Raw genomic sequence first — 1,153,433 nt, 5'->3', positions numbered from 1 at the left:
CTGCTCACACTGTCTCTCTCTCAAAAATAAATAATCATTAAAAAAAAATTTTTAAGAATACTACAGGATTAAGTTTACTCATATCATTTGAGTTCTTTTAGAATGCACATATACATATATACAAAATGTATAACATTAACTCAGTGATTGAAAGTGGTCTCTGTAGGGGCGCCTGGGTGGCGCAGTCGGTTAAGCGTCCGACTTCAGCCAGGTCACGATCTCGCGTTCCGTGAGTTCGAGCCCCGCGTCGGGCTCTGGGCTGATGGCTCAGAGCCTGGAGCCTGTTTCCGATTCTGTGTCTCCCTCTCTCTCTGCCCCTCCCCCGTTCATGCTCTGTCTCTCTCTGTCCCAAAAATAAATAAACGTTGAAAAAAAAAATTTAAAAAAAAAAAAAAAAAAAAAAAAAAAGAAAGTGGTCTCTGTAGATACTTTTTCAGAAACACAGTTATGATCTGGTTTATGTAAGCCAGTGTTGTTTTTTCTTTTGTTTGTTTGTTTGTTTGTTTGTTTGTTTGTTTTTTCACTATTCTTAGAGCCAGGAATTTTAAAAATAAGTCCTAATGCCAAGTTTCCTGGGACTGATTTTTCTTTTTTACTCTGAGGCTATACTGTGGAACATATTGAAGGATCACATTTTGTTAAACTATTCACTCTGCTTTCTTCCTTCTATAATTAAATCTGGTTTATTTCATTTAAGGATAGAAGTTTATTCTGAGAGGTCATGCATACATCTACCCCAAAATAAGATTTAAACCTTTCATCTTTAGTCAGGGTCAAAGCACAAAGCTTTAAGTAATATGAATTTTATTAAATGATGATTAACTTGAAAATATTTATTTTAAATCAAGAAGCGTTTTACAGAGAGAATATTAATGGCCATTAGTGTCACACATTTAAATGCTTTTATCTGAGTTAAAATTTTGCTAACCATAGCTTTACTGGTTTTGTGACTAAGAGATTGGAGCTAAAACTAATTATTTGACAAGCATAAAGAGAAGTTCAATGGGGCATTTAAGAGGAAAAGCAATGTAAACACAAGACAATTCTGTTACAAACTTTTAGGAGTGCCATTAGTTAATTCATTCAAAAACCATTGTTGGTGGTGTTTTGTCTGCCTACCTAACACTCAAAAGTGGGCTGGCCTCATGTGGTCGCAGGTAAGTATGTAAAACCAGAGCTGGAAGAAAATATAAATGCAGTAATGGAAGTGCAAAGAAGACAATGTTGTTTTCTTTAAGTCTTGACAAATGAGTTGGCATTTACCATGTGCAGTGCAGGAATGGACACCCAAGGTCTACAAAGGGCATATACGAGGCCACAAAAGAGTGAAGAAACTTTGGGTTCCAGATTTAAGGGGAATTTCAGAGCATCTGGAATGCAGGGATTAAGAATGGCAGTGTTGGGAGATGAGAATAGAGGACTTGTGTAGGGCCCACAAAGGAGTATGACTTTTATACTTACGGGTAAGAGGGATCCTGTGGAGGTATGCATATGGTAAATTGTAGTTGGGTCTAAATTTATTCAGATTTGCTCAGATCTGTGGTGGAGGGAAGGACAAGAAAACAGCTTTTTCATTCCCTATGAATCTTCATTCTAGCTGATGACAAAAGAATAAAAACGTGCCAGTTAAGAATAATTTGGTTTCTTCTGGCTTAAAAATGCCACACTTTTGAACCAATTCAAGTTTAAACTCCCTATAAGAGCTGATTCTCATCTTTAGAAGTCTCTTCTCTGCCTCCTCAGTTCTGGGTTTGCCCCTGGGAGCAAGACCCTGGAGCTTTTCAAGAAGGCAGGAAGACACGTCTCTAGTTAGCATGCTTTCTTCTGAGTGCTTGCCAACCTCCATGAGATTATTGTACTGATGTGAACTGAAGTGCGGAAGCTTCTGGTCTTTTGGGGTACCATGCCACTGACTATCTCATCCCAACCTGCACTACACCTATTTTTACCTGTGCCCTCTAAACTTTCACATACCCCCACTGGGACAGATGGGAACTTCTTGGTCTCTTGCAACCACATTCTGACCATGGGTAACTGGGAAGACTATACCAGTCTATTGGTCTCAATACTTTCCTCCAGCATCCCAGTCCAATGTTTGACAAGGGCATTCTTCATGAGACTTGCAGTCTCTCCAAGCATACTCAGGAAGGAAGGGCACTAGTTCCAGCTTTCCATCATTCCTCAAAATCTATGTGAGTTGTCCTAGAATTTTCACATCACATTAGTTGCAACCATAAGGTAGGAACTTGGACATTCATATCGCAGTTCCTGCCCTTCTCTTCTCTCCAGGTGGTTTTCCAAGCAGTGTGGTATGAAATGTAGAGTCAATATGCCAGTGTCAGAAGTTGACTTATCTTCTTTTTCTCAGTAAAACAGACTGGATAGTCATTCATTTAAGTGAATTATGAGGTTCAACTAACAGTAAGTAAGACAGCAATTGATGCCTATAAGAAGGTAAAATTTTATGATGCTATTTGGTCTGGCTGGACAAAAAGTGTGTAAAGGCTAGGGCACCTGAGTGGCTCAGTCCGTTAAGCATCTGACTCTTGATTTCAGTGTAGGTCATGATTTCGTGGTTCATGGATTCGAGACCCACGCCAGGCTCTATGCTGACAGCACAGATCCTGATTGAGATTCTCTCTCTCTCTCTCTCTCTCTCTCTCTCTCTCTCTCTCTCTCTCCTTCCCTCTGTCTGTCCCTCCCCAGCTCTCTATCTCTAAATAAATACATAAACTTTTTTAAAAAAAAGTGTGTAAAGGCCAAATCATTAAGAGATATTTCTGAATCGGGGCACCTAGGTGGCTCAGTTGGTTGAGCATCCGACTTCAGCTCAGGTCATGACCTCACAGTTTGTGAGTTCAAGCCCTGCATTAGGCTCTGTGCTGATGGCTTGGAGCCTGGAGCCTGCTTCAGATTCTGTGTCTCCCTCTCTCTCTGCCCCTCCCCCACTCACATTCTGCCTTTCTCTGTCTCAAAAATAAAATAAACATTTAAAAAAAACTTTTTTAAAGAGAGATTTCTGAATCTAGAAAACCCTTTCATCTCTCAACAAAGCCAAGTTTCAAATAAAAGAAGTCTCTTTTTCAAATGAAAAAGTCCAGTGATTTAAGAGCTCATAAATACTCTCCTAATTACAGGAAGATACTAGGAAGTATCTAGCTGGGAAGGGAATGGTAGCCTTAGATGGGATTTGTTAATAAAGCAACAGAGATGATGGGCCCAAACTAAGACATGCACAGCAGAGCTAAGGAGAAAGGCAAAATCTGATACTTAGAAGGTGGAATCAACAGGAATTGGTGACCAAACAGATGTAAAAATGCAAGGCAAAAGGCAAACTGAGGATTAGCTGAAGGTTTCTATTTTCAACAATCTTGTGTGTAACAATGCCACCAGTCTTATTAATAAGGTACACAAAACTGATGGATGGATTGGGGAAAAAGAGGTAAGGTAGGTTTAAGTTAAGTGTGGTTATAGTTGAAGCTCTGGCACTTAAAATTAACCAATAAAAACATATGTTGAATGAATGAACAAGTGTATCGCAGAGATCTGAAACACATAGTCAACATACCAATGTGAAAGTTGGCTTCTCTCTCTGCTCCAAGTAAAACAGAATGCAAACCTTTCATTTAAGTGAATTATGGGGCTACTCTAAAGTGAAACAGCAATCTATGTCTATAAAAAAAGCAACAAAATATATGCAGACATTTCCAAAAGCTAGAACATGGACTATTAAATGCAAATTACTTTGCCTTTTATATTGCATCCTAACATTTACTTAAGAAATGCTTCATAGAGAGTTATCAAAAATAAAACTAAATAATAGGCTTTCTTTTCCTCTATCGTTCATATTAATAATTCACCCAAAAGGCCTAAACACCCAAATCATTATAATTTAAAGCAGTTCATTATAACCTGCCAACAAATTTAGAATAAGAGCCTAAAATCTAACAATGAAAGTGGGAATGAGTTAACACTAAGTAGGAAACCAAAATAAATTAACAGTAAGCTTCTATTTAGTCCTTTTTTGAAAATATAGGGCTAACATGACAGGGACCTGAAGCAAGAGAGTTAAGATGAAAACAGCAATATCACACAGGGAAAAAAATCCACAGTATTTCTCTCCTGCCTGACAGTTTAGTCCCATCATTCATTTCATATCCCCAGGACTCATTAATGAATGAAATAGAGATACCCAAAGGATACAGTAAAATTCTTCAGCAGAAATTAAATAGAGAAAATGACAAGTTATGGAGCCCATGTTCTTTTAAGTGCTGCGTTAGGATTTCTGGTGCCACACTGGACACAGCTGGCCTTGTAATTTCAAAAATCACTTTAAGAAAGTCATAGGTTAAAAATCAAGTTTTGAATTCATGTTTTAATTCTCTCATACCTACCCATTACCAGAAATAATGAAGGGTTAAGTATATCTGATATATTTTCACAAAATCATGAATCAAGGAATTAGATAAGAGAAGTCTGAATTTATACTATAATTGATTCTACTGTCTATCACAGCTTAAAAGAATGTGGCTGTTTCCAAAAGTAGCTAGTATGTAGTTTGTATTTTGAAAAGCCTTGGGGAAGGCAAATTAGAATCAACAGAGTCTAAGTAACAGCAATGGCTTGCTCTACCAAAGGCACAGCTCAGGCTGTTGCCTGATGAGCCAGGAAGATACTGTGGTAGTGTCCTAAAGCTGTTATATAACAAATTGCCACAAGCTAGATGGCTGAACACAATAAAAAGGTATTTCATTTCAGTTCTGGAGGCCAGAAGTCTGAAATCAAGACGTCAGCCGGGTTGCTTCCCTCTGGAGGCTCCATGAGCCTCACCTCTGGCTTCTATGCCTCACCATTCCATGCCTCACCTCCAGCTTCTGGTGGCTGGCAGCAATCTCTGGTGTTCTGTGGCTGGTAGACACATCACTCCAATCTCTGCTCCCCTTCCACATAATCTTCTCTGTGTTCTTTTTCTGCCTCTTACAAGGACACTGCCATTGAATTTCGGGTCTACTCTAATCCACTATGATCTCATCTCAATCTTTACCTTAATTATATCTGCAAAGATACTATTTCTGAGATTCTGGATGAATGCACATTTTAGGGGGACACTATTCAACCCACAACTGCTGCTTACCAGAAAGTAAAGACAAGGCCAATCAAAGAAACTAAAAGTACCGATAGAGACACTATTAACAATTTCAAGTCAGCAAATTAGCATCACCAAAATAGGTAAGCACCAGGACTTCCATATCAAACCCCTTCTATAAGTAGAAGTAGGAGTAGAAATCTTTTTTTTTTTTTAATTTTTTTTTCAACGTTTATTTATTTTTGGGACAGAGAGAGACAGAGCATGAATGGGGGAGGGGCAGAGAGAGAGGGAGACACAGAATCGGAAACAGGCTCCAGGCTCTGAGCCATCAGCCTAGAGCCTGACGCGGGGCTCGGACTCACGGACCGCGAGATCGTGACCTGGCTGAAGTCGAACGCTTAACCGACTGCGCCACCCAGGCGCCCCAGGAGTAGAAATCTAAGTAGAGCTAGAGTTAGAGCTAGAGCTAGAGCTAGGAATAGAGGTAGGAGTAGTACATTAAATAGACCACTGGAACCAAGATGACTTAAATCCTGATGAAATGATGCAGAGACAAAAGATTGAAGGGAAAGATACCATAACCAGTTCAAACTGAACAAGTGCACATATTAGGAAAAAGAGGATTTTTTTTTCAAATTTCTCTGGCATAGCTTGGTCTATTTCTTTATGCAAATAAGAAAATTGATATTAAAATTATAATTTGTTTCATTATTACATAGACATACACCCACTGTTTTCCCAGATATTATTATTTGTTTCATTTCTAAAACTTTGCATACCTAAATCTCTCTGTGTGGTATCTTCAGGTTCCACAAATTGATAAGTATAAGCTGCTATTCATAAAAGAAAACTTTGGAAACTTCGCAGATCCAGTTGGAATTTGACTCTAGACTATTATTTTGTGTACTAGCTTGAGACTTCTTTCTACCTGCTTGAGGATGCCATAATTTTATAACCTTAATGTCCTTTAAGAGATGCAGTTATTCAACTAATATTTGTTAAACATTTACCTTCTATGCGACACAGTTCTAGGAAGTAGGGATATATACCAGTGACCAAGATAAATGAATCCTCTGTGCTCAAACTGTTTATTCTAAGTAGAATAAACATGTAAACAACTAAATAAATCTAGATAATGGAAAATGCTATAAGGAAATATGACAGGGTAATGGAAGAAAAACTGTAGTGTGCAAATATCTGGAGAAAAAGCATTATAGACACCGAGCACAAGTGCAAGGTCCTAAAGGGGGAGACAGCTGATGAGCTCTGCATAGCAAATCCCCCACAGAGAAGGCTGAAGGCATTCAGGCAAGCTTGTCACCAAGTTCAGAGAAATCAGTCTATTCAGAAGTGAAAATAAAACTGGTTTCATGGAGGAGCTGGGTTGGCATCATGAACTCCCAAGAGAAAGAAAGAGATGCACTGGTCCACAGGCTCACCGGGGATAGAAGAAATCAAAACCACTAAAACATTAAAATGACTCAAAGCTTCAAGTCTAGCAAGTGTTGCTATAGTCTGATACTTGGTTAAAAGACACATAACTCCCTGGGAGAAACTGCTTCTGTGATTCAGGCCAAGCTTCTATAAGAAAGAATCCCCTATTACAATGGATTAAATTAGAATCTTTCTCAACAACAGCCCAGAGGTGAACATTTCAGAAAAAAAAAATGGAGGAATTCTACCGTCCTTAACATGCCTTCCATCTTTGGGTGTGAGGTGACAGTTCTGGTTATCACTACTTCCCAGGCAAAAAGAAGTGAGGGGGGGAAAAAAGGAATGGAAAGCAACCAGAAAAACAGAAATAGAGCAAATCTCTCTCAATCCCATCTCATCCAAAAAGTAGTCACATGATAAACATCAAGGTGCAAGAGGCTAAGAAATGTAATTTCTTGCTAGGTGGATTTTTGCTAGGATCAAATAGATATTGGAGGGCATTATCAGTTTCTGACACAAATTAGGAAAGAAAATCTGTGAAAGAGGTATGACTACAGAGAACACTAGTAAGTAATGACCACCACATGCAGTCATGTGGATCACTAAGATATTGCTGGGATGATCTGTTACCCACAGTGAATTGGGAGCAAAGGCCTATTCATATATTGGAAGGAATCCCCAAACCCAAGAGTAGAACTCAGCAGAGCTGTGTTTCTAAGCACTCAAGACATGGATGTTAAGCCAGAGACTAACTGTGGTTATTATTTTTGTTAATTTCTGTGCCCTCCAGACTGAAGAGAATGTTCTGGGGAATATCACTGATATCAACTAAAATTGTCATAACTGTACATATATACAAATACCCCCTGTCTGTGTGAAAATAGTTCCTGAGTATACATTACTAGTGCTTAGGTATTGGTTTCAGATAGAGAGGGATGTTAAAAAAGCTAAATCTATTGGTTACTAAGCTTTACATAGGGAGAGATCGGACAGCAAAGGATATAAATAATTGCATTATCAGATACCATATTATAAGTTCGGCTGCTTTCATATTTGAGAGTTTTTCACCATATGAGTTTCTTTTCTGGCATGATTTTTATTATATTTTCCATTTTAGTATATTTTTAGTAACTTTTTTCTAGTCAGTTTCCATTGATCCAAGTAAAATTACCTATTTCCTCGGGGCGCCTGGGTGGCACAGTCGGTTAAGCGTCCAACTTCAGCCGGGTCACGGTCTCGCGGTTCGTGAGTTCGAGCCCCGTGTCAGGCTCTGGGCTGATGGCTCAGAGCCTGGAGACTGTTTCCGATTCTGTGTCTCCCTCTCTCTCTGCCCCTCCCCTGTTCATGCTCTGTCTCTCTCTGTCCCAAAAATAAATAAACGTTGAAAAAAAAAATTTTTTAAATAAAAAAAATAAAAAAAAAAATTACCTATTTCCTGTTAATCCATTGCTCTAAACTGTCAAGAAAGGATTTCCCTGAAAATTCTTGTGTTTAGACACATGACTTACAGATTGCCTCAGGATGATCTATACAATATTTTTTTCTTTATAATTGTTATCAAGCATTTATAAAGCAGCCAGTTTATATTATATACTTGTACGCATTTTGTGAACCTGTGGCATATTCCTTGAAAAATCGATCTTCCCCTAAGTCATTTGATTTAGTTGAAGAGGTTCAAAATGGTATATAGCCAACAAGTGTCCCTCCCACCTCAGCACCCTAAGGACTGGCTCCAGCAAGAGGCAACACAGGTGAGATGAAGGAAGAGAGCCAGTCTACAACCAATTTTGTTTGAGTTATACATAATTATTCCTGGGATATGAGAGTGGTCTCACATAGTGCTTAGGTAGGAATTTAATCTAATTTACTACTAAAATACTAAGAAAATTTAAATGGCTCCCTATGTTAGTTATCAAGGAATGACAATGACCCTGGTGATTGAGATAAGGAGATGCTGAAGGAGGAAGCTCTACCACTGGCTGGGCCAGCCACTCTCTCTCTTCCCCATCCTATACTTGCCTTCTCCAAGTTCCCTGTGAACCCACTGGTTTCCCTGTCAGATAAAGAAGGACTTTCTCACATCCTGATTCAGTCTTGACTAAGGTAAGCCGTACCTAAGTTGCACTACTTAAATAATTTTATATGTATTTAAAACTCTGTACCCCCTATTTATTCCTTTAAAAACATACAGTGAGCACCTGCTATACACCAAGCTCTATTCTAGGCACAAGAGAGGCAGCAATGAGAAGACAGGGAAGGTGTCTTCACTGATAGAATTTCCATTTTATGGTTTTGCTCTCTGAATGATCTTTACTGTAGCCTAAACCTGAAGTGCTAACCCTTGCCTTCCCACATGGATTCCCAAATATCAGCTGAAATTTTTCCACTTGAGCACAGGAACTCATTTTGATAACAGGACCTATATGTTTGAGCTCCCAACCAAGACCCATACTTCATAGGATAATCCCCTAGCTTTCATCTCTACTCTAAGGTTGTACTCTAATAAATCTATTTTCCAATTCTTTCCTACAACTTGAATCCCACCTAACTCATGCCAGTTTCCTGAGTTAAAATCCAGAGACATTTTATTAACTCCAAATGGTCCAAAGTTTGGGACTGGGTGTCCACCAATATTTGGCCCATCTAGTCTTTGAACGTCACATTACTAGGTCCCTATTTTTATACATAAATCACTAGTTGGGACCCACCAATACCTCATATAGGAGTTGTGAATGCTGACTATTTTCCTGACCATTCCTAGAGATTGTTAAGTCCTCATGGATTCTATGCCTTGCCTATTTGGTTGAACATCTTCCTTTGTTTCCCATATTGGGACAAACATCCCTGTTCCTACCCTAGTTTATGTTGTTAATTCATACATGTCTGTGTTATCAAGAAGAAAATTGTGGACACAACTATAGCGACAGAAACCCCTGCACCTGTCTCCCAATCCCTTCAAGGATATAGGATTATGGGGCGCCTGGGTGGCGCAGTCGGTTAAGCGTCGGACTTCAGCCAGGTCACGATCTCGTGGTCCGTGAGTTCGAGCCCCGCGTCAGGCTCTGGGCTGATGGCTCAGAGCCTGGAGCCTGTTTCCGATTCTGTGTCTCCCTCTCTCTCTGCCCCTCCCCCGTTCATGCTCTGTCTCTCTCTGTCCCAAAAATAAATAAACGTTGAAAAAAAAAATTAAAAAAAAAAAGGATATAGATTATGCACTATTTGTAAATTGTCATCCCAGGTTTATTACCACACAATGGAATGGAAATCTTTCCAATTGTGACTGATGTAAACACTATAAGTTTCTCTGGACCTTAGCTCTGTTATAATAGCAATCATTCTGGAAACACCATACTCAAAATTAATGTGCTGCTACATTGGTCTAAAGGCCACTAAAAGTAGCATTTGGTCATGAGCTAGTATTTTATTCAAATCCAACATGTTAGAAAAACACCACACATCAAAAAAATTAACCTTAAAGCAAAATATTTTAATTTAATTATATTGTCCTTTGCTCTGTGTTTTTATCTATAAGCGCATTGCTAACTGATGCCATAACTTATTTCAGCTCTTTCCTTAGTAAAGTGTAACATATCCATCATGCTGAAACACTTAAGTTACAGGCAGTTTACTCACATTAGATCTCATTAGCAATTACACTAGTGTTCAAAATACATTACCTCATTTGTCTCATAGCCCTTATAGTTTTTTACATAATGAATTAGACCAATTAGTCCCACATGACAGAAGGAAATCTTAAATAACACTGTCCTTACTTTAAGACAAGCTTGACTGAAGTGCAATGAAAGAAACTATAAAATTAATTTGTTTTGTAAAATGGATAGCAAAAAGAATTAGATAACCAAACTTCAAGCTAAATGTTTGGTAGGGGTTAGGCATGAGAGAGAGAGAGAGAGAGAGAGAAGTAGCAAAAGAAAAGACAATGCCTCACTCAGTTTTTTGCAAGACATAAATTCATTATTTGCATAGCTAAGAGCCATGTTTAAATGTCCAAACTAACTTGCTTATAGACTTTTCAATTGAGACTATTATTGTCCTATGGGAAAAAAAAACTTGCTGATTGTAATCAGCCAAGAAATTTACAGCTATTGCACCAATCAATAGCTAGAGATTTTTGGAAGCACAAAGTTAGCTTTCTATCCACATGTTCATTTTACCAATACAAGTTGTTTCTTATTGTCCCTGATACTTCCTTCAAATGACTCTTTTCAACATCAAATTCAATTTCCTTTCCACTGTTAGTATCTCTTTCTTCAAACTTCAGACAGAATCATAAAACACACAGAGTTGATAGGTGTTACCTAAACAAGAGTGCATCTTAACCTGAGAAAGCAGATTCCCAGCATGCCATCTATGTACCCCCTGACCCTATAAGGAGACTGTGCCTTATTAGTCATCAGCATGGCAATTATCTGTTTTCTTTGTAGATCATAATTGCTTTCCTCACTGTTCGATCAAGGACTGTCATGCAATGAAATGACTGTGGACTGGTTAACTAGTTGGAAGTGCCCCCAGTCTTCCATTTATGGACATAATAAATTGTATCACCCAAGGAGTCAACAGAAGATACAAATCTGGTAGCAAATCAGTTCCTAAAAATATGCCCAGGAACCTAGAGGCAAAATCTGACCCAATCATTCTTCTTTAATCAAGGTGACTCTTAATACACTATGCTTTTTTTAATGTCCTAGTAGTTAAAGATAATTTAGAACTGAAGGGGGGAGTGAAATAAAGTTTCTGGGTCAATAGGGAAACAGGTTTTCAGAGAAATCTCACACTATAAAATGAATTTTCCTTCTCCTTCTAAACCAAGTATCCTCTTCAAAGGATGTGTACATTAGAGAAAATAAATCACCAAGACAGTAGAATTAGAGTCTTTTGAACACGCCTGATTGGAAAGCTCATTTTCCTCTTCCTACCATCTCTCCTGCTTTTACAAAAATATTTCACACACAAAATGTTATCTACTAGACTTCACTACCGCATGTGCCTTATGTTCAAATTACATCTTTTAAACTGGCACAGTTTTTTTTTTTTTTAATTAGGCTTTTGAAAATGCTTATTGCTGGCAGTTTGGAAAATATTGACTCTGGTATTTGTCATTCAGAGTTGAACTCAGAGAGTCAAGAACTTTCCAAGTTAACTTTTCTTTTGCTCAACTCCCACAGTTCCACAAAAGTTCTCATTATACCTGGTGGGCAACTCAGGGATCTTGTGCAGCTGAGTTAGGACAAAATAGAAATGCTAATTCAGAATTTGCATCCTTAAGAGACCTTCAATATTGCCTTAAAAGCTCAAAAATGACCCAATTTTACCAAATGAAAAATGCAGTATGTCCTCTACACAGGTGGTTGGAAACTCATTTCAAATTTGTCTTTATTAATGAACTCCTGATATTCAGCTCTTTGCTAGTCACATTTGGAAATCCCTAAAATTACATGAAATAGATCTTTTCTAGAAGACTTTGCAGTCTATATAGGGAAGCCACTTATGCATGCAAAACAAATTAAAAATTATATCAGAAATTATAACCTAAGGTGACAATTGACACTAATAAGAAAAGATTAAATTGAGACAAAGAAGACGGGAAAATGGCACTGATTATCCTTAACATGGGAAATGCCGGAAAGGATTTGGCTATTTGGATATGGTTCAGGGATCCCATATGTTCTCTCAAGAGAATTTTTAACTTTGCCTAATTGATCTCCAAGCAGAATTCAGTCCTTCTCATGTTTAAGAGCATCCCTGGCACAAAGAGGCCTGTGGCTCCCATCTGCCCTCAATAAGCAACTCACACTATGTGGCCCAGAGTCTTTGCACAATGAGGCTCTCCTGAAGAAGCAGGCAGAGTATGCTTTCTGCCAGCCAGAATCCAGTGGTCATTAGAAACAGTGAATCAGAATTATTACTCTCAAACTTTAAGTTTATTTATTTATTTTGAGAGAGGCAGAGACAATGTGAGTGGCAGAGGGGCAGAGAGAGAGGGAGAGAGAGAATCTCAAGCAAGCTCCATACTGTCAGCACAGAGCCTGATGCAGGGCTTGAACTCACAAAACCATGGGATCATGACCTGAGCGAAAACCAAGAGCCAGACACTTAACCAACTGAGCCACCCAAGTGCCCCTCAAACTTTTTCTAATATTTATCCCATTAATTTTTTTAATTATAAAGTCCCATTGGCTTTTTTGCTTTCTCTGATAGCAATCAAAAGCAAAATAATGCAGACAAGTCCCCAATGATTGCTCAAATATGTGATATGCCTATGTGGTATCTCAGCATTACCTTGTACACTTAGGACAAGTCAGAGAATTCATTTCAAGTCCTGTGATTTATTAAGATGTTATAGTGTAAGTACCCTCTCCTTTCATTTCCAAGACCAGTGGATTTGCAGTGACAGATCTATGTTATTTGGGTTTCATTATCATGAATCTAGGTCTCCACAATGACATATATAGCCTATATCCAGGGGAAGACTGTTCCTCTAACCTAACCTAGACAAGAATAACAGCAATAATAATATTGGGCATTTATTGCATAATTCTTATGTGTTAATTTCTGCACCATGAAATTTATATGTAATTGTTCATTTAATCTTCAAAATCATGCTGTAAACTCACTCTTCTACCTCTATTTTATGGATAGGAACCAAGGCTCATAGAGTTTAAATGACTTACTCAAGGCCACTTAAAGTAGTTGCACAAGAGATTTCTAATTCATTTCTGGTGCTGGGGCTGGCATCACTGTCGTTCATTGTTGGAGGATGAAAACCAAGTTTTGCTTCTTCTTTTTCTCACAAAAGGGTTCCTGTCCATTTTTTTGTCTGTCAGAGAGTCCCATAAGACACTTTAAAGGAGAATGTTGCTTCTGCTCCATAAACTCTGAAGACTATGGAAAGGCCTCCTTCAGAATCATAAAATCTTAAAGTTGAAAGAAACCTTAAATATTAACTAGACCCAAAGTCAAAGCTTTTAAAAATGTCCTTAACATCAACCAATTCCTTATCAGCAGAACATAATTAGAAGTGATAAACCTAATTTTAAGTCTAGGTGGTGATTCTTTTCATGTTAACCTCACATAGCTGCCATGTGACTTTAAACAATTGTCTCCCTCAATTACTTAGAATAGTATAGATGTTACAAAGATGTTGTACCAAATAAATTCCAAAATTTCTGAGGCTCAACATGTTCATCATTAATGTTAGTCTAGGGTGGGCATATCTGGATAGCAAGTGGCTTTTCTCCACAGGGTGACTGAGGAAACAAGGCTTCTTTGGATCTCATGGTTTCACCTTCCTCTGAGATCTCAGCATCCTCTGCTTCTAGCCAGTGGAAGGGGAAATGAGGTGGACAAGACATTCTAGTGTATTCAAGTACAAGTGACATCTATTTTTTTCTCACATTCCATTGTTAAAAACTGGTAACATGGCTGCACCTGGATGTAAAGGATGGGAAATGTATTCCCTGTTGGGTATATGCTTCCAAGCAAAAACACCACTCACTGGAAGGGAGATCATATTTTTTGGTGGACAGTTCACTATCTTTGCCACATGCCTTCTAAATAGTAAGTTCCAGTTTCAAACATCCGCTGGTGAGTTGAAGTTGGAAGACTGTCCTAAACTTCAAAACTTGAGTTTAGTGGATTATACTATTTTCCTGACACTTTGCTTCCTACCTTAAAAGAATCATACATCCATGCCCATTGTCATGAGCCTGTATGAACTATTTCCCATTATAGGCAAAGACAACATCCCCACACATTGATGTTCAGCATGGTGAAATGATTGGCTTTGGCCAATGAATGAAGATGAAAGTGATAGGTGCCAGTTCTATGATAAGACCTTAAGAAAATTTATTTGTCTGTTCATCTCCTTGTTTCCCTGCCACCCCAGGTGAGAACATGCCACAAGTTGTCACTCTTTCCGGAACAAGGAGTTATGTGGAACAAACCTGAATCCAACCTACAATCTAAAACCAAGCCCAGCTGATTTCAGCCAAACCCTACAAAATCTGTAAAATAAATAAATAAATAAATAAATAAATAAATAAATAAATAAGTATGTATGTATGTATGTTAAAAAATAAAAGTGACTATTTGTTTTGTAAACCATGAAGGTTTGTAGCTTTGTTTGTTATGCAGCATTACCCCGGGAATAGTTGACTAACACAATGAGATTTGATCATTCTATAAGTAATTAACCATTGGCCTTCTAGGAAGGACTCTGTGGGCAGTGATAAGCTTGGATCTTAAAGAAACCAAAGATTTGACCCCCCAAAAAAGTGTTTTCCATTGATGTGCCTAGAAGACTTTCATTTTTCCTAAGAATTCCAGAAAAAGTACTTTATTTAATCTTTAATCATCAGGGGAGAGTAGTTCCTCTTCAGGAATAAGCCCAAAAATCCATACAGAAGAGGTAGATACACCAATATCAGAACCCACTTTTTAGGCCAAGGTGCCACTACAGACATTCATTCCTCAAGCCAGTGGGGTACAACTATGAAAAAATAAAACTTCCCGAGACTTAGTGTTCCTATCAAAATCCCTAGCCTCTTGAGCCATGTATACATAAGCTATAACAATATAGAATTTTTGCTTTCATTTCTCACAGAAACATTTTCACATACATAAAGATTCGGTCTGTAGCAATGTGTTTACCTAATCCAACTGATTCAAAGAATAATAAAACATCTTTTGTCTCCCCAAAAGCTGAATTGTTACATCCCAGAATGGGCTCTAGGTTATAGCTGAAGATGACAAGGGGACTGGAGCACTATCTTCCTAGGTATTTGGGTGTCAAAAGAGATGAAAGTAGAACTTGACAACTTTGGGTGGTAGAAATGTGGGGCTATCTGGCTCCTGGAAAGCTTTTATCAGCATAACAAAATATTAGAGTTAGGACTCAGGCCCATTTCATGTCCAAGGACTTCGTTCTAGGAGGAGAAGTCACAGCTGCCTCTTTACCCTTCAATCTTCATTTAAGGAGGGTATGGCCCTCACATAGGACATGTGACTTGGTTTTCATCACTGTGCCCCAGGGATAAGACCTGATGCAAGACAGGCTGACACACGTATTACTCACTGTGAAGTAATTCATAAGAAATCTTTCTCTGATCCCTAGAATTTCATATGCACATTCAGGATAAAATTAAAAAAGATGGATATTAAAAACCAAACACTAAACTAAAGAGTGAAAAATGACCTTTGCCTCTTTTATAATTTTTAATTACTTTAAAGTCATCTGATTTTGGCCTTGTTTTCAGGGTAACTAATACTAAGTATGTGCCCTGTTTTGGTCTGAAGAGTCCTGAATAGGAGACAAGTATAGACTGGACATGAACTGAATCTCATATCTCAACAGCCAGCAAGGAACTAAAGCATCCTGCTAGCAACCACTGTATGAGCTTATAAGCAGATCCTTCAGCCATGGTCAACACATCAGATGACTGCTCCCTGACCCCCACCAACAAGTTAAATCTTAAGAGAGATCCTGAGCTAGAACTACCCAGCTAGGCCACTCCAGGACGCCTACACCTCTTGTGTGAAATAATACACACTTACTGTTTTTAACTGCCAGGTTTTGGGGTAGCTGACTAGATAACTAGTACACACATGTAAAACATTTTTGTGGAGTATAATCAGACCTCAATAAACGTTAACTTTCTACTAATCAATAATACTATGTTACTTATCTCCTAATCAGGATACTTTATCCCCTGCACCCTCTCCCTTAGCCCCCACATACCATTTCAGAAGTCCTTAAAAGCAAAGAGAGAGTATATCAGAGGCAATATTTTAAAAGGTAATGACCCAGAATATTCCAAACTAACAAAAGAGACCACACCATAGATCCAAGAAGCCCAAGATATTCCAGCAAGCTAAATAAAAATGGTATTCATATCTATACATATCACGGCAAGACTACAGAAGGCTGAAGTGAAATAAAAAGTCTCAAAAGCATCCAGAGAATAAAAAAACATCTTCTAAAATGTCATCACTTAACTGCTGACTTGTTCTGAAGCACCAATGTAAACCATAAGAGAACGGAATGATATCTGTATTCTGTCCACCGAGAATTCTATACCAACTGAAAATATCTTTCAAGAATGCAAGCAAAATTAAAGACATTTTCAGACAAACAAAATACTGAGAGAGCAAACTACCAGCACATTTAAACTAAAGGAAATTCTAGGGGTGCCTGGATGGCTCAAGTCAGTTAAGTGACCGACCCTTGATATCTGCTCAGGTCATGATCTCACAGTTCCTGAGATCAAGCCCTGCACAGGGCTCACACAGGACATGGAGCCTGCTTGGGATTCTCTCTCTCCCTCTTCCCCTCCCCTGCTAGCACTCTCTCTCTCCCTAAATAAACAAACAAATAAATAAATAGGAATTCTAATGGGTATACTTCAAGTACAAGGAAATCTGGCTTAGATGTGGGTTCTGAGAAACAAGGACTGAAAAGAAAACAAAAAGTTGTAGTATTTAGGAAACCTTTAAAAAATAACTAAATAAATGTCTTCTGTGGATAAAAGAGAATTAAAATACACAACAGTTATGTAGAAGTTGGGAGGGAATAAACAAAATTAAAGTAGTGTAAGTTGTTGTGTTTTATCCACAATTGCATTTAGACATTAGAAAGTTAAGAAGGGATATCATAATTTCCAGAGTAATCACTCAAAAAAGAAAAGTGCATACATTTTGAAATATTATGGGTAGAAGTAGAAATATAAAGAATCACTTCAAAAGAAAGCCAGGAAGCAGACAAAACATTCAATAAGTATGATAAATGGAGAGCACAAAATAAAATGTTGGATTTCAACCTTATATATAGGCAATTATATGAAATACAAATGCATTAACTGTTCTAGTTAAGAGGCTGATTTTCACACTGGGGAAAAATACTGCAATCTAATTATATGCCCTTTATAAAAGACAAATCTAAGACGTAAAATCTATAAAACGTGAAAATAAAAAGATGAAAAATATAGAACACAAACACCATTCAAAAAGAAAACTTGTATAGCTATATAAATATTTTAAAATGGACATTAAGGCAAAAGACTGTTAGAAATAGAAAGGCCCAATATATATAGATAAAAAGAATTGTATTCATCTTGAAGATACAATAATTTTTACTTTGTGGGCACCTAATACCATAGTTACCAAAATGTATAAAGCTAAAGAAAAAATCTCAAATATAAAAAGGCAAATACACATTCATGATGGTTGATTTTAACATTTTTATCAATGACTGATAAAATAGGGGAAAAACCTTTAATGGGTATATTTAGAACACTGCACCTAACAACTGCATTATGCATATCTTTTTTAAGCACACATGGAACATTTACAAAACTTGAGCATAAACTGGGTCACAGGGTTAAGTCCCAACGGCTTTCAAAGGATTATAATAACACATAGTATGTTCTCTGGTCAAAGTGGAATTACTCTAGAATAAAAGACAACGACCTTAAACATGAAAATATACGGAAATAAACTTCTAACTGTCCCATAAGTCAAAGAAGAAATCATGACAGAATTTAGGAAGTATTCTAAACTGAATGATAATGTATTACAACTTAAACTTGAGGTGATGCAGTCAAAGCAGTATTTAGAAGAAAAAAATGTTGATTACATGTGTTTATTAATTTTAAAAATGTCTCAAAATTAATATAGTAAACATCCATACAAAAAGTTAAAAGAAATCCAACAAAAGTAGAATGAAGGAGATAAAGAAATAAAAATAAGATAAAAATTAATAGAATAGGCAAACAAACATGTAATAGATAAGATAAAGAAATCTAAGTTGGTTCTTTGAAAACATTAAAGAAAGCACAAATAACCATTACCAGGAAAGAAAAAGGAGACACCACTTTATATCCTGCAAATTTCTTTTTCCTTCTTTTTTTTGTGACAGATCAGTGCTTACTTTTATTTTTTTCCTTGACTTACACATTTTATTTATTTTATTTTTTTAAGTAAATATACCTTATTGCAAATTTATTTTTAAAAGAAGCTATTGTAAACAGTTGTAAGTCAATAGATTTGAGAATCAAGTGCTCGCTTCGGCAGCACATATACTAAAATTGGAACGATACAGAGAAGATTAGCATGGCCCCTGCGCAAGGATGACACGCAAAAAAAAAAAAAAAAAAGAAGAAGAAGAAGAAAGAAAAAGAAAATCAAGGTGAAATGGATAATTATACAGAAAAAAATAATTTTGCAAAATAGACTTAAAAAATAGAAAATATCAATAGTTATATAATTATTAAAGACACTGAATCAGTACTCAAAAATCTTTCCACAAAGAAAACTTTAAGCTATGATTACTTCTCTGGCAATTTCTATCAGACATTCAAACAGCAATAATTCCAATGCGGCCCAAATTCATCTAGAAAATAGGAGGTGGAGAATGAAACACTTTGCCAACCTCATTAGGTTAGTATAATCTTGATAACAAAGCCTGCACAGAAAATAGGAGAAAAATATTTACAAGCCAAACTCACTCATGAACATAAATCCAAACACACTAAATACAATAGTAGCAAATAAAACCCAGCCTATATAACACAGATAAAATAGATTAATGCATTGTGACTGGGCCAGATTTATTCAAAGAATTTAAGTTTGATTTAACATTTGAAAACCAATCAAAGTAATTTACCACATTAACAGATGCATCTCAATAGATGCAGTAAACAATTGACAAAATAAAAAAAATTTTAATATTTGCAACTAGATATTTAAAAATGGTGACTAGGAATCAGTCTTTGAGAAAAAAAATAGATATAACTTTATCAAGAGATATTAAAGAAGATCTAAATATATCAGGAAATAAATCATCTTTAGGGGTTGGAAAAAATCAGTATTATAAAAATGTGCATTGTCCGCACATTGATCTTTAGATTCAGTGTGATGGCAATTAAAATTTCAGCTATTTAAAAAAAAAATTCATTTCAATATAGTTGGCACACAATGTTACGTTAGTTTCAGGTATAAAACATAGTGATTCCACTTCTCTATGCATTATGCTATGCTCACCACAAGTGTACCTACCCTCTGTCACCATACAACACTATTACAATATCATTGAAATTTCAGCCATTTTTAAAGTTTTCTTTGCCAAAAAAGAAGAAATGACTATTAAATTTATATTCCAAAAAGAGTCAAGAGGAGTCAAGACAACAGTTGAATAAGAAAAACAAATTTGGAAAACTTACCCAACTAAATATCAAGATTCATTACAAACATAGTGTAACATTGACGCAAATAGAGAAAAACAGGTAAATGAAACAAGATAAAAAGCCCAGAAACACATGTATGGACACTTGCTTCATAAGAGGAATATTAGTGGTAAGGAGTGTGGAAGAGGAAACTTTTAAACAAATAGCAATGAAACAATTTGATGTCTGTATGGGAAAAAAATTAAATTAGACCATGAAGTCAGGCCATACACACAAATTAATTCCAGGTGGATTAGGGTTCTAAACATTAAAAAAAAGACTACTAAGATTTTATATGATAATAGAGGAGACTATCTACTTAACTTCACAGTACGGAAAAATTACCTAAGCAAGTCACAAAACGCACTACTATGAAAGACAAGACTGACAAAGTTACTACATTAAACTAAGAACTTCTGTTCATCAGAAGATATCACAAAGAGAGAGAATAGGTAATAAAGAGTGGAAGAAAACACTCACAGCAAGAGTCATATTCTAAGTACTCACACACACGATTTTGAAATGGGCAAAAGACTAAAAAAAAAAGACACACTTAAAAGAAAAGGAGATCTAAATGGCTAATAAACATAAAAAAGAACTTGACCTCACTGGTAATCTGGGAAACACAAGCTAAAACAACAACAGTGAACTAATACTATATGCCCACAGATTCTTAGGTATTTACTCTAGAGAAACTCTGGCTCATGTTCAAAAATGTTCATAAAAACATTATTCTCAGGAACACCAAATTTAAAGTACCTATATATGCACTAGCAATAGAATGGATAAATAATTATGGCACACTGGAATGCAGTATTAGGAACTACCTGAAAGCAGTAAAAATAAATAAAACTAAGGCTACACACAACATGGATAGATCTCATAAATATAAAATTGAGTAAAGAGGAAGACACAGTAGGATTCAGATTCACTTATTTAATCTAATAAAGTTAAAAATACATAAAAGCAAACTATATCTACTTTAAGTAAAGCATGAACATACTTTCACTTAGCTTCATTTATACATACATATGTGATAAAAATATGAAGAAAAACACAGAAATAATTATCATATAACTCAGAGTGAGTAGTCATTATCTTCAGGGAAAAAAAATTCCTTTTTTTAAATATTTATTTTTGAGAGACAGAGAGAGAGGTAGAATGAGCAGAGAGGGGCAGAGAGAGAGAGAGAGAGAGAGAGAGAGACAGAATCTGAAGCAGGCTCCAGGCTCTGAGCTGTCAGCACAGAGCCTGACATGGGGCTCTAACTCACCAACCACCAGAACATGACCTAAGCGAAAGTTGGATGCTCAACCAGGGACCCCAGGAAAAAAAATAGTTCTTAATAATAATGAAGAATAGGGGATATTTTTGGTCTTGGTAGTGTTATATTTCTTGACCTTGGCCATGGAAACATGCATGTTCACTTTCTATTATTTATTAAACCATTAATCTATGGTTCACACATTAGTCTGTATATTTACTTCACAAGAAAATGTTTTTAAAACTTATATGAAAAATAAGCACACTGTTCTGTGCTTCTTTGTTTTTTTCCCCCCAGCGTGTCAATCGTAAAAGCTATTCTATTATCTTTAAAATTTCCATATGGGATGGTGTCTATGTAATCTATAACATGCCAGTGGATTTCTTACAGAGACAAGAAAAGAGATTAAAGTAATGATTGTATCAACAGATTCATCCAGGCACTAAAAATGTATTTGTAAAACCCCATATACTCTTTGGATAAGTAATCATGATTTTGCAGCATTTTAAGTTTCCTCTGAGGTAATTCAGTGATGTGGAACCGAATCATTAGCCAGTTCTTCAATGTGTAACTTCTCTTACCTGTGAAGAGAGGCAGAAAATGAAGTGTTTGGAGTAGAACAGAAAATTCTCGTTAGCTGAATGTTGAGAGAATGACACAAGTGGCTATTTCTGAGATTCAAATATCTCTTAAAGAAGTCTCGAGGGATGTGGCAGTCCCTACTTCTCGCAAGGTTGATGACTATTACCTGGAGATCTTTAATAAGCACAGCTGGTGAGCAATGGGACATAGAAGTGTAAAGAGGCACAGAGATAATTACAAGAACAGATACACTTAGGGACATTCCTCTCCTGCCCCTGTTTAAAACCGTCTTTTCATCACACTTGTAACTACCTTTTCTGTTAGCACATCCTGACCTCTCACTAAATACTGACCTCTCTTTCACCTGTCCTTCCAGCAGTCAAGATGATGATGAAGAGCTGAGGAAGAGAGGGATGTCAAGTGGCATCAACCAAAGATTTCTGATTCCAGCAAAGATAGAGTAACAGGGACCACAATTACCCTGTTCAACAACGGGAAAACAGGACAAAATGTGTGAAACAATGGTTTCACACAGCAGTCTACAGGGAGTGGAAGACCATGATCCCTGAGAGAAATGAAACCATAAGGCGAGCCCTGCCATGTCCCCAGCTTACCACCTAGAAAGTGTCCAGGCCACAGCACAGAGTGGAGGGATACAGGGTTCAGCTGTCACATGAATTGTAGAGACAGATTATAGCCAAGGCAGCGGGCATTGCAGGGCAAAGTAAGAGGGAGGAGGAAGCTGGACAAAGACAAAGCTTTGCAAATCTGCAGAAGGGTTACTCTAAGACTTTGGCTGAACACTGTTTTGTATGTGTATGAGAAAACGTATTGAGGCCAGGAAGGATACACCAATATGTAGAATTTACACAAGGTTAGGAATAGTTTTGTTCTCACCTGCCGGAGTGATAAGACATGGGGTATTGGGTAGAACACTTCAAAAGTATTACCTTAGTAATGGAGCTAAATTAGCACCAGACCAAAGGCTGCTCAGGATCTGCCCTATAACACCTTAAAGGGAAGCCTCAAAATGATCCAACTGAGTCCATGCAAATTATCTGCACACCAGAACAAACACCATCACTATTTAGAGGAATTAATAAAATCCACCAGCCAATAGTGTAGAATTCACAACGTATGTCATCCAATCAAAATTCTCATTGTCTGGCATCCAAAGAATAGCAGTACTCTTTGAATATTCCCATACATGCAAAGAAGCAGGAAAGATCTGATCCATTACCAGAAATCAACCAATAAAAATAGACACAGAAATCAAAGATATGATAAAACCAGCAGACATTGATGTCAAATTACTGCTATAAATACACTCCAAATGTTAGAGAAGATAGAAGAAAACATAAATATGATGAGGAGAGAAATAAAAGATATTTTTAAAAGACAGGTGAAATTTCTAAAGATGTAAAATGCAGTATCAGACATGAAAAATACAAAGATATGATAAAACCAGCAGACATTAATGTCAAATTACTGCTATAAATACACTCCAAATGTTAGAGAAGATAGAAGAAAACATAAATAGGATGAGGAGAGAAATAAAAGATATTTTTAAAAGACAAGTGAAATTTCTAAAGATGTAAAATGCAGTATCAGACATGAAAAATACACTGGATAGAGTTGCTGAAAGATCAGATACTGCAGTAGAAAAGATCAATGAACTTGAAAGCATAGCGATGGCAACTCTTCCAAAATGAAGCTGTAAAAAGGAAAAAAAAATACTTAAAAACTGAACACAGTATCAGGGACCTATGGGACAAACATCAAGCAGTCTAAAGTCTGAAATGGAAGTCACAGGAGGCAGATAATATTTGAAGAAATAATAGCTGAAAAATTCTCAAATTTATGAAATTTCTAAATCTATTCATCTGAGAATCTTAAGCCACAAGCAAAGTCAATCTAATGATTTAAATGTTAAACCAAAGAAAGGTGAACATTTATATAACACAGGGACTAAGAAATACATTTTTAAGAAATATTCAAAGTCACATATAAGTAAGGAAAAAAATAAGATTTGCCTCAGTATATTACAAAATAATACAACAATGTTTACATGGTAAAATATCCCCCCTAAAACAATGAGATTAATAAATTGCAGAGAATAGTTCTACTCATTGTGAGAGAAAATATCCTTAATGAAATGTCTTCGCTAGTGTTTTTTAAATATTTTTTTAATGCTTATTTATTTTAGAGAGAGAGAGAGAGAGACAGAGCATGAGCAGGGGAGGGGCAGAGGGAAAGGGAGACACAGAATCTGAAGCAGACTCCAGGCTCTGAGCTGTCAGCACAGAGCCCAATGCGGGGCTCAAGCCAATGGCTGAATGCAAGTGTGTGGACATAAATACTGCAGCTTCCTTGATTCCTGTGGGAGACAACTCTGAATTGTGATCTGCTCTGTGGCCAGAGTCCCCTATTAGAGTCCCACTATTACAGGGAATAGTCAGCCTATTCCCTCAGACATCCCCAGTCTTCTTAACACACAAGCAAAACCATTTCTGGAAGCCCGGATACAGTCCATCAGCAAAGACAGACATGCTTTGGTTGTTGGGATTAAAAGCGTACTCAAAGCCAGGGTCTACAAAAATAGGAAAGACACTGAGGGTATGCTGGTGGGGCACCAATGTTTTCTACTAAAGTTCTTTTTTTTTTTAATTTTTTTAATGTCTATTTATTTTTGAGAGAGAGAGAATGCAAGCAGGGGAGGGGAACAGAGAGAGGGAGATACAGAATCTGAAGCAGGCTCCAGGATCTGAGCTGTCAGCATAGAGTCTGACTCAGGGCTCAAACCCACAAACCATGAGATCATAACTTGAGCTGAAGTCGGAGGCTTATCCAACTGAGCCACCCCGGCACCCCTCTGCTAAAGTGTTCTTTAAGCAAAACGAAAATGAAAAGATTCTCAGGAAAAAAAGCAACTCACAAAAACAAATGGAAATAATCAATGAACCTAACAAAATATGTTGATCCTCAGGAATATTCAAATAAGTATAATTTAAAAAATAAGGAAATAACATGTTATGCTGATCCAACAGGAAAATTTTAAGACTGGTTATATTCTTATCAAATGGGAGAAGAGATATTCTTATTGAATGCTGGTAGTACTAGAACATGAGTTGAAGTAAACTTAGAGCAGGTAATCTAGAAACACTTCTTAAATTACACACTCCATCAAACCAGCAGTCCCACTTTTCAGATCTTGTCCAAAGGAAGTAATTGTACATGTGGTTAAAGATATGTACTCAAAAAGAATATTATTTATAATAGGAAAAAGAGGAGAAGAACCTGAATTTCTCAATTTAGAAATTTCTTTTTAAAAATTAAAATCCATCTATATAAAAAAAATTAATGCAACTATTAAAATGATGGTATCAATTTGGATTTGTTTTTAGAAAATGGCATTAACTAATCCTACCATATACATACACACATACACATATATACACATTCACCCTGAGTTTCTTCTAGAATTGTTTCTGGCCCAACTATATTGTGTCTAGTCCATAACCATATTCTCAGTAGTTCCCAAAGTGACTCTGCATCTTTGAAGGAAATTGGCCATTTATTTAATTATAAGACAATTTGAAAAACATCCAAAATGATGTGATACAGAAATGTGCTTATAATTAAATTAATTAAAATTATTATTGTGTTAGGAAATTCAGAACGTCTTTGAAGAAATGGTGATTCAGCAGAAATATTTCTTGGTAATCCTAAATTTCTTCTGCTCTGTGTTAAGTCAAAGTTCTCCAGCAGTTCTCTCATTTTTTTCTCCTGATTTTGATTGATTCTTTGGGCTCACAGCCACTGAACAGACAGCACACAACAGCAGAAAGCTAAGTGCCTCTGCTAACAGACAAGCTCAGTGCTTGCTGAGACAGTCTGGGGCCTCCTTCCAATCCTGTGGACTGGGGCATTGTGAAAACACCCCAGCAGAAGTGCACATTACACCATTTCTTCCCTAAAATGATCATCCGGCAGCTCCTTCAATCACAGCTCTTATGATCTCCTATCAACACCCAAAATCTTTAGTTTAGCAAAGTCCTTTCTAAAGTGAAACACAGGATGTACTGAGCATGCCTGGACATAGTTGGCATCTGACTTTCCTGGACCTACAATATAGTCCAAAGTATATGAATTCTTAGAGCAAGAGTGTCCCTGTCGATTTGTTTTGGATTTATAATTACCTAACATCATCAGGCATTTATATAAACTACTATCAAGTCAAACCTAGCCATGTATTTCATGAAACTGGTTTAAGATATTTATCTCCTATGATATCAATATCACTTTAATTCTTAATTCTATAGGCCAATATATTCACTATTCAGCTATTCGTAATCCTAAATTTCATAAGCAAGCACTCTTTGTTTTCCTCTTAGTACGTATAAAATGGGATGGGATGGGATGGGATGGGATGGGATGGGATGGGATGGGATGGGATGGGATGGGATGGGATGGGATGGTACAGTGTGGTGTGGTGTGATATATTAAATATTGAGACAGGAAAAATTCAGGGACAGGTCTCAGTGGCAAAAGATATTGAAAAAAGAGAAAGAAAGGTATACAGAGGTTTTGAAATGCTGATAGAAAGGAGGGATTCCAAGTTACACATTTGGTCTTTGGAGTACTTGTCATGGGCTCTTAAATCCATATGTATTATTTGTTGGATCTTATAAAAACAATGACTTCTCCTTCCGAAGGAAGGAAGGAAGGAAAGAAAGAAAGAAAGAAAGAGAGGAAGGAAGGAAGGAAGGAAGGAAGGAAGGAAGGAAGGAAAGAAGGAAGGAAGGAAGGAAAAGGAAGGAAGGAAGGAAGGAAGGAAGGAAGGAAGGAAGGAAGGAAGGAGGAAGGGAAAGGGAGGAGAGGGGAGGGGAGTGGAGGGGAGGGGAGGAGAGGAGCAGAGGAAAAGAAAAGAAAAGAGGAAAAGAAAAGAGAAAAGAAAAGGAAAGGAAAGGAGAAAAGAAAAGGGGCGCTTGTGTGGCTCAGTCAGTTGAGCGTCTGACTTCGGCCCAAGTCATGACCTCACGGTCCCTGAGTTTGAGCCCCATGTCAGGCTCTGTGCTGTCAGTTCAGAGCCTGGAGCCTGCTTTGGATTCTGTGTCTCCCTCTCTCTCTGCCCCTCCCCCACTCACACTCTGTCTCTCTATCAAAAAATGAATAAACGTTAAAAAATTTTTAAAGAAAAGCAAGAAAAGAAAGCAGTTTACTTGAAATTATTCAGCTTTTACAATGAAAGCAAAATGTGCCTAAGGCTAAATTTTAACCATAATTTAGTTTTGCAATTTCTAGTACCTTTAGAAAATAGTAACAGGTGGCACCATCTACATATCTATAGAATTAATATATTTCAATAAAATACGTTGTGCAGCATCTCCCAAGACAAAAAATATTATGGTTCTTTGCATGAAGGCCAGTGGAAAGACTTAAGTCAGTTTTCCAGTTTATCATCTAGCTATTTACTAGGTAGCTTAAAGTAAGTTACTTAACCACCCTACGCCTCAGGACGTCAGTCAATGCATCTGTAAGAATGCTGACCTATCTGTAGCAGATCATCAGAGCAACATTTATTAAGTATTTATTATGTGTCAGAAACTGTTCTGACAGCTTTAGATATTTTGATTTATTTAGTCATCATAGTATGTAAGTACCCATTTCACAGGTAAGAATTATGAGACACGGAGAGGTTAAATAATTTGCCCAAGTTCACACATGTAGGAAGTCATAGATCCCAGATTTAAACCCAGTCTGGAGCTTTTATTCACTACACTATCCTGCTTCTTTAGAGGGTAAAAATAGTGCATACCTCAAAGGGTTGCTATGAGAATTAGCAAAGACCTTATAAGGAAAATAGGTGGAAAAATAAGAGTTCAAATATGTACCTACTGTTATTGTTTTAAAAACAGACATCTTTCTGTCTCTAATAGCACATTCCCCACACACCTTTCAAGGCATTTTCAATGCAGCTCAGGGCAGCTTATCATTTTAAAATACTACATCAATTTGAACAGTTTCAAAATGATCATTCATTTCAAATATGTTTTAAGTCTAGTTGTCCCTTGTAACTTGCAGCAGGCACATGTAATAATCCATACAACACACAACTGAGTATCTAAATAGAATTTTCACAAATAGAATTAATTTGAAGTGCATTTGGAGAGTTTAACATTTAAAGAAATCCCAAGATAAATGCTTTCTCAGAAAATAGTTCTTTTGAAACGGAATAATTTACCTCAACCGCCCATGTAAATATATGCTTAGTAATCTTAGGGCAGAGGAAAACTAAAGTGATCTCAAAAGACAAAGGTAGACACATCCTGAGCTATTGGCTACCTGAGGCCACAGAGCCAAGATGGAAGTGACTGTGTCTCATGACCATGATCATTAAGCAAGCAGCCAGCCACCTATTCTACACAAGAGCCTGAAAGAAAAGAAAAATTTGCCATTCAGCTAGTAAGCCAAAGCCATGTGCTTCTGCAAAACGTAAAAATGGAGAGAAAGAGAAGTAAGGAAAGGAAACACAATCCCCTGGTTTTGTCCTGGTGCCCTGCCATTGTGTCGTCTGCTGGCAAGTATGAGGATTTCTTTGCTAAGGAGCTGTCTGAGCCTGGGAGATACTCAAAGGCACACGAAGTGTAACACTGTCTCCTTCACAAAGGAGAGGATTGAAACACTGACCAGCATAACCAATAGGCTTAGTGAGCCAAAGAACAGCATGGACAATGAGCCAGAGAAAAGAAGCCAAGAAGGAAGTTTATGAGTCCCTGAACAAGGCCAATAAATCCTTCAGCACGTGGGTGTCAAGGCCTCAGTCTGTGCACCAGATGCAGCCTGATGGATGGGTTTATCTGTCCCAAAAGGCAAATAGAGATTGTTCTGCCTTTGGCCCCACACATAGGTGAGACAGAACTCTAGTGTCTCCCCTCCCTCTAGCCTTCTTCAAGTGTATTACATGTGTCCCACTCAGTATTTCCATTTCTTTGCCTTCTAGTTTGGGCACTAAAAGAGCAACCTGAGACCCTCCATGTATAAGGAGTATGTTTACTGCCCTTGGACCGCCAGGACATCCCACTCTTGAACTAAATAAAAATTATATATAATATCTCCTTTTATTCGACTCACTGGAAAGAATGATATCTTCTCCTCTTGCTTCTGACAATAGTCAGGATCAATTTAGCACACTTTGGGTCTTCTTCAGCGTTCTTCACAATCACTTATAAAAGATAGCATTCACCAATTCAGACCCACGCAATATTAGAGTGTGACTTAAGCACACTCCCTGTTTGCTCATCCCCAGATAAAAATCAGGGTTGAATGCTGGCCAAGAGGTCCCAGAAGCAAATTATTCATCTTTACCATAGGAGAAGGTTAACCCACAAAGATGTATCTTTATGAACTAGAAAGAGGATTCAATTTAGCTCTGCTTCCAAAGAGGTGAAAGAGGGTCGCATATGGTGGTCTGGATGGATGGAATTAGGGTAGAAGATACAGAGAGGTGTGTAAAGAGGCACTGCCTTGGGAAGCACTGAGCGCCTACCCTTGTGTAGTATAAGTGCCTGACATCAAGCTTTTGGTTGCCAAGGCATGAATTTCAAAAATATCCATCTTGAACAAACATACTTCCAGGTGCATGATACAGCTTCTAGCAAACCAACTAGATAAGAAACAAGGTGGCCCCCACCCATAAATACCCCTTTTTAGAAAGTCCTGTGTAGCCTAGATAACTGCCTACTTGAATGACCCTTCTTCTCCCTTCCCAGTCCCTAATTCCTGCTTTTATGTTTTAAATTCACCGATAGAGCAAACCCATGAAAAAGACATCCTACCCCTGGACACGAATAAAGACAGAGCCCCAGGTCTTGCTCCCTCCCTCTTTCTATAACTGGACCTTGCTGTGTGACTTGGGCATGCAGTGTACCCTCCAGGGCTTGGGGTAATCAGATGGTTGTTGCTGAGGTGAATCCTGAAATCATAAGAACCACAATGGCTGGTCTAGCCACAACTTGAGTTTGGTGGGGGAAATGTCTGTGGGGCTTGCCACAAGTAAATCAAACCCAGGTGAGTGCTCAGGCATTCCTAGCCAATAGCATCACTATTGAGAAGCTGAGACCAACAGAACACCTGGATAATCTGTTGCCAGAAATGTACTAGATGAAGTAGTGTTTTCATCAGACCATGCTATTCTGTCATCTTCCAAATAGACCAAACACCCTGCTGACCTTTGCACTTGCTGGTCCCTATTGCTGGCATCCTCTTCTCTTCTTCTCTAAGACATCTACATATTTTTTCTCCCTCTCTTCATCCATAAACATTTTATGTTTATTTCAAGAATGCAAAGGTAGTTCTTATAAAAAATAATCTATAAATGAAATATACTATGTTGAGAAATTAAGGTAGAAAACACTAAACGATTGGCTTAACAAATACAAAAATTTTTCCACAAAATTCATGATTTAAGATGGAATTATTATAAAAAATAGTGCTATTTTAGTAGGAGGAAATTTCCTTAACCTGATCAATGGCATCAATCAAAAATGTGCAGCACTCAGCTGTCTGTGTCCAAATTAATATTGAGGTCAGACAAAAAACAAGAAAGCCTTCTATTTCAGTTTCTATTTGACATCGTAGTAAATATACTGATGATGTAATAAGACAAGGACAAGCAATAAAAGCATAAAACCTGGGAAGAAAAACAAAAACAGTTGCCTACATAGAAAATTCAAGACTTACAAATAAACTACTAGAGGTTTTAAAGAATAGATCATTCCTATAGTCAATATAAACAAATTTAAATTTTTAAGTGGAAAAAAGAGTCCTTCCATTTATAATAGTAACCAAAACTTTTAGCTACTCTATAATAAACCTAGGAACTGAGGTTTAAGAACTTTATGGAAAAAATTATAAAAATATGAGGAAAATATGAATGATGCACATAAAACTCAATGTGAATACAGCACTCCCACGTGGTAATGAATTAGAAGACAATATTATAAAGATATCAGTTCTCCCCAAACTAATCTATACAGTCAATGTAGTCAATTTAATATGCCTACAGAATTCTTCATGGAACTTGAAATACTAAAGGGCAATATGTCAAGAATAGCTAAGATAGTTTTTTAAAGAAACAAAAGTAGGAAAACTATTTCTAACAGGTATTAAGATGAATTTTGATGCTATTTTGCAATATGACATTGGTGCAAATACATTCACGGTGATTAATAAAATAGAAAGAAGCCCTGTGTATATGGCTATTTGTCAAGCGACAGAACTGGCATTATGCATTTATGAAAAAACTAAAACACACTGCACAAAAAATTTCGCTGAGATAATTGGTTATCTATATGGGAAAGGAGAGAAACACACTTTACACCATAAACAATAACAAATCCCAGCTGAACTAAAATAGATATCAACACTTTGATAATTTTCAAAGAAAATATAGGCATTTGCCTTTACCAAATTGCATAACAAACGGATTTCCTAGACAAGGTGTCAAAATGCTTAATCTGTAAAGGAAACAACTAATATACTGAACTGATTATAAAATTCAAAACTTTTTTCACAAAGACAACATAATCAAAGTTAAAAGATAAATTACAGACTTGGAACAGATATTTGCAATCTATATAACCAATAGATATTATCTAACAATATTTAAAGAACTCTTTCAAGTCAATAAGGAAAAGAAAACAGTAGGAAAACATGCAAAGGATAAGAACAGAAAAGGAATCACAAATGGCCAATAAACATATGAAAAAGGCTTTCAGCCAAATTGGTAATAAAATATAAACAATGAGATGCCATTCACTCCCATTTCACACCCACCAGATTGGTAAAAATGTTAGAGTTGGCAAGGATGTGGAGCAAAGGAAATTCTCACACACTGACATTAGGAGCATGAATTGGCCCAACTGCTTGGAGAGTAATTTGGCAATATCAAGTCAGTCTGTTGGAGTGAATACCCTATAAGCCAGGAATTCTTCTGAGCTTTCATCCTGAGATATTTTTGTGTATTGTATTCAGGGCAATGAGTGTAAAGTGTTCATCTTCTTAATGTTTGTACTTCTCATTGGAAGAAGCAGTTATCTATCAACAAGAGAATAGAATAAATGCATTATGGTGCATGTAGACAATAGCATAGGTTATAGGAGTTAAAATGAGCAAGGACACAGCACTCAATATAATCTGTCAAATATATACACTTCAAAATGTGTTAACGATAAAAGCAGTGTTTGCACACAGTATTTACAAAGTGCCTCGTGTTGCTCTAAGTGCCTTACATGTATTATGTAATTTATACATTTAATTCTCTTTACATTAATATTTAATATTCACCACAAGCCTAAGAGATTGGTACTATTATAATCCCATGTAATGGATGAGGGAACTGAGACATACAAAGGTGAAGTGACTTGTCCAAGGCCACACAGCTCATTAGTCACAAAGGAGTATGCAAATCCAGTCTAGCTCTGAACTTCAGTACTCCACTACTTCTGATTTTTTTTTGATTGTGTAGTATGACACCATTTACACTTATTTGAAAAACAGCAAAATATCCTATAACATTCAAAGATGCACAGATAACGTCATAGAATTACAAAAACATAACTCGTCTTTATATGGTATAATTTATGATAATAATATTTTATACCACAAATCCTGCATCCCCAATGTTTTATTCTATCCTTTACCCTCGATTCAAATCTCTCCCATGTAAAGAAACATGAGGTCATTGGCTGCAACTGAAGACCTCATGATGTACTTCCCGCTCCAGTTCACTCCCTAAGGCAGTGAACAGCTGTGGTCGGGTAAAGCAGTCACTTCCAGCCTCAGTGTCACCGCAGCCATAGTAGAGCAGTCTTTGATATGTCTGCGACTATAGCAGGAAGCGTTTGAAGAGACTAAGAGTGGAGAGAGGTGGGGGTCAAGAAAGGGAAGCGAACACCACCCCTTCTCATATCGCGCTTCAATCCCACCTGTCCCAGCTTTAAATGGGTTTGTGCAGTCAAAACCACCAGTTTGGGCTTCACCACAGGTTCAGCCTACAATGTGGACACTTCAAAGACTTCAAAGGTAGGGGACACAGTACTGTATCTGGAGTGACACCAAAAATGTGGGATTTAGCAAAGCTTTCGGAGGGTGGTTCAAGGGCTTCAAGTGATTTCCACTTAAATACACTGTAAGTGAGTGAACAAAAAAAGAATAAAAAAATAATAGGCCCGAGGAAGGAAAAAAATCTCATTTTTCTTTTTTGTTAATGCTATAGAAATATCAATCCTGAGGGCTTGGTGAGATTTTTTTAAAGCCTGATCCATGAAGCTGAGCCTGACTTTCAGCAGCAAAATTCAGGAGGCTCTACTTTTATGCTTTTCTACCCAGTTCCGTTTTTAAATAATTGATAGGTATAAGAAAGGAAAATTTAATAGGAAACTACTCGATGCCAAATTGTATGCCAGGTGCTTTCATCTGTGTTTTTTATCTCACACTCATAACAACCCTATGGAGTAGTGTAATTGTTTCCCATTTACAAATGAGTAAACTGAGGCTTCAAGTAGCTACACCAACCCGCTCCAAGAAGGCACAGAATTGAATTCAGTCCAACATTTTTGAAGCTGCAAAGTTCACGCCTTTCTACCATGCCATGCAGCTTTATGATAACTGAATGTGAAAATGGTCTGACCTAAATAAGCCAAAAATACAGCAATTACTCCTAGTTAAAACATTCATTTTTAAATTTATATACAAACTAAAAATGCTTGTTGGATCCCCTGAAAAACTCACTAGGGGTAGATATTATTTGATTTTGGTTTCCTGCTATATGCTTAGTGGTTTCATAAGGTTTTAACTAGTGCCCATCAGTAGTAATGGTGTGTATTGCAATGGGGGCTCGGGGGCTCTGAGTCCATTCTCTAAAGGTTTTCTGGCTTCTAGTGTTTGGGTTCTAAACAATTAGGAAAACTGGACATGGCTACGGTAAGAGCCTTTCTAATTGAAAAATATAGGGTTTTTAAAACCAATTTCTCCACAAACTGCCCTGACAAAATGAATATTGTTTAATTTTCATTTTGAATTAAAGACTTGGAAACCTGAGTAATATAGAAGCTAATGATAAACTGAGCTGAGCAGAGGGTCCTCTGAGAGCCATAGCGATGTATTAAAACAAGAATTATTTTGTACACTGTGCTGTACTTCAACATTGGATCCTCAGCAGACTGCAAAATCACTTTCTAGATAATGAAATTATAAAAGAATTTTAATTTCATGTTAGAACTTGTGTTACAAATTATTAGGAAAAGAAACAGGGGAGAACATAATTTTCAAGCAAATTCCTCCCGTGGATCGCCAAACTGGATGGACATTTTGCTGACAAGACTTGCAGAAAGTATTATCAGAGGCAGCAGAAATACTTTAAATTTTCAAACCACAAATTCTGTTGAAGGGCAACATGAATATATTTAAATGTCAAGGACAGTTAAGGGCTGTGATGCAACAGCACTGAAAGGGATTGTTTGCAAAATGAGGCTAGAAGAACATCACACAATGTGGGGTATAGTGGATGCCTTATTAAAAGGGGCCATTTGACAAGGATAAGGCAGTCTTCCCTCAGATTGAGCACACAGGCCTAAACAACCCGAAGATAACATTCATTCAAGTGTTGGGGCTGATTCTGAACAACTATATTCACATGGAGGTACTGAACTATCCCACTCCCCTTCAGAGCTGATTCCCAAACTGCGGCCACTTCCTCTGTATAGACTTGGGATTTGGTCTATATGAAATAACTTCTATATTGAAGCATAGTCAGTTTAGTGAGGCAAAGAGAATTGCCTCAAAAGCCTAAGCCAATAGAGGGCAGCTCTACAGAAAAACTCCATCCTTAAGGACTGGAATTCCTTTTGCCCCCACATCTCAATACCATTGAGGACAGCAGGTGTTCTGGTTTCCTCACACCAGAATGAGGCAGGAAATCCCCTTCTGGTAGGTAGTCAGGATTTCTGCTGGCCCATAGATAGAAATGCCTGCCAAAATCCCAAGCAGATTCCAGACTGTCATAGAAGTCCCCTCCCGCAACAGGGACAAAGGACCATGTTCAGGATGTCAAATATATTTCATCAAAATGTTCTGAGCACTCATTAAATTAAAATAATGTAGGTTACAAATAAACATAACTGCTCAATAAATTATTATTGAAACATCAAAACATCATGAATATATTGAAACATGCCAAATGTTTTGACTGAGGAGAACACACACATGTATATACTGATATATGTGTATGTGTATGGATATACACATATGTACTTTCATATGTATGTATATTAAATTCAGCATAATTTGAAATCTTTGAAAAGCATTTGAGGTGGCAAAGCACTAAGATGGTAAATGAGCTTTCATTGACATAGGTAGATTCAGGCTACAGTTTATTCTTTCAATCATTAGCCTAAAGAGAAACATTAGACAAAATTATGCATAGAATTTTTCTCTAGAAAACAAATTGGCAACTGAATCATCTCATTTTAAAACTGACTTTAAATGCCTTCCATAAATCTGCTCAAAGCTAAAACCTGCCCACTGGGGAAAAAAGTAGAAACATGAAGATAAAACAAGAGTAATACACTTGGTTTCATATTGGGAAATGCATCCAGCTTAGAACCCATGTTTAATTAAATATCAGCAATATAATCACATCTTTTAAATCAGATAGTTTAGGGGCGCCTGGGTGGCGCAGTCGGTTAAGCGTCCGACTTCAGCCAGGTCACGATCTCGCGGTCCCTGAGTTCGAGCCCTGCGTCAGGCTCTGGGCTGATGGCTCGGAGCCTGGAGCCTGTTTCCGATTCTGTGCCTCCCTCTCTCTCTGCCCCTCCCCCGTTCATGCTCTGTCTCTCTCTGTCCCAAAAATAAATAAACGTTGAAAAAAAAAAAAATTAAAAATAAATAAATAAATAAATAAATAAATAAATAAATAAATAAATCAGATAGTTTATTCTAAACTCAATTTCAGCTTCTAACCACCTTTAATGTCTACTCATCTGATGAGCAATGCACTGGAAATTTGCACCCAAAGTGCTTTGGTGGTGAGGAAAGGAACCAGCATGCTCCTCAGCTTTTCTTCCCATGGCTCTGGAGCTGACAGAGGGCAGTGTATCTTAGTGAAAAGTCTCACAGCTCACAAAGAATGAAGAGTAATTCCTATGAAATAGAGGCAAAAGCTGAGCATAGGGTTAAAAGCCGGGCTTTGGAGCCACAGCAATTTCAAGTAGGACCTACGGGACCTCACGCACATTACTTAACCTTTCTAAGGTACAGTTTCCTTGTATCTAGAGTAGAGACAATAGTGCCTACCTCATGGGGCTATGGAAAGAAAATGAAGTGCAAATACTTGTGAATTTCTCAGCTTCATAGCAGCTAGAATATAGTTCACATGCAATTGCTGAGCTCTCTTCTTGCTAATGTTTTAATCATTATCTTAATTATTATATACACATATATTGCAACATACATGCACTTATAGCACCCAGTTAGTTGACTTGTTGAAAAAAAAGCATATGTATTGTAGAGCAATCTTTGAGACCTTGTGTTTCATTTTCACTACATTTTTCCTTTTCCTGGACACAGAATGCCTTTGTGCGTCTTGTGTTATAGAGCTGAGAGCATAAGCTAGCTAAAAACATCCCTTGACCATTCCTTGGCTTTTGGTTTCAAAGCTTCAGCCCAGAGAGGACCTTCTCAAAGATTTTCCAAGATCAAGCAAGAAACTAAAAATGTAGAATCTGTGTCCTTCTCCTCCAGGTGCCCAGGAAGTTCTTAGAACCTGAAAGCAATAGTTTCATGGCACCTCAAGGAAAGCTGGTTCAGGGTTCCCAGGCTCAGCAAAGATACCCAGAACCAAGCTTGGCCTAGAACGAGCAGAACCATCATATTGAGAACCATGAGGATATCAGGTTAAACAACATGGGCTGAAAATTAAGGGGCTCTCCTTAAACATGTTGTTATATATAGAATTCTAGGCTCTCTTATCAACCTACTCAGGAAGGGAGCCCCAGTAATGAATGTGACTAAATTCTCCACCACCTGGGTGTGGTGGGTACTCAGGGTAACACTTGCTCAGTTTTTAGAAAACTAATATGGCATTTCTTACACAGTTGAGTGTACATGTGTGTGTGTATGTACACATATATATGTGTATACGTGTATATATGTGTGTGTATAAATATACAAATATATATATATATATATATTGTGTAAAAAGAAAGAAAAATATTTCTGCACTTTGATACTTCTAACAGATGTCAGGATTCTCAGATACTGAAGTGAAGAGATGACAGTGATAAGGGCTTATCTATTCTCCACAGTATCCATACATACTAGAATTAAACTGATCTAACTTCCAATAAATTTTTCCCCTTCACATTACTGCATTTAAAAATATCATATCTCAGAAGGCTCAGTAAGTCGATTGCTTATTGACTTTCCAGTGGGTCCATATAGTGTAATGAGTCTTTATATCTCTATTTTTAAATTGCTTATTGGATTTTCAAGATTAAACAAAGCATATGAGAAAAATTACAATGTTGGAAATTGGGAGAGTTGGTAAAATGAGTGTATTATTATCCTATCAAAACTATATTTAAACTTTCCAGAATGAATATTAAACACTACAAAGGTTGCTTTTAAAAAGGTTCTTACAACAAGCAGTTCTTTATAAATTGGCTATCTTTTTAAAATTTTAGTTACTACAATATGAACTTCTATACTCATGTAAAAGTCTAATGGTCTTCTCTAGATTAGGTAATAAAGTCAGTTCCCAACTTGAATGAATTTGTGCTATTATATGAGTCATAATGAGACTTTCCCTAAGAATTTAAAAATAGTAGGAAAAAAAATGAGAACTTTTGGCTATGATACAGTGTAATCAGAATATTATTATAGAGGCAAAATGGATAATGACACTCCTCTGTTTGAAATACTTCTGGACACCTGGATGACTCCTGGTTTAAGCATCCAACTCTTGATTTCTGCTCAGATCATGATCTCACAGTTTGTGAGTTTGAGCCCCACAAAGGGCTCTGTGGGCTGACAGCGCATATCCTACTTGGGATACTTCCTCTCTCTCTGCTCCTTCCCTACTTGCTCTCACTCTGTCTCTCAAAATAAATAAATAAAAACTTTTAAATAAATCAATTAAATTAAACACTTCTAAGCTTTCTCATTATACTTAATCTAGAGACCAGTATTTTGGTTTCATTTATTTTTTTTAACGTTTATTTATTCTTGAGAGAGAAACAGAGCGTGCGTGGGGGAGGGGCAGAGAGAGAGGGAGACACAGAATCCAAAGCAGGCTCCAGTCTCTGAGCTGTCAGCACAGAGACAATGCAGGGCTGGAACCCACAAACCGTGAGATCTTGACCTGAGCCAGAGTCGGACACTTAACTGCCTGAGCCACCCAGGCCACTCCAAGACCAGTATTTTGAATACAGCCTGTAAGTTCCAGCACGTCCTTGCCCCTGCTTACCACACCAGCCTCTCCTACTTGTTTTTTTGTCTCAACATGCTCTATTTCCTCAGCTGGAACACCCTTCTCTTGCCACTTGCCTCCCTTACCTAGCTAACGGCTTCCCATTCCTTCTCCTATCCTCTAGATTATTCTGTAGGGCCCTGCACATCTCCATCACACTCATTCTTCAATTGTTTCATGGTTGATTCCTCTAAGAGGTTTATTTATCCCATTGTACTGAGCTCTTGCATTGAGCACCAATGATTCAGAATCACATCTGCTGAAGGATCAACTGACTTTGGATGACACCTCAGCCCAGCTTCCCCATTCCAATAGTAATAAAACGTTCTCTTCCATCATCATAGAGACAATGTGGAGAAAGTTCCCTTCTTGCAATGAGATAAAGGGAATCTCATTCCTTACCATAAGGATTATTCTTGAGTTAAAAGAGGGATTTATTCTTATTTTGCCCATAAATATCAAATACATTTATTTTGGGAAGGTGTTTTGTTTTTTTTTTCCCAACCAGCTTAGATAAACAATAACAATTTATACATCAAATACCAGTATTCAGAATATATAATAGAACACTTACAACATAACAATAAAAAGACAACCCAATTTAAGGTTGGGCAAAGGAATTGGATATTTCTCCAAAGCCTATATGCAAATGGCTAACAAAGAAACATGTGAAAAGATGTTCAACATGATTACTCATTAGGGAAATGCAATTCGAATCTACAATGAGATACCACTTCTCACTCCACTAGAATGGTTACAATTACAAGACAGACAATAACAAGTGTCGTTGAAGATATGGAGCAATTGGAATACTTATACATTGCTGGTAGGAATATAAAGTGGAAAAGCTATTTTGGAAAATAGTTTGTCAGTTTCTCAAAAAGTTAAAATTAGAATTATTATGTGTCATGGGCTGAACCGTGTCCTGAATTGTGTGAATTGAAGCCCTAACTCCCAGGACCTCAAAATGTGACTGCAATTGGATATAGAACCTTTAAAAAAAGTAATTAAGGTACAATGAGATCACATGAGTGGGTCTTAACCAAACATTGCACTGGTGTTCTTATAAGAAAAGGAGATTAGAACACACACACACACACACACACACACACAGGTAGAGAGAGAGAGAGAGAGGTAAAACATAAGGTGACCATGTGAAGATACAGCAAGAAAGTTGCCATCAGGAAACCAAGGAGAGAGACCTCCAAAAAAAAAAAAACCAAACCTGCTGATACCTCAATTTCAGACTTCTGGACTCCAGAACTGTGAAAAATAAAATTGTGTTGTTTAAAAGAATGAAGCAAAAAGAAATAAACCAAAAACAAATCTCTATTAAGATTTAAGAATTTTCCTCCATCTTCCACATCATTTTCTTGATAAAAATTCCCCTTGGAAAATAATAGTACTGAAGGGTGAAAAAGCTTCACCTGAAAGGCTGAGGACAGAGCATAAAGAATATGATAGAAAGCTACGTGGTACCCTAGTATAAAGCTTTTTTTTTTTTTTTTTGGTAACCAAATCATCTTTATAGATATTTTAGAAACAAGGAATCTGCAGAACAAATGGCCCAGAACTTGAATGAACTACATAAATCAGAATATAATCAGTTTTCACTCTACCTGTTTATTGCTTCTGATGAAATTCTCTTGCCAAGTGCTACTAAATTTACCATTAGCTGCCATACATGAAATAAAATGATTTTTAAAATTCCCTAAATAATATTTGAAATGCATTTTAAATATAGGGCCTATTTGGTTAGTGCTCTGTATTCCATTTTATGTATTTATTTTCATAGCTTTCTTTACTTATTTGGCACAGTTTAGTTCAAATTGTAATTGTAAAACCTAAGATAGACAGTGTTTAGGTCACATTTACCCTCGTCTTTTACACTACTCTGTCGTAACCATACAATGAAACTGAAAGAGATGTGGTTTGAGTAGCTGTGAGGATTTCTGTTCATCTGTGCCAAGTTCCACATTATACTTATCTCTTTGCTATCACCCAAATACAGGCTCAGTTCATTAAAAAATGGTCTTTGTGCTACCCGTATGAGTCCATTCTTCTGGCTATATAAAATTGACTCCAAGTTCCCTTTGCCTTTGTCTCAAAGTTTTGTTTTGCTTTGTTTTGTTTCTTTGTATTCTGTAGTTATATTTCTTCTACTGCTCAATGAATGAGGGAAAAAAAAAAAACATAAGAATTCAATTTGTAAATTCTGAGTCTCAGGTCCTCAGGGAGCCTCTATCTCTGCCTCAGATTCTTTGGCCCAGCAATAAAAATTTTCCATGAGGTGGAATTTTTTAGACTGTGTGAAAGGGCCTCCTTTCTCTTAGCCTTAAATTAGAGGATTATAAGAGTCAGGTTAATTTTCATTCAACCTTATCTGTTTGGAGTGGAACAGTTCAAATTTAAAAACCATTTTTCTTTTTACAAGCCTCAAATGAACTACATCTCAATGTGCTCAAGTATAATAAGTCAAAGAAAAGTGACAGTTGATTGTGTCATCTAGCCAAAAAACAGCAGAAGTTTACCTGCTCTGGCTGAGGTCCAAGATTAGGTCGTGTAATATGATGACCCAACGTTATCATGAGAACCAGAACTGCCAGTTTCCTAAATCACAACAACCATGCCTGAGGGGAACAATACCCAACCACATAAGATGGCTTCCTCAGCCTGTGTGGCACAGCTGTTTTCCTGAGACAGCACACAGGATCTTTAGTGAAGAGACTTCCCCATTTCCAATTACTCATGTCAATGAAGCAGTATGCCCTATGGGGGAAACTGCAAAGACGCGTTTTCTTAAGTGGGGATATAATTATGTTTAATAAATATTTTAAATAGATAAAAATGAACATATTCTTTTCAAAAATGCCTACTCTGTGTTCCAAGGACCCAGGTTCAAAAGTGGCAAAGGTTTAATTAGACATGCCTTTTCATTAACAAGTTGGCCTTCTGCAGGAGAGGAGCTCAGGCTGGGTGATTGCCACAGCCCCCATAAAACCAGTCAGAAAATCTGCAGACTTGGTGCCAGGAAATGAAGGATCCCCCCAGAAAAGGAGTTCAAGGAGCACTTATTTCCATCTGTGCTTCAAGCTCAAAAACTCACTGCCAACAAAAGTGGGTGAGGCAGCTGCCATTTTAGTTAACCCATTCCCCTCCTGTAGCTGCTTTTGTAAACAAGCAGTAAGTTGCCCACAAGAAAGAACAGGTCTTCTGAGAGAATCGTTCTCAGGTTTTTTGACCGATGATGAGGAAATGAATTCTTAAGGAGTTTGCTTCTGAACAAAACCTATGTTGGTTTGTATATTTCTAACAGTTCAACCGGCAGCCTAAAAGTCTCACAAGTAGTTCTGAGGAGTGTAGTTCCAAGAATCTGAAGGGTTGAATAAAAGATGTGAGAGAGAAACAGAGGTCGGTATCAGGAGCCAGGCTCACCAAAGAAGCCTCAGTAGATCAATAAGTTACCTAACATAAAAGTAAGATGAAAAAAGGAGTTAGGGACTTTGGACACCAGAGGATGATTAAGCTAATTAAGATAAGATTCAGTGTGTTTAGAAGCTAGCATGTCAAAAAGCATGCAAAAGTTATTTTTGGTTTCTTCTTGCTCCTTGTATTATTTCCATGTTCAATTATGTTTGCTTCATGGATAGGATTTCCTTAGTCATAAGCCATATTTATTAAAATCTGAGAAAATGAGAAGCCTAATTCCAGACCTTGACTACATTGGGTCAGACCTCTTAAAGCAGCACAACATCACCATCTAGTGTCCAAAACCTAAAACTTAAGTCAAATGTCACTGACCTATAAAATCAAACAGGTGCCTAAGGAAGAAACAATTATTCAGATAAGGAAACTGAAATTCAGAGAGCTTAAGTGATTTATTTGCTTTTTATTAGAGTTATGAGAAAACATATCTCTTTACACCCAGCCCAATCCTAGTGATTCAAACTCAATTCACTGACAAGTGAACATAACAGTCATTGAGTATTTATATGTTCTCAATAATATCCTGGAATGTGTTAAAGAGGGGAAATCCTCTTTTATGTCAGTCTTCACCTCTAATCACCAGCTATGCCCTTAGAATATTTAGGTGACAAATGGAACGTTATCAAAAGTGGGCAACCAGTTAAAAGGAACTTATATAAATACAGATGTAATTAAATAAGCATCCAGCTAGTCTTGGAACAGAGTAAAACAATAAGGGCGTTAGGTAAGACCAAGTTATCTCCCAAAAGGCTTTTTGTTTAATAGCCTACAAGATTCAGTATATCAATATCAAAGGAAATGTGCTATTTTACTCACATTTAATATTTTGCTTAGAAGTAAAAAATTTTTTTGAATATTTGTTTACCTTTACCATCTGCTGTATTTCATCTAGGCCTTCAAAATATATCATAATAAGAACTCAGAACAATGGCTATGGTTCTTCCATTAATAACTTCCATTATACTGTGAATTTCCTCCTCTAAATTTTAATACCTCATTTGCCTGATTTGCAAACACCCTACCCCTTATCATGAGCCCATATTTAGTAGTGTATCTTTTTTATCAGTGACCTCAGGAGACTGTGGCTGAGGTCGAAGAAAGGGTGAGAAAGCACTTAGATGGGTTTCTCTTTTCCATCTCATTCATAGATCCGGTGTCAAGTATATTAACTGTAAACCTCCACCTCTGCTCGCACCCAAGACCTTCAACCTCCTTCCTTCTGGCTCCCCCTGGGTTATCAACACCCAGTGTTCAGTACAAATGGTGAAGACAGGTAACAATGCTGGCAATGCTTATGGTGCCTGCTATACTTTTGATTAGCCATGTCTTAGTTGACCACTTAGGACAAAACCCCCTGCCATTAGGGCACTAGCTTAGCTGGAGTCCTGTCAGGGCCTCTCTTGCCCTTCCTGCCCCAATTCCATGCTTGCCGGAGGGTTACAAGGTTTTAATCAAAGGCATAAAGCCAGAATTCTCAAGAAGGGGTAGGGAGTTTATCAGAATCACCTAGGGAGATCTTCCTAATTATAGCCCCCCACACACCTCATCTTTGCCTTATGGAGGGATTGTTTCATAACCATCAGGTATGTTGGGGAGGGAAAAAAGAAGTTGAAACCCACTGGCTTCAAGCAATGAGAGTGGTGAGGTTAATCTTCTTTTGATTCAGATGGAAAATACTTCAAAAGAGGGAAATGAAACCTTGTCTCCTAAGGATGAAACTATAATAAAACCTTAATTAATTTGGACCCCATTAATTCAAAACGTTTGATAATTAGAAAAATGGTTAGGTTAAAGTTTACCTTTCCTCTAGCTGGGGGAAAAGTGGTTGAAGATTACTTTCCTGTACCTAGGAAAAATGAATTTGCTAAGCAAATTAATATTTCCAAAGAGAAAAACATTTAACTGATTGAGAAAGTAGTTTTCAGACAATGCAGGTACATTTAACAGATAAACAAGTGCTATTGTAATTATAAATCACCTCTATCTAGTCATTAGAATAGACTCCCCCAAGGACCTTTTCTAGGCAGCACAGAAGCAATAGAAGTTATATATTTGGGATAATGAAATTAAATTTTTTTCTGGCTTTCCACAAATCTGACTGATCCTCCCTCCAGTTAGGCCAAATTTCTATGGTTTTACTGAATCCCACCTACTAATAACCTCAGAGAGCAACCCTAGCATCTCTTAACTACGTATGTGTTTCAGTCATCAAATGGTATCTACATTATGTTCAGGTCCTTATTACAGCAGAGAGCAAACAGACAATACTTATGAAAAAGTAAAAGTTAAAGGTGGAAGGAACTCAGCTTTGCAATAATATATGTGTGTGTACACAACTGGTTCCACATCAATATTGGTTTAAAAGCATGTATCTTAGTTTTTCCTCAAATGTTTTTAGTTCCATAGCTTGCGAAGAGGTGTTATTTGAGGTGGGAGATAGGGGAAAGGAGAGGGAAAGAAGCCCTGTGATTAAAACATTTTGGGAAATGGTAGTTTAAACAAAGTCAAGAAGGTGCTCTTACTAAAAGACTTCTAAGAACCTTTCTTAAGCCAATGGGCAATGTCTGTTTCCAAGAGTGGTGCAATACTTTCAGAGGGAATCCTTTCTTCACTTAACAACCTAGATTATTATCCCAAAGCTCCATGAACACACTCTTTTGGGAAACACTAAACAGTTGTGTAGCAATTAATGAATATCCTCAGAATACCAATAGTTAACTAAAGATTTTCTGTTGCCTAATTATTTCAACCCAGCAAGCAGAAAAAATAACAAAAACCTATCCCCCATATTATTATATTTATCCACCCTATTTCATTTGAGTTTCTTACAATTGCTGGCTGTACCCTGAGGCTTTATGAACTGAAGTTCCTGTGGTTTGATTTAAAATATTTTAATTAAGTGAAGCTTTCTGCCCTAAGGCTTCCTAAAGCAATTTTCAAAATCTCAGAAACAAACAAACAAACATTATACCAATGGCCTTACCATTGACAAACCACAACCATTTCCAGGTCCTCATTTCTTGCTTTGTTTTACTATGCATAGAATTATTTTTATTATAAATGACAATAAATCACAGATTTAGGCAATGTAATACCAAAGTTATATGCCCTGGGCATGGTGGGAAATACAAAGCTCACTTAAAATACCTTCAGCCACTGGAGAAGTCATTTACTAAACCAGGTTGTTGTGACGGTATCTAACTTAGCCTGGGATCATCAAAACTTTCCTGGTAGAGAATTATTTCTGATTCCCCCCCAAAGTGTTATATATAATGTGGTTTTTGAAGGAATTCAACAAGGATTTGAGGACATACTATAGCAGAGTTTCTCAAAGCGTCATCCCAGGATGAGCAACTTCAGCATCACAGACAACCTAGAAATGAAAATCCTAAAGCATAAGCTTTGAAGTCATATATAACTCAATTTGATGTTACTTAGTCTCTCTAAGCCTTGGTTTCTTACTCATAACATGATTTTTTTAAATAATATTATTTACCTCGAAGTATTGTTTGGGAAAAGGGAAAAATGAGATGATATATGTAAATCACTTTCTGTAGTGTGTGACAGTATTTAGCTTCTAGACAAAACAGTTAAGTGATTTATCAGCCCACTATTTAGGGGGAAAGGAAAGATCTGCTTTAGAGGGAAAACAAACCCTCTATCTTTTCCCTACAAAGCTCATTCTTGAATGGCTAGCTCAGGGCACCCTAATATACTGTGAACCTTTCTCACCTGTGCCCCCAAATTTTGTTCAACATAAGAAATTGGTCTTTGCTACTCGTAGAGATATACTTTTACCACAATGGCTACTGGACAGTACATTTGAGTGAGCTGGTCATGTAGGTTGGTAAGAACAGAACTACAACTTGCTGTGAAAAAGGTAAGAGACGGCATGCCTTTGCCCATGAGAGATCTGGTGTTGACTGGAATCAGGTGAGAAAGTTGGCCTCTGGAGTGAAAGAGAGGGCTATCAGGACAGTGAATGATGCCAAGGGCTGAGGAGCAAGGGGACAGTCTGATAATGTGCATTCACAAGTGTCAGGGGATCTGACCTCTCCACAGGTTATTTCAGTTAATCTTTCTAACACCCCTAGGAGGGAGGTCCTACTCTTCTTCTCCATTTTACAGATGCAGAAGCTGATGATTAGAGTCATTAAGTATTGGGCCCAATGTCATGGAGCCAGTATCCTGTCTGACCTCCCTCTGGCTCCTCACCACATGCCCCACTAGCTCTCAGTCGCTGAGGTGCTATTATGGACACTGTGCCATTATTGTTATACTACAGCAGTGATTGTGTTGAAATTATTGCTGAATTGCTTAGTTTTGTTTTGAGCTTTTCAATTCCTTCAAGTACACTACTAAAATTTCTAATATCCCAAAGTGTGCCAAGAACACAGAACGGATGATAAGCACCAGGGCTAAGTTTTAATGATAAGTTTCTACTCAGGTATTCTGCCCCTGTGCCTTGCCTTTAGAAACCACATTGCAAAGCTTTGGCCTCCTTTGATCCTGTGTCCCACTCAAATGAGTTTCTCTAGAGCAGGTTTAAAGCTCATATTTGTATTCTACAATGAATGACTACAGTGACCCAGAGTCTCATTTCCCATCTTCCCCTTTGGAATTCTCCCTGTGGCTTCTGTTTCCTGCTTCCTCGGTCTGAATTCTTAATTGGCCTTATCTCCCCCTCATCACCTCTGGCCCTGCTGGTAACCAATCCCTCAGGAAGGGCCTCATTGCAATAGTGCAGGGAGTGCTGTCTTTCTATTTGCTGGAATAACCTGGGGACTGCAAGCCTGCGCACCAGGAATCAATTGAACCCACACAGCTTAGCACTTTTGCAGCTTTTCGACCCCCCACCTGCTTTTCCAATATCATCTTATCAGTGCCCTTCTGATCCAATCCATTACATGAAACTGAAGTATACTTCATTTATTAGCTGCTCTTTTAAAATTCTGTTAAGACTTGGGGAACGGAAAGAGGTGAAATGATAAACGCTCAAAAATGGAAATTCTGGTCATTTTGGGAAAGGGGTGTTGAAGTCTAGGTACTTGAGGGGTTTCATTATATACTTCAAAGTAAAATTAACACTATTTCTGGGTTTTATTCATGCCTTTCGAAATACATATCCATGCTGGCAGCATCCCGTCTCTTACTCTTAGTAAACTCGTATTTAAGACTGATTGATCCTCTTATCTTTCACTAAGACTTCTTGGCCTTTGAAGAGCATTTCCTGTGTCATTAAGATTTTCATTTCCAGTTCTTGAAATAGACAACAAACACCACTTTTCTAGTTTTATGGGACAGTTGGGCCCTTGTCATTAGCAAACACTTCAGGTTTCTGAACTGACATTTTGTTCAAGAGGATATCAAAAGAGCTAATTATGCTGCATCTTTTTGTCTTAGAGCTGCTGGCCTTGGTAGAGCAACTCCTGTATTCAGAACTTTGCAAGTTGGGTTAGGTTGTTCTCAGGGCAAAGCAATCCCTATAATACCGGGTCAAGAGTTCATGGTATTGCCTCCTCGGCGTCCATTTTGTATGGCCAAGTGGCCTATGGGAGCCTTAAACTGACACCAGCCCCCATCATGCAAGCCCTAGATAACAGCCTGCGGAGTCACAAGTTAAAGTTCCTGATAGGACTTTCCCAATAGCACTTGTCATCCGCAATGTCCCCCACCTCTCAGGTCCTTTCCCTTATGCTCCCCTTAAAAAAGATCCCCATTAGGTTTACCAAACCCTGGTTTTGTGTGTGTGTGTGTGTGTTTTTTTTTTTTTGGTGTTTTTTTTTTTGTTTTTGTTTTTGTTTTTGTTTTTTTTTGGTTTAAATTGACCAGTCAAGCCTTAGCCCAGAAACCCAAAAGCACAGTACTCCACCCATGGACTTTAATACAGTTATGTGCCCCAGGGCCTCTCTCTCTCTCTACCTGCACTCTGCCTTGACATCCCCATGTAGCTCCTCAAGGCATACCACGGACTTCCTCCAGGTCCTGTAAGTAATAAATTTCTCTATTTCAATTTCTCTTTTGATCTTCTGTTGAACCACGGCTCACCATCTAACACCCTATGCTCCACTTAATAAATGTTAATTTAACAAAGTCATAACATACAGTGACATAATTAGAACAGCCAAGGTCTCTGGGATACTTCTGTGTCTTTATCAAAAATGACCCCAGAATTTATCTGCAAAAACAATACAACGAGAGATAAAGACAAGGTAAAATGTGTGGGGTATTTTCATGTATCTCCCTGTTAAATAAAAGGTGGAAAAGAACAAATTATATTCTCAGAAGAAATGGTTTTTACTCATGCACCTAATTATTTGGTTTCAAAAAACAGCATGCATTGTCAGTTCTAGGAACTTTCTCTGAAGCAACAGAATGGGGGCACTTTGTTTTAGAAGATAATTTGTCTTAATTTTGAAATCCACCTGTGCATCACCACTGGGGATTTAGAGAATGCTAAGCCCCTCCAATTCTTGACCCAGAAGACATACAAGATTTCTTCATCCTGTAGTTAATGTCATAACCTATGTGTTGAAAGCATTTCTGACACTTCTTCTAAAAAGTTAATCACAAAATCCTAGTTTCTCTAGCAAAGCATTAACTGAGACCTCAAACATTTGGCGATTAGGCACCAGCTGCATTTCTGATGTGCCCTCCTGCTGAACCTCCCCCATATATCTTAAAAAGGAAGCCTCCAGCATCTTAATCCTAACTTCATGTCACCATTCAAAAGATTACCAGGTCCAGACTTTCTTCCTAATCTTCAAACACAACAGTGGGTATTTTCTACCTAAGCTGGAGATAGGGAGAGAAAGACAAAGCTCTCCCTCTGTTCACAGCTCAGGCTAATCAAGGTTTCAATCATCCCCAGGCAACTTCCTGGACAAAACCAACCAGATCTTTCATTTCTTTATCTACCATGACCTCAAGATGGCACAAACCAGAGTGCCAGGGATTGTTTTCCTTATGATGCGTGGAATCTTTCCTCTTCATCATATGTTCACAGTGTTCTTGTTAACCAAGAACCCTACTTGATAAGTAGGTGACAGCATTCCTAAGAAAGAAAGAATAGGAAAAACCTCTGGTAGGAAAAATAAAAGCAACAGAAGTTTTAAATGTTAAATTCATGTGCTACATAAAACAAATAACGCAAAATCCATTCAAGGTATGATCCTTCTCCTCCCAGGACTTCTATCTCTGATAGGATATTTTTTTCAATGGTGATTATTATTTTTGTCTTCAGTAAATGTTACCTTATCCCATCAGAGAAAAGTGAAACCCAGGACTTTCAGATGGGAATTTATTATAGATTCACTTTTCATTATGTTTAAATTGATACCTCAGATATATTTATAGCACTGATGATTTCTGTAAAGACAGCAGCAATATAACTGGCCTAAGAATATAAAAGAAGAAAAAATAATCTGTGATTAAATTCACATTCCAAAACTTTCTAGCCGCCATGGGTGAAAAGAAATAGTGGCCTCCTGTTGTGGTGAAAAAGTCCAGAGACACGAGGCAGGCCATGGCAGGCACTTCTTTGTGCTAAAAGTTATGTCAGGATTTAACAGTAAGCTCTGTGGCAACACCAACAGATCTATGAACAACCGCTTTCTCCCAGCTGTTTCAATCTATACCCGCAATCGGCTGTGTATCCTTCGTATGGATTCAGTAATTTCTTTTACAATCTTAATAAGAGTAGCCTGCTAAGGATTTTTAAGTTATTTTAAAAACTCGTTACAACACTGGGGCTCATTCAGAGGGCACCAGCTCCTCATTTCCACTTGTATTGGTTTTTCTTCACTGACCAAGGAGAGTACAGTGAAGTTCACTTATCAGCTAAAGTGGCACAGTTTGGTTGTGTGCCAGTGAATTTGCACCTATTTAACTATGATTCATATATAGCACACCACCTCCTATTAATATTATCTTTCTTGCTTCTGACCAAAAAAAAAAATCCAGAAAAGGACAAAGTATCTATAATTTTGGCCTTTCAAATGTTTGTTCTCATCGACAATTCTTTCACAAAGCAAACAGTATAGTTTTAGAAGAAAGCTTTATTTGTTAGCATATATTCAGTTGTCTTTGCAGAATAGGATCTGGCTACCATCGAGTAACTGTTCTGGGACAATGGTTTTTCATGAGCTCCAAGAAAAGGAAAACACTGTTATCACTTTTGCTTATTATTTCAAAATTTACATGGAATATTTTACTTGAACATTTTTTTCCCATAAGATTCCTTTCTCAGTTGTTCCTTCATTATTTAGCAATTCTCTACCTTGCAAATTGCAAGGAAATATTTGCCAGATTTTCATAGTTAGCATTCAGACATTCTGATGAAAAAACATCACAGTAAGTACTATTTCATATTAAACCATTTGGATTCATATCTGGTAGTATTATTCCTGCTCATCAGTTTATTTCTTATTAAATCAGTTTATTTCTTTAGTCCTGTGTACATAGTATCCATTAAAAATTGTTTATGGATTCATTAATGGGTTGATGAATGCATGCAAGCCCATGATCCATCAAAAGTTAGTTTGACTCTTTTTATAGAATAGGAACCTCCTAGGCTACCACTATTTCTTTTCAAAAAGTCTTTCACTTCCTCAGAGATCTATGTACTAACAGATCTGTATGCTAATATCATCAAAGAAAATATAAACTTTGGATTTAAATCTTAGCTTATCCATTAACTGCTTGTATGATATTGGAAGTAAAAAATAAGAATATTTATATAGTAACGTTGTTCTCAGAGACAGAAATAATTTGCTTTAAATGTCTGCCACACAACAGGCATCCTATATGTTGAATTTAATATTGTTTTTACAATAGAAAAAAAAATCTAAGAAACCCTGAGCACCTTCCACACTCACCAACTAAGTTTATTGCTATCCTCTCTAGATGCCTAAATCAAGGTTTCTGAATCAAGGCAGTAGTACAAGGGTTGACCAGCAGCCTGTGTCATCACCAAGAGAGAGAAATTTATATGATAGCAAGAGGATAATAGTGACCACCAAACCATCCCATCAGATCACCCTCAGCGAGTTTGAATGTAAGACACTGGAGATCAGACGGGGAGTGGAACAAATGTAAATGGCTGTGTGGAGAGAAGGTGGTATGCAGAAGCCAAAACAAGAAGAAAAGTCAGGGATGGGATAGAAGCAGATTGTTTCAGTAGAAGAAGCAAAAAGAAACTGACTCTGGGCAATGAAGGATCAATGGACAAACCCATTCCAAGTGTGGCTTACACAGGTGCAATTGCTCCTCTATAACGTGTTGAGTCTCTTAGAAGTTCAGCAGTGAACAGCCAATTGTTAGCGCTTCTTTATTTCCCATAATATTTATCCCTTGTAAAAAATTTCTTTTACCAGGTTGTCTCTTTGCCTTGTGACCAACCTGAGCATTACTCATGTGGTAATGGGAAGTGGAAGGTAGGAGAAGCCTGGGGGAGGGGTTGACCCATGGTAGAGCACTTCATTTGTTTTTCAGCTCTTTTCTCTTTCCCTTTTTGTCTCTATTCTTTCACTTCTGTTACTCAATTGATCTTAGTGTTGAAAAGGACCTTAAAGGTCACTTAAGCTAATGATCCACAGGGACATTTGCTGTTCAATTCCTACTTGTTAATGTTAATCTTCCTTCCTAACTATACCACAATTTTCCCCTTTGGAAACTCTCCTTCTCTTCCTTTGAGAAGGATGGGGAATCCAAGTGCCCTTATTCCTCTCTCAAGATGCTGAAGGAGTCTCTAAAAAGTCCTCCTATCAGCTTGCACCTCTTCCTTATTCAGCAAGAAGTGGGCACAAATTTTAAGTTCAGTTAATATGATTCTCTCTCCAGAGACTTCACATCTTAAGGAAAGAGACTAAGGTCAGAGGAGCAATTGACATTCTTTCATTTTACCACCTCCTTTCCCTTCATTCACTCTGTTTTAACCACACTCCCTCCTTCTACACTTTTATCGGTTGCTTTTCCATCTCTCTGCTAACTTTTGCCCCAAGGCATCACATGGCTCATTCCATCCAGGTTTCTCGAACCTTCCTCATTATTCTGTTCCATTATTATGCTTCCTTTCAGAAACTGTATTGTTACTATCTTAGTACTTAACACTATTCCATGTGTTGCACATTTATTTATTACTTTAGTATCAGTTTCCTCCACTAACATATAAGCTTCACAAGACTAGGGCCTTTGTTCATTCTCTTAGTATCCCAGTGACTGACTCTTATAGATACTTAAGAAATATTTAAATAAAGCAAGAATTTATTCATTTCTATGTTGATGTCCTGGCCTCCATTGTGGAGTACTTATGCTAACTAGACCTTTTGACTGTACTTTGTTCCAAACCTGGTCCATCAAACTTTCTTATCAATCCCTAGTTCTCGGATACGTTTCCCTCCATAAGTTACTAATTTTGCTTTCAATACATGAACTCCAGTGTACACATTTTTTAATATTTATTTTTTGGGAGAGCACAAGCAGGGAAGGAGCAGACAGAGGGGGACAGAGGATCTGAAGCCAGCTCTGTGCTGACAGGCTGACAGTAGTGAGCCCAATGTGGGGCTTGAACTCATGAACTGCAAGATCATGACCTGAGCCAAAGTTGATCACTCAACCAACTGAGCCGCCCAGGTGCTCCTCCAGTGTATACGCTTCTTAATCAATGTTTGAATTTCTGGTAGCACATGCTTGCTCAACCCTGAGTAGACACCAAAAGAAACTGGAAACTCACCATCCCACAACTTTCCATCTTAGAAAATCCTTTCCTTCTAGTATAGATTCTAGTTCTGCCCTCTAGGGCAAAAGTAAACCAACTTCATACCTCTTCAACTAATAAAGTAAATGAGATTAAAATAATCAACAAGGAGATGGTATGAATGGTCAATATTATTAACCTATGAATAGTTATTTGCATCTCAAAAATGAAGTTCTTAATCCAAAATAATGTATAATTTTTGAATAAACTTTGGATGAGAGGAGAAGTTATCAAGCATAGGCTCTTGTTCTTATTCTATCTGCGGATCTTTTCCCAACATTTGGTATTCCATCTTCTCTCTGTGTTAGAATAACATAAAGAGAGAGACAAAACCCTAAAGAAAAAAGGAAAAAAGAAAGAAGTACCAGAGCAGTGCAAACATGTTTTAGCAATTTCCATCCACACACCCCTCTCCACCTATTCCTCATTATGAATCTGAATATGTGGTATTGTGATGGATTATGTACAGCATCTCACCTATAACATGACAACTTGGCTAAGTGTGACTTTAGTCACCTAACACATACTTATTGAATAAATAAAATATCTTCTACTTCCTAGAAGACTCAAAACTTTGAAATTTTTAAATTAGAAGAGAATGAAGCTTTTTAGCTGAAACATGCCAGATACATAGAAAAATAACCTTATTTCTGAATAAATAAGGCAGTAGACTATGGAATTTGGAACAGAAAAACATAGCCATACAGATCACTGAAAAGTCTCCAAAATGAAATAGGACTAGGTTTTGTATCCTAAAACTGCATTTACATATTCCTTATGTAGTTTGCACCTGGATTATCTTGACATCTGTAATAAAATGGTTTTGACAGCCCATGAGTATGTAGCTACTGTGACAATTTACTAACCTGGAAAGATAAAGGAAAACAAAAAGGTCTATGTTCCTAAGGCCATAGCCATGAGAGAGAACCCCAACGGGGCATGAGTAGTAAATTGTCATCAGAACTCCTCTTTCCTTTCAGAACCAAGCTTCACACTGCTTCACATTCCCCCAGCTCTAGGCATCTCTTACTTAAACTGTGCTCTTCTACCCTGCTTTCTATCAGGCATAAATAATTATTGTTTCTACCATCTCCAGTCCTCTTATTTCCTTCAACAAAATCATACTAATATGGTTTCTTCTATTCAACTGATTGTTAAAACCAATTTTATACAATTATTAGCTAGTCCACTTAGTGACATAATTTTGCTATTTTGTTAACAATGAAAATATGAAAAGTAGCAATATGCAGGTAAAACATTGGACAAAACTTATAAAAAAACAAAACACCAAAACAAAACAAAACTCAAGGCCCCTGGGTGGCTCAGTTGGTTGAGCATCCAACTCTTGATTTTGGTTGAGGTCACAATCCCAGAGTTGTGGGATCAAGCCCTGAATGTGGAGCCTGCTTAAGGTTCTCTCTTTCTCCCCCTCTACCCCTCTCCCACACTCACACACTTTCCCGCTCTCTAAAATTAAATTAAATTAAATTAAATTAAATTAAATTAAATTAAATTAACTTGCTTTCACATGAATATGTCTTTCTCATATCTATACTCTTTTTCTACTTCCATAGCTATGATCTTGTTCTAGCTTTTGTTACCTCTAAATTAGACAACTATCAATTCTAATTTGGCCTCCTAAGTGCCTCTCACTTATAACATCAATATCCTTCAATTCACCTCTTACAACATTAAGCAGTCTTTCTAAACTATAAGTGAAGAATACAAATTCTAGTCCAGGTATGTAGATATAAAATACTACATTTAAAAACACATTTAAACCCCCCTGGGGTGGGGGGGAACATAGGTGGTTCAGTCAGTTAAGTGTTCTACTTGGGCTCAGGTCATGACTTCGTTTGAGCCCAGCATCAGGCTCTGTGCTAACAGCTCAGAGCCTGGAGCCTGCTTCTGATTCTCTGTCCCCCTCTCTGTTTTCTCCTCCCCTGCTTGTGCGCGCGCTCTCGCTCGCTCGCTCTCTCTCTCTCTCTCTCTCTCTCTCAAAAATAAATAAATATTTAAAAAATTTATAAACATCTGAAAACTACAGAATAAGAATTCTCATACTTCAGGATTTAGCAAAAGACACATCAAAACAAGCAAATTTTTAAAAATGAATAAAAAGTTTTGCTGTGGTTTATAGTAGACATAACTAAATAAAGCTGCATCATGCTAATGCTTTTATAGCTATTATAAGATATCATGGTATCTTGTACTCTACAGTCTTAAATTCTAATATTCATATTTTCCACATTGCTATCCAACTTATTTCCCATATAATACAGTGAATTCTTAGAAAATTCATGTCAAAAATTACTTTTCCTTCAAAAAAAAGTCAGTAGCTAGAAAATGATAACAAAATGTTAATTTGTATTTTAATTTTGCACTTTCATTTTGGAGCCTAAATTGTTTTTGGAGCAAAAGTAGCAATATTCCCCCTATACACCAACATTTAAAACAGAATACAGATCAGGAGCTTGTAGTGGTCTTTTCCACCACGTGATAGAGACCTCATTTGAAAATGAAGCCTTCAGCAAGGAAAGCAGAGTCTAGAGAGGCACAGAAACAGAGTCTTGCTTAGATGACCAGAGTAGCAAAATCTAGCTGTGCTTGGAACCAACATCTTGCCAAAACATGTCAGAAAAATCAGTAAATTCAATGTCTCTTAGCAATATGAGTTCAGTTAATAGCATTGCAACCTGAAGACTCAGGACTAATATAGGAATCTATTCTTTATAAAACATGAAGGTGAGAAAGGAAATCCAGAAAAGGAATGAGTGCTCTTCTTCCTATCGAAGCATACTTACTAACATTAAGGATTTGCCAGCCTTTTTTTTGTGGAAGTTGTTAGAGATTCCTGTCATTTCTTCTTCTAATCATTGCACCCTACCCCAATTCCTCTTCTAATAGAACTTTCTAGAGCCTGCTTCCTTATCTTGATGAATGAGCAGTTACAGGGCCCCCTGCCAGTCACAGCTGATTTTACCAGGACTAGGTAATTCACTATGAATATTTAATATCATATTCAAATTGGCCAATCCAATTCTCTTTCTTGAAAAATTAAAATGGTCTAGTCTCTGGTAATGCTTAGACTAAAAGGACATAATTCGTTGTGCACATTTTTGTACATGCTTATTAAAAAATAAATCAAATAAACAAGGAAAAAGCATGTTGCAGTGATAACAAAGAATGAAGCTAAATATCCAATATGCACCAAAAAGACACGGGAAAAAAAAATAACTTCCTTGGCCTCAGACCGCTATCATCCCATATGCTAGCTATAGTCCTCCTAAAGATCTGGCTACATTCAATATATTCTCCCTTTGCAACTTGAGTTAGTTTGAATGGGTTTCAACTACCTGCAGCCAAACAATCTCTGTCTGAAACATAACCCGTCTAGCGTATGTGAATTATTTTGAGATCCTTTAAAGAAAAAGCTAATTCAATTCAAAACATGAATAAACGTGTTCCCAACTTTTAGATTCAATTCATGCTTTAGGCAACCTCATCTTTAAGAAAAATCCCACAAAGGCAAATTCTCTTGCCTATACACTGTTTGCAGGTTGTCCATTTCAAATCCTTCGTTTTTAGCTGTTTGGACATTGATGGAACCCATCAAATGATTCAAAGAGGGAAAATGAAAAGCAGGTATAAGGACCATATTTTTAAAGAATGATCTCAGATGTACTTATGGGTACTTTTCACCAGAGTGATCCTTCTAAAGACCTAAACTGATCATGCCATTCCTGCTTCAAGTCCTCTCATAGTTCTCCATTTCCTTTAGTATAAAATGCAAACTTATAGATGCTTAGTGTCTGCCTACCTCTCAAATCCCATGTCCCACTCAATTCTTCATGTAGACCTTACTAGCACTCCTCAAAGTCTTTCAACACAGTATTCCTGATGCTAGAATAAAACGAACACATCCTTCTGGGGTTTAAGGGCATTGCCAAAAGCTGCTCTTGCAAGCACAAAATGTATATGAAATATTCATGTTGATTGCATAAATCTGTACATTCTATTCAATAATATATACATAGGTGTTTGGGGATGTATTTCCCCAGAACTGGCAATCCATGGTGAGTTTTAAGACTGTCTTATTTGTTTCTCTATCCCTAATGTCTGTTAGAGTGCCCAGCATAGATTAGTTGTTCAATAAATATTTGTCAAATGAGCAAACAATAAACTCTTATTGGATGAATAAAGTTGGATCTGTTCTGTGGCCTTATATACCCTGGCACAGAACTCTGTATGACAGCTTAAGAAGAAGGGCTCTAGTCATTCTGAACTCCTTGCCATCTCCTGACTCTCCAACACACTCTTCAAGATACAATTAATTGTCATCTACTTGGAAGCTTTCCTCCACTACTCAAGGGAAGGTACCTCTGTATTCTGTAAGCACCACTGTTATGAAATTTAGTAGACTTTATTATAGTTATTTGTCTGCTTCACCGTCCTCCCTACAAGACTGGAAACTCCTGGAAGTGATGATTCATGCTTTGCTCCTTCAGTAGCACCAGCACCTGGCCTATGGCAGTCTTGAATGAATGTTATGTTGAAAGAATAAGTGGGTGAATGACCCAGATTACCTGGAATAGATACATGGATGCCATCATTTTAGGTCTTTGCAAGTCACCACTAAATGCAAAAGCCAGCATAGTGAGGAACTGTAAAACCTAGGATAGATCTCCAGCCAAAATATCATTTGTTCCCTCTCCCTTACAAAAACTGAGAAAATGATGAAGTTACGACCACAAATAATTTAAAGGGACACCAGCTTTCTTAATCACACCAAGAACTACTATACCCTACTATTTATTCCACCTCAGTGGACCTTAAAACTAAGTAGTTATGAACTAAAAAAAACAAAAACACCTCTCTTTCCTGATCCTTACCTTCAGCCACATGTCCTATTACTCATAGATGTCCAGTTACCCCTGCCAGAATTCATGCCTGATTGCAAAGAGATTTCAAACTTTATTCTTAGCACAGCTAAGCATTTAAATGTGCTACAAAATTAAACACTAATGAATTTTTCTGACGTCCAAATATGTATCTTTGCTTTAGAAATACCAAAGGGAGAAAACAGAAGTTTATGTAGTGTGGGTCATGGACACATAGAATAAACAGCCAATCTCCAGTGCAGTTTGTACCCTACTCAATGTTCGGAAACCCTTCCAACATTACTGTGTCCTTTATAATCTATAACACTTTGGGGAATCTGAAAATTGTTTTGCTGCCAAAGCATAGAGGGGGAAGGAGAGGCAACATGCCAGCTCCTCTTAAAGCAAGCACAAAAGTGCCATTCTCCCATGCAGCAAAACAATAAGATTAGCTCTTTTATCACTAATTTTTCACTCTCCTTGCCTACTTTGTAAACACGGCATGGATGACTTTGCTCCTTATCAGCTGCAAACTGAATCTGCCTTTGTTGAAGCACAGTCAATCAGCAGGCGTTCTGTGCATACACTCAGTGATATACCCAGCTGAAAAAAGACAGACTTTCATTTTCCCTGGCAATATCAGGGAAAAAAAAAAAAAAAACAGAATGAAAAACAAAAAGAACTCTTCTGTACAGTATAACCTAGAGTTCATTTACTCCGCCAGACAGAATGAGATTAAAAACCAATGAAGGTCAAAGCTATTAACATTTGGATCAGAGGGCACTTTGCCTGTTAGGATCTAGTTAGACTGGGCCTTTGTAATTGCCCAGTTTGTTTCCAACATGTCATGTAAACACTAACATTAGCTAAAGCCTGGGTGGTCTCAGGCTCCACATAGGCAGCTCAAAGGCCAGCTTTATCTTTGATTAGCAACAAAAACATGCAACTCTTTATATACCAATTTGAATAGTCAATGAACCTCTTCATTTTTCCTGGTGCCACTTGGTTGTGACATTTCCAAATGGACCGTAATTTGATTTCCCTTTAGAACCCTTCTGCTGTACATTTTTTTAAGCATGTGATTGACAGCTTCTTTGCACACTAGGCAACTTTGAAGGCCAACACATTAGACTTAACAAAGGATGCCCTTGATCATCAGGAGAGACTAAGGAAATTTGAGTGCTAGTCCAGAAGTTAACCTTTTTTATTAAATTACTGTCAACACACCATGAAGCAGCTTCTTCCTCAAGCTCTGGCAGTAACATCTTTTCCTTTGCTCTTATGTTTCTCCCAAATTGTAGCTAAACTCTGAAAGCATTATCTAGACTAAACTTGTCACTCTCTACTCTTATTGACCTTTCCAAATAAGGTATGGAAAAGTTATATGTAACTTTGAATGAATGTTCAACCCTTCAAAAATAGCTGAGCAATATTTACATTTTTATTAATACTGAGATACGTAAAGGAAGCTTTTCTACCTTTGATACCTTCATTTTCTTCTCTACCCACACATACATAACTTAGTTCTCAAATCCCAAATCCTCCTGAAGCTTTCCCTGGTTATATCCAATGTCAGCGGTCCTCTGATGTTATGAGTGCTTATGTATTAACTGGTATGGTTTACTATTGTTTCTTGTTTATATAAGAGTCTAAAATTATAATTATTTGTTAACTCCCATTTCTCCTGCTAGATTCTGGGCTTATTAAGGTGGCCTTATTAAGGACAAACTCTGTGGTCCATCTTTTTTTATAACCAATATCCAGTGTTTGGGACTAACTTACTTAATGAATGAAGCTTTAGAAGAGTAGAGACCATTTCAAAATGAGTACTACTGTTTTACTCTCAATGGCACTTATGTTATTTAAATGAAGTATACATGGATGTATGTATTGACTATAAGAATGGTGTAACTATTTTTAATAAAATCTTATTTATGCTAACTCATTTGAGACATACAAAAATTCTACAGTCTAATTACCCTCTAGGTATTTTTTTAATTAATCTAATATTATTTGTTTATTGTTCTTACTACCTTGCTTTGGCTAGACCATTTAATTACAATGAGACAAACCCCCAATGAAGCTAGCTTTAAAAATTGGGACTCTCAAAAACTACAGTCCACACTGAGGAAAACTGCAAAGTCAGGCATCTACCCCTGTTTCTGTCTTCACTTCTGCTTCTCAAGTATTCCATGTTCTACTCCACTTTTACATGGTACACCACTGTCACCTCAACATTGTAGCTTCAGACCTTGAGTCTATATAATATTTCAGACCCTGAACCCAGAGAAATCTGAATTATTCTATTCATGTCCAAATCCAATTTGGGGGATGGAAAAACTAGTTGGCCCACTTTGATTTATGTTTCTATTTCTAGTCCAATCATTTACAGCAAAAGTCACAGGGAACATACACTACTCCTATCAAGGCTATGAGTGGAATATGTTCTCTGAGAAGGGAATGGAAGAAGGAAAAAATAATAATAACAATAAAAGTCATCTCCATTAACATATTTCTGAACATTTCTAACATGCACAAGAAAATCTGAATTCACTGTTTTATTATGTGTTAATCCAACCAATTTTTATTGATCATTGACTGCTCAAAGTTCTAAGATAGATTTCAGATACCAAGGGGACTTGTAGACTCAGAGCAGAAGACATACATACTTCAGTGGGAAATCAGACTTGGAAATAAATAATTAAAATACATTGTGATGTGATAAAAAGTACTGCCAGGTTTTCAACAAATAGTATTAGAACATTTGGATCTTCATATGCAAAGGAATAAACTTCAACCTAAACTTTGCATTACATATTAAAATGAACTCCAAAAGGATCATAGGCCTAAATAGAAAATGTAGGATTATCAAAGATTTAGACAAAAACAGAAGAAAACCTTCATGAACTGGAGCTAGGCAAAGAAGTCTTATATATGACACCAAAAACATGATCCTAAAAGAAAAAAATGATAAACTGAACTTTTGCTGTGCAGAAGATACTCCTAAGAAAATGAAAATACAAGTTAGAGACTTGGGAATAAATATTTGCAAATTACATGTCCAATAAAGGACTTATATTCAGATCACATCAAGAACTCTCAAAACTTGATAGTAAAAAATAGATTCAATCTTTTAAAAAGGAGGGGCATAAGACTTAAATAGACACTTCACCTAAGAGAATATATGGATCAAAAAAAAAAAAACACGAAAATATGTTTAACATTAGTAGTCACTGAGAATTGCTTAACATTAGATAATCCATTAACGTAAAGATAAAAAAAACACATCATCTCAATTGATGAAAATTATTAATTTAATTTAATACTTCTTCACAACGGAAAATCATAATAAACCAGCATTAGAAGGAAAATCTGGGAGAGTGAGGTCAGCATCATGGCAGGTACATCATGATGAGACATTCCTTTATTCTCTCCCCTTCGATTTACAGCTAATCATATCCATAACCAAAAAAAGCACCTCACCACAATGTACCAGGACACCTGAGAGATCAAACCACCTGTGCCCCTGGGAGTGGGTAGTTGGACCATGGAGGAGATAAGGCAGAGCTGATGGTCACAGAGAAGGCAGGAGCAGGTCCTGCAGCAGGACAGTATGACCTGTCTAGCAAGAGGAGTTGAAGGGTGAAAGTGTGTGTGAGGGTCTGCCTGGCTGTATGTTCTGCAGCTGAAGAGATCTATAGCTCTGTCTGAGAAGACACTGCAGTGAGTGGGGGAGAAAAAGAAAAGGGAAGTAGGCAAAGAAAACTGAAGAAAAGTGTCTCCTGCTATCTGTCCAGGGATTCTGGCAAGAAGACTTCTCATGGACCTCTGTAACCTACATCCCCACACCCTCACACGAGTTTCCCCCTATTAGGTCATGGGCGTACCCAAAGCCTGAGTCACTAAGTATACACTTCCTGCCACTCTATCTTTTTTACTCCACCAACTTTTTTTTTAATAGGAACCTTCCCAACCTTAGCAGCAGTCAGCTGTGGTAAGAGAAAAAAAAAAAAAAAAAAAAAAAAATGCTGCTATAGCACCACATTCCTAAAAGCAAAAGGAAGGCTCCTAATTATCTGGTTGACTATTATAATCAAAATAAACAAATTCTTGCCTAAATAAGAAAAGTGTTCACTACTTCAAATGTGAGAGCAGAGGTAATTTTTATCAAATACAATGAAAAATCACTGTAGTATGGTATCACAAAAAGACAATGACAATTTTCTAGCAACTCAACCAAAGATGTGGAATAATGTAATCTGATAAAGAATTCAAAATAGCTGTTCTGAAGAAATACAGTGAGCTACAAGAAAACTCAGAAAATCAATACACTGATTTCAGGAATAAAATTACAAACAGAAGGAACACTTTACCAAAGAGATTAAAATCGTAAAAGAGAACAAATCAGAAATTCTGGAGTTGAAGAACTCAACAAATGAGATGAAGAAAACATTAGAATGCTTTGGAAATAAAACAGATAAGATGGAAGAAAGAATTAGTGAGCTGGAAGATAGGAATCTAGAAATGATTCGGGTAGAAGAGGAGAGAGAACAAAGATTTTTAAAACTTGAAGAAAGCTTGTGAAAGTTAAGAGACACCACTAGAAAAGTCAACATAAGAATAATGAGTATTGCAGAAGAAGAGAAGAAGAAGAGGACAGAGTTTATTCAAAGAAATAATAGCTTAGAACTTCCCAAATCTGGGGAAGGAAATGTATATATAAGTCCATAATGCTAATAGAACACCTTGTTATCTCAATGAAAAAAGATGTTCTCTATGGCAGAATATATTAAAACTGTCAAAAGTCAATGATAAAGAATTTTAAAGAGCCAGAGGACAAAAGACAGTAACCCACAAAGGTATTCTCATGAGGCTATCAGCAGATTTCTTAACAGAAACTCCACAGGACACAAGAGAGTGAAAGGACATATTCAAAAAATGAAAAGATAAAAATTGCCAGCCAAGAATACTCTATCCAACAAAGTTATCCTTCAGATATGAAGGAGAAAGGAAGAATATCCCAGATAAACAAATCTCAGGAGGTTCATTGCCACTAGACCTGCCTTACAAGAGATATTGAAAGGAGCTCTTCAAGCTGAAACAAAATGATCAAAGCATACAAAACTCTGATTAAGATGCTAAATAGTCAGAACTAGAATACTGCAACTCTTTATTAGAATAGTATATTAAATTCTTAACTATAGCATAAAGGTTAAAGAAAAATAGAATTAAAAATAACAATAGCTTATATAATTTTGTAACAAAACCACAGCATAAAAAGAGATAAATTGTGACATCAAAAAAATAATACAAGAGAAAGAATAAAGAGGTAGGACCTTTATGGTCCAGATAAATTGCTACCATCAGAAAAAAGGTCTATTTTATCTATGAGATGTTTTATGTAAATTTAATGGTAACCACAAAACAAAATCTAGTGCAGAGACATAAAACGTTAAAAAAGAAAGGAGACCAAGCAAATCATTATGGAAAACCACCAACTTACAAAGGTAGACAGAAACAGAAGAAAAAAAATGGAAAAACAAAATAACTAGACTGCAAAAGATAAAATGGCAGTAGTAAAATCTTACATAATCAATAATCACCCTAAATGTAATGGATTAAACTCACCAATCAAAAGGCACACTGATGCCTACTGTTTTCTCAGTAGAACATGGTTAAAATACTAATTCAAATTTCATGATAATATGTCTATTTAAAACTTACTTTTTCATCTTATGTCAGTTTTTAATACATGATTTTTCCCCAGGAATTTCCCCTATTCTGTTTTCAAATTTATTGAAAATAAAATTATGTTTAGTATTCTATTATTATATTTTTATCTCTTCTAGAGTTTTTTAATCCCTCTTCCATTCCATATATATTTATATTTATATTTATTTATATTTGTTTAAATTTAATCTATATCACTCCTGAAAGGCCTAAAGAATATTTTCATATCAGGAAGGTTCACATTCACTTCTTCTTGATATATATACGTATATCTCTTTTTCGTTTTTTACTTTGATCAATCTTGCTAAAGATTTGTGTATCTTATTAGTCTTCAAATGACCAATTTTGGTTTTGTTGTTCCCTACTATGTGCCTTTGTTTTCCATTTCTTTTTTTTAACCTACTTTTATCATTTCTCTCATTCTACTTTCTCTAGGCTTATTCTGGAATTAATTTTCTAACTTCTCACATTGACAACTTGGCTTATTAAGTTTTAGCTGGTTTTTAATTGACTAATATAAGCATTTAAGGCTATAAATATTCCTTGAAACACACTTAGATATACCCAAAAGTTATACAATAAAATATTTTCATTAATATCCAGCTCAAAGTATTAATTTTTGTGTTTTATTTCTTATTTGGATAAATTTTTTAAAAATTGTTCATTAGTTTCATAAGTATAGACTTGCTTATGGGTATCTCTTTTTTGCTGACTTTTAGCTTAATTGCATTTTGATCAGAGAATTTTATCTATGTGATACCAGTTTTTTGAAGTATGTTGAAATTTGCTCTATTGCCTAGTGTATGGTTATTTTTTTTTTTAAGTTCCATGTTTGCTTGAGAAAATACAAATGCTATAATTGCAGTTTCATTAAATCCATCCTGTTAATTGACTTGTTCAAATATTTTATAAATTTACTGAATTTTTGGCCTATTGGTCATGGAGAGATGCTTTTGAAATTCCCTGCTATAATAATGGACTTTTAAGTTTTTGTCTTATATGTTTGGAGGCTCTTTTATTAGGTGCTGTAAGTTTAAAATTCTCAAATCCCTCTGGTGAATTGAACCTTATATTATTGTGTGATTATCCTTTTATTCCTATATATGATTTTGGTGTTTATATCTCCTTTTTCTTTTTCTTTTTTTTTATTTGAGAGAGAGAGAGAGAGAGAGAGGGAGAGAGCACAACAGAAAAAAAGAGAGTCTTAAGCAGGAACCATGCTCAGCACAGAGCCTGACATGGGGTTCAATCCCATGAGCCTGGCATCATGACCTGAGCCAAAATCAAGAGTCAGACACTCAACAGACTGAGCCACCCACACACTCCTATATCCACTATTTCTAATGGTAATTTAGATATCTCAACTTTCTTTTGGTTAATATTTTCTTGGTTTATATTATTTCTCTTACCTCAGGTTTTATGTAATCTTATTTTTAGGAGCATCTCACAAAAAGTATATAGTTCAATATTTTTGTATACCATTTGACAATCTCATATAATTGGTGAGTTTAATGCAATTTATTTATATATTTGAATTTTTTCTATTATCATATATTGAATTTTTGATTTGCCATGACTTTTTACTTCTTCTTTTTTTGGATTCTGTTTTTTATATTTTTCTTATTATATTTTTGCCTTTGCTAATTTGGAATTTATACATACTATTTCTATTCTACTGGTTATGCTTGATATTTTTCCATGATATTTGGAAAAACAAAGTCTATTGTTAATGTACGTTTCTACCCTCCTTCCAAAAATTACTTGGATTTTAGAGTAACATAACTTGATTTAAACCCCTAGATTACATGCTCATATTGTTTATTACTTTAAATAATATCTTTTTTAGTGTTATTATTTTAATTCCAAAAATTATTTCGGATTGTTATTTGTTCTTCTTATTTACTGTTGCTTTAGCAAACTCTGTTTTAGCTATCTGAAAATGTCTTTATTTTACCTTAGCTCTTGGAAGATATTTAGCTGGTTACAGAATTTTAAGGTTCAGAGTTATTTTCTCTAAGTATTTTTATGCATTAGTTCTTTTTTTTTTTTTTCATTGCCCTTTTGCTACTGAAATCTCCTTTAATTCTGCCATTGCTTTGTTAGGAATTTTTCTTTTGTCTCCATTTGTTTTTAACTTCTTTTTGCCTTTATTATTCTGCCTTTTTACACTGTGGTGATCTAGGTGTGGTTTTCTTTTTATCTATCCTTTATTTATACCTAATTGGTATACAGTGTGTTTTATATAAATGCATTTATATCTCTTATTAGACATTATTCCTTCACATATGCACTACCTATTCTCCATTTTTTCTTCTTCAGGAACTCACCAATTAGTTATATGTTAGACCACCTTTGCTCCATTTTTTTTTATTTCTCCTTCCTACTTTTCATTTTCTTGTTTCTCTGTGTTGCATTATGGGTATTTTCTTCTCTCATCTATCTTAGTTGTAATTCTTCCTTAGCTTTCTCTAATCGACTGCTAAACTCATCTATGTTGTTAATACTGATGATTGTAATATTTTTTAGAATGTCTTTTTGGTGATTTCCCAAATTTACCTGATCATGCTTGATATTCATTTACTTCTGGCTCTTTTATTTCAAAATCATCTCTTAGTTCCTAAAATATTTCATAAATAATTATTTCATTACCTGTATCTAATCTTTCAAATATTGGTAGTCTTTGTAATACTAAATCAGTAGTTCCTTTTTCTACTGAATCTGCTGTTAGTGGATTATTTTTCTGTATATTTGGGAATAAAAAAAAATTTTTTTAACATTTATTTATTTTCAAGAGACACAGAGAGAGTGTGAGTGGGGGAGGGTCAGAGAGAGAGAGGGAGATACAGAACCAGAAGCAGGCTCCAGGCTCTGAGCTGCCAGCACAGAGCCCGACATGGGGCTTGAACGCACCAACAGTGAGATCATGACCTGAGCTAAAGTCGGATGCTTAACCGACTGAGCCACTCAGGTGCCCCAAGTATATTTGGAAATTCTTCATGTTAAATTTATATTTGTCTAAATTTAATCTACATAACTCCTGAAAGGCCTGAAGAATATTTTCATATCAGGAAGGTTCACATTAACTTCTTCTTGGTATCTTGGGATACTACCACACTTAAGCCACCTGAGTGAATTGCTCCAATTATGGATTGTTTTGTCTATGAGGTAGCATAAAATCAAATCCCTGACTTACATGAACTGGGATTTGGCAAACAGGATTCTTGGTCATCTTCACAGGCTGGCAGACATTTGGCTTACATCCTTTCCTATATCTATAGGCTCTTTATATGTCCTAGCCCTATGTATGTGTCCCAGGTAGACTCAGCTTCTCCCCACTGCCTTGGCTGAGCCTAAGACTTAGTCCTCTCTCACTTCAAGTGACTACTAATCTCCACAATTCTGGTTTCTTGGTATTAGCTTTTGCCCGTTCCTCATCTGTCCTGGCAGCAGAAACTGCTGCATCAGTGTTTTCCTGCCTGTTTACCTTTAGCTTTTCTTCAGTTTTTCTGGTTGCCATAGATTTTCTTAAACTTTTTTGCAGGCTTGGAAATACATTTTAAGTCATATTTGTTGTAATTTATTCTGACTTTTTTGCGTTAATGCAAGTCTTTATGGAATGCTTTGCCATTGATACTGCCAAAATCAGTTGGGTGAGTTCTTATCACTTTTTAAAATCTATCAAGTCCACTAATATTTTAAACTTTTGCCGATATTCCTTGGGCACTTAAAAACGTGTGCTTTTTTTTGAAGATTCACTGTTTAATATATAATTAGACCCATCCTATTCATTATGATATTTAGGTTTCTTACATCCATACTTTTTGTCTGATGAAATAACATCAGTAAGTTAATATCTCCTACTGTGAATGTTTCTATACATTACTCCTTGAATTTCCTGTCATTTGTGTTTTATTAATGTTGATACTATGTTATTTGTCACATAGATCTTCATTGTAAATTCACCCTTTACAAAATTCCCTTCATGTTTTTTAATGCTTTTTCACCTAAATTTAATGCAATTTAGTATTAAAATTTGAATTTCCCACCCTGATTTTTTTTCTTTTTGGTACTTCCTTACAATGCTTTTGCTCATCCTTTCATATCCAGTTTTTCTTGCTTACTTGGTCTTCCTTGTATGCAGACACAGTTGGATTTTAGTTAACTACACTTAAATCTTTCAGTCTCTAAAAAAATTTTTTTTCCAAGATGATTATTTTTTCCTTTTAGGATTTCCTTACCACTCAGTTTTTTTTTTTTTAAATATGATATAGAGAGGTTACCATGTATTAAAGTTGTATATATACAATATCATCATTTTAAACATACATTTTATCTTTCCCTGTTAACTTAATTGGGAAGAGTCAAATTTAATCTCTTATAAATTCATAGTTTCAGTGAAACAGTCCAGTATCTTCTCTATTTTATTAGATCATATCATGATAGAAAAGCTGAGACTATTGCTCTGAACCACAAGAAAGCAAGATTGCCTTGAGTACAAAAGGTACATCCATGTGGGGCACCTGAGTGGCTCAGTCGGTTAAGCGTCCGACTTCGGCTCAGGTCATGATGTCATGGTCTGTGAGTTCGAGCCCTGTGTCAGCCTCTGTGCTGATAGCTCAGAGCCTGGAGCCTGCTTCAGATTCTGTGTCTCCCTCTCTTTCTGTCCCTCCCCTGCTCATGCCCTGTCTCTCTCTGTCTCAAAAATAAATAGAAACATTAAAAAAAATTTGTTAAAGGTACATCCATGCAATGCACTCATTACATAATAATTAGTAAGTCAATTCAGTGTTACTGATTAAATTGGGACAAATATATTTTGACGTATTTCTTAATTCCAGGTCTTAAATCTTATTTCTGTTTTTGGAATATTTCATTTGTATTATCTGAGGATCTTTCATATAAAAATGTTGCTTTTCTTTCTGATTCTTATAATTTTTATGCCTCTGATTGCTTTTATAATTTTCTGGTGATTCATGGTCTGGTGATTCATCTTTACTCTCTATTATTCTTTGCCTCACCAATATGTTAAGCTTGTTTTATGTTTCTGCCTAGAGAATGCTATATGATTGAGTGTGTTTTCTCATATACTTCCCAAGTCATTTACCCAAAATTTATTTTGACCTTTATTTCAATTCTATAGTTCACAGCCATTGCTTTACTCAAAAAGGAAGATAGAGCTTATGGAATTTATTGACCAAGAAGTAAAACTTTAAATACTGATTAATGAAATTCCTATATTATTTTATTGTTATCTCTTCCCCAAGAATTCAAACATAGTTATTAAGAATGTTTATATATATAAACTATCCAGGATAGTTATTAAGAATGTAAATTATAACTTGGTCAACCCAAGCCTATCAGATCTAACACAGAAACATTGGAAAGATTACTGTATTTTGGAAAACTTCAAAGTCTACTATGAATTATGGCTTCATAGGAGGGTATTTCTAATTTCCATCTACTATCCTTAAACTGAGGAAAAGAAGACAAGGTAAGAGCTAAAAAAAAATATGTCTGATGTTTTCCTAGCCAATGCTTTTTTCCCTATGAAACATAGACATTTTCTTCTTTGAGATTAGAAACATTTTCTAACATATTTTCTGTTAACTTTTAAACTAAGTTGTAGGTTAACAATGAGGGAATTCTGTTTGATCACAGAGTACTCAATATGTAGTCTATATTCAGATTTAATATTTTAAGTCAGACATTAGACCTGAAAGGATCCTTGAATGTCATTTAGCCCAACCTTCTGCACAGTAAATCTGAGGTAAATGACTAATAATAAAGACATGGCTGAGGTTATATTTCTAAAGAAATTTTATAAAGAATAATCATTATGAGTATGTGAGCAAAGATTTAAACACCTAGTTCTCTATTATCTTTTCCAGATCCAGTTTAATTTTCCTATTACACAAAAAGGCCAATGTCAACAGAAATTGTAAGAATAAAGAAAAGAACCATCATCCAAGAAATCTGAGCAGAACTTAAATCCCCCAAACTACTATAGACTTGGATCACATATGTTCTCAGTATTTCCAGGGAGATTGTGCCTAACACATTTCTCTAAAGCTGATAATGGGCATGCGTCCATAGTTTAAAGGAAAAAATTCTGAAATAAATCATGTTATGGGCATTAAGGGCAAACAATATTCTCTTAAAATGAGGCAAAATTTTTAATTCGATTCCTGAATTTCCTCTCAACATGGCCACATGGACTTGCAGCACCATTAGTAAGGCATCATTCTTTCAGATGACAGGAAAATGTTCATTCTGGTGGCCTCTAGGCACCTTAGTTCCCATGTTTCTGTCAGAGGCTGAAGTTGCTTGATGAATTCCAGAAGTTGTACCTAGCAGTCTATATCTATAATACGATAAGAGAAACATACAATGATGGCTATTCATAGTAATGTTGTAAGAGATTCTGTTTTTACCATTTCTGCTGTTAAATTACTAAGTGGTTCTCTACACTTTTTAGATGCCTATGAGTCAAGTACTTCTGCCTTAAATCTTTTTCATTAGAATCATTTTGAAGCAAGTTTTAAAAAGAAAATAGGGACAACAGGAATTTCTATTAATTTTGGAGACTTAGGCAACATTGTGAAATGGATAACTGATTCCTGCCTTTAACATCTGTGACCTAGCTTTATCTTTTTTGTTTGTTTGTTTGGTGTTTTGTGTTACTTTCATCTATCTTCCCCTTATTACTTTCTCTCCCTTTAGAACAGACTTATGTAATATTCTCCCAGGAAACACTTTCACTCCCTCATCCATTAAACATGTTCTTTGAGAAGGATTTGGTAAACCATTTACCCTGAAGTATAAAGGTCAGGTAAGGTTTAGTGTGCCAACCTCCCCTAAAGGCAGTGGTTAAATTAGAATAAGAAAAGCAACATTTCCAGCTAAGTGTAATATAAATGACTAAAGTTCTCATTATGGAATGCTACATATCAGACAAAACCTATATAATTCTTGGAAAAGATAGAGAGGTATTTCAGTACCCCCAGAATACAACTGCTTATTGCTAGATCAACAATATTACTAATAGATAAAAGTTGTATATTAGTATGTGAAAGTGAAGAAATCAACAAAAATGTCCTCTCCAATTCTGAATTTGAAAAAGCAACAACAACAAAAACAAGCTAAGGAATATTATCAGTCTTTGGAATCAAGGTTCAGTCCCACACTTTTTTATTTCTAGAATGAACAGTCTCAAAAATGTCTATAATGGGCTTTGATATGAGGTCAAGAATGAGGCCATACACACTGTTCCCCATTTCTAGCTGTGAATTGTGCTATATATTCACATGTACCTCTTCCCACAGAGGTCTGAGGTGAAGCAGGCTATATTTTGACATGGTACTGTGGGACATAAAACAAGTATGGAAAATATATCCAAAGATATTTAGCTCAATAAATTAGTTCTTCTCTGAACACTCCCTTAAGAAGTGGAAAAATATATACTAAATATGCTTTATGGTCCCAAAACCTTAGTTTACTGACTCTAAATAATAACTATGTGTATTGTTCTTTATGGCACTTTCATACAAGAATGTATAAATAATTTTCAAGCACTAATTCATTAATCCTTGGACACCTAAAGAGGGGCTGGTGGGGAGAAAACTGGGGTTGTGAGAAACGCATGATAAATGTGCTCTCCTGGGGTATTTAAGTTTCCCAGCCCTGATTTCATTTTTGCCTTGAAACATAAAATAGCATATGAGTCCTGCTTCAACTAAAAGTAGGAACAAGAACAGCCCCTTATTGCTAGCTTTAAACAAGTCACTTTGATCCCTGTGTCTGAGCTATGTACACCTCTGAAATAGCAGGATTTTGTAAAATGTGTCCAAATTTCATCAGGCTTTGATGTGTTCAGATGAACTAAATTATTGAAAAAGCATTTGGTCCCTGGAGGTGTTCTCAAATGGGTACCAAAATTTCATCTTAGAATGTGTATGGAAATTACACATACCCATTGTAACATAAAATTATGAGTGGGAAGAGATAGTGAGTACTAAGAAATGATCAATATACACAAATGATAGCATTCCCAAACACCAGCACATGCAGATTACATAATTTTCTCAGCAGGTGAAAAATGAAAATGTGGGGTTCCTTGTTCAAAAAACAAGGGGAAAAAAGCTTCTTTCTTTGGCAGTCTCTTTTTTGACCTACGATTATGGTTTCTATTGGCTATAATGTCTTACTCTCTTGGGCATGTGGATACTCCTATGGAGAGTGTAGACCCTCAGAAGCACTTCAGATCCCTGCCCAGCAATTCAATGTTCAAGGTGCAAGCGAAGACCTAATTCTTCCCACATCCAGGCCCCACCTGGGGCTGAGGGTGGTAGCAGTAGCTAAGCAATGGCAAGGATGCCACCAGGCAATCACCCGTCCTAAAGAGGCAGAAAGGCAAGGCAGGAGCATGCACTGTGAGCCATCTAAGCTCCGGATACAAGCTCTATTTTCTACCAGGCTTGACTTATTAAAACACAACTCCAAAGGTAAAATTATTAAGAATCTCAAGACAGGCCCCACACAACTTTAACTCTGGGTGTAGGGCCACCTTCTGAGCAACTACACTAGTTGCTTGCCCATGAAGCCAGCCCTGCACTAGCAGTAATCAATTAGAAAGCTAAAAGAAAAGGAATCGTATCCCCAACAAAAATAACAACTTTGAATTACTTGCCATTAACACCAAAGGTGTACAAGAGATTTTTACAGAAAAAAATGGTATAATGCTATATTGAAAGACATGAATTAGGACCTGAATATGCAGAGTGATGTATGATATTAATGGATGAAAAGATGACTGTTAAGACATGAAGTCTATAAATTCAGCCAGTCTATAAATTGAAGGCACTACCAACAGGATTTTTATGTATAATTAGGTATACTGATTTTTAAAACTCATATGGAAGAGGAAAGTCTGATAATATCAAAGTTAATTCAGATAAAGAACAAAAAGAGAGAAGGATCTTCCATATCAGATTTCAAGACATAAACTTTTTATTTATGCAGAGAAAGAGCAATAGGTCAATGAAACCAAAACCTATATAGAAACTTGATATATAACAAGGTGGCACTACAATTCAATGGGGATTATGCAACAAATGGTAATGAAACAAAGGGACTTTTATCTACAAAAGTATTAATTTAGAGTCTTATCTCATTCCATACACTAAAACAATTTTATTCAGTAGCTTCTGTCTCTTAGCATATTGGGTTCAGGGCAAAAGCGGACTCTGCTCTCAGTCTGGATGGGTTGTTTGTTTGTTTGTTTGTTTGTTTGTTTGTTTGTTTTTGTGGGGGTTTTTTGATGAACACATGGGATAAGGGACTAGAAGTATCAAGAGAGTACTAGACCAAGAGTCAAGTCACCAAAGCAGGAAAAATAAAAATTTTTCATTGCTATAAGAAAATATACGGAGTAAAGTTATGATATCAGTGTATGAAATGATTTTTTTAAATCAAAACACAAAAACAATTTATAAAGGAAAAATTAAGATTGGCTATTTCAGAATTTAAAACCAGAAAGTTAAGGCAAGACACTGACTGAGGGTAGACATTTACAATGCCTCTAATTGATAAAGGATTGGAATTCAGAAAATATAAAGAATTTATATATATAGATTCAAAATATAAAAACAAACAAAAGAAAAATAAGCAAAGGATAAAAAGAGCCCATAGGCCAATAACTATTTTTAAAAAGATACCCAACCTCACTTCTAAGCAGGGGATGCAAATTAAAACAATGATGAGATGCCATTTCATACCAAAAAGTCAGAAAAAATTAAAAAAGAAAGAAAGAAATAAGAATGTAGGTAGGCAGGAATTCTGTACCCATAGATGTGAGAGTACTTTGGACATCAACTTAATGATATCCAATCAAGCTAAAAATATATACCCCCTATAACATATAAATTCTACTTCTAAGTACATTCCCTATTACAATGTTTTCATATGTGAACTAGGACTCATGTACTGGGATATTTATTGCAGTTTTGATTATAAGAGCAAAAGGTAGAACCTACTTACATATCTCCTTTTACCCTTTTGATGAAGTTTTCTTTATTCAACTTGGTCTCTACTACTATTTTCATGGTGGGATTCAAATTTTTACTCTGCTTACTCAAATTAGAAAAGTCTGTAGTAAATTAATATTTACATTCTCCTACTGAACATCTCAAGGACCTTAGAAGTTTTATTTCTGATCTCCTGGGTTCATCTTCCATGTTATTGTTTTCTGGTATTTCAGGTTTACCTTGTTTATAAATCATCCTGCTATGCTTTTTATTTCTCATATTTCTTTTATAATGTGTTTCCCGTTTCTTTGTTCATCATTGCCTATTGAATCTCACTCTTCCCTTCCTCACCTCTATAACTCTTCACTTTTGGTATATAACTTAATTTCTGGAACTTATGGTTGTAGATGAGAAGTTGTCTACAATTCTAATGATCACTCCCTTCTAAACAATCTACCTTTGGCCACTTTTCTCTTTTGTTTTGTTTTAATGATTTACTGCTTATTTATGATCTATCTAAATGAATAGTTGCTTCTAGGTGTCTTCTTCAGGACTTGATAAGCTCCATTAACTTTAGTAAGGATACATGCCTTCATTCAAGCTGAGAAGTTCTTCAACCATTATGTCTTCAACAATTTCCTCTCCCTCATTTTCTCCAGTACTTCCTCTGAAAACCAGTACAAGAGCTCCAACACCGCACAGTAGATGCCACAACCAAATGGAACACCAGCATATCCATACTGATGTGAGCAGGATATCATCCCTTTGTGGTACTAGGTTTCAGATTCCCTTCAACACATTAGCTCCAGTCTTTACAGAGATCCAATATGGTGTGAACTGTTTGACCTTCAACTATTGCCCACTGCTCTAACTTTACATTTCCTCTCTGCATCTATCATCTGTAAATACCCCACTATTTGTTCCAAGACTATTTATAAAATCAAAATTATTTTAGTATACTTTAATATATGTGTTGGAGGAGGGGAAGAATGTGTCCTTCCACTCACCTAGTCTATTAGAAAGATGTATACCCAAACTTCTAAACTGCACATATCTTAAAAATCAGATGAAAAGGCTAATTAGAATGGAGTGCTATAAGGTATGAATGAATACCTTACATTTATGTAGCTGAGCAAAAGCCTTAACTATACGAATGATCCTCTGAGGAATTTTTTCTGTTTTGTTTCTTGCCATATTAACAGGAGAAAGGGCCAAGAGTCCTCAGGTCACCCTCAGATCACCCTTGGGAGGGTGACCTGCTGATGAAGCATGGAAGGGATCTTCCCCCACTCAGGGTAAATACTTCCTTGCTATTTCCAAGATCTAGCCTCTCAGTTCCTGCAGCTTGTCAAGCCATCAGGCACGCCCTGGGTCTAGCCTGAAAGGGAAGGAGTTACAATTAGATTCACACTGCTTTGGAAGGCTAGGTGGGCCTAGGCCAGGAATGGGCCTCACAGGTCACTGCTGCAGTGTGGACAGCAGTACAGGCAGACACACCACGGGGTAATGCAAGGTGCCCACACGGGTAAGGGCATATCAAGCTGGGTTGTAATTAAAGTTAGGAAATTAACCTGAGTGCTGTATAGTAGCTCATATATATTTTATTAGGGCAATTCTTCCCATTTAAACCAAAGTTTCACTATCTGAACTCAGAAACCTCAAAGATCCAGATAAGGAGGAAGAAGTACAGATCCACAGAGATGAAGTGACTTGCCCCATGTCACATGACCTGGAGTTTATTATTTTTTGCCTCTTTATTTACAGAATAAATACTATGTGACTGAACCTAAGTGCTGTCTCAATCACTACCATAGCTGAACTGCTGTATCTTTAAAGAATGAGGGATAGGCTCTTTCATCCATTTATTCATTTGTTTTTCATACCTTTCTGTTTTCTTCTTGGATATCTACAATATTATTATAATAAGGAAATATGCTATAGGTTGAAAGTTAATTATAAAGAATTGTACATTTACATTGATCTTTTGTACATACAAAAAAAGATATAATAATAGTTTCATTATCATAGAAATGATTTTCCAACAATAAGTCCAGATATCTGGTGTTTTTTAACTTCAAAGTGCAGAGATCATGTCTTAAAAGACCTATGTGTGAGAGAAGAGTAGTTGGCTATTTGTACAGTGTGATCTAAGAGGCAAAAATACTCCTACTGATAGCTAAGCAAGGAGGTGCCATTTCTAACATGGGTACAAGTAACAAGAGAAAGTGGACAAGATACACTAGGCCTCTGTTAAGAAGGACAGAGAGAAGTGGAGAGAAGCAGCATGTTAGCTTCCACTGAAACAGAACCAACAGGATATAGAACTATATATACATATAGATATAGATAGGTGTATATATATATATATATATATATATATATATAAAGACTTAATATAGAAATTGGCTCATGTGATTACAGAGGCCAGGAAGTCCCATTATCTGCTGTCTGAAAGATGGAAAATTAGGAAAGCCAGTACTAGTCCAAAGGCCCACAAATTGGAGGGCTGATGATATAAGCCCCAGTCTGAAGGCTCAAGAAGCAGAAGACAGGAGCTCCAGCTGAAGCAAAGAACAAATTCGCTCTTTCTTTGCCTTTTTGTTCTCTTTTGTTCCTTTGGGCCCTCTGTAGATTAGATGATGCCCACCCACACTGAGGAGGGTGAATCTTCTTTACTCTTGTCTCTTGATTCAAATGCCAATCTCTTCCAGAAACACCTTCACAGATTTACCCAGAAATAATGTTTTATCAGCTACCTGGGCATCCCTTGGCCCAGTCAAGTTCACACATAAAATTAACCATGAAAAGCAGTGCTCAGTGAGACCCTACCATAGGGCAAGAACCGTACTCAGCCCTTTCCTGCTAGCTCACTTAATCCTTACAATAATTTTCCAGTCTGACAGATGGGGCAAGGGGCAACAGGCGGTCTGAGAAGATAATTAACATAACCAGCTCCACACAGAAGGTGCATGACAGAATAAAAGCATAAACTAATGAATGACTAAATCTAAAGCCCCTGCTCTTTCCATCCAGTCCTTAACAGCAACATAAACACACACGCAAACACACTCTTTACTTGCCCAGGAGGCAAAGACAAGTTCTTGGGTTTTCATTTAACTTTCTCACAATATCCAATTATTGTAATTTGGTTTATCAGATAAAAGATAGTCCTATCTTGGAAGACAAAAGGAATCTGACCTCAAAGGAACTAGATGGAAAATAAGTCCTTTTAAATGGAGGGGATGCCGCCAAGAGGCTCAGAGGGCAGAGGTGCCCACAGATGGAGCGAGAGGACTCTAAACACAGGTATTGCCTTTTTTTTCAGTTTGGCATCCGGTCTTTTCTGCACTTGCTACTTGTATCCACTGTTCTCTCCAGCCCCTCCAGCATGCCTAAATCTACCCCTGTACCCCAAGCAGCTTAAACCCCCAGATGCAGAGAAAAATCTTCAAGGCTCACACTTAAAACTCTTTTTCTTTTTCTTTTTTTTTTTAAAGTTCAACAACAAACTCTCAAAAGGAATTTGAGCCTTTTATTTCTTCTTATATGCATTCTTTCTGTTTGGATCATCCCGAGAAATAAAATAAAACAAAATCAAGCCTATTTCATGTTTGGATTTCAGCAAACGGTGAGAATTATTCAAGCCATTTCCTTGTTCTATATAGGGAAATATGTTTTCCATGACATGGTTGGCTGGAACCACATAGGTAAAATAAAATCTTCAAACTACTTCCCTTCAGATCCAGAAATGATGAGCAGTTTGACATCCTGTATCCCCCTGACTGCAAACCAGAAACCTCTCTGTCAGTAGCTATTCTTGCAATATTATACCTCTAATGTTGTGGGAAGTTGTTTGAGGCAAAAGGCAGCTGTAATAATGGGATTGTGTTTCAAAAAAGAGCTGGCTGTAAGGCCATGCTGTAAATGAAAAGCATCGTAAAAGGAACATTACCACTCTTAAAAAACAGTGAGACTGCTCAAATAACTCATTGCAGGCTATTTTTACAGTCCCCTAATTCTGTTTTTAAAATCAAATGCAACTCTAAAAGAATGGCTCACTCCAAGTTGGGGAGAAAGCCAAACCACTTCAGTTTATGGAAAATCTCAACTCTTACCTATTAAAATTCATTCAGTCATTTATCATTCATTCATTCATTCAACAAAGCATGTACTGAACACCAATTATATGTAAAATATTGAATTAGATGGTGAATTACTCAAACAGGGATGATAAAATCTGTACATGCATTACCAATAGAAAGTGTAATAGGATAAATACCCTAAACAAGAGAGAAACAAGGCTGTGGTAGGAGTGAGGAATTGGGAAAAGTTGATGCTGGCTGTGGGAATTCTGGGATGTTTCATGGAGCAAGTGGCATTTAGGCTCAGCCTTGGAGGATGGGGTCAGAGAACACCCTTGACAGAAGAGACTGTGTGAGAAGGCAGAGCAATAAAGTGCACTCAGTAAAAGACAAACAATTCCATTCAACTGGAATATGAACAGAATGTGGGGGGGAAAGCCCAAAAGACAGACTAGGGCACGATCATGAAGATCCCATTATGCTATGGTTAGTTGTATAGCCTATGTCCTGTGAATTTGCTGATCAGAAAGTAGACTAAGAAATTTTAGTTGGATGCTGTGAGTCACCTGCTTTTTAAGGGAAGACTGAAAAGAGAAATATTATATATAGTTTAAGAATAACTACGAAGACATTCTCTTTGATTTGGTTGTTATGATGATCAAAGTCAGCCACTCTAGCAAAGAAATGATCCTCGGCATTTATTCTGTATCCCTCCCTCATTTCCAATTTCATCTTAGTTTTCTTAGTCTTCCTTTCCCTTTATTCTTAGTTCCTTACATAAAAAAATATATTTCACACCACATGTTTTTATTATAAAGCAGTGATTGAGGGGCGCCTGGGTGGCGCAGTCGGTTAAACGTCCGACTTCAGCCAGGTCACGATCTCGCGGTCCGTGAGTTCGAGCCCCGCGTCAGGCTCTGGGCTGATGGCTCAGAGCCTGGAGCCTGTTTCCGATTCTGTGTCTCCCTCTTTCTCTGCCCCTCCCCCGTTCATGCTCTGTCTCTCTCTGTCCCCAAAATAAATAAACGTTGAAAAAAAAATTAAAAAAAAAAATAAATAAAGCAGTGATTGAATAAACAGATGCAACATAGAGATGCAAATGAAGGAGAAAGTAGAGAATGGGAGTGTATGCCTCCAAATGAATCCATTTTCCAGAAGTTATATAAGTCACGCTTTCCAAATATACCATTCTACATATTATTCTCTGACAATCATTGACTAACAAGTTCTATAATTCCTATAGCTAGAAATGTTTTCCATATGTAATTTTATACAGTCCTTGCTCTACAAGCATGAGTGAACACTGCTTTATATATAGCATGTTAAAAAAAAAAAGAGAGAGATTGCTTAACATGGAATTGTTAAGCAGGCAGGCGAAAACATTTTTTACCCAGTATCAAAGAAACAGCCAGATCTGCTTCTGCATTCCAAATATTAGATGACCATTATAGCAATAATGATGATGATGAATATTGAAACATGTGTCCCAGGACATCAATGACCTATGCATTTTCAGATGACTCATTCATATACCCCTAAGTGGGTGAGTATTTTGTTTTCATTAAGGTATAAACCTGAGTATTAAGTATGCAATCCATTAATGTATGCCCCTAATGTTATCTTTTCTTTTTTACCAAAGTATAATTGGTATGAAGCATTGTGTTCGTTTCAGGTGTACAACATAATGATTCAGCATTTGCATCCATTGGAAAATGATCACTACAGTCAACCTAGTTACCATCTGTCACCATACAAAGTTACAAAATCATTTTTTCTTGTGATGGGAACTTTTAATATTTACTTTCTTATCCTCATTCAAATTTGCAATACAATATTATTGACTATAGTCGCCATGATGTATGTTACACCCCAAGGACTTATTTATTTTATAACTGGAAGTTTGTACCTCTTGATCCTCTTCACTCATTTTACCCACCTTCCAAAGCCCCTCCCCTCTGGCAACCAACAATCTGTTTTCTGTATCTATGAGTTCTCTTGTTTTGCTTATTCATTTGTTTTGTTTTTAGATTCCACATATAAGTGGAATCATATATTACATGTCTTTCTCTGTCTGGTTCATTTCACTTAGCAGAATATCCTCAAGGTCTATCTATGTTGTCACTAATGGGAAGATTTCATTCCTTTTTATGGCTGAGTAGTATTCCGTGTGTGTGTGTGTGTGTGTGTGTGTGTGTGTGTGTGTGTGTGTGTGTTTGTATATCACATTTCTTTATCCATGAATGGACACCTAGGTTGTTTTCATATCTCAGTTATTACAAATAATGCTGCAATGAACATAAGGGTGCATTTATCTTTTCAATTACTGTTTTCATTTTCTTCTGGTAAATATGCAGAAATGGAATTATAGATCATATTCTATTTTTTAATTTTTTCAGGAAAATCCATACTTTTTTTTTTTTTTAGAATATTTTAATTTTTTTTTCAACGTTTATTTATTTTTGGGACAGAGAGAGACAGAGCATGAACGGGCGAGAGGCAGAGAGAGAGGGAGACACAGAATCGGAAACAGGCTCCAGGCTCTGAGCCATCAGCCCAGAGCCCGACGCGGGGCTCGAACTCACGGACCGCGAGATCGTGACCTGGCTGAAGTCGGACGCTTAACCGACTGCGCCACCCAGGCGCCCCAACTCCATACTTTTTTAATATAGTTGCTACAACTATTTACATTCCCACCAACAATGCATGAGGATTCCCTTTTCTCCACATTCTCACCAACACATTGTCTTTTTTTTTTTTTTTTTATAATAACCATTCTACCAGGCATGAAGTGATATCTCATTGTGGTTTTGATATGCATTTCCCTGATGATTAGTGTTGTCAGTATCTTTTCATGTGCTCATTGGCCATCTGTATGTCTTCTTTGGAAAAATGTCTATTCAGGTCCTCTACCCATTTTTTAATTAAATTTTTTCTTGTTACTAAGTTATATAAGTTCTTTATATACTTATGATAAGTTAATATCCAATGTGTGATTTGCATATATATATGTGATTTGCATATATATGTGTGGTTTGCATATATTTTCTCCCATTTAGTAGTTTGCCTTTTCCTTCCTTTGATGGATTTCCTCACTTTGCAAAGCTTTTAAGGTTTGATGTAGTCCCATTTGTTTATTTTACCTTTTGTTGCCCTTGACTGTGGAGTCAGATTCAAACTAAAACAAAACAGAACAAAACATACTGATGAAGCTTACTGCCTGTGTTTTCTTTTAGGAGTTTAATGATTTCAGGTATTACATTTAAGTCTTTAATCCATTTTGAATTAAACTTTATGTAAGGTATAAGACAGTAGTCTAGCTTCATTCTTTGGTGTGTGGCTGTACAGTTTTCCCTACACCATTTATTAAACAGACTGTCCTTTCCTCATTGTATATTCTTGCCTCCTTTGTCCTGTATTAATTCACCATAAGCATAGATTTATTTCTGGGTGTCTATTCTGTCCCATTGGCCTATGTGTCTGTTTTTATGCCAATACCATACCATTTTGATTACCATAGCTTTGCAATATAGTTGGAACTCAGAGACTGTTACGCCTCCAGCTTTGCTCTACTTTCTCAAGATGGCTTTTGCTAATCAGGATCTTTTGTTAGGATTCTTTGTTTTATTCTGTGAAAAAATGCCATTTCAATTTTGATAAGGATCACATTGAATCTGTAAATTATTTGGGTAGTATGGCCATTTTAAACTATTAGTTCTTCCAATCCATGAGCACAGAGTATCTTCCCATTTATTTGTGTCTTCTTCAATTCTTTTCATCAATAGTCTTACAGTTTTCTGTGTACAGGTCTTTCATTTTCTTGGTTGTTTATTTGTAGGTATTTTATTCCTTTTTGATGCAATTGTAAGTGCTGTTGTTTTCTTAATTTCTCTTTCTTATAGCTTGATGTTAGCATATAAAAATTCAACAGATTTTTATATATTGATATTTAACCTTAATAAACTTATTTATTAGTTTATTAGTTCTAATACTTTTTTGGTACAATCTTTATAGTTTTCTGTATATAAAATCATGTCATCCATAGGTAACGAGAGTATTCATTCTTCCTTTACAATTTGTATGCTTTTTATTTCTTTTGCCTGCCTAATTGCTCTAGTGAGGGCTTCCAATATTTTGTTGAATACAAGTGGCAAGAGTGGGCATCCTTATCTTATTCCCGATCTTAAAGGAAAAACGTTCAGCTTTTTGCCATTAAGTATAATGTTATCTGTAGGCTTATCAAATATGGACTTTACTACATTGAGGTGTGTTCCATCTATACCCACTCTGATGAGGATTTTTATCATCAATTGGTATTGAATCCTGTCAAATACATTTTCTTCATCTGTTAAGATGATCATATGATTTTTATCCTTTATTGTGTTAATGCCCCCAGTATTTTCTACTCACTCCAACATTGCTCTAGTTGTCAACTAGCGAGTATCAAGGACTGTATCTATGTAATTATATGCATGCTGGGGCAAGTTAAAAGTAAATATCAGACCAATAACTAAATGACTTTCTTAGATCTAGCAAAAACATCATTGTATCCACCTGAAGCAATAAGAATGAATATGAAAAGCAAGAAGAATCAGAGCTGAAATTCCTCTAGTCCTATAAAAATATATGCTCTGTGCATTGGGAAGAGATACTGAATTACACATTCATTGATTGTTTAATCTAATATACAATATCTTACCAGCTATTGAAAAATGCAGTTAATTGTAAAATACATGCCTGAACCCTGGATATGTGGGGGATCATGGGAGAAGTGGAGTGTGACTTCTATACCAGCATACCCAGGTAGCCAAAGCAAATCCCTACTCTTAATATAAACAAATATCTTTGAGAGATTTTCTAGCATTTAGTTTGACCCATATGTATTCTCCAGCCAATACCTCTCACCCCCCAAAAAGTAAGAGAAAACATTAATAAATTCAGGAAGCTTTCAAATTTCCACCTGCATTAACATACCAGAGTATAATAGTTTTGAAACCATTTCTGCTTAATGAACACCCACATTTGCATTTCGAGAGTACCTCAGGGTACAATAAAGTCAATACAGCATAGATAATTCTGAAGACAGCCCTTCTCCCTCTCTAAAAGGTCTTTTAACTATAAAAACCAATTTTAATAAAAGGCATCTGTACTCAAGATCCTCTCTTATATAATATACTTTATCATAACATAAAAGTTTTGGCCTGAAGACCAACTTTAAGGAATTCACAGTAGATTAATATCATTATTAGTCATGACTGTGTACAGAAAATCATGTTCTTCCTCTCTTCCAACATGATGTTAAAACAGAAACTGAATTAAATCTGTAGAATAATTTTAGCTTTCCATATAACCTGGTGACTGCATGAAGAATAGGGTTGAAAATTAAGGCTTTCTCACAACTATTAAAGACACTGCCAAAGGCATTGAAGAAAAAAACCACACAAAGAACATTTTTGGTCAGAAGTAACAGGACTAAGTTACAACACTCTAAACCAAAGTCCAGAAACATTTCTGGTTAAAGCAGGAGATAGAAAAAAACTAGGATCACCCATCTCCACACACCCAAGACCTAGAATGTCAGCACATCTAAAATGATGAAGCTCACAAACAGTAAAAATTCATAAAGCACAGAAACTCATAAAGCACATACTTATATCAGATATATTTAATTTTCACATAAAATTTATAATGCATATTATAAATTTGATTTAATTCATGGTCAGAGCTATTCTCCTATATTTTTAAAAATACCACTTCTTTGGGGAGGCCTTCTGTGACTAGCCTATCCACAAGTAGCTCCCCTCTTCAGTCTTAATTCCCGTAACCTGCTTTACTTTTCCTCATAACACTTATTGCCCACTGAAATTTTTAATATTTTTTTATGTTTACGGCATGTCTTCCAATGACTGGGTCTTTGTAAGTTCCTGAATGGTCCCATCCACAGTGCCTAGAACAATGCCTGACACATAATAGGCACTTACTATATATTTGTTTAGTGAGTGAATGAGTGAATGAATAAATGAAATGAATGAAGAAATGAAATGAATGAAATGAGATCAATAGGAATCTCTCTGTCCTTACCTCCCACTGTGAACTTCTCAACTAGGAGTTCCTCATGAGCAGGTAGTGGAGTGCCTGGTGCCTAAAGAGCATTCAGTAACTCAGTAACTATTTTGGGGAGGGGAGTGCTGTATTGATTTCCTATTGCTGCTGTAATAAATTACCATAAACCCAGTGGCTGAAAACAACAGAAATTTATGATTTTATAATCCAGTAGACCAGAAGTCTGACACAGGCTAAAATTAAGGTGCTGGTCTGGCTACATTCTCTTCTGTAGGCCCTGAGTTGGATCTGGTCCCCGCCTTTTCCAGCTTCTAGAGGCTGTCGGTATCCATTGGCTGGTGGCTCCCATCTTTTTTTCAAAGCCAGCAATGGTAGGTGAAGTCCCTCTCATATTGAATCAATCCAACCCTGTTTCTGTCATCTCTTTCTCTCGTCAGCCTCCCCCATCCACTTTTAGGACACTGGTGATTATTTTAGGCCTGCCTGGGTAATCCAGGATAATCTCCCCATCTCAAAGTCAGCTGATTAGCAATTTAAGTTCCAACTACAACCTTAATTCCCCCTTGCTATGTAACATATATATTCACAGGTTCTGGGGATTAGATATATACACCTTTAGGAGCTAATACTCTACTGGTTTGATGCTTTAGTGAGCCAGGGAGTGAGTGAGTACACCCATGACTCAGTGAGAAGGCTCTTCTAAACAGCACAATGGCTAGGCAAGTTATGTAAAGGTAGCAAGGTTTCCAAAAATGGTCAAAATATTTTTACTTGAAGAGAAGGGACATGGGAAATGCCCGAATCTACTTTTGACCAAAAGACTAATCAGGAAATAGAATGCCAAATGCTTCAGATAAAAGAAGAGACTGGAGGTAGCAAGACCACAGAGGGAACAAAGGTAAAGGCATTTGGGTATTAGGGATAATGGTCTGAATTAGAGAAGAAGGGATAAATATCAGACACCCTTCAGAAAATGACTTTGTGTCAATGAGGAACAAAGAGGACATGAGTCAAATATGTCTACAAGATGATGAGCCTAAGAGATTAATGAAGAAACTGAGAAGTAGGAAGTGGAGCCAGTGTTCAGATATGAAATGCATGAGGTTGAGGTGACAAGATCTCTAGGTAGAAACATTCAGTTTCTATTCATCCAGAGTTTAGGTTTAAATAAGAAGACAGGGCAAGGAACCATCACCTTAGAGTTAGACATGAAAGATATCCCCCAAAAGGTAACGTGACAATAAAGAAGCTTCCCAGACTAACTGCAGCCAGGATCCCCAAGTTTCTTTTACATACAATGAGTGTCACCTGCATTCAGTCTATAGCTCTTCAGTCTATGGTCTATCACCTTGTTCCCTTCCTTAGCTCAGAATGGCTCTCACAGATACCCGAGAGCGATTTTCAATGAGCAGTCAACTATGCTCTGATTTTTAGTGCTCAGCCATGTCTTGGTATTTCTCTGGATTCCAGCCAAGCTCAACTGAGAGTTTGGGTTACTAATTTCTGTTCCTGATATCTGACAGCTGTCACAGATGTTCCTGGGCCCATGTTAAAACTCCTGGTGCTTGAATCCTTGCTGTTTCTCACAGCTGTTGAATGCCCTCTCCTTGACTTCTCTCTAAACTTCCTGGACCTTCTGCCCATTCCTATTTCTGATACTTCATTACTTGGAGTCCAGGTTTTCCCACTATGTACTTGATTCTTTTAATCTCTATCTACTGTGAAATGGAGGTGGATAACCCAGATCTCCAGAATGCATGTAACAAAGCTCCCAGTTGGTATGCAGAAACACATTGATGTGTGCAGCTGGGTTTCAGGTATGCCAAGAAATTCATGTCCTCAGCCCACTCTCCAGTAACCTTCAGACTTTGAGCGGCCTCATCTGGAAAAAACCCCATGTGCTGCACAATTATCATGTACAAGTGTCACAACTGGAAAGTTCCAACCAGAAAGTACACAGATAGTAAATATTGTGGAGGGAATAAAGATGAGAAAGCAGTCAGAGACAGGAAAGAAAGAGCCAGAAAAACATGGAAGCCAAAGGAGAAGGACATTTCAAGAAAGCGGGGAAGCAGCAGTGTCAACTGCAGGAAAGCAGCAAAGAAGAATGAGGAAGGAGAAAAGGCCACTGGGTCTATAATTGTATAAGTTCATTTTTCATGTCAAGCAAACAGTAGATTCAAAAAGGAAGTGTAGGGCTAGAGGGAGCTAGAAAAAAGGTCAACTTGATGCCTGAAGAAGCAAAAGAATGTTAAAAGGTATCAGGAATGCTTTACTAGTAAGTCCTAAAAATATGCCAGAAAATTTAAGGCTATCTTCAACTAGCAATAACATAACTGACAGAAATCATTTACATAACTGAGGCAGCTTATTAAGCCAACCATAACTGTCAACATTTGCTTAAGTATCTCAAAACAAAAAAGAATGAGAGGCAAGAGCTTAAGATAAATGAACATTAATCCAATTCACAATCAAATGGAAATGCCATAAGCCCAAAGAACATTTATGTGTGGAATTTTGTTTCAAGACCCTAAATTTAACAAGCTGAAATTAAGTATCATAGCATTCAACAGTTTGAAGTGAAGAATTTCCTTTTAATGGGATATTTTAATTTCATTCAAAAAAAAATGAAAATAATTACAAAGCATCCTTAACTCACTTAGTCTTCAGAGAAGCAAGTATTTCTTGTGCTATTAAGATAAGCTTTGTAATGGGGTAGAAGGGAAATAGAATTGGCCCTGCACACCCCACTTCCCATCCCTATCCATGCCTTCCGACACAGACCGTTTCTTGCTTGCAAATTGAGGCTTGCTGCTGCAACTGCAACAACAGCCAGGTAAGCACGAGTGAGAAGTAGCATCTTCAAAAAAACAACTAGCTCATATTTGCAACATCCCCCTCAGCACACAAGAGCGTTTCAGGAATCCTCAACACCCCGGTGGCAGTCACTAATGGCAGAACGATAAAGTGGCATTGAGTAAGGGTTTTTGCATTCAGACAGAACTGAGTTCAAAATTGGCTCCAATACTTATGTGTGACCTTGGGCAAATTATTTAACCTCTCCAGATCTAGACTTACCACTCTTAATATCTACCTTACTTGCTCTGAGGATTAATGTATGTAAATGGCTTGTTTACACGGTTATTTGAACTAGTTGCCATCACTCTCCATCACCCTAATCCATTCTCAGCACCCCCCAAACCATTTTCAGCCAGCCTCAGCCAGTCTCCTGCTGGCCTGACCTCTGTCTTCCTCAGCCCCACCCCAGGTGGTATAGGATTCTCAATGCAGCCTCCCATACCCGAGCTCTAGTTCACGTTTCAGCCTAAAGATCTATGGATGTCTGGCTGCCTGGGGAAACTAATAATCAATGAAGACAAAACATCAAGAGAAGGAGAACGGTTAAATGACCTATATAGGAATACCCATTCAACCAGAATTGCTGGGATGGAGTGAATATCACCCAGTGATGAGCAGAGCAGTTTTCAGTTGCCTGAGTAATGGCCAGAAAATTGGTCAATGCAGTCTTTTATTCTTTAGGACACTACTGCCTAAGTTATATCTCCAAAGTCACTGCAGTAAGCAACTGTACAAATGTATTAAAACATCAAAAGTCTGCAATAAATTTGAGAGGGAAAAATCTCCTGATATACATAGGATCCTTCCCATTCAGCTTTGCTTTCCTCTCACCTTAATTCAAACTTTCAAAGAATTGATCTAAGACTTGATTACCTAGAAGCAAAATAATAACATGAAAGAATTTTAATTATTTTTTGTCATCTTCCATATTAAATTTGTTACTGGAAGTCTCATAACTGAAATCGTGAGATATGACAAATAAAACAAATTTTGAGGAATATGTGACTGGGTCAATTCCAATATGGGCTACATAGAGCAAAGCTGCTTTGTTAGGCACGATCCAGCAATGAAACTACACTCTTCGTGAAGGTTAAGGTCTTGCTTATTTTAAGGAAATTTGACAACATATTCTAAAAAAACACCTAAAATAAGAAATAAGTAGCTCAAGTTATAAAAATTGATGGAAGATAATATACTTAGAACCCTATTCCCAAAAGCCCAAACTCTTTTGAATCATTTCAGTAATATAATTAAGAACTCCATTAGCAATAAACTAACACATTCTTGAGTCTGATTAACACTGTTTAAGATATAACCATGACTGATAGCTGTTTGATAACACAAAGGTCTTTCCTAGAGAGAACACGTTATTCTAAAATAGGCTTTTAGATCTTCTAGCAAAGGTGATATCAGGTTCAAAAGATTTATAACTTGGCACATCTTACAAATAAAAATAAAAACAGAATTACAGAAAAGCAAAAAGTCAAAGTTAGGAGGGAGTCTAGAGTTGAACCCCTGCTTTTTATAGAGGAAAAGACTGAGATCTCAAACTTGCCCAAGTAATATAGTCACTTACTGGTAAAAATCACAACTAGTAAGTGATCTACTGGCATCTATTCCAGGCTGTTGGTATGTCATGTTGCTATGACATGGCTCAGGCCAGCATCTGATGGCCCAGGGCGCTACTGAGTCTGTTGACTCAGCCTGTGCAGTCTGTGTAGAGCTGCAGTCATAACTCATTAGTCTATTGAAAGTCTGGCCTGCCATGTCTGTCTGTCAGCATAGACAGTCACTATGACTTTCACACAACTACACTAACCAGTCTATGGCAGAAACCCACCAGCAAAGTCCTCACTGATTAAAATTTTTTCAAGTGTTATACATACCGTTATTTAAAAATCAAATTGTTATGAAGCATGTTATGAAGAAAAGAAAGTTTTCTGCTCCACTCCCCACTCTGAGCTCTACTACCCTTTGGAGTCCCAGTTTAGTCATTGGTGATCATAAATATGTTAAACATCTCTTTCATGATTTCTTAATTATAGACATTAACTTTTGACTCAATACTATTAAAGCTGAGAAAAGCAGCTCAATTATACTTTCTCCTCTTTCCTTCCCCATCAGGCTTTATTCATTATATTATTTTTAGTTCTTCTACTGCTTAACTTTATAACTTTAAATAGTATAGCTTAACTTTATAACTTTAAATAGTATAACTTTAAATAGTATATATTGTTCCATCAACTTTAAGTTATATATCTTAACCTTCCACTATATTAGGTGAAGAAATTAGAGCCCTCCTCGCGCCCTCCATATCTTCCCACCATCCTTCCCCACCTCCTGACGCCTATAGGCTCGACCATTATTTTTGTATTGCCAGGGTTTATAACAGTTGCATTTTGCTCTGTAACTATAATTTAATGTTTAATATTTTGTCTGTAGGTTGATCCTAAAAAGTAAAATCCAATAAAAATAACACTTACAATATTGCAACGATGACTGTTTTTCACTCCAGAATCAAGTCATGTCATTGGACCTGAAGAAAAGGAAATGCACCCCATACATCACTACATCTCAAGGGACGGTGATACAAGTGTAAGCTTTGAAGAGTACCAAGCTCCTCCTGCCTCTGAAGAGTACTACCACTACAGCCCCATTAAAGACACACTTCTTAATCATCATCTGTTTGTGACAAAAAAAAAAAAAAGGCTTTTTACTACTTCAATATGTTTGCATGTTCAGCAAACATGTTAAATTCAGCTAACTGCAGCCAGATCTAGCTGCAGATATTTAAGGCAGTATCTTAGATTTTGCATCAACAAATTAATATTTATAACAAAAAAAACCTTCTCTAACAAAAAGAGCTTTGTATTACACAAAGGGCTTGTAGCTTCAGGTTCAAATTCTGTTTTTGCTAATAAATTGCTGTGAAACTTAATAAATTTATTCCCTGAGCCTCAGTTTCCTCATCTAAAGAAAAATGAGGGTAATGGCATCTATTGCACAGGCACATTGTGAGGATTAAGTATGAGAACATGTGTGAAAAGTACTGCAAATTATAAACTGCTATGCAAATACAGGGTATTGTTGTTATTAATAAGGAGCACAGGGTGCTGCTTCCTGTGAAATTGAAATGCAATGCAGATGCCTAACATCAAATTAAGGCCATTTGGAGATAAAAGAATCAAAATAGTATGTGCACAAATTGGTGTTATATCCCAGAAAGGAATTTAAAACTGCTCAACCAGACATTTAAGAAACCTGCTGCTTTAGATAACTTATTCAGTACATCAATAATTTTATGCAAGACACAGACTCAGCAAGGAGTCTCGTTCGTTCCTGCCAATCATCAAGGACAGTAGCCGTGAGAACTACCAAATGGAGCATTTCATTGGTCAAGTGAGGATAAAATAAAAATGGGTTTTAAGGCGTTGTGTCATGGACCCACACCTGAGTCCAAGTCAGTAGTAAGGAATTAACTCAGATATAATCTCAAGTCTCTTCAAAGAGAATTTTAAAATATCCAGGAACCTGGATTGGTTTAAACACTCTTTAGTGCTGCTCTTTGGACAGTCTTCCCAAATGTTAATAACTACTCCTTTTATCAGTTTCAGCACATACAACACACAATCCTCTAGCGTTATTAGAGTATCATTCAAATTCAAAGGACTATGGAGACCAAAGAGTCCAATCAAATCACCCAAGGGATGTATAAGTGAATCTAGGTCTAGTGTAGAAATTATCCACAGTATAGGTTACTTCATCATATACTACTATGAACCCCAACTACCAAGCAAGGAGAATAGCCCAAGAATATTATTTCCCCATCCTAGGGGGGAGAAAAAGTTTTAACCTAAGGGCTCCACATCCGTGTTCAGAGTTGCTCCTTCTATGTTTGCCTCGTCTTAAGGTTAATACAGACAATCCTGGGGATAGAAATCATTACACAGTTTCTGGGATCTGCTGAGACCAAAATATGCCTGAGAAACACGTGCATGCCAATAAGCCAGTTGCGATCCAATGCAGGATGATGGGACTCATTAGAGCTGCAGACCTGCTGAACTCTGGTCATCTCCACACATATTAAGAGGCTGTTTCTTTTACCCTTTCTGGCAACTGGATTTTTCCTCAGCTGTTGATAAGAAGAATCTCTGTCTTTATTGAGTAGATATTTCCCTCAAGTGTTGCTCTCCTTAATGGCAATTTTACCCTATTATGTGTATTTCCCAGGGAGCCAAAGAATGTTAATGAATGTCAAGCCCACATTTCTCTCAGTGGCTGGATTTCCAAATGTGGTTAGAGCAGTGGACTGCAGCAAGCGCACATGCTAATCAGGCTCCATCTGCACAGGAGGCCGCTTGCAGAAACAGACAATTATTTTGCTCCATGCAGGGCTGCTTGGGGAGGGGGAGCAGCTGCAGAGAAGTAAATTCCCAAGGCTTATGATGATTAGGGGCCCCCCAAAGTACACTTAAGTCTTTGAAATAAACACCAAAAAAAAGTTCCCAAAAAAGCATGAAAAGAAAATCTTACTCTTCGGGTCCCTTCACCATTTATTTCAAAGGATTTTCCATCAGAAGAAATATTTCTCTCCAACTGATTCAGGGACAAGGGCCCAGGCATGGGGAGCTATCCCACTGTGTACTCAGTAGTAGGTAGGTAGGTTTCCCTTTCAACTAAATGAAGAAGTTCTGGAACAGGAGGCGACAGACAATGCTATGCCATTGACACTTGAGAGCAAAGAATATTAAATATCTCTCCTATTGAGTAATCGTTTCTCTACTGTGGTGTGCGCAAGGGGAGAAGTCATAAATGAATTACTGATCATCATAGGAGTGTTGAATTTACAAACTACCAGACATATTCTCTGGTGGTCTCAATTCCACAAATGGACAAATTTATGGCTCTTCAGGCACTGAGAAGCTATCCCAAGTAATCACTTGACATCATTATTTTGAAGATGACTGTGCTTCTCAGGTTTCACTCCAATCCTCAAAATATGCTTTTGGGAGTGGGGCACACACATGAGAACAAAAGCAGAGATCATGAAGGCAATTTAATCACTGAAATGGTTGGAATACCTAAGGAGCTGCCCATTTCACCACATCAATAGACATTTGACCAACACAATAGAGCCATTGTCACATCATCCCTTAACCTTCAGAAATTCTGAATATACTACTCTAGTGTCTCAAGAGGAGCAAGACCAGATCAAGTGACAGAGCTTTAGCTTCAATTTGGACACTTCTCAAAGCCTGGTGTCACATATAGGAGAGCTCATGTAAGGCCAAGATCCTAGGCCATCCTTGGTCAGTGCAGTGACTGCTGGAAAAGCGAGGAAAGAGCTAGAGCAGAAGAGAGGCTGCCCTGAGTTCTAGAGCTTCCAGGGTACCCCAGGGACTCCTGGAACAAGGCAAAATCCCCACAAGGCATGACCCAGGCTTTCGTTATCACTCCAGAAAGGAGTAGCATCCCCAGTCCACTCCACTCTGAACTGCATCTCTGGAGGGGCCCAGAGCCAGAGTAATGGCCCCCCTGTTAGGGCAGAAAGGAAAAGAACAGAGGAGTCTCCTAAAACAGATGGTTACTTGGCACCACCAAACAGAGATTTGTTTCTGAAATCCACTCAGTGTCAGTGAAGACTTACTGGCCAAGGAGCCTGCCAAGCCTTCTCCTGAATGACCATTTAGTAAACTGATGAAATTGGCAGTGTTAGATCGCACCTCCTCTGGAAGAACAGGCCTCATAGCTGCTCACACAGAAAAGCAGATGAAAGGGGGGAAAATCTTCCCACCAACCAGGGAGGAAAAGGAGAGGCTGGAAAGATGACAAATGCCTGTAACCCATGAATTGCCTCATGTGCCTTGAATAGGAATAAAAAGAAATAGAGGTCTGAATCTGTCCTCTACAAAACACGGGGAAAGGAACTCACTTAATATTGTTAAAACATCCATACTACCCAAGCAATCTATAGATTCAATGTGATCCCTATCCAAACTACAGTGACATTTTTCACAGAACTAAAACAAAGAATTTTTATGGAACCACAAAAGATCTCGAATCTTGAGGTCTCAAGCAATCTGGAGAAAGAAGAACAAAGCTAAAGGCATCATGCTCCCTGATTTCAAACTATACTGCAAAGCAATAGTAATCAAAACAGTATGGTTTGGGCATAAAAACAAATCACATAGGCCAATGGAACAGAATAGAGAACCCAGAAAGAAATTTATGCTTATGGTCAGTTAATATATGACAAAGGAGGCAAGAATATACAATGGGGAAAGGACAGTCACCTCAATAAAATGATGTGGGTAAAACTGGACAGCCACAGGCAAAAGAATGAAATTGGACTTACACCATACACCAAATTGAACTCAAAATGGATTAAAGACTTGACTATAATACCTGAAACCATAAAACTCCTAGAGGAAAACACAGGCAGTAAGCTCCTTGACATGGGTCTTGGCAATGATCTTTTAGGTCTGACTTCAAAGGCAGGGGCAACAAAAACTAAAATAAATGAACAGGACTACATAAAACTAAAAAACTTTGCAAAGTGAGAAAATCCATCAACAAAAGGAAAAAGGAAACTTCTAAGTGGGAGAAGATATTTGCAAATAATATATCCAACAATTGGTTAATATCCAAAGTATAACAGAATTCTTACAGCTCAATAACAACAAATTCTGATTAAAAACTGATTAGAGGACCTGATTAGACATTTTTCCAAGGAAGACATACAAATGACCAATGGCACATGAATAGATACCCAACACTACTAATCATCAGGGAAATACAAATCAAAACCAGTGAGGTATCACCTCACTCCTAGTAGAATGGCTATTATCAAAAGGCCAAGAATTAACATGTGTTGGTGAGGATGTGGATATAAGGGAATCCTCATGCATTGTTATGATGTAAATGTAATGTAATATAAATTGGTGCAACCACTACAGTAAACAACATGGAGTTTCCTGAAAAAATTAAAAAATAGAATATGATCTGGCAATTCCATTCTGAGTATTTACCTGAAGAAAATGAAAACAGTAACTTGAAAAGGTATGTGCATACCTCTGTTCATTGCAACATTATTTGCAATAGCCAAGATATGGAAAAAAACCTAAGTGACCATTGATGGATGAATGGATAAAGATGTGGTATATACATATACAATGGAATACTATTCAGCCATAAAAAGGAATGAAATCTTGCCATTAATGACAACATGGATAGACCTCAAGGGTATTATCCTAATTGAAATAAGCCAGAAAGAGAAAGACAAATACTTCAAATATGAAGTCTCTTACACATGGAATCTAAAACACAATTGAACAAACAAAACAAAACTCATAGATACAGAGAAGAGAGTCTTGGTTGCCAGAGGGGCGGAGGGTTGTGGGGCAAGCAGAATGGGTGAAGAGAGTCAAAAGTTACAAACTTTTAGTTATAAAATAAATAAGTCATGGATATAATATACATCTTAGAGACTATAGTCAATAATATTACATTGGAAGCTGCTGAGAATAAATATTGAAAACTCTCAACACAAGAAAAAAAATTGTCACTTTGCATAATGGCAGATGGGAACTAGACTTACTGTGGTGATCATTTCACAATATATACAAATATCAAATCATTCTGTCATACACCTGAAATGAATATAATGTTATATGTCAATTATACTTCAATTTTTAAAAAAGGCAAATCAAGGCAAGGACATGGAGCTCTAACATTGTTCATATACCATTATTTAACTACTGATATATACTCAAAATAAATTAAAAAATAAAGCACATTTGGACTCAGAAACAAAAGGAAATATCATTTCCTAGCAAATGCTACAACCTCAGAGAGGAACATAAGAAGCAAGGGACTGGGTTTTATTTTGCATTAATATATGACATTTTCTGTTTTGTGAAAGTTAAGAGCTATGGTGCTCTTTTATTGTTTAGGTTTTGTGTACGTGTGTGTGTGTGTGTGTGTGTGTGTGTGTGTGTGTGTGTGTTTTACCTTTTTTCTTCATATGCATTATGGTTAGATGTAATGATTGTGAGTAAAGTTAATTCTTAGAAAGGAACAGTCAGTCGTACCTTATACATATTAATAAGTGCTTTCTTTGAGAAGCAATGACAGCCCTTGATACACTTTGACGAAAATGAAAGGGGAAAAAAATCGGCACCACTATTAAGAACACCCCTGAGGTGATAGAGAGCCACATCTTTGATACATCAGCTCTTGGTCTCAATGCACACACTTATTAACTCACCTGTGCACCAAGAATTAGAATGAGCTCCTTCTTTAGACACATATTCTTAACAGCGGTCCCAACAGACATCCTGGAACCAAAAGCAGGGCTTCCATGTGGGCTGGGGTGTAATTTTCTCACAGTCTCACAGTACAGTTTGTACCGACAGCATCTCTCAGCAGATTAGAGACAGGCAGCATGGAAGTGATCGTTAAAAAGCTCGGCAAGGCCAAAAGGGTGGAAAAAATATCTCGGCTCCAAGCAAAATGCTGTGCATTACTAAGAGAAGGGCATGAGGTTGTGCCTTCCAAATTATTGCCTCAAAGATACCAAACTATCTGAAATGGATACACAGGGACAAATGAGTGCCAACTCCAGATATCCACATTTATATGACTACTGTGTCTTTTCCAGAGAGAGACTTGGAGTGCCTTGCAAACACTGTCTCATTAATCCCCTCCAACTCCCTGAGAGGAAGTTGGGTGATAGCAAGTATTATTAGGCCAATGTAGTTAGAGAAGCAGGAGCACAAAGAAACTCAACTATGTGCTAAAAAGGTCTCAAGAACGGAATGCATCTATGCTCAGGTCAAAAGCATCCACCATAGCAGAATTGTAATTTAGAAGAAATACTAAAAAAGAAACGGGATGCAAATTAACCTGTAAGTATTTTAACTTCCTTTTGCTATTTTTCATGAGTATATTAGTCCAGATCCTTGAAATCACAAGACAGTGACACCCACAATGTTGAGAGATGATTGCAGGAATACTGGAAAGAGGGAAGCAGTCTGGGAAACTGCCTTGTCTGCTGTGGGGGCATTAGGAGTCCCAGGGTTTCTGCCTGCAAGAGACCTGCGGATGGAGGCTCAACATCATTCACAACAATCAGCTGGCTCAAGGTCACAGTTTGCTCTTTGTTTGCTTAATAGCCCTGGTGTTTCCTAAAAAAGAATAGTTATAATACTAGCTAACTTCACTGGTTAGCCATTGCTGCATAACAAACCTCCCAACCCTCGGTGCCTAGATGATGATCATTTACTATCACCCATATATCTGCACATTGGCTAAAGTTCAACTGATCTAGGCTGGGTTGTCTGGGCAGCTCTGCTTTAGGCTGCAAAAGTTGGGGTGGCCCACTTCTCATCATGGGTCTAGGGCAGCTCTGCTCCTGTGTCTCTTACCCTCCTTGAAAAGGAGGTTAGCTGGCACATAGTTTTTCCATGGCGGTGATCAAGAGACAAGGTAGAAAAAGACAAGACTTTCAACACTTAGGCTTAGAACTAATTCATAGTCCATTTCACTCAATGTGAGTCATGTGGCCAATCTCAATTTAAGGGGTGGACTGTACAATAACCCCAGTTTGGGGTCAAGGCAGTGTGTGGACACAGAAGGAATAATGAATTGAGGCCAATAATGTCATCTACCTCATTAATATTATCAAATATATATCATGAACCAGTACTATGTTCAGCTTTATCCTGAAATAACTTATTCCCCTAATCCTTAAAACATGCCATGAGATAGGTAACATGCTTATTTTAGAGATAAGAAGACTAAGGCTTAGAGAAGTTTGGAAAGGCATAGATTTCCACCATCTTATAATGGAATGTCTCTTAAGGCAGAGTTCATGCAAAACCCCCTTAGAAGCAGACATCTGAGATAGCTGGTTCCTATGTGGCTGCCTTCAACAGTGCTCAGACCCAGGGGGCAATCAGCTGTCACTGTCATAGTAGGGTTAATACTCTAAAACTATGTGGTTGGAGCCATAGCCACTCTGCAGGAAAGAACCTTTGTAGCTACTATTCTCAGAAGAGGGCTATAATTGGGCTTCATGACCTGTTCAGAAAAATGAAATTCTTTAATGTTTATCAATGTCTGAATAAGCAGCTTCCAACCAAGTTGAAAAAGATATGCTAAGCATCTATAGCCACATTAGGAGGCTTTGACACAGAGTCACCCACAAGGAATCCATCAGGCAAGAGAAGTCCATGCATAAATAGAATAGTCACAAACTAATATGTAACCAAGTACTTAATAAGAATTTCAAGGGTTTAAAATTAAACTGTTTAAACTGAGCACAGCTATTTTCTGCCTTCTCCCACCTTTACCCCAGCTACATGCAATACACACAAGCATAGGCACACAAAGGCACACCCCTCAAGAACAAAGACAAAACTTCTTCCCAGGTTAAAGAAGGGAGTCTGAACTCTGAACTTTCAAAGGTATCAAGAAACATTTATCAGATGGGTCCTATATGCCAAGGAATTTACCTACATTATTTTACTTATCCCTAATAACTTTATGAGATATCTGTGTTCTCATTTAAAAATTTTTTTAATGTTTATTTATTTTTGAGACAGAGAGACACAAAGTGTGAGAAGGGAGGGGCAGAGAGAGAGGGAGGCACAGAATCTGAAGCAGGCATCAGGCTCTGAGCTGTCAGCACAGAACCTGACATGGGGTTTGAACTTGTCAACCACGAGATCATGACTTGAGCTGAAGTTGGACGCTTAACCAACTGAGCCACCCAGGCACCCTGTTTTCATTTTAAAGAACAGTAAACTGAGACTTGAAAGATATAACTTCCCCCGTGGGTCACATCCAGGAAGAGGTGGGGCCAGGATTCACACTCTGATATGTGAGTCTACAAGTTCATGTTCTTTCCAATAGATTGAGTAGCATTGATTATTTGAGATAAGCCATATTTTCAGTTAAACAAGCCTTCAGAAGAAGTCTCTTCAAATGCCAACCTTGTATTGTCCCACCTTGAGGGATGAGAAAAAATTGGGGTCACCCTTAAGTGGAGCTATGTGAAAAGGGACCAACAGCTTCAGCAGCACAAAATATAAGATGAAGAAGGGTTATGATTTGAAGCTGGAAGTGGAGCATGGAATGAGAAGTGGCCACCACAAGAATGTAACTGACCTTCCTTCCCGGTCTCCCCGGTCTGACTAACCCAAAAGTCCTTAGATGTTTGTTTGTTTGTTTGTTTGTTTGTTTGTTTGTTTGTTTTTAATAGCATTATGTCCCCTGCAGCTATATGTGGAACAAGAACTCCAATTATTTTATTTAGACATTTAGCAGGATATTTGGACCCTAAGATACTGAATGACTTGGGTCTATTTGGGTGCCCCTTGGAAATAACTTGAAATTCTTTAAGCCCAGGAGTCTCTGTAATCATCTCAAAAATCTAGGAGATCAAGCCACAATATTCATCCATGTTGATGAACCAGATCACTCCATCTCAAACTTAGCATATTTCCATTCACTTCTCCATCTGTCCTAGAAGTTCAAGAGTAAACCACTATAAAAATCAGTATCTCTTCTAATAACTGGGAAGCTTAAATCAGGGATGTTTAAAGACCTTCGATTTGATGTAAGTTAGCCAGTATAGAGAAAGGTTTGGGGGGTTCAAAAACCTTGATGTCAATCATTGGCTCATTAATAACCCCTCCAAGACAGGAAACAGCAAAGAAAAATGTTGGAAGCAAGAACTGACTCATTCATTCTGCACCACCAGTGTGGCATCACATCAAGGTTTACATATATTAGGGATGTCTGCTCAGAACAAGAAGTAATCCTCACCCTGAAGAAGCTTAAAATCAAGTAGCTTCATTATCATAGCACAAGTTCGTTCATTCTCATGATGGCAGATTCCTTGGCAGTGTCTGAGGGCAACAGCATGAAGTTTCAAAGCCCAGGCCTGAAGCTCTGTGTGTCTCTAAGAATAAGTCTCCCATTAATCTTCACACAGATGATCACTTTCCAGATCTATACTCAATTAAGAAAAAGGCATTAAAACATGAAAATGAGGGGGAAACAACCTTTCACAGCAGTGAAAAGCACTGGGAAAGATGAATGGCAAGAAACAAACTGAAACAGAGAAAATGGGCAACTGCATTTGCAATTCATAAAACTAAAAAGTATCCCCAAAACACCCACTATGAAAAGGCTGTGGCAGATACGAACTTTCAACCTTTAGTTCTCTATTTCATTTTAAAAGCTTAATTGGAAGTTCTAACATGTCTCCACTTAAAAGTAGTCATAAGAAGTATTATTAAAATTCATGGAATCTTTTTAAAGAGTACCGCTTACTTACAGTGACGTGACCGCCGCGGAATGTGATTTGCCGGGCCAGATGCTCCACCTGTGATGGAGGCCGTATCTCCCTTCATACAAGCTCACATACCACTGCTTACATTTTATTTCACTGCTGTTGAACAGGGCCCTTCAACTCACTTAATTAAAGCCTGAGGCACCAAATAATCTATTTTAAAACTAATTCTATAACTAATTTACTTTAAGTAGGTATTATTGAAGAATTCAATCCTTACTTTTAGCAGCTCTTACTTTTTAGTATAATGAACTTTAACACAAATGGTATGGTGCCTAGGAAGGACCCATGACTTGACACTTGTAAGCAGGCACCAAGATTTATCAGCCTGCTATGAAACCATTCCTGATCACGGTCTCCCAAGAAATAAATGAAACGAGTCAGGGGAGGCAGATGCATTTTGTAACTTGCTAAATCCAGCCAAAGCTATGAATGGTTATAAAACCATTAGCAATTACTATCATTTATCATGTTCATTTTACCAAAAAAAAAAAAAAAAAAGGAAATGGTATTGGATGATTACTTATATAGATTTTATGCGCTTAAGTGGGACTGGAAAGAAGAAAAAGAGGATCCCAAAAGGCCCTACAAGTTCTGACAGAAAGCACACTTGGAGGATTCTGATATTAAGAAAGAAATAGTCCCAGATCCAGTATATTGGAATATTTATTTTACCTAAGATTTAACGTCTTATATAGCTGTGGATCAGACTGATAGCAAGATACTTAGCGCTAATATCATATTCATTGAATGAGCCATATCATATAAATACATGTGGAGACTTTCTCAACTTAAAAATAGCAGATACTTTTTGGTTTTTAAAGCCACTACTGGCTCAAAATAAAACTCTTACTTCATAGCCATTATACCTCTTTTCTATGCCCTACAAAAATTTCTAGGAACAGAAAAACGCAATCAAATTTTGAAGAGAAACACAATCTCAAGGTCTAAACTTTCCTAGCACAGAAATCCAGATGACACTTTATTAAATCAGAGAGAGAGCTGTGGAATAGGTACGCTATCCACAATCACTTCCCTAAGTGACTCCCAGTAAGAACTCAGGCAGAATTCAGGGACAATGAGTTAGAGGTTCCGGACACACCTACGAAAGGGTTGGGCTCAAAGAGAGCATTTGGGGAATGATAAAATAGAGTGCAGAGTCCAAGGTATGGGTGTCATATACTCGTGACACTGGTTTCTTTACAGGAAAATTGGAGGAGAGGAATACTGTTTTTCACAGGTGCAAACAAAAATGGCTGTGGGGAGGCCTAAAGCTGATAGGGAACACAGCAGTCTCCAAACAAGGACAGATGAAAATAAAATGATGAGCTCAAGGAAATATGTCAAAAAGACAGGAATAGATTTGATTTAAACAAGGGAGCAAAGGCCACGGCAGATTGGGGGAAAGGTGTTTGTTTACATGCCACAGGAGAACTCAACATTTGCATTTTTTCTATCTTAAAAAACAAAACAAAACAAAACACTACACTGTTACTCATGGAATCTTAAAAAAAAATCAATACTATAGTATTGCAACATTATACATTCCCTGCAGGATCAGCAGAATAGCTTCTGATGCTGTACCTACTCTCCAGGTATGTGGCTAAGAGGAAGTGAATCCTAATAACTAAAGGTACTTCATCAAAAACAATAATAATAATCCTCCTCTACTTAGCAATTGTATGCAGCAATTAATGATGTGATTGGATTTCTCAATATGCTGCAATTGCAAATGTTTGACTCTCTTCTGAATCATTATAATTCTCATATCACATTATCATTCTAGTTTTAAATAACCACTGGGATAATCTTTTCTAGAGAAAAATCCTTTCTTCCTTTTCAATTTATAGATTAAAACAAAGGAATTTGAAGAATTTGTTTTAGCCAGCAACTTTTGAGTGGTGAAGGTTTTTATTATGTTACTGAAGATGGCCTTTTAAAAAGCAACTAGAATTTAAATGGCATAGTTTAAAATCAACCACACAGCCTTGTGAAAAATAAATAAATAAATAACCTCAACTCAAAGTATATTCCAGTCTCCTAAGGGAGAGTATCTTGAAGATTCATTTGGGACAAATTCTGGAATGCTGTTGTTAAGGGTATTATGATTCTCATGTTTCCACCGGGCATGAGCTATAACTCTCCATCAGAGCAACCAGAATAGTTCAAGTGAACCTCTATTGCTGTGTCTAAATAGTTGAAATAAAGAGGAAAGGAAATCCGTATGCTACTTGACCCTGTCAGGCAAAAGAAGATTCATAAGCCTATTATTTTATAAATGCAAGAAAGTGCATAAGAGCATAACTCATCCACCAAATCCCATTTATTAAAGTGAAATCTTTTCTTTATAGATCTTTTGCTCAAAATATTTTTCTTTCAATTTTTATGAATAGTCATTAGTTTTCATATTTTACCATATTGAGATGTATTTGGTGGTAGTTTACTAAACAGCATGATTGATTTCACAGGTGGGGAATGCACATTTGTTAAATGTATTCATGGATTTTTCTCTTCCAAGGAACTATATATTTTCTCTCTGCAGAAAATATACAGAAAATCTCATCACACAGAAAAATCTCTCTTTCTTACTCAACACACATGTTCTCAGTGACTAAAGGATGCCAGAGCTTCTCAGACAGATAAATCTCTGGGATTCAAATGCCTGGTCTCTTCAAAACTAGGTCTGTTTAGGGCTACCAATTAAAATTGCCTTAGAAATGTTAAGGGAAATCTTCTGCATACAGAATGTAATGTTGGAGACCAGGAGCACATCTCTGCTCTGGCATTGCCTACCTATAAAATGAAACCGAAACATGGGAGAACCATATAAAAAAATGAAAATCAGATATTTTCTTCTATTTAAGGAAAATACATCAATATCTCTCAATGAATTAAAGAAACAGGTGCCTATCACCTAAAACAAAATGTAAGCCCAAACTACTTATCCTTGACTCTCTGACAGTACATATAGATACTTATACATTATGGTGTACATTTATATCAGAATTCAATTCCCAATTTTGTGGAATATTAATAAATTATCTCCTCTCCCACCAACTTGCCTATTAAAACAGCTATTTAATTCTGTGTCGTCTGCCTCAGGGGAGGGATATAGTCAGAAGGAAAGAATTCTTTATGGTTTGTTTTCCAGAACCTAAACCCAGTTGAGAGATTATATCAGGTATCAAAACTGGAGGAATATTTCAGCTGGATTGGAGGTAAAAAATAAAAGGTTTGGGGTTCTTGAGGAAGGGGCAAGATCTGAGGAGCCATGTAGGCCAGAACAAGAGATAGTTTGATGGCCCACTCTTCACCACAGGGAGCACCATCCCTCATCAAGGCCCAGAGGCCAGAGGCTATACAGGGTCTTTCCAGCACTAATTGCTAAGGGTGGACCCTCATGAGCAGCCTGCTACCGGTTTGGAACTGCCCAGCAGTAGAGATGCTTCTGTGTGCCCTGGATAGGACTCATCCCATCTCACTCACCCTGAGCAAAGAACCACCAGCTCATAACATCCCATCGCCCTAAGAGAAGGGCATAGAGCTCAAATCCCTAACAGGGTGGGATAGTACACGTATTCTGGAACACTGTGAACAGAGACTGTGGTTATTCACACCCCCTTCACATGTGTTTTGTTTGGGCTACATCAAAATTAGTTTGTAACAAATATTCTAAATTCTAAAGACCACCCCAGAGAATATGCTGCGTTAGGTAAGAACAGTAATTGAGGACTTAACTTTCCACAGATAACCCCAAAGGCACAAAATGCCACGTAAGGAGTAAAGATCACAATTTGGCCGTGTAAGACATCCTTGTAAACAAACACCGTAATCTATCCTGGGCGCATTGCACTAAAGGATAAGAGGAAGAGGACAAAGATACATCCCCAGGTATGCACTGCACACTCTTCGTGCTTCGTCCTCATCACAGATGGACTCACTTTCTCCCTCCCCTCGATGATTTTCTTCAGACCCTAGGGCTTGACTGCTGTGTGACACATGAACCTCTACAGTTCAAAAGCTAAAGCTTCACTAACTGAACATCTCTAAGGCGGGGCGGGGCGGGGTGGGGGGAAGTTGGGGAGGCAGAGAAGGAAATGACTGGAGGATATCATCTTCACATAGGAAATAAAAAACCGTTCCTTTGACTTCACGTTTCAAGATCTAGTCTTCGGAGATTTTGGAGCTCATTCGCGAACACAAATACTCAACTACTGAGAGATGCCATCCACGCAACCAACCATATTGCACACAGTCCATTTGTCTTCCGGTGAGCTCTCCATGCTGGATGATTTCGTTTTCATCATTTTTTATTTTGTAAAGGTTAGATGTTAGATGCTGATAGTGATATTAGAGAGGATGAAGAAATCAATCTTAAAGTCATTCTGAAGCAGAATGACAAAAGCAGTTTGTCAAAGTTGGCCTAGTGAAGTGCCAAGTTTCCTCCAACCTTTAAAGCATTTGGCTAAAAATTACAAATTTATCATAATGCTGATCCAGGCAGCACTGTCTTTGTTAATTCTGAGGAATCTAAGTAAAGGGCAAGACCATTCACTTACTCTCATTCATTTATTTGCTCATTTACTTGTTCATTCATACACTGAGCAGCCACATGTGCTTAGAAGATCCCAGAAAGAGAATGCTTAAGCTGTGGCTTTAAGATTAGGTCTGCGCTTGCCAAGTGGCCAACAGGAAAGGAGGAAGGATTCCAGGCAGAGAGACAAGCATCTGCAAAGGGACAAGTCACAGCAGGGCATGTTGGGAAAACTCCAAGTACTTCAGGATTGATGGGCCAGAGAGTGCCAGGGTTACAGACCTGAGGGAGATGTGGCTGCAAATGACAGCAGGAGCCAGATCAAGAGGAGCCTTTTATGCCATGTGAGGGAATTAGCAGGACCATTGAGGCCATAGTGGGGCAAGATTTGAGACAGAACTGTTAGAAGGTTGCTCCTGACAGTGACAGAAAGAATATTTAGAATCTGACTCTGAAAAATTCCAGCAACAGAATAAATGCTGATTTTGCACTTTACTTCATATCACATGATCATAATTTCAGGCTTCATTCTGGCTCTTAGCTGTATGGGATGTGACTCACCTGGTCCACCCTACAAGTTGTTAACTTGAATGTCAGTGTGGCATCCAAGTCGTACAGAAGCTTCTCCTTAGCAACCAAATCGTCGACTTGAAAACTTATAAAGGCAGCCAAAAAAAGAAAAAAAAAAAAAAAGACGAACTGAGAAAACTCTGAAATGAACCATATAGAGTTTACCAATTAACCTGTGCAAAAGCAAACCACAACTTCTTGCGAATCTAACTACAGTGTAATTCCCAGGACCATCTGTGTGCCTTCCTCAGTAGGGTGGTGGTGAAGTCTCTAGTCAAGTAAAGAATTATAGGACCGAGGGTGTGGGAGGAGGGGGGAAGGTGGGGGGTGGCAAGGGCACCTGGGTGGCTCAGTCAGTTAAGAGTCTGACTCAGTTTCAGTTCAGGTCATGATCTAACTTCTTTGTGGGTTCGAGTCCCTCGTGGGGCTCTGTGCTGGCAGTGCGGAGCCTGCTTGGGATTCTTTCTCTCCTTCTCACCCTGTCCCTCCCCCATTTGTGCTCTCTCTCAAAATAAATAAATAAACTTAAAAAATTACAAGAGTGGAAAGTGTTCCCCTCTCTTTCCAGCGGGTTTCCAGTTCCCAAATGAGAGCCACCTACAGTCTTTTTTGTTTGCAGTGCTGCATGACCGCCTCATTGCCTTCCACATCCAAAGCTCACAGGTACCCCATGTCATCCAGGTGACAGGTCTCTTCCTTGTATTGGTGTGGATGGTAGCAGAGGATACTTGGTCTCTCTGGACAATTGTTCCAATATCTGACATTAAGACACCAAGTTTAAGTCAACTGTATTACTAAAACTTTAACTATTTGTGTTATGTTAATGAAGGGATTTGTGCAAATGTTAGGAAGTCAGGGCACGTGACTCTTGCCCTCAAAGTTCAATATGAAATGTGACTGCTACAAATGCCAAATCCTCTCTTGTGTCTGTGTAGTGAAAAGAGGTCCTAAATGAACCTTTCTGGCTTTTGGAAGGAAGAGAGCAAATTCTATCCTGAGCCCTGACGAAAAGAGTCCTCCTTCCATTACCTTAAAGGCTCCATTATATTTTCTTCTACTGGTGTGCTATTAATTCCCACCACCAACCGCACTACTGAGCTATCTTATGTCCTCTCAGCTTTGTGTTCTGATAACATAGCCTCTGTGTTTCCGGTCTGTAAAATAGAGGAGATAGAATTTACATCTAGCTCCTAGAAAGTAACACCTGAAGCCAAGAATTCCCCTATTCATGGTCAACCTAATTAGACAGTCTGCCACCAGTGTTGGCCATAAAAGACTGCTCTATTACACTCCAATTTCTAAACCTGTCCTCTAATTATTTCACTAGCTGAAAAGCAGAATTAAAGAATGCATGGAGCTAGGACACTGACCCAACCAGTAGATATGTTATAAACTGCTAACAACAAGCACCCAACTTCTCACTATCTGAGCAAAGCAGGCACAACTTTTGGCAGTTTCTTTAAACCTCCTGGAGGAGGGATGTAGGGCAAGCAGAAAGCCTTAATCACAGATGCCAACCCTAGAGATGCATTTGATAGCAAAGTCTTTCCCCTTCATGCATGCATTAGTGTGGCAGCCAGAAGAGAAGCAGATTTTTCCTGTGGGCGGAAACCATATGCTTCTGTGTAACAGCAGAGATAAAAATCAACTCCTCTGTCACAGCCTGCTCCATTCAACTCTCTCTAGCATCCTCATTTCAGAGAAGTTCCCAGGTATGAACTGCCTGCAGACCCTTCTTTACCCTGCTCTTTATGTGAGAGCTTGGTTTTGAAATGGATAGAGGTTGCTGACACATGTCTCAGCTCAGTTTGAAGGATCCATAGAGTGGTTATTTAAATGGGCTGTTGTCCCAGGCTTGTCTGGAATGTCCATAAAGCATATGACAGAATTCTCCATCTCTCCCAAATTCCCTCTTTTCGGTCAGTTACGAAGAGACAAGTTTTTTGTTTTTGTTTTTGTTTTTAAAGAAAATAAATCACACAGCAAAAGCTTTTGTGAGACCTGTCTATGAACTAAGAGTCTGTGCAAAAGCCAGGTAAGGGAAGGCTGTCTCTCTGACAAGCAGTCATTATTTGGAGGAGAATTCATGTCACCAGGCATGAGTTATAAGCTGATGATTGAGAAGCAATGTTCTTGATACAGTTTACTTTTCCTAAAATAAGTGTGCTAATTAACTCAGGGGAAAATTATTTCATATCTTTGATTCAAACTTCAATCCTCCCCCAGTTCATTTTGCTTCAGATTAATTTGCCCGAGGACAAACTCCTTGAAAAACTACCCAAGCAGATTTGAGACAGGTAAAGAGGAATTGTGTATTGGAAGGCAGCCCTTCTCTATTAAAAGTCAGACCTATTTCCTTTTCCTGAGGCAATAGTGATTCCTTCCAAAGTCTTCACAAAGATCTGAGAGAGGGGTCTTCTTCAAATGATTAGGTACGAGACCAAGATATGCTTTTTTAAAAAGTATATTCTATCTTAGGAGTTGCCATGCAAGAAGCCATTCTAAATATCAGCCCATCAAATCTCCCCATGCTTGTGTTTGTATAGCAATATCAATCGTCCTCCCTCTGGACCTTAATTTGTGTCCATCCTTTACATCAAACTAAGGGCAAAGTTTTAAAAAGTTGATTCTCAGGCAAATTATATTGACTTACTGACTTTAAAACCTACAAAATATAAACCTAGGCCATTTCTCTTTTTCTTTCATTTATTCAAAGGATAAATACTGATTCATTAGCCATTTGGGTAGTTCAGGAAAAATGCCTTTTCCTCAAATTAACGAACAAATGGAATAATAATTGATTTTTTGCCTCTCCCCAACCCTCCATCTCCTAAATAACTTGAAATCTATAGCAGAACAACAATATCCCCAGACCCACAATACACACCACTGAGCATGTGAGGGGCAGACTCAGCATGCAAGAACTAAGTACATTTTTCTCCAGGCATGTACCAAACAAAATCGCTAAAAGTAAAGAGTTCTAAATGGAACAAGCTGAAGATTCTAAAGAACAGTGAGCATACAGAATTGTGACAGAGCTAACAGAAGAGTGGAAACCTGCCCCCACTTCACCTTACTGCTCAAACTACCTTCCTTGAACTTCCTGAAATACCTCCATTAAGCATGCATGACCAAATTAGCAAGCCCTTCTAATGGAAAATATTTTTGCAGTGATTTTAATCATTTGGGAATCCTAGAATGCTTTGAGAATCAGATGAAAGCTGTAGGTCCTTTCTACAGAATAAGGCACATCGATCCCCAAACACAGAATCTTGTGTAGAATTTTTAGGGCTTCATAAACCCCAGGCTAAGAAACCCAACTCCAGTGAAATATAATCAGATATTTTCTCTAATATATAACCCAGATGAGCACACTGACAGAGTAGATGGCTGGGGGAGCCAGGGGGGTGGTGTAGGAATAGGCCTATGAGCACAGATGCTAAGGAGTAGTGATGGGAAAAAAGAAAAAGAAACTCTACTTCATACATATGTTTAGAACCAACTCAGAGTATACGTAATGTGCTTTTTAGAAAGTTCTATTGCAGGGACACCTGGGTGGTTCAGTCAGTTAAGCATCCTACTTCAGCTCAGGTCATGATCTCGTGGTTCATGAGTTCAAGCCCTACATCAGGCTCTGTGCTGACAGCTCAGAGCCTGGTCCCTGCCTCAGATTGTGTCTCCCTATCTCTCTGCCCCTCCCCCACTTGTGCTCTGTCTCTCTCAAAAATAAATAAGCATTAAAAAGCATTTTTTTAAGTTGTTGCTTTCCATGCTTACTATGACATTATTTTTATACTTACTTTTTAGATGATGACATTAAGCCAGAGAGTTTTTGCCCAGGCACACTGTGAATCTTTATCAAGCCAGCATTTATATTCCCTGGTTGTTGAGCTAAATCACAAGCCCTCAGTATGTGATCCTATAATCATAGCTGGATGAGGAATATGTGTGAAGTAATTACTGCATGTGCTAACAGTCCATGCCTCTTAACAGGGACTGATTAATTGAGAGGGAAGATGGTGAACATCTTCATTGCACTTCATTTTTCTAACTAGTTTGTCAGATTGGAAGGGCCGTAGTAACAGTGGCTTCATGATGCTGAATTTTATCTCTGCAGAGAGGCTCCTGTGAATACAACAAAATACCATGTTTGTATGTTTTAGGATAAATTACTAAAACAGTCAGAAATCCTGCTCTATTTTCTTATTTTTTCAGACACAAAAAGATTACCTCGAAAGACATTTAAAATCAGAGAGCTTTGGCAAAGCTAAAGGTTCCCGGGAAGTTATGCCCAAGAACTGACATCACAGCATTAACCCTTATCTTTAAACTCAGGTCATTTCTGTTCTCACATTGTCTCAATGTACCAGAAGCCTCTTTTCTTTCCTTTAAAGATTTAGACTTTTAAAAAGAATTTTACAAGTTCAAAGCACAGCGCACTGCAACTCTGCCAACTTGTGATATGTTTCACCTTCCCCCGGCCAGTGGAGACTGAGAACCTTTCAAGACAGAATGAGTTCAATATGTGAAGAGAGAATGAAAGAAAAATCCAAACAGGCTCAGAGCAGCAGAAACCCTCCCTGAGAACTGTTGCTGGGAATTCAGCAGAGAAGGAAATGCATGTGCCGCAAATAGAAACTATACGGAGGAGAAAAACCAAGACTCCGTCTGCCTTGTGAAATTCCAACCCATGTTGATTGGAAGTAAGGCCTGTAGGGAATCCTTGGCCCTGGGATAAATACAGAAAGACAGAAAATTAAGAGAAACCTAAGTAAGATGGGGAGCAATTTTCATGAAATGACAAGCCCTATTTGACTTAGATAGCCATTGAGAAATGGAGACAGTCAAAAGGAATGGATATGTTGAGAGAACGCGATCGAGACACACATGTCAGAGAGGTGTCACATTGATTTAGACAGACTGTAATCTTTTTCCCTTTTTTAAAAAACATTGATAGAGTGGATAGTTTGATATCCACTCTGAAACTATCAATTTAACAGCCACTGAAGCACGGAGTAACGAGATGTCAGAGTTCTCCAGTCAGCCTTCAGGCTTGTTGAAAGTTCTACCCATGAAAGAACTGGAAATTGGAGGGAGGAAGGGACAGATAGGTGTTTTTTTTTAAAAGGAACACAAGAAAGACATCTGAGATTGATATTTTGTGAGGAAGGAAAGTCTAAGAGAAGGAATAGAAAGTCTAGACGTTCTAAACCATAATTAAAGGAGAGGTTAATCAAGACTACATTTGGAGGAGCAAAGTATTCATTTATTCCTCTCTTAGTTGAAACTGTTTTTGTCTATGTATAACTGCACTTGTTGAATTTTATTTGGGATTTAGAATGCTAAAATGCTATAGAATCTGCTTCTCAGACCATAAAGCCATAGACAGTTGGTACAAAGTAGGTTAAATAGCTCCTGAAAATTCTAGAAAAGGCTCTGAAGCAAACCTTGCTATTTCTGCAGACGGACAGCCCCTCATCATCATGTGGCAAATCTCAAATAGAACTGATGCTGCAATCTGGCTCTGCATATACTGCCCAGTGACAGAGCCCTCTGACCACCAGGTTGTGTAGTTATAATCCCAGAGGAATGCTCACAAAGAGAAAGTAAGTGAGAACGAGAGAGAGAGAGAGAGATATCTCAATTTTCCCAGAGAAATATACTACATATACTGATCATAAAATGCCCAGGAAAAAACTGCTTCTTCACTGCCTGGAGATAGCAACAGTCTTGAAAGGTTGAGGTATGGCTGGGGCACTAAACAACTATGATTCTATCACTCTTCTTCAGTTTGCAAATACAGCTGACTTCAATCAGCTCAGTGAGTGCTTTTTCTTGTTTCTATCTTTCAAGAACTATAGATCATAAGAAAAAGATGAGGGAAGTAGATTGCTAGTCTGAGATCTGGTTTTCAATAGCAGCCAGGGTAAGATAGGGTCTAGGGTGGGTCAGATGTGCTTCAGCTCACAACTGCCTCCAGGGGAATACCCTACTAGTTAATGAGCCTCCCCCCCTTAATTGTGCATGGACCTCGTGGGCCAAGACATCATTTTAACACTCCCACCCCTGCAAAATCTTTTCATATTGATACTGGATGGAAGCAGATCTTCTGGACTAACCCAAGGCTCCATGAGGTTTCTATGTCTTCAGGCAACTATAAGCTAATCAAAACAAACAAACAAAGCCTATAGAATATTCTCTTCATTGCATCATCCATATCTTAGGTTTCCCTTATTGACTTGCACTGCAACTGAGTTCCACATCTAGACATTTACCAATCTGATTTCCTCTCCCTCAGGGTCGAAGTGAAACAATTGTGTGTACTGGGTGAGGGGTGCAGGGAGACACAGTGTAGATAAATCCTAGACTAAGAAAGAAAGAACGGCAATTTCCAATTTCTTTATCTTCCTGTACTAGTGACATACACACAAACCAATCTTATGCTTACAACATAACATAAAATTTTTAAAAGAACAGTTCATCATCTTGAGTTTTTCTTTTTCCCCATCCTCATTATCAACACCATGGAACAGTGATATTAGATAGAAGGAGGTGGATCCGAGATACTTAGGAAATTGATTTAATAGGACTTTGAGGCTAACTGGATGCAGGAGGTGGGGGAGAAGGCTAGAATCTAGGGTGACTTCTCGATTTCTGGCTGGGAAATTGTTTGGATGCTGGTACTACTTACAGAGATTAAGATTACTGAAGGGAAATTAAGTATTACTGTGTAACAAAGCACTAGCCTGGTCGCCCAGGGTATATCCGTGAGCAACATATTAATGCCTGCCCTGGTGGGGCTCACAGTCTAGTGGGGGGGGAGACAAACAGTAAACAACAAACCTAAAAAATTGGAATAGTGTAGTAGAGAATGATAAGGGCTATGGAAATAAGAGAAAAGGTAGGAATGAAAGGGGGAGAGGATACTGAGAAGGGATGTGGGGGTTACAATTTTTTTTTGTAATGTTTATTTATTCTTAAAAGAGGGAGAGAGAGAGAGAGTGAGTAGAAGAGGGGCAGAGAGAGAGGGAAACACAGAATCTAAAGCAGGCTCCAGGCCCCAAGCTGTCAGCACAGAGCCCAATGTGGGGCTTGAACCCACGAACCGTGAGATCATGACCTGAGCCGAAGTCGGACGTTTAACCGACTGAGCCACCCAGGCGCCCCAAGGAGGGGGGGGGGGGTTACAATTTTAAATAAAGTGGTCAAATAGGCCTTACTGTTACGGAACCTGGTCTGGATCACCTGGCAGAAGAACCAAGCGGCACTCGGAGATCCTGGAAGACAGGAGGTTTATTTTACACTGGTGGGCTCAAAGGAGATCATTCTCCAGAGGTCTGGGCCAGGAACATTAGCAGAGGGGACAACTTATAGTCTGTTACCTCCGCATTCCTCATTAGTAGTAATTTGGCACACACGGCAAGCAGGGTGGGAAGAAGAACCCGGAAGGGGAGTCTTCAGGCAGGGACTGGAATTCCCCTATCAGTCCTGTCAGCCACTTTATAACGGATTTTTTTTCCCTACCATTACCAAGAAGACGACATTTGATCAAGGATTCCAGAAAGGCGACAGAGTTATCCTTGTGAATCTCTAGGGGAAAGAACATTCCAGGCAGAGGGAGTAGCCAGAGAAAAAGCCCTCAGCGGGTAGCACACCTGGCAGGATTGAGGAATAGCCAGGGGGCGGGGTATTTAACTGGAGCCAAGTGAGTAAAAGAAAGAGTTGTAGGAAGTGGAATCACAGAAGGAATAGGGCTGCAGAGAGGGCAGATCACAAAAAGCCTTGAAAATCCTTGTGGGAACTTGGGCTGTTATTCTGGGTTAAATGGGGAGTCATCATGGGGTTTTATGCAAAAGAGATCTGTTGTATAGTTTAAAACAGATCATTCTGGTTTGCTCTATTGGAAATAGGCTTTAGAGGATAAGAAGAGAAGCAGGGAGTCCAATTAAGAAACTATTAAATAATCCAGGCAAGGGATGATGGTGGCTCAGATCTGAGGTGGTAGTGACCCCTAGTCTTAGAACTGTACCTGGCAAAAGGGCAAAATCAATCTGCAATGCCACTGGGGAATATTAGCATGTAAGACTTACCATACCTATCACCAGTATTCCTCCCCTAGAGACCCTTCCAGCCCAAATGTAGCTCTCTTTTGTGCCTCTTCTGTGTAAACGTAATATCTGGAGTCCTTCATTCCAAGCCCCCAAGTGCCTGGCTTTCTGGACTCACCAGACGACACCAGAGGTCCTTATTTTCCATCCCTTTGCCACTGCTTACCTCTGCCCCAGCCTGCTAAGCTGCACGGTTTATTTCAGACTACTCTTCCACCTTCTGACTCCTTAACTTTCTTTCTTTGCCACAGTATTGCTCACAGTTTCCTGTTGACTCACCTTTTGCTTTCTCTTCACTTTCCCAGGTCTGGGTTAAGCAGGAACTGCATCTTAATCACACTGTGCTTCTCTCCAAGGACTTTCCTGGAGCTGGACCTTATATGCTGTGTCTGTGTGCAGCGATCAGTCTTAGTCAGGGGACGCTTTCCTAGACCTGCTGCTCCCGCTGCAGTTGAGGGTCAGTATGCCAGCATTCATTAATTCTTTCTCTACTTCCTCCCCCATATGTTCCTTTGTCTGCTCTCTTTCTCCTCTCTTGTCTGAAAATGGTCCTGAATTCCCTTTTCCCCCTTTCTTTTTCCTTTCAACCTCTGACAGTTTCTGCTTATTCATGTCTCCAGCCTCAAAAATATATTTGTTAACCTTCATCCTGACCTTTCTTTATGAGGACTTGACTTGCCTATTCATCCACAAGCAATTGCCAAGGAGACTAGATAAGTTAGTGTCTGTATCAAGCTCTTCTGAATGCCTCTTATCAACACCGGGAGTCCTGAAAAATGAGGCAGCACAGAATGCTGCCTCTCTCCACTTAATGGCAGGTGCCCAGTGAATCAGTAATATCATCCCTGTATTCTCACAAGAGGATTAAGAACAATTCAATAATATCTCGTCTAGAACTCTACAATAAGCAATGTCACCTTTCCAGAAAACAGCCACAAAGCAAGAAGAACATAAAGAGATCTCTGAGCGGCCAAAATACGCTACAAAGTCCAGGCACAAAAGCTGAGGCACTTGGCTCATAAGAGCCTTGGCTCACCGGGGATTTTATCATCACCCACTTATGCTTATTTTCCATGTGATTCTGAAGGGTAGAAATCAGATTGCTGTTATTCAGATTGCTAGTTAATTAGAAATAGCAAATTTGAAGATGGGCAGAGACTGCTTGAGGCATAGGGAGATTCAGTGACTCACAAGCTCCGCATGTCTTATTTGCTCTGAGGCCATGTACCTACATCCACCTTCCCTGCTTTGCCTTCCGGGCCCACTAATTTTCACACCTGACCTTAAACTCTATAGGTTAGAGGGAAAATGTTAAATTCCTCCCCCCACTCCTTGTGGTGAACACAGTGTGTCACATATCCCTTTAGGCCAGTCGGGGATCTGTGTACCAGTGCTGAACACTTCACAGCCCGCTATGACTTCCTGCATCCAGTTCTCCACCTGTCCCTTCCAACTCAGTCAGCAGAGACTGGGAATCTACTATAAGCCATCACTGTCAAAAGAACCTTCAGGAAGGTAACAGCATTTGATCCTCACTGTAACCTGCGAGGGAGATATTGTCATCCCTATTTCATAGCAAAAACTGAGGTTCTCTCGCAGAAGAGATAAGGCTGAAACAGTTCTACTGGCTCAAAGCCCATGGTTGTTATGCTATACCATGCTACCCCAACGTACAGCGTAATCTGTCTCCTATCCATACCCTAAACCACTTGATTGTTCCAATTCAGAATACATTTTCTTTATCCTTTTTAGAGGGCAAGGGTATATATTTTTGAAGTTTCCTGGTATTCTGGGTTGGTTATAAAAATGATCCAAATCCAAAGTCTGTGATATAGGTGTTCAAGATTAGATTTCAGTTTTAGGAAAAGGTCCTCAGTGCTGCTGAACTGCAACTTACTTACCTTTAAGCTATTTATATTTAGCAAAGCGTATATTAAGCAAACTCACATTTTTGGTGAGGAATTATTTTCAGATGATTCCCAAATGACACAGCCTAGGGGGGTACAAAGGACATTAGGGTGTGGCTCGCCTCCTTTGCCTGGTTAATGACGCTTGGGGTTTATTCACTAGAGAACTGTCTTTGTATGCTAACAATGATCAAAGTCAGTAAAACACTCAGAGAAAACATTCACTCTACTACCATTGCAGTAACTACCAATTTCACACTTGTATTCAAGGAGTTTTCTCAAAGACGCTCTAATGAGATCAGCTGCTTAAGTTGACAGTAAGCACTAAAAAGCGGTGAGGAAGAGATCTATAGGTGTGCCCCTGCTTTACTAGATTCCTGTGGGTGCACCGCATATCCAGACTTGAGCATTTGTCATAATCCAGTCTAGAAATCACATCCTTGCCGGTTACCCAGTTGGTCAAATTCTACATTCCCCCACCCCCAGCACTCTTTTTATCTTCTACTGTAATGGATAATGCCTCAGCCTCCTGCAAAGTTTATTCTAGTTAAAATCACAATTATTCATATGCCTGTAGAGCAGCTGTTTTCTCCACAATCTGCCCTTAAATCATATCCTCAAAACTATCCTTACCAATTTTTAGGAGAGAGCAAAAGTGTGGCTAGTGGCTTCTCCTTCTCGATGCACACATCATAAATCATGTCTGTTTTGGTTACCAGTACACATGAGGGAAGTTGTACCTTTCTCAGTATGGAAAACTTCCCCAGAGTCTTTAGTAGAAGAGTGGCCAACACAGAGGGGCACTGTGTAATGCAGATGGTGTTTTCTACTGCTTGTAAAGCATAGTGACAAGTCATGCATTTTAAGCCATTCCATAAACTCCAAGGAAATGTTTCCTGATCCAACCAAATAATGGCCATGAATGTTAACTAAAGCCCCTACTTGAGCATAGTAATCATGAAAATGGAAGAGAAAAGACAAAATAATGAAATATAGCAGGATCTTTTATCTTAATAAATACTCATTCATTCATTCAACTAATATTTAAATACTAAGTAATTACTGTGCTCACACCACACCGTCTTGTTAAGAATTGAGTTGGGCCACTGGGCAAAGGAGGAAACACAGATGGATCAGTCATTGTGAAGTAATCATGGTCCAGCCAGGAGCACAGCAACCACACTGGGTATTTCAACAGGGTATTTCTTATAGGGGATCTGTGACACAGTTGTTGGAGGACTCAATAAGCCTTTTAGAGGGAAGACTGAGGTGACATAGAGTTCATAATCATAGGAAGCAGTGCACCCTTGAGCTGGAGAAACACAGGGGAAAACCTAGAAACTAGAGGAGGCCCTCCATGGATCTGGACTCCAACGTCTGAGTAGGGGGCACCACTCAATGGCTGCTCAGGAAACTGGAGGTGGAGCCTCACGGGGCCAGAGTTGAGGCGCCTGAGAAGAAGGCTGGGGGCAGATGTTGCTGCTGCCTCTGCGGGACAGCGTGAGGTGGGTTGTGGAATTTGCAAAGAAGCTGGGGGCTGGAAGCAAGTGCCTGCCCTAGGACGTTACAGTCAGAAACTTCAAGCAAACAGGAAGGAGCATGGCCGTTCTCAGTCACTGCCTTTCAGTCTCTCCTCTCCGCCACTAATGAGGAACCCAACAGGAAACAGCTGATAGAAAGTTGTATGGTTTGCAGAGCATCGGCCCCAGCATCACAGAGCAGAGGAAGAAGGATGAATTTGGAGCTAAGCTTCAATAGCTTAATAACAGGCACACGTGACCCCTGGTGTCAAATCTAATAGAAAAGATAAAACACGTGTGTAAATATAAAGTAAAAATTAATAAATAACCTAACATTTGTATAGAAAATGGGGTAAGTATTCTATAGAGAATGTACTTATTTCCAAGTGAGGAGACTAGGATAAGCTTTAGGGAAAGGCTGGAATTTCACATCAATCTTGAAGCAGGATAAAGTTTAAAATAAGAGAGGATAAAGGAAACTTCAGGCAGAAGATACAGAATGGACAAAGATAGGACGACTGGAAATCACAGAAAACATCAAATTGGGTAGTTGGTTGGGAAAATATTGTTGAGGGCTTTAAGTTCAGACTGAAGAATGTTCTGAATTTTTGTGGATTTTTAAACACTTTGAATACTCGAATACTCTTAAACACTTGACTACCTGAATACTCTGCCAGATTGTTTGACTTCCAGGTGACAGTATTCAAATTTAGTGCAGGAAGTCAGAGCATTTCTTTTCTAGGGTGACAAAAGACCTCAAAATAAGGTAGCTTGTAGGATCTCTCAAAAATCAAATTTGTGACTTTATAATACTCTGTACTGGTCTACTGTACCAAGCTCTCCAGGAGTAGCCAGCAAATTGAAGAAGTGCTAGACATTTCACTAAACTCAGTGTGGTATTTAGACAACTTGGAGTTCATTTTTGGCATGGTCTTTAGGTGGAGACACTCTCCATTTAAATCTCTGCCCAGCTGCTGCATGCACAATGGTTCAAATGACACACCAGCTGTGAAACAGTCATCTGTCATTCCTAAACATGGACAAGAATACTATCAGTTCTGTGAATAAATGTATTTATTTCCAAGTTATGGAAATTAGCACACTGAAGATTTATTTCCTAGTTATGGAAGTTAACACACAGAAGAGTAACTTCATATAATGAGCCATTAGCTACAAATTTTGGACAATGGGGGGAAATGACAGAATCCACGTGGAGCTGAGGTTATTCATTTGAATCCATGGTATTACTCTGTGGTGTGCAGATAAACTGGCTTAGGAGGAGAGGAATAAGAGCCCTGATTTTTTGTAGTGTTTGCTTATTTCTGTGGTGTAAACTCTCCCACGGGGGCCAATTTCAAGCTGTCAACCTGATGTCGCTAACCTCGGAATTGGGAAAAGATGTGCAAAATCAACTCTCCCAAGACAGTATGACCTAGCTCTAGCACTTGCTGGTGGGTGTTAGGTAGAAGAGGAAATGACAAGAGGCAGCCAAATGCAAGAGGCCTAGAAATAAGAATTATAATTTAAGCTAGAGGAAAGGAGAGACACAGATGCAGGAAACAACAGGATTTCCAGAAGTATTGAAAGTCTTTGGAAAAGTGATCATAGGAGAGGAGAAGAGGTGACCAAGAATGACCAGCCATGGTCATCTGCATAGCTCGTGGTCTAGCTTGGTAAATTACATGACCCATTTTATTAAGGATGAGCATTTTACCCTCCCATAGTCCATCCTAATATTTTCTGTAAAGAACTTGGGAAAATAAATTGTATCAGTCAAAACATCTGAGGCTAAGACATGTGAATTTTATATGAGAAATGAGGCATATGCATAGCTTCATTTTTTTATTCTGGAGATCAAATGTTTTCACCATAACTTTGAGAGATGACCCATTTCTTTGTACTGAATAGGTTAATAGTACAAATAAATTTGTTCTATAGTATTTCTGATGTGTGGTGTGACAATCCTATGTAGTCCATTGCTAATGGTCTTGTTCACAAGCCCAAGTAAAATATTTAATTCAGCCATAAAAATGACTACATTAAAAATTGAATTAATAATGATTAAAATTAAGTATTAACCATTCAATTAAATTTAAAAATAAATCCAGGGACTTTTAATTCTCCTTATTGAGAAAAACAAACAGAGTTAATAAGCTTGACAAATATTTAATAAATATTTAACTTCACATTCACATCCTATATGGAGAAGAAAAAAGTAAAATTTGATATCATAGGTTATAAAACTGTCTTGTGGTTCAGCTTTTACAATACCCTTGAGTTGAACTAGAAGGCTGATGGAGAATAAGCTTGTGTTTTCAATCAAAAGAAGGCATATAAATCGGAGTCAGGAGTCAGTGCATATTTTCAAGAAACCAATGAAGTCTAATCATTTAACACAGTTTCTCATTGAAAGCAAAGGATTTGAGTGCTGGCAGATTACTAAACTATGTGCCACACTCTACTTAAACGCAAATGTGTGAGCACACACAGAAAAGACCAGCTAGCAGCTGTGGCTGAGGCTGCAAAGGTAGGGGTTAGCAATCTCGTCCCTGCCTTGAAAACAATGCAGGGTCCAGCCTCATGCTGGAGGATCGCCTTATGCTTATTCTGCCACCTTGTGTGATGCACACATATTACAAGACAAAACATCTCCAAACATTTGTTCTATTAGTTCTTAACATGCTGTTTTTCTTCCTTTAAAAAAAAAATGGTCATATTTTTCCAGGGTTATCTCCACCAAGTTATTTGTGCAGCTGAAGAACAGTGATTTGATTTCTGAGATATTTTTATCTCAGGAGTATTAGCTAATGATGCAAGGGCACAGAGGGTGGCCCACATAAATACATACAAAAACGATAGGTTCCTAAAGATGTGGACATACTCTCTCTGGGCTCAGATGACACTGGGTCCAGGGCATCCCCAAGGGAAGGTGAGGTGGAACATGGGGGAGCATGAAGCTAATTTCAAGTCTCCAGGAAAGTGATTAGTGGGTAACCATCCTTGGCATTATCCCACTTACCCCATTCACCATGGTGTAAGCATTGAGGCCAGCTCACTGAGTTTGCATCTATGCTTAGTAACAGCAGCAGGGATTTGGAAAAAAACATTCCAAATGACTTCCCTGACCCCTCTGATTCAACTTTGGAGGATGGATCTAACAGTCAAACGCTGAGCCACATTTGGAAGTTAGAAGACACCACAGGCTGTGGAGCCCGCCCAGTCAGGGCATGGTTAAATCTCCCAGACCACCCACCGGGGGCAAATCTTTACCAATAGCAGGCCAGCTATCTTTAGACTGGACATGAAAAAAACAAACAAACAAAAAAAAAACTTGTCATTCTCGTCCGTTTGGGGAAGAGAACTGAACCATATACTCCAGTTCCAAAGTAATGTCAAATTTGATTCCTGGCACTACTGAATTCCTGCTTTGCTATCTTAAATACGACCACATAGGAGTAATGGTTATTTAAATTGCAATACTTGCGAACCATTACCATTTTTAATAACATTGCTCTCCCTTTTAAGTGTTGCATTTGCTGTTAAAATTACTCTTTTGATTCTTTTTAAAATTTTTTTTAACATTTATTTATTTTTGAGAGACAGAGCACAAGCAGGGGAGGAGCAGAGAGAGAGGGAGACACAGAATCCAAAGCAGGCTCCAGGCTCCCAGCAGCCAGCACAGAGCCCAATGCAGGGCTCGAACTCACGGACCGCGAGATCATGCCTTGAGCCGAAGTCGGCCACTTAACCGACTGAGCCACCCAGGTGCCTCCTCTTTTGATTCTTATAACCACATCTGAAATCTCATCAGTTGTGAAGGGCAGTTTGCAATGATCGTGATTTGGTGTGTTGTGAACATGAGTGGAAAGTACTTCTCCAGAAGAGAGGGTGCACTGGGGAAAACAAGCCCAGCTCTAGAACCTGTCAGGTCTGGGTCTCAATCCCACCTTGGCCCTTCCCCAAAAAATCTGAGTTCAGTATTAAAGAGAGATAATAGTACCTATGCTGGTAGAGTTTCTGTGTATTAGCAATACTATATACAAAATGCCCAGCACATAGAAGGCACATAGTATGTGGTTATTCCCAATATTATAAATAACATTCAGTCAAGTGTGGTCAAAAGAGGAATTGCAAAGAGAGGGAAAAGAAAGTGGGAGACTTGAAATGTATTATGCCTAAGATTAAATGATGCTGATATGCTCAAATCTCATAACTTTGAGATCACTGAGAAAATAACATTTTTTTCTTTCAATCTTGTTATCATTTATTGACAAGGATTTAACAGGGATGTTATGTTATGCTGTGTTATTTTGTATTATGTTGTGTTATACAGTGCAATGAAGGTCAATTTATGGAATTCCTACTCAAAGTTTAACAGTATCATAACTGAAAGCATCATTTACTGGATATTCATATGACCCTATTGCCAGAGTTGTCTGTGGCAGATCTGGAGCTGCATTATCTGAGAGAGGATGAGGCTATTGCCCAACTTGATAAATCCCATCTTTCAGAATAATTCCACCAAACACATTAAGAAAATGATATAGAAAGAGGTTTTATTATGAGAAAGCAGCAATGAGCCCTCAACCTTATTTATACACCTTAGAAAAAGCATGATAGGGGCGCCTGGGTGGCGCAGTCGGTTAAGCGTCCGACTTCAGCCAGGTCACGATCTTGCGCTCCGTGAGTTCGAGCCCCGCGTCGGGCTCTGGGCTGATGGCTCGGAGCCTGGAGCCTGTTTCCGATTCTGTGTCTCCCTCTCTCTCTGCCCCTCCCCCGTTCATGCTCTGTCTCTCTCTGTCCCAAAAATAAATAAAAAAACGTTGAAAAAAAAAATTTAAAAAAAATAAAAAAAAAAAAAAAAAAGAAAAAGCATGATAGTTTCAACTCATGATCAACCTTATTTATACATAGAAAAAGCATGGTAGTCTCAGCTCATGATGAGCACTGCATTATCTTCATCCAGTTCAGATACCAGACACCACTTGGGCCCAGATCCCCAAGACCCCCAGGACCAGATGCTGCCCATTCCCTTAGGATTGGGTCGCCCAATTAGCTCTCATACCTGGACCTGCTGCAGATTGGGGAAGGAGCCTTTTCTTAGCTTGCTAAGGCAGGGACAGAACTTCCTAAGCATCCTGGTTGACCAGTAGTCACTCCTCCCTACAGCCAACAACATTTCTCACACTCTTTCCTATCATGAGCCCCTTGGGAAAAAGTATCTTCCTCTGGAGGACATTTTCCTTTCGTTCTTGTTTTTTTTTAGGTTTATTTATTTTGACAGAGAGAGAGAGAACGTGCAAGAGAGAAAGAGATTGAAGGAGGGACAGAGAGAGAGGGAGAGAGAGAGAACCCCAAGCTATCAGCACAGAGCCCAATGCAGAGCTTGATCCCATGAACGTGAGATCATGACCTGAGCTGAGATCAAGAAGAGTAAGATGCTTAATCGACTGAGCCACCCCAGTGCCCATTATTATAATACCCCAAGTGAAAATGCCCTTCTCCAGTATTTTAAGAGTCTACAAGTGAAGTGCAGGGGTAAGGTCAGTGTTACTTGCACTCTTCTGCCCTGTGGGAGCCTCTCCCTCAAGGACAAGAACCAGGACTTTGTAGCTGTACCCTACCCTCAGCACGGGACCACGTGCACCATAAAGGGCTGCTCGTGATTATTGCGGGAATAGCCAAATGAATGCACAAACTTCTGTTGGGGACACAGATTTTTAATCACTATCAAGGGTTAAACTTTTCTGTTCAGGAGAGTGTTCTTATTTTGCTTACTCTTCCAGAGTGACATCTAGCAATCTTTTAAACAGTTTCTGCCACCTGCTTCTATATTTGTTATCACCCATTTCTTTTCTGTCAGAAATCTTTGTGTTATATTTAACTGAGATCCTAAAAGAAATTTTAACATCTCCTGATCAGCATCTTTTAATTAGCATATTGAGCTCCCCTGAATGCCAGAGAAAATTGCAGTATTCATCGAAGCTACTAATACTGACAGAATTGGAAAACACTAGAATATTAAAACAACTGGTGCAAATCAAAAATCAATTTCCAGAGAACCCTTACAAGATAGGAAAACAAGAAATAATGACCAGGAAAAATTATTTCTGTTCGCTTGAGAGAAATGTCTGAATCTTCATGCAAAATGATTAATTTTTTAGAAACCCATGAGATTTTAATAATGCATATCTACTAATTTGGTAAAGCATGTAATGACATGTGAAGTGCTGAGGACTTTGACACACTGCAAGTAAGAAAACATGTTATTATTACCAAAAAAAAACCCACAATTTTTTAAGCTAACAAATATTTAAGAGGACAGAAACTAAACAAAACAAAACAAAAACATGAACGGGATTAAGAGTTTAGACCCATTTAAAAAATTGCAGAATCTCAATTGGTTTTGCCTTTAAAAGTGTAATTTAATTGATACTTGTGTTACCATAAGGACATACCTAGCCTGACTTCCATCTCAATAGAAGAAGTGAAATCAGGAAAAAAAAAAAAAAAAATGGGCTGACATTTTAAGGATTTGTACAAATTTAGGAAAGGAACGTCATCCATATAAATATAAATGAACACTAAAACAGGTTACCTATGTTGGAACATCTATTCCTAAACTCATTTAAAGATGGTCTTAGTCAAATAACCTGAAAGTTTCTCCTGGTAACCGTATTTATTGATGACACAGAATTGATTACTATAAGGGACTTCTGCTAATTGTCTGTGAAGTTCAAGAAATGTTGTGATTGGTATGTAATAAAGCAAAAAGACCCCAACAAGAATTTTAATTCTTCTCCCTTGTCTATACTGGGGGAAAAAAAATCATATAATCTGACCATCAAAAAAATGTGCACACCCGGAGGCAATAGAGATTCAAAGGAATTCAGCAAAAGTCTGGACAGCTCTGAACGCTCTTACTTGTTCTGTTTGGCTTCTAGGAGCATCCGTCTTTACTGCACCATTTCTGCATTCCACTTGTCTATCTCACTCTTGTAAGCAAGAAAACAGATCAAAGTATAGAAAAGTTCTTTTCAGGTGCTTGAGAGAGCAAATGTCTGTGTATTTCAAATGATGCCTGCCACAGGAATAAAGAATGCTGAAACACCAGCTATACATGATTGTGCTTCCAAGTCTGAGAATGGTAACCCCCTGGATTAAGACTAAGCCAGCCAGAAAGTTGAGAAGATGGACTCTGAGAAGCACTCGTTATTGGAGAAGAATAGATTTTTTTTCAGACTTATAATCAAGACCAATGGATTGAGACTTGGGACTTATCAGATTTGACAATAACCCTTTATATTGGAACAAAGATTCTGCACATGTCTTACGTGATTCTAGTTAGTGGTTCTCAGAGTATAGACTGGGACTAACAGCATCAAAATCACCCAGCAATTTGTTAGAAATACAAATTCTTGGGCACCATGTTGATCTGCCAGACCAGAAACTCTGGGAGGAAAGCCTAACGATCATTGTTTTAATAAGCCCTCTAGGTGAGTCTAATGCCTGCTAAAGTTTGAGAACCTCTGTTCTAGGGCAATGGCACTCGAGCATTTCTAGAACCATGTTAGTACTCATCCTTAGTCAGAGAATCATAGCACAATAAGTAACCCATTCTAGTCTACTATAAAGAATATTCCAGTTCAGAAATTAGGTGTCATGAAGAACCAAAGGATGCAAGAGAAATGGTTGAAAGGCTGAAACGGATGAAAGGTTCTCTCTGACTTAAAATATTTAAGATGATACAAAAAAAAGTCTCAAAGGGTTGTGACATGATTTACAATTAATACATGATGCTTTTATTATGAAATTTGGGTTTCCATGTCATATAGCTAATTTGTAAGTATGTGACATTGTTAGGTAAATCCTGGAATTAAACAAATGACCTCCTAAAAACTGTAACTGTTTTGGGAAAAGACTACATGCTCTAAATCTTAGCTGTATTGGGGCACCTGGGTGGCTCAGTCAGCTAAGCGTCCCACTTCGGCTCAGGTCATGATCTCACAGTTTGTGGATTCAAGCCCCGCATCAGGCTCTGTGCTGACAGCTCAGAGCCTCGAGACTGTTTCAGATTCTGTGTCTCCCTCTCTCTCTGCCCCTCCCCCACTCGCACTCTGTCTCCCTCTGTCTCAAAAATAAATAAACATTAAAAAAATTTAAATCTTAACTGTATAATCATATAATTTTATCAATTGATACAGAACTTCACTAAATATGAAAGAGCTAACATTTGTTATGTTGTACATTGCCATTGAACGTAGTCGATCATTAACCCTGTTGATTAAAAAGCTATATGTGTTTGTTAAATCAAATACTGACACTAAAAACAAGAGATATGTGTATAGGAAAACAGAGAGAAAAATAGAACATATTCTCTGACCACAACACACTAAAATTAAAAGTAATGGTATTTTTTAATTGAAACTCCATTCACTGAGGAAAAAATAGAGTTATCTTCTTACAAACAACTAGGTCAAGGAAGAACTCAATCTAAGTAAATAGAAGTAATTTTATGTGTGTTTATGATAGAATTTGAAGACTATATGAAGGATGGTTTTAAGTAAAATATACACTATAAGGTATATGTAAAATTTGCTTAGGAGAGTGTGGTTCACTCCGCAGCACCTTATTGAAATAAATTATTTCTTCCAGAGGAGCCCAAACCGGAAAACAATGAAAAGATTGATGAGATGTTCTTTGTGTCCTTTGATGTCCTGGTCAGAGAAAACAAGCTGCCATTTAAACGTAAACCTCAAAATTCCATTTACAACATGGAAGATGGACTCGCCAAGAGGTAATGGTTCACTGGGGAGTGATTCATGTGTGGAGTGATCCATGGTCAGAAGCAAGGTTCCTGTGTTTCTCCTGAGCCACTTAAGCGTTTCCTATTCTCAGACCTCCAAACTTGGGACCACCTGTTTAAATGAACCACATCTTGCTTTAATTCTTTTGATCCATTTGAGACAGCAACTTCAGAATGCTGAGAATAGAGACCATTTCCTCTCCTTTTATTCCCTACCTAAGGTAGTGCCAAGGACTGTCCAGTATAGTCATCTTGCTTACAACCCTCTCTCTGTCAATGGTGAGGGTTTCAATGATCCGAACACTCTGAACTCTGCAGCTGTTAAGACTGGCTTGGCAATAAGCACAGATGCAGATTTTTGTCTGTAGCCTGTAGCTACTACTGGGAGGGAAACTATCAGGCTTTGCTGGTGATTCCAGCAAGGAGTAGAATGAGAGGGGTATGTTCTGACCTCTATAGAGGAGAGAAAACTTTACCTCCAGGCTCTTAGGGTCACTGGCTGTACCTAAAAATTAAACTGACAAAGACAAATTAACATGAGAAAAGCATGCAAATGTATTTAAGGTAAGTTTTCAGTAACCTGGGAGCCATCATAAGGAAATGAAGACCTAACAAAAAATGGTCAGGTCTGAGCATTTTTAATCTAGGCTTGATGAAGAGTGGAAGGTCTTGGTAAAATATGCTAGGACAAAAGATATGAGCTAAGGGTATTGAACTGGGCTAAATTAGTAAGGACTGTTGGTTCTGATTCCTCTCAACATCCCTCTGTCTTCTGAGATAAAGTCGCTCCTTTCCTCCCCATACAGGGAGGGCACCTCTCACCAGAGAGTCTTGCAATCTGCTTGGGGAAAAGCAGGGGGTCAGGGAGTCCTTCTTGCTTGGCTGTTTCTCAAATTCCTCTGCTTAAAATATCCAAGATTCCATACTTTGGGGAGGTGTATCCTAATTCCCTTCACCCTTTTGATTACTTTCCTGGGACAAGTATTGAAGTCTGTGCAGGTACATCCTTTTTAAAAATCTTAAACAGGTTTACAGAACGAGACATTTTTCTCTAACTTGTTTATGGACATATTTGTATGAAAGGAACCAGCAGACAGAATTTCAAAACAAAAGAGCAGTTTAGCTTAATTGTTCAGACTGAAGCCTCTGGGGCCAGACCTACTAGGTTCAATCCTGACTCTCACTGGCCTCTCTGCACCTTACTTTTCCCATCCGTGAAGGGGTGAATAATATCTATAGCACAAGGTCGTTGCAGCATTAATTGGATTAATAGTCACAAAATGCTTAAAGTAATGCTTGGCACATAGTGATTAATTTATCAGTATTTGTTAAATAAATTTAAAGTGGCTTTACACAGACACTTGGAAGGTCTTGGCTATTTCTCTCTGAGCAGGTAAGGAGTCAAACTGTTACATGAGACACAGTGACTTTAGCAGAGCTTCCTTTCAACCAGACATCTTAGCCCTATTAGATCTAGCAGCAAAAATGAGAAAGAAAAGGTAATGCATGGCAGGCACAAATCTCAGGCCCACCTAGGGGATTTTTCCTGAGATCCTCAATAGACCAAATAGTAATACAGTAAAATCCTATTTCGGTATGACAAAATTGTAATAAAAATCGCTAAACTTTATAGAATTCATAGATCTACGCACAGGCAATTTTATGGTCAAGTGTTCTTATCGTTTAAAAAGTAGAAGGGAAAGGGAAAAAATAATCAAATTAATAATTTAGGAAAAGAAGCACAAGTGGCTTCAGAAAACAGACATAATAATAACCAATTCAGAAATTAAAAAAAGAAAAATACTTGAGCTAATAAATTCAAGTATAACTCTGTAAAGAGAAGGGCAGGAGCAGCACAATTAGAAAAATAAAATATAAACTAGCACAGAAAGTATTTGAAAATTATATACTAAGGATAATTATAGGCAAATGAATGAGGTAATCCCAACAAAATAGGCAATTTTCTGAAAGAAAAACATAAATTACCAAACTGACTTAACAACAAAAAGAAAACCTGACAAGAGCAATACTGGGGAAATTATTGATAGGGTTATTAAAGAATATCCCCCATAAAAGCCTTCAGCCCATTAACCAGGGAATTATTTCAAACATTCAAGGAGCAAAGGATTCCCATGTTGAATATAAACAGTTACTGTATTGAAAAAAGATAGGACAGTATTCACATCATTCAGTGGAATGAATATGTATCTGATACCAGAATTTAATGATGTTAACACTAAAATAAAAATCAGAGACCAACTTCACTTAAGACTATAAATGCAAAAATTCTAGGTATTATAAAATACTAACAAAGAGAATTCAAAAAGTATTGAAAAAAAAGTTACCAATTCTAAGTAGTTATTATGCAGGATTTTAAAGAGGGCTCAATCTTGAGGAACTTTTTATTATATCCTATTAGTAGGCTAAATAACAAAAACTAAATTGTTTAATAGACACTTAAAAGACACTTAATACTCATTCCTGTTAATGACATTTTTTAAAAGGAACAAATGGCTACTTCCTTGACATTATTAACAAAATCTCTTCCAAATTAATTGCAACATTATATTTCATGGGGTATATTATAGAATTTTTCCCAAATGGGAGTTACTAAGAAATACCATTCTTTAAAATGTTCTCTAAAATGCAGTTCTAAAAAGAGAGCGGGGGGGGGTGGGGGTGGGGGGTGGGTTGAGGATTCCTTGTCCAAGTAATAGTGGAAAACGCCAAGTTGAATAATGTTTAGACATATTTCCGACTACAGGGCTTCTTGAAAATATTAATATGGTGCTGCCAATTACAAATATCAGTGGACTGTCACCGCTTTTTTTGCTCAGAGCGTAGTCCCTTCAGACCAGTTTGGGAAATGTTTTCCTAGAAAAATTCCTTTACATTCAGATAAATCAAGGATGCCTATTATCCCTATCGCAACTTATATCGGTTTAGAAATTCTGACTGTAAAAGAAGAATGATGCAAAAGCACACAAAATAGTTATGAATATGAAAGACATGTGAAAAATGTAGATTATGTGATATAGTCATTTCACACAATATAATTATCTACAATTATATAATCTATAATAATTCTAGTATGTGTACATTCCTAATAGCAGTAAGACACATAAAGCTTTATGCATGTCCTGGTTGAGAAAAGTGAGCTCTATGAAGAAATATGAAAGTTTATAAAAATAGAAAATATTTTAGTAAATGAACAGACATGAAATATTCCCAGTTGAAAAGGCTGAATATTATAATCAAAATCCCATTTGGATTGGCAGAAACTTAAAGGGATGACCCTTAAAGTTCACCTGAAAAATAAAAAGTGAGATGAGGTTTTCTCAGATGTTGATAGCATGATTTAAATTAGTAAATTCTTGGGGTGCCTGGGTGGCGCAGTCGTTAAGCGTCCGACTTCAGCCAGGTCACGATCTCGCGGTCCGTGAGTTCGAGCCCCGCGTCGGGCTCTGGGCTGATGGCTCAGAGCCTAGAGCCTGTTTCCGATTCTGTGTCTCCCTCTCTCTCTGCCCCTCCCCCGTTCATGCTCTGCCTCTCTCTGTCCCAAAAATAAATAAACGTTGAAAAAAAAAAATTTTTTTTAAATAAATAAATAAATAAATTAGTAAATTCTTTTGGGAAGAAACATGAAAAAGCAGTCAAGAATCCTTAAATAAATCAACCCAGAAATTCCACTTTGGAGTTCTGGCCAAAGAAAATAATAGGAAATCTGGAAGTGTTATACAAGCAAAGATGATCCATATTTCACTATTTATAATGACAAAAATTGGAAAGAGCCTAAGTGATAACAGCTACCATTTCCAGATCACACATTTACTAAGTACATGGCAGATTTTACAGATAGAAAAACTGAGGCTCAGAGAGGAGAAATAACTTGCCTTTGATCACAGAGCAAAAGTGTAGTTGAGTCTGTATCCAAGCCCAATTTCTGTGCAAAGCCCATGCTCACTTTACCATTCTATGCTGTTACTAAAGCTATAAAAACAAGGGACTACTGAAACAGTGTCTCTCATCTATTCTTCAAAGTATTATAACTCTCACAATTAAGATGTGAAGATTTTATAGTAAAATGGACAGTGTTTACAATGTTGTAAAATGTAAAGAAGCTATAAGCATATATGTACACTGAAGAAAGGAGAAAACTCACATGCCCAGAAAAAAAGACTGGAAGAAAACACCAAATTTTGGCAGTTTTCTGCTAGGGTAATGACGTTCTGGACAATATTTAGTCTCCTGTTTCCAATTTGCCGGCAATGCATCATACAAAAGATAAGCTCAAAAGTTCAGAAAGAAACAAGAGCATTTTCACATACAGGGGTGAATTCTGTAAGACAGAAAAAGTGCTGTGTTTAATACAAAGTTTGTTTCACAGCACCTTCCATGTACTTTGCACGTTATGAACTAAATAAATACGTTGTGATTAGATTGAAGCATATCCACATACTACATTTAGCTTTTTGCAAGAAACTGAATGTTCACCAAATGGCATTGGACAAGAAACAAAAAACCTTATCTGATTGAAATTACAAGGGAGATAGGAAAAATACAGTATACATTTTGAAATTTGGCTTCAGCATCATAATCCATTGATTTTATAATGTCCAGATCAACTAAATGCAACAAACACATAATGTGCTATGCGGTATACTGTCTGAAGTTACTTTGGTCATCACCCAAATTTCAGAGAAGAGGTAAGGGACGTAGAGACACTATCAAAGAAAATTGATTTTTTACAGCTAATAACCTGTGCTTGGTGGCAGAACACAGTATCAAAATCACCATTCTGTGTTGAGATAATTTCACCAGCCTTCCCTGCTGTTCCTCTGACACTCCCACAGATCTCCATCTGCCACCAGCCTCCTCCTGCTCCTAGACGTTCAGATGACCACACAAGTAGGGTTCAAAACGTGACCCAGTAATTTGTATTGCATCTTTGATCTTCAGCTCCTTTTCCACTGTGATACAGAGATTAAAGTCTCAGGAAGGGAAAAGTGGTGACATATCTTTCAGGGAAATTGAATTTTTCCTACTAGAGGTAAGAACACTTAAGAGGACACTTTATCCCCAATACAACATTTCTCCTACTTTAGGAAAACAGTTTGGCCTGGAACAGAAGCGATGTACTCTGGATTCAACTCCCAGCTCTCCTCTCTAGCAAAATTATCTATTACCATACGAATAGTCCTCTCTGGGTTAGATGCAATAAGCCCAGCACCATTAAACTCTTGAGAAAGGTCTTAATATCTGGATTAAATTTGCATAAAATGCAGAAGAATTCTTGAACCACAGGCAGCTACTAACAGGACCCTTTAGTATAAGCATCCCTCAGTATTCACAATAAAGAGAGGACACTCAAAGGGCCAAATGAAACGGCATATGGGCTCTTCATGTTTTCTCCATTCTTTATTTAATCCCCCACTCATTGCCATTCACTGCACAGCACTGACCAGGCTGAGATTAAAGAGATATAGGGGGAGATAGTCCCCCATTAGAGAAAGAAAGGCATGCATAGAGTACCATATATACAGACCCATGTACCCCAAATTTCTCACTGAGAAAGGTCAAGACATTTCAGCTGTGTATACTAAGATGGGTGGTACTCAAGGGTTTGTATTTTATCTTTGAAAACAAAATGATTCAACAATTTCAACAGCTAACCAATCAACTTTATGCGTGACACTGGACCAAGCAGTGGGGAAATAAAAATGAGCTTAAATGATGTGGTCACTTTATGGTTTTCAGAATTTGGCTGACAACAAAAACAAAAAAATGAAGTGGAGGTTAGACCAAGAGTCAAGGGAGAAACAATGGACTGGGCAGAAGCCAAGAAGATTTTGAATATATTTTGAATATTTTTTGAAGATTCAGGATTATTATGAGGACATTCTTCCATGATTGTCAAGAGAAATATCCTGATAAAAGGAGGAATCAATAACCAAATTTATTAGTGTAAAGTACTTATTATAGACTTCTGTACTTATTAATATTTCTCAAGTTACTCAAGTAGATAATCATTACTTTTAAGCTTCCTATTCAAATAGTATTTGCATTCTCCTTCTTCCTCTCCTTTCTTCCTCTGCTGATCCATGTGTCTTCCCTCAGTTCGCTCCTTCTGCCCCTAGACCAAGACTACCACTCCCTGAAGCTGACATCTTCCACATGTTGACCTGTTAAGCAGCTCCCATCAAGCATAAGTATCAAATAGACTTAGTCCTCCCAGAAGGTATTGACATCCCAAATTTCCACCAACTCATTATTGACCTCAAGGACAGTAGTCTTTAGAAGTAACCATCCTAAAGCATATGAAATTCAGAGAACTCTGCCATTTAGCCATATTCTCTGAACATCAACCTCTCCATCTCCACACCCAACTTATGAGCTTTGTAAGTGGCTTAAATTGGAAATCATGAACCAGTTGGCTTCTAGAAAAAAATCTATAACCCCAAGATTAGCTCAGTGAGAAGTTGGCATCAAAATCAGAATTCTCCACTGCTCTATCTTCCATTTCATTTTTTTAATTTCTTCATTAATGTCAACATTGTTTCTAAATGAATTGAAAAAACCCTACTCCCCACAAACTATTAATTCAAATTCATATAGAATGTAAAGACTTCCTTTGAAGTCTTCCCAACTTCCTCATTTTTGTTTTTGTCTTTCCTCAAAACCAATGGTACTGGAAGTTAAATTGACTTTTTTTAATTTCAAATCCCAGTACAACTCAAACTGAAGAAAAGAAACTATTAGTACTCAAGTAACCCAGAAGCCACATTTGAAACCAACAGAAAAAGGAAATTACTGTTGTTTGCCTTGTCAAATCTGATTTAATAAGATTTTCCAATACATAAATTAGAGATCATGAAGAGCAAAGGCAGCATGTGAAAGAGATGGATGAGCTTCAAGGTCTGTAATCTGGGCAACACTGGTCTAGAAAATTAAGACAATTTTAAAGGAGCACCAGGAATGGGGTTAAACTTGTTTACAATATAAATATAGATGTAGATATAAATGTATATGCATTCTGCCAATGACCTATATTCTGGAGTTAAAATTGTAATCCAGGAACACTTCCAAATGATCCCTAAAAATAAATGGTAACTTTCATGAGTATTTGTATAATAACTGTGAAGAGAATGAAATGTAATATCTTTGGCAAACTAAGCGGGGATTGTCCCAGCAAAGAAAAATGGCCTCTCTGTGCCTCTTGAGGAGCTCTTGTGTGATTACATATGATTATATATGTGAAAGTAAAGGGTAATATGTAACGTTGTCTCTCAAACCTTGTAATAGGAGCTGCTCTGTTAGAAGATTCTGCGTAACTGGTCCAAAGGTAGCGATAATGTCAGCACAAGAGATAAACAAAGGTGGCTTTAGTCCAGTTAAATGTTTTTGTCCAAAACTCTGCAATCACACTGATGAGAGGATACAGCTTTATTTGTTTTCTCAAAAAGAAAGCATGGATATTACTTTTTCCCCACTTGGGACAAAATGGAAGTGGAATTTGTACACTTTCCATAAGGAATTCCCGACATTTATCTTCTCTTTCTCCATTGGCCATGTTGAGAGCAGGGACTCCGTAGGAAGCATACACCTCCAAGTTTACATGAAGGACTAAGTCAGGCAAAGAAGATGCTTTTAATTAAGAACCAAATGGTACCTGTAATTACCTTCAATGTTATAAATAGGATGAATAGACTGCCTGTGGCTTAAAGCGGAAATCATGAATCAGAGAGATGGTTACCACAAAGTTGATATGAATTTCTGGAGCCATCTAGAGGGGAAAGAAGGAGAATGGGAGGAAGGAACAAAACACCAGACTCATTTTCTGAGCATCATCGCATGACAAGCACTGTGGTACATGCTTTACACATATTATGTGCTGTGATGGCATGCCTCTACAATGCAGTTCCAAAAAGATTGAAAGACCATTCAAGTTTTTAAAAATCAATCTAAATGGAAGAGTATGGTTGCATTAAACTGTAAAAAAAAGTATGGGTGAAAAAGGCACTTCTTTTTTTTTTAAGAATTGGTCAAGGTGACTAGTTAATCTAATATGTATTTGATAGGCCTAGTATTTGGAAAGACATTATTATTATTACTTTTGAGCATGAAAATGTTGCTATTGCAGTCTGGATTTCTGGGAAAGCACAAGCCTTCTAGTTTGAACCTCTACAGAGGCCATTTGAATTAAAGATCATTGCTACCACATGTATGCATTTCACCTTAACTGACAGGTAGGTATGGAAGAAAAACTGCCTATATAAATATTGTCCACCTACATTTTAAAACTAATAAATATCAACAAAAGCAGTGGTTCTCAAACATTAGATTTATAGGGGTCCCTGAGTGTTCATGTACATGTGTACATCAAAAAGTTCTATTGTGGCAGATCTGCGGCGGGGGGGGGGGGGGGGGGGGGTGTACCGGGGGGGGCGTTTTTGCAAACACACCATGTGATTCTGATGTAGATAGCTGGGTCCACACTTTAAGAACACACATCTAGAGTTTAGTGGTTGACATGACAGGATGACACTGGCCATAATTATTCTTATAGCCTGAAGACTGCTTTCCTGATATGGAGTCACCTAGCTTCATGCATTTGTTTGAAATACTGATTGACCCAGTGAAATGAAGGCAGACACAAAGTCCCTGGGAAATACCATCAAGGTTACTAGGTAAGCTGTAATGAAACCCAAGTCATAACAACATAAAATTTGCCTACAGACCCTTCCTACTCATCCCCACTTCAACCTTTCTAACTTTTTCAAAAGAACAGCATCTATATAAACAGCTTTTATGAGAGCCTCCAACTGTGATAAATTATTACTTAGCAATGAACTTGGAATTGCCATGCTCTCTGGGGCTGGTGAGGATTCACGCTATGTCAGGAGGTCGGAAGCTTTCTGCGGCAGCAAGCCACACCTGTACTCACGGTGCATCCTTTCTTGCTTCTTCACTTGGCCGAGACCAGCCGTTCCATAGTATCTTCATTGTTCTTGTTCTTTGTGTTCTGCTTTTCTGGCAGTTTGAAAATCTGTCTCCTAACCCTGCTGATACCTGTGAGCCAAGTAAAAACTTTCATGCTCTACATTTGGCTTTCTTTAGTCCTAAAATTCTACCTCCAAAGTCCCAATTGCACCTTTAAAGACAGGAATAGAAATATCAGGAAGTGCGAACTTCCTGGCAAGCATGTCTGCCACCATTTCAAGAGCCTCCTCCTGCCCTGCTGACTCCTTTCGACAGCGCCAGTCTAGCTTTTCACACTCATGTCTGTGCACTCATGATTCAGTGAGCACGCCCTTCACATCAGCACTAATGGAAAGCAGGCTTGTGCCCTGAGGAGATAATGGACCAGCCCACCTGAAGAAATAAGCCCTCTAAATGCCTGAGGCAAATTGGTACCTGCCCAAGAAACCTCTCAGCAGGTAATGCTGGGGCAGTCCCACCCAGTTAAATCAGACACGGTCCCTGCATTTCTACCCACATTTTTTTCACCATTCTTAAACTTCAGAGAAGTGGAATGCATTCCAGCTAAGCTTATCTGGAAACTCTTGACTTTCATCTTTGTGGAAAGAAAAGGATTTTGAAAAGAAAATTTAAATGAAACTTCAAACCTCATTAACCATCCCTCCAGGGGTAGGCTACTGGCAATGAATCACAAGACTACCCTGCCTAATGGGAAATGTAAGCTGACTCTGGACTTGAAATCTTAGAGCCAACCTGGGCTGTGCAGCCCCTGCTTTAGGTGAGAGGTGCTGGAGCCGACAGCCTGTGAGTGGGTTCCTCTGTTGTATCCAAAAGACACATTTAATGGGCAGGAGGAAAACTTGTTTTTATCACTCTGCCAACTCTTTCTTCAAGATTTATTGGTATTTATCAAGCGTTTCCATTTTATGTAAGTAAAAATGCATTAATGAGGAAATAAAATCTTTCTTCACTTGACTTTCTGCACCGCATGAATTTCTGTGACCTCCAACCTTCCAGTGAATTGCAGCAATGTTGAGGCAGGCCAAAGAGTCAAGAAAACCAAGTCTTGATTAGGTTAAAAAATCAGGCACAGAGATGTAAGGAAGGACAATAACCATATTATAAACGTGCATAGTATTTCTTCGTTTTTTCTTTTCAGAGAAACTTCACATCTATTATCCTTCTCAGTGCAAGCATTACCCTTTCTGCCCTGAAATAGTTTTCGGGTATTAAAGTGCAATTGTAATTGGTTCTATAGGACAGGCTAAAAAGAGCAAACGCCGGTGTGCTGTCTAGTAATATTTCTCTCTTTTAAACCAGATATAACAACAGTCTTCATGGGCTTATTGGGAGAATACACAGCGATAATTCTCCCTTTCTTTCCACAATTACCAGCACCCAGTTTCTGCAACCACAGTTCTCTATCTTCTGTTTTCACCAGCTTGTCCTGCAAACAGCCTATCTTTTCCCAGTCCAACTTCCCAGCTGTGCCCCATGTCCTCTTCATCATCAACATTCACATTGACTTTCCAAACACTTGCTCCCTAACAGTAAATGGCTTTGCTGGATTTTTACAATCATGGCAGACACATGGATTTGGGATAAACAGAATAACTAGAATAATAACTATTACTATTTTTTAAACACTTTGAGTGTGCAAGCTACGTGCCAGGCACTTATAACTACTGGTAAAGTAACCACACATAAAAGCAGGTATGACACACATTTCTTAACTGATAAAACTACAGAGAGGTTCAGTGACTTGCCCAGCTTGATACTGTTGGTAATCAAAAACTGAGAGATTCAAAATCAGGTCTGTTAACAATGCCCATATTCTGAACCATTACACACAGTCTCACAAATGGACAGAGGAGTCCCCCTCTTCTCATTTGCAACAAATCTTCTCTGACTTGACATTACTAGCAAGGAAGAAAACACACATAGCATGGTATTTAACAAGTTTTTGTTTGTTTGTTTTTAACCATGGCCATGATTACCGTGGCTGCTAGTGCTGCTGCTAACACATCTCTTAATCACTCAAATGCTGTTAATGTTTTTGTTAATTTCATGTTTTATAAACAATAATATTCAGTAACACTCTTTTAGCACAATTAAATGTGCCTATGCAAACACTCAACGAATATCTGTTTTAGAGATTCTTAAGAATAATGACTAATATCATTTCTTATTAGTGTTCCATTGATATAAAACTGGTGAACCTTTCCATAGAAAGCATTCATTATAGATGCCTACCATTTGACTTTGACATTTTTACTGCATGCATTTTGTTGCTGTTGTGCTTTGAAAGTTGATTCTCACCCCCCACATCACCCCTACTCTGGTACCCAGACAGTGTTTTGCCCACAGTGGAAGTTTAGCAAATATTTGATTTGACTGGAACCATTAGAGATATATTCATTCTCTAAAACATATAGCAGAGTGAAATAATCTATCCAGTGAGCTGTTAATCTGCTACACTATCAATTAAGGGCACAGCCATCCATAACAGCAACCATTAAAGACTATTAAGTCATTTATCTTAAAGTCTGTAGCAGATTTCTGTTGGCAGACTTGGACAGCTTAAAGCATCTGCAATATGAGTGAATAGGTCAATAATCCATACATTAAATGGTCACTAAGTACTAAAACTCTTAGAAATGATAAGCCACTAGGGCTAAGACAGTTTCATTTATGGATATAAAATTCACTTTCAAAAGTCTCTAGATATTAATTTCCATGATAGACCACTCAAGATGTACTGAGAAAGGCATGTTTACATTCATTTATTCAACAAGTGTGTATGAAGCACCAGCCATAGCAATGGGATACAACTCATGAAAGATACAACAATGCTGTCGTTAAAGAGCTTACCACCTAGTTGAAGTCTTACCTAAAGTCTTACGTGAAGTCTTATAATATTATAACAATTATAAATCCCTACTGTAAATGGACAGCATGGTTGGAATGAAAGCCTATTATATTGAAGGAAGTTAATGTATCATCTGAGCTGAGTTTGGCTTGGTGACAAAGAACCACAAAGACTTTAAGGAGCAAAGGATATAGGGGCACCTGGGTGGCTCACTCGGTTAAGCATCTAACTCTTTTCAGCTCAGGTCATGATCTCACAGTTAGTGAGTTCAAGCCCCACATCAGGCTCTGTGCTGCCAGAACAGAGTCTGCTTAGGCTTCTCTCTCTCCCATCCTCTCTCTCTCTCTTTCAAAATATATAAATATACACTTTAAAAAATTTTTTAAAATGAGCAAAGGATATAGAAACTCACCTGAAATAAGGGAATTACACAGAGCAGTAGAAAATGCATGGTGTCTCCTCACAGTTTCCCAAGACCACTCCAAGTACCCAAAAATGGTGCATAGCTACCAGTGACATTTTACAAGCAAGTTGGGGAAATGTCAGTTCCATATTGCTTAATTTTGCATTGTATCATGGTCCTTTTATACTTAAAGCCTTATATACCTACACAGAAATAATTTGCTATTTAAGGGAACATTTACAGACATCATAACTTTCCCACTTCTCATGCCAATCTCAATATTAGTAAAAATAACCCCTTAGGTGGGGTGATTAATGATCAGTGCATTCATTCCCTTGACTCTGCCTCCAGCTATGTGGCATCTAAGAATGCCTATATCCCCACATTGAGCTGGTTAGTAGCAAGTGTCATTAGAAATTTAAATTAAGAAACTAAGAAAGAATATAGATCAAAAAGATCTGGTGGATAAATGAGTAGAATAGTGAATACAAGAGAGCAGGATTGTGGAATGCTTTGTATTCTTGCAAAGCACAAAGATATGGAAAGTTAAGGTACATACTTATTAAAATCTGACCAAGTATAAAAGAAATTCAGGCAAAGGATGAACTCTGGACTTCTTATTCTAGCAATATGGCAGATAAATATACTAAAAATTCCTTTATAAATGAAACATCTAGAAATACTGGATGAAATATAATGAACACCCTTTGAAATGTTAGCTGAGATCATAAAATATAAAAGAAATACCTAGGGACTGGTGAAAAAAAAGAAAAGATAACTGAAAACCAGTATAGTAATGTAAGGTGAGATTTGGCTTCCTTGGGCATTCGTTCTTATCCATGACCTAATTTCAGGTTTAAATTTGCTTTTAACAACAACCTCTAGGGAAATAGGACCAAAGCACAAACTAGTCCTAATAGCAATAGTACTATTCAGTACTACACTGAATAGTAAGACTCCTTCATGAGGCCTGGACCTTTGAAAAACTACACTCCTACTGAAGAAGTTGACATTATCTGAAAGATAAAGTTAAAGAAATTGCTCCACATGCAACACAAAAAAATATAAATTATGAAAGAGAAATTAAGAGACATGTTGAATAGAATGAGAATCTCCAACATATGTCAAGTTGGATTTCTAGAAGAAAATAATGAGAATGAGAAAGAGGGAATATTTGTGGAAACCATGACTGAGAGTCTCCAAAACTGAATTTGAAGATAAATGAATTCTAAGACTTAATTAATGGCAACAATGGAAAACAAAATACTGACTCTTATGGACTGAATGTTTGTGCTGCCACTTCTGAAATCGTATGTTGAAATCCTAACCCCCAGTGTGATGGTATTTGGAGGTGAGCCCTTTGAAAGATGATTGAGTCATTAGGTCTCACCCCTTCCATCATATGAGGATACAATAAAAAAATAGTCTGCAAGCCAGATGAAGATCCTCACCAGAACTCAACCATACTGTCACCTTGAAGTCACTGAGATTTCCAGACTCCAGAACTATGAGAAATAAATTTCCAACAAAAATTTAAATGTATTATAAGCCATCCAGGCTAAACTCAGACAGTGACATAATAGCACTAAGCATCCAGAGAAAATAACTGTCTGCCCAGAATTGTGTACATAGCTAAAAAGAACAAGAGAAAATTAGAACTGACTAGCAACAGAGTATCATTAAAAGAACTTGTAAAAGACACATTTCAGGAAGAAGAAACATGATATCAGGAGCAAAGTCTGAGATGCTAGGAGTAGTGAATAAAGAATCCAGCAAGTATATGGATGGATCTAAATAGATGATTTAAAACAATTGATTTGAGGGATATAAAACCAGATGAGGACTAAAATTCTGGATAACAATAACATAGAAGATGGGAAGGGTATAATCATGTTTAAAGAATTCTAAAGTTATTTAATGTTCAAGAAGGAAGTAGAGATATTACATTTAAACTTTGGCAAATTAAGTGGCCATATTAAAATTTTATGAGTAATTACTCAAAATAGTGAACTTCCAAAGCAGTGGGGATAAGGAATGAAACAAACAAACAAACAAACAAACAAACACCTCAAAGGATTCAAAAGTGGCAGAAAAAGATAAACTATGAAGCCAAAAGAGGAAACAAATTAAAAATATAAGTAATAATAAATGTAAATGGCCTAACCTGTTCAGTTAATAGGCAGAAATTATATGCATTAAAAAATAAATACAGCTTAAGTCTTTGGACAAAAATCACATAAAACATAGGGATTCAGAAATATTTAAAATAAAAGGCAAGAAAAAAGAATTTATCACTCAAATATCAGCCAGAAGAAAGGTAGATTAATACCAGAAAAAAAAAAATTAAATAAAGAATTTTAGGGATAAGGGAAAGTTACTTTATAATAATAAAAGTTTTGATTCACAAGGAAGATTTATCAATTCTAAATTTATAAGCACCTAATCTTAACATGTATGTATGAGGCAAAAAAATTAGACAAAACCGTAATAAGAAATTGACAATCCACCACAACAATGGAAAATTTTAATATACCTTTCTCAGAAATTGATAGATAAAGCAGACAGAAAATGAGTAAGGTGATAGAAGATTGGAAAAAACTATACACGAGCTTGGTTTAACTGACATACATAGAACTCTGCATACGATAATTCAAAACTAAAGATATTTTATGATAATCAACCACATAATGTGCCAAAAGCAAATCTTACCAAATAATAAAGTCTGTGTTCTCCAGCCACAGTGCAACTAAATTAAAATCAATAGTTATCAATCAATAACTATAGAGACAGAAATCAGATCAGTTATTGCTGGAAGCTAGGGGATAGAAGATTGATCACAAAGAGGCATAAGGGAATTTTGTGGGGTAACGGAAATAAGCTATATTTGATTTGGTAAATGGATTCATGACTGTATGTATTTGTCAAAACTCATCAAACTATACACCTCCTAAAGTGGGTAAATTCTGTTTGGGGTCAATGGTAAAATAGTCCTATTTTGCCATCTTGCTGATGTCACTTTACTCAAAATATCTTTATAATACAAAATAATGGTCTATAATTTTCTCATCTCAGTTATAAACCTAGAAAGAAAAGTAAAATAAATAAATAAATAAATTATTAGCAAACAAATCCAAATACTTTGGTTATTTTTTTGTTTAATCATTGCCAAGTTGGGTTTATTCTGGAAATAGCAGGCTAATGATTTAACACACCCATTTTTGCTATGAACATACATCTTTTGGAACCTTCACTTTTTCTGAGCAGTACTCAAGGAAAACTCTTCCAGAGATTTTTTTTAAATAAAAATCATTATAATTTATGTTTTCTTGTTATAAAATAATATGTTTATTTTAGAACAATTATAAAGTTTAGATAAGTTAATTACACAATAATCTCACCACTCACAGGAAACAATTTAAACTGCTGTATAACCTTCCACATATCTTCCCTGTTTAATTGTTCACCTATTTCCTGCTTAATTTTAACTATTTTTAAAACAAATTTTTTTAATGTTTATTTATTTTTGAAAGAGAGACAGAGAACGAGCGGGGGAGGGGCAGAGAGAGAGGGAGACACAGAATCCAAAGCAGGCTCCAGGCCCTAAGCTGGCAGCACAGAGCCTGATGCTGGGCTCAAACTCATGAACCTCAAGGTCATGACCTGATCCAAAGTCAGAGGCTTAACCGACTGAGCCACCCAGATGCCCTTTAACTACTTTTTAAAAACAAACTCTGAAATGACCCAAATCATCCATTGATTTGGCATCATATATATTTATGCTATATCTACACTTTATCCCTAGAACATAAGAAAATAATCCCATACCAATAATACAGTCACACAGATTCCCATACTCAGAATGTCACTGTCTTGAAATTCTTACTAATTTTATCTCTGAATTTTGTCAAGGAAGGCTGAGACAATGGAGCATGTACTGGGGCCTCCTACCACACTCTGCCTCTTCACCTTCCCAGAAGGGATCCTCAGCTGAATGCTCCCTGCCCCCCACCTAGCAAATGCAGCTGCCCTCTGGCCCCAGCCCTCAGGGAGAGCTGCAGTTGGACAATTAGCACTAAGTTGCAGGATAGGGCACAGGAGAAGTGGGAGAGTCTGCACTTACCCTCCAAGTATCTCTGCGCCTGAGGGAGCACATTAAATAGCAAATTAAAAAATAAGAGCCTGCAAAAGAAAGAAAAATCCATGTTCTTGCTGTCTGAAAAGAGGTCTACATTTTAATATTGTTGTAGACCCCACAAATTATGTAGTCTGTCCTGTTTACCTTATGTACCCACCCTCTGGACACTCTCATGGCCACGTCCGAAGTGCCAGCTATCCTAAATTTTATTTCATGTTCAAACAAGTCAACCTCATGCTTTTCCTTGCTTCTCCACACATCATTCCATCTGCTTCAATATCCCTCCTAGGTAAAAGAATTTTACTCCAACTATTGCCACACCAGGGCTACATGATGTATTCCTGCTGCATACTTGAACAGTGTTGGCTTTTTCCCTGTCCAAGTGTTAATACAATATACTGTAATGGCTTATTTGTCTTTCTTGCTGCTCCTGTTGACTGTAGGCTCTGGGAGGGCAGGAATTGTGGTTGTTTTTTCCCAGACAACCAGAACAGGCTGATGAATGAGCCTTACATTTCTACAGCACGATCTGATTTTCCCAGAACTTGAATCTTTTATCTAATTTCCTCAAACACACACACACACACACACACACACACACACACACACACACCTTCAGTAGGGTTACATCATCGTTTTTACCTTATAGATGAAGTAAAGAAGCTATGGTGAAGTTAAATGATTTGCCTAAGGCCACACAGGCTGTGGCATTATAAAAATAAAAACAAAAACTAACATTTGCTAAGCGCCCAATATAGGCCTGGCTCTGTTAAAAGAACATTCTAAGTATGAAATCACTTCATACTCATCACCATCCTGTTTTGGTAGGTATATGATTAAACTACTTTGTAAGGAGGAGATTGTGAGCCATTAAGTAACTCATCCAAGGCTACAAAACCATTAAGACCTGGAACCAAACTGATGGCTTGCCATTTGGCTACAGAACTGCACTATTTCCCAACATGCCACACTGCCTCTTTCATGGAATTGAACATAAGCTGTAGCTTCTGTTCTCAAAGGGTTAAATCAAGTATAGAAAGAAGATATAAATATACACACTCTGTGACACATATATAATATATGTAGATAATATCTTTTGCCTAAATTAGATCATAGATAGTCAATGCTCTGGAAATGGAGAGGTTTACTCTATTTTGTGCCTGGAACCTCCATGAGTGCAGAGACCACATCTGGCTTGCTCACTATTACATTTCTAGGGCCTCGTAAAAAAAAAAAAATGACATGTAGAAGGAACTTAATAATCATTGGTTGAGTAAATTAAAAGAAACAAAATGCCTGTTACCTCAAGTGCTAGAAAAAAAAAAGCCCACGGAGGAGAGAGAACTTAGGCTACTTTGAAGACTGACAATAACTTGGATAAGTGATGAGATGATAGGAGAGCATTTCAGGTGATGAAAACACAGTGAGAAAAAACACATGAGGACAGAAGCATGCTTGGGTAGGTTGCCAACAGACCAATTGGAAATGAAATGACAGATTCTTTGGGAGGACCAGTAGGAATATAGGTTGAAGAGGTAGTTGGGGCCCAATGATGCAGGGGACATGTCAGAATAAGAAAGTTGGACTTTATTCTCTAGGCTCTGGGGCATCTTTAAGTTTTTTTGAGTACAAGAATAGTGTAATCCAGGGGCATTTTCAAAAGATTAATATGGCAGCTGTATGGGGGATAAATAAAATAGGGATAAGAGTAAATACAGGAAGACAAAGAGATTTTTATAATTGTGAAGGACTGAAGCAACAGGAACCTTAAACATGGGGTTGTGGGGAGAACCGAGCTAAGGAAAGGCTCAGATTTATGAAGCATTATGAAGGAATCGCAGGACTTGATTAATGAACAGCAATGTGCTACTATTTCACTAGGATGTAAACACAATAAAGGGATAGGCAGGGTGAGGAAAGTCAATCCGGAAATTACCAATCATATTTTTAAATTTTTTTTTCAACTTTTTTTTTTTTTTATTTTTTTTATTTATTTTGGGACAGAGAGAGACAGAGCATGAACGGGGGAGGGGCAGAGAGAGAGGGAGACACAGAATGGGAAACAGGCTCCAGGCTCCGAGCCATCAGCCCAGAGCCTGACGCGGGGCTCGAACTCCCGGACCGCGAGATCGTGACCTGGCTGAAGTCGGACGCCTAACCGACTGTGCCACCCAGGCGCCCCACCAATCATATTTTTAAATGTAACAATATTACTAATGAGAAAAAAAATGTTTTAATCTACAAACCCAACCCCTGGCAATAATCTTCTCCTAACTACACATTAGCACATCTTTTCAAATATATCTGTTGGATAGAACACTTCCTTCTCTCCCCAGGAATATCACTATCAGCTGCCTCTGCAAGGAATGCATGAGTCTAAATTATGTTGTTAAGAAGCTGCTGTTAGCTGCTAACAAATCAAATAGGGTGGATGGCCACCTTATTGTACCTCTTTGTCTGTAATTGTAGGTATGATTGCTGCTGTGGTGCTCCAGGTAAATAGCAAACTACAAAATAAAAATGGTCTCTTAATTTAATAGAGAACCAGAGTCCCTTAGTACAAAGATGTCAATCTGATTTTTAGACATTGCAATAAGATACTGTTAGCATAGCAATATGTAATTTGTGAATGATTAGCCTTCTGAATAATAAAAAAAAAAAACAGTGGCAGCCAATGTTATGTTAAATTGCCACCTAATTTTTCGGCAAAATACTTTTAATCTCATTTCAACTTCCTAAGTATATGCCCACATAATATAGATGATGCTAGAATTAGAATTTAACAATGTTATTTTAATTTCTTATTAATTAATGAATGAATGAATTTTGAGAGAGAGAGAGAGAGAGAGAGAATACATGTGTAAGCAAGGGAGGGGCAGAGAGAGGTGGGGAGAGAGAGAGAATCCCAGGCAAGCTCCACACTGTCAGCCAGGAGCCCCAGGTGGGGCTCAAACTCACAAACTGTGAATTCATGACCTAAACTGAAATCGAGTTAGACGCTTACCCAACTGAGCCACCCATCCGCCCCAGTGTTATTCTAATTTCTAATCTGATTTTATTATATTCTAATGGATTTCAATCATATTTCCTTTTAAAATAAATAAGATGGGGCCCACCCACCAGCATGCACATGGATTACAAATACTTAATAAATTACCTTCAATGCACCAACCCTCATACAAACCAAATATTATTTCCACCCCAAAGAAATGCTTTCCACTCCATCCTGAAGACATAGTACCAAAATAATGTGAATATGAAAGCTTACTATTTTAAGGCACTGTTGTGTAAGATTAGAGCATGTGGGGGAGGCTGCAGAAGGAAGAGTTTTAATGGTGTTAATATAAAAGACCTACATAAATATATATATTTAAATACATATATTTAAAATCCTTTAGTTGTCACAACATGGAGAAATTAGCCACCTCAATAAGAGGATGCTGACCTTTGCAAAAAGAGGAAGCATCTTACAGGGAGCTTGGTTTAGAGACACAGAGATGAAGCAACCATTCACAAGTGTAACAAGAATTCAGAGACTGAGCATGTGTCAAAGACAAGACTTATTAATATGCATCCATGTTCTCACCCACCCAATTTTTAAAAATAAATACATAAATCTGTATTCTCCCATTCAGTTTCTCCCCCATCCTAATCTCCTAAGGACTTAAAGTGGTCTCTTTGCCAGACTGGTTATTCTGAGTTACTCTGGAAAGTAGGTATAGCAGAGAAGCTTAAAAGAACCCAGTGCTCAGAAGGGCCCCATGCTTGGCTTAACGCTCTGCTGTAGCCATCTGGAAATTTTAATAATTTTTGAACAAGACCTCACTTTTTCATTTTGCATGGAGTCTTACAAAGTATGTACCTGGTCATAATTGCAGGACCAGGGTCCTGGAGGGTGGAAGATCCATAATCAGCAGCATTTAGCACATGGCACACAAACAAACTAGGTAGGATGATCCACACTCAGCAGATATCAGTGGCCAGCTAGTCAGGTCAAGGGAAATTTCCAGGAAAGCCTCAGAAGACACCAGATAGTGGGTCCCTGAGGCCCTGAGGCCACTTCCACCTTCTACCATGCCTTCCACTATACTCAGAACCCCCTTTGGAAAGTAGGGTGGACCTTTGGTAGGGGAGAAACAACAGTAATAAAGAATTTGAGCTTTTTTTTTTTTTTTTTGAGTTAATGTATTTGAGAGAGAGAAACAGCTCGAGAGAGAGTACAAGCAAGGGAGGGGCAGAGAGAGAGGAAAAGAGAGAATCCCAAGCAGGCTCTGCCCTGTCAGTACAGAGCCCAAAGTGGGGCTGGATTCCACAAACTGTGAGATGATGACCTGAGCCAAAATCAAGAGTTAGAAACTTAACCAACTGAGCCACCCAGGTACCCCAAGAGTTTGAACTTTAAATTAGTTGAAGATTTATCAAAAATATGAAACCAAGATTTCTTTATAAATTTTAAGTTTTCCCATCATTTTCAGGTATAGAGCTCAAAAGCAAAGGAACATCAGTGATAGAAAATAAAATTTTCCTTATTTTTTCCCCATCAAAATCATCATATATAAATTTTGACACTTCTACAGGAAGAAAGTAGTACATGCTCAGAAAATGAGCTATTTCAGGTTCAAGGACTTGCCTCAACACACATGAATTGTTAGAGTAGGCAGTTAGTTAGGTTCTAACAGGATGCCTAGAGATCAGCAAAGAGGAAGTTCATGGCCAACTCTGAGGAAATCACAGGCCTGTCCTGGCAGCACTCCAAAACAAAACCACAAGAAACCAGATCAAACCAGACAGGCCCAAGATGGCTGACAAAGTAGGCCAAAGTTCACATTATTCCTTTATTATACTATATTAACATACTAAAATCTCTTCCCTAAGAGTGCCGCAACAGGAAACCCCTGACCAAATAAGGAATGAAAAGCGTAATCCACACTCCTGAAAGAGACCACCCTGTTTCCAAGAAATGCCTTCCTCAAGTAATGAATAGTCTACCCTTTTGTTAACAACTGCTAATAAAAGGTAGAAACCCAAACCCCAGTGGGTGCTGCTCTCACTTGAGTTCACCCACTCATGTCTTGAGAGAATACTTTCACTTTGATAAACTTTCCTGCTTATGCTGGTCATCCACTGTGCTGTGTCTGTCCTTGAATTCTTTCTCACGGTGAGACCAAGAGCTTCCCACTACATCCTTTGGATGGGCCAGGTAGAGACCTCGGGGTCCAAGACCTCCCCAGTCCCCCTGGTAACAGATTCATATCCATGAATATTTAGGTGTTTATGCCATAGTTTGAGACTCTATTTTGTTAAGCATTCTGAATAAATGATGGTCAGAATACTGGTTTTGGGATTGGGGAGGGATACCGTGTCCTCTTTAAGCAATCATCTGGACATGTAACCCTGAAATAGGTGTGTCTGTAAGGATGCTTGGCAGTAAAATATGACAATCTAGAAAATATGTAAAATATACATTCCAGAGCAGATTTTAGACATATACCAGATGGCTTGTCATTGTTTTTTTTCCCCAGAGTTCCTTATAAAAACATGAAATATTTTGCTTCTCTTTAGATCAAGCCTACTCAAGCACAACAGATGATAGGATTTCCCACTTAAGAAAATGCTTCATTACTTCAAAAAAATATAGATGGCTATAAAATGAAGAGGCAAACTCACTGGTATTACTCTTCCCCATCTGTTTCTCCCTCATGCACACCCTTTCTTCACCAAAAAGTTCCCTCATCAGTTATCCCTTATTTTTAGGTTAGTCCATTTGGTGGCCTCTGCACTCTATTTTACTAAATTAGAAAAGAAGGTCATGGTAAAGAACATGGAAAGCTCTGACAGAAAGCCATCTATCTACAGTTTACTTGGGAGTTCAAGGCCAAGAGTAATTGAGATTGATTTCCCCCAAATGGGTAAGGTGTGTTAAGCCCATAGGGTAGCACTTAGCATATAATAGGTGATCAGAGTGTCAGTCACTTCCATTATTTTGCTCCAATCAGAAAAGGATCATTTTGCCAGCAAGATCTGTGCTGAGACCTCAGTTCTCTCTCTGCTGCCCTTTTGGGGAATCCAACCTGAACCAGACATCTTAAGACAGCTGGTCAAGTATGCCTAAGAATAGCTGGAGCAAGGATTTACTTGAAAAGATCATTTGATTATAAAGCGCTTAGAGTTTGTTGTCATGGTTTTATGGTAAATATCACCTTATATTTTATTAAAGCTTCTCATTTTTGTATCCATATAAAAGCACCATGAAGGCATAGACCATGCCTATTTGGTTCATTATCACATCTCTGCATCTAAGATAACACATAGTAGGCACTTAATATATATGTGTTAAGTGAATAGGCAAATCAAGCAAAATGTAAATGGTGACATTTAAAATCACATAGCCCAATTCCTTTTAGAGTGGCCCAGAGAGTTACCCAAGGTCAATAGAATATGGAGCTAACCCTAAAAGTAATGGATTTCTATGTCCCACTGCACAGATCCCTGAATTATTAGCACTTTCTCCAACTGAAATAACATGCACATAATTTTCTTCCCAATTATTCTGGCTGAGGGATATACAAAAGGTTTCGGTGGGTGGAAGATTTATAGCACAGCTTCTGGGAAAGCCTAGAAGCACCATGGGGCAACTGCAAAAGGTCTTATGGTAATTAAATCAAGAAACCAAGAGACCCCTGGAGGCCTGCACAGTAGGCGCAGGGACTGCCCTCCTGGAGGAAGGCACTTTTGCTGACGTCCATTATATAAAAGATCCTTAGGCAAGCAAGAATGAAAGCAAATATAAGAAAGGAAAAATGCCCAGGGTTTCCTATTGTTTCCAATGTTCTCATACACACCGACCTCTAACATACCCTTCAGCTCCACCGAAATATTTCCCTATTGAAGCTGGGTGGATAATTCACATCCTAAAATTCAGATATACTACAAAAAAAAAAAAAAAATACAACTTCCTTTGTAATCCCTCTAACTGAACTAAATCTCTCGTGAACACCTCCGTTTCATTGGGAATTGGGAGAAGGGGGAAGGTGGAAATAGAAATGATTGAAGAAGTAATTTTAAACTAATGAATTCAATACTTCTCTGTCTTCTATGTTGATTTAAAAGAATTACTTAAAACTTTATTTGGAAAAATACTCAGTCTGCCAAATTTTTCTTATGACACCCCACATTTTTGATGGAAAGATGGCATGTGGGTATAAAGAGTAAATTATTAAGTCCTCAGTATGATGGGGCTGGGGGTAAGCCTAGAACCACAGAGGGTCCTGAGAGTTCTATCACTAGGGCAGCCCTGGGCCATGAGGTCCTGTGTTGTGACCACTGTGGAGGGAGGGAGGAGACACTGTGCTAGAGAAGCAGCTGGAGTCCCTGATCAAAGTTACTCATCTCTGGTTGAGAAGGGCCCCCTGATGCCTGCTGGTCCATTCTACATCTATATGTTTCCCCAATATAGCCCATGGGAACTTTGAAATCTGTATCTCACCCACTGGCTTTGGAAATGGAGAAGTGCCAGATTCATCTTAACCCATAGCTAAATCACATCCTGCCACCAATTGCATCAACTTCAGTCTATTCCTACTCATACAGGTTGGCTGCCTCCCCAGGCTACTCCCAAGGAAATGGGACACTTTCTTTCCCCTTCCCAGTATCAAGAGTGTTCTCTTCTGTTTTCTATTTGGTGAGGACATCCTGAAAGGCCAAATCCCCCTTCTCTACCCTATGGATGTATTTGTTCTAGAAGGTATCTGCCTTTACCTACTGTAGGGAATCATGACTGAGGGGGAATGAAAATACATTGGTTTATATTTCTAAAAATCTATATCCATTTAACTATAATCTCAGAGAGTTCAAAAGGATACAGGTTTTACTCCTATGATTTGGGTCAGACATTGTTCAAAGATGAAGCTACTATATATTAGAAAACTCAAAAATAAGTAACATAATATAACATAGTAAAAAATCTTACTCAATGTAGTACAGTGAACTCTATTTAACATCCTTAAGTCATAACTAAGCCTTGATTTCTTTAACCGTAAAATGTAGATAATAACACCTGCTCTGCCTACTTCACCTGGGTGTAAGGAAAAGAGCTGGAAAGACATAAAGTTTAAAGAAATGAAACTTAGGATAGGAAATCCATAAAACAAGGTTTTATCCTTGAGCCCCAACTCTATGACATAATGGGAATGCACTAAACATACAGCAAGAAAAGCCTGACCAAACATCCTCTGACAGCCTCTGAAGGATCAAGTAGCAATGTCCCATCACACAACATAAAGCTTGCTGGGGTATATAAAGGTGCTATTGTTGAACCAGATTTTATACATATTCTTTCTCTTCTATTCATAGAAAAAGCCACATTTACATGAGTGTGGTTGGAAAGATTTGCTGTAGAGCAGCAATTTTATGGAAACGTGTGTGTGGGAAAGGTTTGATTGAAGTGCATATAGCAATCCTTTAAGACTGATTTAATAGAGAGAAATGCCTGCCAGCATCTGGAGCTCTGCACTGGAGTAGCTCAGAGCCACAGATGCTACAAACATTTCAGGAGCCTTCTGCTGGCTAGAAATTGGCCACATTTTGAATCAAATCATTCTGCCGAGCAGGATTATTCTGTAGTAGTTCTCCCAGCATCTGGAACACTTTGCCAAGAATGAGTGTATTTTTGTGAACCCAAATCCACAGCAAGGTATATGGGGGAGGACCTCCCCCAAAAGATGAGCAGGAAGACAGAAAGGCTGAGAAACACAGGTGGCACAACGTCCAGCCTAGAATGGATCTTCTTCCAGATGCTCAGCTCTGCCTTGTTCCGAGGATTGCTGCAGGGTCTATACACCCTAACCCCAACTTCCATGTATCCAAAGAGTAAACTGACATCTAAAATGTCAGCTATAGGTTTCTGTCATGTTTAGAGAAGCAGAATCCTCTTAAAAATGAGAAAAGTGTGAGAATTTAAAAATAACTCTTCAGTTAGCTGTGGCTTTCTAATACTTTCTAACTCACCAGAACCAGTTGCTCCTGATGAACATAAGCGGTGGCCTGTGCTTCTGGTTCGTGAGCTTCTTTCCCACATATTGCCTTACGTGATCCTCTCAAAAATCCTGGCATAACAGCAATGCAGGCATCACTATCCCAAATGGAGAGAAGGATCCAGAGATAATATGCAGAAAACGTATTTTCCAGGGGTGCCTGGGTGTCTCAGAGTCAGTTACGCCTCCGATGTCGGCTCAGGTCATGATCTCGCTGTCTGTGGGTTCAAGCCCCACATCGGGTTATGGGTTGACAGCTCAGAGCCTGAAGCCTGCTTCAGATTCTGTGTCTGCCTCTCTCTCTCTGCCCCCACCCCGACCCATACTCTCTCTGCAGCTCTCAAAAATGAATGAATATTAAAAAAAAATTTTAAAAGACAGAAAAAAAAGAAAATGTACTCATCTGGCAAGGAGAAGGAAGAGCCATGATGAAAACCCAGATCTTCAAAGTCTCAGATGAATCCCTTTGCCTTTTCCCATGACTTCTCAATCACAGATGTTTTAAAGTTTGTTAAAGAATATGACAGGCAGTTGTGCTTCTTTCAGCTATAATCCTTGCAATTGATAAGTTTTCTTATACTACTTTTAAAAGTTAGATATTTCAGGGGCACCTGGGTGGCTCAGTCAGTTAGGTGTCTGACTTCGGCTCGGGTCATGATCTCACAGTTCATGGGTTTGAGCCCCGCATCTGGATCTATGTTGATGGCTCAGAGCCTGGAGCCTGCTTTGGATTCTGTGTCTCCCTCTCTCTCTTCCCCTCTCCTGCTCGTGCTCTGTGTGTGTGTGTCTCTCTCTCATTCTCTCTCTCTCAAAAAATAAATAAACATTAAAAAAAGAAGTTATATATTTTAAACTGCAAAATCAAGGTTCTCCCCTACCCTATTTCTCTGTTCATATGATTCCTTGCCAACCCCAGGGAAGATGAGCAGCCATCATTTTTCTCCCTGTTTAAAGGGTTCAGAGCTATCAGTTATTTTCATCTCTCCACCCAAGACGCAGGTACAGATACAAATTAGGATGCCAAAATAGTATTGATTAGCTTTTACCAAATAAAATTTGTAATTTATGAAAATATGGAATTCCATCCAACATCTGAAAAGAATAGAAGAAAAAAGAAACGTGTGGGGGGCACCTGGGTGGCTCAGTCGGTTAGGCATCCGACTTCGGCTCAGGTCATGATCTCGCGGTTTGTGTGTTCAAGCACCACTACAACCGGCCAAGGAAACTAAATTAGCTTTAGAAAGTCTTTGGGATGGCACCAGTATAAATGCTTACTTTTCCATCTTCTAGAATTAAATGGAAAACAAAATGCGGACAAGTCTATATTCATTCTAGGCACAAGTCAAAATGTTTAACCCAATTCTGCCAGATACTCAAAGGCCTAGATTGAAGGATGCATAGAAAGTCAAATCATGATTCTCCTTCTGGAAAAGCAGAAGTCATTAAGAAAAGTCAAGAAGACAACCTGAAAGAACTGAACAAGAAGCAGAAGCTGGAGGCAAAAGTCTTACAATGTGTGCATACAATGAAATATTATTCAGCCATAAAGAGAAATACATGCTACACCATGGATGAACTTGAAAACACTATGCTAAGTGAAATGTGCTAAATGCAAAGGGACAAATATTGTCTGATTTCATTTATATGAAATATCTTGAGTAGGAAAACTCATAGAGACATAAAGTAGATTAGAGGTTCCCAGGGGCTGGTGGAGGGTGGGAAAAGAAGGAAAGTGTATTGCCTAATGGGTGTAGAGCTTCTGTTTAGGATGATGAAAAAGTTCTGGAAATACAACAGTGGTGATGTTTGTACAACACTGTGAATGTACTTAATGCCCCAGAATTGTATGTGTAAAAATGGCTAAAATGCCAAATATTATGTTATGCATATTTTACCACAGTAAAAAAAAAAAAGTTGGCAGAGGGGGAAAAAGGATAATTAAATCAATTGGTGAATGGACAAAACATTTAAATAGATATTCAGAAAATATGAAGCCCAAATGGCCAATAAAAATTGGCGTTCTCTTACTCATCAGATTAGAAAACAATAAATAGTCTGACAATCACAAATATTGGAGAGCATGTGGAGCAATAGGAATATTGATACAGTGCTCATGGGAATGTGAATGAGTATTCACCACCTTGAAGAGTAAGTCAGCAATCTAGTATCTAGTAAAGTTGAAGTACATATCCTAGGACCAAGCAATCCTTCTCCTAAGCATGTATCCCAGAGAAATTCTTGCCTATATACACAAAAAGTCATGTGCAGCTGCTCTCACAGCAACTGTCAAAACCTAGAAACAACCTAAATGTCAATCAAAACATCAATGAATAGATTATTTGTGGAATATTCATATAATGGATAACTACATAGTCATGAAAATGAATAAACTAGAATTACACATATTTACATGGGTGAATTTCACAAACATAATGCTGAGCAAAAAAATGGCAAGTTTCAGTAAAATAGACTATCTACATAAAACATTAAAATATGAAAAGCCATACGCCATTTTCCTTCTACATATTTATCATTGCATTCTATGTATTACTGTCTTTAGAAAAAAAATAAGATATAAATGGGAATAATAATTACCAAATTCAAGATAGGGTGACCTCTGATGGGGTGGGGATAAAATGAGAAATGACATTGGAGTTTCAACTTACTGGTAATATTTATTTCTTAAGTTGAGTGATGGATATACAGTTACTCATTATACTATTATTTAGAGATTTTTCTATGTTCTAACAATTCAATATAACTTCTAAAAAAGAAAATTAGGGAGAATCATATACATTTTTAAGCATGCCTTGCCAAAGGTATTGTGAATTATGAATTCAGAACTATCACAGCACATGATCTAGTTCTGGGTAAAACATGCAAAAATGCCTAACACCCAAAGTTCACAAATATCAGGCCATATAACATAAAGATTGAGAAGGGTAGCCCATAAACCCAATAGCCAAGTCCTGGGAAAATAATTCCATAAAACCTTAACAGTAGACATAAGAAATGGAAAGAAAAATATATATTTCATTGCCCCTCAATTCCCTTTCTAATGTTTTGAGTGTTCGTGCCTGATTTATTTTTCCTCATCTAATTTCTTTAAGTGCTTCATTCCCATAAGCCATGTAAAATTTATATTTACAGAAGTAGGGCTCAGATATGACCAAATGAATGATTCACCTTTAAGTATCCATATACGAGGCTGTAGGAACTCTGTCCCCTATTTCCAGAGTTTGACACCCTCATCCTGGGTGAGTTTAAGTATCCTTCACAATACTCTATCCATCTTTCCATGTGCCAAGTAAAGAACCAGGAGTCATTTTCATATTCTCCTTGTTCAACAGTTTCACACCTGCCTGCATGCAATTATTATATGAAAAGTCATACCAACATATGGGAAATGGAAAAGAACACTAGGTGGGTGCCCCTAAGAACTCACAAAATTAGCTACACAGACTTCTATATTAATGTAAATATATCCAATGTCTAATACAAAATCTTTAAGGGCCTTCATCTTCAAGGGAGCAAAAGAGTAGTTTATTCCCTGTTTTACTAACAGGAATAAAACTTGACTAAGTGGCTCAACTCACATCACATGTCAGAACTTGGTAACTTAAGAAAATTATCTCATTTAATATGTGTAACAATTGTATTATTGAATTAAATATTAATAGTGCTATTATCATCACTATTATTATTCTCAGGAGCAGCATCAAAATGGAAAATCAAATTGCATATTTTTAATTCCTGTGCGGTTTCTGGCACATGGTTCCATCTCCATCAATGATATCGTGCCCTTACCCCAGTCCAGAATACAGAAATAAATCCAGTTCTACTCTGCCTCCTTGGCAACAGGAGTCCCCAATAGCCATGTACAGTATCAACTCACCTTATTGAGAAAATGGTCACGAAGGCTTCTCTTCATGTATTTTGAATTTTTCCATCATTGAGAAAATATTCACTATACATAATTGCATGCTTTCTAATACTGCTTTCCTTCAAATTGGATTTTCCCCCCATGGATTTTAAAGCTACTTCCAATAGAGAAAAGTAAAAACAGTTGTAATTTCAGCAATTTGCCATTTTTCTCCTTTTGGGATAGTTTTACTCATTGTATTTGAAGGATAAATAACTAAATGATCTTGAAATATTTAATGTGAAAGAGATGCAAAGACTTTCAACACAAGGAAGCACATCTAATATGCCACAAAAGGTAGCTTAAAAAACAGAACCCCTTTTAGTAGATACATAAACTCCTATTTAACTACCAGCACTCTCCATTTCCTTATTCCTGCCCTATAATGAGCCATTTCATGTTTATTGGTGTTCAACTTAGTTACTCGTGCCACTTAATATAATCCCATATGGTTAAGGCTTTGAGAAGCCCCACACAAAAAAAGTAAATCAAACAAGAAGCAAAAGGATAATGTAACTAAGAGCCAATCTGGAGGTAAAACAGAAAAGTATGTCTTCTCAGACTGCAGAGGTTTAAACATGCCATGAAATTGTATCAAGCTATTGTACTGCTTTTACATAACTTCACATTTCTAAGTACTGCAACAATCCAGAGAGCCACATTTTTTTCCAGTTGGTTTAAGTATTCACCACTCACTAGTCCATCAGGTTTTCCATTGGCCTAAGTCAAGTCACATAAATCAGAGGCATTCCCTACTAAGAATCAAATTTTGAAGACTAGGATTATTTGGGGAACTGTATTATTTTTGTATTATAGATTTATAATGAGGGTGTGATCCCCTCACTCCACATAAGACTTTTTTCTTGAAATAGCAGTTTTAGAACCCATCTCTGCCAAAGGATCCTCATATTGCATTTATTTAGGAAGCTGGTCTTGGCCGAGTCCATGGGCATCAAAAGCTGTGATCATTTACGGTATCAGCTTTCCCAGCTACTAAAAATAAACCCCAGAAAAGGATGGAAAGGATATCACATGTCACTGTGAATACTTACTAAAACAAAGAGACTGGAAAACTCATTTGAGTTTTTAGTAATAAAATATAAGCCTTTTAGTAGACTTTTGCTTTCTGAGCATCACTCTCAGGGCATGATTAATAAAATAATCACCAACACTGACACAGCACTTAATATGTACCAGAAGTTGTTCTAACTGCCTTACATGGATTAAATCATTTGGTTTTCATAACAACTCCTTGAGGTTTATTCTACAATTATCCTCGTTTTACAAATGAGAAAACTGAGACACAGAGAGGTTAAATAATTTGTACAGGGTTACACAGACAATGAGTCATAATGTTAAGAGTCAAACTCAGAAAACCTGACTCCAGAGTCCATAATGTTCACTCTGACCCACTGTGGCACAGCACAATGCTGCATATCAATCAAAATACACCTAAAACATTTAACCAAAACCAAAAGCATGTATTAAATAATTAATCTCTTCATTACCCTTTGGTCATTCCACATTCACTTTTTTTTTCATTCCACACGTATTTATTATGAATCTACTTTGTGCTAGGCATGATCCTAAGAAGTGGGGAGAGAGAAAAAGAAGAAAATAGTTTTAAAAATGCTCAGAGACTACTAGGAAAGAGACAAAAATAAACAGATAAAAGGGAGAGAGAGAAAGAGAGAAGCCGAGAATGCCATGAAATAATATATGTCCAGTGCTAGAACTAAAATGACAAAATATATCTTAACCTTTAAAAAAAAAATTTCTCATCACTGATCTTTCTTGAAAATCAAAATACAGGCTTCCTGTGTCCCACCTCCCACTGCTATCATCTCCAAGAGCCTGAGGTTTATGGCAGTTTACTGTAACATTTTTCTTAGCATTGAGTTAGAATTCCAATATTACCTTTCTAGTTTTTATATTCCCTTTGATATTCTAAAGCCAGTGTGAAAGTTGACTTTAAAAATTCTCCATTGATAGCAAAGTTTGCTATGCTAGCAGCTTCAGACAAGGCAGGTGCCTGAACACGGCACAAATCCAACCACTCCATCATGCCTGACCCAATGTGAGTGAGATCATTAAAATTCATGTGCCGATGCCCCAGTCTTGCAGAATATTTCTTTATAAATCGAGATTGTATAGCTACCGAGCCTCTTCAGAAACCATTTACAGGCTGCACGGAAGTAACTGAAATGACCTGAGCTAAGGAACAGGAAAGACAATTGTCCTGGGAGGGCACAACTGAGTCTGGCTTTTTAGAGTCAACAGACTGATTCTGCTTGAAGTAAAGTTGTGCCTTGTTTCCAACACCCTCCACCTTGGGCTAACTGCTTGAGGCTTCAGCTCAAAGTGAGACCAGAATGACTTCCTTTCTGGAAGGATTAGGCTGCAGCCTGAAGCTTCCTATTCTGATTTTGAAATCTTCACAGTCATTTAGAGGATGGCTTCTTACATCTGTTCTGCTTCCCTACTCCACATGAAGCCCTGGATCTCCCTCCTTACCCTAAGGAGTTGCACCTGTCATGAACTAAATCATTTGACGTCTCTTCCCTAGAATTAAATGCAGCTTCGTTTGCTGTTTGGATTGTATAAATTTTAAACAGGAAGGCAGAACAGCACCTAAGACCAATTGGTTCCTGTCCTCTACTATTGTAGGGGCTTGAGTCATTTGCTCTTCTTTGCCTCAAGTTCCCTTTCTAGCAAATGACAATAATCCCTGTTGATGTCAGTTTATAAGAGACATAACTGGTGTGCATTTTTAAAACTACATTCATTGGCTCTCTCAGTTCCTGAAATGTTTCTTTATGAGTTTCTCCCATAGAATTGGGATCAATTTTCATTTTCTTCTGCTCCATTGCACCCAAGAATCATCAAAAGTTTATGTGGTTTCCTGTAATTTGAAAAGTGATGATCTCGGTGTCTGGGTGGCTCAGTCAGTTAAGCTTCCGGCACTTGGTTTCATCTCAAGTCATGATCTCAAAGTTCATGGGATCGAGCCCAGCATCAGACTCCACACTGGACATGGAGACTGCTTGGAATTCTTTCTCTCCCTTACCCTCTACCCCACCCCACCAAATAAATAAATAAACTTAAAAAAAAAGAGGGGGTCTGATCCAGTGGGCACCTCAACTGACCAGGCATCAGTCCAGTCCTGAGTCCTCATTCCTTTTTAACCTCTGGCTAAGTCAGCTCTTACCTCATCTCCCTCTTTTCTCTCTAGTTTTTCCTATTCATTCACCAAGTATTCATCAATCACCTGTAATCATGACAGATACCAGTTTGCTGTCATTATTACATGCTAGGGAGCAACAGTGCATATGGTCGGTCCTTATCCACAAAGATTTACATTTAAGAGGAAAGATGGGTAAGGGAACTTCCCACCATGGACAGCCTCAGCCTGAAACTGGTTCACAGAGCAATGCTGACTTGAAAGAGAAAATTCTTAAGCAGCTTTGACCTTTCCCCCATGCTCACTCCTAGCCCCAATTTAGGTCATATAGGAGTAAATCTATGTCCCTAAAGGTCAGATCCAGAAAGTAGAGCTAAGTTATTTCTCAAGACCTTCTTGCAGCTAGAAAAGCATGACCCCCACTGACACCTGCTTATGGGAGAGCACTGTTGTGATGTCTTCATTCTTATTCATCAACTTTTTCCAGAGTAATGGAGACCAAGTTGGCCACTGTGTGGCCCAGTTCCCATGATTGTAAGCTTTCAGATAGTCTATTCCCAAAGCCTTTATTCTGATCATTGCCTCAGCTAAGGAAGGGGCTTGGGGTTGCTCACTCCAAGCCTCACCCCAGAGGCTAACTCTGCACCCCCAAACCAAACTCAGCAGAGAAAGCAATGACCGTGCATACAAGGTCATCCTGACCCTGTCAGGGCTTCCAAGATCTACCAACCCCACCATGCCCACTAATACCACTTCTATCACATGTACCCCTGCCTTTCTGCTCTGTTCTCATGTGCACTTGAAGTCACTCTCCCACAATTCCAAGTCCAGGTTGCTTTACTGACACACTATCTAAAGAGTGATAGCTAACACTTCAATTTGGCTTACTATGCACCAGGAACTATTCTATTGTGTGAGTGTGTGTACATGCACATGATTTTCAATCTTCACATGAAAATTTGACCCTAGGAGGGAGGGGCCAAGATGGCGGAACAGCATGGAAGGTTTTTTTGCAACTCTCATCCCTGAAATGCAGCCAGATCAACACTAAACCATCTTGCACACCTCGAAATCTGATTTGAGTATTAACACAACAATTTTCCAACTGGAACCACAGAACTCAGCAGGTACACAACGTGGAAAGGTGAACTGGGCAAGAGAGAAGCCGCAGAGGGCAGAGAGCTATTTTTGCCCTTGGGGAGAGGACGGAGATGGGAGTGGGGGGAGATTATTGGAAAAGAACCCCCTTAAAAAAGCAGCTGGAGAGAACGCGGAGAAGTGGAAATAGCCGCAAGGACTGAACAAAAAAGGGAGAAAGGAGAAAGTTTAAATCCAATTAAGACTCTGTAAACAGGGGGAGCACAGAATCTGAAATTCCACAGCTCAATATGTGGCAGTTCTCTGGTGGGAAGGGCAAATTCCCAGGAGTGGAGAGTGAAGTCAAAAGGGTCCACGGGCCACCTGGGGAGCAGCAGTTCCTCTGCTGGGGAGACATTTGGTAGGGGCTGTGTTGCCATCCCACAGGCAAAGGTCCCAGAAGACCCCAGAGAACAACCACATTTGCTGGTGCTGGAACAATGATGTTAAGGGGGAAGTCTGGCACCAGATGTGTGTTGTGATTTTCCATAAATCCTGAAACGCTACTGCTACAAGATTGTGAGAACATTTTCTGGGATGGGCTGGCACACATCCATAGTCTCTGGGTGTCTGCAGCAGCACAGTCTCATGAATGTTCCTGGGGTTGGGCCAGCACCTGGCCATTGCTCAGTGAGATCCTCCCCCAGAAGGTCTGATTGAATCAAAGCCTCAGTACCTCAGAAGTGAGGGGATAGGAAACACAGCCCCATTTGAGAAAAAACTCAGGGCAGAGGTGCTGCCTGGCAGCCTGACAGTTTGGTCACAGACAATATAGAAGCAGGGAGTGGATGGATGCCTGAGACAAAGGAGGGGTGCTTGATTGCCAGTCGTGGAAAGCACAAGAGTTCTGATACTAGAGACTGGGTAGCTGGGTGATGCCATTTTCACCCCTCCCACAGATGCACATACATGCCTACATGTGCCACAGCAATCCATCCCAGGAAGGTAAGCAGCGCCATCCAGTGAACAGAGCAGCACCATCCAGTGATCCAGAACAATAACCCTGCCCAAATGGGCCAACGTCGCTCTTCAGGAACACCACAAGTCTCTCCACCTGCTTAGTTTACAGACTATTAAGTGCTTCATAGCTTGACTTCTATGGGAAACTAGATGTAATATCAGTGGTATTTCATTCTGTTCGCTGTTCCTTTTATTCAATTTTTTTCTTCTTCTTTTCTTTTTTTATTCTTGAATACAGAAAGAGAAAAAATCTACTTTTATTTTCCATTTTTATTAAAGACTCTTATTTAATTTTTTCTATATTTTTTACTTTTTGTAAATTTTTAAATTCTATTTTACTTTCATCATTTCATTTTATTCTATTTTATTGTATTTAATTTTCTCAAATTTTCTAAATTTTTCCCCTTTTTTCTTTTTTCTTTTCTTTTCTTTCTTATCTTTTTCTTTTTTCTTTAATCTATCAAGTTTCTTTCAACAGTCAGACCAAAACACACCTAGGATCTAGCATCCTTTATTTGATTTCTTTGTGTTGTTTTTATTTTTTAATTTTAATTTTTTTTTACTTTATTAATTCCTTTTATTCCTCCAAAATGAAAAAAAATAGGAATTTACCCCAACAGAAAGAACAGGAAGAAATGATAGCCAGGGTCTTAATCAACACAGATACAAGCAAGATGTCTGAACCAGAATTTAGAATCATGATAATGAGAATACTAGCTGGGGGGCGCCTGGGTGGCTTGGCCGGTTAAGCATCTGACTTTGGCTCAGGTCATGATCTTGCAGTCTATGAGTTCGAGCCCCGCATCAGGCTCTGTACTGACAGCTCAGAGCCTAGAGCCTGTTTCAGATTCTGTGTCTCCCTCTCTCTCTGCCCCTCCCCTGTTCATGCTCTGTCTCTCTGTGTCTCAAAAATAAATAAACGTTAAAAAAATTAAAAAAAAAAAAAAAGAATACTAGCTGGGGTTGAAAATAGATGAGAACCTTTTCTGCAGAGATAAAAGAAGCAAAAGGTAGTCAGGATGAAATAAAAAATGCTATAATTGAGCTGCAATCTCAAATGGTGCCATGGTGGAAAGGCTGGATGAGGTAGAGCAGCGAATCAGCAATATAAAGTAAAAACTTGTGGAGAATAATGAAGCAGAAAAAAAGTGAGACTAAGGCAAAAGAGCACGAAATAAAAATTAGAGAACTCAGTGACTCATTAAAAAGGAATAACATCAGAATCATAGGGTTCCCAGAAGATGAAGAGAGAGAAAAGGGTATAGAAGGGTTATGTGAGCAAATCACAATGGAAAACTTTCATAACCTGGGGGAAAACACAGACATCAAAATCCAGTAAGCACAGAGGACTCCCATTAGATCCTACAAAAATTGACCATCAACAAGGCATATCATAGTCAAATTCACAAAATACTCAAGCAAGGAAAGAATGATGAAAGCACCAAAAGAAAAAAAAGTTCTTAACCTAAAGGGAAGACAGATCAGGTTCGCAGAAGACCTAGCCACAGAAATTTGGCAGGCCAGAAAGGAGTGGCAGGATATATTCAATGTGATAAATCAGAAAAATTTGCAGCCAAAAATTCTTTATCCAGCAGGGCTGTCATTCAAAATAGAAGAGATAAAAAGTTTCCCAGACAAACAAAAATTAAAGGAGTTCATGACCACTAAACCAGCCTTGCAAGAAATTTTAAGGGGGACTCTCTAAGGGGAGAAAAGATGAAAAACAAAACAAAGCAAAGCAAAAGACCAAAAGAAACAAAGACTAGAAAGGACCAGAGAACACTACCAGAAACTCCAATGCTACAGGCAACATAATGGCAATAAATTCATATCTTTTAATACCCTAAATGTCAATGTTCTAAATGCTCCAATCAAAAGACATAGGGTAAGAAAATGGATAAGAAAACAAGATCCATTTCTATGCTGTCTAAGAGACCCATATTAGACCTAAAGGCACCTTCAGATTGCACATAAGGGGATGGAGAACTATTTATCATGCTAATGGTCATCAAAAGAAAGCCGGAGTAGCCATACTTATATAAGACAGTCTAGATTTTCAAATGAAGACTGTAACAAGGGACGAAGAAGGGCATTATATCATAATTAAGGGGTATATCCACCAAGAACACTTAACAATTGTAAACATTTATGCTCCATATGTGAGAGCAACCAAATATATAAATCAATTAATCACAAACATACAGAAACTCATTGATAATAATACCATAATAGTAGGGGACTTAAACACCCCACTTACAACGATGGACAGATCATCTAAACAAAATCAACAAGGAAACAACGGCTTTGAACAACACACTGGACAAGTTGGACTCAATAGATATATTCAGAACATTTCATCCTAAAGCAGAGGAATATACATTCTTCTCCTTTGCACATGGAACATTCTCCAGAATAGATCACATACTGGGACACAAATCAGCCCTCAACATATACAAAAAAAAAAGAGATCATACCGTGCATATTTTCAGACCATAACACTATGAAACTCGATCTCAACTACAAGAAAAGAATTGAAAGATAACAAATACTTGGAGACTAAAGACCATCCTAGTAACAAATGAATGGGCTAACGAAATTAAAAAGTACATGGAAGCCAATGAAAATGATAACGCCACAGCCCAAAACCTCTGGGATGCAGCAAAGGTGGTCATAAGAGGGAAGTATATAGCAATCCAGACCTTCCTAAAGAAGGAAGAAAGGTCTCAGATATACAACCTAACCTTACACTTCAAAGAACTGGAAAAGGAACAGCAAATAAACCCCCTCCCCCCAAAAAATAATTAAATAAATAAATAAAACCCAAAACCAACAGAAGACAGGAAATAATAACAATTAGAGCAGAAATCAATGCTCTCTAAATGAAAAAAACAAAAAAACAAACAAACAACAACAAAAAAACCCCACAGAGGAATAGATCAACAAACCCAGGAGCTGGTTCTTTGAAATAATTAACAAAATTGTTAACCCCCTAGCCAGCTTGATCAAAAATAAAAAGGAGAGGCACCTGGGTGGCTCAGCCATTTAAGCATCTGACTTTGGCTCAGGTCATAATCCCATGGTTTGTGGGTTCGAGCCCCATGTTGGGCTCTGTGCTGACAGCTCCAAGCCTGGATCCTGCTTAGGATTCTGTCTCCCTCCCTCTACCCTCTCCCGCTCATGCTATGTCTCTCTCTGTCCCTCTTTCTCAAAAATAAATAAACATAAAAAAAGACAAGGAAAGGACCCAAATAAATAAAATCAAGAATGAAAGAGGAGAGATCACAACCAACATTGCAGAAATACAAACATTAATGGGAATATTATGAACAATTATATGCCAATAAAATGGGCAATCTGGAGAAATGGAAAAATTCCTAGAAACATATAAACTACCAAAAATGAAACAGAAAGAAATACAAAATTTGAACAGACCCATAACCAGGAAAGAAATTGAATTAGTAATCAAAAATCTCCCAAAAAACACAGGAGTCCAAGGCCAGATGGCTTTCCAGGGGAATTCTACCAAACATTTAAGGAAGAGTTAACACCTATTCTCTTGAAGCTGTTCCAAAAAATAGAAACGGAAGGAAAACTTCCAAACTCTTTCTATGAAGCCAGCATTACCTTGATTCCAAAACCAGACAGAGACCCACTAAAAAGGAGAACTATAGACCAATTTCCCTGAAGAACATGGATGCAAAAATCCTCAACAAGATACTAGTCAACTGGATCCAACAATACATTAAAAAAATTATTCACCACGACCAAGTGGGATTTATACCTGGAATGCAGGGCTCGTTCAATATCTGCAAAACAATCAATGTGATACATCACATCAATAAAAAAAAAAAAAGGACAAGAAGCATATGATCCTCTCAATAGATGCAGAGAAAGCATTTGACAAAATACAGGATCTTTTCTTGATAAAAACCCTCAAGAAAGTAGGGATAGAAGGATTATACCTCAAGATCATAAAAGCCATATATGAAAGATCCACTGCCAATATCACCCTCAGTGGGGAAGAACTGAGAGCTTTCCCCCTAAGGTCAGGAACACGACAGGGATGTCCACTCTTGCCACTGTTATTCCACATAGTATTGGAAGTCTTAGCCTCAGCAATCAGACAACACATAGGAATAAAAAGCATCCAAACTGCCCAGGAGGAAGCCAAACTTTCACTCTTCGCAGATGACATGATACTCTATGTGGAAAATCCAAAAGATTCCACCAAAAACCTGCTAGAACTGATCCATGAATTCAGCAAAGTCGCAGGATATAAAATCAATGCACAGAAATCAGCTGCATTTTTATACACCAATAATGAAGCAACAGAAAGAGAAATGAAGGAATTGATCCCATTTACAACTGCACCAAAGCCCATAAAATACCCAGGAATAAACCTAACCAAAGAGGTGAAAAATCTATACACTGAAAACTATAGAAAGCTTATGAAAGACTGTGAAGGAGACACAAAAAAATGGAAAAATATTCCACACTCCTGGCTTGGAAGAACAAACATTGTTAAAATGTCAATACTACCCAAAGCAATCTACATATTCAATGCAATACCTATGAAAATAACACCAGCATTCTTCACAGAGCTAGAACAAACAATCCTAAAATTTGTATGGAACCAGAAAAGACCTCAAACAGCCAAAGCAATCCTGAAAGAAGAAAATCAAAGCTGGAGGCATCACAATCCCACACTCAAGATGTATTACAAAGCTGTAATCATCAAGACAGTATGGTACTAGCACAAAAACAGACACTCAGATCAATGGAACAGAGAAGCCAGAAATGGACCCACAAACGTATGGCCAACTAACCTTTGACAAAGCAGAAAAGAATATCCAATGGAAGAAAGTCTCCTCAGCAAGTGGTGCTGGGAATACTAGACAGCGACATGTGGAAAAATGAACCTGGACCACTTTCTTATACCACACACAAAATAGACTCAAAATGGATGAAAGACTTAAATGTAAGACAGGAAGCCATCAAAATCCTAGAGGAGAAAGCAGGTAAAAACCTCTTGGACTTCGGCTGCAGCAACTTCTTACTCCACATCTCCAGAGGAAAGGGAAACAAAAGCAAGAATGAACAATTGGGACCTCATCAAAATAAAAAGCTTCTGCACAGCGAAGGAAACAATCAACAAAACTAAAAGGTAACCGATGGAATGGGAGAAGATATTTGCAAATGACATATCAGATAAAGGGTTAGTATCCAAAATCTATAAAAAACTTATCAAACTCAACACCCAAAAAACAAATAATCCAGTGAAAAAATGGGCAAAAAATATGAATAGACACTTCTCCAAAGAAGACAGCCAGATGACTAACAGACACATGAAAAAATGCTCCACATCAATCATCACCAGGAAAATACAAATCAAAACCACCATGAGATACTACTTCACACCTGTCAGAATGGCTAACATTAACAACTCAGGCAAAAACAGATGTTGGTGAGGTTGCGGAGAAAGAGGATCTCTTTTGCACTGCTGGTGGGAAAGCAAACTGGTGCAACCACTCTGGAAAACAGTATGGGGGTTCCTCAACAAATTAAAAATAGAACTACCCTACGACCCAGCAATTGCACTACTAGGCATTTATCCAAGGGATACAGGTGTGCTGTTTGAAGGGGCACATGCACCCCAATGTTTATAACAGCACTATCGACAATAGCTAAAGTATGGAAAGCACTCAAATGTACATCGACAGATGAATGGATAAAGAAGATGTGGTATATATGTGTGTGTGTGTGTGTGTGTGTGTGTGTGTGTGTGTGTGTGTGTGTGTGTGTATATACACATATATGTATATATATACATATATGTGTATATATATATACATATGTATATATATGTGTGTATATATATGTATATATATATACACACACACACAATTGAGTATTACTTGGCAATCATAAAGAATGAAATCTTGCCATTTGTAACTACATGGATGGAGCTAGAGGGTATTATGCTAAATTAGTCAGAGAAAGACAAATATCATATAACTTCACTCATATGAGGAATTTAAGATACAAAACAGGTGAAAATAAGGGAATGGAAGCAAAAATAATATAAAAACAGGGAGGGTACAAAACATAAAGACTCATAGAGAACAAAATAGAGGGTAGTTAGAAGGGTTGTGGGAGGGGGGGATGGTCTAAATGGGTAAGGGGCATTAAGGAATGTACTCCTGAAATCATTGTTGCACCATATGCTAACTAACTTGGATGTAAATTAAACAATGAATAATTTTTTTTAAAAATGACCCTATGAGCTAGGGTCAATTTTTTCTGCCCACTTCATAGATTAAGAAACTGACACATAGAGATCTTAAGTAATTTGCCTAAGGTTATACAGCTAGGAGTGACAGGACCAAGACTTGAAACTAGACTGTCTGCTTCCAGAGTCCACACTCTTAACTTCTATGCTGGGACCCAAACTAACTTTCCAAAAGAACACCACTTATAGAAGATCAAACATCATTACTTCTACAAATTATTTAACAAATCCTTACATAGGGTGCCTGGGTGGCTGAGTCAGTTAAGGGTTCGCCTCTTGATTTCTGCTCAGGACAGGATATCACAGTTTGTGAGTTTGAGCCCCATGTCGGGCTCTGCACTGTCAGTGCAGAGCCTGCTTAAGATTCTCTGTCTCTCTTTTTTTCTGCCTCTCCCCTGCTTGCTATCTCTGTCTCTCAAAATCAATAAACAAACATTTTTGAAAAACCGAATCCTGCATAAACTCATACATGGTTAAGGGGACACAACATTATATTGCTATTTAAATTTTTGCTATGCTCTATTCGAACATGTTTTTAAAGCATGCTCTATGCTCTGAAAAAAAATGATATTGTTCAGGAATACTTCAATAAAATTTATGAACAATTAAGAAAAATGGTTTTAAAGGTCATCATGATGGTCATTATGGTCATTAATGGAATGAGTCAAGATCACTTCTCAGCAAACTGCACCTCCTTCTAGCAGGCACCAAAAATATAATCTTATCAATCACCATACCCAATGAGCTTTTGGTTCCACACTGTAAAATGGAGAGAATGTAAAATGCAAAATGATAAAGAAATGTAAAGAGTATAAAATGATATATGTAAAATGGCAAAGAAATTCTGACCACCTGGTACATTTGTTTTGAGATTCAACAAGACAATGTATATGAAAGCACTGTGTAAACAATTAAACCTTCGTGTAAACATAAGTTTTCATTAAAGACAAAATGACAAGATTTTTTAAATGGAAAATTATTTCTTGCTAATAAGAAAAAAGCCATGACAAGGCTTCATGCGGGCAGACATAGGACCTAAGTTTTTTGTTCTAATATCTTCCAAGATAGAAAATAAAAAAATGCATGGAGAGGAAAAAATAAATTACTTCTGAGCAATCTTGAGAAACAGACTATCAAGGGAAGTGTCAGGAGAATGATTCTTAGGATTAGCAGTCTGTGGAATGTTGGAGAAGGATGGGCCTTCTCTTTTATGATCTTTAGTAGTTTCCTTCTCAAGGTTTCTTTTTGGACTACTAACACTGGACAATAGTGGAAACAAGAGAGACCACTAGCATAAAGTCAAAGAACTTCAAACAAACTAGAATAGTAGGAAGAGGAACACGTTAGTGAAGCTAGTTTAAGATAAACTTCTTGGTGCTCCTGGGTGGCTCAGTCGGTTAAGTGTCCAACTTCGGCTCAGGTCATGATCTCACAGTTCAGGGGTTCCAGCCTCACATTGGGCTTTCTGCACAGAGATGGTTTTTCTGTCCTCCCCCACCCCCCGCCTCTCCCCTGCTCGTGTTATCTCTCTCAAAAATAAGTAAACATTTAAAAACATTTTTTTAATAAAACGATAACTTTCTTGGAAAACCATAATGTTAAAAGTAGAATAACAGGCCAGGATTAAAAACAGTAACATAAGAATTTATATGTTTTAAATATTAGTTTAAATTATGAATGTGCTTCATCAGAAGGTCAACTTTGAGTCTATCTAGCCCATACATCTAGTAGAAAGGAGATAGACTCAATAAGTTTTCATCCCTTAGGGTCTGGATCTGTCAATAGTAAGCCTACTAAATATAAATATGAAAGTTGGAAGGCTTACTTGATGAATACGTCCTGATATACAAGATAGTCTGTTTACCTTTCCCCGTTGCCCAGAGCACACATGAAATAATCATTTCCTAGAGAAATGGCTAGAAAAGGATATTTTAGTGGGGATCACATCTATCATCACTTTATACAAATAACTCAAAGTACAGAACCCACTGAGAGTTGGTTCTTTGTAGGAAAATGCAACAGTCATATAAATTCATTATCACCAGAGGTATTTATAACTTGTCAAAATATCATGAGCACAACACCAAATATGAACAACACAAAATGAGCAGCATTATCTTAACCTTGGCCCATGAGAGTTTACAGTGTAGGTGTTTCTAAATGACAACATGAGATTAATGTGGTATTGGGGAACCTTAATGACAGATTCAGAATGGGTATAAACCATGCAATCAGTGGTATGGTAACTGGCTATAGTAAGTTGAAAAAATTCAGTGAACTGACATAGTCCATTCCTTGAAGTGCCAAATAACAGGGACTAAAAGTAGAATTCAGGAAAAAGAAAAACTGTTATCACCATTGCAAAATCAGTCGAGGTATGCAATCCTCACACAGTAGAGTTTTTACCTTAATTAAATGAGTAAGAAAGCTTTGGATAGACGCATGACGAACACATTCAGTGAGAAGCAACACACTTGCTCTCCTCATTCCCCAGAACAGGGTCTTCGTCCCTCCAACACCCAAACACGCTGTGGTTCTGTTCCTTCCATGGACTTCCTTCTGAACTGAGCACACAATTGAATTAGATCTCACCGTTAGAGAAATTGGTCCCTAGAGAGCAGCTCTAAAATCATCCAAGCAGAAAAGTGAGAAAGCACGTTTTATGGTTTACTGAACGATTCTGAGGCTGTGTATAAACCAAGAGCTGAGCCTGCCGAGTGCGGAGCCCCATCTATGAATTCCACATTAGATCAAGGGGTGATAAATGCTCAGATAAACATTTTTATTTTATGCTCAACAATATATCCTCTCTTCCTCTTATCAGACTCTGTTGACCCAACTTACACAGGGAAGACACAAATTCAGCGAATAATTGTTTACCTCTGCTCACTCAGGCAGGAATGTGCAAAGTTTCCACCCATTTGTCATCCTGGTTACCTTCTCTCCCTCTCCTATTCATCTTGATTTTTCTCTTCCTTTCTATTGATTTTATGAAAGAGCTCTTTTTTTAATTTGTTCTTCATAAATGATATTGACACAACTGTGTTTTGCCATTTTGGCTTACATACTGTACTGTAAACATGTTGTGTGAGGTCGTTCATTTTCTCCCATGGGAAAAGGCTGAATAGGAGCTAGAATAGCACCCTAGGGGTCACCAAAGAATTCTTTCTCTTTGGCAGTCCTTTCAAATATCAGGGACATTTGTATAAAATCATGCCTAACCTCCTTGCTTCTCTTTATACATTTGTAAGCACGAAATTCAGAAGTGACTAGTATTGGGAAAATAGATGAGGTTACATTTCTGATGCAATTTGTGATCACTAAATAAAAAGCTTCATATAAAAATGAGCAATAATAGCATTACCATCAGATTTGTGAATGCCTTCACTGCAGATGTATTTCTCTGCAAGGCTCATAAAAACAAGAAATGAAGTATTTGGGAGATATATGCTTATCATTTAAAGGCAAATTTTTATTTGATATCAAGCATTATCATGAGTTGCCAAACCAAATTATAATTACTGCTACTTGGGAGATGTTTTTAAATGTATCTAGTTGTAAAATCAGTCGAATAAGAAAAAAACAAAATAAAATTAATGTGTAATTGTGGGGGAAGGGGAGTTCCAATATTTATTGTGAAATTAAGAATTATATATCTATATTCAAAGAGCTCCAAAAAATACCTCACTTTTATTGTTTTCAATGTCAGCAATTTGTACTGAGATAAGACTCGGTCTAGAATACTGCATTTTCTTGAAAATACTAAAATCATGCCTCCAATTTTAACTATACATTTTGTATTGTTTTACTTTTTTATTTTCTCACAAAAGATAAAATGAAACAATACCTCACCACTGGTGAAACTCATTCTCTGCTAACTCAAAATTTTCCTACTTCTCAGAGAGAATGCAAACATTGGCCTTTAGGAAATAGTTTCCTTTTCTTCTTTCGGACTCCGCAGAGGGACAGGCTAATTAACAATATATATTTTCCTCTTTAGCTTCTGTTTGAGTCTCTAGGCCTGAGGGCACATTGCATAAAGAAAATTGAAAGTACTTAGATGTAGATTACAGTGCCCAACAGGCCATGTCAGAGGTAACCATGTTCAACCCTACCTTGAGATTTGGACCCAAACTTTGCCCTCAGAGAAGCCAAAGAAAAGATAGCATGTTTAAAAAATATATACAAGCATAGATGTCATTTTCAATCTCATTTAAAATTTATCTTTCAAAGCTTCTCAAACGTTTGGACTTCAGTACGTGACTATATTCATCATTTATTTATCATCCATAATTGGCCTGCTAGAAACAGAACCCTTTCCCAAAGCATCAGATACATGGCTTAGGGGTGGAGGGAATTGTGGGGAAATATTTCTTGAGGCAGGAAATACTCAAGTATTCAAGAAATACTGAAGTTCCTCAAACTCGGCTTATACCATTTCAACACAATTTTTTATTTCTGTGGATGTGGAAAAATTACAAGTTTTCTTTTAGGTCACAAAGAATTCTACATTATTGGAGGGTTTTTAAAAAATTAGAATTGTTTTACTATTATTAACTAATATCATTATTATTAAACACCCACCAGCACTAGATACTCAATCAGGATTCCTGAATTCTATTTTGAAGGTGCTGAAAATACAAAAGCATTTCAAAACTCTAATATTCTTCTAAGTAATCCTAATACCTTACTATTCAATTATTAATTTTAGGGGAAAAAATCACACAAAGCAAGTTTGATTTAAACAATATTTACAGGTAGTCAAGGACTTTTAAAAAAAAATTTTAACGTTTATTCATTATTGGGAGAGAGAGAGAGACGAGCATGAGCAGAGGAGGGGCAGAGAGAGGGGGAGACACAGAATCTGAAGCAGGCTCCAGGCTCTGAGGTGTCAGCACAGAGCCCCACACAGGGCTCGAACTCACAAACCATGAGATCATGACCTGAGCCTACGTCGGATGAACGCCCAACCGACTGAGCCACCCAGGTGCCCCAGTAGTCAAAGACTTCTAAAGGTACCATTTACTTCTGCTGACATACACATGGATATTTGCCCAAATCACCCTCTTCTGAGGAGGACTTAATTGTTCCCCTCCTCCCCCTGCAAAAATAAAAAGTTTATATGTTGAAATTCAAATCCCTAGTACCTCAGAATGTTACTATATTTGGAGATGGGGTCTTTAAAGGGTAATTTAGGTAAAAACAGGGTCATGGGGCGGGGGGGGGGGGGTTCTAATTGAATATGACCACTGTCCTCATAGGAAGAGATTAGGACACAGTCATGCACAGAAGGGAAGAGCATGTGAAGACACAGGAAGAAAACCACCATCTACAAGCCAGGGAGAGAGACCTCAGAATGAATCCAAACTCCTTGACAACTTGATCTTGGACTTGCAGCTTCCAGAACTATGAGGAAACAAATGTCTGTGTTTAAGCCGCCCAATCTGTGGTACTTTGTTATGGCCACTATGGAAAACTAATACATATCCCTTCCTCAGTGACCTTGAAGAGTTACCCAACTTTTCACCAGTGGGTTAGTTTGGCATCCTAAGCAAAGTCCACTTAGCAGTCTGCAAGTGTGCAGTTATGGTCACCAGACCGCCAACATATATCTGAGAACTATCTGCTGACACCGTTCTATCAGAAACTTCAGGATGTGACCATTCTATCCATATCCACCCTATGCTTAACACCATCTCAAAATGCAAGGTGCTATGGCCATGGTACCCTCTCCAGCAGAAGCAGCTTATTGTCCTTCATCTCTGTACTGCCACATAATGGAGAAGCCACCAGGCAGGAGGAAAGAAAGGATTCTTAACTCTCTTCTTTCTCTTTTAACCTAAAATATCAAAGTTTTAGCTCTTAGGCATTTATTTTTCTTCCTTATTTTTAAATGTATTCTTATTTCTTTCTGTTTTTCTTGTTTGGGAGCAGGGGTTGTTGTTTCCCAAAGATTTTTCTTTGGTATCAATTTGAATCCCCTTGAATTACCGTTGAGTTCATGCATTTTCTAATAAAAGGGGTAGAAACTATTCTGAATCTGTTTGCTATTCTTTAGTCCCCTATATGACTCGAGCAAATGTATATTTTTTTTTCTAAAACTAAGCACAGCTCATCATGATGGAATCAAATTTGTTTAATTGCATTCCTTCTCTGAAATTTCTGTTTAAGATGCCATGGTTTACTGGCATCTTTGGATCCTTTTCATCCTGGCCCAAATCTCACTTTCTTGGGCATAAATGGTCCTTTTCATAATTGTTTTTAAATAAAACTTTCTACAAAAGACCAAATTAAAACCAGCTAAACAGCTAGGTACCACACTGGGGAAGGCCTCCCAGTGAGATGGCAGAAAGCCATCTCTACTTAAGGAAGACTGAGATAACTAGGCCTGGAACCCATCACTCCTGGACTCAAAAGTGGCTGTTCAACACAAGAAGTGGTACCTAAGGCCACATTTACAGAAGAGGCCAATTACTGTAAAGCATGTTTAGCTTCCCCAAACACCTAGAAATTCGAATGTGAACTAATTTAAAGCTATTAGCATATCATAGTCTCTTCAGTGTTTCAAACAGTGATAATATCTCAGTTGGAGTGGGAATTTGACTGAGGAATTATCTCTCCCTCAATTAGCATACTTGTGTGAATATTCTGATCAAGCAAAGCATTTTAAATCTGGCCATAAATTTCTTTCACCCTCGGCTCACTAGAGCAGTGGTTAAGTTGGCATAGTGTTCTGTTGCTTTGTTAACCTCCTATGAAGTGTAAATTTAAGAAAAGTTTTGCTTTACTCATCAGTTTCCCGGGTAAAACAGATTGGCCCAACATAGTGTTGAAGTGCAAATTCGTGTGCATTTTGTGAAATAGAAGTTGAGAATTGAGAGTAGCTAGATTCTAGAGGACTCTCAATTCTCAACCTCTGCTTCCACCACTTCTAGTCACTTTCATTGGCCAAATGGCCAAGATCATAAAACATCATCCTTTCCTTTTATGATGGGGCAAGATTCCCAGAATCAGACAAGGCCCTGACCAAATGCAGAAGCTTCCAGAGGTCATTTCATCCCGTTAGGGAATAGAATCCTCCTCTTAGGTCTGAGGAAGATTTCAAACAATGGCATACAGAAGTGGCATTTCTCATTCCGTTGGATGGATGAGGTGCTGGTGGGCAAGGTATTTTAAGTTTTACAAACAAGAACTTCTCTATTTAAATAACATATTTAAATAAAATATTAGCTATATTTTCATTAGAAAAATTATAATTGGCATATTAAGCCTGTAAATTCACAGAATTTTTCTTCAATACTTGTTTATACTATACTTAAGACTTTTTAAAGTCAATTTAAAGAAAGCTATTAAGTGTGATGACACAAGTGGTAAGCAGATAGGACAAACATGGTGAAGGTAATCAGCAAAGGATGAAAATTTGAGAAAGGTAATACCAGAATTCCTTTCCATGGCTTTAGGTAATTATTTTTCCTGGTCCTGAACAGGATAAACAAAAACAAATTCAACCTAGGCACATAATGAAGAAACTGGAATACAGTAAAAACAAAGATAATGTTTTTTAAAGAAATAGATAACCTAGAAAGCAAAGACAGCTCCTAGGGGACTTCCTAATAACAATCATAGAAGTCAGGGTTGGGAGGGAGGGGGACAAAATGTTACAAGAAAATAACCGTCAATTTACTATCACATGACCAGCCAAACTACTATTGAAGAATGAGAACAAAACAAAGACATTTTCAGACTACCAAATTGAGCATAACTGCCATTGGCTGATCCCTACAAAAGAATCTTTTAAAAGATGTACTTCAGGGAGATGAAATTAAATACAGAATGGAAAAGTGAACGAAAAGGAAAGGGGGATAGGAAAGGAAGAATAGTGAGCAAAGAATTGGAAGCACAAGGTAAATCCAAGTATCAGCTCTATCTGGTAATAATGACTGATTCTGAGTTTTTCTAAATTACTTGAAACAGCTACAGGAGAATACAACATGCAAGCTATTCTAGAGGTGATAAGAGCAGCTGAGTTCTAAGGTCTTTATATCATTTGGGAGGAAAGCAGGACACTGACTAATATTTGGCATTACTAAGTTAAAAGCGTGCTAAAAATAAGAGTAGCCATTAAAGAATCAAAATGGCAATAAATAACCTTCAAACCATGAAGGGGCATGGGTGCGGGAGGAGGGAATAGAGAAAACCCCATCATTCTATAGAAAATGAGGAAATGAAGGAAGGATCAGGGAAACCATCAATAGAACCAAAGCAAAATCTAAACCAAACCTTGACATTATGGAAGAGCTACATCCAAAAGCAGATTGCTTATTTCAAAATGCAAATGCTTCCCTGTTCACACACAGCACACCCTGTTGCTGTCATTATTATCACAACCACTTTTTATTGCAGAGATTGCCAGATTTAAGCTGCCAGCATCTAATTAGGGAGCCCGCTCCGTCCACAACCGCAGTTATGAGGCTCACCCACCTCAAGTCCTTATTATCCTGGTTGGTGCTCAGTTTCAGAAAGCACCGGTTTGGAAGAATATAACAAAAACCATTCCCAAAAAAGGAGTTCACATTTATAAGTACACATGGATACACTCCAAACCCCTAGAGCTCATTACACTCTTTTATCTTGATCCTGAGTATGTAACTGTACAGACCCCTGAAGTCAGATCCTCTTCCCAAGTATAATTTAGCTAAGGATTCTGTTACATCCATCTGCAGAAGGAATTTAATTTTTCAGAATGGAAAGTAATAGAGCTCACCCAAAACTGAAATTGCAAGGTTGGAACCTCCCTGCTTCTGAGCATCAGTAGGCATATAAAAAGAATATGATTTATGTCCCTAAACCTAAAATATTCTGAAGCAATTATTTACTTAATATTTTGTTAAATTACCTAGGCTTGCAGTTTTGATTAGGAAAGCAAAAGAGAAGTCTGCAGGTGGCCTGTAAAGCTAATTTTGAAGATAGCTCTGCTAAAGCTCATGCAGTGGTCTTGGAGAATATTAACATAGTGTTACAAACCGCAGTGCCCTCAGGGTGTTCACCTGCCACAGAATTTAATTTATTTTATATCTCATCTAATAGACTGAGTCTCATCCATTAAGTAAATATAATATGGAAATATTGTCTTGTTTCTCTAAAGAGGAAACCAGCGACGACAGGAGATTTATGCTGCAGAATCTTTTGCTCCTCTAATTGGATTCAAATTCAGGCTGTGTTGTGACCTATCCCTCGTTAAGGTGCAGTGTATGGGATACTGCCTGCATGACGCAGGGTCATATGTATTTCTTTAGCACATGTGAGATAAACAAAAGCAAAAATCAAATCAAATAGACACTTTCTGTGATGATTAATTTACCAGTCGAACTTCAGATGTCATCATACAGTTGCCTGACATTCACAGACTAAAAATATTTCCAATCTCTGTACTCCACTTAGGTGTTTGAGGTATTCACCAACCTTGGAAAGGCAAATAGACCCAGCACTCGATAATTCTGAGAAATGTTTCCTATTAGTGGTGACAAAGAAAGAGGCTTGCAGCAATAGGCAACCTTTAAAAATAAAAATAAGAAGTGAGTGAATCAAACATGACATTACAATAGCGAGAAAATTGAATTCATCTGCACATGATAAGGGTGGCTTCATTATTCACAGGTGTCCTGGATGTGCCATGACACTGGAGACTGATGAGGCCACCCCATCTCTGGAGGATAAATTCAACATGCAAGGTATTGTTCTAATATATTCTCAAACTGTTTAGAATGTACTTAACAGATGGCAATGGGATAGTATTTTTATCTTTAGACATTCATAACAAGAAGGAACATAATCTGAAGCAAGACAAACCTGGAATAAGTTTTATACAGACTCACCTTCCCAACTCATTTAACAAAATTAGAACAGTTTCTCGGGAGGAGCAGTTGGAAGCCAGAGGCATTAGGATGCTTTCATAAGTCACCTTGGTAGAAGTGAGTTCTCTACCATCAATAAAATAGCTGAGAAGGTGCTACCCCTAAGTCTTTCTTCCAAACATTTGGAGAAACCATCCAAAGAGCAAATTTCAGCAAAAGTCCACTGACTCATTTAGTTAATTTAAACTTTGTCTACCAGATTTTTTTTTAACTTCTCAAATTCTCTCATGGCAACTAACATATTGTCTTTCTATTCATCTCTTGCCTGACTCCTCCCAAATTATAAATCCAGTTGAATAGATGGCAAATACAAGTATGTACCCACACATCTCCAATTTCTAACATGCTTTTCTGGGCTTTTCTCTCATCTCTTCTTCTGATGACTTAACCACCTGATTTAAGCAAACTTCCTCATTTACAAAAAAAACAACAACCATGATGCCAGTCATATAATGGATTTAAGTTTTGTGTTATGGTAATTTCCCTAAGACAGATTTACCTTAAAGCCTGCTTTCCAAGTGTACAATCTAGAAGTAGCTAAAACAAAGGTGAAAAGCTTCCAGAGGGGAAAAAATGAAATAAACTTAAATGGTATGAGATACTACAACAACTATTGGAGCATTTTTGGAAAAAGTTTTGGACTATGGAGGAAGCTACTTGTCCAAATTGTTGTGAATCATCCAAAATACACAGAATAGTTTCTTTGTTTCTAAATGTTAATGTTTGCACCCTCCTAATTACAGAGGAAATCATTGCAGATGAGGCATCCTTGTCTCTGAGTTAACTGTCCCAAATGAAGGATTGGAGCAGCAGGTTTAATTGAGGTAGGCAAAAGTCAGGATATACTTAATCTTCCAAGAGATGCTGATCTCTGGAGTCCTTATAATTAATATCTCTAAGTAGAAGTGTCTTGTAATAGTTGGTCAGAATTCAACACTTTAAAGCCAAAAATTCTACAAGAGATGGTTTACTTGTGTCCTAACAGTGCTTTTGTTACATCCTGGACTTGAAATAGAGACTCAGATTAGTGGCATGAATCAACTTTAGGCTCATGACCAAAATACTAAGGAGGCCCTTCTTACCTACTGCTAAGTACAAAATAATTACATCAACAAGTTGACACCTCCTCTTTCTCACATCCTCCTTTCTTACTCCCATTCACTTCATACAAGGGCTATTATATTGATATATACAATTAAGTCATTTACTGGGCTCTTTTGTCTGTCCACTATTAATGAAGTACTATACAACATGCAACAAGCGATGTAGAATAATTATGACACCAAAATGCATATCCGATTGCAAAGGTCAAAAAATGCTTTCACGTGCATAATCTCATCTAGCTCTCACAATAACCTTGAAATAACCTAATGTGTTATATTAGTTTGAAAGACAAGGACTTCTAAGGTTTAGAGAAAGATTGTAACTTCCCCAGGTTTGCATAGCTAGTAAACAGCAAATGATTCTTGATTCTAAGCAATGTTTTTTTGATGTTTATTTATTTTGAAAGAGAGAGAGCTTGCACATGCACACACACACACACACACACACACACACACACACACACACATGAGCAGGGGAGGGGTATAGAGAAAGAGAATCCCAAGCAGGATCCCTGCTGCCAGGGCAGAGCCCAACGCAGGGCTCCATACTATAAACCGAGAGATTATGACCTGAGTCAAAATTAAGAGTCAGACGCTCAACCGACTGAGCCACCCAGGTATCCTTGATTCTAAGCAATGTTTTATTTCTTACATGTTTGTTTGTTTCTTTAAGGATGTTCTAATCCAATCAAGATTTGAACTGAAAAACCTGTACATCCACTGGATTTTCTTCTTCCCAGGAAATACAAATGCAAACTCACTCCAAATAAGAGTGACAGAGATGGTGTTCCTGGGAGAAGTGGGAATGACTGGAAGGATGCTCTAGAAGTTCTTTGGAGAAACTAAAGGAACACCAGGAGCCAGCAATGGCAACTGATGGAGGAATGTTAAAAGACAAGCATGCAGCAATGAAGTCTGTATAGTCACCATGCAGAGGAATGAGGGCAAGGTAAAGATATTTACAGCTTGAAACTGGATCTCCTCAAGGAGATCCAGGAATCTCCTCAAGAAGAATATTCCCAAGACCTACAGAAAAATGTTCCTTTCCATGATCAAGGAAATAAGTGTTGCATATTCAGGTTACAACAGTCAGGACCATGCAACAACTTTTTGAGGGGAAAAGGGGACAGTTGGGAACTGAAATATCCAGGGTTTTTGCCTTGCCAAACCAACCCTTCAAGGAAAACCAGAGTGAGTGAACCACAGATATCTCAAGAAAACAAAGATAACTTTATAGAACACAAGTAAAGACTAGGAAGAGGAAATTCACTCAAGGAACTATTTCAGAAAAAGTTGACTATTGCTCGCTTGACCTACTAAAATGAGGTCTCTCTCTTTGGTTCATGATGACATACACAGCCCAAATGGCCACTTGAGACACCTCAAAAGAGTGGCCCTGTGGGCACAGTGACTGAAAAATTCACAAATCTGGGACTCAAACTTAGATCTTAGGACACAAAATGATATTCTTCTCCCTTCTATATCATAATGAAGAAAAGACATGCACATGAAATTACAAAATATTAGCCAAAAGATTAAAGAAAATATTCTCCACTTCCTTTTCCCACTTCCATGTATTTTAGTCTGATAAGGCTGCTACAACATATGAATTTGGGGAGGACACAAACATTCAGTGTATGGTACCATGCAATTTCTCGTTTGGACAATCGTGATTGTCCTCTGATAGGTCATCTTCCCACCATTCCTCCTTGCTCTGATCCATCTGCCACACTGTATCCAGAGTGATCTCTCTAAAACGTGGATCTGATCATGGCATCCCCATCCTCCCCAACACACACACATACCTAAGATGGCTTAATGATTTCCCACTGAATACAGAGTAAAGTCTCAAGTTCTCAGCATAAACATTCCTTGCACCATTGTCATACCAATTTCCCAAACACAGAGCACTTCTAGTGCCTTGTTGATACTGTTTGCTTTGCCTAGAATATTTGCAGCCTCCTCCCTTCTGTCTGCTGTTGCTATCCTCAGGCTCACATTACCTACACAGCCTTTCCTGACCCCATCATCCAGTCCATTTCTTCTACATAAGTAATGTGATTATATTTTTTTAAATAGGTGAAAGAAATGTTATTTCTGGCACCAAAAATTCTTTTAGGAATGGAATTGTATTTCTTTGGGAAAAAGTGTATACTGAAAAAGATCTAGGCTAAAAGGTGAGATGGCAAATGGTCTGGACCCAGAGAGAACTGCTAGGCATCAGACAATGGAAGAAATGAGTGAAGAGTTGTTCTGGTGAAGAGTTGGGAGGTGAGAGTAAAAAAAAAAAAAAAAAAAAAAAGGATGGAGGGTGGGGGATTCTGAAAAAGCAGATTGTTCAATGAGATCCCTCCATGAAGAATAACCTGGAATTATTGGTACCTTCTGCGAAAATGCAAGGAAATCTTAGAATGGGTGAATTTACACTCAAAAACTAACCCAGGAATGAGTCTTTGTGTCCCAGAAAAAGTGGGTAGAGAAAGGAGACATTAATACAGGAGCCATACTATAATAGTGTAGGCCCTGTGAATTTGCAAAAATTTTAGAAGGTTCACATATACTGAGGTCATAAACTTGGAGATATGAAACAATGCTACCTATATCTCTAGAGCCAAGAAGATTCAAGCTCACATCTAAGTTATCCTTCAGTTATGGGCTCTACCTTAGCCTGTCTTTATTATAATTATAATTAATGTCTGGCTCCCATCCTAAATTATGATCTCATATAGGAGCTCATATAGGACAGAGACCCGGGCTTATTAACCCCTGTATTCCCCTATATAGGAATGACAACACAACATTTATGAGTAGAAACTTAAATGTTTGCTGAACTAGATTGAATTGAATTATTGAAGAACATTTTCAAAATATTCAGAGGCTCCATAATAATTCCTTCTGGATGCAATTTTCAAAAATCTGCCAAGGTATGAGTGGGGGGTTGGGAAGAAAAGGAAGGAGGTGGTGTAACTGTGGCAGTGGGGAAGATTAGGAAGAGATATCATTATGGTCAATATGTAATGTGAGGCCAACACACAGCAGATGGGTCCTTAAGAATGTCTTTCATTAACTTTCTCAAACTTAAGACTGATGACATGTTGGATCAGATAATTCTTTGTTGGGGGGCAGGGTAGGGGTCCTATGTATTATGCAGTGTTTAACAGCTACACACTAGTTGCCAGTAACACCAGCCAGTTGTGATGAGTAAATATATCTTCAAACATTGTTGAATGTCCCCTGGAGAGCCATATCACTCCCAAATGAGAATGACTGATCTGAAGTATATATGATTTATAGCACCTACTGAGACACAGAACTGGGTCCCAGCTTCTTAAAGGGAATGGACTAAATGTCACGGAGACTAACAATTTGCCATGAGACATGCAGCTAACTGGTTCACTATACCCTCACTCTTGGGTGGTCAGCCTTACTCTTGATTTCAGCCACTACTCTTCAAGCCCATCTGTGCCTACCTCTGTCCTATCTCCAGCTTGGCAGCCCTGTTGTGGTTAATGTGATCTCCACTGGCTGGCCGGTTTGTCGCATACCTTCTTACAATCACTCATTTCAATGCTTTTAGGTTTTTATCAATTTGTCCTTGATTTTCTAAACATTCTATTCAAAACTGACTATTCAAAAGTCAGTAATAGCTTGACCCAAGGCCTGCCACTCTCCCAGTTCCGCTGCCTTCTCTTGGCTCCCCGCAGCTTCTTCTCTATCTGTGTTTTTATCCTGAATATTACCCTCTGCTTTGAGAAGAAAAGGTCAGCATTAAGTTGCCGTACATGTATCACCACTTGGACCAATTTTTGTGAAATAGGAATCATTGACTCCCACCAAGTACAGCTTCAGGATATACAGTGGCCTTTCCCTTTTGCATCATGGGTTCTCAATATCTACAAACTACCACTGAATGGAAGAGGAACCAATGGTATCAAGGAAAATAATGATAATATTTTGGGGTTATTCCAGAATGTATTTCATTCCAATAAATGTGTGCAACAGCAATACTCTATAATGTAGAATGCTAAATAAATTAACTAAGATTTAAAAAAAAAAATAAAGAAACCAAGACACTATCACTGAAACCACATCAATCACTTTGGAATGGATGACAATGTTTAATGGAAAGAAGGTGGAAGAAGGTAAGAAAATAGGAGACTGAAGTCTCTATCCATTCAGAAATTGAGGTCATTAAAAAAAAAACAACTGCACAACAATAAGCCACTGAATAACTCAAGCATAGTTCACATTATGTATGAATTACAAGTACTCAGGACTCCCCAGAAACTTCTAATTAGAATTAAAAGAATTGACTCTGAAAATGAGTTATGGTAATCGGTTTCTTATAAGAGTTGAGTCCCAGGAAATCAAGAGTTTTAAACTATTAATTGACTCATTTTGTAAGAAAGATATATGTTTAAATCAACTTGGATTTCTCTATCAGCCCTATTTTACACAAAGAGAAGAAAGACTATGGGAGAAGGCTATTGAGCACACAACCCATGACTGACTGGAGATTAAGAAGAATTCAGGATATATTTTACTATTAAAGACCTAAAAAAGAAATATAGCTATTTTTTTTATCAGATGCTGCTTCAGCACAAATGTTTTCCCTCATTTATTTTTCCAATTGCAATAATTGAAAAATATATAAGTGGACTTAGTCTCAAATGTGAAAACATTTTTATCACATTTACAAATACATCCAATCATAACACAAACTACTCCATTCATTCTTCAGTCATTGATTTAACAGATATTTACTGAGGTATACTGTCTACGACCCCATTCAAGCAAATGTTCCAGGCCTAAAGTCCTCACACAAGACACAAACATATTTTATCAGCTGTCTTCCCAAACCCTCACTGAAAGCGATTGGTTAGGAATGGTTGTCTGATACAGGGCAGCCAATCCTAAAGTTGGCCAACACTTTCCCAAAAAAGATAATCAGAAACCATGAGACTGTTCCTCTCAGGAAATTTAAGGAGAATCATAGGAGACTGATGTAGCCCATTTCCAATCCCTGACTGACAAAAAGTAGGCTTCAGTCATAATGCTCAAGTTAGCAATAACCCACTGAAAAGATTAAAAATAATAAAATCCAGAAAATCTCACCCCACTATGGAGTCAAAATTCAGTTTTGATACAAGCACGGATATGTCAGGCCAGCAACTCAATCATCTGCTTTATATGCAAAATCAGGACACCCCCACCCCACCTCCCTCTCCAGTAAGCCTTATGTTAGATGTTTAGATTTGCTGAGGCAATTCTATTTGAATCCGTGTATTCCTGTCAGGCTCCAGTCTGAACTGCTTAAATCCCCCATGTTGCTTACCCTGGAGTTATGAATAGGAAATAAAGGCAAAACGGATGGCACCTAAGCTAGCAGGGAGACTAATGTAAGTAAAACACAGTATTGTACTGTGGAACTTGTAATTGGTTTTAATCATATTTAACATCTGTTTCTCTACTTTAGCATATAATTTAGATGAAGCAGCTTAGAAATCTCAGCAAGAATCCATATTTTACATTTATTGAAAGAGGAGCACTTTCCAAGTGATCAAATTGCTCTCCTAATTCACTCATAATAATGTAGTAATTTGGAAAGTCTTTTTTATTTTCCTCATGAAATGTTCTTAATCAGTGGTCCTAGCTACTAAAGACTTCCCATCTGCTATCCCAGCAATAGCAATGTAAGATTATCGACCCAGCATAACTTCTCAGAATTCTCCCCTCTTTGGCTATGTCTCTCTCTTCATTTGACCTCTAACTTTACCTTGCTGCTGGAACTGCTCATTAGAAAGTCACCAGCTGCCTCCTACTCATCAGACTCAATGCACCACTCTCACTTCTTATCCTCCTTAGCTTCCCAGAGAGATGTAACCCAATCAACTTGGAATTCTCACTTCCATAGTGTCACAGGAATTAATGAATCCTTGTGAATGAGAACTTGGCTCCAGTCCTACTTGTCTGACTATTCTCTGCTTAAGGAGAGCTCCATGACCCTTGGTGCAGTCCAGGCCCACAAATATGTTCTATTTGTCCTTCACAGTGTTTTTAAAAGTATAATTTAATGTGTTATAATCCTATTACTCCCATCGTTATCTAGAGTTATGACTTCTTTTGAAAACTCAGAAGATCCGGCAACACTGGGCCTACTCATCAAAACTGAATCTCAGTGGCCCCATTAAGACACACCCACCTCCTTAGTGCCTTGGTCCCCACCTCATACTCAGTTGGCAAGCATGCTCTGACCTCAGGCTCCCCTTCCTCTTTAAGTTACCTGCCTGACCCTTGTAGGCTCTTCCAACCCCTACTCCCACAATGCCTTCGTCCACACCCTTATACCAACAGTTGACATGTGCTAATGCTCTAGCCTCAGCTTTCATCTTTTCTTTATCTTTTCAGGAATCCTATTACTTTCTATAGCTTCAAAATTCCCTCCTTTGAAATGATGCATAAGTGTATACTTGAATCCTTATCTTTCCTCTAGCTCCATATCCAAATTACTAACTGCAAGTAGTCCCCTCCACTCAGAAGCCTCACTCACAACCTAACTTCAGCATACCCCAAATTGATCTAACCCTGAGCTACTCCATCTTCCTGATCCCAAATTCTTTGTCTGTTATTTCAGTCTCTTCCTCTCAGTCACCTGGGCCACCAACGCCAAAATATCTTGACATTGTCTCCCTTGTTTCCTATAAATCTGATGCTGAGTTAGTAAGGCGCACTTCTGCAAAGCTTCTTGAATGCCTCCCTCTCCCACTGCCACAGTCCAAGCTCATATCATCCTAACATCATTGGCTGTACTCAGCCAGGCCCTGAGCTAGCTACTGAACTCCTGTGTTATTCCCTAGCTGGAATAATGCAGTCTCTCTCTTCCCTCGAATATTACTTGCACCTTCCAATTCATTCTACATGATGTACCAAACTAATTTTCCAAAGCACCCAGTTAACTAATTTTCTGACCCAGTTAAGTCACATTACATATTTTCCCCCGAATGTTAACTAAATGAAGAACTTCCACAATATGGCCTAATCTACTCTCCTATATCCATCTCTTCACTACTCTATAATGCAAGTATTATGTTCCACACAAAATAGGCCTCACTGTTTCTTGCACATGTGTCATAGTCACCCAACTCTTTGTTTTCCCTTACACTATTCTCTCTGCCAGAAACCATTTCCAACCATCTCTTCCCTCTCTGCTCTTTAGACATTTACTGCCTCTTCAAGATCCATGGCAAAATCTACTTTTTCCTTGAAGACATCCTTATGTTAACTTTTCCTTAATTCCCATAATAGTTTAATTATGACATTAGTTTAATACTCAAGGCTCATCCAGGAGTGACCAAAAATCACCTGATTTGGTGTGATATCATTTGAGTTGCATACACTAAAAGACTATCCAAGAGGAGTGAGTTGTTCTACTAGTGAATTAGCCAAGCCTCAGATATCTACAAGGTATTGTCCTCTTTTGATACATAATCTCATTTAAACCACATGAAGCAACAATTTACATTTTATAATTTCTCATTTTACAAATGAAAAAGACAAAGATACTGTCAATTGTAGTGATATTTGGGAATCTAAGGATTTACCAAGCTTCTAAACAATGAGAGATTTACTTTACATCTCTTAAGGCATGAACCTCTTAACTCAGACACCTACAATCATTGTGTTCTTGTCCAATCTATTCTTCTAGATTGAATTTTCTTAGAGCAAACTTTGTGTCTGCCATGACAGCTACCATAATGCCAAGCGCATGGTAGACATTTAATATCTATTAAAATGAATGGGGGGGGGGGTGGGAATCAACTTTTTAGGTCCAGTTTTTTCCTGAAACTTTGAATTTGAAAGAATCATATCAATATCGAAGCATGAAGTATGCAGTTTCAATATAGAATCAAATGACGTTCATTAGTGCTTCTCAGGGAATACAGTGTGAGACATAAGAAGAATCGGTATTGCAGACCACTCACTTCAGGGTAAATGGGTTAAAAGCTTCACAGTGCTCAGAACCCCTCTTGACTCAGCTGATCTAAGGAGTCACTGGGTCAAAAGCCTTCCTGGGACTAAAGCGCTGGTACAGAAAGTTTTCTTTTAGCAGGATCAGCTTAGCCTGAGACTCTCCATTCTTGCTTCCTTCTGTCATGGCACATTTTCTTATTTAAGCTGTTGGCATTTGAAAGGTCCCTCTGAATAATTGATGACTTTCTGGAAATATGCAGAGAGCATTTTGCCAAGAACAGGAGCCCCATTTGGGGAGCTGGTCAGATTAGAAATTCAGTTTCAAGTCCAAATCCCTTTCAACCTGAAAACCTTCTGTCAGCTTGGAAAAGGAAGGCCAGGTCTGGTCAGCACTTGGCAAGGAAAGAGCCATATATAATTAGGAAATATTTTTTAAAGCAACAAATATCACTCATTTCAATGAACAAAAGCAGCTTTGGGAGTTATTGTCACTGCCATTACTCTTTTGTAAAGCATAATCACTGTATATATCGCTACATGGCAAATCTCATGCCTGTACATAAGGCACAAAGAATTAAAGTCGTGGTTCTGTTTAAAAGATTATTTACCCATTGCTGAGAAGGTCCAAATAGATATAATTAAAAATGCTTTTTAATCAATGTATGGGGGAAAAACCACAAGAAGCAAAATGGTTATGACCTCTTTTCTGATGTAGACATTTCTGACACAGAGTAGTAACAAAATGTTCCCTTTGTAGTCTCCAACTTATAATCATAATAGACCTGGTCAGTAAAGGGATCTTTTCTTTGTCAACTGTGAGTTAGGCTACTTGTCTTCAAAACATATGACCAGTTAATTTCCAAATAAAGACAATACTATGACTGCCATGAGATCAAGATTTCTTTTTTTTCTCTTTTCAAGTTTATTTATTTTGAGAGACAGAGAGAAAGAGAAAGAATCCCAAGCAGGCTCCTCACTGTCAGCATGGAGCCTGACAGCGGGGCTCCAACTCATGAACTGTGAGATCATGACCTGAGCCAAAACCAAGAGTCAGAGGCTTAACCAACTGAGCCATCTAGGCGCCCCTAGATCAGGGCTTCCTAACCTTTCCTGGGCCACAGCCCTTTTGAGAGTCTTGTGAGTCTTCTGCATTTCTTCATAGAAATATTCTTAAATGTAGAACATAAAATAAATGGGATTATAAAGGAAAGTAGTTTTATCACAAAGCCATCACATTTTTTAATTTGCAGTATAGTGATCTATGTACACCTTTGCTAATGCATTTAATAATGAGATCTAGTGGATTTGTGTAATACCTACCATCATTTCAAAATAGAAATGAGCACACATGGTATTTCAAGATATGTATTAACAGTAATATATGCAAATACCTTGTGTTGACGTACAAATACTACTCATTGCTATAGTGGTTTGTTGCCTACATTCATAACAGATGTAAATGTGAAATTTTATTTAGAGGTTAGTGAAATTACAGTTGTAAGTTTCTTTCATCCAAGTTCACAACCCTTTGGACTTTATTCTCATTTAAAAAAAAAGAAGAAGCATATCCTTTTAATTACCTTTTAATTAGGTCTGTTGGCTATTGTAAATACCCAATATTGTTAGAAAATTTATACCTACCTTGAGTTAACACATGGTATGTATTTGTCAATTCAGTGGTACTAAATATCATGGAGGGCAAGTGGTGATAGGAGATGTTGCTTGTATGTACAGACCCACAGGTCTATAGATTTTTTCTGTTCATTAGATTAAGTGATGCATATAAATATTTTTATTGCACATTTTCCTGTTAAGGTTTTCATTAACTCCATGGATTCTTATACAATGTTAGGATTATCTGATTTATTTGTTTAGACTGGAGAGCATCTCTTAGCACGCTGTGGCGTCGGGTAAAGGGCTTCTTACAACAAGCAAAGATTGAAACAATCATTTAGCAACCAGCAGGCCTTCTCAAATCACATCTTAGCTATAAGCCCAGGTACAAATCAGTGACTTATTGTGGACAAAGCACCCCATTTTTTAAATAATCTTTTAAAATCATCCATGGGGTGAGATTCTATGCACAACAGAGGTATATATTTTCAATCAATTATTCCAAATATCCATTGAGTACCTGTTTACTAGATATTGAGGAAGTACAAAGAATACAAAATAGACTGCATTCTGTTTTCAGGTTGATAATCTAGATGTAGAAAGATAAACATCTTGGAAATAAAAGACATCATTTTAAAGGTTACAGTCTCACTGATATTGTTTTCCAGTGTCCAATCTTTAGGGGCTATATCTTTACCACATTTATTGCAGGAAAATCAGATTTTATGTAAGAGAGTCATCCTAAAGAGATATTTCAACACTTGCAAAATTTAAGACTAATATCAGTCAATTTTTTAAAGTTTTTTATCCTTTCTAGTCTTGATTTTTTTTAAATTTCAATTCCAGTGTAGTAACATCCAGTGTTATATTAGTTTCAGGTATACGATATAGTGATTCAACAATTCAATACATTACTCAGTGTTCATCATGATAAGTGTACTCTTAATTCCCTTCACCTATCCCTCCATCCATCTCTCCTCTAGTAACCATCAGTTTGTTCTCGATAGTTAAGAATCTATTTTTTGTTTTGTCTCTATTTTTTTCCTTTGTTCATTTCTTTTGTTTCTTAAATTTCACATATGAGTGAAATCATATGGCATTTGTCTTTCACTGACCAACTTATTTTGCTTGGTATTATAGTCTCTAGCTCCATCCATGTTGTTGCAAATGGTAAGATTTCATTCTTTTTATGGCTGAATAATATTCCATTGTGTGTGTGTGTGTATGTGTGTGTGTGTGTGTGTGTGTGTCACATCTTTTTATCTATTGATGGACATTTGGGTTGCTTCTATAATTTGGCCTTTGTAAATAATGCTACAATAAACATAGGGGTGGACATATCCCTTTGAATTAGTGTTTTTGTATTCTTTGGGTAAATATGTAGTAGTGCGATTACTCAATTGTGGAGTAGTCCTATTTTTAATTTTTTGAAACCTCCACAATGTCTTCTACAGTGGCTACACCAATTTGCATTCCCACCAACAGTGTAAGAGGGTTCCTTATCTCCATATCCTCGCCAACATTTGTTTCTTAAGTTTTTGATTTTAGCCATTCCAACAGGTGCAAGGTAATACCTCATTATAGTTTTTTTATTTGCATTTCCCTGATAATGAGTACGATGTTGAGAATCTTTTTATTTGTCTGTCGCCCATCTGGATATCTTCTTTGGAAAAATGTCCATTCTTGTCTTCTGCCCATTTTTTAATTCTCATATGAAAAAATTTAAATAGAGGCTTTTATTCTCAGAGTGAATTCTGCTCTCCTCATCGTAGTCAGGAGCAGGCACACCACAGTGATGTTTATCATACAGCTTTGTCCCCTCAATCTTATCAACTTTTTCCAATTATCCTTGACTTTATATATGACAATTTTAAAGAATTTAAAAGGAAGACTAGTTTGCTGTTCCTTCTTAGTTTACTCAGGATTATCTCTAATATTTCCCAGATTTATTTTTGCTAAATAATAGCATAGTAAAGTGATATTTTATTACTAGTAAATTATGTTGCAAGGTTATCATTTTGGAAGATAGACAAGGGAGGAGGGATATTCATGGCCTTAATGATAACACCACTGCTTGATGAAAATGTAAATAGTGTATTTAATGAGTCTTTATATTATTTCATTTTAATAAAGTAAATTTAAAATAACATATTCCAACACATGGAATAAAGGCATGGCTCATGTTATTCTGACACAGGTGAATTCTTTCTCTTTACCAGCTAAAATGGCAATGCCAAGTAACAACATATACACAGTTTATAATTGACTCAGCTTTGAAACTGTATAATTTTGGCAACTTTTTTAAATTTGAAAGACTTCCTTCATCTCAAAATTTAAAAGTAAAATATTAATATTTTATATTATACTCTTCATATTTACATAATTCACATTCATGTGCTTTGTAATTGAGTTGCAATTTACTGTGTCCAAATCACCATCAAAGTTACTTTTAAGCATTATTGCCCCTGTCCACTTTTAAAATTTTCAGATCGTCAGCCATGGGACTACATTAGGAGCTTACACAGCTTATATAACTTACATAACACTTAAGGCTTGCAAAATAATTTCTCTTATCTTATCTCATTTGGGCATTACAATGGCTGTCTTCAGTAGATAGGAAACTTAAATATATTATTATTTGGACAGACTGAGGCTCATCAAGCTTCATTTCCAGTAAGTAATGCAGTCACAACACAAATATAGAGTTCCTGAGAAATTTCTTGGCAAACCTCAAAGACATCAGGTGAGTAGATACACAATTATCTGTCAGATGAACAAGGAATCAGTGCTCTGATCATCCGAAGAACCACTCTGATACAGTGATCAGGAAAGCTTTACAAAAACAAACAAGCAAAAACAAACAAACAAACAAAAAAAAAAACAAACAAAGAAAAGAAAAAAAATGGTGTTTCAGCTGGTTTTTGAGGGAATTAGGCAGAATTGCTGAAGGACTCAACTTGGCTCAGTGGAGTGGTATGAGAGAGGGAAGAGAGTATTTCAATAGGTCACAGTTTTCAAAGATCATCACTGACAATGCGTCAATGGGATCACAGACTGTGACATAACACAGTGGTAAATAGCAGCTAGGATCACCGGGCAAGAGAAGACAGAGTATCCTTCAACCTCTACAGTGAGAAGGTCTGTCTGTGACATGACACATGGTGTCATAGAATGAGCACTGGTCTTGGAACCAGAAATCCAAAGCTGGTCTAAATTTTGTCTCTGCCATTCAAATATTGTTTTGGAAAAAGCCAAGTCATTTATTTCTGGAATCTTCATTTTCCACATCTGGAACATAATTGTTGCTCTGCTGGTTCACAGGAAATGGATGAGGAAACAGGAAAACACTCTATGAAAGGATTCTAATCTGCTTTATAAATGTGAAGGGGCACATATGAAGAGTGGAGCAGAATGCTAGTTAATGAAGGAGCCTTGTGTGATGGTGGTTTACTTCGGGTAGTTACTAAAGAGCATACAAAAACAAAACGCCCTATTTCCCTGATAAAAATCCCTATTCTTTTTTTAATTATGAAATGAATATATGCTCACTGTGAAATTCAAATATCCCAGAAGTGAATAAAGCAGAAGTGAAATTTCCCCCTTCTCCACCCACCCACTCACTCTCATCCCATTCCCCAGAATAACCATTGCCCTCACTTTGGTGCATACCCTTCATGGGCCAGACATGTTCAGAAGCATAATGATGACAACGGGACAAAGCAGAGATGCCTGTCCTTGGCCCCACCTGAGGAAGGACACACACTCTTCACCCTATCTGGGGTTCTGGGCTGTGAAGCATAATGTCAGCACTCATGCTGACTAGAATCATGCCGAATACCTTGTGTAGCTCTCTGCTGCTTTACTCAGGTAGAACTGGGAATCTCCACTACCTGACGCCACTTCCCACTTGTGACAAAGATGAATGGTTTGCTGTCTTCACTCTGATTAGTGGCCGTTTTAGCCAGCCTGTGGATGTGGCCCTCTTCCCTCAACAGCACTGGCATGTCAGAATCAGAGGAGCCTCTGCAGGCTTGGGGTTACTGCTTGTAAATCAGGCCTGTGCGATTCAATGCAGACAGCAGGACTTCCCAGAGACAATGCAGGCTCATTCTGCCAGGGGTCTTCCCAACTCCTGATTTATAATCACTTCCTGGAAACCAGGTGTAAAATCCAGGTTTGTAAATCAAGTCTTTTTATTTAGGATTTATTGGCATGATTTGAAAATCTGTTTCAAGACTTGTAAATCTATATCTGGATTTGTAAATCCATTTAAGGATATGGAAATTAATTTTTGGACTTACAAAACACTAAAAATAGTTTGGTTACAACTACCATTAGAAAGAAGAAAGACTTATAAATCAATGCAGGCTGGTAAGATTTGCTGGCAGTTTCCATAAATTAAATTCTGGGTTTATTACTTCAGGTGAGGACAGATTTATAAATCCAACTTGCGAATCATCAAAAAAAAAAAAGTGTAAGATTTGTATTCTAACTTGAAATATTACAGAGCAGCACCACTGTTGATACCCTATTGATAAGATGAATAGTCCAAAGTAAAGGTAATAATCTATTCAGATTAGAAGGATTTTACATATGGAACCAATAGTCCTTTGTTGGAAAGCCTATGGGGTAAGTGGTCTATGCTTCTATCTTGCCTGTATTGAGAGATCTGAAGGAGTCTGAGACCATGTACTTACTGGTCATAGCCTGGTGAGAAAATCGCTAGACTGACTCTGAAAGCTCAGGCCACTTTGGCTGTGAACTAGAGATATTTAACAAATGTTCACTCTCCACAATATAAGCCAAACCTCAACACTTTATCTATTAGATAAATAGATTTATATTAGATTTTATACTTCTTGAATAACATTGCCCAAGGAGGCTGGTCACAGTTACCAAGACTGTTATTATAGAGTGGTGATTCTCAACCAAGGCAACCTTTTCCCCCAGGGGACATTTGGCAATATCCGGAGACTTTCTTGGTTGTCATAACTGGGGAAGGATGCTACTGGCATCTAGTGGGTAGAAGCCATGGATGCTGTTAAACATCCTACAATTCACTGAACAGCTACCCACAACAAAGTATCTAGCCAAAATGCGAAAAGTGTGGAGGTTTTAAAAACCTGTCATAGGGAACTATATTTAGCATAAGCCAGTACAGAATGACTCTGTCAAGACGCCTCCAACTCTGGTTCCAGTGATTCTGCCATTCGGGCCAACCCAGAAGCTTTTTTCTTATTTAGTTAACCTAAAAAGAGAATGTGCTCAAAATTCACAATGTAGTAAATATGATAAATCACATTATGAATATGCTCTGCTACCTCAAATTCACCCTAGATTTGATCAACAGGACTTCCATAGAAACTGAAGTTATAGCATTTGGTGAAATTATATTATTTGACCGGAGAGACCCCTTCATTGTATTTGAAAACAAGTATGTGGGTTCGGAAGGGAATGCAAGGCAAGAATTCTTTTCGGCTTTGTTCAACAGTTTTATAAAGCAACCTCATGTAGTGAACTCCCTGGGAGCCTGAGACCCTTTTGATTATATGGTGTTTGGAATAAAATAAAACAAATCCCATGTTCTTTTATTCTGGCCTCAAAATGATTTCTAAATGATCACCTTGGGTGTTCTTTCCCTCTACTTATTTCTGTGTTCTTCCATTTGAATTACTGCTCAGCATCACCTCAGAAGTCAGCTGAATATTGGCCGATTGTAAGAAGACAGTCTCATATTGAGATTATAGCAGCTCTCCTCAGACTTGCCCTATTCATGGGCTCGGCCATTATGAGAACCTAAAGATGGAGACAGGACTCAACATTCAAATGGTGCATTTGAAGCACACGGTGAAGTATATTGTATAAATGCAAATGAACAGAAATATGGTATTGTAAGAGCTGAGCCACTTGTGCAATTAGGAAGGAAATCAAGATTGTAGAGTGCAGCACCCAGCAGAGCACTCAATTCTGTACACGGGGAAAAAAAGTTTAAAGAAACTTGGTGTGGTGACTCGGGTCTTTGGAGAGTTTAAGTCTGGAATGTCTGAGAAATAACCAGGAAATAGGTAACTGTAATCATACCCCTTCTCACCTCCTCCCCTCTACACACATTCCTCCACTAACATACTAAAAATGCACATTATTCCTCTAATTTAGGCAGTGTTTTGTCCCATTTAATGAAACATCTATGGCTCTAATTCAGTATCTTTAAAGTCATTTTTGTCACCATAAGACCATTAAGCATTCCAGGTACACGAAGGCCAGCAAGGTTAGTCTCCCATCAAGCCATCTGGGTTGCTTATATGAGCGTGGTGTATAGACGCAGATTGGAAAGGATCAGGAAAATACTGAATTTCTTGGAATTTCCTCATTCTATGTGAGATAGCAGGAAGCATAAAACATGATGGTTAGAAGCAGTGACCTCATTTTATATTAAATTCATTTATCTAGTAGAAGAATGTATAATAAAGGGGCAGAAGACAGCTTAAGTAAGACTCTAAGAAAAATATTTAAAATAATTGATATTTGGGGGCGCCTGGGTGGCGCAGTCGGTTAAGCGTCCGACTTCAGCCAGGTCACGATCTCGCGGTCCGTGAGTTCGAGCCCCGCGTCAGGCTCTGGGCTGATGGCTCGGAGCCTGAAGCCTGTTTCCGATTCTGTGTCTCCCTCTCTCTCTGCCCCTCCCCCGTTCATGCTCTGTCTCTCTCTGTCCCAAAAATAAATAAACGTTGAAAAAAAAATTAAAAAAAATAATAATAATTGATATTTGTTATCAGAAAACCTACTCCTTCTCTCACTGTTCTCCACTTCTACACAGTAGGATTCCTCAATTGCCTATGATGTGCCATATGGATCAGTCCTCTCTTGAAAACATACAGCCCATGTCTATAATTATTTCAAAACTCTTTTCTCTCCAACCACACCTGGTAGAATTTTTATATATAGCTTTCAGATCCACAATTCATCCAGCAAAGAATCATCCAGCTAACATTAATTGTGAACCTACGTCTTCCCAGACTCTGCTAAGTAAGGGGACACAAAGTGAATAAGCCACCATCTGATACCAAGGCACTCTCATCCTAATGGAGGAAACAGACATGTAAATAAATAATTATAATATATCCCATGTGTATCCCATCTGCCGAAAGGAAGACATTTCAAATTACAGTGGGAGCACAGAGGAAGGTGGTGAAATCTTTAAGAGGTGATGGTGCTTGAGCTAACTCTTAAAAGATGTGTGGTATCTAGTAGGAAATGGAGCAGAGAAGTGGTGAGAAGAACATTATAAATGAGGAAACACCTAGGTAAGACAGAATTTATAAGGAGGCCAAGTTCAGAGTATTCAAAAAATGTAGCATGGCTAGAGCAATGGTTTTAAACCAGGAAGGGGAGCAGGAGAAGAAGATGGTATCAAAACCACCTATATCAAACCACACCTCATGAAGCACAGGGCGGGAGTCTAGGAAACAGGTAAGGGACTCGTGAGAGATAAGTTGCAGAGAAAGGTTGGAAAAGTAGATTGAAACATGACAACTAGATCATCCAAACATTTCGTCACTGCCAAATCCTTAGCAATATGCTTTCTTCTTTGTGTCTTCTTTTATTTTCTGCTAATATACATATCCAGAGGAATATCTTACCATTTGTGTTGGTTTGGTAAGGGATATGGATTTCACAATTGTCTCATGTTCTTATGGCAGCTCATGAAATAGTATCAATTAATGTGGTAAAAAAAAAAAAAGATACAGAGAGAAAAACTAGGGGTCTAGAGAGCTCATAAACCATAAAATTAATTTCAAGATAATTTAATATTGGCTTTATTAGGAAACTTATTTTGTCATCAAGATTTATCAGCCTTCTTAACAATCAGACACAGAGAAGTTAAGGAACATCACTTAAATCACGTCAAACTAGACTGGCTAAATTTACCACCTGAGCATGGAGTTTAGGGGATGATCCCAGGGATATATTAGATATACATACAATATTTCCTCCCATATCTTCAAAGAGAAGTCTTACTTCTTTGTACAAACTTATTTCCAGTTTCTCTTAGTAGGGAAAAAATAATTTCAATTGCCTACCCAAATCTTTCCTGTAAAGTCCTCCTGGTCTTGCTTATATTAAAACCAATAGGAAAGCAAATTTTATATCAGAAACAAATGTATACAAGAAACACAAAGGGGGGTGGGAGCTGATAGATGCCCAGTCTCAGATTTTTCCGGACAGTAACTCCTAAGACCTGAAGCATGTAAATAGGTATTAGTCTCCCCAGGCCCTCTGTGAAGGCTAGAGGGCTCTCCTCAGCCAGTGTCAGCTAAATCCCTCATGTCTGCTCAACAGGAACCTCAGTTTATGAGGGAGGGAAATTATAGATTGAAAAATGTTCTTTTTGTGAAACTCTGGTTGTAATGTTCGGTGAAATGACAAATGAATAGGTTTTTCCTGGCAAACTACAGTAATTAGGCCATTCCTCACTTCTTTATTGGAGGCAGACCTAGATGTTTAATCATCATTATGTGATCATTTAATTTTAGCAAAGTGTTACTATTGGAAAAATTATATATTCACCTTGCCCCCTCCCCTTTTTTAAAGGTGGTGATGAAAGGAAAAACAAAAACTCTAAATTGTTTCTGGAGTTTAGGGAGAAATGGGACACCAATTTTAAATTTTACATAACTTTAGTATATTTTTTCTGATTTTCATAGTAACGTATGGTATTATAATAATATTGTAGAAAATGTGAAAAATATGTAAGATATTAGAAAAAATGACTATAATTACCCACTGTTCCACTTTTCTAAGAAAACCATTGTTGTTAATAGTTTGGTGAATTTCCTTTCAACCTTTTTTCTTTGGGGTTTTATTTTATAATATTCACGAAATAAGATTTAGGCTAGTCTCGGCCACACAGAAGCATGCCAATGAAAGCAGAAAATATGGTTATTTTAAAAGCAATTTTGGAAAACTTAGAAAGCATTTTCATACTAATCACTGACCAGGCATGGCCACAATAAAGAATTAAGTTTTTCTTCTTATCTTTGTGCCTGAAATCAACTTGGGGAAATGAATAAACATACATTAAGAACTTTGAAGGAATAAATATCTTCAAAGAGCTCGAATCTGTAATTTCCCTGAAGAACAGATTTATGATCTAAGCCCATTCTTTTCAACTTAATGCATCGGCCTTTCCATAGGCTGGTAAAAAGCAGTTCAGTAACTGCATCTTCCGTCCTCGGTGATGAGATCTCCTGCAATAGGATCAATAAGACCTGCTTTCATAGAACTTTTTTCTTATCCCATAACCTCAAAAATCATTTTGTGCCACAATGATCACTACAGGGAAGAAAATAAAGAGATGTTGAGTCTATCAAAGTTTTTCATAGCGAGGCTGGTTTACTTCAAACCATCACAGCATGGTGGTTAACGGCTCTGGAACAGCCAAAGGATGGAAGCAGATGGAAAAAAGACACTGAAAGATCCTCTTCTTTCTTTACAGAGACCTTCAAAGTTAAAGGGGCATAAGATTCATATTCCAGGCATTTACTACCTAATTTGGCACTGGGAATTTCAAACTAGGCTTATTTTTTTAAGCCCGCTCTTAACTAAGAGATTTCTGAAATAAGCCCTAATTTAGTATAAATATAGAAATTGTTAATAGATGGGATAAAAAGGAAGATCCAGATACAAATTAGTTTGGAAAACCAGTAAATAAATACATTTATTTTTTGTAGTATTCTTCTGAGTCTTTCCTCTACCACATACACTGTAAGTCTCCCAGAGAGGCCTGTAGTATACAGTATTCCCCAGTTTTGTATTTCCATTTCTCCCCTTCTTTGAGTTCCACAGAACTCATTTTGAAAAATAACTATTTGTATGTTTCTGAGTACCCAGGTAGAGTAGGTCTGTGTTCCAGAGTTGATCCCTTTTAATGTGAATAAAAAGGTAATACTCATAAATACAAAGTCATAATTATAAAAGACTTAGGTGACATGAAACCTTGCAGCATTTATTTGAGAAAATATCTCTAAGCTAGGAATCCCTGGTGTAGGGTCAAGTACTGCAATACCGCTTTTAGGTTTATGACCTTGGACAAATGATTTAACCTTTGTGAATCTTAGTTTCTTCCTCTGTGAAATGGAAGCAAAAGTCTTGTCTATCTCACAGGATTGTTGTGAGGATCAACTGAGAGCTCTTTAGAAAATAGAGATTGTACTAAAAAAAAAGTCTGGGGAGTTATTATAATTCTGACTACTGCCTGCTTTAACACTGAAATAAATGCTCTTTGTTAGACGTTTTCAAATAAGCTATAAAGAAAGGCTCTGTGTATTATTCAGCCAATTCTTTTCTGAACCTCTATTTCTATACCTTTGTTACAAGATAAACTGAGGCACCTTAAAAACTTTGTAGTTTATTTAAGCAAAAATCGATTCAAACTGGGCAGCACCAAAACAGAAGTGGTTAGTGTGCTCCACTAAGAGGAGCCAGGGTAAAGACGTATATAGAAAATGCAGAAACAAAGAAAAGAAATTATGTGACTGCTGTAGTTTAAAGCCTAGTTGGTTGCTTGTGACTGATGTGATTGCATAACCTTGAGGCATTCACAGGCTTAAATTTCGTTTTGCTTACGTAGGCCTCCATGTTATTAAAGCCACCTCAGCCTTCTTGTTTAATTAATTTTACATCTTATGGTGCAGTTTTTTCTAAAATTGTTTTCTGTGTCCTAATCTCATCTTCCATAACAGACTAGAAACTCCTTGAAGGCAGAGTTAGGGTTTGATATTTCCCTTGACTAAGGGATTGTTTGCTGGTATTTTATTAAGATGGAAAAGATTATCAATATAGTTGAAGTTCTCCCATAGAAAGTATGTTCACAGGGGGGGCGCCTGGGTGGCTCAGTCGGTTAAGCGTGCAACTTCAGCTCAGGTCATGATCTCACAGTCTGTGAGTTCGAGCCCTGCATCAGGCAGGCTCTGTGCTAACAGCTCAGAGCCTAGAGTCTGCTTCAGATTCTGTGTCTCCCTCTCTCTCTGCCCCTCCCCTGCTCATGCTCTGTCTCTCCCTTTCTCAAAAATAAATAAAAACATTTTTAAAAAATTTAAAAAAAAGAAAGTATGTTCACAGATGCGGATGGGCATATTTGAAGTCAGAAGATGGAAGACTGATACCCGTAAACTGTTTCTGTTAGGACGATATTTATATATATTACGTATTTAAGCAACAATTCAGTCGAAATGGTCAAGCCACCTAACATGTCAATACAGCATTGAAAGTAGAAAAGCCTTTATGACTGAGATAGTTGATAACAATGATTGTTAAAAAGAAATACTCCTTTCAAACCCAAGAAGCAAATCAAAAGAGGTCAGAGGTAACAAGTGTGAAGCAAGTTGACAGATCTAGTCTCTCCAGATAAATAATGCCTAAGTTAATTCCAAAATAGCTTTATTACATTTTAAATATAATGCCAAGAATTCAAAACCTGTGTTTTTCCCAATTCTATTTGCAGTTAAAGAAAAAGTTCTGCCAGAATGTATCTTAAGGCAAAACTATATTTGAATTTCTTTGCCTTAAATTATAATCTAACACATGCTTTCTACAGACAGTAGGTCATGCTCCCCATTGTTTAAGCCAGTTCTCCTCAAATCTTTCTTGTCAAATGCCCTTAACTAAAAGGCAAGTGTTCTCCTCCCTGGGAACTTGGGAGCTCACCTCTGAAGCAGTGCGACACAATTCGAAATTTTTTGGTCTTATGTTTTATTTATCTTAACATGCAGGAACACTGTTCAACATATTAAGAATACATTTGTGTCTGCTTTAATATAAAATTTATAATTATATTTCTTATCATCAAGGAAACCTGATGTTCCAGGAAGGTGTGTGCTATGTGTATGGTGTGCTTTGCAGTACGACCCGGCATGTGCTGAATATGAGCACCCCAGTAAGGAGCTGAGCCCAGTCTTCAGTTTTAACAATCTCATTAAGTAAGCCTTTTCTTCCGTGATAACCAAAGACATACTGCAACAATAAAAAATATATTTGCCTCCTTAAGAAAGAGAGTATCTGCAATTCACACATGGGTTTCTCTCATGAAATAGTAAAAGAATTTTTTTAAAAATGAAAAACCATAGAGCAGATGAAATGCTATCATGGTGAGGCTAGAGTGTGACTTTATGCTCCAAGCAAAAGTCTATGAGCTTAATGAAGCTAATGTTTCTACAGTGAACTGAGAAAATTTCCTCTTAATGGTTTTCTTCTTATTGTAACTTAAATTCATGTCAAGGATCCTCGCATTTCCCTAAGGACACATGTTCAAGGTTTTGCCTTCAAACTTCATTGATATACAAACCCTCCTAAGCCCCATTGTGGGAATGCAAGCATCATATCTTGGCTTTCAAGAAAAAAGAAATCCTTGTACTATTTGCTCAAGTCTAAAACTGACATAAGATGCTTAGTCCTACAGTATCTGAATATAGTGTATTAAATGCTATTTATAAAAAGTAAAGCTATGCTAATGTGCCTATCTGCCCCCTACTGCTTAGCAGTATTAAAGATTAAAGCCAATTGTTTTGTAAACTGAAGAGGCTGTAATGGTTTCTTGGGAAGTGCTCCTTGTCAGCATTCCAGATAAGGTTGCTATTAAATTTTTGCTGCTATGGATGGCTGGCTTGGGTCATTATACACTTAAATTGAGTTGTTGTCATTGTTATATAATGACATGAAAGAGGCTTTGGCCTATAGCAATGTGGTGTACCTTTTAAAGAATGGATACCACTACCAGATTTATAAGAATGGGTCTGTTCGCATTATAGTACCAAGCTGCTAGGTGTTTCAAAGTGATTTAGATGAAATGTCCAAAGAATTCTCATGTATATCAAAGACAAACAGCTGAGTTTTGCATTAACCTGCTTTCAATAATCATTGAAACTTATTGAGTGATTACAGAATGTAGCCGATTCATGGCTCTTTTTTCTGTCTTGTAATTTAATTATGTCTTTCTCTGAAGTGGGGATAGTCAAGAACCTGGATTTTTCCATAATCCTATAAATTACTTGTTCAGATTAAAGAATAGTCATCCTGATCTCTTCATCCTAAGCATGTTATTTGCCAATCCTCTTACAACCGGAGAAGGCTATACATTATTTTAATTCCTAAATGGGCCAAAAGGTTAGTTTAAAAAAAAAAAAGATGAAGGACGACATCACATTTCTTAGGTTGAAGTATTCTTTCTTTCTAATACAAACAGAAAATTCCAACCACCACTTCTGTAAGGAGAAATATTTTTCTCCCTCTTTTCCCAAATTTGTAACAACCCGGCTCACTAATTATGGAGAAGCAAGTTTGTCGCACTTCAAACATACTTATTTATAAACATTACCTATATATTCAAAGTGTTTTCGCTTTCTCAACTTTTTAAAGGTATAAATAATTCCTTTTTCTTAAACTACATGTATACCAAATAGGAATATAATAATTTTGTTAATGTTTTAATATCAGACACTCAAAAACTGAATTTAAGAACTTAGCAGATGGAAAGATTTATACACAATGCAGATTTGGGCCATCTCCAATTCATGACAATATGAATGGCTTTGTTAAAACTACAAGTCAGCAATATTCAAATGTAAACCGGCATGACAATTTTTTTCATTTATAGCATTCTTGTAAAAAACTGAAAAACTCATGCATTTTGAATTGATCCAATAGCTCAAGAATACCTGAAATTCTAATCATTATCCCTTTTCTGGGTCTTTAGCACTTCACACTCTCTGTTCTGCTTCTCTGGGAGAAACATTTTCCTCTCCAGTGTATCTTTATCTTCATCTGTGTGCTTCAAACTAGAGAGAGCGGACACTCTAATGCTTAGAGAGAGTTTGCTTTATTATGTGGCTCTATTGAGTCTAAAAATGCTACAATCACAAACAGCCCTCTGAAGATGCCTGTATACTCAAACAGATACATGATTTTTTCCCAGCAATGGAAAGCAATTTATGGCTTTTTCTATTGCTCCAGAAGTCCTTCAGAAAAATGGCACTTGCAAGAATAATGTTATAGCATGCAATCAAAGAAGACCTATCTTTAAAGATTAAGTGAGCTGTCCAGCAACCTGTAGCCATGACAACCAATGTTGGTCCATAAGCTCAGAAATGGTAGTGCCATTGGGAGCACATCCCATCAAGTGAATGGCAAATGGAGCACCTGCCTGGGGCATGATGCTGGAGAATGGACATTTGGGGTACAGTGTCCATCTTTGGGAGTACAGCAAGGTGCATCATTCAGGTCTGCTCCAAGACCTTGTGTTGTTTCACCAATTCACCAGAGTAATTCTCTAGAAAAACACACACAGCTCCTGCAATCTAATCCAGTCTGCAGAATTTGGAACTCTGTACAGGGTTAGGAAAATGGGCAAATCCCAGACTTTTGTGTTTGGGGGACTCTTTCCTTACCCTATGTCCCAATTATACCTTTAGAATTTAGGCTCCAAAGTGAATTATTTAGGCTTAGTGTTAAGGTTAGAGTCATAAGTTAGTGTCATAGCAATGAAATTAGTAGCCAAGTGGAGTTTTACACATGAGAAAGCTGCTCTTTGATAGTGGTATCAAGACTATGAAAACTTGGGAATCTGATTCCCATAGATTATTTTATTGCATTTTATTAATCAGCAAGCCCAACTTGAACTAGACACTTAGAAAGGAAATTGTACCAATATGGTTTCTGCTCTCAAGCAAGATACCAATGATGCATTATTTATGAAATGCAGCACAATGTAAAATTAGTTTGTCAGAAAATACTTCTAGAAAAAGATAAGAGCCTATACTGGAATAATAATAAAAATATCAGATACTTATATAACATCTACTGTTCTAAAAATTTTATGAATGTTAATTCATTTAATTCTTACAGCAACAATCTGGGGTAAGTCCTATTATTATCCCCAATTCACAGATAGGGAGGGAAACTGAGACACAGATATGAATAAGGTCTCTCAGCTAGCAGTGGTGAAGCAGAAATTCAAGCTCCAGAGTTTGTGTTCTTAAACCTCTGCTATAAGTAGACTAAGATTGACAAGGAGGTAGAAGAAAAGATGAGACAGGAAAAACGGGAAAAGAGATGATAAAGCCACAGGCCTGGTTAGAATGAAGTCATCCTTATGGGGGACCATAAGAGATGACTGTGAATGGGCAAAAGATTGCCAGTCAATGGAGAATTTTGAATGTACTATTGAGAGTCCTTTGATCAGAACCAGGGGGGAGGGGGGGAAGTTACAGAGAGGGAATGAGGCAAACCATAAGAGACTCTTAAATACTGAGAACAAACTGAGGGTTGATGGGGGGTGGGAGGGAGGGGAAAGTGGGTGATGGGCATTGAGGAGGCACCTGTTGGGATGAGCACTGGGTGTTTTACAGAAACCAGTTTGACAATAAATTTCATAAAATATATATATAAGAGAGTCCTTTGATCAGAAAGCTATTATGGGTCCTTGGGTATGTGGATAAGGTAATGTAAGAAAATATATTTTAGCATGGTAAATTATTATAAAGGAGGCTACTTTAATATAGCCAAAGATACAGACATTTTGTAAAACAATTTAGCTTTACTCTGCAAAGGCAAACATACATATACCCTCTGACTCAGCATTTCCACTTACAGTATAAATCCTAGAGAAACCCTTGCACATGAATATCAGCAGGTACATACAACAATATTTGTCCATAAAGCAAAATGCTTAAAACATAATTAAATGCTTTTTAACAGGAAAATGAAAAACTAAATTGTAGTATATTCACATAATGAAATATTATACAACAATGGAAAATGAATGAACTGCAGCTATACTCAAAAATATAGATGAATCTTAGTAACATTGATTTGAAGCAAAACTAGAAGTCCTCATATAAAATAGAAGGAAGGAAGGAAGGAAGGAAGGAAGGAAGGAAGGAAGGAAGGAAGGAAGGGAGGGAGGGAGGAAGGGAGAGAGGAAGGGCATTCACAATGATCCAGATAGGAAAGGAAAATAAAGGAAAGAATAAGGGGAATATAAGAGTGAAGGAAAGAAAATCAACAAAAAGGCTCTAGGATAATAGTGACAGTGGAAATGGATGTCATGAAATCTTTTGAAATCTTTGAAATGCTTTTGAAATGTTCTGATTCTAGTTCAATCCTCTCTCTACCCTTCCACAATTAGTTTCCTTTAAAAGAATAACTCCTTGATCAAATCTTATGCTTCTATATTGCTTACAATACTGAACTCAGTATGAGGCAAATGGCATTTCCTCAAAAATTATAAAGGAAAATGAATATAATTGAGTGGAAAAGATACCCATATGACAGACAATACAGATGGGCCTCAGAAATGACTGTCTTCTCAGGGTGCCTGGGTGGCTCAGTTGGTTAAGCAACCGACTTCAGCCCAGGTCATTATCTCATGGTTCGTGAGTTTGAGCCCCACATCGGGCTCTGTGCTGACAGCTCAGAGCCTGGAGCCTACTTCTGATTCTGTGTCTCCCTTTCTCTGCACCTCCCCTGCTCATTCTCTGTCTCTCAAAAAATAAATAAACGTTAAAAAAATATTTTTTTAAAAAAAGAAATGACTGTCTTCTCACTCAGAAATCCCTTCTACAACATTTCCTGACATTCTACTTCTGCTTGAATACATTCATTAATGAGAAGATCACTATTTTGAGATACCCTGTTCCACTGTCAAAGAACTGGAATTGCTACACCTTATAAAGATTCCAAATTGAGGACTAGAAGTACTAGATCTCCTCTGTGGAACAATGAAAACCAAGTCTATTCCTTATCCCAGGGCAGCCTTTCAAATGTTAAAGAAAAATATTAAATATTTGTAATTTACCTTTTTCCAAAATAAGCTTTCCTAGGCTTTAATAATGTGGTTTCCAGGCCCTTTACTTCCTGGCACCTTCTCACCCAGTGCTGGCCAGAACAACAGCACTGTCTTTAAAGCACAGTCCCCAGACATGAGCTCAGCTTTCCAGATGAGACCTGACCAATACAGAGTAGAAAGAACTTAATACAACTTGTCCTTAATCTGAAGTCAATACTTTTAAATTTGCCATATGTAAAGAGGTTGGCTTTGGCCTCATGAAGCAAGAAACCAGAGTTTAAGGATTAAAGGCAAAAATCTTTTCTTTTCTCACATGAATCTTTCCAAAGATATAAAAATAACAACATACGATATCTGCAAAGCACTTTAGAGTCCACTAAATGTCTTCATGTACATTATCACATTTAGTGACAGGCAGGTGTTAGTTATCCCCATTTTTCAGATGAAAAAAAACAAGGTCATGGAACAAGTGACAGAGCCAGAACAAGAACTGACTCATTCACACCCTAAGTCCAGCACTCTTTCCATGGTAGCAATGCTGCTTCATATAATCAATCAAATGGGTGACCTCCCTCTAAACAACCAACTAGGAGACAAATTTTACAACAGAGCCCTAATATGGTAATGATTTTTAAATCAATAAGAAAAAGATTGGCAATCTGATAGAACAATAGACAATGAATTCGTCTGGCGGGTTCACAGAAAAAGAAATACAAATAGCCAACAAGCTTAAGATGCTCAGTTTGACTCAGTTTTAGAATGCAAATTAAAACATCAGTAGTCTATCATTTTTCACTAACCAAATGGGCAAAAAAATATTTTAAAAGCTGATAATGCACATACTGGTGACAGTGTGGGAATAATAGAAACTTTTCTGTTGAATGAAAGAAGAAATTAATGCACTGGGAGTGAAAGTGCACTTTGGTACAAATTTTTGAAGGTCAATTTGGCAATAACTATTTAAATTTGAACATATTTGCCCTTTGACCTAGTAATTCCACTTTAAAGACTATGGCCTCAAGGCTTATCTAAGTGTGCAAAAATATTTGTCCAGGATGTTTTTTGTTGAATTACTACATTAGCAAGTCAATGGATACATTCTAAATATCTGTCCTTAAGGGATTATTAAATAAAGCACAGTACATCCATGCAATAGAGCACTGTGTGGCTATTAAAAAAGTGAGGTGTGTCAATTTTTAGCCATGGACACACATCCATGGTGTATTAAGTGAATAAAGGGGATTGCAAAATGATATATAACACGATTCCACTTGTAAAAAAAAACACATATATATGTAGTCATTTATATGTATAACTATTCATGTTGTGAATATACATATCCATACACCTGTTTAATAAAACAAAATGTTTGGAAGGACAGAATACATACCAAATCATCAACAATGACTATTTCTGGAAAATGGAATTCCATAATATAAACGATTGGGAATAACAGAGGACTTCTACATTTCGGGCTTCTTGTATAATATACCATACTCAGGAAGAGTTCTGAAATATTTTGTAATGTCTAGAACATTACAAAAACTAGTATATAATGGGGTTTCCTTTTGTACTAAAAATTTATCAGTCCCATTACTTTTCATTTACTAAGTAACTACTTTTTGTCAGGCATTATACTAAGCACTACACACATCTTATTTAAAATAACTTGCACACTAAAACACGGATGAGTTAAGTATTAACATCCTTCATTACAATAAAAGTGTGGCCCAAACTTCTGATATTATAATCCATTGACTGCATGGGGGGATACACATACTTGGCCAACCGAAATTCTTTCTGACCTGTATCTAATGATGGTAAGAGAAATCAAAATAGCAAAAATTCAGATTTTTAAGGGACCTCAAGAGAGATAAAGTTATCAAGTTCACAATCAATGGATGAAGAGACTTGTGTGTTAATATTTCCATTTCTTTGACATTGAGGCCAAAAGTTGATCCTATGTTTCTAATGTCTTACACGCATCAGATGTTTTAGATTATATGTCACCATTTTCAAAAGGGTCTATGCAGTTGATGAGGTTCTCTGCAAAAAGGAAAGTTCCCTACAGAATTAACTTATTTTTCCATCAATCACCATCTAGAAAACATGCAAGGGACTTTGGATCCTGGAACACAATCAGGGCAAAAATTGTATGTATCAATTTTTGATAAAAACTATTATAGATGAGATAATGTTGGGAGAAGGAGCACAGAGAGAGAGAGAGAGAGAGAGAGAGAGAGAGAGGAAGAACATTTGAAATCATGTGTCTCAACCATTCATTTGTCTTTAAGGAAGAAAATGGGAGGAGTTGGTATCAAGTGAAAGCTCCCTTCAAATACTTAGTAGAGGCTGCCATTTGAAAGGAGAGTTAAATTTTCTTTGTGCCATTCCAAAGTAAACAACTAGAACCAATGGAAGCTAGAGAAAGATAGATTTCAGTTCAATACATGGGTAACTTTGTAATAAAATTGTCCACATGGAATGGACTGCCTCAGGAAGAGGTGAATTCGTCACCTTTTAAAGTTTAAGCACAATTAGAATGAACACTTGGTAGAATGCTATGGTAGACCTTTATGAATTGAATATTTCCTCAAATTAGATGACCTTTATGTTCCTTTGAATGGTTTTTTGCTCACTCATATTCTCTTATATACCATATTTTCTATTCAAAGATAGTAAAACATGTGGGAATCTGTGCATATATCAATCTAAAAATCAAAAGTAGAAAAACAAAGCAGAGAAATAAAAGCCAATGTTTACTGACTGCTTATTTTGTGCCAGGTACTATTTGAAGTCCTTATGTATTAACTCATTTAATGAGTAATTAACTCATGAGTATTAATTCATGAAATGAGGTAGTTCCTAATATGATCTTTATTATACAGATGAAGAAACTGATGTACAGACAGGTTAAGAAACTTGACCGAGGTCACACAGCTACTAAATGGAGGAATCAGGATTCAAGTTTAATCTGTCTGGCTCCAAAGTCCATTTTCTTAACTCTATGCTAGTGACTAAGAGTGATGTTTACTGACTTAAAAACAGCTGAATATTTCATCAGTCAGAAATCTCCATAAAATATACATTCTTTGAAAAACTTTATCATAAGGATGAGTCAGATAAACCTTAAATTATCCAAATAGACACAAAATTCAAATTCAGTTTTATTTTCCAAGTCCCTAAGAACATTTACACAGGCCCACATAAAGAGAATGACTATCACTTCCAAAGTTAGAAGTGTAGTGTCTCCCATGTTTGGTTTAGGGGTGAAATGACAAGAACATGGGCCTGAATGCAGTCTCTCAGTCCTGTCACCAGCACACTGTGAGACAGCGGGTGAGCCACCTGGCCACTCTTTGAATAAGAGCATGGGCCCCCAAAATTCCATTTAACCTGAAAAGACTCCATAAAGCATTTAACTGAGAATTGTTTGAGTAATATATATTTATGGCTTTTGTTTTTTTTTTACCCCGGACCTTCATATTTATTGGGATACTACCTTTCTTAGAGCTGGTAAGAAATATATAGGTCCCCTTCCTCATGATTCATCCTTTCTTCATGATCCATCAAGGTTTATTTTGGAGATCTTAGCTAGAAGTTTCATTTCCCCTATGAAAAAGAGAGATTAATTCACAGAGGTGATTATATTAACAAGGAATAACATGCTATGTAGCCAGTGAAAACACTTTTAAGGTCCAAGAGGAGCAAGACACAAAAGTAATCAACTATATAATCCCATAAATAACTTTAAAATTGCACTACATTACCAAAATTTTATTCATCCCATCAAGCAGACATTATTACCTGCTAGTGTTTCTGTCTTTCTAACATCCCACTTCCTACTTTTCTGGTACACACATTTTGTGTGTGTGTGTGCGTGTGTGTGTGTAACTAACACATTAACAATTCACCATATCAGATCGCACTAAACCAAACAAAACTAAAATTGAAAAAGCAAAAACAAAATGTATTTAATTTCTTATATATACTTTATTGTTCATATTTATGTATAATAGGCCTTGTTACAGATTATTTGAAACAGTTCTCAAGATTACTTCCACTAAAATAGGAATAAGTAAAAAAATCAGGGTGTGGGAAATTATAAATTATGATAGAATATCAAAACCAAAAGAAAGATTAGACTTGCATATATATTCTATGCTATTATTAAAATTGAGCTAAAATTTTGTCTCCAAGCATCTGGGTAGCTTCTAAAAAATGGAGAAAGAAAATCAGATACGTGACTCTCTCTCTCTCTTTCTCTCTTTTTTTTCTTTTTTGTCATGTAAAAAGGAGAATTTAAAGAAGTTCAAAGATTTTTTTTTCCAAAGGCCTTAAAACAAGGGACATTAGGGGATATAAAAGGCAATCTATTTAGTATCACCCCTATCGTATATGCCTAATAGGTTTTAGTTTTTAAAATTTTATTTTGTATAGCATTCCTCAGTGTAAACCAAGACAGAATGTCAAACCGTAACTTAGTGAAAATTATTTTGCAGATGTCGAGGATGGGGAAGGGAGTAGAGGATTAAATTCAGACAGATCTGGCTGCTCACTCTTATGACTACACCTATCTTTTTGAATGGATTCAGCAAGCCTTAATGGCTACTCATGGCAAGACAATCCATCATGACAGCAACCTGACACAAATCCTTATAACCTAAGCAATGCACAGAAGCCTCTGAGAAAAGTTAGTCCTATGGTCTTCACAACGTGAAGATGATGACCTGGGAATCTCACCCTGTGTCCCAGACTAATTGTGAAACCTTCCCTGAAGGCAGAGCTAACTCAGCCTTATGTAATTTCACCCCTAATGACTATCTTCTTCATTTCTATGTCATTTCTCTCATTATAATATCGTTAATAGGAACAGGTGTCTTCACGGCTGTATAAGACAGTCTCAGGCAGCCTTTGATTTATTTGGCTGACTCCGATTTATCTTACTATTGTGATCTCCAAAATATGGACATTTCTCTTTGGCATCTTGTCTTACTGAATGGCCTGTGTTTTTTAAAATCACTGTCTTGTATTTATTTTTATGTACCAAACCTTATATTTCTCTGCTCCAGTTCAGTAGATTTTTTTATCACAAATATGATTCCACATTTTCCAACCTTTTACATATCTTTCTTAATACTTTCTCTTTCACTTTTGTATTTCTACCACAGTCTTCTCTACTGATATTCCCCACTTGAGACAAAAAAATAGAAGTTTTTTCAAAGTTTACTCTATTTTACTTTAGTTTGTGAGTGTTAATTTTATTATTATCTAAGCTTAAATGTAAGATTTTTATAATTTGTATTAATGTATACCATTGGTATATCCCCACCCCACCCACTCAGGTTCTCTGGGAGGCATGGAATGCCCCCAACCCTACAAAGAACTTCAGCATTTAATATGTTTGCATCCAGATCACCCCTTTAAGTTCACCTTGGTGATCAGTGCAGTAAAGAACTACCCAAGTAAGTACTTTCCAGGGCAGAGAGGGCCTCTTGGCATGGGTCTGTCAAGCAGTATTCCCAGAGGCCCTTAAGAACTCCTCAAGCCCCATCTGCTCATTGATCAGTTGTAAAATACATTTACGTGATTGCTCATATGTTAGTTAATGTTTCTTAAGTGAGAAGATCTTTTATTTGTTGGAACATCAAATACAATATTTATTTTTAAAACCTGTTATTAAATCTTCAGTGAAATTTACAATTAACAGCATCTTAGATCCCAGGAAATATGACAGTAGACCTTATACCATTCCTTTAGAAACAGTGAGTTAATAGGACCAGTCATTTATTGAAGCCTTTCCTGGTGCATGACAATTAAACCATACCAACTACTTTATGATGTATGGTCATGCTTCCATATCTCCCAGAAGTCTAATAATTATAAATAACTTCAAAAAATAATAAAAAAGGGGTAGAATACAGCCTCACTTTGTGCCCTTGTGAATTGTTCTCTAGTCTATAGAAGACCATTCGTACCTACATGGATTCTTGACATAATGTTAAGACACCAGGTTTGTACAAGCATTGGTAACTGCAGATGCATATCATCATGACATTTAACTCTGTCCAGACAAGCAAGGACTTGCTCATAGTCCTGTGATTACTGTGAACTTTCTTATTAGGCAATAATAAATATAAGGGTGATAGGAGATTATCCTACAACCTGTTTGTTCCATATATATAGACCTGAAAAATTCAAAAAAAGAAATTCTCATTAAATTTGGATAGGAATGTCCAATAAAATATATACTTTAAGGGATGTAGAATGTTGCCTTTTAAAAGATTACAGAAATTTAAATCCAAACTACTCAAATAGAATCTTGCACATAGAATTTGACAAAGGAACCCTTGAATAGACTTTGAACAATTTTAATGATCAAAAAAAAATTTACCTTGTACATTTTTAAAGCTTATTTATTTATTTTGAGATAGAGAGCATAAGTGGGGGAGGAACAAAAACAGAGAGAGAGAGAGAGAGAGAGAGAGAGAGAGAATCCCAATCAGGCTCCACACTATCAGCACAGGCCCAAGGCAGGGCTTGAACTCACAAACCGTGAGATTATGACCTGAGCTGAAATCAAGAGTCAGATGCTTAACCAACTGAGCCACCCAGGTGCCGTTACCTTGTACTTTTTATTTTATCTTTATTTGTTTAATGTTTATTTATTTTTGAGAGCAGAGAGAGAGACAGAGACAGAATCAGAAACAGGCTGCAGGCTCAGAGCTATCAGCACAGACCCCAACATGGAATCATGAGCCCTGGGAATCACGACCTGAGCTGAAGCCAGACACTAAACCAATTGAGCCACCCAGGTGCCCCTACCTTGTGCTTTTTAAATGGAGCCTTTCAATGAATATTTTTATGGTGGACATAGTAGATGCACTTTGTTACATATTTAAATTATCAAAAAATGCAAAGATAAAACTGCTTTTAAAACATGTCATTCTAGTTAAGGATCATTATAATGCATAATGCATATGTGGCTAATTCAAACTAAATTTCTTTGAATGGAGAATGAGACAGCACAACTGAAGCAAAATTTGAGTTAGTTTATATCTTACAGTATATGTCTTAGGGAAGAAATCACCATCGCAAAACTAAATACAATAAACATTTTTCAAACATTTACCAAATATAAGACACTATGCTAAACATTTTACATAATTTAGGTCATAAAAATCCCTACCAATGCTCCCAAGCAGATATTTTATAATTTCCATTTTACTGTTATTATTCCCATTTTATAGGTGATGAAACTAAAGTTGAAAAAGGAGGTAGTTTGCTCAGCAAATAAGTGAAAAGGCAAAGTTTCAGGCCCATAGGATTTGGTCCCAGAGCCTCTGTCTTGACCACTACACTGTTGAGAACATTGGGCATTCTGCTGGGCAAGTTTTCTATGTAAATCCCCCAAGTTAGGTGTCTCCACAATTCCAGGGTGAATGGAAAACTCTTTCACCTTCAAGACTGGTCCTCTGATTTGCACACATACAGCTCTTTTACATTCTGAAAAGGGAGACTCGTATGTAATCCTGAAACTAAAACTTTTTTCTCCTACTGGATTTAATTCCAAAGATATAATAACTACTATGATTAAATATCTCAGTGGCTTCACATATTTCGATTTAGAATGTCATATGGCTACAGTCCTTAATTCTACTATAAGTGCCCTTCCCTTTCAGGTTAACTGCATGCCAATTAAATACTCTGCACAAAGGCAAGGTGACTCTGGAGGGAAACATGCAATTATGTAGTCTCCAAGTAGTAATTATCTAAAATTAATTGATGTTTTGTGGGAGTTTTGATCATAACAAACAATATTTACAATTGCAATTCAATTCCAAGATATCTTCTTACTCTGCTTAGCCATCTAGCTATCTGTTCAGTCATGTCTTCTCATGTTTGGGAAACATATAGGACTTATGGTACAGTTAAATGAATGTTTTATTAATTCCAAAGGGAGCTCTTTGAACAGGAAAGATATGCCATGGTGTGGAAGAAAGAACACTGTAGAACCCAAGGGTACTTAAGAAAAAACACTGGCCTTCCAAGTGTCCACTTGGGTTAACATTTCTGACTTTCATTGTAAAGTCTACTGTTGTTATTTGTATAACCTCATCAGGAAAATTAAAGATTCATTTCCCACACTTTTCTCCAATCCTCCATCCTCTGTCTGCCATCAAAAGATAAGAGATCTAAGATTCTGTCCCATTTGAACGAGTCAACTCAGCCATTTTTCAAGTCTCTCAGGATAGTGATTTGCTTGTGTTCCCTTTTTCCCACTAAAATAGAAACTTTTGAAAGTGCAGGCTGGGGCTTATTATCAAAGATCCTTTGTAGTTATTAGGCACAAGAAATTTGTGTCTCTGATGCCTATCACATATTTAATAAGAAGACATAATTACTGCAAATGGTCCCCTGCTTGAAACCAGTGACCATTCCTATTACATACTTCTTTTTGAAATAACCATTTGTGTTGAAAACACCACCCAAGGAGCACTTACAGAACACTCACTGGTGACAATGCACCAAGATAAGTGTGTGATCAAATGATACTTGTCTGGGTTTCTGACATTCTCTGCTTTAAGAAGGACAGAGAACATTAACACCAACAGACATGAAAATATATGATGGATAAGCTTATGTTAAATTCCACTCTGAGCTCCGCATTCCTAGGAAACGCTTATTGGGTTTTCATACCCTAGAAAGAAAGTGCATTCATTTAGCATGTTGAGATTGGGTTCAATCTAATTGAGAAAGTTTTCAGTGTTGATGTTTCACTATTGAAGAATCTCCCCCAGCTCTTCCTTCAAAGGGTTGCACCCATTCTGAATCAGAGAGAAAAGCTTTCACCATTATTCTTTGGAGGAAATAGTCTTTGGTTCATACTCCTCTCTCAATCACACCTGTCCTCACTTTCCACATCAGCTTTCTTCACAATCAGTGCATTACTGTTTATTCTCCCTATTCTCTGTCTCTACATCCTCTGACCCCCTTCTCCTACAGGTTTTGAATTTTTTTTTTCAACGTTTATTTATTTTTGGGACAGAGAGAGACAGAGCATGAACGGGGGAGGGGCAGAAAGAGAGGGAGACACAGAATCGGAAACAGGCTCCAGGCTCCGAGCCATCAGCCCATAGCCCGACGCGGGGCTCGAACTCACGGACCGCGAGATCGTGACCTGGCTGAAGTCGGACGCTTAACCGACTGCGCCACCCAGGCGAGTGAAGGAGACCACACTCCCACTCAGAACCCCAGAGCAGGGAAATTACAGAGCTGTCACAGCTCAGCAGTGGGACCACCAAGCACCTTGGAGTCTAAAGAATAAATGGAAATCCAGTACATATTTTAATGAGTCACTGCATTTGACCATGAAATAAATATCTCCCAATGAAAGAAATGGATATCTGTATATGTGAGTAAAGGGTCAGTCATTGCTTCCAGGGTGTCACTTTGGTGAAGGTTAAAGAAATTATACATTAGTGGCTACATTAAATCAATAGATATTTTTAAGCAGGCATTTATACTTCACAATTATTGGAAAGAATGAATGGATGGATAATGTAGAAAAATACCTATCAGCAATAATCTGTAATAAAATTGGTATTCGCAGTAGCCTACAAAACAATAAAAAATTTATTAGAATGCCAGAGATTCTTCATGCAGCCTACCATGCCTCAAACTTTGCTGTGGAACTGCTTATTCTTTAAAGTGAAGGGAGTTGGGGCACCTGGGTGGCTCAGCAGGTTAAGCCTCTGACTTCAGCTCTGATCATGATCTTACTGTTCCTGAGCTCAAGCCCCATGATAGGATCTGCACTGACAGTGTGGAGCCTGCTTAGGATTCTCTCACTCCATCTCCCCCTGTCCCTGCTCCCCCCACCCATAAATAAGTAAACTTTAAAGAAAATAAATAAAGTGAAGGGAGTTGCTGAAGTCTTTGACCTCAGAAATGAAACGTGACAAATAATTGATAATTTCACACATCCAGAAATGTAATAATTAAGTGATTATATATCCATGATTCTCTGGTAAGCATCCTTTCCAGCTGTTGACCTAGTAGTACTTTGAGGATCTGTAACTAATTCCAGAATGATTAGTGTGTGGTCCCTGCATCATAAGTATTCTCCAGTCCTTAAGTTTATAGGGAGAAAGGCTTAGCTGATCCAATATCACCATCCCAGCCTAATACAATCTCTCAAAACTCCCTTGTCTTTGCACAGCACAAATCACTGTTCCTCCCCAGATTGGGTTTGCTAAAACATCCTGAATTCAGACAAATCAGCAAATTCCCTAGAAAGATTTTTTCAAAGGTCTATATGGGGGCTACTAGGAATTTTCAATGAAAAGATACAGATTAAATAGATCAATCGATTGACTAACTGATTGATTAATGTGGTTCTTGCCCCTTCTTCAGGGAAAGAGATCTTGGCTTTAATCATCTAATCTGGTCTTAGAAATCACTTTCAAAAGAAGCCCAAGAAAATCATATTATGTTAAAAAAATTCTATTTTCTTCAAGCACAAATATCAATACTACCATCCCAAGCAAACACATTCAATTTTCCAAAATACTAGTAAAATTTTACCAGTGCTTTGGGTTCTCCTGACCCAACTCAAAGGGAAGATTTGCATAAAAACTAGTCCAAAGTTATAAGTAAAATATTATACATTTTTCTAATGTATTATTAATTAGAAAACTATTAAACATTTCCCATTATTTGATTTCTTTGAACAGTGGAACACACAACCCAGAATTTTGCTTTTCATATTTTTCTTCATAAATGATCTAATTAATATATGTCTCTGGGCAGTATAATTTCATAAACCAACCTCCAAAAAGAAACACCTGCTCTTTTTCCTGAGATCTCAAGAATGCAATCAACATCCACTTTATAAGAATGACGGTATTAATAAATGAAACTACAAAATTGCATCACCCACTGGGAGCAATACATTGCCCTGTGAAGTTATTCTACAAATGAAGAACCAAAGGGCAGTCAGCCTTCAGTGCCAGAGGAGAGTTCTGAGGAGAGCCACATGGAAGAGAAATTCGCAGCCCAAATGGTTATCAGAATTATCTGAAGGACAATGAAAATGTATAAAATCTGAGTACCTCTAGTAGACTCACTGACTCAGATTCTCAAGAGGTTAACCCAGGAATACATAGTTTATAATAGCTGCTCAGTGATCCTGAAGACCTACAGTTAGGGAACCCATTAATCCAGGACAGTGTTTCTCAAAGTGTGGTCCCCAAACAGCAGCATCGACATTAGAATTGTGATTCACTGGGCTTCACCCTAGACCTCCTGAACCCAAACACTGTGGGTAAGGCCCAGAAAGCCACCTGAGCTTTAGCAAGATGACTTAGCAATCACCTTCAGGTGATTAGGATGCAGCTGAAGTTTGAGAACCACTGACGTAGAGAATTTAAATTAAGCCACAACCTAAAAAAAGAACCAAAGTATTTCATCCTTATGTGGTCCTTTTGCAATCTGAAGACAACCTAAAACCAACTAATTTAACTTTCTAGGGATTCTGATAGCAATTATTTTTGGAGGGAGCAAACAGTGTAGGACTGTACTATATATGACTGTGGGAAAGAAAGGACACCTAAAGCTACATTGCCCGTGCTTAGATTTCATGCCCCAAAATAGGCAAATTCTGCATGTGACAGAGAATGTATTGAACATGAGTAATTGGGGAACTTCTGTTTCCTGACATTTGCAGAGACATTTTAAAGAGCTGATAACAATATGTCCTAGGTTAAAGAAATGAACTTAATTTGTTTTATGTATGTGAGTTTTTACCCACTAAACAGTAAAAAATATATATATATTTTTTATGATGCTTTGTGTATTCGTCCTTCCCACTTACTTCTGTTCCTGCAGGTATTATACATCTATCTTCCTAAATGGCACCCCAAATCTTCCTCTCTGACCCTTGTAACTTTGGATATTTCTCTAAGAATCTGAGACTCTAGAGCAGTATTTCTCAATTTATTTTCATTTTCACACCTCTTTTGAAAGAGATATTTTTAAACATGTTTTCCTATCTCATGATATACCACAGATATACTATATAGCTATTTCTGTACTGCATGTATATCTGTGGTTTATCTATAAAAGGAGTAGTACTTTTCTCACCCCTCCCAAGAACTAATTTGCATCACCTTGGGAATAATATCACCCTTGTTGAGCACACACCCTTTATAGTTATAAGTACAATTTGGTTGTGATATGCTAGATGTAAGAGATGTTATATTTATTTCTCAAAATCAAAAAATCAAGAAATCAAAACCATTGATGGTTATTACCTGGGGCACACCCACATTAGAACTGGTACACAATGCTGGAAAACTGCAGGGGGACCTTGGATTTCAGCCCATCATTGCTGACACCGAGATGCTCTTGGCCCTATCGCCTCCAAAGGATTTCAGGGAGCTGGAGCAGGAAGTGTCTCTTCCTTCCCACTGCCTGCCAAAATGCAAGCACAAAGCACTCACACTCCAGCTATTTCTACTGTTGAGTTGAGCTACTTTTCTGCTCCCTTAATCCTATGAGTCACCTCTCTATTAACCCAGCTCCTCCTTCACTGAACCCAGACTTTAAAAAACAAAAGCCGGGGCGCCTGGGTGGCGCAGTCGGTTAAGCGTCCGACTTCAGCCAGGTCACGATCTCGCAGTCCGTGAGTTCGAGCCCCGCGTCAGGCTCTGGGCTGATGGCTCAGAGCCTGGAGCCTGTTTCCGATTCTGTGTCTCCCTCTCTCTCTGCCCCTCCCCCGTTCATGCTCTGTCTCTCTCTGTCCCAAAAATAAATAAACGTTGAAAAAAAAATTTAAAAAAAATAAAAAACAAAAGCCTTTTAATTTGAAACCCTGAATCAAGGCAAACTGAGATCACACATGGCTGCCTTCTGGAGGTAGAAAGAAGAGCGATACATCCCAATCCTGTGGGGTAAAACTACAAGCCAGTTTATTTCTTAATTGCTTTATCCTACTATGTCTAAAGTCTAGATTTATCAGAGGCTGGGCTACAGTTGGTTGCAAGGTACAGTTTTAAATCCTGGAGAGACCTCTTTCCCAGTGGGCAACTTGTTGAAAAAAGTTCTTGTTTCAGACTTAACACCATTTTACATAAACAGCACAAGCTTAGCTTCAGAGAAATAAAGTTTCTAATCCTAGGATCAACAGTGAGTACCTGTGTGGTATACCAATACCTATATTCTATAATTTTCAGTGAGTGCCTTCATCTGTAAACTGAGAAGTATAACAACTATTACAAAGGGTTATGGTGGATATTAAAAGAGAATGCATGATAAATTCTACACAGTACCTGGTATAGGGTAGATGATCAATAAATGGCAGCCTTATCATTATTAGCACTAAGTCAACCAACTGAAATGAAAGTTTTCTCATTCATTGATTCCAAACACCCGATCGGGGAAGTATCAAGGAGTACTGGATAAATAACTTCACCATAAAGTTCTCCCCTCTTTATACAGAGCAGATGGTATTTCTTATAGCTCAAGCTCAAGCCATGATGGGCCAGGAAAAGATCTGACTTAGAAAAGAAAGTGGAGTAGAAACTGGAGTGCCACCCAGGCACAGTCAGTTGAGTGTCTGACTCTTGATGAGTGAGGTTCCATGCTCAGGTCATGATCCCAGGATCGTGGAATCCAACCCCCAGTCGGGCTCCATGCTGAGCATGGAACCTGCTTAAGATCTCCCCACCTCTCTCTCTCTCTCTCTCCCTCTCTCTCTCTCTCTCCCTCTGCCCCTCTCTTCCACTTGTGCTCCCTCTCTCTAAAATTTAAAAAAAAAAAAAAGGTAGAGTAATTCCTGAGTATACAGTGGCGGAAAGGTGAACATGAACTAGGCTGGGTGGGCTGGGAAGTAGGATTAGTCATCTTGGGACTCACATTCATTCCAATCAAACTTCATCTGAGTGCCTGGGTAGCTTCCATCTCCTTCACTGGAGTACAATGTCCTATCAGCTGGAGACACTTGTCCAGTGACATTCTTTTGATCAAGGGATATAATATTGCAAGTTTAGAATTGGCTAATAAGAAAGTTAACTGTGAACACAGTACAAATTGATATTCATCAACAGCTTTTTCTAGGAACATCCCAACTTTTGACTTGCTGTGTTGCTCTCTTATAACTGATTCAGTCAGCAGGGAATAATTAGCAGCCATGCCACACAGGAACAAAGTGTGCAGATTTGAGTTGATGTTGTGCTTAATGAGTCTATTTTAAAAGTTAGAAATCACCCAGCTTCCTGTCAACCTCCACTTATCACTTTCTCATGTAGAGTGTGACAAAAATCAGAACCCATGCAAATGGGGTAATTCAGTCCTGAAATTTGCCATTTGCCTACATGCCCAGGGTCAAGGTTTATACCAAACTAGGAAAGAAAGCAGCTTTTCTTTTTTTATTATATCTACAATGACTACTATGAGGTTAGTGGGAAATAAAGACCAAGAAAAACTATCAGCTGGTCACTTTGATATATTTGAACAGGTCAATAAATGTATGACTATCATCCTGACCACCACATGACTTAGTTCTTACATACAGCAAGAAAAAATTTTAAAAAGAAACTGTCCTACAAATGTTCTACTAATCTGTGAAGTCATTCTAGTTTTGCTCAAGCATTATTGATTGAGAAATATTTTCCCAGTCCACTTTTCTATGACAATCTTTCCCCATTGTCAGACAAAGAAGAAATTTCACATCTGTTCTCACAATTTGTTGCAGAGTGACTCTACTGGGACCCTCTTTTCCAAAGTCCAATGAGTTTTGCACTGTTAGGATGTGGGAGATACAGAAGCGGTGGCATGAGTCATCTGGAATTGACTCTAAAGCAGGTCAGGCTGACTTGCTCTGGGAGACCTCCCACCTGAACAATGGGAAGGTTGAAGTTCCTTTTCTTTCCCTTTTTCTTATTCTCCCTTTATCTTCTGTCACCCTCCTTCCCCACCTAAGCCTATTAAATGCCTACTGCAAATGCCACTCTCCTTTTGAAATCTTATTTTCAGGAAAAATTTTTCCTCATGAAATTAGCAGAAAAATAGAGACTTTTGACAAAATAGCTTCGCTGATTCACAATTTCAAGTATCTTGGATTTGCCACACCCTCTCTATGCACACAGCTATTCCCCCTACCCCTCTTCTTGACACTCTTCTCTCTCTCCCTTATAATCCTTTTTTAAAATGATGTCAGGGGGCGCCTGGGTGGCGCAGTCGGTTAAGCGTCCGACTTCAGCCAGGTCACGATCTCGCGGTCCGCGAGTTCGAGCCCCGCGTCAGGCTCTGGGCTGATGGCTCGGAGCCTGGAGCCTGTTTCCGATTCTGTGTCTCCCTCTCTCTCTGCCCCTCCCCCGTTCATGCTCTGTCTCTGTCTGTCCCATAAATAAATAAAAACGTTGAAAAAAAAATTTAAAAAAAAAAAAAATAAAATGATGTCAGATTAATGTTTCCAGAACACAAGTCTTCATGCCTCGCTATGCTCATAGTAGCGATTCAATCAAGTGTGAGATTTCACCAGTCACTAATAGAAGGCTACTGTAATTTATTTCTCAAATATTAATATATATATTTTAAAAATATTCCTACATTATAATTTCATTTTAGGAATTTAAGTCACAATCACTATATTCTAAATCACATTATCAATGTGATCATAATGAAATCCTCTCTATATATAATCCAGGAGTCACAGATGATATTCTGAAAAACTACACAGAGTCCCAAGACTTAAAGGTCAGCCATCGCACAATATGACTTATCTAAGGGCTTCAGTCTAAATGTCAGACCCTCTACCCAGCCCATAGCAACTAGTCAACCCCCTACGTACTCCCTAACTTGGTCTCACCCCTCTATCTAGGCCTGGCTCTAGCATCTCCTCTCTTGTGCAATCCATTCTCCTGGGATATTTCCACACCCCTGTTCCATCATTTTCTATCAGCTCTATATGATAACAATAATGAAGACCCCTAAAGATTTATTAGTCTGTGCTTTGCAGTACAGCTGTACCTTAAGCTGATTGCTTTTTTGTGCTACAGGAACAGTGTATGGATTAAGCTAAATGCTAATAGATTATTTGGAATATCTACATTTGGAAGCTCCTTCTTGAAGCTTCTATAAATTCTTCAGCCTAAAGTGATGTTTCCTTACCAAAATTTCTGTGTCACTTTTATAAGAACAATGATTTGTTTCTAACCTATCTTATAGAGGTCTCTGTTTGCTTCATGTTTATTATTGATAATCCTTGAACTATATTATAAATTCCTGGTGAGCATGAGTCCTGTCTTTATATCACTTTTATTTTCCATAGCACCTAACAAGTGCTGAGTGCATTAATAAATGTTTGCTTGATCTAGATTTTATCTTGACTGATGTTTCACTTATATACTTTGGATTGGAAATACGTTTTATGATTCTAGAAACACATTTTAGTCTTATAGATTTTTAGTATTATGAAGGGGACTGGTCATAGTACTAATTATTTAGAGGCAACTAATCTCATAGGTCACTGGTATCAACAAAAATAAATTGAAAATATAGTTTACAGTATACATGCATGATTAAGTACCAGCAAGATAACAAAATGTGACAAAGAAATAAGGGATAGAAAAACAACTCTATACAGAAAAAAAAGAAAAAAAAGAAAAAGCAGAGTATCACATAGCAAAGTAAATGAAAATTTGTTGATAAATTTCTCCAATAATAGAAAATTCCTCCTAATAGATGCATTTTTACACATAAAAGAAAAATTATTTGAATGTTTACCAAGAAAAAACAATAATTATTGAGTACTTACTACATGGCAGATACTGCTTTAAGCATTTTACATATAGTAATGCATAAGCCCTATGATTTAAGATTACTGTCTCCTTTTATCAGACGAGGAAACTGAGGCACAAGGAGAAAAAGTAACTTGCCCAAGATCAGAAGGCTTATAAATGATAGAGCTGAAATTTGAACACAGGCTTCCAGCCGTGAGTTCTGTGCTGGTAACTTCTGTGTCTTATGAAAGCAGTAGTTGGCATGCAAAAGACTTTCAGACAGTTTTCTTAAATTTCTTACTCTCTATAATATGTTTTCCTTTGGGGAAGAAGCATTGAAAATCTGAAATTAAAACTAAAGAAATTTCAAATGCGGTCTGTTTACATATACTAAAACCTATTTTCTATAAAAAAAATTAATAACTGACTTGAAAATCACTAGTGGTAAATAAATATGGTAATGAATTTAGGAAATGGTTGAGCCTGGTTCTTACCTGTGAAAATGAGTTTAAATAAAAATATATCCAACAAGTATTCACACCACCAGAGATTTTCTATTATCTCTATTGTAACACAATTCTAAAAATGTTTCTTTAATAATTTATTTTGCAGCTGTATCAAAAGCAGTATTACTTTTCACTCTATGAAAACAGTATGTGAAAGTTGAGCTAAATTTTACTCAAGTGTTTCGATTAAGCTTTTCACAAAAGCCTAGTGGAGGTTCATAACAGAATATGAAACATTTCAATTTATAAAGTGTTTTTCTTATAACTTTAAGTATAAAATTATTTTCATTCAATTTACAGCTTGAAATAGTCAGATGGGCTAACGTTATGCTATAGTAACAAAAAGAATCAGTGGCTTTAAAAAAAACCAACAACAAACTTATTTCTGCCTTATGCTACCTATCTAACTGTATCTACTTCAGACCCTGTCAAATTGGGGGGTAGGAGGGAGAAAAGAAAGGACTCTGTTTACTTTTGTCCTACAAGGATTCACATTGATAAAGCTTCCACCATTTTATAATTCCATCATTTCAAGGCACATAGCCATACCAACCAGAACTTCAATGATCACAAGTGATACCTTGCAGACATTTTCATTTTCATCAATATTAAAAGTTAATATTATCTTAATTAACTCATGAGCCTAAAAAGTTAAATTCTAACATTTCAGTTTTTAAAAGTTACTGTACAAATAAAGGTGAAAGCTGAGTAATCCAGCAATTTTTTAAATTGAAATTAAATTGAAATTGAAATTGAAATTGAAATTGCTTTGTGGAGAAAACTCATCAATTCATTTCACAAATATTTGTATATTCTCCATTTGTGTGGAACTGTTCACACAAGGCTAAAAGCAATTTGAGTTGAGAGAAGATGGCGGCAGAGTAGGAGGACCCTAGGCACACCTCATCCCACAAATACAATTAGATAACTATCAAGTCATCCTAAATACCCACAGAACTCAATCTGAAGACTAGCAGAACACACTCCACAACTGAAGTAGAAAAGTAGCCACATCAAAGAAGGTAGGAGGTATGGAGATGCTTCTTGGGACAGAAACAGATCATGGCTGCTGCAGTGATGAGGGAACTGTGGTCATGGAGAAGAGTGAGATACAGACTAGCATATGGGGAAAGCGAACGCCCTGGATTGGAAAGAGAGGGGGCCCAAATTGCCTGAGTTCTTGCAACCAGTGGAATTTAAAGCCTGGGGTTTTAAAGGTCAGCACTTTGGGCTCCAGAAGAGCTCCAAGGACACTGGGGCTGACCTTTGAGAAAAGGCAGAGCAAACAGCTCAAAGATAGACAGCCTGTTAACAGTGATCTATAGAGCATCTGGAGTGTACCGTGGGGAAGCTAGCTGCTCAATTCAGAGTATGTCCCAGAGAAGCAATGTTCATGGAGGGACCCTTCTGGGAACAAAGAAACTGGCAGGCACCATTTCCCTCTCACACCCCTCAGCACAAGCTTAGGGCCACCTGTGGGAACCAGCACAGCACCCACACTGGCTACCTACCTTACTTACAGCAAGCCCTGCCCCACAATGGTCCAGAAGAACTGCTCTCCCAGTCACATTTGTCTAAGTCCCAGCAAGGTGGGCCACCAAGAAGACTAGCCCAACCCTCTGCCAACAGGAAGGAGTTGTGAAAGGCCTTGTATCCAGCAGCAGTGGTGACAGGCCTTTTTTCACAAGAAGGCCAGAGCACATCTAGTAAAACATGCCACATTCAGTCCAGGGACCAAACACTTCCCACAGTAGGCAAAGAAAGCCTCTGCAGATGAATGGCCTGAAGGATAAAGCAGCCAGAACATAACAACAGAGCACACACTGCACATTTTGGAGACATTTCCCTCAGAAGCACCAGGCACTGGGGAACAAAGGACACTATAGGGACTCTTCATAATACCATTACCCAGAAGAACAAGAGACATAGTCCTAATGCACAAATACAGTTATTGAGAATTAAGCAAAATGAGAAGACAGAGAAATTTGTCCCAGATGAAAGAGCAGGACAAGGCCACAGCCAGAAATCTAAGCAAAGTACATATAAGTTACATGCCTGATATAGAATTAAAAGCAACAATCATAAGGATACTCACTGGACTTCAGAAAAGTGTGGAGGACATCATTGAGATCATGACACAGCAATAAGGAATAACATAGAAGAGATAAAGAGCTCGATAAATGAAATGAGAAACACGATGGAAGAAGCAGGCTAGAAGAAGCAGAGGAACAAATTAATGACCTAGAAGACAAAGTGATGGAAAGTAATCAAGCTGAACAAAAGAGAGAAAAAAGAATTATGCGAAACAAGAATAGACTTAGAGAACTCAGTGACTCCATCAAACATAATAACATTCATATTATGAGTCCCAGAAGAGAGAGAAAAGGAGACAGAAGATTTATTTGAATAAATAATAGCTGAAAACTTCCCTAATCTGGGGAAAAATAGATATCCAGATCCAGGAGGCACAGAAAACACACAGCAAAATCAATAAAAGCAGTTCCACACAAAGACGTATTATAATTAAAATGGCAAAATATAGTGATAAAGAAAAAAAAAGTTAAAAGCAGCAAGACAAAAGAGGACAGTTACATGCAAAGGAAACCTCATGAGCTTATCAATGGATCTTTAAGCAGAAACTTTCCAAACCAGAAGGAATTGGTATGATATATTCAAAATGCTGAGTGGGAAAAACATGTATCCAAGAACAATCTATACAGCAAGGCTGAAATTCAGAATAGACGGAGAGAAAAAGAGATTCCGAGACAAACAAAAACTAAAGGAGTTCATGACCACTAAACCAGCCCTGCAGAAAATACTAAAGGGGATTCTCTGAGTGGAAAGGAAGACCAAAAGAGACAATATTAAGATAGGAAACATAAAAGCAGTAAAAATGAACATTTCTGTAAACAATCAGTCAAGGAACTCACAAAATAAAAGAATATAAAACATGACACCATATGCCTAAAACATGGGAAGGAGAGGAGGAAATAATAGGTTCAAAATTAAACAACCATCAACCTAATACAGATGCTATATGCAGATGTTATATACAACTCTAATGGTAATCACAAATCAAAAACCACTAATAAGTATGGAAAGAATAAAGAAAAAAGAAATCCAAATATATCACTAAAGAATACCAGCAAAGCATGAAAGAGAGAAATACAATAAAGGGTCAGAGAAAATCTTCAGAAACAACCACAAAACAAATAATAAAATGGAGATAAATACATATCTATCAATAATTACTTTGAATGTAAATGGACTAAATGCTCCAGTCAAAAGACACAGAATGACAGAGTGGATAAAAAAACAAGATCTGTCTATAAGTTGCCTACAAGACACTTGATTTACACCTAGAGATACCTGCAGATTGAAAATGAGGGGATGGGGGGTACCTGGGTGACTCGGTTGAGCGTCTGACTCTTGATGTCCGCTCAGGTTGTGACTGTAGGTCAAACTCCACATTGTTTGAGTACAGAGCCTGCCTGGGATTCTCTCTCCCCCTGTCTCCCCTCCCCTGCTCACATGCTCTATCTGTCTCTCAAAATAAATAAATAAAAATTCTTAAAAGTTTAAAAGAAATCAGTCGCATTCGCCAAGAATAATAAGTTGCCTAGGAATAAACCTGACCAAAGAGGTGAAAGACCTGTACTCTGAAAACTATAAAACACTGATGAAAGAAATTGAAGAGGACATAAAGAAATGGAAAGACATTGCATGCTAGTGGATTGGAAGAACAAATATTGTTAAAATGTCTATACTACCCAAACCAAGCTACACATTTAATGCAATCCCTATCAAAATACCAACAGCACTTTTAAAAGAACTAGAACAAACAATCCTAAAATTTGTATGGAGCCAAAAAGGACTCCAAACAGCCAAAGCAATCTTGAAAAAGAAAAGCAAAGCTGGAGGCATCACAATTCTGGACTTCAAGGTGTATTACAAAACTGTAGTGATCAAAACAGTATGGTACCAGCACAAGACATATAGATCAATGGAACAGAATAGAAAAAACAGAAAGAAACCCGCAATCATATGGTCAGTTCATCTTCAACAAAGCAGAAAGAATATCAATAGGAAAAAGACAGTCTTTTCAACAAATGGTGTTGGGAAGATTGGACAGCAACATACAAAAACATGAAACTGGACTACTTTCTTACACCTTTCACAAAAATAAACTCAAAATGGATTAAGGACCTAAATGTGAGACCTTCAACCATAAAAATCCTAGAAGAGAAAACAGGAAATACCTTCTTTGTTTTACACCATAGCAACTTTTTTCTCAATAGGTCTCCTGAGGCAAGGGAAACAAAAGCAAAAATAAACAATTGTAACTACATCAAAATAAAAGCTTCTTCAGAGTGAAGGAAACAATCAACAAAACTAAAAGGTAATGTACTGAATGGTAGAAAATATTTGAAAATGATATATCTGATAAAAGATTAGTATCTAAAATATATAAGAACTTATAAAACTCAATACCCAAAAAGCAAATAATCCAATTAAAACATGGGCAGAAGACATGAACAGACATTTCTCAAATGAAGACATCCAGATGGCCAACAGACACATGAAAAGATGCTCAACTTCACTTATCATTAGGAAAAGGCAAATCAAAACTACAATGATATACCACCTCACACCTGTCAGAATGGCTAAATCACAACACAAGAAACAACAGGCATTGCCAAGGATGTGGAGAAAAAGAATCCTCTTGCACTGTTGGTGGGAATACAAACTAGTGCAGCCACTGTGGAAGATAGTATGGAAGCTCCTCAAAGAGTTAAACAAACAAACAAACAAACAAAACAAAACAAAAACAAACAAACAAACAAACAAAAAACAACTACCCTATGAATCAGCAATCACACTATTGGGTATTTACCCAAAGAATACAAAAACACTAATTCAAAGGGATAAATACACCCCAATATATGTAGCGGCATTATCTACAACAGCCAAGATATGGAAGCAGCCCTAGTGCCCTTTTACTGATGAAGAGATAAAGAAATGGTTTATATACACAATGGAATATTATTCAGCCATAAAAAGAATGAAATTTTGCTATTTGCAAAGACATGGCTGGAGCTAGGGAGTATGATGCTAAGTGAAATAAGTCAGTCCAAGAAAGACAAATACCATATGATGTCATTCATATGTGGAATGTAAGGAACAGACAAACCAGCAAAGGGAAAAAAGAGAGAGAAAGACAAACCAAGAAACAGATTCTTAACTATAGAGAACAAATTGATGGTTACCAGAGGGAGGTGTGTAGGGAGATGGGTGAAATAGGTGATGAGAATTAAGGAGTGCAGTTGTGGTGATGAGCACTGGGTAATTAAAATAAAACTTAAAAATCTATAAAAATTTTAAAAGTTAAAGGTTAAGAGCAATTAAAATTTTTGAGATATCAGACATCTACATCCACAAAGCTTTGAAAATAGGTCAGATAAGATGCCTACATAAAAAAAATTAAACAATGCCTAGTAGATAAATATCCTAAAAAGTGTCAAGAAAATTGTCATATTTGTTTAAAGATGAGAGATATTTGAGTAACAATTTTAAAGCTGGAAAAAAACATATATTTTGGGGTCCAACATCTTTATTTTACAGATGAAGAAAATGAGGCCTGAAAGGTTTCAAAATGACCTGTCCTAAATTACCCACAGTTAGTTAGTTGCTTAGTGTTGTTCAAAGAGTAAACTTATTTGATATAAATGAATACTATACACAAAATAAATGCAAAAAAGGAATGTATCTAGAAGTTGAAGGAGCACTAGGAAAAAGAATATTTGGGAATTAAGTAATTAAATCAAAATTTTATTTGCATTAGAAAAAGATTATTATTGGGGCGCCTGGGTGGCGCAGTCGGTTGGGCGTCCGACTTCAGCCAGGTCACGATCTCGCGGTCCGTGAGTTCGAGCCCCGCGTCAGGCTCTGGGCTGATGGCTCAGAGCCTGGAGCCTGTTTCTGATTCTGTGTCTCCCTCTCTCTCTGCCCCTCCCCCGTTCATGCTCTGTCTCTCTCTGTCCCAAAAATAAATAAACGTTGAAAAAAAAAATTTAAAAAAAAAAGAAAAAGATTATTATTAATTGCCATAACAGAATAAAACATTTACACTTAAAATCAGCACAAGCAAATGTTATGTTAAATGAAACCCTGTATCTTTAAAAGATCCATAATGAAACTGTTCTCATATAAACTATTGTATTATCCCAGAAAGTACTAGCCAAAATCTTTGAAAACTAGAACAGCAATTTAATGCTTAGCCTACTACCTTTTCAAAAAGCCAGAGAGGAAGAGAAAAATCCAAGAATAAAATTACAGCAACTTTATTAATTGCTACTCAAAATGCCAAATTTACATATGTTTAAATAAATCTAAATCGCAAAACTGACCGCTAAGCATTTTTAGACAAGTTTGGAAAATTAATTATGTACTTCATCTTTAAAAAACAACTTAGTATTCCAAGCATTTGCCTCTTTGTCAAAGATAATAAATTTGATTAAACTTATATAAATGACACTGTACTAAACAGGATAATAACTAAAAACATATGGAGAATGGGGTTAGCCTTACCCATTGCATCACTTCCAAATTTAAACATAATACCAAGCATATATGCTTGACTTAGAGACTTTTCTAGCCTTTTAAAGCTGCTGTTCATATAAAGGTCAGTAGGTTGTCTTTTCAAAATAAATCTGTAATCACTACACACTGTCATTGCATATGACCAAAATCATGATGAAAGACCAGAGGCTAAGACTTGGGTACAGGAGCTCAAGGAGTTAGAATGAAACAGGAGATATAAGAATTCAAGCACACAGGCCAAGACCTGTCCCAGCCCCTCAACTGAAACAACCTATTTGACTTTTGGTAGTCATAATCTTGGCCATCTGAGCATTTCTTAATTCACAGTGACTCCCAGCCATGAGCTCACTCTTTCAGAAATAGTAGAAAACCACCATGAAGCCATGGTTCTTAGGTTACCTCATGAATCTTGTTGGTACATTTTATAGGACACCACTATTTATTCTCCACAGCAATGACTTTCAACTTTCCTGCTTTCCCAGCCCACCAAAGCAAGGCAACACTCCAAGTGAAAGAGTAGAATCACTTCAACCAGTTGGTTTTTATGCAGGGAAAATAGGAGGATGTAGATCTAAGAAACACAGCAAAATCTCAGGTTGCTTGCACCTTCAGCATTTCTATTTCCCCACCATGACCATATTGATTGATGAGCACTACTGTAAAGCTTTGCAGTAAAACAATCTGACTAATCAAGTTTGTACTATAAGCCTGTAAGGCTCAATGACATGGAACGACACCTGCTAAAAAGAGAGCCTCACACACCTTTTGTGACAGAGTGTGAATTGTGACAAACTCCTGCCCTTCTTCAGGCCAGAGTGTGCCCCTATCTTGCCTCTCATCCTCCAGCACTCCCCATTACTGCCATCTCTTCCATACACACACATGCAGACACACATGTATTGGGGCACATGCAAACTTCAGTGTTCATAAGGCTTTAAAATTCTCATATTTAATCTTCACCATGACCCCCACATAAGGAAGCTCTTATTGGCCTCACTTAAGAGATCACAAAAGTAAGGTGCAGAGCAGCTCAGAGTTAGAAAAAATTAGGAAAAATTAGAATTAGGAAAAATTAGAATTAGAAAGTGACAAAGTGAGGAGTCAAATTTCCATCTGCCAGATAATGTCCTAAAGCCTGCTTCTACTTCTAGGGTAAAGAGGGAACAAATGGGAGTCCTGGGGATATGAGACAATCACTTCCTATGTAGACCACTGACGTCGATGCTGTCCCTACTTACTCCTAGATGCCAGTATGCTGTATACCCACAAAATTGATTTTAAAGGCAAAGCCACAAATTTTGATTTTATTGTTCACAACTCACCTTAAGATAAAGTCTGAACCATCTCAATCAACCAGGTATCCAAGACTCTCCACAACCCCATTTGAACATATTTTTGCAAGCTTATCTGTCACTGTTATCTGACTGCAATTTCTAGTTCTGCCAAACAGATCTGTTCCCCCTCAGAGCAAACTTTCACTTGGCCAACCCACTCTAGACTAGCCTCTCCTCTATCAGAACTTTCCAAGAAAACTCTCACATGTCCCATTCATTTGGCATTTATTTTAGAATGCCTTGGACTGTACTTTATGAAACAAGCATGTCTTGTCTCTACAGACTGGTGACAGAAATACAGAATGTCATAGCTAGGAGACAATTGAGATATTACCTGGTCCAAAGCCCTCACATTACAGAAAAGTAAAGTGAGCCCACGGTCACACAGATCATATACCTATGATGTTCATTCAAACAATTACTATTTTATTTTACAATTCTAGATACTCTAATTTATTTCATACTAATTTTCAGCCCTACATTTATTATGTCAGTAGGCAAAAACTATAGTGTAATAATTTATGAAAGAACTTGGCTTGGAATCCAATAGCTCTGACTCCTCCTTGGAAACTAGGTCCATGATAATCAGATGAGTATATCCTACAGCAGCCAGCCCAGAGCCTGTACATAGCAGGCATTTATGAATTTATCCCAAGCATTTCCCATTCAAACAAAATGTTATTTATATACGTGACACATGTAGACATGATTTATCAGGCTAGTAATATTCTATAAAAACATCCATCCTTGATTCCTCCCTCTCCTTATACTCCATATCCAAGTGGGTTTTGTTTTAGCTCCAAGATCCATCTGCTTTTCTCCCTCTCCACTTCCATCATCCTAGCCCAGGCCATTATCAATGCTTATCTAGACTACCGAAATAAAAAAAGTCCCGATTGGTCTCCTTTCTTCCACTCTTCCCTCAGTTCCCATTCAATCAGTTCCCCTTATAAGCACATTACCCACACCCCAACCAATTCAGTGGTTTCTCATTTCACTTAGAATAAGATCTAAACTCATTACCATAATGCAAAAACTGTCCCTACATTGTCTCATACCTCATTCTCCATACCCTCCCTACTTGGCTTTCTTTCTGTCCCTCAAACATTCCAGGCTCTATCTTGCTCCAGAGCCTTTCAAATGCTGTTCTTCTCCCTGGCAATGCTCTTCCCTCCCTTCTTTTGGAGCTGTCTCCTCAGGCTTCATGTACCACTTAAATGTCACTTCCTAAAGAAGCCCTCTCCCTGAATCAACCCCCTCACCACCATCATCCCCATCATTCCTATCTCAGCATTCTCTTTCCTTCGTTGCATTTACCACAATTTGTTCTTATTTAGGGCATTTATTTTATGCTTGTGTCTCATCCAGACTGTGAACAAATAAGATCAAGGAATATGCCTACCTTCTTCTAACAGTAGTATCCCTCTACCTGGCATCAGACCTGACCAGAAGAGTCGCTTAATATACATATGTTGAATGAATAAATGTCCTTAAAGATTCACACACAAAAAAACTGTCAATATAAATTCAACTCAGGGGCTACCACAAATAAGATGATATTTTAACACAAAAAGTGCAATGTATCACATGTGTGTTAAGTCATACTGACACTTTTCCTTACTTTCAGAGAAATATGGTAAAAGAGTAAACCTGGATTTCAACAGGGATTTGACTACTTCTCCTTTTGGAGTAAAAAAAAGTCATTAGTATATGCTACCAGTTCCTGAGTTCCTGAGGCTTCCAGGGAGATTCTGATTCAGTGAACAGGGATTGGGACCAGGAATTTGTACTTATAAGATGTACCCCCAGATAATTCCTGTCATCAAAGACATTTAGGGAATTATTGGTCAATTGTTCTCCCTTGGCTGCACATGAAAATCACCTGGAGAGATTTAAAAAAATACTAATATCACGGGCACCTGGGTGGCTCAGTCAGTTAAGCCTCCAACTCTTAGTTTCCACTCAGGTCATGATCTCATGGCTTCGTGGGTTTGAGCCCTCTATCAGACTTGTGCTGGCACTACAGAGCCTGCGTGAGATTCTCTCTGTCTCCCTCTCTTTCCACCCCTCCCCCACTTGCTCTGTCTCAGTCTCTCTCAAAATAAATAAATAAACTTACAATTAATTAATTAATTAAAAATAAAAAGTACTGGGATGCCTGGCTGGCTCAGTCAGTTAAGCATCTGACTTCAGCTCAGGTCATGATCTCACAGTTTGTGGGTTCAGTCCCATGTCAGGCTCTGTGCTGACAGCTCAGAGCCTAGAGCCTGCTTCGGATTCTGTGTCTCCCTCCCTCTTTGCCCCTCCCCCACTTGCACTCTGTCTCTGTCTCTCTCTCTTTCTCAAAAATAAATAAACATTAAAAAAAATTTGTAAATACTAATATCTCAATCTTACTCCAGTGATTCTGACATAATTAGTCTAGGGTAGAGACTGGACATAAGGATTTCTAAAACTTCTTCAGTTGATGTTAATGTGCAGCAAAAGTTGAAAATCACTAGCCCAATGACAACATGATATGGCAGATTTGTAGTAGATTGAATAACCATGCCAAAAAGTTACCAACTAACAGATTGATGCCAAATTGTAAAGAATTTCCTTCTAATGGTAACTACAGACTCTAAGCTTAGTCCTTCATGATCAAGATTTACCGGTGACTTGGATGGAGATAGAGAGGCATACTTAACAGTTTTTTCTATTACATAAAACTTTGAAAACAGTAAATGGTTTGGATAACAAAATTAGAATCTAAAATATTCACCATGTTGAAGTCATAGGACAACAACTGTTCTAAATAAATGACTGCATAAAGGCAAAATGGGGTGACATAGCTCAGCAGAATAATCTGAGAAAGACAAGAATTTTATCTGGCATTGAGTTCAATAGATATCTACAGTACAATGTGGTTACCAAGAATATTGCTTTCCATTAAAATGGCAATATAATAGTTAGCATTAAGGAGGTGGTCACCTTAACTCCATACTGAAATCAGAGGCATCACAGATGAAAAAGGACATAGATAAGACCATGCATTCACAGAAGGGAGCAAAGAAGGTGGCCTACAAAAGAAAAAATACAGACAAGAGGAGGAGCAGAGACATGACTACATATGTCTAAGGGCTGTAATGTAAAACACAAATTGGGTTTATTTTGAAGACACTGAGAACTTAGAACTAAGAACAGAAGCTATAAGACAGATTTAAGCTCCACATGAACAGGAATGTTCTAATGGTAGTGTTTAGAGGTAACATGAGCTATTTGAGAAGCAGTGAATTCCTCATCAATGAGAATCTTCCAGGCCTCAAAGGAAGAAGCCACAGGTAGTCATTTTGAAACTTCCTGTGTGATCCTTCCTTTCTGATCCACTTGCTGCAAAGTGCAGAGTTGATCAGAAAAGTTAACAAACATCAATTGGAGCCTTGAATTTGGTTGTGTTGTATAAAGAGGATCTAGCCAGGGCTGATCTTTTCTTTAAGCCGTCAGCTTCCCCACTTGTTCTTTCCCCTTTGTCTCATGCATTCATTTTTGTTGTTGTTGTTTCAAGCCAAATAATTCCCTATTTCTCTTTTCCTTCTAGTTTCCATAGCCCCCTAAAAGGAAAAGATTTATATCAGTCTTTGAATCCTAACAATACTCAGTAATTTGGCAAAGACAAGTTATAGAATTTATATTTTTATACCGCTTGTTCTAAAGTATGTTCCAACCAAAATATTATTAAAATAATGCATAAATCTCTGTCCTGATGACATACATTTATACTTTTCTCCCTTTCCTCTTCTAGCACAGGGAGATTATTCTGTCAGCTCAGAAATAGTTTACATTTCAAAAAATGTCTTCCCACCTTTTTTACTATATTTGCACCACTGTTCCTGAATGAACATTGGGAATGATCCAATTTGAAAAATCAAACAGGGCCACATATTATTCATCCAGATTAACATAATAAGATCTGGAAAAATCCATTTTTATACAATGAGATATTTATCATGTGCCCACTTTGTCAAGCACACCTTGACTTTGGAACACATCAGAAAAATACACACAGTTCCAGATTCATTAAGCATTTAAAAACTGCTAGTCATTCATTCACTCCAACAAATGCATTCATTAATTGAGCATCTACACAAGCAAGCTCGTTGCTGGTGCCTGAATGGAGTGGAGAGTAAAGGCTGACTGTATCTTTGTTCTCATAAACATAGTTTCTGGGGAAGAAGGACATTAATTAAATAATCACCCCAAAAAAATGATCAATGCTGTAAACTATGGTGAGCTCTTAGAGCAAAAGAAAAATTTAACAAAGTCAGGGATGGCTTTGGGGGAGAAAATGGCCATTAAGGCTAAGTAGACACTTTCAGTATCTCAACATAACTTAAATCTAAGTGAGACACATCCTAAAATGTTAGTCCTTACAAAAGTCTTCTTCTCACTCTGCTGCACATTTTCAGTTTTATTTTACATAGACTATTTATCAGGTTTTAAATTACCTTATATACTCACTATTTACCTTTTAATTTTCTGTCTCCCACTAGAATCTAAGCTTCAAAAAGTCCATTTTTTTCTGTCCGGTTAACCACTATAGCCCCCACCACATACCCAGTAGTTACTCAATAAATAATATTATTGAATATTGTTGAATATTTTAATCTTGCTAGTGTATAAATAGCCATTACTAAGAATGAGAAAACTGGTACACAAAAACTAATAGAGGGGTGCCTGGGTGGCTCAGTCTGTTGAGAGTCCGACTTCGGCTCAAGTCATGATCTTGCGGTTCACGAGTTCAAACCCCGTGTTGGGCTCTGTGCTGACAGCTCAAAGCCTGGAGCCTGCTAAGGATTCTGTCTCTGTCTCTCTCTCTCTCTCTGCCCCCTCCCCAACTTGCACTCTCTCTCTCTCTCTCTCAAAAAGTAAATAAATATTTTTAAAAAAATTTTTTAACTAATAGAAAAGCCATTTGTGACCATTCAGAACAAAAAGAAATATTAATAGTTTGAAGAGGAGATTTTTATTAACATAAATATTTTCTATAACATAAATTTACTCCGGCAACCCAACCTGAAGCTAGAGTTGGAAAAAAAATAGATAAATATCATCCCTGTGGACATCTCCAAAAAGTGTGGTTGTCAACAAGTCTGCAAGTCTCTTAACTTTCCTGTTCCTATGAGGTTGTTCCTGCTACTTAAAGCTTAGTTGAGAGCACAGTGCCCATTAAAGCTACCCACAGAATCCACATTACAGAGGCTCAGCCCCAGCCTCAAAGCCACATGCTTGCTGGGAGATCCCACCTGCCGGGGCAGAAACTTTCACCTATACAACCCTCAGTCCCAGAAAAGGGGACTTTCTCCTCTGGCCAGGCCATGCTTCATAGAGCAAAGAGTCTCTGAGACCCATGGTATATGGGTACCTGCAGTCCAATGTTCTCCTTCCTAGAGAATACTCTGAGCACACAGAAGCTTGAAGCTTTCTGTCCCCACAGCTTTGCACTTGCTGTAAAGACCTGCACAAGACTCTTCAAAGAACTCTGTCCTCCCAAGGGCAGATGGAATCACTATGCCCATTCTTGGACACAAAGACAGCTGTTTGTTGTAAGGAGACTAGGATATAATTATGTGGGGTGCCCACATAATTGCATAAGGCTCTTCAGAGTAAAGGATGGAGCTGTGGGTAGGAAGAGAAAGTGTTCAGACCTCCCTTAGTCCCCTCACTGACTCCATCCTGAGATTGTTATACCGGTCCCTGGTAGTGTAGTAGGCTTTCCTTGTCTTCTCTTCTCATAACAAATGTGACTTAAGTCTTAGGTTTTCTTAAAGCTATTATTGATATACTTCCGAATAGTTCTCAAATTTCTTCACCTCTTCTATGTTCCCATCACTACTGCCCCATTTCTTTTGCCTAAATTACTACTAAATGTCTCTAAATTGTTCTCTCCAAGATCTGCCTATTCTCCATTCTATTCTGCCATTGTGAGCTTTCTATATTTCCTTAAAAATTCTTGGAGAATCTCCAGCACTTTCTGAATAGATGTCAAACTCCTTAGGGTGAACACTTGGGTCTCCAGCCTGCTTCTCTAGTGCCAGCTCTGGTCCCTCACAGGGAAAGGCCCTGTTCTTTTCCACCTCTACTCCTTCCCACATGCAGCCAGCTTGGTCTGCAGCACCTGATCCAGTTACTTAACACTCACTCATCTTCCTGGTCTAATGCAAGGGCCACCACCTTGAGAAGTCTTTTGGAACCTTGATCTGAGTTAAGAGATCCCTCCTCAGGGCTCTCATAGCACTAGAGCACTTTTCTGTCATAGTTCTCTGCTTTAACCTGAAAGGCTAAATCCCTTGAAAGCCAACTCTTTTACTTTTCTATTCCCAATGCCAGACACATTTTTCTAAATATATTTATTAAAATTATTGTAAGTAGTTACACGTAAGACTCAAAAGAGTAAGACTCAGACTTTGAAAATATTTTAAAAATAGAAGATCACTTTCCACTTTTGGTTTGTGAAAGCCATATTCATTATTCCTAGCCTAACATAAAAAGAAGACCTGGAAGGTAAAAATACACAATTTACATAAGTGAGAATACTATTAGTAAACAAACACTGTGAAAAATTTTCATACATGCTAGTAATCAAGAAATGCAAAGTAAAGCAATGTTGAAAAACATTTTTCACATTAGACTAGCCAAAAATATTTCATGACAAAACCTAAGGTTGATTAGAGTGAAATTGTTACATCTTTGTTTCTGGAATTGCAAATCGGTAAAATCTTTTTGGAAAGTAATTCAGCAGTATTTACTTAGAATCCATGAAAATATTCATACCTTTTGACCCAATAATTGGACTCTTGAGATTTAGCCTACTCAATACAAGTTTTTTAAATGGAACAAAATGCTACAAAATATTCAATAATGTATTATGATAGCAAAACACTGAAAACCATATAATCGCCAAAATATGTCTTAATATACACAATTTAGTATAAGATATTTGCAACCTATATAACCAATAAGGAATTCATATTAAAACATGTTTTTAAAATCACACAAATTAATATAACAAGAGACAAAAAGATTTTTGGAAAGGTATAAAATGGACTTTTTCATTGCAAACATGAAAAAATATGAATGGCGAGTAACCACAGAAAGCTGCTCAACTTTACTAGTATTCAAGAAAATGGAATTAAAATCAAAATAAAGTATCACTTACATTCATGTAATTAACAAAAATGAAAAAGTGACAACCAAATGTTGATTGCCCATAATTTATAATCCAGAAATTTTTCTCTTTGGAATGTGTCTAGCCTAGAGAACTTGGAATTATACTAGGACATATTTTCAAAAAGTTTCATAGGAGTACTTTTTGTATGAGCAAAATCCTAGAATAGCCTAAATGTCCATCAACAGCAATATAGATACATAAATTATGGTATATACCACAATGGAATACTATGCAGCAGTGGAAATTAATAAAGTACACTGTACACACAACATAGAGAAATCTAGGATTAAAATGGTAAGTGGATAAACCAAGTCACAGAAAAGTGTATAAAATGTCATTCCATTTATAGAATTTTTTTAATGCACAACTAAATTTATTGGTTAATTACCAGTTAACTTATTGGTAAGGGATATACTCATGTAGAAGAACTATAATGAAAAACAATGAAAAGATAAGCCAACATTCAGAATAATTCCCTTTAGTAGAATAAGAGAAAAGAAATTGGAAGGAGGACATAGGTACTTTACAGGTAAATGAGAGTTTCCATTTCTGTAAGTAGGTTGTTAGCATAAATGTATTTGTTTTATTCTTTACATCCTTCACATATTTTATATATTTTATTATTCAATATTTAATAAGAATTATTTTTTTTAAAGTAGAAGGTCACAAATAACAAATATAGTATAAACCATCCATATAAAACACGGGTATGTTGGTGTAAATGGTAATATGAGATGTAATCAGGGTGAATCAGTTACCAATGATTTAGGAAAAACATATAGGATGACTTATATTTGATTAGAAAGATTGCATCTTCTGTATGATTATGTATAATTTTCATATAGCAGAACAAATTACAAACCTCCCATTTGAAAGAAAAAATGAGGTAGATTCATGGGGTAAAATTGAATTTACCTATATTTTACCTCTGGGATTTTCCCCTGCATTTTCTTTTTGTTGCTTCCCCTTGACAGCCCAATCAATTCAATAGTACTCATTGTCTCAGAGGTCATTCCCCACCCCCAACAAAAAGAAGAAGGAGGAGAAGGAGGAGGAGGAAGAGGAGAAGGAGAAGAGGTCAGAAAGAGAGAAAATACTTGGCCTTTGAGTTTCAAAATGGGCTGTGGGGGAGCCCCCAACAAAGGAAAAGGTTTGAAAATTAAGGCTATTGACTTGCCAGAACAGGGTATTTTGAAACTCACTGAAGCAAGCTGGGTTTAAAATTTATGCAGTTAATAAAAGATGTTAAAAATAGTTGATAAAGTGCCTTGCTATACTTGAAGGAACTCAAATTTCCCCTGTATCCCCAAAAGGGGTACAAAGTAGGTCAGAGGGAGTCTTATAGTTAGGAGCAGGAAAACATAAAGTGATCTACATGGACATAACTCATAGCCAAGGCAGACCCCGACATATCAGCAGATGTAGCCAAGCAGAAAGACACAGTGGATGAGTTACACCTCTGTGGATGCCTAAGGATGCTCTCTGGCCATATACCCTTCCCCACCTAAACACAGAATAACATCAGCTGAAGCTGTAATGTTTACCCTGAGCAGAGGGGGCGACATTACGTTGAGAAGTTACCCTGAGGAGGGTAGGGGAGGTGTGAATTGATTAAGAAATCACTTCAAAAAGCTGCATCTACCTGGAAGTACTCCACAATTTTCAACATTAAGTTAGCAATGAAGAAATAAAGGTATGTTTGTTGCATAAGGGTTAGGAAATGTCAGAATTGCTACATCTTTGTTTTTTGATCCCATCAAAAAAGAAATGAGTGGGTTTACATAACAACATTCTGATCAAACAGTTGGATTTCTTATTGATACTTTGTGTGTTTTTATATTTGTCCTAAAATATTTTATGATAATCACGTTTCTTTGGAGATGGAAGAACATTATAAAGCTAATTCCACTTTGAAAATTTTGTTAAACTATGTAGATTCAATGTTATCACCCAACCCTCCTTCCCATTATCATCTATTCAGAATCTGAATTGCGATACAGGATTTTTTCATCTACATGGAGATAAAATTTTTTAATGAAAGCGTACAATGAAAGGCTATCCAAAAAATTTTAAATAGACTATTCAAGTCAGCCATATTTCCACCAGCTAGAGAAAAACATGATTAACCCTGGTGTAAATCCCTCCCAAGAAGAGTAGTTTTGAGTATAGATTTGGGGAGACAACTATCTTTTATTTTAGTATTAATTTCAAATTATTTTCCTAGAGAAATTTCAAATGTTTCAGAAAAATACTTCAAGTGTAAATATCTAGAAAATCCTTATTATGAGAAAATATACTTTCTTGACATGAATGCTTACTGTTTTGATAAATGATTCAATTTTGTATAAGTTGATTCCCAAGGATAATAATTCATAAGAAATTGTTTATGGTTATAGGAGGAGCCTTGATTATCAGCATATATGACCTAAAATTATTTTTTGAGTTACATTTTCTGACTTTTTTCCTAGACTTTATTTTTTGAAAGAATTTTGCTATGGAATATTTCAAACATATATTAAACAGAATAGCATAAAAAATCTCTATAAGCCATCACTTAGCTTAAATAATTATTGCTTCATGGCCAATCTTATTTCATCTATATCCCCAGGCACTCTCCCTGTCCCTAACTATATTGAAATATTTCAGACATGAAATACTATCTTCTCGATTTTCTAACTTTTTGATAGAGCTCTATCACTTCTAATTTTACTTATTACACTCATAACATTGAAATACTATGTTAAGATAAAAATAAAAAGGATGAGCAAGGAGGCTACCAGTAATTTGAAACAGGAACAAGAAATCTTAAAAATTACTATAAGGAGATATTAGAGATCAATAATAAAATGGTTGAAATTTTATTTTTACTTTTTTTAATTTGAGAGAGAGAGAGAACGTGCACACACGAGTGGGAAAAAGAGGAAGCAGGAGAGAGAGAGAATTTTTTGAGTTTATTTATTTATTTTGAGAGAGAAAGAGAGAAAGAGAGAGAGCACAAGCAAGGGAGGGACACAGAGAGGGGGAGACAGAGAGAGAATCCCAAGCAGGCTCCACACTGTCAGCACAGAGACTGATGCAGGGATGGGAAATCATGACTTGAGCCAAAATCAAGAGTTGGACGCTTAACTGACTGAGCCACCCAGGCTCCCCAAAGGGTTGAAATTTTAAAACATAGTATACATGGGATAAAAAGTATATGATCATAGCTGAAGAACAAGTTAGTGATCTAAAAGATCAAATGAAACACTCTGGCAGAAGGCAATAGGAAAGCAAAAGTAGATTGAAATATAAAAAGATGAGTTGTTAAGTATAGAAGTAGAAGAGTCTTCTTCAGGAACACAGAAAGCCCAGAAGTAGAAGAGGAAAAAAAACAATAATAATTATGTAATTCTTTTTCTATGCCAGGCATTATTCTAAGCACTTATAAGCACAAATGTATTTAAACTTTATGAGAACCTTAAGACGAGATCATTATTGTTCATAGTTTACAAACGAGGAAACTAAGACACAGAGTAGATATTGAGTACTTCACACAGTTAATAAGTGGTACAGGATTTAAAACCTAAATATCTCCGGCTCTAAAACCTGTGATCTTACCCGCTACGATATGCTCCCTCTCATGGAAGAAAGGAAAAATTTCCACAATAATGGTGTTATATTTCCAAAAACTAAGGGAAGATTAAAAACTTCAATTTGAAAAACAGTTATGCAGTGCTTAACAGGACAAATGAAGTCTTCACCTGGGCAGATTACAATAAAATTTTGAAACAGAACAAGAGAAGGCTAAAAGTGTACAAAAAGAAAGAGCAGATCGTTTACATAGGACAAGAACAGATGCAAGAAAATAATGGAACAATATTTTTAAAAGAAGTAAAGAAAAAAAGTATTGATCTAAGAGTTTTATTTCTGGGTAGAAAGTAATTTAAATATGAGAGTATATGAAAGGCATTCTCAAAAGTTTTGTGACATGCAGACACACTTTCAAAACACTCTTGGAGGAATTATTCAACTCTGCTCAATCTCTGGATATATTAAGGTACTCTTGTCCTTAATCAGAAGGAAAAAAGAAGAAGAAAAAAAAACTCTCTAGAGGAAGATAACACCATACAGAGGCTGAAATTATCACACAACATTTCATACTCAACATCTATGAATGAATAAACAAAACGTGGTATAATCATACAATGGAATATTAATTGACCTTATAAAGGATCAAAGTGCTGGCATGTACCACAAAATTGAGGAATCTTGAAAACATGTTAAGTGAAAGATGTCAATTACAAAAGACCACATATTAAATATGATTCCATTTATATGAAATGTGCTGAATAGGCAAATCCATAGAAATAAAAAGTACATTAGAGTTGGCAGGGACTAAGGGAAGGGGTGGGGGTTGGAATGGGAAGTGATTGCTAATAGGATTTCTTTTTGTAGTGATGGAAATGTTCTAAAATTAGTGGTGATAGTTGCACAACTCTGTGAATATAACCAAAATCACTTAGCTGTGGCTGTACATTGTTAAAAGGTGAGTTTTATGGTATGTAAATTATGTCCAAATAAGTTACTATTTTTAAGAATATTAAGAAGCATACTGTCATTCTTTCTCCAGCTTTTTTGAGGTATAATTGACAAAATTGTATGTATTTAAAGTGTACAGTGCAAGGATTTGATATACATATACTTTGTGAAATGACTATCACGATCAGGCTAATTAACACAGTCATCACCTCACATAGTTACTTTCGTGTATATGTGTGGTGAAAACACCTAAGATATACTCTCTTAGTAAATTTTAAGTCTACAACACAGTATTATGAACTATAGTCACTATGTTGACCATTAAATCCTCAGAATTATTCATCACATAACTGAAGGATTTTACCCATTGACCAGCACCATCCCGTCTGCCCCCACACCCCAGCTCCGGTAACCAGCATTTTACTCTTTAAATGGTCTTGTCCTTTTTCCTCTGATTTATTTCATTTAGCATAATGCCCTCAAGGCTTATCCATGTCACAGATGGCAGGATTTCCTTCTTTCTCATAGTTGAATAATCTATTTTATCCATATATAACATCTTTTTTATCCATTCGTCCATCAACGGACACAGGTTGTTTCTATATATTGGCTATGGTGAATTGCTACAATGAACATGGTAGTAAAGGTATCTCTTTCAGATAGTGATTTCATTTCCTTTAGATATACACACAAAAGTGGATCATATGGTACTTCTGTTTTTAACTTTTTGAGAAACCTCCATACTATAAAGGCTGTTATAATTTAGATTCCCATTAATAGTGTATAAGATTTTTCTTTTCTCCACATACTGTCAACACTTGTTATTTCTTGCTTTTTGATAAAAGTCACTCTTAATAGGTTCAAGGTGATATCAAATTGTGGTTTTGATTTTCATTTCTGTCATGATTAGTGACGTGAAGCATTTTTTCACGTATCTGTGAGCCATTTGTACATCTTTGGAAAAAATATATTTTGGTCCTTTGCCCATTTTTAAATCAGGCTAAATGGTTTTGTTTTTTTTTTTTTTTTTTTTTTTTTTTTTTTTTTTTTACTATTGAGTTGTCTAAGTTCCTTAAATATTTTGGATATTAACTCCTTATAGATATATGGCTTACAGATATTTGCATAGGTTTTGCATAGGTAACCTTTGCATAGGTTACCTTTTCATTTTGTTGATTCTTTGGCTATGCAGAAGTTATAGTCCCTATTTTATTTTATTTTATTATTTATTTTTGCTTTTTTTTAATCTGTGTTTTTGTTATAATATCTAAGAAATTATTGCCAACATTAACGTCATGGGGATTTTTCCCTCTATTTCCTTCTAGGAGTTTTACAGTTTCAGGTCTAATAGTTAAGTCATTAAATCCATTTTGAGTTCATTTTTGTGAGGGATATAAGTGTCTGATTTCATTTTTTTGTATGTAGCTTTCCAGTTTTCCCCACATCATTTATTGAAAAGACTTTCCCTTCCCCATTGTGTGTTCTTGGTTCCCTTGTCAAACATTAGTTGACCTTATATGTGTTGGGGGGGAGGGTGGTTATTTCTGGTCTCTCTATTCGGTTCCATTGGTCTACGGTGTCTATTTTTATGATAGTACCATACTATTTTGATTACTATAACTTTGTAAGATAGTTTGAAATCAGGAAGCATAATACCTCCTGCTTTGTTCTTCTTTCTAAAGATTGTTTTGGCTATTCAGGATCTTTTGTGCTTCCATACAAATTTTAGGATTTTTTTTTGTATTCCTGTGAAAAATGTCATTGGAATTTTGATGGGGATTACACTGCATCAGTAGATGGCTTTGGGTAATATGGACATTTTTAATAAAATTAATTCTTCCAATCCATGAACATGAAATATCTTCCCATTTATTTGCATCTTCCTCAATTTCATTCATTATTGTCCTAGAGTTTTCAGTGTACAGGTCCTTCACTTCCTTGGTTAAATTTGTTTCTAAGTGTTTTATTGTTTTTGATACTATTGTAAGTGAAATTGTTTTCTTAATTTCTCTTTCAGATATTTCATTTTTGTGTATAGAAACACAGTTGATTTTTGTATGCTGCTTTTGTATCCTACAAGTTCACTGAATTCATTTATTAGTTCAAAGAGGTGTTTTGGATTTTCTATATAGAAGATCATGTCATTTGCAACCAAAGACAGTTTTACTTCCTCATTTCTGATTTAGATACCATTTATTTCTTTCTTGCCTAATTGCTCTAGCTAGGACTTCCAGTACTATGTTGAATAGAAGTGGCTAGAGTGGGCATCTTTGTCTTGTTCCTGATGTTACAGGAAAAGCTTTCACCTTTCACCATTATGATGTTAGGTGTGAGTTTTTCATATATGCCTTTATTATGCCAAGGTACATTTCTTCTCCACCAGACTTGTTGGAAATTTTTATTATGAAAGGATTTTGAATTTCATCAAATGCTTTTTTTCCACATTTACTGAGGTGACTATATGATTTTATCGTTTATTCTGTTAATGTTCTATATCACATTTGTCGATTTGCATATGTTGAAACAGGGATAAATCCAAGTTGACCATAATACAGAAAAGTTTGAATGTGCTCTTGACTTTAGTTTTCTAGTATTTTGTTGAGACTTTTGCATCTATGTTTGTTAGGGATATTGACCTGTAATTTTTTCTTATACTGTCTGTATTGGGCTTTAGTACAAGGAGAATTCTGGTCTCATAAAAATAGTTTGTTTCCTCCTCTTCTTTTTTGAAAAACTTTGCAAGGGATTATTTTTAATTCCTCTTTAAATGTGCACTAGAATTCACCAGTGAAGCTGTAGGTCCTGGGTTTTTCTTTGTTGGGAGATTTTTAATTACTGATTCAATCTTCCTACCTGTTACTGGTCTGTTCAGAGTCTCTATTTTTTTATGATTCAATCTGGGAAGTTATATATTTCTAGGAATTTATTTTTTTAATTTTTTTTAACGTTTATTCATTTTTGAGAGACAGAGCATGAGTGGGCAAGGGGCAGAGGGAGAGAGGGAGACGAAGAATCCAAAGCAGGCTCCAGGCTCTGAGCTATCAGCACACAGCTCCATGTGGGGGCTGATCCCATGGACCATGAGATCATGACCTGAGCCCAAGTCAGACGCCCAACCCACTGAGCCACCCAGGCACCCAATAGGAATTTATTTCTTCTAGGTTTCCAATAGTTGGTGTATAATTGTTCATAGTAGTCTCTTTATGATCCTTTGTATTTCTGTGGTATCAGTTGTAATGTCTTCTTTTTCATTTCTGAATTTTTTTTTTTTTTGAGTCTTCTTTTTTTTCCTTAGGGTAACTAGAAGTCTGTCAATTTTATTTTATTTTTTTAAACTTGCTCTTAGTTTCATTGGTCTTTTCTTTTTCTGGACTCTAATTTATTTTTGCTCTGATCTTTATTTCCTTCCATGTTCTAACATTGAGCTTAATTTTATCTTTTTCTAGGTCCTTACAGTGTAAAGGTAGGTTGTTTATTTGAGATATTTCTTTTGTCTTAATGTAAGCATTTATCACTATAAACTTCCCTCTTAGAATTGCTCTTATTGAATCCCATAATATTTGGTATGTCTCATTTCCATATTTATTTAAGTTTTTTTTTTAATTTCCTTGTGATTTCTTCTTTGACTCACAGGTAATTCAGGAGTGTGTTGTTTAATTTCCGCATATTTGTGAATTTTCCAGTTTTCTTTCTGCTATTTTTAGTTTCATACAACTGTGGTCGGAAAATATACTTGGTATTATTTAAGTCTTCTTGAATTTGTAAAGATTCATTTCATGACTATAATATGCTCTATCCTAGAGAGTGTTCCATGTGTGCTTGAGAATAATGTGTATTCTCATGCTGTTGAACAGACTGTTCTGTATGTATCTGTTATGTACATTTTGTCTAAAGTATTGTCCAAATCCAATAATTCCTTACTGGTTTTCTGTCTGGATTATCTATCCATTGCTGAAAGTGCAGTATTGAAGTTTCCATTATTACTGTCTGGTATCTATTTATATCTTCAGATCTGTTAGTATCTGCTTAATATATTTAGATGTACCAATGTAGGGTGCATATATATTACAATTGTTATATCCTCTTGATAAGTTGACCCCATTATCATTATATAAGGAATTTCTTTGTCTCTGGTTACAGCTTTTGACCTAAAGTCTATTTTTCTTCTTGATATAAATATCAAGCTCTGGATATAACTATTCCAGCTCTCTTGTGATTTCCATTTGCATGGAATATCTTTTCTCCATCCTTTGAGTCCATGTGTGTTCTTAAAGCTGAAGTGAATATCTTGTAGGCAGCAGCATATAATAAGGTCTTTTTTTTAATATCCATTCAGCCACTGTATATCTTCTGAATGGAGAATTTAATCCATTTATTTACATTAAAGTAATTATTGATACGTAAGGACTTACCAATCCCATCTTATTATTTGTTTTCTGTTTTGCAGTTCTTTTGTTCCTTTCTTCCTCTCATACTATCTTCCTTTGTGAACTGATGACTTTCTATAGTAGTATGATTTGATTCTCCTCTCTTCATCTTTTGTGTATCTACTGTAGGTTTTTGTTTTGTGGTTACCATGAGGCTTACATAAAACATCTTATAGTAAAAACAATCTATTTTACACTGTTAACTTCAATCACATACAAAACTCTACCCTTATGCTACCCTCATGTTTTTCACATTAAAATTTATACCTTCTTATATTGTTCATCCATTAACAAATAATTGTTGCTATAGTTATTTTAATTACTTTTATCCTCTAACATTTAGGCCAGAGTTAAGTGATTAATACACCACCATTTGACAGTATTAGAGAATTCTGATTTTGACTATGTACTTACCTTTTTTACTTTGTTTTATATTTTCATGTTTTTATGTTACTAATTAGTGGTTTTTTTTTTTTTTCATTTCAGCTTGAAGAAATCCCTTTAGCTTTTCTTATAAGGCAGGTATAGTGTTGACAAACATCCTCATTTTTGTTCATCTGGGAAAGTCTTTACCGCTCCTTCATTTTGGAAGGACAAATTTGCCAGATAAAGTATTGTTGGTTGGCAACTTTTTTCCTTTCAGCACTTTAAATATAACATTCCACTCTCTCCTAGCCTGAAGATTTTTGCTGCGAAATTGCTGATAATCTTATGGGGATTCTTTGTATGTAAGAAATATGTTTTTCTCTTCCTGTTTTTAAAACTCTTTGGTTTTGATTTTAGATAGTTTTATTACAATATGTTCTTGGAGAAGATCTATTTTAGTTGAATTTTCTTAAGGACCTATGAGCTTCATGTAGTCTCTCCTCAGAGTTGGGAAGTTCTCAACCATTATTTTTCCCTTTTTGTCCCAGGTTTATTGAAATAAAATTGACATATAACATTGAATTAGTAACCATTATTTCTATAAATAAGCTTTCTGCTCCTTTCTCCTACTCTTCACTTTCTGGGACTCCAATAATGTGCAAATTGTTGCTTTTGATGGTATGATAAATTTCATGTGGGATTTCTTCACTCCTTTTCATTATTTTTTCTTTGGCAAAGAAATATAAGTATACCTCATTTTATTGTGCTTCACTTTATTGCACTTCACATATTTGCACTGAGTAAGTCTATCAGCACCATTTTTCCAACAGCCTTTATTCACTTCATGTCTGGTAATTCTCACAATATTTCAAACTTTTATTTGTTATTATTATTAATATTATTATTGTTGTTATTATATTTATTATGGTGACCTGTGATCAGTGATCTTTGATGTTACTATTGTCATTGTTTTGGGGTACCAGAAATGATGTCCGTATAGGATGGAAAACTTAATTCATAAATGTGTGTGTTCTGACTATTCCACCAATTGGCTAGTCTACCACATCTCTCCCTCTCCTCAGGCTTCTTTATTTCCTTAGACATAGCAATATTGAAATTATGTCAATTAATAAGCCTACAATGCCGTCTAAGTGTTAAAGTGAAAGGAAGGTTCTTATATCTCTCACTTTAAATAAAAAGCTAGGGTTGTTTTAGCTTAGTGAGAAAGGCATGTCAAAAGCCAAGATAGCTAAAAGCTAGGCTTCTTATACCAAAGAGTCAAGTTGTGAATTCAAAGCAAAAAGTTCTTTTAAAGCAAAAAAAAAGTTTATTTATTTTAAGAGAGAGAGCTCACCTGCATACGCACGTGGAGGAGGGGAGAGGAGCAAGAGATCAGGAGGCACAGAATCCCCAGCAGGCTCCATGCTGTCAGCATGGAGCCCAACACAGGGCACAGTACCATGAACATGAACCATGAGATCATGACCTGAGCTGAAATCAAGAGTCAGATGCTTAACTGACTGAGCCAACCAGGTGCCCCAAAAGTTCTTGAAGGAAATTAAAGTGCTACTCCAGTAGGGCGTCTGAGTGGCTCAATCATTTAAACATTCGACTCTTGATGGCAGCTCAGGTCATGATCTCATGGTTCATTAGATGGAGCACAACATCAGGCTCTGTGCTGATAGTGCAGAGCCTGCTTGGGATTCTCTCTCTCCCTGCCCCTCTCCCACTCATTCTCCCTCTCTCTCTCTCTCTCTCTCTCTCTCTCTCTCTCGCTCCCTCTCTCTCAAAATAAATAAACTTTAAAATAAAAGTGCTACTCTGTAAACACAGAACTGAAAAAAGTGAACCAGCCTTATTGCTGATATGGAGAAAGTTTTACTGATCTGGAAGTAGATCAAACCAGCCACAACATACCTTTAAGCCAAAGCCCAATCCAGAGCAAGGCCCTAACTCTCTTTCATTCTATGAAGGCTAAGACAGATGAGAAGGGTTGCACAAGAAAAGTATGAAGCTAGCAGAGATTGGTTCATGAAATTGTAGGAAAGAATCCATGTCCATAATAGAATTGCAAAGTGAAGCAGCATGTGCTGATACAGAAGCTGCAACAAGTTCTCCAAAAGATCTAGCTAAGATAACTAATGAAGCTGGGTACACTAAACAACGGATTTTTCAATGTAGATGAAACAGTCCTCTTTGGAAAAGATGCCATCTAGGATTTTTATAGCTAGAGAGGAGAAGTCAATGCTTGCCTCAAGGCTTTAAACGACAGGCTGACTGTCTCAGCAGGGGCTAATACAGATGGTGATTTGAAGTTGATGTCAATACTTATTTACCATTCTGAAAATCCTAGGGCCCTTGAGAGTTCTGCTAAATCTGTTCTGCCTGTGCTCTATGAAGAGAACAACAAAGCTTGGATGACAGCACATCTGGTTACAACAATGGTTCCCTGCGTATTTTAAGCCTGTTGTTGAGAACTACTGCCAAAAAAAAAATCCTTTCAAAGTATTATTGCTCCTTGACAACGTACCAGGTCACACAACAGCTCTGACAGAGAATGACAACAGGTTAATGTTGTTTTCATGCCTACTAACACATCCATTCCGCAGCACATGGCTAAAGGAGTAATCCTGACTTCTAGGCCTTATTATTTTAGAAATACATTTTGTAAGGCTATAGCTGCCATATATAGTGATTCCTCTGATGGATCTGGGCAAAGTCAAGTGAAACATTCTGGAAAGGATACACCATTCTACATGCCATTAAGAACATTCATGATTCATGGGGAAAGGTCAAAGTATCAACATGAACAGGAGATTGGAAGAAGTTGATTCCAATCCTCATGCATGACTTTGAGGAATTCAAGATTCTAGTGGAGGAAGTAACTACAGATGTGGTGGAAATAGAAAAAGAACTAGAATTAGAACGAGAGCCTAAAGATGTGACTGAATTGCTTCAGTCTCATGATAAAACTTGAATGGATGAGGAGTTGCCTCCTAAGGATGCACAAAGAAAGTAGTTTCTTGGAGTGCTGGAAAAACAGCCTGGGTGGCTCTATTAGTTAAGTGTTCAACTCTTGATTGTAGCTCAGGTCATGATCTCACAGTTCGTGAGTTCAAGCCCCACACTGGGCTCCATGCTGACAGTGCAGAGCCCACTTGGGAGTCTCTCTCCCTCTTTCTCTCTCTGCCCCTCCCCCACTTGCTCATGCACATGTGTGCTCTCTGTCTCAGAAATAAGTAAAACTTTTAAACAAGTAGTTTCTTGAGGTGAAAACCATTCCTATGAAGATGCTGTGACAACAGTTGAAACGACATCAAAGGATTTAGAATATTACATAAACTTAGTTGATAAAGCAGTAGCAGGGTTTGAGAAAATTGAGTTCAGTTTTGAAAGACATTCTACTGTGGGTAAAATGTTATCAAACAGCTTCACATGTTACAGAGAAATCATGCATGAAAAAGAGTCGATCAATGTGGCAATCTTCAATATTTTATTTTAAGAAATTGCACAGCCACCTCAAACTTTAGTGACCACAACCCTGATTAACCAGGAGCCATTAACATTGAGGCAAGACCCACAATCAGCAAAAAGATTATTACTCACTGAAAGCTCAGGTGATGGTTAGCACTTTTTAGCAATAAAGTATTTTTTTAAGTTTATTTACTCATTTTGAGAGAGCAAGAATGGGGAGGGGAAGAGAGAGGGAGAGAGAGAATTCCAAGCAGGGTCCACACTGTCAGGGCAGAGCCTGATGCAGGGCTCAAACTCAACAACCATGAGATCATGACCTGAGTTGAAATCAAGAGTCAGACACTTAACTGACTGAGCCACCCGGGTGCCCCAGCAATAAAGTATTTTTTTAATTAAGGTATATACATTGTTTTTTTTTAGACATAATGCTATTGCATACTTAATATACTGCAATGCAGCATAGACATAACTTTTATATGCACTGGAAAACCAAGAATTTTATTTGACTCTCTTTGTTGTGATATTCACTTTATGGCAGTGGTCTGGAACTTGACCCACAGTATCTCTGAGATACGCCTGCAATTTCAAATAACTGCTCCTCCAGTTCACAGATTCTTTCTTTTGCTTAATCAAATCTATTGCTGATCTTCTCTATTGTACCTTTCATTTCATTCACTGTAGTCTTCAGCTTCAGATTTTCTGTTTGTTTCTTTTTTATGATTTCTATCTCTCAGTTAAATTTGTTATTCTGTTCTTGTGTTGTTTTCCTTTAATTGTCTTTCTGTGTTTTCTTGTAGCTCACCTAGCCTCCTTAAAACAACTATTTTGAATTTTTTATCAGTCAAATCACAGATTTCCCTATCTTTGTGGTCAGTTACTAGAAATTTATTCTGTTCCTTTGGTAGTATCTTGTTTCCTTGATTTTTCATGTGCCTTAAAGTCTGCATCGCTATCTTTGCATTTGAAGTAGCAGTCACCTCCTCCAGTTTTTACTGACCAGCTTCAGAAAAGAAATACCATCTGTCAGTTATGCTGGGAATTCTGAGGATTTTCAACATTCTCTATGGATACACCCACTCCACATTATTCCCTCTTAGAAGATTTTTTTTTAATTGTATGCTTTCTCTCCACCCTGGAAAGACAGGCCAGGTGCTGACAGCCTCCTGTTTGCTTTCCTTAGGGTGGTGCTAAATGCTTAACTTCATGTGCTTTCTCCCAGTCTCACAGAGTCAGCCCTGGTTTCTGTGCATCCTCACTAGCCATCTACAAAGGCTCACAATCACTGCCATTGGGAGCACACACAGGGAACTAGCCACAGGATGGGGGGTGGTGTAGGTGAGGCACGATGAGTATTGGTCATGCCCTGTGGGAGGATACACAGGCAAGGCATTTCCAGTGACCCATGCATGGGCTTCCTGATGGAGTCCACAAAGTGGCTAGTAGGTTCCATGTAACTTTTATACTCTAAGCCCTGGTTGCTGTTCTCCCAGCCCCTCTCTGCTCCTCAGTCACTCAGCTCACTCTAGTATCCTGGAGGGGGCAAGAAAGAAGTGGGCTTTTGGGGCTGCACCCTGCGCACCTAGGGAAATCAGGCATTCACTCCCATTCCCTCACTCTTCCCTGTGGGAAAAATCATGGGTGAGCAGTCTCTCTTGGCACCAAGCTCTGTCACCTTGGAGGAGGGGTGATGCAGGTAAAATGAAACTACTCCTCTTACCTTCTTCAATGGATCCAAATCTTAGATATTTTTGCTCTAGTAGTACACTAGTATTTCTCTACTAGACTCCCAGACTTCCACAAAGCTACTCTTATCCATAGGTGATTGTCAGAATCAGTGTTCTTTGAGGGTAAGATTGCAGGAAACTCTTTTTCCACCATCTTAATGACATCACCCAGAACAACATTACTGTTGATGGCCTGAAATGCAGACAACTCAAACGTCCACAAAATAAAATAAATAGGGTATTATGTAGTAATGAGAAAAAACAAACTGTTTCACATGTAACAACATGAATGATACATTCATAAATGTATCTCATAAAAGATACAATAAGCAGAAGAAGGCTATCAGAAGAGTATATACTGTGATATTAGACTAAGGCAACAATGGTGCCAAAAGTGTGCTCGAACTCCTCCAAAACTAGAAGTTCCACAAAGAGAGTAATCATATCTCATTGGTTTATATCTCTATACCTAGAACCCATTAGTATTCCTGGCACACAACAGCCTCTCAGTAAAAGTTGTTGAATTAATAAATGAATCTCTCTCTCCCTCCTCTACTCCTCCTTTATGCACACATGTGTACAAGTGCATGCATCTTTTGTCTTGCACTTAGAGTTCTCTTGCTCTATTGTGACTAGGTGTGCTTGCTTTGGAAGACCTTGCCTAAGAAAAGCAAAGCAGATCTCAGGAGGCAGCCAGGGAAAATGAGGCATGCAGCCAACTACTCAGACCCACGTGCAGTGTAGGATTAAGCAAAGTGATAGTAAAAGACTCAGGATCACACACTTCAGTCACCAAGAAAACAAAATTAAATAGGAATTTCAAGTTAAATCCTGAGGTGTCATTTAAAATATGATTTTTCCTGAGAGTTCTCTATCCTTTATATTCTTAGGAATTTAGAAGAATTGGTTATAGCTCCAGTAAGTGGGCTGGAAATGCCTTGCCTGTGTATCCTCCCACAGGGCATGACCAATACTCATGCTGCCTGAAGGATCTAGGATCATAGTCATTTCTCTCCAAATAATGGTCCGTTTCTTATATTTGGAGAAAATTGTCTAAAAATGTAACTTGTCTGGTTTTAACTTTAAAACTTTTCCTACGGTTCCAACTAGAGGTTTTGTCTCTACCATCTCCTTTCAAATCTAAGTAGATAGCATTTAGAAAACATGAGCAGTTAGCAAAGAAGCTTAATAAATGCCTCTCAAATTATTTGTGTGAATTTGGCCAAGTCAGTTAAGTACTCCAGACTTGAGTTGTCTCATCTATAAGTTATGTGAATTACATGAAACAACCTCAAGGTCTTTTCACCTAAAATGTGATGATTCAATGATTTAAAAGGCAGAAATTATAAGCTCTAATGAGGTGATATTTTGAGCTTTGCCAAATCACAGGGCTTTTCTCGGTAGCTCCCCTATTACAGCAGAGTGCAACAGTTTTGCTTGATACAACCAACAGGTGTGTAATTAAGCCTGATCTTTCTCCAGCATAGTTCATTTTCCACTGATGGGTCTACAATTAAAACAACTCCCTCCCCAGAGAAGTATACATCAGTGTTATACTTTTCATCTTTAATTACACTGGTTGAAGATGAGTAAATGTGCCCGAGATCCCAACTGGGAGGGAACAGATTCATTAGGTGGTTGTAATATGCCATCCAGTCTACCTTTCAGGTTTCTGTCTCCGTGTAAGGAAGATGGCCTTCAACAAATCTGCTCAAATATCTCAATGATTAAGTCCACCCAAAACTGCCTACCTTTGCACTAGTAATTGATGAATACTAAAGATCTGGACCTTTCAAAGAGGTAAGTACAATGTCAAATCCAGAGGTAATTTACCACTTCAGTGCTTTTTAGTAGAAGGGCCAAAATAGCCTGTTAATACAGAAGAAAAAGGAGTTTCCAAATTTTCACATCCCTTCTTGATCAATCTCTGTTACAGCTCTCTTTTTTTTTTCTCATAGCACTAATACAATCTGACTTCATCTATTCATTTCTTTGTTTACTTTTTATTGTTTGGCTCCCTTTTTTGGAATTTCAGCTCTGTGTGTTTGGGGCTGGACAAGAAAGGTTGGGGGATCTGTTTCATTTAAAACCATATGACCATTTGGAACACAGTGCCTGATCTCTGGCACTCATTAAACATTTATTGACTGAATGAACAAAGCATGAGTTCTGCATATTTCCTTTAAACATACTGGTTGGTGGAGGTTTGGAGGTTTGAGGTAACTGACTTTGAGCCAGTGTGCCAGACTTGGCATTTCTCTGGCATTACAATTCTCTTAAATACTTGGTATGCTTTTGGTCTTTTGATTCCCAATCGATTAAATAATTGAGTATCAAAACCCGTGGATCTGGTTAGTCATATTTATCCAATCTAGAACACAGCCTGGGAATTTTATCCTTTAGTAACAGGTCTAGGTGTCCAGCCCATCCTCTCTGGGCTTATCCTAATGACATCCATCTTGGCTTCTGCCTGGGAGCAGTTTGTCACCAGTGTATTAATTGCCCTGTGCCCTAAGCTACCTCACAGCTATTAGAAGAGAAACTGGTTCTCTTTTTAGGGCAGGGAGGCATAATAGAGACATTCCCTGAAGAGGTCTGGAGAGTCAGATTTTCCCTAAGCCTCAATCTTCCTACTGTTTCCTACCTTCTTGCCTAAACACACCATCCTTACTTTGTGTGATTGTCTTTAATTTGGGGATTTGGTTTAGGATTTTCTAAACCTATAAACCAGACTTTTAAACCATCTTGCATTCTGGGCTGCAGGCCAAAAAGGCCTCTCTTTAGCAAGTTATATTTTTTTCCTTCTCTGCCTTCAGACAGGAGAGTTTCTACTTAGGCTTGTCTCTTTTTGGTAGAACATTACTGAGGCTTAAAAATATAGTCCGTGAAGATCCAGCATCCTGCCACTTTGTTATCAAGCCTCTAATTAATGCTTTAACCTTAGCAAGTACATGGTCTGAGCACCGATATACCAAAGGTGACATTTTAATCATCTGCTTTGCTATTGTATAACATAGCTTTCCATTTCCAACAGCTGAGGTAATATTTAAAAGTGCACCTTTTTTTTAAAAAGTGTTATGGAAGTGTCTTCATTCTCTCCACCAACTCTAAAATAACCTGCCCCCATCATAGGATCATTCATTTGCAACCTTAAATTCTAGAACTCATTTTTATATCAATTAGAGGCTTTTCTAATGTAAGAGAAAATATGACTTGAGAAACAAGCAAAATGTATTTTAATGGGTCACATAACTAAAAAGTCCAGGTTGACTAGCTTGAAGACACCCTTAAATTCAGAAGTATCAAAATGGTGGCCAGCAGTTCTAGGCCTACATCTTCTGAAGTTCAAATCTATGGAAAAGAACCCATGTATGTTTGGCCACTTGATTAAAAGGACTAGCTTTAGGATTACCTTTAACCCAAGCCAACTGGTTTGATTTGGATCATATATCCACCCTTAACTCAACAACTTAGGCAGGGAAATGGCAAGATTTATTGTCCTATGCCCACCAGTATCTGAAAGGCAGAGTCAACTCCATCTGAAGCCAGCATGTAGAGACTGTGAAAGGCAGTTGTTTACCCCAAGGAACTGGAGTAGTAACCCCATAGTTACTAGAATGGCAGAACAGCAACTAAGTCCTCAAGAACCAAAATCTCAGACATCCCTGACAGCAGTGGTTCACAATAAGGAGCTAGTTGGCTCCTTGAGAGATATTTGTCAAAATCTAAAGACACTTTTGATTGTTATAACTTGGGGCAGGGAAGTTAGGGAGGGAGCGGGGAGATAGATGCTATGGACATCCAGTGGTACAAGGCCAGGAATGCTACTAAACATCATATAATCACAGGCTAACACCCTACAATAAAGAATTACACAGCTTAAAATGTCAGTAGTGCCAAGGTTGATGTACCCTGACCTATAGTAACGGAGTTGAAGTATTTCCACTTGATTGCACCAAAAGAAATGGAAATATAGGATGGATCAGGCACAGAATATAAACATACTTAGAAGACACACTACCCAGTCAATTTAGAGGACTAAATGGGAAATTCCCAAACACCAGACATAATATCTAAGACCTATATGCATATATTGTTCACCTTATCTAAACTACATTTCCAAGAAGATGGCTACAATGTATTAGTTTTCCAACCCATAAAATATGTAGCTTCATACATTAATCATTATACTAAAAATAATACTTAAATATTTAAATCAATGGCCTTATGTTTTGTTTTTATTCTCCTCGACTTTCCTGTAGCTTTTAAGATTTTTGACTACTTACTCGTCTCACATGAAATTCTTTTCTCTCTTTGTTAATGTGGCCCTGTATTTCCCACTATGTCCTATCTGCCCTCTCAGATAACTCTTTGACTTTTATGAACCCAAATAATATCTCTAGGTTGAAGACTCACAAATATGTATCACCAGTCCGTATTTCTCTCCCCAGGTCTGGTGCCTTGTTTCTAGGGGTCTATTACAGATATCCTCCTGAGTATCTCCCTGTTATCTCAGATTAAACATTGATAACACCAAAACTTTCATTTTCTAAGGCCATCTTTCATGGCATTTTAAGGCAAATTTCCTCTTAAAATTTTGAATTGTTCAGGCTGTGGCACCATCTTTGACTCCTTCCACTTCAGGCAACTGTCCCAGCAATTGCCCAGTCCTATCAAGTCTTATTTTGTAATATGTCTTGTACCCTTTCCCTCAATTCCAAGCCCCACTGCCACCAACCTATTTTTAGGTCCTTATTCGTTTTTGCTAAGCTGTTGTAGAATCCTCCTCACTGATCTCCTACTCCTTCCTTTGCCAATCTATACTCCACACTGTTGTTAAATTATACTTCTGCACAACTGCTTTGATGATATCAACCACTCTGCTCAAAAGTGGTCAAAGTCTCAACCGCCAATAAGATAAAAGGCAATTATTTAGACCAGAAATCAAAATTCTCGATAATCTGACTTCAGTGTTACTTTTTAATCCTGTTTCCTGCTATTGATCTGTTCAGACTCTTCTCCAAACATAGTGGTTTCCTAACTTTTCTGCATACATCTTCATGATTCTGTTCACACAGTCCTTCCAACCTGTAATACTCTACCCTTTCCTCTCTCCCAAACATACTCTTACCCATTACTTCTCTCCCACTTCTACCCCATGACTGGAACAAATTAGTTACCACCTTCATACTCAGTTACAATCCCTGTTCCTGATCTGCTTATGACTAAAGGCAGAAGTAATTTCACCAAACCTCCTCTTTCCCTCATATTCCACGCTCCACCTCCAAGATCCTCTTGCTGTTTCTCCAAACAGAACAATGCTCACCTACACTTTAAAACTTAGACCCCCAGATCACTTCTAAATGCAGTCCCCAACTTCTATGCCCAGATCTTATAACTGCTTCCCCCCACCACCCCCCCCTCCCGTTTCAAGTTTCCATCCTCTCTGGTACTCTCCAGCCTCTACCCATCCACACACCTCTCCTACTTCCCAGATTATGGAGTTCTGTTACAAATTCTTCCTGATCCCTACTTGGCCATGTCTCTCCTACACATTAAGACACCTTGCTACTTCATCATGATTCTTCCAAAGTCAACTGTTTGCCAGTAATAAGTCTGCCCTTTGAAAACAGCTCAATAGTTGTCAGAATGGACAGCATGTCAGCACCTCCCCTTTAGTCAGCTCTCTAATTCCTATCCTTTTTTTTTTTTAATTTTTTTTTTCAACGTTTATTTATTTTTGGGGGGACAGAGAGAGACAGAGCATGAACGGGGGAGGGGCAGAGAGAGAGGGAGACACAGAATCGGAAACAGGCTCCAGGCTCTGAGCCATCAGCCCAGAGCCTGACGCGGGGCTCGAACTCACGGACTGCGAGATCGTGACCTGGCTGAAGTCGGACGCTTAACCGACTGCGCCACCCAGGCGCCCCTCTAATTCCTATCCTACTCTAATACATGGGTCTAACTCCAGGTGTCAGACCCTCTCTCCTGGACTAGCATGCCCAGTTGCAGGTAACTGATCAGGACCCACTTTGTTCCCAAGATCTCAAGACACCATGGTCTCTGATGTAAACATTGCCCTTCCTTCAAGCCTAAACTGAAACCACACTCTTCTCTCCCAATCACTGTTTAAAGAAACATACCCTGACAAGCCATCCCCAAACTAATGTATTTCCTTCTGTTTTTATACTCCAATACTATGTATGGCATATACAATTTACTTGATAATTAATTATGCACCGCCTTTTGACATCTCTCCTACTATTTCCAGTAGCTATTTGAATCTGAGTTCACTTAACTTTTCACATCTTGACTCATCTATTTCAACTATATGAGGCGTAGTCATTCATAGATGTTAAAAGCATGGCTTGTGAAGCCAGATGACCAGATTTAGTACTGCCTCCATACTAGCTGTGTGATCTCTGATCATGGTTTTTCACGTTTAAAGTGGTAAAATAACAGTCCTGATGTCATAAAGATTAAATAAGCTATGCGTATAAAGTGCTTACGACATGCCACTTGTATTCATTTATATTCAGAAAGTATGTGTTACTTTTAAAATGTTATAGAAGGCAATTTTTCTTTTATCTCAGATAACTAAAGTTTCTCAGACATCCTTGAGGACTCAGTTCCAAAAGAGCATAGGTTAACAGTCTGCAATGGAAACAAGCAAGTAAGTAGTGAATGTGTAGTCACAGAATCCCTATAAATGGCATTGTAAGGCCCTATATTTTGTGCACAAGTTGTTTGCTTTTTGTTCTACTTGCCATTGTCCACTGGTCATGAAAGCCTTAGAAAACCAACTTTTGATCTAGAAAAAAAGGTCAGGGGCCTCCAATCACAGAGCCATAGATTTTGAAATCTTGCCTCTGATTGAATCATGCCTGGAAATGCAAGTATTACTTTATAGAGTTTAGGGTTTTAAAGCTGTCTCTGAGCTGCCAAAAGCAATTCACACAGGGAAGTAGTAACACATCAAAAGTAAAATACCTTCCTTTTTTGATTAATTTTACTGCTTAAAAAAGTTTACTGCATGTTCTTGTAATGTCCTTCAACATATTCATTTGTGGTGGAAAGATATAAGGCTAGATCAAAAAATGCATACGTACCGTGTTTAGCATCATTAAAATTTCCACAGAACTCTGCTCGCAATTTTAGTTACTGAACACCAAGTCCATAATAATTACTCAAATACCCCTTACTCCCTTCTCCATATTTTGAATGTCAGGATTGGTTCAAAAGACAAGCGTAAAGAAGAAAGCAGCATGCATTTTCATTTGTTTTTTGAGTACTATGGATGTTGTGATTTCAACACTCCTCAATATTTGAAGGATGATACAGAATTTCCCAATCAATGGGACCATTAAGCCCATTCAAATTTTTCCCTTTTTTTGTTCCCACTATGTCTTGCAAGAGCAGTGTTCTCTAAAACACCAGTCTAGAAAATACAAAAAGTCAAAAACTTTTCCTAAGACATATTCATGCCTCTAAAACTTACCTTGAAAACACCAGCCAACTTGATATAAAAAGACTTCAGACAATTTGATCATAAGCACTCACTCTCTAAGTTATCAAGGAAGAAAGGTTTAAAGATTTGATTTAAAGAATGTTTTTTTTTTTTTTTACCAGATTGAGGGGTTTTGTTTGTTTGTCTTCCAGGCAACAGAGACTTTGTCTATATGCTTCCCAAGCAAACATTCTATGACTTTTAAAATTTCCATCAGGACCAGCGATTTTCAAAAACTTTCCACCCCAAAACAAGGGAGAGATATGATGTGCTCACATCATTACTAGAGTGTGATTTCCAAGGAATAGAGGAATCCCACCACCACTGTCACCTGCCAGGAAGGGGGTAGGCATATTAGAATACCTGAGGAGTTGGAGCATGTTTGAAGAAATTCAAATGACTCTTGTATATAGTCCCCAGTTGTCACATAGGGGCAGGTGTGGATGAGCCCTCTGTTTTAGTCAATAATCCCTGATGTCTGTTGGTTCATTTTCCCTTCTTCAACAATTTAATGACTAGTGGAGAGTTTCAGCTCTCACAGAATTTGTATACACAAGTAGAAAGCTGGGAAATATGAAGTGTATCTTTCCTGGTACTAAATGAACTTATTTTCAAGTAAACAGGTAACAACTAACAGATAGTTGGAGTTTTTAAATTATTATTATAAAAGTGCAATCTGATAAAAATTTGTGGTGATTGGAATTTCAAAAGCCTGGATAACATAAAACAACTACATTTTAAGACAGCAGTTGAAATAACCACTCACCTTTTCATCCAAGGTGAAAAAACAATTTACTCAAGGGAATAAAAATGGATGCTGATTTTGTTCATCTTTATCACCAGTATAATATACGTGGTAGAGGAAAGTCATTTTTTTAATAAGTAGGCTAATAAACTTTGTAGTTATTTATCAGGCTATTATAATGCAATCCTTTCTATGTATTTCAAATCCCATAAGTTCTTTATTTCTTAATTCCAGAAGGTTGGCAACATAATGGAGCTGAGATGTTTTCTCTGCTACTACATCTCCAGAGTTGAGGCCTCAAACTAGATCACTTTTCCTTTATCTCTATGCAAAGTATAAATTATTAATAACAGAAAACTAATCAACAGTTGTGTAATCTTTTTACATTAATTTCTCTGACTATATAAGGATTCAATAGCCTTAATAAGATTTTCTCTTAATACTACATTTTTCCTAGAAATTTACAACAGAAGCAAATCCCAAGTCAATATTTACAATAATAGATGAAAATGTCAGCATGAGGGATTATCTAGATCTTTCCATGCTTCCCTTAACCAAACTCAATTAATAATAAACTTTATGTCTTATAAAATATACACAGTCTGTCTCAGTGAATAACAGTGAGGGCAGGGGTTTCTCATTGATGAGGTAGTTTGTATAAAAACAATATACACTGCAGGTAAGAACATAACAGCTTGTATATTAAATTTCTATTGTCTGACAGATGTTTCACACTGTAATTTGTTCATTAATTTAAAACTCCAGAACAGCATATAGTCATTACTGTTTCCATTTTTTATTAATATTATTTTAATTCAAAAAATACGTTAACTAGCCCCACTTCACATAGCAGGCAAGTGTTGGAGCTAGTGTTTGAACCCACTACTTTATGAACACATTTGTGAACTAGGATTCTACTTAGAATTTTATTTCCAAAACTAAGTGTTTATTGATTTAAGCTCAGTCGGTTAAGCACCAGACTTCTGCTCAGGTCATGATCTCCTGGTTTAAGAGTTCGAGCCCTGCGGCAGGCTCCGTCCTGACAGCTCAGAGCCTGGAGCCTGCTTCGGATTCTGTGTCCCTCTTTGTTGCTCCCCCACTCATGCTCTGTCTCTGTCTCTCTCTCTCTCAAAAATAAACATTAAATAAATAAATACATAAATACATAAATAAATAATTTTCTTCAAGAGTAACATAGATAGTAGAGCAAATTATTAATTTGCTTATTTTTCTGCTTCACATAGATGTTGATTGGATCTGAGTTTTTAACAATATGCAAACAACTGTGGACTTTGGCATATCTGCTTTGATTTGGAATGTTTATTATGTGACATTTTTACTCGTTAAATTATAGCAAGACTGCTGCTAATAAGACAGTAACTTTTATCATCTATATTTCAAATAGATGACTGCAAAATCCACCTATGACATGATTAAGTATTAATTATTTACGGATAATATTTTTCTGTTCATGGAAGATGCTACATAACAGGGAAGGTAAAAATAGGAAGTTTTATTTCAAATTATGTTCACATTAATAGCATGAGACACTAAAGGCACTTTAGTCTCCTTTCAACTTAACTTGAATAAGTCATATATGCAGCATAGTTACTTCTGAAAAGAAAATGCTTAACTCATAAGAATTTCTTATTTTACATAGCACTGGAACTTAAAACAACTCTAAAAATAATATAGGACTCAAATGGAGCTGGAATATGGCAGCTGAGTAGGAGGACCCTAGGCTTGTCTCACCCAACAAATACAACTAGTTAACTATCAAATCACCCGAAGTATCCCAGAAATCAACTGGAAGGCTGGCAGAACAAAGCACAACTAAAAGTAAAGAAGTCACATCACAGAAGGCAAAAAGTGCTGAGATGCTGCTTGGGAGAGAAACGAATTGTGGCTGCTATGGTGGAGAGGAGGCCACAGTCATGGAGAAGGGCAAGAGACAGACTGGCACTCAGGGGAGCACAAAGAGAAAATGAATCCTCATAGCAGTTGGCTTGGAAAGCAAGAGGGGCTGAATTTTATGAGTTCTGGCAACCAGAGAGGCTTAAAGCCTAGAGTTTTAAAGATCAGTAGGCTTGGCTGGGATATAGCCCAGAGGCACTGGGGCTCTTATTGAAGAGAAAGCAGGGCAAACAGAGCACAGACAAACCTGGGGCACACAATGGGAATGTTAATTGCTCTTCTCAGAGCATGTCCCAGAGAGACAGTGTTCATGGCGAGACCCCCTCCAGGAAAAAAGGAACTAGCATCACCATTTCCCTCCCCCGCCCCTCAGCACTAGCACATTGCCACCTGCAAGAATCAGGACAGTGCTGACGCTACCTAACTTGCTTACACCAAGCCTTGCCTGCCCCTCATTCCAGAACAACTGCTTTTCTCAGTCACACTTGCCTCAGTCCCAGCAGCACGGGTTCCCTCCCCCAGCACACCAGCCCAAACCCCTGTCAACACCAAGTCTCCCCACCCAGAGTTTTGTGGAACCTTGGTTCTAGCAGCAGTGGAGACTGCTGTCATTTCACAAACAGACAAGAACACTTAGTAAAATGTACCACATTCAGGCTAGGGACCAAACACTGCCCACAACAGGCAAAGAGAGTCTCTGCAGATGACTGGCCTGAAGACACAGAAACAGAGCACATGCAGCACACACTGGAGACACCACTGGAAGCTCCAGGTCTTGGGGAACAGGGGACACTACACGGCAGGGCACTATGGAACCTTTTCTTCATAAGGCCATTACCCTCAAGAATAGGAGATGTAGCTGACTCAGAATTCTAACACAGAGAATCAGGCACAGAGATTTAGACAAATGAGAAGACAGAGAAATCTGTCTCAAATGAAAGAACAGAACAAGGCCACAGCCAGAGATCTAAGCAAAACAAATATAAGTAACATGCCTGATAGAGAATTTAAAGTAATGATGATAAAATACTCACTGGACTTGAGGAAAAAGTAGAAGGCATCAGTGAGATCACTAACACAGAAATAATGAAAAACATAGCAGAGATAAAGGGCTCAATAAAAAAAATTTGGAAATATGCTTGATGGAATGAATAGCAGGCTGGAAGAAGCAAAAGAACAAATTAATGACTTAGAAGAACAGAATAATAAAAAATAATCAAGCTTTTATTCAACATGAGTCTGGAAGTTCCTAGCCATAGCAATCAGACAACAAAAAGAAATAAAAGGAATCCAAATCAATAAGAAAGATGTAAACTTTTCACTACGTGCAAATGACATACTATATGTAGAAAACCTGAAAGACTACCTAAAAACTGCTAGAACTGATAAGTGAATTCAGTAAAGTCACAGGATACAAAATCAATCCACAGAAATATTTTTCATGTCTATACACAAATAATGAAGCAGAAGAAAGAGATATTAAGAAAACAATCCCATTTACCATTGCACCAAGAATAACAAGATGCCTAGGAATAAACCTGACCAAAGAGGTGAAAGACCTGTACTCTGAAAACTATAAAACACTGATGAAATAAATTGAAGATGACACAAAGAAATGGAAAGACATTCCATGCTCATGAATTAGAAGAGCAAATATTGTTAAAATGTCTATACTACCTAAACCAATCTACACATTTAATGCAATCCGTAATACCAACAACATTTTTCACAGAGCTAGAACAAACACTCCTAAAATTTGTATAGAACCACAAAAGACCCCAAATAGCCGAAACAATTTTGAAAAAGAAAAGCAAAGCTGGAGGCATCACAATTCTGGGCTTCAAAGTATATTACAAAGCTGTAGTGATCACAACAGTATGGTACTGGCACAAAAACAGACACATAGATCAATGGAACAGAATAGAAAAAACAGAAAGAAACCCACAGTCATATGGTCAGCTAATCTTCAACAAAGCAGAAAGAATATCCAATGGGAAAAAGACAGTCTCTTCAACAAATAGTATTGTGAAAACTGGAGAGCAACATGCAAAATCATGAAACTGGACCACTGTCTTACACTGTATACAAAAATAAATTCAAAATGGATTAAATATCTAAATGTAAGACCTGAAACCATAAAAATCCTAGAAGAAAACACAGACAGTAACTTATTTGACATCGGTCCTAGCAACTTTTTTCTAGGTAGGTCTCCTGAGGCAAGGAAACAAAAGCAAAAATAAACTATTGGGATTTTCAAAATAAAAAGCCTCCACAGGGGTGCCTGGGTGGCTTGGTCAGTTAAACGTCTGACTTTGGCTCAGGTCATGATCTCACAGTCCGTGGGTTCGAGCCCTGCATCAGGCTCTGTGCTGACAGATTCTGGGTCTACCTCTCTCTCTGTCCCTCCCACCTCTCCCTTTCTCCCAAAAATAAATAAACATTAAAAAAACAAAAACAAAAAAAAAGCCTCTGCAAAGTGAAGGAAACTATAACCAAAACTAAAAGATAACCTACAGAATGGGAGAATATTTGCAAAGGACATAGCCAATAAAGGGTTAGATTCCAAAATATATAAAGAACTTATCAAACTCAACACCCAGAAAACAAATAATCCAGTAAAGAAATGGGCAGAAAGCATGAATAGACACTTTTACAAAGAACACATCCAGATAGCCAACAGACACATGAAAAGACGCTCAAGTTCGCATATCATCAGGCAAATGCAAATCAAAACTACAATGAGATATCACCTCACTCCTAGCCAGAGTGGCTAAAATCACAACACAAGCAATAACAGGTGTATGGAGATTCCTCAAAGAGTTCAAAGTATAACTACCCTATGATCCAGCAATCACACTATTGGTTATTTACCCAAAGAATACAAAAGCACTAATTCAAAGGGATACATGCACCCCAATGTTTATAGCAACATTATCTACAATAGCCAAGATATGGAAACATCCCTAGTGTCCATTGATTGATGAACAGATAAAGAAGATGTGGTGTGTGTGTGTATATATATATATATATATATATATATATATATACACACACACATATATATATAATGGAATATTATTCAGCCATAAAAAGGAATAAAATTTTGCTATTTGCAATGACATGGCTGGAGCTAGGGAGTATGATGCTGAGTGAAATAAGTCAGTCAGAGAAAGGACAAATACCATATGATTTCACTCATAAGTGGAATTAAAGAAATAAAACAACAAGCAAAGGGAAAGAAGAGAGAGAGAGAGAGAGAGAGAGAGAGAGAGAAACCAAGAAACAGACTCTTAACAATAGAGAACAAACTGATGATTACCAGAGGAAAGGTCAGTGGGGGTTAAATAGGTGATGGGTATTAAGAAATGCAGTTGTCATGGTGAGCACTGATTGATGTATGAAATTATTGAATCACTATATCATACACCTGAAATTAACGTAACACCGTATGTTAACTAACTGGAATTAAAAACTTAAATAATAATAATAGGAAAAAGAATATAGGACTTGCCAATCAAATTATTTTTACTATTTCACTTTCCTATAAAGAGTTGTATAAATATGATCTATAGGAAAATTTTTTTAATTTAAATTTTAAAGAAATTCTTTGTCAGACCACATCTAATTTACCTTTTGTAATACCCACAGCATGAAAAATATATAACAGCAATGGTGATAATAGCCAACAGTAACTGCCCAGATAGTATATACACCCTAGTCTTATACCAATAATCCCACAGGTAATTACTATTATTATATTCATTGTACACATGAGGAAAAGTGAGACTTTGAGACAGTAACTAACTTGCTCATGGTTATACTGCAAGTAAGTGACAAAGCCAGCATTCAACCCAAATTTATTTGACTCTAACTGTTCATGCTATATCACTTCCAAAGGAATGCTGGCTTCTTCTCTGTCCTAAGGAAGATCACATTCTCTACATAGTCCTGGCCTCTACAAACAAAAGCCTCAAGTTTATTTACCAAGACAAAACTTATGTGTAAACAAAGAGACGAACTTGCTTCAACTTTTTATTTTATTTTATTTTATTTTATTTTATTTTATTGTATTTTATTTTATTTCATAATTTTTTTAGAGAGGGAGTGGGGTGGAGAGATGGAGATAGAGAATCTTAAACAGACTCCCCACACAGTGTGGAGCCCAACATGGGGCTCCATCTCACAAACCATGAGATCATGAGAGATTATGGCCTGAGCCAAAATCAAGAGTCAGACGCTCAACTGACTGAGCCACCCAGGAGCACCAAACTTGGTTCAACTTAAAGTGTTTGATTCCTAATTCAATAAATGCTTAGTAGGATGTCTACAGCTTCCCTAGGCTATCTGCTAGGTGTCTGGGGTGACACAATGGAAAAGGATATGAGCCTGTCATTAAGGGCCTTAGAATCTAATTATAGCATATGCCAGCATCACTCCTGAAACTACAAAGAAGCAGCATCTCTGTGTTTCTGAATCCCCTCTCTCCTCTCTTTTGGATATCCAGCACCAGCTTGCCTCCCCTGAAAAGGCTCTCCCTGACTATATAACTTAGGTTTAACACTGTGGTTTTTTTTTTTCTTTCACCACCACTACCATCTTTATTTGTGGCTGTCAGTATCTTTTTTTTAAAACATTTTTTTTTTCAACGTTTATTTATTTTTGGGACAGAGAGAGACAGATCACGAACGGGGGAGGGGCAGAGAGAGAGGGAGACACAGAATCGGAAACAGGCTCCAGGCTCCGAGCCATCAGCCCAGAGCCCGATGCGGGGCTCGAACTCACGGACAGCGAGATCGTGACCTGGCTGAAGTCGGACGCTTAACCGACTGCGCCACCCAGGCGCCCCTGTGGCTGTCAGTATCAACAGCCACCGTGTAGTATCACTAACAGGGCTCTTAGATTCACTTCCTCCCTCTCCCTACAGTGTAGCCTCAGCCTTTCACTGAAGGGAAGCCACCTATCTCAGCCTCCCTGGTAACAGAAGCCAGAAATGCAGGGTAGTTAATGCCCTAGAATCAAGTTGAAAAAGTAAGAGCAAGAGACAGAAGTGCTCAACTGATAAATTCTTCATCTTCCTTCCTCCAACACTGTCCTGAAGATGACAGGTTTTAAATGGACCCTTCAGAGACACAGCATTATTACCAAGCAGTGTTTCTCATGAAGCTCAGTAATGCACCTCCTCCCACCCAGTCTCCTTTCCCCTGCTCCCTCATTGTGCTGCCTTGGTATTGCACCTCTCTCCACAATAAACACTACCAGTTTCCCCTTAGATGCTTTGCTTTCTAGGAAAGCTGGGCTAAGATAGTTACATATGCTTTTCAGTTACATATTCTATTTAAAAGTTCTGTTCTGTCAGTCATCTCTAGATCAGCATCTCGTCTCAAAAAATGTTTCCCCAGAGCATTAGTATATATAAAATACAGTTGTCTTCAACCTCTCTTTCTTCAGAGTCTCTGTGGGTATTCCCAATTCAAAGGTGAATTTCGGAGTGAAAAGTTTACTCACAACTCATTTAGGCACAAACACTTCTACTGGTCATCACATTTAGATTTATTCCTTTATATAAACATATATTGCTTCAGGATTTCTCTTTAAAAATTTAAATACCTTGGGGTGCCTGGGTGGCTCAATCTGTTAAGAGTCTGACTTTGGCTCAGGTCATGATCTCATGGTTCGTGAGTTCAAACCCCTCATCAGGCTCTGTGCTGATAGCTCAGAGCCTGAAGCCTGCCTGGGATTCTGTTTCTCTTTCTCTTTCCCTCCTCCACTCACACTCTGCCTCTCTCTCTCTCTCTCTCTCTCTCTCTCTCTCTCTCTCTCTCTCAGAAATAAATAAATATTAAACATTTAAAAACTTTTTTAAATATCCATAAACATTTTATTATTCAACGTGGTTCATGTGAATTAAATTATTTGAATAACTGATTATAGTTGATATAATCATTGTGTTACAGCCAGAAAAGTCAAAGGCAAAGAAAGTATGTATGCCTGGGTAACATAAGAGTCCTGGAAAGCTGAAGTTCAGGACAGAAGAAAGGGGTGCAGGGTGCAGGAAGGTGAGATGCACGAATAACAGAGGCAATAACACATGCTTCAAGTTTTACCTAGGGACAAAACCTACATTTACAAAACAATGAGTAGGTTTCATTTCTTCATTCCTAATAACTAGTTTATTCAAAAGACTTCTGTTAGCGGTCTTTAAAACAAGTTCATTACAAACTAAATAGAGATTCACAAAAATGAAACATTTTCTTGTATCTTCATTGCCATATGGAATACTTCACTGACCAAGACCTTCCTGATCTTCACCAGTGAAATGAAGTGTAAAACAGAACTAGAGAGCATTTCTAGAGCAAGGTAAGGAAGAACCTTCTGGAAGAGACATTGGTGCTATGAACAGTCATTAAGTACTTTTGTTCCTGTGCTGTCTATAAATTATAAATCATCATGTGAATAGAACAAAATTTTAGCCCCCATAAATAACAAGGTTATGGGGGCACTTGGGTGGCTTAGTGGGTTGGGCACCCAACTTCGGCTCAGGTCATGATCTCACAGTTCGTGAGTTCAAGCCCCATGTCAGGCCCTGTGCGGACAGCTCAGAGCCTGGAGCCTGCTTCGGATTCTGTGTCTCCCTCTCTCTCTCTGCTCCTCCCCTGCTCACACTCTGTTTCTCGCCCTCAAAAATAAATAAATACTAAAAAAAAAAAAATTTTTTAATAACAAGGTTATGACTAGAGGGCATGGCAGAAATCTGAGAACATGTAGGTGGTGATTCACTTGGCATGACTCACAAAGCACCAATGAGGGCATAAAATTTTTAAAAGATAAATCCCAAAGTGCATCCAATTCGAGATTTCATAGCCACTCACGATAAGCATTTAGTTAATCTTTACTGATTTATTACTCCCATATTATTCCCAAACTAGTTGTGGTATCCAGTATACAAACCAAGAGAAAGCTTTGGTTTTAGCAACCAATTTTTCTTAAAAACAAACAAACAAACAAAAACAAAAACAAAAAAAACTGTGTATTGCTTCTTCTTGAAACAGAACTCCTGAGCCTTTTATTCTTTTTTGTGTAACTTTTTAATTTCCTCATTCACCCTGTTTTAGCTAATCTATATGCTGTCATACTGAGACTACTCATTTCTCTTGGCAAAAGAAGGCTCTTTAACCTCTTGGTCATGGAACAGCTTTCAGGTGATACAGTACTTAACTCTCCTCCAAAATTTCTTCACAACGTTTCCCTAGAAACTGGCCTTCATTAGGTTTAAGGTGTACTTACACACATAACCTGTCTTGACACTGACTGACTTGGCAGCTCATGTGCCTGATTCATAGCCTTTGTGCCTTCTGGAATTTCCTTCTGGATTTCCAGAAAGATTTTTGCTGAGTGTCTTGATTGGAGAGAGAGGGGGTAGTTTTGTTGAGCAGATGTAGAATACATCTGTTTCAGACATAATCATAATGCTTTATGCTTGATTTCCTCCTAACTTTTCAATACACTTTCACATCTACACTCTCATTTAGTGTCTAGTTTGATGTGGGAAAATGGAGGGCAGAGTAGAAAAAATAAAAGAAGAGAAACTTAATGTACCCAAGAGAGGTTTGTTTTACTAGAGTATATGGGAAAGAGAATTGAGACCACAAGGGAACATAAGTAGGCCTGCCATGTGAGAAAATCTACTAGATGACAGGAAATACTTCAATTTATAGATGGAGGACAATGAGGAACAACCTAATTATATCAGAAAGTGTAATCATTCTTATTTAAATGGTATGTTTCAGTTGAAAAGCCCAAAGCCTTTGTTCTATGATACACAGACTAGCATGGATGTTAGGAGCACAGTCTCTGGTCACAAATAAATCAGGGTTTGAGTGCTAACTCCACCTCTTACAAGTTGTTTGCCCTTAACATACACATTAAGGACTTAGTGCATATTAAGTGCTCAATAAACGGTAGCAATTGTTACACAGTAAATACAAATGTTTTAGCAATGTCTTTTCCAAAAGAGCGAAGGAAAAGAATGAGTAGATTATAGCCAGAGCCAAACAAAAATCTCATCATGCAGAGCTTCTCTTTACTAAGTGTCATCAGTTCTGCCTACATCTTCAGCAACTCTCCTTCCTCTTTATGGAAACGAAAATTAAAAGTGACAAAGTAGCTAAATTAATTAGATTATTATAAAATGTCTGTTTATGACCAAGTCTGGATACATGGATATCCTAACTCTACAACTAACTCCACCACTGAGCAGAAAAAGCAGTGATCTGTAGACATAGTTGACCCTTCTCCTCTCAAAAATTGGTGATGAATCCAGAACGGATTATTTAAGTATAGATTACGAATTCATCCTATATGAACTTTCTGTTCTTTCCCCCACTCCTGCTCACCTCCTTCAAAATATACCCATCCTTTTTATTAGATAACTTGATGCTTAATTAGCACTGTATTTGCTAAGAACTGTTCCCTCATGTGCTGAACAACTTGCAGAGTTTTATCAGTACTCAGCAGCAGCTACATGGCTCTATAGACTCCTGCTCAGTCTATCCCTTGGAATTTCCCTTTAGCAAATAAGGTGGAGTATTACGGATTTGTATTATATGTATTAATCATGGTCACTTTTACAAGAAGTTGAGCCTTTATTCATTCAAAAAGACTGCTCCTTGGGGGTCAGAGTGCACAGAAGACAATGCTATGTCTGTGCTTTCTAGCCTGGGGCTCATCTGTGGAATTCAAAGGCTTTTTTTCTCCTTAAACAACTTAGTTACAAATAGAAACAGCCCTGTACTTATCTCATTAAAAGAATCCAGCCTCCAAAGAAACTTTACGTCTCCTCATCCTACAAAGGCAAGCACGGTGCTTGAGTCTGGTTTATAATTAACACTGCCCAAAGACTAAATTGGTCTTCTATTTCCAGATAAAGAAAGCTTACAAAATAGTGTGTAAAATGAGATCAGGCTTAATGCATACATTTCTCTATCTGAAACTGAGTTTAATCATAAGAAGTGAAGTGCCAGATGTAGGGTTAGGATTAAGTTTTCGGTTACTAATTTCAAATATGACTAATTCTATTCCGGGGATGAGGAGGTTGGATTTAAGTAAGCTTAGGACCAATTTTTTTTAATTGCTTCTGAAACAAAATCTTCCTTATAAATTAACATTTGTAATTTTAGCGAGCACAATGTCAGAAGCTAGACTGTAAATTGGCCTGTAATACCAAAAGCTCAGCCTGTAATTTAACAGCTTCCTATTTATTCATATATTTCCAGTGCTCATTTAAAATGTTAATTACAAATAAACAAACAAACAAACAAATAAATAAATGTTAATTATTGTCAGATGCAGTAACAATATGCCCAAGAAACTAATTTCTTGGTTAAATGGAATGGAAGCAAAGAAGTCAACATGACTTAAAAATGCCACTGTTAGAGGCCAAACCAAGGATCCATCTGCCTTAAGGAAAATTCCTGTTAAATATAGATGGGACCACCCTAGAGAAGGTCTTACACTGCTTGTTCCACTGTATCAGTATATGGGTTTTATCAACAAAACCCTTCTAACCATGGATCCCCCTCAACCTCTTCAGTTTGCCTAGTTTTCCAAGCATGGCTTTCTTTCAGACAAAACAACCCTCATTCTCTATGCTATCTTCTGGGAGCTGTCTTTCTCCTCTTACCTCCTCTGACTCTCTCCTCACTTATCTCTTCCCCTACCCCCAGTGCTTGCTGGCTGGCTCCAGGAAGATGCTCTCAAACTTGCCCATTTCCAAGTCCCTGTGCATCACTGGCTGACTATTCTTACCTTCCCTTTCCTATTGGATTCTGTGAACGCTCACAAGTACTCACCTGGGTCATCCTACTTAGCATCCGTGCTCTTCACTACGCGTCTCAAATCTACATTCACAACACCGAGTCAGCACCAGAATCTCATCTGTCCTGCCCAGGTCTGATCCGTTCCTTAGTGCCAGCCAGCATAACACTCCTTAAATTTTAATGTGCGTACAAATCCTCAGGATCTTGTTTACAAAGCATGTTCTGACTCAGTATGTCTGAGATGGAACCTGAGGCTCTGCATTTGTTTGTTTTTTTTTTTTTAACGTTTATTTATTTTTGAGAGACAGAGTGTGCGCACGCCAGCGCAAGTTGGGGAGAGGCAAAGAGAGAGGGAGACACAGAATCCAAAGCAGGCTCCAGGCTCTGAGTTATCAGCACAGAGCCCTATGCGGGGCTGGAACTTAACAAACCGTGAGATCATGACCTGAGCCCACGTCAGAGGCCAAACGGACTGGGCCACCCAGGTGCCCCAAGGCTCTGCATTTCTAACAAGCACTCAGATGATGCTGATGCTAGTACAGAAACCACACTTCGAGTAGCAAGGATTTAGCGTTCAAGACCATGTTAGTATGTAGATCAGACTGCCTCTAATTTTGTCCACTTCTTGAGCCACATACCTCTGGATTTACATGAATCCTTCTCCTTATAAAACAAGTGTAACATTGAGCCTTGGCAGATTTGGCTCCAGTAATTTCAGTTTTCCAAAAGCACACTCAAAATAGCTCACTGTACCCACAAGCACCCTTCAGTCCCTTAACTTGCTCCAAGACTTGTGGAATCTATCACTGCTATAGGGGGAAAAGCTTTTGAAATGGAATTGAACGTGGGGTGCTGCCTGGCATATCAATGAATCCAGTAAGGCTTTTTTTTCTCTTTTCTTATTCACTGAATTTTTTGAGAGGTAAAAACAGACTAGAAATAAAATAAAATTTCCAGGTGCTCTTGCCTCAGCCATTTGCTTCTTATGTATACCTTAAAGTGCTGGCTGCCTCTGAGCCTCAGTTTCTCCAAACATAAAATAGAGGATTTTCCATTCAACTCTGTTAGAGTAAGATTTACAGTCTCTAGTGAAACCTGCTATGGAAAGATGCTATAAAAAATGTAGAATGTTCTTTTGATTGTGGATCACATCTGCACCAAGACCAGAAACATTTCTTTAACAGAAGAAGGACTTAGTGTTCTCCATTCTCCACATTTTTCCCTCTAATGAGGTATGGAACTATGTAGACCATAATGACTACAGCTTAAAGTTTAGGTTCAGTTACTATGTAATCTCATAAATCTCTCTTAGCTATAAGTAACAGCTAGCCTCTCTACTTCCTCTGATATTTTATTTACTCCGTAAATCAGCTCTATTCTTTCCTTTCACACAAAGGAAGCTGGGAACCCCAGCTCTCCCAGGAGTGTAGAGGCAGGCAAGCCACTTGTGTATGCTCCTGATACAGGAACCCCCTGCAGGCGGGCCACCCCTCACCCCCCAGATGCAGGGCATCTAGTCCCATCAATCACTAAGGAATGTTATGCCAGTGGGGATCTGGAAGGTGAGGAAAATACCAGGCTAAAAACTGCAGCTGCCTGAATCTCAGCAGCACAACTAGCCAGAACACAGAATGGAATTACAGAAGTGAAAACATTCGTGAAGTGTGTCTTACTCTCTTTGGCTTTGATTTCAGTTAACTTTAATCACACTAGTGCATGTGTGGACACAATGTGAGTAAACATGTATTTTTCCCTTTTGTGCAGCTTTGCTCCCTCACACAGGACTAGCTGGGATAATTTTCTTTTGCTTCCCCCTTCTCTGGAGCAAGATGCCCAGCAGCTAGGACCAGTGATCTGTTTGATAGAGCTAGTGAGAAGGTTTGATGCCCCTTCATTTGTCTTTCTTCACCCTCTGCCCTGATCCAAGCATTAGATATGGAAAGATATGACATATATAGAATTCTAAGAAGAAAGACTAGACTTTAACCTATTTGTTAGGAACACACAGACAACTTTGATTTCAGTCTATTAATGGAAGGCAAAATTTCTCCTAATCAGTTTAAAGGACTATCTTTTGGGCACCAGTATAATGAAATCCAGTACCCTTTAATTTCTTACAGGTCATTTAGTGTCCAATTTCATAGACTTCAAAGGAAGTTTAATCACACAATGAAGAGAAAGGCCTATAATAAAATGATTTACATGGCTCTCCCTGCAGCAACTATGGGGAGGTGAACAGAGAAGATAAAATGCAGGGAAACAAATTAAAAAGGAAAATTAAAGGGGCGCCTGGGTGGCGCAGTCGGTTAAGCGTCCGACTTCAGCCAGGTCACGATCTCGCGGTCTGTGAGTTCGAACCCCGCGTCGGGCTCTGGGCTGATGGCTCAGAGCCTGGAGCCTGTTTCCGATTCTGTGTCTCCCTCTCTCTCTGCCCCTCCCCCGTTCATGCTCTGTCTCTCTCTGTCCCAAAAATAAATAAACTTTGAAAAAAAAAAAATTTAAAAAAAAAAAAAAAAGGAAAATTAAAGGCGAAGATGAATAATACTAGAGGTCAAAGGGCATTGTGAGGTCAAAGACAAGATAGAATAAGTCTCAAGATCCAAGGGATATGGATTTAGGTTTTGAATGAGAACCAGGATGAGCTTGGAAGTTAGATAAAGGAGCTCAAAATTAAACATCAACAGAAAAAGGAGAAAAGTGATCAATTTTCTTACAACACATTTTTTAGATGCTCTAAGTTTTAAGCAAACTTTGCCTATAGCACTAAAGTCTCCTGGATGGTTTTTGTGTGCATGTGTTTGCACATGATGGTTTCAGAGAAATAAAACTACGATTTTGCCATAAGTTTACTGACTCGTGCTATTCCTACATGGATAATTTCCAAACTGAGATTTTCTAAAGACCAAAACAAATATATGACTGTACTCTGCAAAAAGCATCCCAGATCACTTGCAGTCTACTTAACTCCTACCAAGATAAGAAAATTCCACTGTCTGTCCATATCACACTGAACCTTGATTCACCAGCACCCTCAAAGATGCCATCTTCTCTCTGCTTCTATCTTCTATACTACATAGTACACTATACCATACTGAGTGTACTTTCAAATCTACTAGGATGTATGTTTTCAACTGCCTACATACAAATTGAAGAAAACCCCATTTTGCATTATTGAACTGAGATTTGAACCACTGTGCCAGGCCTTTCTTTTAAAGGTCACAGTTCCATGTCCATTTTATAATCCCAACTTCCTTTGTGCACAGGCCAGTTTAAAAAGGATTTTATGTTTTCCCCACATTTCCTGTGCTAAATGAAGTGCTTCTTATGCAGTCTTTGCACAATTTTTAAAAAAAATTTTTAATATTCATTTATTTTTCAGAGAGACAGGAACAGAGCATGAGCAGGTGAGGGACAGAGAGAGAGGGAAACACAGAATTCCAAGCAGCTCCGGGCTCTGAGCTGTCAGCTCAGAGCCCAACATGGGGCTCGAACTCACAGACCCTAAGATCATGACCTGAGCTGAAGTCGGAAGCCCAACTGACTGAGCCACCCAGGCACCCCATCTATGGATAATTTCTAAGCTCTGGGAACACTTAATCCTCTTTCTTTATGGAAAGGAGGTGAATATAGCTAGTAAGAACACAGATAGAGAACGTCTCATCTGATAGCAGTATTCATTTATCCACATATCCATCAATGGATCTTTTTTCTTTGCTGAGTGTCTCTATAGACACTTGACACTGACAGGTATACAAAAGTAGGGTATGTATTGCAATATAGCTCTAGTAGATGTCACCATTGGAAGAAACTAAGGGAGGAGTATATGAGATTTTGTACTACTTTTTGCAACTTGCTATGAGCCTATAATTATTTCAAAATAAATACAATTGGCTCTTGAACAATTCAAGGGTTTGGGGCACCACCCACTCATGTGGTTGAAAATTCTCATATAACTTTTGACTCTCCCAAAACTTAACTACTTTAACTTACTCTTGACCAGAAGCCTTGCTGATAACATAAACAGTAGATTAACACATATTTTGTATATGTACTATACACTGTATTCTTACAATAAAGCTAGAGAAAAAATGTTATTAAGAAACTCATAAGAAGAGAAAATACATTTACAGTACCGTGCTGTATTCATTTTTTAAAAGTCCACATATAAGTGAACCTGTGCAGTTCAATCCCATGTTGCTCAAGGTTCAGCTATAGTTTTTAAAAATAGGATGACGGGGGCACCTGGGTAGCTCAATTGGTTAAGCGTCCAACTTCAGCTCAGGTCATGATCTCACAGTTCGTGAGTTCGAGCCCCATGTCAGGCTCTGTGCTGACATCTCAGAGCCTGGAGCCTGCTTTAGATTCTGTGTCTTCCTCTCTTTCTGCCTCTCCTTGGCTCATTTTCTCTCAAAAATGAATAATTTTTTTTTAATTTTAAAAAATAAATAAAAATTTTTAAAAATGGATGATAGTTGAATCACTATATTGTACACCTGAAACTAATATTACACTGTATGTTAACTAACTGTAATTTAAATAAAAACTTTAAAAATGTTTTCTAACAATTTTTTAAGAGTATTTACAGCTCCCTCCCCCACAAATAAAAATTAGGGTTACCAATTGCCTAAGACTCTACCCATTTTAGCACTGAAATTCCCATATCCTGGAAAACCCATCAAACCCTACCAAGGCAGGACAATTGATCACCCTATAAAATGAAGTAACCATTGTCTCTGTCTCCAGTGATCTCATATCTAATGAGAACATGATAAATTAGTAGAGGGAGAAAAAAAAACATTGGTCAAGCAAAGTAATATAAGGCACACATGTGATCATGCCCAAATCTTTCACCCATGGTACACATCATTAATAGGTCACAGCCTTCTTTCCTGAGCTCAGATATAGACTCAGAATCCTTCTCAACACAATGCTTTTCCAGAGAGCAACTATTAATGAACTGGAGTTGGCAATAGATTTGAAACTCATTTGCTATCCTTGCAGTATTCCTTCATGACAAATAATTTTTCAGGCATTTTCACTTAATAGACAAGCTTTAAAAAAGCTGTAATTCCCAGGCAATACTCTACCTTTAACTGAAAAAAAAAAAATAGACATATTAAGAGTTGCTATGCAGGGCATTTCATTTCTTCTTCAAGATCCTCTCAATATTGTACAAAGCAACCCAAAATTAGTATAGTCATTTATTATCAATCTTAAAATCACACTTTTGGGGGATAACCTTTAAACTCCAAAGTATTTCTATAAGATATATAAATACAGCCATACTTTTTTTTTCAATGAAAGGGGTGCTAGAGTTTAATGGCACATATTCAGAAAACAAATTTACAAAATAAGTACCCGCTGGCATCTGTGTACTTTTAAGAATAAAACTACCTACAGACTCATATAGATATTGTTTCTGTACTTCATCTTCCTTCTATTCATCTTTCAGGCAAATGAGTGAGCAAATAACATCTACTCCAACTTATTAAATACACTTGTGCTTAATAATAAAATGAAAGCTTTCATTCTGATATATATGTCGTACTCCAGACTGGAATCCACCTCTCTAATATCTGTCAACATTTAACACAGGAGAGCATTAAAAAGGTTTTAGAGTCATACTGGGTTGAGCTCAAAGCCTGTCCCTGTCAGTTTCTAGTTAAGTGATATTACTCTCTTTGGCACTTTGTTTTATCACCTAAAAAATCATTAAGAGTATTCATTGGGTTACTGTACTATTCAATGAGACAGTGTGTATAAAGTACAACATCTATTAAATAATAGCATTCATTTATTTTGTTATACTATTATTACCGCAGTTAATTTCTCTTTTTGTTTTTCAATAACAACTAAAATCAAAACTACTTACATTACTAAGCCATCAAAAATTATTTTTGAATTTTAATTTCTTTTTATTTATTTATATTATAATTAGTTTAGCTATACAATACATCCAGGACTAGTGCTTATATGGCACACAAATATGAATCATTATATTTCAATAAATATTTCTAAATGTCTGCTCAACAGTCAGACTGTGTGTATGCCACTGAAACACTGTTGAGAAGATGTATAGTAGTTCCCATAATTGGACCAAATTAGAAATAAATTCAAATTTTAATAATAGGTAATAGATTTTCCTATTCTAAACTATAAAAGTTTGAATGTAAGCACTTACGTGATTGGGTGCAGCATTTACTTTCTACTTTTAAATCTTTTTGTTAAACAAGCAACAACAATTTCTAAAAAAAAAAAAAAAATGAAATAGTAAAGTATTGGAATTTTTCCCTCTTCATTCTTTACTTTTGTCTAGGACACTGAAGATTTTCCATAAATGCTATTGCCAGCTGGCTGAAAAGCAATTATCATTGTATGAAAACTGTACCACTTATGTATATTTAGTAAATGATATAAATCTAAGTTACTCAATTCATTAAATCACCAAACATTCAGCAGTGTGATGGCAGTGCATATTACAAATAGTGTACTATTTGAACTTGTTTCACTTTGATCTTATAGAATATTTGAATTTATTAACTAATATACATATATTTTTAAACTGAGTTTATATTCCCAATATGCTATTTGGCCTAATTAAAAATCTTGAAATGTGAACTATAGAGAGGTCCTAAAAATAAGATTCAGTCATAAGCCTCTATTATTAATTTAAATATGATCTCAAGTAGTACATACACAAAGGTTACAAGGATAACGCAAATGGAAAGCTTAGTCAATCTGATCATGTAGGCATTAGTTTCCTTCTGACTTGCCCTCCACTTGAAAAGATCAAAGTGAGGCCTGGAATTATCATTGCATTGGTTTCAGTCAACCCAGTTTCACAGCATCCAGTCATCCTGTGTGTGCTATATTCAGTGCAGCTGTTGTTGTGGCTCTTGACATGTTAGACTCACTAATAAGTTATTTTCCAGTCTTTTGGCAAGAATGGAGCTATAAGAGAAATGGCTTGTCTTGATGTGATCCAGCTGGAAGTAAATATGTTCTCCCATTGAAAAATAGGACATTGCCTGGAGGTTGCCAAATTTTGCCTAACTGAGCTCTGGATTAGGACTTGCTAAGGAACCCAATGGTTATACGTGATTAAGAAAATAGAGGGACATAGTGACCCAAGCCCCAGGAAGAGGCTAAAAACTCTTAATTTCAATCCCAGGTTTCCTTGCTAACATGTTTTACAACCTTGAAAACCCACTTAGCCTTTGGCTGTGCTTCCGTAGCTATAAACCTAATTACTTAATATTTATTGAATACTCATAAAGAACTGGTGCCTGCAGAGAACATAAAGGAAAATAAACTAGCTCTGTTACTCCAGTGTTTATTTTATAAGGACCCCATTATCAGTATCTCACAACCTACCACTTTGAAAACACATTCTGTACTAGATTAGATTAAGATCGCTCAAGGGGCGTCTGAGTGGCTCAGTCAGTTGTGTGTCTGACTTCGGCTCAGGTTATGATCTCATGGTTTGCAGGTTCAAACTCCGCAATGGGCTCTGTGCTGACAGCTCAGAGCCTGGAGCCTGCTTTGGATTCTGTGTCTCCTTCTCTCTTTGCCTTTCCCCACTTATACTCTCTCTCTCTCTCTCTCTCTCTCTCTCAAAAATAAATAAACATTAAAAAAAAAACTTAGATTACGATCACTCAATATTTAAAGAATACAGATAGCCCCCTACTTAAGATGGTTTGAATTCTGGTTTTTCAGTTTTACAAAGGTGTAAAAGTGATACACATTCAGCAGAAGCCCTACTTTGAATTTTGATCTTTTCCCAGGCTAGCAGCATGTGGTATTATATTCTCTTGTGATGCTGGGCCGTAGCAGCAAGCTGCAGCTCCCAGTCAGCAACATAATCACAAGGGTAAACCACCAACACACAACCATTTTGTATCCATACAACCGTTCTGTTTTCACCTTCAGTACAGTGTTCAATAAATGACATGAGATATTCAATATTTTATTATAAAATAGGCTATGTGTTCTATGGTTTTGCCCAACTGTAGGCTAAATGTTCTGAGTATGTTTAAGGTAGGCTAGGCTAAGCTACGATGTTTGGTAGGTTAGGTATACTAAAAGTATTTTTGACTTACAATATTTTCAACCTACAATGGGCTTATCAGGATTTAACTCCATCGTAAGAGAAGGAATATGGGTATTCATTAGCAATTTTCAACAAGATGAAAGACAGCAGGTGGAATTAGCTTACATTTTTGACCCAGTGCACAGTTCCAAGTCCTTGGTTCAGAACAAAGGAAGGCTTTAATTCTGATAATAGAATCTACACTATGAAGATGGAACAAGGAAACTGCCAAAATATAGGGGCAGTAGTGAACTTTTATTTCTTTGGCTTTCAGTTAGCTGGGATTTGAAGTTCTTTTGGTTATTTTGTCAAAGACAAGTTTGTGCTAAAGCCAAAGAAAAATAGTGTTCTTTCTCTGTAATGGCCTGGAGAAGGCTCCCTTGTGTTAGAATGCACATCCCATTTTTCTTGACTCATGTCACCAACACACTTGGTCCTAATCTAACAAACTGTTTGCACAGAGAGCACAAGAGTTACTAAGAACTATTTATAATTGCCACTGTGAATGGTCACTAACATTTGCTATATTCAACGTGATACCATGCTGCTGCAGCTTATTCATGGATGTGTATGATTGGTTGGTTTTCCCTAAAGTGAGGAACTGCTTCCAACAGCAAACCATACAGATCAAGATTTTTAAAATAGTTATCCTAGAGTGGGTTTTTTTTTTCTTTTTTGCTTGAAATACTTGTTTCAAAATGAGTTTCCAAGATTATTTATCCTATCAGAAACTATGGAAAAGGTCACATTTGAAGGAGATGACACAAGTTGGAAATCACTTAATCAGCTGGGAGAATCATTTTTACCTATTTTTTTATTCAACATATCAGTACAATAAACAGGAAGTTATTTTTTCTCTCATTTTCTGTGCATGCTTTAAATTTTTAAATTTGCCATATAAAGATGGAAGTGATAAAGATAGGAAACACTTAAAACATCTAAAGCCATCTAACTACTTCTGCCTTCAAAATTATCAGTTTAAGAAGACCATGGGGAAGGGGAAGAAAAAAAAAAGAGGTTAGAGAGGGAGGGAGCCAAAACATAAGAGACTCTTAAAAACTGAGAACAAACTGAGGGTTGACGGGGGGTGGGAGGGAGGGGAAGGTGGGTGACGGGTATTGAGGAGGGCACCTGTTGGGATGAGCAGTGGGTGTTGTATGGAAACCAATTGGACAATAAATTTCATATTTTAAAAAAATTTTTTTAATTATCAGTTTAGTCCCTACTACTTTAAGGTGTATGATTGTTTGTGTCAGAGCTATCCTAAACTTTGCTTTAGTATTATCTATGAAAAAATAATAGTAATAATAGACTGCAAAGTCAGTGCATTTATCCAGGGTCATTAGAGAATAAGTTCTACGCAGATATATTTACTCTCTTAAGAGCCCAAACTTTTACTGAACATTTCACATTTTCATGATGACTTTGTGTTCGCACTGTAAAAATAATTAATTATTGTTCTATGCTTTAATATAGTAGTAACCTCATGACTATTAGATGTGTAGGCCATTTGCCCCTACATTAAATAGCCCCAGGCTGCTTCATAATGGGAGATTCTATAGCATCAGCCTTCTTTACCTTTCACTGTGAGCTGTCATTTTGCAGGATTTGGATTCTCACAGCCTACCTCAAAACAACCTTTGCTTCAAAAGCAGAGATGGGGAAATAAGCAAATTCCTTATAAGTTTGGGCCACCAGCTGGCTTGGAAGAAGGCTTACCAGACAGCATGCTAAATTATAAAACGATGGAACAACAAAACAGAAAATAGTTAGACAAGTGTGCAAATTGTTTTCTGCTGGTAATGTATACCAGCTGTTATTTCCTATCTGATCTTTGTACAAATTTTTTTCTGTACAGATTTGATACTATGATCTTGTCATTACCAGACCTCCTCTGCTTTTTTCTACTTTTACAGTTTACCAATAAGATTTTAAATCCTAACCTATACCTTCAAAGTACTGCCCTATGACATCTGGTAGCCCTATGGGTTAGATTTCCTATTCTAGTCATACAGGTCTTGGATGAAATTGTAACAGTTTCACTGAGATCAAACCTCCATTTTGAGCACTTGTTACAACTGGTAGCCATAGCTTCTAATGTTAAAACTGATCCTTTGCAAACATCATTAGAGAAAATCTCATGATTTATCTATAAGACCCTGCCATAGCAGAGAATTCAATTCTTAGCCTCTCATTTAGTCAAATGAGCCAAGACAGGCTGTCCATGATGAACGTTACCATCACCTCAGTACACAGTATAACAGAGCCAAGGAAATTCCAAACTGCTATTCATCACCCATGTGAGAGAAATACTTTATGACCTTTAAAGTGGGCCTTTGTACATTAATACAGCTCTCTGACAATGCTCAACACATTTACTCATTGTGGATTTGACTCTTGGCTCAATGAGATCTAAAGGAAGTTAACTAAAAACACAGGAGGGCAATTTTTATTGCTTATTTCTTTGGGATCCTAGAGAATTTGCTTAGGAATCCAAGTCATATGACCTGAAGTATTCAAACTGTCACTAACACACACAGTAAGTTCAGAGACTGGCAAAAATTGTACAGACCTCTCAGTTTCCCCCTGGGGGAATCAAATCTGTTTGCCCTACAGCTGTGCAGAGATACATTTTAATAGCAGCACTATTAGTGCTATTAGTGTCTGTTTCATGACTAATTTTACAGGATTATGTGTGACCATTAAATCAATACACTCTCTTGCAGCGTGTGGTACTCACTTCACTTTCAAAAGTTAAAGTTCTTTAAAACTGTATGATTTTTCTCTTACATAATAGCCAGTCAGTTAGAATTGTTAGAATCACTCGCAGACGATTATATTTTATAATGTGTTTTCACAGCGAGCAAAGGCAGAAGTGGAGAAATGAGCCAAAACTCTCCATATATATAAAACACAGAGAAAGCTAATTGAAGAGGTCATATATCCAGAAGCCAAGGTTGCTTCAGAGGGCTTAGATCAGAGCCCATCCTTTGGTCAACTAGGGAATGGGCTCTGTCTTCACCTGGGGTCAGTGTGTGACAGGGGTCAAACCTGAACCTGCAAAGTAGAATAATTATCCATTCAGTTTCTGACTTCACATAGTGAAATGCCCCACTAAAGTATGCCTGGGTAAACTGAAACCATATCCAGGTGCCCACGGTTCTCCTCTGCTGAATACCTTCTTATCCACCTGCTTCTCTCTGCAGCCCTGGACAGACCATGGCACGGACTAGCTCAGCTCCATCTCTTCACTTTCCTGTCAGTTACTCTGTCTCTAAAGAATGGAAAATCTTTCGTTCAACTCTGTCTAACACCCACTCCCCGTTTCCCTGTCCTTTTTCTTCCAAGCAATGTAATTTGAGCTGAAATACAAACAGAGTTGCTCACTCTTTTTTTTTTTTTGCCCCTGCTGCATAAAAACTGAAAGGGGGAAACAAAGACTCACGTGAACTTTGGAGATTAATACTTCTTCTGGTCCCAGCTGTCAGATTTATTTCTTCTTTGTAGCTAAATCGGGTCATTATGCTACAAATCTTTATTCTAGATGAAAGATTTAAATCTCCACAGAATTTGAGGAGTTGGGGGGTGTGTGTGCATAATAAGCCATACATAGTAACTGGCTGTAGTTTTATCTGGATGTTTGTATGGAGGCTGCTATCAAATTCTGATAAACTTTTACTGACCTCTTTCACTTTCCAGAGTCCCTGGGAATCCCAGCAACCCACTACATTGTCCGGGCATTCAGACTTGTGCTCAATTATAAACTCTCTTCACATCTAAGACGTCATGTTTCTACAGAGCTACTTTAAACAATCAAAGAAATTAAAGGATCTTTTGGGTTGCTTTGTAATAATAATGGTAATAAAAAATGTTTCTATAACTCAAGCATTTGTCCTTGACGTGTTCTGAATTATTTCTTCAGAATTAAAAAAAAAGGCAGACATAATGGAAGGCTTAGAGATTCCATTCAGCTGCTTGAAAATCAAAACCAAAGAACAGCAGTGGCAGCAGAAGTCTGAAAAGGCATTAAGTCATCAAAATCGCCATTCAATGGAACAGCTTTGGAACAGATGTCTCACCCATCATCTTTATCCAAAGAACCAGGGAGAGGACATTGAATATATTAATAAGGATAATAAAGTAACCAGCCTTAAGTCAGTGCCCCTTTCATACAGGTATTCTTTAGGCAGACTTGTTAAATGGTCCCAAAGCACCCCTTGTAGTTTGTGGTTCATGTAGCAACCTCTTACTTTCTCAGTGTTTCAGGGGGTAAAAGGATGATGGTGAGCACTGAGCCCTAAATCAGGATACTTACATTGCACCTACAGAAAAAGGGAGAGTAAAAACTTATCCGTAGTCCTGATTAGGCTGAGTAGAACGCACTTCTTTCTGTTCAGGAGCCCCAAGCACAAATCAGGATTCCTGCACAGCCTTCTGTGTTCAGATCTCCAGGAGACAAGGATCATTGTGATTCTATGTGGATAGCACCCTGGAGCTATGCGATGCAGAGGCCCTGGATTTAGGGCCTTTCGAAAATGTTCATTTGCCACGTTTATACTCATGTTTCCTTTCCAACTGCTAGAGAGGTTCTATTTTCAATTGCTTCAAGAACAGTATACTTCTCTGAAGGAGGAAAGGTGGAGCCTGTCAAGGAGCAGGGGGAAATGTTCTTGGGTCAAAGTACTTATGTCAAAAGTCCTGTAAAAGCTGTTGGGATCCTGCCATAAATGTTTGAAATCCTGACTGAGAGAAAGGCTAGAAACTAGGGCTGCCCCTGCTCATAACCTCAAGGCCCCATCTGACAAAATTATCTCTGACCTGGTCCTGTCATAATGTCTGAAATTGCTCCTTCTGAAGACCTCTTCCTTGTTAAGTGCATCTCCTCCAGAAGGTCCCTATTTAAATGCTAATGTTTTGCTCACCCAATATCAGTCATTACTTTATCACATTAGCCTCAAATCACCCTGGGAAAATGGAACTCAGTCAGGTAAGCACAAATGAAAGACAAGGTGAAAGGGATGTTCCAGAACATGTGTGGGGAGCAAAGATGTGAGTGGTGGTGGTTAAACAGAGTATACTGGGGTCATCAGCTAGAGTGACAGGCAATAAACCAGGTACTCCCTCTCAGAAGTGGGGCACACAACAAGCTTCCCAGAGGAGGATGCTAAAAGGTAGATTAGGGGATACTTTAAACAAGCCTTATCTCCTTCATAGTTTTATCTAAAGATGGTCCTAGTTGGGTGTAAGTAATTCCAAAAAACAAAACAGAAGATACTGACTGTAATCTTAGTGAAAGAGATGGTCAGACAGTCCATATGCCTCCAGAAGAAACAACTCAACTGGGAATTTTAAACACGCATTTGGCCCTTGCCATTTAAGATGCTCCACTGCAAATTAGGCCAACTCTATTTGACAGAATGACAGCTATTCCCATAGTGGCTTTGGGATGTTATTTGAAAATCAGATTATTTATTTTTTAAAGGCAACATCTATTGTTAGGCTTGTTTTTCTTTCAGTTAATCTAAATGGGAACATTCTTATCTGCAAGGACACAGATACCTTTTTGTGGGGCTTTCTGCAATATATAAATGTGTTGCATGGTAATGATCTTTCTGGTTAAATTAAGATGTTCTACAAAAGTCTGTATGTACAAACAGCATGGGTTGGATGTAGGAAAGAACTATTCATTGGGTGTCTAAAAGCATAAGATGAACAGCACAAGATGGCACAATATTTGTGCAAACCTATTTTTTGGAACATATTTAAAATCCAACTTGTTTTATTAATTTTTTTTAAATGATGCTTATTCTTAACATGTTCAATGTCTCCCAGAGGGAAAAGCAGTCTGCAAAAAAGCTTTTGATCTTCACTTATTTCAAGCATCTGCGAATTAAAAGACCTGTTGGGGTCTTTTTTCACTCATTTGTTGGCTGAGAGGCACTTTTGTTTTCAAAGGGAAGAAAGATGTTCATTTAAATTTGGAGGAATTTCCTTGAATTTAAGAAATAGCAATGTCTCTATGTAAATAGGAATATGTGACTTCTCAAGTATTTTTCAGTGGTTCTCCACCGGAAGGAAAATTTCAGAATACTCAATCAATAGGGCAGGAATACATGTCCATCAAAGTATGTCTGTGTTAAAGAAAGTATCTTTGCACTTAAGGTATCACCTGCTGACAGTGAGGGAATTTGTTCCTGGGCAGAAGAAAGATGACCTGGTGAGATAAAATTGTGCAGTATTGGTGAAAACAAACTTTTTTGGTCAAGCTGACATGGATTTGAGTTCTAGTTCTAACACTTCTTAATTGAGTTGAAGCTGGAGAAGTCATGTAATCCCTCAGAGCCTCAGTCACATTATCTACAAAATAGGCACAATATTAGTCCTTCTTTCACAAGACTGTTGTTAAACATTAAGATGAGATAATGCCTATAAATAGTAATGAACATACAGTGCACAGTGCCTGGCATGTAACAAGCATCCAGTAAATACAACAATCTGTCACATCATTATTCATCCTTGAAAGTTTCATCTTAGACTAGGTCTGAATCAAGCTCAAGATATGAACACTTTTGGTCAAAACATTTTTGTGCAACGAGGAAGGTTTAAGGTAGGGAATCATTTACCTAGCAACAATACAAGCATTCTCAGATATTAGTGTATACTTTTATAGGTGAGTTCTTATAACCACACATAAAATGTTTGATTTGATCATTGCCCTAAACTCTGGAAAAGAGCTGGGAATACAAACCCTTATACATCAGATCTAGAAAGGAGTCGTCATGTCTTTTTACTAATGGTTGCTCCAGAGGCCTCTGAGATACCTGTGAACTACCTATAAAATGAAGTCACTTTGTCACCAAGAAAGACAGAAACAATTTGAAAAGGTTACTGTCATGTGTGGTTAACATGCTGGGAACATCTCAACAAATAAGGAAATCACTCATTTAGTCTTTCCTCTTCCTACCAAAAGAGACATAATCTCAACATGGTTTGTTGAGCATCAACAAAGAAATGAAAAATCTTTGGTGTTCCTGTTATTCACTCACAAAGTAAGTCAAAGAACAATGCCAAACATACAGAACTCCAATGGTGTTTCTTGTTCAGATCTTATGGATTTTCAGCCATACCAAAATCATAAAGAAAGATCATAAATTCCATCCCCTATAATTATGCATATGATAGAAACAAACAGGTTGCTGAGAGATTACATAATCCACCTGAGGTCAGAAGGTTCATTATGGGCAAAGGTCTATGAGAAGGTTTGGCTCATGAGAGTCTATTCAGGCCTCTTTTCACTACCCACATACACCTTATAAGGAAAACAAGAGTTTTGCATCTTTCCTTACTCCAAAATGTATGAGTCAAAAGGAAGAATTTCATGGGGAATTGCAAATCAGACCAGTCTAGTGAAACCAGCAATTTTATCTAAAGTTTATTAAAACAAATCAAGTCATGCTACCCTATTAAGTTTACCTAGAATTCTCAATATACTATGACCTAATAATAACATAAAGAGTAGGAAACTATTTAAGGAATGAGATAAGCCAGACCACGCAGCATCAGTGATTAATGCACAACTTGAATGTCAGGGAACCTGAGTTTAATTCCACTGATGCACTCAATGTAGGCATTAGCTGGTACACTACAATGTTAATAGCCCTGTTGAAGATATAAAAGTTTTCCCTTAATAAACTCTTAGGCCCCGGGTAAGTTTGATTTTTAACTATAAAACTCTTATAAGTTTTTGTTTAAAAAAATGATTCATTTTAGGTTTTCTCCAGTTAGCCCAGTTCATTCTTCAATCACTTTTGTGAGGTCTACACACACACACACACACACACACACACACACACACACACACACACACACATTCACCCATTCCACCCTCGTTTCTGCCAGGAATTGTATACTGCACTAATTACAATAACAATTCTGCAACAAGGACAGTTATTTGTTTGTTTACAATTCTGATTTGTAGTTAATAAAGAAGGGAGAAGTCAGAAGCCTCTCCAGATAAAATGAAGAACTACTCAGCTACTTCTCAGAGCTGGGAAAGGGTGTCTGTAGGAAGCTGAAGGGAATTGAAACATCAAGCGAGAATTTCCCTGTTCTCATTCAGTCTGAAAACCAATATAGAATTGGAAACCTTGCTTCACGCTTCCTTACCTCAGTACCTGCAAAGCTCACATAGCACCCTATAATTCAAACAGAGAATGAGATGGCCTGGGGGCGTTGTGTGAACGAGTCAGGAGCCAAGCAAGACAGGCTGAATTCAAGCTTCCCTGGTACTGATGACATCCGTTAGCTTCCACTATTTCTGACTTTTCTATGTTTGCTATCTAATTATGTCACATCTTGAAAATGCAGCAAGAGAAAATTCCATTTCAGCTCTAATAATAGAAATGGGTAATATTTACCACTTTAACAGATTGTGCTGTGTTGTGAATGAAGGCTGACTCTTCAGTCACGTTATATAGATGAAGTTGCTTCAGCAATAGTGGAACATATGGGAATTAGAAAACTAAGTAGACTATGGGAGTGATGTGATTTTAAGAAAGTAATTTAATCTAAATCATGGTGTTAAATGGAAATCTTATCCATAAGAAATTGTATGCTGGTAAAGCAACTAAACATCTAAGTAGGGGGAAAAAGGCAATTTTAAAATGTTATTTTAAAGTATATTAGTGGCACTGAATCCTACTCTATTGAAAAATCAGATCATTTGCCCAAACAAAAGCTTAGACTATAAACTTAGTAATAGCAATATGCAGCATTAGTGGAAAATAGAAGCAAATGCCAAGATGTCCTTGAGCCACAGATGAAAACAAAATGACTGAATAAACCATCTGTATAAACCATAACCAATATAGAAGAGAATAAGAAACACTTGATGAAAAATCAAATAATGGTGATGCTTGGGTAGCTCAGTGGGTTAAGCACCCAACTTCAGCTCAGGTCATGATCTCATGGTTCATGAGTTCCAACTCCATGTCTGGATCTCTGCTGACAGCTCAGAGCCTGGAGCCTGCTTTGGATTCTGTGTCTCCCTCTCTCTCTGCCTCACCCCTGCTCATACTCTGTCCCTGTCTCTCTGTCTCAAAAATAGATACACATTTTTTTTTAATTTTTTTTAACGTTTTTATTTATTTTTGAGACAGAGAGAGACAGAGAATGAACAGAGAGAGAGGGAGACACAGAATCAGAAGCAGGCTCCAGGCTCTGAGCCATCAGCCCAGAGCCCGACGCGGGGCTCAAACTCATGGACCATGAGATCGTGACCTGAGCTGAAGTCGGACGCTCAACCGACTGAGCCACCCAGGCGCCCCTAGATACACATTTTTTAAAAAAAATTTTTAAAGATTGAAATAATAATGTCTGAGGAAAAATGATATATATTCTCTATATGGAGTTTCTCTCTATTTTAATTCCACAAATCCCACAATTTCAAATTTCCACCATAATTAAAATGTATTATCCCATCACTGTTCCAATTGGAAGCTACATGTGGACACTCACCCGGAGAAAATTAGGAATGCTTTCAGCATATTGAAAACAATCCATTTTTCCCTGGGTCACAACTAAGGACAGACAAACTAATAAAATCAGCTAGTGAAAATGCAACAGCCTCTGCTGAGGGGGGGTAGGGGTGGGAATGAGCCTAAGAGTGATAAGTGGCAGCCAATCTGTAGCTAATAAACATCTCGAGATACCAGTATACTTCAAGAATTGAGAGAATATTCTAAGAGGAAATGCAATATATTAAGTGTTCTGTGTTAATTAATACTCAACTCTTAGGGCATATAATGGCAAATGGCACTATTGTGTGCCACTATATGCCCTAGCAGTTGAGTGGGGGTTAGCTAGGAAGCATCTGTTTTGCCAAGACTCCCAACTCAATTAAAATAAGCCTTAGGCCACCCTAGCCATCCTCAGCAGTTCTTTTATAAGATATGTGGGGTAAGATAACAGAGGACTGTGGACCTACACTAAAAAGTACCCCCAACTACGCAGCAAAGGCAATCATAAGAGGAAAGTATATAGCAATCCAGGCCTTCCTAAAGAAGAAAGAAAGATCTCAGATACACAACCTAACCTTATGCCTTAAGGAGCTGGAAGAAGAACAGCAAATAAAACCCAAAACCAGCAGAAGACAGGAAATAATAAAGATTAGAGCAGAAATTAATGCTATTGAAACCAAAAAAATAAATAAATAAATAACAATAGAACAGATCAATGAAACCAGAAGCTGGTTCTTTGAAAGAATTAACAAAAGTGATACACAATTGATACAAAATTGATCAATTGATACAATTGATACAAAATTGATCAAGAAGAAAAAGAAAAGAACCCAAATAAATAAAATCAATAATGAAAGAGGAGAGATCACAACCAACACAGCAGAAATAAAAACAGTAATAAGAGAATACTGTGAGCAATTATATGCCAATAAAATGGGCAATCTGGAAGAAATGGACAAATTCCTAGAAACATATACACTACCAAAACTGAAACAGGAAGAAATAGAAAATTTTAACAGACCAATAACCATAAGGAAATCAAATTAGTAATCAAAAATATCCCAAAAAACAAGAGTCCAGGACCAGATGGCTTTCCAGGGTAATTCTACCAAACATTTAAGGAAGAGTGAACACCTATTCTCTTCAAACTGTTCCAAAAAACAGAAATGGAAGGAAAACTTCCTAACTCTTTCTGTGAAGCCAGCATTACCTTGATTCCAAAACCAGACAGAGACCCCACTAAAAAGGAGAACTATAGACCAATTTCCCTGATGAACATGGATGCAAAAATACTCAACAAGATATTAGCCAACAGATCCAACAATACATTAAAAAAATTATTCACCATGACCATGCAGGAATTATGCCTGGGATGCAGGGCTAGTTCAATATCCGCAAAACAATTAACATGATTCATCACATCAATAAAAGAAAGGACAAGAACCATATGATCCTCTCAATAGATGCAGAGAAAGCATTTGACAAAAATACAGCATCCTTTTTTGGTAACAACCCTCAAGAAAGTAGGGATATAAGGAGCATACCTCGAGATCATAAAAGCCATATGTGAACGACCCAACAATAATATCATCCTCAATGGGGAAAAACTGAGAGCTTTCCCCCTAAGGTCAGGAACAAGACAGGGATGTCCACTCTCACCACTGTTATTCAGCCTAGTATTGGAAGTCTTAGCCTCTGCAATCAGAAAACACAAAGAAATAAAAGGCATGCTAATTGGCCAGGAGGAGGTCAAACTTGCACTCTTCGCAGATGACATGATACTCTATATGGAAAACCCTAAAGATTCCACAAAAAAACTGCTAGAATTGATTCATGAATTCAGCACAGTTGTAGGATATAAAATCAATGCACAGAAATTGGTTGCATTCCTATACACCAACAATGAAGTGACAGAAAGAGAAATCAAGGAATCGATCCCATTTACAGTTGCACAAAAAAACATAAAATACCTAGGAATAAATCTAACCAAAGAGGTGAAAAATCTATATGCTGAAAACTATAGATAGCTTATGAAAGAAATTGAAGAAGACACAAAAAAATGGAAAAAGATTCCATGCTCTTGGATAGGAAGAACAAATATTGTTAAAATGTCGATACTACCCAAAGCAATCTACATATTCAATGCAATCCCTATCAAAGTTACACCAGCATTCTTCACAGAGCTAGAACAAATAATCCTAAAATTTGTATAGAATCAGAAAAGACCCCGAGTAGCCAAAGCAATCTTGAAAAAGAAAACCAAAGCAGGAGGCATCACAATGCCAGACTTCAAGCTATACTACAAAGCTGTAATCATCAAGACAGTATGGTACTGGCACAAGAACACTCAGATCAATGGAACAGAATAGAGAACCCAGAAATGGACCCACAGACATATGGCCAACTAATCTTTGACAAAGCAGGAAATACTATCCAATGGAATAAAGACAGTCTCTTCAGCAAGTGGTGCTGGGAAAACGGGACAGCAACATGCAGAAAAAATGAACCTGGACCACTTTCTTACACCATGCACAAAAATAAACTCAAAATGGATGAAAGACCTAAATGTAAGACAGGAAGGCATCAAAATCCTCGAGGAGAAAGCAGGCAAAAACCTCTTTGATCTTTACTGATCATGATTCACCATAGTGGAGAACCATCTATCCTGCTAATAGACATCAAAAGAAAGCCAGACTGGATACTTATATCAAACAAACTAGATTTTAAACCAAAGACTGTAACAAGAGGTGAATAAGGCACTATATCATAATAAAGGGATCTATTCAATAAGATCTAACAACTGTAAATATTTATGCCCCCAACTTGAAACACCCACATATTTAAATCAATTAATAACAAACATAAAGAAATTCATTGATAACAATACAATAGTAATAGGGGACTGTCACTTGCAGCAATAGACATATCATATAAGTAGAAAATCAACATGGAAACAATAGCTTTGAAAGACACAGTTGACCAGATAGACTTAACAGATATATTAGAATATTTCATCCTAAAGCAGCACAATACACATTCTTTTCTAGTGCACATGAAACATTCTCCTGAATAGATTACACACTGGGTCACAAATCAAACAAATGTTGCTAAGGCCAATATCCAATAAATTATTGCCTATATTTTCTTCTAGGAGTTTTATGGTTTCTGGTCTCACATGTAGATCTTTAATCCATTTTGAGTTTATTTTTGTGCATGGTGTAGGAAGTGGTCCAGCTTCATTCCTTTGCATATTGCTGTCCAGTTTTTCCAGCACCATTTATTAAAGAGATTTTTCCCCATTGCATAGTCTTGCCTTTTTTGTTATAGATTGACCATATAAGCACGGGTTTATTTCTAGGCTCTCTATTCTGTTCCATTGATCTCATGTCTATTTTTGTGCCAGTAACATACCATCTTGATTACTATAGTTTTGTAGTATATCTTGAAATCTGGGATTGTGATAATTCCAGCTTTGTTCTTCTTTCTCAAGATTGTTTTGGCTATCTGGGTTCTTGTGTGGTTCCATACAAAGTTTAAGATTATTTGTTCCAGTTCAGTAAAAACTACTCTTGGTATTTTGATAGGGATTGCATTATACCTTTAGATTGCTTTGAATAGTATGGACATTTTAACAAAACTAATTCTTCCAACCCATGAGCTCGGTATATCTTTCAATTTGTGTCATCTTCAAGTTCTTTAATCAGTGTTTTATAGTTTTCATAGTACAGGTCTTTAATCTCCTTGAGTAAATTTATTACGAGGTATTTTATTATTTTGGGTATAATTATAAATGGAATTGTTTCTTAATTTCTTTTTCTGCTACTTCATTATTAGTGTATAGAAACACAACAAATTTCTATATATTAATTTTGTATCCTGCATCTTTGCTGAATTCATTTATTACTTGTAACAGTTTTTTTGGTGGAGTCTTTAGCTCTTCTATATACAATATGATGTCATCTGCAAATAGGGACAGTTTTACTTCTTCCTTCCTAATTCAAAGAACTTTTCTTATTTTTCTTTTCGAATTTCTATGGCTAGGACTTCCAGTACTATGTTGAATAAAAGTGGAAAGAGTGGACATCCTTGTCTTGTTAAAGCTCTCAGTTTTTCACTACTGAGTATAATGTTAGCTGTGAGTTTGTCATATACGACCTTTTTATGTTGAGGTATGTTCCCACTAAACCTACTTTTGTTGAGTTTTTACCATGAACAGATGTTGAATTTTGTCAATGCTTTTTCTGCATCTATTAAGATGATCATGTGATTTTTAGTCTTCATTCTGTTAATGTGGTGTATCACATTAATTTGCAAATACTGAACTATCCTTGCATCCCTGGAATAAACCCCACCTGATCATGGTGAATGATCCTTTTAATGTATTGTTGAATGCAGCTTGTTAACATTTTGTCAAGGATTTTTGCATTTCTATTCATCAGGGATATTGGCCTGTGGTTCACTTTTTTTGTAGTGTTGTCTGGTTTTGGTATCAGGTTAATGCTGGCATTGTAGAATGTATTTGGAAGCTTTCCTTCCTCTTCTACTTTTTGGAATAGCTTGAAGAAAGTAGGTATTAATTCTTCATTAAATGTTTGGTAGAATTCACCTGTGAATCCATCTGGTCCTAAACTTTTGTTTGTTGGGAGTTTTTTGACTACCACTTCAATTTCATTACTCACAATTGATTCATATTTTCTATTTCTTCCTAATTCCGTTTTAAAAGATTGCATGTTTCCAGGAATTTGTCCATTTCTTCTAGGTTGTCCAATTTGTTGGCATACAATTTTTTTGTAGTAGTCTCTTATAATCTTTTTATTTCTGTGATACTGGTTGTTATTTCTCTTCTCCTTTTTCATTTCTGATTTTACTTATTTGGGTCCTTTCTTTTTTTCTTCATGAGTCTGGCTAAAGGTTTATCAATTTAGTTGATCTTTTCAAAGAACCAGCTCTTGTTTTTATTGAATTTTTCTATTGTTCTTTTTTCATTTATTTCCACTCTGGTATTTACTACTTATTAGTTCATTCCTTCTACTAACTTTGGGGTTTATTTATTCTTCTTTTTCTAGTTCCTTGAGCTTTAAGTTTAGATTATTGAAGTGAGATTTTTGTTGTTTTTGAGGTAGACCTGCATTGCTATAAACTTCCCTCTTAGAAATGCTTTCATTGCATTTCAGAGATTTTTGACCATTGTGTTTTCATTTTTATTTGTCTCCATGTGTTTTTTGTTTCCTGTTTGATTTCTTCATTGACCTACTGGTTGTTTAGTAGCATGTTATTTAGCCTCCTTAGTTCTTTCTAGTTATTTCTTGTGATTGATTCTTTTTGTTTCATACCATGGCTGGAAATGATGCTTGATATGATCTCAATCTTCTTAAATTCATTAAGACTTGCTTTGTGACTTAACATGTGATTTATCTTGGAGAATATTCCATGTGCACTTGAAAAGAATGTTTTGTTTTGGGAGAGCATGTTCTGCATACATCGGTTAAGCCCATCTGGTTTAATGTATCATTCAAAGACATCGTTTCCTTATTGATTGTCTGCCTAGATGATCTATCCATTGATGTAAGTAGGTGTTAAAATCCCCTATTATTGTCATATTAGTGTCAGCTTCTCCCTTTATGTCTGTTAATATTTGTTATATATTTGTTATATAATATAACAACTTAAGTATATAGCAGTCTATATTAAGTTAATGGCCACTTAAGTTCAAATACATTCTAAAAGAATTCCATTTTTACTCCCCCTTCCACATTTGTATTGTTATATTTTACACCTTTTTATTTTGTGAGTCCCCTTAACAAATTTTTAGATGTAATCAATTTTACTATTTTTGTGCTTTAACCTTCATATTAGCATTATAAGCAATTGCTCTACTACTTTTACTGTATGTTTGCTTTTACTCATGAAATTTTTCCTCTTATAAATGTTCTTGCTTCTGGTTATGGCCTTTTCTTTTCCACTTAAAGAAATCCCTTTATCATTAGTGGTGGCAAACTGCTTTAGCTTTTGTTATGATCTCACGGTCCTTGAGTTTAAGCCCTGCTACTTTAAAAATTCTCTTTATTTTTAATCTTTGACGTTTTAATTACTATATTTAGATCTCCTTGGGTCCATCTTGTTTGGAACTCTCTGTTCTTCCTGAACATGGATATCTGTTTCCTTCCCCAGGTTAGGAAAATTTTCAGCTATTATCTCTTGAAACAAGTTTTCTGCTCTCCTCTCTCTCTCTTCTCCTTCAGGGACCCTTATAATACAAGTGTTTGTTTGTTTGTTTGTTTGTTTGTTTGTTTGTTTGTTTGTTTGATGTTGCCCAAGGGATCCATTAACCTATCCTAATTTTTTTACCATTTTTCTTTTTTTTAATTTTTTTAATGTTTATTTATTTTTGAAAGAAAGAGAGAGAGAGAGAGAGAGTGGGGAAGTCAGAGAAAGAGAGAGAGACACAGAATCCAAAGAAGGTCCAAGCTCTGAGCTGTCAGCACAGAGCCCAGTGCAGAGCTTAAACTCAGGACTGCGAGATCATGACCTGAGCCAAAGTCGGACGCTTAACCAACTGAGCCACCCAGGTGCCCATACCTTTTTTCTTTTTGCTATTCAATTGGGTGCTTTTCACACCCTGTCTTCCAGATAGCTTCCAGATTGATCCATTCTTCTGCATCCTCTACTCTTGACTCCCTCTAGTATATATTTCATATCAGTTATTGTATCCTTCAACTCTGATTGATTCTTTTTTATATTTTCTATCTCTTTGTTGAAGTTTAACTGAGTTTATCCATTCTTCTCTCCAGTCCAATGAGCATCTTTATGACCATTACTCTTTATTAAGTAGATTTATGAGATGTTTATTAGATAGATGGGTTATCCTTGTTTCATTTAGTTCCTTTTCCAAGGTTTTGTCTTGTTCTTTTGTTTGGAGCATATTTTTCTGTCTCATTTTGCTTGACTTTCTGTGCTTGTTTCTATGAATTAGGTGGAACAGCTACTCCTCCTAAACTTGAAGGAATGGTCTTATCTGGCCATCCCCTATGTAGACTATGTGTGCCTGGTGACTTTGGCTAACTGGCTTGAGTTGTGGCTGCATGGGCTGGGAATATCAGAGCACTCCATGATAGGGCTTCCCTGTTGGGATGGCCAGAATTGAAGCATACATGGGTTGACACACAGAAGGCACCCACCCTGGCAAGACAGCTAAAGCTGAAATGGGTACAAGTCAGTGTGCCCCAGGTTGCTCCACACAGGTGCACCCTGGCAGGGAAGCTAGAGCCAAGGCAAATGGGCAAGGAGGTATTGGGATATTCCATGCAGAGACACCCTGGTGAGTCATTTGGAGCCAAATTGGTATGGGCCTGGAGTGTTCCAGGGTATTTTGCTCTTGTGTTACCTTGACATGTTGACTAGAGCTATAATGAGAGCTCACCAGGGGTATCTCAGTGTGTGCTGCACTGAGGCCACTTTGGTGGGATGGCTTGTGCTGGTGTGGGCTAGGGACTTGGGGCTCAGTGAGGCAGTGAGCCAACTCGTGTGCCCAGACTATGCTCTCATCCACACTGTCAAGGTGGAAGGGAATCATAAACCATCATGCTCACCACCTCCTCCAAGGTTTGGCAGGAAAGGTTCTAATGGTAGAAACTTTATATTCATTCTATCTTCTCTCTTAAACTGTGGCTTTTTTCTGTGCTCCAAGGATGACTAATCTTCTCACAGCCCCTCAGTACTATCCCTCTGTATTGCAGTTTGCAGAATTGGGTGTAGAGGTTCCCTTTGTTACCCTCTCTCTCTCTCTATGTGTGTGTCTCTTGCCATTCTCTATATGGCCTCTCTATCTTTCGTTGTGAGAAGTTGTTCAGTCAGCCCTCAGTTCTTCTTCAGACAGTGGAGGAGATAAGTTCAGGGTCTTTCTACATTGCCATCTGGGACACTCTCCTATCTGGCATCTTTTAAATACACCATAGTTGAAATTTAAATGCAAAATTGTCTACATATCACATACTGCCAAACACGCCTTAAGCAGACAAGAACTATGCTATTTATAATCTATGGGACACCATGAAAAACCTCATTTTCCTAAGTACAAAGTGGAGAAGGTAGGATGAAAGAGAATATTTCACTTAATCTATAAGCTTTAAAATATTAAAAAGAAAGCACTCCAAACCAAGAATTTGTGAGCAAGTTGATCATTTTTTTTATTCTTTTAGGGGATACAAAAGCAAAATATTTAAGGAACATGGAATTTTGCCCTACTGTGAATATTAGATATTTTGCAGGAACAAACCATTTTCCCAGAGTAGAAGATATTTCAAAGGCTGTAACTAAATGTCTAAGAGGAGTAGGGAAGAAGAAACACTTTATAAAGGAAAAGAGATGTGGTGAAGAAAGAAAAGTGGGGAGAAAGCAGATTAAACTGTCTGTTTCATAATTTAGCCCATAATTTTGGTTTGATGTAGCAGCTATAAGAATTCATCATGCAGACATCCTATTAGTGAAATTGATCCACAGCGCCAGCTGCTATTCTATGAAATCCTTCTGAGTCCTTGCCCCAAGTCTGTACTCCCACAGGCAGCTATCTCCCATTGACCATGTGCAGCAGGGCTACTCAGGCAGATGAGTTCCTGGATCCTGGGAGATAATAAGACTCCTTTATTGTCCCACTTGGGCTCAAGGCCTTGATGAACCTTCCTCAGACTGCACAGCAATCTAGGATGCTTCTGCTGACCTTTCTTCTCTCTTTCACCTAAAGTCAGTTTTGCCTCATATTTTTTTTAATAGTTATTCTTTTTTATTATTATTTTTATTCTTTATTTATTTTTGAGAGAGAGACAGCAAGACAGAGTGTGAGTGGGGGAGGGGGCAGAGAGAGAGGGAGGCACAGAATCTGAAGTGGAATCCAAGCTCTGAGCTGTCAGCACAGAGCCCGACACGACGCTTGAACTCAAAAGCGCAAGATCATGACCTGAGCCAAAGGTAGACGCTTAATCGACGGAGCCACCCAGGAGCCCCAGGTTTGCCTCATAATTAATGAGTCTCTCGGCCTCTAAGGACACCTTCTTTTATTTCTTTTCATAGCCATCTCCCCTAACAAAATTTTTGAATATTAAATTCCATCTTGCTTTCTGTCAGAAAAAAGTGCGCAGTGACCTGGAAGCCTGAAAGGATTTCTGTGTTTCCTATAAGTTCTATTTTACCTCATATATACATCCTCCAGAGGTTCTCTCCATTTTTCTCCAGAAAAACTTCGTGGGCTTTTAAAAATTTCTCTTGGTGAATTTTCCCACTTTGTGAACTACTCACACCTACTTGGAAGACCATTTTTGAGAACACTTTGAAAAAAAAATTTTTAACCAGAATGAGGCAGTTTTTCCAGAGAGATAGTTTATACTCATCAAATAAATACTCATCAAATGTTGGAAGCCAGGTCTTGGTTTGGAGTTCCTTATTTTTAATATTTTAAAGCTTATAAATCAAGTGAAACACTCTCTTTCATCCTAGCTTCCACACTTCACACTTAGGAAAATGAGGTTTTTCATGGTGTTCTGAGGTTATAAATAGCATAGTTCTTGTCTATTTAAAGCATATTTGGCAGTATAAGATATCTAGACAATTTGGCATTTAAATTCCAACTATGGTGCATTTAAAATATGCAGGATGACATAAGCCATAAGCTGGGCTTCTAAACCTTGGCTTTTTTATGACTGATATTTAAAATAATGTATCAAGAGGTTAATATCCCATTGAAATTGTCTCTGTGTCTCTTTTACACACAATTGGTTTGACTGTTATGACTGTCAAAATAAATTAGAAAAGAATTGAGCCAATGGTGCCTTTAGACACAGTTTTAAGTATCTCTACGATAGGTGAAAAATGAAAAGGTTAAACTAGAAAACTTCTAAGGTTTCTTCCAGCTTTAATAACATAGGATTCTATAATTCTATGGTTTAATGCAGTCAGATATGTTTAGAGTTCTCCCTCTCTGACCATAAGTTCCTTTTACATTATGTTCCTTTACATAAGTTTAGAGAATTTCCTTCTCTAAACATTTTCAGTGACCATGACAATTCCAAATCTAATATGTGGGCATTGCTGGGCCTCTTCTGTAACTAGCATCGATCAGATGATCAAGAACCATAGCATTGTCTCTGAGAAGGCACAGATCTCTCTTTCCTCATTCTCCTTTCTGTTACTGCTTTGGGGGAATAATGATGGGGAAATTATTCTAAAAACTTCCAACTTTAGCATTTTAGCATACTCTAAAATCAATCCAACACAACCTTACCCAAAGATCATACTTTATACAACCAAAAGTTACTTCAGAAAATGTCTTCTGAAGTGTCTAAACCATTCAACAGGGCCAATTAGCCATGCTTAGCCATCAAAATCCCTCAAAGCCACAAATGCACAACTAAATTCAAACCTCAATCTGAATGATGAGAGAGTAAAGAACCATGGTTTGAGTAGGAGAAGCCAGCTCCCTCCCTTTCCAATAAAAAATAAATGAAACCAATTCAATATTTGCTATTACTCAAAAAAAACTATGAATAATATCATTAACTTTCTTGTTGCATTTTATATTTTAGTATCACTTAAATTATACATATTGTATATGCATAAGTATATGCACACATGCGTATGTATATATAAGCTTTGACGTATCTACTCTATAAATGTTGTTATTCCTACCCTATATTTCTCTTAGGTCCTTAAGTCCCATAACCAAAAAATAAATAAAACTTTAAGAAATTGTCTTGCCATGAGATTTTTAGAAACCTAACCCTCACAAATGAAATGGGATTTCTGAAATATCTGTAAATGCAGAAAAGAGATTCTTTTCTTCTTTTCAAAGTCCTCAAATTCTCTTCAAAGTTACTGTTTTTTCAACTCTACACACATAGTTGTTTTATAAAAATTAAATTAAAACAAACCACTGCTAACTATCTTCTCAATAAAAAATGCAACTTAAAATTTTATTTGATAGTTAGATGTTAATAGCCCAAATGTTCTATACTATGTAACATTTTTCATGTCAGATTGACTAGCAATGTTAACAGCATCTTATTCTTGGTCCCACAAGCAATACAGCTGTTCCTTATCTTAATCATATGAGTGTCCAAACTCATCAAGCAAAGGTTTTTATTTGTTTATAAATGTCGTCACCTGTGGACAGTTAGCTTAGTTAATTAGAGCACAGCACTAATGAAACCAAGATTAAGAATCCCTTCTTTTATGATCATTAGCAAGATATCTTCTCTTAGTACTGAGACTTAAGACTCCATCTAAAATTACAGCCACAGTCTCAAACTTATGCAGTGGGGCAAAATAAAGAATAGGTAAACACCTTAACATTTTGAGTATTGCCTTCATTTAAATAAATATTTTAATTTTAACTATGAACTATTTCATACATATGGAATAGTACAGATAATAATACAGTGGACGCTTGAAACTTGTGGGAGTTAAAAGTGCCAACCCTCATACAGTCAAAAACCCATATATGACTTTTTTTTTTTAATATGGAACACTTCAAGAATTTGTGTGTCACCCTTGTGCAGGGGCCGTGCTAATCTTCTCTGCATCATTCTCATTTTAGTATGTGTGCTGCCGAAGCAAGCACTCCATGTGTAACTTTTGATTCCCCAAAAACTTAATGATTTTAGCCTAATCCTGACCAGAAACCTCAGCAATAGTTGACTAACACATATTTTGCATGTTATATGTCTTATACACTGTATTCTTACAATAAAGTAAGCTAAAGAAAACGAAATGTTATTAGGAAAACCATAAGGAAGAGAAAATACACTTACATTCTGTACTGTGTTTATTGAAATAGTCCGCATAAAGGTGGGCCTGCACAGTTCAAAACTACATTGTTCAAGTCTCAACCATATAACAAAATATGAAGCACCCTTCCCTCAATTTAACAAATGTTGATATTTGGCAATATCTGCCTCAGATATTTATAAAATAAAATGTAGCAGATACAAATAAATAAAGATATGAATAAAGTGTTAGAGATACCATCCCTTACCTCCGTAAGAGAATCACAGAATGCTGACATGAACTCTTCCAGTACATTTTTAAAATTGTTAATATTCTAATACATCCTTCTTAATTTATCTATTTCCTTATTCTTGCACAATTATGATCCTTTCAATTTTTGTTAGTACAACAAGGCTGCAATGATAATTTTGAGAATGCCTTTTCATTTGAGAGTTCAACCACAATATATAACTTAAAAGTAGAAATGTAATCTTGTAGTGTGTATACATTCTCAAGTCCATAGACATTGATTATTAAATTACTTTCCAAAGTACATTCACCAGACACAGACACCACAGTACATTGAGCTCCATAGAGACAGTGACAGGGCAAGTGAGAACCAGACAGGCACTGGGTGACTTAGTGCCTGGCTGAGGAAAATAATTAAACATGGGCAGAGGAGATCCTAAGAAGCCAAGATACAAAATGTCATCATATGCGTTCTGTATGCAAACTTGATGAGAGGAACACGAGAAGAAGCACCCAGATGCTTCAGCCAACTTCTCAGTTTTCTAAGTGCTCAAAGAGATGGAAGACCATGTTCCAAAGAGAAAGGAAAATTTGAAGACGTGGCAAAAGCAAATAGGGCCCATTATGGAAGAGAAATGAAAACTCATGTCCCCCCTAAAGAGGAAACAAAAAAGAAGATCAAGGATCCCGATGCTCCCAAAGGGATTCCTTCAACCTTTTTCTTGTTTTGTTTTGAGTATCGGCCAAAACTCAAAGGACAGCATCCTGACCTATCTGTTGGCAATATTGCAAAGAGACTGGGAGAGATATGGAGTAACTCTCCTGCAGATGACAAGTGGCTTTATGAAAAGAAGGCTGCTAAGCTGAAGGAAAAACATGAAAAGGATATTGTTGTATATCAAACTAAAAAGGAAAGCCTGATGCGGCAAAAAAGGAAGTCGTCAAGGCTGGGAAAAGCAAGAAAAAAATAGAAGAGGAGGAAGACAAGGAGGATGAAGAGTATGAAGAGGAGGAGGAGGATGAAGAAGATGAATATGAAGATTATGATGAATAAATTGGTTCTATTAGTTTTTTTTCCTTGTCTATAAAGCATCTAACCCTCCCCCATATGCAACTCACTCCCCTTAAAGAAAAAAATTGAAATGTAAAAATAAAACAAAACAAAACAAAGCAGAGGCACCAATGTATCCTAAGACCAGCAGTTTTTGAAAGTTCTTATGTTCTGATATTATTGCAAAACACATCATATGATCAGTTTTTAAGTTTTAGCAATCTACTTGTTAATGAAATGTTGCCCCATTTTGTTTTAAATTTCATTACCCATAACTATCAGTGAGGATTTACAACTGTTTATTTATCGGTCTTAAAATTTTCTTCTATTAATTGACTTTTCATATCTTTTGTCATTCTTTATTGAAATATTTCCCTTTTATTGCTTTTAAAGTTTTATTTAATACATATATTTATTAATACTTTATTGGTTGCTTGGATTACAAATATTTTCACCCAGTATAGGGTTTATCTTTTCATTTTATGGCCTTTTATGTACAGATCTTTTTTGTTTTAAATAGCTAAAGTTAATAATCTTTTTAAGCTTTGTGCTTCTCAAGTCTTGTGTAAGAGCTCTTTTCTTAACTTCCAACATCATAGTTGTTTTCATTACTTTTTTATATTTTTCAATTTGTCTTTATGTTATTAATCCATTTAGGATGAATTTTTGTGTATGGTGGGAGGTAGGCCTACAAATTTATTTCTCCTGTATGACTAGTCCATTGCCTCACCATCATCTTATCTTTCACCATTGACCAGAAAGCCACTACTCTCATAGGTTAATTTTTCATATACACACATGGCTGTTTCTAGGCTCCCTGTTCTGTTTACACGGATGTATTTGTGTAACCTTCTGCTAATACAACACATTTTAATTACTGTATCTTTATAACAACTCTTTTATTTTATTTTTTTTTAATGTTTATTTATTTCTGAGAGACAGACACAGAGTATGAGTTGGGGAGGGGCAGAGAGAGAGAGAGAGAGAAACAGAATCCAAAACAGGCTCTAGGCTCTGAGCTGTCAGCACAGAGCCCGATGCAGGGCTCGAACCCATGAACCTGAGATCATGACCTGAGCCGAAGTTGGATGTTTAACCCATCTTGGGTTACGGAGCCAACCAGGTGCCCCTATAACAACTCTTAATAATGATAGAGTAAGTTCATTCTCTTTAATCTTCTTCAAGTGTTTTCCTTTAGTTATTCGTGGCCCCTTATTCATCCACATAAATTTTTGAAACAGCTTGACAGGTTCTGAAAAAACTTAAGATTTAGATTGAACTAGCTTTGCTTTTATAAATTATTTTGGGGCGAATCAAAATTTTATAATACTGAGACTTCCTGCCCAAAAACATGGCTTTATTCTCCATTTATTTAGGTCTTTGTATATATTCTTCAATAATGTTTTATAAATTTTTCTATAAAAGTCATATGTATATTATGTTAAATTTAATCTCGCATATTTTATAGTTCTGTGACTAAAAGAATAGGATATTTTAAAATTACATTTCTAAATCTATTGTATCTGATGGTACTCAAGTGCCATTAATTTTAATGTACAGTTTTGTAAGCATTTTCCTTGATGAATTCTGATTACTTCTACTAGATTCCCTTAAATTTCATATGTATATAATTATATCATCTGTGACAATGGCAATTTGGTTTCTTATTCTTCTATTCCCCATACCTCTTATTTATTTTCCATGTCATATTGAGCTAGCTAGGACATCCAGTACAATGCTAAATCCAAGTGGTGACAGCAGGCATCTTAAATTATTTCTGACTTTAAGAGAATGCTTCTAATTAATTCACCATTAAATGTGAAGTTCACATTAAGTTTTATGTAGACATCTTTTTTTTATTCACAGTTTTTTTTTAAGATTTGTTAACTTAAGATGAGCATATTTTTCTCTGTCAATATGTTAACATGGCTAATTACAGATTTTATAAAGTTAAACCGTCTCTGTCATCCTAGAATAAACCCTACTGGTATTTATTAAATACCAGTCTGAGATTCACACCTCAGCCTTGGAGAAGGTGATTAGAGCCTGCTGGGTAGCAGGGATTTCTGGGATAACATGGGTTAGAGCTCTTTCATAGGAAGCTGTTCACTGAGATGCCAGTAACATTTGCTGGGATACCATAGGCCAAAGCTCGTCTAATGGAAGCTGCCTGCTGGAATATGGGCAGGTCAGAGATGGCATATAGAAAACTGCCCACTGCAGTGCCAGAGAAACTCACTGGAGGGTGACCTCCACTGGGTTTCCCACATACCGATAGCTGGGCCTTAGGAGGAAAAAAAAGACCCAAAAACTGGGAAGAAAAGCTTCATCCTCTACTATGCCTTGCAGGACCCTTCTAGCACACTCTATTAACAAACCTACCATTGCATCAGTTGGCAAAGGGTCCAGTTCAATTATCAAAAGCCAGGACAACAAGAGATAGATTTGGATCTGAGAATCAGTAAGTTCACAATTTGCTGTCTTAGTCAAGTTCATTAACTCCTAATTTAATATAAACCCCATAACAGTTCTATGCAATCAGTACTATCCCCATTGTACAGGACAGGACACTGAGGTTTACAGAGGTGAGGTAAATGTCTACAGCCATCCATCTAGAAAGTAGCCAAAATAAGACTGAACTCTGATAATTTGATTCCAGAACACTCTCTTAACCCACTCTACTCTCTGCCTCCAGATTCACCTGAGTAGCACCAGTTAGAAAACTGATAACAGCCATCCTGGCCTGGGCTGAAAAGGCAGCCATGAGAATGTTGGTGACAATGACTAGGAGACACATTTCAGAATAAGATTTAACACTTCTGAGACCAACAAAATACAATAGTTATTCCAGGATACTCTCAGCCTCAAATGTTCAATCCTATGACCCATAAGGACATTTGCATTTTACAGATTAAGTTCAGAAAATAAGGCCCTTATAAATCTAAGGTATACATAAACGACCAAAAATAAATCCTGAGAGTAGCATAGAACAAACTCTAGTATTCATTTAATATGATTTTACATAAAATTTATAACCAATAATTATGTTTATATGGAGTAATTACACAAATACAGGCACACACATATATACCCTCCAGCATGATATTCTTAGGTCTGAGTTTGTTTTTACAAATACCATAAATATTCTTAAGTTAATTGAAAACAGAACTTCATATAAATGTGGATTCCTGTTCAAATTGTTCTTTGCTTAGCTTTTCTCAGCCTCTTTTGGCTTTTAGTGTCAAAAGATCAATATATAGTAATAAAAGCATTTGAGAGGATGTCTAATTGGAGTTTGTTTATACTTTAGACATCCTCTCAATCACTTCTATTATTGTATATTGATCTTTTGGCAGTAAAAGAAAGAACTCAAGACATCACCTCTCCCAAGGTATCCACATCCTAATCCCCAGAATTTGTGAATATATTATATTACATGGCAAGGGAGAATTAAGGTTCCAGATGGGATTAAGATTGCCAATCAACTACTGTGAGATGGGGAGATTATTCTGGATTATTCAGGTGAGCTCAATGTAGTTACAAGGGTTCTTATAAGTAAAAGAGAGATGCAGGAGAGCCAGAGAGTGCTACAATGTGAGAAAGACAAATTCTCCCCTGGAACCTCTAAACAGAAACACAGCCTGGCATACACCTTGATTTTAGCCTGAGACTCACTTTAAATTTCTGACTTGCTCCTCTATAAATAATAAATTTGCATTATTGTAGCTACTAACTTTGTAGTCATTTGTCATAGCAACCATAGGAAACTAACACATCCTGCCCCATCTTCTGAACCAGAGGATATTTTGAATTTAAGATCCCCAAATCCCTGTTCGAATAATAATCATAGGAATGTATTAATCAATCTTACTTATTTGGCCACACATCTACAGCTTGTTCACATTCTAAGGCCTCGTCTTTGAAATTTGTCTTGTCTGTGTACAAACTATTCCCCACATCTAAACCCTGCAGCTTCACATTCAGAACTGCTATTTTAAGATAGTAATTTTTCATTCACTCATTCAGTTAGTCAGTCAACAAGCATTTATACCTCTAGCTGGACCTCAGACACCAGTATATAACTCATGCCCAACAGATGTTTCAACTTAATATTTCCAAAACCAAATTCCTGATTTTCCTACCCAGTCTACAACTTCCAGCCTTCACTTCAGTTGATGCAAAGTCCATTCTTCTACTTGCGCAGGCCAACATGCTTGGAGTCATCCCTGACTCTTTCCTCCCTTCCCAATTCCCATCCAATCCATCAGCATATAGTGCCTGATGTATATTCAAAATGTGGACACTACTCAACCACCTTCATGATCACCACCCATTCAAGCTGCTCTTTTCCCCTACCTTAAAACCTTTCACTGGTCTTCGGCTTTAACCCCTTCAGTCTATTTCCAATGCAACAGCTGGATCAATCACACTTAAAACATAATTCTAATCCCTTCATTCCTCTGCTCAACAAGTCCCATATTTTCCCATCTCACTTGGAGTATCAAAAGCCCTGCTCCTTACTCTGCTGTCCACTATCATTTCTATGATGCTTTGCAGTACTCACTCAACTCTAGGAACACCAGTCTCCTCCTTGTTCCTGGAACAAGTCAAACACACTCCTGCCTCAGGGACATCGTTTGCTGCTCCCTCTACATGACTCATTTCCTCAATGAGGCCTTTCTTGTCCACTTTATATAAAAAGTCAATCCATCACACCCAAGCCTTGTCCTCCTGCTACTTGATATGTAACTTAACCTGTTTGATTTTTCTCCATAGTATTCATCACTATCTGATAGATTATATATTTGCTTCTTGGTTTGTTGTCCATTTCTTCTCAACCCCACTAAAATGTGAGCTCCATGGAAGTTGAAACTATTTTTTGTTCACTATTTTACCTTCAATACCTAGAATTGTACCTGCCATATAATAGGCATATACACAAATATTTTTTAAGTAAATGAATCAATCAATCAGTATTGAGCTTCTGTTATGTAAATAACTGTTCCAGGCCCTAGGGATACAAAGACAAATGAAACACAATATTTGATATTGGAGAATTCGTAGTCTAGAGCAACACTGTTCAATAAAACTTTCTGTGATGATGGGAATATTCTCTATCTGCATTGTTCAATATGACAGCCACTAGAAAATGTAGCTACTGAGCACTTGAAATGTGACTACTGTGACTGAGGAAATAAATTTTTATTTTATTTTATTTTATTTTATTTTATTTTATTTTATTTTATTTTACTTTAATTACTTTTAAATTTAAATTTAAAAGGCTATATGTGTCTAGTAGCTACAACACAGGCTTAAAAGAGATAGATACTTAACTTCTAATACTGGTGTCACAGTAGAGATATGCAATAAAATGCTTTGGGAATCCAGAGAAGAGAGACACCAATGCTGCCTGACTTTAGTTCCTCCCAATAGACCTTCCAAGAACACTCCATGCTTTTCCCTCACATTATTTTGTATTGCTGTAATTACTGTTTACTTATAATTATTTACTTGATGTCAACCTTCCTTACTAAGGTATGAGAGCTGGAGCTGTGACCATCCTTAGCTACTGACAGAATTCTTTGCACATAGTAGGGAAACAATAAATACTGGTTTGACTGACAAGCAAGATAGTTATAGGACTCTTCTCAAGGAGGTAACATTTGTGATGGATTTTAAAGGAAAGGTAGGAGTTTGCTAGGCCAGAGCCAAGATAAGGTAGAAGGAATGGTAGTCAGGGAAAACAATATGTGCAAAGGCCAGTAAGCATGGGAGCACGTTTATTAGTGGTACAGTGAGTTCAGTATAGTTATAATGCATTTATAAAGACAGATGTACTTGCTTCTTACTGCTTGAAAGTTCAAGTTAATAATTTTGTGAGTAAGAAAATCCAAAATCCAGTATGAAATTAAGAGTTGGACAATTTTTTAGTGAATTGTTATGAAGTAGACTTAGACTTTTTTCAAATCTTTAGCCCATATCAGCCCTGTTATAAGTGTAGACTAAAATTTCCCTAACTTTTTCCTGATCTAGAATATTATATATTTCAGTTTATGGGGATCTTAGAGATTATTTAACTGAAGGCTTCTTTGGTCAAATGAGGAAATTAAGACTCAGAACACACAGTTAATTAATGCAGAAGTGGGACCATAATCCAGATGTTTTAGCTTGCAGTCTAGAGTCATTACCAACACACAGCGATTACACAACCACATTTCATCTGCTTACTCTGACACAAAGCAAGATACTGGTCCCACAATACGTCCATTAATAACCTCTGATCACCTTTTAAAACATACAAGGAGAAGACTCAGTCATAAATTCTCTATGTATGAGAAGAACCATTAAGGCTGCCCAATACAAACAAACAACAATTTTAAGCCTCAAGAAATAGTAACAAATAGTTATTTTAGTAGTACAGTGTGGAATGATTTACTATTTCCACAAGCACAACAGGGTGAAAGTTCCATGCGGTATATCAAAATGTCAATTTCACTACAAATCTGGCTTCCCATCCTGATTCAACCACTCTCTGGCTGGGTTACCTAGAGCAACTTGTTCAACCTCTCTAAACCCCCCATTTCTTAATTTATAAAATGTGCGTATTTGATCTCCAAGGTCTTTTTGGATTTTATGGTTTTCTTGTGATTTTGCTGAGTTGGAAAGAGAGAAAAAGCCACAGAACAAATTCCCACTTGGACAGAGGTTTATTTATGCTGCTTGTCTGCAGTCAAACTGACAATCTTAACAATATTTGATACCATTGATATTTCTCTGCCCATCTATAAATCCATCAGACTATACATAAATCACATGACCCAAAACTGGAACCAGTATTATATCCTTTTCTGTATTCTGCATTTAATGTGCAATCCAGAAATACTGTTGACTCTGTTGTCCCAGCATCTTACCCACTTGGTACTAGCACTCCAAGACTCAAGATTCATTCTGAGAGTTTTCAGGGAGTCTTCCTTTGCAAGCTACCACCAATTTTTTACATTAAAAATATACTGACTTCCCCAGGTATAGGTGGGATAGAGGCTATACTTTGTCCATGTTTGTATTTTTTGAGAGAGAGAGAGAGAGAGAGAGAGAGAGTGTGTGTGTGTGTGTGTGTGTGTGTGTGTGTGTGTGTGTGGTGGGAGTGGGCGATGGGCAGAAAGAGGGAGAGAGAGAGAGGGAGAGAGAATTCCAAGCAGGGTCCACATTGTCAGCACAAAGCCCGATGCAGAGCTATAGTTCATGAATGGTGAGATCATGACCTGCCCCGAAATCAAGAGCTGGATGCTTTACTGACTGAGCCAACCACATGCCCCTATCCATATTTGTGTTATCTTCCTTTAAAATCACTGAAGGTCCTGGAAAACAACAAGGCTTAATTTATAACAAACAAGAAAAAATAGAAATAGTTTATTGCTATTGTCTTACTACATGATATGCATGTATGTGGGCCCCCGAATAGAATCACAATGGTTTACCTTTCCACCATTGAAATAGAAAATTTATGTATTTTTCTTTCCATTTCCATCTTTCATGCACAAATCCAGGTAAAAATTTTTCCTTTGACAAATTTTTAACATACATGATGCTGATCCCTACTTTCTTGAGCTGTCTTAGATACACACCTAAGCATTCACAATACGTCTCTTAGAATATGAGAATAATCTCCCACAAGCACAATTAAGAACAGATGGTTAAAAACTTTAAGGTAGTATTTGCATAAAAAGATCATCTTGATTTCACACCGTAGAGTTCTATATTACTTTTAATTGTTTTCCCTGAAAAAAAGTACTCCCTTCCTTAACCAAAAGATAACAAGAAAATTTGGCTTATTTTTTTTTTAACTGAAAAGGAAACAATTCACAGAAAGGCACTATGCTGAAGAAAATAATACATAAAGGAATATGTTACACTGTGAATAAAGGTGTCACATCAGCTCAAATGTATGAGAAACTTACACTAAATCTAATAGACTTTAGCCACCTCATTTTTCCAGAACCCAGAACAAACCTGAAGTAATTCAAAAGCCCCTGCACCAGTATCATGTACATATTCAAAAAACAAACAAATGAACAAAACAAAAACAAAAACAAAAATTACCCCAATGCAAAGTTCATTGACTTATTGTTTTCTATAAATTATGGTAAATCAAGTTTGCTAGTTTGGTTATCTTACATTCCCACTGCACTTTTGCCCAGTTCTGATTTACAGATGGAAAATTGGATAACAGATTAGCAGCTTGTGAACAAGGTGATGGAAACAGTTAGGGAGAAACTATTAAAAGCAGACATAAACACTGAAGGAAGAGTTCATCGTCAACTAGAAAAGCTCAACAATCTGGTCATTACAAAAGTGATTAATAAAAAGAAAAGTAAAAAAAGAAAAATGCCACTTCAGAAGAGACAGCCCTAGATGGTCTGTTTTGTTCCACACAGAAATCTGCACCCAGACCACAGTTGATTAGACTACAGCTGATCATGTAATATAAAGGCAGCCAAAAGTCAGCTGAACAGTGAGCTTGAAGACAACATGGTAAGAAAAAACTTTGCCAGAAACAAAGAAAGGTCCAATAAGATTCTTAAAACAAACAAAATTCCAATCAGATTCCATTTTTAATAATTTGATTTGAATAAATGGGAGAAAAATTAGGCTATTAGCCATAGGAAATGAAGCTTGAAAATGCTCTAAGATCCATGAACAACTAAAAGCAAATTGGAGTCATAAAAAAAATCAAAGATATAAGGAAGCACAAACCAAGAGTGAGCAAAATCTGTGATGTTGACAAAATGGATAAATGTGCGAAGCAACGATTTATTAGATAAGAAGAAATGAGACATAGATTAAACAAGAGGAGATATATGGAGATTCTACTATCCGAATCCCCCGAACTCCCTTAGATCTATTTCTAATCTTGGGCTGTTTCTCCTATTCTTGGATTTCTGTGCGACTCTATCTCTTTTATTTATTCTTCAAAAAGTCCCTAATCAAAGCTAACCTGGAAATGCCTTTATTCCTTGAAAACCAAAATGCCTAACATGTCCTTTGTCCACAAACTCTGGGAGCAGTATCATTTTCTCACTCATTTGTTAAAAGTTCTTTACACATCAACTCTATACATCTATAATATATGTTTATCATTTGACTTTTAACATAATAGTAGGCAGCATCCAGTTATTGAGCAGTTACTATGTTCCATGCACTGTAAAACCCACTTTACAGGAATTATTTCACTGAGTCTTCAAAGTAACCATATAATGAAAAAAGTTTGACACTGAGAGTTTAACAAATTGGCCTAAAGTCATTTAGCTAATAAAAGAAAGATGAGTGTAAATAAAATCCAGATAAGTGTCACCATTCCTATTATTATTATTATCATTATTATTAATTTTGGTGAAATACACATAACATAAAATTTACCATCTTAACCATTTTTAAGTGTACAATTTTGGTGACCTTAAGTACATTCACACTGTTGTACAACCATCAGCACATCCATCTCCAGGAGACTTTCACCTTACAAAACTGAAATTCTGTGCCCATTAAACAATAACTCCCAATTCCCCTCATCCTCATCCAGCCCCTGGCAACTACCATTCTAATTTCTGTCACCATGAATTTGGATATCTCATAATAAATAGAGTATTGTGCTTTTGTGATTGGCTTATTTCACCCACATACATGCCCTCAATGTCCATCCATATTGTAGCATGTGTCAGAACTTCCTTCTATTTTAAGGTAACTAATATTCCAAAGTATACACCACACTTTGTTTATTCATCTGTCAATGGATACTTGGGTTCCATCACCCCCTTGGATATTGTGAATAATGCTGCTATGTATACAAATATCTTTTCAAGTCCTTGTTTACAATTCTTTTGACTATATGCCAGAAGTAAAATTGCTGGATCACATGGTAATTCTATTTTTATTTATTTTTTAAATTTATTTTCTTTATTTTTGACAGAGAGAGAGCACAAGAGGGGCAGAGAGAATCCCAAGCAGCCTCCATACTGTCAGTGCAGGGCCTGATATGGGGCTTGTACCCAGGATACATAAGATCATGACTTAAGCTTAAATCAAGAGTTAGATGCCTAAATCATTGAGCCACCCAGGCACCCTGGTAATTCGATACTGAATTTTGGGAGAACTGCTGTGCTGTTTTTCATAGCAGCAGCAACATTTTACACTTCCACCAATAGTGGACAAAGTTTCCAGTTTCTCCACATCCTCACCAACATTTGTTATTTTCTGTTATTTTTGTTATAAGAGCCATCCATTTTTCTTTTAATTTATGTGTTTGGAGTGTGTTTAAAATTCAGAAGTTTTAGGGGCACCTGGATAGCTCAGTCGGTTAACTGTCTGACCTCAGCTCAGGCCATAATCTCACGATTTGTGGGTTTGAGCCCCACATTGGGCTGTCTGATGACAGTACAGAGCCTGCTGGGGATTCTCTCTCTCTCTCTCTCTCTCTCTCTGCCCCTCCCAGCTTGTGCTGTCACAAAAATAAATAAACATTTAAAAAAATTAATCAGTTTAAAATGTTTCCTGTAGATAAATTATCAATCTTTAAGGTTTTAATATCTTCAAAATTTTTCACCATCCCAAAATTATATACACATTAATTTCTACTACATTTTTTAGGACTTCTTTAATCTATCTAGGATCAATCATATGAAGGAGAAGCTAAACAGTAATTCTTTGGTCTCAATAATTAGATAATTGTCCCAATGTCATTTTTAATAATCTATTATTACTCAGTTGGTTTGAAACTCTGTATTTATTATATGTTGAAAGATTATATAAAGAAATAAATTTCTAAAGTACATACTGTTTCTATACTATAAAAATAATGTTGATTACTGTAGCTTTATAATGCAGTAAAGTACCTGGTAGGACCAGTCTCTCTTCACTACTCTTGTTTATCAAAAAATATTTTAGGCTTTTCTCGAGGAGCCTGGGTGGCTCAGTCCGTTGAGCTCCAGACTTCAGCTCAGGTCATGATCTCCCAGTCTGTGAGTTCAAGCCCCACATCAGCCTCTGTGCTGACAGCTCAGAGCCTGGAGCCTCCTTCAGATTCTGTGTCTCCTTTCTCTGCCCCCACCCCTACATTCTCTGTCTGTCTATCTCTCTCTCTCTCAAAAACAAATAAACATTAAAAAATTTTTTTGATTTGTTTAGTGGGGAGCCAAGATAGGGGAACAGCATGGAACTTTTTTGTGTGTCTTGCATCCATGAAATATAGCCAGACCAACACTAAACCACCCTGCACACCTAGAAAACTGATTTGAGGATTAACAAACAATCTGCACAACCTGAACCACAGAATTCAGCAGGTACGTGGTGTGGAGAGGTGAACTTGGGGAGCAAGAAGCTGCAGCGAGTAGGGAGCCACTTTTGCAGGTGAGGAGAGGACGGAGACTGAGGGTGGTGGGGAGAATATGGCAAAAGCACCCCTCCCCAAAAGCAGCTGCAGAGAAAGTGGAAAATTAGAAACAGCTGCAGGGACTAAACTAAAAAGGGAGAAAGGAGAAAGGAGAGAGTTTAAATTCCATTAAGACTGTAAATGGAGGGGGGGCGCCTGGGTGGCTCAGTCAGTTAAGCATCCAACTTCAGCTCAGGTCATGATCTCACGGTTCGTGAGTTCAAGCCCCACATCGGGCTCTGTGCTGACAGCTCAGAGCCTGGAGCCTGTTTCAGACTCTGTGCCTCCCTCTCTCTCTCTGACTCTCCCTGTTCATGCTCTGTCTCTCTCTGTCTCAAAAATAAATAAACGTTAAAAAAAATTTAATAAAAAGACTGTAAACGGGGAGCACAGAGTCTGCAACTCCACAGCTTGATACCTGGCAGTGCTCTGGTGGGAAGGGTGAATCCCTGGGAACAGAGTGGGGTCCGGGAGGTTCTCAGGCCACACAGGGAAAAACGGTTCCACTGCTGGAAGGACATTTGGTAGAGGCTGTGAGGCCACCAGGGCCCAGCAGACCACAGAGAACAGCCACATTCACTGGTGCTGGAACAACGTTGTTAAGGGTGAAGCCTAGTGCCAGATGTGTGTTGTGATTTTCCATAATCCCTGAAACCCTTCTGCTACACTATCTCGTGATCTTTTTGGGGGGCGGGCTGGCTCCTGGCCACAGTCTCCAGGCACCGACAGCAGCAGGGTCCATCAAGCATTCCTGGGTGCAGCCAACATTCGGCCATTGCTCATTAAGCCATTGCTCGGTGAGATCCTCCCGCAGAGGGGCTGAATGGGTCAAAGCTGCAGTTCTTCAGAAGTAAGGGCCAGGGAAAACAGCCGCATCTGAGACAAAACTCAGGAGAGAGGTACTGCCTGGGGCTTGGTCACAGACAGTGAAGAAGCGGGGAGTGGACAAAAGCTGAAGACAAAGGACGGTTGTGGGATTGCTGATCGGGGAGAACAGAGTTCTGATACAAGAGACTGGGTAGCTGGGTGACGCCATTTTCACCACCCTCGCGCATGTGTATACGCACCTACGAGTGCCAAAACAATCCAGTAGGCTAGCAGCACTGACAAGTGGAGAACAGAGCCGTTACACCAAGCCCTGCCCAACTGGGCCCACCTCACTCTTCAAGAACACAAGTCTCACCGCCTGCTTAGTTTATGGACTATAAAGCGCTTCATGGTCTGACTTCTAGGGGAAAGCAAAGTAATTTCAGTCGTATTTCAGTCTGTTAGCAGGTCCATCTATTCAATTTTCTTTCTTTTCTTTCTCTTTTTCACTTCTTTTCTTTTTCTTGAATACAGAATGAGAAAAAATTCATTTTTATTTTCAATTTTTATTAAAAATATTTTTCTTTCTTTTTTTTACTATATTTTTTACTTTTGTGTAAATTTTTTCAAATTCTATTTTACTTCCATCATTTCATTTTAGTCTACTTCAGTGTATTCACTTTTTCAAATTTTTAAATGATTTCCTTTTTTTCTTTTTCTTTTTTCTCTTTTTCATTTCTTTTCTTTTCCTTGAATACAGAAAGAGAAAAAATTCATTTTTATTTTTAATTTTTATTAAAAATATTTTTCGTCAATTTTCTTCCACTATATTCTCTACTTTTGTGTAAATTTTTTCAAATTCTATTTTACTTCCATCATTTCATTTTAGTCTATTTCAGTGTATTCATTTTTTCAAATTATCAAATGATTTCCTTTTTTTTCCCCCTTTTTTCTCTAATATATCAAACCACTTTCAACACCCAGACTAAAACATACCTAGGATCTAGCATCATTTATTCGACTTTTGTGTGTGTGTGTTTTTAATTTTTTAATTTTAATACTTTTTATTTTAATTTTTTTATAATTTTAATTTTTCTACCTCGTTAATTCAACATAATGAAACAAAGGAATTCACCCCAAAAGAAAGAGCATGAAGAAATGACAGCCACTGATTTAACCAACACAGATACAAGCAAGATGTCTGAACCAGAATTTAGAATCACGATAATAAGAATACTAGCTGGAATTGAATATAGACTAGAATCCCTTTCTGAGGAGATAAAAGAAGTAAAAACTAGTCAGGATGAAATAAAAAGTGCTATAACTAAGCTGCAATCATGGATGGATGCTGTGGCGGCAAGGGTGGATGAGGCAGAACAGAGAATCAGTGATATAGATGACAAACTTATGGAGAATAATGAAGCAGGAAATAAAGGGAGATTAGACAAAAGAGCATGATTAAGAATCAGTGATTCATTAAAAAGCAAAAACATCAGAATCATAGGGGTCCCAGAAGAGGAAGAGAGAGAAATAAGGGTAGAAGGTCTATGTGAGCAAATCATAGCAGAAAATGTTCCTAACCTGGGGAAAGACACAGACATCAAAATCCTGGAAGCACAGAGGACCCCCATTAGATTCAACAAAAACCGACCATCAAGAAGGCACAACATAGTCAATTTCACAAAATACTCGGGCAAAGAGAGAATCATTAAAGCATCAAGGGAAAAAAAGTCCCTAACCTACAAGGAAAGACAGATCAGGTTTGCAGCAGACCTATCCACAGAAACTTGGCAGGCCAGAAAGGAGTGGCAGGATATACAAATGTGCTGAATCAGAAAAATATGCAGCCAAGAATTCTTTATCTAGCAGGCTATAATTCAAAATAGAAGGAGAGATAAAAAGTTTCCCAGACAAACAAAAATTAAAGAAGTTTGTGACCACTAAACCAGCCCTGCAAGAAATTTTAAAGGGAACTCTCTGAGGAGAGAAAAGATGAAAAAAAAATACTGAAAGCAACAAAGATTAGAAAGGACCAGAGACCACCAGAAACTCCAACTCTACAAGCATCACAATGGCAATAGATTCATATCTTTTAGTACTCACTCTAAATGTCAATGCAATCAATGCTACAATTAAAAGACATAGGGTAGCAGAATGGATAAGAAAACAAGGTCCATCTATATACTATTTACAAGACCTAAAGATGTCAGACCTAAAGACACCTTCAGATTGAAAGTAAGGCGATGGAGAACCATCTATCAGGCTAAAACCAGAGTAGCCATACTTATGACAGACAATTTAGACTTTAAAATAAAGACTATATCAAGAGACGCAGAAGGGCATTATATCATAATCAAGGGGTCTATCCACCAAGAAGACCTAAAAATTGTAAACATTTATGCGCCAAATGTGATAGCACACAAATACATACATCAATCACAAGCATAAACTCATCGATAGTAATACCATAATAGTAGAAGACTTCAACACCCCACTCACAGTAATGGACAGATCATCTAATCAAAAAATCAACAAGGAAACAACCGCTTTGAATGACACACTGGACCAGATGGACTTAACAGATATATTCAGAACATTTCACCCTAATGCAGCAGAATATACATTCTTCTCCAGTGCACATAGAACGTTATCCAGAATAGACCATACACTGGGACACAAATTAGCCCTCAGCAAGTACCAAAATATGGACATCCTACCGTGCATATTTTCAGACCACAATACTATGAAACTAGAAATGTTTCTTATAGTTACAAGAAAAAAATTGGAATGGTAACAACTACTTGGAGACTGAAGAACATCCTACTAAAGAATGAATGGGCTAACCAAGCAGTTAAAGAGGAAATTGAAAAGTATATGGAAATCAATGAAAATGATAACACCACAACCCAAAACCTCTGGGACGCAGCAAAGGTGGTCATAAGAGGAAAGTATATAGCAACCCAGGCCTTCCTAAAGAAGGAAGAAAGATCTCAGATACACAACCAACCTTACACCTTAAGGATCTGGAAAAAGAACAGAAAATAAAACCCAAAATCAGCAGAATACAGGAAATAATAAAGATTAGAATAGAAATCAATGCTACCGAAACCAAACAAAAAACAAAAAACAAAACAAAAAAAAAAAAAACAGTAGAACAGATCAATGAAACCAGGAGCTGGTTCTTTGAAAGAATTAACAAAATTGATACACCACTAGCCGGTTTGATAAAAAAAAAAAAAAAAGGAAAGGACCCAAATAAATAAAATCAAGAATGAAAGAGGAGAGATCACAACCGGCACAGCAGATAAAAACAATAATGAGAGAATATTATGAGCAATTATATGCCAAAAAAATGGGCAATCTGGAAGAAATGGACAAATTCCTAGAAACATATACACTACCAAAACTGAAACAGGAAAAAATAGAAAATTTGAACAGACCAATAACCAGTAAGGAAATCAAATTAGCAATCAAAAATATCCCAAAAAACAAGAGTCCAGGGCCAGATGGCTTTCCAGGGGAATGCTACCAAACATTTAAGGAAGAGTTAACTCTTATTCTCTTGAGGCTGTTGCAAAAAATAGAAATGGAAGGAAAACTTCCTAACTCTTTCTATGAAGCCAGCATTACCTTGATTCCAAAACCAGACAGAGACCCCACTAAAAAGGAGAACTATAGACCAATTTCCCTGATGAACATGGATGCAAAAATACTCAACAAGATACTAGCCAACCAGATCCAACAATACATTAAAAAAATTATTCACCACGACAAAGTGGGATTTATATCTGGGATGCAGGGCTGGTTCAATATCCGCAAAACAATTAATGTAATTCATCACATCAATAAAAGAAAGGACAAGAACCATATGATCCTCTCAACAGATGCAGAGAAAGCATTTGACAAAATACAGCATCCTTTCTTGGTAAAAACTCTCAAGAAAGTAGGGATATAAGGAGCATACCTCGAGATCATAAAAGCCATATATGAATGACCCAACAATAATATCATCCTCAATGGGGAAAAACTGAGAGTTTTCCCCCTAAGGTCAGGAACAAGACAGGGATGTCCACTCTCACCACTGTTATTCAACATAGTATTGGAAGTCTTAGCCTCTGCAATCAGAAAACACAAAGAAATAAAAGGCATGCTAATTGGCCAGGAGGAGGTCAAACTTGCACTCTTTGCAGATGACATGATACTCTATATGGAAAATCCTAAAGGTTCCACAAAAAAACTGCTAGAATTCATCCATGATTTCAGCAAAGTTGCAGGGTATAAAATCAACACACAGAAATTGGTTGCATTCCTATACACCAACAATGAAGTGACAGAAAGAGAAATCAAGGAATCGATCCCATTTACAGTTACACAAAAAACATAAAATACCTAGGAATAAATCTAACCAGAGAGGTGAAAAATCTATATGCTGAAAACTATAGATAGCTTATGAAAGAAATTGAAGAAGACACAAAAAAATGGAAAAAGATTCCATGCTCCTGGATAGGAAGAACAAATATTGTTTAAATGTCAATACTACCCAAAGCAATCTACATATTTAACGCAATCCCTATCAAAATAACACCACCATTCTTCACAGAGCTAGAACAAATAATCCTAAAATTTGTATGGAACCAGAAAAGACCCCAAATAGCCAAAGCAATCTTGAAAAAGAAAACCAAAGCAGGAGGCATCACAATGCCAGACTTCAAGCTATACTACAAAGCTGTAATCATCAAGACAGTATGGTACTGGCACAAGAACAGACACTCAGATCAAGGGAACAGAACAGAGCACCCAGAAATGGACTCACAAACGTGTGGCCAATTAATATTTGACAAAACAGGAAAGAATATCCAATGGAAGAAAGACAGTCTCTTCAGCAAATGGTGCTGGGAAAACTGGACAGCAACATGCAAAAAAATGAACCTGGGCCACTTTCTTACACCATGCACAAAAATAAACTCAAAATGGATGAAAGACCTAAATGTAAGACAGGAAGCCATCAAAATCCTCGAGGAGAAAACAGGCAAAAACCTCTTTGATCTTGGCCGCAGCAACTTCTTACTCATCACGTCTCCAGAAGCAAGGGAAACAACTATTGGGACCTCATCAAAATAAAAAGCTTCTGCACAGCAAAGGAAACAATCAGCAAAACTCAAAGGCAACCGATGGTACAGAAAAAGATATTTGCAAACGACATATCAGATAAAGTGCTAGTATCCAAAGTCTATAAAGAACTTATCAAACTCAACACCCAAAAAACAAATAATCCAGTGAAGAAATGGGCAAAAGACATGAATAGACACTTCTCCAAGGAAGACATCCAGATGGCCAACTGACACATGAAAAAATGCTCAACTTTACTCATCATAAGGGAAATAAAAATCAAAACCACAGTGAGATACCACCTTATACCTGTCAGAATGGCTAACATTAACAACTCAGGCAACAACAGACATTGGCAAGGATGAGGAGAAAGAGGATCTCTTTTGCACTGTTGGTGGGAATGCAAGCTGGTACAGCCACTCTGGAACACAGTATGGAGGTTCCTCAAAAAGCTAAAAAGAGAAATACCCTACAGCCCAGAAATTGAACTACTAGGTATTTATCCAAAGGATGCAGGTGTGCTATTTTGAAGTGACACATGCACCCCAATGTTTATAGCAGCACTATCAACAATAGCCAAAGTATGGAAAGAGCTCAAATGTCCATTGATGGATGAATGGATAAAGAAGGTGTGGTATATATACATACAATGAAGTATTACTCGGCAGTTAAAAAGAATGAAATCTTGCCATGTGCAGCTACGTGGATGAAACTAGAAGGTATGATGCTAAGCGAAATTAGTCAGAGAAAAACAAATATCATATGACTTCACTCATATGAGGACTTTAAGATAAAAGACAGAAGAACATAAGGGAAGAGAAGTAAATGATATAAAAACAGGGAGGGGGACAAAACAGAGGAGACTCATAAACATGGAGAACAAACTGAGGGTTACAGGAGGGGTTGTGGGAGGGGGGATGGGATAAATGGGTAAGGGACATAAGGAATCTACTCCTGAAATCATTGTTGCACTATATGCTAACTAATTCAGATGTAAATTTCAAAATAAAAAATAAAATTAAAAAAATGAAAAAATACCAGTCAGAGTGGTCAAAATAAACAAATCAGGAGAACTATAGATGCTGGAGAGGATGTGGAGAAACAGGAACCCTCTTGCACTGTTGGCGGGAATGCAAACTGGTGCAGCCACTCCGGAAAACAGTGTGGAGGTTCCTCAAAAAATTAAAAATAGACCTACCCTATGACCCAGCAATAGCACTGCTAGGAATTTACCCAAGGGATACAGGAGTACTGATGCATAGGGGCACTTGTACCCCAATATTTATAGCAGCACTCTCAACAATAGCCAAATTGTGGAAAAAGCCTAAATGTCCATCAACTGATGAATGGAAAAAGAAATTGTGGTTTATATACACAATGGAGTACTATGTGGCAATGAGAAAGAATGAAATATGGCCCTTCGTAGCAACGTGGATGGAACTGGAGAGTGTTATGCTAAGTGAAATAAACCATACAGAGAAAGACAGATACCATATGTTTTCACTCTTATGTGGATCCTGAGAAACTTAACAGAAACCCATGTGGGAGGGGAAGGAAAAAAAAAAAAGAGGTTAGAGTGGGAGAGAGCCAAAGCATAAGAGACTGTTAAAAACTGAGAACAAACTGAGGGTTGATGGGGGGTGGGAGGGAGGAGAAAGTGGGTGATGGGCATTGAGGAGGGCACCTGTTGGGATGAGCACTGGGTGCTGTACAGAAACCAATTTGACAACAAATTTCATATATTAAATAAATAAATAAATAAATAAATAATAAAAAAATAAAAAGTAAAAAAAACATAAGACACTCTTAAATATGGAGAGCAAACAGAGGGCTACTGGGGTTCTGAGGGGGGGATGGGCTAAATGGGTAAGGGGCTTTAAGGAATCTACTCCTGACATCATTGTTGCACTATATGCTAACTAACTTGGATGCAAATTAAAACAAATTAAATACAAATGTAAATAAATAAATAAATAAAAGCATTACTATCTCAGGAAAAAATAAATAAAGAATCCTTTAGGTACAGTGATACATTGGTGGATATCGAGGCAAAATGCAATTAATAGTTAGGGTAGTTAAAGCATCCTTTCTCAAGACTTGAGGTCTTAGAATCCTCCAATAACTGTTGTACTTCCTTTCTCACCAAATCATCTGAAGTCATTATATTCTTCTGACTATCGTTTCTCTCCACTCTCCTTCCTACAACTAATTTTTTCTCCCAGGTTGATAGCTTTGATAGCCCTTCTTAATTTCAAAAAATGTCCCCCACCCATTTACTGCCCCTCTCTCCTGAATCATTTCCTGAAGATGGCTGAACTGTCACAGAACTTGCATTATAACATCCAATAAGATATACCTCGTTTGTCTCTTTGCCACAGGTCTAGCATTATCATTTGCACACCATGTGTCAACCATGATGAGTCAAAAATGTTCTCCAAAACACAGATGGCATAAAGAGAGGCCACAGAGGAAACTACACAAGTTGTAAACACATTTATCTCAAGAAAGCATGGTGGAAGGCTCATTAAACAACAACATTTGCAGTACAATGCACTAACATCTATTTGCAGTGTATTCAGCAAAGAATCCAATACAGCAGGTTTCATTGACACAGAAGTTAAAGAAGCACCTTGAGCACAGAAATATATATTTTAACAGCATGTTGTGGCCTGGAGAGGGCAAGATTGGCAGCAGGGAGACGGCAACATTTCAGAAAGTAATGGAAACCTGAATCAAGTCAATGCCAGCAGGAATGTAGAGAAAGGCATAATATCTGGTTGAATATGAAGGGTAAGGCAGATGTTTTCTTAGATAACTCCCAGAGTTATTCTTGAGTTACTCCTACATATTAGTTTAGTAAATGTTTATTACATGAATGAATGAATGGTTTGTTTAGAACCATATTTACTACTATTCAAAGGAGGCCATCTACAGACCAGCTGTCAAACTGTTGTTTGTTACTGATCCATAACAAGATAAGTTCACTCTAAAAGGTAAATTAATTAGTCACAAATCATATTGTTAATTTAGCAGATATTTTTAACATTCCTATGAAGAATACAGTACATTTATTCACATTCTGGCATAATCTGTTAATTTCATTAGGCACTAGCACTTCAAAAATATGTATGATTCTGGTTGGATCCTGAACAATAGGTAACTAAATTTGCATCATTTGGGGACCCAGAAGTGGTAAAGTCATCTGACATTGTCTATGGGATCAGAGCTAAACAAAGAAGATGTTGGTGTCAGGGTGGTGGTCTAGGACAGACTTCTGGAACTTACTGCGATAGTTCTGAGGAATGATTCATTTGATTGATATATGGGTATACTTGTGGAAATGTTCTTATCTTGAACCCAGAGAAATGGCTATGCTGACATTTCTGTGACCTGTGGCTGGATTAATAACTATAGTAATTGCCAGAAAAAATGGGTAAATTGAACTCCATAAAAGCCAATGGCTGTTCAAAACATCTTACTTCCTGAACTGCAAGTATCAAAAAAACATATGTAAAAAATTGGTTTGGCCACCTGCAGAACTTTTATTGATGGTTTGTGAATATGAAATGGATTTCAGAAAGTCATCATTCAGTTACTATGCTTCCAGCTGCATATATCTAAAAACCTAAACCAAACTGGCCACCTCAAAGAGGGAACGTTTCTGCTCACATAAGTAAAAGTCTAGAGGTAGGGTGGGCGTAGGTCTTGACTTAATACAATGAGTCCAGCCCCATTCCCCTGCATTGCTCTAGGTTCTTCTCTACTCCATAGGGATTTCACCCTTAGCTGGCAGAAAAGTAATCACAACTATTCTGACCTTACACCCTTACTCTTTCCATGGCTCCCTCTGATAAGTGGGGAAGCATTTTCCAGAAGTGTCCCTCCCTCAAATCTCCCTTCATGTCCCATTTGCCCAAATTGGTATATGGGCCAATTCTTGGGCCATATCTCTTATGCCAGTTTACATCTGGCATCTTAAAACAGACACTGGCACTGGCTTGGCAGTAAAGCTTTACTATGATTTTCTTAAACTAATTAGGGCCCATCCTTCTAATTGAGGTCAATACCCCAAACCTCTTACCTACTGTGAAATGGATGACTCAATGCCTACATCCAGTACAAGGTCCAACACAAACCTCATTAATGAATAGACAACCTACAGTGTAAACTAATAAAGACAAACAGTAATCTAGAATGTTATAACGTGAAGAATGTCACAAGGGATGTTTTTGATAATAGATATTTCCAAAAGAAAAATACTGCCTAAAGAGAATTGGGAGACTGTCAGTGTGTCTAACAGTTACCAAAGAAAATTATGTTTTGATTCTAGAAGGTGGATTCCAGTAATTTAGGCAGAAATAACTGTAGGGCAGAGAAGGATTAACTCCAAGTTATATTAGCCTGAGGAGACTTCCCCTTAGCAAAACCTAATCTCTTTTCTGCAAATCCTATGCTCACCAAACAAACTTCTGAACTATTATTTGTCTTTCTGAGTGACTGACCCCCACATAAAAGGAATGCCTATTGAAGAAATGCTCCTGATTTAAAAAATCAGTTATATTTCCCATGATAAGTAGGCACTATGGCTTATAAATCATTCCCTTTTGTATTTTGCTAGAAAAATTCTATCCTGCAAAGCCTGATCACCCTGACAAAATAATAAAAGTGAGATCTCAAGAGGGAAAAACTGAGGCCCAGACCCAGTTGGAGACTATAATGCTCCATCAAGGTGTAATTCCCATGAGGGAGGCCTGACCTAAATCTGCTGCTAACATCTCCCTTACATGGGAACTCTAATATCTGAGCAGCCCAACAGAAAATCCACAAAGCAGTCCTCTGTCATTTAATTGAACAGAGAGCTCTGAGAGAGAGGCCTAAGCATAGGGGTTATGAGCCAAGTCTTCAGAATAAATGAGATCTGGGGATACATCTTGGCTCCTCCTACCAGCTGTGTGACCTTGAGCAAGTCATTTAACCTTCAAGTCCCAGGAGCCCCAACCATGAAATGGTGAATATTTCATAGACTGTTACAATGACTAAAGGAGATAAAATTCACAAAGTGCCTGATGCATGATTAATAGGTTTTGTTGTTGTTGCTTTTTTAATATTGTGGCCCTTGTGTCAATATCATGACCTATGGGTTTGACTAAAAGGTATATGCTAACCTTGCTCAATACAATGCTCTATGATAAGAGTTCAATGAATGTGGCTGAGTGACACAACTGGAGAAAGTGGGAGAGAAGTATAGCCTGAGACACCAATGTAATTTGTAACATTACATCTTGATCCAGATTAAATCAATGTGAGGCCCCAGCATGAATAAAGTCTCATGTTGTCTGCTTCTTAATCTTCATGTAGCTCTTATATATTTCTGAATTGTTTTTTCTAAAACCACTAGATAATTGCACAGAACACTAATTTAACGGAACAAAGAGTGTGGAGACTGTGTTATGTGAGGAATAAAGAAATTAGAGTAAATTTAATCTAAGAAATAAGCCAGGAGAGAAAAAGTGGGAAATGTCAGCCTTCGTCAAATACTTGAAGGACTGTTATGTAGAAGAGGGAATAGAGAAAGTCTAAATACTTTTTACTTGTCTGTCTTCCCCATTATACTAACAAATGCTTTGAGGGAACAGAAATCATTTCAGCCATCACTGCATTCCCAGAAATTGGCTTGGTGCTGGGAACATAATAAGTGCTCAATAAGTGTTTGTTGACTGAATGAGAAGACAGATGGATGGAGGGATGCTGAGATGAATGGATGATGGGATGGAGAGAGGAAGAGATGGATAGATATTATTTAAATCATTATAAGGTCTTAATGTCAAAATGAACATTAGAGAAGAGGAAGCTGAGGCTCTAAAATAGTAAAGAATTTTCTCAAGGTCACTCAGCTAATCTGTGTGAATCCTGACTACACTACAGAAGCCATGATATCTGGTTCAATATTCTTTCTACTTCCTATTCTTTCAACTTCCTTTTATTCAAATCTGATAGAACTGAGAGTATCATGATGAAAATATAATCTTTGTATGGGACTGTCATGGGCTGAATTGTGCCCCCCAATTTCATATGTATAAATCCTAGTCCCATTACCTCAGAATGCAACTCCATTTTGAGATAGGGCCTTTAAGAAGCCAATTAAGTTAAAAGGAGGTTACTAGGGCTTGCTTTAATCCAATATGACTGACGTCCTCATAAGAGGAAATTAGGACACTGATGCATACAAAGGTAAGAGAGCATGTGAAGACATGCTAAACAAGCTAAACAAGAGAGGGGATGGGTGAAACGTGTGAAGTGGTCAAAGGTACAAACTTCCACTTAGAAGATAAAATAAGTTCTGGCAATATAATGTATAGCATGGTGACTACAATTAATAATACTGTATTCTATATTTGAAAGCTGCTAATAGAATAATCTTAGAAGTCCTCATTATAAGAAAAAAATTGTGATGGAGGTTGACCAAACTTATTGTGATCATTTCTCAATATACTCATATATCAAATCACTAGGTTATACACCTAAAACTAATACAATGTTATATGTCAATCATATCTCAGTTAAACTGGGGGCAAATAAGTAATTTTGTCACATACACATCTGTAATCATCTCTTCCCTCATCTCATTGCCTCTCTAAATGAGAACACATACGTGTACATGCACACACAGGCACATAATAAACAATCATCATGCAATCATGATAAATCTTTTAAAAGTAAGTAAGTAGACAATTGATGATTCTACTCCATTCTAGAGCCATCAGACTCTAGTGGATGTTATTCTCTGTAATATGCACAAGATTGCTTAGGCTTTCAGTAAGGTTACTGCAATTTTTGCCCCTTAAGGAAAACTGAAATTTGAATTATAACACAGAGATCTGACCTCTATAAATTAATCTTCAGCATCTATACCAGTTTGATTCACAAATTTTTTTAAATAAGGTCCAAAGAAGAAACAACCATGCTGACACCTTTATCATGGATTTCTAGACTCCAGAACTGTGAAGAAATAAATTTCTGTTGTTTAAGCCACCCAGTCTGTGGTACTTTGTTATGACAACCATAGCAAAGTTGTACAGACTCAGGGCTCTTTCCTCATATAATTTATGTTTAATCTATTTAATTCAGCAGTTTTGTATTCTAGCACTGAAGAAGGTACTTTCTCTGGTTTGCATATAGAGGCCTATAGCTACTGTTGCCATGGACATGATAGACACTAGAATGTACTCATTGCAACACTGCATCTCTATCACTTGAGTCTCAAAATGACTGTGTAACATCAAGATACTTAGGACATTAAGGCTTAGACTGACTTTTTAAAATTTTTGTTTGTTTGTTTGTTTACTTTATTTATTTATTTATTTATTCATTTTAAGGGGGGGTGGAAGAGAGAGAGAGAGAGAGAGAGAGCAGGCACGAGCAGAGGAGGGGTAGGGAGAGAGAGAGAATCCTAAGCAGGCGCCACGCTGTCAGCACATAGCCTGACATGTGGCTCAGTCTCATGAACTGAGATCATGACCCGAAGCTTACACTGATTTAGTGACCTATTCAGAGACATAAAGCCAGTAAGTGGTGAAGCCACACAATTGAAAGGCAAGTCTTCTGAACCCCTCATTGAGCACATACTATATTCCAGCACCATGTTATATGCTTTACATTCATTATCTTATTTAGTCCCCATAACAAACCCATGGCCTAAGTGCTATCATCAATCTCCATTCTGTAGATAAGGAAACTGAGAATTCTACAGGAATTTCCCATGATCATATATATAAGTAGTAAGCTTGAGCTTTGAGCCCAAGCCACCTCCCTCCAGAGCCTGTACCTTACCACCTCTAATTCATCTCACTCTTCTCTTCATGAACCTCCTCCACATGTCAGCCTGGCATAATGCTTGCTCTCTTCAGCAAATGCTCCAGCTGTTGCTAAAATATCCATCCTCCACTCCTCCCACTTTACAGAGCAGGTGCACAGGGCCCACCTCTGGATTAAGGAACTCCCTGCCTTCTAAATGCACTGGGTGACCTGTGCACCCATTGACATTTGATGTCAATGACTGACAGTCTCCAATTAAACCATTTCAGAGGCAGGAGGGGTTTGATGCTGCTGTATTTTTTCAGTCTGAGCATTTGGTGGCTTTCCTTCTTGATTCAGGATCACAGCCAATGCGAAAACTGAAATCCTTTCTGACAACGTTTGCTGAATTGCCACAGTGTATTAGTCCAGATCCCCGTGGACTGCCTTTCTCTTTGTGCCAGCTTGTCACAGTAGCAGCAGCAAGGAGAGTGACCTAGTGCTTTTAGTCTAGACATATAGTCATCAGAGGCCCTCAGGTCTCTGGGCAAATTTACAAGCTTTTGAGACAAGGGCTTGTCTGATAACAAAACCAACACCTGATAATTGACACCCTAAAGATAGAGAGCTCTGCAAAAAAACATAGAACTGACAGTCTTCTCAGTATGTCATACTATTTCACGCTGTCTACTTTTGTTTGGTTTGACGATGTCAGCCTCATACCCAGAGCCCTCTTTCTTTCTTTTTTTTTTTATTTATATATGAAATTTATTGTCAAATTGGTTTCCATACAACACCCAGTGCTCATCCCAAAAGGTGCCCTCCTCAATACCCATCACCCACCCTGTCCTCCCTCCCACCCCCCGTCAACCCTTAGTTTGTTCTCAGTTCTCAACAGCAGAGCTCTCTTTCTAAAAGACAGATTTTCCTCTTGGGCTCCAGAAGTGCCCTCATAGGGCCTTCCCCCAAACACAGAAAAGTCGTGCTCCCTTCGTCCTTTCCTCCACTGCCTTTTGGAACTACAGCTGATCTCATCAGCAGCCCCTGCAAGGTTGGTAGGAAAACCCTGTAGCTCTTACCACCAAGGCCCAGGATACTCAGAACAAATATGTCTAGGAAAAGGTCTACAAAAGGAACCAGCAGTCAAATATGGATCTTTGTTTCTGAGAATTCTATGTCCAGATTTCCATTCAGGGACAGAGAGGGCTGGTACAAAGGGTGGACTGATTAGGACATAAACATTCATAGCAACTTCACTTCAGATCATGCAGGGTAGAGTATCCTTCTTTCAGTTTAATAAATACTCTACCGCCCAAAATAAGCTAAGTGAAACTAAATGAAGGTCAAGAATTCTTCTTCTCTCTCTCTGTTTCTATCTCTCTGTCTGTGTCTTTCTCTCTCCTTCTCTCTCTCTCTCTCTCTCTCTCTCTCTCTCTCTCTCTCTCTGTCACACACATATACACACACACACACACACACACACACACACACAGCCTCTAAAAGCACTCATTTTTTTTACGGAGTTCCTGGAATACCGGATGATGTGGCAAGGTGTGAATTCCTTATAAAATGCAAGCAGCATGTGCAAGAAACAGTTTCAGACCATTCTACCCAGTCACTCTGGCTGCGCTGCAAGCCTGGGCTCGAGAACTAAAAATCTATCTCAGATAATTGACATTTATTTGATTGAAACAGCAGGGTGCCCTCCATCACCATGGGAGGAGACCATATGGAAGAACAGTGCGAGTGGAGATAATGTTTGTCTACTGAGTGTGCCAATGTGTTTAGAGATTATTCACAGGGCTCTTGGGACTCCAGTATGATAATGTTTCAGCCAAATTAGAATCAGATTAATTGCTCTAATCTAATGGAAAGACAATGTTTATCAAATTATTGCTCTTTTCACCACATGATATTGCAGTGTCATTATTCTTTGGGTTTAAGAAAGGAAATGAAAAGACTCTTGTAGCACATCTGCTCAAGAGTTATATGATAGTGCTTTTCCCACTACACACAGGACTGTAATGCAGTTGGCAATTCTGTGAAGTAACCAATAAATTAAAGTAAAAGATCTGTAGTGGATAAATCTGCTGGAGTCCTATGATATCAGTTCATATTTTGATAAGACAATCTAAAGTCAATTAGCTTTTTCCAGATTTGAGAGATTTTGTTCTTCATATTATGTAGGGAGTGTTTTCCTCTATAAATAGGGAAGTGCTTTTTTGAAAAACCTTAAGTGGCACTTACAACAAAATTCTAACACTCCTTTTCAAAATATCAAAATCAGCCCAATTTCTCAACACCAATAGAGGAAATTGGGCTCTTATCAACTCATAGCTTGCAACTCTCTATAGATGTGGAGGAGAGGGTGCAATCGTCTCTGCCCCCTAAGTCACAAGGGACCATCAGTTCCTCAGCACTAAAGGAGTTGCCCATCTTGTTGCCCAACTCTCACCCACTGGTTCACATATGAACCAGTGGCCTCACAGAAAGGTGCTAGTGATCAGTTGGTACTTCCCAACACCTACTAGGCTGCACGCCCAGCTCCAACAGGGAATTTGGGAGGAGTTAGAGAAGGATTTTTCTGCCATCCACATCTCCATAGGGGACCCTGTTGGTCCCTGCAGAGCAGAGAGGAAGGATCAAGTGGCACAATTTGTATGTTCACTCTTGTGTGTACACTGATTATTTCAAAATAATACCAGCACAAAGCCCTCAAATGCTCATGAAGGCAGTGGGGAGGTAACTGTCAGGTTTCTGCTGGGCCATGTGCCAAGTCTAATCCATTGCTTTTTCTTTTAGAGCTAGTGTCCTTTGCAGAAGAATCTTAGTAAATGAGAACAGACAGAGCAAAAGATGGGAATTATTGTCTTTATCATTAATTCTACATTTATGTAATACTTCTAGTAAGAGGCAGAAATCTTACCCTCACCTCCCTTTTGTGGCTCCCTTTTGTGGCTATGCAGTGCTTACAAAACATTAATATCATTAAGATTGAGGTCCTTTTAGTTATCTATCTATCTTCCTTCCCAGAATAGTTTGTTATATTCTCCAGTTCAAACTGACAAACACATAATCACAAGGGCGGAATCAAGATTCAGGTCGAGATTTTAATTTATGTCATTGTTAACTTCTCACTTGTACCCTAAAGTCATTCTTAGGACTTGAGAATTTTTTTAAAAGCATGATTGGACTATCATTACTGAGTTGGTCTACACAATGCCACATTGTTATTATAGACCACATTTGTGGGTATCGAGACAAGATTAGGCATATGTGAATAGAGTCAATTGCTCTCTGATCTGTCCAAGCTCAAATCACACTGTGATTGCCATGTTGCTGCTTCAACAATGAGCTCCCCTGTGTTAAGAAAGAGTTATTATTGAGAAACAAATGAAGAATATCATAGTTGTACTGGTGCCTATGAAAACAGTATATGCTTTCCAAGACAAAGCACAGGGCTGTAGATCTTCATTAATTACAATGTACTGGAACAAAAGCAAATGCAACCACTATAATTAACAATGCAATGCCTATAACCCCTGTCTAAATGCTTTCATTTCACTATAATTTAACAGTAAGAGCCTGAGAAATTATTTTAATCCTTATTTTTGCAATTCATTTTGAAAAGGCTGTGGGACTCAGTCTGAGGCATATTCATACATTCATTTACATTTTTATTTTAAATGCCTTCATTATCAAACTTCTTTAAACACTTCCCTATCATTTAGAACTGAATTCCAAAACTTTTATTATAAGCTAAGTATTTGTAGTAACATCTGAGGGATTCATACAAATATTGTAATATGATGGGGATATATTTTACCCCTTTAGGTGAGAAAAATAAATTCATTCTTAACTGAATCAAAGGACTAACTTCAGCAATATAGTCATGTAGTTATCAACTTAGGTCAACATATAACAAACATGGAAGAATAAGCTGCCAGTTCACATATATTTAACAAATGCTTATCATGTATACATGTTCAAGACACGTAAGATGTCACCCTGGCCCACAAGTTAGAAAGGTAAAATAAATAGTAATGAAAAATGTAAAGAAGAGTCATATGCTGATTTAAGTAGTTCTGACTGTCACTACCATTGCAATTGAAGAGAGAGAAATTGGTGTCAGAAAAAGTGAAAAAATACCTTAGAGACAGAAGCACTGACATTATCCTTAACAGTATGATTCTAGTAGATGAAGAGAAGAGTAAAAGACTAACAAAACCAAAGCACAAGGAAGAGCAAGAGTAAAAGGCCCACTTGCTGATGGAGGAAATACTTAATCAAGAATAATGTTGAAAAAATAGTGGGAAAGAATAGTCCATAGGAAATGTCAAAAATGAGCAAATGGAGCAAACCTGGTAAAGTAGGCAATGTTGGAAACAATAAGGGAGAGTGATAACTGTGGGAACTTGGTAGCTGGATTGTTTGGAAAAATAAGACCCTGGAATTAAAGAGCTAAAACAAGGAGTTGACAAGATTAGGACTTCAGGGATGGACTTCCAGGGAAGATGGTGGAGTAGGAGGATTCTAAACTCAACTCATCCCATGGAAACACCTAGATAAAACCCACATCAACATAAATAACCCAGAAAACAACCCAAAGACTGACAGAACAGACTCTCCACAGCTAAATTCAGAGGCCATGTGAAAATGGATAGGAAGGGCAGAGATACAGATGGGAACTAGGCTGGACAGTGGGACAGTGCATGGCGCAGGGGGGTGGACACTGTAGGCACAGAGAAGGGAGAGGAATATATGCCACACCAGGCACTCCAGACACGGGGGACCTGCACCAGGAAGTTGAATCCCCATAACATTGGCTTTGAAAACCAGATGGGCTTAACTTCACAAGTTCCTCACAATCATTGGGGCTTAACATCTGAAACTTTAAGAATCAGTGGGTTCTACTCTGGGAGAGCCAGCAGGGCAGAGTCCCCACCCTTAAAGAAACAACATAACAAACAGCCCCACTGAGGTATAGCATAGAAACAGCAGTTTGAAAAATACCTAGGGTATATGGCAGGGAGATTTATTTGGTAATCTCAGAGCATATGCTGGAGGGGAGGGAACTTTGGAAGACTTCTTCAAGAACAAAAGAGCTGGTGGTGCCATTTTTCTCCCTGCCACCCACCCCCTCCCCAAAGATGCTTGTGGGAACAAGCTCAGAACAAACAGTCTTCGCCTAGTTTGCTGATTGTATCCTCCACCTCTACATTCTCCTGCTGAGCCACCCTCTCCAACCCACCTCCCACAAGAGTTCTTGAGAGCGGCTCCAGTTTTCCTCCCATAGCCGACCACCACAAACCTGGCTAATACCCCACCCCATGTTCCTCTGCCAACCTGCCCCCTCCAACCCGGTCCAGGCAGTACCACAAGTGTGGCAGTGTGAAAGCAGCCCCATAACAGGGACCAGCACCACTGCAAAGTGACTCTTGCCCAAGGGATAGAGGAAGACAACCACACATGTGGCCCCAAGAGCAGGCTGGGGGTAGACATTGGGTCTGACTGCATGTTCTGCCCACCACTGAAAGCTTCTCAGGAGACAACACAGGGAGAGCCCCGTGCAGTTCTGAGCAACTGCAGCCCTGACAAATGCCTGGTCTGACCCAACTCAAGCCCTAGGTGGCCCCAGACTGACCCACTAATAACACAGAAACCGAACCCTGCACACAACAGGCAAAGAGAGCCATTGCAGACAACTGGACAGAAGGCAAAACCTGCTCAGCCATAACAGTAAGCCACATGCAACACACATACAGTCACCCCTGAAGCAGCAGGTTCTGGTAAATGGATGCTGCATTGCAGGGCACTACAGGACTTCCTCTTATAAGGCACTACTTTCAAGAGCAGGAGACATAGCAGACTTCCTTAACTCGTAGAAACAGACACAGAGAATTTGATAAAATGAATAAACAGAGAAATATGTCCCAAATGAAAGCACAAGACAGAGAGAGACAAATCAAGAAACTGACTTGGGATGCCTGGGTGGCTCAGTCAGTTAAGTGTCCAACTTCAGCTCAGGTCATGATCTCGCAGTTCATGAGTTCAAGCCCCGCCTTGGGCCCTGTGCTGACAGCTCAGAGCCTGGAGCCTGTTCAGATTCTGTGTCTCCCTCTCTCCCTGCCCATCCCCCACTCACACTCTGTCTCTCTGTCTCTCTGTCTCTCTCTAAAAAACAAATAAACATTAAAAAAAATTAAAAGAAAAAAAAGAAACAGACTCTTAATTATAGAGAACAAACTGATGGTTACCAGGGGTGGGAGGATGGATTAAATAAGTGATGGGGATTAAGGAGTGAATTTGTTGATGAGCACAGGGTGATGTATGGAAGTGTCGAATCACCATATTGTACACATGAAACTTATATAACACTGTTTGTTAACTAACTGGAATTAAAATAAAAACTTAACATTAAAAAAAAAATAAAGAGAGGGGTGCCTGAGTGGCTCAGTCGATTAAGTATTCAACTTTGGCTCAGGTCATGATCTCATGGTTTGTGGGTTCAAGCCCTGCGTCGGGCTCTGTGCTGACAGCTCAGAGCCTGGAGCATGCTTCAGATTCTGTGTCTCCCTCTCTTCTGCCCTTCCCCCACTTGTGCCCTGTCTCTCTCTCTCTCTCTCTCTCTCTCTCTCTCTCTCAAAAATAAAAATAAATATTTTAAAAAATGTTTAAAAAGAAAGAAAGAACAGGACAAAAATCACCATAAGAGAGCTAAACAAAATGGAGATAACTAATATTCTTAATAGAGACATACAGTAATGGTCATAAAGATACTCACTGGACTTGAGAAAAGAGTAGAGGACCTCAGTGAGACCCTTAACAAAGAAATAGAAAACATAAAAAAGAACCAATCAGAGATGAAGAACTCAATAACCGAAATTAAAAATGCACTAGAGGGGTGCCTGGGTGGCTCAGCCAGTTGAGTGTCTGACTTTGGCTCAGGTCATGATCTTACAGTCTGGGAGTTAGAGCCCTGCATCCAGCTCTGTGCTGACAGCTCAGAGCCTGGAGCCTGCTTCAGATTCTGTGTCTCCCTCTCTCTGCCCCTCTCCCACTCATGCTCTGTCTCTCTCTCTCTCTCTCTGTCAAAAATAATAAACATTAAAAAAAAATTTTAGGGGAGCCTGGGTGGCTCAGGCAGTTAAGCGTCCAACTTCAGCTCAGGTCATGATCTCGCGGTTCGTGAGTTCAAGCCCCGCATCGGGCTCTATGCTGATAGCTCAGAGCCTGGAGCCTGTTTCAGATTCTGTGTCTCCCTCTCTCTCTCTGACCCTCCCCCGTTCATGTTCTGTCTCTCTCTGTCTCAAAAATAAATAAACGTTAAAAAAATTTTTTTTAAATGCACTAGAGGAAATAAATAGTAGACTAAAGGAATCAGAAGAATAGATCAGTGACCTGGAGGACAGAGTAATGGAAAGTAATCCAGCTGAACATGAGAAAGAAAAAAGAATAATAAAAAATGAGACTGGATTAAGAGAATTCAGTCACACTATCAAACATAATAACATTCACATTGTAGGGATCCCAGAATGAGGAGAGAAAAGGGGGCAGATACTTTATTTGAAGAAATAATAGCTGAAGAATTTCTGAATTTGGAGAATGAAACAGAAATCTAGATCCAGGAAGCACACAGAGCCGCCAACAAAATCAACCCAAGGAGGCCCACACCTCAAGATACTTAGTAATTAAGATGGCAAAAAGTAGTGATAAAGATAGAATTTTAAAAGTAGCAAGAGAAAAGAAGACAGTTACATACAAGGGAAACCCCGTAGGGTTATCACTTGATTTTGCAGGCCAGAAGGGAGTGCTGTGATATATTCAAAGTGCTGAAAGAAAAAAACCCTGCAGCCAAGAATACTCTATCCAGCAAGGCTACCATCCAGAATAGAAGTAGAGATAAGAAGTTTCCCAGAAAAAAAGTTAAAGGAATTCATCACTACTAAACTATCCTTGAAAGAAATGTTGAAAGGATTCTTTGAGTGGAAAGGAAAGACTGTAAGCAAGAGTAAGAAAAGTATGAAGCACAAAAGCAATAACATTAAATATATCTATAAAAAGCAGTCAAGGGATTCACAAAAAGAAGGATGTAAAGCATGACACCATATACTTAAGATGGGACAGACGGGTAAAACTTTAGTGCTTTTAGAATGGGTTCAAGCGTAAGCAACTTAATATAGACTACTATATGCCTTAGATGTTATATATACCAAATAGTAACCACAAATCAAAACCTATTAATAGATATGCAAAAAATAAAAAGGAAGGAATCCAAGTATATCACTAAAGAAAGCCAGGAAAATGTAGAGAAGACAGCAAGAGAAGAAAGGAACAGAGAAGAACATAAAAACAACCATAAAATAAGTAACACAATGGTAATAAGTTCATACCTGTAAATAATTACTTTGAATGTAAATGGACTAAATGCTGCAATCAAAAGACATAGGGTGACAAAACGGATTTAAAAAAAAAAAGACCTATCTATATGCTGTCTACAAGAGACTAATTTTAGACCTAAAGACATATGAAAATTGAAAGTGAAGGGATGGAAAAGTATCATGCAAATGGAAGTGAAAATAAAGAGAGAGTAGCAACATTCATACTGGACAAAAGATACTTTAAAACAAAGACTGTATGGGGCGCCTGGATGGATCAGTGGGTTAAGCATCCCACTTTGGATCAGGTCATGATCTCGCAGTCTGTGAGTTAGAGCCCTGCATCTGGCTCTGTGCTGACAGCTCAGAGCCTGGAGCCTGCTTCAGATTCTGTATCTCCCTCTTTCTTTGCCTCTCTCTCTCTCTCTCTCTCTCTCTCTTAAAAATAAATAAGCATTAAAATAAATTAAAATAAATACTGTACCAAGAGACAAAGAAGGATACTAAATAATCATAAAGGGAACAATCCAACAAAAAGATATAACAATTATAAATATTTATGCACTCAACATGAAAGCACCCAAATACAAAAAACAGTTAATAACAAACATAAAGAAAGTAATCAATAGGAATACAATAATAGCAAGGACTTTAACACCTACTTAGATCAATGGACAGATCACCCAAACATAAAATCAACCAGGAAACAGTGTCTTTGAATGATATATTGGACCAGATGGATCTTGCAGATACATTCTGCTAGATCAGAAATAAACAAAATAGAAACTAAAAAAAAAAACAATGGAACAGATCAATGAAATCAGGAGCTGGTTCTTTGAAAAAAATCAACAAAATTTATAAATTTTTAGCCAGACTCATTAAAAGAAACAGAGGATTCAAGTAAACAAAATTAGAAATGCAAGAGGAGAAATAACAACCAACACGACAGAAATACCAACAATTATAAGAGCCACAGCAATCAGAAAACAAAAAGGAATAAAAAGGATCCAAATTAGTAAGGAAGAAGTAAAACTTTCACTATTTGCAGATGACATGATACTATACAGATAGAAAACCCAAAAGACACTACTATAAAACTGCTAGAATGGATAAAGAAATTTAGTGAAGTCAAAGGATACAAAATCAATCCACAGAAATCTGTTGCATTTCTTTTTTTTTTTTTTTTAAGGTTCTTGTCTTTTTTTTTTTTTTTCAACGTTTATTTATTTATTTTTGGGACAGAGAGAGACAGAGCATGAACGGAGGAGGGGCAGAGAGAGAGGGAGACACAGAATCGGAAACAGGCTCCAGGCTCTGAGCCATCAGCCCAGAGCCTGACGCGGGGCTCGAACTCACAGACTGCGAGATGGTGACCTGGCTGAAGTCGGACGCTTAACCGACTGCGCCACCCAGGCGCCCCAATCTGTTGCATTTCTATAAACTAATAATGAAGCAGCAGAAAGAGATATTAAGAAAACAATACCATTTACAATTGCACCAAGAATAACAAGATGCCTAGGAATAAACCTGACCAAAGAGGTGAAAGACCTGTACTCTGAAAACTATAAAACACTGATGAAAGAAATTGAAGAGGACACAAAGAAATGGAAAGACATTCCATGCTCATGAATTAGAAGAGCAAATATTGTTAAAATGTCTATACTACCCAAAGCAATTTAAAGATGCAATGCAATCTCAGTCAAAATACCAATACCATTTTTCACAGAATGAGAACAAACAACTCTAAAACTTGTATGGAACTACAGAAGACCCAAAATAGCCAAAGCAATCTTGAAAAGTAAAAATAAAACTGGAGTAATCACAATTCCAGACTTCAAGTTATATTACAAAGCTATACTAATCAAAACAGTGGCAAATCTTACCATTTGCAGCAACACATCAACAGAACAGAATATAAAGCCCAGAAATAAATCCACAATTATATGGTCAATTAATCTTTGACAAAGGAGACAAAAATATGCAGTGGGAAATAGTCTCTTAAAAATGGTACTGGGAAAACTGAACAGCTACATGCAAAAGAATGAAACTGAACCACTTTCTTACCCCATACACACACACACACACACACACACACACACACACACACACACACACAAACTCAAAATGGATTAAGAACCCAAGTGTAAGACTGAAACCATAAAAATCCTGGAAGAGAACACAGGCAGTAGTTTATCTGACATTGGCCATAGCAACATTTTTCTAGATATATCTCCTGAAGCTTTGGAAAAAAAAAACAAAAATAAACTGTTAGACTACATCAAAATAAAAAGCTTCTGAACAGCAGGGGGATCTGGCTCACTCAGGTGATAGAATGTGAGACTCGATCTCAGTGTCTTGAGTTTGAGCCCCACATTGGGGATAGGGATTACATTAAAAAAAAATAATACATAAATAAAATCTTAAAAAAAAAAAAGCTTCTGCATAGCAAAGGAAACAGCCAGTAAAACTAAGACAACCTACCAAATGAGAGAAGATATTTGAAAATGATATATCTGATAAAGGGTTAATATCCAAAATATATAAAGAACATATACAACTCAACACCCAAAGAAAGTAAATAATCCAATACAAATGGGCAGATGACACAAACACATTTCTCCAAAGACATCCAGATGGTCAACATCATTACCATTAGGAAAATGGAAATCAAAACCATAATGAGATATCATCTCTCACTTGTCAGAATGGCTAAAATCAAAAACACAAGAAACGAGCATTGGCGAAGATGTGAAGAAACAGGAACCCTCGTGCATTGTTGGTGGGAATGCAAATTTGTGCAGCCACTGTGGAAAACAGGATAGAGTTTCCTCAAAAAAATTAAAAATAGAATTACCATATGATCCTGTAATTCTACCACAGGATATTTACCCAAAGAATATGAAAACACTAATTCTAAAATATATACATACCTCTATGCTTAATGCACCATTATTTACAATAGGCAAATTATGGAAGCAACCCAAGTGTCCACTGATAGACGAATATATAAAGAGGCGGTGTATATATACAATACAGTATTACTCAGCCATAAAAAAAGAATGAAATCTTACCATTTGAAACAACATAGATCAATCTAGAGGATATAACACTAAACAAAATACATAAAAATATGTAAAAATACAAATCATATGTACAATACAAATACAAATACATACATGCAAAATCATAAAAATACAAATACCATATGATTTCATTCATATGTGGAATTTTAAGAAACAAAACAATCAGGGGTGCCTGGGTGGCTCAGTCAGTTAAGCATCCAACTTCGGCTCAGATCATGATCTCACAGTTCGTGAATTGGAGCCCCATGTCAGGCTCTGTGCTGACAGTTTAGAGCCTGGAGCCTGTTTCGGATTCTGTGTCTCCCTCTCTCTCTGCCTCTCCCTCACTCATGCTCTGTCTCTCTATCTCTCAAAAATAAATAAATATTTTTTAAAAAGAAACAAAATAATCAGACAAAGAAAAAAGGACAGAAACCAAAAAACAGGCTCTTAAATATATAAAACAAACTGGTAGCTATCAGAGAGGAGGTGGTTGGGGGGAGGGGGTGAAGTAGTAAAGGGGATTAAGAGTATACTTGTCATCATGAGCACTGAGGAATGTATAGAAGTGTTGTATCACTATATTGTATAGCTGAAAGTAATATGTCACTGTATGTTCATTATACTGGAATTTTTAAAAATTAGGACTTCAGAACGGATAGTGGTATTGGACTTTTATACAAGTAAAGTAAGTAATCATACAGGCTACTGATTTTCAAAGGTCCCTATTCATGATGGATGGTCTATAAGATTTAGAGCCTTCATTGTTTTAACGCAAAGCTTGATTCCACTTTAAAGAAACTTGAGTTGCAGTAATAGGACTAGGCAATGTGATAAACTATTTTCAAATATTCCTACCTCAGAGAGAATAAGTTTAAAGGCTTTTTTGTTTTTGTTTTTTGACAGAGTTTTTATGAGAGGAAAAAAAGTAGACTGGTGGCACTTTAAATTCAAGGGAACAGGAAACAGACACCAGTGGAAACTTTCAGAATACAGAATTGTTTGATTGAGGGTCCCAAAAACAAACTTCACAGGTATCAGTTTTAACCAGGGTACTGGGTGGGGGAAATGGACATGCAGAAAACATGAAAAACACTTTGATATAAAAGGACAAAGTTAATGTAGATTGCATAAAGGAGATGGTAAATGTGAAACATAACTGTAAACTTATTTGAAGACTAATATTAGTTAGACCATTAACAGAAGTAAAGCAGTTATAAGAACCCATTTTAGAGGTAAGTGAAAGCCTGTGATTTTCTGTTCAAGTACACTTATGCTACAGACAGTTGAAAATGTGTAATTGTGGCAAGGGCAAAAACAAGATGACTAATGCAGATTTGGAAGTCATTCAATATAGAAGTACTAGCTGACATCATGAGAGGTACATGTGGGAAACAGAGAGCAGAGAACGTGGCTTTGGCTTTGGCAAACAGGAATGGGAATGGGATTAAAGAGTGGCATGGGAGCTAGCAAATGATACAGAAAAAGGGCAAAGAAAGAAAACAGGAAAGCACATTGCTATAGAAGTCAATGAGGAGAGTTTTTTAAAAATCAATAATCAGCATTATCAAATGTCTAAAGGAGTCAAAGTGGGTAAGAACTGAGGAAAGTTCATTAGATCTGGAAAAAGATATCATAATTAATCTTTGAGAAACTCAATGTACTGGGATAATAACAAATATAAAACAGACATGAAGTGATTAAGTGTTAAGATGTCATGGAAAAGAATGATCTGGGCAGAAGAGAAACACAGCAAAATGGTAAGAAATGATGTCCCAGTGTACAAAGGAGGATATAATCAGAGCTAACAACCTGCTGAATTTGAATTTCAAAGGCAGAATGAGGAAGGAAGGAGGGTGAACAATGAAGCACTGTCAAAAAAAAATGAAAACCTAAAGTTCAAGATTTCAGTGGTTTCTTTTTGGTAAAATTAATGAGAGATCATAGTAAAGTCCTCAGAAGTAGACAATAATAGAAAACATGAGGACTGCAGAAATGAACGAGAATTTGCCTAAACCTCATGTTTCCTGAGCTGGGCTGTGTTTAATCTAGATACTATGTCTGTACCAGGTATGATATCGTCTGTGTATGAAGAAGAAGTGATGGCCACAAGGAGGCTACCCAGTATACTCTCTGTGTCCCTTCCTCCAGCCTTTAGATCCTATTCTCAGTGACACAGACAAAAGCCACCCAGCCCCCCCCCCCCCCCACAGTGTTTGATGCCACACTACTTACAGGACGACTTCAAGGGAGGAAATATGTTGGTTTGGGAGATGTGGCAGGGCAGAGGAATGAAAGTAAAGAACTACTTCTCTCAGTGTGTGTGAGGGTATCTAATAATCTGATACACAGACAGTCTTGTGGGTTCTCTCCAAAACCTTGCTGGAACAGGGCCATGTAGAGGGAAGATCACAATAAAAATAAATTGCCATATTACTATCCATTGAGGGATATTTAACTGTTAACTATCCTAGGCCAACATTTCCAGTATAGATGTCCATTGAAAACTAGCTTAATGTGACATTAATAGAAATCCCATGAAAAGGGTTCCCAGGTCAGAAAATTTTAAGAACCACTGAATTAAATATAGTTAAACAGGCTTCCTTACTGCAGGATTTCTCAGAGCCATATTTCTCAATATGTTAATGCTGTATTTTAAATCTCCAGGATGGATTCCTTATTTCCCAGATCTCTGTGACCATAAAACACTTTTTTTTCATGTTGCATCTAGAGGGGACAGTGAGGAATTCTTCAGTAGTGCTCATTGATAATAACTCTGGTGCCTGTAGTCTCAGAGCTGGTGCCCTCATTCACCCTTGAGGGATGAAAATCAGTGGGCATAGATCCAACATAATCAGTGGGCAGTTTTTGTCTCTTCCTGGGACAGACAGATATATAGGGTAATATGTGAGGGCCTGCCAAAATATACCAGACCTACTGATCACCATACACTCCTACTGATCCATGAGGGGGACAAAGGATCATCAAAGAAAAGACCCAGGGAGCATCCTTGGAGCAGATAGCAACTACACTAACACTCATCTAGCTGTAAACATTTTGGCACCCTTCACTCATTCAAATCCTCACACAGTTTTAGGAGTATCCAAGATAGAAACTATTAACCCTATTTACAGATTTTTTAAAAAAAACAGAAACAACTGAAGTTCATAAAAGTTAAGACACCTTTCCAAGGTCATTAAGCTTGTAATTAGAAAAACAAAGTATCAAACCAAAGTGTTCTAATTTTGAGGGCAATGATTTTCCACTGCACTAGGAAAACAAACAGCTTGAGGGCACAATAGTATGTTTTATACAAACAACAGTCCCAAGTTTTGGAAGGAGGAGGGGGAAAATCTTTTGCTTTGTGGATAGTGGCAAAGGGTAGGGGTTTTATCCCAGGCCCTGGCATCAAATTCCAGAATGATATAACTTTGACTCTTGACAGGTATTTTCTCAAGAAGAAGGAATAATGTGTTTTCTAGAAACTGATAGATTTAAGACTCAAAGGGAGATTTTTAAAATGCAGATAAATTGTTACATTAAGTTACTGTGGTAGCTTACTACAGTAAGTTACTACTAATAAGTAGTTACACTGAAGAGCAGAAAGCATAAAAGAGGTGGGGGCGGGGAGAAAGAAAAAGGAAAAATGCCAGAACTGGCCAGTAATTCTCATGGGAAAATAATTTGTAATTTGGCTAGAAGCAATATTAGTATCTTCACTGTCTGAATACCAAGGCCCAGGGTATCGGATAATAAAGTGTTCTTCCATGAGCAGTTTAAAAGCTTACACACTTGTGGAGGACCCAAAATTCAAAAGGATGACTGCTTAAAAGAATCATGATCTTTATCCATTCATCCGTTGATGGACATTTACATTCTTTCCATAATTTGGCTATTGTTGAAAGTGCTGCTATAAACATTGGGGTACAAGTGCCCCTATGCATCAGCACTCCTGTGTCCCTTGGGTAAATTCCTAGCAGTGCTACTGCTGGGTCATAGGGTGGGTCTATTTTTATTTTTTTGAGGAACCTCCACACTATTTTCCAGAGCGGCCGCACCAGTTTGCATTCCCACCAACAGTGCAAGAGTTTCCCATTTCTCCACATCCTCACCAGCATCTATAGTCTCCTGATTTGTTCATTTTAGCCAATCTGACTGGTGTGAGGTGGTATCTGAGTGTGGTACTATATGGCAATGAGAAAGAATGAAATATGACCTTTTGTAGCAACATGGATGGAAATGGAGAGTGTTAGGCTAAGTGAAATAAGTCATACAGAGAAAGATATATACCATATGTTTTCACTCTTCTGTGGATCCTGAGAAACTTAACAGAAGACCATGGGGGAGGGGAAGGAAAAAAAAAAAGAGGTTGGAGAGGGAGGGAGTCAAAACATAAAAGACTCTTAAAAATTGAGAACAAACTGAGGGTTGATGGGAGGTGGGAGGGAGGGGGGTGGGTGATGGGTATTGAGGAGGGCACTTGTTGGGATGAGCACTGGGTGTTGTATGGAAACCAATTTGACAATAAATTTCATATTTAAAAATTAAATTAAATTAAAAAAAGAATCATGATCTAAGAAGCAATCTTGAGAATATTACTAGATCTAAAAAATAAAACCTAACAGGGAAAATGTAATATATTGGACTTAAGTCCAAAAGAATCAGCAAGTTCATGATGGGCGTATGTACTAAGTAGCAACCTGTATTAAAAAGAACAATGGATTTTAGCTTGTAGCCTATTCTATGTTCATCAACAGCACAATATGGCCACAAAAGCTATTACAGATTATATTTTTCACTATAATTGACACTTTAAGCTGCCAAAAATCACAGTGTTTAAAATAATAAAATTGTACTTCATAGTCATGCCAAGGCTGATGAGGTGTTGAAAGGCTTTTCTGTGCAGCTCTAGGTCCTGTGGTGACTCAGGACCTAGAGCTGCCTCCACTTTGTAGCTGTTATCATCTGAATCGCATGATTCCCAAGGTGAGGCCTTTGGACTATATTGTTATGGATCATACTTGGAGGTGGCTTACATCATTTCTATTCATATTCCATTGGCAAGAATTAGTCACATGATCACATTTAATAGCACAGGACAATGAAATGTTCATAAATGTATATTTATTACCTAAGCACTAACAATCTCTGGCACATAAACTCTAAAAATATTTAGCAAAATATAGCATGCAGAATGAGAGAGGTAATTGTCAGTTTTCTTTGGGGCTCTGATCAGGCCTCACCTGGCACTCAGATACTCAGCTTTAGTCACTCTAAAAAAGATTCTGAAACACTGAACCATGTTCCAAGGAGGACAACAGAACAATGAGGCCAAAATATTATCATATGGGGAATAGCTATAGGAAATAGAAATAGTTAACCTACTGATGGGTCCAAGGAGACACGGTAGCTGTCTTCCAGCATATAAATGACTGTCACTTAAAAGAAATGTTAAAGTTCTACTTCAAGGTCCCCTGTGGTAAAATTTAGCAAGTTTTGTAAAAGCTAGATCTGGCCAAGGACAGAATACAGTGCCTCTGTATGTCATTCTCCCTTTACTGGGGATGTTCAAGCACACCTTGAATCACTAGTTGCTGATTGCCCAGATACAGTTGACCCTCATTATTCATGGATTCTGTATTTGTGAATTTGCCTACTCACTAAAATTTATTTTTAATCCCCAAATCAATACTCTTGTGCTTCTGTGGTCATTCACATACATAAGCAGAGAAGCAAAACATTTGAGTTGCCCAACATACATGTTCTCAGCTGAGGTCAAACAAGCTGGCACACTGCCTTCTTATTTCAGCTTTTATATTATAAACACATGTCCTTTTTCAGTCTAGTTAGTGACACGTTTTTCACATTTGTGTGCTTTTTGTTGGTGATTTCACTGTTGAAAATAGCCCCCAAGTGTAGTGCTGAAGTATTGTCTGGTATTCCTAAGCACAATGTCTCTTACAAAGCAAAGAGGAGCATTAGATAATTTTCATTCAGGCATGAGTTTTAGTGCTGTTATCCATGAGTTGAGTGTTAATGAATAAATAATATTTATTAAATAAGGTGTCTTTAAACAGAAATACATATAAAACAAAGTTATATATTGATCACGTAATGAAAATACTGTTAACAGAGGTCCACAGGAACCTAACCTTTTATTTTACCTAGGAGCAAGGGTTTAATAGTTGCTAATTCAATGTTCATGATGACTATACAGAACATAACTACCTCAACTGTGAAAATTAACTTTACAAATTAAAAAACAATAATAATCTTAGCTGACAATTACTGCACACTTATCAAGCAACAGGAATTATAGCAGGCACTCTATAAGGATTGTCTTCTTTAATTTCTATAATAATCCCATGAAGCCAGTAGTTTACCCCTTTAACAAATAAAAAATGTAAAGATTTAGACTTATCTAAGGCCCCAGAATTCAAACTCTAACAGCCTTACTCCAAAACCTATAATCTTAATTCCTGCACTGTATGGAGTCTCACTACTTTTCCCACCCTGAACTGGTAAGACTTTTGCCTGAATCACAAACAACCCATGCCTGAAACCTTTGGTGTTTATTATCTCATTTCTCTCCCTTTTTTTTTTTTTTTTGTGAAAAAAAAAAATCACACAATAATACTATGAGAGGTTATTTTTCCATTAGACATATATAAAAACTGGGAGCCTATATACATTGCATTGCTTTCCAAGCCTCAGATGTACAGCATCCATCAGCCCTTTAATAGTTCATTGGTAAGAAGACGAAGAACGCTGCCAAACATCCCTCCTCCTTGCAGACCAAAAGAAGTAGTCACTGTTTACTTCCACAACAATATCTCTCTCTACCCATAGCCCCACTGCTGCAGTCAGAAGGAAAGGGAAAGAGACTGAAATATAGTACATCAGCCCTCCCTCCAGGTCCCTAGATCACTGAGGGCAGTGATCTCCCTATGTCCTGTTGTTTCATCTTTCTGGGAGCCCTGAGTAAGGAATGGCGATGTAACCAGGATGTTGAATAGGCAGCATTCATGAAATACAATCAGCAAGGATCTTTGCTTTGCCTTCCACTACACTTTTAAATTTTATTCAGTGGAGGAAAGTTCTTCCTCTCACAGATGCAACCTTGGGCAATACCATACATTTTCAGTTCGATGTCAGATTACAAAATGACCCCAAGTGATGTTAGGTCACAAGAACAGGCTCAATTTGTCAATCAGATTATCTTGTCCTATCTTTCCCTTCCTGTCCCTGTCTTACACTTCCAAAACCTCGTCCCCATCTTACTGTCTTGCCATGGCTATAGTAGGGGAAGGTAAGAGAAAGAAGGTAGAAAGAAAGGTTTTATTTGATAACATTGCAACACATCTTCATGTTCTCTGTGTCTGTCAAGTGTTTAACACACTTATTTTTGAGGCACATTTGAGAACGCCTTGGGGATTCTCAAGAACTGTGATCCTCTGTTCTTGCCACTTCTGACTCAAGCAATGCATCTCCAATCTGTCTGGTCACCAGATTCCTTCTGCAGCTGCAAGGATTCCATCAGTGACCAAAAGTTTGCTCTGTCCACTGAGGTGCCATCAGTCATCCATGCCAAATCTCTCTCGTGCATGATTCATACCATGAGAAATCCTTGTAAATTTTTTATCTGAACAAATTCAGAGTATATAGGCTAATCCCAGTGTATCAGAAACAATTCATTCCTCCAGTGCCAAGACAGCTGGGCAGCCCATCCATCATATTCTAGATTCCCCATGCAGAAAGCAGACACCTGTCCATGGTACCTGGCTAACTTCAGGGGGCACATTTTAAAATCTCCAAGTAGTCTTTGGGAATGCAAGCTGGTGCAGCCACTTTGGAAAACAGTATGGAGGTTCCTTAAAAAACTAAAAATAGAACCACCCTATGACTCAGCAATTGCATATTAGGCATTTATCCACGGGATACAGATGTGCTGTTTTGAAGGGACACATGCACCACCTGTTTACAGCAGCAGTATCAACAATAGCCAAAGTATGGAAAGAGCCCAAATGTCCATTGACAGATGAATGGATAAAGAAGATGTGGTATATATATACAATGGAGTATTACTTGGCAATCAAAAAGAATGAAATCTTGCCATTTGCAACTACGTGGATGGAACTGGAGGGTATTATGCTAAGTGAAATTAGTCAGTCAGAGAAAGACAAAAATCATATGACTTCACTCATATGAAGACTTTAAGAGACAAAACAGATGAACATAAGGGAAGGGAAACAAAAATAATATAAAAACAGGGAGGGGGACAAAACAAATGAGACTCATAAATATGGAGAACAAACTGAGGGTTACTGGAGGGGTTGCGGGAAGGGGGATGGGCTAAATGGGTAAGGGGCACTAAGGAATCTACTCCTGAAATCACTGTTGCACTATATGCTAACTAATTTGGATGTACATTTTTAAAAACTTAAAAAATTAAAAATAAAATAAAATCTCCAAGTAGTCTTGTTGAAGGTCAGAAGCAAGAGCAGGCACCTTTTAACCCCCTCCCTAGATGATAGAGGGGGCAAAGCTCACAACTCATCCAGCACCTTTCTCCAAAGAAATCCTTTACAAAACAACAACAACAAACAAACAAGCAAACCCTGCCTACAAACATCAAACCTCTCAACTCTTTTCAATACGCAAAGTGAGTAAAGGATTGAAAAGTCATAAAACCAGGTTTTAAGCACCTACTTTGAAATTCCAAACAGATGCTCTGTCTCACAATTCATTCTGGTGTCTGATATCGATCATATCTTGGTACCTTAGTTAAGATTCCAATTTAACATTTTGTATACATATATATTCCTTTTTCCCAAGACATAAAATGTATTTTCCAACCACTCAAGAATTTCAAAGGCATGGTTCTACGTGGATGCCATACCATAAGCCATTTGCAGCTATGCAAAGTAGTCTTTAAATTTTTAAATTTGTTTTGTCTTCTAAACTCACACAATTACAGTAATTGGAAAAATATGAAAGAAAGCAATAAACTTTTTACATAATTATTTCCTAAAGAGATAATGAAAATTCTTCTCTCAAACGTAAACCTGAAGGTTTAACAAGGGATGAAGTCCCTCATGTATTGGGTACATGTTCTGCAAAATAAACTAGCACAGCACTTTCATCCAAAATGGCTATTAAATTTTGCCTAGGTAGGTATTGTTTTGACAACTTCTATTTCTCAAGGACCAACTCCATTTTTTTCTCCTTGTTTCAAGGTCAGTGATTAGTTCTTTATCTTCATATGTTTACATTAAAAAATTCATTAAGGTTTAAAAAGGGCATAACTCCTCAAGCAATTCTTAACCTAGAGTCATTTCTCATTTTGTAAATTCTTCTTCCTTTTTTTAATATGGAATCAGAGCTAATAATTTTTTCTCTTAATTCTTCAGTTTTAATAGGGTCACAAAAAGCATTTGCCCTGACTCTTGCAGAACACAACTATTCTTCTTTCCACATTGAGGTGCTTAAGTCACCTCAGTCCTCCCCTTGTACCTACAGCACATTATTCTCCAACCTAAAGGGTAAAGCCCCTGGAGTTATCAAAGAACTTCAGAGGGCATCTAGATACTAATGAGGCTGGACAAGAGTTCATGAGGCTTGGAGTGGCTGCCTATTATGAAGATGCTTGGATAGTATTATTTAAAACTAGCGAAGTTATTTATTTGAATACACACACAGTAAAAACCTTAGGGAAATACATAAAGTGTCTAGACACAAAGCCACAAGATATAAACCCAAAGACAAATTGAGCTTAATCATGTCACCTGCCTCCCATTTAATAGCTTGTGGTTTGCTTTCCATTACTCAGAACAGGGGTCTCCAAAATAAGGTGTGTGAGCCCAGGGGATAAACAAGATGATTCATAAGGGCCTGAGAGTAAAAAGTTACTTTCACAACTTTTATTTTTAGATACCTAAAATATAAGAAAGTAGTTAAGGATATCTAATATTTTAAATACCACTGATTTCAAGGATTTGAGAGTGGAGCCTTCAATCATCCATTTACATGAGCACATTATAACACACTTCAGTTTACATACTCCATGTGAAATGGATTTACAGGTTATATGGAATACTTTTACTAAAATAACCATCACAAGGTGGAAATATGACTTATAGGTCTCTCAAAGAAGTTGTGGATTAAAGAAAATACTAATAAATCCAACGAATAACCAAAAAATGACAAGACAAACATTTCTCCCATTCCCCGTTTGAACTCTCAGTCATCCGTAAAAGGTGGAAGAAACAAGGAGATAGTCAGACTTATATGAGTTTACTTGACATGAGTTTACTTACAAAAATAAGTACAAAATCTGTTCCTTCTAGGCAAAAGTGACAGTGTAAGAGAGAGAAAGAGGAAATAACTTCTTTCCAGGAGAAACATGTGTTTTGGAGAAAGCATTCTGAAAACAAATGTTTAGAATATTTTGTTATATGATTTTTTTCTGGAAATGGTATATATCATCTTCAAGAACTGCCGAATCTAGATTTTTTTTTTAATGTTTATTTAGTTTTGAGAGAGAGACAGAGACAGAGCTTGAACAGGGGAGGGCAGAGAGAGAGGGAGACACAGAACCTGAAGCAGGCTTCGGGCTCCTAGCTGTCAGCACAGAGCTCAACGCGGGGCTCAAACCCACAAATCATGAGATCATGACCTGAGCCAAAGTCAGACACTCAACCGACTGAGCCACCCAGGTGCCCCTGTATCTGGATATTTAAACTCACAATTTCCTAAACTTTAAAAAATTTCCAGGTGAACAGTTTCAGTGGCATGAACACATTGTGAACACATTGTGTAAAATATGAAAACAATGCACTTTCAATTCATTTGCATATTGACAAGCAATTGACAGCAGGGAAGGTATAAACATACCAGATGAATTAAAACAAAAACTTTTGCATAATTGGTGGGTAGTTTTGAAAAATAATTTGTAAGTGAAACCAACAGTGTACTTCTTCCACTTGAATCCATGTATTTTTGTGAGTTATCATTTTCAGCTGTGATACCATCAAAACTGCATATTAAAGAAAGCTAATCTGGAAATGATAACTTCAAACAGCAGTATCAGTGTTAAGCCAAGATTTTCAAATATAATTAGGCATATTAATTAACATCACTCTCATTAAGCACCATCATTATTATAAGACAGCCAAAAGGTATTATGAATCATTAATAACTAAAATAAAAATTATCCTAAATATTCATTTTACTTTCACTTATCTTTTTAAAATTTCCATATGTGTACATTTTATAATATATACAAATAGCACTAATACAATGTTAATGTAGATAATTTATGGAATATAAATATATTAAGACAAATGCTCAAATTTCTTTACTGAGAGAAAAGATTTTTTTTGTGCAAACAAAGCAGAAACCACAGGCTTGGGAGCTAAAGTTCAGGCTTCCTGGTCTGGCACAGGTTCCTCTCATTCTAGCAGCCTCTTTTCCTCTCAGTTTCCCCCTCCCCCACCATTGTGCCCATGATCACCAGCACATGTTTTGGTCAGTCTGACTAGCTATCTCCTAAACACACCAAGCTCTCTCATACCTCTGTGTCTCAACCTAGAATGTTTTGTCCTCTCTTGTCCACTAAGAATTCCAACTTTTCCTTTAATACCTAGACCAAATATTACCTCTCCTGCAGAAATATTCTACACTCCCCTAAAAATATGTCAGCAAAGAGATCTGGTTTGTGAGGAAAGATAATAAAAGGGGGAAGGGTGACCTTGAATCTCAGCTCCGCAACTTGATATCTTGATTTCTAGATAGATATGAGGAAGTACTGAAACTTGTTGATCTTTCCTCTTCTATGAAATGGAGATTCTGCATTGCCTTATAGCAAGAGTTGTCAGATGTTTTCTGTAAAAGGCCAGATAGTAAATATTTTTGGCTTTGCAGACAAAAGAGTCTCTCTTGTGACTACTCAATTCTGCCTTCATAGCACAATACATATGTATAGACAATACACAAGCAAAGTGACATGGCTGTTTTCTAATAAACCATTATTGATAAAACTGACTAATGGAGGGGCACCTAGATGGCTCAGTAGGTTAAGTGCCCTACTCTTGGTTTCAACTCAGGTCATGATCTCACGGTTTAGGAGTTTGAGCCCCATGTTGGGCTCCTTTCTGATAGTACAGAGCCTGCTTAGGATTTTGTCTCTCTCCCTCTCTCTCTGCCCCTCCCCTTCTCTCTCTCTCCCTCTCTCTCTCTGCTCCTCCCCTGCTCTCTCTCTCCCTCTCTCTCTCAAAATGAATAAATAAATAAACTTACAGAATTTTTTAAATGATTAATGGAAATGAAAATAACAAACCAGATGAACTTAACAGATATATTCAGAACATTCCATCCTAAAGCAGCAGAATACACATTCTTCTCAAGTGCACATGGAACTTTCTCCAAAATAGGTCACATACTGGATTACAAATCAGGTCTCAACAGATAAAAAAATATGAAGATCATACCATTCATATTTTCAGATCATAATGCCATGAAACTTGAAACTGACCACAAGAAAAAATTTGGAAAGCCCTCAAATACAAAGAAGTTAAAGTACATCCTACTAAAGAATGAATGGTTTAACCAGGAAATTAATGAAAAAATTAAAACATATATGGGAGTAAATGAAAATGAAAACATGACAGTCCAAACCCTTTGAGATGCAGCAAAGGCAGTCAAAGAGGAAAGTACACTGCAATTCAGGCCTATCTCAAGAAGCAAGAAAGGTCCCAAATACACAATCTAACCTTACACCTAAAGGAGCTTGAAAGGAGCAGGAAATAAAGCCTAAACCCAGCAGAAGAGAAACAATAAAGATTTGAGCAGAAATAAATGATAGAGAAACAAAACACACACACACACACACACACACACACACACACACACACAACAGTAGAAAGATCAATGAAACTATAAGCTGGTTTTCTGAAAGAATAAACAAAATTGATAAACCCTTAGCCAGACTTCTCAAAAAGAAGAGAGGACCTTAATAGATAAAATCATCAATGAAAGAGGAGAGATCACAACTAACACCATAGCAATAAAAAACAATTATGAGAATTCTATGAAAAAATTTATGCCAACAAACTGGGCAATCTGGAAGAAATGGACAAATTCCTGGAAACTCAAAAACTACCAAAACTGAAACAGGAAGATATAGAAATTTTTAACAGGCCCATAATGAGCAAAGAAATTGAATCAGTTATCAAAAATCTCCCAACAAACAAGAATCCTGGGCCAGATGGCTTCCCAGGGGAATTCTACCATACATTTAAAGAAGAGTTAATACTATTCTTCTCAAATTGTTCCAAAAATAGAAATGAAAGGAAAGTTTCCAAACTGATTCTATGAAGCCAGCATTACCTTGATTGCAAAACTAGACAAAGACCTCACTAAAAAGGAAAATTACAGGCCAATATCCCTGATGAACCTGGATGCAAAAATTCTCAACAAGATACTAGCAAATCAAATTCAACAGTACATTAAAAGAATTATTCACTATGATCAAGTGGGATTTATTCCTGGGCTGCAGTGCTGATTCAATATTCACAAATCAATCAACGTGATACACCACATTAATAAAAGAAGGGATAAGAACCATATGATCCTTTCAATACATGCAGAAAAAGCATTTGACAAAATACAACATCCTTTCTTGATAAAAACCCTCAAGAAAATAGGGATAGAAGAAACATTCCTCAACATCATAAAAACATATATGAAAGATTCACACTTAATATCATCCTCAATAGGGGAAAACTGAAAGCTTTCTCCCTGAGATCAGGAACGTGACAGGGATGTCCACCCTCACCACTGTTGTCCAACATAGTATTGGAAGTCCTAGCCACAGCAATCAGACAACAAAAAGAAATAAAAGGCATATAAATTAGCAAGGAGGAAGTCAGACTTTTACTCTTTGCAGATAACATAATACTCTACACAGAAAACCCAAAAGACTCCACTAAAAAAAAATGCTAGACCTGATACGTGAATTCAGCAAAGTTGTAGGATATAAAATCAATGTACAGAAATCAGTTGCCTTTCTATATACCAATAATCAAGCAGCAGAAAAAGAAATCAAGGAATCAATCCCATTTACAATTGCACAAAAAACAATAAGATATGTAGGAATAAACCTAACCAAAGAGGTAAAAGATCTGTGCCCTGAAAACTATAGAAAGCTCATGAAAGAAATTGAAGAGGACAAAAAGAAAAGGAAAAACTTTCCATACTCGTGGATCGGAAGAGCAAATATTGTTAAAATGTTGATACTACCCAAATCAATCTACACATTCAATGCTATTCCTATCAAAATAATGCCAGCATTCTTCACAGGGTTAGAACAAACAATTCTAAAATTTATGGAACCAGAAAAGACTGAATAGCAAAAGTAATGTTGAAAAAGAAAACCAGGGGCGCCTGGGTGGCGCAGTCGGTTAAGCGTCCGACTTCAGCCAGGTCACGATCTCGCGGTCCGTGAGTTCGAGCCCCGCGTCGGGCTCTGGGCTGATGGCTCGGAGCCTGGAGCCTGTTTCCGATTCTGTGTCTCCCTCTCTCTCTGCCCCTCCCCCGTTCACGCTCTGTCTCTCTCTGTCCCAAAAATAAATAAACGTTGAAAAAAAAAAAAATTTAAAAAAAAAAAAAAAAAAAGAAAGAAAAAAAAAAAAAAAGAAAAAGAAAACCAAACCTGGTGGCATCACAATTCCAGACTTCAAGCTGTATTACAAAGCTGTAATCACCAGCATAGTATGGTACTGGCACAAAAACAGACACATAGATCAATGGAACAAAATGTAAAATCCAGAAATGGACCCACAACTATGTGGTCAACTAGTCCTTGACAAAGCAGGAAGGAGTATCCAATGGGAAAAAGAGTCTTCAGCAAATGGTGTTGGGGAAACTGGACAGTGACATGCAGAATAAAACGGGACCACTTTCTTACACCATAGACAAAAGTAAATTCAAAAAGTATGAAAGACCTAAATGTAAGACAGAAAACCATCAAATCATATAGGAGAAAACAGGTAACAACCTCTTTGACCTTGGCCACAGCAACTTCTTACTAGACATGTCTCTGGAGGCAAGGGAAAAAAAGCAAAAAAGCAAAAAAATATTGGCACCTCATTAAGATAAAAAATTTCTGTACAGTGAAGGAAACAATCAACAAAACTAAAAGGCAGCTGATAGAATGGGAGAAGATATTTATAAATATATTTTGGAAAACTCCATTTCTATTTTATTGGATAAAGGGTTAGTATCCAAAATCTATAAAGAACTTATCAAACTCAACAACCAAAAAAACAAATAATCCAATGAAGAAATGGGCAAAAGACATGAATAGACACTTTGCCAAAGAATACATCCAGATGGCTAATAGACACATGAAAAGATGCGCAAATATCATTCACCATCAGAGAAATACTAATCCAAACGACAATGAGATACCACCTCACACCTGTCAGAATGGCTAAAATTAAGAACTCAGAAACAACGGATGTTGGCGAGGATGTGGAGAAAGGGGAACACTTTTGCACTATTGGTGGGAATGCAAACTGGTGCAGCTATATCTGGAAAATAGTATAGAAGTTCCTCAAAAAAATTAAAAATAGAACTACCCTACCACCTAGTAGTTGCACTACTAGGCATCTATCCAAAGGATACAAAAATCCCAATTTAAAGGGGTAAATGCACCCCAATGATTACAGTAGTGCTATCAACAATAGCCAAATTATGGAAAGAGCCCAAATGTTCATTGACTGATGAATAAAGAAGACGTGGTATATATACATGGAATACTACTCAGCTATCAAAAAGAATGAAATCTTGCCATTTGCAACAACATGGATGGAACTAGAGGGTATTATGCTCAGTGAAATAAGTTAGTAAGAGAAAGACAAATATATGGTTTCACTCATATGTGGAATTTAAGAAACCAAACAGATGAACAAGGGAAAATAAGATAAAAACAGAAAGGGAGACAAACTATAAGAGATTCTTAAATACAGAGAACAAACTGAGGGTTGCTGGAGGGGAGGTGGGTGAGGGGATGGGGTAAATGGGTGAGGGACATTAAGGAGGGCACTTGTTGGGATGAGTACTGGGTGTTGTATGTAAGTGATGAATCACTGGGTTCTATTCCTAAAACTAATACTACACTGTATGTTAACTAACTTGAATTTAAATAAATTTTAAAAATAAAAATAATTAATTAATTTAAAAAAATAATTAATGGACCAGATTTGGCTCATGGACTATAGTTTGCTAATATCTTCTTTATAGAATTGTGGTGAATATAAAAAGTAACCCGCACAATGTAAGTAAAGCACCTAGCATATAGGGGGTACTTAGTTTATTATGTTGTGGGCCTGAGGAAGCATCAGTATACAAAAACAAACATGATCCCTGCAGGCATGTGGGGGGGGGGGGGAGGGTTGATGGATATTAAACAATCACCCAAATTATATAATTAAACCCACCCACCCCCCAACTCCCACCAAACTTCACTTATTCAGACTTAAGTTGATCACTGTCATCAAAGGTCTATGAAAATCTCTTCTGCTGCCTTCTTTGATTTGTCATCGTTCTATGAAGAAAACACGGATGGTGGTATGAGAGTGTGTAGCATGGTCTATGGAAGTGACACTACAACCTCAGAAATGAATTAGCTATGTAAAGGAAGAAAAGAGAGAGAGAAGTGTGTTCCAGGCAGAAACCAACATGCACAAAGGCCCTGAGGAGGAAAACAGTTTGGTTCACCTTGCAAAACAAGATGAAGGCAGAGTTTGTGGGAGGGGGGAGAGTTTGCAGATCAAGCTGGATAGATAGGGAGGGATCAAGAGACCCCATAGGACATGTAAAGTTTTAGGGATTTCATTCTAAGTCCCGAAAGGAAGGCTTGAATATTCTTCAATGATCACATTTGTATATCCAACATATAGACGTCAGTGTGATTAATGTTATTATGTAATTATTAATGAGGGCAGCAAAAATATTTTGTGAACTGTTAATAACTAATAACTCTTTTGAAAATAATCCCTCCTTCAAAGTCTCCCCCCAAACCCCTTTTGATTGTGCCATTTCCTTCTGGACTATCTGATTCAGGCCACTGAGTTGTTTTAGTCCTGGAATGAAATATGTGGCCCAAGGTGGAGCACAGGACATTATCTCTACCTCTGAGAAGGACACAGAATGGCAGCAGTCATGGGGAGCATGCATCACTCAAGCATAGCGAGGGATCACAGCCTCTAGAGCACGAGAAGCCTGACCCTGTCCCAATGCCATGGGCAGCACTGTGGTAGCATTCTGCTCCACATGACTGCACAAGTAAGCAGTGAACCTCAAGTAGGGCCCAGCACAAGGAACATAGGGTGCTGCATGTCATCTCAGGTGAGGCAACTTCCCTGTCCTCCCCAAACCAGGTATTTAGGGAAACAATTGGCTAGGGCTTTGAAGGGGGAAGCAAGAAGCCTTGTAGAAGCAGGGGAAATGCAAGCCATGAAACTGTGGTTAATAGTACCAGCTGTACTTCAGTTCCATTAGTGGGAAAAGACAAACATTTGGGTTAAGGCATAAAAGAAGAGGATGAAGAAAGAAAGGTAAATGGAAAAGATGAGAAGAGAAAGAAAGGAAGAGAGACTAACAGACACAAAGAGGAAATGTACTTATGGTCCTCTCTGCATGAGTGTTACTAAGAGGGAAGAGTAACAAAGGGAACAAGACAACAGCATGGGATATCAAGAAATGAAACCCACAATGGGGATAGAAACAGAAACTGAAAGGGGCAGATAAAGATGGACAGACAGAGCCCAAGGGAGAAAAAGTAAGGTCAATATATTTCTGAAGAGCTTTTTTCAAGCTAAATTGCTTTTATCACATCCAGCTGTTTGTGAACATGAGTCAGTTGTTGCCTGTTATCACTGACCTTTACAATTCTGATTATCTACTCAGCAATTAACTAGTATTCCCCAGACAGTCTTAACTCTGCACTAGAGGAGATAGCCACAACAGGTCCCTGGGTGGAGAAAGAGGGGACAGAATCTGCCAAGAAGGAAATTACCATTCTGGCTGCAGAACATTGATGCCTCATAGGCTTCTTGCCTGTGGCTCTAAAAAATAATAATCATACCATACATTTATTAAACTTAAAAAATACTACCATTTGCAACACAGAAATTGTTTTCCTCCATTTGCCATCCTGCAAACTTAAGACAGAGTTGAGTTAAGTTACAGACTACTAAGGCACAGAGGTGGGAGGTGAATGCCCTTGGCCTGGCCAAGCCACAGTCTCATTCTCACCCACCTTATCTCCTCAGTAACAAGGTAGAAGGTCTGATGCCTTGTAGGACATCAGCCTGGAAACATTTGTTCTTCTGAACTTTCATTTCAGTACAATTTCTTTGATTCCGGTTTCAGGCAATGAGATTAGCAGATGGTTTCTCCAACACAACGCTGAGATCTTGGCATCTCTTTCAAGCACTATTTTTAGATTCTTCTCCTCACCTCCCCCCACTCTCCCACACACACACACACACATACACACAAAAGCAAAAGGAATTTGAGGCAGAGTGTAGACTTACACAAAGAACTTCAGTGGAGGGGCCGACATGGACATCCTAAACCACTGAGCACTCTTCCTCCTCCAGCTCTATCATACTTAAAACATCCAATACTGAACCCCCAGGTTATTGTGCTCCTCATCATTCAGAGAATGAAACAGTTCCAATATGATGAGAAAGATATAGTTCCAGGCTAACAACATATAAATGTCCTAAGTCTAGAGTCATCACATAATTATCCAAATTATAAATTCAAATCATCCATGTATTCTATCAATAACGAGAAATTTGCATTTTTGCTTTTATCCACGTAGATGAACAATAGTGCCTTTTTTGTTTCTTTGCAGGAGGTGGGGGCAGGTAGTAAGGAAGAAGAGAAATTAAGGCTACAGTCAATATTGGTTCATATTAAGCAATGATGCAAATACAATTGCTCTGAAACTGGAATAGCTCCAGGATGAATTTCATGGAACTCAAGTAGAAAATGTGAATGGATGTAGGGTCCAAATGAGAAGTATGTTGATAGAAGCTGATGCTAAAGTATCAAACTAGGTCACTGCACCCTTTACCAGACATCAGTCTAATCAGCTTCAATCAGCATTCAGTCTGGGTGAGAAGAGGAGAAACCCCAAAAATGTCATTGGTAACTATCTAACATTCCTGAGAGGTATTTAAAATCTTGTTCTTGCCTTCATTTCCAGGGAAGTGGGGATGCAAATGAGTTCATGTAAATGAAAAGTATAGGTGGCAAAGCCAGGTTGATTAAGGAGACTTAATCAATGGCCCCCACTGTCAGGTGTCAAAGCCACCACCCAGCAAACATGAGGTACCAGAGATACCAGAATGCATTTTCCTGGCCCTCTTAATCTAGTTTCCCAGGCACAGATAAAACTGGTGTCTTAGGTAGAGATGAAAACTATAGTACAGAATATATATAAGGTTCTTAAGAAACACAACAAGTAAGGGGTGTGTACATGGAGGGATTGGGGGTAAACATAGTTCTTCTTACATATCTGTTAATTTAAATACATCATGGGCAGACTTCCCCCAGCTTCCTGAAGGGGGGGAAAAAAAGGCCAAATGGATCATTTGTTCCTTGGCCCAGTCATAGAGTAGAAAACAGATTACAGGAATGAGTGATGTCACTGGTATCCTCCCTTCTGCATAGGAGAAACACAGGATTTACATATTAGCTTATTTATTCCTCAGTAACAACTGCTTGAGGTAAGCACTATCTTTCAGCCCAATTGTACAGAATGGTAAATGTGGGCTTCAAAAAACTAAGCAGCTTACCCAAGTCATGAGCTACTAGGTGGCAGGTAGCAGACAAAAATGCAGATGTTTCTGATTTTAGAACCATGTTTCCTAACTCCTGTCTATACTGCAACACAGAAACTATTCTTCAGTGAAGGAACAGCAATTAAGGTACATTAGTATCATTGAACTTTGATGAGTATGAGACCTAGTATGTTTTCTGATTACAATGACACTGTTAAATTCTGCCATAACAAAGAATTACTTTTTGTTTCTAAAAGAGAAAACTGTCCTGTTTTCCTCTCCTCACCCTCATCACTTCTAACACCAACTTCCAAGAATTATCACAGACCCCACAAGGTATCACAAGTGCCAGGAAACTGCCCTCTTTTGCCACTTCAAATACCAACTGCAAGTCCAGGTAGTCACCTGTACTTCTAACTGACCAGCTATAAATTGGAGTTTCCCACAACCCCCTCCTCAGGTTTGATAATTTACTAGAACAGCCCACAGAACTCAGTAAAGCACTTTACCTGTTTATTATAAGATACAACTCAGGAATAGCCAAATGGAAGAGATGCATAGAGCAAGGTCTTGGGTGGTGTTGGGTTGCATAAAGATTCCATGATCTTTCTGGGTGCACCACCCTTCCAGAACCCCCATGTGTTCCCCAACCTGCAAGTTCTCCAAACCCCCTCAGTTAGGACATTTATGGAGGCTTCATTACATAGGCACAATTGATTAAATCATTGGCCATCAGTGAGTAACTCAAACTCCAGCCCTCTCTCTCCCCAGAGGTCAAGGAGTAAGGCTAAAACTTCCAACCTTTTAGGGGCGCCTGGTGGCGCAGTCGGTTAAGCGTCCGACTTCAGCCAGGTCACGATCTCGCGGTCCGTGAGTTCGAGCCCCGTGTCGGGCTCTGGGCTGATGGCTCGGAGCCTGGAGCCTGTTTCCGATTCTGTGTCTCCCTCTCTCTCTGCCCCTTCCCCATTCATGCTCTGTCTCTCTCTGTCCCAAAAATAAATAAACGTTGAAAAAAAAAATTAAAAAAAAAAAAAAAAAACTTCCAACCTTTTAAAGATTTGATTTGTTTCCCCTGGCAACCACCCCCATCCTGAGGTTATCGAGGAGACTCCCAGCCACTAGTCATCTTATTGGTATACAAAAAGACACTTGTCACTTCAGAGATTCCAAGGGTTTTAGCATGGGCCAGGAAATGGGGGCAGAGACCAAATATATATTTATTATATCACTGTTTGTTTGTTTGTTTCTTTGTTTTACAGAAAACCCATGGTGCTGAACTAAGTTAATGCATATTAAATTCTTTTTAAAAATCAAGTCCTTGACCTAACAGAGCCTCATGTTGATACACAATGGGTTTAAGCTGAGAGTTGTGTTCATAATTAAGATTCACTTTGCAAGAAACTAAGCCTGAACACAGAAGTTGCTGTTACTAAAAGTCACATTGCTAACAGTTTTATGAGGCCTCTGAAAATGATCAAGCTAGCTTAGAAGAGAAAGATTTGCCAGAGAGCTGTCCTTGGCAATGCACAGTTCCTTGTTGAAATGAGACACAAGAGGAAACATGAAAATGCAAAGTTCATGGGAATATAACTTATTTAATGGTCAAGACCAACTTATTTGGGATAACAAAGTTAAAATAATGTGTTTCCAGGCAGTATCTCCCTGTTATATTCTATTACAGAGCAAATTGTTACAGCTACTAGACAAACCTCCTAGAAGAGTCAGTATGCTCTCCCAGAATCATTGACATAACCTCAGCTTTAACAGTTAGAGTATATGGTTTCTATTCACAATTACAGACTCTTAGAGACACCCATGTACTCCACATCTATGTCTCTGGAAGAAAAAACCTCTTATTAAATTGATTTGCCCTTTGTCACTGTCACAGATATGTTTTCCCTGTTTTGACAGGTAGTTGTAATTCTATTAGCAGCCCATCGACTTCCCTGTGAAATCGATCTGTGTTGGACTGGCTGGATCTTCTTAAACTGGCTGATTTATTGCTTCTGCATGTTTTTAGAAAAAGAGAGCACGTGCACACTCACAAGTGAGCTAGAGTCAAGGAGCAAGAGAGGAAGAAGGAGAGAAAAGGAGACATTCCTCTGTCACCCCAGAGCATAAAGTATCTAAACAATATTTGAAAACAAATCATTTTTAGCTTCACTATTGGCTGTATCCATGACAGGTGAGCTGCGACCTTTTGTCAGCAGACTACCTGAGATGCCTGCTGATGCTGGCCATATAATTGACTGCCAATTTCCCTTATTAATTTATTTTCCTGTCTCATGTATAAACTAGAAGAAATTGCTCACTTTGAATGTCCTCAATGTTTATCTATCATGTTTGCCTAATTTTTATGTTGTACATCACATCTCCCCATAACCAGAAAATGAGTAGTGCCTCCAGGTGTCCCTCCCTATCTGTGCCTGAAATCTTGCCCATTAGAAGGAAAGTACTCAAGCCAATTTTCAGGAGATCACAGTTTGCCAGAGGTCAGAGCCAGAAATCACCACTGATTTTTTTTTTTTTAATTTTTTTTTTCAACGTTTATTTATTTTTGGGACAGAGAGAGACAGAGCATGAACGGGGGAGGGGCAGAGAGAGAGGGAGACACAGAATCGGAAACAGGCTCCAGGCTCTGAGCCATCAGCCCAGAGCCCGATGCGGGGCTCGAACTCACGGACCGCGAGATCGTGACCTGGCTGAAGTCGGACGCTTAACCGACTGCGCCACCCAGGCGCCCTGATTTTTTTTTTAAAGAACCACATCAGAAAGAAGAAGAAGGAGGAGGAGGAGGAGGAGGAGGAAGAAGAAAGGGAAGAAAGGAAGAGAATGAAAAGGAAAAGAAGGGAAGGGATGAGAAAGGAAGAAAAGGGAAAGGAATGGAGGGAAAGGGAAGGAAAATGAAAAATTAATAAACACCCCTGTCTTAAAGTTCCATCCCAAGACTTGTGATGGAATCAATCAATGCTAAATTAAAATAGCATGGGTAAAGACCAGGCAAACTGATAATAAGTTGATTTTTCCTGATACTAAAGAAAAAAACTTATTGCACAGTTACATTCCATTTCCAACTGAAAATTATTCTAAATATTCTAGTGTTAACTTCATGAACATAAATATGAATATTAACATCTCACAAGTACTGTTTGTAATTTCATCCTTGAGCAATACAGTGAAGAGGCTAATTTAAGCAGACTTACTACTAGAAAATACAGTTAAGTAGGAAAATTCCACTTTTGCACTCTTTCTTCTCCATTTACATATGTATCCCCTATATGTTTAGAGATTTTTGACCAATATACTCAACTCATTCTTACCTTCTAGGATAACACTGGAGCTTTCTCCGTCTTCTTTACCCAAACCTTTACAGATGTTAGGCCAGCAAAGTGATAAAGTAATGCTTATATAAATGATAAACTAACAAGATTCAGTGTATTAATTCTCCCAGATTTTGCATTTTTACTAGAAATGTTTATAAACACAATACTTTAATCAAAATAGAGACTAATGATGAGAACCCTCACCATCACTGAAGACAGATAAGTGGATGGGGGGATATTTGTCAGCAGGTGTACCTTTCAAAAACCTTCAAATGACACTCTTAGAAAATGTGCTGATTCTAAAACACAAACAGTAACTCTTCCGTCCTACAGAGCCCTGAGAACACTGACAATCCTGTATTGTGCTGTGCTGTCAGCTCAGTTAAGCTGAGACACCCTGAAGCTTCCAGATTAAAGTTCACCCAAAGAGAAGTTTGTACAAGACTGGAAGACAGAAGTGAAGTGACAAACTCTGCTCTTGGAAGGTGGTCATAGTTAGACATGGTAGCAAAGAGATGCAGAAGAGTCTGGTAGGGTCCAGCTTATCATCACTCTCCTCTCCTCTCCTCTGCCCTGTTCCCAGCTCTCCTTGACAACAGATGGCCATGCTGGCCAACAGTGACCCCCAGACTCAGCTACAGACCCTCAGAGGTAACAGACACACAGAAGCAATGGCTTCCCGAACACTTTTCCATGGTCTCACTTGGGCAGCTTGATGAGCTTGGCTTCTCAGATCAGGCAACACAGACTTCCCTGCAAGTTCTAACTTGACAATCTTGGCCCATGCTTCAGACATAATGGTTAGCAACTCCTTCTCAGATCCTCCAACTCCTCTTCACGACTGTACTTCCCCCTTTCCTCCCACATTTGTGTCAGGTCTCATCCCTATTTAAAAAATCTCTTATTCCCCTAATACTCATAGTGCCCTCTGCTTCCTAACTAAACCCTGACTGATACGGTCTCCTGCAGAGGATCTTTATAGAGGCATATCCTACACACATGAGGCTGTGCACATGTGCAGGATTCACAGCCACAAGCTACTGTCTGTTACCAAGTTCCACAAACTTAAACCAACATTATCTGCCTAAATCTCTGATTTGTGTCATGGGAGATGAAACTTACAATTTGTTTTTTAAGATTGTTTATAATTTTTAAAGCTGAGCCTAATTTTCAATATGTGCTCTCTATGCATCAGCTAAATTAAGGAAGTAGATTCAAGTTTCAAAAACAAATTACTAATGGAGTGATCATCAACAACCATCTTAAAACCCCAAGCTAAATAGATCATACTATACCATTTGTCCTCTTAAGTAAGGTCCTAGGTCATGAATATTTATAGTTTCTGATCAATATTAGTCCTAAGTCAGAGGTTGAAATACTTTAGATCTCAGGACACAGAGTACATAGGACAAAAACAGATCCCAGAGTGTGTCCTAGCTAAAATTTTGAACAAGTTGGAAGGAGGGGAGCATCACTTTGTTTTGTTTTATTGTGGTAAGAATACTTAACATGAGATTTATCTTCTTAACAGATTTTTAAGTGTACAATACAGTATTATTATATATAGGCACAACATTGTACAGCAGATCTTCAGAACCTATTTATCTTGCATAACTAAGAAGCATAGGCCACTGATCACATCCCCCAAGAAGCCAGTGTTTAACTTATGGCTTCCAGATATCATGATAACAGACTTGACTTAAGATGGAATCATATCTAACACTTATGTGCCAAACAGAGATGCTATCCATTCACAATTGCTATTCAAATTTAAAATGAAATACATAGATACTGATTTCTAATTATTTATATTAAACTTGGATATTCTTGTAATGAAGAAAGAAGTGACTTGAGAAAAGTGTTGGAAGGAGACCAATGCAGTATGAATAATGGGTAATCCACAAAGAAAAGCAGAAAATCAAGCACTGGGTAGTAAATAGATGGAATGGAGGTACAAAGAGATAATAGGGAAGGCCTGGAGATGTAAGAAAAGGGGAGAATTTACACGCACCCATCTATACATATACATGCTGATTATAAAGTGCAAGGGCCAAGGGGATTAGGAGATAAACATTGGGAGGGATAGACTGGTCAGCCTATAAATGCTGCCTTTGGGCCTGAGACTCACAACTAGGACAATCAGATTTGGTCAGGGCCTGGCTTATACTGCAATGGAAAGGTGACCTATGAAGGTGACTTGCTCTAAGACACCTCTTAAAGGGACCTGCTTCTGGCACTTACCATGACGATAACAAAGTAAAACTTCAGAGAGGAAAACATAAACTTCTTCCGTGAATTTTACTCCCATTTGCTGTATGGACTGAAGAAAAACAATCAAAGAACCTCATCAATAATATACCATAATCAGAGAACTCTAATTACAATTTTTTTTTCGTAGTGGGCTAATTTTTAAAATCTTATCTTTAAAACCATTGAGGCTAGAAAAATAATATAATATGCAGAGATTTTCTTGTTTGCCATTAAAATAAAGTGCTGATAGAGTGCTCAATATTGTACAAGCCATACTGACAAGCATAATAGCTGCCTCTGAAAAAAGCATTTTTCAGAACATCACGAAAGAGCACAATAAAAGAACCAAACTTCTCTGAAGTTACTTGGGTGTCAGATTACATCTGCAAAATCAAAATTATATCCCAATATTCTTGTCTGATTTTTAATTTGCTTCAAGCCAAATAAACATGAATAATGAGAAAGAAATCTCAGCCTAGGAGCTGATAACATCATAAACTACGTAAAGGACACTTGGTTGGTTTCTGTCATAAAATTCCATCATAAAATCACACCTGCATGAAAAAAGTTTTTGCCAGTTTCTGTCTTTTCCCCTCAAAATAGCCATCTCTGCCAAAGGACATTCAGTTTGATGCCAGGAACTATCAGTTATTAGGGCTTGTCAGCAGTCAGAAATCATTCAGATATATTTCCTGCACCCTCCCGAAGCTATAAATAAAAATTGTACACTACCACCTACTGAACAAAAGTATTTGGGCTTAAATGACAGCAGTCAGGATTTAGGTTAGATAGAAATAAATATTTTGTGATGTGGGAAGTTAAGATATTGGAAAGGGTCATATTGAGAGAGACTAGAGACACCCCCCCCCCTAAATGACTTGAAAACAAGATGTATTTTTCTCCAGGATCCCACAAATCAAGAGCTGAGGTATATAATAACAAAAAAAATATTGTATCTATTCATTGCTCTATAGATTATCAGATCCTACAATACTATGATCAAATCAGAAAAGCAACATGGGGAAACTTAGTCCTCATCCTCCTTCTTCCATAAACTGTAAAACCTTTCACATCGTAACACCATTTCCCATTAATCAAAATCACCAGAGAGAGAGGCAAACCATAAGAGACTCTTAAATACAGAGAACAGACTGAGGGTTGCTGGAGGGGAGGTGGGTGAGGGGATGGGCTAAAGGGGTGATGGGCATTAAGGAGGGCACTAGTTGCGATGAGCACTGGGTGTTATATATAAGTGATGAATCACTGGGTTCTACTCCTGAAACTAATACTGCACTGTATGTTAACTAACTTATATTTAAATAAGTTTTTAAAAATCACCCATAAATGTGGTTATTAACAAGCTTGATAACAGAAATTCAAGAATAATAGAAAGATCTCTGGACTCTAGGTCAAGAGATCTGGGTTCCAATTTCAACACCACTCTACTAGCTGTGTGATCTTATAATAAATCAATTAACTGCTCTAATCTCAAATTATTCATGAGTAAAATAACTTCTTCCCTACCTACATCACAGGTAATGTCTATGAAAGTGCTTTGTAAACTGCAAAACGTAAGTCATGTGATAGTGTCACTATCACTACATGACAAGTGTCTGTACAATCACATCCAAATCACAGAAAAGCAGATTGTGCTCAGTTAATAAGAAGATATAACACAGATTCAGTGGAATAGTAAGCAAACACCAACAGAATAGGGGCAAGGAACAAAAACCAACTGAAGTGTTTACTCAAATTGTTATTGAACAGATGAGAATCACAAGGTCTCTGCCATACTTCATATTCTCTGGGTCTCCTGTGTTTTAGGAGACAGATTTGTCCCTTTCAGCTTTTCAATACTTGATATGGTTTTCCACCACTTTTGATACACTGAGAATCACTGTGCTAAAGCTTACTGACATCCAGCTCTCAGGAGTCTAGACTCTGGTTTGACCTTAGAGAATATAGAATATGAATCATGACTCTCTGTCTTAGGCCCATAAGGGCCTACATTTAAATTCTGAATGTAGGTTGGCCTATCTTTGCTCCGTGGTGCACTCTTAATCTGGAAGGCTTTAAACTTTTTGAATGCAGTCGCCTGGAAAAATAAACTTTCTCATAATTAGGAGATAACAAAACCCCAGAGATATCAGAGAAACTCATATAGAAATTCATATAGAATCACACAGCATTTCTGTAATGCACTTGTCACAGTAATTAAAATTACTTCAAGGTGCCTTGCAAAATATGAAAGTACTACATAATAATTGCAAAAACAGGTAAGTATTTGATGACAGATATGGAAAAAAGATGAGGTGTGGCAGATAATTTCTCTTTTCTTTTGAGGTCTAATATAATAGAAATAAATTGTAAAGTCCAAAGAGGCATTCAAATTTCAAAACTCAGCTGCGGACATAACCAAGTACTTTATGGTCTATTTTGTGGCTTCTTTCTTCACAAAATTCATTGAATCTGTTTTACACTTTGACCATTAAAACAATATATAACTTGAAATTGCACTACATTTCTCCAGTAGTTAAAAGAGGCATCCTTAAAATGAAGATGCTTTTATGATAGCAAAGATGACTCAACACCTAAATGCATGATTTCTATTGATGATATCTCAACCCATATTGCTCAAATTGGCAACTGCATATAAATACACCAAAAATAATTCAAGGGCTAATTTTCTATTTAAGAGACTATTTAGTCTCTTCAATTACCCATACCCATTCTGGTATATGATTTTTAGTCATCTTAGATTATCCTTCCAACAGAGGCCTGGCTTTATTATTTTGCCTTGCTATTTCAAACATTGAGGTTATAGTCTGTTCCTTATTTTGAAAAACGTGTGTGCTCCTGAAAGCTAATAAACCAATGTGTATTTACAATGTGTTAGGTTTCATACTCTGTTAGGCAGTAGCAGACACAAAAGATGGTCTCCACACAGGAATCAGCCAAATATCAAGCCTATGGATAATTGAGCACTAAGCTGTGCCACAGAATACAAATGCTCTAGAAGAAAAGAACACTAAGGAATGAAATGGTTCAATATAATCTCCCTGGAGGAGAGGAGTTGAACTGATCTTTGGAAGATAATTTAGGATCAGAGGGAGAGTTACTGGATTTTCAAGTTCGGAAAAGATTATGATAAAATTCTTTGAAGAAATCAGCCCAAAGTCCATTCTGCTTGGAAGTAAGAGATGATGTTAGAAGGAAAAGAAGGATAAATTTGGCTAAGTAGAAAAATCATTTTACAGAATCTTGAAACTTAACAAAGAAATCAAGCTTGATGCAATAAGCCAAAAGGAAGCCATTAAGCTAGTTCATGAACAAGGATGTAACATGAAAGATTAGTATTTAAGGAAGCTTTAGGTAACAATTATATGCATAGGATTGAATGGAAATGACACTGAAAGCTGGGACACCAGTTTGGAGGCACTTATATAAGCCTAGATGGCAGTATCAGAATCAGAAAGAAAAGGTACAAGACTGAATACCTGTAAGAGAATTCACTGACTATCTAATTCAAAGGCCTCCTTTTTTCAAATGTGGAAACTAGGGCTTCGGAAGATTGTATGGCCTCATATGCGGAATTTAAGAAACAAAAGAGATGAACATAGGGGAAGGGAAGGAAAAAGAAGATAAAAACAGAGAGGGAGGCAAACCATAATAGACTCTTAAATACAGAAAACAAAGTGAGGGTTACAGGAGGGGTGCTGAGTTGGGGGGGATGGGCTAAATGGGTGATGGGCATTAAGGAGGGCACTTGTTGGGATGAGCCCTGGGTGTCACATGTAGGTGATGAATCACTAAATTCTACTTCTAAAACCATTATTACACTACATGTTAACTAACTTGGATTTAAATTTTTTTAAAAAAATCACAAAAAGGAAGAGCAAATTAAATCCAAAGCAAGATGATGGCAGGAAATAATAAAGAGCAGCAATCAGTAAAATTTGAAATAGAAAAACAACAGAAGAGTGTCTCCCCCATCTTAGCACTTACTGTGCTGTATAGATCCTATCATTCTAAAATACCATGAAGAATTCAGAGCTAACATTTTCTTGGAGTGGCCAGTAGGTTCCTAAAAGACTGATCTTCTCCAGAAGTCAGCCAGGAAAGAAGAATTTGAAGGTCAGTGTCTGGGGTTGGCACTGACCTCTATTAACTAGCAATGCAGGTCTTAGCCAGGACAGCTGAAGAGGATTCCCTCAACAATGCTAAATAAAATGCCCCCATCTCAGGGAGCTGTAGTGTCAGGAGACAAGCAAACAATGCTGTGATAACAGGGCCATGTGCTATGATGAACATCAGCACAGTCTGCATGTGTCAGTTGGACAGAGACAGTGCAGTTAAATTCTGAGATCGATAATGCATCAGCATGGAAAGAAGTAGAAGGATCCACACAGAACAGGGATTATTTTTTTTTATTTATATATGAAATTTATTGTCAAATTGGTTTCCATACAACACCCAGTGCTCATCCCAAAAGGTGCCCTCCTCAATACCCATCACCCACCCTCTCCTCCCTCCCACCCCCCATCAACCCTTAGTTTGTTCTCAGTTCTCAACAGTCTCTTATGCTTTGGCTCTCTCCCACTCTAACCTCTTTTTTTTTTTTTTTCCTTCCCCTCCCCCATGGGTTCCTGTTAAGTTTCTCAGGATCCACATAAGAGTGAGACCATATGGTATCTGTCTTTCTCTGTATGGCTTATTTCACTTAGCATCACACTCTCCAGTTCTATCCACGTTGCTACAAAAGGCCATATTTCATTTTTTTTCATTGCCACGTACTATTCCATTGTGTATATAAACCACAATTTCTTTATCCATTCATCAGTTGATGGACATTTAGGCTCTTTCCATAATTTGGCTATTGTTGAGAGTGCTGCTATGAACATTGGGGTACAAGCGCCCCTATGCATCAGTACTCCTGTGTCCCTTGGATAAATTCCTAGCAGTGCTATTGCTGGGTCATAGGGTAGGTCTATTTTTAATTTTCTGAGGAACCTCCACACTGCTTTCCAGAGCGGCTGCACCAATTTGCATTCGAACAGGGATTATTTTTATGTTTAATATTACTGGAATAAAACATGATGAATTGAGGGGTAAAAAGGAAAACTGTGTGGCTTGCAAAAGTCAATCATCTTCCAGTTAGCAGCAGTCAGGACTGAAAACCAGCTTTCTGAACATCTAGAAAATTGAATAAATTTTGAAGAAAGAAATTGCAGGACTTGATTATAGGCAAGTTTGACAATAATAATGATGGAAAGCATAAAGCTTACCTCTATGACTTAGAATCTAGAGGTAAATGCTTTAACAGTGCTACAATTAACCATGAGGGAAATAAGAACACTTGCTTGGGGGAACAGCTGATGATTTAGAATTTTATTATGTTGAATTTCAGATGATGGTAGAATACCTAGGTGGACAATTCTTACAATAATTGAAAATAAGGAACTATTCAGGGCAGACAGCCCCATTCTATAGCTCCTACCCAGACCTCTCTCCAGGTCACTGGACAAATATTTATTGTCACTCAACTCAGAAACCTGAGACTCATCTTCATCTCCTTCTTTTACCTCACTAACTACAGCCATTCAGTGACCAAATTCTTGGTGATTTATCTCCTTGCTGTTTTGTCCATCTTTACTACAGCCATCTTGGTTTAGACCCTTGTCAACTCATGCCTGGTTTATGGCAATAGTTCCATTGTCTGCTCTGGATCCCATTTTAGCCTTCCTCCATGTAATTACTAGGATGGCCTTCTAAAATACAAGTCAAATCATCATGTTACTTCTTTACTTATAATTCTTTAATTTCTATTCTCATATATGGAGTTTTAGGCCTCATAATCTTATCCTTGTTTCCTTCTAAGAGCTTCAAACAATGGGAATATATGGAATTTTCTGAATGATCTATCTGGTTTACAACTCGGTAGCTTTGATTGGATAACTCTCTCTTCTTGGATTGCCCTTCTCTCCACATCCCCCCTAGTCATACTTTCCACCCCTCTTAGCTATTGAACAACTACCCCTATTTCAAAACTGAACTCAAAAATGACCATCTCCATGTAAACTTTCCTGATACTGCCTCACTTAGTAGAACTGATGAGCTTCTCCTTTACGTCTCCTTTGTACATAACCCATATCATTGTATTACAAGTGTAGTTGAATGCTATATCTTTATCTAGATTGGATGGCCTTTGAGAGCAGAAACCATAACCTATTCATTACTATATCTCCTAAAAGAGAACCTGGTTAACAGTATGTACTTCATAAAGGTCTTCATTTATGCATTATATATAGACACCTGAGATATTGACCACTTGAATGAGACTGAAAGTGCAAAATTTCCAAACAGATTGCTTCAGAGAGCTAGATGACACTTAAGGTCTGACAACAGCTAAAGAGGCCATAAAAAAAGACAAGGAATGATAAGAACTTTCTAAAAAGCCAAGGAAGAAAAGAGTTTAAGGAAAAAATGGGAGGAAATCATTTAAAGGGGAGTTAAAAATATTAACAGATATTTATAAGGCTATATTTATATTTATAAAATAGATTTATAATTAGTATAGTGGTGTAAAATAAACCAATCCAAATCTCCAAAAAAGGGCACATCCTGACATATTGATTTGATAGAATATATGATTCCAATAAAGAGTTAAATATGAAATACAGACAGATAAGTGCTCATGTAAAACAATGTTAAATGAAAAAGTAGCAGAGAATGTTGCCTAACTCATTTATTATAAGCATGTAAAGAAATATGGGTTTAAACTTAAAAATTGAAGATTAATTAACATAGTTACTGCACTAAAACAAGGGAATTAAATAGATTTTTTTCTGAAATATTTGTTTCATTTGAAAGTTTAATTTTTTTTGAAAGTTTAATTTTTTAAATAATGGGTGTTATCAGTATTAAATTCAATAAAAAAGGTTATTTGTTTATAAATAAAATCATGTCTTACCTCGGCTTGATAGTTCCTACTTGAAAAGTATATAGCACTATAAAGAAACAATGTATAACAAAAATTATTGAGTCATGATGTCTTTGCTTTTAAGTTCAAATTTTAATATTTTTTTAAATAAGGCATACATGTATTAACTAATATAATGTTATTTTACGTCTGTGATGGCCCTCTATTTAAAACACAGATAACCGATATTTGACTTTACTAGTTCTGTTTCCTGGATTAAAGTTTCCAAAAGTTCTTTATAAGTCAATTGCATGTTAAGTCAACCAACAAATATATATGGAAGACCTAAATGTTAGAAGTAAAAGTGTTCAGAATACCAGATCCCTTTATTCCTAACCACCCACCTGGGGCATTCATTACTTCCTTGAGATATCATAAGATAAGGATTGGGTGTAGATAATAGGTTGAAATAGGAGAGCCAAATTAAAATGCCCCAGGCAGGCAAGGTAAATTAATGAATCGAATCAAGCTTAAAAGCACATGCCTGTCCATAAGAGAACAGTAGCTACTCAATTCCATGACAGGTTGCTCTAAAGAAATGCCAACTCAGTGTTGCCACAGCTTCACATTAAGCAAGAGAAGGAAGAAATCCAGATTTATCTGTGAAATCTTCCAATTTAAATGTCTCTTGAGTGAATGATGATATTAGAGAGTAATTGGGGCCTACAGTTCTAGCTGGGCCTAATTACTGCAGGTCATACATTGAAGGTCATAGCTTGAAAGTTTTATTTCACTTATTCAGTGTTTTTAAAAATGTGAGTTTCTGCTCCGTTCCAGGCACTGAGTTAGGCAAATTATTAGTAGGAGTTATTAAGGATACATGCCTATGGCCAGTCCCCTGAAAAAAAAGTTCACAGAGGAAACTAGGGAGCCCCAATCAGAAAATCAAAAGGAGAACTAGTGTGTACTATGGAATAGAAGCTAAGAAACTACAGAATTCCAGTCACAGAAGGACTGACCAATGTTAGAATTGGAAATTAGGAAGTTATGGGTAACATTAGGGAGAAACATTTTGACAACTGCTAGGGACACAGATGCAAGAGCATACAGTAGAGACATAAATGGATGAGAGGAATTTAAGGCAGCAAATATGAACCACTGTTGAGAAGTTTAAATAAAAAAGAGAAAAAAATATTTGTATAATAGCTATAGCATAACATGAAGGAAGAATTTAAGAATTTTTAAGGATGATAAAAACTTGCAATCTAAGGGGAAGCAGGGCAAGGGGTTTATATACAATGGATGTTTAGGATTTGGGAGAGAAAATGGAAGACTGAGAGAGAGGAAGGTTCTAGGGGATGGAAAAGGGGGAGCATCAGGGTCCAGCTGAAAAGAACTGACCTTGAGAAGGATGAGGCAATTCTTATCTTATGAGAATAGGAGAAAGAAAATAGGAATTGGGTAAAGATGAAAGCAAGTACCTACATGGTGGGGGCAGGAGGGAGCAATAAAAGGGTCTTAATTTTTCTCAACGTAAACCTCTTCTCTAGAGAGTTTTAACAGACCACATATAAACCTCAAAGACTTCTCTTTATCCAACGGCCCATGCATACTAATCCACAATCCCTTTCCCCAAGCTCATACATTGAGGTTGGCATCATAGAGCTTATCATTTCAATGGCAGGGGAGGAAAGAAAAGAAAAAAAAAAGAAATTTTCATTTCTTCTGATCCTAAACTAAAATTATCTGACACCTAGGCTGTTTTTTGTTTTCTAACTGGCCATCCAAGAGTATCAGTATTTGTACAAGTCATCCCCAGACCCCATCTGCTGAGTGTGGAAAGGAAAGTGAGCACCTCCAGAAGGAAGTTTTCAAAGAAATCCTAGAGAAGTATTGTCCAGTTCCAGAAGTTTCCATATGCTCTATGTTGCTTCTAATAAATAAGCTCAACCTCTTGTGGGAGAGTCTTGGTGGAATCTTATTTTTCCCCTAGCCCATAAGAAGGCTTTTTCCCTAGCAAAGGGACCAGGTCTTAACATCCTTATATGAATAATTCATTTCAGAATATCTTCTGAAATGAAATATCCTGAAATTCTAGAAAATCATCATAGTCATCTAAACTCAAGCCTCTTTGCATATGCTCTTTAAATAAGCAACATAAAATCAACAAAAAACACAAATAAAGCCACACATGTCCCTTCAACATTACTAAGGGACGAAGAATAGCATGAATTTTAAATTACCATAACTTATGAGAAATAAACACCACATTCCAACAAAACTCCCTCAATCACTGCAAGCTTGTGGCTATGAGAAACGGGAAAGGGAGGCATAAAAGACTCAGTGAAAAGGAGCAGAGGGGAACAAAGGACTAAGACTAAGCACAAACAAATTATCTTTAGAGGGACAAACTCCAACACTAAGTGTCAAAATTCAGAAAACAGGACTTGGTAGTTCACAGGGCTTGCTACAGGGAAGGAGCAAAGAAGGAAGAAGGATAGAAAGTGACAACTTCCAAGAACATTTCTTCTGGGGAGAATCATATTGAATAGAGAAAGGATGGTGCCTCTGGGAGGTATGGCATCTATTTCTTGAAGTGAAATAAAGAAGGGGGAAAAAAGTCCACAGAAACAAAAAAAGAGAAAAGAAACACCAATCCCTCCACTGCGCCAGTACTACTAACATCACTGATTAAACAGACTGAACTTGAGGAAACAGTGCTCTTAAATTAGAAACCCTATCAAAAAAAAAAGAGACCAAAAAAAGAAGCCCAGGAATAGCAAAAATAAAACTAACTATATGTAAATCTACCGTACAAAGAAAAGATCCCTCAAAAAAAAAAAAAGTCATGAGACAGAAGAAAACAGTAACAATACTTATAACTAAATTGAGTAACAAAAAATAAACATTTGGAAAATTAAATTAGATTTATAAATTAAAAACAATAAAACTAATGAGAAATAAGTTTTCTTTAAAGGTTTTTTTTTTTAATGGAAAACATAACTGATTAAATAAAGAAATTGATATAGAGAACACACCATCTCAGGAAAAAATTAATTAAAAACTTCCCCAAACAAATTTAAATAAATATTTAATGAGGTATGTTGAAAAAGGCAGAATAACAAGCAAGATAAAGAAGTAAGTGAAAGAGTTCAGGGAAAAATGCTTATCATGGAAAAACAGGAAAACAAGGTCCAACATACATGTAATTGGAATCCCAGAATAAGAAACACAAAATAATAAAACAGAACTAAAATTTTAAAGTATAATCAAGGAAAATATTCTGGAAATGAGGGATAACGAATTTTACATACTTAAAGGTATGCATAAGAAAACTAGATAAAACAGTCCTATTAAAACTACTTGACTTCAAAAACAAACAAGAAAATTCTCAGAACCTACAGACAAAAAGGTCAAATTAGTTACAAGAGGAAGAAAATTTGACAGTTATGAGACTTTCTGAGAGCAATATAAAAAGCAAGGTAGCAGTGGAACAACATTCCCAAGAAATTTGTAAAAAGGAAAGAGTAAGGAATTTTATATCCAGGCAAGTTGTCCTTTGAAGCTGTAGAAAGCAGTTTTAAATGTGCAGAAACTCAGAGAATATTGTATACATGTGCCTTTCTTAAGGAATAAAATAGAGAATGATCTTTATCCAACCAATAGAGAACTGGGAAAACCAGCAAGACACTCTGGTGAACATTAAATATCCTTAATTGTGGAACTCAAATAAAAAAAAAAAAAGAGTGGGGACTTTCGTCAAAAAGTAACATGTAAACATTGTATTTAACAAAGTAGAATAAATGCAACTAATAGGATAAAGAAGAAAAGTGGAAAATAGAATAAAGTCATTATACAGGTAATAAGAGGGAATGAAAGGATATGCTTTAAAATTGACAAAAGAAATTGCAAATTGTTCAGTATGAAAGACAAGCATAAAAGAGCTATAAGAAGTATGAACAGGGCCAAGTTGGCAGAGCAGCATGGAAGGTTTTTTTTTTGCCTCTCTCACCCCTGAAATGCAACTAGATAAGCACCAAACCATCTTGCACATCTAGAAAACTGAACTGAAGATTACCAAAACAATCTGAACAAACTGAACTATAGAACTTGGCAGGTGCACTGAATGGAAGGAGAACTGGGGGAGAGAGAAGCCACGGAGGTTAGGGAGCTGTTTTTGCTTGCAGAGAGACAATGAAGACAGGGGGGAGAGTACAGGAAAAACACTCCCCCTTAAATCAGCTAGAGAGAAAGAGAAAGAGTGGAAACACCCATAAGGGACTTAACAAGAAAGGGAGAAAGGAGAAAGGAGAGGGGTTTAAATACCTTTAAGACTGTATAAGCAGAGGAGTGCAGAGCCTGGTGGGACTCTGCAGCTAGATACCTGGTGGGACTCTTTGGGAAGAGTGAATCCCCAGGAGCAGTGATGTCTGAGAGGTCCTCAGGGCACACAAGAAGAGGTGGTTCCCCTGCTGAGGAACATTTGGTAGAGATTATGCATCCTCCCCACAGGAAAAGGTCCCAGTGGATCCCAGAGAACAGCCGGGTTTGCTGGTATTGGAACAAGGATATTAAGGGTGAAGCCTGGCACCAGATGTGTGTTGTAATTTACCATAATCCCTGAAATGCTGTTGCCACATGATCCTTTGAACTTTTTCTGGAATGGGCTGGCATCTGCCCACAGTCTCTGGGCATCTACAGCAGCACAGTCACCTGAATGTTCCTGGGAGGGACCGGCACCCAGCCATTGCTCAGCGAGATCCTACCCCTGGAGGGCCTGAGCAGGTCAAAGCTGCAGGACCCTCTGAAGTGAGGAGTTCAGCTCCATCTGAAATAAAAACTCAGGGGGGAGATGCCACCTGGCAGGCTGACAGCTTGGCCATGGACAGTGTAGAAGCAGGGAGTGGATGGAAGCTGGAGACAAAGGAGGTGTACTTGATTGATGGTCAGCAAGAGAAGAGTTCTTACACTAGAGACTGGGTAGCTGGGTGATGCATTTTCACTCCTCTTGCACATGCACATACACGCATACACATGCCACATGATCCACCCCAGTAAACTAAGCAGCGCCATGTAGTGAAGAACAGAGCCGTTACACAGCTCAGCATGCTCTGGAGGAACACCACAAGTCTCTCCACCTGCTTAGTTTACAGCCTATGAAGTGCTTAATAGTCTGACATCTAGGGGAAACTGGATGTAATTTCAATTGTATTACATGCTGTTTGCTGGTCCATCTGTTCAATTTTTTTTTTCTTTTCTTATTCTTGGATACAGAAAGAGAAAAAAATATTTTTATTTTCCGTTTTTATAAAAAAGATATTTCTTGGGGCACCTGGATGGCTCAGTCAGTTAAGCGTCTGACTTTGGCTCAGGTCATGATCTCATGGTTGGTGGGTTTGAGCCCCACTTCGGGCTCTGTGCTGACAGCTCAGAGCCTGGAGCCTGCTTCAGATTCTGCGTCTCCCTCTCACTCTGCCCCTGCCCCACTCATCCTCTGTTTCTGTCTCAAAAATGAATAAACATTAAAAACAAATTTAAGATATTTCTTTACTTTTTCTCTACTATATTTTTTACTTCTTTGTAATTTTTTTAATTCTATTTTCTTTTAATCATTTCATTTTATTCTATTTAATTATATTCATTTTTTTTTTAATTTTCAAACACATTCCTTTGTCTTCCTTTCTTTTCTTTTCTTTTCTTTCTCTTTTTTCTCTATCAAGCTTCTTTCAACAACCAGACCATTACAAACACGGGATCTAGCATCATTTTTTTTATTTTTTTGTGTTTTTTTTATTTTTAAATTTTTCTTCATTGTGTCTTAAATTAATTATTTTCCTTCCCTAAAATGATGAAACAAAGGAATTCAACCCAAAAGAAAGAATGGGAAGAAATGGCATCCAGAGACTTAATGAACACAGATACAAGTAACATGTCTGAACCAGAATTTAGAATCACAGTAATAAGAATACTAGCTGGGGTTGAAGAAAGCATAAAATCCCTTTCTGCAGAGATAAAAGAAGTAAAACCTAGTCATGAAGAAATTAAAATTGCTGTAACTGAGATGCAATCTCAAATAGCTACCACAGCAGACAGGATGGATGAAGCAGAGCAACCAATCAGTGATAGAGAGTACAGATTTATGGAGAACAATGAAGTAGAAAAAAAGAGGGAAACTGAGGCAAAAGAGCACGATATAAGAATTAGTGAACTGAGTGACTCTTTAAAAAGGAACAACATCCAAATCATAGGAGTTTCAGAAGATGAAGAGAATGAGAAAATGGTAGAAGGTTTATGAGAGCAAATCATAACAGAAAATTTTCCTAACCTGGGGAAAGACACAGACATCAAAATCCAGGAAGCACTGAGGGCTCCCATTAGATTTAACAAAAACCAACAATCAACAGGCGTATCATAGTCAAATTCACAAAATACACAGACAAGAATCATGAAAGGAGTAAGGGAAAAAAAGTCCTTAACCTACAAGGGAGACAGATCAGGTTTGCAGCAGACCTATCCACAGAAACTTGGCAGGCCAGAAAGGAGTAGCAGGATATATTCAATGTGCTGAATCAGAAAATATGCAGCCAAGAATTCTTTATGCAACAAGGCTGTAATTCAAAATAGAAAGAGAGATAAAAAGTTTCCTAGAGAAACAAAGACTAAAGGAGTTCATGATCACCAAACCAGCTGGCCAAAAATTTTAAGGGGACTGTCTGAGAGGAGAAAAGATGAAACAAAACAAAAAACACCAAAAGCAACAAAGACTAGAAAGGACAAGAGAACACCATCAAAAACACCAACTCTACAGGCAACATAATGGCAATAAATTCGTATCTTTCTGTATTCACTGTAAATGTCAATCGACTAAACACTCCAATCAAAAGACATAGGGTAACAGGATGGATAAGAAAACAAGATCCATCTATATCCTGTTTACAAGAGACCCATTTTATACCTAGGATACCTTCAGATTGAAAGTAAGGGGATGGAGAACCATCTATCATGCTAATGGATGACAAATGAAGACCAGAGTAGCCATACTTATATCAGACATCTAGATTCAAATTTTTCTTAATGTTTATTTATTTTTGAGAAAGAGAGACAGAGCATGAACAGGGAAGGGGTAGAGAGAGCAGGAGACACAGAACCTTAAGCAGGCTCCAGCTCTGAGCTGTCAGTACAGAGTCCAATGCAGGGTTCAAACCCACAAACCGCAAGATGATGACCTGAGCCGAAGGAGGAGGCTTAACCAACTGAGCCACACAGGCGCCCCTAGACAATCTAGATTTGAAAATAAAGACCATAACAAGAGACAGAAGGGCATTATATCATAATTAAGGGGTCTTGCCACCAAGACATAAAAATTATAAACATTTATGCTCCAAATGTGAAAGCACACAAATATATACATCCATTAATCACAATCATACAAAAATTCACTGATAATAATACCATAATAGTAGGGGATTTCAACACTCCAGTTACAACAATGGACAGATCATCTAAACAGAAAAACAACAAGGACACAATGGCTTTGAATGACACACTGAACCGGATGTACTTAACAGATATATTCAGAACATTTCATCCTAAAGCAGCAGAATACACTTTCTTTTCGAGTGCACAGGGAACATTCTCCAGAATAGATCACATACTTGGACAGACTTCAGCCCTCAACAAGTACAAAAAGATCTAGATCATACAGTGCAAATTTTCAGAGCACAACACTATGAAACTTGATATAAACCACAGGAAAAAAATTGGAAAGACCACAAACTTGGAGACTAAAGAACATCTTACTAAAGGTGAAGGGACCAACCAAGAAGTTAAAGAGGAAATTTAAAAGTACATAAAATCCCTGAAGATGGCGGCGTAGGAGGACGCTGGGCTCACCGTGCGTCCTGCTGATCACTTAGATTCCACCTACACCTGCCTAAATAACCCAGAAAACCGCCAGAGGATTAGCAGAACGGAGTCGCCGGAGCCAAGCGCAGACGAGAGGCCCACGGAAGAGGGTAGGAAGGGCGGCGAGGCGGTGCACGCTCCACGGACTGGCGGGAGGGAGCCGGGGCAGAGGGGCGGCTCGCCGGCCAAGCAGAGCCCCCGAGTCTGGCTTGCAAAAAGCGGAGGGGCCTGACGGACTGTGTTCCGACAGCAAGCGCGACTTAGCGTCTGGGAGGTCGTAAGTTAACAGCTCTGCTCAGAAAGCGGGAAGGCTGGAGGACAAAGGGAAGGAGAGCTGCTGAGCTCCCGGACGACAGAGCTCAGTTTGGTGGGGAACAAAGGCGCTCGCCAGCGCCATCTCCCCCGCCCATCCCCCAGCCAAAATCCCAAAGAGAACCAGTTCCTGCCAGGGAACTTGCTTGCTCCGCGCAAACACCCAACTCTGCGCTTCTGCGGAGCCAAACCCCCGGCAGCGGATCTGACTCACTCCTGCTGCCACAGGGCCCCTCCTGAAGTGGATCACCTAAGGAGAAGCAAGCTAAGCCTGCCCCTCCTGCCCCTGTGCACCTTGCCTACCCACCCCAGCTAAGACGCCAGATCCCCAGCATCACAAGCCTGGCAGTGTGCAAGTAGCCCAGACAGGCCACCCCACCCCACAGTGAATCCCGCCCCTAGGAGAGGGGAAGAGAAGGCACGCACCAGTCTGACTGTGGCCCCAGCGGTGGGCTGGGGGCAGACATCAGGTCTGACTGCGGCTCCACCCACCAACTCCAGTTATACACCACAGCACAGGGGAAGTGCCCTGCAGGTCCTCACCACTCCAGGGACTATCCAAAATGACCAAGCGGAAGAATTCCCCTCAGAAGAATCTCCAGGAAATAACAACAGCTAATGAGCTGATCAAAAAGGATTTAAATAATATAACAGAAAGTGAATTTAGAATAATAGTCATAAAATTAATCGCTGGGCTTGAAAACAGTATAGCTGACAGCAGAGAATCTCTTGCTACAGAGATCAAGGGACTAAGGAACAGTCACAAGGAGCTGAAAAACGCTTTAAACGAAATGCATAACAAAATGGAAACCACCACGGCTCGGATTGAAGAGGCAGAGGAGAGAATAGGTGAACTAGAAGATAAAGTTATGGAAAAAGAGGAAGCTGAGAAAAAGAGAGATAAAAAAATCCAGGAGTATGAGCGGAAAATTAGAGAACTAAGTGATACACTAAAAAGAAATAATCTACGCATAATTGGTATCCCAGAGGAGGAAGAGAGAGGGAAAGGTGCTGAAGGGGTACTTGAAGAAATAATAGCTGAGAACTTCCCTGAAGTGGGGAAGGAAAAAGGCATTGAAATCCAAGAGGCACAGAGAACTCCCTTCAGACGTAACTTGAATCGATCTTCTGCACGACATATCATAGTGAAACTGGCAAAATACAAGGATAAAGAGAAAATTCTGAAAGCAGCAAGGGGTAAACGTGCCCTCACATATAAAGGGAGACCTATAAGACTCGTGACTGATCTCTCTTTTGAAACTTGGCAGGCCAGAAAGAATTGGCACGAGATTTTCAGTGTGCTAGACAGAAAAAATATGCAGCCGAGAATCCTTTATCCAGCAAGTCTGTCATTTAGAATAGAAGGAGAGATAAAGGTCTTCCCAAACAAACAAAAACGGAAGGAATTTGTCACCACTAAACCAGCCCTACAAGAAATCCTAAGGGGGACCCTGTGAGACAAAGTACCAGAGACATCACTACAAGCATAAAACATACAGACATCACAATGACTCTAAACCCATATCTTTCTATAATAACACTGAATGTAAATGGACTAAATGCGCCAACCAAAAGACATAGGGTATCAGAATGGATAAAAAAACAAGACCCATCTATTTGCTGTCTACAAGAGACTCATTTTAGACCTGAGGACACCTTTAGATTGAGAGTGAAGGGATGGAGAACTATTTATCATGCTACTGGAAGCCAAAAGAAAGCTGGAGTAGCCATACTTCTATCAGACAAACTAGACTTTAAATTAAAGGCTGTAACAAGAGATGAAGAAGGACATTATATAATAGTGACAGGGTCTATCCATCAGGAAGAGCTAACAATTATAAATGTCTATGCGCCGAATACCAGAGCGCCCAAATATATAAAACAATTACTCATAAACATAAGCAACCTTATTGAGAAGAATGTGGTAATTGCAGGGGACTTTAACACCCCACTTACAGAAATGGATAGATCATCTAGACACACGGTCAATAAAGAAACAAGGACCCTGAATGAGACATTGGATCAGATGGACTTGACAGATCTATTTAGAACTCTGCATCCCAAAGCAACAGAATATACTTTCTTCTCGAGTGCACATGGAACATTCTCCAAGATAGATCATATACTGGGTCACAAAACAGCCCTTCATAAGTTTACAAGAATTGAAATCATACCATGCATCCTTTCAGACCACAATGCTATGAAGCTTGAAATCAACCACAGAAAAACGTCTGGAAAACCTCCAAAAGCATGGAGGTTAAAGAACACCCTACTAACGAATGAGTGGGTCAACCAGGCAATTAGAGAAGAAATTAAAAAATATATGGAAACAAACGAAAATGAAAATACAACAATCCAAACGCTTTGGGACGCAGCGAAGGCAGTCCTGAGAGGAAAATACATTGCAATCCAGGCCTATCTCAAGAAACAAGAAAAATCCCAAATACAAAATCTAACAGCACACCTAAAGGAAATAGAAGCAGAACAGCAAAGGCAGCCTAAACCCAGCAGAAGAAGAGAAATAATAAAGGTCAGAGCAGAAATAAACAATATAGAATCTAAAAAAACTGTAGAGCAGATCAACGAAACCAAGAGTTGGTTTTTTGAAAAAATAAACAAAATTGACAAACCTCTAGCCAGGCTTCTCAAAAAGAAAAGGGAGATGACCCAAATAGATAAAATCATGAATGAAAATGGAATGATTACAACCAATCCCTCAGAGATACAAACAATTATCAGGGAATACTATGAAAAATTATATGCCAACAAATTGGACAACCTGGAAGAAATGGACAAATTCCTGAACACCCACACTCTTCCAAAACTCAATCAGGAGGAAATAGAAAGCTTGAACAGACCCATCACCAGCGAAGAAATTGAATCGGTTATCAAAAATCTCCCAACAAATAAGAGTCCAGGACCAGATGGCTTCCCAGGGGAGTTCTACCAGATATTTGCAGCAGAGATAATACCTACCTTTCTCAAGCTATTCCAAGAAATAGAAAGGGAAGGAAAACTTCCAGACTCATTCTATGAAGCCAGTATTACTTTGATTCCTAAACCAGACAGAGACCCAGTAAAAAAAGAGAACTACAGGCCAATATCCCTGATGAATATGGATGCAAAAATTCTCAATAAGATACTAGCAAATCGAATTCAACGGCATATAAAAGGAATTGTTCACCATGATCAAGTGGGATTCATTCCTGGGATGCAGGGCTGGTTCAACATTCGCAAATCAATCAACGTGATACATCACATTAACAAAAAAAAAGAGAAGAACCATATGATCCTGTCAATCGATGCACAAAAGGCCTTTGACAAAATCCAGCACCCTTTCTTAATAAAAACCCTTGAGAAAGTCGGGATAGAAGGAACATACTTAAAGATCATAAAAGCCATTTATGAAAAGCCCACAGCTAACATCATCCTCAACGGGGAAAAACTGAGAGCTTTTTCCCTGAGATCAGGAACACGACAGGGATGCCCACTCTCACCGCTGTTGTTTAACATAGTGCTGGAAGTTCTAGCATCAGCAATCAGACAACAAAAGGAAATCAAAGGCATCAAAATTGGCAAAGATGAAGTCAAGCTTTCGATTTTTGCAGATGACATGATATTATACATGGAAAATCCGATAGACTCCACCAAAAGTCTACTAGAACTGATACATGAATTCAGCAAAGTTGCAGGATACAAAATCAATGTACAGAAATCAGTTGCATTCTTATACACTAACAATGAAGCAACAGAAAGACAAGTAAAGAAACTGATCCCATTCACAATTGCACCAAGAAGCATAAAATACCTAGGAATAAATCTAACCAAAGATGTAAAAGATCTGTATGCTGAAAACTATAGAAAGCTTATGAAGGTAATTGAAGAAGATTTAAAGAAATGGAAAGACATTCCCTGCTCATGGATTGGAAGAATAAATATTGTCAAAATGTCAATACTACCCAAAGCTATCTACACATTCAATGCAATCCCAATCAAAATTGCACCAGCATTCTTCTCGAAACTAGAACAAGCAATCCTAAAATTCATATGGAACCACAAAAGGCCCCGAATAGCCAAAGTAATTTTGAAGAAGAAGACCAAAGCAGGAGGCATCACAATCCCAGACTTTAGCCTCTACTACAAAGCTGTCATCATCAAGACAGCATGGTATTGGCACAAAAACAGACACATAGACCAATGGAATAGAATAGAAACCCCAGAACTAGACCCACAAACGTATGGCCAACTCATCTTTGACAAAGCAGGAAAGAACATCCAATGGAAAAAAGACAGTCTCTTTAACAAATGGTGCTGGGAGAACTGGACAGCAACATGCAGAAGGTTGAAACTAGACCACTTTCTCACACCATTCACAAAAATAAACTCCAAATGGATAAAGGACCTGAATGTGAGACAGGAAACCATCCAAACCTTAGAGGAGAAAGCAGGAAAAGACCTCTCTGACCTCAGCCGTAGCAATGTCTTACTCGACACATCCCCAAAGGCAAGGGAATTAAAAGCAAAAGTGAATTACTGGGACCTTATGAAGATAAAAAGCTTCTGCACAGCAAAGGAAACAACCAACAAAAGTAAAAGGCAACCAACGGAATGGGAAAAGATATTTGCAAATGACATATCGGACAAAGGGCTAGTATCCAAAATCTATAAAGAGCTCACCAAACTCCACACCCGAAAAGCAAATAACCCAGTGAAGAAATGGGCAGAAAACATGAATAGACACTTCTCTAAAGAAGACATCCGGATGGCCAACAGGCACATGAAAAGATGTTCAGCGTCGCTCCTTATCAGGGAAATACAAATCAAAACCACACTCAGGTATCACCTCACGCCAGTCAGAGTGGCCAAAATGAACAAATCAGGAGACTATAGATGCTGGAGAGGATGTGGAGAAACGGGAACCCTCTTGCACTGTTGGTGGGAATGCAAATTGGTGCAGCCGCTCTGGAAAGCAGTGTGGAGGTTCCTCAGAAAATTAAAAATAGACCTACCCTATGACCCAGCAATAGCACTGTTAGGAATTTATCCAAGGGACACAGGAGTACTGATGCATAGGGGCACTTGTACCCCAATGTTCATAGCAGCACTCTCAACAATAGCCAAATTATGGAAAGAGCCTAAATGGCCATCAACTGATGAATGGATAAAGAAATTGTGGTTTATATACACTATGGAATACTACGTGGCAATGAGAAAAAATGAAATATGGCCTTTTGTAGCAACGTGGATGGAACTGGAGAGTGTGATGCTAAGTGAAATAAGCCATACAGAGAAAGACAGATACCATATGGTTTCACCCTTATGTGGATCCTGAGAAACTTGACAGGAACCCATGGGGGAGGGGAAGGAAAAAAAAAGAGGTTAGAGTGGGAGAGAGCCAAAGCATAAGAGACTGTTGAGAACTGAGAGCAAACTGAGGGTTGAGGGGGGTGGGAGGGAAGAGAGGGTGGGTGATGGGTATTGAGGAGGGCACCTTTTGGGATGAGCACTGGGTGTTGTATGGAAACCAATTTGACAATAAATTTCATATATAAATAAAAAAATAAATAAAAAAAAAATAAAAGTACATAGAAGTCAATGAAAATGATAACACCACAACCCAAAACCTCTGGGACGCAGCAAAGGTGGTCATAAGAGGGAAGTATATAGCAATCCAGTCCTTCCTAAACAAGGAAGAAAGGTCTCAGATACACAACCTAACCTTACACCTAAAGAGCTAGAAAAAGAAAAGCAAATAAACCTCCAAATCAGCAGAAGATGGTAAATAATAGAGATTAGAGCAGAAATCAATGCTATCGAAACAACAACAACAAAAAATCAGTAGAACCAATCAATGAAACCAGGAGCCAGTTCTTTGAAAGCATTAATAAAATTGATAAACTGCTAGCCAGTTTGATCAAAAAGAAAAAGGAAAGACCCAAATAAATAAAATCAAGAATGAAAGAGGAGAGATCACAACCAACACTGCAGAAATATAAAAAATAACAAGAGTATATTATGAGCAATTATAGGCCAATAAATTGGGCAATCTGGAACAAATGGAAAAATTCCTAAAAACATATAAACCACCAAAACTGAAACAAAGAGAAATAGAAAATTTGAACAGACCGATAAACAGTAAAGAAATCTAATTAGTAATCAAAAATCTCCCAAAAAACAAAAGTCCAGAGCCAGATGGCTTTACAGGGGAATTCTACCAAACTTGAAAGAAGAGTTAACACCTATTCTTTGAAGCTATTCCAAAAAATAGAAATGGAAGGAAAATGTCCAAACTCATTCTATGAATCCAGCAGTACCTTGATTCCAAAACCAGACAGAGACCCCACTAAAAAGGAAACTACAGACCAATTTCCCTGATGAACATAGATACAAAAATCCTCAACAAGATATTAGCCAACCGGATTGAATAATACATTAAAAGAATGTCAACCATTAGTATGATAGATGGTTCTCCATCCCCTTACTTTCAATCTGAAGGTGTCTTTAGGTCTAAAATGGGTTTTTTGTAAACAGCATATAGATGGATCTTGTTTTCTTATCCATCCTGTTACCCTATGTCTTTTGATTGGAGTGTTTAGTCGATTGACATTTACAGTGAATACAGAAAGATATGAATTTATTGCCATTATGTTGCCTGTAGAGTTGGTGTTTTTGATGGTGTTCTCTTGTCCTCTCTAGTCTTTGTTGCTTTTGGTGTTTTTTGTTTTGTTTCATCTTTTCTCCTCTCAGACAGACCCCTTAAAATTTTTGGCCAGCTGGTTTGGTGATCATGAACTCCTTTAGTCTTTGTTTCTCTAGGAAACTTTTTATCTCTCTTTCTATATTATTTCTATATTATTTCACCAAGACCAAGTGGGATTTATACCTGGGATGCAGGGCTGGTTCAATATTCACAAAACAATCAATGAGATACATCACATCAATGAAAGAAAGGGCAAGAATGACATGATCCTCTCGATAAATGCAGAGAAAGCATTTGACAAAATATAGCATCCTTTCTTGATAAAAACCCTCAAGAAAGTAGGGATAGAAAGAGCATACCTCAAGATCTTAAAAGCCATATATGAATGATCCAACGCTAATATCATCCTCAATGGGGAAAAACTGAGAGCTTTCCCCCGAAGGTCAGGAACACGACAGAAATGTGCACTCTCACCACTGTTGTTCAACATAGTATTGGAAGTCCTAGCCTCAGCAATTAGACAACACAAAGGAATAAAAAGCATACAAATCAGCAAGGTGGAAGTCAAACTTTCACTCTTCTCAGACAACATGGTACTCTATGTGAAAAACCCAAATGATTCCACCAAAAAACTACTAGAACTGATCCATGAATTCAGCAAAGTTGCAGGATATAAAATCAATGCACAGAAATCAGGTGCATCTCTATACATAAATAATGAAGCAACAGAAGGAGAGATCAAGGAATCGATCCCACTGATAATTGCACAAAAAACCATAAAACACCTAGGAATAAACCTAACCAAAAGAGGTGAAAAATCTATATACAGAAAATTATAGAAAGCTTATGAAATAAATTAAAGAACACACAAAAAATGGAAAAATATTCCATGCTCATGGATTGGAAGAACAAATACTGTTAAAATGTCAATACTACCCAAAGCAATTTATATATTCAATGCAATACCTATCAAAATAACATCACCATTCTTCACAGAGGTAGAACAAACAATCCTAAAATTTGTATGGAACCAGAAAAGACCCTGAACAGCCAAAGCAATCCTGAAAAAAGAAAACCAAAACTGGAAGCATCACAATCCCACACCTCAAGATGCATTACAAAGCTGTAATCATCAAGACAATATGGTACTGGCACAACAACAGACACTCAGATCAATGGAACAGAAGAGAGAACCCAGAAATGGACCTACAAACGTATGGTCAACTAATCATTGACAAAACAGGAAAGAATATCCAATGGAAGAAAGACAGTCTCGTCAGCAAATGGTGCTGGGAAAACTGGACAGCAACATGCAGAAAAATGAACCTGGACCACTTTCTTACACCATGCACAAAAATAAACTCAAAATGGATGAAAGACCTAAATGTAAGACAGGAAGCCATAAAAATCCTAGAGGAGAGAGCAGGCAAGAACTTCTTACTCAACACATCTCCAGAGGCAAGGGAAACAAAAGCAAAAATGATTATTGGGACCTCATCAAGATAGCTTCTGCACAGCGAAGGAAACAATCAGCAAAACTCAAAGGCAACCAATGGAATGGGATCAGACATTTGCAAATGACATATCAGATAAAGGGTTAGTATCCAAAATCTATAAAGAACTTATCAAACTCAACACCCAAAAAACAAATAATCCAGTGAAGAAATGGGCAAAAGACATGAATAGACACTTCCAAAGAAGACATCCAGATGGCCAACCAACACATGAAAAAATGCTCAACATCACTTGTCATCAGGGAAATACAAATCAAAACCACAATGAGATACCACCTCACACCAGTAAAAATGGCTAAAATTAATAACTCAGGCAATGACAGATGTTGGCAAGATGCAAAGAAAGAGGATCTCTTTTGCACTGCTGGTGGGAATGCAAACTGGTGCAGCTCTGGAAAACAGTATGGTGGTTCCTCAGAAAATTAAAAATAGAACTACCGTAAAACCCAGCAATTGTACTACTAGGTCTGTATCCAAGGGATACAGGTGTGCTGTTTCGAAGGGGCACATGCACCCCAATGTTTATAGCAGCACTATCAACAATACCCAAAGTATGGAAAGAGCCCAAATGTTCATTGATGGATGAACGGATAAAGAAGATGTGGTGTATATATACATATATACAATGGAGTATTACTTGGGAATCAAGAATGGAATCTTGCCATTTGCAACTACGTGGATGGAATTAGAGGGTATTATGCTAAGTGAAATTAGTCAGAGAAAGACAAATATCATATGACTTCACTCATATGTGTAATTTAAGATACAAAACAAATGAACATAAGGGAAGGGAAGTAAAAATAACATAAAAACAAGGAGGAGGACAAAACATAAGAGACTCTTAAATATAGAGAATAAACAGAGTTGCTGGAGGAGTTGTGGGTGGGGGAATGGGTTAAGTGGGTAAGGGGCATTAAGGAAGACACTCGTGGAGATGAGCACTGGATGTTATACATAGAGGATGAATCACTGGATTCTACTCATGAATCACTTTTGCACTATATGCTAACTAACTTGGATGTAAATTAAAAAATAAATTTAATAAGTAAATATTAAAAAATAAGAATGAACATAGTGGTAATAAATTTTAAAAAGAACAACTTTTGCTAAAGTCTGAAAGAAACTTTTTTAAAAGTAGCAATAAAAACAAATTAGAGAAATATAGTAAACATGACATAATACACACAGTAAGTACAATATAAAATAATATGAGGGGTGCCTGGTTAAGTGGCTGACTTCAGCTCAGGTCATGATCCTGCAGTTTGTAAGTTTGAGCCCCAGGTCAGGCTCTTTGCCATCAGCGCATAGTCCACTTTAGATCCTCTGTCCCACTCTGTCTCTGCCTCTCCTCTACTCAATCTCTCTGTCTCTCTTCAAAATAAATAAACATTTAAAAAATAAAAAAAAATAATAATATGACACAGCACTAAACATGTCATATCAATAAATGTGAATTAGCTTAACTTGCCTGTTAAAACATAAACACTTTCAAACTGGTTCATGAAACAAAACCCAGCTAATTTGTATAGAAGAGATACATCTAAAACAGTGATTTTAAAAGGTTAAACATAAAGTTATGGGCATAGATGTATAAAGAAAATGGAAACAATAAGAAAGCAGAGTTTGTAATCCTACTATAAAGCATAATTCAAGCCAAAAATCAATAAACAAGAAAAATAAAAACTCTATGTAATGTCAAAAGCCAGAATTCACAAAGGAAATAGAATATTTGTGGATACCTATGCCCCAAGTAACACATACATTAGCAAATCAAAAATGATTGATGATGCAGGAAGAAAGAGATGAAAATTTACAAATAATATTTGTATTTGAAATTTTACAAACCTTAACACCACTCTTAGTACAGAACCAATCGGATAGAAAAATATAAGTGAGCACATAGAAGATTTAAACAATATAATCAATAGAATATGTCTTATAAATATAAGTGAAATACAACACTACTCCTGAAAATAAAAAATACTTTGTTTCAGGGTACTCATGAAAAATCCACCAAAATTGATGTTACATGACAAAGAAAACATCATAAAGTTGCATATAGTAGAAACATTACAAATAACACACTGATCAGAAATATAATAAAATTAAAAGTGAAAATGTAATAAAAAATCAAAAAGGCGTTTCAACTTAGATTTTTTTAAATTTTATCAAACAACTCTTTGAAAAGTAAAAAAATACCAAGAGAAATTGTCAAGCTTGTGAATAACACTAAAAATGAAAATACTACATCTCAGAGAGTCTGTTGGATATATTTACGGCAGTGATGAGAAGAAAACCCATAGCCTTAAACATCCATATTAATTAAAATGAGGGGCACCTGGGTGGCTCAGTCAGTTAAGCATTTGACTTTAGTCCAGGTCATGATCTCATGGTTCACAAATTCAAGCCCCATGCTGGGCTCTATGCTGACAGCTCAGAGCCTGGAGCCTGCTTCAGATTCTGTGTCTCCCTCTCTCTCTGCCTCTCCCCTGCTTGCACTCTGTCTCTCTCTCTCTCAAATAAATAAATAAATAAATAAATAAACATTAAAAAATAATAAAAGAATTAAAATATATAAATTAAATTCCCAAAAGCAACAAAGTAAACCATAAATAAGCACCAAAAAGGAAGATAAAGTAGAAATAAATAATTCAGAGAATTTTTTAAAAATCAAAATTTTAAAAACAAAATTCTGATTCTTTGGTAAAAATTAACAAATTAGACAAACCACTGCTTAATTTAGAAGGAAAACAGCACAAATACACACTCTAAAAAAGGAAAAGGAGGAAATACCTATTGATAAAAGATTGGTTTTGCATATCCCTATGTAAATAAGTGCACAAACTGGGAAATTTCTTAGAAAAACACAGTTTATCAAAACTGATTCCAATAGAGATAAAGAGTTTAATGCACTTATTTTTATAAAAGAAATCTCATTATTTGGGAATTCTACACCAAAAAAAATTTTTTAATAAACAGGCATAATCGTTTTACAGGCAATTCTACTAAACTTTTAGAGGCCAGGTAGTCCCAAGGCTATATAAATTATTTCTGAGAATAAAAGATAACAAAACTTTGAAATTGCATTTATTAAAAAAAAAAAAAAAACACTAAAAAATATGGGGCACCTCGGTAGCTCAGTTAGTTAAGCGTCTGACTCTTGATTTTGGCTCAGGTCATGATCTCAGGGTTCAAGAGTTCAAGCCCCAATCAAGCTCTGCACTGATAGTGCAGAGCCTACTTGGGATTCTGTCTCCCTTCCTCTATGTTTATTTATTCATAAAAATAAATTTTTAATGAATAAATAAATAAAATACATTATAGACCAATACTATCTATAAATATCAGTGCAAAATCCTAAGCAAAATATTAATTAACAAATTCTAATACTGCTTAAAAAAATAATACAGCATGGCTAAATGGGATTTATACAAGGAATACAAAGATTTCTGATATTAGAAAATCTATTAACATAATTCACCATATTAATAGTTTTAAGGAGAAAAAAATATATTTCTCCCTATAGATGCTAAACACAATTTAGAAATTTAACATGATTCTTAGTAGAAACTTGAGAAAATAAAAACAGAGGGATATTTCCTCAACATGGTAAAATATATGTTATTTAAAGTCTGCATCTTAATGAGTAAAGACTAGAGGTATTAACACTAAGGTCAAGAAGGTAAAGATGCCCACTATTTCCACTGCTATTTTATATTGTGCTAGAGTGTTAGCTAATGCTATTTAACAAGAGAAAAATAATTAGAGGCATAAGAATTGAAAGGAAGTAGAAAGAAGAGGAGGAGGCTGAGAGAAAGAAAACAACGTCACCTTACAGGGCACATTTTTAGTATTTCAGCTTTGTTGAGGTATAATTGACATAAAATCATAAAATACTTAAAATGTACATCATGGTGGCTTGATACATGTATGCACTAAGAGATGATTCCCCCATCAGGTTAATTAATGCATCCATCATCTCACACATAGATTTTTTTGGGGAGGGCAGGTGGTGAGAACATTTAAGTTCTACTCTCTAAGCAAACTTCAATTATATATTACAGCATTAATGACTATAGTTACGTTTTACATTAGATCCTCAGAACTTACTCATCTTATAGCTAAAATTTTGCACCCTTTTGCTGACCTCTCCCTATCTCCCCCATCCCTCAGCTCATAGCCACCATTTTTCTACTTCCTGTGTCCATGAGGAGGACTTTTTTTTTTTTTTTTTAGATTTCATATATAATTCAAACTGTTCACTATTTGTCTTTTTCTATCTGGCTTATTTCACTTACTATAATGTCCTCAAGGTCCATACTTATTGTTGCAAATGGCAGAATTTCCTTCATTCTCATGGCTGAGTCGTGTATATATAATACATCTTGTTTCTCCACAAATTTTTATGTTTCCATATCTTCACTATTGTTAATAATGCTTCAATGAACATGGCAGTGTAGATAAATTTTTAAGATCCTTTTTTCATTTCCTTTGAATAAATATCCAGAAATGGAATTGAATATCATATATAGTTCTATTTTTAATTTTTTTTAAATCTCCATACTATTTTCCATAGTGGCTGCACCAATTTACATTCCACCAACAGTGTGCAAGTGCTCTGTTTTCTCCACATCCTCACCAACACCTGTTATCTCTTATCTTTTTTTATGATAACCATTCTAACAAGTGTGAGGTATTACTTTAGTGTGGTTTTGATTTGCATTTCCCTATGATTAGTGAAGCTGATCACCTTTTCATGTACCTGTTGGCCATCTGCATGTCTTCTTTGGAAAAAATATGTATTCACTTCCTCTGCAGATTATTTATTTATTATTTTTTAAAAAATTTAATGTTTATTTTTGAGACAGAGAAAGAGCACGAGCAGGGGAGGGGCAGAGAGAGAGGGAGACACAGAACCTGAAGCAGGCTCCAGGCTCCGAGCTGTTGGCACAGCACAGAGTCCAAACACGGGGCTCCAGCTCACAAACCATGAGATCATGACCTGAGCCAAATCAGATGTTTAAACTGACTGAACCACCCAGGCACCCCCTTTGCAGATTTTTTAATCAGATTGTTTGGGTTTTTTGCTATTGAGCTGGATATTAATCCCTTATTAGATATATGATTTCCAAATATTTTCTCCCATTCCAGAGACTGCCTTTTCATTTTGTTGATGGTTTCCTTTGCCGTGCAAAAGCTTTTTAGTTTAATATAGTCCTATGTATTTATTTTTGTTTTTGTTACTTTTGCTTTTGGGGTTAAATCCAAAAATTCATTACCAAGAAAGATGTCAAGAGGCTTACCCCCTATGTTTCCCTATGGGAGTTTTATGGTTTCAAGTCTAATGTTCAAGTCTTTAATATATTTTGAGGTGATTTTTGTGTATGGTATAAGATGGGGTCCAGTTTCATTCTTTAGCATGTAGCTGCATTCTCCCAGCACCATTTATTGAAGGGACTATCCTTTTTCCATGTGTGTTCTTGGCACCCTAGTGAAAAATTAGTTGACCATATATGTGTAGGTTTATGTCCAGGGTCTCCATTCTGTTCCATTGATCTATGCATCTGTTTTTATGTTAATATCATAATGTTTTGATCACTATAGCTGTGTAATATAGTTTGAATCACTCTATTGAATTTTTTAGTACAATTATATTCTTCAGCTCTGTGATTTCGGTTTGGTACTGTATTATATTTTCTATCTTTTTGTTTAAATTCTCACTTTGTTTATGCATTGGTCTCTTGACCTCAGTGAGCGGCTTTACAACCATTATTTTCACCTCTTTATCAGAGACATCACTTATCTCCATCTCATTATGTTCTAGGGTTTTATCTTATTCTTTTGTTTGGAACATATTCCTCTATTTCTTCATTTTTCTTGACTCCCTGTATTGGGTTTGGTGCAGTAGATAAAACAGCCACCTTTCCCATCTTGATGGAGTAGTCTGTATGGGAAAGGAATCTTATCTTTCAACTCAGCTCTAGCCCTTGGTTGTCTTTCAAACCATTGTGATTGTCCAAGTTGACTTCTTTGTTCTTAGTGGCTCCCAGTAGTTGAGGTTATGCACAAATCTGTCAGTATACCAAAGCGGAGGATCTCAGTCAGCATCTAGATGCAAGCTGATGGGAAGCCAAATACTCAGACCGTAGCTTTTAAAGTATGCAAGCAGACCTCTTTCATGGAAAAAAAGACTGAGAGCTGGGTGTTTCTGTCTGTTCCCTCTGCACTGAGCCCTGGGGAGATAACCAGTTTATAACTGTTTCTTTGTTGGCTACGGTCCTATGGGGCCAGAGAACATAAGCCCCAGTGGCTACCAGAGCCAGATGATCAAGGGGTATATCCTCTGGTGGCAGCCACAAAAGCCAGAGCTTCAGACATGTGTATAAGCTCCTTCCAGGGAGACACCAGCAACCTGGAGCAGAGAGGAGGGAAGACATGGAGAGAACATACACCAGCCTCCTATGTCTCAGGGGAGGATCACAATCAACCCCTAAAAGTATACTAAATTAGAATCCTGACCCTCAGATAGCAGCTATTACAGCATACAAACAGACCTCTTTCAGAGGAAGATTGGGAGATGGTGTTTCTGTCTGCTCCTTCTGTGCTGAGCCCTGGGAAGAAGAGCCACACTGAGTCCTCTTAAATCCATTAAGAACTGTTTCTTTTTCTTTTAAAAAAAAATATATATATATATATTTTTTAATTTACATCCACATTAGTTAGCATATAGTGCAATAATGATTTCAGGAGTAGCATCCAGTGATTCATCCCCTACTTGTAACATCCAGTGCTCATCCCAATAAATGTCTTCCTTAATGCCCCTTGCCCATTTAGCCCATCTCCCCACCCACAACCTCTCTAGCAACCCTCAGTTTGTTCTCTATATTTAAGAGTCTCTTATGTTTTGTCTCCCTCCCTGTTTGTATATTATTTTTGCTTCCTTTTCCTTATGTTCTCTGAGTGACTAATTTTTCTTAGCATAATATACTCTAGTTCCATCCATTTTGTTGCAAATGGCAAGATTTTATTCTTTTTAATTGCCAAGTAACACTAGTGTGTGTGTGTGTGTGTGTGTGTGTGTGTGTGTGTGTGTACATCTTCTTTATCTATTCATCTGTCAATTGACATTTGGGCTCTTTCCATACTTTAGCTATTCTCAGTAGTGCTGCTGTAAACATTGGGGTGCATGTGCCCCTTTGAAACAGCACACCTGTATCCTTTGGAGAAATACCTGGCAGTACAATTGCTGGGTCATAGGGTAGTTCTATTTTTAATTTTTTGAGGAACCTCCACACTGTTTTCCAAAGTGACTGCACCAGTTTGCATCCCACCAGCAGGGTAAAGGAGTTCCTCTTTTAAGAACTATTTCTTAGCTTGCTACCATCTTATATGTTTCATGGATGCAAGCCCCTTTGACTTTCAGAACTAGATATTTTAGCAGCCCATCCCTTAGGTGGAATTTTTAAAAACTGAGGTGCTGGATGTTGAATTCAAATCCTTTGCTCCTCAGGGAGAAGCTAGGAGTTGTGAATTCCTTCTTGATTGTATGTTATTTTGCTGGGAGTGGGGTTTGTGGTAAGAGTTTGTCTCAGCCTTTCCTGTCCATTTTAATGTGTATATTTTCTTATTTGACAATATGTAGTAGTTATTCAGCCAGTTTCTGGATTTCTTTCAGAGGAAATTTCTCTACTTATAGCTATAAATTCAATGTGTCTATGGGAAGAGGTAATTTCAGAAGCTTCCTATATTGCAGTCTTGAACTGGAACTCACAAAGGACATTTGAATACATCTAGAAACCCCTAGAGAATCAGTGGTAAAACTATCTTAAGAAATTAAAGAATTAATCAAGATAGGAATATACATAATTAATATGTAAAAATCAGCAACCTTCAAAAGCACAAATAATAAATAGAAGATATGATGGAAGAGAAAAACCCATTTACCATAGCAACAAAAAGGATAAAATTCTTACAAAAATACTTAACAAGAAATGTTCAAAGTGAAAATATGAGTAAAACTATAAAACTGTATGAATAAACTATAAAACACTCGTAAGTGAAAAGATACTCTATGTTCTGGGTTACGACATTTCAATATCACCAAGATGTCGGTTCTCTACTAAAGTTAATTTACAAATTTAATGCCATCCAATAAAAATACCTACAAGTTCCTTTTCTAGAGCTAAATAAGATGATGGTAAAATTCACATGGAAAAATAAACATCAGGCAAATTACAAAATGGGAGAAGATATTGACAAAGTACATATGTGATAAAGGGTTAGCATCAAAAATATATAAAGAACTTATAAAATTCAACACCCCCAAAAAATGAATACTCCAATTAAAAAATGGGCAGAAGACATGAATAGACATTTTTCCAAAGAAGACATACAGATGGCAAACAGACACATGAAAAGATGTGCAACATCACTTATCATTGATAAATGCAAATCAAAACTACAGTGGGATATCATCTCACACCTGTCAGAATGGCTAAAATCAACAACACAACAAACAACAGGTGTTGGCGAGGATGTGAATAAATGGGAACCCTCTTGCAGTATTGGTGGGAATGCAAACTGGTGTGGCCACTCTGGAAAACAGTATGAAGATTCATCAAAAAGTTAAAAATAGAACTACCCTACAATCTAGCAATTGCACTACTAGGTATTTACACAAAGAATACAAAACTACTAATTCAAAGGGATACACACACTCTGATGTTTATAGCAGCATTATCTACAACAGCCAAATTGTTGTACAGCAGCTTGAATCCGTTGACTGATGAATGGATAAAGAAGATGTGGTGTGGGTGTGCATATATATGTGTAAAATATATGTACATTTTACATATGTGTATACATATATATGTATATATATATATATATATATATATATATATATATATACATACATAGAAACAGACTCTTAACTAGAGAGAACAAACTGATGGTTACTAGAAGGGAGGTGGGTGGGGGGATAGATTAAATAGGTGATGGGGATTAAGGAGTGCACTTGCTGTGTTGAGCACCAGGTGATATATGGAAGTGTTGAATCAGTATATTATACACCTGAAACCAATATTACACTGTATGTTAACTAACTGGAATCTAAATAAAAACTTAAAACAAATAAACATGAAAGATTACCACAGGAAAACACAGGAAAAGAAAAGCTATGAAAGGGTACTATCCCTACCAGATATTAAAAGACACCATAGAATAGTATACTACTAATGCATGAATAGACAGACCAATTGACTAGAATAAAAAGTTCAGGAACAGGGCCACATGTATATGGAAATTTTGTATATAATAAAGGTGATTTCTCAGATTACTGGGATGATGATGAATGTCTTAATAAATGGTATTGGGACAACTTAATAGCCTTTGGAAAAGATAAAATTAAATCATCCCTAACACATACATTAAAACAAATGAAACAACACAAGCACTATAAGAAAACACAGGTAGATTCCTTTACAATCTGGCTATAGGTAAAGACTTATTAATAATGACAAACTCCAGGTACAATAAAAGAAAATTTGAAAAGTCTTACTGCATAAAAATAAGATGCCATTTGTTTGACATAAGACATCACAAGACAAAAACAAAAGACAAATGATAGATGGGAGAAAAATCTGTAACATGTATCACAGATACAGGGGTGATATCTCTGACATAAAAAGAAATAAAAAAATGACAAAAATCCTCTGGAAAAGTAGACAAAAGACATGAACAGTAACTCACCAAAAAAAGTTTTTAATGACTCTAAACATATGAAAAGATGTCCAACTTCACTCATAATAGAAAATTAAAAGTACACTGAAATACCACTTTTAACCCATCAAACTGGCAAAAATTCAAAAGCTTAATAATATACTCTTTTCATAAAATTATGCAGAAAAGCACTTTCATACAAAACTCCTGGGATGCAAAATGATACAAGCCTATGGAGGGAAATTTAATAATACATAACAAAACTGCAAACACATTTACCTTTCAATCCAATGATCCCATTTCCAGAATTTTTACTGAGAAGTTACAACAACAATATGAGACTATTCATTTCCACATTATTTGCAATTAAAAAATCCAAAACCCAAACATATGAGATTGAATGCATTAATTAGTACAAAAACACAATGAAGTATCATGTAACAGTAAGAAAAGAATAAAGAAAATATCTATGAACTGATATGCATTGATTTTCATATCAATGCAAAAATGCATATACAGTACACTACCTTTGCTTAAGAAGGAAAAGTAGGAAATATACAGGAATATGCTTGTTTTTAGAAAAGCCACAGAAAAGATCAACTAGAAAATCATGAAACTGATTGCTTATAAAGAGGTGAGGGGTAATGGAATGAAAGGGATTGAAAAGGGATTGAGGATACCTAAGTATATCTATTTGGATACTTTTGAAAGCATGTTAATGTTCAATATATTTTAAAAATATACATAAATCAACAGATATAAGGAAAACTATAAAATTAAATCCAAACATAAATAAATGATCCAAACTGTATTTTAAATAAATAATATAAGCATACCGTGTGAGAAAAACAGAACTGATCTAAATTACTTTTGAGCACTGGCTAGCAAATAAAAGAACTACAAACAAATCTGGATCTCATCTTAACAGGTTTGTTTTTGTGGTGGTAAAGGTACATGAATTCTTAAACTAGTTTATGTGCATTGAAGGGATAACCAAATGAGTAAATGTATTGATGTGGCCAGAGCCAGAGTTCTCCCTGCAGAAGAAACATGCAAATATGAAAGAGAGAAAGGCAAGTAAAGAACTTTGTGAATTTGGACTGAGCACATTGAACATCTCATCTTTGTTTCTAAATGCTACTAAACGGAACAATAGCTCCTTGCAGAAATGCTAACTCTAGGTCTGTGGTAGGAAAAGTTTGAGATCAGTCTTACACATCTTTTTATACCAGAAAATAAGAAAGCACTCAAAAAAATGATGGAAGCATGTCAGAAAGACACAAAGCCAGCTTAAAGGGCCTCCCACTCACCAAATCTGGGGCAATCTGAGCATGAAAATAAACATAGTAAGAATTATAATCCAATGAATAAAATAGGGATCCTTGAGTCCATACTGGTACTAGATGACAATGATAATGATAGATGGTAGACAGATACATACATACATAAACTTTTCTAGTATATCTTGTTTCAATATTAATCTTTGATGACTACTAATAATAAATTTTAGATCCTTTTATTTCTTCTTTGAAATGCCTGCCATGTTCTTTCTTCCTATTTTGATTGGAGTTTCAGTATCTTTTATAAGACTATAATCTCTCTCTCTCTCTCTCTCTCTCTCTCTCTCTCTATATATATATATATATATATATATATATATATATATATATATATCAGATAGATATATGATGGTGAAGCCTTATTGTATTTATTGCAACTATTTTCCTAACTTGCTATTTTCCTTTTAACAAAACTTCATCGTATTTACTGCAACTATTTTTCCTAATTTGTCATTTTTAATAAACAGGAACTTTTTAGTTTAAAAACTCCTTCTGACACTATATACACATTAAGAAAAATACTTATTGTGTTATATTCCTTCAAACATATTCTTTAACTTTTCCTCACAAAAATAAAATAAAATGTCATCCAAAATCCGTAGAAGGCACCACTAATGCCAAAATGGAAGAGGAAAGGAAAGAGATAGAAAAGAGGAAGCCAAACTGTGAGGGTTAATGAGAGAGGAGTCATATTCCCTCTGTTGTGCCTTAAACCATTCAATCGCAATTGGGAAGGACATCAGAAGAGAAAAATGTGATCTTCTTCCACAGAGAAATTAATTACTTTCTTAGATTTGAAACCTTTCCAATGAAAAATTTCCTGTTGCCCAGAAGCACCTTTCTAATTAATGATCTTTAGTTTCTCAGGTAAGCTCATGCTGCACAAATCCCTTCTCAGCTTATAAGGAAAGAGGCATTTAAGAAGTGAACTGCAAGCTGAAAGAACAGGAGAGTTACACAGAGGAAATGAACTGACAGCTGGAGTCCAGGCGTCCCACTCTTATGCTTGGAGCCAATGAGGGGCTACAAGGATCTTTGTCCCCTGGCTCGGTGGAGAGGAGTGTGTGCTGACTCAAAGCTCCGGCACATTCTTGAAAAATCACTGCACAGTTAACTTCTAAATTACTGAGGACAATTGTAGAGATCAATAGAAAACACCAACCTCTAAAGACATTTCCTACAGCATAATTTGAAGAAGTAGAATACATGAAGCAGTGAGCCACAGAAAATCAGGTCTTAGCACTAATTAGAAATTTTTCTAAGCTTTCCCTCCCAAGAAAATCAGTTCATCGGATAAAGGACCAATTTGAAACATGGTTGGTTTACAAATTATCATTTGGGCTGAAAAAAATTACAGCCCGATATTTGAACCAACATTCTAAATAAAATTGTGAGACTCGTTAATTACTTACTGTTAATAAAATTGTAATGGAAATTGATTATTCGCTAGTAGTTAAAAGCTGTTTTGCACATATCAGAATGAAGACAGCCTATGAAGCAGAAAAAATAAAACACTAGAGTATCTCGTTTAATCACAAAGGAAAGAAAGAAGCTTAATACTGTGTCCCCAGAAACATAACTTCTTCCCTTAAACTTTGATTTTATAACATTTACTTGCAAAAATTAATAAATACTTACCTCATGATTAACTATTAAACTAAACTAGGAAAGCAATCTTTTTCTTTTTTAAAAATTTTTAAAATTTTTTATTTATTTTTGAGACAGAGAGACAGAGCATGAGCAGGGGAGGGGCAGAGAGAGAGGGAGACACAGAATCTGAAGCAGGCTCCAGGCTCTGAGCTGTCAGCACAGAGCCCGAAGTGGGGCTCAAACCCACGAACCGCTAGATCATGACCTGAGCCAAAATCGGACGCCTAACGGACGAACCACCCAAGAGCCCCCAAAGCGATCTTTTTCTTTTATAGCTTGATCCTTCTTGACCTAGAGTCATTGTGTGTGTGTGTGTGTGTGTGTGTGTGTGTGTGTGTGTGTGTGTGTGTTTCCCAAGTAATTCACATAGAGGTCATTTCTGCTCTTCCTAAAATAGAAATTCCTGCTTAGCTTCCACTCAATCCACCCATCTCATTTGATTTTTGTATGTGTGGTTCAACTGTTTACACTGATGTGTTGCCTGAATTACAGTACCCTGAGAATACACCTGCCAAATGCTACGCTTTTAAATAGAAGTAAGAAAATAAACTTCTTGAGCAGATCAATTGGACCATGTTTCCTCCTCAAAGGGATTTAACCTTATAGAAAGGCAGGCAGGTGTTAGCCAAACCATCATCTTTTTTCTTTTTTTTTTTTTTTCAATTTTTTTGTAACGTTTATATCTTTTTGAGACAGAGAGAGACAGAGCATGAACGGGGGAGGGGCAGAGAGAGAGGGAGACACAGAATCTGAAACAGGCTCCAGGCTCTGACCTGTCAGCACAGAGCCCGATGCGGGGCTCTATCATGACCCGAACCGAAGTCAGACGCTTAACCGACCAAGCCACCCAGGCGCCCCATCCATCATCTTTTTTCAAATAGTCACACCTTCTTTCCTGACTGGTTTGATCAATCGTTACCAATAGTTCTATTATCCTCCTCCCCATGTGCAGATTCAAAATGTGATATAATATGGATCTATTTCCTTTCATTTCATTCTTTCTATATGCACACCCAGTACATAATTCCTTCATATGATCTTAAGTATTCCCTTCTCCTATATTCACAAAGCTTAAATTCAGATCCATTGTTCAACTGTCCTTTTTGTTTTCTAGTTATGAATTCACTCTATATTCTCATTTGTATGAGAAAAATTAGGTATTACCTATGATATATTTTGCTAAATGTTTAATATTCATTATAGTAAAATGTATAAATACAAAAGCAGAAGACAAATGAATAAAAGGAATTGTAAATATATGTTAGGACCAACTAAATATCAACAATTGTACATAGCTAAAGTCATATGAAAATTTTGCTGCTAAACATTAGGTAGCCCAGAATAATATGTGATATTAATATATCATAATTTATTGCATTATTAAATATATTTGCTGTAAAAAAATTAAAAAAGTACAGATATGCCTAATGAAAATAAAAATCTCTTACAAATCCACTGCCTTAGATGACCACTATTAACACTGGTATATGTCCTTTCTGGTTTTCCCCATTCCTACATATGTTCTTTTTTCTTACAGTAGCAGGCCTCAGACTATACAGCCTGTTTTGTAACATGATATCTATGTCAATAAATGCATACCTGAAACATCATTCTTTATGGCTGCATTTTATGAATACCCTAAATTTGGTTTTCCTAACCTTAAAAGATTTTTAGATACTATACCTAGATCCATTTTTTGCATATAATTTTGACTAATTGCTTCATAATAGTTAATGCATACTGACCAGGATCCACGTAAAACCTACTATTATATAAAAACATCAGCAAAAATGTTTAGCTCTTAGAGGAAAGCTGATGTATGATGTACATCATAATGTGAAATCCAACTAAATAAATTTTTTATTAAACTACAGCATTTAGTTCCTTGGGCTCATCTGCTATCAATTAGGGTGATAAGCAGGCACTCAAAAGCTAGCTTTTCAATTATGTTTTCTACCTTTCAACTGAAATGTTCCTGTCATTGCACATCGTGTAGTAATTCTGAAAAGGCTTCATCTTAGCAACCAAGTGATAACTTTAAAATCAAGAATCTGAACCAATTAATTCCTAACATTAATTACTTCTTTTAAAACAAAAGGCACTTTAAAGTAAGTGACTGCAAATATACTTTTTAATCCCACTAACAGTCCTTATCTCTTTTTCCCCCAGCTCACAATTCTGTTGACAACTCATGCTCAGACTCAAATCATCATTCAAATCATAATTAAAGCATAATTCTGAGCTCTCTTTGTACATGCTAATTCCACAGCCAGCAGATGTAAAAGCCACACAGAAATTCCTATAGAGTATTATTAGCTTGCAAGGAGCAGAATTAAGATGCATAAAAGTATCTTCTATAGCAAGTAAATATTTTGGTTTTAATTACATTATTACCTTGTTTTATGCAACTAATTACTACGATTTATTGTATAATTGACTTTCAGAAAAAAAATATTACCAGAGCAGTTCTGCAGTCTTAAACTGAAGATAATATATACTAATGACTTTGCCTATACCTTTAGTTCCCTTAAAAATGTAATGTAAAATATTTTTTGCGGTAGGCTTGGTAAGTCTCTTTTCTCTTTTCCCACTAATATATAAAGTTATCATATACTACAGCTATTTCCTGATTTATTTCTTTGTAAATCAAAGGGTATTTAAAACAAAAAAGCTTATTTTCAAGCCAAGGACAATGTATTGATCTATCTTTATTCCCTAGCACCTAGCCCAGAAGTTGAAATTTAGCAGGTGCTCACTTTGTTTAATTAAATAAATTAATGAATTAGTCATTTAAAGTATTCCTTTAACTTAACGTCATAAAAGCATTATTGTTAAATACTAGCTGGTATCTATTTCAGCCTTACAGATTAAAACCTGCAGCCTTTAGAGCAAAAGACTGAACATTAGAAATAATAACAGTTTGCTGTAGATTGAAAACAAATGAACTCATTCTGAGACTCCGCAGTCATTCATAAGCCTCTTGAGCTGCCTGCCCTCTCACAGTTTATGACCTCAGCCAAGCCTTTCTAGTGAAATAAAGCCTTGTGTTCACTCTGGGGCCATCTATTGTTCTCTCTGTAATTTGTACCAAATTTTAAAGGTTATAAATACTCGCAGTGAAGCATAGTTGCTGAGCTACATTCATTCACACATAGGTTTTTTTGGTTTTTTGTTTTTTTTAACTACAAAACCAGGGGCTGGCATTTACTTACTTTATAATAATCTAATCGTATGTAACTTTGAACTCAGGATGTTCTTCAAATGCCATGATTTATTATGTCCTCCTTGGTCACATAATAGTCAACCTTGCCAAATTCAACTAGGCCAACATTATTCTCCTAGGAGAAGTAACTAGCAATAAAAAGCCTAGAGTTATTTCTCGCAAGAAACTATATATACCTGAATTATTTTCAGATTAAGAAAAAAATCTGGTAAATTATGTTGCAAATGACAATGAGGGAAAATAAGCATAAATATATAAATTTTCACTGCCTACTACTTCTATTTCCTTCTTGTTGCTGTGCTTTTTGTTTAATATTTCTTGGACTAACGTGCCCTCTAATGGTTAAAATAAAAATATAATCAGAACCATAAAAGAAGTGCCAACACATTAACTCCAAGGACTAATTCTATTTAAAAGATAATTCTTTGACTCAAACCTATGTCTTCAAGATGAAAATGGATATGCCTTTAATAAAGAACAAGACGACTATGCATTTTATCTGTTCTGTATGATAGGCAATGCAAATGAGGTGCAGCAAACAGAACTTTGTCAAATAGATTTAAACATTAGCTCCCATAAAAAGGCATCAGGTATTTTTAATAATGTCTATAATTAAGTCTTTGCATGCACTGAAGTTGAATTATGGATTGGGATTATGCCTCTTCTAATATTATAATTTAAGCATTTAATTTAAGAAAGATATTACTCCAAAATAGATTATTTTGGTTCTTCCTTCATTTTTATTTTTCTAACCTAAAATGAAAGCCTGTCCTTCACTTCTAAAAAAATATAAATACATGTACACAAAAAGACTTAAATAGCTGTGCTATTTGTTCACAACTTACCCTCAATGTTTGTGCTCTTATTTTTGGTTCAGCTGTAATGTCAGAAAGTAATGGAGATTCAGTAATTACCCAATTAATGTGACCAATGGAAACAGTCCATTGAGCTAAGGCAGGAATTCAGGGAGAAGAAATTGCTTGAATGATTTGGCTTGGCTTACTAAGTTCCAGAAAGTTATTGTAGTTTTACAACACAATTTATTTCTGACAAGAATTTGGTCAAGACAGAAAAACATATATACAGAAAATATATTTAATTCTATCTAAAAGAGTAAAATTAAAGTCATGGGCATAAAGAATATCAAACTTAATGATTTTCAGCCTTGCTTAAGTATTATTCTTAGTACTTCAAATAATTTCTTCTTATCAAAACATGATAGTATGTTCATAATGTGGAATTTTTAACCCTTTCAATTGTTGATGCATTAAAAAAGAGAGATATCAGAATTTTCTCTGCCTCAGAAGTAAAAACAATACTTTTCCTATTATATACATGGGGTTACTGTCACTGAGGTGAACTGTCCTACCAAATACTATACAAAGACAGTGACAAAAGCAAGATTAGAATTTAGAATTATTTATGCAGTTTGCTGATTTTGACACACAGGAATGTGTTACTTTGTTAGAGAAAAAAATTACATTTTCCTGAATTAGATTTCTGCCTTTATCTTTCAGTACTAGCTTTATAGAGTACATTCTGTATTCTATTTATATGATATTAATTTTTTAATTTTAAGTGAATACAAAACTATTAAAAGGGATGCAGCCTAAGGGACCCTGTTTCTGTTTGTGCTTTCAAGCAAATTTGAGCAAGGCATAAAAGATTCTGATCCTCAGTTGCTCGCCCTATAAAGGAGACTGAATTAGGTAACCTCTGATCTCTCTTCTAATTTAAAACTAAAGGGTTTTTTTTTTTTAAACAGTACACATGAAAAGAATATGCAGGCATTTTATGAATATAATTTAAAATTCTGGATTTTATTTAGCTTTTTAAAGATACTATAACTTTTTCTTTAGTATTTTTATCATTGTACTTGACCATTTTGCAAAAACACTCGATAATACTCAAACAGGCGAGTATAGGTGAAAATATCTGGTGAATACCCTTTTAAACTATAACCACTGAGAGTTAATATAAATGAATCCTATTATTATCTGCCCTTGTTTATGTTGCTTTCAATTACGTTATCTTTTGTTTTTGTTTTGTTTTGCGTTGGGACTCGTATACTTTGAAGACAAGAATTATTTTCTTCTCATGGTATCATTATTCAATAAAAAGATCCTCAGTAAGATTGACCAACACAATCAAGATTAAGTTTGGCAGTTTAATGAATACAAATAACTGAGACCAGGTGAGTAAACTATCAATAAAAGAAGTGAACAAATGTAGTCTCATATTCTTAAAGGAAAACTTAGAAACAATATGTCAAAGAAATTAAAAGTATATGTTAAGTACATGTTTGCCCCAAAATCAATATGATGATAAATGATTAGAACCAAAGATATCTTGGTTGATATGGATGAAAATAATTGCCTAAAAGACCAACACAACCCACATTAGAACTGGCAGCATATTGCACCCAGTGCTTGAATCTCATAATTTCGTACTATAAAGAGAGCTGAAAATCAAGGAATAAATAGATCCAGTGGTTTCTCTGTGATTTCTCAGCACAAACTCAGCATTGTAGAACTTCTGTTTGGTCTCCAGCAGTTTAATGGTAGCCAGGATTGAAGGCTGAGCCAAGTGGTCTCAGTGCATTGACTAAAAACCTCCCTTTGTCCCACCCAGCTATCTTTCATTCTTTTGTTCCCTGGAAGTAAGAGCAAGTGGTTCCCTTCTATCAACAAAAACTGAAGCCAAGGTTATGTATATAGCTCACGTGTAGCCCAAAAGAATGGTCAGGAATCTCCATTCCCTACCTTTATTCCTCATCTAAGTCAGATGTTCCTTTTGCCTCTGCTTGCCCTGGTGGGTTCACCATGGGTTATCATTCCTACTTCCTTGAAGCATGTGTAAAATCCACGCCTTAAGAAGCACACCAAGGGTCATCCATAACTGCAGTTTCATTCTGTAATTTCTCATTTATAATACCAGATCCCTAAGCATCCACTTCACAACCTCCTACCCCAGGCTTCTAATTTTTTATGGCCCCCAGGATTGCAAACCTATGAGATCTGCTCAGCCCTTCAAACATTACTGCTTTTAAAGACCTGCCTCCACAACCATTAGTGTTAGATTCATGAAAGGCATAAACTCTGGAGGCAAAATAACTAGGTTTGAATCCCACCTCTTTTAGTACTAGTTTTGTGACTTTGGACAAGCAATTTAACCTCTCTAAACCTCAGTTTCCTTATCTATGAAATAGGGATGAGAGTAGCAACCTCATGGAGTTATTATGAGGATTAATCATATTTTTACAAATAAAATACTCATAATATTGCTTGGTATATAATAACTGATCTAAATATGTTAACTATTATTAGAATAGCTAATTTAACTGTTTCCTCCATCATAATGGCAGAACAATAAAAAAAACAATTAATTTTAAAGACTCAACTATTCTATTTTTTATAATCAACGTCAACGTGCTCATAAGTCCTAGTTCCCCAGTTCATACCTGTTGTCCTGGGGTAGTTATTAATAGCAACCTCTTTTATTTTCAGTGTCCAAATCTGGACAATAAAGTATGTAACCACTCTAATTATAATATAGAAAGTCAGTTCTCCTGTACAATCAGGAGAATGAATTAGATGGTGAGAGTTTTCATTAAAATAGATGGGTTATACATGGAAAGAAATATTTGAATGCTTTATTAAGTCTAAAATATTATAAAGTGCTATTAGCTTTGGTTAAGATGACATACTTTGATGGTTTTTTTTCTTTTTTCACAGAAGAGTTTGAACTTACATGTAGGGAGCTACTTTTGTTTCACTCGTTCAAAATGCATGAGAACCCCCCTGGAACTGTGCCCTCATTCCCCTTTAACTTTTCCTCTCCTCTTCCCTAGGTGGTCTCACTCCCTCTTCTCCCAGTAGACATGAGGTGGAGTGGGGAGTGAGCAAGGAGAAAGAGAACTTAACTGCTCTCGTTAAACTCACCCATTAAATCAGGGCTCTTACAGAAGCTGGCCAGTCTCCAATCTAAGCCTGGTGAGCAATCACTCCTAAACAAATAGTAATTGATTTGCCTGATTTGTAACTGATATTAACTGATTTGATTAATAGATTTATAAGCATTGTCTGTCACTGCGTGATAGGTACAGAATGGCAATATCAAACCTGAGAAGTAATAACATCTTCATTTAGTTCATTACCAACATTTTAAAGTACTTAAAGCTAGAAATATCTTCTGGAGGATGACAGGACTTCTTAAGATTAGATTAAAATTGGGGCGCCTGGGTGGCGCAGTCGGTTAAGCGTCCGACTTCAGCCAGGTCACGATCTTGCGGTCCGTGAGTTCGAGCCCCGCGTCAGGCTCTGGGCTGATGGCTCAGAGCCTGGAGCCTGTTTCCGATTCTCTGTCTCCCTCTCTCTCTGACCCTCCCCCATTCATGCTCTGTCTCTCCCTGTCCCAAAAATAAATAAACGTTGAAAAAAAAAATTAAAAAAAAAAAAAAAGATTAGATTAAAATACAACATATGGGAATTGCTTTTATTTCTTATCTCTTTTCCATCATTCAGAGTAGCTTTTCCAATTTGAATATTATACTATTTATGTCCATCTTTAATCACATTGTTTTGTTATAAGTCATTGATTGATATAACTTGTAAAACTTAGGCCAAATAGATATTACTTACAAAGGATATGTTGCAATCAATACTACTTACTTAAAAAGTTGATTGATTATGTAAACATAGTTCACAATTATACCTCAGTAGACATGCAAAATTTAATCTTAAATATGAATCACACTATAATTGCTTGATCGTTGCAATGAGCTGAAAGAAAGAAAAAAAACGCAAGGATCCTGCAGAGAACAAGAAATTGTGAAAGCAATCATAGAGGGAAATAATTGTTACATTTATGATTCTTTCAATTATGGATTATGGAGACAACTGCATGGCAACCTCTTCAGTTTCAAGACAGCATGGTGTTTTATATAATAAGGCTCTGAATACAGCAACTATTACCAATAGTGTTTGCAACTTAATTGGCTACCTTTGAAGCTAAAGAGGTCTTTCTGCTTTCTAACTCTGATTCTTAGCTATATTTTAAAACATTGGCATTCTGTCCAGCTGCTTAACTTCCATTTATGTTCTTAGATTCTCTAGAGGATAGCATATATATGTTTTACTGGAGCTGAGAAACATTTTCACTAGGCAGGAATAAGCACAGAATCTGTTGAGCACCCATAAATTTATGTGTTTATCCAACAACATGCCTACATTGCACCTCTACCCTATTATAATTACATTTAATGTTAAAAGAAACATCACCTTAAACCACATGTAGAATTTACTAAATCCTCAAATAAAGCTAGCCTCTAATGCCTGGCACATTTACCATAACAGCTTTAAGAAAGATGAATTCCTGTTTGGGGCTTAGTTGGTTTAGTTGGTTAAATATCTGACTTCGGCTCAGGTCATGATCTCACGGTTCATGAGTTTGAGCCCCACAGCAGGCTCTCTGCTGTCAGCACAGAGCCCACTTTGGATCCTCTGTCCTCCTCTCTCTGTGCCCATCCCCCACTCATGTTCGCTCTCTCTCTCTCTCTCAAAAATAAATAAATATTAAAATTTTTTTTTCAAAAAAAAAAAAAAAGGATGAATTCCCTGTTTAAAGTTTTGTCTAGAAGGGGGACTTGCTAAAATAGGCTTTGGTCTGATTAATGCTGATGCTCTCAAATGTATCTGCACCAAGAGAAATGCCAGTTAATGAGGACGATAGTTGCACTGCCCTGGTTCAACCAACAACAACAACAACAACAACAACAAAAAACAAGAAGAGTCTTGGTATAGCCAAAGAAAGGGAAGGCTTATTAATACTGTAGACTAGGAAGAAAAGAAGGTAAAAATGTACACCTCACAATTAAAAGGAGAGATCAACAATTCTATGACCTAAAAATCTTGGAAGGTTCATTTCGGAGAGGGAAACATTCATCTCAGGCTGATTTCAATGATCCATCACATTTGATTTTCCTATAGTGAGGTCTCAGCTATAATATGACATCATCTTTAATTTATGCCATAGAAAATAATTGTTTATTTGATGTCTTTAAGTGCCATTTGATTGGTAATACTAACACAGAAAGTGGAAGAGAATGTATTATTAGAAATAAAAATATTTAAAGAGCAATATACTAATTCACAAAGCGAACTTTCCACATTGTGATATAACCTCAAGGAACTCAGTATTTTGAAAGGTTCCTCTAAGACTATTTTCTGTTCTTCCTGGATGATCTGTGTTTATAGGAAACCATTAGGAAGGAATTAAATGCAGTTCTGGGAAGTAAGGTCCCATTCCTGTTCCCACTTCATCAGTCCCTGCAGGAAGGGTGTCCATCTGTCCCTCAGACAGTTCCTCCTGCTGTTAGCCCTACTCCCCACTGGCCCTGAACAACGGTATAATTTCAGACATTGAAAGGATCCTAAATACCTCCCCATGAAATCCAATACTGATAAATTCCCACTTTTACGGCTTTTCCTGTACCTCAAAGGATTGATTCCAGAAAACCCTTATTAAAATACAATATGTTACTGGAAGACCTAACACTTTATCATCCACTATGATAGCAACACCAACTTTGTAATTTCCTAAGCTCTTTGTTAGAAAAGGCAGTGAAAAAATGAGGTTAGTATTCTTTCATTCAAACATATATTGTCAATCTACCACAGCTAGACTAATTGCTGGGAATCTCAAGATAAATAAAACAGTGTCCTAACTGTCAGGGAGTTTACTGTCTGGTGGAGAAGACAGATATGTATGCAATAATTTTCTCGCATATATTAGATCAGTCTTAATAAGGAATCATTTTATAACAAAAAACAGAAACTCAGTTGGACAAGTTAAATAAAGAACATATTAGGGGCGCCTGGGTGGCTCAGTCGGCTAGGCATCCGACTTCGGCTCAGGTCATGATCCCATGGTTTGTGAGTTGGGGCCCCGCGTTGGGCTCTGTACTGACAGCTCGGAGCCTGGAGCCTGCTTCCGATTCTGTGTCTCCCTCTCTCTCTCTCTGCTCCTCCCCTGCTCACACGCTGTCTCTCTCTCAAAAATAAAGATTAAAAAAAATGTTTTAATAAAATAAAATAAAATAAAATAAAATAAAATAAAATAAGAATATATTAGCATAAATAGATAAGAGTTTCTAAAAGGAAAATGCAGTCTCAAGAGGGACTCTGATAAGAGTCGATAAACTAACGAGAACCTACTGGTGTTCCCTTTCTAAGCGTATCTTTCATATATACTTTTTCCTGCAATTTGCCCCATTTCCCTACCTTTTGCCATAGATCAACTTTTTTGGCTTGTACATATGACCATATCAACCCTTGAGACCCTAAGACCTTACTTATCCAACATCCATAGCCAGCTAATTCACTCTCTCTCTATCCCCATATCAATTTTTGGAAGAGAATCTAACTTCATCCTACCCCAGTCCAAGGACAGATTCTCCTAAAAGGAAGTGTGGGAATGAAGAGGAAATAATTGCCATCTTCAATACAATAAGGTAATTTCAAGGTGAGCCTTGAAGGAAAGTCAGGCATCTTTCAGAGAAACAAAGGGAAAAATGCAATCCAAGCAGACAGACTATCATGTTCAAAGGTATGGATGGAGCAAAATAGCTTATAAAGACACATGTACAAAGATCCACAGTCAGGTAGCAACTGATGATGCTGGGAAGATAGCCAGGGACCAGACAACAAAGTTCTTTTTATATTCTGCTAAAGATTATTATTTTTATTTGAGAACTGATGAGTGGGGTGTCCAAAAAATTTTTTTAGAGAGAAAGTGAGTTGGGGAGGGCCAGAAGGAGAGGAAGAGAGAGATAGAGAGAGAGAGAGAATCTTAAGCAGGCTCCACACTCACCACGGAGCCTGATGCAGAGCTCAATCCCAGGACCCTGGGATCATGACCTGAGCCAAAATCAATAGTCAGATGCTCAACCAACTGAGCCACCCAGGTGCCCCAAGGTGTCAAAATTTTTAACCAGAGGAGAGACAAAAGCAGACCTGTGTTTTAAGGAAAAAAATAAATAGGGGTGCCTGGGTGGCTCAGTCAGTTAAGCCTCTGAGTTTGGCTCAGGTCATGATCTTATAGTTTGTGGATTCAAGCCCCATGTTGGGCTCTGTGCTGACAGCTCAGAGCCTGGAGCCTGCTTCAGATTCTGTCTCCCTGTCTTTCTGTCCCTCACCCTGTTCACACTCTGTCTCTCTCTCAAAAATACATGAACACTAAAGATTCCTTGTTCTTTCTCAAAAAAAAAAGAAAAAAGGAAGAAAAGAAACAAAAACTCTAACAGCAGGTGAAGGATGGAAAGAAGCTATTGGAGTAATTCAATAGCTACTACAAAAGAGATGGTGTAGTTTCAAAATAAGACCGTGGTAAAGAGGATATAGAGGAGAGGAAGGATTCAAGAATATTATGAAAGCAGAATCTAATATGAAATGGAGTCAGTTCAGAAAAGCAAAGAATAACAAGCTTTGACCCAGAGAAGAGAATTAAAGTCTAAATCCAAACCAACACAGGTGCTAAAGGATGCTCTAGACATAAGAAAAAGAACACATTGGAAGAAGGGATGGACACAGAAGACGTGCTTTGCATTCTTTCCAGTCTTTCCCTGGGGGGGTAGCCTTTCCTATGGTCTCTGAATATTTCAACCACATAAAGAAATGCAGACTCCGAATCTTCAGAATATAAGCACAAGAAGCAGAAAATAATTGCTAATCAAACCTTAATCAAAAGCATACTCTAGTTATCCTGTCATTTTATGACAATGTCTGTCAATTCAGCCTATCACATTAAAGGACAAGAATTCATTCTGGTGAGGCCTTAACTCATGGGTGCTGGGCCTTGTTTCGTTATGTATTTAATTAGAAGTTTTCGTGGTGTTGTTTTCTTTTCAATTCCAAGAATAAAAAGTGAAAAATGAGAAATGCAAACTTCTCAGATGATCCTATGACTTTGAAGACACATATCTGAATATATGATCTCTTGCTTTTGCATTTAGAAGCCCTGGGGAGCAACATTATCAGACTGATTATGAATGCGTATATTTTCATAAGAATATGCAATCTTAGACAGCTCAGCACAGGACACTGAAGTGACTAAGTATCAAATTAAAGATTATTCTTTTTTGTGTGGAATTCACTCCAGCAAGAAATTGAACAAGGGGATTTAAAATCCAAAAACAGTAGGACCACCTCCTGAGACATTATTAATTATTAGTGGGCCCTAGTCTTCCAGTTTCTTATCTCCCTATACACCCAATGCTCCCATTGCTTTAAATTATTATCATTATTTGTTAAATGCCTTCAATGTGCTTGGTACCCTGGCAGGCACAGAAAAAAAGGTACCATATCGGCCCAGGGGCTTTCTACCTAAATTGCACAGATATAATTTAAGTTTGAAAATGGGTTGTAGTTGTCAGTTACAGCCTTTTCCAAAGGCTTAGAAGCAATAGAACAAAAACTAAAAGTATATAAGTTCCTATCCATCCCTTTCTCCCCTTGGGTCTTCTTTATATTCCAAGTAGCTTGGTCTACTAACCCAGAAAACAATATTGTGGAAACGTGCCACAGGTCAGTAATGAGAGGCCATCAAGAGCTCAGAGAAAATTATCAACACTTAGAAACAACCCTGTGTGTCTGACTTCTCACCCTGCTGCTCCCTGCTGTCCTAGACTTGAAGGGGGCAGGGAGATGGGCACTGGGGAGCCTGTGTTCAGAAGCAGTAGCAAGTGAGGAGAGTTGACTGGAGAGTAAAGCCCCAGAACTGACTTTCTCTTCCCTGTCCTTACCCCACCCAGTCCAAGGTGTGACATTGCCAGCAGCACCCACACCCCCACTGCAAATCTTCACCATCCTTTCAGAAGCCTTGTGCCTGCCCTGACATCTACTCCAACTCCTGTGACAAATAACTAACGTGAAATCTGAAGCTTACCCTCTCTGATTTAGGTCCTTCTGTATATATTTTGATTCCATAAAAATCTAGTTGTATAAAAGAAGGGGAAAATGGGGATACCCTCACACCTCTATTTATCCCCTCTTTTCCCATCATTACTATTTAAAATAATCCTTTTCAAAAATAAAAAAATGCTGTGCTTGCCTCAAGGTCAGATGGGTGATAGGGCAAAAGCAGTGAATCGGGGCTCTATTCCACAACAGGATGAAGAAAAGCCCACACAAAAACCATAGGAGACAGATGTGGAGAAGGAAAGCAGGCAGACCAACCCTCGGGCAGATAAAGAAAACAACAGTAGGAGGACTGGTGGATGGGATGGGGGATTAGGATATGGTCTTAGCCTCCAGAGAGTGACTGGAGGTTCACTCTACTAAAACATTTCCCACCCCCCAGGTCCCACCCCAGCCTCCACCAGTGGCCTTGGGATACACTACCAATGGTTTGTCATTACAGCATCTCAGCAAAGAAGAAAGGGAGGAGCTCTTCCTGATTGCGCAGAACCATGAGGTGCACACAGAAGTTCACAATCATTGAAAGTTATTTCCTGATACATCATTACACACAACAACTTATCTAAATTCAAAAACATATGTTTTCCCTTTGAAATACATATTCCTTGAAGGTAAAGCTCTTATCTGAGCATTAATATAGTGAACAGTGCATATGGATGCATTTCCAAAGGATAAGTACTCCTATCTCCACTGCATAATTGCCTACTGGCTTCACCTTTCTGCTTTAATTCCCAGATCCGGTTCCTCAGTCATTGCAACCCAGCAAAGCACCACCGATTATGCCCCCTTCGACAACTAACAATGTCCCACTCTGCCACCTCCTCTGGCCTTCTCCTTTCTGTTTCCTATCTGTATTCTTTCTGTCCTGCATTCTTTCTCCATGCATGTTACACAAACATTCATTATTGGTGTAAAAATTGTCCACTGAATGCCTACTATGTAGAAGACATCGATCGTGCTGAGTACAAAGCCTTGGAGTACCTAAAGTTTTAGCATTCCATTCATGTCTGCTCTAACCCACCAATTTCTAAAATGTCAACTAGGTCTTAGTCCACTGATGCACTATGAAGCTAAGTTCTTATTCCTCATACTCCTGGCATTTGTCTGGAGATTGTTGAATGCATGCATAGTTCTTTTCTTACTGATCCTTACTAGTCTTATTATGTGGACCACAAAAACCCTAGCCCATTTTCTGAGAATTAGCCTCAGTTGTTCAATCATTCAAATAAATGAAATTGCCTTCAATAGATAGTTTTGTGTTTTACAGAGATTATAGAAAAGTAATTTTTTAAATGGTTATGTCCAGAGGTAGTTCTGAGGACATAAAGGGAGCAAAAGGAATAAAAACTATAATAAAAGTGAAATAACAAAAATCCTGAAAGTAAAAGGTTTAAATGTGCCCTGTTTACTTGAAAATACAGATTTTCAGAGGAAAAAATTGAGGTAGAGGTGAATTTTCAGTTAATAAAAAGATTTATAATATCACCTTGCAATATGAATAAAGTATGATTCAATTAGTAAAAATAGAATATACATAGTTATTTTCTGGCATATATGGATATAGCAAATCTGTAGTATTTGTACACTTCACTCAATATGTTTGTTAAATAATGGATACCCACTTCTCAGTTTTTAGCTCCCACTTCATCTTCAAAACGTTGCCAATATCCACAAAAATAAGAATAACCAGGTGAGAGGCATATTTTAAGAACAGGTTAAATGATTTAAGATCGGATCAGTCTTCTGCTTTTTCTTAGCTGCCCAGACAAAGGCTAATATATGATTGTCAGATCTGGAATCCATAAATGTCATAAGCACAAAGCTGGATAATCCATATCAGTGTGCAGGGGTTGGGGGAAGGTGTGGAAAACAGAGGATAGAGAGGCAGAGCAATAACATTTAAAAAAAAAAACAACATTTTATAATCATAGTTTCTAAATGTTGGTTAAAGGAATGTTTTGCCCTTTTTGTAATGTATTTTTTCCTAGTTTCTATACTGCCCGAATTCTTTCTATCCAAATTATTGCTTAAATGTTACTTTTCCTTGCCAGTAAATTCCCTTTTTTTCCCTCCAGCTTTTCTATAGGTCTTTTATATTCCAGGTTTTCTCATCCTTGCTTCTACCCTTTTCATTAGTCTATGCAGTCTATTCTTCTCAACATTTTATTTTTTCTCATTTGTTTTTCACCTTAAATCTGGCCTGTATACAATCAGATCTATAGATAACAGTAGTAGCTAATATAGGATGATACAAATAAGCATAAGAACAATAATATTCTAGTTTTAGGTTTTTTTAGTCAGCTTTTTGTTTTTCTCAAAGAGGATTCTACCTTATCTTCTTTTCATTGTTAAAAGCTAAATGTAAATCAATGTTTCCAACAAGAGCCCAAACCCCAAGCTAGAAACCCAGAGAATTCAGAGTCTGTAAAAACTTGCCAGTGCCTCCACTTTTTGATGAGAACAGATTTGGGTCTGGATGAAGTCACCGATGTGCCTCTCAAGAAACAAATGTCAGCGCGACCTATTAAAGTCAACCCTGAGCTAGGTAGCAACAATGAGCTGGGGATTAGCATTGACAGCTCCCTTAATGTGATTCTTTTGGACAGGGATTAATTTAATGTGTTGCTGTCAAATGAAACAAAAAACGAGATGGATTTACTAATGACTCTATTCTATACCACACACTTTTCCACCCCTGATCTATGTCAGAATGAATCTGACAGCAAAAGAAAATAATTTTTAAGATGAAAAGGAAGAAGACATTGCCTGCTTGACAAACTTTCAAGAAGGGAGTTTTTCTTGGGCTCCCAAGAGGGAAGATGAACATAGGATGGGGGCCAAGTGAAGGGAGGAAATGGGAGCAGGTGGCCACCACCCCCGAGGAACAAGGGTGGGACGGGGAGTCGGCCCGCGCTTTGGCACAAACTTGCAAGATGCCCTTAACTTCTCCAGGCCTCTTTTACCTCCGATGTGAAAGTAAAAGGTTGTATGTGGTAGAAGGCTTCTAAATCTCTTCTTACTTCTAAACTGCTAAATTCTGAAAGAGAGGGGCCCCAAACCAGCTGGGAGCATTAGCCTTGTTGCAAAGACAACCCCACACTGAGGCTGTGACAGAGAGGGGGCGAGTCAAAGAGGGAAGGTTGATCTTTTAGCAAAAGGGTTTGCCAAGTCAAATGCCAAAGCCTCCTTGAAATAATTTGGATTCTTCTTTGTTCTCCCTAACAAAGAAACTTTAATTCGCAGTTCTCTGAGAAGAAAGACAATGCAGACAAGCCATTTTGCAGGTGAAAGGTGTCTCGTCAATTAATAATCATTGGATAATCACTAAGAATTGGCAGGAGCTATTCGTCAAATGGGGTGCTCATAACATCCAAACTGCACCGATTTACAATACAAACTAGGCATTATTCCCTGTGACTGTTTTGTTTTTACCTCCTGTGAGGGTGCACACATCTCTACCCATAACGTACTTGTGTGTGTTCATGTAAGTTAGTTAGGTTAGTAAACATCCCCGGCTTCCCTGTGTCTGAGTCTGGTCTCACTGGCAGGTACGCTCCACCACAAAGCTTGAGCCCAGGCGCCTGGAAACACTGTCCTCTGAGCCCTGCCTGAGGCGTATGGTTAACTTTTGCACGCATCCCATGCAGCGCCCGCCCGCAGCCCTCAGGGCGCGTTGGTGGAGTTGTGTGGGTCTGGAGGTGCTGGCCGGGAGAGGCGAACAGAGGGGCCCCCGCGTTGGCGTGGCTGGGAGATCCCAGCGCGGAGCCAGGAAGAGGCTGGATGCGACCGGGAGCGGAGGGATGGGGTGACTCTCCCCTTGCGGGAGCCCAGCGCCGCTCGCCCTCCCTCCTCTGCCCAGACTCGCGCTGTGGAGAGGATGTCTAGAGAGGCCCCCGAGCCGCGCCCTTGCTTGGGGAGGTAATGACCGATCCCCGCCCGTCCGCCTCTGCTGCACGCTCATGGAGCTGCGACTCTAGCCCGGCGCGTCCTGCGCTCTGCCAGCCCTGCGGGCCCTTTCCCTGGGCGGCTGGCACGATCCAGCCAGACCCTGGATCTGGGTTGAGGAGGGGTGAGAATCCTGGCTCTGCTACTTAGCTCGGTGACCTTGAGCAGTTATCTAACCTCTTAAGGTCGATGTTTCCAACCCGTGAAACGGGACCGAAGACGCCTTCTCCGCGGGCTCCCTGTGGGATGAAATGAGAGGCCGGATGCCCAGCCTCCGGCTCCTAGTGTCCTGCCCCGTCTTCGTTCAATTCCGCTTCTTGCTCTTCTTTTCTATGTTCTGCCTTTTCTCTTCCCCGGCGTTTACTGTCATTTTTGATCCTGTTTTTTTCCCTTGGTTTTGTCTCCCCAATCTCTCGTAGAATACCTTTTCTCCTTTCTTTTCCTCCCATGTTCATTATTGTAGCCAACAAATTCATCAAAGATTTGTTTCCACTTCCTAGACTCTGGGATTCCCATGGCAAATCCGCATAATCTCCATCAGCCCGCTCCCCGGGCCACCCCAAAATAATCGGGCAGTCTAGGAAGAGCTCTGCTTACTCTGTGAATGCAGTCTCAAGACACACTTGCTCTCGCCCCACTTAATTTTTATGCAGGACCCCTGAGACCACCGCTGCCCTGAGGGCAAGGGCCGCTGTGTCACCTCTGTCATCATGTCCCCTCTGCCAGGCCCAGAAATCTATGCAAGGTCTCAACAAATGTCACAAGCTACCAGGGGGCAGAACCAGGAAGTTGAGGCTGGAACCCAATCATGCCAATGACTTGCCTTGATTTCTTACTACAGAGAAAAACAAACATATATGATGTTCCATATTTATATACGAACATAATTTTTAATCTTCAAATAAGCTGAAAGATACAGTGTAAAAAGAAATAACACAATATCTACTCATGTGTTTTGTCTTTTTTTAAGCCATGTTCTGTAATTTTTACTTATAGAACTGAGGGAAGTTCTTTATTGATATTGCTTAGAAGAGGGAGAAAATCGAATTGCCTAAAAATGAGGAGTTGCATTTATGCTCATTAATTGAAACATTTTAAAGATGTCTGCTAATACTTTTTATAATAGCAAAAACTACTACACTATCATAGTATATATAGTATAAAGAGTGTACATAAAATACCATAAACTATAACCAAAATTTGTACATGAACTTTTTAAAAAGAAGCAAAAAGTTAGGAGGGGAAACTCTTATTAGAAGGCTAGAGAATTTTTAGTTGCTTGCCATTTACCTCAAACTTAAAAGTATCAAATTTCCTTTGAAATTATTTCTCATTTTTATTAGAATCTAATTGTAGATCACCTGTAAAATGTTGGGGGAAGGAAGACAAGTACAGAAATATCAATTCTGTGCTTAGATTTTTGCAAGAGTAAAAGAACCACAGTACCACCTTGTGGGGAAAAGAGATTTTTTTCATCTTCTATATTATGGCTGTTTTCTTTTCCTCTACTATATAGTCATACGTACATGCACAAATTTTAAATAAAAGTAAATAAAACCATTTAAAGCACAGAACAAAAACTTGGGTCTATGTGAATAAACTATGACAATATGCTTCTCTATTATTTTAAACACACTAGCATGTTTAGATCAAAATAACTTTTATTAACAAACTAGCATAATGATATATGGCATTAAGAAATTTTGCTTCTAATACTAAGCCCAGAAATCAAATGTTAGGCATGAAACACTAAATATAAAATTATGTACGCATCCCAAAAGAAGAATAATTCTTTCAAAAGTTGGTTTAAATTTCACTATTAAATACTAATTATGCTTTTTAATTTCTTTGTTCAGTTGCTTGGACCTGAAAGAGTGATATTCTTAGACAAATACAAAATAATATCTTCCTTTTTAAAGTTGTTTATTTCATTATGTTTAACACTGGCAAAGAAGTCAGACATGTATAGAAGCTGTATTTGTTAGTTTAACAACTGTTCTCGTCACTTTGTGGATATAAAAAGGGCATAGATCATAAAGCTTGGATTTTTAAGAAGATTATAAGACTCCAAAGCCAAGAAATGCAAAATAAAAACTGTCTCTTATTGTACATCTGGAACTATCTTACATGACATGAATATCTCCTGCTCTAAACGTGTTTTCTGCAAGGCAAGAGAGAATTCTGGGGTTACCTGTAGGCATTCTTTATTCTCTGTGCTTTAGAATCACAGAGCTGGTATATCCCTCTGACCTTCAGGAAGGACTAAATCAAAAGCATCCCGGGAAGAGAACAGTGTATTTCAAACTGTGTTCAGCAAGCCCTAGGGTCTGTCAAAAGATTATAAGGGGAGGGGAACACTGACAGAGGCCCCTCACTCTCAGGTTCCACCAACTGACTCTGATTTTATCGTTTTCACATACAAGAATTCTGCCTAGGATTGAGTTCAAACAATACACTCCATGGCTTTAAAAAATGCCAAAAAATCACTAATCTAACCTAGCCTATTTTGTGAAAGATTAGTAAATTGCTACAAGAAATGTCCTAATGCTTCCTGCACATTTATTAACAAATGTATTTTAGGAACAGCCCACCAGGTTTCCACATAACACATTCTTTTTCTTTAAAAAACAGTTCACTACAAAATGTATACAGTTTGGCTGTTTAAAAAACTCAATTAATACCTAAGTATATTAAATAAAAAATCTCTATCACAACTTCAACCCACTCACTTCCCCAGGAATAACATAGTTAACAATTTGGTTTGTAACCTCCCAGACTTTAGCTCTGTGAGGACAGATACAAACGTGTGTGGGTACACACACAAACACACACAGTATTTGTTTCAAAACAACTGCTTATCACCTGTGTTTCTCCTTAAATTAAAAAGTATCCTTTAGTGTCAATACCTACAGAACCACCTCATTTATAAATTTCTCCACATTATCATTCAAGTTATGGATGTATATACTTAATCTCATCTCAATTGTTGAATATTTGGATATTTGTTTGTATATCATGTATTTGCACTTGCTCTTCCCTCTATCTAAAATACATTTCCTACACTACACCTGGCCAACATCTACACATGCAAGTTTCAGTTTTTTGTTACCTCTGCATAACCACACTACCAACCTATAAGCAACAACTTCAAAATTTTAAAAGTTTCTCAATACAACATACTTCTCTACCTGAACATTTTAAACAACAATACAGGATTTTTTAAGCATATTAATTTCTCCACATGAGAATAATAAATCTACATCCTTTTTAGATTTTCCTACTACCCCAAGAATGGAATTTATGCCCCTTGGAGAGCAATTTGGCTGCACCTATCAATATTTTAAATGTGCATATCTTTCAACCTAATAGCCCTGTAGCTTTTCTATAGGAATATTCACACAAATTTGTTAATTCTTTCAACACATTTATTGAACCCATGTAAATGCTAGTCATTTTTCTAGGTTCTCATGAAAGAGTACTTAAAAGAAGGAGAAAAAAAAGCCTAGGGATATTATAGTGTATTGGGATAAATCCACACTGGATAAATAATCAGATAGTATGTTTTCATTATTAATTTTGATAAATAGGAAAATTACATTATGATAAACCATTTTAACATTGGGTTTTCTTCTTAAAGAGCTAAAAAATGCTATGCTTACCTTTTAAACTCAATCTTTGGTGGTGTATTTCTAAAGTGTCCCACATATGTTCTTTCTTTTTTAAAAAATATACCTCAACATACAAATCCCTTCAAATCTAACAAACCTTTGGCTGAGATTGACAAGTCAGTCCTTTCAACTCATTCAATGATTTTAGTCTTTGTCCTAAATGTATTAAGATATTTAGGCCCTAGTTTCTTAACCAGCTCATTCATTTTTCTATTGTGAATTCATTTTTCAAATAAGGATAAAATATAGGATATCAAAGAATTAAACAAACACTGCTACTTGGGTACAGCCAAGAAGATAGGTGAAGCTAAATTTTTGGCTGCACTGTTTCTAAATCATTGATGAGAAGATGGTGTAAAAGAGTCCAAATTCAAGGTACAGAAGGTAGTCTGCATGTGTTAATGTTTAATGTATTAAAATCTTCACTTTAATATATGAAAAGGAATGTATGAAAGCTAAAGGCCAACATAAAACAAAAAGTTCTTTCCACTGTATTGGAGTAACAGCTAGAATAAAGGTGTGGTCCTTATCAGTGGTTTAGTTTTCAAAAATGTCATCTGTAATTATAGCAACAGACACCAAGGATGAAGCTAAGCTATGAACCCACAGAAAATTCAGACGTGTCTGAGTATACATATCTAGAAAACAAGTGGGATTTGGCCACTGAAGGTCTATTCTTAAAAAGGCCAAGCATGCTCCTGGGAAATACATCTTTAGGTTAGCAGAGACTTTAGGAGTACCAGTTTAACCCAAGTAAGGGTAAAAACCTAGTGTTCACAGAGCTATGATTTTGGTCAATTCAGCAAGATTATATACAACATGCATGGAGACTTCTTCAAAGCACTGGTAAGAAGAGGCCAGAATGACCTTGGAGTGACCTAGGTAGTGGGGGGAAAATAGAGAAGAGGTAATACCACAGAAATACTGTTTGTTTTGTTTTTGTTAAAGTGAACTTGTGACCCTGATCCTACTTTTATTCTGTATCTGGTGCACCCTGTGGAAATGTGAGTTAGATAACACAACACTAGGCCCTAACCAGGGAAATCCATTATGAAGAAGACACTGTACCAAGTTCTTTCTTTCAAGTTTTGGTTGATTTTTCATTTTAGAAGTAGAGTTTTTATTTGAATCATGAGAAGAACAGATACTATACAAAGATTATTTAAGGGTTCATTAACGACCCTAACCAGTATAAGCTGATGTCTTCAAAATATGATAGGGAAAAACAACAAAACAAAAAAACAAAACAGAACAGCCAGCCCTGGCCTCCAAGGGTCAGGGCAGGAATTGACTGGTAGAGGGTATAAGGGAATTTACAGGGATGATGACAATGTTTTACAACTTGATAGGGTTTGAATTATATAAGGGTATTCACTTGTCAAAAGCCAGCAAATGGATACTAAAGATTTGTGCATTTTTTATATATAAAATTTACCTCAAAAGAAAAAATTGTAAAAAATATTGAACTCTTGCTAATGATATGAATGCTGAAGCACTTAAAGGAAAATATATCAATGTCTACGATTACTTTCACCAATGAATATATCAAAAATTAAGATGTATTAGTAGGTGGATAAAGGGCTAAATAGATGCTTGTAATAAAACAAGCAAAATAAAAATGTTACTGTTAGAATCTAGGTGGAAAATATTCGAATTTCACAGTAAAATATTTTCAAGTTTGCTGAACATTTGAAAACTTTCATAATAAAACATAAGGGAGAAAAATTAACATCTTGGCTCTAAGAAAGTCTGAAGTCTAAAAGGGACCAGAGCAGGCTGACTGGATCTGTTTATACCTCATCCAAAACCAACAAAGAACCAGTATGGAATGGGAATAGGCAAGAGCAGTATGTCAGCTCATCTCATTTCCACTGCCTCCAATTCCCCCCAGCACCCCCCAGCACCTCAGGTTATATTGATTCTCCCACCTGGAGGGTCTACTTTGCCTGGTTATCCAGACATTTTGTGTGTGTCAGGCAGTCAGTATGCAAAAAGTTACAGCTGTCCACTATACCACTCCCAACTCACACAAACATCACACTCCAAACAAACAAGCTTACAAGCTGACACACTTGCCCATATTCCCAGTCTCCTCACTGGCTTCCACATTGTTGCCTGAGTCTCTTTAGCCCACAGTCAGTTTGGGATTCAGTGCTCCCATAATCACCATTGGGTTTCTGGGATTACCCTGCCCCTTTCAATTCCGGCTCTGAAAAGCTCTAGTTGAAAGGGCAGAGTTTCTGTTTTGGTTCAAGTTATCTCATCAGGTTTCTGTGGTCACTCTCCCAGTTGGTGCCTGTGGCCCAGACTATAACATAAATAGATGGTGACTGCTGTACCAGAATTACCTCTAGGATAGGCAGCTTAAAGAAGAGGGCTACAAAGGGTCCTTGACTTGGAAAGCATGAGGCTGAAAAAAGGGTTAAGACAGTAGAAGCTACATCTAAAGAGGCTGAGGTCAAGCCACACAGTTATACAATATATTTAAGTCCCTACAATGTGCTAGGCACTATTGCAATCCAGTGGTGAACAAAACAAATACAGTCTCTGACCTCACAAAGCTTACATTGGTGGGAGAGGTAGTAAATAAACACTAAAAAAGAAATATATAGAAATACATATACATATATATTAAATTCATTATGACAAAAGAGATCCAATATTAAGGAGGTCCACTTTAGACTGGGTGGGGAGAGAATGTCTCTCTGAAGAAGTGTCATTTAAGCTGTGACCGTGTGAAGTGTCAGGGATAGAGATGGACAAGATGGAGAGCAGAAGATGTGAATATTTGTGAGAGAGATGAATGTTCAAAGAAGGGAAGAGAGCTTGTTTGCCTGTAGCAGCATGAAAAAGGGAGTGGAAGTTCTTGGATAAGGTTTTAGACAAGTGAACATGGGCCAGACCTTTGCAGTACTACTCTGTGTTAAGGCCTCTGGACTTAAGTACAGTGGGAAACCACTGGCAGAGGCATGAAGTCTTCCTGAGTGCCATCTGCCCCAGAAATGGCTCCAGTTCTGGGTACCAAGTCTTCTGGAACAACACAAGAATGTCAGCTCCAAGAGTTCAGATTTTTATCTCTATTGCTCGCTGCTCTATTCCCATGCCTAAAATAGCAGGAACTTGGTATACATTTTTGAGTAACCAGTATTGTCCCTAAGGACAATAGGCCTTCTTTACGACTGCAGATTTAGCTCATACTCAGTTTCAATGGCTCTGCTCTCCTCTAAGCATCTAACTATGGTTTCAGCATCATAGAAAAGAAAGCTTCACCAAAAAGAAAGTTTAACCCTCAAGCATATATCCCAAGAGCCAAAAGCTTTTTAAAATAGAAGTCTATCTATTTGGTGTTTTGGTCACAACAGTCTTGTTGGGGAGGGAGAACAATGGTTTCATATAGTGTATATAGTAAGTATTAGGAAACCCACAGTTGCAAGTAAGAAAAAATGCAAATTGTGAAGGAGTGGTAGGAGAGTATTGGTAGAAAGCTGAAAGTTAATGGTTCATGTAAGTAAGAGTTCAGAGGTAGATCTCCAGCCAAGATGTTCAGGCATTGTCATTAGGATCCTGTCTCTTCCCATCCATGCTCCAATTCCCATTACAGGCTTTATTCTCAAATAAGGTCTTCCCAAATGGTCATAAGGTCAGCTGGTAGTAGCTCTGGGTATACAGACTACCAGTCTAGCAACCCTAGTAAAAAGAGAATGCCTCTTTCCCATAGTTTTAGTCACTCTATTGGCTCTGATTGGCCTGATTTGGTTTACATATCTACTCCTGAACCAATCACTGTGACCAAAGGAAGGTACTACACTTTGTGGCCACAACTAGATGGTTTTCCCACCACTGAAGCAGGGGAGAGCAGTCAACCTCACCTGAAACCCACGTACAGATAGGGGTCATTCTCTAAGGGAAAACCAAGATGCTAATGCCAAAAGAAAGGGAAGCGAACGTTGGGTAGACAAGTAAAAAGCCAACTACATAGTGTTAAGAATCATTTCTATGCGAAAAAATATGGAAGGCAGAGAATGACTAATAAACAATTGGTTTTTTCAAAGGAACACACATATGATATGAGTAAAAACCTTTAAATAACAGACTCTACGTATATAAACTTCCTGCTATTTTCTCAAGGTTCAGCTGGGTGCAAATTTCAAGTGAACACTCCAATCAATGCATGCACTTGGAAAAAAAACCACAGCTTTCAATTGATGTTTATCCTGACATGCGACAGGAAAGCAATAACCATTTATAAAAATTTTATGCATTTCTAAGGAATTTTTAAATTAATATTTTAAAATTAAGCTGAATATTGTTACAATGTGAAAAGCTAAATGTGGCACTTATCTCAAACTGCTATATGCTATCTGCATAGTATTAAGAATTACTTGTGTTTTGGACCACTTATTTACTTAATCAAAAATGTACTCAGTTTTGAGAATCTTTATACTTAATCAAAAGCTTCAAAAATCTTAAGAGTAAATCTGGCTGAACCAAATATGAGAACATTGAAAAATGCTAATTGCTGTGAAACATTATGGGAATAATAAAGTAGACCTTGAAACAAATTCTACAATAATGAAGTCATTCTTTAAAGAGAATGACTGAAACTGAAGAGGAAAAAAAAAAAAAAAAACTGATTAAGGAGAACTACAACTACCAGATATGCAAAATCAGTAAGCTGCAATCAAGATGGAAAAGCACGACAGAGGAAATATAATACAACTTTTGAGTCTTGCAATGCTAGTAACAGGGAAAAGTATTAAACACATTGAGTAAAACCAATAATATACTATTAACGAGTATTAAGATTTGCAAGAATAGTATGTCAATATAGCTGAAAACAACAAAATAAGCTCAACTTTAAGCTTCCATAAAAGGGTGACTAAGAAAGAGTTAAGACTAAGTAATCAATAGTCTTATTAATTGCTATATCACCAAAGCCTAGAATAGTACCTGGCATACAGTGGACATTCAATGTGTTTTGTTCAATTAAAAAACAGAATATGTAACCACTCTGCCCAGTTACTTTCATTAATTAAAAGAGAACAATTTGGCATATCATTTGGTGAATCCATTCACTCTTTGTCTTTTTTTTAAATAGGCTTCATGCCCAGTGTAGAATCCCAACATGGAGCTTGAACTCACCACCCTGAGATCAAGACCTGAGCTGAGATCAAGAGTTTGATGCTTGGGGCGCCTGGGTGGCGCAGTCGGTTAAGCGTCCGACTTCAGCCAGGTCACGATCTCGCAGTCCGTGGGTTCGAGCCCCGCGTTGGGCTCTGGGCTGATGGCTCAGAGCCTGGAGCCTGTTTCCGATTCTGTCTCCCTCTCTCTCTGCCCCTCCCCCGTTCATGCTCTGTCTCTCTCTGTCCCAAAAATAAATAAACGTTGAAAAAAAAAATTAAAAAAAAAAAAAAAGAGTTTGATGCTTAATCAACTGAGCCACCCAGACACCCTTCATTTGGTGAACCCAATACAGAATTTACATGAATGTGAAATTACAATTAACTATACCCAGTAAGATTCTGCCAGTCATATGTTGGGGTATATAAGTTTTCAGGTCTGAGAAAGTAACAAAAATCATACCTACTATTTGTATTTCGTAGACTTTTATGGCTACAACCAAGATTTTATCTGTATTGTTTACAGAATACCAAGTTCTATGTTAGGTTTCCCCTAAAGGCATATTCTGAGACAAGGACTGAATACACATTGTTTACTTGAAATAGTGACCTTGACAGGGAAATGAAAATACAGAAATGTAAAGGCAGCTATTACAGGGTGCATTATTTAAGCCAACTACCACAATGGACACCACAGGGAAGCTCTGTAATTATTCCAGTAAAGGGGTGAGGAGCCTGGTATTTATACCTCTATAACCATAAGTCACTGGGTTAAGGGCCATCGCCTAAGGAATACTACTTCTCACATACTTTCAGCCTGCACAAACATGTAGACAAACTGAGTTTTGGTAGCCCAAAGTTAGCCCCCAACAAAGATGTATTTGCTGGCCCTTAAAAATCAAGCGGGCATGCCTGGAAATACTAAGAGAATCTGAAAGGATATGAGTGTGGCACTCATAGTGTCTGCTACAAAAGGCAAGAAACGGCAATTGGTATGTGAACGGAAAAGCCTCTAGAGTAAAAAGAGACGATAATAAAATAAAACTGTAACTTCATAGCACCATGCTAAACAGCCTACTACTGTCCACCCTCAGTAAATCACTGCTGCTTGATGGAAGAGTGGATAAATGAATTTAAGACCGAGCTATCCAGGAACAGATACACCAGAACAGCACACATAGCCAAAGCAGCCCACTTGCACTGAGCTCTGAAATTTATTTTTGAAAGTTCACTCTTGACAACCTAGCTATGAGGGGATGGTTCTCACATAGGACTTTTTTTCTAACAAATAGTTATATACTCCATTTAGCCATAGAATGCCAAAAATAAAGATGACAGATTAAACACTAACAATTTCTCCTAATATAAACACAATTATAAAGTCAACTAAAAATCTAAAATAAAAAAGCATCTCGAAAGAAGTGCAGTCATTTAACTTCTTATTCTCTGCATATCCTAAATCTCCCACATTCTTTCTCAGAATCTAATGGCATTTCAAGACTAAATCTTTAACCCAGATTTCACATCTTATTACATACAGTCCTACAGCTAAATTTTGCTTTCAAAAAACTTTTTAAGTTTACTTATTTATTTTTGAGAATAAGAGAGAGAGGCAGAGAGAGAGGGAGACAGAAAATCCCAAGCAGGCTCCACACCATCAGCACCAAGCACAATTTGGGGCTCGAATTCCTAAACCTGAGATCATGACCTGAGCCAAAACCAAGAGTGGGACACTTAACGGACTGAGGCACCCAGGCGCCCCCAGAAATATTGTATATGTCAGTTCAATATTCTTCAATTAGAGGTGAATTATCAATTCTGATATATGTTTGGTTTTTTGTTTTGTTTTTTGTAAATTAAGCTAGAGACACAGGAAGTAAGGTATTCTTTGTTTTCCAAAGGGGATCAATCTGAGGTTTATTAAAGTTGATAATGAGTCCTTTAGAAAAAGCAGAAATCGAGTACAGCCCCAAGATTCGAAGATGCCGCCCAAGGGAAAAAGCCATTCCGGGAAAGGGGGGAAAGGGAGAGCAGCCTTTGGGAGTGACAGTTCTGACAAGAAGGCTCAGGATCCCAAAGGTAGTGGCAGTGCAGTAAAGGTCGGACACATTCTGTGTGAAAAACATGGGAAAATCATGGAAGTCATGGAAAAGTTGAAGTCTGGAATGAGATTCAATGAAGTGGCCATACAGTATAGTGAAGATAAAGCCAGGCAAGGGGGTGACTTGGGTTGGATGACCAGAGGTACCATGGTGGGACCATTTCAGGAAGCAGCATTTGCCTTGCCCATAAGTGGGCTGGATAAGCCTGTGTTTACAGACCCTCCGGTTAAGACAAAATTTGGATATCATATTATTATGGTTGAAGGGAGAAAATAAAATTGTACGCAAGACTGAAAAAAAAAAAAGAAAAAGAAATCAATTCTGGGCAAGAAAGTTAAGGTAAGCAATATTATATGAAATTGAAACCAAAGACAACTCCATTTTTATAAGTTTAATAAACACCATATGTCAATTCATATATGCTACTGTTTTTCTTTTAAGGAAGATACCTTATATTTATAAACTTTTTAATTGTCTGGATATGGGGAGGTGTAAAATTTACTCTCATTTAGATTGATCAAGAATTGCTTCTTTTGATATCAGAATGAAATTTCCCTTTAGGCTGTGAATCCAGTTTGGATGAGAATAATGACATACTCACCTTAAGACATTGCTATTTCTCAAGGACATTGCCATTTCCTATTTACCAGGAAAGTTAAAAAATTTAGAGATTTAAAACCCTAACATAAACTGAATGATAATATTCTTCATCCTCCCCAAATTACCAACTTCTACCTAATCGCCATCAGTATAACAATATTACATTTGATGCACTCGTTACAGTACGACATTCCTAAACATAAACATTTACATTCCTAAACATCCTTGAAGATTCATTCTTAATGATTGACCTTGTGCTCCTTAAAATATTTTACTCTGCCTAAATTCCAACTCTAATTTCTTCTCCCTGAAACCAAAGAATCTTACCACACCATCCATCCCCAAGTTTTAAGCATAATTGGCCCTAAATTCATAGTAAATGATAAGAAAGAAAATACTATTAGGAAAATCATGATGATACAATCCTAATGTATAATTATCTCATCAAATAAATAAATAGAAAAGGTTCCATACTTTTCTGGAGAAGGCCCTATTCAAAAAACATCCTGCAAACAAATAAGGCTATAATTAATCATTTTTCTTAAGGGACTCCAATATACCCAGAAGCAATTTGATCATCTGATAGCTTAATAGGCAAAAGCCCAGAACCTGATTGTCTAGCAGCTAGAACTAGTAGTGGAATCTAATTCAATAGCTCAACAGAAGATAGGACTACTAATCTGGCTCTAAGCTTTCAGGTAAATAGATTTTGGTGATTTTACAAAGAACCTCAACTGGTCCACTGCAATAAGATGTCTTCCTATGGTTACAAAGCTAGTTATTGTCTTTTCAAAAGTGTTCAGAGAATGTTGACAAAATGATTTTATAGGACAAAAGTGAGTTCATCAAACCTGCATTGATACGCCACCCCTTTAAAGCCTCCTTTTGTTAATCTACTCTAGTATAATGGTCTCCTGCTTTAACTAGGCTCCCTTTCTCCAGCCCTTCACTGCAAAGAACTAGTATATAGTATTGGCTTTTTAATTCATATGGTCACTAATGGTTTTGACAAGCAGGAATCTAAAGCATAATCATCCTATGAGTGAACCAATAAAAGTGAGTTACTGAATGTATAAAACCAAAGATTACAGCAAAGATCAATGTGCTGTAATCAAGGTGAATTGTTCCATAGACGCTACTAGAAACAGTCTCCAACTGTGTCCAAACCAAATGTATTACAAATCAGAACAGAATCACTAACATCAACTTTCTTCTCTTAAATAGAAAAATAGGCCCAAGATTAAAATGTTACAATTTTTAGTTCTTCAAAATGAATTATGAAAATTATTTGTTAAAATGCATGCTGCTGTCTTACGTGTGACCTTAACAGTTCTCACTCTGACAAGTCTGTGAAATAGAAACTAAGGCTGCCTCAGCCACATTTTAGACCTACCCAATCAGATTCTCCAGGAGTGACACTCACTGACAGATCTTTAGGCTGTGGCTAACTTTTGTTGTCACATCATGTCATCTACTTTTGTTCCTCTATCTAGTATTACATTCACATTAACATTTCTGAACACCACATGTTCTCTAAGCACTGTGCTATATACACTTTTACATACAGTTTCCTATACATTAAGATCTGGATTGACATTTTAATATTTAACAACTTTGATATGATTCATAAGACACAAACAAAATGTTTTAATATTAATAGGAATATACTATAACTTACAGTGTTACTTATTTAGTTCAATACTGACAGTGTAGGTAGGCAGGCTTCAAATATTAAACAATTATGCTACTGTTTAACATTTCAAGCTAAAGCTATCAGCATGAGTTTAATAATCCAGGCTAAAATTGTCTTCTGCGCTACAAGTAGGAGATTCCAGTTAAAGAATAATTGTCATAATTCCATTTCCTGAATTCTTCTAATACTTCCAATATTTCTTCAAATTTCTGAGCTTTAAATATTGATTTCCCAAACTTATCAAATGTGATAAAACAAGTGAATATTGAAGATCAAACTAAAACACCATTTGGAGGTGATTTTTGTTTAGACTATTTCCCTTAACTTTCAGAAAGCCTCTGGGCATAACTGAAAAATCCTGTTTTTTTTTTTGTTTGTTTGTTTTGTTTTTTCTCTGTACCATGTGTTAAAGTTTAAGTGCATTACACAATTGAATTGATTGACAATTTTTAGAAGATTAGTTAGCATCCCAACAGAAATTTAACAGAACTTTTCATTAATGCCTTAATCTTGATAGTACCAATTTCCCTCTCAACACTTTGAACTCCCAGAGATGGCTTCTAAATACAGAGCCTCTATTTACTTAATGGAGCTTTGCACCACTGAGAGTAGCTCTGTGGGGTGCTGGGGAACTCAGAGAAAGACGTGAAATGGGCTGCTTGCAAATAAGAATGCAAAGTAGGCCCTCTCAGCCTTGCAGGTTTCCAGCACTATGTGTCCCTTACCCTGATTGCAACTTCAGCAGAGTGGAGTGGTTTGTTTGTTAAAATAATGAATAGTAGATGGCATCCATTTTAGTGGAAAGTTTTAATTTGTGATTCCCTGAGGCTGTGTGAAATAAAACACTCTTATTTATTCCCGTAAATGAAGCCAAATTGCTTCTGGAATTTCTTCTGAGAAAGACCATCTAAGAACACTGATTTGACACATTAGTCTGTGAAATAAAACATTTAATGAATGCACTTGTGTAGTGAACATTATTTCTATGAAGATTATTTTTATTTCTGAAGTATGTTCTTATCTGATTAAGTTTTTGCTTTTAAAAACGGATGAAGTATATCATGAGTTTTAAGCTTGCCTCAGAAGCTTAGAAAATAAAAATCCGACCATTCTGTCTGATTTTACATCTCTTTTATTTTTTTAAAGTAAGCCCTACTTAGGGCCCAACATGGGCTTGAACTCAGGACCCTGAGATCAAGAGTCACATGCTCTACTGACTGAGCCAGCCAGGCATCCCTAATTTTACATCTATTTTAGTTAAATACCAATTATTGCTGAAAGCAATTATTAGCACCACAATAACACCTTATTAATAAATTTCAATAAGCAATTTAAGTGCATTAAATAATAATGTGTGTTTGGGAAGAGGAACTAAAGTTTATCCTTGCAAATTCTAGAAAGAGAAATATGTTAAAAATCAGTAATTTTAAGGTTAGAGAAAGATTTAAATTGACCCGGAGAACAAAGCATTTCAAAACTCTCAAATACTTAAGAAATCTGTATGATAAACACTTGATATGCAATTTATTAAATCTTATCTCAATGATTATAAAAAATACTTGGTTAACCCATTCCTTATACCTGAAATAAATTAAACAGTATTTACTTAGTGATAAAGATACTCATTTACATTTTAGAAAATTACTAAGTGCCTGGTACAGCTCAGGTACTGTTGTAAATCCCGACAAACTGCTGAGCACAATCACTTATAATACCTGTCCCAGTGGAACTAACAACCAAAGGCAGGGGTGGGGAGGGGTGGGAGGACAGAAAATAAACAAGACAGCAAATAATTAAATAAAATAATGTCAGATAGGTAAAGGGTTAGAAAAAAAATAAAATTGAGTAATGGATAGAAAGTGAAGGGGAAAGTTGCTGAAGGAAGGCTAACATCGTTACTTCTAGGGTGGTGACTGAGCTGACACATCCGTGGGAAAATGGGGAAATTGCAAATCCAGGTTGAGAACAGCTTACCTATAGACCACTAGTATATAGGAATAGAAATCTAACATAAAAAAACAGACCTTCCCCTACCATTTATGGAGTCCAGGGCAAGAATACAAATGAAGGCTCACATACGACAGGCCTTATATTTATAAGTTCTAACTCGAGATAACAAGCTGGTAAAGGAAATATATTCCAACCTCTTCCTTTGACAATATTACCTTCACCAGAATGTAGTGATATGAGTGAGCAGTCTGCCTTCAGCTCCTGACCTAGCCTCCTCCTCTCCTCGGGCTCAAGTCTATACTGTAAGGAACCTTACCCACCCACATGTGTATACCTTATGTTTAACTTCTTGGAAGTATTCAACACTGAAACAGCCTTTTACCTTGGTTTCCACATCAACATTTTTAGTTTTCCACAAATTTCTTTAACAATTCTTCTGCCTCCACTCATGCTTTAAATATTTTATTTCTTAAGGCTCTGTTTTAAGTCCTATCCTTTATTACTTTGCACATCTTCCCTACGTGACCTAATTCATTTCCAGGACTTATTGTCAGCAGGCCTGTATCTATTTCCCTAATGCCGTGTTTTTCCCTAAGACTGTTTGATAATTACACCTGGAAGTCTCTCAAGTCCCTCTACTCAACATGTCTAAACTGATTTCTTTATTTTTTTCTCCCCCAACCTTGTTCCAATCTTTCTCTGCTTCTGTAAATAGCACCCTTCCTATCCAAGTTGCACAAGTGAGAAATTTGGCAATTCTTCACATTGCCCTTTTCTTTACTTCCTTTCTCCACATCCAATCACTAATTCTACCAGTTCCATTTCCCCAGTATCTCTCAAATCTATCCATTTATCTATGACCCCTAAGGCCACTATCTATATTGTTCAAACCACTATTAATTCTTTCCTTGACTACTGCAACAGCCCCTAACCTTATGCTTCTTAAACTTTTTCATGTCATGGGACAGGGAGAGAATAACATGGTAAGATACTCTGAAATGAACTGTCAAGGATCTGGAGGTATCTATTTGGGCCTTAATAAAAAATACACAATTGCTTTTCTCATAGTATGTAATTTTGAAAAATAAACACAAAACAGAGACCATGTTAAACACTGAACTTATATAAATATCAAGTATAGGGGCGCCTGGGTGGCTCAGTCAGTGAAGCGTCCGACTTCTGCTCAGGTCATGATCTCACAGCTCATGAGTTCAAGCCCCGCGTTGGGCTCTGTGCTGACAGCTCAGAGTCTGGAGCCTGCTTCAGATTCTGTGTCTCCCTCTCTCTCTGCCCCTAACTCACTCACATCCTGTCTGTGTCTCTCTCAAAAATAAATAAACAAAAGTAATAATAATAAAAATAAATATCAAGTATATTTTTCAAAAGTTTAATAGGAATTTTCAGTAAGCTTTCCTTCATAAACATAATTTTTTTAATATAAGATTTTCTGCTTAAAATGCCTACTATCACTTCCTGATCAAGGCCTTTAAGGATGTTCTCTTTAAACTCTTGATAGTCATGATCAAAGAGAAACTTCGCTCACAAAAAGAAATGAAAAAAGTGTTTAAATACTTTCAGAACCATTTTAAAATTTGCAACAGTTGAAATATTTAAGACTCTAACAGTTCTTCCCTTTTAAATGCAAATGTGATGTTCAAATTTCTCGTGATAATATGAATGAATTTTGAAACCAGTTGAACGTTTTCACATCAAATATTTCAAAAACAATGGAGATTTTATCTGCAGGACACACAGGCACCATCAAAGCAGCTGCCTTGCAGCTAGCTCAGCTGAGGGAGTAAAAAATAAAATATGAGTTATCTGCAAACAGAAATGTCAGTTATATGTAATGTCAGAGAATGCTCTGGAGCTGCACCTGCCTCTACTCCCCTCTCAAAGGCCTATCTTCACCATCCACATTGTGAACGCCTAGAACAGCAGCTCCATTGCCTGCAAAAGACTTAGGATGAAGATGTGGGGAGCAGAAAATATGGAATAAACTCAGATATTTGAGAAATGCATGAATTTGGGGAGCTGCTCTCCAGCAGTGTCACTGAACTGCTAAGGAGTTGGCTATCCTCTGTGTACTGCAGTTTTGAATACAGTACACCAGAAAACTATTTCTGAACTTCCTGGAAAGAATAACGTTTGATCAGGTTGGGCTAGTTTGGTTCTAGGATAGGCAGTAAGTATAGCACTTTCTAGGTATACAGCTCAACCTGAATAGACAGATGAATAATGAACAATTGTTGGTTGCAAAGCAAACAACCATTCCCTGCTTTGCTCCTCGTGGGAGTCCAGATTTTTCTTCTGCTTGGGAGCTCCTACTTCTCAAAGCCTATGATCCCACGAGTCTTCAATATAAGTTATACAAGATATTTGCAACCTCAAACTTCCTATGTCCTATTGCTCATTCAAGGGTACAGCTGCCAAGGGCTTTTAGTAAAAGAAAGTTCCCTGCTCGTCTGAAATAGCTCCCAAAAAAGACACTCTCTGCCATTGTACTGGAGTATGTATGTCATATGAAAAATGAAACTGCTAGAGCCTATATTCTCAATGGGGGTGATATCTCCTCTGAGGGGATGAAAATTGGGGAGAGGAAAAAAAATCATACTTTCTATGTATAAAGCATAAAATACACATACAGTATATAAACAGATATGCACAATACCTGTGGTATTAAGACTTAGGGGGGGCATTGAGAAAAAAAATCTTAAAAGGCTCCTTAAGGGAGCAATATAACGAAAAGGTTGAGAAACACTGTTCTAGAGCAATGGCAGATACCACCAAAGGCAGAAGACAATAATGGAAACTAAATTATTGATGCTATCATTAAGTTTTTGAGTCAAAGTTTATGACACCTAAAACCTGTTCTAGCTCTTGACTTTCCATTTAACTAAGCAAATATATTCCCTTTACTGTTGAAGCTATTTTGTATTGTTTCCTGTAAGTCATAACAAATGTCATATTAACTGACAAAATATGGAACTCTTTATCTAATTACATGGCCAATGCAACAGAACATTAAAGTGGAACTATTTTAGTCTGTCTCTGTTAAGCCTTCATGAATATAGGTGCCAGATATCCTCATAACCAAAGGGAGCCAAGTAAGATGAGAACCCCATGCAAAAAGAGGTGCCTGGGTGGCTCAGTTGGTTGAGCATCTGACTCTTGATTTTGGCTCAGGTCATGATCTCACAGTTGTGAGACTGAGCTCCACATCGGGCTCTGTGCTGAATATGGAGCCTGTTTGGGATTCTCTCCTCTCTCTGCCCCTCCCCAGCCCTTGCTCTCTCTCTCTCTCTCTCTCTCTCTCTCAAAATAAACACACATTAAAAAAAGAAAAAAAAAAAACCATGCAAAGAGATAGTGGGAAATGGATTTCAAAACTCTTGGTCCTCATCCATGGATAGTGCAGAAGACAAAATTGAAGACAGGGGTGAAGGTTAAAGAATAGTTATTAGGACATTTACATGAGGGTGGTTGGGGGAGAGTGCTCAGACTGGAGGGACTTCAAGGAGACCACCTTGTATGTATCTCTGGAAATCTGTGTAGACACAATAAACCTGGTAACTGAAGTTGACATGAAATTATGAGGCCCAACCTTCCATTCTCAACTCATGAAAATTAAGGAAGTTAAAGGGAATGCAAAGTAAAAATTGACATGAATTAAGATGGGTTCCGCACACCCCTTCCTCATTTCTCTGGGTTCAAACTGTATTACTTAGGAATCTTTGGTCGTGAGTAACAAAAATAGAACTTGACTCAAATGAAAAATGGGAATTTACCACCTCACATAATGAGAGGAGAGGAGAGGAGAGGGGCAGGGAAGGGAGGAGAGGGGAGAAGAGGAGAGGAGAGGGGAGGGGAGGGGAGTGGAGGGGAGGGGAGGGGAGGGGAGGGGAGGGGAGGGGAGGAGAGGAGAGGGAAGGAGAGAAGGATTGGACCTTGGGGATGACTAGATCCAGACATGAACAGTGCTGGGACTTCATCAGAAGCTAGTGAAAAGGTGCCAGGCAGATCTCCCCACCACACCCCACCCCAAAACAAAAAGCAGTCTGCAAGCAAATGGGAGAACTGACTTTAGTATCAATATCGTAAGTCCAAATCAGTGGATAAAATATAGAAGCAGAAATAATTGATATTTCAAAATCATTGTAGGAAATCCACCTAGAAATGTATCCAACAAAAAAATGATAGAAGTATGTGTGTATGGGTGGATGAATAGATGGACAAATACACACTTGCTCAAGTGTGGCAAAATGTTAACATTAGAATCTTGGTAAGTATATAGGTATTCACTGTAAAATTCTTTCTTTTCTGTATGTTTGATATTTTTCTAACAAAATGTTGAGGTGGGGCAGAGCAGGGCAGGGGGAATCAAGCAGGAGAATAGCACCATGGCTGTAATGATTAGTCCATCAGCAGGATTCTAGTTCTAAACTGAAGGTACAGAAAACAGACCTTACACTCCAGGCAAAGAGAGAACTGGCAAAAAGCTCTTCATCCAGAGCATATAACAAATGTTCCTTGAATTTCCACTTGGTAGCATCCACTGAATTAAGATCAAGGTGTTAAAGAGAAATCAGAAATGACCTGCAGAGTAAATAGCATGAGGTTAAGAGATGACCATTCTGGTTTGGGAAATCAAGTAGAGAAATGACAGGTGAAAATGGTTATCTCATTGACTTAATCTGCTTCTATTTAGTTATTAGTGCACTAAGCATCATTTTAAATGTACAAATAAAGCTCTGATTTCTCACTTGGACAAGGGAGTAGATGATGGTATCCTTTAGAGAGACAGAACACGCACATGGAAAAAGATATCTGTGGTGGGTAACTTTTGCATTGACTTTAGGAATCTTGAAGTTTAGGTGTTTATGTTGCACCTAAATAAAGATGTCCAATAGGCTGGAAATTCAGGAAGTATTTGGGCATCGGGAGAGATCGGCAGTAGTCACTGACGTGTCATCAAGATACTGTATCATCCAGAGTGTATAGTGAGAAATGTTTCTTTCATTCTTTTATATCCATTCATCAAACTATCATTATTACTAGAATTACACACACACACAAAAAAAGAGATGTTTTTCAGTTTATAACTTAATTGCCAAATCCAAAGACCTTTGTGCAATCCCAAATGTGTTTACCTTACTTTTGTACAGCATTTATTGGGTTGGCTGGTCTTTAATTGGAAAGCTCTCCTCCAGTGATATTCTGATCACCATTCCCCTCACTTTCTGTTCCTTTTCTGTCTCTTACAAGAGTCTTAGAATTTGACATTTACAGGGTTTTCATCCTTGGTCGGTAAGCCTTCATTTCTAACTCCCAATTTTTCTAGTTAGGCTTCAGGTCAAACCGACTAAATAAAGCTTAATTAAAAGCTAGTTTAAAACTAAAAATTGTGTTGATAGTACAACACAGGCAACACTATCCACCTTGAAGCTACATTGCCTTAGGTTCTACTAGCTTTTGAAATGCATAATTTTTTTCCTATCTCTGAGCCTGTTTTCTCATGACCTTAAAATGGCAGCCAAAATATTTAATTTGCAAGGGTATTATTAATGATTACATTATAAATGTAAAGGATCTAAGTGCTCCGCACTCGATGCATACAATTAACACAATTCATAACTTCAGATGAATACAAATTATGCCAAGTTATAAATATCTACCTTACCTAATATTAACTTCTGTTCCTGAGCACTCAGTCTACATAGTGTTATTCAGGTTACATGCGCTGGCTCGCTCAGTATTATTTCCCTTAGAATCTCTCATAGCGTCAGGGACTGGCTCAAATCAACAGTAGCAACTCCTTCCTTCCATATACCGCATTGAGGGAAACACATTTTCCACGGCTTCTTAAAGAAATCATTCAGTTTAGCTTAGAGGTGAAAGTGAAAAGTAAGCTTCGTCACAAAAACTGAGTCCAACTCTACTCCACCCGTCTGCAGGTCTCTGAGAGAAAAGGGAGCAGAGTCACAACAGTTTACGAAGCGGACTTGAAACATTAGTTTTTAACTTTCCCGCAAGTCTCTGACCGACCAACCGCACTGATACTCCGTCAAGCTCCGCGCCACTTCCGTTTGCGCATTTTAATTACGTCAGCATATCATCTCTCGCGGTATCACCCGATGTTGAGGTCCCTTAATAAAGATCTCGCGAAATTTGTTCTACAGCTCCAAGCTAGCCTCACTTTCCCCCACCCCCAACCTGTCCTTCCTTTCCCGGTCTCAATCACAAAATTCTTCCCTCCCCTTTCTTGAGCTCACAGCTCTCCTTCTGTTTCCGATTTCAGGCCGGAACCGGAAGTTCAGTGGGCGGGGCCCGGCGGCGGAAAACGCTGCGGAGCCGGAGCCGGGATTCGGCTGTGGCCACTGCCCCTGTCCCCGCCACGGAGCGCCGTGGCTTCAGGCTGAAGGTCGGTCCGGAGGCGGGTGGGCGCGGGTCTCCCCCGGAGTGTCCGGGTGGCAGCCTCCCCGGGCCCCCCGGGCTCCGCGAAGGATCATGTCTACAGCCTCCGCCGCTTCCTCCTCTTCCTCATCTTCGGCCGGTGAGATGATCGAAGCCCCCTCCCAAGTCCTCAACTTTGAAGAGATTGACTACAAGGAGATCGAAGTGGAAGAGGTGAGTGAGGCCCGGCACGGAGGCGCCTGTCTCCGCCTTTGCCTGGTCCCGACTCTTAAGGTGCCTCCCCGGCCTCTCTGATTCTCGGGGCCCTGCGGAGTCTACCCGGGAGTCCCCACCGAGGCCAGGTATAGAGGGGACTCTGCGTTCAAATGCTCTGGGAAGCTTTCTTTTTCCCTCATTTCGGCACTCTTGAGTTTGGTCTGTTACCGGAATTCGGTCATCTCAAACACCAAGATGAACTGGTGAGATGTTGTGGAGCACCAGTTCTTATATATGTAAATAGTAAATTCACCAAACACCATGACCGTTCTGGAGTTTAAGTTCACTAAGACTTGGTGTTCTTAAGGGCCAAAGTTTGTATTATGTTCGACTTCTAGCTCAGTGTCTGGTATGTAGTGTGTGCTCAATAAATACTTGGCAAATATATCATCATGTCTAATGAAGTGTCCGCCTCAGTACTGAATGCTTCTCAGTTTCGCCGATTCGATAGAGCAGTAGTCGTAATATTAAATATTCTGCCTTCAGTTGGACTAATTTGGATAACTCTTACCATTAGTAATGTAGACTACAGTTAAAAGATGTCTCAAGCAGCATATTCCGAGGAGAAACTTACGATTTCTGTGACGACCGCAGTATAACAGAAATCGCTGTTAGAAAACCCAAATCCATTCTTTATTCTGTAGTAAGTTATTTTAGGGAAAGGTAGTAATATGCTTTTAATATATTGCTTCTTTTCAAATATACATAATAGATTGATTCTAAAAATCATAAAATGTAGAAAAGTAAAAACTGTGTTTTAAACACACACTTTAGAAAGTGTTCAAACTTTGGTTGAAAGTAATACTTATCATGGGCCACCTAGGTGGCTTAGTCATTTAAGCAATTGGCTAAGTGTCGACTTATGCTCAGGTCATGATCTCATGATTCCTGGGGTTCAAGCCCTGCCTGGGGCTCTGCGCTGAGAGTGCAGAGCCTCCTTCTGGATTCTCTGTCTCCCTCTCTCTCTCTCTCTCTCTCTGCCCCTCCCCCATTCTCTCCCTCTCTCAAAAATAAATTAATAAACATTAAAAAGAAAATACTATCAATTACCACTTACTCATTTTTAAAATTTATTAAATATTTTGCATTACATATGCCACAAAGAACAATGTGTGACCCATGTTACAGGCTTTCAGTGAATTATCTTTACTTTAAAAATCCCAAATTATTTTTAAATCGTGGCAAGCTAAAGTAGTCAGATAATTACCATTCAACAAATACATTTTTTTCTGTGCATATTTTGGAAGAATAATGGATTCCTAAATCATGTCTTTCTATTGCATAAGGTAATCACTGAGAACAACGTCATTTTACAAGATAACATAAACAAGGCCTTTGGAGTTAGAGGGAGGTTCAGTATATCAGGTATACATACCACTTATTAGCCATGTGATGTGAAGCGAGCTTCCTAACTAACCCCTTTAAGCTTTATAGTTTCCTTAACTATAAAACAGGGATAATAATTTCTATTTAATTTTACCTGTATAACATCCTATTAGACAATATGATCAAAATACCCAACACAGTACCTGACACTTATGACTAGGAAACTGAATTCCAGAGAACAGTAACCTGCTTTAAGGTCACATGCTAAAAGAAGAAGGACCCATATTTTGAAAAGAGAGGGGAATTTATTTATGTGTGGGTGTGTGTTTTCTATTGAGGCTATGATAAATTCCTTTTTCAGAAATGGATAGTTGATCCAGCTTTCATGGCTAACTTTCTTTTTTAAGAATAAAAATTCAGTGAGTCAGTATAAAAGAATTGCAGTTTTTAAATAAGCATTTACGTCTACTCTGTGGCAAACTGCTCTGCTTGTAGACTACAAATTGTTATGTAATAATAACTTGTACTTCATGGTCTAACAAATGCTTCCACAGACTTACATCATTTATTCTTACAGCCTTCATTTTCTCACACTACTTTCTAAAGCATTTTACATTCTTCTTGGAAGAATGGAAGTTACTGAGGAGAGAGTCATCATTTTACTGCTCTTCCTGGAAAGCCACTTAACTTCTGATTAGGCTTTTATGTTTCTAAAGATTTTTCTTTCAGTTTAGATATTGTTTCAACCTTTTTTAAGTATATTTAAGACATTCCTGAGGAGTAAATTTTTGTTTTCAAATGAAAATTTCTAGTATTAGCTGGTTCTCTAGTTTAGTTTTTATTTTTGAGTACCCAGTTTATTTTCACTTTAAAGATTGAATTCAGACCTTTCTAACGTTGAAAGTATTACATAATTCCCATTGTATTTGTGCACATTAAAACAGTGTTATATAATCCAGAGTGCACTATAGGCATTCAATAACTATTTCTTTTTTTTTTTTTTTTTTTTTAATGTTTATTTCTGAGACAGAGAGAGACAGAGCATGAGTGGGGGAGGGGCAGAGAGAGAGGGAGACACAGAATACGAAGCAGGCTCCAGGCCCTGAGCTGTCAGCACAGAGCCCGACGCGGGGCTCGAACTCACAGACCATGAGATCATGACCTGAGCCAAAGTCAGACGCTCAACCGACTGAGCCACCCAGACGCCCCTTCAATAACTGTTTCTTACCTTAGATTTTACTTTTGGTTAAAATCATAAATAAGAGAAGAAAGATGGCTAGAAACAAAAAGTATTTTTATATTGCTTTCAGTATTTTACATAGTACAAATATGTTGCCTATAAATAAAATCATGTTCTGTATTTCCCAAATAACAGTGTAACTGAAGCAGCATTATACTGATTCAGTTAGAAACTATGTATGAGGGGCGTCTGGGTGGCGCAGTCGGTTGAGCGTCCGACTTCAGCCAGGTCACGATCTCGCGGTCCGGGAGTTCGAGCCCCGCGTCAGGCTCTGGGCTGATGGCTCAGAGCCTGGAGCCTGTTTCCGATTCTGTGTCTCCCTCTCTCTCTGCCCCTCCCCCGTTCATGCTCTGTCTCTCTCTGTCACAAAAATAAATAAACGTTGAAAAAAAAAATTTTTTTTTTAAAATAAAAAATAAAAATAAAAAAAAAAAGAAACTATGTATGAAAACTACTCCAACCACAGGCCAAATATGTAGTCATTTAGTAGATAGATATCTTTAAGGTATCAGCTGATTCTAATCCATACATTCCTAATTAGTGTGGCACTTCCTAAATTCAGTTCTGATAGCAAATTATGTGAGACCTTGGCCTCAGAAACCTAGGTAGGTACTTAAAAAAAAAAAAAAATCACCTAGTTTTTACCATTCTGGGGCTGAGTGTAGAGAACATTAGAATAAATTGTGAAGTATGTACATTGAGGACTAGGTTGCAAGAAATGGTAAAGGCAGTGTGATTTTTCTGGGTCTGATTTCTCATGTGAAGTGAAGGCCTGAACATGATTATTTAAAGTCTCTTCCAGGTCTGAAATGAAAACACATTTATTCCAATATTAATGCTCTGTTTCCACAATAAGTGTCATATGATCTCTTGTGGAAGGTAGTTGGTAACCAACTAATCCTGGTTAGACAGGACAAATATCCCCATTTTACAGATATTGACAGTGGTCATAGAGATTGATTTACTAGAAACCTCTTGTGTAAGTAAATGGTAGAGCTGAGAATTGAATTTGAGATTTCTTACTCATGAGTCACTTACTCTTTCTACTAAGTTTAGAGTGTTGCTTTGTTTCTTTCTGAAGCACTCTGACCAAACCTTATTCTGAAAATGGAGAAACAAAATATTGATTTCCTTTGCAGTAGTTGGTGCTACACATGTAATGAACATTCTCTTCTGTGCACAATATTGCTAAGGTACTGTGGAAGATGAACAGAAGAATTCTAGGATTCTCTCCTTGAAATTTTTTATTATTAGGAGGCTAGAATAAACACAGAACAGTTAATAATTAACATTTTCAGAACCACTAATTTAGAACTATGACTATAATGTAAACTGAGCACTGAAGCTATAATTTGAAAGTAGGGTTAATCACAGAACACTTTGTTGAATGGAAAATAATTTGAAAATAGATTTTGAATAAAGTAAGCATCATAGATTGGGAAAGGCACAAAGGTGAATTGTCTTTGCAGTTGTTCCCTCCCCTGCCCAGCATGCTTTTCCCTCAAGAACTTCACATAGCTGGCACCTCTCACCATTCAAGTCTCACCTCAAATGTTTATTCCACAGGGAAACTTTCCCTGAGCAACCTAGATTTTGTCACTTCTATTATCCTTTGTGGCACTTACCAGTAGGCAAAATTGTGTATCCCGCAGCACAATGTAAGGTGCCTTATTCACACTTGTAACCCCAATGTCTAGCACCATGTTTTTCTTTTTTTTTTTTTTAATTTTTAAAAAAATTTTTTTTTTTTTTAACGTTTTATTCATTTTTGAGACAGAGAGAGACAGAGCATGAACAGGGGAGGGTCACAGAGAGAGGGAGACACAGAATCTGAAACAGGCTCCAGGCTCTGAGCGGTCAGCACAGAGCCCGACGCGGGGCTTGAACTCACGGACCGTGAGATCATGACCTGAGCCGAAGTCGGACGCTCAACCGACTGAGCCACCCAGGCGCCCCTAGCACCATGTTTTTCAATAAATATTTGTTGAATGAGTAAATGAAGTTATCACAGCATAATTGTGAGGATTTAGTGCTCATCTAGTTCTTTTACATTGATGTGATAAAACCAGAGGTTGCAGTAAGTTTGTGATTTGGCTAAGGCAGCATTTACACTAGAAATGAAATCTGATTCTCTTTCCAAATGTTGATTCCATTACTATTATACCTAGCAAATATGTTCATTTGGGGTAAAAAATGCTGTAAAGGGGCAGGTGCTGTAAGTAAACCATGTATTGGTGGGCTTCTACTAAAATGTTACAAAGACCCTATTTTTGGCATGGATGCTTTTTAAAAGGGAGACCCACAGTGTGGACCTCAAGTGTAATCTAAGCAAGGCACATATAATCACTGCATTGTTTATATGTTCTTAAGCTTCATTATAGAGACCCAAAAGTTTTGTTTTAAATGGAAATCTAGAAAGAATTTTGGCCATGATATTTTGTAGTTTTTAGAGGTAAATAGGCATCTGATATTGGAGAAAAACCTTATTTATAGTGGTCTTCTTAAACTGAGTCTGTAGATTTGTTATACTCAGTATTTAATTGTGGGATATCCAAAATTATTAATAAACTCTTCATGTGAAACTTAATGATCATTGATTTCATTAGAAATCTGGAATTGTTACCACAGTAAAGAGATAGTCACACGATAACTCTTAAATTGTGCCTGTGTAGCTTAGAAGATGACATGGGCATGTATTTGAAAGAAAGGCCTACTAACTGTGTCAGGTGTCTGTGGCAGGTTTTAAAAGATTGCACAAAAATTCAAAAGTAAGTTTGAATAATAAAAGCTTTACTTTCATGTTATCAAGTCTGTCTTGTCAGCAGATGGCAGTTCTCCTCTGCCACAGTGTATTAATAGATATTGAAGTTCTAAGTTCTGAAATAGTTGGAGGCTCTAAGTTCTAACAAATAAATATATGATCTATGCTTGTTCTGTCATGTTCCAAATTTCTAGCCAGAGCAGTGGCAACGTAGCCAGGATCCATTCACATAGTCCAAAGAGCAGGGCCAAACCAAAGTGACAACTATAGTCACTGAACTAAAAATAACATGAATTGGGGACAATTAAGAAGAATTATTTCATAGTAAATTAAGAACACAAGGTCATCCTTTCCCGTTTAGTGTAGTTCAGGTGGGTTTGTGTTTGTTTTTAATAACATGACTTGGATGAAAGAATAGTCTTCCATCCTGAAGAAATTAGCTTTTTTTAAAATTTAATTTATTTTTTTAAATTTACATTCAAGTTAGTTATCATATAGTGCAACAATGATTTCAGGACTAGATTCCTTAATGCCCCTTACCCATTTAGCCCACCTCCCCTCCCAAAACCCCTCCAGTAACCCTTTGTTTGTTCTCTATATTTAAGAGTCTCTTATGTTTTGTTCCTTTCCCTGTTTTTATATTATTTTTGCTTCCCTTCCCTTATGTTCATCTGTTTTGTATCTTAAAGTCCTCACTGACCCATGAAAAAATGCTCAACATCACTCATCATCAAGAAATCAGTTTTTAAAGGAGTTGCTTTCTTTAAACACACAAAATGAATTCTGATTTTGATACTTGTGCTTTTTAATACTAATTATATGGAAATATTTTACATACTATCTCATATTCTTCTGTTCTATTTTTATTTAAAAAATACATTTAAACCTGCTTTAAAATTTGAGATTAAAGTCGTGGACCCAAAATCACTACACCACAGGGGGAAAGATGCACATCATAAGAGAATTAATCTAAGAATAATTTAGAAAGCATTCATAAATTTAGAAGGAAATAATTCTAGGTTGACTTCCCTTTTAAAACCAAAGTCCTCTTTGCATTCCTCTGTTCTTCTATTTTTACAGATGAGGGACTGTGAAAAATATCTAATATTTATTTCTAGGTTCACCGTTTTGTATGGATGCAAGTGATGGGGAGATACTTATAATTTAGATGTGTGCCCTTTTTTACACTCTTGGTGGAAATTGGTCTTTGGGGAAAGCAGTAAATTCAAAATAATTGTTAATGACAATGTGTCATTATTCAGATATGAATGCAATCCAAAAAACATATTTGATTTGTGAACTTGAATTAGAAGTTAGATAGTAAGTAAAAAGTAACTTCCTTTCCTTGTTTTTAGTTTGAATATGAGGATTTTCATGCCTCAGATGCCAGTGTGTCTGAATTTGCCCTCTATGTCACTCATTTCTGTCAATCTGTGTTTCAAGAAAAACATTGGGTTGTTCACAAGAATCCCCCTTTTTCTTTCTTCATGCCCAAGATGGCATTTAGTGCTCTGGAAAACTTTGATAAGTAATATCCACAGCAGGGGCGCCTGGGTGGCTCAGTTAGTTGAGCATTGGACTTCGGCTCAGGTAATGACTCTCATCTGACTTCAGCTAAGGTCATGATCTCACCATTCATGGGTTTGAACCCTGTACTGACAGCTCAGAGCCTGGAGCCTGCTTCAGATTCTGTGTCTCCCTCTGTCTTTCTCTGTACCTCCCCCACTCACACTGTCTCTCTCAGAAATAAACATTAAAAAAAAAAAAAAAAGAAAAAATAATATCCACAGCAGTTGAGAGCTCACTGATCTATGTGATGGTTTCCACCGAAGTCCCTTGTTTCACCGTTAGTTATGTTTTTAATATAACCTAAAATTGTTCTCAAACCAGAATCACCTGCAGAGTTTCTTAAAACACAGATTGCTGGGCCCTACCCTCAGACTCAGTACTTTTGGGTTGGAACCTGGGGATTTATATTTTTCACAAATTTCCAGGTCATGCTGATGCTTTTGATCCATTTTGAGAGCCATTGGATTAATGCTTTTGCTGTTTTTGCATTTGCTTTCATTTTGGAAGTCTTCCCTTGGCTTCTTGAGATACTCTTCTGGTTTGCCTGCTATATTATTGACTGTTCTTTCCAGTTTTTGCTGGTTCTTTCTCCTCTGTTTTCTAGATATAGAAGTTCTTCAGAGCTCAGTTCCAGTGCCCCATAGTATTTTTTGGTAATCTCTCATCCAGTTGATTGACCAGAGATAATCAACTAAATGCTGATGATTTGCCTGCCTGACTTCTCCTTGACTCATGTTTCTATTTTCTTTCTTGATATCTCCCCTTGGATATCTAATAGACATCTTAAACTTTGTATGACTAAAACACACCTCTGTGTTATTAAAAAAAAAAAATCTGCTTGCTCTGTTCTTTGTTTTCCTTCATTAAACTGTTGCCTAACCTAGACGTTATCCTTGATTCATCTCTTCCTCTCTGCCCCTCCTGCATACATGCATGCCATCAGCAAGCTCTTTTGACCCTACCTATAAAACATATCCTGGATCTGCCCGTTTTTCTGCACTGCCTTCAGCCTTGTCCTCACAGCTATTCTTTCTTACTTGGGCTGCTATTAGCCTTCTATCTGGTCTCTGTATATATTCTAGCTTCCCTAAAATCCATTTTTCACATAAGAGCTAGAATTATTTTTTTAATGTAAAATCGTATCACATCTTTCCTTCTTAAATTTCTCCTGTTGCTTCCTATTGCACTTAGACTGAAATCCAAACTCCTTTTTGTGATGCAGAAAGCCATTCAGGATGTAGATTCTGCCTGTCTCTCCAGTCTTATCTTGTATCTCTCTTCCCTTCTCCCACTATGCACCGCCCACACGAAACACTCCAAGTATTTCTCTAGGTCATCACTAAAATGTCTCCTTTCCCAGTGCGGCTTTACAGGACGACTGTTTAAAATTGGGTGGGGGTAGTGCATACATGTGTGTACACACACACAAGATTTTGTTCCTTTACTTTTTAGCACACTGGTTATTTACCAGATACTACGTTTTTACTTTGTCTCTCTCCACAAGAATATAAGCAGTAGAAACAAAAATTATGGTTTATTTTGTTCACTTCTATATCTTGAGTGTCTAAGGTAGCACCTAATCTATAGCTGAGGTTGAAATATTATTGAATAGGGAATGAGGGTTTTTTTCCCCTTAGGGCCTTCTGATTACTTGTTTCTTCTTCTTTGGTTGGTTCCTTGTATCATTCAAATATCAAGTTAGTAACCTCCTCAGATGGCCTTCCCATGCTATCTGTCCCAAAGCTTCCACCAGTCTCTTTGTCCTATCATCCTCCTTTTTTGTTCTCTACATAGCATTTTTTTGCAATCTGATATTCTTCTTTTATCCATCTTTTTGCCTATTGATTATCTTTCCCCTCCATTAATTGAAAACACACTCCATGTAGATCATAGTCTTTGTCTTATTTATTGCTATATCTCTGATAAGCTAAATGGTAGCTGAATATAGTAGACGTTCAAAAACTACTGATTTAAGGAGTAAACAAATGAAGTTCATTGTTTTCTTGGTATGATCCTTACCTTCACACCTTTGAAAGGAGAACTTACCCATTTCTCCCTTGCTTACTGACTAGGCCTTCCCCTTTGGCCTTCATTGATTCTCCAAAACTCAGCTGATCTCTGTATTTAGCTCCCTGTATTTGAGCTATCTACTATCCCACAGCCTGAGATACAGGTTCCAACATTCTGCCCTAAAACAGCCTCCTCCCTATAGTCCAAGAGACTCTAATTTCAGTTTCTTCACTTTTCTTTTGGCAAGAATTTTTGGCAAGAGTTTGTTTTGTTTTGTTTTGCGGTTTTTGTTGTTGTTGTTGTTGTTGTTGTTATCATTTCCATATTCTGTTGGGAGAGAGAGAATCCCAAGCAAGCTCGGTGATGTCACCTTGGAGCCTGACACAGGGCTTGATCCCACAAACTGCAAGATCATGACCTGAGCCAAAATGAAGAGTGGGATGCTTAACCAACTAAGCCATCTAGGCCCTCTCCCCTTGCATTTTTAATCATCTGTAGCTTTTCAGGGTGGCTGAGCTGTATGAGGCTGCCCTCTCTTAAAAATCTCTTTGAGAAGTGGGAAGGATAAGTCCTTTCTGCCCTCAAATTCCTAAGCCTGTCCTGAATCTCTAAGCCTATCCCTGAAGGGGTTGGGTGTTTCTTTAACCACCATTATAGACTTACCTTTGGCTCACTTAAGCTAGTATTTAAAAAATTATTTAAGTACTGTTGTGTTGTCTTGAATTTTTTCTCTACCTCACTTTTATTCCATGAAGGCAAAAGTCAATTTTTTTTAAATTTTTTTTTAACTTTTTATTTATTTTTGAGACAGGGAGAGACAGAGCATGAACAGGGGAGGGTCAGAGAGTGGGAGACACAGAATCTGAAACAGGCTCCAGGCTCTGAGCTGTCAGCACAGAGCCCGACGCGGGGCTCGAACTCACAAACTGTGAGAACATGACCTGAGCCGAAGTCGGACGCTTAACCGCCTGAGCCACCCAGACGCCCCTGTTGAGGGCACTTTTTAACCCTACCACAGGATGGGGGCTAGTTGCTAGGAGAACCTACTTTTTGGTTAGAGGGTTGGAACTTTCAGTCCCATCCCCCTGACCTCCAAAGAGGGGAGTGTAGAAAGGAGAGGAGCTGGAGGTCAGATCATTTGCCATTGACCAAAGATGTAATCAATCATACCTGTCTAATGAAGCCTCCATAAAAACCCAAAAGGCCAGGGTTGGAGAACTTCCAGGTTGGTGAACACATAGAGGTTCAAGGAGAGTGACTTGCCTAGAGAGGTTATGGAAGCTTTGCACGCTTTCTGCATATCTTGCACTCTGGTTCTCTTCTGTCTGGCAGTTCCTGGGTTATGTCCTTTTATAATAAACTGGTAATACAGTAAGGAAAATGTTTCAGTTTTGTGAGCCACTCCAGCAAATTGATTGAACCCAAGGAGGGAGTCATTGGAACCTCCAATCTGTAGCCATTGGTCAGAAGCACAAGTGACATCCTGGACTTGTGACTGGCATCTGAAGTTGTGGAAGGAGGGACAGTCTTATAGACCTGAGCCCTTAACCTGCAGGATCTGATACTGTGTCCAGGTAGATAGTGTCAGAGTTGAATTGAATTGTAGGACACCCAGCTGGTTGGTATCTGAGAATTTCTTTGGTGGTTGGGAAAAACCCCTTTCGTTCATTGGAATTAGTGTTCAGAATCATTAGATACACAAAGGTTTAATTCTTTAAGCATTGACTCTGCTTCCTTTTTTTTTTAATGTACTTATTTATTTTTTAATTTATATTCAAGTTAGTATATAGTACAATAATGATTTCAGGAGTAGAATCCAGTGATTCATCCCCTACATATAACACCCAGTGCCTCTAACCTCACTCCTTTGAATTCAGTTATTATTTTTTTTAATCATGCATTTCACTTTATGTGTACAACCTTAGGCATCTTGTACTTTCTTTACTATCATTTTATATCTGTTGTTTCACCATACATGTGAAATATCTTGGACCCCTAACATGAATGGAGGCTTCTTAAAGCCATTGGCTCTCTTCTTACATAAATGTGCCTATTTTATATTTCAAAGTGTTTCAAAAAATTGCTGCTTTCTTGAGCAAATAGAAGAAGGTTTTTCATGTCCTTATTTCTCCACATTTTGTTCCCAAGATTTTAAGTTGAAAACTCAGAGTCAGCCATCATCTCAGCACTAGATGGCACTTGTGCATCACAACTAGTCATATAACACCTAACGGTTTTTGTGACAAGCGAATGATCTACAAATATAATGTTTGGAATCCCTATGTGGACTTTACTTAAAATAGGAAAATGAAACAGGAGGACACCTAAGTACAGTTGCTTTGTAAATACATGGTTGAAGAATGTTTTGAATTCATAATCATTATTTCATTATCATATCAATAGGTAATCTGTTCTCCATCCATACCTTCTTAGTCTAATGTTGCCGTAAAGTTGAAATTTGTTTTAAAGACCTGTTTGCTATTCATCATGGTTAATTGTACAGCTCCTTACATTGATTCATACCTAACTCTAAGCACTTATTATTCTTTTGTAGGATATAAGAAACTACATGGTTTTGGTTTGAGTATGAATCCTGTAGATACCACTGAGGAGATTGTAAGCATCTCCCCTTTACTGCTGAGAAAACAGAAGCTCGGAGATGTTACTCTGCCCAGCACTAATAGCTAATAGGTAGAACCTTTATTCAAACTCGAGTCTGTTGGATTTCAGAGCCCGGGTGTGCTCTTTCCATTACTCTGATGGTGCCAGGTTTAGTCAATACCCATTCATGTTAAAGTAACTGGATGACTAGTGCAAATGACTGATGTCGGTTTCTTTCTCATATGAGAGATACAACTCAACACCCAAAAAACAAAGAACCCAATTAAAAAATGGGCTGAATACGTAAACAGACATTTTTTCAAAGAAGACATCCAGATAGCCAACAGACACATGAAAAGATGCTTAGCATCACCCATCATCAGGGAAATGCAAGTCAAAACTATAATGAGATATCACCTCACACCTGTCAGAGTAGCTAAACTCAAAAACAAAAAACAAATATTGGTGAGGATGTTGAGAAAAAAGGAACCCTAATGCTCTATTGGTGGGAATGCAAACTGGTATAGCCACTGTGAAAAATAGTATGGAAGCTCCTTAAAAGGTTAAAAATAGAGGCACCTGGGTGGCGCAGTTGGTTAAGCGTCCGACTTCAGCCAGGTCACAATCTCGCGGTCCGTGAGTTCAAGCCCCGCATCAGGCTCTGGGCTGATGGCTCGGAGCCTGGAGCCTGTTTCAGATTCTGTGTCTCCCTCTCTCTCTGCCCCTCCCCCGTTCATGCTCTGTCTCTCTCCCAAAAATAAATTAAAAAACGTTGAAAAAAAATTAAAAAAAAAAAAAGGTTAAAAATAGAACTGCCCTGTGATCCAGTAATTGCAGTATACTGGGTATTTACCCTAAAAAGGGATACATGAACCCTTATGTTTATTGCAGCATTATTTACCATAGTCAAGATATGGAAGTAGCCCAAGTGTCCATTGATAAATGAATGGATAAGGAAGATGTGATACACACACACACACACACACACACACACACACACACGCGCGCGTGATGGAATATTATTCAGCCATAAAGAAAAAACAGTGAAACCTTGCCATTTGCAACCTGGATAGAGCTAGAGAGTATTATGCTAAGTGAAATAAGTCAGAGACAGATACCATATAATTTCACTCATGTGTGGAATTTAAGAAACAAAATGTAGGCAGCACCTGGGTGGCTCAGTTGGTTGAGCATCTGACATCAGCTCAGGTCATGATCTCACAGTTTGTGAGTTTGAGACCCTCATTGGGTTTGCTGCTGTCAGCACAGATCCTGCTTCAGATCTTCTGTTCCCCTTTCTCTGTCCCTTCCCCACTTGTGCTTTCTTCTCAAAAATATATAGAACATTTAAAAAATTAAAAAAAAAAAAGAAAGGAGCAAAGGGAAAAAACAAGAGAAATGCCAAGAGAGCAAACTGATGATTACCAGAGGAGAGGTGGATTTATGAAGGGGATTAAAGAGTACACTTATCATGATGAACACTGAATAATGTGTAGAATTCTTGAATCACTGTAGTGTACACTTGAAGTTAATATAACACCATATGTTAACTATACTGGAATTAAAATTGAAAACAAAAAATACTTAGAGATGACAAAATAAAATAAAATGGAAACATTCAGTAAATGTTAACCATTTGGGTGTTTTTATACATTGTGTAACATGAGAAATAGCCATACTGTTTTGTGTAATGTATGAAATAGAATTTGAGCTATTGCTAAACTGGCCATACAGCCCCATTTACAGCTACTGTCCTCGTGGTTATTATTGGCACTTACTTCTTACTCTAAAAAGAGTTCTGATGTAAATAATAAATTATCTGATCCGCCTAGCTAGAGCCAACTTTGTTACAGAAGAGCTTTGTGCCCATGGATTTGTTCTTGTAAGTTTGTCTAAAGTGAAAGCTCCTCGGGGTGTCTGGGTGGCTCAGTCGGTTAAGCATCTGGCTTTGGCTCCGGTCACAATCTCACGGTTCATTGGTTTGAGCTTCACGTAGGGCTCTGTGCTGACAGCTCAGAGCCTGGAGCTTCCTTCAAATTCTGTGTCTCCCTCTCTCTGTGCCCCCTGTTCTGGCATAGAATAGAGTTATATGTGTACATATTAGGATCCTTCACATTCTGGTGTTAACTTCTCTGGGATCAATACGTACTTGCTCTTTACTAACTAATACAGCTTTGAGCAAGTTAGTTGACCTCTTTAAAGCTAGAAGCTTTATCTTTAAAATAAGAATAACATTATATGTACCTCCTATGGTTGTGTAAATGAGGTAATGTATGAAAGCAAAACATAGAAAGTACATAAATGAGAGGTGTAGACAGATATTTCACTTAAGGAAAAAGCATTGCCACAAGGTACTTAGATACATTGGAAGCTGAAAAATTGGAGTAGATGGCACTTAACTAAGGTCGTTTACAATAATAAAATCTTAACAAGCTTCAAAAGCTATTCTGTTGTTTTTATATTATGGCAAATTTCAAACATTTGTAAAAGTAAAGCAAATAGCATGAGAGAGCAATGAACCCATGAGGTCCCTATCAGTTAGCTTTCAACAATAATAAAATACATGGCCCACCTTTTATAACTTAAAAAAAATAACTTTAATGAAATATTTTACATATTATGAAATTCACCAATTTGAAGTATTCGGTCGTTTGTACAAATATGCCAAGTTATGCACCCATCATCATAAATCAGTTTTCAGACATTTTCACCCCCTTGGTAATATTCCTCCTACCCATTTACAGTTAATCCCAATTTTCACTCTCACTTCTAGGCAACCACTGATCTACTTTCTATCTGTATGGATTTACCTTTTCTGGACATTTCACGTCAGTGGAATCATAGTGTGTGATCTCTTGTATGTAGCTTCTTTCATTTAGCACAGTGTTTTTTGAAGTTCATCCATGTTGTAGCATTTATCAATCAGCAGTTCATTTCTTTTTCTTGATGGATTCCAAGTGTATTCCATTATATAGGTAATACTAAGTTTTGTCTACCGTCACAGGGGCCAGTCTTTTATCATCCGTATTTTTGTCCTTTCCCTCTGTTTCATACCCTTATTGAATTATTCAAAAGCTATTTTTAATTTCATAAGTATGATAGCTTAAACAACGATTGTATGTTCCTGCTTTTTATTTTTCTTTTCCCAAACCATCTCTCTCTCTCCTTGTTCATCTTGTCTCTTTTCTTTTCTTTTCTTTTCTTTTCTTTTCTTTTCTTTTCTTTTCTTTTCTTTTTTTCTTCTTGTTCCAGGAGTCTTTTTTATTTGTTGTTTTGGTTTTACTTGACAATGAAGAGCTGTCTAGGTCATAAACTTTCAAAAGATAGAGACAAGTTCATTATTTTCTCACTTCAGTGAAACTTCATACATGCTCAGTGGCAAATCCAGAGAGTGATGATTTCTAAAATCATTTCCAAATCTTTCAAGTCAGCTTCAGTGTTATATGTTGGGCTGGATCTATTTATTTCTGATTCTCATGGGTGATTTGTTGTTGTTGTTTTTGTTTTTGTTTTTTTTAACTCAGGTTGTTGGAAGAGGAGCCTTTGGAGTAGTCTGCAAAGCTAAATGGAGAGCAAAAGATGTTGCCATTAAACAAATAGAAAGTGAATCTGAGAGGAAAGCTTTTATTGTAGAGGTAAGTTGAGATCTTATTTCCATTGTGTAATTCTTTACCTAAGATACTCTATGAATTTAATATTGTGAAAGAAGTTGTTTTTCAGTTGTCACTTCTCTGTATACTTCAACCTCAGCAATTTGGTAGATCCAAAGATAATGCCATGGAAACATTTTTCATTCACACTCTTAATTCTGATTAAAAAGTAGAGGAAAAGACTCTTAACTAACTACATAAGTGAATCATCCCTTTATTAAAATATAGTCTCATCCATGTAATTCAGATCTATTTCAAGACACAGAATTTAAATTTTAAAATAGAAAAGAAATGATATTTTCTCCCATTATCTAAAATTAAGGGAAATTTTATGCATTCATTTTTGACTGAATATTTTTAGAAATTCAAATGAGATCATTTTACAGGGAAAAATTTCAAATTTGATTATTTCACATTTAGCATGAAAATCTACAACTATTCTCTTACAGATTTGATGATGGAGAATTCAGTAATTGAGATTATTCTATTGTCAGATTTATTCTTAATTTTGTACTATGTTGTATATTAAATTATAGTAGTTCATTAAGTCCGGTTTTGGGGTGCCTGGGTGGCTCAGTCGATTAAGGGTCTGACTGGTTTCTGCTCAGGTCATGAACTCATGGTTTGTGGGTTAGAGCCACATGTCAGGCTCTGAGACGTTCTTGCAGAGCCTGCTTGGATTCTTTCTCTCTTTGCCCCTTTCCAACTCATGCACAGCTCTCTTCTGCCTCTCTCTCTCAAAAATAAACTTTAAAAAAATATCAGTGGTTTTATCACTTTTTAACCAGTGGATAAGTGGTCTTTATCTTACAAACCTTTCTGAATTTGTTTGTGATTATATTTAATTATAATTTCAAAGTATACTTTATGATATTTTTAAATGTATAACATAGAGACTGAGAACCTAGTTGGGATATGACGAAGTGGATTTTTGTAATTAATTGAATGAGTTGAGAAATGTTGATAGTTTGGGGTCATCATGAAGAAAAGATGATCTCTAATAGTATGCTCCGAGAGTCTGGCCTCAGCCTTGCCTTACTCATGATATTTGTTTATGGTTTAGATAAGGTCTAAAAGTGTATTGGCACTTTCACAAAACTAGGTAAAAGCATATGTGTTAAACACTAGGAATCAGGACTTGAAAAGATTATAATAGCTTGGATAAAAATTTTTTATCAAGGTTATATATACATATAATTGAGATTGTCAAATAGTCCACATATTCTTTTTTTTTTTTCTTTTTTTAAAGCTTTATTTTATGTACCATAAAATTCACCTGGAAGTACAACTGAATGGTTTTTAAGAGATTCACAAGGTTGGGACACACTTCTTCCTTCATTAGTTCTGAGACCTTGGGCTCCAGTCTCCCACAAAGCAATTGGTCTTCCCTCTACCCCACCTCCTCTGTGTGTCTCTCTCACCTTCAAATTCGATTTCTTTCATTTACAGATCTTTGACTCCCTTGCCTGCAGCCAATCCCTTCTAATCCCATCTCTCAACTCCAGATAGTTTATCAGAGACACATCTCTTCCAGAGAGACATTCAGACATCAGAATTTAAAAATAAAATACATAGGGGCACCTGGGTGGCTAGGTTGGCTGGGCGTCCAACTTCGGCCCAGGTCATGATCTCGCAGTCCGTGAGTTCCAGCGCCACATTGGGATCTATGCTGACAGCTCGAAGCCTGGAGCCGGCTTCGGATTCTGTGTCTCCCTCTGTCTCTCTGCCCCTCCCCTGCTCGTGCTCTGTCTCTCTCTCTCTCAAAAATAAGTAAAAAAATTTTTTAAGTGTAAAAATAAAATAAATAATTAATAAAGACTTTATAGCACTAGCCCAGTGCGCACCTCCCCTATGAAAACCACGTGATGAATTCTATCAGGTCACTTCTGGAAAGACCTTGGCTCTTTCTTTATATATTATCATCCTACCTAAAAAGAGCAATAGGTGTTCTCACAGGCTGCTACCTTCAATTTGTCATCCCTTCCACTGAGTTATGTCTCTCAGACAAACTTTCAGTAAGACCCAGACAGAGAGCCTGGTTCAGACTCCTTTGTGTCATCACCCTGGCCTCTACCCCAACAAGTGGGTACAGTACTTTTGGTTGAAGTTCTAGGCTCCCAACAACCACAGCCTAGACTTTCTGAAACCAAGGAGAGAAGGAGGGGAAGAAACTAGAGGAGAGAGATGCACACTGGGCTTTGGATCAGCCACATTGGATGTGAGTCCTCTACATGTTCTTACTTTGAAACTTTTATTCCCTTACCGTCCTTCCCATCAAGTTTTCTGCTTCTCAGAGGCAACTACTTTGAGCTCATTCCTTACTTTTCTTTGGTATCCCCCAATCCAGAGACTCTTTGCTATATCAAAGAAACAGCCTCTAATCTTTGGGATGATACAGAGGCATCACTAAGCTGTTTGAAGTCAGGAAGGGAGGGAATCTTTGGTCTACCTTTCAGCCAGTCTCTCTGTTCCATTATTGCCTTATTTGCATAGGTACCTGGTACTCCCAACCCTTTGGAGATTTTATGAGATAAATCTCATTGCTTCTCATTTTTTCTTTTCTTTTCTTTTTCTTTTTTTTTTTTTAGATCTGCTGTGTCCGTTACTGCTAATCATTTGCTTTCCAACTTCAAAAATGTGTTGTTGTCTTCTCATTTCACATTGTCTTTATACTTCTTTGTGCCTTGAAAAAATGCCTTTAATGTTTTAGTAGGATTTGAGGAGGGAGCAGGAATACTTACATAATCTGCTATCTGAAGCTCAGTCCTGAACCTTAAGATGAAATATAATAAATATGTATTTATAATAAATGAATATAATAAATAGTGATATTCTTGTGTTAAGACTGAAAATACACAGATGTTGGCTGTAGAAAAATACAGCTTTCTACTAGCATATAGTAAAAAGGTTTATCTTTTTGGACTTCATATGAGCCAGCAGTATAATGTAAATAATAAGAGGAAGAGAAAGGAAGACATGAAAGAGAGAAGAAAGAGAGTAAGGTGCAGTTTGGAGGGACACATAAACAGATGTTTGAGATGTAGAGCAAGAGAAACCGTATAGCCAAACCTCTTACTGACCTTAGTGTGATTCATTGGATTGGGGAAGATTAAAGCTGGAAGTAGGAAGAATAGCTAGGAGAACACACGGCAATTACTACAGCAGTCATGTTACTAAGGCAATGGTAGTGGGAATGCAGAGGAGGCAATTAATTCAAGAGATAGGAGAAGGAAATAGGGAAGACAGCACACATATGCAGAAAGAGTGCAGATTTTAAGTCAGATAAACCAAAGTTCAAACCCTGGCTATACCACTTCCTAGCTGTACGATATTTAACAGCTCACTTAACCCTCTCTGAGCTTTATCTTAAAGGTCCCTCTTCTTTTAAGGTAGAAATGACAATACCTATCTTGCAGAGTTGTGAGAATTATATGGTATCTATAAAGTACCTCCCCAATGCCCGGCACAGAGTAGATAGACTATTCAGCCATAGTTATGAAGATGATGACAATGATATGGCTTCTTCTGGCTTCAATAACTCAGCTCAGTGCCATCTCTGGGATAGTGTCCTAACATTTCTTGGCAAAGTTTATTCTTATTTGTACTTACCATGACTTGTTCATAACTCCTGTTACAGCACTTTGCACATTACCTTAATTATTTGTTTACATGTTCATCTCTCAACTAAAGCGTGAGAGCTCTAGGGCAGGGAATCTTTGCCATCCTGGGCAGGCATTTATGACCACAGTGCCTGCTTACATAGTGAATGATGACTGTTGAGTGATTGAACTAATGTTTTGTACAACCATGAAATTACAATGATGCTGTGAAATCAGTTTCTCATAAGTTAGCACCTTTTAAAAGAAACCTTAATTTGTTACAGCTTCGACAGTTATCCCGCGTGAACCATCCTAATATTGTAAAGCTGTATGGGGCCTGCTTGAATCCAGTAAGTTTGTCACTTTTTCATTGTCACCCATCTGTAAGCAGTGACACGGTAAATGTTTGAGGGGATGTAGTTTTTGAAACTGTTTTGAGCTGTTAGATTATTTCAAAAAAATTGCATTTTATGTATTTGTTTCTAGTCTGTTAACAACACAGTATATTGGAGGAATTATCTTAGGTGGTCTCATCCAGTAAACTCATCGTGTTATGAGATTTAGGACATCCTGTGACAGCATCTACTCAGCACTGGAGAAAGTTCTCAAAGATCTTGTGATTATGTGTTCACATTCATTTCCACTCTTAGACAGTGGGCCCCTTGTATAGAAGACAGAGTCTTGGGTCCCCTTTTCTTTCTGTTAATACCATTCACATACTAGAGACCAAAAGAATTTTTAATGCATTTATAAAATTAAAGATTGAACTGAACTATCTTGCCCAAATCACCTAAGATGCCACAACACTGTAGTTAATTATTCTGACATGTGTTTCTTTTAGGTGTGTCTTGTGATGGAATATGCTGAAGGGGGCTCTTTATATAATGGTGAGTGTCATTAGACTTGTCTTTATCTAGTAGAATAAAATTGAAGAGATCTTAATATACACTGTTAGTTGCTTAATGTTCTTCACAGTTTACCCTCAGAATCCCAAAAGGAGGTAATTAAAAAAAAAAATCTGCTAAAGATTAGAAATGAAAAGATGAAATGCTGCAGCATTGGTATATGAAATTTAGAAGTCTAAGTGGTACTTTTCATAATACTAAAAGCATTTAAGTAAGGTAAAATTTGCTTTTTAAACAGCTTTTAAAATATCTTCATACTTTTAGTGTTTTTGTTTTTTGCCCTCTCTTAGCTTTGAGCCTCCTCATTTGAGAACTCTTTAACCAAACTTCCATTTCATTCTGCATAATTTGCTCTCTTTAGAAAAATAAAATTGTGAAAACTCCCTTCACAGAACGTTTTAACAATGAAGGACACTGTGTCATTTAGTTATTTTTATAGAACAGAGCTAACTTTTTCACTCTTGCAAAACACCGTGTAGTAAATATATTGTTGCATTTATATAAAATAAATTGTTGCATTCTATTTTTTAAGTTAATATTTTATTTAAATTTTTATTTATATTTACTGTGTTCATCATTGTTAATGGGTAGCTCTCATACTCCCATTGTTTTATTTGATTGAACTATTTCTAGTTTTTAGCTATTGTAGAAAGCATAATTGTAAACATCTTGATTTGCATTGTTTTGTTTCCTTCTGTACTACTTCTCTATATCTCTGTTACAATAGTATGCTATCATATTGTTTATAATTTACATTATTTTGTGAAAGACAGTATCTATCAGTGGAAAAGTGGTAATATATATTGATTTTGCCAGATAGAGCATATATATAACCTTTACTAGAAGCACTATTAGATTTTAGGTACTTATATGGTATGTATCCATTTGAAATTACTAGATATTTCTATCTTTATATTTAGAAAATAATTAAAAGCAGGACTGATGGGAACATATGTAGAAATAGACCTGGTCATGTGTTCCGACAGTGCTTGCATTCACCCTGTGTCTTTTGTTATATGCAATAAAGTTCTTTTTAGTTTGTGCCTTTCTTTTGCAGTGCTGCATGGAGCTGAACCATTGCCATATTACACTGCTGCCCACGCAATGAGTTGGTGTTTACAGTGTTCCCAAGGAGTGGCTTATCTTCACAGCATGCAACCCAAAGCTCTAATTCACAGGGACCTGAAACCACCAAAGTAAGTTCTAATAGTGCAGTGTCTTGCTCTCCTTCTCTCTCTCTCCATTCCTCCACCACACCACTCCCCCCCCCCCCCCCCCACCACCACCACTTTCTAATTCAAGCTAATTGTTGCACATGATTTTCTCTTTTCTCTTCCCTTTGGCTTGTTTGAGAGTGTTTATTTTTAACTCACCTTCATTATTTAGTTATTTAAGCTTGCATTTTAAAATGTTCTCTTTAGTAGGATTTTAATTTTAGTTGAATTTTTATTTTTAATAATTCTTGCTATGGATTTGCAAACTTCTAGAATTGGTAAGACTATAAATTTATTTTGTGCCTGCTGTATATATCATTGCCCCTAGACAGTTCCGTGAGATCAGAGACAAGTTTGTCTTGTTCCCTACTATATCCCTAACAGCTAGCACAATGTCCACACATAGTAGACATTTTACAAAAATTTACAGAGTGGTTATTATTTGCCCTTTTAGAGGAAGGCAAAAGAACGTTTCTGGCCTCTGGGGAGAAATTGAAAATCTTCTGGATTTCTCCATATTGAGGATCCTAGGATCACAGTTCCCTGAATAAGTATTTTAAAGGGTGAAACTTTGGGTTTTTTTTTTGTTGTTGTTTATATAGGTATTCAGTTAAAGAAAACATACAGGTATTGTTCCCTTTTCTCTCTGATTATTTTCTTCTTTATCCACTTGTGACAGAGTCTCCACATGCCATTCTCTCGTTCTCTACCCCCCAGCCACCACATCAGCCTCATATAAGAGGTTTCCCCTAGGAAATCAGTTTCAAGTATTCCGTTCTCTTGATGCAGGTTTAAAGCATTAAAGTGCCCCTTCTGGGTACAACTTGTCACTCTCATGTCTAATCTGATACATTCTACATAGGTTTCAGCTCTTGGAATCACTTGTTCTCACTAGTGTACCTTATTTCTACTCCCAGGCTTAAACTGATTTCTCTTTCCCCGGGTCCCTGGTCAAATAATGTTTAAGACCCAGATTCATGACACCTTAATTTTTTTAACTTGACTCCAGAGGCTAGTACCTTAGCAACCTGTTTTGCCTAGTGAAGAAGAAATCACTTTGTCTTTTTTTTTTCCTGTTTATGAAGATCGAGTCCTGTTTTTCCTCTCTTAATTAACATACAGCTGAATTATCAAAACAAACTCATGAGAATCATAGCTCTTATCCAACAACAAATTGACTATTGATTCAAAGGATCCAGGCAAGCATCAGGTACAAAGCATCTTTTTTCTGGAGAAGCCAGAAACCATCAGATGGAACTTCCAAAAATATCCCTTTTCTTCTATTAGGGCATGTTTTGGCTTTGGAATAACAAAACAATGTACATGAAAATACGAAAGGAAGTCCTTTCAGTTTTCCAATATCTTTTCTATTCCATAATTATACAACTTAAGTGACTGCCTTCATTCTCCATCTACCTATACCCCATAAATCCATAAATGTTAGGTTTATTTAGCCAACCTACTTAGACTGGATATGTCCTACTAAAATCATTTGTGTATAGGAACTCTTCCTTTTGTCTTAAATACCATCAGTATACTTACAAGAAGTCTGGCCTAAGTCATTCATTCCTCTTGGTCATCCTTCTGATTGTACTCATCCTATAGTATTGCAGATTGTCTTTGGGGCACTTAATGCACAAATTGGGCTTTAGAGTTAGAATTGATTTTTCAGAATGTAGTGGGGAGAAGAAAATTCTTTGGAATGGCTATGCTTACATAAATAATTATATATACAAGTCCACATGCTCTATTATTATCACTGGAAAACTGAATTCGTTGGTCGAGAGGAGTTCCACAGAATGGGTGACTCAGTTGGTTAAGCTTCCAACTCGATTTCAGCTCAGGTCATGATCTCATGGTTCGTTGAGTTCAAGCCCCACATCAAACTGCACGGACAGTGTGGAACCTGCTTGAGATATTCTCTCTCTCTCTCTCTCTCTCTCTCTCTCTGCCTGCCCCCCCCCCCAAAATAATTGAACTTAAAAAAAAAAAAAGGCAACTGATGATTTGGTTAGGTGTTTTATAGAATATCGACTTGTGTTTGTACCCCTATTTTATTCTTCTTTTGCAGGTTCATTTGTGTAATACTTCAGAAATAAAAATGTGTTTTGGTCCCAGCTGTATGAATGAATATAAGCCTGCAAAGATCACTTAGGTTCATATTTCAGTGAACCTTGAATGTCATGCTCATGGCTGATGACCTATCAAAATCTTATGAGTAAAGGAGTACTAATTGTAATAATAATAATATAAAAGTCATTCAGAATAAACTACCTTGATATACCAATATGAAACAAGGAAACCAGTTAGAGTTCTTATCTTGGGTAAAGAGTAGAGCTGGAACAAGAACAGTAAAACAGGAAACTTTTTGTTGAAGGACATATAAAGATAAATTGCATTTAACATTCTTTCCACTTCAGTTAGCATAGTATTTGTGACCTAATGGAGATGTATATAGTAGTTTATCTGGTTTATCCTAGTCATGCTGGACTGAAAAGAAATTCTCCAGTTAGAATTTTAGTATAAAATTATATACAAAGAATTTATAAAATTTATAATTTGAATGAATTCCATTTTTGCTTTCGAATATTACTACAATGTGATGGTACAGATTATCTTTATTTTCTGTTTGTTATGAAGAGGAAAACCCAAGTAAGAGCATGCTACTTGGTGATTGTACTTGGTTAATAAAGCACTTAGGAAAGGCAGAATCTTAAGTTCAGAAAATTTTTCTGGAAATCTTTCATTAGGTCATTTTAACTGTAATAGAGTTATGTTCCTCCTGTACACACGTTCTAAACATAAAAAAAATTTTTTAGAAGGACGTTAAAAGTAAGGACATTTAAGGAGTGCTTGGGTACCTCAGTTGCTTAAGCATCTGACTTCAGCTCAGTTCATGATCTCATGGTTTGTGGGTTCAAGCCCTCCCTCAGGCTTTGTCCTGACAGCTCAGAGCCTGGAGCCTGCTTTGGTTTGTTTCTCCCTCTCTTTCTGCCCCTCCCCCACTCACACTCTGTCTCTGTTTCTTAAAAATGAATAAACGTTAAAAAAAATTTTTTTTTAATAATAAGGACATTTAAAATAAAGATCATTTTTCCTTCTATATTGGTTTATTTTACCTTTTTTCTTTAATTAAAGTGTATGTTGTTATTTTCAAATAAATATATTCATGATTGAAAACAAATTCAAAAAGCACAGAAAAATATAAAGCAATATTTTCCTGCTTCCTGTTTCTGTTCCTCAAAGGTAACCTCGGTCTTATTTCGTTTTTTAAGCATGTGTATGGGTTATGTAATATATAATGTTGCTTTTTTTCACTTACATGGACATCTTTTCATGTCAGTATATTCAGATATTTACCTCTTTATTTTTAATAAACAGAATTTCTTATTACTTTCTAAGCAAGTATTTGAAACTATTTCTGTTCATGTAAGCAATCTTAGACTTGGAAGACTTGATTTATAGAGCTGTTTTTAGAAAATACAATGCTACTGAATCACTTGACATTTTGAGATTCTGTACAGTTTTCAATGCCCAAAATTGGTGCTTCTCAAACTTTCCCACTGCCTAGAACAAAGTAATGATATAACTTCAGTGTTCTACTAGGGACAGAGCCCAATAAGCCTTCTTAAGGAATATTGCGTGCAAATTTTGCATTCAACTTCATATATTGTGTAGTTTGTTTTCAAGTCAATCTTGGGATGTTAGAAATACTCACAGCTGTGTAAAAGTGATAGTCCAGGGAGAAGTGCTAGCTTTGACCTGGGGCTCTGTGGGCTCCCTACCACTTACCTTGGCATACACTGACATACTTGCAAGGTTTCATACCCTAGTTTGAAAAACACATAAAGTGAAACCTTTAAAGCTATGCATTTAAATCCTGACAACCTATGTGTGCTGATAGAAATTGTATACAAATGTGGCTTTGATTCTTATGCTCACATGGTAAGAATTTTGACCCTCCAGCAATGTGGCAAACCAGATCAACTGAAAAATCATCCTACAACAAACACCCAGAGATACTACATATTACAACAGACCTCTTTTTTTTTTTTATTTTTTATGTTTATTTATTTTTGAGAAAGAGAGAAACAGAGCATGAGTGGGGGAAGAGCAGAGAGAGAGAGGGAGACACAGAATCCGAAGCAGTCTCCAGGCTCCGAGCTGTCTGCACAGAGCCCTATGCGGGGCTTGAACCCACCAACCATGAGATCATGACCTGAGCCAAAGTCAGATGCTCAACCAGCTGAGCCACCCAGGAGCCCCAGCAACAAACATCTTTTTACATGCAGAGGTGATCTCACAAGAAGATGAGGGAAATCATCAGGGCAAAAGATGGAGAGAACTGAATCCTGAAAGAATTAAACCAAGCCTGGAAGCCAGGGACTCTACTGTGAGCTTCTTTCAGTATAAAAAATGTAGAGTCCCCAGTTTTAATGGCTCTTATATAACTGGAGACAGGTCCTTTGTTCTGCACCAGGTAAAGTAGCAGACCTGAGACCTCTCTATAAAGTCAGTGTCTTTGGAGAGAACAACTTAAAAGTAGGCTAGGGGGGCGCCTGGGTGGCGCAGTCGGTTAAGCGTCCGACTTCAGCCAGGTCACAATCTCGCGATCCGTGAGTTCGAGCCCCGCGTCGGGCTCTGGGCTGATGGCTCAGAGCCTGGAGCCTGTTTCCGATTCTGTGTCTCCCTCTCTCTCTGCCCCTCCCCCGTTCATGCTCTGTCTCTCTCTGTCCCAAAAATAAATAAACGTTGAAAAAAAATTAAAAAAAAAAAAAAAAGTAGGCTGGGAAAAAAATCAGTTTTCTAACTAGGCAGAGCTTTTATTTCTTATTTCTTAACAGAGCTGTCTCCCTTCCTGCTGTCGTGAGTTTGAATTTGCCCTACTTGCACAATCAAGAAAAATCCCAGCAAGACAGGTTAAAACTGTTTTGGGGATTGGTAGTGTACCAGGGAGGGCATCTAATAGTAAGTGAAATTCCATTTTAAAGTCTTATTCTTTCAGTCCAGACTGTTAATTATTGCAGATTAAAATTGATCAAATCATAAAGCCACAATAAAGATTACGACACCTGTGGGGCGCCTGCTGGACTTGGTTGAGCGTCCGATTCTTGATTTCGGCTCAGGCCATGATCCCCAGGTTGTGGGATTAAACCTTGTGTTGGGCTCCATGCTGAACTTGGAACCTGCTTAAGATTCTTTTTCTTCCTCTACCTCTGCTCCTCCTCTGCTTATGCTCACGCGTGCTATGCCCTCTCTCTCTCTCTCCCTCTCTCTCAAAAAAAAAAAAAAAAAAAATTACCGCATCCGTAAGCATTTAGGTTACCATGAGTGAATGTCAGTAGAAATAACATAGAACAGAATTAAGCCCTCAAATATTAAGACTCCAAATATTTGAAATTATCAATATGGAATATAAAATAAGTATGCTAATTTAAAAAATGGAATTAAAATGTTCAAGGAGTAAAAACTATTCAAAATGACCAAAAGAACTAAACACAACATTTAGGAGTAATTAAAAAATTTCAATAGATCTGGAATAGGTGACAAGAAAATCAGTAAGCTGTAAGATATCTGCAGTTACCCAGAATGCAACACAAATAGATGAGAAAAATGATAGGTTAAGGAACATAGGAAAAAGGAAAAGACTAACAACATAGAACTCCAGTGAAGAAAATAGGATGGGAAGAGATTATAATTTAAAAGGTATTGGCCAAGAATTTTCTGGACAAAGTTATGAATTGTAAATAGGATAAATGAAAAGGAGTCTACTCTGTGACACACCTTAAGGAGGCTACGGAACAACAAAAACAAAGGGGAGATTTTTAAATCAGTTAATCAGAAAAGAGATTACCTACAAAGGATTGTCAGGTAGACTGAAGTATAGTTTCCAATACCATTAATGAAAGCTAGAAAACTAGAATCATAACTTCACAGAGCTGAGAAAAAATAGTTACCTACGCAGAATTGTGTACCTGCCCTAAATTATTTTTAAGGAGAAAGGTGCAAGTTAAAGACATTTTGATAGAAAACCTGAGAGAATTTACAATACATGGACCTTAATTGAAGGTATTTGGGAAAGAAAGAAAATGATTACATAGACAAGTATAAGGTTCAAGAAGGAATGGTGAAACAAAATGAGTAAACATACATTAAGATAAATGTTGGCCATATAAAACAAAAATACCTTTTTGCGTGTAAGAAGGGGATTCAAAATAAAGAATTATTTCTACTTGTTTACAGATTAACCAACATGACTATAAGTCTTTTAGGTAAGGATATTAGAGAGTGTCTCACACATTTATTTTTAAATGTTTAATTAACTCTTTAATAACAAACTAATAAAAATTGTCTTTTTACACTTCCAGAATGCTTTATATATTTCAGTTCTTATAGGACTAACAAGTTACATTGGGATATAAGAAGCTTAAGACTCTGAGTATCAGGGTCTTTGGAATCTTAATAGCTGAGAATATTAGCTATTTTAACACCAGCTGCTGTAGCTCATACTGGGCTTATCATAGTAGAAATGTATTTTTTGTGCATGTAAAATCCAAAACAGGTGTTCTTCTTTGGCAGATGGTCTTCCATGTAGTCATTCAAGGACCCAGTTAGGCTCCCTCCATCTTGTATTTCTGCTACCTCCAGGACTTTGGGAACGTAGGCATTCAGCCAGCAGATAAAGAGAATGGAGATCATGTGAGAGATTTTTTGGGCCACACCTAGAAGTAACCCTCCCTCTACCCACATATCAGTGGCCACAACTCAGTCTTAGGTACATCTAGAAGTTCAGAAAAGTGTGCCCCAGAGGAAGTTGGGGGTGGCTTTTATGAGCAGTCGGCCAGTCCCGGTCCCCCAAAGTATTTATTTATTGCTCTAACCACAGGTTAGAACCACTTACTGTTCTTTGCCAGTTAAACATCCCAAAGGCTCTTCCAGTCACCATCTAGTTCACCATCCAGGGTCTCAGGATGACATACCGTGCTCTCCAACTGGTCTGGGTGTGGCCCGTTTAATTCATTTGGAAAGCAATTAAAAGGACAAGTTTATCTGTCACCTCTTCACCTCTTTCTCCCAACTCACACAATACATAATGGCAGAAAGACAGGACAATCAGTAAAATTTCCACTGGGAAAAGAGAAGCATGGAGGCATATAGCAGTTACTGGTGTGTAGGAATGAAGTCCTGCATTGTCTGGTCCCTCTGCCCTGGATTTGTGAGCGTGGTCTTGATCTGACCTTGATTTTACCCTTGGAAAGGAACTCCCTTATCCATTGCTCATGACTCCAACTTTCACCCTTACCTAGACTCCTTGTGCATTTTCATACCACGTCAGACGTGGGTTTTGGCATAGACTGTCCTCAGAAGCCCTACAGTTTATATAACCTACATCCTGCTTATGTAGATCTGGGGTCCTGAGGATTGTTGTTAAGACTCAAAACAATCAAACTTTTAATTAGAAACTTGCTCCTTTGGCAATATTGATTTCTTCAAAAGTAGGTTTGTGATCTCTGGTTCCAGTCAGTTTCATGTGCCTATAACTATTACCAGAATTTTTTGTTAGGCAAAATCTTGAACCTGGTTTATTTGATTTCTGGCCACATCGCATTTTCTCAACTGAATAGTGGCACCCTGAAGCCGTTAAGTTTCGGTGGGAAGTACTCTCTTTTAATGTGTTTTTTGCTGCAGTACTGAGTCTTCGTGGACCTTTGTCAGTCTTACTTCCTTCTGTTTGGAATCTAGAAGCAGTCAGCTTTTGTAGTCCTTTAGGACCACAAATTATCATAGGAGACAGATTTTACCAAATGTTTTGCCATGTCATTACATGGATTTTTCCAGCCTCCAATTTTAGCTTTCTTGTGCCTACTACTAAGCTAATATCAAATACAGTATATTAGATTTTTGTTACACCACCACCCACTTCTGTACCATTTTCTCATATTGGTTAGAGTGGCACTGTTATAATAGATAAGCTCTGAAATCTCATGGCTTTACAAAATATTTTTTTTTCCTTCACTCGTATGAAGTCCAAAATGAGTGTTTCTGATTAGTGAGTTTTTCACATTGGTGGCTCAGAATCCCAGGCTTCTTCTGTCTTGTAATTCAAAATCCTCTGAATGCAGTGGCATACGAGGAAAGAAGAAGGAGTAAATTTGTCTGTGGGAGATTTTTATGGCCAGGCTTGAAAGTGAAGTACATAACTTCTACCCACAATCCATTGGCTGGAATGGACGAACAGCCCCATCTAACTGCTCAGAAATCTAAAAAATCTAATCTTTTTGCCCAGGAGGGAAAGGAAATAGGGTCAGTGAACAGTTAACCAGTCTGGATACATTAGTCTAAACTAAAGATTCATATCTGTTTGCCATAAGATTAATAACAAGTCTGTAAACGTTTGGACCATGATCCATGGTAAGACATACTTCATAGTCTATTGTGTACATATTAATGTGTATAAAACTGAAACAACATACATGAAACAGTATTTAATCTGTTTGTGACACACTTTGGTATTTTCTATTCTATTTTTTAAAATGCTGTCATAGTCTACTGAATCAATTTTGTGACCTAGGTTTCCAGATCTTTGGGCTAGATTTTATGATCTATATTTTAAGACTAGGTTTCTGCCTGCAGCTTGAAAAACACTGCAAGGGGTAGATTACGTTTAGGGTGCAAGTGATTTATGAAGGTATTGAAATCTATCCACTTTCATTTCAGGACACCATAACGTTGACCTAGAACTTTTTAAAACCCCATGTTTAATTTTGGCCCAGAGAGACATATAGTCAGGAAAGATCATGGAGATAGAGATGGAGACATCAAAATGTGGGTCTAGCAGTCTCCCTAAGAGAACTAGGTTAAGGTCAGTTAATCTTTGCTAATATTCCTCTGAACTGTTAAGCTGTTAGAGTGACCAGGAAGCATTTGACAGAAGTTGAATAGTGACATTTTGCTTAACACTTTCTGTTTCCACAAATGTCTCTTCTTTTTTTGTAGGAATCAAGTATTGGTCTAATAACCTTTGTTTTTGTTTTTTTGTAAACAGCTTGTTGCTGGTTGCAGGGGGGACAGTTTTAAAAATCTGTGACTTTGGTACAGCCTGTGACATTCAGACACACATGACCAATAACAAGGGCAGTGCTGCTTGGATGGCACCTGAAGTTTTTGAAGGTAAAATGACAAAAGCATGTTGTGATTGATAATCTTCCTTCTTACTCCATATACATCCAGCATGTGTTTCTGGCTTTACCCTGTTTCCATGGTTTTACTCCTGCATAGTACATATCATAAAGTATACAGTTAACCCTTGAACAATGCAGAGGTTAATGGCACCACTGCCCCATGCAGTTGAAAATCCACGTGTAACTTTTGACTCCCCCAAACTTAACTACTGAAAGTCTACTATTGACCAGAAGCCTTAGTAATAACATAAACATTTGATTAACACATATTTTATATATGTATTACATACTGTACTTTTACAATAAAGTAAGCTGAGAAAAGAAAATGTTATTAAGATAATAAGGAAAACACATTTATGGTGTTAAACTGTATTTGTCAACAAAAAAAATGTGTGTATAAATCCAGTATTCATGGGTTAGCTGTACTAAAGTCTAAGAAGGTAGTAAACAAATACAGTCCTAGATCATAGTAAGATTTATATTGTCTAGCAACATTCTATGCAAATTCAAGTATATGTTCAATCCTCATTTTCATATTCTACCTATTGCAACTGTAAAAATCACCTATTTGTAACCCTAAAATCAGTATTCATGGTACTTTCATGGTTATTTGTGGTCATGTATGGAGGAGGGAAAAATTGTGAGTCATCCAACACACGTTCCCGGCTAAGGAACGAGACAGCACACCACCTTCGTATTTCAGCTCTCATGCTGTGTTGTTTTTATGATCTACATAGTACCACATTTTTTTCGTTCTTTATGTGCTTTTTGTTGGTGATTTTACTGTTTAAGATGGCCTCCAAGAGCAGCATTGAAGTGTTCTAGTGTTCCTAAGTATAACAAGACTGGTATGTCTTACAGAGAGAAAAATGCATGCTAGCTAATCTTTATTCAGGTATGATTTATAGTGCAGTTCCATGAATTCAATATTAAGAATCCACAATATATATTAAATAAGGTGTTTTAAACAGAAACACACATAAAACAAGGTTATGGGTTTTTTTTGTTTTTTGTTTTTTTTTAATCTATGAAATTTACTGTCAGATTAGTTTCCATACAACACCCAGTGCTCATCCCAAAAGATGCCCTCTTCAATGCCCATCACCTACCCTCCCCTCCCTCCCACCCCCATCAACCCTCAGTTCTCAGTTTTTAAGAGTCTCTTATGCTTTGGCTCTCTCCCACTCTAACCTCTTTTTTTTTTCCTTCCCCTCCCCCATGGGTTTCTGTTAAGTTTCTCAGGATCCACGTAAGAGTGAAAGCATATGGTATCTGTCTTTCTCTCTCTGAGTTATTTCACTTAGCATAACACTCTCCAGTTCCATCCATGTTGCTACAAAGGGCCATATTTCATTCTTTCTCATTGCCATGTAGTACTCCATTGTGTATATAAACCACAATTTCTTTATCCATTCATCAGTTGATGGACATTTAGGTTCGTTCCATAATTTGGCTATTGTTGAGAGTGCTGCTATAAACATTGGCGTACAAGTGCCCCTATGCATCAGCACTCCTGTATCCCTTGGGTAAATTCCTAGCAGTGCTACTGCTGGGTCATAGGGTAGGTCTATTTTTAATTTTTTGAGGAACCTCCACACTGTTTTCCAGAGTGGCTGCACCAGTTTGCATTCCCGCCAACAGTGCAAGAGGGTTCCCGTTTCTCCATGTCCTCTCCAGCATCTATAGTCTCCTGATTTGTTCATTTTGGCCACTCTGACTGGCGAGAGGTGATATCTGAGTGTGGTTTTGATTTGTATTTCCCTGATGAGGAGCGACGTTGAGCATCTTTTCATGTGCCTGTTGGCCATCTGGATGTCTTCTTTAGAGAAGTGTCTATTCATGTTTTCTGCCCATTTCTTCACTGGATTATTTGTTTTTCGGGTGTGGAGTTTGGTGAGCTCTTTATAGATTTTGGATACTAGCCCTTTGTCCGATATGTCATTTGCAAATATTTTTTTCCATTCTGTTGGTTGTTTCCTTTGCTGTGCAGAAGCTTTTTATCTTCATGAGGTCCCAATAGTTCATTTTTGCTTTTAATTCCCTTGCCTTTGGGGATGTGTCAAGTAAGAAATTGCTGCGACTGAGGTCAGAGAGGTCTTTTCCTGCTTTCTCCTCTAGTGTTTTGATGGTTTCCTGTCTCACATTCAGGTCCTTTATCCATTTTGAGTTTATTTTTGTGAATGGTATAAGAAAGTGGTCTAGTTTCATTCTTTTGCATGTTGCTGTCCAGTTCTCCCAGCACCATTTGTTAAAGAGACTGTCTTTTTTCCATTGGATATTCTTTCCTGCTTTGTACAAGGTTAGGTGGCCATACTTTTGTGGGTCTAGTTCTGGGGTTTCTATTCTATTCCATTGGTCTGTGTGCCTGTTTTTGTGCCAATACCATGCTGTCTTGATGATTACAGCTTTGTAGTAGAGGCTAAAGTCTGGGATTGTGATGCCTCCTGCTTTGGTCATCTTCTTCAAAATTACTTTGGCTATTTGGGGCCTTTTGTGGTTCCATATGAATTTTAGGATTGCTTGTTCTAGCTTCGAGAAGAATGCTGGTGAAATTTGGATTGGGATTGCATTGAATGTGTAGATAGCTTTGGGTAGTATTGACATTTTTACAATATTCTTCCAACCCATGAGCACGGAATGTTTTTCCATTTCTCTATGTCTTCTTCAATTTCCTTCATAAGCTTTCTATAGTTTTCAGCATACAGATCTTTTACATCTTTGGTTAGATTTATTCCTAGGTATTTTATGCTTCTTGGTGCAATTGTGAATGGGATCAGTTTCTTTATTTGTCTTTCTGTTGCTTCATTGTTAGTGTGTAAGAATGCAACTGATTTCTGTACATTGATTTTGTATCCTGCAACTTTGCTGAATTCATGTATCAGTTCTAGCAGACTTTGGTGGAGTCTATTGGATTTTCCATGTATATATCATGTCATCTGCAAAAAGTGAAAGCTTGACTTCATCATTGCCAATTTTGATGCCTTTGATTTCCTTTTGTTGTCTGATTGCCGATGCTAGCACTTCCAAAACTATGTTAAACAACGGCGGTCAGAGTGGACATCCCTGTCGTGTTCCTGATCTCAGGGAGAAAGCTCTCAGTTTTTCCCCATTGAGGATGATATTAGCTGTGGGCTTTTCATAAATGGCTTTTATGATCTTTAAGTATGTTCCTTGTATCCCGACTTTCTCGAGGTTTTTTATTAAGAAAGGATGCTTAATTTTGTCAAATGCTTTTTCTGCATCAGTTGAGAGGATCATATGGTTCTTATCTTTTCTTTTATTAATGTGATATATCACGTTGATTGACTTGCGAATGTTGAACCAGCCCTGCATCCCAGGAATGAATCCCACTTGATCATGGTGAATAATTCTTTTTATAAGCTGTTGAATTTGATTTGCTAGTATCTTATTGAGAATTTTTGCATCCATATTCATCAGGGATATTGACCTGTAGTTCTCTTTTTTTACTGGGTCTCTGTCTGGTTTAGGATTCAAAGTAATACTGGCTTCCTAGAATGAGTCTGGAAGTTTTCCTTCCCTTTCTATTTTTTGGAATAGCTTGAGAAGGATAGGTATTATCTCTGCTTTAAATGTCTGGTAGAATTCCCCAGGAAAGCCATCTGGTCCTGGACTCTGATTTGTTGGGAGATTTTTTTTTTTTTTTAATTTTTTTTTTCAACGTTTATTTATTTTTGGGACAGAGAGAGACAGAGCATGAACGGGGGAGGGGCAGAGAGAGAGGGAGACACAGAATCGGAAGCAGGCTCCAGGCTCTGAGCCATCAGCCCAGAGCCCGACGCGGGGCTCGAACTCACGGACCGCGAAATCGTGACCTGGCTGAAGTCGGACGCTTAACCGACTGCGCCACCCAGGCGCCCCTTGTTGGGAGATTTTTGATAACTGATTCAATTTCTTCGCTGGTTATGGGTCTGTTCAAGCTTTCTGTTTCCTCCTGTTTGAGTTTTGGAAGTGTGTGGGTGTTTAGGAATTTGTCCATTTTTTCCAGGTTGTCCAGTTTGTTGGCATATAATTGTTCATAGTATTCCCTGATAATTGCTTGTATTTCTGAGAGATTGGTTGTAATAATTCCATTTTCGTTCATGATTTTATCTATTTGGGTCATCTCCCTTTTCTTTTTGAGAAGCCTGGCTAGAGGTTTATCAATTTTGTTTATTTTTTTTCAAAAAACCAACTCTTGGTTTCAATGATCTGCTCTACAGTTTTTTTAGATTCTATATTGTTTATTTCTGCTCTGATCTTTATTATTTCTCTTCTTCTGCTGGGTTTGGGGTGTCTTTGCTCCTCTGCTTCTATTTCCTTTAGGTGTGCTGTTAGATTTTGTATTTGGGATTTTTCTTGTTTCTTGAGATAGGCCTGGATTGCAATGTATTTTCCTCTCAGGATTGCCTTCGCTGCATCCCAAAGCATTTGGATTGTTGTATTTTCATTTTTGTTTCCATATTTTTTTTAATTTATTCTCTAATTGCCTGGTTGACCCATTCATTCTTTAGTAGGGTGTTCTTTAACCTCCATGCTTTTGGAGGTTTTCTAGACTTCCATGTTTTGACCAGTTGACGTTAAGAGCCTCACAGGAACCCAACTCTGATTGCCCCTATGAGCAAATGATTCAGCATTCACTAATTTCAGTCTTTGCAGAAACTTTATAGAACATAAATACGAGGAATAGTAAGACTCAACTGTACTTTTGTATTGGTTTCCTAGCAATTAAAAATTGACATCTAAAGTTGAAATGAGCATGCCTTTGGAATACAAGTCATTTGGCAGAAATATGATAACTAAGAAAGACAAGTAAAGAAAAATCTTATGTTTAGTTTCTTTTTTTAAGTTTATTTGAGAGAAAGAACAAGTGGGGGGAGGGACAGAGAAGGAGAGAGAGTATCCCAAGCAAGCTCCAGTGCTGTCAGCACTGAGCTGGACGCAGGGCCCAATCTCAAGAAACGTGAGATCATGACCTGAGTCAAAATCAAGAGTCAGACGCTTAACTGACTGAGCCACCCAGGCACCCCTGTTCGCTTTCTTTTACATCTCCATATTTCACGCAAGTTCTAAAAGAATGGTCTATAAATTCATGATAGGTTTCTGTATGAAAACATCAAGCTATCTGTTAAATGAGTAAAGTTGAACTGAAGATGTGTGATTTGTATATTAGCAAGTAAGACTGTCCATAAAATTTAGATATGTTTAGTAATCAGTCAGGTTCTGCTTATGTCTTATTTCTTTTATTTTTTTTTAAATTTTTTTTTTTCAACGTTTATTTATTTTTGGGACAGAGAGAGACAGAGCATGAACGGGGGAGGGGCAGAGAGAGAGGGAGACACAGAATCGGAAACAGGCTCCAGGCTCTGAGCCATCAGCCCAGAGCCTGACGCGGGGCTCGATCTCCCGGACCGCGAGATCGTGACCTGGCTGAAGTCGGACGCCTAACCGACTGCGCCACCCAGGCGCCCCTTATTTCTTTTATTTTTGATGAATTTAAAGATTTTTGTTTCTTTGTTTATAGCCACTTGAGGGAAAGAGAAATTTGCTGTGCACATGGTCACTTGAGTGGACCTATTTTGCCCTAAAATTCAATCAAAAAGTGAATGGACCAGCAAATGTTAAATTATACAAAATTAAATAATGCCTCCTGTTTTTAAGTTCATATACAGAATACATTGTTTTAAAACTATTTAAAATACTTTTTTGTGTGTTAAAGTAACATAGTATTACTATAGTATGGAAAGCAAAAAGATTTTATTCAAAAAAGCCCAGAAATAAAAGTTACTTTTAATATTTAGAGTAACAAAGGTCATACTGTTAAGCTAGACTTCTTCATTTCTGAAAGATGTCAGCACCTGTAGCCCAAGTCCGACTGTAATCTCATTTTATTTTATTTTATTTTTTTATTTTTTTTTTTTTCAACGTTTATTTATTTTTGGGACAGAGAGAGACAGAGCATGAACGGGGGAGGGGCAGAGAGAGAGGGAGACACAGAATCGGAAACAGGCTCCAGGCTCTGAGCCATCAGCCCAGAGCCTGACGCGGGGCTCGAACTCACGGACCGCGAGATCGTGACCTGGCTGAAGTCGGACGCTAAACCGACTGCGCCACCCAGGCGCCCCTGTAATCTCATTTTAATGCTTACAGTGTGCAGCTTAGTTGCATGTGTAATGCACGTGCTAAGTACATGTGTAGCTATCACTATAATAATTGTTCGTTGTTACAGTGGGTTTTTTGTGGGTTTTGGCTGTTTATTGTGCTGATTCACCCACCAATTTAGTGATCCTACAAATTTGGCAGCGTAATCTGCTTACTATAAATTTGTTATGCATAATTTTCACTGCTTACAACTTTTAAGTTTGCAAATTAAATTTTATCTTGCCAGATATTGAAAAGAAAATCTTATCACTAAATTAGAAATTTCTTCTGCTTTGCTAGTAGGGTAGTTCTATCCATCAAAAGAATGAATGGGAGAAGAAAATTTAAGATTAAAAAATTACAGAAAGTAATGTACAAATGTCTCATACTGTGTCCCAGGGAAAGTATAAGTCTAAATAAATAGAAGAAAGGTCCTATGCCTCCGAATGAAAAGGTAGAAAATGACCAACTTTCTAAGGTGATTTTTTTTAGTGCATTAACACTCAATTCATTAAATAAATATATTTGTTGCAGAGACTTAAGGTATTTCACAAAGAGTAATTTCTCAGCTCTACATGCAGCATCCTCCTGTACACAGTGCTCACTCTTAAAATTTATGAAAACAGTTGTTTCTGTAAGTCATGTGGAAAAAAGTCTTGAAATTATACCACCTTTTTTTCTAGGTAGCAATTACAGTGAAAAATGTGACGTCTTCAGCTGGGGTATTATCCTTTGGGAAGTAATAACACGTCGGAAACCCTTTGATGAGATTGGTGGCCCAGCTTTCCGTATCATGTGGGCTGTTCATAATGGTTCGTAAAAAGAAATTTTTCTTTAATTATTTTGCATATTTTCTGTCTGGAAAATTGTGTGTACCTCAAAGAAAATCATTTATCCCTAACATTAAAACGTCCAGTTCTTTGTTGCCAGAATACTTTGCTGCCATCAGTCTCCTGCACTCCTCCCCACACCCCCCAAATCAGTCAGGGCAGTGCCGAGATTGGTCCTATCCTTAGAACAAGGCTGAGGAGGTCTGCTGATTCTGCTGATTTGGGAAAGGCCATCAGTACAGCCAGAGCCAGCTACCTAGGATGGCTTTCTCCAGGGGATAGAAAAGCATTGGGTTGGACTCTGTGGAGAAAATAAAATTTAAAAATTAAATAAATAAGTAAAATCTCTTCTCATGATCAAGGTAGTTGAGGGAGGTATAACCTTTTCTCTTGAGGAAGCAAAGAATAATAATAAGAGTTGTTACTTAAGCTATTCGTAAAGACAAAACAGAGTTCCTCACATACTCTTTATCTCCTCATCCATCCTTATGAAGGGAGTACTATTCCTCATTTTACAGTTTTATAGGTTAGGAAACTGAGACCTAAACAGGAAAAGGAAGTTGCCCAAGGTCACTAGATTAGTAAGTGGTATTGCTGGGATTCATATCCAGATCTTTGTGACTCTCGGTGCCCATATTTTTAAATTATATTGATATATGAACTCTTTCTTTGCATCCCTCCCGCTCCTTTTAGACCTGTAGTTATGTTTCTAACCACTTATGATGTTAAAATACATGTTCTTCATAATCTAGTTACTTCACATTTTATTTGGAAAAATAAACTCTTCATGAAGGGAAACCTTGTTTAACCTTCCTAATTTTTACATCACTCTCTAATTTATCATTTGGCTGTAATCATTCTGATTATGGCATTTTAGTTTTATTGGCATTTTAATACACTATTCCACAAATCATACAAATACCTGCCTAATTAGGTCATTAATAGACTTGTCAAACAGTGCCATCATCTGAGTAATCTTAAGTGTTTTTACCAGTTTCCTGTACTACCTTTCATTTTACTACCTTTAATGTCATTGTAGAGAGTACTAGAGCACTGACAAGACAGTGTTTCATGTTCTCTCTGTCAGTTGTCAGTAAATAATTGACAGTGAAGTAAGGAATAAAGACTAACTTGTTAGTTGGTGAAATTACAAAAATTTCATTATATTTGAGGCTTTCTTTAAGATAGGGACCTCACTAATAATATTACAGTCTTGGTAATTACGTAAAAGTTGATAGTTTTCAGCTTGTGAAATGACAGATTCACAGCAGCCAAAAAATGTCTGCCACCAACAAAAGAGTCATTTGGAGGTCAGTGAGTATGATACCACAGTGATGTGACTTTTCTGCTATGGAAGATTTTTCAAACACATTTGAAATTTTTACAGTAAATCTGAAAATACAGTTCAAGGAAGATTACCTCAAGCCACCATTTTATTTTCTCAATAAAACACTAAGCCATTATTATTTGTTAAAAGAACAATATTAGAACAAATGAAATATTATTTCTCAGTCTCACTCTTAACCATAATGCATATAAAAATTTTAATTTAACTTTGCAAAAAGTATAGCTTCCCCTTTATGAAAATATGTTAACCTAATAGACCAAAAAAATGTACTTTTATTATTCCAAAATAAATCTTAAATTACAAGAACTATAAAATAACTACTGTATTGGAAATACATATAAAAAGCTTACACCATTCTTTGGGTAAATACATTCTTTCCCCCCCCTCTAATTTTCAATTATAGGTACTCGACCACCACTGATCAAAAATTTACCTAAGCCCATTGAGAGCCTGATGACTCGTTGTTGGTCTAAAGATCCTTCTCAGCGCCCTTCAATGGAGGAGATTGTGAAAATAATGACTCACTTGATGCGGGTATAATCCTTCTCTTGAGGGGCTTTGGATTTAGGGGAATTTGATATATACTGAGTTTGAATGGGATTTTGAAGTAAAGAGACATTATTGCTTTTTTCTGCTTTATACTTTTCTGTATTGTCCAAGTTAGAATGGGTACTTATCACTCCTATAATCAAAGGAAGAAATGTTATTTTGGAAAAGAAAAAAAGTCTAGTTCTTTATACTGGAAAGATAGCTAGACTAGGTTTCTGGACTTGGTTTTTCCTCCTGTGTAACTTAGTGGACAAATGTGTTTGTTTGGGGGGCCTGTTGCCTCATCTGTAATGTGAGAGAAGCTGAATTAAATGTCTTTACAGGACTTAGGTATATTCTGACTCTAATACTTGCCAAACTAAATTTTAAATTTTCTTGAGTGCAGATCTTCTTCAAACAATCATTTATCTGCAGGGCAATAGAATGGTTGCATTCCCAGACACCTTTATTTAAATGATTTTTACCTTCTGGTTTTTCATTGCATATTTTTAGCTTTTCATTTGCCATTAAAAAGTTAAACTTCTAGGATTTATGGAATTTTTAAATTTAGAAGAACCCTGTTAAATGATCATCAAAATGTCTTAGTCTATAGGGGCGCCTGGGTGGCGCAGTCGGTTAAGCGTCCGACTTCAGCCAGGTCACGATCTCGCAGTCCCGGAGTTCGAGCCCCGCGTCAGGCTCTGGGCTGATGGCTCAGAGCCTGGAGCCTGTTTCCGATTCTGTGTCTCCCTCTCTCTCTGCCCCTCCCCCGTTCATGCTCTGTCTCTCTCTGTCCCAAAAATAAATAAACGTTGAAAAAAAAAATTTAAAAAAAAAAAATGTCTTAGTCTATAAACAAACACTTTTAGAATTATTTGAATAATTTTAGGACTCTGGTTTTTGGTGCACTAGCAAAATCTACCAAGCGCTACTTTGACTTTTAAAAGTTCACATACTTATGAAAAGTCCCTGAATTTCAGAACAATTTGCTCACTAGAAGAACCCTTCAAACTCCTTAAATATATACTTCCTAAATGGCCAAAGATCTGTTTATTCTATTGAAACCAAGCATGAACTACTCTGATTAAAACTTCCCATCATATGTGGATACCAGCTATACATCAGGCCCTAAAGATATGGTCATAATAAAACAACTTAGTCGCCATAGTCAGATACTTGAAAACATTGGGATACATAAATTGTTCAAATTATAATTGTACTTATATTTGCTTTGTCTGATTTGAAAAGAAGACCTTCCTTTTTTCCCCTAAGTTCTAATATTTATCCAGCAAAAATTTCCAATATTACATCTCCAGTTTATAGAGAAACAGCCATAATCTATCTCTGATATTCAAAATATTAGTTCTAACAATTATTCTATGACATAACAGTCTCAGTTGCCAGACAAACAATAATTTCAGCAGTTCGGAAGTTTATATCACTACTATGAGAACATAAGTACGTTTTATATCATTGTGAGGAGTCATACTATTTCCTGTGTTCCTTTACAGAAATGTATGCTGTTTTCTTCAAAACTATCTAGGCTCTATGTAAAGTAGATACTTAAGTAGATATATGGCATTGATCATAGTGGAAATTCAAAAGAGTAGCACATTATCATCATCTTTGTAAAATCAAAAACTTAAGGAACATGCTGAGTTTAAGTATCTGTAAATTCAGTGTATGCCTTACAGAAAATAAAGCAGCACTTTCCTACTTTCAAATCCCAGAACAAAGAAATAATTAATGTGTACTCTCCAAGTTAATTCTTACAGGGTTTAATTTGTATTAAAGAAATTTTAATTTTAGTATATGTGCTGCCGAAGCGAGCACTAAAGAAATTTTAAATTGTAATTTACTTTTTCATACATAGTACTTTCCAGGAGCAGATGAGCCATTACAGTATCCTTGTCAGTACTCAGATGAAGGACAGAGCAATTCTGCCACCAGTACAGGTAAATGGATAGATTGGAAGAGTAATAACCTAATTTTTTTGTGTCTCTGTTCCCATGAAATTATAATCAAGAGGCAATGAATGATGTCTCTATTTGCATTTTAATTTCTTCATTTCATATGATTGACTGCAATTTGAGTTTCCTGGTACATCATTCTTCATGAAGGTACCGAGATTAAAGAGTTACTAAAGACTTGCTTCCAAGTCTTAGAATTCTTGCATAGTTATATATAAAAAGATGGGATATTGTATTGCTGGGAATGTCATTCTTTATTTGAAAAATAAAAATCGTTTTTACACAGACACTGCTACATCAAAGAATATTAGAAATTATTGTAAATATAAAAGACAACATATTTCTTCATCATGAACACCCTACTTTTTGGTCTTTGTAGAAGAGTCTATAGAAACTCTTATTTAAGAACTCTTATTTTTAGTTCAAAGTTCCTTACTTTTCTAAATATCAAGTAGTAGTGGGATTGAAGTTCGTGATCATCAAAAAAGACCATAGAAATAACTCTCTTAGAAAAATTGTGCCTCTCAAATTATATGGCATTTTAAGCATTCATTGTTAATTTAATTAAAACAAAAGGGCTTGTGTGTGTATATATACAATATTTATCCTGTACTTAAAATTGTATTTTTACTGACAAATATTTTTACTGATCTAAATAATTGCATTTATTTTAATCTGGTTTAATAGTTCCCAAATTCCATTTTTACCAAAAATCTTTTGAGTTGCACTGAATTCTTAAATGCACTTCTCTAAAATTCCATCATGTGTTTCTACCACTGCTTCCAAACCCTCTCTCTGTTTAAGCGCTGTGACCTTCAGTCCTTTGATTCTTCTGTTTACTGAGCCACAGTTCTCTTAGGTCCTTCCTTCATCCTCCCTTCACTTAATTCCAGCTGTTATTATAATTTCTTATCTTAAGCTTGTTTGGCTAAACTTAATTTGTTAAATCTGACACTCAGTTTCCCCTTGTCTATAGCAGTGCAGCTGAATGTGTCTGGAGACAACTCATGTTTAAGGTCTTCAAATGCCTTAGTGATTTAATGACGTTGGATAGTTGTGCCATATTTTAGTCTATCTCCTCTCTCTTAGATGACTTAATTGTATACTTTAGCCTCTCTCCTCAAACTTCAAACATCTCTTCATTACACACTTTCAGCTGATCCCGTTTGTTATTTCTTTGAGAAAATTGGAGTAATCAGAAAAGATAGCTTCCAGAAGCTGCCCCACTACATCTGCCCACCTACCTGTATCTGGGCCCTTCTGCTCTCCATTCTCTTCTGTTAAAATGGCTAAGCTCTCCATGCTCTCACCAAAGGCAGGCGTGTCTGCTTGTGCACTATATCCCATCTGCTCTTCCCAGTTGTTCTTCCCTCAGTCTCTTGCCTCATCAGTGTTAGTCTTTCTACTGGAATCATTCCCAAGTCATGTATAGTCTGTACTTACATTCTGTTACCTCTTCCCATTCTTTCCTGTGCCCAGTCCATTCAGGCTTTTATTATACCGCTACTCCAGAATTGCTCTTGTCAAGGTCGCCAGTTGTCTCCACATAACTAAATCGAAATGAATGATTTTTAGTTCTCTTCTTTTTTGACTTTCAGTAACATTTGACACAGTTCATTACTCTCTCCTTCTAGAGCATGTTCTTCAGTTGATCATCAGGATACCATAGTAGCCTGGATTTCATCTTCCATCTCTGGCCACTTTTTCTGATGGTTTCCTAGGCTGGTTATTTTTTTATCTTCCTAACCTACACATGTCAGTATTCCTAGGGCTCAGTCATTGAGCCTTTCTCTTATTTCTCTACACTCATCTCCTTCATGATCTCATCCAGTATCGTGGTTTTATATACCATCTATTTGCTGGTATTTTGCTCCATCCCAGACCTGACCTTTGTACTCCTATATCCACCTACTTGCTTGATACCTGATAGGAAATCAAACTTATGTTTTCCAAATTAAACTTCTGATAGTCCCTTCAAACTTACTTCTCCCATCATCTTCACCATCTTGATTAATAGCCACTCTGATTTACCAGCTCAGGCTAAGAACCTTAAAGTCATCCTTGTACTATTAGAAGACTAATAAGCATTTTGGTTCCCTTTCTGTGCTATCCTTAAAATTCCATTTAAAATGGATTTGTTTGGATATCTTTATTGACTTGAAAAGTCTTATTTCGTTCATATTCATGTCTTGTTAGTATAGAAAATAATTTACGTTGCATATTATTGAATAAAGCATCTGTATTATTCCAACCTGTAGTCATAAATGTTTCTGCTTTCCTAGGCTCATTCATGGACATCGCTTCTACAAATACCAGTAATAAAAGTGACACTAATATGGAGCAAATTCCTGCAACAAATGATACTATTAAACGCTTAGAATCAAAATTGTTGAAAAATCAGGCAAAGCAACAGGTTTGTTTTGTTACTAAAAGTAAAATTGTGTGATGACCTTACTAGTAGTCATAACTTTATGCTAACTAAAATTAATTATTTGGCGTCTTCCATTATACAAGTGCTGAGTCTTATTCTTGAAGCAGGTAAGAATAGAGACATAAAATGAGATTCTCCTACTGTTTATTACCGATCAAATTGTTTTGTCTTCTGATTATGGCTGCCTTTGCCAACAGCGCAACTCCCTCCCTGTGATGTTCCCTAACTTTAATGGTTAAATATGTAAGATGCTTATTTCTTGGTTCTACTACTCAGTTAAAGGAGTTTGTCCTCAGTCTGTCATTTCATACTGTTCAGATTTATTATGTTTTTGCTGTTACTCGTTTAAAAGTATGTTAAGTAGTGATTTTATTCATCTTACATGATACATTTAGGTTAAAGAATAATCGTAGCATTTAACTTCCAACTCTAGTGACTGCCCTTTCCTAAAGGCAGTGTTTGTAGCTTGCTCTCCCTTAGAACCTCCTTTTTCCTTCATAACAGCACAGAATCTCTAAGAATCTCAGTTGATATCTTCCTCCTACTAGGTTGCCCAGGATTTTTAAATTTAAAGAACTTCAGTAATTCAAATTGACCTGTAATTTTAACAGAGTGAATCGGGACGTTTAAGCCTGGGAGCTTCCCGTGGGAGCAGCGTGGAGAGCTTGCCCCCCACCTCTGAAGGCAAGAGGATGAGTGCTGACATGTCTGAAATAGAAGCCAGGATTGCTGCGACAACAGGTAAAAAGGAAGTAAAAATCTGCAGAGGAGTGGAAAGAGTAGTTTCAGTTGTTTCACCTCTGGCGATGTCAGGGGTTTTTTGTGTTATGAATTTTTTTAAAGCAGGAAGTGGGCTTACAGTAGACTTTCTAAGCTACTAACAACAATTTATGTTTTTCTCCAGTTCCAAATAAGACAGGTATGACTTGTAAAATTATTTGGATCATAAATTATATTTTTATCAAATGTAATTCAACTCAAACATGAGCTGAAAATTTAAGTGGGAAATTGAAATTTTGCCAAAACTAGTATGTTTCAGAGGATTTTGAGTGATTCTACTAGAATTTGTACTAACTTCACATAATGGCAAATATTTTGTTTTGAAATTAGCAGAAAAATAGATCCAAGTGTGGTTTGGCTTTACTGTCTGCTCCTTCTCCTTCTGGTAGCAAAAATAGATAAGTGTAATATAAAAGATCACGGTAATTTCATTCAATCTTGGAAAAGTTAGCATTTGAATTCCATTTTTTCACTTCTTAAAATGATTAATTACAGAGGTACTGGTCAGCACAAAAACAGTTACAGTTGACTCTTGAACATTGTAGAGGTTAGGGACATTAACCCGCCATGCAGTCAAAAATCCACATGTAACTTTTGACTACCCCAGAACTTAACCATTAATAACCTACCATTGACCTGAAGCCTTACAATAATACAAACAATTGCTGAACACATATTTTGCATGTTATATGTATTATATACTGTATTCTTAAAATAAGCTAGAGAAAGAAAGTGTTATTAAGAATATTAAGGGAAATACATTTATAGTACTATACTGTATCTTTAATCACATGTAATTGGATACATGCAGTTGAAACTCATGTTGTTCAGGGGTCGTAATACTGGTTTAATTTGTTTTCTTTCCAATTCTTCCAGGAGTAGAGGGGAGCTAATTATAAAAGTAAATACATTTCTTTTGTGGAAAATGTGGAAATGTAAACAAACAACAAAAAACCCGCAATTTTCTATAATTGTCCCACTCAGAGAGAAGCATTTAACAATTTTATATATTTACCTCTGGTCTTTTAAGCCATATATGTGTATACATGTGTATTTTCATGTATATTAGCATATATATTCTTTAACTTAGCTAACCAGGTTCGTGTGTTTTTTGTTTTGTTTTGTTTATTAGGTATTTTTCTCATTTTTTTTTTTCTAAATGGAATATTCTCATTTTGTGTGGAGCTTTTTTCAGAAAGAAGTTTTCCAGAGGAATGTCATACTGTACTTGTCTTCATCTAATTATGATCACTGACTGTATCAGCATTAGAATCAGTTAGATATAGCAGAATATTCAAAATAGCTATGTCTTTAACACCTAAGCTTTTTTTTTTTTAAAAATAAAGAAATTTGAAGGTAGGTTCCGTGATCATTAGGCAGCTGAATTTCTCTGTCTCTGTGCCACAAGCCATATTGCGTGACTTGTCTCCTCAAAGACTTTGTGGTGCTGAATAACTATTACAATTCTAGTCATCACATCCACAGTCAGGGCAGCAAGAAAGGAGAATTAGGGGAATGCCAAAGGGTATATGCCCAAGCTCTTTCAAAGATCTTTATCAGAAGTTCCCCCTAACAACTTCCATATATCCTTTGGCCATCATAATATGGTCAGATGGCTACAGATGGCTGCACGGGAAAGAAGGATCTGTGATCTTTTATCTGGGAACATTGCTGCCTTGAGTAAAGTCAGAGTTCTGTTGCTAAGAAAGATGGGAAAGATAGAGATTGGAAGGGGACTCGGAGTCTCTGCCACATGGATGAATCTTCATAAATAATCAAGTTGAATGGAGCTCACTAGCCACTAACAAGCCTTCCTGGTCCCTGCGTCATAAGTGTTTTTCTGTCAAGTGAGGGCTTCTCAGTGTAGTGTCAGGTGAATAGCGCACACGGTGACATACCTTCACTCTTGGGGAACCTTTTCCCTTCAGGGATGTCATTCAAGTTAGATCAGCTAAGTAATGATGGCTAGTGGCATTATTAAGATAATGGCCTTAAAATAAGTGGCATTATTATAGTTTTGTATCTTTGCTAGTGTCAGTTTTCTAGTCAGGTACTGATTTATTATTATTCTTTACAGAAGTGATATTTCACTAGTTAAAAAACAACCACACACATTTAGATTATCTCACTCTCTAAATGTAGAATAGATGCTGTTGAACATCCATTGAATTCATACAATTCAGATTTTTTTTAATGAATTGTCTTACTTTGAAAGATTCGAATTCTCCAGCTTCTAACACTGTTCACAGGTAATGGGAATGCACCTTGAACTTTGAAAACTACAGTAAACATTCAGTTTAATAGAAGTATGTGTAAATATTTATATTTATAAAAGCATATACATTTCATTCTTTGATTCAATAATTACTATTTAATCACCGAATTTTACTTTATAGCACACTTCAAGAAACGTCTATCTGGAATATATATTCCTGTGTTTGTGTAATTAAAAAAATATGGCAGCTTATTTCTTTTTAACTCCTCTCTCCCTTCCCACTTTCATCCTAGCTCCCCATTGCTTATCAGTGATTTCACTTAGGTAGATTGTTTCTATGAACATGTTTGAAATTTTGCTTCCTCATTATCCTGCAGCTTTGTTTGTCTCTGTCCTTTTTTTTTTTTCTCCTAATTAAAACCAGTATGTGACACATCTTTATTGATAGTTTTCTCCTAAATCACGCCTTTTCCAAGCATGGATGAAAAGTTAGGCAGTCCTGCATGCCATTCTGCATGAAGTATTATTAACATAGCTATTTGAAAATTATTCTGTTTTTATAGTTAATCATTTTCTGTGTTACTGTTTGTGGTTGTTTGCATGTATACTGTATATATATGTTTTTGCAGCCTATTCCAAGCCTAAACGGGGCCACCGTAAAACTGCTTCATTTGGCAACATTCTGGATGTCCCTGAGATCGTCATATCAGGTATCAAAGACCACCTGAGTTGGTCTAATAGCTGTGGGACCGGAATAATGATCCCTGGTACTTATAAAATGCTTCTTGCTCCAATCTTTATAGGACATGAAAATAGACACCTGCATACAGTAACTAGGGAGACAGATTGAAAACTATACGTTTATATACAATGAAGCAGGCTTGACAGGATACCTTAAATCTCCAAAAATGAGAGTAAAATAGAAGACAAAGTAAACCTTTTCACACAAGGGAGAATGCTAGCCCAGAATTCTACCATCGTCCTCCCTGCTTTTAAGTGAGCACATGAGCTGAACCAAGACGTTGTGTTCTATCAGCAGAAAGAGGAAACAACTATTTAAAAATATTTGATGTCCTGGGCTCTTTTCCTTCCTTGGTTTCTCCTTTTTGGACTCTCTTGAGGCTTCCTATCCAAGCCTCTTTCTGTTGGTAGCAAGTGAAGTACGAAGTTGAGAAAAGAGAATTGCTAAATACCATTTTGCCTTAACATAGAAAATAGAAACAGAGTAAAATTAAATGAGATTTGCTGTTTTGCATGGTGTCTTGACAAAGAATCGTGATCAATTCTGATTCTTATGTGTTATTAGGAGAATCTTTTTGCAAATTACATGTTTTTATACCTAAGTCACACATGGTACTTCAGTGTCTTAAAATTGGTAAATTGCTTTTATTTCTTCTCATGGTGATAATTTCATAGATGAATCTAAATCACCATTTTTGATAGAAATTTAAATGGCATATATCGGTTAATGTATGTCACCAAAGTGATCCTGTATTCGGGCACCTGGGTTGCTTAGTCAGGCAAGCATCCATCTCTTGATCTCAGTGCAGGTTTCATGAGATCGAGTTGCACATCAGGCTCTGTGTTGATTCTCTCTCCTTCTCTCTTTGCCCCTCCCCACCTCATGTGTGCATGCCCTTGCTCCCCCCCCCCCCCCCGGAATAAATATATAAACTTAAAATAATATATATCCTTTATTTATTCCTCTGCTTTAGGTTTTCCTCCACCTCTTCCCAAAAAGAAACACAGTTTTCCCTACACACATTCATGGGTGTGATTTTGGTGAATTCTTCAGCAGTGTGTATTGCTTGTGATTGTATTTCTAGCATAGCATTGTAGTTGAATATCTAGAGGTCTTTTTCTCCCATAGTAAAATGAAAACAGAATAGACACCATGCCTTTGTTACTTATTATTGATTGTATCAGAGTTATGTGGCACGATGCCTCACACATTGCGTTTAATAAGTATGTGCCTATTAACTGAACAAACTATTATTGACCTCCCATGGCTAGGAACTAGGATACATATAAAATCTGTATAAATTATAAATATGTATAATACAGAAATTACACAATTCTTAGGATCCTGGCATTTGGTCTGTATAAAACTATATTAGAGTAATTAATGTTTATTTTTTCAAAGTGATTTATTTTATAATACCACTATTGCTGTTCAGAGAGGAGTTAACCCACTTCTCACATAGTAATTTTACTTATTGAGTCATGGCCTGCTTGCAGAACTTGCAATCATTTTACCTCCATACCAAAAGGTGCTATGTTTAAGGGAATAATATTTTGACTAAAAAAGTGGCAACATTTAAACTTTTAAACTGTGATTATCATTAATGTTTGAGTGAATCAGGAGAAGTTAGGTAAATGGCAATATAATCTTAATCCATGTCTTAACGAATAAGCATTAACAAATACACACACACATAACGAATGATGTAGCCAGTACTGTACACAATAATGAGGGAGAATGAAGAGAAAGAATAGTCTCAGTGGTTCTCAACCAGAATGAATTTGCTCCTTACACGTTATTTGGCAACATCTGGAAACATTTTTGGTTGTCAAAAGTGGCAGGGGGCATATAGTAGGCAGGAGCCCAGGATGCTGCTAAACATCCTACAATGTACCAATCTTCCACAAACCAAGAATTATCCAGCTAAAATGTCAACAGTGGCAAGGCTGAGAAACTGGTTTCACATAGATGCTCTATGTGACTCTAAAGTAGTTTAAATAAAGTACATCATCTTAATTGATGTCCGTAGCTGTCTTATAACTGGATTACCAGATAAAATTACAGCCATTTTACAATTGAGGAACTTCGATCAAATGGGTTTTGTGTGGTTTTCCCAGAAACACATAGTAGGGTCCCAACTTAAATCTGACACCAAATCACATCAATTTTCTCCTCTTTTGTTTGAGTAGGAGAAGATAGAGCAATTCTGCCTTGTTCCTCTTTAGTGTTCACATTAAAGAGAGTTCTTTGGCCAGCAGACCCTCTTTTATGGTAACTGAGTCCTTATGGAGTCAGGAAACTTTAATTCTGCTCTTAATTTGTCAGAGCAACAATGCTGTTCAAATAGAAATGGTATTCATTAATACATTTTATTAAATATTCTTGTTGATTCCCCCCCCCCCAGATATCCAAATATTAACTTAATCAGCTTCGCTTTCTTTAATGAAAGAATATAAGCACTGGAATTACTACAGTTGGACATAAAAGCGAAACATTAATGTGTTCTTAGGTTTATTTTTAAATTGAATTAAATATGAAAATATAACCCATGCTTTGGGAATATTTCAAATGTCTTACATGGCCATTTTAACTATAAAGGAGGGCATTACTTAATTCCCAAAATTTCTTAGTACCTTCTAGAATTTTTTTTTTCCTCGAAGTCAGTTTCCCACAAGTTCTTTGTGGTATTACAGTGCCTCTTGATATACCCAATCTGGTATTCATTAGTACTGGATCCCAGTTGTAAGCATTTTTTTAATATAGATTTTTTTTTTATCTTATCTGTTATGAATAAGTAGTTTGAATAATAACTTTCCTTTGGCCAAGTGCAGTATACTGAGTCTGATGCACTTCTTGGAATAAACTGCCTCTTTTTCTTTTTTTAATTCTGATTTTTTTTTTTTAAGTTTATAATTTTGAGAGAGAGAAAGAGCAAGAGAAAGTACATGAGCAGGGAGGAGCAGAGAGAGGGAGGATCCTAAGCAGGCTCCGTTCTGGATCCCACAAAACATGAGATCATGACCTAAGCCAAAATCAAGAGTCGAGTGCTTAACTGACTGAGCTATCTAGGCATTCCTGAACTGCCTCTTTTAGTAAGAGTGTTCATGTAAGCATCACAAAAATTTTTATGTGTACTTATTGGCAATATACAAATCTATCTTTTTAAAGTGTATATTGCTTCTTGAATTTTTTTAAAAGTTACCAAGTTTTTAAAATTGTAAAATACACAGTTACTCTAAAGAATTTTTTTTTTAAATACATCTTTAGAGTGACTAAAACCCCTAATCTAGTCACAGGTAAACAAATTCAAATCATGTTGTTTGCTTGCTCTTCAGCACTATTTTATACTTGCCATCATTCAAATGAGGAGGAGCAAGCAACCTATGGCTAGCATTTATTAATTTAGTAGTCACTCAGGTCATGCAGAAATGGACCTTTAATATCTCACGAGTTCCTATGGATCAAGCTACACAATTTTCTATACCTCTTCCTGGCCTAGAGCCTGCTTCAGATTGTGTGTCTCCCCTTCTCTCTGCCCTTTCCCCACGTGCTCTGTGTCTCTATCAAAAAATGAATAAACATTTTAAAAAATTAAAAAAAAATAAAGCATGGAGTAGGAGACTCTGATAGTTATGCAGATAGTTTTGTTTGTGGCTCTATCTTTGGTAATCAAAAAAGATGAACTATTCTGGAGTCCTTGTGTGAGTAGTTAGAGCACTTCAGGAAATCACCTGTGATAATGCATTTTGAAAGCCACTGAAAAAGGTACTAACAAATCCATACATATATATCCACCTGTAAAAGATTTAATTGAAACATTAGTCTTCTGTACTTCCTTTCTAATATGAAATTCCTTATACATAGTTTATACCAGATTAATTGCTACCGTGAAATGATACATGTTTCCAATATGAGACTTACAAAAGTAAATTTTTCCAAATAAACAGTTTTTATGCTGTTTTACTCAGTACTTCTGAATTTCTTAGTTCAGACTAAATTATACAGCTTGACTTCATTTTAAACACTTGAAAATTCTCATTTATTCTGTAAATAAGAATTTGCCTTAATGTGCTATTTGAGAACCTTGAACAGTGGTACTTTAGTAGTATATGTATTTTAAAGCTAAAATAATGTGGTGTAACATTTTAGGATCGTAGAATGCTTTGACCAAAGATGATTTTCTTACATACTGTTTTTAAGGATATATTAAATAATAAAGAATATTGAATATACAAATGTCTTTTAGTCAATCATATAAAATGTTTGTACCCAGGTCCTTGAAGAGCCTGAACTTAATTGATATTTTTTGTTTGTAATATTATTCTTAAAGCTGAAAGATCAGGCTCTGAGCTCACAGCTTGCACACGCACTCTCTCACTCTCTTCTCTCTCTCTCTGTCTCTCTCTCTCTCTGTCTCTCAAAAATAAACACTAATAAAAGAGGGGGGGCACCTGCGTGGCTCAGTCGGTTAAGCATTCAACTTCGGCTCAGGTCATGATCTCATGGTTTGTGAGTTCGAGCTCTGCATCTGGCTCTGAGCTGAGAGCTCAGAGCCTGGAGCCTGCTTCAGATTCTGTCCCTCTCTGCCCCTCCCCTACTTGCACTCTGTTTCTCTCTCTCTCTCTCTCTCTCTCTCTCTCTCTCTCTCTCTGTCTCTCTCTCTCAAAGATAAACATTAAACTTATTTTTTAATTTTTTAAAAGTGAAATTTTAGGTGTCCTTATGATTTCAGCTGCATTCAGATATCAAAAATTTAATGAATATTCACTTTTAACTTCAATCAGACACATTTAGTCCTCTATTAGTTGCTTTTCAAGAATATGATGAGTAGTTAAGTAGCATAAGAGGAGTATGGAAAAGCCCAAATATATTTGACAAACATAAATGGGTAGTTGAGTTTCTAATACTAATGTAAAGTTTTTTTTTCTTTTAGAAGTTTCAAATAACTTAGGTAATTGGCGAACAGATGAGGCAGGGTGCAGTAAGGGTTTTGTAGAATGCTGGACAGCTGGAGGCTGATACTGTTCAAGGACCCTTAGGCACTATCTTGCTTTCTCCCATCAGGTTAAGAATATAACCTTTCTAATACTGTATTTGGTTCAAGAATCAGTAGGTACTAATGTTTATAAACATCCTTTAGGGGTGCCTGGGTGGCTCAGTCGATTAAGTGTCCGACTTCGGCTCAGGTCATGATCTCACAGTTTGTGAGTTCGAGCCCCGCTTCAGGCTCTGTGCTGACAGCTCAGAGCCTGGAGCCTGTTTCAGATTCTGTGTCTCCCTCTCTCTCTAACCCTCCCCCGTTCAAGCTCTGTCTCTCTCAGTCTCAAAAATAAATAAACGTTAAAAAAAAATTTTTTTTTAAATCCTTTAACTGTAGTACATAAATTATTGGTGTAGTTTTTCCCCCTGAATAGTGTAGTGCTAATGTGTAGAAACAGTGAGATAAAAAGAAGTAAACTTTTCTAAATCTTTCAAGTTCCTACCTACCTTGGACATATGGTGTCATTAACAGCTGTAAACCTTTGAATTAGGGATTCTGAGGCCCAAGGAGAGCTATGCTGAAATATACCTGCTTCTCCATGTGTAGCCACCTCACCTTCAATGAAATTCTGTATTTGTGCCTAATTAAATAGGAAAGTTCATGTAACCAACCCTAAAGAGAATGTTTAGGTAGTCTCTTTATATTGTATCAAGATCACTTTTTGTAATATAAAAAGTTGATCTCTAACCTAATAACGGTGGTTTATCAGAAAGCAAAACTCATCAATAATACTTTCCTTTGATAGGAGGAAGAAACCCACCCTGAAGGGCGTTCCTTCTAAGGAATAAGCCAGAATTTGTAGAAATAAGTAAAAGAAAATGAAATTTGTGGCAGCCTAAATGAGAACGTATGTTTTTAAATTACATATTCAGTTTACCATGAAGCAGTGATATAATGCAGTGTAGTGCTATACAATTTTTTAAAATCTTATGTATTTTACACATCAAGAGAACAGTGTCCCACAATTTTCAATATTCAAAACTTATGAATCTCAAATTTTCCAACATTTGGTTAAGAGATGTCTCCAGGAAAATGTAGTGTTGATTTTTACATGAAAAGGGTCTCAGGAAGTTTGGGAGATAGAAAAATAAGAGTAGTTAAGATAAGGAAAACATTGAGCTTACTTAAACCATTAAGAAAAACCACAGAAGTGGCTGTCTGGGAAGGACTCTGTTCAAATACCAGTTCAGGAAATAAGTTGTACTTATAAGAGCAGCTTTTTGAAGAGACTGATTCTGTTTTTGTGACATTATTGTAAAAACAACTGAATTGACCTATAAGCTATTTCAACTGCCCTTTCTTTTGGGGGGGGGGGTGGGGAATGTAGGTCTTATGATGGGCTAGGGATGTAGCTGTTTTGTTTTGTTGCTGTTACTTAGAAAAGTCGTTCTCTATCACTTGTTCTCTATCATAAGTCATGAAAAATATCACTTGTTCTCTATCATAAGTCATGAAAGTTCCGGAACTTATTACACAATGAATACTCAGGACATCATTGGCAGGATTCAGATTCCTTGATCGGGCATCTGTTGACATCATATTGGCCCTCGATTCTACTTTTTTTTCATTTATACTACCATGTGTAATATAGGTATGTACATTTCAAAGAACCATAAAAAAAATGTAAAATAAGAGAGTTTCTAAATTAGTATTTAGTTGCAAAGAAAATTCAGCATTAAGTTAAATTTACTAAGAACACACCCAGTGTTCATTTCCAATAATAGTTTTATTTTTTTACATTCATATTTCTAAAACTTAAAAACAGTATTGGAGCAACAAGTATTTGTTGATTGCAGTCCTTTTTTGCTTTGTCTAAACTATTTGCCAGATGGTTTCTGCCATGGTTATGCTAATTAAAATGCATTGCCTAATATTGCTTGCTTTGACTCATGTTTTAGCTTGAAGATTTCTCATTTATGGCATTTGTTAACTGTGTCACCTCTTATTTACCCTACTTCCTTAAAAGTTTTTATTCCCCTTCTACCCCCACCTAGATTTGATTTTGTTTTTGGTGTTATTGTAGTGGTGATGTAATGATTTTTAGACACATGTGCTGGGTGGTTCCTGAGATTCACAAATGTTGCTAATCTGAAAAGAGAATTCCAGACACTTTTACAAGCCTGTCTCATCTAGGCTAATTTTAGAATGATTGTGTTGAATGAAATGTGCCTAAAATTGCTTATTACTCATGGTGGTGGGATCTTTTTGTCCCCGGGAAAAGGGGGTAGTTAAAAATTATCACAAAAGTATATTAGTGTGCCTGATTCAATAAAGTGCTATTTTTTTGTTACTTTAATTCGTATTCAAAGGTTGGAACTTGGATTAAAATGGAATTTGGAGTAAATTTGAGCTAAAATTATGCAAAGAATTCTAAAACATAGCTTAAAATGAAAAAAAAAGTGATGATGTCCTTATAAATTTGAGTTGGCTATAACCTTGAGTTTTTATGCTTACTGCATATATTACTGCATTAAACATTATTCTTTTGTAAGGTCCTTTTAGTTTACATGCAAAATAATAATGGAGTCGTATGGATTAAGATGCTAAATTATATTGCTGATTGGTTTAAAATAAGAAACTTAGGATTAGAGAAATATAAAATTATAAGAACAAATTCTGTCTGCTAATCAGGCCAGAACTGTTAGAGCACATGTTCTGAGTGCTGCCTCCTCGCTAAGAAATTATATAATATAGCTTTCAGAGTCAAAAGAATTTTGAGTATTGTGTCAGCTGTTACAATATTTTGGTGTTTCCTTTTAGACAGCTGATCTCTCATCTTGGATATACCATATAAACAGCCCTATTCCCAAATAAAAGTGCTAAGTGAAGCTGTTGCTTAATTCATTCTATTTTGCTAAAAACTTACATTTGTAGAATTTTTTCATAAGCTAATTTTTAGATTAAATTATTATTTGCATGGAAGTTCCTAAAGCAAGATTAACACAATAGCCCAATATACAACTTTCAACAAGCTGTATATTTGAGAATGGAATGAGAGTCATTGATTTTCAGTAGGAAATTAAGAGTTGTTCTCCAATAATAAATTGCTAGGTTCTGACAAAGACTAATGGGATTAAGTAAGTGTGACTCTGTAATAAGTTTAAGCCTAAGCATCTTTTTTGGCCTTGAATGAACAAGGTACTGCTGTTGGTTAAAGTCAGTCACATCATACAACCTGCTGGCTAGCTGTCTTGCTGTAGAAACTGTAACGTAAGACCCTTGAAATAGATGCCATCATCAGCCCTGGCCCACAAGCATTTATCTATTTAAATACATGACAGAAGATGGTGCAAGAGAGTTCAGCAGCTATTCGTGTGGTAGGAGTGGTTATTGTATTAGAACCTACTTTATTGTAGACCAGCAATTTTTGAGTTAAAACTCTACAGCTATTTCTCTTCCTTTCCTTACATCATTCTCTTCTCTCTCTCTCTCTCTCTTTTTTTTTTTTTTTAAGCAATAAACTCACTTAATTATTTTTCCCACAAACATTTTGTGTAGATCCAAGGAGCAACAAATTCCAACTTCCTACATAGCAGTAGCAACCTTGTTATCTGTTTGAATAGATCTCAGTATTCTATTTTTTTTTTTTTAATCTTTTAAAAGGCAACGGACAGCCAAGACGTAGGTCCATCCAAGACTTGACTGTTACTGGAACAGAACCTGGTCAGGTAAGACTTGACATTTGAATTCTCTGTCTTTGAAGGAGAATAATGGGCAGAAGTTAAGAATTAACTATAATATGTATACAGTGCAAAAGTAATTTTATGAGTTCACCTAAAATTGTGGTAGAAAAGTTCATTGGCACTTGAATTTAAATACTTAGGAGAAAAAAGTATAGATGCCATTATTAATTAGGTTAACTTGAAGGATAATTTATCAAACTAAGTTGATTAATGCAATAGTGCTCCATGTATATTATATGGTTTTTATATATGATTTAATAAGGAAGTATCAACTGTGTAATACAACACTTTGTCATTATCCCTGTCTCTAAAGTGAATCATAGTGACTCCTTTTTAGCAATAAGGTCAAAAAGATTTTTTTTTACTAATTATTTTACTATAATTACTAATACTTACTAATAAATATTTCCGCAACAAAATGTCACTCCTGTAGCATCACATAAGGCACTAACATAACTAGATGACTCTAACATCTTTCATTTTTGTAATATCCACTGGATTTTTATTTTTGTGAAATATGCTTAAGACTGTTTACTAAGCACATGGGTAAATTCTAGAAAGGCTTCTATCACACTTGCTAAGATTTTCTTCATCTTACATTTCTGGATGCTCTTCTAAACTCCTCTTACCTTTTTATCACTTTCTTTCAAAATGATCCAGACAGTGCTATAATTTAAACCATTAGTGACTAGTACAGACTTTTAACCAACAAGTATATAAAAGTGGCAGCTCAGCCATTGTTTTTTCTGTTATTCAGATCAATAGACTTGACATATGTAATTTATATATTTTTAAAATGAATGAGAATTACGAGGTATTTGTTGATTTGTTTTCAGTTGTGTTCAAATAAATTTTATGAGTATGCCATATATCTGAAGTCATAAAAATATCATGTTATAGTCCATATTTATGTAAAATTACAGGATTATATATTATAAACAAAGTGATTTAACTTATGGTAAAATGTACTGGTACCTTTCATTCCAGAAAGGTGTTTTATTATTACCTCATTTTTTATAAATCTTTTAAATTTTAGAGAATCTTTGTAGTCATTAATAAAAATTTGAAAGCCCTTTATAGCCATCAACTTAACTAACACAAACCACTTGAGATATTTAAATGATAAAGATCCTTGATCTTCATTTATATCTGGAAATATTTTTATTTCTCACAATGCCTATATACACACACATACATTAAACATATATGTTAACTTATTATATATGATAGTAAGTGACCCTAAATCTGAAGGTATTGTAAATGAATACAGTCATTTTATTTTACTTTATTTTATTTTATTTTATTTTATTTTATTTTATTTTATTTTATTTTATGACTTTTTCTATATATCTGCTTTTATGAAACTCCAGAACTTTTGGATGAAATTTCCCACTTTCTCCCCCTCAAATACGTCAAGTATTAATGAGGGCATTTAGTAACAGATAGTTCAGCCTCTGGTATTTGCTTTGATTCCTCAGAGGCTTGATGAGCTCAGCCTTTTAAACTCTGTTTACTATTGCCATTGATATTCCAGTTATGAGAAATTATAGCCAAGTGTTCTCCCTTCAACTGGGAATGAGAAGCCTGCTCTAAGGCAATTCAGGAGCATCTGCTAGTGCAAGTGCTTTTCTCTGTGCTCAACAGTAATGGCATTGGCTGTAATTCAGGACTGACCTCACCAACAGCAAGCCTTCCTTATTTCCTCTTAAGTTTTATATTTCTTGAGATTATGATTGTTACCCTTTTCATTTACAAGACCTTCAGTAGGAAAACCCTGGAACTGAGACACACTATGGTTGTTTGATAGTCATTTGCCTGAATTGTCACACACCGCTATAGATTTCGAGTGAGGGGGAATTTGGGGTGGCAGTGCAACCTGTTCTAAGACAGATGATGTGTAGCCATTGTACAGCCAGTTTTTAATATTGCTCAACTCTTTCAAAATTATTTAAGTGTTATAAACTTAAAATGTCAGTTTGGGATGAGGATGGCAAATAATAATCCTAATGATTAGAAAATCCTAAACATTTTCCCCTGAAATGTTTAATGGCAAATGACCATTAAATGTTTTTAATTACTCATGAAAATAACATTCATTATATAAAAAGAAAAGTATGCACAATCTGGATTTTCAGAATTGAAGGTATACTTCTTTTTAAAGTCTGGCTACACAGTGATAAAACATACATGGGAGGTTTTGGTTGGTTGGTTGGTTCGTTGGTTGGTTGGTTGGTTGGTTGGTTGGTTGGTTGGTTGGTTTTAGCCATGGAAATTGATAAAGAACACGAAGAAAAGAATTTGCCCACCCCGTATAGTCATCAGAGCAAGAGAGAAAACTTACTAATAAAATTTAAGATTACATCTTATACAGAAAAGTAAAGTGAGTAGAGTTTATACTTTGGAGCTTGATTCAAGACTGACCTTAGAGCATCTGGGTGTCCCAGTCATCTGACTTCAGCTCAGGTTATGATCTCATGGTTTGTGAATTTGAGTCCCACATCGGGTGAGCTCGAGCCCTGCTTCGGGTAAGCCCTGCTTCAGGTAAGCACGAGCCCTGCATCAGATGAGCACCAGCCCCACTTCTCTCTCTCTCTCCCTCTCTCTCTCTCCCTCCCACTCTCCTCCCTCCCACTCTCCTCCCTCCCTCCCTCCCTTCCTCTCCCTCTCTCTTTTCTCTGTCTGCCCTTCGCTCATTTGTGCCCTCTCTCAAAAAAAAAAAAAAAAAACAACAACAACTTAAAATCACTTAGACTTTACATCTGTGAATTAAAATTAAATTGGTTGTTTTCATACTGCCATTTCTCTTGAGTGGAACAGTGAATGAAGCAAGCTTCTGAATTAAAGGTAGTTGTGAGTATTTGTGTAAAATATTGCATCCTTACAACTTACTTTTAAATTAATTCAGGTTTGTATTAAATCAGGAAACTTATTAAGCACGCATAATGGATCTGGCATCTTAGATACTTTGAAAACATACTGAGAAGGAAAACAGCAGCCCCAGGATGTCTAGGGACTGATCTGACACTGAGGCCTCAAGTACTGTTATAGAATCTGGACATAATAATTTCTCAGAACACCAGTAGACAGTGTTATGCTGAGACCATGATAAGATGAGGCAAAACAAGAACATATAATGTTGTCTCAGCACAGACAAAACCAAGGTCGCTGTGGCACACACAAAATACCAAACATTGCCTTCTAGCTGATGTGAGTGACTACTTTACCAGCTGCAGCTTTATCCTCACTCTAGTCTGCCTTCCCTGTAGAATTGCCTCTGCTTTCTGACAGTAGCCAATCTAGAGTGAACCCCTCCTTCCTTGGAGCCTGCCCCCAAATCTATAAGCTCTCTCTCAAACCCTCTCAGAGAGACCCCACAGTCCCCCATAGTGAGCCCTGTGCTTCATTGCAATGAATGTTAAGCCCATTGCATCCCACCATGGGTGTGTTCCTGGTGGTCTTTGGCTAGGAAACATTGACAATCCTAAGAAGGCCCAGCCCCCTGATGTTTTTGGGCACATCAGACTTATGCCCAGATCAATTAGAGAACTATAGTAGTAACAGCCACCATTTATTTGTTGTGCACCAACTTTGTGCCAGTCAGGCCTTTATGTTATTTAAATCTTAACCCTGTAAATTTGGTACTTTTTATTTTCCTCATTTTGCAGATGAATAAACTGAGGGCTAGAGAAACATTCCTAAATGTCTTCCCTTGTACTGCCAGTAATGGGTATAACCAAGTTATGAATCCAGATCGATTCCAGAACACACAAACTATGCTGCCTTCTGTCTTGCATGCAAAACTGCATGTATTGTGTGCTAAAGTAATCCTACATCTCTTCCATTTCAAGTGTTTTGACTTCCAGTAGTCTGCATCATGATTTCTAATTTAAGTAGTTTTCAGTGATGATGAGTTTTAGCTTTACCATATTATTGAGCAAGGCTAATCCACCTTGATAATAAATTTCTACAGATGGCTGCACAAATTTATTTTTTATACATCTGGGTGAGCCTTTCTATGTTTTACTAAAATTAAATATTTTCATGTATGTCTGCATGTCCTTTCTAGAGTTGTATCCAATATAGATCTGTTTTCAAGATGTCTCTTGGAGGGGGCAGCAGTCAGTAAAAATCACAACTGCAAGATGATGTGATTATGATTACTTAGAGAACTAGGCATGCTGTATTTTTATATGGACTTTAAAATCTACTTTTATTAGTCAGATATATACCTCAAGGCAAGCTCTTTAATTTTCCTGAGGTTTAGCAATCTTGTGTACCAGCGGGGACCATAACACTAACCCCATGGGGTTCTTACAACATGCGAAAGTACCAGACACACTGTAGATGTTTAGCAATGTATACCCACCTCCCCATAGTATACTTCCCAGGGTACTTACCACTTCCTTGCTCTCACTATAGTATATTTTTGTTTTGGTTTAGTTTTTTGGTTTTGGGGGCTTTTTTTTGGGGGGGGCACTTTTTTAATTCAAGTTAGTTAACCTACAGTGTAGGCTTGGCTTCAGGAGTAGAACCCAGTGATTCATCTCTTACATCCCAAAAAGTGCCCTCCTTAATGGCCATCACCCATTTAACCCATCCCCCCACCAACCACGCCTCCAGCAACCCTCAGTTTGTTCTCTGTGTTTGAGTCTCTTACGGTTTGCCTCCCTCACTGTTTTTATCTTGTTGTACCTTCCCTTCCCCTGTGTTCATCTGTTGAGTTTCTCAGATTCCATACATGTCTCACTATAGTATATTACTATCCAGAAATAAAACAAAAATAACACTAAGAAAGAAGTAAAATCCCATTGGCATTCAATTATTTCTGTATCAAAGAGAAGCTTCTGTTAAGGATCATAGAAAGTATTTGCCTTAAAGACCTAATTTAATCACATATCAATTGTTATTTATTCAAGGGATATAATTTATTATACTACTTCTTTATCCTCAGTCTGCATCTCCGTCAGGATAATTTTCTGTTAAAGGTCTAAATCAGAGACTTACTTAATAGTTTTAAATAATTACTGGTTCAGGGGCGCCTGGGTGGCTCAGTTGGTTGAACGTCTGACTTTGGCTCAGGTCATGATATTGCTTGGTTTGTGAGTTTGAGCTCCACATCAGGCTCTGTGCTGACAACTCAGAGCCTGGAGCCTCCTTCAGATTCTGTGTCTCCCTCTCTCTCTGCCCCTCCCATGCTCATGCTCTGTCTCTCTCTGTCTCTCAATAATAAATAAATGTTTAAAAAATTTTTAAATAATTCCTGGTTCATAGTACACCTTTCTCTTGGAGAATTTAAAGACCAAAAGACCATATAAGAATAATAAAATTCTAAAATTTCCTTAATGGATTTCCTTATAGTGAAGCTAGAATTAGACTGAGCCTATACCTTCAGATTAGAAAGAATGTTATCAGTATTACCTGTCATGTATGGATTTAATTGAATTATCTGTGACTGCTATAATAGAGGAAGTACCCTTGTAAAACCACATCACCAACTTGATACCCATTTCTTTTTAATGTTTATATTATTCAGATGTTACTTCAGCAAAATTATTGTATAAATCACTATTTAATCTCTGTGTTTTGTGTTTGTATAATCTTAGCAAGTAAGAAAATTTCTGAGGGTTTTAAGTAGCTTTTAAATTTCAGTCTAAATAGTATCTCTGGCCATAAATTCTTATAAAAACATTTTCCCAGTCGTTCAGGTGAGACATAAAAAGCAAAGCTTTATTTTTGTCTGTAAAATAATTCCCAATTCCTTTTTATAAATATAGCGATAAAGTTCTGGGCAAAGTCCAATTCTGTTTCATATCCACTGATGGTAATTTGCCCTCTGGTTTAATTTTGGGTTAGTATTCTTTTGCTGCCTTAAATTGCACTGTGGCATTTCTGAACTCCCGTAACCACTTTCATATCCAATCCTGTGGTAAGTCAAGTTTTTCTATCTCGCTTAAACTTTATAGTTTGTATAAGAATAAAGTAATTGTAAATATCCTGAAGGAAGGAGGAACCCAAATGAGTTTTAATAGTTTGAGAGCATATATAATCGTAAGAATTTCACCAGTGATTTTTTTAATAACTACTATAAAATAAGACTATACCTTAGTTTGCAAGCAGTAACATAACTTTAATCCATAAAATCGTTTGATTTTTTTCATTGTCAAATATTACCTGATCCTCTTACTTATATCTTGTATTTTTCAGGTGTTCAAAAAATACAGTTATGGCTTGTTTTTAAATATTTCTTTCGTTTTTTAATATGAACATTTTAGCATATTGTTATTCTTTGAGATACCAATTTCTTGAAATAGGAAGGCTTATTTAGTTAATTTAAGGATATAAATTTACCTCATGTCTTTTGAAGGAAAGACTAGTTTTGAAACTTGACTTAAGAATATTAGTCTTATTTCTTAGTTTTTATAGCCATAGGAAATCTCAAGTAGAACAAATGATTATGCACCTGGGGTGCTAAATGTTCTTGGAAAGTAGAGAGTGAAAAATAAATGAGTAGCAAAGGATTCTCCTGGGAAAGATTTAAACTTAAGGAATACGGTACTATAATTTATACTAGGTCCAGATAGGAATGTGTGTTTTAACATGACAAATGGTCAGTGGCTTTTTAAAAAAATTTTTTTTAATGTTTATTTATTTTTGAGACAGAGAGAGACAGAGCATGAACAGGGGAGGGTCAGAGAGAGAGAGAGAGGGAGACACAGAAGCCAAAGCAGGCTCCAGGCTCTGAGCTGTCAGCACAGAGCCCGACACAGGGCTCGAACTCAACAGACCATGAGATCATTACCTGAGCCGAAGTCGGAAGCTCAACTGAGCCACCCAGGTGCCCTGCTTTTTTTTTTTTTTTTAATACAAATTCATTCTTATCTTTTTTAAGCCCAAGTCTTACTTATACTGTATCTTGTTTAATTTCTCATAACTTATATTGAGTCTCACGTGTCCACAAGCACTTGTATTTATTTCTCCTCTTAAAATGTTAAAGTAAGAATATTAGCACAAAATTAGATTGACTCTGAAACCCCCCTCTGCCAGCATTTTGAAGAAAAATTGTTCTTGGTTTATAATAGAAATTATAACTATGGTCAAATCATTTTATCCTTAAGTCATCAAAACTTTCTTTTAGTCAGAGAAGGTTTAAAGAACTCGTGAGTAATGTCATAGAGTCTGTACTTGTTTTACCAAGGGTAACAACTTCCTAAGAGGAAGAGTTACATATTTCATCACTGGTTCTCTTTGGTGTGTATTCTAATTCTCCTGAGTACAAAAGGTAAATGAGTCTAAACACCCATCTTATATCTGAGTGCTAACAGTTTATGTTATCATTTTATTCAGTGAGTATTTATTATGTAGTTACTGTATATTCAGCGATATCCTAAATCCTGGGGAGTACAAAATAAAAGTATACATGATTTCTCCCCTTAGGATATTATAATGCTTTTGAGGAATAGCAACCTTTGAGGGTAATACAAACTATTTCTAGCTCAAGTTTAAGTTTATGTAGTAGCAGACTATAAATACAGCCAAACTTCAAAGGAGAAAAATGTCTTTGTGATAGGAATTAGTCACTAAATATGTTTTATAGAAGGAACTGTGATTTTGATCTTGAGAGGGAATTGTTAGGTGCTGCAAGTGCACTCATATATTCCTATCTTGTGATACAACCTAATTATCATTCATTTAGTGAGCATTTTTATCGTGTCAAGAACCCCTTCAGGTACTTTATTTCATTTGATTTTTTACAAACTGATGAAGTGGGTAATACTGTCCTCATTTTACTGTTCAGTCTTAGAGGTTAAATAACTTACCTAAAGCCACAGTGCTAATGAATGGCAAGCTAAAGACTCCAGTTCTGGGTTCTATTGTCTCCAGTGCCTGGCTTCTTAAACTATTACTACTACTTCTCATCCACACTTGATAAATGAGCTTGAGGGCTGAGTTACTCAAGTTTACACAGCTATCAATGGCAGAACTGGGATTTAAGCCCAGGTCTGCAAAATATATTTAGACTTAGTCATGTGAGTTTGCTGATATTTTGATGTTTAAAAATGTCAGTTTTGGAGCTCCTGGGTGGCTCAGTCAGTTAAGCGTCCAACTTCAGCTCAGGTCATGGTCTTGTAGTTTGTGAGTTCAAGCCCTGCATCATGCTATCTGCTGTTAGCACAGACCCTGCTTTGGGTTCTGTCCCCCACTTTCTGTGCCCCTCCCCTGCTTGTGTGCGCTTGCTCACTTGCGCTCTCTCTCTCTCAAAAATAAACATTTTTCTTAAAAAGTCAGTTTCATATAGTTCAGTTTTCATACTTGGTCTTTGCATTAGACCATATAATCCTTGGATGAATATGGAGTCAAGATTAAAAACAGGGAGAGAAAGAGGGGCATAAGGAATTGTCAGAGTAGAGATCATCTGGATAAGGTAAAACCTGCCAATGGAGGGTCAGGAATGCCAGGGTGAAAATTTCAGAATTATTCCATAACAACCAGTAAATGAACATTTTGTACTTTACACACTGCTAGAATAAAGCAGTCTTCAAACACAGGGTCTGGCTCTGTGCTCAAAGAACCAAGAATATAACAAGAATGAGCGTAATATGGAAGGGACTCTGAGGTGAGCCTTACAGAATGGAGAGGAATTAGCAAGGAGGAGAGAACAGAATGAGTATTGTTATACACAGGGCACCTTTGTAAGTGTGGCATGCATAAACTAAGGTTTTGGAAAAGACTGGTCTGATAATTGAGTTGAAAATTGTTTATGGTATAGAAAAGCTTTTTGGAATTTCAGTAGGTACCCAAGATGAGAGTAACATTCCACCAGTCATTTCTTCAATTATTTTATGATTTATTTCCGAACTTGTTATAAAAGTGCCTTTTATTTTTAGTACCCTCAATTCATTGTGAGTTGTCAAAACTTCAAATAACAGAACATTAGCAGGGAATGATACACTAAAAGTCATCACATCTTTAACCCAGCCCCAACCCCTCTGTAGATAAAGGAGACTTCTTGAAATAAACTAAATCATGGCACAAAAACAGACACATAGACCAATGGAATAGAATAGAAACCCCAGAACTAGACCCACAAACGTATGGCCAACTCATCTTTGACAAAGCAGGAAAGAACATCCAATGGAAAAAAGACAGTCTCTTTAACAAATGGTGCTGGGAGAACTGGACAGCAACATGCAGAAGGTTGAAACTAGACCACTTTCTCACACCATTCACAAAAATAAACTCAAAATGGATAAAGGACCTGAATGTGAGACAGGAAACCATCAAAACCTTAGAGGAGAAAGCAGGAAAAGACCTCTCTGACCTCAGCCGTAGCAATCTCTTACTCGACACATCCCCAAAGGCAAGGGAATTAAAAGCAAAAGTGAATTACTGGGACCTTATGAAGATAAAAAGCTTCTGCACAGCAAAGGAAACAACCAACAAAACTAAAAGGCAACCAACGGAATGGGAAAAGATATTTGCAAATGACATATCGGACAAAGGGCTAGTATCCAAAATCTATAAAGAGCTCACCAAGCTCCACACCCGAAAAACAAATAACCCAGTGAAGAAATGGGCAGAAAACATGAATAGACACTTCTCTAAAGAAGACATCCAGATGGCCAACAGGCACATGAAAAGATGTTCAGCGTCGCTCCTTATCAGGGAAATACAAATCAAAACCACACTCAGGTATCACCTCACGCCAGTCAGAGTGGCCAAAATGAACAAATCAGGAGACTATAGATGCTGGAGAGGATGTGGAGAAACGGGAACCCTCTTGCACTGTTGGTGGGAATGCAAATTGGTGCAACCGCTCTGGAAAGCAGTGTGGAGGTTCCTCAGAAAATTAAAAATAGACCTACCCTATGACCCAGCAATAGCACTGCTAGGAATTTATCCAAGGGATACAGGAGTACTGATGCATAGGGGCACTTGTACCCCAATGTTCATAGCAGCACTCTCAACAATAGCCAAATTATGGAAAGAGCCTAAATGTCCATCAACTGATGAATGGATAAAGAAATTGTGGTTTATATACACAATGGAATACTACGTGGCAATGAGAAAAAATGAAATATGGCCTTTTGTAGCAACGTGGATGGAACTGGAGAGTGTGATGCTAAGTGAAATAAGGCATACAGTGAAAGACAGATACCATATGGTTTCACTCTTATGTGGATCCTGAGAAACTTAACAGGAACCCATGGGGGAGGGGAAGGGAAAAAAAAAAAAAAAGAGGTTAGAGTGGGAGAGAGCCAAAGCATAAGACTGTTGAGAACTGAGAACAAACTGAGGGTTGATGGGCGGTGGGAGGGAGCAGAGGGTGGGTGATGGGTATTGAGGAGGGCACCTTTTGGGATGAGCACTGGGTGTTGTATGGAAACCAATTTGACAATAAATTTCGTATATTAAAAAAAAAAAAAAGAAAGAAAGAAATAAACTAAATCAGACATTGTACTATAATTAGAATTCACATCTGCTAATTTCTACTCAAGGGTACTTTCCACTGCTGTATTGCCCCTCGTTTTACTTAAAGCAGTCTTTCAGTGTCTTTTTTCTTTTTTTTTTTTTTCTAATGTTCATTCATTTCTTGAGAGAGACAGAGACAGAGTGTGAGCAGGGGTGGGGCAGAGAGAGAGAGGGAGACACAGAATCCAAAGCAGACTCCAGGCTCTGAGCTGCCAGCACAGAGTCCAATGTGGGGCTCGAACTTACAAACCGTGAGATCGTGACCTGAGCCGAAGTCAGACGCCCAACCAACTGAGCCACCCAGGCAGCCCTTTGAGTGTTTTTCTGTGTTTACATATTGAAATTGGACATAAGGTTCTTCATGAATGCATGTGCTTTTTATGTTTTACTTTGTATATGTATAACTCCATATTCTTTTTTGTGTCTTCTGTAGGGTATTCACTAACACTTCAAGAAAAACAGGTGCTTTTAAAAAAAAGATTCTTATAAAATCCATTTTAGTTCATATGTCCTTTGAGAGTTTTTAATATATGAAATAACAATACATAGATAAGAATATATGAATATGTAAGTTGCGAAAGCTGATAATAAAATGGACACTCATGAATCCACCACACAGCTTAGGAAATGGAACATGATCGATGCCTAGGAGTCTTTTCTTTGTATTCCTTGCCTGTGGCCTCCCTGTCATCCACCAGCCTACAGTACCATTTTCTCTCAGACCACGTTTCTAGGCTTTTTATAAATATCTCCGGTTAAGAAATTATCTTCCCTTAAATGGAATTTAAGTTTGTTAAATGTAGTTTCATAGATGGCTGTTAAATTATGTCAAATGCCTTTTTATATATCTATTGAGAATTTTCTCCTTTAATCTGTTAATATAATGAATTGGATTAATAGAATTCCTATCATCAAGTGGCCTTTGCATTTGTGGGATACCCTCAATTTTTCAAATTATTTTTATTGTCTTTACATTGCCAAATTTCATTTGCTAGTGTAATTTTTAGGACTTTTAACTTTGCACGTATTTTCATCAGTGAGGTTAGCTAGTAGTATTTCTTATTCTGTTGTTTCTTAACCAGGTTTATTGCTTTCACAGAATGAGTCAAGAAGTGTTTCTTTTTTCTAGAATAATTTCTTTAAGATGGAAAGTGATATTTTCTTGATTGTTTGATAGAACTCAACTGTAAAATCCTCTGGGTTTGGTGTTTTCTTTAATGTGTAGAAATTTTGGTGATTTATATATTTTTTGGAATTTGTTACACTTGATTTTTTTTGGTGTTTTATTTTTAATTTACTAACCACCAAATTTTTGTAGTATTCTCATTTTTATTTTGTTATCGGTGGGGGGGACTGATAACTGTTCTTTTTCTAACTTTGTAAGTTAAATGTCTATCTTGTAAATTGTCACTACTTCTGATTTTTTTCATCTAAATATTTAGAATTAAATATTTTTCTCCAAGTGCATCTTTAGTTGCATCCCACAGGTTTTCCTGTGTTCCATGGTAAAAATCACTTACTTTCTCATTTCCACTTTGTTTTCTTTGACCAGTGAGTTATTTAGAAGTATTTTTAAATGTCTAAACAGGGGCGCCTGGGTGGCTCAGTCGGTTGAGCGTCCAACTTCAGCTCAGGTCATGATCTCACAGTCTATGAGTTGGAGCCCTGTGTCGGACTCTGTGCTGAGAGCTCGGAGCCTGGAGCCTGCGTCAGATTCTGTGTCTCCCTCTCCCTCTGCCCCTCCCCTGCTCATGCTCTGTCTCTCTCTGTTTCAAAAATAAATAAAAACATTAAAAAAAAATTTTTTTAATGTCTAAACATGAGATTTTTAAGGTTAATTTTGAATCAGTACAAAAATACATGGTTTATATAATAATTTTTTTTAACTTTTTTGAGATTTGCTTTATAGTTTAGTACATGATCAGTTTTCATAAACATTCCATGGTGCTTAAAAAGAATGCATATTCTCCAATTTTTAGTCATATCTTTTTGTTTAGATCAAGCTTGCTTTTTTTGGAGTTCAGGTTTCACTAGTGTTATATATATATATTTTTTGGTCTGCTTTTTTTTTTTTATTAAATTATTTTTTTAACGTTTATTTATATTTTTTGAGACAGAGAGAGATAGAGCATGAATGGGGGAGGGTCAGAGAGAGGGAGACACAGAATCTGAAACAGGCTCCAGGCTCTGAGCTGTCAGCACAGAGCCCAAAGCGGGGCTCGAACTCACAGACTGCGAGATCATGACCTGAGCTGAAGTCGGCCGCCCAACCGACTGAGCCACCCAGGCACCCCTGGTCTGCTTTTATAAAATATTTACAGAGGAGTATTAAAATATCTCACGATAATGGTGAATATGTCCCTTTCTCCTTGCAGTTTTATTGCTTTATCTATTTGGAAGCGATGTATAGATACAGCATGTAGTATAATAGAGCACATAAGTTTTGAATTGTTGTTACATAGTGAATTGACTCATTTATCATTTTATCTCCTTCTCTAATCATTTTTTTTTTTTTTTTTGCCCTAAAACGTATCCTCTCTCATATAATATAGCTGAATAACTTTATTTTGGGTAGGTTTGCCTGATTATCCTTTTTTATCCTTTAACTTCCTGTTTTCTCTATCTCTGTTAGATCTAATTCTTATAAACAACGTTTAATCTAGCCTGACACTCTGATTTTTTTAAATATCTTAACTGAAGGGGCGCCTGGGTGGCGCAGTCGGTTAAGCGTCCGACTTCAGCCAGGTCACGATCTTGCGGTCTGTGAGTTCGAGCCCCGCGTCAGGCTCTGGGCTGATGGCTCGGAGCCTGGAGCCTGTTTCCGATTCTGTGTCTCCCTCTCTCTCTGCCCCTCCCCCGTTCATGCTCTGTCTCTCTCTATCCCAAAAATAAATAAAAACATTGAAAAAAAATTAAAAAAAAAAAAAATAAATAAATAAATATCTTAACTGAAGAGTTTAATCCATTTATATTATCAATAAGTTTGCTCCTTATTTTATGCTTTCTTTTTTCTCTTTTTTTCTCGTTTTTTGCCTTCCTTTGAATTGAACAAATACATTTCTCATTCCATTATTTGTCTTTCTTATTTGGAGTCATATGTATTATGTTTTGTAACTACCTGAGAAACTTTAACACTCATACTGAACCTAAAGTTAACATCTTTATTCTTATTCTCAACAATATAAGCATTTTTAAAGCATTCCTTATTTTGCTTATGCTTTTGTTCAGTTTTTAGTTCCATCTTATTTATTTTTTGCTTGGTAATTTTGTAAATTAGTCATATTTCCATTGTTTAATATTTTCTGTGTATAGATTCATCCTTGTGTTTACCAACATTCCTGATTGTAACTAGGCCCTTCCATCAGAGAAAAACTTTTCTTACCCCTAAAGTTCATGCTTTAGATATTGTTATAAGAGTATATGGATGGTAGACTCCCTTTTTGCTTGTCTAAGAACGTTATTTTGACCTCATTCTTTACATTTTTGTTGGCTAACCTATTCTAAGTTGGCAGTTAATCTCTTTTTGCAGTTTAAAGATATTCCACTTTCGGGGCGCCTGGGTGGCGCAGTCGGTTAAGCGTCCGACTTCAGCCAGGTCACGATCTCGCGGTCTGTGAGTTCGAGCCCCGCGTCAGGCTCTGGGCTGATGGCTCGGAGCCTGGAGCCTGTTTCCGATTCTGTGTCTCCCTCTCTCTCTGCCCCTCCCCCGTTCATGCTCTGTCTCTCTCTGTCGCAAAAATAAATAAACATTGAAAAAAAAAAATTTAAAGATATTCCACTGTCTTCTGGCTTCTGGCTTCCTTTTTGCTGTTGAGAATCTGACTAGTATTCTTTTGTGGATAATCTTTCTCTGGCTGCCTCCTTCTATCTTCTGTTTGTCTTTGTTTTCTAGAATTTGACGATGATATGACCCATGTTTAACTCAGTTATTGTAGCTTTTCTGTTATTTTTTCTGCTTGGGATTGGTTGTCATTGGGATTTGTTGTATCTTCTATCAATTATGGAAATATTTTATGAATTCACAGTATACATTTTCTCCCCTTCACCCAGAGCCACTACCAATGCAGACAAATTTATTTGCTATCTGCTTTTATAGGGTAGATGTTTTTCCTAGTTTACTTTTTCCCCAAGAGTGAGGACTTTCTTGGGTTTTAGCTTTAAGCAAGGCAGTTCTCTGGTCTCATTCCCATCCTACAAAGACCCAAGACTTTATGCTTATTCCTCTGAGTACAGAAAGTAGGCAAAACAAAAGCTCTAGGTCATTGGTGTTCAACTGAAATTCCCGTCTAATAGCTTAAGCACTTACTAGACTCCTGCTCCTGCTTTATTTCTGGTCTCAGAGCATTTCTCTTACTTTCTTGAAAGCTCAGCAGTTTTGTTTCTTGTTTGTTTGTTTGTTTAAGTTCATTTGAGAGAGAGAGAGAGAGTGCAAGCAGGGGTGGGGCAGAAAGAGAGAGAGAGAGAGAGAGAGAGAGAGAGAGAGAGAATCCCAAGCAAGCTCTGTGCTGGCAGCACAGAGCCTGAACCAGAGCTCAAACTCATGAACTGTGAGATCATGACCTAAGCCAAAACCAAGAGTCAGACACTTAACCCACAGAGCCACCTGGGTGCTCTGAAAGCTCACCAAGTTTTAAGAGGTATCTTTTTAGAGGATATATTTTTTGCAAGAGTGTTTTAGGACCTCTGTTGATAGAAATGGAAGCCTATCTTTTGCTCTATAATAAAAATTTTCCCTTGTCTTTTTTTATTCCCACATAAACATCACATTTTGTTCCTTCTATTACTTCTTCCTACAGGTAAGCAGTAGGTCATCCAGTCCTAGTGTCAGAATGATCACTACCTCAGGACCAACCTCAGAAAAGCCAAGTCGAAGTCATCCATGGACTCCTGATGATTCCACAGGTGACCAGTGTATTTCCTCATTATAATTATGAAGCTGAATTTATCATATTTGTTTTCATTTCTTTGTGTTATGACTCTGATCTTTATAAAGGCAGGCATTTTTGGGGGTGCCTGGGTGGCTCAGTCGGTTGAGCATCCGACTTCGGCTCAGGTCATGATCTCATGGTTTGTGGGTTCAAGCCCCACGTCAGACTCTGTGCTGACAGCTGAGAGCCTGGAGTCTGCTTTGGATTCTGTGTCTCCCTCTCTCTCTGCCCCTGCTCTTCTCATGCGCTGTCTCTCTCCCTCTCTCTTCAAAATAAATAAACATTAAAAAAAAATTTTTTAAATAAAGGCAGACATTTTACAATAGGCTAGATTTTTATACTAATAAAATCAAATATCTAGCAATAAACTTAAAGATGACTTTATGAGTACTGAGATTGTCTTGCCCTCTTCATTTCCCCAGATACTTCATTTCCCCCCAGATACTAAACATGTATTTTGAACATGGTTTGATTTGGGGTTTTTACAGACAGGAAGATATTGTATTCTTGAACTTACATCTCTGATTTTCCTATTTTTGATCCATCCTACTAGATGATAGTAGTAAAGTCATTATTTTTTAAAGAACTAAAATCAGAATAATAATCCTCTTCATCTCAGTCTTTTGTTTTAAAGACACAAGATGCCAGTACCTCACTTCAGTGAAAAAAAAATTTCTGACCATTGACCTTTTGAATCATTTTTAACTGGTAGGGAGACTTCATTTCAGATACATAAATTTCTAGTTAGAAATTTAAATTTCTAAATGTAAATAAATAAATCTCTAAATTTTTAACTAGACCTTAAAAAGCCTGTGAAGAGTCACTAAAATCCTTAACATGAATGACTAACTGGTTAAAATATTAGTATTAAAATCTAATGATGGAATAGGTTTATTATGGGCAAGCAGGAAATTATGTGCCATAGTGGAATTAACTTTTCCTTAGCATTAAGAGAATTCCTTAATAAATACTCAGCAGTATGGTTCTATAAAAATTTATTATTTATATGTTATTATGTCAGAGAAGGAAAGATGATCTCTTAGACCTTAGAAAATCAGATCATTTGGGATCTTGTATAAGATCAACTATGTTATTAATAGTGGCAATTAAATCCAAATTAAAAAGTCAGCTTTCTGTCTTTACAAACAAAAACACTACTTACAAGTATTTATAGATATTTGGCATGGCTTCGTCAAGTTCATAATTTAATATAAAAAATTAACTGAGTAGCTTTTCTCTGTTTCGTGTAAGATACAACTATGTTTAGCCAAGGGTGTACTCTCTAGTTTTAGCAAGTTTAAATTTAGTGGTGGCAAAAACTCCTCTAAGTCTAACCCCTAGCATTGCCCAACCTAGGACTGTCCAGAACATTAACCAGTACTCAGCAGCACATGTGCAGAATTCATCATTGTGTGCTTCTCCTCAGAGGTACATAGGGAAATGCTCTTGACAGACTTGATCATTAACATTCAGGTACTGTTAGCTCTTTTTGGGTCTTCAGCCCTCTGGTGAGGGAGGTACTCAACTCGGCCTCCTGACTTCAGCCTAGACTGATCTAGACATACCAGTCACCATGTGGCAGATGTGAACTCATGAAAGTAAAATAAAAATCCTCTTACGTCCCTCTCACTTAACTGCTGTGTTTTTTCGACTTCCCGTGTTCTTCCAAACTTCCAACCCCAGTCTCATTTTTTTCTTTTTGGGACCTAAGATACCACAAAATGCCAATAGTTAGAAATTGTACCTGGGTCCAGAATTCAACTCAAATTTGTCTTTGGCATTTTTAAATAATTTTTAATATAATTTTAAAAGTTGAGAGTGGTTTAAGCCTTATATTTAATGAAGTTCAGCTTTGCACTGTTTCTAAGAAAAGTATCGATGATCAAGCTAATACAGTAAATTACAGGGAAGAGATACTGGCAAATCCTTTTTCTTTGAAGGCCCCTGATTTAGGAAAAAATTACAAGTGCATACATACATAGTTAAAAAAAATTAATCAGATGTTTTTACTTTAAAAGAGAAGGGATTTCTATGCATTTTCAGAGAAAAGTAAAAAGCATACATGGGTTTAATGATCACAGCACATAATGAGGGCCTTTGGGTTTCTATTTATAATAGTGGGGATAAAGAAAGACATATACCCAAGAGCAGTTAGTGAGAGAGATGGCTAGACACAGTAGAGGGAGCCACAGAGGGGGGAAACACTCAATGTTTGCAAAGACAGAAGTATAAGACATGGAGCCCATTCCTTGTAATATTATTAGAGTCAGAATACTGGCCCATTAAAAATAAAAATAAACTCAGCATGCTTTATTTAATAAATTTAATAAACTACTATATTTGCAGTGTAAGCTGAGTACTTTAATAGTTAATAACAGTCCTTGGCTTTTTTTTTCCATTCCCTGAATACTGTGAAACACTGATATACTTAATTCTAAAATACATATCAGATACAGGGTATTTATTTAATAAGATACATCAAGTATGAAAGATTTAAAAAATTTTTTTAATGTTTATTTTTGACACACAGAGAGAGACAGAGACAGAGCATGAGCGGGGGAGGGGCCGAGAGAGAGGGAGACACAGAATCCGGAGCAGGCTCCAGGCTCTGAGCTGTCAGCACAGAGCCAGACGCGAGGCTTGAACCCACGATCCGTGAGATCAAGACCTGAGCTGAAGTCAGGTGCTTAACTGACTAAGCCACCCAGGTGCCCCAGGGGGAATGAATGAACGAATGAAGGAAGGAAGGAATGAATGAATGAATTTAGAAAGAGAGAGAGAGAGAAAGAGAGTGTAAGCAGGGGAGGGTCAAAGAGAGTGAAAGAGAGAATCCAAAGCAGACTCTGCACTATCAGCATGGAGCCCAGTGTGGGGCTCGAACTCACGAACTGGAAAATCATGACTTGAGCCAAAACCAAGAGTCTGACACTTAACCAACTGAGCCACTCAGGTGCCCCAGTCAGTTGTAATTTTGTGGAAAATAGTGTTCCATGGGAGCATAGTTTGAAAGTCTTGTTGTGGGTGGGGAAAGAATTGGTGAGGGAAATAACAAATTAAGTGTATTTCTTGTTTAACCATTTCGGGAAACATTTATGATAGTGTATATAATTTTAAGGTAGGTAGGACTCTACTAGGCAATATGCTGTTATTTTTCTTTATTGCACTCCGGTATTTAATAAGCATTACTTTTTCAATCAGAAAAACAAACTTTAGAATTTAAATTGCCTGTCCTTTCTAATGCTCCCATTTTATATCAATAACAACAACGACTACAGTAATAGTAACCATCACCACCATGTGTTGACTGCATACCATATGCCAGCATTGCATGGTATTTCTTACATGCATTATCTTATTTCATCTGATTTAGCTTGGCTTTTAGAGTTACTTGCAAGCACATTCTCAATGGCTTTAAAAAAGGAAACTAGAATATTCATCAGTCAACAATAAATTACTGAGGTTAGTGAACCATCAAACTGTCCTAGTTTTTTATTGCTTTGCATACAGTGCCTTACTGTCAGCCTGACCTTGTCTTTATCTATACCACTCTTTCAAGGAGTCACTTGTCAGGAAAAGGGCTGAACAGTTCAGTTGTGTAGCTCATTTACTCTTTCCTAACTGTGGGAAGGCAGCTACTTCTGAAATAAAAAGTCTGTATTACTTCACAGTTATCCTGCCTGCTTCTGGAGGCATAAATGTTAATCCCATGTGACTCATGCAAGTTATGACAGTTTACCTCTTATGAAATACAAACAAAAGCCGTCCAAACAATTTGGTAAAATCGACTAGTTGTTTGATTTAATCCATTTAACTGTTTCACACAGGACACTGAACTGCAGTTTCCATATACCTAACTGTTCATTATACCTGTGTTTAACATACTCCCATCAAAAACATCTTTCATTTTCTGCAGTGATTCTCATTAGGGGAGGTGGGTTGAGGGTTCACACTAGAATATATATAAATTGAAGGTAATCCACTGGAAGAGAATGTATCTCTTATTTTCCCCTCTTTCTTCGTTAAAGAGCACGAATGTTCAAGGGGTTGACACAGCCTTATAGCAGACTTAGCATGGTCAAGGAAAGAAAGAGATACGAGCTTTGATTAGGTGGGGTCAGTGAAGACCAAATTTTAAAAAGGTCCCATACCACTGTTTTTGTTTTTAATTGAACAAGCATTTGTAAGCTTTAATATTATGTAATTTATAGCCAACTTAAATTGTATGAGAGTATGATTGCATTCTGATTATCTGGTAATTGGATGTTCTGTGTTTACCTTTAAATTCAGAAATAGACTCTTCATTACCAGTAGCAATAACTTTTATTTTATGTGTTGCTTACTTTAGGAACAAAATGCCAATATCTCATGAAGCTTTCTTGCTTTTTGTTTATAATTATTTATGATAGAAAATAAATAAACACATACTTGAATTCCAGATACCAATGGATCGGATAACTCCATCCCAATGGCTTATCTTACACTGGATCACCAACTACAGGTAAAGGAGTAGTTTCTCAGTGACCGTTTTTACTTTTTCCTTATAGAAAAGGTTTAGAGAATCTATCTAGAAAGCTATCTAAGCTAGAGAATCTTTCTAGAATCTACCTAGAAAGTGTTCATATCTTGTCATCGTATATTCATTTATTTATGCTTTTAGTTGGCTTCCCCAAACTTTCTAAATTCAAGTTAAAATAATTCATTCAGTTAAGTTAATCAAGTTTAAAATTGGCAAAATCATGTTCTTAACAGTTGTCTTAAAATACTCCCATATCTTTGTTTAAGGATGCCAAGAATAGCATTTTTGCTCTTTCAGTGCACTACAATATAAAATTTACTTAAGCTCATTTCTACTTAGTAGATTTTGTAATACACTGTCATGTTCATTGTGACTGAAAATATAAGTAATACACTTCAGTGTCTCCTCATGAGTATGAGAGCCATAAACCCTCTTGGTATAATACGGTTTGGCAACCTGAAATGTAAAACCAGAGGCCAGTGATCACTTTAGTCATGATCCGCTATAACAATGAAAGTGTTAAAACCACAGGTGTGAATTTAAGCTGTGAGTTAACTCTGACAAAAGGACACTGAAATTTTCTAGGCCATGGGTTAACACTTATTTTTAAAAGATCATTGCTTTAGTGCTATAAAAATATATCACAGTCACCATATTAACTCTCAGCTTGATATTGAGATTTGATTTAATTATGTTTTAACTTTATTTATTTGCAGCCTCTAGCACCGTGCCCAAACTCCAAAGAATCTATGGCAGTGTTTGAGCAGCATTGTAAAATGGCACAAGAATATATGAAAGTTCAAACAGAAATTGCATTGTTATTACAGAGAAAGTAAGTTGACTGTTATGAATAAAAATAAAACACATTAGTATTTTGGGTCTAAAATATGTTAAGGTGAAATATTGTTTAAAGACATGAAAACTGTATTAATTTTTAGAATTAGTCATTAAGCATGCACTTGACTTCCTTGAATAGCTTGGGGGTTCGGGTTGTGAACTCCCACTCATTCAAAAATCTGCATGTAACTTCCGACTCTGCAAAAACATAACTGCTAATAGCCTATTGTTGACCAGAATCCTTACCAATAACATAAGCAGTCAATTAACATATATTTTATATGTTATGAGTATTATGTACTGTATTCTTACAATAAAGTAAGCTAGAGAAAAGAAAATTTTAAGGAAATCAAAAGGAAGGGGAAATACATTTGCAGTACTATACAAAAATCCACGTATAAGTGGACACATACAGTTCAGACCCATGTTGTTCAACTATATTTGTAATTTGGAGGTTCTACATATGTTCTACCTTTCGGTTTGTAGCACCTTTTGGCTATTTTTCTTGCAAAACTAAACCTTTTTGACTACATACATTAAAACTAAGGAAAATAAACTGGTGCTACATAAACATGTTTTATGTTCTAAGAATTTTAAAATTAAAAGCTGTTTAGATTTATAATTATAAAGATTTATTGTTTCCTTGGACATAAGTGAAATAATTTGATTTACTAATGTTCACTTGTGCTTTATCTTAGAAACATTTTGTAGATCTGTTCTCTCCAGGTATCTGTTTAGGAGAATAGAATTACTTTATTTTATACCTGTGAGTGTTTTTCTTGGGAGTTTTATACTCCATGTGTCTTTCTAAGAGTTATGGAGGCTGCCTTCCTCGCTTTTTTAAGAACTACAATTCCCATACTCCTTTATTTGAAATTCTTAAAGAAACCCAAAACTTCAGTTTTCTTAAACATGAACGTCATGAAATTTTGTACCTCATGAAATTTTGTACCTCTGAAGCTGAGTTACTGTGGTAACTAAAATGAAGTGCTATAGGAAAAACTCATGGCAACTATATGTGTATATGGTAATAGGATTCCGTCTATTAATTTTAATCTAAATAAGTGAAAATTTCTTGCTTCCTGGAATAATTTATTTTTGTACTTCCAAAAAAACAAACAAACAAAAAGTAGCTCCATCGCAATTTATTGTTATAACAATGTAAATTATTTCAATTCAGTACCTTAAAAGCTATATAGGAAATAAATATTAGAGTCTGCAAATTATGGAGCTAACTATAGAACTGTTAGTACTTTATTTAAAAAAAAAAAAAACTTTCTTATTTCACATGTTTAACCTATACTTTTTTCATACTTTATTCATTTGAAAGAGGAGTTCTGAGCTGGAAAAAATAAATGGTGGATTGAGGGAATGTGAACACTATGATGGTTTTAATCAATTTTAAATACTTTATTTTTTTTTAATGTTTATGCGTTTTTGAGAGAGAAAGCAGAAGCAGGGGACGGGCAGAGAGAGAGAGGGAGAGACAGAATCCAAAGCAGGCTCCAGGCTCTGAGCTGGACAAGAGTTTGACATGGGTCTCAAACCCATGGACCATGAGATCATGACCTGAGCTGAAGTCGGAAGCTTAACCAGTTGAGCCACCCAGGCACCCCTTGAATACTTTAAAAATGAGAAGTATTACAAGAAAACCATTCAGAGGCTTTTCTTTAGTTATTCAGTTATATCCAGTAACTTCGCTATAGGAGCTAATATTGAACATCTCCCAAATAAAAGGGGGCTTAAAAAAGTTTATCAGGCTATGAAAGTCTCTAAGGGTCATTCCTGAAAATGTTCTTAAAAGTGAATAACTCATTTGAAAGTGGTACTTTATATTGTTCTCACTGTTTTAAAATAAGAAACAGACTTAAGTTGATAGCATCTATTTTAATTAGCTTGCAAATGTTGTATTAGCCCCCACTTGGCACTGTGGTTAAATAAAACTGACTTCAAAACATGAATAAAATTTCATGAGTGTAAAAGTGGAATGTGAATGGTAAAAACATCATGTTATTTTCCTGTGGTCAGAGCCCTTCCCCAGCCTTTTTCTTCCTACACAAAAAGGATACCAGATAAAATTTTCTAAAACTTTAATTATACCATTTTATCTGTATTCACTAATTGTCTAAGTAGAGTTACTTATTAAAATAAAAGGATTATGGTGTTTGTATGGGTAAACCAGAAGAGTGGATGCTAGTCTCCATTCTAGCCCGCAGTTACATTTGCATGGTGTCCCTGAGATGCATAGTGACAGAGCCAGAATAAAAGTTCTAATTAGTTGAGCTCATTGGTTATTAGTGTATAAATTTTTTCTATCGTGTATCTTTTACTATATTTTATTATGTGGTATTTGTTTTTAGGCAAGAACTAGTTGCAGAACTGGACCAGGATGAAAAGGACCAGCAAAATACATCTCGTCTGGTACAGGAACATAAAAAGCTTTTAGATGAAAACAAAAGCCTTTCTACTTACTACCAGCAATGTAAAAAACAACTAGAGGTCATCAGAAGCCAGCAGCAAAAACGACAAGGCACTTCATGATTCTCTGGGACCTTCAAATTTTAAAATATGCAAAGAAAGACTTTTTTTTTTAAGGAAAGAAAAGCCCTTCTAATGACAAATCGTGAGTGTTAGCTTTTGGGCGTGTTCTGAATGCCAACTGCCTATATTTGCTGCATTTTGTTTCATCGTTTATTTTCTTTTTCTCATGGTGGACATGCAGTTCAACTGTCTCCTTGCATAACATGGGGGCATCTGTGACTTGAATAAGCAGCAGTTCTCAACTTCAAAACAGATGCAGTGAACCATGGCTATATATGCATGCTCATTGTGTGAAGGCTAGCCTAACAAAACGGGGTATCAAACTAGCTGCTATGTGCAAACATCGCCTTTTTTCGAGGTGGAACCTCAAGAATGATTTTGTTCTTGTATCTCATCTCAAAAAACAAATAATTTTTTTTTCCAAAAGATGGTATATACCAAGTTAAAGACAGGGTATTATAAAATCTAGAATAATCAGTGGTACATTATAGAAATGCAGAACCTTTAGAGATAGTTCCAAAGTGAGGGCTCTGATGCCAGCATCCTTCAATCAGTACTGAACTTAGTTCCATCCATAAAATATTTAAAGGTAAGTGGCGGCTGCTGTATTTAATAAAAGCATATTTCATTGGACTGAAATTATGATACATTGAACAAAATGGAACCCTTTTTTTAAGATATAAAGATTTTTAATTCTGTGATTGTGTGTATGTGTGTTGAGACTGTAAAGACTTTATGACTCTAATATTAATATCTCCTAAATGAAATTAAAAGGTAAATGAACACGATCCAGCTTAAATGATCATTCCTTCCTGCAATGATTATTGGATTGTTGTAGTGTATATTTGAAAAACTGAAGAGAAATGATGGAAAATGGAAATAATTGCTCCAACTAAAAGGCTTGGGCTTAGATTTCTTTTATGATACCAAAAGAGTAAAAAATTAAAAAAAACCTGGCAAATCAGGAGAAGTTTAGTAAGGAAGTTAAAGAAGGAAATATAAATTCATCAAGTATACTCTTTATCAACATTGGAATAATTAATTTTCCTTACAAGCCCATCCTAGAATGCCTGCTGCCTTTCAACACTTTTAAGGGAATTTCAACACTTATAAAGAGAAAATTTATATTGTTAACAATAACTTTGCTACCGTAAACTTTGAAAATAAAAGTAATAAACTTCATTGAAATAATAGACTATATAAGCTCTATTTTTTCAGTTGGTATTAAAATAAATCACATTTTGATACCAGTACAAGGTGTCTTTTAAATAAGGATGTCATCAACCTCATTTTTATAGCATTAATGTTTTATGAAGAGAAAATTAAAAATGAAAGCATAATTTCTGTGATTATTAGAATTATATCATGATTGTATTGTAGTTCTGCTCTGTTTCAGATAAGCAAGTTGATCTAAGAAGTTATCAAAACTATTCTTAAAAAATGCTAAAGCAGGTAACTTTTTCTTCTGTTACTTTTTTCCTCCTTCCACTGAGTTTTATAATGTATTCCTGTGTATACAAGCAATAAAGGTAAAGGACAGTTTGTACTAAACTGTGTCATTTTTAGCTTCCTCAAAATCTATTATTAGAAAGTTTCCAGTAAATAAATGTCTACCATTGCTTGATTTAAATGAAAGAAAGGTTATCATTCCCAAATAATTTGATTACCTAGCTGAAAGTGATACTGGTCTCAACACATTAATAGTAAAATAAAATTGGCACAGAAAATACCTGTAGACTAAGGAAAAGTATATAACTCCTAGCATTGCTGCTTGTTACATACATGTGTCACTTCACCAAGAGGGACCTAGTCAGTGTTTAGAGACTTTTCTGATTATCTCAGAGCACAAGACATTCAAGTGTGGATGCTAATGCTTGACTTCAGATTTTATTTTAGTCATTAATGTGTTTTTACTATATATCATATATACTTAAAGGGAAAATTTATTATTGTTACATGTAATCACTTCATAAAAGTCTCAAGTAGGAAAACGAAAGAAAATAGTAGTGTTACGTCATGGTACCAAGTACAAAAACAGGCTCTTGAACACTTGCTTGTTTGTTTACAGTAAGTTCCTGGGGGTTCTCAAACAGTAATTGTCCTAGACACTGAGTGCAGCTCAGCCTACATGGTTTGTAAGTAGTTGTGTTGCAAAGCTCATACTTTTTAAGTCCTGATTATCCCTGATGGGATAAAAGTGCAGCAGGGATAATTACAATCCACAGCTAGTTTTATCAGCATCCTCACCCATTAAACCTCCAAACAGAGACTAATAAGGAGCCAAAATTTTTATTGATTCTGGTTTTACCTTTCACTCTAACCCTCATTTATGGGTGGAAATAGCAAAAAGACAAGCAAGTGGCTCAAAGGCCCCCTCTAAGAAATTCAGAATCTCAAACAATACCTAATTATATTTTATTCTCCAGGGAAAGAAAAAGTCTAGAGAGAAATACTCAGCAGTAAAAGTAACTTTTCTGAGTCAAATGAAAATCAGTTAAGACTTGACTTTATAGCAACACCACATAGTAAAGAGATTTGTTTAAAAGTTGTTTACAAATGTTTGACTCTTTTTGCTAAAGCATTTTGGAGTATTTATTGTCTTTTTTTTTCTCCAAGCTTCTTTTATGTTCCTAGTTTCCGCTCCTGCCTGTAGCCAGAGATCATAAGTTTTGCCTGTGAAACTTTTTTCTTTCTGTTAAGTGTATGGTTTTCAGCAGTCAACTCCTCTTCAAATGGTAGGAAGTCCCACTTGTATCATTCAAAACATTTTATGTAAAACCGTGTAATGCAGAAATCCTTGTGCATACTGTATAATTGAAGGAAGCTTTCTAGATTATTTTTGTTTGTAATAAAATTCAGATTGTTATTCTAAACTTGTTTACAAAAATGGTTAATGATTTATATCAGCAAATAAGCTGTGAGGTGTTCTGCTCTGCAATATGTTTACCTCACACAAAGTCAAATAAAAACTGAGTAGTGAGTATTCTTACAGTACTCAACACTGTTGTAACATAATCATGATTTTTGAGAAGCTAGATGATTGGCCATTTAACATAATCTATCCAACCATTCAAAGTTTTTGTTAAATGGGTGCTCTTCACAATTTCATTAAATCATGATTTATATGAGGTACAAATGGCATATACATCACTGAGTGATTCTTCTCATTAGGAAACTGGTTTCCTGTAGTATATCTAAGTTACATTAAGCATTTCATTCCATTATCTACCTACTAACCCCCCAACCAGCACCTGTGTGCACATATACACATTCTTATAAACTCGATCTTCATTTCAGTAAATCAGCTCATTGATTCACTTATTTCTTTAACAAATATTTATTGAGCATGTATTATAAGTGAAGCCCATATGGCTAATGCCAAGTTACATGTTCTCTTTAGTCACATGGTAGTTCGATTGTACTCCCATTTCACAGATGGAAAAAGGGCTCCTAAATGCTAAGACTTGTGCCTGAGTCTACTTTTCCCCCGTCAGCTGTTTTAGGCAGCATCTCATGCAAGGGGACTCTGTAGCCACTATAAGCCCATGATGTGAAGAAGAGCATGGGAAAATTTGTAAACTGAGTAGCAAATGGCCAGTGGGGGAAGGGGAGGATTTGAGGTAACTTGCAGGCACAGAGGCTTTGTGACCACTCTATAGATCACAACAAAAACAACACTTTATTTTTTTTTAAGTTTATTGATTTATTTTGAGAGACGGAGCACAAGCAGGGGAGAGGCAGAGAGAGAAAGGGAAGGAAAATCCCAAGCAGGCTCTATACTGTCAGTGCAGAGCCCGACACAGGGCTACATCCCACAAACCATGAGATCATAACCTGAGCCGAAACCAACAGTGAGACGCTTAACAGACTGAGCCACCCAGGTCCTCTAGCCAGCACTTTTTTTTTTTTAATTTTTTTTTTTTTAAGTTTTATTTATTTTTGAGACAGAGAGAGACAGAGCATGAATGGGGGAGGGTCAGAGAGAGGGAGACAAAGAATCTGAAACAGGCTCCAGGCTCTGAGCTCTCAGCACAGAGCCGGACGCGGGGCTCGAACTCACGGACCGCGAGATCGTGACCTGAGCCGAAGTCGGCCGCTCAACCGACTGAGCCACCCAGGCGCCCCTAGCCAGCACTTTTAAACCCAAGTCTGTGCTCTATACCACTTTGCCGTAATTTAAAACTTGCTGAGTGCTTCAGTTTCCACATTATTTATTCAATGTGGTGGGGTGTCGTCACTCTTTCACTCCCCTCAGCTGAAAGACCTGCTAAAAATGGAAATAACAAATAATGATATTGTGAGGCTTGGTCTAGAAAGATTTGTTCTCTGCTCTTAGGAAAGGCTTAATTCAGGCTTTTCCATTTTTGGTTTGTTTTGTATTTTTGTTTTTACCTCTTTGTTCTTTGTCTTTTAATTGGGATGTAATATTTACACACTAAACTGCATCCACTTAATGAGTGCAGTTTACTGAGTTTTGACATGTGTATACACTTGGGAGTCCATCCAACAAGCAAGATACTGAACATTTCCTTCCCGCCTCCCCAGGGTCTCCCATGCCCCTTTGTAGTCCTTGCCTCCCTCCACTCTAGGCCCTAAGCCCCAGACCCTGATGTGCTTTCTAACAGTATAAATTTGTTTGCATTTTCTAGTTACATTAATGAAATCATTCAATATGTATTCTTTTTAAGCTTTTTTTCCTCCTCTTGAACAGTTGTTTTAATTCCTTTGACAGGAAATTTTAATTAAACCACTTTTAGTGATACTTGAAAACCTTTCAGTATCAGTCTTCAAGAGAAAACATAGGTTTTAAGAGGCTATAGATGTGTCCATTGTGGCCAGCTTGATTGTGCATTGTTGTCAGGTTCTGAAACATTTAAGATTGCTTTATTTTTGTTTTTAGGGAACCTTAACACTTTGCTTACAAAATCCCTTGCATTGTTTGATAAAGTAAGCCCGTTTATCTCTGTATTTGGGTGTTAGAAATGCAACATGGACATGGACAGTAGCATATTAGTAGGTTCATGGTAGTTTTCAGGAAATAGTCGTTGGTCAGTGTCACTTTTTAAAAAATCCTGCTTTTCATTTTTATTTAGATTGCAGCTGCTTTTTTGCTTGTTCAAAAACCTGGGAGACAGTATTCTAACTGAACAAAACAGTCTTTGGTAAAAAGTATTTGATAGGGATCTCTCATACTGATGCTCTCTGTGGTCCTGTGTACTACTGCGGTGCCCATGGGAATAACTAAGATGACATTGGTAGATCATGTACTGCTTACTGCCGGGACCTGTGTTCCTTTTCCATCAGTAATGAGTAACTGCTCTCAGAGCTTCTCATCCCTGCCATGAGGTCCCACCAAAACTGAGTTTGTTGAAATGACCTGCCCTTGATGTCAGTTTTTTCAGTGAAATCATTTCCAAGTAATGAAATGCATTTTTTATCCTGTAATTTAATGGTCAGTGATATCTTATAGATGCCACATAGCATCACGATAATTGCTTTGAGTACACCAGAAATCTTCTGAAAAGCAAAAGTCATCTGCAAAATGCAGTTGCTTCTCAGACTTACTATCTGTTTCTCTTTGTGGAATCTCTTCTTTAGTTATTAAAGGAATGACTACATTAATCATTGATAACTTTACCAAATTCAAATTAGAGAATGAAGAAACCTAAAAACGGGTGTAATTTTTTGTGGTTGAAGAAAAAATGCTGATATTCCCTCATACACCTTTTTGACTTTTAATCCATTTCCTGCAAAGATACTTACCTAAATATCCATATGTCATGAGCATATTACTTGCAAAAATCAGTACCACTTGTTTCTTTTGCATATACCATGAGAACCTTTTAACAGATATCATTTAAGGATTGGAAACATGTCTTTATTCTGTAAGCCACATATGCAGTTTATAATTTATATGCTCACAAACAATCTATTTCCATGCAGTAGGGCTAATATATACTAGTACATTGTTGGACAATAGTCTTAACTTCAAAATTCATACTAAAACTCATGTCTGACCACATTAATTCTGTCCTCCCATTCATGATTCCACATTTTATGTATAGGAGACTTGAGGAAGTGGTACCAAGTTCCTAGACCTAAGCTGAATATTTCTTCCCTTTTCACTTTTTTTTTTTTTCAGCAATATCAGAAAATTCCCCAGTCTTGGTGCTGCTGCATGTAGCCTATGATTCATAATGACATAAATTTGGATGCTGCCCAAAATAATGACTTCTATGATAGTTTTGCTCATCTGCATCCTAGCCAAAGAGGAGAGGGAAAGGGCAAGAGCAGCAAAGGTTCAGATCACTTATGGTCACATCCATTTGCCAGAATTTAATCACACACCTTAACCCTACCCTCTTTGAGGCCTGAAATGTCTGTATGAATGGGCAGCTGTGTGCCTAACTCGAAGGGGGGAATTCAGTTACAAACGAAGGATCAAAAAGATTTAGAGGACAATGAGTAGCCTTCTTCACACTCTTGGAAAGGAAAATAGACCACTGCCTCCCCCATTTTCTCTGCCCCTGTTCTCCACAATAAAAATGGAAATAGGAAAAGCTGTCCCCTCACAAGAATGGACATTAATGTCAAAACCCAATCAATATGGTGTATAATACTTAAAGATTTCCCTATATTTACAGTTGATGCAGCTTAGAAAAATAAAACTTCAGAGGCGCCTGGGGGGCTTAGTCGGTTAAGCACCAACTTCAGCTCAGGTCATGATCTCGCAGTTTGTGTGTTCAACCCCTGTGTCAGGCTCTGTGCTGACAGCTTGGATCCTGGACCCTGTTTTATATTTTCTCTCTCTCTCTCTCTCTCTCTCTCTCTCTCTCTCTCTCCCTCCCTCCCTCCCTCCCCCTCCCCTCCCCTGCTTGCTCTCTCTCTCAAAAATAAAAATTAAAAAAATAATATGTTTAAAGAAAAATAAAACTTCAAAATGTGAAGTTAGAGCACTTTAGTTAGAACACTGGTTGGAAATCAGACTTGAAGTAATTTAGATATTCAGTAATGACAGTCCACCTTAGAAAAGAAACTTTATATCTCGAATGAAAGAAGTAATAGAAACTTTGGTAGAACAAATTATGAGAAAACAAAATTAGCCATATTATGAGGAAAAAAATTTTAAACTTGGAGGTATCATAAAGAAAGTAACTAACACTTACTAAGTGTATACTATGTTTTAGGCATTTTGTAAATGTTACTCTTGCTTTAGAAATAAAGTGATGAACAGAGATGTTTAAAACTTGCCCAGCTAGTAAATGATGGGCTGCAGTTCAAACCCAGGTCTTCTTAGCTTCAAGGCTCACAAAAATCTCATTTTAATAGTTTAGAACTTGGAATACATTTTCTTATAGACCTAATAAAGGGGAGGAAAACTGTGTTCCTAAGCATATTTATAAAAGTCTGGTCTTTAATGGAAATGAAATCATATTGCCGTTGAATGGAACAATTCCAACAAAGACTATGAGAGAAAATACTAAAGTGACATGGTGGTTGTCTTCAGGTATTGACATTGTGGTAATTTTTTTCCTTTTAAGAGTTCTTTACCTTTTTATTGTTTTCTGCATAGTAAAAATTAAAACCAGGAGGACAAAGCCTTACACAAACCATGTTTCTTTGGCAGGAACTCAGGGCCCTTTGCCATGGGCACAACCATTGGAGCCCTTGCATGAATCCTACAGGGGCAGGAACTTCCCTTCCCACTACTGGCCCCAACCTGGATCCCTGCAGGTAGGGGTGGACCCAAAGGGAGTGATTCCAAAGGTTGTCCCATGGATCTGGTGAAGATGAAGCATAGTCTCAACAAGAGGAGTAAAAAAATAAATAAATCAGAACTTTAATGGCTTTAAGTTTATTGTTATTATTTTATCAATGCACATTCTAGGGGCCCCAACCTTCGAAATTCTGCTTCACAATGACAGGTTATCATTCAGGGATATAAACTTTTATCCAGTTCCTGAAGTGATTCTGTTACACCGACAGATTTGAGAATTACCTATACCATAGAGTGGATAGAAGGGGTATTGCCATCGTCAGCTTTCTAGATTCTAACCCATCTAGTGTTGTGAAAGCTGAGAGGCGGAGTGTGACATTGTGATTTATAATAAATTCTATATTTGGTCTTCTTCCCTGTTCCTGGTACACAGCACCTAAAACCTTTGAAATTCCTTAAGTGGTGAGAACCATAAAGATGTCTTGTTATGGTAATGAGGCAATTTTTGGGAAAGCCCCTAGGTGAGAATGGGAGCTAGTTGCCCCAGAAGCCAACTACCCAGTTGGAAGGTGAGAAAACTTAGCCCCACCCAATACCCACCTTCAGGGAGGGGAAAAAGGGCTGGAGGTATGGAATTCAGTCACCAAAGGCCAGTGATTTAATTGGTCATGCCTGTGTAATGGAGCCCCCCATAAAAACTCCAAAAGAACAGGGTTCATAGAGTTCCTGAGTTGGTAAACATATGAAGATGGGGTGGGAGTGGGGAGAGTGATGCACACAGAAGGCATGGAAACTCTACACCATTTCCAAATACCTCTCCCTGTGCATCTCTTCTATGTGGCTGTTCTTGGATTATGTCTTTTATAACAAACTGGTGACGTAATAAGTAAAATGTTTCTCCCAAGTTCTGTGAGCTGCCCTGGCATACTAATCAAATCCAGGGAACAGATTGTTGGAACCTCTGATCTATATAGCCAGTCAGAAGCACAGGTGACAACCTGGACTTGCAATTTGTGCCTGAAATGGAGGGGGGCGGGGGCAGTCTTGTAGGACCAAACCCTTAACCTGTGGAGTCTTATACTGTCTCTTGAGTAGATCACATCACAATTGAGTTGAATTGTAGGATACCTGGCTGGTGTCAAATTGTTTGGCATGAGGGGAAACGCCCACACATTATAATTGGACTCACAATCATGAATGAATCTGTGAAAGATAAAATGTGCCATATCCCTGAGATTCACAAAAAATAGCTACATGGAGATAAGGAAATGATTAGGAAAGATGTAGAGACAGAGCTTCAAAAACTATAGAAGGTCAACTCAGAATGTCTTTAGGTAAATTGAGCCTGAGGGAGAAAACTGCCTTTTCTATATAAGGAGGGATATCTGAACATCAGAAATTCAAGAAGTTTTAAATATATGAACTTTGTCTTTTCCGCCACTCCATTCTCTATAGAGGAAGCATAAAAGTAAAGGTGAAATCAGAAATCATTTTAGAGGTATACTGTTACACAATTATGTTTATCACAGCATCGAGTTTTTAAAAAGCAACCTAAGGGGCCCCTGGGTGGCTCAGTCAGTTAAGCGTCCGACTTTGGCTCAGGTCACTGATCTCACAGTTCGTGGGTTTGAGCCCCACGTCGAGCTCTGTGCTGACCGCTCAGAGCCTGGAGCCTGCTTTGGATTCTGTGTCTCCTGCTGCCTCTGCCCCTCCCCTGCTCATGTTCTGTCTCTGTCTCTCTCTCAAAAATACACATTAAAAAATTTTTATTTTTAAAAAGCAACCTAAGTTGCTGTTAATCAGTGTTAAGTAAACTGTAGTAGATCTATACCATGTAATACTATATGTCTGTTTAAAAGTATTGTGAAACTGAATAAAGGAGACCTCATTTAAAATGGAATTGGGAGGGGTGCCTGGCTGGCTGAGTCAGTGGAGCATGTGACTTTTGATCTCGGGTTGTGAGTTCAAGACCCACATAGGGTGTAGATATCACTTAAAATCTTTAAAAGTTGGGAAGCCGGAAGAGGGTGTTCTTATTCCCTACCACTCACCATCAATTGCACATCCCAACAGGGAGAGACATACCTTGCATTCCCAATAGGAAGAGGCCTACTTGACTACTCCAGTAGGAGGAAGAATGAATTTCTCCATGCCAGCAACTACCCCAGCCAATAAGAAAATACCACAACTCAGCCAATGAGAAACCCTCACGACCCTGAACTCTCACTTTCCTCCAATAGACTGGTTCAAAACAACCCCTCCCAACTTCCTTCTTTTCTCTATGAAGTATCATTTTCCTTTAATCTGACTTATTTATGGTTTGCCATCACTTACATGACCCAAATTGCAATTCCTCTACTATTCCCAAATCCTTTTGCTGGCAAAATAACTGTGTTAAGGTTGACAGTATAATATAGTTCTACAACTGGTATATAAAGCTGTCCAAATTGAGTGCTTCAAAATATTAAAAGATTGGCACATGAAGTAGTACTGATAGCAAAAATGTAACATTTTAAAAAATCCAGTGTAATTCATTATATAAATTAAAGGAACTGTACAATTCTACCAATAGATGCCTAAAGGATATTTGATAATATTTACAAATAAAAGAAGGATTAAAATGGAATTTCCCAAACTTGATAAAGATCACTCCTCTAAACCAACAGCATATTAAATAGTTAAATTACTGTCATTTTAATGAATCTGAAACATTATAATCTGAAACAAAGCAAAGATGCCCTGTCATTAGTCAACATTTTTTTTAAGTTTTAGCTCATGAAAAGACCCCAAAATAGAATAATTACTATAATAACTAGAAAATAAGAAAGATTATCTTTATTTGCAGAATGTAAAACTATATAGAAAACCCACAAAACTAATTTGATAGATTGTATCTGATATGTATCAAAATTAGTAGTTTTGGGGCGCCTGGGTGGCGCAGTCAGTTAAGCGTCCGACTTCAGCCAGGTCATGATCTCGCAGTCCGTGAGTTCGAGCCCCGCGTCGGGCTCTGGGCTGATGGCTCAGAGCCTGGAGCCTGTTTCCGATTCTGTGTCTCCCTCTCTCTCTGCCCCTCCCCCGTTCATGCTCTGTCTCTCTCTGTCCCAAAAATAAATAAACGTTGAAAAAAAAAATTTTTTTTAAATTAGTAGTTTTTCTATAATAACCAGAAGTAGAAATGAGATTTTCCTTTGCCCTACTGACAATGTCAATAATACTACAAAATACCAAAGAAAACATTTAAAGGAAATAGGGCCGATGAACACTATAGCCTCAATAATATAAATAAGACATTAACTTAACATTTTCCTAAATGAGAAAACAATATCATAAGGGCACCTGGGTGGCTCAGTCAGTTGAGCATTGAACTCTTGATTTCAACTCAGATCATGATCCCAGAATGTGGGATCAAGCCTCAAGTCAGGCTCTGTGCTGAGCATGGAGGCTGCTTGAGATTCTTCAGCCCTAAGTGCGTTCTCTCTCTAAAATAAAAAATAAATTAAATTCTTACATAGCTGTATGTACTTACAGATTATTTGTTTAATGTAGTTTTAGTCAAAAATCCAGTGGAGTTGAGAGTATGTTTGGTTTGAACTGGACAAAGTGATTTTAAAGTTCTTAGGAAATAAGTGCTCAATAGTTAAGATACAATCTTTATACAGACTGAACATACTTAAGTGTACAGTTTGATAACTTTTGCAATAAATGCATCTGTGAAATCACCATAGGGTACTGAGAGTCTCCACAATTCCAGAAATTTCCTTGTACCCCTAGATAATCTATCCTTCCTCTACGTAGCCCCTTTCGCAGACAACCATTAATCAGCTTGCTATAACTAATTATTTGGCATTTTCTAGAATTTAATCCTATAGAATATAGTCTATTTTGGCTGGTTTTCCACTCAGCATAATGATTTTGATATTCACCTAAGTTGCTGCATATATGAATGGTTTGTCCCTTTATTATTTTCAGCAGGGTTCCATTGTACAGATGCAGCAAATTTTGTTGATGCACTCAACTACTGATGGATAATTTTTGGTTTCCACTTTTTGGCTCTTAAAGAAAGCATCTATGAACATTTGTGTACAAGTCTTCACGTAGATTTCTTTGGAGTAAATACTTAGAAATATAACAGCTGAGTTTTATGGTAGGTATATGTTTTAACATGTTAAGAAACTGCAGACCTCCAAAGTAGCTGTACAATTCCATGTTTCCACCAGCAGTAGTAGAGCAGTATTAGAGTTCCAGTTGCTCCACATCCTTGTCAACATTTGGTATGATCAGTCTTTTTTAATTTTAGCCATTCTAATAAGTGTCTAGTGGTATCCTACTGCAGTTTTGTTTTTTTTTTTAATCTTTATTCACTTTTGAGAGACAGGGAGAGACAGAGCATGAGACGGGGAGGGGCCGAGAGAGAGGGAGACACAGAATCCCAAGCAGGCTCCAGGCTTTGAGCTGTCAGCCAAGAGCCCGACGTGGGGCACAAACCCACGAATCAGGAGGTCATGACCTGAGCCGAAGTCGGACGTTCAACCGACTGAGCTACCCAGGTGCCCCTCCTACTGCAGTTTTAATTTGAATATTTCCCTGATGACTAATCTTGGCATGTGCCTGTTGGGTTTTCATATAGTTAATTTTGCATAATGCCTGTTAAAATCCTTTGTCAGTTTTTTAATTGGGTTGTTCTCTTCTTAATACTGAGTTGTAAGACTTCTATATACTCTTGTTACAGTTTTTTGTCTGATCTTTGTGCAGTGAATATTTTCTCCCAGTCCATGGTTTGCCTTTTTCATTTTCTTAGTATTTGTCAAAGAGAAAAAGCTTTTAGTTTTTATTATATAATAGTGTTGTATATTAGTTTCAGGTGTACAATATAAACAATAATTCTGTACATTTCTCAGTGCTCATCAAGATAAGTGTACTCCTAATCCCTTTTATCTATTTCACTCATCCTCTCACCCATCTCCCCTCTGGCAACCACCAGTTTATCCTCTGTACTTAAAGAGACTGTTTATTTGTCTCTTTTTTTGTTGTTGTTTTGTTTTGTTTCTTAAATTCCACATATGAGTAAAATCATACGGTATTTGTCTTTCTGTGACTTATTTCTCTTAGCATTATATACTCTAGGTTCATCCATGTTGTTGCAAATGGCAAGTCTTCATTCTTTTTTATGGCTAGGTAATCTGTGTGTATGTGTGTGTGTGCGTGTGTGTGTGTATGTGTCAATGTATATGTATACATGTGTATTTATACACATACATACACCAAATCTTTATCCATTCACCTATCATTGGACACATAGGTTGCTCCCATATCTTGGCTATTATAAATAACGCTGCAATAAACATGTGTGCACATATCTCTTTGTATTAATGTTTTCATTTTCTTTGGTAAGTACCCAGTAGCAGAATCACTGAATCAAAGGATGATTCTATTTTTTCATTTTATGAGAAACCTCCATACTGTTCCCACAGTAGCTGTATCAGTTTGCATCCTTGCCAACACTTGTTATTTCTTGTGTTTTTTATTTTAACCATTCTGACAGACGTAAAGTGATATCTCACTGTAGTTTTAATTTACATTTACCTGATCATTAGCCATGTTGAGCATCTTTTCATGTGTTTGTTGGCTATCTGTATGTCTTCTTTGGAAAAATATCTGTTCAGGTCTCTGCCCATTTTTAATTTACTTATTTGGGGGTTTTTTGGTGTTAAGTTCTTTATATATGTTGGATACTAATCCCTTATTGGATATATCATTTGCAGATATCTCCCATTCAATAGGTTGCTGTTTTATTTTTTTGATAGTTTCTTTCACTTGCAGAAGCTTTTTATTTTGGTGTAGTCCTAGCAGTTTAATTTTGCTTTTGTTTCCCTTGCCAAAGGAGACCTATGTAGAAACATGTTTCTAAAGCTGATGTCAAAGAAATTACTAGCTATTTTCTTTTAGGAATTTTATAGTTTCAAGTCTCACATTTAGGTCTTTAATCCATTTTGAGTTTATTTTTACATATGGTGTAACAAAATGGTTCAGCTTCTTTTTTTTTTTTTTTTTTTTTTTTTTTGCATGTAGCTGTCCAGTTTCCCTGGCACCATTTGTTGAAGAGACTTTTTTACATTTCTCCGATTGTAAATCTTGTCTTTCTTGTCGCAAATTAATGGACCATAAAAGCATGGGTTTATTTCTGGGCTTTCTGTTATGTTCCATTGATGTGTGTGTCTCTTTTTATGCCAGCACTGTCCTGTTTTGATCACTACACCTTTGTAGTGTATCTTGGAATCTGGGATTGTGATACCTCCAGCTTTGTTCTTCTTTTTGAAGATTGTTTTGGCTGTTCGGTGTCTTAATTTTGATGAAGTCTACTTATTAATTTTCTTATTTTATGTTTCATTCTCTGTGTTCTGAAAAATCTAAAAGGGGGTGCCTGGGTGGTGCAGTCAGTTAAGCGTCTGACTCTTGATCTCAATTCAGGTTTTGATCTCAGGGTCATTAGTTCAAGCCCCACACTGGGCTCCGTGCTAGGCATGAAACCTACTTAAATAAAGTAAAATAAAGTATCTTTAAATAAAAGATTTTTCTTCCTGTGTTGCTTTAGACGTTTCCCAGTTTTAGCTTTACATTAGGTCTATGATCCATTTTGACTATTGTGTAATAAGGATCCATGTTCATATTTTTCTATACAGCTATCCAGTTGTATTCTAGCCCTATTCTTTGAAAAGATTTTTCTTCCCCCATTGAATCACCTTAAGTAAGCACCTTTGTTGAAATCAACTGACCATATATAAGCAAATCTGTTCGTGGTTTTCCTATTCCTTTCCATTGATTTATATCAAATTGTAGCCTTAGAACAAGTCCTAAAATCATCAAGGTTAGTTCTTTATTACAATTAAAGCTTTAACAATTTTAATATAAATTTTAGTATCAACTTACTAGTTACTACCAAAAAATTTAGCTTATTGGACTTTTGATTGGGATTGCCTTGAATATATAGACCAAGTTTGGGAGAGTTGACATACTAACAATATTGAATTTTCCAATCTGTGAACACAGTGATTTTCTCTGTTTATTTAGACCTTTTCTAATTTATCTAGGCAGTGTTTTTATAGTTTTTAGTGTAGAGATCTTGGACATTAGTCTAGTAGCTTCTATGAAAAGTAAAATCATATTCTTAGAACATTCCCATTTTGAGAAATACAGGATTAAGAACACTTGTACATAAAAATATAAATACCAGGAAGTTACTTGAAATACTGTATAATGACCAAATATATTTTTTAATTTAAAAAATACCCTAAACCTCAAAAATGTCTATTAATAGGGAAAACATTAAGTTATGGTAAACTATGTAGTTTTTTTAAAAGACTGAATTAAGTCTATATATGTTGATCTAGATTAATGTCCATGACCTATTGCTACATGAAAATAGGACACTGAAGAGCAGATATATGATGCTGTTTGAGTGAAAAAAAAAAAAAAAATTAAAGTGAAACAAAAAGCCTGCATGTATAATATGACATGCATATGAATACTGAAAACAGTAATGAAGGATACTCTTAACAAGTAGCGATCCCAGAAAAGGTAGGTGACAGTGGACAGATTATTACCTTTTTTATGTAATTTTGAATTGTTTCACATGTTTTTTTTTTCATTTTTTTTTCATTTTTTTAACGTTTATTTATTTTTGAGACAGAGAGAGACAGAGCATGAACAGGGGAGGGGCAGAGAGAGAGGGAGACACAGAATCGGAAGCAGGCTCCAGGCTCTGAGCCATCAGCCCAGAGCCTGATGCGAGGCTCGAACTCACGGACCACGAGATCGTGACCTGGCTGAAGTCGGACGCTTAACCGACTGAGCCACCCAGGCGCCCCTTGTTTCACATGTTTAATGAGAATAGATAACTTTATAATTTAAAAAGCTCAGCAAGTTTGAAGGAGAAGGAGACAGAAGTGACAACATTGGGAAGTCATGCATTAAAAGATGCAGTGGTCTGTGGGAACACTGGTTGCTGTTGGAGGGTGAAATTACAGGTGGTTTGTATTTCTGTATTTCTTTAATGTTTACTTACTTATTTTGAGAGAGAATCCCACCCCAGGCTCCACATTGTCAGCACAGAGCCTGACGTGGGGCTTGAACTCATAAACTGTGAGATCATGGCTTGAGCCAAAATTAACAGTCAGACACTTAACCAACTGTGCCACCCAGGCGCCCTTGTATTTCTGTATTTTCTAAAGGATTCTGCAACAAAAATGTGAATTTCTTAGTTTACAAAAAAGTGATTTCCATTTTTTTTTTTTTTAATTTACGTCCAAATTAGTTAGCATATAGTGCAACAATGATTTCAGGAGTAGATTCCTTAGTGCTACTTACCCATTTAGTCCACACCCCCTCCAGTAACCCTCAGTTTGTTCTCCATATTTATGAGTCTCTTATGTTTTGTCACCCTCCCTGTTTTTATATTATTTTTGTTTCTCTTCCCTTATATTCATCTGTTTTCACTTTAAGTCCTCATATGAATGAAGTCATATGATATTTGTCTCTCTCTCACTGACTAATTTCACTTAGCATAATACCCTCCAGTTTCATCCAAGTAGTTGCAAATGGCAAGATTTCATTCTTCTTGACTGCCAAGTAATACTCCATTGTATACACACCACATTTTCTTTATCCATTTATCCATCGATGGACATTTGGGCTCTTTCCATACTTTGGCTATTGTTGATAGTGCCTCTGTAAACATTAGGGTGCATGTGTCCCTTCAAAACAGCCACCTATAGCCCTTGGATAAATACCTAAGAGTGCAATTGCTGGGTCACAGGATAGTTCTATTTTTAGTTTTTTGAGGAACCTCCATACTGTTTTCCAGAGTGGCTGTACCAGCTTGCATTCCCACCAACAATGCAAAAGAGATCCTCTTTCTCCACATCCTCGCCAGCATCTGTTGTTGCCTGAGTTGTTAATATTAGCCATTCTGACAGGTGTGTAAGGTGGTATCTCATGGTGGTTTTGATTTGTATTTCCCTTATGATGAGTGAAGTTGAGCATTTTTTCATATGTTGGCCATCTGGATGTCTTCTTTGGAGAAGTGTCTATTCATGTCTTTTGCCCATTTCTTCACTGGATTATTTGCTTTTTAGGTGTTGAGTTTGGTAAGTTCTTTATAGATTTGGGATACTAACCCTTTATCTGATATGTCGTTTGCAAATATCTTCTCCCATTCTTTCAGTTGCCTTTGAGTTTTGCTGATTGTTTCCTTCGCTGTGCAGAAGCTTTTTATTTTGATGAGGTCCCAGTAGTTCATTTTTGCTTTTGTTTCCCTTGCCTCCAGAGACATGTTGAGTAAGATGTTGCTGCAGCCAAAGAGAGAGAGAGAGAGAGAGAGAGAGAGAGAGAGAGAAAGAAAGAAAGAAAGAAAGAAAGAAAGAAAGAAAAAAGAGAAAAAGAAAGAAAGTTGCTGTGTCCAAGATCAAAGAGGTTTTTGCCTGCTTTCTCCTCGAGTATTGTGATGGCTTGCTGTCTTACATTTAGGTCTTTCATGCATTTTTGAGTTTATTTTTGTGTAGGGTGTAAGAAAGTGGTCCAGGTTCATTCTTCTGCATGTCACTGTCCAGTTTTCCCAGCACCACTTGCTGAAGAGACTGTCTTAATTCTATTGGATATTCTTTCCTGCTTTGTCAAAGACTAGTTGGCCATACGTTTGTGGGTCCATTTCTGGGTTCTCTATTCTGTTCCACTGATCTGAGTGTTCTTGTGCCAGTACCATACTGTCTTGATGATTAGGGCTTTGTAGTATAGCTTGAAGTCCAAGATTGTGATGCCTCCTGTTTTCGTTTTCCTTTTCAAGATTGCTTTGGCTATTTGGGGTCTTTTCTGGTTCCATACAAATTTTCAGATTACTTTTTCTAGCTCTGTGAAGAATGGTGGTGTTATTTTGATAGGGATTGCATTAAATATGTAGATTGCTTTGGGTAATATTGACATTTTAACAATATTTGTTCTTCCTATCCAGGAGCATGGAATCTTTTTTCCATTTTTTTGTGTCTTCTTCAGTTTCTTTCATAAGCTTTCTGTAGTTTTCAGTGTATAGATTTTTCACCTCTTTGGTTAGATTTATTCCTAGGTATTTTATGTTTTTTTGTGCAACTGTAAATGAGATCGATTCCTTGATTTCTCTTTCTGTCACTTCATTGTTGGTGTATAGGAATGCAACTGATTTCTGTGCGTTGATTTTGTATCCTGCAACTTTGCTGAATTCATGGATGAATTCTAGAAGTTTTTTGGTGAAATACTATAGAGTATCATGTCATATGCAAAGAGTGAAAGTTTGACCTCCTCCTGGCCGATTAGCATCCTTTTATTTCTTTGTGTTTTCTGATTGCAGAGGCTAAGACTTCCAATACTATGTTGAATAACAGTGGCGAGAGTGGATATCCCTGTCTTGTTCCTGACCTTAGGGGGAAAGCTCTCATTTTTTTCCCATTGAGGATGATATTAGTGTTGGGTCGTTCATATATGGTTTTTATGATCTCAAGGTATGCTCCTTCTATCCCTACTTGAAGGTTTTTATCAAGAAACGATGCTGTATTTTGTCAAATGCTTTCTCTGCATCTATTGAGAAGATCATATGGTTCTTGTCCTTTCTTTTATTGATGTGATGAATCACGTTAATTGTTTTGCGGATATTGAACCAGCCCTGCATCCCAGGTATAAATCCCACATGGTCATGGTGAATAATTTTTTTAAAGTATTGTTGGATCCGGTTGGCTGGTATCTTGTTGAGTATTTTTGCATCCATGTTCATCAGGGAAATTGGTCTATAGTTCTCCTTTTAGGTAGGGTCTCTGGTTTCAGAATCAAGGTAATGCTGGCTTCATAGAAAGAGTTAGGAAGTTTTCCTTCCATTTCTATTTTTTGGAACAGTTTCAAGAGAATAAGAGTTAACTCATCCTTAAATGTTTGGTAGAATTCCCCTGGAAAGCCATCTGGCCCTGGGCTCTTGTTTTGGGGGAGATTTTTGATTACTAATTTGATTTCCTTACTGGTTATGGGTCTGTTAAAATTTTCTATTTCTTCCTGTTTCACTTTTGGTAGTGTATATGTTTCTAGGAATTTGTCCATTTCTTCCAGATTGCCCATTTTATTGGCATATAATTGCTCATAATATTGTCTTATTATTGTTTTTATGTCTGCTGTGTTGGTTGTGATCTCTTTCATTCTTGATTTTATTTATTTGGGTTCTTTCCTTTTTCTTTTTGATCAAACTGGCTAGTGGTGTATCAATTTTGTTAATGCTTTCAAAGAACCAGCTCCTGGTTTCATTGATCTTCCACTGTTTATTTTGGTTTTGGTAGCATTGATTTCGCCTCTAATCTTTATTATTTCCTGTCTTCTGATTTGGGGTTTTATTTGCTGTTCTTTTTCCAGCTCCTTAAGGTGTAAGGTTAGGTTGTGTGTCAGATCTTTCTTCCTTCTTTAGGAAGGCCTGGATTGCTTTATACTTTCCTCTTATGACCACCTTTGCTGTGCCCCAGAGGTTTTGGGTTGTGGTGTTATCATTTTCATTGATTTCCACATACTTTTCAATTTCCTCTTTAACTGCTTGGTTAGCCCATTCATTCTTTAGTAGGATGTTCTTCAGTCTCCAAGTATTTGTTACCTTTCCAAATTTTTTCTTGTGGTTGATTTCGAGTTTCATAGCGTTATGGTCTGAACATATGCATGGTATGTTCTCAATCTTTTTGTACTTACTTAGGGCTGATTTGCATCCCAGTATATGGTCTATTCTGGAGAACATTCCATGTGCCCTGGAGAAGAATGTATATTCTGCCGCTTTAGGATGAAATGTTCTAAATATATCTGTTAAGTCTATCTGGTCCAGTGTGTCATTCAAAGCCATTGTTTCCTTGTTGATTTTTTGATTAGATGATCTGTCCATTGCTGTGAGTGGAGTGTTGAAGTCTCCTACTATTATGGTATTACTATCAATGAGTTTCTTTATGTTTGTGATTAATTGATTTATATATTTGGGTGTTCCCACATTTGGCGCATAAATGTTTACAATTGTTAGGTCTTCTTGGTGGATAGACCCCTTGATTATGACATAATGCCCTTCTGCGTCTCTTGATACAGTCTTTATTTTAAAGTCTAGATTGTCTGATATAAGTATGGTTACTCTGGCTTTCTTTTGTTGACCATTAGCATGATAGATGGTTCTCCATCCCAGATTTACATTTTTTTAATGTTTTAAATTATACCTCATTTTTAAATTTTTTAATATTAAGGTTAATTCAATCTTTTTTTTTTAATGTTTGTTTATTTTTGAGAGAAAGAGAGCGAGCAAGGGAGGTGCAGAGAAAATGGGGGACAGATGATCCTAAGCCAGCTCCATGCTGACAGCAGAGAATATGATTCAGGGCTCAAAGTCCTGAACCGTGAGATCATGGCCTGAGCCAAAGTTGGAAGCTCAACTGACTGAGCCACCCAGGTGCCTCTATAACACTTTTTTTTTTTTTTTTTTTTTTAGTGTTTATTTATTTTGAGAGAGCATGAGCAACCCCAGGAGTGGCAGAAAGGGAGAGGGCAAATCCCAAGCAGGGTCTGTGCTGTCAGCACAGAGCCCAGTGCAAGCTGGATCCCACGAACTGTAAGACCATGGCCTGAGCTGATATGAAGAGTCAGATGTTTAACCAACTGAGCCACTCTGGATCCCCTTAAATTATAATACTTCTAAAAGTAGTTGTATCAGATGATTATAGGGCTTCATAAAGTGTATTCATAAGCATTTATAGCATATATAAGGTAACCAACCTGAGGAAGGCCTGCCTGCAAAGATAATTATTTTTAGATAATCAAGAATATTCTTTTCTTTTTTAATTGATCTTCTGTGATTACCACAGTCTATAAATAGTGATAAAAAGTCTAATAAATGAAGAGGGAAGGAAGGAAAATATTAAAAAAAGCACAGTATAATGAATTGGTCTATAACCATCTAGAAGAGAACAAATTACAACTGGCAGTTTCTCAGAGTACTTCTGCAGCCACATATATAATGAATCATAAATCTCTCTGCACCCCAGTAAGGTTTTTGGTTTGAAGCACATGAGGAAAGCGTCAGGATGGTGTATTGTCTCCCTTGGGAGAAAGAAATGAAGGCAAATTCATAAATCAATGAGGAATAAATCCCAATCTCTGCCCGCCACTGAGACACTCAGCTTGTAGAGTTGTGAGCAGACTCCATCAACAGAATACAGGTGTAGACAAAAAAATTTGCATAGATAAAGCACCTTTGTGCCTATGTGATCAGACTCTGAAACCAGGAACCAAAGGAGCTGGTTCCTTTTCATGAGCACATATCTTTACTAGCAATGAAATGGCCTTTAACTTTGCTTACTCTTCCTTTAAGTGGTAAAGGGGGAGTTTCCTGCTGTCCTTCAAGCCCCACCAATGGATGATACTTGTCAACCACTTGGGGGTGTGACAAAAGACCAGAGAAAATACTGCAGAGAAATACCTTAGTTTTAAAGCTATTTTCATTTATTCTCACACTTAGGAAGCATCAGATGAGCCTACTTTTTCCTATACTAGCCATGCCAACTATCACGGTTAGAACTACATGCTGCTAACATAAGTGACTATCTTAAAAGCAACAGAATGCACGTACCCTTCGTGTAGGTTGATATATCGAAAAATACAGGAAATCTGCTTTTACAGTTTTCTTTGTCTAAACAGGCTAGTACCTGAGCCAGTTTTGCTGCCTGAAATGTTTAAACATTGCTATAATTGTTCCTTAAAACTGTTTGGGAGCTGAACAACCTGCCATTTCCCTTAAATAACAACCTGTCACAGTGACAAATGTGTAGGTGGTTGGTCCGCAATGCAAAAGTAGTCTGTTGCAGCCCATGTATGAGCAAGAGGCAGGTTCGTTAAAATGAAAGAATAAAATTTACCCCTACTCAGACACAGTGCTTTGGTTATTTGAGGGGAAATGTTTTATTTTATACTTAAAAATAGTCAAATGGGACTTACAAGTATTAAATATTTGTTCCTTAAAAGATTTCCTTTACCACTTTTCTTCCAAATTCTCTTAGTCTGCTGGCTGTTAGGAATGGGGCATTTTATTATCCATTAAACTGTGACATTTCATCTCATAAGACTGCCCTCTACAAACTGATTTCAAGAAAACGTGGATACACTTCTTAACTTTGGTGAATAGCCATCTTGCTTTTTCAGTGATTTTTTTTTTTTAATATATAAAGAAATGGAGGGAAGAGAACCATAGTAGTGAGAACAAGGTCATACTACTCACTGACATGACAATCTCCAGTTTTTATTATTTGTAATTCCAAGATACGTATCCTATTCTGTAGGATGTAATGTAGATGTAATGGTAACAAGTACATTTCTGCTTTCTCCCCTATCAGCATTCATCAGATTGCTCCCAGATGCTAGGAAGAAAGTGCAGTCATCAGATGTGCTTCGCTTTGGAGCCTGAAAATGAGAGGGTTATAGCTGACTGTGTGAATAGCAATTCCCTGGAGGAAAAAGATCTGGGAGGCAGACCCTGGTGCTGGCCCTGCTTTCCATACACAGGATGGCCTAGACCAGATTTTAAATATCTTTACCCTCAGTATTATTAATGTTACCTACTCCTTTCTCCACTAGGGCAAATTCCCTTCTTCTAGTACATGGACCCAAGGTGTTGATGATAAGGAAGAATGAATCAAAATATTGGGAGGGGAAATAGAATTGAATGTGTATTTGTAGATTCCTCATTTCCGGAAAGATTCTAAGTCCTCTCGCTTACAGTAATAACAATGTTAACAGAAATTCTTCATAGTCCTTTTAAAAATGTTACCTTGATTTAGGAATCAGTAAATGTTCTGTGAACAGATGTAAAAGTCAGGCTTCCCAATGAAGATCTCTTAAGACTGTAGGGAGAGTCCTGGATTTGGGCCAAATCACTGCTGCTCTGCACAAGGAATGTGCTTGCAAGACCAGCATAATGGAAAGAGTCTGTCTCCGATAAAATGGCAGGGTAGCGTTCCCAGATACAGACAGCATATGACCCCTTGTAAGTCTTGCTGTATTAAACCTGAGGGACGCCAGGAGAAACAGCTGCCTCCAAACATAAGTGGAAATTGAACTTAATACTCTAATCATCATAAATTGTAGTGATTATTTGTGTAAAACCGTAAGTGTGCGCTATGACTAAATGAGTCATTTACAGAATATCCTTTCAGTTATTAACTTGGCATAAATAGTAATCCCTGAAGATTAAGTTGAACACTAATCACTTTGAGCATTCAAGGACCTTTTGTAATCCTGAGTTTCTTATTTACATATGATAATTTCCCTGGTGGTAGCTGAGTAGGGCTGATCGTTGCTATGTAAGCAATAATGTATGACCAGGCAAGCTGGAACAAGGCATGGAGTTTCCCCCTCTTCTCCCAATTCCTCCCCTTCCTTCATTCCCAATTTGAGCCTAATTAAAACTCCTCAGAACTCAGCTCGGCTTAACTAGAGGGCCAAACAAGCCCTGAAATGCTGACGCCTCCTCCATTTCTGCCTGCTGGGTCAGCTCATTAAGGGTCTTGATTGTATAGCACATCCATGGTGGCCTGACCACAGGTTGGGGAGGGGGGTTGCGAGCTTCAAGAGCAAAGAAGCAGAATACACCTCAGCAAGTAAATTAACAATTTGCCTGACTTTTTAAATGCATTTTAAAGATGGATTTTAATTTTTTAAGGTAATATGTGCACCTAGTTTCAAAATCAAATTTATCTTCCAGCAAAATGAGCAACTTTTGCCCCACCTCTCACTATCAGTCTGTTTACCTTGTTAAAATCCATTTTCAGCTGAGTAGATTTGAAGATCTAATTGGCTTTATTCAGCAATTCATGAATTGAGCAACATCACATCTAGCAAGTAGAAAGGAGCTTTGAGGAGCTCTATAAAATTTAAGGCTTTCATAGCCAGAAGGGGGTATGGATGAGGAAGTCATTTTTAAGAAAGGGTTATTTCAGGCAACGTCACTTTCCTTTGGGGGGAGGGCAGGAGTCTATCATGCAGATTAACTCCCTAGTGTTGACCAGGAATTTCTGACAGATTGGTTCCAAATTCCATTCCTGGGAGAGACAACAACCACAGTTAGGTTAGGTATTAACCCATTTAGCTGAAATGGGGCTTATCACAGGTGACTCCCTTTGGGGTCTGTTTCTTTTTTAACAACCCCATGCTTGTAAATAATATGTTTATACAGCTATTTACTTTTGAATTCTGCACACCAAAATTTCGACTTCATATTGTAGTGGAGGATTTAACCAATTTATGCACACCTCTCCCATTTCCCCTACCCTTTCATCCCAATATAGTTAGATCAATTTTGGATCAAATCACTCAGTATTGCATTATGACTATATAACTAGTGTTCACAACTAAGCCAAGTAAGGTCTGACTGTAATTATATTGCCTTTCTCTTAAAACCATTTGTTTCTCCTAGTACTTTTTTTCATTTGTCGATAGATGATCACTTTTTTTTTTTTTTGGTAGTTTTATGGTTTTATTAACACAAATACAACATGCACATAAGCTGTCTGTTCATTTTCTTCGCTGCACAGCCTGGCATAGGGACTGGTGACTCTGAGGGCCAGCTGGGCTGCTCTTTCCACAATGGCTTTGCAGTTCTGGGGGGAGACATGGTGAGCAATCTGCACAGTGAGATTTGTTGCACATCAGCAGCACTTCAAGCTCCCTCACATTATGGACTAGTGTGAGAAGTAGGGGAGATGATTCATTTTCGGAAATACCAAATAAAAGCTGTGCTGTCTAATTAACAATAGGTTTAACAACCTATTGGAAATATGTATGAACCCCCGGCCACAATGGAGTCCCAAACTCTTAGACACTTCCTTGTTCTTTCCCTCTCTGTTTTGCGGGCTTATTTTCATGGGCTTTGCAATAAGCATACGCCACAGAACAAAGGGAGGAGAGACTGAAAGTGTCTGCATCACCTCCAGGAATGTGCATTTGTTCTAATCAGACTACTTTTTGCCTTATGTGGACATAGATGACATCAGGGTAAGGCTGTAACCTCTGTAGTACTCAGCCAATGAGGAACCAGGGGAGGGACTCAGGCTAAGAAATAAATTGTCTGCTGTAACTGGCCCAAGTGTGCCTGTTAGACACCTGCTCTTGCAAGAATGTTGATTAAAGCCTCACTTCACTGTGCTCTGAGACTCTGCGTCCCTCCTTTGGGTTGATGGGCTTATTTCTAACACTAGGAACTTCCGGAAGCCACTGGGCAGCATGTGCTTTGTTTTCCTGTTGCTCCCCTAACCAATGCTGGGCATCAAGATCTGGCCCTTGATTTTTCTGCACACCCTATTGTCCATGCCTCTGGGTTTCCACCAGTTGTGCTTCATTCTGATAGATCAGTCTGACTGGTGCCAGATGAACTTCTTGGTCCTCTTTTTAACAACCTAGTGCTTCACCAGAGGTCTGAGGGCAGCCATGATACCAAGTAGGAGATGGTTGCCACCTCCACAGGCAATGCCAAGGAAGAGCTAGATTTATCACCTTTTAAAAATGAATGCTCCAACAGATTCATCACCCACACCTATTAATAATTTTTCATATTCTCAAACAGTTGCAGATCTATTTACTCTCTGAAGCCATCATTCTGTAGACACCCAGTACAATTCCCTGAGCTCCCATACAAACTCGGTGCTCTCCAGGCCAGTTCTGAGCTGTCATCCTGTGGCTGTGCTATGTCATCCAGCAACTTCTTTAGAAGAGGCACAAGTGAGGTAAACTTTCTGATTCATGAATATGATATGTCTGACTATGTCTTTATTCCAGTCTAGCTGCCCAGTGGCCTCTACATTTCTCCCCAAGATATACCCAGTTCTGTAGTATGTTCATCCTCGGAAGGCTGACACCTCCAAGTCAGAAGACCCTATAATGGTCTTCTTGCTCAACTGTTTTCTGGAACATTTTACGCTGGGAGAACTCATCTTTTAGTTACATACTTCTTTTTTTTTTTTTTTTTTAATTGTTTAATTGTTATATGCTTAGGCCTTTTCTGTCCAAGGACATAGACTGTGTTGAGGGGAAGAAGTCAAAAACTCAACGGCCTGAAATTGACTCTCCTTGGCCCATGAGAGTCTGGCAGTTGTCCAAGACAAAGAATGTAGGGTAGTATTCTCTTGGGCTGCCATCTGTCCAGCTGTTAGTGCCGCACCTCACTGTGGGCTACAAGTTGTGGTGCAAGGCTCACATGTTCTAACACCTGACCCTAAAGAATAAGGATTGGTCAGTCTCAGAGGGATGAACTGTCCATAAGAAATCAACACCATTTTTTCCTAAAAGGAGTCAAAGCAATTTGATATTCTTCTGACAAGGGAGAGGGAAGGGGCATCTAGGGTGCTGCTCAAATTAAGGGGAAATGGAAGGAAGAAAAAAATTTAAAAGGAAGATTTATGTAAAAAAGATTTCCATCTTTACCAGCCCTCTCCCTTGCCTCTGTGGCGGCTGGAAACGAGAGATTTGCATTTTGAGCTGCCTTTACAGGTTGGGGTGGCTGAGTCACCTACATGGGGCCAGTGGCCAGAAGACTGCTGAGGGGCTCCTGAAAAAGTCTTTTTTCAGACTTCTTTTTTCAGACAGACTTTTGCTCCCATCTGTCCTTCCTGCTTAGGACACTGTGAGGACCTAATACATACATAGAGCCATCATGTGATGATGGTGACAAAAAGCCCACCTGTAAGGGTGATGGAGCAAAGGATGGGAATGACCTTGATGAGCTGCCCCATCAGCCCTGAGATCACACTCTCCAGACTTCTTGTTAATTAGTAAATGTCCCGATGCAGCAAGCCACAGCAACTTGGATTTCCAGCCACTTGGAGCAGATAGCATGCCTAACTGATACCACCAGTCAGGGAGAGCCTCTTCCTACTACTGTATCTCTGCCATGATCCTCCATGTGACTTGGCTCAGTCCTGTCCACACACTGGGACTGTGGGCCACTCAGGAACTCAACATAAGGTTTCCCCTTACTGCCCATCTGGCTCTGAGCTTATGCCCTGATAGGATAACAGCTTCCCTTTAGGACTGGAGTCCTGCCTTGATCTTGCCGATTGTAGGCCCTAATTCCGTCAACACCACCATCAAATATGTTAGCAACTGATCCAACTCAAGGTGTCCAATTCCCTGCCTATCTGGCATCCAAATATGGTCTCTTGCCAGGTGTTCCATACTGTAGCCCATGATACCCTGCTAGAACTTTCCAAGGTCAGCTGCTTTCCTGAATGGCCAGTTACCTTCTACTGGGCACCAAGCTCCACCTGCCTGGCTGAACCACCTTCCTGACCTTTAGTGGAGTTTGCTGATCCTTCCTTTCTCAATCCTTGCCCAACCCCAAGGAGGTGTCTGGCTCCATGTCTTGTCCCCTGAGTAACACATGTGCCAAGTAGATGACATCTAGGCCATCTACATCCTCTACATGGTTGCTAGTCTGGATTTTAATCCCTTATTCTTAAAAGAGATTCTTATTCTTATATTCTTTAATCCCGTATTTAATTCCCTTTTATTCTTATAGAATTAAAAACTGCTTCTACTTTTTGAGGCAAATGGGGCATAAATGCTCACTAAAGGTTAATCAGAAAGTTGATAGAGTCAAAAAGTAGCAATGGTTCAGTCATGTTGATTTTGCTTAGCTAAAGAAAAAAACCGAAGAAGTATTTTCCATTTTTTAAGTTTTCCTCAGACTGTCTTAGATTTAGCTTAGATTTAGACCTCAGACTGTCTTTAGCTTTTTCTTATCGATTAAGTCTTTAATATGAAAATTAAGTTAAAGCTATGCTATCAAGAATGTTGTTTCTTTTTCTTTCGGTAGGGGATGATTCTTTCAGTCTAGGCATTCAAAAGAATGCTTTTTTTTTTTTTTTATCAGTTTGATAAGTGGGAAGTTACCATGACAACCAGACCAAGGTCCCTAAGGCTGTTGTGGCTTTAGAAAGATGTGTTTCGCAGTGGGGTGTATTGCCGGAGTTCACTACCCAGGCAGGTACCTCCAGTCTGTCCCTACTCTGCACATAAAGCAGAAAGAAGCAGGTGGAGCTGTGCAGACAGGAGGTCTCTCTCAGCCATTGTAGTATGCACAGCAACTCCTGTTCTGTTTTCCCTTCCTCAGAAGGTATTTGTTGCTGCTGCAAATTCCAGCCACTATTCTGAGTGTATTATAAGCGTTAACTTGTCCAATGTTCACAAAACCTCTAAGGTAGGTACCATTATTATCCCCAGTTTACAGATGAGGGCACAAAAGCATGGGGAGGTGAAATAATTTGCTTGAGGTTTGGTAGCTAGAGCATGGCAGAGGTGGGACTCAGTCAGTATAAGCAGCTTGGGCTCTTAACATTATGCTGAAGTCTGAACATCACTCAGGGATGTAATAGGTGAATGTTTTCAGGAAATGTATAAGGTCCTGAGTAACACTGAAATGAATATATTTTATTTTTATTTTGAGAGAGAGAGAGCGTGCATGAGAGGGGGAGGAGCAGAGGAAGAGAGAATTTTTTTTAATATTTATTTTTGAAAGAGAGGAGGGGGAGGGAGGATGGGTGGGGAAGGGGCAGAGAGAGAAGGGGATTGAGGATCCTAAGTGGGCCCTGTGCTGACGGCAGAGAGCCCAATGCGGGGTTCAAACTCATGAACCATGAGATCATGACCTGAGCTGAAATCAGATGCTCAACCAACTGAGGCACCCAGGCACTCCCGGAGACAGAGAATCTTAAGCAGGCTCCATGCCCAGTGCAGAGCCTAACTCGGGGCTTAATCTCATGACCATGAGATCAATATCTAAGCCAAAATCGAGAGTCAGATACTTAACCGAGCCACCCAGGCACATTATTTTCTAAAACTTGGATTCTCAAGAGTAAAAACTTGACCAGTACTTGCAAAATGAGGGTGAAATGTCCATTAGAATAATACATCTTTACTTAAAAATAAGTTATTTGTGAATTGCTAGTGTTCAGATTAAAGAGCTAGAAGTGTCGTGAAAAAGGAAGGAAAATATGAAAAATTTTCATACTGAAAAATTTCCTACTGAAAAATATGTCAGCATTTTCGATTCTGTGCTCTGTATGAACAAAAGCAATGGTGAGAGGCTTGTTCACCATTGAGAAGTCTATGGAACTATGATTAATATTGTATAAGAATGTAGATATTCTGGGGGCGCCTGGGTGGCGCAGTCGGTTAAGCGTCCGACTTCAGCCAGGTCATGATCTTGCGGTCCGTGAGTTCGAGCCCCGCGTCAGGCTCTGGGCTGATGGCTCAGAGCCTGGAGCCTGTTTCCGATTCTGTGTCTCCCTCTCTCTCTGCCCCTCCCCCGTTCATGCTCTGTCTCTCTCTGTCCCAAAAATAAATAAACGTTGAAAAAAAAAATTAAAAAAAAAAAAAAAAAGAATGTAGATATTCTGAAAAATGGAAAGAAGCAAGCATTTCAACAAGGGATAGTATCTGTGGGGAGGGTGGGAATGGAGATTTTCAGAGAAAAAAAAGGAATGATGTTAACCGAAAACTCAAAGGAGACCTCGAGGGGAGCCATCTTGAGTGCTGACTCCTTTCTCGTGAAAGAATTCATCTATCCTAGTGTATGATGCGAGGCATCAGGACAAATGAGTCTCTGCCTTAAGGCATTCATAAGTTAATGGAAAAAAAACAAAGGGGTAAAATAGGCAACTGCCACCCATTGTGATATGTGCCATCATAGAATTAGGTCAGAGTACTAAAGGGAATTCTGAAGGGGGGGCCCTATATATAGTAGCCTGGGGCCAGAACCACATCTGGAGAGAAGGGATGCCTTGGCTGAATACTGAAGGTTGGAGAGAAGTTGGCCAGGCAAACATTACGGGGAAATGTTTCAGAATAGAAGCACAATGTTCAGTGGCCTCAAGTGAAAGAGACTGTGATACCTCTTTTTTTTTTTTTTAATGTTTATTTTTGAAAGAGAACAAGCAGGGGAAGGGCAAAGAGAGAGGGAGACACAGAATCCACAGCAGGCTCCGGGCTCTGAGCCATGGGCACAGAGCCCGATGCAGGCAGCGCTCAAATCCATGAACCGTGACATCATGACCTGAGCCACCCAGGCGACCCTTAGACTACAGTACCTCTTGAACTCCTGAGGTTCAAGACCGAGGGTCCTTCCTTAGGGCTGGAGCAGAGGCTGTGAGGTGGACAGGGTGAGGTGGGCCAGGGAAACTGAGAAGGGTCAAGGTCATGGTGACAGGTATGTCCCTGGGGGGATATGGACCAATTGGCAGCCCCAGGGAGCCTTCGTCCAAGTCACTGTTGTGCGTTGCATTCTTCCTGCATCCCTGCTTTCCTCATATTCCCCTGCCATCCATTCCTGCAGAAATCAAAAGTCATAACATGTAGACTACTGTAACTGTCCCTGGCTTAAAACTCTTCAGTAGATTTCCCATGGCATTTACGATAAGATCTGAGACACCTATAGGCCTACAAATCTTTACCTCATCTGGCCACTGTTTTCCCCTTCAGCTCCATCCACACCCACTTCTTGCCAGTGGCATGTTCTCAACAACCTGCTCCCAGCTAACTCTTGCTCAGCTGGGACCTTTAGGTCTCAGCTTAAACTGTGCTTCCTAGGAGAATCCTTCCTTGATCCCAGTAGGCTCCTTTGTTACGTTTTTCTGGGGTTTTGGGGTTTTCTTTTGTTTTCTTTTTTTTTTTTTTAGGTGGAATTCACGGAACAGAAAATTAACAATTTTAAAGTATATAATTCAGTGGCATTTACTACATTCACAGTGTTGTGCAACCACCACCTCTGTCTAGTTTCAAAACATTTTCATCATCCCAAAAGAAAACCCTGTACCATTATCAGTCATTCTCTATTCTTTCCAACTCATGGCTGCAGGCAACCATCAATCTGTTTTCTGTCTGTATGGATTTACCTATTCTCGATATTTCATATAAAAAGAATTGTATGATATGTAATATTTTGTGCCTAGCTTCTGTTCAGCTCCTTTACATGATTAAGTAAATTTCCATTGTATAGATACTACCATGTTTTCTTTCTCTATTCTTCCACTGATGGACATTTGGGTTTCCAATTTTTAGCTATTGTGAATAATGCTGCTACGGACATTTGTATACAGGTATTTGAGTACCTGTTTTCAATTCCTTTGGGTGTATATACCTAGGAGTGGAATTGCTGGTCATATGGTAATTTTATGCTTAACTTTTTGAGAAACTGTTAAACTGTTTCCCTCCATGGTTGTATGGTTTTGTTTTGTTTTTAATAATCCTATTCATCTGCCTATATCCTTTTCTTACCTACCTTACAAACTCTGTAAATGTGCTGACCATATCTGATTTATTTACCAGAAGCTAACAAAGTATGCACTCAAAAATATTTGTCCGCTGAACAAAGAAATGAGTGAATGTGACAAAACTGATTCACGGTTTGAACAGATCACTCAGGGTACAGGTGATGGGTGGGTTGGAGGGCCAGATGTGTGACAGAAACCAGCAGGGGCTGGCTGCATTGATCAGGAGCCTGATTGGACCCATAGACTCAATGAGAGACCTTCCTCCAAGTTGTCATCACCACCAGAGCACAGCCCAGTGCACTGCATTATACCTGTTCGTTTGCTTGATATCTTCCCCCATTTGTCCGTGAGTTCTTTAAAAAAAATTTTTAATGTTTATTTATCTTTGACAGAGAGAGAGAGAGAGAGAGCATGAGTGGGGGAGAGGTAGAGAGAGAGGGAGACACAGAATCTGAAACAGGCTCCAGGCTCCGAGCTGTCAGCACAAAGCCCAACGCGGGGCCTGAACTCATGGACAGCGAGATCATGACCTGAGCATAAGTCAGACACTCAACCGATTGAGCCACCCAGGCACCCCTGTCCATGAGTTCTTTAGGACAGCTACCACCAAGTTTTTCTCCACTGCCAGGTAGTTGCACAGTAGATTCCCAACCAGTGTTTGATAAATGCATGAGTGAATACAAATGCAGAAACAGATAGTAACCGTATGATCTTAGTGAGGCAAGATACATAACTTTTATTTATTTATTTATTTTGAGAGGAAAGGCAGAGAGAGGGAGAGAGAGAAAGGAGAAGAGAGAATCCCAAGCAGGCTCTGTGCTGAACAGAGCCTGATGTGGGGCTCAATCTCACGACTGCTAGATCATGACCTAAGCTGATATCAGAAGCCGAATGCTTAACTGACTAGGCCACCCAGGTGCCCCAAGATACATAACCATTTAAGTCTTAGTTTCTTCAGTGGCAAAATGGAGACAGTGATGGTCTCTGCTTCATAGGATTTCTGTGAAGAGTAAAAGAAGTGAAGCCACCAGGGCTCTTGGCACTGGGCTGCCCATGGCAGGCCCTCACTAGTGGCATCATGCACTCTTTATCACTGCAGATATAATTAGAGCAAGTGACCTTCAGATAAAGGAACAAGATTTCAGCCTAAATGACAGAAAAACATTCTAATGTAAATTTTATGAGAGCAGGACCACATTCATGTTGTTCCCTTTGGTGTCTCCAGTGCTTGACACAGGGCCAAGACAAACTATCCACCAACTGTGTGGTAAGTGAGACTGATCAAAGGTAGGAGTGGGAAGCCTGTGAGGTGAAGAGCTGTTCATCACTGGAAGTAGGCAAAAACTGTCCACCTGTCAGAGATGCCGGAAAGGAAAGCCTACTTTGGCAGGACAACAGTTGAGGTGGCCACAGAGATCCCTTGCAATTCTGGGATCGTTTATGTCCTTTGATTATCCTTATGAGACAGCAGACTCCTCCAAGGCATGAGTTGGGAACAGAGTAATACAAATATGTCTGTAGGGGTAGGGGCTACGGAACATAGTACTTTTCTCATCTTTCATGGGCAAATGAAAGCATTTTAAATGCTTCAGAACTGAAAATGATGAAAGAAACTGAAATTTGGAATTTTCTGAGGAGCCTGAGTTTAAGGATGAAGGAAAGCTTCATAGAAAGTGAGGAGCCCAAATCTCAAAAAGATATCTGTACTCCCACAGATATTTGGCTATTCACAGTAACCAAAGCATGGAAACACCTAAATGTCAACAACTGAATGAATAAAGAAAATGTGGAGAGAGAGAAAGGGAAAGAGAGTGTGTACAATAGAATATTATTTGGCCTTGAAAAAGAAGGAAATTCTGCCATTTGCAACAACATGGGTGAACCTGAAGGACATAATGCTAAGCAAAATAAGCCAGACACAGACAAATACTTCATCATCTCATTTACACGTGGAATCTAAAATAGTCAAACTCACAGAAATAGAAAGTAGGATGGTTGTTGCCAGGGTCTTAGGGGAGATGGGGAAAATAAAGAGACGTTAGTCAAAAGGTACAACTTTCAGGCAAGATGAGTAAATTCTGGAGATCTAATAATGTACAGCATGGTGACAGTAGTTAAGAATATGTATTGTATACTTAAAACTTGTGAAGAGGGTAGTTCTTAAGAGTTCTTACCACACCCAACACATACAAAAAAGAAGATGACAACTATGTGATGCTAGATACCTTAATTAGCTTGGGGCGCCTGGGTGGCTCAGTCCATTAAGCATCCAACTTCCAGCTCAGGTCATGATCTCATGGCTCCTGAGTTCAAGTCCTGCGTCAGACTCTCTACTGTCAGTGCACAGCCCACTTCTGATCTTTTGTCTCCCTCTCTCTGTGCCCCTCCCTCATTCATTTCTCTCTCTCTCTCTCTCTCTCTCTCTGTCTCAAAAATAAATAAACATTATTTTATAAAAGGAAAAGACATTATTAATACTTAAAAAAAATTAGCTTGATTGTGGTGATCATTTCACAATATACACATGTATTAAAACCTCAAGTTGTACACCTTAAATATATACAATTTTTTTAATTTTTGAATTATGCCTCAAAAAAGTTGGTAAAAAAAAAGCTAGGAGTCTAAGACTCAGATAATTGTGTTTTACTTAATGTACTTCTCTTTAGCAATTGCAAAAACTTTTGTATTTTCCAATTGGAAAATTCTAAATACTATTTTCACTGTGGTAAATACACATGACATGAAGTTTGCCATTTTAACCATTTTACCATTTTTAAGCGTACAGTTCAGTAGCATTAAGTACATCTGCATTGTTTTACAACGTTCCATTTCCAGAACTTTTTCATCATCCCAATCTAAATATTTTTAAATATTAATGTCACCTAAGAACTCTGTTTAGAAGATGGAGGTAAACTGTTGATTAGCAATTAGCTTTTTTAAAGAAAGGAAAACCGGGGCGCCTGGGTGGCGCAGTCGGTTGGGCGTCCGACTTCAGCCAGGTCACGATCTCGCGGTCCGGGAGTTCGAGCCCCGCGTCAGGCTCTGGGCTGATGGCTCGGAGCCTGGAGCCTGTTTCCGATTCTGTGTCTCCCTCTCTCTCTGCCCCTCCCTCGTTCATGCTCTGTCTCTCTCTGTCCCCAAAATAAATAAAAACGTTAAAAAAAAAAAAAAAAAAAATTTTAAAAAAAAAAAAGAAAGGAAAACCAATAGACTGTCATTTTTCCAGGATCATCTCATGAAGTTGCTTTCCTATGAAATAAAGTAGCTGAGTTTCCTGAGTAGAAAAGGTGCTTTCAAGAGATTTTCTGTCTGTAAACTGATTTACATGTCATTTGTTTGAGGGTTCAGAAAGATTAAAAACCATATAGATTTCATGCATAGCAATCACAGTGGTCAATAAACACCCTCAAAACCTTCTATTCCAAGAGTCAATAATTGAAGCTTTCCAAGCATACTATGGTGCTACTACAGAAATGAAAATCACCAGCCTCAGATAATTTGGTTACTTACTTTATTTGCACCTATTTGAACTACAGTTGCTTTCACAGCAGGAGTGTAATAACTCCACCTGCCCATATCAGAATCTCATAGATAAGACATGAAATCCATTAACAAGACATCATTTTTTGACCACAGAGGTAGTTTCTGTTTCTTCTCCAGCTGACCTTGCAGGGCATCCCCAAGCAGCTCTGTGTGCTGGGCTCCACTGGCGGGCATCAGTGCGGAGGTGGGCCTGGGCCTCACACATCACATAGTCACCCAGGGGCTCCACCAACACAGCCAGCGACAGTTCCTGACGACAATGCACAGCAGGCCCACTCAGACCGATTATAATCAGCTCATATTGCTTTATTTTACTTCCTTCATTTGATAGAAACAGAATCACCAAATTCAAAAGATTCTTGAGCAGCAAAGGTGAATGAAACAAATAGCTAATATCAGACACCATTTCAAAAGCAACTGCCTGGGTAAGCCTGTAATAGAATTTCCCAGTTTACAACTCTGAAGATGAAGAAGGCAAGTTACCATGGAAACAAATACTCTCTTTAAAGAGAGACAGGCTCCTCTCTTAGTCTGAGCTCTTTCCAGAAGGGAGGAGGGGAGAGAAGGGGAAAGGCAGGCCAAGGATCTTCAGCGAGAACAATGAAGTTTTCTTCTCATTATTGAAATACTACCTATGAAATTTGCTTCGAGGGTCAGCTCAAGACTGTTTCATTTTCTTGGCTGTACTATTTAAGAAAAAAACAAAAAACCTCAAGTCAGATATTTTAAGATGTGTAAGCAAAATGACATTGTATTGATCATTTCTTTAATTTTTTTTCTTTATTCAATTAATGACATGTTGGTGACAAGTGAAAAACAATGGCAATACATGACATAAAAGGCAAAGAGGACTCACTTTTCCTGGTCTCCTTATTCCCAGCACACACTCTCTGAGGTAACACTCTGTTGGCTGTTTTTCTCTGCCTCTGCCTTGTTCATGGATATATACAGTAAAAAGATTATGTACAAACAGGAACCCCAATTTAAAAATGGGCAAAGAACTTAAATAGCTATTTCTGCAAAGAAAATATACAAATAACCGGTAAGCGCATGAAAAGATACTCAACATTAATGATTAGGGAAATGAAAATGAAAATAAGATCTCATGGGACGCTCGGGTGGCTCAGTCAGTTAAGCATCCGGCTCCTGATTTCAGCTCAAGTCAGGATTTCAACTTGTGAGTTCAAGCCCCATCGGGCTCTGTGCTGACAGCATAGAGCCTGCTTGGGACCCTCTGTCTTCCTCTCTCTCTGCCCCTCCCCACTCGTACTCTCTCTCTCTCTCTCTCAAAAATAAACATTTTAAAAAATGCTTAAAATGAGATCTCGCAATAAGATACCACTTTACACCTACTAGGGTGGCTGTTATAAAAAAATAAAAAACAAAATTCCAAAATAGCAAGTATTGTTGAAGATGTGGAGAAATTGGAACTATTAGGCACTGCTGGTGGGAATGTAAAACAGTACAGTCACTCTGAAAAACAGTATGGTACTTCCTCAAAAAATGTAAAACAATTACCATATATTCCCCAGATTCTACTTCTGGGTATATAACCAAAAGAGTTGAAAACAGGGATTTGAACAGATATTTGCACACCTACGTTCATAGCAACATTATTTACTATTGCGTTATTTTTTTTTTAATTGAAGTGTAGCTGATACACAATGTTACCTTAGTGTCAGGTGTACAACAGTGATTCGACAAGTCTGTACGTTACACTACAATGGCATTGTTTACAACACTTGGGTAGAAGCAACCCCAAGTGTCCATTGACAAAGGAGTGGATAAATTGCGGTATACACATACAACGGAGTATTATTCACCCTTAAAAAGAAAGGAACTACTGACACATGCTACAATATGGTTGAACCTGTAAGACATTATGCTAAGCGATGCAAGCCAGTCATAAGAAGACAAATACAGTCATAAGAGGACGAATACTATATGATTCTACTTGTATGAGGTGCCTCAAAGAGTGAAACTAATAGAGACAGAAAGCAGAAGGGCAGTTGCCAGGGGCCAAGGGAGGGTGGGAGGAGGAAGTTAGTGTTAAAATGGGTACAGTTTCAGTTTGGGAAGGTGGAAAAGTTTTGGAGATGAATGGTGATGATGATTACACAATAGTGTGCATATACGTAATGCCATAGAACTGTCCACTTAAAAATGGTTAAAACGATGTGTGTCAATTATATTTTTTAAAAAGTCCAAAAAGTGGTTAAAATTGTAAATTTTGTTCTGTTTATTTTAACATGATAACAATTGTTGTAGTTATGTGTCATGTACAGGGGTGTTTTTGTATATATAGTTGACCCTGGGATAACCCAGGTTTCAACTATGCTGGTCCACTTATACGTGGATTTTTTTCAGTAAATACAGTACAGTACTATAAATGTATCTTCTCTTCTTATGATTTTCATTTTTTTTTTGAGTTTATTTCTTTCTTTTCAGAGAGAGAGAGGGAGTGCATGTGCAAGCGGGAGGTGCAAAGAGAGAGAGGGAGAAAGAGAGAATCCCAAACAGGCTGTCACCTCAGAGCCCGACATGGGGCTCTAACTCACAAACCGTGAGATCATAACCTGAACCGAGATCACGAGTCGGACACTTAACTGAGCCACCCAGCGCCTCTCTTCCTTATGATTTTCTTAATAACATTTTCTTTTCTCTAGCTTATTATAAGAAAATAGTATATAAAATATATATAACATAGGGGCGCCTGGGTGGCGCAGTCGGTTAAGCGTCCGACTTCAGCCAGGTCACGATCTCGCGGTCCGTGAGTTCGAGCCCCGCGTCAGGCTCTGGGCTGATGGCTCGGAGCCTGGAGCCTGTTTCCGATTCTGTGTCTCCCTCTCTCTCTGCTCCTCCCCCGTTCATGCTCTGTCTCTCTCTCTGTCCCAAAAATAAATAAACGTTGAAAAAAAAATTAAAAAAAAAAAATATATATAACATATAAAGTATGTGTTAATCAGCTGTCTTATCAGTAAGGTTTCCAGTCATCAGTAGGCTATTAGTAGTTAAGTAGTTAAGTTTTGGGGGAGTCAAAAATTGTATTTGGATTTTCAACTGTGTGGTGGGTAGAGTGGTGCCCCAGCACCCTGCAGTGTTCAAAGGTCAACTGTATAGATGTCTTAGATAGATAAGATGATAGGTAGATAGATAGATAGATAGATGGATGTACAGGGATTTCATTTTTGCTCTTATTAATTTTACTAAAAGAGATTTATACTACACATATATTCCTTATGTAACAAACCCCAAACCTTAAAGATATAAAGCAATCATTTAAGTCTGCTTAGAATTAGGGATTCTATGAATCAGGAATTTAACCCAGGCACAGAAGGGACAGCCATCTCTTCTCCATGGTGTCTGAGGCCTCTGGAAAGACTCAAAGGCTGGAGCGTGGATCATCTGGAGGCTTCTTCACTTACATGTCTGGCAGTTGGCAGTCCTCACTTGGACTGTCAACTGCAGCATCTCCACATGGGCTGCGTCTTTGAACTTCCTCATAGCATGGAAGCTGAATTCAAGCGGTGGTGTCCCACGAAAGGAGACCAGAGGTACGTGGCATTTTTATAATCTAGCCTCAAAGGTCACATTGAGTCCTACTATATTCAGTTGGTTGAGGCCATTACAAAGATCTGTCCACGTTCAAGGGTAAGGGCTCAATGGGAGGAGTGTTAGGTCCTTTGTAAGAGGAGTCTGTGGGAGGGACGATGTTGTTGTGGCCATCTTTGGCAAACACAGTCTGCCACAACTTTCATTAGTTTGCAGCTTGCTTTTACAGCATTTCAGTGGCATCCCCAAAAGTCAGTAAAGATGTCATTCTTCAGTTTTTCTCACTTATTTATAATTACAAAATTACTCTCAATTCCGAAAGTAATATAAATATAGTAACAAAACTTGGAAAACATGTACGAGAAATTTATCCACAACCCCCCTCCATCAACCAATCGCTGTAATTATTTTTAGTCTTTTTATTCCATAATTTTCTTATAATGTACACAAAGTTTAGTGTTCATTTTTATTTTCCCTTAGCATATAAGCCCCCAAATTCACATCTCAGTACTAAGTTACCTTCTTTATTTTTCTTGTGCGGACAAAGCAAAAATAAGAGTAGGGTACATGACGGGACAAAATCTTCAGCTCAGAACATTTGCTTAGCCTAATCCTACGTAAAACACATTGTGAAATATCACACAAGGTTTCAAGTCCCCCATCTTCTTTAATGAACAGAAAGCTGAGACACACCGATTCTGGAAAAGTCATGGCTTGAGTGAGTTGTGCCTCTGGCCACAGTTATGTAAGGAGCAAGCTAGTGACTGGCCTGGGTGTGGAATGCCAGCACGCAAGCTTTCACTCACTTTTCTGCTCTGAAAGCTTGGCTTCAGGATTTCAACAAATACATGAATCTAGCATATTAAAGATTGACAAAGCCCATATCTCCTAAACACTATTCCATACTATCACTCACTGTCACTGGCCTGCTGTGAAATGAGAAAAAAATAAAATAAAAATGTGGTGAGTTTTTCATAAAGCTAAATGTATTCAGGTTTTTAAAAGTTGAGCTTTTTTCTGGGATTTTTAAGTTTATTTATTTTGAGAGAGTGAGAGTGCGAGCAGGGGAGGGGCAGAAAGAGAGGGAGAGAAGGAGAGAGAGAATCCCAAGCAGGCTCCATGCTGAGCCTTACATGGGACTCGATCTCACCACAGCGAGATCACAGCCGGAACCGCTATCGGGAGTCACATGCTTAACCGACTGAGCCACCCAGGTTCTCCAGGATCATTTTTTTTTTTAATGTCAACATTTATTTTCTTTTATGACATAATTCTGATCATAGATTTTCTTAGCATTTCCGGTCAGCAAAATAAAACTGGCAATTCTAAACTTAGTCACCCTTAAATTTAGTTTCAACTATTTTACTGCTCTGTGACATCCCACCTCTAGGAAACACTGATCTAGTCCAGACTGCCTCCTTATGAAGAACCTTAGAGTGTGATGTATATGTCAAAAGGGATTACATTCCAAGGTAAGGGAAAGACTGGTTGACATGAGAAAGGCATCCAGAATGCTGAGCTGTGCCTGTGACAGTCCAGTTGTGTGCATCAAGCAGGTCAGTTATGCTCAGAGCCTCTTACCTCAGCCATCAAGACCTGTCAATACTGCCACCTTCTCCCTGCAGGGTGAGGAGAGGTGAGAGCCTTAATTGTGCAAAGTGCAGAATGCTGTGTCAGTGCTGAGCGTCTCATTGTGCTGTGTCCTGTCCTCCTTGGAGCTTTCCTTCACAAAGGCTGCTCAGCAGGTCCTGCAATGGCTGGTGGAAAAATGTGAGGAGAGATCTTCTAACATACCAAGTATTTCCCTGGGGGTTCTTAATTTCAATGAGAAGAATATTCTCTAACTAAAATGCCGCTGCAGATTTTTTTAAAAAACAAATTGCCATCTAATTTCCCTTTGATCTGCTTTTTCCATTTGGGTTGCAAGGTTTAACAGAATTTTCCCCAAATGCTTTGAGTCTGCAGTAATTTTATTCCATTCTTATTAAATTTCAAAGGACAAAATGCGAAGCCACTAGAACAATCTAAGCTTTTTACCACTTCACTTGTGCAATAAGCATTTTCAGGGCATTCTACAATGTGCCTAACATTGCGTTAGGTGTTGGAGATACAAAGATGAATAAATACAACTTGGCCCTTGCCCTCACTTGGTTCAGTGTTTCCAGGACATGATCAAGCCATAAACAGAACAGTTGTAATGCAATGTGGTGATGATAGAAATACCATCACACAGCCGTGGTATAAAATCCCTTGCTGGAGCAAAGTGGTGACTCTGGCTGAGCTGACACTTTTTTATTTTATTTTTAAAGATTTTATTTTTAAGTAATCTCTACACCCAACGTGGGGCTCGAACTCACAACCCCAAGACCAAGAGTCACATGTTCCTCTGACTGAGCCAGCCAGGCACCGCTGAACTGACACTTTAAATGAAACTTAAAGGAAGACTAAAATTCAGCCAAATGAGGGCATGAAGGCATCCCAGGCAGATGAGACAACATAAGCTTAGGTGCCGGAGTGGGAAATGGCATGGCCCCTGTTGAGTGTGTGCGTTTGTGTAATGTATGTCCATGTATGTGTATGCATCTATGTATATGTGTAAGCCTTTGTGTGTGTGATTGTGTTTCCATGATAGGAAAGGGCTGGGGTAGGTATGGTCTGGTAGACTTAACTGAATGGCATGAGGACAAGCAAGTTAATCTGAAGCAAGGTAGCAGCATCCTGTATTATTTGTGAGTCTTAGAGAAAGATTCAAAGGTTTGCTTTAGACAACCTAGAAAGAAGACAAAACTGACTCCTACACAGATAAGTTTGACTTTAATGCATGTTTTGAACATACCTATTGGGTTCTCTGTTAGAAACCAATGCTCATCCCTGGAATGAAGAATCCACGTTCTCTTGTAGAAATGATTCCCGGGGCCCTTGTCTTCTGGGGTCCAGTCCAGGGCTTCTCAAGCCTTGATATCCACCAGAAAATGGATCACCGGAGATCTTGTTAAGACGCAGATTCTGATTCAGTGGCCCAGGATTCTGCATTTCTAACAAGCTTGCAGGTGATGCCAGTGTTGCTGTCCACAGAGCGCACTTTGAGCAGCAAGGTCTAACGCCCTTGTTGCCACGGTCTTGATCACCTGCCCCCTAGACAGACCACAGGGGATTCACTGCCCTCAAATGAGTAGTTAATAGTGCAGAGTCTGCCAGAGGACTGTGTTTGGATCTTCCATGTCCCTGGGACATAGGGTCCCATCCAGCAGGAGTCCGGACCCTCAGGTTTGGCTCCACAGACCTAGAAGTGAAGGGTGGAAGTGGGGCAGAAGGAGGTAGAAATGGTGGTGTGCGGCTGGCACTTGCTCAGAAAATAGGCCCAAATACCTCCTGTGACAGGAATTAAGATACTAAGGGGCACAGAAAAAGGAAGCAGGAGCTCAGGCAAGGGTCCGGGCAGAGCCTCAGAGTCGGGGGGGGGGGGGGTACTTATCACTGACTATGTGCCAGGGACCATATTTAAGCTTTACACAGCTGTCACATTTCATCTTCAGCCAAAGCCTGTGCAAAGCAGACTATAAATCCCTGCTAACAAATGAGGAACTTGAAGTGCAGAGCATTTCACTAAATCACCCAACCTCCCAGTGGGTGCACAGTGAAGCCAGAGTTCACACTCAGGTCTGCATGATCTGAAAGCCCAAGGCCTTCAGGTACCATACACTGTCCACTGTCCTTTATGATGATGAATGAGATCCAGGCTCTGTGCTTGGGCCAGAGGTATCCTAGGGTAGGGCCTTTTGATACATATATATTTTACATTTTATTTATTTATTTTGAGCGAGCATGAATGGGGGAGGGGCAGAGAGAGAGGGAAAGAGAGAGTCCCAAGCAGGCTCCGCACCAGCAGCACAGAGCTCGATGCGGGGATCGATCCCAGGAACCGTGCAATCATGACCTGAGCTGAAACCAAGAGTCAGACGTTCAACTGACTGAGCCGCCCGGACGCCCCGGTTCTTTTGATGTTTGCTTCCAAAGCAAGTAATGTCAGCCATGAATAAAGGAAGGCCTAGGCCAGGAGGAAGCAGGTCAGAAGCTGGCATCTAAAGGAGACCTAGTATCTGGAATTGGACCACTCTTGGAAAAAGAGTCCTGGCTCTCTTGGTACCTCTGCCTCCATGTAGCCCAGCCAGGGGTAAGAGCCCTCATGATCTTGGCATGTGCACAGGTAGACAAACTGGTTGGTGGGCATCTTCAAGCCATCTTGAATAGAAACTTCGGCAGCAATGGAATATTTACCTGAACAAAAGGAGACAGAGCACTGAAGGGGAAGACTATAATATGACAAAGGGTCTTGGACACAGTAAGTAATCAATAACTGGAAGCTGCTATTATAATTATTGCTGCTGTTGTGGGATGCTGTTTCTGTGCCTTGCTAGAGAACCAGCCAGTGAGCTACTAGCAACATCCCCAGGGATAATTCAATATAAAATATTCTCAGGAAACTAAAGCCTAAATGAGTCCACCCAAATAGCCAACAAACCAGCTGAAGCTTCATAAAGTACCCTGGGGAGCCTGCACCTCACCATCACTAATATCGAGATACCAGGATGCTGTTGGCACGTGGTCACCACTCATGCCCACCTGTTCCTCCTTGACCTCATAGTTCAAAAATTGTGATTCTAGATTCCCAGAGCCTTCCTGTAGAATGAGCCTCAGACTGCAGTTGAAAGACCCACTCTTTTCCCTCGCTGACACACTCAGTCTCCTCATGTGTGAAATGGAGACGATCCCCCCTGTGCAGCCTACCACAGGACCAAGTGGGAGGAAGTGTGTGAAAGGAGGTAAAAGACTGCTGAGCCCTACACACGTAGAGGCAATGACATTACTCTGCCGACGTCTTGCCATTGTCTTCTGACTTGGGAACTTATTCTTTATTAAAATCTTATTACTGCATCTTCTGTGTTTCCTCTAAACTGCCTCAGATCCTTTGAGGAACCAGGAAGCATTTACTTCCATACATACCTCCATAAAATAAAAGCCTACATGGAAACTAAAAGCTAAATTACATGTATAGATCTAAATGCACCTGTTTGTGTATAGACACATGTATGTATGCACACAGTCACACAGATATTTATACAGATGTATATATAATAATGTAATATATATAATTTGTCCTCTGTACCAAACTCAATGGACCACCTATGAAAGCAGGTGAAGCATTTGCACAATTAGTTTAAAAGATTATTATTTAAAAACAGAAATAGCTTGGAGCAGATGACTGAAAATCATTCCTTGCTGCAACTCAAATGAAGGAAGCTGTCTGATTCTTGGAAATTTAGACATTCTTCTAGTAATTTAGCACAAAAATGGGCCTGGCTCAATCTGCTCTTCACATTTTGGTAATTTAAAAGGACATAACGGAATTTTATTTTAATGGTAATTGCAAACTCATGCAGAAAATGTAAATGCACATTTCATGATTAGCTTACAGCATAAACTATGGCTTCTATTAATGTATTCCAATTTGTAATTCTTTTCACAGTATGAGATTTGAAAGCTGTGATTAAAATTAATTAGGTTAAGTAAAGTTTATCCCCCCTGAGCACTTCTATTGGGAAAAAGCAAGAGGAAAATGTGAACTACATCTGGCTCTGCAGGAAGCTGTGTCTTCACAAGAAGTCGGCTGACTTCTTTTCTCCCCACAGAGGTTGCATGCTGCTTATTTGGCATATCTCAAGCACCATGTATCTCCTCAAGGAGCTAATTGAACCATTAAACTATTCTGTGCTGCCTCACAAAAACCAGACTGTGACTACATCATCTTCAAATAAAGATATAAGGTAGATCCATCCATTGTTTAAACACAATAAATCTGGGGGGGAGTGGGGCGGGAAACGTACATCTGGTAAACCTAAGGTAATGCTGGCCACCCAGAATTCAGTACCATAATTGCTATGAAGGAGGTGCCAAATGAGGGAATAATAAAGATAATGACTAATTAACACCTGTACTGAGCTCTCTGCTTTGCACATTGTCTTAAATATTACCTCAGTTGATCTCCTCAACAATCCTGACAAGGAATCCTTACTGTTCTCCCATTTCACAGATGAGGATACTGAATGTTAAGTGAGGTGCCCAGGATCAAAAAGTGCTGGAGATTAGACCCAGTTCTAATCCTACACTCTTAAGGCTCAGCTCTATAGCTACACAAAACAAAATAAAACAAAACTTTCAACCTATGTCTGGCCTATGTTTTCACAATAAGTTGAAATTCATTACTATCATATGATAGGAACTAAGGCAAAGGTTAACAGCTCCAGAATGGTGTCACACATCCCAATAAGTAAAGCATAAATTTGGACGGCCAAGACAAAACAAAGTGAAAAACTGACCAGGGACACTCTACTTCTACTTCTTCTTCTTCTTCTTGTTTTTTTGTTTATTTATTTTTTGTTTGTTTATTTTTTTTATTTTGAGAGAGAGTGAGCAAGAGTGAGCACATCCATGTATGGACAGGGGAGGGGCAGAGAGAGAGAGGGAGAGAGAGAGCGTCCCAAGCGGGTTCCACACTGTCAGGACAGAGCCCAACTCGGGGCTCAAACTCAACAGATCATGACCTGAGCCAAAATCAAGAGTCAGGCACTGAACTGACTCAACCACCCAGGTGCCCCAGCAACACTCTACTTCTTACTGAAGACACTGGTGAGAGCTCTCCAGTCTTCCTTTACTGTCCCTTTGCTTGATACCCAGCAACTTGGGCTGCCCCTGGCTCATGTCCTTTGGCACAGTGAAGTCCCAGTTCTGGTCCAAGCCCTGGGAATACAGACACGGACAACATACATCCTGTGTCTGAGCTAGCCTGTCCTATGTCCTGAGTCATGGTAGACCCTCATCTCCTGTGACTCATCCTACCCGGCTCTCCACACTGTCTGCCCTGACTGTATCCAGGGAGGACTAGCTGGTCCTGTTAACTTGTGATGATGTGAATTAAAATGCCATCAAGGAAGGAAAAAAAACACCTCTCCCTGGGCATTTTAGTTTTTTTAAAAAACTTTTTAAATATTTATTTATTTTTGAGAGAGACAGAGTGTGAGTGGGGGAGGGCCAGAGACAGAGGGAGACACAGAATCCGAAGCAGGCTCCAGGCTCTGAGCTGTCAGCATAGAGACTGATGCGGGACTCGAACTTATGAACCGTGAGATCATGACCTGAGCCGAGGTTGGATGCTTAACGAACTAAGCCACCCAGGCACCCCTCTCCCTGGGTATTTTAAACGGCACCTCTTCTAGTGTAGTGAAGAAAGAAGTAGCTTTCAAGTATGGAAAGCTGGATTTCACTCATAGTTCTGCCAAGGACCTTGGATGACTAATCTCTTCTATGCCTTTAAAATGGGTGCTTTTTGTCTGCTAGAACTGATAGAAATTTCTGTGATGATGGCAATGTTCTAATTCTATACTTTAAATAAGGTAGCCACTAGCCCATGTGGCCAATGGCTACTATATTGAACAAAGCAGGCATATGATCTCTTAAGCCTCTTTCCTCTCTAGAGCTCTATATAAAATAAAATCTAAAGGTGGGAACTTCTAGCTCATATGAGAGGAGATTAGTTGGAAAGATGGGAGAGTAGGTAGCACCTAATAATGACCCTTATATCCTGCAACATGGAAGACCACAAGCTCCCAGAGACTAAAGGCAACACATCTTGCTTTTTAGGTGGACGATGGTGTAAGAAGACTCTTCTATCCACAGTGGCGGTTGGGCCCAGTTACATGTTCACGGGTGGCCAGTTCCTACAGCCTATTTCTGGTATGATGTGGGCATGCTGAAATACCAAAAAATGAGCAGGGAGTAGCCTCCAGAACCAAACTAGCCTCTGCTTGCAGAGGCTCCCAATAATCTTGCTCTTCCTTCCTGCTGCCTGTGAGTGAGGAGTTAGTGAGCTCTCCTTACATCTGCCCGCCTATGAGGAGCACAGTGCCTGAAAATATCTTAGCTCTGCTGGCAAATAACATTCTATTAAATCTGTCCAGTAGCAGGACTAAACGAACCTGTGAACTCCTCTTTCCTAAAAATCCATTCAGTTCAACAAACAGGGACAGCACTGAACCATGGCTGTGGAAAAATAAGATGTATGAGATATGGCCCCTGACCTGCAGGCAGGTGTGGTCTGGGGGATGACTGCAAATTCACTGTCCTGTGCCATAGGTTAGAGGCAGCAAGCTATCACGGGAAGTTTCTAAACCAGCTTAGATTTTTATATTTGTAAACGTTTCCCTCGTGAACATAGACAACACTTGATAAGTTTCAAAAATTAGCTAAAAGGATGTTTACAGACTATTAACTCTTAGGAAGGCTTTTTGAACCTGTTATTTCAATATATCTCCCAAATTTTGTCTTTCGGGGACTTGGTACATTCTGGGGTAAAACTCTGGTTTCATTGCTGCTGAAGAAAAAACCACCCACAGAGGACAAGGCCATGTGAGTATTGTTTGATATTCTTAAGTCCCATACTCTGAAACCAAGGAGTCTCCAAAGATAAAGAATATTTCCCAGGGTGCCTGGGTGGCTCAGTCGGTTGAACGTCCGACTTAAGCTCAGGTCACGATCTCACGGTCCGTGAGTTCGAGCCCCGCGTCGGGCTCTGGGCTGATGGCTCAGAGCCTGGAGCCTGCTTCTGATTCTGTGTCTCCCTCTCTCTCTGTCCCTCCCCCGTTCATGCTTTGTCTCTCTCTGTCTCAAAAATAAATAAAAACGCTAAAAAAAAATTAAAAAAAAAAAAAGAATATTTCCCTAAAATTCAGGAATTAAATGAAGGACTGATTTTGTTTACATGATACTTAAATTAAAAAGAACAAACAGCATGTGCTTAGAAGTTAGAGAACATGGTTGGGGGGTTACTGTCCTCCAGGCAAGGAGCAGAATTGACTCCATGTTAAACAGCGAGAGTATCCTTGTTCTCAGATGTCCCCTCTCCACACAAAAATGTCCATTTCTGTCTTCTAGAACCATAGAAATTGGAGGTAAAGGCGATCTTTTTTTTTTTTTTTGACATCTATTCATTTTTGAGAGACAGAATGCAAGTGGGGCAGGGTCAGAGAAAAAGTGAGACACAGAATCCTAAGCAGGCTCCAGGCTCTGAGCTGTCAGCACAGAGCCTGAAGTGGGGCTTGAACCCACAAACCGTGAGATCGTGACCTGAGCTGAAGATAGACACTTAACGACTGAGCCACCCAGGTGCCCCAGAGGTAAAGGTGATCTTGGGGAATATTTTGTCCAGCCTCTCCATTTCATAGCAAGAAAACAAGTTGAGAGATTCACATGGACTCTGAACAGGAACTCCTGGCTCTGCCCTGCCTTCTAATTAGATAGACTAATTCTATTTAATAGAAACCCCTTCCAATAAACCCTTCCCAGAACAGGCAGTACTCAGGGGTGGGAGAAGCTTCCGCAATCTCTGAACGCTGCTTTTGGGTCTGGCATTCCCATCTCCCGGTCAGCAGAGCCAGACTGACTTAGGGAAGGAAGTAATGGTTACAGTTTCCAGCTTTGAGGTCAGACATCACATATTCACAACTTCACAGAACTGGCAACTCTGAACAAATTACCTCACGAAGCCTGAGTTTCCTTTTTAAATAATTGAACCAATTCATAATGCTTTTGTGAGGAACAAATGCAGCAGTTAAGCCTTTACAAAGATTAAGCAATCCATAAATGTTAACTGATTTTATATTAATTTATTATCAAGAGGTGACTATTCTGAATTTGTATGATGAATCTGGGGGGTTTAGCAATTGGGAGACCCTGGTTCTGACGAGATACGGGGTCTTTGGGGCATTACTTCACCTCTCCCTGCCTCAGCTTCCTTATGCGATGGGGCCTCACTGATCTCTCACTGATCTCTCAGGATTGCTTTGGGGGTTAAATGATACAGAGTATGTAAATGAACCATTAATTCTTGTATCCATTAGATGCTGGAGAGCTGTTCTGTATTTCAGCAAGTCATGGCAAGAGTCCTCTAAGGAGATTCAGAAGATCCTGTGACAGGACAAGAAAGCTAGTGACCTGTGTCTGGGCTTCTCCATCCTGCATGGCCACGCTCTTCTGAGACACCCTGAGGACCGTGTATTTTAGGAGGAGAATTGTGCTTCCTCCTCATACCTTGACAACTTTCCCAGCAAATGTCTTCCTAAGCTTCAGTTTATGTGGGGACTTCAGGAAAGGATCTGTCTTGTGTGTCCAGCTTTTCTTATCTAATGCCGCTCATGAGATATAAACTCCCTATGCTTGGGCTACAGCTCTTCCAGTCAGAGAAAGGGTCCAGATCCACCCAGACCTGCATGCACTCTAGGGCATAGGAGTGATGATACATTATGTATTAATTTCCCACCCCTTTAGATTATCAATTTTTTGCAAATGTCCTGCAATATGCATGATATATTAATATAGTTACACACACAAATATTCATAGTGAGGTGCATGCTGAAAATGATTTTACAGATGGGGCGGACAATCAAGTAATTTGGGAGATCTCTGCCCTAGAGGTCAGCCAGGGACACAGGACTCACTCACAGCTACAGCCAGCCCCATGGAGAACGAGAGGCGGGGGGACTGAGCCTAGGGGAGCCCTGAAAGGTTTGAAGAATCTCAGATCCTGGGAGGATTTCAGAGATCAAATGGGCTGAGCCAGGCAGAAAGTTGTTCTGAGAATGCCCCCTCCCTTCCAGGTCACACATGAATGCCCAGGCCCAGGCCCCAGGCTGGGGAAGACAAGCAGAGTCCTTGGTGTCCACTTAGGGGGCCACCACTACATATAAACTCAGTATGTCCTGTCTGTTGCCAACCCACCTCAGAGTGTATGTTGTCCTCTAAATGAAGTGTTATCCCGGTAAATGGGTGGCTGTGAATGGCAGAGGTAGACCTTGACTCTTTTTATTGTGAGCTCTTTCCATGAGCACATTCTGGACTGGATCTTTCCCACTTTTTTTGTTTGTTTGTTTAATTTTCTGTTTTAGCACTACCAAGGGAGAGGGGTCTTCACTTCCTGGGGAATAAGAGGAGGTTGGCTGGTTGGTTTTACTGAAGGGTGGGGCATGGGGTTTACAAAGGCAGAATCCAGGTCGTGGGGGAGCAAGATGTCAGGGGAGAACATCATGCAGTTTATAAAGGGGTGTAAACCTCACAGCCACTAAACCTGGGTATTGTTAATTTCCACTTTTCTGAGAGGAAATGGAAGGTTTAAGCCACTTCTCCAAAGCTATACAATAAGCTAGTGACTCAAATGAGCCTTTAGACTCCCAGGCTGGTCTTTTGGCTCTACCTTGAATCTCATAGTGTTGCAGTGCTTTAGGGGCACGATGGGATTAAATTAAATTAAATTAAGTTAGGGGGTTAGCTTGCAAAGCTGTGAACAAAATTTCCTTAAGGAAGATGTTAGTTCTTGGTAGTAACTGCCCAGCTGGGTCTGACTGTGGGGTCCAGGTTCCTCCCCAGACCGAGTCTGGCTTTTTTTAGCCACTAGGTGGCAGTACAAGCACAGCCTTCCAGAGACCAATTTCCATCCACTACTGTGGCAGTGACAAGCGAGGGGTTTCCTAACCGGGCTGGGCTTAGTCAACCCACAACTCCAGTGTCGCAGTATCAGTTTCAGTGTGTTTGGTTATCTGGAGTTTTCTCTGAGCTCTCCAACCTTACCAGAGGCTGCATAGTTTTGCTGGGGAGATACCAGCTGCGGGACTTTCTACTGAATAAAGTACAGTGAATGAGGGAAAAGCTTAACTCCCCACACTCTGAATACCAAGTTGCTGCCATCCCTGTGAGTAGGCAGAGCTGCCTGGGGTCCTAGAAGGAGACATCCCGGGTCTTCTGCATCCTCAGGCTGCTTAACGTCCCAGTCACTCTCAGTGATGTGACCTGCTACGGAGAAAGAACTGTTCAAAGGGAATCAGAGACTCAGAAGTGGAGATTTACGAGGAGCAAATTTCTTCCAAAACAGTATGTGCAGTATTCACATGCCGTAGAAAGGCATCTTTGGGGGTGAAGCAGCCTGCCTGTCTCTAGAAAGGAGCACCCTGCACCGAAATTGATTACATGATTAATATTTGTTAATGCATATTGAGCACACAGTAAGTACTGTATTACACACTTAACACAGATCACCTCATTTAGTCAGACTGTGACTGAGAGGTATACACTATTATTCTCCTGATCTTCAGGACGCTGAGGGTTAGACAGGTGAGGTGATTTGTCCACGCCCTAGAATTAGATCTCTCTGATTGAAAGCCTATACTTTGTCTCACTATATTTGTGTTTAGCACCTCCTTTCACAGTGCATGGTGTCTCATCCTACCTCTGCCACAGAAGAGGGGGCACGCAGATAGGGCCCCATGTTCTATTGCAGAATTCTTTGGTGAGTAAGAGCAAGATGCCAAGATGGAGGGTCTGGGTTGGTGCCGCCCTCACACAGCAACCTGGGACCGGCATGAAGATCCTGCAGGCCTGTCTCAGCAGAAGTTCACCTAGATGGGCTCATCCCGAAGGCCAGGGAGGCTTGACACTGATCCTCTTTGATCCTGACAAGCAAAGGAAGACCGAAGGAGTCCAGATGATCAGGCAGGTAGCTCAGCAACACAGCCAGCATATGTGAAGGGATTCCTAGGTAGTCGTCTGGATACACGCTTCTTACTTTTATCAAATCTGGTTTGATCAAGTGCAATTGTTGCTTCTCTTTTGTGCCTCTCGATGGAAATCCTTAGGTCTCAGGGTCAATTTGGAGATAAGATAGTGCAGCCCAAGGATCTTGATTTCACTCAAGGAAACCATCCTGGAATTGCAAATTGTCCTCTAGGTTTATTTCCCAAATGCTGTCCATGATGACACTTTCCTTGGTTGGCATCAAAATGAAGACAAAAGGACAATGTGGTCAGCTTTCCATAAAGCTACATTTGTTAGGTTTAGAGAAAAATCCCCAATGTTTAGATTCCATCTTTCCTATTTCTTTATAGTTAAAATGTTTCTCTCAGGAAAGAGTGGAAGTTGATTTATTTTTTTTTTTATTTTTTTTTTTTTGACGTTTATTTATTTTTGGGACAGAGAGAGACAGAGCATGAACGGGCGAGGGGCAGAGAGAGAGGGAGACACAGAATCGGAAACAGGCTCCAGGCTCTGAGCCATCAGCCCAGAGCCCGACGCGGGGCTCGAATTCACGGACCGCGAGATCGTGACCTGGCTGAAGTCGGACGCTTAACCGACTGCGCCACCCAGGCGCCCCGAGTGGAAGTTGATTTATATCTTAATCATGTTCCCTGTAAAAACAAAAACTTGACAAGCCTATGTAGTGTTCCCCTTTTTCTTTTTAAAAAATTCTACAGATTAATATCTGGGAACCCCAGCTCTGGGTAGTTGTCAAACTTCCTTCACCTGAGCACGCAGGGAGTGTTTCAAATACTGCCATCTAGTGGTCATCCTAGCACACACTCACAGACTCTGAGAAGGTAAAGGGTAAGCATGTGAACACATGGGGTGGGTGTGTGTGTTCAATTAGGTGCCGACAAGCGGAGATGTGTTAGCATGGAAAAATGCAGGTTTTGAAAACTGTGTAGAAATATTCGGAGCGAACAGACCTCCTACTCCAAAACCATGTGGGCAGAATTGAAAGCAGGTGCGTGGGATTAGCACTCTGTATTTTTTCCAACTTCCACCAGTGAAAGGGCAGCAGCACAAAAACATTCATGCTCAGGAGTGCTATCAGCTAATAGGACATGAGAAGTTGTAGAGGAAAAGCTTTCAAGACTAAACTTGAACCAAATGTGTTCACAACGTAACTCATACCTTTTGAACAACAGAGGCATCTTTTCAAACTCCAGGAAGACCCATCAACCTTTCAAAAATGGGTAAATATGTATTTCTGCAAGAACCCAGTGCCCTTAGGGGAGGGAAGATGTGCGTTTGCAAATACCAGACAGTCCTCATCTTTCAAGTGACCTGCATCTAGACCTGGCCCCACCAGCCACTGGTATATCCCACTTCTGTCCTCTGTGGCCACTGGAGCTTCTGGAGCTCTCTGTCCTCAGCCTCCCATTGACTTCTCCTCCAAACTTGCTGCTTAAATATTAGATAAACTGGACTCCCTTTCATACTGCGAGAGAGAGAGAGAGAGACAGAGAGAGAGAGAGAGAGACAGAGAGAAGGGGAAAGGGGAGAAATGCAAAAAGCCCCAAGTTTAAGTTAGACGGATGATGGCTATTGGATCCTTAGAAGGCCTGCATCTGCACAGTCCTTCTGAAACCAGAAGGCCTCCTGTAGAAAAGGCTTTAAACCATATGGTACTCTGTAACTCACCTGAGTTGCTCTGAAATGAGTCAGGGAAATTCAGGTTCTGGACACTGGTGCATGAGCAGGCATCTGTAACTTGCTAACAGGTATATTCTGAAGGGTCACATGTGTATCCGCACTATTTGAAATTTGAAATGCATTTACACATAAAACCAATAAGCTACAGTGCTTAGGCTCCCAGCCTGGCTCAGGAAACCCATTTAACCTATTCTGTGGTTCTGAGCTGCACTTCAGACCTCCCTGAAGCCCCCTGAGCTTTCCCTGAGTGGGGCACATGGGTGGGGATGGGGAGGTTCTGCTGAGACTTGATCATTGATTCTTTTAATAATTCTCAGTAGAAATTCTAGGCACATCAGAAGAGTACCCAGAGGTGGGGGGGGGTGGACTAGAAATAAAGAAATAAATGTGAATATAATTAATCACATTTGCCAAGGGGAATGTGTTCAAAGAATTCTTCAAGAAGACAGCAGCCAATAGCTAAAGGAGGAAACTGCAAGGATACAGACAGAATTATTAAGGTGCCCTTGCTCTTTCGGGCTCTGGACAACCAGGCTTGCTGTTGCTCCTTTCAGTTTCCTCCTTGACGGTCTGCCTGTCAGGCAGTACGCTCCAGGACAGCTCTGTGCCCCTTGGGTCTGGCTCGTAGTAGGTGTTCAATAAGCATCTGATGGACTGAACTGCCAACAGCAGGCATAATCTATTTCTTCTGTTCATTCTATGTATATAGTAAGTGCCTGCTGTGACGTAGGTGTGTGCTAGGTAATGGGATCAACACAGAGCAGGGGAGATTGGGTTCCTGCTTTTATATGGGCCCACCAAAGATGTCTTCATCCTGACCCCTGCAAGTATGTTGTTACCTTAAATGAAGGAAGGGACTTGGCAGAAGTAACAAAGTGAAGGATCGTAAGATAGGGAGATTATTCTGAATTATCTAGGTGGGCCCAATGTAATCAGAAAGGTCCTTATGAGAGGTCACAGAAATACAGGACCAGGAGCCAAGGAACCTAGGCAACTTTTAGAAGCTGAAAAGGCAGCAAACTGATTCTCCCCCAGAGCCTCCAAGAGGAGCACAGCCCTGCTGACTCATTGAGTTTAGCCTAGTGACACTGATTTCGGACTTCTGACCTCCCACACTGAAAGATAATAAGTTTCATTGTGCTTAAAGCCACTCAGCGTATGGTAATTTATAACAGCAGCAATAGGAAATGTATATAGCTGTATTTAGCTGAATATAGTTGTAGCTTATTAAACATTTTACATAATGTTTAACAGGCATGAAAAAAGTAATCCTAATAAATTGTGATAATAGAGGGAAGTATAGAGTGTTGTTTAGCTCATTCACCTTATTATCTTTTTAGATTGGCTTAATAATTCATCCTTCTCATTGCCAACCAGAGGACCTGTGTGTGGCTGTACCTTTCTGGAGTAGCAAGAATTCACACTTTGTAGATTCCGATATCAAGTCCTGAAGCCTCAAATGCTTGTAAAAATATTTGGTGGATGAATCCCTTCCTATGACAACAACTTTCACGTAGGAGGAATACTATTCCTTAACTGACACTAAAGTTCAACCCGGTTTTCTGGTCACAGCACCCTTAAAAATAGAGAGGAGATATTTGCATTCCATTTCTCCAGTGGGAAAACTGAGGCAAGGCTCTGATAAAGTTTGCTTTGCCACTCACGACAAGAATAAGAGCTCAAGGGGCTCTGGGATACCTCAGTCGGTAGGTAGAACATGTGACTCTTGATCTTGGGGTTGTAAGTTTGACCCAACATTGGGTGTAGAGATTACTTAACAACAAAATCTTCAAAAAAAAAAAAAAAAAAGAAAGAAAGAATATGGGCTCAACTCTTTTGACACTTCAACCAAGGGCTTTCCCTTGGCAATTGGTTGCTGTTTCCCAAGGCATTAAGAAAGAGAAAGGCATTAAACACACAGCATGAAGGATATGGTCAGCTTGCTACCAGGAGAGGAGAGGACTTCTGGAGAAAGACTAATAACCAGAACCTATGGAATAAGAAAGCCTCCAGTTTTTAAATTAAAACTTGGGGGAAATTTTGACAACTGGAAGAGTTTCATTTTGAAATTCATTTAACCCAAAAAGTCAAAACGAAACTCCAGGGGCGTGAACCCACAACAATCAAAATAAAAACAAGTTTTCATAAACCCTTTGCAAAGCTAAATATAGATTTTTCAGATAGATCCACTCACCCCCAAATTCATGACTTTAGAACTATTTCAAACATTATTTTAAAAAAGTGTATCAATCAAAAGTAGTTTTGTGTGGGAGGTGGAGTAAAGCTTGGCGTGTATGTATGTATGCATGTGTGTGGGGGGGAGTATTTCTGTTTTGCACCCCCCGCCCCCCACCAAACTGTCAAGATGTTTTTAAATACCATTTGTGGTCACCTACACTGGTAATATTTTCTAATTGTGGTCAAAAGAAGCTGACTAAAGGTTTGTGTGTTTGCTCCAAGAGGAAACTGTCAAATATGGGTGCCTTAGCGTGCCTGCAGTCATTTTATTTCTGACCTGGTTTGCAGGTGCATTTGTATGAACCTCTTTCTGTGTGCTGACCAAAGGGAGAGCGGAATTAAAATTGGAAACCTAAATCCTCCAGCTGCAGCAGGAAACACTGCATAAGGCCCTGTCCTTTTTCTGCTTTGCCAACTACTTCCCCCTGTGCCCGGGAGGAGGAGGAAGAGGGAAGGGGGCTGACAAGTCGGCCGGGAGTCACCTGTGGCCTGAGGGTTACCCCGGAAAGATGGCCTCTCAGGCTCCTCCACGTGTGGTGAGGGCTTTGAACTAGGATGTTTGAACTGCTGAGCAATTTCTTATTAAGACGTGAACACCAGAGTGTCAGCTGGAGCTTTAGGCTTTTATTTGTGGCAGGCTGTTTTCCTGCCACGGTTGTTGTGGTTTACCGTCTACCTGAGTGTTCAAAACTGCTTTGCAGAATCCAGTGGCTTTGCTTCAGATTTGGTACCTCTCATGCTCACCCAGCCTTGCCCCAGGGACACGTCCTGCTCTGCTTCTCCTCCAAGGCCACATGTGCTCGCTGGGGAGGAGAGTCACCTAGTGAACAGGCACCAACATTATCAGACCTTTAGCATAGTGTGTATTTCCAGGAATGGTAATTTAGGGAAAAACTGAGTTAGGTCTCCAGACCGCTGTGCAAAAGATGATTTCCCAAAACGGACAATGAAAGTCAGTCATAAAACCATGTGGTCCAAGAAAGGAATTGTTAAATCAAAAGGCTTAGAATTTTTTGTCCTATGCCTACGAATTTATGCTAAGGAAAGAATCATAAATGTGTGAAAATTTTACAAAAATTTAAGTCACAAGGATGTTTATTAGGAGCTTATCATAGCAAAAAACCGGAAAAAATCTAAATAACAAAGAGGTTACTGATTGAATAAATTATGTTATAATCATGTTATGTTGCCAAAATCAATGGCTAACATTTATTGAATGCTTAACATGTTCTAGGCATTGTGCTAATTGCTTTATGTGTGTAAATACATTTTTTTAAGTTTATTTTGAGAGAGAGCGTGAACACAAGTGGGGGAGGGGCAGAAAGAAAAGGAGAGAGAATCCCAAGCAGGCTACGCACTGTCAGCGCAGAGCCAGATTCGGGGCTTGATGTCATGAGCAGTGAGATCATGACATGAGCCAAAACCAAGAGTCGATGCTTAACCGACTCAGCCACTCAGGCACCCCTATTACATTTAATCCTTAAAACACCCCAGGAATTTACACTCGGAAAGGTAAACTTTCTTATCCATGAACATAGTGCTCATATAGTGAGATAGACAGTGGCCCCCTGCAATTCATGTCCACTCAGAACCTCAGAAAGTGACCTAATTTAGAAATAGGGTTTTTGCAGAGGTAATTAATTAAGGATCGCAAGATGAAGTCATACTGGATTCATCAATGACTGGTACCCTTGTGTGAGAAAGGAGAGAGTTTTATACATGTAGAGACACAGGGTAGAAGTCTACATGAACATGGAGGCAGAGACTGGAGGAATCAGCTCTATGAGCCGAGGAATGTCAAGGGTTGCCGGCAGCTGCCAGAAACTAGGAAAGAGAGGTATGAAACAGATTCTCCCTCAGAGCTCCAGAAGGAACCAACCTTGCTTACACTTTGGTTTTAGACTTCTGGACTCCTGAACTGTGAGAGAATAAATTTCTGTTACCCAGTTTGTGGTAATTTGTTATGGCAGCCACAGGAAATGAATACAGATAGTGAGTAGTACACAGGGGATTTGAACCCAGGCTGACTCCAGGACCAGAGCTCTTCCATTGTGCTATGTAGCCTCTAAAAGCAGGGCTTAAAATTGTATACATAATGTCACATTTGTGTAAGGAATTTGAATATGTGCATGGAAAAGAACTGAAAGAATATACAGCAAAATGCTTATTTCTGGGTAGAAAGAATCCAGATGGATTTTAATTTCCTTCTTTTTGCTTATCTGCTTTTTCTTTTTTCAGCATTGAAGTGCAGTACTTTTCATGGTAAGATACACACTAAAGTATGTAAGAGTAAAGGGGCATCATCGTGTTGCAACTTACTCACAAATGGTTCAGCCAAAAACTAATAAATATGTATAGACGCAGAGAGAATATGATAGAGCAACTGTGGGAAAATGTTAACCATTGGAGAATCTGGGTAAAGTGTGTATGGGAATTCTTTGCACTATTCTTGCAACTTTTCAGAAATTCTGAAATTATTTCAAAATTTAAAAATTACCCTTCCCCCCAAAAAGAGAGTCCTAACATGGAAGATACTCAAAGCTGAAACAGAAAAAAACTTTATACACATAAATGTCAAGACACTGCCAATTTGTATATTCTAAGAATCAGAAAATTTTGAGGGATAAAAATAAGTATTTGCATTACTGCAAAGATGACTCTCAAAGGAAAAACAAATGCAGAGAGACAGAGACAGAGAGCTAAAGAGATAGAGAAAGAAGTGATAGAAGAAAACAATACGAAAAAGAAGTCCCTGGCCAATGATCACTGTAGGGCAAGGACACAGCTCTCCAGTGCCATTTTTTTGCACATACTTGACATGCAGTGATTTCGGGCTAGCTGACAAGAAGTTGGAAGAGGAGGGATCCCCGACTTGCACGGAAGGAGTGAGGCCCACAGCGCCTTTATAGCCCCCTCAAGTTCTGGTGGCAGCTTTGAGTCACTGGTTACTCATTCCCCAGAGGGTGGACGTTAATGATAACTATACGGATTACATTTTAAAAATAATATGGATCGACAAGCTAGAAAAGGATTTCATAGCCTTTTGAAAATGTGAAATTATTACCAGGCCACTTGATATTTTTGTTTTAGGAGGACAGAAATTTTAAATTTGTGCCAATTTTAAAGCTCACTTCCAACCAACGTCTCTAGTTTACCATCTGGACAAATACAGGGAACAGTATGGCCATAATTTGGACTTATCTGAAAGAAAAGAAAGTCACACTACTAAATTGCATTATTTCAGATGATCCATTCCTCTATCGTTAATTTCTTTAAAAATCTGCGACCATTACAAAAAATAACCCAGGGTTACTGGCATGGTTTTACGTGTGTACAAGATATCGTGTCCCCGAGCCAGTTCTCATCCATTTGAAGGCACTGCTTGTTCCTTTCCTTCCAAGGTTGGTGAGGGGCAGGGCTGGAGTGAATGGGCCTTGCTTGGGAGTAGCCTCTCCTCTCCAAATGCACAGATAAATATATGGTTTGGCAAAAGCATATTGAATAGATTTTTGTGAGCTCTAATTGAGTCAAAGAATAATAGGTCCATTTTTACTCCATTTTCAAGTTGTTTCACGTTCAACATTCCTTCGTCACAAAGGTTTGCTAATTGTTCCGATTTTCAGTGCCAAGTAATTTGTGCAGAGTAATTCCATAAATGTTTTCATTTCTGGGTTCCTGCGAAGGAATTCTCTTGCACAAAGCCTCTAAGTAGCCACTTGGAGGGAAAGGGTCCCACAGAGAGCATGGGTAGAGGCGGGACTCAGTCCTGCTGTCACGTGCACACACTCCGAATGTCCCTGGAGGTACAGAGTAGCACAATGATGTACTGGCTGCCCAGGATGCCACCCACGGATCATTTAAATAGAATTACCAGCCAGTGGGAGGGTGTCTGGGTAGGAGGTTTGTTGTGTGTACGTATTTTTTTCCTAATATATTTAAAACTAGTTTGAAGTACAAATGGGATGATTCCCTTTTTAGCCTTCCCTTTATGGAAAGAAAAGCAGCTTCTTGGTAAAATTCCAAATCATCAGCCCCACCTCCACTCAAAGTTCTTTGAACCTTTTTCTACCAGTTTTATCAATACTCTCTGCTCCAAGCCATTATCACAGTGTACAAAGAATGTGTCCTGTTGAGTCCCAAACCGTCCTTTTAAAGTGAAATATCCTGCCAAAGCCTGGCCTGGCTGTGGCATTTTTGACTTCTGTTCTTATTTCCTGGGTGACACCAATAGTGTTTACAAACTTATGCATACAACATGACCTAGTGATGATAAAGAACCCCAAGCCTAAGAGAGTTTTTATTTTATTGTTGAACTTTGTTTATTTATCTATCTACACAACCTCTGCACCCAATGTGGGGTTTGAACTCACGACACTGAGATCAAGAGTCACATGCTTTTCCAACTGAGTCAGGCAGGCACCCCTAAGAGAGTTTTTAAATCATTTAGGTCGGCCAGCATTCACGGTATCTGAGGAATTGGTGACATTGATTAGGACGCTGCATCCATCCTGGACCACCAGACTCAATTCTAAGGGAAAGACTGAAGCCATACACTAATGAGTTTTTATTTGACCCAATGACAAAGCTAAAACATTCCTTCTGGAAATGTTCCTAAAACAGGGCTTTCCTTGTTGAAAACGGCTAATGTTTTTGTGAGCTTGGTCAAGACTGTATTTTTATGGTTGAGCTCAGTGCACTTAATTCTATGGACAATCTCGGGTCTGTGTTCTTCTATCCTACCTTATGAAAGAGGTAGGAACCAGGTTCTTGCAATTCTAATAACACGCAACGAGGAACCAGGTTCTTGCAATTCTAATAACACGCAACGATTATGTACATTGTGTCTGATGAGCTGTAATTTTTCCATGTCGAGGAGAAGAAATCTAGAGTCAGAAAGATGGTTTTCTTGAAGGTTTACACACTGAGTTCATGATGCTTGAGCCAAAGTTCTAAAGGGCTACTCATTCCTTCGGGCCCTCACATAGCAGTGGAAAGTCCTGAACCTACAATCCATGTAACAGTCACCAGATGAGCAAAAATACCTTGGGTGAAGGCTGCTGGCTCCTAAACTCCCATGTGCATAAGAATCAACCAGGGAGGGGCACCTAGGTAGCTCAGTCAGGTAAGCGGCACACTCTTGATTTCAGCTCAGTGCATGATCTCGTGGTTCGTGAGTTCGAGCCCTACATTGAGCTCTGCACTGACAGCCTGCTTGAGATTTTGTCTCTCTCTCCCTTTCTCTCTGCCCCTCCCCTGCTTGTTCTCTCTCTCTCTCTCTCAAAATAAATAAATAAACTCAAAAAAAAAAAAAAAAAAAAAGAATCAACCAGGGAAGGGGCAGTTAAAAACATAGGCTTTGGAACCCCTACACAGGCATCAATTCTGCAGGTGAGGGAGGGTGTGCATTTTAAACAAACACTCTGGGTGATTCCGATGCAAGCAATTTACAATGAGAAACAGTCCTATAGGCCCTAATGGCAAATATTCAGACATTTGCCTTAACTCATAGTCTATTGGTTTTCAGATTTCCCACTCAAAATTCTATTATTTCAAATATTTTTCCTAATAAACCCCTTTACAACATAAAGAGATACTTAATGTCATTAGTAATTAGGGAAATGCACTTGAAAATTACAATGTGATATTACTACACACCCATTAGAAGAGCCATAATCAAAAAGACTGACAATACCAAATGTAGATGGAGGACATAAGGAAAATGGAACCCTCAGATATTGCTGATGGGAATGTAAAATGGTGAAAACCACTTTGGAAACAGTTAGTGGTTTCTTAACAAGTTAAACATATACTTACCATATGATCCAGTAATTCTGTTCCTAGGTATGTACCCAAGAGAAATGAAAATGTATGTCCACACAAAGACTTGTATGACATGAATGAATGTTCATGGCAGCATTATTCATAAACACCATAAACTGGAAACAATCCAATCAATCCAAACATCTACTGGTGAATGGATAAACAAAACGTGATACATAAAACACATGTATATAATCATATATATAATGCGATATGTAATACTATGGAATATTATTCAATATTAAAAAAGAATGAGCTACTGATTCATGGTACAATACAGATGAACCTCAAAAACATCATTGTGAAATGAAATAAGCCAGATACAAGAGACTGCAGATCATATGATTCCATTTAGATAAAATTTCTAGACAGGGCAAATCTATAGAGATGGAAAACAGATCATTAGTTTGCCTGGGGCTGTTGTAGGAATTGACTGTGGACCAGCAGAAGGGAACATTTTGGCGAGATGGAAATGTTCTAACACTGAATTGGGAAAATGGACGCAAAACTCTCTAAAATTACTTTAAAAATCATTAAACTCCATGGGTACAAGGGATGGATTTTAAGGTACGTACTTATACCTCAAAAAAAGGTGTTTAAAGAAACAACAGGCTCTCGAAAATGGCAACAGAATGGTACCTGAGTAAATAAATTAACCGATCAACAATATTTCCAAGTATTTAGGAGAGGACGTTCAAAGAAGCGTATATGCACATGTGATTAAGTGCCTTCTGCGCTTCTTATTAGTAGGTGGTGTTTTCTCCGCAGGCTTCGCGGGCTTATCCCCAACTTTCCAGTTGCTCTCAGCTTTTCTCTGCCTTAACCACCACTAGACTCTTCCCTTCAGGCTAGTAGGCAATGCCGGCCTTTTTTTTAGCTTTCTTAACAGGCAGAAAGGAGCGTCCACCATTCCCTCTGACTCATCTGCTTTCTTTTCCATGTGGCAGGAGAAGAAAAAAAGAGTTTTCAGCCCCATCATCTGTCTCTGTGTCAGCAATTCAATTGTTCCCTTAGCAACCATCGCTGTTTCTGCCGGCTCTCGGCTCTCCGTACGCTGCCTTCTCAAAGAGCTTAGAGCCACAGAATCTCTTGGTTGGTGCCAGAAGCGGTTTTCTAAAAAGGCCAATATCTCTTCTAGGGCGAACTGTTTTTTAAAACAATACTCAAACAAAACATACAGTTTTTAGACAAAAGTGATGGTGGGGACAGCTCTGAGAAAACGATGCCTCTTCAGTTCATTTGCCTGAACTGCCTCAGACAGGACTGTGCGTGCAGCCACAGACTCTGCTCTCCTCCTGGCCGGCGGACGTCATGGGTAACAAGGGGAATCAGAGGCCAAGAGGGAGGCTCACACCGGGTGGGAGCAATCCAGTGACCTTCCTTTGCCGACAGAAGGATATAGAGGCATTGTTTTTGCATTAGAAGCATTTCAGATGCACCATTTTCCATCGGACTCCTCATGGGTGCTTACTCCCCTCAATGTGTTTCTGCATCCAGGTAAAAAACTAAAACCAAGGGTCACTCGCAAGTATGGTTTCCTTTAGTGTTCCACCAATTATGTATTTTCCAAAAGGATCTGTAATTTTTTTTCCATAAAAAAGACACGTTTCATATGTTGGCCACTGCGCAAGAAGCAAGGGTGTCTCAGACGGTGGAGATCATGTGAATGCTCTCTCAAGAAAACATGCCCCAAACACATTTGGGGTTTTGTCATAGTTCCCTTTCACGGTCCATCCGTCAGAACAGAATCACTCAGCAGCAAGTTGGGAGTTTCTTCTCCAATTAATAAAACTGAAGAGGTATTTTATCACTGAGAACACAGTGGCTTTTCAGCATTTCAGAACACCTGTACTTTAAGCCGTTGATGCCAAATATTTTTTTTAAGTTTATTTATTTATTTTGAGAGAGAGAGGAGAGAAAGAGCATGAGCAGGGGAGGGGCAGAGAGAAGGAGGGAGAGAGAGAATCCCAAGCAGGTTCCATGTTGTCGGTGCAGAGCCCCATGCAGGATTGAACTCAGGAACCGTGAGATTGTGACCTGAGCCCAAACTGAGAGTTGAACGCTTACTGACTGAGCCACCCACATGCCCTGATGCCAAATATTTTTAATGAACCTCTGCTGAATATTATGTGCACTAGGAGTTGGGTGTATTACTTACAAATTTTGGGACATGCCTTATTTTAATACAGGCACATATTTGGGGTTAAACTCCTTTTATTTCAACTTATCCTTTAAATCATTTGTGCTCCTAATTCAGTCAGTCCTCCCTTGATATTAGCCCAAATAAAGGAAATTTTCCTGTATATGAATTATTTTTTTAAAAAAACTGTTGAGGGGTGCCTGCGTGGCTCAGTCGGTTAAGCGTCTGACTCTTGGTTTCGGCTGAGGTCATGATCTCACGTTTTTTTGAGTTCCAGCCCCACGTCAGGCTCTGCATTGACAGTGTGGAGCCTGCTTGGGATTCTCTCTGCCCCTCCCCCGCTCATGCTGTCTCTGTCTCTCTCAAAAAAATAAATAAACTTAAAAAAAAATTAAAAAGCTGTTGACACAGGAGCTGTTGACTCATGGGCTTGTAAAAAAGGAGGAAATCCTCTGGTGTTTTATAACCTCAGAGGAGAGAGACTCATGGTCCGTAAACATGTGCTCCTGCCACTGTGGCTGCTGGGAGTCTCAGTTTTGCAGCATGGATGTCCCTAAACCAGTCCTTCAAGGTGTTTTGAGAGGTTATATTCAGGCCAATCCACTCCCTTAGGGTTTCCCAAAATAATACTCAGTCACCAAGAATGAGAAACTCAGACCCCAAGGTAAGGTTTGCAGTCTATTCAGAAGACCGTAAGGATAAAATTTTCAGGTAATTTAGCAAATATCTTGAGCAAACACTGTCAGCCTTTCCTCACACACAGAAAAAGGACGCTCCATTTAGTTTTCAGTTTAGCCAGGGTAAATTAGGGAGTCATAATGATTTGAGCCTGCCTTGGAGGATCCAGAACGTTTGGTTTTACCATGGCAAAGGAAGAATAGAAGTCTTATTTCCTCTTTCCTTAGTGGGAACTGTCACGTTGAGATGCAGGCAGGCAAATGTGCCTAAACCAGTTGTCACTGAGCTGCCGAAGAACCCGGTTTTTCTCTTTAATGTCTGTGGGCAGCTTCCTCTCCTGCCAAGAGAGCGGGGTCACGATGAACATCCTCCAAGGTCCCTCCATGGCTACTATATCTGTTTATAGCTACTTTCTTCTGGTAGCGAACTGTGTAATTCCGTGATTTTCAGCGTGTCTACCCCAGCTGCCCAGACCTTCTCTGGGGCCCGTTTTTCCTCTGGGAACCGAGCAGCTTCGCATTCACTGTCCACACATGGCGGTTCTCACGAGCCTTTCTTCTCAGCCCCATCAAAGTCCGAGTCAGGTGTTAAAGGGAAGAAGAAAAATATATACACAGACACGTGCGTATTGACATACGCATATATACAAATATGTGTTCTTAGAAAAGAGTCAAAGGACTGAGGTAGCCCAGAGCTTAGTGTTCTGAGTCTCTAAGGTGATTCTCAGCAGGAAGTGACCCTGTCAACTTCCTGCTCTGTCTCGTGGGGCCCATCATACATCCTGTTCCCGGTGGGTGAGGCTTGCCTGCCACAGACTTGCTTTCTAGGCTGGATGACCAAAGAGGGATCTCCTAACTGCAATTTCTATGTCAAGTTATGGGGCAGTTTACCTCAAGAATGGGCGCGTTACCAGATAAACAAACACATGCAGGATCCTTGGTCCCTTAACAAGAGCTACATGTAAACAACCCATATGTCCAGCGAAAATCTGCCCTGAGTTAAAGTCTACAGGACAGTCTAAAGCTACTCTTCTATCAAACCTGGCCCATTGTTTTATAAAAGATCCTATTAGTCCTAAGGTTTCTGACACTCATTCAGGAAACAGAAACAGGAATCCCCACCCACCCCCCCCCCCACTGCACCCTATGCACTTGTGTCTAGTTTTGTCACATGTTCCTTTCCCTGGCCCATCAAGAACAGGTCAGAGCCAAGATGGTTCCCATGGTAGGTAGAGGGTTCAGACTGTGCCTTGGAGTTGTTTTCTAAAGCAATGAATGGATGATGATCAACGTAATACTGACGTTCATTGTTGAAAATGGGTTTCTGGGCTATGGGGTGGTGCGCCCAGATGTGTGTGTGTGGGGGGAGAATAGAAATGGAGGCAATCAAAACAGGAAAAGGAATATAAAGACCACATTTGTGAATATATATAAATTTATGAATACATGCATACATTAAATTATATTAAAATATTGTAAGAGATTTGGAAAATGCAGAATAGTTCTAGGAAAAAAATAAAACCTATAACTTTACTTCCCAGAGAGAACTTACTCACATTACAGTATATTTCTCTCTTCTGTTTCTTACATTAATGTAATCTAAGCTTCAGTTTTGTATCCTGTTCTCTTTCCAGTTAGTAGTATTTATCGCAAACCATTTTCATGTAGTAGCTAAGAGACTTAGGCAGGGCTGAGCTCCTTACATCCTTCCAGTAACTGCTGGAGTGATTTGTCACTTATTTTATGACCTATGATGCAGTATCTGGTCTGGATCTGGCTTCAGTGATGGACTCACTCAGTCTTCAGATCCACAGAATTATAGCCCATTAGAACTAGAAGGGACCATGAGTGATCTTGGGAGTCAACCCCCTCATTTCACAGATGAAAAAACTGAGGTCTGAATCAGAGCCAAACACAGGACTGGATCTGCATTTCCCCCTCCTGGTCTATTTCCCTAAGGCCGTGACCACTAGCATGAAAATGCTTCCCTCTCAGCAAACAGCCCAGCAGAGGATTCAAGGTGGGAAGGGTGTGGAGCCTCTCCAGGAATTCATTTAGTGGTGGTCACAGCCTCCCCCAGCAGGAGAGGCCATGCTGGTGCTCCATGAGGGTGGCCTGGGGACTGGGAGGATATACAGTGGATACACAGCCCGGCTGTCTCGTACAACCCAGAGAAGACCCCCTACTGTTGCAGGGAAAGGGGCCTCAAATGTTGGAGGCACAGCTCTGCCGTCGATCTGCAGAATCAGACCAGTTCTCACCACCTCCTCCACCACCGTCCTGTTCAGAGCCACCTTCTCTCCTGGATTACTGCAGTAGTTCCTTATAGGGGTGCTACCCCCACCCTGATCACCACACCCCCCACACTGATCTACAACAGTCAGTGAGATCCTTTTAAAACATAATGCTCAAAACCTGCAGTGGCTTTCTATCTTATTTTGAGTAAAAGCCAAAGTTCCTGCAATGCCCACAGGGCCCCTCACCACCTATTTGCCTCTCTCTGTTCCTACTTCCCTCTTGGCTCACTGGGTTTCTGCCATTCCGGCCTCCTTGATCTTTCTGAAACTTGTCTTAAAGCCATTGTACTTGCTGTTCCTTCTGCCTGGAAAGCTCTTCCCCACACACAGTCCTCGTTTACATTCTCATCTGCTTTGGGTTTTGGCTCAAACATCACATTCCCGGGGTATGTGGGGAGAGGTGGTTTCCCTGAGAATTTTAAGTGGGAGCTCTAAGAATTAAAAAAAAAAAAAATTCTTTCTATGTTTTATTTATTTTTGAGAGAGAGAGAGTATGAGCAAGGGAGGGACAGAGAGAGAGGGAGACACAGAATCTAAAGCAGGCTTCAGGCTCTGAGCTGTCAGCACAGAGTCCAAGGCAGGGCTTGAACTCATGAGCTGTGAGATCATGACCTGAGCTGAAGTCGGACGCTTAACCGACTGAGCCACCCAGGCACCCAGGGAGCTCTAAGAATTTTAAATGCTTTCCTTCTAGAAATCCCTGCTCCCCTTATCCTGATTTAATTTTCCCTAGTTCTTTTCACTATGTGACTGACCATATATTCTACTTCTTTTTCATTGTCTGTTTCCTTCCACTAGAGAGCAAGCGCTAGGAAGGCTGGGGTTTTTGTCTGTGTAAGTTGTCAAGGTCCTTTTGTTACAAGTCCTAGAAACCAACTGCAGCTAACTTGAAGGAAAGGGTGGCAATTTACTACAAAGACTCATGAAACCCGAGGATAGGAGGGAAGCCTGGCCTCAAGAAGGGTTGGAGCTGGGAACCCTGGGTGTCTTAGTTGGTTAAGTGTCCACCTTCGGCTCAGGTCATGATCTCTTGGTTCATGGATATTCGAGCCTGTATTAGGCTCTGTGCTGACAGCTCGGAGACTGGAGCCAGCTTCAGATTCTGTGTCTCCCTCTCTCTCTTTGCCCCTCCCTCACTCATACACGCACTCTCTCTCTCTCTCTCTCAAAAGTAAATAAACGTTAAAAAAATTTTTTTTAAAATAAGGGGTTGGAACTCAGTGAGAACGCTCTTGTTCTCCTGTTTACCTCTCCCTGTAAGTCTGCTTCTTTCTTCTCTCTGCTGGCTTTTCCTGCTTCTCTAGACCACGTAACAGACCATGATCACTCCCCAGCTACCATTCATTAGCCAACTACTATTTGTTGGGTACAGTACATGTCAGGCACTGATCTAGGTGCTCAGGCTGCATCAGTAAACAAAGTAGGGCCTTGCTCTCGTGGAGTTTACATTCTAGCAGGAAAGACAAAGGACAAAGCATGTTAGATATGAAGAACATGGGGAAAGAAAAGGAAAACCGAGTAAGGGGATCGGGGGACCTGGGACATGTGGGAGGAAGGCAGGATGCAATTTTGAATTTTCATCACAGTAGACTCCGGTGAGGGGATAAAATATGAGAAAAGGCCTCCAATCACCACAGAGTTAGTCAGAAACCCACTTTTAAATCCACAAAGGAGACATCAAAAGGCAAGGCCAAAAAAAAGAGCATGGTTTCTGGAGGCCAACTCCTCAGGATGAAATGGTGAAGTAAAGGTCATCCCCAGAGAAGGGGAAACTACCTTGAGCTGGAAAGACATCTCCAAATGCATCTTCCACTGAAGGGATTGAGGGGCCCTCTGTTCACGCCACTGGAGAGCCCGTGTAGACTTTACAGTTAAAACAACAATCCCGATCTAATTGAGTTGTTCAGGCAACTTCACCTGTTGGAGGTCTGTGGTAAACCAGTCCCTCCATTCTGGCACATTTGTGGGAAGGCATTGTGCTGCTCATTTCCTGCTGAATTGCCCAAAAACAAGAAGACAGAGATGGTGATATCACAAAGAAACTTGCTGAATGCGAACTGACTGAGAAAATAATGTACCTCATGCCCAACTGTCAGACTTGTTTCTGCCTCCTGGGGAAGGGCTGCCCATTTTTAGGACAAGCAGACCCGTTTCCCTTCTCTACCCTAAGGATTTTCCCCTTGAAAGAGCAAAAAGTCACAAAGAATTAAGGGAGTGAAGGGGAATAAGACAAGAGACACACTAGATGATATAATGGTAGAAGCCATGAGATTCAGGTTATTTCCTTCTGAGGGAGACAAAAATAGACATGGAAAATTTGATAAACCCCAAGTCATCTGCTGCTTTGCAAGAAAAGTCTAAGAGAATTTTAAGCCTGGAGGGCTGCCTCAGAGGACCCTCCTCAGATGTTTACAGCCTTATCTGAATTGTTAGCTTTGGAAAAGGAGACAAGGAATATTTATAAAATTATGAATTTAGAAACCTCAGGGTCCCATTATTAGAACCAAGTAACATAGGAATCTTCTGGAGTCTAAAAGCAGAATGTAGTTCATCTGTGGCTGTGAAATCACAGCAGAGCTCTAGGCTGACTTTGAGTACAGAGATTCCACACCATGCACCCTAATCCACCAGCATTTGTACATGGTGGAGACTGAGTCCCCAATATGTGAGACTTCTTGCCGATGGATGAAGATGCCATAGGTAAGGTAGAGAGATGGCTGAACCAGAGTTTTCTTTGTTTGCCATAGCCAAAAGAAGAATAAGTGTGCATTTGTGGCTTTTGGTCCCTGGGGGCCTTTTATGGGGGCTGACTGCCTAAGACAAGCCTGACAAGAAAGTGGGTTACCTGACTGAAAGTCCTGATTCTGCCTTGCACCCAACCAAAGAAGCCAGAGGCTATTTGGAGCCCTTGGTATTGTCCCTGGGTTACCTTTGATCATCTGCCTCCTCAGAGTAAGCAACCAATGCATTCTTACAAGCAAAACTGAGTATTTGCAAGACTCAAAATCAAAAAAAAATTTTTCTGATTTACCTTTGAGTCTCGAGGGAATTCTAAGCACTGACTAGCCTGTATCTACAGGCTATTATTATAGTTACCTGGGCTTCCATGGCTTGAAATAGATCCCCCAGAGACCTCCTCACCCCCACCAGCCCCCTGATTATTCAAGGGATAACACAGCAAGGACCTCAAAAGTGTCTGAGAGAACCCTAAGGCCATTAGAGGCTGGTCTATAAAGCTTGAGAATTTTGGCCTTATAAATCCAGTACAGAAATGTCCCCAGGGGTTTTCTAGAGCAGAAGGAAAGCCTCACAATTACAGCAGGCCGTTCTTTTTACAGAAAGTTCCATCTAAGGAGCGCCAGAGGTTAGTTTTTCTACTACATGTTGACACATCTCCTGTAAATCAGACTTGAACAAGGACGGCCCGCTCTGCCTGAAATGGGTCCGTTCCCGGTGCCAGTGTCTCGCAGACTTGGATCCAAGGGCTGCCAAATGGCCTTGTGGAGCTCCCTGATCATTTTCCCAGAGCACCATTGCTCAGTCGTGGTCTCCCCCGGGGAATCGAGGCTTGGCCCTGCCACTGAAAAGTCCATTTCTCGTTGAGAAGTAACAAGACCATAGCACTTCCTCTTTTCAAATTGCATGGCCCCTGGGTTTCCCAGAGCCCTTGCTGAATTCCTGGAAAGATGGCAACAGGAAGCTGCCAAGCTGAGCCAGACAGCATAGGGAGAAGGTGCTCATGCGAGGCCGGCAGAGTCCCAGGGCCAGTTGGCTGCCCCGGCCCAATTACCAACACCACTCAGGAGACCCGGTCAACATGAGGATGACTTTTTTTTTTTTTTTTCACTTGAGTGACTTCAAAGAGTTGTAAGGGGACAGCAAGTAGGGACTAGATGCAGCCTGCTATAAAAAGAATGTTTGGTGATTATGAAAAAATCCATATTCCTTCATGTGTGTGGATCACTCAAGGCCAGTTTTGATCCAGGTATGAAGGCACAGTACCTGCATTGGGAAGAGCATAAGCTGTAGAGCCATATGGACTTAAGTTCACGAACTCCATCACTTCTTAGTATGTAGCCTTGGGCAAACCATTTATCCTCTCCAGCCTCAGAGAGCTTGCTTTCTTATCTGTGAAATAGGGACAGGGCGAATATCCTCTTGTAGGGAAGATTACTGTAACCAGACTGAAGGAAAGGTAGAAAACTCAGCTAGCACAATGCCTGGCACACAGTAAGTCAGTAAATGATAGTTACAGCTGCTATTGCCATTTTTAATACAAGCAGTGACAGTAAAGGTAATTTTAAAAGCTGAATGATTTGGGGAGGTGTATCAGAAGACTCCTTCCCTGGGGGACCGACTGACTCAATAGGTAGAGCATGTGAATCTTGATCTCAGGTTGTGAGTTCAAGCCTCATGCTGAGTATTGAGCTTACTTAAATTACAAACAACAACAATAAAAAACCGCTCCTTCCCTAATGCCAGGGAAGTTAATGGAATAGCCATATGGATATACAAAATATGGCAGCTGGCATTGGCTGGCCATTCCTATTCCTCTTTCCTCCTTGTTCCTTTACTGTGGAGGCCAGGAAACCTCCTGGCAACAAAAGATTTCCATAAGGCACAGTCCTGGCCAATGAGATGTAAGCAATGATGTTTGTTTGTTTGTTTTTTTCCCTGATAAAGACATCGCTAGTGCCACTCTTCCTTTCCTTTCTTTTGCCTTGAATGTGAACGTGATGCTTGGAGCAGAGGCAGCCATACTGCAGCCATGAAGCAACATGCCACGTGGTAATGATGTCTGGAGAGAATTAAAAAAAACATTTTTGGTTCTCACTGACATTATTTAGCTGCTGTACCAGTCCTGGGTTACCTTCTTATAGACATCTTTTATAAGAAAAATACCCTTCTATTTGTTTAAGTGACTCAGATGGGTTTTCTGTTGTTTACTGCTGAAAACATTCTTATCTGATAAAGAGTTTTGTGATAAGCTTCTGAAATACCTTGCTGATGTAGCAGAAAGATTCACAATCACTTTGACTTCCTAATCAACTTCTCAGAAGCATAAGCTTTGTAGGCATTAAAAAATCCTAAATATTTTAACAAAATGGACATATATCTATGAATGTATCACACATACACACACACACACACACACACACACATTTATATAGTAGCTTATAAAACCTGAGAGGTTTGCTTTAGATGCAATTCTTGACTTTGAGAGTACACATGTACATCACAATCATGGTGGATCTCTTTAAACATGCCCTTGCCTGGAGACAGCCCCTTAGATGAGGTCAGAGCATCACAAAGGTTTAAAGCTACACAGATATCTGTGAGGGAGAGGACCAAGTGAGAACTATGCCAGAACCTTCTTTAGCAGAGACCTAAGCTTAGCAATCCAATCTCTTAGTTACTAACACCTCCAAGAGTCAGACCAGAAAGGTAAAGTAGCCTTTTGAGCAGCATGGCATAGCTCTACTATTTAATTCAATAGAATTATTACACATAAATTTTTAAAAAGTTGTCAGACTCCATAAAACACAGGATTTATGTATGATCCCCTACTGTAAGTTGCACAGACTTCCTCTTTAGTTTTGTCTGGATTTGCCAGCATTCAACCAGCATAGGGACCAGAAATACCAGAACTACTACATTATGACCTTATTTAAATAACTTGGATGACCATGATAGAAACTCGATAAAATAGGATGGGGTTCATCAGTGAAGTCCCACATATGGACAGACTAGAGCTCCTCTGATGAGAAGACAGTCAGCTAGCTCCTCATCTTTGGAAATGTTGCTATAATGTGATAGAAAGTGCCTACATGGTATGATCAGAGTCACTCACATTGCTGACCCAACATGTCTTCTTTGAATTTGTAATTTTTCAAATTATATGTAGTTTTTTGGCCAGTATTACATATTTGCTTGAATTTCCTGTATAGATTTTAAATGACATATTTATATGCATAAATAAATATGCATAAGGTCTTGAGTTTTTTGTTTTTGTTTTTGTTTTTAGCCAACAGCAAAATGTGTGTTTTATCAGCCAAATCTGTTAGCTTTTCAATTAGGCTTCTATTCTAGGACTTGGTGGCAAGTTATTGCTAAATAATCTTAGGTTCCTGGAGTGCCTGGGTGGCTCAGTCGGTTGAGTGTCAGACTTTGGCTCAGGTCATGATCTCACAGCTCGTGAGTTCGAGCCCTACGTCGGGCTCTGTGCTGACAGCTCGGAGCCTGGAGCCTGCTTTGGATTCTGTGTCTCCCCCTCTCTCTGGCCCTAACCCACTCGCATTCTGTCTTTGTCTCTCTCAAAAATAGGTAAACATTAAAAAATAATTAATTAAATAAAATAAATAATCTTAGGTTCCTATCTAGAGTAGTACTGTGTTAATTCTTTAATCAACCACCTTTGAGAAATAACGGCTGGAGTCCACATTATGTAACTGTTGACACAATTTTACAGCAGCCCTTCCTCACACTGCATCTTTAGTTTTCACTAGTAATAATAATGGTAAAACTTTAATGAGCCCTAACAGTATATGTACTGTATTCTTTCTGGGCATTATTTTATTTAATCCTCACTGCAACCCAGTGAGGGAAAGTAATATTATCATGATCATTTTAGAGATGAGTAAACTGAGTTTAGGAAATTAAACTACTTTGAAGTCACAAAGCCCGAGGCTGGTAGAGCCAGGCTTTGAAACTTGGTAATTTTTAAATTAAAAAAAAAAATGTTATGGGGCACCAGGATAAGTCAGTCAGTTGAGTGTCCAACTCTTGATTTTGGCTCAGGTCATGATCTTGTAGTCGTGAGATAAAGCCCTGCATTAGGCTCTGTGCTGAACATAGGGCCTGCTTGGAATTTCTCTCTCTCTCTCTCTCTCTCTCTCTCTCTCTCTCTCTCTCTCCTCTCTCTCTCTCTTCAAAACAATTTGTTATAAACCTAGGTAATTTTTTATACCAAAGCCCACCCTCTTACCCATCATGCTGTGTTAGCATCATTTTTCATCCACACTTATCAACCATATTTTTCTTTGGGCATATTGTAAGAATTTTTAACAATTCTTCTATTATAAATCACCTTCAACAAATCTTTTAGCCATATTTTGCTCCAGCATCAACTTTAAAAATCTTTTCCAAACAGATAAGGCCATGGGTCTGTTGTCATACTTCATTCTATGATCACGCTAGCTGTGAAGTCAGTTCCACAGATGCTGGTGTGATGGAATGAACATAAGTTTTAGAGTCAGATGCTTTGCTTCTGTGACCCAGGCTGGACATTTAATCTCTTTAAGCTACACCATGAACATCTCTAAATGGGAGGTATTCACACTGCCTTCTTGCCCCCCAGGGTTATGCTGATGGCTATTCAAGTCAGTGCAGGTAGGAAGCGCTGTGAGAACTATAGGGACACTTCCATATTTTGCAGCTTTCTTTCAACACAACTCTCCTGACTAGTTTCACTCTAATTCATGGTCACAAGTCTCCAGTGCCCTTTAGCACCACCTGGGAGCTCTGTCACACTCTCCAAGTGTTTGCTCTCCCGCTCTTCTAAGTGACTGTTGTACATCTCTTTTCACACTGTCCCCACCCCAGTGTTAACCGGTGACCTTGCCTCACTTTTCCTCAAGAAAACTGAAGTGACCAGAAGGGCCTCCCTTGTCATGTGAGCACCCAAACTACTGCCCTAAGCCTTCAATGGCTTCCTTCAGATCACCAAGGATCGGGTGTCCCACTCTCTTCAAACCAACTGTCCCCACCCCCACCCGCCCTGGCTCCCATCCTCCCTCACCCGTGTCAGGGACTTTGTTCCTCCAATTTTTCCTTCTCTTCAGCATCATCCATTTCACTCCCTCTACCAAAGCATGATCTTGTAATTCCCATATTAAAAATATAGATAGAAAAGCAGTCCTCTCTTGGCCCCATATCCCCACACAGCCACAACCCCATTTCTCTGCTCTCCTTAACAGCAATACTTCCTGAAGTAGTTTCTTATGGTCACTGCCTCCATTCCCTCCTCCCATACTCCCTCCTCAGCCCACTTCTGCTGGCTTCCTGTTCTACTGTGCTTCATGTTGTAGAAGCCAATGAGCATCCCTGCCCTCATTATACTCAGCCTCTCAGCAGACGTCAACAGGGTCCATCACTCCCTCTTTTTAGAACACCTTCTTCTGACTCTCAACACACTCTCCAGGTTCTGCTTCCCACTTGCCAGTTGCCTTTTGTTCAGCTCTTTCACTAAATTTACTTCATTTTTCTGACCTACGAGTGTCAGAGTGGCCTAGGGTTTGTGCAATGATCCCTTCTCTTCCAGGTCTGCACGCACTCTCTAAATGGTCTCATCCAGTATTAGGGCTTTAAATATCATCCATGCACCTGCCACTGCCTGCACCAACTATTTGGACTATTAAGCACTGCCACACAGATGTCAAAGCAGGCCTCTCAAACTTATGGCCCATCACAGTTCTTGAATTTCCCTTCCAATTCTCCACCAGTCTTCTTTTAGTAAATGGTACCATAATGGTATCACCAATTGGTGTCATTAAAAGGTAACACTTGCTCATGAAAAAAATCTGGAAATTACCCTTGATAACTTTTTTTTGCATCATCCCCACATCCAACCTATCAGCAGAACTTTTTTTTTTAATTTTTTTTAATGTTTATTTATTTTTGAGACAGAGAGAGACGGAGCATGAACGGGGGAGGGTCAGAGAGAGAGGGAGATACAGAATCTGAAGCAGGCTCCAGGCTCTGAGCTGTCAACACAGAGCCCGACGCGGGGCTCAAACTCATGGACCGTGAGATCATGACCTGAGCCGAAGTCAGACACTGAGCCACCCAGGCGCCCCTATCAGCATAGCTTCTTAAGTCCACCTGTAAAAGATAGCCTGAATCTATCCATTTCTCCCAATCCCTCTACTGACACACTTTGGAATCAAGCTGTCCTCACCTCTCTTGTGGAATACTTCAACAGCTTCCTAACTGTTCTCCTTGCTTTGTTCAAATCCTTCTCGTGGTTTGGAGATCCCTATATGATCTGGCCTCTTGCCTGCCTCTCAGATCTCACATCCTATCATTTTTTCTCACTTACCCTGCTCAAACCCAGGCCGGGGGGTCTTTCTGTCCCTAAAACGTACCAACCTCATGGTCAACTTACAGCCTGGAAGCTGGTTCTCTACCTGGAATGCTCTTCCCTTCTACTTTGCATACTTGGCTCTTCCTTAACATTCAGTCACTGGCTTCAAGGTCACCCCCTCAAGGAAGCTTTTCCTCACCACCCCATTCTCTTCCTCTCTAATCCCACCCAGTAGTAATTCTTTTTTTTCTTCTTCTTAAGTTTATTTATTTACTTTGAGAGAGAGAGCGCACAAGCAGGGCAGGGGCAGAGAGAGAGAGAGGGTGAGAGCAAATCCCAAGCAGGCTTCACACTGTCAGCACAGAGCCCAATGTGGGGCTCAAATCCAGGAACCATGAGATAAAGACTAGAGCTGAAATCAAGAGTCAGATGCTTAACCAACTGAGCCACCCAGGTGCCCCTCGCCCAGTAGTAATTCTACGCAGACCCACTTGCCTCTCCATGCTTTTCTCATTTATCTTATGCCTCCACTGAGCTGTTAGCCCAAGAGCAGATATTTTGCCACATTCGTATCTGTATCCTTTATGCTTAGGAAGTACTGGCTCAATAAATAGTTGCTGAACAAAGCAGAGTGCTTGTGATGTACTTCAAAAATTATGTATACTACCTTCCTTATTAAAATAAGTCTCCTAGCAATAGAGAGATTCTTCCTCTCACCAGTCGCGAGTACTCTTTCCTATATAACTCCAGAGTTTTCTGTCCCGGGGATCATTCTGGTTATATTCTGAGCAATAGATATTTTGTTTCTGTTCCTTTTTTCTAGGGAGCCAAAGCTCATTAAGCCCCTTCCCCATTAGGACCCTTGGGGACCAAGGCAATTACTAAGAGGACAATGGGCATTATGTGCTCCTACACTTCCCAGAAACGATGCCTGCATCTCATAAATGGCAGGGCCTCAGTATGCGGTGATTATTTTTATCCTCATTGTTTTGACACCACTGATGAAATATCTTCCTATGCCAATTGCTAAAAGCCAGGCAATAGCAATAGTTGTCATAAGTTAGGGACCAGAAGAGAAGTCTGATCCTGCTGTCTCCTGCCAACTCCGAGTGGGGTCTCTGATTTGCCATTTGAGTTCTCTGTGGCAGCTGCTTCCCTTTGAATTTAGAGTGACTCTTTCAACTTTGTGAATGAAGCATGGGGCCTGCAGAATCAGAAACCTGGGCCTCCGTCCTGCTGGTAACCAGTCTTCACAATTTCCTGTGTTAGTCACATTCACGAGCTGCGGTGAAACTCTAAGGACAATGTGTTGCAAAAGAGACATGATCTGATCCATAAAATTCATCCCTGTCATCATCTCTCATCCACTCCAGGAAGCCTGTCAATAGGACTGCCCTTCAGAATTGTCCCCAATTGCTTAGGAATATCGTATCTCCCTGTTAAGCCACATAAAGGGAGCTAGCTCCACCAGGGAGGATGGGAGAGATGTGTGCTGGCATAAAAACCAAGTCTCTCCCAGTGTCTGCGATCCCCGAGAGGTCGCGCCGCTTGCTGCAGCTTCGTGGGAGCAGATGTGTGTGGTGAGGGTTGCTGCTCGGAGGTACCACTGGGCAGATGGATTCATTACACCACCTAATGAAAAGCAGTGATTCGCTGTGGCCTGAGGGAAGGCAGGTTAGAGTCATAAAGATGATATAGGGGCTTGGACGTGTGTGAATGCAGAGATGTGCAGATGGGAAAATGACAGGATGGTCCAGGTGACAAGACGCTCGTGCTTCTCTCAGAACTGCCAAGAGAGCTCCACCTGCATCAGGTTCACGTCCACACACGCTGCTGCATGGGAGCCAGTGTGACTAGCAGCCTCGAGGTGCCATGACCATTGGCAATCACTGGCAATTAAACAAACCCAAATGGAAACAATGGATGGAAATAAACAGTGGACTTAGAAGGGTACAGTGTGGTGGTATCTTGTTTCCTATTAATTACCAGCTGGTGACCTTGGGCATTTTAATTAACCTCTTGAGCCTCAACTTACCCATCTATAAAATGTAGGCAATAATAGGATCTCATATGGTTAACGTGAGAGTTAAATGTTAACATATACAAAAATCCTTAACACCACCAAGGTACAGGGTCAGCCTTCAATAAATGGTAGGTATCATTGCTATTTTTATTTAATCATTAGGCACCTAAATAACCTCCATTGCATCACTGCTGATTTAATTAAATTGAAATCCTTTCTGAAGCTTACATAGCCTTCTGTGAATTGGCCCTGTGTCTCTCAGATCTCGCCCCATATCACTCTTTCTTGACCACCCTGTTTGAACCACAGCAGAAGTCTTTTTGTCCCTGAAACATACCAAATTCACTCTCATCTTAACGTCTTTCTATAGATTAGAAAAATAGGCCTATATGCCATGTTTATTTGCTCAGTAAGGAGTGTAATAGTCAATATAACAAAGACCGAATTCCAAGTACAGGGTCCAAGAGAATATATTGATAGAAGGAAATAAACTTTCCTAATATAGAACATCTTGGATTTCAGTGCCTGCAAGCAGGAAATCAGTTTTATAAAGTTGACAGACCAAGCAAGGTGCTTACGATCTCTTGGACATAGAGAGAACTGTATCTAGATAAGCAGTTGGTTAGCCCTATTGTGCCAATGAGACAATTGAGTTTTAGAGAGGATAACCTTGCAAGAAACAACTTGTAACTAGTGGAGCTGGGTGTGGAACCCATGCCTGGCTTCAAGAGTGCTTCTCTTTAACTATAATCCTCTACTGGCATAGAGATTTTCAACATAGGTTCTCTCATTATTTTGGAGGGACAGCAGATCCTATTCCACCTATGGAAAGAGCTTTCTAACCAGGAGAGGCCATTCAGAAAACTAACACTGAATCATTATACTTATCCTGAAACATTGGTCTCACACAACTTGCCTCCCCAGAAAAATGGCTTAGAACACCAATCTGGACTCTGCCCCCACAGGTCCCTTGGCTCTCCTGGCACTGGATCTGCTTCCTGAAAACCCAGTTCCCCTGACCCTCAGCAGCCTCAGGCACTGTGATCCAAATTTCCATCCAGAGTCCCTTCTTCTCTTTTCTCTCCTCACCTCTTGGCACACACTCTTTCTTCCTTTACCAAAGATCTCCTAGTAGCCATTATATCCCTTGCTACTTAAAGTAGAATTCGTGGCATCCCCCAGAGGCTTGTTAGAAATGCAGAATCTCAAGTCCTCTGCCTTGTGAATCTGAATCTGAATTTTAAAAAGATCTTCAGATGATCCATAGTCCATTAAGGTTTGAGAAACACTGATCTTGCCTATTTCTGGACAAAGCCTCCACCAATTCCAAAGGTAATAAATTAACCCCATTGGGTCTGTCACTCTGACCTCCCAGCCCCTGTACAATCTGAACATCTGCCTCCAAAAGCCCAAATCAGCATTTTACAGTTTCACCTGGCTTCTCTGCTGCTTCTTCCATAAGCCCAATGTTTCAACCCAGAGGCAATTAATTGGATTTTCTGAATGAGAGCAAAAGAGTGATGACAGACCATCCCTAATAGTACTTAGGGGTGTTACTCACATGTCAATTGATATGAGCCTCAGTCATTATTATTGAGTAATATGGCATAGATAGATATGAATTCAGTACACCGTCCTGTGCTAGGGAAGTATAGTGATTTCCATTTAGGAAATAGACACAACAAGCAGGGAGTTGGGTCATAAGCTTATCCTGCCTAGTTCTGATGTCCTCTTGCCTAAGTTCTGATGCCTAATTTTGTCCAGCCCTTAAGTTCAATGGCTGGTACAATAATCCATTGTATTTTATTATTTTTTAAATGTTTATTTAATTAGTATTTTTTTAATGTGTATTTATTTTGAGAGAGAGTGCAAGAGCAAGCACAAGTGGGGGAGGGGCAGAGAGAGAGAGAGAGAGAGAGAATCCCAAGCATGCTCTGTGCAGTCACTGCAGCACCCAATGCAGGGCTCCATCTCATGAACTGTGAGATCATGACCTGAGCTGAGATCCAGGGTCAAACACTTAACCGACAGAGCCACCCAGGCACTCCAAAATAATCTATTTTAAAATTAAGTTAAAAGTATTTGTATTTGCTGTATTTTTTGTATAAAGATATTTCCAGGAAGGTTAAATCTATTATTCCAGACTGCAATTAGAGGTCATAAGTTTGTTTTTTTTCTTAAGTAGGCTTTACACCCACTGTGGAGCCTAACACAGGCCTTGAACTCATGACCATATCAAGACCTGAGCTGAGATCAAGAGTCAGATGCTTAACTGACTGAGTTACCCAGGCACCCCAGAGTTCATAAGTTTCTTAATCCTAGACATGTACATGGTCTAGAAGTAATATTAGTAGTTTATAATAACAATAGCAATTACATTGATCAAGGTAACCATTTATTCACAAATACTATGCCAGATATTAAGAGTCAGGTATTATTTGTATGTTTACCTTCCAGAAAACCAACACCTGCAACGAGATGACAGTCATGATTGAACCTCAATAATAGTTCGACCAGTCAAACCACTCTCTGCCTACCCCCTATTACATACATAGGCAGTAATAGTAAATGTGGGTTCACTGCTAGATGGGTTAAAAATAAAATAACTTCGGTCAAATGCAACCACATCAGAGATTTCACACTGAAAAAGTCACTTTTAGAAAAGGAATGTGCTGAAAGGTCAGATGGAAGTTTCCTCTTTCCCACACCCAAGAGCTCAAAGAGTGAATAAATATGTCCCTCTGCTATGGGGGCTAGGCACTTCACGAAGGTGGCTGTGGGCAGGAGTGATCACTCCTCTGATCTACAGAAACTGTGTTAAGAAGAAACGTGAAAGTAAGTGCAAGGATTTGGGGAGGTGGGAGTTAGGTGATTTTCCACCAGCTGAGGTCAAGTGCAGAGGACCTCATTTATTTTCTATATAAATCTCAAGTCAATTTTCTAAAATAGAAAAAAAAAAAAAAAGGTGGGGAGAGGGGTTGCTTGAAATGTCCAGGCTTGCTGGATTTTTCTGTTCTCTTTGTTTGCATTATCTGTCCAAGTTAACCTCTCATCACCCAGCACAAGGGATGAGAAAAATTAGACAACATTTCTAACACAGCCACTAATTATCAGAAAGTCTGCATTTTTCTGAAGTTCATTCACTTTTCTTCAGTAACTTTGACTTTGTTAATAAAGGTTAGACCATAAAATTGTACTTTGAGGTAAATATTAAACTAGATCAACCCACCGGTGGGCAGCCATTTCTTTCCAGGAAATGAAATGAGTAATTAGAAAAATGTAGAAACATTTTCCACAGTCCTTGCTTCCTGCTGTACCTTTTTTTCTTTCTTGTTTAATTTCCTCATACAAAGTACTTTTTCTGATGCCAGTTCTTAATGAGGAGCCTTATCTCTTGCTCTGAAATAATTGACCAGGTGAAAGGTGTTCTCTGTTTTAATTCTGCTTCTTGAAAACGTTGCTTTTGTCTTTTTCCCTTTTTCTATTCTCTCTTTTAAAGGAGTTGACTGAACATCTCAAATTCGTTATGCTAATGTAGAGTAATAAAAATATGTGTTCAAATTGTTTCATTCTGCCATCTTGAATGTTTCCAAGTGACCATTTATCTATAATTTAATATTAAAAGCTTTAAATATAAGATTAACCTAAATGAGTTCTATGGGGAGAAAAGCATCAGCTTACTCAGAGGAGTCTATTGTATTTTTTATTCCAGCTGAACATTCATTGCCTTCCCCTCTCTTCCCCCTCAATTTTTCCTCTACACAAGATGGATATTAACTGTTTGAGGAAACAGACTTAGGTATTTTATTTTGTAGCTTTACACTAACCCAACAATGCAATTTATAGCATTTACAAGGAGCCTTCCATGTTCTAATCAATTGTAGCTCTTCTGCTCTGAGTACCAACACCAGACATTATATTTCCCATGAGCCTTTGATTAACACAACACCAATGCTCCAAACAGAAACTGAAAAAGCAGCAAAGACATAAAGCTTACTTTTTCCAGCACTGACATCATGCTGGTCTAGCAGTAAGGAACAGAAAGAAATTGCACAGAGAAGTTGCCTATCAACACATGGCTAGTTCTTTGAGACTGATCTGAGTTTTCCACTTGAGGGCTTTTAAGCACTCAGAATGGAATGCAATATCTCAAAGCATTCCAGGCAATGGACTGTGCTCTTAAAGAAGACTGGCCTGGAAGACTTTCCTTTGAAATTAAAGCTGGAGTTGGAGTTCTGTGAGGGTCCATCTCTGTGCTCTGAAAGAACCTTGTCCAAGGTATGTCAAGAGACAAACTTGAAATGGCCAGCAAACATCAAGAGTCACTCTTGCTGGGGGCTCCTGGGTGGCTCAGTCAAACGTCCGACTTTAGCCCAGGTCAGGACCTCGCGGTTTCTGGGTTCAACAGCTGACAGCTCAGATCCTGGAGCCTGCTTCTGATTCTTTATCTCCCTCTCTTTCTGCCCCTGCCCCACTTGCACTCAATCTCTCTCTCTCTCTCCCCAAAATAAACATTAAACATTTTTTTTGAAAAGATTCACTCTTGTTGTTTCACAATGAAAAATGTTAAAAACCTCAATGTCACACAATTTGGAGACTAGAAAAATCCTGACCATAGAAACCAACACATTTACAAAATAATCTGGCCATTCAAAACAAGGTTTTCATGAATTCAGACTTAATCACTGTTTTTTCCATAATTCAACTCAAAATTATTTTTTCATTTGATTCCGATTTTCAAAGAAGAGTAGGGGACTTTAAAAATTTTCTCTTCAAGCTCTGCATTAAAACAAAGTCATATATTTTACTAAACTACATGTAATCAAGATTATATAAAAGCTGAAGTGTTGTATCCAGGTTATTATCTGCTTTTGTTTCTGATCCAAGCCTTACTGCCTGTTACCAAGCAGAGGTGGAGAATAGGTATGCTCTCCTTTGTGCTGTGACGGTAGGGTCCTTGGACTTAAGGGTGGGGGGATCAAGACCAGTGAAACATAAGACAGGAAGAAAAGGGAAACTGGGGAAGACAGATGCCCAATCTTAAAGCATATGGCCATACTCCGTGTACAGAACTTATTTTTAGGATAGGGCTTTGAAAGAATAATGAAACCAGTATCACTGCAAGTCAATAGCCACAATCCCTTTATCCATACTAAATCAGATCAATTATCTTCATGAACTCATCACCATTGATTGTTGGTTTTCTCTATTACATGCTCCCCCATCTCCCTCCAAGTCTTCCCACTTCTTCCTTTGCTTCATCTTTTTTTTCCTATTCTAAGGCCAATACTTAAAACCACACTAACCCTGTACCATTGTTCTATTGCCCTAGTTTGTCTGCCTGCCTCTACACTTTTTTCTTAGCCAATGAATCCTACACCCCATCATTGAGCTATTTTCCTAAAACTCCATTTTTTTATCATGTTAGTTCCATGGATAACAACAGCTTTGGCTTCCTATTTTCCATAGGGGAGCTAACTCCCCTCCATCTGGCTCTGCCTTCATTCCTACAACAGAATTCCCCACCACTCCCTCTGAGGGAACAGTCTCTCCCCCCGCCCCCCCCCCCCCCCCCCGGTTTTCCATAAAGACATCTTTCTCTTGTAAGCCTATCAGGTTAAGGTTCTGAGTGATCACCTCTGATAGGTGAGAGGGGAAAAAGACAACAAGTCCCCACAGAGGTGTCAAACTGGTACCTAGAGCTAGGAAAAAGCAGCCACTCATTGAACTTAAGATCATCAGACCTCAGGGGGCCTGGGTGGCTCAGTCAGTTAAGCATCTAACTCTTGATTTTGGCTCAGGTCGTGATCTCATGGTGGTGAGTTCAAGCCCCAAGTCATGCCCCACACTAAGTGTGGAGCCTGCTTGGGATTCTCTCTCTCTCTCTCTCTCTCTCTCTCTGCCCCTCACCCACTCACTTACATTCTCTCTCTCTCTCTCTCTCTCTCTCTCTCTCTCACTCTCTCCTTGCTTTGCAAGGACTGAGAGTAGGAGATCCCTACCTCCCAGACTGGAAACAGTAATTCAGCAGGGTGTTCTGTTTGGGCGGAGATTGAAAGCTGAGCCTTCTGTTGGCCAGGGCACGGAGTAGAGTTAGGGCACATCCTCCACTACCCATAGGCTCCAGGAAAGTCAAGTATGATGTCAGCTCAGCTGCCAAACCAGAATCATGGGGTCGGAAGCTAAGCGTCACCTTAGGCCATAACTGAATATACATCAGGTAAACTTCAGTCGCACCTCAGGTGCCATGACCTCTGGGAAGCATTCTCTGACCTTACGACCCGTCCAAATGACCTCCACCGAGCTTCCTTAGCATCCCCCATTATCTAAATCTTCGCTCACATAAGACAGTTATCTGATTCCCTGCCTGTTTCCTCCATCAGAGAGCTCTGTGAGAGCTCATCACACAATGCCTGGTACGTGGAGCAGTTCAGTGAATGAAACCAAGCAGTTCTGAAAGCAGAAGCCAGGGGAGGAGTGGGTGGATTGGAAGCTTTTCTTACGTATCTTCCTTCTGCAGAGCCCAGCTCTGGATGGCACACAAAAGCGGCACTTGCTGAGTGAGTCAGTGACTGATAGGCTAATGCTGTTTTTCATATTCTAGTGTTCTTTTCATTTCTTTCTCACATTTCATGTGAAAGTCCAACCCTGTTACTACTAGAACTCTAAGAGCTTTATTTTCAAAATTAATTGTTGCAAATTTTCACATGTGCAGCCTTAGTGCAACTATCTTATTGTGCAAACATATTTTAACATCTTATATCATGGTGCATGTGAATTTGGAGTCTTTGCCAAGTTGTCTGCGACTTGATTTCCGGATGGGGCTACAGCAGCACCATACAGCTCCCCTAATTGGATGCACTGCTGGAGAGAGAGAGGGGCTTGCCTTTTTGTGTACACGGTTTCTCTCTGATGCACACGTACTCCAATTCAGAGCACGGCTTCGGCTGCTGGTTGGGGAAATCTGGCCCGCAGGTCTGACTTCAAAAACAGAAAAAAGAGACCTCCCAATTCTGGTTTCCACTTTGGCCTTAACTAGCTCCTATTGTGCTCCATATGGCAGGACATATGTTTCTCACCGCACAAATTTAAAACATCTGAAAATAATATTTTCCCGGTTGTGCAGCCATTAGGGATGAGGTAGCATTTTCTGAGCAAAAGCTCGAGTCAGTGGTGAACCTAAGAGGCGGCATCAAAAGGACAGTGGCCAGCACTCAGCGTGGCTTTCCTCAAATCCAAGAACAACATACAAGTCCACGGGATGGGAAGGGTAGGGGAGCATGGTCAGCCACCATTCCCAGTCCTCCCCACAGGCCCACGGACACATTTTCTGCCCTAACTATGAGCTTCAAAACAAAAGAGAGCAAACCACACATATTATAAAAAATAAAAATAAAATTAAAAAAAACACCCACCAATATTGCTATATATGTATTTTACTAGACTAATCTTTATGATCTTATCTTTGTATTTCATAAAGGATTTTTTTGGCCCCGGAGAGTCTCATGTACATTCTAGAGGAAAAGACAGAATACCCTTCCTATAAACTACCCTGGATTGGGCTTTTAAAAACCAGACAACAGGCCCAAAATGGAGTTGCTTATGCTCAGCTCCATGTCACCAAACTGAGATTTAACTCAATTACAGTCTCATCTCTGCCAGAACCGTAATCTTAACCAGTCAATCAGGAATTGCCCCATCAGCACCAGTTAGGTAATCTGTGTGATACATCCCTGCCATCCCCTCAAAGAAAGTAACCTTGCAATAACCGGTCTGCCTTTTTGCCAGTATAACCTCCTTATTTCTGTCCCCTTCTGCCTATAAAAGTCTTTCATTGTGTGCAGCTCCTCAGAGTTCCTTTCTCTCCACTAGGTTGGATATTGCCCTGTTCAAATTGGTTTTTGTTCAAATAAACTCTTAAAATTTTTTAATATGCCTCAGTTTATCTTTTATTTTAAATTTTTTTTAACGTTTATTTATTTTTGAGACAGAGAGAGAGACAGAGCATGAACGGGGGAGGGTCAGAGAGAGGGAGACACAGAATCCAAAACAAGCTCCAGGCTCTGAGCTGTCAGCACAGAGCCTGATGCGGGGCTCGAACTCATGGACCTCGAAATCATGACCTGAGCTGAAGTCTGTCGCTTAACCGACTGAGCCACCCAGGTGCCCCCTCAGTTTATCTTTTAACAGGCTGCCCCAGGCCTGGCTGCAGCCAGGGGAAACAGCTCAGATGAGAAGGCATTATGGTTTTGTGATGATGTGGTTGTGTAATTCCTTGCGATTCGGGACGTGGAGTTGGTTGGCAAGGAGACCGAAGGCCTCAGGTGGGAGACATTTGAAGACGTGGGGTTATGAAGGGGTAAAATGCAGAGAGAACACTGCTAAATCCCAAGATTGCCCAATTAATAATGGACGCTGAGCCGGCAGCGGCATAAAGCAACCTGTAACAGGCCTGGGGTGAATTCTCTCGGAATTCCCAATCTAGGGAGCTCTGCAGAGTCAGCACACAGCCACCCTTGAAAGCCAGTTTCAAGTAAGCCACGAGAGCTGCCCAGGATCCAAATTGGAAGACAGAAAGAGAATGAGAGAGAGGAGGGAGGAGGGAATGAAGGAAAGGAGGAAGGGAAGAAAGGAAGATGGAAGGAAAGGAGGAAGGGAGAAAGAGAGGGAGGGGGAAGATACGGGGAAGGCCTAAAAGGAAGGTCAAATGCCAAACCAACTTCAGGTACAGAGCAAGGGCACTGTGTCCTCTCTCACCTAAAGTACCACCTGACATTTCAGATCCCTCTCTTCTACTTTAGTTTTCTGAAAATGCCGTATATTTCTCTTACTTCCCTGGTTTTCTTCCTCCTTGACTGGAACATTAACTCCGTGAAGGTAGGGAATAGTATTTATTTTGTTCACTGTGCTATATCATCTAAAGTGTCAGAAAAATTGCTCTTATTCCAGGCTGACTCTCCTGCCTTGAGCTGATGATGAAGGTAAAGTCAGGTGTAGGAGAGGTGGCAAAAGAGGGGAACAGGAGACTTCTGGAAGCCTGGACTTGTGAGGAGGCTCCTCCCCCACAAAGGAGGCCGTGGCACCTGGCTCCCACAGCAGCCCTGGCCCTCTGGGCTCTCGGCCAAGCTCAGACTAAACACTGCTCCACATGCGGCCATTCAGTTCTCACAGCAACCCTATGAGGCAAGCACTATTTTCAACTTTATCTTTTATGTAAGATAACTGAGGAACAGAGAGCTAAAGAATTAGGTTGAGCCACATGAAATTGTCATTTTAGTACATAAAAATTATCAATTATCAGCATTATCATACGGTTTAACCTAACTGTGTGCCCAAGATAATAAATTTCTTAAGCAGCAGAAATGCAGATTGCAAGTGCACGGCTGTGCTGTCTGACTCTGGAGCCCAAGTTCAAGGGCAAAGCCATTGCAGGTAGAAGGACACCATGGGGGAAGCCGGGAAGCCGGGAAGCCGTGTCATTAGATCTCATTAGAATATTCATACAATGAGGCCTAGGAGAGAGGAGAGGATTGGAAATCGCCTGTGAGAGCTATAGCCATATGGTCTTCCCAAAATACCTCCATTTTAAAATGAAAGCTCCTTATTCAGCCTTAAAAAGAAATGAAATTCTGACACATGCTACAACAGGGATGAACCTTGAAGACATTATGCTAAGGAAAACAAGTTAGACATAAAAGGACAAACAGTGTATGATTCCACTTATATGAGGTACCCAGAGCAGTCGACTCCATACAGACAGAAAGTAGAACAGTGGTTGCCAGGGGCTGGGGGGAGACAATGGAAGACGGGGAGTTAGTGTTTAATGGGGACGGAGTTTCAGTTCGGGAAGATAAAAATGTTCTGGAGATGGATGGTGGTGATGGTTGCCCAACAATGTGAATGTAGTTAATGCCACTGAATTGTTCACTTAAAAATGGCTCCAGTGGGGGCACCTGGCCGGCTCAGTCGGTGGAGCTTACAACTCTTGATCTTGGGGTTGTGGGTTCGAGCCCCACATTGGGTGTAAAAATTACTTAAAAATAAAATCTTAAAAAAATAGTTAAAATGTACTTTTTATGTTGTGTGTGTTTCACCACAGTGGGGGAAAGAGAAGGCAAAGACTCTTGCTTCAGTTTGGACCTGCCCAATTATAAGCATCGTTGGATACTTGGATGCTGAAAGACAAAGCCTATTTTTTCCAGTCTGTGCCTTTACAACGGAAAGCGTACACGTGTACATAAATCTATCTGCACGTATTATATGCAAATACTACTACTACTAATAAAAACAGCTAGCATTTAGTGAGCACTCACCTCTTGACAGACTCCGATTAGATGTTGTATGGGTATTAATGCATTTGAAATCCACCAGAGCCCCACAAGGCAGGTGTTTGATGATCTCCGTTTTGTTTCCAATGCTCTCTGCTATGGCACATATACAGGTGAGAGAGCAGTCACCTTTTTTCCAACTATGTGGGGATTTCCTAGAGAGCTCCAAGAACAAAAGGCTATAGTGAAAAATGATTCAAAGCAGAGGCTTGGAACAACCCCTGATTCAGGTCCTCAATAAATTTTTGTCAAGTAAAGAACCACATGACTCCAGAAGAATTCCCCACACACAAGAGGTTTTCTGGTTATATACCTTAATGTTTGTGTCACCAGAGTTTTAAATATGGGGAACTGAAAGGAAAAAAAAAACGTATCATGATGAAAATTTCTGCCAAAATGCGTTCTGATATTTTTTACAAAGTGGGAACGTGACTAACTACAGCCTACAAAAGCTGGCTATATTTAGAAATGGACTTTTTTGTTTGTTTGTTTCACCAAAGTGCAGCATCATAAAAAAGGTCGCAGGCTTTCAGATGAAGGAAATTTCATGCGATGGTTTTGTGTCATCTGGCAGTTGTTTCTGTGGGTGACATGACCGCCCCCTGGCTACCCTCAGCCCAAGCTCGTTAGAAGCAGGACTCACTATAGTTTGACCACAGGGTATTTTTAGTTCCTTCTGACAGGATTGGAACTGGGTATAGGATAGTCAGCTCACAGTTCTCTCTAATTGTCGCACCTACTGCACAGAAACGGGGGAGAAAAATGATTGAAGCTCCAGTCACAATCCTCCTGGAAAAGGTGGGATGTCTGTCAGCTCTTCAAGAGTGAAGCAGCCTATCTTGCACTTTCAAAGCCCGTTGTTTTGCAAGAAGTCTTAGGTGAAAACAATGAGACAAAAGCATGCTTTGTGAAAGACAATGACATCCATTCAAATGCCTCTCATTATACTCTCCTATTTTGCAGAGCCTTGTATCCAGAATTATCCTGTTCTATTAACTAGTCTGGTATAGTCTCAAAGAAAAAAAAGCGTTTTTTTTTTTTCTTAAATGCAGAGTTGGGGGTGGCGAAAAATTAAAGCAAAAAGGCATCTCCTTCAATTCATTCAGTCGCAGTCGCTAGTTGGAAAGATTGTTTCTCGTCACAGTCTCCTCCAGCTCTTTATGGGAGGAGCTCCAATCTTCCCAGAAACACAGATTCCCAAGTGCACGCTTCAGGCTACAATTACATCTCTACAAATGAAGTAGCCCCACAATAGGACACAAAGGGAAATGTTCTCCGTCTTTTCTTTTCCTTTTTTGTACTTGTTGCACAAGGTTACATGATTTGTTGCAAAAATCCTGGAACCTGGGGAGGAAAACAGCTCCTTGGGTCTCTGTTCCACTCTGTTTCTGTCTCCTTCAATATGTTCCTCAGCGATTAATTCCATCAGATCTTAAATATGGTGAAGGAAGTCATGCATACCACTTCCCAAGGAGCTGAGCCCACAATTTATGAGATTTTGTTGGTCAGGACATTTAGACTCTTCATCTGTGGCTCAAGCTTATTGCAGTTCAAGTTCACAGGGCTCAGGGTGTGAGGGAAATGGATGGCAAGAAGGTGATCTCAGGGCAAAGCTGACACAAGAGGAGAGAATGATGGAGGAACTGGCCAATCTCTGAGTAGGGGTCCTGGGCTGGGGAGAGGAGAATCATGTTCCAAGGCTTCCTGGGTCAGGGGGCAACCTTTGGGATGCACCTACAAGTAAAGATCCCACCAGACTGAGGAGCTCTGCATGGAAGGCCCTTTCAAACTGCATTGGCAGGAGCACCTGGCTGGCTCACTTGGTAGAGCACACAACTCTTCTTCTTCTTTTTTTTTTTTTTAAAGTTTATGTATTTATTTTGAGAGAGACAGAGAGCAAGCAGGCAGAGAGACAGAGAGAGACAGAGGATCTGAAGCAGGCTCTGTCCTGACAGCAGAGAGCCGGATGTGGGGCTCGAACTCATGAACCGCAAGATCATGACCTGAGCTGAAGTCAGATGCTTAACCAACTGAGTCACCCAGGCACCCGAGCATGCAACTCTTGATTTGGCATTGTGAGTTCAAGTGCTCATCAGGCATAGAGATTACTTTTTAAAAAATTGCATTGGCAGGACCAAACAGCATAGCCAATCAACCATAAGAAAACAGGATAATCTACTACTGTGCACCATGAGAAAAGGTCCAAGTCGATGAGGATACCCTGGTCCTGTCCATCATGGGCAATAATTTCCTCTTGTAGTTGCACCTTTTCACTTAAACAGTAAAAGGCTTATACTTATCAATGTAATCACTGTGCCCCTGGTTCCACCAATCTACAAAAACAAAAGAGGTCATATTTACAATTAGACCTAAATAACAAGGGCTTCAATCTCCCATTGTTTCCAGTCTTTTCCAGAGTAGCTGTCTCTATTTCAGAACTTCTCCAGAGCTCCTTACGTGTATCTATGAACTAGTCTTCATTATCACCCCCTTGTAGCCATAGTAATGCAGACAAAGCCTCCATGCCTGCTGCCACAATCATTGGCCCACTCTGGCAGCCTGCCAGCATTCCGTGGACATAAAGCCAGAAGCCCACCCTTGCTGAGCTCCAGGCTGAAAATCCTAGCAGCCCAATTATAAGGCTTGACCAAGCCACCGGTCTGTTGACCCTCATGCCTGGATGTCACCACCAACACAAACACAGAACCATCCAACTTCACCTACCCCGGGGTGGACCCTTTGACAAATAGCCCAGTGTGGTTCTTGGTGGCAAGAGGTTAGATGCTCCTTCCTGTTATTCTCTCCAAAGATGACCCGCAGCAGGTTGCCTGGGCCCCAGGTATTACAGCATTTTGACTAATATCACAGCTCTTTCATTTGTCATGTGTGCAGCTATTTTCTTCAAAGCTCTCCCATGGTGACAGGTGGCTCCCTCAGCAGAGTTGCTAGAATCTTTCCCCAGGTCAGCACTTTCCAGTGAAGATGTAGAACCTGAACCTGAGTCCCACTCACCTCTTCCCTATGGTGAGCTTCTTACCAAAGGCCTTATTGTTTTCTTCCTCAAACTTTGATCTGGGACACTTCAGACTACCAGTCATGGTTTTATGTCTTCATTTCTCCTTTGTGGAGCCAACGAGTAGGCTCCTTACTCCCCATGTAATTACGGAAGGACAGAGCTACATAAAGCCTCAAATACAAATAGCTATGTAGAGGGAGAGATAATGCTTTTAGCATCTGAACCCCAGACACTAAGTTAGGCCATATTATCCTGGAATGAAAACAGACTGAATCAGATGCTCTTTGTGTCCACTCAGACTATGGTTATCAAATGTCTACATCATTCATTTATCCACTTACTTATCCAACATTTATGGAACACCTACTATGTGCCTGGCACTGCACTAGGCTTTAGAAACACAAAGATGAATAAAACAAGGTACAGACTATGGGAAAAGGCTGATACATAAGTTACTGACAATATAATGTTGTGGTATTGTATGTAATAGGGCTATTCCATTCTACGAACAGCAGAAAAGCAGAAGATTCCTTCTGTCTGGCGAAATCACAGCTCCTCAAAGTAGAGGATATTTAGGCTGGGTGTTGAAGGATGAATAGGAGTACATTAGGAAGGGAAGGGTAAGGAATTCCAGAGGGAGTTGTTGATAAACATTGGCCCAGAGGCATGGAGTTTCATTGCTTACTTGAGGAAGCATTGGAATTAGGTGTGGTTGGGGCATGTGGGCAAAAGAAAGACTGGAATAGCAGGAAATGAAGCTGGTCCAGATACATTGGAGCCACTTATGAAGAGCTTAGTATGCCCTTTTAAGAACCTGTAATTTTGCTCAATCCAGAAATATTCCTTAAGCACCTACTAGATATTTAAGCACTGAGAGTGGAAAGATGACCCCTATTCTTTAGGAGGTTAAATCACTCGGGGAGACAAACTTACAGAGACCACTATGATATGATGTGATGACAGAGACAAACACAGGGTGCTCTGGGGCGCACAGACTGGAAGGAGAATTGGCGGGGCATGTCTGAGACAGGCTTCCTGGAAGCATTACTGTTGAACTGATCTTGCTTAAAGAAATAATCTCTATGCCCAACGTGAGGCTCAAACTCCCCACCCTGAGATCAAGAGTCCCATGCTCCACCGACTGAGCCAGCCAGGTGCCCCCACTGCTGAATTAATTTTGACGAATGAGTGAGTATAAGCTAGCAAAGAAAAGGGAGAAAACGCTTTCCAGGCAGATGGAGCAAACACAGTGAGCAAAGGCAAAGGGACACCAAATAGCATCATTTATTGTTTTTATTTATTTCAGAGGAAGAGATGATAGGAAGCAGCACAGTACAATTGGAATATGAAGGGAGAGACTAGGACTAGGAGGAAGTAAGGATGGGGACATAAGACGAGCTAGGAGACTAAGGGCCTGATAGGCCAGTTAAGGCCTATAAACTTTGTCTTGTAGGTAATAGGGAGCTATGGAAAAGTGTAGTGCAGGAGAGTGATAAAGACCAATTTTGTATTTTAGGTCACTCCAGTGCCGGTGTGGGTCAGGACAAATCTGGAGCCAAGGAGATGAGGCTATTGAAATATCCAGGCAAGAGGGGCGCCTGGGTGGCTTGGTCAGTTAAGCGTCTGACTTCGGCTCAGGTCATGATCTCGCAGTCCGTGAGTTTGAGCCTCGCGTTGGGCTCTGTGCTGACAGCTCAGAGCCTGGAGCCTGTTTCCGATTCTGTGTCTCCCTCTCTCTCTGCCCCTCCCCTGTTCATGCTCTGTCTCTCTCTGTCTCAAAAATAAATAAATGTTAAAAAAAATTTTTTTTTTAAATAAAATTAAATTAAAAAAAAGAAATATCCAGGCAAGAGATGCTGACTCTCTAAAGGACAAAGGGAGATGACTTGATTGTTTGCATACATGTCTTCCATTCAGCGAAGTGACACTATTATGCCGAGGGTGACATTTTAGGTTCATATCTGTTGTTAGATCCTATCGCCTGGACAGAAAGAAAATTAGGGCTTTAAGAATCAGTCTAGAACCATATTCATCACAGCATTATTCACAATAGCCAAAGATAAGAATGACCTAAGTGTCCATCAACAGATGAATGGATAAACATAAAGTGGTTTTTACACACAATTGAATATTATTCAGCCTTAACAAGGAAGGAAATTCAGACACATGCTACAACAGGGATGAACCTTGAAGACATTATATGAATTGAATAAACCAGACATAAAAGAACAAGCACAGGATGGGTCCACTTATTTGAGGTACCTAGAGTAGTCAACTTCATAAAGACAGAAAGTAAAATGGTGGTTGCCAGGGGCTGGGGGAGAGGGGAGAATGGGAAGGTAAGTTTCTAACGGGGACAGAGTTTCAGATGGGGAAGATGACAATTTTCTGGAGATGGATGGTGGTAATGGCTGCACAACACATGTGAGCTTTCGTAATGCCACTGCACCTTATACTTAAAATGGGTAAAATAGTAAATTCTATGTTATGTATATTTTACCACAATTTCAAAAAAGAACACTGAAAGAAGATAAGGCTGTGTAATATTTATGGTAGGGATTGATGTTTTCCAAATAACGAATTAAGAAGTAGATCTGTAGGAACTAGATTCATAGAAATGAAGAAATGTAAGCAATAGAATCATATATAATTGAGTAGTCCAATCCATGGCAAAACCTTTTTGAAACCAAGAGTGATCTCTGTAATATACCTTGAATTGTGAGATTTACTGACTGTAAAATGTAAATCTTGCACCAATTCTTAAAAAAAAAAAAAAGTGTAGACCAGCCAGCCACCTGTTGTGGTAAATAAAGTTTTATTGGCACCCCTCCACACCCACTTGTGTTATGTTTTTTAGCCTGTGGCTTCTTCTACTCCACCACAGCAGAACTGAGACACAGAGACTGTCTAACCTGCAAAAACAAAAATATTTACTATCTGGCCCTCTATAGAAAAAGTTCACTGAGCCCTGTTCTAAACTTTTGAATATGGAGCGTATTTTGCTAACAGCATGTATCGATGTTCAATTTGTGGTTATTGGTGAGAATGTTCTTGTTCTTAGGACAGGAATCCTGAAGATTTATGGGGAAATGTTCAAACAGTGGGTGATAGATAAACAGATTGACAGACTGATCGAATATGGCAAAAAGGTAACACTTAGTGAATCTTGCTGAAGGGTAGAAAGGTGTTCACTGTATTATTCTTGCAATTCTTCTAAAGTTTGACGTTTGTCAGAATAAAAACAAAAGGAAAAAAAAAAAAAACAAATGTACCCTGAGGGCTCAATTCCTTCCAGTCTTCTGCAGCTTCTTGCACACTGGTGATTTTCTGACTTTATATGATTGCAGATTAGAATAAAGTATCCAAATCAAGGATAAGACCATGCCCTCCCTGGCCTGCAAAGGGAGTGTGCCAACCAGTTACAACCCATTAGTGCCTAGATTCTCTTTGGTGTTAATTTTTTTCCCTTCGGATAATTGTATTTTGGACTCTCCACATGCTGTGCAAGCAATGCCAGCAAATCCTCTTGTGGATGAAGCTGTAAAAATAGCAAATAAGCAGCCAATTTCTCTACTCGTATGTCTATAGTCACACAGAAATGGAATAATTCTTCCTGTGTTCTACTTGCCACTTTGAGTCTCTACTTACCCAGTGTTGGACCTGATTTCTTCATTTTTTTGTTTCAAGATCTAAGAGTTGGGCCATAGCTCACAAGTTAATTAGGGATATACAACATGTACCTTGAAAGAGATACGTGAGAACAGTTACCCAGGAAGATACAATTTCATATCCTGACTCAACAATTCCACACCTTGAAATATGTCCTCAAGAAATCTTCAACACACATTTTAAACTGATATGCACAAGGATACATTTCTTTGCAGTTGGTGGTGATGGGAACAGAAGGTAATCTGAAAATCAATGGGGGAGTGAATGTGTAAAATGTGATAAATGCCCACCATGGAGTGCTCTGCATCCTTAAGAAGCACCATAGATACATGCATAGCAAAAAAACGTACTTCGTAAAACAAACGTGAGAGTGTGATAGATAGTAACACAATCACATATATGGAAATTAGAAGTACATGCACACAAGACACTAGCACACATTTTATGACAACACTTAAAGCTACACATTAAATACTTTAGAATGGTTGCTGGTGGAAAAGGTGGAAAAGGGGACTGGGATGGAAGGGAATATATGATTAAATCAAACATTTATATATTCTTAAAAAGAGAGAAGGACCTTGCAGCACTGATGTTGATGTTTAAGAAAACAAAAAATAACTTAGAAGAAGAACAAAGTAGCAATACTCAATATATATGTAATGAGTGCATGAAGCCGAGAAGTAATCAGAGGGGATGGTTTATCAGGAAGTTCCTGGAAAAGGTGACTTTTAGGTATAGTACTTCATCCCTACCCAATACCACCTTCTGGTAAGATTTCTATTAATCCCACGAAATAGCCAGCACCATCATATAAACTAATACTTAATGATAACACTAACTATATTTTGTTTTGTTTTGTTTTTATAACTAGTTTTCACACCCAGCATGGAGCCCAAGGTGAAGCTTGAACACACGACCTTAAGATCAATACCTGAGCTGAGATCAAGAGTTGGACTCTTAACTGACTGAGCCACCCAAGAGCCCCTACTTATATATTTTAAACATTCAAAATACAGTGCCAAATCCAACCCTAAATAATTAGATGAATTATTTAATTTAACCTCTACAGAACTCTTACAAGAGAAGAATTATTTCACAGATGGAGAAACTGAGACTTAGAGAGATTAATTAATTTGTCCAAGGTTACATAGCTAGGATGTGGCAAAACAAGATTGTTACCCTTCCCTTACCCCTTCCTGTTTGACTCCAATGGCTGTGCTCTTAGCATCTTTTCTGGTGATGACACACGGCAGACACTCAAAAAATGCCATGGCACATGGCAAACACACACCAAAAATGCTTGCTTAATGACAAGCCACAGAAGCCTTTTAGAGTTTCGTTCCAAATTTGGGGCCACGCAAGTAGCAGCCAAACAAAATTCCTGTTAATTGACATGCTTGTGACAACAGGTAGTCGTCCCAGCTCTGGATCTGTTTTGGTTCACTCATTCATTCAACAAATTAAAAAAAAAATTTTTTTAATGTTTATTTTTGAAGGAGAGAAAGACAGAGTGTGAGTTGTGGGGGGGAGGGCAGAGAGAGAGGGAGACACAGAATCTGAAACAGGCTCCAGGCTCTGAGCTGTCAGCACAGAGTCCGATGTGGGGCTCAAACTCCCGGACCGCGAGATCACGACCTGAGCTGAAGTCAGACGCTCAACCAACTGAGCCACCCAGGCGCCCCTCAACAAATTTTAATTTGACTGAGAATCCACAGTGTGCCAGGCACCGTCCTAAGTGCTGAGCACTCCAGTACATTGTACTGCAGAGACACTGAAAATTGGCATGAAAATGAACAAGAAAAGTTTCTGAAAACTGCTCAGAAATGAACATTTACTGATAAAGTCCTATGAGGAGAATAAAGCAGGGTAATGTGTTGGAACATGTCCGAGGGCTGCGAAATTGGCTGGTCAGGGAAAAACTCTCTGAGGAGGTAATGTTCAAGCTGAGATTTGAATGACAATAATCAACAAGACAATGAGGAAAAAAGTATATGAGGTAAGCTATGACATGATGCCAAGTCCTAAGGCAGGAAGCAGCTTGGCATGTTCAAGGAACAGAGAGAATGGTCTTGTGGTGAAGGGTGGAAAGGAGAAGGAGAGTGGCAAAGATAAGAATGGAGAAAAAGGCAGAGTGTAGTCGTTCTGGACTTTGTAGGCTAGAGTAAGGAGCTGTGATTTCATTCCAATTGTGATGAGAAGCTATTGAAGAGTGCTGGCAAGGGAGTGTTATGATCTGACTTTAATTTTCATAGGACCACTTGGTTCTGGGTGGAGAACAGATTGTCAGGGCAAGAGTGGGAACAGAATAGCAGTTTGAGGGCTTGTTAAGAAGCCCAAGCAGGCTTCTGTTCCGGCTATGAAAGAGTAGCTGGTATTACACTTCTCTTCCGACCAGAAAGAGCTACAAACCCCAAGCAAATATATAGAACAACTCTTTACAGGCATTGGACAGCACCGATGAAGAGACACACACAAGGCGCACCTGACATTCACCATGGTTTTCTCCCTAAGGGCATTTTCCAAACTGGCACACAGAAATGGAACCCAAGTAGCAAACGGTGGTGGTCTCATTGAAAAAAGAAAACAAAGATGGAAATTTGAGGCTGCTAAACTGGCCAGCATTTGAAAGGTAGGGTACTGGAAAGGATAGGGCTCCCACACAAAAAAAGAGCCTTCAAAATTTGGGTAACAATCTTCCATGTTCTTAGTTACCTCTTGTGGTAGTTAATTTTATGTGTCAACTTGGCTGAACCACGGTACCCAGACATTTGGTCAAATACCAGTGTAGATGTAGTTTTGAAGATTTGGGGTGGGGGAGGATGAGATACACTGGGATTCAGACTTTAAGCAGATTACTCTCCATAATGTGGGTGGGCATCAACCAATCAGTTGAAGGGCTTAAAAGGAAACAGACTGAGATCCCCTAAGGAAGAGGGAGTTCTACCTTTAGACTACCTTCAGACTCGAATTTCAAAATCAACTCCTCCTCCAGCCAGCTGGCCTGCTCTATAGAGTTTGGACTTGCCAGCCCCCAAAATTGCATGAGCGAATTCTTTAAAATCTCTCCCTGGGGGGTGCCTGAGTGGCTCAGTCAGTTAAGCATCTGACTCTTGGTTTCAGCTCACGTCATGATTTTACAGTTCATGGGTTCGGGCACCATGTCTGTTGGGCTCTGTGATGGCAGTGTGGAGTCTGCTTGGGATTCTCTCTCTCCCTCTCTCTGCCCCTCCCCTTCTCATGCTCTCTATCTCTGTCTCCCTCTCTCTCAAAGATAAATAAATAAGCTTAAAAAATAAAATAAAAATGTAAGATCTCTCCTTCTCCCTTTCTATCTCCCTCTCTGTCTCCCTCTCTCACCCCCTCTTTGCCCCCCCCAGACACACACACACACACACACACACACACACACACACACACCCTGTTGGTTCTGTTTCTCTGGAGAACACTGACTAATACAGCTCTCAAGCTGTCCACGCACAGGGTGACAGGTATGTAGTAAGTCTAGAGAGCAACTAGTTCATTTGGAACAGAGAGATAAAAGGAAGTATTAAAGATTTTTCAGATAAAGAATGGAAATAAAAGATTATTCAGATGGTTTAACCATATGGAAACTGTAGGAAGTATAAGGAAACTAAACTATAAAGTACAAAGAAAATGAAGCAAATGAAAAATTGAGGAATTATTAACTCTAAATAAAAGAATGCAACTTTCTGAATAACAGTTGCATAGTCATAAAATGGAAACACTAAATATGGATTTAACTAATAATTGTAATTCAAACATATGGGGGGAGAGGAGAGGGTAAAGGGGCTATATGAAAGCTAAAACTCTCATCTACGTAGTAAATCAAAAGATAATTAAAAGTATAAAGAGATAGCAATATATATGTATTAGTTAAGGGAAATATATAGGTAAATATCAAAAGAAATATCTAAAAGTATTTGATATAGTTGCCTCTGTAGAATGCATGTGGCAGTACTTTGTTATAACCTCTTAGTATTGACTTTTTTAAAAATGTTTATTTATTTATTTTGAGAGAGAGAGAGAGAGAGAGTGTGTGTGTGTGTGTGTGTGTGTGTGTGTGTGTGTGTGTGAGCTGGGAAGGGGCAGAGAGACAGGGAGAGAGAATCCCAAGCAGGCTCTGGGCCATCAACACAGAGCCGGACGCGGGGCTCAATCTCATGAACTGTGAGATCATGACCTGAGCTGAAATCAAGAGTCAGACGCTTAAGCGACTTAGCCACGGTTGGTTAATATAAGCACCCCAGTATTATTTGACTTTTTAAACTATACACGTGTATTACTTTGTTAAAACAAAACACACAACAAAGCTAGTATTCACTCAGCCACAAAGGATCTTGAAAGGTAGAGGAAGATACAACAAATGACTCATGCTTTTAAAAACTTATTCACAGCTTGAAAGCATCAGAGAAACTCCCTCTTCCTCCTAATTGTATGCACTAAAATTTCAGAGGATTTATTATTCATTCAGTAGAAAACAAAAGGGTTTGAGGCCAATAGCCTAATTTTAAGAGAAGTTGGGAAAATGTGTAAAGCATGTTTGCTTGCGATTTGGATATTTACCAGAGAGAAAGTAGTATATTCACAAAAACTCATGCTTAAAGAATTCTTAATTAGTTCAAACCACTAACTACCAATAGCATTAAATTCAGTGATGGCAGATGAAGGTTAGCAAATGTATGTAGGAAGAAATGATACCCACATAAAATACAGAAATGACAGTATATTAAGATCACTGGTGAAAATCTTGGATTACCTTATAAATGAAAAACAGATTGACTAAAATAAAAATTCAACTTCACCTTTTTAAAAGAAGCATATACAAAGAACATAAGATGATGGAGGAAATTTCCCATGGTTTATGCAACAATTATGTGAAGCCCACTAGGTCTGGTACGCATCAGATTCTGACATAGATGCATCACCTGCCCTGAACTGTTGTCTTAGCCAAAGCCAGGTGGAGAATTGCAAACTTTCCTATTTTTATTGCTGATATTTACTACTACTCTTGGAATCTCCTAATTCTTCTGGCTCCAACCCCACTGCTATTACTTTCTCCAGTAATACTTAATTACAGCCCTTGATTTAAGGAGATTCTAGAAAATCTGAAGAAAGATGACAAGATTCTAACAGTTTGGTAAATAATTCCTAAGAGGAAAACTAAAAGAGTTTGATCTATTAAGTCAGGAGTAAGATAAGAGAACATTTTTGTCTTCTGTTTATATCTGAACCAGCCAAAGAACATAGATGCATGATCAATGGATATAACACTAGAGGTTACTCATTTTTAATCAATTAACTTTTGCTGCTTTGTCCATGTACTAATTTCCCAGGCTAGGTTCCCAATGACTTCCTAATAAATTAGTCCAAATGAAATCAAACAAATTCTGAAAGGAACCGGTGTTTTCTCTCTTAGGATTATCTCTAGGTCTCTAAAGACAGTTGACAGAGCAAAATAATAAGGTTACTTTCAAGATTTAATCTGTACCAACCAGCTCAAATATTATTAGTTTTCAAGTATTACATTTTCCTGAATAAATAATGTGTACTTTCTTGTCAGTGACCTGCTACTAAAACCCATCTTCAAATTTAGCTACACAGTCATGATTTCAAACTAGATGTTTGAATTTCCCCCGTCTTTACTTTTATAAAATTGTTTGACTTTCTTCAGTAGGGCTTTGAAAATCCAGACTCTGGGGGCGCCTGGGTGGCGCAGTCGGTTAAGCGTCCGACTTCAGCCAGGTCACGATCTCACGGTCCGTGAGTTCGAGCCCCGCGTCAGGCTCTGGGCTGATGGCTCGGAGCCTGGAGCCTGTTTCTGATTCTGTGTCTCCCTCTCTCTCTGCCCCTCCCCCGTTCATGCTCTGTCTCTGTCTGTCCCATAAATAAATAAAAACGTTGAAAAAAAAAATTTAAAAATCCAGACTCTGTCTCTAAGAAATGAAAGAGTATTGTAGTTTCATAGAAATTTAAAGTTTTGTGTAATACAGGCACCATTCATAAAACTATATATGAATTTTAGAACTTAAATTAGATATAAGCACTTATCAAAGAAATTGGAAGAGAGGAAGGAATAAGCAGAAGAAACAAATAGGCTAGGGTACAATGACTTGGATAGGGATTGTAGCAGTAGAAATGAAAATTGAGAGGCTTCAGTATCTGTCTGGGAAGCAAATGAGTAATCATGGGTAGGGTAGGAGATGACGGCACTTGAGGGAGGATGGTTCTTTTTTTTTTTTTTTTTTAATTTTTTTTTTAACGTTTATTTATTTTTGAGACAGAGAGAGACAGAGCATGAATGGGGGAGGGGCAGAGAGAGGGAGACACAGAATCCGAAACAGGCTCCAGGCTCTGAGCTGTCAGTACAGAGCCCGACGCGGGGCTCGAACTCACGGACCGTGAGATCATGACCTGAGCCGAAGTCGGCCGCTTAACTGACTGAGCCACCCAGGCGCCCCCAGGCAGGATGGTTCTTAAGTTCTTAGCTCAAGTGACTGCAGAGATGAGATGCCATTTACTGGGATGTGTGGACCAGGGTCAGAGGTGAAGATGGGACCATTCTAATTTTGTGGGCATTTTAATTTTGAGCTGCCTGGTGGAATTCCTAATGAAGATGTCAGGGAGGACGCTAGATACATGGCTTTGACATTTCTGGGCAAGGTCACGGTCCAGGTGCAGATTGGGAATCATGAGCACACAGATAGTATTTAAAGTCAGAGGCTCCAGTGAAAATCCCTAGAGACATATAGGGATTATATGTAAATATAGGAGAACTGGGCCCGCGGACCTAACCCTCAGACATGTCATAGTTCAGGGGTTTTACAAAGAAGAGGCAGCAAATGAAACTAAAAAGGTGTGACAGAGAGGAGGAACACCAAGACTAAAAGGATGTCACAGAAACTGAGAAAAGAAACTGACATGAACTGCTAAAAGGTGGGGTAAATGAGAAAAGAAAATGATCTCCTGTTTGGCTATGTGAAGTCAGGAGGTCGTGGGTGACCTTGACTAGAACCTTGACATAAGTCCACGGATTATTGGGGACAGAAGCCTGAATGGACAGTGAGGAAGTGAAAAGTGTGTCTCAAGTCAAATCTTTCAGGAAGTTTTGCTGGGAGAGGAAGCCCAGTGGTCTGGTGGTGAGAGGGGATGTTAGCTCAAGAGGTCTGCTTTGTTGCTGCTCTTATTTTTACTTTTCACTATTGAAACTTTCATACTTAACAAATGCAAAACCTGAGGATAATATTCTGTATCTTTATGAACTCACCACTCAACTTTTAAAAGTATCCTTTTTTTTTTGCTTGTTTTTTATTGCTTATTTCTTCTATTGCCCCCTTTAAGGTTAAGATGCAATTTATATTTAGTAAAATTCACCCTTTTGAGTATGTAGTTCTATGAGTTTGTATAAATGCATACATCCAGGGGCGCCTGGGTGGCGCAGTCGGTTAAGCGGCCGACTTCAGCCAGGTCACGATCTCGCGGTCCGTGAGTTCGAGCCCCGCGTCGGGCTCTGGGCTGATGGCTCAGAGCCTGGAGCCTGTTTCCGATTCTGTGTCTCCCTCTCTCTCTGACCCTCCCCCGTTCATGCTCTGTCTCTCTCTGTCCCAAAAATAAATAAACGTTGAAAAAAAAAATTTAAAAAAAAATGCATACATCCATATAACCACTCCCAAAATCAAGATATAGAATTGTTCTACTACCCCCATATTGTCCCTCATCCACTCCTTCCACCCACAGCCCCTGGCAACCCGTCCTGTTTCCTGTCACTATAGTTTGCCTTTCCAGAGCATCATTTAAATGGAACCAAAGAGGATACAGCTCGTATGGCTTCTTTCACCAAGCACAATGCACATAAGATTTATCTATGTTGTTGCATATATTAGTAGATTGTTCTATTTTACTGCTGACTAGTATTCCACTGTATGGATGTACCACAGTTTGTTTATCCATTCAACAGTTGAAGGACATTTGGTTTATTGCTAGTTTTTGCTATGATGTAAATCCTCTATAAGTATACATGTACAGGTTTTGATGTGAACATAAATTTTCATTTCTCTTGATCAACATGTAGGAGTAGGATTTCTGGGCTTATGGTAAGAATATGCCAAACTATTTTCCAAAGTGTTTACAATTTTGTATCCCACCAGTAATGAATGAGAGTTCTGGTGCTCATTGGTCTCTGCAGCTATTGGCGATGTCATTAAAAACACAAACAAACAATATTGCCCAATTTAATACCTATGTTTGCAGTGGTATCACATTGTAGTTTAATTTTCATTTCCTTAATACTTAATGATGTTGAGCATCTTTTCAAGAGTTTTTTTTTTTTTTTCTAGGTCTTTTTTGGTGAGGCATCTGTTTAAGTCCTTTACCTATCACTCATTTGGTTGGTTGCTTTCTTATTATCAAGTTCTGTGGTTTTTAAAAACTATACTCTGGATACAAGTTCTTTGACAGATATATGTTATGCAAATAATTTCTCCTGATGTGTAGCTTATCTTTTCACTATCTTAACAGTGTCTTTCATAGAGAAGAAGTTTTCAATTTACCAACACTATCTTTTACAAATCCTGCTTTTGGTGTCATATCAAAAAATAGTTGCCAGGACACCTGGGTGGCTCAGTCAGTTGGGCCTCTGACTCTTGATTTCAGCTCAGGTCATGATCTCAGAGTCATGGGATCAAGCCTTGTGTTGGGCTTCACGCTCAGTGTGGAGTCTGTTTAACTCCCTCTCTCTTTCTCTGCCCTTCTCCCCCACTTGCGCCCTCTCTCTTTCAAAAAAAAAAAAAAAAAAAAAAGAAAGTTGACAAACCCAACTCACAAAGATTTCTATGTTTTCTAGGTATTACCTTTGTATCTACAATCCATTTGCAGTACATTTTTGTGTAAGGTGTGTGGTACGGGTCAAGGTTTTTGTTTTTTGTTTTTCCATATGAGGTTCAATTGTTCCAGCAGCATTTGTTGAAAAGACTATGCTTTCTCCATTAAATTTCCTTTGTGCCTTTGTAAAAACAATCAATTGACCATAGATGTGTGTGTCTATTTCTGGTCTCCCTATACTGTTCCCTTGATCATCTATCTAGCCTTCCACCAGTTTGACACTCTCTTAATTACTGCAGCTTTCTACCAAGTTTTGAAATAAAGAAGTATGGATACTCTGTTCTTTTTTTAAAAATTATTTTAGCAACTCCAGTTCCTTGGTCCTTCCATATGGATTTTAGAATCAGCTTGTCAATTAAAAACAGAAAAAGCCTACAGATTATAATGGGGTTTGAGTCAAATCTCTAGCAGCCCTATGACCTACACTTGAAAACTGTTCCTGAGTCATAAGGATGGTGACCCAATGGGCCAGAGCTTTTCTGTGGTGCTTTGGAGATAGTGTCATGTCCTGCATGGTGCCAGGGCACTAGAAGACATGAAGGACTTAAGTGTTCTGGTAGCTGAGTTCACACATAGAAGGTAATGCTCCTAGTGGAAAATTGTACTATGGGTGCTTTCCTTCTACTGTCCAGTGTTGCTCTGGATCACAATTTTGAAAAGGGAACGATTTAATCAGTCCTGCACGGAAAGGCAATGCTTACTGAGTAGGAACAAAGTAAATAAATTGCCCAAAAAGAAGAGGAAAGGATGAAGACATGGGAAAATGAAGAATTCAGGAATGAAGGAAATAGAAATACATAGGGGAACTTAAATAGGAAACAAAGTGAGAGAAAAAAAGGTCAAATCATTGAAACCAACTAAGTTTGACAAAGGGAAAGTGCAGTAAAGGTAGTGGGAAAAGAAAAATAATACAATGTGTTGTACATTTTTTATTGCTCTGCTTTATATGAAGATTTCCTACCAAAATATTAAACACACACAATCACGAATTGCATGCTGTATATAAAAATAAATAAAATGTACACAGCCTTCAAATAAATGGTCACCATATTTTACTTGTAACTAATAGTGTTCCATGATCAAGGCATATGGAATATTGTATTTAAACACTTTTTGAATGCAAGAAACAACAAATGTTCTTTGACATATGTAGAAGAGATACTAGTGGATTGATTACTCACATAAATATATGACTTTAACTCTCCACTTTAATTCTAGGGACATTAGTACTGTCCTGAACATACTCTTACGTGATGGTGGTAAAATACAAGCTGTTGAAGAATTAATTATAAGAAATTAGAGGGAGTGGGTTATATGGAGTGGTGCCTATTTTTAGCTTCTCAACCCTAAAACTACACATGTGATATTTAAAAATGAATATCAAATACAATTCTCCTGGATGCTTGCCTCAGCTGCTGTCTCACATGTGATCATTTTGGCCACAGCTCTGCTCCCAGCATGTCTTTACGTGACAGTTTTTTTCTTCTTATTTTCAAGCATCACCTACTTCCCCAGGCTCTCTAGACCCCTCTAGGCATATTGTGGTCCAGCCCTTACCTCACAGGCCTATAATTATGTTGTGTGTGGGAAGCAAGATGGAAAGGATGGCAATCGTAGACATATCGGCCAGCAGATGAGTGACAATGTGCCTCCGCTTGCCTTATGCATTGGGAACATCACTGATGGAGAATAATAAATGAATGAATGAGTGAATAAATGAATGAATGAATGAATGAATGAATAAATAAATAAATAAATAAATTTACACACACACACACACACACACACACACACACGACTTCTGTCCCATTGTGATCTGTTACACAGGTATCCACTCCCCCACTTTCTAGTGCCTGAAGACAGGTTTAAGCTCAGCACTCAAATGCAACCAGAAGTCATCTCTCTGAAATCTAAGTGAAATGCATCTATTTTTTCTTCTTTCTCCATTTATCAAGCAAGATTATCTGGAAATTTCCAACTGTTTCTATTTATATATCTTTGTCCAGTACTTTATCATTTTGAAGTTTCCCATAATCACCAGGCAACAGCTCAACATAATATTGCTGCAGCTTGAACAGTCCCTGCTAGCAAGATGATGTTGTCACATCAATGATCCTATGGCCTTTAGGATTAAGGAATATACAAACACCAACTGTTTCCCTTAGAAACAGTGTTTCCTTCCACCATAAAGAAAAATCTAAAATTCACATATTAAGTGGAAAGTAATGGAAACTCCACTCTAAGCTGAGAGAGACAAACTACCTTGCATTTGTGTTTATAATGTCTGAAGTTCTCCCTTGAATTTGTCCATAAAACCCTCTGTGACAGCAGTGGATGCACCAGCATGCTTTCTGAAAATAAACTGGTATAATTTCCAGTAAATATGGTAGATTTTGCTGACAAGTTCAGGCCATATTCCTGATAAAAACACCTAAAAGTGCTGGATGAAATACAGCAAAAATGATTTATTTAATGTACAGTTGAATTCAAACTAAAGAAAGGACTATTTCCAGGGGCTGAGAAAGACACAGGCACCAAACCTACAGCGGCAAGAACTGGAGTGTAGAGGACCACGTAGCCAGCAGACCCAGGTGTGGGCCTTCAAGGCTCAAGGCTAATGTTTTAATATCTTTACAGGAACACAAGAGTCAAGCCTCAGATCAACAGCAGGCAAGGTGGAGCAACAGAGAGCCACTTTTCTACAAGTCACGTGTGCAGTAGGACCCTACTGAGCTCCACCTGCAAATGTGAAGAAGCACCTCCTGGGTGCTAGGGGAAGAGAATCACCTGTGAATAGTCAGAAACATAAGCCATAGGCTGTAGTATCTGAATTTGCAACACCAGCATGGTATTGGCAAAAACTGGTCCGGGACAGACAAGAATCTTAGGATCTCTGCAGAGGAAGACATGAAGACAGCCCAGCTCAGGTGAGAATTCCACAGAAAAGAACCTGATAGCAGCTTGTTCACAGTACAATATTACACTCATGGAAAGAAACAAAGTGCCATAAGGAAGAGCCAGGCCACGTAGAAACAGGAACTTAAGGTCATACAACAATGTGGAAAGGTCTATAAATAAATACGGGGGTGCCTGGGTGGCTCAGTCAGTTAAGCGTCCGACTCTTGATTTCGGCTCAGGTCATGATCTCATGGTTTCGTGAATTCGAGCCCTGCATCGGGCTCTGTGTTGACAGTGGGGAGCCTGCTTGGGATTCTCTCTCTCTTCCTCTCTCTCTGCCTCTCCCCCGCTGATGCTCTCGCTCTCTCTCTCTCAAAAAAAATAAATAAACATTTAAAATAAATAAATATGATTAAAATATTTAAATCAGTCTGTGTGTGATATAGAAAGTAAGCAGCATTCACCTGTGATGAACTAAGATGGGATGGATATGGCTGGAAGGGGATGCACCAGCTGCTGCATGGTCCCAGACATTTGAGAAATATGAAGGATGTCATTATAAGGGCTGTTGCTAAGTACCACTGATTCACTGAAAAGCGAAAATGACAGGCTTAGCTTTATTAACCAACAGCTTAAAGCAAAATGGGAGGGTTAGGGGTCTCCTCAATAGCCTTTAAAGATACTCTTATCCCCTGCATCCAGAGAGCAAATGCAACCCCAAAAAAGGGCACAGGGCTTAAGAGTAGCAGAACTTCAGAGAAGACTGAACTCTCTGCCTAGCCCAATCTCCTATGCCAACATCAGGACCCTGATGGAGCATGAGAGGGATCCTGACAGTTGGGATGAGATATCTGCGTAGGTTTCATTGAAAATCCTGAATCTCTAAGTTCTCCTGAACTCTCTGGAATCATAGAAATATAGATGCCCCCTCCTTCTGCTTTCCTAAAACCTATGCAGAAATCCTCAAATAAAACAGGAGACTTACAAGAGAAAGCTTGCCCTCAGGGATCCTCCCCCACCTCTTTTCTTGGGTCTGTAGTTAGGGTTAAATTTCAGCATAACTAAACTGGGAACAAGGGCTTGCTAAGGGAGGAGAGAGATGAGCCAAAGCTACTGCAGGACTGGTTCACAAGAACGGCAGGAACTGGGGGAGTATGCAAGGAGAGGATCCTCAGGGTGAAGGATCAAGATGGATGAAACATAAATATGGGAAAGTTTATTGACATGGGGACATTCTGCCATGACACATTATTTAACACCCTGCTAAGGGCCCCGAGTGACAGCTCTAGCACTTTACTTAGATGCCTCTAAAATCTTAGAAAGAGTGATGACACACATTGAATAAACTGGAGATGCCAGTACTATAGTGGTGAACTGTGGAGAAAGGGCCAAGGGCTCAGAGAAGTAGGCATGCTAGAATGGGTCTGACTCCACCAGCTGGCCACTGTGTGGTGAGTCCAACCTGGAGGACACTCCATGTACCGGGGCAAAAAAGAGCACACTGGTGGGGGGTCACCAGCATCACTGGGAAACTCAAGATGAGACTGCCGTCTGTGGCCAGCATGGACATAGAAGATGCCATTGCACAACTTGGCCCCCTGATAGCAATGGAAATGATAGGACCCCAGAAGAGCAGAGGCCAATGGCAACTTATAACTATCAAAAGCAAGATCAGCATAATTTCCCTAACAGGCAGCAAGAGCAGATCCGCAGCCAGGGAGCCTCAACTATGGGGACCTATGAAGATGGCTCAAAGAACATGGTATTCCCAGGGGCAACACAGATGGGCGACCAACAAGGGTATATTCAAAAGAGATCGAGAATAGATAAACAGGGGCATCTGGAAGGCTCAGTAGGTTGAGGGTCCAACCCTTGATCTCACAGCTCATGAGTTCAAGCCCCACATCTGGCTCTGCACTGTCAACGCAAGATGCTCTCTCTCCTTCTCTCTCTGCCCCTGCTCCCGACTTGGGCGCGCACGCTCTCTCTCTCTCTCTCAAAAATAATAAATAAATTAAAAAAAAAAAGGAATAGATAAGCAGAAAACTAGGGTCAGCCAGTCCCGTGGAAGAACACGATCCCCTTCCCAGTGCCCAGATCAGAACCAGTTCTATGACCCAGCTGAATAAAGAAGAGCCAGGTTTCCATAAGGAAGGGCCTTACGCCACTTGGAAAGTATATACTCCAGTGATTCCTCTGTCTTCTCCCATAATATCTATGTTCACTTGAGAGGGTAAACATATATTAGAGAAAGGGGAATACTCAAAGGACCATCATGGCCCTCCTGTTAGACTAGGAGCAAATTGGGGTCAGGTAATAAATGCAGTCCTCACCTGGCTCTCACAGTGGGTTCAGTAGGTGCACAGAAACATCTCATGGTCATTTCCTTGGTTCCCGAATGTTTATTCAGAATGGCCTTCCTTAGAAGTTGGCAGAAATCTCACATTTGTTCTTTGATGCTGAAATTAAGCACTATTAAAAAGTACAAAAATCCAAATAGAAGCCCTGAAACTGTCCATTGGCCAAGATAGTAAATCCAAACAATATCAGCACTGGAGGGGATAACAGATATCGCTGTTGTCCTCAAAAACTTAGAGGATTCAGGGGTACTGACCCTCGTTATATGTCCCCATCTAATTCAACAGTCTGTCCCTGCAAAAACTGACGGATGGAAGTACCCAACAGTGAACTGCTATGACTTAAACAGGCAGTACCCTGATTGCAGCTTCTGCACCAAATGCAGTATCATTGCTATAGCAGACTAACACGGCCTCAGGTGCATAGTATGAGGTCACTGGTTTGGTATAAAGGAGGGTCAGAAACAGTTTGCACTTGCATGGGATAGACAAGAGTACATATTTACGGCCTTTTCCCAGGGCTGTGTTAACTATTCTGATCTCTGTCATAATAGAGTCTAAAGGTGCTATGTTAGGTGATATGGAAGCTGCCAGCGTTGAAAGCAAGAAAGGGCTCCGCAGCAGGTCCAGGCTGCAGGACAATCAGGCTTGCACCTGGGCCACATGACCTAAAAGATCATTCATTGTTTATAGGTGTCTGTGGCAGAGAAAGACACTGTGTGGAGCCTCAGGCAAGTGCTAACAGGAGACACCCAGGGTTCTGTTGCAAGGCCATGTAGTCTACAGCAGAGACTCATGCACTATTTGAAAAGGAGCTCCTGACATGCTACTGGGCTGTGTTGAAACTGGTGTTTGACCATGCAGCTGGAAGCTGGGTAATATCAGACATAATAAGGCCTAAACAATCAGTTGTAACATGGAAATGGTATATCTGGGATCAGGTTCAAGAGGATCCAGGGGCACCTGAGTGGCTTAGTCAGTTAAGTGTCTGGCTCTTGATTTTGGCCCAGGTCATGATCCCAGGGTCATGGGATCAAGCCCCATTTGGGCTCTGTGCTGAGTGTGGAGCCTATTTAAGATTCTCTCTCTCTCCCTCTGCTTGTCTCCCACTTGCACATGCTCTCTCTCTCCCGAAAAAGAAAAAAAAATTAAAACGAGGACGCAGAAGTCACAAGTATGTTGCATGGGCAGGTGACCCAGGCCCCTCTGATGCTTTCCTCTGTCACATTTCTACCTCATGGTATCCTTTGGGGAAGGGGTCCCCTATGCAGTTTATAGAGAAGGAATACCCTGAGCTTGATTCATGGTGGATTGGTTTGGTATGTTGGTACAAGCTGAAAATGGAATGCTTCTGTACTGCAGTTCAACTCAGGGTGTCTCAGAAGGACAGTGATGAAGGGGAATCCTTTTTTTAAAATTAATTTTTTAATGTTTTTTCATTTTATTTTTGAGAGAGAGAGACAGAGCAGAAGCAGGGGAGGGGCAGAAAGAGAGGGAGACACAGAATCAGAAGCAGGCTCCAGGCTCTGAACTGTCAGCACAGAGCCCGACACAGGGCTTGAACTCACAAACAGCACAGCAAGGCCATGACCTGAGCCAAACGGAAGCTTAACTGACTGAGCCACCCAGGCACCCCTGAGGGGGAATCCTTCTGATGAATAGATTCAGATAATGCATTTCATTATCTACTTTGTATGGAAAGAGAAGTGACTTAAGATAAAAGTATTTATGGACTCATTGGCAGTGGCAGATGGCTGAGCTGATTAGTCAGGGTCCTGAAAGAAGTAAGATGAAAATAATGGCCTGAGGAAGCCTGAGGGGAGACATGTAGATAGGCACAAAGAATGAGATCATCCACTTCTGTTCAAGGAAGAACACCAAAAACAAGAGATAACCAACAAGCTGGAGGAAACATTTGCGAATCCGTATCCCCAAAACCTTTGGAAAATCCTGCTTTGCATCCCAAGGCTGTCAGACATTTGCCTTCCTTCTTCTGGAAGGAGATAAAACACCGGAACTACCACTTCTAGAAGCACTGTATACAAAGCCCTCACTATTTCATTCCAGGATGAATGTAATTCATACAAAGTGCAAGCAGAGGAAGACCAAGGGCATGTCTTTCTCACAACTCACTCTTTATTCAGAAGTATAGTGTATGCTTGCTTCTTTATAATGCTTTTTTTTTTAGAAGTGGGAGGGGCAGAGGAAGGGGGAGAGAGAATCTTAAGCAGACTCCACACTCAGCATGGAGCCTGATGGGGCTCAATCTCACAACCGTGAGATCATGACCTGAGTCAAAATCAAAAGTCGGACACTTAACTGAGCCACCCAGGCGCCCCAATAATGCTTCTATTAAGAAAAGCCCACTTCTCAGTGCCCCTGATAAGGATAGAACAGTTACAATTGGATTTCATCTCTTTCAATCATTCAATACATTCTCCTAAAGAATGTATTTGGACACCTTCCTTAACTATGAAATAGTTGCAAGTTCATGTCTACAGAATGACAAGCTTCCTTTTAGTCCATCTCTTTTATGATGGGGCAGGAGAGGTGGATCTTAACCGTGCAGACTTTTGAAATACAAAAAGAAACTTAAACAGCAGAAGCTGAGAAAACAGGGTGTTTAATAGCCATTATGATCTAATATTATCTTGGTTAGAAAACAGAAATGATTTGTTTGAAAACCTTTGGGTTGACTTTTGTCCCTTGTGTTAATTTATACCTCACTGCTTTACCAAAGAACCAACTAACTAATTTGTGTCTGACACAGAGAAGGCCATCATCCCTGTTCTTCCCAAGTAATCCTAAAATGTCCATATAACCAACAAAGTATCACTGCCCAGAGTACTTGAAGATCTCTTACAAAGAAACAGCATAAAGAAAACTCAGAAGAGAAAATTAAAAAAAAAAAAAAAAATTCACAGAAGAAGAAAGCCTGAATGGTCAAAACACACAGAAAGAGGTTTTCAACCTTAAACAGTAATCAGAGAAATGCAAATTAAGACAGAGGCAAATGTTAATTACACATTACTAAGTATTGGCAAGGTTGTGAGGGAATGAGAACTCTTATGCAATTCTGGTAGGTGCGTGTGTAACCACTTTGGAGATCAGTTTGGTAACAGCCAGCAAGTTGAAGCTTTATATACCATACATAGACTAACATTTCTAGTCACACTGTTGTCATAGAAAAAAAAATTGGAAGCAACCTAAATGTCCACCAATTGGGGAATAGAAACGTAATTATGATACATTCCTAGATGGAACACTATACAGTGATTTTAAAAATGAACAAACTAGCTCTACAGCATCAAAATAGGTAAATTTTAAAAATGCAATGTTGAGTGAAAACAGCAAAATACTATGTATGAAAACATTTTAAATACCCCAAACAGCACTATATGGTGTGCTGTTTGTGAATCCATACATATGCCATAAATATGAAAGCATGGACAAGAAACAAGAACCAACTTTAAGAGAATGGTTAGCTCTGGAGAGGAAGAAAAAGAAGATTTCAATTTTATCTGTAACTTTTTTCATATTAAAATACATATCTGAAGCAAATATAGCAAAATACTAACAGTTGGGTGATAGAGACTTTTACGATTGTTGAAAATGTTTTGTCATTTAAAAAGTAAAAATTGAATCAATTATAAACATCAAACATCTAATTTAAAAACCATTTCTCTTTCTCTCTCTCACACACACACATACACGCACACACATGCAAGCGCAGGCACCCACACTTCCAGATTTGCCAACCTAAATCAGCAGGCTAAAGGGTTTCTCAGAGACTCCCCTCAGCATTAAGGATGCTAATTGCTACTCTAGCAGTTACTGGAAGATCAAAGACCCGCCCACAGAGCAGAGCTGCGTTTCATCTTCCACAGACCAAACACTAATACTGCCCATCCCCCACCATCCATCGCCTCCTCTCAAGCTGCCACGTTGGACCAATTCCCTTTCCTTTCCCCACATGCTCTCCCCCACCCCTAAAATAGCTCTGTGCCAAAAATAAACACTCAGAAAAATGCTTGTGGAATGAATGGAGAAAGGTAACTTCACTATCATTATGTTTCTCTTCTAATTACCACGGTTTGTCTAAGGATGCACTCGTTTGTTTCTGTGGTAGCGACTCAGAAACCCACCATGGGTACGCTCTTCAGTCTGTCTCCCAGGAGCTGGGGAAGGAATATTACAGCCTTGTCATCCCTCTGTCACCCAAGGCCCTGGACACAAACCACGTGTCACCACCCTATTACTCTGCCCCCAATCCTTGTGTGCTGCTTAAAGTCAATGGGCTTTCACTCAGGAGAGCTCCGCATGTTGCTGGAAAGCAGGGCTATGAGAAAGGTCTCCGTTTCCTGGGGCAAGACATCAGCCTTCTGGGACTGGTACGATAACAGAAGGGGACTTCTGTCATGCATTGCAAAGTGGAGTTGACAAGACCAGGGAGATTCGATCACCCTCATGGTACATTATGTCTGACCTCAAGGAAACGAACAAGGGAGCCCTCGCACTCTAGAGGGTTCCAGCAAAGTTGTCCCAAGTTCCATAAAATGGAAAAATCGGATGAAACTAAGTGGCAGGCCAAGGAGCCCCTCAGAGTGGAGTGAATAGATGGGGAGTGTCAGAGGAGAGGCTCACAAGGAGCCTTGTCAGGGTGCCTATGAATGAGGCATCCCTGGTGCATCAGGACCCCCAGCCCCAAAGATGGACACCCTATGCACTACAATAGGCAGCTTGAGTCTTCAGGAAGACACTGGGCAGGGCCAAACTAGGTCCCATTCTCATACAGGGGTCACTTCCTCTCTGCCCTCTGGACAAGGGCCTCTTTCCACTCCAACCAAGGCAGTCAGCCACAGCTCTTCTAGCCCCAGACACTAATGGGGAATAGGTGCCTGGCCCCACATTCACATCTGATCCCTGACCCAGGCTCTTGGTGTCAGTTGAGTCCTGTTCTCAGACCAGCCCTTCCTGCCTGCATGAGTCCTGGGGCACAGGTTCGCAGGCCTTCCTCACCATGCTGTTCCTCACTCTGCTCCTGCCCTATAGAGATTTCAATGTCTTTCTTCCTGCCTGCCTGCCTGCCTGCCTTCCTCTTTCTTTCCTTCTTTCTTTCTCCCTTCCTTCCTCCCTCCCTACATTTTTTTTCTTTCTTTCTTTCTTTTTCTTTCTTTCTTTCTTTCTTTCTTTCTTTCTTTCTTTCTTTCTTTCTTTCTTTTCTTTCTTTCTTTTTTTCCTTCTTTCTCCCTTCCTTCCTTCCTCCCTCCTTCCGACTCCTTTCTTTCTTTCTTTCTTTCTTTTCTTTCTTTCTTTCTTTCTTTCTTTCTTTCTTTCTTTCTTTCTTTCTTTCTTTCCTTCTCTTCCTTCCTTTCTTTTTATTTTTCTCTTTTCTTTCATAGAAAAGACCAAGTCTCAAAGGAGAAAGAGAGGAAAGAGACTGCTGTTGAGTTCACATGTGAGACCCCCTTAAAGGGAAAGCAAGAGTATAGGAGGCACTCTTCTAGGAGGGATCTGAGTCAGTCCCATTACAGTGACAGCTGTCCCTCATTTATATATTCAGGCAGGCCACCTGAGGGATTGTTGGTTAGAGCTAAATAACTTTCAAATTGAACAAAGAAAGTCCCTTTTCCTGGGGTGCCTGGGTGGCTCAGTTGTTTAAGCATCCGACTTTGGCTCAGGTCATGATCTCACGTCTCATGAGTTCGAGCCCCATGTTGGGCTCTGTGCTGACAGCTCAGAGCCTGGAGCCTGCTTCATGTTCCATGTCTCCCTCTCTCTTTGCCCCTCTCCCACTCATGCTATCTCTCAAAAATAAAAAATAAACATTTAAAAAAAAAAAGAGAAAGTCCCCTTTTCTTAGCCGCTAACCCTCAGACCAAATATGAACTGTTCGACTCTTCGGTGAATACACCATCATGTTTCTGCTCATGCTATATTTAGCTAGGGTGCCCTTCCTTCCTTTACTTTTCTGGCCTTAGTTTATAAAATACCACCCATCCTTTAGGACCCAACATACTACCTCTAACATGAAGCCTTCCTTGATTGCCTCAGTTCTAAGTGATTTTTCTCTCCCGAGTTTACATGGCCATTTCTACTTGCATTATGATTCCTACCACATCACACTGTGTGATGTAGCCATTTGTGTGGGTCTTGGGTCGCTGTGACTTTCAGGTGACTAAATCCCATGGACATTTTTTGTTATCATCTTACTTGATCTCTTAATAGTATTTAATACTCTTGAATATACTCTCCTTTCTGGAATATTGAACCCTTTGGTATCTGTATACACCTCTGGGGGTTGCCTGCCTAGCTTCTTCTCTGCTTTCTTCAGGTAACAGCACTTTGATTTTTATTTTAAAGAACTTTCCATCCCTGAGGTATGTGTAGAACTGATGCCAACCTCAGATCAGAAGTTGAGCATATAACCTTAAGACATGCCAACAATAATGATACCCAGTCTTTCTACTGGAACCAATAGAAGAGACATGTTTTCTTTAGCTTAGATAAGATGTAAACCTGAAGCTTTTGCTAGTGACCTAATCAGGCCACCACATGGAGTAACCCACTTGGTAAAAATGCTTATTAACAAGAAGGCAAAAATGAGATGGAGAGAGAGGCAAGTTCTCAAGGACGTGTTTGAGCATGTGGATCTGAGCATGTCTGACTAGTTCTGAGTTCAGGTTGTAAGAGCCAACAAATTCTCCTTCTTTTTTTTATTTTTTTATTTTTTAAGGTTTATTTATTTTTGTGGGAGAGAAAGTGTGCAAGTAAGGGAGGGGCAGAGAGAGAAGAAGACACAGAATCTGAAGCAGGCTCCAGGCTCTGAGCTGTGAGCAAAGAGCCTGACGTGGGGCTTGAACTCACAGACTGCAAGATCATGACCTGAGCCGAAGTCAGATGCTTAACTGACTGAGCCACCCAGGTGCCCTGAGCCAACAAATTCTTCTAATTCTTCATCGTGTTCTTGTTCTGTTCTTCTTCTTCTCCTCCTTTTTATTTTTTGATTTTCGTTTGTTAATTTGCTTTTTGTTTGTTTAAATCAACTGAAGATAGACTTCAGCAACATGCATTTGAAAGAGTTCAAATTCAGCCTCTAAGACACTACACTGTACTCTCACTACACTCTCTTATTTCACTCTCTTCCTCCCTCCTCGTTGTCCCTTCTCAATCACGTTTGCTGACTAATCCTGCTCTACTCAGACTTCAAATGCCATAATCCATCTAAGACTGGTCTTTTCCTCCCTTTACTCTTTCTGTCTCCTGTGGCAATCTCAGCCATACCCATGGCTTTAGTCACCATGTGATATTTGTAGCTTTAACCCAAGTCTTGCTTAGAGCTCCAAATATATATTCATCAACCTACTCAGTGTTTCTACTTGAATGTCTCCAAGCCATCGTAGGTTGGCCACATATATCCTGAATGATGACCTCTTCTCCCCAAATAGCTGTCCTCCTCTGTTCTTATCACAGCAAATAGCACAAGAGAAAAACCTAGGGCCATCTAATCCATTATCCACACTTTACCCAGCTGAGATTTTTTTTTCTTATTTATTTTTTTAATGTTTATTTTTAAGAGAGAGAGAGAGAGAGAGAGAGAGAGAGAGACAGAGCCTAAGCAGGGGAGCGGCAAAGAGACAGGGAAACACAGAATTTGAAGCAGGTTCCAGGATCTGAGCTGTCAGCACAGAGCCTGATGCAGGGCCCAAACCCATGAACCTCAAGATCATGACCTGAGCTGAATTTGGACACTTAGCCAGCTAAGCCACCCAGGCGCCCCACCCAGCTGAGCTTTTAACACAAATAAGATCTGCCCAAATGCTTCCAAGACCATCCCACGGGATATGTCCAAAATCAGAACGTGGATCCCAACACCCCAGTGTTCCTGCCCACTTCATCTCTAGGCCTCTTTCCCTTCTCCCTGAGCTCCCTCACCTGCCTCTTATCGCTTCCTTGAATGGGGCATGCTCATTCCCCCTGGGCCTTGGCCTTACTCCTCACTTCAACTCCTTCTCTTCACCTAGTTCCCACCAAATCATCTTCAGATCTCAGACAGAAAGCCCAGGAAGCCTTGCCTTACTACTCCAGACTGCATCAAGCCACGATGTCATACTCTCACAGTACCCAGTAACTGCCCTTCATCATACTCAGTGCCATTGCTTGATTCTTTGATTAATATCTATGTCCCCCATGAAACGAAGCTTCAGGGGGGTAAGGACCATGTTCACTAATCTCATTCATGTTTCCTTAGCACTTAGGCCTGCTATATAATGGGCAGTGGGCATTAATGAATATTTGTAGAATAAAGCAATGAACACTTGATGTTTCCTGCCAAGTGGATAAGCTCTTGTAGACACGAGGGATTCAGGTGGGCAAGCAACACCTGGGCAATGGGACAACCAGGGAAGAGGAAAGAGAATGGACAGGGGAACTTCCAAGGGAAATGGCATCCCAATGTGTAGACAAAAGCCTGGAGAGCAGCAGGGTGAGACCATGCCTAACCACACTGATAAGGGGAAGTAGGATGAGACACTGTCATGGGACAGTGCATTTGTAGATAGCTATTTGCTTGGCTGGGCTGTTTAGTTGAGAATGGAGTGGAAAGTCCCAGGTGATATTTTCTAACACAGATGAATTCTGAGGATAAGCATTTACGATCTAATCAAAGAGCTTCTAACATGTGTGATATGTATCACATATTAAATTAAGATGTGGTGTGGGCTTGTTGTGGATAATTCTGTTATGTAATCTCAAGATGTATGATGTTCATGTCGTCGTTGTGTGTTAAACCTGCAGAAGGAAATGTGACCTAGCACTGTTAGAAAATTAATAAGGCAGGAGCAGAGAAGCATCATTCTCTGTAAACTATCTCTGCCAGGAGACTGTTATGTGTTACCAAACAGTACATGCCACCTAGGCAGAGAAGTTAAGGACAAAAAATGAAAGGTTCATTTAAAACAAATCTAATAAATATTTATTGGGCTCTTAATTTATGCCACTTCTGCTACTTCCTAAGTCTATGATCTCATTTGACTTCTTTGTGTCTCAGTAAAATTGGGATAATAGCCTTGCCAGGAAGATGAAATAGATAATAATACATTGAAGTTCTTAAAAGCCTTGCTTGGTCCAATATGAGCAATCAGAAAAGTTAGCTGTTATTAATTTGTAATGTTTTATTATGACTATATCCTGGGCCCTTTCTAGGAAATGAGGCTCCAGTTGTGAAGAAGACAGACAAGATAGGACTCTCATGAAGCTTCTATTCCAGTTAAGCTGGAGAGAAATTAGTAAGTAAACTAACAAACAACATCATTTCAAAGAATGATAGATGCAAAGGATGATGGAGGGGAGTGAGTGTTCCTGAGGTCAGAGGTCACAGTCAAAAGGGCAGTCGGAAAGACCTCTTTGAGGAGGTCAAGCTGAGCTTGAGACCCAGATAGTGGGAGACATGCAAAGAATCCTAACAAGGGCATTCCAGGCCAGATACACAGCAAGTGTAAAGGCCCGGAGGCAGAACTCAGTGTTAGTTGAAGTATTAGAGGCAGGAAAATGCAGTGTGGCTGGAGCATGGTGAGAGGGGAAGAAAATGATGTGAGATGAGATCAGAGGCGATGAGATGGGAAAAATCATTAGCACTACGCTGGACTGACAAAGATGCAAATGGTCAGAATCTTGATGGGACATTCCTGCTATAAGGAGACTACAATTCAGCAGGGTGTGACCCTGAGGAAAGGCACCAGGAGTCAGGGCTCTGAGAGTAGAGGAAAGACCAGCTGCTGCTGAGGCAGAGACTTACCACACAACCTAGCCTCAGAGCAACCGTGACCTCAAAAAGTCAGGACCTCTCTGTTGGCCATCAATCTCTCTCCCTATTCATTGTGGCAAATACAGCTAGTAGCCTAATCAGTGTCCATTTTCTCCTTCCTTGTTGGCAGAAGCTTGAGTTTGTTCGTGGCAGCAATAGGCCATCTCCAAATGAAACAGGCATACTCTAACCAATTGAAACGAGCCTGTAAATTGAAGCCTTTGATAAAAGAGGCGCCCAGGACCCCAGCCTTGGGGAAGCTTCCCTCTTGGGTGTGACAACCAAAACTATGTACCTCATTCCCAGCCTGGACACTGAGAACTGAAACTACCCCTTACCGTCTATGTTCACATGACGTTGCTCTGTCACTGTCTTTGTTAGTATGACTGTACTCTTCTAAAGCTATCTCACCTGACTTCACAAAAGAGTCACAGATTCTTCAGTGGAAAGCATCAGCAGTTTTCACCCTAAGGTTCTGTGATCCTTCTCTCAGAATCCTTACTTTGCTGTTTCCACTGATCTTACCTTTAACCAACTTACAATTCTCAATAAATTCTGATGTCACCTTCCCTACTCTGAGACACTTCCCAAGCTCTGTTGAGGTGTGTTTTCCCTTACCAGGGTGAGTAATACATTCTGCTTTGTCTTAGCAAGAGGTTTTGTTGCTAATGTTTAGGGAGCCAGCCTTTCACAGGTCAGTTTGTCGACAGAAACTTTGCCCAGTGTTGTGTATAAGTAACAGACACAAGTTACAGGTCTATTTCAAAAGTTAGATTTCCAAGAAGATCGAAGACACCTGATTTAACGAGTATGGGTGAATATGCCTCAACTTTTGGATATTCCTCTGAAATTTATCCAAATGCCTTTACCAGAAAATTCAATTATAAATCTAGTGTAATTCCCAGTTCTCAATTAGACACCAGGAGAGGGTGGGTGATGGGTACTGAGGAGGGCACCTTTTGGGATGAGCACTGGGTGTTGTATGGAAACCAATTTGACAATAAATTTCATATATAAATAAAAAAAATAAAGAAATAAAAAAAAAATAAAATAAAATCATCAATCATGCAGTCTTTTATCTTTCCTAAATCAGGACAAATTACTACTAACAAATAAAAGATACTACAAAATTAATTCATCTGTATTATTTTCTGTTCTTTTTTCTATTGCTATTAGGATCAGTAAGCATGATAACATCCTAATATTTTTCATCATTTCTACATTTGGATTTCTAGACAATGTTTTTTTATTATTATTATTTATATATAATTATTCTTTAGTTGGTAATTTCATTAAATTGGTTGATTTTATCAGTAGATGGTTCTGTGGTCAATGGACTTGGCCAGTTTTCTGGCAAAACAAAACAAAAGTTTCTTGGCAAAATGAAACAAAGTATCACAGGAAAACAAAAAATTCAAGAGAGAAGTCTTGACAACTGTTTTTGTGATATACAATAAACTCACATCTTTGAGTGATAAGCACTTCCTGTAGATTATATTACCGTCAGCACCTTGATGAACCAGGTACTACTTAATGTCCTCTTTACTAAAGAAAACAATGTAAGCACAGAGAAGTTAAATAATACAGTGAAGATCACACAGCCTAGTGACTGCTAGAATCAGAATTTAAGCCAAGCCCATGTGACACAGCCTCTACAAAGTAATACCTATTAGTGAGAGTGACCTAGCAGTGGCAGAGGAGAATGAGAGAAAGCCAAACAAGCAAGGTCTAGGCGGCCTCTGGGGAGCTGGAGGGTAGGTTGGGAGGCTCATGTTACACATTGCATCAAACTCCAGGCCAAATACGAGGAGCAGAGATAAGGTCTTCCCTTGTTTCCAGCTGTAAGACTTGGGCCAGACCCAGCAGCTGCCGCTTTCTCCTGCAGCAGACTCATATTGGACATTCAGTGTCAAGACTGCCTTGTTAATAATGCAGGCTCGTAACACAAGCAGGATGTCAGCTTTGAGGAGACATCTGCCATCGCCCAGCTCCCCCGGCTAAACACAGGCAGAGGGGAGATGACAGAAGATACCCAAGATGCTAGGTGAGCTGAAGCCAGCAGGCTGCCAAGAGAGTGGGCTGCGGATTCCATCAGGATGTAGTGAAGAATCAAGTCCACGGAGAATACAAAGCTGAGGACATGAGGTTGTGGCAGAAGCCAAGAGACTGCGTAGAAATGTCAGTCAGAAATGGGCCACCTCCTGAAATGAACAGAAAGAGAAAGGCAGAATGGTAAAGAGAAGTCAGTAAATACCAGGGAAGGGTCATGAAGAAAACCACGTGAAAACAGATGAGCAGGGATCACAAGAGATGATTCTCTTGGGGGGGGGGGGGGAGGGCAAACCTGGAGACAAGAGCGATTAGGTGAGAAAAGAAAAGAATCTCCAAGTGAGGTCTGCTAATGCGTAACATGGTTCTGACAGGACACATTCACAAGATTACAGGGGAACACTCCTGAGCCCATATCGGAAATATGATCGGGTGCCTTTGCTCCCAATATCACTGGCCTGAAGACCATGATGATTTTACTCACCACTGTATTTCTAGGACCCAGCACAATGCCTGGGATGTGCTATGTGCTCAATGAATATTTCTCAAATAAAATATTTCTTGAATAAAAAGAGAAGGGAAGGAAGGAAGGAGGGAAAGGGAAGGTGAGACCCAGGGATGGCAAGCTATGTCTGGCTAGCCAAACTGACCATCTTTAGGAAGGGTACATAACAAATGGCCTCCTGCCTCTGCTTGCCTCTCCACCTCCTCTCCCTACACACACACAGCAGTCCCATGCCACCTGCTCACACACAAAGAAGGCCTAACAGCTCAGGGTGTGCATAGCAAGGCACTAAGTAGGTTTTGGGGAGCCTGCACCCAACTCCCAATCCTCCTGGGCATCCAGTGGTACACTAAGTCAGTCTCTGCAGTCTCTATGGTTTTCTACAGCTGCCTAGGAGTTTACCTCTGGGAGTCTTTAAAATACAAGCCGGGGGCGCCTGGGTGGCGCAGTCGGTTAAGCGACCGACTTCAGCCAGGTCACGATCTCGCGGTCCGTGAGTTCGAGCCCCGCGTCAGGCTCTGGGCTGATGGCTCAGAGCCTGGAGCCTGTTTCCGATTCTGTGTCTCCCTCTCTCTCTCTGCCCCTCCCCCGTTCATGCTCTGTCTCTCTCTGTCCCAAAAAATAAATAAATGTTGAAAAAAAAAATTTAAAAAAAAAAAAAAAATAAATAAATAAATAAATAAATAAAATACAAGCCGACCAGTGAGCTGGTTTAACACACAATGGTAAGTCCTTCACTGCTCAGTGAACCCAATACCACACTAGGAGCTCAATGGCGCCTCCCTCTCTTCAGACAAATACTGCCCCTGCTCCCCACATTGGAACACCCTTGGTATTATGGTCAAGGGGAAGAGGTTGGGGGGCAGAGGTCTGTACCTTATGTTATAGTCAAGATAGGCTCATTTATGCTATGATAACAACCCCAAAAGCCCAGTAACTGAAAATTAAGGTGTATTTCTCACTCATACTACCTATCCATCACCAAGTGGCTGAAGGCTTAACTCTCCATTGTCCTTTCTCTGGTATCCAGGCTAACAGAGCAACCACCATGTATCTGTGGTAGACGAAAAGAAGACTGCAGGCTTGCATTTAGAAACTTTAGTCTGGAAGTCACATACACCCCTTCCATGCATAGTCATTGTCTGGAATCATCACTTGGCCCCATGCAGGTGCCAGGGGTCTGGGAATACAATACTACAAGTGAGGAAGACAGAGAGCTGGAAATAGTGATCTTAGGCTAGAGCTGAGCCTTGGAGGTGTGGCCCAATTAATCCTCAACCTCTTCTACTCAGCAAAGTGCTAAGGACTGGGTACCCTCCATATATCCAGGACTCTCACCTGTTCTGCAGTCTTCGCTCTCCTAACACAGGGACAGCCGTAATGAGCATAGTGTCGAGGCAGTCATGAGGTCCTCCTGTAAGCCCAACCAGGGGGAGGATGCTCTTCTCCACAGTGGACTCCCATTAAAGGTCCCGTGAGGGTGGCAAAGCGGCTGCTTTGAGGATTCATTTTCTTTTTTGAAAAAATAATATAAGAGTTTTCTCCCGCCTCACTTTAGGAGTGAAGCAACCTGGTTCATAAGTAAAATGTCAAAACTGCCACTTGTATTACTTGCTACCATGGGTGTAGGGGCAGGAGGCAGGGTGGACAGGGGAGGGGAGGCAGAAAGCAAAGGCAGGTTCTTTTTTTTTTTTTTTTTTTTTTTTAATTTTTTTTTTCAACGTTTATTTTTGGGACAGAGAGAGACAGAGCATGAACGGGGGAGGGGCAGAGAGAGAGGGAGACACAGAATCAGAAACAGGCTCCAGGCTCTGAGCCATCAGCCCAGAGCCCGACGCGGGGCTCGAACTCACGGACCGCGAGATCGTGACCTGGCCGAAGTCGGACGCTTAACCGACTGCGCCACCCAGGCGCCCTAAAGGCAGGTTCTTGAGGAGAGAAACACAAGCGGGCAGAGGGGGAAGGTTGTGGAGAGCAGGGGATTTGGAGAAAGAGAGGGTGAGTGGAGAGACAATATGAGGGAAAAAGATCAGAGATGAGCTGCCTTTATCCCATCTTCCTTAATGGCATCTCAGCTCTTTGAAAAACTAATTTGCTATTCAACAACTGTTTTGTTTCTTCTAAAGTGCACCAGAGGGCTTGTGACTGCCTGGGTGGCAGCCACCTGAATCAAGAGGAGGACAAACATGGCCCCTGGGCTGAGGATGCCACCCGTGGGAGAAGCCCATCATGAAAGGAAGCAACAGAGAACTTAAGGCTTCAAAGAGGAGGGCACGAGCTGGCCGACCTTTGGGAATCAGATGTCACACTGGGAGCTGGCCATTTGCACTGACTTCCTATCCCAGGTGAAAGAGAGAGACAGACAGCTGAGGAAAACATAGAGGTAGAGGGTCTTAAAAATATCAAATTAATCTTCATGTAACTTCTTGGTCTACGCTTCAAAATAATTAAACCAGGTGACTTTTGCCAGGTTATTGTTATTGCTGCTGTTTTGATTCTTTGCTTGTTCTATGAAAAGCTATGAGTCGCTAGCTACCTGCCCAGGGACTGGAACTGTCTGGAACCTGCAAAACCAATAGGGGCTGCCGAAATGAGTGGAGAAAGTAGAAACCTCAAAATATCTTCAAAAAAAAAAAAAAAAAAAAAGATACCCCGTCCTTCCCTTGTCTTCCCTGCCCACACAAAAGCAGGTCCTCCACCTCTACCACTCCTGACTGGCACTAACGAAGCCACATCTTCCCTACCTATGCTGGGCTCTAGGCTTAGTTAGTGACAGCGATCAGAAATAATCAGGCTCGATCAAGCCCGTGCTGTCCTGGAGAACTGGTAATATATCTGCCGGAGGGCCTCCCTAGTGGCTTTCCCTCTCTGAGCAGGGAGGATATGGGGCAGCTCTTGAAACACGGAGGCACGGGAAAGATGCTGGGCTGTCTGGAGGAGACAGCCAGTGTGTGGTTAGCCCGGAAGGGAGACCGCAGTACAGGGCAGCCCGCAGGGGTGAGGCAGCCGCTGAGGAATCCTCCGTGGCTGTGGAAATCTTGATAAGGTGACGAATGCACCCTGCAGCGGCAGCATCCTGAGGGCGGCCTGCCGGCCCACGGGCCCACGCACCCACGGAAGGCAGGCGAGTAGTACCCTGTCATTGCCCCAGTCAGCAGGCATCGGGTACACTTAATTACCAGGGCTGCCGAAGCCGATCACACTTTCTCTGCCAGCTTCTGATTTCATGTGTGTTGTCACTTTTATTTTTCTTTTTCATAACTTGACTGAATGGATCTGAAGATGTTCAGAACTGGGTTTTCACCAGCAGGTCTCCAAAACGGATTCCAACATGAGGAATTTCGTTCGTTTGTCTTTTTATTTACTGACAGATACTTGTGGAGTGCCTGCTGTATACCTGACACTGTACTTGGTGGTTGGGGGATTCTCATCTTTGTTTTTCAAGTTGTACCAACTGGGATTTGGACAGTATTTGCCATACTTCTCCATGTTCATCAAGGAGGAGAAGCTGTAATATTTTGACATCACAGTGGGGCAAACAGGAGATGATCCCTGCCCAGAGGAGGCTGCCTGGATCCTGAGAGCTGAAGAGATCTGTATGCCAGCCCACAGAAGGGATACACTGCCTTAGAGCTGAGCTTTTGTGCTATTTTTTTTATTTTTTATTTTTTATTTTTTTTAATTTTTTTTTTAACGTTTATTTATTTTTGAGACAGAGAGAGACAGAGTCAGAGAGAGGGAGACACAGAATCTGAAACAGGCTCCAGGCTCTGAGCTGTCAACACAGAGCCCGACGCGGGGCTGGAACTCAACGGACCGAGAGATCATGACCTGAGCCGAAGTCGGCTGCTTAACTGACTGAGCCACCCAGGCGCCCCTGTGCTATTTTTTTTAATGAGGTGCACGGTTCTGCCTCTAATCTGGGCCTGGCAATCTCCTCAAATGCCCTCAAGGGAACCCTTCCCTCCCTTGGCCATTCTCTTTCTCTTTAGTTTTGAGGGCTTGTCAGAAGAGAGTTTGTACAGAGAAATACTAGCCATCACATCATGAAGGTAAATTATTTAGAATAATTCTCTCTGCAGTTGGGAATCCCAAGTCTGTAGGAGTCCTTTAAAGAATAGGTATTCAGACTCAAGTTAATGTTTTTCACAATAATTAATATAGGATTAGTTAGAAAACTGGCTAGAATGAATATTCCCAAACTCTCGGTCCTCTTGGCCAGAAAAATCTCCCTCTTCTCTGACTGGTAAGAGTAGGAAAGTGGCTCTTCAGAAAGATTGCACATCATAAATTCCCAGAGCTAAAAGGTGTTTCCAGTTGGACCCCAGGGCTTCCTGAGATATGTCTCAGGGGCTGCTAGGAATGGGCATTTCTGACTCTTGCTTCACTCAACCAGAGAAGACCCATGGTAATATTCTTTATATATATTAATTTTCCTTTCTTGGGAGGTCTCGTTTGGGGGAAAAAAAAAAAAGGTTCTTATATTAAGAGGGAGAGTGAGAGAGCGAGAGAAAGAGTCCAAATCAGTTTTCAGCAGAGGAGGAGACCAAGGTCCAGGAAGGCCACAAGCCTTACCAGAATCAAAGAGCTTCACAGAGCTGGCACAGGCGTGCAGGTGGCCTTCCCATCGCACGTCCAAAGTTACTGTCTCTGACCAAAGATACCAAGGTCTTTAGTTTTGCTCACATGTGTTTAGGGGGCATGTAATACACTGATCTTTTACTTGCCCTTTGTTTAGCTTCTATTGAATTGCTATTCAATCTCTACTGCTTTTGCTTTATTTAATAGAAAGATTCTTGAGGGAGAAAGCCCTGGTTAAATATTTTTATCTGGCTGAAGATAAAGACACTCTTGTTATATCAAAGCTTAGGTGATGAACCCCATCTGTCACATATCTGTTGTCTCCTTGTCGGGTTGGGGGATGTGGAAGAAGGCCGCCTGGGAGAGGCGGCTGCAGCTTGCAATTGTACAACCCCCACCCTCCTCCACAATATATTAGAAGAAGATAACCTTTGTGGGTGGGAAGAGGAGGCAGATGCTTGGGCTAAACCAACACACATAATGACAAAGTCTCATCGAAACAAATTATTTCCTTTTCAGCATTACTTTAGCAGTCAATGTTTCCATTATTGCCCAGCTTTATCTTCCTGTCAGCATAAAAAAATACCATTGTGAGGTAAAATGTGCATGATATCCACAGAAATGCATACTGTCAGGAGGTTTCACTGCCATAAACTTGCCTTCACATTCCCCCCATTTCCTCCTGCTCAGTGCTTACATTCTGGTGCCTGGCAACCCTATGCATGAACACACAGAGGTAGGCAAGAGGTGATAGCCCAGGGGAATCCCCGGCAAAAGGGCAGATCTGCCAAGGACCGTTATCAGATGAGGCGGAGGGGTGTGAGGTGACTCAGACACTGTGAAAAGCATTGTTCATTTATAGTCATACTTCCCTTTATCAGAAAGCATACCCTTGAAATGCCGTGTCTAAACAATCTTCTATAAATCAAGTCCTGTCTTAAATGGGTCAGAGAAGCTTGTGATTCAAATGATTCCTATAAAGTATCCTTTATCTATCAAAGGTTCCATTCATTCATTTATTTGTTCATTCATTCATTCATTCATTCAACAAATATGTTTATTCAGGACTCTGAACAGGGCACTGGGTCGGGCATTGAGAATACGGTGTGTGGGTGGGGGGTAAGACATTTTCTTGTATGTATGGGTTTCAGATCATTACACAACCACTACAAGAGAAATATAAGGGTGCTAATTGATTTTGCTCAAAAATGGATCTTCAAGGATAATTGCTTAGAGCAGACTAGTGACTAAATAGAATCAGGTTCTTGGGACAGCTGCCCCTCTTCCCTGATTCACATACCTGCCATCCATGTCAGCTTGTTCTTCCAGGGCAGGATCTCCTACCTCTTCCCACCAAAATTTTAGTTTTAGTTTCACTTTGATCCAACTCTTTTCTTGTAGCTTATCTGATGTACAATATGATCTGCTCAGCTTGGGTCCCAAGCACATCTTGGAAAACTGTCTTTTGAAGACAGAGCAGAAGATGAGAGCACCTAGTCTGTGAACCAAGATCATTAGAGACATCTCATTAATGCAAAGTCTCTGCCTGTTTATGGTCAGGTACCTACGACTGAAGAGGGAGCAATCAGTAGAGGGCTGAAAGATCAAGCACCAAGGCTGATCTAGCTACTGCTGCTGAGGAGTATCTGATCTGAGCAGCAGAAAGAAACACCAGGGGGCCTAAGATGACACCATCCCTTGAGGGGATCAACCAGCCATTTGGTGTCAAGTTGATTATATCAGATCCCTTCCATCCTGGTGTGGGGGTGGGACAGTAATTTGTCCTTACTGAAACTGAGATATGTTCCAAATATGGGTGTGCCTTCACTGTCCACAATGCTTTGGCCAGCCCTATGGCCTGAGAGCTCCCAGAGTGGCTGATTTGTTGACATGAAATCACACGTCACATCACCTCAGATCTAGGGACCCACTTTACAGCAAGGACGTGCCATGATGGCCTATGACTCAGGATCCATTACACTTTTCATCTACTGCACAGTCTGGAGTTTGCCAGCTTGGTAGTGTCAGAAAGGTCTCTAAAGGGCCCAACTAAGGTGCCAGGTTAGTGATAAAGTCATAGTTCAAGATGCATGGCATACTTTGGATACTTTGAAAACATGGCAGAAGTGGCCACTCTTATCACTTATCTAACTGATCTGATTAGGGAATTTGTTCTTCCTAGTCCTTAAAGGCACAATAACCAGATGCAATCAGAGCTTGACAAAAATGTAACAAGAGGCTCAGATCCTCAGAGAGGAATTTCAGGATTACTCCACTGAGCAAGCAGCCTAGACCAGCAAAACTGCCTTCCAAGGAGGTGAATCTCACTTGTGGCCTCAGGGCAGAATCAGGGACTGTAGCTTGTCCCACTTGCCCTCCTGCTGTAAATCTTTTTTCTAAAGAAATTTAGAAGAAAGCCACATGACTGTGAGGTGAGCAACCACCTTGAAGAATCAGTGACAGGCTGGAGTGAACTTAATATGGAACATGAGTGGATGTGAGCCATGTAAGAGGTAAACCGTAGCAGAAGCTGTTAGGCCCTCAGCACCGGCTGCCCCTGTGCACATGCACTGCCTCTTCTTGTGAGCACCTGCTGCTGAGAGCCTGGAATGGACTCAGGGGTGTGCTTGGCCCATGCATAGGGCAGGCCAGAGGTGGTAGAGAATCGATGCACCTGAAACGGGCCTCAGTAAAGTAGAGCAAGTGGTTGATTTGGAAAGGAGCTTGGAGAACATATAACAGAAAAACCGAAACTTGCCTAGTGCCCAGAAAAGACCTTTCTGAGCCCTGAAGGATGTAGAGGAGTCAGCTAGACAAAAGATGTAAAATAAGGGTATTGATAGCCACATAGGTATGTATGGATGCAAGCCCTAGTACATACAAGGAAACGGGAGGAGTATGGAATGGGAGAGGCAAGAGAAAGGGGCAGGGGTCATACCAGGAAGGGTCTTGGGTCCCATGTTTTTGAATCTCAATTATTTCTTAAGAGCAACAGAAATCCACTGAAGCTTTTTTCACAGATGACATGATCCAACTTACATGTTGGGAAATCAGGATATCCATCTGGCATTTGGATATGTTAGTCTGGCCCGGGGATATGATGTGACCAATGATACAGTAACCAAAGCCCACTGGAAAGGGCTGTTCCAAAGAGAATGTAAAAAAATGAGAAGTGAAGAAGGCCCAGGCCTGAGCCCCTGAGCCTACAAAGAAGACAAAGAAAGGTAGCTGGAAAACTACAACAGGATGGCACTTAGGGAACCCTAGGGCAGACAGAATCAAATGCCGGTCAGAGGATACGCAAGAGAGGTCTGATCCATGACCCCTTGCAGAGTAAAATAATAGTCTTTTAGGAAAATAATTGGCCATGTACATCAAGAACCACAACCCAACTCCTGGGAATTTATTCAAGTGGAGAAAAAAAACCTATTTATGCAACTATGATGATATTTTTTATAATGGTAAAAAAAATAGAGAGTAAGAAATCTTTAATGCCTCTAACAGAAAAATGACTCAGTAAATTATAAGACATAAACTTAATGAAATATTCTGCAACCATTAAATATTATAATTATGACTACCATGAAGCAATATTAAAACATATAGGGGCACCTGGTGGCTCAGTCATTTGAGCGTCAGACTCTTGATTTCGGCTCAGGTCATGATCTCATGGTTGGTGAGATCGAGCCCTGCGTAGGGCTCTGTGTTGGCAGTGCAGAGCCTGTTTGGAATTCTCCCTCTCCCTCTCTCTGTCCCTCCCTCTGTGTGCCCTCTCTCTCAAGATAAATAAATAAATGTTTAAAAAATATATAAAATAACATTAAATCAAAAAGCAAAATGCAAGAGTCTGTGTAACAATATGCATAAGGATAACATGGAAAGTGTAAAAACTTCAAATGTTAGAAAAAAGGGATTGTGAATTTTTTCAAATTATTCCCAGTATTGCTATTGTACTGTTTATAGACAATTGATTGTAATCAGGAAAAAGAAACATACCATGTAGCAACTTGATAATAGGTAAAAAAAAAAAAAAAACAAACCCACTACAGTGCCAAACAACGTGCAGTCTAAGAATAAGAGAATCTCAGATAAATTTTTCCACTTACAACAGGGTTTTGTGGAAATATTTATTACTTTCTTGGCCCAAGAGGGACAGACACCTTAATATATACTCACTGCTCATCCAAAGAGAATAAATGTCCAAAAAGCCCTCAGCATGAAAAGGATACTTATTTCTTGGAAGCTTTGAAAATAAATAGAAATTCAGTTAAATGCAGCATAATATTCATAATAGATTCCACACACTGTCTCATTTACAGGGAAGGGAGCAAGGGAATTGACATGTTTTGAGTGCCAACATGTGCCAGGAATGCCGCTAGTCACTCATACCAACCCAGGGAGCGTGAGGACCCCTGCATCATCAATTACATTCTCCAGTCAACAAGCATCAAATTCCACGGTCTGTTCCTGCTTTGTTCTCCCCTCTCAGCTCCCCGTGGGGGAATTAAGTGAATTTCAGTGACCATCTGCACAACCGATGCAAGGCTGCCTAACCTAGCAGAGACATGTCTTTGTTTCCCCAACTCACCTAAATTTCAAAGTCAGGGTTATATTGTCACCTCTTCCTTTGTACTTTGTACTGAAACTCCTCCTTTCTCTCATCTTTGAGCTGCCATTATAGTTCTGAAATTCACTCATGCGTGAGCCTATAGCTGAATCTCTGTTGTGTAATGTTCCTTTATTCTCCTATTTAATCTTCTTTTCATCTCACCCACGTAGAGCATTTGAGCTCCATGCCTACTCCGATGTGGCAGAGAGTCGGGCACTCCCTTCTAGTTACTCTAAGGAGGATTCCATTTCATCTTCCTGACAAGCCATATCCTCAGTTTATTCACTTTTCTCATACCTTTATTAGAATGTTTATAGGATGACGTGCTTTTAATTGTTTTCCTCACCCTGAAGATACAGAGAGTAAGTTTCTCTAATGGGCTTTGTAACTTCCATCCTTTATTTTTATTGCTAATGGACTCTCCAGTAATATAAAATGACTGATGAGTGCAGTCAGAGAAAAGCAGAAAAATCAATACCTGTCCAGACTCCATATTAGTTAAAAGCAGGTGAGGAACTGAGGCTGGCAGACAATAGAATTTCCTCTGGCTCCCAAGTATCTGGAAGGAGGAATAACTACCTCAGATGGGCTGTGAAGCTCTCTACAAAGGAGACTTTTTATACACACAAGGTGTTGGAACCAGAGGAGACTGAGATGGATTGGGTAGTTCTTATAAATCTGTGAGAACTACGCCCAGTAGAGGGCAGTGGTACACACACACACACTGATCCCAGGCATGACTATACTACTGTTGCCTCTCCAGGCTTCTCTCCTCCTCTTCCAATAGACCATGCTGCCCTGACTCTGGCAAAATCAAAAGCACATCCTTGATCAGACATGGTCATTGTTAGCAGAGCCTCAGTAGCTACAGGTTCACATTTGATAAGCTAGGTTGTACATAGCAAATATACTCAGCATTGTATATGTATCATCTCATTTGGTCTTCTCAACAGCTCTATAATATGGGTACTGTTATTGTCATCATCATCTCCATTTGTAGATGAGGAAAATGAGGTTAACTTGCCCAAAGGCACCCAGCCAGTGGCTAGAGCTGACATTGGAATTGGTTCTAATCTACAACCCAAGAGCTTAGCCATCATGCTATACCAGTGGCAGGCCTTACTATTTGTGCATTCACATGTATTGTTTGTTGTCTTACTCTAGGAAATTTCTTGACAGCAGGGGACATAAGTTACCCCTCCTCCCGTCATCTGCAGCTAGCAGAGGGCTTTGCACGTGGTAGGTGACGAATAAGTAAGTCTGACTGATTTATCGTTCAAAAATGCTTTAGCGTGTCTTTGTATGGTACTGTGATGTGTGGAGTAGGTTGAGCATCCTGCCTAGTTTATCTTCATTTACAACCTAAGCAAGCTTACAAGTAAGCAGCAGGGACACAGATGACCCTGTTGAAAACACAGACAAGAAATAAACTTGAACTAAAGCCTAACTGGATGCAATATTTACATTATAAATATAAGCCAAGGGCAAAAGTCTAAGATGATTTTCTATGCCTGCTTCTTTAACCTTCCACTGTGCTCCTCCCGGGTTTCTCGAAACCTTCCATTACAGTCCAAATTAGTGACAACTTTGGATTATTATCTCCAGAATTTTCCTGGATGCCACCTTCAGGGCAGAGTGAATTTGGGTGGGTTTTTGCACCCAGACTTCCATTTCAAGATTTCAGCCAACTGCGCCTCTCCTAGTATGTCTTAGGTTTTAATGCCATTCACCCCAGAACACTCACCTCATCCCCATTCCTTTCAAAGGCAATGAGACTGAATCGCTGCCTATCTATGATTTCTTATCCTTGTAAGACTATACATTTTCGTGTGTCTACATGTCATCCCTTTTATCATCTCTATTACTAGCAGGGCTTTTATGCCAATTAGCTGAGACAGTGCTATAGCCTTAAAAAGTACCTTATGGTTGACTAAGGGAATCATGGATAGAATTAGGACATATTTTTATATGTTAAAGAATTAAAGAGGGGTGCCTGGGTGGCTCAGTTGGTTAAGCATCCAATTCTTGATTTCGGCTCAGGTCATAATCTCACAGTTCATGAGATCAAGCCCTGCGTCAGGCTCTGTTCCATGCTGGCAGCACAAAGCCTGCTTAGAATTCTCTCTCTCCTTCTCTCTCTCCCCCTCCCCCACTCATGCTTGCTCTCTCTCTCAAAATAAGTAAGTTTAAAAAAAAAGAATTAAAGAATGCTATTTGTCATAATGTCTAGAAATAGTAAAGAGTTTAAGAGTAGAGAATTAAATTATGGTTTTTCAAACTGGGGCTCATAGATAATTTCTCAGAGATCCTAGAGTTGTATAGGTGGAATTTTAATGTGTTTTTATTATATTTCATGAAAAATTAATATAAGCATATTTTGGATTATGGTTGCCTCTAAGAGGTAGTAAAGTATAGTGCTTAAAGGCCTGGTTTTGAAATAGACTGCCTAGGTTTACAACCTGGCTTTGCCCCTTACCAGCTGTGTGAGCTTGGAAATTCTCAGTACCTCAGCTTCCTCATCTGTAAAATGAGGCTACTTTATAAAATAGTAATAAGGGCTACATGAATTAAAACATATAAAGCACTTGGAACAGTGTTTGTTTTGTGCAGAGTAAGCACTTTATAAATGTCAGTCATTATTTTAATTATTCGCAAGAAATGCCATATGATTTTAAGGTTTGTGTTTGCCTGTGTATTTATAATCACATAGTCCCCAAGTAATACTATTTGAACTTTAGAGCCGAGAGAGACAAGAAGGAGCCTGGACATATAAATGATATGTTCACATCAAGTGAAGTCCAAGTGCTATCACAATATACTATATAATAATGGATTTTTAGGAATTTAGATGGAGAAAAGAGTGGAAGAATTGAGTTACTCCTCAAAGCTCACACTGGTACAGAAATACTGAATTCAAAGGAATGTAAATCATATGGCAAGAAGCATTTTACTGTCAGTGAAACCTCATCTGTCAGTATTAAATTAATGTTATGAATTTAAATTTTCTTTGTTTAGTTTTATTTGTATTTATTTGTAAATCACTTTTTAGAATTATATGAGAGCTTTAAGCATGAGTTTGTATCTCCTTTTTGTTTCACATATTTAAGTAACATTATTTTAGATTAATACTGGGACTCCAGAGGATTTTTTTCTTTGAAGATTTTTCATTGAAAGGATCCTATGTTATTCAAGTTTAAAAGCACTGTACTAATTGCTACAGTCTTTGCCTTTGGTTTGGTTGGTAAACCATCAATGAACCAAGCTCCTTTAGGTCCCAGTTTTGCTCTGCCCCTAACATTCCCTCCTATTCATGTGAAATTTGAAGCATATATATCCCTGCTAACATACCAAGGCCATTCCCTTATTGATATTACTTACTTATTTAATTTCAGAGTCATTTAACTTTTAACATTTGAAGATGTTCCCATTACTTAGAATAGCTTGTCTTACACACTATATATTCATTCAAATGCACAAACTTATACAAACAAAATAGCAAACAGCAGCACTGTAGAGCACAGTCCTAAAGAAATAAAAAATAGTCTACACACCCAGCAGCCTATGCTTTTCAGGAGGAGAATTCAGCTAGGAAGGCTGCTATACAAACTTGACCTCCAGCTCTAAGTAATGTGAGTGTTCAGCCAGAGTTGAGCTGCCGTAACAAGTCCAAGGTCATGGCTGCTCCAGCTTTCTCTTCATGCCTCACAACTTTGCTCCACTTAGAAGGCCCCAACAATACAAAGCAATGGGGCCACCTCTGTTTTTTAATGTCTTTGTGCTTTTACTAATGCTCCTACCATGTGTGCATACCAAGTGTTCTGGTGCTGCAGAGGAAGGATTGTATTTACAGAGGCCTTGAAGTTTTAATTAACTGGTCTAAATTGTTGAGTAAATGCCTGTGTCCCTAGGGATCAAATCCCAGTTGAATAAGAGGAAAGAAGCTAAGTGCATCGACTGAGACAAATTCCTAGGAGTAATGTCTAATTAGTGGGTCTTTCTTTACCCAAGTAGCAAAGGACTATTGATGTCACTGTAAAATTTAAGAGTTTTCATGAAATCCTGAGGAAGGTAGCTGTGTGCTCAGTCATTTTCAACATGAAGAATACAAGCCAGGAGTGACATTCAAATTAGTTCACAGCTGAGAAGTAAAGGGGGTCAAACAATCAGGCCAGCTTCCCTGAAGGCCCCAGTTGCACAGGTGTTACCCTTCTAGTTGCTACATCACAGGGGTGGTCCAGGTGGTCCCAGAGGAGGGGAAGAGAGGGGTACCCGAGGGACTCAGAACACAGCTATTTATCAGACGATGGAAAAATATTACACTATGTTACAATAACTACAGCTCTACTAATGTGTGCTGGCAAAACATTGACCTGAATTTGACACTCCTTGTGCCCCCCAGCTGTAAGACAGTGACTTGGTGAAGCAAAGAGGCTCATGGGAGGCCTTGGCTTCCAGGTTAGGAGTTAAGACACCTGTTCATTCTCCATCCAGACCTAAGGACAGGAGCATCTTTCAACAAGAGGCAGTTTTGACTAACTGATTAAAGGTGAAGAAGGTGACCTCAACACAGGAATGTGCGTCAGAATCTACCCTATTTTGAGGACAAGACCTTTAATTTCTGCTGAAGTGCCATTCTCCTAGACAGACGGTGGGTTTTAAACTACGTTTGAAATGTAGAGTTAGGCTTTCTATGAAGGTTTCTTCTTATATATGAATCAAATTCCAAAGCATTTGCTCTGTGGATTTTTTACACATGCTGTCTAGCTAATATTAAGCCAGTCACAAAAATGAATGCTCATTGAATACTGGAGGATGAAAACCAGGGTTTTTCTGGGCTAGTTTAAATTTGTTGCAGGCCTAGAAGCATACTGCTTGTTCACCTCTCTCGCCAACAGCAGCCATTTCAGGTCTGGGTGTAAAGAGAGAAGTAAGTGTGCTTACTTACACCAAGGTAAGTTCCCGAATGAAAGAGAAGTCGGTGCTTTTATGAATGGGAGTCTGGGCGTTCCAGAGATAATTGCTTTTTGATCTGCATGATTGAAGGAAGTGATTTCCCTAAACCAACCTTGCAAATAATTCAGTCAGTCAGGGCACACTTCGTTTCCTGTGCCATGGTTCACCCCTCAATTCCACCTGGCTCCTACCCTTCCCACATGGACTCAGCATCATGCACAAAACAGCCCATGCCCACTTTCCTACTGATATCAAATAACAAAGGAGAACAAACAAGCTCTCACCAGTGCTGAAGGTGCAAACCAAAATCATCATTACTCCAAATCCCTTGTCACCTATAGAATTTTCAGTCTGGGCAAAGTTATTATGATTTTTAACGAAATTCTTCAAGTCATGTTATTTAAAGCAGCCATCCAAGCTTGTCATTTAATGGAAACTGTTTGTAGGAAATTGCTAAGACTTCTGATCAAGCAGCCCTTTAACTGGAGGAAGGGAAGTGAAGCAGATTCTCCCCGTCTCCATCTTTCTAGTTCTCTGGGGGAGGTTTATTAAGAATACCACCCTACCCTCCCTATGCCCACTCCCTGGGAGGGAAGGAGGAGAACACAGCTCAAAACTGGTGCTTAGGGGTGCCTGGGTGGCTCAGTTGGTTAAGCTTCCAACTTGATTTCAGCTGAGGTCATGATCTCAGAGTTTTATGAGTTCAAGACCCTCGTGGGACTCTGTGCTGGCAGCACAGAGCCTGCATGGGATTCTCTCTCTTTCCCTCTCTCTCTGCCGCCCCTCCCCTACTTGCTCTCTGTCTCTTTCAAAATAAATAAATAAACTTAAAAGAAAAAAAACAAAAAACTGGTGCCTAAACCTAGGTCTAAGAATAGTCCGGACCAGATATTTCTGGTGACGGTAAGCGTTGATGTTTATGATCTCAAAACAGGTTTAATTGTCTTCTGGAAAATGGGTGGTCTTGTGTTGAAACCCAAGACGAAATTACAGATGTCTCACGCCCTTATCTGGGCGTGGCTTTGCCAAATGTTGAGTGCATGCTAATTAGGTCCTCACCACCCCCCTTTGTGAAGGTAAGTGAGGGGGCCCACTCAATGGCCCTGGGAGGTGGGGAATGAGAAGCTGGCACTACTGTCTCCCGTGACAGCTAAGGTGTCAGCTGCAAGGGCTCCCTTGAGCACTAAGCTCCAGCAGAGATGTGTGTTTTGACATCCTTTGCTAATGACCTCTGTAAGTTTTTCCTCTGATGGCACTTTGGAAAGGAGAGAGAGAAATAAATGTAAAGTGAATGCCTCTTCTATACTAGGCAGTGGCTTCTTTAATCTTTCCCAAAGCCATTATATTATTTTCCAGATGAGGAAACTGAGACTGAAAGAGATAAGGTCCATTAGGAAAAACAGATGCAGATACAGAGGAAGGGAACCCCCCTCCCCACACCCCTCACAAAGCAACACCAAAAGTCAACTCTTAAGGCCCAGGCAATTTGTACCAGACTAAAAGCACTGTTTTCCTCATGGCACCAACCACATCCATAGGCTGGCAAATAGAAGGTTGTGGCAGCATCCCAAGACCTCCCCTGCCCTCATCTTTATCCTGCAGATTTGACTCCTAAAGGGAACCTACGACTGTCAGAGTTCACTCAGAGTCCACGTAGTTTGGCTGTCACCAGTCTTGCTTCTTCCTGACACCTCACCAGGAGACCTCTGTCTTGTCTCTTTTCACTCCTTAACAACAGAGTCCTTCACCCCATGAAACCCAAGCCCCGGCTGATTACTTGCCTGCATACAACTTTAAGTACTCTCCTCTACAGTCTATAAAGCCAGGACGATAACCTGAACACTTACAACTAAAGATTTTGTGTGGTAACTTGTTAATGGTCTGACAAACATTAACCCCTCTATAAAGGCTGAGATAAATCCCTGTCTTCCCTCTCTGTTCTTTTTTTTTTTTTTTTTTAAACTCAAGCAAAAATCTTCTTGCCTACTAGAAAGCTGATATTTTCTTTACAGTCACTATAAAATTTAGCAAGTTGGATGCACTGGGGAAAAAAGTAAACTGCATATGTCCCTGCTTCTCTTTTTATCTAACCAACAGTGTAATGTTATTGGGACACAGACGCTTGCTCTGTATAAGTGATTGTCAGATAGAGCTTGGCATCTCTCATCTATCACACTGCCCTCTATGCATTTATAGGGCTTGGAATAATGAAATTTTGGGGGCTGTATATGTTCTTGTTGTCCAAGTTCATTTCACAGCACATTGATTAAAATGGATTTTTAATATGTCGTCCAGGTTAATGTCAGTGAGCAAGTGTGAGGGCCCAATGAAGGTGTTTCAGTAGATGGGAGACTGGCAAAGTGGTGTCATGTTCCCCTGGGGCTCTCCCTGAGCAATTCCACCCCAAACTTAAAAACACACACTTTTCCATCCAAACCTCACGTGAGTCAAGACTGTCAGTCATTCCCAACCCAGCAGAGGTTTTTATAAAATGCACAAAGGGTAATTACAGAAAGACTACCCCCACCCCCATGAATTTTCACATGTAATCTTACCCTAGGACTTGAACCCAGGCTCCCACTTCAACTGTTTCCTACCTGACTTAAAACTGGCAAACACAATGGAACATAACTGCTTGGAGGGAGAGAAGGAAGCAGGGGGTGGAGGTGGGAAAGAGGAAGTTCAGACTAGCAAAACCCTGATCTTGAAGATTATTATAAATCCTTGAGTACTGTTGAGACAATTAGATCACTTGATTGGCCTTAACATTCCAAATCCCATAAATTAGCCTGGTGGGTGCCTCATGCTGTTAAGCAATGCCTTACATTGTTCCAACGCCAACATCTGGCTAAAGGAGAATAGACCAATTTTAGTGTTAGCTGTAAGAAATTATACCTATTCTAGTCCTTGTGACAACCTCTATAATAGATATGTGGAAATGTGGCTTTTTGTCACTGACGCTATTTTTAAAAATTACTTTTGCTTTAGACGTAACATAAATAAAATTTTTAAGTTGCGTTTGGTTTCAAAAGTTGTTTTCTTCCTCAAAATTTGGAAGTGGATATTTTCAAATGGTAAATTTCATTCAAAATAGTTTTTTGCAAACACTATCTTTTACAAGTTGCAAATGCTAATACTTCTGAAATGCAAATATTCACTCGGCATGAAGTACCATGCTAGCTACCACTATAACACTAAAACAAATAGAGCATATGGCCCTGATTCTTTATAACTCTCCTGAATTATAAAGCCAAATAGACAAAGAAGCACATATATCAATCACTGAATCCATAAAATGAAAAAGATACATGTCAAGTTCATTATTACTTCTCACCTGTATCTCAAGAAAGATAGATGAGAGAGAGAGATACAGAAGACAGAGGGGAAGAAGGAAGAAGAGAAGGCAGGAAAGAGAAAGAAAAATAAAAAAAAATCAGCCACCAGGGTGCCAGAGTGGGGGGCTATGCTGAAGAATGGTTTGCACCGAGGCACCTGTCTCCATCATGACCCCCTGCATGCTGAGGCAGCAATGGGCTCTCATAAGATGAGACCAAAGATGGTTGATGATGTAAGAATAGTCAACCTTAAAATAATGCTAATTATGTGCAGGCACTCTAAATGTATTAATTACTTTAATCCCTTGCAACAACCTTATGAGATTTGAACTCATTTTCAGATGAGGAAATTAAGACAAAAGGAGGATAAGAAACTTGCACAAGGTCATGCCACCAGAAAATGGCAGAGTCAGAATTCCGATGCGGGAATGGCTCCAGGAGTCTATGTGCTTAGCCGTATGCCATACTCCTTTACAAGGACACTAGAACTTGCCATGTTAGTGCTACCCCAGCACACCAGTCACCGGAGAGGCTCTGCCTTTATCCTAAAGACATTGCCACTGGTCAGCCCTTGGGTCACCCCTGTACCTGTGTTGCATTCCTTTGACGCTTCAGTGGTGGTCAATTGTTAACTTCTTGAGAGTGGATCTGATTTCTTAGAACAGCCAAAAATTGGAACTATGCATGTTAAATGAGGTGAGCTCTGTAGAATAATTTTTTAGATGAAAAACAATGGATGATAGTGAAGTCATGCAACTAGTTTCCTTGTGCAGCCTGGGAATTGCTTTGATAGGACTGAAAGAGGAGATCCATGTATGTTATAGGCAACTGTACGTTACCAAAATCTGCATGCAAGTGTCATTTGGATCTTTCTGAGAAGTTTGCCCGTTTTGATCATTTCACAGTCAATTCTAGACTCTGCCACTTCTCACCAGGTCTAAGGAGGCTTTCCACTTAACTATAATATTTATCTTTGGTATAGGCTTTTGTAACTTCAGCTTTCCCACAAAGGCATCTAGAGCATTCTTGTCTTTCCTGATAAGCAGAAAAAGTAGTCAGTTTAATGACTCTGTGGGATTGAAACAGGGATCCTGATCTTTTAAACTCTGGTATCCATTTTACCTCTTTCTGGTATGCCAGAAAGAGGTAAAATGATTTCAGTGGCCAGACTTTACAGGCTGTAGTACTCTGGGAATTCCCAAAATCCAGGGAGTCAGTATTGCTGACTCTAGGACTTTAATTGATTAGTTCATGCAGAGTTACTTAATGAGGATGAGGGAAACTGACTTACACTAACTATACACATTAGAGATTGATGTATAAACAAGAGCAGACATTTATTTATTTGCCATGAGGGAATTTTCCTTCCCATAACCATATAACCTATTGTGACCAAACACAATGTATTTCTCCAGTGTGTTAAAACTCATTTCTTTCTTTCTGGAGTTCAAGAAGGCCCTTGATCATTTCTCATTACACCGTCACCTCAGACAGTGGATATTACAGTGGATAAGGTTACTAATCCTACATTAGGTTATTTGCACATTATCTTCTATGTTTGGTCAACAATGGACTGGCTATTTCCCAGTCCATCTACAACTCACTTCTTGATTTGGACAACCACACAGAATTTCTCATATGTTCCTTGCTTGGTGTGTTAGAATTCAGTTATATAGTACTAGGTTTAAATAAAAGCAAAATGCTTAACTTCCCCCTCCTCAAACTAATAACAATAACGATAATAGTTGACATGTGTTGAGCTCCTACTATTACCGAGGTTCTGCTATAAGCACTTTGCAGGTATTAATTCACTGAACTCTCACGACCACCCTAAGAGGTAGCTCCTGTATTATCCACAACCTACAGACAAGGAAACTGACCTGAGAAACAACTTTCTCAGAGTCAAAAGGTTAGTAAATGGCAGAGCTAAGATGTAAATGCAGTTTGATGCCCACACTCTTAACCACAACACTAAATTACCTTCTTAGCCTCTGTGCCACTTGGGTGTTATGACTGTCAAAAATGAAAAAAAAAAAAAAGGAAGCAGCTGTTTTTCTCGCTTGTTCTGACTCTAGCTAACTGTTCTTGAGTTTTTTTGCATTTTATCCATGCAGAACAAAGCTATATTTGTAATTATACTCCAGATAAATAAGTATCTTTTTAGCAGGGCTAAAAATTTGAGAAGGTTTAGTTGAAGCTGGTCAATGATGTCCTGAATGGGTATAAAGATCCTTTGCTGTGTTATCAAAACCTAAGGATATCCATAGATAGTTCCATTCTGCATTTTCCTAGTTGTTTCCTTGTAGACACTCCCCCGCCCCCCACTTTCTGGGGCCAACAGCACCTGGGCATGAGAACAGGGGGCATGATGGCTGTGGGCAGGACAAGCAGCTAGATGAGAAAATAGATCATGGAAATGTCGGGCAGCTGTGATTATCGTCCACTTCTGACTAAGAAACCTCAGGGAGCTCATTTAATTGTTCTGCCTTCATTTTGCTTGGAAATGGCATTAGCAGTGTTCATGTCTGCCCACCTTATGAGGGGAGTTTTGAGACTACGGAGGAATGTTTAGAAAAGTGTTTTGCTCTCTTTAGAATGTATAATCCAAATAGAATCCAACTTTGTTGTTATTTTCTGCTGCTGTATACCTGCACGAGACTATTTTTAAGCTAGTTTCTTTTTTTAAATTTTTTTAATGTTTATTTATTTTTGAGAGAGAGAGAGAGAGAGAGAGCGAGCATGAGTGGGAGAGGGGCAGAGGGACAAGGAGGCACAGAATCCAAAACAGGCTCCAGGCTCTGAGCTGTCAGCACAAATCCCTTCGTGGGGTTTGAACCCATGAACCATGAGATCATGACCTGAGCCGAAATCAGACACTTAACTAACTGAACCACCCAGGCACCCCTAAGCTAATTTCTTGTAACCTACTTATAGCAGCAGGTAGATTTGGAACGTCTGACCTTTGCACAGCCTTACAAAACATCATGAAACAAAGCAAATGGTCTGAGTTGGTGATAGCTGAGGTGGAGTGGAGAGGACTCAGGGTTTAGAATGCTTGGGTTCAGGTCTTGAAATCAGCCCCTGCCATCCAAGCTGAATGTGATTTAGGAAGTCACTTACCCTCCCAGGGGCTCAGTTTCTTCATCTGTAAAACAGGAGCTCCAGTTGGGAGCTGTGGTGATTACACAGGGGAATGAATATGAAAGGGGTGTCATGGTTACACAAATCTGACTCCCAGTCAACTTGCTCCTGATTTAGAGTTGTCAGTACATCCTACATCCTCTGGTCTGACTCCTCCATTTTACAGGTCAGAAAACAAAGGCTGAGGGAGGTCAGATGACCTCTCTAGGGTCTTGACTCCTAACTCCTGTTCTCACTCCTCTCTACTTGCCCCGGGTTCTGGGTGGCTTCTTACAAGACAGGGTGCAGGCCACCTCTGTGGACAAGCAGTTCCTGAAAGGATGGAGGCAGAGCGGGCACCATGTCAGGACACTAGTCAGCTTGCACCCTAAGTGCGTTCTCTGTGTAAAAGAGAAAAGGCTATGCTTCAGACATCAGCCAGAGCTTGGAAGGAAGCTTCATCCATTAAAGTAATCTGTGCACACCTCAGTGAGTAAATACAGTCATCCGTATAGAAACCAGGTAGGAACAAAACAACAGGTGCTTTGAAAGGATTACAAAATGTATTTGTACCAGGGCCATGCAAAAGCCATTTCCAAGCCAACAGGAAGGGCACTTATTATTTTCATTTAACATTTATTAAATAAAGAGTGTTGCAGAGCAGGCTCTCATAATCTGAGCCCCTTTGGCTGTGTGCATAAGCTTTTCAGATACCTGCAATTTCTTCCTCTTACTTACAAAGATGCTTATTGAACTACAAGAGGTAAGTAAACATCAGGAGAGGTCTCACAGGAAACCTGATGAATTGTTCAAGTCTCTCCCTGGTAGAAGGGATCAGACACCTGACCTTCAGTGCATCGCAAAATATTGCAGCAGAAGGAATTAAGCCCTTAAATGTGTGTGCTACTGGTAGGTAGAGAGCAGCAGAAAAGCTTCAGGGCTGGAAGAAACATTATGATGTTGTCTAGATGTCTGGGAATCTCGTTAAAATGCAGATTCTAGTTCAGTCAGTCTGTGGGTGGATGCTGAGATTTTGCATTTCTAACAAGCTCCCAGGTGATGTCGGCTGGAGGGAAAAGAGAATGCTTAACACAATATTCCTCTAATAGCGTCATTTCAGGCCTCCGGGCACGTTGGTGGAAGACCCATCTGGGGGTTCAGCCTTTTCTAGCATCCCACAGTCACTTTTAAATATTCTGACCTTCAGAATATATGTCTTTTGAGTCCTATAACTGAAACCGCCAAAAACAAATATTTGCATGTAATTGTATAGACATTTCAGCCAATTTTCAAGTGCAGAGTTTTAACTGAGTAGGACTGCAATCATCATAGTTAAGCAACTTTGCATTTCCCATGGTACTTAGCACAATGCCTTGCTCAAAGTAAACCCCTGGATAAACACATTTTGACTGAAGGAGAGGGTAAGTAGATACATATTCATATCTCTGAAGGATAGGTGATTGGAAAAACACTATTTTTTATTGGTTCTCATAGAAAAATTACAAAATAAACTGGATAACTCATTATTTTGCCTCAAACCATCAATTGATTTCTTGTAATGAAATTCGGCCTTAAACTTTACTGGGTAGCTCTTTGGATTTAGCTTCTGTTCCACATGGAAATTTTCTGGTGTAGGGGGTTCACACTGCAACCAGTATGTCACCTATGGCCATCAAAACTCTAAAACTCTAAATAAGATCTTCACAAGGCACTTGATCATGGGGCGCCTGGGTGGCTCAGTCAGTTGAGCGTCCAACTTCAGCTCAGGTCATGATCTGGCAGTTGGTGGGTTCGAGCCCCACGTCGGGCTCTGTGCTGACAGCTCAGAGCCCAGAGCCTACTTCTGATTCTGTGTCCCCCTCTCTCTCTCTGCTCCTCCCCTCTCGTGCTCTCTCTCTTTCTCTCAAAAATAAATAAACATTAAAAAAAATTATTAAAGAAACAAGGCACACTGACCCAGTGTGACAGAATACCAACAATACCAACAAATACAAAGATGCACTGACCATCAGAGGGCCGTACAATCGATGAATAAATGATACGGAGTTATTTTGATTATGAACACATTTATTTCAATTTTCCTTCTTTCACTGAATATTTGTTATACATTCAGTTCACCCCTTTTTCCAATTGAAGAAATGACATCAACTTAAGATAAAAAACATGTTAAACCACAAATCTTTTTATTAAACACTGAATGAAATGGGTTAAGTGGAACACAACAGAAGATAACCCCAGAGTTTTAAAAATGGAATTGTCTCACATGCAGCTCAGTCGAAAAGATCTCTACACATTTTCCTAATCTCCTTTATTGAGGTGTGATTTAAAGTGTGCAGCTTGATGAGTGTGATAAACATATATGAATTATGACAAATTGCCACTACAACCAAGATATGGAACATTTGTTTTATTCCCCAAAGTTCCTTCATTCCCTCAGATAGTCAATACCTACCCCACTCCCAAACTTGCCCTTCTGACAATTACTCTGCTTTATGTCACTATGGTTTTGCCATTTCTAGAATTTTACATAAATGAAACCATATAATACATAAACTCTTTTTGTCCAGCTTCTTTCACTTAGCATGTTGCTTTTGAGATCCATCCATGTTGCTGTATCTATCAGTAGTCTGTTCCTTTTTATTGTTGAATAATATTTTTGGAATAATATTGTTTGGAAATATCACAATGTGTTATCTATTTAGCAGGTGATGGACATTGTGTTGTTTCTAGCTTGAGACTATTATGAACGATACTTATTTTTAAAAATTTTTAAATGTTTTATTTATTTTTGAGACAGAGAGAGACAGAGCATGAGTCGGGGAAGGGCAGAGAGAGAAGAAGACACAGAATCTCAAGCAGGCTCCAAGCTCTGAGCTGTCAGCACAGAGCCCGAAGTGGGGCTCAAACCCACGAACCGCAAGATCATGACTTAAGCCTAAGTTGGACACTCAACTGACTGAGCCACCCGGCGCCCCTGAACGATACTTCTATGAACACCTGTGTACAGGTCTTTGTGTTGGACATAGCTTTCATATCCCATGGGTTAATACCTAGAAGTGGATTTGGTGAATCATATGTAAGTGGATACTTAACTTCATAAGAAATTGTCAGACTGCTTTTCTGAAAGTGGCTGTGTCATTTTGCATTTCCACCAGCTATTAATGAGAGTTCTAGTTGCTTTACATTTTCACCAGTGCTTGGCATTGTCAGTTCTTTTCATTTGCCACTTCAGTGTATATGTAGTGGTATCTCCTTATTTTAATTTGCATTTTCCTAATGACTAATGATGTCAAATATGTTTTATATCTTATTTAATTCATAATTGTCTACAATGTTTTTAGATTAAAGATGGCCCAATATAAAGATTAATGAACTAAAGCCAAGGAAAGAAAATGTAAGCTCCCACATTTATGCCACAGAGCACAATAAGGGGGGACGATATCCTCAAGAAAGAAAGAAGTTTTATTAAACAGAATTAGGAAAACTGGTTCATGTGAATTTCCATAAGTCTTTATATTTCATAATCTAGCTGGACAAATAGATTTTTTTAACATAGCAGAACAATTTTCAAATGAGAAAGAAAAATTAAATCCTCAATTAAACGAGGAAAAAGACACCCCTTAAAATGTTTAAATCATAATAAAAAAATCTCAGCTTTGGGTCTGGCTTTCTATACAAAGTGAATATAGTATGGTGGTTTAGACTGTTGGCTCAAAAGCCAGATAGTCTGGATTCAAATCCTGGCTCTATCATGTATGTGCTGGTAAACCAGGTTATTGAGCTCTCTGAATCTAATGTCTTTATGTATAAAATAAAAATAATAATAGCCACCACAGAGGTTTGTTGAGGTAACACATGTGAAATGTTTAGAAAGGTGTCTGGCTGGTGTTAAATGCTCACTCAGTAAATATTAGTCATTGTTATTATTACACAGACACTTAAAAAATGATATTGCAATAGGTACACATAAAAACCTCTGAGCTAAAAAATATATATGTTTTCCTCTATAAGTAGACCTTTTAGAAGATCGACACTTGAGAACAATTAAGGTCATCACCAGTTGGAATGAGGTCTATTTTCCATCTCAAAATATGTTTAATGAGGACCTGTTTCTGCAAAATCATCCCAGGAAAAATGCTAGGTGAGTTGTCTTTCTAAAAGGAAGGCTTCACCTCTTCCAGCACCAAGAAAGAAGAGCTGAGGGTATGGCTACCTGAAAACAAACCCATAATTTGATCCTTTTCCACCCAAATAATTGGCCAGTGGCTCCTAAGGAGTTTATTTGTAAGACATTCTGGATAAGAGGCCAATCACTTGCTGGAACAGCAGCTTCTAACCTATAGCTAGATTAAAATAAAAACAAATATATAAAAACAATCATTTTTTTTAAAGTGCTAATAGTTTGATATTATATTTAAATTAATATTTTACTAATGATTTTAGTATCTACCTACTTGTGAAAATAGTACATATACATGTAGGATAGTTACTTATTAAATCAACTAAAAAGCCTTGGTGACGACCTTTGTAAATCACTCCAAGACCCCCAATGTCTGAAGCTCCCAGATGAGCAACCTCAATGACAGATCATACATGCAGATTTTCTCAATATTAGCTCTCCCGAGTAGATTCTCCAATGACATGTTCAATGATATCCTCTTGCACTAAGATCACAACAATTTCTCTGAGTGTTTTGTAACTAACATGTAGAACATATGTACAATTGAGACATCATTGTAAATGCCTCCAAGCCCAGGAGAGACTGTTCAATTTCTTCAAATACATAAATGGCATCTGTGTTTTTGATTGTGGTTTCTGGAATCTTCCTTATGATTCTATCAGGATCTCTTCTGTAACTGGTCCTGCTTTCCATGTGGAGGCAAACTGAAGAGACAGGTCCTACTTACTCAGTGAAGGCACTCCAAGTCCTGGGCTTTTTTTCCCCCCTGCATAACAAAGATGAGACTTCTTTTCCCTAGAGATCACAGGTGCATCTGTACAGGTTTGCATCCTTTCTGAATGCCTAGGAGCACCTGTGGGTGAGGTGCCACCCATTTCTCTCCTCTTCACAAAATGATGGAAAGCCAGTAACATTAACACAGGCAGTGAATTATACTTAAGCAGCAAAGACCAACTGGTGGCTCACCTTTTTAGTGAATTCCAAAAATCTGGAGTCATTTGAGTCCAAAGGGGAAACTTGCAAGGGGGGGGGGGGAGCAGTGAGAAAATAGAAGCAACAAAAATATGCCTTCAGTGTTCTCACTGCTCATTAGACTAGCACTGAACCAGTACTCGTATGGCCTGAATAACTGATACTTTTTATAAGTAACTGAAGAGCTATAAAAAGCTTAACATTTAAGAAAACAACAAACAGCTGTGGCAAATGAGCAAGAAAAATCTAAAGAAAGAGTCTGTCTGGGTGGCAGGAGGTCACACTGCTTCATGAGGAAGTGCGAAAACATCACTAACATTTTGCTACATCAGTGTGTTTTACTGACTGGTCAAACTACTCTTTCTTTCACCTCAGCCACACTCCCATATCAAACAGAGGACAAATGCATATCACCAGAATGCTCAGCAATATTCCTGAAAATGGTATTTCGTTTCTATGCCTCTATGTGTTTAGCAGTGGTAAACATGAGGGGTTCCTGATCAACAGAGTGAAAAAACACCCATACATTCAGGCTGAGCCTCACTGCCCTGGGACCCCTGGGCTTAGTTCACATGTGCCTCAAGATGTCACACAGCTGCCCTTCCTTTTAACAGAAAATGCCATTGTAGATACCACAGCTAGCAAATGGCAGTAGTAGTCCTCCCAACTTCCTCTGGTAATTGTCCATAAACTCAATAATGAGGCAATTACCAGTGGGAGGCAGTATGGTAAAGTAATCAAATTTATGGGCTTGAAGCTCTGAATTCCAATTCCAACACTTAACTGCTGGATGATCTTGAGCAAATTAACCTCTCTGCACCTTAGTTTCCTTAATAGCAGATAGCAAGTCAAACAAAATTATCTTCTCCTTTTTAGGAGTCTTTTTAACAGTCTTTTTAGATAATGCTTTAGGATGACAGCCATCTTTCCTAATTTTCAAGCTTTGGGTAACTTTTCTTAGCAGTGCATAATAAATATTAGTTGGGACAAATAAAGTAAATGAGAAAATGTGGACACAGATCCAACCATATCAAAAATTACATTAAATATAAGTGTATTAAACATTTTTAATTAAAAGGCAGAGATGGTCAGAATGGATAAAAAGTAAAATCCAACTATACATTAGGCTACATAAGAGATACATTTTAAAGATAAAGATTCAGATAGGTTGAAATGAACTGGATGTGAAAAGATATGCCATGCAAGCATTAAGCATAAGGAGGCTGGAGTGGCTATAGTAATATTAGATAAAGTAGACTTCATTACAAAGAGTTTGCCAGAGGAAAAGAGGGACTTTTCACAATTCAACAAAGACATAACAATCACAAATGTATATGCACTCAATAACAGAGCTTAAAATACATGTAGTAAAATAGGCTAACTGAGAAATAGAGAGTTCTATATAATCATAGCTGGAGATTTTAATACCCACCCCCAGCAATTGATAGAATAACTAGACCAAAAAAAAAAAAAAAAAAAACCTCCATTAAAGTGTAGAGGATTTAAATAATATTATCAATAAATATCAGCCATAATTTTCTCTTCCTTTTATTCAGAATTTCAGACACTTGCAAAGCTGCCAGTTCTGGCTCTCCACCCCAGCAAGGATCCGCTGAGGCCATTGTCCCTCCTAGCAGAAGAAGCTTCTGAATGCTACAAGGTGGCTACGTCTTTTTTTTCTTCCTTAGCCTGTTTTATATGAACCAACTCTAAAATCACCAGTCTGTTCCTACAGCCATCCTGCCATCTGCTAGGTTTGATAGCCATTGCTGGAGCTCTCAGAATCTTCCCTAAAATATCTGCCACAGAAGATGCCTAACCATCATATTTCATACATGTTGCCTAAGACAAGACCTCCACATGAGGAGAATACTGGAGGTCATGTGGAATATTAAAATCCTTTGATAGTGTCCATAGCACTATAAAGAATTTATGTTTTGACTCTGCCCCTTATGTGAACTCTAAACAATTATAGTCCTCATTTATCTTTATATCTATTAGCAACTGCTCAGATACAATTGAAGATTGTGTTTGAAGGAAAAAAATAAATGACAAAAAAATTGTCCTTTTGAAGAATGTGAAAGATCAGGTTGCTCCTAAGAAATATGTTCTCCTGCCTCCTTTCTGACCAAGGCTGTGTAGTACATTGCAGCATTCCATTCCATGGAGTGTCTATGGAATGAGATGTATGTGATCAGAATGCCTTATTATCCCAGGTGAATTGAGCAAAGTCTTCTCCAAATAAGCAATTTCTTTTTCATTCACTTGAAGACATGGACCTCAGGTCCATAATGTTTCAGTTAAAAAGTCTGCATGCAGGGGCACCCGGGTGCATCAGTTGGTTGAGTGTCTGAATCTTGATATTGGCTCAGGCATGGTCTTGCTGTTGTGGGACTGAGTCCAGAGTCAGGCTCCATGCTGAGAATGGAGACTGCTTGGGATTCTCTCTCTCTCTCTGCCCCAATCCTGCTCTTACTCTCTCTCACAATAAATAAATAAATATTAAAAAAAAAAAGTCTGTATGTAGAGACATAGAAATTTCCAAGGTAAGGTTTGTGGATTCCATATGTTGGCATCTCCAACCACCATAAATCTCCTTCCCAGCTTTCCATTCATCCAACAGCCCTTGCCATGCTGAGGCCATTATGGAAGGTAGAAAGTCTAGAGAGTATGGATATGGGGCACGATAGGACTTTTGCAAAGGTTCTCTTTAAAACTCATGATTTAAATAGTCCATTCAGGCACAGGATAGAGCAACAAAGGATCATGACATTAATGGAGGCCTTTTCTGAATAGTTAGGGCTTCTCACCTCAGGATACCCTCCCAACACAGCAGCAGCTCCCAGAAGAAATAACCTACTGCTTTTCAGACCCATTCACCTCTAACCTCACTCACAATTTGGTGTTCTCTCCTTAAAGAACATTCCTAGCACTTCTTCTCCCAAATGACAGCACCCAAAGCCCAGTCAGCTACAGAATATCAGGCCATTGTTAACAAGATCTTTTCCCCCTTCAGGATCCTGTTCACCTGGACTCTTTCCCCATGATATGCCCTGTTAAGAATATAACATTCTCCCCTCCTTCAACACAAAGTATTTTATTCTTTTCTGACCAGAAAGAGAGTCTGTTTCATTCCATGATTAATCTTTTCAATGGTCTGGAAGGGCAAATAGGTGACAGGCACAAGGGGAAAGCACTTCCATGAACACATTTTTTTTTTTTTTTACTGGAACTTGTCGTATTGCAAAGCTCTTCTGCCAGATTCCATTAGGAAATTGCAAGCAGATTCATATATCCAAGTGCTCCTCTCTCTCCTACTCATAAATATATAGACATCACATGGCAGGGAGGGGGAAGAGGCTGACTCTCTCGCATGGCATACTCTTGCACAGCAGACGTGTAGGCAAATGCAAATACTGAACACGGTAGTTCGTGCATATGTGCATATGAATATATATCATGTTATTACTCCTCAGCAATGAGATTCCAAGCTACCAGAGAGGGGAGGGAAAAGTCATAATCAATACAGCTGCACTTCGGAATGTCAATTGAAGGCAGACAATGATAAGATGGGAAGGCTGTCCCTAGCAACATGAAAATAAGAGCCAGGACCACCTAAGGATTGATTAGGGACTGGGCCAAATTCCAGCCCTAAACTCATCACAAATTATGCTAAGAGCTCCCTAGGGAAGGTTCCAATTGGCATTTTTGAGCCACACATCCCTTTCTTTTGATACAGACATCAGGACTGCCTAGGAGATGATTGGAGAATAAAAAGCCCAAGCAAAAAATGAATTCGGGAAGGGCTGTTCCCCTATCCAAATGCTTTCAACTTTCCTAAGAAATCCTTCAGCTTCTTTAAAACAAGCCAGTATTATTATTCCACTTGCCATTCAGGTCCCTAATGAAGGGCAAAGCCAGTGTGCAAAAAGGTAAAGAGAATAGTAGATGAAAATGTCAGCAGTCAGGTATGAAGAAGGCTGCAGCATGGCAGAGCCTTACAGCTGGAATTGGGAAGAAACGAACAACAACAAAAAATCTATTTTTAAGGGACCACTCTAAGATATTTTCCTTATTCTTCCAGGAACACTTAGGTCTTGTTTTTTCATAGACAGAGACATATACTTAATCACAAGCATATTGTATGAAAGAAAAATGTATAGACCTTCTAGACCCCAAAATATACAGCAACGGTTCCAATTTTCATTACCAGAAATAACCAGAGGAAATGAGAAGCAGGTGTGGGAAGGCTTCCCTGAGCGATGCCAGTGCTTCATTTTAATTCAGTTGTGTATGGCCTGCTGCTACCTCCTGGCCTTGCTGCATGCACACTCAGAGGTCAGGCTATTAAAATCAACCAAATACGCTCAAATTAATTTCTTTTAGACCCGAGCCCTACATTGCTTGACCACGGAACACTTTACTGGCTGACGGCAGAAGGCGCACTAAATCTCTGCAGTAGGAAATATACTTTCTTCTTAGATGATACATGTTTAAGGCATAAGCTTTGGGGGTCTCAGAATTAATCAAAGAGAACTGCTCATATACAGAACATGCAACTACTTTTAGGTGGGTGGTAGAAATCTAAAATATGTTCCATATTTCTTCTGTTGGTAAACTAAACCTTAATGGAGTAGGTGGCCTGTTGATATTAGTAACTGTTCATATCATGTAAATATCTGATCATGTTTTTTGTTTGAGGGCTACCACCTGGAGAAAAGGAAAGTTGAGATAGATCCAAGGATCTACCTTTCTTTTTCCTTATCATTAATAATCCACATTTGCGTCTTTTATGTCTTTAGGCAGCTCTTTCAATTCTCTGAAAACAGAACTGACCACAAATTAAAGAGATCATTAGCATCTGCTTTGAAAATATATACCAGAGTCCAATGCCCACAGAGAAAAAATAACAAACAGCTACTTCATTGGACAGGATTCTATTTGAAATAATTGTAGGATAATTCTCTGTTAGTTTCTAACCTAGTGCTGGGATTATCATATACAGCAGTTTCAGTAGAGAAAGAAGGGTCAGGAAATGAGTTTAAGCCCTGGTTCTGCTGCTTCCTGGTTGCTGACCTTTGACAAGTGACTTAATCTCTACAGAACTTGATTTCTTTATCTGTAAAATGAGGGGTTGTGAACTAGATGAATTCCAAGGTCACCTTCTGCTATAAAATTTTATGATTCTGAATCTCTAGCCCTCTTGGAAAAAGCATATCTGGCTGTGCTTGTATGAATTTGCTATACTTAGCACTATAATGAGCTAAAAAGACTTTAAAGTGACAAACTATGACAACTGACAATAAAGGGGTAGCCAGGATCCTAATGAACGAATTTGCTCACAATTCATCGCTATGTAAGGAATAGAGACACAATAGTAGCCTTTAGCTGTGGTAGATTGTTTGGGACCAGGCCCCAGCAAGACAAGCTTCCACGAAGAAAGGTTAGAGCCTCAACTTTAGTGCCTTCACTCACCTCCCCAGTGATGTCACCCACAGGATGTCTCAAGAATGCTGGATCTCCCTTACTAAACCTCTAATCCAGCCAGGAGACAGGCTGTTACTTCACATATGAATGTGTAGAGCCCAGGGATGGACAGAAATGAATCCTTACTGAAGGGAAGGGTCATTACATTGGCTGGTGAGGCACTTTCAAAGACAATATGCTCTTCTTTTATGCAGAGATAAAGGGCCTCCCTCTGGAAGTCTGACACCTTCCTAGGAGCTAGAACTCACCCAGAACTCCATTTATTCTTGGATCTATGTTTCTGCTCATCTTGCTCTTTAGCTATGGTGACCCAAATGTCCCTCTCTCCCTTGGCTGTCTATGTTCACCTTCATTTACATGATGGGCTTCTAAGTGTTGGAAACAGCACTGACATAAATGTGCACACTGCTCTCACGGATGTGGGCGGACATGGATGTGCTCACACAGGTGCATGTTCTTCTCTTTTCAAGGATTATTGTAAAAAACATAAGCTTCTTGGCAACCTCAAAACTAAAGTCTTCAAGTTTTAGGTACTAATTTTGTCTTCTATTACAAACTTTGTTAAATTAATATTTCATGTTTTGCACTGTTGTTAGTGGGGGATATCTGTGTGGGATTTGCATTCATAAATGCAAATGTACTTACCTGGCATTGTACCCAAATGATTTAAAAAACATTTATTTAGCTGAAAGACTCTTTCAGGTTAAGGAATCTCTCTCATTTTAAATAATTACTCCTTATGTATGTGAAATATATTCAAACTTTTTAAAAAATTTTTTTAACATTTTTTTTTTTTTTTTGAGAAACACAGCATGAGTGGGGAAGGAACAGAGAGAGAGGGAGACAAAGAATCTGAAGCAGGCTCCAGGCTCTGAACTGTCAGCACAGAGCCCAACATGGGGCTTGAACCCACAAAGCATGAGATCATGACATGAGCTGAAGTCAGAGGCTTAACTGACTGAGCCACCCAGGCACCCCTATTTAAACGTTTTTAAGATGCTCAACTTTTCTTCTGGGTTTAATAAACAGATTAAGATGAACTACCAAAGAATTTTAAATGAATCCATTATTTTTTAAATAAATTATCTCTGGCTAATAGATAGGCAATTGTTATGGATTGGAATTTGTCCCCCTCCTCCAAATTCCTGTGTTGGAATCCACAGTACCTCAGAATGTGATCTTACTTGGAACAGGAACATTGCAGATGTAATTAGTTGAGATGAAGTCATACTGGAGTAGGGCGGGGCCCTAATCTAATATGACTGGTGTCCTTATCCAAAGGGGAAATTTGGAGACAGACACACACAGGGAGGATACCATGGGAAGGTGAAGGCAGGGATCAGGGTGATGTTTCTACAAGCCAAGGAACACCACAGTTTGCCAGCAGATACCAGAAGGTAGGAGAGAAGAGTAGAATAGATTCTCTCTCAGCCCTTAGAAATAACCAACCCTGCCAACAGCTTGACCTTGGACTTCTAGCCTCCAGAGCTGTGAGACAATAAATTGTCTGTTGTTTAAGCCACTGAATTTATAGTACTTTGTTGTATCAGCCCTAGAAAATGAAAACAACAACGAAATTTGGGAAGTTTCTCCTCTAGGCTTTTCTTTAAATTACCAAGACCACATGCCTCTAACAATTTGTGTAAGTCTGATATACTCATTCTGCTAACTACACACACACACACACACACACACACACACACACACACACACACACACACAAGTACGTGACCACGCCCAAACAGACATGTGTCTGGACTTGGCCCCATTGAGAGTGGTTTTTGGGAATGCCCCGGAGAGACCATGCTGTAACAGTAGACGTCAACAGGGATGGTGTTTTCTTACTCTCAGTCTTGAATAAGTAAAAGATGAAGAAAAAAAGCACACTTGCGTATTCACTGGTTTAGGCCCAGTCATGATTTCTTTAAAGACGCTGCCAATAGATTTTAGTCATTCTCTGGCAAAGGTTTCTCTTCAACCGCAAACACTACATAGTTGCTGAATGAGTCACCACCTTGAGTAATCTAATTCCTTGACCAGTACATGCCTGCTGCCTACAGCACATACAGTGTCTCTGGTTGTGCGTTTTGTTTTGCTCCATTCTGCGGAAGTTCTTTAATGCTTTCTTAAGGGTGGGGGTGAGGATTCACTATGAATCCTTAGAAAGGATGAATCTTGCTTACTCAGCAGCGTGTGAACTGGCTGGTCATCAAGAACCAAAACGTTAACTTTTAAGAAGCTTTCTCATACCCTGAGCTAAGCTGCGTGTGACATTATTACTGGCCAAGAAGCAATAAATAACAAATTTAAAACCATTTCCCCCCAAAACCAGAAGTCTTTTTAAAAAAAAAACAATTGAGGGGAAAAACAAAAGGAAAGAGACAGAATGATGCTCCAGGAAGGAGGACAGTAGAGCAGAGCCTCCCTCGCAACCCCCCCACACACCCCTCATCCCCTGGGCTCACACAGAGACTAAGCCTGCATCACTGGAAAGGTCGAATACATCGAATTTACTGAACATCCCAGATATTTATTCTTCAGAAAGAATGTAATAAAACTACCACCAAAGACTACTTTACTATTTCTAGTATTAAAGTTTAAAGCAAATAAACCTCTGAGCTTATTTTTGCATTTTTAAAAAATTGTGCCTTTAAGATAGTCTTCCTATCAATTTATTATAACCACGATATGTTTGGTTCTTTAACCAGGTATTTTCTTTTTTTCTCCAGTGCTGGTAGATTGAAACATTTTGAATATTTGTAACATTTTCTTCTAAGGATAACTTTTTTAAATTAGTATCTGACCAGCTCTTGAGTTCCTTTCTCTTTCTTATGTTTTCAATCACTTATCTAATTTTTATTCTTCCGTGAGTGGGTACCAATACCATGGAGATAGAAATTGGAGAAATAAAACTACCAACAAAATGAAAAGGCAACGTACTGAATGGAGGAAATATTTGCAAATCATATATCTGATAAAGGGTTAATATCCAAAATCATTAAAAAATTATATAACTCGATGGCAAAAAAAAAAAAAATCCAATTAAAAATTGGGCAGAAGATCTGAATAAACACACAAATGGCCAACAGGTACATGAAAAGATGCTCAATATCATTAATCACCAGGGAAATGTGAATCAAAGCCACAATGAGATATCACCTCTCACTTGGTAGAATGGCTACTATCAAAGACAAGAAGTAACAAATATTGATGAGGATGTGGGAAAAAAAGGTGCACTGTTGATGGGAATGTAAATTGGTATAGCCCCTATACAAAACAGTATGGAGATTCCTCAAAAAATTAAAAATAGAAATACCATATGATCTGGCAATTACACTTTTGAGTATTTATCCAAAGAAAATGAAAACACTAACTTGAAAAGATACATACACCCCCATGTTGTTTATTGTAGCATTATTTACGATAGCCAAGATATGGAAACAATCTAAGTGCCCATTAATGGATGAATGGCTAAAGAAAATGTGGTATATAAATTGAATATTATTCAGCCATAAAAAAAGAATGAAATCTTGCTATCTGCAACAACATGGATGGGACTTGAGGCATTATGCCAACTGAAACAAGTCAGACAGGGCAAGACAAATACCACAGAATCTCATTTATACGTGGAATCTTAAAGAAAAAAAAAAGCTCATAGATTTGGAGAATAGATTAGTGGTTGCCAGAAGCAGAGGTAGAGGGTAGGTAAAACTGGTGAAGATACAAACTTACGGTTATATGATAAATAAGTCATGGGGATGTAATGTATAGCATGGCAACTATAGTTATTAAAACTGTATCGCATGTTTGAAAGTTGCTAAGAGAGTTCTCATCTCACACACACGCACACACACACACACACACACACACACACACACACACTCTGTGACTGTGTAGTGATGGATGGTAACTAGACTTATGGTGGTGATCATTTCACAATATATACAAATATCGAATTATTGTGTTGTACACCCAAAACTAATATAAAGTTGTATATCAGTTATAGTTCAATAATAATAATAACAATAATAATAATAATAAAGAAATGGAAGAAAAGTTCTTTAAATTCGTTTCAACCATGCTGCCCTATTCCATAACCTTACCAATGAATGAGAGAGACACATCGTAAGCTTCTGTGCTGGCTGGGGATGCTTTTTCAGAACAAGCTGAAGAGTGACTATTTAATAGTATTATTCATAACTTACATTTGCATGCAATACACAACTCTCAAAAAACCCACTTCATCCTCAAAACAGCCTGGAGGACCAGACATATTACCATTGAGGAAACAGAAGCCCCCCAGCTATATGGAAGGTGGTGGAGCCAGGGGCTCTTGGCTCAGTTCTCTTTGTTGTCCGTCCTGTGAAGGCTGGAGACAGGACGGGAAGCTGAGCCATCTGCCACCAAGAATTCTCCAGTTAACTTACCATTAGACTTCTCTTTGCTGAGGACAGCAAAGTGAGCCACAAAACTTCTCTGAGCTTCTGTTTTCTCATGTGCAAAATAAGGACAATGCCCCCCAGCCCCATAGGATAAGGTAAGAGTAAAATTAGATGGTGTCAGTGAAGGAGGGTTAAATCATAAAGGGTTATACAAATCCCTCCTTCAGGAGCTATACCACAGAGCGAATAAGAACATGTGTGTGCTGTTTGACTTCAGGCAAGTTTCTTAATATTTCTAAGGCTCACCTTCCTTATCAGTGAAACAAGGCTGCTACCAGAGCCTTGCCCATGAGATGACTGTTGAACACTAAAGGAGATAATCCATGCTAAGCACTTGGCACACTGGTTGGTGCATGGACACACGAATGTCGTTAGTAAAGCCACTCACATTTGATCCCAGCCCTTTTCTAGCACAAGTATAAGCAGACAAGCAAAATCCAAAGGAGTCCAAGGATTCCATATTATAATCCTGTCTGCCCAGGCTCTTTGCTCTCATGGCAGTTTCAACTCTATACTCTCAAAAGATTTTTCTGGAAGAGTTCCACTTACCCTGAGTTTTGCAAAGTTAACATTTTTGGTCCACAGACAAACATTGAGCATGGTTTGCCCCTTTTATTCCTACTGCACTAGAGTGTAGGATTTGGTTGGAGAATATTTACATTACTTCCTTTCTGATATCTAGGAACAAAACTGACCTACTCCACACCTCAGTGTTCCTCCCAAAAGAGGGGCAGTACCACAGTGCTACTTCAAGAGATATTTGGCCATTATGGAACCAAGTTTTATGAACACACACAAGAACAAATCACTTTAGGGGTGTCTGAGTTGCTCAGTCAGTTGAGCGTCCAACTTCAGCTCAGGTCATGATCTTGTGGTTCATGGGTTCAAGCCCCACATTGGGCTCTGTGCTGACAGCTCAGAGCCTGAAGCCTGGTTTGGAATCTGTGTCTCCCTCTCTCTCTCTGCCCCTCCACCACCCACACTCTGTGTGTGTGTGTGTGTGTGTGTGTGTGTGTCAAAAATACATAAACATAAAAAAAAGAACAAATCACTTTATGTACTAACTAGAAAAAGTCAGCTCTAGTTGTCAGTAAGTAAAGGAATGTAAAAACCAGCAAAATGCCTGACATTTAATTGGCACTTACTGTAAGTTGGGATAGAAGAGAAAAGTAACAAGGTATCTTCCAGATTGGACTAATGTCTGATCATAGCTTTGAAGAATGTTTTAACAGGAAAAGAAGAATAAACACCAGCACAAACTAATCTTAAAATCTCATCAGTCTCTGGTTATGAACACTACTTCTTAATCAGCTAACTGCATTTTTCTATAACTTAGATCATCTGAATTTATATATCTTTGCGTATTGCCTGAGGGTCATATAAATTACACATATCAACACTCACATGAATGGTAACTGTTTACCTATGTTCGGGATGGTTGTGGCATCTGGGCCAGTTCCTCAGACTTGCTTTTAAGGAATGTCCAAACCCTCAGAAGTCCCAGCGACTTTCAGAGAGGAGAAGCACCTGAACTTGGGGAAGATGGATGGAAATGGAGGGGTCCTAAAGTGCTTGACAATGTCTTGTTCCTTAACATTTCGGAAGTAAATTTGTTCATCATTCTCAAACATTTTATTTTCCTCTTACTTCTTTTCTTTCCTCTGGGAGGTCTTGTGGAGTCTGTGATTCAGATCTTGGGCTTGCTACCCATCAGCTTTTATTTTTTTCAGAACTTCGACATTCAAACATGTTACTTGCTATTGTATGGGAAATTTATTCAATCAATTAACATTTATTAAGAGGCTGCTGGGGTGCCTGGGTGGCTCAGTCAGTTAAGTGTCCGACTTCAGCCCAGGTCATGATCTCATGGCTCATGAGTTCAAGTCCCGCATTGGGGTCTGCACTGACTGCTCAGAGCCTTGAGCCTGCTTCAGATTCTGTGTCTCCTTCTCTCTTTGCCCCTCCCCTGCTCACACTCCATCTCTCAAAAATAAATAAACATTAAAAAATTTTTTTTAAAAAGAGGCTGCTATCCAAAGGGCATTATATTGGGCAGTGAAGCTGATACTGTAAATCCCTAGTCTTCTGCAAACTATATTGAGAGCCACCTGTATGCCAAGCACTGAAGGTGTACATTTGAATAAAGCCAGGCTCTTATGCTCTAACTTACAGACAAGTGAGGGATGTAGGCACATAAATAATACAACACAATGTGAAAAGTGAAGAACTACAGGTATATCAGTGAGTTTCCACTTTTTCTGACCCCTCCTGCTGAAACATGTGAACAGATCTGGTGGCAATGTCTGAGAATCTCCTGCAGAATCTGGACAGGAGTTTGAGCACCAGTTCAGCATCACCCAGAGTAGAAGTCCTTCCCAGCAATGGATAGAGATACAACCCAACAGCTAGACACCTTCATCTGCCCATACTTGCACAGAGCCCTTTTTTTTTTTTTTTTTTTTTTTTATATCCTTTCTCATGAGAACCATGGAATGTTCCTGTGGCTCTGAAAACAAACAAATAAAAAAAAAACCCAAGGCTTTCACTGGGGCCTCTCACCCTTCCCTCAATTCTCTCTCTAGTCTAGTTCTTTCTTTCTCTAACCCCTGTCCATGTCCTTCGGTGTCTTTGACTTCCTTCCTCTTCCATTGTTCCAATGTTGTCATCCCCTTATCATGCTGCCCTCCCATGTGATATCTTGTAAACAGCCAGCTCCCTGAAATACACAGCAGTATGTATTTCTTCTGCAATGTAGGTAATTCTGCCATATAACATTAAACTAAGACACTATCACAGTTACATTTTGTACTTTTAACTTAATTCTAGAGGTAAAATATATTTCCTTTTAAGAATATCAAACAGTAATTTGAAGAAAACCCATAAGGACCCTTTACTTTTGTGTGTGCATGAACCTGACCCAAATGAAACCACGAGGAAAAGAAAACGACATAATTATCAGAACGTCCTCCCTGTTTTAGGGTATATACATTTCTGGAAAAATCAAAAAACAGAGAGTTCAGCAGGCGCTGAGCTAAGCCCAGGGTGTGCCTATGTTTTGTGGCATCCCCCTCAGGTGCTGTGGCTTCGGGTGCTTTGTCTCTAACTGGGAGAGACAAGGACACCATTGTTGCTTTCACCACAGTTCTGGGAACAAAGAATAGCCACGTTCTTTATTTTTACATCCCAGTATAATCTCTTTATTCAAGGCCAGCATTTCAGAAGGTCTCAATTTGAAATGTGGTTCTTGGAAAACCCCGTCTAGTAATCAAGAAGCAAGCCCAGGGGGCATAGGAGATGGAACCATGCTCGTGTAGCCGTGCGGTGCTCTGACCCGTGGCACCAGGTCAGTTGGGGTCCTCTTCTGCTTGAGGCCTGCTTGGAGGCAGTGCTACAGCTCCCAGGGGTTGGGGACGGGCAGACTCTAGGACCTGATGGACAGCAAGCGAGCCCCAGCTCCATCACTCAACTAAAGTGACTTTGGACCAATTACTTAACTTCCCTGTGCCTCAGTTTCCTCCCTGTGAAAAGGGGAAAACAATAGAAACGGTCTCATGGGACCCTTGTGGGGGTTAAGTGAGTTAATATTTACAGAGTTCTTAGAGCTGTGTTAGGCGTGTAGTAAGCAGTGTGTTTACTATTATGACAACCAAGACTTCAGGGGAAATCCAGTAAATGGCAGAATGGTCTCCTTTATCAGACATAAACCACGAAATACCGGCATTCAATATACTGAAATCTCAGAGTCACATAATCCCAGATCTGGAAGACAGGTTTGACAAAGGCACAACTCCTTGGGGCACCTGGGTGGCTCAGTCAGTTAAGCGTCTGACTCTTGATTTTGGCTTAGATCATGATCTCAAGGTTTGTGAGTTTGAGCCCCATGTCGGGCTCTGTGCTGACAGTGCAGACCCTACTTGGGATTCGGTCTCTCCCTCTGTCTCTGTCCCTCCCCTGCTCGCTCGCTCCCTCAAAATAAATACATAAACTTCTTTAAAAAGGTACAATTCCTACTAATTCTGTAACTGACAAAAAAAAAAAAAAAAAAAAAAAAAAAAAAACAAAAAACAGAGGTAACCATACAACATATAGGACTCCACTGAGCTATGTCAAGGCCAAAGACAAATTGACCCAACAGGAATGGGGTTGGGCCACTGCCTTCTCGAACCCACCTTTCAGGACGCCAGTGTGTATGTGCTTCAGAAAATGGCCCCATTGAAATGGACAGACTTTCTCCTCAGATTCCTGGGTTCCGAGAAACCTGCGGTTCACCAAGGCAGTTTGCTCAACTCTAATTAGGAATCTGATTGCTGGTTGGCCTTGCACAAAGGACTTTTAATTAGGGCTGAGAACGCTTAGAAAAATCCACTTGGCAAGTCGACTCCCTCCCTCTATCTCTTTTTTAACATCTTGCCAAGATCATAAGGAAAGGGAGAGCTTAATTACAGTTGGTGTATATATCTTTAAGAAAAAAAATACATTAAGTGCTTTAAAATAGGCTCTCTTGGCTCTGTGATCACAAGGATTTTACTCACTTCTTATCCCTGATTGGTCTCATTCTCAGTTACAGATGAATCAGACACATTTTGAGCAGCTTTAAGATTTGCTTTTCATCCAAAGCCAAGTAGGCAAATGGCAGTGAATTCACAAGCTTTTCCAAATGATCTCATAGGTTCCTCTGGCTCCACTGTGGGGGCCGTTTGCACTCTGCAATGCTGTTATCTTAAGCACCCCCAGCCTGCTTGGGTCCAAAGAGAGGCCATAGCATAGGACCCGGCTAGGCATTCCACTCTCTCAAGGCAAGTTTCAGTCCCTTAGTATGTCCACATGGCAGCCACAAAGTGAAAAAGGAGAATAAAATAAACACACGAAAGACCCTGAGCTCAAACGGTGGGCCTGGGGGAGGGTGGGGTGGGCACAGAGACTTGGAGATGGATCCTGTCCTTAAATCTTTTACTAGACGACGGTCATGTGTCAGTGGATTACTAGAGCCACCCTCCCAGTAAGTCTCCCAGCCGGAACACGGGTGACCCACACTCCCCTTCAGTCCATGTGATCCCAGCCTTGGCAGCCAGTGACTTTTAAATTATTTCTATGAAATATCGGCTAGTACATGGAGTGGCTGAACCCAGTGTGGTAAGTGCTCAAGGCGACTCTGTGAAGCTCAGATCAGCCACTCAGATGCACAAGATTTTCTGACTGAAGTTTGCCTTTTATTACTCCTTTAGTCTCTGCCTTTTTTCCTCAAGTCTTTGTGCCTCTGTGCTAAGGATACCTTTCATCTAATCTCAGGAACCTGAAGCTCTGCCATTGAATTGCATTTCTTCTCTTACTATTTATGTTGATGCAAAAATGAGAAACCAGGTAGAAGCGAAGATGCTGTCACTAATGTCTGAAAGGGATATGTCGATCATCCTTGAGCCCCATCCAGCTCTTTCACACTTTTCAAACGTGATGCTTCTGTGCAGACTCTTGAGTTTGGCTCTGTGGCATTATGCTAAAATGCAGGCACATTGCTCTGTTGAGCTCGTGCAGCTTGTGGGTCAATGGGGATTTTAAAGTCATCGGTCTTTTGACTTAGACAATTGGTGAGGTGTGGCAAAGCCAAGTTGCTTTGAAATTGTTCCCACCACCTGGAAATACATGACAGCTACCTGGGTGCTTTCTGGCACAAACATCTTCCTGAGGTCACTCTGATTCTGCAGTAGCTGCCGCCACAAATACATTTAATGATTTTATGGTGACATGTCGTTGGACTAAAAAGTCATTACTATCAAAGAAAACACTGGAGGGAGAGCAGCTTTCTAATTGAAGCCAGATAAATTTCCAAGATATTTGGCTGATTTATCACACCATATGTATACCTCCCTTTTGCATTGTTTTCACCCTGTCTTGAGAGAGATCAGACATCTATTAATCACCGTTATGTTTCTCATGCTATTAAAAATAATCCGGTTTATGTGTTACTTTCTTTCCCAACTGCCAAGATGCTCTCCAGAACTTAGCGTTAGCTCTTCTGATGAGCTGGAGAGGGAAATATCATTATCCTTGTTTTACAGATGGAGAAATCTGAAGTGCAGGGAGACTGTTTTGCCTAAGGTGAAAGGGTTGTTTTAATCCTAGACTTTTATTTTTATCTCTTCAAATTTCTTCCTGAGGGTGGTAATGAGCTCGGAGGATTCATCAGGACTAAACCTTGTCTGAAGACTTGTTTATAAAATTATTTCAATAAAGTTCACAATCAGATTGGCTGGGGTGGGCCTTCAAACCGAGTGGCTTCCCTAATGAGCACACTCATCAGGGCGGCACAATCTTGTTACCAGCCAGCTTCTCCCACACTTGTCAAGGTGGGGTGGGGGTGAGTGCTGGTGTAAGTTTATTAGTAATAAAGACCAAAGCCCTAGAGCTTTTATATGAGAATCTGGTTTCTTTTTCATTTGTTTAATTATTTTAAAAGTTAGTTGGGAAAATGTTTGTGGAGCAGCTAATAATGTGACTTCAGAGAGGAAGGCTTGGCACATCCCACTCATTAGCTCTGAGGCTGCTTCACCGTTGCACTTCCCTCAGTTAGGTGCTGTCTCCTAATTTCTCTTTCTGTGGTTTGTGCCATTTGCCCCTCTGATTCCAATCTGCCTCCCCTAGTCAAATCACACCTAGTTACTTATACAAAAGACTGAATCTTCAAAGCAAAAAGGAATCCAGAAGGAAGATTTTTGTTGCAGAGCCCAGGGCTTCTGGATACTCATGGGTCTAGGAGCCACCATGGATGATTAGTGATTGGTGGAGTGTATCTTCCATATATGTGATGTTTTGAAACATAGGTCCTCTGGTTCTTTATGACAGGACAGCACCACTGAAAATAGGAAGACAAACTCTGGACCATTATGGGGGGTAGGTTGTCAAGAGGTCCCTCACTCGAAGGTGGGAAAGTGTTTCTCAGTCCTAAGAATCCACCATTGCCCAAAATATACCCCTCATTGATGCACACCAAGTTGACTCAGTTGTTCCTAGGCCTCCATTAAAATAGGGAAGAAGGCAGAGAGAGGGAGGACTCACTAGTAACTCTCTCGCCTAATGGAAGCTCAACTAGTTAGAATTATTATATAGACGTTCTACTTCCTATTTGAAAGCTGCATTTGGTGCAGGTGGAGAGAAATGTAATTAGTTCCCATTTACTTTTGTTATTTTTTATAACATTTACAATTTTCCAATAAAATTTCTGATTTGCAAATGATAAAGCAATAAATGTTTATTTCCAAGAATTTAGATAAAACAAGACAAACCATATTCAGAAGAGAATTACATCATCCATAATTACATCACCCAGATTATAAGTGTGAACCTTTGGCTTAGGCTCTACCAATCATAAATAGACACTTCAATTTTCATTTAGGATTAGTATATACAGAGAGTTTATGCCTTATTTTTTCCCAGTTGACATTAGTTCTTGAACATTCTTCTATGTCCTCAAGTAGTCTTTGAAAATACAATTTTTAACAACCACATCAATTGCATTGTTTGATGTACTATGATTTACATACCCATTTCCCTAATATTGTACATTAAGGTTGTTCTAATTTGTAGTTGTAAAGAATTGTGTAATGCTCATCCCTTTGTAGCATACTTCTTTATTTTTGGAGAGTCAGACTCCTCAAATGAAACTAATAACTCAAAGCCTATTAACATTTTGAAAATTCTTAGTATCTGTGTTCAGCTTGTTTTCTTTTTAAAAAATTTTTTAAGTTTTAATTTTAATTCCAGTTAGTTAACATACAGTGTTATATTAGTTTCAGATGTACAATATAGAGATTCAGCAGTTCCATACATCACCCCGTACTCATCAGTCCTTAATCTCCATCACCTACTTAACCCCACTTCCCCTCTGGTAAGCAGCAGTTTGTTCTCTATAATTAAGAGTTTGTTTCTTGATTTGTCCCTCTCTTTCTTATTTTTTCTCCCTTTGCTGGTTTCTTTTGTTTCTTAAATTCCACATATGAGTGAAATTATGTGATATTTGTTTTTTTCTGACTTATTTTGTTCAGCGTTATACTCTCCAGCTCCAACCATGTTGTTGCAAATGGAAAGATTCCATTCTTTTTTATGGCTGAATAATATTCCATTGTATATATATATACCACATCTTTATCCATTCATCAGTTGATAGGCACTTGGGCTGTTTCCATAACTTGGCTATTATAGATACTGCTGCTATAAACATAGGAGTGTATGTATCCCTTTGAATTAGTGTTCTTATATTCTTTGGATAAATACCCAGTAGTGTGATTGCTGGATAATAGAATAGTTCTTATTTTTTACTTTTTGAGGAATCTCCATACTGTCTTCTACAGTGGATGCACCAGTTTGCATTCCCACCAACAGTGTAAAAGGGTTCCTTTTTCTCCACATCCTCACCAACACTTGTTTCTTGTGTTGTTAATTTTAGACATTCTGACAGGTGTGAGGTGATAAGGCACTGTAGTTTTGCATTTCCCTGATGGTAAGTAATGATGAGCATCTTTTCATGCATCTGTTGTCCATCTGTGTGTCTTCTTTGGAGAAATGTCTGTTCATGTCTTCTGCCCATTTTTAATTGGACTATTTGTTTTTTGGGTGTTGACTTTTATAAGTTCTATATATATTTTGGATACTAACCCTTGATTGGATACGTCATTTGCAAATATCTTCTCCTATTCTGTAGGTTGCCCTTCAATTTGTTTTTAAAAAGCATTGAATCAATTATATCCTGATTGTTATGTATGACAGTATCCTTTGAACTGAATCTTTGCTACACTATTTTTTTTTAAATCTTACCAGTTGGATAGATATTTACATCTGTCAATGGCATCTTATTGATATTAATTTGCATTTGTTTGATAACTAGCTATTTTTAATAGCTTAAAATTTATACACCATAAAATCCCATTGTAAATGCACAATTCAGAGAGTCTTGGTAAATTTATAGAGTTGTGTAACTATGACCAATTTTAAAACAATTTTAGGGCATTTTCCAGTTTTAGAACAGTCCCCATAATGCCCCCAATTCCCTGGAGCCCATTTATAGTCAATCCCTCTTCCCATTCCTGTCCTTAGACAAACACTGATATGCTTCTGTCTCTATAGATTTGTCTTTTCTGGAGACTTCATAGAAATGGAATTATATGTAGTATTTTGGAAGATTCTAGGAGTGAAATTGCTGGGTCTTCTAGTTTTTTAAATGTCCATCAACTGATGAATAAACAAAATCTGGTAGATCACAAATTTTACTTATGTTCCTGAATGGTTTACATAACATAGAAATCCTGTTTTCTGAAACTTCTAAAGAATTCTTTGGTAAGCTATCTGGACCTGGAGAGTTCTTCAAAGGAGTTTCTTGATAATTTTGTCAATTTCTTCCCAAGGTTATTGATTTTTTCACATGTATAATTTATTTAGTCAATTTTAGCAATTTCCCCTAGAAAATCATTCATTTATCAGTATTCTCATGTGTATCGACATACAGTATTATCTTATTCCATTTAAATCTTCTCTGTAATATGTCCATTTCCCTTTTCCATTTCTAATGGTATTTGTATTTCTTCTTTTCCTGGATTTGAATAATAAAAAGTATTTCCAATTTCTTAGCCTTTAAAAATATTTAAGACACTTGTATTAATCAATTATACTTTATCTTCTAATTTATAAATTGTTGTATTTATCTTTCTGATCTATTTCTGCTTGTTTGGATTTTTTTTTTTTTTTTTGAGAGAGAGAGAGAGAGATATCTGGGGATGGGAACAGGGAGAGGGAGAGAGAGAATCACAAGCATAGAGCTTGATCCCACAACAATGAGATCATGACCTGAGTCAAAATCAAAAGTCCAATGCTTGATCAACTGAGACACCAGGTGCCCTCTGCTTGTTTGGATTTTATTCATCAAGTTGGACTTTCCTCATTTTTTTACTCATATGCTTAGTTTATTTATTTTCATTATTTCTGGTTTACTAATGACAATGGTTAAGGCCCCCAACATACTCCTTTGTACTGATCTGACCACACTTGATGAGCACTTATATATAATATTCTTGATTTTCATTAATTTCTAAATAGTTTGTCATTATGGTTTTGATTTTCTTTTTTTACGACATTCTAAAAAAGAGTTTAAAATTTTTTTAAAGTAGGGGCGCCTGGATGGCTCAGTGGGTTGAGTGTCCAACTCTTGATTTCAGCTAAGGTCGTGATCTCATAGTTCGTGAGTTCAAACCCTACATCAGGCTCTGTGCTGATGATGCTGATGGTGCGGAGCCTGCTTGGGATTCTCTCCTCCTCTCTCCTATGTATGCTCTGCCACACGCTTGCTCTCTCTCTCTCCCTCAAAATAAATTAACTTTAAAAAAATGAACCACTTTAAAAAATGTTTTTCTAAGTAATTGAGAGTTTAAATTTGTTTATTCTTATTTAAACTTGTGTAATTTTTTTCTAGTTTTGTTGTATTCTAGATAAAAGTTTTCTTTGTGGTCTTATATATTATTTGTTTTGCTCAGGGTTTCAAATAATAGTTTTTGAGAAGGTTTATTCTTTGTTGTTAGGGAAATAATTCATTATTTGCCTATAAATTGACTTTAAAAATTATAGTATTTCTAACTTCAACATCCTTTTTTGCTCTTTTTTGATGGCCAAAATTTAGGTCTCCTAAAGACAACAGTTTTCCTGTTGATTTCTCCTTCTGTCAATTTTTATTTTTTTTCTATTTAATGTTGGGTTTTTATTACTGAGATATTTTCATTCTGCCTTGTGCCTTACATCAACATAAAAATGCCAAAATGGATCCTTTATTCCAAAGACTGCTTTATGATAAATTCTACCATGTTACTTTATTACTGCCATTCATGTTTTCTTTTCATTTACATCTGCTTGATAAAGATTTGGCCATGATTTTATTCTTTTAACTATTTAGAGTTAATTTTAACATTTATTGATATTTTTCCTAATTTCCAACTGAATTCATGTTCATGACAGAAATTCTGGCAACTATAGAAAAACACACACATGTAAAATCATCCACTACCCAGTATCCAGAGTTTTCTCTCTTTTCTTCCTTTTCTTTTTTAAATTTTCTTTGATATGTTCAAAGGAAGCCAGAAGTGTCTACACTGGAGCCTACAGGTCACAGACCAACTGAACCAGAAATGGGATCATTTCATAGTCCAGAGCATGGCGAGACAAAGTCATCAGAAAACTAGCTCTCATTTCTGTTTCATTTCTTGAAATTCAGAATTAGCAAATCATACTCCTCCCTTGTCTACCGTGGGAGTGAAGAAATATAATGATTAGATTGCCAGGGATTCAAAGCAAGAATGGCATGAATCTGCTATGGTCAGAGGAGGAGGAAGCCCGGGCAGCTCTCGAGTCAGGACTTCAGAGAAGGTGATTCCAGTGACTGCCACTGAGAAGCAAAACCTTGGCTTCCCCACAGGCCTGGGGCATGCGTCAGGCTCTGTGTCTGTGTGTGGTGGTGGTGTGGGCAGTGTTGTTTCTGTGTGTATGTTGTTGGGGGTATGTGACGTTGTGTGTTTGTATGTGTGTGCTGTTGTTTGTGTATGTTGTTGTGTGAGTGTGTATGTAGGGGATCACAGCAGTAGAGAGGGTTTGGCAGCAGCCCAGAGGTCCCACTGAGGGAAAGCAGATAGTCAACACAGCTGAGTCCATTTTCTTTTGGAGGTCTGGGAAACTGTAGTCTGAGAGCTGCCTCAAGTCATGTTCTAGCTTCAAAGTAAGGTCCAGAGCTTAACCCAAAATGTGTCCCATGTCAGAGAGTTGGAAAATGGGCTCCCCAAGGAAAGGTTAACAGGATTGAACCACTTAACATAAAAGAAGAAAAGATTAAGTGGCTGCTTAATTACTACCATCAAACAATGAAGATTTTTTAAAAAGAGAATGTGCAGTGGTATTCCACTTTCTATAGAAGACAGAAAGGGTGACATGCAATCTGGTTAAACCAATGGAAAGATCAAGGAGTTTCTTAAACCTCAGATTTATACAACATGGAGCGGTCTACAGGGATTGATTATAGAATTTCCATCTCCAGTGATCTTTGAAGAGAAATAAATTGCCACCCAGAATGCGGGGGGCAGGAACCACTGGAATAGAGCACAGGTATCTGGGTCAGGCAGACCTGGTCTGGAATTTCAACTCTGTACAACCCCTGAAAGATTACTTAACTCTTCTACTCTTAGTTTCCTTACCTATAAAATGGGCATAATGACAACTGTATCACAGATTTGTGTTGGATCAAATCAAATGACAACATATATAAATCTCCTAGGCTGGTACCTAGTACGTAGTAAGTACTCAACAAATGTTAGCTTCCTCCCTCTTTGAAACCACCACTTGATGAGCAGTTCGTCTTGCACATTCTTTGACCACTAAAGAGAATACTAATTTAATCCACCCACTAAAGATTTATTGAGCACTTCCTTTCTGTAAAGCACTAGGGAGGGTATTTGGTGTTTCTTAGCTTCCCAGCATCCATTCACTCTACTTTTGGTATGTCTCCCAGTTTTTACGTGTGGGTTTGTTCACCTATCTGCCCTCTTGGTGTGGTTTTGCTGGACTTTACTATGTGACATGTGACCTACGTACTGCCAATCAAAACATCTTGAGTGTTCTGTCAAAAGTGATGGTTTAGGAAAGAGAACATGACCCAGTCAGGACCAGTGAAGCTCAAGGGATTGTTTTTGAGCCTGCTGGAGAGCCAGTCCTCCCTTCTCCCAAGAGCCTGGGAGGCTGGAGCTAGTGCAGCCATCTAACCTCCTCAAAAGCCTAAGAACTAAAATATGAGTTTAGAAACAGGGAGAAGCCAGCCCAATCCCTGGACTTTTCAGTTGTGTGACCCAAAAAATCCCACTTTTTGTGTAAGCCAGTTGAGTTTGGTTTTATGTTGCCGAAAGGATCCAAAGTGATTTAGACTGTGTAGGACATACAAAACAATAAGACCAAAAAGTTGATAAATTATAAATACGATGTTTACACAAATACTAATAGTATAGGACAAAGTATTGTATACTGTTTATCCAGGGCTCACTACATGCTGGCCACTGCAAAAATTCTTTGCACATACTGTTTTGTTTAATCCTCAGAACAGTTATTTTTATGGAACTAGAAGCATTTGACTTTGAACTTGAGAGATGGGTAGAAATTGGGCAGGCATGAGAGGAGGGTAAAGAGGATAAGTGGAAAGAGGAACAAATGGAGACAGGAAAATGCAGGGACAGTGAGCAAATAGTTGGCAGTCCCATTCACTGAGACCTAGAGGGCACAAAGGATAGTAGTGGGAAAGAAGGCTGGAAAGGCCCATTGAGATCAACTCATTGAATTACAAATACTAACGCAAGTAATTTGTGTTCTTAACAATAAGGTTTTTCAAGCAAAGAAGAGCCCCCAAATTTACTTTCACATAGCTTAGATTTTATCTAGGGAAAAATATTTTTGTAATGCAGGAAAGTGAAAGTCATTTCCAAGGTGAATATAGAATAGGGGAAATAATTAATGTATAGGTATTCACAATTTTTGCCCACCCTTTTTTAATTTTTTTTTTAAATTTTATTTATTTTGAGAGAGAGCACAAGTGAGTGGGAGAGGGGCAGAGAGAGAGAGAGGGAGAGAGAGAATCCCAAGCAGCCCCTGTGCCTGGCTCAGAGCCCAACATGGGGCTTGATCCCACCACAGTGAGATCATGACCTGAGCCAAAATCAAGAGTTGGATGCACAACCAACTGAACCACTCAGGCATCGTTCCATCCCTGATGTTTAGAGAGTGACTTTTCCTTCTGCATCAGCAGCTAGGTGCTCTGAATTGTGCAGAGTCTAGGTCATAGGGAAAACACAACAAAACTTTAAAAACTTGAGAGGGCAAATCCATCTCTAGAAAGAAGGGTTTGGGTTATGGGCAGGGGAGAGAGACAGTAAGCCTGAGTGTTGAAGCTTGATAGTCGGAATTTGAAGAGAAAGGGAGAGATTCAGGAAGCTGTTCCAATCCACATGAGAGTGGCCAGGAAAGAGGGTTTTTCAAGTAGGATGGTGTGTGCTTTCTTTAAAGAAAAAGCAAAGATGTAAGGCACATTCTTGTAACTACTTTTTCACTTCCAGGTTGCAGAAGCTGGAATTTATTATCATTAGGAAGAAGGGCTTGAGTTGGTGAAGACTGGCTGGTGGTGGGGGAAAAGGAGAAGCATTTTGAGTTCAGTTTGAAGGAAGACACAGGATGGATCTGCCCAGGGACTGTGCTGGGAACTAACCTACCTTCAGAAGAGCTGCCAAAAAAGAGAAAGAAAAGCTAGAATAAAAGGTGTGGGTATGTCAAAATCATGTGATGGATTCCTACAAAACGTTAAGAATTGTCATATGATCTAGCAATTCTGTACTTCAAAGTACAGACCCCAAATATTAGAAGCAGGGATTCAAAACACATACTTGCACACTGGTGTTTATAGTAGCATCATTCACTATAGGCAAAAAGCAGAAACAGCACAAATGACCATCAACAGATGAGTGGATAAACCAAATGTGTTCTATATAAATATATAGGGGCGCCTGGGTGGCTCAGTCGGTTGAGCATCTGACTTCGGCTCAGGTCATGATCTCACAATCTGTGAGTTCGAGCCCCGCGTCGGGCTCTGTGCTGACAGCTCAGAGCTTGAAGCCTGCTTCAGATTCTGTGTCTCCCTCTTTCTCTCTCCTCCCCCACTCACGCTCTCTCTCTTCTCAAAAATAAATAAAAAAATTAAAAAATAAAATAAAATAAAATAAATAAGCATATAGAACACATAGTTTATATATATAAATAAATACATATAACATAGTTTATATATAGAAATAAATATAAAAATATATAAAATATATTTGTGTGTGTGTGTGTGTGTGTGTGTATGGTGGGATATTTTTCAGCCTTAACAAGGAAGGAACTTCTGATACATGCTACAACATGGATAACCCTTAAAAACATTATGCTGAATGAAATAAGCCAGACACACAAGGACAAATAGTGTATAAGTCCACTTATAATGAGGCACCTAATATAGACCTAATATAGACAAATCCATAGAGACAGAAACCATTAAAAAGGTTACCAGGGCTTGAGGGAGAGTTGTTATTTAATGGGTAGAGTTTCTGTTTGGGGTGATGAAAAAGTTCTGGAAAAGGATAACAGTGATGGTTGCACAGTGCTGTGAATATACTTAATGACACTGAATTGTACACTTAAGGACTGTTAAAATGGCAAATTTTGTGTTATATATGTTTCACCTCAATTTTTCTTATAAATGTTTATTTATTTATTTTGAGGGATGGACAGAGGGAGAGTGAGTGAGAATCCCAAGCAGACACCATGCTGTCAGTGCAGATCCCGACTCGGGGCTCAATCTCACAAACTGTAAGATCATGACCTGAGCCAAAATGAAGAGTCAGACAGTTAACCAACTGAGCCAGCCAGGCGCCCCTCACCTCAGCTTTTAACAAGTCACTTGTGATGTAGCATTATGACACTAGACTTGGGAGTGAACATTTGCATTCTATCCCCAGACACAAGTCTTGATCAGAAGGGAAGACTATCAAATTTTGTTCTAAGAAAACTAGTCGATAGCCATGAGGTAGAGAAGCTTGAACCAATGTCAAGCCCTGGCCTAAGGTGTGAATTTTCAAACCAGTGAGAAGGCGGTAACTGTATAAGCCAGACAAAGGGAGGATCAGGGGAATTTTGTGATTATTGGATGGGGAGAGAGGCACTGGGAGAGCCAGGCAGTTTTCATGATTTCAGCCCTTTCTGTCTCACAAAATATTTGCTACAGTGGTTGATTTCTATTTTTTAACAAGCCAAGTATTTTCTTCCTAATATTACCTAAGTTTACTTTTCTCAATTGCTGCCATAAATAGAGCTCATCAACCACAAAGTCTTTAGAAAATTGTCAACCTCAGCCAATAAATAGTACTCAACCATATGGGAAGAAGTGGGCAATCATGACTCAGGCAAAGTGACTCTTTTTTTCTGAATGGAAAAAAACATTCCATATTTTGATCTTGACCAAGAACGTTACTGAATGAAACTCAGATCTGTAAATAATTTTTTTCATTACTGTAATGTTTCCTATTGCATAACTATATATTTTGACAAAAAGACATGTCAGACTTTCAGCTGATCAATACAAAAACCACTTTACAACTTGTTTTTCAGGATCTCCTTTCACTTTTTATGTTTCCATAACCCTGCCATTCCAATAATATTTTTATTTCAATTTATTTTAATTCTTTACATAAAATCCAAAATAAAGTAGATACTTATGTAAAAGCCTGAATTCCATGGTTTGTTGTTCCCTTAGATAGAGCTTAGATGTGTATTATTATCCAAGGGACCCTGGTACCTCTTAACTGCAAATGAAGTTAAAGCAATTGACCTGTTTACCCCACTTGCCCACCCATCGTCACATAGTAGCTGAGCAGAGTCTTCGGATACCGGGAAAAGCGGGATGTATGTTTGATAATGAGGAGAAGGTCCGACACAACAAGGCGGGAGCTGAAGGCATCAGTCTGTTGGATGCTGCAGTGAGGGGCTCCCAGAAGTAGAAAGACCGAGAAGAGAGGATGGGTGTGTCAGAACTGGTATGAGGGATGAGGTTTGCTAAAAACCACCTTGGCCTTCATCAGCCCAAGTATTACATATACAGGAAATCGTAGCTGTGCTGCATCAAACTAGATCAATCTGACAGCTGGAGCTGGGTGATTTTCCTCTCCAAAACATCTATTTACATCCACTGACTCCATGGAACTTAGGGGGCCTTTTAAGAAAAATACTTGAACCTTGTTCACTTCAGGTATATACGGATACATTCATTCCACAAATATTTACCGAGTGTTTCCTACTGTGCCAGACACTGTGCAAAGTCCTGGGGACAGAGCTGTGAAGATAAGAGCCCTGCACCCCAGGTGCTTACAGTCTTAATGGAGGAGATCACAATAGATAGAATAATAAGTAAACAAGACAATTAATGACTGTGATAACGACAACGAAGGGAAAGAAGAAGAGTGAGGAAGTAAATAGAAACTGCAGAAGGCCACTTCAGATAGGGTGTTCAAGGATGTCCTTCGAAGGGGGTGACATCTGAGCCTAATCATCAAGGAGGAGACCAAGCCAGCCAGTCTCCCCTTGGGGGGGTTGGAGGGAGTCTGGGAGCACAACTTCAAGATGGAGAACAAAAGGTAGAATGACTGGAGGTGGTGACTATGACCTAAGATAGGTTTGCTGAGCTGGCAGATAGGTTTGCAGAGCCTTGTAGACCACGTAGGGGTGGTCAGAAGCCACTGGAGAGTTTTAAACAGGAGAATAACATGATTTTATTTACACTTTTAAAAGTTCACTGGCTGCTGTGAGGAGAATAGAGGTAAAAATGGAAGTTAGGAAGTCACAACGATAACCCAGATAAGTGATGATGGCTACTTAGACGAGGGAAATGGTTCTCAAAGTGGGGTCCCTGAACCCAGCAGAAGCAGCATCACCTGGCAAATCTGTTGGAAATGCAAATTCTGAGGGCCTACCCCAGGCCCACTGAATCAGAAACCCTGGGGGTGGTACCCTTCAATATATGTGTTAACAGCACTTCCAGGTGATTCTTAAAGCACACTGACATTTGAGAACCTCTAGATTAGGGGTATGGAAATAGAAGTGTTATGGACAAAGTTTTCATGTCTCCCTGAAATTCCTATTGAAGCCTGAACCTCCAGTATGGCTGGATTTGGAGATGGGGCCTCTAAGGAAGTGATTAAGGTTAAGTGAAACTTTACGGGCACAGCCCTGATCCGATAGGATTAGCGGTATAAGAAGAGACCTCTCTCGGGGCGCCTGGGTGGCTCAGTCAGTTAAGCGTCCGACTTCGGCTCAGGTCATGATCTCGCGGTTCGTGAGTTCAAGGCCCGCGTCGGGCTCTGTGCTGACAGCTCAGAGCCTGGAGCCTGTTTCAGATTCTGTGTCTCCCTCTCTCTCTCTGACCCTCCCCCGTTCATGCTCTGTCTCTCTCTGTCTCAAAAATAAATAAACGTTAAAAAAAATTTAAGAAAAAAAAAGAAGAGACCTCTTTCTCCTCTTCCTCCCTCTCTCTCTCCACACATGTAAAAAGAAGAGGTCATGAACACTGAGAGAGATGGCAGCTACCTACACCTACACTTCACAAGGAAGCCTATCTTACTAACACCTTGATCATGAGCTTTCTAGCATCCAGACTGTGAGAAAATTAATTTCTGTTGTTTAAACCAAACCACTCTGTAGCATTTTGTGATGGCAGCCAGAGCAGACTAATACAGATGGGATAAAACCCTAATGTGGAATGGAGGAAGTGACCTGTAGTGGGAATTATTTTGAAGGCAGAACTCAGTAATGCATGGGTGAGCTCACAGGGTCACTATAAAAGCCATAGCCATGGACTCCTTCTCAACCAGCTATAAGAGTAAAGAGGTAACTCAGGGTAACAATGGGCATATCCCCATCTTGGGACTCTTGGAAATATGAGGAATAAGCATAATTTGTCAGCCCAGCGTCTGAACCCCCTTTCTAATTCAGAATATCACCTAGTATGTGTGTCCTACTAGGAGACACAGCCCTGTATCCTACAGAAGTTAAAACAGAACTGGTTTCCCTCTTGTAACTCATTGTAATCCAGGGATTGGGAACAGGACCTACACTCAGGCAATCAAATACCTTCCAGGGACTTGCCTCTAGAAGAATTTAATCATGGCTGTGGCAGTGGAGTCAGGGTTGATTTGGAAGAGTGACAAGGACCCAATGGTAGCATCCCAACCCACGGTGTTACCTTGGCTGAATTATTTTCTTAGCTGGTTTTCCCACCCTTCCAACTCATTTATGAGCAACAAAATATGTTTCCAATAAACTCATTTTCTGCCTAAGTTAACTAGAGTTTTCTACCAAGCTCCCTGACTAGTCAAGAGAGGAACTCTATGAAAGACTGCACTTGCTATGTATAAATGGAAGCTCAGACCTCTTACTATCTGGGTACTAATTTTAATGTGGTAGCATTTGCATTTACTGGCTGAAGCCACAGACATGTAGGTTGCCAGTAGCTAAAAGCAATAGGTCCAGTCAGTTTCTTCCCTGAATTTGTGTCTCTTCCTGGAAGTGCACGATCAGCAGGCAACGAAGACTTTAGGAGAAGTTCCATTTTCTTTCTAATATTTTCGAGTCGACCTCTTCATCTTCAAGCCTGCTATCCCATGTCACTAGTAACAATTTAAGGGCCTCTCGGTCATCTCCGGCCTCTGGTCTCCTCCACGGCATCAAGTCATCCTTGAGCACTGCCCTGCTCAAACATCACTAATAAAATATTCAGAATAAATCCAAACTATTTAGTTTGCTATTCAGGTTCTACACAATTTTATTCTTCCCCATTCTTCCTAACTTACCTTCTAGTACTTTCTAACACACATCTTATGCTCAGAATAGGTTGGCCTATTCATTGTACCCTGGACATGCATCATGCATCCCACTCTCCTTCCCTCTGCCTCAATCTAGAATCCTCTCCTCTTCCCTTTCTCTCCAAATCTTTCTCATCCCTCAAGACCCACTTCTGTCTCTACCTCCCGTAAAAAATCCTCCTTTAACTTCCCAACACACAATGATTTCTCCCTCTTCTAAATCTTTAAAACCCCTAATGTCTATGCTAGTCATCTGATGCTCATCAGGCACTCTCTGGTCTGACTTGTTTCCTTTTCTTGGGCTTGTGCCTTATCACATCAACCAGATTATAAACCTATTTAGAGCAGACACCACTCTCTACACAGTGATTCACTGCTGTGATTACTCAACCTTTTGTATATTCTAGACTAGATCATGGAGCATGATACAGAACATGATGGAAACACAGATAAGTGAAGATAAAATAAATAGGTCTCATTGTCTTTCCCATTCATTCTGCATCTCTCTACACCCCACGGACGCCCCCCAATCCAAAATGGCTGCTCCACTGTGAGAAAAGCATGATATGACCTGATAAGTCTTTTCCGTATAAGAACTTGCCTGAAGAGACACAGACACTGTTGTCAGTTAGTGGTGGTTACTGGAGCTTGGAGCTCATGATGTAGAGTTGGACCAGCAGCTGAGCTGGATGAAGTAAACAAGATGAAATGCAGAGGATGCTGGCTTAGATGAGAGGTCAAGAGAGGAGATTTTCAGAGACAGATCGTGCAGCTCCAGGAAATGGAATGAGAGACTTAGCTCCTAATGGCCTTCTGGTTCTCAGGTCCAGTCTTTTGCTAAGCAGGGTCTGGTTGTGTTTCTTATCCATGAGATCCTCCTTTAACATTTCAGTAAATTGGGGCTAGCTTGAGTGGCTTTCTGTTTTTTCGCCTTCAAAGGAACTTTGACTAGAGAAGAGGCAGCATAGGCTGATAATAATTCTCACCCTCCATTCTTCATATTAATCCCAGGCTCCTACAGGGTCCTGCCCCTTCCCTTCTCCTACGGCTGTCACAGCAAAGCGTGACTACTGAGTTCCTAGCATGGAAAACCAAGAATCAATTGCTCAAATGCTGTCAAAAAGTGACATTCAAGTTTGAGTGACAATGATGTCTTTGGTCCTGTCCTTATCCACTTTTCTATTTTTAGTGCTGTTCCTGCTCTCTGCAATTACAATGCTTAGTGCTTAAGCAGTTGCCAGGAGTTATTTAACAAGTACTTCGCCCTTCTTTGAAGATGATGCTTTGATCCTGAGCTTACATCCTTCTCTCAGTGACAGAGACTTCAGAATGTGCCACTTCACAAAACACCACATCTCTTCTGGTGTTCTCTTTGAATGACGGGCTTGAGCCCATTGACTGATCGTAGAAATTGGAGCTTGTCAGAAAGAAATTTCCCGAAACCCCAGTGTCTTCAGAAATTTACTCTCCATCTATAAAATGGAGCTAACACGACCAAATTCTCAAGGATGCGAAGAAATAAATCAATATAATGGATGGAAAGTGCTTGGTAAATATCCCAAAGAGTATTATTATTCTAATTGCCAATGCCCATTTATCTCAGATATCTTAATCAAGGTATAAATTTCGTGTACAAAGGACAACTATCCAACACTTAGAGCTATGTAGGGATGCAGAGGGTTACCCTGGGCCTTCTAAATGATGGCTATCTGGTGGGCATGCTATAGTGGCAACTCATGCATGTATGCATATTTTTCTGAAACTTGAATTTTTTATATTAAACACGAATTGTATCTCCCATTAGAAAACCCTATGTGCAAATTAGGGATCAATCAAGGGTAGAAAATATGGAAAGGGTAGGGATTAGGGAAAGAGTTTAAGCAAAGAAGAAAAACATCACCCTTATCAAAACATTTATGAAAATTTGTATGACCCTTTCTCCAAAGTGTACCTTCATCTTCAGCATGCAGAATATATTGCTGGGGTTTACAGATCAGGTCTCCCAGAAACAGATGTGGGTGCAGAAAGTTGACTGGGGAGCACGTTAGGAACCACACCTGTGGGAGAGTGAACAAAGCTGGACTGGGCAGGACGAGACCTTGGACTGCATTTAGTCACAACAAAAGCCTCAGCTGATCCCACAAGGACACTCTTAAGCTGGATGAACCTGCAGGGTTGTCCCAAGCAAAGCCAGGAGGCAGGGCCTTTGTATCACCACCTGTCAGTCATCAGGTACAGACTGTCCCCAGGAAGTGGTATAACAGCTCTTTATCCAAAGGCAATTGCTGGGAGGGTTACTACTCAGCTGCAAGCTGTCCACCATCATTCCCAGCAGCTGGGGGAATGAGTGCCTCAGTCCTGAACCAGAGTCTGCATGTAAAGTGTCCATCACACCACATCAGAGTTACCATTATGTTGTTGTTGTTTTTTAATGTGTCAACCAAAGAAATGACTAATAAGGAATTCCATGAAGAAAAAATGCTTTTTACAACAGTATTACAATGGCACACTCTAGGGGAGGGAACATATCCAAAACAAATTGGTATCTCACTAACAGGACCAACAGGAGAAACTGTGGTCAAATGCAAGAAAGCCCCAGACACTACCCTGCCCCACCACCCAAGCCCAACAACACACTACACCACTGACTCCTTAAACCACAGACATTAATCCCTTGTCAGTTATTTAACTCCAAGAGTGAGGTCTCGGCCGTAGCAGAGTGGAAAGGATTATTTTATTTTTTTCAAGTTTGCCATTCCCTTTAACACATACACCTGAGAGCTGACAGTATTATTATTTCAAAAAGGCTTATGGCTATTAAAACTGAAATTAAAAGGTATCAGAAACAACTTGGAGAATTAAAAAATCAAAAATAACATCTATAATACTTGCAATTTCTCCCATTAAATGATAGGATGTGCTAAAACTTATATACACACAATTTTGCAGGATGAAATCCTTTCCAGATTTTCCTATAACTTTTATAGATATTTATTCCTTGGAACACTTTAATAAAACTTAACTGAAATGCATTGCAAAACATCTTGTTCTTTATCAAAACTACGTTTTTCTCACATGCTCAAGGGAAGGGCATTCTCTCTCACCTATGAAATGTGAAAGTGGCACCTCTAATGGTCTCTTTGCCCCATCTTGCTGATTACCTTAGCTCAGAAATTTATCAGTTCAAGAAGATGTATTCACTTCCTGGTTAATTCAAAGATCATATTCTATGATTTTAGTTCACCCACAATGGACAATGTGTCCAGGTTATTATCTTCTAGGAGGATTACCATTTAAGCTCCTCCTGGAGCTCAAGTCTTCTTTGTCCATTAGCTAGGATTTTTATCTGCAACCAGGAAAAAGATGTACATTGTCCTACATTAATAATTTGGCAGGTTATAAACAACCATTGTTCCTTTCTCTTTTTGATGTTCTTCATATTTTTTTAAAATGACTTTAACAAGTACTTTGGGAGTCCCTGATCCTTTCCAACTTATCACCATCATACTGTTGATGTGCCTAATTGATAAAGGACGAAACATTTATTTTATTCCTGGGCACGGAACCAGTCCCTATCAGCACTTGGTTTGGACAGATTCTCACCAGCATGGGAGGCTATATAAATTACTGGCTAATAGCATGGATTCTTGAGCTATGTTGCCAGGCTTCAGGTCACACCTCTGTCACTTAGCTTTGGAAAAATCACAACTTCTCTGTGCCTCAGCTTCCCCATTTATAAAATGAGAATATCTGTTCATAGGATTACTGTTAGAATTAATTCAATTAAAAGCAGAACCTCATCCATAAGTGATATATACACATACATGCTAGTACTATTATTGTTATACTATTTTTACCAAAAATCCAACAATGCAAATTTAAAATTGTTACCACTTATACAGCTAAGTTATGGCATTTTTAAAAATAACAGCACAAAATTCATTCTGGCTTAATCATTCTCTTCTGTTTTAATGAGATCATGCTCTATATATTACACTCATAGGCACCAAAAAGATGACACCCAAGCTAATTAAAATATCCATTCATTTATTCCATGCACATCTCTGAGCAAGGCATTGAATTGGTTGTTGGTACCCCACGTATGATTAATATACGGGTCTTGCCCTCAGAGCATCATTCCTGCCAATGTTCTGCAAAAACTGGCCCTTCGTGGAGGTGAATAGTGTCCTTTCCAGTACATTTTCTTATCTCATATTTATTCTCAAGCAATTATTGTTAGCAAATGCCCTTATACCCTGGGCATGAAGCTTCCTTTCAGGTAATTGAGAGCTTAAAAGGGATAGATATTGCATATTAGAGAGCAAAAGGAGATTCCAAAGAAAGGATTTAGCAGATGTGGTAGTATTTTTCTACAAAATCATTGTGATCTTCCTACCAATATCTATTTCTAGGCAAGTGCTATATTAATATGCACATCTAACACTAAGGAGAACTAACAGAGTTAGTCTTCCCCTTTCCCTGTCATTCCTTGGATAAAATGGTTTGCTTCACAAAATTACTTGTTTAGTCTTATGGCTCACTGGTGTCATCAATAATGTGTATTGGGTATATCACTAATTAAGTCACATCCATTAGTTGCGTGTTTATTGTGTGATAAACGTCATACTACACAATACTTAGGAAATTTTAAAGTACCAAAAAACGTATTAACCAAATTTTAAAATTAAAAAAAAAATACAAAAGTCATCAGAGCATGTTTGAATTAATTAGGGAAAACTTTAGAGAGGTGAATTTTAAGCCAGAAAAGTTACATACATGTATTGGTGATAGCAGAGAAAGGGCTCTGATATTCAACAAGGCACAGAGGAAGGAATTAGAAAATCCGTAGGGTAATCTTCCCGTCAGAAACCACACACAAACCCCACACACCTCTACCTTTCCAAAACTCATGTTTGTCTGAGGGCAGAGACAAACTGGTCAATAAACTTGACAGATGTTTGTAGAGTATCTGCCACAGGGCTGAACAGGATCCCCCCATTCTGTGATCCCAGATGAGCATGACCTTCTCAAATTTCTCTAGGTGACTGAAGTTGGAGACCAGGAATTCTTGTGAACCACAGTGGAGCTCTACCCGTCAGAGGAGAGTTTGGGGTCCTGGAAATCATCTGTCATTGGCCACTGAGTAGTAAATGGTAATTCCCTAAACTCCTGTTGCCTGGGGAATGTTTCCTAACACAATACAGAAAGTATTTCAAGGCTGGCCCATCCAGACATCTGATCCAAGTAGTTCCTGAGGGGCATTAAAACTGCCCTCCGGTGGCCACAGTATGGGAAAGAATACAAATGCCAGAGAAACCACACACTAAGAGGGCCCAGGTTAGGAATTTAGAGAGCCAGAGCATCCTGCTCCAGCTCACAATTAAGCAAGCAAAGACCAAGAACTCTCTGGTAGCAACGAGGAGAGTCAAGAAGCAAATGTCCACAAAAACAGGCAGACAAGCCAGAGACAAGAACAACATGGGCATATCTGAATATTGGACAGGAGCAGCGAGGCTTCCAGCAATTCCTGTGTGAGGAGAGACTGAGGCCTGACATAAATATCTGCACCTTTGTGCAATCCTAGGACAGGGCAAAGTCAAGCTTTTTAAACAAATTCTTTGCCCTTCATAAAATTTCTACTTTAAACATCCTTTTAAGGTATCATTATTTATACATAGCTGGGCCCAGTGGTCATTACCTTTAGAGTTAGGTTTCCAGGGTCTGGAGCAAAGCAAAGAAAATGGGGATCCCCCCTTCCCTTTCTCCACCTTTAGGAATTATCCTAAGAGAGTTATTTGCATTTCAGTGTACCACACCACACAGGGGCACATATCTGAAGATGAATCATGTTCCTATATCGTTGAAAGGCAGACTTTCAAGGACATTCTGTGCAGCTAAACCTTCTCTAATCCTGAACTATGAATCCAGGGCTGTGTCAGCCAATCTGGTGTAGGAAGGAGGAATCCACTTACCTTGATTTGATATTTCTCCAACTTTCCCAACTTGAACTTGATTCTCCATTCATCCATTCAACAGGCTCATATATACCACTCACTAAGGACCCAGGACTGCTCTAAATTGTATGGCTTCAGCACCCCTCTCCCCTTCCATACACAAAACATCCCTTGCTCTTCATGTGTGTCACTTCTTTATTTGTTTGTGCCTTTTATGTGATTCTGTGTTATACTCTTATTTATGTGTTTGTGTCCTCCCCAGATGGATTATCGGCTCCAATAGGCCAACACTTGTCCAAATGCTATGACTTGTAGGGACTTTGATGTTTGTCCCCTCCCTGGCAAACTGTTGAGGACGGTGCCACTTGCTGATGCTGTAGATTCCTCTCAGGAGCTTACCCTTCAGGCTTCCTGAGGAAAAAACAGCTTGCTCCCCCTTCCTCTTTTCTGGGGTATCTCTCTACACCATCCCCACCGCGGCATATATACTGCTGCTTCCATGCCCCCAGCCCAAGTCAGGTATCTCAGCATTGCTGGGCATACCTGGGAAGACATCATTTTTTTCTGTCAAATTGCAAGACTCTGTGTCCAAGGGCCACAGCCATAGCAATTTCCTCCTACACCCACGCCTGACTCTGTCACACTTGGCCCTACCGTGGTGGTGGAACTCTTTGTGCAGTGCTTAGTGCAGCACTCTGGCAATTAGGGGCTTGACAAATGCTTTTCCATGATGCTGAAGCTGAGGATCAGAGGGGCAAAATATTCTCTGGAACAAAGGGGCACACTGTGAGTGAATTCACCTTTTATTGTGGGCTGTTTGGCCACCAGACCCCTGTGTGCCCAGGATGAAGGGAAACAACAGTATGAACGTGAACACAGGACAGGGTACGCAGAGACTGGGGCCATGGCGCCAAGCCCGTTAGCACCAAAACATAGAAACAATAAGATCCAAAGTTAATAACCAAGTTAGGGAAATATTAACTGACACAAAGAATTTGGAAGTCACAAACTGGCTTCAGAGAAACCCCCATAGATTCCAAGCTCAATAGCAAGTGTATATTCAAAAACACTAATTAGCAGGCAAAATGCAGGTTCATGAAACAAAGTTCTAAAGAAAGCGAAGAAGGCTGGAGAGTTGGGGGGGTGGGGCAGGAGCAAGACAATTTCCCTAGCGAGAATGATGACAGAATTGCTTGCTCAAGGGCAAATTTTATGGAAAATCATGATCCAGTGCTAACAAAGGGAGAAACCTTTCCAAAGAGTTAATGGAGCAGTTAGAGAAATTCAGGTTCAGTAAATCATGAGGACCGAGAGTATTGATCTGAACATTGTGGTGGGTGAAAATATGGAGCTGAGCTGCTGACCAAACTATATAATAGAACAGTTCTTCAAAAGTGGCTGGGGATTTTAGTTGCTGAGTTGATGCTGGAGTCTTGCCCACAGAGCTCTCCCTCCCAAGCTGGTTCTCTTAAGAAATTCTGCCCACTGTATCCTGGAGGTTAGTCACCTCTCCCATTCACATAACTGTACCCCTCATCTCTGATGATTCCACATCCACAATCTCCAGGCCAACCTCTCATCTGATCTCTGGGGGTATTTCCAAATCTCTGCAGGACATTTCTATGCTGGTGACTCACTATCACAGATACTTAGACACTCATTGTCCCAATGCCCTCACTGCCATAACCAGTGAGAAAACAAAACAAAGCAAGCAAACTAACCACAAAACCATCCAAATTGTGTTCCCTGACCTCCAGCCTTGAACACATGGAGAAACCTGTGATCCCTCCCACATCTACAGATCCTCTACAATTTGCCCATAACAGTAGCATGTCACCTTGGCCAGTTATTCAACTTTCTCTAATTCTGTTTCCTCATCTGGAGAATGTGAATAATAAAGATTGACATGAGGACTGAAAAAGCCCAAGTGTGCAAAGTGCTCAGAATGACACCTGACACATAGTTACACACACACTATCATTTTTACCTGCGCTGGCATTACATTAAAATATTTCTTCACTTCTTTCCACTGTAGGTTCCAGCAGCATCACATCAAGGCCCTTATTGCCTCAGGCCACATTAGAATCCCAAACAAATAGAGCTAGGAGACTCCTAAGGGAAATGAAGTACTTAATCAGAGTGCTTTCACTTCTCTGCACTGACTCCTCTTAGCCTTGCGGACACCATAGCCCTCTCCCTGCTCTTCTCCAGCACCAGCATCTCCTTTTCTAAATACTCAGTCCACATCAGTCCTTGTTCAAGAACCTACAGTGGTTCCCTAGGATAAGGCTATCCCTGGGGAGTGTGAGCCCTAGGCAAATGTATTTCGCAGGTCCGTATGTGTATCAATAATTTTATTGGAAAATGAACCCATGTTACTGATGAAGATTTAAAATAATGGTATTTATTGCCTGATGTGAACATTCTTATCTTCTTCATCCCCTGTGAACGAGAGTTACTCCAAATCAGCATGTCAGCACCATTCTAGTGGTCCAATGTCATGCAATATTACAAAAGAAATAACTTGCTGCCCAGGGTCAGTGGGAACAAATGCTGACCAAGCTGCTCTCCTGAATTAGGCCCCACTTTGGCTTCAAGAAAATACATAAGCATGAATTCTGGAGCTCCTGTAGATATCTGGTCAACCTCATAGGCTGGCTAGAGAGAAGCACATTGCCCTAAAGGGGAGAAATGAGATCTGACTTGGACACTGAAACCCAAATAGCATTGCAGCTGGGGACTTCAAGTAATGCCATCCAAATCATGAGGACTTCTGTGGTGTGGTGACCCAAGGCAGGGATCTTGCCCATGGTTAAGAGCAGTACTGTCTCATCAGCTGGTTAATAGATTGAGATGCTACGGAAGAGTACCTCAAAGCCACTTTTCATAGCTTTATGAAGACGTCTGGCCGATTGCATTATATGTTAAATAACTAGGAACTTGGATGCATTAAAAATTAATAGAAAATTGTATGAATAATGAATATGTGGCAGTATATAAAATGATCATACATTACCTGCAGTTAGACAATGAATCCTTGAAATGGTATGAGCTATGTGACCCTATAGTCTTTTCACTGGTGGCCTGAGGTGAACAGGAACAAAGGAGAGAGTAAGTAAAATCTGGGTGAAGGGTATTCCACTGTCCGAGTTACTTATGCTTATAAAGCATGTGCCTAAGTGTCTATCCCCACTCCTTCACTCTCTGAGACCTGCCACACAGCCCTGAGCCCCTGAGCCTAAATTGCAGGTAATGAGGCTGATCCCAGCCTCCTAGGATTGATAGACCCCTTAGGATGCAAGCAAAGCAGGTTAGGTTAGCCTTCTTGGAGCCATGCCAGCCAGGATTGTGGTTGTGGGAATTTCATTGATCTGGTCTGGGCCACAGAGGGTCAGGTAGAGGGAGAACCAAAAATAAGGCAGTGTAGTACCTACCAACCTCCCATCTCTATCCCTTTTTCCTCCCTCCTCCCCAAGTCTGCCTGGGGACTTCCAAAGAGAAATACTGTAATCCATGACGATCTCCAGCCTCATGAGGTCATTTTCCAAAGGTTTTATAGTTTCTCATGTCTCCTTCTCACTCTGCCAGTATCCAATTACTAGGTTCTCTTTCTCTCTCTCTCTCTCTCTCTCTCTCTCTCTCTCTCTCTCTCTCTCTCTCACACACACACACACACACACACACACACACACACACACACAGAGTGTTGGCGCATTTTGGTTTCTAGAGTTTTAGATAATATGTTGGCTCAACAAGAGAAAAAAAAAAAGAGCTTTTCCTGCCAAATTAAAGAGAGGCAGATCCTGGTAACACAGGTGATGGGGCGAATATTTACAAAGTCTGCCTCCCCACACTGCTTCTTTGATGCAATTCTTTTTTTGCCCTAAAGGAATTTCATGGTAATGAAATCTGTACTCAAAAATCAAGCCTTCCTAACTAGAGATACCTTGAGACTGTTTGTTCTCTGCAGTGTAGTGGTGTGTGGCATGACCCTTTTCTGAGTGTGCATGTGAGGCAGTATGTGTGTTGGGGGAAGGGGGATGTTGCTATCAATGTATGATCTGAGCCTGCTTTGAAAGCTGATCCCAAGGGGTAAAATAAGATATGGCACTAATCTGAGGAGACATTAAAATCTTCTGACCTGTCTTATCTAACAGAATTCTGGTGCTTGTTTTTCATTATAAAGATCTGGGGTAATAACTTTATTTAGTGCTTGCATTTCCCCCCCCCCCCCCCCCCCGGATTTCTACAGGAAAGTCAAAGACACTGATTTATAAACAGAGGGTTCTTATGTACTATTTTTAGAACAATGCTGTACCAGATTTATAAGGGGGGTGGGGGGGGAGAAACTACAGTCACTTTTGAGCAAAGTAGCATTTCACTGCATAATAATGAAGTACTAATTGCTCTTTGTCATCACTTTTTATGCAAATTGCCCTGGAGCATTTGCCCAACATGCATTTTACATTTTAACAAAGAAAGTGGAGTCTTGATAAACAAGAATCGTATACCCAAGCAAAAATAAAAATATCAGCTATAAAATAAAACTGCTTAAGGTGCATTCTCTAAGGATATAAATTTTTCTATTATATCATCCCCCATATTAGATCTATTTGACCAAGAAATTCCTTCGAATCTGAAGTAACAGTTTATGTGTCAGGCAAATAATAATAATAATAATAATAATAATAATAATAATAATAATATTTCAATGCAAAACCTGCATATTTTACTTATCCTACAATTTACAATGGAAGTTTGATGTGAAAATTATGTTCCCAGCAGAATTTAAATAGACCAGGTCAAAATATAGATTGGCAAAGGAATCATATTGTGTCAAAGCATTTTTCACAGGCACAAATCTCACTATTTTAGAGGTTTCAGTTATTCTAATGGATTCCCATTTTCATAGAGACAGTCATCAGCGTTATCAAAAAAGAAACACAATTTGCATATCATAAATAGGTAGAGAGTTTGAAACATACCTTAAGGATGTGTGTGTTCAAATTCTGGTCTGGTGACTGTTACTGGTTCCTATCATACTGACACCAGGCAATAGGGGAGAAAAAAAGAGAAATGTGATTTATAAGTTTTCAGAGACCTTCAGAGAAATCTAAAATTCAAACCTGGCCTTCCAGGTCATTATGAAGATATATTTGTGGAGGAAAGAGGATAGAACATATTTTATTTAACAGTCTGTTAGCTTGATCTATACCATTTAAATATTTAAACATATGGTATGTGGGCCTCCATTTGTACTCTTGCCCCAGGCCCCACAAATGTTAGGGCAAGGTCTGCTTCTCAGAACCACTCCCCCACCTCCAACTCACTAGCTTCAATCAATCTGTACATGTTCATTCTAAAAATGGAATGCAATTGGTTTTAAAGGCAGCTGATGTTGAGGGCCATCACCTATGCTATTCAGTAAATCTACACTTTGCAAATAGAAAAATACAGTGTGTGACAAGGTGCTATTAATGAAGCAATAGATGATTTCTTGTCAAATGCAGAGCGATGAACTGCTGCCTTATTAAATGACCATCGTAGAGTGTTATTTCCAAAGTATGATAATTCCTGGAATAATAATAATCATACCATGAAGCCTATTTAATTCCAGACTTCAAAGCTGTTTACAGCCTTAAAGTTATTAGTCCACAGTCCCTTCCTCTGAGTTGGATCCATAAGGTATTATCCATTCATTTTTTTATAAGCACCTAGGCCCAGACCCAGAAGAATATTGCCTAAGGTCATTGAAGGAGTCAGGGTGCGAGTGGAGTGTGGAATCCCCACTCATAGTCGCAGACCCCCTCCGTTAGACAACCTGATTATGAGATGAAATACTGGTAAACATGAGCTTCTGTGCCCAGGAAATGCACTGTGAAGGGCATAATGAATTACTTATGCTGTGTAGTGTATGTATAAATCATATTAAAGCATGCTGAATAGTACATTATCATGCTTCTATTTTGCATTACAAAAGTAACTAATGTAAGCTGCAAAGTGTACTTTTAATCCATTATTCATTTCTAAAAGTAGTCAGACCACTATTCAAGTACCATAAAAGGCTACCAGGATAAGCAAACCTGCTTTTCAATTTATGAAGATGAAACAGCAAGATTTTAGAATCAATTTTAAATTAGTCAAGCTGTATTTATGAAAACACATCAAATCTGTGCATTTCTGGTTCAGATGGAGAAATTATTACAAACCCTAATCTTTCCCTCCCCCCCAAAAGATTATGTGTCTTAAGTCTGGAATCAATATAATTACTTTTATTATGTGTGATGCTCTGATATTATTTGTTTTACCTTACTTTTTAAATGTTTACAATGGATCAAAACTTATTTTTAGTGTTCTTTCTCATTTGGGTTGAATTATCTACATTCTGATTTTCCACAGCTACTACCTTGCCCCCAAATGTTTCCCCAGCACACAAGCAAATAATTAGGGTAGCCTTATCATCCCTGAGCACCCCATCTGAAAGACCCCTCAAAAGTCTTCCTAGTCAGGTTTCAAAATCCAGAAACCATAAAAGAAAAGATTGATGCAAACTGATACAAAAGCAACATTAGCACAAAATACAACTGACAAACTAAGTAAATATTTGCAATCTAAATCATAGTGGGTCAAGCCCTTCAATGTTGAGTGAGTCTTAACAAATTGAGAGAAGTCCAAAAGCCCAACAGAAACCGAACAAAGGATGTGAACATAAAATTCACCAAGAAAGCAATACAAATGGTTCTTTAACACACCAAAAACTGTGCAATCTCACACACAGAGCAATTCAGATCAAAGCTACATGATGATACCACTTCAAATTGGCAAACATTTCTCAAAGTTTGATAATATAATTGTTGCCAGGGCTGTGGGGAAACAATCACTTGCATATGCTAGAAGGACTGCAAATTAGAATAAATCTCATGGATGGCAACATGGCAATCCCTATCAAAGTTACTTGCTTGGACCCAGTGATCCCACTTCTGGGACTTCATCCTACAGATCCATACATCTGCACACTATGAAACAATATATATACAAGGTCACCCACTGCAGTATTATTGCAGAAATAGCAAAAATTTGGAAACAACCCAAGAGCATGTGATGGTTAATTTTATGTGTCAGCTTGACTGGGTCACAGAATGCCCAGATACTTAGTCAATCATTATTCTGGGTGTTTCTGTGAGGGTGTTTTTGGATGAGATTAACATTTAAATTGGTAAACTAAGAGGTGCCTGGGTGGCTCAGTTGGTTAAGCATCCAACTCTTGATCTCAGCTCAGGTCATGATCTCAGGGTCATGAGTTCAGGCCCTGCACTGGGCTCCACAGTGGGTGTGAAGGCTATGTTAAAAAAAAATCAGCAGACTGAGTAAAGCAGATTGCCCTCCCTATTGTGCATGGGCCTCATCCAGTTAGTTGAAGGCCTGAAAAGAACAAAAAGGCTGACCCTCCTCAGCCCTCCCCACCTTGCAATAAGAGACAATCAGCTTTTCCCTGCCTTTGAACTGATACTGAAATATCTACTCTTTCTGGCTCTCAGGCTGCCAGCCTTCAGATTGGAACTACACCATCAGCTCTCCTGGGTCTGCAGCTTGCCAACTTACTCTGCAGATCTTGGGACTTTGTCAGCCTCCAAAATCATATCAGCCAGTTCCTACACACACACACACACACACACACACACACACACACACACACACACTCACTCTCTCTCTCTCTCTCTCTCTCTCTCTCTATTGGTTTTGTTTCTCTGGAGAACCCTAATACAATAGAGAATTGGTTAAATAAACCATCATACACATATTAGGGAATAGTACTCAGATATAGAAAAACAAATGGAGATGATCTCTACGATCTCCAGGACATATTAAGTGAGTAACAGTAAGGTGCAAAACAAGACACATCATACGCTAACTATTGCGTGAAAGGAGGGATAAGGATGTATATATGTATTCGTAATTGCTTATGTTGAAAAGAAACACAAAAGTGGTAAATAAATTTATTTCTATTGGGGGTCAAAGTGAATCAGGACATATACTTGCAAATGAGTACTTTTTCGATCCTTTTGATTCATATGAATATATTACTTATCAAAAATAATTTAAATTTACAAATCAATAATAGTGCTTCTTTATCAGATCACCCTAATTTATTTCTTTTATTGTACTATTACTGCCTGAGATTTTTCTTGCTTAATTATTGGTTTCCTTGTGCCCTGCTCTCTAGAACAGGGGTCAGCAAATTATAGCCCATGGGCCAAATCCAACCCACCTCTTATTTTGTAAATAAAGTTTTACTGGTAAACAGCCCTGTCCAATCATTCATATATTTCTAAGGCCGCTTTTATGGTACAGTGGCAGAGCTGAATAGCTGTGACTGAGACCATATGACCCACAAAGCCTAAAGTATTTACTCTCTGGCCCTTTACAGAAAAAGTTTACTGACTCTTGCTCTAGAATGTGAGCTCCTTCCAAATAAAATGCAAAGGCAGAAAGCTTATTTGGTCTTCACTGTATCCCTCAGAATACTGTCTAGTGCACAGTAGGCGCTCCTCAATTCTGTCACAGGTTGAGTTTCCAGGGAAATGAACTCTGAGATGGAGATTAGCAGGTGGGAGGTTTCTTAGGGAATGTTGCTGGGATCATCGGAGAAACGGGAAGGAGCAGCATGGGGCAGAAGGACAAGTCAAGCCTTGGTGTGGTCTCAATGAAATGCCTCACCTGAACTAGCAGGGAGTTCTGAAAATGAGGCGACCCTTCAGAGCTCTCCAAATGAATTGAGAGAGCCAGGCCATTAAACTCCCACTTGGAGCTGTCATTGGATGGGAGCCAACCCAGGAAGGAGGTGTGACCTTGAGGGAAGTAGCTATCTTCAGCCAAACCTAATCCTAAATAGCGGTACCCCTAGTGAGGGCTGTCTGCCAATAGTACTCCCAAAAGCTGGGGTAGTAGGTCTTTAAGGGGAAGGAGTGGGGGCCAAACAACATAGCATCCATCACAAGGACTAATTAAATAAATGTGTTTGTATGCATCTGCTCCAGTGGTAATTCCAGTTCATAATACCACTCAGTAGATTTTATTCTCAGAATCTTTCAATATGTTTTAGCTTATATAATTTCAGAAGCAGACTCTGAGACAACCATGGGAGTGTGTGTGTGTGTGTGTGTGTGTGTGTGTGTGTGTGTGTGTGTGATGTAGAACACACCAGTAGAGGAATGGAGAAGTCAGACAGTGAAGGTAAGGCAGTTGAGCCCCTGCCCATAGCATCATAGACAAGTGCTACTCAGAGAGGGATTCAGGGAATAGTGCCCATCCAGGAACTGTTTGCCGCTGAGTTTACATTTACAGTTGTTCTCAATTCCATCTCATTCTCATCCTTGGTTTCTGAGCAGAATTAGGTAGAACTGTTTTTCCACTCACTCAAAATCATTATCTTTAACTTAAAGTTAAGAGACAATGCCTGGACGTAAAAGTCATACTGGTGCCTAAATACTATAGAGCAACTTGATATAAAAATCTCTTCCCTTTGTTCCCTTCTCTAATAAGGGCACCTAAACACCAGTTTAGATATTATCGAATGCAAGGTGCAGGGTTGCTTTCTCTAACAACTTCTCTGCTCTAGGAGTGGCTGACCATTAGTTAGTTTCATTTCCCTTACTCTCCTATCATATGATCACCCTGAATCACCTCCAACACAAGGAAAGCTGAGAGAGAAATACCCACCTAGAACACTCAGGAGATTGCAACCAAATGACCATGCTTTTCAATCAAAGGATAGTAATTTTCACATTTTTCTAGGAAGGGTAAACTATTTCCCATCCCAAACTTAAGTTTTCTATCTTTTGAATCTAGAGATTCTGTATTTTAAAACGACAGTTCCTATGGGAACAAAGTATCAATTTCTCTTAGCAACCACTGTAGCTTTTATAGCATTGATAAACTTGGTTTCAACATGAAACTACTTTCACTAGGAGCTTATTGTTACCGTAAAACCAAGCTTACCATAGCATGATTTTAAAAAACCACATTTTAAGCAGGATATAAAATCACATATAAATAGCAATATGTACAAAATAACATGTACAAAACACAAAAAGACTTCAAAGAAATAAACTAAAATATTAAATTATGTTCTTCATGTCCATACTTTCTCAATTTTTGCTTTGTGCACAAAATAAATCTAATGCAAAAAAATAGTAACTCTAAACACAATATAATTTGATTTTAAGTTAGAGATAGAGAATGGAAGTATTATATAAACTCTAAGCTGAGCCTCAGACTGCTGTCTTCTCACTCTAGCTTCATGACTATGTTACTGGATGGTAGAGCCCAAATCACTTAACCCCTTACCCCTGGCCTGCATGCTCTTCCCATGAAAAATGATGTCTAAGTTTCTTTGGAACCCTAAAATTTAATGATTTTATAATTTTACTTTCCCACCATAATTTTATGTTGTGGGATGGCCCAATCCTGGAGCAGTCTATAGACTCTGAAGAGCATGAAAACCACCAGGGAATAAAAGATAACAAGTATTGGTGAGGATGTGGAGAAAAGAGAACACTTCTGCACTGTTGATGGGAATGTAAGTTGGTGTAACCACGATGAAAAGCAGTATGAGGTTTCCTCAAAAAATTAAAAATAGAATCATCATATAATCCAGTAATTCTACTTCTGGGTATGTATCTGAAGGAAATAAAATCATTACCTGGAAGAGACATCTGCACCTCCCATGTTCATTGCAGCATTATTTACTATAGCCAAGATTTGGCTGGCAAGTCCACTGGCAGATGAATGGATAAAGAAAATGTGATATATATACAGAGACGACCCTTGAATAACACAGGTTTGAGCTGCGAGTCACTTATACATGGATTTTTTTAAAGTACAGTGTTGTAAATGTATTTTCTTTTCCTTATCATTTTCTTAATAACATTTTCTTTTTCTGCCTTAGTTTATTTAAAAATTTCCTATCCCAGTAATACACTAAATATACTGTATTTAAAAATATAGTATACAATACACATAACATACAAAATATGTGTTAATTCTTTATGTCATTGGTAAGGCTTCTGGTCAACAGTAGGCTATTTATAGTTAAGTTTCTGGGAAGTCAACAGTTATACATGGATTTTTTATTGCACTATCTATATCTATATCTATATCTATATCTATATCTATATCTATATCTATATTATATCAGCTTTCACTGGAAACTTCTTTCTCCCAGTATGAAACTAGGATCCACTGGTAAGCAAAAAAGAAAAATCCTCATAGAGGAGTTGCTTCTTGAAGATAAGCATATTTTAAAAATTCAAAACAGACATGTCTTTACTAGATGTTTATTGTAAAAAGACCACATTTAATTTAATAACCAGAAGAAAGCAGTTCAAGGATTATATGGTGCTGAGTTTTGATCCAGGGTTGGGATGGGAGAAGTGTTCATATCTTGGTGCTTATATTGCTCAACATAGGTTCTCTTTAAATGTATCAGGGGTTTAAGAAAACACAAGGTATGAAAATCAAAATGCATAAAACATAAAGTGGGGCATAATGAAACACATTTCAAATGCATTCTTACCTTTACAAAAAGATTTACATAAACTTTGAAATAGGAATGCCCCCTTCAGCATTTGAAATACCATGAGTTTGATAATACTATGTTTCTTGATATGGGTGCTGGTTACATGGGTGTGTTCATATTGTAAAAATTCATTGAGGTGTGAACTTACGGTTTGTGCCTGTTACAATAAGTATGTTATAATTTAGTACAAACTTTACCTAAAAATTCATTCATTGTAAATAACCCAATGTGTGTACATGGATATAAGTCTGCTATACCTTTCGTAGATGGCATGTTGGAAAACTCTTGAGTGAGGTAAAAAAGGACAGGATAGAACTAGTTTGTATGAGTTCAAATGGGTCCATAGGAAGAAAGAAGGAAGACCAAGTCAAGGTCAAGTGTAACTGAATGTCAACAAAATGGCATGGCCATGTAAGATGGCCATTTTTAGGGTAAAGTCAAATGTCAGAGCTGACCATCTTTATTTAAAGAAGACTAATAAAGATACAGATTTGGGCCATGAAGGTAAAAATAAAAGCAATGTAATTTCTCTTGCCACGATACTGGAACTCCATTTCCAAGAGAACTGGTGTGAAATCATAGAAGGCAGGATTTGAATATTGAACTGGCCACTTACTCGCTGTAGAATGCTGGGCATACCTAACCCCTCTGAGTTTATTCATCTGTAAAGAAGAGATAATAAAACATACTACTTTGTGGGGTTGTTTTAAAGATTAAGCAAATAATATATATGAAGTACTGGTCTAGTGTTTACCTCAAATAACAGTAATTATTATTGTTCCTACCCCAAGATGTGAACATTTTAAGGAAAAATTATGTTTCCATTTAGAATTACTTACATTTTTTAAAGGCAAAACTGAATGTTTTGGTCAAAAACCATTTTATTTTTCCATGTTAGCACTAAAAACATTTTTAGGACCAATCTATGATTTCTATGGGCTGAAAGTGTGATTTTGCATTTTTCCCTTCTAGTTTTTGAGAATGATGTGGAACACATAGGCTTCTAAGTAGGTACTGACTGTTGGCTTTTAAGCTCCTGGCAGTTAATATAAACCCTGGATTTACATGGCCTTCAATTTCCTTCACAACAGTTGCCTAAGTAGGATTTATCACCCTTGTCCTGGTGCACACAGGAGGATAGACAAGGTGAAATGTATAGTCAAGCTGGTTAGCCTGTCTTAATGTTAAAATGTTTTTGAGTAAGGACTAGCTTTAATTTTTACACTGAAATCACAGTATGATGATGCTGTGTATAGACAGGGTTGGTCCCAGATCTTAATTTTATTTGTGTATACTTACATAAATATCTAAGAATTTGGATTTTTTTTCTTTCCTGTAAATTACCTCTACGGTAATCAGCTGCTTTCTGGTTAGCATCAAACAGATCTATATCTATAAAAACTTTGTTAACATAAGCAGAAATCTATGAATATAAAAACCCTTTAAAATAACATTGGAGTCCAGATTACCCACAAATGCAAGGAGGTCAAGGGTCGAGCGACACTCTCTTCTTCATTTGCCCTGCTGCTGTGATAGTTGAGACTTGGTGAACCAGAACGAAATTGACAAGGGGCAAACTTGCCATTTCAAGTCTCCCAGATTAAATTGAAGTCTTGTTTTTAATTTCATTTCCTTTTTTATTTAAAAAAAGAACTTGTTATTCACATTTTGAAATTACACTAAAATGTAAGTTAACTGTCCCAGCGCTGCCTCTCCGCCTGATTGCTCACTGGATAAAACACACGTGTATTATCAAAAATAGCCTTGGTGCAGGCAACTCAACACAACCAGTATCGTGGGCTAAGAGGGGCTCTAAGGAATGAAATAACCAGTATCTGGGAATCCCCTATCAGTGCTATACAAAAAAATCACCAAGATTTTTATACTCAAGTCTGCTGCAGGTGTTAGAAAACAATGGCAGGAGTGTAATCTATATTTGAAGGGGAAAGTATTGGGAGATGGAATTAGTCTTTGATTTGAGCAAAGATTCAATGCTAATAGTTCTCTGGTTGCTAACCTTGACTCTATTATTGCATCTTTGTCATTCTCAGCAAGCCTTTGTGACTCAATTTTGCCATCTATGACACAGAATAATACAAGCATGCTTTATCTTCTGTAATTGCTGTACCCTTGAAAACTTGTGTGAACTGAATTGTGGAAAATAAAATTACAAGCTTTGAATATATTAGGAAAAAATCAATATTTTAAGAAACCTCGAGATGGGTCCTTTTGTCAAGTAAAGAATTCTTTGATACCCCGGGTTTTTTTTTTTTTTTTTACATAAATTCAATTTTTAGCTTTATATTCTTTAAAACTAGAACACATTTTTAAAAGGGAAAGTATGGTGATTTTTACAGGCATTAGGTAATGGATTGGAGCCAAGGGTTCCCTACCCCTTGGCCTCTAAAGAGGTTTCTGAATATTCACCTTGTTCCTGTTCAGCTCCACGCTGTGCTGCTGGGAAGAAAGAGTGAGGTGGTCATGGAGGGGTGTGTTCTTGAAACATGACTCTTTAGACAATTAAAAAAAAAACCCCACAAAACTTTGTGTTCTTGGGACAATTAAGGGAGTGGGAAGAGACAAGCCGAGAGATGGAAGGTAAGGAGAAGAAGCAAGGCTAGGGTTGGTGAAGGAGTTTACAGCAGAACTGGTAGAGAACTTGACATGTTTGAGAAACTAATAGATGAGTATGATGGAAAGATGGCAAGTGAAGGGAAGAATGATATCAAGTTTGGGAGAAGAGTGAGGGCCAGGTTATGCAAGGCATCGTAGACCATGACAGGATGCTTGAACTGCACTCCAATCTCAGTGGGAAGCCATTGAGGGGTCTTGAACAGCAGAGTGACATGAAACAATTCACATTTAAGAAAATCATCTTACTGCCATGTGAACATAGACTGGAGGTAGGCATGAGTGGAAGCAAAGAAAACTTTAAGGAGCCACTGCACTTGCAGAGCCCAGGCAGGAGTGTCTATAGCCTGGACTAAGGTGGAAAGAGAGGAAGGGCAGAGAAACACGGATCCAATATAAATGTTGAGGACAGAATTGTCAAATGTGACTGAAAAGATGAATGCAGGGAAGTGAGGGGGAGGGAGGGTTCAAGGATGACTCCTAGTCATTCTGGAATGAATGACTGACTGAGTGCTGTTTGCCATCCTTTATTTCTCTACAGTCTTTTGGATATAATCTCCTTATTCCTATTATTTCAGCTTATTTCCTCTCCAGCTCTAACCTCTGTCCTGAATCCCAGACGCACATTTCCAATCACCCACTGTACATCAAATGCAAATCTCCTTCCTCTTTTTCTGAATTTCAAAACTTGAGAAATTATATTGTTTTTAAATTTTTACATCCTTCTCTGTTGCTAACAAACATCAAGTCAGTTTCCAAGAACTGACTGTTCCAAGAAACTGAGAGTTTCCCTCTCAAACTATCATTAGTTCTATCCCCTTGTCTTTTCCCATCTCCATTCAGGCCCCTGCCCTCCTGCCTAGACTACTATAATAAGAGTCTTCAACCTCGTTCCCTCACCACCTGTCTCTGCTCCTAATCTGTCCTGCACACTGCTTGCTGACTGATCTCTCAAAAGTAAAAAATCCAGTAATTTCACCCCAGGCTCAGAAATTATCAATATTTCCCTACTGATGAAGAAATTAATTGCAAGCATTTATGTTGGCACTCAAGATTCCTTGTCACACACACACTAGCACATTTTAGGAGTACTATCCTCAGAGGGGGTGTGACATTGTGAACCTCGGAAAAGAATAGGCAGAAGGGAATAGGTATTTGGTTGGACACAAGCAGACTGAATATGACACTGTGCCTGGACTGTCCACATAAACTAAGAGCCACTCCTCTTCGAGAAGGTCTTTCAAAAAACTTAGCTCATATCAGAATTACACATATCCCAGCTCAAGAGAAGTGCCTTGAGGAAACTGTGGTGGACATTGGCTATTTTTTTTATTAAAACTTTTAAAAGTTTATTTATTTATTTTGAGAGACAGAGAGAGAGGAAGAGAGAGAATCTCAAGCAGGCTCTGTGCTGACAGAGCTGTCAGCACAGAGCCCAACATGGGTCTCGATCCCATGAACCGTGAGATCATGACTTGACCCGAAATCAAGAGTCAGACGCTTAACCCACTGAGCCACCCAGGCACCCCAGACATTGGTTGTTTTGTTTGCCCAACGCCCCTCTTTCTTTCAAGATAGGAATGTGCCAATCATGGTTTTTATCTCCCTTTCCTAAATGATGGGTCCATGGCATGGGTACATGACCCAGGAGGGCTGTTTAAATGTTTGATGTATGGACCTTGGAAGAGAGAAAGTGTTGTTGTCCCTCTCTAGAAATGTTGCACAGTAAGGACCAGGTGAGCCTGAAGCTGCTGGTGACCACCTTTCCCCTCACAGCAATAGCACCTGCTTGAGTATGAGAACAGCAAAGTGGAAAACAGAGCTGTGAGAGAGTCAGAAACCATATCATCAGAGTCTGGGCCAGGCAGTGCCCCTGGACTTTCCAGTTACACAAGCCAAATGGAAATTATAAGAATGGTGACAGAGAAGGGAAATGTAAATCATTCCAACCCACTGTTCTCATCATAGTGCATCAATGTTTCATTTTACCTTACCCTGTCTTTGCCTTTGTGGTGTTCCTTCTCCAGAGCCATTCACCTCAGCCCTGCACCTCTACTCAAGCCAGGAGGGGGCTGTGTTTTCCCTATACCTCTGAGCCTGCAAAAGGAGACCTGTGTAGGCAGCAGTCCTGGCTCCTCTCTGCCCAGCCCAACCATCCCAGCCCTGGAGCTTTGGGATGTTCATGCAGTTATTTTGCTGGCTCTACCCTCCCAGTCATCAAACTACCACCCTCTTGGTGTTCCCCAGTGGATTATTTCAACCCTAAATAGGACCAATTAACTGTAAAGTGTTTTGAGTCTTGTTCAAGACAAAATATGGCACCATTACACGACAGAGTTGGATACAAAATGTAGTCTCTAATAACAGAGTGGGGTGCCTAGGTGGCTCAGTTGGTTAGGTGTCTGACTTTTGGTTTTGGCTCAGGTCATGATCTCATGCATTTGTGGGTTTGAGCCCCACTCTGGGCTCTGCGCTGATGGTGCAGAGCCTGCTTAGGATTCTCTCTCTCTCCCTCTGTTTCTGCTGCTCCCCTGCTCACACTGTCTCTGTCTCTCTCAAAATAAGTAAATAAACTTAAAGACCCCAATAATATAGTAAAGCAATTTTATTGCATTTGATTATACATTTGGGGCCAGATTCTCTCTGTACCTTCCTCTTTGGGTAAACATAGGAGGCCTCTGGATCAGCGCTGACTCAGACCATGACAGTTTTTAGAATACTAAATGTAACACTAGTGGCCTAGTGGCATTAACAAACCTACCAAAATTGCCCATTTTTCTCCATGGAAGTAATTTTAGCAGTGATAGGCTACAAATGAGTAATTTCTGGTAAGCAATTAGCACATATCAAATCAAGCCGTTTTTATTCAAGGTTCTATGCTGTTAGTAGAGATATAGCAGAGGTTACCTATTAAAAAGCATCTGTGAAAAACTTCTGCTATTATTATGGAAGCAGTGGACAATATTCAAATGGAGGCAATTCAACCATTTAAATAAGTGTGTTTTTAATCATAAAATGTCACTGTTCTGCAGACCTGTTTTTCCTATTAACATGATGGAGATAATGTTAATGAGATTTAGTTAGTGTTGAAAAGATATCTGCAAATCAATCAACATGATACATCACATTAATAAAAGAAGGATAAGAACCACATGATCCTCTCAATAAATGCAGAAAGCATTTGACAAAATACAGCATCCTTTCTTGATAAAATATACCCTCAAGAAAATAGAGCTAGAAGGAACATACCTCAACATCATTAAGGCCATATATGAAAGACCCACAGCTAATATCATCCTCAATGGGGAAAAAAATGAGAGCTTTCCCTGTAAGGTCAGGAACACAACAGGGATGTCTACTCTCACCACTGTTGTTCAACATAGTACCGGAAGTCCTAGCTTATGCAATCAGACAACAAAAAGAAATAAAAGGCATCCAAATTGCCAAGGAAGAAGTCAAACTTTCATTCTTCACAGATGCCATGATACTCTATATGGAAAACTGAAAAGACTCCACCAAAAAACTGCTAGAACTGACCCATGAATTAAGCAAAGTCACAGAATATAAAATCAATATACAGAAACTGGTTGCATTTCTATACACCAATAATGAAGTGGCAGAAAGAGAAATCAAGGAATCAATTCCATTTACACTTGCACCAAAAACCATAAAAATTCCTAGGAATAAACCTAACCAAGGAGGCAAAATGTCTGTGCACTGAAAACTATAGAAAGCTTATGAAAGAAATTGAAGAAGACACAAAGAAACAGAAAAACATTCCACGCTCATGGATTGGAAGAACAAATATGGTTAAAATGTTGATACTACCCAAAGCTATCTACCATCTACACATTCAGTGCAAGCTCTATCAAAATAACACCAGCATTCTTCGCAGAAGTAGAACAAATAACTTAAAATTTGTACGGAACCAGGAAAGACCCTGAATAGCCAAAGTAATGTTTGGCTATAATACGAAAACCAAAGCTGGAGACATCACAATTCTGGACTTCAAGTTGCATTACACAAAGCTGTAATCATCAAGACAGAATGGTACTGGCACAAAAACAGACACATAGATCAATGGAACAGAATAGAGAACCCAGAAATGGACCTACAAATGTATGACCAACTAATCTCTGACAAAGTAAGAAAGAATACCTAATGGGAAAAAGAAAGTCCCTTCAGCAAGTGGTGTTGGGGAAACTGGATAGCAACATGTCGAAGAATGAACCTGGACCACTTTCTTATAACATACACAAAAAGAAACTTAAAATGGATGAAAGACCTAAATGTAAGACAGGAAACCAGCAAAATCCTGGAGGAGAAGACATTTGACCTCAGCCACAGCAACTTCTTACTAGACATGTCTCCAGAGGCAAGGGAAACAAAAGCAAAAATGAACTATTGGGACCTTATCAAGATAAAAAGCTTCTGCATAGCAAAGGAAACAATCAACAAAACTAAAAAGGCAACTGACAGAATGGAAGAAGATAATTGCAAATGACATATCAGATAAAGGGTTACTATCCAAAATAAAGAACTGATCAAACTCAAACCCTGCCCCCCAAAAAATAATCCAGTGAAGAAATTGGCAAAAGATATGAACAGACCCTTTTCCAAAAAAGGCATCCAGATAGCTAATAGACATATGAAAAAATGCCCAACACCACCCATCATCAGGGAAATACAGACCAAAACCACAATGAGATACCACCTCACACCTATCAGAAAGGCTAAAATCAACAACTCAGGAAACAACAGATGTTGGCAAGGATGTGGAGAAAAGGGAACAGTTTTGCACTGTTGATGGGAATGCAAACTGGTGCATCCACTCTGGAAAACATTATGGAGGTTCATGAAAAAATTAAAAAATAGAGCTACCCTATGACCTAGCAATTGCACAACTAGGTATTTATCCAAAGGATACAAAAATGCTGATTTGGAGGGACACATAAACCCATGTTTATAGCAGCACTATCAACAATAGCCAAAGTATGGAAAGAGCCCAAATGTCCATCAACAGATGAATGGATAAAGAAGATGTGGTATAGGGGTGCCTGGGTGGCTCAGTTGGTTACGCATCTGACTTTGGCTCAGGTCATGGTCTTGTAGCTCCATGTCAGACTATATGCTGACAGCTCTGAGCCTGGAGCCTGCTTCAGATTCTGTGACTCCCTCTCTCTCTGCCCCTTCCCTATTCACATTCTGTCTCTCTCTGTCTCTCAAAAAATAAACGTTAAAAAAAAATGTGGCATATATATAATGAAATATTACTTGGCAATCAAAAAGAATGTAATCTTGCCATTTGCAACAATGTGGATGGAACTAGAATGTAGTATGCTAAGTGAAATAAGTCAGACAAAAACAAGTACCATATGATTTCATTCATATGTGGAATTTAAGAAAAGAAACAGGTGAACAAGGGAAAATAAGATAAAAACAGAGAGGGAGTCAAACCATAAGAGCCTCTTAAATACAGAGAACAAACTGAGGGTTGCTGGAGGGGTGTTGAGTGGGGGAATGGGCTAATGGGGTGATGGGCATTAGGGAGGGCACATCCTTGTTGGGATGAGCACTGGGTGTTATATATAAGTGATGAATCGCTAAATTCTACTCCTGAAACCATTATTACACTAGATGTTAACTAACTTGGATTTAAATAAAATTTTTAAAAACAGCAGCTGAATTCTCATTATAAAAGGCATCATAAAAGGACTCAGCAGTATTCTTCTGAAGCTGTGAATCATTACTTATCTGTGTGAAATTTTATGACACTTAAATCGATACGGGGGTCCTCAATGCAACAAAAAAAAAATACAGACTTAGATGATAACACAGGATGTCCCCCAAACACTATTGTCCTCTGTATTACTTTTCATACCCTGAGAAGAAAAAGAAAAAAAAACACCAGGGTTGAAAGTTTTATTGTGTGTGCTGGGGGGAGTTGGGTCTCAAGTTGATATTTCACAGAACAGCTCATTTTAAAAATATGAATGCATTTGAGGTATTGATTACTGTGTTTACCCACCAATAGCATCTATAAAGAAAGAAGGATCTACACACTGAAGGGGAAGGCCTTGGTGACTATGATTTGTTCCCTGTGACACCTTTCCCCTCTCTCCATCCAGCACCCACCCAACTTGGTAGGCCCCTAGCCCATCCAAGGAAGCCTGTTGCCTGGCTATCAACCTATGCAAAAAGATAAATCAGGTCAATCAGATTTCTTCTCTCACAAATTTGAGCTAAGAAAGACCCTGCAAATAAGAAAATAGGCAATAGGAGCTTAAACTGAAAAGATGTGTGTAAAGGTGTCATGAGGAAGAGTCAGAACCTTTAAAAGGGCAACATTTACTCCTGAAACTGTTAGGCAATGGAAGTTATGAGCCTTGGGGGTATCTTGGCTGGGCTCCAAGCTGAGACTCAGACAGGCTTGTTATGTGAGGTATCAGGGGCCTCAGAGATCCTCTGCCTGTTCACAGAATGTGCAAGGACCCTTCAATAAGCATCTGGCAACATCCCCAAGTTTTCCTGGAGTTGCACATGTTTACGCATGTCTAACCAGCCAAGGAAGGAGAGAAGGAGAATAATGGGGGCTGTATTGCAGGGAGCAACCTCAGAATCCCTGAATGGAAAAAAAACAACATACAACTCATAAGCAATGGAGGAATCCAGTAGGGTGGGCTGGAAGAAGACACGAGAGCTTGTATTGGGAGAGAAGAGTGGTTTTAGGTACAGTCTGAGGCTCTCCTTCACAATCTCCCTTCCCTGGAGGGAAGGTCTATCTACCTCCAGAGGGGTATATATAATACAACTGAAATAGCTGCATCATTTGCCATGGTAAACACCCATCTCCAAATTGCCTAGACCAGAGGAGACTAGAAGGAGAAAGCATTTCCCTAGAACAGAGGAGCACACAAGTGCTGAGTAGTGAGTAATGAGTAGATATCCTATGATATATAGGGATCAGAGCTGGTCAGTTCCACTGTGGAGAAGCTTGGGCATGCCAATGGAAAACCTCAGTGAAGGCTAAAGTGGCATCCAGAGGGCAGAGCCAAGAAACTGTGATGGTTAATTTTATGTGTCAAGTTAATTGGGCTGAGGGATGCCCAGGTAACTGGTAAAACATCATTTCTGGGTATGTCTATGAGGGTATTTCTGGAAGAGGGCCTGGATAGAACAGAAACATGCAGGAAGGAGGAATTTGCTCTCTCTCCACGGAGCTGGAGCAGCCATCTTCTCCTGCCCTCAAACATCATATGCCAACTGAATTATACCACTGGCTTTCCCAGTTTTCCAACTCGCAGACAATAGATAGTGGGACTTCTCAGCTTCCATATCCATGTGAGTCAATTCCTAGAATAAATCTCCTCATATATATCCTATTGGTTCAGTTTCACTGAAAAACCCTGATGAACACAGAAACTAAATAAGCCACCTCCCCACACATATCCTGAGAAGGGACAGAGTTGAGATTTTGCCACTTGGCAAGTGGTAACTATTAACACAATGAATCCAGGGAAAAATTACTCAAGGAGACTCTGGCTAGCAGGGCAGAGGGGGACACTGGGATTTTCTGAGTTGGCAAAGAAAGCTGGTCAGTAGTGAGGAAAAAGGAGCAGAGACTCTCAGAGGAAAGCAGAGACCACACAGCCCTTAAGAGACTGACCCTGACTATTGACAGCTTTGAAATTCTAGTTTTCAGTTGAGTCCATATGTTTCTTAAAATAACTTCCCCCATGCCTTTCTTGCATTGCCTTGAATAGGTCTCTATTTCTTGCAAGTGAAAAAAAATATAATTAAGCAACAAAATTAAAAGATTCGAGGTAGAAATAACTCTACATTTCTTTGACTTCCAGGAAATCACCAAATTGTTGGCATTTGCATGTGTGACTGGCACTCTTGCCCTTTCTTTTTTTTTTTTTTTGTCCTGTATCCCCTCCTTCCCTATCCTTGGGCCTGTCCTGGTAACTGGTTCACACTCTTCTTCACCTGGCATGTGCCATGCTGCTCACTTTCAGTCTGAATCAAGTTTCCTATGGGTCCCAGAGCTGAGAGAAGTATATTTAATCAAGCACTCTCAATGCTCAAGACACTTTGTTGGTTGCTGTCATACTTGTCACCTCATTGGATCTTGGGTGACTACCCAAGTGGAGCTATGAGTAGTTTTATCAATGAAGAAACAGGTTCATCAAAGTTAAATGAGTTGTATAGGAACTTATAGAGCAGAAGTTAGAACACAGGACTTTACGAGGCCACAGCGGGAGCTAACTGTACCAGGTTGCTGGTAACCTCAGGAGTGGAAGGATCTAGATTGACCATGGATGACTTCTACCCACGTGCTGTGGACTGTGTGTTGTATTACCTGGGGGTGGGAGAGGGAGGTGAAAAAGAGGTAAAAATACTGCAGAGAAGAAATGCATAGGAAGTAGAAGAAAAGGAGAAGCAAAGAAGCAAAAGAAGACTAGCAGATAAGGTGGCAGCTAAGTGGGCAGGCAATGTTCCATAGGGGTGACAGATGAAGTGGAGGATAAGGAAGCCCTTTAAAGAGAATGACAGTCTCATATTGCACCTTCCCACCTTAAAGCTACCCAACAACAGTGCTGATCTGGTCCCTATTCCCCACTCTCACCAAAATAAAAGGCACAACCAAAATTAGAATAAAGTGAGACATCAAATCTAAGAGCCAGTTGAGTCTCGAAAGCATTCTTTGGCATTTTGTCAGCAATAGACTGTGAGTTTCCATTTTTAATTTTGGGAAATTTCATATTGCACAATTTACTATTTCCCCCACAGCTGCCAGTACTATTTGCCATCCATTTGGTATCTGGACCAAACCCAAGCATTTACTGGCAGAGGCTGCTTTCACTGGTTTTGGCAGCATTGCATATTGGTTAGGAGAACAAGCCCTACAGTCAGTCTTCATGAGTTCAAATCCTGCCTCTGATACTTGATGGGGACACGTCTTTAGGAAAATGCTCCACTCCTCTATACCAAGTCTCCCACTCACAGGGAGGTTGTCAAGATACAACAGGGTGGCCACCCCTCTTGATTTGCCTAGGACTGAAGGGCTTCCCAGGATGTTTAACTGTCAGTGCCGAAACTGGGAAAGTCCTGGGCAAACTGGGATGAGTTGGTCACCCAAGAAGAAACTAAAATATTGTAGGTAAAGCACTAAGAAGAATGAGTGTTCAACAAACATTAGCCATGGATGTGTAAATCTACTGAGAATGTGACTATTGTAATGATCACTGTTTCCCCTGGGGGTCTGGGACTAGGGTCCCAGTCTTTTCTGAAGGGCAAGACCACTTCCATTTCTCCAAAGCTTTGGAATCACTGGGAACAGGGCAAAGATGAGAGTGGTGTGCCTGTGATGACAGTGGTCTGTGCACGCAGGGAAGATGAGCCAGACTCCAGTCTCCTCTTCACTCATGGAATAGTCTCCCTCCCCTTCCCTAAAGACCTCCTCACTCTTCTATGGGTCCACCTGAGCCATGCTGGCCATCTGGCTGGTTGCACTGTAGGTCCATAGACAGAACTTGACCTACTGAGCGAAGACTTCTGATCTTTGGAGTCAGATTTCCCTTCAGGACACCCTGAGTCTCCCCAGGAGTTCCAACTGAAATTCTGAAGAACAAAAGAGCCTTCCTGGCACATCTAATCTGGCATCCTGGGAGGTCTATTTCTTGAAAATTCCTCAAACATTTTATCCCTCAGGGACTTATGACTTTCCTTACTGCCTATTCTCAGATATATTCTCAGTGTACATAAGAGGCACTTTAGTGCAGGGCTTAAGTAATTAGGGATTCTAGACTGCCTAGGTGTAATCATGGGCAGCTTATCCTCTTTAAAACCTCAGTTCCTATATTTGCAAAGTTGAGATAATGATTGCTATGATGTTGCTATGTGCTAAGGAAATGACATACAATATCTTAATTAATATGCACAACAAACCAAAGAAGTATGCACTTCAGGAATCCCATATTATAGGAATCTGAGGCACAGAGAGATGAAGTAATTTGTCTAAAGTCACACAGCTTGCAAGTGACAGAATCAGATTCAAAGGAAGTCTGGCTCCAGAACTCAGACTCTCAACAAAGTATATTCTGACTCTATGCCTACCTTACTGAATTGCTACGAGAAATAAAGTAACACATAAAAAGACCCTTAGCATATGGTAAGCACTAAGTAATTATTAGTTTTTTTTTAAAGGGAGGATTGAAAAGACAGTCAAAGTAATGGTTCAGCATCAGTATATTCTTCATTCGCATGTAAAAACAAACAATCCACTGAATCAGCCTGACACTATTAGAAAAATTTAGTAAGTACTTATTGAACATGTACTTAGTGACTACTGCTATGCAAAGGGCTTGTGGTACAACTGTGGGCAAAACCAGACACTGCTTCTACATTTCTGAAGCTTCCAGCACAGAAAAAGAGATAAAAATTGAACAAACCATTCCACTCAAAAAAGAAAAAATAAATGAACAATCCGAAAAGGAAATGAAGAAGACAATTCTATTTACAATATCACCAAAAGAATAAAATACTTAGAAATAAGCTTAGCCAAGGAGGCAAAGACTTGTACACTTCAAAACTATAAAATGTTGCTGAAATTAAAGAGTACACAAATAAATGGCAAAGCATTCTATGTTCACGGATTGAAAGACTTCATATTGTTAAGGTGTCAATACTACTTAAAGTGATCTACAGATTTAATTCAATTCCTATCAAAAACCCAATGGTATTTTTTGCAGAAATAGAAAAGTCCATCCTAAAATTCATACAGAATCTCAAGGAACCCTGCAGAGCCAAAACAATCTTGAGAAAGAAGAACAAAGTTGGAGGTCTCACACTTCCTGATTTCAAAAGTAACTACAGAGCTACAGTAACTGAAACAATGTTGTACTATCATGAAGACAGACATATAGACCAGTGGAATAAAATAGAGAGCCCAGAAATGAACCCTTCTATATTTGATCAAATGATTTTTGACAAGGATGTCAACAGAAGTCAATGGGGACACAACAGTCTTTTTAATAAATAGTGAGGAAAACTGGATATCCACGTGCAAAAGAATGATGTTGAATGCTTACCTTACACCATATATAAAAATTAATTCAAAATTGATTAAAGACCTAAACATGAGGGGTAGAACTACAAAACTCTTAGAAGAAAACATAGAGGAAAGCTCCTTGACATTGGATTTGGCAATAATATCCTGGATATGACACTAGCAGCACAAGTAACAAAAGTTTTTAAAAAATAGATACATCGGACTACATTAAAATTTAAAACTTTTGTGCGCCAAGGGACATAATCAACAGAGTGAAAAAGAAACGTACAGAATGGGAGAAAATATTTGCAAATCATGTATATGATAAGGGGTTAATATCCAGAATATATAAAGAACTACAACTCAACAACAACAACAAAAAACCCCAAATAACCTGATCAAAAAAAGTGGGCAAAGGACTTGAATAGACATTTCTCCAAAAAAAGATATACAAATGCCAACAAGTACGTGAAAAAAGTGCTCAGCATCAGTAATCATTAGGGAAATGCAAATCAAAACCGCAATGAGTTACCACCTCACACCCATCAGGATGGCTACTATCAAAACACAGAAACAAAAATAAGTGTTGGTAAGGATGTGGAAAAACTGGTACCTAGAATAGTCAAATTCATAGAGACAGAAAGTAGAAGAGTGACTGCCAGAAGCTGAAAGTAAGGGAGATTGGGGAGCCACTGTGCAATGGGTCTAGAGTTTCCATTTTACAAGATGAAAAGGGTTCTGGAGATGGGCTGCACAACAATGAGAACATACTTAACACTACTGAACTGCACACCTAAAAAATGGTTACGATGGTAAATTGTATGCGGTGTGTATTATACTATAGTTTTTAAAATAAATTTTAAAAGGAGAGGGGAATATAATTGTTATGAATGCTGCAAAGGATTTAGGCCCAAGGTTCATGTAAAGTGGATCTGACCTGGGGAGTGGTGAGGGAAGCTTCACTTAGTGGAGAGCAAGGTGAGTAAGATACGAATTTTCTGGGGAAGAAAAGAGGCAAAGAAAACAGTATATGCAAAGTCCTTGTGAGGTGAGGGATCTTCATTTACTTGGGATGCTTTTTATTAACTATTGACTAAGTACAAGCGCTTGTTTTTACCTGGTTATTTCTGCCCTCCCCCCTTTTTGGAGACATAACTTACAAAGATTGCACAAATCCTTAATGAATCCTCAATAAATTTAGCACCAACACTTTGAATCAAGTAACAGTCAAGAGAGAGATTGTCATGTTTGCTTTCCTGCTTTCTTTCCCTTCCCCTGAAGCCAGTGGTGAGGCTGGGAGCTGAGGAGACATCTGCAGGGAGCTGCCCCATGTGGAAGGAGACTGAAGAGATATGACAACTAAGTGTCACCCGTGATCCTGAACGAGATCTCGGGCCAGAAAGCAAACAGAGATATTGTTGGGACTGTTGGTGAGATTTGAATTGGGTCTCTGATCAATGCTAACTTCCTGATTTGGTTGCTATATTGTGATTATGTAGGACAGTGTCGCTACCTTTTGAAAATATGTTCTGAAGCATTCAGGGGTTGATGAACATCCTGTTGAAAACTTTCTTTTAAATATTCAGAATAAGAATAATGATGATGGTGTAAGTAGTATATATAGACAGAAGAAAGAGAGAACACAAATGTGTTAAAATATTAACAATTGGGGTATCTGGGTGAGGGTGATATGGGAGTTCTGTGTATTACTCTGGCAACTTTTCCAAAAGTTTGAAATTCAAGACAAGTTACTTTTCAAGTGCTTCTCCTATGATTGAAATGAGCCCACAGGTGAGGCAGTAAGCAGCAGAAGTGAGAACAGAAATGAAGATACACATTTAATCTATCACTGAATTTGAAAAAGAAAACTTTGAGAGGAAAAAAAAATTGGTGTTCATTTAGCTCTCTCCAGAATGAAGTATGCTACCCCGCAAATAACCCACTAGTGGTTATAATAAATTAATAAGCATTCCGATTCAGCACTCGCTTTGGGTAGCATGAATCGGTCATCAAATCTGAGACTACAGGTCCTTTTCTCTGAATCATGGCCCTGCACAAATCCTGAGACACATTATATACCAACCCCCCTCCCTGACACAGCTCTTTTCAGCTTCAGAAAATTGAGGATGGAGGAAACCTACCAAGAGGATCTTGCCTGCAATGACGACAGAACTGGGCAGAGCTGTAAATCCAGAGGGTGATGAAGTGAAACTGGAACACAGCACGCCTCCATGTTTTCATCGTTCTGCAAGATCACCAAAGGCCTGAATCAAGTCTAAGCATGAGTCATTGGGTTTCCACACACACCTACCACCTGAAACACACTGAACTGAGCTTCTCAGTGTGTGGTGCAGTGGGAGATCTATGTAGGAAGCATCTTGGGAAAAAGAAGAGACGGATGAGGCCCCAGTCTCTGCCACTCACAGAGGCACTGTGCCTGATGCATACCCGTGGGGACAGGACTGTTACCAGTGTTCAGGTTGGATGCCCTTGTGTAATTCTATCACATAAACAGGTGGGTTTTTTTTAATAGATTAGAAATGGTAAGTAGGGTCATATATTGTAGGAGGAAATTGCTATAGAGCTAGTGAACTCAATTCTGTGCCCCTCAAAAAATCATTAGGTGGGATGAGAAAAACAATTCAATTTCAACTTCATTTTTGTTAGAATAAAATCATCAAGACTTTCTTTTCACAGTAATTCTAAAATTGTCAGATTACTTCTGTCTACAGCAAAATTTCTTCAAGTTTCTTTGAGCAAAGTTGTGTTGAATGGCCCACCACATTTTCTCCTCTCTGATCCTTCCTAGCCTTGACATTCAACTCAAATTCCACCTTCTCTGTGAAACCTTTCCTGGCTGCTCAAGCCCTCATAAATTTTTTTTTCCCCTCTTAACACCTACAACACTTAAGTTCTTATTAGAACTTAATTACACATGTCTTGAATTTTATAACTTTTATTGGCTTTCTTTATTAGAGAACTAATACATTTATATTAAGAGAAAAAGTTTTTAAAAACCAGTTAGGCACAAAGAAAAACCACTCATAAGCTCTTCATCTTGAGAAAACCACTTTAACACTATGTATATCCTTCCAGACTTTTTTCTGTTCAGGCTTAGTTTTTCCACTTCTGGAATCATAATGTTTTGCAAGTTGTTTTTAAAATGTACTAACAGGGCGCCTGGGTGGCACAGTCGGTTAAGCGTCCGACTTCAGCCAGGTCATGATCTCGCGGTCCGTGAGTTCGAGCCCCGCGTCGGGCTCTGGGCTGATGGCTCGGAGCCTGGAGCCTGTTTCCGATTCTGTGTCTCCCTCTCTCTCTGCCCCTCCCCCGTTCATGCTCTGTCTCTCTCTATCCCAAAAATAAATAAACGTTGAAAAAAAAATTAAAAAAAAAATAAAATGTACTAACAAAACACTAAAATGCCAATATACATCCTTTTTCAACATAATTTTTGATGAATCTGTGGTACTCCATTTTATATATGAACCACAAATTATTTAGCCAATTCTCTGCTGTAAGGCATTTAAAATTCTCTATTTTGTTTTTGCTATCATTTATTAAAAAATCGTTCTGTATTTTCTTTTTTTTCATTAGTATAAATGCCATAAAGAAAATTTCTCTGTAAATAATTTTAAGTATTATTAATAAGTAATACATTAAATAATAAAATTAACTATAAAATCATCATATAGTCAATTGTTTAATTTATATCAGTTTCGACTACTTGTCTAGACTTTTTTAAGTTCCTTGAGGATAGGATACAATGTTTTCCAATTTTTCATCTCTCATCAGCACAACAGATATGCATGTTAAAGAATTGCTTTATGTCACTTAAATTTTTAGATAGTAGTTGCCTCAACTCTTTATTGTAGAAGCAGATCTTGGGCTAGTCACTATAGATAATGATGTAAGAACATCCTTTCCTCTTAGGGACTATTTCCAAAGTCCTTCTTAGGAACTGAGGTGATCTTTGGGGGAGATAAAGATGGGACAAATAAGAGGGATGGGTGGTTACAAAGAAAAAAGGCTGCCAGCCAAATTTTCATGGTAACTAGAGTAAAATTTTTGCGTGATCTTACTCTGGAAAATTACAGTGATTTCTAGTTTGGAATACACTGATTATTTTTCAAAATTTGTATGAGATTTTGTACAATGAGAAATAACTCTTCCTGACAGTGGTATGTCTATATTCCCGTGGTGGCCCTCAAACTTCCTCTGTGCTGCCCAGCAATCCTGCTGTATTGCGTTGCACTTGACCACCCCTCTCCTCCCTCCTCCCCTTCCACACTTTTCCCTCTTCCACCATTAGTTGATCATCTGGCTTCTGAGTCCACTCAGAATCAAGGACAGAATCACTCAGACAGGGATAGCCCACCACCAGAGTCTAGCCTCCCCACACACCCCTTTCTGAGCTGCCTTCTCTCCTATTGATAGTAATGAACGGGCCCTACCCGACTCAAGAACTTCCCTCTAGAAGTTATCCCCTCTCTCTGTGCATTAACTGTTTCCCCTCTTGCCTGGATTATTCCCTCCAATGAGCTCTCTTGTCTCTCCCATAGGCCATACCCATTTCCCCATCTTTACTTTCCCAGTCTAGCTCCTCCAAGGAGTGTGGTCCATATCCACTGCCTCTACTTACTCTCCTTGCACTCTCTCTCCAATCCACTCCAGCCAAGGGTAGTCCCCAGCACTCCCCTCTGTCAAAGACACCAATACCCTCCAGGGTACCAAGTTGAAAAGTCAATGATAGGTTCTCATCTTATTTGACCCATCAGCAGCATTGGCATAACTGATTACTCCCTCATTCTCAAAACATTGTCTTTCATTTGGCTCTATTTCTCTCTCCTTTCCCTCATTGGCTGCTGTTTCTCAGTCACATCGGCCAGATCTTCTTCATCTTCATTCACTGATCTCTAAATGTTGGGAGTGCCCCAGGTCTTAATTCTTAGACCTCTTCTCTTCTCCACCCACGTTCCCAGATTCTCGACGCTGATGATACACAGATTTCTATCTCTAGTCCAGACCTCTCTCCTGAAGGCTAGGCTCTCATGTCTTATTGCCTACTCAACTTTTCCACATAGATGTCTGATGAGCACCTAAAATGTACTAAATCCAGGGGTGCCTGGTTGGCTCAGTCAGTGAAGCATCCAACTTTGGCTCAGGTCATGACCTCATGGTTCATGAGTTCAAGCCCCACATTGCACTCTCTGCTGATAGCTCAGAGCCTGGAGCCTGCTTCAGATTTTGTGTCTCCCTCTCTCTCTGCCCATCTCCTGTTCATGCTCTGTCTCTTTTTCTCTCCCCAAAATAAATACAAACATTAAAAAAAAGTTTTTAATGTACTAAATCCAAACCCAAACACTTGAGCTTTCCCTCCATACCTGTTCCCCCTATAGATTTTCCTATCTCACTAAACGAGTCTCCATTAACCAGGTGTTCATGCCCAAATCCAGAATTTTCTTTGAGTCCTCTTCCTCTCCCATCCCGCAATTGAATCATCAATAAGTCCTGTTTGGCTTACTCTGAATATATCTAGAATCCCACTTACAGTTACCACTGTAGTCCAAATTAACATCACCTTTCTCTTAGCCCATCTCAATAGCTTCCTCGTAGTCTCTGCTTCCACACTTGTCCTCCCCTTCTACTTTACAAACAGAATGATCTTTTAGGAGTTGAGGCCAGTCATGTCCTTTCTCTGCAGAAACCCCTAAAAATGTCTTCTCATTTTACCAAACTATAACCCTGCTGGCTATCCCTCTGGCATCATCTCCTGCTATTTTCCTTCCTATTCCTCTGTATCAGGCATTCCTGGCCTCTTTGCTATCCCTGGAGGATGCCAAGTCCACTCAACCTCAGGGCCCTTCCATTTGCTCTTCTCCATATCTGAAAAGCTTTTCCCCAAGAATGCTTCAGAGCTTGCCCCCTCACTTCATTTATATCTCTGCTCAAATGTCCCCTCATCAGGAATGCCTTCCTTGACCCAACCACCACTCCTGAACTCCTTTACCTACTCTATTTGCTCTCACAACACTCTTCACCCCCCAGATATTATAACATAATTTGATATTATATAATACTGACTATATATTATTGCATATAGTTATATATTTGCATATTATATATCACACACACACACACACACACACACACACACAGAGGCTCATTGTCTGTCTCCCTCTCCCATCCCCATCTCACCACTAGAATAAGAATTCAACTTCTCAGCTTGTAGAACAGTGCCCGCCACAAAATAGGTGGCTCAAAAATTGTTGAACAGATTACCAAAGCTATTCAAATTTCACCAGTTCTCACAAGTGTCATCTGTGCAGTGTTTCAGCTGTCCTGAAGTTTTATGGGTTAGATACACTTTGAAACATCTGACTTTGAAATAATAAACCTTAGTCATAATTCTCAGGAATTTGCCCAACAAGTAGAACTCAGTTTCTTCTCAACAGACCTTCTTTCACCACATTGGTTATTCCTGGCTTTGGCATTCTCCCCCTCTAAACATCTTACTCTGTTCTCTCCCACTGGACATTAACTTTGTACTGCTATATCTTATTCAAGGTCCCACATTTAAAAATCTGCCTACTGTTCTGCCTAAAGAAAACCGTTACATCTTCTCAGCACCATCAGATCCTCTAATAGGGTGCTGGAGAGCAAGAAAATGAAAAACTTGTGAACTGCTCAACTCTTTCTTCATGTATGTCTTTGCTCATTTTTTTTTGTTTGTTTCCTGAATAATTTTTCCTATCTTATTTTATAAAATCAGGGAGATTTACAGAAACAATGTTCACTGACTTCAATAATATGGTACAAAGCTATTATCCCTGGAAATCATATCCTGCTTAGAAATGTATCACAGATGAAGTCCATATTCTGGATCAGTGCACACATGTAATTATACAGAAAAAAAAGTGTATCAGAAAAGGTTGAATGTTGCATACATGGGAAATAAATTGACCTCTATTCCAGTTACTATCATGAATATACAGAAGGAAAAACCTGCATCTGTTTCACATTGTAAATGCCTGAAGCGTCCAGAACAGAACCATAAACTCACGGAATGGCAGCAAACATTCACTATAAGGGTGCTAAAGCCATCCATGGACTAATCTCTGAGGCAGTACTGTTAAAAGAGTGTCCAGGACTAATTTCGTACAATTCTGAGTATGTTTCCTAGGCTTTAATTCAAGTAACCTACTTCTAACTATTCAAAAGGAAATAACTAACTCCTTACTAGGCTTCAAGCGCCTCCAAGGCATGGTTTTGTCTTATTCATTGCCACAGAGGCACATGATTTCGGTACTGGACATGACTATAGAGGTCAACTAGTTCGAATTTAATCATTTTGAATGACTAGGTAATACAACCTATCACAGTTTCATTTGGTTTTTTTTCATCTTGAATTGCTGTCCTATCTCATACATGAGAATTTCTAACTAAGAAAACTCCAGTGTGAGTCTTTGGCAGGTAGACTAATTGAAATGACCTAATAGCCTTTGTTGTACCCTCTGGGACCAGAAGCAAGGTGGCAAGATCAGCCTCCAGCAACATCCCTCTCCTCCCCTCCTCCACATCACAGCCAGCAGCCATGGCCTGCCTGAAAAGAAATGAATTTGCATGACCTTCACAAGGATCTTCTCAAGCCTGGCTCTAGAAAAAAATTTCCTGGTGCTATTAAAATGCACAAAGTTATCGCATTGACACTCATACACTTACAGGAATGAGGAATGCAGAAACATCACCATCCACAAGACTAAGGACTGGCCCTGCCAGGGCAGATCAGAGCTCAGTATTTTCTGTCCTTGCCAGAAGGCCAGGTAGGGACCTCAAGAAGCAGGGTGTTTTATCAAAAGAGGCACCAGACCCAAAGTCAGGAGACTGAGAACTGCTCCTAGCTCTTAGGCTTCTCTTCGTCTGAAAACCATGAAGGCTAGCGGAGAAAAACTCCCCGTGTGGTTCTAGACCTACATGAGAGGCTCTGCAATGCTGTTAGAAAAATTAGCCCGGCCTTTTGAGCTTCCTTTGGTCCATCTCTTAGCTTTCCACACAGACAGTCAAAATGAGGGCCTTTTAAAACTCTGCCCTCAATCGAAGGTGGTTCACAGTAACACTTTGGCTGGTATCACAAGACTCCCAGGGCAATGCTTCACTGCTTCCTCAGCATATGCCAGTGCCCATTTTACAGGGGGGGATTTATGATCCTTCTCTCAGTAGAGCGAGCCAAAGTTTTATAATATTCATTAAAAATCAGCACCACATGTAATAATATGGAATACTGCCTGTACACAAGGGGGCCAAGTTATAGGTGTTCGGGGAAACGTGGCAGAATTTCTTGGCCTTGGCAGGGGTAAAGTTCCAGGCACCAGCACTGCACTAACACAACCTTCTTTTATTGCAAATGTTCGTTCACTCTAAGTCCTAATTACTTTCTGTAAAATCCTCACCACCATCAAGCTTTCTTCTGACAGGGCAGCCACACGATGGCCTTAAAGTACAGCAGCAACACCCTGGCAGCCTCCGGAGTAAGAGGCAGGGGAGAGGCTGGAACCCAGGAGGAGTTGGGGCTGAAGCTGAAAGCGAGGCTTTCCATTTACACTTAGCAATTGCTCTCGCCCCTTCCAAAACCAAGTCGTGGGGGCTATAGACTCGCTCAGTGGGACGGGCCCAGGCCCTCGGGTGAAGGATTCAATCGCTGTTGGGTCGGAAACTACTCTTCCTCGCCCCACCCCCACTCATGAGGGGGCCAGGTTAGCTTGGTGGGGGCCCGTGGAACATCTTTTCCCTCCCCTCCTGGGAAACGCTAGACAACCCAGGAATCCCAGGTCTCGACGTCTGGCTCCTCTTCCTGGGGGCAGGGCCCTGGGCTCTGCACCCCTCCCCACGTGCCATACCAGCCCTCACCACTCCCCTCCCCCCCACAAGCCCCCAACCCTTGCCTTTCAAGGCCTTTGCGAGTCTCGAACAAGGCCGGACCCGGCCAGGCGCTCAGTCCGGCCGGGAGCACGGGGCTCTCCCCACCGCGCGGCTGCACAAAGCGGGGAGTGCAGCGGCGGCTGAGGCGCGCCCCCTCCCGCGAGCGGGCCGAGCGCGCGCGCCCGCCCCCGCCCCTCGCCCCCCACCCTAGCCCCCGGAGCGCCATTCGCGGAGCGGCTTACGCTAGTCGCCAGGCGTACGGCGCCCCAGCGGCCGGGGAGGTGCGCTGCCCGGCTCCCGTAAAGTTATTGTGAATGGGGAGCGGGTGACGTCAGCGCCGAATGTCAACAATGTAGCGATTGAGAGTGTGGGCGTTCCGGGGAGAGCGCGAGCCGCGCGGCGCGGAGCAAACAGCGCCGAGCCGCCGCCGCCTCAGCAGCAGCAGCAGCAGCGACCGTGCACACCCGGGCTGCGGTCGCAGCAGCGCTAACGTGAGCGCCCGCCGCCGCCCTCTCCACCCCGCCTGCCTGTTCCCGCGGCCGCCGGGCTCTTGCTTTCTCTCCGGCCTCCCCTCGACCCTTCCCCTCCCCCTACCCGGTACACTCGGGGGGCTGGGAACGAGCTGCCATGTGATGCGCGTCTTCTCCGAGAGCTTTCGGTGACCCCCGAACCGCCCACCGCGCCAGCTCCCGGGAGGGGGCTGCAGGCTGGGAAGACACTGGGAAGAGGAGGCGAAAAAGGACGCAAAGTTCTCTGGCGAGGTGAGTCCCCGGCCCTGGGTCCCGGGCCCGGCACCGGGTGGGGCGGCGGGGCAAGTTAACGGGGGGAGGGAGCGGGTGCGCGGGGCAGGCGGGGAGGCGTGGGGAAGCGACGCGGGAAGGGAGCCCGGCCGCCCGGCGCGCAGCCGCCCGTCGAGCGCCCTGCCCGCTTTTATGGCATTTTCTAGGAACGGGAAGGGGGTGGGAGCCGAGCCGGCGGACGCGGCGCGGCGAATGTGAGCTCTCTCGCCAGGCTGTTTACGGCAGGCGAGGCGGCATTGTATTTTGCTCGCGTCGACGGGTGTTTTGGAACAGCAGGGGGAGGAGGAGCAGAGGGTAATAAGTCAGGCGTGGGGAGGGCGGGCTGGAGGGAGGCGCGCGTCCGCGCAAGCCGGAGCAGCTGTCAGACCCACGGCCCTGCTCTCGGCCCCCAGCCCGCGATCCCCGCGCCAGGCCCGGCGGCCTCCTAGTTGCCGGCGGCGTCCGCGCCTGGGGCTGCTCCGCGGGGACTGCGGCCACCGCGCCTTCGCGCTCAGCTGTCAGTCGCCGCTGGGTAGCTGAGACCTCCGCGACTGGCGCGGCATCAAAGCCCAAGTTTAGGGTCCCGGGAAGAGGCAAGCTGGGAGACTCGCAGCGCAGACCAAGGGAAGCGCGCTGGGTGGAATCCCTCCTATCCAGTGATCGCGTTACGGGAATGCGTCCCTGGGAGCTTGAACCGAGGGGCTCGTGCCTTCAGAGACAGAAACCTTATACCTCCCCCTCCCCAAGATTCTACATGAAATCAAAGTGCAACGCACACACACCCTCTTTTTCCTCCCCACACTTCAGTTTCCAAGCTTCACCCAGGAGAGGAGTTTATCCAGGGGACACCTCCCCACCTCCCCATGCCGAGTCTCCCTGTGATCGCTTCGTACTCCTCTCACGGGTGGGTGCTTAGTAGCCCAGTGGCGTTGGAGAGGGCGGCGGGCGGCGCTCATGGACTACCCCAGTTGCCCGCGAGAGGGGACTCGAGTGAGCATCTCGTCCACTTCGATCTGGCCGAGAATTTGCAGGAACTCGAACCGTGGGAGGAAGCGGGCGGGGCCGAGTGTATGCACGTGAAAGGGGCCGCGCAGCCCTGGCTTCGGGGGTTGTGGACGTGCGGAGTATCCTCAGCACCTTCTCGCGTGTAGGCGAGTTTAACAACTTGGGGGAAGTTCCAGTGTGGGCGCTGTCCCGATGGTTTTGTCTGTGGCCGGAGAAGGCGCGCCTCGCAGCTCTCGCGCCCGGTGACCGTGGTCGCTGCGACCCGTGGCCCCCGAGAAATGGGAAGGACGAGGGCGCCCCACCCCCTACTGCGCCGCAGACTCCCCGCGGATCCGCGGGTAGCGAGACGCGGCGTTCCTTGGTTTCCACCTTTGCTGTCTAGTGCTGTAGTCGCACTGTGTGTAAATTTCATCTGTTGCGTGTGTTTAACTAAAAAGGGTAATTACTTTAGATAAAAATCCTTTTCTGCCTAGTGGGAACCTTGGCGGAGATGATGCCTAATGAGATATTTTGCTTTTGTCTGTTTAGAGTAAAATTAGAGATGTTAACTCCGATAACGGTTTTCTCAGATCATTAAAATGTAACATGTAGGAAAGGCATGTCGAGCTGCGAAGGCTCTGGCTGACATGAAAGAAGCTGAGCGTGAAAGGCTGCCACTCTTTCCGTGGAGAGGGCTATTTTGGTAAGGCAGCGGGCGTCTTGCTTAAAATGTGAGATTGCCCCACCCTGGTTCTCCGGCAGCTCCCGAGTAAATGGCATTTTTCATTCTTGCAGGTAGTAATAAACGTGAGTCAAAATGACATCTTGTTAGAATTAGTCTTTAGTCTGTAAGAGAGATTGCTAAATTACAGTGTTGCACTCAGACTGCTCCAGTGAAAGGTCTGTCAGCATTTCCATTATAAATTCAGTTTTTCAGGAGTTTATAATTTCACCACAAAAGTTGTGGTGACTGAAATGTTTTTCCCTTGTAGTGTTCTGGTTTAGAGAATGCATTGATTGCCCAATTCTGTCCTATTTGCTGTTCCTGAAACTTGAATGTCATTCAAAGTGGGGGGGGGGTCCCCAAAATGGAATACACAACCATGGAATAAAAAGTACTTTTGTTAGAACACACTCTAATTTGTGCAGGGCAATATTTTCATTTTGCATTTTGGAAGGCTTTGGGTTTGACATTTGGTAATCATAAGTGTGTTGAGTTAATTCCTCTGGTATCTGTTGCTTCTGCAGGTGGATTGAAATGTCAGTTCATTTTGTATATGCCAGGATTATATGGGAAAACATTCTCTTCATGCATGTGTGTGTCTGAACTCATAGCTAAATTATAAATACCCTTGTTAGTTATTTTTCTGTTCCTTGTAGGTTGCATGTGAGGATCTGCCATAGAGAAGAGGGGGTTAGGCAGAAAGGGAGGGGGGGTCATCAGAACAAACCCCCACCCCCACCCCACCCCAGTTCACTTTTCAGTGTTGCTAATGCCTGGGAAGAAGCCATTTATTCCCTTTCTATTGAATCATGCCTTTGACTCAGTATCTTCAGGCAAGTTCTTTCCAGTCACTCACCTCTGGCTGCTGTATGAGGGGCTTAATTATTTGCAAACTGCCTTGAAATCCCTGGATGAAAGGCACTGCATAAGTGCAAAGTATTGTTATTCAGATATGGAATTTAATGATCCATTACAGTTCATCAGGAAATGCACTTTGCAGTGATGGTAGGAAACGTTTTCACCTGATAGAGGGTAATAACAACTGCTTAAAAGTGGGTTCAGATTACAGATGAGACAATTAACTCTAGCCATGTGCTCTTCAATTTGTTGCAATTCATTTTGTGATCAAAGTGAGTCACGGAGAGCCAGATGGTCAGGTTCATGTTCAAATCTCTCCTAGGCCGGCCCTTCACTTCTGGGCCCACTGTCTGCACAGCCAACGGGACTTACTCATTAGCGCTTGTGAGCTGTTCCTCAGAATGGTTGATCGGGGCTCCTGTGATGCCAACAATAGGGCTCAGACCAATCTATATCGTTGGGAGCAGTTTAATTTTATTTGGATTAACTCACGCTTAGTATCTCTGGTATGGATCCAGGCTTAACAAGGGTGGAGAGAGATTCTAGAGGCTCTCTAGCTCAGTGTGCTGGGCTTCACTCCCCTACTTTTTGTGCCTCAGGTTTGGGGGGGGGTATGGTAGCTGGCTTGTTGTTAATGCTGGCTTCATTACTGAATGAATCACAGAATTACTTAGAGAAATAAATACCCTTCCTGTTTTGCTGAGGGGGTGTGGTGCAAGACCAGCTTCGTGGGCATGTGTGTGCTCTGTTGTACCCTTCCCCCCCTGCTCAGAAGGATCTCACACTTGGTTGAATCATCTGTTGTTAATCATCTTGAAATTGTTAATAATTCTTGACTTCGGGGCCCTTCATTTTCATTTTTCACTCTCCTGGTGAGGGGGGGGGCATAGTAGGGAAGGGCAACCACTACTTTGTCTTAGCCTCTTGTTGACTGTTGCCACACAGGAATAGGTGGGAATACTGGCTTTGTGTTACCATGTCGCCTGGTTTATCCAAGAGAAGCAGGATATCTGCATTTTTATGTGGAAGCTCTAAGTTTAAAATACTAGTTCAAAAAAAACTTTAATTTTTTTTAACGTTTATTCATTTTTGAGAGAGAGAGAGAGAGACAGAGCTTGAGTGGGGGAGGAGCAGAGAGAAAGGGAGACACAGAATCCCAAGCAGGGTCCAGGCTCTGAGCTGTCAGCACAGAACTTGATGTGGGGCTCGAACTCACAGACCACGAGATCATGACCTGAACCGAAGTCAGACACTCAACCGACTGAGCCACCCAAGCGCCCCTCAAAAATTTTTTAAATGCTGGATGAAGATGTATGCAATAGCTAGAGCTGGCCTTTCTTCTGCCTTTCTTTTAGGTAACCTTTCTTCTGCCACTGAATGGGCTAAAACTTCTTATTGTTTAATATTGCTGTATTTGGCTATTTTCTAAAGGCCTGGCACATAGTAGATGATTTATGAGTCTCCACCAAGCAAATGTCTGTAGCTATCCAGAAAATTGAAAGATATAAGAAAAACAAAACTTGAAATCAAAACTGAGTCCCACTCAGGGATTGATAACTTTCTTTCTGATGGAGAATGCAACATGAAGAGCCACATACTTAATATCATGGGTGCCATGGCAATCCTCTGAAGGTAAATAATCCATTCCTTTTGAATAACCTGTCATCTTCTTAGGTGTTATTGACCAGATGGGGTAACTTGGCTATTAAATGCCTGAGGACCTACATGAGAATTTGACATTTGAGAACACCCACTAAAATAATAGTTGTGATTTATTGAAGGCTCAGTATGTGCCAGGAACAGTGTTAACTACTTTCTCTGTACTTGCCTCGATGACTCCTCAAAGCAACCTTGAGAAGTAGGCATTGTGCCCATTCTGCAGAAGAGGAATTTTCTCATTTTATGTTGTAAAGAATTTCACCTGAATGCTGTATGTGTTTTCTGGACTGTCTAAAGGTTATTCCCCATCCTGTATGTACAGTCTAGCCCTGAGTCAATGACTAGGTGTGCACAGGAACCATATTAAACAGAGGACATGGCTCCTACTCTCATGGACAAGGAACATAGAACAGTACCAGATGCAACATATTTGCCAAAACCTGCATTTATACAGCAGACACTGCATCTACCTTCCTGTTCCTCTCTTACTAACTGGATATTACAGAAGTTCCAGTGACATAGGACCCTAGCAGAGGCACTGGAGGATCAGAAGCCAAGGCTGGTTGTAAAAATTTGCATTTTGGGGGAAAAGGGCATAAACTTCTGGCACAGCTAGAGCTACATTACGCAAAGCAGCACCAAGACCCTGGGAATCATAGAAAATCGCTCCTGTTTTGTCAGTGAGAGTGTGTGACCTACTCCTGGCCCATCTTTAAATTTTATGTAAATATTTACAGATTGTTCAAGTCCAAAGTGAAACCTGCTGTGAACTAAACATTTTGTAAATTTAGAAAGGTTGCCCAGAATATCCTTTTTTTATTTTTTGGCTTGGAACAACATTTCATAGCAAAGTAGTTTTCTTTGTCAGTTCAGGGTTTTTCCTTTTACTTTTCTCCCCCCCCCCCCCCTTTTTTTTCTTTCTTATTAATTTAAAATGTTAGTCTACCTAAACCTAAAACCTAATCTTAACCATCAGCATGCTGCTTAGCCTCCCTAAAGCTGGAAGTATCCTTAGAATCACTACTCTGTCCTTTTCAAGGACCATTTCTTTTCTAAAGAATATGGAAATTGAACCTTGCCATACCAGTGGCACTACCTCACAAATCAGGCAGGATTTTTGCCTTTGTTTTTCCTTGAGCTATCTTTTCCAAAATAATAAATCTCCCCAATCTGAAAGCATTTCACGTATGTACTCGTTCATTCTAGTCATTGGAATTACAGCCAAGATGTCTCTCAGTCTTCCCCAGTGACTTCATAATCATCATTTCTCCAGCATATTCCCCTGGTTAACTTCTCTTTTGTTCCTTAGCCTGATAATAAATTGTCCTTTGGTTCTGAGATGGGTCATTTCCTCCCTGACTTTTTTGTTCATCTCCTGAAGGCTGTAGGACACACCGCTGATGCCCCTGAGAACTGGCGCTCGGTTGCTAGCTCCCTCTTGTCTTTGTGTCTGCTTTCATCTTCTCCTTCCCCAAGCATTTAAATCCTCCACTGCCCAGTCCTCCTATTCTTCTCGTAATTGTTTTCGTTTTTCCTGTGTCTGCAGCTAGCGTGTCACAAACTCCAGGTTAGTTTCAGAAGAAATCTGTTTGAACTTCCAGGTCCTCCAATTCCAGTCTTGCACTGTTCTTCTCTCTCCCCTGTCATTTTCTGCAGATGCTTCAGGAGTTTCCTCAGGACTTTTCATGAGTCTGACCCAGAAGGCTTAGACTAGAAGTTTCCCTAGTATCCCAGTATCCACACATTAGTGGCAGTTTTTATTTTCTTCCCATTCTGTATTAGAACCTTGGGGTTGCAACAAAATGGGCCAGGTGTTCAGAAGTGCCGTTCTTTAGGGATAGATGCCTCATTCATTCCATAAATAAACATCTACTGAACATCTCTTATGTGGCAGGCATGGTGTTAGGTGATCATAGTGCTCTTGGTGGAAAGCGGTAAGGGGTCACAGATCCAGTTCTGGTCCCTGCCCTAGTGAAGAATGCCATAGAGATGACATTAATTAGGTAGTAACAGATCACCCACTGCACGTTCTGTAAAGGAAAGGTATTCCATTCCAGGGTGGGTGTAATGGGGGAATGTGACCAGGCTGGGCAGTTGGGGCAGCCCTTCTTGAGGAATTATGGAATGAGCTGCCTATCCGAGCCCATCTGAAATTTGGAGCTTGTCATTTCTTCCTAGCCTCCTAATCCTATTAATTCACTACTATCTTTGGCCCTTTGGAGTATTGCATAAACCATGATATAACCCTTGGGGCCATTTTGGCAAATAATGATTCCTGTATACAGAGTCCAGAATTGATTTATTTACCTGTGTCTTTAGAACCTGATAAAAACAGAATTAATTGCCAAGAATACTGTTCATTTCCATAGTTGGAAAACAATGCAAGTTAGCGTTTTTATTTTGAACATATTTAGGGTCATTTTGACAACATTCAAATGATTAGAAGTTACACAGACATTCCTCCCAGTTGGCTGGTAAGTGTCTGACATAGGCAAGGATCTTCAATGAAAATGTGAGCCCAGCTTCTGTATGAACCCCCTGCCTACCCCAAAGCAAGAAGGTTTCTAGCCTCTGCAGCCCAGGAAGGATTATTTAGACCATTCTTAGCACAATTTAGGAGTTTTGACGGTATCTATTTAAAACAAACTACTGTACCGTATGCTAAAACTCTTTTTCTTTGGATGATAGCTAGCCTGTGTTGGGAGCTTCCTATGTGTGTTATTCATATTAACTCATTTAATCCTTATAACAACCCAGAGCTGGGTGTGATCATTAGAAGCTGAGGCACAGATGTCAACCAGCTAATGAGAGGTAGAGCTGGGATTGGAAACTAGGTATCTGATGCTACAGCCTGTTCTCTTAACTGCCATGCTATTCTGCCCCCCGTCCCCCGCTTTTCGTTTTTGCTCTCTAGCAGTTCTCAGAAGTAGAAATATAGGCCAACTCACTCTGAAATATTGGATATTTTGTTGATGTCTATCTGAACGATAAAATTGAAAAAATCATGTGTCAGTGAACTTTAATGAATACATCTTTTGTCTTTCATATGATTCACTTTCTAATAATTTCATTCCTCAGGTCTAAGTGTCCACTGGGGATCAGAGAGCAGAAGTGGTGACATAAAGAAGAACTAGACAACGTGAATCCCATGGCCCTGTCCCCAGGATTTTCCTGTAGTGCAAGCTTCTACCTCTTGTTAAGTGAAGACTTTGTTTTTAGCATTTTTTTAAATGAGGGTAGGAAAGGTGAAGGAAAACTATTCCTATATAGGTAAATGATTCTACTGAGGAGGAAGAATTTCATCCAGAACCAATTCCATTAGAGCTCCTAATTAGAAATATTAGCTACTAGTAACAGATAAAAGCAGGTAACCTTTGCTCTCATTCTCCCCAATTTATTTATTATTTATTTTTAAATTTATTATTAGGAAGAGATTATCTTGCCAGATTAGCATGTTGCAACTCTCAACTGGGGATTTGAATGGTTTTAAAGGACTCAGCGAGGCAGTTGGTTTGGCAGTGACCTTGATTACTCAGGTTTGCAGGGTCACTGTTTGGAATGCTGATTCAGCTTTGCCCTGGGCTGGACATCTAAGTTGGTCTTCCTTAGTCAAGAGGCATTATTCTTGGGAGCTACTAGGACATCAAGCACACATTTGAAGCTCAATTTGGAAAATGATCTAGCATATGAATGTACTGTGCTTATTTTTCAGTATTTAGTTCAAATTTTGGAGATGGCTAAATGAGGAGATGCTTAGTGTGTCACTGTTGGAGGTTTTAAGTGATTAAAAAAATCAAGCAGATGAGTGCATAAAGATTTCTATGCAAACAATGATGAGCTTAAATTAAAGCAGCTGATTTCGTGTAAGAATTACTTGCATTGATTTGTAGAATATCTATATGGGTTCAAGATTCCATATTATGCAAATGAATGAGCCCTGAAGAGTCAAACTATGAAAAAAAAAAAAAGAAATTAACTATAAAGATATTATTACCCTCTCAGCAAGAGGAAAATGTAGACATACTTAGAGTTAACCCTTACTTTTCATATTATCTCCTTAGTAAGATCAGTGTCAGGGATGATGATCCTTTCTGCAATTGTAAAGCTAAGCAAGGTTTGCGATCAGTTCTTCCTTCCACCGGCCTCATTCCATCCTTCTGCAGTCTTTGCTGTGCTGCGTTCGGCCACCAGTGCCCTTAACTAGTCCCCTTGTTCCCTTTCAAAACAAAGCTCAGAAAGAGATTTTATGAAAACAATTTTACTATGGTGTAAATAACAGCATACCTAGTACACTTGTTTCTGAATCATCAGCATGTTAATAGGAGACAAAGCCAAAGAAGCAAAATTCTATCACTGGGAATGGTAAGATTTCACACATTTGTAACCTGGTTATGGGAGGACATCTCTGAGTGAAGAGAAGGTGTTTATAAATCCAGTCCTGGACAGAGAATATAGATAAGCAGATTAAAGGATAAAAACCACTGTATTATTAAAAATATAAGGAGGTGATGATTTTTAATGTTTTAATACATTTGTCAGTGAACACCACCTTCCTCTTGACAAACACTGGATCTGATCACATAAACCTGTGTAGCAAGATGGTATGTTATTTGACCTTTAAACAGAACTACAGGAGAAAGCCAGTTGGTTTATAATTAGGAATTCTTGTCATTCAGTAGCAGTGAACTCAAAGTATGCTGTTGTCCTTAAATGTTGAATTTTAGGAGGAAAAAAAAGCAGTGGACCCCACTCACCTGCCTCCACACCCTATTTTATTACTAAAAATTGAGTTGATAAATTTATTTAAAAATTGGCATGACCTATGCTGTTAGCATGGTGATTATATCTGAATGTTTGGAGAAGTTGATTGACTCATGAAACAATGCTTAGTTTAGACCTGTTACCTGTTAAATACCCAGTTGTGGAGTCTGAACTGCCTTCTGAACTACCCAACCACCAAGGCAAAGTCCTCCAGCAACCATGCTATGTTGAGTTGATGGCGCCATCTAGTGCCAGTCTGTGGAACTATCCTGCTGGATTCCTTCCTTCACTGTGGGTCAGATCACTGAGTAGCTGGGTGGAATACTTCACTGTCTAGTGGGGCACCCAATTCCTACCTTTCCTCTGTCTCCCTAGTTTAGTTATGCCACCATGCCCGCTTTTCTCCCTGACTCCATTTCTTTCTGTTCCTCACTCACTAGTATCCCCTTCTTATAGCCATTTTCCCTTCTTTTTTTCCTCTTCCAACTCTTGATCATTTCTTTTGAAGAAAAAAAAAAATCAGTGCTCACAACTGATAAACATAAAGATTTTTCTAATGATACATTATGCCAAAGTAAGAGAATGCCATGCATTTCAAAGTGAAATTAATCTTTTAAACCATGTTGAAAGAACCAGAGTGAGACAAGATGAAGACCAAAAGTCTTATTTAGAAGACTGTCCCTTATCTTCCTCTAATTAGATGCTTCCTCAAACACAGTCAGTCAAGAGGGTTTTTTTTTTAAAGTTTTAATTGGTTTTGGAACAATTATTATGGTATTATTTTCTCTTTTTAAATTGCAATTGAACATCTCACTCGTATTTTACATTTGAAACTGTTTCATGGAATATCCTGGAATGCTAGCTCACTAGCATGGCATTGTCTCTATGGGAAAATGTGTTCTGAGTTCCAAACCGTTTTCCTGTAGATTTTTGGATCCTGTATTAAAAGAGAGAACAGAGATGAAAGACGCGTAGGACAAACCTGAGATGTAATTACTCTAACATTTGTGGGATCTGAATTAGTATACAGGTTTAAGTCTCCCACATCAAACAATAAATTTTAAATTTCCACTTATGTTAAGCATCTTGATATTGTGGGTTTGAAAGTAAGTCCCCTCTGAAAAACAGGAACTGTGCTTGTCTGTTACCAGTTTTTGTGGTCGATAGAGCAACTATTTTGATTTTTCAGAAGGAGGAAAAGCAGTTAAATCCAGTTAAAATTAAAACCAGTTAAAATTAACTGGCTTGTAAGATTTGAATGCAGCTGTTCCACACATCACAACACTGAGAGTGAGTTGTTTGTTTATTACCGCTATTAATTATTATTGGTTGTTGCCACTACTTTTGGGGCAGTGGCATATAGGTTATTTATATTTTTGGTCTAACCTTAGAAAATAGAACTGCAAGGGTAGGGAGGTTCCTGTTTGCTAATTTGCGTGTACCTTGTTTTGATTTTTGCTGGGTAGGTGTGTGCACCTTATGTATGCAAGAGTAATTTAGCATGTCAGCAGTTTCCTACCAGAGGCGCTTGCTGACTCATGGAGCTCTTGTGGCACTCAGCTGGCCGCACTGTAAACTGCCCACAGCCCTGGTGCTGCCCTTGGAGAGCACCGGGCCTTTGAGCTTCTGGCAGCCTATTTTCAGATCTGTAGTCACTGCTGATCTGGGTTTCCTCCTTCCAGCAGCCCATCATAGCCTTTTGGTTGCAGGGCAGAACACTGGGCATATTTCTACCTTTGTAGAGACTGCATAAGCACCGTGGCATTTCTGGGAATCCCTCGGGGAAATGGATTTTTACTTCATTTTAATTTTCTGAGACTCTTTAAGGGGAGAAGGGTGAGGGGATGAGAATAGGGGAAAAGGAATATGCTGTTATTTCTTCCTTAGCACCAGAAGGAACTTTCATAAACCTTTAGCGTAGGTTTTCTTGGTGTAACTGAAACCTGACCTACTTCTCCCTCCGTAAGGAGCATGTGCCTTGAGTGGGGAAGTAGGGGAGTGGGTGCACAGTGGCTAGCCTGACATGGTTTTGTGTGGTGCAAGCCCTTCAGTGATGACAGGGTTTGTTTATATCCATTGCATGTTATTAAGGTTATACAAAAAAGAAAAGAGAAAGAAAGAAAGAAAGAAAAAAAGAGAAAGAAAGAAAGAAAGAAAGAAAGAAAGAAAGAAAGAAAGAAAGAAAGAAAGAAAGAAAGAAACCTGACCTCAGGTCATTTTAAATCTGACATGTGTTTTCAAAGATGGTTTCACTGTTTGTTTTTGGAGTTCAGTTCTGCTTATTTTCATCGGAAAGTGTGAAATGTTACCTTTTTTGAGGTTTCTAAATAAACTTCCTTTTTTGTAGACACGAGTTGATCAAGTCACCCTAAACTATCCTGAGAAGGATGAATAACGAGATCAGCTGGGGAAGGAAAGCTTTCACATCCTTAAGGAGTGCTCCTCCTTTTTTTTTTTTTTTTTTTTTTCAGTCAGTAAGCATTCTGAAGCAGCTCTGACCAGTAATAAAGAAAAAGCCAAGCCACAGCGACTGTGTGTAACATGATGTTGATGGAAGTTCTTGGTTTCCGCCGATACAAATGACTCATCAGTATCAATAGAATTGTGACTTCTAATAATAACGCAGTGCAAGACCTTCACAACATGTGGTTTTAGCCCTAGCTGTTAGTGAAAGGTTGGAAAATATTAGTTTGAGTAGTTTGAGCTTTTTTTTTTTTTTTTCTGGTCTCATGATTTCACCCAAGTATCAAGTTGTTTTTTGTAGGTGAGATGATCACACTATTGTTTTTTCATGTTAGTGTTTTTAGTTTCGTTATGACCAAGTAGCCAAAGTCAGATCAGTTCATCGTTTAGAAATCTGTGTAGTAAGCATCTCCTGTCAGGACTGTGTTTTGAGGGAAACGTGGCTGAAAAGCAAATCCTCCCTGAACAGAGAAAGGAAAAAACGGGTACTGACGACAGTCCACGGAGCTGCTTGCTTCCTACACAGCATCGACTGCAGAGGGCCGTGGTATTGCTGACTAGCCCTATTGCCGTGTGAGTCATTGTTAAAAGATTCCAAGAGGAAGGGTAACAGAAAATGCGAGTCAGAGGAAACAGCAGAGTGGAGAAGGGACAGTTATCACAGGAGGAAGGGCCTTGCCTCATTTCCATGGTCAAGGAGCTGCCTGGAGACCCTGAGCGTCCCAGGGAGTTTCAGTGTGTGTTTTTGTGTTGCAGCCTCTTGACCTGCGCCTGTACATGTGAACATTCTTGTTTTCCTGTTTAGTTTGGGTTCGTTTGCCTGCAGTTTGGCCAGGCCATTCAGGATCCGTATCTTGGCTCTGTTCCACAGCGGTCTTACCCGAGAGCCTTCCCCTTTTGCATTTTGTAGTGAAGGCAACTGAATTTCTAGAATTTCCAGTTGTTTCCTTCTGAACTTCATCTTTAGGAATGTTCTGTCATTTGTTTCCTAGTTACTTTTGCTACGAGAGCCTTGATCTGGGAAATGAATGCTTAAGAGGGAAGCACAGAATTAGAATTTTATTTGTTTTCAAATTTTGTGTCAGTCTTACCTTTTTCGTACTTCATTTTAGGCAGATTGGTTTTGGGGGGTTTTGTTTTTGTTTTGCTTTTTTGTTTTTTTGTTTTGTCTCCTGCCATCTTCTCAGCATTTTGGGTTTTTAATACTAATACCTCCCTGTTACGTTTTTTACCCTTGTGCCTTGCCACCCTGTGGAGTTTTCTTTTGGGACTCTTTTTCCTTCTCTCTCGGCAAATGTTTGCATTTCTTTGTCTCTGTGAACACTCACCTCTTCCCACTTTTCTAGATGCCATTTGCTTCTGCCTGCATGCTCACACCCCTTTCTCACACCATTCTTGGACACACCCGGGCATGCACACACACATACATGATTACATATTTACATGTACACCCACATGTCATGCACCTACCCGATGCTGCTCCCTGACCCTGCTCTCTGGCTCATGGAGTCCCCTACGGTGGCCTGGATGCTGCTGTTGCCATCCATGGCAGCAGCCTGTTTCTGGGAGGGGATGTTCAGGTGGGAAGGAAATCAGAAGGGGAGCCAGAACCGGCTTTCTACCTGCGACTGAGAGCACCTCCTGGGGAGGAGGCTGGACTCTGAGGAACCAAAGAAAACTCCAAAGGCGGCCTGAGCTTCAGAAGCCAGACTGGGGATAGGCCAGGCTCAGGGAAATCAGCAAAGGAAGATGAGAGGTTGAGATGGCTGTGCCACCCAGCCTTAAATTGGAGAATCCTGACAGCATCAGAAATCCATCTGGATGGGGTGGGGTAGCCAAGAGAATGAGGGGAGGAAGAGGCCCAGAACCCAGAGTGTGAAAGAGGACTGGAATCTTTGAATTGCCTTCTGGCCACTAAAATGCTTGTACAGCCTGAGTAGGTCTGTGGGACTGTGGGAACAGGCAGGAGAGCCTATGGTACACACAGTAAGGAGTAGGTCTCCCCCTGCAGCCTCAGGGCTCTCTCCCACTCCCTGAGGGAAGCCTTCCCTGTTGCCCTGTGGAGTGCAGGGACCACCTTCCTTCCCAGGTGCCCCTTTCCTTTCCTTTCCTTCCTTTTCCCCAAAGATCTTTTTTTTTTTTTTTTTTTTAACGTTTATTTATTTTTGAGAGACAGAGTGCGAGTGGATGAGGGGCAGAGAAAGAGGGAGACACAGAATCCGAAGCAGGCTCCAGGCTGTCAGCACAGCCTGATGCGGGGCTTAAACTCATGAACTGTGAGATCATGACCTGAGCTGAAGTCAGACGCTTAACTGACCGAGCCACCCAGGTGCCCCTTTTTTCAAAGATTTTATCACCTTCTGACATCCTATATGTGTTGCTTGCTTGCGTATTATCTCTCTCCCTCACTGTGACATAAGCTCAGGGGTTATTGTCTCCTGTGGTCACTGTGGTATTCCCAGTGCCTGGCAAAGTGTTTGGCACTCAAGGTGTTCAATACATATATATTTGTTGAATGAATGAATGAATGGACTCGTTGACTCTCCCTCGTTAAAAATCAGCTGTGGCTTCTTGCAGCCTACAGAAGTCTAAACTCCTCGGTAGAACATTTAAAGCCCCTTATAACCTGTTCCCACCCTCCCATTTCAGATCTCTTTTTCACCAATGTTTCTTCTACATTGAACTTCAGTTAAATGCCCCCTTGAACAATTTATGTCTTTATTTTGTACAGTTTCCTAATGTATGAGTTATCTTTGTTGACCCAGGTTTTTAAAAATTTATCCTAAAATTACTTCTTGGACAAATCAGTACTTATGGAGGATTTGCTCTTTGTGGAGAACTCTGTTAGGCACAGGATATGGTGTGTGGGACGCAATACCAGTATAAAATATGTTCCCTGTCTATAGAGAAGTTGTTTTGGAGAGGACACATGTAAACACGAAGCATTTGAAGTATAGTGCATGGCGGTATGTGACCAAGGGCCAGAATGAAGAGTCGAGGTAAGTATGGCAGACATTGGGAGAAAAGAGTGAGGATTGGAGGACTGGGAAGCTTTAAAAGGAGGAGTTGGATCTGTATATGTCCCTAAAGTATTTTGGGATTTTCTGGGATTTTTTTTTTTTATTTCTCCAGTTGGTACCTTCACAATTTTATAGATGTCAGGTTCATCAGCTTTATTGTTGATCATTGTCAGCATGATGTCCCTTTCTTGACCATTCTTAAGATGTAATGAATGGACGTATATGAAGGATTCTAAGTGCAGACATTCAAAATTCTCATATGGTAGCACATAAAGTTTAAAATGTGTGAGAAGTCCTTCCTTTTTATTGTTTGAAAAAAAAAAATGAATACAGCTCTGTTCACTAAAACATGAACCCAGACCTTTTGAGAAAGGTGTGAGAATAGGATCCCAAGCTTACCTTGTCTCACAGTCACATCAAGGCAACAACTACATTATGCAACTAACTCTGAAAACGACCTGAAGACTGGCGGAATGTATCTTCCTCAACTAACTGTTGACAGGAGGCCACATCAGAAAGAGTAGGAGGGGTAGAAGTGTGGTTAGGAACCAAACTACAAACAGAACACATTTTCCCATAGAGAAGGGAAAACAAGGGGGATCAAACTCCACACTGGCCACCCCTGACCCTGGGGACCCGCACTGGAAAGATAAATCCCCTAACATCTGGCTTTGAAAACCAGCAGACTTAATTAACTCTGGAAGAACTGGAGTGTGATGGGAAACTAAGTCCCTGCCCTTCAAGAGCCAGCACGTTAAATAACTCAGCCTGAGACACAGTACAGAAATAGCAGTTTGAAAGTGCCAGGGACATACCTGTAGGAGGTTTATTGACTAATCTCAAAATGTGTGCTGGAGGTACAGGGATCTGTAGGAGATTTCTCTGGAAACAAAAGCAGTAGCAGGCATCATTTTTCCTGCCCCTTTTCAACCTAGATGACTAGACTGACTTGCAGGAGCCAATCCGTTCTAACACTGTCCATCAAACCTGTAGCACCATGAGCCCTAGCCCGGCATTCTCCTGCAGACCTGCCCCACTCACCACAGCTGCTTCGTCAAGCATCCCTCCAAGGTGGCTACAGCATCACCACACCTAGTAGGCAGCCTTGGCTGGGACTGACTCCTGCCCTAGGATGGGGAGAGATAACCCCACGCACCAGCAGGTCCATAGTTCCTGCAACCAGGCCTCTTAGCTGGCCACACAGGGAGCAAACCCTGCCTGTAGCTGTGGCAGAGAGTTTAATTGCAGACAGTTAGGTTGAGTGCTGGCTTCGCTGACCAAAGAGCCAACAGCAACCACAGCTGAACCTCTCAACAGACAGGGAGAAAACTCTAGTGTACCAAGAGTAGGCAAAGCAAGTCATTGCAGCCAGCTAGTCTGAAAGCAATTGCAGCTCAGCCACAACACGAGGGAACATGCAGCCCACAAAGGGAACACTTTTAGAGCACCTGGTTCTGGTGACGGGGGCAGGAGTTGTGCTACAGGGCACCACAAGACCTTCTACACAAGGCCACTACTTTCAAGACCAGGAGACAGAGCTGACCCACCTAATACATAGAAACAAACAGAGACAAAATTAAGAGACAAAGGAATGTGTCCCAAAGGAAAAAAGTCAAAGTCACAATAAAAGAGCTAAGTGAAATACAGATAAGCAATGTGCCTCATAAAAAGTTTAAAGTAATCACCATATAGATATTCACTGGACTTGAGAAAAGAGTGGATGAACCCAGAACTTCAACAAAGACATAGAAAATATAGAAAAGAGCCAATTGGAGCTGAAGAATTCAATAACTGAAATGAAAAATTTCTTCAGAGGGACTTAAGAACAGATTAGAGGATGCAGAAGAACAGATCAGTGGTCTGGAAGACAGGGTGGTGGGAAGCAACTAAGATGAACAGCAAAAAGAAAAATAAAAAATGAGAATAGGTTAAGGGAACTCTGTGACATCATCAAGTGCAATAACATTCACATTATAGGGATTCTAGAAGGAGAAGAGAAAGGAAGGGGACAGAAAATTTATTTGAACAAATAATAGCTGAAAACTTCCCTAATCTGGGGAAGGAAACAGACATCTAGGTCCAGGAAGCACAGAGATTCCCTAACGAGATGAATTGAAGGAGGTCCACCCCAAGACACATAATTAAAATGGCAAGAAGTAATGATAAGGAGAGAATCTTAAAAGCAGCAAGAGAAAAGAAATTTATATACAAGAGAAACCCTAAAAGGCTCTCAGCTGGTTTTTCCACAGATACTTTGCAGGCCAGAAGGGAGTGGCATTATATTGTCAAAGTGCTGAAAGGAAAAAACCTACAACCAAAAATACTCTACTTGGTAAGGTTATCATTCAGAATTGAAGGAGAGATAGTTTCCCAGACAAAAGCTAAAAGAGTTCATCACCACCACACCAGTCTGACGAGAAATGTTAAAGGGAATTCATTAAGTGAGGGAAAAAAGGCCATAACTGGAAGTAAGAAAATTATGAAAGGTGAAAGGAAATTATGCATTTGACTGGTGAAAGGAAACATATAGTAAAGGTAGTAGATTAATCACTTATAAAGTCAGTATGGAGATTAAAACATAAAAGTAAAATCAATTATATCTACAAACATTAGTCAAGGGATACACAAATTAAAAAGATGTAAAATATGACATCATATACATAACCTGGAGGGGGAATAAAAATTTAGTGCTTTTAGAATGCACTTAAATAGTCATCAACATAATATAGACTGCTATACACATAGGATGTTATGTATGAACCCAATGGTAACCATGAATCAGAAACCTATAATAGATACACAAAGAATAAAGAAAAGGGAATCCAAGCATAACACTAAAGGAGGCCATCAAACACAAGGAAAGAGCAAGAGAAGAAGAAAGAAACATAGGAAGCCTGGGCGGTTCAGTTGGTTAAGCATCCGACTCTTGATTTCAGCTCAGGTCATGATCTCATGATTGTGAAATTGAGCCCTTTATCAAGCTCCACACTGGGCATGGAGCCTGCTTAAGATTCACTCTCTTTCTCCCTCTGCCCCTTCCCCCTGCTCACATACACGCTCTCTCTTTCTCTCAAAAAAGAAGAGAAAAGAAAGAAACAAAAACAACCAGAAAACTGAACAAAATGGCAGTAAATACATACCTATCAGTATTTACTTTAAATGTAAGTGGCCTAAATGCTCCAATCAAAAGACATAGGATAACTGAACAGATAAAAAACAAAACAAAAAAACAAAAAACAAAAAAACAAGACCTAAAGGCAAACTGAAAGTAAAGGAATGGAAAAGATATTCCATGCAAATGGAAGAAAAAGAAAAAAGCCAAGGTAGCAGTACAGACAAAAGGACTTTTAAACAAAAACTGTAGCAAGAGACAAAGAAGGGCATTGCATAATGGTAAAGGGATCCATCCAACAAGCAGATATAACAATTGTAAATAACTTATGCACCCGACAAAGAAGCACCTAAATACATAAAGTAGATATTGAAAGACATAAAAGAAAAAATTGACAGTAATACAATAACGGGATTTTAACACCTGAATAAATAGACCATCATCAATGGATAGTTCATTCAGACAGAAAATTGACAAAGAAACAATGGCTTTGAACAACACATTAGATGGACTTAACAGATACATACAGAACATTCTATCCAAAAACAGAATACACATACAAATGCACATGGAACATTCTCCAAGATAGACTACATGTTAGGCACGAGACAAGTCTCAGCAAATTTAAGAAGACTGAAGTCATATCAAGCATCTTTTCTGACCGCAATGGTATAAAACTAGAAATCAATTACAAGAAATAATCTGGAAAAAAACACAAACAGGGGAGACTAAACGACATGCTACTTAACAACAAATGGATCAATGAAGAAATCAAAGAGGAAATTAAAAAAATACATATAGACAAATGGAAACACAACATCCAAAATCTTTGGGATGCAGGAAAAGCGGTTCTAAGAGGGAAGTTTGTAGTGATACAGGCCTACTTCAGGAAATAAGAAAAATACCAAATGAGCAATCTAACTTTATAACTGAAGGAACTGGAAAAAGAGTGAACGAAGCCCAAGATTAGTAGAAGGAAGGAAATAATAAAGATCAGAGCAGAAATAAATGAAAAAGAAACTAAAAAAAATAAATAAATAAGAAAGATAAATGAAACTAAGAGCTGCTTCTGTGAAAAGATAAGCAAAATTGATAAACCCTTAGACTCATCAAGAAAAAGAGAGAGAGGACTCAAATAAGTAAAATCAGAAATGAAGGAGGAAAAATAATAACTGACACCACAGAAATATAAAAAATTATGAGAGAATACTCTAAGAAATTATATGCCAACAAATTGGACAACCTGAAAGAAATGGATAAATACCTGGAAACATGTAATCTTCCAAAACTGAAAAAGGAAGAAATAGAAAATATGAACAGGCCAATTACTAGTAAGAAAATTGAACTGGTATTTAAAAAAAAAAAAAAACTCCCAACAAATGAAAGTCCAGGATCAGATGCCTTCACAGGTGAATTCTACCAAACATTTAAAGAAGAGTTAATGTCTTTTCTTCTCAAACTCTTCCAAATAATAGAAGAGGAAGGAAACCTTCCAGATTGATTCTACAAGGAAAACATCCAGATTACCCTAATGACCAAAACAAAAGACATAATAAAAAAAGCAAAATTACAGGTTAATATCCCTGATAGACATAGATGCAAAAATCCTCAACAAACATTGACAAATTGAATTCAACTACACACTAAAAGGATCACTCACCATGATCAAGTGGGATTTATTACCGGGATGCAGAGGTGGTTAATTATTCACATACTAGTCAACGTTAACAAGAGGAAGGCTAAAAACCATGTGATCATCTCAGAAGATGCAGAAAAAGCATTTGACTAAATTCACCATCCATTCATGATAAAAAAAAAAAAAACCTCTTAATAAAATCGGCTTAGAGGGAGCATACTTCAACAGAGTAAAGGTGATACATGAAAAATCTACAGCTAACAGCATATTTCATGGAGAAAAACTGAAAGTTTTTCCTCTAAGATCAAGACCAAGACAACGATGCCTATTCTCATGACTTTTATTTAACATAGTACTGTAAGTCCTAGCTGCAACAGTCAGACAAAAGAAGAAGAAATAAAAGGTATCCAGATTGGTAAGGAAGAAGTAAAACTGTCATTATTGCAAATGCTATGACACTATATATAGAAAATACTAAAGACTCCACCAAAAAATACACTATTAGATAGAATAAATGAGTTCAGTAAGTTGCAGGTACAGAAATGTACAGAAAGGTGTTGTGTTTCTACACAATGATAACAAGGTAGGAGAAAGGGAAATTAAGAAAACTATCCATAACAGTTGCACCAAAAAGAGTAAAATACTTAGGAATAAATTTAATCAAGGAGGTAAAAGACCTATATTCTGAAAACTATACGATATTGGTGAAGGAACTCGAAGACAATATTTCAGCTGTGAAATAGCTGAAGGGCAATAAGAGGTACAAGCTTCCGGTTATAAAATAAATAAGTCATGGAGATGAAAAGTACAACATAGAGAATGAAGTCAATAATACTGTAGCAATGTTCTTCTGTGACAGATAGGGACTGCACTCATCATGGTGATGATTGAGTTCACCTGAAACTAATATAATGTATGTCAATTATACCTAAATTTTAAAAAATGAAGAGTGAAAAAATAAGTTCAAAGAAGTTGATGCTATTTGTGGCACATGTATATGGTACTGGTCCAGCATATGTAAAGAACACATATGAATCAATAAGAAAAACCCAGATAACCCAATTTAAAAAATAAAATACTGTACATTTATATGCTTAAGCATTTGGCAAAAGAAACCCAGATGGTTAGTTTAATAATTGAACACATGCAAATTAAAATCATAATAACATACCACACACATTCTTTGGATTGGCAGAAGTTTAAAAATCTGACAGTACTATGTGTCGACAAGGCTATGGATGAATGGAAGATCTTGTATATAGCTGGTAGGAGTATAACTTGATACAATTACATTGGAAAACAGTTTTTTACCCAACCAGCTCAGCCTGCTAATAACTTATAACCTAGCAGTCTTGGTACTAGGTATATATCTAGGAAAAATGCTTAATCATGTGCTTTAAGAAACACAAGACAAGAATATTAAAAGAAGCGTTGTTGATAAAAGCAAAACTGGAAACAACCCAAATTCCCATCAACATCAGATTGAATCAATACATTTCACTATGTTTATGTACTGGGATACTATTTGACAGTGAGAAACGAGCTAATAACACCACATAGAGGAGAGGGTGTACAGAGGCTTTTCTTGATGGCTCAAGTCAAGAATTCTGCCTGGATTCAAAAGCAGGTTTGGACACTTAAGATTTTGTGATCTTGGGAAAGATCTTAACCCCAGCCTCCTTTTCTTCACATTGAGGAAAATGATAGTGTCTATCTGATAGGGTTGTTAGGATTAAATGAGTTAATATTTGTGACATGCTCAGGAGAATGATTGGCATGTCATAAGTTCTCTATGTTTGTTAAACAAATAAAAAATGCATCAATGTGGATGAGTTTTACAAATGTAACATTGAATAAAATAAGCAAGTCACAGAAGAATATATACAGTATGATTCGATTTTTGTAAAGTTCAAAAGCATGTAAAGCTAAATACATCATTTAGGGATGCATTTATAGAAGATAAAACTATGAAGAAAATTAAGGGAATGATTGTCACAAAAAAAATCAATATAGCCCTCCAGAGGTGATGGAGTGGGACATGATGGGGAAGGGCTCATTAGGGGCTTCCAAGAGCCTGGAAACGTTTTAGTTTCCAAAATGAATAGTGGACCCAAGGATGTTCTTTTTTATAATTGGTATTTTTAACTGTGTTTTTTGCATATGTGTATATGTATGACATATTAGTTCATTGTTAAAAGAATTTTGTGAGTTATTAATTTCTTTTTTTTTTTTTAATTTCCATCCAAATTAATTAGCATATAGTGCAACAATGATTTCGGGAGTAGATTCCTTAAAGCCCCTTACCCATTTAGCCCATCCCCCCTCCCACAACCCCTCCAGCAACCCTCTGTTTGTTCTCCATATTTATGAGTCTCTTCTGTTTTGTCCCCCTCCCTGTTTTTATATTATTTTTGCTTCCCTTCCCTTGTGTTCATCTGTTCTGTGTCTTAAAGCCTTCATATTGAGTGAAGTCATATGATATTTGTCTTTCTCTGACTAATTTCGCTTAGCATAATACCCTCTAGTTCCATCCACATTGTTGCAGATGGCAAGATTTCATTCTTTTTGACTGCTGAGTAATACTCCATTGTATATATATACCACATCTTCTTTATCCATTCATCCATCAATGGACATTTGGGCTCTTTCCATAGTTGGCTATTGTTGATAGTGCTGTGAGTTGTTATTTTCTGAAAATATTTCTTATTTGGTCTGTTATTTTAAAATTACCTCAGAGAATGACATTTAACAGGAATAAATGCAAATTCCTACATTTGGGTTAAAAAGAATAAGTTGTTCAAGTACAGAATTTGTACACCTGCTTGGTACCTGCTTCTCCACAAGATTGCAAGCCACCAGTGCAGTATGGTTCTTTGGTTCCTAACAGAAGATGACATCACCTTGGAACCACATTAAGAGAGCTGTCCTATTTATTTTTATTTTTTTAATGTTTTATTCATTTTTGAGAGAGAGAGAGGGAGAGAGAGGGCAAGCATGACAGGTTGGAGGGGGAGACACAGAATCCAAAGCAGGCTCCAGGCTCTGAGCTTCAGCACAGAGCCTGATGCAGGGCTCAAACTCACGGACCTCGAGATCATGACCTGAGCCAAAGCTGGATGCTCAACTGATGGAGTCACCCAGGCGCCCTGAGAGCTGTCCTATTTAGATTGGGCAATCCGGTGGTCCTGCTCAACTGTTCTTAGGTCTGGTTGTCCCATGGAATACTATGCCTGGTCCCAAGGGACTATTTTGAGAAAGATGTTGACCACAGCGGGAGGGTCCTCTGTGATCAAGATGTTTACAGATTCAGAAAGTGTTCAGTTCTAACAGTGGCCGAGGAAGTGGGGATGTTTAACATGGAAAAGAGATGTACGGAGAGAATGGATGTCTTTCATCATTAGGAGAGGAAGCAGATTTCTTTGCTGCTCTCTGCACAAGTCTGATTCCTGAAGTTAGTTTCTAGTTACCAGAGACGCCCAAGCAGCAGAGTCTGGGGGACCTTCTGTAGGCTTCACTAGAGGCTGGCTACCCAACACGTGGTGTCTGGACCAGCAGCATCAGCATCACTTGGAGCTTGTTAGAATGCAGAGTCTTACACCCACCCCGTGCCTACTAAATCACAATCTGTGTCACATACACATTAAAGTATGAGAGGCACTGAGCTAAATGTTGCTAACACCTCTCTTCATAATTCTTAAGATTCAGTGATTTAATTGCCTGCTCAACTAAAAAGTACCAGTTTATATGTAACATTATTAATTTAAATGCCTGATTGTAATTAGTAATAACTGTAATGTATGTTTGAACGTTGTGAAGAGAGTAGATCCTAAAACTTCTCATCACAAGAAAAACTAAATTTGTAACTGTGTGGTGACAGATATTAACTAAACTTGTTGTAATCATTTCACAATATATACAAATATCAAACCACTATGTCATATACCTGAAACTAATGTTATAAGTCGATTATATCTTGATTTTTTAAATGTTTAAAAAATAAAATGCCTAAGTATTTGTATGTGTATAAATTCAAACAAGTATTTGTTGCTGAATTAGTTTGAAGTAGATTTGTCCATTTTTCTACTAAGGAGAGAGTTATGTTGCTTATGTTTTGGGGCAGCTTATAACAATGAACTGTTTTTTCTTTTTAATATATAGGACTAGATTCTTGCTTTAAAATTCTGTTAATTTCTTCAAGTTTTTTTCCCCCTATATTTATTAAGATTTCCACTAGGTTAAGGTTCTGAATACCTGTTAAGAATACTCAAGGGGGCGCCTGTGTGGCTCAGTCGGTTAAGCATCTGACTCTTGATTTCAGCTCAGGTCATGATCTCACGGTTGTGAGATCGAGGTCTGCCTTGGGCTCAGTGCTGAGCATGGAGCCTGCTTGAGATTCTCTCTCTCCATCTCTCTCTGCCCCTTCCCCTCGTACATGCTCGCTCACTTGCTCTCTCAAAATAAATAAATAAATAAATAAATAAATAAATAAATAAATAAATAAATAAATAAAAGAATATTCAAAAGAAACATTTAAATAATAAAACTATCTTATAATTCTTTGATTTTATACTTAGCCTACTTTTTGCTTGTATTGTATTCCATATTTTGACCTTATGGGAACCTCCAAAGTCTGAATATCTTATAGTGATTCTCCACGGTACCTCTTGTCTTCAAGAATCTAGATCTGAGATCAGGCAAGTAAAATACTTTTACCTTTTTAAAAAATACTTATTTATGGGGCGCCTGGGTGGCGCAGTCGGTTAAGCGTCTGACTTCAGCCAGGTCACGATCTCACCGTCTGTGAGTTCGAGCCCCGCGTCAGGTTCTGGGCTGATGGCTCAGAGCCTGGAGCCTGCTTCCGATTCTGTGTCTCCCTCTCTCTCTGCCCCTCCCCTGTTCATGCTCTGTCTCTCTCTGTCTCAAAAATAAATAAACGTTGAAAAAAAAAATTAAAAAAAAAAATACTTATTTATTTTTGAGAGAGAGAGAGTGCAAGCATGAGTGGGGAAGAGCAGAGAGAGAGGAAGAATGGGAGAATCCCAAGAAGGCTCCACACTGTTAGTGCAAGGCCTGACATGGGGCTTGAACTCACGAACCATGAGATCATGGCCTGAGCCAAGATCAAGAGTCAGATGCTTAACTGACTGAGCCACTCAGGCACCCCTGCTTTTACCTTTTTTATTTCAAACGACCATGACTAACTTAAGCTTATCTCTTTTTTCCTTAAATATGTTGCTACTTACCCTTTTAACTGCTACAGTTCAGGTGGAATCCATGATTCATTTCATCTTTTCCCCTTAATGTAATTAGTCACTTACTCTTTTGATGTCCATAGTGAAATGAATACTTAACATGATAGTTATAAAATTCCAAAATAAAGAGGTTCATAAATGACTTACAATCAGATATAAAGTATGCCACAGTGTATGGCAAAAATGAATGGGAAAACATGATCTCATGAATCAAAAATGTTCTTTAAGGCCCTGTAACCAAGAGTTATTTGGTTTAAGCACATATTTCCCCATCTATTTTCTTTTGGCATATAGGAAAAGGAAACTATATTTTGATAGTTGGATTAGGTAATATTTGGTGTATATATGTTATCTAGATAATATATGACAAATGGCTTTACAAAATGATAAAGCACTATAGACATTTTTAAACATTTTTTTAAACATTTTTATTTATTTTTGAGAGACAGAGATAGACAGATAGACAGAGAGTGAGCAGGGGAGGGGCAGACAGAGAGGGGGACACAGAATCCAAAGCAGGCTCCAGGCTCTGAGCTGTCAGCACAGAGCTGATGTAGGGCTTGAACTCACAAACTGTGAGATCATGACCTGAGCCGAAGTCTGATGCTTAACTGACTGAGCCACCCAGGCGCCCCATGCACTGTAGACATTTTAATAACTTTTGTGCATTACAGTTATGTTTTAATTTTTGTTCACCAGGGTTTCCCCTCATTTTATAGGACTGGCTGTTGAAATAAATCTAAATTCCACCTTGGTGAGATTCTTCAAGCTTTGATTTCTTAATCCACAAATAAATGTGAACAAACATCACCATACTGTACCATATTTGTAACTGGCTGTGAGATGGAAGGCTGGGCTTTTTTCTCCCAGCTTGCTTGCTTGTCTGTTTTGTTCATTTATTCATTCACTGTGAATATATACTGAGCTCTTCCTCTGTGCAAAGCTCTGGGCTGAGTGCTATGAATAAGACAGTCCCAGTGTCCAAAATTCTTTTAATTTATAAATTTATTTTTAACCATCATAGCACCTTACTGAATTTTAGATTATTAGATCACCATTTTAAATATTGAGTAAATATGGATTGATGTTGAACTTAATAGCTTAAAATACAATTGTTTAAAGTATGTTCTTCAATTTTTAGGAGCAAGGTTTAGGAAGAGTATTACATATCTCTATAGGGTTTACCTCATCTTAGGTTTTCTCAGAATGGTTCAAAATCATATATTCTAGTCTAGAGTCCAGCCCGTGCTGTCCAATATGGCAGTCACTAGTTACATGTGGCTTTTGAATTTGAAATGTGGCTAGTCCAAATTAACGTTGTGTTCTAATAATTTCTTACATTGGTTGCATGTTGAAATTATAGTATTTTGTATATATAAGGTTAAGTAAAAATACTATTAATTTTCCATGTTTATTTTTACTTTTTTTAAAAAAATGTGGCTCCTAGAACATTTTTAATTACACATGTGGCTCACATTATATTTCTATTTGATATTGCTGGTCTAGACGTTAAAGTGTGGAGTGACTGAGAGCTCTCAGAGAAAAAAAAAAGATCAGAGCTTAGCAGAGAGTTTTAGAGATGAGAGATCACTGACAGAATCCACTTACTCTAAGAAGAAATCCCAGTCTGCACCTTTGCCCTACTTTCAGAGATGCCTGCTTTCCTGAATCCACAAAAAAGCATTGGTATAGCAAGCATTTATTTAATATCTACAATGTACAGACCATTGAGAGGGATTAAAATAAATATCACACAGGTCACTGCCTTTAGCAAAAAAATATAGCCTACTGAGGAGCCAAGATATGAACCTGTAACTTGTTAAATCATGCTTTGAGAAGTAAATAGCTATTCAATGCTCCTATCTAAGAACTCTCACAAATGGATGGGAGAGGCACTAAATGGAAAAAGAAAGAAAAGTCACTGTGGCCTGGAGGGATGTCCTACAGGAGGAGTGATTCAACCAGGAGAGATTTAACTGAAGAGTGGGTAGGATCCCAATGGGCAGAGGGAATGGGGGCATAGCCAGTTAGGAAGAGGGGTTAGAGTGGGAGCAAGAGGGAAGGATAGGAAAGCATTAGACAGTTGAGAGGTCAGTGAGAAGAAGAGGTAAATCAGAGGATTTAGGAGTATAAGGTGTCTGTCTAAGTAGAATAATTGTTGCATCATCTTTAATTGTTAGGAAGTTCTTCAAATAGGAAAATTGGTAATACTATATTGTCAGTTACATTTATACTGACATTTGTATACAATCTTATAACTTAAAAAATTCGTGGATAAGAATAATATCATTTACTATTCAGGCAACAATAATAAACATTTGTATATCTTTTTTGCTAAAAATGCACTGTTATGTCATTTGACATTTGTGGGCCACTCCATTTTATAGAAGTGAAAGCCAGAAGAAGCGAGATTGCATAATTAATAGTAAAATCTTAAATTCGAATCTAGCTTTTTAGCTCCATTTTACTATGTTGAGCTACTCTAATTTTCACACCTTTAGATCTATTTCTTGAGAGAAGCTAGTTTTGTCTTATTTAACTTAAATTTCAATTATAAGTTGGGAAAAGTGCAACTACCACACACATTCATTATACTGATGAATTTCACAGAGTGAATATTGATGGAACTGAGCCCGCAGATTAAGACACAGAACGTTACCGATTACCCCAGAAATCTCTCATGCTGCCTTTTACTGACTACCCCACCTGTGGTGACCACTACCCTGACTTTTTAAAAGCATGGATTTGCCTGCCTGCTTTTGAACTTTGTATAAATGAAATCATATGGTATATACTATTTTGTGTCTGGCTTCTTTCATTCAATAATAGGTTTGTGAAATGTTAATGTTGCTGCATATAATGGTCAATTTTTGATTCTCAGTGTTATATAATACTCTACTGTGTGAATGTACCACTGTTTATTCATTGTGTGGTTCTCAGTTTTTCACCATTATGAATAGCACTGCCCTTGAACATTCCAGAACATATCTTTGGATGAACACACATGTGCACTTCTGTTGGGATGCGTATGTAGGAGTAGAATTAATGAAAGCAGCCTAATTATTAAATTTTCTTGTAGATGCAGCACAGATTTGGCTTTGTGATACTCTTGAAGAAAGTAAAAATTTCACTTTTGATACCTCAAATACTATATGAACATAAACATGAAGGCAGCCATTACAAAAGGATCCAAGGTCATTACAAAAGGATCCAAGGTGGAGGAATTTTACTGCCTTAACATTTTTGGAAGGGTGAATGAAGAGGAGATAGCAAACTTTTTCATCTAGATATAATTTGAAAAGGTTAAGACACTGAAATACTGAATTTGTATCACTCAGGTTTCTCTTATGGTTTTTCTCCGAGAGATGTTCTAGCAGATGACAGTAGAAAATAAGATGAGATTACTAGCGGGCCACTGTCATACTAGGATACAATAAGGGAGGAGTAACTGGTGGTGTATTTATTGGGGGATGAGGAAAGGAAGATGGGGGTAAATGATAGGAAATTATCTCCCAAAATCTATAATGAAAGTTCTCAACATTTTACTGAGCTTTCCTCCACCCCTCTTCCTTTTGTTTAGGGTAATCTGCTGGCAGTCTAATTTGCATTCTTGCAAAGAAGGCAGTTGTAGCTTTGCTGATCTCTTTTTAGGAATAAATGTTAAGGCAGACATTTATCCAGAAGCATCCTGTGTGAAGGAAGTATGTAGTTCTAGGATTTGTCAACACAGAAGACTTCAGTGTCTACCTCTGCAGCTTATTAAAATTGATGATTATTTAAAGATGTGTATTTTATATTTAGACTTAGAAGAGTTGCTGAATTTCAGCAGACTGGACAGAGGGAGAAATGCTCTGTTTCTTTCTGTGCTCTGACTCAGGATGGCCCTAGGCAAGTTACATGGGAAAGGAAAGCGTGTGGGGAAATACTCTGGCCCCAGTGGACAAAGAATGTTGTTGCTATTATTAATAGCATATCAAACTTACTTTAGAGTAGAGAATATGACATCAACTTAAGACATAGCTCTTACAGACTAAAAGTTTTGTACATGTATTGCTATGGTGGACAGCCTTGTTATTATGTAAAGCCCCTCCTTGTTATTGTGATGCCAGATGAAGTGTGAATACTCCCACTTTCTAGTACTGGGTGTATTTTAGATTATGGGTATATGTTTAAAAGTGACACTTTTCTTTAATGCCCGTTGATTTCTTTAGGATTTATCAGTTATGGGTCAGAATTTGAGCTTATTCAAGTTTTCTTCTCACTTTCCAAATTAAATATAAAATGAGAGCATGGGGGGCAATCAAATTATTTTCAAGTCATGTTTGGAGAGCAGGTGTGTTCTCTCATGATTTACAATGCAGGTGCATTTTAATTTAACTGCTTAAAATGGCGATTAAAATGATTCAAGTGGAACAAAGCGAAGTTTTAAAAATGACTTGTAAACTGTTGCTCTTATTTTTTTTTCCCTGTTTTCTCTCCACTTGACTTAAATATGATTTCTTTTTAAAAAAAATTTTTTTTCAACTTTTTTTTACTTATTTTTGGGACAGAGAGAGACAGAGCATGAACGGGGGAGGGGCAGAGAGAGAGGGAGACACAGAATCGGAAACAAGCTCCAGGCTCTGAGCCATCAGCCCAGAGCCTGACGCGGGGCTCGAACTCCCGGACAGCGAGATCGTGACCTGGCTGAAGTCGGACGCTTAACCGACTGCGCCACCCAGGCGCCCCTAAATATGATTTCTGAAGCAGGCTTCTCAAAGAACACTGCTCCAAACAATGAATTGTATTCTTTCAATAAAATTCAGCCCTTCATTTGTAAGACAATACAGTGTCACAGGGCTATAGATCCTCTTTGTCTAACCCCATTCTAAGACGGGGAACAGTCCCTCTTGCTTTTGGACCCAGTGAAATATTTCCATTTGTCATTGAACACTAGGGAGGGGAGAATTCCAGCCCCCACAGTACCCCCAGGGGACCTTGACCCTCTACCAGGGGATTTGCTGTCTCAGCCTTTGAAGTGCCCCAAATATTTGATGTTAAGATTGTGCGCTTGTGTAGCCGGTTATCAGGGTTGTGTGGGTGTGTCGAGAGGAGTCTCCCCTTAGCTCAGCTTCAGGTCTTGGTGACAGAATCTAAATAACACAGGTTACTCATCACAAGTTGAAGATTTTCCCCGTCACATTGATGCTTCTGATATAATTTTATACGTTGGCTGATTATGTGTGCGCACTTTGTGGCCGCCAGGATGCAGCTGGAAAGTGTGTGGGGGTGTCTGCTTCCTCTGAGGGTGCTCCAGGTGGTCAAGTGGGGGCGGCCGTGATAAAGGTACAGCACCCACTTCCGTCAGCTTGTCTTATGAGTGCCGTCACCCGCTGCCTGAACGCGAGTCGCACTTCAACCCAATTCTCTCCTTGGGACTTCATCTTTCGCTGCTTCTCATTTGCCTGTTGAAGGTTTATGACTAAGGTTGTGGTTAAAAATTCCCTTTTTAGGTATGAATAATCTTTCAAATTACTTAGTGTTGCTCTTTCTTTCTTTCTTTCTTTCTTTCTTTCTTTCTTTCTTTCTTTCTTCTTTTGCCATGGACTTTCTGGATTTTGTAAAAATGAGTCCTAAGAAAAAAATCTCAATATCATGTAAGAGAGAAAGGTTAAGTGGATAATGTATTCCCTCATTAGAGCAAAAATAAAATCAGTTCATGTTCTTGGCAGATTGAGTATGTTAAAATGCATTTTATGATGGAAGCACTGCCAGTTATTTAGAGCAGATATGGAAAAGTCCATTTCAGAATATTGTCCTAGAATCGCTAGACTTGGAAGGTGTTCATTGATTTGGCCCGCCATTCACCTACGTGTCTTTTTAATGTCTGTATAGCACTGCCTTGCAGCTGGGAGAAACGTGAGCTGCCCTTGGGAGGTGTACAGTCTCACTGGAAGGGAACAAGCATTTATGAATATGCCCGATGAGGTGGTAGGAGCTTTCCATGATTTTATTCAATTTTTGAGAAAACCTTATGAATGAGGCATATTATAACTTTTTCAGAGAAAGAAGCAGAGCCTCAGAGACATTAAGCACTGATTTAGGGAAAACCATAGTAAGGGATCAGGCCTCTGGCACCAATACCAATATTGTCTCCAGAGGCTGGGCTGCCCCTTATACTTGGTAATTTAGAGAACAGCGTGATTTAGGGACATCCAGTAAGTATTGTAGAATCCAGAGGCAGGAGTGAGGGGTGTAGCTGGGGTAATCAGAGAAGACCCACTGGCTGGGTGGGAGTTGGACCTGAGCCTTGACAATAGGTATAATTTGTATAGAATAGCCAGGAGGAGAAAGGGTCATCCACACAGTACAAGCCGGATGAGGGCAGGGGTGATAATAAAGTGAGAATGGGCACATACTGTGGAGGCCAGTCTGGCTCGGAGCCATCCAAATTTGACAGTAAATGAGCACTTTCTATGCTAGGCACTATTCCACATTTTTCACATCTTTAAAAAAAAAATTTTTTTTTAACGGTTATTCATTTTTTGAGAGAGAGAGACAGAGCGTGAGTGGGGGACGGGCAGAGAGAGAGGGAGACACAGAATCCGAAGCAAGCTCCAGGCTCTAAACTGACGGCACAGGGCCTGAAGCGGGGCTCGAATTCACAAAACGTGAGATCGTGACCTGAGCTGAAGTTGGACGCTTAACCAACTGAGCCACCCAGGTGCCCCCATGTTCTTCACATCTTTTAATTAATCCTGTCTTCACAGTTATCCTCTGAGGGAGATATTATTATCAACTCTGTCTTTTGGGATGAAGAGACTGAGGCACCATTGAGTTTGAAGCCCAGCCACCATTCCCCAGAGCCCAAGCTCTTGGTGACTCTGCTGTACTTACCCCTCATTACTAGAGAGGCAGGTGATTTTATGGGGTGATGGTAAGGATTCTTGAATTGCTGGGGACAGTGATGGTAGGGTCAAAATGTGGCATCATCTTGGCCAAGTTGGAAAGAGGAGACGCAGTTATTCTGAGCTGAATAGGGTCTGGTCAGGTAGCAAGAGACAGAGGTGAGATATAAAGAATGAACAGGACTTGGATGATCGGAATTGAAGAAAGGAGACTCTAAGATTTAGAGCCTGGGTGGCTGGGAAGACAATTCTCCTGTTGAAGAAATGAATGAGGTCAAGAGAGAAGCTTTTTTTTGTCCAGGGCAATAGCAAAGGTGGAAGAAACGTTGAATGGGTTAAATATGCAGCCAAGGCCCCACATGCGAGAAAAATGGTTTGATACAGAGCTGAAAATAAGGGAGAGGAGTCAAAGGCAAAGGATAGGAGAGAACTGATGCCCTGGAGATAGATGATTTCTCAAAGGGAGAGAAACCCAAGGCCTTGAAAAGGGCTCTTAGTCAAGCAGAGGAAGGAGGAGGAGGAGCAGGGAACCATGAAGGAAACAGGAGAAGCAGCTAGCCAGGGGAGAGAGGTTAATTAAAAGAGAAAATAAAAAGCTGTTAACAGTGTCAGATGCTGCAAAGAGGCCAAGAGCCACAAAGAGTGAAAAGGGGGTGTAAAATCTGACAAAGGAGAAGACCATTAGTACCCTGTACAGTGGGCTTGGTGCAATGGGAAGGTGAAATCCAGTTGGACTCAAGACTTTGGTGTTGCTGAGTTCTTCCTCAAAGGACTTTTCCTAAGCACTAACCTTCCAGGTAGTTCAGTGCCAAGCAGAGTAGGAGCTTGGTAAATACCACCTTGTTGCTTGATGCTGCATTTTGTTATGCTAATCTGTGTGATCTATTGCGCTGTGTCTTTAGTGCATTCATTCATGTAGCTGTTTCTGACTGTGGAGGTGTTCAGTTGGTCACCATCTACTGAAGACATCATTTGGGGGCCAAGGTGATGAGCCCTTAAAGGAGAGCAGGTGAAACAGGAGACCCTCAGCTTGGAATCATGCTTTAGAAGTTCACCCAGCCCCCTACCACATGCTGCACCCCTCAGTGTGGTGGGTTAATTTATTTCTAAGGCTCTTTTGAGTGCACTGATGGTTACAGGTAATCCAAATGGTGTTATAGCACTGCCATACACACATGGCTTCTTTTTGTTTTAGAGCTCCTTTGTCTTTTAAGTCCAACTGATAGGAAAATAACCTAAGTTGCTTTTTTTTTTCCTGACTTCTCAGAAATCCTCAAAATACCAAAATGTGTTATAGATTTTCCAGTGCCTGCTCACCCTTTGGTGAGAAACCAGGATTCCCTTGTCTCAGCACCACAGCTGTGAATTGTAGAGCACTTGATCTGCCACAGTGGCACTCATGGTTATTTACATGTAAGCTGCCAGATGTGGATGGAAGTGCACTTCACTTCAACATTGGTTTAAAATTTTTAGAGAGGAGAGAAGAAATTTGCATTTACAAATGATCGTATTTTTTATTTTAGCTAGAAACCTGTTTGGTGCTTTATTGTTCTAGCCAGTTTTTCTTGGGAACTAAAACATGGTGTGTTCTGATTTTTAAAAAAATGTGTCTGTCAGGAACACTTACAAGACATGGTTCCTAGCTGATGGTAAACTCTTTTCTCTCCCCGCCCCCCCCCTCCCCCCCCCCCCCACTGTCATAGAGTACTGGTAAGTGAAACTTCAAACAGAGTCAGCTCAGGAAAGTCAGACCCCCACCTCTACCCCCTCGGGCCCCTGGCTTCTCTTTCTTATTGCCTGTCTTCTCTCATCTTTAGCATCTTGACTCAGAAGAATGAGAGGGGAGAAAAATGAAAGTCAAATTCACATTGTTTTTTATCTACAGCTTTGGCAAAGGTCAAAGTGTCTTTGGTTGAACTTGTGTCAGTTGGTTTCTCAAGTTGTCTGGGGTTTTGTTTATTCTCCAGGTTCTTAGTCTTCATTTGTAAATATAATCTAGACTTCATTGTTCCTAGCAAGAGAACCAGCTGGATCTGTTAGGAGTCTGTTCTGATTACCAGAAGGTTTTCTCCTATCTCTTTAGTATCGTTTTATAAGAGTGTGAATGTATTGACATAGTCCAAAAATGTTTAATAAAATTTAATCTTTCATTATTACAGTTACCTGAATATATCATTATGTTTTATCATCCTGAACATCAGCTTTCATTGTTTAAAATTGTGCTCTTCTGTTTTTTTAGAACCATGGGCTGATGATTTTATAAAATACAATGAAAGTGAATTACTAGAGGGGAACCTGGGTGGTTCAGTCGGTTTTGCGTCCGACTTTGGCTCAGGTCATGATCTCACGGTTCATGAGTTCAAGCTCTGCGTTGGGCTCTGTGCTGACAGCTCGGAGCCTGGAGCCTGTTTCAGATTCTATGTCTCCCTCTCTCCTCCCACCCCCCATCACATTTTGTCTCTCCCTCTCTCAAAAATAAATAAACATTAAAATTTTTTTTAAAGTCAATGAATAGAAAAATGGAACTAAAAAGATAAAAATGGTAGCCTGATTAATTTTTTTAAATTATCAGAGTCAATAGACATAAAATCACTCTGGCAAACGGCTGTAGAAGTCTCTATGTATCAACTCCCAGTTTTGTGTGCTGGGACTGGGGCTGGTGTGCAGGTTCCACTCTGAGTTGCACTGTCTTGGAGAGAATATAGACCATTTCAGGAGGCTGAAGATGAGTCTGTTAACTTCAGTACACCCCCTCAAAGTAGGTTTTTGGGGAACTGTCACCTTCATATTTCTTGCATATATGTTTATCACTCAGAAAAGCCAGGTACAGAAGAAAATCTTGTTTATTTAAACTTTTTCTTCTCTTAAACATATCACAGGGCAATACATGATTGTTATGATATTTCAAACAATATAAAGGTGAAAGTTCAATGTCGTTTTCCAAATTTCTCAGATTGTTTCTTCCTATCTCTTATTGTTTCTTTTCTTATTCTTCCTATCTTTATCTTTTCTGTAATATATATAGAAATGTATATACATACATATATAAGGTATTTTGTCTCCTATAAAAATGAAATTATAAACAGTTGTCTGCAGCTTATTTTTTTACTTTATATTTTTTTACATTTTTCCTTATCAACAAATATAAATCTAATACCTTTTTTTGGATGTAAATCTAATGCCTTGTATGGTTATAGTTGTACTATAGTTTATTCAATTATCCCTCAGTTGATGGACATCCGGGAACATTCTGGGTTTTTGTCATTCTTAACAACACTGCAGTTAAAATCTATGTACATATATTCTTACGTATCCACTTTGGTGTTTGAGAGACAGATTCCTAAAAGCTGAGTCAAGGATAATGCCAGGTGACATTCCAAAAAGGTTGCATCAATATAGATTCCCACCAGCGAAAAATAAAGTACCTGGTTGCCTCACTGCAGCTAAGTATTAGGAATCTTTTAAATTTTCCAACTCTGTTGGATGAAAAGAGAGCCCTAGTTGTTTTAGTTTGAAACCCTGATTACCAGAGAGATTGCAACTTTTTTCAGATGTTTAAGGACCTGCTGGATCTTTCTATTTAATTTTGAGGGAACAAACCACAGTAGATTTAATTTGTTTTGTTTGGTCTTTTAAGTACCAGCTTTTCCATATATGGTGTACTCAATGATTTGGGTTTATGTTTGTTTTAGTGGGATAGAGAAGATAGGAAGATGACAAGGCTGTAGTGTTGAGTTTTGTTTTCTTAAGATGGCTTAGTTCTCATTTTCTTTCTCTAACATTTTTTTCTTCAAGATCAACTTACAGGAAATCCGTCTCTATTTGCGTGTAATGTAAAAAGAGCCCAGGGTGGGGCATCTTTATGGCTTGGCATACTGTACATCATTATTCAAGACTGCCCAAGAAATGTGTGTTCATATATGTACAAGTTTTTTTATTGAAGTAAATTCACATAACATAAAAATTAATCCCCTTAAAGTATATACTTTAGTGTGCAAGCATCACCTCTGTTTAGTTGCAAAACATTTTCATCACCCCAAAGGAAACCCTATATGCATTAAGGAGTCCCTATTCCCCCTCATTCCTCATGCCCTGGAAATGACTAATCTTGCTTTTTACTCCTATGGATTTACCTTTTCTGAATATTTCATATAAGTGGAATCATGTGTAACTTTTTGTGCCTGGTGTCTTTCTTTTTCTTTTTTTTTAACATTTATTTGTTTTTGAGACAGAGAGAGAGACAGAGTGCAAGCTGGGGAGGGGCAGAGAGAGAGAGGGAGACACAGAATCCAAAGCAGGCTCCAGGCTCTGAACTGTCAGCACAGAGCCCGACGCGGGGCTTGAACTCATGAACCATGAGATACGACCTGAGCCGAAGTTAGACCCTTAACCGACTGAGCCACCCGGGTGCCCCATGGTGTCTTTCATTTTAGCATAATGTTTTTGAGGCCCATCCACATTGTAGCATGTATTAGTACTTCAGTCCTTCTTATGACTGGATAACATTCCATTGTATGCCACAGATATACCACAATTTGTTTACCCGTTTGTCCATCAGTTGATAGACATTTGGGTAGTTTCCACCTTTTGGCTGTTGTGAATAATCACACATGTAAATTTAGGCTTCAAGTTAGTCATACAGAGGGAGGTATGAAGGACAAGGAGAGTGGCTGAGAAGAGCCTTCTAGTGGGTCTTCTAGAGCTTTCCTCTCTCTTGGGGATTGGTCATTTACAGGATCTTTAGAAAGCTGGGTCAGCCTTGGGGTCAGGTTGGGAGTTTGTGTTCATTTAGCTTTGAGAACTGGATTAAATTGGAACACGAAGTCCCCCCACTCACACATGCTCTGGATTTTAAAAGGAACTTCCTTTCCATTTCTAGGGGATGGTTGCTTGCTTTTCCCCCTTGGCGCTCTGCATCCCTCTATCCCTAGTGGGTGCAGTGACTAAGAGGCAATATTCACAGCTATTCCTTCTATGGTGGTTACCTCCTCCTCCAGCATCTGGCTTAGAGCCGTGGAATGTGACCAGAGGGAGGAATTGTGCCCATGTTTCACTTGGCATAAGTGGCTTCAGTTCCCAGATCAGCAATCCTGGTCAAGTTATGTACCTCCCAGTTTTTTCCTCCATAAAATCGGGTTACTGATACTTACACCATAGTGTTGTAGACAGTTAAGTGGGGTAACACCTGAAGAGCACTGTTCAGTGCCACATGGTAGCGTTTGATAAATGTTCAGTTTTCCCTCTCAGAGATTCTTCATCCTTTCCTGTCCAGTGCCTATCACATCCCCTACTCCACAGTGCTGCGTTAAGAATGAAACGAGGTAATATGCACAGCAAGGTTCCTAGCACCCTGCCTGCTACATAAGTAAATAGTCACTGTAGATAGATCACCCCAAAGTGCTTGATGCAAGGAAATGTTTAAAATGTTTCCTTGTCATAGATGCCAGTGTAACTGCAGTAGGAAAATAGTTCATGTTTTGTCAGATATGAAGCATGCCTTTAGGTAGTCTTTTGTTTCTCTGACCAAATCGCTACTGACTGTAATAGCAAATCTCTTGCAAAAGATTTGCACATAAATATTTGAAAATGCATTTTAGACTCCGCTACAGTTTTGAAAACCTTTAAGAATACTTATGACACTTATACATTTTTAAAATTAACAGGTCTAATGTGCAGAATCTATTCCCAGACCCTTACTGATCTCCCAGGCATTTCCCAGGAGTCACTGGTGGGTGCTTGGGAGAGGGTAAGCAAACCAGGATCTCACTGGGAGGTAGAGACCACGAGACCCTGAGGGGCCAGCTTTCAGGGCCTTCTGGAGGGAAATGCTTGGACTGTGGATGTGTTCATTATGCCTCTCTACCTCCATCCCAGACTCAAATCATAGCCACTTCCAGGATGTGCAAATTGAATCAATATCATGCCTGTAGAAGACAATCAAATGTGTCTTTTGTCAGTCCTGGTATTTTTTAGCACAAGGTCCCTCAAGTTTTAGACTCGTGATGCTAACCACTTGCATTTACAGTTTGAAAAGCTGGAACCTATTAGGTAAAGTTATTCTTTTAAAACGTTTTTTCTTTTTCTTTTAAAAAGTTCAGACCTAGAGGGAAGATGACAATAAGGAACATTTCCATACCCTAAGTTTGCATTCACCAGTTATTGGTATTTGTTGTTTTATCTCCTTATGTATAGTGTGTTAGGAAAAGGGGTTCATTTTTTAGGAACCATTTGAAAGCAAGTTGCAGACCTCTTGACACTGTACCCCTAAATACTTCAACATCATCCATCTCTGAAATTAAGAACATTTTCCTATATAACCACAATGCTATTACAAAGTAATATTTTTAAGTTTATTCATTTTGAGAGAGACAGAGAGCGTGCATGCACATGAGAGCAGGGGAGGGGGCAGAGACAGAGAGCCAGAGAGCATCCCAAGCAGGCTCTACACTGTTAGTACAGAGCCCCAACATGGGGCTCAATTCCACAAATCATGAGATCACTATCTGAGCCGAAATCAACAGTTGGACGCTTAACCAACTGAGCCACCCAGATGCCCCTATTACAAAGTAATTCTTAATTGAAAACTTCAGACAGAGGGCAAAGAGTAAAAAAGGCAAGCGATTAAACAATGCTGTGATTAAATTTGAAAGGTGTAAGGAGGAGAAATATAGGAAGATAATTAGAAATCCTATTTAGTTTGTTAAAGGATAAATTTTGTACCAGTGAACCATCCAACCAATGCAGGTTTTCCCCAAATATTTATTTTGTTCAAGTAGGTTCTCCTGGTTCTCCGAAGTCATTGAGTGCTTTGGCCAGGGTTATATGATTTTCAGCCTGTAAATGCATTTTTTTTAGTGTCATCAATCTAAAACCTGAGAGGTCACATCTACTTACACTTGTGGTTATGAGCAAGTTTTCAAGGGAATTTTGCTGGTGTCATTGCATTGAGAACATGGGACCTTCAGTTATTACAGTCAAAAATGTTTATTAATGGGTAGTTGGAGTAAACATGGGAGTACTTTCCTGACATTTCACTTAGATTTGAGTAAAAGTGATATATTAGCACCCATTTTGAAGAATAATTTTACTGGCCTGGCCAAATATTAAGATTGATGTCATCACAAGACTTTTTGCAGATTTAGGCTTCAAGAGTTAGCTCCAGGAAAAATGCTACTCTTATAAAGCTGAGCAGCAGGGACTATGTCAAGTGGATGGTGTATATAAGCATCACTGATTTGTGTATTTTTCAACAAAGATATACATTTTCTTGATACCATTAGCTCATAGAACATTAAATAAATTAAAATCTTTCTTTGGACTGGTTCCCTGAAAACATCTATCTTTGGCAGAATTTAATATTTTAAAAGAATTTTGTTTGGGGATTTATTTTTCAAATTAAAAAAAAAAGCTATTTTCACTAGGTTTTGGGTTGGAACCATATTAAGCTGTCTCTTTGAAGAAGCACACCATGCATCATTATGTCAAGAATGAGAAAAAGTGTGTTTCTTTTAACAGCAGTATATCTTGTAGAGATTGTTTGACCCATGATTTTTATGAAAAGGTCCGTTTTCAGTAAACTCTTGTGTTTACCAAGTGCATCGAATGTGATAACTGGCCTCCTGCTGATCAGGCTGGAGGGAGATGCATTCCAGAGAGTCTGGAATGGTGTATTTTATCTTTCATTTCCTTTTTCCTTTTACTCTTTTAGTATTCAGTGGCCATGGAGATTCTAATTTTAAATTCTTATTTACATATCAAATTTACAAGTTATGACTTTTAGAATAATTTTTGTACTGTGTTCTGTGAGCAAATTACAACAGCATTTAATGTAAAATGCATGTGTAGTTTCTTGTGTATCAAAGCCCTGCTTTTTCTTTGCCTAGCTTAACCATCTCCTGTTTCCAATTTGTTAGAAAGTTCTGTGTGAAATGTGAACTCTGGTTTACACAATTACTAAGAATGAATTCAGTCCCTTGGGATAATAGACCTTGAGCTATCTTTGCTGCTTGTCTTCTGCAGAGTGTTTGTATCTTTCTCCTCTAATGCCAAGTACTCACTTTTCACATGTAAATTGAAGATTTCACTACTTTAAGTTGGCCACCAGTGAGCGCATGTAATGGTGACTGGCATCATAATGGCTTTTGACCACTGAAAATTTTGTTTTTAAGAGACAAATTTTATGGGGCCAAACTCAAGATGGAAGATTAGATTTGTCCAGCATTCATTCTTGTAGTCAGCAAACATTCATCAAGTGCCTATTTTGTGTCAATGGTGTTCAAAAAGAAGCAGGATGAAATTGCCTTGGAATCTTGTGTCAGGTGTCATGAACAGGTACTCACCTTACATGAGCTCTTCAATGCTCTGGGGTGGGATTGAGAGAATGGATGGTAAGGGGCCCCGCAATTTGATTTGATTATTGAAAATTCAATTTCATTTGATTATTGAAAAATGTATAGTAAATTCACCTAGTAGGACAAGGATGGTGGAAAGAACTTTCAGGGCAAAAGGTATGTACAAAGCCATAGAAGCATAAAACATGTAACACATTGTGTGAGTTGCAGACAGTTCAGGATGACTAGACTTTGGAGACATAGAGCAGTGGAAAAAGATCAAGCTAAAACATGGATGAGAGCCTAATTATGAAGGATTTTACATACCATTCTAGGGAGATTGACCTTTATCCTGTAGGCAGTGGGGAGCCACTTCTCATGATCAAATTTGTGCTTTAGAAATATTGTCTTATCACTGTACAGAGATGTGACTGAAGGGGAACAGACTCAGTCAGAGGTCAGAGGATCTGTCACTATGTTCCTACACAAGTTTGTGAGACAAGTGATGGGCCAGTGGCTGTAGGGATCAAGACCAACAAATGATGGTGCTGAGAGCGAGTTAGGAAGTGGAATCCTCACAACGTGGTGACTGATTGAATATAGGTAAGGAAATAGAGGAAATAATTGTGGACAACTCCCAGGTTTCAGGTTTGGGTGACTGCATGAATGATGTCATCAGCGAATGGGCACTTCATTAAGTAATGAGAGCCATCAGGTTAATGTGCAAGACAGAACAGAGAGAACTAATGGTAGAAGCCATAGGAAGTGGACATTTAAGGAGGAGGAAAATAAAAAGAAGGAATGAACTTCAGGGAGGAAGAAAACCTAAGCATAGGGTATCCCAGGACCCAATGCAAGAGTTTCCAGAAGGAAGGAGTGACAGGAGTGTTAAACACTTCAGAGATGTCAAGAAAGGATTCCAGGATATGTCAACTTGTAGGTTCATGTAATCCTAGTAAAGAGCAATTGGTGAGCAAATAAAATTTAAAAATTAGTCAATCCACTTACACCATTCTTGCAAGAAACTTAGATGTGAAGGGAAGGAGAACAATAAGGTCAAGAAACTGTTTTTTTAATCTTAGCTTTTAAGGTTGAAAATCTTGAGTATGTTTACATAGTAGAGGATAGATAAAATCTGGAAGAGACAAAGAAAAGGGGATCTGAGGATACATATTAGCTGGAACACATGAAGAGATTAGCTTTGGACCAGAGAAAGAACAACTCTTAGCAGACAGGAGCAAAAGAAGAAAGGCAAGGTGTGGATATTAATTAAAAAAAAAAAAAAAAAAAAAAAAAAAAAAAAAGGAGGGAAAGGAATATAGGATTTGAAAGTTGAAAGTTTGAGCAGTGTAGTGTCCGTGAATATGAACTGCCCAGATCTGTAGCTGGGAACAGCAAGGCCCAGCTGCTGCCCCTCTGGAGCCACCTCTGCGTTGGCATTGGCATTAAGGCCACACTTAGCCCCCTGGCTCCTCCCAGTCAGTGACTGAGCACAGTGGGGGTTCCTATTGCTACTTCATTCATGTGGGATGCAGAATCTTTCTAGTGGGCCATGTTGACTTGAGAAATCCCATTGGCTTGACTAGACCTTGCTTGGAACTGTGTTGCAGTCTGAGACTTATCTTTTCCTCCTTCCTTCCCTCTTGTATCCAGAAGTATAGTCTGAAGGACCTATCAGCTTCTCTTGCTCACTCCCCTAATCACTCTTTTGTATTTCTAATCCTGTCTTGGTGCCTACTTCTCAGTAGACCCAAACTAATGTAAAAAAACATGGTCAGAATTTGTGTATTATTAACGTAATGCTAGCTGCTGTAAAGATAATCCCTCAAGTCTCAATCATTTAAAACAATAGAAGTTTCTTCCTTATTTGCATAACATTCAAACTGAGTGTTGATGAATGATAGGTGGCATTCCTCCCAGTAGTCCTTCAGGAATCCAGATCACTTCCATTTTGCAGTTTCTTCATTTTCAATGCATGGCTTCCATAGTTCTGTGCTTGTTTGTGTCACATCAAGAGAGAAGGAAAAGGGTGCTTGAGTGACTCCGTTGGTTGAGCTTCCAACTCTTGATTTTGGCTCAGGTCATGATCCCTACCTGAGGGATCATGGGATCAGGGTCATGGGATCGAGTCCTGCTTAGGGCTCTGCACTGAGTCTGCTTAAGATTCTCTCTTTCTCTCTCTCTCTCTCTCTCTCCCTCTCCCTCTGCCCTTCCCTTGCACATGTGCTTGAGTGCTCTCTCTCTCTCTTAAAAATAAATAATGAATTTTTTTAAAGAAAGAGAAGGAAAGAACATGGAAGATCACACACAGAAGGTTTTTATGCACCAGGCCTGGAAATTAGCATAATCACTTTTGCTCACAGTTCAGTGGTAGAACTCAGTCATATTTCACCACAGCTGGGAAATGTGCCATGACCTACTTGTGTGCCAGCAAGAGGAGGATATAAGCTTGGTAAAATAGCCTCTGTAGGAAATGGGAGGACCAGCTTAGTAGGGGAACCTGGAGGTACTAAATCCTACAATTATGTGATTTTTCCCCCCTAACAACCTCCACACCGCTTCACAGTGACCTGTGAATGAGCTGAGAAAATAGGTTGGGTTAATTCAGAATTTGGAGGTTCTGCTCTTATTTCAAAACTGAATGGTTTTAAAAGAAGAATAGGGCAAGTTTCTATTGGTGAAAGTCTTTTTAAAATTTCCATACATTTTGGATTGATGTGAGAAAGTCCTAGTTACAACATCTGTTACCCCATGGGTTGCTGGCTTTAGGTCCTGCACCTGGACAACCAGCCAGGATTTGCTTCTTCCTTCCTTCATGTTGGACCCTTCTGAAGATGAGCACTCAGAGAGAATGGCTTATAGAGAAAGGAAGATTATTTTTCAGATCCTGTGAAACTACTGATCCTTCAGATGAACCATTTATCTCCTAACTTTCTCCAACATGGATAAATTAACTCTGCTTTTAGCTAGTAACCTTCCCTACCTGCTCTTCTGATAGCGTGCGGTATTTTTTGCAATTTTTGCCTTTGCAAATTATGCTCATCTTGTTTCCTCTGCCTGAAGTTGGCTTTCTACTCCATTCCTCCTTTCTTCTCTTTAATTTTTGACAGTCAAAATCCTGGACCTCCTATACTCTCTGGCTCAGTTCAAATGACACCTCCTCCTCCACTGTTTCTTCACATTTACCACAGCTAAACACCTCTTCTTTCCTTGGCCTCCTTGGGTGTTGGTTTCACCATTCGGGTGTCACTTGGATGCCTTGTATATACTTGTGTGTGAGTCTTTCACCTACTAGATTTAAAACTCATTGATGATGGGACTGTGAATTTCTAGTACCACCTACCCCTAGCACAGTGTCTTGGACAGAGTAAAACTTTAATAAGTGTTGAATGAAAATGAATAAAGTTTGCTGACTGTGGAGAGACAATAGTAGAAAGATAGTAATGTTTAGTTTGGAAAATCAGTCTTATATGGCCACAAATCACATGAGGATTATAAAAGTTAAAAAAAAAAAAAAAAAAAAAAAAAACCAAAACCTCAGATAATGTCTTAGAAGGAAGGGAATGATATATAGTGATTTCTTGTAATTCCAATGGAATCATAGGGATATAGTTTATATTATTATGGGGGCTAAACAAGGGATCTGAAGTCTGTGAAGGATATATCCAGTCATCTGATGTTGAAAAAGTCAATTGATTGGGAACCCACTATTTTTATAAACTTGAGATTTAAAACTGAGATTTTGGTTGGCTGTGGGGAGTATATGGTATGTTAACGCTCAGGAGACTTGTTTTGAGTTTACAACATTGCAATACCTCCTCAGTCCTTTTAGAATATATGTAAAAATACTTGTGAGGGGAAAATAATGATTTGACAAGAGACTTCTTGATATAGCTAGAATGTTTCATTGTTACTTTTCTATAAATCCCCTAGCAGACTGATTTTTGTTGTTACTATTTTTTTATTGTTTTTGCTGTTTGTAGTTGTTTATTGTAGGATAAAAATCTGATAGGAAATATTTCTTAAATATAAAGTACATTATAGGATATAGACGGTCTACATAAGATAATACTCCTTTTCTGCTCTAGGTCCTTTTATTTTCTTAAAACCAAACATACTGTCAGTTCAAAGAGGTGGAGAACAATTAATTAAATCTCCCTTCCTCTACTCAGTTTGCAGGGCATTACACCATTGGGTGGTCCAAGGGACTTATACACATCAGATTATGTTATCACTGCTCCCTAGGTTAGTCCATTTCATTTTATTACCATGATTTAACATATCAGTTTTCTTTATATTTAGTGAATATTTTCAAGTAATTTTGAAAAGATCTAAGAAGAGTCACAGTCAGTTATTTTTTCACGAATAAATTATGCTCTGTACTTAATTGAGTCTGTCTGTAGGGAGCATTTATTTCTATTCACCAACCATTTGCCACGCTCAGCACTAGATATCAAGATTATGGTCTATTGATTTGCTTCTCTGTCTGTATATTTCTAAGATGTCTTATCTTTTTGGTTTCATTTCTGGACCTAGAGTTCTTTTACTTAAGGTCTTTTAGCTGGCTGTGATTTGTTGCCAAATTACCTACACTTAAATTTTTATAAATGGATATACATATTTTGGAAACCATGTTTTTAGGATTATAAATAAGATAAAAGTAAAGATATATTATTGCATTACTGTATTCAAAAGGTCTTTTGGAATAAGAAGTCTTTGTATATTAAGAGCAACTTGTGCCATGATCACTGTTAAAAAATAGTTTGGCGGTGATATTCTTATTTATTTCTATGTATGCATTGTGTTTGACTACAGAGAAGTCCTTTACGATGACCAGGGCTTCTGTGTGGCTGATTTTAGATCAAATAGGAAATATATGGTGTAACTACTGTGGTGTTTTCTCTTTCCAGTAGACTTGGACTTATCCGTGAGATATATTAAAAATGCTTTGACATCCTTACTTCAGCTCGGGTAGAGAGGAACCCTACAATACATGATGAAGAAAATCTTTTGTTGCGGCCCAGGCCAATTCTTGGTGCTTGATTTCATGAAGAATGTGACACTTCCCACCATGTAATTACAGACTGTTAGACTGGGCAAGGCCTTATACACCTTCAAGTTCAACATCATCCAATACAGATGCCTTGTCTAAGGGATCCTAATTTCTGTGTGGTAAATGAGTCTAATCATCAATTCTCATGGCTAATCTTCAGTTATTTAGATAAAGACAGAACAGTGACTTCTGTAAGTCTTCTTTTTCCAAGCTGGTTATATTCCATTCCCTTCAGTGTAGTGTAGTATGGTATAGTATAGTATAGTATAGTTCCTTCATCATCCTGGTCTCCCTTTTCTTCACACTCTCCAGGTTATGAGAAGGTGTCTTAAAATGTAGCGAGCAAAATTCAAAGCTATTCTCCATGAGTAGTTTGACTGGAGCGAAGTATAGTGAGACTTCTATTTCCTTGGCCTTGAGAACAGTACCTTTGTTAATGCAGCCCAAGAGGGCATTTGGGCAGCCCTGTCACACTGTCTTTATTGAATCAGGAAGCCGCCAGACGCTATGGACTGACTGTGTGGAACTGAATCTTTACACTGAATCCTAGTAAACTTTACCAAATTCATTTCAGTACATATTTAACCTTGAGAGAATTTTGGAATCCTGTTTCTGTCATGCCTGTTACTGTGTTTTCGTACCCACATGTCTTCTGGGACTTTGTTTTAATCATTGAAGAAAATGGGCTAATTATAGACCTCTGTCCAGAATGATATCCACTTACTTTTGCTTTAGATAGAATCTAATTGTTGTATCATGTGTGCCTGGGAAAGCTGAATGGTAAAGCCAGAAGAAGGTGTCCTGTCTGTTAGCATTGTCTCTTATACCTTGGTAGACCTAACACTATCGAAGGAAACAAAATGGTTTCCACTGGAGCCTGGTGGGGGCCCGTAGCTGTGAGATGTGGATTACAGACGGGCAGTTGTATGTCTTGGTTTGCCTAGGAGTGTCCCAATTTACTCCTCTGTCCTGGATTAATTGATCATACTCTCGCTCATCAAGTGTCCCATTTAGACAATACAGAATGTATTCGCCCTAAAACCCTGCCTTAGCTGAGTCCTTTTATTAACACATGATATTTTATAACTGCCTCTCTTTGGTTTGGGTCAGAGCCCTTCTCATGTTCCAAGAAATTTTGATTATAGCAGGTGATGTTATAGAGTCTTCATCAAATGTGACTGGAAGGAAGCTGCCTGGCACCAAATTATGCTGATCCCTGTATTCTTAAATAAGGGTCCCTGGCAGTGTGAAAGCAGTGCCTCACCTTAATTTGGGCTTTTAATACTTGATGTTTGTGTCTGTCCAGGTTGGTACTTCAATTTTGCCACAACATAGTGCTGCTCAGGCCATTGTTGAAAGTTTGACGCTAAGCACAAAGTATTTGAACACAGTAGATTCTAAATAGATTATTTCCTTTCTTCCCTCCTTCCTCTTTCTTCCTTCTTCCTGTCCTTCCAAAATCTATGGACTGTACTTTCTCACCTCTGGAAAAACAGGACAGAGAGTACATCCTGCATCACCACTGTCACCTTCCTACATCAGGACAGATTTACCACGTGTCCTCATATCGCTCAGAATAACTTCTGGAAATTATAGAACAAAACTAACTTTCCATTAGAATCCCAACAATTGTTATGAAGTCCCCTGCCTGGGAAAGTTTTTCTCACATGCTGTGATGTGTATTGCACTGAGGGGAAAGTTGCATCTTCATTAGTTACCCATGACTTAGTCCAGGTGTCACCTTCTAAGTTAGGAAGAGAGAGAGGGCAACCTAGCACAAAATACTCTGGTGACACATTTGGTTTTTAAGGGAGAAAAATTCTGAAACCGAAAGGGTTTTCTTTTTTTATATGACTAGCAAAATAGTGTTGATTAAGACAAGTCAAGCAGGTGCTGGGGATGTGCTAAACTATTTAATGGTTTTCAGAGTACTGAAAGGCTATTTTTAAATGTTTCTATATTATTCTCAGCCAAGCTGCTGGATGAAAAGTACAAAAGGCTAAAAATATTTACAGTTTCAGTAATGTCTGTTTTAAGAGAAACCATCCTGTGTGGTTTTTTTTTTTTCCATTTGTAGGAAAAGAATATTATGGCTTAGAGAGAAGTGGTCGAAAGCAGTTTGTTCAATGCTTAAGTTTTTAGGAAAAATAGCTGTCAAAAGAGCAGTAAGTTGGGTTATAAATCAAGCTTTTAAAAGCCAAATCAAGAATGAGAACAGGTGATCACAATTACTTTTACTATTACTGTCCTGTTACCACTTTTCATACTATGAACTGTAGTTCCAATTGAGAACGGTATTGCTTTTCAAAATTTTTGTATGGATTTAGGAGACAAGGTGCTGGTGTCAGACTGCTTGGGTTTGTATCTCAGCTTCATCCCATGTATATTTGATCTTGGATATGTTGCTTAAACTCTCTGTGCCTTAGTGTACTCTTCTGAAAAATAGAGAGTGCCTGTCTCCTAAGGTTGTTAAGGTTAAATGAGTTCTGTTCAGAGTAGAACCTAGTGCATGTAAACTACTCAGTAAATATTGGCTCTGTCCATTTTTGACTTTTTAAAATTTTAACTTAGTTTAGTTTTTTAATTGTTGTAAAAAACACATAAAATTGACCCTCTTAACCATTTTCAAGTCTATAGTTCTATGATGGTAACTATATTTACATTGTTGTGTGACAGTTTATTATTTTTTAAAAGCTGATTTTCCTTCATAGTCAGTTCCACAGCGCTATAGGCATAACATGAAAATGCACACCATAAGGTAGGAGTTTAGACTGTTCTCTTCGCTGCTGTATCATGAGTGCTGAGAGCCATGCGTGGGGTAGCAAGGGCTCCATTAACGTTTGTTAGATGGATGGATGGATGGATGGGTGGATGGATGGATGGATGGATGGATAAATGGATGGAGAACAGTGAGGCTTCTTTTAACAAAGTAGAGGTGTTTTTGAAAAAGTATTTCTTAAACAAATTACACTTTTTAAAAGTGATCTTAAATATGCATGGAAAATTGACTCTTCATAAAGTAAAGTGATTTTTAAAATAAATGTTTCTTAATTATTTATAAATTCTGATTTTGGCGGGCTCAGCTTTTCTTAAACTGGGAAAAATAGTATACTTAGTATTGACATAGTGAAATGAAAAAGGATATGTTAAATGATTTGTCTAAAATTTGAACAGGATTTACTGTACATTTTCTAGCATTTTTATTCTCTTTCAGATCTGACCACCAGACCTACTTTTTCCTTAGGCATATGTGAGTCATCTTGCTCTTGCTTTCAGAAGTCAAAGATTCAGGTCTAGATCAGTGTTTACCAAAATTGGTGGAACACTACCTTTCCACTGAGAGTAAGCATCACCTTTTTTTTTTTTTCTGGGTCTTTTAAAAGAAGGTCAGCTGAATATTGTCTAGAAATGGCCCAAACTCTGTGGGTGGGGAGAAAGGAAGGAAGAACCTGTCTCTCACTTAAAAACCTACCATGTATGAAATAAATTATAGTCTTGCTCTGTGGAGTTTTCATTTAAATGATCAATTCTGTTGGAAAAATGTAAATTTTTGACAAGGTTTATTTGCTTCCGGATGAAATACTTAGTGTTACTTCTTATTGTTCAACCTTAGATTTTGTTTTTATGACATTAAATATTCCAGTGAACATTCTATTGCATATTTAAGTATTACCATGAGGTCATAGGCACAAAACGTGACTTACACAGAGGCTCACTTCCTTCTTCCAAGGAATAGGGACCCTGCATTGCCATGAACTTTGCAGTCCTGGGCGGGGGGAAGATGTAGGAAACCGTGTCACCTGTCCAGATTTTTATTGGGCCTCATTCCAACACAGTGCCTGGCTGTAACCAAAAGCAAGAGTGCATCTTTCCTTTCAGCTGCTGTTTGGCCAACCCTCACTCTGTTCCCATGGCAGAGAAAATCACCCCATCTTCCAAAAGATGGCATCTTGAGTCATTTCCATGATTATTCTGGCCTGTCACCTGAAAAGTGATGAAGAAAAATGATCTTGCCTAATCACTCTTCCCCATGCCACAAGCAGACTTTTCTTCTGAATCAGAGACCATAAATCTTCCAAAAGGTCTCTGTTGCTTCTGAGTTACTAATATTTTTGTATTCCTCTGATAGCAGCAACGTATGTAAAATCTTCCCAATTTTTTGAACTCTCTTTCAATTCCGTACCTAAAGAGGAACAAAAAACAAATAAAAGATCAGTTCAATGGTCTGCACTCTGAGGACAGTAATAGTGAAGGAGTCAGCTCACGCTACTCCCCACCTACCCTACCCTGGCTTCCTGTCACACAGAAAACCCAGCCTCCTCCGTGGAGCCTACAGGGTTCTGCTGACCCAGCCCCTGCCATGCTCATCAGCTACTCTAACTAGAGAACAGGCTCTTCCTGGTGCTGCTGCTTCTGCCTAAACTGTTCTCCCCAACATTTTTCATTTTGCTAACACTGGCTCATCCTTCAGTCTTATCTTAATATCGCTTTCTCAGAAGCCTTCCCTGATCTCCACCCTTAATGAGCACCCCCTAGTTCATATTTTCCCTTCTCCTTACTCTTCTAGCCCTTATTAGAATTTTAGTTACATACTTATCGTTGGGTTTGTTTATTTAATGGTTTTCTGTCCCATTCGACAATAAGCCCCATCAGGATCATGGCTGCTTTGTCTACTCTTTGTAATACCCAGTTAGACCCCTTTGACTGAAGGATAAGGTAGGTGATGGTGAATAGAGAGATATCAGACTGAAAAAGTAGGTGGAGGCTATACTTTAGAGGAATGAAACTTTTCTTGAAGTTCAGAAAAGGATGATTTTAATTACCTTAATGCAGTGATTCTAATATTGTTGTCCAGTAGCCCTTAATAAATTAGCACTTGCCTAAATACATTGCATGTCTGATGCACTGTAATAGCCCTCTTCAAATGAGAATTAAAAGTTACATACTTTTAAACGATATCCACGTTCTTGTTATATTAGAACACAGGTCATGGTCTTTCATTTCATCTTTATCAAAAAGGAAAAATAGTAAAAACATTTTTATAGTAACCTGACACTTGAAACCTTTTCACACTTGTAATACCAAAAGGTTGACTCTTAATAGGTATCCTAAACTGACAAATATGCCTTTTATGTATATTTAAAGGAAGCTTTTATAGACTTTTAAGGTTAGCTTCCTTTTGAATACTTCTACATGCTATCCCTAATAATTTCAGGGTAAATTTTCATTTTCTTGATCAAATTCTTTTTAACTACCACATTGGTGTTCAAGCAGAAGTAGCCTGCTTTATGGAGTTTCTATGTTCCTAGAAAGTTAGTTATGAAATATGATTTTATAAACCATGTGTTACAAATTGTGATATACTTGGTCATCTTTTACTTAAAATAATCCTTCAGTAAATCCATTTATATCATCTAGTTCATCTTTTACAAATGTGAATTTTAATAAGTACCCATTTTTCTTGACTTGCAGGGTAACCCTGAAAATAGTAAACTAAGTCAATGATTCTTTTTCAATCTGTATTTTTTAAGAGAATGTGTGTTATTTTGTCTCAGGTGAACATGTTAGTTAATATACTGTGCTGTATCAGCCAGTAGGGAGGGGTGGGGGGAGGCAGAGGAACCTTGACACTAACGTAACTGATTTTTTCTTTTGTATGAAAACTTGGTGAAGCCTGTCCTAAAGAATTCTGAGCAGAAATTGAAGGGTGAACCTAAGGTTTGTGGAATACTTGGAAGAAATTGTTTCAGTGAATGACATTAATAGTAAAACTGTGGCGGTATTTAGAGTGGATACTTCATAATAACTTTTAGAAATTGATCATCTCCATTGACACATTATACATATAATAGTACAGCAATTCACTCTGCTTTATACCTATTCTGTGAAGATTGTTTAAAGGATAAGAGCACTTGGTAGAGGCAGAGAAAAACAATAAAACTGAAACCCAGAATTTATGTACATTTAAGATTAATTATAACTTAGTGGCTCCTGGTGCTCACCATTCTAGATTGAGTAAAGGATCCTCTGTTCATTCTGTTCCAACAATAACCACACAGACTCAACCTACCAATTTATCACTCCAATTTAACTTCTGTCACTTCCTTCCCACTTCTCTTCCCTTGATGGCTTCTTTAGCTGTCATCTGTTCCACCTCTTTGTGCCTCGTTATTCTGTCACTGCCAGCTTCCTGTCATGGAATGAGAATCTGGGCCTGGAGGCCCTTGCAACAGATTCCTGGAGAGCAAGACTTCAGAGATTTTTCTCAATTCTATTTCCACCTCCTAAAAAAATTATTTTTAAATTTTTTTAATGTTTATTTATTTTTGAGAGAGAGAGACAGACAGACAGACAGCGTGAGTGGGTGAGGGTCAGAGAAAGAGAGGGAGACACAGAATCTGAAGCAGGCTCCAGGCCCTGAGCAGTCGACACACAGCCCGACGCGAGGCTCAAACCCACAAACCATGAAATCAGGTCATTACCTGAGCCGAAGTCAGACGCTTAACTGACTGAGACACCCAGGTGCCTCCTAAAAAAAATTTTTTAAGCTCTACACTCAACATAGGGCTTGAACTTACGACGCCAAGATCAAGAGTTGCATGCTTTACTGACTGAAGCTAGCCAGGCCCCCTAAAAAGATTTTTTTTAATACAAATACTAAAGATTTTTAAAATTTATTTCAAATTCGGATTATTTCTAGTCACCTCATAGCTAGGTCTGAAGTTCATCTGTGTAGGAATGGAGTTAATTAAACAAGCGAATGAAGTAAATGAAGATATGAAGATATACTTTCCTAACTTAAGAGAACAAATTACTTCCATCCAGTTCAGAAATGTCCACTTATCTTTAAAAATGAATTCTATTTGGGGTGCCTGGGTGGCTCAGTTGGTTGGGTGTCCGACTCTTGATTTCGGCTCAGGTTGTGGTCTCACGGTTCGTGAGTTTGCGTCCTGCATAAGGCTTCACACTGTGAATGTGGAGCCTGCTTGGAATTTTCTCTCCTTCTCTCTCTGCCCCTCTCCCTCCCTCTCTCTCTCTCAAAATAAATAAACTTCAAAAAAAACTAAAAATAAAAATGAATTATATTTTAAGGAGGAGTTTGCATAGCTTAAGCAATTGTTTTTGGCAGTTTATTAAAAAATCATTGAAATTCACTGTTAAAGCAAAATGTATACAGTAGTCCCCCCTTATCCATGGTTTTCCTTTCCACAGTTTCAGGTACCCGGAAGCAGATGATCCTCCAGACATACTCCATCATCAGAAGGTCAGTAGGAGCCTGACACTATGTCACAGTGCTTATGTCATTCACCTTACTTCGTCTGCTCACGTAGGCATTTTGTTATCTCACATCCTCACAAGGATGAGTACAGCACAATAGGATATTTTGAGAGAGGTAGAGAGAGACCACATTCACATAACTTTTATTACAGTATATAGTTGTAATTATTCTATTTTATTTTTAGTTCTTGTTGTTAATCTCTTACTGTGCCTAGTTTCTATATCAGACTTTTTCATTGGTATCTTATATATAGGAAAAGACATAGTATTCAGTACTATCCGTGGTTTTAGGCATTCACCGGGGGTCTTGGAACATACTCCTGGAGGCTACTCTATTAGGCATTGTTTTATCCTTCATGGTGTTGCTTGTTTAATTTCAGCAGATTAAGGGAGATTACCTGGAGCTGGAAAGACCTATGAGAGTAGATGAGGGCTCAGAGGAGATAGGAATAGCTTCTGTGCAGGAGTCAAATGCAACAGGTGAACATGGGATGTACCAGACAGTGGTCCCTATAGCACAGGCAGCATTTGTGAGGCACAAGCTAGAGCACATACATGGACATGCTTTTATGTGTGTATGTGTGTGCATGTGTATGTGTGTGTGTGTGGGAGGGGTGACAGTATAAATACATGGAGACCCCAGAAGCCATATACTGGTCTGTCCAAGTAGGCAGCAGCGTCTATCCGCAAGAATTTCGGACCAGCCATTATCCAGGAGCTCAGGGTCAGGGCTACAGTTCCTGAGAGGAATATGGGAGAAATCACAGCAGTACCACTGCTTGACTTTTTAGACTGTGAGTTTCTGATTCTGGAAAATGGAAGCAATAATATTAATTACCTTATGGGGTTATGTTGTAAGCTAATAGAAAGGTTATATGTGAAGATCTTAGAATAGCATCTGGTGCATAGTAAGTATTTAGAAAATGTTAGCTGTTACTATAGTTACATGAAAGTAATAAAATGGCATTTCTTTTTAAATGTCCTGTAACTGATTGAGTTCTTCAGTTATTTCAATTCAGTGACATTTTACTACATTATAGGTAAATGATTTCTAGAGGTGTTTTTTTGTTTGTTTATTTTGTTTGTTGGGGGTGGGGCACTGTTTCAGTTGTAAATCTGTTAATGACAAAACTAAGGGGTGTCTGCATGGCTCAGTCCATTGAACATCCAACTCTGGACTTCGGCTCAGGTTATGATCTTAAGGGTTTATGTGCTGACAGCACAGAGCCTACTTGGGATTCTCTCTCTCCCCTTCCCTCTGCCCCTCTCTGTTCTCTGTGTGTCAAAAATAAATTTAAAAACTTAAAAAAAAAATTGTGGGCAAGAAGACGCAGTAATTACTGTATAATACTAGGGTAGGTGTAGAAATAAGGGATGAACATCATGTACAGACCATAATACTAGTCAGAAAATGTCTCCAGTGGAAAGGTACAGTTTCCTTCTGTTAATGGGACAAAATTTGTATGATCTAGAACCAAAACAGAAACAAAAGCAACAGCTCAACCGTCCAAGTGGTTTCTGCCATCTTGATCATTAAACATTTTCTCCAAAGTCTAAACTACAGTTTGTTATGGTTTTATTGAAAATTACACCAACACAAATTAGTTTAAAAGTCAAATGGAATTATTGACCTCACAAAAATAGTAATTGCCTTCTTAAGAATTGCATAAAATTTAATAACTAATAAGGAATTTTAAGGACAATCTTCATGACTACTTACATTTTTTGAGGCTGCAGAAGTCAAGTAATTTGCCCAAAATCACTGGCTGGAACTCCCAAACTTTTCAGTCAAATTACTTATAAGTTTGATCATTAAATTAATTGAAAGTTAACTGTCCTTCACTTAGGTTACTGTTCTAGGACATTTATTACTGAAACAGTACCCCGACCCCAACAAACAAAACAAAATAAAACAAAGGAAACTAGGAGTGTTTCCTAGTCACATTATATAGATAGAATAAGATACACTTTGGTAGATGGATACTTAAATGTTATAGACAATAGTTTGGCAGTTTCTTACATAGACTTACCATACAGTCCAACAATTGCATTTCTAGATATTTCCCCAAATGAGTGGAAAACTTACATCCACACAAAAACCTGCACATGAATGTTTATAGCAACTTTATTCATAATTGCCAAAAACTGGAAGGACACTAAGAGGTGTCCTTCAGTAGATGAATGGATTAAGTTGTGGCACATCCAGACAATGGAATATTATTCAATGAGCTATCAAGACATGGAGGAACCTTAAAATGCATATTGTTAATGAAAGAAGCTAGCCCCAAAAGGCTATATATACTGTATGATTCCAACTACAGGAAAGGCAAAACTATAAAGAAAATAAAAAGAACGGCAGTTGTCTTGGGCACGGTGATAGGTGGAACACAGTGGATTTTTAGGGCAGTGACACCATTCTGTATAATATTATAATAATTAATAATATAATATAATAATATAATGGTGGATAGATGGCAGTATGCATTTGTCAGCCTGTGGAACTGTGTAATACAAAGAGTTAACCCTAATGTAAACTGTGCATTTTAGTTAGTAATAATTTGTCAATATTGTTTCATTAATTATAACAAAAGTACCATACTAATGCAATGTTAATAACAGGAGAAACTTACAAGAGGGGTACCTTTCTGCTCAATCTTTCTATGAAGGTAAAACTTCTCTAAAAAAACAAAGTCTACTCATAAAACTACCAAGTAAATTTTAAAAATAGTTTGTAGTTAGATACAACAGAATCATATCCAAAAGCAAAAAAACAAAAACAAACAAAAAACCCACCAAAAACAAAACACAAAACAAAAAAACCCCTGTGTATAACTTTGGTTAAATAATCTTCCCCTCCCTTGTATCTCTAGTTGTTTTTAAATTTTTTTTTCATTTTTCTTACATTTTATATCATCAACCTGTAGCTAGTAATGGGTGGTTAAAAAAATAAACAGTGAGTTTGGCAATCTCTGTGGCACACGAACATTTCCAGCCGTGAGGGGCAGGTAGACAGCAGGAGAACTGCCCACCCTGTGAGCGACAAGTTCTCTTCTTCCTGCCCACATCATACCCCCTTTTCCTTTCACCCTAGCTTTAGCTTTAGCTGGGTCCCACCTGGCTTTTGACAGCAGACAGGAACTGAAGGTGAAGGTGGGGCTGGTAACCAGTATGCTTTTAGCATTGTGCTAAATGCTTTATTTCTGTATATCTTTTAAACCTCACAGCAATTCCCATTTTGCAGATGAAGAAAGGAGATCACAAGAGGAGAGAAAATCCATAGCCACACATCTGACTGCAATTGATCACTAGGTGAACTTGAATGTGTAGGAGTCTCTGTCAACCTGTCCCCGCAACCAGCTGTGGGATAGGTGGGATAGGGAGCCATTTGGAGAGGTGGGTCCCAGTCAGGGTGCCTTTTAAGTGATCGAACAGCAGGACTTGGTTGGTTTTAACTGTGGTCAGTAAAACCACCGCACAGACCAGCAGCTGCCATTGAGAAGTGTCATCTTAGCACTTTTAATCCAGTATTAAGTGATCCATTATTACCACTTTTATTTATAATATATATTATAAATATATATAAATATATAATATATAATATATTTAATATAATTTATTTATATTTACAAATATATGTAATATATTTAATATAATTTATTATTATTTTATATATTATATATATATTTGATATATATATATCAAATGTAATGTCTATTTGCCTTTGGAAATAACATTATATGATTGTAGTGGGAGTTAGCAGATTTAGCTTCTTAATTATGTTTGGCTGGAGGCAATACTAACATTTGGTTGTCTTCTGTAGCCTGCAAATGTTTGTGATGCCAAAGATAGGGACTTAGTTCCTGGCAGGGTAAAGCTGATGTGGTAGTCAGTGCTCACTCCAACTAATCCACATAGCAGGTAATCTGCATGCTGACGATTAAGAGTTGATTTTGTATAGACCATGGTTTTGAAAGTCAATTTGCTTTCTTATTTTGTGGTGAATATGTAAGACTTTCGTACTACATATCCACTTAATTTGTGATTTTTGTAAGGTTCTATTATAGTGGGCAGTGGGGAACGATTACTTTTTCTTGTGTTCTTTTTCTTTAGTGTGTGTGTGTTCTTTTTTTTTAATATAAGAATTTGTAAGGCAGACAGAGGCAGAGTATTTAAAAAATTCTAACTAAATATTATGGATTTAATCCTAGACCAGAACAAAATATTTTCCGAATGTTTGAAAAATTCATTGTTACATAAATTATATTTAAAATTCATATCATTTAAATTAAAATTTTTGGATTCAGTTAGTTTGCCTCCTTGAAGGATAAAACACTCATTGTTCAGAGAATTATTTTATAATCTACATTTTTTATGAAGGCAAAATAAACTTTGAAAGGATTAGTGTGTTTTAAACTTTTTAATATTTGATAAAAATCATAGTATTAAAAAGCATAATATTTTTCATTTACTCCAAAATATTTTGAATAAACTTCTTTTTGGCCTAGGGTATAACTAGTACAAATAGAACTTTTTTTTTAATGTTTACTTATTTTTGACAGAGAGAGAGACAGAGACAGAGCATGAGCGGGGAAGGGGCAGAGAGAGAGGGAGACACAGAATCCGAAGCAGGCTCCAGGCTCTGAGCTGTCAGCACAGAGCCCAACGTGGGGCTTGAACTCACAGACTGTGAGATCATGACCTGAGCCAAAGTCGGACGCTCAACGGACTGAGCCATCCAGGCTCCCCCAAGTAGAACTTTTTAAGGTTAGGAATACTGTGACTTGTAAGATTAATTTTTATGTCTTTATTTTACTTAGCAAATCTGAAATAGTAGTAAAAGTTTGCTCTGGGGCTGATTCACGTATTTGTTTTTCTAGTCATCCCACTTCTTGAATAATGATGTTTTTTTTTTTTTTTTAATTTTTAACTGTCAGATATATGTATATGTGTGTATATGTGTTTGTGTGTGTGTGTGTGTGTGTGTAGGAGCAAACATATCATTTGATCCTACCACAGATAACCATCATCTCTCAGTCATATAAAGATAAGGTCCATCTCTTAGTCATATAGGTAAGATTTATGTCTTAGTAATATAAAGTGATAGAAACATATGCTTATCTGCAGATTTTGAAATATGTACATCCATACATATATGTAGTTTTTAAATCAAGAAGAGAACTATACATCATTATATAGAGTCGTTATGTCCCTTTAATGTCTCATCGGGACCTTGCTGTAATTCTAGTGCCAACACCTGGCTCAGGTTCACTCATGACATTTTCAGTTGATCTTTCTCTTGTTTCCTTCCTAGTTGACCTTCAAAACAAAAAGTTCATAGCCTCTTCTCAGATGTTAATGTGATTTACTTCTTATGTCTAGAAGTCAGGATTGTTGCTGAATTCATTGTTTCAAAGGGATTGAGCTTCTTGATTTAGTGCCAGGATAGTCCCTGCTAGCAGAAAACTGAATCCACCAACCGTTATTTTAAAGATTACTGGGTTTGTAACTCATGGACATCTTAGATCCCAGATTAAGCAATTGTTAGCTTTGTTCCTGGCACCTCCCATACATATTGGGTTATCTATTGATTATAATCCAAGTATCATTACAGCATTGATCAGCAAACACCCCATGGCTTTCAGTCAAAACAATTTAGTGCAGCAACTAACCTGCTGTTTCTTATGCTTTAAAGATAGTATTTGAGTAAGTGGTGGTTACACTTTGCAATTCTGATCTTTATATTACAATGTATATATTTTCTTAATTTTTAAAATAGGAAGTGTAGTGTGTGCTTTATAGGGTTCTAAGGTTCCCAGCAAGTACATTATTAAGTATAAATAAAAAGGAGACACCTGGCGAGCTCTACATATGGCAGTATTACAACTCCTACTTCCTCAGGGAGGAAACATATCATTTCTCACATGATGGGAAAGAGCCATCTTATCGTAAAAAAAAAAATGAGATACAAAGATCCGTTTAATTAAAAGCAATTTACCAGCGTTGTTGTCTAGTTGGCCTAGAGAACATTAGCACCAATGGTTTGAAAGCTATCATGAGCCTCTCACAAGGAAGACCAACCTTGTTTCCTTAGATTCCTGTCTTTATGCCTTTACCACCCTCACTATAGCTTTTTCCCAGTATGAAACAGTGGAGAGGCAGAGAAAGACTTTGAAAAATCAACTTATTAAGAATGAATTTTTTCTTTATAGACATTAGTCTAAAAGTAGAACTAGTTTAATTTGTTTAAATACAATATTAGGTGGACATCAGCAGTTGTGCTGTTGTAGGTATATGCAAGTTACTCTACAAAATTTAATATTTTATCCAAAGGCACAACTCCAAAAAAGAAACCTACCAATTTGTTTCTATGGTAACCATTATTGAAATATGTCTAGCCAGTGTGTGTCTTCCTATAATTTTTCTCTGAGAGTTTCAGGGAGTTCACTAAATATACTTTTTCATCAGAGACATAGATGGCATAGATAGGTAGATAGATAGGCAGATAGATACAGAGAGACAAATATGTATATTTTTTCAATGGGGATTTCAGACTGTTGTAAATTTCCCTTAGATTCATACAGAATATAGCTTCAAAATTATGCATGAAAATATTTGGCTAAGAGACAAGTCCATTATTTTATAAATTTAGCTTAAGCTAATAATGGAACCAGGTAAGTTCTGATTTCTAAGAAAGGGATTGATCTTGCTTCCTAAATGTTTTCTGCTATTTATATCTGGAATAGTGGGATTCAGCACATGTTGATTTCTAGAATGACCAGTGTCCCTTTAAAATTCAAATTCATTTGACTGTCCCTACAAGACCCTGCATGGAATGTTTGATGTTCTCCTTTGTCCCTTTTCCACCATTATCTTTGATATTCACCAGGCCATGAGTCTGCCCTGGTGGAGTTCTGACCTGGATTTAATAAACGCCCTTTGTGACTCTTCTTTCTTGTCAAAGGTTGTATGTGGTATGTACAATGGAAATCATAACTTATTTATGTAGAGATCTCAGTATTTCCCAAGAAGTTCATTCAGAAAAGCTGACTACTGTGTAACCAGTGATACAGAAGGGGATTCCATTGCATTTTGTATTTAATATAAGAGAAACAGTTGGTTTGTTTTGAGAATTTCCCCACCTCTCTCAAGGCCGGTACCATCACAAAATAAACAGATATGGTCAGGTATTATTCTTGTGATGTAAAATGAATGCTCACTGAGAGTATTAATGTTAAGGCAGGGCTCATGGCATTTATCTAGGTAAATTCAAAGGGAAACATTTTGGAAGGTAAAGTGGCAGGAAGTAGGTACTAAGGAAATAAAATTACACTTGGTCTGACAATGGGGGAATTTCAATTAGCCCACAAGGATGACAGAGAAGCCGGGATGTCTCTGAGCCTGTTAAATCATGGTTGCTCGTAATAACTTTTAAATGCTTGGGGAGCAGGAATGAATATTTAACTAAAGCACCCTTTTTCTGTGTTTTCAAGTTCTCCTAGACTCCTAGAATAAGGGCGTTGGCACCACTGGGTCATGGAGAATGGTTTTGCAGTTTCACAAATGCCGCTGACGTAGTGCAAACGTATGTAGTCTGCAGGCTTAATCTGTAGTCTCCATTCCTTCAAGAAGTAGCTGACCAGTGGTAAATCCACCATTCTGTCCAGTGGAGCTAAAATAGAATAGCTTCATGGACTACAGTTTCTTCCATTTTGTGAAATCCCAGAATCTTCCTTTCTTGCTCCCTTCTTTGTTCCTTCTGTATTCAGGCTTTGCCATTTCTCTTCCAGATAAACACAATAACCTCTTTACTGGCCTCCCAGTTTCCACATATGGTCTCCTTGTTCATCTGGCCAACCAGAATGATCTTTCTAAAGGCAAAATTGAATCTTGTCATGACTTTGCTTGAAGTCTTTCCAAGACTTCTCTTCTTAGCAGAACATATTCCTTTGCAAAGCACCTAATATCCCAGACGGTCTAGGACCTGCGTATCTTTCCAGTTTCCTTCCTTCCTCCCTTTACTCCCTCTGTACTCTAGACAAACCTTTGGTTTCTCAGATGCTTTGTGATGAATGCATTAATTCTTTTTTGGGTTTCACCCTGCAGGCCTGAGCTCTCCTCATGCCTTAGGTATATCTCTGTCCTGATACTTAGTTGACTTACCTTCCTGACTAGACTCTAAGCATTTTTTATTTTATTTTATTTTTTTTACTTTATTTTATTTATTTTGAGAGAGATGGAGATAGCATAAGTGGGGGAGGGGCAAAGAGGGAGGGAGAGGGAGAATCCCAAGCAGGTTCTGCACCATCAGCACAGAGCCTGACGTGGAGCTCAAACTCACAAACCATGAGATCATGATCTGAGCCAAAACCAAGAATCAGACGCTTAACCAGCTGAGCCACTCAGGGTACCCTAGACTCTAAGCATCCTGAGGACTGTTTGTGTTTATGTATCCAGTTTCCAGTCTAGCATCTGAGGTACAGTTGGTGCTCAATAATAGTTTATTATATGAATGAGTGGGGGAGTAAGTGAGTTAGTGATTATATCACATTGGAAGCATGGGTGAAGGAGAAGCTGGATTTAATTAGTATGTAAAATAGGCTTGAGTTGAAGTTAATACAGGTTTACTTTTTTTTAATGTTTGTTTATTTTTGAGAGAGAGAGAGAGGGAGCATGAGCAGAGGAAGGGCAGAGAGAGAGGGAGACAGAGAATACAAAGCAGGCTCCACGCTGTCAGCACAAAGCCCGATGTAGAGCTTGAACCCATGAACAGTGTGGTCATGACTGGAGCTGAAGTCAGAAGCTCAACCGACTGAGCCACCTGAAGTTAATACAGATTTAAACAAGAGTGAGGCTGGCTGGTTGTTCAGGGTGGGCTTCACAAGGACATGGCCATGGGAGATAGCATGGGACCAAGATCAGTTTTATTAGTTGATTTAGAGATGTGACTTGTAAGAATTGACTTATCATTAAATTTATGGCAGGTTAATTCATAATTGAGATGTTCTTGTAATCTGTGACAATGAGAAAGAAGGAAATCAGGCAACTGACATGGGTTCATTTGCACAGGCCACATCCTGTTGGTCAGAAGGTCCACTCAGGGGGCCAAATATTATAGCTTGCTAAGTTCTAATATGAGTAATTGAATTCTTTCTAATTTTCCATAAGGTATTTTTCTATCAAGCTGGATTATCTAGAAGAATGATTCTTTTCCTAATGAAGGGTATTCCTCTCTAGATCAGTGACTTTCACACAGTCCTTACCCGCTGTCAGAAGAGCTCCACCTTTGTAATAATAATAACTATCATTTACTGAATGTTTACATGTGTCAGGACCTGCTCTAAATGCTTTCTACATAAACTTGATCCTCACAACCCTATGATATAGTACTATTATTAGCCCATTTTACAGACTACAAACCTGAGAACAAAGATGTTAAGCAGTTCATCAGGAGGGGCCTTGTGAAGGGAGCTGGAATTTGAACTCGTATGGTCAGACTCCAGCACTTAGGCTGACTCCCCTTTCTAGGCAGGCAACCAGCATTTCTTGTGTTTGCTTTATGATACTTAAAATTTAATGCTCGTTGCAACTCTTGCAAATAGGATGTATTAACCAAGACTTTTTTGGGTCCAAGCAACAGACTAACTGGAGCAAAAGAGATTTAACTGTGTCCTGTAACTGAGCTGTCTTTGTGCCATGTGACTGGCTACCATGATGGGTGCCCCAGTTGGTGTGGGGTGGCAGCTCCTCACATGGGAAGTGGAGCCAGTGATGGACAAACAGAAATCACGTGAGGAAGCGGAAGTTTAGAGAGGTTAGCTAACTTGTCCAAGGGCACTCAGCTAGTGAATGGCACAGGTGGAATTTGGAACTACGCTGCCTGCCTCCCTAACCACTCTGTGTCCACTTTGATTTGCATGAACCTTTTGGCGACTGCACATCCTTCTGTCACTTCTTTACCCGGTTTTGATGTCATTGACCAAGGTGTCTCTTTCTTTGCTTCATTTTGGTTCTAAGGACACACTGTGGTCACATTCCATGAACCTGGCTGTTTCCCAAATGTAGTATGCATTGCTTTATTTAATTCTAAATGTTTCTTTTGGTGGGGGGGATAGTTATGTAAACAGTTAAATTCACTAATAATTTTACTACTTTCCACTTCAGAGGGTGAGCTTTTTCTGACCAGGCCCCAAATTCTAGAGAAATCTTTACTGAAGCCCTGTGACTAGACCAGAGCTTTTTCAGGCTAAGGTTTATGCAAAACATTGGCCTTCATGGAAAATTTGGTTCTTGCTCACTTGGGTCTCAGTTTATGGAAATGTTCATCACCTCCAGCAGCAGGTCATAGATACCGTACAGCCATGGAAGGTTAGCTGTGTTCTCCCTGTCGGCTTGCAGTCCTGCTGTGTAGCTCCTTAGCAGGGAGAGTGGTCTTGGAAGAGGGCCTATACTTTGCACTTCTGAATCTGTTTATGAGGAAATGACAGTATTTTCAGCATGTGCACTACCACTGATTGAAGCTCTCTGATCCTTGATGTGTTTATTTTTTACGTGTGTTCATCTCTACATCAAAAACAGAGGAAGCCACAGGAAATTGCTGCCTGTATTTCCAGGAAATGTAACTACCTCATCAACTCCCCAGTCCTCACAGCCCAGAAAAGCCTGGTGCAGAGGCACTGGCATCGCTGATAAAGTGGTCATAAGGAGCCAGAGAGGGTTCTCATTCTGCCGCTCTACCAGCAAAAGCCTGAAGAAGGCAGGCTCTTCAGACTAACAGGAAAACTCTAAATCTGCTTTTTTTTTTTTTAAGCTTACTTATTTTGCGCACACGCGCGCGCAAGAGAATGAATCCCAAGCAGGCTTGGTGCTCAGCACGGTGCCCCAACACAGGGCTCAGGCCCACGACCACAAGATCACGACCTGAGCCACTATCAAGAGTCAGACGCTCAATCAGCTGAGCCACCCAGGTGCCCCTTTTTTTAAATTAATAAATCTGGTTCTTTAAATACTCAGTTTCTGAACGTGTAAATGCTATGTGTGAAGTGAGGTATAATTCCACACCAGACCATTGACCAGTGTTCGCTCTCTCTGCTCAGCTGTGGTACCTGCCACCTGGCCTGCAGGGCTGTGGCTAGCACCCTCTCTGATCATACAGAAATGAAATCATCCTGGGAGGTTTCTCACATTAGCCTGATGATGATGATGATGATGATGATGATGATGGCGATGACGACAGCTAATATTTATTGAGTGTAGACTGTGGTATGCCACACATTTTACTTAGGACCTTATGTGTGTTACTACATTTAATCCCCACATAAACCTCAAGAGCTACTTTTCTTTGTCACCCGAACTTCCAGGTGAGACACCTGAGATTCAGCTTAATGTCTTATTTAGGATCACACATCCAGTAAAAGGTACAAAATTTAAACCCAGACCTATGTAATTCCAGGCCAGCACTAAAAATAGTCAAGTAGATTTTACTGGGAGTGGAGTAGGGCAGGCAGCCGGTGTGCACAGGCAGATGAAAGCAGGCAGGATCCATCCAGATAAGCTGAAGACTTATACCCAGGGCTGTGTAGCTGCTGTGGTGACACAGTCATGTGGAAAAAAGGGTTGGGGGTAGTCCAGGAAATATTTTACCACAGGGAATTTTTGTGTCTTCTGGGCGCTGGCCAGTATCATGAGTATAAGTCTCTCCCCCCACCCCCACAAAAGGTGGCTTCTCAGCTCATCATGGTCCAGCTTCCTAGTATATAGCTTTCTTCTCCATTTCAGCTTCTAAATTCAAATTGTGATTAAAACAAGAAATTGATGTTGTTTCAGCTTCTCCGTGAACTGAAACAAATTTTTGTTTAAGCGTGAAATCTCCCATCTCACAGATCAAAGAAATGCGCTGGAAGAAAAGCACCCATAAATATTTGAGGCTTAATGAAGGTTATGTATTTAATAATACCCCACATTGTGGCAAAGAAATATTATTTGATTCCAAAGATACACCCTATTTAGGCTGATAACAAAAAGTGAGGGGAAAAAAGGCTAGAAATTAATAAAAGATATCAAGAAGACCATTTCTAGACTTGCTAGAAACAGGCCATAAGTGTGGCTTTACACCTTTTGGCAGCTATTGTGAAGATGGAAAAAGAAGCATAGTGGAAATTAACTTTCAAAACCCAAAAGGAGATAAGTTCTCCTGGAATTTTAGCAGAAATACCATTTGCAACTCTACACAGGTGTTGGTTAGTGTTGCTTTATAGCTCTTGACATGCAGCCTCCTGCATTTGCTTATTTTTAGGATTAAAAAACCCCACATTGTGTGATTTATCATATGTCTACCTCTAGATTATTTCAGGAGTGATAATCTGGTTTATGTATTATCTGTGTCTTCATTTCTCTTTCCTTCTCAGCCCGCACGTTCATCTCATTTCTCATCGGCATTTCTGATAAATGATAAGCAGGGGGGAAATAAAAACAACTCTAGCAATCAGTTTTGCTATTTACAGAGGTGATATTAATGCTTTTTTGGCTAATGGGGATTTTAAGAGAGGTCTGTATCAATCTACTAACAGAGCTCCTGACTGTCTTAGAGTTAAACCTGCCTCTGTGTGTGCTTAGGGAACCCACCTGGGCCACAAGGTGAAGGCAGACAAGAAGAGAGACCTGAAGAGGTTAAATTTGACTTGATTATGCTCAAGGTGAAGGTGATTCCTGGTGAACTGATGTAGAATGTGAAAAGGGTGGAACCAGTATTCATTCGCAAGGGCTGCCATAACAAAGTACCACAGACTTGTGTGGCTTAAACAACAAAAATTTATTTTTTCAACCAGTTCTGGAGGCTAGAAGTCCTTGATCAAGGTGTCAGTAAGGTTTCTTCTGAGGGCCTCTCTCCTTGGCTTACTGGTGGCTGAAGATCACATGATCTTCCCTCTGCGTGTGTCTGTGTGCTGAACTCTTCTTATAAGAATACCCAGCATATTTGGGGAGCTTGGGTGGCTCAGTCAGTTGAGATCTGACTCCAGCTCAGGTCATGATCTCGTGTTTCATGTGTTCGAGACCCACACTGGGCTCTCTGCTGTCCAGCCCGGAGCTCACTTCAGATCCTCTGTCTCCCTCTTTCTCTGTCCCTCCCGTGCTCATGCAGGCAAGCGCTCTTTCTGTTTCTCTCTCTCTCTCTCTCCTTCAAGAATAAATATTAAAAAAAAATACCCATAATATTGGACTAGGGCCCACCCTAATGACCTCTTTTAAACTTAAATGCCTCTTTAAAGGATATATTTCCAAATATAGGCACATTTTGAAGTACTGAGGGTTAGGATTTCAACATAAGAATTTGGGGGGAACACAATTCAGCCCATAACAAAACTGTTGATTAAAACAAGATGTTTGAATTACTTGGATTTTAATGATATGTATTTCTTTTTTCTCCAGTTATAAGGAATTGAAAATCTTGCAAGGCACCCTTGTTGTATCTTTATGTCCTTGGAAGGCTTGGATCACAGGGTGTGTGTGTGTGTGTGTGTGTGTGTGTGTGTCTGTCTGTCTGTCTGTCTGTCTGTCTTTTGGATCAAATATACAGTGTCTATTGAAAGTTTGAAGATAAGTGTGTTTCCTCCTGTTCAGAAAATAATAATGTGTAGCTTTCACTAGAGTTATTTTCATTTCCAAGACTCTTAAATATTGACTAATCAGGTAAAAATAGGAAGCCTGGCTAAATAGCCTGTCTTCTAAGGCAGCCCAATGGACTTAGAATACACAGTGATTTGCTCAATCTTTGAAAACAGAAGCAACTAGAAATCTTTTATTATTGGCTATAACAGCAAATGACATCTCTTATTATGCTTGGCAGCTGACATACCAAATTGCATTTTAGTTGGTTGTTATACATGAAATAGTAGGATATGAGTAGACTAAAAATGAGAATTTACAGCCCTGGGACATGGGATATCTGACATCTAGGGGTTGCCATGACAACTCATCAGGATGTTGCTTTGTAATCTTTTGGATTAGGTTCTAGCCCAGGGTCACTGGACTGGAATTGGAGGGGGGATTGTGACAGGATGTGGATGTTGTACCTTTACTAAATGGTATTGAATTTGCAGTTTGGTCATGTTGCTAAGGTCACGTAGAAATGACATTGAGGGAATGTTTAAATTCTTCGAAACCTAGACAAGGTCACATTTGTCAGCGAGAATATTCAGATGGAGTGGTCTGAGACTCAGCAGCTGAAAGACAGGATTTCCTGTCCTAGGTTGGTGGATAACAAACATGCAAGTATCCCTTAATATATGCACACCCCTGAGCATTTATAAGTAAATGAAAATTTAGGAAATTAAACCCTTTTTACAGTTGTCATGTGTTATAATGGGACTGAACATCCCCAAGAAAACAATTTGGCCACAAAGCAAACCACAGCTGCTCTCTGGTGTTCCATATGCTCCATCTCAGCCGGAAATGGCCTGCAGGGTGTGCAGTTTGGACCAGGGAAGGGAATTGGGCAGAGTAAGGCAGGAAGTGGCTGGAAAACAGGGCAACACATTCCTCATCTCACGTTGGCTTTGAGTGCTCGTACCACATCTCCTGTACATGCTCAGACATGCTCCTTACCAGGAATGATCAATGGAAGGAACCTGGAAACTAGAGAGCTCTACTCTGAAGTCCGATTTCAGTTCTGCCACTAACAGTGTGATCTGGGACAAAACACATTTCGACTCTGGGTTCCCCTAGGAATGAGGGTGATGAGTTTCCCCTGAATGTCGAGTTCTGCTGTTTACCATCATGTGGGGCAAGGCTAAGTCTCCACATTTCTCTTCTTTGCCATTAGCCCACGTTTCCATCAGTACTTTGAAGCAGAACTACCACTCCATGGTTGGTGGGACCTCCTAACAATTAAGAGAGCAAAAGGATTCTTCCCCATCCCCATAATTTTTTAGGTCTTATGGTTGTGGTTTTCCGAAGCAAAGGCTGCCGTATAATGAATAGAGGATGAAATCTTCCTCTCTGCCAGTGCCAGTTTAACCGTGACCACTGTCATCTGCACCAGCCCAGCTAGTTACCTGCTCAGTGTTTCTGTGTGGAGACAGTGCTAAGCAATTTATATACGTCATGCCATTTAATCTCTGTAACAAATACACATGTACATGTGTATATGTGATATGTACAGAATTGAGTGTTTGCTGTGTACTAGGTGTTACACCAAATGCAGTAGTCCAGTGAGGTGGATAAATGGATTGTCACTTAAGCCTCACAACAAATGTGTTATCCATTAACTCCGTTTTTACAAATAAGGAAACTGAGCCATAGCTAGTAACTGGTGGAGCAGGGATTTGAGCCCAAGCTGTATGGCCTCAGACTGCTTTTTCATAATCTCTCTGCTGTTGGTTCTCCACATTCCTATGACATAACAGCCACCTAGGGGGCTTTTAAAATATATGGATCCTGGGGTCCCTCTACAGACCAGTCGGAATGTCTGGGGCTGCAGCCTGCATTTGCTATGCTTATAAGCAGCCAGGCTAGAACAGCTCAGATAGAACACTAGGGTTATTTGGTTGGGCAGTTGCCTGTAGCCCCACAGCCAGCAGGTGACCGGCCTAGGCCTTGCACCGAGGCTGCTTTCGGTAAAGCCAAATACCTTGATAGCACACTGGTCTACATTCCAGTCATTAGTGTTGTTAACGGGGCTTGTACCTAACATCATGCCCAGTTTCTCTTTCCTAGTCTAACTCCCAAGGCCACAAGTTCATCTAGATTTTCTAAAAACTGTGTCTTCTTATTTGAACCAAAGTAATGATTTCCCACCTAAAAGTATCAAAGTTTACTTTGACTCATCACCATCACCATCTTTAATGTAAGTTCTTGTGCTCTTTCCTCATTGAGCAAAACCTTCACCAGCAGAGTCTAGGACAGTGGTTCCAAAACCTGGATATACATTGGAATCACCTGGGAGTCTTTAAAAACTGGCTGCCTGGCTCGCACCCCATACACTCTGATTTTGTTAGTATGGGATGTGACCTGGCAATGGGATTTAAAAAAGCGCTGCGGGTGATTCTGACATGCAGCAGAGTTTGAACCCCTGGTTTAAGGACGTGGTCTGTAAGTTCACAGGGGTGCTGACTGTGGACTGAACTCACTTTTCACTTCTCTGACAGTGCCTCACCACCGTCTCCTTTTGCATTTTAGCTAGCATGATCAATTTGTGCTTAATTCCACTCAGCTCACTACCTGACCCAGAATTCTACCTCGACATCAAGTCATGGTTTCTCCCCACGGGTTGTCCTTCTGCTTAGGCACTTGGAGTGATACTGGCAACATGTCGGTGAGATACCTTTGTAAGGTTCCCAGCCTCCCTGGACTCTTAACCTTCACTGTGCGATACGCCTTTTTGTCTCTTTTTAAATTGTTTTGCCTTTTCAAACACTTTTATGATTTAAATACATGTTGCCTTTTTCTTCCAGAAGCAAAATAAGCACCTCTTTCACATAGTGCTTTAATAATAATAAGTCACCTGTGGGTCATTTGCCCAAACAGCTAAGCATCAGATTGACTATGGGGAGACAACAGCTGACATGTCTGTGATGCTTGACAGTTGATAAAATCTTACAGATAGCAATATGGTGGAAAGTTGGAGGTCACATAGGGAAGAATTGACTCAGGCTGTATCCTCAGAGAGTTTAGAAAAGATTGATTCATTTAACCAATTGGAAAATCGAGTTGGATTGCAAAAGCATATTAAAGTAGAAGGGTCCACTTGTTGGCAAGTTCGCAGATATACTTGATTAATCTAGAAATTCATTGTGCCGTACGTACTAGGTCTTAGACTCAGATTTATCAGGTGAGAGAGATGTTGTTTGGTGGGGGAGACAGGCAATTTGCAAGTGGAACAGCTTTTGGCAAAGGCTGGTAGATAGAGAGAATGGAGCATTGGTGACCACTGATGTGGTGTGAAAGGTGTGAAGGGTGTAAACTGGGTATGACAGGTGATGAGGAAGGATTGCTGAGGTAGAGCTAGTTGTGTGAGGTTTAATAGCAAGAACACTTAGGAAGAGCCAAAAACATATGAATAGATATGTATATTAAAAGAGTAGTGTTTTTCTTTGTGCAGTTGTTGAAATCCAGTTGGTCTGTAATTGTGTTGGTATTATGGATTGCTGAACAAGGCTGGCAGTTTGGGTTGGTTTTTATACTTTTCTTGAGGGCAAAGCTTTTGAAATTAACTTGGCTCCTTTAGGTTTAAAAAGTTCTCCTTCTGATGTCTATGTCTTCCTGCTGTAATCCCCAAGAAAAGAAAAGGAGGTTAGGATGCCTCTCTTTTGAAATGGAAGGGTCAGAGCAGGCAGGGGGCTGTCACGGCTGTTCTCTTTGTTCGGGAATTAGAACATGTGAGCAAATGGTTCCACCCCTCATTTTGTGAGCTGTTTTCCTCCGATATTTCCTAATTTTTCCCATGACGTTTCAGCCTGTTTCTTCACAAGATTGGAAGGCCTGAAAGACCTCATTGTTTTCCAGGAGCGCGAGCTCGTGCACATTCGCTGATCTGGCCGGCTGGGGTCTGCGTGTGGGTGGGACACGGCTGAGGGATTGTGCCGACTGGAGAATGTATGCAGCTTATTCCTCGTAGTAGCAAACACTTTTTGTTTATCAGGAGTTTCTGGAGTGGCTTTTTCTTCATAGATGGCGCCGTGTTTTTAAAATACTTTTCACAAACTACAGTCTGTCCTGATTGACAGAAATAGGAACGTTCTCTGAGGCTAAGGGAAGTTTCTTAATGGCAAAGCAAATTGAAATTTCACTTCATCCTCAGATAGATGCAAACTTTCGTTCTTGTAATACACACTCCTTGTGGTCTGTCCTGGATTTATATGAGCTCTTGGAGTCACAACCCTGCATATTCTAGATGGCAAATCCCAATCAGTGCATGCTTTTGAGTGTCCAAAATATTAATTACAGTAGGAGGGAAAAAGCAATAGCAGAGGAACCCCAGCTAAAAGATAAATAGATTTCTTTTTTTAGTAAAGGATACTGGGATTTCATGTTAATGAGGTTATTTTATGAATGAAGTTTCATAAATGAAGTTAGTGTATTGTCTTAATGTTAACTTCTGAGGAATTAAGATTTGTATTTGATCAACAGTAATAGGCCAGTAGAACACACTACATTTATATCTTAAATAACGTTAACATTTTCAGTCAGATTTACAACATCCCCCATCATTTTCAAATGTTCTCAGTGATAGCAGTGACACTGGGACCTAAAGTCAGTGTTGTGAGTTGATTGTACACATCTCCTCATAGCACCATGTTCAGTGAGTCATGTTGGCATTTCCAGTCATGGTGGGAGTATTTACACCATGGAAATCAGCAAACACAACACATGGGAGCTTTGCGCTGTCAGAGCCTGTTTTTCAACATTTAGCAGCGCACCACTGCTCTGGAATTTAGAAGTTAAGGAGTCTTCTCCTGAGGCAAATGATGTAGTGTTTCCACTCAGCACGATAGTCAACACGAACCTTTTAAAATATAAACCAGGCCATGTGGCTCCTCTGCCCCCAAACCCTCCCATGGCTCCCCACTTCACTTGGAGTAAAAGTCTCACTGTGGGAGCCCCCAGGTGGCTCAGTGGGTTGAGTGTCCATCTTTGGCTCAGGTCATGACCTCATGGTTTGTGGGTTCAAGCCCATGTCAGGCTTTGTGCTGACAGAGCGGAGCCTGCTTCAGATTCTCTGTCTCCCTCTCCCTGTGCCCCTCCCCTGCCCATTCTTGCTCTCATTCTCTCTTTCTCAAAAATAAATAAACATTTTTAAAATTGGCCTGAAAAGCTGTCTGTGCTCTGACTGCCCTCCACCTCTCTTTCCTCACCTCCACCATTGCTCTCCTGGCACCTGTAACCAGACCCTGATGTCACCCCTGTTTCTATAGAATGTCCTAGGCCTGCTTCTATTCTAGGGCCTTTCTTCTTTTTAGGACAGTGGTCTTTAGACTTAGTGTGCATCAGAATCACCCCGAGAGCTTGTTAAGACAGACTGCTGCTCACCCCTCCTGCATTTCTGAGCCAGTTACAAGTGTTCAGGTGATGCTGATGGTCTTGGGACCACACTTTGAGACCCACTGCTCCAACCCATCTCCTCTTGGTTTAACCCTTACCTCCTTCACTGACCCCCTTTCACCTCCTCACCCACCCTGACCATCTTATTTAAAGTTGCAAACTTTCTCCTCCATTCTATTTCCATTTTCTTTTCGTTGTACCTATCACTTCATAACAAAAATAAATTATGTTTCTTATTTGTGTTTCATGTCCATCCCCCCCCCCCCCCGTAGACCCTAAATTCCATAAAAGTAGGGGTTTTGTCTATTTTCTTCACCTGTGTATCTCAAATCTTAGAACAGTGCCCGGCACATAGTAGGCACTCAGTAAATGTTGTTGAAAGAATCACTGGGTGAACAACATTGAGAAATGAATAATGTATCTCAGGTTTGGGTCCCAGCTTTAATTCGAACTCACTAGAGAATCTTAAAACAGTTTCTGCGGTATTGTTTCTCAGCTTTATTGCTTTTAGGATAACGAGGGATGGTATCTGTTCTTGGCTAAAGTTTAGGAACGCCCTGATGATTTTTAAGTAGTAGGTGCACCAAATTGTTGCTCTTAGCTTTACATTTTAACCTCAAAGACTATAAGCCAGTAGTCTTCAAACTCTGGTCTACAGAAATTACCTGGGGATACTTGAGGAGCTCTGCAAATGCTTAATTTGCCCTTAATTTTTAATATATTTTAAACAATTTTATAACCATAATAAAAACACATATTTAAGCATGTTACATGTGAAATTTTAACACATTGGGACCACCAAGGCATTGAATTAGACTATCAAGTTAACCTTAAATTAAGCATTTTCTGCTGTTTTGGCTTACATATTTAAACTTCCTATAAATTAGTCATTGATAAGGAAGTTCTGTACCAGTGTTTTTCAGATTCCAGCCGATCATGAATTGAACAAGGAAATTTCTTTTGTTAAGCATATGTACCACACTCAGTTCCATGCCAGGCAGGAAGTGGGGGTCCCTGTTCTTGGTTGGGTGTAGGTTTCTATGTGGATTAACGGCCAGTTGTGTAATAAGTAAACGAAGCACACATCATTTAATGACATACATTCTGTTATTTATAGGGTTCTTTATATCCAATCTACATTCTGGATGCTCCTTGACCAATTATTGAAGAAATCAAGTGGTTTTCAGATTATCTTTAGTGTTAAAATTTGAAATAAAAATATCTTAACTACCGCAATTTTTCAAGCTTTTGGGTTAGTTTGAGCATATCGCAAAATTACACAATGAATTGCTAAAGAACTGGTATCATTTCCAGCATAACTATCCCTTGCTATTCCAATCTGTTCATTTCCAGAGTATGGATACAGAAATTTGCCAGAGTGAGTTCCAATAGAAAAGGATGCAGTGTTTTTCTTGTCAATTTGGTTTCTAAATTTCAGACAGTAAGTAATAAGAGTAGCAGATAGCAAGACAGTTATCTGAAACTTTGTCTGAATCTGTTTGGTCCCTGAGTTCGTAGAGTAGGGATTACCTGTGAATGTCAGGATTTTCTGAATACTGTGCAACCAAATGCAAACACAGAAGTAAATCATATGCTGCATCAGTTTTAAAAGTCAGTTATTTCTTTTTCTTGCCTAATTGCTATGGGTAGGACTTCCAATACAATGCTGAATGAAAGTGCCAAGACAGGACATCCTTGTCTTGTTCCTAATCTTAGAGGAAAAGCTTTCAGCTTTTCACCATTGAGTATGTTATCTGTGGGTTTACACAGTCTTTATTGTGTTGAGTACGTTTCCTCTGTATCTGCTTTGTTGAGAGTTTTGGTCATAAATAGATGTTGAATTTTATCAAATGCTTTTCTGCATCTATTGAGATGATCATATGATTTTTGTCCTGCATTTTGTTAATGTGTGTCACATTGACTGATCTGTGGATGTTGAACCATTCTTGCATCCCTGGCATAAACCCCTCCTGATCATAGTATATGATCCTTTTACTGTATTGTTGAATTCAGTTTGCTAATATTTTATTGAGGATTTTTGTGTCTTTGTTCATCGGGGATATTGGCCTATAACATTCTGTGTGTGTGTGTGTGTGTGTGTGTGTCATCCTTGTCTGGTTTTGGTATGAGGGCCTCTTAAAATGTGTTTGGAAGAGTTCCTCCCTCTTTTGTGTTGTAGGAGTGTTTGAGAAGGATTTATATTAATTCTTCTTTGAGTGTTAGGTAAAAGTCACCATGAAGCTGTCTAGTCCAAGACTTGTTTTGGGGAGGTTTTTGATTACGGATTCAATTTCCTCACTAGTAATTGGTCTGTTCGGGTTTTCTGTATCATCATGATTCAGTCTTATTAGGTGGTATGTTTCTAGGAATTTATCCATTTCTTCTACGTTGTCCAATTTGTTGGTGTATAATTGTTCATTGTAGTCTTATGATCATGTATTTCTGTATTATCTGTTATAACATCTCCTCCTCTTTCATTTCTGATTTTATTGAGTGCTCTCTAGCTCTGTTTCTCTGTTGAGTCTCCCTAAAGGTTTGCCAATTTTGTCTGTCTGTTCAAAGAACCAGCTTTAGTGGCATTGATCTTTTCTGTTGTCTTTTTAGTCTCTGTTTCATTTATTTCTGCTTAAAACTTCATTATTTCCTTTGTCCTTCTTTGTCTATTTTCTTGAGATGTAATGTTTATTTGAAACATTTATTGTTTCTCAAGGTAGGCATTTATCACTATGAACTTCCCTCTTGGAACTGCTTTTGCTACATCCCATAACTTTTGGTATGATACATTTCCATTTTCATTTGAGGTTATTTTTAAATTTTCTCTTGATTTTGAAAAAAACACATTGGTTGTTCAGTAGTGTGTTGTTTAATCTCCACATATCTGTGAATTTTCCCATTTAATTTCTAGTTTCATTCCATTCTGGCTAGGAAAGATGCTTGATATGATTTCAGTTCTCTTAAATTTATTAATACTTGTTTGTGGCCTAATAAATGATCTGTCTTAGAAAACGTTTCCTATGCACTTGAGAAGAATGTATATTCTTTTGCTTTTGTATGGAATGTTCTGTAAATATCTGTTAAATCCATTTGATCTAACATGTCATTTAAGGTCAGTGTTTCTTTATTGATTTTCTGTTTGGACGATCTATGCGTTGAGTAAGTAAGGTATGAAGTCCCCTACTATTACTGTATTGATGTCTGTTTCTCCCTTTAGATCTGTTAATATTTGCTTCATATACTTAGGTGCCCCTATGTTGGATACATATATGTTTACAGATGTTATATCTTCTTGTTGGATTGAGACCTTATGTAACACCTTTTTTGGTCCCATTACAGTCTCTGATTTAAAGTCTATTTTATCTGATATAACTATAGGTACCCCAGTTTTCTTTTGTTTGCCATTTGTATGAAATATCAAAATATCTTTTTTCATCCCTTGATTTTCAGTGCACTCTTCCATCTAAAGAGTGTCTCTTATAGGCAGCCATATAGATGGATCTTGTTTTGTTACCCATTCAGCCAGTCTTTGTCTTTTGATTGGATAATTTAGTCTATTTACATTTAAGAACATAGTATTAGAAGCCCTAGTCAGAGCAGTCAGGCAAGAAAAATAAATAAGAGTCATCCAAATTAGAAAAGAAGAAGTAAAATTGTCACTATTTGCGTGACATAATATTATACATAAAAAATTCTAAACACTCCCCCAAAAAACTGTTAGGACTAATAAAAGAATTCAGTAAAGTTGCAGGATACAAAATTACTACACAAAAATCATTGCATTTCTATACATAACAAACTTTCAGAAAGAGAAACTAAGAAAACAATCTTATTTACATTTGCATCAAGAAGAACAAAGCACCCAGGAATAAATGTAACCAAGGAAGTGAAAAACTTCTATATTGAAAAACTTCAAGACATTAATGAAAAAACTGAAGAAGACACAAATAAATAGAAAGATATTCCATGCTCATGGATTGGAAAAATTAATATTGTTAAAATGTCTAATACTATCCAAAGCAGTATACAGATTCAGTGCAGTCCCTATCAATGTTCCAGAGATATTTTTCACAGAAATAGAACAAAGAATTCTAAAATTTGTACGGAACCACAAAAGGCCCCAAATAGCCAAAGCAGTCTTGAGAAAGAAGAGCAAAGCTGGAGGCATTCTACTTCCTGATTTCAAGCTATATTACAAAGCTATAGTAATCAAAACAGTATGGTATTGGGATAAAAACAGACACATAGATCAGTGGAATAGAATAGAAAGCCCAAAAATAAACCTGTGCATATTTGGTCAATTAATTTATAATAAAGGAGCCATGGATATACAGTGGATAGAGGACTGTCTCTTCAATAAATGCTGCTAGGAAAATGAGAAAACCACATGCAAAAGAATGAAACTGGACCCCTATCTTATACCATACATAAAACTAACTCAAAATGGATTAAAGACTTGAATGAAAGGCCTGAGGCCATAAAACTCCTAGAAGAAAAAATAGATGGTATGCTCCTTGACACATGTCTTGATGATTTGTTTTATTTATTTTGAGACGGGGGGGAGAGCATGAGGGGGGGGGAGAGGGAGAGGGAGAGAGAATCCCAAGCAGGTTCTGCACTGTCAGTATGGAGCCTGACGCAGGCTTCAATCTCACAAACCACAAGATCATGACCTGAGCCGAGATCAAGAGTCAGATGCTTAACCAACTGAGCCACCCAGGTGCCCTGTGATGATAATTTTTTGAATCTGACATCAAAAGCAAAGGCAAGAAAAGCAAAAATAAATAAGTGGGACTACATTAAACTAAAAAGCTTTGGTACAGCAAAAGACACCATCAACAAAATGAAAAGGCAACCTACTGAAAGGGAGAAAATAATTTGCAAGTCCTGTATCTCATAAGGGGCTAATATTCAAGATATATAAAGAACTCCTACATTTCAATAGCAAAAAAAAAAAAAACAAAAAAAAACAAAACAAAACAAAACAAAAAAAAAACAATCTTATTAAAAAATGAGCAGAAAATCTGAATAGACATTTTTCCAAAGAAGACATAAAGATAACTAACAGGTACATGAAAAGATGCTCAACATATTAATTAATAGGGAAATGGAAATCAAAACTACAATGAAATGTCACCTAATACCTTTTAGAATGGCTGTTATCAAAAAGACAAAATAACAAGTGTTGGCTGGGGTGTGGAAAAAAGGAACCCTTGTATATATACAGTGGATAAGAATGTAAATTGGTGCAACCATTATGGAAAACCAAATGGAGGTTCCTCAAAAAATTAAAAGTAGAACTACTGTATCATCTGGCAATTCTACTTTGGGTATTTATCTGAAGAAAACAAAAACACAAATTTGAAAAGATAGATGCACCGCCATGTTCATTGCAGCATTAGTTACAATAGCCAAGATATGAAAACAACCTAAGTATGTATCGACAGATGAATGGACAAAGAAATTATATATGTATATATATTTATGGGAGCACGCGCGTGTGTGTGTGTGTATGTGTGTGTATAAAATATATTTTCAGTGGAATATTATTCAGCCATAAAAAGGAATGAAATCTTGGCATTTACAACAGCATGGATGGACCTCAGGGCATTTTGCTAGGTGAAATAAGTCGGGCAGAGATAGACAAATACCAAATGGTCTCTCTTATATGTGGAATGTTAAAAAACAAACAAGGAAACTCCTCATAGGTACAGAGAACAGACTGGTGGTTGTAAGAGGTGGGATGTGTAAAATGGGTGAACTGTTTTTTTTTTTTTTTTAAAAACTTTTTTAAAGTTATTTAATAAGCCTACCACTATCTGAAAGCCCCTCTCCCTATAACTCTAAAGTTCCACTACTATATTGTAGGAAATAGTTATAAGTTATACTCTATGGAACATTTTGTAGACCTCCTTTCACATCCTACTAATAATACACTTAATACTTCATTGTAGTTTGTTGTCTGTCTCCCACACTATATTTAGCTCCTTGAAAGGAAGAATTGTGTCTCATTCATGCCAGTTGCTAGCATTACCTAGCACATGGTGGGTCCTCAGAACATGTTTATTAAACGACATTGCATTCCACAGCAGAGGGAAGCAAGCTTGAAAGGAACAACATGACCTCGTATTAAATACACAATCGGGAACTTTTTACACTAAGCACAGATTTTAGTGCCAAAAAATCTATTTAGTGGTTCCATGATTTCTTCTCCATCATCTCTCATGTACAGTCATTTGTAGTTTTCTGAATTCTTTCTAGAAATGTTTTTTGACTCTGACCCATCCATGCCTTCTTACTGCCATGCCATGCCTGGTCTCAAGTGCCATCCTTCTCTTCATCCTTTGCTTGGACTATGGAAGCAGCCCACAAGCTTCTCCCAGACATAATCTTCTGTCTCCTCCACACTGCTTCCACAGCATCCCCTGCAAGTCTTTTCAGCCCTCACTGCCTGCAGGATAAGGGGGAAACCTGTGCTGTCCAATACAGCATCCACTAGCCACATGTGGGTACTGAGCTCTTAAAATGAAGCTAGTCCAAATTGGGATGTTATAGATATGAAGGCTGTACCCTATTTTAAAGACTTAGGAAAAAAATGTAAAATATCTCATTAATAATTTTTATATTGGTTATGTTGAAGTGGTTATATTTTAGATAAATTGGGCTAAATAATGTAACATCAAAATTAATTTCTCCTATTTCTTTTTATTTATTTTTAAAATATTTTTTAAATGTTTATTTATTTATTTTTGAGGGAAAGAGAGAGCGCGCAAGCAGGGGAGGGGCAGAGAGAGACACACAGAATGTGAAGTGGGCTCCGGGCTCTGCAATATCAGCACAGAGCCCGACGTGGGGCTTGAACTCATGAACTGTGAGATCATGACCTAAGTCAAAGTCAGATGCTTCACCGACTGAGCCAGCCAAGCACCCCTCTTGTTTCTTTTTATTTTTTTAATGCGGATACTAGAATATTTGAAATTATGTGTGTGGTTCATCTTACATTTCTGTTGGTCAGTGCTGGTCTTAACTGTATTATGACATTTAAAGTTTCTTATGACCCAGCCTCCGATACCTCTTCAGCCTTGTATCCCAGCCCTTTCTGACCTCCTCAGAATTTCTCTTAACTCCCAGATCTCACCAGACCTATTTATCCTTGTGGGGTTTTTGTTTTGTTTTGTTTTGTTTTTTCATATTCTGTTCCTTCTTCCTGAAATGTCTTTCCCTTTATTTGATAGCTCTAAAAATCCTACTCAGATTTTTAGGACCTGATTTAAAAGTCCCACGCTGGTGAAGTGATGTCCTATTTCCTCAGACAGAGTTAACTACTTCTTCTCATAGCGGAACCTTGGTGCCTCCATTATTGTACTGACCTTGCTGTTCTGCCATGAGGTGTCTTCTTAACCAGGCTTCTCAAGGGAGAATGCTGCACCTCATTTCTGTCCTGACCCCTGAGGGCAGAACCTGGTGTGTATTAGATATATAATCAACATTTATTCAAATGTATGAATTAATTTAATCCTACTGCTACACGTACTGCTATTTTTACATTTATCCAGCCTTGATCATCAGAACCATTGGCCATGGAAAAAAATTGGATGTTGAGGTGGATAGCACTGGACCTCTCAGCCATAACCTCAATTTCAGATTTTTATGTTCAACAAAATGGCCTCTTTGTCCTCACTGGTTGACTTATAATAATTCAAAAATTATAAATTTGAATTTATGAAATCTATGGATATTGTACAGACTAAGTGTAAAATGACAGTATAGGGGCACCTGGGTGGCTCAGTCAGTTAAGCGTCCGACTTTGGCTCAGGTCATGATCTCGCAGTCCGTGAGTTCGAGCCTCGCATCGGGCTCTGTGCTGACAGCTCAGAGCCTGGAGCCTGTTTCGGATTCTGTGTCTCCCTCTCTCTGTGACCCTCCCCCGTTCATGCTCTGTCTCTCTCTGTCTCAAAAATAAATTAACGTTAAAAAAAATTTTTTTTAATGACAGTATAAATGACACTTTTACTATTTTGTTTATAGGGATTTCATATAAGATTTTTTCAACTGAAGATTCCACTTCTAAACAAGATTGAAAATCACTGTTCTAATCCTAAATTTCATTTACATTTCCATCCCAAAGGTTTCCTTTTGGTTTTGATGAGGTAGTTTCTAGTATCATCTGAGTTCATATAGAGTAAGACTTCTAAGCACTGTCTGCACAGTAGACACAGCTGGGAAGCTTTCAAAAGTATTCATGCTCAGACCCACTCCCAGGGATCCTGCTATAATTGGGCTGGCAGAGGAGGGCCTGGACACTAGTATTTATGAAAGGCATAAATATCTTGTAATAAGTGGATTCCACAAGTACTTAAAGAGCCAGGTAAACTATAAAAATGTTGGGGGCACCTGGGTGGCTCTGTCAGTCAAGACTCTGACTCTTGATCTCAGCTCAGGTCATGATCTCACAGTTGTGAGATCGAGCCCCGCATCAGCTTCTGCGCTGGGCATGGAGCCTGCTTGGGATTCTTTCTCCCTCTTCCTCTCTCTCCCTCCCTCCCTAAAAAAATAAGTATAAAAATGTTGAAGTTTTTAGTTGATTGTTTTTCTTTCCTTTTATTAATGATATTGTGGTAAAGGTAATGTAATGTTATTCTTAGTGTATGATTTTAGGGTCAAAAACAAAATTTAATTAAACTTAACTTCTGTGGACAATTTTCTAAGTTGCCTGAAATTAATATTTCCCATTTCTGTCATTCTCTAAAACCTACGTGCTGCAGAATTTTCCTGTCCCTTATTGGTAGAAATAGCTAACAGAAGATCTATTTTAGATCATGTTAAGAGAACTGACAAGGGCAGTGGGTGTAAGGAGATTGCCCAGGTAGTGGCCTCCCTGGCATCCTTGTTAGCGTGAGTAAACAGTACTCCCATGACAGAACCTCAGTAGCCTTGCCGTGTTGATAAAATCTGACATTCTGCTTAATCACTTTTTAATGATATTGTTCCTTTTGTTCTTGGTATGTGAGAAACTAGCAGCTTTTTTAAGGCGTGGGAAAAGATTAACTTCCATTTCCTAATTCAGTAAAATGGGTTGGTAATACACATATAATCCTTGTGGGGACAGGAGGAAAAAATGACCTAATTTCTGTTTATTAAAGGTCTCTTCATACATTTTTAAAAAGTTATAAAGTACCTGAAATCTTGAAAGGAAGAAAATCTGAGGTGAATACTCTGGCGACGTTGTAAGAAAATCCTATGAATTCTGATAGCATGTCCCATGTCACTGGTGTATGCTATTAAAATGCAGATGGAGGGGCGCCTGGGTGGCTCAGTGGGTTAAGCGTCCAACTTCAGCTCAGGGCATGATCTTGCGGTTCGTGAATTTGAGTCCTGTGCCTGGCTGTGCCTGACAGCTCAGATTCTGTGTTTCCCTCTTTTTGCCCCTCTCCTGCTCACACTCTGTCTCTCTCTCTCAAAAATATAATAAACATTAAAAAAAATTAAAATGCAGATGTAAATAAGCACAAGTTTTGCAATTCATCAATTTGTTGAAATGGCTGGCTTTTTAGGGGAAAAAAAAGAAAAATATACACTTGGGATGGAATCCTTTAGGGCATAAAAAGGAATAGAATCCTCTAGTTAACTTGGTTATTTGCAGTCGGTATGTCATTTGTGTGAGACTGATGTCATGCAGATTGAATGCAGAGGCCAACGTGTGTGTGTGTGTGTGTGTGCGCGCGCGTGCGCACGCGTGTGCTTTAAAGCCCCACTCCCAGAATATGAAGTGAGTGTGAAGGGCGCCACAATAACCCTGGATCTGTCAAGAATGTACCTATTTTTAACAAACTGGATCAAGTGTCAGCACTCAATAGGAGATGAAGAAGGGGGTAGAAACTGTTCTACGGATCCAGCGGATGGTAAACGGCCCTCTGGCATGTTTACAGTACAGCTGTGCTTCCTTAATGGCTCTGCCCCTGCCATGCCAGGTAAAGTTTTCTTTGCACATGATGAATGGCAAAGAATTCTTTAGCAGAGGGAACCAAAGGAGCTGGGAGGAGGAAAAGAGAAGGGAAGAATGGAAAAGAGAGAGAAAAAGAAACACGCAGCTCCAGAGGGAGATAGTCTGTGCTTTGCAGTTGCTTGTGTGGATAGAAACCAGATGGTAAGCTGGAACACCCGCTTGGCTATCTGAGGAGCCAAACATATGGTTAATGGTCGGGAGAAATAGCTTTCAGAGCCAGGGCTTTGCTGACTGCTTCATATTACAGATTGTTACAGTGTGTCATTACATTGCCAACCTAAGTGCTTAATACCCACTGCGGGCGCTGGGCATACACTTACAAGAAGGACTTTTAGCTCTTTGCTGGCTCTGAATGCAGAAGTGACATCATAGGGAGGCTTAAAATGTCTGGTGTTGGGGAGGTAGGGAGAAGAGTAATTCTGTAGTGGAAACATTTTTTTTTTTTACAAGCCAAGCTTTCACTCCTCTGAACCCTACTGTTTTTCTGAGAACCTTTTTATACAAGAATCTTTCTTTCTGTCTGTCTCTCTTGTCTCTGTCTCTCTGTCTGTCTCACACACACATACACACACACACACACACACACACACACACACACACACACAAGTTCTGACACAGAAATCTAAAGCACAGGCTATGTGCCCTCACCCCCAACCCCAGTGGACTCGACACCCCCCCCCCCCCTTCACCTGGAAGCCACATCACCGCACTCACAGGGCCTGCATTTGAAGTTTCTGTTTGGGGAGCTGTAGGCAACAGCAGGCCTGTGTTATCTAAGGAACTGCTGAGCCCATTCATCTGCTTTTCACGGCCCGCTTCCTTTTATTTTTAGCCAAATCCGTCAGGCCTGACAGGCGGGTAATTCGAGCCAGAGAAAGGGCAGAGCTCCAGGTCCTTTCCACAAAGCAATTCTTCTCCTCCCTCCTGGGAGGGCTCCAGACTTGGCCTGCTTCAGGCAGATGGATTTGTTGAGTCATGTGAGATCATTTACACAAAAACACAGTGAGGCAGTGGAAATTAAAAAAAAAAAAAAAAAAAAAAAAAGAGGGTGGGGGAAGAGGAGGAGGGAAGCCAGGGGGAGTGTGTGCTGCCGTGGCTGCTGGGAGCATAGGAATTCTGCAAGGCAGCTAGACTGAGGAATGCTGTAGATTCATTTGTGTATAAGGTAATGTCTAGTTTACACAGCGGGGTGGAGCCAGGCCGGGGAGGCTCCTCAAACTACTCGCCTGTATTAAAAGAAGAAGGGGGTGTGGGGAAACTTTTTATTTTTCTTTTTAAAGCAACATCCACCAAACAAAGACCACACTGTTGACAGCATTGGGTTCCAGTAGCAGTAAACTACCAACAGAATGGTTTCGAGAAAATGAGTTTGCTCTGTGATGTAATACAAGTTTGCTTTGTCCTGACTCCAGCATGACTGAGGCAGAAGGGGAGGGAGGGGAGGAAAATTGGAACAGGACTCTTGGTTAATGGTTTCCAGAGATTATTTAGCAGCACTTGAGTGGAGGGAGGAAAGTGGTATAATGTGGAGAATTACTTCGAGGTGTACCATAATTGTGGTAGGTAAAATAAAGTCATTACTATGGCCTCCTTGCTCAAGAGGCATTGAGCAATGCTTTTTGAAATGCCACGGAAGGTATCATTTTTCCCTACCACAGTATTCCTTCTCCTCTGGCTTCTGGAACATTAAAAAAAGCCCAACTCTTGCATCATGGTAAACAGTATTAACAGTTAGTGAATCAGTTTTGTTTACTTTTTATACCACAAGCCTCTAAAACATTCCATTAAAAATTTGTCTTCTGCTCATTCATGAAATAATTCTTCTCCTTCTTCTTCTTCTTCTTCTTCTTCTTCTTCTTCTTCTAATTTGCTTACATGCATTAGCTGTGCTTGGGTGTGGATTTTTCCTTCTCTTGATGGAAAAAAAGAGTTCATGAGAGAATAATGACTGGGTTATCTAAATGTATGTTCTTATACTAGATGTAATGAGACAGTGCTATGTAGATCAAAAGCAATATTTTGAAACAGGTTCAGAAACTTAGAAATGGGAGAATTTCAAAATATGCACCATGATTACTTTCATTGTGACATGTTTCTGCACATCTGCATTTATTTAGAGCCCTACTATGCACCTGTTTTCCTTAGCCTCCCTAGAATATAGGTCAGCATCACTACTGTTCCTCATACCTTGTTGATATTTTATTTTATTTTTTTATTTTTTAGTGTTTTTATTTATTTTGGGGGGGAGAGAGAGAGCGAGAGCATGTGCACAAGTGGGGGAGGGGCAGAGAGAGAGAGACACACAGAATCTGAAGCAGGCTCCAGGCTCTGAGCTGTCAGCACAGAGCCGGACGTGGGGCTCGAACTCACAAACCATGAGATCATGACCTGAGCCGAAGTCGGACACTTAACTATCTGAGCCATCCAGGAGCACCTCCCCCTCTTGTTGACATTTTAAAAGTTGAAACGTTCTGCCATTTTTTCCAGCCCTAGATATACTCAGATTATATATATATATATGGTTTTAGCTCATAAATTCCTTCTATTAGTACTTACCATTGACTTAATGATAGTAAGCACTCAGATCACACCTTTACCTAGTATAATCTGATAGCGAAGCTGCTCCAGTGTCTTCCAGGCAGCTCTCATGATCTAACTCTGCATGGGTTAAAGGCAGTTTTCATTTATTTTACTCAAGAGAGAACTGGTGAATTTTTGTGGTTGTTAATTGTGCACATTTTAACTATAGGATATCAACATTAGTGTTATGTGATTAACAGTTGTCAGTATTTTGGATGACCCTGATTTCTTCACTGTGCTATAAATGACAGCATCTAAAGTGAAGACTTAAAAACACAGAGGTGTTGAGATTTTCCTTAGGGCTCTGCATTAACCCTGTAATATCCTTGATATTTTAAAAAAGGATATTCGTCACAGAAATTTAGTTAACATCTTATAACTGAACGTGTATGTATGTTGCTTAGATAAATGTAATCACTGTAAACATCTATATGATCTGGGATTCTGTTTTTATTTTGAAATGGGAGCCTTTTTGTTTACAAGTTCATTAAAAACTAAAAACCATTTCTGTAAGGGGGAGAAAAAAAGATTTATCATTTAAACCTACCCACGTCCTTGAATGTTCCCTCTACATTAGGGTTTCTCAGTCTCAGCACTGTTGACATTTTGGACTAAATAATTCCTTATTATGGAGCCTGTTTTGTGTATGGTAGTATGTTCAGCAGAATCCCTGGCCTCTACCCACTAGATGCCAGTAGCAGCCTCCCCCCAGTAATGACAAAAAAAAAAAGTCTCCATGCATTGAAGTGTCCCCTGGGGAGGGGGCAGAGTCACCCTGGCTCAGAATGTATGCCGTATTCTTATTTTGGTTCGGAATTCACTCTTCACCTCATGAGCTGGCCACTCATTTACTTCTGAGATTGAATTCAAGGGTATAAAGTAACATTTTTCCCTCCTGGCATTTATCCTAAAAGTGGGAACCCCAAATTAGGTGAAATTTTCCAAACCTCAAGCAAGGGTGTTTTGAGGGGAAAATTTCCCCCCCAGAAGACCTGGAGTTTTGTCGCACAGAGCAGTCTCTCTCTCAGAATTCTGGCCTTAGCAGGTGGAACCCTTCAAGGCTGCAATGCAGCGACTTTCCCAGAGCTGTTCAAGAGGAAGTGGCCCCACCGACTGAGCCTGGGGATGTTGACATAAGAAGAAAGGGAACTTCTCTGCGGGGACTGGAGTAGAGAGCCTAGGCCACAAGTTCAGTGGCTCTCTGCAGGCTCTCTGCCTTCATATCCAGCCCCAGAAAGAGGGAAAGGCAGCCACAACAGTTCTTTCTCTGGAGCAAAGCAGACATCCTCCCCATCCCCGATGGCTGTGGTCTCAGAAGCTGGAACTCTCGTTAAACAAGGAATGCGGAGCTTTCCACAGGCTAAGGCAGGCATAAATTTCCTCTGTTTGTTTTGTGAGGACTAGTGTCGACTGCTGTAATGAGATCAGAGGATACCCCAGGGACGAGGCCTCCAGGTCGGCTGCTGGAGCTGTTTTCTGTGGCTGTTCTCTTGGCTGCTGTGGAAGAACGCAGTGACTCCACAGACCTCGGTTATGATGTGAGGAGGTCGTGGTGCCCTTGTTTCTTTCCTTGCCATCCTGCCTCTCTGAGGCTACTGAAACGTCAGCGTGCAGTCGTCCAATTCTAAATCATGGAAAAGCACATGGGAGGCAGATTCCTTTCCCCCTCACCGAGGACAGACCTGGCTGTGTGCGGAAAGTATGGCCTCGTACGGGAGGTGATTGCCTCCTTGGGAAAACGCCTGCACTGCTGATGCTGGCCACTTGTCCCTCTCTCATCACCTGGGCCACCTTTATGCTCTTCCTTACCCAGCGTCACTCTGTTACAGAAGAGTTTGGATGTGAGTCACAACAATACAGCATAATGCTACAAAGAACACATTTCTGGCTCCAGCCTGAATTATAGCCAAATGGCCATGGAGGGGACCCTAAATACAGCAAAACTGAGTTTAGGGAACCCCAAATTAGATACTTCTGGCAGAATAGTATATACTGAGCTAGTGCAGTCTGACCCACTTCTAGCCCTCTATGCCCACCCCACCCACCCAGAACAATCCCTAGGTGTGTTGGATAAAGTAGAAAATAGCAAGAACTTACAAGGGAAATTCCCATGTGCCAGAACACATTGATGCCACAGGCCTGTGAGTGATCCTGACCTGGCCATAGGCTGTAGATTCGAGGGGCTGTGATGTTTATGCTCATATGGGAACTGTTTGCCAAAGGGGGCAAGAAGAATTCCCCCCAGAGCCCATGTCAGGCTTTGAGTGCATGTGTTTGGGGCACAGGGATGGGAGATGGAAATCCAGGGTTACACTGTTTGAATAGCTGTGGGGTCTATAGTTCCACCACCTGCATAGTATGGCAACTTCAGTTGTTTTGACAAAGACACTAAACTGGTTTGAAAGCATTGAAAGCTGTAGGGCTGCGGTAGAAGCAAACCTTAGATCCCTCTGGAAAGGTTAACAAGCCAGGACGTGGGACACCCTCACAAAGAACAAGCCGTACTAAGGAGAGGCTGGCATTGGGAAGTACAGAATTAGAGCCTCAAGAAAGCAGAGATTAACAGCGAATCCCTGAGACTGCTTTCAACAAGGGCCCATCCTGCCAAATTCAGCTTTCTTCTGAGGATTAATGAAAATTTCTTCCCAGAGGAACAAGGCATTACACCCAATCTGGCTTACTAAGCAGATGAGTTTCAGTTGTAAACACTAGCCCCCAGGAAGTCAGTCGCCCCTCATTACACTTATCCTCAAGTTATCCTTGAGAATATTTAAATTCCTTCGTTGGAAACCTTTTATTGTTGAGATAGCTGGTCCCCTTGAGCTTCTGTAAAGAGATACCTTTCTAGCAATTTCCCTTGTTCCTTTTCAGTGGGTCATCCTGAAGAAATCCCTTAACTAGGCTTTGTGTTAAATTATTTTAGCTTCTCAGCAGATCACAGGAAATGTGTTTGCCTGAATTGTTAAGCAAACCCCTCAAGGGAGAAGGAAGCTAGGATTGTTTTAAGGTCTCTGGGATTCTTTCAGAGTAAAATCAAAGAAACACGGTGGTCAGGCAGGGTTGGTAAACCATCTTAGATGAATACAATTAGGCCTTCTCAGTCCATGGTGGACAAATGGATGGGGGATTGCGTAGAACTCTGGACAGCCACCAAGTACAACCCATGCAGTGACATGCACTATTGGCAAACATGAACTGAGGATGCCAGAGTTAAAGCACGATCCTTTGTTTATTAATAGGGTGATGAAATCTCTTATGTTCAGTTTTTTCTGCTGAGGCATGTTGAGGGTACCAAAAAGTGCCCTCCTGACCTAAACGTGATGTCATACATCTCGAGAGAAAATTCTTCTTTTTAATACTTAATAACATTATTTTCTTCTTGATTTGGACCTGGTTTCTTTCTTTTAGTCTCAAAATATTCTGGCCAAATGCGTAGATTATACATATTGACATTTAAGCATCAGGAGAGGATAAGTGGAAATAGGCTCATTTGGTGCCAGATTTAAGGAAGATCTTCCTAAACATTTGTCTTAGTTTGTGCTGCTATAACAGAATACCATGGACTGAGTGGCTTAAGCAACAGTTTATTTCTCACAGTGCTGGAAGCTGGGAAGGTCAAGGGCAAGATGCCAGTCCATTTGGTCTTAGTGAAAGATCTCTTGCAGACATTTGACTTCCTGATATGATTTCACATAGCAGGGAGAAGGGGTGAGAGAGAGAGAGAGAGAGAGAGAGAGAAAGTATACATGCAAATTCTCTGGTGTCTCTTCTGACAAGGGCACTAATCCCATCATGAGGGCTCCTTGACCTCATCTAAACCTAATTACCTCCCCAAAGCCCTGCCTCTGAGTACTGTAACAGTGGGGATTAGGCAATGTATGAATTTGGAGGGGGAGACATGAACATTCAGTCCATAACAACTTCATATAACAACATTATAATTAAATTTTGCATTTACTGAAAGCCTGCTATGTGTAGGGTGGTGAGATAGGTGCTGGCTGTTTGGGCATAAAACAGATAAGTTATCTTCCCTTGAAATACTTAGAATCCAGGAGGTGGTTGAGAGTAAGCACCTGTGTTCGATTACAAGCAGAACGAGATGGTGCTAAACAGTGGCAGGAAACAGGGATGGGAAAGGGCTTCTCTCTTTTTAACACCATGCATTAGATACTTTATTCAAGTTACTCCTTTTAATCTTCGGAACAATCTTAGGAGGTATAAAGAATTTTCCCCAGTTTTATGAATGAAGGAATAAAAACTCAGGCAGGGTTAGTAGCTTGCTGAAATTACATATGAAGAGTCAGACTAGATACTCAGATGGAGTGACTTGGCTCCTAAGCCATCCCTTGCCCACTCTTCTGCAGGGCTTGCTACGCCCAGTGAAGCCACATCATCGTACAGCCCTAGAGGGGTCAGGAGACAGACTGGGAGCCTCCAGCCCTGGAATTTAAAAGAAACAATCCCCTGATTTACACAAAAAGTGTACGATGGAAGATATATCTGGATGACCAAATCCAACCCCTATGGGATTTCCAAAATACTAACATAAATTGCGAACATTAAACAAACACATGATTTTACGTAGTCTCTCCATTTTCTGGCTTTCTTGAACATCAGAAGCTGTGGGAACATGTGCCTCGCTCCTACTTTTCTGGAGCCACAGTTGAGCGGCAGACTCTCCAGGCCTCCCCACTCCTCATTGTCTTCTCTGGCCTGACCATTCCTTCATCTTATTCTTTCTTGACTCCTGTAAGCATCTGAATCTGTGTCTCATGGTTTAAGTAGTCACCCAGGCAAGAAAAATAGGCCTTGGGAATTCTTCTATATTGTGCCTTTAATTAAGATAACCTTAGGGGTGCCTGGGTGGCTCAGTGGGTTCAGCTGTTGACTCTTGCTTTCAGCTCAGGTCTTGAGCTCATGGTTCATGGGATTGAGCCCCACATCAGGCTCCATGCTGACAGCACAGAGACTGCTTGGGATTCTCTCTCCTTTGGTTTCTGAACCTCTCTTTCTGCCCCTCCCCCACTTGGACTTGCATGCGTGCTCTCTCTCTCAAAATAAATAAACATTTTTAAAAACCGATATTCCTAAATTACTGGGGGACTGAAATTGACCCTTAACAGAGTGATAGCCCTTAATCTAAACATTAGATATCCTTATGTATGATTTGGTGAAGTGGGGGAAACCCTCAGAAGGTGTGCCAGAGGTAGTCCTCTGAAAGCAACGGACACGCTATCACTTGGTGTTCTTACTGTACCTTGTCTGGCTCTCAGAGCAATATTTTTGTGCTACCAGCAGTGACTCTCTTTACAATTTGTAATACTCTCATTTCTTCTTCTTTATCACAATTTCTCTCTGAACCATTGGTCATATGCTAGTTGAAATTTCAGAACGTTAATTTTCTTTTTTTTTTTTTTTTTAAATTAAATTTTTTTTTTCAACGCTTATTTATTTTTGGGACAGAGAGAGACAGAGCATGAACGGGGGAGGGGCAGAGAGAGAGGGAGACACAGAATCGGAAACAGGCTCCAGGCTCTGAGCCATCAGCCCAGAGCCTGACGCGGGGCTCGAACTCCTGGACCGCGAGATCGTGACCTGGCTGAAGTCGGACGCTTAACCGACTGCGCCACCCAGGCACCCCAGAACGTTAATTTTCAAACTGTATGACCTATCCTTGGGGAAGAAGGCCTCTAATGATGCTTGATGGGAAGACACCCTCATCCTTGGGTTGTTTGTTTTCCATGGCATGTTGTGAAGGCAGGGCATGGGGGGCAAGGCAGATTGGCAAACATTGTTCAGTCTCTTGGGGCAAGACCATGTTATGGTGTGTTTGCTACCTAAATGTGAGGGTAGCAAGGATACCAAGGTCCTGAAGAACCAGAGACATGTTTGATGTGACTTTGAGGATGGAGAGAGGCCTGCAAGGAGCTCCTCAGGGAGCTCTGCTCTGATCCCCCTGCCTCTTCAGAAAGAAAGGAAGGAGCCAGCCACTTACAAGGAGTGTGTATATTTGGGGAAGGGGAGAGGGGCCCGTTTGTTGCTTTACCTTTGGATCCATTAATCCCAGCACCATGCCCCTTATTGTGGAAGAGAAGGATTGGACTGTCTGTAATAAAATGGGCTTAAAATTTATCTAGTCTTGTACAAGGATTCCATCCAATTGAAGGTTGTAAGATTTCACTTCAGAGACATGTAAATTACTCCAACTCGTAAAAACAGGGGTGGAAGGGAATTAGGGATATATCTCTCATCTGTTTGTCTGATTTCCCAAGCTCCTAAGTCCTAGTTTTAGAGAATTTCCTCTACACTTGTCATCTTGCTTTTTCCCCCTTTCTCTCCAAACCCTGTTTGTCTTTCTGTGACTTTGCTTAATCCTTCCTCACAAGTTCTCGGGTCCTCATGCTTGAGCCCCCTGCCTAGGCTGCTGGATTTGGTGGTGGGAGGGGAGGAACAAGAGGCCATTCCACAGACTGACATCAGGGTGCATTATATCTAAAAACCAGCAAGTGATCTGCTGCTTGCTCCTATGGGCCTGTTTCCCATAGGAGTGCCTGAGCAACGCAGCTTTGAGTTGTATTACAGAAGCCTTCTAGAATGAATGTCTTGGAAGGGGGTGGAGGAGTTGGAGTGGGGAGAAGAGCCCAGCTCATCATAATCCATTCTGTATTGGCAATAAGTATTAGTTGTATTTCCAAAGGCTAAGAAATAGCACTACACACACACGCACACGCACACACAAATAGCCTTCGTCATGTTTAAGAGTGTCAAGAGTAAGAGTAAGTACTCTAAAGAGTACTCTCATTAGAGTAAGGAGACTAGAATAAAATTGGCTTATGCTGTTCCCACCATACCTCTATACCACATTATCAGTGATCCAGGGAAAATAGACTTTTCTCTGTGGTAGGTGGAGGCTGGTGGTAAATAAATAGTGGAGAAACAGGTAAGCCCGGTCTTTACTTGACTCCAGCCCCACTTGCTGACACCCAGAGAAGCCAGAGGATGTGGTGCTGTCACCAGGAGCCTGAACCTCTCTGTCCCTTCTGTTAGTGAGGGCCTGGATGGTGAGGGGCGCTTGGTGAGAGGCTGCATCACTGATCCTGTCTCTAGGTGTCTTTGTTTGCTTACCTGTCCTTTCGTTTTCTTCTCTCTTTGTAGCCTTCACCTTTTCTGTTCATTCTCTCTTTGATCTCTTCTTCTTACCCTGTCTCTACTTTTCTGCTTACTCACACTCCTACCCACCTGGAAAGATGAATTACATTTCATTAACCTTTCCAAAGCCTAAGGTTGACCACAGGCTTTGTTGCCCATTCAGCCAACTTTATTAGGATCAACAAAGTGGAAGTCCCACGTTAGCTTCTGGGATCGACGTTCTCCAGGCATCCTTTGAAGGTATCTGTACTTGCCTTTTATTTAGTATCACGGGAATCCAACTTCGAGGATGATTAAAAAGAAACATTGAAAAATAGAATAAAGAAGAAAACTCCCTTAATTCCACCATGGTAACATGGGTATCTTTTCCCCTAATGCTTTATATTTAAGATTCACTCTCCTTTTTTAAGCTGTGGATTTCTCTAAGCTTCTAAATGGAATTGGCTGCAGAACAACCAGGTTCTCTCTGTTTCAAAGAAGATTTAAAGTACTTGATAGAACAAGGCCAGTCTTTTTGGTTGCTGGCCAGAAGTGAACTTGACCCAATTTCTAAAACTGTTATCTGTTTGCTGAGGTGTTTTCTGGTGGTGGTGGTGGTGGTGGTGGTGGTGGTGGTGGTGGTGGTGGGGTGTGTGTGTGTGTGTGTGTGTGTGTGTGTGTGTGTGTGTGTTATTAGGAGAGGTTTATTTTATTTGTGGGCTTTGTACGTATTTTAATTCTGTAGTATCTTGAAATGAAGTCACTTCTAGCCAGAGTCTACTGCCTGTAACAGCATGACTAAGAAGAATTCTTTTTCTTCTCTGAATCTGGTTTCATCATTTAAAAAACTACCACTCAGATCAATATCAGTACTAACTGAGAGTATTAATATAAAAGTGCATTGTACAGTTTTGAGCACTATATAGCTGTAAATATTCTTAGCAATGTTTTCCTAAAATATTTACAATCCTGGACATTAAAAGATTTTCCTTAAGAAAAAAAAAAAAAACCCAAAGGCAGTCTGCAGTGATTATCAACATTGTGTTTAAGATTCTCCATTAAGAGTCCACATCATCCTAGGCTCTGTGAGTGACAGCAAGGAAAAAAGTGTATTCATAATATTTATTAAGAACTTTCTAGGTGACTAATATTTCCCTCAAAGAGTTTTTATTTTGACTTTGTTGTAGAACCAATATACATGAAAATGACATAAGAACACTTGGGGTGGTGGGGTCACAGGGGAGAATCCGTAATTGCTTTAGTGCAGACTATATACCCAAGCTCTGAGGGAGAGGGGATTGTGGCATGATTGGAGCTGGGTGGAATTTCCTTGGGGAAATTGTGTTCAAGAATCCTTGTCTGTTTGCTATTATCTTCTTGTGCCCACCTTTCCTGTGTTGATACCAATGTGTACATTTGAATGGAATTGTGACATCAGACATCTGTGCAAGGCGTTTGGAAAAGTTTCCCAGTTACGTGCTAGGCTATATAGTTTTTAAAGGTACTGAATTACATTTATTAAAAAGGAAACAGCACATGTAGAGCTCTACTTTAAAAGAGAAATGTGGGGTGCCTGAGTGGCTCAGTTGGCTAAGCATCCAAGACTCTTGATTTCGGCTCAGGTCGTGATCTCATGGTTTGAGAGATCAAGCCCCATGTTGGGCTCTGCACTGACAGTGCAGAGACTGCTTGGGGTTCTCTCTCTCCCTCTCTCTCTGCCTCTCCCCGACTCATGTTCATGTGAGCACTCTCTCCATCTCTCTTTCTCTCTCTCAAAATAAATAAACATTAAAAAATTTTTTTAATAAAACAGAAGGGGCACCTGGGTGGCTTAATCGGTTAAGCATCTTACTTCAGCTCAGGTCTTGCTCTCACGGTTCATGGGTTTGAGCCCCGCGTCTGCTCCATGCTGACAGCTCAGAGCCTGGAGCCTGTTTCAGATTCTGTGTCTCCCTCTCTCTGTGGTCCTCCCCCACTTGCACTCTCTCTCTCTCAAAAATAAGTAAACATTAAAAAAAATAAAAATAAATTTATTAGGATCTGCTTCTGGAAACTCAAAGAGTAAAAGTTATATGCATAATTTTCTTTCAGTCATTATAAGATTGGACAGAATTAGATACTGAATTTTCTTGACTTTGAGGCATCAATTACCCAGGCGTCAGGTACATACAGGGGTGTTTGGATGTCTTTAGGCTATAAAGTCAGAATTCCAGGGTCTCTCCATGTTGTACATCATTGTTAAAATATGTTATTGCTATGACTGAATGTGGTATTTTCTTTGGAATCCCTATGTCTCAAACAGTCAAGGAGTGATTTGTAATTTCCTCTCCCTATCTTCTGATTTGTAAAGGAATTTAATAATATCATGTTCACAGAATAGTAATGTGTGTGGAGTAGGAGTTTATCTTTTGAAAATACAGATTACAAAGCCATTTTCTTAATGGTGAAAGATGTTCACTTAGGAAATATAGCCTTGGACTTCTCTGTGTCCTCAATTCAGCAGACACACCAGGGCCTCATGTCATTCTCCAGTAGACAAAGGCTGAGTACTAAGAACTGAAGGTGATTATGATTAGTGGGATTATGACTTCTGTTTCTTTTCCTATTGAACACTTTCTATATTGTTACTGTATTATTATTAAAAATTGGGGTCACCTGGGTACCTCAGTGGTTTGAGCCTCCTACTTTTGATTTCACTTCAGGTCATGATCTCATGGTTTGTGAGTTCGAGCCCTGTATCTGGCTCTGTGCTGACAGTGCAGAGTCTGCTTGGGATTCTGTCTGTCTCCCTCTCTCTCTGCCCCTCCTCTGCTTGCTCTCTCTCTCTCTCTCTCTCTCTCTCAAAATAAAGAAATAAACCTAAAAAATTAAAAAATAAAAATAAAATGTATTTTAAAGCCCTGCAGTTGCCTTTAAACCTGTAATTCTAGTCTTTATGGAAAGGTTCAGATACATAAACACTTCCCAGATGCAACCAGGAAAAAGCAACACAGAAATAAGGTGATTACAAGGAACCTTACAATGTTTGTTCTCCTATCAAATTCACCCATAAACATTTTTCAAAGAAAAGGCTACAGGTCTAATTAAGGGGTTGAAGACATGTTCTTTCTTATTTTTCCTTAATATTTGATAAAGTAAGAACCCTGGAGCAGTACAATAACTGTTTTACTCTAAAATGTAATTCAAGTGACTCAAAAAACCCCCCTAAAGAACCAGTAGCATGGATAAAAACAGGGACCCTTATTCCATTTGAGGGGATGTTAAATCATCTGGTTCATTTGGCCCATGGGAAACTGACCTCCTGGATTCCCTTATGGTAGGGGCTCTGTGGAAGGTCCTATCTATTAAGCCCTGACCGTGGTACAACCAGTCTTCAGCAAATGCTTGTCTGTTCCTTTATTCCTTGTAGGCAGCAGGGAAGGCATTGAGGTCTGGCACAAAGTAAGTGCTGCTTACATGCTAGATCCTTTCTCCTCCCAAGGAAGTGCGTGCCTGAGCTAGAAACTCTTAAATAACTGACCTCTCTGGCTTATTGATCACTATATCCTCAGTACCCTGCACCTAGTAAGTACTGAGAAAATAGTAGTTGAATGAATGTTCTTGTTTCTGTGTATCTGCAGTTACTCTGAGCATATAATACCCAGCTTTTCCTTGGCCACTGGCACGTCCAATATCTGTGACCTTAAGACTTTTGATTTGATTCTCTAGATTCTAGAATTTGATTCTCTGACCTGTGCTGTCCAGTATGGTAGTCACTAACCACATGTAGCTATTTACATTTAAATTTAATTAAAATCCCATAAAATTTAAAATTCAGCCCTTGGCTGCACTAGCCACACTTTAAATGCTCACTAGCCACATGTGGCTAGTGGTTACCATAGTGGACAGTACAGGCATGGAGCATTGCCATCATGGCAGAAAGTTCCACTGGACACAGAACTGCTCTGTGTCTTCCTGAGAGCCAGCTGATAGATTTCCTCTTTGTGTTTGCAGTGCAGCTGTCTGCTTCGGGAAGTGAGGTCTACAGCAACGAGGAGAATCTTCCAGAGCTGCCTCGCACTGTGACATGTCTGAGCCCTTGCTCCAGTCCCTGCAACATGAACAAGGTAAGAGATATTTTTGGGAATCAGCCTTTGTGTCTTCTTTACAGTACCCTGATTTTTCTGGGTATGTAATGTCTTCCCATGGTGTGAGGAGGTTGCTTCTCCTGCCACAGATATTCCAGAGGTTGGAGACTTGTGTGACCCCAGCAAGTGGTGTTTATAGGCAGGGTCACAGGAGGTGGCGGCCATGCTGTGGTTGTATAGTCTTACGGATATGTCACTGTGTTTGTCAGAGGCTTCTGGTTGACTGAAATATTGGTTGCTAATATAACTGCCTTGGCATGAATGTTGGAAGATTGAGGCACTGGAGCCAGACTACCTGGGTTTAAATATCAGCCCTTCCAGATACTAGCTTTGATGGTCTTGGACAAGGGGCTTAATTTCTCTGTGCCTCAATTTCCCCATCTGCCCATCTGTAAAATGCTGATGATAATAGTACCTACCTTGTAGGGTTGTCAGAAGGATGAAATGAATTAATATGTGCATCATATTAACTTAATATAGTACCTATCTACATTATAAGCATTTGACAAATATTTACTGTTGTTGTTTTTGATGTTGGGGACACTGTTGTCCCTTAGACATTTCTGCAAGAGAGTCTTAGGTGTATCTACAACATTTCCATTTATTCCTTGTTTGACTTGGCAAGTAGCAAGTGATTACCAGATGGGCCCTGAGGGATGAACAATGAATGGGGCTTGGGTTTTGCCTGTGGCGGGTGACAGGCTTGGGGGGAGTGTGGCTAGTGGTTTTAATTAAATATGTACCAGGAACTCTGGAAGCACAGAAGAAACATCCAACCTTGGGAGATATGGAAGGGACAGCATAGAGGAGGTGACATTTTGAGTCAGAACCTGATTGATAAATGGTCATTTCTTAGACAAAGAAGTAGGGCAGAGCATTCCAGGTAAAGGAAACAGGCTATGTTTAGGCACAGAAGCATATGAGAAAGTCTGTTGTGTTTAGAGAACAAAGAGCTTGGTACAGCAGGATTTCTCCTCAACACTGTTAACCTCAACACTGTTAACATTTGGACTGGGTAATTCTTTATAGTGAGAGGCTGTCTTCCACATTGAAGGATATTCAGTAGCATCCCCTTTCTCCCACTTGAGTTGTGACAACCAAAAAAAACCCACACATTGGCATTGGCCAGTGTCCATCCCTTGGGGGGACACAAATACCCCTGGTTGAGAATCACTGCAGTGGTGGAATATGGTAGATATGAGTCCAGAGAAGGAGGTTAAGTGTCCAATTCTGAGAGCCACTGAAGGATCCAAAACAAGGGAGAGACATTTCCAGAGGTCTACAAGAAGAGGTTAATTTATCACATTAGCTATGGGTTGTGATGCAGTTGGACACCGCTTTTAGACAGTGGCCTTCAAAAGGTATTATGGAGAAAGCCCATTTTATTTGTTGAGATTCTTTTACTAAGAACCCTTTTCAGCGGTAATTTTTCTCATGCCCATTTGTTTAGTCTTCTCAGGGTGGCTGCATAACCCTACTAGAAGAGACCAGAAAATAATAAGCAATTGTTTTTCAGGGATTTTCATTTGGCTGAGTTAAGCCTAAGAGAAGGAAACCTTCCACCCACCACCCCCCACCCCCACCCCCCGCCCCCATTGGCTTAAATACTTACCTTTAAGCAGTTTTTGAGAAGAGAGCTCTTGGAACACTGGAAAGTAGCAGGTATTCCACCCCAAGGTCATGACTGGAGCGTGGGGAAGAGATTCATCACTGTGGTCTTTGCAAACCTTGGCTTCTATTAGTTAGAGTCTGGTGTACTGAAATGCTAAGACAACTCTTGGGAAATCTCTGATTGGCAGGCACAGCTTGCTATGATGGCCCTGCCCTGAGTTTCTCCAGAGCAGTTCAAGGCCTGATGTCATGGTTTGGCTCTTGATACACAGCTGGGAACCAGACTCCTCAGACATTTCAAGTGTCTCAGTAGGTGTGTCTGTTGCTTTTGGGAAGTTATGTTCCGTCTAAGTGGCCCAATGAATGCTTTATTTTATGTTATTTTAATTTAAAGTAGTGATTAAGCATGATGTGTAACCTTCATAGGTCAGCATTTTTCTTATGGGTTTCTTGGCATAAGACAAAGAATAGATTACCCTCTGGGGAGGAAATAGATCTTCTCAGTGTAAGTAAAACCAGACAATCATCTCATCAATTAGGATATGTAAGTTAGAATGCTGGAAATATTTTTGTGGGTGTGATTGATTTTCTAGGTAGATTTGTTCCTAGAAAGTTGGAGACATTTTAATTGTGTACTTTCCACTTACTTGGACATACACTCTAATAACTCTTTTTCCTTCCCAAACCCCTGCTAGCTTACGGGACACTTTAACTGGGGAGGTGTCAGGATGCAGCATGACAGAATATTCTAGGGTCCAGTGTAATTGCTGTGAAGTGACAGGGCAGTTCTGATCACAGTGAGGCATTGACATCTATCTCTCTTTGGGGTTATTTAGAGATGATCTCTCTAGAAAACAACAGGAATTGCCCCCATGGCCATTGGTCAAATGAATTAACCCTTTGTCTGCCTAATATAATCAGGCTAACCTGATAGTGAACTGCTGTCCACCAGGTAGGGCCATCATTACTCATATACTTGAACTTCTATGTGTAGCAGAGTCTGGGGACACACCAGGAAGGGGTACACTTCCAACCCTCAGACAGCTAGCACTGGTGCATCCTAATAAGATTAATACAGAGTGGATAGTGGATACCCCCACATTTATTCACCTTTTTAATGTTATAAACAGGCTTTAATAGTTGTACATTTTGGGCTTCATGTTCTAGCCTAACATGTTAGAAGAATTATGGGTGCACAAGTTTTCCCAGGCCACTCACTCTCCCTAGCTCTCATCCAATCTTGAAGACCCATCTTTCCAAGTTCCATATTCTCCATAGATCTTTTTGTAAGAGCTGACTTTCCAATCTTTATATTGACCCAAAACTTTGTAATAAGGATTTAACTTTAAGTTTTGTCAGAAGTTTCTATCCTCTCTACTTTCTCAGGCATTCCCTAGTTAATATGTATAAATACAGCTTTTATAATACAAATGTTTGCTAGTAAGAAGGACTATGTTATTTACATATTATCATGCTGTAAAGAAAGATTTTAGTGTGTTACTTAAAAAATGATAGCCAAATGGGAGGCAAGTTAGACAGGATGGGATTTTGTAGAGGCAAATTGGGCAGAATGATGTACATTAAGTACATACCACTATGTTAGTTCCCAAAACCACACTAACAGGAAACAGTGTTCTGCTCTTGAAAGATATCTCTTCCTAGCAGCAACCTTGGAATTACAATTTTAAACTCTTTCCCTCATGGTCGTCATTTTCATGAAGGCATATCACATGCTGTTGTCTGCCTTGAATTTATGAGGACACTCCATCTGATTGAAAATTAATCGATTTTTCCGTTATTATACAGAATGCCCCCCCCCCCACACACACACAGTGAAAATGAATCTTCTTGAGAACTGTTTCTTCCTTCTTATGTTCAAATAAAGCCAGATCTGATTGTTATTGCTTGGACAAATGCCATAGCATCAAATGAAGTTGAGTAGTATCTCTTATCTCTCTTGGTGGGTGGATGCTATGTTTTGCTTAATATCTACCCAACAGAATTTTTTCTCTGAATATTTTACTGTGCCAAGTTTGAGGCAGTTTCACCTTTACACTCAGATCAATATCTCTACAGTCAACTAAAGAGTAAAACTGAAATTGAGTTTCTGCCTTCGTTTAAAGTTTTTCTTTCTTGGCACCTCCTTAATACGAAGCAGTGAAATTCAGAACTCATCACTCCTGGCTCTCCACCTGGCATACACATGACTCTTGATTAAACATCAGCTCCCCCAACACACCCTTACGGTGTGTATTGTGTACCACGCACTGTGCTTGTGAGACATCAGTGAACAAAACAAAGGTCTTTGCCATCCAGAGCTTCTGTTCTGCCCAAAGTAAGGAGAGTCATCTTACTTTGGAGGTTTTAACGTTTCAACACACACCTAACATTAAAACTTTTTCCATTTTAAACTTCTTTCACTTGAGCAAGTTGACAGAGCTACTGGATGTGATACAAGGAATTGATGACGAATAAACATAGAAGATTTTCTCTTCCCCTATCTAGGACACTCTTGGTGGTATCACCAAATGGCCCATCTATATCGAGTGTATCTCCACCCTTGTTTTTCTGCAGACAATGGCCAAGTCCCCTTTGTGGAAGACTTTGAAGAAATATTGCACACGTCTGAAACTAGGGACAGGGAAGAAAATGCAAATAAAAATTAAGTCATTCCTCCCTGGAATAAAGAAGGCCTTATTAATTTCTAGTGGTAGAAATTATAAAGGTAGAAATTATACAAGGCATTCTGAATTACCCTAAAGACAAAAGACATGCCAGAGCAATCTTTACAACATGTACGACACAGAGTTAAATTAGCTAATTTAGTAAGAGTTCTTACAAATTAGTTAAGATAAAGATGAGTGCTCTGATAGAAAAGGGGCAAAGAACAGAAAGATAAAAACCAGTAAATGAAAAAATATAATCAAAAAATAACATAAGAAAATGCTCAACCTCAACAGTTATCAAAGAAATGCAAACTAAAGCAATGAAGTAGCATTTTCTACCTACACATTGATGAGGATTTGTAAAATGTATTTGGTGAAAGTAGGAATGAGACTCTCGGGCTCTCCCAGACACAGTGAAAGAACATATTTCTCAAGGGAATTTAGACAATGTGTATCAAAGCCTCAAAAATATACACACCTTTGGGCTTAGAAATTCCATTTCTGTAACAGTTACCCAAAGACCATTGCCATGGATGTGTGCAAAATTTGAGCTAAGATGTTCATCAGATATTATGATAATAGTAATTATAAAAGTAACAACTGTGGTACAGCCATACAATAAAAATACCAGGGAGGGATGAAGGAATATTTAATGACATAAAAACATGTTTTAAATAAATTGTGGAGAAGGCAGGTTATATAACAATATGTATAGTTTTATTATTATTTCATTATTTATTTATGTTTATTTATTTACTTTTGAGAGAGAGATAGAGAAAGAGAGCAGGGGAGGGGCAGAGAGAGAGAGGGACAGAGAGAGAATCCCAAGCAGGCTCTGCCCTGTCAGCGCAGAGCTTGATGCAGAGCTTGAACTCACAAACCATGAGATCATGACCTGAGCCAAAACCGAGAGTCAGATGCTTAACCGACTGAGCCACCCAGCACCCCTCATTATTTCATTTTTAAAAAACATACATGTCTGCCCACAGAAAAGAAAGTTGCAGATACATCATAATATTAAGAGCATTATCTTCTTTTTGCTTGTATGTTCTAAATTTCTTTTGCAATGTACTTTCTTTCATACTAAAAATAATATATAAAAAGACATTAAGTTATATTTTAGATATGAACTTCACTATATTAAAAAAAAAATTTGATGTTTATTTATGTTTGAGAGAGAGAGAGAGAGATTGATATGGGGGAGGGGCATAGAGGAAACACAGAATCCAAAGCAGGTTCCAGGCTCTGAGCTCTCAGCACAGAGCCCGACGTGGGGCTTGAACTCATGGACTGTGAGATCATGACCTGAGCTGAAGTCAAATGCTCAGTTGACTGAACCACCCCAGGTGCCCCAAACTTCATTATATTTTTAAATATTCATGGTAAAAAGGCTGAAAGGATATTGCCCAGAAAGTTGGCAATGGTTTTCTCAGAGGGTGGGTACATGGTATGTATTTGTTTTTATTTTTAAAAATATTTTTCTATATTTTCAACTTTCCCACCATAAGTAGTTGTATATATGATTGTAAGTCAGGAAAAAAAGCAAGGATTTTAAAGGAAATACCACTTTAGTTGTTTTGCATTTGAGGTATGAATGGATTAAGGTATTTAGTGACAGATGAAAAGAAAAAAAGAGAGAGCCCTTGGGAAAAACAGAGGTTTGAACTTGGGAATGATTCTGTTTGACGTATTACCAGAAAGGAGGTTTTTAATGTGCTAATGGTTTGGGGGCAATAGTAAAAAGAGAAATGCTCTAGAAAAAGATATTGTCCTTTGATTCAGTGACTCAAAACTTTTAAATGGCATTACATCATCTTACTCATTATGCGTCATTTCTTCATCCAGATCTTCAAAAGACTTTGCTGATGTATACAAGTTTAGACCAGTGGTTCTCAAACTATGGTTTGGGAACGCCTGGGGAGCCCATTCACAGGCCACCTGCAAGGTCAAAACTACTTTCATAATAATATTAAGACTTTTTTTTTTTTTTTTTTTTGGCCTTTCCACTCTCTTGAGTATACATTCAGTACAGTTTCTCAAGAGGCTACATGGCATGTAATGACATTCATCCCCGTGGTGGCTGTTGAGATGTATGCTTGTGTTTTCATGTTCCAAATATCGCAGTTTTAATTTTTAATTAGGTGAACATTGATAGAAATAACTGACATAAACAGAAGTTCCTTAAAGTCTGCAGTAATTTTTAAGCATGTCCTGAGATAGGAGTTTGAGACCCAGTAAGCTAGACTGTGCCTATGTCCTGTATTTGGCAGTTTTTGTTCTTTTTTCAAAATATTTTTTATTTATTTTTTGGGAGAGCGCAATTGAGGGAAGGGCAGAGAGAGGGGGACAGAGGATCTGAAGCAGGCTCTGTGCTGACAGGCTGCCAGCAGCAGGACCAGTGTGGGGCTCAAACTCACAAACCATGAGATCATGACCTGAGCCAAAGTTGGATGCTCAACTGACTGAGCCACTCAGGTGCCCCTTGGTAGTTCTTATTCTAAGAAGCTGGACCCTGGACTGTGAGCAGTAAGTGCCCTGGACATTATAGCACATCTGTTCTCACCTTCTACATCTTTAAGGAGAAAATGTCCTTAGTCCTTATTTAAAAAAAAAAAAAAAAGGCTTTATAGAGTTGGTGAGGCTAAATGGAACATTGTTGGCATTGGGCCAGTGTAGCACCTGTGTTACATGTAAGTCAAATTCTGCTAAATGTGGGGTGTATAGAAATGATGAAATTGGACCTCTGTTCTCTTTCATGTGCATCACACTGGCAGATTCAGTGAATTCTTAGGAAGAAAACAGGAATATAATTCCCTTCTTAGAGGTATGGGAGTGCAAACTTCAATATAATGTAGTGGATAGTCGATTGGATATGAAGTAGGAAGTAAGACAAATGTAAAAGAATTAACTGAATATGCTTATGCTTATTTGTTGCTAAAATATTTGCATGTATATTGTTTGTTTGTGCATGTAAATACAGATAAAACATACATGCTATTTGAGAAATGCTTCCTGTTACATGTAGAATGATCTCTGGATACAGTCATTTCCACCATGGAAGCAACATTGACGTTTTTATGTCAGTACCAAGGCCTCGCCTCCTTTCTCCTTAACAGAAGCACATTTCAGTTGGTCTCCTAGGTTTGCAGCCCACCTCTGAATTTCAGAGGAGCTCATGATGGAACAGCGTTCGTGGCCCATTCTCTGAGAAGCAGTCTTCATGGTCCAGGGTATACATTGGGAATCTGAACTTTTCTGTCCAGAGAATTTGAGCACCAGATGAATAATGCTCTGGTGCCTCTGGAAGTCAGCGCCAGCCCTAAGGCCACGCTCACCCACTGCAGGATTCACGTGGATATGACAGTACCTTGACTTGAGGGTGGAGGTGTCAGTGGCCTGACTTAACAGCTCCCAGTCATGTCAGAAAAGATGAAGGAGCATCTGAACAGGTAGGAGGCAAATTAAGGCTTTGGAGTGGAAAGGCTGGACTTCTGGTTTAAGATCATAATGGCCCCACAGCAGGAGAAGAGATATGTTTTGACATGACTGTAATATAATTTCAAATCTGAGAGGACTAGTTTTGAACCATGATAAGCCCATTGAAATGTGGCCATAGTTACTGACCATAAAATAGGTTTCACCTGAAGGAAAGAAGATATTCAATTTCACCTTTTCTTCAGTGGCACTTTACACACATTGTGATCGTTGGTTTTGGGATCTTGTTCATCCCTATTTCTTGAAGATTTAAGGAATAGCGCCTAGGATTTTCTTGAGTATTACAAGTTTTTGCACTCTTTTTTTTTAAATTTTTTTTCAACGTTTATTTATTTTTGGGACAGAGAGAGACAGAGCATGAACGGGGGAGGGGCAGAGAGAGAGGGAGACACAGAATCGGAAACAGGCTCCAGGCTCTGAGCCATCAGCCCAGAGCCCGACGCGGGGCTCGAACTCCCGGACCGCGAGATCGTGACCTGGCTGAAGTCGGACACTTAACCGACTGCGCCACCCAGGCGCCCCAGTTTTTGCACTCTTAATTGACGAACTGCCCCATGCCAGCCTTCATGTGGAGTTTTAATTAAATGTTGACAGAACTGGTGGTTACTCGTTCTGCATCACCATAGTGAACTAAGCCCACGCAAGCCCACAGCATAATTAGACAGGTCCTTTGGACATGTGATGTGTGCTGGGACCTCTCTCTTTGATGCTGTTGGTGGCCAGGTTCCTGTAACAAAGAGGCCAGTGAATTCTGACCTTTGTGAATCTGTCTTCCAAGTCCTCAACCCTGCCCTTTTTCTCTCAATTAGTAGGTCTTAATGGGTACAATTAAGTTACATCCTATTTAGTTAATTGGTGATTGGAACCATAACTATTTAGGTACTTAATCTGTGGCTTGTCCATCTTTAGAATATTAATAAGCAAGTTGAGTTGCCTGATGTTGCGAACATCTCATCTCAAACAATGGTATCGCTGTGTATAAGGCGAAATGCATAACTGAGAGGTTACTTCCAACCCAGCTTATTAATTTCAGTACCTAATACTTCAAATTGTCCTTTTTTCCCTCTCTGGTTTTTTTTTTTTTTTTTTTTTTTTTGTCATACAGTGGTCTTACAGCATGTAGCTCTTTGCTCATATTCTTTCCAATTCCCTTTTTTGTCTTTTGTCTCTATAACATAAGCCTGACATTTTTTTCTATAAGATGTTTCCAGAGAACATTGTGCTTTTGAATATATGTGCACCATTGGCTTCATTCTTAAAAACCACATAATGGGTGATAAAATTAATAAATGTGCTAGAGAAGGAGAGATGCCTGTTTAGAGTATATAAAACTACATTATTTTGCAGACATTCCTCAGTTAGTGTTCAGAAGACATACTTCTAGTCTCTCATAAATGGCAATGTTTAGGTTTTAATGAAAAAAATTAGATTTTACTAATCACAGCTTATATGTTCTTCTAGGTTATTTATTTGATTGTCCTTTTTTTATGGAATAGTTTTGTAACTTCTTACCACCCTCAGATTTTCACAAAATGGCATTATCCTGAGAGGCTAGTCTCCATTAGATATAAATATAAGCACTTGATTAAGATACCCAGCCCTAGCCAGAGAGATAAAGTGTCATCACATGTCACAGTGATCAAGGAGCACCTGTTAATTAGTACAATAGAATCACTGCAGTGAGTTTTGCAGGAAAACAAAGGTTGGTTGAAGTTAGCAATATCTGCATCTTTTGTTTTTTCTGAAATCCATAAACAATTTGTTGTGACAGCTCTAGGCTGGGATTATGGCATTTTGGATGGGGTCTGATTGTAGCTAAAAATAGACGTGTGTATTGAAGATCAGAAGAGGAATATTAACAATTGAAATTTTGTGAAAGACGGATGCTGGTTCATTGTAATAATTTCCCCAAAGGCACATTAGTAATGCTGCTAAATACAGACTTTAATAGACTTTAATAGTGTGTACTTTAGAGGCCTGATACACAAAGGAATAATGTATAAAACATTCATTATGGAAAATTGCTACCTTTTTTATTTAATAAGAAATCTGTTGAAACAAAACTATTGCACTGCCTGTGGCATTATGTTCCTGGGTATTAGCAGACTGAAGAATAATTGCTACCATCTTTTTACATTTTTTTTTTTACCTATTCTAATCAAGTTGCAATTATATTTACTTATTTGTTCCATGAATGAAAATGGGGATTAAAAAAAAAAGTATTTGCATTGGATGGACGCTTGTTCAAATTGTGGCTCAGCCTCCCATTACCTGTGTAATCTTGGGCACGTACTTTACCATCAAATTCCATTTATTCTCTTGCACACTGGGGATTGCTCTACTTACCTTGGAAGGTCATGGTCAGAGAAGTTAAATGTTGACGTGGTGGAGGCTCCATATAATAGGCATTCAATAAATGGCTTCCTATTATGATTACTTTCTACATCTATTTCTCTTTACATTGCTTGTTTCTATGGATGATAGTTGTTGGGGAGGGGACAGCAGGAACGGGGCGAGAGTAAGAAAAAGCAATTAAAAAGAAGCCTCGGTAAGCAGCTCTGTCGCCAAGCCTTGCATTGGATTTCAATTTGATTTTAATGTGCTGCTGCTGAGAGCCATGCTGTTGAAAAAGAGAGGAGAGTAAGAAGCAGATGCTCCGGGAAGAACAGTGGGGCATTTATCTCTTTTAATGAGATAACATCATTAGAGTGACAAAGTGCAGTGAATCGATACTCGAAATGGACTGGTGCTATCTTCCCAAAGTGTGCCGATTGTTATACTTCACAGCCTTAGAATCTGCTGAATCACGAATTCTGTCTTCTCTGTTATTGGAGCCACCGACTTTGATCTCACAGAATGGATCCACACCTTAGGGAATCTCCACAAGAGCAGGAACACGGACTAATTGGATAAATGAGAAAAATCCAGGGTGATTTATAAGTTGCCCTGTAATCAGCGAACCTCAGAGAAAAGGAGGTTGGGCTTCTTTTTTTCCCTTTGGCTTTAAATGGCCGTGCATCCTAACTCTTGTCCCCTCTGCCCGCTCTCCTTGCTCTCCGTCTGCTTCTTGGTGTAGTGTCAGAAACACTAATCATGTCAGACTGTGACACTGACAGCCCTGACATTCACAACAAAGAGACAAGAAGGAGAGAGAGAAAGAGAGACCTCGGAGGGGGAAGGTGAGGAAAAGCAGCAGGGGAAGTAGTTTTTCTTGCACATAAAACCCATAGCTGCAAAACCACCAGTGTTCTGGATATATCACATCCAAGGGAAATTAAAGAAGGAGCGAGGTGAATTCTGATGGAGATAAAATTAGGCTGGGAAGATTTTGTGCTACTATATTTTCCCTCTTAGATTTCAGTGTGTAGCCTACATTATAGTTGGCTGTGGCTATGATTTCTTCTCACCAAGAAAAAAAAAGCTATTAAAATATTCCTTTCCCTTTGCCTACCCCAGTTTTTCTCTTTGAAACAAAGCAAAGTTAAGCACAGATCTTAGCAGGAAATGTATGCTCTCTAAGGTTTTCCATTGACCAGATTCCCATGGTTTAATCTGAACAATAGCTGCTTCAGGAAAGAAGTCATTTGTGAGAGATGTTTTCTGACCATGACAAAGCGGACTCGGGGACTGTTCAGTGTCATCCCCCCACTGCCTTACCTTGGCCTCCCCAGCACCTGTCAGCTGCAGGAAATGCTTATGTTACTGGGCAATTTGGAGGGGGCTGACTATGGCCAGGCCTTCCAAACACCCCTGAGGTTTCTCTCTCCCTCAGGCACTTTTTTCCATTTGGAGTTATTCTGGTGAATGGTCACAGGTCTCTGTCTTGGATCAGTCATGACCTGGAAACCTGCTGCCACAGCTCACATGTGTTTTGAATCCAGATGCTGTGATCTAAATTGAGCTCTGAGCTCAGGCTGAATCATCCTAGCTTTCTGTAAACACAAGAATCCAGCTGCCAGCTCAGCTTTTGAGGCATTTTGAATTAAAACTCGGTCTTAGGTAAGATATCCTTTTACTTTTTCATCACACAAGAAAAAAAAAACATAATCAAAAAATGGAAAATGATGTACTTTGCCATGTTAGTTACCTTATCATAAAGGAAGTACATTTTTTGTCTGTATTTGAGGACAAAGGGTCTTGGTTACATAGTGACTTCTCTTCAGATTGATTACAAATAATATTAATTGAGAACTGTGGAAAAAACTGTGCCCTCATTCTTGTCCTTGGTTCCCAAGTAAAACTCTATACACTTGGGCCACTTGGAAGAAATGCCCCTCTGAATTTATTAAAAAAAAAAATTAAGTGAATTATAACATCATTTACACTATGTATAGCAACCTTGACATTGTGATTTATTTAAAATTCTTGAGGCAATTCTACTTCTACTGGCAGAGGAGAGTACATTTGTACCCTGGGGAGGATTTGGGGAAATTACCCCAAAATATCTTCCTGTAAACTCACAATTTTTTTGAAGTTCCTTTTTATCCTAAAAATTTACATGGATTTTATATTCTCTGTGATATGTCCATGGTGGGTTTTTTTTTTCATGTAAAATAACTTTAAAAATTACTTGCAAGTTAAATTGCTTAGTTAAATATTATATCAGGTAATTTAGATGTTATAATGAATAAGCCCTCAAAATTCATGGTTTGACACCATGGAAGTTTGCTTTCTTACTAAAGTATCAATCCAGTGCAGGTCCTTATGGTCAGTGCATTGCTTTTATTCAGCAATTATTCAGGAATCCTGAACTCAGACTCCTTCCATCCTCCAGCCTTACCATCTGTATTAGGTTTCTAGAATGCTGTATCTGGGTGCCTTAGATAACAGAAATTTATTGTCTCACAGTTCTGGAGGCTAGAAGTCCAAGATCGAAGTTGAGGACTGGTTCTTTCTGAGGGCTGAGAGGGAAGGATCTATTCCAGGCCTCTTTCCCTGGCTTGCAGATGGCTGTCTTCTCCCTGTGTCCCTTTGTACCATCTTCCCTCTATTCCTGCCGTGTCCAGATTTCCCCTTTTTATAAGGACACCAGTCATATTGAATTAGGGCTCACCCTATTCCAGTATGACCTCATCTTAACTACTTACACCTATAATGATCCTATTTTTGAATAAAGGCACTTTCTGGTGGTTAGGACTTCAACATATGAATGTGAGGTGGAGGGCACAATTCAACCCATAATGTCATCTATGGAGGCTTTTGATTGTCTGCATCTGGCTGGTGGAAGAGAAAGCACAAAGAAGGAACATTCACTTTTTAATCGCCATAGCCTTGAAGTGACTTGGTGCTTTTCTCTTCATATTCCATTGGTGAGAACGAGTCACATGACCCCACCTGAATGCAGGGGGCTTGGGGTCTGTGGCTGAGTAGTGACTGGGCTAAGTGGCTCCAGGCACAGGTGTGTGCACATGAGCCATCCCATCATTCTAGGAAAAGATGTCGTCTGTGTCCCATTTCTTCCAGTGCTCTTGAGCATGGCCATCATAGGGCACTGAAAGAGGTTTCAAGAGTATCCAGGTTTGAAAATTCCATTCTGCCATGGCTATGAATGCTTTTCAATTAGTGGTCCAAATAAATGAGTGCCTAAGGCTTACTGTTTTGTTTTCATAAGAATCTAATATATTCTTCAGTGAATTTTATTTACAGTATTAATGGGCACCTTCTTTTCCTTATGAAACTAGTGAAATCCAAATTAATGAGGTTTTACTCTCAGCCAAAAAATTTAACTTGTGGTTAGAATGATTTCCTACATTACAGTAACTTTTTTTTTTGTTACATGTTCTATTATTACTGAAAAATGATATGCATCCAAGAAGGGGAAAAAAGGATATTGTGAGTGCAGAGGACAGTTATATAACCTGCTGTACCAATCTCAAATGGCTAGACTTTAGTATTTAATTATAAAAGTCTTGTCTATCCTATCAGGTTAGTCATTATTTCAAAAGTTGAACGTGGGTTTTATAAGTGACTAAGTAATTGCTTTGTATGTTCCTTTTCAATTACAGTAAGAAGTCATGAATTCTCTACATTTAGAACTGCTAAAAATTATTTAGATTTGCCTGTTGAATAGGTTTCTTCTAAAAAAGGACTCAGGAAAAAAATTTCCACTGTAAATTTTTGGCTTCTCAAAGTAATTTGTAAGAAATTTCCCACGAAAAAGATACTGATAGCAATTTGAAAAGGATAAGTAGAATGCAGTCTGAAAACTTGGTAGGTAGTGTGAAAACACATTAAAACCGCTGAAGCATAATATTTAATGTAGGCTTTTAGTCATGAAGTTCCATGTCAAGAAACCATTCTTTTACTGTTTTATTGTTCTGGTACTTTAAAACACTGATGTAATCTAAAGACTTAAATAAACCCATAAGTGGTACTATAGATTTCCTTTTGGTCAAAAAACATGACCGTGGTACTTTAGTAAAGGTAATCACTTGAATGATGACCTTTTAATTTTTAGTGGTAATGCTTTTTAATATGCCAAAATAAACTAAAACAAGTATTGGAGTCATTTTAAGAATGAATTAAGGGGCGCCTGGGTGGCTCAGTCGGTTAAGCGTCCGACTTCGGCTCAGGTCACGATCTCGCGGTCCGTGAGTTCGAGCCCCGCATCAGGCTCTGGGCTGATGGCTCAGAGCCTGGAGCCTGTTTCTGATTCTGTGTCTCCCTCTCTCTCTGCCCCTTCCCCGTTCATGCTCTGTCTCTCTCTGTCTCAAAAATAAATAAAATGTTTAAAAAAAAAAAAAAGAATGAATTAAATCCTCACTCATTTAGACATTGTAAATTCAGATTTTGGAGAAGGGTCTAGGATGAAGTGTATCCTTTGTAGATTTTTGACAACTAATCATTATTTTAATTTGTTATAATAGATTATATTATTACTAATTTTCACAGCCAATTTGCAAAACTTGATATTATTCCCACTTTGCAGATGGAGGAACTCAGGTGTTTAAGTAACGAGACCAATATTACACGTCTAGATATAGAAGATCCAGTTTCTGAATTCAGATCTTACTGACTGCAAAACACAGGCACATTTTCATTCTGTCACATAGCCTTGTAGGAGAATATTTGTTGAATTGAATTTGAACAATATTAGATGAATTTGCTAAGCTAAAAGTAAAATGCAACATCCCAGAATGAATGTTTTAGTTTTGGAAAAAAAGCCATTGGCATGTGAACAAACTAATGTAGTAGTTAGAAATTAGCTCCATCTAATGATTAAAGCAGGTCTCTAGAACTTGCTAACACTTTAGTTAGTAGACTACCACTTCCTAAATAAATGAGCAGTCTATATATGATTCAGAATACTTCTTAAACATCCATTATGTGACTAACAGAGTTCTTTAGAACTCAAGTTAGGTTCCTGAAAACTAGTTTCTAATTCATGCTCTCACAGTTGCTCCCTCTCTGAATGTGCCACGTTATGCAGGTTTTATTGATTTGCAGAGGCAAACACAGAAAAAGGCAGCCTTGAACCAAGGGTGGGCCTGGCCTGAGGGCAAGATAAAGAAAAGCTGCCTATTTTCTAGTGACAAGCTCAGCTAGAACCCTAAGATAAAAGAAAGGTGTATTCCTCTGAAAACATTTCACCTTTTCACCTTTCCTAGCAACATGATAAGCCTGACTTCTGATGAAAAGGGTGATTTAGAGTTTTGAGGGGTGTCTATATCATTTTCAGTTTCATGCCATTTATGCTGTTCAGAGTTTCTGCTGTGTGACTGTGGCCAAGTCATATCACCTGTTTGAAACAGGTATGTATGAGGGGCGCCTGGGTGGCGCAGTCGGTTAAGCGTCCGACTTCAGCCAGGTCACGATCTCGCGGTCCGTGAGTTCGAGCCCCGCGTCAGGCTCTGGGCTGATGGCTCAGAGCCTGGAGCCTGTTTCCGATTCTGTGTCTCCCTCTCTCTCTGCCCCTCCCCTGTTCATGCTCTGTCTCTCTCTGTCGCAAAAATAAATAAACGTTGAAAAAAAAAATTTTTTTAAAAATAAATAAAAAAAAAAGAAACAGGTATGTATGAGGAAGCAGTGGGAGTGGACCAGGAGTTGGGTGTCTGTAAAATGCTAAAAATTGAGTCCCATATTTGGCATGCATATACATTTTTCTGGAGAGAATGGTTCATAGCTTATTATTACATCATATCCTCCAGGGCCTCGGCACACAAAGAAATCTATAGGCCAGATTATCTCTGAAGTCTATAGGGACTGTAGCATTCTGGTTTTCTATAAATTTTATTGTGCCCAGGCTATCATGGACAGTTTGGATGAGAAAATCTGTATTCTGTCTATCTACAATATGACATGTAAGGGAAACTTGGAGTGTTTTATTGTAGACTCCTGCTTCTCTATTCTCTAAGATGAACGTTGTGTGCATTGTAAATGTTCAATAAATGTTTGTGGATGCTGACAGAATTCTGTTATTAGCAGAATAGTCGATTAGTTAGAAGTGAGTTACAGTGTTGAATGAACATTTTTTTGTAGTCATCTGCAGTGGTAGTTTAGAGAATCATATAAAATAGCACCTTTTTTAGAGCACATGGGTGGCTCAGTCAGTTGAGCGAGCGTCTGAATTCGGCTCTGGTCATGATCTCACAGTTCCTGAGTTGGAGCCCGCATTGCGTTGGGCTTTCTGCTGTAAGCACAGAGCCCACTTCAGATCCTCTGTCCCCCTCTCTCTCTGTGCTTCCCCCTCCCCCACCAAGCGAGCCTCTGTCCCCTCTCTCTCTGTCCCTCCCCCTCTTTCCCTCTCCCCCATGCGAGTGTGTGCACACATGCTCTCTCAAAAATAAATACACATTTAAAAAATAAAAATAAATGAAATAGCATCTTGTTATTTGGAATCTCAGTTGAAATTGTTATGCCCAAAGGATGTGCAGAGTTACTAGAGTGATTCCCACAGTGAGGAAGCAGCGGCCCAGAGGTATGATGCCGTACAGTTGCTCCTGCTTCGGGTCTTTTGTGGTCCCACCGAAAAGGTGGTCCCACCACTGAAGGTGGTTACACCTTCAGTGTAAGCACGTTGTCCTCCCAGAGAGCCTTCTCGTGTGTCATGGCTCAGCAGATTTGACCCGCCTAAAGCAAGAGCCCTATTGCTCAGCGAATAAACAGACGGGAGAGCAAGAAAAGCACTCTAGCACCTCCCCCTTTGGTGGGAAAGAGAAAGAATTAAAGAGCATCCCTGTCCAGCTGTTCAGTTTGAATCTAAAGGAAGTCCACTTTTGAATGTGACTCATGCATTCACTGTATTGAAACAACACGCTGCTCTCTCCAGAAAATTCCAGTTCCTTTAAAGCAAATAAAAACAGCATTTCTCGGATGCTTAGATATGCCTTTCAAAAAATTAGTGATGTTTACCTACATTACTTCTCTCCAGAAATTGTATTTCATTTTTTTTTTTTCTGTTGGTGGATTTTAAAAATTTGCATTTCACTCCTTAACATGAATGTCTATGCGTGTTTGTGTGGCAACCATTTACTCTCTCAACTTCTGTTTAAAGTTTAGTTGTGTTTTCTTTGGAAACTTTTTAAAAAGAGAATAATAATGGTAGGCCACAGTAATATTGTTTGTCTTCAAAGTTGCTACGAACAATCACATTAAGATTTATTTTCTGGGCCAGGCCTGCAATTCAAAGTCAAAAGGAGGCCAGATGTTCACAGCAAGGCTGATTTTATTTTGGAAGCTAATTTTATTTTATTTATTTGTTAATTAATGCTAAAAGCATACTCAAAGAGGCTCCTTTTAGTGCCCTTTTTTTTTTTTTTTTTTTTTTTTTTCATTTTAGGACCACCAATTCTTATTATAGCTATTTAACCTGAAACTTTCATGAGTATAAATCACTTTTTAGAGTTGTCTGGGCTGGATTGGTAGTATGAAGTAACTATCAAATTTTTCAATAGAACAGAAAAATATATAAAATATATACTATATTCTTGGAGTTTATTAGGATAGGTTTACAAAATATCACTGCCTGTTTTAGTCATGAATGAGTACACAGTATGGCACATAGTTTTCTACAATGTATATTTATGTATGTATTTTTAATAGATGTAAATATATTAGTGCCCAGGTACCAAATAATGAACACCCTCAAAATTTGAATTTCAAGGAACAGTGGCAGAAAATATCCTCACTTGAAACTGAAACTCTCAAACATCAATATAAAAATGGCTGAGATTAACTATGTGTAAAATTCCCAGAAGGTAATCCACACTGAGACAAGCCCACGGCCTGTCTACTCATTTTTTCATATCCCATCGACACAAATCAAAATGAATGTAGATAATGTTAACTAAATTTAACATTTTGGAGATTATAACATGTTAATATCAGAAGCACACCCTTAGCTTTGGGTCTGTGTGGCAGCCACCAAAAGAAGTTGGGGGACCTGAAAGTTGTAGAGATGTCCCTGATTGTTGCAGACCAATTGGCCACTATGTATTGCCAATACATTTAAAATGTATTAAAATGTATGGACTTAATGTCCATAGGTTTCGTGAAATCAACCTAGGATCACTAGGTCCCTTGCCAGCTCTTCTGGACTCAACTTTTCCAGAGACTCCTGACCTCAGCATTGAGGACTGGGCTCTGCCAGAAACTCCACTGGTCCTCTGTATGACCTTGGCTGAGGCCCTGAGTCTCTCCAGGCTACAGCCTCCTCAGCTTGAACATGTACACAAAGGTACTTCAAAGGTTTGTCATAAGGGTTAAATGAAATCACTAATGTGAAAGTGCCTAGGACAGATTCTGACCCATGGTAGGCTCTCAGTAAATGTTTTAATTAAGTAATAATAATAAACTTGCCCCAATATCACATTCTTCTGGGAAGTTCTGTTTCTCAGTGCAAACTGATAAGTAAGCATTCCAAGTAATCTGTCAGTCTGCCTTTTATGACTTTGGGTAGAATGAACAGTCTTTATGTGAATAGATACAAACTATTTCTTTCATGCAAACCTGAGACCTCAGTGGGCCTGGCCTCCTTATGACCTGTGAGTTGCAGGAGGAAATCTCGAAGAAAAGACTGTCCGAAGCATTACTCGGCTGGCCTCTACTTAATTCCTACAAAATGGATGTTAGTCCTTGTCAGAGTTTTGTAGATTGGGTTGAAGAGGTGTGTGTGTGTGTGTGTGTGTTTAAATAAGACCAAAAAACTAAATATGTGCATGTACCATAGCAAATGAAAGAAATATGAATCCCACTCACAATATATTTTTCAGATGCAGTTAACCGGGTTTATTTTTACTTTGACAGATACTTCCGTTTAGGGGGTGCTTTCCACAGGCAGATTGTATTGTGCAATAGAAAATTCGGTAAATTTTGCCTCTAGATTTCCTCCAGATCTCTCAGGTGACCACACCCAAGCCTCAGTTTTGCCATGTTCTTAATAAGAGACATGAGTTATTACTTCAGTGAATGATCTTAGTTTTTCCCTCAGGAGACTTTTGTTGGCAGAATTTGTAATCGTTTTAATAAGACATCGTGCTTAATATAGGGGAAGACCAACTATGTATATGCAGCAGGCTCAAATTAAAAGTGATGCAATTATATTTATGTCTTACTTTTGATTTCTGACTTCATTAGCTCCCTGAAGTCAACATGTTCTTAGTGGTTAAGAGTTAGTATCCTGGGCATCATCACCTGGGTTCAAATCTCAGCTCTCCTACAGAGGAGCTGTGAGATCTTGGACAACCTCCCTAGCCTCTTCCTAAACCCATCACCTCTACAATACTGATGAAAACACCTACCTCCCGGAGGTTCTTTGAAGATCATGACCATATAAATGTAACATTAAGCATCTGGTGAAAAGTTGACAAATGTTAGCCATTGTGATGGGAATGAGGGAGGGGTGATGTAGAGTTCTCAAAAGTGACTTTTCTGTTTCAAGTTAATAAACACCTGGGATTTCACATTTGCCTGCTTGTCTATTTCATGATAACCTTGAAAGGAACTGACTCATTTGGGCCAAATTTGATACACTGTATTTTAAATTTCTAGTAAGAATATCAACTCCAAATACTGGCAGTCCTTTGTATCTTCTTGCAGCTACTACACTAAAGAAATAAGAAGCTACTATTTTTAGATAGCAAGGTATATCTTGAGAGTGACTTCAGATGTTACAGTAACCTTTGCTTATATTTTGGGGGAATCATTAGGAAAGGATTTGAGGGGTCTAGAAAACACTGTCAGTGGAAGCTTCTTCATTGTTTATGGCTCCAGTGTTATACAAGTGGTTTGATTTAGTTCTGTTTGGGTTTGGTTTTGTTTCTTAAGTGGAAAAACTTTTTTGCGTCTCTATTTTATATTAATTCCAGGGGCTGAGTCAGTGCTGAGTACAGTAGTTGAATTAATATTGAAATCAAACTCTAATCCTGAGGATTACATCCATTATGTAACACTGAAGTGGGCTTGAACAGAGAAAATTCCAGTACTGTTTCTCTCTCCACTTTAAATATAGTAGAGGCCAGTCTTCCCTATGAATGTACATGCTGCATAAAAAGTCTTTTTTTTTAAGAGGTTTTAAATTTGGAGAAAGGATGTATGTTCTTATTCTGCGTTCCTGTCCAGGCATCAGTGACAGTAAGGAATTTTCCAAGCTGGCTACCAGAGTGAATAAGAACCACGTGCATTTGTATAATTATCATAAAAATTATGTTCTATCTGCATTTTTAATTAAGCCAAACACTGCACAGAATTAGATACAGCCTTTGCTCTCTAAGAGTTTAAATGTAAGACAGAAGATACTAATGGGTGTGTACATGAAGACATTCATGTTAATATTTAAGCCTTATGGATGGTTCTATTTTGTACCTTTGCAGCCACACCCCAACCTAGGTAACCCATTCATGAATTATCCATGTCAAGTCATTCATGAGATATTTTTTTTAATTAAATAACTTGTGTTTTTCTATTAGTTTCTGTAACTAATGCAAGTTCATTTAGAAAAAGTAGAAAGTGAATTATAAAGAAAAAACAAAAATCACATATAATCCTATCACCTAGAGTAGACTATCCAGTGTTATATTTTAGTGGCATTTTTGATGTATCTTTTAAAATGTATCTATATATTTTCCATAACAGAATCCACGTGTGCAGTTTTGCTTTGTGCTATTTTCACTTACCATATCTTTGCATGTTTGCTATTAAATATTTTCTAAAACCTAATTTTAGCAGTGTTGTGATTGAGTATAATTTGAAAGTTGAGACTCCAGCTTCTGATGCCCTGAAACAGTCATTTAATGTATAAAAAGTCAGAGGACCAATCTAACTGTTCACAGCCCATCCAGACCTGTTTCCGAAACAGCTATTGTTCACCTAAAGTAGAAACTCACCCGGTTCTGCATATTTCCTCGGGCTGGGTTGTTGTTCCATGTCTGTCTTTCCTCATTGACTTATCAGGCTCCATGCACACATGCACATTTGTTTATAGCAGTCTTCCTGATATGCAGCCACGGCGTGGGTTTTGGAAAACTGCCTAGTTACATACCATTCACACCAGCTGACATTCAGCTTCTGGTAGCTAATTGGATACTCTTAACTCCTTCCATCTCCGAAGAGTTCACCCTATAGTGCCACCAACCACAGATCTAACACACCCACTAATTCTCTGGGTGTTTATATTCATGCACACTTAGGAAAAGAGGCATATTGGCCCAAGCATTGTGAAAGGATTGAGGTCACTTTTAAATATCACCAACTCTGTTTGCCACCCCCTCAGCCACACCATAAACAACTGCTTGAGTCCATATTCCTTCAAGTTTAAGATGATGCTTCTTGAAGCACCTTGGAAGCAGATGGAATCTGAAGGGGTTTCTAAGGAGTGACAGGGACCAATCCTCACCTCCCAGCGGATAGATGTGCTCTCTGGGCTGGGGTTCACCCTGTGTGTTAGGAAGAGTTGTTTTAGCATCCCTAAAACCATCCGCTTTAGAAAACCTCATCTGGTCCTTCCACTTTCCCCCAGAAGCCTGCCCTTCTTCATGCCTCTTCTGTTTCTTGTGGAGAATGAGCATCAGAAGAGAAAGCCCAGGCTGGCTAAGTAGTAGCGAGGGAATACGAAGAGGCAGATGGAGGGAGGTTATGCAAAGTAGTAAGATTGCATATGAATATTGGATGAGGTTCAGAATCTTTCCATTATCTCTGCAAACACTCACCTTTTTTTTTTTTCCAGAAAAGATTTTTACTCCCTTACATCAAACAACCTTCCTTATATGCAGGAATCAAAAGAGGAAATACTCACAATAACAGCATACCAGGAAGGGGGGAGCCCGGATACAGAGGAGATGTTAAAGTGACATTCGTTCTATTTACAAATATCTCCACTGAGCATGTTCCAGTGGTTAATCAGAGCTTTTTTGCCTGGCACTTGCTAAAATGATATCATTATCTTGCTTGCTGTTTCAGCAGTTCCAGGAATACCTTGCCTGTGGGTCAGGGTACTTGGTTTCATATAAACAACTCATAGGAGCCCTTTATGATTTCAAAAAGACAGGTAAAAAGAGAAGCAATAGCTATACAAGTAACATGGAGGGGGAAAAAAAGAAATTGGCAACATTCCTCTCCTAACACAGACACTGAGGGAAGGCGTTTTCTGCCACCTCTCATGATTAAATAGGTTTTTTTTTTTCCCCTCCAAATACACTGAATTTAGTTTCTCAGGAGACTAAGGCAATTTTGCAACTCCTGTGGGAGACCGTGAGGTACAGGCTTAATTGCTTCATGGATGATGTGAAGTCTTGGAATGAAAACTAGCCATCACTCATTAACTGGTTCAGCTTAGTAAACCTTGACAGCTAGCAGAATTCAGCCAAACATCCTTGATTACGGGCAGCTCACAGAGCCCCAGGAGTTGGTCAGGATAAATTGCAGAGTAGAATGAGTTAACTTCAGTACATCAGTTTCCTCTGTTTGAACTTATCCTTCTCAGACCTAAGGACGACTGAAAATGGGTTAACCACATGCTTTTCCTGCTTTCAGTGGTGGCAGTAGGAACAAATAAATGACCATTTTCTTAACTGGGTACTGTTCATGTTTATTGACAAGAATTATTACATTCTGTTAAAACTTTTTGGCTCGCTTCAGTCTATTGAAATAAGACATAGAGGTATTATTAGGATGTTCGAGTGTCACAGATCTTGTTTCTTACAGGGTCATACAGTGGGCATTTTTTGATATGGACATGTAATCAAGTCACAAACTCCACGAAAAATGATCTACTGCAAAATCAGTATCAATGTAAACATACATCAGGGTAATTGATCTGCTATTTGCTTCATACCACAGATCAGATAATGTGTCTGAAAGCAAATGCATTCGAAATATTTGAAAATGCATTCTCAAAGTGTTTGAAAAGTAAAATGTCCCCCATTATTATTTCTGTATATAATCTCACACTTGGGGGAGCGCCTGGCTGGCTCGTTGGTAGAGCATGCAACTGTTGATCTTGGGGTTGTAAGCTTGAGCCCCACGTTTGGGTGCAGAGATTACTTAAAGCCAACATTTGAAAGGATTTTTGGAACTTTGGGTAGCTTATCCTGCTGTTTCTGAGTTGGGAAGAGGCAAGGATAAAGATATACCTGTATGAGTTGTATCATCTTCCCTAGTAAAGATTTAGTTAGATATTATTTAAAGGCAAGATTCTTGGCCTTGTACATAGAAGTTTACATGTTGATTTGGCTGTGCCTTGGACCTATTATTCGTTCACCTTGTGAGTTAATAAACTCCCAGTCTCATGGTTCCGTGGAACCGATGTTTTATTGAAAGCCTTCGATATGCCAAACTCCATGCTCACCAAGCACTAGGGCAAGGTGAGGTTGAGAAATGGTATAGAGATAAATAAGACACTGTACTCCTGGGAGTCCAATGGGAAGGTCAGCCTCTAACATCACAATCAAAGCAGAGGTAAGAAGTGCTGAGAAATGCCTATCCTAACCAGTGTGGGTGTGCAGAGGTGAAGCGGGTTCTGCCTAGGAAGTGCAGGAAAACCTTGATGCAGGAAGTGGCACTTGAGCTACATCTTGAAGGAAGACTGCAGAGGAGTTTCCCAGGCAGAGAAAAAGAGGAAGGGGCTTCCAGGGAGAGGGACCCGTGTGTGACAGGCCTAGAGGGGGGAAGTGCATTGCTTGCTCAGAGATTGTCAACATGTTTCCACCTCTAATTTATTTAAGACAGGAAAAAAAAAAAGGTGTCTTTGACTCAAAGATGAACAGATCAATAAGAATTTCATAGCAGTGGTGATTAAAATTATGTATCTATGAAACAGAGGGCTGCTATCAGCCTCAACCAAAAGACTTGTAACTAAGCTCTGTCTACAGCATCAATCATGCTGTACTAGAAATGAGAAGTTTGAAGGAAAAACAGTTGTTTTGAAAAGAGCTCCAGACGTCCACGAGTAATGGTCTGGAACCCCATCTTTTTGTTAGTTTGTTTTTTAAAAGAGAGCGAGAGAGATCACGGGAGGAACAGAGGGAGAGAGAGAGAATCTTAAGCAGGCTCTGTACTCAGCACAGAGCCCGATGTGGGGCTCTGTCCCACCACCCTGGGATCATGACCCAAGCTGAAATCAAGAGTCAGATGCTTGACTGAGTCAGATGCTCAGTCAAGTGACTGAGCCACCCAGATGCCCCTGCAGCCCCATCTTAAAGCTGCCAGTCACAGGGCTGGTGAATCTTGCCAGTGTGATCCACAGTCATGGTAGTTCAGAGTGTACTCACCCTGTTAGCCGTTTGGGTTAAAGTGGTTCAAAGCCCAGGTTCATGGTCAGAGAGACTTAGATACAAGTTCAGGCTCTCCTCCTGTTTACTTAGTGTGGGACTTAGGGCAAATTTCTTCCCTTTAAAAATAAAAAGTGTAATTTTATATATCTCTGTAATACAAATGATTGTCTGCAAGTGCTTAAGTGTAAAGATAGCATATACTGTATACTTTTTACTTCCCTTTTTTAACTTTTCTTTCTTTTTTTTTTTTTTTTTTTTGCCTGGATCACTCTCATTTTTTCCCCCTTTTTTCCACTTTAACTGCCTGGGTAGTCTTCCATATTTTTTCCCATTTTTGTATAATCACCTATAAAAATGTACAATCATAGAAACACACAGCACACGTGTGAGAGTGGGGGTGGGGTGGGGAACATTGTTATTTTGTTTTATAAAAATGAAAACATGTTATATGGGCATTCTCACAGCATCACTGCAGTTTTAATAACTTCAGAATTGTAATTGCTATACACTTACAAAAGAAACACTTGAATAATTATATTTATTTTACACTTACTTTTGTAAATTCTGAATAGCACATTTTATTCTTAATTTTTTTGTGCACAGCAGCTTCTGTTATGTTGAATTTTAGTAAGAAACATCGACATTTTGAAATTATAAATGATTAATCTCTCAAATGTTGTTTTTGTAAATATATAGCATTTATGCTTCTGAAATTGCTGAAGTTTAAAAATGCACCAAGATGTTTGGGACTCCCTGTTACATTTCTTTTTATATCTTGCATTCCTTAAAAAAAAAAACCTTGTTGAAATCTCTTCATTCCACTGATAAAGCTCTAATTCATTCTTTTTAGTGGCTGCATAATTTTCTATATTATAATTTATTTCATAGGTTATAGATGAATGTTTACCTTGGTCCCCACCCCCCCCTTTTGCCATTGTCAACACCGTAGCCATAAATATCATTGTACATGTCCTTCCAAATAAGTACTGGTAATTCTTAGCACTGGTTCCCAGGAAGGGAACTGCAGGATTAAAAACTCAATGTAATTTTAATTTTAATGTATGTGTCTGTAAATGGCGTTAGTTGTTTTTTTGTTTTTTTTTTGTTTTTTTTGTTTTTTTTTTGTTTTTTTTTTTTTTAATGCCTTAGGTTGTACACTTAGAGTACAGTTGATCCTTGAACAGCATGGGGGTTAAGGGCACCAGCCCCTCCCCCATGCAGTCAGAATTCTACATGTAACTTTTGACTCCCCAAAAACTTAACTACTAATAGCCTACTGTTAACTGGAAACTGTACCAATAATATAAGTAGTTGATGAACACATATTTTGTATGTTATATGTATTATATACTGCATTCTTACAATAAAGTAAGCCAGAGAAAAGAAAATGTTATTAAGAAAATCATAGGGGCGCCTGGGTGGCTCAGTCAGTTAAGCGTCCGACTTCAGCTCAGGTCACGATCTCGTGGTTCATGAGTTTGAGCCCTGCGTCGGGCTCTGTGTTGACAGCTCAGAGCCTGGAGCCTGCTTCGGAATCTGTGACTCCCCACCTCCCCACTCCTGTCTTCTCCCCAGCTCATGCTCTGTCTCTGTCTCTCAAAAAATAAATAAACATTAAAAAAAAAAAATCTGTGCAAAAGTGGACCCACACAGTTCAAACCCGTGTTGCTCAAGGGTCAACTATATTTGAAAACTCACATGCATTATCTTATGTGATACTCACAATGACCTTTGAGGTACATAGAGTACATATTATTGTTCCCACTTTACTGATAAGAAAATAGAGGCACAGAGAAGCTGAATGGTTTCTGATAGTTACCCAGGTAGTAAGTTCTTGACTATAGTCTAGAACCAAGTCCCATCCTGAAGAAGAGCCTTACAGCCTTTCTCTACCTAAATTTTGGTTTTGATAGATGAGTTAGATGAAAATCTTCTAAATTGATTGAATTATGAAAAGGACACATACCTTTGGTTAGTTATGCCACCAGGAGAGGGCAGTAGTTGAAATACATTTATTTCCTAAATATTTGCACCCCAGGCCCTTTTAAGGGACATACTTTTAGTTAGTTAGTTAGTTAGTTAGTTAGTTAGTTAGTTAGTTAGTTAGTTAGTTTGACATTGGTAATGTCTTGATTTTAGTTTGGGGTTACTTGTTTGATCATTGAAATCTTTATTAAGATTTGATGGTTACATTTCATCAATGATCAGTTTCGCCTGATACTTAAAAAAAAAAAAAATTAAAAGCACACAATAGAGTGTACTTCAAAGGTTGTGAAAGAATGAACATTGTTTCCTTGTGCCCTTAAAGAACTTCTTCTCTGTTAGAATCCTGACTGCTCAAATTCCAGTTTCACAAGCTTAACTATGATTCCAGGCAGGTCACATAGCACTCCGTTTCCTTATCTGTAAAATAAGGGCGAATATACCTACTTCCTAAGGCTATATTAGGGGGTTATAAATGTGCCCTCCTTATCATAGCACAGAGCTCAGAGCAAGGCTTGGAACATGCATGTGCATGTGTGGTCCAGCCCCCATATGGAGCCCGGCTGACCCTGCTTATGGAAACATATTAGAGTTTAGCAATGTCTCCCACTAACACAAGAACACAAGGGGTGGGATGTGTTTTTTTTCATAGCTTTCGTCTATACTGTTGCCAAAATGCCAGTCAGCTGCTCTGCATTTTGTGCCCAAATCAAGCATTGATACAGTGCAACTCCTTAAGTAAAAGTGAAATTATAGGAGGGCTCATGGCATTTATAGGTACCATTTTTTTTGAGTGACAAGTGTATAAACCACAGTGAATACTTTTGTTCCTGCAAGGGTTTGATTGAGAGGAACAGCAAAAAGAATTTTTGGTTTCTCTTCCTCCAAGTGAACATTGGTTTCTTAGCTGTCTTTTTTAGGAGATGGGAAGGAGTGGTTACTTAAAACCAATAGTGTGTGTAAATAGGAGGACAAGAGTAGTTAGTTTTTACTAACTATATAGCTCATAGACAAGCCACAGAAATGTGGCTCAGGAGACATCTGTGAACAAACAGATTTTTTCCCTTCAAAAATGCTAAGAATCTTTTTGTTTCTAGCAGGAACAGCTGTAGAACTTAGCTATTTGTAACACGATGTCTGAGTGAGGGATGATGCTTAGATGTAGTGTATTAATATCCAACATGTCATTGCAGATAATAGTAAGGTGGCAAGGTAAGTGGAATGAAACCAGGAAATTCAGTTACAGCTGACATTTCATCCTCTTCGAGGTTTGTGAAAAGGCCACAGCTAACTTTGCATTTCCCCAGGAAGGAGGGTGGAGGTTCTACTGGTATCACACCCAGCACAGTATTTAAACACAGGGCTGTTCATTTTCTCTTCGGCGAAGAGTGGTTACAGAAAGTGTGTCTTTGGTTGACTTACTGCTGGCACACTACTATTCTGGTCCACGGCACTTGTGGAAAGGGAGAGTACAGGTGCCTGGTGTGGCCTGAGAACAAGAGCGAACATTTCCTGACCGTACCCAAAATGGCTTCTGGCATTCTTTCTTCAGAAACAGTTTTTCGAAAAAGTAAGAGGTGTTTCGAGGCCTGTGTGACTAGAAAGAGTACCTAGGTTTATAACCCAGAAGACTTTCTCATCAGCTTTAGAGTATTGTAACAATGTCATGTCAAATCTGTTACGGGTGGAATCCCCCCCTGTGAGGAAAGTGTGGTCCAGAGAAAGCCTAGGATAGCTGAGTCACACTTAATCAGTGGGAGAACCAGAGAGTCCTGGGGTTCTGATGCCTCCTCCAGTATTCTGCATAACCTTTACAGCCTCTAACTCAGGGCGTAAGTTGCGTGAGATCTCATATGACCTGTTTCACATTTTATGCATTGCATCTCAACCAGAGTTACAAGATGTTAATGGAGGCAGTGGCGCCCAAGAGACCCAAATTCTAATTGGAATCCCACCACTTACTAACTGGAAGATCCTGGTGATGTAAACCCTAAGTCTCAGTTTACGTGTTTGCTTAAAAAAGGATGGTAATAGATAGTTCATTGAATTGTTGTGGGAAGTCAGTGTGGTAACATGTGAAAAGTTTGGTGCAGAGTCTAGCATACAATAGATGATAGCTCTTTATGGGCCAGGTGCTGTGCTGTGCACACAGGAGACTTCAAGGAAAATAAGATACCATCCCTGTACTCATGTAGCTTGCAGTGTAGTTAGCAAGACAGACATAAATAAATACAGATGAATAAAGCAGTGTGTGTTCAGTGAAATGATAGCAATGAGGTACATAAGGAGTGCAGACTAGAGTGATTTGGGAAGCCTTCAGAATAGAGAAGTCTCACAGATTTTTGAAGGTGAATAATAATTTTCAGGCCGGCAGGAATTTTACAAGAAAAGAACATACAGCATGCTAACGTATAGACCCATGAAATAATATTTTAACATTAACATGTGAATACTGACGTAGACTTGCAATTGGTTTACAATGCTGTGGTGTAAAGTACATACAAAGAAAAGCCAGATGGGGGGCCATCTTCTAAGTGGCTTGGAAGCTATTTGGTGTGAGTGTAGGTCAATACTGAAAGGTTTCTAAGCTGGCAAATAATGTAATATTTATGTTCTGTAAAGATTGCTCAGTGGACAGGTGGAAGAAGTATTGGAGGAGGGGGAGCATGAGGACTGGTGTAATTAATGAGAGCATTGAGTCTGGCTTGGGTGACTGGATCCTGCCACCCAAGACTGATTTGGGGGAGGGGATGGGTTAAATGGGTGCTGGGCATTAAGGAGAGCACTTGCTGGGATAAGCACTTATATGTAAGTGATGAATCACTAAATTCTACTCCCGAAACCATTATTACACTATATGTTAACTAACCCAGATTTACATAATATTTTAAAACCCTGTTTTGGAAGGGTAGGTAATGAATACCATTTGAGATATTTTGTGTAGGGTATCCAGATAGCTGGGTCATCAATATTATTTTAATTATATTGGCAACTTTTTTTATGAGAAAGGAAAATGTTTTCAACTTTTTCAGACACTGATCAGCTCATTCTTTGCCTGAGCAAAATTTCTCTTTGCAAGAATTAACTTCTAAACAAAGAGATTAGGTCTTTTCCACTGAAAAGTTGTTTTTTAATGTAAGAACTCAACCCTTTTGGGCATTTCTTACTGAATGTTCTTTCCTTATCATTTGTTCGTTTGTTGTTTTTTGTTTTGTCTAATACAGACAGTTATGAAAACACAGTGATTTTGCTTATGTACCTTTAAAACCTATCAAGAGAATGGTGGTCACTTCACAATATATATATCAAACCTTACGTTGTATACTTGCAACTAATATAATGTTGTATGTCAATTATACCTTAGTTAAAATTAAAAACCAACTAAAATAGCCAATCCAGAAAATAAAAACCCTACCAAGAGAGCTTCTTATGACTTCAGTGTATGAGGAAAATCGTTATATGAATGAGGACTCTAAACTTTCCTATAATGAGTAAGAAAAAGTAATAAATATTAATTTTAAAATTTAGCTATAGGAAAATTGTTTCCTAAATGCTTACGTTTTCCTGAAATAGTATCACAATACTTTACACATTTTGACAGAGTTTGCTCAGGTTCATTTACTTCTTTAAATTAAGAAGTATACCGTTTGGGGGGCGCCTGGGTGGCTCAGTCGGTTAAGCGGCCGACTTTGGCTCAGGTCATGATCTCACAGTTTGTGAGTTCGAGCCCCGCGTCGGGCTCTGTGCTGACAGCTCAGAGCCTGGAGCCTGCTTCAGATTCTGTGTCTCCCTCTCTCTCTGACCCTCCCCCGTTCATGCTCTGTCTCTCTCTGTCTCAAAAATAAATAAACGTTAAAAAAAATTTAAAAAAAAAAAAAAAGAAGTATACCGTTTGGGGCGCCTAGGTTGCTCCGACGGTTAAGCATCCCAGCTCTTGATTTCGGCTCAGGTCATGATCTCACAGTTCGTGAGACAGAGCCCCACGTAGGGCTGTGCGCTGACAGCACGGATCCTACTTGGAATTCTCTCCCTCTGTCTCTGCCCCTCCCCTGCTCGCGCATGTCTGTGCTTTCGCTCTCACTCTCTCTCTCTCTCTCTCTCTCTCCCAAAATAAATAAACTTAAAAAAAAAAATAAGTACCCCATCCATACAGAAGGGAATATATAGCTTGTTGATTTTTTGTTTTTTGTTTTTCTTATTGGTACATTTTAAACAATAAAGTGAAGGAGACATCCACATTTCTTCTACTTCTCTCAAGAACATCATCACTACTATTTAGGCTTATATGTATCTCTCTCCTAGATCACATTCTTCTCTTCTCAACCACTTTCTTAGATTTTGAGATAACCACTATCTTGCCTTTCCCAAGTTTTACTACATATGAATATACCCTAAACAATATACTATTTTAACCTTTACATAAATGGAATTATACTGATTATCTTGTGACTTGGCTCCTGCCAAAATATTATGTTCTCAGATTCGTCCATATTGATGTGTATAACTTAATTCATTCATTTTTATTGTTGTATCATATTTTTTGTACTTATTATATGACAATTTATTTAGCCATTTCACTGTTAAAGTGCCGAGTTTTATCATGTATATGGTAACCTTATTGGGTTCCTTATTAATAAAAATAATTTGTAGATTCCTTAGGGTTTTCTACCTAGATTTATATCATCAATAAGAAATGATAGCTTTGAGGTTTTTTTTCCTTTCCAATCTATGTAATATTAGATTTTATTTTACTGAATACCTAGCTAGAATCTTCACTGTTAAGTAAAAGTGATAATAGCAAATTTTACCTTTTCACAGACCTTACAGGCAATTACTCAAAAGTTTGTCCTTGCGTATGTTTGCTAAAGGATTGTTTTGTGATACCCTACCCAACTGAAGAAGTTTCTTTCTATTCCTTGTTTACTAAGAGTTTTAATCATGAATAGTTGTTACATTTTATTGAATGTTTTTTCTGCATCTCAAGATAGTCACGTGTTTTCTACTTCTTTAATTTGCTAATGTGAAGACTAACTGATATTGAAAAAACCTTGCATTATGGGAATAACTCAAACTTAGACATCTTATTCTTGTTTATAAATTTCTGGATTTCAATTGATAATATTTTGTTCAAGATTTTTGCATTTTTATTTACAAATAAAATTGTCCTCTGTTTAGTTTTTCATCACAATTCTGCGAATTTTAAGTTTAATGTGTTTTGAAGATGTCATGAGGCATATATTATTATATCTTCCTGGTGAATTAAATATATTCATTAATATGTCATGACCCATTTAATGTCTTTGCCCAAAATTAATTTTGTATGGGTTTAATTTAGCTAAACCAGATTTCTGGGTTCGTATTTGCCTACAGTTTTTCTCCAACTTGCTTTTTCCATGGACACAAAAGATTTTAGATTTGTCTTTTGTAAATCACATAACTGGATTCCTATTACCTATGTTAAGATATAATTTATATACAATAAAAACTCACATTTTAAGTGTACAGTTTGATGAATTTTGATAAGTGTATACAGTCATGAAACCACCACCACAATAAAGATACAGATCATTTCCATCACACCAGAAAGTTGCTCATGCCCTTTTGCAGTCAGGTTCTTTCCCTCATGTCTGGCCCCAAGAAACCACTGAGCTGCTTTTATCACTACAGTATTATCTCCTCTAGAATGTCATATAAATGGGATCATACAGTAGGTAGTCTTTGGTATTTCTCTTCTTTCATTTAGCGTCATGCTTTTGAGATTCATCCATGTTGTAACGTATCAATATTTGATTCTTTTTTATTTTTGAGTATCATTCCATTATATGGATATACCATAGTTTGTTTCACCATTCACCAGTTGATGGAGATTTTAGTTTTTCAATTTGGGGCTATTATGAATAGGGCTGCTATGAGCATTCATATTCAAGTGCTTATGTGAACACGTTTTCTGTTTTTTAATTCAATCAGACAGTCTTTGTCTTTTAACTAGAAAATGTAGTACATTTCTATTGTTTAGTAGGTTGCATCAGTCACATTTGCATTTTCAGTCAAACAAAAAATAATAATGCATTTGTATTCATTTTGACCATCTTTTTGCTTTCTTTTTGTCCTACTTTTTCTGTGCTCTGTTTTTTCTTATTGCTCTAATTTGGGTTGAATGAGATTTGCTTTGTTTTTGTTTTTATAATTCCATATTATTTCTCCTTCTAGTTTGGCATTTGTACACACTGTTCTCTTTCAGTGCTTACCCTGGAGATGTGAGCATCCCATTTAACTTAATGAAGGCTTACACTACGCAGTATCTTCCTCTTCTCCCAAACCACTCAGGAATCTTAGACTTCTTTAATTCTAATCATTCTTTTTTAACCTAATATACATTGTTATCCAGTTTCCAGTTTTATCTCATTTTTATATTAGATGTTATTACAGTTTGTATACAGTCAGCATTTGTTTTATACAGTCCATATTTATTTCAGTTTAGTCATATGTTTACTATTTGCTCACCATTCCCTCTTTCCCTCAGATCTCTTGCTTTTCTCTGAAGTATGTCATTTAGAAGTTCTCATAGTGAATGCTCTTTGGAAATAAACTTATTTTTTGTTAGCCAAAAATGCCTTTATTTGCCTTTTTTGTGAAAGGTAGTTTTGCTAAGTATACAGTTCCATGTTTAGTATTATTTTATGTCTGTGTTGTAAATATATCTTCCCCAGATTTTTCTTCTTCTCTTGAGAAATCAGCTTTCAATCTAATTATCACGCACTTGTAGGTACTTGGTAATCTGCTGTTTCCTCTGGCTGTTCTGAAGATCTTTTTTGATGATGGTGTTCTGGAGTTTTTACCAGGCACTATTTGGGTGAGAATTTTTTTTTTATCACCCTTGGGATTCCTTTGGCTTCCTGAATTTAATGATTGCTAGTTCTAGAAAGTCTAAATTATAATCATTTTTTTTTGTTTTTCAGGCAAAGTTTATTTTATTATCATTCATTGAGGTATAGTTGACATACAATATTATATCCATTTCAGATATGAAATAAGTATAATCACTTCTAATGCTGCCTTTCCCTCATTCTCTGTATTTTCCTTCATACTCTGTGCTCCATAACTTTTCATCTTTTTTTCATATCTTTATCTTTTTTCAATCTCTGTACAAGATTACATTTAATTTCTTTTTATCTGTCTACCAAATCATGAACTCTTTTTCAGCTGTATCTAATTTGGTATTGGACTCACCCATTGAATATCTAATTATGGTTGTTATATTTCATTTCTAGAAGTTATTTTTGGTTCTTTCCCAAATCTGCCTAGTTATTTTTGTTATGTTATTTCTTTTTTCATATTTTAAGATCCTGTCTTTGTTTAAACATATTAAACATATCTGTTTTATATTCTGTATCTTATACATCCAACATCTATAACTTTCGAGGGCTTGACTCTGCAGTTTGTTTCTTACTCTTGTTCATGACAGCTTTCTTGTTTGTGTGTTTTGTGATTTTTTTATTGTGAACTTGATTACTTGGAACTCCACGTATGAAAATCCTTTGACACTTGGATTTAAAGTTCATTATTCTAGAGAGCCTTTGCATTTGCTTCTGTCATGTGTTCAAGGGCACTGTCTCTCTACAACTTTCCTACCCTAAATGTTTGTGTTTAAGAAAGTACGTAGAAGTTCTGATCCCAAACAGTACAAGACCAGGCTTGGAATTTTCTTTTTTTAATTAATTAATAAATTAACTAATTTGTGTATTTATTTAGTGAGAGAGAGATAAAGAGAGAAAACGAACAGGGGCGGGGCAGAGAGAGAGGGAGAGACAGAATCCCAAGTAGGCTCCACACTGTCAGCATAGAGCCTAAGGCTCAAACCCACAAAACCTGAGATCATGACCTAAGCCAAAACCAAGCGTCGGATGCTTAACCACCTGAGCCACCCTGGCACCCCTTGGCGTAGAATTTTTTGAGGAAACTTTTTCCTTTGTCCCTCCATTCCCATCACTAAGGCTTATCCTTTCTTCTGTTCCTGGGAGATATTTTTTTTTAACTTAACCACTGAGGATTTTTACCTTTCAAGGGTGTGAGCATTAGGCTTGTCTCCTGTCCCATAGACTTTTTGTCTCTTAAAACCCCCACCAAGGATTGGCTTATGTCTCCAGAGTACGTATCTTCCTAGCTTCTAGTCTTCTTATCATTTTTGACCTTTAGCAATTACTATTACTTTCTCAAAGTTTAGCTGTGATTTTTAAAAAATGTTTTTAATTCACCTCAGCATTTTTAGGTATTCTACGTGCACTTGCAATACTTTGACAATCAAAATGTCTCTTTACTTGAAAGTTAAAATGTTTCCCACAGGAAAGCAATAAAAAATTGGTTAAATCCTTGTAATTTGTGGATTTTACTGTAATCAAAGGTTGACTTTGATTTTCACCTACACAAAAAAGCAGTAGTTGTTTTCCATAAACATTAAAGTTCATTTAAAAATATTTTTCTCATCTGTGGCCCTCTAAAATGGAGTTATAAAAGGTCTTTAAGAATTAGTCACTCGTTCACTTACTTTTTAGTAACTACTTGTTGAGCGCCTACATTTTGCCAGACTATTTTGGGTGGTGGAGATAGATCAGTGATTGAAATAGACAAAAATTCCTACTCTTGTTGAGCTTACATTCTTGTTGGAGGACAGAGACCATTAACAAGATAAATAGGCAAAGTATATGGTATGTTATAATGTGGCAAGTACTGTAGGGAGTAATCAGACAAGTAAAGGATTGGAAGATCCTATTCTTCTTCATTTTTTAACAAATATATTTAAGACTCTTGGGGGCATTCCAATTAAAGTTCATGCAGATAGTTACTTCAAATATCCTACTACTGCAGCATTGTTAATTCTAACTTAAATTTGTAAAGGTTAAGTTGAAATTGACATATACATTTGTAGACATTGCTAGATTGGAAAAATAAATGGTTTTTAATAATTCCATGGGCATTTCTATAGTAAAAAAGTAAATGATTAGAAAATATTGACCACAATAAAACTTCAACACCAAACTTTAAAAATCCTCAGGTTTTAACAATAGCTTGAAATTAGAAAATTTTCCTGAGGCTCAGGGGTGGCTCAGTCAGTTGGGTGTCTAACTTCAACTCAAGTCTTGATTTCATAGTTAGTGGTTTCAAGCCTGTGTCAGGCTCTGTGCTGACAGCTCGGAGCCTAGAGCCTGCTTCAAATTCTGTGTCTCCCTCTTTCTGCTTCCCACCTCAAAAATAAATAAATATTTAAAACAATTTAAACGAGAAAATGTTCCTTTGTCTCCACCAACCCCCACAAGGGGTAAAACAGACAAAACACCAACAACTAACTACAAAGAAAGCTAAATATCTGTTATACTACTCTATTGGTTCTTAAAGTCCCAATTGGTGAAGTTATAAAAGGCCATTCGTTTCGTTAGTGCCAAAACTGACAGACTGGGCAGAAATAACCAGAAGGGAACAAAGAGAGTAGTAGAGACCTTTAAAGACAGTGGCAGGGGATACCAGGGTGAATATCAGCAGGCACTGTGTTAAAAGGAACACCATTAATCCAGAGACTGAAGCCCTGCAGACCAAGAGCAAAGGACCATTTGCAGCTCAGTTCCCACAATGGCGTGACCATGCTGTGTTATAGGCACATCAGCTGAGGGACAGAGAGTCTATTGTTAAACAATTGTAGTGACTACCCACAGGAAGTAGGGTGAATGTCTGGGTCAGTGTCCTGACACCGGTGACTTCATCAGTCCTATCTGTGAAAGTATCAAGGAAGGATTCAGAATAGTAAGAGTTATTGCAGAAAGTTATTCAGAAGTGAGTTTTCTATCATTAAAGCATCATCCAAGATTTTCTTGCTTTTTTTAAGGTCTTGTTATACCTGTCATGTAGTTTTTTTTTTTTAATTGAGGTAAAATTAGTATACAAGAAATTAGTTTCAAATGTGCAATATAATAATTCAATTTTTGTATATAAAGTAATCACCACAATAAGTCTAGTCACCATCTGTTGCCATGTAACTGACTCCCTTCACCCATTTCACCTACCCCACCACCTCTTTCCCTCACCAATCTGTTCCCTGTATCTATGAGTTTTGTTTTGTTTGTTCATTTGTTTTGTTTTTTTAGAGGGGGCGCCTGGCTAGCTCAGTCAGTAGAGAGTGTGACTCGATCTCAGAGTCAGGAGTTCAAGCCCCACATTGGGCATAGAACCTACTAAAAAAAGAAAGAAAGAAAGAGAAACAGGGTTTAGATTCCACATATAAGTGAAATCATGTATTTGTCTTTCTCTATCTGACTTATTTCACTTAGCATAATGCTCTCAAGGTCTATCCATGTGGTCTCAAATGGCAAGATTTACTTCTTTTTATGGCTGAGTAACATTCCATTGTATATATATACCACACGTTTATCCATTCATCTATCAAGGGACACTTAGGTTATTTCCAATCAATACTTTCAATTTTTAATGTTGTTTATGCCCAGACTTTTCTAAGAGTAAAAAATCGAGGAGAGTAGAATATCCATCTTTTTTTTAGAACAGAAAGCTTTCACAGCAAGAAGACAGCTGTCTGTGAACCAGGAAGGGCTCTTCATCAGATACCTAATCAGCTGGGGCCTTGATCTTGGACTTCTTAGCCTCCAGAATAGTAAGAGATAAATGTTTGTGTTTAAGCCAAAGGGGGGAAAAAAACTTCTGAAAATATATCAATCCTTTTAATGGTTTTTCTCATTGCAAAAAGTAACAGATGTTTATTGGGAAAAGGTTCAGAAAATCTTTTTTTAAAAAAAATCACCCGTAACCCGAGAGAAAGCAGCTGTTAATATTGTTATATATCTGCAGTTCCCAAGCTGCATGCCAAGGTGCTCTGGGGCACCACAGCAAATTCATGAGGTTGCTGCAGGTTATTTTGCATCAAGGGAAATGCATCTGTCCAATACCATTGGAGGTAATTCATAGTTTCAACATTAAAGATCATACTGCATTCCTTCTGATGACATCATATCTTTGCAAAAGTGAATTTTCAATGGTTGCTAACTTTTTAATGGTAAAAAGTGAGTACCATGTGAAAACCAATATGAAACAGGAAATGAGGGAAATGGTATTCAACCTGATTCCAAGATCTGAAGTTGTGCATGGCTCAACAGGTGCACACATTCTATTAATAAGTTATTAGAAGGTTATTTAAAAAGGAAAAAAAATACTTTTCTTTTAACTTATGTGTGTTATTTTTTTTCAAATAGCTACTAAGTCATTAAGACATAAATACTTAAGTTGTTTGGACCTAACTACTTAACAGACAGCACTGTTAGATATTTATTTTGTTCTGGAGGCACTATCAAAAAGATTACTGAGACTCTACTAGCTTCCAGAATAGTTTGGGAATCTCTAATATATATCCTTCCAGAATTTTTCCTGTGTATACCATATGTATTTGTGAAATCTTTTATTTTTCACTTAACAATATATGGTGGAAATCTTTGTTTCAATTAATGTAGGTCGCATTGTTATTTTAAAATCTTAATGGCAGAATAGTCTCCTGTTGCTTGACTCTTATTATTTTATTAAGCAATACACTAGGTTTCTAGAAGCTTAGCAAAATGTTTTTTTTTATTTTTTTAATCTTAATTTTTGAGAGAAAGAGAGAAAGAGAGAGAGAGCGAGCGCAAAAGCGGGGGAGGGGCAGAAAGAGAGGGAGACAGATGATCCCAAGTGGGCTCTGAGCTGACAGCAGAGAGCCCATGGGGCTCAAATTCATGAACTATTAGATCATGACCTAAGCTTAAGTCGGACTCTTAACCGACTGATGTACCCAGGCATCTCAAAACTTTATTTTTATAATCAATGGTACTGTCAACCTCTTTGCGCATGTCCTTTGTTTACATATCCAAAGTTTACATGTTGTTTATATGATTTCCTTAGGCTAGATTCCTAGAAAGCAATTTGCTGAGTGAAATAATTTGTACTTTCTTATGCTTTGATATCCAGAGAGAGAGCACTCCAAATTGCTCTTTCAAAGGGATTGTGCCAATTTTTTTCTACCAACAGGTTTTGTTTTTTGTTTTTTTTGTTTTTTTGTTTTCTTTCCAGCAAAAAGAAGTGAAGCATTGGAGAACTCCCAACCATGGGAACTCAGATTTGTGAACTGGTCAAGGGTGTTCCTCTTCCCCAACCGTTGAAGAAACCATTGAGTAACTGAAAGTGCCCGTGAGAAAGCTGGGGAAGGTCATACCTACCCACAGCTCTTGAGCGCCACTATAGGCTGAAGCTCCAGCCAAAGTCATAGGCAGCCAATAACAACATCCAAGCAGATGTCCACCTAGAGAACAGAAAAACCATTTGTCAGGAAACCTCTTTAGACTTTGTTTCACTAACTAGCTTTTCCAAACAACACCGTACACCCCCAGAAAGTCATACTGCACTGCATAGCTTACACCCTACCTCTGTGAGGAGAGGCAAATGATCAGAATAGAAGTTGATATCAGGAATTTTTTTTGAGAGGACAGATTTGGGGGTCAAATGGAATCCTTCCTGTTCCATGGTCCTCAGCACATATATTTTCATCTACAACCACATATGTATTACATTTTGAAGAACTATATTCAACTTCTACATATGGGCTGGTATTTTCAATCCTAAGTTATCAAGAAAAAAAGGTATATCATGCACTTAGTTCTGATGTTGGATGCACAAAGATATGTGGTACATTTTGGAAATAACTTCTATTTTAAGAAAACTCTGGAGCCCATCAGCTCTCTGGGAAACTAAGCTGCATGGAAAGGCTCATTCCTGAGTTACCATGAATGTCTGCGATTTTTTGTAATTTCACATCATGGTAATGTGTGTACTGTTTCTGAATGTATTACCTTTTTTTAAATGCAGATACCTTTAATCTTGATGAATAAAATTTTTAAACAATTCAATTTTATAATTTTATAAACATTCTTATTAAAATAGCACTCTAGGGGCACCCGGGTGGCTCACTCAATTGAGCCTCTGACTCTTGATTCTGGCTCAGGTCATGATCTCAGGATCGTGGGATCGAGTTCCACATCGGGCTCTTCATCGGGCTCTCTCTCTCTCTCTCTCTCTCAAATAAAATAGCCCTCTAGATTAAAGCTGTTTGAAAAGGTAGTGCTTAGATAGCTGATTCTGAAAAGGTGACTGGATTTTTCTAGGCATTCACACTTTACTCTTCAAAATTGAAATAAAGATTAGTAAGACAAGATGTTAAGCAGGATGATCCTGCTTAAAGCAGAAAATCTCAGAAATTTTGTTTTAGAAATATTAAATCTGTATTGTAAATACTTATCACTTCATTGCCTTTACCTGTTGCCTTCAAAATATAGCACCAAAAAGCCACTTTTACTTATACCAGAAGTCAAAAGACTGCTGTGGTATGTTTATCAAACAGCTACAGCATGGAGACCCTTCCCTTCTCTTGTAGATGGAGAATATCTATTGGTAGTCCCCATGTGACTCTCCACTGCCACCAGATACTTCCTTTTCAGTCCCCACTGCAGAATTCTCCCAAAGCCCAGGGTGTTGTATATATGTCACCTTGAAAGAAATTGAACTGAAGAAAAGATCACATTTTCATACAAATAATTACTTACCTGGCTTGAACTTTTTTTTAATCCCAGACTTTCATTGCAGGTATTTTGGGAATACAGCCCCTCAAAAATACTTTTTTTTTTTCCTCCCAGTTAGGACCATCCCATTGTCAAAGGGCTGTGTGATAATTTGGCCTTTTCTGGCAAAAGTCTGAGAGCAGAAATCCTTCTCTAAGGACCAATAGTGGTTTTGATTCAAGACTCCAGCTTAGAGGTTATCTCCATGAGGTACCTTTGTCTCAAGACCAAGTCTGAAGAACAGTAATCTGGCTGGAAATCAGGTGGCCTTTTTGGAATGCTGCACAGAAGCTTCTGATAAAGAGGTGGTCTTAGGTATACTGATACTATGTTTTTTAAGTCTGCAGTATGAAACTCCCATTTAATTTATTTTTAGCTTGAGTCTACTCTGCTAGTAAAAATAAGGCTATTTTTGTAAGTGCTACTTCAAGTACTTACATCCACGTTTTAAAAGAATTCACAGAAAACAGTCCATAGTGATAACTGGGTGCAATGCCCAGCTTGTTACAGAATTGTGTTTTAAATAAATCTTCTTATGATGGCTACATTTCAGCTGTACCACAGGGTTCAGCTCACATGATACTTCCTCCCACCACACACATACAAACGGGCTCATCATCCCTTACTTAAAGCACTTGACTTATTTAATTTGTGAACTTGTCCAGTGTGTGTATTCCAACTGTCCTTTATGCATTGTCTGCAGCACTCAATAAATATCTATGATGATGGGTTCCCTTAAGAGGCAGCGGATTGCTCTTTTAGGGAGTTATGTGTTTCTATGGCAACTCCCTTTCTAAAACTTTGAATTTTATCCACATATATTTTACAGATACCCAAAACAAGCTTATGTTTAATTTAGAGAAGCTTTGAGTTTTGAAGAAGAGGAAACCATAGCTCATCAGCAGATGTCAAGAGCATGTACACTTTATTTGAAGGCTCGTTGAAAAAAATTTGATTCTTTTTGTGCCGGACACTTTAACCAAAGACCAATGTTCCATTCAGATAACCTTTTATTGTCAATTTTTCATGCTTTTTAGGGTAAAAGTCATAAATATATAATGCAATTTGGTAAAACTAGAAAGGAACAAGGTAGGGACTGTGTATGTCTCCACCTCTCTCCCCTTCCCAGCTTTGTGCATTATGATGTTGCTAGCTCACTGAATTAAATTTGCTTTCACCATCCATTTCCTTTTCTCTCTGTCTCTACAGCATGCATAGGTTCTCAGTCACAGCTACATCTGATCTGGAGAAAATAAGCTGTGTCCTTATTTTGAAAGGAAGACCGTCTCCATGGTTCACTGCCTTGTGTGTGTTAGCAGTCGAGATTCCAGAGGAGACATGGGCTGTATTCCTGAAGGATAAAATACATGTATAAGGACTGTTTGCTAAGTTTGTAGATGATTCAGACAAAGTAATTTGTGTAGTCTGTGTAGGTCTGTGTGTATGAGTTTTACTTGGCTTTTAGTTGTGTTTTTAGGGTGTTTTGTTTCATTTACTTATTGATTTATTTTTTACTTTTACGTATTTTCACTCTTTTTTTTTTTTTTTCTTTCTAAAACACAGACTCAGTTTTCTTAAAACCAAATGAACTGTGTGGCTGGTGGTGTTTTGCGTTTTCCCACATGTGTTAATTGTTCTGTGGCTTATTTTGTTTACCATTTTTAAAGATCTGATTTGCCATGGTCCATGCCTTTCATTCTCCTCGACCACGTAGCTGATTTCCAGTGGGAAGAGACTGCCTTTTCACCGGATAATTAGTTATCTCATTTCAAAAGGGCCAACTTTCTCTGAGATGGCTTTGTCACACTTTAAATGTCTGCTTTGGAGGATGCGAATCCTTTCAGTTACATGCTCATCCATGTGGTAGAAGAAATGCATGGTTAGTCACCTTGGAAATCCTCAAGTGTTTGAAGGGCAAAAGATGGTTAATTAGACCATTTATACTCAGCTATTGAGAGATTATGAGTTAGTTTGTAGTGATAAGAAACCAGTTTAAGAGGTAATATTTTTTTGCCCCGTAAGGAAGTGGTAGTGTTGTTTATTCCTAAAGCATATTCTCATTTGCTGAGAGAGGACTCTGTGCACTTTACCTTGAGTAATTTCTGTGTAATCTCTTGCTAAGTAAGCAGGCACACCCCAAAAAGCACAGAAACACACTGAATATTGCAGTCTCACTCTTGTTACCTCCCCAGAATATAGAGCGAGTTAACACCCAAAGGTGTGAGGCCGGGTCTGGGGTAAGATTGCCCCTCCTCAGGGTCCCTCCTTTCACTGTGCTTCTGAGCCTTCCGCACCCCCCAGCTCAAGCACCCTATCTTGTTACTGTACACGAGGAACCCCCATGCAGGTCCCTGATCCCATTCGACCCTATCTGAGAGTCACAGCCTTCCTCCACATACTTTTCCCAACTTGGCCTCTTCAATTATTTCCTTCCTTTTCCAATCAGTTACAACTGTGTGGCTTCATCTTTCAACCCAGGTTCCAGGTCTCCCATGCCTTGCCTCCCCACCCCTGTGCCCAGCCTTTCTTCCTATGGGATACTTTTATGTGAAGTGACTAGAAGTATTCATTTTGAAAGGACAGGGGATGGCCATTTAATATTCTCAGAGCATCTGGGTAGTAGGACATTTTAGAGCCCTGTTTTGTGTCAAACTTGATGTGAACAAAAAGTCTAAGATTTTGAAAGTTTAAAAATGTGAATTTGTTGGGGCGCCTGGGTAGCTCAGTCGGTTGAGCGTCCGACTTCGGCTTAGGTCGTGATCTTGTGGTTGACGAGTTTGAGCCCCGTGTCGGGCTCTGTGCTGACAGCTTGGAGCCTGGAGCCTGCTTCGGATTCTGTGTCTCCATCTCTCTCTGCCCCTCCCCTGTTCATGCTCTGTCTCTCTCTGTCTCAAAAATAAATATAAACATTAAAAAGGTTTTTTAAAATAAAAATATGAATTTTTGGGGTGCCTGGGTGGCTCAGTTGGTTAAGCGTCTAACTCTTGATTTCGGCTCAGGTCATTATCTCCCGGTTTGTGGGATCAAGCCCCGTGTAGGGCTCTACGCTGATGGTGTGGGGCCTGCCTGGGATTCTTTCTCTTCTGTTCTCTTTGTCTCTCCTCCCCTTCTCACTCTCGCTCTCTCTCTCAAAATAAATCAACTTTTTAAAAATATGAATTTGTTAACATTTTCTTCCATTGTATGTAACTCATATAGTCTGGCTCCTGTGAACCTTTTCAGCATCATCTTGCTCCAAACTCACCCTCTGTCTGTTCTCCATCTGGGGATGGTTTTTGAATGTGCCATATTCACTCCTTCCACTTGGCCGCTCCATTTGTTCCCTCTGCCTGAAATGTTTCTCCATCCCCTATCCCAACAGCTCCAGTTTCCCTTCTTCAGGGACTCCTCCTCTCCCCCTCATTAACCTAGGTCCCCCGATTATGCTTTCATTGGCACCATGTGCCTTTTCAGGATAACACTACTGCTGTTGTTGTTTTGTCTTTGTTTTCATGTTTATTTCATTAATGTTTGTCTCACCAATTAGTCTCTAAACTCCTATGGGCAGGTAGTTCCTTTTTTCCATGTTTCCAGTGACCAGTGCAGGAATGGACACATAGTAGGTTTTTAGTGAATATTGTTGAGTGACCTTCTACAGATATCTCTGGGGCCCACCCAGTGGCCATTAGCCCCTTTCTTTCTAGCACAACCCTGACTTGGTTGAAGTATTTACTTTCCTCCAGCTGCTCTAGGGCAGCTGGCCCAGGCCCCAACTCCAGTTCTTGATCCAGGGGGTAAATTTTTGGTTACTCTAACCAAATCAAAATAGACAGAACGATGGAAAGAACCTGGGTGCTTAATGATGTTGCTGAGGTGCTATAAATAAACCAGTCCTGGGACAGTTCTACCTCCATGCAACTCTGTTGTGTGAGATAATAAATCCTCTTATTTGTTTAGGTCAATTCAGTTTTCTGTTCCTGAAAATATTCTAATACAGAATGTCTTGAGTAAATGAACAGATGAATAAATGAACGACTTCAACTCACGTCTTCACAAGTCCCTTTGTAATTGAATTTTCATTCTCCTCATTTCTATAAAGCATTGGGCTGCTCGTAGAGATGCTGACCAGTTTTTTTTTTTTTATTTTTTTTTTAACATTTTATTTATTTTTGAGACAGGGAGAGACAGAGCATGAACAGGGGAGGGTCAGAGAGAGGGAGACACAGAATCTGAAACAGGCTCCAGGCTCTGAGCTGTCAGCACAGAGCCCGACGCGGGGCTCGAACCCACGGACCGCGAGATCATGACCTGAGCCAAGTCGGCCGCTCAACCGACTGAGCCACCCAGGCGCCCCATGCTGACCAGTTTTGAACACAATGCTGAAATCCCAAATAACTCCTCTATGCTTTGAGAATTGAGAACCTAAATGCCCCATACTCTGAACTTGAACTCACATTCTTCTTCACCTCTCACCTTTTGGCTCCGCACTCTGTTCATAACTTTTTGGGCAAGCTCTTCTCTGAGGAGGTTGAGAGTCAGATTAAGTCATACCCAGCAGTTTCCTGTTTGTGAGCCTTGAAGCTCTTGAAGACTGCGGGCAGGTTTGACAGAACCTGTAGGTGTTTTCAGACGCTGAGCTGATTCATCCCCTTTGGTTGCTAATTCTCCCCAGCTACCATACCATCTCTTCTCTCTGGATACTGCACAGTTTCTCTTTGTGTGGGGATAGGATTCTCAAGACCTGCCTACTCCATGCATTCTGTGTCTTTTCTGCGTTTTGGTGAGTTGTGTTTTAGACCCCTCCTCCATGGTTAGGGAATAGTTTCTATACAGGAGGGGAGTTTTGTTTGTTTCTTAGTATTTTTTGTTGTTGTGTTTTGGTTTTTTGCTAAGGTAGAGCTTTGAATAATCCCTGTAAATCTAGGCTACATGTCTGCTACCTTTCTTTTTCATAGACCCCCACCATAACCTAAGAAATACAGGGTCTTAAATAAATACCACCTGAAGTTCCTATCTGTTTGGTAGCGGAGACTTTGGCGTTCTCTCATTATTTACTTGATCTCCTGGCACTTTGGCAGTGAAGACCAAGCAATCACTCATTTCTGTAAAATGCTCCCCTGGTGATAAAACACAGGAGGTGGGCAGCTAGTTAAGCAATCTTTGAGAGTAATACTTTTAGCCATGCCATGTGGAAAAAGTACTGAATTTGTACATGCTTTCTTAAACCGAGCAACAAATGGTCCACTTTGGTAGTGGGCAAGTACACTCTCCAAGGTTCAGAAAATAATCTTGGCCGCCTCAAAATAGAGGGAGATACTGTGAAAGTATTACTTATGCCCAGTCAAGCGCCATAAAAAAAAAAAAAAGTATTAATATTATAAAGCCACCAGGCCACCTGGGTGCCTCAGTTAATTAAGTGTCTGACTCAATCTCGGCTCAGGTCATGATTTCATGGTTTGTGAGTTCAAGCCCCGCATTGGCTCTGCACTGATGGCGTGGAGCCTGCTTGGGATTCTGTCTCTCCCTCTCTCTGCTCCCCTGCTCACTCGCTCTCTGTCTCTTTCTCAAAAAAAAAAAAAAAAAAAAAAAAAAAAAAAAAATATATATATATATATATATATATATATATATATATATATATCTACCAAAGACAAACCCTTGTGAGTTATCTTTTCCCACTGCTCAGTACTTACCTCAATTTCCCTCTATATACCCAAAGATATGCAGGAGCATGTCATCAGCTTGGCCCCAAGTATGCTGGGGTCACTTCCCCCTGGAATCTTTAGAGTGAATCACCTCCTTCTTCTGATAGCAGAATACCCCCCACTAACCTCTGAATTTGAATTTTTTTTAATTTTGGTGATTTCTATTGAAAAATATATATTCTTCGTAGTTACTGATGAAGCAGCTTCATTGTCATCTGAGAAAAAGGGGTTTATACAGTATTTACAATTCATGCACGTCTTGTTCTTGTTCTGATTCGTCAGCCAGCATTTTTGCACACCCACTGTGTGCCACACATCGTTCTGGGTGCATAGAATACATCTATGAGCAACATTACAAAAATTCCTGCCCTCTTGGAGCTTATATCCTGTTGGAGAACAGAAAGTAAGCACTAAACAAATAAAATTATAGTATGTTAGAAGATGAAAATTACAAAAGAAAAAAAAGAAGATGAGAATTGCTTTAAAAAGAAGAAAAAAGTAGAGCAAAATAAGAGGAATGTCTGTTTCACAATGGAGAAAGTTTGCAGGTTTACATTAGGTGGTCAGAGCAGGCCTCCTCTATTTCTAGTGTCTTGTTGTTTTTGTTGTTGTTGTTGTTACAGTGTTGTAATGATTTAATATTGCAAATGAATCATCTGCATAAATTAAAGATTGCTGAAGTGAGAGCAGTTCAGCCGAAGGCTAAATCTAAGTGCTAAATGCTCGAGAAAGCACAGCCAGGTGCACTAGCCCCTGTCTGGCAGTCTCAGGTTATCTATTCTTAGTTTAGTTTCCTTTTCCAAAAATAGCATTTATTTTATATAGTTTTCAAATGGAGCATATCTCTGACACCTACTGCCATGTGTTTATAGTTAAATATAACTAGCTGTCTTTCTTGTAAGACCAAGAGGTTCATCCAAAATGTTTCCCTTTAAAAGTTCTAAGAGGGCTCCCCTGGTTGGCTTTCTGGCCACTAACAATGATGGATTTTGCAACCCTCCTGGTCCAGCCATGTGGAAAAAACCAACATTGTGGGTAATTTTCCCCTTTAAACACATGTTTTGTGTTTTGGTGGTGGTTGTTTGGGGCTTTTGTGTCTCAGGCATGGAGTTTATTATATCCATATAAGTTACAGATCACAGAGAACCCTTCCCAGAATAGCATTGTGTGTGATCTCCTTGTGCACTGCCCCCTTCCTCTGGTCTGCTGTGCATCTGAAGTGTGGATGAGCCTCCTCCAAATTCGGGACTTTTGTATGTATGTGCCCTCTCCCTGGCCACTCATCTGACCTCCCCTTTCCTGCATGCTGCCTTTGTTTTCTCCCTGAAGTAGCTGAGCCTTGAGAGGGGCTGGCATGGCTCTTCCCATCGTCTGAGCCTGTCGACTACAGACTCTCAGTGGGTCTCTCTCCATAGGCAGAACCATGTCAAAATAACACTTGTTTCACCTCTTGTCCAGAACTGACTAGGGCGGTGCTAGTCAAAAGGTGGACTGGAACCATCAGACTGAATACATTCTGAGCATTGGCAGATGTCCTTTTGTTCTTTGCCTATCATTCCCCATAACTCACTAGATTTAAAATGTGGTGATCCTGGGGCCCCTGGGTGGCTCAGTTGGTTGAGCGTCCGACTTCGGCTCAGGTCATGATCTCACAGTTCGTGGGTTCGAGCCCCGCATCGGGCTCTGTGCTGACAGCTCAGAGCCTGGAGCCTATTTCAGATTCCATGTCTCCCTCTCTCTCTGCCCCTCCCCTGTTCGCGCTCTGTCACTGTCTCAAGAATAAATAAGCATTAGAAAAATTAAAAAAAAAAAAAAAACTTAAAAAAAAAATAAAATAAAATAAAATGTGGTGATCCATAGGAACAAGGCTAGGGCACTTGGAGAGACAATCCTCCCCGAGGGGACAGGCAGCCCTGGCTCAGTGCAAAGTCTTTGGCTCTGAAACTGCCACTCATTATTCTGAATTGTGTGGTGCATTTGTCATTTCCTAGGATAAGATGACTTTGAGAAAGTCACATACTCTCATTAGGCCTATTTCCTCATTTGTAAAGGGAGATTAGTCTCCATATGACCTTCAACATGGCTTCCACCTCTGATGTTCTTAAAGACATGATTCACTGCCCTTCTCCTAAAAGTTGGTCCTTTTGACATGGTTGGGCTCTTCCACTTCTATACCTTTTATCCTTATCTAATTGTTCCCCATGAGTTCATTTTATCCATTTCACTGTTACTCATTCTCTGTATGCTTTGTAACTCACATTCTCCCAACTTGTAGCACGTTTCTGCCACTGGAACCTTTGATTGTACCCTGCAAATAACTCTGGTTATTTCCTTCCGCACTCCCACCTGAAATACTGCTTTTGTATTGGTATCTCTGAGTGATGAGGTGAGCTGTTGGGAAAAACATGTTGTAGCCCAAAGTCTCTATTTTAAAAGAGACAGGGACACCTGGGTGGCTCAGTTGAGTAAGCATCAGACTCTTGATATATCGAGTAAGGTTGTGATCTTGTGGTTGTGGGATTGAGCCCCACGTAGGGCTCTGTGCTGACAGTGTGGAACCTGCTTAGGATTCTCCATCTCCCTCTCTCTCTGCCCCTCCCCCACTCACTCATGTATTCTCTCCCTCTCTCTCTCTCTCTCAAAATAAATAAATAAACTAAAAAAAATTAAAAATAAAGCAGAGAATGGAATTATATGTTCTTTTTAGGCAATATGGCCTCTGATGACCACAGTCAAAATAGATCAATATCCAAGCAGTAAAAAAGGCAATATATGTGAAGTTGCTCATAATATGAATCCTAACACAAAAGCAGTGGCAACATTTTAAACATAAATTGCATATAGTCTGTACCATGATTGTTTCAAAAGTTGTCAACCTTGAAGAGGAAAATATACTCCAATGGTTAAGAAAGGATTGTACTCTAGGGGCACCTGGGTGGCTCAGTCGGTTAAGCGTCCGACTTCGGCTCAGGTCATGATCTCACGGTTCATGGGTTCTAGCCCCGCAATCAGGCTCTGTGCTGACAGCTCAGAGCCTGGAGCCTGTTTCAGATTCTGTGTCTTCCTCTCTCTCTGACCCTCCCCCATTCATGCTCTGTCTCTCTCTGTCTCAAAAATAAATAAACGTTAAAAAAATTAAAAAAAAAAAATAAAGGATTGTACTCTAAATTCTATAACACGAAGGGAGTGTTAGTTTTCATTTGCTCAGTGCCTTGTGCCTGGGAATTTTAAAATGATAGATTCACCTGTGGTATAATAATAAAGTTATACAATAAGAATATCAGCATAGAGAAGATTGGTATAAATACATTAAAGCACCTGGATTTAAAATTTTTTTTTTCAACGTTTATTTATTTTTGGGACAGAGAGAGACAGAGCATGAACGGGGGAGGGGCAGAGAGAGAGGGAGACACAGAATCGGAAACAGGCTCCAGGCTCCGAGCCATCAGCCCAGAGCCTGACGCGGGGCTTGAACTCCCGGACCGCAAGATCGTGACCTGGCCGAAGTCGGACGCTTAACCGACTGCGCCACCCAGGCGCCCCAAGCACCTGGATTTTAAAGATAAATCCTGTGTCAGGTGCTAATCACTTAATTTCCATAATCTAAAGTTTACCTATTAGTAGTTCTTTTCTAATTGTTGTCAGTATGCTAAACATTGTTCTTTATATATACAGTATAATTTACTTCAGGACAATAGAATGAGGATTCATAATCAAAGACATGAACCAGGTACCAAAGAAGTGACTTCTGGTTCTAGTCCCTCATTCCTCATGTGACTTTGGGGCAAATGATTTTTACCTCTAAGATTCTTTTCCAATTAAATAGAATAGTCCTAATTCTAAGTACCTACTCTTAAATAACCTTAAGTTGTAGGAATCAAATATCCCTACTGCTTATTTATTTGAATATAACTTACCCAACAAGATCTTATGTAATTTATTTTGAAGAATATATACTTAGAATTAGGATTATTCTATTTAATTGGAAAAGAATCTTTATCTTAGAGGTAAAAATGGCTTGCCCCAAAGTCACATGTGGAATGAGGGACTAGAACCAGAAGTCACTTCTTTGGTACCTGATTCATGTCTTTGATTATAAATTGATACTAGGATTTTATATGAATGCCCATACTACAGAAATTTATACTATTTTATATATACCCTTAATAAACATACCTGTCATTCAGAGAACATTGAAACCAATCCCTCCATCTTTATATGGGAGCTTATTTAATGATGTATGCATTGATAAGGTTCCAACTTATTTTTAAAGACTTCCAAGAAGGAAAATTTCATTACTTCCCTCAATAATCCACATTAGTGTTTAATTAGATTTGATGCCAGAACACTCTTGTCTAACTTAAATCTCTCCTGCTGTAGCTTATGTCTATTTTTTCTCACTCTGCTTACGATATTAAAAGCAACTAATCACCATTATTCATAAAACATTCGTAAAGTCCTCCATATATTTGAAATGTGAGTACTGTAACTGACAGTAAGCATAACTCTCAAATATCGGTATAATTTAAAATAGAGAAGAGGGACTAGCTTATAATAACTGTAGATGACACAGTAGTATTTAGTTTTGATGAATGAATAATACTGTTAACTAATGTGACTTCAGCAGACTAAATGAAAAGCATTCATCTATTAACTCATTCACTTAAATATTTATTAGGTAGGCATCTACTTTGTGATACTGCCTATGTTCAGAAGTACAAAAACGGATACATCATAGAGTTGAGAAAATTTTGATGCACGAGATTTTTAAAAAGTAGAACTTATTAGGTATATTTCTCAGAAATGTGAAGACAGAATAGCCTAATCTTTTTTTAAAAAATTTTTTAATGATGATTTCTTTTTGAGAGAGAGAGACAGAAACAGAGTGTGAGCGGGGGAGGGGCAGAGAGTGAGGGAGATGCAGAATCTGAAACAGGCTCCAGGCTCTGAGCTGTCCGCACAGAGACCGACACAGGGCTCTAACTCATGAACCGCAAGATCATGACCTGAGCTGAAGTGGGACGCTTAACCGATTGAGCCACCCATGCTCTCCTAGAATAGCCTAATCTTAAAGAGATAACTCTGTGTCCCATCTAATGACTGTGGTATTTATAACCATATCTGGAGGTGAGGCTGAAAAAAAATAGTCTAATTATTTGAATATTGCTGTTTATTTTTACAGCTGCCCTGTTACCAAAATCTGTAATAGGCATCAAAATTCTACAGTGCATGGTCCCTAAACCCTTCACCTGGAAGCCCCTTCATTTTGGTGTTCATGTTGAAGAGGTACCTGTGTCTTCCTGTGTGTACTTGAACATGTGTGAGCATCATCCAGCATAGGACTATAAGAGGTTTATCACTAGAAATAAATTAGAGTCGTGCAGCATGAAAATGATATGCCTGGGAATGCAGAACACAGGGTTACCTTCTGCCTCTTTTCTTTATCATAGACAGCAGGGGCAGAAAGGAGAAAGATTTATTCTGAAGCCATTTGATGCTGACCAAGCAATTTATAACAGATGAAATGCTGATGTATTGCTGCAGAGAAAATAATGGGTGTTCTTGCTAAAATGCCATTAGTAACTTTATTGTGTAAAGTGCAAATTATGTTCAGCAATTTCTTAGTCCCCTTCGGAGGTGAAGTTGAAGTAATTCAGTGTAGGCTTTGAGCAGGAAAAGGACAAAGTAATTAGCAAGTCATAAAAGAATTAATTCACCAAGGTTGGCTGATATTTGAATTCTCTGAACTATAAAGATGTAGAAAAAATTGCATTTAAGAAATACAAGATGACATAAGTATTTGTTTAAAACAGAAGGACTCGGGGCGCCTGGGTGGCGCAGTCGGTTAAGCGTCCGACTTCAGCCAGGTCACGATCTTGCGGTCTGTGAGTTCGAGCCCCGCATCAGGCTCTGGGCTGATGGCTCGGAGCCTGGAGCCTGTTTCCGATTCTGTGTCTCCCTCTCTCTCTGCCCCTTCCCCGTTCATGCTCTGTCTCTCTCTGTCCCAAAAATAAATAAACGTTGAAAAATAAAAAAAATAAAATAAAATAAAAAAAATAAAAAAACAGAAGGACTCTAAGAAAGCTGAAATTGGAGCACTGTGTAGAATTCAGAGTACACCCTCTGTTGGTGCCCACTGTATGTACAAGACATTGTGCTAGTCACCAAAGGGAAAATAAAACTGAAAAACATGGTCCCTGCCCTTAGGTCCCTTACTGTCTGATGACAGGAATAAGGTAACTCCAAACTAATTAAAATACATAATCAGGGGCACCTGGGTGGCTCAGTCAGTTGAGTGTCCGACTCTTGGTTTCGGCTCAGGTCATGATCTCACAGTTCATGAGTTTAAGCCCTGCATTGGGCTCTGCACAGCGAGGAACAGCCTGCTTGGGATTCTCTGTCTCCCTCTCTCTCTGCCTGTCCCTGCTTACTCTCTATCTCTCTCTCAAAACAAATAAATAAAAGTTGAAAAAGATTTTAAAAATAAATAAAATGAAATAAAATACATAACCAGAATGGGTCAGAATATCCCCCCTGGTGATTGTGCACAGTGAAGATGCTAAGGCTTGCCCATTCCAGCAAGACCTGGGGTCCTCCACTGACCAGCTTTGGCTCACAGATTCCCCACTGGCATAGCCAAACCTTTCTTGGCAGTGTGCTGCACTCTGAGATGCTTCCCACCCTATCCCCCTTCCTTCTTCCTCTCCTCCACAGGGCTGGACTTACATCTCAGTCTACAGGCTCTCCTGGCCCAGTCTTGCTCCCTTCTTCAAGAAACGTCTTGCATATCTAATCCTGTGTTAGCATCTGCTTCTCAGCAGACTTGCACCAACGTCGTGGCCATAGTTATTGGTAGTGTTAGATATTAAATAAGGATAAGGTTAGAAGGAAAAATTGCAACCATATTGTAGGCAACTTTGAAAACAGCTTTGAAGAATTTGACCTTAATTCAGGGGACTTCATTGAGGGTTTATCTGCTACAAAACAACTTTTAATTATTTGATCCTGCCGATGATGGAGAAGGATAGTTGAAACAAGGAGACCAGTTAGGAGGGTATAGCAATTGTCCAATAAAAACCTACATGAGTATCGCATCTGTGATGACAGACTCTGCCGTGAGTATGAGAGACACTGCACAGAAAAGTTCTGATGCTTTGGATACAGTGGGAGAGAGAGGAATCAGAGATCGTTTAATCACTGCGTGCCTCAGTTTCATCATCTGTGATATGGGGACAGTAATAAGTCATGTCACTCGTGGAATCATTGTGAGTAGTAAATGAGCTAGTACATTCAAAAAATTTAGAACAGTGCCTGGCTCATAAGAACTCAGTTAAGTGTTTCTGAGTTTGTTTGCCCATTGCTCTGTGGCAGCCTTGTTCAGTAGCACTTTCTGCAGTTGTGGAAATGTTTTATGTCTGTGCCATCTAATACAGTAGCTGCTAATGATATGAGGCTATCGAGCACCTGTAGTGTGGCTAGTGTGACTGAGAAACTAAATTTTTAGCTTCATTTAATTTAAATTTGAATAGTCACGTGTGGCTAGTAGCTACCATTTAGAAGTATCACCCAAGGCTAAAAGTACTAAATAATTAACATGCAAGGGGTTGCAAAATTATATTCTTTTAATAATAAAAAAAAGACTGTTACTAATATGACTTACTTTTAACTAAGCCTGTAGACTTGGTTATCGATCACTGTGGTCAGGGATAACTGTGGAGAAGCCTGTCCTAATAAAACCCTTCTGAGATGATCAAAGCAATAAGACAAGGATGAGAAGACCTAATGTTTTCACTCACCCTGCATTGAGGAAAGTACTTTAGGACTTGAAAGAGAGTGATCATGTCCTGGTTTCTGTGAGTAGCTAATAGGTGGACAAGATCTCCCATTTAATGGAATCTGTACTGTCTGCTGTCCATTTCCCAGGCCAAAAGAGGGAAGGTACTGCAGTACCTGCTGATATGTTCTCCTCCAAATAATAGCCAGGCTAGCGCTGCTGTTAATATAAGGTCACTGTTAGTGCTGCAACTGCAGACTCCTGGTAGTTCAAGGACAGCACAATGGGAACTCTGAGGGGTGTATTGGAAGGAAAGGAGCACAATTTTCTTGATATCTGTAAAAGCAGGATTAAAAGACATTCAGGTGCCTATATGTCCAGAAATAGGAATTTTGAAATACCACTCTTTCTCTCCACTCCGTTGCCATGGCTCAGGGGGAGGTGGCCTTCCGAGTTTCATGAATATATCACTTTGAATGGTTAGTTTGTTCTGGGCTTGCTGTGCGCTTCCCCCATGTTATTGACTCAGCCAGTTGAGATTTTGATGCCATTGAAACTCCCACTGCCTCAGTTAATAAGTAGCACAAATCGAGGTCTTTCTCTCAGGAGATAAACTAAAGGAGACAATGAGTAGCACAGTAAAATGAGGAAGGACTTGGGAATCCATCCTCAGAGCAAATAATAGCTCTGTTAGTTGCTACATCCATGGCCAATGCAAGTTATTTTAACTTCAGTGTCCTGATCTATGAAATGGGAGTGCTGGCATTTTCTGAGTTAGAGGATTACATGAGTTAACATGAGCCTATTATACGTGAGTATAACATGGAGGTGCTGGGAAAATGTTAGTCCCCTACTCTTTACCATATCTCCTCATTTCTTTAGGCTCCCATTCATTATTGTTCCAAAACCAAGCATCCCTTGGGACTCTCAACTCTCTTGAACAGCCGCCACTCCCAAATCAAACATGCTTATCGCTTCTTTGTACTTACCTACTCAGACCTGTTGGAGCAGTCTTCAGCCGGCCGTTTTCTTTCTCTTGCTGTGACTGCCTTAATTCCTTTCCTGAGTGTTTCTGAGGTCAGAACCTTCCTGTTCTATATGTATGTTTGGTTTCTCAACTGTCAAGTTAAGAGAGTGACTCAGGGAGCTCAAGGCCCTGATAGCCCTGGCATTTGATAGGATTCTATACACAAGACCATCCCCGATTTTGTTCCTTAAAAAAAAATTTATTGCTTTTTCTCTTTATCAGAAATTACTATATTTTTATTAAAGATATTTTCAAAAAGAAGCATATAATAAAAAATGACAGCGCTCATAATATTACCATCCCTACTGTGTGCATCCTGAATGTATCTTCCAATCCTCAGTGTGTGTGTGTGTGTGTGTGTGTGTGTGTGCGCGCGCGTAAAAAACAATTATTACACTTCTACTTTTTGGTAAACATCCTTCTTAAATGGCATAATTTCCTGAATATTTTCCTATCCTTAAATATCCCTCTACAGCATCATTTCACATGCCTGTCTAGAAGGCCACATATGGACATATTCTGGTTTATCACTGGACATCGAGATTGTTTTCTGCTTTTTTCCACTAGTATAAACAAAGCAGAAGATTATAAAGAGAGCAGCAAATGGCATCCTCACACACATAACTTTTCACACATCCTTGAAATGGAATTACCAGATCAAAAGGCATGAACATTTTTTAAGTTTTTGGTACCATATTGTCAAACTATTCTTCAAAAAGGATGGATCTATTTATCTCCTCCCCTCAGGCACGGTACATGAGGCTTTGACCACCTGGTTCTTAATCAGACCAGTAGTCCTACTTGAGGGGAGAAATGAGAGGAAAAGAGAAAAAAATGGCACTTTTTTTCTACTCATGTGTGCATCCGGTTCCAATTTTCCTGTGTTTTTAAACTCTCCTTGAAATAGGGTGTCTCCCTGGCTCATGTGGGATTCCTCTTATTTATTGGCTATGTTAGCTTCCTCTGCCTCGTCTAAATTACCATCTTTAAATCAATGTACTGTTACTTTGAAGTGTTGACCCTCTGGGAAGAGCCTTTTTGCACTTCTGCCTCATCAACCTGGAGAATTTCATCTGTGTCTCTCTCTCTCTCTTTAATCTCAACTCATTTTGCAACAATATTTTCTCTTTTCTCGGTTATTGGCCTTTTGATTTAATGCTTTAATTTGGTACATAGGTTCTTTGTATCACTGTTCTGGATAATTCATGCTATTCTATATGGAATATTTCATAAAATTTTTTTGAAATACTGTTTTGTGAACGATGTCTCACAGACTCAAAGGATTAACCATTATACTTATTTTGCAGAAACGAAAAGATAAAAAGCTGAGCACTTGTGATAACTACACGGCTTGATTCTGATCATTCCAAGTGCTCAGAAGAAAATTGCCCATTCTCTTCCCCAACCGGATGAGGACAAGCATGATTGATATTTTTTCAAATCAACTGTCTGGACATAGGTTGTTGCTTCAGTAGGCTGATCATGCCACATTTCATGATTCTTTTTAGGGCTGTGAATACATATGCTCCTTAGCGGAGGAGTCTGTGGGTCTGTGGCAAGAGTCTTGCAGATACACGCATGCTCCCTCTGGACAATGAAACTGCAGTTAGAGCACAGGATCCAGGACACCAGGGAGCGGCTGAAGGGAGAAAGGAGCGGCTCTCTTCGTGTCCTGTTTCAGCAGCTTGTGGGGAGGCTTATGGTATAGTGATGTGACAAGCTGTGAACAGCAGATCAGAGAAAAATGTGAGGTAATTTAATTGAGGAGCTTGGTGAGAGGACAGCTGAAGAGCAGAGAGCAGGGACGTGGCCGAGAAAGGGCATCTGAGGGATGGGATAAATTATGAAATAGCATTCTGAGGACAGTGTGAAAAGGGTGCTTCCTCATTTCTCTGGCAGTTTGGGTCAATTTCCTACCCTCACATGCTTTGCAAAAAGGGAAATAATTTATTTTTATTACTGCCCATTCTTGTTATGGCAATTTTTAATATCACATAAAGCACGCCACCCATTTCTATGTAAGGGACTAACTTCCTCTTTTTTCGGGGTTTGGTATTTACTATTTCTGCCGTATTCTACCCTTTCGGGAAAAATTCTTTTTTTGTTGTTGTTGTTTTTTGTTTCTTTTTCTTTTAAAGGCACAGTTGAAATGTGAGCCTGGGAGCAAGCTTATGGTGTGTTTGCTTTGACTTCTATCTTCTGATATCAGCCCCTTTTTATTTCTTCTACTGTCATTGCCTTTGAATTCTGAAATTTTTACATCTTCATTCTCAAACCACTTTTTTGAACTCATTTTATACATCCTTCCTTTTTGGTCACTCTCAGATTATGAGACAGGTGGTAAATGTAACATGATCCAGTCTTCTGGTAAATCTCAATGCACTATCTATCCCGGGTGCTTAAAAAACAACAAAAGAACTCAAAAATGATTTCCCTGGAAATATGAAGGTGTTTAATTGTTCAAGTTGAAATAATTCATCTGCTAATTTTTCCGTTTTCTATTTCTTTCTGTGTTGAGACCACTTGCCTCTTTAAGTATGTATGACCATCGAGTTTAGAACAGGGTTTAGGAAGTGTGGACCATCAGCTTTGGATCATGGGGTAGTTAGAGCCCTTTTAGACACTTCTGTCTTTATATCTCATTCTAGAAGACTGTCACCCCCTTGCAATGACAGATTCAGTGCCTCAGTATAAAACCATCAACTTTAGTCCTTGATGGCAGATACCATTGGAAAACAAGGATCACCTCCCCCCACCCACACAGTCATGATGTGGATCAGTGTACTATGATTGGGAGTTGAACGTGGTTTTATAGGCATCACTCCTGTGTTTCTGTGGGTCTTCCTTGGTCATTCATACACAGTGATAGGAGAATATTGTTTCCATCACAGTAAAATGTAACCCCAAATTCACTCTCCCTAAATTGAATCTTTAAAAAAAAAAAAATCCTTTACCTTTCAACTTTTTGGAATTCTCCTTCTCCTTCTGTGTACATAAGTCTTATTCAGGTATAATTTGTTCCTGATTCCACAACTGAAAATTTGTTGGAGGTCAAAGAGAACAGGTCACAAAATGGTTTAGCCACTTGCTCAAGAACCTTGTCATTTTCCACCTATTTCTCCCCAGCAACCTTCTACACTCCCTTTTTTTCTTCTTGCTTAAACCCAACTGTTTTGCCTGTCTATGCAAATCCATTGACTCCTTTTGGAAGATGATATCCCTCTTTCTTGGGGTTGTCGTCCCTTACAGCTGAGTGGATCAAAAGGTCCAGATTAATCAGAGGGAGACTTAATGATGAAGTCATATATTTTATTATGAATGATTTTATTTAAAGTCCTGGCACATCAGTCATATTTAGGAGAATGTCATTCCCTGCTGTTTTTAAAGGATATACCTACAGAAAGGGACCCTCTAGGCACCTTCAAAAAACCTTGTCAAGCATGTTTCCATCATTCTGAGGGAGGTCTGATTGTGTTTTTAAGTGTCTTGCATGTGAGTTTTTTGTGTGAACTAGTTTTGTAAAAAACTGACTGCGTGCTAGTTTTTAAACACCTTTTCTTTCCGCTCCCCAGCCTCCACATCTTCCTAAGTTTATCTCCTAATGCTTTCTATCACCCAAGCACTTAAACAAGATTGCAGACATTTTCGTCTAAGCTAGTAGCTGTTAATTACCTATCTTTGTCTGTGTTTTAGCACTTAATACTATTTTGACAGGGGTTGCATACTCTGTCTTTCTGGAATTTTTAAAGTGCTCTTATGAGTAATTTGAGAAATTCCAAGTATAGATTAGATGAGCTGTTCTTTCCCTTGCTGCCTTTTTTATTTTATGTTAGAAACATTTAAAGAGGACCCACTATGTGTCAGGCAGCATGCTCTTGTCACTCCCACATACATCGTCTGATTTAATCTCTTCTTCCCCTGAATCTGCACCTTGAATCATCACTGTAACCTCAGTGTGTGTTGGGTTTGGGATGGGGAGTAGGGGGCAGTTGAGGGAGCAGTGGAGAGAGGTTGTGATCTCTGGATGGTACGCTCCTTTTATGGGGGATTCAGTCTACAAGAGTGTTCCTACTCTCATCTTTATTTGTAGGTTGGTAAGAACCCTGGTTGGTTATTGGCTTTAAAATCAAGGATGATGGCTCTCTGGGAAGTTTCAACATGAGTTTGTTTCTGTTTCTTTTCAAAAGCCTGCGTTTGCTCACCTGCATTGTAGGTGAATAGAAGACTCAACTCACCAAATGGAGCATGTCAGAGAGGATTCCTGATTTATTTATGCTTGCTTCTAGAGAATTTGTAAGAAATTTGGTTTTATTGCTTTCCTCCAGGAGTTTACTCACCTAGTCAGGATTTAAATATCTCAGGCCTGTCATTCCAGAGCAGTGGTGTCCCCTTAACCTGAGGAGTGAATGAAACCTGCCCCAGGTGCAGCAGGCCCAGCCAGGATCTCCCTTTCCTGGCCAGCACTGCTTTCTCCCTTTGGGGTCAGACCCATGTTTGCTAGCAGCTGGCTGTGCCTTATTTACCTCAGGGATAATAGTGTTTCACTTTCAGCTCTTCTTTTGGCGCCCAAACTCTCATTTTTCTCTCCCTCCTTCCCTTCCTACCTACCTACCTACCTGCCTTCCTCCATTCCATTCCTTCAACAAACATTTACTGAGTGCCTACTGAAGACTCACACTGTACAAAGTCCCAGGAATCCAGAACTAAATACATAGACCTTTCTTTGTGTTGTATACAAGTAACAAATGGGGTTTTTACAAAAGGCAAGCCATAGGCATAATTTTTTTAATGAAGGGGAAAATATTATCTTTAGAGGAACCATCTCCATATTTCCAAAGAGAACAGTTGCTCACGAAGTAGTTACAGGTGAGTATTTTCTAGCGTGAAGATTTGAGGAGAAAACATTCATCGATCCAATGTTTAATAAATGCTTACAGTGCCAAGCTCTTTGCTAGACACAAAATATATAAAGCTAGAGAAGACAGGGTCCCTTTCTCTAAAGACTCACATTGTACAGAGGAAACAGTTCTGTAAAGTGTATATTAAAGCCATAGCATGTCACCGGGGGCATGCTGAGGAGTGAGAGATTATGAGCATTGGGAAGGGTGAGGACCAAGGTTTTATTCACTGTTGTATCCAAAGTTCCTGAGACAGTGCCTGACACATAATAGCTTCTTAGTAAGTATTTGTTAATCAGCCAATGGTGTTAGCCTTCAGTCAGGGTGTATTAAAGGGAGTGACATTTCAGCTGTTTAATAAAAGATAAAAAAAACAAAAACAAAAAAAAAAAAACATCTAGGATAAGCACGTTCCAGACAGAGTATGAGCAAAGGGAGAAGATGTGGAAGTCCCAGGGGGGCTCACAGGAACAGCATCAGGATGCTGCAGAGGGAAGTGTTGGACAGGTGATTCTAGAAAGCGCAAATGGAGCCACACTGTGAAAGAATTGAAGGCTTTGGCCTTTTTCCTGTTGGTCAGAGGGGCGGGGAGACTGCATTCGTTTTTGAGCTGTGAAATTACATCAGGTCTGGGTTTAGAAGGGCCCTCTGGCCGCCCTGCCCTGCATAGGATGTCCTCTCGAGTAGGGAGAAACTTGGGAAAGGGAGCCTGGGAGACAGTTGAGGAGGGTCCAACCACAGGGTCGGTGTGGGAAGAAAACTGAAAGGAACTGCTGGCATAGTTCGTGTCCAGGATGAGGCTGGGAGGAGGCAGGATGACTGCCACTTTTAAAAAAGTCACACTCCCCCATTTACTAGCTGTTCAGACTTTTACAACTCACTTCATTTCCCAGTGCTTCAATTTCTGCATCTGTAAAACAGACACTGTTGTATGTACTGAGCAGGATTGTTGTGACAATTGACTGAGATAATCATGGTCTAAGCACTTGGTGTGGCTCCTGGCATGTAATGATGACCAACATTTATCAAACTCCTACCAAGTGCTTTACACGTACTTACTACTTAGGACTCACAGAAACCTAATGAAATACAGTTACCCCACAGATGAGGAAACTGAGTCACAGAGAGTAAGTAAGTTTCCCAAGGTAGCATACCTGATGATGGGGAGAGGTGGGATGTAAGCCGGGCAGGCAGGCTCCAGAGGCTGCATGCTTAACTGCAGGTTACACTGCCTCTACGTGCTACGGCTATTACCCTTCCTTGTACCATCTCAGTTTCTGAGATGAGCCAGTCCCTTGCCATCAGAACTTTGTGGGGAGTAGGAGAGAAGAGGAGGGGTGACCTTCTTGATTGTCTTTCTTCACATTAAACTGACCTGTCCCTGTCACTGACTCATTCCCTGTGGACTGTCTCCAGGCATGGAAACGAATCTGATAAATGAATCTGCTGTGAAGGGGGGTGGGAGGAATAGTAGATGGATGAGTTACCTTTCTAGAAAACACGTCTACATTTTAACTAACTTGCAGCTAGCTGTCACTCTAAGGAGTGACAAATTTCAGGCCAATAGGGAATTGTTTTTGAGCTGAACTCACACCCCATGGCTGGCTTAGCCTGTCTCTGCTCATGCCCTGTGTGTTATTTATATAGTGTCTTCCTTTGCTTCTTTTTTATTCTTTTTTTCTGGGGGGGGAGGGGGGGGGAGGGGAGAGGAGGGGTGGGTAAGCGCCTGGGTGGCTCAGTTGGTTGAGTGTCTGACTTCAGCTCAGGTCATGATCTCACAGCTCATGGGTTCAAGCCCCGTGTCGGGCTCTGTGCTGACAGCTCAGAGCCTGGAGCGTGCTTCAGATTCTGTGTTTTCCTCTTTCTCTGCCCCTCCCCTGCTCATGCTCTTTCTCTCTCTCAAAAATAAAATAAAAACATAAAAAAATTATTCTTTTTTTTTTTTAAGTTTTTATTTATTTATTTATTTATTTATTTTTTTTACGTTTATTTATTTTTGGGACAAAGAGAGACAGAGCATGAATGGGCGAGGGGCAGAGAGAGAGGGAGACAATCGGAAACAGGCTCCAAGCCATCAGCCCAGAGCCTGACGCGGGGCTCGAACCCACGGACCGCGAGATCGTGACCTGGCTGAAGTCGGACGCTTAACCGACTGCGCCACCCAGGCGCCCCTGTTTTTATTTATTTTTGAAAGAGACAGGGTGAGCGGAGGAGGAGCAGAGAGAGGGAGAGAGAGAATCCCAAGCAGGCTCCGTGCTGTTAGCATGGAGCCCAATGTGGGGCTCGAACCCACAAACCATGAGATCATGACCTGAGCCGAAACCAAGAGTTGGATGCTTAACTGACTGAGCCACCCAGGCACTCCAACTTCTTTTTTATTCTTAATACTATTTTCTAATTATGACAGTTATTCTCATTCATCAAAGAAACTTTAGAAAATAAAGGGAAGTAAACAGAAGAGAGGTTAAATCTCCTGGAGTAATCTCCTTATCAGCAGTAATCACTGCAGACATTATTATGGAAATTGTCCTTCTGGCCTCTTTTTCTCTGTGTATACATGAAATACATTTGAATATAAGGCAAGAAAGAGCTTTCATTGGGCCGCATATTATCCATTATAAAAATGGGTGTCATCTTATGATCAAACCCATACAAGTTTTCTCCAGTTATAGACATTCTCTCTATGATTTTATTTTGAACAACAAAGTATAATTTGGACAAAGATTCATTATGCTGAAATCACCTCAGTCAGTGTAAATTTTAGGTCCTTGTAGAAGTCATCTGATGGAATTGCTCTAAAAATAGGTGGTGAAGTTCGACAGAAATTTTGCCATTCTCCCTAAAAGCATGACCTCACAGCCTGGTTTGGATGCCATCAAGAACAAGTCTTTTTAAAGAGCACTTTTAAAAGTAACACAGTAAGTAGTTACATAGTGAAGATCACATACAGATCAAATCATAACACCATCTTTCCTAATATGATGCAAATGGTTATTTCTCACTGGGGATCAACTTCCCAGTGACAGCATCACATGCAAAGTCAGATACTGTCGCAATCACAGGTGTTATGTGACTCAAAAGGGAGTCTAACAATAATGAGGACATTGGACATAAAAGTGAAACATCTGGATAACATTTTCTTCATAAAATATGATTCCAAAAAATTTACACATCGATCTATTACTTTGCATGAATATAAGTTGAAATACGAATATGGAGTGAAAGTTTATAAACTCAAGTCAGCAAAACTTTGATATTTTTGTTTTTGTATTCTCATTAGTAAAATAAGACATCTTTTACTTGAGGCTACCTTAATTCAGACATGCCTGTAATATACATACTTTGGTTTTTAAATAGAAAACAGGATCACACTGTATGTTTTGTTTTGTAACTGTTTTTTGTTTTTTTTTTTACTTTATGGCTTTTCTGTGACAATTTTCTTAACCATGTCATTTGCGATTGCTCCATTAGAATGAATGGACCAGCATTTATTTAACTGGTCCTCTTTTATTAGATATTAAAGAGGGTTTTTTCCCACTTACTGTTATAAATAACTTTGATGAATGTCTGCATAGATAAGTCTCTGGGTATATCCATGGCTATTTTTCTTAAGTTAAATTTCCAGAAATAGATTTGCTGGATCAGAGAGCCTTTTAGAATCTTAAGGTATTTAATGTAAATTTCCAGATTGCACCAATCAGTAATACTTTTCATCACATCTTAGGGAATTACTCCATTATTGTCCCCTTGTGACAGTGTCTTAATTAATTCTGAGTAACTCTTTAGCAAGATTATTTTATTGCTGTCCAAGATGTTTGTTCTGTCTCTCACCTTCCTCATGATCCATGCCACTGGATTAGTATTAAATACAGGTCAGAGGGTTTATGTCTATTGCATTGTCCAAACCTATTGATTAAAAATTTTTGCTACTATTGGGCTCAGTGAGGTGTCTCTGCAGCACCGTGGGATATATTACCCCTTCCCTGTGAATGACATTAAATCATTTGAAGATTCCACTGAGTCTTATGACGTAGAGAGTCATATAATTTTTCTTAAATGCAGTAGAATACTATTACTTCACTACAGTAGTGCTTTTTATCTTTCTATCTGTTGTATGTTGCTAATCTTCATATTATGTAGCCTCAGAAAATAAGGAAGCTTGCAAAGCCTTCATTTTGTCAGAGAAGCTGATTATTTGCCACCAGAAAGCCATCTCCTTGCTCACCAATTAACACAATCCCTTTTATAGTTGATTTGCTAGCCAAAAAAGCCACATTGCTGCTAGCTAAAAAGCATGTTCCCCAGCCTCCCTGACCATGTGGCTACATTATAGCCAATGAGATGTACAGAGGAGTGAGTGTGTGTGTGTGTGTGTGTGTGTGTGTGTGTGTGTGTGTGCGCGCTTCTAGGAAGTCTTAAAAGGGATGAGCTACACCCTTCTTCATCCCTTTCTCCATCTTATTCCCTGGAACATAAGTGTGAGGGCTGGAGCACCAATACCATTTTGGACTCAGAGGAGGGGTACCACCTGATAAGACCGATAGAAAGCTGAAAAGAGCATGGGTCCTGATGAGTAAGAAACATCCATACAGTCCTCGACTGCTTGCCCTGAGCTTCTTTAATAGGAAAGAGAAATAAACTTGTTTTATTTCTTGTTTGGGGGATCTCTATCACCTGGAGTCTGATTGAAGCCTGTCTAAAACAATGATCTTACCAATCTTATGGCCTCCTATCTTCCTGTTCTGTTTCCTACATGCATTTTCTTTTTCCCCATCTCATTAACTAAAAGCGATTCCTTGACAAATTCAGAGGATCCCCATCAGTGTGAAAGTAAGGCAAGTGATGTTCATGTGGAACATAAGGACATCATCAGAACACTGCGTTACACAACCACATTTCCCATGTTTCCTTACAAATACTAGTTGAGGCCTGTTGGCTTCTTGAGCATTCCCTTCCTTCCCCCTCTTTCTCCCAGGAAAAAAAAAAAAAAGGAGTAATGATCATACACAGAACTAACAGCAAGTTCTGCTCTGTCAGAAAGCAGGTCAGGCAGCAGCATCCTGGAGCATGAGGCAGCAGTTAGTAACTGAGCCCCACACAATACGCCTGAGCATCTTCACGGGACCTGTCACTGTGGATGTCAGTAAGCTGCAGGCTTCATCTCTCCACCCTCACCCTCACGTTTCTTTCTTATAGCACTTCTGCTTATTTGTTAGTTTTATCCAGCTCTTTCACTGCACAGTTCAAGGCACACAGCATTTTTTAAAAATATACTTTACTGTCAAATTGGCTTACATGCAACGCCCAGTGCTCATCCCAACAAGTGCCCTCCTCAATGCCAATAACTCATTTTCCCCTTTCCCCCACTCCCCCATGTGCCCTCAGTTTGTTATCTGTATTTAAGAGTCTTTTATGGTTTGCCTCCCTCCATCTCTGTTTGTATCTATCTTTCTCCATCCCTTCCCCCAAGGTCTTCTATTAAGTTTCTCAAGATTCACATATGAGTGAAAACATTTGAATCTGTCCTTCTCTGGCTGACTTATTTCATTCAGCTTAATATCTTCCAGTTCCATCCACGTTGCTGCAAATGGCATGATTTCATTCTTTCTCATTGCCCAGTAGTATTCCATTGTATATATAACCACATCTTCTTTATCCATTCATCAGTCGATGGACATTTAGGCTCTCTCCATGATTTTGGCTATTGTTGAAAGTGCTGCTGTAAGCATTGGGGTACATGTGCCCCTATGAATCAGCACTCCCGTATCCTTTGGGTAAATTCCTAGCAGTTTTATTGCTGGGTCAGAGGGTAGATCTATTTTTAGTTTTTTGAGAAACCTCCACACTGTTTTCCAGAGCAGCTGCACCAGTTTGCATTCCCACCAACAGTGCAAGAGGCACACAGCATCTTACATGAAACATTAAGTATTATAAAACTTAATTATGAGAAACTTGGCAAGGAATATATAAGAGGACAGAGAGAAAAAACAGAAAGGGTGGAGAAAAGTTATAAGATCAGATGACTCCAGATCTCAGCCATGGACATATAGAATAAATGTAAACAGACTTTACCTGGTGACTAGCAATAAAGGCCTTTGGTGCCTCTTTTTCAGTGAAGTCACCTTAAAAGCGGATGGGGATGTAGAGTTGACATATCCTGTTGATTCACCTCGTTAAAGTGTGTGTAGGGAAAGCTGGTAGAGCAGAAAGCATATTCCTTCAAAATCCGAAACTGGCCCCCAGGTTCATCCTACTTGAAGTTGGCAGGGTTTATTTCACCCCACCATTCTTCCCACTCTTGCTTTTTAAAAAAAATTTCCTGTTTATTTATTTATTTTGACAGAGAGGGCAGGGGAGGGGCAGAGAGAGAAGGATAGAGAATCCCCAGCAGGCTCCACACTGTCAGCTCAGAGCCCAGCGTGGAACTCGAACTCATGAACTGTGAGATCATGACTTGAGCCAAAATCAAGAGTCAGACGCTTCACCTACTGACCCACCCAGGCGGTCCCCCACCCTTGCTTTCTTATTGTTAAAACATGTGGTGTATCAATTAATACAGACATTGAAGTGGGATATAGGTATTGTGTTTACTATGTCCTACTTCAGCTTGTATGTTTCACTTCCTGATAGAGCTATTCAGGGTTATTATTTAGTGGCAAGGACTTGTTGGAGCTGGAGGGGTGAGCCTAGAAATGTTTTCTTAGTTTAATATGTTCTAGCTACTAGGAAGTGTCCTTTAGTGTATTTAATGAATTCATCTAAATTATTCATATTGGCATATAGTCTCCAAGCTATGGTAGTGATTTTTCAAGGATTTTCAAGGTAAAGACTTCTATAGATCTTTTTTTCCCCTACCCATTATTATACTTATTTGTATGTCCCTGGTGACTTAAACTGACTCTCACCACCCTGTTCATGTCCGTGTTTCTCTCATTTGTCTCTTTGATTAAATCTAGAATGAGCTTTTGATTATGAGAAAGCATATCCTGGGCTTCATTGCATATGTATATATGCAGTATGAGTAGACATCGTAACATCATAGATATTAGGGCTGGAGAATCTGAGAAGTCATCACCACCTCTTACATTTTATAGTCACCTCTCAGGGAGATGACTACACAGAATAGATTTAAGCCTAGACCCATTTGCCCTTCCCACTGTCCTACACTTCCTGGATTTGCAAGACAGCAGCCAAGCTTATTAGAAATCTGGGCATCAAGTCTTTCCTGGTTTAGAACTGTCTTGGAATAAATCATCCTGATCGGGAAGAGCACCAGAGAATTATAGAATCCCACAGGCTTCTCAAAGATAATTCTCTTTAAACTGTTCTCGGTAAAAGCCACATTAAAATGTCCAACAAATCATAGAAAAATGAGCTCATGGAGTAGCGTTTAACCACAAACTTGAATAAAAATCGGTTTGTCCAGAGACAGAACTATGTAGAAGGTATTTTCAAAAGTGTGGCAAGTAGTAAAAATTGGGAGAAGAGACTGGAGCCTGCTTTGGTTCTCATTGTTTTTCTGGAAAAGAGCAAAGAAATGGTTTAGATGCAGTTCTACTTACCCCACCCTGATTTCCAACTTTTTCAGAATTTGTTCTTTGAAGTTCAAGCTACCAGATTGGTGGCATCTTTAAACAGTTGAAAGCCATCATGTTTCACTCAGACACACATGCTTCTCCTCACTCCAGCAATAACATCTGAACGTTCTGCTGAGGTATTTGCAAGGAATCGGGTTCACCTCTGAGACAGCATACAGTTTAGAGACAGCCGCACTGCGTCATTTACTTCACTTGCCTTGCAGTGGAAGAATTGAATGGCATGTTAGTGTGAGTATTCCTTAGGTGATACTATGTCTTGGGTTTAAAGACGGCATGTGGAGGCCAGACAGGCCCAGTCTTTGTTCAGCCTGTGGCACATTGTTCTCTTCGTGGCCTCATTCACGCAGATATTTTGCGTGTCGCACCGCACGAGGTTCCCAGGGTGCCTGGGCACACAGAAACGGCCTCACTTTCAGAATGCGTTTAGTCACTCTGCAAGTTCCTTTTTAAAATGGGAATCTGGTCGAGGTTTTTGCATATTTGTCAGCTCTGTTCATAAGGCCAAGTCTTTCTCACACACTGGTTTCCTTATATCCTGTTTCTTTGTAGGACACTTAAAAAATATAATAACAGGGGCGCCTGGGTGGCTCAGTAGGTTAAGCGTCTGACTTCAGCTCAGGTCATGATCTCACGGTTTGTGGGTTCGAACCCTGAGTCAGGCTCTGTGCTGACAGCTCAGCTCCTGGAGCCTATTTCAGATTCTGTGTCTCCCTCTCTCTGCCCCGCCCCCCCCCCCCCCCCCCCCCCCAACGAGCACTCTGTCTGTCTCCGTCTCTCCAAAAAAAAAAAAAAAAAAAAAGATAAAAATATATATATAATAACATCCTTAGTGCTCATTTCGTGGTAGGGCCTGGCTGTGGAGTTCACATTTAGCGGCCTCTTTCTTCTGCTGTTTGTTGCTCCTGTAGCACTAAGTTTGTTACTTTGTTTAAAAAAACACAAATCTTAATTTCTAGATTTTTATAATAGACTAGCCTTAGTAATACTGTCCACTATTCTGCTAATTATTATAAGCTTTGCTTAATTTTACCATGGATGTCCCGTCTCGTTCCTACTTATTAGCCATCTTCTGTAACATCTATATAGAGAGGAGGGAAGGAGTGGGTCAGAGAAGGAACATTTCTAGGGTGCATTCTATGTATAAGGCATTTTATACATTGAATCCTTATCAGAACAAACAAATGGGGTAAGATTGCTATCCCCATTTTGCATATGTGACAATTGAGGCCAAGAAGAGTTAAATGACTTGTCAAAGTTACTACCACTATTACTGTGGTTGTGATCAGGATTTGAAACCAGATCTGTCTGACTCCAAAGCCAGGCTCTTTCCGCACAGCCACATAACAGTGCACATAACCCTTACCTCCTTTAATAGTCCTATTTATCTGCAGTAGAACTAACCCTGAAAGAGGAAGAAGGAAGGAAGGAAGGAAGGAAGGAAGGAAGGAAGGAAGGAAGGAAGGAAGGAAGGAAGGAAGGAGAGAAAGAAAGAGAAGGAAGAAAAGAGAGAGGGAGGGAGAGAGAGAGAGAAAGTAAGGGAGGAAGAAGAGTAGGTATCTCTGGAAGTGAAGAAGCACAGCCTTAGCAACAGCAGAAATGTATTGTGGAGTTACAGCCTGGGGTTGGGATTATGCTCACAGGACCTGACTGATCACAGGAAAGGAGGCCCCTCTTTAAGAGTGATGGCTGTGGAAGAGTCGTCTTGGAGAAATCAAGAAGCTTGGGCGAAGTGATGGGAGAGAAGAGAAGCAATAGAGCAGTGGAAGGCAAGGAGCAGCCAGGCTGGAAGTTGGGAAGGGTCTGTGGGCAGTAGTAAAGATGAGAAGCGCTAGTGCAGGGGCTCAGACACCAGGGGCAGTGGAAGATGTGGGAGCCTGTCCTGAGGCTGTGCATCATCAGTGCTCCACTGGCCATGAATCCTCAATCGGCACATAAATGCTTAACTGAGTGAGGGACTAAATGGGAGGAGGGTTGATGTGAGAGAATACAAGGCTTCTGGTAATTTTGATCACAGCATTGAACCCTCTGTTTTAAAGATGGTGACCAGAATTCTGATCAACATCAAACATTCTGTAAAACTTGGGGGACATTTGTAGCCCAGGATCATTGGTGCAGAAGTGGCATCATTTTCTGAATTCCTGTTGTAGATTCCCTAGATGCGTGGGTAGAGGTGACAGGAGGGAGCAGAGCTTCCGTGTTTATGAAGAAGAAGGCAGAGATTCTGTTTTATTTGGTTGTGTTGGGTTGAAGGACAATGACAGCAATGATAAAGAAAAGTTTTGTAGGATGAGAAAACTACTTTGAAGGAAGACAAGTCTACTTTCGTAGACTTTATTCCTTAATTTCCTTCTCATTTTTGGAAAAAGGTGGATGCAGCATGCCACCTTAGAGGCAATAGTGTTATAACAGCATGCTCTCCATTGGGAAAGGAGACAAATGATTCAGAAATAAAGATGCTGTTGAAATTATTCTCAAGGTGTAAATCTCTAGACACATTTCATACCATCTGTTCTGTGTCTGTATCTACCAAATATCCCGATAACTAACTATTAGAAATCCAAGGTCCCAAGTCTCCATGGGGCTCTCCCAACTAGGCTGATGGGAAGGAATTGGCCCACCCTTTTCCTCTCCCTCCAGGGCCTTGACCAAAAAAAACACCAGTTCTTTGCACAAGGCTTCAATTCCATCAGGGCGCACAGCTCCCACTTTAGACATAAACACCAACTCATCCAGCAACCCATTCCCACTCCTTTTTGTTAAGAAAATCTGGACTCTGTGACATAAAATACTTCACTCTGGAGGCCACCATTCTGGAGATGGTTGCCATTCCCATATTCTCCCGTACACTGCCTATCCTGCTGCATAATATTGCTGTCCCGGAGAAATGGGACCTCAGAGTCCTGACCACTTGCAGTGCACATCCTGTGATGCCAGCTCCACCAATTGTTCCAGGTTTACTCTTGTCTCATTGAACCCCATCAACCGGAAAAGACTCCTCCCTCTCCATCCTTTTGTGAAAGAACTGCTCTCATCTCTCTCCATGCCCAGACTGATAGTAACCCCAAACAGGGCAGTGATGTGCATCATAAGAAAAAAATGTTGTACAGTGTGAAATATTTCTAAATAAAAATAGGTTAAGAAGTGAAGGCATGTATTTAAAGCATTTGGCGGGGGGGGGGGATTCATTTCTGTAGAGGAATTATTTTATTTCTTCCTCTCTCTCCCTTACATCCTGAAATATCTCAACCCCAGAGTTATTACCAAGTTTAACATAGGTGAGGGTATTTGGCAGTGATGCAGATTTGCTGACAGCAGATGCACTTAATTTAGGGTTGATTCAATTCTGTTGTGTCATCCACCCAGAAGGGGCCAGTTACGTCTCTGCTGAGTTCATTCTTGCATTTCATTTAGGTTCCCTTCCTGATTTCTCCTTAGGACATAGATAAAAAGAAGTCCTTATTTTTGCAATTGCTACATGGGTTGTGAAGTAGGAGGAGGAGAAGGACAAAGGATGGGGTGGGCAGAGGTGATACAAAGAAGTAGAAAACAGTCTTCTGGGAGCCATGATAAGTCTAATTGAAGAGACAAATTAACCGATTTATGTTTGAATAGCAGTAAAAGCAATAAATATTATAAAAGAGGTCACAGGGAGGTACAGTGCTTATCATCAAGTGAGCATTCTAGATCCAGGGCCACAAGTTCTCCTGGAGTGGCCAGAGCTATCTTCCTAGATATGTAATGTGCTTTACTTGGGCCACGGTGCATAGCCAGACAGAAGGAAAAAGGGGCATTTTAGAAGGGAAAAGGTTGTGTGCAAAGGCATGAGTGTGGGTGCAGGGAGGTTGTGCAGGGCAGAAATGGAGAATAGAATTGGTGAAGCAGGCTGATAACCAAGTTGTTGAGGGCCATGAATACAAGCTGAGTTCTCTTCTTTCTTTTTCTCTTTCTTTCTTTCTTTCTTTCTTTCTTTCTTTCTTTCTTTCTTTCTTTCTTTCTTTCTTTCTTAAGAGAGAGACAGCAAGGGAGGGGCAGAGAGAGAGAGGGAGAGAGAGAATCCCAAGCAGGCTTTTTGCTGTCAGTGCAGAGCCTGATGTAGGGCCCAATCTCACGACCATGACCAGCTCATGACCTGAGCTGAAATCAAGAGTCGGACACTCAACTCACTGAGCCACCCATGCTCCCTTACAAGCTGAGTTTTTAACATGCCCCCTATAAGCCTTGGAAGGCCATTGCTATGAATTGGTGGTGATGTCCTTGACAGCTTGGTGAGGGCAGAAACCAAAGGCACAACATCGTCAGGAAGTTCTTGTGATGGTGTAGCCATGGGTAGAGGGGGCCTGGAGGAGGACCCTGAACAAAAATGGTGACAGTAGGAATAGAGAATAGCGATAAAGTCTAGGCACATATCAAATGAGTAATTGGGGAGACTTTGGTGAGTACTGAATATGAATACTGATAGTGTCAGGACTGAACAAAAGAAATAGAAATCAGAGAAGACCCAAGGGCTCTAAGCCTGGACACCCAAGAGAATGGTTGGTGGACATAGGAAGGTAAAAAGTATGGCTAGAATATAACCCAGGCTTGTTCTAATGCTTCCATTAGATTTGCTAGAAAAAATGATGCAGGGGTCCTGACCAGCTCTATTGCATGCTGGAGGAATAATGTTCTGCCTTAGGCCAAAATAGACAAAGACAAAGACCCACAAAGCAGTATACATACCTGTCTACCCATTGCTTACAACTGGAAGTCACAGCCACTTGGCAGAAGTGTGTAGTTTACCCTCTTTGACTGAGTGAGATGTCTAGGATTTAAACAACTTCGTCTCTTAACACCTACCATTCTGTTGCCTCCATTCTTGCTGCTGAGTTGTGGTAGCACGTTTTCACTTACTTTTTATTAGCCAGAAATGTGCCTAGATATTGTCTAAATGAAACAACCCTGGATGTGATCATGTCATCATCAGCAAGGGGAACAGCCCTCTTGACCTCCTGGCAAGAATGTGTAATGCCAAGGAGAAGCAGGCTCTGAAGCTCTATTTCCATTTAATTTGGGAAAGCAGTCACTTTCGTCGGCTAGTGTAAGAATAATGAGCTTTATTTTTTAGTTGTGAACGAAGGCAGCTTGCTCTGTGTCCATGGACTTGGCGTTCTCTTTTGTGTGGCAGCTGGCCCACTGACCTCATCATTTGGGTTCCCTGTTCTTGTAGTGGAACCAACACCACAAAAGCGAAATGCTGTATTTTCCACAGACTCACGCTACATGTGATTATTTGTTTACAATGACATAATGCTTTAAACTTTAGTTCAACCCTCCCAAAAATGGTCACGAATGTGGTGGTTTGAAGGGTGAGCTCATGTGTAGAAAAAGGATTGAGACTCTCCATAACAAAGGGTTAGATTAATAACCACAGACAGTCCTTATGGAGCTCACCTATCTATTCAAAAATATTCACTGAGATGGAGGCCATTAGAAGAAGAAAGTTTGTTACCCTGATGGATGCCCCTGGGTCTCAGCAGGTTGGTGTCTTTGAAATACTTTGGGAGAAGCTACTGCATTTTGGAATTGTTACAAAATGAGGAGTCAACTGCACAAAGGTGACCCTTTCTTTTGAACCCAGTCTGCAGTGTACAAAGGCGTACGTGCAATCACCAGTAAGAAAATGGCACCCCATATTCTAGTTCAGCTGCTGACACACAGGTCTTGAAGCAGGCTGTGAATGTGGAAAGGGTCACCTACCCTGAATTCACTGAACGTTACCGTTTGTCATACATTACAGAATCCATCTTCATGTGTTGTTTTTAGGGTCAAACTTCATTATTACTGGTAAATGCCAGCATAAGATAGGCTGCTTCCACTCCTTTTTCCCCACTCATCATCCTGAGAAACTTCTGGATTTGTGAGGTTGCGCTAGCTGGCACCTACATGAAGGTCGATCTTCTGTTCTCAGGAACTGTTCTTCCTATTAAAAGACCACATTAACAGTAATAAATAACATTTAACAGTTTATGCTTCCGAAAACAGTTTTCATGTGTATTACCTTATTCAAGACTCACAAATAACTCTGCGAACCAGGTAGTATCAGATTAATTTTATAGAGGGGAAAACTAACGTCAGCGACTTACCCTAGGTCATAGGCGGGGCCGGGATTCTAACCGGATCCACCTGCATTCTAATTCCATGTTCTTCTTCCTCCACCACATTCACACGAGAAAAGCCTTTTGCATCTTCAGTGTGGCCTGTCGTTCTCTTACTGTTCCACTGTGGTAAACCGGGGGTGTTGGCCTGTGCTGGTTGTTTGCAGTAGATGGTTTACATTGGGAGGAAACCGCTGAAGGCAATAGAAGGGCACTTATTCCAGACTCAGTTGGCTTTCAATTCCAGTTCTGCCATTTTTTGTTAGCTGTTAAACCTGAAGCAAGTTACCTAACCTCTTTAAGCCTCAGTTACCACCTGGGTAAATGGGAACAACAAAGCACTCATTCTCAGGCTTATTGAGTATTAGATGAGACCACATATATAAAAGCACATAATGTGATACCCAACACAAGGGAAAGGCTCCGTCAGTGTTAGTGCTGTGTCACTATCGCCATCATTGGCAGGACCAGTGCTTACTGATACATGGCTTTCTTGGTCAGGCTGAGTCTCCTGCAGGCTGCAGCTGAACACCTGAATACTGGGCTCAGGGCTATGCAGGTAAAGCGGACTTCCTGAATCCCAGATTTTAAGGGCACTCCACTATCCCTTAGTGCCTCGGTGTTCAAAGCCTACTCATTGCCTCTCATTCTACCAACTCACAGTGCACTCTGATAAACTCTTAGCACCTTGTGAGGTTGACTACCCCATAGCACCAGTCATTTGTATTTGAATTCTGTCCTCTAACACCAAAAGAAAGGGGAGTTTAGTGATGAATAAGGAAGGAGAGGGAGGGGGAATTATGGGCCAGGGAAGGGGTGAGGGCAAAACCAGAAAAGCTCTTCCAGCACCTGTGGGATCATGGCCAACATGAGTGAAGATGGGGGGGGGGGGGGGGCAGGGGGGCTCATGTGAAGAAGTCCATGGGAAGTCAGAGAATTTGCCTGATTCACAGTTTTCCTCCAAAGCACTATACTATGAGCACTATACTATTTTCAATAGTTACTTAAATATAGCCTTCCAAAAGAAAGCTCTTGCACTGCCCAGTTTTGACATGAATGGCAAATTCTGATCCAGGGAAGCACAGCTACAATGTTAAATAGTAATCTTCACTTTCCAAGGAATGTGACTTTCATGGAGGGGACACTCTGCTCAATAGGAAATCTCTGAACACAACACCTTCTCTACCCAGCAATCCAGTACAGAGCTGAGCTGAGTCAGTGAGTTTGTAGAACCTTTTTAAGAGAAGGCCAAATATTTGCTATCCCACCTGGCTTCTTTTTTTTTTTTTTTTTTTTACCCTAATTATCTCAAGTGACTTGGGATCATTAAATAACATTGCATCCTTTCTGACTTTTTAGTATAAATCATTTCAGAGCAAGCAAGTCATATCATCCTAGCTTCCCCGAAGCTGTAGTAAGTCAAGGGTTGCTGTTTGAAAAGGAATAAGGAGATGAATTATTTGTGTCTTGTGAAAGCTGTTAGACTAGCAACGTTTTTGCTGCTGAGGAGGTATACAAACAGCTCTACCCCAATTCCCACCCTGGTGCCTGAGGCTTGCCCTAGAGGGAAGTACTCTTGAAGGAAAAACAACCACTGTGACCAGTTGTAGCTGAGGCTGGGTGAGAAGCTCACCACCTCACTTCCCCTCAAAACCGGGATCCGCATTCTTCTCACGCCCAAATCCATGAACCCCAGAACCGGAAATCTCACCTGCAGGATGGCATTCACGATCTCAGACACGTTTCTTGTTCTCTCTTAAGAGCAACTTTGATGTGTATGGGCTGGAAAAGAGGGAAAGTGTGTTACTTTTTTTATCTAAGAACTTATAACTGTGTCAACACATAAGACAGTCTGTCAAAGCTTTCTGCTGGTGTTGCTGCTGTGAATTAATTTTGAGCATCACTTGTAAGCAGTAAACACTTTTGCAGTGTGAACAACTCTTTGTACAGTAGGAGTTGTCAACAGCTTGCTGTCCCCACTCTAAGGGGGGAAGGAAACAGAAGATGCCTCCTCCCTGACAAGTCAGGTTGGCTGAGGTATGAGGAATTTGCTGCCACACCCATTTTGTGATTTTGCCTTTTCTCTGGACCACTCCACGGTGAGCTTTTCAGTCAGACGGGATGTGATGGCTTTAATGTGTTTGTGCATCTAAACCACCAGGCATTTGGCTACTTCTTACTATTTTAGATTTGGTTCTAGAAGGTATGGTCCTTGTCACTTCTAAAGAAGATATCACCATTAAAAGCAAGACACAAAGACACTCCACTCGTGTGCCAAACACACCGACGTGAGATACTTCTTTTACTCCTATTATTTCTTTTACTACTTTCTTTACATTTTATTGCTGTGAGGTTGAATATCCAATTGAATTTTATTCACACAGTTAAAACAGCCACTCGCTTCACTCAGGTTGAGATACACATACACAACTGATGCTTGAACAACATGGGTTTGAATTGCAGGGGTCCACTTACACATGTCTTGGGGTTTTTTTAATACATACAGTACAGTACTGTAAGTGTATTTTCTCTTCCTTATGATTTTCATAATAATGTTTTCTTTCCTCTAGCTTTACTCTACTGTATGAGTATAGCATATAATATACAAAATGTGTGCTCATTGACTATTTGTGTTATCAGTAAGGCTTCCCGCCAACAGGAGGCTGTTAGTAGTTAAGTTTTGGGGAAGTCAGAAGTTACACATGGATTTTCGACTCTATGGGGGGGTCAGTGTCGTTCACCCTCATGTTGCTCAGGGGAAACTGTGTATATATCTATCTATATAGATAAATCGATAGGTTCATTTTCACCTTTTTGTTTCTTTTTGCTTAAAGGTCTCCATTCTTTTTCCTCTGCATCCGTGTCCAAATATTAAAGTCTACACCTCTCCACACCTGCCGCAGACCCAAGGCCTCCCCTCCCTGCTGTTTGGTATCTGACTGTAGCACTGAGGATTATTTTACGACATTGTAACAATGTGCTTCCTTGACTCTGACCCACATTTTTAAAGATGGGTTCCAGAGTTTCCTGTCCCTTTAAAACCTGTAAGAATCTATTGTGCATAACATTCCCATTCCAGCAGCTACTGAAATCTATTTTAGCCTGCACGTTCCCCAAGGTTTGTGTGCTTTGTATGTTTACGTAGGACCTGCTCTAAAAGGTCGTGCTTATCTTTTTATCCTAAAATTCCTTTCTTCAGACTTTATAATGAGGCCCACTTGTAACATCCTGAAGTGTGTTGAATAAGACTTTGTTCAGCCTGTTCACACCCCACACGCTGAAAAACAGAGGCTGGAGACTTTCTCTCTCCCTTGTCTTCATCATTTCTCTGCAGGCCTCCCTCCTCGGCACCTGGTACAGTGCTCTTGCTCTAGGTGGAAAATGCCCAGTAGATGAAGGTGACTGATTTGTCTCCATTCACAGATGAAGTTGTAGCAACAGAGGAAGGCAGGGGTGGATGCGGTGGGTTGTCAGCCCTGCAGCATTATCCTCAGTTTGAAAGAGATTTCCAAGGGTCCTATGAGAAGAGCCTGCCACTACTTAGGTAAAGAGGGTCTACACGCCGGGTATTGAGCCCGTGAAGGATGCCTCAGTGTCAGACCACGTCTGGGGTTACTCAGGAAGTGTGAGGACAGCGCGCATCCTGCAGAATGAGGCACGGGAAACATGTGGTACCGAAGTCCAGCCAGTATACTGTGGCTGACCCCCATTTCTTCAGTTGGTTCTGAGCAGTGAACCAGTTTTATACCCAGTGAAATGAATTCAACTGTTCTCTCCTAAAAAGTGAACATTGGGGGAGGGTTGTTCTCTTTCAGAGGCAAACACACTGTTTGTCCTGCCTGCCTGGGAGGGAGGTTAGCTCTACCCTGCCTGATGGTAAAAGAGATACTAGAAAGGAATCCATATCATGCCGGACTCCAAAGAGTTAACTAATGATGTTTTTAAAATGGGAATCATCACGAAATGTATGTAACATAAAAGGCAAATGCAAAATACTTAAATGACAGGTGGCATCAGCTGAAAAGGATGTGGGGGCTGATCCCAGAACTGCCATCATCACAGCTGCATTAATTTGCCTAATCACTGGATTGCTTTAACCAGTGTCTATAAATAAACACACAAACTAATCTTTTGATTATCCTTTTTTATGGCACATTTTCTTCTCCCTTCCTTATTTTTTTTCTTCTTCATCTTTTCATTGTGATTAAACTGTATTTCTAAACTATGTAATTCTGCAGATTCTTCCATAACTGTTATTTTAAACCACCAGAATTACTCTGGACAGTTCACAAAGGGAGAAAGACAGATGGCCAATAAACGTATGAAAAGATATTCAGCTTTTTGATAGGTTTTAGAAAAATGCAGGAAAAAAAATATCACTGAGTTGTCATGTTTAACTATCAGATAGGCAAAGGTTAGAATTATTGGGAAAGCTCCTGTGTTGGGAAGGGTGTCAGGAAGCCAGCATTGATGTGTAGTCTGTGGATGCAGTATTGTGGGAAGGCATCCTGGAATTATGAATATGCACATCATCTGACTTGTGAAATACACATCTAGGGATTTACCCAAAAATAATAATGAAAAAACAGAAAGGTATATTCTCAAGGATTCTTATGTCAGTGATGTTTGCAATAGTGAAAAAAAAAAAAGGTAAATAGAAATGATCATCGAGAGGGGACTGATTATATAGATTCTGGTACATAAAGGAGCACCATGTATCCATTAAGAAAGATCCATATAGCTCTCTACATTGCCAAGGACAGATGTTTACAGCTGCTTCCTGTGTGAAAAAAGCAAGTTACAGAACAAGGAATGTAGTATGTTTTGAGTTATATTACACCAGTGTTTGTCAAATGCTTACATGCAAATGCAGATTACTACTCAGGAGGACCTGGGTAGGATCTGAGATCCTGAACCGTTAGCTGTTTCCCCAGTATTGCCAATATTGCTCGTCCATGGGCCGAAGTTTCAGATGCAGGGTTGAACTGTATACATACACCTGTGTGCAAATAAATATGCTCAGAATAAATGCATGGAATGTTCCACAACATGATGAATCTGGATGATTTTGTTTTCATCTTTGTGCTTTTCTGTATATCATGCATCTATATCAGCTTTACATAAGCAATAGGACTGGCTTTTAAGTAATAACTATCCTGTTAAAAACATGTCTTTTTAAAAGAAGTTGACTTCAGATTTACTTCTCAAACTTTTAAGGGAGAGGCAGACCACCTAGGACTGTCATTTTTAAGGAGGATGGATCATCAGAATCACATGAAAAACTTTTGAAAAACACAGGTTCTTGGGCGTGATCCCCAGAGATTCTGATTCAACCACCCTTAAGTGGAGAAATCAGCATTTTTTGGGGTAAAGTTCCCCAGGTAATTCTGACACAAACTAGGTTTGGGCCCTGATCCAGCCTTCAGATTCTTATACATCAGATTTGGGGCCTATGTGTGCATTTAGAAGAGGTTTCTACCTTCTCTCCTGCTCCGTTCTTCTCTCAGAATCATCGTGCTTTAGGGGCTAGGGGATGATACTGGTTTGCACACATAAGACTTCTGTTTTCAGTAGATGTTTCTTGAAGTTTTCCTCCAGTCTCCTGATATGCTGTTCTACCCAGCCTTCTGTATTTTCCTAGGGCTACTGTAAAAACTCACCACAAACTTGGTGAATAAACAGAAGTTTCTTCTCTCACAGCTCTGGAAACCAGAAGACTAAAATTAAGGTGTCCCACTTTTCTCTAAGGCTTTAGGGGAGATTCCCTCCTTGCCTTTTCTAGCTTCTGGGAAGGCTCTGGGGCTTGCATGGTGTGTGACTGCATACCCTCCAACTCAGCCTCCATTGTCACCTGGCTGCCTCTTCTGTGTCTGCTCTTGTCTCTTATAAAGATACTTGTCCTTGGATTTAGGGTCCACCCTATTAATCTGGGATGATTTAATCTCAGGATCCTCAACATAATCATTATCTTCAAAGACCCTTCTTCTAAATAAGGTCACATTCACCTGGGAGCTAGAACTAAGATGTATCTTCTCTGGGGACCACAGTTCAACTCAATACTCCTTTAGGAAGTTCAACAACCATTTTGAAGTTAAGCGGAACATTCTTGATTATTTTATTTTGTTCTGAGGTTGAGTTTTTTATTTTAGTTCCCTTTTTTAGGTATAGCTCTAGGAAGTTCTTCCATGAAAAAAATTGAACGGTTGCCATAGGCAGTTAGTGTCTACACTAGCAGTGCAGCTGCACTGTGGAGCTCAGGATTTGGTCCTGGAGGGTCCCCTTCTTGTCTAGCAGTCTTCCAGCCATCAGAGGGCCTGGGAGAGCCAAGCAAACCCAACATTCTCTCCGATCACATTCATAATTCTTGCCTGTGCACTGGTGGATGTATGATCTAACATTCATTCTTTACCCAGACTTTTCTGGGATGCAGAAATTAGATATGTTTACTGAGGAATAAAACTAATGGCAAGGGAGGGTGCCTGGGTGGCTCAGTCAGTTAAAATGTCCCAACTTTGGCTCAGGTCATGATCTCATGGCTCCTGAGTTTGAGCCCTGCATCGGGCTCTATGCTGACAGATCACAGTCTGGAGCCTGCTTCAGATTCCGTGTCTCCCTCTCTCTCTGCCCCTCCCTCATTCACAGTCTGTCTCTCTCCCTCTCTCTCAAAAATAAACATTAAAAAAAAAAAACTAATGGCTAAGTAGAAATTTTAGAGAAGTATCACCATAAGTCTAATGGCTATGTTTGACTGGCCTTTGAACAGGGTCAGGACCAGTCTTCCCCATCCTAGCCCGCAGGGAGAAAGATAAAGTAAAGGCTAACATGAGCCTAGCCATGCCATCCCATCTTACTGCTTTCAAGCAGTCTCTTCCTGTAAACCTTTTTTTGGTTGTAGCTATTGTTCTGGGAAGGGAGGGTGAAGTGTGTATGATACCGAGACTGACACAAACCTATCTTTCTTGGTGTTTGACTGACTCGATTCTTGTTCAGTACATGCTACAGGTTTCTCACAGTGTCTTTTCATTTGAGGAGGAGGTTTCTCAAAATTGCTTGGCCAGTGTCTGGTCATGCACAACCCCTGGGCATCCCCAGTGAAATGCTTTGAGTCACAGTTTCTTTAGGGTCCAGGCAGAGATGTGCATTTGGCCCATGATGTGCTTTGCCTGGACTTGTGTCATTTCCTAAAACATACAGGAGGAGAACCAGATTAATTAAAGGAAACCTCATTCACTCATGGTAGGGTTCTGCTGCCCTGGAATCAACCTATACATTAGAAAGGTCCAGCTTTTATTACTTGGGAGATTCATGTTAATTAAACCCCAATTAACCCAGTTTTACAAATAAGTAGGTATCCTCATACCAGAAATTGAGGCACAAGGCAAAATAACTATGTAAGCAATTTTTATGTGAATGAAAACATTTGACTTTCTTTTCTTCCCTTAAAATACATAAAGGCTGTTTGCTCCAGGATATGTACATACATACACACACACACACACACACACACACACACACACGTATACATATACATAGAGAGAGATACATACATACATATATATGTGTTTTTTAATTAAATAATATTTTAATTAAATAAGCAGTGAATGACTGTTGAGGAAAGTTAGACAATTAAATATCAGAAATTTTCCTAGAGATTTCTAGGAGATTCCCAGGGTCCATGGCTGGTTGTACAGTCTCTCAGCTAACTTGACTGGGACCAGATATTTTCTGGTTAATTGAAAAATCAGTTAAAGAAACATTTTTTAAAAAGATACTGCATATTCTAAATCTAAATAATGTATTTAATGTAAAGCTACAAATGCAGTTATTTGCCAATAATTTGATGTGAGCTCAAGGCCCTTTCTTAGAGTTTGGGTCTGTTGGTTGTAATTCTCTGTCATCTTTCACGCACATAATTGCATGATTTCCATTTTCAGTGTCTTTAAATTGAAAGAAGTTTTTAAGATACTTGCAACACAGTCTGAGTGCAAAACCACTTAAAATTTTTATTATTTCCCCAATCTTTCATAGTCGTCTTATTCATATCTAATTCAATAACAAATTTCCTTCAGCAACTTGCTCCTTAAGTGTCTTTTATTTCACTAAATTTTCAGATAAATAACTTTATTTTTATTTCAACACTCCTATTTCATTGGCCAACATGATATTTAATTAAATTATGTAATTATCATAACAAATGCAGCTGGCATTAACAGTTTAAGCGTGCAGTTCCCTGGATACAGGTTCATCAGTTAAGAGACTTTCTACAGGTTATATTCTGAACCCCGCCAAGAACTCATCAGTAAAAACCACTTCTAAAAGCAAGTAGTTTTTAAATGACTTAAAGGGTCCTGCCAAACGTAGGGACCCACTTAGGGATATTAAGATCTTCACCAAGACTCAAGATATTTGAAGGAGGCTTATAGTTATGGAAATACTTGGCTCCTTCTGAAGGGCCAATAAATACATCAATGAAGATATTGTGAAATAGGCAATCTTTGCTCTGAGAAAACTGAACTTAAGAGAATTGGTTTCCCTAATAGTTTATTCTGATAAGGCAGTGTTCTTTTCTCTTAATTTTAAATATGTACAATATAATAAGTACTTACAGGGGCGCCTGGGTGGCTCAGTCGGTTAAGTGTCCGACTTTGGCTCAGGTCATGATCTCACAGTTCATGGGTTCGGGCCCCGCATCGGGCTCTGTGCTGACAGCTGAGAGCCTGGAGCCTGCTTCAAATTCTGTGTCTCCCCCTCTCTCTGCCCGTCCCCCAGTCACAGACTATCTCTCAAAAATAAATAAATGTAATTTTTTAAAAAATAAAATAAATAAGTGCTCACAGAGTTTGATCCTTACTGAGGTAGAGAAAGCAGGTATTTCTTTTCTTGTTCTGTGAATAAAGAGACAGAACCAAAGACTGTCCACTCCATGCAAATGGTACCCACCATGGACTTTCTATAGTGATGTTTGGTTTAAATTCCTTGCCATCTTTGTGGTCCTCCCCCCACCCTATTTATTTTTTTATTTAAAAAATATGTTTTTAACATTTATTTATTTTTTGAGAGGCAGAGAATAAGCAGGGGAGGGGCAGAGAGGGAGGAAGACACAGAATTCGAAGCAGGCTGCAGGCTCTGAGCTGTCAGCACAGAGCCCAACACGGGTCCTGAATTCACAAACTGCGAGATCATGACCTGAGCCAAAGTCGGACATTCAACCGACTGAACCACCCAGGCGCCCCTGTCCCCCCACCCTATTTTTAATGTGCTGGTGAGGTCTTACTGAATGAGCTCTATGCAGGGCTTATTTTTCTTGTTTCACTGGCATCCCCAATACCTGGAATAGGTAAATGAATGAATGAGAGAGATAGGTCACATAGCTTGCAAAAGGTACAGTTGTGGTTAGAGTCAGGTGTTCTGACTCTTTATCTTGTATCTTTCTATTACATCAGGATCTCCTAGTGTTTTGCTAGCTTTCATGGGTCCGTAATGTTCCCAGACCTGAACAAGACTTATTTATCTAGTCATAGAGTGTGACAAATAATATAAACCAAGATGAGCAACTCCCTGATTTTGACAGACTTAGTGTTTCAGTGATAGGCAAATCATATATATTATCACACACACACACACACACACACACACACACACACACATACACATCTGGGCATTTTTATTTTGGGTCTTCAAAATTATCTGGAAATGTCCAAGTTAGTAGTTTCCTTTTTAAGGTGAATGAGAATTATATTTTAAGAGATTGCTTTTGCCAGTAACTAAGAACTATTAAATATATGTTTTATTTAAAACATTTTACTCACCAAGAATCTTCAGTAAATGTTAATTACATCTTTCTAATAATTTTTGCAGTTATTGGATAATATCAAATTCTGAATATGTTCAATAAATAATTGCCTTTTCATCTGCTGGGTAATATTATATATTTTTAGAAGGTTGTTCTGCAGCTGTTCATCTATTCTGTATATCCAAATTTCAGGCTTTTTAATTTAAATTGATGGCTCAGTAAGCCTACATCACAAATCCAGTGGTAGGTTGGACTATCATTAAGCATGTTTATAATGTGTACCATATTTTAAATGAATTTTGGAAGTTAATTTGCTTAAGTTGATTTTTGATGTGTGTGGATTATTCTTATTTATATTCTTCATTAAGTCTTCATATTTTAGTTGTTGATTGAAACTAACATAATTAAATAAAGGCAGTAAGGGCTGGGCCCATAGGAGACCCTGGAAGGATCTTGACTTAATCACCACCATTAGATATAGCTGCATCTTCATTACAGGTACGAATTCAGTTTCCACAGCATGTCAGTAAAAGTTCTCAAATGTCGTATGGACATGCAAGCTTACAAGTGTCACATAAAGTCTTACACGTAAATAAAGTTTTCACATTTTGTATGCAGTCATGTCACATGTTTGTACAAAGGAAAATGGTTCATGCGTTAGTTCATTTGTTCATTAATTCCATAATTGTTATTGAGTACCTGTTGTGTCTGAAGTAACATTTTAGGTGCTAGGGCACAGTGATGGACTGGAGATCATAGTCCTTGCCCTTGAGGAGCTTACAGTTGCTGGAGGAGACACATAAATGAGCAGTCATCACAGAAATGACAAAGTCTGTGATTGCTGAAGTGTATAATATACTGTAGCATTACAGAAGAGGTACACCTAACCCAGACAGGACTGGCAAAGGTTCCCAGAGGAAGTGCTCTCTAATCTTATACCCAAAGAGTGAGTTTTCCAGGTGAAGGGGGCAGGAAGAGGAGGAAATGACTGCGTGAATGCTGAAGAACCAATGCCTGATGCTTTCAAAGAACTGAAGTTCAGGACACCTAGGGCATAGAGTGGGGTAAGAAGGACTGGTGAAAGATGGGGCTGGAGACGGAGTGGCATCCTGATCATGAGCAGCCTTGAAGCCATATTCAATCTTTATCCTAAAATTGGTGGGAAGCCAGGAAGTGACATGATCAGGTTTCCATGTTGAAAGATTACCTACGTTGTAGAAGATAGCCCAGAGAGGAAAAGACTGGTGGCAGGGAGACTAGTTTAGGGACTGGTGAGAAACAGTGAGAGCTTGGACTCTTACCTTGCTTCATCTGCAGAAATGGAGTCAAGATGTCAAACATTCATAGAGTGATAATGTCATCAAAGACTTACCTGGGAAGGCAGAGTATTCCTAGTCACAGCTTGTTATTTCTCTTACATGTACATGATGTTTTGCAATCTGGAGAGGGCTTTCCTGCATAGCATCATACCACCCATTGTTCCTCACGCATGCTTGCACCCATTCAGCAGATATTAATTAATCACCTGCTGTATTCCAGGTACCGCCCTACGTGGCATACAGGAATATAGTGAAGTGTAAGAAACAAGACTCGTGCTCTTGTGGAGATTCACATCGTTTCAGGAATATAAATTATAAACCAGAAATCCTATTAATAAACAAAATAATTTTGGAGAGTGGAGCACGTGAGTGGCTCAGTCAGTTAAGCATCCAACTCTTGATTTTAGCTCAGGTCATGATCTTATGGTTCATGAGATTGAGCCCCACATTGGGCTCTGTGCTGACAGCATGCAGCCTGCTTGAGATTCTCTGTCTCCCTCTCTGTCCCTCCCTTGCTCATGTGCTCTCTCTCTCTCTCTCTCTCCTCTCTCTCTCTCAAAATAAATAAATAAACATTAAAAAATAATTTCAGGGACGCCTGGGTGGCTCAGTCAGTTAAGCATCCGACTTCAGCTCAGGTCATGATCTCACAGTTTGTGAGTTCGAGCCCCACATCGGCCTCTGTGCTGACAGTTCAGAGCCTGGAGCCTGCTTCGGATTCTTTGTCTCCTTCTATCTCTGCCCCTCCCCCACTTGTGCTCTGTCTCTTTCTGTCTCTCAAAAATAAATAAACGTAAAAAAATTTTTTTAAATAATTTCAGAGAGCGAAGAATGAAGGTAGTAAAATGGAGCATTGTGAGGAAGAAGGTGATGTATAGGGAAGCATATACAGAAAGGTCAGTCAGGTAGTACTTGACATGGAGCTAAGACCTGAATGGAAAGAAGAACCTTACCATGCTAAGACCTGGGAGAAGGGTCTTCTAGGCTGAGGCAAAAAAAAAATGCAAAAGTGCCAAAGCAGACAGTATATGGATTGAGGAATGGCTGACAAGCTAAAGTGTCTGGAGAAGGGAAAGGAAAAAGAATGGATACAAATGAGGAAGAGGCCAGGCCAGGGCCCAGAAGACCAGAGTAAGGACCTCAGAGTCTATGCTCAGAATAGTACGAAGTCTAAAGGAAAGGTTTCAAGCAACAGAGTGAGGTAGGGACGGTAGTAACAAGAACTTTCTTTTGGCCATGTTGTGTTTGAGATGCGCCTTTGTTATATAGTTCAAATGCTGCGTGGGTAACTGGATATGGAAATCAAGGAAGAGGTGAGAGCAGGAATATAATAAATTTGGGAGCCCTCTGCATATAGGTTACAAAAGCCATAGGCCTGGGAGTGAGGGTAGTTAAAGAAGAGGTAAAGTCCAAGGTTAGAAGCCTGGAACACACGAACATTTAGAGAGGGAGCCAGCCAAGGAGCCTGGGAAGGAGTCGCAGATGAGGCAGGTGAGAAGCCAAGACAATGTGATGCCACTTGACGCCATGGGAAGAAGTCATTTCATGGAGGAAGTAGACAGCTGCGTCAAATGATGCTGAGAAGTCACGTAAGATGAGAAGAGACAGTTGAGCATAGAGTTGGGAAGGTGGAATAACTGGTAACCTCTATACAAGCAGTTTCTCTGAAATAACACAGAACCTACTTGCAACAGGTTAAGGAGAGAGTGAGAAATGAGAAAATAACAGCAGCAAGTCTAGACAACCCCTTTGAGTGTCTTCTTTTGAAACAGAGGCAGAGAAAGGAAGTAGTATCTGGAGAGGTCAGTGAATCAAAGAGGGATTTTAAAATGGATAGATATTAGGGGGCGCCTGGGTGGCTCAGTCAGTTGAGCATCTGACTCTTGATCTCCACTCAGGTCATGATCCCAGGGTCATGGGATCGAGCCCCATATCAGGCTCCACATGTGGAGTCGGCTTGAGAATCTCCCTCTCTCCCTCTGCCCCCTCCCCCACTTGCGCTCTTTCTCTAAAATAAAATAAAATGGGAGTTATTGAACAGGTTTGCAAGCCAATGGCCCAGGAGAGAGAGAGAGAGAGAGAGAGAAATCGATGTCACAAGGAGAGTAAGGATAAATGCAGGAACAAATTCCTTAGGTGAGGAGGAGAGGATAGGATCCAGAGTGCAAGAATAGTGATGGATTCCTGATAGGAGGAAGAGTAAACAGGAAGCTCAGGAATGGGGCATATCATCCCTATGTCCTTAATACAAAGGTTAGCAATAGAACACAGTCAAAACTGAAGACATTTCTTGGTGGGTGGGGGGGCCTCTGAGACCAGAAGGGTCTAGGTTCTACATTTCTTTGGGGATTTTTTTTTGCACTGATTTGTTTTTTGTTTTTTCCCCACTCATCTGGAGAAATGGCAGACATTATCTGTTGCCCCAGCCTATCTATTGCTAACAGCCAGGCCGTGGATTGGATTGGCCTCCTCTCTCTGATCTCCAGTAGTCAGGCTGTCTCCCAAAAGCCTGGGGGCATGGTGGGGATTGGACAGAGAGTACTTTGTGATTCCTTGGGGATTTATTTTCAGTAATAAGCCATAGGACTGTAGCCCAGTATCTACCCATCTAATTGGACACCTCAACCTTTCCTTGTTATTCCAGTTATAAGAGGAAACATCTCTGGAGTTTAAAGGTCTCCTTTTTTTTTTTTTTTTTTTTGAGACTGCAGGAATTAGCAGCTGGAGCAAGTAAGCTTGGTCAGGGCTCTATTCCATCCCAAGCAAATGCTGTCCATCTTCCTAGGACGGTATTTTAAATATTATTATTGTTAATGATAATGAGTATCAATCATTCCCTCCAGTATCTCAGGTTAGTGATACATGACTAACTCTGTGTCATCTCAAGACATCCCCCAGGTGAGGGGGTAGTTTCAGAAAAAAAGGAAGTGAACTGTGTCTGGTTTCATTATGAGGCTGGAACTTGTGTCAGTCCTCACGCCCCATGGGCAGGACACTGCATAGCAGAAATCCTGATCTGTATGGTAGGACTAAGAATTTGATAGATAACCCTGTCTGCCCCTCACTATTAAAATTATGCTATATTTGAGGTCATATTTTGATGGGTAAGTTGGCAAATGTATTGCTGTCTGTTCTGTGGTGGTAGATTTAAATGCTTATTTTTCAATTTAGAGCTTCCTTTTTCTAAGGACAGTGGCCCAAGACAATGATAGAGACCTTGAAATCATATCCCAAGTGAAATTTGAAGGAACTGGAAACAATTACCCAGAAAAAAAGACTTGGGGTGAAAAGAAATGGAGCCAGGAGCACCTAGGTGGTTAAGTGTCCAAATCTTGATTTCAGCTTAGGTCATGATCTTATAGTCTGTGCAAAAAATCGAGCCCCATGTCAGGCTCTGCACTGCCTGCTTGAGATTCTCTCTGTTCCTCTCCCTTTGCCCCTCCCCTGCTTGCATGTACATGTGCGCTTGCTCTCTCTCTCTCTCTCTTTCTCTCTCTCTCTCTTAAAAAAAAAAGAAAGAAAGAAATGGAATCATCGTAGCTTCCTAACACATGTATGAGTGTTATCCTTCCTCTCACTTCTCTAGAGGGCAGACCAGTGTTTCTAGGCTATCGGGAGACATATTTGCCTAAGAGAGAACTCTCTAATGATATATGTAATGATAATTGTGCATATACTTCTCCAAAATTGACTTGGCTGCTTAGGAGACAGTACCTTTCTTCTCACTGAAGGTCAGAATCAGAATCAACCACTTGGTGGTCAAGTCCTTCAGGGTGGGTTGTATTAGACAACCCCGAAATGCCTCTCATCCTGCTGTGGTATTTGTAGGTATTTCCTTCATGGAGAGTAATGGAGTAGCTTTTCATTAATCATCTACTTGATTAAAATAATGAGCTATTAAAATCAAATAAGATGAGGTGGCCACTTCTCCAGAGCTTCTGCTGTTGGTACCTGAGGATAATTTTATGGGACAAATATCTTTGAAACAGTCTAATGTTCCTGAAACTTTAGCTTCAAAATGTGAAAAGGTCAGTCCTTATCCGGAGGAAGAACAGAGAAATGTGCTGACCACACACCAGGACCAGTAAGCCTCTGTCCTGTCTTCTCTCCTCGGAAGATCTGTTGCTTTGGTGGGGAGCTTTGGAGAGAACAGGTAGTGCAAGGTTGATGCAAGAAGTTTATTAACACCAGCAGAAAGTGTTGGTGCAATCTATGGTTATAACGCATGATAAATCTTAATTCCTTTGTGGCTCAGAGCCCCAAATTTTGGAATTTAAAATCTAGAAATGAGACCTTTTGAAGCAGATTTTGATTACTAAACCCAGGAAACTTGCCCCATCCTTCACTTTTCTTCTTGTTCAGTTGGTAACAGTAGAATTGCCACCCCCATCAACAGATAAAAGGACTGAAAAACAGGAAGCAACATGAAATGGTTTTAAATTACTTCGGGAAACTCCTGAAAGTGGGTGTAACATGTGTGGGCCTTTAAAATGAATCATGTTTATGCATTTGATGTGTAGCTACTTAATTATTTTTTACAGATTATCCTAACGTTTTTTTCCTGGCTGCATTTGGTTCTTCCTTGACATGTCTAACTGCTGTTGGTTTGGTTCCCACTGGTACCACAGAGTTGTTCAAACTAGCCACTGATAAATGTGTCACAAAGTATGTATGAAATAAAGAAATCACAAGAGATGAAAAACAAAAGTTAATTTAAAAAAAATGTGATTTGCTTAGGTAGCCCACAGCAAGACCCTGATGTATTCGGCTGCAGAGCAGCTAGATTGGAAAAGATTTGGCTAACCTCTTTCAGTACAGTCTCCTCAAAACAACAGTGAAGGAAACCTTTTTGTGTCAACACCTTGATATTCTAAAAGCCCCTTGAAGCCACCTCCACTTCCTCACCCAGAGGGTCAGTCAGTGTCTGCAACACAGGTGTGTATAATCCACAAGTGCCCACCTATGATTTGCAGACTGCACAGCCCAGACCTTGATGACCCCCAGGGAGACCTGGCCCTAACATTTGTGTGGCTGGGAACAAGGAAAGGCACAAATGAAACGCATGTGCCATATGTCTAAACATGAAAATAGGATAAATTGGGCTAACTAGATGCATGAACTATATTCTGTCCATCTACCTTGATACTATGATCTTTCAGAAGGCTAGGTCTGAATTTAGAATTCTTCAGCTCCCTGGAGTTCCAAGCTAGAACATTGTAGTGTAGGGAGAGCCTGTGAACACCCCGTCCCTTCTTTCCTGCCCCTTCTCCTCCCACTCCCCCACTCTGTCCCACTGTCCCACACTGCAGGGACCTCAGCGCATGCACGTGGATGGCCCAGCCTAGACTCTAAGGGCGAGAGTTGGCACGTCCTCCAAGAGAAGCATCATGGCATGGCCAGTGCATGTGCAGCATCGACATTTCAGTTGAGCATTTTGCCAATTTTGCCTGAATCTTCATGTTCAGCCTCTGTTCCTGTTCCATTCTGCATGCCCCATCTCTCCACAAACATCCAGGTGTCTAATTTGGGACCTGAATTTAAAAACTGCTTTTAGTGCCCATCACTCAACCCCTTCTTTTGCTCTCTCCAGAAAAAGTCATCTTCTTAATAAAATTGTGAGGGATTGTAACATTGTGGGAGGAATAATATCACAGGACCCTTGATCTCTGAATATCACAAATCAAAAAGCCTGTGGTGTGTGTGGTCCCTCCCTTGCCACTTTCTCAGTCATTGACCAGGCCCCTTGACTTCTCTATATCTCCTATCCTCATCCATAAAAATGGAGAATAATTAATACTTGTTTCTGACTTTGAACTTCAAATGGATGTTTTCAGGATAAATTTCTAAGTATATATATGAAGGGCAATCAAAATATCCCATCAAGCCCCCTTTTAGTAGAACTTCATTTAACAATCCAAGAGCTTTTTTATTTAACCAATAAATATGATTCAGATTTCCCTAAGTTGACAGAAAAGCATGAAATCTGTTTCTAACAGATGTTCCCCATGATCCCCCAAATGTAAACATGTTTGCAAGACGATAGTGAGACAACCTGTTTACACAAGGAAGTACTTAAAAAAGCAAACACAAAAGCATCACCCAGAGCAGTCATTGTGATCAAAGTGCCGTCAATTATTAGGGTGTAAAGGGAACTGATGACTCAACTTAGCACCACCGCGGTCTCCAGATTTCAGTTTCGTAACAGAGTTTCTTTTCAGGAATATTCTTCATTTACACACAAATCCGATTTTCTTTCTAAATGTTTCTCGATTTTTGTCAAACCGAAATACCAGGATCCCTTCAAAAGATGACTCCGATACCCAGATTATGCTCAGAGGAGCATCATACGGACACGTTTTGCCTTGGAGAGCTGGGGCTTTTACGGGCTGGGATCTTGGTGCCTGAGAGGAGGAACAAGGTCTTCTACACAGCAGCTCCTGGCTCTCTTACACCTCCCCACTCAGTCAGACGTTGCATAGAAATTCTCAGACTGCGTAGTGGTAGAAAATAACTTTCTGAATCAATCAAAGTGTGATATTTTGATCCTTTCACATGCCTGGGTATTCTGGGCAAATGCATACTTAAATCAGTGAATCATGGATCAAGATGCTAAGTAGGTCTCTGAATGCTGGTTGGCTGGAAGTCAATTTTTAAACCTGAAGCAAATATAGTCGAATAAAAAATATATATTAATTTGTGTCACGTTTAGTAGTTTTTGTGTGAGTAACCACCACTGTCCCTCCAAGAAATGTACATAGGGAGTCTGTCCTGAGGTAGAAGGGTGTAGGTAGGAAGTATCTACATGAAAACCCATAAGAGGTCTCTGCTGATAGGAAGGTTCTTTTATAAGGTTCCTTTGAAACCCCTTTAGGATGTGGTTTCCCATTGACACAAAACTTTAAACTTTATTACTTTGAGAATGGTGAGGCTAGATCCTGTAGCATCCTTACCTAATGATACCCACTAAAAAGACCTAATGGGATAGACTGAGAACCTGACTTGTCTTTATAACAACCCTTTGTGGAAAATAGGCTTATGTTTCACAGTGTATACTGGAGCTCTAGGAATTTATCTCCTAAATTATTGTATGGTCTGTCAGAGAATAGGAATGCCACTAAGACTATGACCCAGAAGCAGGAACATCACCCAGTGCCAAGGGAGGAGGGACTACTAGCATTGACTTCTTTTTGCAGTGCAATTTAAGGGTCGAATTTATAGGCTGAGATCTACCTGTGCTTTGGAATACTTAAAAATATTTAAGACTCCAGTCCACAAAAAGAGAGAAACATAACTAACAAACAAGGTTGCAGGATAGAAGGTTAATATACAAAAATCAATTTTATTTCTGTACACTAATAATGAAACACTGAAAATGAAATTAAGAACAATTCCATTTGCAATTGTACCCAAAACAATGAAATATTCAGGAATAAATTTAACAAAAGAAGTGCAAGACTTATACACAAAACTACAGAATGCTATGGGAAGAAATTAAGAACTAAATAAATGGAAAGACATCCAATGTTCATAGATCAGAAGACATAATATTTTTAGAATGGCAGTACTACCCAAACTGATCAACATGCATATTCAATGTAATCCCTATCAAAAATCCCAGCTAGCTTTTTTTGTGGAAATTGACAGGATAATTTAAAAATCCATATGGAAATGCAAGGAGCCAAATTAGCTTGAAACAGTCTTGAAAACAAAGTTTGAGAACTCACTCTGTGATTTCAAAATCCTACAAAGTTACAGTAATCAAGACAATGTAGTCATAGGACAATGGAATAAAGAGTCTAGAAATAAATCCATATGTTTGTGGTCAAAGTTGTTCAACCAGGGTGCCAGGAATATTTGATAGGGAAAGAATAGTCTTTTCAATAAAAGGTGCTGGGACAACTGGATATTCACATGCAAAAGGATGAAATTGGACCCCTACCTTACACTATACACAAAAATTAATTCAAGGGGCACCTGAGAGGCTCAGTTGGTTAAGCATCTGACTCTTGGTTTCTGCTCAGGTCGAGATCTCATGATCGTGGGATCGAGCCCTGCATTGGGCTCTGCGCTGACAACATGAGGCTGCTTGGGATCCTCTCTCTCTCTCTGTCTCTCTCTCTCTCATTCTGCCCCTCCCCCACTTGTGCTTTCTCTCTCTCTCTCTCAAAAATGAATAAACATAAATATTTTTAAATTTTTAACTCAAAATAGATAATAAAACTAAATGTAAGAGCTCTTACTAAATGTGAACTAGATGTAAAACTCTCAGAAGAAAATAGGAATAAATCTTTGTAACCTTGTATTAGACAAAGTGTTTTTAGATGTGACACCAAAAACACAAAAGAAAAAAGGAAAAATAGATAAATTGAGCTTTGTAAAATTAAAAACTGCTGTGTTTCAAAAGAAACCATTAAGAGGGGTGCCTGGATGGTTCAGTCAGTTAAGTAAGTATCCAACTCCTGATTTCCGCTCAGGTCATGAAATCATGATTCATGAGATGGAGCCCCACATCAGGCTCCACACTGACAGCATAGAGCCTACTTGGGATTCTCTCTGTCCCTCTGTCTCTGTCCCTTCCCCTTCTCGTGTGTTCTCTCTCTCTGTCTCTCTGTCTCAATATAAATAAACTTTAAAAAAATTAAGAAAATGAAAAAGTAATCCACAAAATGGGAAAAGATATTTGCAAATTGTATGTTGGATCAATGATTGGTATCAAAATATATAAAGAATTCTTACAATTTAACAGTCAAAAGACAACCCAATTAAATAATGGGCAAAGGATTAAAAGCATTTCTCCAGCAAATACATACAAATAACCGACAAGTGCATGAAAGGGTGCTTAATATCATAGTCACTAGGGAAATGCAAATCAAAACCACAATGAGATTCCACTTTACCCTCACTAGGATAGCTAAAGACAGGAAGATAGTAATAAGTGTTGGTGAGAATGTGGAGAAAGCTGAACCATTGTCAGTTGCTGGTGAGATTGGAACATGGTGCAGCCATTTTGAAAAGCAGTTTAGTAGTTCCTCAAAATGTTAAATATAAAGTTACCACATGACCCAATGTATTGGTCAGGGTTCTCCAGAGGAGCAGAACCAATAGGGTATGTGTATGTGTGTGTGTGTGTGTATATATATATATATATATATATATATATATATATATATATACACACTCTCTCTCTCTCTCTCTCTCTATATATATATAGTATATGTATATATAGATTTTTTTGGTTTAAATTCAAGTTAGTTAACATACAGTGTAGCATTAGTTTCAGGAGTAGAACCCAGTGATTCATCACTTACATATAACACCGACTGCTCATCCCAACAAGTGCCCTCCTTAATGCCTATCACCATTTAGTCCATCCCCCTCCCCCCAGCCACCTACCCTCCAGCAACCCTCAGTTTATTCTCTGTATTTAAGAGGCTCTTATGGTTTGCCTCCCTCTCTGTTTTTATATTATTTTTCCTTCCTTTCCTCTGTGTTCATCTGTTTGGTTTCTTAAATTCCACATATGAGTGAAATTGTATGATATTTGTCTTTGACTGACTTATGCTTTGCATAATACCCGATAGTTCCATCCACATTGTTGCAAATGGCAAGATTTCATTCCTTTTGATCACTGAGTAATATTCCATTGTGTGTGTGTGTGTGTGTGTGTGTGTGTGTGTGTGTGTATGTGTGTGTATATATATATATATATATATATATATATATATATATATATATACACACCACATCTTCTTTATCCATTCATTAGTCGATGGACATTTGGGGTCTTACCATAAGGCTATTGTTGATAGTCCTACTATAAACACTGGGGTGCGTGTGCCCCTTCCAATTGGCATTTTTGTATCCTGTGTATCCTGTGGGCATTCTGTATCTTTTGCACTACCTAGTAGTAGAGTAGTTCTATTTTTAACTTTTTGAGGAAACTCCATACTGTTCTCCAGAGTGGCTGCACCAGTTTGCATTTTACCAACAATGCAAAAGTGTTCCCCTTTCTCTGCATCCTCACCGACATCTGTTGTTTCCTGAGCTGTTAATTTTAGCCCTTCTGACAGGTGTGAGGTAGTATCTCATTGTGGTTTTGATTTCTATCTCCCTGATGATGAGTGATGTTGAGCAACTTTTCATGTGTCTGTTACAGAAAGATTTATTTTAAGGAATCGCCTCACAGTTGCAGAGACTGGAAAGTCCAAAGTTCAGAGGTAGCCTGGCAGGCTGAAGACCTAGGAGAGAGCTGATGTTGTAGAGCAAGTCCAAAGGCAGTCAACTGTCAGAATTCCCTCTTCCTTGGGAGAGGTCAGGCCAGTCTTTTTTCTTAAGGCCTTCAATTGATTGGATAAAGCCTACCCACCTTATGGAGGAGAATTTGCTTTACTCAAATCTAATGATTTAAATATGAATATCATCTTAAAAATACCTTCCCAGCAACATTAAGATACATTTGACTAATATCTGGGTACCGTTGCCCAGACAAATTGATCCATTAAATTAGACATCACATACAGCTATATATCCAAGAGAATTCAAAACATATGTCCACACATATCAACTGTACTTAAGTGCTCATACCAGCTCAAGAGTGGAAACAACTTGTATGTCCACCAACTGATAAGTGAATAAACAAGATATGATATATACATACAATGGATTATTATTCAGCCATAAAAAGGAATGAAATATTGAAACACACTACAACATGGATGAACTTTGAAAACATTACACTAAGTGAAAGAAGCCAGATAGAAAAAGCCATATAGTATCTGGTTCCATTTATGTAAAATGTGCAGAATGAGCAAATCCATAGAAACAGAAAGTATATAAGTGGTTGCCAAGGGCTGAGGGGAAGGGGAAATGAAGAATGAATAACTGTGAATGGGATGGGGTTTCTTTTTGGGATGATGGAAATGCTTTGAAATTAGTCAGTGGTGATGGTTACACAACTCTGTAAATATACTACATACCATTGAATTATACACTTTAAAATTATGAACTCTGTGGTGCATGAATTATATTGCAATAAACCTGTTAAAAAGATACTTAAGACTCCAAGCATATGTGGTCCCAGCTACCTAATAGATAGCAGCAGGGGTTGCTTCTGTAATGCAGAATGGGAGCCACCTGGGTGCTCAGTCAGTTAAGCATCTTGGCTTCAGCTCAGGTCATGATCTCACGGTTCGTGAGTTCAAGCCCTGTGTCAGTCTCTGTGCTGATAGCTGAGAGCCTGGCACCTACTTCAGATTCTGTGTCTCCCTCTCTCTCTCTCTACCTCTCCCCTGCTCATGCTCTGTCTCTCTGTCTCTCTCTGTCTCTCTGTCTCTCTCTGTCTCTCTGTCTCTCTCTCTGTCTCTCTCTCCCTCTGAAAAATAAGAAACATTAAATAAATTAATTAATTAATTTAAAAAATGCAGAATATATGCTGAATCCCATAAATGAAAAGCTAGAGAGGGGAGATGGGAACCACCATTTTCTAGGCACCTCTGTGTCTCAGGAACTGTGTGTGTGTGTGTGTGTGTGTGTGTGTGTGTGTGTGTGTGTGTGTATACACATCAGCTCATTCAATCGTAGTTAAAAATAAAAAAAAAAGTCTTACAAGTTGGCATTATCATCCTTATTATTTTATATTGGGAAATTGAGCCTTTTTTAAAATTAGTGGCCAAAGTCAGTCAGCTAGCAAGTTGGGATTGGACTCAGGTCTGTCTGACTTCAGGCTCATTCTCCTCCTACTGCATCATACTGCTGCCAATGAAGAAACCCTATCCCTGACTGGACAGACCACATGGCCTGCTGCTTAGCGTGGTGGTCACATTGTTCCCAAGGGTTGAAGGTATGAAAGGCTGAAGGATGCTTTTGGAGAAAAAGCAAAGGAATTAAATACAAAACAGACATTGTTACATTAATGGTAAAGATTGTCACGTTAATCCTCTGGGATGCTCCAGGGACCCAGTACAGACAGAGGCCTGGAGTCAAAGTGAATTCTTTTTTGGAGCTCATTTACAGTGGGGGATTTTTGCCTAGCGTCTGTAGGCTCATAGGAGATCCTTTGACTCCTTCCCAGTTTGTGGAAATATTTTGTATATATGCATCTTTTTATGGGGAGAAAGTCATCGGTTTGTTAAAGGACCTATGACAGGAGTAGGTTTTAAAAAATTAGTTTAGATGTTTCTCTTAAAGTGCCAGGCTAATTTTCTGGCTGTGCGATAGATTGTGTTAAATGGTCTGGCACTCCTAATTTTTGGAATAAAAATGAATTCTTAGTGAATGATCTCACTGCCTGCAGTGCTGTCTGATTCCATCCTGGCATTTGATAGAACTTGTTAGGGGATTAGGTAAGACAGGATGTTGGTACATTTGAGGTCATTAAACCAAGAAGGGAAGAGGGGGAAAAAAAAAGAAGTCTTGCTAAATATATTGTGGAGTTGAACTAAATGCTGAATAGCTAAGGGACGTTCTTTGTGCTCTGTGCCAACACTTTTAAACCCTGCTTAGAAGCAGACTGGAGTGGCGGAGACAGCTCCATCTAGATGCAGCACATTGGTAAATGCCTATCTTTCCAAGAAATACTGTTTTACTTGTCCTTTTATGGAGGAAGCATGGAAGGCTGTGATTTCCTGGGTTGCATAACATTTTTGTGAGCAGATACAGCTAGTGGAGAACCTAGAGAAACAACAGGCTACCTTTTCACCCGGAGGCCAGCATTCTCACAGTTCTGATTGCAAGACTGGGAGAATCATGGAGAATATGCCACAGAGAGCCTACTATATATGAAAGGTTTTGTTAGATGAAATATAACCCCCAAAGCTTATTTTCTATTTGTCTTTTCCTTCAGTCTTGTTTTGGGGCGTTCATCCATCTCATTTTGAATTTACTATTCAAAAAATACGCTTAAAAATGTATTGGATGAGGGGCGCCTGGGTGGCTCAGTTGGTTAAGCGTCCAACTCTTGATTTCAGCTCAGGTCATGATCTCATTGTTCATGAGATCAAGCCCCGTGTAGGGCTCTATCTGACAGTGCAGAGCCTGCTTGGATTCTCTCTCTCCCTCTCTCTCTGCCCCTCCCCCACTTTCTCTCTGTCTCAAATAAATAAACATTAAAAATTGTTTTCATGTATTGGATGAGTAATGATGATGGTTGCACAGCAAAATTAATGTACTTCATTCCACTGAACTATACACAAAGATGGGTAAAATGGTAACTTTTAAAAAAAATTATTTATTTACATTCAAATAAATTAACATACAGTGTAATCTTGGATTCAGGAGTAGAACCCAAATTCATCACTTACATATAACACCCAGTGCTCATCCCAACAAGTGCCCTCCTTAATGCCCATCACCCATCTAGCCCATCCCCCCCCAGCCACCTCCCCTCCAGCAACCCTCAGTTTGTTCTCTGCATTTAAGAGGCTCTTATGGTTTGCTTCCTGCTCTGTTTTTATCTTATTTTTCCTTCCTTTCCCCTGTGTTCATCTGTTTTTTTTTTTCTTAAATTCCACATACAAGGGAAATCATGTATTTGCCTTTCTCTGACTGACTTACTGCACTTAGCATATAATACACTCTAGTTCTGTCCATGCTGTTGGAGATGGCAAGATTTCAACGTTTTTGATCGCTGAGTAGTGTTCCATTGTATACATTATATACCACATCTTTTTTTAAGTTTATTTATTTTGAGAGAGAGAGAGAAAGAGAGAGAGAGAGAGAGTACAAGTGGGGGAAAGCCAGAAAGAGAGGGAGAGAGAGAGAATCCCAAGCAGGCTCCACACTGACAGCATAGAACCTGATGTGGGGCTCAAACTCACGAACCATGAGATCATGACCTGAGCTGAGACCAAGAGTCGAACGCTTAACCGACTGAACTCCCTAAGTGCCCCCTACCATATCTTCTTTATCCATTTGTCAGTTGATGGACATTTGGGCTGTTTCCATAATTTGGCTATTGTTTATAATGCTGCTATAAACATTGGGGTACATGTGCCCCTTCAAATCAGCATTTTTGTATCCTTTGGATAAATACCTAGTAGTACAATTGCCGGGTCGTAGGGTAGTTCTGTTTTTATAAATGATAACTCTTATGTTTTGTGTATTTTGCTATAATAAAAAACATGTACTGGATGATACAGAGGGAAAAGCCATTCACCTTTGAGATGGGAATTCCAAGTATCTTTATGTGGTAAATATTAACCCCTTTCCTCTGTGTGATATGAGCATGTAAGTAATCAGTGAAAGCTTATGTGGGGTGAAAATGCTCACTGAAGCACTGTGTGGTCCCAACTGTGACACTCACTCACTGGCTGTGGGACCTGGGACATGTATCCAAAGCAGATGGTAAGTCCTCAGTAAATGCTGCTTTCTCCTTCCCAGCCTCTCCTCACACCACAGGGTCCTCATCAGTAAAAGGAGGAGGTTGAACTCACTGGTCTCCAAGGTCCTTTCAGCCCTGCTGATCCATGCTTTATGAAAAAACAGAAACAAAAATAGGTCTGCAGAACAGCATCCAGTCTGTACAGATAACTGCAGTCCCCTGTGTACAGGCATAGCAGCTTCTGCAGCATCTGACTTTCGCTGGCCTCTGCTCACTATTTTATCTTTTCCTCAGCCTGCAGAGAATTACCCATAAGCTTAGAAGAAGAAAAGATTGAGGTGGCCCAAGACAGAGGGCTGGGATGAGGGGCCTGGCAGTGGGTGTCAGGCTGGGTGCAGTGCCTACACCACAACAAGACCAGAGTTGGCTCCAATGGTGCCATGTGGTTATGGGTGCCATGGGATTCTGAGCCACGGCCCCAGATTCACTGAAGGGTATATGACCACAGCGAGATTAAGCACAATGATTTTTATATAAAGCATGTGGTGGCAGGAACATAGAGACTATAGATCCAGAGAGAGAAGCTAAGTTTGCCATGTGAGGAAAAGGCAGCAGGTAGCAGAGCCTGTGTGGCCAAGGAAGAGGCTTATGTGAGGGTATGGGATGGCAGCTGGAGAGGAGGGTAAGGGCAGGTTTGTGGCCAGAGTCTCCAGTCATGGTTCAGGCTAGAAGCAGGTGAGATCTGGCTATAATAAATCAAAGCATAGGTACGGCTATATGCTGAGTCTTGGGAGTCCTCCTAACACATCACCCAATCTGGGGTGATCCTGGGGACTTTCAGTGCCAAGAGGGAATTGAAAACAGAGAAGCCACTTACCATCACAGTAGGAGTGGGCCAGGTGAGAAATGACGGTGTTGGCAGTAGAGATGGAGAGGGGTGGACAGATTAGAGATAGAAGTTGAAGGTAGAATCCACAGCACTTGCTGATAGATTAGATGTTAAGAAGTGAGAGGAAGAGAGGAAAATCAAAGGTAACTCCTAGGTTTTTAGCTGGAACAACTGGGTCAATGGTATTGCCTTTTCCTAGAATGGTTAATCACACCCCTCTTGAACAACATATGCCTCGCCTGTCTTCAAGGTCGATGGCCAAACTTGTTGTGACCCTCACATCCGCAGTGAGCTCTGTGTGGACCTCACCGGCCTCACTTGGGGACAGCCCACCAGCACCTTGCCTTGTGTGAGACCTTCCTGGCACCGACACCTGTGCAGCTTGGGAGTCAGGGGGCACCTGCCCTTGACAGATGAGGCCAGCAGGCATTTACAGCTCCCAAAAGGGGTAGGACTCTGTAGGCTTTTCTGGCTGATAGAAGAAGCACAGGCAGAGCCAAAGTTCTCAGACAAGGGAAAGGAGGCAGATAGCCCAGACCAAACCTGGTCCCAGTATCAAACCTGGGAGAAGTTGAGGCACTATTGATGCCCATCCAAGTTCTCAGGAAACTGCCCTTCACTAAGTTGAGAAGCAGGCTCAACATGCATACCCATCTGCATTCTTGCAGATGAACTTAATCATTGACTGTGTGATTTCATGGATGATCTTTGACATAAGGAGGGAAAAGATAGTACTTGAGCCCTAAATGGTACATTGTAGCCTGCTTCAGGCCTTCTCGGCTTGGGTATTGCCAGGGATAGTCATGCTCTTCTGAGGCTGAGACCCAGAGTGAGATTCCTCATACAGTGTTTTCACCGCCATGTCCCATGACTGAGGACGGGTATCCAATGATTTAACTCAGCTTTAGAGAATGATCTGGGTCATTTTTTAATAAGCTACCTGGTAGTACTTTTATTTAAAGAAACTGCAGTAGAAAAAAAAATTATTTAATTTTAATTAATTCCAATTTAATTCTAATGTGTGAAATGTAACTAACAAGTTAATTAATTCTTTTTATACAAATAATCAGATTATGGTAGGACCCACAGCTTTATCAGGTTACTTTGACATTTTACTGGTAGCATGTGGGAAATTGATAATGTTTCCTTTGGGAAGAAGGATATAATCTCCCCAAATTATAGTGGATGATGGTGTTGTAGAGGAAGGGAGGAGCCTTTAGAGTCGGGTGGACACAGATTCACATTGCATGTCATCCCCTCCAATAGTATGACCTTAGCCAAGACATTTATCCTGTCTGAGCCATGGTCCTTTCATCCAACAGACGAGTTAGTAATACCTGCAAAATTCCTAGTGTAGTTCCCAGAACACAGAAGTTCTCAGCAAATGGAACTTTATTATTATTATTATTATTATTATTATTATTATTTTAATGTTTATTTATTCTGGGGGGGAGGGGAGAATGTGAGTGTGGGAGGGGCAGAGAGAGAGGGAGACACAGAATCCAAAGCAGTCTCCAGGCTCTGAGCTGTCAGCACAGAGACTGAAGCAGGGCCGGAACCCATGAACCACAAGATCATGACCTGAGTAGAAGTCGGACACCTAACCCACTGAGCCATCCAGGAACCCCTATTATTATTATTATTATTATTACTAATAATAATAATAAATAGATGCCAGTACTTTTTTTATAATATAAAGTCCACAGAAACCCCAAAATTATTTCAGGTGAAAATTTGGACAGTCCACTGTATTTTGGGAACTTAAACTCATCTTGAATATCAAAGAAGTGAACTTTCTAGTTATAATTCTCCAACTAGAATAACTTGGTCCCAGCATCTGAAATATGTAAGTGGAAACTTTCAGAGACGTTTTCATCTTAATTTTCTCCATCCTGTCTGAAACGGCTGTGTCTTTCTGGGTTGTAACAAGAAAAAAAAAGAAAAAAAAGCACATTTCCTTGCATCACCTTCCCATGCCAGTAGAGCAAAACACAAAAGCCACAAGATCTATGATTCAAAGGTCTTCTGCTTTATACAAGTGACTATTTAAATTGCTTGAAATGTAGATTTTTTAAAAATTCATCTCTGTAGTTTCCAAAAATTAACCCCTTTCTTTTTAAGCCCCTCTGGCCATAAAATGGTGTGTGACTACTCCACTTAGTGTTTCTGAGTATGAATAAGGATGCCAGAACCACTCTCAGTTTACATGTTTAATGCTAATGCTGTCACCAAATTTTTACTAGTATTGTGTACAGCATAGGACCAGTGGAACATTTGCGATTTGACCTTTTCTAGCCGCTGATAGTCTCTAAATGAAATTTGTGCTTTGGAACTAAGTTTTGAACTCTTGTTTTGTTTTCTGACCACTGTAATTTATCTTTGTACTCAATCCAGAGAGAAAAAGCGTTGGGAGTGTGCGTTGTGTGTGTGTGGATGTGTAAGAGTCATTTATTAACCCCTCAAATCAGTAGTCCAACTTTGGGCAGGGCACCAGAGTGGCATTTTAAAGTTAGGAGGTCAGATTGCCTCGATGGTATCATCCAAGTACAACACCACTGGGATACTGAGCAAAACCGAGTTATTTAGCTTAGTGAATATTTAGCTCAGCTGAATATCTATCACTCAGCTCAGCAAGTGATAATACTGTGGAGAGAATCACTTTAAAAACACTGTATCCGAGAGTATGATGCCTTTGTCCTTTTAAACTTAAGCAAACCTGGATTCAGGTTCAAACAAGAACATAAACCAATTCTAAATGCTTTGTTTGGTTTTTTTTTTTCTTTGTATCATTCAAAATTTCCATAAGGCAAGAAGAGGTGGTTAGCAAAGAATTGACAACAGGAGGACAGGGGAGGCAGTATTGGAAATTGGAAAAGCACGAAACCAAACCACTTTTATGTTTCTTAGAAATTATGTTGTTGGTATTAGATTTGTGATAAAATAGATATGTAGATAAAAATACCTCCACCTGTAATTTCCTGGGGAAAAGCAAATAGGGTTTTGTTCATTACATCCCATTAAAACCACTAGGAAAATCTTAGCTGAGAGTTGAATTGTAGAGACAAAGATGCAATCAGCCTTACTTATACACGAGGTACCTTCTAGAAACCCTGATCGTTTCACTGCTAATTGGTAGCAGCGTTCCTTTGCCCACTGCTTGCAGCTCGAGATCCACTTGTGCTTTTATGACTGTTGCTGTAATTAAATACCATTTACTTTTTCTTAGGCTTAAGAATGCAGGTCCCACTGACTTTTGCTTTTAAGTGGATTTATGTTTGTGCAAGAGGGAATTACATACAGAAAATTTCCCATATCTGGGATATGTGACTTTACTTGTAAGCGAATGAACAGTAATCATTCAGATATCTCTTTTTAAACTTTCCCCAGCTTCTCTAACAGTAAATATGAAGAAATGAAAAAGCCGTGCTTTCGTGCTTAGTGTAGCATTACCATATCTACTCACCCACCTTTTCCTAAGCAGAGTCCTGTGAACCACTTCAAGGTTTTGTGAGGTCTTCAGAAATCAGTCTAGCTAAGAGATGCCACAAGGGCAGGAAGTGTCCATGGCTTTCATTCACCATTGTTTTAAAACACTTAACTGGTGCCCAGCACCCAGCAGGAGGTCAGTAAAAACTTCTTGAATGGGTGTCGTCCTGTGGGCTTCTGGGGTCTGAAGTGTATCCAAAAAACTAGTGTGTAAGGCAGCCTAAAGCTGCACTGTCCAATAAAGTGACCACTAATAGCATGTGGCTGTTTAAATTTAATTTAAATGCATTAAAATTAAAATCCAGTTCCTCATGGATTAAAATCCAGTTGTACCATGTGCATTTACTGAGTATTAATATGTGGCTGGTGGCTGCCATATTGGACAGCACAGATATTGAACATAACAGAAAGTTGTATTAGTGCTTCTAGAATATTATTAGTAGAGGCCTAAGTTAGTGGCTCCAATCTTTTTAAAGTGAAATTCCCACGTGACCATGATGTGCACTCATAATACAAAAAAATAGCCGTTTCGCATCTCTCCCCCTCCCCCCAACACTGTAGGAATCCAGAGGTGGCTATCTCTTTGAAACTGAAAGCCAAACAACAGTGGGGCTGTTAGCAAGACTGACCATTCGGGTGGTATATACCTATTTGTCTACACTACTTGTTAGTGTGTGAAATATCTGTACTGGTTAATTAGCAGCTGCTGGCAAGCATGTATTGAATACCTACTTTATGCTAGTCCCTGGGCTATTCTGGACGAAGAGGCAGTCCTGGCCTCCTGGAGCACATGGTCTCATGGGGAGAGCTCAGATGGCAAAAGGTAATAAAACTAACATATAAATAACTAATAACAATGCAATGTGTTCAGTGCCTTCGTTGGGATATGGAATACTGTGAAAATCATAAGAAGAGAGAAATCTGTAATTGGAGAGTTTGTAAGAAGGAATGGAGGCTGGAGGAGGGCTGGCAAGATGCCCTTTTCAATAATAATAAAAATAGGTACTGTTCTACAGTTAAAAAAAACTGTTCATAATAGAAAAATAAAGCCTATTTTTAGAAATGGAAAAAATAAGTAAATAAAAATAAAAATTTATTTATAAGCCATCCCCACCCCCAAATCAATCAATCAATCAATCAATCAATCAATCAATCAGAGCTGCTGTTTCAAGCTCCTCCAGTACCTCCCAAGAGGCCCTGGCCATTCACCTAGGATCCCCCGACCTCCCCTTAATCTAGCGAAACGAGTTTGCCCATGTCAGTCCCATCCCTGCAAGTGGGAGACTCCTCAAGAACCCCCACCCCAGCTCCAGAGGCCTCAGATTGGTGGGCGCTGCATTTGGCCTCCAGGAGAGACTTGCTCCCAAAGAATTATTAGGGCTGTCTTTCACCGCCATGGCCAAGTCCCAGATCGCAGAACCATGGGCCTCAAGGAGACCTTAAAATCATCTCATCCTATGCATTCATTGTTGTTACTAAAGAAGCAAGTCACGGAGTCACCCAGGTATTTTGTGGCCAATTTGTAGATAAAACCTGAGAGTCTCCTAACTTGATACTTTTTTATTTTTTGTCTTATCTTCCACCTGTCAGTTTCCTTAACCATGAAATGGGGGTGGATATCTTTATGCCTCACAGAGTTGCCAATAAAAAGAATAATGATATTGTGTCCTATAGTTTGCAAAAACCCTTTTGTATACATTCTCATTTAATCTATTTAATTCTCACAAGAACCCGTGAAAGATGTTAGGCTCAGAGGCAGTGAATGGCCTCCCCAAGGTAACAAAGCTGCTGTGATCCCAGAGGTCTCAGTCCCGTAGGGCTTGGGAAACTATACACTCTTGTAAATGTAAGATAACATAACCACATGGTATTACTAGTTTTTAGTTTGTGGTATTTTGCAGTTCAAGATTTAGTGACATTGAAAGTGATAACTTTGTTCAAGCAACGCATTTTTTTTACTTTGATAACATGCCAGTTGCACAGACTTTGGTTCAGCATTAAAACAGAAGTGGGCTGCTTCGAAGTATATTTTTAAAATGAGAGAATCCAAATTTGTAATTAGCTTCAGAAATGCTGGTTGTGCAGTTTGAGTATATAAAGAGCTTCTGGTAATCATTTCTGTTATTAGTGGTAGCTTATTTTATTTTTTGTATTTTCCCCCAAGCAATTAGGCATTTTGGAAAAAACAAAGTATGTTCTTTGAGGGGTCATTTCCTCTTACTGCTTTATTTTTCACACCTTATAGTCCTGGCATACTTAGAAAATTAGCCACATATATGACTGGCAAAGAAAAATCATTTTGGAGCCACTCTACTTACTTGACACCTAATTGTCAGGAGAATGTTATTTAAATTATAAAGAGAAGCCACAGTGAAGGAAATGATTCACTTCTTGATACATCTTTTGTCTTTTGATTTTTTGATAATTTTTAAGAAACATCCCTTACTTTTAAATAAGATTATTGAGAAGATCAATTCAACTCCCTCCCAAAATAAAATGGAATCTTTTGCCTTTCTTTCTTTTTCTTTCTTTCTTTCTTTCCTTCTTTCTTTCTTCCTTTCTCTTTCTTTCTTTCTTTCTTTCTTTCTTTCTTTCTTTCTTTCTTTCTTTCTTCCTCTCTCTCTCTCCCTCTCTCTGAACCCTAGCCATTTTACAGTATATACTATATTCTACTCTACAGAAATTGACTTTATAGACAAGGAAAAGAGTGGTGTTATTTCATTACATATAACAAAGAAGTATCACTTCAATTTTTTTTTACTAGCATATGAAAATTGTGGTATTCTCTACACCAATTATCCTGTAAGGATAAAAGGAAAAGAGAAAGAAAAATTATTAGACAAAACTATAAATGAAAAGGAACTTGGGGTTGTGAGCCCTGACTTTATCATTACCAATTTATATACCACATTTGGGAAGTCACATTTGGGAAGAATGTATCTGTGTGTTTGTTTTTTGAAGTATATATCCTGTGTGTATCCTCATGTCTTTTCTGTGTATACACTGTTTTGTGTTATACAACAGACTCCCAACTCTCTGTGGTACTCTAAGAGATACGGCCTCCCTCCTGTAAGTATAGGACCTTCAAAGCATTTATTATTATCTAGAGTTTTCTTGGATTTTATTTGTGTCATTTCCTCTGCTTTGTGTAGATGCTAGAGAGGGTGCTAACAACAACGAAAAAGGGTAAAGGCAAAGTCTGTGGTTTATAACCAGACTTGGAGCCGTGGCAATAAGACACTAGGCTTGAATAGCTCTTTGAAATCCCAAACTTCTAACTGCTCCAAACTTATTAGAGTGGAACAGTGATTGATGAGTGAGCACATACTTTCAAATTTTGCAGCTACCAGTTTTAATACCAGTGCACACTGAACGAGGTAATGCACACAAGGTGCCCAGCACCAGAGTTGACACATCTTAAGCACTCACAAGGGTTAGCCATTATTATTAGCTTGTCTGATTTCACTTTGTCTTCACATCTCTTCCTGTTCTCTGATAGCCATGCTGAGCAGCAGCAAATTGTCCAAGAAATACAAAAACGCCAAAAGGAAGGGAAACACAAGTCCTCAGTAGCCTGGAAGCAGAATTTATCGGCCCACAAATAATTAGCAAATGACTGTCTGTCTTCTCATGATAATGTGTGAATTATTTCCGTACCACTTTCAAACTTAGGACCCCATGGACAAGTGACAGCTCCTCCATTGCCCAGATCTGACTCAGTCTAGTCTAATGAGGTTCCAGTTGATGGTAAACTCACATTAATCCCATTTCTCTTTTGTTATGTGAGAGACTATGAGCTATTCACTATCTTCTGTGTAAGAAAAACAAAAATAAAATCTCCTAAGTATGATTATCATTGATTAGAGCTTTGTTAAGATGTATGAGATGCAAGTGTATTTTTTCCTTGCCTATGATAATGTGGGTAATTAAACAAATTAACCAGGCACTCATGCTGTGTTAGGAGTGTAAATTGGTATGGCTTTTCTGGAAAATCATCAAGACCCTTAAAGTTTACACCAGTTGACCCAATAATTCTTGTTCTCAGATCCACCTAAGAAAGTATTCAGAAATTCAGATGATCTGATACTCAAATATGTCCCTCAAAGTGTTATTTGCATTAACAACAACGAAAAATGTAATTCCAAAAATGAAATCATTAAAAACCCCTTTTCTAAGTGGGATATAATATTACATAGACATTGAAAAGCATGTTTTTGAAGTGTTTTTAATTACTTGGGGAAACGCTCACATTTGTGTAACACTGAATGAAAAGTAGGAACAAAACTCTTGAGTTTTTTGTGTATCTGAAAAGAATACTGGTCTGCAAGCTTTTATCCCCAATTCTGAATCCAAAAGCATTCAAAAATCAAAAGGGTTTTTTTGTAACTTCTTTGGTAGAAAAACCTGGCCTGAACCAATGTGAGATTCTGTTTTATCCACCTTAAGGAATATGCATTGGTTTTGCTACAAAAATATTACAAAATATGTCAGATTATGGGGTGCTGCTCCAGACCCTGATGGAATATTATGTGATAAATCATAGTTGCATCAAAATAGTTTTTAGAAGCGAACAATTCTGAATTCAGGAACATATTCTGAAGCTCAGGAGTTTCGGTTAAGGGGTTATGGAATTATACAACAAAATATCATTAGTGATTTATCAGGTCCAGGGCTACAGTTGATCCTTTTTTTTCCTTTATTTTATTTTATTTTAATTCCAGTTAGTTGAAATATAGTTATCTTAGTTTCAGGTGTACAATATAGTGATTCAACACTTCCATATATCACTGGTTGCTCATCACGGCAAGTGCACTCCCTGATCCCCATCACCTATTTCCCCACCCCCCTCCCACCTACCTTCCCTCTCCTTTATTCACAGTAGTTAAAAGTCTGTTTTTTGGTATTTTTTCTTTATGCTTTTCTAATGTTCTGCAATCAGCTGGTATCAATTTAGCATTAGAGAAATGTTTTAAAAATAATCATATTTAGGGGCACCTGGGTGGCTCAGTCAGTTAAGCGTCTGACTCTTGATTTTGGCTCAGGTCATGATCCCAGAGTCATGGGATCAAGCCCCACATCAGGCTCCATGCTGAGCATGGAACCTGCTTAAAATTCTCTCTCTCTCCCCTCTCCCTCTGTCCCTCTTCCTCGCTTATGCTGTCTCTCTAAAAAAATTTTTTTAATAAATATAAATTTTAAATATTATGTGAATAAACATATTTAAGGCATCAGAGAATCATCTCATCTCAGAATTCCCGAATGTATCCTTTGTTCCTGTATCTTCCTGTTATTGCAGCTGCATGTGTCTTTTAAACCAAGGTGTTCTCATTTGTTGAAAGGAAACATTCATGAGATTGGACATGGGTCTCATAACTGCTTTTGGGTTCAAAGAGCTCCCAGTGAGGGATGCTTACCTACAGGAAATATTCACCAAACAGGGCTTCCCCGTGGGTTGAGCTCAAGTATTATTACTATGGACCATTTTATCATGTTCTGTTTATGTGGAGTAGTCAAAAGGCAAACAGCCAGAGGCATAGCAAGTCAGATTCTGTCATAAAAGCGAGGGACACGGTGTGGCAGGATAGCAGGAGGGGAGGGAGAAATGTTAACCTGCGAGGTTTACTCTGCTAATGGACAGCTCTTCCCCCCTCCCCATTCAGGTGGACACTCACTGACCTGTCACAAGGTTGCCCTGCAAAGCTTTGGGGTCCATGTCTGAATGGATTGCTGTAGCCTTCTCATCTCTCCCTTCGCCCAGTTCCCTGCATCCTAAGACTCGAAGCCAGCACAGAGCCTGGAAAAATTACATGTAAGTTGTGACTGAGGTTTCTTTCCTGGAACCAAACAATGGTAAGAATTTTCTTAGATGATAATAACAAGTAGCCTAAACCCACATGGGTTACTTTTCTTTCAACAAAGTATCTCGAAAATGATAACTGAGGAAGGGAGCAGGGATTAGAATCTTCATATTGGTGCCTCCTTAATGCACTGGGTCTTTAACTTGCACCAGAATCACCTGGAGGGCTTGTTAAGGTACAACTTCCTGGGCCTCATGCCCAGAATTTCTGATTCAGTAGATTTGGGGTAGGCTGGGAAGTTGCTGTTCAAACAAGTTTCCAGGTGATGCTGAAGTGAGTGGTCCAGGGACTCCGCTTTGAGAATCACTGCTTTAATTCACGTATAACTGAAAGGATGAACAATAAAGGGACAAAAATATATTAAATATTCACTCTTAAATGTCACTAAATTAAGATATTTAGTGCTTTACTTAACATATTGACTGATGTCTCAAGAAAAGAGATTGTGGGCGCCTGGGTGTCTCAATCAGTTAAGCATCTGACTTCAGTTCAGGTCATGATCTTATGGTTCGTGCGTTCAAGCCCCACATTGGGCTCTGTGTGTGGAGAGCTTGGAGCCTGGAGCTGCTTCAGATTTTGTGTGTGTCTCTCTCTCTGCCCTCCCCCCCCCCCCCGCCCACAAATAAATAAACATTAAAAATTTTTTTAAAAAAAGAGAGAGAGAAGGTTTTCTTAGGACCATCACATTTGAAAGTCCAACCAAGTAAATGCTGTTATTCTGTACCAGCTTTAGAGTCAATAATACTGGTCATTCTTTGTCCTTGGAGTGCAACAAGGGTTTCAACTGTGCTGTTTTTAGGCTAAAATGACAGCTACAGTCTTTTTGCAGGTATGCTTATCACGTTTTAGATACACTCAAAAGGGAAGTCTTTTTTACCCCAGATTGACAAATGTATTGCTGCTTTTCAAAGTGAATCATCATACTGTTATCTTTCTTCCCATACACTTACATGGGACTCAATTTACAAAACACATGTGGGAAGGGAGACACATCTCTAATAAATAGTCCAGGTCATCAAGTTCAGGTTCTTGTGGGGTTCTAAGTTCTCAGGACTGACATATTCTGAGGATCAGCATTTTGAGGATCAGCATTGGCTTTGGAACATGCCAATCACCTCTCCACTGAGGACAAGAACAATTTATTCCATGTTAATAGAAAAAAGTGGAAGATTTTGGCTCAACAAATGCACATTTGGATATATGTGAGCATACATGCAAATGTACATATGTGCCTATGAATATATATGCATTTGTATATTTCTAGCTTTCATTGTAAGAATTTTAAACATTTTTTCTTTTGTTTCATTGAGTCGGTGTGAGGATAAAAATAGTGTGAGTGATGCTGTCCAGGAAATGTATGAGAAATTTCTGGGCGTTTTAAATCTGTGGATAAGCATTGTGATTTATAACATTTTACTTGGATATGGTAAATGTTCATTCAGAGGAGCACTTAGAACACACAGTTCTTTTATTAGAACTCTCAAAAATTGAGAATAATCACCGTTCATAAAGCGGTTCTGAAGCAGACAGAATGACGGAGCTTATCTATTGCCTAACCATTAGCAGAGCCAGAGATCCTGGAGGTACATGTAAGTGCATGTATTTAAACTAAAAACCACAGGATCAGAAAAATAAGGCAAAAAGGTGATAGATGATGAAAGACTTCTGTAAGGACTTAATCTAGAGCTGCCTTCTCGGGGCTGCCCGAGATGGTAACACGGATGATAAGAGGGCCGATAGAGTTGTAAGTGATATAATTATGTCTTCTGACTCCACCCTCACAAACTGTAACATCTCTGTCACGCACTGATTAGTTATTCTGCACAGCATCCTTGGAAGCAAGCTTTTCAGTTTACGAAGCATCTCCACCATGATATGGAAGAAGTAGGTTGGATCAAATGCTCCTTAATCTCCTTCCTCCTTTGGCATCTGTGAGTGTCCATGTTTACACATCAGGTTTTCCTGTACGATCACCTTTGATGTCAGTCAGTTTCATGGCCTGGGGAGGGAAGAAGGCTGCTCCAACACCTCAGGTGACTCGCCTCAGGTGACTCAGTGCTTGAAGCTCCTGCCAGATCTGGCACAGCCTGCCTAAATCACTCCCTGCAGCCTGGGGTGAAGCCCTCAGGTCACCGAGTTGTCTAGAGCATCTCTGTAAAAGTGCCATGCATGCGTGGGGACAAGGAGTATGGGAACCCTCTCTCCTTTCCACTCAGTTTTGCTGTAAACCTAAATCTGCATTAAAAACTAATTTATTTGTTAATTTAAAAAACCTAAATACCAAACAGTATGACAGTTCTTAAAAAAAAAATTGAACATGGAATTACCATATGATCCAGCAATTCCACCTTTGGATATATACCTAAAAGAGCTGAAAGCAGACTTGGACAGGGGCACCTGAGTGGCTCAGTCGGTTCAGTGTCTGACCCTTAATCTCGGCTCCGGTCATGATCTCATGGTTCATGGGATCAACCATGGGATCCTGTGGCCCATGGTTCATGGGATCATGGTTCATGGGAATTCTCTCTCTGCCTCTTCCCCACTCATTCTCTCTCTCTCTCTCATTCTCTCTCTCTCTGTCTCTCTCTTTCTCTTTCTCTTAATATAAATAAATAAACTGAAAACAGAGACTTGGACATATGTTTATGCATTCATGTTCCTACAGCATTATTCACAATAGCCAAAAAGTGGAAGCAACCCAAATGTCCACCAGCAAATGAGTGGATAAGGAAAATGTGGTATATACACACAATGGACTATCATTCAGTCCTAAAAAGATATGAAATTCTGGCACATGCTACAACAGAGATGAACTTTAAAGATACTAAGTGAGATAAGCCAGACACAAAAGGACGAGTATCGAATGATCCCACTGATATGAGGTACCTAGAGTTGTCAAACTTAGAGCCAGAAGATAGAATGATGGATGTCAGGGTTTGAGAATAGAGGGGAACAGGGAGTTAGCATTAAATGGGTAGTTTCACTTTGGGAAAATGAAAAAGTTCTGGAGATGGATAATGGCAATGATAGTACAACAATGTGAATGAACTTAATGCTACTGAATTATACTCTTTAAAATGGTAAATGCTATATATATTTCACCCCAGTAACAATTAATTAGTGATTTTTTAAATGTATTTATTTTGAGACAGAGAAAGTGTGAGCAGGGAAGGGACAGACAGAGAGAGTGTGTCGGGGCGGGGGGGGGGGGGGTGCGGAGAGGAGAATCTCAAGCAGGCTCCTCACTGTCACCAGCAGGAGGGGGCAGAGAGAGGGAGGGAGGCAGAGGATCTGAAGCAGGCTCTGCACTCTCAGCACAGAGCCCGATGCAGGGCTTGAACTCATGAACCTTGACATCATGACCCGAGCTCAAGTCGGACACCTAGCTAATTAATGATTTTAGGCGCCCCAGTTAATTAATGATTTTTTAACTGAATTTTGGAGCTCACTTGCCTTCCAAGAATGCTGTGCAGAATAACTAAATGGAGCTGTTACAGTTTGGGAGGGTGGAGTAAGAATAGATGGCTGTGTCCCTCATACCTTCCTCAGCCCCGTCACTTTCCCTGGCACCCTTTGGGCAAGGATAAGGGATCTGCAGAACATATACTTCACTCTTAGGGATGGGTTTCCCCTCAGGGCAAGGACACATTTGTCAGAAACTTCCAGGGAAATTTGCCATAAACGACTATAATCTCTACCAAATGTCATTGACAAATACAGGAAAGCTGTTCCACTGTGATGGAGGGAATGTGTACCCACCTGTGCTCCTATAGTGGGGCTGCTCCAGTTCACCTGAATTGTGTGTTCATGAATGAGTCTAAGTACAGTGCACCATAATGCACAGGCTTATGGCCCTCCATGCATAGCTGTGACACATAACAGGTCTTCATCAGTAGAGGTGGACATTGGGGCACAAACCAGAGAATATGGACTTGATTATGTTATAGCCACTGATTGAAGCCTAGTAGAAAAAAGGAAAAGCTGTAGAAGAAAATTAATAGCAAATAATTCTCCTGCAATGGAGCCTCAAATTATTATAATGCCTATTTTACATACTCCAAATGAAGTCTCATTTACCCCTCATCACCAAATCACTGTAATACCCATAAATCACAGATCAATTTAGTGAGTCCTGCAGTTCTATGGGGAATATGCAGGACTGAACTTACTAGGTTAGTCCATTAGAGCCCTACTTTGGGGGGATTTTGCTTTTTATTCTATGTTTCTTGAAAGCTGGAATTGGAGAACAATTAGCAAATTCTCATGGGGCCCAGTAGCCGTGTTTTCTTCAGACCTCTTGTACTACCTTCAGACCCTGCCCTTGGGTCTGACCAGGGCTTATAATTCCTGAAGAGCAGTGCGTAAAGACCCACAGTTCCAAAAAGCTCAGGAACCTCTGTCTGAAATTTTCCCACTTCTTCTTAAGGATGGAGGAAGAAATAATCGGGATAATCAGGATTATGTGTGTGTGCATGCACATGCATGCATTATATATTGTATACATATACATACATATGTAGGTATTTGGCTTAAGGGAAACGTATAACCAATAAAGTCATCAAAGTTAAAGTACAATGTGTATAAATCAGTCCCATTGTTCCTACCCTGACTTTCCAAACCTGCTTAGAAATGAACTCTCTAGGTGATGGAGAGAGGACAAAGGTGATGGAGGACAGGGCAAAATAACAAAGGTTTCAGCTGCTAAGATATCAGAAACTGGAATTGAAGGTTTTTATAGAAAAGAAAATCCAGGGCAGCAAGTCTGAGAGAGAAAAGTCAGTGCTCATTCATCCTTGACATCCACATGCGGCTACCTGCTCCCTAAGCTTGAGTTGAAATGACATGGATATAGGATTAAATCAAAATAAATTCAGCCCCATGAGTTCAGAGATCATAATTTTTAGATGGACACACTGACATGGTTTTTCCCCAGAGAAGACCAGGAAACCAAGTCGCCCAGATGGAATGATATAAGATAGAGAATACTAACAAAGATAGACCCTTGGGGGCTCTCCTTGTAGGCTCTCATGTCTCCTAGGAATCAGATTACCTCGTTCCAGACACTGAATTCATGTTTAGTGATGGCTTAGCTACCTGGAACCCAACAAACCAGAATCCTGAATTCACTAACCTTCATACTTCCCCACCCCCACTCAAACCCCTCCCGCACACCCCACCCTACCTACTGCACACATCCCACTTCCCTTTCTCAGAAATAGAGATTCAGAAAACAAGATAGCTTCGGTTTTGTAAAGATGGAGAATAAACCCTGGAGGATATCTGTAACTGATGACACTGACCTGCTGAATCATTGAAAATGGTTAAATGTTTTATAATTAAGAAAAGAAACTGCTTTTGAAAGATTTTCAACAAAAAGCATTTTCTAGCTGTCAATTAACCAGAAAATTGAAACAAACAAGAAAATCTTCTTATCCTCAATTAGTCCAGTTAAAGAGGTTTTATTAGACTTATTTTCATGCCTTAATTAATAATCCAAAACTGTTGGTTTACAAATATATATATATACCGTGTTTATTCTTCTTGAAAAACTCCAAGGTTTAGCTTTTACCACCTTTCCAGTGCCAGAGTTTAAATTTCAGATATTCTCCTTATGTTCATTATTTGGAACCCTTTAAAGTTTGGAAGCACTTTAAAAGTGGTAATATTAATGATATTAAGAGTAATTTATAAAATAATTTTATGAACATGTATATTTCATTCTTATAGTCATTGGGAACCCATTGGCATAGTTTTTTTGTTTTTGTTTTGTTTTGTTTGAGAGAGAGACAGCATGAGCAGGGCAGGGGCAGAGAGAAAGGGAGAGGGAGAATCCCAAGCAGGCTCCCCACTGTCAGCATAAAGCCCAATGCAGGGCTTGAACACACAAACCACACATCATGACCTGACCCAAAACCAAGAGTCGGACACTTAACTGACTGATCCACCCAGGTGCCCCAGCATTAACAGTTTTGGAGCCAATTCTTTTGTGTTTTTTTAGAAAGATTGTATGATGCACTTATTTGTAGCATTTAATGTTAGGATTATGTTCTGCTCAAAGCATCATCAAAATTAATTTTTATTCTCTGCATATACACTAGTGGTACATACAGATAGGGGTAGTGTTACCAGCATGGTAGTATACATTAATATGTAAATCAGAAATTTCACATGGTATTCTCTGTGAATCTCCAAAGAAACTCAACCATGCATATTATGAAGCTACTTTACCAAGTGGTTATCAGTTGTAGCACAAATAGTTTATCAACTAATTCTAATCATTTCCAATCTGTTGCTTTTTAGAAATTATTTGTGTGCTCTCTTTTGACTATACCTTTCATTGGCAAAGTGACACCTGTCTGTGAGCTGTGATTTAACCCAGGTGGTGGCACCACACTCTTACTGCCCACCCCCATTGATCATTGTGAGGGCCCTGGCATCTGCAGCTGGAGAGTGTGCAAATCATGGATCGTGATGAGAAAGAGCAGTATTTGCAAAGTTCTGGAGTGTAGGAGGATTTTTAGAGTCCCTGTAGAGCTTAACTAGAAACTGTAATCTATTGTTTCTAGTAGATTTTTCCTGTATTTCATGTCTGACTTGTCGCCAGGCCAGATTATTATACTGGGTTCCGTGTATCAAGTATTTTTAATTACTAGGAAGAGCAGAATCAGAGAATAATTGTTTCCTTTTGTTAAAACAGGAGTAGCTTTATTTTCCTGATTGTGAAAGTAATATGTTTCTTGTACAAAATTTATAAAACAACAAAGAAGAAAATAAATTACCTGTAATCCAGCTACCCAGAATAAAACCTATTAACTCATACTTTTGTGTATTTTTCCAGACTCTTTTGAATTAATCAAATAATTCCAAATTTACAAGCAGTATTCTGGACTGGTTACATCCCACAAATTTGGTGGAGCTTAGGAATGATGACTTTAGCTATCATTTTCTAGGATAATGATCTCCTCGTTTCTTATTTTTTTCTCACAAATAACATTAATCAACTCTTACAAGAACAGATACCTGTGTAGATACACCATTATCTTTATCAAGTGGAAATCAGTATTAACTTTTTTTTTAAATTTCTGCATCTTGTCAATGAAAAGGACTATTGAGAGGCCCTTAAAATCCTAATGGGCCTCTGGAATCATAAGAGAATGATTTAATTATATGTAAAATGGTATTAGTGTTAGATCAACTAACTGTATTCTAGTTATTTAAGAAATTTGTTATCAGTACACAATATAGCAATTTGCCAGAAATGGGAAACGTTGCTTAGCCATATACCCAGCCATAATCCAAACAGTATGTTCTACAGTAAAATTCTGATTTTATACCTGATGGTACCAAAATGTGATTCAAATATATCCTTTCTTGTGCTGTGAACCAGAGCTTTTCCTTCAACGTTGAATCCTTTATCCCCCTTCAAAGAGACTTCTCTTCAAATTCCTCTGGTGTGGTGTTATAGTTCCTGGGATTGTCTTGATAGCTCTGTGCTTCCCTTTGGGAAATGCTAGGACTTTGGGTCAGGGTGAATCCTAACATGTAGTGAAGGTGAGGAAGGATCTTAAGCACTAAAAGAAAACCCTGATTAAAAAAAAATTAAGAGGATTGGGGTGCCTGGGGAGCTCAGTCAGTTGAAACTGACTCTTGATTTCGATTGGGTCATGATCCCAGGCTCATGGGATGGAGCCCAGCATCAGGATCCATCCTGAGAGTGGAGCCTGCTTGAGAGTCTCTTTGTCCCTCCCCTTGTGTCCCTCCCCCACTCATGCTCGCTCGCTCACTCTCTCTCTCTCTCAATAAAAATTTTAAAATGAATCGCTTTCTAAAAAAATTAAGGGGATTGTTAGATTCATCTGAAAAATGTTGTAGGAATGTTTTCTACAAGCCTTATGTCAGTAGAATAAGAAGTCTATAGTAAGAAGCTGCTAGAAAAGATCTTGTTTTAAAAGAATGATCTGTATTTGGTCTGGTCATGACTAGGTCTTATCCCTTATACAAGACTTAAGTTCTTTGAAAGCAGATTCTTCTAGGTTCTTCTCTCTGCATCCCTTCACCATCCTTCGTGTCCTTGTTTATAATCGGGACTCCGTATGTATTGAATTAATATATCTGTGGCTCGTGACTGAAAGATGAATGAATGTGCTCAATTCACGTACTACATTATGCCTTCTGGCTACAGAAGTCGAGGGGTGCTTTGATAAATATCCGCGATTGTTGAATGCCCAAGCTGGCTACAGGTGTGGGGAAGTGGTATAGAGTACTTTGATCCTCCTCAGGAGAAGGAGATGCTAATGTGGATAATAAGAATTTGCTTCTTTGTCTTCAGTTTCGGTTTGACCGCTTTGCTTCACTGAGTCACACAGCACTCGCTCTTCGGTGATGGACATGTCATTTAAGCCTGAGACTGTCCCTTGGACTGTTTATGACATTGTATCTGAATTTCCCATTACATTAACAGCCAGCATTTGTCATAAAACTTCAAGAACACGTTAAAAGTTATTTGGTTTGTAGTTGACATTGAGATTAACTTTCTCTAACCTAAACCAGTGAAAACCAAAATGCTCCTCACCACATAAAAGTTTTGCTTTCGCTGTGTTCAGACCCCTCCCACCTTCTCAGAGCACAGTCATTTGGAGCCTAGTTTGGGGGCGGTGTGGTTGTATCTCCGTGGTGTATGACCCACTTTTTCGTAACACTTAATTACCCGTGTTTTTACAGCACTAGTCAGAAGGTCTGACGAGAGTGGACTATAACCCAAAAAAGATTTTTTGATACACCTCATCAGGGCTGCTCTCGTACCGTGCGTTATCGGAAGAAGGTGTTAGCTCTGCAGGGCATGTGTTAACTACCAGAGGATGACGGAACATTTCCTCTAGTTTCTGGATAATGAGCAAGCACACAGGTAAAGAAAGATGCCTTTCTCAGAGTTGCCTCCTTTCGCGTCTTAATTATTTTGTTGAATTGACTTTTAAATATTGATCACTACCTGCGTATGTTTGCTGTTGAGGTTTGCAGAGGGCTCAGAAGAACAAGCATTTTAATTGCTACCCTGGGACCTTAATCATTTAACTTTTCATTAAAAGTCTAAGGAGAGAGTCATCGAAAATAGACTCTCATCTCTATCCTCTCTACGCCCCTAGAAAACATCCTCTTCGTCAATGTGTTTTTGTTGTTTGCTCTCAAAGTGTCTGTCTCTCAGTATCAGCTGCTTGGCGGGTGTGGCAGCCGTGTGAGTTAATGCTTGGTGAGCTGACTGAGATGCGGTGGGGACTGTGGACAGGGCAGGCAGGGAGGGGAATGCACAACAGGGAAGGGAGATGGCAAGGAGGTAACCGCCTCGGTGAACATTGTCCAACTGCAAACTAAAGGCAGACTGAGGAGCAGCAATATTGACCTCACTTGGGTAAGATCCTTTCTGACAGCCTGCTGTGCTTTAGCAACATTTATGTTTCTGATACCACTTTCGTTCATTTGAGGAACTTTTAAGACGTTGGCATTGTCTCAGAACAAAATGTTGTAGGTATCACCTTCCTGAATATACAGAAATGTTTGTGGATGCATTTCTTTGCTGAAGGTTGGTTGACATGCGGCTGGCAGCAGGTTGGTGCCCGTGCCTTGCGGATCACACCTGCCTGTGTGCTGAATGGCATACCAACGTGGAGTCTCGGAAAATGCCCATAGATAAGTCAATGTTGTTTTCCCTGAAAGTCCTGATACAGAAAAAGAGTGAAAGTACCAACACTAACTGGAAAAAATGTCACACGTTTTAGCCTCTTTGCATCCCTTGTTAGGACAAACCCTGCGTTGGGTTTTTTACATTTGTGAACTTGTGCGGTAGGTGGAGCAGTGTGGGTGGCCCAGAAAAAGTAGCGGTTAGAATAAGATTTTCCATTTATTGCCCTTTGTGCATGGCTAAAAATAAGATTCATACAAATCAGAATATGTAGTGCAAGCACAATCACTCTGTTAATTCTGATGACTGGCTTGCCCACATCTTTGCATCTGTCTGGTAAGTGGTGCGTTGGGAAATAAATGTGACTCTGTTTAAGCAGCAAGAGGCAGCCAGGTTTTTGCGCTGTTTGTCTACATGTGCTAGTTTATCAGCATTTTCCCCTTCTGAAGGAAGAAAGACTCGACTCATACATAAACAAATTGTGTCGATGGAAGGCTGAAAGAAGTGATAGAATTCTTGAATCTTTTTTTAAAAAGTAATTGCCTTGTTTGAAATGCTCTTTTAAAACATCATCTTTTTGACTCATTGTTAGAAAGTTGTTTCTTGAAGACTCGCAGCACGGGAAGGGGAGGATTTCTTAGTGGTGCGGCCAAGAGATTAGCAAAGCCTCTTGTTTGTGGACTGATGGGGTCGGTGGGGAGGGAGGACAAGGATGAGTGCGTGCCTGCTCTGGAGGACCCTCCTTGGATGCAGATGTTGGAGGAGCAGTTAACCAAGTAGAAACTCCCCTTTATCTGACTGCTGAGTCTACTGCAACCACAGTCAGTGATAACGTGCCAGTTTGTGGCTAGAAGAAACACCAAAGAGAGGTGGCGTCAGCGTTCACAGGGAAATTTGTACCTTGGTGATCCCGGCGATGGTGCTGTCCCCATTCCACCGGCTGAGTGGCTGTGGCATTTCCAGAGAATGAGAATGTCTGCAAGTGTTTTGAGCCTTTCAGTTTGATGTAATTTGCGAAACGAGATGAGTCAAGAGGGCAGTCATTCCAGAAGCGTCTGGAAATTGAAGACTCCAGATCACATTCCTCACTGGCATCTCCAACTGAGGCAGATAGGGTTGAGGCATGGTGGTTAAAGCAAGGCAAGAGCTTTGGGAGAAAGAGGACACAGGACCAAATCTTAACTTAGCTACTTGCTGACCTTGATCTGTTTATTTAACCTTTCCTAAGCCTGGATGTCTTTATTTGAAAAAAGGAACAGGGATAGTACCTACCTCATAGGGTGGTTGTGTAGATTAAATGAAATACCATATATGAAGTACAAAACCAGCACTCATTAAAAGGATGGAGTTGTTACTCTTCTTTGTGCCATTGTAAAATATGAACGTGCTGGAGAATTTCGGGGCATTTGGGGGTTCTCCTGGATGCCTGGGGTACAGATTTTGGAATTAAATGGACACACGATCAGCCTCTTGTCCAGTGTTTCTCAAACAGAAAGCTACAGGTCATTTACAGAGTAGTTTGGTTCTTCACAGGTTACCGATGCCATCTGGGGGATCGTTTGTTTATTTTGCCGTTAAATCAGCACAATGTAAGCCTCTCTTTCCTTTTAAGGTTGGTACTGTGTTGAGCATATTCAGTTATTTTTACCTTCTCCCTATGTTTTTTGTTTAAGCATGGATATTTCAGCTCTAACATCTGTGCATGTTAAATTGTAGTACCTGCTGATGTACATTATGAAAGAGAGAGCGCTGTTTTAATCAAGTGCAGTTTTATTTATTTTATTTAATTTTTTAAATTTTTTTAATGTTTATTTATTGTTGAGAGGCAAAGCATGAGCATGGGAGGGGAAGTGAGAGGGGGAGACACAGAATCCGAAGCAGGATCCAGGCTCTGAGCTGTCAGGACAGAGCCTGATGAGGGGCTCGAACTCACAAACGGCAAGATCATGACCTGAAGTCAGACACTCAACCGACTGAGCCATCCAGGCGCCCCAATCAAGTGCAGTTTTAAATATTTCAGGTGGGACTGGGCAAAACTTCAGGAGCAGTTAGCTTCCATGGTGGTGTAATTCTCTACAGAAAATATTGTATCTGTTATAATTCTGATTACCGGTCAGTCCTAGAGATGACCAGATACTGACAGGCAGAAAACAATTACTGTCACTTCTTTCACTTTATTATTTTTAATAAGTTATTTACTGTTTAATGGAGTGTATGCCTGCCCTTCTCAGAGTCTTTCTGCCCACGAAATTTTTCCATTAAAAAAATAAATACATTGGGACACATGACTGACTCAGTCACTAGAGCATGCAACTCTTGATCTCAGGGTCATGAGTTCAAGCCCCACGCTGGATGTAGATCTTAGTTATTTTTTTTAAGTAAATATACTGTATATTTCATCATAGAATCATAATTGTGTAGGCATCACTTAATTTCTTTGGTTAACCTTTAGTATTAGATGCTAAGAGTTGGCATCAGACTCTTCCTTCAGCGTCCTCCATGACCTTCGTGGGATGCAGTTTTTTCATTTACCAAATTAAAAAAGAAATTTGACTGTACCTTGACTTTGCCTCACCTGGGACCTGACAAGAAGTGATAAATGAGATCAATAAGCTAAGGAATTAAAACATGGTCCTGATATAAACAGTGCCAGCTAGGTTTTAATTGATGTATTTTGCTAGTTGGTTGTTCTTGTTGTTGTTGTTCTTCTTCTTCTTTTTTTTTTCCTCCACATTTTTTTTTTATGGTCTGTCCTGTCATTCCATTCACAGATACAACTTCTGGCTTGTAATTTCCATATCAACATTATCGTTGTGGCTTCTGGGGTTTTTTTTGTTTTTTTTTTTTGTTTGTTTGTTTTTTTTTTTTCAACGTTTATTTATTTTTGGGACAGAGAGAGACAGAGCATGAACGGGGGAGGGGCAGAGAGAGAGGGAGACACAGAATCGGAAACAGGCTCCAGGCTCTCAGCCATCAGCCCAGAGCCCGACGCGGGGCTCGAACTCACGGACCGCGAGATCGTGACCTGGCTGAAGTCGGACGCTTAACCGACTGCGCCACCCAGGCGCCCCTGCTTCTGGGTTTTTAATGTTAGTACCCAACAGACTGGGGTGGAGATGTTTCTCAGGTCAACTCCACCAGTAAGATCTGTCTTTTATTAGAAAGGTACCCAGCTTCTTACAGTGTATCCAGACAATGCTGCTTTTTAAAGTTTTTCTGTTGGATGGAATGGAAGAATGCTTTTTAGGCAGAGCAAATCATTCAGGGTAACTTAACAAAGTTCTTGGCATTGCAGGCATAGCTTTAGTCCCCTCCATGAACACATACGTACACTCCCCATTATCTTTTCCTGCCATATTGTACTTTGCCAGAGACTGACGTTTCTGTGAAGATCATAGACAAGACAAGGTGATAAGTTAGGCTTTGACTGTGATTTCCTCCCACACCTTCATAAGAAGTGACGGAGACTCTGAAATCCGTCCCATTGATATACCGTGTGCTTCTTCCTGGATAACAGCCAGTTTTAACCTATCCTTCATGTGCAATTTGAGGGTACTGGCTGGGCTGAGCTCATTATTCCTTTGGTTGAATAATGTAAAGCATTTGCAATGGAGATTTACTCTAATGATGTATTTTAAGTGCATGTCCGCATTGCCAGTTTAATGCACTCAGTCATGGAATGCTTTAGAGTTTATTGCTAATGGATGAATCCTCAGGAAAATCGGAATTTTCAATAAGATTGACATTTGGAGTGAGAAATATAAATCTAATGAGAGCATTTTAACCAAGGTTTGTAATTAGGGCTGAATGGAGTAAATTTGTACGTGCATACTACAGAAGGGCACAGCAGAAGGTGAAATTGCACGCTTTGCTGTGAATGAGGGATGAAGGCTGATGTATCAGTGTCAGGCCACGACACTGTGGAGTATAAATGACACTGTCACCAAGTGCCGCACAGGCTACCAGGGGAATTCCACTCCAGTAAATTACATTACTTAGACAGACCTGACGGCATTGTGTCGGAATGAGAGAGGGGAAGAGAAGGCTGTCAGCATCCAGTGGAAGATATTACAGTACAACTGGCTGCAGGGATGGAAATCACTGGTCTCCATTCTACCTGGATATTTTGTATTCATCTTTGTTAATTAGTTTACAGAAGTTACAAATGTGTTCATGTAAAAGCACATCGTATTTACCTGGGGTGTAGGTTATGTGGTCAATCACAAGGGAATAACTGTAAGTTAATTTGTATAAATTGGTTAGTGTGAGACTCTCTTTCTTGTTATTTGTACCTGGGTGCATTAGATATTCAATATAAGCTTGCCTTTCTTTTCTTTTAGTGAGGATTCAGCATACATTGTTACCAGGTAATCATCATTCTCTCTGTAACATTATTTCTTTTCAAACCCTGCTTTAATAAGAACATATGTTTCTTTAATCCTCTCCTAACACTGTTTCCTCTCATCACCTTCCCTCCCTAAGGGAGACAAAGTGTACTGGCGCATAGCATTTCGTTTTGTGAAAGAGCTCAGAGTTAAGAACAGTCGATTCCTAGAGTGCAGTTTGTGGAGAAAAACTATTTTTTCACTTCTATTTTCTTTCATCCCCCTGCAGTGAAGTGAGGCCACCCCTTTTTTGGTCCATCTGCCAGGCTATCTCTAGGGAAGTATTAGGAGGAGAAAATAAGAGCATTGATTGTACTGCTGCCTTCGGAGTCATTGAAGATGTGCTCGTCACCTTTGTCTGGTTTGACCTCCAGTGCCAGTTCTTGAAAAACCCAATTGCAAGGTACTCTGGAATTAACATGGTCACTTCTTAACCAGAAAGTAAGTGTCTTCTCCTCAATGGATAGAGATTTGGAACAACATCCATTCTGGCTTTCTTAAATATGCTATACTTTTTCCTTAGTGAAATAAACCTGATAAACATCTCTGATCACGTGTTAGCAGGAAGAACACATCGTTTTCTGCAGAATGTCTCTGTAAGACTTCCAAATGACAGGTTTTAAGCAATCCTTCAGAAATAGGACACAAATAGGTAACGGTGACAATAATAATACCTTAGACTTGATTTTTATTCTTTCCGAAATACACTCTATCCATATCTATCATCTGTGTGATTTAGTCTTTATTTGGTAGCCATAGTTACAGTCTTATTTTATTCATCCGAGCATAAAACTTAGAACCAAGGTACTTGGGAAACTAGTTTTGAGGGTGGATAGGAAAAACCTAAGTTAACAATAAGATGGTTCTGTTTTATGTAAGGTACCATCTTACATAAAAATTTAGTTGATGATTCTAAAATAAAAACTCAGTGTAAAAAGCATGATATAAAATGTCTTAGTGCCATGTGCTATCCTCAGCATACAGACTGTGCTTATAGACTTTGCTTTATTTACTAAAGCTGTACAAAGTCTAGGACTCTGCTGTATGGGAAATGAGAGTCTATCCCTAAATAAACTCACTAGAATTTGTTCCTTTTTCCTTAAGTTTATTTTGATGGTAGTATATGCCTTATATCGCATATTTTCTTTTTATCCATGACATCGATTGGGAACTCACAAGTGTTTTGTTGTTTGCCACAGTAGTACACATGCAACATATTTCTTTGTCCTGGCCTCTTGGTGCAGCGTGCTCCCAAACTACATCTTTGAGTTTTTCTGAACTGAATCCTGATGGAAGAAGTGTAACAGCACCTAGAATGGAACTAGTTTAGATGCTTCTCCATCCTATAGAGGTTCCTTTGTTCCTGCCTACCTACCCATGTCTGACTATATTCTCTTCTTTTTCCTACATCAAAATTGGAAAGGGAGAAGGGGGAGCTCCTTAGGAGATATAGGTCTGTGGAGAATTGTGAGTACTCATTCAGAAGCTATTCTTAGTTCTGAGAAATATAATGAACTTGTGCTTTGAGTCCTGGTGAGTCTCCCATTAACAATGCCACTGTCATCACCTCTTCTCTGCCTGATTACATTTTCCCCAAAGACTACTGGTTATTTTTTTCCCCTGACATTCTGAATGGAGTGTCTTTTGAGTGAAACACACCTTGGAAGGAATTGGGTCTGGTTACCCAGCAGACCTGCCTCTTTAATAGTTCGTTGGGTGATTCTTAGTTGTCTTTTTAAGTGCTTCTAGTTTACATTACCTTCAAGTCTGCTATGTAGAAGAAACTGCCCTGTAGACCTTGATTTACTTGTCAGAAGTCACCCCATTTACATTAGCGCTTCGCTTCCATTATCATTATGGTGTTTCCAAATGACAACCACTGCCACATACAGCCGTGTTCCCCGAGTTCCCAGTGCTGCAGAAAAAGAGACTTTTGTTCTGACTTGATGAGGAAAAAAAAAAAGGCAAACAACAACACCAGTTCTACCACCAGAGATCCTATAAAGACGTGTTCAAATGAACAATAAGGTCGTTTGTTCACATATGACATCAGGATATAAGAATTTAAACAATAAGACCCCTTGTGAAATGTGGCAAAATATGCACCACAAACGTTGTGAGTTTCTCTGTCTCGTGGAAGGCAGTTTTTACATGGGCTTCAAAAAAACCCATTAACGTATAAACTAGCCTTTAAAAAAAGAAAAGAAAATCACTTGTCTCACTATAACATTAAAGCAATTTCTGTTCTAAGGAAAGCTAAAATGCATTCATTTATATAAAGTGCATGCACTATAATTTATTTTAAAAAAATACAGTACTCTATTAGGAAATGCAGTGCCTCTTCCCCCCTTCACCTGAAATAGGAAATCCATCATTTTGTCAAGACACCTCTTCCTTTGAATAATATTTATTTCTTCAAAATGAAAAAAAAAATCCTTTAAATGACTTAGATTCCTGATGAAGTTTTAAGGCTTGATAACAATTCTCAAATCCTTTGACACTGGTGGAGCATGAGGAGGAAAGAAGACCGCTTTAAATTGCAATTTTAATTGAATTTACTTTTATTTGAACCCTATCCTTTTTTGCTTTCAGCCTTAAAGGAAGGTTTGGTATATTTGCAAAACCCCAATAGGACTATGGCAGAAAGACGCAGAGATCTCCATGACAGCTTGGATCGGGATCTCTGACAGTACCTCAGAACGATTCCTACTTTGATGCTGATGTTTAAAATGTGACCTTCCAGGGTAACGGGGAAGGGAGTAGCACGAATTAACTGGTCAAAGGTGCTCCATTGAGCTGGCTTACTATTAAACTGTAAAGACTTTCAAGTATTTGCAGATGGATGTATGTACAGCATCCTTGCAGAATCCTCTTAATTGAAGAAATGTTTCATCTCTATCTCTGTTGACAGAAAAGATTGCCTACTGATAATTGCTTTGCTTAAGTGTCTGATAATATGCCAGGAATGAGAGCATTCTGTGTTGGGTCATCTTTAATTATGCATGTACCACCTGTCAGCTCTAAATCAGCACCAGATTAGATCCTCATGGAGTCAGTACAGGGAGGGTTGGGAGGAAGCTGAGGTGATCTCTTTTAGAAGTAACAAAAATAGATAGTAGTAAACATGGCTTATAACCTGCAGTTTTGTTTTGTGTGTTTTTTTTCAAGAGAACCTCATCTTCATTGTTCTGGACCAGGCATAAGCTATTGGTACATCTAAAAAATGTTTGAAACCTTGCCCAAGCTACCTCAAGTAAAGATAAATCACTGCAAGAGAAGATGGTAGCCCCATCTGTTGCATTTCCTTTTTGCTCCTTCTCGTCATTGTAAATGAGCCAGGGAAAAGCTCAGAAACATTTTTTATAAGCTATGTGAGGACAGGAAATATGTTAACGATGTTAGATTTCATACATTTCAGGGGTTTTTTCAGTAGTTGGTTGGCTTTTTTTAGAAGGACAAATGTGGGTTGGAAATAATGCTTGTTACCCTCTGTCAGCTTTTGATAGTTTTATTCTCACTTTTCAGGGCTGTTTGGGACTTTCTGGTGGGATGTTTAGGGTTCTTTATGAAAGGTTCTGTTCTCTCTTCTATGGATTTGTGAGAGGTGTTTCTCTTTGTTCACCTGTCAGAGGTTTAAGGGAAGCCTTGAGTTACTGTACACTTTCCAGAGGAGGGGCTGGAGGACCGAGAGGCTGAAGGCAGAGAAGGAACAAGCAGAAGGAAATAGCAGGTGGGAGAGTTACCACGTCTTGAGTTTCTTGAATTCCCCTGCCAAGGTGAGGTTCCTAGCCTGTCTGCGTTCCAGCCTGAGAAAACAGCCTTGGTAAGAGTTTGTGAATAATAACCTGAGAAACAAGACTTTAGAGATCCTTAAATGCCTTATTTCAAACATGGCTGGCTAGAGGCACTGAAGAGAAAGATAGGTCAGTTGATAAAGGGGCAGAGAGCTCTGACCCCCGTGCAGGTCTCCCTGAGCCCCATAGTCCACCTCACAGCTCTGAAGGAACCTTGGCTGCCTTTGAATACTTGAGGCGCCATTTGCTTTTCTACCCCAATCAAACAAACAGTCCACTGATGTAGAAGTACCGTCTCTGAGGGGCGCCTGGGTGGCTCAGTTGGCTAGCGTCCAACTTCGGCTCAGGTCTTGATCTCGAGGTTCCTGGGTTCAAGCCCTGCGTCAGGCTCTGTGCTGACAGCTCGGAGCCTGGAGCCTGCTTTGGATTCTGTGTCTCCCTCTGTCTCTCTGCCCCTCCCCTGTTCCCGCTCTGTCTCTCTCTCTCTCTCTCTCTCTCTCTCTCTCTCTCTCAAAAATGAATAAAAATAAAAAAAATTTTAAAAATAAAAAGAAGTACCGCCTCTGAAAAGAAGAGCAGGCTCAAAATACTTATGACCATACCATTGCCAGTGCTTAGGCTATTTAACGCTCACTTTATACTCGTGGTACACAGGTGTTATAAGAAGAATTTTGAACTCCATACAAAGGATACTTCTTAAAACAAGAGAACATAGTTTATCCTAGGCCTTGACAGAAAAGAACATCTGAGAGGGAAGCGAAGCCAGAGAAAAATTGAAAAAAAGAGGAACGGCGAGGCGGGGGAGGGGAGCAGTGCTGCCGTGTTCTCTCATGCCAGCTCATCTTTGCAAAATCTTTTCCATCTACCTGGAAAGCTCTTCCACTCTCTCCACCTGGTTAACTCTTACTTTGAGTCGTTCCAGCATCCTCTCCAAGAGCTTTCTTTGCTTCCTTCAGGCTGCATTAGCTGCTCCTTCTCTGCGATTCCACAAGACAGTCCCCACCTCCTTCACAGCACTCATCATGCCTTACTGCAAGAGATTGTTTATGTATCTTTCTTCCCAACAAAGCAGTTGCTGAAAAAGCTAACATTCTCCTAATTGTGACAGTAAAAGTCACATGCGCAGTGACAGAGTAGTAATGATTTCATTGGACTCCATAATCCTTAGAGCACATTAACTGTGTTTTAAACCATTTTAGTAGTATCTGTGGCAAGGGAAACAGACAAACTTGAGTATACTTCATGAACAGGGATCGGGAATGGAAAGGGCATCAGAGAGAGTGTCTTATAACCAGTTTGTGAAGGAACCGAGGAAGGTTAGACTAGAGAAGAGAAAAAGAAGGGGAGACCTAACAGCTGTGTTTAAAGACTTTGTCACTCTAGAAAAAGCAGAACCAAAAGGTAGAAGTTATAGAGAAAGAGACTTGGATTCAGAACAGTAATTTTCTTGTGGCTAGAACTAGCTGGCAGTGGAACCAGTGGCCCCATCGGGTAGCAGTGAACCCCCTCGTGATTAGAATGAGAATCATTATCTTTTAGGGCCATATTTGGGGGCTGCTATAAACAAGATTGCTGTACTGTCTGGGAACATAAACCAAATAACCGTTCCATTTTGGGGGGTTGTTTGTTTTTTTCTTTTTTATTGGAGTATATTTGGCACACAATATTATGTTAGTTTCAGGTGTATCACACAGTGATTCAACTTCTCTATACATTATTCTATGCTCACCACAAGTGTATCTGCCACCATATAACACTATTAAAATATCATTGACTATATTCCCTGTGCTGTGTCTTTTATTCCTGTGACTTATTCATTCCATAATTGGAATCCTGTATCTCCCACCCTCCTTCCCTCTGGCAGTCATCAGTTTGTTCTCTGTATTTATAGATCTGATTCTGCTTTTTGTTTGTTTGCTTTAATGTTTATTTTTGAGAGAGGAAGAGAGTTCAAGCAGGGGAAGGGCAGAGAGAGAAAGGGACAGAGGACCTGAAGTGGGCCTCGTGCTGACAGCAGTGAGTCCAGTGTGGGGCTCGAAATCACAAACTACTAGATCATGACCTGAGCCGAAGTCGGATGCTTGACCGACTGAACCACCTAGGTGCCCCTGTTTTGGTCTTTAGATGCCACACTTGAGTGAAGTCATATGGAATTTGCCTTTCTCAGTCTGATTTATTTCACTTAGCCTAATACCCTCTAGGTCCATCTGTGTTGTCGCAAATGGCAAGATCACATCCCTTTTATTGCTGTGTAATACTTCATTAAATGTATATACCGCATCTTCCTTACCTGTTTGTCTCTCAGTGGACACTTAGGCTGCGATTGTGTCTTGGCCATTGTACATAATGCTGCAATAAACATAGCGGTGCACATGTCTTTTTGAATGAGTGCTTTTGATTTCTTTGGGTAAATACTCAGTATTTGACTTATTACATTATATAACCATATGGTTATTTTTAAGGCTCAGAGTCCCCATTCCATGCAGAGTCACAGGATGACCGTGGGACATCAGCCCAACCTCCATGTGGTACCTTGTTGGTCTGGTGCTCAGCCTACACAGACTCACAAGTTAGAGGCTGAAATTGGCGATGGAGTGTTGTTCAGGGAACTGGCTACTTCCTTAGGAAGTCCATATGGTAAAATAGAAGGGGCACTAGATTGTGTCCCAGCTCACATGCATCCTGGCCTCTTGCTAGCTGTGAGTGTGAGTGACTCCCTCAAAGCCTCAAAGTCTCCATTTCTTGCCATACAAAACAAAGAATGTTCATTTCACAATGTTGTCTTAAGGCTTAAGTTAGATAAAGGAGTCCTCCACGGACAGCAACGTGCTGTCCACAGGTGGCTACTTGTCCAGAGCCTCAGCTCCATGACTGACAACCTGTGAACTCAGTGTTGTCCCCAGCACAATGGGCATAACTGCCTTCCTTGCAGGGTTGCTGTGAGCAGGATGTCTAAGTGTAAAACCACAGCACCTGCCACAGAGGAGACGTTCCTGATGGTCAGCCTCATTTTACCCTCTGGAGCTGGGAGACTCGGAAAAGGACATCCCACCTCACCCACCTCTGCTGCTCAGGTCCTCGGAAGGTTCTCTTTGACCTGCCTCTGAGACTCAACCCAGTGCTCATAATCTCTCCTGTTGCCCTGTCATCTCAGCATGGAGCCACCTTCTCTAATTTTTCTTGTTCTTCCTTCCTTTTCTACTTCCATATCTTCCCAAGACTCTTTTATTCTTTTTCCCATCTAATTTCCCTTTCTTTTTTTTTTTTTTCTGCATTCTGGATGGGATTGTTTTAATAAGCACAAAGTTTAAAGTATTATTTTCTGTAATTTTTTGTTTAAGAGGTTTTATATAGCTGGGGGTGGGTAGGTGGGCGAGGCCTGTTTCATTTTCTTCTGAATTTGCTTAAGGTTATTTTTTTTAATGTTAACATTTTCCCATCCCTCCATCCCTTGGGCTTGTAGTCATTAATTTGCCAGACATACAGCAGCTGAGTGTCTTTATGACGTTGCCAGAGTTAGGAGAGTGTCGTTCACAGGGAACCTAACCCATATATTAACTCAGACAGAGCAAATTGCTAAAAAAAGAGCTCCAGAATGCCAATTTGATTCTCTTGTTCCCAGCCTTTCCCATTGAAAGGGGTTGCTGAAACAGAAAAAGCAATGGGCAGGGGAGGGGAACCTTCCACCATTCTACGGAGTCAGAAATTAGAACACTGCTGTCCACATTCAGACAATTCCTTCATCCATCTATCCATCCATCCATCCATCTGTCCTGCCATCCACTAAATGCTCAGGAAATAGGTGCTTGTCTGAAACCCAGCATAAGGTCCTGGGAAGACAGTAGGTGAGTGCTAGAATCCCTACCCTCAGCCTTCCTTCTCTATCCTCTGCTATTTGAGCCACTAGACTAGTGGCTCATTTCATCTGCATTTCTGTATTCCCTGAAGTCCTCACAGGATCTAGTGCAATAATGCGCGAATGACAGTAAAAGCTGCAAGATGGAGGAAGAGAAAGAAGGAAGGAAGGAAAATAGCCAAAGAAGAAAGGAAATTGTATTATATGTAGTGCCAGGGGTGTAAATTGGTACATGCTGCAAGTGCAATTTAATGATTACAATGAGCATCCAGGGAAACATCACTACATATGGAAATTTGAATAAACTTTACAGGGAAGTGATGCTAATTATCCTCATCTATGTAGAAGTCAAAATGTAAGCTACACATTCTCTAGGCACATCCCTTAGAACACACCTTTCTTCTGATTTTTCTCCCTTTAAGCTACATTGCTTGTTATTTAGCACAAAAGTGCGACTTTACCCCTCTAGTCATTTCTAATTTTTAAATCAGAAAACTGAATTATTTCCTTTCCAAGGAAAGTAAAAAAAAAAAAAAAAAAAAGACAATCTATTTCCCCCCCCCATCTCTTGCTGATCATAGTGTTTTGGGGGGGGGGGTGCCTTGACCTGGTGGGAAGAGGATTGCTCTTGTTCTCAAGTCAACCAGTGGCAGCCGATTGATGTACTCCTTTCCATTGACTTCCGGGTGTTCGTGGGAGGGGCAGGAGGAGAAATACCTGCCTTGTGTGCACCCCGGGGTTGTCCTTACAATCAAGTGAGAAGAGATGTATACAAAAGCACTTTGAAAATGAAGGTGCTAGATATGTAAGGAATTTCATTATGAAATATAACAATGTCAGTTATATTTCACAGTATATTTATGTATTTCTAAAATCTTAGCCCAACACTTGAGGTCATTTGCTGTCTGTGATTTAGTCAACTGCCAGATTCCATTTATTTTTTTTTTTATTTTTTTTTAACGTTTATTTATTTTTGAGACAGAGACAGAGCATGAACGGGGGAGGGTCAGAGAGAGAGGGAGACACAGAATCTGAAACAGGCTCCAGGCTCTGAGCGGTCAGCACAGAGCCTGACACGGGGCTTGAACTCATGGACCGCGAGATCATGACCTGAACTGAAGTCGGATGCTTAACCGACTGAGCCGCCCAAGAGCCCCTGCCAGATTCCATTTAAAAGAAACTTGCAACATCCTAAAAGAGAAATAATTTCCTCCTTTTTTTCCTGAAAGTCCTCTGGACCTTTGTCTTGTCCACAAATATATGTATTTTTTTCATAAACCAATGCAAAGATATTTGAGCTTTAAACTCCCATTCCTCTAACTTTGTATAAGACTTTGTTCCTGTCTTCACTGCCCATGCAGGGTTGTGTAAAGCTCAATCCCGACAAGCAGAGTTCACAGTCCAGCAGAAGATATAAGACCTACATAAATAGCTATGACACAGGTAGCAGGTGCCAATTTATTTCATAGGTAGAGCTGGGAGGAAGCGCATATCTGGTGGAGATAACTAACCTGTTAAGCAGGATAAGGAGAAAAGAAAAAGCCAGACACACTTGAGGATCCTAGATTTGTCTTACCATGTATCTTATATTTGTCTTATCCCTCTTGTTATATTGCAGGATCCTTGAAGACAGGGACTTTCAGTTCATCACTGCTATATTCAGTGGTGCCTGGTGTGTTTATAAATAGTAGATCTTAGTGAATGTTTGCTTGAGCAAGTGTGTTCTGTATTGTGTCGTGCTTAATTTCAATCTCAAAGTCAATGTTCCCATTTTTAAGCTCATTACCTTGATTCTGTATATAAATGGCTATTTTGGACCTTTTCAGAATTTTTTTTTTAACTCCACAGAAGAAAACAAACAAATGATGACCTCGGGAACATAGTCTTACATTCTAGAACATAGAATAAGGAAAGTTTTGTTTATGTTTGGAGTGCAAAACCAAATACAGAGAGTTCAAAAAGCTCTCCCTGCAATAGGAAAAGTGACTTCTGGAGCTCCTGTTTGTGTGTGCAGTTGGGTTTCTCTTTTAGCAGGTTCAATTAGATCATATAAACTCTTTTTACCTAGCAACCTACATGATACAGTGATTTAGCCACTAACATTATATTTATTGCTAGATTTGCTGGATTCCCACATTCTTTACTAGAATTTATAAGCTCCACGAGTGAAGAATTATTTGTTAAATTCTCTCCTGAGTCCTTGGGGCCTCAAACTATGCTTGGCATGTCATAGGTGCTTAATAATTATTTGCTGATTGAATGATCGAGTGTGTCAAGCCTTATGGTAGACTCTGAGGACTAGAATGGTGAGTAAGGGACAGTCTTTGCCCCAGGAACTCCATAATCTAATGAGGAAGACAACACACGAAGCCAATCATTAGTATAGAATGTCGAAAAGCAATGATAAAAATACGCAAAGAATTTATTTTCTATTATTTAAGTGTTGTTGTTATCACCTTGAGACAAGAAGTATCAAAGAACAATCAGCTTTTGTCACCGTCCTTTCCTTTTGTTTGATAAACCTTTATCCTAAATTGTCAAACTTCTTGGGAGGTGGAGACCCACGATAAGCTCCAGGATGCAATCTATGCTCAAAGTAGCATAGAGAATAGACACGCACATCAGACTTCCAAGTCAAAGCCACCTGCCGTGTAAAGACAGACACTCCTGGTTTGAAATTGTTCTTTCCAGCATCCGTCCTAGTCCAGCCTCCTTTGCAGTTCCTCTTAGTCTCTCTTCCCTGTTGAAGTTTGGTGTTCCATAGCTGCCTACAGTTTTAGCTACCATGTAAATGCTGAGAACTCGACTATGTCTTATTCCAGGCTCCACTTCCCTCTGGAGTGGTGCTGGATACGAAACTGCCTTGCCAGACATTCTGAAAGGATCTTATGTTCAGTCTGTCCAGACTGGAGCTCGTAATTTCACCCTCCTTTTCCCTCTGTCAAGAACAATCCCTCCATATCCACCCATCAGACTTCCCCTACATGCTCTGCATCCAAGGAGTCTCCTCAGCTGCCCATACTGCCTTGAACTTCTGTGAACCATGTCCTTCGTGGTCCCCTGCTTCAGTCCAGCACCAGCCAACCCAACCATCTTGTCTCCAGCCTTTCCCACTCCCTTTCATCTATTCCACATGAAGCCAGAGATATTCTTCTAAATCACAGATGGGAACCAGTATATTAGAAACTCTTTTTTTTATTTTTATTTTTATTTATAAAAATTTTTTAATGTTTATTTATTTTTGAGAGAGACAGAGACAGAATGCAAGTGGGTTAGGGACAGAGAGAGAGGGAGACACAGAATCTGAAGCAGGCTCCAGGCTCTGAGCTGTCAGCACAGAGCCCGATGTGGGGCTCAAATTCAGTAGCTGTGAGATCATGACCTGAGACGAAGTGGGACACTCAACCGACTGAGCCACCCAGGCGCCCCTAGAAATTCTTTAACATAGCCTGTAACGCCTTTTGGTTTCTCTAGTTTCATCTCCTGCCACACCACTCCATCTTCATTTCTATGTTCCAGGGGTCTAGCATATTACATGGGCTCCATGCATGTTTACTGAATGAACCAGTCAAGCCAGAGCTGAGACGAGGAAAGGGCACTTAGGTAAGAAACCTAACAAGTGAAGACAGAGGTAGGAATCTGTGTAATGTGTTCAAGAGAGACCAGTGGCTCAGAGGATTTTGACTGGAGACCAGAGGCTATAGATGGACACTTGCACACCTTGCCCTTTGGCAACAGCAAATGATTTGAGGTTTCTCTATGTACCTTGTGGTTTCACACTCTCATGCCTTTGCCACTCTCTTGGACCCTCTCCATCTCATCCATCTGACACCTGGCAGGCCACCTCCTGTATGAGGTCGCCACTAACCTAACCTCCCTGCAGATGGTCTTTCAAGGCTGAAAGTGCAGTGATTTAGCCACTCACCTTGTACTTACTCTGGGCTTAATAGGTCCATTCTTTACTGGAATGTGGAAACTTCACTGATGCATAAGTATTTGCGTTATTCTCTGATGAACCCCCAGTGTGCCACCACTGTGTCCGCACCTCATGTCCAGTCATTTATCACACTCTATGGAAATGATTTGTGTGTGTCTGTTGCCCCCCAACCCTGACCCCAGATGGGAGACAAGGGACCATGTCTTATGCATGTGTGTATTCCCCCTCTTTGAAACAGTGTATGGCACGTGGCAAACAAAACTCGGTGGAGGTTTGGCTGAATGAATAAGCAGATCATCCTATCAGTCCATGTTCACGGTTCATAATGAACTTCAGCTCTGCCTTCTCCCTGCCCACCCACACTGTTCCCCAGGCATGATCAGTTCTTTCTCTATAGCCTTTTACACATGCCCCCCCCATTGCTCTTGCCACCCCCTACAATGGGCATGCATTACCTCATGTCTGTCCTTGGATTTGTCTCTCACCCCCATGCCACTCCGCATGCTGTCCTTGGTTTAATCTGTCTCACATGTCACTTTGATCACATCATTTGTCTAGTTGCAATCCTTCAGCAGCACCTCATTATGTACGGGAATGATGTCCAAATCCTCACCCGGGCATTCAGGCCACTCCACTACCTGACTAACATTTACAGCCTCACTTCACACCTCTCAAGCCAAGCTAAATTCCATTGCATTCCACAGATGGGCTTTACCTTTCATCTGTGTTCTTTCCACATGTCGCTCTCTTTTCCTGGAAAGAACATCCCCTTCCCCTACTTGTCAAAATCATAGTCATTTTTTACTACCAAACAAAATGCTATTCGCACTCTCAAATTCAGAGTGACTGTTCCAGCCCAGAGTGATTTTCCTTTCTCTACACTATTATAACGCTTGGTCTCTACCACTCATGTGCTCCCTACTTCATGGTGCTTTTATCGGACTTAGGGTTCATGTGAGTGCCTACTCTGTTCGAGGCACGGTACCATGCAGTCATCTGCCCTTTATAATTCTACTTTTTATTTTTAACTGTATAATTCTACAAAATTTCTAATTTTATAATTCTACTCCAGCCAACAATGTTCATGATTTGTCCAAAGTCACATAGCTAGTAAGTAAGGATGGAGCCAGGCTTTGAACCCCTAGTCTGCGTTACTGCAAAGCCTGGACACTGCCCACTCTAACAGCAGCCTGACTCATAACAGGGGTTGTCTTATGCTTCCCCTCAAGTAGGGAGAGGTCCTGTGTTACACGTAGCTTGGTTCCAGAACAGCCTAGATCTACTGAGTTTCTCCATGTGCTCATGATATGTACCTTAATACCGCATACACAGTAAATGTGGTGTGAACAAATGCCTGAGATGTCCCCTTTTTCTGTCACTGTCTATACTGAGGCATATGCTCCATTTGGTGAATATTCATCATGGAATCACACAGGCTTACTGTCCCCACTGACTTCTGGACTAGTGTGTTTTCTCACTCCTGGTTCTCCTTGCCTAGACTCCACCCAATTCTCTGCCACCAAATTAATCTTCATAAATATCAACTTGGTCACCTTGCTCCAGTAACCTTTGGTTTAAACCTCCATGCCTGGCTTTCAGGGTCCTTTACTTTGCCTTGTCCTCCCTGCCCCGATTCCAGAATCATGTGTCCATCTGTACCTTCTGCTTCCCCTCAGTCTAAATCCTCTCTTTGCACCACTGATTTTCTCTCTGGAACAGAGCACATAGACTCCTGCCTCTCCCTTGAGATGTGAGGTTTGGTTTTCGACATAAAGGCCCTTCCTCCTCCCCAGTTCTGAGTTTATTTGTTTGTTCAGTAAGTGTACATTGAGCCTGGCTGTGAACCAAGCACTGCACTAGGCTCTGGGAACATAGAAAATAAGGGGGCTCCTGGATGGCTAATTCAGTTAAGTGTCTGAGTGTTGGTTTTGCCTCAGGTCATGATCTCACAGGCTGTGACTTTGAGCCCCATTTCGGGCTCTGTGCTGACAGTGTGGAGCCTGCTTGGCATTCTCTCTCTCCCTCTCTCTCCCCTTCCCCTGACTGTTCTCTCTCTCTCTCTCCCTCCCTCCCTCTCCCCCATCTCTGTCTCTCTCAAAATAAATAAATAAACAAACATTAAAAAAAGAAAATAGAAAATAAGGCACATTGTGCCCTCAAGGGGACCTCAGTCTGTTGAAGTATACAGACACAAAAGCAAACAGCACAAAGACAGTCAGTGACAGAGAAACACAACTGTTTGGGAAGCTAGTCACATTCTACCCATCCATTAAGATCTACCCAAGTCTATTTGCTGTCCAAAATTAATTTGCCTCTTTCATAAGCCTTTATAATACTAATTACCCTGCAACACGCACTTTGACATTTACTCAACATCCTGCCTTATATTGTTATTGAAGTGTGTCCTGCAAATGGGTTCTATTTCCACAGGTGGATTTTAAGTGCCTTAAAACAATGTTTTAGGGGCGCCTGGGTGGCGCAGTCGGTTAAGCGTCCGACTTCAGCCAGGTCACGATCTTGCGTTCCGTGAGTTTGAGCCCCGCATCAGGCTCTGGGCTGATGGCTCAGAGCCTGGAGCCTGTTTCCGATTCTGTGTCTCCCTCTCTCTCTGCTCCTCCCCCGTTCATGCTCTGTCTCTCTCTGTCCCAAAAATAAATAAACGTTGAAAAAAAAAAATTTTTTTTAAAAAAAACAATGTTTTATACCAGCTTTTTCAGTTAGCATTTGCTGTATAGCAAAGTGCCCCCCAAACATGGTGACTTAAAACAATAAACATTTATGGTTTCTTACAATTCTGTGACTTGACTTGGTGGTACTTCTGGTCCAGACTGGCTTGATTGGGGCTGAATAATCTAAGACAGAAGTAGGCAAAAACTATAGCCCACAGGTCTGCTACTACTTTTGTAAATAGGTTTTATTAGAACACACCCACCCCCCATATTGTCTGTGGCTGCTTCTGCACCACACATTGAGTAGTTGTAACAAAAGATCATATGATCTGCAAACCTAAAATATTTACTTTCTGGTCCTTTGTGTAAAGGTTTGCCAACACTGCCCTAAGATGGCCTCACTTACATGTCCAGTGGTTGGCAGGCTGGCTTGTCTAGGGAGGCCTCACCTGGAATACTCATTTCTGTCTTATGTGGTCTCTCATTATCCAGGAGGCTAGTCTGAAATTCTTTATCTGGTGGTGTCAGGATTCCAACAAGTAGCAAGAGAGGCCAAGCTTCAGTACATAAGCATTTTTCAATTCTGCTTGCATCATATTTTCTATTGTCCCTTTGGTAAAAGTAAATCCCCTAGCCAAGCCCAGAGTCAGGGTGGGGGGCAGAGGGGGCTACCCAGGAGCCTGTATTAAAGGAACAAATTATTTCAGCCATTTTGGGAAAACAGTCCACCAACCCAGCTCATTCCTCCCCAGTCACCACCCCCGTTCACCTCTGTCTCCAGTGTTCAACATTGAGCATATATGGTGGATACTCAGTACGTGGTTTTGTGGAATTGAATTAAACTCATAAATTGAATTTTGAAGGAAGGGGTACATCTGATAGTTATGGTGTAACTGTTGTGTGCCAGGTACTGCCATAGGCCCTGCCATACAATGATGAACAAAACATGCAGTTCCTGTCCTCAAGGGTCATGCAGCCAAACATTGATTCTGTGTGTTCTTCTGTCCAGTGTGAAATGGATGCTCTTTTAGATTCTTGCTAAGGGTCTTAAGTGTTTAATTATGACCAATCCTTTCATTGTCCCCTTTCTGCCTCTGCTACCCATGCATTATCTGGACTTTGCAAACATACACCTGGACTAATTTAAGATGCCCCTGCTTCCAGCCTCTTCCTCTCCCTTCTCCCTAAGCATCACCAACCAACTGGTGTTCCTAATGCCCCACTTCTATCAGTTTGCTCCTTGCTCCAAAGCCTTGTCCATTCATCAAATGGAGCTTAGACTCTAATATCCTTAGGAAGCACCCCAGCACTGTGCCTAAGCCCCTTCTTGTCTAGACCCCTTGCCCTTCTCTGAGTATACACAGTGTCCTTGTGTCTGTTCCCAAATGTGCCTTTTGAGATACTACTCATCTGTCAAAGCCAGATGTAGCTGCCACCTCCTCCATGCTGCTTTCCTGATTACCCTTATTGAAAGTTATTTCCTCCTTTGCACTCACAGGGTACCGAGCTTGGAATGCATCTTAAATGGTACATTTCCCATACTGTCTGGCATTGATTTACCCCTCTCATGCATCACATCCCTACTTGTGATTAAAGATCAGGTCTTACTCATTTTCATTTCCCCCTGAATGCCTTGCACAGAGGAGACTTTTAGCAAAATCTTGTTTTATGAGTAAATGAATAACTGACATTTAGGTATCACTTTTACCATTTTCAGACTCTTATTTGCCATATCTCTAAGAGGCCATTGATTTAAGTGTATTTAAGTGATTTAAGGCCATTGATTTTATATACCACTAAGAAAGAAATAAATACCAATTAAATTTTAATAGACTATCAATTTTAAGATATATCCTAATTTCTGAAACATTATTAGGTGGGAAAATATACATCATAGAATCAGTGAAATACAAAATATTAAATCCAATTTATATAGATATAGGTATCCAACTAGACATTCATAAAACACCTAATGGTGCCAGGCATGAGAATTTCACAACAGTCATATAAGAGAGGGAAGATGGGTTGCATTATTCCCATTTTACAGAGGAAAAAATTAAAGTTCAAAGAGGCTACAATCCTTTTTCACAGTGAAATAACTATAAATAAGAGAGCCAAATCTTATGGCTGAGACATAGCTACTTTCCTAAAATCACCTGTGGATATCAAAACACTTTAGTCAGCTAGCTCTAAGTCTAATTATCAAGGTGGGCCTTTTTCTTTCTTTTCAAAATTATATGCACATCAGTTGGCCTTTCAATTTGTTTTTCCCAGCTGTATTGTTTTATCATGTTACCCTAGGAACATCCTGTTGCTTGACATAACATAATGTAATGTAATGTGATATTTCATGCTGCTTAGCAAAAATTAGAATGATTGTTGGATGCTTATATTTTCTTGGGTAGTAATTAGCAGGCAGACTCTCTCTCACACACACCCATAGGAGTTTCTCAACCATCCATTAGCCTCAAAAGAGTAGAAAGCTTTCCTGCCCAACACTTCACTTAATTAATTACTTCATCTGAATACTTCCTTTTGGATTTTAAGAAGCACTCTCTGGAATATATACAGTTAAGAGACAAGGCTTTTTTTTTTTTTTTGGCAAGTTCAATAATTATTATACTTTAGAAAGAATTGGTGTGTGCAGTTTTTGACTTATGTAGGTATCAAGCTTATTTTTAAGAACAGGTGAACAGTGCTAAAAACTCTCTCCTATATATGTCTGGTTGTATTTTTGTTTTATTCAAATTGCTAGGGAAAAGAAGAAAAATGGAAGTGGAAGAGTCTCCCCAGATCAGCAGGAACTGGAATGTGTTCAAGCTTGGCAGAGTCAATTCAGCCTTTCATCTGTCCAAGGGAGACGTGTTGAAATCCCCCCACTGTTCTCAGGATTACTCAGACTTTATTTGAGTAGCTTGTTGATTTCTGGTCACAGCACTTTTAAAAAAGCAGTTGGAGAGAGGGAAAAATGTTGGGGAGACTAGCCAAATAATACAAAATAAGATCTATGAAGGAAAATTAAGAGGAAAAGATTGTTTAGCTTGGAGAAGAAAAAGTGAAGTTAATTTCTGTCTTCAGATACTTAAGGGGTTTTTTTTGGTGAAAAAAAATAACAGTTCAGCTATACTCTATGCCCACTAAGCACAAAACAAGAGGAAATTTACTTTTATTTCTGTTGGATACATTACATGGTGACAAAGTTCTAGAAGTGTTCGCCAGGGATATTACAGCGAGGTGTCCATTCCAAGACCTTTAGGATTCACTTGCCTAGAGTGGATAGGAGACTAAACTAGGAAATCTCTCAAGGCTCCTTCAGTATTGTGATTGAGTTAATCTCCCACTTTCATAAATACCCCGAACAACTTTTGGATTATGATTATCAGACATGTTGTATAGTTTCTAACACTAGTTGCTGTGACATGGGTAAATTTGAAGTTAGGATGTAGTACCCCTTATGAGAACTTGACTGTAATTAGGATTAAACAGTCCCCAAGTCCTTCTATAATATAGGTGTCCTAGCCTTTCTGTCTTGTCGGTTTTGTATATGACTCATGCCACACACATATTCCACATCACAGCTTAAAAGACTTTCGGGCAATTGGCCTTTTCAAGAATGTTGCTCCTGAAAATATTCCCTTCTTTCCCATATAATTAGTTTCCCCCTTTGTACTCAAATCTTTTCATTGGGATGTAAAATATTTAATATCACCCAATGAAAAAACCTTCTTTGCCACACCCTTCTCTAGCCTCTACCCTACTTTACTGTTCCCATTCACCCAAAATGTCTTGAACTTTTTATCTGTAGGCATTAGTTATCTCTGCTCCCTCATTTAACCCTACTGCTCCTCCAAAAATGTTCATATCAAAGCCACCAACATCCTTGTTGCCTCATCTTCCTCAGCTTCTCAGCAGCATCCAACACAGTCAACCACTCACTTTTCCTAAAACCCACTGTTTTCTAGGCCAACATGACAGCACCATTTTTTGGACTGTTGTTCTTGTTTTCAGTCACCACTGCGGCCTTCTTTTCTGTTAAGTGTCTGAATTGGTATGCCCTGAGGCACAATCCTTAACTTCATGTTTTCTATGTCTGTACTTTCGCTTGCTGCCTCATGTGCTCCCAGTAGTTCATGGTACTGACTCCTCAGTTTATATCTCCAGCTCTGATCTCTCCCCTGAATATCAGGCTCATATATCCAGTGGTGTACTTGATGTATCCATTGGGATACTTGATAATCATTTCAAAATTAACATATCAAAAACAGAACTTGAGTTCCATTTTTTTCACATTTTAAGATTTTACATATTCTCAAAGATCATCAAATAAAGAAATAAACCCATGAGTAGAAGTCAGCATAAGCAACAAATAATACACTGATTACCCCTTCCCCACCAAGGACTTTAGGTGTGTGAATTGTCAGATTAAAAAAAAAAAAAAAGTCTACCTCTATATTTAAAAAACATCTTTTAAAATAGAATACAAAAATACCAGCAACAGTGGGCTATCAAAATCATCAGACACTTCTGAAAAAGAAATGAAAAAAATTAATTGACAAAAATTAAATCAAAAAAATTAGTGGATATGCTCATTTATAATTGATAAATTCATAAACTGGAAAATCAAACTGAAGTAGTTTCATACAATAGAGTACAAATGATAAGGAGATGGAAGTGTAAGGAAGAGAACTTAATAATATAGAATGTAGAACAAGAAGGCCTGGCATATGCTGATTCAGGGTTACAAAGGGAAAGAATATACAGGATGGGGGTGAGACAATAAAATATGGCTGAGAATTTTCCAAATAAGATGAAAAATGTGGGTCTACAGACTTAGGATGAAGTATGTACTAAGCAGACAAATGCAAAGGCATACATAACCTTTTACAATGGAGTAAGATTGCACATCACTGAAGACAACATTCTCTTAAAAGGAGCCATGGAGAAAACACAGATCATACCCTCTATGTTATAATAATTAGACTGACAGCAGACTTCTGTATGGTGACAATTGAAGCCAGGAAGAGTGAAATGATATTTTTAAGGGTCTGAGAATAATAAAATGCATTCGGGAAAAGTAACTTTCAAAAATGAGAATGAAATACTGTTTTCATAAGAGAAAAAACCTAAAAGTTTACTACTAGTATTCTTACACTGAAGGAACTTCAAAGGATATATTTCAGAAAGAAGGACAAGGATAGTAAAAGAAAAGTCTAAAATACAGAAAGAAATGATAAAGAAATTGGTAAACTTGTAGGTAAATCTAAACAAATATTGATGGTTTAAAACAATAATGTCTAACATAGAGGAAAAGATAAATTAAAATACTGGGTAAAACTCCATGTGTGCAAGGAAGGAAATATCAGAGTTTTGCAATATAAGGTCCTTTTATTGTTCTGAAGGAGATTACAATACTAATTTTAGAGTTCAAGTGAAACTACTAAAAGAAGAGAAACAGTATGTAACTTCCAAGCCCCTTTTAAAAAGTCAAGCAAGAATAAAAACAAAAATAAAGCATAAGAAAAGCAAGATAAATAGCAAAAGTTAGATCATCAGAACAAGTGCAACTATGTTAGCAATCACAATCTATGTAAAGGGCCTAATCTTTCTTGCTAAAAGACAGATATAGTAAAATTAAAATTTTTTAAAAATAATAGTAATTTAGCTATACAGTGTTAGAAAAGACACCCCTAACATGGAAAAACAAAGACAAGGGATAAAAAAATATATTTCAGCAAATACTAATCAAAAGGTAGTTAAGGTAGCTTTATTGATATCAAGCAAAATACACTTTAAGACCAAAAACATTTAGGATAGAGAGAGTGAACATATGGATAAAATTTTAATTTGTTGAAAAAGTATAACATTTCTAAAACAGCCTCAAAATATACAAAACAAAAATTGATAAAACTATAGATAAACTTCACATATTTTTCCCAAGTTGTTGCTTGGACAAGGAGATAACAAATAGTAAAAATACAGACAACGTAGACATCAAAATTAAATAGCTTGATTCATGGACATAAGGAACCTTGCACTAAGCATTTAAAATATATGTATTATTCACAAGAGTTATAAAAACTGACCTTATACTAAGCCACAAAACAAGTCTCACCATATTTCCAAGAATAACTAATAATGGCCACATTCTATGATCATAGTACAATTAAACTAGAAGTCAATAACTAAAAGATTAAACCCCCCAAATTTCCCCTTATATTTGGAAATTTGAAAACATTTCTAAATAACTCATTGATCAAAGATATCATAATGGAAATTTTTAAATACTTAGAATTGAATGAAAATTAAAATAGTACATATCAAAACTTGTGGGATGCAGTGAAGATTGTACTTAGAGGAAAATTTGTAGCCTCAAATGTTTTACCAAAAGAGAAAAAAGTGAAAATTAGTAAGCTAACTTTGAGAAGGTAGAAAAAGACAAAGGAAGGAGAAAGGAAGAGAGGAGGAATAAATAGAACAGAAATTAATTAAATTGAAAATAAAAATGCCATATAGGGGATCAACAGAGCCAGAGTTGGTTCTATGAATGGGGTTCAGAGTTTTGAAAAAAGTATATAGTAAATATTTTTGGCTCTGTGGGCAATATAGTCTCTGTCACTCAACTTTGCCATTGTAGTACAAAATGAATGGATGTAGCTCTGTTCCAATAAAATTTTATTTACAAAACTAGTGGCCAACCAATTTTAGCCTAGGGATCATAATTTGCTGACCACTGGCCTAATGAGAAGACTGATGTAAAAAAAATTTGAGAAAGTTCAGCAAAGTGGCTGGATATAAGATCACTATACAAAAATTAGTTGCCTTTTTATATAACAGTAACACAGAAAAAATCACTTTTTTAAAAGTTACTTACAGTAACAAAAAATTTAAAGTGCCTAAGAATAAATCTAATAAAATTTGTGTAAAACCTAAAGAAATTACAACTATGTTGTTTAATCTGCCTCATGCCTAGACGAATAGGTTTTCAAAATTTTGGTCTCAGACCTCTTAATATTCAAAAAAATTACTGAGAATACTAAGGAGCTTTTGTTTATTTGGGTTTTATCAATCTATATTTACTGTATTAAAAGTTAAAATTGAACATTTAAAGAATTAATTTAAAATAATGAGCATACTACATGTTAATATAAAAAACACATTTATGAAAAATCTATATCTTTCAAGACAAAAAAATAGAAGAATGGCATTGTTTTACATTTTTCCAAATCTCTTTGTTGTCTATCATAATAGAAAATACTTGGATTCTAATATCTGTTTTGGTATTTAATCTGTTGTAATATGTTGTTTTGGTTAAATTAGATGAAGAAAAGTTCAGCTTCATACAGATTTGTAGTTGGGAAAGCATTTAATAGCCTTTTCAAATAATTGTGGATACTCTTCTTTGACCCTACATCAGAATTGATACATGGTGACTTCCTACAGGTTAGTTGAAAAACAGAATCTAAAACCAAATCAATGGACCCATACTCTATTACATTAAAATTTATTGGTCTACTTTGCATATTGAATGGATCTGTTACGAAAGCATGATTTTTTAAGACCGTGATTGGTTATTTGGAAAATATTGGTTAACAAAGTTTTTACAGATCTTCAAAATGGTAACACATTTTATTTTGCAATGTCCAAAAAAAATCACAGCTTAATATTACCAGCAATCTCATCAGAACAGTTTTTCAGTTTTGGGAAGCTGTCAAGTTCACAGTAGCAAATACACACTTTCTAAAAATCTGATTTTTAAAACCTTGCATTGTATCATTAGCAATAAATTCTACCAGTGGTTTTCCTTGAAGTGACAGCTCACTTCTTTTCATTTTCAAGAAAATATCTGCCAGATACCTAAATCTGAATAACCGTAGTTTGTCAGGCATTCTTTCGAGTAAAAATGGTGTTCTATGAAAGTGGCTTGTTCAACTTGCAACTTAGATAACCCCACAAATATTTTTCCCTGAGACAACAATCATACCTCAGTATGCAGTAAATGTATTTTATGCGCATTTGTCACCCAGTGTTAACATGATATGTACTCAAATGTTGGGATTTAATGTAAATTTAATACAAGTAATAATTCTTACTGCTTGATCAATACATTCTTGAGTGAAACTAATATTTTATTTTACTGTGAGTGTGATAGTGAAAACTAGTACAGTTAGTGCCACGGCCTTGTTTCATGCTGAAGCACCAGCAGTTTTACCAACCATTATATTTGCACCATTAGCTCCAATGCCAACCTGTGAAAAAAACAAGTAACATCTTAATATTATGACCTCATTGACTTTCTGAAAGGGTCTTGGTATCCCTTAGGTTTCTGTAGACCACACTTGAGATCAGTTACCACAGACCTTCATGTGGCTCTCTCCTTCGTGTCATTCAGATCATAGTTTAAATGCCATGACCTCAGAAAGAACTGTCCTACATAGCCCCTAGGGACTCCATAACATATCACCCTATTTGGCTTTTCTCATAGCACTGTCATTACTTGATAATTTATTATCTATTTATGTGTTTATTATCTGTCTCCCCCAACTGGATATAAGACTTGAGAATGCAGGGAACTTGTCTGTCATGTTCAGTACAACTATATCTCCAAGACCTAAAATAGTACTTGGAAAATAAGTACTCAGTAAATGTTTGAGGAGTTATTGAATCAAGTTGAGATGGTGCACAGGGAGTTGGGATTCTCATCATTTCCCACTCAGAGGGGCTCATGGCTGTCAACAGCGATTTTGTACTCACTCTAGATTCTGTGGATAATAACAGAAGGAACTTTTGAGTGTTGCATTTTACATGTTTTTAACATAGTCCTCACAAGCACCCTGAAAGCTAAGTATTATTTATCCCTTTTTACCAAAAAAAAAAAAAAAAAATCAATAAAAACTATTGCAAACCTAAAGATATGGTAAGTGTTAGAGCCAAAACTTGAATTCATATCCATCTTCCTGCCAGGTGAAACAGTAACTCAATGGATGCACATTGATACATAATCATAATTCTTGCTCAGAGTGCCAAGGTTTCAAGAATTGGCTGCCAAATGATGAGGCAGTAGTCATTCAGAAAGTGTGTTTGTTAGAGGGAATTTTTAAAATAATTAAAATTGAAACTCTGAAGTTATAACAAATGAGCAGCAGATTTTCAAAATTAACTTATTTGCACATTTTAGAAATGTTTACCTCAATCGTCAATTCCCAAGAAACCATTGAATTTCTTCAGTCTTTTGCCCAGAAGTTCTTAGGATCTTTCATAGGAACTGTAACAATGGCAAATGAGCATGAAGTTTTCAAGTTACATTCGCACTGAACATCTCTCCTTTACCTGGTTCCTGGCTGGAACGAGGGTCCAATAATAGGTGATAACATGCATGTCAGCACAGAGACTTAGGCCTGAACCTAGCTCAGCCATTATAACTACTTCATAGATTATGCCACAGAGAAGCTATGACCAGATTTTAGGGGTTACACAGAATCAACAATAGAACATGGAATACAAGTCAGCCCTCTTACTGTCTAGACAGATGCTCTGTTTGCGTCAAGTTTTATGTGAAATCTTTAATACCAAGGAGAGATTTACCAACAGACTTTCAAGGGAGGTCCTAGAATCGCTCATTAGACACCATACAGAACCTTTGACAGTCAGTTCCCTAGGATTGTGTTTGCTAGCCCTGAGACCTGTAACTTTAAAAAAATAAAGTGGGGTGCCAGTGTTTTATCCAAGTTCTGTTTTTAAAATGGTTAGTGAGGGGCGCCTGGGTGGCGCAGTGGGTTAAGCGTCCGACTTCAGCCAGGTCACGATCTCGCGCTCCGTGAGTTCGAGCCCCGCGTCGGGCTCTGGGCTGATGGCTCAGAGCCTGGAGCCTGTTTCCGATTCTGTGTCTCCCTCTCTCTCTGCCCCTCCCCCGTTCATGCTCTGTCTCTCTCTGTCCCAAAAATAAATAAACGTTGAAAAAAAAAAAAATTAAAAAAAAAAAAAATGGTTAGTGAGAACTCAGGGCCAGCTTTCCTGCAGGGTTTAATGGTGTGACTCTATATAGTAGGCACTCAAAGGGCCTTTCTTTTCCACCTGTGTTTAAGTCCACAGTTATCTATTACCTTAATTCACATTCAGTGAGAATATGAATACTCCTGACAAGTTTAGGAGAGATTTGAAATCACTCACAACTTTCCAAAAAGCAATTAAACTCTAAACACAAAAAGGTGCACACTGAGGAAACTATAGTGAGAAGAACAGAGAGGAGGGGGAAGTGATTTTGGAAAATGGGAGCGGGGGCAGGGGAAGATATGTCAGCAAAGGAGCACAGACATCCAGGAGACAGAAGGAGGAAAGGGGGGTGTCTTAGGAAAAGCCTTTGCATTATCTGAGTCTTTTGTAGGGTGGACTGTGGATGTGCCAATGTGGTTCTAACTGACATGGGGTTCTCACCAGCAATGGGAAAGGAACTGGCCTATCCAACACAAAACAGCTACACTGCAGACCTCTCCCACTGCCCCAACCTGGAACTTCCTCAAGGCACCTAGAGGATAATAATTATAGAACTACTTTGGTTAGTTGGTCAAGACTTGGGCTTGGCCTTGAGAATATGCTTTAGCTTCACCCTTCCCTTCATTCTTGCAATTAGGTATGAAAACCAGTCACATAATTGTTCTGTTGAGGTTTTTAACCCAAATTCCCTAGAGGACTGTCTCACCCTTATGTACATCCCCACCAGCAACACAAACCTATTTCAGACTACACATGTTCCTCTCACTGCCAATGTGTACCCACCATGGAGTCACTACTGTAGTGTGTATCATATACTTCTTCTCTGTCCGTAGTATCTACTTCTCCTGGGACTTTAATCCATTGTAGAGTTCTTGTTCATCTTTTTTTTTTTTTTTTCATCTTTAACATGTGTTGGAATCTTTGCCAGGACTTAAGGAGTCTCTAGCTTCTGAAGTAGAAGCAGCAAGCCATAAAACTGTAGGGCTGCCCCCAGGCTGGCAACGTACACGTTACGGTACAGACCATCTCTGCCTGGGGATGCAAAATGGTCAGGGTCATAGTCTCATATTAACATTAAAAGGCTTAGTTACCTGATACTCAGATTTTCTTGATTCCCATTAATAATCATGCCTGAGCTCAATTGTGAAAGTTTCTAATTCCCCTGCTCTGTCCGTTTCTGAACGCCCATAAAGGTGATCTTTTTCACAAACTCATTGCTATAGTTCAGGAGAAAAAACATCCATAATAGCCTGTTGAACCTACTTTCTAGAAGCCTCCTCTGTGGTACCTTCTCTGTTGATATCACTCATAGGGCCACTCGGAAAAGTCTGATGCTTTTTTTTTCTACATTGCTCCTTAGAAGTTTGAATATAGCTACTATATCTTCATATCCATCTTTGTATACCTAGCACCAAGCTTAGGAGGGAAAATATAGTTAGACATCCACAAATATTAGTTGACTCTTCTTTGCAAATTTTAGTTGCTCTTTCCTCATTCTCTTAACTCCTAGTTTGTCATTTAGAGTTCAGCTCAGAGATTGTCACTGCCGGGAAGGGTCCCATCTGTCCCTGATAGCATGCTGAAATACCCCTGCAGCATCCCTTATGGCATAGTATCTCTTTGCCTGATTAACCGCTATGTTCTACACTCCAGAGGCTATTTGTGTTTATGACCTAGCTCCTACCTAAGTGACTGGCATGTGGTAGACAATCACTAAATATTTCCTGGTTTCATAAATCACAACCTTTCTATCTTTCCAAAGTTCCACACAACTTTTCTCTTCTTGGAGTATTTTAGTTTGTCTGTTTCAAGACACCCAGAAATCAACACAGTGATTTTTGTAGTTTGGGTAGGTAAGAGTAGACGGCTGGCTTTCACTAGCAGTTAACAATAATTCTAGAACAATGCTTTATCTCTTTGGGATGTGGATAGGATACTTGAGAAGGCACAAGCAATAAGATTTCATGTTGGGTCTTTATTTCCTATTTTGAGGATTACACTGAGGAATAGCTGTAATCACAGTGGAGTAGGGGAGCAAATATGAGCAATGTGTTGATAATTTTTAAGTGAGAATAGCCTGGAATACCATGGGAGTGAATGGAGATCAAAAAAAGGTCAAAAGAAGCTGGAGCCTTAAATGACAATTTTTAATGCCTTGTGATTAAAAAGCAAAATAACAAGAGATAGACACAACTGTGTACTTAGAAGGAAATATTGATCTTAGGAAGTATGCAAAAGAGGTTTTTCACAGTGGATATCTCTTACATTATTATCCTTTTGTAGTGTTTTTAAATGTGATTTTATTCCCATGAGCCTGAGAAGCTATTGGTATTGGGTAATATGATATTTGAAGTAACCAGAAGAACTTGGTGGACCCACTGACCTGCTTTTGACTTCTGAGAAATACAACTTAACTATTTCAAATTCCACAAAACCTGTCCTGGGTTTATGGCAAAGATTACTTTATCTGAATTGTGGAAGGTTGCCTGCCTGTGTCATCAGTGGGAACAACATGTTGCACATGAAAGATGTCTACAGATGTTAGATTTGCGATCTTTTCCCTCCTTTCTAATTTGAAACACATTGTGTACATATGTAAATCTCTTCTTTTTCCAGAAAGACTCACCCTCATGGATTGCAGCCCACACCTCATGCTTTAGTAGGGCGCTCTCCCAGAGAGATGCTTAGTTCCCAAACAGCCTGAAGGTTGACACACCTTATCCACATGCTGCACGATGGAAACTTGCTCCAGGGAGTCCTATGATCCACTAACCATCAAATAATTTGAGATCCAGGCTCCTCTGAGAGTCCAAGGGAAAAATCTGAATTGGCCACCTAGACAGAAAAATTCATTCTGTGCACTGTCATCCCTCTATATATTCTTTCTTCATCCAAACTCTATACAGATTATATGAACCTGTTAACATCTTCCTTCCTGCACATAAACTTGCTTATTCATTCCTTCAACCCACACGAGCTTTCTTCCTGGGTGATCTCACCCAGTACTGTGGCTTTTAAATACTGTCTCCAGTGCCTCCCAAATTTATATTTCTAGAATCAACCCTGCTTTGACTCTCAAGTTCTCTATTCAGCTGCTTATTTGGTAGCTTCAAAGCCTGTCTAATAAGGCTGTCCTCGTACTTAGCCCATCCCACAGCAACCCTTCTTCTCCCCTCATCCCCCCCCCCAACCTCAGTCTCCCCTGAAGTTTCCCATCTCGGTAGATGACACCCCTATTCATCTGGTTACTTAGGCTGAAATCCTCAAAGCCATCCTTAACACATTCTCTCACATCCCACATCCAATCCATTTGCAAGGTCTATCAGTTCTACCTTCCACATGTGTCAAATCCAGCTACTTGTCACCGCCTCTTCTGCTCCCTCCCTAGTCGAATCCATTGTCATTGCTCACCTAGATGCTGAGAGCCTTTCAACTTGCTTCCAGTCTGACCCCACAACATCCCATTTTCCGCATAGAAATCAAAGTCCCCTTTTAAAACTGTAAGTCAGATCCTTGCCTGCTGTGGCTTTCTGTAGTACTTAGATTAAAACCCAGACACCCACCCTGAACTGCAGAGCCTCACTATCCCGACTACTTCAGCAGCCTTCTGTGGCCACTACCCTCCAGGCAGTCTAGATTTTTGGCTAGCTGTTTACCAGGAATGCTCTCTCCCAGATTTTATTTAGAGTCTGCTTAAATGAGACCTCCCATTTCTGCACTGTCTAAAACAGGACCTTTGTTTTCAATTCTCACCCTTCAGTTGTCTTCCTCTGTCTTATTTTTTTCTCTATTGCACATTTTATTACATATCTACTTGATTGTGTATTGCCGTATCCCCCAATAGAACGTAAGCTCCTTGACAGCACAGCTTTGCTGGGCTCATTGCTGCAACCTCAGGCACCTAGAATAGTGAATAACATCATGTACTGTACAAGGTAGGCACTCAGTCAGCACTGATTGAGTGAATTAAAACAGCAGCCAACTTGGTTTCAGGCATTATGCTACAGGAAAAGAAAAAGGAAAAAAAGAGCATGGCTTCTGCCATTGAAGGACTTGTCCCAGGTAGCAGAGACAGATGCATGAACAAATCTGTGATTGTGATATGGCTGGGGTGCTGGGGAAGCTCAAGCAAGAATCTCCTGTGCCTGCAGGAGTCAGGAAGGTAACTGGAGGAACTGACATTGGAGATTAGTCTTGAAGGATGAGCAGGTGTTTGCCAGATAGGGAAGAGAGGGAAGGACACTTCATGTGTGGAAACAACATATAAAACAGCATGGAGCTGTCGACAAAGATCTTGAATATGGCCAACTTGTGGGAGACATATATGAGATGAGTTCAGATAGATGAGCTGCCAAGAAACAATAATTAATTTTAATCCTAGCCCCCAAACATCATCCTCTGGAGTTTTCCCCTTCAGTAAATAACACGCCCAGTTCATGTCATTGCTTATAGTGAAATTCTCACTCAACGATAATTCTTTTCATTCTCTCACACTCCACATCCAGTCCGTTAGCAAATCCCATCAGCTCTACCTTCCAATTATATGCTGAATCCAGCTTCTAGTCACCATCCCCTCCACTCCCTCCCTAGTTCAGACCATCATCATTGCTCACCTAGACAACTACAGAAGCCTCCCAATAAGCCTCCCTGCTTCTCTTTTGACCCCACGATGACCCATGTTCCTACAAAACCCAACATTGTCATTGTGAAAGCTTTGAAGTTAAAACTGGAAGAGCAACTTAGGTCATTATCAATAAAATGGGTTCTTATTAAAGAGTATTAATACATGTTTTGAGTAGTGGAATGAAATTATCTTAATATCAAAGTTTGTATCTTCTTTATATTTGTATGCCTTGTCTTAATGGTTCTGTGGCATTATGGTATGTGATGATGTGTTCATGTGTGGGGTTTTTCCCTTAACAATGGAAAGACAGAGAACCCTTCATGTGCATCTGTGTTCTCAGTATCCAGCGCCGTGGCTGGCATTGGTCAATACACCGTGCATGTCCATGAAAGAATTATTCTTCACATTATTACAGACTCACTGCTGGGTTCCTTTAATGATCCTACCACCTTTTATAAAATGATGAATTTCCTAAAAAAAATTTTTTTTTTTTTTCAACGTTTATCTATTTTTGGGACAGAGAGAGACAGAGCATGAACGGGGGAGGGGCAGAGAGAGAGGGAGACACAGAATCGGAAACAGGCTCCAGGCTCTGAGCCATCAGCCCAGAGCCCGACGCGGGGCTCGAACTCACGGACCGCGAGATCGTGACCTGGCTGAAGTCGGACGCTCAACCGACTGCGCCACCCAGGCGCCCCCCTAAAAAAATTTTTTATATACAGTGGTTAGGTAAACATCTATTACCTAAAACCAACCTGATCGAAGTAAGTTACTCTTACAGTATCCAAGAGATGCAGCTAAAGCAATGGTCAGAAGAAAGTCATGGCCCACAAGTACTTATTTTGGTAAATAATAAAAACATTAAGTAGATGAATTAAGCATCCAATTCAAAAAGTTAGGAAAAGAACAATAAAACCTAAGAAAAACAGCAGAAAGGAAATAAAATTAAAGCATGAATTCAAAACTGGAAAATAAGTTAATAAATGCAAAAATCATATTATTTGAAAACAACAGAATAGAGGAAACTTTGGCCAACTTGATTAGTAAAAATAGGGGAAATAAAATAAGGTGAATATAAGGTGTATATATATATTTTTTTTCATAATTGAAGTATTTTTATTTTATGTACAATGAGTTGGCATTAAGGTGGGTTATCGTGGATATCCACAGTGAAGGTAAGTAATTTACATCCAAGTTAGTTAGCATATAGTGAAATAATGATTTCAGGAGTAGATTCCAGGGATTCATCCACAATGTATAACACCCAGTGCTCATCCCAACAAGTGTCTTCCTCAATGGCCCTTACCCATTTAGCCCATCCACCCACCCCTAGCAACCCTCAGTTCTGTGTATTTAAGAGTCTGTTATGTTTTGTCTCCCTCCATGTTTTTATATTATTTTTGCTTCCCTACCCTTATGTTCATCTGTTTGTATCTTAAATTCCTCATATGAGTGAAGTCATATGATCATTGTCTTTCTCTGACTAATATCGCTTAGCATAGTACTCTCTAGTTCTATCCACACAGTTGGAAATGCAAGATTTCATTTTTTTTATTGCCGAGTAATACTCCATTGTATATATATACCACATCTTCTTTATCCATTCATCCATCAGTGGACATTTGGGCTTTTTCCATCCTTTGGCCATTGTCAATAGCACTGCTATAAACATTGAGATGCATGTGCCCCTTCGAAACAGCACACCTAGGGGCGCCTGGGTGCTCCGTTGGTTAGGCAACCGACTTCAGCTCAGGTCATGATCTCGCAGTTTGTGAGCTCAAGCCCCCGTCGGGCTCTGGGCTGACAGCTCAGGGCCTGGAGTCTGCTTCAGATTCTGTGTCTACCCCTCTCTGCCCCACCTCCCCCCTCCGCTCATGCTCTGTGTCTCTCTGTCTCTCAATAATAAATAAACGTTAAAAAGAAAAGAAAAGAAACAGCACACCTGTATCCCTTGAATAAATACCTAGTAGTGCAATTTTGCTGGGTTGTAGGGTAGTTCTATTTTTAATTTTTTGAGGAACCTCCATACTGTTTCCCAGAGTGCCTGCACCAATTTGCATTCCCACAAGTAGTGCAAAAGAGATGAATATAAGGTATATTTAAAAGGAACAATGAAATCTGTTTCATTAAACTTTTTACAAATAAATTTGAAAACCCAGATGAAAAGCATAATATAATTTGCTCACCCTGACTTCCAAAGAGAAGGAAAATCCATCAGAACAACTACCATAGAGGACTACTAATGTTACATTCTTTTTTATTTTATTTTATTTTATTTTATTTTATTTTATTTTATTTAAGTTTCTTTAGTTTTGACAGAGACAGAGTGCAAGCATGAGCTGGGGAGGGGCAGAGAGAGAGGCGGACACAGAATCTGAAGCAGCCTCCAGGCTCCAAGCTGTCAGCACAGAGCCTGACAGGGGGCTCGAGCTCACGAACTGTGAGATCATGACCTGGGCCAAAGTCGGACGCTTAACCGACTGAGCCACCCAGGTGCCCCCTAATGTTACATTCTAAATAAAATATTAGCAAACAGGGTCTAGCAGCATTTTGAAAGAACAATGTGCCCATGACTTAATGAAGTTTGTCCCAGCAGTGCAAGAAAGATACAGTATTGAGAAATCTATTAATATAATTTACCATTTTTTTTAATTTAATAGATCTTTATAGAAAACTAATTTGGGGGTGCCTGTGCAGCTCAGTCAGTTAAGCATCCTACTCTTGATTTCAGCTCAGGTCAATGTCTCACAGTTTGTGAGCTTGATCCCAGTGTCAGGAACCTGCTTGGGATTCTCTCTCTCCTTCTCTCTCTCTCTGCCCCTCCCCTACCCTTCCCACCTCTCACTCGCTGTCTCAAAATAAAACATTAAAAAAAAACTCATTTGAGCATCTTCATAAATGCTGCAAAGTATTGATGTAATTCAATATCAATTTTTCATTAAAAAACACTTTATAAATCAGGAAGTGATGGATACCTCCTTAACATGATAAAACTAAGAATTTCACCAAGAATTGTCATGTTTGATAGGGAAATACTTAGAAGCCATATTATGTCAGAAAGAATGAAGACAAGGGTATTCATTGTTATAACTGTTCTTTCTTTACTTTTTAAAAAAATCTAATTGGCTTTATTAAATGATTCATGAATCAGGCTGCATGCCATCCAGCAAGTAGAAGGGAGCCCCCTCAGGGCACCTGGGTGGCTCAGTGGTTAAATGTCCCACTTCCATCTAGGTCATGATCTCGCTGTTCCCAAGTTCAAGCCCCACATCGGGCTCTGTGCTGACATCTCAGAGCCTGGAGCCTGCTTCAGATCTGTGTCTCCCTCTCTCTCTCTGCCCCTCTTCCACTCACTCTCCCTCTCTCAAAAATAAATAAACATTAAAAAAAATTGTCAAAGAAGGGAGCTCTCTCATTATAACTGTTCTTTAACATTGTTTATTGTTCTGAATGTGCTGGCCAATGCAGTACAAGAGAAAGAAGCTAGAAGCATAAAAAGTCAGAAGGAAAAGGTTGAACTAATGTTTATATTAATTTGCAGATGATATAATTGTATAGTTGTATGTGTATTTCTATGAATCAACTGGAAAGTTATAAACAATAACAACTCAGTAAGGTGGTTGAGTACCAATTTATTATGTAAAAATGAACAGTATTCATATACACTATCAACAGCTAGTTAGAAGATATAATGCAAGAAAAATCTTATTTACAGTAGAAAAAAAAATGGAAAATACAAATGTAAATATAAGTATATATGTAAATATATCATATATAAATATAGGAATTTAACTTAAAGAATCTGTAAGATATAAATATTTATTTATATAAATGAATGAAACTTCTTTAGTTCCCTGAGATGCAAAGGAAAAAGGATATAAATAAATAGAAAGGCAGTCTATGTTCTTGGATAGAAAATCTCAGCATCAGAAATTTAACATGATCCCAATAAAAATACCAACAGAATGGTTTGTAACCAAAAAATCTGATGCTGAAGTTTATGTGAAAAAAATTATTTTTAATCAAGAACAGTCAAAAATGAAAAAAAGAAAACAATGAGAGAAAGTTGCCTTTTAAATATTAAAACATATTTCAAATATATTTATGTATTTGAATTAGGGTATTAATAGTTCAATGACACAGTGTAATACAGGAATAATTTTAAATACATTTGCAATTTTATTTTACAATAAGCATCTCAGATCAGTGTGATAAAACTAAATTGTTGAATAAATGGTGCTGGGATAACTAAATAGCTGTCTGGAAAAATTAAGTTTACTGATATGGATATATTGATATATTTTACACTAAGATAAATTCTAAATACATCAAAGGCTTAAATTAAAAAAAATTAGAATTGCTAAAAGAATTTAGGGGGAATTTTTTATATCCATGAGTGAAAGTATGATACAAAATCAGGAAGTCATAAAAGGAAAGCCACAAAATGATTTCAATTACTTAAAGTCAGAATTTTTCTGAGAGACAGCCACCACCATAACAAAGGCAAAAGACAAGTGACAAACTAGGAAACATATTTTGCAACTGATATAAGAGAAAGGACCGATTTCCCTAATATGTAAAGAGTTTCTACAAGGCACTAAGAAAAAAGACCAACAATGCAATAGAAAAAAAAGAAGTAAGGTTATTAATAGTTTACAGAAGAGGAAATATAAATAGCTGTCTATTAACATATGAAACATAACCAGCTTCATTTATAAAAAGGGAAGATAAATTAAAACTATAATGAAATGCTATTTTGAAGATTTTTAGGTTTGATCACATAATCTATTAGTAGCAAGACTATGCATAAAAGGTACTCTTGTACTTCGCTAGTAGGAGTTCAAATTAGTACAGTCTCAATGGAGAACAGTTTGGCAATATCAAAATTTCAAAAGCTTATATCTTTTGATGCATCAGTTCTTCTTTGGGGAAAACATATGGATGTGCTCATCATGTGCAAAATTACAAAGTTACAAATTGCAACCTTCTTTACAATAATACAAGATTGAAAATAACCCAAATGGCTATCAATAGAGAATTGCTTGTGTGTGTGTGTATGTTGTGTTACATATACTATATTCTTATAGTCAAATACTGTGTAACTACAAAACAGGATGAGAAAGCTTTTATGTGTTAGTATGGTTTATTACCCAAGATGTATTTTATTTTTTTTTTTTTATTTAAATTCTAGTTAGTATACAGTGCAATATTGGTTTCGGGAGTAGAACTCAGTGATTCATCACTTACATATAACACCCAGTGCTCATCAGAACAAGTACCCTCCTTAATCCCTATCACCCACCCAAGATGTATTTTAAAGTGAAAGGTGCATGATATTAGTATAGTATGTTAAGTTTTGTGCAAAAAGGAAAAGAGAGAAAGATTTATCTATAAATGCATCTATCTTTGCTTTAAGAGGTATAAAATCCCTCTAGAAGGGTACACAAGAAATATTAGTTGCCTTTTGGAAATGGAATCATGTGACTGGGATGCAGTGCTGGGGAGATTTTTAAGACTTTCGCTGTATACCATTTGTATTTTTTGAAATTTGAACCAAACAACAAAATTTTTAATTGTGTTTTTAAATTTGTCTTCAGAAGAAACCAGTTTCACACAACATGGGTGAATCCTACCAGCATAATATTAAGAAAAAAAAACCAGATATGCCTAAATATAAATACACACACACAGTATATGTGCATATCTAAATTTCAAAAGGAGATAAAACTAATGGTGAAGGAAATTAGAATGGTCTTGGTGGAGATAATGACTGAGGTGAGGCATGAGGGAGACTTTTGGGTTGCTCGTAATATTCTTGATTTGGGTGGTGGCTATATGAGTATTTTCACTTGGAAAAATTCATTGATCTGTACTCTTATGGTTGGTGTACTTTTCTGCATGTAAATTATATTTCAATTTTTAAAAAGTATCAAAAAGAAAAAACTCCATACGGTTGTATTCGTTCCCTAGAGCTGCCGTTTAACAAAGTACCACAAACTGGAGGGCTTAAAACACCAGAAATTTCTTGTCTCACAGTTCTGGACTCTGCAAGTTCAAACTCAAGGTGTCAGTAGGGTCATACTCCCCCTGAAACCTATAGGGAAAAATCCTTCCTTGCCTCTTCCTAGCTTCTGGTGGCAGCCATTAATCCTTGGCATTTGTTGGCTTGTAGATGCATCACTCTGATCTCTGCCTCCATCTCCACCTAGGGTCTTCACATGGAGTTCCTTTTATAAAGACAACGGTCATGTTGGATTAGGGCTCCCTCTACTCCAGTATGACCTCATCTTAACTAATTACACATGCAATGACTCTATTTCCAAATAAAGTCACATTCTCAGGTACCCAGAGGTTAGGAATTCAGCACATCTTTTTGGAGGGTAGGGGCACACAATCAACCTATAACAAAGATTCATGGAGAATATGTAGAGTATTAAGAGTTGCTGTAGAAGGATGTTTTAGTCCCATTTTAGTGACTGATGTGTGATGTGTGCCATTTCTGAGCTCTTACCAAAAAAAGTAGCCCAGTATGGTGTCTACCAATTGTGTCATCTCCTTAGCAATAATTCAGTTACTAGAAAATAAGGGCCTAATACACTGACTACCCGTAGTTAGATTAAAAGAAAATAAACAAGGAGCTTTTTGGCTCCTTTGGTAGCCTCCTTCACGATTTTACAGTTCCATAAAACTAGGGGCTGTGTCTTTATAGGATACAGCTTGGCGCACTGTGACCATTCATCTTCATCATAGAGCAATAATGTTGGTCTAAAGATGGGCTTTTGTAAAAAGCCTCCTCATTTTTCAGATTTACTCCAAGGATCCTGCAAAGCCTTCATTTTTCACTGGGCATGGATGGGTTTTATTTCTCTATCAAAGAGTCAGCAAGTTTCCAAATGAGTAACAGACACTGGGTGTGGTGTGTGGCTTCCCTTTTGGTTGTGCATCCAAATTGCCCTTGAGGTATAATTAATCCCACAATTCTCACCACCATTGAAATGATTTTTCTAATTTAATGAAATAACTATTTTGTTGTCACTGGCTTCCAGTGTGCATGGCTTGTTGTATGTGTTCAATAAGTGTTTGTCGAGTGAAGGAAGAAAAATAGAACAACACTGAACCATTTAACTGTCAAATGAAGCCTTCAATAAAATTTCAAAATTCAGTCATTCTAAGGCAGGCAAAATTAGTCTATGTTAAAAAACTTAGTAGAACAGTGATTGACTTTGGCAGAGGAAATTGGCTGGGATGGGGAATATTTCTGGGGTGATGGTTATCTTCTATAGGTTGATGAGGTTCAGAATATATAGGTATCCATTTATTAAACTCAGTAGATGTCCAGTTAAGATTTGTACATTTCATTGTGTTAAATTTTACATCAAAAGAAAAAAAACTAGAAACGAATCTTGAACTCTAGCAAATGATATGCCTGTTAGAGTTTAGGGGAAAGTGTGCTGATGTCTGCAATTTATTTTGATGTGCATTGAAAAATAAGATGAATTAGACAGATAGATAGAGATGGATATAGATAGATGTGTAATGAGATAAGGATAGCAAAATATTAATTATATAATCTAGATGTTAGGTATTAGGTGTTCACTATAAAATTCTTTAAACTTTTCTGTTAAGTTTGAAAGTTTTCATGATGAGATGTTAGAAAATTCAAAACCCAAAACCATACACGACCTTGCACATGTGGGACCAAAGTCTACTTGCCATTTTTATTCCTGTCACAAACTTGAATGTCTACTACTTAAAACAGGGAACAGTATCACCTGCTAGGGGGTCTCCTGGTGAATCCAACAACGGATTCATAGGAATATACAGGGAGCCTGTTTTATTGTCCTTTTGGGAGTAAGGCTTTGAAAAGGAAATAGTTGAAAAAGGGCAGAGGACATTTACATTTCAATGTGGCATCATACAATATGATCTTGTGCCAGCCGCCTACACGTGGCCCAGGAAGAAAGCTGATTAGGCTCCTTTAAAAACAATGCCTTGTTTTATAATTGTGCTCATGACGCAAAGGAAATCCATTTATTTTTACTTGAAGAAAGATATGAAGAACTACAATTCTATGAATTCTCTTAGAATTACTCTTCCTCTACCCACCCCCACCCAATATCATAATTATCTCCCTTGTGGAAAGTAAATGTAAAGAAATGCATTTAATTTAGGAACAAAAATTGTCTTCTAAGTGCTTACCCATTCCCCTCCTCATCTATTATGTGTTCCTTAATACGATATAGTAGAAACCTGGAAGTCAGAAACACTTGCATTCTCTTGTTTTTGTTACCCTAAATGGTTCTGTGCTCTTGACATTATTGATTTTAAATTCTTTGAGCCTAAATTTCCACAATTGTAAAGTGAACAGATTCAATCAGATGATCTACAAATCCCTTCTAGCATTGGAATGAAACTTTGCTTGTTTTACCCTATATCATCACTTTGGGGCCAGCTTTAATGAAATCTTGAATCCAGACAAACTCTAAATAGAGGAAGGGACCCCCAATCCCAACAAAACACACAAAAGACTTTGCTAGAAGCTCATTTAGATAATAGCTTAAGATTTTAGTCCCAGTGAATTTTCTATCTGTTTCTCCGTATTAGTTGGACATGAAACTAGTTGAATATTTAAGACACTCAGGAGAGGAAAGCTACAATGTCTTAGAGGGCATCTCATCCAAAAATATCCAAAAAATGCAAAGAAGAAAGTGATTTTTCTATTTGTGGAACAGTGTGTTTTGTTTACTTGGGCTTATCCCCAGGTGAAAATTTCATTTAAATACTGATTATAGGAGGAGACTATCAATTGCTAGCCAGGTGTTTTTCCCAAGAAATTAAAGCAGAACGGAGTAAGTATTCCTATAGGAATGAGTCTATTTTCATTCTCAGGGTATAATAGAATTCAAAGGCAAGAGTAGTTTGGTGTGTCACAATATATAAACAACCCGAAGAGGGCAATTGGATAAACTTTGTATCTCCTCCTGCACTATTTACTCAACTGTATTGTCAAAGACAGAAACTCAACTTCCATTATATGGGTCTCTTGGCAGATCTAATTACCTGAGGGGTAATTATACAGATATAAATATGTGTGCTCATAGTCAAGCCAGATATGAGTTATATACCAAATGCAGTTGTTCATATTATATCTTTTCTATAGATTATGTTTCTATGTTTGCATATTTTGGCACATACACCTACATATTTTCTCCTTTCAGTTAGCTATAAACCGAATATGAGTTGTGGGGCTACTTACATAATGAAAGACGCTAATTACCAAGGACTTGACTTTACTAATGTACTTAGGTTGGAGATGTTTTAGGTGAGAAGAGCATGGGCAAGCCATCTGATTTGGTCCATTATTATATTTTCAATTATCTTTGATGCTCAAAGAGAGACATTAATATAGCTGAGGATGACATAGCAAATTACCACAGCTCTCTAACCTTTTAAATTGCTAACACTGTTGTAATCTGTAATTATAGAAATCAGTGTGAGAATTGTGGCACTGCATAATTATCTTTCCTGATACTTTATTGCTGAATGAATTATTAATCAGAATCAGTCTTGTATAGTATTTGCAGCAACTCAGAAGAATAATATATAATTAAATTTCATTATTCCTATTTTTGTGCTAATGTTTTATGATGTTGTAATTGATAATTAATTGGCCCAAAACTCACACAATACTTGGGAGTTTCAGGTGGCTGAAAAATGTTCAGTGTGCTGAGTTCATTAACCAAGTAATGATCATTCTGTAAAGACCGTGGAGTCTAGTCCAATCTGTATGAGAAAGTGTTTGAAATTGTTATATTAATCATTAAGCCTTTCATGTTTCCTTAAAAGAAGGCAATAACTGTGAGCACATATGAATAATTAAGAAATCTTAATAGATTTCAAAAATCCGGTCAATTTTAAGTAATCAGATGTTGGTTATGAATATCAGGTTAATACACTAGATACAGTTCGTGTGTTTTCCTGTGTATCAATTTCCATTCTAATTAAACAAGCAGCAGTCTTCATATAACCACAATTTCAAAATGAGAATAACAGGGCTACAGCCTGAAAAGCCATTTTCTTCTACCTTTGATGAGCATAACCCATAGTGTACAAAGTCTTTATAGGCAAAGTCTGGCCTAATCTTCTTTTCCAATTGTCCAAAAAACTAACTGATTTTCCTCCTCACAGACACACCGAATTTAAAATCTGAAAGGATTATGAACTTTTCCTTGACTGGCATTCTAACTAAGAATTCCTGGTGTGAGTCTTTTTTGGTATCCTTTGCAACCTAGGTAACCAGCCAAAGCTCAGAATCCAAGAATGTCTTTCACTCAGCCTGAGTTCTATTGAAAAGGAACATTGTCAGGCATTTTATGTGAACTTCTGCTGAGCCACTTTATTTTGTTTTTTAAAGAAGGTGATGCTTTTTTTTTTTTTTTTTTTTTTTTGGTTTTCAAAGTGTCTCCTTTAGAAACATACGGTTTGTTTTTATTTTTTTAAACAGGTGAACATCTTTCTTTCCAAAGAATTTTGAAGGATTGTGATACGGAACTTTATAATACATTTGCTGTATTTTAATCAGTGCTTTTCTAAGCTGATCAGAAAAACATCCACAGGGGACTGTTCCTGGGGATTACTGTGTATCTCCACTTTTCCTAGGAAAATCATGAGTAGTTTATTTTTACATTGGTTTGCATTGGTGTGAATGTCTTATAATTCTAAATTCTAAATTATTAAAGAGGACTTTGTCATCTCACCACTGTAAGTAGAATTAAGGCCTATTTCTGTAGTTTCCAAGGGAGAGTTGCTTGTCTGACTTTGAAATGAACATCAGAAACCTCCTCTTCCCATCTTCTCTCAATCCCAAGCCCTCCAGAACTGTGTATGGTTCCAGAGCAACAGAAGCCCGGGCAACAGTCACACTCTGAAAAACATGGTTGTCCTGAGGATGCCATCAAGGGTCCTGTGTGGCCATAATCTCCCCAAGGCTTGGAGGCTTAGGTACTGCTGAAAGGGAAGGCATGATTGGCTTGGCAGTTTGAGGTGGGAGGCTGTGAACTTGCAGAAAATCAGAGCCATCTTTCAGAAGTGGGAGCAAGGAGGCTGTTACCAGGATAGAACAGCTAAATTATACTCTGTACAAATCTACACTGTACAGAACAACAGAGAAAGAATAGGTCTCACTGTTTGTGAATGGTTAGGCCCAGAAAGCTTTGGAAATAAAGTACACTTAAGACCTTTCCACTGAGAAACTCTGCAGATGTTAGCTTTTCCTTCAGTCTATCAGTCCAATCTTTCCCTATAGCTTTTGTACCTTCCCATTATCTGAGTTGCGTGTCTTGGAGGCTACATCATTAGTTTCCTCTAACATTAGCGTTGCTCACAATAGACTGAGTTTTCTGTAGATAAATGGATAGGCAAGGCAACCTGGAAGCCCAGAAAGACCAGGCAGCTCCAGAGTGTATAGAAAGATGTGCGAAAAAATAGGTTCGAAGGAGACCTCAGCAGAAATAAAAGTAACATAAAGCAGGGGAGGAAGAACAAAAAGTATAGGCAGGAATCTGGGCTTGGGATTTAAGTAGGGTGGTCCAGGAGGCCTTCCTGAGAAGGTAACATCTGAGCAAAGACCCGAGGGAGATCAGGAAGTGAGCCATCACGTTGAAATCACATGACAGTCTCATAGGAGGCATGTCTTACCTTCCTTGCACATATAAGGAGATGGAGAAGGAAGTGAGTACATAAGTAAGACTTAAGTAGTCCTCTCTGTAGTTCTTGGAAGTGGCAGGGCAGACATTCCAGGTTTGTAGGGCTGCCTTGGATCAGCTGCCGTGGAGGTTAAACTGTAGATTTCCAGCCCCACCCCAGTTACCCTAAATCCATGCAGTTTGAGAACTGTTGTAATTCCAAGAGCTAGGAAGGCAGCAGAGAGAGTCTGAGTTATGTGGGCAGGACTGAAAGCAGAAGATACTGATGTGAAAGGACAAGCCGTTATCAGTCTGGGAGTGAAAGGTGAATGGAAATAGTTGGCATGGTAATAAAGAAGAGCTAATTTTATATAACATTTACTGCATGTTGAATGAGTGAAGTAATGAATTCGTGAACAATCATGTGGAGTGTTTTACTCCTCACAGCCTATGAAACAGATGCTCTTTATCATACCCTTTTCATACAAATCAGGAAACTGAGGCACAAAAAAGTTTAGTGTCTTGCCAGAGGGTTTTTTCTTTCATTTTTATTTAAATTCTAGTTAGTTAACATACAGTGCAATATTGGTTTCAGGAGTAGGATTCAGTGATTCATCACTTACATACAACACCCAGCACTCATGGTAACAAGTACCTTCCTTAATACCCATCGCCCATCTAACCCATCCCGTACCCACCCCCCTCCATCAACCCTCAGTTTGTTCTCAATGGTTAAGAGTCTCTTGTGATTTGTTTCTCTTTCTCTCTCTCTTTTTTTCCCCTTCCCATGTGTTCATCTGTTTTGTTTCTTAAATACCACATGAGTGAAATCATATGATATTTGTCTTTGACTTATTTTGCTTAGAATAATACACACTATTCCATCCACGTTGTTGCAAATGGCAAGATTTCATTCTTTTTGATCACCGAGTAATATTCCATTGTGTGTGTCTGTGTGTGTGTGAGTCTGTGTACCACATTTTCTTTATTCATTTATCAGTTGATGAATATTTGTGCTCTTTCCATAGTTTGGCTGTTGTTGATAACACTGCTATAAACACTGGGGTGCGTGTGCCCTTCAAATCAGCATTTTAGTATCCTTTAGGTAAATACCTACTGGTTCAGCTACTGGGTTGTAGGATAGTTCTATCTTTAACTTTTTGAGGAACCTCCATACTATTTTCCAGAGTGGCTGCACCAGTTTGCATTTTACCAGCAGTGCAAAAGTGTTCCCCTTTCTCCGCATCCTTGCCAACACCTGTTGTTTCTTGTGTTGTTAATTTTACCATTCTGTCTGGTGTGAGGTGGTATCTCTTCATGGTTTTGATTTGTATTTCCTTGATGATGAGTGATGTTGAGCACCTTTTCATGTGTCTGTTGGCCATCTGGATGTCTTCTTTGGAAAAATGTCTATTCATGTCTTCTGCCCATTTCTTTACTGGATGATTTGGTTTTTGGGTGTTGAATTTGGGAAGATTTTGGATGGTCACTGCTTATCTGATATGTCATTTACAAATATCTTCTCCCATTCTGTAGGCAACATTTTGTTGACTGTTGTCCTTTGCTGTGCAAAAGCTTTTCATCTCGATGAAGTCCCAGTAATTCACTTTTGCTTTTTTTTTCCTTCCCTCTGGCAGCATGTCTAGTAAGAAGTTGCTCCAGCCGAGGTCAAAGAGGTTGCTGCCTGTTTTCTCCTCTAGGATTTTGATGGTTTTCTGTCTCACATTTAGGTCTTTCATCCACTTTGAATTTATTGTTGTGTATGGTGTAAGAAAGTGGTCCAGTTTCATTCTTCTGCATGTGGCTGCCCAGTTTTCCCAGCACCAGTTGTTGAAGAGACTGTCTTTTTCCCATTGCCAGAGATTTTCCAGAGGTGAGTGGCAGAGTCAGGATTCAAAGCCAGACAGCCTGCTCCACAGCCCGCATTCTCAACCATTCCACTATACTCTCTCCAAAAACCGTAATATGTACAGTATTTAGTGAGTGCTTACTATACTCCAAGAATTGTTCTAGGCACTTGGCATATTTGTGCTTTAAATTATTTACTCCTCATGACAACAGAATTGCGGATGAGGAATCCTTACTGAGAGCTTACACAATTTGTCTGAGGGGGTGTAACAGTCAGTATTCAGATACCAGCAGACGGACTCTAGAGACTGGTTTGTCACCACTACATCACACAACATCTCATGATGGAGGAAGAGTTTGATTTGGATGAAACATCAGCAAAAGGTAGCGGAGAGAGAAACAGAAGAAGCCTGTAATAGGAAGGTGGATTATTCAAAGCACGCACTTTTAGCAAATATAAAGGGATAGAATCTTTTGGAAGTGTTATTAGACGAGAATCAGTCCAAGTCCCCCATCTGCCAGATGCTTTCTCTTGGCATGAAAGAGAAATATATCAGGGTTAAGTGCCCATAAGAGCAGACATTCTTGATATAATTATGTGTAGAATTAGTCAAATGGTGGTGAGGATAATTCCTGATGCAAGCAAAGTACTTTGTACTTCTCTGAGAGCTCTCAGATCTATTGCCTTGTTTGACCTTCACGGTCATTGTGGGAGGTTACAGAGGGAAGGCTGCAGTGGTGTCATGGCTGAAGACCAGAAAGCACCAGATCCCACACATTGACCTATTATTTTCTCATAGGCCATGGATGGAAGTCAAGCAAATTGGCCTTTCCCCAAGTTTAAGCAGAAAAATCTGGCAAACGAAGATGTGCCTCATTCCTCATGCAGTCAGGTTTGCCTCAATATAAGAACCCCTCAGCCTGTGCAGAATTACAGATTTACATAATGTACAAAGAAATTAATTTTCCTCTCATAATAGCTTTTATTTGTGGAGCGTTTACTATAAAACAAAGGCTGTCCTAAAAACTTTGTATCCTCAGCTCATCTAATCCTCACAGCCATTTTGCACATGGAAAAAACAAGGATTGCAGAATCTAATTAATGTACCCAAAGCCCTACAGCTAGGAATGGGAAGAGCAGGACTCAAAAGGAGGCCCCTCTGCTGAGGGATAAAAGGAGAAATGGGAAACTGGTGCGCTACAGAGTCCAGAAAGTGCTGAGGAGTCTCTTCCCACCTGGTGATTCTGGGGGCTTCTCTGTGCTTGTCCACTACCACCTGGCTAAAAGGCTGGCTCTGGTCAAACCCCTTCCTGGCCATGTGGAGAGAAGGTATTTTCTCCCCCGTTGCAGTGCGGTTTTGACTGTTTATAACGAGTGAGTTAGAAAACAGTCTCTTCTTCAGTACACTTTGCTTTATCTGAAGCATATCCTGTGGGGTACAAGTGGTGTGTGTGACTGGTGGTGGTGTAAGCCTGTAATAGGACTTCTATTTTGAACAGCATATTCGATGTCCTGAAGCATTTGTGTCCCTGCCTTTTGGTAACAATAATCATCACTCTGAGATGCTGCCAAGGGCAAGACAGGGACTTGGAAGGCTCCAAGCACTCCTTTCCCCCCATCTCTCTCCTCTGAACTCCTGCCTTTTCCTCAGACTCCCTGGAGAACATTTCACCTGTGTGTTAATATTCCAACTCCATTCAGTCTCCTGCATTGTGACAGATGGTTCAAGTGCTTTTATTACCAGGTGTGGAATTTAACAAACTGCCGACCAGTGGTCTTATTCTCATGGTTTTAATCATTTTTAAATGGAAAAAAATAGGAGTAAGGGTGTTGAGGCTTCAGTGAAAACTCACAAACCTTTCCCAAAGCACTTCCCCAAATCACCCTTGAGCCAGAGGACTCCTCTGCCCTGATTAGATGCTGCCTGCCATGAGTGCTGAGTTTTGATTGTTTTAGTTACCAGGTGAACCATCTTGCAATCTAAACTTTGTCCATTCCAGCCTGCATCCCTGCAGAGATGATATTTCAGAACAGAATCGTGTTGTCCAAGAGACCCTAATACGTGAAAGAAACAAGTTTCCTTTTATTAAGAACCTTTTCTGTGAAATCTGTATTTCTGCTAAGGCTTGGAAACTAACTTCTGTTTTCTTTCCCACCCATAAACAGTGTGCCCACTTAGGAAGTGGGACAAGCATTGATAAAGATCACGGGGATGAACAGCCACATAACCATAGATCCCCTTCAGGTACAGGCAGACACAAACCTCATCTGGACTTGACCCCCTTGAGAAAGAGTTAGAGTTGAAAATCCAGTCTCTAGCATTATGACTCCTCTTCAGATGAATTTACCTTTGGCAGGTTGCACTTGTTAGAACCTACCAGCAATAAACTAGCCCAGAAAATATGCTGGGAACTCTGGCATCGCTAATATGGTTTCTTGACTTCGTGTGGACACCCAGGCCGAGCGTGGGCACTGACCTGGTGGGTAAACTTCTGGCAGTATTACACAGTACCTTTTGAAGCTAATTCAAGGAGCATTTTTTTTTTACTTATAACACTTAGATGTTCTCTTCTTTCTTTTCTCCTTTCTTCCCCCTTCCTTTCCTGCTTCCCTCGGCCACTCCCTTTTCTTCCCCCCACCCTTCATCAGATTGGAAGTCCACGAATTACTGAGTTCAGTTTTTGACAGTCTTAGTTTTGACAGTAATGCTGAAGTTGGAATCAGACAGACTTGCAGTCTCCCCTCTTTTCTGCATTTGACTATCTGTTGTCTTTTCTTAGTCTTTGATTCTCTGTTGCGAGTTTTGACTTGGTTCTTATCTAAGACAGAATAATTTCTGTCAGTTCTGGGAACTCCCCTCCCACCCGATGGAGAAGTTTTGGGGAGGGGATGTGCACCCTGTGTTGAACTGTGCACTGGGTACAAATCTGCAGTGCCTTCTATTAAAATGTAAAATGATCCGTTGAGTCATCCTCCCTCTGGTTTGACTCAGATGCTTTATGGCGTACTTTGCATGTCATTTCTCTCTAATGATTTCCCCATGGAGAAGGGTGTCTGATAGAATCCAGGCAGACTGAAGATTGCTCTGAGTCAAATGGATCTTTTATTCTTTTAGTATTAACCCTTATCTCTTAGTTTCCCATCCTTGCTTTTTCCCTGAAGGAACCTAATGAAGTAAATAGGTTCCACCACCCTTATTTAGCCTCCTAATCACTGTTCATAATTTCTTCTCACATTAGCAGCATGAAGCTCTAGGGTAATATTCTCTGGCTAGAAGGGGAGGGAAGGGGATACTGGGAGAGAATATTTCACACAGATGCCCTGATAAAGAAAAATGTAGAAACGAAATGACTTCTCTCTGTCCTCTACCTCCTAATAAGGCAAGAAGCAAATGCTAATAGGAAGCAGAGATTGATGTATGAGAAATGAATATAAATGGAGAACATAGATACAAAGAAGTAGTATAAGAGACAAACTGGAAGTGACAAGATAGAAAAGAAAACTAGTCAAGGGTAGAAAAGGACCTACCCCAGCAGAATAAATGGGGGCTTTGGCTACACCCTTAGCTGGGGGACTATCTCAAAAGAACCAAAAACAAGCATCAAGATATAGAAAAGAGGAGCAGGGTAGATGATCACAGGGCCACGTATCCAAATCTGCCAGTCCTTAATTCCACACTTTCTGCCTGCTCGTTCTTCTCCCTAACCATACACACACCCCATCATGGCCAGCCTCCACTAACAATAATTGGCATATCTTGGACAGCCTGGCATGGAGTCCTTCTCACCCACTGATTCCAAAGCATGTAATTTCTTTCATCTACTTTTGGAGATGACACTATATGTACTATGTTATTGTTAAACCCAAACTGTAGCTTTCCCTGAGGCCCTAAACAGTGTTCTCTCACGTGACATCACTGGGTGGAGACTCAGGAGGAGTTGATGAACCACCCCCCACCCTTGATTCCGTAGCCATATATCTAAGACAGCCTCTGAGAACCTGTCCTGCACATCGCATTATTGGGCAAGTCTTCCTCTCTGCTTCATGACTCCCAGAAGTTACGCGATGGCATTTCTCCCTTCCAGCCAGCTGTGTTATTTTGACCATCTCTAGCTTCTCAAAAATAGCCTTCTCAAGAACTGTAGTTAGAGAAGCTCATGTTTGAAGTTTTTCCAAAAGTTTTTGTACTTTTATAGAACCATAGAAATTAGAACTAGAAATACTTTGCAGGTCACCTAGTCCACTTCCTCATTTTATAGATAAGGACATGGAAGTGCATTGATGTGATTTGGTTTTCACAAGAGAAGATGAAACATAAGATCTCTGAAAAGAGTCCTGTTCGAAAGCAAAAGCCAACCTCAGATTTCTCACCTTCTCCTGAAGGGCCTCATCCCCACATTTGGCCCATTTTTGCAGATTTTATGTGTTTTCGTTTGAAGCCCAAAGCCCACCCTAGGGCTTTCATGATTAAGTGGTAGAACGTGAGGCAGGTAACTTGAACTGTTAATCCTTTCCTACGATCTTTAATTTGGAGTGGGGTTTTCTTTTTTACTTACAAAATATAATGTAGATATGGAAAAGTGCATTAGACAAATGCATAATTTAACACAAAGTGAATGCATATCAAAGTCAAGAGATAGAACATTATGACAGCACCCCTGAGCCCCTCCCCCCAGTACCACTGTCCAGTTATAACTCTCTCCCCACAAATGGAACTTCTGTTCTGAGTCTTTCCTTTATAGTTTTACCACCTACATATGTATACCTAGATATTTAAGTTTTGCCCATTTTTGAACTTGATATAAATGGAACCCAATTGTGTATATTATTTTGTGTCTTGCTTCTCCAGCTCAGTCTTCAACATTAGATTAGTGAGATTCATCCATGTTGTTGCATGTGGCTCTAACTTGCTTTGTGTCTTTCCATTATATGAATATATGAATATACCTCAGTGTATTTGTTCATTCAGCTACTGACAGACATCATACTGTTTCCAGTTGGGAGCAATGCTGAAGAACGCTGCTGTGAACACTCTTATACAAAGTTCCTGTCACAGACGTGCAGGAGTGTCTCAGGCGTAACCTGGAAATGGAAATACTGGGTCATAATCAGTGCATATGTATGAGAGTCCCTGTTGTTTTACATCTTCACAAACACTTGAAATTGCCAGACTTTGTAATTCTTTCCAGTTTGGTGGATGTGTAAAATATCTTTAATTCTTTATTACCTTTACGTTAATACATACGGCCTTCCAATACTTCTTCTAGCCCAGCCTCTGTATCATACCTTGCCTCTCCATATAGTTCACATTTAAATACAGACGTGCAAGTAGTTGTCACTGTTTTATTACTAGATATTTAGAAAGCTTGGGTTATTTTTTATTTTGGTCTGTTTTTTAAAAATGAGTGAAACAACAACATCATCAACAAAAATCACTCCAAAATTGGGGCTTATGATAACTGTCCCTAAACTCTTTATGTTTTTTGGTTTCTTTTTTTTTTTTTTTTTTTCAGCTGTACAGTAAAAACCATTGTCACAAACTATGTCAGTAAATTGAACTTCCTCCTGAAAGGTCAAAGAAGATGGAAGTTTATGTTGAAGTACAAAAACCATTCAGAGCTATTAAGGATTTGATGATACAATTGCAAGTGCTTCCTTCTAACAGCAGCCTTAAATTTCAGTTCCCTTGGCACTGACGAGCACACACGCAGATGGAGTGTTTGAGTAAATAAAGAACACAGAACGTTTTAGCTGCTCAATGTCAGGCCCTTACTTTAGCTATCTAAGGCATTAGAGACATTAAATGACAGGCACTCCAGTTTTCCATTATAAAATACTGAAATTGGATTGCTTTCCACTTTAAGTAAGAAGTTTGAGTCTTGATGAGATTGAAAAGTGTTTCCAGTCCAAAAGCAATAACTTAGTAATTTTAATGGCACTACGCACTCTAAAATTTCTATAGACTTGATAACTTTCTTTTATAAAAACTAACCCTTATAGTTTCATTGTAAATAACTTTTTTTAAAAAAAGCATGCTTGATAAGAGCAGGAATTTAGTCAGCAATTACTAAATAGTTTAGTGTTTGATTCACAAAAGTATTTATTTAGTGCCCTGTTTCTATGGGAAATGTGGTTGGAATTTCAAGTGAAATGGTTTGTAATTCGGTCTTTTTCATTACCTGCAAGGTGTATTCATTTCTTTTCATCTGAGCCATTCTAGACATGACAGGTTGTCTGAAAAACCTAACATACTACTTTTTTGTGAATTTTAGCTTTTCAGATTTCCCACTGTAGATTTTTTTTCTTCTTGGTTTTTCAATTTATACTTTTAACCTTCAGAACTAAGTGTTAGATGTTTTGATTTCTGAATATGAACCAATAATGAATGAAGACTGAATGAGTAAGTGAATAAGCAAGTCTGTATTCATTAATATTACATCTTTGACTGATGAGAGCTGTGGTCTGTGTAGTTTTTTGAGGGAATGAGCATATTATGATAAAATAATAGTAATTAACTTTTACTGCTGAACCATATGATAAGATGATTGGGGTATATGTGTATGTACATGTGCAGCTGGGTTTTTTGGCCTACAGAAAGAAGAATGAGATCCAGCCAAAACCCAAATCAGAACCTTTGGAAAGCTTCCTTACAATCTGATTTCAGCTAATGTCTACACACTTTAACACATTGTCTAATGCTTAGTGTAAAGACTGGCTGTCAGACTCCTACATGCTATTCTGGGCTCAGTTACTCACTACAAAGTATTTCATTCTTAGATCCCATGGGTCCTGCTGTAGATTTCAGGATTTGCTGCATTGGGGGCAGAGGGATGTTTTTTAATTAATATTAGCAAGGCAAGTGAAAAAAAAAAGAAACTCAGTGGGATATAATGCAGGGATAGGAGAAACAGAATTCAGGTTGGTATTGGTGAGTCAAAAACAAATTGGAGGGAGTTCCTCGAAGAGCACCCATGATAACTGGAGGATGAGAAAGGCTGACTGATTTCTAAAAGAAGAAGAAACAGTATGTTCCATTATGCTTGAAGAGGGGCCAACAGTGAGGGGTGTGATAAGATCCAATAGGAATGTAAAGGCCAAGAGGAAGAGAGTGGTGCTGGCATAGCATAAGGAAGGATTATCCAGGAATAATGTAATAAAAGCATGAAAATCCTCAGACAGGTTAAAGTCTAGCAACAGCTTCCTGGGAATGATAGATTTTAGATTATACCATTTAACGAACAGATCTAATCTGTTTTAAGTGTCTTAAAACTCTCTGGAAGGTTTAACCCAAAAAGCAGTTCATGTTCATAGTGTCTTCATTGACTCGGGGAGCATAAATTGCTACAACCCCTTTATTTTCCCAAACCTGCCCTATTAGCAGGATATTGAGTCATCTCATGAGCCCCCTCTGCCCAGCTGTCTTAAAGCCAGAAAGAAACCATCTTGCTTGTGAAACGGAATCTGAGAGTCCACTCACTGCCTTGGCTTCACCACTATTTAGGACTTCTCCCCACCTAGTAGGGTAGACCCTTACCCAGTGCTGCTCTATAGCAGTCAGGCCCCCACTCGGACCTCAGTGAAACTGCACTTTGGGTTCCCAGGTGACATATTCTTTTAGTTTATACTCCGTTACTCAGCCATGGTTCCCAGAATAAACCTATGGGCTAAGATGTCCAGAACTGAAAGAGCTAATAGCATCAGCTCTACATGTTGCACTAAATGTCTTCCTAGATTTGGATTCTCCATTTCTGAAAGGTAATTTCACCTCAAGGGACTTGTTCTCCTCCATTTACTCAGGGATATCATGGTGTATCCAGACAGACCTTCCTAACTTGGAACCTGTGAGAGCAGGGGTTGGGATTATGGTTCCTTCTCTCCAAAAAGGCATTGTTTTTTCCTTGCATATTGTCTACCCCATTCCCTGTAACCACCTCTTCAGAGGTAGGTTTTTTTTTTTAAGCCATGCAACATCAACAACAATAAAAGAAGGTATATAAATGGTCTTTATAAGGTCAAAGAAAGCTAGCTTCTCTCAACTACAATAACAGTGACCCACTTTGTGTGACCAATACGGTATTTTATAGACTCTAAGACTCCTAGAATTGTAGATATGTAAGAACTTTGCTGACCCTCTAGTTCAGATTTTTCATTTTACAAATATGGAAGCAGGTCCAGAGAAATTTAGACAGTTTATCCAGAATCCACAAAGCTGGTCGGTGCCAGAGCCAGATGAAAAGACCTGGATCCCTGGTATATTCCTCTTTCCACTGCACTTCACTTTCATTTCTCTTTAGATTTTCTTTCATTTTGTGTAGACTTTGAATCCTTTATAGCAAGCTTCTGGCTTCTTGGTGTTAAGTGCATTAATATCAATTACACAACAAATGGATTGGAAAAATGAACTATCTCTTATAAATCTCCTCCTTCTTATGAATTGAGTATAACATTTACATTGTAGAACATTAATTTTTCCACCTAGTTTTGAATACTGCCTGCTATATGTAAGCCATTGTGATTTAAATGAGTAAATAAATAAACAAATTTCCACAGACTGATTGAGAAAACTGAATGTGATTGGAAAAAGAGTAATAATTTGAGAACTAAGAATGGAGAAAATAAATCAGACTTGAGACCCTATATGGGAGATAAGAAAATCCTGGAAGCATTTCATGTAAAAGAAGCCAGGATAGGAAATATTTGTCTTCTTACTAAAAAAAGAATTTAGGAGCAATTAACTAGTCATAAAGACAAAAGCCATGTAAATTCAGGTTTATTCCATGGCTTAATGGTCATTGTAACTGAATTGTCTCATTTAAAATGCTATTCTCGGGGTGCCTTGGTGGCTCAGTTGGTTAAGTGTCCGACTCTTGATATCAGCTCAGGTCATGATCTTGTGGTAGTGAGATCCAGCCCTGCACAGGCTCCGCACTGACCATGAAGCCTGCTTGGGATTCTCTCCCTCTCCCTTTCTCTGCCCCTCCCTCCTTGCATGCACATGCTCACTCTCTCTCGCGCTTGCTCTCTCAAAATAAATAAACATTTAAAAATAATAATAAATAAAAAGCTGTGCTTATTGCACAAAAAATGATTCCAGAAAATAAAGCTTACAGATAGTTCATCTTTTATTATAATACAAAGAACTAAAATTTCTTTTTTGCAGAAATATTTTTGTAAGTAGGTATTACAAATCCTCATTTATAGTAAGTGAAGTTTACACTGTATGTTTAGCAATGTGATAAATTATTATTTGTAACATTTGGTGTACCTATAACATAAAGACTAAATCAAGGATTTTTACTTCCAGCCAAGAGGGAATAACAGGTACCAGATTTTCTAAATTTACTCCCACCTGAAGCAACTATAAAAACATAAAATATATCAAACAATGCTTTTCAAGACATTGGACACAAAGCAACAAAGGACATTGATCTCTAAAAGAAGCAAAATAAGCTGAGCCCAGCTTACTGTTTTGAGAGTGTTTCCAGACAATGACAGGGGAAAGAGAAACCAAAGAAGATCTTGACTGACTCCTGAGCTAAGGAGACAGAGCTAATAGTCTGGAGAGAGTGTGGTGGCTATACTTTGGAAAGCAGAGTAGCAAAGAAGAGAGAGCTTCACAGAGAGAAAACTTCAGAGTTCTGCAGAGGGTTTCCTTAAATATTCTGCAGAGTACTCATTAGCATATGTGTGTTAGAAAAATACCAAAAATGGGAAAACAGTCACCCAAAACAATTAGAAGGAACAGTACTCAGAGCTCACAGAGGATCAGGAATAATACACATTCCTATCAGCTAGACTAGAAAACCCATAATTCAAGGGGTTGAGTCCTAGGACAAAGTTTAAGAATGTTCATAAGAACACACAAACATCAAGCATCCAACAAGGTAAAATCCACAATGTCTGGCATTCAATCAAAACTGTCCAGGCATGCACAAAAGCAGGGAAATATGACTAATAATGAAGAAAAATATCAATCAATCAGAACTAAACCAGAACTGACACAGATGTTGGAATTAACAGAATTAGTTATTATAACAGTATTCCAAATGTTCAAAAAGTTAGAGGAGTAATTGGATATCTTTTTTTAAACATTTTTATTTATTTTTGAGAGAGCGCAAGCCGGGGAGGGGCAGAGAGAGGGGAGGGGGACAGAGGATCTGAAGTGGGCTGTGCTCTGACAGCAGCAAGCCTGATGTGGGGCTTGAATTCATGAATCCTGAGTACGACCTGAGCTGAAGTTGGACACTGAAATGACTGAGCCACCCAGGTGCCCCATGAGTGATTAAATATCTTAAGTAGAGATATGGGAGATCTAAAAAAGACCCATACTGAATTTTTAGAGATGACAACCACAGTTTTCGGAGATGAAAATTACTGTGAAAGGAATACACTTTAAATATAAAGACACAAATAGGTTAAAAAGATAAGAAGGGAGAAAGACATAGTATGCTATCACTAATCAGAAAAAGCTGAAATGACTATATTAATATCAGACAAATTAGATTTCAAAGCAAATAATATTTCCAGGAATTAAAAGGTCATTTTGTGGTAGAGGAATAAATACATCAAGAGAAAAAAAAACTCTAGCCATGTGTGCATCTAATAACAGGATTTTAAGTTTCATGAAGCAAAAACTGATAGGCACATATGCAATTATAGTTAGATATTTCAGTGCCTCTTCTCAATATCTTGATAGAACCCATGGACAGAAAATTAACAAAGGTAGAGAAGATTTGAACAATACTTATCATACAATTTTACTTAGTTGACATTTACAGAACACTCCAGACAACAGCAGAACACACTTTTTTTTCCAAATACATATGGAATATTTACCAAGATAGACCATATTCTGGGATATAAAACAAGTGTCCGTAAATTAAAAGGATTGAAGTCATTCAAAGTTTGTTCTCTGACCACAAGGGAATTAAATCAGAAAACAGGGGCGCCTGGGTGGTTCAGTCGGTTAAGCGTCCGACTTCAGCCCGGGTCACGATCTCGCGGTCCGTGAGTTGGAGCCCCGCGTCGGGCTCTGGGCTGATGGCTCAGAGCCTGGAGCCTGCTTCCGATTCTGTGTCTCCCTCTCTCTCTGCCCCTCCCCCGTTCATGCTCTGTCTCTCTCTGTCTCAAAAATAAATAAACGTTAAAAAAAATTTTTTTAAATAAATAAATAAATAAATCAGAAAACAGTAAGAGAAAGATATCTTAAATCTCCTTCAAACATTTGGAAACTAAATAACATTTTCAAATAATGTATACATCAAGGAAGAAATCAAAAGGAAAATTAGAAGGCTTTTAAAATTAATGAATATAAAAACATTTCAAAATTTGTGAGATGCTGCTAAAGCATTACTTAGAGTGAAATGTATAGCACTAAAGCTTTTATTAGAAAAGATGAAAGATCTCAGATTAATTATCTCAACTTCCACCTTTGGAAACTAGGAAAAGAAGAGCAAATTAATGGTTAATGAATCTTTGACGAAGAAGGCAAGAATATGCAATGGGAAAAAGTCTCTTCAATAGATGGTATTGGGAAAACTGAACAGCTACATGCCAAAGAATGAAGCTGGACCACTTTCTTACACCATACACAAAAATAAACTCAAAATGGATTAAGGACCTCAATTTGAGACCTGAAACCATAAAAATCCTAGAAAAGAGCACAGGCAGTAATTTCTCTGACATCAGCCTTAGCAGCATTTTTCTGGATATATCTCCTGAGGCAAGGGAAACAAAAGCAAAAATAATCTATTGGGACTAATCCAAATAAAAGACTTCTGCACAGGAAAAGAAACAGTCAACAACACTAAAAGACAATCTACTGAATAAGAGATGTTTTCAAATGACTTATCTGATAAAGGCTTAGTATCTGAAATATATAAAGAACTTATAAAACTCAACACCCAAAAAACAAATAATCTGATTTAAAAATGGGCCAAAGACACGAACAGACATTTATTCAAAAACATCCAGATGGCCAACAGACATGAAAAGATGCTCAACATCACTCATCATCAGGGAAATGCAAATCAAAACTACAATGGAATAACACCTCACATTGGTCAGAGTGGCTAAAATCAAAAACACAAGAAACAGCAAGTGTTAGGGAGGATGTGGAAAAAAAAAAAAAAACCCTAATGTACTACTGGTGGGGATGCAAACTGGTATAGCCACTGTGGAAAACAGTATGGAGGTTAGTAAAAAATTTAAAAATACAATTATCATATGGTCCAGTAATTCCACTACTGGGTATTTACTGAAAGAATACTAAAACACTAATTCAAAAGGATATGTGCCCCCCTATGTTTATTGCAGCACTATTTACAATAGCCAAATTATGGAAGCAGCCCAAGTGTCCATTGACAGATGAATGGATAAAGAAGATGTGGTGTGTGTGTGTGATGAAATACTACTCAACCATAAAAAAAAATGAAACCTTTCCATTTGCAACAACATGGATGATCTAGAGAGTATAATGCTAAGTGACATAAGTCAGAGAAAGAAATACCATATGATTTCACTCATATGTGTAATTTAAGAAACAAAACAAATGAACAAAATAAAAAAGAGACAAACCAAAAAACAGATGCCTAACTATAGAGAACAAACTGATGGTTATCAGAGGGGGAATGGGTGAGACAGGTAAAGAGGATTAAGAGTACACCTATCATGATGAGCACTGAGTAATGTATAGAATTGTTGAATAACTGTATTTTATACCTGAAACTAATGTAACAGTATATGTTAACTATACTGGAATTAAAATAAAATTTAAAAAATAATAAATGTAATATAAATAGAAGAGCAAATTAAATCTAAAGTAAGCAGAAGAAATGATACAACAATGAGAGGAGAAATCAATGTTAGAGAAAACAGAACAATAAAGAAAATCAACTTAACAAAAAAACTAGTTCCTTGAATATTGATTCAGTGTATAAACCTCTAGCTGAACTGATCAGAAAAGAAAGGTGACACAAATTCCCAATATCAGAAATGTGAGCATCAATATAGATTCTGATATTAAAAGGAAAATAATGAAATATTATGTACAACTTTTTGATAATGAATATGACAATTTTTTTAATTGAATTTGTAGTTAAAATTCCAGGTCAAGGTGACTTCACAGGTAAATTCTGCCAAATGTTTAAGGAAGAAATGATACCAATTCTACAAGAACTCTTCTAGAAAATTAAAGAGGAAGAAATACTTTCCAACTCATTTTGTGAGACCAGCATTACCCTGATTAAAAATATATGTGAGAAACCAATACTACACTGTATGTTAACTAAGTTGAATTTAAATAAATTAATTTTTTTAAGAAAAAATATAGGGGCGCCTGGGTGGCGCAGTCGGTTAAGCGTCCGACTTCAGCCAGGTCACGATCTCGCAGTCCGTGAGTTCGAGCCCCGCGTCAGGCTCTGGGCTGATGGCTCAGAGCCTGGAGCCTGCTTCTGATTCTGTGTCTCCCTCTCTCTCTGCCCCTCCCTCGTTCATGCTCTGTCTCTCTCTGTCTTAAAAATAAATAAACGTTGAAAAAAAAATTAAAAAAAAAAAAAGAAAAAATATATATATGAAAACTACAGATTAATATCCTACTGAGCATAGATGCAAAAATTCTTAGCAAAATGTTAGAAAAATGAATCCAACAATGTATAGCAAGACAAGTACATTAGGGTCAAGTGGAGTTTATTTTAGAGATGTAAGATTGATTTAATACTCAAATCAATCATATTATTCATATTAACATCTTAAGAAAAACTATGTGATTACTTCAATACATGCAGAAAACACAGTTAACAAAATCCACCATCCATTCCTGATCTTTTTTTTTTTAATTCCCAGCAAACTAGGAATTGAAAGAAACTTCCTTAACTTAATAGGGGCGTCTGTATAGTTACCATCAAAAATAACAGTGAAAGGACAAAGTGTTCCCCTAACTTCACCAAGGATGTTTGCTCTTACTGCTTCTATTCAACATTGCACTAGAGGTTCTAGACAATGCAGTAAGGCAAGAAAAAGACGTTGAAATCATTCAGATTGGAAAGGAAGTAAAATGTCTTCATTCACAGATAACATAGATTTTCTATGTAGAAAATCTATGTTATGTACCAAAAAAAAAAAAAAAAAAAAAAAAAGAAAGAAAGAAAGAAGCCTATGAGAATTAATAAGTTAGGCAAAGCTGCAGGATATAAGATCAATACACAAAAATCATTTGCATTACTCTATACTAGCAATGAAAAATCATGAATTTAAACTAAAAAGCAAAACTATTTGTAATTGCATCAAAAAATATTAGGTATAGGGGTACCTGGGTGGCTCAGTCAGTTAAGTGTCTGACTTCAGCTCAGGTCATGATCTCACATCCGACTCTGTGCTGACAGCTCAGAGCCTGGAGCCTGCTTCAGATTCTGTGTCTCTGTCTCTCTCTGCCCCTCCCCTACTCATGCTCTGTCTCTCTCTATCTCTCAAAAATAAATAAAACATTTAAAAAATTAAAAATATATATATTAGGTATAAATTAGGTACAGAAGATGTGACCTTGATTTAAGCCAAGTTTTTTTTTTTTTTTTTAAGATATGACACCAAAGCATGATCCATAAAAGAAAAATTGCTTGATTGGTCTTCTTCAGATGAAGACTTTCTGCTCTTCGAAACACACTATTCAGAGAAAGAAAAGACAAGCTACAGGCTTGGAGAAAGTACTTTCAAATCACATATCTGATAAAGGACTTGTATCCAGAATATATAATGAATGCTCAAAACTCAATAACAAGGAAACAACCCAATAGAAAATGGGCAAATAATCTGAATAGACATCTCTCCAGAGGAGGTAAATTGATGACAAATAAGCACATGAAAGATGCTCAGCATCTTTAGTCATTAGAGGAAAACAAATTAAAACCACAAAGAGATATAACAGAATACTTATTAGAATGGCCAAAATTAGAAAGACTGAGTATAACAAGTGGCGACAAGGATGGAACTCTCATACTCTGCTGTTGAAATGCAAAATGATACAACCACTGTATAAAACAGGGACAGTCACTTTTTAATAGACTTACAGGAGCATCTGGGTGGCTCATTGGGTTAAGCAACTGACTTCGGCTCAAGTCATAATCTCTCGGTTTGTGAGTTTGAGCCCTGCATTGGTCTCTGTGCTGTCAGCATGGAGCCTGTTTCTGATCCTCTGACCCCCACCCTTTCTCTCTGCCTCACCCCTGCTCATTGTCTCTCAAATTAAATAAATAAACTTAAAAAAAAAGTTAGAGTTACATATACCAAATGATCCATCCATTTTACCCCTAGGAATTTACACAAGAGAAATGAAAGCATGTTTATACAAAGATTTATACACTAACTCAGAGCAGCTTTGTTTGTAATAGCCCCAAACTGGAAACATCCAAATTTCTGCCAGTAGATGAATGGATAAAAAATTGTGCTGTATCCATACGATGGAACGCTACTCAGCAATAAAGGAACAAATGTTTGATGCATGCAGCAACATGGATGAATTGCAAAATAACTATGCTGAGTCAAAGAAGCCAGACATAAAAGAATATAAGCTGTATGATTCCATTTATATAAGATACAGAAAATGCAAACTAATATATAGTGTCAAAAAGCAAAACTGTTGTTTCAAGGGGGTGGACCACAGAGAGGTGGGAGGGAGGGACTATTCAGGGGCATAAAGAGACTTTTTGGTCGTGAAGGCTATGTTCCCTCTCTTGATCGTGATTAATGGTTTCACGGTTGTGGCTATATGCCAAACTTATCAAACCACCCACTATAAATACATGTAGTTTATTGTGTGTTAAAGTTATTAAAATAAGAATGAAGCCAAAAAGAAAGTAAAACTTTATTGGAATCCATACTAGTAGAAGACATTACTGAAAAACTATGTTATGCAAATTAGTTACAGATACTATTGTTTAAAGTGCATCAGTGGACACTTCTTACAGCAAAGAACCCTTTTGTAAAAGTAATCTTCACTGTGGAATACATCTTTCTTGTGACTCTTAATGTGATATATTGTGTTTCCTTCATCAGGATGAATATCCAGTCTGCTGGGATAATGACACACAATTCTTTTCAAGAGATTTTCATGCGCAACAGTAGCATGATGTTCGCTCTGCTTTGTCTTAAAGTGGCAGAGGGCAATTGCAATAGCTGGCCATATCTACACTTTGGAACACATACAGTTTACCTCACTTGTTAAATTGTGTCTTGTGATCAGATACCTATTCTTCTTGGCATCTTAGCCAAATATCAACCTAGGAGCTTACATGTACTTCATCAAGAGAGCATTGCAGATACTTTAAAATGATTCATTTCCCCTTAACACAAAGCTCAATTAATACTTGAATTGGGACTATGCATATGTGGAAGTTCCTCTCCGGTTGGCTAACAAAATCAAAACTACCAAGTTTTAGAGTGCGTATGTGTTTTAAATGTTTGGGGTGTTTTAAGAGACTTGGCTTTGTTTTCCATAAAGTAAAAGGATCCAGTAAGTGGAAAGTATAAAAGTCAGCTGTTGAATGTGACTTTCCAGATATGTTTTGTGAGCTCATTATGCTGATCATGAATATGCTAATGGACAATTCTCCCTTTTGCCTAGCTCATGGCAGTGAGACACAGGAACCATGATGTTCTTCTCACCTTCTGTATCCAACTCAGGTAGCTATGCTGACCCAGCCTTTCTTTCTTTCAGGGTGTGAACGGCATGTCTGTGGATGAGAAGCCTGACTCCCCCATGTATGTGTATGAGTCCACAGTCCACTGCACCAACATCCTCCTGGGCCTCAATGACCAACGGAAAAAGGATATTCTCTGTGACGTGACTCTGATCGTGGAAAGGAAGGAGTTCCGGGCCCACCGGGCTGTGCTGGCCGCATGCAGTGAATACTTCTGGCAGGCGCTGGTTGGACAGACGAAAAATGACTTGGTGGTCAGCTTGCCTGAGGAGGTATAGTAGTTTGCTTTGTTTGTGTGGCTGCTCGTGGAGGCTTACTAACTTGTAGACAGTTGTCTAAGTAGGTGCTAGAAGGTGGACCCTGGCCCACATTCCTGCCCAAGGGCTTGATGTCCAAGTCACCAACACTGTTAGGTTTGTGGCATAGCCAGTTTCTATGTGATGCATTTAAAATCTCAGAGGCATGAATCGGAGCAGAGTGTCTTTCTTGAAGGGAACTGAATGTCACAGTCATTCATAGTTTCTAGTTCACTTACTCTTCAGGTTTTGAGTAGTGTAGCCAAAGTTTGTTACAGTCCTGGATGTGCGATCTGAGTCACTGGGACTTGTGGCTATGATTTTTCTCTTTCAGATGGTTGAAGGAGCACTTGATTTCCCTTGAGAGTAAAAGAATGAAAGTATTCACAGCGCATTCCTTGCTTGGGGGAAAAGTTAAAGGAGTCAGTAATTTTCACAGTTAATATAGTAGGATTCTAAGAAGTGTAAACTTGCTTTTCTCACCATTGTTGAAAATACCCTACTCATGTTTCTTAATTACTTCAGTGAGCACAGTTATGTCTGTACTTTAGGGACACTAGTAGCTGGACTCATTCTGTTGAGAGTTGACATTCAGCTGGACAGCCTAAGCTGGACGAACTCAAAAGATGGGCTTCATAATGACAGAATATTAAATTGGTCACCCTTCGAACTGTGGATACAATTCCTCTATTTATATAGTCTTTTTTTTTAATTTTTTTTTGTAGGAGTAATTTGGACATAGTCCAACTTATTCCCCCTGTTGGTTTTTTTTTTTGATGTTTATTTGTTTTTGAGAGAGAGGGAGAGAGAGCACACGCACACATGCGCAAGTGGAGGAGGGGCAGAGAGAGAGAAAGAGACAGAGAATCCAAAGCAGGCTCCATGCTGTCAGTGCACAGCATGACGTGGGGCTTGAACCCACAAACAATGAGATCATGACCTGAGCCGAAGTTGGTCACTCAACCAGCTGAGCCACCCAAGGACCCCGCTGCCTCCATCATCGTACCTCCCCTTCATTTACATGGGACGAAGGGTAACACTGAGCAGCCTTACACTTTGTGTTCAGGTCCAGAATCTTTCCTTGTGCATCTACACAGTGTGTAACACTAGGGCCAGGCTGTGCACTGCACAATTTCCCAAGGTACAACTCAAATCCACAGCGTATGCGAACAGAGCTCCAGGGTTGCGCAGTGACCCACAGCAACTCATCAGCTTTTCACAGCAACTCTGAGAGACCCTATGACCCTGATGTGAGGTGCTAATGAGTAAAACTAGCATTAAATCCCAGGGCTCACAAATCCAAATGCCTCCAGAGGCCTGGAAAATAATATAAATAAATAAAAGCAGGTTGTGTATAAGACACTAGGAAGCAGTGGAGCAAGCACCTGCTCCACAGAAAGGCATCCAAATTCAACATAAGAAACAAATATGCAAACAAGTCATGGGGGCTTGGAGGGGAGGTTCGTCACCAGATCCAGTCCCTTGTGAAACATCTGCTGTTAACCCTGCAGAGCAGGAGAGCGGCCAGCTGATAGCAAGGATTGCATAAGCGCTCAACATTTTCACATTAGTATTCTTTTTTATGTACCCACATGAAAGGCTCCAGTATCACTCTTCACACCCCTAAGAAATCTTAAGTAGAAAGATCCCAATACTAGAAGCAAAAGGACAAATTGGTAATTGGGACTGGTGTAGGGAGGGAAGTTTATGTACCAAGTAATGGAGGAAGGCCAAGGAATGGTGTGATCCTGAGCTGGGGTTTCCTCATCCAGGTCAATTGGGTGAACACTTAACCTGTCATTAGGTGAGAGGATAAACATAAAATTTCTCAGCATGGTCTCTATCCCATAGTAGGCATTCATCAAATGTAAGACTCTTTTTTCTCTAGATGGGCACCAAGAATGCCTTGCAATTTATTCCAACTCTGGACTTCCCTGCAAATATTTGGGAAACTTCCAGTTATCCAGAATGGTCTTGGGGAGAAGGTGTGGCTTATAGTTTATTTATTATCTGTATCTTTTTGAGAGCTACTTCATTTATGTTTTTTACTGATTTTCAAAAAAAGGTTATATTAAAGGGGCGCCTGGGTGGCTCAGTCAGTTGAGTGTCCGACTTCGGCTCAGGTCATGAGCTCATGGTCCATGAGTTTGAGCCCCACGTCGGGCTCTGTGCTAACAGCTCAGAGCCTGGAGCCTGCTTCAGATTCTGTGTCTCCCTCTCTCTCTGACCCTCCCCCGTTCATGCTCTGTCTCTCCCTGTCTCAAAAATAAATAAACGTTAAAAAAATTTTTTTTAAGAAAAAGGTTATATTAAAATATATTTATAAATGAAAATCATATTTTATGTAATTTAGTCTCTCTTCGTTGACAGCCCCATCTCGAGACTTCCTTGACTGTGTGCCCAAAAGCCCTGGCCTGCCCCTGGTTAGCTGTGGGATCCTGATCCAGTCACTTAACCTCTCTGAGCTCCGGTTTCTACCTATAAAAACTCCTCACACTCTGAAATCCTTGAGTTATTTATCATATTACAATAACAAGACAGTAAAATTTAAAGGAAATCAGGATATAAATGCATATGGCATAACTAAGTTTCTTTAGATCAAATCCCTGATAATCACTTATTTCCTTGGTATTAGGGACTCTTTAAAGCAAGAGGTACATTATATAGACATCACACAAAAATCTGCTGTTTGGCCTTTTTGATTGTTTGTATTCCAGCTAAGTGGGAATTTGCTATGTGTTGATTTTCTTTCTTCTTAGTCATGAAAATGATCACTGTTTCTACATTATCTGCATTTCCAAACCATTAAAACCTTCTGATTGCTCATGTACCTGAAACCTTCAGATATAACTAGATTTTTTTTTCCTTCCTATGAAACATGGATTCATATTGTCAGTAACCCAGCTTTGAGTATCTTGCTGATAGGGCAGGCAAGCCAGCCACAGTTGGCATTTTCCTTTGTGGGTCTATAATTGTTCCTAACACCTCCTTCCAAAAGAGCCCGCTCCCTCTGCTCAGAGCACCCTCCTGTGGCCCCAAGTGCTAAGCATTGTTTTTCTTCCCTATGTGCACACTGAAATGTCCTTGCAGGCTCTATAGTCATTGTCCACTTGGTTCAGTGAATGACTTTAGAATTTGAATTAAGTAGCGAATAAGCAAACATCCCAAACATTACCTTGGAAAGTAGTTGCTTGGAACTAATTGGCATTTGGTTCATATAACGTAAGAAAAAACATTTGAGGGGCACCTGGGTGGCTCAGTCAGTTAAACATCCAGCTTCGTCTCAAGTCATGATCTCATGGTTCGTGGGTTCGTGCCCCACATCAGGCTCTGTGCTGACAGCTCAGAGCGTGGAGCCTGCTTCAGATTCTGCGACTCTTTCTCTCTCTGCCCCTCCTGCTCATGCTCTCTTTCTGTCAAAAGTAAATAAACATTAAAAAAAAATTTTTTTCGTTAGCTCCTTGGAAATTTTTAAACCTCATCATAATCCTGTCCCCAAGTTCAAATCAACTTCTGGTCTGTCCCAGCCTTGTTCACACTTGGCCCACCTTACACTTCCTGACCAGCCAGCCTCTGTGCTTCTCAGGGACCCCTCATGGCTGTGCCTGAAAGCTCTTTTTTGGACTACAAAACTTCCAGATACATACTGCTGCCCCTCCCTCTCCTCTACATGGTCAGTCTAGGTCAAAGCCAGCTCTGGTCTCTGGTTGTCCAGTTGTGCATTTCTACCCCAAAAACGTGACTCCTGATGGGCAATGTGATTACCAGCAAATTAGAGCCACTCACACTGCCCAGTATAGCCTCTAAAATAAAAGGGTGAGAAACAAAAATAGAGGTCTCCTTCTGGAAGTCAAGAAGTAATTGAAATGTCTTGCTCTTCTCTTTTTCTTTTCTGTTTTTTTTTTTTTTTTTCTAAAAATGGAATGACAGATAGTCAGTCCCTAGAGTTTACATGACTTGAGTGTTGGCTCCCTTTTGAAAAACACACCCAAGAATGTGTATCAGCAAATAGTAGAACATAAGGCATTGTACTTAGTACTTTAGTTAAATAATAAAACAGATCATTTAATTTATAATTAGTAAGTGTATTTTGTGCTTACAGATGAAGAGAAAGTGGTCGATGTGCCAAGCATTGCAAGGCCATTACTCCACTGCTCATTAGTATTAAAGCTGGCTCAACAAACACCTCCTTAGCTGTAGTCCTGGAGACCATTTTGGGCTGGATGCCAACCATGCTGGATGGCATCACAGTCATGAAGTTCAGTCTTATGGCATGTCAAGTACAGAGGGCAGGGATGGGGTGTGCTTCCTGTGAAGACATGGAGCCCACTGTGGGTTTGCATATCAACGCTGCCCTTATGGGGCTGCTTGGCTCCCTCCCAGAATGCCAGAGGAAGAGCGGCTGTTAAGCGGTTATTGCCAAGGTCTATTATCAAAAAGTCAAAAGGTAACAAGTATGGGTGAGGATGTGGAGAAAAGAGAACCCTTTTGCACTGCTGGTGGAAATGTAAATTGGTGCAGCCACTGTGGAAGATAGGATGGAGGTTCCTCAAAATACTAAAAATAGAACTACAATGTGATCCAGCAATCCCACTTTTGGATATATATCTTAAAGAAATATAATCACTATCTCGAGGAGATATCTGCACTCCCATGTTCACTGCAGCATTATTCACAACAGTCAAGATGTGAAAACAACTTGTCTATTGACAGATGACTGGATAAAGAGAAGGTGGTATGCATGTGTCTTATTCAGTCTCAAAAAGGAAAGAAATCCTGCTGTTTGCCGCAACATGAGTAAACCTGGAGGACATTATGCTAAGTGAAAGCCAGACATAGAAAGACAAATATTGCAGGATCTCACTATATGTGGCATCTAAAAAAAAAAAAAAAAAGTCAAAGGATAGTAACAGAGAGTAAATGGTGGTTATCAGAAGCTTGGGGAGGTGGGAGGGAAAAAGTGGAAATATTGATCAAACGGTACAGACTTTCAGTTATAAGATGAGTAAGTTCTGGAAACCTAATATATAGCATGGTGACCAGTTAATAATAATGTATTATATAATTGAAATTTGCTAAGATAATAGATCTCAATTGTTCTCACTACACACATACACACACACAAATGATAAGCATGCGAGGTGACAGGTATGTTAATTAGCTTGATTATGGTGATCATTTCACAGTGTGTATGTGTGTGTGTATAAATGTCACATTATATACCTTAAGTATATATAATTTTTATTTGTAAAAAAATAAATAAATATTTTTAAAACAAGGGGAGGAAAAAAGGTTATTGCCAAAACGCCACCACTTTTCTTTGGGTTTACTACCCATGGTGTTTTTCACTCTCTAGAGAAGAGGAAAGGTTCATACAGAGAATAGCTATTGGGTAGGGGTCAGTATGCCCTTTCAGGCAGACCATATGCTTTCCTAGGTATAAGTATATCTCAAAAGTTCATTCACTTTCCATCTCTGTCTTTTGCCTTTTCTCTCTTTCACTTCTCTCTCTCTCTCTCTCTCTCTCTCTCTCTCTCAGTCTCTCTCTCTCTCCCCCCATCTCCCTCCCTCTCAACATTTTAGGGCAGATCTCATTTTTTTCAGGGCTAAACAAAAAGGAAAACTGACCCAGAAGGATTCTGCAGCAAAGGTATTTGTTGTTAAGTCTTAACCACAGGGCACAATAAAGAATGTTCTTGCAGTAGTATTGCCTAGTACAGAGAACAATAAGGAAACTATGGAATCTTCTTGCCTGAAAGTTTTTAGAGGAGATGAAAGCTGTTAATGTATCTGGGATGGCTTAGGTCCAGTCTTTTAAAGAAGCAATAAGATAGTCATGATTATCTTTGGACAGTCTTTTCAGTGTGTAATACTACAGAAAGTATTTAACACTGTAGCACAGGATGTCAACAGCATTCTTAGTCTGACTGTAACTTGGGGGGAGGTGAGAATTGATGGGAAACAGTAATTGAGGTATGTGACCAGGATAAGAAGAATAAAACACTCACCCACCCCAGAGCACGGAGCCAGCCCTATAGCCTCACCCCATTCACTACCTGGACAAACCTCTGAAGAAGAGTAATAGGAAAAGTTTTAGATTTAAGCAACATCAGCCCTGAGGATCTGGAAAAACCACAGTCTGAACCTTTTCACTAACTTCATGTAAGGTCTTTACCAAACCAGTCAGCCTCTTTGGACTTCTGTTTCCACACTCATTTTTTCATTCATTGAACAAATATTTATCAGGGCCCTATTATTTACCAGGAAGCACTGTTCTAGCTATGGGGTAAACTTAGTGAACAAAACTGAGTTTATATTCCAGTGAGGGAGAAGGAAAAGAGACGGAAAATAAATAAATATAATATGTACTTGGGTAGATACTATTAAGGAAAATAAAACAGAAGGATGTTAAGGAGTGTCAGAGCACTGCAATTTTAAATATAGTGGCCAACAATGACATTGCAATAGCATTGCATTATGACAGATGGTAGCCACACTTGTGGTGAACGTAGTATAGTGTATGAACTTGTTGAATCATCATGTTGTACACCTGAAACTAATGTAACATTGTGTGTCAACTATACTCAATATGTAGATAGATAAATAGGTAGGTGGGTAAGTAGATAGATAGATAGATAGATAGATAGATAGATAGATAGATAAAGATGGTCAAAAAAGGAATTTTTTAGAGGGGATGACTTTGAGTAAAGACTTGAAGGAGGTGAGAGAGCCAGCCATGCTGACATCTGGGTGATCTAGACAGAAGGAATAGCAAGAGAAGGGCCCAGAGCCTGGAATGGGCTTGGCATGATTTACACAAAGTAACAGAATAAGCAAGTGGTAGAGTAGAAGGAGGCCTGTCCAGTAACAGTGCCAGGCTGTGCACCTCTTAGATACATCACCTTTTCTCGGAATGAGTTGGGAGGCCATTGGAGGGTTTCACAGGAGATCATCCTGACTGCTATATGAATATAGATTAAAAGAGAAGGCAAAGGCAAAAGCAAGATGCTAAGGCAACAACCCAGGCACAACACATTGGCTTAAATGAGAGTGATACCAGTAGTGATGATCCATGTCAGATTCTGATGATATTTTTAAGGAAGAGATAATGGGATTCCCTTAGAGAATGGATATAGGATGGAAAGAAAAGAAAGGAGTTAAAGATAACTCCAAGGTTTGGGGTTTGAACTGTTGAAAGAATGGAGTTGCCATTAACTGGAATTGGTGAAGACTGGAAGGAGTAGGTTTCAAGTGGTTGGAATGGGAATAGGAGTTCTGTTCCATACACATTAAGTTTGAGATGTGTGTTAACATCACAGTAGAGATGTCTAGTGTACTGTAGGATATCATAGTTGGAATTCATGGGACAACTCCAGCCTAGAGATAGAAGTTTTAATACCAGATTATTGGTGATATTGAAAGCCACAAGACAAAATACAATCACCAAGGGAACCAGTGTAGATAGGGAAGGGAAAAAAAAGAGGTCCCAGGATTGAGCCTTGGGGCTTTCTAGAATCAAGAAGTCAGAGAGAGAAAGAGGAGTCAGCATAGCAGATCAGAAGGAATAAGCATTAAGATAGAAGGAAAAGCAGACATATATAGTATGCTGGAAGCCAGATAAAGAAAGCATTTCAAGGAGGAGAGAGTAATCAACTTTGTCAAATGATGCCAATAGTCAGCTACGATGAAGGCTGAAAATTGACCACCTAGCAGTCTGGAAGCCATTTGTGATTTCATTGAGCATTTTGAGGGAACAGAGGGATCAAAATCCAATGTGATTATGTTCTGAAGAGAATTGGAAGAGAGGAATTTGAAAAAGCTAGTGCAGGCTACATTTTTAGGCCTTCCTAGTTATAGGGAGCAGAGAAATGGGCCAGCAGCTGGAGGTAAATGGTGTCGAAGGCTTTATTTGGGGGGGGTGTGTGTGTGTGTTTTAAGTAGGTAGGAATCCCAGCATGTTTGCACTCTGTGGTAAAGATGATCAGTCAATTTTCCTTTCTTTCCCGGACGCATAGGAAGACCAAATTTACGATCAGGAGTGCTATGTAACTAGATGCAGCGAAAGAAATATGAGTAGAAGTCATGGGTCCCTTCTGGTCTGAGACAGTTAAAAGTAGGTATGAGTTCTTCATGTCCTTTCCCACCCATTTAACTGGTGTCAAAGAACTCTAAGAACGCCAAGATGTTGGAACTGCAGCCCAGATCCCTGAGTCACTGTTGGAGAAGATCCATCTGACTCAAATCAGACTCTGACGTGAATGAGAAATAAACCCTCATGTTAAGTCATTAAGATTTGGTGTTTGTTTCCTCGGCAGAGCCTAGCCCATCCTAATTAATATTTGGGCTGATGGGAATGTTGCAAAAGAGAGAAAACTTAATAATAAAGGCCAATTGCTAAACAGATGCCCTTAGGTACTTTAAAGAGGATGGGAGCTACCGACCAAGTGGGCAGACTCAACTTAGCAAGGCACATCCTTACCTGAAAATGATGAAGTTGAACTGAATGATCTCTGAAGTCTGACAGAATACATCCTACTAGTCAGAAAGAGGAGAGATGTTTGGATTGAAAGGTAGAGAAAGGCCGTGAGAGTCACACCAGTCAGGAAAAGGAAGAACCGTAGAATTTCACCAAGAGGAACGAGCTCACTTCTCATACTCACCTTCATGAATTCTCGGACTTTTCAGAAATGGTATTACAACAGTTCACAGAAGATGACAGTTAAGAGCTGTAGAACCACAGGGCTGTTTGATAGCCTGGAACACAAGCAAATCACAGAAGATTCAGATTATTGCTCTCCGTTTCAGAAGGTCTTGGGATTTTGAAAAAAACAGTTGCATTTCATGACCTCAATTTCAACATGAGTTTGTAGGGAGTAATGATACTGGTTACCAGCTTGACTTGTGGGGCTGCTGTTCAGATTAATGAAATGTGGTATGTTACACTTCTTGGAAGGATGGTGCTATATAAACAGGAGGTGTTGTTATTCCCATAAAAGGAAAGCAGAGTCTTCTCTGATGAAATGGCTCTTACCTCAGAATCCTCATTAAAAGCTGTGGTGCAATTTTCCAAGTTGCGTTAGTGAGACTTGGCAGCAGATGAAAAAAAAAAGCAAATAAATAATAAGTCAAAATATTCCAGGTAACTACTTGCTGGCAAGTAAGAAGTTTTCAAGTCCCAGAATCATGCTGATAATTTTGAAATGCCTGAAGGCAGAACTTATTTATAGTAACGTAAAGGTGACTTCCAGCCCTGAAATCTGGGCCTCAGTCTCAAATGGGGGTGTAATAAAGCAAAGCCATGAAAAGAAGAGCTAATACTATTGTGATTCCATCTCCAAAGGCTGCTCAATGGTGCTGATACAGAGGGAGGGAAATCTGGTGTGAAAATAGCCACAGCAATAGCTAATTTTAAAACTGAAATGCATAAGCTGTTTCCAAACCTCTTACATTTTTTAAATCCTGAGGCCAGTAAGTCCTATTTAAAGAAACTTAGCAGAATCGTGCTCCTATTTTGGCATAGTAGAAGGAGTTGAGTTGACAAAAACTAAGACATATTTAAAAATTATTTTTAAGTGACCTGATTTCAAAGCCAGTTTAAGGATTCTTTTCACTCTACCTATTTATTGCTATATGAGATGACCGCAGTAGTTAACATTTTTTAATGGATTCAAACAAAGCCTCTGACAGTAAAGTTGTTTGCATTACATTTTATAAAATTGTTACCCGCATACCTATTCGTTTTAAAACTCTTCTGTATATATGAATTAAATGTCCCTTACGATTCTTTCTTTCCCCTATTATGGAGTCTCTTAGCTATTTCAATTAAAATTAATAATAGCTTTAAAGACAAAGTTCAGAGCTGTAAAGTTCCTCACTTGATCAGTAATCATAACTATTATTTTGTCATATTTAATCATAGAACCTGAGCCTTTAACAGGGTTCTTAATTAAACTTTTAATTCATGATAAGAAATTAAATAGCACTTGGGAGAGTTTTTAAAAATTATTTCCACTTCCCATCCAGATTACCAAAAAAAAAAAAAAAAAAAAAAAAAAAAAAAAACAGTGTGCTAGAGAAACATAATGGCAGTCAGCCAAGGGTATTGTAGGTCATGCCAACATGAGCTGGCAGCAGGCCATTGTCCAATTAGCATGGCTTCATCGTTGCAGAGTAAATCACTCTTGAGGAGATGGTTGAGTCACTCATGATGTAGTGGTACTTCACTTGAGCCAGTTCTTCTTAGAATAGGTTTCTTGTTCACTGTTATTACCTGCCCTGCTTTGCCAATAAAAGCACAGGACCATTTAGGCTGAAAGCCGAACGGAAGAGAAACATCGATTATGTATCTTGTTTCTCTTTGCTTCCTGAAAACTGAGATTGCAATTAAAACAGTGAAATCATGGTGTGTTTTTTAAATGAGTTACAAGAAAATATAGTTTCTATACCAAAATACTCAGAGTTGGGATCCAAGAGTCAGTTTTTATTCTGTCTTTTCTTTGGCAGCTTTAACACTTGGCACAAATTGGAGGATATCAGTAAAGTTACCTAATAATCTTAATGGATTCACATTCCATTCAAAAACTTGGAATGTCACCAAACTGCTTCAGGTTGCAGCTCTATTGTTGGGGTGTCCATGACATTTCTGTTGGGTGTGCAATTGTACAAGCAGACGCTTTTGAAAGACACCCTTCTTAGGGTGAGAACACCTGGATTCTTGGTTGGACACACTGTAAACCAGGACATTGATTCAGGAATTTCTTAATAAAATGGATCAGATCCAGGCATTGGAGTGGTGTGTGGATGTCAATAGAAAAAAGCTGCCCTTAGAAGCACAAAGAAAGTGAAATAAAATTGTTGGCAGTAATCAGTTAATACCTTATGTTTACATTCTTGTTTGTTTTGGTTTTTAACCAAATCACAGGCTAGATTGAGGGTTGGGTTGTTTTTGCTTTTAAGAGTGGAGCAGCTAAATAATGGCACTTTTGGTTTCCTGATATTTCAGAAGTGTTCTTTTTCCTATTAACTTGGTGCATATAGTAAAATTTATCACTTTGACATAGACTCCTAAAATATGTTGACAGTCTCTCTAACCGACATTGGCACCAACTCCAAGCTAGCTGATGATTCAGTGAGCTTTACTGTCTGAGATGGACTTCTGTGTGCAGCCTGGCAAAGACTGTGTGTGAAAAAGTTAATGCATTCAGCACCCTGGGTGGGACGGAGCCAGGCCTCCAACGTGAGCACATTTTTTGACTGACTGGCAGCAAAAAGAAATACCGGCAGCTGTTCTCAAGCAAGCCAAAAAGTTGGCCCAGGGGTTAAAAAAAAAAAAAAAAAATGCTGGGATTTAGCCAACAAAAGATTCCTGTGTTTAGAAGAAAATCAAAGGAAGGATACAGAAGGTCACAATTACAGTTGAAGTAACAACTATTTCATTTCATCTTCTGCTTTCTAAAGGAGAGTATTAAATATTATTGCTACTCATTTTTTCTGATTCATTATTTCTGAGTCTTCATTCTTGTTCTATAGATTTCTCTTTTAATTCTTTATTTGCAAAAGCAAATGACAAGTTAGTGTTCCTAAAGACAGTGTAGAGGTGATACCATTCACGGAGGTGGCACCAGCAGCCAGAACGGAGTAGGGCAGAGCGGGTTTCTGGGAGCAGCGGCCACACACATGTTCGCTGGGCCATGTTAAGTGACATGGATTGCAGTGGAATTACATGTGCAAAGTCACTTCAGAGATCTGTCCAGAGAGGCCTCTGACACCCCCCAACATATCTATTACTTTTGTCTTATTAGTTACAAAAAGAGAAGGCTAGGGAGAACAGACAAGTTACTAAAAGACAGGATGCTTAAGGGTCTTGCCTCGTGCCCAGTAAGTAGCACGAGGGCCATTTTCATGTCTGCACAGCCCTTCTTCCTTCCCAGTAGACACTGTAGACTGTGTGAGAATTTTCTTTCTCCCTAAAGAAGCTGTAGTAGCCCAGGAATTGAACTGTGACCTACGACAGGAAGGCAGGAAGATCAGGAATGTAGAACACCAGGATTTAGGGTAAGAGCTTCAGAGTTTGCGGAAACCGGTAGGGTACTAAAAGATGCTTGAAGCACACATTTTGTAACTCTGCAGATTTTGGGGGTGAGTTAAATCCATCAGATTTACAAGATGCTCATAGAGAGAACTGCGATGACCTTTCAAAGTTCTGTTTAACAAAGGATCTTCTTGCCACCTAAAGGCTGTTACAGTAAATGTTGACCAGATGTTCTCACTCACAGAACAGAAGAAATAGTATCCCTGCTACATGTGAGGGATTTCAGCTATATTAAAGGACAGCGTAAGATGCGAGACACTGGAATAAGGTACAAAGAAATACAGAATTACCTTCAGAGGAGTTGGGGTGTGTTTGTGTGGTGTGTTTAAAGCAGATATTCAAAACGACAGGGTGGCTTAAGTAAAACGGTTCATAGAAGCAGAGAAGGGAACACATGACCCTTTCATGGGCCGCTTCTTTGGGGGCTTAAGTTAAAAATATTAAGCAAGATCATTTCCTTCAAAGAGCTTTAATATAGTTGAAGAATCAAGATAAAACCATAGAAATCAGGGGCGCCTGGGTGGCTCAGTCAGTTAAGCATCTGACTCTTGATTTCGGCTCAGGTCGTGATCTCATGGTTGTGAGATTGAGCCCCATGGCAGGCACTGTGCCGGGCATGGAGCCTGCTTAAGATTCTCTCTCTCTCCCTCTGCCTCTCCACTACTTATGTACACACACACTCTCTCTCTCAAAAAAATTTATTTTATTTTATTTTTTTTTTTAATTTACATCCAAATTAGTTAGCATATAGTGCAACAATGATTTCAGGGGTAGATTCCTTAATGCCTCTTACCCGTTTAGCCCATCCCCCTTCCCACAACCCCTCCAGTAACCCTCTGTTTGTTCTCCATATTTAAGAGTCTCTTATGTTTTGTCCCCCTCCCTGTGTTTATATTATTTTTGCTTCCCTTCCCTTATGTTCATCTGTTTTGTATCTTAAAGTCCTCATATGAGTGAAGTCATACGATATTTGTCTTTCTCTGACTAATTTTGCTTAGCATAATACCCTCTAGTCCCATCCATGTAGTTGCAAATGGAAATTTTTTTTTAATTAAAAAAATTTTTAGGGGCACCTGGGTGGCTCACTCGGTTGAGCATCCAACTTCAGCTCAGGTCATGATCTCACTGTCTGGTCCATGAGTTCAAGTCCCACGTTGGGCTCTGTGCTGATGGCTCAGAGCCTGGAGCCTGCTTCAGATTCTGTGTCTCCCTCTCTCTCTTCCCCTCCACCACTCACACTCTGTCTCTCAAAAATAAATAAACATTAGATAGATAGATAGATGATAGATAGATAGATAGATAGATAGATAGATAAAAGTGCCAGTGCTGTCCCCCAGGCTTTCTGGTCCCTTCTGTCCAGCTCAGGGATCTGCATTCTCCTAAGATACTAAAGTCCTTAACTTGGGCTGAACAAACTTATACTCATGGTCTCATGGTTAAATGAAAATCAACCAAAATCAATAAATAAAAAGAGTTGATTTCTTCTCATTCTTTCTTATTAAAAGTTTAAGACCTTTTTTCATATTTAAATTTACCTTGATCATTGAAACCTACTGATGCCCTCGCCTTCCTGTCTGTGTTTTAGAGTGACATCTCTGGAAATTACTAGTGTTATCTTAAATGGAAATAGCTCAGATGTTTTCCAAGTCTCTAACCCTAGCATCCCCAGAAAGAGAAGGAAAATCTCACCATGTAGTTAAATCTTGAGCAGCTCTGAAAGAAGGAGAGGATGTGGGGAGTGTCTCCTCTCCTTTCCTGTCAGCTGGTGTACAAGTACTGAAACTGAAGAAAAGGAGAGTCTTTTCATAGGCATTTTCCAACATGTATAAATATCTATAAAGGTATCCTTTGGGAGGTCACTCAATAACCTTAGTATTTACATCAGGCTCTGGTTGTATACAGATTATGTCCAGGTAGTTGCTTCTTCCAGGATATGTCAAAATGTTTGGAGATAAGGACATGTCTTTATATTAATCAGACGGATGATGACGTTTTGCAAAACCAATCTGTAAGAGGCTTCTTTCATCTTCAACTGGGCTTTATTAAAATTAAGAACACATCACGAAGTCACCGCCTGACCCGGAGAAGGCTAGGCCCCTGGGTGCCCCTAGAACCTCCACTGTTTTCATTCCTCTCCACATTTCCCTTGTGTCAGGGGGGCTGCTCACGGGGGCCCAGCAGCAATAAGATAGTTCCCTTCCCCACGTCAAGCCCAAAATCTGGAAGAAGACAACTGATACGTGTATGATTGAAACTTCAGAAGAGTGAGTCAGAATAGAAAGTGTTGCTCTAATGGATCTGCACCTGGAAGGCTCACACTGGTGTTTAAAACAACTTTTACCTAACAGGCAAACTGATACCTACTCTGTGGCCAACAGAATGCTGGTCCTTCCCTACTTCCTCCTCAGAGACCTCCAGAAATGTCTCTTTTTTAAAGTTTTTTTTTTAAGTGATTTTTTTCTTAAATCAATCCTTAGTTTGTTTACATGGGAGGTCTATAGTAATTAACTCTTCTTTTTTTGAATATTTATTTATTTGAGAGAGAGAGAGAGAGAGCGCGCGCGCGAGCACAAGTGGGGGAGGTGCAGTGAGAGAGTGGGAGACACAGAATCCGAAGCAAGCTCCAGGCTCTGAGCTGTCAGCACAGAGACCAACGCAGGGCTTGAACCCATGAACCTGAGATCATGACCTGAGCCAAAATCGGACACTTAACCGACTGAGCCACCCAGGTGCCCCAGTATTTGACTCTTCTAATACCCATGTATTAGCTCAGGCTGCCATAACAAAATACCACAGATTGGGTGGCTTAAACAGAAGTTTATTTTCTCACAGTTCTGGAGGCTGGAGGCTCGTAGGAGGCCACCTTCTCACTGTATCCTCATGTGGCCTTTCCTCTGTGCGCAGAGAGAAAGCACTGGTGTCCCTTCTTATAAGGACACCATTTTAATGAGATCAAGTCCTCACCTTATGACATCATTTAACCTTAATTATCTCCTTAAAGACGCCATCTCCAAATACAGTCACATTAGGGATTAGGCCTTCAAACTGTGGATTTGGTGGGGGATGTAATTCAGTCCTTAACAATCCACTAAAAAATGATGGATTTGTACAAATACAAAACAACACACACACAAGATTATCCACAGATGTACAACCACATAACCACGTACTAGGCAGTCATGAGAAAGAAAAAAAGAAGACCTCCATGAACTGATAAGGAGTAATTTCCAGAATATATTTTAGAAACAAAAATAAGATGCAAAAGAGCACATACAGTATATATAGTATTATTCCTTTTGTACAAGAAAAAAGTGGAAAATAAGAATATATATTTATAATGTACAGAAGTGTATGTATAACTCAAAAGTATATACACACGTACACATTTGCATATTTTGTGAAAAGAAGAAGAAAAGAAAAATAAGGAATTATGAAAAAGGTGACCTATAGAAAGGGGGTGAAAACAGAGTAAAAGGTTTGGGATGGAAATGACTTTCTGAGTGTGTATTTTTATTTGATATTGACTTTTGAGCCATTTAAATGTTTTACATAATTGGGGTACCTGGGTGACTCAGTTGGTTAAACATCCAACTTGAGCTCAGGTCATGATCTCTCCATTTGTGGGTTCGAGCTCCACGTCAGGCTCTGTGCTGACAGCTCAGAACCTTGAGCCTACGTTTGGATTCTGTGTCTCCCTCTCTCTCTCTGCCCCTCCCCCACTCGTGCTCGCTCTCTCTCTCTCTCTCTCTCAAAAATAAATAAACATTAAAAAATCCCCCCAAAAATAAATGTTTTACAGTCAAAAAATTTAAATTTAGACAAAAAGATGAAAAGCTGCAAACCTAAAAATTTTAAAGAAATAGAAAAAATGAACTCACTGTATATTAAATTGGTTAGTTAACCACATAGACTAAAAGAATAAGTTATATTAAGTTTTACATCTGGTCCTATGACTAGACATTCTCTGTGGGACATTCTTCAAGACAGTTGGACTGAACTTTTTAAAAACACCACTGTCACAATAGACAAAAATGATGAGGGACTGTCCCAGATGAATGCAATATGTGACCTTTGGCTCCCAAATTGGAAAAAAAATATCTGTAGAGGACATCCTTGGGGCAATTTAGAGACCCTGAATATAGACAGACTGCAATATTAGTTTATAATGTTATATCAACGTTACTTTTCTTGGGTAGGAAAATGGTATTTTTGTTTGTAGAATATTCTTATTCTCAAGAAATATATGCTGAACTATCTAGAGGTGAAATGTCATGATTTATTTTCAAATGGTTCTAGAAAGAGATGTGTGCGTGTGTATACATTGATAGATAGTACAGAGAAGAGAGCACACAAATCTAGCAAAATTAAACAGTTGGTGGATTCATGCTAATGGTATATGAATGTACATTTCTTTCATTTTTTTCTGTAGATTGAAATTTTCAAATTAAAAAATTCAGGGCAGGGGCGCCTGGGTGGCGCAGTCGGTTAAGCGTCCGACCTCAGCCAGGTCACGATCTCGCGGTCGGTGAGTTCGAGCCCCGCGTCAGGCTCTGGGCTGATGGCTCAGAGCCTGGAGCCTGTTTCCGATTCTGTGTCTCCCTCTCTCTCTGCCCCTCCCCCGTTCATGCTCTGTCTCTCTCTGTCCCAAAAATAAATAAACGTTGAAAAAAAAAAATTTTTTTTTTAAAATAATAAAAATAAATAAATAAATAAATAAAAAATTCAGGGCAAACAAACAATGGATTTGAATTGATTTTGTCATGAAAGCGCTCCCTTCATTTAGGAAGCATTCACTGAGCACCTGCTCTGTGCCACGCCCTGTTCTTAGTGCTGGGGATATAGCAAAGGATAGGACAGAGTAAGTTGGAGCTCTCGTGGACCTACGTTTTAGCAGGGAAGACAAATAAGAAAACAAGATAACTTTAGAATGTAGTAAGTGCTAGAAGCAAAACAAAGAGGGTGATATGATAGACAGCCATCAAGGGAAAGGTGGCATTAGGTAACGATGGCCAGGGAAGACTTCCCCAAGAAGGGGGCCTTTGAGCTGAGACCTTAATAGCCAGAAGGAGCCATCCATTTGTTCAGCAGATTTGCATCGAGCATTGTGTATACAGGAGAAACCCCTCTGCCGTCATAAAGTTTATGTTCCCTTTAGGGTTTACATACAGTAAACAAGAATATGTAAGTTGGTGATCAGTGTTCAGGGTAAAATAAAGCAATGAGGGGATAGTTAATGAGGACAGGAGTTGAAATTTTAGATATAGTTGTTCAGAAAGGCCTCGTCAAGCAAGCATCACACAGAGACCAGGGCGAGAGCTGGGGTTGGGAAGAGACAGATCACGTAGCATCTGACAGGACACTTAAGTGACTGGCTTTGATTCAGTGAATTGGGAATGTTTTGGAGGATTTTGGCTAGAACAGTGATGTAGTCCGGCTTATCTTTCTAAAGGATGGCTCCAGGTGCTGGGTTTGAGAATAGGCCTGCCAACGGAGGAGGGCAGAGGAAGGGATACTTGTTAAGCATCTCCTGAAATAATCCAAGCAAGAGGTGCTCTATCCAAGAACGTAGCAGGGAGGGAATGCAAAAGTTTGGATTCTGACTCTATTTTAAAGGCAAAGCTGCCAGAATTTCCCACTAACTGATTGGAAGTGGGATATGAGAGAAAGAAAAGGATCCAAGATGACTGAGGTTTTTGGCCGCAAGAACCAGGATAGGAGTTGCCTGGAACTGAGGTGCGAAGCAAAGTCTGTCCGAGGAGCAGGTTTAGGAGAGGAAACAAGGCTTTGGGTGGGTGGATGGCAAGATCAGGGGACGATCGGCAGTCAGGTGGAGGAAAAAGGCAAAAACTTAAAGATCTGCTGAGAATTTCACAGCAGGCCTGTGCAAGGATAATTCTGATTGCCTTGTGTAAATCTTTTCAGAGAATTTCTTTTTGTTTACAAATACACCTAACTGGCAAGTTGAGCTGTCAGTTCAGACAAAAGGGTTAACTCCCAGTTCATTCTGTCTTCTGACTCTAAGAGTCTAGCTCCCATGTGAAGCTGCTGTAGGAGGCCTCCCCAGTGCTGGGAGCTGGATGGCAGTTTTGGTGGGAAAAGGAGGAATTTGTGCTGAAGATGTGGCCCTAGTCACAGTAACATGTGAGGCAACAGTATGGGAGCCGCCCTGCAAGGTTCAGCCGGAGTGTAACAGTGGTTCCCAGACATTTTTTGCCAATGACCCCTTCAACATGTGACCAGATTTCACAGACTGCCTTTCAGTTTGAACCCAAATTTCCCTTCCTTCTCTGCCCTACGCCTGTGTCCGTGAGGGACGCACATTCTAAGCATATTTCGTTCCTCAAGAGCAGGCTCTGGCAGCTTTGAAACTATTCATTCACATTCCATTGCCTCTTCTGCTCTCCCGCCAAGATTCCAACAGAGGCTGCTCTTAAAATAAGGAAACCTTATTTATTCAGATTCTTCCTCCTCCGGGAAGATTCTGAGGGCTTTTTATGAGACTTCTTCAAAACTTGCTGAAGTTCTGTGGACTTCAGAAAGTATACTGAAAACGGGGACTCCAATAACTTGGGCCCTCAGTAGACACTCGTTGGGAGAGAGGATAGGCCTTTGTGCCCACCCTGCCTGGACCCTCTCTCCACAGCCAGAGTACACACCGCCAGCTGTGGACCAGCCCCAGGTCATGATCTCATGGTCCGTGAGTTTGAGCCCCACGTCGGGCTCTGTGCTGACAGCTCAGAGCCTGGAGCCTGTTTCAGATTCTGTGTCTCCCTCTCTCTCTGACCCTCCCCCATTCATGCTCTGTCTCTCTCTGCCTCAAAAATAAAAAAATAAAACACTTAAAAAAAAAAAGAAGACCAAGGAGTAGGATGAAATACTTAGGCTCATGTAATGGATTACCGGAAAATCCAGGATGCCTATGTCTGCCTCAGGCCCGGTCCCGGAATCTCTCTTTATCTCAGGCAACCCTCCCGCTCTGGCCAGGATTAAAGAGCATGGATTTCATGAAGCAGTAGGTAGCAAGATGAGTAGAGAGAGTGGCCTCTTGAAAACAACAGTTAGGGTTCTAATCCCAGCTCCTACACCAACCAGTGTAGCCCCATGCAAGTCCCTAAACCTCTGAGCCTGGCTCCTGGGGATAATATAACTGCTCTGCAGGGTGGGAGTGAGTACCTTGCACATGGCACATGGGTCTCCCATTTGTGGTCATCCTTACCATTCATGACAGGAAAAAGATTTCAGAATCACCCTTGAGTTACCCAGCATCCCACTGGGTAGTCCTCTGCTAGGCTTAATGTCATGCAGCAGTCCAGGACAGCTCTACTTGGCACAGATTTCTATTCCAGCTCCTACTGTTACTTCAAATACAATTGTCTCTTGGTCCAAAACTCACTGAAATTCAGCCTCTTTTATGGTTCATACACACTTGGGCCCCTTTTCTAACCACTTATTGAATTGTATAATTCTCTGGGTCTTATAGAGTCTGGCCCCCATGGGTTCCTCAGTCTGTGTCAGAAGGTTATTTTTGGATCTTACGATTCACTTCAATCCTTTTGGGGGAAAAAATGTATGATATTATTTGAAAATGTAACTTGCTTTGAGTTAAAGATTTCTGAAAGAGCATGATCATCTTAGCATCCAAGGCTTTCTTCCTGATCTATCTTAATAGAACTTAGAGGGGCAGCCTCTGTATCAGCATGGCCATCTGTGATCAAAGGCCAGTGTCAAGAGAAGGTCCCTCCACTGCCAACTCCACAACAGGAAGCCCTAGTTCAATTGTTCGTCTCAACTTTGTGTCTAAAGTTTGAGTTAGAATCATTAATTAGATAGCAAGGTCACAGACCTGGGAGAACTACCCAAAAAATTCCAACCCAGATTAGAGCCCTAAGCATTGGCACAGGAAACAGACAGGTAAGCAGGCGCTAGAATGGGTGATCTCCAGGAACCTGGTTGGTCTCATCATTGCATGAGCATCTCTTTTGTCTTTGCCTCAGGTTGCTGGTAAAGAGCTATGTTCTCTTGTAAGTTCTGACCATTCTTGATAAATTAGAGATATCTACTATTAGTTTCAACCATAAGTGAATCACAGTACTTATTGCCATGTTGTAGAATATGTCCTTTACCGTCATCTCACTTCTTTCATTGCCTGGTGTCCTCCATCTCTTCTACTTGGGGTCATATCTTCTGGTTTCTTTCCCCTAATTAGCAAAGATTTCAGGATTACCTGGTTCGGTACTAAAACCTGTCCCAGAGATTATGAGGGAGGAAAGGCTTCGGGCTATTTTCTCCTGCCATTTTAGGGTGTATAGAATGGCAGGGTGTGTACAACTTTTATGGTATTATTAAATGGCTGTTATTATGTCAAAATACAAGATGGGGCATGCTGCTATTCATTCAAACAAAATTGTAGGTCCATGTGACTGATTACACTTGCTCCTCTGACAGGTCTAAATAGAAAGAGCTTACTTATTCAGCAAGGGAAAATCATACCTGGAAATAATGCCTGAAACTCAGACTGCTAAGTCTGCATTTGTTTAATTTCAAGGTTCTGCAACTATACACTTGAATTTTTGTTGAATAGGTATGATGGCTTCTGAAAACTTACATACTTAGGAAATCACTGACTTCTTTATTTTTTTTAATAGTGCCTTCCATTATATTCTGTCAAGACTCCCTGTGTTCTCTGCAAATTGTTCATGATCTCAGCAGACTGGTTGGACTAGGCCAGCATTCCAAACTAAAGTAGATTGAAGGATATGCATTCATTGACTTATAGGAGACTTGGGGAAGTTCAAAAAAGCTTTGTTTGCTTTGCCAACTCACAAGTCCATATATTTTGGCAGTGGTATCCAGAGTAAATGAATTTACTATCAACCTTGTCTTTCTTCCTTGTCAATTTTCTTAATGTTTATTTATTTTGAGAGAGAGAGAGTGCTCAAGACCGTGAGCAGAGGAGGGGCAGAGAGAGAGGGAGAGGAGAGAATCCCAAGCAGGCTACGCACTGACAGCACAGAGTCTGACATGGGCTCAGTCTCACAAACCGTGAGATCATGACCTGAGCCAAAATCAAAAGTCAGACGCTTAACCAACTGAGCCACCCAAGCACCCTTCTTTGTCAATTTTTGTATGAAGTATTTAAGGAATACTAAGAACCATAACTCCTCTTGATTATCATGGGGGGGAGGGGGGAGCGGGGAATGAGGACTGCCAAGGATTAAAGGTTAAAAAATAAGCCATGTTAAAAGTCATCTAACCCAATTCCCATCCAATTTGGAATCCTTTTATGATAATGACATAGGTAGCTCTCCAGTCTCTGCTGGAACACTTTCAGCAATCGGGAGCTCACACCACTCAAGAGCTGCTTCCATTTTGTACATCTGTGATTACTAGAAAAGTCTCCTTCCTTTTTAGGAGAAATCTACCTCCCTTACATTTTTATTTGTGATCTTATTTATGTCCTCTGGAATTAAAGAGGAAAAAATCTATCTTTTCTCCTCATAATAGCCCATTAGCTCTCCAAAGACAGCTTTGGGGCACCTGGGTAGCTCAGTGGGTTAAGCATCCAACTCTTGATTTTGGCTCAGATCATGATCTCACAGTTCGTGGGTTCAAGCTCCACATTAGGCTCTGTGCTGACAGTGCGGAGCCTGCTTGGGATTCTCTACCTCCCTCTGTCTCTGCCCCTCCCCTGCTTGGTCTCTCTCTTTCTCTCACTCAAAACAAATAAACATTTTTCTAAACAATTTTTAAAAAGATAGCTCTTATGTGGGTCCCATAAATCGTGCTTTCTCAGAATTTAATAGCTTAGCTCCATATATCACTTGGATTCAGTGCTCATCATGATCCGTGCTGGTCAGGCCTGCTCTTAACATACAGCACCAAGACTAAATACTAGAGTCTCGCTGTAATCTGAACAGTATAGAGTAAAGCTATAACCCTGTCAATGCATTATACATCTCTTGATGTAGCCCAGGATTATGCTAAATTTCCTGGCGTCTGTGCCACTGTCCTGACTCACCCAGTTAAGCTAGCACCTTTCCATCCTGTCCTTACAAAGTTGACTTTTTTAATCCCAGTGCAGGATTTGATTCTATTTTTGCTAAAGTGAATCTTTATACTTTATCCTATAATATCAACTTGTGGTTTTTATTTGGGATCTTGATTCTCTCTCTTGAAGTATCTTACCAGCTTGCCACCAACATCTTTTCCAAGTCAGATATAGAAACTTAAACATAACAGAGCAGACAACAGAAGCTTGGGTCACATAGCCACCCTTTCCTTCAGGTTGAAGTTGACATTGATCCATCACCGAGCTATTGATCACTTAATTTTACTATCTTCCAGACCCCATTTTTTCATATTATTCAAAGAATGACCTAAGAGATATCAGCTGCCTTGCTGAAATCCTGGGATTCTCTTTCTACTGCATTCTCTGAGCAGTAATCCTATCAAAACCAGAAGTGAAGTTATTCTAGCATGACTTGTTCCTAATGAAGCTTGAATCATCTGCCACCTTCCTGTCTCGGATCTGAGTGGGTGATGGTTTGCCAAGCCCAGAAAGATCAAGTACACAGTTCAAAGGGAAGTGCTGTTCAGAGACTTAGTTTTACTCACAAAGAGTATCAAAACTTTCAGAGAGCAGGTAGAAAGATTTAAGAGTGCCACATGCACATCTGAATTGAATGACAGGGAAATGTCAGGGAAAAGACTCCTCCATTATGCATATACATTATAAAAATGAAAAGAAAACCATGGGGCGCCTGGCTGGCTCAGTGGGTGGAGCATGCAACTCTTAATCTCAGGGTTGTGAGTTCAAGCCCCACGTTGGGTATAAAGATTACTTAAAAAGTGTTTTTTTAATGTTTACTTATTTTTGAGAGAGACAGAGACAGAGCATGAGTGAGGGAGGGGCAGAGAGAGAAGGAGACACAGAATCCAAAGCAGGCTCCAGAGTCTGAACTTCAGAACAGAGCCCAAAGCAGGCCTCGAACTCATGAACCAGGAGATCATGACCTGAGCTGAAGTCAGACGCTTAACTGACTGAGCCACCCAGGCACCCCAAAAATAAAATCTTTTTTAAAAAAAGAAAAGAAAAGAAAAGAAAACCAAAAAAAATAATGGTATTGTGACTACAATTCTTGGGAAAATGGCTGATAAGATTGAGATATGATTGAAAAACATAAATGGAGGCAGGATGTTAGGAAAAGAAAAAAAAAAAAAACTTTGAGTCCCTAAAGCCCACAGTGCTACAAATCTCTATCAAAGAGAGAACGTGTTGAATGGAAAGGTAGTAGGGAGGCAACACCATCCAGGCTAGGAATCAAGGGCAAAGAGAAATATGCCTAGAATGACTCCTTGACCATAGAATGGGTTTGTAAATCCCACAGAATGAAACACAGGTTAAAAACACACCAAGGGGTGCCTGGGTAGCTCAGTCAGTTGGGCGTCCAACTCGTGGTTTTGGCTCAGTTCATGGTCTCATGGTTCATGAGTTCAAGCCCCACATTGGGTTCTGCGCTGGTGGTGCGGAGCCTGCTTGGGATTCTCCCCCTCCTTCTCTCTGACCTCTCCTGCTCTCTCTCTCTCTCAAAATAAATAAATAAACTTTAACACACACACACACACACACACACACACACACACACACAGACACTAAGAAGGAACAGCCTCACAAAACTCCCCCAGTACATGGCCCAGACGTTAACGCTCAAGAAGCTGAGTTCAGTTCACTTCCAACATCAGTCTTCCTTACTTTGTTTTTTCCATTTTCCTGTTTTAGTCTCTCTCAGATACCAGGTTCCTGAGAAAGCCCTTACAAGTCCTGCTATATGAGGATGGGGATTTGTAGGCAACAGTCCATGGCCCTCAACCCTCTAGCTTCTTCACTGTTTTCAGAGAGCTGTACTTCAGTTCCTCAAGCTCCTTCTTTCCAGCACCAGAAATTATTGAAACCTGGAAAATACTGCTGTGGAGTTATTTTTGGCTCCCTTCCTTCCAGCCCTGTGCCTGCCTGCTCATCGACAACCATTAACAGCTGTTAGAAGGGGCTTTCAATTGCCTGGCTTCTTGCTGAAGTGCTTTAACACCAGTTTTCTAAGAGCTCAGCTACACTGTAGAGGTGAGAGAAAAATGGCAGAAGAGTTACATAAAATCTCCTTCACTTGGGGAGTCAGGTTTTTCTCCTTTTTTTTTTTTTTTCAGGAAAAATAAGTCTCTGCCACAAGCTGTAGAGGCGCTGCCTAGCTGAGTCCCTGTAGGGTCCAATTCAGGTGATCTTAAGCGGCAGCCCCAGAGGCAGCCCTGTGCCATTTTCAGGGACACAGCCAAGGAGTTCCGAAGTCTATGCATCCTTGCGGTGAGAATTTTAGCATTCCCGCCCTCACTGAGCTGCTGCCACCTCACTACAGCATCTGAAGTTCTGGACTAGACCGAGAGGAGGTAGCCTGTCACCACAGAGGCTGGAAAATGACAACAGGACCCCCTGAGACCACCCACAAACTTGTACCCTGTCAGCCTCTTCCAGGAGCTTGAGGAACTAAAGCCTCATTAGTGCCAATGAGGCTGCCCGGGTGGCCCCCTCCTCAGTTGTTTACTTTCCTACAAACAACTGATACCGACAATAGACATTTGGAAAGTTCTGTGCTCCTTGTAAATGTTAGCCCATTGATTCTCACTAGCCTCAAAAAGGATAATGATGTTGTTGCTGATCAGTGATTAACACTTCACGTCTACCAACATTTTACCACCTTTTGCTCCTTCACTCTAGAGCGCCCACGCCCCCCCCCCCACCAACCAAGGGGAGTGTCACACAGTCCTAGTCCCATGTTTCAGACTGGAAAGTAGGAGAAGCCATGTCCAAATGTCTTCTAGCTCAGTACTTAGCCAGAATAATTGTTGAATCTCCTAATCCAAGTATTTCCCAAAATAGGATACGTGGAGCACAACGTGGAAGTGAAATGATCTCAAGTGGTATAGAACTTTTTCCAGAATCATTGTGTTTGTTTTAATAAGTATTAGAAAAGGTATAACCTGACATTACACAGGCAATCTTGCTTAGGACAGGTTTCTTTTTAAGCTAAATTTATTTAAGGAAGACAGGGAGTTGCATTAGAGAAAATACTAAAAATTGTGACAGTGGGTCACAAGTGTCTGTAGTTTAGGAAACACTTCATATTTCAGTACTTTTTCTGTCCACAAGCCCTGTCTGTCTTCTGCAATTTTTACCCAAAGAAAGCCACAATGGCATCTCATTGGAAACACGGGGTCATGCCTATTTTCTTTTTGCATTAGAACAAGCTTTTTGTATTAAGTACATTTAGATGAAAACAGTGTTTGTGTGTGTTTCTTTGAATCAACATTCTTGGTTATCTGATTTGTGTATTCTGAAATACCCTAGCTCTCTGGCTTGGGTTCCTAAGCATCTATACTGCCTCCTCACCTATTTCTGTAGCCCTCCTTATGGTGAGGATAGAGGATAATGCTCTACCTGACTACTGTTTTGTGTTGCAGAATGTCTTCAAGACTAGCTAAGATGATTTACACTTCTGTGTCAATATTCTGTAACCACATACCTCTGCCTTCTTTCCTTCTCATGTTTCAGCTCAGTGAAGTTGTAAAGAAGGTCTATTTATTTGGCTGTTGTGGATATCCTTATAATTTAGATGTTCTTCCAAAGAATGGATATGGAGGACACTAGGTTTTATATCAATAATCTGATTTTCTGTTGCTAAAATTGTGGGAGAAAGAGAGGACATATGGCATGAGATCAGTTGAACCCAATTATAAAGAGCCTGAATGCCATGTGAGAGGGGCTTGGGTTTTATTCTGCAAGAAACAGGGCGATAAAGTGATTGCCATTGGGAAGATTAATCAGGTGACAATACAAAGGAAGAATTCAAGGAGAAAGAGACAATGACCAGGTTGTTACAATGGTCTAAGCAAGAAGTAATAAGGCCATGAAATAAGGCATGTCTGTTGGAAAAGAAAGATAGAGGTTCCTTTTGAAGACTGAAGAATGACAGAAGAGATCTAAAATTGTATCATAATTTTCAAACATCATTGACTTAATTGTTTCTTATGTAATTCTTCTAGATCAGTGCTGTTCCATAACATTTTCTGTGATGATAAAAATGTTTTACTGCACTGTCCAATATGGTAGCCACTAGCCACATGTGGCTGTTGAGCACTTTCAATGTGGCCAGTGTGACTAATTAAACTGAATTTTTAAATTTCATTTCATTTCAGCTAATTTTAATGTAAATAGTCACATGTGACTAGTGACTATCATATTGGACTAACCAATATGGTATAGGACTAGAATACAAGTGCCAAGTATCATGCCACGTTTGCCATTCTCTCTCTAGAGCCTAACATTGTCTGGCACATAGTAGGTACTTAATAAACATTTATTAAATGAGTGAATAAAATGAGACCTTATAAAACAGAGGCAAAGATTATGTCCTGTTCAAATCAATATACTCCTTTATGGAGAATTTCGGTCCCCCCTTAAAGGAGGAGGATGGAGATTTCCCATACGCATCTAGAATATTTCCCAAATGTTTAAAATGAAGCTCTCAGCATGTACAAGTGGGCCAAGATCAAACCAAAAGGTTAGATGAAAGTCAGCCATATGGTGGGAATATCTAAGCCCAAGGTCTGTTCTGTTGGCCCCTGACTTCTTGGTCTTCATTTCTGGCTATTGTAGAATTGTACAATACCCATGCTTGAAATATTTACATATTTCAATGCAAATGGGCAATGATCAAAATTTTTAAAATATATTTTATGAGGAATGATAAAAATAAAATGTGTTGGAGCTGCTTTGTTAAAATGGCTGTAGGAATACAGGGAGATCCACACATGATCTGGAGTGGAGGGACTCAGGACTTAAACCCCATGACCTTGGGCAAGTTGCTTAAGCTCTTCAAACCACAGTTACATAGAAAATGAGAATGAGAATCATAACACTTCACTTACCAAGTTGTTGGGAGGAAGAAATGATATGGCAATAGGAAAATTCGTGGTTCATAATCCATAAAATTCCATTCAGATGTTTATTATAATTCACACAGACTGGAGTTATATCTGAGTATGTGTCTGGAAGACACAGTTATATTAAAATAGAATTCTGATATGTGCCTTCCAGAAAAAGAAAAATAAGAAGTCATCAAATTCTAGCCACCTACATCCAAAACGAAACCTAAACAATCCAAAAAAGACTTTTATCTCTAACATTAAAAAAACAAAACAGGGGCACCTAGGTGGCTCAGTCAGTTGAGTGTCCGACTTCGGCTCAGGTCATGATCTCACGATTCGTGAGTTAGAGCCCCACGTTGGGCTCTGTGCTGAGAGCTCAGAGCCTGGAACCTGCTTCGGATTCTGTGTCTCCCTGTCTCTCTGCCCCTCCTCTCTCTCTCTCTCTCTCTCTCTCTCTCTCTCTCTCTCTCTCTCTCTCAAAAATGAATAAACATTAAAAAAATTCAAAACAAAATTCAAAACAAAACAAAAAAGCCTCTGGAAAAGCTGATACTACAACCTCCTTGTAGTAGCTTGTTATGATTCAGTAGTGCTTATTTCCAGGAAGTTCTTTATCCTTCCACCCTGTCTCTGCCCTTTTGGATGCAGTGGCCACCTCCTCTTCCCCATTTGCCCGGGACCACTTCCCACTTGCCCCTCTAGCCCTGCATACACTTCTCCCATCTCCCCTGCTCTATGCTTCCATCACCTGCCTCTGGCCCCTGTCTTAGCAATAAATTAGACTCTTTTTCTCCTTGAGCTGACCTTGTCAAACATAACTTCTGCAGCACCTGGAGTCATATAGTAAGAAACATCTACATCAGCTCAAGTCCCCCAGGACTACCACTTTCCCTGCATCACCCCCATTTCCTTTTCTCCACTCTCCGTGATTACAGCAAAGATTTGGTCACCATTCCATGCATGCTGACCATCCACAGATGTAGAGCTTTGTATAACCCTATCAAATAACATCACGTTGACTTAGGCTCTTCCTGGAGGTAACAACTGCTTACAGGAAAGTCAAAACTTGGCCTGCGTGTCATGATTTCATGCCGTTCCTCAGAACCAGGATTTGTAAAGAGATTCCTGTTGAAAATAGTTACTAAGTTGCCACTGGAATTATTTTCTCATAGTACATAAAGCCCATTTCTTTAAGGCTTTTGTAAATGTGACTGTTTTTCTGAGCTTTTTATCATTTTTTCCCTAGATTTTAATATACTTATTAAAATAAAGGGCCATAACTGTATACAATCCAAATAACTGTTCATCAATTCCAGGAATCTAAGCATCAGTTTTCAAGCTTTGCCATCTTAGTCCCCAACATTCCTCCCCACTGGGAACATGTTCTCTTTCTAACCATATTTAAAGACAGGAATCACTAGAAATCCTACTGGTTTTCATGATAAATAAGCTTAAATAATTATTTCCATCTTACATTTGGGTTATTTCTTCTTTCCGTCCAAAATATTAGCATCTATAAGACTAACGAGAACTTACACCACTTGTCATCTTTAAACTTGAATTCTGATTCAAACATCTCTTTATGGCTAGTACATAAAGATTAAGCCCACTCTAACCCCAGCCATTAGTAAAAATACTAAAACTTAAGCTCTCCTTATAGTGTTGCTAGCTGTCAGCTAGTCAATAGTATGACAACTGATTGTATTGATAAAAGGGTAAAAGGGTAAGCATGCTCAAATTATACAAAAGGCAAACATTGAAAATAATACGTTTAAAAATCCTATTATATTAAGAAAAAAAAGTTATACAGACTTTACAAAAAAGAAAAAGCAGCAGTAGAAGTCCAAGACTCAACACCTTCCAGCAGAAGCCAGCAGGGTTCTGTAAATGTCCTGTTAGGTGATTGTTACATCCAAGGTCTGGGTTCTCAGGCAAGTGTCCTCAGGGCTAAAAAGCAGTTAAAGAGAAACCACACCCTGCCCTTCTTTTCCTTCTGGACAGTTACCAATCAGACTAGGTATCGGTACCGTGGTAGTAAGGGTTAGCCCCTGTGGGCTAGTCATGTTCCCAGATCTGCCACTATGAACAGCCTAAACTGGTGATTATAATCATAATAGTAGATCAGCTTAGGGTACTTATGAGGCAGTTGTATCTAAAGTACTGCATTTGTCCAAACATAACCCCGTGTTCATATGTAGAGCCAGGTGTGCTTTTCACTTTTCATTTTACCAAGGCCAGTATGGGGTGGAAGTCCTCCCCTGAAATACTCAGGGTTTTTTTTTTTTTTTTTTAATATGCAAGTTATATGACTATGAGAAGAATCTTCACTTCACGTTCGCACTGCTTGAAACATTTCCATTGTCTCATGCATTGGTCCGTGTAAATGCATGTTGTATTTTTCATGGACCATTGTCCGATGGACAAAGGCTAGGACAGGCAGTTTGGGTAAATTGCATTCCAAAAATTTCTTAAGAAATGAGTTGTTTCAAATTAGAATGTATTTTTTTCTAGAAATAGGTTATAAATCATGATTTCTTCCCTAAATCAGCTCCCAAATCTCACATCTGTATCGCCTTTCTTTTTTTTTTTTTAATTTATTCAGTGAGCAGATATTTATCATCATGCAAAGAGAGAAGGAAATTAATTCTTTAGGAATAAGTGAAGGGCTATTAAAGTACAAGGGAAGAGTAAATCATTCTAGGGATTTCAAGAAGTGGGAAAAGGCCATCTTGGGTTTAGTGTCCCCCACCCCTGCCATTATATGCCTGTAGCACCTTCTCTATATTTCTGTCACAGCACCTTTGGCATTGTATTGCAATTGAATTATTTTTTGTCTGTCTTCTCATCTTGACAGTAAGATCCTTGTGCAAGATTTCTGTCTGGTGGTGGTGATATCTTCAGTCTGCAAATTGACCATCTAGAACAATGCCAGCAGGATAGCCATTTGATTAATGTTTGTCAAATAAATGAAGGGCATCCTTCAGAAAAGTTCTAGAGGCAGGAAAATGTGTGGTGTGTATTAGATGGGAATAGGAGGGAAGAATGTGACAGAGTCTGGATGCCAGCAGAGAGGATACAGTTGGATTGTAGTTCTGGTGTACTTTCTGTCAGCCACACCTAAGTTCTATTCATTTTATATTTTTATGGGAAGATATTTTTTGGAGTTCCAGCCAAGGAACCCATCTTCTCGCAGTATTAAGGATGCATCAGCTTCCTCCAGGGAGGGATAGAGATCTCTATCGATTGGTCTTAACGAGCCAGTGGATCTATCTCTACCAACTGCCATGGGTGTTCACGATTGGAGAACAAAGGGCAGTTTCTCCTATGAGCCTTAATGAGGACTTGCCTGCCATTCACTTTTAAGTGCAGCTTATTCACAAAGTAGGAGCTGTTTATAAGTCAGGGACAGCATGTGTTTCATAAAAACATTTCCAGTATTAGGTTCCCTTTATTTCTACCACTTGTACAAACATGCATGGAAGTTTTTGCTTATCTTTTCTTTGCATTATCAATTTTTCCTTCCCCTCCTCCCTTTAAAAAAAAGTCTTAAGTTAATGTTCTTATGTTTATTTTGCATTTTTTTAACACTAACACAATCCAGCCAGTAAATTTCACAGTAGCACTTGCCCCAGCTGACGGCAAAGAGCCTTGAACGAGGGCTCAGACAGCCTTCTCTGGCGAGCTGAAGAGTTCACTCTCTGGGCTTCAGTTTTGCCACTATAATTATGAGCGAGAAGCCTATGGTTAATTACAGTGCATGAATGGAAGATATTCCTGGACTTATTTGCATTCATTACTTGCTGGTCATTTCTCTGTTGAGGTCTCCATGCTTGTTTTTACAGAGCTTTTTGGCAGTGTGTCTGCACTTGGTGTGTGAATTTTTATGATCTGTTGCATGTTATTCATGCAATTTCCTGCCCTGTAATGGTATCAGTTTTCCAGACGCAGAGGAATACAGACTAAAACCCAGGAGCCTGCATTAGCATAAAATGTCCCAGTTCTGTCAGTTTGATTAATTTGTCTCTTTGTCTCCACTCTATATGATAAGTGCTATTAATGGTTGCAACACTTCATATGTCAAAGTCTTTCTTCCTAATGACTTGAAAATGTGGTTTATTTCCCCCCTTTTTGTATTATTTTCCTCATTTAGCATTCCACTCAAGTATAGATTTATGCCATGCTCTTTCATTATCTTACTGGTTGCAGCACTGGAGTGATTACATATGGTGTAGAGTATGCGTAAAGATGTGATCCCAGGGGCAGCAGCTGCTGATGCAAGCTGAAAATAGATCCAGCATACGCTCAGCACTTTTCCCAGAGGCCTTTTATTTATTAGTAACAGTCTTGGTACAGGACAGCTTGGATCCTCATTTAGCAAGATGACTTTTTGCCTTTCCGAACACTGCAGTGACTTTGCTCTATTTACTGACACTGCTGTGTAATTATTTTTGTAACCGCCCTGTGTCTCAGCATTGACTTAACCTAACATAAATTGTAATATAATCTCGATATATAATGAACTCAAGAAGCGACAGGCTCCACTTGAAGTAATGGGGCTTGACAGATCTAAGGTTTAAATTAAATAATCCTATTTGTAAGACAGCATTTGTACATGGAACACTGCTTTAAAATGAATTTCTATTCTTCTCTAGTGCTTCTTACACCGTTTTTGGTATTCTTCCTTTCAAAAGGACTTTTTCTAGAAAGAAGTGCATTGCAGAGCCAAGGGCCCTTTCATAAGGAAAGAAGAAAATGAAATTTTTTTACCCATTTCAATCCCTGAACTGGAACTAGCACCATTAATGATTTGAGATGGGTAGTTATTAATCCAAGCTGGCAAATCCAAATAGCTCAGACTCTTCTATCAGCACAAAACATCTGTGATGTAAGTACAGTAGCAGAATTTAGGATTAAGATAATAGCTAACCTTCTGCACATGTTTTAGGTTCAGATAGGTATTTTTTATATAAATTTGGGAAGTCCTAATAACAAGTATATGTATTTATTTTCTGAATAAATCTAAGCAGAACCCTTATTTTGTGATATCATTCTTCTCTTAGAGAGGTGTACTTTAAACAGGATAAGAAGGAAGTTCATTGTGTATATTAGCAGATAGCATCAAGATAGTGATTCCTCACTGTGTAATAAAATTTTCCAAATTGCGAAAATGAAAAAATCATAACACTACAAGTTTATAGGCAAATTACAATCTAAGAGTATTACTTATTGGCAGGACTTAGTCATATGATAAGGAAGCCTTGAAGAAAAAATGAATTTATAAATAGAGAGCATACCTCTTTATGGTAAAGTAGCAAATAAGGGAGGCAAGTTTGTAAATTTCCTTTTTCTTAGTTTGTGTGTAAGTTTACCTGCCCTGAACCAAGAAGCCATCAGAGAAGAAGACGGTGGGTGATTCCCTCCTTAAATTTGTTGTTGCCCTGAGATAGTGCCATGGGTTCTGTTTGGTAACAAAGATTCTATTCCATAATCTAATGAAAGTTACATGGGGTTAAACACATAATTTCCTGCTGGGTCAGGTTAAAAATTAAAACAGCGATTCATGTTAAGGAAATTAAGTGTGGAAAAAAAAGAAATAAAGTTGATTGTTTCATTTTAGTGGGTATATGACCCATAATGTTGTTGAAAGTGCAGTAATCCAAACCATTCCTCAAATAAGCAAACCAAGGAGCATTTCAGCTGAGAAGAGACCCCCCCCCCTTTTCCTGCCCACATGCACAATTGCATGAGAAAGCGTTAGACCATAGCATTTTATCAGCTTGATCATCGTGGTCCATATATTCTTTCAAGTTTGTTTGGGAATTTAGACTGCTAATAGCCTGTGCTGTGTAATGAGAGCAGAGGCTGCACCCTGCCCTAAAGATGCCCTCGGTAGGAACGGAATGGAAGACAAGCAGGAGCTTGCCCGCGGCTAATGTGCCTGCTTTCTTACTCTTCTTATTTTGTCTTCCTTTCTTTCCCTCCTGTCCTGCTTCCCGCTCTCACGTACAAAGAGCACCCAAGCTTGTTCTCCAGGCTCATCCCTAATTACCTCCGTTGTGACACAGTAATGTTGGAGCCGATTTCATTCTCTGTCTAGTGGCCTCAGAACAGTGGGTGATCTTGCTTGCTATAGGAGAAGTGATACTCAGGCATGACAGGATGAATTAAGGATGGGGGCCTAAGTATTAACTCTTAATTCCCTAGCTCTTGTGGTTTTAAATTAGATTCAGTGTCATTATAAGTGGGAGAATGTGAGCTTTTTGTATGTGTGTGTGTCTGTCGCTGAAACCATGTTTGATCAATTGAATTGACCTTGTTTTTCTTGTGAAACACATCAACCGTATTATGAAACAGGCAGCCCAAATAAAGAAAAACATTTCACATATCTTGTCAAATATTTCATTGGGACCTCTGAAAGCTGGTATTTCCCTTCTGCCACCAGATCTGAAATGAGAACAAAAGCACTTCATTTTTGATAAGTGGGACTTTGTTTTTCTCTGAAACCTTTTCATTTCCAAAATGTCTTATGAGAGTTATCACCGTTTGGGCTAAGTTTCCCAGTAAATGATGTAGACTCTGAAGGGGGCTCTCAGAGTCAATTATTTAGCAAATGGTTTGTAAACCAAAGACTAAAGGAAGAAATATGTTATCAGATAGGGGCCAAGCAAAGAACGAAGGGAGAAACCAAATTTATTGAACACCGGTTTTATACCAAGTAAATATGAAAATAATTTGAGCAAAATAACAAAGATCGTAGGATCAGAGAAACAAAAAAGATCAATGGACTTCCAGAGTTGGGTTTTTTTTTCCATGGAACACTGTGTTCTATTATAAACACTTGCAGAAGTATCTGAATAGAAGACAGAAAAGGGGAAAAGACAAAAGGGCAGGGGATGAAGTTCTTAAAGGCTGTCTAAAGAAGTAATAATAAAGTGGAAGGATTTCAGCCACTAAGGACAGAAGTGAATCGAGTCAAGTTAAATACCAAGATAGTTGCTTGCAAGTAGAAATATAATATTCATTTTTGCTCCTGAATTCTGTTAGCAATTTCTGCCTCTTCAAAATCTTTTGAAAATAGAGAAGTCTGCATCTGAAGCTTTGCTTGGCTCTCAGTCAAAGGTCTGCCTCACCCAGAAAACATCATCAGGAAGCCCAAAATCAATGGAATTTTTTTCAATGGATAACACAAGCCAATTTTGAGCCTGATTTAAAATTCACTGTATAAATTCATCCTGGCTTGCTACAGCTATGAGTGTACTCTGTTTTCTGTTGCTGACTCTTCCAGTAAAACATACATCCACTCTACTTTCCACACTTCAGATTTCAAGAGGAAGAGAGCTATTTGAAGGCCTCCTCTCAAAACTGACTTATTGGGCCTTGTAGAACCTGCTTCAGAAGCTGCCATGACTATAGATGTGTATGTGCTTACTTTTTGAAAAATGATCTTTGATCCAAGAAAATTATAGCATTTGTGTTTATGGGCATGCAATTACGCACTGGGCTTTCTTAAGGTACTATTATAAACAAGCTGGAGCTCCTATCCCTCTAGTTTTGGTTATACTTGGTGCTACTAAAAAGATACATATGCTTCATTAAGCTCAGATTTATTAGCAAGGCCAGCAGGTGATAATGGAACAGTAATTTTTGCATATCAACTTTGACTTGGTGCCCTTAATTGGCAGCAAGGAGAAATATTAAAAGATCTTGCTAACACAGCATGATGCATGGGAAGTAAGAACATCAAGGGAGTTTTTTCTTCTGTGATATATTGGGAATCATAAAACCTTGGTCTTAAAATTCATCTGACCCAGCACTAAAGAAATGGGCTATATTTTATCTTTTGTAGAGCCCTCGTGTCTAATACAGTGATGCTGATGGTGGTTTAAAAAAATAACCTTTATTGAGCATTCACTATGTGCCAGGCACTGCTCTATGCACTTTTTTACATGTTTAACTCATTGACCCTATGGAATTGCTATTATTATGATTAATTTCTCTGTATGATGAAGAAACTGAAGCAAGAGACCTTAATTAACATGTCCCAAGGTCAGCTCCTAAGTCAAGGAGCCTGGATAGAAGCCTAGGCAGCCTGACTCCAGGGTCCATATTCTTTTTTTTTTTTTTTTTTTTTTTTTTTTTAAGACATTTATTCTCTCACAGTTCTGGAGGCTATAGGGTAGTCTTAATCCTTTGCCTCAGAAAACTCATTAAAGATGCAGGCGTCTGTGTTTTTAGCAGGTGGAAAACTGAGGCCCAGGTGACACACCAGTCCTCTATAGATTGGAGACAGCCAGTATCTCCATCTCTTTTTTTTTTTTAATGTTTATTTATTTTTGAGAGACAGAGAGAGCACAAATGGGAGAGGGGCAGAGAGGGAGACACAGAATGAGAAGCAGCCCCCAAGCTCTGAGCTATCAGCACAGAGCCCGACGTGGGGCTCAAACCCACGAACTTGACATCACGACCTGAGCCAAAGTCAGAGGCTTAACCAACTGAGCCACCCAGGTGCCCGAGTATCTCCGTCTCTTGTCTATAGTTTTCCTATACCACACGGAAGTCACCAAGAGCCTAACAATAGAAATTTGCCTGTATGCAAGAAATAACGAAAAAGATGCTGGAAAAAAATTGAAATATAAAATGATAGCAAAGAGAAAATACTTGAAATGTAAATAAATTTTTGTTCTTCTCTCTTCCCCTTGATGATTCTTCAATTCATGCCACTTGATCAAATAAACATCTTAATATCTAGATCATCTTGACTTACATAGGACTTGCCTTTGTCTGGGGCCTCTGTTTTGAGGCATAAGGTGTTTAAGAAACTGGCTATAGAGACTTTATAATAAGCCAGTATGGGGGCACCTGGATGGCTCAGTCGGTTAAGCATCTGACTTCGGCTCAGGTCATGATCTCGCGGTTTGTGAGTTCAAGCCCCATGTTGGGCTCTGTGCTGACAGCTGGGAGCCTGGAGCCTGCTTCGGAATCTGTGTCTCCCTCTCTCTCTGCCCCTCCCCTGCTCATGCTCTGTCTCTGTCTCTTAAAAAATAAACACTAAAAAAAATTTTTTTATGATAACTCAGTATGGTAACAGAATAATGGCCCTCCAAAGATGTCCATGTCCTGATCCCCCAAAACTTGTATGTTACCTTACATGACAAAGGGGAGTTTGCACAAATGATTAAGTTAAGGATCTTGAGATGGGGAGATTATCCCAGATTATCGGTTGGGTACAATGTAATCACAAGATTGCTTATAGGAGGACAAGAGGAGGGTCAGAGTCAAAAAGTCTACTCTGAAGTTTGAGGTCCACTCAGGGGGTGATGGAAGAAGTTTCTAGAGGCCCAGGTAGAAATCCTTGCCACAGAAATGGTTGGTTGCTCCACAATTAGTATAAAAATCAATGAACAGGTGGTGGGAGGAAGGTTGCTTTTTCTCCATCTCTGACAAGCTATTTTCAGCAAGTCTTCTCATTGTATTAGTTCATCTGTCTTCCATTCATCTTTCTTTTAAAATGAAAAGAACTCCTCACATTCTGTGGGAACTTCCACCTCTTTCTCACTGCCAGGCCAGAATGATTTATCGGGCAAGTTTGCTGTTCTTAAAAATCCTACATCATGCAGTGGGTAAAACAACTGACTGTCATCAATGATTGTGTTCCCTTAAAGAAAGCTCCAGGCTACAGAATTCTGATCCACTTCCTCCTTAATAAGTTATGACTCTGAATCCCAAACTATGCTGGTTTCTCCTTTGAATCTTTACATAATTCCTATCATAACAGTCATGTGGTAAGGTGTCCCCAATGGACAACTGGAACCCTCCTTTCACCAATATCCAAGCTATGGCTTTGGTTGATTGGTTGGTTGGTTGATGGTTGGTTGGTTGGTTGGTTGGTTGGTTGGTTGGTTGGTTGGTTAGAAGCAGGGTGGCCCTTCGTATATGATTCTTAGTCTTGAGTTGACCTGTGCTCTCACACATCGGCAGCTAATCCCCCTAACAGTCTCTCTAATCTGTCTCCACCTCCCTTCCGCCGCCACTACCCACATTCAGGCCACAGCTGGATGCCTGGACCTCTGTGACTAACATGCCCCCTGCCCAGGTTGTCCCCAGATGTGGCTAGAGTAATTTCCCCAGTACTCCTGCTTGGCAGACTCCAATGGCTCTCCATTGCCAACCAGCCTCCTCAGTGTGACATAGACCAGCTTTCCTGCCTGCCCCCCTGCTCACCTCTCTAGTCACCCAGCACCCCACTACAGCTGGACTCCTGCCTCACTGCTCTGCATGCTGGGTTCTCTCATGTGTCCTTGCATCTTCCTTTTCTTCCACGTGCAACACCAGTTCCCACCAAATACCTGGCTAATCCTCACTTGGGCTTCAGCTTATATCTTACTTCCTCAGAGTTAGATTCCCCTTCTGCCAGCACCTGTACTTGCTCTGTTGCAGCTCTTATGCTGTGTTGGAATTACCTGTTGACTTGTCTCTGTCCCATCAGCCTAGAACGTCTCAGACTAGGCACCCTTTCTTCCTTATTCACTGTTTTACCTTCCCAGCACCTAAGACTCCATAGAACCATGGGAGGTGGTCAGTATGTGTTTGTTAAGGGAATAAAGTGAGCTGTACACTACATTGCAAAGATGGTCACCAGCAGCATCCTGTATAGTGAATTCCCTGGGGCGGGGGCGGGGGGGAATGCCTGGTCTCACTACCTTGTACTGGGTGACACAGACTCCAAACTTAACCCAGCTAAGTACTGCAATGTAACTGAGATTAACTGGTCTCTACATGAGGTTGCACACTTGCCATTTTGATGCACTTGCTCCCATATCACTGTGTGGTGAAGGTGAACTAAAATGACTAGGGAAGGTAGCTAAATAAATAAAGTGTTATTAACTGCTGACAGACTTAGCCGTTCATAAAGTAATGTTATGATCGAAGACAACAAGAACAAATCTAATGGCCTTTTAGGTCGGCATTCAATATAATCAGCTAAAGATTTCTTCTATGTGATGAACAAATAAGAGGTCTCAAATCCCCCCACTTCTTACCCCTAAAAAGTATACCATTCAGATTCTGCATATATTTTTTGAGGCAATTTGCTTCTCCTTGCCTTGCTCTCTTTCTGTGACTTGCCCTGCAATCCAGATATATAAATATCTTGTGTTCTTGTGCTCCCTCTCCTGGTCTTTTCTGTCTTTCAGCAAGACCATGTTCCTAGAATTGGGCATCCCCCCAGGTGGGGGCTTGGCATGTTAACAAAGAAGCTAACCAGCACTGCAGGGCTTGTTGTAAGATCCACGGGGGACCAGAAGCAGAGTCACTTCTTTGTTGTTTGCAGTCCAGCTTGACTAAGTGAAAAAGCGCTATACTGGCACAGAAGACAAACGTGCCTGGCATCCTTTTTTGAGAAATGAAATGCTCTCCAGAAAAAAAAAAAAAAAAAACATAATAAAAAGCAGTTGATAGTACATTTTTGAAAATATTCCTCCCTGGAGATGTACAGATGCATGTAGGATGTGCCCTATCAATGAACAGTGCTAATTACCTAATTATCTGGTCAGGTGCAATAAAAACCCTTTTGACATTCTGTTCCTTCCATAAGCCAGATACAGTGTTCTGGTATCTGCTCTGTGACCATGGTGAGGGGCACACCGTATTCTCTACCCACCCAGAGTAAGAACATAGAAGGTCTTCACAGCTGGCTGAGGCGGTGCTTCACATCAGGGGCACAGGGCTGGGAACAGGGCAGTGCAAGGTCCTGCCACAGAGCTCACAGGATGACACTCCAGACTTTACCTGGCCTCCTTGGCTCCTAGCATCCCCTGGAGCTACCTTTGAACTCTGACCCTGCCCACATCTTTCTGTCGTTGCAATTGCTTCTTAGGCACTTCATAATTTTACCCATTTACCTTATATTCTTTTTTTTTTTCCCATTTGACTTTCTAAAATAGCTTCCCTGCTAAATATGTCATTTCTCCTACTTTAGTGTAAAAGAGGATTTTGCTTTTGCTTTTTCTCAAGCCGATCTAGAAGAGCACACACCCCCAAATCTTAAATTTCTGTTATTCTAACTTAGTATGCCAAGGAAGAGCCAGTTTTGCTCAACCACTGAACACATCCAGCCTTCATTTTCAAACCAGCTTTCAGTCTTGTTCCCTCTGTCTTGCCACTCCTGCAGCGATGGTGTCTGTGTCCTCTCCTGAAGCCCCACTGTTGTGTTCTACAGTTTTCTCCTGTGTACTGTCGGCCTCTTCCCGATGGATTATTTCTTTTTCTACCATGGTGCTCCCTTTTATGAGGTGCTTTTGAAGTTTCACTTAGATGGAGTGGAGGGCACCGGTTTCTCTTGGGTAGGGAAGAGTGTTAAATCCTAGGCGCTCCTTCCTAGAAGGCTATGGGGCTGTTTTTGACAGGACCACAGTATTTGGAGGGCAAAGGTTGACTGACTCACATGGGTCTCCTGCTCTCCCATCTTCCAGCCTGCTCCCATCCAATCTTAGTGCCCTTTGACAGCCCATGCGCACCCCTCTTCTCTCAAAGTCTGTGGCACAAGAGTTTCAACAGTGTAGAGTTTAGCATTTAATTGTTCTCTAGTTGTGGATAATACATTGTGAGCTTCTCCAAGGTACAACTATCCTTTTTTGCTTCTTTGAAGTTCATCTCAGCACCCAACATAGCAAATGCTCAAGTAAACATTTTTGGATTGATTATTTAGTGGCATTTTGGTTGTTCAAGATGCCTAGTATATACACGGAACTACTCATGGCCCCAGCACTTCTCTGCGATCTCATGATTTCCTATTAATTAACCTTTTTTGAATAGTATACCATCTGATTGACATGAAAATGTGAATTTTTGTTAATCCTTCTTTGTAATATTGTTGCCTTCTAGAAAAAGTAACCAACTTGGGGTGCCGGGGTGGCTCAGTTGGTTAAGTGTCTGACTTTGGCTCAGGTCATGATCTCGCAGTTTGTGAGTTCAAGCCCCACATCAGGTTCTGTGCTGACAGCTCAGAGCCGAGAGCCTGCTTCAGATTCTGTGTCTCCTTCTCTCTCTCTTTTCCTCCCCCATTTGTGCTCTGTCTCTTTCTGTCAATCAAAAATAAATAAAATATTAAAAAAATAATTTTTTAAAACAGAAAAAAAGTAACCAACTCATCTTCATAATGCAGATATTTAACAAATTTTATTAGAGTACATGTAGATGATATATGGAAAGTATAAGACTTAGTACTTCACTTACAGGAATTTCTTTTTTTTTATATTTAAATTTTTCTTTTACTTTTATTCATTTTTGAGAGGCAGAGAGAGACAGAGCATGAACAGAGGGAGACACAGAATCCAAAACAGGCTCCAGGTACTGAGCTGTCAGCACAGAGCCTGATGCAGGGCTCAAACTCATGAACTGCGAGATCATGACCTGAACCAAAGTCACTCAACCTATTGAGCCACCCAGGTGCCCCTCTTTTTTTTTCTTTTTTTTTTTTTTTTAGTGATTGGTCATATGGATCCTTTATTTTTTCTTATTTACTTTTTTTTTTTAAGTAGGCTCCATGCCCAATGTGGGGATTGACCTCACAACCCTGAGATTAAGAGTCATATGCTCTACCAACTAAGCCAGCCAGGTGCCCTGACTTTCAGGGATTTCTAATCAAGATAGGCACAATGGAACATTTAGATAACAATGCAAAATAGCACTTGTGTGATGAAATGCCAGGACTGGTTATCTATAATCAACAGCTATTATCCAAGTTGGGGGGAATGGGGTCCAGTTAAATTGCCACCTCCTTTGCAAGGGTTTGTCCTGGCCATTACATTCCGTATTGATGGACAGCCCCACCTCTGTCCTTCACAGCTATCATAGGTACAGTTGGAACTGGCAAAACAAAGTGAAGAATGCATCCAGTGAGCACAGCCTGAGCACATGCTAGATGGCAAGAGAAAGGCTGGCATTCTGGCTCAAGAAGACAACTAGAAATGAGACTGGAAGGGGACTCAGTCTGGGAAAAATCTGGAAACCAGCCAGAAGAGAATAAAGTTTGCTCTCTAAAGCAGGGGTTGCTGTTTAAAACAAAGTCCCTGTCAGGAACATTCTCCCAAAGACTCTTCAGCCTCCCTCCCTATGATTGATGATTCAGAGGGATCTTGGAGGTGCAGGGGACAGGAGAGATCGTATCAACAGAGAGGAGAGGTTTTTTTCCTTTTGCTTTGAGTCTCAGTATTTTTAACACAATGGTCACCTAGAGATTCTCAAGCCCTTGTCTCCTACACTTGGTAAGGAAAGAAATGACAATGCCGTCCAGACACCTGCTAGCTTAGTTGGGGTTTTCAAAGCAACACCACTCTGTAATGTGCTGTGGATGGGCTGTAATTATGCAAGGAAACCAAAGGGCTTGTTTTCTATTAGGGTTTGTTAGGTTTCTGACTTCCAACTTCAGTGACTGAACTTCCATCAAAATACTGGCACACCCCTGGGTACTGTAGATGCCTTAACTCACTTCTTTAAACGTATACTTCAGGAGTAGTTTGATTAGCCCAAACCAAGAACACCTGGTGTGGAGACGTGGGTATTTGTCAAAACCCAAAAGTTCCTTTTTAAGAGCATTTGGCTATCTTTATTCATAGTAGGAAAGGTGTTTTCCTAGTTAGGAGATGTAAGTAAGGAGGTCTTTCATAACAGCTCCAAGCCACATTCAAAATAGATGTCCCAGAACAGACTCCTCCATGGTGCACATTCTAGATGCAACTATGACTTAGTTCCTTTTCTCACCATCCCCCAAGGTAGCATGAAAAGTGTGTTTCGGCCCCACAGAAACTGGACACGACCGACCAGATGCTATGGGAACTTTCTGCCTCACCTGCTTCAGCAGCAACGCTGCCAGAAATGACAGCATTGTCAAAAACAGGACCATCCCTTCGTGCCCAGTCGTCTGAAGTCCCAGACACATTGCTCTTCTCAGCAAAGGCCTGCTCCCTGTCCTCTTTGATGTCATTTGCCAGCCCGGCAACCTAGTGTCCCAGGAAAGACAGGGCAAGAGCCCAACACATCAGGCAAAACGTGCACCGTGGCCACAGAGATGGACCGAATTGGTTCCCTCTTCATTCTCTTCCCTGATGGCAGGAATCACGTATAGAAAAGATCCGAATCTGAGGGGATGGAGGGGAGGTGGCTGAGTGACAAACCTGACTTCAGGCTCCTATGCAGGAGTGTGGGTGTTGTGTCGTACAGTCTCTGCAGCCCGGACAGCTACAGAGCTGCGCTTTCTATCTGCTAGTCCCATAGCTCCAGGGCAGTCACTGTCCAATTCCCATATGGGGGTTTGTGTTGATGTCCACTGGTTAAATGCTCCCAGAGCACAGATGGTGCCTGCATTGCATCAGCATTAACTCTTCTCCATTGGCAGAGCCCATTGTAGAAACAGGAGAAGGGAGGAAAAATCAGTGTATGGTCCCTTTGGCGGAAAGTCTGGTTTCCATATATGCATTAGCCCTGACGTATGCATTAACCCTGAGCCTCAGTTAACCCAGTCAGTGTGTCTCAGCTTCTGTTATATGGTGGTTAGTTAAATAGGACTTAGATGGGGGTGCCCGGGTGGCTCAGTTGGTTGAGCGTCTGACTCCAGCTCAGGTCATGATCTCACAGTCTATGAGTTCAAGCCCCACGTTGGACCCTGTGCTGACAGCTCAGAGCCTGGAGCCTGCTTTGGATTCTGTGTCTCCCTCTCTCCCCGCCCCTCCCCCGCTCATGCTCTGTGTCTCTCCCTCTGTCAAAAATAAACATTAAAAAAAATTTTTTTAAAAAGACTTAGATGAAGGAAACTAAAGATTGTAGAAATACTATTACTGTTGTTGTATAAACCATGCCCATAAGGCAAAATCCACAGCTTTGTCCCTTCTGTAAGCCACAGTAACACCCCCTTCCGTTGCAAAGGCAGTGAAGAAGGTCATTGAGAAAATGATATACATCTTTTAGAATTTTTAATGTTTGTGTCTCAAAAGCCCTTCAAGTATATGATTTCTTCAGCATGTCCTGGTTTATTCCTATTTTGCAAATGAAAGGGGGGAAATGGCAGCAGAGTGTCTCATGTTGTCAGGATCAAATTACCTTCCTCACTCAAGATCAGTGGTCCTCTCTTGTTGGCACTGGGTCCTCATGGCTACCGGAGTATTCATGGGGTATAAACCCACTTGTGCCAGTAGTCAAGTAACAAATAACATTTTCCATAAGAAGCGTGTGATCTGTCACTATTTCAGTTTTGATTTCAGATGGAAAATATGACTTCAGTTTTTGAAGAAAAAAAAATCCCTAACTGGGGTTGACAGATGTCTTCAAATATGTGATGGATTGTCATGTGAAGGAAGGACTCAAGCCGTCTGCTTGCCCTGGTGGGCATTACTAGGGTTAGCTCAGTTCAGTTCAACTAATAGTTATAAAGCACCTGCAGTGTCCAAGGCTCATGCTTTAAACTGAAGGTGCTCAGAGAAGGAGGGAGATGAATATCCTGCTAAACTTGTGACCTCAATTATTGCAGAAACAAGGAGGTTTGACATTGATGTGAAAGTGTGAAGTATCTGGTGAATCACTGGATAAACCAAGGAGAAGGGGAAGACAGAAGAAATACTTAAAGTCTCCAATGTCTATGCATCAATGGGCGAAGCAGAAGTAATTAAAAAATTGAATTGGAGATTACTGCCAGGGTGGTAAATAGAATTTCTTAGTAACCTAATGAGCAAAAGGATATCACATTGACATAGGGCTATGAGAAGGAACTCCATGTTTATAAAATTAGAGCAAAGGAGAAGCATGATGCAGAACTTCAACTATATGAATAGTTACCAGAATTCTCTTCTAAGAAGAGAATACTGAGTACTTATTGATTTGCCATATTGGCGGTCTCACCTTCCAGAGGATAGAGAGTACAAGAGTAGAATTGCTATTTTGGTCCAATACTGACCAACTAAAAGGAATTGATGGGAGCACATATGAGAGGATCCATAAAAGAAAGAGATATGATCTTAGAGAACATGATAGTCAAAGAGTACATTTTGCACAGTCTGAAATATTTCAAGACCTTTCCTTTATTACAAAAGGAAAACCCAACATGAAATTTGCCATCTTAACCATTTTTAAGTGAACTCTACTAAAGTCCATCAAACATTCACCTTACTTAAAAAAAAATGTTCACACTGCTATGAAACACATCTCCAGAACTCTTGTCATCTTGCATATCTGAAACTCTGTACCCATTAAACAATAATCACCCCTTTTCTCCTTGACCCCAGCCCCTGATAACCACCATTCTATTTTCTGTATCTATGAATTTTACTACATTAGATAACCTCGTATAAGTGGAATCATACAGTATTTGTCTTTTTGTGACTGGCTTATTGCACTTAGCATAATGACCTCAATGTTTATCCATGCTATAGTATGTGACAGGCTTTCTTTCCTTTTTAAGACTGCAATATTCCATTGTATTTGTATACCATATTTTGGTTTTCTGTTCATCCCCTGATGGGCATGTGGGTTTAAACCGACAAGGAAAATAATTGTATGTTTCTGTTTAGAATAAGAAGGCAAGGAAAACAACAGCTGCTCCATGGAGCTCACCATTTTACTCTTGAGGATGGTAAAGGGTCTAGAGTTACCTCCATATTGTGTTTCAGGGAGAATGTCTATGAGATGGGAAAATAAGAAAAACTTGAAGAAGTAAATGTAAACCCCAGGTAGATGAATATTAAGAAAACACCCAAGGGACATCTGGGTGGCTCAGTTGGTTGAGTGTCTGACTCTTGATTTTGGCTCAGGTCATGACCTCACAGTTTGTGGGTTCGAGCCCCATGTCAGGCTCTGCACTGACGGTGCAGAGCCTGCTTGGGATTCTCTCTCTCCCTCTCTCTGTGCCTCTCTCCCACTCACTATGCCTGTCTCTTTCTCTCAAAAATAAATAGTCTGCTTCGAAAGAAAGAAAGAAAGAAAAAAGAAAGAAAGACCCACGCTCCCAATGTGGATGAAGTAAAACCCTCAAACTACAGAGAAAAAAAAAATCAGACATGATATGGTACAACTTGTTATGGTCAAAGTCTTTGAAGAATTGCAGAACCTAGAAAAGCGTCAGAAGTCTGGAGATCAGAAAATGACATAATTTTCAAAAAGGGGAAGAAAGTGGATCTTTAAAAAATTGAGCAATTTGTATCAAGAATAATTTATCTGGACAATAAATCTGAATATCTAGACAAGTATATACTCTTGGGTCAAAAAAATCAATTTTGCAACATTAAGATGGACACAGGTTTTATACTGAAAAAAAAGCTCAGAGATGTTCATTGAGAGCACCATAAGTAATAAGTGACAATGAAATCTTAGCATTCCTTGGAAATAGGATCTGAACTGAGGGAGGTAATAGTTCTGTCCTCTCTACCAGTGACTGGAGTATTTACTCAGTCCAGATACTCTGCTGGGGATGTGGTCAAACTCAAGATGGTCCAAAGGAGAGCAGTGAGGAGGGTATCAGGGCTCATAACTGGTTAGATTTCCAGGATGGGAATTTTGGCTTAATATGAGGAACCATTAGAAGGCTCTGATGAGGGCCTTCTCATCTCACCATTGGAAGACTTAAAAAAGGTTTTGTGTTTTTTGGTTGAAGATTGAGTAGCTGATGGTTGGTTTGAAATCACTAGAAGGGTGGAGGAGGTAAAACCAAACCCTGACTCAAGAAAATTCTGGTCAAGGAAGGTCATTGGTTTCTTGAATGGGGAAAAGGTCATTTTAAATGGAAATTAGGTAATTTTTTTAAAATCTCCTTTCAAAAAATAATTTTCTGTTGGAGGCGGTTTTTCAAATGAAACTATAAACCTAGATGCAAGTTTTGCTACTTTATTACCAGTGAGTGGGATGCTTTTCACTTTCATTTTACACTGAAAAATGTAAAAAGTTACTATTTTATACCTATTTTAGGATCTATACTTATACTGAAATTCAATTTTTTGTAAATTATTCCATGAACTTCATTATGTAATCTTTCAGAAGGGAGATTTCCTGTTTTCATTGTATACTTTTAGAGTAAGTATGAATACAGTACCTTATATTTGTATCACGTGTAAATTTTGCTTGTCACTTACTTGAGAAATATATCCATGCATACCTGAATGAGAAAATAATTAAGGCCTCACATGAAGGAGGTGAGAAGAAAGGGTGAACCACCCAGCTGAAATGAAGGTTCCACAGGGTCAAGGTGTTGCCATTTCTAAGAAAAGATAGTGATGAATATTTGTTTCCCCTTCTCTGTTCATCAACTCTAAGATAACCAAAGAAATACCTAAAGGGCAGTTTTAGCTGTTACGTAGTCCCATGATGATTCTGAGCTAACTGACACAGGGGACATACCACTTTCTCTCTAAACATCAGTTTTATCAGTTGCCTTTCTAATTTGGAACCCAGCTTTGGTGCCACATGGATCCTCATGAGAAAGGCATTCCTGCATTGATATCTTCCAGATTCCAAGGACTGATACTGTCCCAAGGACTGATACTGTGCGCAGCCTGCTAGTTTTATCAAATTCCTCTGTGATAAAAGGGCTTCCTAGAATTTACTGAGTTTCACTGGGCAAGAGAGGAACATAGCAATTGTCTTCATTCTTCAAGAGAAATCTAGGCCCTGAATCTGAATAACGTGAATGACAATAGAACCAAGTGTGAGATTCACCCTTCTTCATAGCCCAGGCAGTACCACTAAGTTGTCCAGATGCCTTTGAATAAGCTACATACAACTGAATTACAAAATTTACAACAATGTCTTTCCATATGAAATACCATTTCTTTTCTAGTTCACTTCAGAGAAACAGCAACAGATAGGAAAGGAGCATGAGAGTTGAACTCTCTAATCAGAATACTTGAGTTCAACTCTGGCTGACCAGCTGTGTGACTTTGGGAAAATCCCTTCACCTTTCTGGGCTTTCTGGGCTTCACCTTTTTTGGCTTCCTTGTCTGTAAAGTGGATGAGGATTGAGTCAGGGAAACAGAAACCATGCCAGGTGTTTCAAACAGAGGGGATATAAAACAAGGAATTGGTTACACAGGTGTTGGAAAACTGGAAGAACAGAAAGGGGAAGAGAATTAACTCAGTGATTAATGATTATAGGAAGCAGCTACCACTCCTAGGGCCAGAGGGAATAAAAGAGACCTAGAAGCCTGGAGAAGCACCTGATGCCTCCGGAGCTGCACCTGTGGAGGAGACGGCCCTTACCCAAAACTCCTGCAGGGAGTCGAGGAGGCAGCCTGGGGAGGCAGCCTCCCCAGTACTCACCACCAAGGAAGGAAAGAGAACAAGAAATAGAAGGAGCCACAGCTTCTTTCCTCCCACCTTCTGACATCCCATCAGTGCCCCCTATTGACAGAGTCCAATAATAAGTCAACCAGCCAAAGAAGCCTAAAAAACATAGCATTACAGAGGGGAACATAAAAAGAGTTGGCATGAGGCTGAGGGACAATAGTAAATAAGCAGTGTATGAGTTTATAATGTCAGACTAAAAGTAAACTGAATCATAGAAGTCAAAGTTAGTAGTTGATCAGAAATATTTATATTTTCCTGTTTGTATTAAAGTAATATTACTTTAATATACAGATGGAGATGGGGCACCTGGGTGGCTCAGTCAGTTAAGCAACCGACTCTTGATCTCAGCTCAGGTCATGATCTCATGGTTTGCCAGTTCAAGCCCCGCATCAGGCTATACACTGTCAGTGCAGAGCCTGCTTGGGATTCACTCTCTCCCTCTCTCTGTCCTTCCCTTGCTCTCTCTCTCTCTCTCTCAAAATAAATAAACTTTGTTTAAAAATGCATAGATGGAGATAGATCGATGGATGGATAGATAAATAGATACATAGATTTAGTTCTGAGCTGAGCAATTTCTGAATAACTTTCATGAAAGTTTTTCTAATTAAAAAAAAGTTTACATTTAGGAAAAACTATAAGATATATGTTTCTGCAAACCCTTGTGACAGCAATAGTTCTAGTGAAAATGCAGGTAATTGTAGGATCCTTCCTCAAGAGTTCCCAGGAATTAATTTCAGGAAGTCTGTGTGAACACACTCAAGTTTGAGATCATAACTCTCAACGATGGGGACTCATAGAGTCTCATATGAGAGGACTCAAGTCAGGTCTTTGTTCACTGAACCTACCTGACTTCCCCTTTTCTAAAAAAAAAAAAAAAACAATCAAAAAGTACCTTAGTAGGCTGACCATGCATTTCAGTCCAAGATATCTATGATCCTGCCAGTGGCTGCTGACCCCAGTAGGCATGCCGGCTAGCCTTTGGAGTTTAACTCAGGTAGAGTTCCACTGTTTGGATACCATCCCCTCCCTCCCCAGCACCCCCCCCCCCCCGGTGAAATCAGGGAGCCTATTTCAACTGCAGGGGACAGGGTGTGTGTGTGTGTGTGTGTGTGTGTGTGTGTGTGTGTGTGTGTGTGTTGACAGGGCCGTATTCATGGGCACACAAGCTGTGCAATTGCAAAGAGCCCCATGCTCAGGAGGACCCTATACTGTTCCTGAAAATCATGATGTAGCCAGTTTGGGTGGTGGAGTGGAGGAGGGCAGTTGTGAACAGAGACCCAAGAAAGGCCTCACAGATAAAGTGGCGTTGGAGGAGGAGCCGGAAGGAGATGATGGAGCGATCCATGCCATTTTTTGATTTACTCTGATAAACTGAAGCTCAGCCTTCAACATTTGAGGCAAAGGCACCTTTTCCAGGAAGGCTTACACTGATGCCCTTAGCAGTTTCTGCCGCCAGCTTGGTCTTCCCTTAGCACCCTTGAAATACTTGCTGTTGCATACTTAAATTACATTGTGACATTTGTATTAAACATCTGTCTCCTTGGTCACCCTCTTAGCTCCTTGGAGAAAGCAACTGTTTTTATTCATTTTTGTAATAAGAGCAACAATAATAGTTGTTAATGCCAGACCCTGTCCCAGAGGGGTTTTATTGCAAAACAGGAACTGTTGGTATCCCTGTGTTCCAGTTGGAGAAACTGAAGAACAGAAAGGTTAAGTAACCAGCCCAAGTTACCCAGCTGGTACATAGTAGAGCTAGGATTTGAATCCCAGAAAGCTGGTTCCTTCAGGGCTCACACAGTACACAGTGAGTGCCCAGTAATGGTTGGTGAATGAATGATTGAATGAAAAACTTAACAAAAAATAGGAAGTGAATAAATGATCAAGTAGAGAACCTCAGGGGCAGATTTACAAATAGGAGAGGAATTTTATGTTGTGGCTACAGACCCAAAAATCAAGCCTGCAGAGGAGAGAAAAGACACTTTATTTTATGCTTTTAAGCCACATTTACTAGCACAGATAATTACTTTCTTTAGAGAAAAAAAACAATTATGTACTTGTAAATCAACTTAAATGTTTATTTTTGTGTGTGTTGTTCCTTTAGGAATGGAAACAAGATTGCTTTCTTTGGCTCTGTCTTTAGCTACATTAATACTAAAATGACCAGAAGCTTTGTTGAAAGAGTGGAGTTAATTAATTTAACAAATACATCCAGAATATAGCATGCTGCTTTGGGGAGAAAAGTATGATAATATGGATATTGATTATAGAAAATTAAGATTATAAGTGATGCCTCATCACTAAATCAGTCTTCATCCTGCACCATGGTATCAGTGCAGTGTGGGGTTGGAAAGGAAGAGGAGTTGTCACCAGTGTTGTTGGTTTCGTTGTTGTTGTTGTTGAAGTAGGCTCCGTGCACAGCATGGAGCCCAACACGGGGCTTGAACTCATGACCCTGAGATCAAGACCTGAGCTGAGTTGAAGAGTCAGACACTTCACTGACTGAGCCACCCAGGCACCCCACCAGTGTTGTTTTCTTTCACAAGTGCCTTGCTGTGAGAGATCCAGCCTCATCAGGGAAGTATACATGGTGTTGCTGAAGGTAAAAGATTCCATGTTTTGTGAGACTGTCATTAAGCAGCCTTGAGAGAAAACAGTCCTGAGATCTCCGCAGCCTGCGGCAAATGAGCTCAGTGCCCTAACCGTGTGTATATACTGCCAGAACCAACTGAAAAGACCTTGGACACATGGCTTAAGTAGAGAATGCTGATCCAAGCCTCGTTAAAACTCCCAAACCCCGTTTTCCATACACACCTGAAGCCCAACTGCCGGATCCCTGTAGTAATCCAGAGCAGTGAAACTTACATGTTTCCGTTCAGGAGCTCTGTCCAGCAGCAGTCAGGATGCATCCTGAGAGCGAGCTCTACAAGCAGCGCCCAGACGTGCCTGTGCCAGCTGAGTTGCCATCAGCTCCTCCTCCTTTCATCAGTAGCATAGAGAGGACTCATCAGAACCCATGGGAACAAAAGGTCAAGGGTCATAGTTTCAGTGGGTCACATTTTCAACACATTATCCTCCTGTGGACTCAACACCAGGCACAGGAGTTTGGTAGTGTGACCTTGTTTCAAAGGCTCAGAGGTCAATGCCACTTGCCTTGTGTGTGCCAGCCGCTGGAGAAGGTCATCACCTGCTTGGGAGCAACCAGAGGACAAAAGGGTATCACTTCCTGACCTCTTGTACGTCTTAGTTCTACATGGCACATTCCATTCTTCCCCCATTGTGTGACCCGGTGTCATCTATACTGGACTGTACATTATGGGACCAGGCAGTTACATACTTAAGTGTGGTAGAAAAAGACTCTTCAAAACAATCCAACCAAAATATTTCATTCAGAATGCAAGACTGTTATCCCAGGTGTCCGTAATATTGTATTTTGCACTTGTTTATCATTCCTTTAGGCCGTTCCCAACCAGTGAATTTTAGCCTAGATGTGTCTGCTTCCCTGAGAGCAGTGGAACACAGTCCATTACCATCAGTGAAATGGAACTGGTTTGCTATTTCTAGTCACTTCATTCCGCTTTAACTTTATGATCATTACCTTTTTAAATAACATTTTTATGGGTCATTAGTTTTGTGTGTGATTCTCCACTTCCCACCCTTTCTTATTTTTTCCCATTATCAGAGCCTTACTCATTAAAAACAGAAAGTAAATCACAACACAGACTTGTGATCACAGTTTCATAGACACACAGCTTTACATTGGTACCTGGATATTTTGCTTTCTGAGTACAGTGAGTGAGTTTAGACGACTCCTGAAAATGGGAAGATGGTGCAAGCTACCAATGATGGAGGCTAAAAGCAGTATTTAGAAAGCCTCTGCGTGTTTAGCACTGGCCTGCACGTGTGATGAGCACTTGCTTTCTGTTTTGTGTGTCTAGAGGTATTGCAGCTGGCCTGAAGTGACCAGAGATGGGCTCCTGGGACAGACACCAGGCATTTTGGAAGGTACCCATTGTATCAAAGCAACTTATATTTTTAAAATTTTTTGTTTAATGTTTATTTATTACTTTGAGAGAGAGAGAAAGAGTGCAAGCAGGGGAGGGGCAGAGAGAGAGACAGACAGAATCTGAAGCAGGCTCCAGACTCTGAGCTGTCAGTGCAGAGCCTGACTCGGGGCTCAGACTCACAGATTGTGAGGTCATGACCTGACCCACGCAGTCAGACACTTAACCGACTGAGCCACCCGGGCACCCCTATCAAAGCAACTCTTGACCGAGAATGGATATAGGGCAATTTCACTGCATTCCAGGTGTCCTGCTTATGAGTGTTCAGGGGATCCCCACAGACCTCAGCAGTCACCTTCTCTCCTTAACTGGTCGGGATTTCTCAATTGACAAGTAATCATGTAATCTTGTGATAGTCTTTCCATTTGTTGACTGATGTTGTTACATAGTAATCAACTTTCCATTGTCAAGGTATATCTACAAAGCTAAACTGTAGGTTTCTTAAGCACAGGGCCTAGTCTTGTACTTACCAATATTCCTCATAGCACTTGGGTTGGAATCCCAGCTCTGTGACCTTGAACAAATTCCTTCACCTCTCTGCTTCTCAGTTTCCTTGTCTACAAAATAGAGGCAGCCATGCCTGCCTTGCAGGGCATTATGAGAACCCTAGCCTGCTGCTGGACACTAGGAGGTACTTGGTACATGGTAACTCTGACTCACTAGACAAAGCCTTGCACGCAGAAGCTGAGTAAAATTCAGCAAAATTGAATATGACAAAGCAAGATTTAAACTCGTGGGGGAGGAGCTAGTTACAGACTCTTGAAATTTCATGCTGAGGACACCATTTCCTCTGACCTTGAACTTAAATGACAGTTTACAATCCTGTTTTCAATCATGACCTTTTGTGACTGTATGATGATCATTTCAAGCTCATCATGTCTCCTGAGACCAAAAGGATCAGCCATCTGACTTGGGATGTGGAGACTGTTCATTGGCATCCTCAGTCCCATGCATACATTTAAGCATCAGCTTGTCCCTGCATGGAGAGGCTTTCTCCAGCTCCTTGTAGCCATGTGGCAGGTGGTGATACCGGGACTCATCTAATGATCCCCAGGGGTGTTCCTGGTTTCTCTAGGAATTGTCTTTAAAAGCATCCATAGTGGGGGACAGTGGCAGGACTTACTGAAACCAATGGCATGAAAATAAAAAAGAAATGGCAATAAGGGAGAAGGACTATATAAAAAATATAAATGATACTGATGTGAGTTTCCCTATTTTCCATACTCTGAGCACATCTACCAAAACTTGAGACGTGTATTATCCATTCAGCAACTGGCACATTCCCTGGGAGCAGAGCAGAAAATGCTGCCTTATGAAGGGGTCAACTCTGCCTTGATCATGCCATTCTTCTCTTTGTGGTGAAGTCCTGTTACAGTGAAGAAATGGGTCATGTGACATTCATCGCCTCCTTTGGTTACTTTTAAATATGTACTTCCTTGCCTTGCACTCCCTTTGAAAGGTTCCTGGAGGAAATATAGTAGGTACATTTGCTGAGTCTATTACCATGTCAGCTTAGTAGGACACAAAGGTAGGTCAGAGAAGCTCCTTCTTAATAGTAGTACTAGGAGATAGGACAAATAAGGACTGTTGCCTACCTTTGATCGGCTGGTTGGTGTGGTTTATTGGTTCACACAGTGTCTTGCTCCAAAAGTAATTTGAGACAACACTCAGCACACAGTCTGCGCTCTTACCTTCTGTACCTGTAATTGTATGTTAGGGGCCCAGCTAGACTTATGACATTCCGGTAATATACAAGCTTTTACCAGGTGTTTACTATGTTAGACACCCTAATTAGATGCAGAGTTATTAAGAGAAATGAAGCAATCCCTGATCCGAAGGAGCTTGCTGTCTTATGGTAGAAACAGACCCAATAAAGTGTAATAAAAGTGAGATGGCAATGATTCTCCTTGTGGAACTATAATGTGGGTCTAGCGGTCATGTGTTGTTGTTGTTGTTGTTGGTGGTGGTGGTGGTGGTGGTGGTGGTGTGTGTGTGTGTGTGTGTGTGTGTGTGTATTCACCAAATATCTTGGACTCATCTGACAGATTTTTTTTTTTAATTTGGAATTTTATTTCAAGTCCTTCAAAACTATTAATAATTAAGTTCTCGGGGTGCCTGGGTGGCTCAGTTTGTTAAGCATCCAACTTTGGCTCAGGTCATAATCTCAGGATTCATGAGTTGGAGCCCCCTGTCAGTCTCTGTGCTGACAGCTGGAGCCTGAAGTCTGCTTCAGATTCTGTGTCTTCCTCCCTCTCTCTGCCTCTCTCCTCCTCGCATTCTGTCTCCCTCTCTCTCTTAAAAATAAATATTAAAAAAAATTTTTTAATAAAAAAATTAAATCCCATTCAGTTATATATCTAAGAAATTTCCCTTACTGGAAAGAATGCAGCATATAAAAATCAGTGCTGCCCTGGACAACCCAGGACATCTCCTCACTCTGGCAATGGGGCTGAGAGGCTCATATCACTTGTTCTAAGACGTTGGAGATTGCTCCCAGAGAAGCTGATGTCCAAGTTGAATATTGAACAAGGGATTGAGTCCTCACCAGAGTTTTGGCTCTGTGTGCTGCAGTGAGTTCAGTACACGTGGAAGTCAGCTACAGAACTTGCTAATTCAACTTGCTCTGCACTTATTCCCTTAGCAGACATCTTTCAATCACTGTTACTACAGCTTCCAGCAAGGACCCCATGATTACTGTGTCCATTTGACTTGTACACATGATCCGTAGACCTGCCTCTCCTTGCTATGGGGTCAGCAGCACTTGCAGGAACCTAGAAGATGCATGTAGGTTTGGCATGTAGGGTGAGAAAGCCTTCCCTGAACACCAGCAAGTTTGACCCACTTCCATCTGAAAAAACAGGTTGCCTTAGGCCATGCGTTTCTAATTGTTGAAGTCAATCTCTGTGATGGGTGTGTGTGCATACGCAAAACTGTGCGTAAATAGCACATTTTCAATCTATAAAATGTAAAGAAATGAGGAGCACCTGACAGTAGGCTGAGCCTCTGAAGATTTGTCGGGAAAGAAGACAGCTGCATGGCAAAGCGGCTGCTTATGATTAGGAAAGGAATAGCCCGTGTCCTGGGCCACTCAGCAAACTTCAACCATATAAATGACAGCTGATTTGTTTAGCTCTGTAACCCCCATTCTTTATGGGCCAGGAGTTGAATTCTTGTTGAGAACACCACTTCAGGTTGTCATTGTCTCTGGTATCATTGCAAGATCAGGTATGACATGATGACTGAAAAGTCCCAGCCAGAAACCGTGATGAATGAGAAAGACAGAAATTGCTTTAATGCCACTTTGTAACTTTTTAAGTGAGGGAACACTGTTCTTCACCCCCTGTAGACTTTCGGTTTTTAACAGGCCATATTGCCAGTTTTGTAGTTGACAAGGAAAGTCTGTTGCTCTCTTTGGCTCAAGTGATCAGCAAGTGTCACAGCACTCCTTATGTAGAATGGCTCTCCACAGCACTGACAGGGAGGGAAATTAATAGGCTTCCCATTGTTACCGTGCATTTTTGCCAGGATATTTCATTAGCGTAAACACTGAACCCCTTGTCATCTTGTTTAGCCACTTGACCCTGGTGATTTTCAATTCTGTGTGCCAGGTGATGAAGTGGAGCCCAGGCGTGCACGAGACAGGCACTAATTATTGGAAGCAGAATCATTGCTGACCCAGTACGAGATTAACTGCTCCTTTGCAGTCTTTATTCTGGGACATTAGCACTGTCTGGTTATCTTGCTTCAGTTGAGGGATTCGGGACAATAGCGGTGCTGATGGTAACGTCGGCAATTTCCCTGTTTGTTTTGCAGGTCACGGCCAGGGGCTTCGGGCCGCTGTTACAGTTTGCCTACACCGCCAAGCTATTACTCAGCAGAGAAAACATCCGCGAGGTCATCCGCTGCGCCGAGTTCCTGCGCATGCATAACCTGGAGGACTCCTGCTTCAGCTTCCTGCAGACCCAGCTCCTGAACAGCGAGGATGGCCTGTTCGTGTGCCGTAAGGACGCTGCGTGCCCCCGCGCGCACGAGGACCGTGAGAACTCCGCGGGGGAGGAGGAGGAGGAAGAGGAGGAGACGATGGACTCGGACACGGCCAAGGTGGCTTGCCCCAGGGACCAGATGCTTCCAGACCCCATCAGCTTTGAGGCCGCTGCCATCCCAGTAGCAGAGAAGGAAGAAGCTTTGCTGCCCGAGTCCGATGTGCCGCCCGACAGCAAGGAGAGCTCCGAGAAGGACGCGTTAAGGCAGTACCCCAGATACAAGAAATACCAGCTTGCATGTACCAAGAATGTCTATAATGCATCATCACACAGTACCTCAGGTTTTGCAAGCACATTCAGTGAAGATAACTCTGGCAACAGCCTCAAGCCGGGGCTTGCCATGGGGCAGATTAAAAGTGAGCCGCCCAGTGAAGAGAACGAGGAAGAGAGCATCGCGCTCTGCCTGTCCGGAGATGAGCCTGACATCAAGGACAGAGCGGGGGACGTCGAAATGGACCGGAAACAGCCCAGCCCTGCCCCCGCCCCCGCCCCCCCTGCCGGGGCCACCTGCCTGGAGAGATCCGGGAGTGTGTCCTCCCCCTCCTGCTTAAGGTCTCTGTTCATAACAAAAAGTGTGGAGTTGTCTGGCCTGCCCGGTACCTCTCAGCAGCACTTTGCCAGGAGTTCAGCGTGCCCTTTTGACAAGGGGATCACTCAGGGTGACCTTAAAACTGACTACACCCCTTTCCCGGGGAGTTACGGACAGCCCCACCTGGGCCAGAAGGACGTGTCCAACTTCACCATGGGGTCGCCCCTCAAGGGGCCTGGGTTGGAGGCTCTCTGTAAACAGGAAGGAGAGCTGGACCGGAGAAGTGTGATCTTCTCCTCGAGCGCTTGTGACCAAGTGAGCACTGCGGTGCATTCATATTCTGGGGTAAGCAGTTTGGACAAAGACCTCTCTGAGCCGGTGCCAAAGGGTCTGTGGGTGGGGGCTGGCCAGTCCCTCCCCAGCTCACAGGCCTACTCCCACGGTGGGCTGATGGCTGACCATTTGCCAGGAAGGATACGGCCCAACACTAGCTGCCCGGTGCCAATCAAAGTCTGCCCTCGCTCGCCCCCCTTGGAGACCAGGACCAGGACCTCCAGCTCGTGCTCTTCCTATTCCTACGCAGAGGACGGGAGTGGGGGCTCACCCTGCAGCCTCCCTCTCTGTGAGTTCTCCTCCTCGCCCTGTTCCCAGGGAGCCAGATTCCTTGCCACAGAACATCAGGAACCAGGCCTGATGGGAGATGGAATGTACAACCAAGTCCGACCCCAAATTAAATGTGAGCAGTCTTATGGAACCAACTCCAGCGACGAATCCGGATCGTTCTCGGAAGCAGACAGTGAGTCGTGTCCTGTGCAGGACAGGGGCCAGGAGGTAGGGAACCCGCATAAATTCAAGCATGTGGTCCACTCTTGCGGTCCTTTACCTGGACTCTACCTGCTGCCCCACCACTCCCAGATTAAAGGTCCCAGTAAAGGGACTGCCTCCCCCATCCACAGAGGCAGGATGCTTCAGAGTCATTCCAAATTCACCACTTTTGTCCTAGAAGGCACTTGAAATTTGATGTAGATCTCAGTACTCAACAAACAGAGGCAAGCTGCTCAGAAAAAAAAAAAAAAAAATGTTAAGTATAATGCATGAAAGCTTGAGATATTCAGATCTCCCCCTTCCACCTCCCTTTCTCCTTCTCCATCTGCTTTGAAAGGATACCCTAGTCCTCAGCCTCATCTTCGTCCTGCACCCCATCAGTGTGAAAGAAAATATAGAATCGCTTTCAAAACTGACTGATTGACACTAGACAGACCCTCAGTAACAGGTGCTCTCCCGGCACCCTTTAAGTTTTCCTTGTCAACAGGAGACCCTGGGACCATCCCTTGTCCACTGGTGAGCAGCGGACAGCTCACCATCCACCTGGTCCCAGGGTCACCGCAGAAGCACCCTAGTCAGTCACACATAACTGAGTAACATACCCTTTCCCAAACTCCCCACAAATGACGAGAAGTCATATTGAGGAGTAGTGGAGTTGAGGACCCGTCTCTGCCCACCCGGAAAGCAGAGTGCTTCATAGATAAAAATTCCCAAGGCTCCATCCGTCTTACCAATGCTGGAGGATGGAGCAGGAACAACACCAGCCACATCGTAGGCAAGACTCACGTGGCTAAGGAGAGAAAAGAATAGACACCCCGTACGTTCCCCTTTCCCGCCGTAACCTGAGAGGCCCCTGCAAAGGTCTGAGGGAGCCCGTGTCATGATCTAGCAATGTCTGGCTGATTGACAAGGAACCAACCTGAGACTGCCACCTGGGTCTCAGACCTGCCTCGAGAGCAGCAGCGTGAGCAAACCCAGTGAGAAGTCCCGCTTCAGAGCTGCTTATCTGAAGGAGGAAATGAAGCATGGTCCTCATTAGGCCAGTGCCCTCGGTTCGCGTCTGCGCTCCCTGGATAGGAGCCCCTAGTAGAGCAGGGATGTTAACCCAACCAGACAGCAGAAATGCCACACGGGGTGAGGGGCCTTTTCACAGAGCCACGTGCGGCTTATTCAGCCTCTGCGAGATTGGCAAGGAGCACATGAGGTTTTAGTTAGGGCATGTTTTGAAAATAGATCCCAAAGCTCCCTGTGCCAACTGCAGAGATGCCCTGTGGTCACTTCCTCGTCCTGCTAGCTAGCCTGGTCCCTGCTCTTCTGTTACTGCCTGGGAAAAATGGAGAAAGACAGAAACATACTGAAAGGATTTAATTTTGCTAAAAATTAGAAAAGAAATGTAGATGGGAACTCTTCCTGTCTGAATGCACCTATCCCCTCAGGTTTGGGGTGGAGGATTGTGCCTGTGCCCCTGACCTGAGAGGACTGAGTTCTTGTGAAAACAGGGAAACCTTATGCTCTCTCTTCCCTCACTCATTTCTTTCTCTGATCATAACCGAGGTGAGGTTTTCTTTTTTCCCCTGACATTGTTCATAAATGCCCCTGCTGCAGAAGCCTGGTCACTGGGTCCAGTTCATCAGCAGAATGATTTATCTTGCCAAGGATTGGTGTCTCGAGAAAAGGACAAATGTCTTTGTCTTTGACGCTCCCTTAAGGGGAGCCCCACCGTGAAGCTAAAAGGGTTATGTTGTCCTGACATTTGCATATGTTCTAGGAACTGTCAGTTTCTGATAATCTCCTTTTGTCTCTCTCATGTCCCAAAAGAGAGTTTAAAGTCACTTCTTCAAATCAAATGCCACCAACAAGAGCACATGTATTTTTCCTGTGTGTTTGGGCCACATCACTTGTCTGCCTTTAGAACTTCTCAGCTCTAAATGAATCAATCAAAAGGATGATTCATTCAACCTATAAAATATCATGAACAGGATTAGTGTCCCCTTGAAAAGTACCACCGCTAGGGGCGCTTGGGTGGCTCAGTTGGTTAAGTGTCTGATTCTTGATCTCAGCTCAGGTCATGATCTCATGGTTCACGAGATCAAGCCCTGCCTGGATCTGTGCCCTGACAGTGTGGAGCCTGCTTGGGATTCTCTCTCTCCCCGTCTCTCTCTCTGCCTCACCCCCGTTCATGCTCTATCCTCTCTCTCAAAATAAATAAACTTTATTTTAAAAAAAGAAAAATACCACCGCCTTAAAAATATTTTTATTTTTACTTGTCCAAAGAATAATAATAGATTATTTGCATTTCTCAACACTGAAAGAAGAAACCTTTACCAAAACTGCCATTTCAGGAATCACATCTAGTCCCTCTCAGAAGGGCATTTTAGACAGGGTTGTTAGAGTACAGCTAAAGTTTTCCCCAATTTGACATTTTGGTTTTCCTAGAATAGAGATTAGGTCTCAGGGACTCAGCAGGACTGCGTCTCTTTGAGTTAATAACTAGCTTCCAGGAGTTACTTTGACCCCAGTGGAAGTGTGTTCCCCAGTAATAACATTGAAGGTAAATGTGTCATACGCAATGTGGATTGTAACTCGTTTTCCTGAACTGAACTGATCCAGAAGAGGCCAACATCTATTGGTCTGATTTTGCCCTGATCTGCTCTGGTGAGATGTCCAGGTGACTTCTCTTCTAGTTGAGCCCCAAGGAGACACGTCAGTCAGAAACCAAACAAAGAGTTCTCACCTCCGGCCAGCCACCTGTCCAGTGCTTCAGTCTGACGGGCCAGGCTCCTTCCCAGCCTCTCTTCCTTCACCTCTGCAAGGAGCCAAAAATGATAGATCAGAAGAAAAGTATTAGCACTCCTTATAACCTGTAAGGTGTTCTAGTTATGCTGTCTCATCGACACGGACTTCTCTCATCCTTTCTGTCTCCAGCTTTGAAGAAAGCTCAAATTAGCACAACATTGTCCTTTCTCAACCACCATCTTTTAAAATTACTTTCTTTTTTGAAATAATCAAACACAGCATGCCCAGGCCCTAACATACCAAATTTAACAGGCTTTCTCTGTGCCTATAACAGGATACAAACACATATTCCTGTCTCTAGGGGTTTTATTTTAATGGCATTTACTGTATAATTACTCAGCAACTTGCTTTTCTCACAGAGCTATCTACTATGTATGCGCCTCTACGCCAATCACATAGGGTTAAAACATACTTCTTTAATATCCATGGGCCCCATAAATCACAATTTATTCAGCTGTCAGCTACCAACAGACAGTCCAGTGCTTCAGTTGTTTCCAGTTTTTTCCCTTCTTATAAACATTGCTGCAATAAACATTTTTGTGAACATATTTAGTAGTGGTGCTTTTATTTTTGTTGGTTAGAATCCCATAAGTGGTTAAAGGTTGTGCTTTATTTGTGAAATACTACCTAACTACTTCCCCAGAAGGTTGTAGCAATTCACATATCTTTCAGCAATTTATGAATATCCTTTTCCCCCTGTTCTTGCCAGTACTGGCTGTTACCAGTCCTTTTAATTTTTGCCGATCCGATTGGCAAAAAATGATCGCTGATGAGGTTGACCTCTTCTCTTCTGGGTATGTGCCATTTATATTTCCCTTCCTGTGACTTGCCGGTTCACACATTTGCCCATTTTTCTCTCGTGGTGTTCGTCGTTAAACCAATTTATAGGATCCCTAATCCCTAATACAGGAATATTAACCTTTTATTAGACATGCTTCCCATATTTTCTCCTACTCTTTCTTTCTATTTTTATGGCAATTCTTTTTGCGTATAGAAAATTTTGAGTTTCACGTAGTCAAGTTCTCAATCTCTTTCTTTGTGACTTTTGGGTGTGCTATATTAAAAAGTCAGTTTGGGAATTTTTTTTCTTATTTCCTATGATGAAAAAATGAACAGGTCATATTTAAAAATGTAACCAAACAATGTGTGTATAACAAGGTCCTAGTTTGCTTCATGAATCTACATAGTATTAAAAAGGCAGTATAGGGGCACCTGGGTGGTTCAGTCGGTTAAGCATCTGACTCTTGATTTCTGCCCAGGTCATGATTTCCTGGTGGTGAGATGGAGCCCCGCAGGGAGCCTGCTTGGGATTCTGTCTCACCCCCTCCCTTTCCCCCTTCTATGCTTACACTCTTGCTCTCTCTCAAAACAAAAAGGCAGTGTAGAGAACAAGATAAAGCTAGGAAGCAAAGTTGGGGAGGAGTATAAGGAACGTTTTATTTCTATGTATTTCTATAATGTTTAAATTGTATTTATGTATATCTCACACCAGGCCATTATTTTAATTGAGCTACAAGTCACACACATCAAATCTACTCTGTTAAAATGAACAATTCAGGGATTTTTAATGATTCACAAAGGCTTGTGACCATCATCGCTGTAATTCCAGGACATTTTCATCACCCCAAAAAGAAACACTATACCCATTAGCAGACACTCGTCATTGTCCTCCCTTTAACCCCAGGTAACCACTAATCTGCCTTCTATCTCTGTAGATTTGCCTCTTCTGAATATAACAATGGGATCTTACACTATGTGGCCTTTTGTGTCTGACTTCCTTCACTGAACATAACGTTTTCGAGGTTCATTCTTGTCATTGATGTACCAATAGGTACATCATGTATCAGGGCTTTGTTCGTTTTTATTGCTGAATAATAATCTACTCTGTGGATATACCACACTTTGTTGATCTATTGATCGACGTTGGACATTTGGGATTGTTTCCACTTTTCGGCCATTATCAATAATGCTACTGTGAGCATTGGTGTACAAGTTTTTTGCAGACGTATATTTTCACTTCTCTTCATTATGTACCTAGCAGTAGAATTGCTAAATCATACAATAACTACATGTTTAACCTTCTGAGGAACTACCAGACTGTCTTTCAACGTAAATGCACTATTTTACATTTCCGCCAACAGTGTATGAAGGCTCCTATTTCTCCACACTTTCAGCAGCACTTGGTTATTGTCCATCTTCTTTATTATAGCCCTTCTAGTGGATGTGAAATGGTATCTTGTTTTGGTTCACAGGTTCATTTTTAAAATTTGAAAATTATGGAAAAGCCACAAGCATTTTCCAGGTAGTAGCCTTCTTCGTGAGATGGGTTTATACCACACACATGTCTAATTACTTGTAAGTTTTGGTAAGGAAGCACTGGAAAGGCAATTTATTTGCATAGCCAAAAGTTTTTATTGGTTGGACTTGCTTTATCAACATGTTTCATTTCAAGAGGGATAAAAGTGTGTGAGAGTTGAATGTGTGTACATTTGTTTTCATGCAGTTTGCGGGGCAGGGAAAAATCGTGTGTGACACGTAGTAGAATGGAAGACCTGTATCTGACACTGACATTTCTACCCACATGCCAACTTCCAGACGTATGTTGTATGTAAAATTTTTACAGCCATTCTTGTGGTTCATTGATTCAGGCATCTTTTTTTAAATGCCTGTGATTGGTCTGCTTAATTAAAAGAAACCTTGCTAGGCAGCATAGAAGTCAGCTGTATCTCTAATTAAAACGATGTTTTTGTGTTGTCTAGAAAGATGTTCCTAGCATCTGTAATTGCACAGCATACTCTATGTCTGGAAGAAGAAACCATGTGACAAAGGGAGATAGGGCTAGTAAACAGAATTAATAATACTTCATATTTGTCAGGCGACTCAGACTTTTCAAAGCACTTTCTCCATGTATTATCCAATTTGATTCTTCATAGCAATCCTATAAGCTAAGTAGGGCATGTATTATCTTCCTGTCACTCACAGCTCCTCAAAGAACTTTAGGACAGAGAGAATGAAAGGCTCGCCTGAGGTCACACAGCTAATTAATTGCAGTACAACTAAATCCCAGGTGTCCTGCGTTTGTTCTGGAAACTGGACCATGAGAATAGAGGGTGGAAGGACAATTGTTCAGGAAACATTTCTTAGCCGAGAGGGGAGATTCTGTCACTGGTGTCTGCCTAGCATGGATCTGGTTGTCCCCCTGCCAACAGCACTGAATCATCAGCCCAATGGGCATCTTGCCTCCTCCCCTGATGGTGTACAGAGATCTGAGGGTCTTGTAAGAGCGTAGGTGTTAAAGGCTTTGAGCCTCGGGGTACTGTTAGTATTATCCGACTCCTGCAGCTTGTATTTCCAACATCTGGTAGTAAAACCAAGAAAGGAGATAGGAAAAAAGATTCACAAACCAGCTGTGGCTGGGATCTCTAGAGGAAATGCTTGTTTTCAGCTTTTCCTACAACCTTCGCATCTCTGTCCTGCCTCTCCAGTAGTTCCCATGAGCACCCAGCAGCTCCAGGCCAGGGAAATGTGCTGAGAGGCATGGTGAGATGAGGTGGTTGTGGTCCGCCTGCAACCCTGTAATAAAGATGCAGGGAAAACAGAGATCACAGGGCAGTCCCCGGGAGCAAGACAGTCACTGTTTGCAGGTGGGATTTCTTTTCTCCTCTTTTGTCCCATATTTGAATTTTCTGCAAGAAGTTATATTTCTTATGTAATTTTTAATGGTATTTTTGTTTAAATGGGAGCAAGGGGATGGTGGTTTGGGCCACAGAATGGGGTGGTTGTCGGTACCAAGAAAAGAGGAGCAGTTGATTTCTGTTGGGCGAGAGGAGGCGCTGGGACTGCAGGACCCTAGCTCCCCTGCTCAGGCCCTGGAGGAGGAGGATTTAGGTTTTATTTACCATCTAGATTTCATAGCTTTTTCCCACATTTGCCGGCCCCTGGGGCCAGAGGTCCCTCAGCACACTGCAGCACGCCATTTCACTGACATCTCGAGAACTGGAGCCCCCAGAAGGTCTGACTGCACTCTGGTCACTGCTTAGCAGTCCAGTGCAGGGGTTGGGCTGGGAAGTCCTCCGTCCTGTCCCTCTGCTTGTGCTCCAGAGGGCAGAGAGGACTGAGTAGCAAATCAGCAGAAGCAGACTGATGCAAGCCGTAGCACGGGCCCGTGCTGCCCTGTTGGGCCCTTGGTTCGCTGACTCAGTGACCGCCCCTGACTTTCAGAGTCTCTCCTGAGAACCACAGTGCGGGTAGGAGGTGGAGATGGGCAGCACCTATGAGAAATCAGTACCCAGAGTCCCATGGGCCCCTCCCCTTCTGTGCAGCCCGCTTAGCCTCAGATGTCTGATATGTTTAGCCTCCTGTGTGTGCAATAGGCTGAAAATAAGTGCAGGCCAGCGAGCATTCAGACAAGTGGCGGTGGGAGCTGGCAGGACATTTCCTCTTGTTAGGGTGGGTGTTATGCACTGTTTCAGAGGGTCCAGTGAATGACAATGAAACTGTTGCCGAGAAGTAAAATAAAATCCTGGAAGAATAAGTGTGTGGAGGGACAGTAAATAAGATGTTAAGCCCTATCGGGCCTATTTGGGTCATAAGAATTTGCCAGAAGAAAGGGAGAAGGGCCTCCTCCCTCTCGAAGTGTCTGAACCTTCGAAGCCCATGTGGTACTAGCTGACTTTTGAGCCCTACTCAGGGAGTGTTTGGTGCGTGCACGCTTGAGAGTGGAATATATTCTCCCAACTCCATAAGGGGATGTGGCTGCTCTTTATCCCCAGGGAAGATGCCCGTTGGCTTGGAACTTACTTCCTACTCCGAAAGTAACAAATATCAGTGGCAAAGTTACCACTGCGCTTTCCCAAAATGCTTGGGGACCTCCCTCTTGGGAGACAGCACAAGATCTCCCTTGCTTGAGGGGTAACAGAGCCTTTTAAAAAGAAACAAGAGGGGCGCCTGGGTGGCGCAGTCGGTTAAGCGTCCGACTTCAGCCAGGTCACGATCTCGCGGTCCGTGGGTTCGAGCCCCGCGTTGGGCTCTGGGCTGATGGCTCAGAGCCTGGAGCCTGTTTCCGATTCTGTGTCTCCCTCTCTCTCTGCCCCTCCCCCATTCATGCTGTGTCTCTCTCTGTCCCAAAAATAAATAAACGTTGAAAAAAAAATTAAAAAAAAAAAAAGAAACAAGAGTGGTCGGGTTTGGGTTTTGGCTTTTTGTTTGTTTTTTGTTTTTCCACATGGAAGAAGGTCTATCGCTATTTTCTTTTCCTTTGACCTCTTTAAAAAGCAGCCGGAGTTGCAACAGCTCCGCTGAAACTATAGGACCTTTTGCTTCAAGGACTTTGAAACGAGCATTGTTGATTTTCCCTTTTCCTGTCAACCTCTGTCCCGTTTCCCTGGTGTTTTACATTTGTTGTCTGGATGATTTTAAATACAGTAGCTCTTAGTCTAGAAGGCCTTTGACGTTCCCTGTGGCCTGAGCTGTAGGTACGTATTCTTTCTGGAAATAAGTAAGTAAACAGGATTTAGAGCAGAAGCAGACCGGCTTTGGTGTCAGCAGAGGGGGGACTCCACGAGGCCCCGAAGCACGGCAGCCTCTGCTGTGCAAACAAGGCTTCTGCCTGGTGTGGAAACATCCGTGTCCCCACCAGGCAGACCCCGGTGTGAGTCAGGCACTGTCCAGGATTGGAGTGTCTGTTTGTTATCCAAAGGATATAAAAGGAAATCAAACATTCTTCGTATCATGATAAGCCCTGTGCAAACACAACCCATGGACAAAGCCCTTTCCCTGGCTGCCTGCCTTTCCACAGTCAGAGCAGGGCTGGGCTGAAAGTGGTGTAATGTGAGCTGTTGCGATTTTGCTTTCTTGGGCCCAAATTTTACAGGTGTCATGGGACACAGAGTTCACCACGCGAAAGTTGAATCAGGACCCCATCGGGAGCCCTCAGCAAATGCCACGTCCGGCAGGCTCAGGGTTCTGAAGCAGCCTGACAAAGCAGTTGTATCCAACCACAGAAAAGTCATGTAGTGTGACCGCCTTTGTGCATGGGGATTAACTAGCCATAAATGCCAGCATCTAGACTCATCTTCCGGCATCTGATGCAATCAAAGAAAAGGCCTGAGCTCAGAATCAAGGATCTCCGTCTCACTTCCCTGAACAACACAGATATAACACTGCAGCTCCTGAATATTAACGAGGGGTTGGTTTCTTCAACCTAAACTACTTTGATCAATTAAACCCTGACCCTCCTGTTTTTCTGGTGACTCAAGTTCACTCGAGACTGTTCCACCTTCTAGAGCTGTGCCGTCCAGCACAGTAGCCACACGCCACACGTGGCTATCGAGCCCTAGAGATGTGCCGAGTTCTGAATTGTGTTAAGTGCAAAATATGCCTCCAGTTTTGAAAATTTAGTGCCAAAAAAGTGAAATATCTCAATTATGTTTATATTAATTACATGTTGAATATATTTTGGGCCTATTGGGCTTAATTCAATATACTATTAAAATTAATTTCTGATGTTTCTTTTTACTTCCTTTAATGTGGCTACTGGAAATGGAAAAATCACATCTCTTGTTTGCACTGGACAGCGCAGGGCTGGCCCTTTGTAGAAAGTTTAGGTTTATAGCGCCATCTGCTGGTCCACCTAAAGCAGACGCTAACGTGAACAAGAATTAAGTGAATCTGAGCTGGAGGAGATACTTGGTCTCTTGGTCAAGCAACATGCAACCTTCCTTTTCTGAAACAGGACCAGAAATGAACCCTAACATCCCTGCACCATCAGTAAGAATCTCGGAGAGGGTAGTGGTAAGCTGTTGGAAGATTCAAGCCTGTGCACTTAACAGAATATAAGGAGGACACAGATCCATTCCTCCAGAGACTCATGTCCTCTCCTTGTATAATGCTTATTTGCCTTTGTTTGTCAAGAGTTTAGAAGTTGGAATCTTGCTACCGACAGTATCTGCATCAGTTATCTGCGTAACAAACCACCCCCAGACTCCTTGGCTTAAATCATTTAGCTTCTCTCACCGTTTTCGTGGGTCAGGAACTCAGGAGTGGCCCATCTGAGCACTTCTAATTTGGGATACCTCATGAGGCTGAAGTCTGTGGCTGGGGCTTCCATATCTGAAGGTTCCTGTGGGCCTAGAGAAATCACATCCTGGGTGGTTCACCCACGTGACCGACAAGGCAATGCTGGTTGTTGGCTGGAGACCTCCATTCTTCTCCACATGGGCCTGGGCCCTCCACAGGGTGGCTTGAGAGTCTTTTAGGCATGGCAGCTGGTTTCCTCTGGAGAAAGCAGTCTAAGAAGCCTAGGAGGAAGCCGCAGCTCCTTTTATGACCTAGCCTCAAGCCACACACTGTTACTCTGGCTGCATTGTGGTGATCAAGAGGCAGGAACACGCATCCCGCCTCTTGATAGAGGAAGGTCAACATGCTGTGAAAGAGAATGTGAGATGGAATGACCATTAAATTTTTGGAAAATGGCCAAAGGGCCCTAATTGGTATAGCCTTGGGCAGCTCAAAAGCATGCCCCACTTTAAAATGAGGAAATTGAGACTCAGAGAAGTAAGGTAACTAGCCTGAGGTCTCATGGCTGGTAGAAAGACTAAAGCCCAGGTTTGAATTCTAGTCCACCAGGGTGGAGCCCATCTGAGTTCCCTCGCTGTACCTCCTTATGCTGTTATAACCGAAAAACCACACTGGTTGTTTCATCTTCCCAGCATCTTTGACGTGTGTGATGCTGTCCTCGTTCAAATGTTTTAGATAATTCCTTCAATGATATCTGTCTGTAGATTGTTATTTTATTGAGCTGAGGCTCAATGGAAGTAGGTTTCAACTGACTGTAGAGTCTTTCGTAAAATTGCTGTAGCAGTGAAAAAGTACACATTTTCCAGTATCTTCCATGCTGTTTGTTTCAAGAACCTCAGGAACAGTAACCACATTATAATTTGTGTGTTCACGTGCTGTTTGACTCTAAATATTACATCTTACTTATATTTGAAACAAGAAAGAATTAATCACTGCTTACTTTGAGTAGTTTCCATACTATTTGGTCCTCTTAAAAAGGAGGTTTGACCATTTTTTTGATGTTCCGCCAGCTGGAATTCAAACTAAAATACAGTTACCATAATAATATTCTGCTGTTCTCGGTTTCAGGTCAAACTTCCCTTTCCTGTAGATCAAATCACAGATCTTCCAAGGAATGATTTCCAGATGATGATTAAGATGCACAAGCTAACCTCAGAACAGTTAGAGTTCATTCACGACGTCCGACGCCGCAGCAAGAACCGCATCGCGGCCCAGCGCTGCCGCAAGAGGAAACTGGACTGTATTCAGAACTTAGAATGTGAAATCCGCAAATTGGTGAGTTGACCCGTTCACTGCTATCAGCAACCCGGAGTGACCAGGACTGATGCAGAATTGCAGAAGTGAAGGCTGGAGAAGTGGAGAGAAGGATCACAATTTGGGGAAGTTTGGGTTTATTTTTAAGCAAGTTTCTCAACAAAAAAGAATAGCTTTCTATCTGCAGTTGTGTGTGTCTGTGCAGAGCTATAATCGTGTTTCAGTATTTTATGTCCTTCAGCCATACACATAGAGGTAGTCCTTTCTTTTTTTCCATTCAGCATGGACTGGTCACTAACATTTATTGCATGCATGTGTGGGCCAGGTATTATTCTCAACTATTTTTGCAAATGATCACATTTAATCTTCACATCAACCCAATGACTTAGGTGCTATTTTATCTCCAGTTACAGAGGAGGAGAGGGGCGCAGAGAAGTGTGCTCACTCTCCACTATGTGGCAGAACTTGAACGCAAACCCTGTTGTCTGATTCCAAATCTAGACACCACTGCTTTCTCCTGCCTCACACAGAAGAGTGTAGAATCCAGACAGGACCACATGATCTCCTGAAGCCCCTCGCAGTCCCAGGGTCCTTGATTTTGTGATTCTGCCTCCAAGTGGCTGGCACCTCTTCCCTGTGCCTGAGACTATTTTATCTCAGGAAACAAGCTCCCATCTCCCAGGCTCCCCTCACTGGGAGCTCTGTGCCCCCTTCTCCTTTGTAAGCAAGCTTAAGCTTCAGGAGGTAACTCCAGGTGGCCTCTGGCTCCTTACTGTAGCTTTGAAGGCAACCAGTGCAACCTCATTTAGCTGGACCTTTCAGCTGGCCAAATACTGGAAACATCTTAGGTACTGTGCCTGTGTCAAGCTAAGGAAGAGAGAGACCACATGATGTGGTTATGATCTAAGTGTGGATCCTCAGACTATATACACAGTAATCCTCTGTCTCATGGTAAGCCACTGTCCCAATGAGAACCTCAGAACAAGATAAGACATTTGAAAAGCATAAATAAATATTGTCCTGTTATCAAGGACTATAGGGTATTTTTTCTCTCTTTTTTAAATTAACGCCCAGGGTGCCTGGGTGGCTTAGTCAGTTAAGCATCCGACTCTTGGTTTTGGCTGAGGTCATTATCTCACAGTTCATGAATTCAAGCCCCTCGTCAGGCTCCACGCTGACCATGTGGAACCTACGTGGGATTCTCTCTCTGTCTCTCTGCCCCTCCCCCACTTTTGTGCACATTCTCTTTCTCTCAAATAAAATTTTTTTAATGTTTTATTTATTTTTGAGAGAGAGACAGAGCATGAGTGGGGGAAGGGCGGGGATAGAGGGAGACACAGAATCCGAAGCAGGCTCCAGGTTCTGAGCTGTCAGCCCAGAGCCTGACGTGGGGCTCGAATTTGCAAACCATGAGATCATGACCTGAGCCGAAGTCAGACACTTAACCGACTGAGCCAGCCAGGTGCCCCTCAAATAAATAAATAAACTTTAAAATAAATAATAAAATAAAATAAAATAAATAAATTAACTCCCACCAAGCAGGGGAAATTTACTCATGTGCAGTGGTTAAGTCACCTACAAAATAAAGCTCAAGCTTCTTAGCAAGACATTGGTGCTTTCCAAGGTTCAGTCTGTAGCTATCTCCAGCATCACCTTCCACTCCTATCCTTGAACTTGACCCCTAATAAAATCAAGCTCTTCACACTTCCTGCCATCTATGTTCGTACTTCCGTGTTTGTGCCTCTGCTGTCTCCCCTCTACCTTGGACGTTTCTCGACCATTTTCTTCTGTAATTTCATCCTTCATCCTTTGAGACTCACATTACTGCCACGTGTCTAGGAAACCCCTTCCCTGAGTCCAAGCTGAGGCTGGGCACTCACCCTGGAGCCCTGATCTGACCTCTGGCTTCATGCTTATCACCACAGTCTTGCGTCGTCTGTGTGTGTCTGTCTCCCCAGCCCCCCACCCTAGGTGGTAGGTTCCTCACAACAAGGACAGTGACTGGATCACCTCTCAGTCTCCAGTGCAGGCCTGGTGAAGCCTTCAGGAAATGTCTATTGCCCTGAAATTTCTTTGAAATTGTGACCAGATTGTGGAATTATGAATTCCTTCTTTCTTTCAAACTTTTCTTGAATGTTGCTTTAACAACAACAAAAAATTGTATTTAAGCCACATAAGGGGGCAAGACATTGTTGGTGGTGAATATGGGTCTTCTGAAAGCCTACTGGGCTTAGGGAGGGACCCAGGCAAGGCTGAGCCTGCTCAGTACAACTTATCAGGACATTGGGCATATGTCCATGATCATTCAGCCCTGTGTAGAATGAGTCTCATCACCCATGTTTGAGAAACACCTGATTTTTGTAATTAGAGTTCTGTCCTTCCATGTACTTGTGTAATACCGAGCAAACAATAAAGTCTAAGCCACACACCAGGCAGATACCTAAAGCACTTTGCTTAATACTGTCCAGTTGAAAAATGGAGAGGGCACCTCCTACTTCTCCTCCCACTTTTTTGGCAACTTCTTAAATAATATGCTACATTTTGCTGCCGCATGAGAGTTTCCTGTGCTCATCACTGTATATCTGTGACTTAGAGCTTCACGCTTGTAACCAGGGCCTTGATTTATACTGCCTTTCCTGCGAAGAGCCAAAACACGGTCACAGCAGCATTTCATTTTCTTCCCCTTAAAAGTGGTCCAGAACATTTTGCAGATTAGGGGGTTGGTGGCTTGGCCAATACGATGTGGCAGGATCGAGACTGAGACATTCCTCCTGGGGCTGGGTGGTGTTGCCTCCCACTTTGCAGACCTCCAGGTCTTCCTGGCTGTCTGGGTTGCACAGCCACAAATGTAAGATATTTTCCACGAAGAGACCTCCTGGATGTTCTGTTTCCTATCCGGCACCCTCTAACTGTGGGGTCGTGCCTGCTCACCTAGTCTGGGCGGCAGGTACGGCACTGGCAGGCAGGGGCAGGCCAGTCTGCCCTGCCAGTCTCCCGCACACATACACCCACTCCCCACCGCCATGCTGCCTCCGGCACGCCACTCAGCTTTTGCAAACTTGCATAATGTATTTCTCTCAACTTGCACTGGTACATCTGTTTATTTTTCATTTTTAAAACATGTTTTCTTGATAAATTTATAAATATTTTAGCAGGTGCCCTTTCCCCGTGTAAATCTCTGTCTCCTATACACATGCCCACGCTGCCTGCCAGATTGCATTCATGCTACAGCACGTACAGCTCCCATGTCAGAGCCCCGTGTTGTATGTTTGCTTCTCTCCCCTGCTTTCTCTCTCTCTCACTCCCCCCCCCTCCCCCGCCTTCCATTTTCTCTCCCATCTGGTGGTGATGTCCAGTTTCCTCATCTCTTTCACTGTGTGCGCCTCCTGGAACCTTTGCATCTTCTCTCCTCACGCAGATAGTTCGGGTGAAACTTTAACCAGTCTCCCCTCTGGTGGCGAAATTCATCTCTCTGATGGGATGATGAATTTTAGTAACACAAGAGCTTGTGTGGGATTTTCTTTGAGGACAGCATCTCAGAACCATGGGCTAGTCTGCTAGGGCTCAGTCACCACGCCTCTGTCTGCCCTTCCCATGTCACAGTCCCCACCTGTACTAAAGAGGATCTGTTGTGTTCAGTCTGTATGCTGCAAAGGCCAGAAGGCCTGTTGTTTGATGGAACCGTATGAAATTGCCAATGGTTGATTTTCGTTGTTGATTTTCGTTGATTTTTCATCAGTTTTTTTTTTTTTATGAGACTTTCCTTTTTAGAGAAGTTTTTGGTTCACAGCACAATTGAATGCTCCTGCCCCCTGCCCCTATACACTCATCACCACCAGCCCCCCTTATCAACATCTCCCACCAGAGTAGTGCATTTGTTACAATTGAGGAACCTATTTTGACACATCATAATCACCCAAGTCCATAATTTACATCAGGACTCATTCTTGGTGTTGTATATTCTTTTTTTTTTTTTTTTTTAATTTTTTTCCAACGTTTTTATTTATTTTTGGGACACAGAGAGACAGAGCATGAATGGGGGAGGGGCAGAGAGAGAGGGAGACACAGAATCCGAAACAGGCTCCAGGCTCCGAGCCATCAGCCCAGAGCCTGACGCGGGGCTCGAACTCACGGACCGCGAGATCGTGACCTGGCCGAAGTCGGACGCTTAACCGACTGCGCCACCCAGGCGCCCCTGGTGTTGTATATTCTATAGATTGGGACAAATGTATCCACCATGACTATATCATTGAGTAAATTCACTGCCCTAAAAATCCTCTGTGCTTCACCTGTTCATCCTTCTCCCTCCCCCAGCCCCTGGCAACCACTGGCCTTTTTACCATCTCCATAGCTTTGCCTTCTTCCAAAATGTCATAAAGTTGGAATTGGCCCATTTCTGACCTTCAGAAATGGCAAACCTAACACATTTGGGGGAGATTTTTTTTAACTCCAAAGTTTGGGGCTGAGGGTTTTCCAAATGATTCTCTAAAAACCCCCAAATCCAGGAAACCAGAACTTTGACTCCCTGTAGTTTTCTGGTTGGTGGTGATTTTGCTGGCCACTTGGACAGACCCCAGAGAGGGATGAAGAGCTGCCACAGGGAAGGTGTGAGGCTTTCCAGCACATCTGGACATCTGGATAGGCTGCTCCGATAGGATACTTGAGCCCGGGCTCCTTAAATATACATTTTGTAGGTGCCTAGGTCCTGGCCTAGCCATTCACGAGTTACACTGCAATGCCAAATGCAAAAATAAAAGTTGGAAAACCCCCAGAAACCGGGCTTCTGTCCTCCCGTTCAGGCTTGATCAGGCCCCCTCTCTTCTCTCTGCTGTCCAGGTGTGTGAGAAAGAGAAGCTGTTGTCAGAGAGGAACCAGCTGAAAGCCTGCATGGGGGAGCTGCTGGACAACTTCTCCTGCCTTTCCCAGGAAGTGTGCCGCGACATCCAGAGCCCCGAGCAGATCCAGGCCCTGCACCGGTACTGCCCCGTCCTCAGACCCGTGGGCCTCCCCGCAGCCTCCAGTATTAACCCTGCGCCCTTGAGCGTGGAGCAGAACCTGGCCGCCTCCCAGGGCGCGGTGGGGGAAAGCGCCCCCTGCTGCCTGGAGCCGGGAGCGGCTCCCCCCGGGCCCCCCTGGGTGCCCGGCAACACCTCGGAAAACTGTACTTCCGGGAGGAGGCCGGAAGGCGCTGACCCCGGAACCTTCTCGGAGAGAGGGCCTCCTCTTGAATCCAGGAGCCAGACGGTGACCGTGGATTTCTGCCAGGAAATGACCGATAAGTGTACGACCGACGAACAGCCCAGGAAAGATTACACCTAGTGACGCGGCCTGCCTCCCAGTTCTCACGCCTCTCCCACCCAGGTGTTCTCCGGTCAGCCTGTGGTGCTGCTCATCTGTTGTCTGGAAGAACCGAGAAGGAATTTGGTGCACACTACAGCGTTCTTAGCAGCAATACTGTTTCTGAGTATTCCCTCCTCTCTTCAAGCGGGAGTGATATACAGTTCCCTTCACAATGGTGCTACCCCTTGCTCAGGCGAGGAAAGACGGGCGGTGCTGACGCTGCCTGTCTGTGGGTTAATTTCAGTCTCAACAGGGATAGACTAGAACACCTCTAGGACCCAACCACGGATTTTTTTTCTCAGTGGCCCATGTCACAAACCCTATCTCAGGAATTTCTTCTGAATGTTCAATTTTTTTCATTGAAGACAGCTTCTATACACATCAAAGTTTTATAGCTAGACTGTACATATTATATATATAATATATATATATATAAGATATATATATATCCATATGCAAAAGTCCTGCATGCCTCAATTTTCTCATCCTAAAACTGGAAAACTTCATTTCTCATTTATAAACAGGTTCCAACATTCCTCTTCTTTTGTCTCCGATGCTAGAACTAGTTTGGTAACTGTTAACATGGTCATTTTTCTTGCTTCACAGTTCAATTTCAATTTGTACTTATTTATGGAACAGAATTCAATGTTGGAAACTTCTTTTGAGGCTTTATTTCAGACCCTTTTTTTGTTTGTTTGGTTTGCTTTGGGCACCGTCAGATGGTGTCATCTGAGTGTTGTGGGTTGTTTTTTTGTTTTTGTTTTTCTTGCAGATACTGTACAGTCATGGTCAACTTTGCCACTTGCACTGAGTTTTGGGTCAAACCTATTTTCTTAAATGAAGTTGTTAACTTCGGTATAACTCGAGTATACTGTATATTCTTTGCTTTTAGTTTAAAAGTAAGACATTTTAGCTAATTAAAAAGCACTCAGGTGATAATTATGTAGGAAAAATAATCTTGCCAAATAATGAATTCATCCTAGGATGTGTAGACAATAATCTGCTTGAATATTTTTATATTTCACCTCCTCCCCACCTTTCCCAGAAGCAAAGTTTAAATGCAGAGAGTTCAGAGTTGATGCTGGATGTTCAGACTCCTAAGTGGGGAGAGTTTGGACGTCCACTCAAAAGTGCATCCAAACAGCAGGAACCCATGATTTTGTACCAGAACTCAGCAGGCATTGGCTCCTAAAAATCAAGTTAGAACTATTTTCTCACCCAGGGGGCAAGTCCCATTCATTTCAACCCATCCTCAGGCCCCTGCCTGCCCGTGAAAGTGCAGTGCAGGAGGAATTTCTTGGAAGGATTTGTCTGATCAGCCACCCCACTCCCTTGCCCAGGCCCCAGCTCCCAGGACATCTCACCTGAGTGGGTTTGAATCACAGCGCCAGGCGTCCTGGGTTAATGCAGTTCACCCAGAGTAGGAGAGAGCAGGGCACATGTAAGCCTGGGGTCTGTCCCTAATACAGGCAAAAGCATTTCTTTCTCCCTCCCTTCTCCAAATGCTTTGAGTTGAATTCTGAGGTTTTTCTGCTCGTCTCTTGTCCAAAGGCAGATTTCATTCTGAGGCTTTGGATACAGTATGGCCAAGGAGCCCTCCCTATCCCCTTCCCCCACCACACACACACCTACCCTCACCTGATGATAATTTTCTTCTCTTGCTGCAAAACTGGTTGGCTTGCAACCCACAGAGAGCAGCTTCCCTTGGCTCTGGGGGCGTGCTGGCCCCTGGCCACGTTTACAGGAAGATGTGCCCAAGACCCTGCCGCCAGCCTAAGAGGAGGAGGAATCCGCTCCCTCCCTCCGGTCGGCCCTCCAGCCTGGCTGCAGGTACAGTCCTGAAAGGTTTGATGTGGGGATGGGGTGGTGGGCAGTGGGGACTAGATGGTTGACTTTGTTTCTTTATTTGTGCCATTGTTTGGACAATATTAAAGCTGCATGTAAAAGGGGAAATTAGTATATGACGTAGGCGAAAAGTGAAATCATAGTAACATATGTTTTAGTATTATTAACTCTTTTCTGTACAAATATTAGCGCTAAATGTTTAAATATGTATGAATGCCAGAAATTTGTTGGTTCATGCGGTAGGATAAAAAAAAAAAAGGCTTTTCTTTTAAAATAGTTCCGCTTTTAAAACCTGCCTCTGGGTTTTTGTTTTTTCTCGTGTGCGTGTGTATGTGTGTGTGCTAGTCTGAGTCAGATTTTGGTAAAGCTCAGCGTTGGAGCTGCCATTTTTATTATGGTTGTTGGAATTTCTTGGCCTAGTGGAACGGTTCTGTGCTTCACCGTGGGGTTTGCCTTTGTGGAAAACTGGTGACAGCTGGAATTTAAATTCAATGTGAATCATGTGATACATCACAGGTGATATACATCCACAGGTGTTAATGGTGGAGGAGTCAGCCAACAGTATTGTTTAACTCTCATGTTGCCTTTTTTAAGTGACCTCCTCTTCTTTTGAAAAAAGAATGTTTTCTGCTAGTATCATAACCAGGTCCAAACAAGCTCGCTGGCATGACTTACCCTGGCGACAACTCATGTGCAACTGGTAGTCTTGACCACATTCCATCAGTCTCCCCGCTGTCTGTTGTTTGGTCCGCACACACACACCTGTGCCACGGCCATTTCCAGGTGGGGAGGGGTCTCCTTATTTCCCTCCACCCTAATTCAGCCCACATCCTCCTTCCACCCACCCCCGCCTCGCTTTTCTCCCCCTTCCCCAATCAAACCCCTACAATGGGACTGGTTAAAAACACTGCTTGGAAAACTGTCTTTCCATTTCTTAGAGATTTTTAACAGGTTGTTATGATTTTGTTCACTATGTACCATAAACAGTGACTGGCTTTGTGCAATTGTCTATGTGACTTGTCTTGTCTTTTACTACCCTGAACCATGTGTTCATCCAAATTGTTTCTGGGTTGATTCAAAGGGAGGACTAGTTGGGGACCAGAATCCAAATTGCCTCAAGTGGAGTTTTAAGAACCAGCCTGTCTCCTTTCCCTGGGATCCCTTAGTGAGGCCCATGTCTTTTATGAAAAAGAAAAGCAAGTTAATAGCAAAGAACAGTGTTTGCACAGCATGGTGGCATTTAATTGTGCTTTTAAGGGTCCTTCCTTACAAAAATAAAGGACCCTGCTGCCATGGCCTGCTTAGGAGGATCCCTGCCACAGCCGAGTTGGGTCTCCAAAAACGTAGGCGTGAGCCGTTGGGGCAGGAACAGTGGAGGTGGCCCTGTGGCTGGTTAACATCCGCCTGGATCTAGTCCTCCCCTTGGATCCACCTTTGTTCTACTTGTATGTCCAGACAACCTCACTTCATTCAGGTTGGTCAGGCTTTGGGCAGGTGAGTGCTTTGCTGTATGTGTTTGTTTCTCTGCGTTATCTGGGGGTGCCTTGAATAAAATCAAACTTCATTACATACTGATTCTGGAACAAAACAGTTGCGAAAACAAAACAAAAGAGCTGTCAAACTTACTAGGCCATCCTGCTATTTCTATTCCGGGTTCCCTACCAATGACTCAGGCGTCAGAGGTGATGCTGCAGTATAAAACATTATTTTGTATATTGTACAAGTAATTTATTAACTGTCTTTCTAAAAGTATGCTGCTTTTAAGATGCACTATGACTTTGGATTTAATCCTTGTATTGCTTTCCTGAGGAAGTAAAAAAAAAAAGGTTAGTGATTAGAATGCCAGCTGCCACTTCTCCTTAAAAAGGAGGCCAGGGACCAGCTCTAGGACTTGCATGACAGAACCGCCAGACATCGAGTGGGCACAATGTGAAGTTCAAAGCTATTATCAAGAGGTCTAGGAGCGCCTGGCTGGCTCAGTCAGTAAAGCATGCGACTCTTGATCTCGGGGTTGTAAGTTTAAGCCCCGTGTTGGGTGTAGAGATTACTTAAAAAAATCTTCTAAGAAAAAAAAAGATCTATACCTACACTTTCTCTTTTAATATTTTATGATTGCCATTAAAGAAGAAACAAAGGTGTATAAAGTATACACCTTTTAAGAAACTGCAAAGTCCCGTCCCTATGGGCCGCTCCACACCCTGTGGTAGCAGAACCCTCTCAGAGCGAGTAAGGCCTGTGAAGCGCTTTCAGACCCCACTTAGCTGGACCTCTACATTACACCCCATTTAAACTAGCAGCTGCTTAATAAATGACTTCAATATGCTCCCCTACCGCTTACAGTCTTGAAGGAGTCGCAGACCTGGAAGGGAGCAAGAATCAAGTTTTGTCCTCAAATTACTGTAAATAGACTGAGGGACAGAATTTTTTTTTTTTTTTTTTAAGGAATAAAGCTGTTCACTCTATCATGAGTTAGTATCTCTTCCCAAAATTGAGGATCTTGTTGTAGGTGCAGTTTTTGGCGAGTCAGTCCACAGTGCCGTGCCCTATGTGGAGTTGGTTTTCGTGCAGGAAGTCTGTGTGCATAGAGGCAATCTGTGTTCAAGCTGTATGTTTCCAGTACCGCCCGAGCCATCTCCTGACCCAAGCATCAAGGACTGATGCTGTAGAATAGAATATATTTGTGCACAAATAGTGTGTGCAGATAGTATTTGTACATAGAAAGGACCTATTGTGGCAAATTGAGGATAAATTATTCAACTGACGGTGCAAACACATTTCTTGTGAAGAAAAGGAAGTGTATAGTATTTTCCTACACTCCACCCTGGGAGGTGATATTTATATCCAGTGAATATCCACGCATTTTAATCATAATATGAAAATGACGCTGCCGTTCTGTGAAGAATACCCCTTGGTTGCAGAGGCCCCACTTTGTAGCTTTGGTTTGATGTTGTGACATGGTGCATGCGTCTCGCTATCAAGCAATGGCTAAACAACTCTGACTTTCACTTCATTCCAGTTTACTGACCTCAGATAAAACAGTGGCCCTCCTTAGAAGCAGAAGTGCACCAAGACCATCCATTCAGTGCCAAGTGTTCCTGGGGGGTTAACGGACACGTAGATGAGGAAAGAGGGAAGGGACTTGGACAAAGAGGGTTTTTCCTACCAATGATGCTAAGTCTCCTACCAAAACATGTCTGCAGGCAGAGGGGTGACCTCCACCTGGTCCTAACGATGCATTGGGTGCGTGTGAATGCTGGGATGCCGTCATTCACACTCTGACACAAGAGACCCGCCACTTCTAGTGAGTGAACAGGAACCTTCCAAATGCACTTGGGAACTTTGGGCTCTGGTTAGACACAGCCGTTCAAGGCAAGCACCACCTTTGCTTGTGAGGCCAAAAGGGCCTGGGAGAATTTGTTCCAGAACCAGTCTGATACAAGTGCACCTCTAATATATGCCTTACAAACTCCAGAGGCCATATTCAAAACAGGGTCTTCTCAGTGTATGCAAGGGGCCACAGCCCTTCTTCTCTTCCTCCCCAGGTCGAACAATACGGACAGTTTCACACATATCTACCTGTATAACCCTCTGTACCTCTCATAACTGCTCAACGACTGTAACAGGTTACATCAGGTGTTTTTCTACATACTTTTTACACAGATTCTATGCGATTAATGTAACTTAATTCAATGCATCATTTTATTGTACTAGTTCTTAGGCTTGTCTTTTTTTTTCTAAGTGATTGTGGTTTTTGTTGTGGTTTTTACTGTAAAAATGAAATGGCTGTTGATGCTTATTCTCTGTAACTAAGAATTTTTACCTTTTTTGGGGAAAAAAAAAGCATTGCTATGAACTAATGAATTGAAACTTCATTTACTCATTGTAAATACACTATTGTGCAAAAAAAAAAAATTTCACTCAGTTGAATTGCTAGTGTTAACTGAATTTTGTCTCGACACCATTTCTGTTGATGAAATAAAGACATATCATTATGCATTGTAGGCTGGCTTTCTCTGCCCCTGAACCCTGTTACAGATCACAGGGCTGGAGGCCTTAGGAAATCTTTTCTCCCAGAGAAGCCATGTGACTTCCTCTAGTTTGGACCTTTACCTGCTACCTGATTAATATGATTAGAAATCTAAAACATGTGATACTGCTAAAGTGACTCCTCAGATCCCCAGTGCCTGTGAGAGTAGATAATAGGCATTAAATGCAATTTCCTGGTTTTGATGTTGTGGGTAGCTATGCAAAATGTCACCACTGGAGGGAGGCTGGGTGAAGGGTATTGTTTCCTACAAGGGCATGTGAATCTACAAGGATCTCAAAATAATAGGTTTAATTTAAAAGAAAAAGCTAAATGAAAGTCAGCCAAGAGAAAGGGGCATTAAACCAACACCAAGATACAATGATTAGCAAGACAGGGAGTTTAGAACTGTGGTTAAGGGAGTAAATACATTACAACTAGAAAAGTATATCTGATCATTTTGAATCTTGGATTTTGATATAAACAGAAAGCAAGGTATTGAATGGAGGGCAGGCCAGATGACCATGAGCGATGCTGGCCTCACGTGTTCTGGCTAAGCTGTCAGGCCATAAATAATACGTTCTCATGATGTCTGAAGAGCGCCGTGCTGCTGAGATCTGAGCTTCAGGAAGTACATGGCCTTGCCCCATCCACCAGATGGGAAAACTGAAATTTAAGGTTACTGAATTCTACTCTCTGGGCACCCTACTGAGACAAGGAGGAAGGGATTCCAGGGAGCATATAATGGGGTTAGCAAATGTGTGCTGTTCTGAAAACAACACAGTTATAACATTTTAGGTGTGAAAGGTAAAATATAGTTATTTGCATGAAGACATGAAGTTATTTAATCCATTCTAGAAAAAGCAGGTGAATCTTTGTCTCAAAATTTGGTTAAGAAAACCTGGTCATTAAGCGGCGCCTGGATGTCTCCGTCAGTTAAGCCTCCGACTCTTGATTTCAGCTCAGGTCATGATCTCATGGTTCTTGAGATCAAACCCCATGTCGGGATTCACTGTGACAGCATGGAGCTTGCTTGGGATTCTCTCTCCCTCTCTCTCTGCCTCTCCCCCACCTCTAAAAATAAATAAATAAATAAACTTAAAACATGGTCATTTAGAACTGATGGCCACTTGCACCTTTGACCCTGATGTTTGCACTTGTGGCAGGAATGACCATCATAGTTGGAAATAGAATTAAAAAGCTATTGTGTGTTGCAGAAGGGAAGCATTTAAACACCATCCTGCCCCAAATGGGCAACAGCCATTATTTCCTTTCCTTTGAATGTGCACCTTTGAAGGGATTCATATCTACTTCCAGGGTACAATGAGGATTCTCAGATTGGCTACCCCTATACCAGTCCCTGCCAACAGTTTTGTTGTATCTGTTTGTAAATAACTAGGCTCTTCTTTCAAACAGTTCTACTTCTCCAGACCGTCACCCCTACCCCCTCAATTAGGATGCACTAGCAAGACTGTACTTGATGTTTGACATCAGCTTGTGATAGTACCCAGAGTGGGATGGGTTTCCAATTCTCCCCATTGAGCAGCTTTGCTTTCCTGGTATAAATGAATGTGATACTTCTTGGTGTCAAAGAATCAAGGCCCAGAGAGATGGAAAAAGCCACTCATCCCACATCCCATGATGCAAGTGTCTTTCCTTTCATTTGATTCAAGAACACGATACCTTCTGTTTTCACCACCTCTGACTCCTACAGATCCCAGCATATACCTGCCACTGGCCTGCTCAGTCAGCCAAAAAAAGCCATTGCTGGTTCTTCATGGCTAGATTTTATTCTTCCCCTTTGAAGACCAGTGCATCCCTGAGGCAGTGATCCTCATCCTAAAGCAATAGATGGAAACCGTCAGAGACACATCAGCATTTACTGGTAGCATTACATTTTACACTGGTCCTTTAACTTTTTTTTTTTTCTAAGTGGGCTTCATGCCCAGCGTGGAGCCCAACTTGGGGCTTGAACTCATGACCCTGAGATCAAGACCTGAGCTGAGATCAACAGTCAGATGCTTAACCAACTGAGCCACCCAGGTAGGTGCCCCTTTTTTTAAACCTCTATTTGTGCTGAACAGTTGATGACATTATAAAGGCTTCTGAGGGTAAAGGAAATTTAAATCAAAGAAAAAAAGTGCTGCCCTACAGACTCTTCTGAAAGAATCTCTCATAATAAACCTATTGACAGGACATGACAGAACACTAGTGAATAAGGAATAGACTGGAGAGTTTAAAGCGATGCGTACTATATTGTCTTTGGCATCTATACATAAACATACATTCATTCAACCAACACTACGCTGCATGCTGGGCATCCGAGACTTAAAATGCACAGGCCTTATCCTTGTAGCTTTCACAGGTTAGCTGGGCAGACGGATGTGCAAATAAATCATTGCCCGGGGGCTGCTGATTGTTACGGACAAGAGAGAGAACACGACTTTACAGCTTCCTGGAAGGAGTCCAGGCCTTGGAACAGCTGGACCTGGATCTGGGTTTCAATTCAGCTGCACTGCATGCACTTTAGCTGTGTGACCTTTAGCTGTGGGGCAAGTTACTTAGTCTCTTTGAGCCTTCTCTGGTTTATAAAATGGGGGCAAACAATAACTTTGCACAGTTGTAGATAAAACAGGTATAGATAATGTGTCTTAAGCACCTGGAATATGGTATGCCCCTTAATGGCACCCACTTGGACTTGGCCCCAGCATCATTTTCATCCACCTGGTCTTCACTGGCTCTTCTACCAACTCACTGTGGAACAGATCATGCCTCTTCATATCTCCACGCCTCATTTCCACTTCTGCAAAGTATGGGGACAGAGAAGACTCAGAAGCCATTTGGGCTAGAAACACAGACCAGCCCCATCCAATGCTGGGCTCCCTTCTGCAATATCCCAAGCAGTTACCCAATGTATTAGGGTTCTCCAGAGAGACAGAACCAATAGTCTAATCTGTCTATCTAGTCTGTCTGTCTGTCTTTCTATCTATCTATCTATCTATCCATCCATCCATCCATCCAATGGTCCCAACTGCCTCTGCTATGCCACTGCAGAGCTGGGGTGCTCTCTGCAGTGAGCAGGTCAACAAGCCCTATGAGGCTGCTGGATGGGGGAAGGATAGCCGCTCCTCAATCCTTCTCCCCTCAGAGTGGCAGCAGCTTTTACCCCTGGATTTTCTCTCAGGGTGCACACTTCCTCCCTGCCTAATCCTGCCAGAGATCAGACCTGCCTCAGGTAGTGAGGCCAAGTGGGGCAGTAAGAGGTTGATCCCAGCCCCATCAGGGAAGGGAGGTCTCCTGTGGAGGTGGGCCCAGGTGGGAGCACCCTGTACACACCCATCGCCTGGCAGGTGTCTCTGTGGAGGGAATGGTTCCCACAATTCTTCTTGCAGTTTGAGCTAACAAAGGTGCAACTTTTCTCCTGCAGATGCTGGTTGGTCCTTGGTCCATTTTTCTGGCCCCAAGCATGAATTATTTTTTCATAATAGATGAAAGTTCTAGAAGCATGTTCTGAAAGAGGAAACAAGACAAATAAAACTAAATAGACTCAAAGGGCTTGTAAAAGTCAGTCCTGACAACCCACCTGGGACCCTGTATATGTCACAGATACCAGGGATCCAATCAAACCCTGTTGCTAAGACAATTCTAGGTTGACCCAGAGATGAATGCCCACGTAAGAGCTTCTATTCCCAGAAACCTCTGATCCCACCTGCCATCTTCTTATTCTTCTCCGGTTGTTGTTTTTATCCAAAATCCAGGTCTAAAACTGTAAGCCAACCTTTTCCAAAGCTCCATCTTTGCCCCTTTTACAATTAGCCAGATTTTTTACTTTGTAAAATGTGGGAAGTGATCCATTGTGGCATATTCTATTTTGCAGTAATCTATCCTTGATCCTAAAAATATGCTACACTTAGGCTCCCTTGTGCAGAAAGAGCAAGAAGTAGCAACAAAGTATAGAAGACGGAACTTGGGTTGAGTCAGACAGGCTTAGGATAAAATTCCAGGTCATTCACTCATCCAGTAAATATTAATTTATGTCCCTGCTATGTACGAAGGACTATGCTTCATCACATCCTAATTGTATGACTTTGGGCAAGTCATCTATTTCTGTATCCATAAAATGGAAATAATTACAGAAAGGAAGCCCACGGCAGTGTCTAGACCACCATCAGGCTCTTAATGAAGTGCGTATCTTTCCTCCTCTTCTTTAGATGCTTTGTTGATTGTTCTATAAAACTTCTCAGCCAGGGGCGCCTGGGTGGCTCAGTCGGTTAAGCTTCCGACTTTGGCTCAGATCACGATCTCACGGTCCATGAGTTCGAGCCCTGTGTCAGACTCTGCTGACAGCTCAGAGCCTGGAGCCTGCTTCAGATTCTATGTCTTCCTCTCTCTCTGCCCCTCCCCTACTCATGCTCTGTCTCTCTCTGTATCTCAAAACTGAATAAATGTTTTTTAAAAAAATTTTTTAAACTTCTCAGCCAAAGGGCTCAATAAATTAGTACAGTTCATCCTCAAAACATCCATCCAATAATCCTTGTTAATGCTGAGTCAAAAAAAAAGACCTTCTCTCTCTTTTTTAATGTTTATTTATTTTGAGAGAGAGAGCATGAGCAGGGGAGGGGCAGAGAGAGGGAAAGAGAGAATCCCATGCAGGCTCCATGCTCAGTGTGGAGCCTGACTCAGGGCTTGAGTTCATAACCACAAGATCATGACCTGAGCCGAAATCAAGAGTCAGATGTTTAACTGACTGAGCCACCCTAGCACCTCAAGACCTTCTGAAATGACACAAAGAACCTAGAAGTAATAGAGATTTTAGATTTAATATAATATTAAAAATTCAAAGATGCTATAAACAGGGATAAGAGACCAGGAGACTGGGAGAAAATCTTTCTATATACATACAAAGAGTTAACATAATATCATATAAGAGCTCCTAAAAATCAGAAGAAAAACAAATATCCCAACAGAAAAGATAGGAAAGGATCATTCTTGGTAGAAATACAGATGACCAATAAACATGAACAACCTGACCGGTAATTACAGATGTAAATTAAAATGAAGGGGAACATGTCTAGTTCATCAAATTGCAGGGGTGGGGGGGAAAGATAATGGCTGGTATGAACAAGAATGTGGGAAAAGAGGTACCAATGTACTGATAAGAAAATAAATTGGTGTGGTCCTTCCTAAGCAAAAATTTTCAGCATCTATCAAAATATAAAACATGTATGCCCATTAAAACCAACAATTCCACTTAAAGATATATGTATGAAACATTCACTGCAACATTGTGTGCAGGAGAAAAAAAAGTTAGAATGGCTAACTGGCCATCAAGTGTCTTATGGCTCATTAATACCATACAAAAGCATGAAGTGATGTAAAACTGAGGTAGTTCTGGGGCACCTGGGTGGCTCAGTCAGTTAAGAATCTGACTTTGGCTCGGGTCATGATCTCATGGTTCATGGGTTCGAGCCCCACATTGGGCCCTGCACTGATGGCTCAGAGCCTGCTTCAGATTCTCTGTCTCCCTCTCTCTGTCCCTCCCCTACTCATGCTGTCTCTCACACAAAAAAATAAGCATTAAAAAAAAAAAAAAACTGAGGCATTTTCACAAATCCTGACATGGGAAGATCCCTGTGATGTATCATCAACTGAGAAAAAGCAAATTGCAAAGACATCTCCACATCTCTACATGATCACATCTATATTTTAAAAATTAACATATATGTGTGGACATATATTTGTCCTCAAAGATGGATTATGAATACCTTGAGAAAGGTAGGGGTGTGTTCCCAAGCTGTTCACAGCAGTTGCCTTTAGGGAGAAGTGAGAACTGAATCTAGATGAGAAGAGATGAATCCTCACATGGTCAGGTTCCTATTTTATTCTCTATGTTCTTTTATATTGCTTTAATTTCTTTCAATGAGCATGTATTACTTAATTTGAAATACAACAAGTAAGAAAAAAACTGTTCTTCCATGCAAACCATAAATGATGGTACCCCTGGTCTGAGCCACATGCCTCTTTCACCTGGGTCATTGTGTAAGCCTCTAGCTGGCCTCCCTGATTGTACTCTTACCCCTTGTCTTAGTCTATTCAGGCTTCTATAACAAAATACTGTAGACAGGGTGGATTATTTATTTCCCACAGCTTTGGAGGCTGGGAAGCCCAAGATAAAGGTACTGACAGATTCACTATCTCGTAAAAACCCATTTCCTGGTTCATAGATAGCTGTCTTTTTTCTGTGTCCTTACATAGCAGATAGGATAAGGAACTCTCTGTGGCCCCTTTTATAAGGGCACTAATCCTAATCACGAGGGCTTTACCTTCATGACCTAATCACCTCCCAAAGACCCCACCACCAAATACCATCATATTGGTGATTAAGTCTCAACATATGAATTGGGGGGGCGGGGGCACAAACATTCAGACCATAGCAGCCCTATAATAGACTCTCCAGAAAGTGTGTTTTTTAAAATGTATGTGTCAGATCACCACCACCCCTCTGCCATCCAACCCAGATTCCTTTCTGTGGCCTATAAAGCCCCATATATCAGCTCCTGACTGTTTCAACCTCACCCTTATCTCTCCCCTCCTTGATAATGGCCCAAGAGAACTCTGCAGGGCCTTGGCACAGCTGGCTCCATCAGTCATGCCAAGTCTTGAGGCGGGTGGTGCATCCCAGGCAGAAAGACCAAGAAGTGCAAGCATCCTCAGCTTTTGAAGCTACAAAAGGAGAGCACTCTTTATCACTTGAATGCCCCGAAAATTGGAAAACTTCACAGGACAACCTTCTTCCTAATGCCAAAACCTCCCTCCTCTATAGCCATGGTTCTGAACTCTGGCTGCACACTGGAATCATCTAGGAGCTTAAAAAAAATACTGGTGTCCAGGCTCCATCAGCAGAGATTCTCATGGGGGAAAATTTCAAAGCTTCCCTAGTGATTTTATGTGGAACTCAGCAAGAGAATTACTGCTCCATTGCATCTCTGCATTCAACAATGAGGAAACGTCTCGTTTTCAGAGGGTAGCATGGGTTCCTAAAACTCAGCCAGCCCTCCTCCCCAGGCTCACTTGGCCAGACCGGAAGTCTGCTTTCCATGCCCAGCTAAATCTATCCTCCAAAAACCAACCTTGACCAAAATTATTTAGCAATCAATGAGCTTGGACTTGAAGAAACTGTGGGGTTGGGTGAAAGTAAGGGAAATGTCAGAGCATAAAATCATGGCTCCTCCAAGTGACTTTTTTAACCTTCTAAAATAGAATGCATTTCTATTGCAGGACAATTCCCTCTATGGGACACATCATAAGTGACAAAGCAACTATGGTCCTACCAGAAGTCAGTTCGCTCTGAAATGTCAAAATGCATCTGACTGAGCCCTAAAAATTCTGCCATGTAGGACCTAAGACAGTGTAGAAAGCAGTTTACAGTCCATGTTTTGACCCTAGATGATTATAATCCTGTTTGCTGCACTAATTTCTAATTAAAGATCTCTCTGTTGGCAAGAAGCATGATGTGTCAGCCACAGTGCTCTGGAGTTGACAGCTGTGGCCTCAATCCCCAAGTCTTCCTGCCACTTGGGAAGTGAAGTCTCCTGTCAACCCTGTAAGAGGTCTGGGGGAAAGTTACCATAAGTAGTAAAGCTCTGTGTCCAAAGACATTATTTGTAATTCCCAGAAACATTAAAAAAAAAAAAAAACAAAAAAAACAAAGGGAAGAAAGTGGAAGACAAAAAAGAAAGGGGCCTATCATCTTCATCATCTTTTCTCCAAACTCACAAAAATGGCTGGCCTCTCCCAAAAGATAATCTGAGAGATTAAGAAAATCTGTCTCTACTAAACACTACCGTGTCTCCCTCAATTCTCTGACAAAACAAATGCTCCTCTTACATGGAAGCAGGTACAAGAGAGGGAAAATGATTAAAACTGTATTGCTGACTTCACAAATGTAGGTAAGAAGCACGAGTCACTGGCAAGGTTACTCTAAAATAGTGGTTTTCAACACTGGCTGCACATTGCAATCACCATGAGAGTTTAAAAAATACTAATCCTAGGGGCACCTGGCTGGCTCAGTGAGTAGAGCATGTGACTCTTGATCTTGGAATCAGTGTTTATATATATATATATATATATATATACATATATATATATATATATACACATACATATATATATACATACACACACATACACACACATATATATGCATATACAGTACAACCTTGGTTTGCAAGCATAATTCATTCCAGAAACAAGCTTGTACTCCAAAGCACTTGTATATCAAAGTGAATTTCAAGAACCATTGGTTCAGTTGTGATCATGTGACATTCAGCATCACACACTACTCATATTGCAAGACATCACTTGTTTATCAAGTTAAAATTTATTGGAAATGTTTGCTCATCTTGTGGAACACTCACAGAACAAGTTACTCGCAATCCAAGGTCTTACTGTATACAGTTTACATATGTATACACACATATATATGTATATAGTTCACATATATATACATACATACATAAATACTGATCCTGCATCCCCCCCACCCCAGAGATTTTGGGTTAAATGGAATTGGATGGGTCCTGGGCATGACAATTTTTTAAAGCTCCCAGATGACTGTAACTCGTGGCCAGGGCTGAGAACCCTGCTGTAGTTTGTCATGGGGTTCCAAGTAGCCACACTCTGATCTTAAACATAGTCTCCTGGGGGCGCCTGGGTGGCTCAGTCGGTTAAGCATCTGACTTCAGCTCAGGTCATGATCTCACGGTCCATGAGTTCGGTTAAGCGTCTGACTTCAGCTCAGGTCACGATCTCACGGTCCATGAGTTCGAGCCCCGCGTCGGGCTCTGTGCTGACAGCTCAGAGCCTGGAGCCCGTTTCAGATTCTGTGTCTCCCTCTCTCTCTGCCCCTCCCCTGTTCATGCTCTGTCTCTGTCTCAAAAATAAATAAACGTTAAAAAAAAAAAATTTAAACATAGTCTCCTGAATAGATGGCCGGTCACTGCCAAGAAATGAATATCAGTTTGAAAGAAGTATTATAGGAAAACTCTGAGTAGGATGATGCCTCCTCAAGATATGGCTTTAGTGTGGTAAAAATATCTCTAAACTCACAGGATATATGAAATTGGGATAGAGATTCAATCATCAGAGATTTAATCATTATCATTAACAGGAAAAAGCAAATGTATAAGTTCAACCAAGTGAGCTCAACTAGGGGGATTTCTTTCTAATGGAAAAAAAGCTATTATGGGGTGCTTGGGTGGCTGAGTCAGTTAAGTGCCTGACTTTGTCTCAGGTCATGATCTCACAGTCCGTGAGTTCAGGCCCCACATTGGGCTCTGTGCTGACAGCTCAGAGCCTGGAGCCTGCTTTGGATTCTGTCTTCCTCTCTCTTTGCCCCTCCCCTGCTCACTCGCTCGCTTGCTCTTGCTCTCACTCTCTCTCTCAAAAATAAACATTAAAAAAAAAAAAAAACTTTTAAAGCTATTAGGAGCAGTGGATAAAGCAAATGTCATTTTTTCTTTTTCCAGAACTGAGAAGAGTCCACAGTAAATATCCATTATGTCTTAACAATGGCCAGGAAATGCTTATTCCACACTGGCTTTTCAGAGAACAGAATTAAAATCAATACTATATTGATTTTAGTCTTTGTGAAATATAGCACCAAATATTTGTATATGACCTTTAAATGCCAGAGCTATTAAAACAATGGAGCACACCCTCCTTCTTTAGCAAGACAAGGGTTGCTGAAGGTTACAAATGCTCTCTTTTGATCCATTTTCCACACTGTGATAGAAAGAGCTTTCTAAAATGTAATGCTGATCCCTTAACTCCTCTGCTGCACACCCTCTATGGGTTCTCCATTGCCTTCCCACAAGGCCTCCATGACCCTTCTCCACCCTTCCCTCTCCATAGCCTTCCTACCACTCAGTGCTCCAGCCACATGTAGCTCCCCAGACATCCCTGCTGTGTCACACCTCTCAGCCTTTGTCTATGCTGCTCCCTGTACTGGGATGTCCTTCTTTCATGCACCCCAGTCCTCCTAGTTCTGGAGAAATTCACTACATCTTTCAAGACTCAATTCAAAAACAATAAAAAAAAAAAAAAAGACTCAATTCAAAAGTAACTTCAACAATGAAGCTTTTCCTGACCCATTCATAAAGAATTGTCCACTCCTTCCTTTGCCTGCGCACTCCTTCTAACATGGCACCTTACACTTGATCACATTTATGTTTACCTGTATAACTTCCCCATCTAGACTCTGAGCCCTTTGATGGGAGAGACAGTATTTTATCTATTTATAAACCCAGCTCTTGCAAGACTGAATGATATAAAGTAAGTGTTCAGTAACTTTATTCATGAACTGAATTTAACTGAATGTACTGAATGACTGGATTCAACTCTCTATAAATTAACCTCCCTCACCTCCTCTCCCTCTCTCTCAACACACACATATACACACCAGGAAATTGGAAAGGGACGACTAAGAAGCAGCCAGAGTGGAACATCTCTTGTAATAGTTCTATGATCAGTCCTTACTTACCATTGATGTTCTATACCCAGTGGCAGAAGGCAGAAGCGAGGGACTATTTTCCCGGTGCAGAAGATCCAAGCAAGAGCTGTTCTGAGAACTGAAGCTTCTTGAGTCACTGTGCAACTGTCCCTTTTCAGACAGCAATCTGGACAGAAAGCTGGCTTTGCGACTATCCAGGTGAGATCTGTCTGTCCAGACCCCACTCTCTCTCATGCTGCCATCGCTGTCTCTACAGTGACTGTGCAACTCTGTAAGAGGCTCTCCTGAGGGTCGTAGATCCTGGGACTGCTCCCAGGTTCCTATTGCATAGGATGGGCAATGTCTAGGAGCCATCTCTGTACCTAGCCAGGACTGGGACTTTACATTTTCTAGGCCAAATGAATGGCCTGGTTGCTGTCCCTGGTGCTGAATTCGAGTACTGTCATCCCAGGGACATGGGCTGTGGACATGGAGCTGTCCTCTGTGCTGATCCTTCTCAGTCCACTCTTTTTTAATACAGCAAGGGTCTACTTCAAGTTGCCTGGGCTGTAGGCTTTCACATGTGGTTTTAGACTTCAGCACATTGACTTGAAAGACTTGCTGTTGATTGTTGGCTTGAAGTAAAGAGATTCTTTTAGGCAAGGGAGAGCAAATCATACAAGGCTGTGCCACCGAATATTTTTTCAAATGGAATGGAGTGCCACTTTCATCCTCAATGTCCTCATTGCTGGATTTCTCATAAAGTGCCCTCATGATTTTCCTGATTCCCAGATGAGATATTTCCAGTACATTAAGGAACAAAGAGATGGCTGCAATGCTGTGCATAAAGAGCATGAAAATTGTCTTCTCTGTGGGCCTGGATACAAAGCAATCCACTGCATTAGGGCAAGGAGATTGAGTGCATTTGTAAAGGGGGTGCATTTGAAACCCATAGAGAACATACTGGCCTATCATGAACCCTACTTCCAGCACAGATCTCGTTAAGATGTGTAAGACATAAGTACGGAGCAGACATCCTTTCAGAGGGACTTTATGGATTCTCTTCTGCTCCTCCAATCTCTTCAGCTCTCTATCTATCCTTTGTTGCTCCTCCAATTCAAGCTCTGGATTCTCCATCCGGACTCTAAGGTGTGACTTTTTCCTCTGCCTCTCCTTTTCAAAGGCCCTGAGTCTATAAAGTGCATGGCCCATATACACCAGAGAAGGAGAAGACACAAAGATTATCTGTAAAACCCAGAACCTGATCAAAGAGATAGGGAAAGCATCATCATAACAGATATTGTTGCAACCTGGCTGCTGGGTGTTGCAGGCAAATGCTGACTGTTCATCATCCCAGACATCTTCAGCAGCCACACCCAGTACCAGCATTCGGAAAATGAAGAGAATGGTCAGCCAGATTTTCCCCACTATAGTTGAGTGGGAGTGAACTTCCTCTAGGATGTCACCCAGTAAATTCCAATCCCCCATGGTAAGAGATTAATGTCTGAAACATACAGAAAGTACTGAAGTTAATAGCACCCATGGATATAATGTATAAAGACACAGGCTCATTAATAAAGCAGGTTCTTTTTTCATGTCAGAAAAGCTATGAAGCATTTTCCAGCCCTAATTATTTATGGCCCATGCTTGATGAAATAGGATACTTCCAAGGAATATGATTTGGGAAGAAAAAAAAACTCAAGACCCTGCACAATCTGATCCAATTTCCTGCCTATCCTTTCCTTCTCTCTGACACAAAGTTGACTCATTCCATATATGCAATGGCCCTCATATTTGTACAATGCATTCCATCTCAAGTTTTGTTCATTTCTCTGCCCAGATGAGAGGCCCCATTAACCAGACATTCTACATGATCTTGCATGAGTCTCAACTTTTCCAAGAAGTTTTCCCTTGCCATCCCAAGTCAGAGTGGTTTTTCCCATTCCTAAATGCCCACACTATTTTTTATACCACTCATTTGGCACTGTGCCTAAAATGAGTTTTGTGAAGGCTGTGTCTTACATCCCTCATCTTGTACACTCTTTGCAGATAGGGACACATTCTATAGCATTTTGTTCTTTGCACACAGAAGGTATCAATAAATAATAGTGGGATGAATCATCTTTCCATTTTAAAACTCGGTTCCTTGGCCTTATCACTGGAATAATCATCACACATAAAACAAAAAAAAGTAAATCCTCATTATGTATTATATTATCCATGCTCCCACTGCAAGAAAACAAATCAGCCAAATATACCCTCTGGAACTGGCACAGGATACCAGTGAAGATTAAGCAGACACAGAAACAGTACCAGACATGTGATTACATTCACAACGCCACATGTGGAACAGCATGTTTTCATGAAAGCTTTGCTAACTTAGAAGAAAAGTGAATATAAACTGCTTTTCTAGCAAGCTTGGATCCAGGAAAGAATTAAAGCAGAGCTGACATGAATAGGTTATTTGGTTTACCCTAAAAAAAAATGTTTTTCAAAGTTCAATGAGATTAAAAAGTTAGATTAAAGGCTTCTAAGATGTAGAAGACTTCCCAATATGAAAGATATGAAGAAAAAACAGGAAAAGTGTTATTAAGTTAAAAACCAATAATGAAAGAATTTTCTCTTCCATAATTCACCCATTCAATAATATTTACTAAATCTTACTATCATCTAGGCATTGTCCTAGATGCCAGGGAATTCAACAGTGAACAAGATATACCTGGTCCAGCCCTCACAGTATTTGGTCAGTAAGGAATCTCACGGGGCGCCTGGGTGGCGCAGTCGGTTAAGCGTCCGACTTCAGCCAGGTCACTATCTCGCGGTCCGTGAGTTCGAGCCCCGCGTCAGGCTCTGGGCTGATGGCTCAGAGCCTGGAGCCTGTTTCCGATTCTGTGTCTTCCTCTCTCTCTGCCCCTCCCCCGTTCATGCTCTGTCTCTCTCTGTCCCAAAAATAAATAATAAAACGTTGGAAAAATAAAACAGAAAAGTAAGGAATCTCACTAACATAAAATAAACAAATCGTGAAAAGAATGGATGAATATCAACTCAAAAATACAAGAGATGGGGTGCCTGGGTGGTTCAGTCAGCTAAGGATCCACCTCTGATTTCAACCCAGGTCATAATATCACAGTTATGAGATCAAACCCCACATCATTGGGCTCTGAGCTGGGTGTGGGGCCTGCTTGAGATTCTCTCTCTCCTTCTCCCTTTGCCCCTCCCCTGCTTGTGCTGTCTCTCTCTTTAAACACACACACACAACATGGAATCATTACATTTTCCCAACGTATCTCCCAAAAAAATAAATTCCAAGTGGAATAAAGTATTAAATGTAAAAACGCCAACCATAGGGGTGCCTGTGTGTCTGGCTCATTTGGTTAAGCACCCAACTCTTGGTTTAGGTTCAGGTCATGATCTCACAGTTCATGGGATTGAGGCCTGCATCGGGCACAGACAGCACAGAGCTGGCTTGGGATACTCTCTCCCTCTCTCTGCCCCTACCCAACTCTCTCATCTCTCTGTCTCTCTCAAAATAAACATTAAAAAAATTTTTTTAAGTTAACCATATAAGTATTATAATAAAATATGAAAGAATGTCTTAGAATCTTGAAATAGAGGAAGTTTTTTTTAAGCACATCAATGCCAGAAATTATCATTGGAAAAAATTTTTAGATTTTACTCAGCAAAACTGAATGGCAAAACTGGAGCTGTCCCAGAAGGCATTTGGGTCTAGAAGACAATAAAAACAACAAAAAATACAAACTAAATGTAAACATTTGTGAATAATCACTGAATAGGTAGAGAGGAGATCACTCAGGGACAAGAAAAAGTGAGCCAATGACAAAACCCTGAAAAATAACATAGGAGAATACGTCTACAAATAAAATACAAATAAAATGAATACAAATAAAGTAAAAGTGAGAAATGGCCAAAGAAAGTTGGGGGGCAGGGGGAGATTATGAAAACAGAGAACCATCACTGAAACCAAAGGATAGAGTTTCAAGGAGAGACACAATGCCAAATAGACATACACATACTCCTATTTATATGAATTAAATGTGGGATATACCATGCTCAGGGATTGGAAAGCTCAGTATTTGTAAAGCTGTCAGTTCTCCCCAAATGAATTGATTGATAGATTCAATGTGAGATTTTATATCAGATTAAAATAAAATCCTATAAATGTACATATATATGTATGCACATGTATATGGTGTGTGTGTATATATATATGTATATACACATATGTGTGTATATATATGTATATATATGTGTGTATATAGTAGATATATGTAGAAATATACATACATATATATATATATATATATATATATGACTTTGGACTATATGACTATATGACTACGGAGACTTTATGACTTTGAAAAAAATACAGGGCACACACCAGGAAGTTAATACAGGTTATTGGAGGTCTCTAGGAAGTGATGACAGTGGAGGGGGGTAGGGGAAAAAAAAAGGAAAAAGAATAAAGACTCTTCTTCTAAGCAAGTACGACTAATTTTTTATCCAAAGTAAACATTTATATAAATTTACCTGTATATGCATACATATATATAAATTTTTTAAATAAAATATAAATAGTAGATACCTCTCTGAATTTGGGAGGGGTATTAATGAGACTTTTATTTTACTCTATATGCTTGCGAATTGCTTGAAATTCAAAATTAAGAAGGTAGTTACATATACTACTTGTAAATAAAATATTAGATTTAAAAATTTTGGACTTATGCCTTATTAGCTGAAGCAACAATTTACTAAGTTCTATCCTCTCTTAAAGAGTTCAGGTGCTTTCTCATTATTCCTTTAAAAATCTACAGACATTATTCTTTTTTTCAAAAATTTTTAAATGTTTATTTTTGAGACAGAGCAGGAGTGGGGGAGGGGCAGAGAGAGAGACAGAATCTGAAGCAGGCTCCAGGCTCCAAGCTGTCAGCACAGAGCCCAACATGGGGCTTGAACCCACAACTGCAAGATTACAACCCGAGCTGAAGTCGGACACTCAACTGACTGAACCACCCAGGCGCCACTAGACATTATTCTTTATTAAAAATTAATTCCTGAGGAGCCTGGGTGGCTCAGTCAGTTGAACATCCGACTCTTGATTTCAGCTCAGGTCATAATCCCAGGGTCGGGGGATTGAGCCCCATGTCAGGCTCTGCACTGAGCATGGAACCTGCTTAAGATTCTCTTTCCCTCTGCCCCTCTCCCCCACTCGTGCACTCTCTCTTTCTCTCTCTAAAATAAAAAATAAAGATAAAAAATAATAATTCCTTTAGCACTTAAAAAAATATCTAGAGCTTCTATTTTATATAAAAACACTGAAATGGGAAAGTTAACTCAATTTGTTAAATTATCCTCTACTTGGCAGTCCTAACCTATTTAATGTTTCTATTGCCAGTATCCCTTTAAAACTTGGGAATTATTATCTTTAAATAACAAGTAAAGGAAAACTGGTCCAACATGGAAAACAGGAATACAATCATGCATATTGACATGCAAGAGCAAAATCCTTTAGACAAATATTCCTGTTTCCCAAAAGTAACTACTTTTTATCAATAATGAAAACAGGTCCTAGAAATATTCTTGAATTTTATTATCAAATACTAATTTAGCATCTCCCATGTAAAAACTGGTGCTCCTTTCCTGAATTTTATTTCAGATCTTATCTTTCTATCCCCACAGGGATTTCCTATATTTCTCATAAACAAGGAAGTCCACATATTTACCACTTACCTTATAGGTGGTCAAAAATAATAGTAACTGCTCACAGAACCTTAAAGTTGGACCGTGAGTGGCTAATTAGTGAAAAACTGCTGCTGGTTGCAGATATAAAGCGTCTAATCAGCTGGGTGTGGGGCAGGATCCAGAATGAGCACAGTAGTTTTGATCAATGGAGTCTAACCTAGTTCTCTCTAGAGGTCAAAATGTCCTCTGGGGCTTTGCAATTCTCTTGTGATATTTTCCTCTAATTGACCCCATGCCTGAGCCCCTCCTGGTATATCATATTTACAAATGAAAAGTGAAACAAATGAGAATTTTCCTATCTTTTTTGTGGATGATCACAGTGATTTGAGTTTTGGGTGCATTTCTTCCAACCGATTGGGAATCCATGTCATAGATCAATGGGTCACGTCCAATTTCATTCAACAGCTGCCTGGGATGAGTCTTGCCTCATGAAATGTGAACAAGTAAAAATGGAGTGACAATCAAGCCCAAAGTGTTCTTGCAAATCATGCTAGGCTGCAAGTAGTAACATCTCAAAAAGAGATCAATAAACCAGAGAGGGGGCTGTACATGTCTGTAGATTATGCGTACTACCAATACTCTATTAGGCTGAAAGAGGCAGCTCAGGATATCCCCACCGCCCCCCCAACCAACTCCAAGTGGATAATCTGAAAGCCTTAGAAAGCTCTGTCAGATTTTTTGGAGAAAGTATTTGAATTCCAGAGAGGTCAAATAACTTGTCCAATGTGGACAGAGATTAGGTCTCCTAATTCCCAGTCTTACATAACATCTACATTAGTCACATCTCAAGTACAGTCTTACTGCCATCTTAGAAGGGGTGACAGCAAGGGTGTTACTAGAACCCAATGGTGACTTCAAATCACAGCTCCTATGCACATTTCTGAGCCTGCTCTTTTCTGCTTAAATTTTGAAAGTATATAAAACTATTTAGGGTGGCTGGGTGGCTCAGTTGGTTAAGCATCCAACTTCAGCTCAGGTCATGATCTCACAGTTCATGAGTTTGAGACCGACATCGGGCTGTCTGCTGCCAGCACACAGCCCACTTTGGATATACTGTCCTTCCCTCTCTCTGCCCCTCCCCCACTTGCTTGCTCTCTCAAAAATAAACATTTTTTAAAAACTATTAATAGTTCCTATCACCCGCCTATTCTATTTTCACATATTTAGTTTTTAAAAAAGGATAATAAAGGCTAAACAGGTGAGGAGCTCAAATTTCCACTATATCGCACACTAGCCTCAAGTACAAATTGCCAGAATTAACTAGAGGCAAAAACACATGATGTATTAATATATGTATTTGTATAGTACTGGGCACACTGTCCCAAAAAGCCCTTGACATTTAATTCTAAAATTCACCTGAAGACTAATGAATGTAATACCTTTAATGCATTTTGTCAGAGTCAAACATTAAAATCATACATTATGCATTGAGTAATTCAGAATGGTACGCAAGAAACTCCTATTAGTTGCCTCAAGGGAGGTAACTGAGTGACTGGGGAACAGGTGGGATGAATAATTTTACATTGAATCATCTGAACAGCAAATGCATTACCTAACTCAAGATAATAATGTTTAAACCAGAAAGTGAGGTTTAAAAAAAAAAAAAAGTCCACAACCCTATGTTGATGTATTTAAAAATCTCCCGCAGGGGCACTTGGGTGGCTCAGTCAGTTAAGTGTCTGACCTTTGCTTTCGACTCAGGTCATGATCTCACATTTGGTGAGTTGGAAGCCCACATGGGGCTCTGTGCTGACAGCGCAAAGCATGCTTGGGATTCTTTCTCTTCCTCTCTCTCTCTGCCCCTCCTCCACTCACTCTCTCAAAAATAAATTTTAAAATAAACTTAAAAAAAATAAAAATAAACTTTTCCCTGATAAAACAATCTGATCATTCTTGAAGAGTTTTAGCAAGCAGAGGATTGGCACAAAGTCAGCGACTCTCCCATATCCTCATAGTAATAATGTGAAATGTCCCCATGAGGTAATACTGCCCTGCACTGCTGCTGGGGGGGAGGAGCTCTACGCACTGCCTCATCCCCACCAGCCCAACGGCTCAGCAGGAATTAGCACACTAAAGGATGAGAATCAGTGCCATAGAGAACAAGTTTTGTTTTGTTTTTTCAAGTTCCAACTTTCTCTCTCACCAAAAGAGATGTTGAATCTATGAAGTCACTGGCAGGCCCAGGACACACTCAGAGAAACAGAAGGGAAAAGGAAGTTTAGAAAGAACAAACGTAACAGGATGGAGGAAGGCGCACCTGGAATGAGAGCTCCACTAGCTACCGCCTCCGCCTCCGTGCTAGTCAATGGTATCAATACTTTCCATGTCACTGCACTCACAGCTGGTGATATACACTCCCTAGGGCCACGAGGGGTTGTTGGTTTTCTGTAAGCAGCTGTAAAACATTAGAACTGGGAAGGCTGACATAATATCAGTGAACAGAAATTCCGAGTCATAGAGGGTAGCAGCAGCAGAAGAGGAAAGCTCATTTGTGTCAAGTCCTCATCTGCTGAGATTCAGAGGAACTTACAATAAGAAAATAAGAGATTCCCAGAAGAAAGTGTGAGAAATTATAGGAACTGGGTTAACCTATCAGGTTCCTAGCAGAGAATTTGGTGTTCCTCAGATAAAAGGTATTACCATGCCAAAAGATAACCACACCAATTATAGAAAAACAGAACTGCAAAACAGAAGGTCGAGGTGAGTGATTTTCAAAACACCATAGGGGCGCCTGGCTGGCTCAGTAGGCAGAGCATGCAACTCTCAGTCTCGGGCCTATGCGTTCAAGTCCCGCATTGGGTGTGGAGATTACTTAAAAAATAAAATCTTTTTAAAAAAAGTAAAATAAAGGTAGTTCTAAGAAGCATGAAATTAAATCCCACCTTCCACTTGGAAAAACATTCTACGACAGTGTCAACCTCACATTAATGAATATATGAAATTCATAGCTGACTGTCTCATATTTAGGAGACACCACAGCTTAATAAACATAGTAGTTCACTCTCACCACTTTCAGCAAGTCCTCTCCCAATCCCAGGATGTGTGCTCGTGAACATAATTTAACCTACTACCCTGGCCTTCAATTATATATCCTTATGGGAATTTGTTCTACAGATTTACCTGCACATGTATAAAATGATGTGTACAAAGTGATTCATTACAGTACTGCTGCATTTGCAGAAGATAGGAAATGCCAGAATGTCCATCAATAGGGAAATGGTTAAACACAATAAACTCTCATTTATTATTATTCTCCCACCCCCACTGCCCACAAGGGGTAATCCCTCCAGCAACCCTTTGTTCTCTATATTTAAGAGTCTCTTATGTTTTGTCCCCCTCCCTGTTTTTATATTATTTTTGCTTCCCTTCCCTTAACGTTCATCTGTTTTGTATCTTAAAGTCCTCATATAATATTTGTCTTTCTCTAATTTCACTTAGCATAATATCTTCTAGTTCCATGCATGTAGTTGCAAATGGCAAGATTTCATTCTTTTTGATTACTGAGTAATACTGAAGTAAATATATATCACATCTTCTTTATCCATTCATCCATCGACGAACATTTGGGCTCTTTCCATACTGTGGCTATTGTAGATAGTGCCGCTAAACATTGGGGTGAATGTGCCCCTTCAAAACAGCCTATCTGTATCCCTTGGATAAATACCTAGTGGTGCAATTGCTGGGTCATATGGTAATTCTATTTTTAATTTTTTGAGGAACTACTATACTGTTTTCCAAGGTGGCTGCACCAGTTTGCATTCCCACCAGCAGTGCAAAAGAGATCCTCTTTCTCCGCATCCTTGCCAACATCTGTTGCCTGAGTTGTTAAATGTTAGCCATTCTGACAGGTGTGAGGTGGTATCTCATTGTGGTTTTGGTTTGTATTTCTCTGATGATGAGTGATGTTGAGCATTTTTTCATGTGTTGGTTGGCCATCTGGATGTCTTCTTTGGAGAAGTATCTGTTCATGTCTTTTGCCCATTTCTTCACTGGATTATTTGTGTTTTGGGTGTTGAGTTTGGTAAGTTCTTTATAGATTTCAGATACTAACCCTTTATCTGATATGTCATTTGCAAATATTTTCTCCCATTCCGTTGGGTGCCTTTTAGTTTTGCTGATTGTTTCCTTTGCTGTGCAAAAGCTTTCTATTTTGATGAGGTCCCAATTCTTATTTTTGCTTTTGTTTCCCTTGCCTCCAGAGACATGTTAAGAAGTTGCTGTGGCCAAGGTCAAGGAGGTCTTTGCCTGCTTTCTCCTGGAGGATTTTGATGGCTTCCTGTCTTACATTTAGGCCTTTCATACATTTTGTGTTTATTTTTGTGTATTGTGTAAGAAAGTGGTCCAGGTTCATTTTTCTGCATATCGCTGTCCAGTTTTCCCAGCACCATTTGCTGAAGAGACTGTCTTTATTCCATTGGATATTCTTTCCTGCTTTGTCAAAGATTAGTTGGCCATATGTTTGTGGGTCCATTTCTGGGTTCTCTATTCTGTTCCATTGATCTGGGTGCCTGTTTTTGTGCCAAACCTTCTTAATTTTTAAACCACATAAATGTATTATCTAGACAAAAATTTTGATTAAATATATGTAATTTACCCACAAGAAGCTAAGTCTATACCTTCCCCAACTCTTCTCTGCCTCAGTGTCCTTCAAGGATCAGATCATATAGCACTTCCTCTATGTTGCCCCAACTTGTTCCTTGTAACACTAGTATACCACTTCTCACAATTAGTTGGGTGTTTGTCTTCCCGGGAAGCTGAACTCCTTCAGAGGAAGAATGATTCATCTTTTTATCACCAGCTCCTATCACAATGTCAGGACTTAGGCACCTCAAGATACATTTAATTTTTAAAATATACCTCAAGTGCATTGAATCAAATCAGTCATAATCCTTGTATCAAGGTACACACACTGCCTTTATTCTTCCATGGAAGAAATCTTTTAAAGTTTTTATTTATTTGTTTGTTTGAGAGTGAGAAAGAAAGAGAGAGAGAGAGAGTGCACGAGCCAGGAAGAGAGGCAGAGGGAGAGAATCCCAAGCAGGCTCCATACTCAACAGAGCCCATGTGAGGCTTGATGCCATGACCTTGGGATCATGACCTAAGCCGAAATCAAGAGTCAGATGCTCGACTGAGCCACCTAGGGAACCCCCAAAATTTATTTTCTAATAATAGAGTCAATATCCATGAACCCATACCAAACTGAGAACTAGAACACTGACACTAAATTATATTTCTCTAGATGCTATCCCTTCCCTTTGCCTCTTTGAATCTAGACATAGAGCTTACAGCGTTCACAAAAATTAACTCGAAATGGATCACAGACAATACACTTGTCACCATCTTATCTGAAGGCTACATTAATTTTCCTCCTCTGCCATAAACTAGGCCACAGAAGTCTAGTCTAGTCTTGACATCTCCCAGAACTTTAGACTGGGCCACAATATTAATCTGATTGGATCTGATGAGAGAGCGGTAGCAAATATGGTAGATGCTTTAGTAATAAGACATGCAAGCCACAGGGCAGGATATAAACTCCCCCCACCCCAAAATTAAGGCGCCTGCCACCTCAGTGGTTTCTGGAGGTCCAGCCTTTACAAAGTGAAAGATAAGTTGCTGTCCTTTGCACTAAAATAAGCACACACACACACACACACACACAAAACCCCACAATGCTTGATAAGCTTTTATGAATTCTAGAAGCCACTTGATGTGTTATTTGGCCCACTAAATGATCAACCTGTAAAGCTGTCAGCTTTCACTGGGGAACAAAGAAAAGGCTCTGCAACAAGTTCAGGTTGTAGTACAAAAGTCGTGCAAGATGCCAGCAAATCAGCTAATACTCAAAGAGATGATAGCTAATATGTTGCATGAAGTCTCTGGTAAGCCTCAATGAAACAATCAGAGTGCATACCTCCAGGGTTTTATAGCAAAGCTATGCCTTGTGGGAGACTGAATGCCTGACCATGGGAAATCAAGTGACCAGGTGACCCAAGCTGCCCAGAATTAATTGGGTGTTATCTGAACCACCCAACCAAAAAGTACTAAATGCAGCATTCATCAGTTAAGATGAAAAAAGGCAGGCTGAGGCAGGTCTGAAAGATACAAGTGACATAAGCAGGTAGCTCAGACTCTAGTATGTAATACTATACCTGCTTTCTTTACACTCAATCCAAACCTATAGCTTCATGTGCAGCTCCTTATAACCAGTTAGGTGAGGAGAAAGATTTGGGTCTGGTTTCCAGGTGTTTCTGCATTACATGCTAACACAAGCCAGAAGCAGACTGCTATAGTATTACAACCCAAATCAGGACAGAATGAAAAAGGGAAAAAAGGGAAATTCTCCCCCAAGGAGGGGGGATGGAAGAAGTATAGAACTTTTTTTTTTTAAGTTTGCTCATTTATTTTGAGAGAGAGAGAGGAAGCACACATTGGGGAGGGGCAGAGAAAGAGGGAGAGATTGAGAATCCCAAGCAAGCTGCACTGCCAGTGCAGAGCCAGACATGGGGCTCAAACTCACAAACTGTGAAATCAGGACCTGAGCCGAGGTTGGTCGCTCAACCAACTGGGCCACCCAGGCACCCCAGGGTATAGGACTTATAACAATATATATAGTTGTCTCCTTCCTTCACTTTGAGAGCCAAAGCTAGAACCTATTCAAGGTTAAAGGCTTGACTGGATGGTTAAAGACTTAGAACATAATTGGATATATGACAAAGTCTTAGGGAAGCAGCAATGTGAATGGACTTCTAACATTGTAAACAAAGAATGAATATTGTGTCCCAGGTGAATGTTCACAAAAGGCACCTTGCAGAAGAGAATCTCCATGAGATGGACAAGATAATACATCCTGGAAATGAGTCTCTTCCCCGTGCAAACCCAGTGCTTACTTAATGGACTCATGTACAAAATGGCCATATGGCAAGAAAGCAAGCTTTGTATGGGCTCAACAACATGGACTTCCCCTCACCACAGCTGTTCTTGTTACCTCCATTGCGTAAGGCTTATCCTATCAACCACGAAGTCAAAGTTGAGTTCAAATATGGACTACCAACTACTAAGTAGCAGGTGTATTATAGCACACTGACTATCCATGGAGGGGAGGCAATTATACTATTGGAATGACACTACTGAATACCTGTTCACCATTATCACATTCCACACATTTTCTGTCCAAGAAACTCATTTCACAGCAAAATACATTCAGCAAATGGGTTTATGCTCATGTCTTTCACAATTTCATCATATACCTCTCACAGAAAACAGAAAAAAGAACATTTCCAATGCATTTTATGAAGCCAGCATAATAACCTGAATACCAAAACCTGAGGAGGCATTATTAAGAAAATACTTTAGATCTCACAAAAAAATTAAAAACCCACAGAATATCCCAAACAAAACATTAGCAAACCAAATCTAATATTATATAAAGAGGATCTAATACATCACATTAAAGTGAGGCTGATTTTTTTTTAAGTTTATTTATTTTGGGAGAGAGCATGCGCATATACACGCATGAGAGCAGGGCAGGGGCAGAGAAAGGGAGAGAGGACCCCAAACAGGCTCCAGGCTCGATCTCACAATTGTGAGATCATGACCTGAGCCAAAAGCAAGAGTCGAACACTTAACCCACTGAGCCACCCAGGTGCCCCAAACTTAGGCTTATTCTGAGACTACAAGGTTTGTTTAGTATTTAAAAATCAATATAATTCACATTTACAAAATAAAAGAAAATTTTAATAAAAGTAAACATCCATTCATGATTTTTTAAAAATTTATTTTACAGAGAGAACGTGCAAGTGTGAGTGGGGGAGGGGCAGAGAGGCAGAGGGAGAGGGAGGAGAGAGAAACCCAAGCAGGTTCCATATGGAGCCCCGTGCAGGGCTTGAACTCAAGAACCATGAAATCATGACCTGGGCCCAAATCAAGAAATCCCACACTTAACCAACCAAGCCACCTGGGAACCCCCATTCAGGATTTAAACAAAAAAAAAAAATTCTGGGGCGCCTGGGTAGCTCAGTTGGTAAAGCGTCCAACTTCGGCTCAGGTCATGGTCTCACAGTTTGTGAGTTCAAGCCCCACATCAGGCTCTATGCTGATAGCTCAGAGCCTGAAGCCTGCTTCAGATTCTGTGTCTCCCTCCATCTCTGCCCTTCCCCCACTCACACTGTGTCTCTCTCCTTCTCAAAAATAAATACACATAAAAAAAATTTTTTTTTTAATTCTTAGGAATAGAAAGAAGAAAACTTCCTTAAACTGTAGTGGTTTTTATTTTTGTTTTTAATTTACAGGAAACCTTATATTTATAAAATATTGAGTCTTCACTATGAGATCAGGAATAAGACTAGTTCACTACCTTAGTGTTCACTAGTATCAAATTCTAAACTTTATTGTATTAAAGGTCTTTGACAGTGCAAAAAAAAGTAGGAAAAAAAGCTTACAGATTATAAAGAAAGAATTAAAACCATGATTTTGTACAGAAGATTCAAAAGAATTTACAAATTTTTGACACATATATGATAGTTCAGCAAATTTCTAGGTATAAAGTCAAGTGTATTTCTGTATCCCCAAAAGAAAACTAAATCATTTACTACAGGATCAGATACTATCAAACACTAAGAAAAATCTAATGAAAAATATGCAAGCCTTATACGCACACACACATCATTATTTAAATAATTACAATAAATGGTGGAATATACCATGCTCAAGGACTGGAAAATTCAACACTGGAAACATGTCAATTCTCCCCGAATTTATTCAGATTCTGTGGAACTTGATAAACTGATTCTAATATGTATGTGGAAATGTGAAGAACCAAATATATCCTCTAGGATAGTGAGGAAAGAAAACAAAGTGATGGAACTTGTCTACTGAATATCAAAACTTATTATAAAGCTACAGTAATTAAGAGAGCAATAAGAAACTGAAAATAGAACTACCCTATGGTCCAGCAATTGCATTATTAGATATTTACTCAAAGGATACAAAAATACACTCAAAGGGGTACATGCACCCCAGTGTTTACAGCATTATCAAAAATAGCCAAACTATGGAAAGAGCACAAATCTCCACTGACTGATGAATGGATAAAGGGGTGGTAACAAAGGGGTGGTAACGAAGGGATAGTGTGTGTGTATGTGTATATATATATACGTATACATACATACATATACATACACACACACACACACACACACACACATATACACAATACCAGTATTACTCAGCCATCAAAAAGAATGAGCTCTTGCCATTTGCAGTGGTGTGGATAGAGCTAGAATGTATTATGCTAAGTGAAATGAGTCAATCAGAGAAAGACTAATACCATTATGATTTCACTCATGTGGAATTTAAGAAATGGGAAGGTGGAGGAAGAGAAGTGAGGGAAACCACAAGAGACTCTTAATGATAGAGAACAAAGTAAGGGTTGATGGAAGGAGATGGGTGGGAGACTAAAGATTAAAATTAAGAATGTATATTCATCAAAAAAATATGTGATCCAAGGAAAGGCAAACGACAAAGTGGGAAGAGGGATTTCCACATACAGAATAAAGAGCTCATATCCAGAATATATAAATTATTCTTACAAATTAATAAAAGAGATCAGAGACTTGAACAGGGACTTTACCAAAAAAGGAAATTCAAATAGCCAACAAACATTCAGGAGGTATCATTCCACCAGAATGGCTAAGATTAAAGACTTATCATACTGAGTGGTAGAGAGCATGTGCAGAAACTGGAGCTCACACTACTGAAGAAGTATAAATGGATAAACACACTTTAGAAAACTGTTTGGCAGTGTTTACTAAAATTTCACACCTTTATTCTCATTCTTGACCTGGATGGGTGTTACACAAGTATCCACTTTGTGAAATTTACAGAGCTACTTTTCCTCAATGCCACACTATAATTTTTTTTAACCTTAGTCTTTTTTAATGTTTATTTTATTAAAATAGTCTATTTTAATGCGGGGAGGGGCAGAGAGAGGGGGAGACAGAGGATCCAAAACAGGCTCCATGCTGACAGCAGAGTCAGTCAGATGCAGGACTTGAATACACAAACCATGAGATCATGACCTGAGCCAAAGTTGGTCACTCAACCGACTGAGCCACCCAGGTGCCCCACCAGACTTTAATTTTTAAAGTTCAGCGTTTTTATATTTGTACCTTCATCCTAACAAGGCAAAGACTCTAACATTTTCTTGGTCCCTTGACCTCCATCATGTTGATACTGTCTAAAATTAATTATGGATATTTCCTCTTTCTCGTCCTATTCACACTTTACCCAGGTATCTAACCACTCCTTCTGCCTAGCTCTGATAATATCTCTTGGACTTATTGTTGCTGAGCATTTTCTCAAAAAATGTTTATGATGTGGATTTTTGATTGGTAAATCTTAATGATTGTATTAAGCCCTCACATTTGAATAACAATTTAAATGGATGTAGAGCTTTAGGTCCAATACTTTAAAAGGTTTTCTTACAGTTTTGCTCTTGAAAAGACAGATCAATCTGATTCTTATTCCTTTATACAAGAAAAATTTTTATTTTTTACAAGAGTAACTTTTAGATTTTTCTCATTATCAATATGTCTCTAGATGTGGGTACTTCTTGTTTGGCACTTCACGGCCCTTTCAATCTTTAATTTTTTCTTATCCTGGACCTCTTTTGTTACTTGAATGGTGGCACATCTACTTTGTCCTTCATCTCACTTAAATCTGAATTCATGTCTTCTTTTTTCTCTTTTGCTTCTTTCTGGGAGAATTTCTCAATTTGACTTTCCAACTCACTAACTCATTCATCAGCCATACTCATTCAATTTTTATTCCACTTATGTTATTTTAAATATGTTTTTTATATTTCAACTTGGCTCATTATTTCTTATTCTTATACCACATTGCTAAACTCTTCCCTTTTTTTTCTGTTTACAGGCTTAATTTTAGATTCTGATGATCTTATGTAATTGAGTTTTCTTTTGAACCAGTGGCATTTCTTGGTAATCACTTTACTTTGGCTTGTGAACTCACTTACCTGATGGTATGGGCTCTTCTGAGTGATAGAATGCCCTGGGGAAAGGCTAAGGGCAGCAATCTGGGCTATGTTGGGGGTTCAAAGAGAGGGAAGAAGATAAAGCCCTATGGTGCACAGCCCCAACACTACAAAAACCACAGTAAATTATCTGTTTGTTATCTACGAAGTAACCCTTCAACCATAGCTCCCTCTTTAGACACCGTGGGAGAAATGGCAATTTCCTAAGGCATTTCTTTTTTTTTTTTTTTTTTTTTTTTTTTTTAAATTTTTTTTTTCAACATTTATTTATTTTTGCGACAGAGAGAGACAGAGCATGAACGGGGGAGGGGCAGAGAGAGAGGGAAACACAGAATCGGAAACAGGCTCCAGGCTCTGAGCCATCAGCCCAGAGCCTGACGCGGGGCTCGAACTCCCGGACCGCGAGATCGTGACCTGGCTGAAGTCGGACGCTTAACCGACTGCGCCACCCAGGCGCCCCCCTAAGGCATTTCTTAAAGTCTAGGGCCTACGCTGTAACCCATTAGTCCTATAAGTCTGGAGGGGGAGGAGTGAACAAATAATGCACAAGCTAGTCAGTCCTTACCTGTTTTCCCCAAATCTTCACCCAAAAGGGTTTTGTGCTGCCCAGATTTTATCTGTGAGGACACCTGCAGCAGAGGTCTGGTTCACTGTACTAGTACCTGCTGTGAGAAAGCAGGCAAAGGCAACTGGTTTTCTCTAATGAATCTACTCACAGACATTCAGCCAGCCATACCCCCACCAAGAACCACTTCAAAACAGCTCCCATATCCCCTGTGAGTTTTACCTTTTTTTCTTGTAATTATTATCTAAACACACTAAAAGAAACATTCTAATCAAAATATAATAGAACTTTACATGGCTTTATTTATACATTACTGGTATTGAAAACAAACTTTATACAAAAAGTTTTATACAGATAAAAAAAAATCCTTGGCTAGGCAAAGCCATTTACGTGTGTATGTACACACAAACACACCTATACACAAAGTATTATACATCACTGTAATTATACATATTTACATATACACTATTTAAATTATTTTACAATGTACCAAAATGAGAGGCAATTAGAAAAGCAAATAAAAATGGATGAAAATGAACTAAATAATCGTTTCAAATGCTACAAAATTATTTTGAAAAATCTAGAAAAGAAAGTCATTTCTTTGAGGTTTCAATGCCATTTCGTTGTTGCTTTTATCTTAATAACAAGTTCTGTTCAAAAATAAATATCTTGACCAATAACAAGTGAGCAAATCAGACTGATGACTGGAACAAGCCAAGCATGCTGACTTGAGTTTAAAGCGTCAGCAATTACAAATGTAGATTTTTATTACTAATCGAATATGCCATGAAACTGCCCTCTACTTCCCCATTTAAAACATGAGGAATTCCAAGCTTCTGTGAAATATGCAATATCAATCAAGACTCCAAGGAATTCAGCAATTTATCTGTAATGTAAGAAAATGCTGAAGTTATGATTCTATTTTTCTGATGACCATTTTATAAGGTGTTGTTCTTTAAATGAGTTCACTCAGGTAATATCAGTGATAAAGAACTAGCTTTTTACAGACTCAGTTTGGTAACTTTATTGCTATATTCTGATTCTGGCAAGAATCTTATGAGACTATAGCACTTGGATGGAAAAAAAATCAGTTAAGAGACAGATAGGAATAAAATAACCTACTATTTTTGCTATCATGCAAGCAAAAAAAATTTCAAGTAACAAATCCACTGAAGATTTTAGATTTGTAAAGGAATTTGGAAATTTCAAACTAATACGCATCACTTTCAGATACAAGTTAATTCTTTCATAAATGTATATATTATCTTCACAAGGGAATGGAACTCACATTTTAACATAACATTCAGGTAAAATAAAAACTCAGTTTCATTTCTTAAAGGCAGTAAAAATTTTAAAGCACAGTAAATCTGAAAAATAATCAGGCCATTTTAAAAGGTTCTTAAAGAATAAGCTTTTCTATTTAAATTTTCCATTATTCAATCTTACATTCTGAATTATGTAAATAGGATTTTAACTTCACAGTAAACTGCTAAATATCTTCTGAAGATCTCATTAGCAAACTAGTTGCTTAGAGAAGATATTGAAACTAACAGGTTATCCACAGATAATAAAATTTACATTGGGTCCAGAAGTCGATTTAAACTTCAAAAATATAAGGACCCTTCACACTAAGATCTATGTCCAAATACGGATTCTTTTCAGATTTAATTTAATTTGAACTGAACTGAATTTGAAATTGGGTGTTCTGCATTCAAGTAATTATGATACAAATATAGTGAAAACAGTGATAGGTTAAGTACCTTTACAACTTTCTTTATGTAAAGTCCAAAATATCTAAGCAATGGGTTCAGGCCTTAGAGAAAAAAAAACCTGCTGATAATTATTGCCTGTATAGGAATGGCTTATATAATTATAAACCTGTAGGAATGGCTTAAATAAACTAAGAAAACATGTCAGTGAACATCATTAATAATTTAACTTGGTAAATCATGTCATCTATTCAGATGACAAAGGATTTCATGTTTATGAATGATGTACATTTTATATTTTAAAATATTTAGTACTCCTAATTAAAATTTGAAAAATACTAAATTTCAAAGACTACAGAGTTCACTGCCTGTGAAATGTATGCTATTCAAGAATGTTTTATTTTTCTTCATCTATAAAAAATTTTTTGTTAATCATCAAATGGATTATCCCCCCGCATCTTAGACTCATCAGCAATCAGAAGGTTGAGAAGAAATATGATATGTTGGTTATACTCCAAAAAAAAACAAAAAAAAAGGGTTGAGGAGAGATGCCATGCTGATGTGACATGCAGCAGGCTTCGCTCTAAGCCATGTCTCTATGGATGAGCAACCTCTGAATCCTGCACGAGCAACCATCCTCCAACCTGTGACTGAAGCAGAAACTAAACTGGATGTCTCTACCCACTACTCATATCTTCAGTGACTAACAGGCCATTAACTGCACAGTTACAGTGTCAGATATTTACTTTACTGGTGTCCTGTAGCAGAACCATTAACTACCTGCATTTTGACTTTTCAAAAAGCTTCATTAGCTGCTGGAATCTTTCTGAGACCTGAAAAATTTTAAGTGACGGTTAATTACAAACATCTCAATATATATATATTTTTTATCTGTGATGAATATTTTCACAAAACATCTAAAGACAAAGAAAGTTGCCCTCAATAATAAAAACATGAAGTAATGTTTGGAAAAATAAAATATCTTCATTCTAAAGGTGATTGCTAGTTTAATTGTTCAATATTAAACATTCTTAAAGAAGCAAACATCATTATAAGACAAATGAGATCAAATAAGTAAATGGTAAGACAATAGGAAAAAATTAGGATTGTTCCCAACCACGTCCACAATCACCAAGATTTTATTTATTTATTTTATTTCCTTAAGTAATCTCTATACCCAAAGTGGAGCTCAAACTCAAGATCCCAAGATAAAGAGTCACATGCTCTACTGACTGAGCCATCCTGGTGCCCCTTACCAAGTTTCTAACAGTCCTATGTAAAGAGCCATACTGTTAAAGAAAATGGTTAATAGGAGCCCCTGGGTGGCTCAGTCAGTTGAGTGTCCAACTCTGGATGTCAGCTCAGGTCATGATCTCATGGTTCGGGAGATCAAGCCCCACATCAGCTCTGCGTGGACAGTGTGGAGCCTGCTTGGGATTCTCTCTCTCCCTCTCTCTTTGCCTCTCCCCCACTTGCGCTCTCTCTCTCTCTCAAAATAAAGAAACATTAAAACAATTTTTTAAAGAAATTGGATAATATCTACGTATTTTAAACATGATAAAGGTTAAATCTAAATATAGTAGAAACACTTGTAAAATTATAGAAATGCAAAAATTGGGTAGTTACCTGATATGGATTTTTATTCAACTTGGCAGCTAAATAAGAAAATGTTTTCAATGATGGCCCTCTTTTTTGACACTCCAATAAAATTTCCCGGTCATCATTTCTGAAGAGAGAAAAATGTTATTTTAGTTTCTGTAGATTAGAGTAGGAAGGTAACAAAAATTCCAATGCCTTAATGTCTACAAATAGGAGGTGACATTTTTCTTAAAAGCCCACAGAAACAAACTGCATATACCAAAATATGAACAATGATTATCTCTGAGAAATAGTATGCATGATTTTAATGTTTGAGTTCACACATATTTCCCAAAAAATTAAAAAAAATTTTTTTTAACATTTATTCATTTTTGAGAGACAGAGTGTGAGTGGGGAAGAGGCAGAGACAGAATCTGAAGCAGGCTCCAGGCTCTTAGCTATCAGCACAAAGCCCGACGTGGGGCTGGAACTCACACACTACGAGATTATGACCTGAGCTGAAGTCAGATGCTCAACCAACTGAGCCCCCCGGGGGCCCCCAAAATTTTCTAAAATAAACCAATTTATTCTAATGACAAAATTAAAGGTTTTTTTTTCTTTTCTTAATCTACCTTTAATGTGTAGAGTACTTTCTTTTTAATGTTTATTTTTGAGAGAAAGTGCACATGTTCACACACAGGGGAGGGGCAGAGAGAGAGGGAGAGGGAGACAGAGGATCCGAAGTAGGCTCTGCACTAACAGCAGACAGCCAGATGCAGGGCTTGAACTTGCAAACCAAGAGATCATAACATGAGCTGAAGTCAGATGCTTAACCCACTGAGCCACCCAGGTGCCCCAATGTGTACTTTTAAAATTAGGGCCCAAACAAGATCAAAGTCTTCATAAGCAGAAAAACCAAAAGTAAAATAGAATCCAGGCATTCTCATTCCCAGATTTGTTTTTCTACGTGATCTGAACCAGTGCGTGTTATAATCTGAGATACTATTCTGCCATCTATAAATTACCTGGAACGAAGGCATGGAAGACTGTGGTATTAAACAAAACTGGTTACCAGGGGGTTGCTATACAGTTCCCCTAGACCTTTGAGCATGTCCAGGACCAGAGGTTAAGAGCAAAAGCAAAGGGACAGTTTCTAGAGACTTGAGCTAAGCTCAAGGTGACAAGGGAGAAAGAATGTGGGACTCTCGGGGTGCCTGGGTAGCACAGTCGGTTGAGCATCCTACTCTTGATCTCGGCTCTGGTCATGGTCTCATAGTTGTTGAGTTTGATGGGGCTCTGTGCTGATGGAGTAGAGCCTGCCTGGGATTCTGTCTCTTCTCTCTGCCCCTCCCCCACTTGTGCTCTCTCTAAATTAATCAATTAATAAAACTTTAAAAAAAAAAAGGATGTGGGACTCTCAAATGGGGCAAAGAGCCAGGCACTTCACATGCATCCAAACACCAACTGTTCCCCAAACGTGCATGTCCCCACATTCCACTTCCCTCTCTCCCTCTGCCCACCCCCCCACTTGCACATGCATGTTCTATCAAAATAAATATATTTTTTAAAATTAAATGCAATTAATTAAATAGAATAAAACAAATTAAACTAAATAAGTAAAATAAACAAAACTGGTCACCAATTTCAACATGATTCAGTTTCCCTCATTATGCACTCTAGTTAAGTATGGAGAGCATGAACCTCTAGTCCACTGGTTCACAAATGTAGTCACCTTTAAATCTCCATTTCTTAAAAAGTTTACATGAAAGTCAAGAGGACAACCAATTGATGAAACTTTTTCGAAACTCCTAGTTTAGGGGAAAACTCAAATTATAAATGCACTTTTTGCCCATTTCACCACCTATCATTCTTCCTTTCTAAAATGTGGTTATATTCTTCCTTTCTAAAATGTGGTTATACCAGTTCCTTACAAAGAATTTTTAACTGAAAAAGTTAAAAAAAAATTTTTAAAAGAACAGTGAAAAGTTATGTCCATGGTGCTGGACATACCTGGTTAAGAGCCACTGCTCTAAACTGTTCTATACTACAGCTGGACTGCACTCTAGAATGCATCCTTTACCAACTTTGGCCACTTTTGAACTCAGTCCTCACTTGCCTTATTTTAGGATGGGATAAAACTATGATGACATGACAGAACAGATGCCTGGCCTCTCAAAATTTCCTGGTGACTTATAAGTCTCAAGATTCTTACCTTGTCCATAAAACTATAATTTCTCCCTTCTTTTTAATAACATTCTTTGCAGAAAGGCTTATAGGAGAAGTGGCAGTTGCTGACAGCTCCTCGATCCCTGGGCTTGACTTCAATGATGAGAGATCTTTAGTCACTGCAGGGGCCTTTTTCTTACTGGCTTTCTTTCGGTGAGCTTCACCATTCTCAGAAGAATCATGGGTAATTTTCTTAGTCTTTTCCCTACTGGTTAAGTCTGTTTCCTTTCTCTGTTTTTTATGAGAATGATTTAGATCAGAAAGTTTTTTTCTCTTTTTAGGAGCATTATCCAAAGTCCCAGGCAACACTGAACTATCAGAATTTGATGCCGACTCTGGTTTTAAGTCATCCTTTTTTACTTCACATGAACTGGGAGGTTCTGAAGTCAAATCGATACAGGCTTTCTCAACAATGCATTCCAAAGGCCCGTTTGCCACTTGCACCTTTCCTTCCTTACAGTTATCTTCATCTACACATATCACCTGACATTCCAAGCGTTCAACACCTAAAACAGGATGGTTACTCTCATTTTTACTCTCACTTGAAACCTCTTGTGTCAAATCAATGAAAGCATCTACAGTATCAGGCTGCATATCATCTAGTATTTGAGCATTCTGGTCCAAATTGCCTTCAGAGCATCCCAACTGATCAATATTTAAAACTGTTACTTCTATGAATTCCCCCAAGTTTTTGGTCTCAGTGACTGGATCTTTTGTGAGGTCTATATATGTGTCTGGAAGATGATCCTCAACAGAATGTGAAATTTCTTCCATTGGAGGCAATTCTTCAATGCTTTCAGGTACTTTTGGTTCCCATACTTGATGCAACTTGAAACACTCATCAGCCACTTCATTACCATGACTCACTTTACCTGAAGCATCTTTAAGAAATTCGTATATATCAGGAACCTGTGTTTGTATCATACAGTCCTGTTCTTCATGAGCTGATTTACTGCTGTCAACATTGTTGTTGGAATTTAATTCCTCCACAGATTTAAAAACTCCATTCTGACATGAAACATATTCTTTCTCCACTGCTTTATCTGCTTCTTTTTCCACTCTGGGCAACGATGCCAGTGACTCGTCAGCCACCATATTCTGTTTAAGACTAGGGGAGGTAGATGGTGCGGCACGCCGTATTTTCACAATGAAATGATCATTGGACTTTTCCATTATGACAGCATGCATGGGTAGGTTGGGGTGGTACTGAAAGCCTGGAGTAACAGACCGACTTGTCCATGATGAAGAACAACTTGATTTGCTGCTCGAATTATCAGACTCCAGAGCTAAATGAATATCTTGTTCAGATGCATCCTCTTCTTCAAGTAAGGCATCTTCACTAAAATGGGCACTAATAACTTCTTCAGGAGTTGAACTAGACAAAACTTCAGGCTTTAAGAAACTGAGATGACCATCTGACTTCAGAGGTGATGGTACTGTTAAAGAGACTGCGAGATCTTCAAGAAGTATGGAGGAAATGCAGGGCTTGCTCTTTTCTGAACTACATCCGTTATCTTTACTCAAAGCTATATTAGTGGACACTTCAAACATACAACTTTCATCCAACACATCAGGATGAACTGGCAAAGAAAGTCCTGAAGACAAAGATGGACCTTTCTCAGATGACAATAATGACCAATTGTCATCACTAATCATTTTAGGACATGGAGAAACCACCCCTGAAACCAGCTCGTCAGTTGTACAAGTTGGTATAGATTCGCACTTAAGACTCTCCAGCAGCTGTTTTTCTGGAGTCTTTAACTCCCACTCACTTTTTTCATTACAATTAACACTGTTATCCAAAAGATCAGAACCCTGTAACAAACTTTTGAATATTTCACCCATCTGTGCATCGCTCACTAAATTAAAAGTAAGGCTAGATGCTTGCTGTTCAGTAAGAATCTCGAAACTGCGTTCTGGCTTCAAAGCTGCATGCTGGGATGTTTGTGCATCCTCTATGGTGTTGCCTTCCATTTTTCCTGGCTTTGGGATGCTGGGACAGTTTGGTTCCAAGGAGCGTTCTTCAGACTGAGAGTTCTTAATGTTATCAAAGCAAGTGTTAGAACTTTTTTTAATGTCACGCTTTACGGTGTTAATACTGAAATTATCTTTAGGTTTTTCCTCAGATTTTTTACATCCAAGTGCAGACTTATGATTAACAGAATCTTCTGATTTGGGGGATTTCTCTTTCAGCATTTCTTTGCTGGAGTTGTCCACATTCCCCTTCTGACAATTTGAATATTGTGCTTTCTCCTTATTTATCTTTTCACGTTTTCCTTCATCACTGTCACTGCCAAAGTTTATGGAATCACAAAACTTTCCTAAGATTTTCTTAAGCTTTCCAAACAAATAATCCAGCTGTTCTTCTACAAACTTCCACAATTTTTTTTTCATATCTGGTAGCTGCTGTTCAAACAAACGATCCACAATGCCATTCTTTTTAACTTGCTTAAGTTTGGATTCTATAACATCACAGAGATTATTCTGTAAAGTAGTCACTGACTTTGAGATCTTGGATAAGTCAAGGTGTTTAATTAGTGATGTAAAACTCAAAATTGCTGACTCGATAATTCTATGAAATTGTATTAATGAAAATTTTACCTTGAATTTCATATAATTTTTCCTTACATGTTTTCTTATCATTCGTAACATGTGCATAATCTCTCGTACAGAAGAGGGTGCAGCAATAATTGGAACTATTTTTTCTAGGCTGGAGGTACTCATGGTCTTATCTTTCCTCTCTGTTTTTGAAGATCTGCTAGATTCACTTTGTCTATTATTATTCCATCTGCTTTTGGTCTGATGAATTTTTATAGATGTTTTCCTACTGTCTTTACCCAAGTGCATAGTACTTTTCCTACTTCCTGGGTTACTTTTTGCATTCTGGACTTCAGTAGAAGTTCTAGGTTTGGCACTTTTTTCAAAACTTTCTTGTGGTTTAGATTTTTCACTGTCGCTTATAATTTCTCCTTCTTCCAATTCATCTAAAGATGAATTCTTATGGTAGTCTGCATCTGTAAATTTGTCAGATTTGCAAACTGGCTTTTGATTTTCCTTATTGAGATCAGACTTGCTCTTAGAGGTAGATTGAGCCGAATCTGGTGGAAATATATCTGTGGAAGAGAAAAGTGTATTATAGTCACATGACAACTAAGTTCTAGTCATTTGACATTTCCATACTAAATATAACAAAAACTTAAGTACTGAGGCAACTCATTATTTTAATAGCTTTTTTTTTTTTAGTAGAATGTTAATGCCTAATATTTAATCATGTCATATGTCTTTTGTCACCATTTTTAATAGCTTTTTTTTTCTTAGTAGTATGTTAATGTTTAATACTTAATCACATCCTATGTCTTTCCTGGCCTCAGTTGGTACTCAGTGATGGTGTGGTTTGGTCATTTGGATAACCATCAACCAACCGGTCAGGTATCTTTACTTCATGTTAGAATCACCTACTCTATACCATTTGATGATGGCTTTGGAATAAAAAATATATCTGAAAGCAAGCAAAGAGTATTTGAAACAACCTGTCCTACCACTCCCTTGTTTGTAAAAATAGAGTTATCTAAATTTAGATTAAAGGCTCGATGTACCTCTCTAATTAAGAGGGGTCTGAACAATATGTTAACTATGTTATCAAAAAAGAAAAAAGAAAAAGCACTAATTCTTCTTATATATTTTACAATCTCACAAAAAGTTATAGAACATAATATAAACTATTACCTTTATGACTGTTATTACATAATGAAACTTGAGATGGGCTTTCCAGTCTAAGAACTTTTGCTACAGGTCTCACTGGACTATTCAGAGGACTGATGGCTTCTGGAATAGGCCTCAGGTGATTGAGGTCAATGCTCAAAACTGAATTCTCATCATCATTATATACTGAGTTTGTTTCACCGATTTCCATTCTGTTGTCCACTATCGCAGACTGCTGAAGTGAAGATTCTTGTGTCTCTTTAGGTGAGCAAGGCTCCAAATGACAAGACTTACTTTCATCCAATGGTGTATCTACAAGAGAAGGCTCAAATTTGGGGTTACCATCTTCTGAAAGGGCTACTGGCAAAATTTCAGTTTCTTCAACTGAAGGCTGCAAAATGCTGTCACTGGATTCAGCTACTTTTGTTGCAGAAGGCTCCTTCATCTCCATACCTTCAGAAACACTACAAGAATTTAAATCAACATTTCTTTTAGTATCCAATTCCAAGCCAAAGTTTTGAGAAACATTTGTTTGTAATATGTCCATTACCACAGGAACTGCTTCCCTGGCACCATTAATGGTTTGTCCCATTTCTGTTGACGATGGAAACAAGGATTCTGTTTGTTCCATTTCCACAGGTGCTGAGAAGGAAGTCTCTGTACCACAAATGGGCACATCACAACCCATAGTATTCTCAACAGATTTAACCAACACACTCTCTCCTTCCATTTTCCTTTCTGGATTACTGGTCCTGGGTTCAGATGCAACTGCAAGAGCATCCTTTGGTTCCAATAACTTTGATTTGGTTTCCTCTGCGGTATGTTCACTGACAGAGGACACACATGTCACTGTTGTCGCCTGAACCAAGCACTCCAAATCACATATGCCACTGGATTTGGGGATATTGGTTATTTTCAGGTGGTTATCCTGAGAATCAGGCTGCTTTTTAGCAGGAGAAAGGGTTAAGTTCAATTTTTCCATAAAACTCAACTTTAAGTCTTTGTTTTTTGTTTCATTTGGACCACTGTCAGCTTTAATTGCAGGCTCTTTATTATCCGCTCCTTCAGAAACCTCATTGTTAGAGACTTCACCTTTTTCACTTTGGGGCTCATTCTGTCTCTTTAAATTCGTAGTGGTTTTCTTAGTTTCTTTGCTAGTCTTCTGCAAATGTTCTGTAGGTGTTCTTTTTTCATTTCTTATATGCCTATTTTCTTCTTTGCTTTCTCGTTCTCTTTTCCTCTTATCTTCAGTCCTATGCCGTTCTGCTCTTAAAGGTGTATTTTCCCACTGGTGCACAGCATCAGATTCTTTGGAGTCAGTGTGTTTATGAGTTCTGCTGGATGAAAAAAAGGATGGACATCTTCCTTCTTGAAAACTATGATTACTTACACCCCTATCTCTTTTACAATCTTCCCTTCCTCTTCTCTCTTCTAGATGGTATTTACTTGAATTATGAGATTTTATTTCATTCTTGGAATGAGTAAGTGATGGTCGTTCAGATCTTCTCCAATGATCCTGGTCTTTTACTACGGATTTAGGTTTCTGATCAACTTTTCTTTCTTCTTTGTCTTGCGACTTAAGTTCTTTTCTATTTATAGTTTGTGATCTTTCACTTTGTCTTTCTAGTTTTTTGTCACTTTGAGATTCTACTCGAGTATGTGACCTTTCTCTAAAGGTCTCTTTTTCCCAAGAGTTAATGCGTTCATTTTTATAATCCATATCTGTATTACTTTTAAACTTTGAATTTTTACTTTCAGCCTTTGGTTCACCTTTACCATATTTCTCAGGACGTCCTTGTAGCCTTTGACTAGCCTCTGTGTTCCTTGATTCACTATCACCACAACTAGAATTTAAGTCTTTCCGTATTCTATCCGTTCCTCTGCTATGTTGGCTATGTCTAATATCTTTTCTCCCTCTTCTATTATCCTCATTTGAGATACTCTCACCAACCTGATAATGGGAACGTGACCAAATGCCATTGTTGCAGTGTTTTTCAGTAAATGGAGACAAATACAAAGTGCTCTTTTTTTCACAATGTGATTTTCCTTCCTTTTCGGGATTTGGCAGTGAAGTGCTATGATGTACATCTTTAGAAACATCACTTTTCACTCTGAGATCAGTCTTTGCACAATCATCCAAATGGGGAGATCTGGATTTAAGATCTTTTGTTTTAACTATATCTGGTGTCCTTAGAGTTTTGTGATTATTTCGAAAATGTGAGAACTCAGACAGTCTGTTGAGAGATAGAAATTCACAACAAAAAACAAAGTTAATTGCTTTTTAATGATCCAGATTTTAATCACATGCAAAACATTTTAAAATTCAGGGGTCCCCACACTGGCAAAACTGTTTTACTTCATATAAAGATGTGAGTGATGCTTACCAGCTTCCAACTAAATGGGCCTGTTTTCAAAACAAGGAACTCCCTTTCATTTGCTTTGTTCAACAAAGACTAGAGGACCTCTCTGTTCTATCCCAGGCTTTACCAAGGTCTTCCAGACTTCCCTCACCACAGGTGGATAACTGCCAAACTAACCACAGATTCATTTCTTTTAGAACAAATAATATTATTTTCTTGCCCTCACTCACTCTAGTGCAACTGAAACAGAAGGAAAAGTAAAATGTTGCCAGACAACACAATCATAGAGTTCTGCGTAGCTCTCTACCCTGATTTTGTTTCACATACAATCCCACAGTAAACCAAAGCATCAATAGCCATCTTAAAGTGCCACATACTATGCAAAAATAAAGAGAAATATAGAGTTGTGATTCTTTCTTAGAGAAATGGCATGTATTTATTATTTAACCAAAAAAAGTCTAAGTCTTAGGGTTTTATATTAGTGTTTCAGAAAACTGGCAGTTTTCCTAACAATAATATGCAAATAGCTCATTTTAGTTCTCAGTCCATCTTCCTGAACTTCCATAAGTTCTCTAAATCTCCATAAATCTAATCCTAATCAGTACTAAATGTACAGAGAACACCAAAATTTAAAAGACTCAGGAGAAGAAGGGGAGATTTTAATTAAACAAAAGAGGATATGGGAAATATACAATCTAAAACAATATACAGATCTTACATGGATCTTATAATGGGTTAAGTTATGTTCTCCCCAAAATTCATATGTTCAAATCCTAACTCCCAGTATCTTACAATGTGACTTTGAGGAGAGGGTCTTTACAGAGGGGAATCAAGTTAAAGAGAGGTCACTAGGGTGAGCCCTAATCCACTATAACTAGTATCCCTATAAAAAAGGGAAATTTGGGGGTGCCTCAGTGGCCCAGTCAAACATCTAGCTCTTTATATCAGCTCAGATCATGATCTCATGGTTCGTGGGATCGAGCCCCACAGTGGGCTCTGCACTGACAGCACAGAGCCTGCTTAGGATTTTCTCTCTCCCTCTCTGCCCCTCCCCAGCATGTGCACGCTAGATAGATAAAATACTATCAAAAGTTTTAGGGGGAGCCTGGCTCGCTCAGTTGGAAGAGAATGTGACTCTTGATCTTGGGGTCATGAGTTTGAGCCCCACATTGGGTGTACAGATTAGTTAAATAAATAAACTTTAAAAAAAAAAAAGTTTTATTTAAAACAAACCTTTACATTACACACTTTCCAGAATTTATACTCTTAAATTTTCACCTTACATTATTTATATGTTTTCTATTAAACGTGAGGTTTCAGCCAAATGATAAACACCAGTAGAATACCCGATACAGGTCACAATTAAAAAGTGAAAATAGGGGCGCCTGGGTGGCGCAGTCGGTTAAGCGTCCGACTTCAGCCAGGTCACGATCTCGCGGTCTGTGAGTTCGAGCCCCGCATCGGGCTCTGGGCTGATGGTTCAGAGCCTGGAGCCTGTTTCCGATTCTGTGTCTCCCTCTCTCTCTGCCCCTCCCCCGTTCATGCTCTGTCTCTCTCTGTCCCAAAAATAAACATTGGGAAAAAAAAAAAAAAAGTGAATATAACTGGCAGAATGTTTATTAGATAAGGTATAACCACATGAATCAATCTAATGACATAAGTCTCATCATTTATTCACCCAGTTTCTCTCTCCACCCTGTTAAAACATCACAACTATCCGCTAAAAGATTTAAATATGTATAAAATTTCCCCAACATTTCAGGAAGCAATCATACTAGCTGCACTGGTGCGATTTAGTTTAGTAAACACACAGCCATCTTCATTTCCAAAAGGACTAACGTGCTTTACAGTATCACACAGTCTACATATAAAATTACCTTCATTCACCTGTCAATCATTTATTGACCATCTGCCATGCGCCAAACTCTGAGCTAAGTGCTTGATAAAATGGTGAAGATACACAGACATGGTCACTGCTTCCATGAAGCTTACAGTTTAGTGAAAAGATAGATACTAAAAGATAATTCTAACCCACAGAGCTCTTAACAGAGATAACAGGGAGATTAGAAAGAGAAAGATACTAAACAAGTAACCCCATTAATGACTTTAAAAATTCTAAGTGTAAGAGGAATAACAGACTAATACCCCTGTGAAAAAGACCTGAGGATAGGTTGGTTTTTAGCAAGTGGAGGATGGGAAACAGGTGGCAAAGGCAGAGCTCATGGTACATCAGAGGAACCAAAAGAATGCAGAAATTCCAGAGCTATGATGCCTAGGGCAAAGGTAAACACTAAAGGCAAGGCCTGAAAAGTAGTTTAGAACCATATTGGGAAGAGTCTTGTGGGCCACGTTCAGATTTATGATCTTTTATCCTAAGAACAATGAGAATCCATTGATATATTTTAATTAAGAAAGAGGGTAGGATAGAGTAATTCTATGATAGTGAGATGTTCAGTGTGGTTTAAAAAGTGTCCTGTGTGGGGCTTTTACACTGAGAAGAGATGAACCAGAGGTGGAAAAGAGCAAGAATGGATGCAGAAATACCAGCACAAAGACTACTGCCAGATGAGAGTTGATAGGTAACAATGATGAAATGAATTGAGAAATGAATAATTTGAGAGATTATAAAGACATAAAAATCAGCAGAACATGGTAATGAATTAGGTCTGAGGGATGATTAGAGAGGTAAGGGCTAATGACGGCTTCTAGGCACGGTGACTATGTGTCCCAGTTTGCCAAGTAATCTCAGTGCAATTATTAATAGCATGCCCTTCTACTCTCAAAAGGGTCCTGGTGTGGGCGATAAATTAAATGTCCAGTCTACCCCTAGGTCTCTGGTTTACACCAGCTGAATAAATGATGGAGAACCCACTGAGTAAGAAACAACTGAAGAGGTTTGATCATAAATTCCATTTTGAATGAGGTAATGTTGAAAATTCTGTATAAATGTGAAGTAGTTATTTCTATATAAATGGAACTGATGTAGTAGGAGTGAGATTACTTCAAATGAATATACTGACAGAGACAGGAAAAGACACAGGTCTGAGTTTTAAGAATTCCAACCTAGTCAAGTACAGAAGAATAAACCTCAAGTTAGGAAGAAAATTAAGAATCATGAAAGCCAAATCAAGAGACTATTTTCAAGAAAAGGTCAATTATGTCATATAATGTATGAGGGTAGTTAAAATGAGAAATCAAAACTATTTGATAGACTTAGAGGCAGTCACCGTTGAGCAAAATGACAGCTATTTGGGTGTTCCAATGGAGGCAGAAGTCAGAGTGAAAGGGGGTCAAGAGTGAGTAGAAACATAAAATGAAGACAGCAAGTTTAGATAACTGCTTTGGAGGTTTGACTATGCAAGGGAAGGAAACATGAAATTCTCTGGAAAATACTGCCCCCAACCAAAATTTTAAAAAGAGAGAGAATATTAGTCATAGTAAAACCTTAAAGACTTAATAAAATGCATGATTTTCATCTTTCCACTCAAAAGTTTAAAATATTCCACATATCAACAGCCATGTAATTCATAAACAGATCCACACCCCTCAATTATACCTTTGGTGAAGATTATTTATTTCTTCATCCTTGCGATTTATTTCCACTCTAGCAGTTTTGATAAGTGCTGAAATATTCTTCTTAAGAGACTGGTTTTCATTTTTTAAGCTGAAATTCTAAACATCATAAAATATATTTAAAGTATATATATAAATAAAGTATAGGCCTACAGAATTATTAAACTTTTACTTAATATAATACAGCTAATGTTTACTGAATGCTCTAACTGCAAGCCAGGCATCACTTTTTTTATCTTGTGTGATTCCAAAAAAAGTCCTACGAGAAAGAAGTACTATTATGTTCATTATACAGCTGAGATTCAAAGATAACAGACACCAAACAAAGGCCATTTCAAGTGAAACTACTTAAAACATGGATCAAGGGGCACCTGGGTGGCTGTCAGTTAAGCACCCAAGTCTTGATATTGGCTCAGGTTGTGATCTCGCAGTCATGAGATAAGACACTGCACTGAGCATGGAACCTGCTTGGGATTCTCTCTCCCCCTCTCTCTCTGCCCCTCCCATACACACCTGCGTGCACATGCTCTCTCTCTCAAAATAAATAAACATTAAAAAAAAAAAAGCCAGGTTCAAAATGAAAAGACAATAACAAGAAAAAAGTTCTGCCTGGGTTATTACCTTAAAAACTGAAGATAAAAACGATAAGGCTTTATTATATTTAACAATTCACGTTTAACTTACAACAATGTACTAATTCTCAAATGAACAAAGAATGAATTTAGGATTGGCTAGTTATTTGGGGGGAAAGGGAAATGAAGAGAAACAACTTTACCAAAAAATAAATAAATAAATAAATAAATAAATAAATAAATTGGCTAGTTATTTGGGGGGAAAGGGAAATGAAGAGAAACAACTTTACCAAAAAATAAATAAATAAATAAATAAATAAATAAATAAATAAATATCAAAACAAGACATGACATTCCTGTATTCTGCAGCATGCTCACCAAAAAAGTCACTCTTGCAAAAATATGAAGGTATCACCACCTTCCCCCAACAGCCATTCTAAATCTTTGCTCCTCAAACCATTCCCTTTTAAAACACCTGGTATCGGGGCTCCTGGGTGGCTCAGTCACTCAAAGTGTCCAACTCTTGATTTCGGCTCATGCCATGATCTCACAGTTCATGGGTTCAAACCCCATATTGGGCTCCACGCTGATAGAACAGGGCCTGCTTAGAATTCTCCCTCTCTCTCCCTCCCTCTCTCTCTGCCCCTCCCAACTTGTGTTCTCTCTCTCAAAATAAATTAACAAAAAAACAAAAAACAAAAAAATACCTGGTATCATCTCCATTAATGTTCTATTATTTGTTAACTAGCGTAACAGATTTTTATGCCAGTGCCATTTAACAAATCAGTTTTCCAATATCATTTTCAGTGACACAGAAAATAATGCATGTTTTTGCATATTTGGTACATCATTTAACACTAAAAAGAAGAATTTCCTTATAAACCGCCAACACTTCAGCATTTTAATTTCTAACAAAAAAAAATTATTACATTTTGATTTTAAAATAACACAAAAGGCCCTAGGGCCTCAATAAAACTTCCCTTCAATGACTGGAGCAGTAAAAGAAAACAGAGAGGCAAAAATACTCATTATAATCCTACCTGTGTCTGTATTTCCTTAAACTTTTTCATCAGCTCTTTCATTTGCAGCTGACATTTACCATATTCTACTTGCAACTGTAAGATATAAAAAGATTAAGCATCATCCTAAATTATTTTCTTAGCTTATATGACACTTCAGAATATTTTAAAATTTAGAAAATCAACCCCCTACGAAGGTTAGACAAGATCTATTTCTACTAACAGATATTTAGTAAAACTACTAGTTTTTAACATTGTCTCAACCAAAACACATCTTGTTAAGTTTCACATTCAATCTCCAGACCTTAAAATTCAAATAAGGTAGAAAGAAATTCATCTGAATTAAGTCTTGGGACATTTTATAACTTAGTACAAATCATGAAAAGATAAAATGTTTTATCATACTGACTGCCTGTTGAGATTTTATATATTCGCTTAAATTTAATCAAGCAAATTATAACTAAATTTAGACAAACATTCAGAAAAGATTTTAAAAAGCAGATCTGAAGACAGAAACTTAAATATTCTTTTAGACTAAGAGCTATTTCTTCAACACAGAATGTTTAATAATAAGCTGATGTCTGCACTTCAGAAGCTACAAAAGGTTAAAATAACTCTGTCCTTAATTCTGGCAACCCATACATCATTATATGTTGCCTCCTTTGCAGTTCCTTCTTCAGTCAGGATTTCTTCATATAAATCCAAACAATTTCTGGATGGTACACACGATTTGGAAGCACTGTCTAAAACAAACATACAAAAAGCCCTTAAATTAAAACATGTACTTTGAGATTCAATGCAATCCCTATCAGAATTCCAATGTCATTTTTCACAGAAATAGAAATAACAATCCTAAAATTCGTATGAAATGACAAGACTGCAAATAAAAAAGCTATCTTGGGGCGCCTGGGTGGCTCAGTCGGTTAAGCGTCCCACTTCGGCTCAGGTCATGATCTCGCGGTTTGTGGGTTCGAGCCCCGCGTCGGGCTCTGTGCTGACCGCTCAGAGCCTGGAGCCTGTTTCAGATTCTGTGTCTCCCTCTCTCTGACCCTCCCCCGTTCATGCTCTGTCTCTCTCTGTCTCAAAAATAAATAAACACTTAAAAAAAAAAATTTTTTTTTTTTAAATTAAAAAAAAAAAAAAGCTATCCTGAAAAAGAAGACCAAAGCTGCAGGCATCACATTTCCTGATCTCTAATTATAATACAAAGCTATAGTAATCAAAACTGTATGCTATTGGCATTAAAACAGATAAACAGATCAATGGAGAATACAGAACCCAGAAATAAATACAGTAAATTTATGTATGACAGACAAGCTAAGAATGTACAATGGGGAATAGATAAGCTCTTTCCATAAATGGTATTGAGAAAACTGGACCCCTATCTTACTCCATGCACAAAAATCAACTCCAAATGGTTTTTTTTTTTTATTTTTTTAAATTTACATCCAAATTAGTTAGGATATATCATCAACAATGATTTCAGGAGTGGATTCCTTAGTGCCCCTTACCCATTTAGCCCATCCTCCCTCCACAACCCCTCCAGTAACCCTCAGTTTGTTCTCCATATTTATGAGTCTCTTCTGTTTTGTCCCCCTCCCTGTTTTTATATTATTTTTGTTTCCCTTCCCTTAGGTTCATCTGTTTTGTTTCTTAAAGTCCTCATATGAATGAAGTCATATGATTTGTGTCTTTCTCTGACTAATTTCACTTAGCATAATACCCTCCAGTTCCACCCACGTAGTTGCAAATTCTTTTTGATTGCCAAGTAATACTCCATTGTATATATATACCACATATTCTTTATCCATTCATCCATCAATGGACACTTGGGCTCTTTCCATACTTTGGCTATTGTTGATAGTGCTGCTATAAACATGAGGGTGCATGTGTCCCATCGAAACAGCACACCTGTACCCCATGGATAAATGCCTAGTAGTACAATTGCTGGCCCGTAAGGTAGTTCTATTTTTAGTTTTTTGTGCAACCTCCATACTGTTTTCCAGAGTGGCTGCACCAGCTTGCATTCCAAATGGGATTTAAATGTGAGACCCAAAAAGTCTTAGGGAAAAAAAAAAGGAAGGGGGTAAGCTCCTAGACATCAGTCTTGGCAAAGATTTTCTGGCTTTGACACCAAAAACAAGGGAAACAATAGCAAAAATAACAAGTAGGACTACGTCAAATTACAAAGCTGCAGCACAGGAAAGGAAACCATCAACAAAGTGAAAGGCAACCCACAGAATGGGAGAAAATATTTGCAAATTAAGTATCTGACATAGGGTTAATATCCAAAATATATAAAGAACTCATACACTCAACAGCAAAAAAAAAAAAAAAAAAAAAAAAATCTGACAGAAAAATGGGCAGAGAAACTGAATAGACATTTTCCCAAAGACATACAAATGGCCAACAGGAACATGGAAAAGTGCTCAACCTAACTGTTAGGGAAATGCAAATCAAAATCACAATGAGATAACACCTTACACCTGCTAGAATGGCTATCACCAAAAAGAGGAGATAAAAGCTATAGAATAGGGAATATAATCAATAATATTGTAATAACTTTGTATGGTGACAAATAGTAACTACACTTACCATGATGAACACTGCATTAGGTACAGAATTGTCAAATCACTATTTTGTATACTTGAAACTAATATAACACTGTATGTCAACTATACTTCAATAAAATAAATGAGTAAGTAAAAAATAAAAAGCACCAAACACTTGCCACACTTAGTAAGTAAATGTTCAGTAAAGACTGCTGTTATCAGAGACCTCCCCGATTAAAAAAAAAACAAAAACCAAAAAAACAACCATGAGATAACAAGTGTTGGCAAGGATGTGGAGAAAATAGAATACTTGTGCAAGATTGGTGGGAATGTAAACCAGTGCAGCTACAATGGAAAACACTATGGAGGTTCCTCAAAAACTTAAAAATAGAAATATGATTCAGTAATCCCACCTCTGGGTATTAATCCAAAGGATATAAAAAGAGGATCTTAGGGCACCTGGGTGGCTCAATTGGTTAAGCGCCTAACTTCGGCTCAAGTGGAAGTGGTTCATGGGTTCAAGCCCTGCATCAGGCTCTCTGCAGTGTACAGAAAGCTATCTGTAATCAAATGCTCTACCACTAGACTATTACTATGGTGATCATTTCACATTATATACAAATACTGAATAATTATGTTGTATGCCTGAAACTAATATGTAATAGAGTCATAAATATGATCTCACAGTTCATGGGTTTGAGCCCCATATAGGGTTTTTGCTGTCAGTGCAGAGCCCACTTCAGATCCTCTGCCCCCCCCCCCCCCGCCCCTTCCCCACTCAATTTCTCTCTTTTCCTCTCTTTCTCTCTCTCTAAATAAATAAATAAAAACTTAAAAAAAAAACAAACCGGGATCTCAAAGAGATATCTGCACACCCATGTTCACTGCAGCATTATTCATAATAGCCAACATATGGAAACAACCTAAGTGTTCATTAACAGATGGTTAAAAGAGATGTGGCATATGTATACAATGGGATATTATCCAACCATGAGAAAGAAGGACCTCCTGCCATTTGCACTAACATGGACAGACCTTGCAGGCATTATGCTAATTGAAATAAGTCAGAAAGAGAAAGACAAATAGCACATGACACCAACTTGTATGTGAAACATAAAAATGCCAAATACATAGAAACAGACTAAAACAGTGGTTACCAGGGGCTGGGGTGACAGAAGAGATATTGATCAAAGAGTATGAACTTCCAGGGGCCCTTGGGTGGCTCAGTTGGTTGAGCACTCTTGATTTCAGCTCAGGTCATGATCTCATGGTTTGTGAGTTCTAGCCCCACATCAGGCTCAGTATTGACAGGGAAGAGCCTACTTGGGATTCTCTCTCTCCCTCTCTCTCTGCCCCTCCCCTGCTCATGCTCACTTGTGCTCTCTAAATAAATAAATAAATAAATAAATAAACAAACTTTAAAAAACCAGAATATAAACTTCTAGCTATAAGATAAATAAGGTTTAGGGATCTAAAACAGAGCAGAGTGATGATAGTTAATCATACTGTGTGTATTACATACTTAAAAGTTGCTAAGAGAATAGATCTTAAATGTTCTCACCACAAAAGAGAGATGGTAATTATGTCACATAATTGATTCAGGCTAATTATATCACATAATTGATGCAGGTAATTATGTCACATAATTTAGCTAAGGCTAAAGTGGTAATCATTTTGCAACATATAAGTGTATCAAATCAATACTTAAACTTACACAATGTTATGTGTTAACTATATCTCAATAAAGGTGGGTAAAATAGAAAATATGTGTCAAGCTTTTTGATGTTGTGTCTACTGCAAATCAAAGGGCTATATATTTCTGCATCTCCTGCATTTCATCCAAATCTATACTGATTGGCTGGAAAGCCAATTTACCTAAAATACTTATGACAACAAATCAGATGTGAGGACCATATTTGTTCAAAGCTTTGAGAGATTTGATTATGGAAAGGTTTCTAATTTGGATAGGTCATTAGACTCTCTCCATACCACTCTTACTGATACATTTGTTTGTTTGTTGGTTTGTTTGTTTAATGTTTATTTTTGAGAGAGATAGTGAGACAAAGAGAGAGAGAGAGAGAGAGAGAGAGAGAGCCAGCAAGCAAGCAAGCACAAATGGGGGAAGGGCAGAGAGAGAGAGGGAGATCAGAATCTGAAACAGGCTCCAGGCTCTGACCTGTCAGCATAGAGGCCTGACAGGGCCTCGAACTCACAATGCAGGGCTCGAACTCACAAGCCACGAGATCATGACCTGAACCAAAAAGTTGGATGTCCAACCAACTGAGTCACCCAGGCACCTCTTACTGATACATTTGAAAACATTTATAGTAACTACCCTTTTCAAAAGTTCTAATATGTAAGCCATGACAGTATGAGCAGTAATATATGTATAGACCCCACCAGCAGCTGCATTTCAATGTACAAAATATACCTGCTCTAGGTCCAGTTACATCTAAGACCTAGATGAATAGCAAAACTGAGTGCTAATTTGTTTTAGTGATCAAACTTTGGTCAAAAAAATAATTACCTAAGTATAACCATTTCAAAGAATGGGCAAATTGTTCAGGAACTATGTATTACTCCAAGAATTGGCAACAACAAAATAAATACTTCCAGTACACTGACCAAAGAAAATGAAACTTTTATTTTAAATTTACATACCAGAAACAGCACTGTCCAACCCAGCATATATGTCCAAAGAACCTTCATCATTATTTTTAAGAGGAGAAGCTGCAGGAAAATCAAAGATAATTAAAACTGACTTTATGAAGTTAGTGAAGTTTTTCTAATCCAGAAAAAGACAGAGACTTTATTAGTCTTATACCAAAAAACACAATTGTTTACAATTTTTAAACATCCTTATAAATAGAAAGATCTCAATACACAGATTTATGACTCTATTACATAAGATTTAGACTTAAAAACTCACTTTCAAAAACAAACTTGTGAGAAGGTTCCAATTCCAATAATAGCAGAGTGGTTCTATCAGACCAATCCTCCTGCTGATAACAACTATAAACTCTAAGCAAATTATTAAAAGCTATCTGTAGTCAAATGCTCTGCCACTAGACTGTCACTGTGGTGATCATTTCACATTATATACAAATACTGAATCATTATGTTGTATTCCTGAAACTAATAGGATGTTATAAGTATAATTATACCTCAATTAAATAAGAAAAAAAAAGGCAATCTGAAAATCTAAAAACAATCCAAAGAGGGCAAAAACTGAATGGGAGACAACACCTGAAAGGAGAAAACAGTCTTGTATGCATTCCCTATCCCCCTTTATTAAAATTTTTTGTAGAAGGATAAGCCCTAGTTGGAGCCACAATGAGCAGTGAAAGCTTAGATGGAAACCTCTGGTCCTAAAAGTTTGAATAATGAGAGAAAAAAAATGGGGAATGATAACAGCAACTAGAAACTAAGAAAGAAAATCCAGAAAGAGTATTCCCCGATTTGTGCCCAAATCTCCAAGTGACCTCCAAACTACATAAGTAAAGGTGAGAACTCCAAAATGTCCAGTTAAAGCTAAAATATCTGAACAGATTTTCAGCTGCTATCCACTACAGGTAAGACAGAAGTTTAAGTTCAGCCAAGTTAAATACTTGCTAAAAGTAAAAACAATATAGCATAATCCAGTGTCTCTAGAACATAACAGAATTGAGCACCCAGAATGCAATCCAAAATTACTACATAGGAAATCTTGGCAGAGAAACAGAAACCATTAAAACAAAGAATGAGGGATGCCTGGCAGGCTCAGTTGGTGGAGTGCAACTCTTGATTTTGGGGTCATGAGTTTGGGCCCCACAATGGATGTAGAGATTACTAAAATTAAATAAATAAAAAATAACAAACTAAAACAAACAAGCAAAGAATGAAAATCCTAAAAGTGAAAAGTGCAATATCTAATGCAAAAAAAAAAAAAAAAGAAAAAAAATTTTCACTGAAGGTGCTTAACAATAGAGCCAGTGAACTTGAAGGTAAATCAATAAAAATTACCCAATCTGAAGAATAGAGAGAAAAAGATTTAAAACAAATAAACAACAACAAATGTCTTAGTAACCTTAGTAATATCAAAAGTTCTCACATACTGTATATCTGCAGTCCAAGAGGAAAAGAGAGAATGGGGAGGAAAATGATACTGAAAAGCTATTATAGGATACTAGGACTAGAAACGATAAATAACAGAGTAAATATAAATAAATTTTTCTTAATTTCTTTTAATTCCTCTTAAGTTTTTAAAGATACATAGAATGATATAAAGTCAAAATTGAAGCTCTGTATCATGAGGTTTATGGCATCTTTAACATAAAAGGATGGATGAAGGTTAAATAAAACTATACATACAAGATTCTACATCTTAGGTGAAAAAGTACAATACTAGGAAGTAGACTACAAAATGTTAAAGAGGTATACTCCAATCCCTTAAGCAGCCACTAAAAAATAATGCAAAGAGGTGTTGTAGCCCAAAAAGCTAATATATAAATTAGAACAAAATTCTAAAATATATTCAACATTTGAAAGAAGGTAAGAAAATCAGAAGGAAAAAAAAAAGATGAGAAAAACTAAAAGTATTAAAATGATAGATTAAAATCCAATCATAATAATAAAGAAAATGTTGGGGTTACCTGGTAAAACAGGAACAAAAATAGCAGATTAAATAAAAGTATTATATCAATGTTAAATTTACTGAAATTTTGATAATTGTGTTCTTATATTAAAAAACCCAAGTTTTTCTTATGAAATACACACTTAAGTATTTGGGAGTAAAGGACCATAATGTATTCAACTTACTCAAGAGTAACAAATACCTATTTTATATTTCTTTGGATAGAAAAATAAATATCATTACCACTCATATTGACAAAGTTGTTAATTTCATTATATTTGAGAGCCTTAAAAGCCCTGTAATAATAAGAAAGCTCACATTTACTAAACATTTCCTATTTGCCAGGCACCTTACTACGTTAATTCATTTATGTGTGGGAAGAAAGAGTTGATAACAGTGTTTTCAATGAGAATAAATGATTTTGCAATTAAATACACTTAGAAAGACAGTTCAGAAAGACAGGTCTTACCAGAAAAGACATCAAATAAACTTGTTCCATCACCATTGTCATCATCTGCTGCCATGATCCTATTTCCTTTTGACAGTCGCCATCTAAAGCATGAAATATAAAGATTTTTCCATTGTTAAAATCAACCTCACAATTCAGAGAATAAACCTAGCTTTCAGTTAAAAAGCAATTTTTAGGGGCACCTGGGTGGCTCAGTCGGTTAAGTGTCCTACTTCGGCCCAGGCCGTGATCTTGCAGTTCACGAGTTCAAGCCCCGCATCAGGCTCAGTGCTGACAACTCGGAGCCTGGATCCTGCTTCAGATTCTGTGTCTCCCTCTCTCTCTGCCCCTGCCTTGCTTGCACTGTGTCTCCCTCTCTTTCTCTCTCAAAAGTAAACATTTAAAAAAATCGTTTTTAAAAACAGCAATTTTTAAATGTGGACACAATGAATAAGTTCACTCTCTACCATCACTTCAAAAAAAGTGCCTACTGTTTTCCAAAAGCTTAAGCTTACTTATTATGGCTAAACCATGTCACAAAGTAAATGATACTAATTTTATAAAATAGACCAAAATACAAATTAATTTTTATACAAAAATAAGCCAATATCATACTAAATAAGTACAACTACATGAGTTCTGTGAGTCCTCTTAGCAAATCATCAAACCTGGGAGCAGTCTGGGGAACTCCAGACATACGTGTTTTCACCAATAAGAGAGTAAGACAGGTAAATAGTAAAGAATTTGATACCATACTAGGGTTTGTAAAGATGTGACAAAAGACATACTCTCATACATCACCCAAGTATATACTTGCACAAACTCCATGGAGGCAATTTGACCATAGCTATCAAGTTTTTATATGCACATAATCTTTGACCCAACAAATCATATCTAGTAACTCATTCTGAGAGATATACAAGCACATGGTTACAAAATATATATACAGGAAAATTCAATGTAGTGCTATTTGTAGCAAGAAAAAAGCAATAGAAGTATCCAAAACAGCTTAAAAAAAAAAAAAAAAGAAAGAAAGAAAACCTGACTTATCTGACATTTTCCATTCTGCCAGTAAAGTCTGATGAATGATGCCTGTGGTCAATGAACTATGGCCATTGTGGATACGGACAGTCATTAAGAATACCTGCACCTGTATATTTCTGCTCCCACCAACTGAGATATAGGCTTATCGATAGCCAGATCACATTTACTACCAAATCCAATTATGCAGGTTTCCTTATTTTTCTAAGTAATAGTATTATGAAAGATTATATTGCCAAAGGAAGTTCTTTTCCAGTAAAAACTAAGCTGAATGCTTTGAAAAGATTATAGGTGAGCAGAAAGATACACACACGATTGCTTGTCAAATCAAGTGAAGGTGAGATAATCCAAAATAATGGAAGAGAAAACCTAGTCTGTATTCACACTGATTAACAAGTATCTAGGGGCGCCTGGGTGGCTCAGTAGGTTGAGCATCAGACTTCAGCCCAGGTCATGATCTCACAATTCACAAGTTTGAGCCCTGCATCAGGCTCTGTGCTGACAGCTCAGGGCCTGGAGCCTGCTTCAGATTCTGTGTCTCCCTCTCTCTCTGCCCCTACCCAGCTCGTGCTCTGTCTTTCCCTTTCTCTTTCTCTTTCTCTTCCTCTTTCTCTTCCTCTTTCTCTCTCTCTCTCTTTCAAAAATAAATAAAAACATTAAAAAAGGAAAAAAAGAAAAAAACAAGTATCTAAATTCTTACTCCATTTTAATTAAAGAAGGAAGGAAGGGAGGGATGGAAATCATAAGCAATGTCTTATAGGTGTGGTTTATGCAAGAAAGAAGTCAGGGGGCACCTGGCTCAGCTGGTAAGGCATTTGACTCTTGATCTCGAGGTCATGAGTTCAAGCCCCACACTGGGTATACAGCTTACTTAAGAAAAAAAAAGAAAGAAAGAAGTCAGAACTCTGATCACTGGACTCATTCTCAAAGAAAAAGTCATGGTTCTATCACAAGAGATACAATTTACGTTACTACTTTTAAATACAATCAAAGTATATATCTTTTTTTAAAGACGTTTGTTTATTTTATATTTAGAGAGAGAGAAACAGTGTTCATCTGAAAGTGGGGCAGGGACAGAGAGGGAGGGAGAGAGAGAGAGAGAGAGAGAGAGAGAGAGAGAGAACATCTCAAGCAGGCTCCACGCTGTTGGCACAGAGCCTGACTCAGGGCTCAATACCATGAACAGTGAGATCATGACCTGAGCAGAAATCAAGTCAGATGCTTAACCAACTGAGCCACCCAGGCACCCCTAAAGTATAGCGTTTTGTTCATTACTCACATTCCCCACTGCAACACTTTTTCCAATTAGCTGAATTAACTGTTATAATATAGTCTGTACAATAATTACAAATGGCATAATCATATTTGTCAAATAACAGAACTAACTCTTGGTAAAGCAAAACTACTGACATAGCAGAAACTCACAGGCTTTCTAACAGTAACTTATCACCAGCTATAAACCGTCATATGGGGGCGCCTGGGTAGCTCAGTCAGTCGGTTAAGCAGCCAGCTCTCGATTTCAGCTCAGGCCATCTCACAGGTTCAGGAGTCTGAGCCCTGCATCGGGCTCTGGGCTCACAGTGACGAGCCTGCTTTGGATCATCTGCCTCCCTTCTCTGCGTCTGCCTCTTTCCCGTTCACATGCATGCGTGTTCTCTCCCTCTCTCTCTCTCAAAAATAAATAAATGTTAAAAAAAAATAAAAGTGGTGCCTGGGTGGCTCAGTCGTTAGGCAACCAGCTTTGGCTCAGGTCATGATCTCATGGCTCGTGGGTTTGAGCCCCCTGTCAGGCTCTGTGCTGACAGCTCAGAGCCTGGAGCCTGCTTCAGATTCTGTGTCTCCCTCTCTCTCTGCCCGTCTCTGACTCGCACTCTGTCTCTCTCTCTTAAAAATAAACACACATTAAAAAAATTTTTTTAATGAAAATAAAAAATAAAAATAAATTAATTTAAAAATAAATAAACTGTCATATGGAGGAGGGAAAATCAGTCAATGGGTTTTTTACAGAATGGTGATAATGATTTGGTTAAACAGAAATCTAATAGATCAAAGTCTTCATTGCATATCATTTTACAGTTTTAGTTTTTACTACTGGCAGGTATTACTTAAAAAAAAAAAAAAAAAAGATGGGGCAGCTGGGTGGCTTAGTCGGTTAAGTGTCCCAACTCTTGATTTTGGCTCAGGTTATGATCTCACGGGATGAGCCCCACACGGGGCTCCACACTGAGCGTGAAGCCTGCTTGGGATCCTCTTTCTATCCCTCTGCCCCTCTTCCCCACATGAACCCTCTCTCTCTCCCTGTCTCTGAAATAAAATAAAAATACAATAAAATCTTAAAAAAAAAACAAAAAAAGAAAGCAGTGTTGATTCATAATTACAGGAAATGTACCATACTAATATCATGTAATAAGACATTAACAACGGAGAAAACTGGGGAGGGAGATGTAGCATGATAAACAAGATTTCTCTGTACTCCTGATTTTTTTTTTTTAAGTAAGCTCTACACCTAATGTGGGGCTTGAACTCATGACCCTGAGATGAGGAGTCACATGCTGTACCTGAGCCAGACAGGCACCCCTGTGCTTCTGAATTTTACCATAAATCAAAAACCATTCTAACAAATGGTCTCTCAGTAAAAAAAATATTTGTATATTTCATCATATTAGAGACAAAATATGTGTATCCTAACATCTGCTCAGGAAGAGCATATGATAAATTCAATACTAACTCCTAGCAAACTTGGGAGTTTATGAAAATTTAAGGGACCTTTTTTAAACTGATAAAGGATATATTTCTACTACAAAACAAAACAAAACCCTCAAACATCATACATGATGATGACACCACAAAAGCATCTCCTTTAAAGTCAAGCTTGCTTCTGTTTGAAAGAAGAGTAAGGCATGAATTGAGACAGAACTGGAAAGAAGCAAAGCTGACATTATTTAAACTATGGCCACCAATGTAGAAAATCTACAAATTATTAGAATAAGAGTTTTTTTTAAGTTCCTGAATGTAAGATAAACACACAAAAATGCTTTCCTGTATGCCAGCAAAATAATTTTAAGGTTTTTTTTTTTTTAACTTTATTTATTTTGAGAAAGAGGGAGAGAGAGCGTTAGAGAGGCAGAGAGGGAGTGAGAGAGAATCTGAGCCACCCAGGCACCCCGCAAGAGTTTTAAAACATAACTGATAAAAAGATATTTACAACAACAAAACCATTAAGTACACAGAAATTATATTCTCATTCTCTCTCTCTCCTCCCCTCTTTCTTGGTGCCTGGGTGGCTCAGTTAGCTAAGCATCTGACTCTAGGTTTCAGCTCAGTTCATGATCATCAGTTCATCGGTTTGAGCCCTGTGCAGAGCCTGCTTAGGATTCTCTGTCTGCTTGTCTCCCTGCCTTTCTCTCTCTCTCAAAAATAAATAAACATTAAAAAAAAAAAAAGAAGATTCTCTTTCTCTCTCTCTCTCTGTCCCTCTCCCTACCCATGCACTCTCTCTCTCAAAAAAGAAAGGCCTAAATCAGGGGTATGGAAACCTTTTCTTCTTACAAGGCCAGAAAGTAAATATTTTGTGCTTGCAGGCCATCTGGTCTGTCACAACCACCTACCCCTGCCACTGAAGCTCAAAGCAACCAAAGACGACATGTAAACAAATAGGTCTGACTGTGTTCCAATAAAACTTTATTTACAAAAACAGGCAATTTGCTTCTGATCTAAATAAATGGCAAAACATAATTCAATCATATTTAGGAAAACTCAATATCAAAGTTGGCAATTCTCCCCAACTCAATGCAATCCCACTCAAACTTAAGAAGTTGACCATAAAAATTAAATTGAAATGTAAAGGGCCTAGGAGAGGCAGGACATTTTTTATTTTGGAGAAAAGGAAGTAAGCTTTTTATTGAAGTATAACATATAGGAAAAAAACGACCAATCATAAGTATACAGTCCTATGATTTTTGACAACCTGCACACATCCATCTAACTACCACCCAGATCAAGATACAGATCAATACCCTAGAAGTATTACTCATGCCCTCTTGTAGCCACTATCCACTCCCAAATGTTGGCAAAGATGTGTAGAGAATAAAAGCATGCATACGGCTGATGACTGGTTTGTAGAAGGACCTGCATATCAATGGAAGAGTGGGAGGAAGAGTGGAGATAGGTAGATTCCAAATGAGAACACCATTAACTTTGGAGGGAAGGCATATATGAACCTCAGGCAGAAGAGGATTGGGAGATAAGACTGTCAAATTTCATTAGAGTCAAACAGAAGATACTAAATGTCCAACTAAGGAATCTGGCCTTGAAATTTCAGAAGACAAGAGCACTGAAGGTTTCTGAGTTAGAAACACTGGTATAAAGAGAAAAGATTAACATGTGGAATGAACTAGAAAGACAAACGTGTAGGAAAAGAAACTGGGAAGGAGCTTATATAAGAGTCCACATAATAACATAACCCAAGATGGAGACAGTGAGATTGAAAAGGATATTTATATAAGGCATAATAATGAAAGAAAGCAAATAGGGTAGATGCCTAGATATGGGAAATATAAACCATTATCTCCTGCCTGAACTCATTCTCAAGCTACAAACTCTCATTATCTTTGATTCGTCCCTTACATCCACACTCACTTTCAAGTGATCACAAATTCTTAGTGATTTTATTTTTAAATCTCTCAAATTTAACATCTCCTTTCCACTCAGTCATTCCAGTTTTCAATATAATTATTACTCATTTAAATTATTACAAAGTCTCCTAACTAGTTTCCATACTACCAACACCTTTTTCCTTCTACCACTTTCCACACTAAAGCCAAAATCTGTTGACTTGTAACCTGTTTCACTCCCAGGTCAAAAAGCCTTTAAGAACTACCCAAAGCAACATTATTGAATTAAGCTTCCCTAGCACAGAACTACAAGGCCTTTCCAGAAATATCACTACTTTTCTCACACTGCTACTCTAACCTACCCTATTGAGCCACATGAGATATTCTGTACTACCACAGCATATTTCTATTTTTTTTAATGCTTATTTATTTATTTATTTATTTATTTATTTATTTATTTATTTGAGAGAGAACGGGGAGAGGGGGAGGGGGGGGGGGGGAGAGGCGGGGAGAGAGAACCCCAAGCAGGCTCCAGCTCCATGCTGTCAGCACAGAGCTTGACACAGGGCTCAAATTCATGAACCGTGGGAACATGCTCTGAGCTGAAATCAAGTCAGACACTTAACCAACTGAGCCACCCAGGTGCCCCTACCAAAGCATGTTTCTATAATGCGAGGCAGCACACACGTTATTGAGAAATAGAGAAATGATGTTAGTGTAATGCAGAAACTATACTGGTTCACACAGGGTTCTTCCCAGATCATTACAGTTTTGCACCATTAACAGCAGCTAAATGCAGCAACTCTTGAAGGAATCTAGTCCTACACTGATGCCCTTACCCTAGGTGCCCATCACTCTCCTTTCTTCCTCTTGTTTCAGTACAGTAACAGGCTCTGTCTTGCAAGGGTGTAAGCATGATTTTCCTCAATCTTTGTCAGGGTACAAATAACCCAAATACCAGGCAATAAGCCAAAGCCATCCAGTCTGCCATCACAGTATTCACATCAAACCTGCAACCTGTGTTTATGTCCCTCTGTTCTTGTCTCCACAAATCAACAGCTTCAGTTCTTCCTTTTCCTCCATCAGCCTATTTCATCTTTCTTCTTTCTTGAGAAAAAATCTATATTGACTGAGATATTCATTAGGAATTTTACTTGCCTTAACTATGCCAACATTTTAATTAAAATTGTTATTGTTCCTGTTGGTGCTCTAGTAACATGAGTAGAGAGGTTTTGAGTATTCTGCCCCTATTTTTCCCATAAACCCTGTTTTAGTGACTTACAGAACTAAAGGTTTTTCAAAAATGCATACATTAAAGCAGAAATGTCTGTACTTGCAGTTCCTGAATTATGCCATGAACCTCAACTCCACAATCTCTTGCTCATTCTATTGCCCTGCCTGGTCTGCTCATCCTCTCCCCAACCCAGCTACCATAAAAGAGAACCCCCTTTTCTGGAGACATAGTCAACCCTCATTCCCTTATTGTACTGACATACTAAATACATCATTACATTTAGCTACCTCCATTGCAATCATTTGCTTTCTAAAGTTGTTCTTATTGGCACCTGGGTAGCTCAGTTAAGCATACAACTTTTGGTTTTGGCTCAGGTCGTGATGTCAGGGTTCGTGGGTTCAAGCTTTGCATCAGGCTCCGCACTGACAGTGCGGAGCCTGCTTGGAATCCTCCCTCTCTCTTCTTTCTCTGCCCCTTCTCTGTTCACTCGTAGGGCCAGGGCCAGGGCCAGGCAGGGCAGGGCAGGGCAGGGAAGAGAAAGAGCGGAAGAAAGGAAGAAAGGGAAAGAAAAGAAAAAAGTTGTTTTTAGACTTCAGCATGTTTTTAGACTTCTAACCTGAAGGAGTTAGAACATAAGACTGATGAGTCCCACTCCCCCAGTTTTTGATTCTGTAGGTCTAGAGTGAGACATGAATATCTGCAACTCTAAAAAGTTCTCAGGTCATGCTGCTAGTTCAAGGACTACACTTTGAGAACTACCTTTTTAATTTTTTAATTTTTATTTTTTAAAGATTTTATTTTTAACTAATCTCTACACCCAATGTGGGGCTTGAACTTAACAACCCCCAAGACCACAAATCACATGCTCCACCGACTGAGCCAGCCAGATGCCCTAAGAACTACCTTTTTTAGACGAGTGCTGTCCAATAGAACTTTCTATAATGACAAAAATGTCCTATATCTGAGCTGTCCAATATAACACTAACCACATGTGACTATTGAGTACATAAAATATGCATAGTGTTACTGAGTACATTAGTCTCCTATTGCTGCTCTAACAACTTACCACAAACTTAGTGTCTTAACACATATTATCTTACAATCTCATTTGCCATGAAAAGCTCACAGAAAGGATTTCACAGAGCTGTGGTTATTACCGTTTCAATAACACCTAACTAGCTCTAAATGCTATTGGGCTCTTATAAAAATGCTTTTGAATGTTGTACTAAGGCAATGAACTCCTGGACATCAGTATCTTATTTTCTATACCTGAAAAGCAAAATTTATTACGTTGTGTTAAACACTTGATGAACAAACACAAGGGGGTAAGGGATAAAGAGTAAATACTGCCACAAAAAGTAGGGGTACCAGATCAGATTTATAGACCCCTCTGCTGCCACCTCACAGTGCTGGAAAATTAGGAACTGCTTGTACTGAAACACAAACCAACAGTCAGCAATAAGATGCTAAAGTTAATAAACACATTCCTGTAAGTCCCAATTCACCAAGACCAAAACCAAAAGAGATCATCAACATCTGTCGCCTCCTGACATCTCTACTTCTTTCACTGGCACTAGCATTCCCTAATAGCCTTCTGATACAAGTCCACAATGTTTCTCCCATTTATCCTCATTCTTTCCTTCTGAATTTTATTTCAGGCTCCACTATACCTATCTAATTATCTCCTCTCTCCAAATATATGCCACACACAATTGCTGGATTCGTTTTTCAGAAGCAATCCTGCTCATTATCACTTCTTGCTCAAAAACTTTCCATTACTTCCCAATGTCTACTGAATAAAGCCCAAACGCCTTACCATGATACACACTAATGCCTACCTTTCTAGCTCCATCATTCACTATCCCAAGGTTTCCAAAATCCCAAGGTTCAGTGAAACTGGGTTCCCGTTTGCAAACACAATTCCTATACCATCTCCCCACTACATCTATGAGCTCACAAGGAAGTATGGGTGTGAATACCTACAGATTAGAATTTGAGAAATGAGGGGTTTAATAATTTATTTTTTTATTTACATCCAAGTTAGCATATAACGTAACAATGATTTCAGGAGTAGATTCATTAACGCCCCTTACCCATTTATCCCATCCCCCCTCCCACAACCCCTCCAGCAACCCTTTGTTTGTTCACCATATTTAAGAGTCTCTTAGGGGCGCCTGAGTGGCTCAGTCAGTTAAGCATAAGCATCGACTTCGGCTCAGGTCATGATCTCACAGTTCATGGGTTCAAGACCCGCATCAGGCTCTGTGCTGACGGCTGGGGCCTGGAGCCTGCTTCAGATTCTGTGTCTCCCTCTCTCTCTGCCCCTCCCCTGCTCACTCTGTCTGTCTCTGTCTCTCAATAATAAACATTAAAAAATAATAAAAAGAGTCTCTTATGTTTTGTCTCCCTCCCTGTTTTTATATTATTCTTGCTTCCCTTCCCTTATGTTCAATCTGTTTTGTATCTTAAAGTCCTCATATGAGTGAAGTCGTATATTTGTCTTTCTCTGACTAATTTCACTTAGCATAATACCCTCTAGTTCCATCCACAGAGTTGCAAATGGCAAGAGAGAAATGAGGTTTTAGAAGTCAGGTGATATATTACATGATTAAGATACCTGGACTTCATCCAGTAGAGAATGAGAGAAACCACTGAAGGTTTTTAAAGCAAGAGAATATCACGATCAAATCTGCATTCCAGGAATTTAACTCTAGCAAGTATTGAAAATATTAGTACCAAAAGATAAAGACTATTAAAACAGTGCAGGAGACAATGAGGGGTGACGAAGTCATCAGTAGTGGAAATAGGAAGCAGATCTGAGATTTGTGACAGAATCAAAAGATTTAATGGAAAGTGTATTCGAATGTCCAATCTTGACCACTTCAAAACCAGAGCCTGAGTTATCTTTTCAAAATGCAAATCTGATCATGCTCCCTCCTCTACTTAAAACCCTTCAGTGCTTCCTGCTGATTTTAGATTTAAGAATTTTGTCACAACTCTGCTTGCAAAGTCTAGGGAGACCTGGCCTCTGCCCACAATTCCAGAGATAGCCTGTATCCTTCTTCCCCATTTCCCAGCAGGCAGTCTTTACTCTTGATCATACTGACCTTCTTTCAGCTCTTCGGCCATGCCAATTGTTCCCTCCCGCCACAGGGCCTCTGCAGGGAGTGCTCTTTCCTCAATGCTCTACCATCACTCAACTCCTCACTGGTATTTTGTCTTAAGTAATGTTTGAGCCTTCCCTGGCTACTCTCTCTCTCCACTATGTCAGGCCCTCTGTTACAAACTCTTATACCACTGTGTCCTTTCTCGATACGGCCTCTTTTCAGTTTATAATTACATTTTTGTGCGATTCCTAAAGAAATGTTCATCTCACCCACTGGAATGTAAGATCCATGAAGACCAGGACTGACTCTGTTCTGTTCACCACTGTATCACCAGCTCTCAGGACAGGGCCTTGCAAGTTAGTAGGTAATAAAAAGATATTTGTTGAATTACTGAAATCCCCAATTTATTAACAATAACTCCAAAGTTCCTAGCTTTGGTAACAAGGTAGTCATGCTTTTAACTGAAATAGAGAACCAAAGAAGACATGATAAATTATCTGTATGGCATCCAAGTGAAGATGTCTAATAGACAACAGGAAACAGGAGTACGTAGCACAAAAGACAAAACATAATTGGTAGAGTTGAGAGTTGAGATTACGGTCTTGAAATCACAAAGGCCAGTGATTCTCCTAAAATAGAAGGGAGGAGGGAAAAGAGGAAGGACTATGTATGGGAATCTCTTGGAAAGAGGGGTTTTATTCACATTTGCTCTCACTTTCCCCTAAATGAGGACCTCAATATATAATTAGAGGGACTACTGACAGAGGAGTGTTGCACCTAAACAGTGTAAAGGCAAAGGTTTACATGTTTAAAACCATGATGATCAAAGAAAAGAGTTGAAAGCTCACTCATAATCATTTTAGGAACAAAGCACATGAAAGGAGGATTACCTAGCCTTTTGTGATAGGACAATGTCTTAAAGACAGTCTAAAGGAAACTTTCCTTAAAAAAAAAAAAAAATTGAAGGAATGAAGTTAAGCATTTATAGAGGAAAACAGGAAAAAGCCAGGGGAGGAGGAGAGTGTCTTTTAAGGTTCCTGGGAAAGGTTAAATCTAATACACCAAGATCCCCAAAGAAAATGTAAAGGGAAAATAACAAACACTACATATACTGAACACTACGTGCCAGGGCCTTAAATGTTCCAAATACATTATTTTAAATCTTCCCAAAATCCCGAGAAGTATATACTATTCTTTTTCCCGTTTCACAGTTGAGGAAACATATAACAAATGATTAAGAAACTTGCCCCAAGGTCAAACAGGTGTTAAATGGCATATTTGGGATTAGATTCCCACTGTCTTTAAAGCCAAATGACAAAATCAAGAATATTCGTGAGAAAAGTATATATTTTTTTTCTTTGAAAGGGGGCCACCTCTTGTGAAATGGGAAGAAATGCTAGAAGATAATTGGGGTGGGGGTGGGGAAATTTTTGCTCTGGTCTCTGTCCTCCAATCAAAGAAGCGCTGAGTGAGATGGGGGAGGGGCACTGAGGAAGGGTAGAGGTTTGGAGCTATAGCTGCGGAGAATGGGAAAGACCAGGGAGGAACCTGGGAAAGACCAGGGAAGAATCAGTCAATGCCAACCCGATCCCTGAAGCACAAATCCTGAGATTCTGCACATTCTACATTAACATCTGAGTTGGGGCCAACTATGTGTCAGGTATGGTTCTAGGCGTTGTGGAGATAACTTCTCTGGGTATAAGAGTAGCGAAAACAACCAACATCAATGATCACCTTACGCTTACGAAAGACCCATTCCTCCAGAATCCCATCCGGAAGCCTCAAGAAGTGCATTCCAAGACAAGATTGGTTTTGGGGGGAGGGGCGGGAGGAGCGGTCGAAAGCGTAGTTCCTACGTGCTCTCACCCCAATTCCCCCCTGGATCCTCTCGAGGGACCAGAGAGGAACGCGAATGCTAGCCCTGAAACTGCACCCGAGGGCGGCGGGAAAGCGGCTACCTAAGGGCCCCGGACATCAGGCGCGCCCCCCCCTTCCGCGACTCCGTGATTCTCTTCGACGCCTGGGCTCCCCGAAAACCGCCTGCTTCCGCTTGGAGCACTACCGTGCCATACAGCCTATTCCCAAGAGCCCCGAGCGGACCGGACCCCCACATCAACTTACCCGCCCTGCCCAGCCCAAGATAGCTGGGGCTCCTTTCTGGACACCGAGGTCTCCCAGGCATCTCCACCAATGCCAGAACGCACTCAGGACGAGGAGGCGGGACCGAGCACCCATGGCCAATCAGACCAGACGTACAGCACGTCCCGGCGCACAGAACTAGTTCCCGCCTTTAGGAGGGCGAAAAAAAAAAAACACGATTGGCGCCAAACTCGCGTAAGCTGGTGCGGAGTTTAAGGGAAAGGGGCGGGGCCTGCGCTGTTGCAGGAAGGGGCGGGGCTTGGAGCTGTTAAGGAGTCTGGGAGAAGCTCTTTAATGAAAGGGAAAGTAAACTCTAAGGCCCTGTCATTTATTTGGTCTTTTATTCTATAAATTCTGTTGAGTATGAACCGCGTGCTAGACGTGGTGCTGGACACTGGCTCGATAATGATGAACAAACACTGTTCCTTGCCCTCAGACACTTTCCTACATAATAGGCAAACAATTTAGGCCAGGGTGTTGAGAGCTTTGAAGAGGGGATACCAAGTAAAGTGGGGTAGGAGGAACAGGAGAGCTTTTTATAGGGTAGAATACC

The 1,153,433-nt window shown here is 39.1% G+C and overlaps 5 protein-coding genes, 4 long non-coding RNA genes, 2 other non-coding genes and 2 pseudogenes across 35 annotated transcripts in view; 5 read left to right on the top strand and 8 right to left on the bottom strand.

Annotated features, from left to right (window-relative positions):
- The window catches only part of LOC147581085 (uncharacterized), a 591,397-nt gene extending 175,864 nt beyond the window's left edge, over nt 1-415,533 (bottom strand). Inside the window, exons 1-3 of the long non-coding RNA XR_015250834.1 lie at nt 415,128-415,533; nt 205,665-205,774; nt 202,172-202,320 (exon numbers count right to left, since the gene is read on the bottom strand). This is a non-coding gene — a long non-coding RNA (uncharacterized LOC147581085). The remainder of the gene's footprint in view (nt 1-202,171; nt 202,321-205,664; nt 205,775-415,127) is intronic.
- Nucleotides 18,595-18,701, top strand: LOC112863054 (U6 spliceosomal RNA). The gene has a single exon (XR_003223871.2). It is a non-coding gene; the product is annotated as a U6 spliceosomal RNA (small nuclear RNA).
- LOC112862946 (U6 spliceosomal RNA) lies at nt 298,195-298,301 on the bottom strand. Its single transcript, XR_003223807.1, has one exon. It is a non-coding gene; the product is annotated as a U6 spliceosomal RNA (small nuclear RNA).
- Nucleotides 299,028-299,750, top strand: LOC112862144 (high mobility group protein B1 pseudogene; annotated as a pseudogene).
- A 10,169-nt stretch (nt 415,534-425,702) lies between the features above and the next one.
- Nucleotides 425,703-426,130, top strand: LOC112862531 (peptidyl-prolyl cis-trans isomerase NIMA-interacting 4). Its single transcript, XM_086705949.1, has one exon. It carries the CDS (start codon nt 425,721-425,723, stop codon nt 426,114-426,116), a length of 396 nt encoding a protein of 131 aa, XP_086562075.1. The 5' UTR covers nt 425,703-425,720; the 3' UTR covers nt 426,117-426,130.
- Nucleotides 426,131-436,383: 10,253 nt separating this feature from the next.
- On the top strand, nt 436,384-523,655 carry MAP3K7 (mitogen-activated protein kinase kinase kinase 7). 7 transcript variants are annotated; one of them, XR_015251400.1, is made up of 19 exons: nt 436,384-436,710; nt 451,784-451,894; nt 455,793-455,858; nt 456,350-456,395; nt 457,471-457,609; nt 466,674-466,798; nt 473,631-473,759; nt 475,529-475,659; nt 477,527-477,608; nt 479,906-480,036; nt 480,666-480,795; nt 483,679-483,759; nt 492,436-492,500; nt 507,782-507,887; nt 512,350-512,411; nt 513,146-513,261; nt 515,627-516,396; nt 517,204-517,259; nt 523,435-523,655. XR_015251400.1 is itself a non-coding variant. In XM_025925167.2 (17 exons), exons 1-17 carry the CDS (start codon nt 436,591-436,593, stop codon nt 515,805-515,807), a joined length of 1,821 nt encoding a protein of 606 aa, XP_025780952.1. In that variant the 5' UTR covers nt 436,384-436,590; the 3' UTR covers nt 515,808-517,358. The 7 variants fall into 7 exon arrangements, 2 of the variants coding, with proteins under 2 accessions (XP_025780952.1, XP_025780953.1); XR_015251398.1 differs by adding an exon at nt 518,424-518,542 and having other exon boundaries at nt 515,627-517,259; XR_015251399.1 differs by lacking the exon at nt 523,435-523,655 and adding an exon at nt 518,424-518,680.
- Nucleotides 523,656-540,058: 16,403 nt separating this feature from the next.
- Nucleotides 540,059-541,031, bottom strand: LOC112862712 (large ribosomal subunit protein eL32 pseudogene; annotated as a pseudogene).
- Nucleotides 541,032-545,492: 4,461 nt separating this feature from the next.
- On the bottom strand, nt 545,493-731,837 carry LOC147581083 (uncharacterized). Of its 5 annotated transcripts, none has more exons than XR_015251392.1 (8): nt 731,599-731,837; nt 724,579-724,682; nt 702,161-702,217; nt 566,293-566,826; nt 556,798-558,239; nt 555,543-555,718; nt 550,532-551,339; nt 545,493-545,923 (listed from the first exon to the last, which is right to left on the bottom strand). It is a non-coding gene; the product is annotated as an uncharacterized LOC147581083 (long non-coding RNA). The 5 variants fall into 5 exon arrangements; XR_015251391.1 differs by lacking the exon at nt 731,599-731,837 and having other exon boundaries at nt 550,532-551,095; nt 551,266-551,339; nt 724,579-725,535; XR_015251389.1 differs by lacking the exon at nt 731,599-731,837 and having other exon boundaries at nt 724,579-725,536.
- On the bottom strand, nt 580,330-605,227 carry LOC147581084 (uncharacterized). Its single transcript, XR_015251394.1, has 3 exons — nt 605,080-605,227; nt 602,886-604,634; nt 580,330-586,265 (listed from the first exon to the last, which is right to left on the bottom strand). It is a non-coding gene; the product is annotated as an uncharacterized LOC147581084 (long non-coding RNA).
- Nucleotides 731,838-731,977: 140 nt separating the features above from the next.
- BACH2 (BACH transcriptional regulator 2) lies at nt 731,978-1,088,506 on the top strand. 8 transcript variants are annotated; one of them, XM_086707429.1, is made up of 8 exons: nt 731,978-732,117; nt 826,889-827,001; nt 935,703-935,851; nt 944,622-944,805; nt 1,009,073-1,009,327; nt 1,064,615-1,066,204; nt 1,077,140-1,077,346; nt 1,082,162-1,088,506. In XM_086707429.1, exons 5-8 carry the CDS (start codon nt 1,009,085-1,009,087, stop codon nt 1,082,642-1,082,644), a joined length of 2,523 nt encoding a protein of 840 aa, XP_086563555.1. In that variant the 5' UTR covers nt 731,978-732,117; nt 826,889-827,001; nt 935,703-935,851; nt 944,622-944,805; nt 1,009,073-1,009,084; the 3' UTR covers nt 1,082,645-1,088,506. The 8 variants fall into 8 exon arrangements, with proteins under 8 accessions (XP_086563555.1, XP_086563552.1, XP_086563554.1 ...); XM_086707426.1 differs by lacking the exon at nt 944,622-944,805; XM_086707428.1 differs by lacking the exon at nt 944,622-944,805 and having other exon boundaries at nt 731,984-732,117; nt 826,894-827,001.
- On the bottom strand, nt 828,387-828,753 carry LOC147581082 (uncharacterized). The gene is made up of 2 exons (XR_015251395.1): nt 828,635-828,753; nt 828,387-828,499 (listed from the first exon to the last, which is right to left on the bottom strand). It is a non-coding gene; the product is annotated as an uncharacterized LOC147581082 (long non-coding RNA).
- Nucleotides 1,088,507-1,088,831: 325 nt separating the features above from the next.
- On the bottom strand, nt 1,088,832-1,106,057 carry GJA10 (gap junction protein alpha 10). Of its 2 annotated transcripts, XM_086707430.1 has the most exons (5): nt 1,104,772-1,106,057; nt 1,099,075-1,100,527; nt 1,091,871-1,092,044; nt 1,091,194-1,091,337; nt 1,088,832-1,090,373 (listed from the first exon to the last, which is right to left on the bottom strand). In XM_086707430.1, the coding sequence occupies exons 2-3, from the start codon at nt 1,100,509-1,100,511 to the stop codon at nt 1,092,006-1,092,008; spliced, it is 1,476 nt and encodes a 491-aa protein (XP_086563556.1). In that variant the 5' UTR covers nt 1,100,512-1,100,527; nt 1,104,772-1,106,057; the 3' UTR covers nt 1,088,832-1,090,373; nt 1,091,194-1,091,337; nt 1,091,871-1,092,005. The 2 variants fall into 2 exon arrangements, with proteins under 2 accessions (XP_086563556.1, XP_025781573.2); XM_025925788.2 differs by lacking the exon at nt 1,088,832-1,090,373 and having other exon boundaries at nt 1,090,770-1,091,337.
- Nucleotides 1,106,058-1,116,394: 10,337 nt separating this feature from the next.
- CASP8AP2 (caspase 8 associated protein 2) lies at nt 1,116,395-1,152,952 on the bottom strand. Of its 7 annotated transcripts, none has more exons than XM_086707420.1 (12): nt 1,152,863-1,152,950; nt 1,142,582-1,142,657; nt 1,140,768-1,140,850; nt 1,138,348-1,138,416; nt 1,133,777-1,133,877; nt 1,133,156-1,133,230; nt 1,131,527-1,131,642; nt 1,125,635-1,127,844; nt 1,121,895-1,125,021; nt 1,119,731-1,119,830; nt 1,118,851-1,118,937; nt 1,116,395-1,116,495 (listed from the first exon to the last, which is right to left on the bottom strand). In XM_086707420.1, exons 3-11 carry the CDS (start codon nt 1,140,820-1,140,822, stop codon nt 1,118,881-1,118,883), a joined length of 5,910 nt encoding a protein of 1,969 aa, XP_086563546.1. In that variant the 5' UTR covers nt 1,140,823-1,140,850; nt 1,142,582-1,142,657; nt 1,152,863-1,152,950; the 3' UTR covers nt 1,116,395-1,116,495; nt 1,118,851-1,118,880. The 7 variants fall into 7 exon arrangements, with proteins under 7 accessions (XP_086563546.1, XP_086563543.1, XP_025781560.2 ...); XM_086707417.1 differs by having other exon boundaries at nt 1,116,396-1,116,495; nt 1,118,885-1,118,937; XM_086707421.1 differs by lacking the exon at nt 1,116,395-1,116,495 and adding an exon at nt 1,116,675-1,117,281.
- Between the last annotated feature and the right edge of the window lie 481 nt (nt 1,152,953-1,153,433).

Source organism: Puma concolor, chromosome B2, assembly GCF_028749965.1.
Source record: "Puma concolor isolate L17-30 chromosome B2, mPumCon1.1.hap2, whole genome shotgun sequence".
NCBI lineage: Eukaryota > Metazoa > Chordata > Mammalia > Carnivora > Felidae > Puma > Puma concolor.
The sequence above is the reverse complement of the archived record's forward strand: the minus strand, read 5'-3'. Positions and strand labels throughout refer to the sequence as shown.

Coding starts and splice junctions, on each gene's coding strand:
- GJA10 (XM_086707430.1), bottom strand. CDS start 1,100,511: ATGGGGGATTGGAATTTACTGGGTGACATCCTAGAGGAAGTTCACTCC. Junction 1,092,045..1,099,074: donor CTGGGTATAGAACATCAATG/GTAAGTAAGGAC, acceptor TTCCTCTTTCAG/AACATGCTTCTAGAACTTTC.
- MAP3K7 (XM_025925167.2), top strand. CDS start 436,591: ATGTCTACAGCCTCCGCCGCTTCCTCCTCTTCCTCATCTTCGGCCGGT. Junction 455,859..456,349: donor ATGGGGCCTGCTTGAATCCA/GTAAGTTTGTCA, acceptor TGTTTCTTTTAG/GTGTGTCTTGTGATGGAATA. Junction 456,396..457,470: donor AGGGGGCTCTTTATATAATG/GTGAGTGTCATT, acceptor TTTCTTTTGCAG/TGCTGCATGGAGCTGAACCA.
- CASP8AP2 (XM_025925775.2), bottom strand. CDS start 1,140,822: ATGGCAGCAGATGATGACAATGGTGATGGAACAAGTTTATTTGATGTC. Junction 1,127,845..1,131,526: donor ATAAATAATCTTCACCAAAG/GTATAATTGAGG, acceptor ATCTCTCAACAG/ACTGTCTGAGTTCTCACATT. Junction 1,125,022..1,125,634: donor ATGTAATAACAGTCATAAAG/GTAATAGTTTAT, acceptor TCTCTTCCACAG/ATATATTTCCACCAGATTCG.
- LOC112862531 (XM_086705949.1), top strand. CDS start 425,721: ATGCCGCCCAAGGGAAAAAGCCATTCCGGGAAAGGGGGGAAAGGGAGA.
- BACH2 (XM_025925864.2), top strand. CDS start 812,855: ATGCAGATTGAATGCAGAGGCCAACGTGTGTGTGTGTGTGTGTGTGCG. Junction 1,066,205..1,077,139: donor TGCAGGACAGGGGCCAGGAG/GTAGGGAACCCG, acceptor TCTCGGTTTCAG/GTCAAACTTCCCTTTCCTGT. Junction 1,077,347..1,082,161: donor AATGTGAAATCCGCAAATTG/GTGAGTTGACCC, acceptor TCTGCTGTCCAG/GTGTGTGAGAAAGAGAAGCT.